General features: G+C 43.7%; 3 protein-coding genes and 3 long non-coding RNA genes across 8 annotated transcripts in view; 5 read left to right on the forward strand and 1 right to left on the reverse strand.

The window, feature by feature from the left end:
• The first annotated feature begins 124,295 nt into the window (after positions 1–124,295).
• CDYL2 (chromodomain Y like 2) lies at positions 124,296–274,400 on the forward strand. Its single transcript, XM_031458013.2, has 7 exons — positions 124,296–124,673; positions 224,687–225,275; positions 251,863–252,080; positions 256,847–257,019; positions 262,905–263,115; positions 264,917–265,060; positions 267,601–274,400. The coding sequence occupies exons 1-7, from the start codon at positions 124,650–124,652 to the stop codon at positions 267,757–267,759; spliced, it is 1,518 nt and encodes a 505-aa protein (XP_031313873.1). The 5' UTR covers positions 124,296–124,649; the 3' UTR covers positions 267,760–274,400.
• Positions 274,401–312,372: 37,972 nt separating this feature from the next.
• On the reverse strand, positions 312,373–321,463 carry DYNLRB2 (dynein light chain roadblock-type 2). Its single transcript, XM_010980476.3, has 4 exons — positions 321,355–321,463; positions 319,062–319,137; positions 313,475–313,642; positions 312,373–312,624 (listed from the first exon to the last, which is right to left on the reverse strand). The coding sequence occupies exons 1-4, from the start codon at positions 321,355–321,357 to the stop codon at positions 312,581–312,583; spliced, it is 291 nt and encodes a 96-aa protein (XP_010978778.3). The 5' UTR covers positions 321,358–321,463; the 3' UTR covers positions 312,373–312,580.
• Positions 321,464–321,558: 95 nt separating this feature from the next.
• Positions 321,559–906,105, forward strand: LOC116154815 (uncharacterized). Its single transcript, XR_010382264.1, has 9 exons — positions 321,559–321,679; positions 330,127–330,292; positions 446,997–447,039; positions 483,381–483,537; positions 579,488–579,566; positions 647,938–648,031; positions 714,538–714,594; positions 904,322–904,415; positions 904,757–906,105. It is a non-coding gene; the product is annotated as an uncharacterized LOC116154815 (long non-coding RNA).
• Positions 906,106–951,994: 45,889 nt separating this feature from the next.
• LOC135322165 (uncharacterized) lies at positions 951,995–1,059,299 on the forward strand. The gene is made up of 4 exons (XR_010382531.1): positions 951,995–952,133; positions 1,005,153–1,005,259; positions 1,054,611–1,054,754; positions 1,059,122–1,059,299. It is a non-coding gene; the product is annotated as an uncharacterized LOC135322165 (long non-coding RNA).
• Positions 1,059,300–1,062,180: 2,881 nt separating this feature from the next.
• Positions 1,062,181–1,068,621, forward strand: LOC116154820 (uncharacterized). Its single transcript, XR_004138842.2, has 3 exons — positions 1,062,181–1,062,466; positions 1,067,416–1,067,581; positions 1,068,329–1,068,621. It is a non-coding gene; the product is annotated as an uncharacterized LOC116154820 (long non-coding RNA).
• A 4,776-nt stretch (positions 1,068,622–1,073,397) lies between these two features.
• MAF (MAF bZIP transcription factor) overlaps positions 1,073,398–1,153,433 on the forward strand; it is a 344,322-nt gene continuing 264,286 nt past the window's right edge. Inside the window, exons 1-3 of one of the 3 annotated variants that reach the window (XM_064488939.1) lie at positions 1,073,398–1,074,950; positions 1,087,069–1,087,130; positions 1,089,401–1,090,841. In XM_064488939.1, coding sequence (XP_064345009.1) covers positions 1,073,830–1,074,950; positions 1,087,069–1,087,102 — 1,155 coding nt within the window. In that variant the 5' untranslated portion in view covers positions 1,073,398–1,073,829 and the 3' untranslated portion in view covers positions 1,087,103–1,087,130; positions 1,089,401–1,090,841. Of the gene's footprint in view, positions 1,074,951–1,087,068; positions 1,087,131–1,089,400; positions 1,090,842–1,153,433 lie in introns of those variants that run through there. The other 2 variants (XM_064488940.1, XM_064488941.1) reach the window with 2 other exon arrangements.

A 1,153,433-nucleotide genomic window follows, 5' to 3' on the forward strand; every position in this document is an offset into this window, starting at 1 on the left:
GCCTTCAGGAAGAAGGAGCCATTCCAGGAAAGCTGTGTAGCAAAGGTGACCTTTGACAAACAGAGTGAAAATGGAATACATTCCCAGGAACTTAAGGTTGTTTAGCATGACTGGAACGTGAGAACTCTTGGTGGAGGAAGACCACTAACGGCTTTGGATTTTGTTGGAATTTTATCATCAGTGCAGTGGTGACCAGTTGGGGATTTAAAAATGGTGATTATGGATTTGTGGAGGGGCCTTCATTGGAAGGACTATGTCTTTCAGTTTGTACTTCTATAATATTTTTCTGGCTATGATCTGGGGGATGGGAGATCCCACCCAGGGAAACCAGTTAGATTTTTGCCATAATGTAAGTGAGAAACAAGGGCCTGAATTGAAGAAGTGGCTTGGGGATCAAGAGGAGTAAGTAGTTTTAAGGGGACTTTGAACCTAGAGTCATCATGACTGACTAAGTGTAGGACTTAAGAGTCCAGGAGGTCTCAGGCATTTGACTTGTATTTTCATGCTGATGGTACCCTGCCCTGAGCAGGAGGGAGTACAGCAGAGGTGTGGTGGCAGGTGCTGAGTTTGTAGTACGTGTGAAGGCCTGAGTGGAGGTGGCTTTAGGCTTCTGCGTGTTCAGACCTGGAGCTCATCAGAGTTGCCTGGACCAGAACGGAATTGGGAGATGGCAGTGCAGATGGCAGCTCTTGCCCTGTGGGCCAGTGTGGAGAGTGGACTGTGAGTGCTGTTTTGTAGAGCAGAACGAAATTCTGGGGTCACTTAATTTTTTAAAAGTTGCATAAGTGGTATGTTTCATGGAACATTCAAATGATTTACAGGTTTTACAGAGTGATGTTTGGCATCCTCCTTTATACCCCCGCATTACTTGGCTCCCCAGAAGAATCTATAATTGACAGTTGGGTGGGTCTGCCCTGCATTTGCATAGACATTTCAGGACAGAAGGAGGAGCCTTGAGTACAGAGAAGGAGCAGGTGTTGAGGTGGAAGGTGCTGCACATTGCCAAGGGAGTTACAGAGGAAGGCGTTCCACTGAGTCAGAGTAAGGGCTGTGTGCCAGTTGATTTGGTTCGTCTGTCACCTGTGACCTTAGAGCAGTGTGTTGTGTGGGGAGAGGTGGGTGGAACCCCAGGTGGAGCTGGAGCATTCAAGCACATTTGAAAGGGCCTGGCTCTGAAGGGAAGGACAGCTTGCTCATCACTGTATCACCAGCACCCAGCACAGTGCCAGCTGCTTAAAAAGGCAAGAGGACATAGGACCTCTGCTCCTCCCCACCCCTATCTCCCCCCACCACCCCCAGCCTATTAGGCTTCTATCACCATTAAAAAATACATTTAAAAAAGCCACTGCCATCCTTCCCTTTAAATGATACTATATCTGGGGGTTCACATAGGCCAAATCCTGCCTTCATCTGTAGTCACGTGCCTCTCCCAGCGAGGTCACTGAAAGAGATGTGTCCATAGTGGAGAGTGCAGGGGAGAGCAGAAGGGTGCTTCATTGTTACTGGTCTCCTGCCTCCTCTGGTATTAGAGATGGAGCAGGTGGCCTAGGCTGGAGGCTGCTGGGATAGTTTCTGTACTCTAAGCTCAAGTCTGATCTCCTTGGCAGCTGGTCACATAGGCAGACAGGAGGCTGAAAACAAGACTGATGGTAGAGTTAGAGCCAGAGAGCGATTTGGCTGAGCTGCTGTCATTCACAGAAGAAACTAGTTCCTTGTGTACCCCTCTGACCCCAGAGCCAGAGGAGGCTGCCGCATCCCTGCTGGAATGGCCTTTGTTTTGCAAATGTTACTGTTCTTTTTGTAAACAAAACACTTCGGATTTACAGAAAAGTACAGAGACTGAACACCCATGTACCACTATCTAGCTTTATCAAATTTAATATTCTCTATATTTGTTTCAGGGTTGGGGTTTTTTCCAGTTTTTTTTTTTTTTAAGAGATAATACATTACAAATGTGGGTGAAGCTGCCTAGGTGAGCATCTCACCTTGATCGCATTCCTTTTCTTCCTTTGTCAGAGAGAACTACTATGACTTTGCTATGTTCATTCCCACGTATGACTTTATACTTCTCATTGATAGTTAAGTATCCACAAACTATAGTATTTTGCATGTCTAAACATTTTAATTTTAAGTTGTCATGATGTATGTGGCCTTCTGTAACTTGCTTTTTTCACAAAGCATGCTGATAGATGAAGTCTATTCATTTTAATGACTGTATAATACTCCGTTGTATGACTGTACCACAGTTATGCATTTTCCTGAATGATCATTTACATACCGACTTTTTGCTGCTGTAAACAGTGCTTTAATTGGTATTCTTGCATGTCTTCTTGTGCCATCTGTGAGAGTCTCTTGGGTATAAACCTGGGATTTTGATTGTTGAGCTGTAGGGTATGCATCCTCAACTTTACAAGAAGTTTCTAAGTTACACCTCAGATGGCTACAGACATATAATTAATACATCCTAATGACATTAAGTTTTTCTATCTATGAATATAGTATTTCAATTTACTCAAGTGTTTTCTGTTTTTAAATAAATTTTTTATTTTAAAATAACAGTCTTATGCATCTTTTGCTAGATTTGTTCCTAAGTGGTACTTCAAAAATGACACTTTATTTTACTATTAGTAGTAAATAGGAATGCACTTGACTTCTTTATGTTGATCTTATATCTAGAAAGCTTGCTGAATTTTCTCATTAATTCTGATAGTTTATAGATTATCTTAGATATTTCCATGTAAACCATCCTGTCACTTGTGAATGCTAACAGTATTGCTTCTTTCCAATGCTCATACTTGTTTTTATTTTTAATTGCACTCAGGGCATCTGGTACCCTGTTTATAGCAACATCAGACTTCTCTTGATACTGACACTAAATACTAACATTTCACTGGTAACATGTTTGCAGTAGGTTTTTGGGAGACACCTGTCCATTGTTAAGGTCTTTCTGTGGTAGATACTGTGGATGGATTTGTTCCACCTCAGTTCCACGTGCCTCCGCAAACTACCAAAATGGGAAAACTAAACATCGCATTTTCTCAGACTCCTTTAGAGTAAGGCATTCAGATAGGAATTAGTATCCATTCACCAGTAACACTTGAGTTTGAAGTTGTCTGAAGCCAGGGGAGAGGCAGGACGTGAGGGGTCCATTTTGCTGGTTGGATCCTAGCACACAGGGAGCAGTCATGGGGCCAGCAGCTGTTTTCTTGACCAGGCAGCTTCCTAACTGTGTCAGCAACATATATCCAGCTCTGCAGTGTGGCTTTGGGAATCGTTCCTGAGTTTCTTCATCGCCTCCCAGCCCCACCAATAGTTAAGTAGGTTATTTAATACCTTCTAGTAAATACTTTTCTGTCATTACATATGACATTCTTTCCCCTTTAATGTACTTTATCATATAAGTTACAAGTGTGTATTTAATGCTCACCACTCATATTAATCTCTCTGTGGTCATTTTGGTTGTCTGAAGCTTGCCCTCCCCAGCAGATCCCTCAGGAAGGTCTCATGGGGACTATATCCCCTGGGTTTTTGCATGACGATAACAATTTGTACCCTTACAGTTTCTGAACTTGTAGGAGTCTTGATTCAGATCATTTTTCTAACTTTGCAGTGTGAAGTTTTTTATTACTTTTACTGAGTATTTAAAAAAAATAGAGCAACTTGTTTTCTGAGATTCCTTGGCTTTGTTTTCGTCTTCTGTTTTCATCTGGGCCTCCACTTTCCCTTGCCTCTGTAGTCCTGCCTGGCTCACCCTTTATTCTGCCTTCTGCATTTCCTCCCCAGGGTGAGATCTTGTCCTGGGTGGGAACCCTGTAGGAGGGGTTTTTAGAGTTCACAGAGTCTGTTCTGCCCCAGCCCTTTTCATGCCTTCCATGGACCCCTCTTACTCACCCACTACTAAAGTGAGCAGAACCCCTCCCAGTGTTAGCTGCACCCCCTCAGATTGGCCTGCCAGGCTTTGCCATGACTATCTGCTGGCTCTTTTGGGTTCTCTAGCACTTAGGTGCTTAAGGTGCCCCATCACTTCTCTGTCCTTTTCATGTAGTAGATGCTTACAGCTCTTGTGGCTCTCAGTGATTTGTCCTCACTTGTACTTTGTGGCTTACCTTTTTATCTAGTTTCATCCTAAACGTTGTCCACGGGCTTTTTAGTTAGTTTGCTTGTTTCTTTTGGTTTTCTTATCTAGTTTCTCTGTTTTTATGTGGGGATTTGGAAAGATCCAAAAAATTGCTTCCACAGCCACAACCATCTTTCCAGAATTTCCCACCATTACCCACCATACATGTATGACTTAACAGAGGCTAGAATTAATCAGTGTCTTCACTCTCCTCCTGAGAAGAATGCACTTTAACTCCTTACACCTTATTGTTATTTTGTGTTCAGACAAGTCTCTGATTTTTATCCCTTAGAGTAGTGATCGTTTTGTTTTGTTTTAAGTTCAGTATGTTATGTTTGCCATAGGTTGTCATCATTCCATCTGATATCCCACTCCTAGGTTTAATTACTTTGTTTCTGAAAAACATAACTTAGAAGTTCTTTTAGTCAAGGTCTACTACTAGTAAACTCCTTTGGGGTTTGTCTAAGAATTTAATTTTGTCCTCACCTTGTATGATATTTTGGCTGGTTATAGAATTCTAGGTTATCTTTTTCTCTCATCATTTTAAAGAAATTTTCTTATTGCCTTTTGGCATATTGTTGAGTAGTCAGTCTTTAAGTTGCTTCTTCGAGGCAACTCTTTTATCTTTTCTTTGTTGCTTTTAAGATCTCTTTGTCTTCATTCAGTCCTCTTCAATTTCATTATAGTTTGTCTTGATGTGGATTTTTAAAATCTTGCTTGGGATTTTGTCTTTCTGAATATGCAGATTCATGCCTTTCTTCGAAAATTCTCAGCTACCATTTTTGTTTCCTCCATTCTCACTATTGTCTGCTTTTAGTAGAGCCCCTGTTGTACATATATTGGGCCTTCTTATTCTCTTTTCTGTATCTCTTAAGCTTTTTCAAATTTTCTATCACTTTGCCTCTCTGTGTTGCCTTCTTGGTAGTATTCTCAAATCTATTTTCCAGTTTATTAATTATCTCTTGTGCTTTGTCTCTTCTGCTATTTAAACAATCCATCAAGTTTTGTATTTCAGTGACTATAATTTTTCCTTTCCAGAAGTTATATTTGGTACCTTTTCAAAATTTACCCATTCTATTTTCATAAAGATGTTTCTTATATTTTCAGTTATTTTATGTTTTATTATTACATTGTTTCTTTTTAATAATTTTTGTCCAGTAGTTCTACTATTTGGAGTTTTTGGTATCAAATGCTTCTGTTTGTTTGTTTGCTGTCTCTTCCTCATGGTTGATTGTTTCCTTGTGTGTTTTTAATTTCTTTATTAGTGTGTCTTTAGCAGGGTTTATTTAATTGGACTTTGTTCAGTGTGACTTGAGGATATATCTCTACTGAGAGATCCTGTATTTGCCTCTACTAGGCACCCTAGGGGTATTACTGACTCAAAGCTACATTTTATGCTAATTTTGCTGGTTAGGAATTCCTGGACCACGTGAGTAATGAAAATTGCTTAAGTTAAAATGAGGGAAGACTCAAGGTTATGAATTCTAGGTGAAATTTTTTTTTAGCTCAGAGCCCAAGATGAGTCAGGCTTTATTCATTCCTGTCTCCCTGTGCTAGTGAGTGGATGTTTTCTAGTTACCTTTTCTTAGGGTAACTTTTGGTGGTCCTGGCACTAAGTAGTATTCTTAGTTCCTGTATTACTCCTCATAGAGATCCAATGTCTTCCATCTTTTTTCAGTATGTGAATAAAAACCTGAATTTCTAGGTTACTGGTTCTGGTCCAGGATACACAGCATCTGCTGATGCTCTTACCTTTCTGGTAAAAAAATTCTGAGGGTTTTTTTTTTCCTTGTGAGCTCAACTATACCTTAAGAAATTAATTTGAAATATATTCTCCAGTATTTTAAAATAGCTTTTTAGTAAGAAGGTTTTTAGATGATCTAATCAGCCATATTACCAGAAACATGCCCCATGCATAAAATTTTAACTTGCTCACTATGAATGGTTGTATTTTCAGCAGGTAGAGGACTAACTCCTCATTCCTAGAGGGTGAGTGGAAAGTGAAAAGGGTTGGAAGGGTTGGGGAGGTGGGAAGGGCATAGCAAAGAGGAGTTGTAAGGGACTGTTCTCTCCCTTGGTGCCTTCATCTACATTTGGACTCTCGCTACTTAACTGGTCTGTGGATCAGCAGTTTCAGCATCACCTGGGAGCTCTGTTAGAAATGCAGAGTCTCAGGCCCCATTCTAGACCTCCTGACTGAGAACCTGCATTTTAACAAAACCCCCCAAGTGATTTGTATGCACATAAAAACTTGACTTAGACTATTTCTGATGTAACTACCTTCCATAAAGTGACTACTACTTTAAGGTTAGAAACCTTCCTCCAGTCTTGTTGACTATTTCTCTGGCTTTGTCCGTTTTCTCCAGTTAATTTTTAAGCATTTTTTAAGCACTTCCCTGAAACGGCTTTTGTACTGAGGTTTTGAGAGCATTCCTATTGGTGATATATTTTATCGAGGATGTGTTAATATGACATATTGTCACCTTGACTATCACAGCAAAATCTTACTTAACTCCCGAGCAAAGCCATTATCAAATTGTCAGGGTATTTGCTTTCTGCTTAACTCTGCAGGGTAGAGAACTGAGAAAGTGGAGCATTCTGTGTAGAGAGCTTTAGACCTGGCTCTTTTCTCTCTAGAGTGTTTGCTCTGAGCATGGAGGACCCGTATTTCCCAATATCCAAACGGCGTACAAGGGTTCCCTTTTCTCCACAGTCTCCTCAACACTTATTATCTCCTATCTTTTTGATGATAGTCATTCTAACAGGCATGAAGTGATACCTTATTGTGGTTTTTTTTTTTTTTGATTTTGCATTTCTTTGATGATTACTGATGTTGAGCATCTTTTTATGTACCTGTTGGCCATCTGTATGTCTTCTTTGGAAAAATGTCTATTCAGTTCCCTCGCCCATTTTTAAATTGGTTGTTTTTTAGCTCTTGAGTTGTAGGAGTTTCTTGCATATTTTGAATATTAACCTCTCATTAGATATATGGTTTGCAAATATTTTTTCCCATTCTGATTGCCTTTTCATTTTGTTGATTGATTCTTTTGCTGCTCAGAGATTTTTAGTTCAATGTAGTCCCACTTGTTTATTTTTGCTTTTGTTGCTTGTTCTTTAGTGCCATATATAAAAAAAATTGTTGCTGAGACCAGTGTGAGGACCTTTTTCTTTATTATATTATTCTTTTTCATTTCTAGGAGGTTTACAGTTTCAGGTTTTATGTTTAAGGTTTTAATTCATTTGAGTTCATTTTTATGAGTGATGTAAGATTAAAAGAGTTAAGAAACATAAGAACCAAATGTGAAGTATGAATCTTGTTTGGAGTCTAATGGGACATTTTGGAGGGTAGTTGGAGAAATTTGGGTACGAATCGGTTTCAGATGATGTTCGGAGATCACTGTAATTTTGTCGAGTGTGACAGGGGCATGTGATTATGTTTAAAAAGGTGTCCTTGTCAGTTGAAGATGCATTATGGAAGTATTCAAAGGGGAGTGATAGATGTGTGGGATTTACTTTAAAATACTAGCAAACAAAGTGAGTGTAGGGGGATTATATGAAACAAGACTGTCTCATGGCATTGTAGTACTTTTTCTGTTCATCAGTCATGACGATGTCCTGAGCTCCAGAGTAAAGGAGGGAAAAGGAGACCATGCAGTTACAAATGGCTCTCATGTACTATGGGTTTGGACCTAAGGCAGCAGCCCTGGGAGCCCAGGGGGACTTACCCACTCTTTCCTTTCCAGAGGTCTCAGTTTAGCTACTAGTTGCCCCAGAGTGATGTAGACCTGGGACAACTATTCTAATTCAAAGGGATACCTGCCTTTGTTTTCAGCTTGGGATTTCTGAGACCTGGTGGTGGCTAGGAAGGAAGGAAGGAAGGAAGGAAGAAAGGAAGGAAGGAAGGAAGAAAGGAAGGAAGGAAGGAAGAAAGGAAGGAAGGAAGGAAGGAAGGAAGGAAGGAAGGAAGGAAGGAAGGAAGGAAGGAAGGAAGGAAGAAAATGGACCCTCCAATTACAGACCCTCAGGGAAGGGTCACCTTGAGAGCCATGACTCTGAACATATCTCACTGATTCATAAATTTTGGTCAGGGCCTGCTTTTGTGATACAATTCCAGAGAAAAACATTTCAAAATTAAAATTTTGTAGAGTTTCAAGTCCTGAAAAAAAAAAAAAAAAAGATTGGCCTTGAGTCTATAATTGTTGAAACTGAATGATAGATTCATAAGGGTTTATTATACTTTTCTCTCTTCTTTACAGAATGCTCGAAAATTTCCATAATAAAAAAAATTTTTTTTAAGAGTCAGAGTCAAGAAGCAATTTCATCTAGGAATATAACTTGTCATAAATATGTACTTTTCTGACAAAAAGACTCAATACTGTTGGTTCTTATTTTCCTAAATGCTCAAGATTTATTTTGAATTTCTTTTGCCTCTGAAGGTTTCCAGATTTTTCTGCTAAAGACAAAGAGCAGCCTTTCGAAAAAGACAAATGTTGATCATGGAAATGCTAGGAGTGGGATAGGAATATGTTCAAAATATGATGTATATGTGCTGCATAAAAACCTACTTATAACTATTTTGAAGGCTTTTTTTCTCCCCAGGGCCTTACTTTCCAGGACAAATTCCCATAAATCCAAAATGTCTATTTCAGACTTTGCTGAGAGTCAGAAGAGTGCCATGGTCAGAAGTTTGAAATCAGATAAATGTATATTTAAATCCCAGCTCTGTCACCTATGATCTGTGATGATGGAGGGCAAATTTACTTAAACTCTCTGAACCTCAGTTTCCTCAACTGTGAAATGGGACTATTTGTAGTACCTACTTCACAGAGCTGTGGTGAGGATTAAACGATCACATTCCACACATGGTGAGGTTTAAATGATCAGATTCTTGAAATACTGTGAGTGTCCATAGAATCCAAGCTTGTATGTGTGTGTTAGAAAGCTAGAAGCTTAAGAACATGGCCACATGGAGACAGATTCTTACCTGCCTTTAAACCCCATCTCAATTGCAATACGTAACTTCTTGTGTTAGCGTAAGGAATTCATTCCTCTGAAGTGAGTTTGTAGAAAATTCCTCTGTTTCTGGAGTTGACAACTCAGAAGTGCAGTCCCATGTATTTGTCTCATTTCCCTTTGGACTTGATTGTCTTCTTAACTTCCCCCTGGGAAAGAGAGTGAGATGTGAAAACCAGACTTAAGGGCCATTTGATTTCATTGATTGAGGAAGGCACTGCTAGATATCAGTACCTGAGCTACAGATGAGCAAGGAAGGACCAGTCTGTGTCCTCAGGGAAGCCTGGAGCATGTCTCTGTGTTTTCAGTGAAGAAGGAAGAAGAGGTGGTGGTGTCAAAGGCAAATTTCAGGGTCAGAATTTTTGATTGGAGTCTTGGCTTCCTTGCATGTGTTTGGCAAATCATCTTTCCTTATGTCTTTGAACCCCAATTTTCTGTTATAAAATGGAATTCTCTGCTTCACCAGTTGTGTGGATCAAAGGAGACTGTGGCTTTGCCTTTGAACTATACAGGGCCATGTATTCACTGATATTTCCTAAAGAGAGTGTGTTAGACAACCCTTGGCATCCCAGCAGGCATCAGAACAAGCAGGGAGCGGCCCCTGAATGCTCTGTAGACTGTCTTGGAGCTTGAGTTGGGTCTAGGGAGGGTCTGAAGGAAGTCTGGCCCCCATTGTCTTGTTCTTGGCCTCCCTGTGCTGCTCCTGGGCCCAGACAAGGAAGCTTTCCAGGATGTGGTCCTTGGCTTGTATGGCAGCCTCCCTCAGAACACACAGGAAATACCCACTCATCAAGGAGAAGGCATGGGAGTCACAGCCTCTGGTGTCACTCTGCACCTTCATACAGGTCTTTATGGGATCTCCAGGGCGTGCTGGCCAGTTTCCAAGGTGTTGGGAACATAGCATGAACAAACAGACTTGGAGTTTGTAAGTTCACTGAGAAGTCCACTGGGCCTGCCATGTGTCTGGTCCAGCACTGTCCAGCACTGTCCAGCAGAACATCCTGTAGTGATGGAAATGTCTATGTATCTGTGCTGTACGACTCAGTAGCCACTGGCCACCTATGAGCACAGGACTTTTGAAATGTGGCTTGTGTAACTGAGAGACTGAACTTAACATTTTATTTACTTTTAATTAATTTGAATTTAGACAGCCACATGTGGCTAGTGGCTAACGAATTGGACAGTATTGTGCAGCGCTGGAAACATTTTGAGAAAGTCAGAAGGACACCTGAGCAGGCCAAAGGCTAGACCTCCCTTCTTAAGAACGAGCTGTGAAACTCAGAAGACCTGGTTCAGCTCTGCCTTTCACTATGTGTGGATTTGTCAGGGCACTTGGCCTGTCTGTTTCGTTTCCTGATCTGTAGAACAGGATCAGAGAGAGGATTGGGTTACATTCTTCCCAGTGTTAAATTCTTGACTCTCTTATGGTTTGCCTTTTATTTGCATAGTATATGAGTGTAACAAAATGCCATGGACATAGTGGCTTACTTTTAGAGGCCAGAATTCCAAAATCGGTTGCACTGGGCCCAAATCATGGTGTCGGCAGGACTGTATTCCTGCTGGAAGCTCCCCTGGAGGTTTCTTGGCTGGTGGCTCCATCACTCCAGTCTCTGCCTCTGTGGCCACAGGTCCATCTCTTCTGTGTTTCATCTCCCTCTGCCTCCTTATTAGGACACTTCTGATGGCATTTAGGGCTCACCAGTTAATTCAGCATAATCTCCCTATCTCAAGATCTTTAATTTAATCACATCTGCAATAACCCCTTTTCCATATAAGGTAACATTTATGGGCTCCAGGGATTAGGACTCAATATCTTTGGGGACCATTACTCACCCCACTATGCATAGTAATATTTATTGATGATGGGTTTGCTTCACATCAAATACTGTGGCCGTGTAACTGGATGTGTGAATGTTGCTGCCTGCCCGTGTGCTCTCCTGGGGAGAATTTTCTTAGCTTTCTGAATGGGGACTTGACTTTGATACAAACAAAACAAAACAAAACAAAAAAACACTTCCCTGCTCCTACCTTGATTTATTTATACTAGAGCATCTTCACTAAAAGATTGATTAACCCATGAATGTGCCCCAATTCATATACTGCCAATACTGGATATTCCCTGTATCACCAGCCATCTCCAGAAGTGCTGTGTGTGTGGAAGGGGGCTTTGACTGGGATTGGAGTCCAGGAATCCCAAACTGTATTGCCTGGGAGTGAGAGGAGAGAGCATTTGTTGAGTCAGCTGGGTAAGTGATGTTTCTCTAGTGGCTGGCTCATAAATTTGAAAATATAAAGGTTTGGCCCTGACACAGCCCAAGAACAGCTTGTAACTGATTTGGAACGTCGTGTTTTACTGTTACTTAATCAAATCTGAGAGCAGTGGTTGGGGAAGTGGGTTTTGTAAATATTGCTCTGAAGCTTTCACATTTCAACAGAAAACAGATGCTAAGTATTTTCATTATTATCGATGTTCAAAGTTATTGGAATAAAACACAAATCTATTCCTTGGAAGAGAAAAATGCCAGCAATGGCCTAGGGTGGGGGAAAGGTGGAGGGTAGGGGCATAAAAATAAATTTGCAAACTTTGCATGAAGAATAAGTTGGCTGGAAGACCTTCATTTTTGCAAATGAGGCCTGAAAGGGAAATATCATCATAGAGATATAGAAACACAATTATCATTTAATGTGAGTCACAGCATTGTGTTGTTCAACAAGGAACAAAATGACTTAGAGGCAGAATAAAATTACTTCATTTGTGTCTCTTAAGAACACCACCTTCTGTGGGTCTGCTCAAGTACTAGGGTTAAAGAAATGGCCAAGTGTCTGTTCTGTCCCCCAAGGCGATGAGTGACTTTGTTACTGGCCCTTCATCTGCGGTTGCTTTTCAAATAATAACGGTAATGATGAGGATGATGTGTTACTTAAGTGCCAGGCCCTGCACTTTACTTGCATTATCTCATTTAATTCTCACATTGCCCTATAAGGTAAGTATCATTATCCCCCCATTTCATAGATGAGGAAAGTAAGGCTTGGAGAAGTTTGGCAGCTCACAGCTACAGGGTGTCACAGCTGAGGTTTGAGCCCAGTACCCTCTGATCTACAGCCCAGCTCTTAGTCACTTGCTCTCTCCTCTGATTAGATGCACTTGGGAATGCCCTTCACTTTCTCATGAAAGCCCATGTAACAAATCTGGCAACCCTGCCCTGCAATGTTCATTTGTGGTCACTGCCATGGTGAGGGGTTCAGGGGAAGGGTTACTGTGTGTGAGGTTTTGGCTGCTTTGTTAAGTCTGAGCATTTATGGTTTTTTTTTTTTTTCCCTCTGACTGTATCTCTTCACTCCCGCCCCCCTCACATTTCTAAATGGGAGAGGAGACACGATACAAGAGCTTCTCAGGGACAGAGAACAAAATCTTTTCCCCACATCTAAAGAAAATCCTATTTATTTCCCGACAGGGAGGATAGATTTCCTACAGATTCCTATCTGTTTCCGACTGATGAATTAATACCCTGGTTTTCAAAGGGTGCTCATAAGTGGGCACTTGAGTTCTGTGGGCAGGTGCCTTAGAATATACTGCATTCACACATGCCTTCTTTCACTTAACAGGCATTTACAGTGCTCCCACTATGTGCCAGTCCCAGGCCAGGTGTTGGCGACACACTTGTGAACATGACAGGCCTTGGTCTCAGCCTCCCAGAGTCCACAGAGCTTTCAGTGAGTGCACTGTGGGCATTTTAGGCCAGACAGTTCCTCACTCTGTGAGTCTGTCCAGCATCTCTGGCCCTGACCCACTAAATTCCCAAGCAGAGAGCCGGCTGAAAGTGCCACCACACATTTCCACGTGCCTCCAGAGGGCGCTGCTGCCCCTGGTTGAGAACCACTGCAGGGACGAAGGATTTGGAACAGACAGAAAAGGTTTGGATGCAGTCCCCACCGTCTTGGGTGTGGTGCACACTTGCTTTTTTTCTAGGAACTTGGCCCATGCTTAGGACAGTAGAAGGAGGAATTTAAAAAGCAGAGGGAAAACCAGACACCTTTATCAGCCTCCTGTGCTAAGCAGTTGGTCTGTTAGATGCTGCCTGCTGAGACGGGGCCAGGAAGTCTGCCTTCCTCCTCTTCCTCCATCCCCCTCTCTCTGTTCTCCCACCCACTTCCCTATGCCCCAGCTCCGTCAAAGGGTCAACCAGATGGACCAAACAACTGAGCCTGAGCCAGAGGCAGAGGGAGACCCTGGCCAGGGGCGTAGTGAGGGGCTTGAGGGGCTAGGTGACACAGGGCACCTTAGGGGAAGGAAAGGGGAGGAGGACTAATCTGCAACTTGAGGGCAAAGGTAAAGGCATCTTTTCCCCATCCTCTAGATCCCGTGTGCATGATGATTCCACTCGCAGCAAGATTTCCCCAGGAACCAGACTGTACCCTTGTTCCCTCCTTATTGTTAAAAACGTAGCAAATGGTTTACACAGAGAAGAATGAGGCTGGGACCTTGCCCTCAAAAAACTCAGCATCTGACCCATCTCTCCTTCATGAAACTTACCAAGTGCTGAGTGTTGTCTGGAGTCTGGGAGTGAAAGAAGTAAATACAATCTTTGCCTCCGTGGTGTTCGGAGACCAGCAATAGCGACAGACCATTCAAAGAAGATTTACAAGACCAACCAATTTCAAAGTTGGACTCGGCCTATGTTGGCAAGAGTGTGGAGGGGCAGAATCCCCATGCACAGCTGGTGGAGACTGAGGTTAGTCCAGCCTCTGCTGAGAACATGAGAGCTAAAGATGATGACTCAGAGATAACACTCCTATTCCTGTGTCCAAAAGAAACTCTCCTAGGAATACAGAGACTCAGGTGCTGAGAATGTTCACAGCAGCTTTCTCTGTAGTAGTTAAAGACAAAAAAAGCATCATCCTAAATGTTGAACAGAAGAATGAATGAATACATTCATATATGGGAAGGCGTCTATGAAAATGTGTGAACTGAAACTTCACCTACACCCGTGGCTCTCATGAATCTGTTCATGAACAATAAAAACAAATTGCAGAATAGTCTGCACTGTGTGATCCCATTTATATTAAGTTTAAGAATACACAATAGAATGCAGCATATTGCCTAGGCATACAAGCATATATAGTAAAACAGAATGAAATACATGGGAATGATAAGCCCTAAATTTAAACTGGCAGGTAACTTTAAGGAGGAAGAAAGGAGGTAATTATGCAGGGATTTTCAGCCATGGCTGTGTTTTATATTTTAAGGTGGGTTTTGTTGCACTATCATTTATATTCAGTGCCTACCCATCACCTGCTTCTCTCTGTCCTTCCTGACAGAATCTCTATTTTGTTTAGGTATCTGTGCCCCCTTTATGTATCCCATAGGCGCGTTGGCGAAGCTGACCCACCCTAAGTTTCGGGTGCATGCATTCATTCATTAAGGACCCATCATTCTAAGCAGCAGTTGGTTCAGAGAAGGGCATATGGTCTAATTTCAGCCAATTAAACCTGGCAAGTTTTATTGACCTCTTCTTGGAAGCATCTTCTCTAAGGAGAAAGCTATAGGAAGCTCCTCTGTGCTGTCTCCCACTCTCTGACTCTTTTCCTGGACCCAAAAGAGGAAGCTTATATCCCTGCTTGCCATGGCAGCCCTCCTCCAACAGTGAGGGGAACAGCCTGAAAAAGTAAGCAACACTGTAAATGGCAGAGAGGAGAAACGATTAAGTCTGTCGACTGTATCTCCCTGGCTCTCTTGCCCTTCCAGGATGTAAGCCAGTTAACTGTTGTTGAAGTTTAAGCTGCTTTGCTCTGGTCTCTCCATTCATTGTCTTGCAGCTGAAAGCACTCTACCTGTACCACGTACGTTGCTATGGAAGCACACAGCAATTGTTTCCTAATCAGAAAAGTTAAGTGTTTCTTAATTTACTCAATTTTAAGCTTTTCTCCTATATGTACTATAAACATTTGTAGTACTAGCAAGGGTTAGCCATTGAGGGAACCATGAACAAGAAGGAAACCAAATATGAATGGAAAAGATCTTGAAGAGTCCACTGTGGTTGTCTTTTTCTGAAAACACGTGTATTACTTTCCTACGTCTGCTGTAACAAATTACTGCAAGCTAGGTGTCTTAAAACAGCAAAATGTATTTTCTCACAGATCCAGGGGCCAGAAACCTGAAATAAAAATGTTGGCAGGGCTGCGCTCCCTCTAAAGGCACTGGGGAGGATTCTGTTCCTTGACCCTTCCAGCATCTGGTGGCTGTTGGCATCATTCCAGTCTCTACCTCCACTCTCACGTAGTCTCTTTCTTATCTCTGTGTCTCTCCTCTTCTCTTCCTTATAAGGACACTTGTCATTGGATTTAGAGTCACCTGGACATTCAGGATGGTCCCATCTCAAGATCTTTAACTTAATTACATCTGCAAAAGACCAATTTCCCAGTTAAGGTCACATTCACAGGTTTTGGGAGTTAGGACGTAACACTTTTTTTTTTTTCGGTGCCATTATTCAACCCACTACAACAGAGTTGCTCTTTGTTGTGATTTTACAGTGTAAACAGATAACACAGTTCTATTTTCAAACTAAAAAGTGGTTCCTAATGCATAAAAATAGGAATAAGTAAATAGGTCAGTATTTACTGGTGCTCCAGTGAAGGCATTAAGTCTTCTCTCATCCATGTTGGATAACTGCTCAAGTTCATGTCTGAGAGTTTCTTAAAAATTTTAACAGAGGAAATGAAGTTGTGTGATGTAAATGTTGGACAGCGTGTTCTTGACAGTGTAAGTGCCTGGCTCCTGGGGAGACAGATGGTGTTCAGCCTCAGACACATCCTAGGACAAATGTGGACAAAGAGGCCCAACACCAAATACAGGTTAGCCAGAAAGGAAGAGTATGAATAAAATTATCAGAGAGCAGATGGGTGTGAGAAAGGAAAAACTAGTCACGTTTTGAGACCATTTGATCTCCTCCGAGAGGTGGTAAGTAGATCCCAGAAAGACAGCTGTGGCTGTTGGAAAGGAAAGAAAGGACATTGGACTTGGAATCAGATAGACCTAATTCGTGTTTCTGACATATTTCCACATGATCTTGGGGAAGTACTGTGCTCTCCCTGGATCTGTTTTATCTCCCCTAAATCTTAGGAAAATTGCACTTCCTGACACAAGTTCATTTTATAAAAAATGAGGATGATAACGCATACTTCTCAGGGTTGTTATGAGGATAAACTGATGTGTCCTCTGTGAGAGAAACTTGCCCGTGGTGGGGGCTCAGGACGTGTCTGTTGAATGAGAATCTGAGTTAGAAATGTCTTTGATGAGTGACAGGCGGGGAACACCTACAGCGTAGGCTTGTTATCATAGTTCTTCAGATTCATCAATTTCTACCAGATGTCAACTAGAAATACAAAGGCCAAGATAAACACACGGGGTTTCGGTTTCTAGCTATGATGGAGTATGGATTTAACCCTCCTACCACGAACAACTATAAACCTGACAAAATACATGGGGCAAATTTTTTGGGGTATATATTTATTTTTACAGAAGCATAGTCAGTTTACAGTGTCAGTTTCTGGTGTACATCATAATGCTTCAGTCATATATGAACATATATATATTCATTTTTATATTCTTTTTCACCATAAGTTACTACAAGGTATTAAATATAGTTCCCTCTGCTATACAGCATGAACTTGTGTATCTGTTTTGTAAGTATTAGTTAGTATCTGCAGATCTTGAACTCCCAATTTATCCCTTTCCACTCCCTTCGCCCCTGGTAACCATAGTTTGTTTTCTGTCTGTTGAGTCTATTTCTATTTTGTAAATAAGTTTGTCTTTTTTTTTTTAGATTTCACATATAAGTGATATCATATAGTATATTTCCTTTTCTGGTTTATTTCCCTTAGAATGATAATCTCTAGGTCCACCCATGTTGCTACAAATGGCATTATTTTATTCTTTTTTATGGCTAAGTAGTATTCCATTGTATAAACATACCACAACTTCTTTATCCAGTCATCTGCTGATGGACATTTAGCTTGTTTCCATGTTTTGGCTATTGTAAATAGTGCTGCTATGAACATTGGGGTTATGTATCTTTTTGAATTAAGGTTCTCTCTGGATATATGACGTGGGGCAACTGTTGTCAGACAGTGGACAAGTATAGCAAGACTGTGATCCCTAGAATGGGAAACTCAAGTGTTGAGTCCCATAATTGTCCAGCACCCTGCCTTGGGACAGTATTCTAACTGTGGCATAAAGAACTGGAATTTGAGCAAAGCACGATGGTCCTACTGACTGAAGGAGGCAGAGATCAGAGTTCAGGGCAAATGAAGAAGCTGGAATTCCTGGGGCAGGATGTCAGAGAGGAGGGCACTGTACAGGGAGCTGTGTGTGGAGGTCCCCTCTGAGTCTGTGACTGAGAGACACGTGCAAAGAAGACCACCTGAGGCTCACCAGAGAGTGGCAGCCACAGGGTTGAAAGCAGAATATAGGTAGTAGAGGATGAGCAGTGCTGGGGCTCGTTGGAATTTTGCTCCTGTCAGAGTGGAGAGATGTCATTAATGGCTTGTTAATACCCTGGCATCCAGCTGAGATGCTAGAAAGGTCACAACTTAGGAGTACAACCTGTCTTAGAGCGGGGTTTTTCAACCTTGGTATTATTGACACTTTGTACAAGAGAGTAATTTGTTGTAGGGGACTGTCCTGTGCATTGTAGGAAACTTAGTGCATCTCTGGCCTCCACCCACTAGATGCCAGTAGTGCTCCACCACCTTGTGACAACCAAAAATGTCTCCAGACGTTGCCAAGTGTCCCTGAGGGACAGAATCACCCTAATTGAGAACACTGCCCTAGGGAAATACCTCACTTGTACCTTCCCTAACAAAACCCAAAATAATGTCATGACAAGATCTGCAGCTGAGGCAGAGTTTAGAAGTTGAGTCCTACCAAGTTGGAGGGACTGGGCTTTCCACAGATCCACAGTAACATCATAAAGCCAAATCTGTACTAGTTCAAGATGTTTTGCCAGTAACTGAACAGAGAAATCAATACCTTTCAGGAGATGATAACAAAATACACATATATACATATACATATACATATACATATACATATACATATACATATACATATACATGCACCCTACTATGTATTAATCACAATGTCCAATTTTTAATCAGGAAACACTAGACATACAAGAAAACAGAAAAAAAAATGTGATCTCTAGTCAAACAAACACACAAGCAAACAAACAAAAACAGGCCATAAAAATTAAACCCAAGATAGCCCAGATATTAGACTTAGAAAATGAAAGTTTTAAAGCAGCTATTATAAATATATTCAGAAAATTAGAGGGGTAAACAGATAATCTTGGCAAGGAAATATAGACCATAAAAAAGAACAAATGGAAATTCTAAAAGTGAAAGTAAAAACGGAAATAAAACATACCTGAATGTATTTAGCAGCAGATTTCAGATAGCAGAAGACAGGATCAGGAAACTCGAAGGTAGATGAGAAATAATGATTCAGGTCTGAAGATCAGAGAGTGAAGAGATTTTTAAAACTGAACTGAGCCTCAGAGACTTGTGGGAAAATATCAGATAATCTTATCTATGTGTAATTAGGGTCCCAGAAGGAGAAGGAGACTGAGAGAATTCACCTCCAGGGGACCTGTATTACAAGAAATGCTAAAGCTTATTATTCAGGCATAAAGGAAATGATACTGAAATATATAAACCAATCTAGGGACCATGTCATATTAAAGCAACGATAACAGCAAAAATTGTGCAGTCAAAGCAAAAAAAAAAAAAAAAAAAAAATACAGTCCCCCACTAATACTTAAGGGAATTCATATCACAATCCACAGCAACACTACCTTCAATCCTTTAGATGATTTTTAAAATATGTCCGCAAATTCTTTGATACTCACCCCCTTTAAAATTGGAAGCCAATTCCTTTCCCCTTGAGTGTGGGCTGGACTTAGTGATTTACTTCTAATGAATAGATTATGGTGGGAGTAATGGTGAGTGATTTCCAAGATTGGGTCATAAAAGGGCTTTGCAGCTTCCTCTTTATTCTCTCTCCTGGATTGCTCACTCTGGGGAAGCCAGCTGCCATGTTATGAAGACACTCAGGCAGTCCCCCAGGGAGCCCTTGTGAGTAACTGAGGCCTCCTGCCCACAGCCACATGAGTGAGCCATCTTGAAAGAGGGTCTTCCAGTCCATCCAGCTTTCAGATGACTTCAGCCTTGTTTGATATCTATTAAGATATCTATTAAGTATCAGTCTTAGATTTTTAATACTCATGAGAGGCCTTGAGCCAGAATAGACCAGCTAAGCCTCTCCCAAATTCCTGACCCATAGAAACAGTGAGATGATAAATCTTTATTGTCTTGAGCTGCCAAATTTTGGAATAATTAATTATGCAGCAATAGATAACAAATTCAGTCCCTTTCCTTGGTGGATCTCAGTTACCACCTCTCTCCCACTATACAACAGCACCAAAATCTCTCATCCTGTTTCTTATTTTCCACTCTTCTCAAAATTTTAACCAATACTCTTAACTGTTCAGGCCTAATTCTCCCATTCATCTCTCTCCTTTGTTTGCTTGATTTTGCTTTTGTTCTGTTTAGCCTTTTTCCATTACAAATTCTCACCCCCATTTCTCTGGTTCTTCTCCCACTGATGAGCCATATTTCCCCAATAAGACCCAAGAGTGGATGAGAGTGCAGAGAAGGGGCAGAAGGAGGAAATGCTGACAAAGTAAGACCAGCTTTCTCCTTCAGTAGGAGAAGAAGGGGAAAAGCTATGAACACACATGTATCAATCATTTTTGTCCCTATTGGTATTTATAACCAAAATTTGTTGCTTGCTATATGTCAGTTATAGTGCTAATAGGAGCTTTAGATATGTGTGTTTAATCCTACAAACACATCTCAATGAGGGAGATGCTATTATTATCCTGTTTTTCAAGACGAAAATCAAGGCACAGAGAAATCAAATTATTTGTCCACAGTCACAGATCTGTCAAGGGCCAGGGCCAAGGTTTAAAGGTCTCTATAACTCAGAAGCCTATGGCTGAAGTTCCTGTGCATATTGCATCAAATTGGGCTCACACTGGTTTAAACTCACATTTAACTCTTACACAGCCACAGGGCTGACTAGTGCTAGCTAATACATCTTTAAGCCCATGTTGCCTCATCTCCCTTCTTGGACCAGAAAGAAATCCAGGATCTCTAACTCCTATAGAATAGGTGGCCTTTCTCTTTCTTCAGCCTTAGATGGAATCTGAGGGGAAAATTCCTGGAACGTCTAGGTTTTGGTGGTGAAATCTAATTTGTACACACACGGAACCCAAGGAAAAATATGATGCTGATCACCACCTTTCCATCTGCCTGTCATCACGGTCGGCAGCAGGACCATTTGTCCCACAGGACTGAAATCATACACCCCCGGTGCATCATCTGATGTCCAAACCTTCCTCAACATGGAAGAGCAGTTGCTTCTTCTCCTGCCCATGCTGTTTTCGGTGTCAACAAGGGTATATGTCTTTTTTAAATGCTTATTTTTATAATTAAGAAAGCACAACATCGCAACAGAAAACAGAAGGGGAAATTACTCATAACCCAGTACCTTGAGACAATGATTATTCTTATGACACACTCATCAGGCATCCCTCGGGCCATTGTGTTCTGGCCTTCTGTGAGGTGCCTGTTTGGGCTCCAGATGTCGAAAGCTTAAATCTCAGGAATTTCTGTTTCTGCTACTGAAATCTGGCCTGTCTGTGACTAAAGCTCTGTCTTTGCTCAAGTCAAATGCCTGGGAGCTTTGCATCTCTTCCCATCAGCCTTGCTGGAGGGCTCCGTGTGATGAAAGGTAGTTTTGTCGTATATTCTATTGTTCCAGCACATGCTTGTTTCTTGGTGTAACTGATTGCATTATTGTTTGCAACCATCTTCTTCCTCCCTATGACGGTTAGGGTTATACATCCACACCCTTTGCCACATAACTTCCAGGAGTGAATCTAGAGAGTGGAAAATATTTCTTCCAGGAATAATTCCAGTAGGTAGGAGGTATTATCATCATGGCTAGTGGCATGTGAGTGGCCATGACCTATACTATGTCCAAGCAGAAGCTTTCAATGGTCTTGCATAGTTTGGGTTGGCCTCTCGCCTTCCCCCTGGTCTGCAATCAGATCATCACATCCCAAATGCTGGCTGCTCCTTCAGCCTGGGTCCTGGAGTGAGAAGACATGGAGCAGAGCTGAGCAGAGTTGCAGCTGAGCTACGAACCTGAGTGCAAGAAATATACCTTGCTGTTGTTAAGGCATTGAGATTTTTGGAGTAGTTTGTTACAGCAGAATACTGACTAATACATTGGTTCTCTAGGTAAGCGAGGAGGAGTCTATCTTCTGGGGCAAACCTTCCTCATTGGAGGTATCTAAACTGCTTCCAGCTCCCTCCCCAAATGGAGGCATAACATCACTCTGCTTCACTGGTAGGATTCAGATTTTGGCACGCACTTTGATCATGTTGAAGGAGAGCAATGTAACAAGGCAATTGAATCGGAGCCCTGACTCCTGAGTTCGGCTCTGCCACTCACCTCTGTGTGACCCTGGGCAATTTGCTTAACTACTTTGTTCCTTATTTTTCTCCTTTTGATAAAAAGTATAGCACTTACCTTAGAGTTTAAAGAAAAATTTTTTAAATTGAAGTATAGTTGATTTACAATGTTGTGTTAGTTTCAGGTATTTGGGATATTGATTCAGTTATACACACACACACACATATACATATACTTTTTTTTAAAGATTCTTTTCCATTATAGGTTATTACAAGATATTGAACATAGTTCCCTGTGCTAGACAGTAGGTCCTTGTTGGTTGTCTATTTTATATATAGTAGTGTGTATATGTAATCCCAAACTCCTAATTTATCCTCCCCTTTGGTAACCATAAGTTTGTTTTCCATGTCTGTGAGTCTACTTCTGTTTTGTAAATAAGTTCATTTGTGTCATTTTTTAAGATCCCACACATAAGTGATATTATATGATATTTATCTTCTTACCTTAGAGTTCTGATGTGAAGAGTAAGCGCAGAGAAAGATAGCAACGGAGTTTACAGTCATTGCGCTTCCGCCACTGGCTGACTCCATCTGTTCAGGCTATTAGGAGAGAAGTTCACAGAATGCAAGGGGCAACTTTCCAAACTGGGACTGGAGGACCAGAGCTGCTGGTCTGGTGGCCCATCTCTCATCTCTTCTGGTTTCTGATTGACTTTATTCTGTCCTCTTGAAGATTAGTTTTCTCCAAGACCTGAGAGGCAAAGGGCCTTTCCGCGCTGTCCCCGTTTACACAATCCAGGCAAGAACTGATGGTCCTGACATGGGTCATGTTTTCATCCCTCAGTCAAACTCTCTGTCCGGAGGGTAGCCAGACAGCCATGCCTGGGCTCACATACCTGTGGCCAGCGGTGGAGGCAGGGTCCATTGCTCCAGACCTGAGGAAGGGGGATCCAGACAGTAGCACCATCACCATAGTTACCTCAAAGACCAGCACGTGATTACCATCTCTTGGATGTGGTTTGTGGTTGTTGTCAGCAGACTGAAAACACATGGTCTTGGAAGTCAGGCAGCTGTGTGACCCTGAGGAAATTTTTAAACCTCTATAAACCTTGATTTCCTCATATAAAAATGACGATAATTATTTCTGTCTCCGTGGTTTGTTGTGATTAACTAAGATAATGTACGAAAGTGCCTGGAACACATGCTCAGCCAGCACTGGTTATTATTCCCTGGGTTCTGTTCTGCTTGCACCTGGGGCTGCCTGGGATAATGCTCTCCCTCCTTTCCTGATGTCCCCGTTTCTTACTTGGCAGTGAGTAACACAGCTCTCACGTGGAGGCAAGCGCCCCCATCAGCTGCTCACTGCCTTCTCTCCCTGGAGGCAAGCCACATGGGAAAGCTGATTCTCAGAGAGCAGTGTCCTGAGAAGGAGACCGGAATATACAAAAGAATTTGGGTGGTTTTCAGAAGAATTTCTCCACTAGGATGCCTGAAACACTTTCGCTTGCTCCATTAGCAGTTCAATTCTTTGCTTCCTTGACGTCATGAACCCTTTGAGACTGATTGAAGCTATGGATGCTCTTCTCTGAAAGATACACAATTGCACATATAATTTCAGGAGATTCACAAAACTCCAGGAAGCCCAGCCATGGGACCCCAGGTTCAGAGCCCCTGCACTAGACAGGGAATCTTGCTAAGGAAACTCTGATACCTGTTAACCTGGATGGTGCTTGGATGGGCACTGCCACCTCTTCCTCCATGTCCCTCTTTTGTCCAGGCACCCATGTCTGACCAACCCTCCTCCTCATGGACCCCTTCTAGGTCAGGTAACCTAGGAGTCTAGGCATTATGTATGCCTTCAATAATTCTTTGTTCAGTTAGGTTGCATTCAAGTATTGCAGCCTCAGGGCCATTCTATCTCTTCAAGTTGATTCCCTACTTCTACTTTGATGCATGACCTGTGGATTTCAAAGGTTTTCTCTCAAGGAGTATTCTTATTTCAATGTCTTTTAATGATATCAAGATTCTTTTACTTGAAAAAGAAGGAAAATTCACATTCAAAATGGCTCAGGCAACCAGAGGGAATGGCTTACCCAAGTGAAAAAATTGAGTCATGTCTGCTTCAGGCACAGCTGCATCTAAGGGCTCAGATGTCATCATGAGAACTTGTTCTCATTTCATGTACTAACTCTGTCTTTCTTTGTTTGGGCTCCATTCCCAGACAGTGTTTACCTTGTAGTGGCAGAATGGCTGCCAGCAGGTTCAAGCTTACATCTTATTCATTCTCAGAAATGTAAAGAAACCCATTTCAAACCAGCTTTTTATGATCTCCCTGGGAAAAAAAGCAAACCTAAGGCGGTCTGTCTCCTTTCCCCACCTCTAGCCATAATGTACTCATTCAGTCATCCTCCTGTCTGAGGTGGTGTGATGGTCAGAGGGGACAGATTGACATGTGACTTGTAGGGTAAATGCAAGATAGTAAAATCTGTGCGATAGTAAGATTGGGGAATAGGTATAATGGGAATTCAGAAGAAGGAATGATAAATTCTGCCTGTGAGACTCAGAGAAGGCTTCCCTGAATAGCGGGTGTTTGAGGCTCATTGTAAAGCACAAGGAAGAGTTTTCTAGGTAGAGAGGAGCATGAAAGGCATTCTAAGCAGAGGGAAATAGCACATGCAAAGGCTTGCAGGCTCAACAAAGCAAAGAATGTCCAGGAATCTGTGATGAATTTCATACAGCTAGAGAAGAGAGCTTGGGTAGGTGTGTTGAGAGGTGAGAAGACACAGGACAGAGAGACAAGAGATACGAGACCTTGTTTGTCATGGTAAGGAGTCTAGGCTTTACTGAGGAACAGGGGGCAGAGAACTGAAGAATTTTAAGCCCATCACGTAACCAGATGGAAGATTTCAGAAAGATCACCCTGACTATAACGTGGAAGTTGGGCTGGAGGAGAGAGGCCTGGAGGCAGGAGGCATCTTCCTGGAGAAGCTATTGCCATCAGCCAGCAGAACTGAGGTCCATGAAAGAGGTATGGGTTTACAAGCTCTTTAGGAGGCAGACTTGATGGACCTGATGGATGGGGTCTGAAAAAGGAAGGGCCTAGGATAATTCCCAGGTTTCCCCCACTGGGTGAACAGTGGGGACCTGCTCTGAGACAGGGAACATGGAGAGGGGCAGGTATAGGGGTGAGGGGAGGACGAGGAGTTCAGTCCTGAGCATATCAGCGCCTTTGGGACACCAGGTTGTCCAGGTGTCAGCTGGGTTCCTGAGTCTGGAGCTCTGGAAAGAGGTGGGCCTGGAGGGACAGATAGGAGGCTGGTGGGCTGGAGGTGGTCCTGACGATGGAAGCAGTGATGACCTAGATAGGGCGCCACCACTGGAAAGAAAAAAGCCCCACCACTGTTACTGTTATTGTTATTATTGGTGTGATTATTTCCTTCTGCCTTTGCACGTTCCCTTCATGATTCCAAGTCCTGAGGGAGGGAGAATCCAGCTGGCCAGTGGGGTCATGGGCCCACTCCTTGGCTTGAGGAGAGTAGGAGACTTCGGTCTTCAGTCACCCAAAATGGCACAGTGCAGACTAGGTCATTTCCTCAGAAGAAATCAAGATGATATTAAACCATAAAAAGGGGACATGGACCCTACATGTGACCCCAAAATGACAAATGTCCTCTCACTGCTCCACTGTTTATTTCAAGTTTCAGTTTTCCCCCTGGTGGTTGCTGGTGAGAGGATAAGAGGAATTTCACCTAAAGCTCTGGCACCCTCCACCTGCATCATACCGATTGCTTTTTTTTCTTTTTAATACCAATAATCCAAAACATAGTTCTGTAGGTTGTGGGCATGGGGGCCAAACTATTTCACACAAAGTATTTTAGGAAGGAGGCATTTTCCCACGCACTTGGTTACTTCATGTCTCAGGGCTTAGGTAACGCTGATGGCATAAATGATTCCTGACCAGGTGTGGAATAAAGCCCAGTCGCCCAGCGCTGGAGCCAGCAGCCCCTGCCCTCTCAGAGGCAGCCTCCTCTCAAATAAACGAACGTTTATATTAAGCACTTACCAAGTGCCAGGAGCACAGAGCATGTGCCGGCTGCCACTCCGGGCACTTCCACACATGTTTTTATTTAATCCTCACCCTGACACTGAGATGTAGATGGCATTTTCTCCATGTTAAAAACAAGAAAGATGGGACTCCAAAGTCAAGTGACTTGCCCAAGGATGCGGGGTGGAAAGTGGTAGAGCTGAGCTGACAGCCAGAGCCTGTCAGTCTGTAAGTCCCCGACTGGCTGGACCCGGAGGCTGTGTGTGTGTGTGTGTGTGTGTGTGTGTGTGTGTGTGTGTGTGTGTGTGTGTGTGTGTTGTGTATACACGCCATATCCCCACGTGGGCGTCCCTGCGTTCTGGAGGGTCTTGGAAGGGACATCAGCCCGAGAGGTGAGGGTCCCAGAGCACAAGGGTGTAGTCTTGTCCCGGGAGAAGGCAGCCTGCTCTCTGGCCGGAGATCTCACGAGGGGACTCCGGCTGGTTCCCCTGACCTCTCCAAGAAGGCCGGCCCTGGGGTCTGCGAAGGGATTCCCCCTTTTCTGGGGAAGCGGAGTGGAAGAAACTGACATCTCTGTGCTTCGAAGGAGGAGGCAGTGGCGGGTGGCAGGCATCCCGCTTGGCTTCCTCTGAGTCTGTGTGTCTCATCGAGGCACCGGGCTGTCTCAACAGTAGCTTTGGCTGCAAACACCTCGGCCCAAGAAAAGTAGGTCAGCGTGCGGCCAGGCGGCACTTCCTGCTTGTCCCCGGCGCCCTCGCACCGCGCTCTCCCTTCCTTTCCCGACTTCTCTGCACTCTCCGCTCTTCCTCCCTCTGCGTTGCTGCCTGGTCTCCTCTCCCTGCCGTTCCCCGTCTCTCAACCCTCCCTCCTGCCCTCTCCTCTTTCTGCCCCTTCCCCCTCCCTTCTCGCCCCTGTTCTCTCTCTCCCCACCGGACATCCTCTCCCTCCTCTCTCCTTTAACACTTCTGGTATCAGTACTTAATAATACCACCCACCTATTGTCTTTTCAAACAGATAAGGTGCTTGTTTTAAAGAGATCAAAGATGCAGAGAAGTTCACACATGAAAAAAGGCCAAATCTCACCACTCGGAAATAACCCTGGTGAACACTGCTCCAGATAGATTTTGATGTATATATGCACATTTTTATGTATTGCGTGTGTATAGAATAGAGGATAGATATAAATATTTTATTAAAATACAATACTAATTTTATTAAAAAGTATTCACTTTAATAATTAACTTTTGAGTTCAATACAGGAAAAGAAATTATAGTGAAATGGAAAGAATTGTTGAATTTTAAATAAATGTGTTTTAACCACAAGAGATATAATAAAATATTCCTTTAAGAAGGGAGGGAGGGGGAAAGAAAGAGAGAGAGGGAAAGAGAGAAAAAAGGAATGTAAATTAAGCAGTTGGAGATTTGTAAAAGCTAAATGTTTTAGTTTTTAGCTAGTATAATTAATCCTTGCCAAGAAAGATGAGAGCATTAACATTTATGCATTTCGTCCTATCCCTTCTTTTGTTTCCCGATTTTTAAAAGTTATACTATGATTATTTTTAATTTTCCAAGCTTATAACATTCACATTCAGTTGTATAAATATATATATTTATATATGCAATCATATAAATATATTTCCCTTAGTAACCATAGTAAAACATGTTTACTGTTGGTTCTCTTTTTAAATAGATTCAACGCTCATCACCAGCCCTTTTTCCATGTCTTTTGCATTCCTGAATTATTTATTTAAGGTCATTTCTCAGTTGTCTGGATTTCATTTTGAAGTCATGGTTTTAAGAATGGCTCATGGGTCCTGTATTGTCTGAACAACATCATGGGCTAGGTATAACCTTCTCAAGATAGGCTATCTTTCATTTAGCTCTTTGTAGACATTGTTCCATTGTCTTCTGGCCTTGAGTGCTGCTGTGGTATTTTTTGAGGATAGCTGGAATTTTCTTCCTTCCTTGTACATAATTTATTTTTGTTTTTGGGTGTTGGAACAATTCTTTCTGATTCTATGTAATCCCAGTTTAACTGGGATATATTAGCTGTTAAGCATTCCGGATAAAATTTCCCTGTGATGGATTGTGCTCTTAGAGCTGAAAAGTCATTCCTTTCTTTATCTCAGGAAAATTATTTGTACTGTGTGGTCTTTCTTAAATCTTTGTTGGATTATCAATTTAAGAATCAAATATCCATATGTTGGATAATTTTTGTCTTCTACCTCTATCAGTGTTTCTCTAACAGTTTTAAGATGTTTGTCATTTTCATTGTAATACAAGCCTTTTATTTTAGTAATTCAATTTTCAGCACAAGATCTATTCCTTCCCTGCTGTCCTGAATTATTTATTAGTTCCATAATATCGTTGTTTTGGTCCTCAATTTGTTTCCTTAGCTCTTTGGTCTCCATTTAGAACATGTCATTCTGCTGTGTTATTTTCTTGTTTGGAGCCCTTGTTTTACTGAGATTCATGTTCTTATTTGTTGCTGTATAGTATGAAGTAGTTGTACAGGATTTCCTTCCCTTTCTGGAGTCATACTTCCTCCTTGGTTGAGTTCTTTGTTTTATATTTGCATCTCCCTCTTTCATCCCTCTCCCTCCTTCTCTTCCTCCCTTCCTTCTTTTCTTCTTTCCTTCCTTCCCTTCATTTCTTTTTTGCAAGTAAGTCTGTATAGTTTCTATGACATTTTTTTTTTTGCATTTTGCTTATGTTTGGGCAGCTCTGACCTGACATTCTGTTTGTGATTATATAGCGTGGGTGACTTCTTGACTCTCTCCCTGCTGTATCTGAAACCAGATTGTTTCCTCTCCAAGCTGTATTTTGAGGGCTAGGTATTTTGTGTTGCATCCACTTATCTGTGGCCTGGGGGAATGATGGAGGGAGAGAGATCAGCAGGGCAAAAATTCTCTCTGTTAGAATTGCCTGGACTCTATTCTCTAGTCTAAATTATGCCAAACATCCTGGATCGAGGCTCACTCCACTCAGCTTGGGAGGTGCACAACCATTTCCCTGGGGGTTGGGGTTATCCTTGTGTTTTGTTTTCTAATTCAGCATATAGGTTTGGAGCCTTGCTTTCTCTCCCTTCACTTTTCTCTGTTGTTTCCTGCCCTCTCCGTATTTCTTCCCAGCAACTCTTTCCCCTATTTCTATATCAGAAGAGAAAAAGCTAACAATTGGGGGATTAAGTAAAACTTCCCTGGATTTTGTTGATTTATAGGTAGAATTTCTGGGCAATGAGGGTGGCTTGCGAGCCATGCACTTTTTGCTTTGCTCCAGAATTTTTTGTTTCTTTCCTTACTTGATCTTTCATTGGTTTACCCTTTTGGTTTTCTTTGAATAATTCTTCTTTTTGGTTTTTTGCTGGTTTAAATATTTTGCTCATTGTGTTAGATGTCAGGACTAGGAAATTTTGAGATGCAGTTTCGATCACGATCTTAACCTTTTAATCTGGAATTTCTGAAATTGTGCTCTGTTGATGACACCCAGTTATCCACAGGCCCACCACTGTGATTAGGAAAATCCTCCCTGGCCCTTGTCCATATTCATCAATTCAATTGTTTATTCACTCATTCATTCAACATTTGTGTTCAAGACACTGTAATTATACTAGTCCTTCACCGTTGCTTCCAGACTGCACATACTTCATGGCCCTGTATCAGATTTAACCAGACAGTGTTAACTGAATAGAGAGTATTGTCTCATCATGTAAGAACTACCCAAAACATGGAAAATCAAAGAAACTTTTTTTCATTTGTTAAAAGATAGCTTGAGGAATAAATTAAGTGCTAAAGACAGTCTCTTCTGGCAAAGTTCACTTTAGAACCAGCTTCTAGACACATACACACACGCAAGGACCCTGAAGTTGTTTAAAATCTTATGTCATCAGCCCTGCTATTTACTAGTTTTCCAACTTCCTATTGAACCATTCCCTTTAAATTTTTGCTGTTTCCTAATAATTGCAACATTTTGTTTATATGGTAAATTATACTTTAGAAAGTGTTTTCCCTTATTTTTTCTTTTCTTTCTCTCTATCTCTCTTTTTTTAATTTTACTCTCATTATTTATCTCAACTTACAAATGAAAGAACCAAGGCTTGGAAGGTGTGATTTTTCTACACAGCTGTTAAGGGAGAAGAAGCATAAGAGAAATGAAATTCAACACAGTCCTGATACTTGTTTTTCAAACATTATTGTCTCCTGCTGTTTGAAATATATGGGATGTTTTTGTTTACAGGGAATAAAATTTAGTTCTTGCTTATGGTGAGAAATCACTGTACATACAATTTTGTATCTTATTTTTTACAAGACTATACGTTATTAGCATTTTAAAATTCCCCTCAGCATCTCCAGATGTCATTTTTAGTGATATGTCATAATTTACAATGCAGTTCTCCAATGTGGGACATTTAGTTTCCAGTTGTTGTTATTTCCCTGTAAGAGCTGAGAAAGTAATAAACGTATTTGTGACATATAGCTTTTTGCTTTTGTTGAATTATTTCTTTAGGATAAGTTTCTAGGAATGAAATTACCGGGAATGTTTTATAATAGTGCTTTCCAAAGAGGTCATTTTAATTTATAATGGCACCCGTAAGGAATGAGGTTCTAGTTTTACTCTAACTTGGCCCGAATTACATATTGTTTATATTGTGAAATTTTGCCAAATTGGGCAGGTTTTAAATGATATGTCAAGGTTGCTTTAGCCTGCTTTAAAATTTAATAGCATGGATTTTTTCCCATATGCTTTTTTACCATTTGTATTGGCCCATGTAAATTAGCTATTTTTATCTGTTACCTGTCTGTCTATTAGGTCTTGGAGTGTCCATAAAAATCTGAATTACATCAGGGTTTGACATATTGAATCTAAATATTTTCCTCTGTCTGCTTTTTAAAAAATACTTAACATTTTAAAAAATTGATGTGCAATTTACATATTGTGAAAATCTACCCTTTTTAGGGGTTTGACAAATGCATGTAGTCTAGTCACCACCAGTACAATCAGTAATGGAATTTTGGACCCTCATGGACCTTTGTAGTGAACCCCTCCCCCCAGTCCCAGACCCTGGCGACCACTCATCTGTTTTCCTGCCTCATTTTGCCTTTTCTGGAATTCAGAAAATAAGTGGAAACATGCGTTGTGTAGCCTTTCGAGATGGGCTGCTTCCCCTTAGCATTCCACGCTGGCCCTCCGCCGTGTTCCGGGACTTCTTGTCGCTGAGTCGTGTTCCATCACATGCCTACAGCACAGTTAGTGTGTCTCCCTTTCTGCTTTAACCCTTCTGATTTTAGTTCTGTGACATAGCTCTTTCTACAATTTTTGACTTTTAAATATTTAAGTCTATCAGCTGGTCTTTTCCTCTGTAATCACTCCCGTTGAGAAGGTTTTACTTAAGCACTTCCCTTTTGTGAATAAGAGAACTCGAAGAAGCATAATCCATATGTCCATCCATCCTCCTTTCATAGAGTGGCTGACCTTTGTCAGCACCTCATCTTCCCCCACTACAGGCTGAATTCTGGGCATCTCGGATAAAGACGCACAATCCTGAGAGCTCTCTTGCTGGGAGCTCTCAATTTTAATGGAATTTTAATAGTGGCAGAAGTGAAAATGCTAAAAATTAAACATGTTTCCCTGGAGGCAAGGGTGACCGGCTGGCACAGCAGGGATGCAGCAACGCTGAGAAGGATGAAGGAGTGAGGGGGCATCTCACCTGGTTGGGGTGCCTTGGCATAGTGATATCAAACATTACTTTAAATTCAAGGAAGTGGCTTGTTTGTACATTAGTTGAATACTCAAGGAATCAAACATTCTCCTTGGCAACTTCTCAAAGCAACTGATAGATTATTTCCAATTCCTTGTCCAGGTCATTATTAGGATTGAGTTTGCAGAGAGAGATGTGGGAGAAGTAAAATGCTCATGGGACTTGATTTACATCGGGACTCTTGTACCCCATGGGAAAGGGGGTGTGTGACAAAGAATCTGTTGGTCATGGCCAGAGATGCATGAGACTGTCTTTGTTTCCTTCGGCAGATGCCTTGTTGAATAGGAGCAGCCTCCTTGAGTCCCAGGATTAATGCTGTTGCCACCACTAGACTGTAACCTCCGTAAGGGCCTGGGCTGTGTCTGTTCTTGTTACTCTCATATCCTCAGAAAATAGGGCTTAATAAATATTTTATTAAATGGATGGATGGATGAACACATGAAGTAATGAACTGAAAACTTTTTGGGCCATTTCCTAAAGCTACAAAGGCATGTGTCACATAGATCTATTCAGGAAGCTGACCATGTCCCCCTCGTGGTGCAGTGAGAAATGAGGTGGGAAAGCAGACCTTGATATGGGGGCAAAGGAGCCACCTGAAAAGCCTCTGGCTGTAGCAACCAAGATGCTGAAGGTCTGGGTGAAAAGTGAACCCAAATCCGTGCTGTGGGGGTTCAGAGATGCCCAGATTCTCCGTGAGGAGTTATGGAGGGTCTGCCTGTGGTTCACGTTGACAGTCAAGGCTAGAAAGGTAGGGCTCAGCCTGATGTGGGAACTCTCTCTCTCAGATGAGGGAGTCAGGGAGATTCAAAGGATCAGACATAGTACAGTTCCTTGGCACAGGAAGGTGCTACTACTGGGCTGTTATTTGAGAAAAACACTGTGAAATCATCTGAGCCTGTTTCCTGAGTCCTGACAGCCTCTTTTCATGTCCGCAGTCTTTCTTTCTTCCTTGTAGGATGCCTTGTAGCCATCACGGGGAGCTGAGTCGTCAGCCAGCTGGGGAATGGAAGGTGTCCTCTTTCTCCGTACTTTCTTTACTGCCCCTCCTCAAATCCAGGCATACCACGGGCCACAGGTGTTCCACATTCTCTTAGGATAAAGGTCCTGCGTGATCTCACCTTTGTGAGTCATTCCAGCTCTAAGGCCTGGCTTCCCCTTCCTTACAATCTAGGCTCCAGCCATATAATCCTCTTTCACTTCCTTTAATGTGTGGGCCACTCTGCACTTCCCCTCCAACTCACCCCCTCCACCTGCACCATTCCCCCTGCTGGCTAATTCCTACCCATCTCTGAAGTCTAGTTAGACATCTCTCCTTGACCCTTCAACCTAGCAGGGTCAGGGGCCTTCCCATGTGTCCCTATTGTGCCGTCTATTTTTGCCACCATGACAGGTACCAGGCTGTATCATAATTGCCTGTTCACTGTTGTAGCTTCATTGCTTAGTACAGAGCCTGGCAGATAGTAGGTGCTTAATAAATGTTTGTACAGCAATTGAATGAACAAAAATGAGATTGGCTTGGCACCAAATGAAAATATTAAGACCTGATAGGTTACCAGGATGTGTTAGTGAGAAATTATAACTTTCTAGGTAATGACAGTGGTTATTTTTAATCCACCCACCCCCCATTTTATGTCCCTTCTCCTCCTTTGTCTTTTGGCTTATGTATTTTCTAAAATCTCCACAATCACCACGTATTTATTTTGTGATCATATAAGAAAAAAATGACTCATTCATTTCATTGCCACAAAGAATGAATTTTGCATGTGAGTTTTGAATTTTACGTCCCCGGGAAGAGACGGTGAACTCTGCATGCTGCTCCTTGAAGGCCAGCAGCAGCCCTCTAGGCTGGTCGTATTTTTCTCAGTTAGCTACATTTCAGCATTTCAAGGATTTTCAGCCAATTAAGATGGATGTACTCGGATGACATGACAAAAAAAAAAGTCTTTAAAATGCTACAAGTAGGCAAAATAGCAAGCGACATTTAAAAGGAAGCAAAAACACTCTGAAGGGACAAAAAGCTACATATCATGGAAAAAGGAATTACTTGTGACAAATGCTGTGCTACAAATATGAAATTAAGGTGGATGTGTCCTTGGACAAATACGCTGACAAAACTCAAGAGTGAAACCAGGGAAACGACTCCCGCTGTGTGCGCGGTGCCTGGCCACCTAGGTGACCCTGTTGTTGTTTGTTCCACGTGGCCCTTAACCCTGAGGCCCCGCCCATCCCACTTGTGGGTAGGCGGCTCCTGCTGGCAGGAAAATATCCCTCCCCAAGTCAGTCACGGGGTGTGTGTGTGTGTGTGTGTGTGTGTGTGTGTGTGTGTGTGTGTGTAGGGGGGTCCTCAGGAAAGTTTTATGTCAGCACGGGGGAAAAATCATCCTGTTTTATTTCAGGGTCTTGTTCTTTGGGTTAGACTTCAAGGAACTTGAAATGTCTAGCAAAGTGCTTCTGCCTCCAGCCAGTCCGCACTCTCCACAGCCCTCCGTTCTGGTTAACTGATGCTGCATAGTACATTCTCCACAACTTAGTGGTGTCAAACACATTTTTTGACTTGATGGATTCTGTGTGGAAGGACTTCAAACAGGTCACAGTGGGGACAGCTCGTCTCTGTTCCCCAGGGTTGAGGGCCTCAGCCGGGGTGGCTTCCCAAGGCTGGAGGCTCGAGTCCTCTGACTGTATCTTGACTCATCTCTCTGGTGGCTGATGTTGGCTCTTGGCTGGGGACCTCAGTTCCCCTCCACGTGGTTCTGTCCACCTGAACTTTCTACCTGGGCTCTTCTGATCTGCTTTGCAGCCTGACACCTAGGTTCCGCAGAGCAGGCGTCCAAAAGAGTCAAGCCAGGCAGGAGCTGAATCCTTTGGACGAGCTGTCTTTGAGAGTCACATAGCACTCCCTGCGCTGGAGAGAGCAGTCCCAGCCCCTACACTGACTCAGGGGTGGAAACTTGGCCCTCACCTCTCATTGGGGGCGTGTCCAAGTCACACCGGAAGAGCATGTGGGATTGAGGTCTTGTTGCGGTCATTTAGGAATTCCTCTGCTTAAAGACCTTCAGGAGGATTCCAGTACGATTCCATACTCCGTGTCAGAGAGCCTGGCCCCCTCCCTTGCCCACTGAGGAGCACTTCTGGCCCTCTTTCTGGTTCTCTAACACATTCGGGTCTTCACACAGGCTCTCCCTTGCCTGGTTGCGTCATTGCGAGGCTGGCCACTCCTCCTCAAGTCTCCGATTAAGTGTTACCCCTTCAAAGAGGTCTTCCCTGAGCACCCTACATCAGCTCTGATGTTTCCAACACCACACTGGCTTCATTTCCTTCACTGGCCTATCCCACTTGGGAATTATGTACTGATTCTTTGTCAAGTATAAGATCTATGACTCTTTTATTCAAAATATATCCCATTGCCTAACACAGTGCCTGGCACAAGGTATTCACCCAACAGAGGTTTGTTAAATGAACACATAGCTGCTGCAAGCTGCCTACCTCTGGGAGGCTGGCTGAGAGCTGGATTCTAGGGCTGGCCTGGGCCCCAGGTATCACATTCCCAACAGGTCGCTGTGTCTCATTCCCCTTTGCTCTCCACTAGTATTTGCAAACCTCAGTTACAAGCTTCATCCTTGACTTCTCTGCAAAGGGGCATTAAAGGAGTGCTGTGGTCCCACACGAAGACCGGGAGAGCGTTACAGTGGGAAGCAACGCCCCCTAGCGGTCAGCATGGCAGTGGCAGATCCCAAAAGGGAGATCTGTTGAGCAAGTTTAGAAATCCAGCTGCCCCTTCCCACGTGGAGATACACTGAGCTTCGTTTCCAGTTTCACCCTTGGGGAATTAGGGTTTTATTGGTCTTGGTGGAAGTGGCTTTTGACTCCCGTTGGCAATAAAAGGGAAGACCCCGTCACACAAATGTGTCATGTGTGGTATGTTGCAATTATTAAAAAAGTGTCCTTTAGGTAGCTGCCACTAGGTGAGCTAACACAGCAGCTGTGAATTACCTTTGGTTTATAACTTCCATTAATAAAAACCCACATAATTATGCCCTGACCCGATGGCTAATCCTCTTCCCTTCAGGTCCTCAGCACTGGCCCAGTGGCCTCTTCACTAATCTTCAAACCCCGGCAGAATGCCCCCATCTCAGGGCCTTTGTGCTACTGTTCTCTCTGCCCCATATATTCTTGCTCCAGGGCTTTTCACAACTCACCTCCTCATCTCCTTCAAGTCTTTGCCCAAAGAGCATTTTCTCCAGGAGGTCTTCCCTGACCATCCTCTTGAAAATTACAACCTCCCCGCCAAAGCAGGCACCAGCCCCTGTCCAAAAACTTAGCTCCTTTTAATATAATTATATTATAATAATTATAATATAATTACTGTATTACTAATTTTATATTATATTATATATTATATCATATAGTATGTATTAGTATATATAATATCATATAATAGTTATTTTATTTTTCACTAATTGTCTGACTATTCCTACCAGACTTTAAGTTCTAGAAGGGCAGAAATTTTTGTTTACTTTCTTTGTTGCTGTATCCCAGCTCCTAGCACAGTGCCTAGAACATAGTATGTGCTCAAAAAACACTTGCTAAATGACTGGATAAACAACTCTGTTAATAACCAATCCTGTATTCTGGGCATTTATTAAATAGCTTTGATAATCAACACCAGCAGCCTAGGAGATATTTCTTTTTGTCTCTTTTTTACAGAAGAAGAAACTGAGGCTCAGGGAGGTCAAGTAATTTACCCGGGGGTCCACAGCTACTACCTGGCTGAATTTGGAATAGAACTCAAGTCGGACTCCAAGATCGATGTCCTGTTCAGCCCTGCATTCTCCCCTATTGATGCAGCCACCTCAAAAGGACCCTGCCCCACTCCTTGGCTCTGCGAGTTCAGGCAGGGTCAAAGAGGAGCAGACACACAATTCCAGGGTTGGAACTACATTCTGGGAAGAAAGCATCAGGGAGGTGGGCTTTCTAGCCCAAGGGAGCCTGTGCAAGATTTGCATGAGGCACCAATGTGTTGTTTTCCATGTCATCTCACAGAGGCTGCAAACCAGAAGACGTGGACATGAATTTCAGGGTGATTCTGTCTGTAGCCACCTGGCCTGCAGGAACTGGGAAGAAAAATCCCCCTAGATTACACATCGATCAAATTTGCTGAAGAAACTGTTTCTGAAATAGTGAAATTCAAGGAATTCCACATCTGATTGATAATCATGATTATAAATGATTATAGGGTATATGATGATAAATACGGGAGTCTTTTTTAATATAACTTTTTTTTTTTTTAAACACAAGACATTTTAAACTAGGTGCCTGCTGTATGACTGCCTAATCCCTCTCAGGAGGGATTCAGAAGAAGGGGCCAAAGGATTACAGCGTAATGCCATGAGGTTCACTCTAGTATCCTGGAAATACACTGGCCTGAGAGATCTGAGTTCTGAAATGGGGCTCTTCGGACACCCTGAGCCTGAGCAAGGGAGTGTGATGATATAGATTGGTGGTTCTCAAAGTGTGGTCCCTGGATCAGCTACATCAGTATCACCTGGAACTTGTTAGAAATGCAAATCCTAACCCCTCTCTTCCCAGTGCTGCTCTGGGGTTTGGCAACCTGTGTTTTAACAAGCCTTCTGGGTTGTTCTGAAGTTTGAGAACCACTAGTACATGTATTAGTGCAAAGGTAGGGCTTTGGTGACCCTCTGATTCCTTCAATAATATTTTCCCCCCATGGCTGTGCTGTAGGATCTGGAGTCAGATCTGGGTTTGAGTGCAAGTTGGAGTGCAAGGTAGGTAATTTCTCTAAGCCTCAGTTTCCTTATCTGTAAAATGGGGATAAAGAATACTTGCTCTATAGTTTATTATATAAAATTTAAATTAAATGAGACAATGTGAATGAAGTACCTTTGCATCCTGCTTCCCTCCTCCCTTAGTCTGGACTTTTTTTTTTTTTTTTTTTTTTGATTATGAGCAACAGTAGCTTAAAGAAAAAGAAAAACTTGATGAGTTCAAGGAATTCCTTGAAGACTTGTCCATACCTGCTGCCTCCAGTTTCTCTCATCCCACTCATTTTTGAACCCACCCTCATCAGGTTTACATATCTCTGCTCACTGAAACTGCCCTTCTCCATGTTTGCAGTGACCTCCTTGAGGCTAAATCCATGAGTTCTTTCTCCGCCCTTATCTGATGTGTCCAATCAGTAGTGTTGGATTCGGTTAATCCCCTTGTCCTTAACATGCCTCTGGGACAATGTCCTCCCTCCTCTCCCAATCCCCCGACCCCCACTTCTGGGCACCGGTCTTTTTGGCTGATTGTCAATCACTCACTAGCTCTCTAACGGTTGAAATTCCTCAGAGCTTAGGCCTTGGGCTTCTATTCTCTCCATCCTCTCCTCCTAGGTGATCTCATCCAGCTTCATAGTTCTCATCCATCCCATCCACCTGCTGCTGCTGGCTTCAAATTTATATCCCCAGCCTGGACCTCTCTCCTGAACTCCATTCTGGAGTATCCACCTGCCTTCTCAGTGTCTCCATTTAGATGTCTAATAGGTTTCTCGAACATGACAAGTCCAATCAGAGCCCTGATAACCCCCATGCACACCAACTCCTGCTCTGACACAGCTTCCGCATCTTGATTAACGTCAGTGCCATCATTCATGTAACTCAGGCCAAAACCCTTGACTTCATTCTTGATGCCTCCTCTTCTAGCCCACATCCAATTGGCAGCAAGTCTTGTTGGCTTCCTTTCCAGATCCAGAGCCCAATTCTTGTGCTCTGTGTAGGTCAGCATCATCTGTTGCTTGGATTTTTGCAGTAGCCCCCTGAATACTTATGCCCTTGTTTCTCCTATAGATTATTTCCTCAGAGTGATCAGAGAAACCTTGTTAACACGTAAATCAGGTGCTGTCCCATGTCCCCTATGTCCTCCAATACACATGTCTTCCATGGCCTCTCTGTGTATTTCCCAGAACTGCCATAACAAAGTGCCACAAACTGGGTAGCTGAAAACAACAGAATTTTATTCTCCCATTTGAAGCCAGAAGTCCAAAATCAAAGTTTCAGCAGGACTGGGCTCCCTCCGAAGGCTCTGAAGGAGAAGCCATCTCCTGCATCTCTCCTAGCTTCTGACTGTCCGGGCATCCCCAGTGTTCCTTGACTTGTGGTTACATTTTTCTAATCTCTGCCTCCATCCTCACATGCCTATCTCTTATCAGGACCCCAGTCATTGGCTTTAAGGCCCACCCTCATCCAGTATGGCCTATCTTAACAAATCGAATTTCCAGATATGGTCATTCTGAGGTCCTGGGTGGATGTGAACTTTTGAGGGGTCACTATTCACCCCAATCCTCTCTCTAACCTTGTATCCTGCTACTCTGCCTTCCTTTCAGTCTCATGCGTGTGGTCCTCCTCATGCTCCTTTATCACCCCAGGCTTAGTCTCACCTCAGGACCTTTGCATGTTCTCTTTTCTTCCCTTTGCCTGGACTGCTGACTCACTCAAGTCTTTTCTCAAATGTTACCTTCTCAGTGAGACCTTCCCTGGCCACCCTCTCTCAAAACCTGGCACCTCCCATCAAATTTCATATTCCTCTTTTCAACTTTGTATCTTCCTCTTTAGCATTGATCACTTTCTAACATACTATATATTTTACTTGTTTTCTTTGTTGTCTATCTCTGCCAGTAGAATGTAAGCTCCATGAAGGCAGGGCTTTTTGTTTGTTTGTTCTGGTTTTTTTTTTGGTTTTTTGTTTTTTTTCTGTCTGTTTTATTCACTGTTCTCCTCCCAGCACCCAAAACTGTGCCTGGTACATAATAGGAGCTCAATACAACTTTGTTGGGCATTTGTTGAATTAATGAACTGAATTGTTTGGGAGTGGGACTAATTTGGCTATTGCAATTGTTATTTAAATTTGAACATAAGCACTGTTCATGTCTATCTTTTGACTTTATCTCTCTTTCTGTTAGCTTCATATTCAGGTAGGTCCTTCTCTTATTTTGGGGCAATAACCACCACCAACTCCAGGTTTATATCTGACCAGCTTAACAAGAATCTCAGTCAGCTATTGCCACAATAATGCTACATAACAAAACAGCCACAAATTTAGCAGCTCACTACAACAAACTGGCTCACAGTTTTCCGCTGGTTGGCTGAGACACCTCTGCTCCTGGTTGGGGATTGCCTGGGCTGAGATCTACTCCATATGTTTCCATATTCTCCCTGGGTCAGCCTCCATCCATGAAATACTCTCCTCATAGCAAATGGTGGGAGCCCGAGTCCAAGGGGAAATATGTGATGTCTCTCAAGGCTTTGGCTGGGAACTAACACACTGTCACTTCTGACCACATCCCTGTGACCAGAGCAAGTCACCTGCTAGGGTGGGGACTCAAACTCCACCCGCTTTCATACACTACAAAGTCATATGACAGGAGGGAGTTGAGAACTGAAGACATTCATCTAATATCCCATAGCAGGCTCAGCAGGAGGAAAGACTCTTGGGCAGACTCTCATTTGATTGACTCACTTCATACCCACCCTTGACTTGGTCACTGAGGCTTGGGGCAGATATTACAGTGATCGGTCAGACCAATCATGTGCTCGTTCCTGGAAATGGGCAGTGGGATGGGGGTGGCAGAGTCTTACCCTCTCCCAAGCCACTGGGTTGAGAATCAGAATGGTGTGTCCTTCTGGAGGAAAATTAGAGTTGTTGTTACCATGAGAAGGGTGAGTGGCAGCTAGGAAAACAAATCCACAAGTGCCCTATCCCCTCTAACCCCAGAATGATTTGAGCTGGCTGGCAGGTGGCAGTCTCCAGAAGCAGGGAGCAGCATGTAGCATGACACACAGGCTGTGACACTTGGTTTGGGAGTCTGAATGCAGTTCCTAGCCTGGGAATATGATAAAAGGGAAATCTGTTGGAGGACCTCACACTGACGTTTGCTGCCTTTGCCTAGGGACACTGGCCATCCTAGCTTGAGACACTTTCTAGCCTCATCAGCTTATAATTCCCACTCAAGTTAGTCCAATCAGAGTGAAGCCCAGGAGCCACTCGAAAGAAAGTTTCTTTTCTGCTGGACTTGTCCCTGGGAGGATTTGTGGGCAAAGTCTGTCTGAGCTGTAGCCAACACAGCAGTAGTAAAAGATAGAGAGAAGCTGGTGATATTGTTCAAGTCCTGGAATCCAGCCACGCCTCAGTCTGCCAAGCCTGCCTTTTCTGTTTCATGTTGATGGATTTCTCTTTTTCCTTAACTGTTCGGAGTCATCACTAAGTAAGGTGCTTCCCTCCTGACCCCAGGCCTGTGCTCAGGACCAACCTTGCCCCTTGCTTGGCCTCTTTGATCCCATTTTGCATTGAACATTTGCTCCCCTGTGTCTTCAACACCTGTGTGATTTATCAAAGAGTAATGTAGACAAGGTGACAGGTCATCAGTGACAGGTTTTCTGAGTAGAGAAAACTGTCCTCAAAATAGGACACATTGTGCTCTTCCATTTGAAATGGCTTCACTGTCAAGTCACAGAGGGAGGTTTTGTCCCTGACATTTTAAGTATGTAACACTACAACAAAGACTCAAGAAGCAATTTCCCTTTTGGGGGGGATGAGTAAATATAGAACTAGCCATTGCCAGAAACCAGTGTGCTAGATAAATGTACTCTCATAAGGGAATGATTTTCCTTATCATTGTACCAAATTAACTAGCATTTTATGGTCTATATATAGTACTTTGTAAAGATTTTCATATACATCATCTGACTGAATCAACCTGGGTTAAAGCCACCCCAAGAGGTGGGTATTACAGTTCCCATTTTATGGATGTAGAAATTTATTCTCAACAAAGTTAAAATAGGTCACCTATGTTCTCTAGCTAACGAGGGTCAGAGGTGGAAGTGGAACCCAGGTCTCTGTGATTTCACAATCCTATGTAGTTCACACCACACTGTGCTAGAAGAATGAGAAAGTCTGTGGCAGCGTTAGATGGATTTTAGCTTGGAGTATGTTTTATATTCTTGTTACCAAACAATCTTCCATGACTTCCTTGGACTATTGAGTGAGGGTCAAAGAAAACACAAGTCAGATTATGTTATGTCTCTTCGTAGGACCTTTCAATGATTCCTATCAGCCAAACTCTACCTGCCTTGTAGACACATGAGCGATAATAAATTATTGTCATCTTAAGATAATAAAAAAGAATGGTTTGGGCATGTTGAGGTTATTTGTTATGCAGTGATAGCTAACTCATACAGTCTTCTATGAAAACACAGCCCCCCTGGATATAGCCATTTCCGCTGGTGCCTTGTGGTCAGTGGCCACCTGATTGTGTGACTATCCTTTTCCCCAACTCTCCACCACATTTAGTCATGTGGACCCCACAGTAGGGCTGCTTATGCTTAGCTTCTCAAATAGTTTCTCTAGAATAAAACTCCTTCAACTTTTGGCCATTTCCCCTTCTAGGCAGGCTCAAACCAGCTGCCAAGGCAGGTAAAGAGACAGTACTCATGCCATTCCCTCCATCAGCCTGCTCTCACCAGTCCTCCAACCCCAAATTCATTATCCTCTTTCCTAAAAATGAATAAAATAAATGAAAATATCCTTGCATCTACAGGCATGCAAATCTAAGCAAACACCAGCCTGTAAGTGTCGGTAGCCTATTCAGTTTAGCAAACTTCCAGGCTTTATGTGATGGATTGGGTATCCAAGAAGCAGACATTAAGATGGGCTTAGACACGAAGAAAATTCACTGGGGGACTTGCCTGTGAAAGGTGTGACAAGGGAAGGAAGCAGGACAAGGTAGGAGGAGCCTACCTTCAAGTCAGATCCAAGTCTGACACCTTTGACAGGAGAGTGGGAGGGAAGGGGGATGGGCAGGAAGAGCCTCAGACCACAGCACCAGGGTCTAAGGACATTCTGGCCAGGCTGATAAGGAGTCCTCCAGCTAACATCGCTCCCAAGAGTCCCATGTCCTGTGGGAAAGGGCTGGCCCCATATTGTGTTGTGCTTAGTCATTGGGTGGAGTAGGCTGGGAGAAGCGTGGCCTCATTGTGAACATGGTGCATCCCAATAGGTGGCAGCTGGGGCTGTTCATCAACTGTATTCCTACAGCAGGCAATCTGAGCAGTGCATTTCCATGGCTGCCACAGTCCTAACCCCAGGTTGGCCCTTACACCCTGAATAGAGAAGTATATTTAAATAAGGATGAGCCAATGGGTGGTTGGAGGAAGGAAGAAATCAGATCTCTCCAAGGAGAGTTTGGCCTTTTTAGAAGACATTCATGTGGAGCAGACATATGGACTACCTTGACTCAAAGACATGTACCCAAGAAAAGGTGTCTGTCTTTGTCTAAATCTGGAACATTCACCAGATGGCTTTGGAGCAGGTGGTAGTTCTTGTGGTTGTTCACCAAAATGGTGTTAATTATCAAAGGGCTTCCGGTAGCAAGGCTGGAGTGTGGGAATCACTTCTGTACTTCTGTCTTCAAAGCAAAGGAGGAAGGAACACAAAATCCTTAAGAACTGCCTTTACAGGCAGACTCCAGGCACAGGAGAGAAGGTTAGGGTCAGATGGTCATTCATTCAACAATACTGATTTCGGACGTATGCTCAGAACTGCATCAGGTGCTGGGGAAGGCTCCAGAGAGCCTCCATTTGCCCCTTCAGACTCGCTTTCCACCCGTCCCCACCTTGCTTTGGCACAGGAAGGCTGACTTGTTTGGGCAGCACTGGGTTCCAGTGCCCTCTTGCTTCTGGTCGGGATTGGCCAACAGAAGGTCCTGGCAGGAGACTGGGAGGTGGTGGGAGGGTGGGGTCAGGCACTTCTCCCTCTGGCTCCCTCCTTGGTCACCTCACATCTCCATGACCAGCAATCACTGTTGCTCTCAAGGAGGCTGACTCCACACAGCTCTCTCCTTTGTGGCTTCCCTAGTGACCCCTCCCGTCCTCCCTTTAAGCTGAGGGTGGTAAGTTCTGGGTTACAGCCCCTACACCCACCCCTTTGGGTAAATAAACCCTCTTCTGATTATCCAATTTGGGTATGCCATCCATCTCCGGGGAGGCCTGGAGGTGATAAGGAACAATAACAAGACAGACGCGGTCTGTCTGGGGTCAACAGACACGGTCTCAATCAGCTCTGGTTGCCATAGCAAAATACTATCAACTGGGTGACCTAAACAACAGGCATTCGTTTCTCACAATTCCAGAGGCTGGGAGTCCAAGACCAAGATTCAGTTCCTGTGGAGGGCTCTCTCCCTGGTTTGCATGGCAGAGTGAGCACACGAGAGAGCCAGCTGTCATCTCTCTCTCCCTCTTGCTGTAAGGACAGGGGACTCTACCCTCATGACCTCATCTAAACCTAGTTACCTCCCAAAGGCCCCATCTTCAAATACTATCACGATGGAGGCTAGGGCTTCCACATAAGAATTTGCAGGGTTGGAGGGGAGACAGTTCAGCTCATAGTAGACATCAAACATTTAATTCCACAAACATTTAAAATTATAATGAAATCTACAATGGAAGAGTACTTCGTACCCCTAGTCTGGGGTCAGCTAGGAGTCAGAAAGGTCTTCTCTGAGGAGGTGACAAATTTCATGTGCTCTCTGCTGGGCACAGAAGGTGAGTTTCAGGCAGAGCAATAACGTACATGCAAGCCTGAGGCCAGACGGAGCTGAGGGTGTTCCACCAACCAAGAGAAGAATCGGGGTGGGCGGCAGCCTGGCGATGGCCATGGGATCAGTTCATACAGATCCCTCTCCCTCTCCTCTTTCTTTTCTCTCCCCTCTCTCCTCTACTCCCTTTCGCTTTCTCTTTGAATAAAATAGGCTTCAAAGAGGTCTCCAGCTCAAGGTCACCTGCTGATCTTGAGAAGGGCATGTGGTCAGGGACCCCTGGCTGAGCCAAAGGCGAAATCCCCAGGTTCCAAATGCCGAGTACAGCCTGGGCTGCTGCCTTCTGCTCTTCTCTTCCTCTGACTGCAGGGTGGGTGGGAGGATTAACTCCTTGTGACCCAGGTGATGGGAGGGACGAAGTGACTCAGAAGCAGAACCGACCTCATGCGTAGAGAGCTGGTTGTGAAAGGTTCCCCGATGCCAGGACAGGCAAGACCGAGTGTACTTGGCAGGGGCACTGTGGGATCTCATTTATTGGATCCATTATCTGACTTAGGAACAATTTGAAATGACGACCACGAGATAAAAACACAAGATAAGAGTGTTTGCAATCATCCTTGCCCCTGCTTGTCTGCGTTGTGGGTATTGTGGAGGCCTCTCCTACCTTTCCTCATGTTTCACATCATTTAATTAAACTTAATTAGTTCTTCTGGACCCCAGAAAAGGAAGAAGAGAGCCAGCATTTACAGTGTGCTAAGCACTACATTAAGCATGTTGATCCTCGAAGCCACACACAGCAGTTCAGTTTCTCATTTAATCTTCCCAGCAGCTCTACATAGAAGGTTTTATTATCCTCATCCTATGGGTGGAGATAAGCTGAAGCCTAGAAAGATTGGACATCCTAATTGTAGTCCCTTAGTTAGAGTTATACATCTCCCTGTCTGTCTGTCCATCCATCCACCTATTCATCTAGTCATCCATTAATCCATCTAACCATCATCCATCCATCCGCCCGTTCTTCCATCCATCAACCGCTCCATGTTTCATGTGCTGCTGAGCACTGGGGTATCACTGGGGAAAGAGACGCTTGGTCTTCTGCCCACATGGAGCCCTCGTTCTAGAAGGCTGGGTGCTCAGACCTCCCTGGGCCCCTTGGGTGGGATGTCTCAAAGGCCTTCTTATTTGTAGCCCCATTCCAAGATCCTCTACACAGTCTAGGTCTGGACTGGGGTACCTGGAAAAATGTAGGGCTTTTCAGTGACACATGAGCTCTTTTTAGCACTCAAAGAGAATGTATTTTGGGTGAGCAACTGACTTGCGCGGTGTCCCAGGATATGGACTTCTTTTAGTGCTGAAACCAATCTTGGGCAAACTTGGAAGCAAACTTGGATGGGTAGCCACCATGGTTCAGTGGTTCACAACAGCCAGGTGATTTTCCTATACCCCGAACATTTGGCAATGTCTGGAGACATGTTTGGTCAACACAACTGGGGTCGGGGACTGGCTGTCATCTAGTGTGTGGAGGCCAAGAATGCTTCTAAATGTCTTACAGTGCCCAAGGGCAGCCTCCTTCACAAAGAATCATCTGGTCTAAAATATCAATGGTGCCCCATGCGCAAGAGAGGGGCTAGAAGTGCTGCAGAATTACTGGTGCCAGGAGCAGCTTTCAGCCAATGGTGGGTGGAGTTGGAGGGTAACCACCCCAGCTTTTTTGCCTCTTAGGTGGGAAACTCCAGTGCACATTCTGCATTGTCTCCCAGACTTTCTGAGTGGAACTGAGCCCCTGTGTTGCCCATGGTGGTTTTGTGCTCAGTAACACACCCCTTCCGTGGCTACCTTCCATCCCCTGTCTCGTTCCCTTACTTCCCTACTGATACTCCCCTCAGACTGCTTGCACTTAAGTTCTTAATTCAATGTCTGCTTCCAGGGGGACCCAATTATCTTTACAAATAGAAAATCAAACATGGCCAGTTTTATTTAAAGATAAGAGTGGGTTGGCAGTGTGGAAACTCCATTCCTCTTCCCCACATTTCTGGCCCCTAAACTCAGTTCCAGGGTCCTGCTGCAGAGCCAGGTGCAGATGTGTGAGGATGGGTGGCCCCATGACGCTGAGCGGAAGTTCAGAGAGAAGCTGCCTGTGTGTGGCTTTCTTTGGGGGGCCTCAGGTGCACACGGATTTGCCTAAAGGGATGTGAGACGCGAGGTGGTATTGAAGCAAGATGTGGAAAGGGAAGTAGAAACAATCAGGCAGGCTGGGCTTCCTTTGACCTGGCCTCTTGACATTAGCTGCTCATTTTTGTTGTCCTCGTGATTGTACGTTGAGGTTTTTTGTACCCTCAGTTGAGAGTGTGTCAGCTGGGTTAGTATAGCTGGGTGGGTAACGTCCCAGGCTTCAGAGTCAGACAGAGTTGGACTTGAAAACTCGAGTTGACATTTACTACTTCTTGGACCTTGGGTGACTTACTAAGTCCCTTGCCTCATGTGATTATCATGAAGATTAAATGATAAAATGCACATAGAATGGTATGTATTGTCGTACACTATCAATGTAGCAATTGTAATATTGGTGTGTGTCCACACATACAATATATATAATATATATATTCTCCAAAATTTAATTTTGCAGTCTGCAACTTCTTGTAGTACCTAGAAAATGTGATGTGGCCAGATCAGGGTCTGCATGATAAAGACCTATTTTCTTCAAATATTTTTTTCAGTATTGACATTTTCAAGTCTATACAAAAGGAGAAAAAATAATATGATGAACCCTCGAATATCCATCACCCAGCTTCAGCTGTGATCAGTATCTTGCTAATCTTGTTTTATCTACCCGTCCCCCAATGTCTTTTTCCCTGAAGTCTTTCAAAGCAGATTCCAGACAACAAGTCACTTCAGCTGTCATCTTCTGTTCGCATTGTAATGAGCTGAACTTTGCTCTTCACTCAGGGTTGAAGACCCTCTGGGGAAAGCCAAGAGGACCGGCATCTGTCCTGGGCTGTGGGGTCCCCACGGCCCCTTCCCACTGCCCTGGGGACCGACATCCTCACCCCCAACAAGTGTGCTCTTCCCTCCCAGGCCGTTGTTTGTAATGATGGTTTTGAGGTCATACCTCATTTATACGCTGGTACCTGCCGCCTGCTTCTCTGGACTTCGCCGCGTAATTCATGCTGAGCGTCTGTCTCGACTCAGAGAAGGCGCTGCTGCCTCCACATTTCACAATAAATATCTCTTTAAACGGCCTGGTGTTCAGGCTTGTTTCTCATTTCCAAGGAGGCTTTTGACTGATAACCTAAAGAATTGCTTCCCCATGACTGACACTGCATTATGCAGTGTCGCAACCTCCCCATTCTCTCCCCACAGGAGCCTGGGTGAGAGCTGTGACTTCAAGTGCCACAGGCTGCTTCTGACAGAGCCATTTACCCTGCCCGCTTTCCTCTGCCCCCGCGGGGCTGCTGGCTGCCAGTCAGGAAGTCAGGGCCATCTTGGGGGTGCTCCAGTGGGGCGCATTTTTGCAGGAAATCCTTGTAAAAGGCCTCCAAGGGCAAAGTGAATTCGGGCTCCCTGCTTTACTGGAGTCTGCAGGCAGCCCACAAAGGCACAGTTTTCTAGAGACCTTGAAATCCACTGAATGCAAAAGCTCTACCAGGGGGAGTTGTGGTTTGAATTCTCTTGACATAGAGGCCCCAGATGCAAAGGCTGGCCTGTTTAAGAGTTCCATGTGCACAAGAGGCCCTGGGCACTCTTTATGAAGCACCTTCTTACACCCCATCAATCATCATAAAATGTATGTGCATCCCAGGTGAAATGCAATTCACATACGAATGTCGGGTTGCAGATGCCTGGAAGGCATGGAACCGATTCTTTCCCTGAGCCTTCAGTGAGCCCATGGCACTGTTTGTGCTACCAATGGAAACAAAGAGGCCTAGAAAATGATGGTTCTTAACTTTTTATTCTTCTACCAGACTTGATTAAATATTACAGAATCATGCATGTCCTGAAACAGTCACCTACCTCCTTCAGTTATACTTTTCTGTGTCTTTGGGAGGAATATCTTGTCCAGGTTTGGAGTTTTGTGATATAAAAACCAAGCCTGCATTTCCAGGTAACTCACTACTGCAGTCAACGAAACCTGCCCTTCTGCTTTCTAGATGTCCTGGAAAGGTCTTCCAGTCTTTAGATGTGAATGGAATCCAGTTTGCAGTGACTAAGTTAATTCTGCTTTAATGACTGATCATGCCTCACATCCCTTAACCAACGCCATCTCAGAAGTTGGTCAATAAAAAATAAAAGAACCATAAATGAGCAGGGCCTGGGGAGCACAGCTGGCCAGAGGCCACAGGTGGCTCTGAGTGGCCCTGGCTTATTTACTCTTAAGATGTATCACCAAGTCATCCTGCTGCTGACAGTTTGGTTCTGACTGTGTCCCCTTGTCAAGGGCTGAATTGTGTCTCCCACCACTTCCCAAATTTATATGTTGAAGTCCTAACCCCCAGCACTTCAGAATCTGACTGTATTTGGAGACAGAGTCTTTAAAGAGGTAATTAAGTTAAAATGAGGCCATTAGGGTGGCCCTAATCCAACATGACTGTTGTCCTTATAAGAAGAGGAGATTAAGACTCAGTCAGGTACAGAGGGAAGACCATGTGAAGACAAGGGGAGAGGATGGCCAACTACATGCCAAGGAGAGAGGCCTCAGAAGAGACCAACCCCGCTGACACCTTGATTTTGGACTTCCAGCCTCCAGAGCTGTGAGAAAATAAATTTCTGTTGTTTAAGCCATCTAGTCTAGTACTTTGTTGTGGCTGCCTTAGTTCAGATAATAGACTCGTGCCTCAGTCTCTTTCTCTAGGCCATACCCGCCTTGCCTCTCTCGCCCACACCAGTCCAGTCTTTCCAATCCCCCTCCCAGGGGTGCTGTCTGAACTCCTTCTGTGATTGTAGCTTGGTTCTCTGTAGACACTTTTCTGAAGCCAGCTCTAAGATTTGTGAATATCACAGCTCCTGGATTTCTTGCTGAGATGCTGTTGTGGGTTTTGCTTGCCCATCATACTTGTTTTGGGAAAAACCTCCCTTTTCCCATTCTGTGTGTTTCTAGTAGGGCTGTTAGTCATAGCATCTGCCTTCCTTCCACTGAACCACCCATCTGGACCATTATTTTTGTCCAAGAAACATTTCAGAGGGAGAATTGAATGGTTTTGGTGGCCAAATGGAAATGGAGAGATAGTAGAAGGTATCGGTACTCTGGCTTGGGCATTTGGATGGAATGTTGTGAGATGGGGACATGGGGGGGAAAGAAAATTTGGGAGAAAAAGATGATAAACTTTGGTTTTCAGTAGCTAAGAAGTGAGCTGATAAAAGTGATGTGTAAGGAAGGCTGGCTTGGGATGGATGGGAGAGTCTAGAGGTCGGGAGATCAGGGAAGAGATACTAATTGATCCCAGTGTGAGACAAGAAATGATGTTATTAATTAACCACTTATGCCTAAGGATCGTAGCAAAGACCAAGTGCAGCTGCTCATGGTTTTCAAAAGTGGACCTGAAGATGTATTGGGGAGTAGAAACTGGGGAGAATCCAATTATTTTGCAAGATAGAAGGAAGGGAATTTGAAGTTCCCCAGGGTAATCAAGAAGTGAGGGGGTAAGAGAGAAAGATGGAAGGAGGACGGCGGAAGGAGAGCCAGAGATCTGGCTCCTCCTGGGGCTCCTCATGGAGCAAAGTGACTGGTGAAGGCAAAAGATTCTTAAGCACAAAAGAACCAACGTTTAATTTTGAGTCCTCTGCTTTGTTCCACCCCATAAACTTTTGTTTGTCACCTAAGCACACAAACTTTGGTTTTGCTTTTAAAAGGAAATCAAGCAAGGATCTGAGTGTGGATGTTTTCAGCAACGTGAGAGCATCCAGGATGTGATCAGATGCACGCACAAAGGCGGCCTCAGTGGACAGCTGAGTTTCACTTACATGGTTTGTCATCTGCCTCAAGTCTGAACTCACCAGCTGGTTCTAGATCGCTGAGTTCCACCACATGCTGGAGCTGCCCGGAAGCATCTGTTGACTGACTGCCTCAAAAAGGTTCTCCCATAAGAAGTCTCTGCATGACCCACCTCCCAGTTCTGTCCAGTGGCCTGGCCTGGAGAGAATGCCGCTCCAAAGATAGCACAGAGGTTGCCCACTGCCACTTTGAGATCACAGTAAGGGAACTGGCTGCACTCACAGAGGCAAGGTTCACTCAGCAGCTTCAAAAACATTTTTTTTTCAGCCAAGTTTCTGTTCTGCTAGCAGTTCTTGCTTGTGACCCAGAAGCAGCCGGTGCCCCAGGGAATGATGCTGTCTAAACTTCCTTCTATTTACTGGCCTCCCCTCCCCTTCCCAACACCACTGGTCACTTGTGCTTCCCAGCAGCCTTTGCAGGCCCTTCCTGCACCCCTCCTCCAGCCATGGCCCTGCTCAGAACCCTCATCCTATCAGATGCAGTCCCGCAGCTGGACTGAAGCCAGTGGCAGCCATGAATGTTGGCACCGGGCTTAAATCCACACTGGCCTCCCTCCTGCCTGCAGCGGGTCCAGTCTGGTCTTCCTGTGCTAACTTCTCTCTCTGCTCTGGCCAAGGCGCGTGTGCAGGGTTTCTCAGTCCAAATTATACACGAACAGCTGGGATTTGTGTTACAACATGCATTCTGAGCTTTGTGGATATACACTCTGGAAATGTTGTCTGTAACTTAAATTTTCTTTTGCACACTGGTTTGTTGGATCCATTAATGTAGGCACCCCTCCACTTTAAGACATTCCAGAGTCCTTTTTTCCTTGTCTTTGAACGGAAATGATTCCTTGTCTGGTTGCCTGGATCTGGCTGGGAGCTGGGCCAAGAATCCCCTCTTATACACACCACTCAGTGCCCACACCCATCCAAAGTCCTTTCAAAAACACTGACTCATCCTCTCACCATCATTCATTCACTTACAAAAATATTGGGACCTACTGTGTGCCAGGGGCTATGCTAAGTGCTAAGGGCACAGTGTCAAAACAAAACAAACCAAACAATGGCCCTTCCATCCTGGGGCTTGGAGTCTAGTGGAGGATATAAATCAGTAAACAATTTAACCCACTGATGCAATAGGAAAACATGGGAACACCTAATCCAGACTTGGAAATTCAGGGTAAGTTTTAGGAAGAAATGCCCTATACATGGGGCCTCCAAAGTGTTGACCTTAGGCAGGGAGGGCTGATTGATGTTGGCTTTAATGGTGGCCCTAAGCCATGCTGTGCATCTATCATACAGGCAAATTCCATCATGGCACCAGACCTCAGGAAACAGGGAAAGACATTGACTCAATGGTTTTTCCATCTCTTGGTTCAAAATGTCTTCACTGGCAGCCTCTAAAAGTGGAATTGTGGTGAATTGCTTGTCAGCTTTTCCCTTGAAGAATCTGTAGAGTCAAGACTTTTGACTTTGTAGCATCAAGACTTGTTCATCATCCTAAGATTAGATTATTACCCTAGGGTAAAGCTCCAGTTGGAACCCACCCCTCACCGTTGCCCTGCCGCCAAGGTCAGCCTCATCTCTAAGCCCCACTTTCTGGACTCTGATCATAAACTTCCCATAGGATGAGTGCCTTAAAAATACGTGCTGAGGGTGAGCAGACAAAGAGAGAGCACCTATTATGTTATATATGTAACCAAACCAGCCAGTAACTTTGGAAAAGTTGGGTAAATTGGGGGTTAATTCAGGTAACTCATGGTAGATGACATTTATCGAGTGCTTACTGTGTTCAGTGCTAAGTGCATGATGTGTGTGCCCCCACTGCATACTCACACCAGCCTAGGGAGTGGAGACTACCAGCTCCAGGGTGGAGCTGAGAAGCCCGAGGCCCAACCAGTCTGAGTAACTTGCCTTGTGTCTCATGGTTAGTGGCCGGGCAGTAGGGAGAACGCAGGGCTCCTGACCATGCTGACTCTCAGAAGTACTACTCCCTCTTTGGTTTTTCATGCACACAACAGAGCTCCCTTCAAGGTTTTGATTCTTCAGGTTGAGGGGATATTTGGTGCTGGGATTCTGAGCCTGAGAAAAGAGCGTGAAGAGAGTGTGTTTGTGAGTCACCTGGCACTCCACAGCTGCCTTGGCCTGTTGGCGGGGCTGTGGACCCCATTTTTACAGGTTCTATACTCCTTGAGGGCCACCAGGAGTGGGTGGGTGGGAGCTGAAATCCAGCACAGCTTTCTTCATCAAGCCCAAAGGGGGCACCCTTTTACAATTCTGCAAAGGTGCCACAGGGCTAGCCCTGGCCTGCTCCCTGTGCATCAGCACTGGGTGGCCGCCCCTCCCTCCCAGACACACTGCTCTGTCTTGTGGGACCTCAGGTGCAGACCCATTCAGAACTCCTTTTTGCCTCTGGGCATGCCCCGCATTGATTGGAGACTTTGTAGGGTCAACATGGCTCTCCTGGCTCTGCCCCAGATTCGGCCACCAGAATCTAACAACAGGAGGTGGATTCAGGTTTCTGACTTTCTTGGGAGGGAAATTCCAACAAGAGCAGAGCATTAGGGGAGAAGAACAGAAAGAGAAGAGAGAGAAAGAAATAGGTAATGGGTAATGGTTTGCTCACTTGAGGTCACTAATTGAAGCTGTAGGAGAAAGGGGCCATACATCTCTGGCCAGGTATAATCCCTACTCACTCAGCCCGCCCCGGCTAACCTGGGAGATAAGCTGGACTAGTGGGATTGTAGACACTTACAAATAGATACAGAGCATTGGGTTTTCAGTTTCCCCTCAGTTACCTGTAAGAAATACTACAGGACAGACATGAAATCAACTAAACATATCCTTGGAAAGCTAACTTCTCTGGCCAGAATATGAAATAAGATGACATCTGTTTCTTTTTATATGATTCATATGTTCCCTCAATACAGGTAATTTGTGTCTGGGTTTGTGCATATGTGTCTTCCCGTGTGCCTGTCTAGGCATGCCCATACTGGTGTGTAACTGTGTGTTTGCACGTGTGCATGTGGGGCTCTCCGCCTGCAGCATCCATAAAGCACGATGTTGCAGTTGCTTTGGAAACAGTATTCTCGCCCTGGCACAGCTGGGGACGAGGGGGCGTGGCAGGCTGTGACATGACCATGTGGCTGTGATTCTCTCAGGGATGTGGAGGCTCTCGGGCAGTTAGTTCTTTCTGTTTAGTTGGAGACATAAGGGCCATGCGGGATGACAGGGGGCAGGGAGGTCTCCCTTACAGAAGTGATGAAACCCTCATTTGGAGGCAAATCTGCAAAAGAAAGCCAACTGGCTGTGTAGATGTGCTCTTGGATCCTTGTTTTCTGCTCCCAAAGAGTGATACCAGTTCCTCCCTTTAGAGAGCTCTCTTCCAGAGGAAGCAGGGACTGGGGCAAGGGGGTGCCCCTCTTCCGCTGCTGGGGGACACGATTTAGGGCATTGGAGGGAGTATCCTGCATTTGTTTTACATAATGGATTGTTAACAGCCACACTGTATTTTGGGCTAAAGAGACTGATGAAACAGATCAATGAGAAAAAAGCCCAGTTAGAGTGATGCTCTTTGGGAAAGCTTATAAGTAAAAATGTAGATTTATTTAGAGTATGTGCTGGTGTACTTTTTAATGAGGTGCTCTCATACCTTAATAAATAATATCATTAAATCATTTAAGAAATCTAGGAGCTAGACACTGAAGACCCAGGGATGAAAGATCTAGCCCACGTTCTGCTGGAGTTCACAGACAGTGGAAAACGTGTTTAATTCACAAGATAATTGCAACAAAGTGTGATTTGCGTGAAAAAGGAAATACTAAGTGTGATGGAGCATGGACGAAGGAGGGCAACCAGAGGCGAAGGGGTGGCAAGCTCCCTATGCCTCTCCCCAAACCCGTTCCTTATTCATAGCAGCCTGAGAACTTGTTCCTGACCAATCAGTCAGGAGAGGAGAATGGAAATGAGTAAAGGAATGTCAATGTCAGTGTTACCTGGGTGGTGGTGGTGGTGGGGTAAATACCCCACAGCAACAGGCTCTGCTGGATGGTACTATGACAGATGCAAGCATTGACTGCAAAGTGGTGCAGCTGTTAGTGAATTTGCACGTGACTTCGCAGGTGACCACCGAGTGGGAGTGAGAACCTGGGTACTAATGATCATGACCAGCACAGCTGCTGCCTGGTCTGCAGGATGGCAGGCACTGTGCAAAGAACTCTGCGCCCCTCATCTGATTTAGTCCCCATTCGTCCTCCTCCCCAGTATTTAGATGAGAAAACTACACTTCAGTGGGTTTAAGAGATGGCAAAGCTTCAGCACTTTATGTCTGAGTCACTTCCATGGCCCCGCACCCATAGCAGACAGACAGACGGAGGGACAGACAGTCTATGCACATGCAGTTGTAACAGGCCTCTTAGAGTGGGATCAAAATCAGCTTTATCTCATCTCTCCCCTGCCCACTCCTATCTACATGATGGGACACGTTCTCTCTTGTCCCCTATGGAAGCTCAGATGTGTCCTCTAGCTTTTCCAGCCACCCTCAGATAACACAAAACACCCGGTTCACTTTATGTCCCAAGGGCTCTCATTTCAGTCGTGAGTGTGTTCCATCCCATGGAAGGGTCCAAACTCTAGACTCGCTACTGGTGAAACTTCTGCCCTGGGAGCCGGCGATGGGAGAGGCTGTGTGGTCAGCTTCACACCCTCGTTTCTCTACCTTTTGTCTCCCCCAGCTGAGTGAGCAGTTTCTGATCCCTCCAGGCTCCAAGTGGTGGAGGGAGGTAGGAGAAGGGACCACGGAAGGTCTTACTTGTCAGGTCCTGTCTTGAACTTGCCGCCATATCAAAAGGCCGCATGAAGGGAATATTTTAGTTCAAAAAAGGGTAGATTAGTTTTGGAGGAAAGGGATCACTGGGAAGTAATAATGATGGTTAAAACTATCTGACCCCCTTTTTGTGTTCTGTGTAAACACATATATAACCAGGGGTGGCTACAATTACTTTTTCCCATTTTATTGTTAGGGAAACTGAGGCTCTGAAAGATAAGTAATCTGTCAAGGTCGGAGAGTTTGTTAAGTGCATGACTGGGATTTGGGCCCAGAGAGTTTGAATTCAGAACCTGGTCTCTTAACGGCCCTGCTATCTGAATCTGGAAATCTGGAGAGGAAATTATGATTCCTTACCAGCTTGACAATTTGCCTTCTTTCTTATTCTAGGAAATATTACCAGACCGGATAGCATTTCCTTTTAATAGCTGGTATCAAAGCGAATCTAATGAATATGTGTAACCTGTAAAAAAAAAAACTCTCTGAAATTGTATTAATTTATGATCATAAAGGGATCTGTTGTGTTTGCAACTAACCAACAACTTGATTGGATGAAATGTAAAGAATTAGGAAAACAAAACAAATCTCAAGGGAACGAATTTGTGTGACTAAAAATTATCTTGAGAGAATTGTTTCTTGCATTGTATGATACTTGGGAGCATAATTCAGTCAAACTTGCACCCAGAAATAATTTGTTGTCAGAAATAAAACACTTTCCCCCACCTCATGACCTATAGGGAGGCAAGAATATATCACTGATGATGGTTTTCAAACATAAAGCTGCTTTCAGTTGTTGCAATTTGTCCCTCTCAATACTTTAGTTGAGCTGGTGCTCGCAGAAGTATTGAAACAGGTTTTACACATTATAATTCCCCTAAAACATTTTTAGTTCAAGTGATTGAAATATTTTGGGTGGAAGTGGGCGTTTTTGAGTGGGTGCCTTGTGTACACCAGCCCTCACCCTTTTGCCCACCCTGTGCTCCTCTGCACAGTCTATCTTCATTGTCTCTACTTGTTGAACTCCTACTCATTATGCAAAGCCCACACGGATAGTCTCCTCTTCACAGAAGCCTTCCTAATTGTCACACCCAGGTAGGCGGTTTGCCTCCTTTAGACCATAGGGAGTTTTGTAATTTGCGTTTGCAACATTTTACCTTGTATAAAAGTTGCTTAACTTTGCATCAGTGATCTAATTAGAGAATTCTAATTGGGTAGCCTAGCCCAGCTCTAGATCAGGGGTGGCAAGTCATGGCCCACAGGCCAATTCCAGCCCACTGCCTACTTTTGTACAGCCCTTGGTATAAGAATGTTTTTTATATTTTTAATTGGATGGAAAAAAGTCAAAAGAAGAATACAATTTCAGACAAATGAGAATGATATAAAGTTCTGATTTCATTGTCCGCTGTTAAGTTGTATTGGAATGCAGCCATGCTCATTGGCTTATGTATTGTCTATAGCTGCTTTTGAGCTGCAACAGCAGAGTTGAGTAGTTGTGTCACAGACCATCTGACCCCAAAAACCTGAAATATTTTCTACCTGGCCCTTTTCAAAAAATATTTATTGACTTTTGCTCTGGAATAGGTGTTCTCAAATTTTAGTGTGGATCAGAATAAACTGGAAGGCTCAGTAAAACACAGACTGTTGGGCCTCACCCCTATAATTTCTGATTCAGGAGGTCTGATGTGGATTCTGAGAATTTGCATTTCTCAGAGGAAATACAAATTAAAAGATAATAAAAAATAAAATAATAAATAATAAATAAATAAAAAAATTAAATTAAAAAATCTATTTCTAACAAGTTCCCAGGTGATGGTGTTGTGTTGGGATCCACACTTACAAACCCCTGTTGTAGATGTAAAGAATCATCTTTGCAGTGACAGATGCATCTTTAATTTGTTATTTATCAAGCCATTAACATCTCTCAGAATCTCAGATTCTTCATCTGTAAAATGGGGCACATGATAACCTAGTCAAGTTGTTGGAAATTCAGTAGATGGACTCTGTGAGGGTTCCTGGAACATGTAGTAGGGATTAAATAAATGGGCATTTCTTTCTTCTGCTCCTCCCTTCCCTCCTTCCTTCTATTTTCTCCCCCCTTCCCTTTTGTCTGAGAAGGAACTGTAGGTACTTATTTTCCTACTGACTCTGAATCGTCTTCCTTCATGAGGCTGCTTGGGAATTTTATAGCAGTGTTCTACTCATGATGTGTCTGCCTCCAATATGGTGCCTGTCCTTTAACCCGAGCAGGGCAGGCTGGGAAAACCATCCTCCCCTAATTTACTTGAGCGTATACTGTATACAAGTTTCCACACTAAGGAAGAAAATTAAGATCGGGGACTAAGAAAGACATTGTCTATCTCTCAGAAGTTTCCATGATAAAGTCAGAGGCCGGGTTTTAAAAAATTAATGGTTGCCCTTTAGTTAATTGTAATCAGGTGGTTTTGTCTTGTTTCCGGGAAGAATGATAAAGGGCAAGAGCTTTAGAAACAAAACCCAAATCTTTAAGGAACCAGGTACAAGTGCACTTAAAAGAAATACAGGTGATTTGAAAGAAGCATTTTTCTCGGGCCTGGTTTTAAAACCACGATTACATTAAGCACACAAAAATACTGTTTTCCCTAGGAATTTTTTTCTCCTCTGAAACTTAGCCATTACTGCTTCATAAAAATTGTTACGAGAATCAAATTAGATAATTAATATAATTGTATTTGAAAATTATAAAGTACTGTTTAAATGCAAGGGAAATCAGGTTTCCCACATTAAGTCACCATTTCATTAGCAGAGAAAGAGTGCAATTTATTGGATGAATAGCAGAGGGTGAAGAGAATTAGGTAGATGCTGGAGGACCCCACTTCTTTCCATCTTAGCCCCTGGGTATCCCTGCACCTTAATTTACCTGTTAAGGTAATTATAGAGAAGGCCTTTCAACCTTCTTGCTCTCAAATTTCTTATTTCCTTTCTCTACATGTAGCCGAACCTGAAAGATGAGGACTTAACTTCATGTAGATTCCCTCCACACATGGCACAAAATGTCAGTTGTTCACTCCCCCTTAGCCCTAGCTAAGAGGTACTTTTTACCTTGACATTTTTGCTTTGGTGTCCACCTCCCATTAGCTCTCTGGCTTCTTCTGCTATGAGTATATTAGCAAGTCATGTTTATGGTAGTAACTTCCCTCTACTGAGAAAAAAAAATGTTTTTAGGCAGTCATGTGCTGGTAAATGCTTAACAACCGGTTCTCTAGGAAGACAGATGCACATATGTTTGTATATTTATTACTACCATTACTGATATAAAGGATTTGTAGCACACAATTTACAAATATAGGTAAAACAAGCAATCCTCTTCCTTGTGAATTCCATAAAGCCAATTGTCAATGGATGTTTTTGCTGATTTGTGCCAAATTCTTGTATACATAGTCCATCTGCAGTTGCCACTGACCAGCAACTGTAGTTCTGACATAAGTTTTGGTTGATGTTTTCCTTCATGTTAAACTGGTAAGGTGAAAGTGAAATAACCCAAGACATAGGTAGGGATGCTTGTCCATGGTATGAGCGACTCCTTTGCTGAATTGGATAATAGCTTTTGAATCCTGCAAGAATATTTCCTTAGTTTTTTGTGCCATCATGACTACAGACACAGCACACATTTTAGTTTTAATGCATTATTAATATTTTTCTCCATCACTTTCTTAAGGGTAGATGATCAATAATCAATCAGTCAAGGCCTGATTTGTAGTGTTTGTCAATTTCTGTGATGTACATAGTCCTATTGCTGTGTACTAGGCCCCTCCACTGACTTGGGACATAGGCCGTCATCCATACTTGTGGGGAAGGGCTGAATGGATGTTCACTGCTCATCTCTATGCTCCCAGTCGGGAGCATCGGTTAAATTTTCAATGTTCACTACGTGTTCTTTGCTAATTTTACTTCTTTATGCTTATGCTTTTCAGCTTTAGGAGTTTTGGATATCTGCCTAGCAGCTATTACTCTTCGGAGTTTCTCAAGTTTTAAACATTGTAGAGAATTTTTAACATTGTATAGAGGAAGAAAATGAAAAGCAGTCATAATCCAACTTCTTAAGTTTTTTTTAACAAGTACAAATATTTGTATTTGTGATATTATTATGTTCAAATATTATGAATATTATACAAAATACAAATATCACAAAGTAGTATTATTTGTGATCACTAAGACATTGGAAGCTACCTCAATGCCCAAACACAGGAAAGTTTTTTGTTCCTCATTTTATTTTATTATTATTTTTAAAATTTAAATGTGACTGACCTACAACACTGTGTTATTCCAGGTGCACAACATAATGATTTGATATTTCTATGCATTGCAAAATGATCACCGTGGTAAGCCTAGTTACCATCTGTCACCGTACAAAGACATTACAGTATTATTTACTATATTTTCCCCATGCCACACATTTTTATTTATTTATCTTGTAACTGGAATTTTGTGCTTCTTAACTTCCCTCACCTATTTCACTCATCCCCAGACCCCTCCCCTCTGGCAACCTGTTTGTTCTCAGTGTCTTTGACTCTGTGTTTTCTTATGTTTGTTCATTTATTTTGTTTTGAGATTCCACATATAATTGAAATCATATGGTATTTGTCTTTCTTTGTCTAACTTATTTTACTTAGCATAATACCTCTGGGTCCATCCATGTTGTCACAAAGGGCAAGATTTTATTCTTTTTATTGCTAAATTATATTCCATCTTTATCTACTCATTTGCTGATGGGCACTTGGGTTGTTTTCAAACCTTAGCTACTGTAAATAATGCTGCAGTGAACATAGGGATGCATATATCTTTTTAAAATAGTGTTTTTGTTTCCTTTAGAAAAATACCCAGAAGTGGAATTGCTGGATTGTATGTTTTTAATTTTTTGAAGAACCTCTATGTTGTTTTCCATAGTGGTTGTTCCAACTTATGTTCCTATCAACAGTGCATGAGGGTTCCCGTTTGGCCACATCTTTACCAACACTTGTTATTTGTTGTCTTTTTGGTAACAGCCATTCTGAGAGGTGTAAGGTGATATCTCACTGTGGTTTTGATTTGCATTCCCCTGATGATTAATGATGCTGAGCATCTTTTCATGTGTCCGTTGGCCATCTGTATGTCTTCTTTGGACAAATGTCTATTCATATCCTATGCACATTTTTTAATTGAGTTGTTTGGTTTTTTTTTCCTATGTGGAGTTTGTGAGTTCTTTGTATATTTTCAATATTAACTCCTTACCAGATACATTGTTTGCAAGTATGTTCTCCCATTCAGTAGACTGTCTTTTCATTTTATTAAGTTTCCTTCACTGTGCAAAGCTTTCTAGTTTGAGGTAATCTCATTTGATTATTTTTGTTTTTGTTTCCCTTGCTTGAGGAGACATATCCAAAAAATTATTGCTAAGACCAATATCAAAGGGCATACTGCGTATGTTTTCTTCTAGGAGTTTTATGGTTTCAGGTCTTGCATTTAAATATTTAATATACTTTGAGTTTATTTTTATATATTGTGTGAGAAAGTAGTCCAGTTTGATTCTTATGCATGTAACTGTCAACTGTCCAGTTTTCCTATCACCATTTATTGAAGAGGTTGTCTTTTCTGCATTGTATATTCTTGCCTACTTTGTTGTATGTTAATTGATCATATAAGTGTAGGTTGATTTCTGGGTTTTCTACTCTGTCCCATTGATCTAGTGTCTGTTTTTGTGCCAGTACCATACTGTTTTGATTATTGTAGCTTTGGTAGTATAATTTGAAATGAAGGTGTGTAATACCTTCAGGTTTGTTCTTTCTCAAGGTTGTTTTAGTTATTTGAGGTATTTTGTGTTTCCATACAAATTTTAGTTCTAGTTCTGTGAAAAATGCCATTGGTATTTTGATAGACATTGTATTGAATCTGTACATTGCCTTGGGTAGTTTGGTCATTTTAACAATATTAATTCTTCCAATTCATGAGCATGGTCTATCTTTCCATTTGTTTGGTTCATCTTCAATTTTTTTCATAAATGTTTTTTAGTTTTCTGAGTAAAGGTTTTTTTTAACCTCCTTGGTTAGATTTATTTCTAGGTATATTATTCTTTTTGATGCAATTTCAGTTTCTCAAGATTTTGATATAATTCGATTGTTTGCTTTTTTGATGCACTCATACAATTTCAATCTTTCTTCAACCCAATTAGGACCATAGTATACATTAATTTTAAAGCATTTTTAAAACTCAAGATATGACACATACTTTGAAAAGAGCACATATCAATAAATTATTATGTAGTGAAAGTGGCCATGTAACCACCACCCAGGTAAAGAAAGGAAATGTTACTAGCCTGTCTGAAGGTTCTCCTCAAGCCCTCTACAAATGTGTATCCTTTCTCTTTTCCCCAAAGTTAAAGGTTATCCTATCATAAATTCATTTTGCCTATTATTAGACTTCTATTTATAATTAGAAACATATAGTGAATACACGTTTGTGTATGCTTTCTCTTCCTTAGCATTATGTTTGCAAGATTTATCCCTGTTGTGTGTAGAGTTTATGTATCTGTACTGAAGATTTTCCCCCGTTGTATGAATCTACCATAATCTATTTATTCACTCTACTTTTGATGGATGTTTGAGTTGTTTTTAGTTTGGGCCTATTTCAAATAATGCTGTTATGAACACTCTTTTAATATATCTTTTAGTGCACATGTGCCCTCGTTTCCATTGTGTTACTGCCAGGAGTGAAGTTTCTGTTCAGACATCAACTTGCAGACATCCGTTTTAGGTTGCATACTGATCAGTTCAGGAGACAATGCCAAACTGCTTTCCTAAGTGCTTATAATCATTTACACTCTCATCAATGGTGTAAGATACTTCCTGTTCCCTCACCTTCTTACCAACACTTGGTATTGTATTTTTGTTTTTGAACTTTTAATACTTAACATCACATTGTGAACATTTTCATGTACTATAGTTATTTTTTTCATTTTTAAAAATGGCTGCGTGCAGATTATTATATAGAGCAGTGGTCAGCAAACTTTCTGTAAAGGGCCAGGGAGTAAATATCTTCAGTGGTGCAGGCCATACAGTCTCTGCTACAACTCCTCAGCTCTGCCATTGCAGCACAAAGGCAGCCGTAGACAACATGTAAGTGAATGAGTGGGTGGCTGTGTCCTAATAAAACTTTATTTATAAAAACAGGTGGTGGCCCAGGCTTGGTTCACAGGCTACAGTTTGCCAACCTCTGGTATTTATTCAGTTTCCTAATGATACTACTTTTCTTTCTTTCTTTCCTTCTTTCCATCTTTCTTCCTTAATTTCTTTCTTTTTTCTTAATTTCTTAATTTATTTATTTATTTATTTCTTCCTTCCTTCCTTTTTTTCTTTCTTTCTTTCCTTCTTTTGGATACTCCTTTTCAAATTTGTTTTTAATCAGGAAAAAATATACATAAATCTACAACAAACATCATCTATTTGTTGAATACCTATTATGAGCCAAGCATTGTGCTTAGCTTTTGGACTTTGGTTGCATATCACTCACTAACAATTAAACACAAACCTTCCCCTTCCTCCCAAAAGTGAATCTTAACCGGAACTCAATATGTAAAATAGATAAAAGCAGAACTGTTTGACTTAGAAATACAAAACTCGGAGTCCTATCAACCTGACCACTTTCTGGCCCCACTGGTTCCCCTGTGTTTAATTCTAGGGCTCTCCTGAAAACAGCCTAAAAACATGACCAAAACTATCACTTGTAGGATGTTGACAGTTTTTATTGTTTGTTTGTTTGTTATTATGCCACTGCTTTTAATTTTTTTGTACATAAATCTTTGATTTTCTGCATTATTTTCTATACCAGATTTCTAGCAGAGAATTTATGAGGTCAAAGGTTATGACTATTTTGAAGGCTCTTGCTCTATTTTGCCAAAACATCTTGCAGTTTGCACTACCATGAGCACCATTATATGAGTTGTGTCTTACCTTTGCCAACATCCTGTATTGGCATTTAAATAGCATTTGCAAATTTGATAGGTAAAAAATATTACCTTGTTTTAATTTGCATTTCTTTGATTAGTTGAGTGCTGAACATTTTTTCATATTTATTACTCATTTGCATTTTTTTCCCTCTGAATTGATGAGAATAGGACATTCTGAGCATAATTTAAATAGAATTTTGAAAAGAGATTAACAAATCAGTTTTTTTTTTTCTCCCCAGATACCAGACTTTGAATTGGAATGAGGTCATGGTCAAGAAAAACAGATTTCTGTAGAACTCTCCTAGGTAGCCACGCCTGTATTTTATTCTGGAGACATTACTATTCTTAATTTGATAAAACCATGTTTTTTCAAGTATTTAAAAACACCATTTGAAATTTTACAGGCAAAGATTTAAGTGTGAGAAACAGTGCGGTGTCAACAGAAGGGCGAAAATGAAACTAGATGTAGTGAAAGTAACTAGATATGTGTCTTGGACTGAAAGTTTATGGCCACCCCCCTCCCCAATACCTATGTTGAAGCCCAAGTTGCTAATGTGATGGTATTGAGAGGTGGGACATTTGGGAGGTAATTAGGTCATGAGGATGGACCTTTATGAGTAAGATGAGTACCCTTCTAAGAACAGATATGCAAGAGATGATCTCTCTCTGCTCTCCACCATGTGAGGATTCAAGATGAAGGTGGCCGGTCTGCAAAGAAGGAAGAATGCCCTCATCAGACAATTGCTCTGTTCGCACCCTGATCTTGGATTTCTCAGCCTCCAGAACTGTATAAAATTAATTTCTGTTTTTTAAGCCACCCAGTTTATGGTATTTTGTTATAGAATCTCCAACTGACTGAGATAGAAATCTGTTCACCAGGGTTCTCTGGAGAAACAGAGCTAATTATATATATATATATAAAATTTTTATTTATATATTTTTTAATTTATATGTAAATAAAATCAGCTTGTAATTTAAAAAAAAGCTAAGAAAGAGATTTATTATAAGCTATCAGCTCACGCGATTATGGAAGCTGAGAAGTCCCATAATCTGCCCTTTGCAAGCTGCAGACTCAGGGAAGCTGGTGGTGTAAGTTTGAAGGCCTAAGAACTAGAGCGCCAGAGAGCCAGAGATGGTGTAGATTGCAGTCCAGTTCTGACAGCTTGAGAACCAGGAGGGCCAAGTCCAGGAGAATACTGATGTTCCAGTTTAAGTAGTCAGGCAGAGAGTGAATTCAACTTTCCTCCACTTTTTTGTTCTGTTCAGGTCCTTAATGGATTGGATGACACCCATCCCCATTGGGGAGGACCATTTGCTCTATTACAGCCTGTACATGTGCTCACCCTCCCCCTTAGTCACTCTGCCTGTTTAATTCCTTCTTCCCCTTCTGAGTTCTCAAATGTCCTCAGGGAAGCCTTACCTGACCCCTGAGGTTAGGTCTGAGCCTCTGCTCTGTGAATCCCTTGACCCTGGACTCTCTGGCATCATCACAAAGGTAATTAAATAACCAGTTGTGCAAGTCAACCTTTGATGTCTGCATTATGGTTGCCACGTCAATTAAGGTAGAAACAATTAGAAGGCAGAATCAGAGCAATTTTATTGGCCACATGCCACATCTCACATTGTACCTGTTGGATAACACCCAGTCCAGCATTGTGGGGGTGAGGCTTACGTATATTTTTATTAAGTTGAATTTCTCTTCTCTCTTATCTATTCTGACCCTGATGAAGAAAACATTATCAAGAGTGGTGGGATATACTATCTTGTTCTTGTTACCTTTGCCCTCTGTTCTGGGAGATCCTTTCCACCTTCTTGTGAGTTGATGGCCCTCTGTAGCATCTGCCCTCAAGTGCTGGATTTTAAACATCCTAGTGCTTGATTACCTCCCAACCCACTATTTCTAAAAGGTAAGCAGGAGACTACCTGAAGTTTACTATCACCAAGGGAAAGGCAAAAAGCCAAAGGGCTATCACCTGATAGATCTGTTCACCAGACAGAAGAAATGCAGGGTGGGAAAGAACACATCACTGACTCCTCCAGTCACCATGGCGAGACCTCTGATCCCTAACTGTAGAATGTTTCTCCAATTTCATTGAAGTTACCAGCACATTCATTACACCACAGCTAGGCTGTAAACCCCAAGAGTGTGGGCATCCCTGGGGGTCTTGTTCACTGCTCTGTCCTTCCTGCCTCACGATAATCTAGTTCTTGGTAAACATTTGTTAAACATGTGGAGGAATTAAACTCCTTAATCCATTTAGAATTCATTTTAGCATATGCTATGATTTAGAGAACTTGCTTTATTTTTCCCCACAAATGATCAGGCTGTAACTTCAATGGCAAATGTTGAAAAATTTATCCATTTCCTATTGATTTAAAACTCTGCACTTAAACATACAAGAATCATATATATACTTGCTGCTGTTTCTATATTTTTTATTCTGTTTATTAACCTGTTGGCCTGCTTTATCCCATTACCACCATTGTTGAAAAATTGTTCTTAATTGTGGTTTTTCAATGGCCAGTAGAAAATTTACTTATTTTTATAGAAAGATTTTGCTTCCATAAATTGTGCAAGAAGATAACACTCAGATGTCTTTAAAGCTCAGAGCCTAAATCACAAACTATCAAAGCATTCTGTTAATACACTTTGCTTAATTTATACAGTTCAACTAGTCATTTTATTTCCAATTGTGGTGTTTTATTTTAAAAATATAGATTATATTGAAAGCATAGTCTACTGAAGGTGCCTATTTACCAGGTTAAGGTAACTTTTATCAGCTTGCAGTAATGTCCTTCTTTTCTTTGGACAGTTGCGAGTGAGCTGGAAGAAACTGAGCTTCTAGTCTTCTGGGAAAAAAAAGTAAAAGAAATTACAGAACACATTATGCATTTCTGGAATGGCTTCTCCTTCCTCATGACTAATTTCCAAAATCTTGGCTATTCTCACTCATTTATTATTCCAGGTAAACCTTAGAATTATTGTGTCAAATTCTGAAAAGAAAATCCTGCTGATATTTTGACTAGAAGTGAATTACTTTGAAAGATTAATTTGGAGAAGTTTCAGATCTTTGCAATATTGGATGTTTTCATCCAGGAATATGATATGCCTTTAAAAAAAATCTCAGTTGCCTTTGATATCCCTTAATAAACATTTTTAGCTTCATATGAATCCTGTATCTTCCTTCCTCCCACCTTCTCTCTCTTGCTCCATTTCTTCTTCCCTCTCTTTCTTTCCCCTTTCTTCCCCCACCTCTCCCTTTCTCCCTCCCTTCCTCCCTCCTTTCCTTACTTCTCTCTTTCTCTCTCTCTCTCTCTCGTCTATTGTGAATGCTTGATTTTTACCCATTAACTTTTCAAAACTAGTTATTCATTAAAAAAATTATCAGGCACTTGTATAGTGCCAGTCTTATTCCAAGTGATCTAAGCCAGAGACACTTTTTATTGTGGTGAAATATAAATAACAAAATTTACCATTTTAAGCATTTTACAGTGTACAGTTTAGTGGAATTAAGTAATTCACACTGTTGTCCATCCACCACCACTAACCATATCTAGAACATTTTTTACTGCCTCAGAGTGAAACTCTCTATCAAGCTATGGTAACCAGTGTAAACAGACACTTTAGAAAGCTTTCCTATTAGTTTCAATAGTTTTATAATTGATTTTCTATTGTTGTTGTTTTCAAGATATATACTTGTGTGCAAATAAAGATTATTGCAATGGTTCACAGAACTTCCCCCATAATCTTAAGTAGCAGAAGTGATATGGGCATTTTAGTCTTGCTGTCTATTTTAATGAGAATGCCTTTGGTGTTTTCTTTTTTAAGATAAGTATACTGTTACTTACTGGCTTATCATTTCATATTGATATTCTTTACTAAATTATAGAAGTATATTTCAATCCCTCTTTGGTTGGGAGATTTTTAAAAAAAATAATTAGGGATGGATGCACTATTTTATAAAATGCTTTTCTACTTTTGTTGTATTGGACAGAGTTTTTCCTATTTAGTCCTGTTAATATGGAACCATCTTTGCACTCTTAAACTTCATTTTGTTGTAGCTATGGATTTTTTAGTATGCTGCTTGGTTAGGCTTGTTTAAATGATATTTGCATTTATATGGCTATACTTAGGAGTGAGATTTCTGAGACAGAAATTCTATTTCTTATTCTTAAAGTTGTCTATTTGTATTAACTGTCTCATTTCTTTTTTTTTTTTCTTATTAAACTTGTTAAAGTTTGCTTAGTTGGCCAATTCAAAGAACTAGTTCAGTTTTACTGTATTTTAAGTTGTACTAATTTCTCCTTTATTGTAATTATTTTCTTATTTTTCTATAGGCTTATAGTTTCCTATGTTGGATGTTTGCTTTTATTATTTCTTACTTAATAATAAAAGCATTTAAGACTATGAATATTCCTCTGATGACAACTTTGCCTGCATTCTGTAAAATGTCCTAAATTGTCTCAAATTTTCTTATGTTTCTAAATTGTCTCAAAATACAGATTTTATTTCCAACCTCACCAAAGAGCTACTTAATAAAGAGCTTAAAATTTTGCTGGTGATAGAATGATGGGAGCACATGGCCTGTACACATTCTAACTTTGAAAAAAATTTGAGATTTTCTTTGGAGAAAAATAGATAATGGATATATATTTTGGTATCTATATTTGCCTGCTTATTTCATTTTAAAAAATCAAGTGTTTTAGTCCATTTTTTGGTCAGTTCTTTTTTGGAATTTTAATAGCAATTTGCTTATGTATTTTGATACTAGTACATAAATGGTCTTGACTGGTATATGTTTATTGGTTCTGCCTTTACCAAGTGGTTATATTTTACATGAGGGGCATGTTCTTGAAGACTTTGAAAATCCAAGGTTGATTTTCCCACTGGAATGAACGTAAAGTTTGTGTGAGAGATATTCTTGGTGTGCATAAATCTTCAACTACTACAATATATTTTTGCTTTAAATGATTATTTTTCAGCATTCTTCTGATTTATAGCTTGTAAATAGCTCAGCTTGTAAATGGCAGAATTTAAACCCAAACAAGTTGGCTCCAGAGTCCAAACTACTGACGATCACACTATGCTCTCTCTCCATAGTTTACAATTCACTTGGTTGAAAAGCTCAGTAATTTTGCAATGTTTTTCAAGTTTTAAAAATGCTGGGCTTTGCATTATTTCAGATATTGCACACAAATTACAATTTTAAGGTGTTTATAACCCACTACTTAATTTACTTAATTCAAAATAGCACAAAATGTAACTATATTGTTTTGCTAAATTGCATTACAGAGACTTTACATGAATTTATATCTGTATTATAATCTTCCTACTGTCATTTAAAATAAATTTTTGTCAGTAAAGGGATATGTAAAATAACTTACTGTTTTATTTTGCATCTTTTATTGAATTAAACATGAATGTATTGACCTTTAGTGTCTCTTTTGTAGATTTACTGCTTATGCCAATTTTTCTTCTGGAATTTTAATATTTTGCTCTTTGATTTCTGAATTTCTGAAAATTTTTTTCTCTTTTAAGGACTTCTACCAGTCCTCCAAATGTAAAGCAACTTGACGAAAAGTGCAGTTGCACTTTGTATGGTTTTAAGTTATATTTGTTGTAATTTTTCTGTTTGCCTTTGCCTCTAAACTTTGAGTCTTTATTTCGTTAACAGAGAATTTATATTTTTATGTTATCAAGTCTTTTGCTGTTTCCTTTGTAATTTCTTATGTAGGCATTTCTCCTCTATTAGGAGGCTGATAAATATTTAATAATATGTATTCTATTTTTTATGATACGTTTTGTTTTTATTTAACTCTTTATTCCAGTTGGGACTTCTATTTGTGTATGGTGAAAGGAGAAATTATTAATTAAAAATGAACCTTTACTTTCCTCACAGTTGTTAACCTGTTGTGCTAGCACAATTTATTAAGAATCTCTGTCTCTGATTTTGGATACACCTTTAATTAAATTAGTGTACACAATAAATCCTATTTCTCAATGTTTGGTTTTGTTCCACCAAGTTGCTTGATTTGTTCTCATATATTGTCATACTGTTTATTGCACTCTGAGATAGCTGTTAGGTCTAGTCTGCCTCCATTGGTGTTATTCTTTGATAGCCTTATCTGTTTATTCCTTCAGTTTTATTTTAAAAGACAAGTTGCAGAGGCATTTAGAATATGGGACCTACAGGTGGACTTCTCCAGTTCAAATCCTGCTCTGACATCTACCAGCCTTAAAACTCCAGGTAGTTTCCATCAGCTTCCTCATTTGAGAATAATAGTAGTATCTTCTACGAGAACAATAGTAGCATCTTACCTGGTGCACAGTAAGATGCACTAATACTAGCTAATATATTTTTGTCAAGTTTAAAACTCATCCCATTGGGTTATTGATTGGAATCATATTAAACCAAATCTATGCATTGGTTTGGAAAGATAACTCCCTCTTCAGGAGCATAGCTTGCTTTAGTCAAGTCACAGTGTACATTTCATCAATGAGCGTTTGTAATTTTACCCACATACAGTGTTTCAGTTGGATTCTTAGTTAACTAGAGCATTTAAGATCTGGGTGGAGAGGGAGGATTCAGATCATCCCAAACTCACCCAGCTAGGAACACTGAACTGAATGAGTCATTTGAAAGGATAAGACCCATTTACTGGGTGTGGTTGATAAACAGGATAGAGTTAGCATCAGCCATTGCTCTCCTTGATAAGAGAAGTCTTAACCCTAAGGCAAGAACTTCTTTGGTTAGGATGTTCTTCCTGGGGCACGAGGTGGCTGGCAGCAGTGGCGATATAGACTAGGCTTGACCTGGGTAACACCAACAGGCTTGTTCTCTTGAAAGCCAAGGGTAGAGCCCCTCCACCTTACCTCCTGGATCAGGTTGTTAGAGCTGTGTACCTGCTCCGGTGAGATGTAGGAACCCTCAACTCACCAAGCTTGTTCCATCAGAAACGGATTAACTTGTACAGATGTTTTACTCCTGGCATCCACTTACTAGGAGCACTTATGGACTCATATCCTTTATTTTACTCAGCTGGTCAAAGTTTGACATGTTATAAACTGCAGCATTCTTACAGTCAGGGCGTGCATGCAGGCACAACGTGGTTACTTTTGCCTTTTTTTTTTTTTTAAACCAAGGACGTGCTGTTCACGAACAAATTCGAAATTTTCTCTCCTGTCCTTCTCTCTCAAGGCCAGATAGCTATGTATAAACACAACTTATTCCATAGACGTTTGTAGTTTGCTTCATATGCCATACACAGTTTGCATTTAGATGTTTTATAGATATTATAATTGTTTTGTTATTTTTGTGAATTGGATTACTGTTTTCTAATTCATTATTGCTAATGCTATAGCAAAGTTATGGTTTTTTGCATATACATACTAGTGAGCCACTTTGCCCTTTCCTTTCATAACTTCTATTGAACTAATCAGGTTTTCTTTATTATGTTTCCTCTCTCTCTTTCTCTGGTTTAGAAACTATACATTGTCTTTTCTGTTCTTGTATTGTCTTCCTTAAATTTTTAATGGTATATTTGACTTAAGATTTAATTAATATCTTTGTCTTCTTTTCAAGCATGTCAAGACCTTACCATGGCTTAGCTCTGATCTCCCCTGTTATCTTACATATTTTTATTTAGTGGTTTCATCTTTTTTTAAAAACAATTTCTTTTGAAATAATTATAGATTCATAGGAAGTTGTAAAGATAATACAGAGAGGTCTCTGTATGTTCCACTCAGTTCCATCTAAAAGTCCCATCTTTTAAAAAAAATTTAAATAAAATTTTTTTTTGTCAGTGGGGTAGGTAGTTTTTTTTTTTTTTAAACAGAGGTACTGGAGATTGAACCCATGAAAGTTCCATCTTATGTAAACATAGTGTAATATCAAAACTGGGAAGTTGATGTCTGTACAATATTTGTTTATAGTTCTGTGTCATTTTATTGGGTGTAGATTTGTGTGACCACTACCGCAATCAAGATACAGAACTCTTCCTCCACCATAAAGATCTCCCTTGTGAAATTCCTTTATAGTCTCACCTTTACTCCTGCTCTCTCATTGACTCCAACCCTGGTGACTACTCATCTCAATAACTGTATCATTTCAAGAGTGTCATATAAATGAGATCATACAGTATGTGACCTTATGACATTGGCTCTTTTCACACAGTATAATGTCCTTAAGATTTATCCACGTTGTTAAGTGTATCAGTAGTTTGTTTCTTTTTATTGCTAAGTGGGATACCACCATTTTGTTTTTATTCCCTTAACATTTGTTATTATTATTACTTAGATTTATTGATATGTTTACTATCTTCTCTACTTACTATTTTTTGCATCACTCTACTTCTGTGTTCAATTTCCTATTTCCTGAAAATACTATAACCTTTAGTAATTCTTTCAGTGAGGGTTTGTTAGTGCTAAATTCTTTCTATATCTTTTTTTATCCAAAATTATCCCTTTCTCCCTTTACTTTTTTAAAATTGAAGTATAGTTGATTTAAGATATTGTGTTAGTTTCAGGTATACAACACAGTGATTCAGATGCACGTATGTTTTTTCCCCCTTTATTATACAGTAAATCTTTGTTCTTAACCTATTTTATACATAGTAGTATATATCTGTTAATCTCATACTCCTAATTTATCCCTTCCCCCTCTTTCCCCTTTGGCAACCATAAATTTGTTTTCTATGCCTGTGAATCTGTTTCTGTTTTGTAAATAAATTCATTTCTATTATATTTTAGATTCCATAAATAAGTGGTATCATAGGATATTTGCCTTTCTCTATCTAATTTATTTCACTTAGTGTGATAATCTCTAGGTCCATCCATGTTGCTGCAAATGGCATTATTTCATTCTTTTTTGCAGCTGAGTAGTATTCCAGTGTGTGTGTGTGTGTGTGTGTGTGTGTGTCTGTGTGTGTGTGTGTCTGTGTGTGTGTGTGTCTGTGTGTGTGTACACCACAGCTTATTTATCCATTCATTTGTTGGTGGACATTTAGGTTGCTTCCATGTCTTGGTTATTGTAAATAGTGCTGCTATGAACATTGGGGTGCAAGTATCTTTTCAAATGAGAGTTTTCTCCAGACATATGCCCAGGAGTGGGATTGTTGGATCATATGATTAACTTCCCCTTTACTTTGAATGGTGGTTCAGGTGAATAGATATACAAGATTCAAAGTTTTTTTGTTTGTTTTTTTCCTTTTTGTATTCTTTTTCATAATAGGTTACTATAAGATATTGAATATAGTTCCCTGTGCTATACAGTAGGTCCTAGTTGTTTATCTGTTTTATAGACAGTAGTTAGTATCTGCAAATCTCAAACTCCCATTTTATCCCTTCTCATCCCCTTTCCCCCTGGTAACCATAAATTTGTTTTGTATGTCTGTGACTCTGTTTCTGTTTTGTAAATAAGTTCATTTGTGTCATTTTTTAGATTGTATATACAAGTGATATGGTAATATGGCATTTTTCTTTCTCCTCCTGGCTTACTTCACTTAGTATGATGATCTCCAGGTCGATCCATGTTGCTTCAAAGGGCATTATTTTATTCTTTTTTCACAAAACCTTGAAGCTTTCATACCATTATCTTCTGACTTCTGTTGTTGTTGTTGCGAAGTCTCCTGTCAATGTAACTACTCATCATCTGCAGGTCGTCTTAACCCTCCTCTGCTGCATACCTACTCCCTCAACCCTGCTCCCTCCATACCCTTTAAGGTTTTCTTGTTGCCTTTTGACGTCCACAGTTTCACCACCAGGTTTTTAAATTGTGGATTTATTTTTATTTATCTTATTCTGATCTCAGAACAACTTTCAAAAATAAAGACTCATGACTTTTTTTAAGACATGGAAAATTCTCACCAGCACACCTTCGATATTTTCCTCTTCCCTATGTTCTTTTCCCAAAGTTGGTATTATTGAAGAACAATTTACATGCAGTGAAACTTACCTTATTGAGGTACTGTTGGGTGAGTTTTGACACATGCAGTCATGTGACCACCACAGCAGTCGTAGAATAGTTCCACCCTACCCACCAAAATTCCAGTTCCCTTGTTTACTTTATGGTCGATCCCCTATTATCACCCCAGCCCCTGACAACCATTCATCTGATTTGTGTGTATAGTTTTGCATTTTCCAGATTGCCATTTGAATAGAATCATACAGTATATAACCTTTGTGTCTGGCTTTTTTCACTTAGCTTAAGGCACTTGAGTTTTGTTGATGTTGCTGGATCTACTCAGTAGTTCCTTCCCTCTAGTTCCCATGTAGTGTTTCCTTGTAGGGCTATATACCACAATTTGTTCATGCTTTCAGCGGTTAATGGATATCTATGTTGTCTCCTGCTTTGGGCAATTATGAATAATGCTGCTATAAACATGCATGGGTGGACCTTTGAGGGACATATGCTTCATTTCTCTTGGGTGAATATTTAGGATTGGAATTGCTGGGTCATCTGGCAATTGTATGTGCAACTTGATGAGAAACTGTCAAGCTGTTTTTCAAAGTGGCTTTTAGCACTTTATATTCCCACCACCACCTATGTATAGAGATCTATTTGCTTCATATTTCACCAGCACTTAGCAGTGATGGTTTTGTTTTGTTTAATGTCTCTCACATAGTGTAGTGGTATCTCATTGTGATTTTAATTTGTATTTTCCTAATAACCAATTACATTGAGCATCTTTTCTGTGCCCATTTTGTCATCTTATAGATCTTCTGTGGTGAAGTGTTTGTTCATATCTTTTGTTCAGTTTTTAAATTTGACTTTTGAAATTATTGTATTTTGAGAGTTCTTCAAATATTTTAAATATAAATCCTCTATCAGATAGGTGTTTTACAAGTGTTTTCTCCCAATCTGTGTCTTGTCTTTCCTTAACAATGTCTTTTGAGAAGCAGACATTTTAAAGTTTGATGCATTTTATCTTTTTTTCTTTCCTTTCAGGGTCTGTACTTTTCATGTCCTACATAAGAAATTTTATCCTTCCCATGATCACAAAGATTTTTTCTTATAGTTTCTTCTAGAAGTTTTACAGTTCAGATACTACATTTAGATCTATGACCTAATTCTCGCATATGTTGTAAGTGTTTATGTTCCTTTCCTCATTTCCCACAAATTTTGTTATGTTGTGCTTTCATTTCCATGTAGTTCAAAACGCTTTGTTATTTCCCCGATTTCTTCTTTGAGTCATGGATTATTTTAGAAGTCTCTTATTTAGCTTTCACATACTTGGTTTTTTTTTTTCCAGGGATCCTTCTCTTATGGGTTTCTAATTTTATTCCTTTATGGTCAGAGAACATATTTTGTATGGCATGAAAATTTTATGTGTATTGAATCTTATTTCATGGCTCAGAATATGATCAATTCTGGTGTTTCCTGTACACATAAAAAGAGTGTGTAATCTTGCTGGTTTTGGTGGAGCAAAATATAAATGTCAATTACATCAAGTTGATTTATATTGTTGTTCAAATCTTCTGGGTAATTACTGATTTTCTCTTTGTTCTATAATTTATTTAGATGAGTTTTGAAATAAATTCTAATTTTGGATTTGTTTATATCTCCTTATAGTTCAAATAGTTTTTGCTTCGTGAATTTCAAAGATCAGCTACTAGGTACATAGTATTTAGGATTGTTATGTACTCTTCATGAATTGACCCTTATTATTAGAAATGATATTATTTATCCTTGGTGATACTTTTTGCTCTGAAATCTACTTTGTCTGGTTTTAACATATAGACTCCAGATTTCTCTTCATTAGTATTAGCATCCTTTTGCTTTTACTTTTTGTGTCTTTATATTTGAAGTGCTTTTCTTGTAGGTAGCAAACAATTGAGTCTTGATTTTTTAAAATCCAGTCTGATAATCTATGCCTTTTAATTGGGGCATCTGGGAGATTTACATTTAATGTGGTTATTAATATGTTTAAGTTTAAATCTATAACCTTGCTATTTCTTTTCTCTTTGTCTCATCTATTGTTGGCTCCCTTTTTTCTTTTCTTCTGGTTTCTTTTGGATTAATTAATTTTTTTGATTCCATTTTGTCTCCTTTGTTGGTTTATCATACATAACCCTTTCTTTTGTATGTATGTTTGTATGTATGTATGTATGTATGTATGTATGTATTTGTTTTAATGAAGGTACTGGGGACTGAACCCAGGACCTTGTGCATACTAAGTATCCACTCTACCACTGAACTATTATCCTCTCCCCCTCTTTTTAAAAAACTTTCTTTTGTTATTAGAGTTTATAGTATATATCTTTAACTTGTCACAGTCTACTTTCAAGTGATATTATACCAATTTATATATAAAAACCAAACAGTACTATACAGTAGTCCTCCCTTTTCCATAGTTTTGTTCTCTGTGGTTTCAGTTACCTGTGGTCAACCACGGTCTGAAAATATTAAGTGGAAAATTCCAGGAATAAACAATTCATAAGTTTTAAATTGCGCACCGTTCTGAGTAGCCTGATGAAGCCTGTGCTGTCCTGCTCCGTCCTACCCAGGATATGAATCATCCCTTTGTCCAGCATAACCGTACTTTATACTCTACCTGCCCCTGAGTCACTTCGTAGCTGTGTTGGCTATCAGATCAACTGTTGTGGCATCACAGTGCTTGTGTTCAAGTAACCCTTTTTTAAGTTAATAATGGCTCCAAAGTGCAAGAGTAGTGATGTTGGCCTTTCAGACATTTTCTTACCGTTCCTAATTTATAAATTAAACTTTTTTTCATACATATGTATTTACAATAGGAAAAACATATGTAGGATTTGATACAACTTGCAGTTTCAGGTATCCATTGGAGGTCTTGGAACATATTCCTGCTGACAAGGGAGGCTGCTGTACTTCCATTTCTCTCCTCCCAACCCTTGTGCTATGGGGTCACGATATCATTTTTATGTATGTTATAAATCCCTTTCTACATTGTCATATTTTATATAGCCAATTATGTCTTTTAAAAAACAGCTTAATTTAGGTATAATTTGCCCATTGTAAATGTACAATTTAATGAGTCTTAGTACATTTATAGAAGTGTGCAATCATCACCATTATCCATTTCTACCACTCCACAAGGTTCTCTTATGCCCATCTGTGGTTAATCCCCATGTGCAACTTCAGCCCTAGGCAACAACTAATCTGCTTTCTGTCTCTACAAATTACATTTTCTGAAATTTTACAGCATATAGTCCTCTGTGTCTAGTTTCTTTCATTTAACACGATGCTCTTGAGATCCATTCATGCTGTTGCATGGATTGTTAAATTGTTTACTTTTATTGCTGAGTAATATTCCATTGTATGGATGTCCATAGTTTGTTTTTTCATTTGCCTGTTGAAGAACATTTAGGCTGTTTCAGTTTTAGGCTACCCCAAAAAAGGCTGCTATGAACATTCATGTTCAGATTTTTGTGTGAACAGAAGTTTTATTTCTCTAGGATAAACACCCAGGAGTGTGATTGCTCAATTGTATATCAGTGTATGTTTAACTTTATAAAAAACTGTCATATTTATTGCAGAGTGGCTCTTCCATTTTACATTTCAACAAGCCATATGTAAGAGGTCCAATTGTTCCACATCCTTTCTAACACTTGGTATCATCAGCATTGATTTTAGCTATTCTAATAGGTGTGCAGTTGTGTCTCACTCTGGCTTTAATTTGTATTTCCCTACTGTCTAGAGATGTTGAACATCTTTTCACATACTTATTTGCTATCTGTATATTGTTTTTAACCTTTGCATAACTCTGAGTTACAAAGACTTTCAAAAAAATATTTTCTTCTAAAATTTTTATAGTCTTATGTTTGTCATATAAATAACCCAAAGATATTGGCCCCTAGTTTGTTTATATCTTCACTACAGACTGAGACTTATTAACTGAAAAGCCCTCTGGTACAAAACTCAAATTTTTACACATTTAATTATTTTAAAAAATAGCCCAAGCAAGTGTATTTAGTGCCTGCCTGCTTTACATATGCTGTGAAGCTGTACAGAGTATCTGCTGACCATCAGTAAGATAGAGCTTTGTGTTTTTAAGATTCCAAGGAGGTCTGTGACTAAGAGATGTCCTACTGCACAGCTAAGTGACAGCAGCTAGACAAGTAAGCCGCCTCTCAGACCTGCCTCTTCTCGAGGAGTTCCCTTGCCCTCCTTTCTTTCTGGGTGATGGCCCTCACACTATAAACCTCTGGATGGTCTCATATTGTGAGAGAGTTTCTGTCTTATGGAATCCTGTAAAATCCCTGCTTAATAAAGTGTGTGTGTTACTGCTTTCATGGTCATGTCTTTTTTGTTGATTAGCCCTCAAATCCCTTCAATCCCCTATAACATTTTATATTTAGATCTCTGATCCATATTGAGTAATTATTTTTGTATAAGGTGTGCTTTTTTTGTTTTTTGCTATGAGTTCCAGTTGTTCCAATATCATTTGTTTAAAAGAGTATCCATCGAATTATTTTTGCATCTTTGTTGGCCCTCCTTGTTTGGGTCCATTTCTGGACTCCACATTCTGTTCCATTATTTTATTCTATTTTGGTACTATTGCGAATAGAGTTGTTTTCTTAATTTCATTTTTGGGTTCTCCATTACTAATACATAGAAATACAATTGACATTTGTATGCTGATCTTAGATCTTGTGACCTTGCTAATCTTGTTTATTAGTTATCATATTATATTACATTATATTATATTATAATACTAGGTTTTCTTTTTTTATTCCTTGGGATTTTTTACATACAGTGTCATATCACCTGCCAATAAAAGCAGTTGTATTTCTTTCCAATTTGGATGTCTTTAATTTCTTTTTTTTTATTCTTTTTTGGCTTCATCTTACTGTTTTAGACCATCCAGTATGATGTTGAATAAGTTTATTGAAAGCAAACATTTAGGCCTACTTCCTGATCTTTGGGGGAAATCATTCAGTCTTAAGTATGATGCAATCTGTGTATTTTTTGTATATGCTCTATCAAGATGAGGAAGTTCCTTTAGAATCCTAGTTTTTCTAGAGTTTTTTTTTTTTTTATCATGAATGGGTATTGGATTCTGTCAAATACATTTTCCACATTCATTGAGAATATCATGTGGTACCAACTTCGAATTACTGGGCAAATCAAACATGCTTGGTGTGTTACACACTTTGCTGATATGTTGGTGAATTCAGTTTGTTAATTTTATGTGTAAGATTTTCATATCTATACATATATGGTTTTCTTTTGTTGTAATGTCTTTGCCTTTGTTATCAGAATAATTCTGGCCACATAGAATTCATTGGAGAGTGCTGCCTTCTTTATGTTCTGAAAATTTTTGTGAAGATTCGTAATAGTTATTCTTTAAACATTTGATAATATTCACCAATGAAGCCAACTTGGCCTTGGCTTTTCTTTGTGAGAAGATTGTAATTATAAACTCAATTTTTTTTACTTAGTATAGGTTTATTCAGAATTTCTTTTTCTTTTTTAATGAGATTGGGATTTTGTTCTAGGGATTTGTTCATTTCATCTGGGTTATCTAATTTTTTTACCTCAAGTTGCTCATAATATTATGTTTTAATTCTTTTCCTTTCTGCAGTGTCAGTAATTATTTTCCCTTTTTCAGTCTTGATTTTGTTTGTTTTCTTTTTCTCTGTTCTTTTTTTTGGTTGGTTAACCTAAAGATTTGCCCCTTTTGATCTTTTCAGAGGAACGGCTTGGTTTCGTTGTTTTTCTGCCTTCTATGTCATTTACTTTAATCTTCCTTTTTTTAGTTTCTTAATGTAGATGTCACTTACTGATATGAGACTGTTCTTTGCTGAGGTAGGCATGTAACCGCTGGCTCTAACTGCATTTCACAAACTTTAATAGATTGTACTTTTATTTTCATTCAATTCAAAATATTTTCTGATTTCCTTTGTTACTATTTCTTTGAGCCATTAATTATACAGAAGTATGTAATTTAAATTCCAAATAATTGCATTTTCCTGGATTTCTTTCTGTTGTTGATTTCTAATTTAGCTCCATTATGCTTAGAGAACATAGTTTGTGTGATTTCAGTTTATTTAACTTTATTGAGACTTATTTTATGGCCTAATATATGACCTATACTGGAGAGTATTCCATGTCTGCTTGAAAATAATGCATAGTCTTCAGTAACTGGATGGTGTGTTCTAGATATGTTAAGTTGGTTGATAATGTTGTTTGAGCTTTTCATAGCTTTGCTGAATTTCTGTATAGTTGTTCTATCAATTACTGAGTGCGAGTTATTGAAATCTCCAACTTTTATTGTTGAATTCTCTCTTTTTCTTTCAATTTTGTCATTCTTTGACTCATATGTTTTGAGACTTTGTTATTAGTTGCATATACACTTGTGATTGTTATATCTTTATGATATATATTGACCCTTTTATCATTATGAGATATTCCTCTCTTTAGTACTATTTCTTGTTTTAAAGTTTATTTTGTCTTATATTAATACAGCTACTCTAGCTTGCTTATTGTTACTGTTAGTATTGTAAATCTTTTTCCATCCCTTTTCTTTCTACCTATTTGTGTCTGAATTTAAGATGTATTTTCCATAGACAGCATGTGATTGACTCTTGTTATTTTTACTTCCAATATGATAATCTCTGCCTTTTGGTTGGGGTATTTAAACTTATTCATGTTAATGTAATTGTTTATATGGTTGGATTTATACTAGTCATTTTCCTATTTGTTTTCAGTGTCTTTCTTCCTCCTATATATAAATATTTTATGTTTCTATTTTAATTCCTCTGTTATGTTTTTTCACTATTTTTGGTTATTTTCTTATGATTGCTGTAAAGATTATTATATGCATCTCAATTTATCAGTTGTCTTCAGATTAATATACTCTAAATTCTCCTAAAATATAGAAACTCTGCTGCAGTATGGCTCCATTCTGATCCCCTCTTTGTCCTACTGTTGGCATAAACATTACTTCAGTACATGTTAAATGCAACAATGCAATGTTATAATCATTGCTTTATGCAATGTAACATCTTTTAAAATAATTAATAAAAATTACAATATAGTTATAAGATCTTTTATATGGACCTATATATTTACCATTTCCAGTGATTTTTATTTCTTCTGTGTATTCAGGTAACTGTCTGTTATCATTTCCTTTCACTCTAAAAGAATTCCTTTATTATTACTTGTACTATGGGTTTGCTAGCAACAAATTCCCTCAGTCTTTGTTTATCTGGGAATATCATTATTTCATATTCATTTTTGAAGGATAATTTTGCTAGATATAAAATTATTGGCTGACAGCTTTTTCTTTCAGTACTTTAAATGTTGTCGCACTGCCTTCTGCTTCTTTTGCCTCTGATGAGAAGTCCACTGTTAATCTTGTGGTTGTTGTGAGGGCAGCTGCTTTTGCAATAGCTTGGGGCTGGGGCTAGGATGATTCTGCCATTGCTGTGAGTTTCCTAGAACTCTGCCTCAAGCACTGCCTCTGAATATGATCCCAGGCTAGTGGTGGATGGAGTCTGGAGAAAATGACATAAACATAGCCAAATAGTGCTTGCAACTGACATAACCGAGACTAGGACTAGGGTGGATCTGTGTCTCCAGGCCAGGGACAGCACATATCTGGCTGACTGGACACCTGGCCTTGTCCTGATTGCCTTTGGACTTCATATCATTTTTCTCTTGCTACTTTCAAGATTTTCTCTTTGTCTTTGCTTTTCTATAATTTGATTATGTTTCTAGTTGTGGATCTCTTTATTTTAACATACTTACAGTTTGTCCAGACTTCTTGGATGTATATGTTAGTGTTTTTATAATCTTTGAGACATGTTCAATCATTATTTTTTCAAAAAAATCTTCTGCTTCCTTCTGTCTCCCATTACATGTATGCTGACATGCTTGATGTTTCCCCATATATTTCTGAGGCTGTATTTAAAAAAATTTTTTCCTCTATTTTTCAGATTGGGTAATTTTTAATGATCTGTCTTCAAGTCCACAGATTCTTTCTTCTACATTTTATGGGTTTGCACAAACATATCATGATTTGTTTCTATCATTACAATATCATACAAAGTATTTTCTCTGCTCTAAATATCCTCTGCACTCCACCTATTCATTCCTCTCCCCTCTCAATTCCTCAAAACCACTGACCTTTTTCTTTTTTACTGTTTGTATAGTTTTTGCCTTTTCCAGAAACTCATATAGTTGGAATTATATAGTATGTAGCCTTTTCAGTGTGACTTCTTTCAGTATTATACACTTAAGTTTCCTCCTTTTCTTTACAAGGCTCAATAGTTCATTTGTTTTTAGTGCTAAAAAAAATTCCATTACCTGAATGCACCACAGTTTATTTATCCATTCACCCACTGAAGGCTATCTTGATTGATTCTAAGTTTTGGCAATTATAAATAAAGCTATAAACATCCATGTGTAGGTTTTTGTGAAGACATATTTTCAACTCCTTTGGGTAAATACCAAGGAGTGTAAGAAAAGGGAACCCTCCTACACTGTTGGTGGGAATGTAGTTTGCTGCAGCCATTATGGAAAACAGTATGGAGAGTCCTCAAAAAACTAAAAATAAACTTACCATATGATCTAGTAATCCCACTCCTGGGTGTATATCTGGAGGGAACTCTAATTTGAAAAGATACATGCACCCCAACGTTCATAGCAGCGCTGCTTACAATAGCCAAAACATGGAAATAACCTAAATGTCCATCAGCAGATGACTGGATAAAGAAGATGTGGTATATTTATACAATGGAATACTACTCAGCCTTAAAAAATAAGATAATGCCATTTGCAGCAACATAGATGGACCTTGAGAAAATAGTCAAAAGTAACCTTGAGACTTCTGGCTTGAGCATCAGACTAGGTGATGATGCCATTTAATGAGATAGGGAATAAAGACACAGGGACAAGTTTGGGAGAGGAAGGGAGAAAATGAGGTCAGATTTGGTCATATCCAAAAAATAAAATATGTGGATCTGGAGCTTGTGGAAGGGACTGAGTTGGAGATACGGATTTGGGAATTATTAACATATCCATGGTATTGGAAGCTTAGGAAGAAGATGAGGTTGCACACACAAGCTGTATGGATGGAGTTAAGAAGAAAGACAGAGCCTGGAAGATTGTCTAACATTAAGGATGGATAAAAGATAGATCGAGGAAAGAAGAATGAATACAAATACTTAGAAAAGATGGAAGGAAGACCAGAGAAATTTGACACCCCTGTAACCAAGGAAAAGGATATTTCTCAAAATTAGTAGTTTGTGGTACCAAATGTCACTGCCAGGTGAAGCAAGATGAGGGCCAAAGAGTGTCCTGTGGATTTAGTCACAAGGAGGCATCGATGTTTCTTAGTGAGAGAAGTTTCAGTGGAACAGGTTGAATAATGAATTGGTTGAAGACTAAGCTGGTGGTAAAGAAATGAAGGTCGTGAGCTTTGAGTCAAGAAATTTGACTCTTACCCTAACTTCTGGGTGGTCTAATACAAAGGCCACTTTCCAGTCTTCTTTTTTTTTTTTTTTTGACTATCCGACCATTATGTGTTTTGGTGAGGATGCTTATTTGTCAATTTTGCTTGAAATACAGTTGGTTATCTCATTCTCAAGAGTTAAAAAATGCTCAGTATGTGTAAAATTTCACTTATTATAGTTTTGAGTATTGCTTTGTTCTATTTGCTCTTTTTCTGCAAAAGATCCACTCATTAGTTAAATCTTTGTAATATATCCAATTTATCCGCCAAATCCTCTAATATTTCCATTTCCATTCAGTACTGCTTTAATAGCTGATTTTTTAAAAATTCTGTTAGTGCTTCTCAAATTTGTCCTATGCATCATTTAGTCAAGCTTGGGCAGCATTGTCCTTGCCATTCTCCATACAACTGTTTTCTTAATTACAATTTTTTATATCAGTCAGTGACTTATAACGATTTGTCCTTATTTAATAGAAAATATATCCCTTGTAGCCTCTTGAACATAAGAGGTGAATCTTTCATGAATCATTCTTTTGTTTCATGAAGCCTAGTAGAATATCATTTATACAAAAGTCTAAGCATAAGTGTATATGATGGAATTATTACATCCTTGTTATATCCTTTTTTTTAAATAAAAAAACATTGTTCACTTAAAAAATCATTTATTATGGTAATTGAAGAATGACTTCCTGAAGTGAATAATTCATGGTGATGGTGAGCCCCGTTGAGCTGGACCTGTGGTGGTGAGAGTCGAGATGGATGCCTTTAGCCGATGCTATTTTATACTGTGAAAAGCTCATACATTTCATGGGACAAATATCATTTGTTACTGAGCAGAAGGTGGCTCAAGTGTAGAGGCTGAAGGAGAAACCTGGACAAGAGCAGCAGAGGAAGGAAAGACAGATGACAGGTCTTTTCATCAATGCTGCGTTACCGTTCCATTCTTCAGTTTCTGCGCCACTGTTACATTAAATCCTGTTGATAAGGGACGCTAGCCACGTCCCTCTCTTTAGATCAAGAAGGATTTCCTGGAAAATAAAAACTTCATTTGAGAAAGTAATTTATCACTTTTATAAATGTGTCATTTTTAAAGGAAATGAGTGCAAAGCAAATTCTATGTGTATGAACTGATAGGTAAAATGTATTTGCTGTGTTCCCATGATTAAATATTGGTTATATTTTTCCATTTTCAAGTTAATCCAGATGTTTTTCATGGGTGAAAAATGTTGGCTTATGTTTAACATTCCTCGATTAGTCTGCATGATACATTTATATTAGATAAAACTCTCCTAGGATATATGGCTTTAAAACTTATTTATTTATTTATTTATTTATTTATTTTTACTGTGCCACAGGTCCCACACAATATTCTAAGGTGCCTTTTAAAAAATCATTGTGCTTGTTTGAAGCTAAGATATCTACACCTGGAAATATTACATTGTTCTGTAAGAAGTCAAGCCATGGACATTCTATAGTGAAATGATCTTCCATTTTAAAACTATTTTTACAGGAACATCTTTGAATCTGTCTTAGAACTTTATACCTTTCTCTTGAACTTCAGAACATTTTATGTTCTCTCTTGATTTCTTATCATAGCATCTCCAGGTGGACTTGCCATTTATGGTGTGGTCAGCAACAGGAAGAGTGATTGATTTCTGACACAACAACTGACCTCACTAGTCAACATTCAGAAATTGGCAGACAAGTAATTTCATCATCTTGTTATCCAATATGTTCTTTTTTTTTGTTTTCATATTCTTTTCCATTAAAGGTTATTACAAGATATTGAACATGGTTCCCTGTGCTATACAGCAGAAACTCTATAAAATCTATTTCTATATATAGTGGCTAACATTTGTAAGTCTCAGACTCCCAAATTTATCCCTTCCTACCCGTTTTCCCCAGTAACCATAGGATTGTTTACTATGTCTGCGAGTCTGTTTCTGTTTTGTAGAAGAGTTCATAGTGTCTTTTCTTCCCCCTTTTTTGTTATCCAATATGTTCTTCACACAGCACAGCTTTTAAGCAAGAGAGGTGAGTCAACATAGATGGTTTCATGCTCGCAGAATTGGAGGCATAAAGAGGGAGAGAGATGGCAAGATGTTACCATATTACGGTGCTCTCAAGAACACAGGCTCAGTATATCCCTTTTACCCAGAAAGAAGTTTATTCTCTGTCAGCTACAGAAACTCCTCTCAACCCACAGTATGTTGTCTCCCCTACCTCTTTCTTCTATTTGCATTTACATTCTCTATCTGGTCCATAGTCTCAAGTGTTTCTCTAACAGAGACGTGATTTTTTTTTTTAAACTGAGATGTTTGTCTAATTTTGATTCAGCAATTCTCTTCTTTTTTATTGAAGTATAGTCAGTTTACAACGATGTGTCAGTTTCTAGCGTACAACATAATAGTTTCATCATACATATACATACGTATATTCCTTTTCATATTCTTTTTTCAGTGTGGGTTACTACAAGATATTGCATATAGTTCCCTGTGCTATACACTATAAATTTGTTGTTTATATATTTTATATATGGTAGTTAGAATTTGCAAATCTTGAACTCCCATTTTATCCCTTCCTACCCTCATCCCTCCCTGGTAACCATAAGTTTGTTCTCTATATCTGTGAGTCTGTTTCTGTTTTGTAAATAAGTTCATTTGCCTTTTTTTTTTTTTGACTCCATGTGTAAGTGATATCATATGGTATTTTAATTTCTCTTTCTGGCTTACTTCACTTAGAATGACATTCTCCAGGTCCATCCATGTTGCCGCAAATGGCATTATGTTATTTTTTATGACTGAGTAATATTCCTTTGTATAAATATACCACAACTTCTTTATCCAGTCATCTGTCAATGGACATTTATGTTGTTTCCCTGTCTTGGCTATTGTAAATAGTGTTGCTATGAACATTGGGGTGCATGTGTCTTTTTGAATTAAGGTTCCCTCTGGATATATGCCAAGGATTGGGATTGCTGGATCATAGGGTAACTCAATTTTTAGTTTCTAAAGGAATCTCCGTCTGTTTTCCATGATGGCTGCACCAAACTACATTCCCACCAACAGTGTAGAGGGTTCCCTTTTCTCCACACCCTCTCCAGCAACTATTGTTTGTGGACTTTTGAATGATGGCCATTCTGACTGGTGTGAGGTGATACCTCTTTGTAGTTTTGATTTGCATTTCTCTGATAATTAGCGATATTGAGCATCTTTTCATGTGCCTATTGGCCATTTAGTAATTCTTTTTCAACCAGTGCACCATTCTACATTCTAAATAGTCCCATACTTTTATCACAATGCATGGAAGCTCGTACAAAGTCCACTTTCCATGTACAGTACTTAACCAAACCAAATGTCTTCCTATTTAAGGTACTACTTCTCAGCCTTTATACTTATGACTCATCAGACTCTACATTGAGTTTTATTTTCTGTCTACTCCTACTTGAACATGCAGTAGCATATGAATATTCAATGTTGCAGAGTAATTAGTTTTGTTCACAAACATCTCTAAGGGGTGTGGATGCAATTTGCTACGGAAAATAACTATCAGATTAGGTGTGGGTGAGAGAACAAAAAATTTAGGAAAAAATATTAAACCTCGAAAAGGATTCTGCTCTCAGAATGTGTCACAATTGTCTTTAAATTCTCACTCTGTTTTAAAGAAACCAAGACTGACAATCAGGGCGGAGGCATGTGGATGGTGTAGGTGAGAAAGGTAAGGCAGGAGTCATATCCTGTGCTGTGCAATACCACACACGTGTGCAGCAGTAGCCACCTGTGGCTGGTGACGACTGCATTAGGACAGGTAGAGAAAGTTTTCATCGTCACAGAGAGTTTCACTGGACAGCACTGCCATCAGTTGTCCCCACTCACAGAAAAGTCTTTACCTCTCTGTTAAAAACATCGGTTAACCAGTGTGCACATGTATACTTTATTTAACACCCATATGGTTTTACTGGCATACTGTTTTAACGGACTGAAAGTTTTAAGCAATCAGTGCATAGTCTCCCAACCTCATTGGAGAATAACATTCTACTGTGGTGTTCTGTGCAAAGTGAAATGATTAAACGATGATTCAGAAGCGGATGGTTGAGGGGGGAGGTAGGAGACTGAAGAGTAGGTGGAGCCTCTGTTTTCTCTATAGAAAAAAATAAGGAAGTGACTTTTTACTGAGTTAGAGAGCGTTTATTTTTTGAATGGATTTCACTGAGGATGAGTGATTCAGTACTTTCCACCATGATTCTGGAGGGGCAGATGCTTGTGGTTCTATCAGTCAGTTGAACATCAGGTGGAGGAGCCTGTCCTGGACGGCCACGGCTGCTTCGTGGTCTGGCTGGTCGCTCAGGGAAGCCCCTCAGGACTGCCCACCGTACTCTACTTTCAGTGTCAGACTTGTGTTTCTCTTTTACCTGTAATTTTCTCCCCTCACTCTAAGCTTCATGAGGGCAGGGACGGCGACTGGTTTTGTGTACCACAGTATCCTTGGTAACTAGCACATAAAAGGACATCAAAAAATAGTAGTTGAATGGAAGATTAAATCAACAAAAAAAGATTTAAGAGCCTAATGATCACAGGTGTGCATCAAATGGGGCTTATTCTTCAAGGAATGAGCGATTGCCCCCCCAGACCTCAGGAACAAGAGCATATTTCATTTACCTTTATGCATATGACACCCAAAATGTCACCAGAGTTTACAACTCATTTACAAGATGTCTGGGAAAGGCTACAGACGTAAATAACCAGGCAAGTTAAGACTAAAGGGAAGAAAAAACAGTGGAAAAATTAGTTGCTTGTTTTTAAAAACTCATTTCACAATGTGTTTTCTTTGTTCTTATCAAGAAGGCAGGAAACTCAATGTGTATAAATCTTTAACATTAGCACACCCCTTCAAAATGAGGACAGCTCTTAAACCTCTCTGTTAAGCAATCTCTTCATGAAAGTTTATGATATCTTGGGAGGAGAGGATGTGAATTTAGGTAGGATGCACAAAAAAGAAGAAAACGGCAAAAGAAAAAAAAACAAACCTTAATTTTACTTCATGTCAAATAATAACTGATAATTACACAAGAGATAACAAGGATCTTAAAAAATATAAGCAGTCTTTTCCATTTATATTGATAATTAATTGTGTTCCCTAGCAATCAGAAAGAAGTGTTAAAGTTCATTTTCAAGGACTTGAAATAGAAAGGCAAATAACAAAGCGTATGCCAAAACAAGTTGCTTGTGAGTAACTTCTTATCCTAGGGCTCAGTGCCTTTGTGAGAGAAATATCAATAAGGAACCTTCTTCTTACATAAATAAGCTGAAGGAAATATCTTGATTTTTAGAACTGATAGGATTTCAAAACAGGAAAGTCTTCAAAGCAGATGCATTTTTTTTTTAAAGAACGAAATATTTCTTCCCAAGGCAAAATTCATGCTCTAGAAATAGCTGAGCAATCTCCCTGATGACCTTTATCCTTGTTCTGAAAGCTTTAATGGTGACTTGAGTGCCATTTTCTCAGTCTGGTCTTGAGTAGATGTGGTGCTTTGAGTTTCAATCCCTACATAAAAGTCTATATTTATAAATTCTCTACCTTGAGAATAAAATATGCATCTAAATCACAGGAAGGAATGGGCATGGCAACTTTGCATTTCTCTAATTTGTGGAGATAAAGGAATCCTTAAAACACCAACTATAGGTTTGCTCTACAAAGCCTTTGTGGCTCCTCTGTAGATGAACTCATTTCCGGAATCTTGGGGCACCCGGAAGACTCAAAGCTACATAAATGCAATGCACTAGCTTCTTGTCTTCTTTTCCTTGTCTTCTCACTGTTGGGTTGTGAGCATTTGTAAATGTGGCCACCTTAAAGCATATGTGGAGTGGAAACAAGAATTATAGTATTGGTGTTAAGCTTTCTGGCTTCATGTAGGACTGAGCTCTTCTGTTCTCATGCCTTTTCTTTTAAAAAAAAATTTTTTTTAAATTGCAATGTAGTTGCTGTACAATATTTTATGTTACAGGTGTACAATATAGTGATTCACAATTTTTTAAAGGTTATACTCCATTTATATTTATTATAGAATATTGGCTACATTTCTTGTGTTGTACAATATATCCTTGTAGCTTATTTTATACCTAATAGTTTTAACCTGCTAATCTGCTACTGCTGTCTTGCCCCTCCTCCTACCCTCTACCTACTGGTAACCACTAGTTCCTTCTCTGTATCTGTGAGTCTGCTTTTTTGTTACATTCATTTGTTTGTTATATATTTTTAGATTCCACATATAAGTAGTATCATACAGTATTTTTCTTTCTCTGACTTATTTCACTTAGCATAATGCCCTCCAAGTCCATTCATGATGCTGCAAGTGACAAAACTTCATTCTTTTTTATGGCTGAGTAATATTTCATTGTGTATATATACCACATTTTCTTTATGCATGTATCTGTTGATGGATACTTAGATTGCTTCCATATCTTGCCACACCTTTTCCTGACCTACTCCTCTATCTCAGCATTGACTTGTTTCCTTTGACACTGCTGATGTGCTACTTCATTCTCCATCCTGTTGGAGAAAAGCCTGTGCAAGTGTGTTGGAGATTCTTCCAATGGCCATTCTTCTGTGTCCTCAAGTAGAATTACTTTGAGACCTTGGTTAAAGGGCAACATTCATGAGGAGAGCAGTGATTATATGGTAGCCTTGGTGTCATCTCACAAGGTGCCTTCTCCAGGACTTCTTCCTTCTTCCTTCTTCCTCCCTCCCTTGTAGTGTGGTTAACCATTCTCTCTTGTGTGCCCTCACTGTATTCTGTGAGACTTCTGTCTCAGCACATGGCACACTTGGCTACATTAACTGTCTACTTTCCTTATCTCCTACCCCGACACATACTTGATTTTGAGAATAGTGAGAATAGCATTAAGCAACACTGTTATCACCACCATCATCATCTCTAACATTTATAGATTATTGACTATGTGCCAAGTTCTGTGCTAAGTGCATTATATCATTGTCTCATTGAAATGTTACGATAGTTTTACAGAAGAGGAAACTGAGGCTCAGGAAGGGTGAGTGACTTGCACAAATGGGTGAGTGGCAGAACCACTTAGATTAGAACACAGATCTGTCTGATTTGGGGACCTGAGTTCTTCATCATGATGTTTTGCTTCCTCAAGACTTATTCATTCTTGGGTCTCCAGTCACTAATGAAAGTCATAGCCCACTGTAGTCCTTGGCTAACTTTTACTGAATAGATGAGTGAATAAGAGTCTGGAGAATTGAACGGAGCCACCCAGGAAACTGATCAAACAGAAGCAGTGCTGATCTTGGCCAAGTGTGGAAAGAGGCCAGTGTTTTCCTTGCCTCTCCTTAAAGGTAGTCCCTTTCTAATATCCTCCTATACTACCTTAGTCTTCCCATATTCTTTTCTAGCCAAGCTTATTTTTATGAAGGTTGGGATCAATAAATTGGTGTGGTCAAGATGCGACCCTTCTTCCAGGAGTAATGGCATTGTAATGCGATATCAAATTTTAAAGGTTAAAAAAAAAAACTTGGCCTTGGACGGCTGCCCTGTTAGAATCAAGTTTATAGGGAAGTTCATGAGGTTTTATGACCTGAAAAGATACTCAATTTAGATGTAAAAAAGCTTAGTTCCTCCTAATTGTGCTTTACTTCCACTGTGTCCTCTGGACACCGAGGGTCCCCAGTGATTGGGCTGCATACAACCTCCCATATCTGAGTGAAAGATGAAAACATTAATTCAATCACTGGGACTTTCTAGCATACTGAAAATTGTACAAATTCATGTTCAACCAGATGTTTTGGTTTTGGCCAGCCAGACAAAGCCAATTTCTGTATTTGAACCACTTAGGAATCTTCTTCAGGGGTTTCTTGGTGGAGTACTTCATGGACAGCCAGTCTTCACCCAAGTCCATCATAGGAGTCCTAAGATACAGCCAACACCTCACCAACACTGGTTTCTTTTGGATATCTGAAGCTGTTGTGAAGTGGTTTTTCATAGCACCCAGGAGCTAAAAGAACCAAATGACAAGTCAAAATTATATTCAGTAGACCAGTGGCTGTCCACCTGGGCCATTTTGCCCCAGGAGAATATTTGGCAGTGTGGGATATTTTTAGCTGTTACAGCTGGGGACAGGTGCTGCTGGTGCTCCTCAGTACTCCAACATGATGCTTTAAAGAAAAACAAAACCCACTGAGAAATTAAATCAGGATGGAAACTAAATATGAAGGGAAATAAATTCATTGACCGTGTTCGTTTTGATATATCTTGATAGGATCATGAGGCAGTAGGGCACAAAGAAAAAAATGCTATTTAGTGCAAAAAAATGAGTGTCAAGTTTCTGCCTTTTAGGGAAAGAGCAGTATGAATATTACTGATGGATGGCTCTTTGATGGAGTAGAATAATTTAATGGGACTATGTGGTTGAGAAAGACGAGCTTCTGTCTTGTTTTTTTTTTTTTTTTGTTTTTTTTGTTTTTTTTTTTTTTGCCAACTTCTAGGGAAAGTCTAGATTTGTGAGGGTTAGAGAGCCCAGCTGCTTCCACTGAGAAGATAAGGTTTTTGAGTGTTGGTGGGCAGCCCAGAAAAGAGGGCTTGAGGGACCCAGCATGTGAGAAGAGGGCCTCAGTAATATGGCGACAGGCACCACCTTCGGGAAAATCATGGCAGTGAGGAATTCCCTGTGGAGGAGGAAATAGGGGGAACTATGCAAAAATAATGCAGTTTTAAATTAGGTGTTTTTTTCCTGGTTGTGAAGAAGTGACATTGAAGAAACCACTTCTCTTGTCCTTAAAAGCCTCAGTAAAAGTTAATTACACACAGTAATCCTGGGGAGTGTTGTCTAGGGAGTGGAGGAAGGAAGATGAGTGGTGTTGAGAAGAAGCTGGAAAAAGAGGTGATGAGTAGAAATAGGCTTTACCCCATTACCTCCTCCTCCCCATTTCTACTGTCTCAGACACTAGAAAAGAAACAAGACTTCTCATGGTGCTAAGATGGGGCCTTGGACCATGTTATTTGGGTAATAAAAGACAGTGTGCCCTTAGCAAGCCAGAGAGTACTGGGGACATCTGGTTTATGGAACTGAGTTAATGAGAAGAATTGTCAAGCAATGGTGACATCTGCCCGTTTTGCAAAGGCCCTGCCTTTTCACGAGTTTCCTTGGGCCAGTGTTTCCTACCCAGATATCTGGGTATCTGTGGCTTTCTCAAGGTCTTTTGGTGACACTTGCAGCCTGAAAACTTCCTAGGGAGCTGGAGTCTAATCCTTTCTGCCCAGCCTGCCTACATAAAAAGGAGGAAGGGAGATGTGGTAGGAGATGGCTCTGAGATGGGATGGCCTGGGGTTGCATGGGCTGGAAGCCAGGCTTTCTGCCAGCATCTCTGGCTTCCGAAGATGGATGAATTCTACGTGGTCTTCTGGAGTGTGTCCCCTGAAGAGCTCTGGGTTCTGTTGCATCACAAAGATCATGTCTGCTGTGTCTCTCTGCAGTTCTGGGAGTTCCCAGCTGCCAGACACAGAGCAAGGGGCTGTTGAAGAGGCTGTTTGCCAAAGGTGAAAAGTTGGAGGTGCCAAGGCATTTGCTGCAGTCATCTTTCTTGCCCAAATTTGTCATCTTCATTAGGAGGATTAATGAACAGTCAGTGTCCAAATGACAGTATTTCACCTTTCCCCAATCCTACCAAGACTTTAAATGCAGCTGTAGAAATTGTAATATTTGTGTATTATTGTTGTGGTCTAGGTCCCAGAGATTTTCTTTCTCCTGGGGTTTTTCTCACTAGGTCAGCCCTAACACATCTCTCTTTCTGTCTCTGTCTCTCTCTCTCTCTTGGCTTTCCACTGAATCTTGCCCCTAGATCTTCACCTGATTGGTTCCTCATCATTACTCATATCTTAGTTCAAATATTACCTCCTTGGAGAGACCATCACTGGCTTCCCCAGTATAGAATGTTGCTCCCCAGCTTCTTTGCCATTCTGTAGTAGTTTCTTTGTTTGTTTGATTTTAAGTAGTACTTATCACTACCTGCATTGGCTTGTTCAGTTCCTCCTTGGTTACTGTCTTTCTCCTTCTACTAGAATACAAGCTCAATGAAGACCAATATCTCATCTAACACATTCACCATTGTATCCCTATTACCCACACTGTGCTCTGCATGTAATAGGTTCTCAGTAAATATTCATTTAGACAAATGAATGAATAAGTGCAACTACTCTTTATAATGAATAACTTTATGGTCTCTTCTCAGATCTCATTTTTCTCCTCAATGTCCCCATTGGTTTTCTAACCACACTCAGAATTTTTCTGTCTTTCCTTGCATACAAAGCCCCACCTAATTAAAGGCTGGTCTACTTACCTTTCTATCCCCTACCACTCTTGGCCTTACTCGAATCACACTGTCTTTTCTGTTATTGGAACAGACCAAGCTTACTCTTGACAGTCAAGAGCACAGGCTCTGGACTCTGCTGAATCTGGGCTGAATCTCTGCTTGTTGCCAGCTGTGTGATGTTGAGCACATTCTTCACCTTGTCTAACCCTCATTTCCCTCCTTTGTAAAGTGCACGTAATGATAGGGCCCACCTCATAGGTGGTAACTACATGGGCTCACATACTCAGAAAAGGAAAAAAGTCTCAGTGAATGTTAACTCTTACCAACACAGCGTGAATTGGGTCTGAGTTGCAGATTTGGTTTGCAAGACTTTTTCGGGAAAATAGGAAGCCTATTGTGGGTGTGGCTGTTTCCTAGAGGGAAGAGTGTGCAGCAAGAATGTGGAGGGTCAAAGATTGAGTCATGTGTTGCATCCACAGCAAGGTGGAAAAGCTTCAGAGAGAAGGCATCCAGAAAAGGTAGGATGCAGATCCAGCCAGCTGTTAGGGAAGCTGGGAGAAGTGTGATCACCAGAGTGTGGCTGCAAAAGATGAGATCAGAGATGTGGGATGATGGCAGAGTCTGAAGGCTGTGGAACAGCATCCAGGACATCCTGAGATACCATCCCTGGAGCTTGGGATGTCCTTTGTGCTTAACAGTTTAGGGTCATGGATCCCTAGTGGATTGATAGTGTCTTTCCCAAATCCATGTCTACCCCAAACCTCAGAATGTGACTTCGTATGGAAATAAGAGTCTTTGCAGATGTAATAAAGGTAAGGATCAAGATGAGGTCATGCTGGGTTAGGGTGAGCCCTAAATCCAAGGAGTGTCTTTACAAGAGACAGAAAAGGACACAGAGTTAGAGGGAAGGAGGCCACGTGAAGACAGATACAGAGATCCGAATGATGTGACCACAAGCAAAGGAACACCAGGAGCCACCAGAGGCTAGAAGAGATGAGGATGGAATCTCCCCTAGAGCCTCTAAGAGAATGCGGTCCTGTGAACACCTTGATTTTGGACTTCCAACCTCCAAAACTGTCAGAGAACAAGCTTCTGTTGTTTGAAGCCACCAAGCTTTTAGTAATTTGTTATTACTGCTTTAGGTAACTAACCCAATCTATTAAGAGAATTTTCTGACATCTGCAGATCCTTTCTTCAGAAAAATGCATGTGTGTACACACACAGGTACACTCTTCTTTTCAGTTTAATGGGTGTCCTGAAGCTCATCCATGGGTCCCGAGGTTAGGAATCCTTCCCCTAGCTGTGGAGAAAAGAGGGCCCTCTGACACTGTTGGTGGGAATGTAAATTGGTGCAGCCATTACAAAGGACAGTATGGAGATTCCTTAAAAAACTAAAAGTAGACTTACCACATGATCCAGCAATCCCACTCCTGGGCATATATGCAGAGAAGAACATAGTTCAAAAAGACACATATATCCAGAGGAAAACATAGTTCAAAAAGACAACATGTCCATCCATGTCGCTGCAAATAGCATTGTTTTATTCTTTTTTATGGGTGAGTAGTATTCCATTGTATAAATATACCACCTCTTCTTTATCCAGTCAGCTGTTGATGGACATTTAGGCTGTTTCCATGTTTTGGCTATTGTAAATAGTGCTGCTATGAACATTGGGGTGCAGGTGCCTTTTTGAAGTAGGGTTCCTTCTGGATATATGCCCAGGAGCAGGATTACTGGGTCATATGATAAGTCTATTCCTAGTCTTTTGAGGAATCTCCATATTGTTTTCCACAGTGGCTGCACCAAACTGCATTCCCACCAGCAGTGTAGGAGGGTTCCCTTTTCTCCACAGCATCTCCAGCATTTGTCATTTGTGGACTTTTGAATGATGGCCAATCTGACTGGGGTGAGGTGATACCTCTTTGTAGTTTTGATTTGCATTTCTCTGATAATTAGTGATATTGAGCATTTTATCATCTGCCTATTGATCATTTGTATGTCTTCTTTGGAGAATTGCTTGTTTAGGTCTTCTGCTCATTTTTGAATTGTGATGTTTGTTTTTTTCTTATTAAGTCGTATGAGCTGCTTATATATTCTAGAGATCAAGCCTTTGTCAGTTTCATCATTTGCAAAAATTTTCTCCCGTTCCGTAGGTTGTCGTTTTGTTTTACTTATGGTTTCCTTTGCTTTGCAGAAGCTTATAAGTTTAATTAGGCCCCTTTTGTTTATTCTTGCTTTTATTTCTATTGCTTGGGTAGACTGCCCTAGAAGAACATTTCTGAGATGTATGTGAGATAATGTTTTGCCTATGTTTTCTTCTAGGAGGTTTATTGTATCTTGTCTTATGTTTAAGTCTTTGATCCATTTTGAGTTTATTTTTGTGTATGGTGTAAGGGAGTGTTATAGCTTCATTGATTTACATGCTGCTGTCCAGTTTTCCCAACACATTTGCTGAAGAGGCTGTCCTTATTCCATTGTATATTCTTGCCTCCTTTGTCGAAGATTAGTTGACCAAAAGTTTGTGGGTTCATTTCTGGACTCTCTATTCTGTTCCATTGGTCCATATGTCTGTTTCTGTACCAACACCATGCCATCTTGATTACTGTAGCTCTACAGTATTGTCTAAAGTCTGGGAGAGTTATTCCTCTAGCCTCTTTCTTTTTCTTCAGTAATGCTTTGGCAATTCTAGGTCTTTTGTGGTTCCATATAAATTTTATCATGATTTGTTCTAGTTCTGTGAAATATGTCCTGGGTAATTTGATAGGGATTGCACTAAATCTGTAGATTGCCTTGGGCAGTATAACCATTTTAACAATATTCTTCCAATCCAGGAGCATGGGATATCTTTCCATTTTTTTAAGTCTTCTTTAATTTCCTTCATCAATGGTTTACAGTTTTCCGTATATAAGTCTTTCACCTCCTTGGTTAGATTTATTCCTAGGTATTTTATTACTTTGGGTGCTATTTTACAGGGGATTGTTTCTTTACTTTCTTTTTCTGTTGATTCATTGTTAGTGTAAAGAAATGCAACTGATTTTTGAACATTAATCTTGTAACCTGCTACCTTGATGAATTCTTTGATTAGTTCTAGTAGTTTTTGTGTGAACATTTTAGGGTTTTCTATATATAGTATCATGTCGTCAGCATATAGTGACACTTTTACCTCTTCTTTTCCAATTTGGTTCCCTTTTATTTCTCTCTCTTGCCTGATTTCTGTGGCTAGGACTTCCAAGATTATATTGAATAGGAGTGGTGATAGTGGGCATCCTTGTATTGTCCCAGATTTTAGTGGGAAGCTTTTGAGTTTTTCACCGTTGAGTACTATGCTGGCTGTAGGTTTGTCTTATATAGCTTTTATTATGTTGAGATATATTCTCTCTATACCCACTTCGGTGAGAGTTTTTATCATAAATGGGTGTTGAATTTTATCAAATGTTTTTTCTGCATCTATTGAGATGATCATGTGGTTTTTGTCCTTTCTCTTGTTGATGTGATGATTTGCATATGTTGAACCACCCTTGTGTCCCTGGGATGAACCCCACTTGATCATGATGTATAATCTTTTTTATGTGCTGTTGGATTCTATTTGCTAATTTTGGTAAGGATTTTTGCATCTATGTTCATTAGTGATATTGGTCTGTAATTCTCTTTTTTGGTGGTGTCTTTGCCTGGTTTTTGTATCAGGGTGATGGTGGCTTCATAGAATGAGTTTGGGAGTATTCCCTCCTTTTCAGTCTTCTGAAAGAGTTTGAGAAGGACTGTATGAGTTCTTCTTTGTATGTTTGGTAGAATTCCCTGGTGAAGCTGTCCGGTCCTGGACTTTTATTTGTAGGGAGGTTTTTATTATTGCTAATTCGATTTCATTTCTAGTGATCGGTTTGTTGAAGTGGTCAGTTTCTTCTTGATTCAGTCTTGGTGGACAGTATGTTTCCAGAAACTTGTCCATCTCCTCTAGGTTATCCAGTTTGGTTCCATATAGTTTTTCATAATATTCTCGTATGATATTTTGTATTTCTATGTTATTTGTTGTAATTTCTCCATTTTCCTTTCTTATTTTGCTTATTTGTGCTCTCTTTTATTTCTTCTTTGTGAGTTTGGCCAAAGGTTTGTTGATTTTATTTACTTTTTCAAAAAAGCCAGCTTCTTGGTTTGATTGATTTTTTTCTATCATTTTTTAAATCTCTATTTTGTTTATTTCCTCCCTGATCTTTATTATTTCCTTCTTTCTGCTGCCTTTTGAGGTTTTTTTGCTCTTCTTTTTCTAATTCTTTTAGCTGGTGGGTTAGATTGTTTATTTGAGGTTTTTTTTTTTTTTTTTTTTTTTTTTAGGAAGGCCTGTATTGCTATAAACTTCTCTCTTAGCACTGCCTTTGCTGTATCCCATAAATTTTGTGTGGTTGTGTTTTCATTTTCATTTGTCTCAAGGTATTTTTTAATTTCAATTTTGATTTCATCGTTGGCCCATTGGTTTTTTAATAGCATGTTGTTTAATCGCCATGCTTTCCTTTTTTTCTCCTTTGTTTCTCTGTAGTTGATTTCTACTTTCATGGCATTGTGATCAGTAAAGATGCTTGAGATAATTTCTATCTTCTTAAAATTATTGAGGTTCCTTTTGTGCCCAAGTACATGATAAATCCTAGAAAATGTTCCATGGGCACTTGAAAAAAATGTATGTCCTATTTTTGGAGGATGTAATGCTCTGAAAATATCTACCAAATCTAATTTTTCTATTGTATTATTTAATTTCTCTATTACTTTATTTTCTATCTGGAAGATCTGTCTAGTGATGTTAATGTGGTGTTAAAATCTCCAACAATGATTGTATTCCCATCAATATCCCCCTTTATCTCTGTTAGTAATTGTTTTATGTACTTAGGTGCTCCTATATTGGGTGCATATATATTAATGAGTGTAATATCCTCATCTTGTATTACTCCTTTAATCATTATAAAATGTCCTTCTTTATCTTTCTTTACGGCCTTTGTTTTAAAGTCTGTTTTGTCTGAAATCAGTACTGCTACACCTTCTTTTTTGGCTTTTCCATTTGCATGGAATATCCTTTTCCATCCTTTCACTCTCAATCTTTATGTGTACTTCTCCCTAAAATGAGTCTCTTATATGCAGCATATTGAAGGTTCTTGCTTTATTATCCAATCTGCCACTCTATGTCTTTTGATTGGAGCATTTAGTCCATTAATATTTACAGTGATTAATGATAGATGTGTGTTTATTGCCATTTTGAACTTATTTTTGCAGTTGATTTGGTATTTCCTCTTTGTTCCTTTCTTCTTCCTTTTGTGATTTGGTGATTTTCCTTTGTACTATCTTGGATTTTATTTAGTTTTTGTGACTCCCTTGTAAGTTTTTGGCTTGTGGTTACCTTTTTTTGTAAGTCTATTAACACATTACTATAACTGTTTGTATTAAACAGATAGTAATATAAGCTCACACCCATCCTACCGAGAACAAAAAATTTAAAAAAGAATGAAAAAAAATACTCAATATTTTCTTGCTTCCCTCTCCCACTCTTAATGATTTAAATGTCTTCTTTTGCAATTTTGTGTTTATTCTATTTGTAATTCATGATAGTTATCACCTTTCCAATTATGAGTTTCTAATTTCTGTAGCATCCTGCTTCTTTTCTATTTAGAGTAGACCTTTCAATATTTCTAGCAGGGGTTTAGTGTTGCTAAACTCTTTTAGTTTTTGCTTGTCTGTGAAATTCTTTATCTCTCCTTCTATTCTAAAGGATAGCCTTGCTGGATAAAGTATCCTAGACTGCATCTTTTTTTCATTCAGGACTTTGAATATATCTTGCCACTCCCTTCTGGCCTGTAGTGTTTGTATAGAGAAATCAGCTGAGAGCCTTATGGGTGTTCCCTTGTAACTCATTCTTTGTTTTTCTCTAGCTTCCTTTAGGATCATTTCTTTATCCTTGACTCTGGCCGTCTTGATTATGATATGTCTTGGTGTGGGTCTGTTTGGGTTCTTCCTGTTTGGGACCCTCTGAGCTTCCTGTACTTGGATATCTGATTCCTTCTTTAGGTTTGGGAAGTTTTCAGTCAAGATTTCTTCCAATACCTTTTCAATCTCCTTTGTTCTTTCTTCCCCTTCTGGAACCCGTATTATGCGTAGATTCACAAGGTTTATCTTATCCCATAGGTCCCTTATATTGATTCCATGGTGAAGAGGACCTCTTGTCATCCCAGCTCTGGGGCAATGGATGCTCTGCCTTTACAAATCAGGGCAAAGATAAAGATACTACTTCTTGAAAGATTCTTTATATTTTTGGGAAATAGCTTTACTCCTCATGCTGGAATATATTTTGTAAATATGACTGGTATGTTTTTACTGCCATTTTGTGATCATGGAGAGAGGAAGAGCCACAGGTTCAAATTCAAATTTAGCCTTGTGTATACTGGTACAAGTCACATATCGAAGCCTCAATTTCCATATTAGCACAAAAAAAGTTATTGTTAGGTTAAGTGAGGTAATATCTACCTGGTGTACATTGTCTGTGGACTACCTGTAGCCTTCCCCACCTATACTTTTAAAATATTTTTTGTCTTTTGCTAACAGCATCCCAATTTATTTCAGGATAATCAAATCTTATCTCAGTCTGGGGGCCTGTGACCTAGATCAGGATATGGAGAAGAAAGAGGAAGTTTGCCAAAGAGGGTCAATCTTCCAAATAAAAAGACAAAGTCTCACAGGGATAATTACTTTGTCCCTTCCTCTTTATTCTACTTTGAACATTGGATGTGATATCTGGGGCTGCAGCAGCCATCTTGTAACCAAAAGGATATAAGCAGTTTGTGAATGATGGAGGAGCAGAAAGGGAAAGAGCCCAGGTCTCTGATAGTATCACTGAGAAGTTGAACCAAAAGCAGCACCACTAACTTCTAGGCTTTTTGTTAGAAAAGTTAAATTCCTGTTTTCTATTGTAGACAAATGCAGTCCTGACTGTGAATCCTAAAAGTGAAACAATATGTACTCATCCCAGTACTTGGCAATAGTGAGTGTTAGTAAATGCCAAGAACTTTCCTTTCCTCCTTTCTTCTGGTTTGGTTTAAGTTTTGCTTCTCCTATATCATTTCCCAAAGACCCCATTTCTTTCTTTTGTGCATATCTTCATTACACGTTTAATTTTATTCAATAACATCTTATTTGACCAAATGTCACCTATCAACCAAACCTATCTTTTTCTTCACCATAGCTGAGAATCCAGGGGGGAAAGAAAAACAATTAGTGGCAATTATGTGGAAAATTAGATGTGAAAAACTTCATACTCTAAAGGTAGTATGAATCTAAATGTTGAGTCTAAGCAGAGAACCTCAGATCTTACTCATAGCTTATATACTTTTACTCTGGATACAATTTTTACTAAAACTTGAATAAATGATTGGAAGCCTGCTCAAAGCAAAACAGTGATGATAGCATAGGAGGAGGCCAAAAAAACTATAAAATGCAAAATTATGAAGTGATCATCATAGTAGCTCTAAGTCATTTCAAGTAGCTGCAGGCACCCTGTGTGCTTGAATATCCCCAAGGGGATCTCTATATTACAGCATAGTGTGAAAGCAACATTCCTAATCATCCAAAGATGAATAGAAAAAGTTAATCTATATTCCATGTTGTCTGCCTAAGGCAGGGAAATGTTTTAGCTTCTTTTGAAAGATTTCCATTAAAAAAAATTTCTTGAAAACAGTAAGCTCCCCAGATCTGGAACATTTCACTTTAAATATTTGGATGTCCATGTTATCTTGTTGCCTAGACATTTACCTGCTTAGAGATTATCATCCTAAATTCTTCATTTATATCTCTGCTCTGCTATCCCACAGAGATAAACTGTGACAGACACTCAATAAAGACATATGGATTTGACTTACCTTTACATGTTGAAGCTGTTGAGTTTGTGTCACACTTAGATTTCAAGTGACTGGTTGGATGGGTGATCTCAGGATCTCACAGGCCTTCAGAATGCCTTGTCCATGAGGGAAAAAGTACCCTTTTAGAGCCCCAAGTTACAAAGTGTGAACTGATTAGATAATGACCCCCTAGGGCTAGTGCTGCTGTAGTCTTGGCATGGGAGGAGCTGATGTGTTTTCATTTTGGATCTCAACCGTTGGTGCCCTTCGGTTAAGGGGAGGAACACAGACCCTCCTTCACTCCATCACTAGGGAGAATAAGATGGTGGGAGAATGGATAAGGCAAAGTGGACACAGATAGAGAACAAAATTCAGGTGAGAGAGCTGAAGCATCACTCAGCCAGGACAAAGATGTAGAGACCCCAGCATGGGAAACGTGGAGCCTCAAACTCGGGAAGAAGAGCACAACGTGTTTCTTCATTTCTCTTGGCTGTTCTGGTGAAGGAAGTTCACGCATTTATTCAGAAGGACAGGCAATCAAATCAGGAACCCTGTATATACTTCCTAGTACGTGGTTTCTAAGGATGGGACATCAATAATGTAGTTCTCATGACAGACCTTGCTTTTGTGCTTTCTCAAAACATAATAAACATGGTAAACACTGGGTCTTGTTCATTATAGATCCTTGGACTGAGTGGACCCAAGGTTATGACATCCAGAGTAGAGAGAAATCAGGTGTATGATACTTATATGTCAAAGGTGCTTCATGTAGATGTCCAAGGATTTATATTCAAGACTAATGAGAAGTCACTGGAAATCCATACAAAATTCTCTGTCTAGCTGTATATGTGCATTTTCAAGGTCACCCAATCAATAGTTTTCCATATATTCTCAGAGATCTCTGAACCTAATGGTGTTTTAAGCAATTTTTAGAATACTCTAAAAATTTTATTCTCTTCCTAATTCTTAAATAATACATTGTTGAAGTTTTAGAAAATGCATATGAATGAAAGAAAAAAATACTCACACCAAGGACTAATTATTTAGCTATTCCTCCAGTTTTAGATATTCAGAAATTATGTATGTATATAAATATGCACACAGAACTGAAATATACATATATATTACTTATGCTATATTTTCTTATAATAAAATAATTGGATATAACCAAATATTTTTAAGTTGTTCTTCCCCTTTTTATTTATCTATTTATTTATTTATTTATTTATTTATTTATTTTTTTATTTATTTTTTTATTTTATTTTATTTTATTTTTATTTTTATTTTACCCCAAAGTTTTTGGGTAAACAAAGTTTATTCTAGGGAGGGCAATTCATCGAAAGATAAAACCATTTAAAAATATACATATATGTACTGCTCATTGTTTCTAAGAACAGTTTAGAGCTTTAGCTTTTTAAACTTACATGATTATCAAAGGAATAAAGCCAACCACAAAATAAGAATCAACAGAATGCAGTAATCCAATCATGAAGGACAGTCAAATGTGTTTACACATATTCAAGAAATCAATCATCTAAGTTATAAATAATAAGTAGTTCATTTTTGTCCTCATTGTTAGATTCCAGATATAAATAATATCATATGGCATTTTTCTTTCTCTTTCTGGCTTACTTAGAGTGATGATCTCCAGGTCCATGTTCTTTCTCTCTTTAATTCATGTATGTCTTTTCTTATAAATATACATTGACATAACCATCCTCAGTGACTGTATGGTATTCCATTGTATAAATGTATCATAATTTAATTAACCATTCAAGATTTTTAAAGATGTTTCCCTATTATAAATGACAGTGAGATGCATATATGTATGCATTTATCTAATTATTTTTAAGGATAAATTTTAAGGGTAAATTCCAGCAAATGGACTTTCTGAGTCACTTAAGTCTAATATTTTACCCAATTGCTTTCCAGAAAGTGTACAATCTTTTTTTTTTTAATATATATTTTATTGAAGTACAGTCAGTTTACAATGTTGTTTCAATTTCTGGTGTACAGCATAATGCTTCAGTCATACACAAATATATATATATACTCGTTTTCATATTCTTTTTTACCATAAGTTACTACAAGATATTGAATGTAGTTCCCACAGCACGAACTTGTTGTTTATCTATTTGATACATATTAGTTAGTATCTGCAAATCTCAAACTCCAAATTTATCCCTTCCCACTCCTTTCTGTCCCTGGTAACCATAAGTTTGTTTTCTGTGTCTGTGAGTCATTTCTGTTTTGTAAGTAAGTTCCTTTGTCTCTTTTTTTTAGATTCCACATATAAGAGATATCATATGGTATTTTTCTTTCTCTTTCTGGCTTACTTCATGTAGAATGACAGTCTCCAGGTCCATCCATGTTGCTGCAAATGGCATTATTTTATTCTTTTTTATGGCTGAGTAGTATTCCATTATATAAATATACCACAGCTTCTTCTTCCAGTCCTTTTTTGTTGGACATTTAGGCTGTTTCCATGTCTTAGCTATTGTAAATACTGTTGCTATGAACATTGGGATGCATGTATCTTCTTGAATTGAGGTTCCCTTTGGATATATGCCCAGGAGTGGGATTGCTGGATCATATGTTAAGTCTATTTTTAGTCTTTTGAGGAATCTCCATACTGTTTTCCATAATGGCTGCACCAAACTACATTCCCACCAGCAGTGTAGGAGGGTTCCCTTTTCTCCATAGCCTCTCCAGCATTTATTGTTTGTGGACTTTTGAATGATGGCCATTCTGACTGGTGTGAGGTGATACCTCATTGTAGTTTTGAGACCTCATTGTAGTTTTGATTTGCATTTCTCTAATAATTGGCGATATTGAATATTTTTACATGTGCCTATTAACCATTTGTATGTCTTCACTGGAGAATTGCTTGTTTAGGTCTTCTGCCCATTTTTGGATTAAAAAAACTTACATTCCTAAGACAGTGCCTCTCTCCCTATTTCTTTGCCAACTTTGTGCATGATCATAATTTTTGTCTCTGTCAATAAGATTGTTTAAAAAAAGGAACCTCAATATTCATTAGAATTTATTTGGTGATAGTGAGGTTAAATATATTTTAACTTTTTTGTGGTGTTTTATATCCTTTCTTTTGTGAATTAACTTTTATTATTGCCCTTGATCCCTTAAAACATTAATTTTTTTCACTTGTAAGAACTTTTTACACAGGAATACTTTGACATGTACATTACACATAAATTTTCCCAGTGTGTTGTTGGCTGAATATTTCAGAAATTTTAATCTTTTATGCACTTAAGGCTTTACATTGTGTTTCATTTAAATATTGTTCCTCCATGTTATATTTAAATAGATATAGGATCATGTAAACATTCATCACTATTTTCCTCTAAAGACTTCATTGTTTCTTTTTTACATTTCATCTTTTTTTTTCTGTATCGTCGAAATTTTCTTTAGCTTATTCATGGTAACAGATGATCCCCCAATTTTAAGGGCTTATAATAACACATCTTTAGTTCTCACTTACTTACATATTGGCTGTGGGCTAGCTTTAGTGCTGTTCCAGGTGTGCCTCATTCTTGGACCCCACCTGAAGGGGTCCTGTCTCTGTCTCCTGCTAGAGGGTCAAAGAGCCATGGTAGAACCAAGCAATGGTATCTTGGGCTTCTACTTGGATGTGGCATATTCATAGGTGAAATCAAGACACAAAGCTAAGTCTACGTCATGAGGCATGGAAATATGTTCTCATAGAAAGGGCAGTCAACAATTCAGAACTAAGTACAATCTACCATATGTTTGGAGTAGATTCTAACTTTATTTTTAAAATACTTAACCAGTTGTTTCAATACCATTGATTAAGTCTTATTTTCCATGCTGCTCTGTGATGCTACTTTTATCACATGGCACTTAATCTTTGACTTCCTGGACATTCTGTTGTGTATCATCGATCTGTTTTTCTATTCCTGCACCTGGGCTGGTTGTACTTTAAAAGTCAGCTAAGGACAGGCCCACTTTATTCCCTTTATTTAAAAGATGTCTTGAGTACTCTCTGTGTTTATTATTCTAGTTGAGTTTTTTAAAACCTGTTCCATTTATTTACAGAAAGAAGTCCTATTGAGATAATGGTTGGATTGCATAATGTGTTTGGATAAATTTGGAGGACAACTGATTTGTTTGCAATATTAAGTCTTCTCATCCATGAACATAGTATGTTACTTTATTTGTTCAAACTATCTTTTACATTTTCTTAGCATTTTGTAGAGATAAAAAATCATGTCTTAAACTTAAATTATATTTAAAGGAATTTCATAGTTTGATACATTTATAAAATAATTTCCTCATGTGATATTTTATAAATGATGTATATGGGAAAGCTATTGTCTTGTTTCATATTTATTTTTTAATAAAATTAGAACTCTGAACTTCATTATTTATCTAATTAGTTCTCTTTCACTTTTGAAACCAAATTGTTATATATATTATTATAACTTATATATTATTTATTTTTCTAACTCAAAACTAATTTTTGGCACTGACCCAAAATTCCAAGACAATACTGAATAATAGTGGTTATTTCAGGAGTCATTTTCTTACTCCAGATTTTAGGAGAAGAAATCTTATTGGTGTTTATGAATTATTCTTGTAACTCTAGTGTTAGGATTATATAACCATGCATACAGCTGAATTTTATCAAAGTGTTTTCTTTTTATACTTCAAGTCCTCACAGGTATTTTCCCTTTGGATCTACCACCATAGTGAATCAGATTGATGATTTCATATATTGAGTAATCCAGTGAGTCTGGAAATAATGCTCACTGGACACAGTGTTCTATTCTTGACAATATAATTTTATTTATCTTGTTATAATTTTTAAAATGACTTTTGCTTCCAAATTTAATATTGTAATTTATCTACAAATTTACTATTTTGGGGGGGTATTTTTGTGAGTTTTTTTATGGTGTCAGAATTATACTGATAAAATTAATTAGAGAGTTTCCCTCTTTTGCTCCATTTTGGAATGGTTTCAAGAGTATAGGTACTTTCTTAAAAAAACATCACCTGTAATACTGTCTGGTCTTAAAACATGTTGAAGAAAGCTTTTAAAAACATTTCTTACATGGTCATTTGTGTTTTTGACTTTTCTACTTCTTCTCAAGTCAACTTTAGTAATTTATAATTTCCAACACATTTTTCCATTTAATTAAGATTTTAGGGTTAGTTGACATAGCATGCACAGTGAAGGAAACTATCAACAAAATGAAAAGGCCACCTACTGAATGGTAGAAGATCTTTACAAACTCTATATCTGATATAGGTTTAATATTCAAAATATGCAAAGAAGTCACAGAACTCAATATCAAAAAACAAATAACCCAATTATAAAGTGGGCAGAGGACCTGAATAGATGTTTTTCCAAAGAGGACATACAGATGGCCAACAGACACATGAAAAGATGCTCAACATCACTAATCATCAGGGAAATGCAAATCAACACCACGATGCATATCACCTCACACTTGTCAGAAAAGCTATTATCAAAAAGACAACAAATAAGAGTTGGCAAGGATGTGGAGAAAAGGTAGCCCTAGCAAACTGTTGATGGGAATGTAATTTGGTACAGCCACATTCGAAAATAGTATGAATATTTATCAAAAATTTAAAAATAAAGTTACTATATAATCCAGCAATTCCACTTCTGGATATTTTTCCAAAGAAAACAAAAACATGAATTTGAAAAGATATATGCACTCCATATGTTCATTGCAATATTTTTTATAATAGCCAAGATGTGGAAGCAACCGAAGTCCATGGATAGATGAATGGACAAAGAAGATGTGTTATATATACACAATGAAATAGTACTCATCCATAAAGAAGGATGAAATTCTGCCATTTGCAACAACATGGATGGATCTGGAGGGTATCATGCTCAGTGAAATAAGTCAGACAGAGGAAGAAAAATTCCATATGATGTCACTTATTTGTGGAAGCTAAAAAACAAAACAAATGAACAAAGATAACAGAATAGACTGATAGATACACAGAACAAACAGGTGATTACCAGAAGGCAGGAGAGTGGTGAGAGGAGGAGAGAAACAGGTGAAAGAGATTAAGAGGCACAAATTTTCAGTTACAAAAAAAAAAAAAATAAATGTCACTAGGATGAAATGTACAATATGGGGAATATAGTCAATGATATTGTTATATTTTTGTATGGTGACAGATGGGAACTAGATATATCATAGTGATCATTTTACAATGTACAGAAATGTAGAATCACTATATTGTGCATCTGAAACTAACATAGTGGTGTAGGTCAATTATACCTTCATTAAAAATATGTAGACACAGTGAGGAAATGAATCAATGAAAGTAAAGGTCATTTCTAGGGGGTGGGGAATATGAGTGATTGCTAATTTTTACTTCATTCTTTTTATGTATTTCTAATTGTCTTCAACGAACGTGTATTGCTTGTAAAATTAGGAAGAAGACAATAAATGTCATTAAAAATAAAAAATGTAATTGATTTAGCATCTAAGTAATCTTGCACCATTTGAAATATTGCAGAAGCTGTAAATTTAAAACAAATTACAAATTTCAATTTACAAGATTTCTTAGATATGAACAAAGCCAGAGCAAAGGTGTCACCTCTGTCTGCCACCGACAGGTGGCGATAGCAGTCACTTTATATTGTTCATTTCGATTTCAGAACAAATGGACTTTGAAAGTCTTCCAGAGCCTGGTCTCCTCTGAAACGAGACCTTTTCACCATTCCCAACGTTATATAATTGTGCCCTGTTTATTCCCTTTCTTCCCCTGTTCCTCTCATTTCTTTCTCATTTTATTCCTTTCTCTCTCCCTTCCTTTCTATTTCCCTTCTCCATCTTCCTTCCTTCTTTTCTTCCTTCCTACACTTGCTAAATCTTAGAATGTGTTGGTCTTTTCAAAAAAAAAAAATTCCTTATTTTTAGATTCTATATCTTTTCCTAGTTTTTTTCAAGGTTAAGTGTTTATTTATTTATTTTTGATATTGCCTAATAATGAAAGCATTTAACTCCATAAATTCTACCACTGATTAACACCTTGACTGTATTCCATTAGTTTTGATATTATTTCATTGTGATTAACTTCTAAATAATCTGTCATTGCAATTTTGACATCTTCTTACGCATAATTATGTGGGATAGTTTGTCTTACATTTCAAGAAGGGGAGACTTCAATATCTAACTCCCTACAGTGATGTAGTTGTATAGGGAAGCAAAATTGCCATGACATGAGACGTTCACTGATAACTTAACCACTTGTAAAATTGATCTCATATTAAAAATTCCGTCATTGGTAGGACCAGGGTCTTTAACCTGTCCCTCTGGTTGATTATTGTTCTCTAACTGATTATTGGATGTTTTCCTGACAAAACAAAGCAAACACATTAAATTTGACCAAGAAGAGAGACTGCAGAATTTAGAAGGTTGAAGGTGATGTTGGAGAACTGCTGAAATCAACCAGATTTCTTTGACAAATGAGGATTTGGCAGAATGCAAGTGAAAGAAGAGGAAAATCACAAGCTGATGACATATAGCAACAGAGGAGAAATAGCTGAATAGAAAAGCATTGAAAAGGCCTTTGGGAAAATGATAAAAAGCTTTGGGTTTTTTTTCCCAGAATAATTATTCTTCTTATTATTCAAACATGAAGGGTATTGTATCATGAGATCACAAATTTTGTCAGATTATGCCAAAGTTGATGTTTTTTGTTCTTTAATTTTATTAAATATGCAATAAAATATAAACTTACCTTGATAATTTTTTGTTTCATTTTTCAAGACAAAATTCCACTACAACTTTTCTTCAATGCTTGTTGTGAAATTTTGAACATTTTAAAAAGACGATTTACTTTTAAATTATTCTAAGGATCAATTATCCTCAAGTAATGTCTGTTATTAATATATAATTGTATTGAATTTTTGCATTTTGTTATATGTTTTATGTTTATAAATTTTCCATAATTTTCAGGAAAATGTACTATCTCCTCACCTCATTTAAAAATTAAGCTTACTAACTTTATGACTTAAATCCTTTATGTTTTGTCTAATATACCTTCCAAAAACAATAATGGTATGCTGACATTTCACAAAATTACAGTGTTTGTGTCAGTTTTTCCTTGTATTTCTAACAAGTTTTTTTCTTTATGTATTTAAATGAAATAGTGTAAGGAATGGAACAACTCAAGAAAGTTATACATTTATTTTAAAGTTTAGTAATAGCTAGCATTAAATGTTTCATGCATTTTTTTAATTCCTAAAAGACTGTGGGAATAGATAAGTTTTTGCTGAATATTGCACCATATCTTCATTTTGAATTATATCCCTTATTACTATAAAATATCCCCTTTTGTCACATGTAGTGTCATTGCCTACATTTCTTTTTCATCTAATATTCATTTTACACCTATACCATGTCTTCTTGTAGTCCTTTGTTTTTTAAACGTGTTATGTCGCTTTTATTTTATATTTATATTTGTGGAAAATGTACGGTTGACCCTTGAAAAACCCATGTTTGAACTGCGAGGATCCACTTAAAGGTGGATTTTTTCACTAGTAAATAGTATAGTACTACATGATCCCGGGTTGGTTGAGTCCACAGATAACGGTATCTCGGATGCAGGGGAATCATGGATTCAGAGAAACGAGGGATATGGAAAGCCAACTATAAGTTTTATGTAGATTTTCCACTGCATGTGGATGGTGGGCACCACTAACCCCCACGTTATTCAATGGTCTGCTGTAGTTTTGGCCTAACATGTTTCTGTGGCCTAATTTAAGAGTGGCCTCTCTTTTATGCATTTATCCCATTTACTTTTATCTTTATAATAAATATTACGCCTGTCATCTTCACTCATGTATTCTGTTTTTTACACTTTCTTGCTATCTCTATTTTCTATCTTACACTACATGGACTATATTGACTATGCTTTTAGATTTGTCTGTGTTTTAGGGGCGAATATATCCTGCAACTTCTTGTAGTGATAACCACTTCAATGTTTCAGGTTTGTTTTCTGATTTTTTTTTTTTTTCCTAATTGCAGAGTCAGGAGCAAAGGAGTATCTCTGGGCTCCCCAACCCTCCATCTCCCATTTGAGGCAAAATATTTAATACAATTTACTTCCTCCTTCACAGGTTTTAGTACCAGAAATTATTACATTGTTACTTTTACATTCACTTTCAGTTTTAAAGGTAGATTTAAAACAGTTATTTAGACTTCATGATTTTGACAGATTTTAGTGTTTATTGCTGCTCAATTTATGATTGCCCCATTCCTGAGGATTTTTTTGATTGAAATATGTAATTAGGTTTTTTTTTCTCAACAAAAGTATTTTTTCTGAGTTATGGTGTTATCTTTACATAGAAATGACTACTTTCTTGGTATAAAACAATTAACAATTAAAATTTCTATAAAGTGGTAAGTCTTCAGCTCATCACTGTTTTCTTCTGTTATATCTTCAGATCTTACTTCTGTTCTGTTTTTCCTCTTCTTTATTGTCACTTTAAAAAAATCGTATCTTTGTTCTCCGTTCTCCATCTTCCATGATTATCATATTTTCTCTCTTCATCTCAATCTCTTTGTCCTTTTTTTCTAAATTCTGGGAGATAGTCTTAAGTTTGCTGTCCACATCACACCATTTATAGTTTATAATGTTGATTTTAATTCTGCTAAAATGTTTTACATTTCCTTGCAATATTTTATGTCATTCATCTCCATTTTTGTTTTTTCTTTTGCCTGTTTATCTGTATCTTTTTTTCGGGCACTCTGATAATTATTTATAGAACCTATTATTTTTTATCTTTTGATATTCCCAACCAGATTTTGAAAGTTTTCTTCCGAATTTTGGAGAAGCTCATCTTCAGAGACAGGTTATTCCCTGGATTCTTCCTCTTTCCAGGTTTCTTGTTGTTTAGGTGTGCCTTTCCTCAGATCAGTTCATTATTTTCCCTCTTACTTTGTGATAAAGAAGAGTGAAGTTACAGCCTTATGGAGATCTATATGTTCAGAAAAATGTAATTTTTCACTCTTCTCTTAATGAAGAGAACAATATTCCTCCTCTTAGTGTGTATTTTCAGCTATACTGTTAATTGAAATCAATATAATAAAGTTTTTCTCTAGAAAAAACTTTGCCTGTAATGATCTCCTTCAGAGCCCTGCAGAGATAATTTATGAAAATGCTTTTATTGTATTTTGTTAACAGAATTTTACTTTAAAAAAACCCCAAACTTTCTTAGAATAGTTTTACATTTACAGAAAAATTGCAGAGATAGTACAGAGAGTTCTTAGATACTTATCACCTAGTTTCCCCTATTATGAACATTACTTACATTAGCATGGTACATTTATCACAATTAGCAACTAATACAAATACATTATTATTAACTAAAGGCCATACTTCATTCACATGACCTTCATTTTTATCTAATATAAATTTTTTTCTATTCCAAGATCCCATCCAAGTTATCACCTTACATTTAGTCATCATGTCTCCTTCGACTCTTCTTGATGGTGACAGTTTCTCAGACTTTCCTTGTTTTTGGTGAGGTTTTGAGCAGTACTGGTTGGATATTTTGTAGAATGTCCCCTGGTTGGGATTTGTCTGATAATTTTCTCTTGATTTGTCTTGATAATTTTCTCTTGATTAGATTTCTCTTCTCTTGTTCATCAGTTTTTGAGAAGAAGACCCAAGAGTTGAGTGCCATTTTCGTCACATCATATCTAGGGTGCATACTATGAGCATGACTTATCACCATTGACCTTGGTCTTGGTCACCAGGCTGAGGTTGTGTTTGTTAGGTTTCTCCACTCTAAAATTACTCTTTCCCCCTTCTTTCCATACTGTGCTCTTTGGAAAGAACTCACTATGTGCAGCCCACACCTAAGGAGTGGGGAGTTATGCTCTACCTCTTTGAATGTGGAGTACCTACATAAATTACTTGGAATTCTTCTGCACAGGAAACTTGCCTTTTTTCAGCCATTTATTTATTTATTTAATCATTCACTTATATTAGTATTGACTCATGAATTCTTATTTTATACTTTGGATATAATCCAATACTACTTCATTCATTTCATTTCTCAAATTGTTCCAGCTTTGGCCATCGGGAGCTTTTTCAGTTGGCTTCTTTGACATATTGCCATCATTGTGGATTTATTTATTCATTTTGAGCACTTCCTTATTTTCTGGTACTATAGGGTATTCCAGGTTCATTTTGTTTATTTTCTGCCTTAGTCCTAGAATCAGCCATTTCTCTAAAAAGCCCTGGTTCTTTTTACTAGAGAATGGTATTAGAAACCAAGTTCTCAGCATGAGGTGTGCTCAGTTCTACTGAGGCATCCTTACTTCTGTGCCCTCTCAGCTGACAGAGCAAAGAGATATATGTGTGTATACTAAAATGTATATATATTTATAAATATTTCTGTATGTACTACTTGGATTTATATTAGGCTAGACATGACTCTATACTGATATCTCCAATTCCAACTCATTACCACATGAATCGTTCTAGCCTCCTCCCATTTCTTCTGTGTAAACTCCAACTCCAGAAGCTTGCTTTACTTTTAAAATAACATTTCCTTAAACAAAATGTCCTGAGTCTATAAATGTATCTGTTTATGTGTATGCATATTATATGCTCATTGTAGAACATTTAAAAATTCAACAATAGCTATGGAAGAAAGCCCAAATCTCCCTCTATATTCAATCAGTGTTAACATTTTACCACACACACTGTCACACATTTACACACACACATGCAACTTTATGAATAAAAGTGTAATCATACTAAATATACTATTTTGTAATCTGCCTTTTCCACTTAACAATGTATAATGAACTTTTCCCCATGTTATTAACTATTCTTAAAGGTCATGATTTTAATTACCTGCAGAATATTAACATTTTAGACATTTACATTTTAATAATTTTTGGGCATTATAAATAACCCTAAACATAAGTCCTTATACAAAAATAGCTGATTTTTTAATTTAGAATAATTTATGGAAATTAAATTACTGGGCCTTAGAGTATGAACATTTTAAGAGGAATGATAAGCAATGTCAAATTTCCTTCCAGAAAACATAGCAACAATTTAGCTTTCTACCAACATTGTATATAAGCCATTTTTCTCTTCATTATTGGCAATACTAAGTATTGGAATAATTTTTTAAATCATCAGTTGATTAATTAAAATGGCATCTTGCTGTTCTTTTACACTGAGCTGCTTTTATAACAAGTGTGTTTTAATGGTCTTTTCCTAAGTTAATTGCCCATTCATATTTCTTTATTTCTGTATTGCCTATTAATGCCCTTGCCTTCCTCATTTTTTTGAGTTAGATATTTTTATTTTTTTATTATTCCAAAATAACACTTTAATTTTGAAATAAATTCACACTCAATATAGAAATCTTTTAAAAACAAAGAGAAATACAAAGAAAATAATTACCCAAGATCTCATCACTCATTCTGAGTTCCTTGCTATCATTTCCATTTTGATATGTCTATTTACACACCAGAAATCAGTATTTTACATTTTATAAGTGGTTAACTAGAAAAATGATAGACTGGACTTCTTGTTTTGTAGTCTGCTTATTAATCACTTAATGTTATATCATTAGTATTTCCTCAGTCAACACACAATGGTCCTTTTCTACTTAAAAGGAAAGACCTCTTTGGATTGAGTGTCTGTCCATCTATGTGCTTTTTCTGTGGCGCTCCTTCATCAGGAAGTCTGACTCTGCTCAACAGGCTGATAAGGACCCAAATCTGGACCATCTCTTAATTCTATGACACCAGTCTCTGTGCTATGAGGATTGCTATAGGATTAGTATTCACTCACTTCCTGGAATTTGGAGCCACTGTGTTCCCTTGAGCTGCTTCTGCTGCCATCCTCTTAGCCCTGGGGGCAGGGTATGAAGAGGGAAGGCTACTCTCTGCTTTATCAGTGCATTCCAATCATACATACAGGCTTGACTCTGAATTTCCCATAGCATAACTAAGATAGCACGGCAACATTTCACAAAACTAAAGACTTCGAGTTAAAAGAAGAGAAACTGAACATAGAGAGAGTTAAAACTAATTATGGGGATATTCTCAGAGAACACAGATCCAGGTTCCTCTAGCTGAGGCCCCAGCTGGCACTGCCAGGGCCTCTTCCTGGACTGGGTCATTCTGGGAGAGGCCCACCTCACTGACCTTTTCTGCAATGGCTTCCACCAATGGGTTTCTCTTTCATAGAGTCTCAGGTTCCCTCCCTACTGCAAGTACCTGTAGGTCTTCTCCAGATTAGTTCCTTGCCATAATGATTGACAGCTGCAGTGGCCACTCCTCTTAGAAATTAAAATAAACCTAGCACCCTGCCCACAGGAGTGAGGCTTGCTTTTGGGCATCCTCTCTTCCAACAGATTGTAATGATCTGTACATTTTCTGGAGTCAAGTTATTCAGTGAAAAATTGATATCCTGCTACAGGCTAGCAGGAACTCAAAAAGACAGAGGCATAAAGCTAATCTGTGCAATATTATTTGTAACTGCAGAAGGCTGTCCATCAACAGGTGACTGACTGAATAAACTTGATTCTGCCACATCATGGAGTATTAGGCAGCTGTAAGAATCATAATTCTAAATAATTCTAAAGAATGATCTACAGGATATGATGTTTAGAGAGACAATCAAGGTAGACAAAAATGTGCATAGTATACTAATATTTATCTAAGAAATGGTGTATATGAGTGTATGTGCCTATTTGTTTATGTTAAAAAATACAATAATAAACCATGAAATACATTGATTACCTACAAGAGGAGGGACAGAATAGAGTGGAGGGAAAATGATGGAAGGTTCATTTCTCTAAATGTACTTTGTTTATAGAATTAACTTTGGAACCATGTAAATATTTATACAATTAAAAAATTAAGTAAAAATAAAAATGAAATCTCTAAACATCAAAATCAAAATGAAAACAAACAACTCTGAATGTATAGTGAATTGGTGACTTAGCCAAGCAATGGAGAAGTTATTTCAAATGGCCTTAAAACAAAGAAATGTGCTTGGACATCCCTTGTGGGATATAACCTAAGAACTAAAAGAACTATAAAAAAATCCCTAGCTTTGTTCATTGAAAAAGTCTAGAAACAATGACCAAACCATAACTAAAAGCTGATGTTCACTTTATGTTATCTTGACGCCACTTCTCAGTGAAAGAACCAGGTGAAGTCCACATCTGTTGCAGGACGTGGTCAAGATGTCTGAGCATCATTTCAGAGTGGAAATCAAGGATGCATTCAAATAGTCAAGAACCAACTTCAAGAGGTTTCTGCTGGCCAAAATAGGAGAAATTTGAGCAATAAGAAGAGAAACAATGGCAATGGGGTGAAACATATTAAATATGTTAAAATTCCTGAGTCCATCATGATGCTAAAATACCTCATGATCCTTTGCAGGATGGTAGAAGACCAACTTCTGATTTGGAAAACATAAATAAAAGGAAAGGATGAAGCACTTAGCCAGCCTTTCCTGTAAAAATATACCTTAGGGCAACCAAGGAGTTGATCAGGAAATATTTAATAGAAGTATCCAGCTGATAAATAAGGAAGGAATGATAGATGTTAATTATTTTGCAACCCCTACTGAAACGGATCTAGGCAGAAATCATCAGCGGCTGCCAAAATCACAAAAAGAAAGACAAGGAGACACTATGTGCCTTCTGGTGGGAGTGCACAGCCGCAGCTATGAAGTATTCTTACTCCCCAAACAAACCCAAATCTGGATCTAGCTCCCAGCGTATAGAAGACACTGGGTGGAGAAGCACATGCTAAATGACACTGCTGACAAATGATCTGGATTCTCTAGCAAATAAATAACAAGAAAGAAGGGCAAGGATCATGATCTATACAAACCAACTGTGAAAAAGTATTTATGAAACAACTGGGGAAATTTGGACATCAACTGAGTATTTACCAATATCAAAGAGTTAGTGTTAATTTAGGTGTGATGGTAGTGTTGTGGTTGCATTTAAGATATCAGCCTTTCTATTTTAAAGATACATATTGACACGTTTTCAGATAAGGTGATGTAATTTGTTAGACTTGCTTAAAAATAATCTAGTGTGTGGGGTTTGGGAATGGGTCAGTAGAGATGAAATTAGAGTGGCCTTGGACTGGTGGTTTTTGTAGCTGGTAATGGCTACATGCAACTCACTGCTTATTCTCTTTAATTTTGCACAGGTTTAGAATTTTTCACTTAAAAAAAGGTTAAAAAATTAAAGAGGGAGAAGAGGAGGAGGAAGAGGTGAATAAGGAGGAAACAGGGGAGAAATCCCCTGTCAGGCTTCTCCAGTCCACTTAAGTTATGTTCTCTTAGGGTTCCTCCAGAAGCTTGTGTTGAATAAAGATGCTCTTAGGTCCTGTGTAGGGGCCTCTGGGCCTAGATTAGGCCTCTGTCCGGTCCTTTGTCGGGAACTTTGTGCATGAGAATATACACACTCATGTAAGATGTAGGAACCATGTAGTCTATTTAGAAAAGAAACATTTCCATATAATCTTCAAAGATGCAACTTTACCTACAACAGAGACAGCTTTTACAGGATTCTGTAGAAGTGCAGTTCTCACAAGAGTGGTCCAGGCCCCTCAGGGTCCCTGAAACCACTTCAAGGATCCATATGGTCAAAACTGTTTTCATAATAATCCCAAGATATTTTGGCATTTTTCACTCTCATTCTCTCACCGGTATATGAAGGACTTTTCTAGAAGTTTCATGAGTTTGGATAACTTTATTGTTCTGGCAGGTAACAGAGTGTGTGCTTGCATGTCATTTTTATGTGCATGAATTCCTGTTTTAAAATGTTTTTCAATGTAATTTCCAACAGTGAATAGTAGTAGTTATAACCCACATACACATAACCTCTTTGGCATTCCCAATCATGTTGAAGAGTGTCAATGGATCTTGAGACGAAAACTTGAGAGCCTCTGATAGAATTTAGTCACCTGAAGTCACACTGATGGACACATCTATTTCACAGTAATGTCACTGATTTACTATGTACAAACAAAAATTGCATTTTGATCTTCCTAGACAAAGGAGTATTGGGCCAAGAAACTTAAGTCCAAGTTTCTTATTCCAATGACACACACACAAGATGCACAACTAAAAAACAGTGCTTGCTTCCCATTATTCACCCATCTCCTACTCCAAGATTTCAAAGTCATAGGACCAATTCTTAGCCAAGACTTAAAACCCAACATTTGGATGGTCTCTGCAAGAAATAACTTTCTCCCATGTACATAGTCCACGGGAAGTCTGGGCCTACTTCAGGCAACAGAAGTTCTACCTGCCCTCCCCAAGGTCTTTACCTTAACTTCTTACAACTGTAAAATGCAGCCAATAGTTCTTACCTTGTTGAAATGACAAAATGATACAACATGCATATAATAATTGAGTTCTGCCCACAGTGTCTAGAAGGAAAGACAGGTTCACACCATTGAAAATCACTGGAGTCCATAAACAGCTCAATACATTTCTTTATTTTTCCTTTCAATTAAGGTTATTCAAAGACGACTAGGTTTCTGGGAGTTCCCTTCTCTTCCTTTTCCTGCCTTCATTTCTCCACGCTTCTCCTAGGCCTAATATCTGTGGTCTTTTCCACCCCTCAGTTCTTACCTCAGATTCACCCTCCGTTCTTAAGGTCTTCAATGTTCTCAACTTTGTTCCTGCCTCAGTCCTGCTGGGACAACAGCAGGTCCTTACAGGGTGAGCAGGGGAAGCAAGAAGGAGGTGAAGGAAACAGAAGATGGTTATACATGGAAAGCATGCAGTTCAAGGTAGTTGCTCATGTGCCATCACGAACTGTGCCATTTCAAAGGTCCTTGTCACTCGCTATGGTCCTTCTCACTCGAACAATCTCTGTTCCAGTTCATTGAGCAACAGTTTTGTTTGTATCATCTCTATGCAGTCCCTGTGTTATCACACCCCTTATCTAGCTTGGGTCCAGTAACCATCATCCTTTCATTATAATCACTTCCTCACATATACTCTTAACTCCCTTTCCCCTCTCTCCTTCCAGTGAACTCACATGGCAAATCCCACCCTTGGTTAAATCTGACGCCTAGCTTGTCCCTGAACAACTGAATGTGATTGGATAAATCACAGCCATGCTAACTGGTTGGACTGGTCTGATTAAGTTATGACCACAAATATCCAGTGGGCCTTCAGGACCTCCAGCAACACCACTATATTTTCTCCCCAAGTCAGCTTTTCATATTTAAAAATTTGTCTTCAAATATCTAACACCAGAGAAACTATGCATTTTGATCTAAATCTAGACAGACTTAGGAGTGAAAGGGGGTGTTATTTATAGTTTTAGGGGGACAATAGACTAAACAAGAATTGTTCCAGGCAGATCACTGTCCCCTATCTGATACCTCTCCTTTCCCCTCACTTTCATCCAATGATTTCATGAAGAATAATTGAGTTCCAAACTTGCTAATGACTTCATCTGCAGCCATGCACTTGGCCTGCTTTGTCCTTCCAAAGAATGGGGTATTAGTTTCCTGCGGTTGCCATAACAACTCACCACAAACTCGATGGCTTAATGTATCAAAAATGTTTTCTCTCTCAGTACTGGGGGCTAGAAGTCTGAAATCAAGGTGTCAGCAGGACCATACTCCCTCCAATGTCTCTAGGGGAGAGTTCTTCCTCCCTAGCCTCTGGTGATTGCTGGCAATCATTGACATTCCTTGGCTTTTAGACACGTTGCTCCAATCACTGTTTCCATTGTCACATGGCGTTCTCCCTATTTCTCTCTGTCTCTATTTTAAGGACACTAGTTACTGGATTAGGGCCAACTGTAATCCTGTATAACCTCATCTTAACTAATTGCATCTTCAAACAAGGTCATATTCTGGGGTTCCAGGTGGACATGAATTTTAGGGGACCCGGTACAGATGGGACCCAGTGCTCCTAAATCCTACCCTTCATGTTGGCCTCTTGGTATCCCCTCTCCATTGGCTTTTTCAGACTCCTTTCCTGCAGTGCTGTCTTCTCTCTAATGCACATCAATTTCCTCCTCTTAATTGTGTCATTCCTATCATTGTACAGACATGTTGTCATATCATCTATATTAAAAACCCTTCCCGTATCTGATGCCCCCCCTCCATCTACTCACCCACTTCCCTGCTCTTTACAGCAAAAGGCCTTGAATGAGTCACCTGTGCTCACCATCTGTACTTCCTCTCTGCCCAAACTCTCTTTAACTCACTCCAGTCTCACTTTCAACTTTATGGCTCCACCAAAACTGGTCTTGTCAGGGGTCGTCCAAGATCTCTAAGGTGCCAGATCCTATGGTCAGTTCTTTTCTTACCCAACCTCCCACTGACATTAAATGATCCATATTCTATCTCTGATTTGGCTTTGGGACTCAACACTCGCTTGATTCCCTCCTATTTCAATCACCCCTTCTCAGCCTCCTTTGCTGGCTCCTCTCCCTCCTCTTGACCTCTAACTGCTAAACTGTCCTAGGATTCCATCCTAGACCCTCTTTCCTTCCAGGTCTGTGCCTAGTCCTTACTGTTAGTGTGCTGATCACTGCCACTGTGTCCAGCCTGAGTTCCTGACTCACATATCGGATACCCCTTCATCTCCATTGGGATGTCTAAATGCATCTCAAAGTTAGCATGTCTTAAAACTGAATTACAGATTTCCCCTCACCCGAACCTAATACAGATACAAATACCTACCAAATACATTCCTCCCCAGTTTCCCAATCTCAGTAGATGGCTCTGCCATTCTCCAAGACACTCAGAACAAAAATTTAGGATTCTTCTACTTTCCTCATAGCCCACGTATCCCCATATACCTCCAATCCAACCACTTCTCTTTGTCTTGACACCTTCCCCCTTAGTCCACAGCACTAGGATCTTCCACCTGGGCTTTCATAATGGTTTCCAGCATCCCTCTAGTCCCTTTTCATTCCAGTCTCCATCCCAGAGCCAAGTGATCCTATCATATCCTCTTGCTCAAAGGTTCCCCCAGCGACCTCTCACATCACTGAAGAGTGGAATCTCAATTCTTTACCTGGCCTAGAAGGCCTTATATATACCTGGCCTCGATTAGCTCTTGAACTGACCTCCACCTGCGCTCTTTCTTGCTCACTCTGCTCCAGTCACCTTGCTTAACTTCTGGACCCTGAACATACCAAGCTTCCTCAGCCCCAGTGCTTTGCCTTTGCTGTTTTCTTTCTCCGATGTTCTCTGTCCTCTGATTTTATGTGTGTTCTCTCTCACTTTTTTGAGACTTTCAGCTCAGATGTCACCATCTTAGTGAGGTCTTACCGAACCACCTTATCTAAGCCAGTACTCTCCCCATGCCCTGGCACACACACCCACCTCAGTTCCTTTCTGTCTCTTTACCTGGCTTCATTTTCTTTGTAGTTCTTAACAATTCATGAAATGATGTTATATATGTATATTGTTCTCTTGTTTTATTCACTGTCTCCTCCCCTGTATAGTAAGCTGCTTGAGGGCAGGTATTATTTGTTTTGTTCAGTGAGAAGTTTATAATAATGAGCATGTTATAGAAAATGAATAAGTACGACTTTAATTACTATCATTATTATGAATATTATCATCATCATTATTTAAATAAAATATTTAAAAATTAATGCTAAAAATACAGCTTAGTAGCAAGAGTTTCTACATGGCTTGAGAACAGTATTTGTTTTGAAGGTTTTACTTGACTTAATGTCTTTCTACAGAAATCTTGAACATTCAAAGATATTAGTGACACATACAAATTTGAAACTAGTAATAGTAGTTGTAATGTTAATTATAACAGGTACATTATTCAGCCCTTATTAGTGGCAGGTGCCTTGCATGGATTTTCTCACCTAATTCTCAAAATAACTCTGTGGGTTATCTATCACCTCAATTTACAGATGTGGTCTCGTAGTTTTAAAATATATCCACAAATTCTTTGACAGCCCTCCCTTTAGAAGGTGGAGGCTAATTCATCTCTCCTTGAGTGTGGGCTCAGTTAAGCTGTTCCTGAAAACCGAACCTACAGAAAGCAAGATAAGAAATGCCTTTTGTTTTAAGCCACTAAGTTTTAGGGATACTTTTTTGTGTAGCAATAAATGACAAATACATTTGGAAATGGAAAAACAGAGAGGTTAAGTAAAGAGCCTCATAGCATATACCCAGCAGTAATGTTGAGGGAATTGGAACTCAGGCAGTCTGACTCTAGAGTCTATGTGTTCATCACCGCACTATACAGGGGGTAATGATCACGTCTCAAGTAACACCAGAAGGAGATGATTGGCACTTTCTAATGCCACTGTCAGGGCAGTGGATACAATCTGTCTTTGGATATTCAACTGGCTGCAAGGCCATGTTCTACACAACTACTGCCCTTGCTTCTAAGTTCCTTTTCTGCCACAGGCTTGTCCTAGCGTATAGTGAACATCTGTCTTCCCAGTATCCATTCCCCCATTCCTTTGGGCTTCTGCTCAGCCTCTGTTCCAATCAGGTAATTCTAGTAAAGCTACCAATCATTGAAGTCTTCCTGCCCCATAAGCGGGCATGTGACTTAAGCTGTCCAATCACAGAGTGCTATCAGGGAGTGACTACAGTGATTGGTCCAAAACAAGAGCACATGATCTACATTAGCCAAGCAGAGCCTTTCCCTGGGTTTTAGAAATACTGTTTTGAGGTCTCCACCCTGGGATGATATGAGCTGCCAGGTACCTATTCTCAGCTGCATGGAGGAAGTCCATCTTCAACAGGAAGATGCCAGCAGAGGGGAAGAGGCAGAGACCTTGAATTTAGCCTTTGAGACCTTGAATTTAGCCAATTCTGAGAGTAATCCCATCCTTTTCTGATTTAAGTGAGTCAATAAATTCTCTGTTTTAAATTAGTTTGAGTTTCTATCAGTTGCCCTTGATTACACCTAGTATAAAGAGTCTATCCCAGTTTGTAGAAGATGGTAGGTGTCTTCCACTCTCCATGAGCAACAATCTCAAGAACCTAGAGCAGCACTTTCTATTGGTTGGGTTGACCTTCCTACAGAGGGTGAAGAACCTTGCCTTCATCACTTAGGAAGCATCTGGCTTTTCTGGAAGCCAGCAATGGTCTGGGGGTAAGTTCAAAATAAAATGGTGTTATGACAGATGCGGAGCTCGGTCACTTAGTTTAAAACCTTAGTCATCTCCATATCCTCTCTCTCCTTAGTTGCTCACCCCTTCCCTCAATTCTGAACACACACACACACACGCACACATCCTGTTAGTCATCAAGTCCTGTTGATTTGGATCAAATGCTTTATGGAAGTAGGTGGAGTAACCATAATGAAAGTCTGTGGCCAGCAAATTCTTCCTTTTGAACGTCTTGCAAATCCAGTTTTTCTTCTTCATTTTTACCCTCACCACCGTGGACCACTGCAATTGGTCTCCCTACTTCTAAACTCCACCCCTGCAGTCCACTTCTCATATCTCTTCTAGAATTTGTTTCCTAATGCACTTTTCATGGCCTCATGCTTTTGATGGATTCAAAAGTCTTCGCTAGTTTTCCACTGCTGACTGGCTAACTTGCAAGCTTCTTAGCTTGGTGTTCAGGACTCTTCATGAACAGATCCTTGTTCATTATTCAATGTCAAGTGACTTCCATGACTCAACCTTCTAGTCTTCTCACACCCATCCCATCTTGGCACTGCCAACCACCTACCCTTACTTCTTTCCCCCAGGTAAAACACTCTCCCTCCTTTTCTATGAGTCTTCAAGATCCATTTCAGTACTGCCTCCTCAATAAAATATCCCCTGAGCGTGCCAATCCATAGTGAATATCACCTCCTGTGAACTCTGTAAACAATTGTTGTCTAGACTAAGGTTTTTCAAATTGTGCTTGAGTTCCCAGGGAGTATTTGGCTGGCGAGTCGAGCTTTTGGTGTTTTTGTAAAACTACTGATTATATATTCAAATTTGGCTGTGCATACTATTTCCAAACCCAGTTTCTTTCTTGTCTTCTACTTTGAAATTACATCCTCATGCTATGGTGGCGCATTTATTCCCAAGTACAAATTAAAGATCATTAAAATTTGTTTTGTGACCTACAGACAGAGAACTGCTTATTATTATTATTTAAAACCATGACCATTGGGAAAATATCAGTATGAAAGAGGAAGAGAACTGCTATAACAATTTCTACAGTTTCTAAACCAAATACAGTTATGTGTTTCTACACCCTCACTTTCTTTTCCCTCTCACCATTTTAATGTGGGATTTTAACTAGAAATTGGTATAAAATCTGTTGTTGGTATTGTCTGACAAACATTCATTGTGTACCCACTCTCTGCCAGGAATAGTGATGGATGCTTCTGATACAAAGATAAACAAGCCGCTGCAAGAAGAGGAAGAGTTTTCCAGATGGATTCAACGTGAAAGGACATTTTAGGCAGAGGGAACAGCATATGTGAACTCATGTGTTCTAGAATGAGCCAGACATGAAAACTATGTGGTCCAGATTCTGTGAAATTTATTTAAATTGGAAATTTTGGTGGCTTTTAAAAGTTTGACACCCTCTAGATTAAACCCTTCCCTTTTTTATAATTTCCCTTTGCCATCTTCCTCCCTACAATGCAGTGCAGGGTCCAAATTCAGACACAAATAAGCTTTATGGAGTTCTGCTGGGATAGGACACTGCACGTACACAGAGATCCTCTATTCAATTCTCACATCACCTTAGGTGTGTATCACCATCTCCAATTTAAAGATGAGGAAAGCAAGCCTCAGGTGGGTAAAGTGACTTGTCCAGAGTCTCACAATTAGGAAAAGACTGAGGGAGGATGCACCACACTGGAGAAAATGACCAGCTGGGTATTTTGGGGGCTGGGATGAGGGAGACCCTTCTTCTCATTTCAGAAAAGCCTGCCTTCCCAGGTCCTGAGTTAATTCTATCTTTAAGCAGAAGGGTGACCACTTATACGGAATGAAGGAGGAAGAGATGACTTAAGAACGAGTTCGGATTTCAGACAGCTTCCCCAGTCCCTCCAGCTCTGGAGCCCGGCACACAGTAGATGCTCCATTTTGCTGAGAGGGTGAATCCTCCTCACGTGCGCCTGGTTGATATCTCCTCTTGGATTCAAAGTTCCTTGTGGGCAGGGTCCCAGTCTTGCCTATCCAGGGACACAGTGTAGTTGGGTAGAGTTTGGAAAATATTTGTTGAATAATGGATGAGTGAGTGAAAGAGGGGTGGCGGTTGTTTGTGGAGGGAAGGCCACGCCCGGCTCTACTTTCCAGGGTTTACCGGCGTGCTGTCCTGCCGCCTCGGGATAGCCCATTTCGTCCCTCCTCCCTGTGGCCTCCACATCTCACTAACCAGACTGGAGGGAGGGGCTATGCAGCCGGGGAGAGGCCGCGCAGCCCCGAGGGGCTAGGTCTCCCAGGGCGGCGCCCACTCCCTCCCTCGGGTGTGGGAGAAGAAGTGAGGCCCCCGGGCCGGCTGGGCCCGCCTGGGGCCCCTTCCCCGCGCCGAGCTCCGCAACCCTCTACCTGCCTCCCGGCCGCCCCTTCGCAGTCGGGGCCGGGTGCGCCCGTTGGGCACCTGGCTCGCCATCCCCGGGGGCCCCGCCGGCCGCCTCAGAGGCTGGCCCGGGCGGCGGGGCGGGCCCAAGCGCTCCCCGGCTCCGGGACCGGTCCCCCGGGGCGCGGCCGGGCAGCCGCCCCCGCCCCCCCCCCCCCGCCCGGGGGGCCGGGCCGGGCTCCCGGGGGGCGGGGACTCGCCCAGTGGCAGCAGCGTCCGGGCCGGCGGCGGGCGCGGGGCGGCTTCCTGCAGGCGGCGCCGGGGCGAGCCGTTGCCCGCCGCAGCCACCGCCGCCGGGTCGCCAGGTCGCGGGGGCCGCGGCGCTCGGGCCGCGTCGGTGCCTCCCAGGCGTGCTGCGCGGCCGTCGCTGCTGCCCGCGCTCGTGCCGCCGCCGCCGCCGCCACCGCCGCCGCCGCTGCCGGTTACGCCAGCCCCGCCGCCGCCCGCTCTGATTCTGCGCATAGGCAGCCCCCAAGCCTGTCATTCTGCAAAAACACAGTTTACTCAACACACCACACACACTCACACACACACGCGCGCACACACACGCGCACACTGGCCCCCTCGCGCACACGCACGGAGGGCGCGAGCGAGCAGACGCGCACACCCGGCGAGCCAAGTTCCGCAGCCTGGCATGGCTTCTGGGGACCTTTACGAGGTACGGGGACGCGGGGGCGCGGGTCGGCCCCAGCCCGCGGGCGGCGGGTGGCGGGGACCGGGCCGGGGCTGGGGCCGGGCGCGAGCCGGAGTTGCCGAGCCCGCGGCGGCGGCGGCGGCCGGAGGGCGGCGGGGGCCGGGCGCGCCTCCCGCCCGCCGCCCGCCCGCCCTCCCGCGGCGCCCGCGCCCGCTCCCTCTTTCTCTTTCTCTCGCACACACACTCTCTTACTCCATCTACTTTGCGGCCTTGGAGGGGAAGGAGGAAGCCGGGCGGAGCCGGGGCGGGGGAGGTAGCGGTCCCGGGGAGGTGTTTCTCGCCCGACGAGCCGCCTCGAGTGCAGAAAGTACAGGTAAAAGTCAGCGCCGGACGTGCCGGGAATTCGGGGGGCCGCGCGGCGGCCGGCGGGGGTGCGGGGCCGGGGGTGCGCGGCCCGGGCTGGGCCGGGGGCACGGGAGGGGAGGGGGGAGGGCCAACGGAGCGGAGCCCAGCCGGGGCGAGGCGGGGTTCTGAGGGGGCGGCCGCGAAGCGGGTGGCCGGGTGGGGGTTCGGGAGACACCCGCCAAACCGCTTCCCGGGGACACCCGGCCACCTCCCCCCTCCCCCCACCTGCTGCCCCCGCCACCGGCTTAGGGCCGGGGCGTGGGGGCGGTCCTGGCGGGTGTCGTGCTCACTGGGGGCGAGAGGGGGCGCTGAAGAGGGCCCTCGGTGGAAAGGAGAGAACATGGAAGTCGGGAGTGGGTGGTAACACGTTGCTAGAGGACATGGGATGAGAGCCCTGCTTCCAGTGCTCTTCGTCACCCTCAGTGGATACCTGTCTCCAGGACCACACAGGTGGCCAGCATTGGATTCTTTGAAAGCGTATCAAAAGTGGTCAAGGAAGACATTCTTAGTGCGCCATCTTTGAAACAATGGAGAATAGTCATGGCCTCTGGGAGCTAGGTTTTACTAGCTCTGGACACAACTGTTCCTTGCTTTTGGATTCCTGACAAGTGGACAAAACAAGAAGCAACCCTCTTTCCCTGGAGAGAATGCCCCAAAGAGGTCTTGCCCCAGGAGAAGGTTCAGGATAAGGAAGCTAAGAGACCAGCCATCTTCAGCCGGAAGGCCTCCTGATCCTCCAAGAAACCAAAGTCAGAGATCAGCCTGGACCTGGACTCCCCTGCATGTAAATTGATTAACACTAGCCTGGTTCTCAAGGCTTTTGACTAAATTGAGATGAGCACCCCAAGGGGTGGAATTAGCCATCTGAGTAAGAGACTTCAGGGGTGATTCACCCACAATGAGCTTTTTCTTCTGGGGCTTCTGGACACCTGAAGCTTTTCCGATGGTGTATTTGCTGGCCAGTGTGAAAGAAGAGTGGAAAACAGGCAAGGTAGCTTCCTGTGCAAGCAGGGTCTTTGGATGATTCTGGACTTGGCCAGGCCCAGTTGTGGACCACTAGCCAGTGCGGTCAGGTGCCATGTCATGAGGACACTTCAGTCCTGTGGAGAAGTCCATGTGGTCAGGAGTTGAGACCTCCTACTCTAACTTAGCAAGCATGTGTGTGAGCCACCTTGGAAGCAGAACCTCCAGCCCCAGTCAGGCATTCAGATGAACACAGCCCTGGCCAACATCTTGACTAAAACCCCATGATATATTCTGGGGCAGAACCATCCAGCTAAGATGTTCCTGGGTTGCTTGAAAGAATGATGCAGGTTGACCTCTTCTCTACCTTACTACCTTCCTCATCTCTCTACTGATAGAGAAGATGAAGTTGGATAGAGAGCTGGTGAAGAACTTTGGCGGATTGTGGCCAATGGGTCACCCAAGCACTTTTGCCTATTTCAAGATGGCAGAGCAATTTCTGAAACCAAAAGTTGAAGCACGGTAAAATGGGATGTTTGATTGAGCTTCCCGAAGTATAACCAACACTCTTAGGATATTGGCCAAAAGTAGATACTGTTCAGGGGCACAGCTCATCTTGTTGGGAGTGTGGATTTTTCTACACATTGATACAGAGTCATGTTAGAGCTGCTGACCTTGCCTGGGTGGAAAGTCGCATCAAGAAGGCATATTAGGAGCTATCGGTATTTCTCCGTTTAAAGTTTGAAACTTATGAACCTTCTGGGGATAATTTCTTGCTTAATGTTCATCTGAAATGCCCTCCTTAACATTGGTAATTATGGTTGCCAGATGAGTCTGTTAGAGGGAAGTTTTCACACTGGCCTTGGAAGTATCTACATACCTCAGGAGTTCTTATTGAAGTTCAGTAAACAAGACAATAATAATAATTACTTCTGTGATAGTAGGTAGTTGTGCTAGATGTAAAATACTTTTCCTGTGGCTGATTATTTGCATAGTCATTACTAAAAGGGCTAAATTGCATTACAAGAATATAACCAATGTCAACAATTTTGTAGCCTATGTCTACATTACGTAACTTATACTGAGAAATTTAATTTGTTGTCCAAATTTAGCTTTAAAAGCAATTAAGAAGTTCTACCTATACATTAACATGTGTATCTGTAACTAAAATTGTTGCATGTGTAAAAAATAGGATGTTTATTTAAGGACAGACCTTGGAATATCCAGTATGCTGATTGACCTTGAAAGAAAAAAAAGAGAAGAAACCTGATACCATTCTCAATTATGGTATTACATTAATTAAATATGATACTCAAGTGTATCTAAAATGACATCTTGTAACTTCTAACCAAGAAACCACATTTTGAGTGGGCTAAGAACTATCATGTTTGTAATCGATATATCTCATGTGTGTGTCTGTTGACACTACCCTTGACCCTTTATGGTGAAGATGTGATTTGGATTATGGAGATTCTTCAACTTCTCTTTGGTGCTTCAGACGATTACATTGTAAAGAGTAAACTATACCTGAAGAGCATCTTTTAAGGAATAGGTACTGATTTTACAGAATGGCACAAATGGCGCAAATGAAAACTTTGTTTATGTAATGGCATTCTTCAGTCATAATGAAGAAATAAGCATTCAAGCTCAGTTTCCAAAATATTGATCTTGAAAGATTGTTCTGACTTGTTTCTTCTATAGCAGAGTTCTCATCATCTTCTGGTGTGTTATATAGCCATCACCTGTAGGAAGGTGATCTTAAATAGGGGTTGATCTTTTTAAAATCAGATATCTAGATACAAAATGAAATTTCTTGTCCACATGCTCTGGTCATAAAATGGCAGTCTGTGAGCCAGGTCTAGTCTATCATGTATTTTGTCTTGCCTTGATGGTAGATAAAAATGGACTAGCATACCTTTATATGGGGCATGTGATCTCTCACTTATTATTGTCCCAGTGCTCCCTGTTATCAGATACCCCTTCTGCTTCACTTTTACTTTACTTATCTGGCTCCAGAAGGCATTAGAGTTTGGAACCCCAGGGCACTAGTCAATCATTTGCAAGATATTTGGGTATCAGGAAGACATAATCAGTGAAATAAGGAGCCCAGTTGTCTTTTGTCCATCTCTGCATCCTTGCACATTCAAGTACTTGTTGACTGAATCAGTGAACGGAAGACTGACTTAAATATAAATGGAGTACCTTGACTGACCTTTGTTATCCTTGTGTTGAGTGCTACACTCTGTTCTTTTTTTTTTTCCTCCGGCTTGTGGTCTCTCAGCGTTGGTAACACCACGTTTAGGGGTGGCTCTCGGTTCTCTCTGGAAGGAAGTGTGCTGAGTCCGCTTCTAGAGAGTCAGACTTATTCATGAGAAGTATTGAACACATATAAGCTTCAACTGTGTGGCTTTCTATGTGGCTGTGGGGTGGTGTTTTATACCCTCCCCATTGTGATTGGCTGACATTATGGAGGAGGTCTCCACTTTGTTGGCAAAAATGTTCAAAGAGAATGTGGTATGTCTATAGAGAAAGTCGGTAGCAGCCAACTTGAAATTTATTGAGATGGACTTACTCGTGGCAGTTCCTGATGTTTGTCAATATTCAGTTTATTTATACTTCCCAATGTTCTATCTTAAAAGGGTGAAATGTGCCATTTGTTTTTTTTAGGGGGATTGGTATGCAAGAGTGCTTCCATATCTTATCTAATATATATGTGTGTAATTATGTGTATGTGTATTACATATTAAAAATACTGCTTCCATTTCACTCCAAATAAAATAAGTATCAATAATAATAGGATAATTTCAGTTTTGTTGAAAGAAATTTACTTCAGTTAAAAATCGACCCTGCTACAGTGATAAACACAGGCATTGCTGCTCTGGCGCTGTATACGCACATCACGTTCTGGAAATTACGCACTGAAAATAACAGGGCTTATAGGAAAAACAGGATTGAGGCAGATGGCTGAAAACCTTTGGAACTCTGTAACCAGAAACAAAAACAAGCCAAATATAATAAAAAATACAGCTCGGTTAAATCTCCACCTCGTTGGTGTTTGCCCTCAACGGGTCAGTCCATCTTTTATAGCCTTCAAATTGGGCCCCTCTGTAGATCGCAGACTTCACTAGCTTCTAAAAGGGACCATTTTCATTGAAATTAAATCTGGCCCAGGGCATAGCCCTCTGCATTCATCTGTGTAGGGAGAAGTCTTTTGTTGCTTCTTCATCTGTAATTTGCAGCTTTGCCAGTCAGGTTAACATAGTGGAAAGGTAGTAGTTCTTGAAGCCACAATTGGCCACTACTCATATTAAAAGTAGGCCCTTGAGTATGTTTCCAGCTTTGTTCTAAGGTCTTTGAACATCATTAAGTCTTTCTCTTTCCTTGTGAGAGCTTTTTCCTATGATTGCTTCAAAATAGTAACAAACTAAAAAAAAAATTATGTAAGAATCAACATAGCTTGTTATACTGATGTGTTCCCCTGTTTACCAGTCATGCCTGGGGTGAAACACAGGTAGTAGCAGAACAGACGGTCTGTGATAGAGCTTCTTGAGTCTCTGTACCAGTGTTTGAAGAGGCAAATATTGTCAGAGAGAATATATTGGATGAGTTGAACTGATTCCTTGGCACATAGTAGGCACCTGATGAATATCTAGTGGGTGTATGATTCTCCCAGCTTTTGAAAGTTATTTTAAGTTATCCTCTGTGAGTAGATAATCAGCTTATGTTCAGGTAGTGTAGACGTTCATGTGATGTCATTCTTCATTGCATAAGGTCATTTCTTCAGGGGCTTGAACTGTCCTTGAAAGGAACTTGTACAGCTTCTTGCATCCTGACCAATTGCTAAGGAATGGTGATTCTTGAAGGTCTTAAGTACTGGATGCACACATTTATATTCCAAAGATGTGGGTTCTTCTTCTGCATCTCTTGGATGATGGAGAGAGGCATAGATGTTCATTTGTTCATTTCACATTGATAGGACACCAAATATAAGCCAGGCACTAGGGAAATGACGAGATTGTGCTCCCTGTCTAGTGTGAGATATAGTCAAAAAAATAGGCAGTTTACAGTGCAGTGGGAAAAGTGTTAGTACAGGGTAAGATGGGCATCTCGAGGAGTGTGGGGAGATCCAGCCTTGGGGGAATGAGAGAGGGCTTTCCAGAGGAGATGATGACTGTTGAGGAATTTAAATTAGGGAATGAGCATGATCAGGTTTGCAGGACTTTTTGAGAATATTTATCTTTTCTGTTTTTAGAAGCAATTTATTGTTGCACCTTGAAAAAATATAAGCATAAAGAAAAAAATTATAATTCCTAAGATAACTATTATTATACATTTAGCCTAAACTTGGTGCTTGTTAAATACTAATGTGATATCTGAATTAATTAAAATGTTAGCTTTTTTTGTGTAGATACAAATGTAAGAGTGAAGTTATTTTCTGTAAATATTTATGTAATTAAAAAAATCAAATTGGAACATAGGGTACATACTGTTTAAAACCCATTTTATTTATATATATAATGAGCATTTCCTCGTATCTTAAAATATTATGTCATAGCATGATTTTTAATGACAGGTTAATTTTCTCTTGAATACATGCACTATTTTGTGTATAACTCACTCATCCCCTGTTTTGGCCATCTAGATTGTTTTCATTTATAAATCATTTAAATATTGCTATTATTAACTTCCATGAACATAATTATTTTATTCCTATCATATTATTTTCCTCAGGATAAATTCTGAGAAGTGAAATTATCACTTGAAGAACATTAACATTTTTACCACTATTGATACATAATCTCAGATTGCCCCTTAGAAATGGACAGTGGATTAGGTTGGAGGAAGACTCGAAGCATGGTGATCAGTTAATATGCTCTTTCAGTAATTGAAACAAGTGGTGTTGGTGGCTTGAACTAAAGGAGTGGTAGTAGAGACGGAGAGAAATGGATGGAACTGAAAGATTGTAAAAGAATGAACATAATTTGGTATACCAGTCAGGATTATGTTTGGCTGCTTATAATAGAAAATATACAAAAACAGTGGCTTAAACAAGGTTTATTTTCTTAAATGAAATAAATTTGGAGTTAGGCAGCCCAGGGTTGGTGTGATGCTCTGAAGTTCTCAGGGTGCCAGGGTCCTTCTGTCTCTTTCATCTGCAGCTGTGTCTTCTGTCTCACTGCTTGATCCAAGATGGCCACAGAGCTCTAGCCATCTTTTTTTGGAAGAAGATTGAGGAAACTGGAAGGAAGGAAGGGCAAAAGTGGAGTTATCCTCTACAAACAGCTACCTAAAAGTTCCATACAATCCTGTTTCCATCTCATTGGCATGAATAATTATATGGTCACACCTAGCTGCAAAGGAAGCTGGAAGATGTGATTTTCAGCTGTACTCTCCTGATCGCCCCCTCCAGAAAAACTTGACTGACAGTATGTAGGGAATGATGGAAAGGCAGAAGTTCAGGGATAACTTCTTGGTTTCTGGTTTGGTTCATTAGGTGGGTGGTGGAACCAGTCATGGAAATGGAGAACCAAGTAAGAAACATTGATTGAAGGAAGTTGAGGCAGTAGAAAGGATATTGAGTTCTGAGTGTTTCTGGGACATCTGGGTATAGGTGTTCATAACACTAGGTCACGTGAGCCTGAAGCTCATAAGTGATACCTGTCATGGAGATAGAAGAGTGGAAGTCATTAGTGTATAGATTACAATGAAAGCCAAAGGACAATGTATAAACGTGAGGAGGGTCCAATGATGGAGGACTGGAGAAAGTGGACATTTACAGAATAGAAGAAAAGAAAGAAGATTAAATTTAAAAGGGATAGCAAGAGAGGTATAAGGAAAAACAAGAGGCTTTGATGTTATGGAAGGTAATAGAGAATTGCATTTCAGGAAAGAGGGTATGGTCAACAGGGTCCCTTGGTTGAGTAAGTCATTGGTAACCTTAAGGGACATCTATTCCATTGACTGTGTTGGTGTGAGGGCTTGATTGCAGTGTGATGATAAATGGGGGCTGTAGGGAATTGGATGTAGAGACTTCTTATTTGGGTAACACTTTTAAGAATCTTGAGTGTGATAGTGAGGAGAGAGTGAATGTGATGTCTGTGGTAAAGTGGGAGAATGGGTTAACCATCTCCATTCTTCTGGTTCTACACATGCTCTGCTTCTTGGATGACTTGATTAACAAGATTGTGATACAGACTTTGGGTGACTGGACTTAAACATTCTTAGAAGAAATGATGTTCTGTGAACCCTACAAACCCCTCTCCTGCTGACCTAGGACAGTGGGGTCCAAGATGTTTGGTAATTTTAGCTGGAGAAAAAGAGTAGAACATGTTTAATGTAGTCACCCAGAACCTTCTAAATAAAATTTGGTCAAGGAAAAGGTCTTACTAAATTGAGGATAAGGAGATAAAGTTCTTCATTAAAGAGTTTGTTATACCAGCATTTCTCTGAGAGGAGAGATCACTGGGGTGCTATTAATAAATGAAGGTGGTGGTGTTTTATGTGTCAGTTATTCAATCAAACACTATAACAGGTTTTGCAGTGAGAGTATTTTGTAGATGTGATTAAGGTCCTTAATAAGTTGACTTTAAGTAAGGTAGTTTATTCTAAATAATCTGGGTGGACCTGGTTCAGTCAGTTGAAAGACCTTAAGAATAGAACTGAGGCTTACCCGGAGATGAAGGAGTTCCATCTGTGAATAGCAGCTTCAGCTTGGAAGAATTCCAGCTTACCCTTCCTAGTGATCTGCTTTATGGACTTTGGAATTACCTGGCCAGTCCCACAGCCACATAAGCCAGTTCCTTGCAATAAATCTCTTGGTATATATCCTAGTGGTTCTGCTTCTCTGGCTGAACCCTGATTGATACAGGCAGAGTTCTCGTCTACACACCACCATTTGATCACAGTGAGTAGCTGGACATGTCTTTTAGTCTTTTGAAACTTGACGGCCCCTGCGGTTTAAACGAGAGCTCTTCTATTTTGGAAATTCCTCTTTCTGATTGAGTCTGTTACTTCTTCACTTGTTAGTGGCTGTTGTCATCTTGTTTGTATGCATGTGTGAAGAGGGGCCAGCCTAGAACTCCAAGCATCCTGCCATTTCTTGGTTTTGTGTTACACTGGAGTTGTTCTGTGGAGCCGTGCTCAGGATGGCAGGCAGAGGTGGTGCTAGACTCCTGCAGAGGCCTCTTCTGGGTCTGAAATTCATCCTTCCCTTGAGGCAGCCTCCTGCTCTGGTAGTTGAATGAATGATGGGCATTATGGAATAGCTCTTCTCAGTCCCGATCCATCCCTTCCTGTCCCTTCTTTCAGCTAATCGTCTTCCTGTGACATCAGCCAGGCAGTCTTAGCCTCTGGATGGAAGCTGAGGCCTGCAAAGGTCCTGTAACTCCATTGAAAGGCCCATCAGTTGACCAGGCCTATAGAAATCTGTGATAGGGTTCTTGAGATGCCTTGGAGGGCCACGAGTTTGTCATTTTATGTCCTGCTTTCTCTTAGTATGAAGGGCACTGCTCCCACATTATTCCTGTACACTCCCATTCCCCCATCTCTCCCAGAATCCCCCAGCATTGATCCATCACCACACTGCTTTCTAAATGACTTACAGAAGTATCAGTGTGGGAACTGGAGGGACATGTATGTGACACTGGGGCTCTGGGCCATGCTCTGCCATGCCAGGAATTCCCCTGCTGAGGTTGCCACCATCCTGTTCTCAGATTCTGATCAGGGAATTTTCCTCTTTGATTTTCATTTCCTTGTCTTCGAGTCCATTGTTTTAAAAATTATATCTCAAGGGGTCTTACTAACAAACCATGGATCTTAAAAAATGATGGATTTAAATTTTGTTTATAAATAGTTACTTTTGTTCAATGATCCATCAATCAAATATTTTTTGTTTGTCAACCATGCACCTAGAACTGTGCCAGGCGCTGGGGCTGCAGCCATGAGTGTCTTTTAAACTGTTGTTCAGAGTGTGGTCATTATAAAACCTAACACCCATATATGGTTGTATACCACATTTTTAACATGTTGGAGTGTTCAGTACATTTAAAGGGGCAGCTAGGTTAACTCTTTTGTGTGTGTGTGAGCAGACCTCAGAATACAGCTTTTCCTGCCATCTGGAGACATATATTTGAACTTCTGGTAAATGCACTGTTTTAGCAATGTTGTTGGTCTGCAACATTCTTAAAAATTTTTAGACCTGTTCATGTCTCCTCCCTTGAAAGTGTGCAAGCAGACACACTTTCTAGCATAGTGCACCCCACTCAATTAAATACCACCCAAAGTTCAGGTGGTGCAGTGGTGAATGTTCTAGACATAGTGTAATAATCAGTGTGCAACAATAACTGAATTCTAACACTTTGTCTCCTTATGTTGTATATAAGGTAGTGTGGGGCCTTATTGAGAATTCTAGGTCCTTCTGCCATAACTTTTAAATTTGAGAGAAAAAATGTACCATCCATTTTAGGTTGGCTGCCCAGAGCTGGACTGTAGATGGAGAGTTGTATCCAGGTAGTTTACTGAAGGATGCTCTTGGAAGATACACCTATAAGGAAGTAGGGAAGGCAAGGCTGGACATATAGTGAGGCAGACCTGCAGTGAGCTTACACCTGAGGTCTCAGTGGATCCTTCTGAAGGCTCGGAAGCTGGATGGCCCATCAGAAATGTCCCAAATTGAGGCCAGGGAACTGGGGCTTAATATCCCTGCATCAACCAGCCACTGTTGGTCAGGCTGTCCCATATGGGAGGGGATGTTCTTGGGCAGGGCAGTTCCCTGTGGTGGGGGCAGTTCCCTTTCAGGGACACACCTGTGAGCCTTGAGCAGCACGGATATTCCTAGAAGCTAAGGGGACAGGCACACTAACCCTGAAAAGGAGACCTGGATGGGCTATCACATTATCTACTCCACCATCAATGCCAGCTGTTCACTGGTGGGTGCATCTGTCTGCCCGAATACACATCTGTCACCTCGGTTGTATTTTGGGTTATTGGTTCCTCCCTTGAAGACGTTTGCCATTTGACAGCCTCCTGGGGCAGCCCAGGTCTTGAGTACGGACACACTAGCCATGTATTAGGATCCTGCTCATGGTTCCCTTTTCCCTCCATACCACATGCAGCATAGGGCCACGTGTGGGGAAATATTTCAGAGGCTGTCATTTCTGTTGGGTCTCCACCCCTTACTCCTGAAACATTTTCCTCACCTCACTCTCCCACTTCTCAGTTGCCTTTGTGTCCTCATCTTCCACTGCCTATTCCTTAAACTGAAGCTTCCTATAGTTCTGACCCAGGCTTCTTCTGTCCTCTCATCGTGCTTTAGTGACTGTCTGGGTGATTCCCAAGTCCCTGACGCTTGCCTGGGTTTTGTTTTTTTTTTCTTTCTTTCTCTTTTTCCTGAGCTCCAGAGTATCATCTAACTCCCTTGGGATCTTTAAACTCAAAATATGCAAAGTTGAACTTATGTTCAACCTGTGTAAGACTTGCTTTTCCATTTGGGTTCATAGCCTCAGTAGTACCTCCATTCACCTGTTCCTTAGCTAGAAATACAGCCTTTGTTTTGCCCTGGCACCATCTATTTTCTGTTGTATCAGCATCTTGAATATTTTTTGAATCTGTCCTTTTCAGAGTCACTCTTACCACATTAATTCAGGAGACAACTCCCCTTGTTTGGGTTTCTCCAATACCTCTCAGTTGATATCTGTGCATCTAGTTCAATATTTCTCTTTACCGTACTCACTGGGTTCTTTCTAAAACCCCCATTTTAATATGTCTCTCCTGATGAAGTGTCTTTAAGTGATGTGTAGTCTGATTTGACCCTTTCTCACCTCCTACTAGTTCTCTCCTTACAGCAGATGATCCATCCAGAGAGATCTGCTCTCAGTTCTTGAACACTCCATACACTCTCCTTTAATCACACCCTTCCAGGTGACTGGGCACCCTCCGTTACCAACTCTGCCACAATTCTGCTTCCTTGACCTACTCACCCTTCAGGTCTCAGCTCAGATGTTGCTCTTCCCTGACTCATCAAGGGTTTTCTTTAGGCTCCTGTAGAACCTTGTTCTCTCATCATCACACTCATGTTAATGTGTTGTAATTTGTTATCCTATTTTAAAAATCTTCCACTGGATTGTAAATTTTGAGCAGGCAAGGGTTCCATCTTCAGCACCTAGCACAGTGCAAAGACTCAGAAAGAATTAATGTATTCAGGTCTTTCATTCACATGAAAGTTGAAATTGTCTCAGATATCTCTACAGTCTGTTTTATATGAAGCTCGAAGGCATTTTCAGTCTTTCAGTTTTCCTAAAGACATAAAAGTCTTGAGTCTGTTTTCTGTGTCTTTATTGATCAGTTGGTCAATGGACATTGGTTTCTCATAAGCAAAACTCACTGACTGCATTCAGCTTTGTGTTATCAGTAAAGCTAATACAGTCTTGTATTCAAAGGATTATTGAGTCTTGGAGTTGGATGGGAGTTTTGGAAGTCATCTTCGTAGTCTTTCACTAACATCTCCAACAAGTGATCAAAAGTGAAGGACTCTTACTCTATTGAAGGGGACAAATGCTTGAGATGCTAAAACTGGCTGTTTGCCTTCACTAAAATCTGAGTGTGTCATCCAGGAGGCAGAGAGGATATCTTCCTAGACTATTTTGGAGAGTCGCCTTGGAAGTCTTGACGTCATTGTTGCTTTTTTTATGCAAGACTTGGTAAAGGAGGTCAGTGAGGCTCAGCATAGCCTTGAGTCCTGTTTAACTCTCTTGTTGTTGAAGAATGGGGTTAGGACGTGCCTCACCCACTGACATCATAGGCCTTGAAGTTAGGGGAAGCACTTGATGTCTAAACTTTTCCTAGAAATCCAAACTCATTTATTGGTGGTTGGAGGTCAGATCAAGTAATGGAATCCAAGTCTCCTGTTGCATTAAAAAGTGAATGGCTAGTATTTTAGTGTACTGATAGTTACATTACTGTATTTGCTTGTCTGTGTTGCCTCCTAAAGCCATGTTTACTTTGAAGAATATGGTACATGTGAAACAGACTTGGTTAAGGTCTTGCAGTTAATAGAAGAGAAAGGGAACCACACAATGACTGCCTTTGGGTCCAACAAATGTATGGACTTTCTTCAAACTATAGACCTAATTTTCTCTCCAAATTCATGTATATTTTGGTACCACATTGAAAGTCATAGATTGTTTTCTTATCTTGGTTATCAAACATGGCAGCAGTTGTGAAGTCTTTGCTATCGTGAGGCATTTCTGTGTTTTATTACCCACCATTCTCCCACTCTTGTGTGGCTAAGTCTATGGTATTGACTTTTTGGGAAGCTGGTGCAAATCTCATTCACTTTTGACTTAGTGAGTTGCTATATCTTTTGAAGAAATCTGATCTGTGCTTCTTGTTGATGATAAAGAGGTTTTTGGAAGTGCAGCTTCCTACGATTCTTGTATAAAACAATCTTATCAATTATAGTAAAAATGGTCATAATAGCATTTATCATTTACTATGTGCAGACATTGTCCAAATCGTCCCAGGCATTATCTCATTTAGTCCTTCCTGTGGAATATGTACTAGTAGTATCCTCACTTTATGATTCAGAAACAGAGGCTCACAGCCACCAGAGGGTGAGACCAAGACTTCAGCGAGGTCACTGGAGGTTCTCATCTCTTGATAAATTATAAAATGCCCATGGTTTTCCTTCTAACATCCTTCCTTTTGTTACCCGGTGGTATTTCCGCTAGGACACTATTTTGCACCTGTGCTTTACACAGAATCTCAGGTATAGGTCGGTGAGTGTTGCACCAAAAACAAGAAGAGAAACAAGAGAATATTTCTGCTCCTTTGTGCTTATAGCATGAAAACATAACCATGTATGCTGTATTGTTCAAGATGGCAGATGACACAGGCCAGCTTGAGTGTTGGCATGTGCAGGAGTTCTGTGAAATGAGTTAATTGGGATGAGGAATCTTCCATTTGAGTCTGCTTTACTGTGTTGCTTCAGAAATAGTGATGGCTCTGCCCCCCTAGTAATTATGATAGAGGAACCAATTTCAGAGGTCCTCGTGCTGGGCAGCCTCTACTCAGGCTTTCGCATTGAGGAGAAGGCTGGTTTGGAGGACAGTTGGTAGCATTTCTTGGTCAGTGTCATTTCATCCTTCCAGCATATTTATGAGCCTCACTGCGTTTTTCCATGTGCTTTTTTGTTTTGTTTTGTTTTGGTTGGCGTGGTGTTCGCATCCCTTCACGGTTGGAATTGGCAGGATGGTGTTTCTGACATTCTTTCTCTATTACTATGTAGTCTACTGACAGTTTTGGTGCCTGGTGGACAGTGGTGCCTTGGTTGTATGGGTTTGTGCTCAAAACAGCTGGGCTTCCCATGAGTGAGGCAAACAATCCTAGATTCCAGCAAAGAGGTCTGCACGCTTGGGTTTTACAAAATATTAACAGCATTCATATATCTAATCTTAACTAAAATTAAGGTAATACATCCTTCATTAAGTAGAAGTTTTATACTGATACGTAAAGCAATACAAAGAACTGGAAAGATATATGGTACTGTTTTTTCAGCCTCTTCATGACAAGCTGTATAGTACTGACGGTCATTTATCTGTGTACTTCTCTGTAAGAAACTCAGCTTGAGTAGATAGGTGAACTGAGATATGAGGTAATACTGTTAAATACAGAAGCATGCATGATTTCTTTCTTTCCTGGTGTCTTACAGTGAGTTGTCCAGTTACCCTGGCATTTCTGTTGCTTTTAGCAAAGAGTCTTAGAGGTTGGAATGTCTTAGATGTCATCTAGTCTAATTCCTCAACCAGTATATACATCCTTCACATAGGATCATCGAGTTTCTCCTGGGAAACTTTTGAAGGAAATAGGGTGCTCTGTCTTGAAGGGAAGCCTCTTCCATTCTGGCATAGTGTGCTAGCTTTTGGAAAGTGCCTTGTTATAGTGAGCCAAAGTCCACCTTCTTGTGCAGTTCTACCTGTTGGTAAGAGCCATGGATTCAGTCACCAGGAACTATCAGTTTCACTTCCTTGGTACCTCCGTTTCCTCTACTGCTGTCCTAGTCCTAGTCCAAGCCATCCCTCTCTCTCTTCTAGAAGAAACATTGCCTCTTAAATGGACTCAGAGCATTTCCTCTTTGGTGCTTTCTAGTCTCATAGTATCCAAAGTGATTGTTTGAAAAGGTAATTCTGAACATGTCACTTTTTTCCCAGTGTCTTCAGTGGTCTCCTATTGCTCTAGGGCATAAATCTCAAATACTTAACATGATCTGAACTTGCCTACCTTTCCAGGCTCAGCTAAGACTACTCACCCTTTTCTTCTCTGGGCACCACACTCACTGCCTCTTTTCAGGCATCCAGACGTCTTTGGCCTCAGGACTTTTTACTCATGCTGTTTCTTGCACTCGGAAGGACCCAGCCCTTCTTGGTCTTCTTTCCCATCACTTTTCAGCTGTAAAGTTGATTCACCAAGAACGCCTGCCCTGACCTCCAGACCAGGGTAGACCTCCCTGTTATGTGTTCTCTGAGCATCCTGTGCTGCTTCTCCACAGCATTGGTCCTTGTAATTGTTTATTTTGGTACTTATTTAAGGACTGTCTTCTTGGAGGTATGGTCACATCTGATTCAGTGATGTATCTCCAGCACCTAGAGCATAAGAGGTGCTTCCAAATCTTCCAGAAAGGTCTGGGCTACTAGAAATTAGGACTGTTTTCTCCTCCAGAGTATGCATCCCTGTCTTCTTTTCCCCTGCTCTTATGGAATTTGTTTTCTGATCCTTTACCTCCCTGGTTGTTCTCTCCTGGATATCTCTAGTCTAACACCCCACTTTAAATGTATTACCTAGAATAATTTGGTCTCATCAGCAAAGGTCACTTCATCTAATTGGGACACTGGACTTTTTATTAGTTTAGCCTCAAAGAAAACCAGAACCTAAATTGCAGAATAAACGTTAAAAAAATAACATGAATGAGAACAATAGTCATAGGACTTCTGGACAGTGGATAAAGTGGTGCTTAGAGGAATACAACTTTAAACACATACATTAAAAACAAAAAGAATAAACTCAGCATTCATCTCAAAAAGTTAGAAAAATAACAAAATGAATTAAAGGAAACCATAAAGAAGGAATAAATGTAACTAAAACCAAAAATATTTAAAGTGGAAAAGAGAAAGACAGTAGAATAAAGGCATTAGAGATTACACTAGCTTTTTTTTGGATGTCAAAGTTTTACATATATATGTGTGTATATATAATATACATATATATTTTAAAAGTTTAAAAAAATTATGGTGAAATACACACAACTGACCTTGAACAATGCTAGAGTCAGGGGCACTGACCCTCCACACAGTTAAAAATCCGTGTGTAACTTAGAGTTGGCCCTCTTTTTCTGTGGTTCCTCCATGTCTGCAGTTCTACATCTGTGGATTCAACCAACTTCAAGTTGTGTAGAACTATATGTTTACTATGGAAGAAAATCCGTGTATAAGGAAATATGTGCACTTTAAACCCATGTCGTTCAAGGATCACCTGTATAACTTAAAATTTGCCATTTTAACAATGATTAAGTATACAGTTCAGTGACATATAGTATTTTCACAGTGTTGTGTGACTGTCATCACCATCTTGTTCCAGAACACTTTTTATCACCCCAAGAGGAAACTCTGTATGTTGTCATTTCCCATTTCCCCAGTCAATGACAATCACTAATCTACTGTCTTTATGGATTTGCTTATTTTGGATATTTCATATAAATGGAATCATACAGTACGTAGACTTTTTTATCTGGATTTTTTTTTCTTGCCATAGTGTTTTCCAGGTTCATTCATGCTGTGACATGTAGACAATTTCATTCCTTTCTATGGCTGAATAATATTACATAGTATTTTATGTATGCCACAGTTTGTTTATCCATTCATCTGTTGATGGGCACTTGGGTTGTTTCCACCTTTTGGCTTTTATGAATAATGCTATGAGCTTGGCTTACAAATATGAGTTTGAATTCTTTTTTCAGTCCTTTTGGGTATATACCCAAGAATGGAGTTGCTTCGTTGTATTGTAATTCTGTGTTTAACTTTTTGAGAAACTGCCAAACTGTTTTCCACTACATCTGCACCATCTTATATTCTCATTAGCAGTGTATTGAGGTTTCCAATTTCTCTGCATCTTTACTTATGCTTGTTACTTTACTTTTTTCTTAAATTGTAGTCATCTTGGTAGTTAAATGTTATCTCATTGCATTTCCTTAAATGACTACTGATGTTGGGCATGTTTTCATGTGTTTATTGGCAGTTGTTGGTCTTCTTTGGAAAAATGTGTATTCAAGTCCTTTGCCCATTTTTGAATTGAACTGTTTGTCTTTTTGTTGTTGAGTTGTAATAGTTCATTATATATTCTGGATTTTAAACCCTTATCAGATATGTAATATGAAAATACTTTATTACTTTTTATGGGTTGTCTTTTCAATCTCTTGTCAATGTCCTTTAATGCACCAAAGTTGTAATTTTAATGAAGTACCTATTTTTTTCTTTTGTTGCCTGTGGTTTTGGTATCATATTTATGGTAGAACTTCTGGTACAGTGTTGAAAAGAAATGGAGAATGTAGGCATTGTTGTCTTGTTCCTAATCTTAGACAAATAGCTTTCAGTATTTCACCATTGAATATGATATTATTGGCTTTGGATTTTTCATAAATGCTCTTTACCATCTTGAGTTTCCTTTTCCTGGTTTTTGACATTTTTATTATGAAAGGATGTTGGATTTTGTCACATGCCTTTTTCTGTGTCAATTGAAATGATCACGTGTTTTTTTCCTTCATTCTGTTAATATGTTACCTTTATTAATCTTTATATATTGAATTATCCTTGCATTCCTGGGATAAATCCCACTTGATCATGATGTATAATCCTTTTAATATGCTGGTGGATTTGGTTTGGTAGTATTTTGTTGAGGGTTTTTGAATCTATATTAATAAGAGACATTGGCCTGTAGTTTTCTTGTAGTGTATTTGTTTAACTTTGGTGTCATGGTAATGTTGACATCATGAAATGAATTAAGAGGTATTTATTCTCTCCTCTGCAATTTTTTTTTTTTTTTTTGAGGCGGGGGAAGAACTTGAGAAGTATTGGTGTTAATTCCTCTTTAAATGTTTGGTAGAATTCACTGGTGAAGCCATCTAGTCCTGGCCTTTTCTTTGTTGGGAAGTTTTTGATATTGATTCAATTTCCTTACTTGTTATAGGTCTATTCAGATTTTCTATTTATTCTTGGGTCAGTTTTGGATAGTTTGTATGTTTCTAGGAATTTTTCCATTTCATGCATGTCACTCAGTTTGTCATGTGGGTAACCATCAAACTGGATAACCTACATGAACAATGCTGTTTGTTCAGAGCCTTCTCTTGTAATTCTTTTTATTTCTCTGACTTCTGTAGTAATATCCTCTCTTTCATTTCTGATTTTAACAATTTGAGTCTTCTCTCTCTTTGTGAATCTCATTAAAGGTTTGTGAATTTTGTTGACCTTTTCAAAGAACCAACTTTTGGTTTCATTGATTTTCTCTATTGTTTTTATCTTCTTTGTTTTGTTTATCTCAACTCTGATCTTTATCATTTCCTTCCTTCTGCTACCATTGGGTTTAGTTTGCTTTTCTCTTTCCAGTTCTTTAAGTTATACAGTTAGTTTATTGATTTCTTTTTAAATGTGTTTACAGCCATAAATTTCCCTCTGAGTGCTGTTTTCACTGCATCCCATAAGTTTTGATGTGTTTTCCTTTTGTATTCATTTGTCTTAAAATATTTTCTAATTTCCCTTGTGATTTTTTCTGTGACTCATTGGTTATTTAAGAGAGTGCTGTTAAATTTTCACATAATTATGAGTTTTCCCATCTTTCTTCTGTTATTGATTTCTAACTTTATTCTGTTGTGGTCAGAAAAGATACTTTGTATGATTTCAGTCTTTTAAGATTTACTAAAACTTTTTTTGTGCCCTAGCATGTGGTCTGTCCTGGAGAACATGCCATGTGCGTTTAAGAAGAATGTATATTCTGCTGCTGTTGCACGTTCTGTATACATGTGTTAGGTGGAATTGGTTTATAATATTCTTTTTTTTTAAACATTTTTTATTGAGTTATAGTCATTTTACAATGCTGTGTCAAATTCCAGTGTAGAGCACAATTTTTCAGTTATACGTAAATGTACATATATTCATTGTCACATTTTTTTTTTCTTTGCTGTGGGTTACCACAAGATCTTGTGTATATTCTTTATATCATCTGTTCTCTTATTGATCTGTCTGGCTGTTCTGTTCAGATTGAACGTGGGGTATTCAAGTCTCCAATTATTGTAGAACTATATATTTCTCCCTTCCAAAAATTTTGTCAGTTTTTCCCATATATTTGGGGCTGTGTTGTTAAATGTGCATATGTTTATAATCATTATATCTTCTTGATAGAACAATATGGAAATTTTATAGAAGTCATTTTATTTGGTTGGGTCATATGAATCTTTAAGTCAATTAAAACCTCCTAGATTTCTTTTCACACAAACAGGTCGCAGCAGTGAACTTAGAGCCTGTTCTAGCACATTCTTTTCTTTTGGTTTTTTAACCTAAATGGGTATATTATAATTTCTGTTAAATTTACACCTTGCTACTTTAGCCTATTGAAATTATTTTGAAAATCTGATTGGGTGTTCTCTCCAGTTTGTGTGGGCTTTTTATTTCTGGGCTTTAACATAGGTAACACAGAAGTGTGTTGAACAAGCAAATACCAAGCACGTGAGCCTGTTTATTTGTTGTATTCACTAGTTTGCTTTATTTTTTAGATTCCACATGTAAGTGATATCATACAGTGTTTGTCTATGTCTGACTTATTTCACTAAGCATGATACCCTTCAGGTCCATCCATATTGTTGCAAATGGCAAAGTGAAATTTTCAATATTTTACTTCTGGTATAACTAAGATTTTTTTAGGAGTCTTTGTATATGTTGGTGATACTTCCTTAAGATAAATTTCTAGATACGGAAGTTCAATGAGTATGCCTTTTATAAAGACTTTTGCTTCTTTTGTTAATACTCTCAGATTGCTGTTCAGAAAAGATTTGTTTGCCATTCAGAAAAGATATTGCCAACAGTACTGACATATTTATTTCCCTAGGCTCTCAGCACTACTGGTATTATTGTTAAAAATTCAATTGGAGAGATGTTTTTTATTTCTTATTGATATATAAAGATTTTAAAAACTTTTAATGAGGTTAGTCCTTGTCTATAACATACATTAACACAAATAGTTATTTTTATTTCTGGCTAGTTATTAACTTTGCCTGTTGTAATTTTTTTTTTGATAAGGAGAGTAACTTAAACTTTTATTCTAGATTAAATATATACATATTTATGATTCCCTCTTGTCTCTCTATCTTTCCTACCTCCCTCCTTCCTTCTTTTCTTCCTACTTTCCTTCCTTGGAGTGGGTAGAAAGCTGTCCTTGTGCTGAAGTTTATAACCATTGATCTTTAGTCTCTTCTATTTTTTTAATGGAATAATTTATGCACATTTAATATAGCTGTAATTTGTTTTACTGTATGATCTGAAGTAGGGATATGGTTACTGCCATTGTTTATCTATTGTTTCAACAGTATTGATTGAATATTTTATTATTTCCTCTGATTTGAAATGTCATATTTATCATTGATGGAATTATTACATGGAGTGATATGAATTTGTTTATGAGTATTCTGTTCTATTCCATAGTTTTAGGTATTGTGGTTTTAGAAAATATTTTATTGTTTGGTAATTTGAGTTCACTTTCATAATTCTTTCTCAAAAGGTTTTTAATTATTTCTGCTGATGAAGTTTCAAAATAAAACCCAGGTGAGATTCTTCTTTTAATTGAACTAGATTTACAGATCACTTTAGGGAAAGTTAGCATTTTTGTGATTTTGAGTCTTCTCAGTCAAGAGTATATTTCTCTCCATTTGCTAAAACTTCCTTTTATGTGTATTAGTAAAGTTTTCTAGTTTTCTTGATACAGATCCAAAGTTTATTACCAGGTAGCTTAAATTTTTGTTGCTTTTGTAAATAAGAGTTTTATTGATAATTTACTACTGTTTACATATCAGAAGAGTAATTTTTTGATGTTTGTTTTTAATGTTTCACCTTCTGAATTCTAATCAGTCTAAAAATTTCATTCAGTTCTTTTTGGAATTTTAGATGGTCATATCATCCTCAAGTTATACTGTCTTACCTGTCCTTTCTATTAGTTACACACTTATGTATTTTTCTACTCTTACTTTATTGGCCAGAATTTTCAGAATGCATTTGGTAATAGTGTGATCACCAGGATCTTGTTTCTTGCTTCTGATTTCACCATTAATTAAAGCAGTGGTTGTTGGTAAAAGGTAAATATTATTTTCCTATTAATTAGAGTTCCTATATCTGTGCACTCTCTCTTTTTCCTTTTAACAAGGAGTGGTGTTTTATTAGGTGCTTTTTTTTTTTGATACTTACTGAGGTGATCATGTAATCTTCCTCTTTATCATAAACTTCATATAATTTAGTAACTGATTTTTTAAGGTTAACTTACCATATTTTGAAGTTAGCACACTTGGTAATGATGAATTTTTATTTTAATGTTTTGCTAAGTTCAGCCAGCTGCTATGTGTGTTTGAAATTTTAGTATTGATATTAATAAATATGGTTGGTCTTTGGTTTTCTTTTTGTGTGTGTACTAATTTAGTCAGATTTTTAATGTCAGGATAATGCTGGTTTCATGAAAGTAATTGATTAACCTTTTATTTTTTCCCCTGTTTTCAGGAATAGTTTATACAACATGTCAATTAAATTTTCTCTTGAATGTTTTTTGAAAGAAATAAGTTGGTTGTGATATTTTCTGTATCTAGAATATTTTTTGAGATACTTTGTTAACATTTCTACTGGCTGTTGACTTTTTTCATTTTTCTTCTTCTTGAGTAATTTTTTTTGTGATTTATTTTTGGCAAGAACACCATTCATATTATCCATGTTTTAACATTAATTTGAAGAGGTGCATATAGTTTTCTCCTGTATTTTCAAAATATCTCTTTCATATATTTGGTGATGCTCTTCTTCTCTTCCTACGATTGTAGCTTTGTCCTTTCCCACTTTTTCCTATTTTTCAGGTTGCCAGCAGTTTGTCTCTTAACTGATTTTTTTTTCCTATAAAATCAGCTCTAAGCTTTATTTTCCCATTTCAGTGTTTTCTGCTCTATACGAATCAGTTTCTGCTTTATCATTATTCATTTCTTCATCTACTTACTTTTTCTACTTTTAATTATGAAATATATATGCAAATAAAAGTGTACATAATGAATATATATAACTTAATAACAATAATGACACTTATCAGTGTATTGACCACTTAATTTAAACAATAAAACATCTTTTTAGCCCTCTGTGTTCTCCTAAGTGTGTGCTCATCTATCTTTCCGAGAGGTAATTATTCTTCTGAATTTCTGTTTAATCATTTCCTTCACTTTTTCTGTAGTTTCACTTATGAATCCCTAAAATCTTTGTTGCTTTATTTTTCCTGATTTTTAACTTTAAAGAGTTGGAATTGAGTTGTATGAATTCTTCTGCATTTTGCTTTTGCTCAATGTAATGCTTTTTTTTTAATTGAGGTATAGTTGATTTACAGTGTTGTGTCAATTTCTGATGTACAGCACAGTTCTTCAGTAATACATGAATATATATACATATTCATTTTCATCTTCTTTTTCACCATAAGCTACTACAAGACATTGAATGTATTTCCCTGTGCTACATAGTATAAGCTTGTTTATCTATTTTATATGTACCAGTCAGTATCTGTAATGCTTTTGAGATTTATCCATGTTAATGTATACTGGAATATACTATTTTTACTGGAGTATAGTATTTCTTTATAAGAGTGTGTGTATTTACGTATAAAAATATACAAAATGTTGGAAATACAATACACAGTATATATTACGCAAATGTATGTATTTATTGGATATACAGATGTATGAAATTTACTAATCTATTCTGTTGTAGGTGGATAGTTTCTTGTATTGTTGGAGTTATTTCAGTTTCTTGTATAGTTTTCATGCTTTGCTATTACAAACGGTGTTCCTATGAGTATCTTTTTGTAATTGTCTATTGGTACATCCATGCCAAAGACCATCCATGATAAATACTTACACGTGAAATTCCTGGGTCCTAGTATACTCATATGTTCAGTTTTACTAGATTATACCAAATTCATCAAATTATCTCCAAAATATTTATATTTTCTTTAGGCTTAATTTGTTCTTAATTTTCTACATACTTGAGTTGAATGCTTAACTTATTTATTTTCACGTTTGATATTTGAAAATAGAAAAGGAAAACATTTATAGTTTTTTTTTCAGACTATGGTTTTAACTAGAGTTTTATTATATAGCTTTCTAATTGATATTTTTTTCTAAATAGAATGTATTTTCAGTTGCTATTTGCTCTTTTATCTAAGAGTTATTTAGGAGAGTGTTTTAAATTAGAAATAAAAATTTTAATTTAAAAATAATTAAATTAATATTTTTGGTACTTTTTTTGTTGTCTATAACTTTATATTTTTATGCATTGTGGTCAGAGATCAAGATGTATATTTAATTCCTTTTTGCAGTGTTATTGAATTTTTTGTGACTTAATATGTAATCAATATTTTATTGATAGTTGAAAAATGCATAGTCTTCTATGGGAAATCTTCTGCAGAGAACACAAAATATGATATCTATATTATATGAATAAATGTATATTGACAATTAATAGATATATATATATATATCTATTAAATAAAGCTGATTAATTATATTAGGTAAACTCCTTAGATCCTTATTGGTTTTGTCATAAGATGAGAGCTAGTTTGAAGTCTCAAGGTCCCTTGTGAATGTCCTGGATAGGTTTCCATGTCAATCCACATAGATAGTATTTATTGTGAGTACTGGTATGTTTGAAATTATTTAGGAAATCGTATTTTATATTTTTTGTTCATCATGCTGTCTTGTTTTCCTTTTCTTATTTTTCTTAGGATTGATGATTGATTTAGGGACTTCTTTTCTTTTAGTGTTCTGGTAGTTACACATATCCTTCTTATTTTTATAATGGTTGTCCTTAATTTCTTACCAAACATATTTGAAACTATTTTTCCTACTCATGTCTAGAGGTAAACAATTGTTATAGCTTCCCACTTGAACAAGGTAAGCAACTTAGCCACTCTTTAATTTCCTCTCTAGTGGCCTCATCTTCTGTTTTTTAATTTAATAATTTGAATTTTATATACAGATTTTTGTATTATTGGTTTAAAAGTATATCTACTTTCTTAGGCCTTGAATTTTAACATTTCCTTAAGTATAATAGTAAAATTATCAACAGTTATTTAGATTTAAATATAAATTTACTTATGTCATCACTTACTACACTTTTATATATGCCACAACTTTTTTTTTCTTGGACTGTGTCTCATGACGCTGGAGTATATCCTCAAGTAGCGCTTTCAGATAGAGACTATGCATGGAAAATCTTCTGAATCCTTGAATGTGTTTTAATTCCCTAATTTATAAAAATATTTTCTATTGATATCTTTGTCTTTTCAGTTGATAAAATTTTATAATGGATTTCTTACCCTCTGTATTTTGGAATATGTCCTTCTTGGTGATGACTTTTTAATAATCCGATAAATTCAGCCAGCTGCCATACTTCTTATCCTTCCTATTGTGGCCCCGATCTATATCTTACTACTCTTACCATTATTTTATTTTATTTTATTTTTTTGTGCTTTGCCCATTCTGGCCTTCCTGCTGCCCTTGAATGTACCATATTTTATCTTATGAACTCTTCACAATACTCTTCAACCTCTTCTGGAATGCTGCCCTCCTGCTACACTTATTAATTCTTATTCATTTTTTGACCCTTATTTCAATGTCTCTTCCTATAGGAAGTCTTCCTTGACTTCTAAGACTAGATTAGTTTTCCATTTTGTGTTAGTGTCTTCTCTTTGTTTTTTGTTTTTTTCCCATAGGGCTTATTATGGTTTGGAATTTATTTGCATGAATAACTGGTTAATGTGTGACTCCTCTAAAGCTCATGAGAGAAAGAACTATATTTGTCTCACTGTTTTGTAGTCCTGGCCCCTAGTATAGTGAGTGATTCATAGTGAATATGAAATAAGTGTCAATTGAATTAATTCTGCTTTTTTGTGGCCACTTTTGATTTCTTTCTATTCTATTTTCCTTGTATGTTTAATCCATTCCTTTAAATATCTATTTATTGCCAAAATTATAAATACCTTTTGAATTACAGAGTGAATACCTGTCTGGTTATCACCAGGACTTCATTTTATAGAACACTGTCAGCACCCAGAGATCCCCTGGTACATGAAGTTTGTCCTTAATAATTTTACCTTTTTAAGCTGTATAGTGATGTTCACTTTTTCATTTGTGAAACTGCTTATATTTGTCTCCTTCCTCTTTTTTTCCTAATCATTCTTGTCAGTGGTTAAATTTTTTAAAAGTGTTTTGGCTAACTCTTAGCTTTGTGTATTTTTCTATTGTTTGTTTTCTGTTTCATTTATTTCTGTTCTTATCTTTATTATTTTCTTCCTTCTATATTTCTTGTGTTTGTTTTACTTTTTGTTAAAAAAATTCTTGACATGGTTGTTTAGTTCATTAATTTTCACCCTATCCTTTTCCCCAAGTATATCAATTAAAATTATATGTTTTTATTCAAGCACTGTTTTGCCATATCCCACAGGTTTTAACATATAATATTTTCATTGTTACTGAGTTTAAAACACTTTCTAATTTCCATTTTGATTTAGAAGTATAGTTCTTAATTTCCAAATGTGAAGATTTTCTATTTATCTTTATCAAATTTTGGATTAATTGTGTTATTAGAGCACATATCCTGATATTGACACTTTAAAATGTGCTGATATTTCCCTTATCACCTAGTATCACGTGCATAAAACCTCTGTGTTTTATGTATGTTCAAACAGTTGTATTCTGCAGTTGTTGCATAATGTGTTTAGGGTAAGTCCCTTATGTCAGTATTATTAATTATATATTAAATATGTGGCTTTGCTCAGCATTTAGTCTTGTTTTATCAGTTATTGAGAGGAGTGTATGAAAATCTCCATTTTAATTGTGAGTATATCTATTTTCTCCTTGTAATTTTGTCATTTTTATATTTTATATTTTGATACAGTTTTATAAATTTTTACATCACATATTTTCAGTTTATGAGATATATACAGATTTATAATTTTTATATATTCCTGGAAGATTGATCCTTTTTCCATTATAAAACAATCTTTTTTTCTGAACTCTAGTAAACGTTTTTGTTTTAGAGAATACTTTGATATTAGTAAAGACATGTTTTTTCAGTAATGTTTGCATGGCATGTCTTTTCCCCTCATTTTGCTTTCAACTTTTCTGCACCCGTATGTTTTATATGTGTCTTTGTATATGGCATACGGTTAAGTTTTTTTTTTTTTAAATCCAATCTGATAACCTTTATGTTTTAATCTGAATATTTAGACCATTTACATCTAACATAATTATGCATATATTTGGGCTTAAAACTACCATTTGCTCTGCTTTCTCTTTGTCCTACCTATTCTGTATTACTCTTTATTTTCTATCTTGTCTTATTATTTATTAAGAAAAATTTTATCTCATATTTCCTCTATTATTTCTCAATTTCTTTTAGTTACTTGAGAGATTACAACATCCATACTTTACCTAAATTCCAATGTTAATTGGCTTTTTATACTCTTCTGAAATGATACAGAGGCCTTAGAAGTCTTTTGTCTTAGGTACTATTGTTTTTTAGTGTTTTATTTATATGTATTTTTAACTCCACAGGACATTATTTCAACTTTCCCTTATTTCCAGTTTTTGGGGTGCTTTATTCCTTCATTCATTGCCAACCCTCATCTGAGATTATTTTCTGAAGATCACTTTATTATTTCCTTTAGTGAAAGGCTGGTAATAGCAAATTCTGTTCATTTTTCTTTGTCTAAAAAATCTTTATTTCACATTCATTCTTTTTTTTCTTCCAGTTTTATTGAGATACAATTGACATACAGCACTGTATAAGTTTAAGGTGTCCAGCATGATGATTTGACTCATACATTATGAAATGATCACTGAAATAAGTTTAGTGACCATTCATCTTCTCATATAGATACAAAATTAAAGAAATACAATCTTTTTTCCTTGTGATGAGAAGTCTTAGGATTTACTCTCTTAACAGCTTTCATATACAACGTACAGCAGTGTTAATTATATTTGTCATGTTGTACATCATATTCCTGGTACTTGTTTATCTTTTAACTCAAAGTTTGTTCCTTTTGACTGCCTCCATCTCACCCTTCCTCTCCCTGCACCTCTGGTAACCACACATCAGGTCTCTTTTGCTACAAGTTGCTTGGTTGGTTTGTTTTTGAAGTATAATTGACCTACAACACTATGTTAGTTCCTGTTACACAACATGGTGATTAGGTATTTCTGTACATTTCAAAATGGTCACCATGATAAGTCTGGTTATGGTCTGTCACCATACAAAGATATTATGTAATTATCGACTGTATTCCCCACACTGTACATTTCATACCTGTGACTCACTTATTTTGCAGCTGGAAGTTTGTACCTTTTAATTTCCCTCACCTGTTCTTCTCCTTTCACCCTCCTCCCCTCTGGCCTGTTTGTTCTCTGTATCTATGACTCTGTTTCTGTTTTGTTATGCTTGTTCATTTGTTGTGTTTTTCAGATTCCACATCTAAGTGAAATCATACAGTGTTTGTCTTTCTCTGTCTGATTACTTCACTTCACATAATACCCTCTAGATCATCCATGTTGTTGTGAATGACAAATTTTCATTCTTTTCTATGGCTGGGTAATACTCCATTATACGTATATATACCACATCTTCTTTTTCCATTCTTCTATTGATAGGTATTTGGGTTGTTACTAAATCTTGGCTACTGTAAATAATGTTGCAATGAACATAGGGGTGTATCTATCTTTTCTAATGAGTGTTTTTGCTTTCTTCAATTAAATACCCAGGAGTGGAATTTCTGGATTGTATGATAGTTTTATTTTTAATTTTTTTGAGGAATCACCATAATATTTTCCATAGTGGCTGTTTTTGTTGCATATATGTTTTAAAAAATCATGATGTGGAGGAGAAGTCTGATGTCAACATGATTAAAAACTTAATAACTTTTCTTTCTAGTTTTTGTAAGATTTATTCTTTATCTCTTAAATTAATACATTTCAGAAGTGTATATCTAGTGTGCAGTTTTTATTAATGTAAGTTGACACCTAGTCTTTTGATCTGTAGTGAAGTCTTTCAAATTATGTCATTGGTTATTAGTTTCTTCCTTAATTAAGTTACATTGGTGAATATATTGTAGATTTTTGGGATATACCCTCAGTATTTCTATCGTTTTGCTCAGGGAACAATTTTAGCTAGTCTTCTAATTCTCTCATTCAGTTTTCTGCGGTGACCATTGCTGACTCCATTTGTTTTGCAAAATAGTTTTTTTTTCCTTATAAAACCTGGTACTTTATAATACAAACAGCACAGAAACTTTAAAAAAATTTAATACTTTTGCAGTTATTTAATTCTTAAACCCTTCTTTCCTTATCATGGATACAATATTTTCAATATTGTTGAGAATGCATGTTGTATAATGTCATGAGTTTTTTCATTACTGTTGTACTGGGAAATGAGTAATCTGATTCCCCAGTTTAGTCTCCTGAATTTCATCTATGCAAATATGTCTGATTGTTTCCAATGTTTCTATCTTTGTTTTTTTGTCCAGTGTTAGGAATTGAGCTAAGATTCTGTCAGTAAAAGAACTGGTCCCTGTTCAGGTTTTTCAGGCTGAGATGAAGGGAGCTAGAGAAGCTGATAGCTCCCACAATTCTGCTTTGCCTTATTAGCAGAAAGAGCTGCAGCTAGAACGGTAGACATGAGCAGAGGCTTCCAGTCTCTTGAAAGATTCCTTCTTATGTTCGTGGTGACAGCCTGATATCAGTGTGTGCAGGGCCCCTTCTCTCACCAACTTTGCTGTCTATAGAGTGACTCTTGTTTTACTTTGCATGCCAAGATTGAGGGATAGTGATACATCTGTTTTAGAGTATGAAAATTATTTAAGAGACAATGCTTTTTAAGCTTTAGTATAGTTATTTGTGCATGGTAAGTGCTCAATAAATGTTGGCCTCTCCCATCACTTCCATCAGCTTATGCTTGGGCTAATGTTTTTCTAGTTTTACAACTTTTGGACTCATTTTCTTAATCACATAATGACCTAATAAATTATAGCTGGTTAGAATGTGACCATATCCCTGAAGACACATCTTCAAAACTGAAACACTTCCCTTTCTTCCATTTCCTCATGAAATGTGGAGCTGTTGGCTCTGGGCACATCTGAAGCACATGGGCTGGAGTTATGGAAGATGATTGTGTAATGGGTGTTTGGTGCCTGTCTGATGAAGTCCACCATATTATATGCTAAGAAGTTGGGACTAATAGGGAGCATCTGAAGGTTTTAAAGTAGGGGGCTGGTGGTCAGAACTATGCTTTTGATAGTACAGGCTTTGTAAGTAATAGAATCATATTCGTAATGACAGCTAACATTTATGAATACTTGTATTCCACTTGCTCCTCTAAGTGCTTTATCTACACTATTTTTTAATATTCTCAAGCACCTTTTTTTTTTTTTTTAAACAGACATTAAAACTAAGGCATCGAGAGGCTGAAAAACTAAGTTACAAAGCTAATAGATGGTGGAGGCGGGGTTTGAACCCAGGTGGTCAGGTTTCATGCTGTTACGCTGCCTCTCAAGCCAGAAGCCTGGAAGCATGGACATGAGTTAGTACAGGTGAGGGAAACTTGAGGCATTGACATTGGGGGTAGTGGTGAGTGGCCCAAGTTTCAAGAGATATTTGGGAGCTAGGTCTGATGGCCCATGACAGGGAGGGAGGGAGAAGAGACTGGAATGAAGTTTAGGGTGTTTCCAGGGTCTCTTGTATATTCCCTGCCTCCCTTCATGGGCTGCAGTGTGGCTGTTTGACTTAGTGAAACAGATACAAACTAAGAAACCATCCAGACTAGGGTTCCAACCCCAGCTCCTTCACTCATTACCAGTGTGACAGTGGGGGAATTGGCTCTGCCTCTCTGAATCCTGGTTTATCATGTATACAAGGGGTAAATATGATCTTACAAGATCCGTAGGAAGACTGAATGCGTGAATTCACAGGAAGTGCTCAGAGCTCACAAAGCCCTGGGTATAAGGGAGGTGTTCTAGAGAAGGGAGCCTTTCTCACGGTAAGTACCTTATGAGAAGGTGGAGTGGGAGGGGAGGGCTGACTGGTGACATTCCACAGTGAACACGGTGCCACTTGGTGACAGCTTCATCTGCAGCTCCTTTTTCTACATTTTAGTGGAAGCTGGAGATCCTGTAAACGCTTGGGAAGTATTGGTGGAGTGAATTCTTTGGCACCAGCCAGCAACTTGTTCTCTAGCGTACTGTGACTGTGTAGACATGAACTTTTACAAAGTGCCGGGTGAAGGGGGGAGCCCTGGCCACTTCCGTGGCTCATGCCTCGTCTACCGCGTTAATTGTTCATTGAAGAGTCTTTAGGGGTGCCTTGGGCAATAATTAGAAACCAAATTAGCTTCCATTAGGTATTCATTGTGTCTTATGCTCACCTGATGGTTCTTCCTTTAGGTGGCTGTTTTCTGTAAATGCAGTTGAATAGTGGAATCTGTGTGCCGGGAAAGCCCCACCCAGAATAAATGGCTGCAGTTATTTTCTCTACTGCATTAAAAGCCTGCTGGAAGCAGCATGTAAAGCTCTCCTTCCCTGAGAATTGCAGCTTCGTGCAGTCAGTCCCTCCAAAGTAAGATGTGCTCAGAGAGTTCTTTGAAAAGTGCTGGGCAGAATACTTGGGGGTATTCCTTGATGTGGTTTGATAATTGGGGAGTGAGAGAAAAAAATCCATTTATGCATTTGTTAGTTGAGTGAAAGTTCTGTTATGTTGAAGGCTGGTTGTCTTTTGTCTCTGAAGCTTCTGGGGCACAACCCAGCTCAGCCACTAAGTAGCTTTGTGACTAATGGCAAGTTTTCTAAATGGCATTGTGCCACAGTTCGCTCATCTGCAAAATGGGAGTGATAATACCTGCTTCTTAAGGTGTTTGAGAAGATTAAATGAGCTCATATATGTAGAAAACAGTGCCTGATGTATAGTAAGCCCTTAGTGAATGTTTTATTGTGATATACACATGCTTTTTAATAACTGTTTTACAATTTTTATGTAGTTAAGCTTATTATTCTTATCTTTTGTCATTTTTTTTCATCATTTCTACACTTAAAAACCTGCCACCAGGGATTAGATGAATGTCAGCTTGGATTGGACGAATGTGGACAATATGGACAAACTTATACAGACTTCACCTGGCCTACTTTGCAGTGAGCTTTTGCACTGAGGGCCCTTGATACTAGACCTGTGAAAAGGCAAATAGGCCTATTTATTGGGCTCTATAAGAAGATGCTTAGTCTTCTCTTGGTATCCGTGGGAGATTGGTTTCAGGACCCCCATGAATACCAAAGTCTGTGGATGCTCAAGGCTCTTATATAAAATGGCATATTATGGTCAGCCCTTCCCACCTGAGACTGGTTGAATCTATACATGCAGAACCCTGGATACAAAGGGCTGACTGTGCAAGGAAGAGGTGGTACCCACTGCCCCATCCCACACCCCTCCCCTTCCCCCAGCACAAGGCCAGCGCCTCCCAGGCTAGGTGCTCCCTCAGGATGGAAGTGGCTGGGGTGGGCCTTGCCTCTGGACCACCTTTCCACTTGCTTGTTTTGTTTTGTTTGGAGAAGTCATTACAGTTAAGATGGTCCCCAGAGAATCCCTGAAACAACAAGGTGGATGCTAAGACCAACCCTGTTCCTGGCAGGGCCTCTGCTTTCTTAACAGTGCCCTCCACTTCCCCTGCTGTCTGGACTCCCACATGTGCTTTCTACCTGAAGACGTCTGGATTCTACCCCAGCCTTTTGCATCTGAGTCTGAGACTGGCTTCTTATTGCCTCACTTCTTCCCAAAAGTTAGAGAATTGAGATGTATGTATGATGTCGATCCGTCTACTTATTTTACTCAAGGGATCAAGAAAGTTTTCTGACCATGACAAAATTATCTCTGCTTCACTGCACGTTTAAATGAAAATGTGCTATCAGACGATAAAGGTAGGCAGCATGCTTTGTTTTTTGTTTTTATTTTGATTCTTCTATTTCCCAAAGGAAAGAATAATAACATTTGTGGACAGTTCTCTGTTACCAGACTGACACTGCCCTTTTGCTCATCCTCTTCAGTGACATAAAAACCAGGAGAACTTTAAGAAATCATTTATGCAATATTAATTTAGCTTTCCTTGGTGTATAATCAGTATGGAATTAACTTGGGCACATTAGATAAAGATCTAAATTCATTCTACTCCGTGTTACTAACAAGTTGTCCCAGCCACGTTTGTTTACTAAACTTCTTCCCCACTGATGGAGGTGACTCCTACCATACAAAGACCATTTTTACGCTGCCACGTGCAAAAGAATGAAACTGGACCACATCTCACACCATACACAATGGTTAAAAAAAGGATTAAAGTCTTCAGTGTAAGACCAGAAACCATAAAACTCCTAGGCAGAAACATAGGTTTTAACTGCCTTGATACTGCTTTTGGTGATTTTATTTTTCTGGATCTGACTCCAAAGGCAATGGGAATGAAAGCAAAAATAAACAAATGGGACTACATCAAACCAAGAAGCTTCTGCACATTGAAGGAAAAGCCATCAGCAAATACAAAGGCAACCTACTGGATGGGAGAAGATCTTTGCAAATTGTATGTCTGAGAGAGGCCTAATATTCAAAATATATAAAGAACTCATACAACTTAAAAAAACAAACAGTTGGATTAAAAATGGGCAGAGGATCTGAATAGATGTTTTTCCAAAGAAGATATACAGATGGCCCACAGGCACATAAAAAAGATGCTCAGTATCACTAATGATCAGAGAACGCAAATCAAAACCACAATGAGATATCATCTCATACCTCTCAGAATGCCTCTTATCAAAAAGACAGGAAATAACAAGTGTTGGAGAGGTCATGGAGAAAAGGGAACCCTTGTACCCTGTGGTTCAAATATCAATTATTGCAGCCACTAAGGAAAGCAGTATGGAGCTTCCTCAAAACAATTAAAAATAGAACTACCATATGACCCAGCTCTTCTGCTTCTGGATATTTACCTGAAGAAAGCAAGAAACACTAGTTCAGACAGATACATGCACCTCTATGTTCACTGCAGCATGATTTGCAATGGCCAGGATATGGAAACAACCTAAGTGTCCATTGATGGATGATGGATAAAGAAGTGTAGTATACACATTTACACACACACAGGAATATTATTCAGCTACAAAAGAGAGTGAAATCTTGCCATTTGTGACAACGTGGATGGACCTACAGAGTATTACGCTAAGTGAAATAAGACAGAGAAAGACAAATACTGTATGATTTCACTTACATGTGGAATCTAAAAAAACAAACAAAACTCTTAGATACAGAGAACAGATTGGTGGTTATCAGAGGGGAAGGGTGTTGGGGGGTGGGCGAAAGGGTTGAAGGGGGTCAGTTATATGGCAACAGGGTAGTAACTAGACTGAGTATGGTGATCACTTTGTAGTCTATACAAATACTGAATTATAATGTACATCTGAAACTAATATAATGTTATATACAAGTTTTAACTAAAAAAAGAAGAACATTTATGCTACTACCTCACCACAGTACATAAATGTACACTAGCAAGTTTGTCGTCGTTATTTTAGGGGGAGGTCATTAGGTTTGTTTGTTTATTTATTTAATGGAGGTTCTGAGAATTGAACCCAGGACCTCAAGCATGCTAAGCTTGCTCTCTACCACTGAGCTATACCCTCCCCTGCAAGTTTTTAATCTCTACATTCTTTTCCATAGATTTGTCTGTTCTTGTCCCAGCAACATACCCTTTTATTCATTATAAATATTTTAGTATTGATCATGCTAGTCTCTTTTAATTACTCACAGTGAAAGGTTTTATTTCCTTTTCTCCCATGGGGATATGGACTGGAATTTCATCAGTCTTAAAATTTAATTTGGGAAGATTTTGATGCTTTCTTTTCTTTGGTCTTCTCTGAAATAAGACCCTTAGTCCCATTGTTTCAGATCTCTTATATCTCTCAGAACAGTTTTGCAGTTGTCTTTATATAGGTCATGGATATTTCTTAAGGCCTTAAGGTTCTTAAGTATTATGTAGCTTTTGAGGCCACCACTTAAAGAATGTTTAAAATCATGTTTTATAATAGCAGGTTGCGGGAATATAGGAAAGTGATTTTTATATATTTGTCTTCTACCTCACTACTTTATTGAATGCTTACTTTTATTAAATGCTTATCTTTCATACAACTCTTTTTTTAAAATACATTAAATCATACAGAGTAGTAACTAGATTGACCAGGATATTTTAAACTGTTTTTTTGTCTTGTCTTTTTCAGTATTTGTAGCTCTTATTTCGTTTACATCTCTTATTTCTCCACTACTTTTCCTGGGTACCCTATTTCATTTTTATTTCTCTTATTTTATACCCACTTCTCTATTTTGTCTTTTCCTTCAGTTCTTAACACTCTTTGCAATACTATATATTTCCTTTAAAAACATCAACAAGTTATTTATGATCCTCAGCAGAATGTAAGCTCCCTGAGGGTGAGAATTTTTGTTTGTCTTCACCCCTGTGTCCCTTGAAAGGGCACGCAGCATTATGCCTCAGCAAATATTTGTTGAATGAATGAACTTGCATTATTTTGAAACTCCAGATGGTATCTAATCTGAGCTCAGAGGTCTTTTACTTTTATAGTGGCTTGGTGTTCCATTCTGTCTTTCTCTTTGTTTTACCTTTTCTGTTTAGACTACTCTTTGTTGGAGATGATGGAAGCAAATTAGTTTTTAAGTAGCTACAGTTGATTCTCCTTATTTGCTGTGCTTGTTAGTCACGGTAGTTACGTTCTTTATAAAGTCACTGTGGACATGGAATTTGCCAATACAGTCGGTCCCTCCATATCCGTGGGTTCTGCATCCATGGCTTCAACCAACTGTGGATGGAAAATTAGGGGTTGGGGGGAATTCCAGCAAGTTCCAAAAAGCAAAACTTGAATGAACATGCCTGGTGCCCGCAACTATGTACATAGTATTTACATTGTATTTACAACTATTTGCATTGCGCTTACCTTGTATTAGGTATTAAAGTTAACCTAGAGATGACTTAAGGTACACAGGAGGATGTGCCTAGGTTATATGCAAATACTATGCTATTTTATGTGAAAGACCTGAGCATCAGCAGATTTTGCTTTGGGGGTTCCTGGAACCAACCCTCTGAGGATTACCAAGGGATAACTGTACTGAATCACCTCCCTCAGGGAAACACAGGGTTTAATTCTTTAGAGCCTCTTGTCACATTTTTGTCAACCAATCAGTACATAACCTCATGTCATGTGTGTTTCTGTTCACAGACACCTTGTTTAATACACATTTTTGATTCGTTAACGTTGAACCCCACAGGCGACAGCACTGTAAACTCACCCTGAAGGAAGCTCATGTAACACACGGGTTTCCCGCATGAGACCCATCACAGCCTCCTCAGGCTGGGCAGCCCTCCAGCACTGTGCTTGGGGCTGTTTTAAACAGCAAGATCACCAACAAAAAGCACGAAAAGGCAAACCTGTGGCACTAGATAGACCATGAAGGCTACCTTTGTTTGCTGAATGAGAACTGAAATGAGAAGGCATAGTCGGAAAGTCACGTCGGATGAGTCAAAATTGCCCCCGCCCTGTGCATGTCCTTGAATGACCATGAAATCCCCTAAGTATTGATTTTGGGAGTCAGAAATAGATTTTAGTGAGTAGGAGAATTTACAAATACAGGATCTGTGAACGATGGGGATCAAATGTAGTTTCACGTGGTATAACCGTCTTTCTAAATGGTGGAGCAGCCTCCCGGAGTCAGGTTTTAGTCTGAATGACTTGGCTAATGTCCAGCAACTCCACAGGTGTGAGTTCTGGGTTTTAGCGTCACCCACTGTTTTTTTTTTTTTTTTTAATTGAAGTATGGTCAGTTTACAGCATTGTGCCAATTTCTGGTATATAGTCCACCGTTTTTGACCATGGTCGTATTCTACTCCTTCTGCCTTTGCCTCACGTTCCCAGGGAGCCCAAGCTCATCTCCTTACAGTCACTTTCTTCCTTAGTTACTTTCTTCTTTCTCTTTCTTGGAATCATCTGTTCTTGCATAGTCAGAATTTCACTCTGGGGGCTCTTTAGAAATTCATTTGAACTGTCTTTCTTCTTGGCTTCTCTGGACAATGGACGCAACCTTTGAACCTCAAAAATTTTTTTAGCCTGCTTTCCTGTTTAAACAGGTTCTCAAATGGAGGCACACATCTCAATCATCTGTGGGGTTTTAGAAACTGCGGCGCCCCCTCCTCCAGCCTTACCCCAGACCCTCTGAGTCAGCAATCGCAGGGGGTGTGCTCCATGTATAGACATATTATGAAAGTTCCACAGGGGAGTCTGATCTGTTGGGGGAAGGGTTTGAGTGCTATGGTAAAGAGAATAATTAAAATCATTAAGATGGTAACCATCAAAACCACCACCATCAACATGAGGTTCCTTATTAAGCCCTTTGTGTGTTTTAACTTTACAGCCCTTTGACATAGATACATACTTTGATGAACCCCAGTTTTCACATGAGAAAACAAGCTCATAGTGGTCAGGTAACGTTTCCAAAGTCCCGGAGCTCCTAGGCATAGGGCTGGAAATCAGCTGGCTGCTTAACTACCAGTGATTCATCCTGGATCTTGCCTGGGAATCCCCTGGGGAGCTTGTTAAAGCAGATTACTGGCCCCACTCTGTGCATTTCTGATGCTGTAGATTTGGAGTGGGGCCCGAGAACTTGCATTTCTGATGCGCTCCTCTAAGACGCTGATGGCCTTGTGCTTTCTTTCCTTTTTTGGACTGAGCCATCTCAGTTTTACACTCCACATGGTGTGGTCCATTTGGCTCCCATTACTTTCACCTGCCCAGTTAATTTGCTTGTCACTCTTGTGCATACACATCCGCAGAAGCACCTGTTCTCAGTGAGTCTTTTAACCTTTTGAGAGAGAACTTGGGGTGAATCCAACCACAGGTTTCTATAATTTTGAGAATATGGGTCTAGGTAACTGGTCACCTCTAAGTCGTCTTGCTCTCTTGTCCTTCCTGCATCTAGATGAACTATCCAGTGTTGTAGTTAGTGATCTGTCTATAAGCGCCTAAGACTTTTATCCTCCCACCAGTAGTAGAAGCCTAGGTGAGAAGATACTTGCAAGGAGTACAACTATTTTAACACTGTTTTTAATGCACCAGAGGCCATGCATCCTGCATTCTTAGGGGCAAATGCTGTTAAGTTCTTGCCTAGCTTAGGTGTGCCTTGCCTGTGCAATAGATGAATGCATTCCCAAGTTGGGTAATAACATAATTGCACAAGGGCCTGCTGTTTTTAAAGGAATCCTGTAGCAAGCCATCTTTGTAGAGTGAACAGTGACACCCAATTTATAATTCTAAATTTTCACCTTTTTCTTAAAATGAAATATGCCTTCAGGTTTGAGCACTAATCTCTAAACAGAGTCTTTGTGCCATTACAGTTAATTTACCCGAAGACAGTAATTTCTAATAACTCTAGTAACTCTAGTAATTTCCAAATCATTTGAGTCATTTCTCTTAGAATGTAGGACAGGACCTCAAAGAAAAAAATATATAGTTCAAGAATTTTTCCACATGTTTCAGGGCATCTTAGAATTCCCCTGATAGTTTCCTGGTCTTAGGGAAACTTTTGCAAGTGTGGTTAGACTCAAAGTGGTTTGTGCAGTCCCTGAATTAGTTGTTATTCTAAGTTTGTGTGTTTATTTTTTCTCAGTGCAGTTCCTCCCATGCATCTGTGTCTTGATGTTTTTGCATTTGCCTCCGGTACCCTGTCACACTCAGAAGTGTGGTCTCTTTTGCTGCCTTGAAGAGGAGGGTAGGTTGTAACTCCCTCTTCTTATCCACATAAGCAGCAAACATGATCCAAAACCAAAAAGAGTAATGTGATTGCTGTGCTTGTAATCGTCATCACAGAAGTGCTCCACTCTTTATAATGATTATGGTTTATTATTTTTTCCTGGCCATCCTTTTAGCATGTTATTTTAAAATGAGGTAGTATTCGATTGGTATGTGGGTCACAACTCTAAACAGTTAAAATCATTCAGTTAACCTGGCAGTACACATTTGAGGCCAGTTCATGTTGAAGGGCTTGCCAAAAAATCAACATTATTTAGGACTAAACTTTCTTTGCTTACTCAACAATTTTTAATATGTATTATGCAATAATGTAATAATATTGTATTTAATTATATATAACATATTATTTATGTTATATTGATATATATAATTATATAAGCATTATATATTTATACATAACTATATAACACTTTTATTCTTATATTTCAAAATTTTATTAACTACCCTAACTCAGTTATCTTCCATATGAATTTATGGAATCAATTTTCAAGCAAATAAAATCTTAGCAGCTAGGATTAGAATGGCTGTTAATTTATTATTGAGCTTGGGAATAACTCACTTATAATAGGCCAATTGGCTTATCCCTCTAATCTTATCTTTCAGTAATTTTTTTCTTCATGTGGATTTTACATATTTCTTGGTACATTTTTTCCTAGGTATTCTGTTCAGTTTTTTGTTGTTATTGAGAATACATTTTTCTCTATGATATTTTTTGTCTAGTAATTTTATAGGGTAAATTATTGGTTTTTGAATACTTATCTTGTTACCTGCCATATTTTTGACTCTCTTGTTAGTTATTTTGTTCTCCTGCTTAATTCTCTTATGTTTTTTGAGTTCAGTTTTATCTTAACCAAAAGTGGTCAGTTTCTCTTCTTCCTGATAATAGGTGCTATTACTTCTTTTCCTTGCTTTGTTTACTAGTGTTAAATACAAGTTGTGATAGGAGCCTTACCCCTGATGTTAATGGGAACGCCTCTATTGCATCACCTTAAGTTTGATGTTGGCTGGTAGCTTAAGACTAGGAATGTTCTTTTGGTCCTAGTTTGCTATATCTTAAAAACAGAGAGTGATATATCAGATGCCTTTTAAAAATTATAATGGTTATATTAATGAGTTCATATTTTTGAGGGGGACAAATACGTGCTGAGAGAGGTATATTTTCTCTTATTACAGTAGTGGATTTATTGTATTATTTAGTTATTTTATTTAGGGGAAGGTGATAGGTTCATTTATTTTTTTTGGAGGGGGTAGTGGGGATTGAACCCAGGACCTCCTGCATGCTAAGCCTGTGCTCTACCACTTGAGCTACACCCTCCCCCTTTACACTAGAGGATTTAAAACTTTTGTTTAGAATTTTTTGATATATATTCGTAAGTGATACTGGGCTGTAGTTTTAGTTTGTGAGTGTATAAATGTGTGTATGTGTGTGTCAGATTTTTCTGTCAAGGTCACTAAATGTCATAAAATGAGTGAGGGAGGAAATGTTCCTTTTTTTACTGTGTCTGGAAAATTTTATAAAGCTTATCAGAAAGCATTCTTTAGCAATCTTTTCAAATTTGTTTATAGCTTTTTCTTAATTTGATGTTCTTGATTCTTTTTTTTTCTTTTTTTAAACTTTTTTTTATTGAGTTATAGTCACTTTACAATGTTATGTCATATTCCAGTGTAGAGCACAATTTTTCAGTTATACATGAACATATATATATTTATTGTCACATTTTGTTTTTGCTGTGAGCTACCACAAGATCTTGTATATATTTCTCTGTGCTATACAGTATAATCTTGTTTATCTATTCTGCATATGCCTGTCAGTATCTACAAATTTTGAAATCCCAGTCTGTCCCTTCCTACCCCCCACCCTTGGCAACCACAAGTTTGTATTCTATGTCTATGAATCTGTTTCTGTTTTGTATTTATGTTCTTTTTTTTTTTTTTTTAGATTCCACATATGAGCAATCTCATATTGTATTTTTCTTTCTCTTTCTGGCTTACTTCACTTAGAATGACATTCTCCAGGAGCATCCATGTTGCTGCAAATGGTGTTATGTTGTCAGTTTTTATGGCTGGGTAGTATTCCATCATATAAATATACCACGTCTTCTTTATCCAGTCATCTGTTGATGGACATTTAGGCTGTTTCCATGTCTTGGCTATTGTAAATAGTGCTGCTATGAACATTGGGATGCAGGTGTCATCCTGAAGTAGGGTTCCTTCTGGATATATGCCCAGGAGCAGAATTCCTGGGTCATGTGGTAAGTCTATTCCTAGTCTTTTGAGGAATCTCCATACTGTTTTCCACAGTGGCTGCACCAAACTGCATTCCCACCAGCAGTGTAGGAAGGTTCCCTTTTCTCCACAGCCTCTCCAGCATTTGTCATCTGTGGACTTTTGAATGATGGCCATTCTGAGTGGGGTGATAACCTCATTGTAGTTCTGATTTGCATTTCTCTGATAATTTGTGATATTGAGCATTTTTTCATCTGCCTATTAATAATTTGTATGTCTTCCTTGGAGAATTGCTTGTTTAGGTCTTCTGCCCATTTTTGGATTGTGTTGTTTGTTTTTTTCTTTTATCGTATGAGCTGCTTATATATTCTGGAGATCAAGCCTTTGTCAGTTTTATCGTTTGCAAAAATCTTCTCCCATTCCATAGGTAGTTGTTTTGTTTTACCTATGGTTTCCTTTGCTGTGCAGAAGCTTGTAAGTTTAATTAGGTCCCGTTTGTTTATTCTTGTGAGATAATGTTTTGCCTATATTTTCTTCTAGGTTTGTTGTATCTTGTCTTAGGTTTAAGTCTTTGATCCATTTTGAGTTTATTTTTGTGTATGGTGTAAGGGAGTGTTCAAGCTTCATTGATTTACATGCTGCTGTCCAGTTTTCCCAACACCATTTGCTGAAGAGACTGCCTTTATTCCATTGTATATTCTTGCCTCCTTTGTTGAAGATTAGTTGACCAAAAGTTTATGGCTTCATTTCTGGGCTCTCTATTCTATTCCATTGGTCCATATGTCTGTTTTTGTACCAATAGCATGCTGTCTTGATTACTGTAGCTCTATAGTATTGTCTGAAGTCTGGGAGAGTTATTCCTCCAGCCTCTTTCTTTTTCTTCAGTAATGCTTTGGCAGTTCTGGGTCTTTTGTGGTTGATGTTCTTGACTCTTATTAGGTCAGTTGTGTTCATTTTTACTTATCCAGAAAACCCTCTGTTTCATTGAGACTTTTCAAATTTAAGTCTTAATTTCCTGTCACTTTTGAATTGCTGCCATGTTTTTACCCTTTTTCATTCATTATTGTGTCTATTTTTGTTTTCTTATTATTTCTGTAATTAGACTAGATAAAAGTTTGTCTGTTGGTGGTAGTTTTGTTTATAGTAGTGTTTTTTAGAGAACCGGCTCTTGAATTCTGCTATTTAGTTTTTAATGAATTTATTTCTGCTTTTAACCGTACCAGTGCCTTGATTCTGTTTTTCTTATTTTTTATTTGTTTTTTTTCTAACTTCTTGAATTAAATTGTTGGTGCATTTAGTTTTATCCTTTCTTATTTAATAATAAAACCATTTGATAATTTTCTCAAGATTATAGTTTTAGCCATATCTCTTGTTTAGAACTCTCTTTTGAGTATTTTGCATTTCTCTATGTCTAAAATTATTCTTTTAGGATAGGTTTCCAGAAGCAGGATTAGCAGATGAAACGTAAGACTATTTTCTAGGCTTTTGATAGATATGGCCAGATTCGTTATTGGCCATTTTGTCCATCGAGGGCAGCCGTGCCTTTTCTTGGTGGTAGGTATTAAAAGTCATTCCGCACAGATGTAGGTCTCTGTAAGCAGACAGCGAAATCCTGAGTATGGGCTCTGGTGCCCCACTGATCCCTCTTCCTGTGTGAGGACCCTGGGTTGCTGGGGCCAGGAAGCCCTTTCTGTTCATCCTCACGTAGATCTGAGGTGCTCAGACTCCTTGGTACACTAAGTGGTAAGAATTCACAGTTCTCTCTACTCTCCAAATGCAAGCAGTCTCCAAGCATCCTTACTGACACATAGGTGTACTGACACTTGCTGAGCAACCAGAAAATGTCAGGCATTTTACATATTTTTCCATCTTAAAATGAGTTAAATAGCATGTGAGTGAGGGAACCAAAGCACTGAGAGGGGAAGCCTGAGTCCTTTACCAAGTCCTCTGCTCACCGGACGTGCAGGTGGTATTGCTGGGCTGTTGCCCAAAGTCAGGAGTGAAGTTCTGAGGCTACTTCTCCTGGAAAGTCACATGCGGTTCTTGCCCACCCAGCAGTGTCCACCTTCCCATATGAGACCTTCCTCATCCCTGCTGCAGGAGGGTCTTCTGGGGGCCTGTTGATTTCCCAGTTGATTAATATTTGGGAGGAAAGAGGGGCCAAACCCCATCACACTTCCAAATGAACTTTAAAACCCCACTTTAGTAATTTATTGCACTCATAGTCCGTGCCAGGTCCCCATGTGGATTCCCCTGCTGGGTCCTCCCTGGTGGAGGGCTGGCATCACTCTCCATTGTACAGATAAGGGAAGTAAGGCTTAGGAGAATGGCTAAGTGACTTGTCCTGGGTCACACCCCAGACAAGCTGTGGAGCCATGTGGGCTGACACTGGAGTGCCCTTTTCTACAGTGTCATTCCTGGCCACATGAGGCCACACTTTATGGTTCGTGATGGATGTGACAGCCCTCAAATTCTGGCATATTTTCCAAACTACATAAAGTTCCTCTGCAAAAAACTGTCTAGCTACAGCATCTCTTAACTTCTGATATTGGGGTGGCCTTTTGCTCCTGGGCTAATCTCCATTTGTCCTGAATCCCAGACTCTTTTCCCTGCCACCCTCAGAAAGCCACATGGTCTAATTATTTCACTTTGCGCTCTGCCCACATACTGGTTGGGCCCCTCTTGCTAGGGACACCTGATATGTTCACCTCCTTGCTGGTGCACCACAGATTGGCAAAGATTGATTTCAGTTTGTGTCTAACCAAGCATCTTGGTCCCCTTCCCCAGGCTGGTCATGCAAATGAGGAAGATGGTGTGTGGTAGAAGTTTCCCCAGTTTTCTTGAAACATGTGGACGTTTTGTCCACCGTATTTTTTAGTTTTATATTTTGATGCTTTTGAGTGCAGAGAGGTATTTCTGTGCCATGAGAAAATCGACAGTACACATGATGATAAGTAGCTTTGGGGACACAGTAGGTGGCAGTGGGGAGTGTGGCAAGCCCAGGAGGGCTGGCCATTGTTAAGAGTCCAGCCAGCTGTTGGAATGGAGACCCAGGGCTGCCAGTTCTTCCTTTCTCTTACTTTGTTTTTTGTTTTGTTTTGTTTTGTTTTGTTTTGTTTTGTTTTTTAAGGAAAGCTGGGAACCTGGATTTAAGTGAAGTCTACCAGTTTTTAAAAGTCAGCTCAGTTTTTAAATGACCCTGAGTCAACAGTAATAGGGTTGTGGGGAAAGCAGTCTCCCAGTGCATGGTCTCCATGCAGTGCCATCCTGCTGGAGACCCCCCACCCCCACCCCGAGGCTGCGCTGGTCTCCCTCACACCCTGGGGAGGGGCCCTGCTGACCTACGTGGTGTCGTTCTTTCCTGGCACATCTGGTGGCCAAGTGAAGATCCAGTGTGAGTTGTCTGAGCCAGAAATTGTCCTCAGTCTGTCTAGGATCTCTGACTTGCCGTGCCCTACATTCTTGGGGTTACTTCTCCTGCCTTCGACGCCGATTTGAAACAGTCAAAGATGCCAGAACACTTGAGAGGACGCAAGGAAAATTGCTTAGAATCCGCACTGAGAAAATTCTGGCTGTAAGAAGAAAACAAGAGGTCACTCCTGCAGTCAATGCCAGGTGGACCATTTTAAGCACGTTTAAAGAAGCCTTTCTCTTCCTGTAGCACAATTCACTACTGACTTCCTCATGCTCGGGATTGTAAGGTCAGCTCTCCACTGGTCAGTGGGGGAGGCTAATTCTGTGTCAGTATATTACACACTCAGTCCATACTCCCCCTCAGATAGACGGAGTGCAGTTCAGCCTCCCAGCACGTGCACATCTGCATGTGATGGAGGATAATTGTCCCTGTTTTCATCCAGGTGCAGCCCAGCACCTGATACGGTACCTGGTGGGAGGTGCCTTGTCCCTGGAGCCAAGGGTAGAAGATAGGTCTTGGGAACAGGTCTGGTCTTGTGAGTTTCGCTCCCTTTCCACTCCGCTCTTCAGATTCCAGGGAACTGGGTGTGGATGATGTAGACCCGGCAGGTCGGCGGCAGGTGTGCTGATCAGCTGTGGAAGGGTTGTCCTCACAACCACAGGGCTGTTGAATCAGGTGGTGGCGATGTGCTGCGTGTTCCGGGCAAACAGTGGTGTCCTTGGTCCTCCCTGCCTTACCCCATCCTCTGAGGCAGGAAGAGCAGCAAGAACCTTTCCAAGGGAATAACGACACACTAGTGCTTGGTGTGAAAACCCCAGTCCTGTGTAGGGTTGATTTCAAATTCCCATGGGCATCACAGTGATGTTACTATTGTATTGTTCTACTCCTGAAAGCCGAATCTAGGAGCAAAATCACCTCCTGTTACAAACTGAAAACCTGCACTGTCATCTTTTTGTAGCAATAGTGATAATAATGATAATTGTGAATGTGTAGATTTATCGAGTGCTTACAACAGCAGACATCATTTGAAATGTTTTATGGGTATTAGCTCATTTAATCTTCATGCCAGCTCTAATAGGTGGGTGCTGTTTTTATCCTCCTACAGATGAGAAACCTAAAGCACAGAGAGGTTATGTGGTTTTCCCAAGGTCACTCAGCTAGTAAGTGGTCAGGCTGGGATTATGTACCCCAGGGGCTCTTGATTCCATTCTGACTGCCTTTTGCCTTGGGATTTTTGAATATTTGTGACAGGGTTTCATTTGGGTTCCTGGTTTCAGGGTCAACAGTGTCCTAGGGAGTGGACATTTGGCTTTCCAGATGCTCTGCTCACACAAGGGAGGTTACCTGGTGTTGAGCACAGATCAGGGGATTTGGAATCTGAGAGTCTCAGTTAAAAATCCCAGACCCACACATTCTAGCCACGAGACCGTTGGGCATGTTGTTTGAACTTCTTACCTTGATCGTTTTCATGGCGGGATGCTCTTAGTACCTGGCTCTTGGGGATGCTTGTGCAGGTGAAGGGAAACAGGTGTTGTGAAAGCACTTCATCAGCTGGAGGGCCTCTAGCAATGGTGCTTTTATTATTCCATGTCTGTCAGTCACCCTGTAGTTCAGGGTTTTTGCACATTTATGGTACCAGAAGGGCCATTGGGTGCCTGTGAGCAGAGTTTTCCTGAGAGGAGAGGAGGCAGGTGGCTCAGTGCTGCTGTATAACTCAGTGCTGGGCTTGTGTGACTCATAGCAGGGGGTGGTGGTCCAAGACTCATCCTTCTGATCATGTGTGAGCATGCTGTCAGTTGTCACAGGGATGGAGCTGCTGCTTCACTACCCTGTCCACTGAGAAGAGAGCTGGCCAGAGCTCAGTTAACTAGAAAGTCCCTTGGCTGTGCTGACACGTGCTGTCAAACCTGAGTCTCATCGAGACCCCCACATGGACTTTGACTGTAGTCCTGTGTGACACCCATCATCCAGGCAAGCCGCTTAATCTCCCAGAGCCTGTTTCTTCATCCATAAATTGGGGACAATGACATTTTCTTGGAAAGCTATTGGGAGGATTAAATAAAACGATGGTTGTGAATAGTTTAGGGTGTCCACCTTGTTAGTTTATTTTTCCTTTTCAGTCATCACCTTGTTGCCTTGTGAGGTCAGGACTGCAGAGTAGGGCTTCTTTAAGGAGGAATGTCTTCACAGGATCTAACGTGAGGCGGCTGTTAGGGGATTCAGCACGTCACGGGGAAGGCGAATCCCAACAGCCTTCTGGAGCATTGCTGTGGTCTGCAGAGGGGCTCAGGGATGGGGTGGTAGGGAAATCAAGGTAGGAAAGGGAAGGCACAGAGAACAGGGTAACATCTGCACACGTGTGCTTGCCCCTTCCTGAGTGAGTTTCTCAGCATGCCTGCCTTTTCTGCATCTCTGGACTCAGAATCAGACTGATTGAGTTCGAATCCCTTGTTGCTTCTAAGTGTGTGGCTTTGATGAGTTGTTTTCATTTCTCTGTGCCTCTGTTTTGTTTTTTTTTTTTTTTAAGGGGAATAAGACACTTCCCATGTGAAGTGTCTATGACACATTCACAGAGGATGTTCCCTTTTCAGTTAGGGGTATCAGCAGAGCCAGTACCAGTAGGGTACTCCCACCACCACCCTGCCCACTGTGATGTCTTGAGCACTCAGTAGACGCTGCTTCTGTTGAACACATCAGGCACCTTCTGTTTCTTTTGGTTTCTTCTGGTCACCAGGATGTTGCCTTCTGTTGTCAGTTGTCTTCATCCTTAATCGTATTTAAAGGGGTTAAATGTTTAAAAGTTTTTTAAAGATTCCAATTAATATGTTTATTGTAGGAAATAATCTTACCTGGATTAAGATAACAACAAATAATGGAACATAAGGCTCAAATGTCATACGGTTTAGGGGCTTAATGCCAATCTTTCCTCACCTGATGTAGGTGATACCCATTCCTTAAAGAAGGAGGTAGAGGTACATCTCTCCTGATTTCTTCTGAATCCTCTTGTCTTGTCCTCAACTTTTACAGAGTCCTTGGTAACCCTCTCTATCCCACATTCCCTAGTCCACATTGGGTTGCTGCTTCCTTCTGTCGGAGTCCCTGTATCAGTGCAGAAAATTGTCAGGCCTGTTGTCTCTGGTTCTTTGAGACCCAGACTTTAAATAAACTTTCATACTTCGTGACTTCTTTTGACCTTTCTGTTTTATAACGAACAGATTTTTAAAAACTCTGGAAAGAGAATGCCTTCTGGTTTGGGTGGGAGCTACCTTACAATATCTTTGTTTACCATTTACTCTTGGGAGCAGAAGCCTTGGATTTTGCTGTTTAATTGTTTCATTCCTGTTTTGGTGAGGGCTAAAATGGTACCTGAAAATTTGCCTGCCATGAAGTTAATGTCAGTACCTATGATTGGAAACAAAAATGAGGACAGATTCCCAAACTAGTGCTTTGTGATTTGAGCCATTCATCTATCTATCTACCAACCCACCATCCATACATCCTTCCATCTATCCATCCATCCTTCCTTCCATCCATCCATCCATCCATCCATCCGTCCATCCATCCACCCACCCACCGACTCATCCACCACCCACCCACACATTCACCCACCCATCCACCCACCCATTCACCCACCCATCTACCCTCCCTCCATCCATCTACCCATCCGTCCACCCCCATCCATCCATCCATCCACCCACCCATCCATTCATCATCCATCATTCATTCATCTATCCATCATTCATTCATCTATCCATCATCCATCCACTCATCCACCTATCCATCCATCCATTAATTCTGTTAGATGCCTATGCCTGGCGAATGTAATTAAGTCAATCTCTTATTGTTGGACAGTAAGTAGTAAAGTTTCGCTGTTGGTATTGATGCTCCCTCAGTGGCATCTTAGTGTTTCACAGTCTGGACCTAGGCAGCCACACTGCCTGGGTTAGAATCCAGGCTCCACCACATAATAGTTGTGTGATGTTGGACAGTTTTCTTGGTCTGTCTGTGCATCAGTTTCCTTATCTGTAAAAATGGAGATCATCTAAGGATCTAGATACTACTTTTTTAAGGATTAAGGTACACACTCCACTTAAAGCCTAGAACTGTGTCTAGTAAGTACACGTGATGACCGTAACTTGTGATAGTGATGTTGAAACTTTGCACATAGTTCTGGTTATTCCCTTAAGTTTTCTAAAAGTAGAATTACTGATCAAAAGATGTGACTGTTTCACAAGGGTTTTTCATGGGCATTTCCAAATTGTCCTCCAAGAATGCTGTAAATTAGTGTAGCATTTACATCTCCCCAGCATGATATAAGAATGCCCATTTATCTGAAGTTCTGCCAATGCTGGTCAGTTATTTTAACTTTTGCCAATATTGTGAAAAATGCCAATTCATTGTTTTATTTGTCAAACTTTATTACTGGTGAGTTAAATATCTTTTATTTGTTTTCTGGTCATTTCACTTGTTTTTCTCTCCCATACTTCTTTTTCCTGACCTTATCCATTGATGTGCTCATCTGTTTCTTACTGAATCATAAGATTCATACCCATAATAGTAATAGTAAATGATTTTTTACCATTTATAAGTCTTAACCTCACAATATTTTTTCAAATTTACATTATGACACTCTTTGATATACAGAAATTTTAAGTATTGTGTATTAAAAGCTTTGAAAATTTTCTGTAAGCTTAGAAGGACCTTCTCTATCCCTAGATCACTTATATGTGTGTGAAGGTATTTATTTGTACATTTGATTCTTTTTTAAAAATTGAAGTGTAGTCATTTTACAGTATGTCAGTTTCTGGTGTGCAGAATAATATTTCAGTCATACATATACATACATATATTTGTTTTCATATTCTTTTTCATTATAGGTTGCTATAAGATATTGAATATAGTTCCATGTGCTATACAGAAGAAACTTGTTGTTTATCTATTTTATATATAGTAGTTAATATTTGCAAATCTTGAATTCTCAATTTATCCCTTCCCACCCACTTCCCTCCCTGATAACCATAAGTTTGTTTTCTATGTCTATGAGTCTGTTTCTGTTTTGTAGGTAAGTTTATTAGTGTCTTCTTTTTAATTTTTTTAGATTGCACGTATGAGTGATACCATATGGTATTTTTCTTTCTCTTTCTGGCTTACTTCACTTAGAATAATGATCTCCAGATCCAGCCATGTTGCTGCAAATGGCATTATTTTATTATTTTTTATGGTTGAGTAGTATTCCATTGTATAAATATACCACAGCTTCTTTATCCAGTCATCTGTTGATGGACATTTAGGTTGTTTCTATGTCTTGGCTATTATAAATAGTTCTGCTGTGAACATTGGGGTGCATGTATCTTTTCGAATTAGAGTTCCTTCTGGATATATGCCCATGAGTGGGATTGCTGGGTAATATGGTAAGTCTGTTTTTAGTTTTTTGAGGAATCTCCAAACTGTTTTCCATAATGGCTACACCAAACTACGTTCCCACCAACAGTGTAGGAAGGTTCCCTTTTCTCCATACCTTCTCCAGCATTTATTGTTTGTGGACTTTTTAATGATGACCATTCTGACTGGTGTGAGGTGATACCTCATTGTAGTTTTGATTTGCATTTCTCTCACGGTTATTGAAATTGAGCATTTTTTCATGTGCCTATTGTCCATTCACATGTCTTCATTGGAGAATTGCTTGTTTAGGTCTTCTACCCATTTTTGGATTGGGTTATTTGTTTTTTTTTTTTTTTGTTATTAAGTTGTATCAGCTGTTTATATATTCTGGAAATTATGCCTGTATCAGCCACATCATTTGCAAATTTTCAAATGATACAACTGACAAATGGGAGATGAATCTCCCATTCTGTATGTTGTTGTTTTGTTTTGCTTATGGTTTCCTTTTCTGTGCAAAAGCTTGTAAGTTTAATTAGGTCCCATTTGTTTATTTTTGTTTTTACTTCTATTGCCTGGGTAGACTGCCCTAGGAGAACATTGCTAATATTTATGTCAGAGGATATTTTGCCTATGTTTTCTTCTAGGAAGTTTATAATGTCTTGTCTTATATTTAAGTATTTAAGCCATTTTGAGTTGATTTTTATGTGTGGAGTGAGGGAGTGTTCTAACTTTATTGATTTACATATGGCTGTTCAGTTTTCCCAACACCACTTGCTGAAGAAGCTGTCTTTTTTCCATTGTATATTCTTGCCTCCTTTTGTACATTTGATTCTTAAATTAAACTGTGTTCATATTGGTTGATGATATGAGGTAGGCATCTCATAATTTTTCTTTAAATAGTCAACCAGTTATCCAAACCCACTTTCCTTATTGAATCTAGAATGTAAAATACCATTTTTCTTATATACAAAATTCTAATATATGAATATAAATACAGTGTATACATAGGTTTGTTTTGGGACTTCTTATGGAATTTTATTTTTTGTCTCTGCTACACCAGTTACTTCTCTGTTATAGATTTTATGTTTTAATAAATGGTAGTACAAGTCCTGAATTCATTTTTCTTTTTGTTTCAAAAACTTCTAGGCTATTTCTGCTTCGTATTTACTTAAAATAAATTTGTCAGGTTTAAAAAATCCAGATGGGATTTTGATTGAAATTGCTTTAAGTTTAAAGTTAATCTTGAGAAAATTAACATGTTTATAGTAATGAAACTTCCCATCTACAAATATAGAAGTGTCTCCATTTGGTAAAATCATTTTTTTAATGTATCACAGTTGTTTTGCGGATTTCTTCATTCAATCCTGCACATTTTTGTTAAGTTTGTTTCTAGGCATTTTATATTTTTGTTGCCTCCATAAATAGGTTTTTTTCCTAGTATAGTTCCTAGTCAGTTATTTGTGAATGCTGATTAGATCTTTATTTTGTAACCAGACATCTTTCCAAATTTTCTTAGTCTGAATTATTTCAGTTCATTTCTCTTGAGTTATTTAGATGTATGATGATTTATGCAAATAATATTTTAAAGATTATTTCCTATAGATTACCTCTATATGTTTGTTTCCTGCCTTACTGCATTGGCTCAAAATTCTAAAAAAATATTTAAAATAATTATTTTAGATATCAGGGCTGCATTTTTAAAATTGAAGTATAGTTAATATACAATGTATTAGTTTCTGTTGTATAAGAAAGTGATTCAGTCATATATAAATATAGATATATATTCTTTTTTGGATTCTTTTCCATTATAGGTTATTACAATCTATTGAATATAGTTCCCTATGCTGTGTAGTAAGGTCCTTGTTGTTTATTTATTTTATATACAGTAGTGTGTATATGTTAATCCCAAACTCCTAATTTATCCCTCCCCCCTGCTTTCTTTTAGCCATAAGTTTGTTTTCTATGTCTGTGAGTCTGATTCTCTTGTGTAAGTAAGGTCATTTGTATCATTTTTTTAGATTCCTCATATAAGTGATACCATACGATATTTGTCTTTCTCTGCCCGATTTACTTCACTTAATATGATGATCTCTAGGTCCATCTATGTTGTTGCAAATGACATTATTTCATTCTTTTTTATGGCTGAGTAGTATTCCAGTGTGTGTGTGTGTGTGTGTGTGTGTGTGTGTGTGTGTGTGTATGTATCTAATGTCTTCTTTATCCATTCATCTGTCAGTGGACATTTAGGTTGCGTCCATGTCTTGGCTACTGTAAACAGTGCTGCTATGAACATGGGGTGCATGTATCTTTTCAAATTAGAGGGTTTTTTTTCAGATATAAAGGTTACATTTTTAATGGTGTAAATTTATGTGTTACAGAACTCGAAAGGAACGGGGTGTCATAGTTGTACCTCTGGGTTAGGCCTTCTAGGTGCTTCCAGGTATGTTTGCCTGTGCTTACATCCAGTTATTTCTGTAGACCCTCCTTCCTTCCCCCAAATTCTACCACTTTAGAAGTGAAGGATAAAGAATGAGAATATATTTGTAGGATCTTGGGCCTTGAAAGGATGGGGGTTGCAGGAGGGAACACAAGTCCGAATTTCAGGCACCCTGTTTTCTGCTGCATCTTCCTAGACATGCTAATTTATTCCACAGGCTGCACCAGGGCTGACGAGGGACGCTAAAGGGACAGACATGTCCTGTGGCTGTCAACCGTGCCTAATTTAGTCAGTCTCTTTTTTTTTTACGGGTTACAGACCTATCACCAGCTCTCCTGTCTTCTGTAATTTCTTCTCTGCACCCCTCCCTGCCTCTTCCACCCACACCCCCTGCACAGCCACATGGGGGAAGACAACAAACAAAGGAAAACCGTGAGGTGGTTCCTGAGTCTTTTGTTCCTGTACATCAGTGTGACTCAGCGTCACTCTCAGCAGACTTGGGCTGTTCTGTTGAAATATTCCAGATAAGTGCTTCTGGGTAAGTGGACTGTAGGGCCTGTGTGTGGATGGAAGGTCTCAGGTATGGGGCTTCCGTTCCTGGGGAGTTTCTTGCACTGGCAGGGAGTGAGTTTGCCTGTCTGAAAGCAGGGTTCATGACTCACTCTTGCTCCCACGCCCCTGAGCTCTGAGCTGGCACTTGGTGCTCTGTGGGCCGGTGCCGGGTGGCGAAGCAGATGGCAGAGCAGGAGGGGGCCAGGGGGCCCCCAGAAGGCAGGGCCCCCGTCAGACTGTGGTGCTGGTTCCGACTTGGGACTGCCGGCATTCAGACACTCCGTCCGTCTGTCCTGATGAGGTGTTAGCTTCTGAGCCCCCCGTCCTGTGCAGCCTTCTCCAGATTTCTCCCTCCTCCCCACAGTGTTCCTTTCTCCAGTCCTTATATCCCCCTAATCTTTTATTCTTCTTTATTGTGTTGAAATACGCCTAACATAAAATGTATCATCCTGACCATTTTTAAGTATACAGTTCTGTGGCATTAAGTACATTCACGCTTGTATGACCATCACCACGTCCATGCCCAAAACTCTTCATCTTGCAAAACTGAACTGTGTGAATTGTCTCATTAAATACAGAACCCCGGTTCCTCTCCCTTCAGCCATTGGTAACCACCTTCTACTTTCTGTCTGTATGAATCTGACCACTCTAAGCATCTCATAGGAATGAAATCACAGTATTTGTCCTTTTATGCCAGGCTTATTTCACTTAGCATAATGTCCTCAGGGTTCGTCTAGGTTGTAGTTTATGACAGGATTTCCTCCCTCTTTAAGGCTGAGTAGTATTCTGTTGTGTGTGCTTATATACCTCATTTTACTTACCTGTTCATCAGTTGGTGGACACTTGGCTTGCTCCCACCTTTTGCCTGCTGTGAATGACCCTCTGATCTTCTCTAGCTGATAATTATATGGGTCAAAACAGTGAGTGCTTTTTACAGAGTTATCCCTCTGAATTTTCACAGTAATTTAAAATTTGCCACTGTTGTCATCTCTGTTTTATAGATGAAGAAATGGAGGCTTGGGGAAGTTAATAATTTTCCCAAAGTTACTTTATTTTAAAAACAGCTTTATTGAGATATAATTTGTCTACCCTGGAACTCCCCCATTTAAAGTATACAAGGTAATGGCTTTGAGTGCATTCATTACACTGTGTGCTACCACCACCACAGTCGAATTTAGAACATTTTTGTCACGTCAGAAAGCAACCCGTGACTGGGACATTGTGCTGTACACCAGGAATTGACACATTGTAATAAATAAATAAATAAATAACTTAATTCCCCCCCCACCAAGTAATACATAAATAAATAATTTTAAGAAGCAACCCATACCCATCAGCAATCTCTCCCCCTTCCGCTTCCCCCTCTGCCCCTGGCGAGTACTATCTACTTTTTGTCTATGGGTTTGCCTGTTCTGGACTTCTGTAGATGGAATCATACAACATGTGGCCTTTTGTGACTGGCTTCTTTCACTTGGCACTTCAGGCTTCATCTAGTTGTAGCCTGTGTCAGTCCTTCATTGCTTTTTAGGTTAAGTTATTTTTTGAACCCACGAAGTCAGAACGCAGAGTTGCGCTGTTCAGTCACACTGCTGTCCTGCCTCCCCATAACATGCAGACACATTCACATTGACTCGCCGAGGCTTCCCAGCCCCTCCTCACCTCACGAGACAGGGGTTCAGCTTTGTGCTCCTGTTGCTCACTGCTGCTGTGGCACATAGGGAGCGCTTGGGAGGTACAAAATTAGTCAGTTCCAATTGAGTGCTGAGTTTGCTGAGTACTGCGTGTTGGGCAGTTCTGCAGACTAAGCTCATGCAGAGGGTTCTTCGTATTAGTATTCTGTGTGTGACAGTTATGTGTCATGTTTTGCCCTCAGAAACGAGAACAGACAAATGAGACATTTTCATTAAAGGGCTCTGAAACAACATGAATTATAAACGTACTGATAGTGGGGGCTGTGTTACCATTTGCAGTTGGATTTAGGAGGTGACGAACAGCCCACATGACAGGGGTTTGCACACGCTGCCTCTGGGCCTGTGCAGCTGTGACAGCTGGGTGTTCCACCGTCTCAAGGTCACTGGCCACTGCCATGAAGGGCTGGTTACTGAGGGCAAGCTGGCCAGGTGACCCTTAGTCCTGAGGCCGGAGCTGACCGAGGCTGGGAGTGGTTATTGACCTGCTCCAGGCCCCTGAGCTAGCAAGTGCAGCCTCGGGGCTTGGGGGTTCCAAAGTCCGTCCTTTATCACTGCCATCTCCCTTTCGCCTCTGTCATGGGCAGGCAGTGTCCAAGGCTGGCAAAGAACAAGTGTCTTGTCTAAGAGTTGTAGCCGATCAAAGCTCCCCGACTGGCCTAAGGTTCTTTTGGAGACACTGTGCACGTGGAAGTGCGGTCTGAAGGCAGCACCGTGGCTGGCAGAGCGCTGTGTAGGGAGTCCAGGGATTCCTTCTGGGAGGTTCCTGAGAAGAATGTCTGTGAGCAGAATTTCCAGGGTTCTCTTCTAGACCAACCCTCCCAGTTCCGGTTGAAACCTGGAGCAGTCCTGTGCTACCTCTGGGAGTCCCCTCCCCACCCCCAGCAGGAGCCTGCCACTGGAGCCTGTGACATCAGTTATGGTGATAATGGAGATCACTGCTGTTCAGGGAGGGTCTGGGCTTTTGGCATGGAGCTAAGCACTGACGTGAACTTGGTTGTTTACTTCTCACAACCAGGGGGTTGTTATCAACCCCATTTTACAGAGAAGAAAACTGGTGCACAGACTGGGAGAGTCTGGCCAAATTCTGCAAGGATGTGATCGGACTCTGTTTCGTTGAGAACCTCTCTTTGCAGCACCGTTTCATCTCATGTGTTTTTGTGGTTGCTATACAGGCCCATTATAATACAGAAGAGTACAATTGATAGGAATTTTCTTCGTGGCTTATTGGCAAGTTCAGTAGCTTGGGCACCATTTTTCTTCTTGGCTGGCAGGTTCTAACATGTCCCTCCTGTTTGAGGTAGATCTCTGTTTGTTTATTACTTTTTGGGGCCTCATTTTCTGTGATCATTTCCTGCTCTTTTGAAGAGTTCTTGCCCTTGATGATGGAGAGCTGGCAAGCCAAAAGCATGACCAGAGGAACCAGCCAACTGCCAAGAGAGAGGATTGAGCTTGTGATGAGTGCAAGTTGTGTGGTGCCTTGAGGCCAGTGCATCTTCACCAAATGGGCAAAGGATACAGGATGAAACTCAGCACTCAGGGATCACTGGGAAGCCTTTGACTGGAGGGACATCAGCAGTCTCATTGTAGCCTGGGAGGTCCAGTGACTGTCAGTATTGGAACATATTGTGACGGGAGGTCCTTCATGACTTCTGGTGGCTTAAATTGAAAAAAACAGTAGTGCTAGGTTGCAAAATTGAGGGCCAGCTCTTCAGTGAATGTGCATGTGGCAGTGAGTCATTCAACACTTCCATTCAGCACTTCTCCTGGAATACATCCTTAAACTTAAGGGGGTAGTCTGCACCCCCAAGGTCCAACACATTTATGTCTTTGACATAAATGAGTGCTCATGCAGTAAACCTCGTTGAATGACTTGAGTCCAAATCCCATGCCTCTAGTTGCCAAACAGGATGACTTCCTATGAGAAGGAATTCCTCTTATCCCTTTCCCAAGCCTACTTCCCTTTCCTGAGTTACTGTCCAGTTGCTTTCTATCTAGATGTCCTGCCCCAGCTCCTCCAGATCCACAGTGTACCTCCTTTCCAACTGTGCCTTCACCCCCAGGGAACCGCTAGCATTCTTGTCTTCATGGCCACTTTCTAAGCATCTCAACCTCATGCCTAGGTAAAACGTCCCTCAAAAACTCCATGGTACAAATCATAGGTCGTCCCCAAAGTTCTCCTCTGTGTAGCCTCGCTACCATTGGTCTAACTTGAAAGCTTTTTTTCACCCCTAGTAGATTCAGTGAGATTTACACATTGACCAAAGAAAGTTTCAAAGTAACACTCTTGAAATACCGAGCTTTGAGTGGTGGCATTTCTTAATATAGTCTGTGAGAAGATAACTGTTGTCAAGTGTCCACCCAAGTATCTATATGAAGTATAGCAGCTTGGTATTAAGTTTGTTGAATGTAACTTTTTGTGTATCCTAGTTTATCTGTTACCTTTATTCCTGGCAATAACTAGTTAGGAAAGCCAGTCTCCCATTCAGAATAATTCTGGGAGACTCTGCATATCTTGCCTTCAGGATGGGACTTCATCCTGTTGGGAAGCCATTGCGTTGAGTTTTAAGAGGGAGATAAAGCAGTGAGATTTATATTTTAGAAAGCTCAGCCTGATGTCTAAGAGGAGCTTGGATAAAGGAGACTGAAGCAGAAATCACTTAGGAGCCATTGCAATGGTTCCAGTCCAAGGTAGTCATTGTGTCTATGATCTATTATGAGAATGTCTGAAATCCTTGATGGTCTCACTGCTACAGTACTTAATCCTGAAGGCAGTTTCCTTTGTGGTGACAACCACTTCACTTGGATTTATTGACAAAGCATTGGGGAAGAGGCACATCCAAGATACTCCGTTTCCTCTTGCTCATGCAGGCATTTCTCCATCTTGGCATAGCAGTGATGTCCCCAGAGGGATGGGAGTTTAGAAACTGCCATGTCCTACTGGATATGAAGAGAGGTCACCAGTGCCTTCCAGGAAGCTGCCATCAACCTGTCCAGGGAGCCTTGGAGAATGTCCAGTATTTTCAGCATTTTCAGAACTTTGGAATAGGGTGAGGCAAAGCCAAGATGGCATTATGAAACTATTCAGAGTGCTTCCAGCCAATAGAGAAATTGGCTTCATACCCGTTCCATCCCTGCCCACTCTCCAACCAGGTTGCACCTGTGGCTCCTTGGAGGTTCTCAGGATATGTTAAAATATATGCAGCAGAGATTCTACAATAGTATTGAGATTTTGTTTTTGAGAACTGATGTTATGAATCCTTCTTCCTCAGTTTCCTCCTAACTCCACATTCCTCCCAGTAAACTACCTCAACCCCTCCCACAAGAGGCACAAGTGTTACGCGGGTGGGATGGAAGTGTTGTGGGAAGAATATTGTCCACACACATGGGATATGTTTGTTGCCTCAACCTTCACCACTTTCTACAGATGTCTCTGAGTCTGTGTTGGTCACATCTCTTCACAGATTAAATAGATCACGATACCTTGAGTCAGGCAACAGAATTTAGAAGTGTGTGTGTGTGTGTGTGTGTGTGTGTAGTTTCCATTCCTCACTGTTCCCAACTTGACTGTTGTTTAGGGAGGGCTATCACTGATCCAAAAGAAGTGTGCAGACCTTAAGAGAGGTTAGTGTAGTTGTTAGAGAACAAATGTAACCAAAGGAAGTCCTTACACTAGTGTCTGGCAGTTCAAAGTCATCTTTATCACATTGAATTCCCAGGTTCCTGGACTTCCGTCTAAATATTTTATACACTCCTTTACTTAGTTATTTAAAAAAATTTTGATAGGTAAAATATGCTCATGGTACACAATTCAAAAGGAGCAAAAGGTAAAAGGGAAAGTAGTTTTCCTCAAACATGCTCCAGACATGACTCTGGCAGTTACCCATTTTGTGTGCATCCTTCCGAAGAAATTCTGTGCACGTTCAAGATTGGATGTTTATAGAGGAGACTTTTTTTTGGTCAGATTTGTGTTTTGCTCTGCATTGCAGCCTATGGAGAGCAGAAGGCTCTTGCTAAGATTTTGATTCAAAGGTGCCTCCAGACTTGAGTGCAGCCACTTACATAGGGAATGTACCGTATTTCACCAAATGTAAAAATGCTGTCAGTGATAAGATGTACCACTCAGACAGAAAACAATATGCAGCCAAGGAAACTATGCCACTCCCTCAGTTGAAAGATGTATTTTGATTTCAGAGATGCTAACACGTGAAAACAATGGTGTCAGCTTAGTGAACCATGGTACTTTGTCTTCTCCTCGTTCAGTCCATCCATACGCTTCATCAAGGAGCTCATCAGTGGACTTGATGGCTCTAGTGGCTTGTGTGGTCCCTGTTTATTCCTGAGTGAAAGTGCCCCTGAATACAGAGCCTCGCATTACTTTGGCCAAAAAAAGTCCCCCCTGCTCCAGTCTGGGCTGATTTCCCTCAAAGTCTAGTGCACAGCTATCCCTGGAGTCCCTTCACCTCCAGCTTGGGGAGTCCCTGCTTTATCACATTAGTTGTATCTCTTATGTATTCTCTGTCTTGATTTACACCCTTGGTATGATGGAGCACAATCTCAAGTAGATTCTTGAGAAACATGGTTGGGAAGTTAGTTTTTTGAGATTTTACATTTCTGAAAATGTCTTTGTTCTCCTCTCCCAGTTGATTACTAGTTTGGCTCAGTATAGAATTCTAGGTTGGAAATCATTTTTCTTTAAGATTTGGAAGGTATTGCTATATTGTTCCTAGTGTTCAGTGTTACTTTTGAGAAATCTGGAGCCATTCTGACTTGTGTTCCTTCAGTTGTAAAACATTATTTTCCTATTTAAAAGATTTCAGAATCTTGTCTATAAAGTGCAGTTCTGAATTTTCATAGGGATACGACTTGGCTTAGTCTGTTCTTGATAATTGTATAGCATGCCTAGTGGTCTCTGTGCAACTGGAAACTCATATGGTTTGTTGTGGGAGTTTTCCAGAATTACTTTACCAGTTTTCTCTCTTTTAACTTTTCTGTTTTCACTTCTCAAACTCCTCTTATTCAGATGTTGGATTTCCTGGTTCTCTAAGTTTCTTATATTTCCTCTCTTGTATTTTTTCTGTTTGTATTATTGCCTTATATTTCCTATTTCCTCAACTTTGTCTCCTAACCCTTCTATTTCTGTGCTTATGGTTTTAATTTTCAGGAACTTTATTTTTTGATTCTTTGAATATTCCCTTATTATAACATCCTGTTCATACTTTGCATGTGAATTATTTTATCTTCTCTTATTTCTTGGAGGGTGTTTAATAGCTTTGTTGAGATATAAGTGACATACAATAAATTATACATGTTTAAAGTATAAAATTTTATAAATTTGACATAACATATACTTGTGAAACCATCACCTCATTCAATCTAATGAACATATGCATTACTTCCAGGTGTTTCCTCTTGCCTCCTTGTAATTCCTCCTGCCTTTTTCACTGCCTAGCCACCCTAGTCAACCACTGATCTATTTTGTGTCACTACAGAGTCGTTTTATTTCTACAGTTTTATATAAATGAAATCATACAGTATGTACTCTCTTGGTGGCTTCTTCCATTCCATATAATTATTTTGAGATTTATCCAAGTTCTTGAGTGTATTGATAGTTCATTCTCTTTATTTTTAAGTAATATCCCATTGTATAGATACACTACAATTTATTCACCCATTCAATTTTTGCTAGACATGTGGATTACTTCCAGGTTTTGACTATTACAGATAAAGCTGTGAACATTCATGCACAAGACTTTGAAGGATGCATAGGAGTAGAATGGAGGAATCGTATATGTATGTTTGTTTTAAAGAAACTGCCAATTTTTTTTTTCCCAAAGTGGTTGTACCATTTTATATTCCTACCAGCAAATGCATGAGAGTTCTAGTTTCTCCACAGCTAACGTTTGGTATGTTCAATATTAATTTTAGCCGTTTTTATAGGTATATAGTGATATTTCATTATAGTTTTAATTTGTATTTCCTTAATGACTAATGATGTTGAGAATCTATTAATTGCTTATTTGCCATCTACATACCTTCTTTGATGAAGAGTCTGCTCAAATCTTTTGCCCATTAGAAAAACTGGATTGTTTCATTATTATTGAGTTTTATGAGTTCTTTACTCTGGACACAAATCCTTTATCAGATACATATTTGAAAATATCTTCTCTGAGTCTGTGACTTGTCTTTGAAATCTTTTACTGGCTTCTTTCAAAGAGCAGAAGTTTTAATTTTGATAAAGTCCGATTTTTCATTTTTTTCCATTTATGGACTGTGCTCTTGGTGTTCTATCTAAGAAATTTTTGTCTAATCTAAGATCACAAAGAAAGATTTGCTCCTATATTTTCTTCTAAAAGTTTTATAGTTTTAGGTTTTACATTTAGGCCTATAATCCATCTTGAGTTGATGTCTGTATATAGCATGAAGTATGGATTGAAGTTCTTTTTTACACATGGATATCCAATTCTTCCAGCACCAATTGTTGAAAAGACTGTATTTTCTCTGCTCATTTGCTTTTGCTCCTTTGTCAAAAATCAGTTGTTGATACATGATTGTGGGTCTGTTTTGGACTCTTACATTAAGAAGACTCAAAAGAAAATCTTCTTAAATTTTTCTAAACTGTTTGTAGTTTCCAGTGTATAAGTTTTACACTCTTATATTAGATTTATTAAGTATTTCATATATTTTGATGCTATTGTGAATGGTTTTTTTTAAAGAGTTTCAATTTCTGATAGTTCATTGCTAGCATACAGAAATACGATTGATTTTTGTATATTGATATTATATCACGCGGCTTTCATAAACTCACTTATTAGTCCTAGTCGCTTCTTTTGAGGATTCGATTGGATTATCTCCTAGGTAATCGTGTCTTCTGGGAATAAAACCAGTTTCGTTTCTTTGTTTTTAACCTGGATGCCATTTATTTCTTTTTCTTGCCTAATTTCTCTAGATAGAACCTTCAGTAAACGTTGAATAAAATTGGTGAGAGAAGACATCCTTGTCTTGTTTGTTCATGATGTAAGGGTGAAAGCATTCAGTCTTTCACCATTAGCTGTAATTCTAGCTAGATGTTGGTTTTTGTTTTCAGATGAACTTCATCAAGTTGGGGAAATCTTCTGTCCCTAATTTGCTGAAGTTTAAAATTCAAGAGTAGATACTGGATTCTGTCATATATTTTTTTTTCTGCGTCAGTTGAATTGTTTCTATGGTTTTTGTTGTTTTGTTTGTAATATGGTGAATTACATTGATTTATTTGAATATTAAACCAACTTGAATTCTGGGGATAAAATTTCATTTGATATATAAAATTCTTTTTATATATTGTTGGATTGTATTTGCTAACCTTGTTTTTCGAACTTTTGTATTCATTTGCATGAGTGATATTGGTTTATAGTTTGTTTTCTTTTCCTATAATACCTTGTGTAGTTTTGGTGCCAGGAGAAGGTTACTTTGATAGAATGAGTTGGAAAGTATTCCTTTTTTTTCAATTTCCAGGAAGAATTTGTGTTGACTTGGAATTATTATTATTATTATTATATTATTATTATTATTATTATTATTATTATTATTATTATTATTATTATTATTACTATTATCATACTACTAGCAGTAGTAGTAAATGTTTGGTAAAACTGGAGTTTATGTTGTGAAAAGATTTTAAACTACAAAATCAATATATTTAGGAGATATAGGACTACTCAGTTTATCCATTTCTTCTTGATTATAAGAGCCTTGTCTTTGTATATCTCCAGGAATTTGCTCATTGCATATGTTTTCCAGTTTTTTTTTGAAAAAACTTAAAATGACAGTATTTCCTCATTATTCTTTTAATATTTGTTGAATCTGTAGCGATGTCACCTCCCTTGTTAGTGATATTATTAGTTTGTATCTTTTTACTATTTTTTCCTGATCAGTCTGGTTAGAGGTTTATCAGTTTTATTGATTTTTTTCTCATTGAACTATCTTTTGGTTTCATTGACTTTTTTAGTGTTATTTTTCTGTTTTCCATTTGTTAATTTCTCCTCTTATCTTCATTATTTCTTTTATTTTGCTTTTTTTTGGTTTAATTTTTTTCATTTCTAGAAATAGAACCTGAGGTTGACTTGAGACCTTACTTCTTTACTAATATAGTTTTTAGTAGCATACCACAAATTTGATATGTTTTAATTTTCACTTAATTTAAAATATTTTCTAATTTTCTTTTGATTTCTTCTTTGACTTATGTATTATTTAGAAGTATGTTGCTTAATTTTCAAATATTTAGAGGTTTTCTTGAGAGCCTTCAGTTGTTAATTTATAATTTAATTCCACTTTGGTCAGAGAACATACTTTGTATGACTTCAGTCTTAACTTGAGACTTGTTTTATGGCCCTGTGTGGGCTATATTGGCAAGTGTTATGTGTGCATTTGGAAAGAATTTTATTCTCCTATTATAGGGCAAAGTGTGTTAGTCAACTAGGAATCACAAGTAGTGTTGGAGTGCCAACTAGGTCAGGTTGGTTGATATTAGTGTTCAGATTTTTCTTTATTCTTATTTTCTGTATGTGCTGAGTTTCTGTGTCTTGTTCCATTAAGTTTTGAGAGAGGTATATTTAGGCTTTTGACAATAATTGTGGATCTATGTACTTCCGCTTCTATCAGTTTTTGATTTTTATATTTTGAAGCTCTATTGTTAGGTGCATAAATGTTAAGTTTATGTGCTTTTCATGAAATGGAGCTACACCTTGCTGTGAAATCTACTTTGATATTAAAATGACCACTTTGACTTTCTTTTGAGTATTAGCATTACACATCTTTTCCCATCCTTTCACATTAAACGAATTTCTTTCTCAGTATTTAAAGTGTGCTCCATGTAGCCAGCATATGGTTGGTTCTTGGGTTTTTTTTTTAATCCAATTTGACAATCTTTTTTTACTTGGGATGTTTAGACCATATATTAAATGGTATTGAATTATTGACCATTAAATTAAATGTTATTATGACTAGGCTTACTTCTATCATTTTAATGTTTGTTTTCTATTTGTTCTATCTATACATTATTTTTTTCTTTTTTTTTCTACCCTCTTGTATTAATTGAATAAATTTTTAAAAAATCTCTTTTATTGGAGTACTAGCTGTATTTTTTTTTTATTATTTTAGTTATTTAGCTTTACAACAAATGCTTTCAGTTTTGTTTATGGTGGGATGTATTTACTCTGCCTTCATTTTTTAAAGGTATCTTTGCTATATATTGGATTCTTGGTTGACAGTTTTTCTTTTGGCACCTTGAACTCATTACCTTACTGCCCTCTGGTCTCCATTGTTTCTGATGAGAAGTTAGCTGTTGATTTTCTTGTAGTTCCTTTGTATGTCATTTGTCTCTTACTGCCTTAGAGACTTTCTCCTTATCTTTGGCTTTCAGCATTTGACTATAATGTACCTGAATGTGATATCTTCATGTTTATTTTACTTGGGGTTTGTTGAGCTTCTTGGATGTGTAGATTAGTCTTCCTCATCAAAATTGAGATATTTTCAATTATTATTTGTTTTAACATTTTCTCTCCCTCTCCTTCTCATATTTCCATTTTGCATATGTTGGTGTGTTTAATGGTGTCCTACATTTCTCTAAGGCTCTGTTCATTTTTCTTTAGTTGTTTTTTTTTTTTTCCTTTCTCTTCAGGTTGCATAATCTCTACTGATTTATCTTCAGGTTCACTGATTCGTTCTTCTGCCAACTCAAATCTGTTGTTGAGCCTTGCTAATGATATCTTCATTTGGTTATTGTACTTTTCAACTTTAGGATTTCTGTTTGATTCTTTTTTTTTTTTTTAAATAAATTCCACCTCAGTTGATATTTTCTCTTTGATGTGTTAGAGTTATAATACTTCATTTTTATTCTCTAAACATGGTTTCCTTTAGTTCTTTGAACATCTTTGTCTGTTGTGTCCAACATCTGGGCCCCTTCAAAGAGTTTCTTTTGTCTGCTTTTCCCCCTGTTATTCATCATACTGTTGACTGTTTCTTCACAAGTCTCATAATTTTTGGTTGAAAACTGGGCATTTTAGATAATATATTGTAGCAAATCTAGATACTAATTCTCCCCCTCTACTCCCTACCAAGGCCTGTCGTTGTTTATGTTTGGACATTTATGTGTTTAATGACTAGGCTGAACTAATTCTCTGTTCTCTGCAGAACTTGTGTCCCTGCTCAGCTTTTCCCTCTTGTTTTATCTTTTAACTTGGCTTCCTAGGGATTTCCCCATGGGTCAGCATTAGCCATTTACTGGTCAAAAGGTGTGCTTTTACCCTTCAAGTGGTTAGAATTTTACTCCTTACAATTGAATTTGTGTGTGGCTTGGAGTCTACTTTCAGAGTTCAAAGTGTTTATGATTTTACCCTGTGCTGAGGGCTGGTATCTAGGTTGGTCCCTCTCTGGTCACTCTTGAGAGAATGCAGCCTTGGGCATGTGCACCCTCTTCCAGACCCCCAGAGATGAGTGAGTATGGTTTTAAGTCTAGCTTCCAAAGGTCATCATAGTTTATTGTTCAGTGAGTGTTTAGTTAGAGGTTATGCTTAAGCCTCTTGAGCCAGTAAGGCCCTGCCCTTTGCTGGCGCATCTATATGGGGGGATGCTTTTAAGTTTGCTCTATTTCCATGTCAGATGGATTCTGAGTGGATGTTGCCTAACACATGTGCTCAGGTGTCTGGATTCCCAGGATGAGTACGATTCCAGGAAGGACCTTCTTGATCTTTTTTTCCCCCCTGATTCTTTGTATTAAACTTATGACTGGTCTGCCATTTTGTGTGTTGCTATTAGTTTCATGGAGCAGTTGCTTGCCACTAAGGTCTTCATTGTTTTCAACAATGTCCTTAGGCATGGTCTTTTCCATGCTCTGTTCTGGCTAACGTCATTTCCCTCAGGCATAGCCTTCAGCTTGCCAGTTCTTAAGTCCTCTCCCCGCTTGGGCAGAGCCAGTACACTGCTGCATCAAGGGTGAGGTTGGGGACAGAAACTCACATCTCCCAGAGTAATGGCTCCACTCTGCATGAGCACTGTGGAAAGGATCGTAGACTTTTTTCTTAGCTAGCCCCTCAATGCAGGCAGCCTCCACCTTATAAGCCATCTGTGTTGGGGAGGGGTGATTAAAGCCCCAGGATTCTTGGCCCCTGGTGAGCCTCATGTACAGCCCTTGTCCTATAAATGGGATTGGTATTAAGGAAGGAAGTCTTAGCCTGTCACCTGTACCTGAACTTCTGCAACGTGGAGCTGGTAGAGGAGTGGGTTGGGAGAGGGGATGAGAGACCCTGTGGGACTGACCCTCCCTCGAGTAGAATTGTAGCCCTAGTCTGGGATCTGGTGGGGAAAGGAGCCTCCTTTTTCTTGGTTGCACCACCTGGAGTAGAGCTTCTGTAACTTAGAGCTGGGCAGGGGATGGGAGCAGGTCATAGATCAGATGCTGCAAACTCTCACAATTATTATTGAGATTTAGTAGATATTGTTTTATAAATGTTTCTCTATTTGCTATATGCACTTAGGACAATTTCCAGAGACATTAAATGTTTATTTTTCCTTTTTAGTTTTACCAGTTAAGTGGTTGTTTTGGGAGGGAGAGCATCCTCTGAGCTCCTGACACAGCTCTTACAGAAGTCCTGCCTCTTCTTATTGTTAACCATTTTTAAAATTTAAGTAGACTTTTTTTTTAGAATAGTTTTAGATTTACATAAAGCCTGAAAAGATACCACAGAGAGTTTCTGTATACTCCTCACTCAGTTTTCTCTGTTGCTGATAACATCATAGGTTACCATGGTACATTTGTCACCACTAAGGATCCACTATTGGTAAATTAGTATTAATTCAACTCTACATTTCATTTGGACCTCTTGGATTTTCCTTGATGACTTCTTTGATTCCAAAATCGAGGAATGTGGGGTCGGTCAAGGAGAAAGAGATGATGGTGATTTGGCAGTAGCACACACAGACTTTGGGTGATGCTTTGACAGGTTTGCACATGGATGAGGCCCCTCACAGCATAAGACTGTCCAGGGGCTGTGGTACAGGGGTCCCAGAGGAGAGAGCAGTGAGTGAGGGGGCTTATGTGTCTTGGTGATGATGCTTCTAGCACATCAGAGAGAGCCCTGAAGGACAGCTGGGGCCTGGGGTCTTTATAGTTACAGAGTTTATCTTATGTATGACTAGCAAATGTTGGGTAAAATTTTGCAGGATAAGCAAGAAGTCTCTAAATGGCTAAAAATCTGCTCCTTTGGGCTATACTTAAAGTAATTGGATGTGTAAACTTGAATTTTGTACCTGTGAGCTTCGCAACCTGCTGTGAAAGGTCAACAGCTTAGGGGTCAGCCTACTGAGGGCATCTTTGGCTCATTTCTATAGTACAGGAGCCCATGCAGACTAACATATAACATGTAGCATGCCGCCATGCCGCCATGCCGCCATGCCTTCTTGGCCTTCTCTGATCTATGGCAATTTCTCAGGTTCTCCTCATTTCAAATGCCCTCGATAATTTTGAGGCATACTGATCAGGTATTTTGTGGAACATCCCTCAGTTTGGGTTTGTTTGATGTTTTTGTGATGATGAGTTTGGGTTCTGGGTTTAGAGGAAGACCCCAGAGGGAAAGTACCGTTCTCATCACGTCTTGTCAAGGGTGCTTGCTGTCAGCATGACTTGTCACTGTTGGTGTTGACCTTGATCACCCAGCCGAGGTCATGTCTGTCTGGTTTCTCCACTGTAAAGGTACCTGCCTTTCTCTTTTCTTCCTCTGTTCTTTGGAGACAAATCCCTAAGGTGAGCCCACACTCAAGGGTGGGAGTTAAGTACCACCTTCTTGAGGGGAGAATATCTGCATCAGTTAGTTGGAGTTCTTCTGTGTGGGAGATCTGTCTCTTCTCCCTAGTTCATCTGATTACTCAGTTACTGATTTATGTGGTTGGATGTGTGGATATTTATTTTATGACTTGGGTTATGATCCATTACTACATGGTTTATTTTGTGTGCTCCCACTGTTCCAGCTTTGGCCATTGGAAGCTCTTTCAAGTTGGCTCATGTGTTCCTTTGACATATCTCCATCTTTTTTTTTTTTTTTTTTTTTTTTGGAGGGGTCACTTCCTTACTTTCTGGCACTACAAGATGTTCCAGGCTTATTTTGCATATTCCCTTTCCCAACTCTAAAATCAGCCTTTTCTCCAAGGAGTCCTTGCTCTTTTTATTGGAGGATGATATCAGAACTAAGATATGAACCCTGGGTGTTATTAATCTTGTTCTTTGTGCTTAAGCTAAAAATAGTTGCACTTTGGGAAAGATGCCTTACCTGGTCTTTCATTCAATAAATACATACTGAATGTCGAGCTCTGTCTCGGGGTCGTGTTTTTAGTTACTTAAGACTTGCTCGGCATAAAGTTTCACTTTTTTACACATAATAATTAGAAACTCACTCATAATTTGATGTTATTTTAGTAAAAGTTTACAATTGGAGATAGGGTCATATAATTATTATTTGTTGTGCTGAAGTCAGTCTATTTTACAAATTCCTTCACTCCATTGCCAGTTTTAAAAACAAATGCTTATTATTGGGAGCAAACATGCAAATGAATATTTATTTGAGTCACTAACTGCTCACCAAGGAATGTTTCAGTGTTCATGTGGGAAATCTCAAACATACACAGAAATACAGAGAATAATATACTGAAATTTCAAGTACCCATCAGCCAACTTCAGCAGCTTGAATTAAGAGCCATTCTCAATTCATCTGAACCTGACATATTTTTTTTGAGGGGAAGAGGTTAGCAAATCATTTTTGAACCTGAAATGGATGTCACTGCTTTTTGTGACTCACACACATAATGAAAGAAGCTTAAATGTATGTTAAGGAGCATTTCACAGTTGGCCTTTTTCAGAGCCAGTGAGTAACTAATTGTCATACCACTTCAGGAAAAAGATTCGTGCCCCAGTGTATTAGAAGCTTGTGGGTCGAGTGACACCAAAAATGCTTGGGACAAATGAGAATTTGGGGAAAAAATGAAGGCTCGCTCATCTAGAAAGAACCCAGACTCACTCTTCTTGAAGATCAGGGCACGTGCTTGTCACAGAAGCCTGCCCCTCACACTGGGGCTGGCAGGCTTTCAGGAGCAAAATATGCCAAGCATTTTCCAGTTCAGCCTGGATTCAGGTTTCTCAGGTTGGTCAAACATACCCGCTGCCAGAATTTCTTGTGGACTCGCTGGAACTTCAGATCTAGCTTAGCCCACAGTGACTGAGTATAGTTCCTAGACGTGCGATTGAGAATTTGAAATTTGTGGGCTGAGATCTGCAGACTGTAGAATGAAATTTGTTGACTGAGTACCTACTGGGGGCCAAGGGTTATGCTGGGGACACAGTGGGGGGCAGGGCACACACAGACCTGACTACACGGGGATTGCCATCCAGGAGTCTAAGGGGATGGTCCCCATGAATCACACAGATCGCTTGTTACAGTTGTGATGTGTTGCAAGGGATAGAAAAGAATGCTAAAAATACAGGGTCCCTGATTTTGTCCAGGGCGTCAGGGAGAATATTTTGAGGAAGTGATGTTAAACTAGAATTTAAAAGATGCATAGGAGTTAGTGAGGCAAAGGGTGTGTGTGTTAAGAGTGGGTGTATGAGAATTGGGAATATTCAAGCCAGATGTATCTCCAATATATTGAGTTAAAATAACCTAACTTAAGCCCAGTTCAATCCTAATATCTAAGGGCATAATACCCACAAAGAGGCTCGACAATGGATAATGCTGAACACGTCCAAGGACCCACTGGAAGGGGGCACCACTGGAGTTAGGGGTTCAGGAGCGGGCAGGCAGGCTGCAGACCATGCTTGTCTGTGGGCTGTGGTGAGAAGCCTGGGTTCTATTTCTAAGGCAGTGGGGAACCGCCGTGGGGTTTCAGGATAGGCCCTTTCCAAGTTGGCCGCCATGTGCAGAGTGCACTGGTAGGGCTGGAACCTGCACCGGGTGGGAGACTGCAGCAGGTGTCCAGCTGAGACGTTTCATCACTTGGTGAGACAGAGAAGTGGGTAGATCTGAGATCGAATTCAGAGTTTTAGTGTAGTGGCTTTCAGACTTTTTTTTTTAAAGTGTAATCTACTACTGAGAACACTGTGGTTTGCATCATGGCCTCAGTGCATAACTGTGTGTGTATATATATGCATGTGAAACAAAAGCTTCATAGAACAATGCCTTTACCACAGGCAAGGCACACGGAAATACTTCGTGTTGTGTCATGTGTATGCATGCATGTGTGTGTGAGTGTGTGTGTGAGGTAGGCAGAGGGAGGGTGTTAGAGATTTTATGGGCCATACTGATAAATCTGGATCTTTGGTGTGAAATGGGTTATCTCCAAAGTTTTAAATCAGATTTGTTCTTTGAGAGAAATAACCCTAGGAATAATAGAAACAACTGAAAAAAGAGCTTTGTGACAGGAACACTAAGACATAAATAATTTCTCCAGGTATCCTCCTTCTCCTCCTTTTTTCCTTCTTCATTTTGGTGGGGATTGACAAACTTTTTCTGTAAAGGGCCAGAGAATAAAGATTTTCTGCTTTATAGGCCATTTGATCTCTGTCCACCTCTCAATTCTGCCATTGAAACTGGAAAGGAGCTACAGAAAGACAGTATGTAAAAAATGGGCGTGGCTATGTTATCACTAAAACTTTATTTATAGAAACTTAGATGGTGGGCTGGATTTGCAGGCTGCAGTTTGCTGACCCCTGTCCTGAGGAGTGGAGGGGAATGACCTGTGGGATTTATGGGACAGGAGGATTTGCAGAGATGAAGTCAGTGTGTTGCGGGATGATGCTTGTCCTGCCCGGTCCTTGAGTGGGATCAGAGCATCTGGAGTGAGGTGGCCCTTCCTGAGGAAGCCCCACTGGGGCCAGGGTGTATTTTGACAGACAGTGTGCATGTGGGGAGTCTGGGGTGCAGAAGCAGTTGAAGTTGAGGTCCCGTCTCCCATCCTCAGATTCAGCCATAGACAGATGCAAAGTGTAAATTGGATGTTCGGCTCAGTTCCTCGGGACTGTGAGGCCAAAGCTGGACTTGATACCAGGCCAGGGATTAATTAATGCAACCCTTCTGGGCAGAGTTCCCTGTGGTTGGGCCACGCGCAGGGAGTGCAGGCTTTGTGCGGGGAGAGACAGCTCTTAGAGGAGATGGCTTGAGATGGCTCTCTGGGCTGCTTTTCCTCTCTCCAGGAATCCCTGGACCTGTGCCAGACACCTAAGTGCACTTGGAGGCAGACAGTAAGCCTAAGCAGATGCTGGAAACCATAGGTGCCATGACACACAGGGGCAGGGAGGATAGAAAGGTAGCGCTCCTGCCCGCCTTGGCAGAGGCCTTTGCCCTGCAGCAGGATGGGGTCGCGGAACCTGGGCCCTCTGTGTCCCTGTTCCCTCTCTCTGCTCTGTTGTGGAAATCCTCCTGAGCCTCTAGGGAGTGAGTCAGTGTTCCTGCCTGTAGAAAGTGACCCCCCCAGTGGAGAATATTTTCCCCTCTTGTGGACTTCCTCAACCCTTTGTATGTTGGAGGGGTGCCTGGATGACCATGACCAGTGCATGTTAGCTAAATGATGTTAGGCAGACACCTTCGTTTTTCTGAGCCTCAGTTTGCTCACCTGTCAGATGGGAATGGTGAGGAGTCACGAACTTCCGGCAGATGAAGTGTTCGTCAGGGGCCGGGCACGTGGGAGCGGTCAGAGCACCGCAGTGATTGCTCTTCCTAGTGCTCTTGTTTCTCTTGTCCGGTGGGGGTTCTCGTGATGTATTGGCCGCCTTGTTTTGGCCCTGCGTGGGGGACACTGAGGAGGCAGCTGCTCACTGTCTGGGAGAGGGTGACATTTTCCTGGGGTCTTAGCGGAAATGTGTTCACTGTGTCCAGAATCCCTTCAGGATGGACATATCTCTCTGTAGCCACTTCCCTCTAATGTTGTGACGTGGGTTCTCTTTGACTATTTTAGTCTATTCTCTTATTTAAGATAAGCTACCCCACTGGTAACACTAAAGAAAGCCTTTAAGCAACCACGCATGCTCAGTTTCTGAAGTGGTTGAGTTCTCAGCATTTAATTTTAAACCAGAAACAGTATTACAATTTGGACTCCCAGGCCACCCCACTGAAGCTTTCCCTCACTCCAGCGGCAGAATTTCTGTACTCATTAGAGCAGCATGTCAGCCTCCTGTCATTTGTGCATTGGTACAAGTGGAAGCTGCATCCTGATCCCAGTTAGAGATGCCAGGGACATGCCTTCCCCGCAGCAACAACTCTTTCAGAAGCCACGGTGAAGGCATGGGTAGATAGTCCCCAGCAAAGTGCCCTCACTGTTTAAAGACTGTCTGCAGAGCACCGTGTTACTTGCTTTTATAGACGTCTGCACACTCGTTGCCAGAGGCTTTCTTGTTGGGACCAATGAAAGTGGCAGCAGGGCTCGTGCATGGTGTTAATGTGCGGGGGTGATTTTGCACTCCCCGGTCACTGGGCACTAAGTGGAGATTCTTCATAAATTTGGTAGGAATTAGCATCAGATCTGCAGGGGCAAGCCTAGTCTCTAGTTTTCGGTCTTCTTGCTTCATTGGTTTTCTGACATTTAGAGTTCAGGTAACTGTCAGTGGTTTCCAGGATCCAGCATGGAATCCAGCATGTCCTCAAGGAGAGGAGCAGTCAGGGCAAGCTGAGGGTTGGTGCTCCCTGAAGGAGCCGAGTGGGTTCGTCTCCCTAGTCAATGTGAATATTGTATAGTTTCAGAGCCCCGGAGAAACCTGGATTCCCTCTCTTTACACCCTCATTCACGACCTACCTGTTTCTGCCTAAATGTCGTTTTGCTCTGTAATTGCTTTATAATGCCAAGGAATGGGAGATGGGGACGCTGGTGGGAAATGACCCAGCACAGGGAATATCGACGATGCTCTTGAAACTCCTCCTAAATTAACTGGGCTTAGATGCAGAGATGCCAGGGGAGGGTTAGGGTGGGAAAGAGGTGGCCAAGGCAGACCTCGGTGATCTCTCGGTTTCCTCTTGGGCTGATTCTGTTGTCATCCTCTCTGCACAGACAGGCAGAAGCTGTGAGCAAGGTGCTTCCTGTTCCCCCTGACTGCACAGCGTGAGGCTCGTCGGGGACGGCCTCCTTGCTTCCTGCCGCTGTGTCTGGGCTCCTAGGAGAGATGAGGGTTCAGAACTGGGGTCCCAGGTGACCTTGTTTTCCTCTGGGAGGCCTGGAGTGCACATTCTTGTTTGTCTCAATTTCAAGTTGTTGACTGGTCCCCATGTTGGAAGAGCAGGAACTGCCCGCAGAGCTCAAAACAATGCAGCGATTCTCAAAGTTGAGTGCGTGTCAGTGACTAGTGGTCTTGTTCAGATGAAGTCTCATAGGCTGTAGTCCTAGACGATGATGAAGAAGACTTAAATGATGGTCATGATGATCCTGACCTGTGTTGAATTCCTACTGTGTGCCAAGTACAATCATTTAATGCAGTAACCCATGAGCCGGCCATATTCCCAGTCCCATTTACAGATGGGGAAACTGAGGCTCTTCAGTTAGATTATTTGCTCAAGGCCACAAGGCTCCCACTTCTAGCCTCCGCCCCCAGGAATCTGCATTTTAACAAACACTCCAGAGGGTCCTCAGACTCTGGTTTGAGAAACATTGCCTAGACTTCAAGCTCACAAGAGGCAAAAACCATGTCCGTCTTGTTCAAGGCTCCATCTTCAGGGCCAAGCCTGGGCTGGGGACATAAGTGCTCTCTGTACTTATTGACGGGATGGACGCGTGTTGTTCTCTTCAAAGGAGTCCCTTGGGGATCCCAGGGGCTCCTGCCCAGTTCCCTGGGAGCATTAAGTCATAAAGCCCAGAACTCATGCCCTAGTTCTGACAACTTTGGTCTTGTTGCCAAGAACAGTTTGCCTGGCTTCCTGGTTCAGTCTCGGGACTGCCTCATTGTTCCCCGGCCCAAGCCCTTGCTGCCTCTGTCCCTTCCTGTTTCTCTAGATCCCAGGCCCTCCCTTGCTCTGGTCGGTAGCTTTCTTAGGGACTGGGCTTCTGTCTCCAACCCAGGTCTGGCTGCTGGGACCCTCTTACCTGGGCAGGCTTTCCTGCGGCTGTGTGCCAGCCAGCTGTTCTGGATCTTCCATTCTGTGACCCACCAACCGCTGCTGGAGCCTTGGGGCATCTGGTCACACTTTCCAGACTGGACTTCAGCTCCTTCAGTGCATCCTTTCCTCAGAGTGGCCAGTCCTACTCCTGAGCCTGGCCACCCTCCCAACCTCCCGTCCTGGGAGCAGTGAGTCAGCTCTGGTCAAGATGGTCAGATGATACTGATCTTAGGTCTTGGAGTGGCTAGGCTCGAGTTCAACCCTTGGCCCTTAAGCAAGCACTTTAACTCTGAAAGCCTCAGTTTCCACGTCTGTAAATCAGTTATGATGGTCTCTCCCAGTGCGTTAATGTGAGGATTAGATGGAGTTGTGTGTGTTAGGGGCTTGGTGTCGTGGCAGCGGTAGGTTATCACTGTTGTACCTGTTATGTGATAGTTGGCCATCTATCTTTAAACAACTGTGAGTTTTCCTTACAGGTTATGATGACAATGAGTACTCTATGTTAACATTTTATTTTAAATGAGGTCCCTAATTTTGTGCAAAGACAAAACCAAAAACCACTTCTCACTCCCCATGTGGCCAGTATAGCAGTAAGAGCTTGGGCTTGGGATTCATTCTTGGCTGGGCTGTGTGACCAACTCATCTGCACCATCTGAGCCTCAGTTGCTACATCTATAAAGTGAGGATAATCACCTGTCCTGGGCTTGTTGGGATGATTTAGTGACAGTGGTTGGGAAAGCACCCACCACAAACTAGACACAGAGGCTCATTGCATTTGCAGAGAGCTGGGCACCTCGTGCATCTCTGTATGAGTGCCCTGCTGCATCACTTGGCCTTTTGAGTGAAAAACTTATTAGAAACAGACCTACTCAGGGCATCCCTCTTTTGCCTCCACAAATCATATGGGAAAAGTATTCCAAGAGCCGTGTCACACTTTGCATGCCAGGGAATTTCTAGTGTATGATAGAGATCCCCCACCTCTGGCAGTATTTACTGGCATGTCCTGTTCTTTACACACTTGAAATTAATCGTTTATTTTAATTACTTATTTCCTGTCTTTCTTGTACGACTTCTGGCTAACCCCCAAGATTGGGGGCCTTGTCTGTCTACTTCACTGTTCCACATCCCCAGCAGGTCTCATGAATACTTGTTGCCTCCCTGGCAGTGGCAGAGACCTGAGAACAAATCTAGCTCAATCTCCAGTTTGCCCCCGGGGCTTTCTCTTCATGGGCCCCACGGAGGTAAAGACATCCCTTTAGATCTTGGAGAGCGGACCGAGGGGGGGCTCTTGGTCACCCCAGCTTAGGTTACTTCTGTCTCCACCAGCCTTCCCTTGTGGCAGAGGCTATGTTCAGTGTGTTGTCATTGGGATGTCTTACTCTACTGCCATTAGGAAATCCAATCCCCTTTGGCCCCATTGCTATCTTTTTGTTAGATAGAGCCCACCAAAAATAGTGAGGTGGAGAGAGAACTGGTGATGCTCAATTTTATCATAGAAGGCACCCAAGGCTGTCCAGGACTCTGGGTAGCATCTGAAGGTAAAGCTGCTGGTTGTAAGGTTGGGTAGTGAGAGTGGCTAGTCTCATCTGATTTGTCTCCATCCATCCACTCATCCATCCATTAATTCATCTATCCGCTCTTCTATCCATCCATCCATTCATCTATCAATCCTTCCATCCATCCATACTTCCATCCATCCACCCATCCATCCCTCCACCCTTCCTTCCATCCATCCATCTATCTACCCTTCCTTCCATCCATCCAATCATCTATTCATCCACTCATCCACCCGTCGGTCTGTCCATCCATTCATTCATTCGTAGGATTTTAATTTGAATATCTACTCTATGTCAGGAGCTGTGCTGAGTATTGGCATATCCTGTGGGCAAAACCAGACACATACCCCACTCTTGTGACCTATGGGTGGGACATATACTAATCAAATAATCCTGCTAAAGGATGATGTGTAGTTACAAAACAGTGAGTGCTCTGAAGGGAAGAGCATTTAATGAAGGAATCTTAGTGTGGGGAGCCACAGAGGAGGCTTCTCTGTGTGGAAGTGATAATTGAGCTGAGCTAAGAATGAGGAGCCAACAGTTACTAAGTGCTTTTCATGTGCTAGGCGCTGTGACTTACCTAATTTTTGCATATCAACTCTTTTATCCTCATAATGACCCCAGGAAGCAGGAATGGTGTGGGATTTTCTGTTTGGAGGCTGCTGTGACAGGCTGGTGGTGCACTAGGGTGGTGCTGCTGGAGGCAAGTACAAGCCGCTCTGATTGTCAAAGTAACTTCTCCTCTTGGATAACTGGCTTTGTTGGGGTGTTGATGGTGACTGTGGTCTTCTGAAGCCATGGGTCACTGTTGGTTATGAAGAGGTCATGACTTGGGGTCCCACAAGGATTCCTGCATTCTCAGGCCAGTGCCAAGATGCAGGAGTACCGTGTGTGCTCTCGAGTCCTTCCTTCCTCAGGGTCTGAGCCAGACACAACACTTCTTTCTGTCTCTGCTGCTTGGCCCTTGCAGCCACCGTGGCTCCCGGCTTGGACCAAGGTCTTGGGTGTGTTTGTGCGTCATGCTTCAGCTATGCTCACTCCTCCAGGTGAGTCAGATGTAACCTCTCATTTGCATGAGCTTAACCACCCGCTCTGTGTCTGCTGATGTTTCTATCTCAGGATTAAGTCTCTGCCCCTGAGTGCCTCTGGAGGGCTCTGGGCATGCGCCGAGGCTCTGGCCACCTCTTTGAAATGGCATATTGACGCTGCTCGGTGGAATCTGCCTGTCCACTAAGGAGCTTTATAAATGCTCACCTTGCATCTCGTCTCAAAAAATGGAGCTTTTAACCAAAGGCAGTGGTAGCCTTTATTTGGGCTCACTTTCCTTTGAGCAGCCTCACCGTGAACCTCGGAGTTAATTGGATTGAATGTGGAATGCAGAGATGGTATTTCTTCTCACGGTTCCCAGGTGGCATCTATGTGCGGTATGCTGGGATTTATGAACCTGAACAGTTAGGGAAGCAGAGAGAGCTGGGGTCAGAGATGGGGTAGCTGACTTTATTGAAGCAGCCAGAACTGTGCAGACTCAAGGAAGTCTCTTCTAACGTGTGAGACTCAGAGCAGATGTATAAATGGTGGGTGACAAACCGGGTGGACATCAGCCTCTTGACTTACTTATTTCATTGATGTTATGTAGTGAGACTCTAAAAAGTATCTGAGGCTACCAGAGGAAAGGGCCACTCCTGCAGTTGAGGGGCTAACAGGATGGAGGCTCAGTATCAGGGCTCGACTAGGCAGTCTGGATTTTGGAATAATGTTTCAGTTCCAGTGTTCCAATTAACAAGGCTGTAAAACAAACCACCCCATAAGTTAATGGTGTAAAACATGCTTTAAATGCTTATGGATTCTGTGGTCAGGAATTGAGACAGGGAGCATAGGATTGGCCTTTCTCTGCTCCACAGTGTCTGGGGTCTCCACTAGGAAGACTTGAACGCTGGAGTGACTTGAGGGCTGGGAGCTAGAATAATCTGGAAGCATCTTTACTTGCGTGTCTGGTGGTTGATGCTAGATGTTGGCTGGGACCTGAGCTGTGTTGTCAGCTGGAACACATACATATGGTCTCTCCATGGGGGCTCTCTTGGGCTTCCTCACAGCATGGCTGCTGGGTTCCAAGAAGGAGCATCCCAAGAAAGCATGGTGGAAATGAATGGCACCTTTATGATCTTGCCACCGAAGTCACACAGGGTCACTTCCACAAACTCTGTTGACAGAGGCAGGGTGGTAGAGCCAGTGTCAAGGTTGTGGTCATCCCCATGTGACTGTTGACTCTCTGACTGAAGCTAATCAGAGGTTCAGAGGGATCTTTTGAGGTCTGGGTTAAGCTTCAATATGGTCCAAATGGAACATCTTGAATCATGACCCATGGCTGCTGCTACAGTGCATCTGAGTGGCCATCTGATGTAATTTTAAGAAGTTGCCAATTTTCTGGATGTTTACACTTAGCAGATGACATTCTTTTTTTTTTTATTATTCTTTATTAAAAAATTTATTCTGATTGAGTCATCTGAATATCTCTGAATTTTCCCCTGGTGTGGTGCACTCACAGCCCCTGCTAGCTTGTCTTAAAACTCTAGCCATCTCTCCATCCACCCATGTATTCATCCACATTTCTGCTCACACCTGCACCCAACACCCATCCGCGTGGCACTCACTAAGTGTCTGCTGTGTACCATGAACTGCCCAGGGCGTTACGAACTGCAGGAGAAGACAGTTCAGTAGGTCACAGGCCACACCCTCAAGGAACACATTGTCTTGAAGAGATAATCTTGTACATTAAGTAGGGCTTCTGAGGGTGGTGGGGGCTCTAGTCTATAGCTAAACCCTTTATTGACAAAGCCACACCCACTGGACCTGAGTGTCCTTGGCTTCCAGTGTCCGTGTGGCCTCTCCGGCTCATCCCTCTGTTGGGTATTGGCAGAAAGTCCACATTTTCTACCAAGGAGGCCAGTGCCCCTCTGGGCTGGACGTCACTGAGATTGTGACACCCAGTGGGTAGCAAATTGACAGAGCCAGCTGTACATTCTCCATAAATCAAATAAAGGGCAGCAGATGTGTCTGGTAGCAACTGCATTTTCTTTTAGCCACCCATTTCCCGTGCCCCCCAGAGCTGTGCGCTGCTGCTCAGGGCTGCCTTACCATCGGCACCTTTCAGGGAGGTGGGGGCGTCATGATTTTCTGTTCTAAGTGCCCTGCTCAGGCCAACAGAGTCCTCATTCCTCCTCCTTCTGGCCTCCCGCCTTTTCCCACGCGGTGAGGGGAGCTACGGCTGCCCCTGTGCTGTTCTTGGCGCAGGATTGTTTTTACCACATTCACGTCTGCAAGTATTCAATTTCTTGCTGCTGTGGCAAGGCACTGGGAGACGTGAGGGGCTAGCTGGCATGTAGAGGAGCCAGCAACCTGCATTGTGGTGATGCTGATGAATGAATCAGAGAGAATTTCAAGGGCAGACAAAGGATACCATGCAGCGAGCACTTACATTAGTGGTTTCTTGCACAGTCTCCAGGTGATCAGGTAGTTATTTTTGAGGAAATTTTTTGGACATGATTTTAATAAACAGACACAAACTTAATTGCATTCAGTTGAATCACAGTGAGCAGTGGTTTGGGTTTTTTCTTCTCTTTTTTCTTTCTTTTTTTTTTTTAAATTAAATATGAAGGACAATTCTTGGAACTCCCTCTCCCCCTTTACCTCCCAACCTCATCATCCCCTACATATATGACTCGGGTGATCAGGGTGAGTGAAGCAGGTGGGTCTAATCCAGAGTTGGTTGGGCAACTGATAATTCAGGCTCCAGCTGGGGTCTCCATCCTATGGTGCCGTATTGAATATGGTCAGCCAGGGGATTATGTTCTTCCTGGGGACATAAGGCATGGGGTCAAGTTTGGGAGGAGAGGCAATAGGAATGTCTCTTGAAATATGAAGCTTCAGATTTAATGAGTATTTATTAAGCCCCTCTTAGGGCATGTGTGTTGTTTTTTTTTAAAATACTGAATCCTTAGAACAACCATTTGAGAGATAGTGTTATCCTTGCAATTCTGAAAAGGGAAGAGAGGCTCAGAGAAGTAAAGCAGTTGGCTGAGGGTCACACAGCAAGTAGCTTGAATGAAATCCCAGAGCTGTTAGGATCCAGAACTTGAGCACTGTCTCCTACTCTGGATCCCAGCTGTTGAGAGGAGGGAGAGCTTTCGGTATGGAAAAGCCAAGTCACAAAATGTTAAAAACAGGACCTTATGCTAAACAGTCAAAGTAGTCCCATCTTTGCCCCCTCCCAGGTGTGTACGCAGCTGTGTCCACCCATTCCCCAACCCCCACGCAGGCTGTCCATGTGTGGTTCCCCAAATGAGAATTTGCACTGATTCAGAGATTCTGACACGAATGGGTCAAGATACGGGCTTTCTGTTTTTCAGGGAACCCACTGGGTGGTTCCTAATGTGCTAAACGTGAAAAAGCCTCACTGCCGTCTGGTTTGTCCTGGAAGTTGTCTTCTTGGCAATAGCCCTGCCTCCATCAAACCCCACCACCTCGTCTTCTCCCATTAACACAGTCAGCATGTAAGCATGGTACAGTTCGCCAGCCTTTCTACAAAACCTTTACTTTGTATTTGTATGTTTTTTCCTGTGTTGTTTGCATGTTGTAAAGGGACTATTGTTTCCATGTTTACAGCAAGCAGCAAGCTGCAGATTAGTTTTAGTGACAGACTGAAGATAACCAGCTGTAGTTCAGGATTCAGATTGGTATGTTACAAAAGAATCTGTATTCACAAAACTAAAATTTCAAATTACTTCCTTCACATCTCAAAATAGTGTGTTGGGTATGTGATAGGCAGTGAAGAACTATTTCTGATTTTTAGCAAAACTGAAAATTAGCCTACTGAAAACCTTCATGGTGACTTAGCTTTTTAAAAATTTAAAACATAATTCTGTGTGCATGTGTGTGTAAACAAATATCATTGTTTTCCCAGCCTTTGTTTTGAGACTGATAATCAGTTTACATACATTCTTTTCCATTTCCACTTAACAAACGATGTATTACAGTCATTTACTATTTGGTTACATAGTCTTTGTAATTATAATGTTTCATGGCTTTGCACACACATATATACACACACACATCATTTTCACAGTGAGCATCTTTAAGGCACACATCTTGTTTCCCTTTTCCTGTTAAATTATATCTCTAATCCCTGTTGAGTTATGTTTTATGTTTCCTAGAATGGGATTACTTGGTCAAAAGACATGGACATAACTTGGTGTTTATTGCCAGATGACCGCTGGAAGGGTTGTACCAATTTATAATGCTGCGTATTTACTTTAAAAATTAAATCAACCGTGGAAGAACATTTTTCCACGTTACAGTGAGTTTTGCTAGAATGTGACTTAGGTGTTCCTAAAAGCCAGTTTGCTCTCTATGCAAGAAAAAATCTACTTGGTTTATGGGAAAGTGAGGTTAGAGCACAAAACATAATCTTTGTCAAAAAATCTTTGTCAGTGACACGGAAAAAAAAAAAGGTAGCACATTTTTACACATGTTAAATGATTAAGAAACACACACATATGACAATGGATGTCTGGAGGTTGGCCTGTGGAAATGGGTTTGAGAAGGGTTGCGGCTTAAGAGTGGCTGTGACGTTGGAAGGAGGGTTACCTGACTGGAGGGAAGTCATGGATAGATGTGACTCACAACACACGGTGAAATGAGATGGCTGGAGATGTGAGGTGTGTGTGTGTGCGTGTGCTTGTGTGTGCACGTTTTGTGTGGGTTTCTGCATTCACCTCATGTTTCCAGTGGGTGAAGACTGTGCACAAGCAAATGCAAAATTTGCATTATGCTCAAATTGTACCTTCACATCAGCTGCATTGGAACAAATTTGTGTTTTCAAAACAAGTGGTAAGCAGAACTCATCGTGCTTTTTCTATTTGTATTTCCTGTTGTTGGGCGGGTATCTTATGCTTCTGTTCAATTTGCAGACAGGAGCTGTGTTGCCAGGAGAGAATTTTTATCTTTGTATTTAAATTAGGAATGTAGATAGGTAATGCCTCTTTTTGCTTTATAATAAATAAGGATCGCATCCATTTTACTTGATAATAAAGATTCCGTCATTACCAGATTCCTGTCTGCTCTGTCTTCGTGCTTTCGAACTGAGAACATTTTGAACAATAAAATGAGTGTCTAATAATTTCCATTTATAAGTTTAAAAAAACCCCATGCTTTCTATTTATTTGTTCATCTTTAAAAGGAGATCTGACTGCTAGCTGATATTTATTGATTGCCTCTTGGGTACACTGGTGCCCTTTGCATTCTTAAGGGGCAGGTTGAGTTTTCTCCCTAGTGGAAATCCTCTCTGAGCCTCATCCTCAGAATGGGATGGTGCTGGCGTCCTCACAAGGGAGTGATGAGGCTGTATCAAGAGAATGGAGGTGACTTCTCCATTTCCTGTTGGGTGAATGAGCATTTCCTCCTGTCCTTCTATGCCGTTCTGGTTTTTCTGTTGACCTAACATTCTATTCAATCTTCCCATGGAACACGAGGTGGGGGGGGTACCATCTTTGCCCTAGCAGTGAGGAGTTTGGTCCTCTGAGCCCTTCTTCTAGAAGAGGAAGCATCTTTCTTGCTTTCTGGATCATTGTAAGGTGATCGAGACTCCATCAGTACCTTGACACCATGGTGGAAGAGAAAACACTCATGTAAGAGACATCAGTGGTCTCTTACTGGAATCTTCTCTTACTGAGTGGCAAATGAAACAATGGTGCCTTGTGTTACAGCCTCCTTGAAGTGCCAACCCTTGACCTGTGCCAGGGTTCAGATAAGCTTCATTCCCCTAACTGTATGGGGCTGTTTCTCTGGAGGGCTAGATGTGGTCATTCTGTTACAAACAGGGATTTGGGGGGGGGGGTACAAACATAAAATCTGTTAAAAACTAGGAAAGGATTATGACTTCTGTGTGGGTTTAGACATCAGAATGACACCACTAAAGTGCCTGGAGTTTGCTGAAGCCAACCTGTGGAAGCTCTGTGTTCTGTCCTCTTTGAGGCTGCTTCCCTGCCAGGCATTTAAAATCATAGAACCAGAAGGAAATTTCCAGAAGTTTCCTTAAACGAGGATATAATTTTTAGAGCATGCATGTTTCATTTTAACCTGTTTGTTACAGATCTAGGTTTTCATCTACTTCTGTGCAACGCAGTAGACATGCACGATGCTTTGCTGAGTTTTTGGAGTCCGTGAAGAGGCCTTGCTAGGTCAAAGAGTATGGGCATTTTAAGGATTTTAATACATATTGTAAAATTCCCTTCTGGAAGTTGTGCTGTTGACAGTAGTGCATCAAGAGGGTCCATCTCAGCATCTTCTTGTCAGCATGAGGCATGAGTGATTTTCAAAAAAAAAAAATTTGTTAATTTGATGGATAAAACTCAGAACCTCTTTCTTGTTTTTATGTACTTTTTTGCTCATTCACTGAAATGTTTTTACCTATTTAATAGGCATTTGTATATACCATCTGAGTAGTTTCTTCATGCCCTTGGCTCATTTATGTACTTTTCTTTATGATGTTCCTGAGATTTTCACGTGGTAATTATTTAAGATTTTCTCTGACATGTGTCTTGATTTTTTCTCCATTTTACTGTGCACCATTTGGTTTTGTTTCTGTTTTTATATACAGTTTTCTTTTCTGAGTGAAAAATTATTCTTTTTAAGTGTAAGATATCTTCCAACTAAAAACCAGATGGCTGTCAGCCTCAGTTTCCTCCTAGTTTTCAGTTTTGTATGTGGTGGTGGTGATGGTGCGGTGTTTCAGCTTTCTGACTCTTGGAACCACCTGGAATTAGTTTTTTAAAAAAACACCAAATTCTGATTCCTCTATTGAATTCTGATTCCTCTATTGTGAAGTGAGGATCTGTTTCCCATCCCATTCCTATTTAATTGTCCCACTTACTCAAGAATGATTCCTTTTGGCACTGATTTTTGATGCAACTTTTTTTTTTCTTTTCAGATTCTTTTTCCTAATAGACTAAGAGTTGTTTCTGGGTTCCCTCTCATATTATATTGATTTTTTACCTGCCCTAGTCCTGCACACACAATGACTGTGGCTTTATATTGTGTCTTATTATATAATTGTGGAAGTGCCTCCTCATTATTCTTCTTTTTCATAATCTCTTGACTATTTTTGTTTAATTGTCCCAGAGGTACTTGAGAATCATTTTGTACGGTTCTGAAAATGGGCCCATTGGGATTTTGATTGTAACTGCATTATTTTTATCGATTAGTGTGTTGCAGTCTGACATCTTTAATATATTAAGACTTCCCATCCAGAAACATTGTATGCATAGCTCCATTCATTTGAACCCATTAAAATATCTCAGCAGAATTTTGTGGTTTTTCTTCTTATGGTTTCTCAATATTTCTTGTAAAAGCTAACCTCTGCTATTTAATCTTTTTGGTTGCTTTTTTGGAATGTGTTCAGTTTTCCCATTATATCTTCTAACTGGTCATTTAGATTCTATAGGAAATGCACTCACTTAAAAATATTTTTATTGATTTAACAATGGCACAGATACTATATAAATAGCTTGCATCAAAAAAAAAAAAGTTAAATAGTGCAGAAGATTATTGAATAAAAATGAAAGACCTCCTTAGTGCTTCTTCCCCAGTCCCACTCCCAGCCTGAGAGCCAATGTTGTTAAGAATTAGGCAATGGTTATAGCCAATTAACAGTGAATTATTCTAGCCCTTTATTCATTTGCATATGCATATTTTAACGTAAATGGAATCAAACTGTTATATCAAAGCATATAGCTCTATTTTAATTTCTTTAATCATTCTCCTTTGAAAGATGATGAGCTACAGTCTACCTTGATTTCTTTTCAGTATTAGAAACAGTTGTGCAGGCAGGATGGATACCCAGAAGCCAAATGGCTGGGTCAAGGGTTTGTGCAGTTTTTTGTTCTCAGTGGCTTAATACAACAAAGATTTATTTCTCACTCCTGCTACACGTGCAGGGTGATTGGTGGGGAGTTTGGCTCCACCCAGCCCCTTAGGGACCCAGGCTTGTGGTGGAGATTTAACTATTGCACCAAAAGCAACTTACAGCTTCCCTAGTTACTAGCATGGAAGAGACAGAGCAGGAAATGAAATGTTTTTGTTCAAAGGGGACACACATTTCTTCTGCTTATGGTCCATTGGCCTGAGCTAGTGTAGTCTGATCCTAAATATACTGTGTGTGTGTGTGTGTGTGTGTGTGTGTGTGTGTGTGTGTGTGTGTGTCAGCGGGCATTTAAAATTTTTATCTGTTATCTGTGCATTTAAAAATATTAAGGTATCAAATTACCTTAGGGTATACCAGTTTATACACTGACCAATGGCATATGTGGCTATTAATTTACTCACACCCTTGCCAATATATATTATCAACCCTATTTTTGCCAGTTTTCCTCATTGTTTCATTTTCACTTTTCATGATTAGTGATGAGATTGACGGTGCTTTTTCATATTGTGTCCATTTTTTTTCTTTGAATTTTTTATTCTGGTTCTTTGCCCAATTTTATTGTCTTAATTTTTTTTTTAGTTGATTTCAGAGTTTTAAAAAATGTAGTCTGTACATTAACCCTTTGTTAGAAATGTCAGTATTTTGTCAGTATGTCATTTTTTTTAATTGATGGACCTACACTGACACATCATTGTTGCTCCAAGTCCTTAGCTTACATTAGGGCTCATTTTTGGTGTTGTACATCCTGTGGGTTTGGAGATGTGTAACGCCATGTATCCATCATCATCATGTACACAGTAGTTTCACTGCCCTAAACATCCTCTGTGTGCATCTGTTCCTCCCTCCCTCCCCACCCCTGGCAACGGTGGATCATGGACCTAACTGTCTATCTGTGGATCTCTGTAGATGTCCTGTTATAGGTCATTTGGGTTTTCACTTTTTTGTTGTTATGTCTGGCTAGAGGTTTATCAATTCTTATTGCTCTTTAAATGACCCAGCTTTTGACTTCATTGATATTCTCTGTAATATTACTGCTTTTAATTTCATTTATTTCTGTCCCTACCTTTTTTATTATTTTCTTCTTTCTCTTAGCTTTGAGTTTAATTTGCTCTTCTTTCTAGTTTCTTAAGAAGGAATCTTAGATTCTTTATTTTAAACCTTTCTTTTTTTCTTATATAATGCTATGAATTTCCCTCTGAACACTGCCTCCCATACATTTTATCTGCCTCCCATACATTTTGATATGCTGTATTCATTTCATTTTCATTTAGATTAAAATATTTTATAATTTCCCTTGAGACTTCTTTGACTTACGGATTAGTTTAGAAATGGGTGGTTTAATTTCCAAATATTAGGGGTGAGATTTCCAGATACATTTTAAGTTAATTTGTTTAATTTTGTTATGGTCAGAGAACATAATTTGCATGATTTTCATTCTTTTGAACTTTTAAAGATTTGTCTTGCGGTCTAGAGTATGGTAAATGTTCCATGTGCTATTGAAAGGAATATGTATCCTGCGGTGTGAGGTTTCTCATAAATGTGTTAGGTCAAAATGATTCATAGTGTTTTTAAAGAATTTGGTATACATATTGATTTCATCTTTTCTTGTCCTGTTAATTACTGAGAATAGCATTGAAGTCTCTAACTATAATTGTGTATTTGTATAATATTTCTTCCAGTTTTCTGCTTTTGCTTTGCGTATTTGTAACTTTTGTTAAGTGCATAAATATTTTGTATTGTTATATATTCTTGGAGAATTGACTCTTTTACTGTTACGTGATGTTCCTGCTTGTCCTTAGTAACATTCTTTGTTTGGAACTCTACTTTTTCTTTTATTAATAATAACTACTCAAACCTTATTGTTTCACAGTATATTTTCCCATCATTTTACTTTTAATCTGTGTCTTTATATTGAAAGTAGATTGCTTAGAAACAACATATAGTGGAGTCTCACTTTTTTATCTAGTTTGATATTGTTTTTTAATTTGATATTTATGTCCTTTATATTAACATAGTTATTTATATAATTGTATTAAAATCTTCCATCTTGCTGTCTTCTTTTTGCTTCATCTGTTGTTTCATTTCTCTTCCTTCTTTTGAGTTAAAACTTTCAAAAAAGTTAGTATTTCTCATGATTCTTTTTACTCTCTGCAGGTATTTATATATCTTATTTATTTTTAAAACTAATTGCCATGAGGTTTGCATTGCATATCTTTACTCAGCTTACCTTTATATAAGTTACACTGTTTCACTGTAGTTCAGTGACCTTACAACATATATTCCCATTTCCCTTCTGCCTTTGCCGTGTTGTTGTCATACACATTGTGTGACATATGAACACACAATCCATTGCTGCTCTTTTTCCTTAAGATAGTCATTTAAGTTCAGAGCAATTAAAGGTAAGGGAAAAAAAGAGTTTTGTTTTTATCTTCATTTATCCCACTTCTAGGGCTGTTTATTTCTTTGTGTAGATCCAAGTTTCTGTCTAGCATCATATTCCTCTGTCTGAAGAACTTCCTTAAACATTTTCTGTGGAATGGATCTGCTGGAGATTTAATTCCCTTAGTTTTTATCTGAGAAATTCTTTCTTTTTTATTTTTGAAAGATGTTTTTGCTGGATATCAAGTTCTTGATTGACCATCTTTTCCTTTATCACATTTAAAATGTTTTATTGTGTGCTCTCTTGCCTTGTTTTTGAAAAGGAGTCTGATGTAATTCTTATTTTTGTTCCTTGGTATGAAATATGTCTATTTTTCTCTGACTGATGGCAAGATTTTCTGTTTTTATTTTGTTTTCTACAGTTTCAATATGATACAACTTGGTATTACATGGTTTTCTTTTGGGGGAGGAGTATTTATCCTGCCAGTGTTTTCTGAACTCTTGGGTTAGCTGTTTGGTACGATCATTAATTTTTGAGAATTTTTGGCTGTTTATTTTTCAAATTTTTTCCTGCTTATTCTCTTTCTTCTCCCTCTGGGATTCCAGTGACATGTATGTCAGACTATTTCATATTGTTCTACAAATCTTAGATGCTCTATTTTTTTCCCCCCAGTTTCTTTCTGTGTGTTTCAGTTTGGGTAATTTCCTTCAAGTGTTCTGCTTTTCTTCCTCAGCTCTGTTGAGTCTGTTAATCCAGTCTATCTGTTCAGATTCTTATATCTTTTATTATATTGTTGATTTCTAGCATTTTTACTTGACTATTTCTTACAGTTTTCTTCTCTCCAGTGAGTTTTTCTGCCTGACCTTGCACTGTTCATCTTCTCCATTAGAGCAGGTGTCCGGGGGCATCTGCCTGAGGTAAGTATCCAATTCAGTCTCTGTCTGAAGGCACCTGAGATTTGGGGCCAGTTGTCTTCCCTCAATATCTGTTCAGTGCCGAGTTCTAGACAAGTCATGAACGTGGGTATGTCTGGGGTTTTGTTGTTCTTGTTCTCATTGTTGTAAAGCAGTGAGCTGCTGTTTTCCAGCTCTGCATGCTCAGCGGAATCTGGAAAGCTAGTCCATAGAGTTTTCTTCTTTGTCATTTTCTTGTTAATTCAGAATTTTATCAGAATGAATTGAGAAATTACAGATTGTGTGATTTTTGTTATGTTTTCTAATGTATTGAGATTTTACTTGCAGTATAATATGTATTTGTTTTTGTGAATAATTGATACATATTTGAAGAGAATGTGTAGTTTCATTTTGGAGCAAGGTTGATAGTGAATTATTCACGTTTATTTTATTCTTAACCGTTTGCTAAGCTTTATCAGTTCTAGTTAGGTGAAAATTTTTTCCATTAATTACTTCACATTTTCTAGACATATAAGATGTATAATCGTATTACCTAATATAGTGATAATTTGACCCGTTTCTTATATTCATATCTCCTTTTCCTGTTTTGTATTTTCATGTGTTGCCTTATCACCCAAAATAGCTCAAAAATGCAGTACTTGTACGTGCTTAATTTTGACCTTGACTCAGTGTTAGTGCTCATTAAATTTTACTCTTAGGATGATGGCAACTTCCAGGTTGATATAGCTTTTGCTTTGTCATATATATATATATATTAGTCCCTTTTTGTGGGGAGAGGTGGTCTGGAATGAGTTTAAAATTTGAGTAATTGACTTTTCATCAGCTATTAAGATCATCTCATTTTTTTCTTCTTTTACCAATTAATATGTATTTTACTTTTAGTAGACTTTTAAATTTAACCATTCTGTGACTCTGAGATATTTTATTTTTAAATATATTATTTCCTTCTGTTTTTTAGTTTTGTATAAAATGTTTACACCCTATTAATCAGTGAAATTGTTATATGTATTTTATTGTTACACTGTCTTTTCCAAGATTTTTCACAAAGACAGTGCTAGATTTGTTCAGTGGATTTGAAAGCTTTCCATTTTTCTCTGTGCACTAAAATTCTTTGTACTGTGGTAACTACTTGTTTCTTAAACATCAGAAAGATTCTTGGGTAAACTATTTTAGGTTAGAACTTTTCCTTAGTTCTATTATTCAATAACTACCTGTTTTTTCCTGTAGTTATTATTCTGTTCAGATGTTTAACTTTAATAACTATATCTGTTTCTCTCCTAGTTATTTACCCTTTTATACATTCATCTTCTGAGTCATCTTTGCTAATACGTATATTATTTCATAATAAGCATTTTATCCCATTTTTCAAACTTTTCAACATGGTATTGTATGCATTTACATCTGTTGTGGTCTCATTTCATTTATGATTCATTTTATTTGTACTTTCTGTATTTCACTTCCAGTGGGATTTACCAGAAACTTATCTATTTTGTTGCCTTGCCTCAGAAATCAGTTCTTGTAGTATTCTGTTTTGATTCCCTTCTCATTTCCTTTACTGTATACTTTTTTAGGTATTTTCTTAGTGGTACTGTGGGATATACCATTAACCGCCTAACTGTATAACAATCTAGTGAATTGATAGCAATGTAGCTTCAATATCATACAGAACTCCTTCTATACAGCTCCCTTTCCTTTCCCTCATTTGTGTTGTTATTATAACAGATTACATCTTTATATATTCTGTACTCTCTTAACGTACATTTATAATTACTGCTTTATGCATATAAGAAACAAAAGTAGTTGCAACTCAAAGATGTAATAATGCTGACTTTTATATTTTCCTATGTAGTTATCTTTTCTAGAGCTCTTTATTTCTTCATGTGGCTTCAGGTTACTATCTTGTGTCCTTTCATTTCAGCCTCAAGGACTCTGTTTAGCGTTGCCTGTAAGGCAAGTCTACTAATGATAATAATACTTCAGTTTTTGTTTATCTGGGAATATCATGATTTCTCCTTCATTTTTACAGGATAGTTTAGCCAGATGTAAAATTCTGGGATGACAGTTTTTTTCCTTTTAGCACTTTAAATATGTGATTCAACTGCCTTCTGGCCTCCATGGTTTCTGATGGGAAATTGACTGTTAATCTTACTGAGGATCCCTTATATATGACAAATCATTTCTCTCTTGCTGCTTAAAAAATTCTCTTTGAGTTAGTCTTTCAGCCATTTGATTGTAATGTAGCTCAGCATTGATCTCTTTGAGCTTATCCTGCTTTAAGTTTGTTGAGCTTCTTGAATGTGTAGACTTACATGTTTTATCATATTTGGAAAATTATGGCCATTAGTTCTTCAAACTTTCTTTCTGCCCTTTTCTCTTTTTTCCTCTTTTTCTGGAACTCCCATTATATTATATATGTTGTTTCTCTTGACGGTGTCCCATAGGTCTCTTAGGCTATGTTTATTTTTCTTTATTTATTTTTCCTTTCTGCTTCTCAGACTGGATAATTTCTTCTTTGTTTGTTTGTTTGTTTCTTTCTTTCTTTCTTTTTTTGAATAAAGTTAGATTTATTTAGAGAGATACATACTGCATAGAGTGTAGGCTGTTTTGAAAGGCAAGAGGAAGGTAAGGAAAGAGGTGTGGGAGTTGGGTGCTCAGATTTAGAGTAAAAGTAGGTACACACTCCATAGACAGAGTGTGGGCTGTCTCCAAAGAGGAAGGAGTGAAAAAGGGCCAGATTGGGTAATTTCAACTGAACTATCTTCAGATTTGTTGATTCTTTCTTCTGTCTGTTCACGTCTTCTATTGAAACTCTAGTGAAATTTTCATTTAAGTTATTGTTCTTTTCCTCTCCCAGATTTCTTTGATTCCTTTTTATAATTTTTATGTGTTTATTGATGTTTTCTATTTGTGGAGACATTGCTACCCTGGCTTACTTTAACTCTTTGTCCATGGTTTTCTCTAGCACTTTGAGCATACTTAAGATAGTTGACTTAAAGCTTTTGTCTAGTAAGTTCAGTGTGTTTCCTTCCTTAGGGAAAATTTCTGTTAATTTCTTCTGTGAATGGGCCATATTTCTAATTTCTTTGAACATTTCATAATTTTTTGTTGAAGTCTAGACAGTCTGAATATTATAATGTTGTAACTCTGGAAATTAGACTTTCCCCCCTTGCCAGGGTTTGTTTTTGTTGCTTGTTGTGGACTGTTGCTGTTTGTTTAGAGACTTTTCTAAACTATTTTTGTAAAGTCTGTATTCTTTGTCATGTGTTATCTGTGAAATCTCTGTTCCTTTAGCTTGTGTTGACCTAGTTGTAATAGATTTCCTTGCACATCAGGAGAAATAAATAAAAAATAAAGAATGGAAATAAAGGAAGGAAAAGAGGGAGGGAGGAAATAAGCTTCTCTCCAGCTTTCCAGGTTGGCTCTGTATTGGGACATTAGTTCAGTGCTTAGGCAGGACATTTACAACTCTACCTTAGTTTTCACTTCCTGCATGCGCTAAGCCTAGAGATTAGCCAGAAGTGAATGCTTTAGGTGAAAATGTTCTTGATTCTTTTCTGAACATGCATCCTGCCTTAGGCATCTACATTTCCTGGTACACACAGACTTTTTTGAATGCCCTAATTTCCCAAGGAAACTCTCCATCTTTTCTTTCCAGGCTTTTGGAGCATCTGTTGTTTTTCTCAGCTGTACTCTTTTGCCCTAGTTGGCAGCACATTGTTCATTTGCTTACATTGTTTTGCAAGAATGACTCTGCATAGCCATTTTTCCAACCTGGGTAAGCTGTGAGCAAAACAAAAAGAAGCGCTTGTGTCTGTTCTTCCGATAACCCCGAAACAAGTTAGAACAAACACAATTCTTTGAGAATGAGGTTTGCCCTGCTCCCCCCAGAACCAAGGACTATATGGTTCCATCTTGGAATGTGGGCTGCTTTATTCAGCACTGCTGCTGAGCTGGGGAGTGGGAGGTGCAAGGGTAAGTAAAACTGACATAGAGCTTTCCTACTATTTTTGAGTTGCGTTTTTCTTGATTCAGCTTTCAGTTTGGTCACTATGAACTTTTTTCCCCCAGAATTCTAAAAATGTTGATTCTGATGTTCTTGCTTGATTTTTCAGTGTTTCTGTGGAGAAACGACCCCTTGGAGCTGTCTAGTCTGCCATTTTTGCTCTTTATTTCAAGAATCAGTTTTTGAATGTCAGCAGGTTCAGCTTTTTTATATTTTCTAGTTTATTAATTCCTACTTTGGTATTTATTCTCTCCTCTTTCTTCCCAAGAGTGTTTTACTGATTACTCAGGATGGATGTTTAACTCCTTCCTTCCTTCTTTCCTTCTGCATCCCAACTGTTTGATGTATGTGTGTACTCATTTTCTCTTTTAGTTTTTTTTTAATTGTTATTGTAATTTTTTCTTCATTCTTTATTTGATGGTTACTTGGGTCACTTTTTCATTTATAAGTGGCTGGGATTTTTTTTTTAAATTATATTATCTTGTCCTATAGCATTGTATGTATTTAGAGATCCCAGCCTGTACAATATCTTCTTCTTTGGCATTCATTAGAGTTTTTTTCCTCTGATATTTTAGTATTTAATCAGTTTTTAAAAGTGTTCCATGTATGATTTTCTTTACATTTTGTAGAGTTTATTTTTTTTCTTACAAATTATGCAGTTAAAAGTTTGTGTCTATACAAACATATGCAATATTTACTTGATCAACCATCATATTTATCAACAAGTAATATGTCTTTATATCCATATTATTCATCTGCTTGAGCTGTCTTGGTCTGAAAGTATTGAGTTTAAGTCTTCAGTTCAAATTGTTTCTACCAATTTTCTGTTGAATTTTTGTAAGTTTTTTTTTTTGACGCAGAAAAGTTCATACTACTGTGTATTTAGTATTTTTTAATTAAAAAATCCTCCTTTCTTATTTAACACGTTTTGCTCCTCAGTTTTACTTTGATATTCTTTATAAGGTTTGATCCTGCCTGATATATTTTTGTTATTTCTTTGAACTTTTATCACTGAGTAAATATACAGTGAGTACTTAGAATTGTCAGGTTTTATGATTGTTGTTAGTATTACTCAGATGCTTTTTTTTTTTAGTTTTAGTATAACCTGCCATTGTACTTTAAAAGAACCTTGAAATAATTATGGATTTTCAGAAGAGTTTCCATATACCCCTTAACCAGTTTTTATGATAATTTACATCTTACACCATGTGCATTTATAAAATGTGAAACTGTAAACTAACCTACAGACTTTGTTAGGATTTACCAGTGTTTCCATAAACATCCTTTTCTCTTTTAGGATCCAGTCCACGTTACCACATTGCATGTAGTTATTACCTTTTCCTCAGTCACCTCCAGTCTAAGGCAACATCTTAGTCTTCTTGTCTTTCGTGACCTTGACACTTTTCCAGAGCACCGGAAGTGTTTTGTAGACTGTGCCCCAATTTGAGTTTGATATTTAATCATTAGCTTATACGTTTGGGAGATTATACCACAGAGGGGAAGTGCCCTTCTCAGTGGCTCATATCAGAATGTATGTGACATCAGCACAATTTATCACAGATGATGTAACCTCGATCACAGGTGTTGGCTAGTTTTCTCCACTGTACAGTTGCTCTTTTTTTGCTTTGCATACTCTATTTGTTAGAAAGGGGTCATTCTAAGTCCAGTCACTGAAGGGGAGAGGAATTAGGCTCCACCTCCTAGGAGGGGTATCAGTTGGTAGGCATCTGTTAAAACTGCTGTCGCAGTTAGTAGATGTGTTGGGGGAGATATTTTGAGAGTATGCAAATATCCTATTTCCCTTTAAAGTTCTACCCATTAATTTTAGCATCCATCCGTGGGTCTTGTCTGTAGAAGTTATTCCTGTGGTGCTCTAATGGTGACTTCTCTATTTCCCTTATTCTTTTTTAGGTTTACTATTTGGAATTCTTCTATAAGGAATTTTTGTGCCTTCTCCCCCATTTGTTTATGTAGTCCAGAGTCAGCAAACTTTCCATAATGGACCAGAAAGCAAATATTTTCGTCTTTGTGGGCCACGTAGTCTCTGTTACATGACTAGCTCTACTCTTGTATCCTGCAGCATCATAGATAACACATAAATGAATGAGTGGGGGTATGTTCCAGTGAATCTTCATTTTTAAAATGGGCCAACTTCTGATAATTCATTTATTTGCAATCAGGTGAACTCACGGATATGTATTTTATTCTTTAGATTGTAAGTATAGTACTATCACTATTTATTTATTACTTTTTATAACTGTTTCTAAAGTGAAGTATAGTTAACATACAATGTTGTGTTAGTTTCAGGTGTACAGCAAAGTGATTCAGTTTTATATATATATTCTCTTTCAGATCCTTTCCATTATAGGTTATTACAAGATATTGAATATAGTTCCCTGTGCTATTCAGTAGATCTTTGCTGTTTATCTGTTTATATATAGGAGTACGTATATGTTAATCCCAAACTCCTAATTTATCCCTCCCCACACCCCCTGCTTTCCCCTTTGGTAACCATAAGTTTGTTTTCTATGTCTGTGAGTCTCTGTTTTGTAAATGAGTTCATTTGTATCATTTTTTTTTTAGATTCCACATATAAGTAATATTATATGGAATTTATCTTCCTCTGTCTGACTTACTTCACTTGATATCATTATTTCTAGGTCTACCCATGTTGCTGGAAATGTCATATTTAGTTATTTTTTATGGCTGAGTAATATTCCATTGTATATATTTACATATATATACAATGGAATATTACATACACACACACGCAATATATATACCACATCTTCCTTATCTATTCATATGTCGATGGACATTTAGGTACTTCCATGTTTTGGCTATTGTAAATAGTGCTGCTATGAAACATTAGGGTACATGTATCTTTCCAAATTGGAATTTTCTCTGGATATATGCCCAGGACTGGGATTGCTGGGTCAGATGTTGCATTAAATCTGTTTTTAGTTTTTGAAGGAATCTCCATAGTAGCTGCACCAATTTACACTCCCACCAACAGTGTAGGAGGGTTCCTTTTTCTCCACACTCACTATTTATTTTCTTATTCAAATTGTTCCAGCTTTGGCCACTGGGAGATCTTTGGTTGGCTCCTTTTGCATTCCCCCATCATTTGAGATTTATTGATCTGCTGACTGAGTGATTGAACCCTTTCTTATTTTCTGGCATTACAAGATCCTCCAGGCTTATTTTTAAAATGGGTTAATTTATATTTTGCTCCTTAACAAACGAAATGTCCTCCTCTTTCCTTCTTACCTGAAGGTCTACCTGACTGGTTTTAGAATTCTTAAGTTCACAGTATTTATTTTTTCAACTTGTGTACCATTTTGGATGGGGAGAGGTTGGGATTTAAGGTTGGGGAGTTTAATTTTTTTTAATTAAGAAGTTTTGTTAGAATAAAAATAGAGTTTGTTTGTTCTCAACCTCTGCTTCCCCCATCACTGAGATCTTTTTTTGGCCTGCAGACTCACACAGAGATCTCTTCTGGTATGCCTTGTTAGTGTTCTCATCTCATTTCTATTTTCTCCCCTTGCCAGACTTACATTGGTTGAGTCTCTGTTAAACTCTCCTGGATATCTGCTCTCATTTTCCTTAATGTTTTCTTTAAAAACCTCTGTGTCCTTTTCTTCTGTGTTCTTGGAGAGCCTTTCAAGTATGTTGTCTACATCACTGACTTGATTTTCTGCATGTTGGCTCTGTCCTTTCCTGGTTCCAGTGGGAATTTTCTTTCTTTGCCTGTGTTTCTTTCTTTGGTTTCCTTATACCTCCTTTTTTATGTAAATGAGTCTTCTTTCAATTCAGTTCCCTTCTCCACTTATTGATTTCATTTCACTGTTTATCTTTTTTCCTCCTTTCTTTTAGAAACAGAGGTCATATTTTCTGTAGTCTTTGAAAACATGACACAAATTTTTCTTAGTGTGATTTTGCTGAGAATTTTTAGTTATGATCATGTTCTGATATGTTTTAGAAGTTTTTATAAATACATCCTGTGATGATGCTGCTGTTACCAGCTGTTGTCTGTGTGTTCTTGATCAAAGAGAGGTCTCTCTGGCTTAGTGTTTCCTGGTAGAGTGGATATGGGAATTTTGGGGCCTCGTCACTTGGATGCTGCAGATCCTCCCCTAGAAGCTAGCTTGACCTTCCTGGCTCTGAGCTGAACTTCTTGGTCTGTTGGCTGTTTCCTTAATGTAGTTTTGATTGGACTGAGTGGGAAATGCCACCTGTTCCTACTGCCTTCTTCTCTGACCAGACGATCTGAAGCCCCTATAGCCTTCTGGATCTGAAACCGTCCATACCTTGTTGTTCCCAGAGCTTGTTCCTTCTTTATTCTTCCCGAGGACTTTGTGACCCAAGTCGTAATGATGGGAGCCTATCCCAGGATGTTGAAAGGATGCAGAAAGAGAGGTCCTCGTCGGGGTGGGTTCTAAGGCCCAGAATCAGAGGAATGTCCCGGGCTGGCTGCTCTGGTGCATGTGTGGGCAGATAGCAGGCGTGGACACCATCTTCCTTTATTCCTTTTTGGCCTTGTTCTTTGCAGTCAGACATTAAGACATGTACTGGTGACCCACAGTTTCTCAATCCAGCGCCATCTGGTGTGAGGGGCGTCCCTTCGAGAATTTGATCGGTAGTCCTAGGTTCCCGAGCTGTTGTTGTTTTATACCTGTTTGGTTTGGTGGGAAGCTGGGATGGGGAATATGACTGCTGATTAGTCTGTGTCCCTTTAAACCAGTGGAGAGTTGGAGCAGGACGGGAGGGAGGCCCACGTGGCATGCTCAGGGATCCCAGGAGAGTCAAGCTCAGGAGGCTGCTTTTAAACCATGTGAAGGTGCCGTAGTTTTCTGTGACCTGGCAGGAGTTGGGGGAGCATCTGAAGCTGCAGGTACACCATCAGCCTCAGTCGGGTTGGGCTCGCTGTGCAGGAGTGGGAGTGGGTATGGTGTCCCCATTGAAAGCTTGGGGTCTGGAGCCAGGATGCATTGGACCAAGTCTTTGGTCTCTTGTCAGATGTGGGGTCTTGGCCAAGGTCCTTAACCTCTAGGTGCCTCCTTTATGTCTTCTATAAAAAAGAGAATGAAATTACTCACCTCGTTGGGGTATTTTGGAGATTAAGTGAGTTAATACATATATAATGTTAACATATAGGGATCACGAGCAACAGTGGCTGGCACTTAGAAAATGCTGGATGAATGGTCAGCCTGCCAAGGGAAGCTGAGAAAGCTGTCCTTCGGACTGAAGAGGCCTCTCACTGGTCCATTCAGTCTCTGAAGGCCCCATTCAGTCTTAACTTAAATTGTTCCTTCTAGGAGGGACCTCCCTGTCCATCCAATTTGCAGGAGCCATTCTTCCTCACAGCACCTTTCTCTTCACCATCAGAGCCCTTTCCGTGATTCTTACTTTGTGCTCACTCATTGAAGTGCTGTGTGCCCATGAACCTGGATGGCGGTCCCTGGGTTCACCATGGTCTGCGGTGTCTCGCATGTCGACATGCATTGGAGTGTTGGTTGAATGACTTCATGAAACCATTTCTTTCTTCAGTGCTTGTTTCCGTGCTTGGCTCACCCACACGGTTGGCACCTTGCTTGCTGGGTCCTGGTGGCTTCCCGCTGGTGAGGTATAGCCAAGTGGCTAAGAACATGGTGGGGAGTCAGATAACTAGGGTTCCAATCTCGGCTAACCACCTACCGGACTGTGGGATGGAGGGGAAGTTACCTACCTTCTCTGAGCCTCAACTTCCTCACCTGTCCGTAGTGAGAATAATGCCCAGCAGAAAGCTTGGGTATAAAGGTGAAAGCTAACACTTTATAAGTTCTTAACACAGTTCCTGGAGCTTAGCATGTGCCACTAAAGGTGATTGTCATCATCCTTATTCCTAATGAGGTGGCCATCATTTGTCATCGTGGCACTGGCAATAATTACCTCAGAATGTCCCTGCCCACCAGCGGTAGACCAGCATTGGTATTAGCCGGGATCACAGAGAGAAGATGTTAATGATTTGGTTGAACTCTAAGGAATTGTTCAGGGCCTCAGATTGCTTGTCTTTTAAAAGAGAAGCTAGCAGTGCATGAGTTTTTAGTATCATTTGTGTGTTCATTAGTAACTGTGGGAGAAGGGAATTAATGAATGTGTCGATTTGGAGGGGCTGAGCTTTAGGTAGTGCCCGAGGCCTGTGCCTGGTGGGGCATCAGAAGCAGAGCTGCCAGCACCCGGGGGCCTAGCTCTCTGTTTTCAGCGCCTGTGACGAGTTAGGGGATAGTGGAGGAGGTTGGAGGAGCTTAAGGGAAAGAAAGGATTTCTAGACAGAGTGTTGCAGTCGCACGCAAGATCAGGTTCTAAATAACGTGGGCTTTTGTTATCAACAAAACAGATTAGAGCTCTGGTTCTGTTTGAGACTCTCCTGAGGAGAAGAGGAAAGGAGGGTCAGAAAACCCATCCAGGGATGCAGAGAAGGAGATTAGGCCCTAGGAGGTGGCGCATTCAGAGTCTTATGGGAGGTTCTGTTCTCCTGGAGCTCCTTGTGGGCATTGTGGTCTTTCAGAAAAGGCGGTTGTTTTTCTGAACCTGAAAAAAAAATTGTTTTCTTTAAAATGTTTTAACTGTGGAAGAAATAATGTTTATAAAAGCACTTTTGTCAACTGGCATTTCACGCATCTCAGAGCCATTTCACTCATCTTGTGGTGCTTTGTGGTGGTCAGGACACTTTACTTTCCCCCTGACACTTCAGTCCTTTCACCTCTCCCAACAGCCTTGCTGGAAGCTGCTATTATTACTGTTACTAGTTCTGCTTTACACCTGGGGACGCTGAGGCCCAGAGAGGTTGGGCGGCTTGCCCAGGGTCGTGTGGATGGAAAGTGGCGAGCTGATAGTTTCTGCCCTCGCCCTGGAAATCAGGCTACTAGGGATGGTCCTGTGAATACTGTTCATTGTTGTATTGCGTTAATTTAAGAAGGAGTGTTTAAGTAGATGGACTCTCCCTTCTTCCCAGGGAGGGGTTAAATATCCTAAAGTGGGGGGTCATATTCTGCAAGGGGTGGAAGCATTGTTTTTAGGTACCACGCAGGTTTGTATTTATTCACAGGAGGATATACAGGATTAAGTGGCCTTCCCTATAGAGTGCTAAACTCCTTTTTTTGGATATTCTCCACAACCACCCTATGAAGTAGGTGCTGTGTTCCCCTCTTGCTAGATGAGTCACCTGAGGCCTAAAGAGCTTTAGTAACTTGTTCAAGAACAAAGGACTCCATTGCAGGAGATTTAAACCAGTCTCTCTCCATAGCCTGTTCTTAAATACTATACTAAGGTCATTTTGATGTGTGTGCACCGTCCATCCATCCACCCATCTGTTCCTGAACTCACCTCTCTACTGGCCCTTTCATCCATCCCCCTACCCCCATCCATCCAGTCCTCTGCCTGTTTATAGATCTTTCCATTCACCGACCCATCCCACTCTTATCATCTGTTCATCCATCCAGCTACCCACCCACTTGCCTATCCCACTATTCACACATCTGTTCATCCATCTACCAACCATCCATTTTTCCATTCATCCATCCATCCTTCCACCCACCTACCCGCCCACCTACGTATCCATTGTGTTGGTTGGTTGTCTAATATGGTTTTCTGCTTGATCCTGGGGAAGTAGTTTCTCCATTCTGGGAGCCAAGCACATGCTTTTTGAAGCTAGAGACCTCCATGCCAACACAAATCCCTTAGCTCATATCCCTTAGACATATCTGGGCTTCCTCCTGACACTCGTAGGTTGGCCTTTTCTGGAATCTTGCTATTTCTGGCAGTGTCATGTTGCTTGTTCACTTTTCTTCTTCTCTAAACCTGCAGAGGGTTTCCCCCTTCAAAGTCCTGCATATGTGCAAAGAGCTTCAGGCTCCTCCAGAAGCACTCTTGACTTTCTGCAGCATTAATCACAAATGGATACCCAACCAGCCCCATTCCTTGATTCAAAGATTGGAAGTTGGATTAGTTTGGCATGATTTTACTTTTTCAAGCTATTATAGAGTTTGTGTGATACATCTAAAAATTATGTAATAAATCTAAAACAGATATTCCCAGAGCATTTTATAAGGAAAGAAATTTTAATAGAAATAGGCCAATTTGATTTGAGATAAATCAATTAAGGAAACAATTTAAACTGTCTGTGAAGAAGCCGTATTATAAAGAGGCAGCATGGCCTAGCTGCTTAGGTATTTATTAAGTGCAAAGCAATGGAAGTCATTTAATTATTTTGCATAGCCTCTGTTGTACATAGAACATTGGGAGGCAATCTCACTTTTCAGAGTTTTTCACTTTTTATTACAGAAAAATTTAAGCATGTAAAAATTCCAACATACAAACATAAACAGTCATATAACGAACTGCCATGTACACGTTACCCATCTTTAACAATTATCGACTATAACTGTAACCACTTCTCCCCTCTCGTATTGTTTTTCTTTTCATGAGTTTCGAGGGCATATTCCTCACTTATTACTTAATTTCATTGGGTCAAAATTCCATCCTAGAAAAATATGTAATGTTGACATTGAAATATAATAAACTGTTGACTACAGTTGTTTACTTTTTCATTGAAATTTAGCTTTTTTTTTTTTTTTTTTTGGTAGAGCATTGGGAATTTTCCGTCTTTTTTTTTTTTTTTTTTTTTGGTTAAAAAATTTCAAATCTGTAGCAAAGTCGAAAGAATAATAAATGAACTCTCACATACCTTTCACCCTGATTCACCAGTGATTAGACTTGGGGCTGGCATTTTCCATGATAGTGCTTGAAGACAGGGGAGATGTCCTTACTGTTGAAGGTACATAGACAGTAGCACGTGGCTTTGAATCCAGATATGAGTTCAGAGCTCACTTCCATCATCTCTTTGCCCTGCATTGTAGGCAGGTTGCCTCATACTTAATCCATACTTAATCCCTCATCTGTCACACAGAAGTGGTGATAATGTCCCCCTTGTAGGGTTGTGCAGGGTCCATAGTAGGCCCTCAACAGATGTTACCCATCACATTGTCTCACAGCTGCACTCGCTGTGTTGCAGCTGGGGATGCTGAATGGGGGAAATTGGGCTCTGTCGATTCAGGTCATTTTTGGTTAATACGGCAGATTTTGTAGTTCAGAGAGTTGGTACATCCTAGTAATTAAGACAGTAAATCTGGGCTGAGAGTGGTCAAATCCCAGCTCTGTCCTTACCAGCTTGGAACTCAGTTGTGTGACTTAATTTCTCTGAGCCCCATCTCCCTCACTGTAAAGTGGAGGGTAGAAAGAGTAGCTACCACATCAGGTTGAAAATGAAATAAGAGGAGAAAATGAAATGGGAGCGTCCATGCCCAGCATTTAGTACCGTGTCCGCCTCACACGTGCACAGGGGATGTTCCTCATCGTTGGTGTTGCTGTAAGGACACATTAGCACAGCGCCTGCCGTATAGATGCTCAGTGTTGCTTAGTATGAGTAAGGGTGAAAGCCCCACACCAAATGGGTCTTTGAAGCTCAATGAAAAGACTACGGGTCTTTGGTGAACGCTTGCAGTGTGATGTGACGTAAGAGTCAGCTTGGATAGGCATGTAGATGCAACCCCTGGGCACGCGTCCGGTGGTCATGGGAACCACCACGCACCTTTGGTTCCATTCAAGGATGTCCTCAGACAGACCAGCCTTCTTGAAGGCTCCTGGAAGTGTCAGGAACAGCTCGGCCCAGGGTCAGGGCAGATGCTTCTATCCTGAGGGCCTTGTGTTGCTCTAGCTGCCTGGGACTGATTTTTCCCCTCTCTCTTTCTTCCTCTCTCTCTTCTCTGATGCTCCTCTCATGTCCCAGGTGGAAAGGATCGTGGACAAGAGGAAGAACAAGAAAGGAAAATGGGAGTATCTGATCCGGTGGAAAGGCTACGGGAGCACGGAGGACACGTGGGAGCCGGAGCACCACCTCTTGCACTGTGAGGAATTCATCGACGAATTCAACGGGCTGCACCTGTCCAAGGACAAGCGGCTCAAGTCAGGGAAGCAGGCCAGTGCCTCCAAGCTCCTGCGTGACGGCCGAGGCTCGTCGGTCGAGAAACTCTCCCACAGACCCTCCGAATCGGGAAAGAGCAAAGGGACTTCCCATAAACGGAAGCGAATCAACCCATCCCTTTCCAAGCCGAAGAAAGGCTATTCAGCCAAGCTCCCTGCGGGAGGCGACAGGGCCACCAAGACGGTGTCTTACAGGACTACCCCCAGTGGTCTGCAGATAATGCCCCTGAAGAAGGCTCAGAATGGGATGGAAAATGGGGACGCTGTCTCGGAGAAGGAAGAGAGGCACTTTGGAAACGGGTCCCACCAGGCTGGCTTGGATCTGAATGAGGTCGGAGAGCAGGACCTGGGGGACTGCGACGTGACCCATGCGGCGCTGGCGGAGAACGGGCTCGGTACGTGGCTGGTCTTCCTCTCGCGTGGCAGTGGGGCTTTGTGGGCAGCCTAGGGAAAGACCTAAGACCCCCTCCCCCATCCCTGACTCTTGGCCAGGTGGTAATTCTCCCTTGGTCTCTCTCACTAGGGCCATGCGAGCCCATGCTGGTCACAGACATGTGTGCATGTGGGGGGCCCAGCCATTGATGCTTTAGCCAAGGCCTGCCACGGATCAGAAATCTCTGCACTCAAACACACCCAAGGCCATGGTAACCACTCTGCAGCCCCTGCCCTGAGGGCAGCTCAGGTCCTCACTCCCCCAGAACCAAAGACTCCTGTCCCTGGGGGACCAGTGCCATTCCAGGCAGCACACACCTCCCAGAGCCTTTGCTTTCTGTCTCAGTGTGCCCCCAGCACTGTCACCCACATCTCCTCCATCTCAGACCCACTTTGGACTTGAAATTCTCCAAACTGGTCCTTAAGCTGGAGGCTCCTGGCCCTCATCTCTGGCTGGCATGCATGACCTGGCCCCATGTCTATACGAGGTCCTACATGTTGCCCGGACCCCATCCTAGGCTCATTCTTTTGGTTTGCACCTTCTTGGTACAAACTGGAACCAAACAGTCAAGTTTATGGAGTTCCTCCCTCTTACCAAGTCCCCACAGGAAAACTTAGGAAAGAGGAGGCAAGACCCAGGTATTTAAAGCTCCTAAATCTGACATTTCCTCAGTAGTCAAAAGTGCTTCTTGACTGAGTCCTTAGTGGCCCAAGTCTTCCAGGTTATGGGTCTGTACCTGTTACCTGCCCTCCCTCGTTTCTCAGCTACCTGTGTGTCTCTGGGGTGTATTTTTCTCTTTAGCTGCCAAAGCCCTGAGCCTTGGGATGTCAGGAAATTCTGTGCAAGTGTGGACAACCTGTGCCCTACAAAGTAGGGGCATCTGATGTCTTGGAAGGAACCAGAGTGTGTATGGGGTTAGGGGTGCCGGGACACAGGTGGGACGGGCTGGAAGAGTTCCCAGAGGGATGGGGTGATGGATGCAAATGCACGTTAGAGGGATATTTATTTCAGTTCCGAGTACTCAGGGCATGCCTGGCTGGGGAGAGCCTGCCGTCTTTAGGGATCCTTGCTGGGTAATCCGAGGAATCCGCTTTGGGGTTGCTCTTTCTCCAGAGAGAGGAATTTCACCCAAACAGGATTTATTTAGCAGTCTCTGCCCCACATTGGCTCACGTTTCCATCTGGGGATCCCTGATGCTGACATGACTCTGCCTGCTAACATATGTAAAAGCTGTTTGTTTTAAAAACCCATCTCTCGGGGAGGAGTGGGCTTGTGCAAATGAGGCCTGGCACAAACATCGGTGTCTGACGTTCCTGTGACAGCTGCCGGCGGTGGAGGGATTCCCTGTCTCAGGAAGGGGAGCTTTTGAGGCTCCTTGGGTGCAGACTCAAGAAATCTGGGCATGATTGCCGGCACCCTGGCTGGTATCAGCCCCCTGCCCTGTGCAGGATGTGAGGTAGGATGGTGTGCTGATTGTAGCTGCCAGAGTGTACGGCGGAGAGAGAAGCAGATTTGGAGAAAGGTTGAGATGAGGTGCACTTCTCTTCCATGCACCTTTCTGGAGGGGGCAAGGCTGCTAGCCGTGTGCTCTCCATCCTTGGGCCTCATCAACATCCCTGGTCTGTGATCTGGTCCCCACGACTGCAGGAAGCAGGCGAAGATGAGCCTGAGGGCCTCAGTGGTGGCCCTGTTCACTTCCAGTGCTTTGCTAGACCTTTCTCATCTCTGATCTCTTGCTGGCTTCATTTTTCCCCAATTAAAAAAAATTTTTTTTTAATTGAGTTATAGTCAGTTTTAAGGTTATTCTTTCGTTTGTTTGTTTCAATGGAGGAACTGGGGATTGAACCCAGGGCCTCGTGCATGCTAAGCATGTGTTCTACCACTGAGCTACACCCTCCCCCTTCCCAACATTGAATGTTCTCTACTCCACTTGGGTCCGTGCCTGGACAGAGAGGAAGAAGCCACCTGCCTCTATTTTGTTGGGTGTTGGGTGTTCCCAAAGGGCCTTTTTGCCTAATCACATCCTTGAGGTTCTCCTGAGGCTAAGGCAGTGCTTCTCACGTTCACCTGTGTATGATTACCTGGCACTTTGTTAAAATGCAGATCTCCTAGAGTCTGAGTCACCAAGTCTGGGGTGGAGCCCAGAAGATGGGATTTTAACAGGCACCTCAGGTGGCTCTTATGCATTTTGAGACATGCTCTGTGGCAAAATGGGGTGGCAGTTATGTTTCATATCAGGTGTCAATTGAAATCAATTCAATACTTTTTTTTTGTGGCGGGGGGGAGTTCTTCCTAAGAGTTCATCACGATGCTAGGTGCTTAAAGTATTAAAAAGGTAGATAAGGACTGCTTCCTCTGAAACTGACAGTCTTCTGTCCAGTAGGTTGAGAGTGGATGTCTCTAGGTTATTGTTGAGAAGACGCCTGAGGCTGACTCACTGGAAGGAGTAACACGTATGTTACATAGATGGTACGTCTCCCCATACCTGCACTGACATCTTTTGTGGTCACTGGGGTGATAAATACCCCAACCACTGTCAGCCTTTAACACTCTAGTTAGAAATAGTGTTATATCAAGGTCTTGAGGCAATTGGGGAGAGGAAAAGACTAAGAATCCTTGCCAGAGAGATAGAGACTGAGAGGGAGACGGAGAGACCGATTTCTGGTTCTTGGAGAAGACCCAAGACAGAGGAGGTTTTGCAGTTCCAGAACTTTCTGGCAAGGGCTCAGCGGTGTAGTCAGGCAAAACAGGACTCCACTTATGTTTTCAGCCAGAGGGAAGCCTTGATGAAGTCAGTGTGCGTGCCCATGTTGAACCCTGAATGTTTTCCTCTGTCCCCTCCCCAGCCCCACCTTCTATGTCCACCTTGACCAGTGGTCCAGTTCCCAGTGGCACAAGGCTGAGGCAGCGAGGTCTTCAGCACAGGAGAGGGGCCGCATCTCTGCCTGGCAGAAGGGGCTGGGGAGATCCTGGCTATGCTGGCCCAGCATTTGCTTTGGGGGTGGGCTGTTGCTTTTTATATGATTGTAACTTCTCTTCGGTGAATTGAAGTTCTGCATACAGAAAAGCAACTTATGTAACACGTTACTCACTTGCTGCTGACTTCCCTGATCTGAGCTGTGGGAACAAGTGCTAAATTGGGGCTCCAGCGGGTGGTGCTTTGGTTTCAGGCAGCATTTTTCCCAGCAATGTGTGCGAAGTGTGTGCAGCGACTTGGTGCCGCTTTTGATTCTGATTCTTCTCCTGTAATGACAAATGGCTTCGTGGTCCGGGTACCATCTGCCTCAGTATCCCTTTGGGAGCTTGTTAAAAATGAGCTCTGCCCCAATAAAATGAATCTCAGGGGGCCAGGGTGTGGATTGTGTCTTTTAAATGCTGAGTTTTAACACCCATGGTGTCTACAGTAGCTCCTGGGGAAGCATTTGGTTGTAAGTGATGGATGGCTCATAGATCCAGAGTTACTTCTTGAATTTTAAGTTTGTAAGTGGGGATGTGATTTAGTCCTTTAAAGGTTTAAAACCTGGTGCAATTTCTTCTCCTTGCTTATGCACGCTGTGCCAGGCATCCCTCTTTCTCTCTCTCTCTGTCTCTCTCTCTGTCTCTCTCTGTCTCTCTTTTTTTTTCCCCCTGAAACAGGCCTGTTTCATCTATACAGAAAAACTGTTGGCTTAGTTAATGCCTCTTGTGGTCTGGTCTAGAACTGGTTAGCACTGTTTCATCAAAGTAGTCCAGGCTGCTAAAGTTTCATCAGCACTTTACAGATTCAGATGAACCTTTAACCTATGCAGACGTCCCTGACTAGGAGCCAGCATTTCACTCTGCACCCTGGCACAGTTCATAGATGCCCAGCGTTCTGTGAATTTCTGTGAAGCCACTGAGTTTCCACTGTGGATGCTGATCCCATGGCCCCATGTTCACATCTCTTTGAGTTTTGAGAATCGTCATCCTTGTGTCCTGATGACTGTTGTCATGGTCCGAGGACTGCATCTGAGACACTGCTCGGTTCACTGTGTTCAGAATTGTTCCTGTCATTGGATGAGTCATCCCATACACACGCACAGCATTTGCCGTCTTCTCTCCATCTTTTCAAATTATCTCAGCTTTCATCTCTCTAACGTTTGTTTATCTCTTCCTATTCACTCTTTCAGCACGATGGTCATTTTTCCTTTCGTTGATCGTAATGGAGTAACCATGTTTTAAAAGCACTTCAGAAAGAACCATGAATGTGGGAAGTGCCCTGTGACTTTCAAGAACCTTGGGCTCTCAGACATGGAGCCGACATCAGAATCCAGCAGAGGGTGTGTTAAAAAGCAGGTTACTGCACCAAGCCCCAGAGTTTCTGATTTAGGTGTGGAGGAGAACCCAAGAATCTGCATTTCTAGCGGGATCCCAGATGCTGCTGCTGGTCCAGGGACCCTGCTCTCAGAACCTCTGCTCTAGATGAATAGATACCCAGATGGTTGGGACGAGAATGACAGGTGGTGGCTGGGAGTGCCAGTGGTGGTACTGGGGAGAGTTGAAGCACTTTTGCTCTGGATGTTGAGTTTGCATTCGTGAGAATTCATAAGTTGAAAGTTTGTGAAATGAAGTTGTTAAGTTGAAACTTTTAGCACATGGGAATGTCCCTGTTAGGCCCTGGAGTTGGCAGAGTCCTTTCTGTGATCCTTGAAGCTGTCCTAAGCAGCAGCTGGTGTTATGCTACTCGTTTTTTCAGAGGAGGAGACGGAGGTTACGAGTCCCTGGGTTGGGACTAGGAGAGAAATCCAGGCTGTGGGACTCCAGACCCGGCGCCTAGATCACTGCCCTCTGGGCTCCCAGGCAGTGCAAGGCAGTTCCTCATTGCTGATAAAAATATACCCTGAGTGGGGGTGCTGCCGAGTGCTGGTGGGGCAGGAGCCGCTTCTTGGACTCCCCCTCATTGCTTATTGATGGACAGACATAGTCCCTCTAAGCCTGAGAAACTGAGTGATACTCGGGATAAAATGGTCAGTTTCCTAAAAAAAATACAACTTAACACAGTGGATTCACGGCCAACTAGAAAACTAGGCCAGAGCAATAACTCTTAAATTATTAAATCAGTCATTACAAAGCTCTCATAAAAAGTGGGAAGAAGGCACACAAGGCCCGGATGGCTTTACAGGCAAGCCTACTTAATATTCTAGAATAGAAAACCCTCTCTTACCCAAATGGTTGCAGAAAACAGAAAAAGAGAAAATGCTCCAACTCCTTTGATGAGGCCAGTATAACCTGGATTTCTAAACCAGACAAGGAGGGGAGGAGGAAGGAAAATTATAGGCCAGTTTCACTTAAGAATAGAGTGGCAGAAGTCCTGAATAACCCTCTTGGGCTCGTCACAGTTTCTTGATACCTCCTCAAAATTGTGATTGTGAGAAATTTCTCTCTCCATGCCCTGAACTTGACCCTAGTTCATGACCTTTAGACCCATCGCTGCTTCTGGAGGTGCCCAGCTTGTCCCCAGAAGAGGCCTTGTGGGAACTGGCTCAGGTCAGCCCGTGTGTCGTGGGCAGTGGCCTCCAGCCATCAAGTGAATCACAAAAAGTCCAAAGAGGGTGTCTGCTCGGGGCCTCTTGTTAACACAGGTATCAGCTTCCCTGGGCACAGCTGTTCTTTTAACACACTTCAGACACCCACTCCCAGGCCAAGAGACTTTGACCGGCCTTTTTGTCTTTTCAAAAGCAGGTCATTTTCCAGACCAATAACAATCACCAGAGCCTAAGGGGTTCTTATGTTTTGTCTTCCAAAGTGTGGCCAGTGATTGACTTGTGTGAATGAATGAACTTAAAGCCCTTTTATGTGGTCACGTGAAGACCCATCCAGCATGGCCACTGCCTCCAAGTGGAAAGTGCCAGACAGCGGTGGAAAATCTGACTGTCAGCTTGACCCACGGCAAATCCAAGGGGGAAATTGGCCCTCCTGGTTGGTTCCCCAGTCCTGGGTTTGACTTTGGCATCTAGAGCAGGCTGATGAAATCCTGATACTGACAAGACTCGGAAATCGACCAATTTCTTTCCCTGCCAGCTCAGATATTGTTTTCCTCTCTCAACTGCCTCAAAAGAAAAAAAAAAGAAAAGAGTCTTAGGAACTCTTTTCAAGTCCCATTCATCAGTGCTGGACCAAAGAGGGTGGGGAGTGGAAGTACCCCCTTCCCGGGTACAAGCTGTGAGAGATACTTTGTCTGCAGACGGTCTCAAAACAGTGGGAAAAATCAGTCTGCAGATGTTGGTGAGAAGCTACTCCTTTCCACTGGGGTGGACCCCCGGGCCCAGGGCTGCAGCTCTACCCCCAGTGTCCCTACGAAATGCCTGTCTCCATTAGTGGTTATAATAATGTGGTGTTGGCTCCTTCTGTAGGTGAAGCCTCACTGTGTTTTATGACTGGATACCGTTTAATCCCCCCATTGGCTCTCTGATGTGGAATCTTAACATCGGTGCAACATGACAAGGTTAGCTATAATTAACCTTGCTTATAGATAGGGAAACGGAGGCTTAGAGGAGTTTAGACACAGAGTGCCAAGGGGAAGAGTTGGGGCCAGGTCTGGTGATACTGAAGTTCTCAGAGGTCTGGACCCGTTTTATAAAAAGACACTTCAGGGATTTAGGTGCAAACAGCAAACCTGTCCCAGGGTCCTAGGGCAATGTTCTGGCCAGTGTCCTCGGGCCTTCCTATGAGACATCTTCAGTGGTTCCAAAGATGCTGACTTGGCATTCTAGGGAGATGGAATAGCCAGTCCTGAGGATTTTCCTCTGGGCCTTAGAGTAAAAGACACACACACACACACACACATATACACACACACAAATACAAATCTTAAAGGGAACTCCCTTAATTATCAAAGTTTATTTCAGTGCTAGAAAACAATGGCAAAAAAAAATAAAGTTAATAGCATCCATCAGCTGATGAAAGGGTAAACAAAATGTTATTCCATCATAAAAAAGAATGTTGTACTGACCCAGGCCACAATGTGGGTGACCCTTGGAAACATAATGCTGAGTGAAAGAAGCCAGTCAGAGAAGCCCCTTTACCGTATGACTGTTAATTTGAAAGGTCCAGAAGAGGAACATCTGCAGAGACAGAAAGTAGATTAGTGGTTGTCAGAGGCTGGGAGAATGAAAGGAATGCTAATGGGTACAGGGCTTCTTTTTGGGGTGATGAAAATGTTCTGGAATTAGATCGTGGTGATGCTGGTACACAACTCTGCAAACACACTTACAGATCGTTGAATTGTCTGCTTTCAACAAGTGGGTTTTATAGAATGTAAATTATGTCTCAATAAAGATGTTGAAAACCAAAAGGAAAAGAAACAGGAACATGACAAGTCGAATTCAAAAAAAAGCTAGTGCTGGCCACGTGCCAGGGAGCTTTCTGGGTGCTGTTGGCAGGGACGCTCCCCTGCTTTCTCACACCAGGAAACTGATGCTAAATCACACGTCCCAGGTTCATCCCAGTGTAGCAGGAGGTGGAGCTGGGAGGTAGCCACCTTTTGACTCCTGAACTCCAGCTCCCACCTGCGAAGTCCAGATGCTTTTGGTGGACCAACAACTCATGGCTGCCGTAACCGAGTGGCTTAAAACAACACATATTTATACTCTTATAGTTGGCAGGGCTGTGTTCCTTCTTGAGGCTCCGGGGGAGAGTTTGTTGCCTTGTCTCTTTCAGTTCCCAGAGGTCACCCGCATTCCTTGGCTCAGCGTCTCTCTGAGCTCTGTGTCCATCATCATGTCTCCTCCTCTGACTCCATCCTTCCTGCCTCCCTCGTGTAAGGACCCTTGTGATGCTGTTGGGCCCACAAGATCTTTAATCGCATTTGCAAAGTCCCTTTTGCCACAACAGGTCCCATATTCCTAGGTTCTGGGGATTAGGATGAGGACATCTTTGGGGTTGATTATTCAGCAGACCACCAGCACGTAGGAGAATTCGGAGGGAAGAAAGTTCAGGGATGTGGGTTTATGTTCTTGAATGAGCAAAAGCCAACTGGGAACAGGGAAACATGAACTTTGTCATCTGGGTTAGATAATACAGGTACATGGAATAATCTGCTCGGCATGGACTGGGAAATGACTGGTGGGCACAGAAATTGTCTCAAGTGTCCTTGCTGACTTCAGAGATGGGAGGTGAGCAGCAGCTCCCACAAGACAAGAAGCACTTTTCCAAATTCCACCATGCTCCCACGTGGCACGTCTCACATCAGTGTTTATTTTAGACAAGCTGACTCAAGCCCTCCGAATGCTTGAGCCTTAATAATGCCAATAACAGCACTGGCATCAATAACAGATACTTATTACGTCTTCGCTGTGGGTCATTTGCTGGACTGAGGATCATGCAATCCTGACAACTCCTTGAAGCAGGTCGTCTTTCTATCACTAGTGTGCAGGTGAGGAAACTGAGTCTTTAGGGAGTGAAGGGTAATGTGCTAGAGCCAAATTTCTGACCCAGCTTCTTCTTCTTTTGAAATCCAGGACCTTTTCAAATCACCTTCTTATACTGCCTTCTTCTATTATACCTGACTCTCTTACCAGACCTTCATCACACAGAGGGAAAAAGCCTGTTCTGCCTGTTTTGTGTGTGTGCGTGTGCATGCAGGTGTGTCTCTGTGTGTTTGTGTCTGTAAAATGTTTTGTGTGACAACATTTGTGTTCTAATTTGTCCACTCAGTGTGGCATATGCCTGTTTCCATACTGGGCAGGTCTTGTTTATAATTTTAGTCATGCCATTATATTTTTTCAATAGAACATACACTTTTATTTAGCCTCTTGTCATTGGGTGTTTAGACTGGGTCTAAACTTCTTTGGTTTTGTCTTGTTTTATTAATGATTTATTTTCTTAGAATAAAATCTCAGAGGCAGGATTGTACTGGTAATTTTGCCATATCCCCCTCCTCCCAGCCAAAAAAGAAGATTGTGCAAATATTTAACAATAACCAACGAGGCATAATTTTCTAGTTTTGCCACTGTCTTGCCAGCATCATTTGTGGGGAAAACAAAGAGGAACGTCAGTGTCTCTCACATTTGCATTTTTTGACTTATCACTGAGGCTGTCTTTTCTCCATGTGCTCGTTGACTCTTGGTGGCTTGTCTGCTCCTATCTTTGAACTTGGAGAGAATTTAGACTCAAAGAGGAGGTGCTGCTAATTGTGACACAGGAGGATGGAGGTGAGTGTGAGGTGTGTCTGCAGGCTGGTGAGGTGGGCTTGGCACAGGGGTTGGTGTGTTTAGGGAGAGACTCAGGGAGACTTCTCAAAAGCTGGCGGGGCTGGGGCGGGAGATGCCTGATGCTTGAGGACCTGACCCTAGTTGTACTTACGGGACCAGCTGCTCTGCAGGTCATCAACAGAAGGACTGATCCTGCTTTTTTGATTTAGGGTTTCCTGATGATTTTCTGATCCTAAATTATTGATGAGCTGTCAGAAAAGACAGAAATAGCAAAATCTCATCCTGGCCTGTACGTCAGCGGTGAAGGTAGGGAAGGAAATTGTGGCTGCCCTGCGCTGCCGTCACGTGTTCACGTCCAGCTGCCCAGCCTGGCACTGTTCATGGTTCACTCAGCCCAGATCCTTGTCCCCACTTTGCCCCTGCAGTTCTGACTTAGTCCTGGGGCTCCCAACCCCTGGAGTCCACAGCTGGGCAGGGCCATTGTCCATGGTCCTCGGATGCCTCGAAGTCCTAAGCTGTCCAGGCTCTGGGGGAGCAGTTACTTCTCATCCCTTCCCCTCCTGGGCACTTGGCAGAACCTTCATGTCAGTCACCTTGGCCCTGCCAGTTCCCGTACCCTGCTGATGGGGTGACATGAGTTTTCTACTGTTGTCCCTTCTTGTTCTTGTATTTATACCTTTTCAAAATATATTCATTCACTGCTGGTTCAGGGTGGTTTCGTGAGAGAGAAATGTGTTGGAATGGTGGCCTGTCTAACTGCACATCCCCAAAATGTCCCTTCTCTTTTCTCCGCCTGACTCCTCTCCTTCTTCCTTCCTTCCGTCTTTTAAAATTTTAAAAAATAACGTATTTCAGTTAAAAAACTCAAACAATATGGGAAATGTAAGCTTTTTAAAAATTCAAGTTTTCCCTCTTTCTTCCCCCCACATTCTATTTAGAGGTGACTGATGTTAATATTTCCATATGGATCTTTCTGGACTATTCTCCAAGCTTATACAAATTGTATATATATTAATATTTGTCATGCATTATATATTATAAGTGTAAAACTGTTCTATTTGTTCAAATATCTGTTGAAGGGATGATGAACAAGAGTATTATCACCTCTTTGGGTGTGGCAGGTGTATGGAGACACACTCACACGTGTAAGAGGCCAAGGTCTCACTAGAAGGTGGTATCTGAGTGAAGACCAGAGGTGGTGAGAACATCTTGTTTTAAATGTAAAAATCCATCTGTGTCGGGCAGGTGGGTCTCCTTCCCCCTTTCTGGCTGCCCAGGATTTGACAGTGTGCAGGGACCTCACTGTGCTCTCTCTGATGGGTGCTGAGGCTGCCTCCAGAACCACAGGCTCCTGCCAGCTCTGGCTGTTGCCAGTCTTTGTCATGCTTTTCCAAGCCCTGTTGTGTTGATTTTAGTTTACAAATGAGGGTGAGCATCTTCTTATGTTCCTGCTGCCTGTGTTTCCGTCCCTGGGAGCAGCACGAACACAGTCACGCCGAGTACAGCAGAGGGTGACACTCAGTGTGGTGAGTGGATAGGGACATTCGGCCACGTGGCTTCGGGCACATGGCTTAGCCTCTCTGGGCTGTGCTCTTCATTCATAAAGTACAGATGGAGAGATAACCGTACCTCCTGGAGTTAGGGTAAAGGATAAGTGAATTCATTTGTACACATTTGTCCTTAGACTATTACCTGGCACATGGTAGACATTTGATAAATATTAGCTAATGTTATTTCAGTCCTTTGCCAGTTTTTCTAATTGGATCTTTGTATTTTCATGTTTGCTTTTTGGAGCACTTTACATATTTTACTTATCAATCCCTGAACCAGTAGACTCCTCGAGTGACCGCTGGACATGAGGAGCTGCTGAGACAAACAGCTGCGGTACCATATAGGGTGATGGGGAGACACAGAAGATACTGAGGAGGCGCTAAGCAGGGGTGCCTAAGCCAGCTTGGGAAGGGAGTTAGGAGAGGGCTTCTTGGAGGGGGTGATGCACAAGCTGAGGCTGGTAGAATGAGTGAGAAAAAAGGCAGGGATGGTGGAAGATGATGACAGCAGAAGCAGAGAAATGAGGACTAGCATGTGAGTGTCTGATTCTGCATCACAAAGAACACGGCAGCCCAGCCATCCCAGACCACCCTGCTGGGGAGGCTGGAGCTCCAGGACATTCCCTGTGCGGCAGGGTTGGCTTAAGAACCAGATAGATGGAGCCTGCAATAGGAGGGCATGTGGACTCTTTCTGGAAGAGCCAGAGGAAGTCCTTTATGCAGCCCACACTCTCCAGGCCAGTGAAGCCTCCCCATCACGGCCTGCCTTGCGTCATTCCCCATGCACGTGTGTTCCCCTCCCTGCCAGCCCTCAGGTAGGCGGGTCACCCCTGCTCATCCTTCATGACTCACTCTGCAGCAGTTCCCCCATGGCAATATCCCTGACTCCCAGGGTAGGTCAGCTTCCCGTTTGTTTGCACATCTAGAACCGTGTTTCCTCATGGACAGCATGTGCCTGGGTTTGTAATGGTCACAACCTGGTTACTTTAATCTCTGCCTCCCTCGCTGGGGTGTCAGCTCCGCGAGGGCAGGGATGGTCTCTAGTTTTGCTCCCAGCTGGATCTCCACCACCTAACACTGCCGGGCACATAGGAGGTGCTTAAGAATACCTGCCCAGTGAGGGGGTGAATGAATGCATGGGCGAGTCGGGGGAAGCAGGAAGGAGGTTTGGGTCCTGAGCCCCGTGAGCCCCCCGCCGCCCATCCCCGCAGCACCGCGCACCCCGGCTGCCTCGCGATCTCACGTCGCGCTCCTGCTCCCAGGAAGCGTCACGGAGAGCTGATGTTTTGTCAGGGCTTTAACAGCAGCTGAAGGATTCCCTTTCCCGCGTCTTGTCTGACAGTTGTTTTCACCATCTGACAGCCCTGCTTGCTGCGCGCTTTTCTCCTCCCTTAATATTCACGCAGTCTCTCCGGCTGTTAATGAAGCACCTGCGCTCAGACCCCCGCCCTGCCCTCCGTCAAGGGCGCTGCACGTCCCTTCCAGCAGAGCGCATTTGATTTAGGTCACATTTTCTGTATGTTGTGTTGTCCTTCCCTGTGGAAGAGAAAACACAGTGGACTTCTTAATAGAGGTCCCAGGTACAGAAAGGACTTTAATATTTCTCCTTTAAACTCGCTGTGAATTTTGGAGGCAGCATGGGGAGGAAGAAACTGGAATGGGTGAGCATGGGGCTTTGGAGACAGAGGGTCTGTGAGTTCAAGTACAGACTGCCTCTTGCTGAGTCAGTGACTCTGGGCAAGTTCTTCCCAGCTTCGGAGCCTCGGTTTGCACCTCGGTGCCGTGGGAGTGAATATGACAGCAAAGGCTGAAGTGGTGAGTCACGGTCAGTGCCAGGGGATTTGCACTTCTCTTCCTCCAACAGAGCCTCTCCCTCCACTCAAAGGCATGCTTTCCTGCCTCCTGCTGTGTGCCCTGTTGCTTTCTCATTGACACTAAGGTGTTAATTTTCATTCCCTTTATGTAAACCAGCAAGATGAGTTCAAGAGGCCCCACTTCTGGGTAGTGGGATGACTGACCCTGTCCATTGTGTCCTCGATGGAAGTCAGAGTCCAGTGTTCCACCACCATCTTGGCAGCAGTGATACTGGGTGGGAGGTTCCTGTCTCCAAGTGTGTTCTTTCCTTTTCCTGTACTGTAGTGCCAAGGTTTTCCCACCATCAGCCTCTTTCTCCAGTCCTCTCCCACTTCTCCACACTGGAGGGAAATGGATCTCTTCTGAGTTCCCAGAGTTTAAATAAGATGTCGCACTGCTGGCCTGGCTTCCTACCAGCAACTCCTAGCATGACTTGGTGGTGAGAGAAACACTTGGCCTCTGTGTGTGCCAGGCATGGGGTCGGGCACTGAGGCGACAGCCATGAGGAGAGGTGGTTGCTGTCCTCACCCAGCTCACACTCTTGTGGGAAAACCCAAGGAAGTAGCTCAGCATTGCAGCACACCACGGTGTGGCTCACTCGGTGTGGGTGAGGAGCCCACTGGAATTAGGAGGTTAGAGACAGGACTTCCAGGCAGGAGGGCGTCAAATCTGAGACCTGAAGGCTGCGTAGAGTTTAGTCAAGCGGAAGGGAGGAGGAGGAACGTTCTGGACAGTAGGAACTGCATTTTGTGAAGCATATTTGTAGGAAACGTGTACCATTTAACTCAGACGTCATCAGTAGACTGTATTTGTGCTTCATTAAGCATCTCGTGACTGCTAAGAGCCAGCCCTGCGTACTAGAAGGGGGTCACTGTGTGCCTTGTTCTGGGTGTATATTGATGAATAAGACAAGTGCTCACAGTTTAGGGAAGAAACAAATCAATAGGGAAAAGACAAATAAGCTGGCGATTTCTGCATCAGAACAGCCAGCATTTGTCTGCTGAGCCTGTGCTATGAGCCACGCCCCGTTCTAAGCAGCATGCCCGTAGTAACTAATTTAATGCAGGAGGTGGGGTGTGTTTCTCTCCTTGTTTTACAGATGAGGGAGCTGAGGTATATGAAGGTGAAGTAACTTGCCTGTGGTCCTTCCCGCGGGTAGGTGGCAGCTCCAGGTTTCAGATCTACTGGGTCTGCTCCAGACCTGTGTTCTAAACTGCTGTCCTTCGGCTTCTTGAGGGGTGGGGTCTTCTGTAAGCAGAGAAGAGAGCTACCTCAAAGTTGAAAACCCACTTTCTCCCTTAGCTTTCTGAGATCATTATTTTTTTTCTATCATGCAGTTAAAGAGGCGTTCACTTTGCACCCACTGCGTGCTGGGAACTGGGGATTAGAAATGACAAGCCTCATCTTCCGTGGAACTCATTAAACTGATTAAGGGATCAAATGCTCCCACGTGGCCAGCTGCAAAGCTGAGTGCCGAGGACTCAGGAAGGGCCGGGCCGGGCCACCATGGGGTCTCCAGGGGGCAGCTACCCCGGGCACCTGGGGAAGAAGAGCTGGCTGCCTGGAAGACAAGCATTTCAGGTGGCCCCAAGGATTCGCAGCATGAAGGGGGACAGATGTGCTGTTTGGGGCCAAGGGGACAGCTGATGATAGCCCAAAAGCAGGAAGGCACAAAGAGTTTCAGAGAACTTCACCTTGTCCTAGAAATGAGGATGTTTATGGGACAGGAGTGGGAGCTGAGGGTGGAAAATAGGTGAGACCAGAAGGTAGAGTTTGTGGACAGAGCCATGACAAGAACAGGTGAGAGCATGACTCTGCAGTGGAGTCACGCTGGAGACCCTGGGGAATCTCTTGCAAGATTTCAGGATTCTGGTCTAACAGTGCTTTGAGCATCAGTGTGGCCTTGGGGCTTTTTAAACACAGGAGACATGATTTGACCTGTTGAAAAAGTTCTTTTTAATCATCTTATTTGGCATTTTGAATTCATGCTCTACTGTTTAAAACATCTGGATGACTGACAGTCGACATCGTGAGTGGTATGACATCACTCTCAGCAGTTCTAAGTGATCTGGGAGCCTAAGCTTTCTTGAAGTTCCTGGTGTATGGATTTTATCGGGTCTGATTATAACATGCCAGATGGTGGCTAACCTAGCTAAGGGAGGTTTTGTTTGTTTGTTTGTTTGTTTTAATGTACTTTTAAATTTGAACTTTGCTGTTGAATTCAGCCCTGAGATCAGGATTCTGTACATGGTGACAGTTAGGGGCTGGGACGTGGACCAGCCAAGACATAATGGTTCAAGTGCTGAGTCTAGGTGCACGTTGGACCCTGTGAACTCTCATGACATGAGTGAGTGGAGTGATAGGAGGGTCAGCCCCCTCTCCCCACCTCTGAAGAACCTGACCCCCAGCCCCACGTCTGTGGAAAGGAGCTGCGGTCCCCACCTGCTGAGTCTGCTGGGAGCATCTCATTGCTTCGGATGCGCTCAGACAGAAAGGGGTTGGCACGTGAACTTTGGCCCCTCTTACTTGGGCCCCTCTCAGTGCCCCATCTGAACGGTCCACAATGCTTTAGGGATCTTTGGTGAGTCTACCACAGACCAGGAAATGGTTCTCCTGCGCAAGAACTATCACTGTCTTTTCTCAGAACTGCAGCTGGAAAACCCTTACCCTGCAGTCAACCAAGCGATGGTTTCCCTCAACTACAGAACTGATGCGTCTTCTCTTCTGTTTATATTAAGCCTTCTGTCCGCCCAACCCTCGCCACAATCTGCATCCAAAGGTGCACCGGTGTGAATTGCCCTCCAGGTGCTCCCAGCCCTCTCTTCTCTCTGGGAATCGTGTCTGCTTCCCAAGATGATAGTTGTGACTGGGACACTGGGAGAAAGGACCCGAAGGGAAATGCCTGACTGAAGGGAAAATGTCGGCACCTTTTCACGGGGCCAGCAGCAGACCTATCGCAGGCTCCTTGCCCTGCTTTCCAGCCTCTCGCTCGCGCTCTCCCGTTTTCGGTCAGGAGATAGAAACTTCTGTAGGTCCTCTGCCGTGTGTCTAGCACTTACTCATTTATCTACCCCTTCATTTAGTCAGCAGGGACGGGGTCCTTCTGTGTGCGGGGCTGCACTGATTCTGAAAATACAGGAATGGCTAACACAGCCCTCGCCTTTACAGAATCTGTGTGCTGGTGAGGAGGGAGCCAGGCATTCCAGAGGCTATGGCAGAATTTGCACAGTACACAACAGAATTATCCTGCAGTGTGATTACCTGCTCTGTCCAGTATGGCAGCTACTAGCCACACATGGTGAAAGTCAGATTTCAGCTCATTAACATTAGACAGAATTGTTAAGTTTCAATAGCCATATGTGGCTGTTGGCTGCTCTGTTGGGCAGTGCAGATACCAAACATTTCCGTCATTGCAGGGGGATTCTCTTGGGTGGCGCTGAACCAGACTGTAAGCTTTTAAGCACAGGGTCCATCTCTGTTTCCACCCATCGGTATATCCCAGGAGCCAGGTCTGTCGTAGGTAACTCGTTAGTTGCATGCTGAATGGATGGAGGGAGGTGTGGTGAAGGCTGTAAAAAAAAAAAAAAAGAAGCATGTACCAACAGCCACAAGAAGAGGGATGAGCTGCTCTGGAAGAATTCCTAACCAGGTAACAGCAGAGCTGCTTTGAGAAGGATGAGGAGAGCTTTATCAGGTGGGCAAGGAAGGGAGGGCGTGCTCTCCTTCAGGAGCGAGAAGGACTCTGGCCTTGAGACGTCTTCCTCCGGTGTCCTGATGGCTCACACCCCAAAAAGGGTGTTACTATTTTCTTCGCAAGGGAAGGAAACTTCATAGCGCTCACACCGTGTTCTCTCCCTGGGCCTCTTTGAGAGGTGAGATCTCGCTCAGCTGTTGTGAAGCAGAAGGGCCAGGTGTGATGCAAGTACGAGTTAGTCACCTAGGTGTGAGAGCAACCTGATTTCAGAAAACAAATGTATCCGTGCACGCGACTGATACCAAGGTTTGAAAGTGTGACCGACAAGCAGAGAGATGAATAGGGAGCATGTCCCACTATCGGGAGCATGAGATACGAGGTTGGTGTGCGGTGTGACGAGGCTGCTCTGATCAGTTTCCTCCATTTGTTTCTCGCTCATACATTCGCTTGATGAACATTCTGTTCAGCAGGGCTGTCTTCTAGGCACTGTGCTCAGCCCTACAGATACAAAGGTGAGTGACTCTCAGGCTTGTCCCCAACGAGCCCGCAGTTAGGTAGAGGCATCAGGCAGGTGCATAGATGATGGTAAAGGAGTGAAATGAGTTCGTCTTGGAAACAGCTCCATGTGACACTGGAACCAGGTGTAGCACCCAGATTTTCTTTCCTGCTTTTGTTCATCAATCACTGGGCTCTCAGGAAGAAAAGCAGAACATCCTTCAGAGCTAGCACCAGCAAGTGGACCTGAGACCAGCGTTTGGTTTCAGAGTCTTGTTGCTTGAGTCAAGCTTCAAGTTTGAAGTCAAGATACTTGGAGTTTGAACTCTATTCTGGGACTTCCTAGTGGCATGACCTTGGGTTTTGCTTTTTCTCACCTGTAAAATGGGGACTAAACAATGTCTTATCAGGTTCTTCTTAGGATTGGATGAGGTAGGCCATGAATCACATAATAAGCACTCACCAAAATTGCAGTCAGTGAGCAATCAAGAGAAAAGACTTTGAGGATGCTGCTGCACTGATCCTGGAAGTTTCCATCTCAGATTGTTCCGGTCAGGTGTAGATCACTGCTGGCCCAGCCGCCTGTGGTAATCAAAGAGCTGCCCTGGATCCCAAGGAGGACTAAGCATGAAACAGCACAGAGAGCACCCCCTCATCTGGCAGTAGCATCCTTTGGTGATCCGTCTAAACTCCTTCCTCCTTGTCTGGAGCAAGCTTGGTACTCTTCAGTGCTGGGGCTAGACGTGTTCCTGGTGGAGATCGGGGGCACGGACCCTGAGCCCTGCCTGGAGTGGCTGATGCTGCGTGTAGCTGTGTCCTGCGGTCTGTCCAGTTCTCTGTGGCCTCCCCCAGACCTGTACCCTCTACCCTCCCAGAAAGCTCACCCCTCGTCCTGGGGCAGCTTCTCCCTTATCTGTCAGATAGCAGGTTACTCTTTTTCTTTGTGGATCTTACAAACTGCAGTGCACTTCTGACACACCTCTTCATGCTGCCTGGTGACAACCGTGCACCATTTATTGACACTCTTGGAGTCATCCCACCATTTCTCAGGTGATTGGGCAGGTTTCCTTCCCCCTTTAGCTGAGTTGAGATGCCTTTTTCAATCTTTAAGAGTCTCTCCTTAGGGAATTTTCCACACACCTGGGTTCTTTATTCTTTTCTCTAATCTGCTCATCTCTATCTTTTAATATATGAATCTCACATGCTCACAAATTAATGTGATTATTAATATATTTGGATTTTTCTCCTATTTTATTTCGCATTTTCATTTCATCGTTCTGTTTCTCTGCTCCCGCTCCCATCCCCATCCCCTGCCCTTTTCATACTTTTTAATTGAATTGATACATTTTGTGTATTCCCTTTCTCTGGGCTAACTTGGAAGCTAGCCACAGATTGTATTTGTATTCTTAAATTTTAGCATAGGTACTTAACTATAAATTTTCTAGCAGATAATGATGTCCTCCTATTGATACAGCAAGGAGGACCCCTCTTGATTTTAACTTCTCAATGAGCATCTTGTTTCTGTTTTGTCCACCCAGTGCTATTAAACACAAAACATGATTTTCATTATTCTTGCAGCCCATTATTACATTTACTAAATTTATAAAAATCAGCTGTGTTTCTTTTATGTCTTGTCCTCCTATGAGTTAACTTCTTGATTTGCTGAAGTTTCTCTTTATACTTCTTTTAGAGTTGGTGGTCGATAAACTCTCTTACTTTGGGGTATCTGAAAATGCTCATTTAGTTGGTCCTTTAAATACGGTTTTAGCTGGGTATGAAATTCTTGGTTGATAATTATTTTCTCCCAGAATTTTGATGATAGTTCATTTTTCTCAGGCCTCTGTTACTGCTTTTGCTATCAGCCTGTTAGTCCTTTTCTGAGAATGTGGTTTTTCTTTCCATGATGTATTTTAAGATCTTTTCTTTGCCTAGGACATTCTGAAGTTTCATTGTCATTTGTCTGTTTATTCTGCTTCATACAGAAAGTGCTCTTTGAGGCCAAGAACTTTTTTTTTTGTTTTATATTTGAAAATATTTAGCTGTTATCTCTTCAAGTATTCCTTTCCTAGAGGTATTCCTTGTATGGAATTTTAATTTGATTCTTATTTGCAGAATATGTATATTTTAAATGTATTTAACTTTTACTTTTGAAATAATTTCAAACTTACAGCAAACATTGTAAATAATCCCTTTTGCGATTTACCGGTTTTTAACATTTTACCATGTTTGCTCTCTCTTTCTCTGTATGTGTAGTGTGTGTATACACATGTTTATGTAAATACATACATATGTAAATACATATGTATACACATATGTATACACTTAGAACATGTATACAAATGATTGTACAGATTATGTACAAATTATTACTCTTTTCCTAAATCATTTGAGTGTAGACTGCAAACATCATGCCTCTTTGCCCAGTAATATTTAGTATTGGTATTTTCTCAGAAAAAGGATTTCCTCTTAAGTCAACATAGTGCAGTTATGAAATTCAAGAGATTTAGCATTGATACAGTACTTTTATCTAATCTTTGGTTTATATTCCATTTTTTCCTATTATCCCAATAATGTTCTTTAGATTTTTTTTTTTCCTCCGATATAGAAACCAGTCCAGAATCCATGCTGACTTTAATTGTCATGTTCTGTTTATTCAGGAGCAGTTCCTTGGTCTTCCATTGTCTTCACTGACACTGGCATTTTTTAAGACTAAAGTCCAGTTATTTTACAGAGTGTTCCTCACTTTGAGTTTGCCTTATGTTTCCTCAAGATTAGATTCAAGTTATTCATCTCCACTGAAATACTTGATATGATGTTATTTCTTCTGTCTTACCCACCCATACCCTCTTTTCCTCTCTCCCTCCTTCTCTCCCTCTCTTATCTATCTATCTATCTGTCTATCTCCCTACCTACCTACCTACCTACATATCATCAATACAGACTTGAAGATTATTTTATGCAATGGTTTATAATCCAGTACTGCCCCTTATTTATTTTTATGTTCCAATTGTCCTAAATTTGGCCAGAGGGAGCCCTTGACACTGCCTCATATGTCCTTTTGACATGACTGGTTATTCTTTTGATCACTTCCTTACTTCCAGGTACAATAAGATTTTCTAGCCCAATTTGTGTCTTGCCTGTCCCAGCCCTGGAAGGAGCCAATTCTCTGGGAAGCCCTGGCTCATTTTAGTGGGGATTGGAATTTAGGAGCTAATATCTGGGATCTAAGTGTGCTCATTGCTATTAGAGCTTTATTTCTTCCAAGCCCTTTCAGCTAACAGAGCTAGGAAATATATATAATTTTAAAAATCATCAGTTCATACTGATACCTCCAGTTTCATTCTAATCCCACTGAATTCTTCCTTGCCTTCCCATATTTCATATTTGTATGTCCCTTTTTCCGTAGGAAGAGCCCTGTCTCTTCATAACATGGCACAGTTACTCATTTGCTCACTGTGTACTGCTCATAAAATAATTTTAGATTGCTCCACCCTTACCATTATGAAAAGCAAACCCACTGAGAAGAATTCAGGATAAGTTTGAGGGTATATTATTCATTACACTGAGTTCAAAAGTGATTTGTATTCATTATCTCCACCTTCAGTAAATCTGTACATGATCCATGGTTGGTTGAATCTGTGGATACGAAGGACTAACTGTAAAGTTACATGCAGATTTTTGACTGCATGGGGTTGGAATCCCTAACGCCTGTGTTGTTCAAGGGTCAACTGTACTCAGAGAAGTATCACTCCTTCTGCATTTCTTCTGCTCTGTTCTCCCTGCCAACCACTGTAGGTAACCAGTCTTATTGTCTTCTGATTTATTTTGCCTCTTTTTTTTTTGTTGCAAAAATAAGCTTATTTATCTATCCCCTTCTTTCTTACACTAAAGGTAAAATACTTCTGCACCTTGCCTCTCTTCACTTGGTATGTTTTGGAAATCCCTCATTTGTTCATTGAAATAGTTCTCATTCTTTTTATGGCTGCATAGTATTCCATTGTGTGGATGCACCATAGTTTATTTCTTCAATCTAAGCTTGCATATTTAGGTAGTTACAATATTTTGCAATTGTGACTAATGTAAGGAATAATCTTATGTGTGTATGTAAATTTGTGTGTGTGTGTGTGTGTGTATAAATATATGTGTGTGTATTTTTTTTAGTATATTTTCATGTTCCTTTTCCAGAAGTGAGATTGCTGAGCTGAGAGTAAGCACATGAACAGTTTTGTACACATATTGCCAAATTCCCTTCCATGGAAGTTGTACCATTTTGCATTCCACCCACAGTTAAGAGAATGCCCAGCTCCCCACATCCTCTCTAGAAGGGTATCTTGTCAAGATTCTGAACTTTTGCCAAGTGAATGGATAAGAAATGGTATCTCAGTGTAGTTTTAATTTTTATTTCTTTACTATGAGTTTTAGTTTGCATTATTCTTTTGAGTGAAGTTGAAATATTTTCTTATACTTTAGGGCTATTTTTATATAATACTTGCACATTGTATGTCCATATCTTCTGTCCATTTTTTTCCTGGAGGAATTTTGTTCTTTTTGTCCTCACTCTTTAGAATTTCATTACAATTTGGGGATCTTTTATCTGTGGTATGCAAATTTTTTTCCTATTTGTCATTTGCTTTTTAATTCATTCTTTACCTGACCCCTGTGCTCTTCTCCTTTCTGCCTGCTTTTGTGTGAGAATTTGTTTATTTTAAGTGACTGTTTTTCTTACATCTATCACTTTGAACATTCTAAACATTCTTATTTTAAAGTCCTTGCAGATTGTCTCATGATATTCATTTTGTTTTATTTGGACTAATTTATGTCACCAGCGGTGATTTTATTGGCTAAATTTCCAAGCATAAGATGTTTTCCTGTTTTGGAGTTTTGATATGCAGACTCATTTCAAGAGGGACGCTTGTTTTGCTTTGCTTTCTCTTTCTCCCGCTCTCTCTAACAGTTGTGTTTGCCTCCACCTGGCCCAGAGCTCCCAATAAAGTCTTGGCCACAGGCAGCATGTGGTGTTGTCATTTTTGTTCTGCCTTCGTGGAGGGCCTCACGCCTTCCCTTGGCATCCAGCCCTGGGCCCAGGTCCCTTCTCCCGTCTCACATGGGAGACGTCCTTTCTACTGTCCTTGTGTCCACTTCCTGAGCACCCCTCCCGACTTCCACCCCCTGCCGTGCTTTGTGTAAATGTTGCACCTCTCGCACGCAGAGATGATGGTGTTATCTGCGAGCCCCGTGTTTTATCTGTCCCTTCTGCATGTCTGGAGCAGAGGTGCCTTCCTCAGGGGAAACAACCCTTTTGTACTCCAAAGGAAGGAATGTGAGAAGGCTAAAGGGAATGGAAGGAAGGAAACTACCTTGATAGGGGAGTCTCCTTTGTCCCAGAAATGCAGCACATGTGTCCTCCTTCACTTCTTGACTGTCCTGAGAGGCAGGGGTGGTGTCTCCTGTTCCCCACATGGGAAGCTTGAGCACAGAGTGGCTATTGGGACCCCCAGCCTTGCAGCCCTGGGAGGAAAGGGTGTGGGAGTTTGAATGCGAGTCCACCATCAGGTTTCACTCTGGCTTTCGGGCTCACCAGGGTGGTTGATCCCCTTTCTGCTTGCAATGCCCCGTCTCTCACCTGGGTCTGTTCCCCAGGCTTGGCCCTTGGAGGGGCAGGGCTACAAGGACTCCCCAACTAATTCTTCTTTTCTGGAATGATTTGTCATCTTTCAGCTGACATTTCTGAAATGCCTAGAATGAGCCTGACCCTTGCTAATCTTGTATCGGTTCTTCAATTAAATTAGCTCAGAACAGCCCTGAAAAGTAGGTACAATTAACCCCATCTTATAGGATACTACACTCAAGAGCCCACGTGGCTTCCTCGCTTCTCCCAGTCAGCAAGCACAGGGCTGGGGTTCTAAAACTTCCATTCGTCCAGCATGTTCTGTTTCCCGTGGCGCCTTCCTGGGTGTCTCTGGAGGCACGGTGCCCCAGAAGGGGCGGGGCCTTGAGAGCAGCTGGGTGCGAGGGCAGAGTTAGGACCAGAGAGGGCACCTAACGCAGCCTCACGGGAGGCAGATCCAGGCCCTCACAGACGCTTCCTCCCTCCCAAGTCACCAGTGGAGATGGGAGCCCATGTTCTGATACTGGAGAAACAGGTCTGTGCTGCTCAGGTAGTTTTATGGTTTGTTCAATCAGGGGGTCCCTCGGGGGCTGCTTCACCTCGTGCAGGTGGGCTTCTTCACAGACATGCCCCCTCCCCAATATTCTTTATTGCATCACCCTATCTTTTCCAGTCTGTAATTATTTTAACTATTGGTTTACTTCCATCTCCCACACCTGCAGGAAGCTCTGGGAACGCACGAACCTTCCTTCTCTGATTTTTAGTGGCTGTCATCGTCTGGTATGCTAGCCGGCACACAGGATGTGATAAATAAGGAGATTTTGAGTGAATGAATGAATGAAATGAGAAGTAGCTGGCTCTAATCCGGGCTCTGCGATTCAAAAGCTTTGTGGCTCCCAGCCGGTTTCTCTCTTTCCTGTATGGACTCAGAATGGACTCAGAATGGCTGTTTTGTAGGGCTGTTGAGAAGTTTAGTGGCCATGTCCAGTGCTGCTCGCAAAAGGTAACCCTCAGGTCCTCCTCCTTAATGTATGTAATTGTCAAACAGCACCTTGACTTGCTTAGGGAAGCAGCAGGAGGTTAGCCAGACCTTTCCCCGACCCGGAAAGAAGCACTGATGTTCTCAAGTCCTGGGCTTCTCGTTTCACCCGGGAAAGAGCTGGTACCCACTGAGAGCAGCTCCTGTAACCCGCTATCCTCTGCTGGCAGGTCCACGGCACGGCTCTGCCTGGGCTGCTGTGGAACCCGTGGCTGGCTCCAATTAGGGAGCCATCTGAGGAGCTGAGAGTTTTGAGGTTGACCCTGAAGAAACAGCTCCCTTTACACAAGCCTTTTAATTAAGTGCTTGCGTTTACTTTCCAGAGTTGGTTGAATCATATACCCGCATCGTGGTGTTTGACAAAGCCCAGTTGCTTTGGGTGATGGAAAAGTACATAAGGCGGAGGCTTCTCGGAGTCTGTTGGATGACACGGGCACTGGTGCTTTTGTGCCTTTTAGGGCTGGGCGCCCTTCTGGTTGGGGTCAGGGCATGCAGGGAGGGGTCCAGGAAAGCCTTACCTAGTCTCCGCCTTTGGCTTTGTTCTTGAGATTCCAAGACCCACCAGTGCTAATTAAGAATCTGAGTCCACCTGGAGGTTGTCCAGACCCTGGTTCTCAAAGCCTGGTCACTGGAGCAGGGGCAGCAGCGTGAGGTGGACACAGCTGGCTGGGTTTTACCAGTTCTCCAGGTGATCTGGAAATGCTGCAGATGATGCTCAGGTGTAAGAACCACTGGTCCAGGTTCTCAAACCTGCTGGCATGTCAGATGGCCTCAGAAGTGTTATTTTTTTAAGTTAACTTAATTGTAAAATGTATTCTTTAAAATAAACTTGACTTTCTAAACAGTGTTAGATTTCCAGGAAAGATAATATAGAGAGTGACTATATGCTCCATACTCAGCTTCTCCTGTTGTTACTAACATTTTACCTAGCACAGCACATTTGTTAGTTAGTCCCACTTAACTAAAGTCCGTTCTTTATTCAGGTTTTCTTAATTTCTGCCTCATGTCTGTCCCAGAGTCTGGTCCAGGATCCCAGGTCAGATTTGACTTCCTGTTTTCTCAGGCTCTTCGGGGCTGTGACAGTTTCTCAGACGTTTCAGGGTTTTGACGACCTTCACAGTTTGAAGGGCACTGATGAAGTATTTTGTAGAATGCCCTTCAATCTGGATTTGTCTGGTGTTTTCCTCATGATTAGATGGAAGTTGTGGGGTTTTGAGAGGGAAACTCCGGAGGTCCAGTGGTCGCCTCCTGACATCGTGTCAGGGTGCACACCCTCACTGCGCCTTGTCCCTGTCGATGCTGGGCTTCCTCACCTGGCTGAGAGGGCTTTGACTTCTTCATCTGCTCCAGTCAGGTTTCTCCACCGCCAGGTACCCTGCCCCCTCGCCCCCAACTTCCCACGCCGCTTGGAAGGAAGTTACCACGTGCATCCCACACATAAAGCTGTCAGGTTCTACACCTTGAGGGCAGAGCATCTATGTAAACTATCTGGAATTCTCCATGGGAGATCTGTCTCTTATCTCCCACTCATTCATTTATCCAGTCATTTAATTATCTCATTGTGGACTCGTGGATATTCACTTTACGCTTTCAGTTATAACGTAACACTTACTTCTTTATTCTGTTGTTCCAGTTGTTTCATCTTTGGCCATCAGGAGTTCTTCTAGCTGGCTCTTGTATCCTTTTGACACGCCCCCATCACTTTGAAGGTTATTTTTTATTATCTTTTTTTTTAGTACTTCCTTCCTTTCAGCCTCTACAAGCCTACCTTGCACGTTTCCTGCCCCAGTCCTGGGATCAGCCGTCTCTCTAGAGAGCCCTAGTTCCCTTAATGGAGAATGGTATCCAAAACCAAGATCTGGGCTCCATGTGTGCTCACTACCATTGGCATGTCAGATTCTGGGCCCTCTGGGCTGGCAGAGCATGGACATTGGTGTGTATATACTAACCTGTGTATACACGCTGGCCTGTGAGTGTTCCTGTGTGTGACCATCTGTATCTCTGTTAAGCTCATCCATGACCATGTGGGTCATTCTAGCCTCCTCCCCTTGCTAATCTGCAAACTCCGCTCCAAAAGTGAGAAACCTTCCTTCTCCCGTCTGCTGTCCATTTCTGTAATTGCTCGACTCCTGCATACATGTACAATGTCAGAATTGTTAACACACCTCCGTGGGAATCGACTTTATCAACCGGAGTCCACTGTTTCTGTGCAGGTTATTTTGCCTTTAGTTTTACAGCCCCACTCTTTCCTAAAGTTACTCGGATCAGCACCTTTTCTGCTGACCCCTTCAGGGAGCTGGTTTTATACACCTGTCATACAGTTAGATTCTTTTATCACATTCTGCATTTCCTCCTTGGATTCCTCCAAATGTCATAAAGTTTTTTAAATTTGCATACTTTAAGGTTCACTATCTGTGCTGTAAAGTTCTTCAGATTTCGACAGAAGCTTAATGTCTCATGCAGAGCAGTTTCACTTCCCTAAAAAAAAATCCCCTCTGCTTCACCAATTCCACCCTCCTGAGTCACTCCACCTGAACCCCTGGCAACCACTTGTCTTTTTACTGTTTCTCTACTTTTGTCTTTTCTAGAATGTCATATAATTGGAGCCATGTAATGTGTAGCCTTTGCAGACTGGCTTCTTTCACTAAGTAGTATGCATTTAAGATTGGTTCATGTATTTTCATGGCTTGATAATGAATTTCTTTTTATTGCCAAATAATACACCATTGTATGAATGAAGCCAGAGTTTATCCATTTACCTAGTAAAGGGCATATTGGTTGCTTCTGGTTTTTGGTGATTGTGACTAAAGCTGCAGTTATTTGGGTTTTGTTCATTTTGTGGCCGTAAGTGGGTTCCCCATTGCTGAAGGCATCTGAGCAGAAGCTGGGTGCTCCCAGGTGAATGGGTAGGAAAGGGAATCAGAATTGCACAGGGGGTCCTTCACAGGGAGCCCTCTTGTCCTTTGCCAGATTTAGAGATGTGCCGGTTAAGCCCCAGGCCCTTCACCACCCGGAACCGGGTGCCTGGGGGTCCTGGCCACGTCCAACCTTTTCCGTGAAAATCTGAGCACCCCTCAGATCCCTCACTTGCCTGCCTGTCCCCGGTCCATTCCTCACTTTGTTTATCTGATTTTGGAAGGCTCTGCTCTGACCAACGGGGGCTTAAACCTGCCCAGCCCAGTGAAGAGGAAGCTGGAAGCGGAGAAGGACTACGTGTTCGACAAGCGGCTCAGGTACAGCGTCCGCCAGAATGAAAGCAACTGCCGCTTCCGGGACATCGTGGTGCGGAAGGAGGAGGGCTTCACGCACATCCTGTTGTCCAGCCAGACCTCGGACAACAACGCGCTGACCCCCGAGGTGAGGGGGGTGGGGCGGGGCGGGGCACCTCTCCTGCAGTCACAGCGGGGCACTGGCTTTCCATGGGTTATCTTTTTACTTTCTAGATAGCGTTCTTTTATACACAGTTTAAACATTTTTGATAAAGTCCAGTTTATCTTTTTTTCTGTATTACTTTTAAAAATGCTAATCTTACTTAGGTCTTAGGTGAATAGAACAGGGAAACAGTGAACATTTAATGCAGTTAGGTATAGCACCATTCAGAGGATGGGGTACTTAGCGGAGAGCAAGGAAGAAACTGTTAATGGTGCGAATGTGGGAAGACAGTCCCCCACGCAGTCCCTCCACCTGGACGCACCTGGCAGGGCGCCGAGTGGTCAGTGCCAGAAACGACCACAGTGCGGCTGGCAGTGGCTTCTCACTGTCGGCAGTTGCTGTTTAGCCCATTTCATCCCCCAGGACCCTTCTGATGCAGGTTATCACATCCTCATCTTATAAATGAGAAGACATAGGCCCCAAGAACTGAACAGGCTAAGGTCACGCGGCTTCAGGAGGACAGGGCCCTCCCACTGCGGCCCCCCTTGCTTTCTCTCGGGCACTCAGCGCAGTGTCTGGCCCTCTGAGGACAGCTCACTGCACTGCTGTCCCTGCGACATCCTGCACTACCGTTTCCACGGTGGCAGTGCTGACCTGGAGGGCAGAACACGGGGCTGTGTTTTTTGGCGGGGACACGGTCAAGGAGTGGCCGTCCACCCAGGTTGGGATTGGGAGATGGCTTGGCTCTCAGGGAGGCCCGGGAAGTGGGGTGGAGTGGGAGGCACCGTGTCCTTGCACTTGCAGTCACGTGTCTTGTCATCGTGGTTTACACAGAGTATGGCTCTTTACAGGGGTTGTGGGGGGACGGTCGAGAATGGTTGTTAACCCTTGAGGGAAGAGAGTGGCCAAAGCCTGTGGAGCTTGTGGGGCTGGTGGTGGCTTGCTGCTCCTCTTCTAAGTTTTGGGGCCTCTCCCAACTCTGCCTTCAGAACCATCCTGAGAGTCTCTGCTGTGTAGACCTCTGCATAGGGTTCAGAGAAGTCCAGGGCCCGTGGTTCACCCGAAAGGCCCTTCCCACGTTTCTACACCTGGAAACGTTGTTTTAAGCTCATCATGGAACATTCACCCGAGACCAGTTCTTCTGAGATTTTTTTTTCTACTTCACTACTTTTAAAAAGCGTGCTTTAAAAAGGCACAGTATTTTCCTTTGAGAAACCGAATAAATGTAAAGTCTCCCGGTTCATTCTGTCTCTTTGGAGCAGCTTTGACTGTTAACTATTGTCTCCTCCTGATAGAAGCGTGTGGCATCTGACTGTTAAGGGGCCCGGGTTCTCACCTTCTGAGATGTGGGCTTGGTTAGTTAGGGGTTTTATACCTAATTGGTGTCTGTCGGTCACAAAACAGGAGGAAAATAGAGAAACGGTTATTGGCATGGTGTTTTCAGTTCTCTCAGCAATCAAAGTGGATTGATTCTGTGGATAATCTGGCTAACTGGGTGAAGCAGCCCTGAAGGAAAGATCCTACTGAAATGAAGAGGTGGTGTTAGGGGAGGAATACAGAGTTTGGAGCCTAGCAGACCTGGGTTCGAATCCTGCCTCTTCCAGTCTACCTCTTCTGTTACCTTGGGATTACTTTGCCTCTCTGAGCTTTCTCATTTATAGGAATTCTACAGCATCTTCCCTGTGGGATTAGAGATAATGTCTGCAAAGAGGCTCTCAGAGTCCCTGGCACATAAAGGATCCTGTCCTTGTTAAGATGAAACAGAGATAATGGCCACCAGCAGACCCAGCCTTGCTTGTTCACGGGGGGACTGGAATGAGGCCGCCTTCACGGTGGTAATTGCATTTCTTTTTCTAGTTGTGTATATGGCGTTGGCTGGATTGGCCTCATGGGCACAGATTCATACATTACTGTGTGTATTAACTAGATTCTGAGGCTAGCAGGTGTGTTGTGATATTTCTTCCGTCTGGAATATAGGAAAGAACCAGGAAAATAATGAAAGTACCCCTTAAGGACAGAGCCAGCATAACAGATTGTCCCGAGTCTTGGTGGTTGAAAGCACATCCACTTTTCCGTTAGGAGAGGCCCTCAGGCCCTCACCCAGTTCCTGGTTTCCTTTGTTGCTCTCAGCCTCAGCAAACAGCGCCACCACCAGCACCCACGGGGACCCCCCAGACGTGCAGGAGTCACAGCTCACACCCTCTTGGTCACACCTGCCATATCCACACTGTCCTCAAGCCAGTTAATTCTTAAATAGCTCTCTCATGTGTTTCTTTCTGTTTCCATCACAACCATGAGAGTCCACACTCCTAGGCTATTCTGTTGGACAATCACAATAACCTACTAACAAGTCTGCACACTTTCAGGAAAAGTTGAAGGAGGGGGAGGGATCCTGGTCTGCTCCCTTTTTAGACCCATGATTAATGGATGTGGTTGTTTGGTTCCATCCCACGGCAGATCAGAAGGTAGAAGTGGCCGGGGGAGAGTGTGCTTTCTCCCGCAGATACTGACACAGGAGCAAGTGGAGGCTGGCAGGTGCATGACAAGGGCAGTGAATCTCAAGAACAGATTCAGCACTTTAAGATGCACAGTGGTCTCGCTCCGTTTGTTACAGAGGCACGCCCTGCACTGGGGGGACTGCTCTGTTGCAGGCTAGCAAGTGACATGGAGAGGTAGCTACCTGTGTGCAGTGAGTTCTGTCTAAGAAGGCAAAGGCATGGGTTTAGAACCTTTTCCTTTAAACAAACCAGTTACATTAGAAAATTGGGGGGGGGTGACCTTCAAGAAGGTAGAACCTCAGCCATCAGTCCAAATTAGATTATCAAGACGAGAAAGGCAAAGGAAAGGTATACTAACTGTATTTTTTTTAAATTTAAAGTGTAATTTGCAGTTTTGTTGCATGAATAAAACACAAATTTACTTTCCGTTTAACTCATAAAATAGCGACGGTTTGTTTGACGTTGTCTTTGCTAATTGACAAGTGTGTGTGCCCTCAGACGGGGAGGCTACTCTCTGAGTCTCGTGCAAAACTGCAGCTCACGTCTTTATAGCGGGGCTTTCTTTTATTTGCCTCTCGGAGAAATAGAGTTCATACGTAGGTGAGAGTGTGTCTATTTCTGGAGGCAGATGGATTAAAGGACCCACATGATAGTGGCCTGTTAGCTTTTCTGATGTTCAAAATGAATGTCTGCGGCTTATCCCCTGTTAGGGTGGGAAGTGCTTTTCCCATCCTTGCAGAGCCCAGGCCTGGAGATTCGTGATGCAGTTTGACATCTAGTCCTATTTTTTTCCACTAAAATTCACCCATTTATTTGAGGCACCCTACAGGATGCAGTAGTGGAAAGAGAAGGTATGTCAGGATGAGGTTTGCATCGTGGTTCTGCCTCTTCCTGGTGACCTTGAACATCTTACTTTGTTTCTCTGAGTCCCTTGCTTCGTCTGCAGGATTGGTTACCATTCCTTACTTTGCAGGAGTTTTGCTTGGAATAAAATATTGTGTAGAAATGAGCGGATTCAATCCCTGGCACTTCCACTTGCTTAACAAAAGGGGGAGGGTCTTTTAAAGGATCATTTAAAAAACACTTCTCTCAGAAAATTTCTCCACTGTACCCTGTGATTCTGCCTGTTGAATAATTAATAATGATCCTTTAAAAGCCTGTTCACTTACTGTCTCCCCCACTGGACTGTCAGCTCCACTCAGGCAAGCACATGCCTTTGTATTATTTTTCTTCTTACTGTGTACTTTCTGCATTTCTTCATCCTCCTTCCCTAACTTCTGTTGGATCGAGTGATTGAACTTCCTTTATTTTATGCCCATCCATTCATTGTCATTCATGTAACTTTTAAGAAGTTTTCCTTAAGTTACTTACACATAGGGAAGCCTGCATGTGATCATGACCTCTGTGCCACCACTCCCAGACACATAACCTTGGCGCGTCCTAACTCAAATCATCTTCCCAGATGTTATCGCTCAAGGCTGTAGTCTCTGTCTTGAGACTCTGGTTCAGCCCCAACCCTCAGTTAGTCGCTATCAGTATGATGATTTTTATAGTTAATTCTTATATTGATTTATTAACACATTCACCCATTTCTTTGCTGGGTGCTGTTCTTTACACATCAGTTTTTCTTTCTGAATGTAGTTTTCTTCTTCTTGAAGTGCATCCTCTTTTAGTTCTTTCAGTGAGGGTCTAAGGGTGGTAAAAACATTCTTCTACAGAAAGTGCCTAATCTTTACCACTGCCTTTGAATGACGGTTTAGCTGGATACAGAATTTGTGCCTAATGGTTCTTTTCCTCGACACCTTGACAATTTTGTGGGTCTAATGCCAAAACCCACTTCCCATGTGCCTTCTCCAAGCCGTGTGAGCATCTTAGTCGAATTAAGGATAAGCGAGAGTATAATTAAACCAGGCCTCCCCTGGGCTGTGCACGGGAATATTTTCCTACACCTCGAAATGGGCTAAACAAACAAACACTGGAAGAAGATTTACAGAGATTGACCAAGGATTAGATGGCTCCAAGCCACGCTTCCGAGTCTGCAGCCAGCGGCCCCGCTGGCACCTCCTTAGTGTTCTGTGCTGATTCGGGGATGATGCGCTAAGTCTGGCTTGGTGTTTTCTTTGCTTGGTCTGGACGTGACTCATGTTCAGAGCAGATTTCCTCACCACCGCACCCAGGGGTGGGCGTAGGTCTGAAGGCCCCTAGTTTACAGATGAACACTCACCATCCCCCCGAATCCATCTCTACTTGCAGATCATGAAGGAGGTCCGGCGTGCGCTCTGCAACGCAGCCGCGGATGACAGCAAGCTGCTGCTTCTCAGCGCCGTGGGCAGCGTGTTCTGCAGCGGCCTGGACTACTCCTACCTGATCGGCCGGTTGTCCAGTGACCGGAGAAAGGAGAGCACCCGGATTGCAGAAGCCATCAGGTGAGCTCTGCTCGTGTTCGGACACACGGGGACCTGCCTGGCGCTGCCAGATTTAGCACATAGAAATACAGGCTGCTCAGTTAAAGTTGAATTTTGGACAACAAAGAACTTTTTAATTGTAAGTATATCCCATCCCATGTACTATTTGGGATATACTTAAGCTAAAAATATTATTTTTTGTTTATCTGACATTCAGAGTTTAATTGGGCATCCAGTATCTTCCTGCCAAAATGAGGGATGTCTTTGCTCTCTTAGTTACATCCCATTTTATTCTTTTGGTCAAAAAGAGATTTTATTTCCTTACATTAAGCCTGGGATCTGGTAACGTCCAAGTATTATACACACTACTCCCACCCTCTGCCTCATAGTGGAATCTTTGCTTTTCTAGGTGTCCCTGCCTCCTGGAGCTGACGTGGCTCAGCCCTGGGGAGGAGGAGGGACCTAGGCAGCTGTGTATCTGTAGACCCATTGGGCTGGGGAGCATTTCCCCCTTTCTCGTTGTGTTTGGGGCAAAAGCTGGGATCCTGGGGATGACATCCAATCCCAAAGATCAGTAACTCTTTTGGGACACTGGAGGGTAGTTATTTCCCTATTCTTTGCAAATTTGTCAAAAGTAAGTGTGTGTGACTTCCAGCAGGGCTGTCACGAGTCCTTGGCCCCGGGAAGGGCACACACGCCCACTGCCACACCCCACGTGGCACTTAGACATGTCATGGTTCAGTGATGCCACCTGATCCAATGAGAATGAACACTCACTCCGCATGGTGTCGTGGAGCCTTGGGCCATGTTTTAGGGGTTTTCTGGGGCCTGCAGTCTCACTGCACTGTGGCAGTGTTGCCTGGAGGCTGACTCCCGTGTGGCCGTGGGAGGTTTCCCAGGGATGTAGAGTGTCTGAGAGATGACTCCGTGACGCCTGCACGTGGGGTTCCGAGTCCCTCTTCAAAGGGAGGCGCCCGCTGGAATCTCTGCTTCAGAACACTTGTGTGCTTCCCGTGGCCAGCTTCTTGCTGGAAGAGACAAGGAAAGTCTGAACCCTGCTACTGGGAAAGGCGTCATGGTTTCATGCTGTTCGCAGGGGTTTGGTCTCTGCTCAGACTCAGCTGTGTCTCTTTGCAGCTGCCTTGTCCTGTTGTGAGGGGAGCAGCAGGGGCTCCAGCAAGCTTCCCTCCTCATTTACGGGACTGTCAGGGATGAGGCGCCCATCTCTGCAGCCTGAGGAAAGCCTGGGCCATCTCCTTCATCTGGTTTACAGATTTCAGTGGAGGCACTAGCTGGACTCCCAAATGGGAGGAGAGGCTGAGCGCATTAGCTCATCTCCAGAGAAATGCAGTTCGTGGAGCTCAGACATTTGCCGTGGAGCTCAGACGTTTGCCATCTCGTCAGGAAGGAGAGTTCCTCTTGGGCAGAGCAGAGGGAAAGCTGGAGCGGAGGTTCTTCCAGTGCTTCAGAGGGAGGGAAAGTTCCTAGTTTGTGAGCTGGTGAGGACCTGAGGAGAGGAAATGAGGGTGTTGCCTGGACCACTGGTTCTCTGCCTCGATGGTGCAGAATCCCCAGGGAGCTTTTCCAAAATCCAGCTGCTTGGCAGCCCCCTGGCAGTCCTGTCCCCCTGGGAGTTAATGAGTTGTGGTGGGGGGAACGCATCTTGGGTTGTAAGTTTCCTTCAGTGGTTCTAATATGAAGTCAGGGTGGAGAACCCCTGCCCCAGGCTAACCAAGAGGCTTCTGCACATTGCCTGAGAGCAGTGAAAGTTTTAGAAATAAAATGCAGAGAAGCATTTCCCAGAGAAGTTTCCGCAGCTTTCCCGAGAAGAGTGAGGGGCACTTGCCCCCCGAGTCCTGTCCCCACAGGAAGTCCCGCAGATTTTCCAGACATGTTAATGTATGTACAATCTGCAGTCTCCTGTGAAAGAACCTTGTTCAGCATCTAGCACGGCTGAGACGTCATTTAGCCACAGAGCCTTGGAACTAACTACTGACATCCCTTGCACTTCTCTCGGGACACGCACAGTCTCAGCTGGGCTAACCTCGAGGGTCTGGGCCTGCCGCGCGGCTGCGGCCCCCTCCAGCGGTGCTCCCTCCCCATCCTCATAGTTTCCTAAAGAAAACGCACACACACCTGGCCCGGGACGCGGCCTTCGCTCTGCAGGTGTCCACTGAAAGAACTAGCAGATGTGGGAAGAGCTCAGATGGTTCATTCCACAGAACCCTCTATCCAGGACCCAGACAAAGCCGTCTGCCCCCTCCCGGAAGAAAGGCTGCCCTCACCTGAGCTCACAGGGGATGCGGCGGCCTGCTGGCAGGTTGCTAAAACGAAGAGTAATCAGATAACCTAGGGGAAATACTTGGACCATCCCTGGTCATAGTGGGTACTTAGGATAAGTGTAAAGGATTATTTTCATTGTTACTGCTGTTCCTTCCAGCCCCAAGTTCTAGCTGAGCCTGCGTCTGACTATGAGGTGGGCCTCTAGAGCCGCCCTCGGAGGGGCCCAGGATGGCTGTCACTGTGTGTGTCTGGTGCTCACGGGCCCGGTCCCTGCTAACTTGGCTCTGAGCTTTGGCAGTGGGAGAGTTGCACCCCATGACTCTGGTCAAAGGGAATGGGTAGCCGGGTCACAGTTGCCAGCAGAAATCTAAATATCCCCTGTGCAGAATTTTGCTTTGAGTCTCCTTTAGGCCAGGAGAGCAGATCACAGACCACTGAGAACTGAATGAAAGCTGTGTCCGCCCTCCCTACATTTGCTGACGTAATCACAGCGGCGGATCAGGCTCCCTGCGTGTCTGGTATGGTGCTGGTGCCCGGGGTGGACAGTCGCGTTTAATCATTGTGGAGACCTAACAGGACACAGCACGGGCTCTCCCACTTCACAAGAAGCAAAATGAGGCCCCGGAGACTGAGTAACTTGTCCAGGGTCTCACCACTAGTTAGGGGAAGTGTTGAGACTTGACCCTGAGTCTTTCAGACCCCCCAGAGTTCCCGCTGTCTCTGCCACATCAGACCAGCCCAGCAGCTCCAGCCAGCAGAAGCCAAGGCTCCATAGAGTCAAGGGAGCAGCAAGGGCTGGTGTCAACCTGAAGGACTTTGATGCTGGGAAGACAGTGAGCCACCTCCCCAGCACAGCCCCGCCACCAAACCAGGATCGGATATCTGAGTGGCAGCGTCTGTAATGCAATATCCTGTTTGTTGTCTGGCTTCTACATCCAGTGGGCCCCGGTGATAGAGATCTACTGCTTGAGGTGATAGGAAAAGCATGGGCAGGGTCTGCGCATCACAGTTTTGCATCGAGGAAATGAACTGATGAATGAGGTTACTGGACTGGAACAGGGAGGGTGGGGGTGGAGGCTCAGGGCTGAGCCCTCCTTGGGGGTCGCTGGTGCCCCTGCACAGAAGTCAGGTTGGAAACAGTAGTGTGAAAGTCTCTGGGGTCTGGAAGGTGGGAGAGCTTCTGGACAGTCATGAGGGTCAGGGTGTGTTCCTGAAGGGCCATGGATGAAGAAGCAGAGCGAATAGGAGTATCACAGGGACCTCCGAGAGGCCTGCAGCAGGGGGATGTGTTGATTGGGGTGGACCTTTTGTATTGAGATTGGTCCCCAGAGGCCAGATGGTGCGTCCACAGGAGGCTATGGAGCAAAAGTGGAAGATCTGGCTCGGAAACTCTTAAAGTCCTTCCCAACTCTGAGATCCAAGTGTCAAATTGTACGAGGAGGGTTATGAATGGAATGTCCCTGTGGTTCCCAGGACCCTGCAAAGAAGCCCCACATTCCCTGCAGACTCCAAACTGCATTTGGTAAACATAAAAAGCACATGTTAAAACCAGTGACTGAGGCCGTGAAGTCAGGAAGTCAAGCCAGGAAATGGGCCACCAGAAAACCAGGACTCAGAAGGCCATGGTGCCAGGTCCCCCTCTGTGTAGCGGTGTCCTTCCGGGGTCAGCCACAAGCAGGGCTGAGATAACTCTGTCATCTACTCACAATGAGTCAGCAGAAGTCAGGAAATGCAGCGCTTCAAGCCTGGGCACGCAGTTTCATGATGACATGGGTCTGAAGACACCCCTGTCCCAGTAGAATGTTGAGCAGTCTTCTCACAGTCCATCTGACCCCCACCCCCGTATCACTGTGATACCTGCATCTTTAGATTAGAATTCTAGAGGCACAGTGTCAATCAAGAAGTGACAAATCAGCTTGATATTTGCATTAGTTAAGTATTAGCTGCTGGAACAAATAATCCCCAAATATATATAACGTTCTGATAGAAATTGGCTTCTCACATATGTGAACCTTGAACGGAGGTTACTGAACAGCCCATGGCTGTCCTCCAGGTGGTGACTCAGGAACCCAAACTCCTTCCATCTTGTAGCTCAACAGATGTCTTCCAGGACTGCCATGCTTGTCAAGATGAGGGGGCTTGAAAGACTGTGTGGTGGGAGGTTCCCTTGCCCAGGCCTAGTAGTGTGGATTTGGCTTCCACTCACATCCCATTAGCCAGCACTTGGTTGCTTAGCCACAGCCAACTGCAAGGGAGGCTGGGAAACATGTTCTAACTGTAGACTCAGGAAGGAGAGGGGAGGGAAACCAGGTCTGGTGAGTAGCGAGTGCGTCACTGCCACGCTTCTGCCGTCTTTGCTCTCGTTCTGGGAGGTTACTTACTGAGTGTTGATTCCAATGTGTAGGGAGTCCAGGTGGCGCCCAAGGCAGACCTGTGAGTTTCCTTAAGGAGCTGAAGGGGAAGGAGAATTCAAAGACAAGTAAGCAAGCAAATAATTAGGATAATTGCACATTGTGATGATGGTGTTTTCCAAGAACTCTCAGAAGGCCCCTGCAGCTCATGCACAGGGAGCAGGGGTGAGAGAGACATGAGATAAGTCTGCAGAGGTAAACAGAGGCAGGCCAGGGTCATGGTTGGGAGTTTGGATTTTATTCTTGTGCGTTCTTGTTAGTTTCCAATTTTCCACCTAAGAATAATGAGGGATGCAGGCTTTAGTAGACATCCGGATCTTCCCTCCACGTCCAAATGAATATTAAACTGTTATAGACCATATATAGCAACTAGGGGAAGGCAAAAAGCGTTCTAAGGGACAGGAAGTAGGGGGCATTGCAGGTGTCTTCTGCTCAACAGTAAAGATGCACGCTGTGATCTTGCTCAGTGCAGACGAGCAGGGAGATAAAATACTGCCTAATCCGTAGCCATGGTTCCAGGTGCCTCGTGCCTATAGGGAAGCCCAGCGTCCTTCCCTGATTTTTGTCAAAGCCACCCAAACACACAGACCCTCGTCAGCATTCCGGAACCACCCTCAGTGAGTCTGGCATCCCTTTAGGTAACTCAGAATCAGACAGGCCTAGGAGTGAAAGAGATCTTAAATGTCATCAGTCTCCTCCTGTGCCCACCATCTGAAGCTTGAATTCCGTCTGCAGCATCACCCAGCATGATCATTGAACCAAACTTGGAATATCTGCAATCATGAGGAGTTCTTACGTCCCGAAGCTGCCCACTCCACCCTCGGCCAGTGCCCTTAGAACATCCCGTCTCTCCTTGAGTTCAAATATGCCTCCTTGTAACACCCTCCTTTTGGTTCTGTTCAGAACCTTAACATTCAGGCTGTCTTCCTTAGTATATTCAGTTTGTCCATATCTGTCGGGGAGAAGGACGTGGTAATCGGATGCGAGCGTGACCTGGGACCCTCTGGGCCAGTTGGGACGTGTGTTCATCCCATGAGTTTCCCTCTGAAAACCTTGTACCAAGCACTGAGTGTGCCATGCTGTACCCACAGCTCCAGGGCTCAGTGTCTGGGAGCACTTAGGGAAGCTTATTTCTGCTTTGGCATAATCAAGGTGTCAGTGGGTCTCAGCAGGCCTGGTCACCTGCTAACAAGGGTCTCTTCTCTTCCCCAGGGACTTTGTGAAGGCCTTTATCCAGTTTAAGAAGCCCATCGTGGTGGCGATCAATGGGCCCGCCCTAGGCCTGGGCGCCTCCATCCTGCCCCTGTGCGACATCGTGTGGGCCAGTGAGAAGGCCTGGTTTCAGACCCCCTATGCCACCATCCGCCTCACGCCTGCCGGCTGTTCCTCGTACACTTTCCCCCAGATCCTGGGCGTCGCGCTGGTAAGCCTCTCTGTCTCTGTGGCGGGTCCCTCCCTGTGACGCTTGGATTCAGGTCCCCACAATTTTGACCCTCCTCTGTGCTGAGTAGGATATGGCCCCTCACAGAGGTAGAATCCCAGGGGCGCCCCGGCCTGTGGAGTCTCCTGGCTTTCTCCTCTTCCTCTGCCTCCCTAGAGTTGCTGCCAGCCGGTGTCCACGCAGCAGTGCCCACAGGTGGATTGCAAGGCCATTCTGATTCAGGAGCTCGGGCTGCTTTGGGCCGCTCACAGTCTCAGCAGTGGCAGGAAAATGAGGCAGGCAGGGGGCCCGGGAAGCAAGCCCTTTCCCTTTTGATCTTGGCGACCATGCTCTGCCCGGTTCTTGTCGTCCTTCGCAATCACAAAAATGTTAACATTGTACAGGCTTATCTCATTATTTTATTTCAGCCATTTCTGAGACTCCGAGCATGTTGCTGACTGAGACATGTTCTTGCTGGCTGTGTCCTCTTTGGCTCCTCCTGAGTTCCTTCCTTACCTTTCTTCTTCCTGAGACGGAGTTGTTTCTAAATACATACAGTGGCACGTATTTGTCTCAGACCTCCAGCCACAGGCATCCTGTAGGCCTATTACCAACCTGACAGATTTCTCTCCTCTGGTGTTAAAGATTGTCCTTTGGGTCATCATGACCCACCAGTGACAGCCAGAACAAAGGGAAACCTGTGTGTAGATCCAGAGGCTGAGAGACCTCAACATTTCAGCGTCCATCTAAGAGCCTCTGAGCATTCAGGGCCGGGAAGGCAAGGAAAGGGGAGGCAGATGGACAGCAGTTGGTGGTGGGGGGGACTGGATTGTCTGCTGTGTGAAGGAGGTGGGGGTTCGTCCTGAAGGGGAGGGGGGCTCCATCACATGGCCGTGACCATCTCACCCTAATTATCAGTGGGAGAGTTACTCGTTGGTAAGTTACAGCAAGTGACTGCACTGTGCTCTGTCTATGCCTGGGTCCTTATCCACATAGCTCCTCCCAGAACGTGTACGCCAGCTGCACACTCCAAAGTCAAGGGAAATTCTTTGGAGAGGGGGGTGCATAGGTCAACTCAGAAGGCAGAAGGCATTTCCACCCTTTGCAGCTGGGCAGTGCCTGTGCGCAGCCCCTGGCCACTGGGAGAGGCGTGTCTCTCTGCACTGGGATTAGGGTATTACTCTGCCAGTGATGAAAACACTGTAACTGGCTTAAAGGAGGGAAAAGGGGAATTTAATGGTGTCCATAACTGGCAGGTCCAGCAGGGGCCCCTCCTTTTGAGGTGTGGGTCCAGGAGTCCAAGTGCCATCAGTACTGTTCTTCCGCATCCCGCCTGTCTTTGTGGCCCTGCCTCTCCATGGGGACACAGCAGCTGGTGGCCCTGGGCTCAGTTGAGGGAGAAAGACTCTGCCCATCCTCTCCAGCTTGGAAACCTCATGGAGAGCTGTAATGTCTAGGGTAGATCATCTGCTCATTCCTGAATTGGTCGTCATGGATGGGGTACCTGGACTGAGGTATGTGTCCAATCCTGCGGGTCTGCCGCCAGACGTGGGTATGGGTATTGGGCAGACGAAGCCCTGTAGGTACCTGGCTTCTTTGGGGAAATTTAATGGAAGCTCTGCACCCTCTGCTCAGAAAGATGCACCTCAACACAAGTGTTTGCATGTGGTTCCCAAAGCTTCTCTGACCCCTGGTTAAGAATCCTGCCTCCAAGAACTGGGACAGGTGCACTTGGCTAGTCCACACTCACTAATGACAGCGAGTCGCTCTGCCTCTCAGCCTTCTTCTGCCTTTGCTTTCTCAGGCCAACGAGATGCTCTTCTGCGGGCGGAAGCTCACTGCCCAGGAGGCATGCAGCCGAGGGCTGGTGTCCCAGGTTTTCTGGCCAACCACGTTCAGCCAGGAGGTCATGTTGCGGGTCAAGGAGATGGCATCCTGCAGCGCGGTGGTGAGTTCCTGCGTCTTTGTGTGCAGTCCTTGCAGTAGATCCATTTTACAGATGAGGGCCTTGAGGCCAGACGGAGTGATTGACTTGCCAAAGGACACACAGAGAGTACGTGAAAGTCCCCGTGTCGCTTAGCAGATGTCCCTTCTCAGTGCTGAGACTTAAATCTCAAGGGAGATGGTCAGCATTGTCTGATATTCCCTGCCAGCTCCAGTTTGAAAACCTCACAGAAGAGATTTATTCTCTGGGGTAGAAATGTGTCCTTAAAAGAAAGTCCTAAACACACATGAAAACACAGACCAGCTCTGGTTTTCAGAGAAATGAGAAGTAAAGATGAGTAAGGACAGAGGGTGTTAAGCAGCCAGGAGACGATAAAGAGCAGATCTCGCCGTCCGTGAACCTCGTTCCTGCTGCCTGCCCAGCCCTCAGCCCGTTTAAACATCACCACTCGACACATTGAAACACAGATAAATAAATAATACCTCCAAAGAGGCGCCGGGTTTTAATTAAGTGTCGATTTTATCTCACACAAGTCACTCTGCACGCTGCATGGAAACAGCCATTGCAGGTGGATTAAGGGCCAGGGCAGGAAATGAGAAAGACGCTGGGAGCGGAAGGCCCGGGACTCTGGGCTTCAGTATCGTGATCACGGGGATGCGGGGCTGGATTGCGGGCAGACCCGTGACTGCCCCCTTCCTTCTCCCCATTTACACTGAACCTACACCCAGCTGTCACACCTCTCTTGATTTGCCTCAGCCTTTCATGGGTACCTACTGTATGTAAGCTTCACTCCTGGGAAGCCTAATGGTCCCAGTGAGAGTGAGAGGGTTGGGGAACACTTATTATGGGCCAGGCTCTTCACTAATCTTTCTGTGGATTCTTTTTTATTCTTCCTGATAACCGTGTTGACCAACTTGTCCCACTTTGTCTTGGACTCTCCTGGTTTTAGTACCGAAAACCCCATGTCCCAGGAGACCCCATGGGCTTGGGCAAAGTGGGGTGGTTGGTGATCTAGGGACAGCTGTGCAGAGGGGCAGGCAGACATTCTTAACAGAAGAAAAGGCATGAGCGAGGGCACGTGAGTCCAAAACCCCACGTGGAGTTTAGGCAGCAGCTCGTGGTGGGGTGAGCAGGTGCACAGGGTATCTGAGGGACAGCAGACAGAAAAGGCAGATGGGAGAAAGGCCCCGGAGCTCCACTGAGGGTTTGGTCTCCGGGCAGCGGAGGTGCTCAGGTGAAACCAGCAGCTGAAGAAATGCTGCTAGGAAGTCTCTCCTGTTCACAGTTAGCAATTATGAGCTTTGGGGTGATTCACTGAAGTAGAATCTTCCCCACGGCCCCTGGGAGATGGTGTTCTTTGGAGAAATTCTTGGGAGGGAAGAGGCAGTCTTGGCCTGCCAGCCCTTTCTCATCACCATTAGCCTCCAGCCCAAGACGAGGCGTAGGACCACCACCCCTTTCCCACCTGCTTGGGCGTGGGAGCTCTTGTCCTGTTTGTTTCTGCTTGAAAGCGCTCTGCAAGGCTGTGAGCTGAAGCCTTGGTGTCCACGGAGCATGGTGGAGGCCAGGGAAGGATGCTCGGATGCCTCGCTTCCCGCAGGCCCTCTGCCTGTCAGCAGTGCAGCCTGCAGAATCCGCCAGGGCCTGCCGGCCACATCCGCCAGGTCTTTCCCCCATAATGGGGAGATAAAAATACTACCTATGTGTGGAGTTAACATGAGGAAGAAATGAAAGAATGCGTGAAAAGTACCTCTCCTAGGGCCTCTGGTTAACGGTGGTTGCAGTGGCATTGTGCTTATTACTGTGGTTGCTACAACTGTTCTTACTCGTTTTGATGATGATTATTACTGTTATTACCATTATTACTGCCATAATGCTAATATTATAGCCGTTGTCACTACTATAATACTAGTTTATTACTGTTGTCACCGTTACTGCTATTGCTAACATTACCATTAGAACTTCTACAATACTGCAGTATTACTACTTTTGTTCCTATCAGGAGTGTTGCTCATTACTACAGTTGGTGCTTGCAGTTATTATTACTCACTGTTACGATGACGGATGCTATTTTTACTGCTGCTCTTACTGCTGAGCCTGGGCAGGGGCACTGTTGTTGGGGTGGCTCATTTGGATACTTAGACAACCATTAATTCATTTCATTGTCTTACTCTGTGGTCCCCACCCACTCTTGAGTTCAGTTGCCCGGGAGCTCCTGAGAGCAGTATTTCCCAAACTTTTTCATGACTTTTTCATCCATAGAAGGTGACACTGAGGTTGTCTCCCCCTTGGGTAAAAGGCCAAGCTCTTGGGGTGGGAGAACCACGGGGCCCACTCAGCTATCCCAGGGTCTGAGGGCTCCACATCTCAGCCCACCTGGATTCTGTTCCCGGCGTTGCGGGGAACACAGGGCCTGGGAAGCCCTGAACTATGGGAGGCAGCCTCCTCTGGCTTTGGACATGGGAAGGTTAGCTCGGCCACGCGTGCCCTTCTGGAGCAGAGTCCCGGGCGCTGGCTAACAAGGCTTGTGCATTTCCCTCCAGGTGCTGGAGGAGTCGAAATGTCTCGTCCGGAGCTTCCTGAAGTCAGTGCTCGAAGATGTGAACGAGAAAGAATGCCTCATGCTCAAGCAACTCTGGAGTTCCTCCAAAGGCCTGGATTCCCTGTTCAGCTACCTGCAGGACAAAATTTACGAAGTCTGAGGGCCCTGGCTCACTTGCCCCAGTGCTCATGGGCATGTGACTTCTAGCTCTGCCCTGTGTTTCAGAAATTGGAGCACAGCGGATGCCCGGCCAAGGAGTCTGTCAAGGTGTCCCTTTATACTAGGGTTGTATCCATGTCCTCGTGTCCTTTGGTTGCTCTTCATTGGTTTGGTTTCGTGTCACGATGGGAAACGCAGCATACTTGGCCTCCCCCACGTCCCCTCCCCACCTGGCTGGAGAGCTATCGAGGGCTATATCTTCCCAGGCTTCTGCCGGGTACCCCTGCCCTGTCCCCACTTGCTGAAATGCACCATCCTGGTCCAGGAAGGGGAAGACCAGTTTCCCCATCCTTCCGACTCAGGCTGCGTCTACACAGTGCCTCTGATTTGGAGACTTGGCTGCCATGGCTCTCCCTGGTTAAGTGCAGACTCAGTGACCAGGGCTGGCCAGTCTTAGGGAGTCTCCAGACCAATGAGCAGAACGATCGTGTAGAGCCCGCCTCAGTCTCCTCTCTGATGCAAATCTGTGTGGCTTCTAGGGCTTGGTCTTAAAACCCAATTGAGTGATTTACAAACCCAGATATTGTACATTTAGGAGTGTTTTGTTAAATATATATTTTTAAAACAATGTAAGTGGAAATTCTGATAATTTATGTGTATTATATGTAAAGCTAGTTTTGCAAAAACACAAACTACTAGGAAAAATGTTTTTTCTTTAATCAGACTTATTTAATTTATTTATTTTTGTTTATATACTATGATATCTGTCGTTCTCACAGATATTATTTTCATACTGCCCTGGACCAAATCCCCTACAAGGTTCATGCTGTTGGGTGCATTCTAGCAAAGAACCACGTTGAAATAAGTTTTCAGAGAGATGAGGATGGAAGGATTTCTGTGAATGAAAGAAACAGCCCTGCACCAGGTTTTCTACATGTGAAACAGTCCTGTGATAACTGAATACCTGTTCTTGGGAGAAATCATGGAAGCGTTTTCTCCCCACTCTGCTGCCTTTAAGGAGATAAAGGGCCCTCCAGCCTGAATGCTCCTGAGACACCCCCGGCCCCTAATGGTGTGACATCAGGAAGGGGTGGGGAGTGGGCCTGTCTGGGGATTGCTCATTATTGTGGGGGACTTTTTTCTTTGGGACAAATGACTCCACTTGGATTTCTGAGTCCCTTTCTTCCACGTGGGTATTGAGTCTGGTTTGGGCCGTCCAGGTTGGTGGGTAAAGTGTTCCCACTCTGTTGAGCTGTCAGTGGAAGGTCTGAATCTTTCTGCCTCCAGAAGCCCGGACTCTCCATCTTTTTTCAGGTTGTTGACACATATCAGGGAGCAGTAACCGGGATGAGGCTTCCTGCCCCAGGGCCCGGGGCTGCATGGGGACCCCAGCATTGTATTCATACCATCAGCCCAAAGCCTTGCTGCAGGGAAGCAGGGGGTTTTGGTTTTGGTTTTGGTTTTGGTTGGAGAGGAGAAGGTAAACGTCAAGATCAGAGCAGAGACACAACACGTCCTGCGTGAGGCTTAAACCTGTTAAGGGTCAAACCCAGAGAAAGTTAGATTCTCAGAGTGATGTGATTTCCCCACTGCCATCACAACCCCAGTGTCCTCAGATGACTTTTGGTCGCCCATCTCCTCTTCCCTGTGTTAGTCACCGGCTTCTCTCGACCCTTCCTTGGACAGCGTTGGGTGGAGCCATGAGAGTTGGGCACAGCTGGGGGAGGGGATGCGGGCTGGGGAGAGGGAGGGTTGCTGCTACAGTTCTCTCTTCTCTCTCTGTTTGTCTGTCTCTCTTTCCCTCTCTCTGGCCCGTTTCCCGACTTAAGGGTGGCTGGATGCAGTGGGCTGGGCAGGTGGAGAGGGTTCCTGGTCCTGCGCTTTGTGTTCCAGAGAGCAGGCGGGGTGTCTGCACTAGAGCTAGAGACATGGGCCTTTAAACAGTGAACCTGGAGGTTACCTGGACCCTCCATCCTTAAGGTGGCCTCAGTTTCCTCTGTAGAAAGCCTGTCTCCTGAGTTTCCCTAGAACTTCACAAGGGTCAGGGAAGAGGCAATGGCTCACTTGCTTTTCCCTTCTCCTGCCACCTGTGACATCTCGGCCCGGGGACCCAGCATGGGGGACAGCCACCTTGACTGTATCCAGCCAGAGGAAGTCCTGTGTACCCTCCCCGTGGTCCATGTGGGATCTGGTAGGAAGTGCAGACCCAGACTATAGGGAATTACTGTAGGGAATCACCTGCTTTTGCCCAAATACCTGTTGTCACATCTCACCTTGGATTTGTCTTCTTCCTTTCAGCAAGTCAGCGTGTGCTATGCCAAAGCCCCTAGACAGCCTCATCCTTGGCAGATAATTTCCAAACCACCTCTGAGTCATCTAAAGAAAGAGCACCTCACCTTCTGTTTACCTTCTAGGGCTAGCCACCTTCAACATCTATAGAAGCAGTGTTAGGATTCTCATTGGAGATGGAAAAAAGGATGTTTGGAAATTCCTTTTGTTCAGTGTCCACCTTTGTTCCCTGCCGGAAAAAACCTGAAGTGTTTTAGTTTTGGACTAAAACATAGCTTTGGATCATCAAATCCGAACTTCTAAATACTTGGAGGATCCCTGATGATAAGGTAGGAACGTGAGACCATCACTGAGGTGGAATGCCTGCTGTTAATGCCCAGGTTCTGCGTAGAACAGGAGGTATTTTACACGGCAGTCTGTATTTTCATTGTTTCCACACAGTTCAAGAAGGATGTTCCACACATTGGGCAAAAGTCGGTTAAATCTGTTTGCTACAGGGTAGACTGAACCACTGAATTTTTACCTTCTGAATAGTAGCTTTGATAACGTATAAATGAAATCCAGGTAACTTGCAGCCCATCAAGCTGGGCTGGAATTTGTCAGATCTGTGGATGTTTCAGGGTAGTAGCTTTCTCGAGACAGGGGTCAGACGTGCGCTTTTTATCTCCTATCTCAGCATCCTGTCTCCACCCGTGGAATCCTTGCTCTCCTCTCTCTCCTCTGCTTTGCCCCCACCCCACCCAGTCTGTCACTTCCTAGGGTCTGGGCAGGTCTTCGAGGAATTGTGCTTGGTCTTGGCAGCACCATCCCAGAATGCTTTTGGAGTTGGAAGAGTAGCCGTGGTGGGAAGTTGAGGGTACCTCTTTAGTCAAGGAGTCTTATGGGCAGTCCGCTCTTTGTTGTCCTGTTGGCCATGCATGAGAACTCTCCTGTCCTCTCTTCTCCAGTCCCTGGTGATTCACATCTAACATCTTGCAGTGGCACCATTTGAGTTAACAGCCCTGTTCTAGGTGGACTTTTTGGAGAACTTTGCTAAGGTGGTCAGAGCTCCTCACCATTTGGAAGCCTCAGCCTAATACTAATGCGCCCACATGTCCCTTCCTGCTTTGAAGTAATGTCTGTGGGTGAAAACCATCAAACATTGCTCTCCGGGAATGAAACTGGGTAACTCTGAGAAGGTAGCAGAGAATTGATTTAAACTGTTATTCTTGTTTGGTATAAATTAAACTAGGGAATGTTCTCTCTGAAGCATGAAAGTATGTTTTTCCCCTACGAAGTTTAGTATAAGGATGGAAAAGTGATAATCACAATAGACTTTGATCAGTGCAACTTTATCTCCAGATAGCCACATTTCAGAATAGCCTGGACTGGATACTGAATTGCATTTCCCATTATTAATTGTTGGTTTAAAAATATTTTGTAAACTTTTCTTAATTTGAAATTTAGTCACATTCGTGTAATTTTCCAATCTAGTTTCTGTGGAAATTTTTTAACACAGAGAAACAAATAGAAACATCTTTCAATCTTCCTAAGTGAGTATTTAAAATGCAGAATTGCTTCTCTTCTGTGTTTCTGTATTCAGATGCTTAGATCTGTTGTATATATTAGTTTAGACATCGTCACTAATATACACAGTATTTAAGACTCTAAATGAGATTTCTTAAGTATTTTATTTTATTCTCTGTAAATGGTTTTGTATAATCTTTAAAAATCTACACTTTGCCTTTGTAGATATTTAAGGGAAACCATTTGGGGGGGGGGTGTCTTGCATGTATATTTTTGTTGTAGATAAGTGTTGCTTAGTTATTTCTGCAAATTTTGGTTGAAATGCTTACAGACTTTAATACAGTATATATTTTCAGAATATAAACTTTTATATTTCTGTGGTAAGTTAGGATATGCGTTTTAGGCAATCTTTTCCATTACTATCACTTGTTCTTTCAAAAAATAGCATTCTGGTTTGGTGCCAATGGTTTGTTCCTTTTTTTCCATTAGAATCTAGTGCTCTTATATTGTTAGAGAGCAGGTTAATTTTCTTTTTCTCAAAGTAATTGAGTTTGAAGTATAATTTGAAAATGTACTGAATTTGTGAATAAGCCTTACCCAGTAGGATCGGTAAATTTTCCAACCTTTGCAACTACGTACGTAGTTTAAGATCTCCCCATAAATTCTCACTGTGTGGCAGTTGATGGAGTTTGTGAACAGAGCCTTAAGCTTGTTGAAAAAAAATAAAAGGTAATACGGGTTGTTTCTTCCAAGCAGTTTAAGCCATGCAGATGGACTCTGTGCATGGAGTCTGTACGCCATGGTGGATCTGGAGAGTTTGGTTGAGGTGATGGCGGCAGGGGCCAGAGAGGCACCTTGGTGATTGCCTTTGGCCATACGAATGGACCAAGGACAGGTTTCCCGGAGCCACCTTTGTACTATTCACATGGTTTAGACACGGTCACAGGGAGGGCTGCTGGTCTATCACTTGTTTTGAACAAATGGCATTTCCTGCTCCTGACCTTGGCGGTTGACCCCAGGTTCCTTGCAGGTGACCTGGAAATGTCCAGTCTGGCTGAGGTCAGCACTCCTTGAGAGACGTTAACAAAGTTTACATGTGAGTCTTACTGTGTAGACAATCTCAAGTCAATTTCAGTTACATAATCAGCATTCCCATGTGTCCTGAGCGTCTTATCCATGGACTACGTGTGTTAAGCCATACCGAACCTCAGTTTAGCAGGGGACAGGCAGACCAGATGCAGAACATACACATCAGCTGAGTCCGTCCACCTGGGGCTGTTTTAATGGAGCGTAAGTCATGGAGCTCATTGGCAGTGCATCCACTGTGTCTGGAATCTAATAAAGTCAACTAAAATTTGGGACTTAAATTTTTTTTAATTATGATTCTTTTCAGTTGGCCATGCTTCCATAATTACCTACTGATTCTCCTTACCAAGGCTTTACAGATAGATAATCTTGAGACCAGGACCAGGGCTATAGCACGGCTAATGTCAGATGATTTGGTTCATCTCGAGTAAGTGTTCATGAAGTCAACTTATCCACCATGAGGATGGAGATGGGCTGCAAGTACTTGCAGTGTGTGTGTCAGTCAGAAAAACTGACACCTAGTTTTAAACTTCAGCTCTGGTGTCTCTATGGGTTGACCATGCCTCTTGTGCCCAACACCTGGCCTCATGCTGAAGCCCATTAAGGCAACTCTGGGAAGTTTGGAGGGTGTAACATTTTCCATCTAGTATTTAATTTGTCCCTGTGCCATTAGTCCCAGCTTGAAGTCATTTGCTGATGTCCGTGTTGACAGGATTGTGAAAATATTGCCTTTCATAAAACCAAGGACCAAAGAATTCCATTATTCCAACAAAGCACGAGTTTCATGGATTGTGGGCACATCTAGACAGAGATGTGCACGCTTCATGGCACAGAGAAACTCACTTCCACCAGCCTCATGCTCCCCCTGGCTGGCCACACACAGGGATTTGTTTGTCACCTTGAGGAGGCTCTGAAAAGTGAGTTTCTCAAATTGAAACTCGCTATCTCAAGTGAGTGTTTCTACTGTGTAGTTCCAGCCTTTATCCGTACCATGAAGAGTGGAGGTCGGCATTCTTGCAGGAGATCTGACCAGTGTAGACTGCTCCATCTGAATAGGAACCTCCAGCGGAGTTTTTCAGATGTGTCCACACTGAGCAGTGAGATCCTGCAGCTGCTGAATTTCCGCGTCCTTTGTGTTTTCCATTGACCCATTCCAACTCCTGTTTAGCCTGAGAATTCTCTTCAATTCTCACACTAAGTCATGCTCCATTCTCATTCATGATGAAATCATCAATCCATTAACCAGTTGAGAAATGATTTAAGAAGTGGTTTTCCAGTGGTAAGGCTTATCACCAAACTTCTGATAATGAAGCAGGCTACCAAAAACGTACCCAGCCCACCCTGGGGGTGTTTGGATTTGATCATGGGTCTAGCACACACACCAAAATCCAAGGAGACCTTTGCAAATTAGGCTACTCGTTTTATTTTGCCAGGTTGTCACGGGAGAGTCTTTAACTAGTTCTGAGTATTTGTAAGTATGAGTACTTCATAGACTTATAAAAGCAGGTACAGAAGACCCTTTCTCACCGCGCTGTAAATATTACCCGAGACTGGGTGCAGTCCTGAGGGATAATAATCTTCTGATTTATCAAATGCTGACTGTCTAGAGCAAATTGTACACTCTCTTTGTGAATGGTCCTGTAACGTGTATGAACACATTTCTGGGTGCCTTAGAAGTTGTATTTTTCATGTGTGCTAATACGCAGTATTTATACATTGTGAGAAGCTGCTTTGAATAAAAAGGTTTAAACTGCCTCTGCATTTGCCTGTGTTCTCCCTTGGGCAGTCTGGGCAGAACGTTCACAAACAGGTTCTGTGGTTTCTGACAGAGAAGTTTCTGGGGCCTCCGGGGGGGTTGGGACCTCTGATGCCTCTTGGTTGTGTCTGGGTTCCTGGGGAGCACAGACCCCCCCCCATCTGCCTTGAGGCTTCGCTTGTTCAGGCTGGTGCTCAGGTGGGCAACACGTTTGTTCCAGAGGACCCTAGAATGGGACGGCACAGGTCTTACTTTTCATGGGGTTGATATGAGCATTCACCTCTTCCCTGGTACACCCGGAATGTTTCCTTGCACAGGGATCCCTCCTCAGTAGAGAGAAGCATCCCCAGAGCTTGATCTTGTACACTCCCAGCTGCCACACATGGCTAACGACCGTGTTTGTCACTATAAAATTATGCAAAGTCCTTTCTCATTGCCTCGATCATTACAACGTAACTCAGGAGAGACACACTGCTGAGGACACCTGGCTCCAGAGATATTGTGGGGCTGCAGGAAAGAGGAAGGAGGAGTCTTTCAGGGGCTGGTGGCAACAGGGAATTCTGGGAGGGGATTTGCACAAGGTCACGTCTACCTTCCGTCCATCCTGCAGCAGTGTTGAGCCCTGGCTCTGCCTCGGGCATGCCACAGGTGCCTAAAGGCACAGATTACTCAGACAGTCCCTGTGACAAAGGACCTCAGTGTCTAGGAATCTGAGAAAGGCGTGTAATCCTGCCATGATTCTCGAATAGTCCACAGTGCAGTACTGGGGAGCGTACTTTACACAATCGCGGACACCCCCAGCGTCTAGCAGACAGTGCAGCATTCGCTGTTAACTCTCCGTCCGTCCCCTTTCAGTCGACGTGGGCCAGCCAGCCTCAGGGAGCCCAGGCTCTTCCCTCTATTGGCCTCCCTTTCCTTTTCCTTCCTCTTGCTCCTGGAGTCATCACTGTCACCCTGCGTGCCTCTTTGCCCTGTCTCTGGGGTCCTGACGCCATCCTGAGGAGACAAGATCAAACCTGGAAAGTCCTTTGCTCAACACGTGCTCTGCCAAAGCCCCTAGACAGCCTGTGGGCAGACTGGACGAGGCCTTTCAGATGTTCCAGAGTGCAGGCTCTGTGAGACAAACCTTTGTTCCTCTGGCCGTCTCTCACAGGCTGACTTTGATGTGATGTGATGCTTAAAGAGGCCCTTCCCCAATAGTGAGAGGAAGTGGGCTGAGACTCCCATCTGGTCAGACACATAACAATTAAATGATTCACCAGTGTACTGAATAAGCAGTCATGGAGTGTAACCCTGAGAGCAACTTTCTGTTGTCACTCACTGTCCCTTTTAGTCGCCTTGATGGGATAGTCCTGACCTAACCCTCGATGAAAACAAAGGTAGGCTTTAGGACCTTTCTGGTAAATAATGTAAAGTCACAAACACAGTTCCAATCCAGTGGTCAAAAATGGCCATGTTCCATTAGGTGTCAGTGCTTCCAGCTTCGTTCAAGATGAGGACTTGACTCATTCTTGCTGACCCTCACTGCCAGGAAAGATTTTCCAGGAACCAAATGATGCAGGTGTCATATGGGGGTTTTCCTTCTCTGAGCCTCACAGATATTTATACCTGACTCTCTCTCTCTCCCAGGGAACCTGGATGGGTGTCCTGGTGACCTCTTCAGTTGATGGCGGCCAGTCTCTCACAGTTGTCAGATGGGCTCTGTATCATCAGCCATTTCTCCTCTTCAGCCCCTAGGAGGCTGGTGGTCCACTGCCAGCTCCTCCAGCTGAGCTCTGTTGGTCCCTTTAGGGTAAGACGATCCCCACGCCAGCCCTTCGCCACGCCTGGACCACACGTGGCTCAGGGGCCCACTCGTGCAACCCCTGGTCCTAACAGATCAGGGGGTGCAGGCGAACTTCCCAACAGCAGCGACCGCCTCACTGGTGAACTAGCCAGTCGGCTAGTCAGCGTCTTGTTTGCTGAATTTCTCAGGCAGGAGTCAGATGCCAACCTACTGCATGTACCCCTAAGTTTTAGGGGGTACGCATAGCTCACTAAAGCCTCACTCTCCTTTGACTTCAGGTGAGAGGGGAGACCTCCTCACTTACTTTGGGGTATGTGTGTAAGTCATGGCAGGTAGCACAGCTCTCTCCAAAGACATCCTCACAAACCCTTCTCAATGCTGGCTTTGTAAATTACATCTAGAAACTATTCAGGCTCTTACAAGTGGTGGTTTCAATGTGTTGGCAAGTTTTCATACAGGAGACTCGTGCTCTGGGGCCTAGTGGATCGTGATAAGGATTCAAGCTCTCACTCCAAGCGAGGTGGGAGCCCCTCGGGGGTGTGGAGGGGAGTGGCCTGGACTGACTTGTTCTTTAACAGATTTGCTCTGTGATGATGGGCAAAAGAGGGCTGAGGGCAAGGAGACCAACAGGAGACCCTTAAAGCTGCCCCTCTGCCCTCGATGAAGGCTTGAATCAGGGATGGGCGGTTGAGGTCATGAGGAGTGAAGACCCGGGTACATTTTGAAGGCAGAGAGAGAGCGGTCAGGGGTGAATCTGAGATTCGGGGCCTGAGCAGCTGGAAAGCTGGAATTGCCCCCTCACTGAGGGAGGGACAGCTCTGGGGTTTTGGGGTGCGGGTCTGAGTGGGGGCACTGGGAGCTTGGCTGAGGCCTGGTATCACGTGTACTGGGTGCCTGATCTCACTCAGCCTTTTGGGATTACAACTGTGCCTGCCTCCTGGGGAGTTTTTAAATGATTAAATGAGATTTACACACACACACACACATATGCAACTGTGTATGTATACATGAGATTTTATACATATAGATTCACAAAATAGATTTATTTAAATATATAAAATGTGTTAACATATAAAATTAGATTATATGTAATATTTAAAACAGCTGGCATACAGTCTTAAATGATTAAATGAAATTTGCGTAATGAAATTATATGTATCTAGTATTTAGATATATAATAGCATAATCTCATTTAGATTATGAGATTTTCATGTATATGCAAGATTTTACATATACAAGATTTTTACAAATGGGATGATGTATAACTATCATCATATATAATTTATACAACAGTTGGCAGGTAGTCACTATTTAATGGTTAATGTGATTTACATATATGTGTATACATGTGAGGTTTTATATAGATAAGGTTTATACAACTATAGGATATATGTAAATGATTATCTACATATATAAATGAGATTTTATCTATATATAAAATGTTTAGAACAGCTGTTGGCTCATAGTCACTCTTTAGTGATGCGATGAGCTTTACATAGATGCATGAGATTATATATGTATTCAATTTATTTAAAATATGAGATTAGGTAGGTGGATAGATACCTCCCTGTCTGCATACATACATATACAAAGACACACACACACGCACACTCACACGCACACACATCTTTAGGACCTTTGTGGGCACCACGTTCCTGCTGAATCTAGAGTAGCCGTATCAGTACTTCTGTGGGCAAGTGCCTGGGACTGAGAGGCTGGTGGGGCGCCAGCCAGGGAACTCAGCACGGGTGTGTTTTGGTGGGAGCACATGCAGGCCTGGGCCCAGGAGGAAGTTGGGTAGGACATGCTAACATCCCTCTGCTCTCCCAGATGAGAACCTATCTCTGCTGGTGGCCAGATGGAGCATTGTCCCCAGAGAAGCACCCTGGTTGTGACGCCCTGGCACATCCTTCTTGCTGGCCTCTGTGTCCTCCTGCATGTGGGGCTGGCACTGCCTCCCTCCAGGTGGTTGTGAGGGTTAAATGGGAGCATGTGTGATCTGGTGCCCTTTGCCTCAGGGATTCTCTAACACAGCCCCTGTAGAAGCTCCTGGATCATGTGATTTCCAGTGAGGTCTGTGCTTCTCCATCCTCCAAACCCCTTCCTGGAAATGAGGATGTGGTGACATTGGACCAGGGGGGAACTGGGAGCCTTCCTAAGCTGGGGTGAGCAGGAGAGCCCTCTGGGCACTAAGCCAAGGCGAAAAGTCAGCATCCTAGGGAGAGGGGCCACCGTGAATCGTTCAGGGTGGAGGCTGGGGGGACCGTGTGCACTTTTACAAGCAGCTGCCATCTTGTCCAAGGGTGGGGAGGAGACTGTCCTGGGCACCAGGCAGGCAGGAAGCACCAGTGCGTGCATAAATCAATGATAACTTCTCCTCCAGGACTGTCACTTTGTAAGAAATGTGGGGAATTTTTTGCTGAGAAGCAACTGGAGAGATCAAAGGCAAGAATGGCAGGGATTCTTAGTGGAAAGAGCATGATTTATATGATTTTTATAAGGTCAGACAATCTTGCATTTCAGTCTGCTTTGGGGTTAATGAATGACACAATCGTGATTTCCTCATCTGTACAATGGGCACAGCAACTCCTACTACAGCTTATTACGACACTTATGTGACCTCAATAGTGGAAAATGCCCAGAAGAGGGGCTGGCATGTGGTAGGTATCCTGTCAGTGTTGATTGCCTGACACTCACCTTGCCCCTTTCCCTTTAAGCAGTGGAAACCTAGCTGGAGCACAGGACAGGCAGGTGCGACATGAATGGGAGGCAGAGAGGGTCTCTGTATCTTGGTCATCAGGGACTGACATCCAAGCTGGTGTAATTCGAGACGTGCCAGGAGACCCCACCCATGTGGGAAATCCCCCAGCCAGATGGTGACTTGTAGGGTGTAATTTAATAGCCCCCTGGATTAAAGGCCTTAAAAATGATCGGTGGCTGTAGGACGGTTGGGGTCCACGGGTTTAGCCACCGTGTGCAGGAGAACACACTCAGGCACACACTAACAGAGCGCTCAGGGACGTGCCTGGTGGGCGAGGGTGGGGAAGGCTCGTCCTGGTGATTTTCCAGTTATTGTCAAACATAGAGCCCTGGGCTTTGCCAGGACAGATGGCAAATGAGCTGTCTCGAGGTGACAGGGGACCCGATGGGTTCTAGCTGCATGGCACACTCGGCGCCCAGGATGCCACCTGCACAGCCACACTTGTTTACACTTTCACTTCCAAAGAGAGGCGCACGGGCTGCTCACGTGGCTGTTTGGATGGTAACAAGCACTTACTGGCAAGGAGGAGAAAATTCAGACGTTGTGAGCCAGTTCCTGGCAGAGCAGATCTGTGGTTGACAATTTTTTTTTTTTTAGAAGTCTTGCGGTTGTGTCTTTAAGATTGTGTCTACTCTTGGCCATGCTTCCTGTTTGATTGCGGAGTGTTTTCCTCCCCCTTCTCCTCCTCCCAGTGTCTTGCGTTGGTTGTAGTATGATCATCAGAGCAACAGCTCTGGGGAAGCAGGAAGAGAACGTTTGGAATCATGTAGAGCTGGGTTCAAATTCTACCTCCATCATGGTGTGATGTAATGTCATGACACAGCTCCTCTTGGCTTCAGATACCTCTTCTTGGTTCTGCTTGTTTGTTTGAAGGTTTAAGAAATAACATATGCAGACATAGGATTGAATAATGTGCACTTATTTCAGATTAGTTCCTTATTTGTGACCTATTTTTATGCCCAATCTCTTTGCATGCCTCCATTTAATAGGAGAGAAAACAGGCTCAGAGGGGTGAAGTGATTTTCCCAAGGACACAGTGGTAAGCAGTGAGCCGGAATTCCAACTTACTTGTCTTTTTGTTTACCTTTTCATTCTGAGATAATTTCAGACTTAAAAAGAGTGGCAAAAATTATACGCCTCCCAAATTGCACATACCCTTCACCCGTATCTCCCAATGATAACATCTTGGCACAATTATAAAAATCAGGAAATTATCATTAATAACAATATTAGGATCTAAGTATTTGGATTTTACTGATTGTCTCATGAACGTCCTTTTTCTGGTCCAGAATCCAGTCTAAAATTATCCATCACCATTTAGTCCTCCTTATTTTCCTTTAATCTGGAACAGTTCACCTTTCTGAAATTGTCTTGACTTTGACAGTTGGAATAAAATGTAACAGGCTAGTTATATTTTGTAGAATGCCCCTCGATTTGGGTTTGTCTCATCTTTCCCCATTATTAAATTCAGGCTATGCATTTTTGGCAGGAGAATCCCAGAGCGATGTCATGACTTTCGGAGTGCCTCATATCCAGAGGCACCTAGTGCCCATTTCTTCCCTTACTGGTGATGTCAACTTGATCATTTAGGTTTAGAGTCCAAGACTTCTGTTTTTTCAATTACTCCATGCTACCCACAATCTGATTTCTGTAGACTGTACTCAGACTGCCAGAACTCGTACTGTCGTGGAAGCAGTTGAGAATAATCTTAAATGATACTGCAACTCAAGACGTTGCTTTTACACTGAGAGTCTGCTGGAGGGCAAAAACCAATTCTGAATCTCCAGCGCTTTTGTATCTTACACAGTGAGAAAGCCAAGATGATGTCTGATGAATGAAAATAAGTAAAATAATGAACACATGAGTGAATGGGATTCCCAGTTCCTGTTTGTTCCTTGAAGTCAGGAAAATATACCTTATGCAGCCCTTATTTTCTCTTGTGCCTGCACACAGTGGTTACTCAATGAAATCTGAGTGAATATAACTAACTCTTCTGGATAGATATTTTCTAACTTACAGGAGGAAGAGAAAAATGGTTGTTTCATATTAAAAGAAGAAAGGTTTTTTGCAGCAATTTCTCTTTCTAAACAAAGGTGTTTCTGCTTTGATCCTGGGTGTATAAAAATAAAACAATGATTTATCTCATCTTTGGTTGTTCTTGGTATTTCTGCAGATAGAGATCAAGACTATGTTGTTTAAGAAAGTTGCTTAATGACTTGGGGCTGTGGTAGGCAGAATGCTGAGATGCCCTCAAGGTTGCCACCCCCACACCCCTGTCTAATACCCCTGTCCTTGAGTGTGGGTGGGCCTGCCCTAATCAGGCGAACCTTTTATGGGACTAAAAGTCAGAAGTGGAAAAGTCAAAGACAAATGGAGAGAGTCACATGGCAAAGAATGGCAAGACGTCTCTAAGAGCTGAGATTACCCACTAGTCAATGGCTCACAGCAAGAAAACAAGGATCTTGGTCTACAAACACAAGGCACTGAATTCCGCCAACACCCTGAATGATTTTGGAAGGGGACCTGAGCCTCAGATGAGACCCAAGCTCCAATGGACACCTTGATTTCAGCTTTGTGAGACCTTAAGCCAAGAACTCAGCTACGCTATATCCCAATTCTCGACCCATGGATAAATTTGTGTTGTTTTAAGCCACCAAGTTTGTGGTACTTTATTACACAGCAATAGTTTTGCCTTTTCCTGAATGTCACATATTTGCCCTCATATACTAGGTACCCTTTTCAAATGGACTTATTCACTTAAGTTTCCTCTGTGTTTTCTTCATGGGTTTTTTTTGGGGGGGGGGATATATCCATGAGTAGAATTGGTGAGTCATGTGGTAGTTCTATTTTTAGTTTTTTGAGGAAACTCCATACTGTTTTCCACAGTGGCTGTACCAGTTTACATTCCCACCAACAGTGTACAAAGGTTCTCTTTTCTCCACGTCCTCACCAGCATTTGTTATTTGTGTTCTTTTTGATGACAGCCATTCTGACAGATATGTGATATCTCATTGTGGTTTGGATTTGCATTTCCCTGATGATTTGCGATGTTGGGCATCTTTTCATGTGCCTTTTGGCCACCTGCATTTCCTCTTTGGAAAAATGTCTATTCAGTTCTTCTGCCTGTTTTTAATTAGGTTGTCTGGTTTTTGATGTTGAGTTGTATGAGCTGTTTATATATGTTGGATGTTGACTCCTTATTGGTCATATCATTTGTAAGTATTTTCTCCCATTCAGTAGGTTGTCTTTTCATTTTGTTAATGGTTTCCTTTGCTGTGCAATAGCTTTTAAGTTAAATTAGGTCTCATTTGTTTAGTTTTGCTTTTATTTATTTTACTTTAGGAGATAGATCCAAAAAAGTATTGCTGCAATTTATGTCGAAGAGTGTTTTGCCTGTGTTTTCCTCTAGAAGTTTTATGGTATATGGCCTCACATTTAGGTCTTTAACCAACTTTGAGGGTTTTTTTTGTTTTGTTTTGTTTTATTTGTATATAGTGTTAGAGAATGTTCTAATTTCATTCCTTTACATGTAACTGTCCAGTTTTCCAAGCACCACTTATTGAAGAGATTGTCTTTTCTCCACTGTATATTCTTACCTCCTTTGTCATAGATTAATTGACTATAGTGTGTGGATTTACTTCTGGGCTGTCTGTCTTGTTTCATTGATCTATATATCTGTTTTTGTGCCAGTACCATACTGTTTTGGTTACTGTAGCTTTGTAATATAGTCTGAGGTCAGGGAGCATAATTTCTCCAGCTCTCATACACTGCCTTTTATATCTATTGTTTCGTTTAATCTTTGCAACAAAACAGCTGGTTGGGTGATATTATGAACTTCTTTTTACAGATGATGTAATTGAGTCTCAAAGAAGTTAAATAACATTTCTGAGTTCCTAACTAGTCCCAGCTAGTACATGGCAACTGCTGGGTTTGGAGTGTGAGGTGGTCTCATTTTAAACCCTGCGACCTTTACTCTGTCCTGATGGTCCTCATACTTTTTGGTCTCAGGCCCCTTTTATGCTCTTGAAAGTGATTGAGCTGCAACCTTTCATGAGTTATTAGATTTAGGTAATGATCACCATTCCTGTTAATTTCACCAAAATTGAAACAGCTGGACTCTATTTCCCTCCTCACGGCAGGACACAGCACCACTTGCCTCTAAACTGAACTTTCAATATCAAGGAAATATAGGTGAGAAATACATTAAACAAAACTCCACCAGTGCAATTAAATCCAGAATCTGGAAAACTACACAACAAAGTATTTCAGCATTTGGTGCCTTTACCAGACGAATTTCAAAGGAAAAAATATCAATAGGAGAGACATTTGTACCAAATGCTACGTGTAGACTGTCAGCTCCTGATTTGAACAACAACAACAACAAAAACTGTGTGTATGTGGTATGTGTGTATGTGGGTGTGTGAATAATATTAAGGAATTGTTAGTAATTTTTTAGTGGGATAACAACACTGTGGTTATGCTTTTTTTAACAATGTTCTTATATTTTAAAAATATGTAATTAAATTTCTAAGTGCTTTACTTCTCACATCATTTTCCCCATTTTTTTTAGAGAAAGTAATACAAACCCAGAGAAATGATTTGCCATCTTCACACCTGGTACATGCAGAGCTGGGCCTAAAAGGGTGGGTGAGTGGAGGGAAATCATCTGACTAATTACAACTTAGTGTCATATTTTTATGGTTTCAGATCAGTCTTTCTTTGGTGTCTATACACCAAACCATGCAACAAAGGTGCAAGTCAAGGAATTTCAAGCTGTGGCTTTCGCAGGATTCAGCGTAGGGGGTTTTCTATGGAATTCCCTAGACACAAGTTTGAAAAATATACCCAGAATCAGCTCCGTCCAGGAAAGGTAATGCCAAAAGCAGCCTGATTAAGACTGAGACTCCAGATGTCACCAACTTTCCAAACACGTGCAATTTCGTGGTGAGCAACAAGCAGCAGTCAGGGTTGCTGACTCACAGGCAGGGAGCCAAGTGGCCGTGGCTGTTTCTCGCGAGAACCTTTCACGGGGCAGCTGCCATCTTGGCACCCGTGTGGGCCGGGATGGGGTCAGAGTTAGGTGGTCCGGCCACGCTGGGGGAATGTGTCTTCATTCCAAATATGCACAGAGCTCAAGTGCATCTTGCTTTTGGAGTTTCCCGTTAACAACTCAGAACCTCGCCTTCTTTACTGTCAAGCCCGTGGGTTTGGGGACGCGTCAGTGAAGAGGTGAAGTCGCGAGGCTGACCTCACAGGAGTCCTTTGCCTTCCCGATGAGCGCACGAACACATGCAGGCCGTGTAGCCTAAATCACTGGGCCTTTATCGCGGACAGGGGCGCGCTCGCGCCGCTGTGCCAGTTGCCTCAGCAACGCGGAGGGTTTCTCACGACCGCGGAGGGAGACTGCGGCCGCGTCCCTGCAACACCACCCAGTACTGGGAGGGTGACTGAGGGCCGAGAGGTTCCGTCCGGCGGGCAGCGCCTCCGTCTTCTGAGCGGACGTCCCAGCTGAGCAGCGCCAGCGCCGTGTTTCCCCGGGAGGCCCAGGTGCCCGGGCAGGTCTGAAGGCTGATGGGCTGGACTCACGGGTTAATTTGCCCAGGGCCTCCGGAAGAGGCGTTCTGAAGAACGACCGAATCCAGACTAAGAACACAGGTGTGTGGGGAGGGCACCTGCCTGCTGAACTCCTGAGGGCGAGGCAGCTACGATGAAGCTGGAGCACAAAATCAGAGGGCTGCCACCCAGCAAAGCTTGGTGAGGCGTCGAGAGCCCGCGGCTGCGCTGTTTTGTTACCAAGGAAACAGGATGTAGCACAAATGGGGACAGGTACTTTCCCGGTTGGGGTGGCTGTTGGAGCACAGAGTGACATCACGCTGGAGGGCATAGTGCGGGGCAGTGGGGCTTTGGGGACAACAGTGACCCTCCCGTGGAGAGGTGGAGCTGGCCAGGGTGGACGGATTCCATGGAATATCCAACAGGGGCCGTGTTCTGGAGTTTAGGTACGATGCCCCTGTGGACTCAACCAGGGAGGTGAGGTAGCCTATCAAAGGGTCAGCGGAAGGATTCAGTGGGAGAGTAAGAGCATTGCTATTGGTATTGCTGTTTTATAATTTTGGTTGTATGAAATGAACCTTGCTGTTAATAACTGAATTAAATTATGTTAAATAATTCATGTAAAGCCCTCACCCAATGTCCGTACACGGTAAATGCTGTTAGTTGCAATTATTATTACAATTACCAGCGGAGGTAGTGGTCCTAGAAGAGCAGAAGGCATTTAAAGATGGGCTGGATGCTACTCAGTGGTAGATGAGGGTCAAAGATAGGGAATACATTTCTCTTACAGTGACTATGACCCCCTTTTTTTTTTTATCCCTGAACTAAAAACTGATCCTGGAACACACAGGTGATATTTAAATAAATGTGTTGAACTTAGGAAAACAGAAGAAAAGAGAGACTCAGAACAGGGACTTTCAGGTTCCACTTCCCATCTTGGTTCAGTCAGGGGTTGTGCCTGCCATATGCCACTGTGTTAGGCTCTGCTCATGCTATAGATGAAGTAACTGAGACGTAGGAAGCTTGAGTCACTTGTCTAAGATCTGCTGGTTGGAGTCAGCAGCCAGCGCCTCCATTTGAAGTCTCATCTCTGACTTCACATCCCTTCCTACTGCACAGTGCTGTCTCAGGTGAGAAAGGCCTCAGGGGTCCTGGCCACAAGTGTGATGGAAACAAAAATGGAGACAAAGTGAGTTGGTATCTGGGCTCCCATTGGCATAGCTTGCTCTCGGAAGAATGTCCTGGTCCAGCCAAAGGGAGAGATGCTGGGTGAGCCGGAGAACTGGTTTGGCTGAATGTTCTAAATTTAGAAGAGGACTTGGATGCGCCCTCTGTGGCTTTTGACTGGTGCCCAGTCTCGGAGTGTGTTGGTGTTTTTCCTCTTTGGTTTCCCTGCGGGGTGGGGAAGCTGCTCCCCTCTCAGGTTCCTGAGGGCTCAGTCACCGGCGCCAGGTTTATAAATACCCTCTCCCTCCTCTGGCAGATCTGATCCCAGCTAATGGTCAGTAATTTCAGGGTTTCTGGTGAAGCCTCTGCACTTCGATTCACCGGGTGATAATCAGGGTGGTGGATCACCCCCAGCCCCGGGGAGGGTCTGCGGCAGACCCTGTGTGATGTGACCCTGCAGAGCACAGGGTCCAGCATCCCTGCTTCCCTCCTTGCTGTGCCTTGCCAGGCATTCAAAAGCCATTTGTGGAAATAACACTTTTCCTTAGTCTCAATAAGATAAAACAGCTTGGAGGTTAGTGCTGTGTCATGAAAGAGGGGTGGGGGCGTGGGGATAGCATTCGTAGCCTGCGTGCCGGGCTTATGCTAAATGATTTAATGCTAGTTGATAACGTGAGCAGGTATTGAGTGTTCCAGCGTCAGCTCCATGCACCATTTTTCACACGGACTGTCTTACTTCCCATGTGATTCCGCAACATCTGTACAAGTGTTTCACAGCTGAGGCATCTGAGGATCTGAGATGTGAAGTAACTTATCCAAGTCACATCACTCTTTCTCTCTTTCCACAGATGCCATGTTGGGAGCCCCTATTATTTCTGATTCGTAGCGTTGCAGGCAATTTAGCAACTCAAAAAGTTTGGACGCCACGTAGACTGGGGCTCAAATCCCAGTACTGCCATATGCTCTAAGAGCCTGGGCAAATCCTTTAAACTTATCTGAGCCTCAGTTTTCTTGCCTGTTGGATGGAAATGAGAGTAGAGTTAGTGTGAAGACGAGTTGAGACTGTGTAAAACAACTTGGGAAATAGTGTGCCCTGAATAAATGGTAGTGGATAATAATAATAGTGGGTAATAATAAAGCTAACATTTAATTGATCCTCCCTATGTGTCAGGCTGTGCTATGCACATTACATATTTTATTTAATGCTCCCAACCACCTTAGGGAGACATGCTTTTATTAGCATTATTTTTCAGAAGAGAGATCTGAGGGTTAAAGAGACCAAATAATTTGCCCATGGTCTCATGGCTAGTAAATGGTGGGAGGATTTGAATCCAGAGAGTGACTCCAAGTCCATATTCTTACCTCATCTATATTGCCTTTGCCACCAACAGCAGTATCATCATTTAGCATCATCATCGCCGTAATCACCATTATCATCATCATCACCACCATCATCATCACCATCTTTATCCCCACCATCATCACCATTGTCATCATCACTACCCTCATCATCATCACTATCATTAGACCATGAGTACTGTTATTCTTTAACTACTATCATCCCTGGCGCTTCTCCAGAGTAGGGACAGTGCCCATACCCAGTTCAAGCCTCACAGCAGGATTTCAATACATGGACTGGAAATATCAATGAGATGATCCCTTTATGAGCTCAGTTCATCCAAGAGCTTTCTTAATCATGTGCCCAGAGAAGCTGAGGGTTAGTGTATGTTAAACCTGAAATTTCTGTGGAAGGGAGCTCTGAGGAGCACATGGTTGGCAAATAGCTTAGAGACTGAAAGTCCTACATTTTCTCTGCACTGTCCAATATGGAAGCCACTAGCCATTTGTGACTACTTACATTTAAAAATTCAGTTATTTAAAATAAAACAAAATGGAAAATTGAGTTCCCCAGTTATGCTAGCCACATTTCAAATGTACCATCACCTGTGGCTAGTGGCTACCACATTGGATGGCATAGAATAGAACATTGGAATCACTGCAGAAAGTTCTGTCTGTGCTATTCTAGAAGGTCCTGATTTTCAGTCCCCTTAAGTACACTAATCTCTTCAGACCAGGAGGCTGGTCTGGAGCTTGTGGAATATGCTCACTGTGGCCAACATACAGCAATGGGATGGAGAGAGGAACCAGCGAGAAGCTCCTGGTGGACTCATCAGCCTTACCAACACCTTGCATAAGTGCACTGGGCTTGAGGTGAAGTGGTTAAAGGCACTAGCACTGGAGTCAGGGCTTCAATCTCCATTTCCCAGCTGTACAACTGTGTTCAAATTAATAAACCTCCCTGGGCCTCAGTTTCCCCAACTGTGAAATGGATATGCCATGACTTCATAGGGGCTTCTGGAAAAATTGGATGAGCTGTGTCAAAAGCACTTGCACAGAACAGGTCATGAAGTGTTAGTTCTCCTGTCCATCAGATAGAAGGCCAGGGTGGGTGAAGTTCAAAGCCAGGTGGCCTTGCAAGCTGCAGAGAAGCTCCCCTGCCCTCACCTCAGCCTGCTTCTCTAGATCTGGTTAGTCCTGTTTGGACCTTTATAGCTTTGGATATTTGGTGAGATAGAGAATTGTACCTTCACCAGTGAACAAAATACAAGGCTTTCCCCAAAGAAAGGAGTGAAGAAGGGAGTTAGAATCCAGGGTTCTGGCAGTCATAGGAACAACTCACCTCACCCCCCCAAACCCCCTCCCCTTCTCACTCTCCATCTTCAGTTCCCCCTTCTCGCCCCACATGGCCCCACTTCCCTAATGAAAATTGGCACCTCTGTGACTCTGAATTTCAAACTTGTGAGTAGCAATTCACATTCATAGCTACCGTGTGTTAAGGTCCTTGATGCACTGGGCACTACTCAAAGTTGTTTACATACAATATCAAAGAAACCCCTCTAATGGGCCACGTTATCAGTCCATCTTACAGATGAGGAAACTGAGGCCCAGAGAGTCTCACTAGCATGCCCATGACCTGGTGCATGACAGGTGAAAATGGCAGAGCAGGGAATTGAATTCAGGTCTACAGGAAGCCAAAGGCCCTGGTTTTCCCGCCATTCCACACTTCCCATGGACTCCGGAGGATGCTGATGTCTGAGTGACTGGCACGGGGTGGGGTTTTATAGCTGAGTGATGGTCCAGCTTGGAGGGGAAAGTTCAGGCTTTGTGCTTTCAATTCAGCTGTGAAATCTGGCTCTCACTAGCAGGGGTGTCTTGGGCATGCTGCTTAAAAACGTTTAAAAACCACTTTAAGTTTCAGATTCCCTAGCTGTAAAATGAGGATAGTGATTAAATCTCACAGTGATGCTGTGAGGATTCAGTGACTGAGGTCTGGATGTGACAAAGTGTTTGGCCCGTAGTGGGTGTTTGGGGCCCCTGAGAAACGTCTGCCCTTACAGGCTTCATCCTGCCCTGGACCAGAGTTTCTCAGCCTCAGTGTGGTTGCCCTTCTGAGCTGACAGTTCTTTGGTGTGGGGACCGTTCAGTGTATTGCAGGATGTTTAGCAGCATCCTTGGTCTCTACCCACTAAGTGCGAATTGGAACAACCAAAAATGTCTCCAGACTTTGCTAACTGGAGCAGGGGGTAAAATCCCCCCTCCACACCCTCTGAGTAAAAACCCCTGCCGTAGCCACACTTGTCCCATAGTCACTGAAAATGGCACAGATGTGTTCACGCCTGAAGGCTATGGCCCTTCACCATGTAGGGGACCAAGGCAGGGACCCCCTGCGTGAGCGCCACCTCCCAGCACACAGCCGGGCAGGAGACTGCGACAGGCCTGGGGTGGCTGGTGCTGGCACCTTTTGAGAATTGGCACCCAGCTCTCTGTTGGAGCCAGCAATTATCTGAACAAAAGTGTTCTAATTGCTTGAGGGTCGGGTTTCCTCTGGGGGTCATTTCTTTCAAGGCTCCTGTTGCTGTTTATTTATCCTCATCCCAGTAAAAAGCATGTGCTCAGCTGCAGGGGGTAGTAATGATGGGCGGGTCGCTCCAGACAGTGCCTGGCACCCAGGGAGGCGCCTGCAAAGCCATCCTCCAGAGGTTCCTCATTTGCTGGATCTGCCCAACAGGGCCCTGGTGAGGCTTAAGTGGGTGTCTGTGTGTGTAGGTGTGTGGGTGTGTGCGTGTGCGTGTGCGTGTGCGTGTGTGTGTGTGTGCACATGGGTTGCGTTTCTGAGGTAGCACCTGTAATAACACAGTGTCTCCCCCAAGGAAGTTTCCGCCCTCACATCTGGCCACCAGACTGGGCCTCTGCCAGCCCAGACTTACTGCATCTATCACAGGCCCCTGTGGCTTCCAATTTGACCCTTGCGGGGATACTGAGCCCCCAAGCCATCCCAGCTGGTTATCCCCCTAGAGAGGAGCTAATGAAGTAATGAGGAACCACACGTGTGCAGGGCTCTGTTATTAACAACAAGCTTTCTCAGGTGATCGTCACCTGAAGGATGATATGAAATAAACAACCTTTACCAAGCGCTGGCTTTGTGCCCACCACTGCATTGTTCATTCATTCCCTCAATCATTCATTCACTCAGACACATTTTGAGTAGCGCTAACCCCAGGCGTCATTATATTGCCGGAGCAGTGAGAAACAATTAGACAAACAGTTAAGTCTGGAGCTGACAGTTCTGGGGAGGTAGAGGGGAGACTGGAGAAAAAAAAAAGCCCTCCTCATTCTCAACCACACCATTGGAAGCAAAAAAGTAAATAAATGAGCAAGATGGTTTCAGTTACAGATAAACACTAGGAAGGAAATAAAATGGGGAACAGGACAGAGATTTGCTTAGGCGAGAGAAGGGCTTCTGCAGTGCAAGGGTGTCCTCACAGGAGCCCTCAGGCCAAGCCTTTGATGACACATGACAGAAGTGTTCTTGGAAGAGAAACAGCAGAGCAAATGCCTTGAGGTGGCAACAAGCTAGAATTTCTCAAGTCACAGAAAGGTGTCCCGGGAGTCTAGAGCCTGGGGAAGAAGTGGGGGGCCAGGGGCTCCCTGGAGCAGGGAGGTGGTCAGAGAGACTGGCAGCGGCCAGGAGTTGAAGGACCTCTTCGGCCACGACAAACAGTTCTAAGTACAATAGAAGCCCTTGGAGGGGATTATGTACCAAATGCTGTGATCTGATACATGCTTTTTAAAAGCTCTTGTTTGCTGTGCTGAGAATGGGTGCGAGGGAACAGAAGGGACGTGGGAGACCAGTCAGGCAAGGGCAGGGAAGAGGTGATTAGGTTCTCTTTGCTGCTGTAACAAACTTAACACAAATTTAGTGGCTTAAAACAACAACAGTTTATTCTCCTGCTGTCTGTAGGTGGGAAGTCTGCAATGAGTTTCTCTGGATTCAGATCCAGATGTGGGCAGGGCAGGGCAGCCTTCCTCTGGAGGCTTTCCCAGAGAATATCTTCCTTGCTTTCTTTTCCAGCTTCTAGAGTTGCCCACATTTGTTGGCTTGTGGCTCCTTCTGCACCTTGAAAGCTGGCACTGTGACAGTTTCCAGTCTCTTTCTCTCTGACCTCTGTTTCTGTCATCACATCTCCTTCTCTGCCTCCAACTCTCCTGCCTTCCCTCTCATAAGGACCCTCCCAATTACATTGGACCCACCCGAATAACCCAGAATCATCTCCCCATCCCAAGATCCTAAATCACATCTGTGAAGTCCCTTTTGCTGTGTCAGGTCACACATCCGCAGGTCCTGGGGGCAAGGATGTGGGCATCTCTAGGGGCCATTATTCTGCTGACCACAGGACTGAGCCGCAATGGAGCCTTGGGTAATGCCAGTGGTGATGAAGAGAAGTGGGTGGACTGGGGATTTATTTTAGGGGCAGACCAACAGGTTCTTGCTGATGAGTGGGCTGTGGGCTTGAAGGCCCTTTCTGAGACAGGAAGAGAGCACATTTTGGGGTGGGGTTGCCGATCAAGAGGTTTCCTTGGCCATGTTTATTTTGAGATGCCCACTAGACAGTCAAGCGGCAATATCAAGTAGGCAGTTAGATGGATGAATCTAGAGTTGAGGGCAGAGGCCAGGGATGGTGATATAATAGTGGGAGTTGTCGCCTACGGGCAGAGCTTTCACCGCAGGACAGGAGAAGACCACCTAGGAAAAAAGTGTCGGGAAGAGCAAAAGGCGATGGACTTTGGAAGATGGTGTGGAGAGAAGCCGGTGAAAGCATCACGCTCCTAAAACACGAGCTGACCGTGTCATCCCAGTGCCCGGACTTCTCCTGGTTCCTGAGCCTTAATTTCCACCTGTGCCCTTGGGAAAAGAGATAATGCCCAGCTCCAATGGGATGGTCACTCCAGGACAGGCAGAGTGCTAAGTGCTTCGACAGATTATCCCATCTCTGCCCCACAGACAGCCGGATGAGGATGTCTTATTAGCTCCATGTTATAGTTTGGAAAACTGAGGCTGACAAGTGGGACCACCTGTCCAAGTTCCACAGCTGGAAAGTGTGTCCCAGACCCAGGTCTGAGTGGCTCCAAAGCTGTTTGCTCCTTATTCCTCCCCTCGTTGCATTTTGTACAGCTGTAATGCTTTAATTCATTGGTTATTGTAAGTCACATATTTGATATCTTTTCCCCTGCCATACTGCAAGCCACGGGAAGCCAAGGGCTGTTATTTTGTTGGATGCTCTGTCGCCAGGAACCCCTAGCTGAGGGACTGGCTCTGTCCCTAACAGGTGGTCCTCCTGCCCTGCCAGCCCCGCAGGCTTGGGGTGTGATCAACACAGGAAGGAACTTGGACGAGAGTCAGTGCTGCTGCACCCCACTAGGTGAGGTCGGCGGGGGATGGAGGCAAAATGCCCTCCTCTCCTACAGCCCTTCAGAACTATTCCCCAACCCTTGCACCCTCACCCCAGCTGTGGGGGCACCTGCTCTGCTTTGAGGGTGGCACAGGGCCAGCAGACACGCCCTAGTAAGCTGGGACCCCGAGAGCACAGGTCCTCACGCTGTCAGCCTACTTGGTTCCTCCAGGCCCTTAGAATCTTCCAGGGGCTGGAACTGAGGAAAGCTGAGCTGCTGGAATTTGTATCTTCCTTAAGGGGGTTGCATGTCCTCCCTTCCCTTACTTTCCTCCTTCACCTCCTCCCTCCCTCCCTCCCTTCCATAAGCAGGAGAGCAGAGCTGGGAACTGGGGCACACAGTGGGGCGGAAAACCCACCTCCTCCCTGCCATAGTGGGGCTGAGACTCCAGCCCAGTGGTTCTCCTTCCTGCCGGGAAGCTGCCCCTCCCCACCCCGCCAAGCAGCTGAATTGGAAAGGGTGGGAGTGGGGTGATGGTAGAGTTAGGGGAGTCAGTCTTCTGCACTTTTGGAAATGCCTCTAGTTTATTCTAATGCCCATTGGGACTGAGAAGTCCTGGTCTAGGAGTCTAATGGATTAACCCAATAACTCTCTAAATAGTCTCAAACTGCACCCCTGACAGGTGCTATGGGAGTGAGGAGTGGAGTCCAGAGGGATTACTGGAGAGTTTGACTTGGCTCAGGAGGCCAGGGAAGGCTTCTCAGAGGAAGCGACTTTGAGTTGAGATCTAAAGGACAGATGGTAGATTGAACCAGCTGAAGAGGTGCTGGAAAAGTATGTGCAAAGTCCCTGTGCCAAGGGGGAGCATGGTGAGGCACTGCCGGGCACTCAGAGCGGGTGTGTCTGGAGATGTGAAGCGAGGTTGGAGAGGGAGAAGGGGGGAGGGGCAGGGGCTTGAGGTAGGGAGCAGTGGGACAGGTGGGCAGGGGTCAGACCACTCAGGCTTCGTTGGCTTGTCAGCCAAGGTAGAAGCTTCACCTTCATTCAGAGATCAAAGGGAAAGCGTGAAGGCGTTGAGCAAGGGCTGGCATGCCCATGCTTACAAATACGCTGCAGGCTGTGCATGGAATGTGCAAAGAGAGGGTTCCAGGGTGCGTTTCAGGGAGACCGATCAGGAGGCCATGCCCTCGTCCAGAACAGAGGCCAGGAACTTGGATCACGGTGTTAGCGGTTAAGAAAAATGGCCAGATTCCAGACGCTAAGTCACTTGGCTGGATTCACAGACCAGCAAGTTCAAACCCAATTCAGTTGCCTTGCAGAGTCCATGTACTAAGACACTGAAATTATAATTGCAGGTGTCCCCCTCATGGGTTCATGACATCATTTTTTGTGGGTCACAACCAGCATTTGCAAAATAAATAAATAAATAGGAAAAAGGAAAACAGGATGGAATAAAACACAGCTAGACAGGGTACTGCAGGTGGGAAAGGTAAGGACTGCTTTGTGCAGATTTGTTCCATTCTGTGTGCAGATCTGTCAGGGTGTGGTGTGGCTGGTCGTGGCCAAGACAAGGTTGGAGAATCCTCTCTGAGAGGCTTTTGGGTTCACCCTCCGCCCCCTCTCTTCTGCTGACTCTGGATCCTGGTAAATGAGTCACAGGAGAGATGGTCTCCCACCCTCTGAGCACCTTCTGGTTTCTCATAATGCAGTATTGTGAAGTGAGGGGGTGGCTGGCAGAGGGGTCAGGTCTCTGACCCTAGCCGCCACAGCAGGGATGTCGGGGTGAGGGGAAGGCCATGTGAGTCTTCCACAACCCAGTGCCCAGCCCAGCCCAATCCAGACCCCTGTTCGCTCTGAGTGTGGTGTTGCCCCTACCCGCACCACTCCCGTCCCCACCCCCACCCCTCCTTTCCTGTCTAATCTGCTGCGATGTTTAGTGCTGCCAGCCCCCTGTGATGAGTCAGAGTCCCCGTGACCCCAGCGTCATCCCTCCATCCTTGGCTGCGAGGCAGGAGCTGGGCTGCAGAGCTGAGAGGCCTTTAATTTGTTTGATGTAAGACTGCCGCCAGACGGGGTGTGTTGCCAGCGAGGCCTGGCTTGGCCTGGCCTCAGAGAAAGCTCCCGCATGAATCTCACAGGACGGATCCTGGAGGACAAGAGGATGGGGGTGGTGCTCATGCCTCTCTTCCAGACCACCCTCTCCCTAGGCCCTGAGAATCTCACTGGCATGGCCCATGGAGGAAACAGAAAGACACTGAGCTTCTAAGGTGCCTCGGATTGGTTTTGAGCCCCAGTGGTGTAGCCTCAGACAACTTAATCTCCCCAAGCCTCGGTTTCCCCGTGGGCAGGCTGCCCTCTACCACGCTTTTCACAGCATCCCTCACTCTTGGAATGATTCAATGCTTGAATTCCAAATAGATCCCAGTTTGGTTGAAAAGAACGACATGGGAGCTTCCCTCCCTTAGACACCGTACCTGGCCGTACTCATCTATTTAACTCTCTTCTCCTCTACTTAGCACCTGTTGTAGCCAGTTCTGACAGAAGTTCCTGGGAAAGCCTTCGCTTCTCAACTAAAACCTGTCTCAGAGAAAACTATTAGTGTCTTCCCTCTCCTTCCGCTCGATGTGGGTGTGATGTCTGGAGGTACAGCAGCCATCTTGAGACCATAAGGATGTATGATAAAGATGATAAAGAAGAGAACAGTAGAAGCACATCTGTGACATTGTGATAGACAGACTTCAACTGCCTACCTTCAGACTTCTTATCTGTTTTAACCCTGACATTAAATACTCTACTTTTAGGTAAATACAGTTTCTGACTTTCATAGTGATCTATTGATGTGAGGCCTTATTCCTGAATTTTTTCATTCAACAAACATCTGTTGAGCCTCTGCCATGTGCTGGTCAGTGGTACTGCAAAAGTGAACCAGATCTTGATTCTGCCCAGAAAAGGCTCCAAATCGAACGTGGGAGGTAAGAAAGGTGGGGGGTCTTCATAACAAAGGGGGTCTCCCTGCCGCCTAAGATTGAGCTGTGATCAGTTGCAATGCCTGTGAATTCCAAGGCAGTTTTACAACCTCAAGCTCAAATTTAGATCAGACTTCTGGCCTCTCTTATGAAGTTCCCATCTCCAAGTCTTATCTCTGTTGCTTCATTTCTGCCAGCACAGATCCAAATGAGAAACATTTTCTTTTATCAACCAATCCACCAGCCCTTGCCAAGAAGAGTCCATTTACTCAAGACCTTTGCTTCTACCATGGACTTGGCTAGCTTTGGGGAGGCACACCCCAAAAAGTTAAAAAGTGAAACTTAAACACCCCTGTTCTTAAAAATCTCATTTGTTATCTCCTAGAGCTGCGACCCTCCAGCCTCAGTCACTCTCATGAACGTTGCGTCCTGTCTGAATACACTTGAGGGAGCTGTGGCGGTGAAGGCAGCAGGCTTTGAAGTCAGACAGCCTAGACCTAGATGCCAGTCATCCCGTTTTCCTGTGGCTCATTTTTCTCATCTGCAAAAGGGAGGGAATAACCTCCCCTCGCAGAACTTGGGGGAGAGGCAGTGGGCGGCGCCTGGCATGAGGTCTGGGGCCTGTGTGATACAATCCACATCCTAGTTCCCTAGCACCTTCCCTGCAGTGAGTTCATTAAAAAAAGGAGTTGCCATCTCAGGTAGAAGACCATCACCACTAGACTGTATTTCTGTGATTCTGAGCAAAAATAGCAGGGCTGTGTGTCTTCATTGTGACGCAGTTAGCAGAGACGTGGAATATTTTCCAAAAGGAAAATGGGATGTTTGGGACCACTGACGTATTTGGCTCACTCTGCTCCATTCCCGCAGACCAGCACGTGTCTATCAGGTGTGTTATCATCATGGGAAAATTGTGGTGGTGCCCCTCCACTCCTACACACACCCAATGCCCAGCCTGTTACTTCCCTGTGACCTGGAGTCTGCTGTCTCCTGCAAATATGAGGAGCCTGGCTCTTTCACTGAGACTTCTTTTTTTCATTAAGATAAAAGTCGCATAACATAAAAGTCACCCTACTATTTTTTAACATTTTAAATTGAAGTGTAGTTGATTTACAATATTGTGTTTGTTTCTGGTGTACAGTAAAGTGATTCAGTTATACAGACATATCCATATTCTCTTTCATATTCTTTTCCATTATGGTTTATTACAGGATATGGAATATAGTTCCCTGTGCTATACCATAGGACCTTGTTGTTTACATATTTTATATAGAGTAGTTTGTATCTGCTAATCCCAAACTCCTAATTTATCCCTCCCCCACCCCCTTTTTCCCTTCGGTAACCATTAAGTTTGATTTCTATCTCTGTGAGTAAAAGTCACCCTTTTAAAGTGTACAATTTGGTCGTGCAGCTATCCCAGATGAGTGAGTCTCAACTCATGATTTTAAATCTGGAGCTAGTGGCCCGATCAAGGAGAGTGGACAGTCTCTGCTGGCAGTTGTGGCGGCCTCAGCACAGTCCTCACGTTCAAGGCCTGTGGGCAGCTCTGGCCTCTGGTGGGTCCATGGCAGTGGGGCCATGTTCGGTGGCACGAAGCTCCTCACTGTGTCGGTTCTGATCCTGGCTGTGGTCTTGGCTATCTCTTAGAACCCCTTATTCCTGGCCCGCATTTCAGCCAGGTCCTGCAGCCTTCCCAGCTCTTGTGTGAGCTAGACCCTATCTTTAAAATCGATTCCTTTTCACCTAGAATCATATAAAGTTGGTCTACATGTGGGCGACAGAGAATCCTGTCTCGGTTTAATAAGAAGTGTTGGTTCATAGAGGTTTTGCCCCCAGAACACTGAAGTTTAGAGGGTGCCACGTTTTAAAAATTGAACCTCCCTCCCCACCATGTTCTTTCTTATTCCTACTGCAGTGCAGTGGTGAGGGGGCTTCTTCCTCTGAGCTCGTCCCCCTGGTAGCAGGTGGACAAAGATGGAGAAAGACTCAGGATTAAAGATGTTAAGCATCTACCTGGGGATCCCTCTGCTGGGGAGGAAGCCAGGTCCTTCTTCACGTTCTCTGAATCTCCTTGTTTAGAAACTGACTTTCTGGCTGCTTATCCTCTGTTATGGGCTGAATCGTGTCTTCCCAAAAGATAAGCTGAAATACTACCCCCCACCCCGGTCCCCAAGAACTTTCTTTGGTAACAGAGTCGTTGCAGATGTAATAAGGTAAGACGAGGTCAGACTGGAGTAGGGCAGACCCTTCATCTTATGTGACTGGTGCTCTTAAAAGAAGATGACAAGACAGAGAGGAATGGAGACACACCCCCAGGGAAGAAGGCCCCTTGAGGGCAGAGGCAGAGATTGGAGCAATGCAGCCGGAAATCAGGGAACACCAGTGATTGCCAGCCACCAGCAGAAGCTCCAGGTGGGGGAGGATTTTAGCCTCCAGAGCCGTGAGAGAAGAGTCTCTGCTGTCTTGGCCACCCCTTTTGTAGTCCTCTGTTATGACAGCTCTGGGAAACTAAACCATCATTTGAACCCACCTCCCTGCTATAGTTCTGCTGCAGAATCAAGCCTTAGAGGCAGATGAACTGGGTGTGAGTCTCGACTCATCACCACCAGCCACGAGGGTTGCCATCTGCTGTTCCCCTTCTTGGTGTCTCTGTTTCCTCACCTGAGATGAACGAACCTCCTTCAAAGACAGTTACACATTTAAAGGAGTGCCCGGCACGTAAGGGGCAACTATTAATATTAAACACGGTTTCCTTGTCAGTACATGGTCCCCGTGGTCCCTTCCTGTTGAGGGAAATACATCTAAAGCCTGCTCTTAGAATACAGATCAATGCGATGGATTATTCAAAAATAATGAATTTGCTTTTCAAAAGAGAGGATAATTCCATGCCTGCTATGTTGCCCCCCCCCCGTGCCCTTTCTCTTTTTAATATCTTTTTGTGCTTTTCAGCTGATGGTGCAGGAAGAGCCCCTTCTCAGGAAGAGTGGGTGCTAACTCGCAGGGGGCCCTCATTGCCCAAGGACAGAGCCCTCCTCCCTGCCAGCCGGGGCAGGGTCAGGGGTGCAAATGCAACTCGGAGCAGGTGGTGGGGAATCTGGCCTCCGATCTGGGGATGCTCAGCGCAGCCAGTGGCTTTAATATCCGCTCTCCACAGCTTCATCTCCGCTGGAGATGGCTGTGCTGATTGTTGTGCAATAAAGCTGGAGTTACGGTGTGGTGGCGGGGGTGGGGGGGCGGTGGCTCTGCTCTCCCTGGTTATTTCATTCAGAAGCCACCATAATACTCTTCAGGGAGAGATGGGAGTGATTCAGGGTAATTCAGGACTCCCGGAGTCTGGGACGTTTATGGTTCCTTCTAACCCTGGGGATTTTATGATGCCAGGCGTGTGGCCACACAGTGGGGCTGTCCTGCCTCCGAGATGGCGAAGAGGTTTAACAGGTGCAAGGACCTCCTGGGTGCTGGGTGGCTTATCCACACAATTATCCACAACACCTCACAACAACCCTTGGGGTGTTTTGGGCGGGTTCCCTAGTAGTGGGCCCTGCACAAAGATTTCTGTGCATGAGAATAGTTTAAGAAGGGTTCCCTGGGGGACCCAGCAAGGGAGATGGGGAGTGGAGTAAGGCGAGGAAGGAGATTTCAGGCCAAGGCCTGAGAAGGGGAGTTGTAGTTTGCCCCTGCTGGATGGTGAATTGCACCTCTTCTGGGTGCCTGGGAGCTGGATTCCACACCCCTGCACCCAGCACGCCCTGTTTGAGGGTGCTGAGCGTCAGCATGTGCAAATGCCCAGTTTCTGATCCAATAACCCAAGGGCAAGTGGAGGCAAAACTCCCTGAAGTCAGCAGAAGAGCACACAGTAATGATGAAACAGAGTTAGGGGTGGAAGCCTGCAAGTCTGCTCCAGGGCACAGTCAAGATTCCCAGTTTACTGAGGCTCAGAGTCAAACAACATGCCCTGGGGAGGTGAGTGGCCAAGCCAAGATTTTGAACCTAAGCTTTCAAAGTCTGTGTTCTTGCCGCTGCACAGGGATGGTGGGCCTTGGGCATTTGGGGACCAGAGGCTAAAAGCGTCAACCTTTCTCATTTCTTTTTGCCGTCTCTTTGAGATGCGCCAGCCCTGGTTTCATGGACCTGCTTCCTGTAAGGAAAGACCTGGCTCCACATTGCCTTCTCCGTTAACTCCTTCCTGCCACCAAAGAAAAAATATTTTAACGTGTTTGATGCTTTAAAAATAGTAAATGGCGAAGAGGATGACTGACACACCACTCACACACAAAACGGATGACTCTCCCTGGAGTACTGATGCCCGAAAGAAGCTGTACACAAAAAAATTCCACTTATCCAAAGTACACTGAGAGCAAAAACTAATCATCTCTGGTGACAAAAACCAGGCTCTTAGTGACCCTGGGGGTGGGCATTAGAGACCGGGGAAACTCACAGGGCACTTCTTGTGGGGAAGGGGCAGACGTGTTTAGTTTCTTGATTTGGGTATTGGTTACCCAGGTGTGTTTAGTTTGTGGAAATTCATTGAGCCATGTCCTGGTGTTCTGTGTGCTTTTTGTTTGCAGATTGTACTTCAATGAAAATTTAAATTGCAGGAAAACGTGGGAAAAAAGAAACCAGACAATAAAGAAGGGCAAAAAGGAGCAAACAAAATCAGGCATAATTCCACTCACTCAGAAATATCACCATTGTTAATGTCCTAGTGTGTGTTTTTCAAAATCTTTCCACATGTGTGTGTTTTCAGACACATGTGACAGTATTCCTGGCTGTGTTGGAGCCAATTATCCTAATTTGGAGAGTGGAGCAGCCTGTTTTCAGTGCTGGTGGCAGTCACAATAGTAATGGCAATCCCAAACCGGGGTTCAGTATTCTGGGGAGTGCTGGGAAGAAATAAGTCTGAGAGAGACCTCAGATGTGCTGTGGATCTGGGAGGTAGTGATAAAATTGCTCTTACTTATTTAAAGTGTGTGCCCCTCTTTGCCTCCCACCCCCAAACTGGTGATGTGGATTATACTGCACACAATTTTATTCTTCATCCAACCTTTCTATGCTGAACGTAGACCAAATGCAGACTCTGAATGATGCGTGGTGTGGTGGAGGGGCAGTGGTAAATAAGACTTGATTGCTGACTTCAGGGGGCTTCGGATCAAGCAGTGTGACTCTGGGCAAGACACCACCCTCAAGTGAACCTCATTTTCCTTATCAGGAAAATGGGATTAATAACGTCTACCAGGTGAGGTTATCTTGAGGTCAGTGGGGTGACATCATAAAGCACCTGGAACATGGCCCGGGATCCATGACTGTAGGTGACATTGGATAATAGTGCAGGAGCCCAGTGGAGCACACCCTGGGATCCAGGCGTGTCCAGCCGACTGTAGGCTGGCGCTGTGGGAAACTTGTTTGCCTGGGTGCTTTGAGGTCCTCACTTCTCTGTGGAAGGATCGGCTGATGATAGAATGGGGTTTATACCAAGGAAAGGTCCCTGTATGTAAACACTGAGAGGTGAGCTTCACAAGGAGCCCATGCAGAAAGGGGAGCGAGGCATCTCGTTCCTCACAGGTGGCAGTTGTGCCCAGCATGGGAGGCGATGGTGATGGCAGATGAGGGAGTGGTACCTGCCAGCATGGGGGTTCCCAGAGGTTATCTGTGGTGTTCGGAGCCCAGGGGTTCTGGTAGGAGCATCAAGGGAAGAGAGCTGGAGCAGGTGAAGGTGAAGGTCTTGGAGATGCCATGTGGAAACTGGCTGGCCTGACTCACTGACAGCTGAGGCACCCCAGGGACCCCCAGATAGTTGGGGTATGACACCTGCCCGGGGAATCAGCTTTGGCTGGATCTTCCGGGTGTCTCCTTTCTCTTTCTTTTAGTCAGGATTGAGGCATACGCTGATTTCCCTACAACATCCTTTTATATCTCTCTGCTGTTATTATTAACTGTGACTTTGGGTGGCCAGGGCTTGGCAATGAATGAAGATTTCAAGAAGAGAAAAAGGGTAGAGGGGCCGTGTTCCTAAACTCCTAGTCACAGTCCCTCTCCCGGGGCACTTTTTGGGGGAAACACAGATTTTTCTTGTCCCAAGGAGCTCTTCTCAGACTCGGGTGAGAACAAGAATCCCTGGGAATACTCCTACAGGCAGATGCTGATTCCCAGGTCTGGGGTGGGGCCCCTGAAGGGTAGATGTGTGTAAGCACAGGGGCAAACAGCAGGAGGGGACAGATGCTTCGTGGAGAGCAAGCAGCTTTGCTTACCCCTGTGTGTGAACGGAGGTTGCTCTTCCTAAAGCGAGGTTTGAAAAGCACTGGTCTAGAATATGTTTCGCTTTGCATGACCCGCTGCCCAGATCGCTCTTTCCCTCTTCCTAACTTTGAAAATTGCTGTTCTGCCGTTAACATCCAGGTCAGGTGTGTTTGCCTGAACGCTGCTTTCCTTAAGCACCCAGCCCCTCTTGGCCCTTTATCTGCAGTGTGTTTGCACTGGCTCTCGCACATGCTTCGTTGGTTGTTCTTGTCTCACTGAGTTGAAAAGGTATTCTTCGCACACCCATCTCCATTCTACACCAAGAGCTTTTAAGGGACAGGTGGGGATGTCACCCATGTCTGCTCCTGGGCAGAGTGTTGCTGGCATAATTAATGATTAAATGCTTGTAGAATGGGGCCCCCTGGTCAATGGTTCCCTGATAAAGAAGCATATCTTCTTTCCCTTTACATTCTCAGATGAAGGCAGTATTTTTATTAATTTGAAATTTAATAAATGGTTATTCCTCTCTTCTTGCCTCTCCCAAACTGTTGGGTTTGGCAAGAGCAGGTAAACATGTTCAGATAATATCATCTTTCCCATCCTTCTGACATTGACAGTGGTGTGTGTGTGTGTGTGTTCTCCTGGAGACACTAGACAGTCACTTTCCCCCTACTTCCCCGAGATATGATCAAATACCCAACCAAAAGGTTCAGAGTCTGTGAACAACTTAAAGTTCATGCTAGATAAAGGACCTGGCTGACAGCACCATTTGGGGCATTGTAATCTGATGATGCTGGCGCCAGCCCATTCCCCAGAGGTCTGGGACTTGCTGACACAGGCCTCCCGTCCACGCTCCACAAAGGGTGCAGCTGTGAGTGCTGGAACCTATTCTGAGAAGCTGGGCCTTCTGTACTCCTGGCATTGATGGGGAGGCCCCAGGTATTTCCTTGGGGCCATTCCAGAAGCAGAAAGTTGTGCAGGAGCAGATGCAGAAGGAGGCCCACGAGAGTCAAGGACCTGCCTAAATTCATTCTGCAATCTGCATTGAGAAGTTGTAAAGCTTCTAATTGGTCAGAATTCTGTCTTGAGTATTCTTGGAGGGTGTAGCTAATTACATCGACTTCAAAGGTGCTCATTAATTTGGTGGACACCTTTGTAACCAGTCGCATGATCCAGGGAACAATGTTTCTAAAATAGGTCCTGGGTAGGGACAGAGATGTTGACTATTTCCCCCGCCTCCAGACTTTGAGCACCCACCTTGTGCCAAATTTTCTGCCAGGCACGGGAGTGAGAATAAAGCAGAGTTTGTGTCCTCAAGCCTAACAGAATGCCAAATGCACAACTTTTCTTCATTAGTTTGTTAAGTCAATGCAGCCAGTTACTACAGACCAGAAAATCAGTCTGATGGATTGAATTAATCCATCAATCCAGACTAAATAGAAAAGCTGGTTATATGTGTAGGCAGGTGGGGAGGGGAAAGGAAGGAATGGTTGAAACAGGTTACAAGTGTGGATGGAATAGGAGGGAGAACAGCATGGTGCAAACTAGTTTTCTGTGTAGACACAAGGGGAGGAATCAAACATGACTCGATGAACACACAAAACAGTAGATGCTTTCTTTTTTTTTTTTACTTTTTTTTTATTGAGTCATAGTCAGTTTACAATGTGTCAATTTCTGGTGTACAGCACAATTTTTCAGTCATACATTAATATACATACATTTATTTTCACCATGAGCTACTACAAGATCTTGAAATATTTCCCTGTGCTATACAGTATAAACTTGTGTGTGTATGCTATATATACCTGTCAGTATCTGTAAATTTCGAACTCCCAGTCTATTCTTTCTCACCCACACCCCACTGGCAACCACAAGTTATATTCTATCTCTGTGTGTCTGTTTCTGTTTTATATTTAAGTTCATTTGCTGTCATTTTTTTTTTTTTTTTAGATTCCACATATGAGTGATCTCATATGGTATTTTTCTTTCTCTTTCTGGCTTACTTCACTTAGAATAATGTTCTCCAGGGACATCCATGTTGCTGCAAATGGCATTATGTTGTCATTTTTATGGCTGAGTAGTATTCCATTGTATAAATATACCACAGCTTCTTTATCCAGTCATCTGTTGATGGACATTTAGACTGTTTCCATGTCTTGGCGATTGTAAATAGTGCTGCTATGAACATTGGGGGGCAAGTGTCTTTTTGAATTAGGGTTCCTTCTGGATATATGCCCAGGAGCAGGATTCCTGGGTCATATGGTAAGTCTATTTTTAGTCTTTTGAGGAATCTCCATACTGTTTTCCACAATGGCTGCACCAAACTGCATTCCCACCAACAGTGTAGGAGGGTTCCCTTTTCTTCACACCCTCTCCAGCATTTATCATTTGTGGACTTTTGAATGATGGCCATTCTGACTGGTGTGAGGTGATACCTCATTATAGTTTTGATTTGCATTTCCCTGATAACGAGTAATATTGAGCATTTTTTCATGTGCCTATTGGTCATTTGTATGTCTTCCTTGGAGAATTGCTTGTTTAGGTCTTTTGCCCATTTTTGGATTGGGTTGTTTGTTTTTTTCTTATTAAGTAGTATGAGCTGTTTATATATTCTGGAGATCAAGCCCTTGTCAGTTTCATCTTTTGCAAATGTTTTCTCCCATTCCATAGGTTGTCGTTTTGTTTTGCTTATGGTTTCCTTTGCTGTGCAAAAGCTTGTAAGTTTAATTGGGTACCATTTGTTTATTTTTGCTTTTATTTCTATTGCTTGGATAGACTGCCCTAGGAGAACACTGCTGAGATGTATGTGAGATAATGTTTTGCCAATGTTTTCTTCTTGGAGCTTTATTGTGTCTTGTCTTAAGTCTTTAATCCATTTTAAGTTTATTTTTGTGTATGGTGTGAGGGAGTGTCCTAACTTCATTGATTTATATGCTGCTGTCCAGTTTTCCCAACACCATTTGCTGAAGAGACTGTCTTTATTTCATTGTATGTTCTTGCCTCCTTTGTCAAAGATTAATTGACCAAAAGTTTGTGGATTTATTTCTGGGCTCTCTGTTCTATTCCATTGATCCATATGTCTTTTTTTGTACCAATACCATGTTGTCTTGATTACTGTGGCTCTATAGTATTGTCTGAAGTCTGGGAGGGTTATTCCTCCAACCTCTATTTTTCTTCAGTAATGCTTTGGCAATTCTGGGTCTTTTGTCATTCCATATAAGTTTTATTATGATTTGTTCTAGTTCTGTGAAATATGTCCTGGGTAATTTGATAGGTATTGCATTACATCTGTAGATTGCCTTGGGCAGTGTGACCATTTTAACAATATTGATTCTTCCAATGCAAGAGCTTGGGATATCTTTCCATTTTTTAAAGTCTTCTTTAATTTCCTTCATCAATGGTTTGTAGTTCTTCATGTATAAGTCTTTCACCTCCTTGGTTAGATTTATTCCTAGGTATTTTATTACTTTGGGTGCTGTTTTAAAGGGGATTGTTTCTTTACTTTCTTTTCCTGTTGATTCATCATTAGTGTAAAGAAATGCAACTGATTTTTGTACATTAATCTTGTATCTTGCTACCTTGCTGAATTTTTTTTACTAGTTCTAGTAGTTTTTGTGTGGAACTTTTAGGGTTTTATATATATAGTATCATGTCATCTGCATATAGTGACAGTTTTACCTCTTCTTTTCCAATTTGGATCCCTTTTATTTCTTTTTCTTGCCTGATTGCTGTGACTAGGACTTCCAAAACTATGTTGAATAGGAGTGGTGAGAATGGGCAACCTTGTCTTGTCCTGGATTTTAGTGGTTTTCAGGTTTCCACCATCACCCTGATACCAAAACCAGACAAAGACATTAAAAAAAAGAAAATTACAGACCAATATCACTGATGAACATAGGTGCAAAAATCCTCAACAAAATATTAGCAAACAGAATCCAACAGCACATAAAATAGATCATACACCATGATTAAGTTGGGCTCATCCCATGAACAGAAGGATGGTTTAACATACACCAATCTATCAATGTAATACACCACATCAAGAAGAGAAAGGACAAAAACCACATGATCATTTTGATAGATGCAGAAAAAGCATTTGATAAAATTCAACACCCATTTATGATAAAAAACCCTCACCAAAGTGGGTATAGAGGGAACATATATCAACATAATAAAAGCTATTTATGACAAACCTACAGCCAGCATAATACTCAATGGTGAAAAACGGCAGATGCTTTCTTGATGGGGAGATCAGTCCTGCGAGCGGCTCCTGGTATGATGACATTCCGTGAATGGAATGGTGGTCCAATATCCTGGAGACCCAGATAGATGGCTGATTGCTGGGGATGTGAGGGGTTTGGTGAAAGGATTAGGAGTAACTGCTCTGCCTGAGGAACCCCTTGGAATGTTGTCAATCTCAACATTGTGACACTGGTCATGTTTACAATGATAACATAACCACTATGATGGTCATCTCCCAGCACTTACTGGTTCTCTAGGTGGTACTGATGATGGTGATCAGAATCGTACCTGCCCTTTGTTGAACATCTCCTAAGTGTCATAGGCTTAATATAATTTCTTCTTGTCTCCCAACAACCTACCACGTAGGAGTTACGGTCTGTATTTTACAGGTAAGGACCAGAGATGTTAGTTTCCTTATCACGTATCTGGTGAGTCATCAACGTAAGGGAGTGGTTAAGAGTGTGTGCCTGAGTCAAGTGTTGGGGTTTTGGTGCCTCCTCTGACACTTACAGGCTTGACTGACCTTGGGCGAGCTGTGAAACTCCTGTAAGACTTGGTACTCTTTCTGTAGATTGTGGCTGTCATGAAAATCCGATGAGCCCGTCACATGGAAAGTAATCAACAAAGTCACCTGCAGCTGCTGTTCTTTTCACCTCCTCTTCCTCTTTTTCTTTCTCTTCTTCTTCTAAAATAAATAACATAAATAATAATTTTATTATTATTATTGTTCCTATTGATGGTAGGGTTGAGAATCAAAGACAGACCTGATCAGCTATCAGCAGGCTGCTTCCTTTGGCCCACACTGCCTTCAGGGGACAAGGGGACAGTAGGCCATCAGGGAAGTCTGTGCTGCACTTCTTTCCTCTTTTTGTCTCTCATATGACTCTCTGCCACTTCAGACGCCCCAGGCCACCTGGAGTGATGCTGTGTTAACGCATCTGCCCCGGAGTCCAGGTGGCTGATTCTCTTTCCAGCCGATGACAGAGGCAGAGGCCACTCTCCGGGTGGAAATGAACTAGAGCCTCAGCTCCCCAGTGAGAGGGACGTCTCAGTCCCACTCTCCCCCTCTGGAGCTCTGCCTCCGAAAACATCCAGCAGTGACTGATGCCCCTGTCTAGCTAAAGCCATGGGGCATGTTTTGAAGCAACGGGGTGGGAGACCACAACCCATCTGTTCAGGGCCTCTGATTAATGCACACTTCCTGCAGGCCCTGTGTCTGATTTAAGCAGCCACCAGTGACCCAAATATAGTCCTAAAGTATTAATTAAGGACTTTTTGGTTTCAGGCAACAGATAAAACCCACTCTGGTAGTGTACACAAAAGAGGAACACTTACTAGGCTTTAGAGGGTGTCTCATATACCCAAGGGCAGAAATGTAGCTGAGGACCTCAAAGACTGCAGGGAACCCATGGCGTGAGCACTGTGTTCTTGCTCTGGTTACAATGCTCGTCTGCACGTCTGCTGCGTTCCTTCCTTCCGAGAACTGGTTCTCTGTGCTACCCCACTGTGGAAAATGTGGCAACCCCAACACCTGTGTTTCTGTACCACAGTCCACCCACTTGGGAATTTTCTGTCTGACTCTCTTCTAAATCTAAATACCAAGGAAGCATCTCTCATTGACCTCATCTGGGCAGGTGTCCACCAACAAGCTTGATGGAGTTGCATACAGATATTATGAAAAATCAGTATAAACCCTAGATAAGAACATGAAAATGCTTATTAAATGATAAATAAAGGAATTAGACAAAAGTGTGTACCTGGCAGGAATAAAACTCTTGAAATCCATTTACTTGTAGGGTTAAAGATTAGAAGAGGCCACAGTGAGACGTATTAAATGACTTGTATTCTGGTAAACTTGGTTTATTTTGCTGCTGTTGCTACTATTAATAATAATAATTGGCATTTGTGCTGTACTGTATAGTTCAGAAGGCGAGGCCACTTTGGGTGGGCATTATTCATATTTGTAAGCTGGGTCAACCGAGGCTCAGAGCAGCTGGGGACGCTGCTAATAAATGAGAGTCAGACTTTACATCTCATGATCTTTCAGCTGCACTGTATTTGCGTCTCATGTTGTAAAGTTGACCAAAGAAAGAGAATTTAAAAATCGTTTCTGCATGATTGAGCAAGAATGGTCAAGGTGGAGGACATCAAGCCAGGGAGTCCTGAGGTCACGTATGGTGACAGGAGAAAGGGTAAGGACCAGGAGGAAGTAAGAAGGTTCAGACTTCTTTCCTCTCTGTTGAAGAAATGGCTGAGCACATGGCCAACCCAACCCCCTGTGTCAAAACTTGCCTAAGAAATACACAGAAAAGTGTTACTAACCTTAGATATTCAGATCCTAAAAATATTCAAGACTTCCCCTGGGGATGCCTGAGTTTCCATTATTAGAGATGATTTCATATTAAGGGAGTGTACTCTAGCCCTGTGGTTCCCAGGATTTGAAGTACCAATTTATCTTTTGTAAGGCTCCTGATTGGAGATGTTACCCTGACTCTGAAAGCTCTGTTATGGCCGTAAAACATCATCTACTTTTATCTTTAAGTACAGGGGATATAAGACAAAATATTGCTTGATTGAATATCTATGGTAAATTCACCTAAACACATTATAGTTTCCTGTTCAAGGGCATATATTATGTATTTCCTAAATTCAGAGGAGTATGGATATTTACCTCAGGTCAAAGATATGTTGGGGATAATTGTAATTTATTAAAGACCCAAAAGGGGGATAAATCCAAGTCTTAGTCTACGGCGATGTTTGCTTTTGAAGAGGTGATCTAGCTCAAAAGACAGAATGTTGCTAGTAAAAGGGACTTTGAGAGGCAGGCACCTACTGGAGCTTTGGCCAGCCTGCCGCCCATCCTCCTCTGAGATGGTCCTGCTATTTCAGTGATGAAGATTTGGGAGCTCGTAATGCTAATGATGTGTAAATGCACCTTAGCTATTTTATTAAACTGGTCTTGCCAGGTTCGTTCTCATTAATATTTATGGTTGGGATACGTTCCTCCAGAGATTCTGCAAATAGCTGTCCTGTTGTTCAGGTAAAATTTATAGCAAGTTGGATTATGGGAAGGCACTAGTGAGTCCAGGCTTGTACTTCTCATAGGAATTGAAAACTTTATCAATGGTTTTGTACGGGTGTGAATCTTTAGTCTATAGATCCAGGCATCTTTTAATTTTTTTAAATAAGAGCTAATTTACTGTGCTGTTCTGAATCCGAGGGGAATGCCGTGAAAGGCAGAGAGGGGTGGTACAGATTCCCTAAGATCATATCCTCTTCCATTGTAATTGGCTTTGGCAAGTTCTGTACCACAGTCTGTCTCTAGCAAAGGGTTACGGTTTCCTCTGGATGCAAAAGCACTGGCAGGACCACGGCAGAGTTCCCTGCCCAGTGGGATGGAAGGGTCTTCTTTCACAGAAGAGCCCACACAGAGCCCTGGCACTTAAAACAGTGTCCTCTGCACCTGCCAGAGCTTTCCCACTGCTACATCTCAAATGGGGCTTGAAATTTCTGGCTGGGCCAGGAGGAAGGAAGTGGCTTTACCACTCAGCTGTGCATCTGCTGATGAGCTCTGGGTGGGCTGGGGAACTAGGGGGAGATGACAGATTTAGGTATTGGAATCAGATGTTACCTCTGGTACATTTTATAGCAATGAGCTAATCTCTACCTCCTGCAAACAATTTTTTGGAGGGTATGGATGGGGTCTCACAAGTGTGAGCCCTCTTATAAGATCACAAGCACCAATTCCAGTGGCATGACCAGTTCAGTACAGACTCACATACTTGATTCCTGAAAGACGACTGGATACCTGGTTCAGGTGAACTCCTCACCTGTAAAACCAAGGAGTCAGGTAGATGGTATCAGTGATTCTCTCCCTCAGTAGTGCATTTCCTTGCTCCTTGGATTCTAACAAGACATCGTGTATGCTGGAAACCATCAGCACGTGTAGAAGCCGTCCCTGGGTGAGGGGGTATTATGGTACCTAGACTTCACTGGGCTGAAGGGTGAGGTTGGGTCCGTGATGGTATATCTGGTCTCTGAGTCATGATGCAGAAGGAAGGGGAAGTGCTCACTTGTGACCAAGACCTTCTCTTGGGCTGAATTTCCTCTATACTTACAGGCTGCATCTGCGTCCAGTCAGGAGGGACTCAAGCAGGATGGGGCACAGATGGCACTGGGGACTCTAGGGAGAATCAATTCATACCCATTCAGCACCACCTCGAGGTGGAGAGTAGAGAAAGGAGTTCTCAAAACAGCTAACAAGCTAGAGACAGGACAGCCAAATGCAACGTGTGACCTTCGATAGAATCCTGAATTAAAAAAAATCCAGCTATAAAGGACATGATTGGCACCACTGGGAAAATTTGAATATGACTGTATGTTAGATGGTATTTTTGTATCAATAATAAATTTTTTAAGTATGAAATTGGGGTTATGGTTTTATATATAGAATATATATATATAGAGAGAGAGAGATGAAGCAAATGTAAAATATTAAAGAGTTGGTGAATGTGAGTGAAGCTTATGCTGGTGTTCATTCTCTACTCTTCTGCAGCTTTCAAGTTTTTTAAAATAAAAAGCGTGCTTGAAGTTGAATATATGTCGGAGTATAGGTTCTCTATTCCTGCAATCTATCTCTTCTGTCTTTATTCATCCTACTCATTGGAAGAACTCATTTCTGCTGTAATTTAAGCTTCTTTCCTCATTTGCTCTGTTCTCTCTGGAGACGGAGTCTGCATCCTCCCTGTAAATCTAGGGCTCAGCTGGCTTGATGACTTGGGGAAGCTCAGGGCTGCTCCCAGAACTTGTGTTTATGTTTGTCACCATCCCAGTAAGACCCACTGTTGAGTAACAGCCGTGAGTCTCAGCCTGGAGCAGCACTGCAAGGACCTGGAGAGGATTTCTGGAGTGTACGCCTGTGGGTCCCACCTTCCGGCAGCTCTGCGATCTGCAGCGGGGCTCAGATGTCTGTTGCATGGATAGGCTTGGCTGTTTGGCCTCAGCCTCTGTGGTCTTGCTCAGCCTTGACCTGTCTCCTTTCCCATCACCACTTGGAGAGTAAACCCCTTCACTCGAGGGATTTGCCCCAGGCCTTCCTTTCTGCCCAAACCATTGTCTGCCTGGGTTGGCCGTGGTGGCTTCACAGGAGGCAGGCTGGTGCCCTGGGTGTGGTGGGATTAAACCTGTCCTGCACCATTCCTCACTCTTGGCTTGTGGAGGAGTTGTGAGGACTCAAGTGGAAGTGCCTGTGGACCTCCGTGTGGGGTTGTTACTGAGTCCAAACTTGTTCTGCTCGCTGCACGACAGGTCAGTACATTGGGAAATCAGGTGATGGAGCAAGGATAACGACGTTATTCAGAAAGCCAGCAGTCGGAGAAAACGGGGGACTAAAGTCCTGGAGAACGCTTCCCCAAGTCAGAATTCAGGCTCCTTTTATACTAAAAAGGGGAGGGGATGTGTTTGGTTGTTGCAAACTTCTTGGTGTCGGAATTCTTTGTTCTTGCAGCTGTCCACGTAGGTCAGGTCATGATGTTCCTGTAAACCTCCCACAACACAAATGTTATTCTCTGCTCTGCAACTTTTTTTTTTAATCTCTGTATGATTGGTAAAGTGTTATATACCCTTAAAGGTCAGAGCCTTGAGAATGGGCTCTCCTGCATATTTCAGGCTGTAGGCAACATTCTTTTACAAAAGGTGCAGAGCCAGCATGACTAAGCCCAGGAAAAGGCACAGGGTTAGAGCCAAAGGAACAGAGCTCATATGAAGTCAGATTTGTTCTTCCCGATTACAGGGTGATCTGTGCATCCTGACAAGAACCCTCTGGGAAGGAGAGGCCCGAGGCACAAAGGAGGAGAGGGGCTGCAGCTGTATCGGTAACGTTTTCTTATTTTTTGGATGAATCTCAACAAAATTATGCTGAGGGAAAAAAGACAGTCCCAAAAGGCTGCATATTGTATGATTCCATTTATGTCACAAACTTCTCGACATGACAGAAATATAGAAATGGAGGACAGACTATTGGGTGCCAGAGTTGGGGGAGTTTGCTACAAAAGGGCACCACGGGGAACCCTGGTGGTGATGGAAATGCTCTGTATCTGGATTGAATCAGTGTCCCTTTCCTGGTTGTGATACTGTGCTGTAGTTTGGGAAGATGCTGCCTTGGGGGAAACTGGGCAGAGGGCACACAGGATCTTGATGTTATTTCTTACAATTTCATGTGATCCTCAGTTATCTCAAAATAAAAAGTTTAATTAAAAAAAGAGGATATAAGGCAAATATGGCAAAATATGAACATCTATTCTGTATGGGTCTTAGAAATCTGCTACATTTATTCTTTGATTTTCCTACTTCCCTTGGGGCTCCCACAGGGCTCCACTGAATCTCCTTGGCATGTTAACGAAATGGACAAAATTACACTTCTGTGCCGATTCTTGGTGGCAGTTACTTCTAGACTAAAAGAACTGTTGCAAGGAAGGCCATCTTCTCACTAGAATCCTTTGGTTTTGTGTATTATAAAAAAAAAAAGAGAGACATACACACCAGAATTTATTTATTATATAGTTAAATCACAAATTTACAATACATTCAAAAGGAACTAAATGAGACATGTAGAATGGTTTAAATGTAAAAATAGAAAGGAATGTCCAAAAGATCATTTAGGTTGGGGTATAATCTTAGTAATCACTAAGGAGTAAAGTGTTTTCATCCTAGCATCACAGGGCAGACTTGGCTGACGTAGGTCTATTCACATGGATTCTGAATGACAATCAGAAGATACTCCTTATCTGTGGAGAGATATGGACAAAATTAATCCACCCTAAAAAATTAAATGTAATAAGTGAATACTTCAGCTGACCTGCTTTTCTCTTCAAAACCTCACTTGGATCTTGTGTAGATCAGTGATTTCCCACTGTGGTTGCACACCAAAATCACCCATCAAGGTTTTAAAAAATACCATTTCCTGGGGCCTAGGCCCAGAGATTCTGTCTTCATGGGCCTGGGGTGCAGTCCCAGGTATCAGTAATTTTTTTGTGTGTGTGTAGAGTTCTACAGGTGATTCTGATGTGCCGCCTGAGTGACAGCACAGGTGTAGAAAAAGCTTTATTTAGTTGGTGGGTAATTCTGATTTTACAGATGTAGTATAGGGAATCTTGTTCTAGACTAGATTTAGGAACATGAGTCCTGTTTCACACTGACATCTGCTAACACTGTGACTGTACCTCTTTCAAGGAAAGAAGTATTTCGGTGGCTGTGGACTTTTAGTACCAGCTGAATGCGCTCTACCCTAGGAAGTTTAAGATTCTACAGACCTTTGATCCACCCTCTATTTATCCCCTGGGCAGGAGACATTTCTTCCACTCTCAGGAATGTGTGTGCTAAATTCACATAACATGAGACCCACACCTCCTAAATTTTTTGATTACAAATAACAAATCCAAGTGGGCAAAATTCAACTTCTTCACTAAGGCTTCACAAAATTTTCCAGTTGGAATTTTCAAACTCCTTCATTTTGTAGTTGAAGAACATTATGCGGCATATTGCATGTTAAAATCTACACTCCTCGTTCTTTGAGACAAAGCTTTTATCCAGCAAAGTACAAAGATGCTTTAAATGTGAAATGAAATGCCAGATTACCTGGAGCTACCATGATTTCATGTTTCTTTGACCGGATCCTAAGAAAAGTGAGGTCGTTCTGAGGATCAATGTCACGGACGGTGCTCCTGGCTTTCATTGTCAGCTGATGAAGAAGACCTGCATATTGAACGGTCGTCGAGTTGTCCAAGGTGGTTCGGATGGGAATGCCTGGGATGAGATTTAATGTGGGGTTAGGGTTTTTTTTTTTTTTCCCTGATTGTAAAAGTTACATGCACACTGTAGAAATATTGGAAGATACTGATGATTATGAAGAGGAAGAAACAGTGATGGCTCAGATTACTCACTGGTAACAATTTTATTTCCTTCCAATCTTTTTGTCTCTACATGGATTTTAAAATATAGTTGGATCAAACTATAATTACAGATTTGACTATGGCTGTTTTCTTCATTTAAATGACAGCATACAAGTTGTCCTTGTTGTTGACACTGCCAACAACATTATTTATAATAGTTGTAGACTGCACTATTTTATGGATATAATCAACCCCCTATTGTCGGATTGTTAGGGAGAGTGTTTTTGCTTTTGTTGCTAATGGTGTGATGGACATTTTTGTGCACAAATCTTTTGGAAGTTGTTAATTGACTATTTCAGCACTAAGCTAACATATTACTATACGAAGCGGATTCCCCTAAGCATTCTGTCTATGGTGAGTCTGCTGTGAAATGCCTGGTCTCGGACATGGTGCTGGCTTCTCCCTGAGGTCAGAAATAGAAAGGGGTATCGCTGCGCATGCTGGAGAGTATACCAGAAGGCGTGCTCGAAGTTTCTTCAGATCTTCCTCACACAGTATTCTCCAAATCTTAATTTTTATGTTAGAAAATACAGCAACAAAGACTCTGCAGTTTTGCAGGGCGTTCCCTGGTTTGCATTAGTTTTTGGTTTAAGCATGATTAAATTTTGGCTACTTGTGTGCTGTTGTTTCCTTATATGAGTTTAAAACAGAACCTATTAACTGGGAAAATCTAGCTGGACAAATATGCAAGTATAATTCAATTCAGTACAAATCTATCCAGCTCAATTCAGGTCACTCGGCGCCCATCATGGAGCAGGTGCTGTACTAGGCATTTTACGTATATTGTATCTAATCAGAGCAGGCCCTCGTATTGTTTTGAGAACTACCACGTAAGCCTGGGAATTCCAGGGATTTGATTTGCAAATGTGCCTTCAGGGGGACATATGAAGGTGAATTTGGGATCGCTGTTAAGTTCCCAGGTACCTGAATTCAGGCCAATCAATAAAAAAAGTCTAACTTGGTTTTCCCCTCGGGGAATGAGCTCCAGAAATCGTAAACAAAAGGAACACTTGCGACTTGAGATTTCACCCATTTTTCATGAAACTCTTTGAGAACCCACACTCTGACTTTGAAACACACGAAATTTCCTTTTCTTTTAAGAAAACCATTATCTCCAGAATAGGTCTTGCTAAACAAGACCAGGTCAATATTTACAGGAAAACCTGGTCAATAAATGTTTTATATAAAATGTGTTAATTTCTGTGTTGTTATTTTCTCCAGAAGTCAGTTCTGTCTCTCACACTTGAACCATCACAAGACATGTGTCTTGCACACAAGCAGGAAACTGAAGTGTAGCAAGCACTCAACCTTTTAAGAGTGCGTTTTGACCAAACAGTTTGATTTTGCATCCTAAAAACTGATGACCTACAAAGTCTGCGTTGCTCAGTGTCAAAAAAGAAATACAGCCCGAATAAATTATTTAAAATGTAGACGACAAGATTATGAATCAGATGCTCAGGTCTACTTAGTTAGTCTATTCGTGATCGGAGTCAATAAATAAAAGAGCTAGCCTTTCTGAATAATAAGTGCATGCAGTGGAAACTCTTGGAGTTTTTCATATCCACTGGAGACCCTTGAAAAATTCAATCAACAAATATTTATTGAGTTCTTGCTTGGTACCGTGTGAGGTAATTAAAAAATAACTTATTAGGAAGTAATTTGAGTGCGTGGTATAAAATTCTCCCACTTCCCCTTGGTGAGAGGTAACCATTGCTTCCAATTTCTTTGGTATCTTTCCAGAGATATTTTAAGTCTATTCAAAGATGTTTGTGTTTGCATTCTTTAACTGTATCATTCTCTATTTTGTACCTTAATTCTTTTCATTTAATACACTTGGGAAGTTGTTCCATTCAGCACACATAAGTCTAGGTCATCCATGTTAATGACTGCATAATGTGACTGTTGAATGGATGCTTTGTAATACACGTAACTAATATATCTTCCCGACAGGCATTTAGGCTGTTCCCAATCTTAGACTTTTGTAAACAAGGCTACAGAATACGTCTGCGTGTGTGCCATTTCACATTTGTATATATGTGTAGGATACATTCCTAAAATGTAACTTCTAGAACAAAGAGTATGAATTTGATATCGCTGCATCTATGGCACTACTTTAAAATAGGACTCTTTATTAAGATCCCAATAAGTTAGTACTCTTCAACTGTACATTTGTACTTTGCTCGATAGATTGTATTTCAGAAATAAAAGGAATTGGCTGGATGGCTGATAAAATCTAATGAAATTCAAATGATGGATTGTTAGAAACATCAGGAATATTTAAAATGAAGAGCCTACAGAAATCAGGCTTATATACATAAGAATATATGACAGATATGACTGTCTGGGAAATAAATATACACAGTCACAGTATCGAATCCAGTGATCAGTGCTGCAATATTATAAACAATGAATGGTTTTACAAATGGGAAACCAGGGTTAACAAAGAATCTACTCTAACAAAAACCTATACCACTCAGCATTGGGCTAAACGGATAAGTCCATGTTATTGTCATGATTAGGAAGTCTCTGTTTCAATAATCATGAAACCAAAGGATTCTATCTAACATGGCACAGGATGAGATCTAAATGTATAGATGTGGTAGAAGGCCTAGGTAACCACAAATAAAACCTAAAAATTTGTTAAAATATTTCACCTAGAATTAGTAGACTAAAAACACTAGTAGAGAACGAGAACGCATAAACATCAGCTCAGTTATATGTTTTCAGTATTAAATTTCACGGGACTTCTGAGAGCTGCCAAGCTGCACTGTAATAAATGGCACTTTCATCTCAAACTGAGTGGGCTGCTGAAATGGAGTATTTCATTTCATTCTGGTCACACAACTTGTACCATATGCTGTTAATAAACATCCTGGTCATACACTCTGGTTGTTAATAATCTGACCATAAAAATAAGCCCCTCATTTATATTTTTGGGAAAAAGGTTAATTTGGCTTTCAGAAAAGTAACCTGAATCCTAACACAACCGCATCCTAGTAGAGGTTAATTAGAAGTTAATGGGTATTAAACATAATATTTTGTTGCCTTTGGATGAGAAAAGTGTTAAATCAGAAACATCAGGAAAATAAAGTAAAAGTCATTTTTAATTCTACCACTCAGAGCTAATCACCATAACATACCCCTGCCTTTCCTTCCATATTTATTTTCAGGGTGTGTGTGTGCCTGGCTCTACTTAGGATTAGAAAATGCTGGCTACTGTTTCGTTTCCTGCTGTTTTTCCATCTAATATTGTGAGTATTTCCCATGACTCTAAATATTCTTCAACACTTTAAACAGAGTAATGGTTTATCAAGTAAATATTACATAATTAATTTAAAAATTTCTCTACTCTTGCAATAGATTTATTTGTTGCTATTACGTATGATGCCCTTTGCACCTCTTTTCTTAGTCAATCCTTAAATTCCTAGGAATGAAATTACAGATCAAAAGGTATGGGTATTTTTCAGACACTTGACGCATATTGCCAAGATTCTGTACTTCAGACTAAGTCTTCCAAAGTAACGTATTAGATACGATGTCCTGGGTGTCACAGGTGAATGTACCTGTACTGGGTTGAATAGTGTTCCCTCCAAAATTCAAGTACACCCTAAACCTCAGAAGGTGACCATATTTGGAAATGGGGACTCTGAAGACGTAATCAGTTAAAATGAGGACACAGTGGATCAGTATGGGCCCTAATCCAATGATTGGGGTCCTTCCTTATAAGAAGAGAAAACAGAGAGAACACTACAGGATGATGGGGGCAGAGATGGATGTGTCCACGAGCCAGTGCATGCTGAGGACTGCTGGAAATCACCAGAAGCTGGAAGACAGGCAAGGAGGGGTCCTCCTGTAGAGCTTTCGAAGAGAGCCTGGACCTGCAGACACCTTGATTTCAACTTCAAGTCTTCCAGAACCAAGAGTATAACTTTCTAATCTTCTTAAGCCACTAAGAGTGTGGTGCTTCGTTATGGCAGCTGAAGGAAACTGATACAGCACCTCTATAAAGTCATGCAAATAACCCATCTCAGGGAGCGCAGTAGAGTTTATGCAAATGCCTGAAACTAAAATCAGTTCAACCAGAACCATGCACTAGGGCTGGACTGCTTCCTGGAAATACTAGGCACATACTAGGCTCTTGACTTAACCTGTAGGCTGATGTTAAATCCTCTCCCTCCTGATCACTCAAGCCGGGTGAATTTATTATACTCAGTAGATGTTATGTTAAATTTCATTTTATCATTTTGCAAAACACATCAAATGTTTTATCTGTATAAATAAAAAATCCCTGCATTCTCAGAACTATTTAATTACAGTTAAGTGTTGGGTATTGTACCAGGCACCTGACAATTATTACTTCACTTAATTATCACAAAGCAAAGTAGGTTATTTTCCATTTTTAATGATAAGGGATTGAAGTTCAGAGTTTAAACAGACTTTCAGTTGGTAGCTGCTCAATAAATATTTATTGATGGATTTGCTCCATAATCCTGATTAGCTGTGAGAGTCTGTTGCCAAGCACTGAGTTGGCAATGTGCCAATTCCATGGTTGTACCACGAATTATATGAAGTAGCTACTCTTATTTCTACTAATGCTCTGGGATTTGTGGCAACTCTTGCCCTTCCAAATGCCTGAATTAGCAATGAAACCAGCAGAAGCCTTTATGAGGTTACCACCGTAGCTGAACATGGGGCAGTGTGCCAGAGCAAAAGCTCTGTGGGCTGTTCATAGATTTTGTGGATCCAGAGCAAGTTTCTGGTACCAGTCTATGGATTTCACAGGTGGAAATGTATTGGCCCTTCTTAAACTCTAACCACAAAGACTACACTATCAATTACATTAAAATTTACTTCTCAAAGATTTTATTAACTCTGGGAAAGGAACAATTTCACTTAAAATGAAGATGGAAACTATGCTTTATAATGTTAAATTGAAAGCAAACTGCCAACAATGGTATTCTTCCTATCTTCAAGGTAGTTTTATTGCTACTCCTGAAATGTTAGAGTTACCAAAGCTTTAAAAATTAGACAATGTGTAGCATTTCTTAGGAAGGTATAGACATTTTTGTACATGTCTTATTCATATTTATTTCCCTGCCTCTTAGCTGACAGCTTGAATGCGATAGATAATGTTTGGTAAGTAAACACCATAGCTAAAATATACATCTACTTTTGGTTTAAAATGCTAAAAATGTCTATCTCAAGGCTTGGCACCACAAAGAGGCTCTTGGTTGGCTTCTGTGTGTCAAGAAGGCAGCCTGTGATGTATTTACCTTCTGCGTTTACAACCATCGTTCCTATAACTCCTTTATGGCTCTGGATCCTCTTTAGGGTTTCCTCCACCTCTGCCTGGAAGAGATCAGAAAGGCAGTTAACCATCTTTGTCGTGACCCAACTTCTAAAGAGAGTGGTTTTAGAAAGATTCCTATTCCCCTACCTCCTTAAACTAAGGTATTGGATGCTGTAATCTCAGGTTTTTGGAAGAGAGCTTTGAAACTGTTAAGTCTCATGTACAAACCTATATTAAGACCCCCAACACCCAGCCTTGACAAATACCAGAAAGCTTACTGCCTTACAAGAGCTCACTTCATTTTCATCTGTCTCTGTTTACTGGAAAAGCATCCTCTACGTTGGACAGAAATCTGTTCCTGGTGATCTTTGAGCTTTCTGTATTCACATGAAAAATTCCTTTTCTACATTATAGATTTTAAAAAATATTTATAGAGTTATATAACTGCCACCCTCTGTCTAAAAGCATCACTTAATGAGAAATCATATTCCCAGTCCTAAATGTTACCTTATTGGGAGTTCAGGTGGTTAAATTCAGGATATTCTGTAAAAACCATGTATTCCAGGATTCCAGAGTCTCTTGGTAATTACAGCCTGGGTCTCAGTGCAAGCTGAACGTTCAACCAAGAATGACTGATTATGTTGGAATTCCAGTACCAGATTTTAAACTCAGCTTTCTGAATCTTATGCATAGACTATATTGTACCAGTTTATTTCCTTCTACAAAAGTTAAAGTCAAGAATAATTTTTTATCAGCCTGTGTATTTTTTCATTAACTGAGTGATCACTGGATGTTCGGAATTCAAATAGTATTCTGCAGTCTCTTGATGAGGGTTTAAGATATATTTTTTCTTCCCAACATTGTACAGGTGAACATTATGTTATTTTAGTCAAAAGACAGATTTCTTTTGCCCCTAATGTGAGTGGGAGTGCTTATTTCCTCTTTCCATCATTATGGCAGGTGTTTTCTACATTTCAAGCATTCATGTACTAGAATTACAATTTTTGCCATTATGAATACTATTTATATTATTTACCCAGCAAGTTCTTCAAATTATCTCACTGCTAAAAGCTTAAATAAATGTATTTTAAAAGGAAACATAACATCACTACCACAAATGCAAATCTGGTATCATTTATCATAAGCAGAAATAACCATAAAAACAAAACAAAATAGAGCGCATATTACTAAGTTCTACCCCAGTGGAAGCTCTGAGACTGAGGTCTGAAAGGTGAAAAATCAAAACTACCAAATGATAGTGGTATTAATGCCAGAAATTTTCTCTTGGTATAGTCTAAAGGCTGAAAAAAATGAAAGAGAATTAATTTTCTCTGATGTGATTTACTGTGTTTTTTTGGTACTTCTGAGCCATCTTAAGTAGCAACGGTTTGCATCTCATTAGGGGAAACACTGCTCTAATGCATAATAGCTGTACAGGGGATCAATAACTACGTTTTGCCTCTATAAGACAACGTCCACAGCTCCTTACAACCAGTGTCCTCCTTTATCTTTTTCTGTTTTACTTTTCTCCCAGCTTCTCTCTGCTTTTCCCAACTTTTCCCTCTCCCCAGTTTTCTCCTTTCCTGATTTCTGAGCCCTCCTAATGCAGTCTCATAATTCCCATCGCCAATCCTCTTTTAATCCCTTCCTTAAAAACAAACAAAAAACCCAAAAAACAAAACAAAAAATCCCCCAACTCTTGGCTTTCACTTTGTTCTTTTTCGTACTTCCCTCAGTCTCCATTTTCCTTTTCTTCTCCTTCCCCTATCCCCCCGCCCCCTCCTTCTTCCTCCTTTCTCTTTATTTTCCTTTCTTCTCTCTCAGTCTCTCCTCCTCTCCTCTCTCCACTGCCTTGCGCTCAATGTCCCACCATCTCTTCCCTCTCAAGGTGATTTTTCTCCTCTCCCTCCCGCCCCTCCCCTTCTCAAACTTGCCTTGTTGTCGAGGAGATCTCATTCCCCTCAGGATCTTTCATCCCCTCGGTATCCCTTCTTTTTCTCGAAATCCTCCCTCCCCAAGTACTACCCCCGGTAGTTACTCCCGCTAGATATCTATGCCCCGGATAGCTCCCCCGACCTAGACATCTTCTTCCCTCCCTCCACGGTCACCCTCTGTTCCCTCTAGGTCTCTGTGTCGCCCCTCCAATAAGTTTCTGGAGCCCCCTGCCTTCGCCGCGGCCCCGGGACTGGCGGGGCCACGGTCGGCCCCGGGAGCCGGTCAGCGAAGGTCCCCGCAGATCGGCGCCATTGGGTCGCGGACGGAGACCCAGGATTTACCATCGCGCGTGCGGCGAGACTCTGGGCTCAGACGGCGCTGCCGCTGCCCGGGATGTCAACAACGCTTTCAGCCGTTGCTAGGAGACAGGGGAGGAAGTGGCCTCCCGGAAGCGTGGGTGCCCGCGCCTGCGTGCGCGCGGCAGGCTCTTCCGCCCCGAACTGGCCTGACGCCTCCCGGCCGCCGTAGGCGGAGGCTGGGGCCCGTGGCCCCGAGCGCCCACCTGGGGCTCGCCCGGCCCGCGGGGCGCTGGGGCCGAGGAGTGCAGAGGGGCTTAGGCCGGGCTCCGGGTCATTCGTTCGTCCTTTCATTCATTCATTGCTTGAGGTACGCATTCGTGTAACAGTCACTTCCTCGTTTAAGAACCATTTATTGACCACCTGCCACATACCGGGCTCTCCTCCGGGCCTGAGGTACATTCTAGCGGGGGAGACAGACGAAATGCGACAAACGAAGCAATACTGTCCAAGTGTGATACGTGCTCTGGAGCAAAGAAACCGGGGTGGGTCCGTGTGACTCGGGGGTGATACTTGGTGGTGGATTCCAATGCCTTGTGACACTCGGCGTACTTCCTGAAGCGCTGCCTTATGCATCGCTGACAGGGTTGTTCCCCCGACCCCCAAGGACAGTTTTTTTTTTTTTTTTAATTAAGGAGGAAGTCTATCGCAGCATCGAATAGTGAGTGCAGTCATATATATACTCATTGATTTACACCGCCTCCACACAAATATGTTAAGCGCTGTCTTCCACGGTGTGTTCTGTAGTTGTAGCACCTCCAAGCTGCTCTTCGCTCAGAGAGTTGCTACTTAGCAGCAGTTTTGTTTAATCCATTAGGATCTTTATTTATTTATTAGAAAATCATTTGCCCACGTTTCTGAATTGCTGAAAAATTGCAGGTAGTAGTGCTGGAGGTTCTTCACGTTGAGGTAGAAGAGTCCACTGGGTACTTAAGGAACTGATGATGGAGGAAAACAGAAGTTGAAGATCAGTTAGGGATGGGCAGAGGTCACTTCATCTTTTGGAGAGCATTGATATATCTTTGTTGTCTGGGAGGAAGAGACCGACTATGTGTGAGGCACAGAGGGAAAATTTTGTGGCTGCGGTAATGAAGTCCTGAGGTTTGCAGAGGGCTTTGATCACTAAACTTCATGCACTAAATACAAGTGGGAATGCATCTCCACAGGGACCTTGCTATAATGACTCCCTGTAGTACTGATTCAGCGTGTGCGTCTATTTCCAATAAGCAGTCTCACACCAAACAAAGCGTGCTTATTGCCAGGAATGTCAGCCAGAATCTGGGTAGGTCCTTGTCAGTGTGCTCTGATGCTCTGCAACAATTTTGACCTTCATGGTTTTGGACTAGATGATCCATTTCAACTTGGATTCTATCATTTTATGATAATATGTACAGAAGCACTCTGAGGAACTCTAGTTCTGCTTCAAAAAAAATTTTTTTTTGTGGGGGAGGTGATCACTGTCATTTTGTTTTTTTCTCCGAGAAACTTATACTTTTCAAAAAGCCAAGTCACAGTAGCTAACTTATGTCTCTTGTTGCTCCACATTTGGAAGTCCCAAGGAAGATGATTTGGAATGGGAAGTCAGGATTGTGGGGGAGGAGCCTGGTGTGTGTTGGGGGCAGATCTAGCTCTGCTCTCATTGCCTATATCGCTTTCCAGTAATACAAGTATAGGCATTTACAGCAATCCTCACTGAATTGTACAAACGCTGATTCTTGGGCTCTCTGGGTGCTTCTGATCAAGGAGAGTCCTACTCGATGGTGCAGCCATTTGTTTTGCTCATAGAAATCAGTGGCAGTGCACCGTATTATCTCTGGTGTCAGTCAGTGTTAATGAAGGAGGAAGTCTTATCGCAGCATCGAATAGTGAGTGCATATGCATGGAGTGTGAATCTCCTGGTTTCTGGAATCAGGGTGTCAAGCTCATTCAATAGCTGACAGCTGTGATTAGAGCAGAGCAAGACTCCAGCATGAAAGGCACTGACAGGAGTACCCAACTGCTGAAAAAGTAATGAGAAGTAGCCAGACTGACTTCCAACCAACAGTCAAGTCTGACTCAGTGTACACAGGAAATCAATGAGGAGAATATGAGCCATTTTCTCCTTATCGATTTTCACTTCTAATTATTACGTGGAGGTACCTTGGTTTAATTTTTATGCCTTTTGGGGGCTAGAATGCATATCCAAAGCTGTGCTGTATGAAGTGTCTTGGCAGTGTCTGTCATGCTTCCTGCCCCATCCTCAGGACATGGGGACCCTGCTTTGCCTCCTTCTCCCATTCATCCCCTCACCCCTTCTTCTGACCCACAGTAAATGCTAAATAACTGAACTAAAGCAAAAGAATGAATGAATAACACTTTTTGTAAGTACTCTGAAGCGACTCTCAAAGTTGTGGTAGATACGAAGACAAAGTCTACTGTTCTTCACGTGTAATTGTGTCAGAGTGAGATGACTTCCTCCTGGGGTCTGTCTCCTTGGTAATTTGTTACTGCTCTCTGCTCTGAAGAAATCAGGTAACTTCATGAGCTCGAGTTTTCTCTTGGGATTTTCTGTACCACACAGATCTAAGTTTGGCTTTCCTGCTTGTTGGTGGATAGTGAAAACTGAGCCATGGAATGTATTTTTGTGCCCATTTTCTCATAAGATAAGGCAGTATTTGTCAACTTGAACAGAACTTCTAGTACCCTCCTGGTTTTGCTCAAAGAAGTGTACACTAGATTCTTCGAAAACGTCCCTTAATACTGAGGCAGAATTAGAAATGTCACTGATATCAGTAAGTATTAACAAACTAACCCAATACCATAGAATTACAGGATTACAGATTCAGGGTTTCAGAAGATCAACCATTTTATGCTTCTTATTAGGCAAAGACAGCCTCTATGGTACTTCTTCCCAGGACTCAAGTGTAGCATAAGCATTTACTTCCCATAAAAGAATCCTCTGTTGGAGTTAAATGGTTTCCTAGAGCACAGAATTTGGAGTTACATACAGCTGGGGTTGATGTTTCCAGGTGTGTTTCCACGAGAAAATGAATTCTCAGAGCTTCTGTTTCCCCATTTATAAAGTAGGAAAGATAATACCTAACAGAATTGATGTGAGGTGCAAATGCTATTATGTGGGCAAAATGTTTGGCTTGTATCAGGTGCCCATTATGGATCATTTCACATTTCTTTCTTGCGTCATTTCCTTTCTTTAGTAAATCCTTCCTTATTCCATCCATTCTTCTTCTTTCTCTCCTTCCTTCTTACCTTTCTCTTTCTGTAACCTTTTCCTCCCAACTTCCTTCTCATTTCTCTCCTCTCTCCCTTCTTGACTACCTTCTCTTCAACCTCCTTTTCCTTCATGCCCTCCCTACAAAAAAAATCCAGAATTCGTATTACTGACTTTCTCACTAAAGAACATCTTTCCCTTTCTTCTCTTATTTCTTTTCTCCATTTATTCTCTTAGAATGTTCATGTGATGTAACTCATTTACCTCTAATCTCATTTTTTTTCACAAATCCCATTTTTAAACTTCTAGCTCCAGCAAGCATTTCCCATCTCTGTGCACTGCACTTAGTAGATGGTCTCAGTATCTCAGGGCTGAGGAAAAACTGAATATTTCCTGGCTTGTTAATTTTGGTAAAAAAGAAAGGGCCGAAGGGAGCAATAAATCCCATACACTTTATGTACCCCTCATTTTTTTCTGATTATCCAGTCCCAAGGTCTCTAATATATATATTTTTTCAAGCTCTCTCATCTATTTAGTTTCAAAATTACTTTCATTGATAGGTATAACACACAATAAAGTTACATGCACACACAAAAAAGTTAGGTTGAGTTATTAACAAAGGTCAGATGCACAAAACAAAACGTACAATCAATGAGTTACCACAAAGTAAACTCCTGTGTGACCTCCCCCGCCAACCAGGCCAAGAAACAGAACACTGCACTTTCCAGAAGCTTCCACGTGGCCATTCCCAGTCACTGCTCCCACACTGTATAGCCTGAAAAGCCTAAAGTACTTACTCTACTGAAAAAACGTGCTGAACTCTGTAATAGACTTCCTCCTCTCTTGAGTCTTCAAAATACGTTTGATAGTTGAAAACAAAACGTTGTTCAAAGTATGTAAATGTAATATGTAAAACAACCGTAGCATAAAGTGGGGAGCCTGAAGGGACCTACCTGAGGGTAAGGATCTTACATTCTGCTTGAAGTGTTCAAGTACTGATTATGGGTAGACTGTGAAAAGTAAGGTATGTAATCCCTGGAGCAGTCAATGAAAAAGTACACAAACAGATACAGTGCAGCAGTACAATAGATAAAGTGGAATACTAAAAATTGTTCAAATAATCTAAAAGAGAAAAGGGGCAAACGGTTGGAAGGAAAACAAATGGAACAATCAGGTAACAAATGGCATAACTATAGAATTAAATTCTAACACATCAACGATTACATTAAGCGGATATAGTCTGAGCATACTGATGAAAAGAGAGATCGTTAGAATTCTTTTAAAATGTGACCAGTGATTTCTGCTTTTGGAAAGATGGATTAGATGTACTTTTCCCTGTTTGTCCCACTGAATATAACTAAAACCCTTGGAAATTATATATAAACACAAGAAGACTTTGACAGAGTAAATCAGGCAGATTGCCCAGGGACCTTGGGACTCAAGGAATGATGCGATTGTAAGTTACCTGGGTTTTCTTTTCGCCTCATATATTCTAGACCAGGAACTGAGGAAGCTGGTGATCCAGAAATGCCGACAGGCACAGAAATTTAAAAAAACCCAACAAATGCCTGCTCTCCAGCCAAAGGACCAGCAAAGGGCCAGCCAACACGATAGAAACTCTTAGAAAATATCCACTCTACTCCAGCTAAACACTAGCAAAGGCCAAGTGGAGAGTATAGACTTTCTCTCCCACCTTGCGCTAATCTGCCCAGTCACCACTAGGGTATTGTCAGAGAAAGCTGTGTAGGCAGTTGGTACTTTTCATCCCGCTGGACCTTAACTAGTTGCCCCCAGCAGTTTCAGTGAAGTCCACATGGAGACCCTGGACTGCCCATGCTAGCATATGAATAATTCCATTATATATAAACAGTCAAAATAAACCAATAAAAGGCAGAGATTCAGGGTGGATTAAAAAATATGACCTAACTATATGCTGTCTATATGTAATTGACTTCAAATATAATATAGGCATGTAGAAAATAAAAGGATGGAAAAAGCTATATCATGAAAACATCAAAGAAAGCAAGTAGTTATATTAATATCAGATAAGTAGACTTCAGGGTGAAGAAAATTACAGATCTAGAAAGCAACATTATATAATGATAAAATGGTCAATCCATGAAGAAGACATATCAAATCTAAAAAGGTAATCACCAAACAACAGAATTGTGAACTATGAAAAGCAAAAAATGACAGGATTAACAGGCATATCTGCAATGATAGTTGAAGACTTCAGCACCTCTTTCTCAACAACTGATAGGAGAATCACAGAAAAATCACTAGGGATAAAGAACTTGACATCATCAACCAATAGGATCCAGTTGACATTTATAGAGCACTTCAACCAATGGCAGCAGAATACATACTCTTTTCAAGTGCCCACAGTGCATGTACAAAGACAGACCACATCCTGGGCCAAACCTCAACAAATTTAAAAGAATTGAAATCAAACAGTATGCTCTCAAACTGCAGTGGAGTCAGGTGAGAAGTCGGTAACAGACAGATAATAGGAAAATCTCCAAACACTTGGAAAATAAACAATACATATCTAAATAATGCACAAGTCACAGAGGAGATCTCAAGGGAAATAAAAAAAAATACACAGAACTGAATGAAAATGAAAATACAATATATCGAAATTGTGGGACACAACTAAAGCAGTGACAAGAGGGGAGTTTATAGTGCTAAATTCTTACATTACAAAATACAAAACATCTTAAATTAATAACATGAGCTCTCACACCAAGAACCTAGAAAAAGAGGAACATAATTCCAAAAATAAGCAGAAGAGTGTAAATCATAAACATAATAGCAGAAATCAATAAAATTTAAAATAGGAAAACAATAGAGAAAAATCAAACAGAATTGGTTCTTTGAAAAGATTAATAAAATTGGCAGACTTGAAGCAAGATGGACAAAAACAAAAATGGGAGAAAACACATATTAGCAGTATCAGGACTGAAACATGGAATGCCACTACATACTTTGCAGAGATAAAAAAGGGCACACTATGAACAGTTCTGCATATATACAGTTACAACTTGGATGAAATGGACCAATTCTTTAAATCACCCACCATAAAAACTCATCCAGTATGAAATAGATAATTTGAATAGCCCCGTACCTTTTCAAGACATTGAATTTATACTTTGAAAATTCCCCCAAAGAAATGGAGATTCACTAGAGAATTTTATAAAATGTTTGAAGATTAGTTAACATGATTTATATACAATCTCTTTCAGAAAATAGAAGTGGGGGAACTTCCTGATTCATTTTATGAAGTTAGCATTACCCTGATAGCAAAACCAAACAGAGACATTACAGAAAAAAGGAAGAAAAGGAAACTATGGACCCATTTCTTTCATGAATGAGTGTGCAGAACCCTTAACAAAAATATTAGCAATAGAATTAGCAACTAAAAAGAGTTATATATCATTACCAAGTGGAGTTTGTCCTAGGGATGCAAGGTTGGTTCACCATTCAAAAATCAGTGTAATCCATTATGTTAACAAGTTAAAGAAGAAAAAAAATCACGATTGATTAATCAGTTGATGCAAAAAAGAATCTGACAGAATTCAATACCCATTCCACAAATGGGGGGAATGTCAGTTCTCTCCAAATTGATGTACAATGTTAACACAATTCCTGCCAAATCCCAGCAAATAAAGTATAATAGCTCTACCAATTTTGAAAAAAGGATAAAGTTCGAGGAATCACTATCCCAATTTCAAGATCCACTATGTAACTACAGTGATCAAGACTGTGGTACTGATGGAGTGATCAACACGCAGATCAAAGTAACAGAATAGAGAAACTTGAAATAATCTCATGGAAATACACCCAACTGATTTTTGGCCAAGGTGTAAGAGGATTCAATGGGAGGACAGTTTTTTCAGTAAGTGGTGCTGGAGAAATTGAACATATATAAACAAAACAACTAAGCCAACAACCAACCAAGCCAAACCAACTAAAACAAACAAACAAAATCTCTGACTTAAGGCTCACACCTTACACAGATTAACTCATAGTGGATCACAAACTTTAATGTAAAACTATCAAACTTTAAGAAAAAAAATAGGAGAAAATCTTTATATCCTTGAGAAATGCACAGAATTCTTAGACTTAGCACCAAGAACACAGTCCCTAAAAGGAGAAATTGACAAATTAGACTTCATCAAAGTTGAAAACTTTGCTCTATGAAGACACTGTTAAGAGAAAATGAAAACAGGCTATGGGCTAGGAGCAAATATTTGCACATCATATGTCTGCTGAAGGACTAGTATCTAAAATAATTAAAGAACTCGCAAAACTCAACAGTAAAAAACCAAGAGACCCAGTTAGAAAGTGGGCAAAAGACATTCCACTAAAAAAGATACATAGATAGCAGCTAAGCACATAAAAAGATCTTCAACATCACTAGCCATTAGGGAAGTGCAAATTAAAGCCACAGCGAGATAGCATTACACTATTACTATTACCGTTGGAAAGACCAAGATAAAAAATAATGACAACACCAAATGCCAGCAAAGATGTGGAGGCACTAGATCACTCGTCTGTTGCAGTTTGATTTTGTGTGTTTTTCCTTGTGTTTACCCTGCTAAGCATTCATTGTGCCTGGAAACTGGCTTGATATCTTTTGTCTGTTCTGGGAAATTCTCATCCTATGTTTTTCTAGTTTCCAGTAATTAAAAAAAAACATTTTTTTTACGAGTGAATAAAAAGACTGTGAGCTTTATCTAAGGTAATTGGCTGAAAAATGTTTACTCATCATACTCTGCATGTGTATTTCCATCCACAGGATTATAAATATGAATACAAAACAGCACAGCTATGTATATGCTGTTTCTCCTTTATTGCACCCTAAATGGTCTCTGCCGGGTTCTTACTCTCAGGATATACTGATTATCATTTAGTGTATGTTAGGCTAATTTTGCTCTAAGTTTTATTTCCTAATTAAACCTATGTGAGGATGTAAGCCGTGAAGTATTCTCTCCAGACCTTTAAAAACTAAGGATAATGGCTATTGGGTGAATCATAAGTCTGTGGCCCTTTTATTAACACTTAATAATCTCTCATCTCTTATTTTTTGTTAGCTGGTCATAGTTTTCCAAGCACTTTGATGTGTCCTTGCAATGACCCCTTGAGTTTGGCAGGCTTGCAGGTATAGTCTCTAGGACAAAGAAGCCAGTTAACAGAATAAGAACCCAGAGTGGTAAATCTTATTTCATACCAGTCTGGAACTTCCCAGGATGGCTCTGACTCTGTATTTGAGTGCTTGTTTTTTACTCTTCAAGTCACCTGGTTCCAAAATACTGTAGTCCTTCCAGGGACGCAGTCAGCAGTCCAGCCAGAAACAAAGTCATCTGCCTTGTCTCCCTTTTGTGCTGTTATGTTAACTGCATACAAACAAGAAGACTTTGTTAATCTGCTTGGAAAGAGAAGGGGAGGGTCTCATCTTCCTCCCATTCGACTGCTGCTTCAACCTAGTACACCAGACATCCCAGAAGGAGCCCTCCTGTAAATATTTTGGTTGACCACTTCTCTTGCAGCTGACTCGGGGATTGAGATGGGTAGTCTGTGGATCCTAGAATGAGTCTGGAGATGGTGAAGAGATTGCCAAGCGGAACTGCACTTAAGCCTCGATTAGCAAGAAACAGCTTACCTTGTGGAATCTCGGGCCTTTCTTCTGACCACTGTAGGGATTAAGAGGACAAGGTAAGAGGGAAGTGAAGTGGTGGGGACTGAGGCAGGTGTTTGGAAGGCAAACAGATGGAGACAGTGTATGGAACCTCGGAGTCCTTCCCAAAATAAATCATGTTCCACCGGGCAATCCTTCCTTCAAAAATACTGATGGAGTGGTTGAGCCAGAACCCTGGGCATGCAGGGAATACGCCTGTGAATAAGGTAGAAGGATCCCCTGCTGTCATAGCACCTATAGCCCAGCGGGGATGTGCTTGATAAACAAGTAATTACAAAACTGTACATCAAGTCTCTCCATGGGAGAAGCACAAGTTGCATATAAGAGGTCATCTTGACCTGGAGTTGAGGGGTCCTGGAAGGGCTCCTGGAATTAGGGATATCTAAGCTGAGTCAGAGGAGATTCAGACGCTCGTTTGGTGAATAGGCAAGATAGAGGGAAAAGTATGTGTGAGAAAATGAAGATGTTTCAGAGAACTAAGATTATTGCAGTTTGGTATGACCTAAAGCCTAGCTATGGCTTTAGCGTAGAGAATGGGGAAAAGAGTTCTCTTTTGAAAACTGGGTTGAAGTAATGACCTGAAATTAAGAGAATCATGATGAATGAGCCACTGGCCCCCCCACCTTTTATTAGTGGGTTTAGGTACGAACCCTGACTTAACATATGCAGTTGGGAAGGTGCCGATTAACTCAGATTTCTACTTTTGATGCCTTGCCCGGCAAGTTGTGAATCTGTCCCCTCACTGAGGCAGACAGCGCCCTCCAGTGGCAACAAAGACGAAGGCTCCATTGGCGCCTCACTGGCCCTAGCCAAAATTAATGTGCCTTTTTTGCCCTTCCCCTTTGAGGTTGCAGTCAGCTGAGAGTCGGAAAAGTATGCTGAAATTCTGAACCAAATAACACGAGGAGAGTGCTGGTTCTTAGAAGAGCTGACTTATCTAAATTTTAATCCTTTTAATATGTCTCCAAAGCCATTTCCTGGTGGAGAAAAATTACAAAAAATAATGAAAGAGAGAATGAGGACTATAAAAAATGGGAAGTGTTTTGTCATTTCCCTTCCAACCCCACTCCCAGAACAATGATTTAGCTTTGGCCAGTGGAAGGGAATGAGTAAGTGGATCTGCTGGTGTAAACAATTTTAACAATAGAAAGTTAATTTCTTCTCAACTCCTCTAAATAAACACTAGAAGAAGACTTTGACATGTTACCAAATATCCAGTCGGCTTCGGCGCTTACCTGTCTGGGATCAAGACAGAATAAGGAGGGGGTGTGTGTCTGGGGAAGGGACAGCTGCGGCTCATGTCATAATGTCCCAGGACACACACAATTCTGCCTCCCCCTCCAGAAAGAAAATTGGGGCCCTCTGCCCAAAGGTGTTGTGATTCTGAGGATATTCAATTTTATGTAGATATTCCATGGAAATTTCAAGATTTAAGAAGGTGCCAAATGGTGTGGATTCAATTGCTTTACGTGACCCAAGAGCTGGAAAGCAGCAGCTCCTTTTCTTTCTGCCTAAATAGGAAGAAGAGCTGAGTAGGGGGGAAATGGCCTGTGATACCTCTCAGAATCCTCTAGGTGGTGCTGCTGCAATAGCGATTGGCTGGAGATGTTTTTAAGCACTAAACCATCAAACTAAAACTTAACTTCTTAAATGTCCTGTACTCATGGTTAATTGCTAATATGATACTATTGATCATTTATACCAACCCATTCACATCATATTCTCCTAAGAATGAGCCTATACACATAAATTCCACAACAGAGTAATTTCAAGAATTGGAATACATGTACTTCTCTGGTTATTACTTAATGAAACTATAGACTTTCGTGTGTGTGGAATTCTTCCATACATGTTAAAACAGGCTACAGGATTAGCTCTTCCTCACCTCTGCTTGTGTTGGACAGTGCTTTGTACATAGCAGATGCTAAATTAACGTTTATCAAAGGACTTGATTCTGTTTTGTTTTCACCCTTTCACTACTGATTGGAAATGAGGTGACTAACTGGATTAAGCTTTTTAAAACCCTAGTCAGACATTGCTGCTTATCTCTTTGCTAATAAAAAGACAGAGAGGCCCTTTTTTCTTCTTTTCTGAAAATGGCCTGAGGTATATATATGTGTAAAAATCACTTCTTTATTTTAGAAGCAAATTAGTTTCCAGGTTGGTTCCATTGAAATGCAGGAGTGGTATGAAAAATTGTGTTTGATAATTGCTCAAATCTTAATCGAGATTTTATTAAAATCAATATTTGATATGCTGCTCAATTTAATTAGATTAAACCATAGAGAAATGAGTAATAAATGAGCTTGAAAATCAATCACAGGATAAGGTATGTTTCTTTTAATTAGTTTAACATATGAAATGTTGGGTTAAGCAGTTGCTGACCACGAAAGGAACAAAAAACCTACCACCTTTATTTATTCAGTATGGACAGCTAATATTAATGAGCACGTACTCTGTGCCAGGCCCTGTGCTAAGCCTTGTCTATGAACTTTCTTCATTTATTTTGAAACAAATCCTGTGAGTTCTGTGTCCTCAGTTGATGCTACAAACCCAGGTTTGAGCCAGCATGAGTGTCCCAGGTCATTCAGCCAGGAAATGGCAGGGGTAGATTTTAACACAATGATTAGGCTTTCCCCACTCTCTTAAATTGCTCACAAATAGGAAGAAAAAGCATGACTTGACAGTGGCTAAATTTAGAGAAGGTCATTCACTGGTGGTAATTTTCTTCCTAAAAGAAGCGTTGCTTTTAAGATGAATGAAAGATGGGAGAGGAGGAAAAACCCAAATCAAAAGGCCTGAGTGTTGACTTAGCAGCTCTGAGTCCCATGAGCTGGAAATCAAAAAAAGAAGGTTTTGATTTTCCTGGACAGACACAGAATACGGTTATTTACTATATGATTTATGCTTATTGAGAGTGGCAGAGATTTATGGCTTTATTAAAAAAAAAGTGTTCTAATTGGGATTAGCTAATGAAAAAGTGGTGGGAACCGGAGAGGGAGAAAGTAGGAAAATGTGATTTCAGTTGAGGTGTTTCTTCTCACGGGATGCTAACAAAAGGGCTAGTGTTACGCACTGGGGCAAGAACGGTCCTTTTAATTAGGCCTTCGGAGTTGGCGCCTGCACCTTCGGTGCTAAGTATTCTTAGTCATCCAAAGAATCGGCTCGAGCAAACTAATGATATTCTCGTAAAATACCGTCAGCAGTGAGAATGAAACTGCTGCTTCCTGAAAAAAACTCCCTCATTTTTATCCAGTGCTCGTTCAGTGGGATGAAAATAAAAAAATCAACAATAATCACAACCACACAACCGTGTGGCTTCTCTGGTCTAGGCTGAGGGTAATTTTTCTTTCAAGTCGCTGCTTCCTAAACTACAGTCGTTTGTGTATCACATGCACAGTTTTTGACATCTCCCTTGTACCTCTTGTGTTACTTAATATATTTTCACAGAAAATGGTTCATTTTTAAAGACTAAAGTTAAAGACATTTATTGTAGAAGAAAGCTTTGTTTCACGACTGTGAATGGTGAAGCCTGAGTTCCTTGCTCTAAGAAGGATATGAGGGAAAAGAAATATAACTAAGTCAAAACATTGTTATCAAATTTAAACTCCAGGAGAGTGTCCAGAGTTCAGAAAGACATACTTGTACCCAGCTGAGACTTCCTCTTTTATTATATCTGAGGAACAAAAAGAGACGTGAAAAGGGAGCCATTTTTTCATTAGGTGAATCAGTTTTATCCAACAGAATGTCTACATACCCCCTAACCTCTCTCTTCCCACCGGAAGTGCATCCTCTGGCCTTTGTGATCAGCACTTTGTCTGCTGCTCACATGAGCCTTTGCCCCGTCTTTACTTCCTTACTTCGTCCCAGTGGTATTTGGACCTTGCTCTCCACCCATCTCATTCCACTTACCTTGCTTCTAAGCATGTAGAGAATTGGCTTATGCAGACACACTTGGGGTGGAGGGCACATGACATGAGTGGTTTCTATCATTGGTTAACACTGCTTTTCCCCATAGATGATGGAGATATTTTTTCCCTCACCAGATGCGACGAGTTTCCAACGATAGTAATGGAGGTGTAATGACCCACGTCTCTTTACCACCCCTGACTTCACGCACCCAGTTCCCAGCTCTAGAGGCCACTGCTGCCGTCACGTTTTGCGTGTTCTTCCAGAGGGGGTCTGTGTTATGTGCGAGCTTCCTTGAACCTGTATTCCTCTCCGTAAATGCCACACAAATGGAAGCACACACTCTACACATGAAGGTAGAACACTCCATGTCACTTTTTGAACCCACCAATATGTTTTGGATGTACTTTTGTATTAGTACCTACAGCCTTAGCCTAGTCTTTTGAAGACTGCATAGAAGGACTCTATGCGTGTAACTAGTCCCCTTTCTTAATATATATATTTTTATTGAAGGATAGTCAGTTTACAATATTGTGTCAATTTCTGGGGTACAGAACAATGCTTCAGTCATACATGAACATGCATATGTTCGTTTTCATATTTTTTTCGCTGTAAGTTACAAGATATTGTATATAGTTCCCTGTGCTGTACAGTATACTAATCCCCTTGCAATGGGCCCTTGGATCATTACTTTTTCTTCTGCAGACGATATTGTAATATCCTTGCATAATTCTCTTTGGGACCCATGAAGACTGTTAAGAAATTCCTCTAATGCTGGACAGTACTCATTCAGAGGGGTGGAGTTCTAATTGTAATAGTGAAAGAAGACAAGTGTTGTCATGTTTCTTTCAGGAGGGCTGGCCTTCTCCCCTCTTTCCTGACCCTTACTGTCAGTCTGTGTTTGCCGTGGCGTTCCGCACAGCGCGAAGCGTCCTGCTGTGCACGTGCGCTTGTGGGTTCTAAGCTGCGTTTCCTGCCTTTGTCTAGTGCTGTTTAATTCTTCCTTGCTGTGTCCACATTTGAACTTAGTCCTGCAGTTCGGTGCTAGCCCTTCTTTCTTAGTGGCTGGCAAGCTCCATGAAGCCCAGGAGGGACTTGAGGAAACTGAAAAATCCTCAACGTCTCTGACCTTAGGGAAAATAACAGCCACGTTATTTTAATAGCAAATCGATACACATTCCTAGTGCAGCTTGAATAGGAAATATTATGGAAAAAAGAAAGGGAAAGCAATCCGAGAAAGTTGGGGTGGCTATTGCTGACCAGGCCGGAATCGGGAAATACCAGCAGTCTCCTAGGAAATCTCGTCTCACCGGAAGACAAGCCTGTCATCTTGACCAAATGACTGGTGTATCTTTCTGTGTATCTGAACTTGCAGACCCAGGCAGAGGCCAGTCTACCTTCTGGCTTAGTCTGCCATTTATTATCATTCACAAGGTGGTGTTAGATGCTCAGCTTTTAAAAGAACTGGCTTTTCAGCAGTATTTTTACCCTTGAGAGTGTGTAGAGAGAGCTCTGTGTTGTATATTAATCAGAGCTTTCACGACTCGCTTTGAATGGTATTCGAAATGTGTCTGGGAGTGTGGTGGATGAAATGTGCCCAAAGTGTGCTCTATTATTTATTACTCAGGAGTCTTTCCATCTGAGACATAGGCTGAAATTAAAGGAACCCAATACCTACCTTTAATAACTTGACATCTTCCCAGTTGCTGCTCCCGATGTGCCCCTCACCCCCAAAAGGGTTCCAGGATTTGATGCTTCATAAGAGTCAGTTTGTATCTAAAATTGGACTGAAATTTGTGTTTTAAAATTCCCCAGTCTTTCTGTGGACGTGTAGATCTCAGAGCACGCAGTGCTGTGCAAACATTTGGCAGACATGCCCAGAATCTGTCCTTTCTAGGACCACCTCTCTCCCTCTTCCCAGACGGCAAATCTTACTCATCCTACAAAACGTGGTTCAAATGTCACTTCCTCCTCTGCCCTCCGTGACTGTCCCAGGCAGTGAGTCACCCTCTTCTCTGCACTCCCACCATCCTTTTTATAAACCCTGATCACATGCAGTCTCAGTGGGGTCAATGTTGTCCCCAGGGGGGCAAAATTCACTTTTTGGGGGGAACAAAATATTATTCTTTCTACATATAAAACACAGATCTATATACAATACATAAACAGATATACAGTATATAAAATTTCATGGTGGAGGGAGATTGGGAAAAAGATATCTAAAAAGGCTTGATTTTAGGGTGATGAGAATGGAAAAAGGTTGAGAAACTGCTTTACCATAACACTTGCTCCTTCTGTGACAGTCATTACTTTGTATTATTTCATGTCTCTCTTACAAGTTTGAAAACTACGGCTCTGAAACCCAGCCTCTAGCGTGGTGCTTGCACGTATTGGCGTTTGAGATTTATTTACTCAAAGGGGTAGATGGTGATTGAGATGCTTACTTCTAAGCGTGACTGCTCCACACCCGAAACTCCTATAAAAACCATTCTTAGTACCGGCTTCCAGGACCCACCTCCAGATCTGGAGTAGGACCTGGTGGATCTGGAGTAGAACCTGGGAATATGTATTTTAAAATGATACTCGGGTGATTGGATTTGCAAACTGTTGCGCCAGCTCAAGAATCACTTTCCTTTCCTTTTGAAAAGTCTCCATTTATAAAAGCAAAAAACAAAGTAGATGTTATGATCATCTGGTGACATTTGGTATGCTGATCAGACCCCAAAGCACTGGTTTCCCTTCAGGGTACCGTTTTCTAAGAGGAACGTCGGCAGGCACCAGCATTTCCAGAAAAGTTCAGTGATGTGTGTTTCTCTCACTGGTGAGGAGTTTAGACTGCAGGATTCTGTGAGTGTGGCAGGCAGGGTGGGCTGACTAAACACCAGAAGGGCCCTGGGCAGGATTTCTTCTGCTAGCCCCTGAGCAAGATGGGCAGATATGAAAAGTTCGGTGGTTTTGGGACTGAATGAATGTCTTGGGTGCTGGTTGATGGAAGTGTGGCTGATTTTTAGTGGCATGTCCTGAACTCTTTCTTAGTCCTATCCTGGAAAAAAAAATGCTTCAGTAATTTGAATGGCACGATGGGAGACACACTTGTCAAATCTGTGGATGACACTCACTAAAGAGGAAGAAAGAACAAATGCATAGAACAGCAGTTCTTTAACAACCACCCAGTAGGTTGGAACCAAGTCTCTCAGTCCTCCCAGACCCAATGCCCTCTTTATAGAAAATGTTTTGTAATGCCACTTCCATTATTGTGAAATGAGTGTCATAGACAATATAAGCTACCCGTGTATGTAATCCCCAAACATCAGTGTAATGCCATGAATGTAACAGAGAAATAAAAGGAGAGTGATTTTAGACTAAGATGACACCAGGAGACATACTGTAGTACAGCCAGCTCTGCTGTCATACTGGTTTTAAAAACGTGAATTTGTTCCAACGTGACTGCTCTACTGGGGAGCGATTTGAGCATTTCTGTTAGCTTATGCGTGATCTCATCCACAGGAAACACCAGGGGAACACGGAGAATCACACCCAAGTGAGTGAATTCAGCCTGTAGAACACGCAACAAACGTAACAAAGTATGCACATGACTCAAACATCAACCAGCCCCCTCAGTTTACCTGGATCTGGGGTTCCGACTTGCCTTCCCATCCAGTCCACACCGCTTCCTCCACATCACAGAAGCACAAGCTGCAGCCCTTCCATTACCCAGACCTGTGCAAGCAAACCTCAGGTCTTTTTCAAGGTGGCAGGCCACTTTTATCATAGGGCTAACATTTCCCTTTATCATTTAGCAGGTGTAAAACTGCGCTGCCATTTTTATTAGGTTTTTTTCCTGATGTGTCACCGTTGAAGTTTTTGAGTGCTGTGGGCTTCCTTCCACTTGGCCTGTAGGCCCTGTGATTTTTATCATGCGATTTTGTGTGGTGAGGTGGCATATATTGTGTTGTGTCAGAACTGACTGTACTCAGATACTTGCCTCTGGTATCATGAATTCATGTGGATCGAACAGAAGTAAGACAATCTTCAACTGAATCGTGCTGATGCTTTTTCTTTCTCTTGGACATTTTGAAATAAGGCTGAGATAAGTGTATGAGCACATATGCATAGAATTGCCTTACTATACCAGCTCAGACGCACTTGAACTCTGCTGGTGACGCAAATCCCAGTAGTGGTGTTGTTATAAACGATGTGAGTTTCTAAAGTGGTGCGTAACTTTTATTCTGAATGAAACAAAGCATATCTCTCCCTTGGTTTGCACAGTAGTTGCTTTTCTGGAAAATTAACTGACATTAACTCTGAGTAAAAATATAACTATATTTATAACTGAAGTGGAATTCGATTCTGTCCAGATATATATAAGCATGTTTTTTCATCTGTAAGAATGTCCTGGGGGAAGCAAGACAGTTCTTTTATCTGCTATGAGGCATGTAAGCCCCTGCTCACTAAATAACAGTAGTGCCCTGCCTCATCACGTGACAACCCAAACTGCCCCCACAAATTTCCAGCATACCCTGTGGTGAGCCGCAGGGCTATTACAGCGGACTTAGGATAAGCTGTAATTAGGATCAATGTAAATTCTTCACTTAGGCTGAGAAAATAACTGTACAGGAAGCAGAATGGAGAAAAACGACTTAGCACAAGAAGGGATAAGGAAAGTGCAGAGATGTTTGTTGACAGTAAGTGAAATACGAGTAAATAGTTTCATGAGACTTAATATCCTTAGGCTGCTTGGAAAGAGTCCAATAACTAGATCGGTGCTGTTCAATACAAATACAACAGGAGTACATATGTAATTTCAGGCTTCCTAGTAGCCACGTTAAAAAAAGGTGAAAAGAAACAGGTGACGTTAACTTTATGAGTATATTTTATTTAACCCAACATACCATCAAAAATATTTTTTCAAGTTTCAATCAATATAAAAGGTATATTAATGAGATATTTTATATATTTGTAATACTAAGTCTTTCTAATTCTGTTAGTATTTTACACTTAGAGCACATCTCACTTGTTAAGAGTCCAAGGGTTCTGGAAAACTACAGGTCTTTTTTGGTTATTACAATACTTAAATGTTAAAGCTTGAATTCTGTTATTTTCTAGGACGCTGTTGCGGACAAGTTGAAAATCCCCAACACAAACTACCTTAAACAATGAGAACATTTATTCTCTTACTTAAGTCAAGAGTTAGGGTGCCCCCAGGACTTCAGTTCAGCAATTTGTGACATCATCCGGGGGGTGGGTTCTTTTCATCTACCAGTCCTGACTTTCTCCGAATGGGGCTTCTCTCACATCTCTAAGGTATCACCAAAGAGCAAGATGGCGAATCATCCTTCCTTGTTTGTGTCCAAAGGGAAGGATGGGACACTTCTCCCCCAAGCTTGAAATATTCATTCTTTCCTTCAGTCTTGTTGGGCTCAAATGCCGTGTCCCAGTCGGCTTACCCAAATCATCTGGGTCAGGCTGTTGGGTATTTTTGTAATGGATGCAAGGATGCCTTTGGGCATTTCTTCTTTATTTACTCACCATAAGAGACACCATTTCTTATTGTGTTATGCTTGATTTCTTCTCTCATTTACTAGACCTCACTGTCTCTGGAAGTGGTTGAGTTTGTGACCCCTTCATAAAGACTGAGCTCCAATAATTTTTGGCCAAGCCACACATGCAACACTGCATTTAATTTTGATTTAAGGGGATATTAAAAAATGGAGTAGGTTTAAAGGAGAGAGCTAAAGTGACAAAGGGAGTTGAAATCATATTATATGAGGAATGTTGAAGGGAATGGAGGTGTAAACTCTTGAGACATAGAGGGCTGGGTGGGTGGGAACAGAGCATTTTACATGTATTAGGGATGACGGCATGTCTGTTTGTACAGTTCTCTTCTCCCATCAATTTAGCTTCCTCTAATTTGTTCTGGAACTGGAAGCCAGATAATTAAGCCTGTTAGAATAACTTGTACTATGAGAACAAATAGGCGGTGATTGAGAGGCTGAGGCGCTTGCCTGAGAATAAAGTATTTAAGCATCAGTCCGTGAACTTGGTCACCCTCATCCACTTCTCTCATCTCATTCCTTTTTGATGTGTTTGGGGCCTTGAGCTTAGTTCTGGCTAGGTAATAAGACTTCATCCTTTTCTAGCATATGCTAATACATTCATGAATGATCACTAGTAAGCAATAATATTAATTAATCTTTATTGATGCTCTGAGCTAAGTACTACTTTATCTGCATTATCTTCTTAAATTCTCCCCAAGCCGTGTGCGTTAGATAGATACCATTTGTATCTCTATTTTATAGACAATGAAACTGAGGTTTAGGGAGATAAATAAACTTGCCTAAGTTCAGACAGTAAGTCCCAGAGCTGGGATCCACCCCAGAACTGTCCCAAGTCAGAGCCCATAATTTTAAGTATAACCCAAGGGATGTTTGGGGAATTTTGTATTCTTGACATACAAGATATTAGGAAGAGCAAGCAGTCTTCCAATTTCCTGTTTTTTTTTTTAACCCGCTCTCTCTCTCTCCATATATATATATATATATATATATATATATATATTTTTTTTTTTTTTAACATTTTAGTACTTCTAATGGTACTGTTTTCCTCATTACGTATATATATGTATCTGTTGGAGTGCAGTTGGTTTACAATGTTGTGTCAATTTCTGGTGTACAGCACAGTACTTCCATCATACATGAACATATATATATTAATTTTCATATTCTTTCCCACCATAAGTTACTACAAGATATTGAATATAGTTCCTTGCGCTATACAGCATGAACCTTTTTTTTTCTGGTTATTATTTTCTTTATTGACGTGTAGTTAATTTACAGTGTTAGTTTCCGGGGTACAGCAAAGTGATTCAGTTATACCTATACATACATATATATATATTTTCTTTTCAGATTCTTTTCTGTTACATGTTATTACAAGAAATTGAATATAGTTCCCTGTGCTAATACAGCTGGTCTTTGGTTTTTTTTTGTTGTTATTTTTGTATATATATTTTTTATTGAAGTACAGTCAGTTTATAATGTATCAATTTCTGGTGTACAGCATGAGTCTTCCATTATACATGAACATACATATATTCGTTTTCATATTCTTTTTCATTATAGGTTACTTTAAGATATTGAATATAGTTCCCTGTGCTATACAGTATAAACTTGTTGTTTATCTATTTTATATGTATTAGTATCTGCAAATCTCGAACTCCAAATTTATCCCTTCCCACTCCCTTCCTCCCCTGGTAACCATAAGTTTGTTTTCTCTGTCTGTGAGTCTGTTTCTGTTTTGTAAATAAGTTTGTCTTTTTTTTTTTTTTTTTAAGATTCCACATGTAAGTGATATCATATGGTATTTTTCTTTCTCTTTCTGGCTTACTTTACTTAGAATGATGATCTCCAGATCCATCTATGTTGCTGCAAATGGCATTCTTTTATTCTTTTTATGGCTGAATAGTATTCTATTATATAAATATACCACAGCTTCTTTATCCAGTCATCTATTGATGGACATTTAGGTGATTTCCATGTTTTGGCTATTGTAAACAGTGCTGCTATGAACATTGGGGTGCATGTATCTTTTTGAATTAAGGTTCCCTCTGGATATATGCCCAGGAGTGGGATTGCTAGATCATATGGTAAGTCTGTTTTTAGTCTTCTGAGGAATCTCTGTACTGTTTTCCATAACAGCTGCATGAAACTACATTCCTGCCAGCAGTGTAGGAGGGCTCACTTTTCTCCATACCCTCTCCATCACTTATCGTTTGTGGACTTTTGAATGATGGCCATTCTGGCTGGTGTGAGGTGATACCTCATTGTAGTTGTGACTTGCATTTCTCTGATAATTAGTAATATTGAGCATTTTTTCGTGTGCCTATTGGCCATTTCTATGTCTTCTTTGGAGAATTTTTTGTTTAGGTCTTCTGCCCATTTTTGGATTGGGTCATTTGTTTTTTTCTTATTAAGTTGTATGAACTGTTTGTGTATTCTGGAAATTAAGCCCTTGTCAGTCTCATCATTTGCAAATATTTTCTCCCCTTCTGTAGGTTGTCTTTTTGTTTTGCTTATGATTTCCTTTGCTGTGCAAAAGCTTATCAGTTTAATTAGGTCCCATTTGTTTATTTTTGCTTTTATTGCCTGGGTAGACTGCCCTATGAGAACATTACTGAGATTTATGTCAGATAATGTTTTGCCTCTGTTTTCTTCTAAGAGGTTTATAGTGTCTTGTCTTATGTTTAAGTCTTTAAACCATTTTGAGTTTATTTTTGTGTATGGTGTGAGATAGTATTCTAACTTCACTGATTTACATGCAGCTGTCCAGTTTTCCCAACACCATTTGGTGAAGAGACTGTCTTTACTCCAATGTATGTTCTTGCCTCCTTTGTCAAAGATTAATTGACCAAAAGTTTGTGGGTTTATTTCTGAGCTCTCTATTCTGTTCCATTGGTCCATATATCTGTTTTTGTACCAATACCATGCTGTTTTGATTACTGTCGCTTTGTAGTATTGTCTGAAGTCTGGGAGGGTTATTCTTCCAGCTTCATCCTTTTTCTTTGGTATTGCTTTGGCAATTCTGGATTTTTTTGTGATTCCATATAAATTTTAGGATAATTTGTTCTAATTCTGGGGAAAATGTTCTGGGTAATTTGATAGGGATCACATTAAATCTGTGGATTACTTTGGATCCAATTCCCTTTTGATGCCAGTGGGACACACCACTGAGACAGAAAGATCATGATTTTAATCTGATGTGGCTATTTATTTTTAACTTTCTGAGTGGCCTGCTCCTATCAGAATTGTGTGGAGTTGTTTTACCAGAGATGAGATTTCCAGTCATTTTATGGCTCACACCTGTCTCCGCTTCTGCCTGACTCCACCTCTTTGAGGACTGTTCTCCTCACAGCGTAGCACATGTCATGGAGGCTGGTCCATATTTAGGAAATGAGACTTTATTTCTCCATCATCTCCAAGTTTCAGCCCCATTCCACACAACACTGTAGTCACCTACATCCTGTGGCAGGGAGATGAGGGGAACGTGTTCAGAAAATAGGACATAAATCAGCTGGCCGGTGCAAACTCACTCTTGGACCTGGGACCTGTACATTCACTTCCCTTGGGCACTGCTGATCACTCGTGTCTTTATCCATAAGTGCTGAAGGACCCAGATTCTAACAGCTGTTTGGACCACCCACGACCCAGTGAATACCCAAAGTATGTAATAACTAGGGGGAAATTAGAAATCCTTCTAGGACAAGGGAGTGTAGGCCATTGCCATTTTCTAGAAGGAAATTCAGGATGGAGGGTGAACCATCTCTCTGTGCCAGAGCCATTCTAGCAGCTAACACTGACCATGTGCTTAGTATGGGCCATGCATTGTGCAGAGCACATGACAAATTATTTTACTTCACTCCCATCACAAACATCTGAGGAAATATTCTTATTCCCATTCTGCACATGAGAACATTGAGGCTTCAAGAGGTTGACTGACATTCTCAAGGTCATATGGTAGTAAATGGTGGCGTCTAATTCAAACCCAAGCTGTCTGACTCCAGAGCCAACACTTTCCACCCTAATGACTCTGGATTCCCTGATGCTGAATTCAAGAAAGCTGAGGTCATCCCTTTCCTCAAAACAATTGATTCCAGAAAATGAAACACACAGCAAGGCTGAGTCCTGCCTAACTGCTCTGTATCACCGGCCAAGTGTCACATGATCCTCATTACACGCAACACAGACATGTGTGTGAATGTGTACGCTCACTATTCCAAGGTGAAATGTGCCATCAGGTCGACTGTCAAGCAAATGGCCCTAGCAGTTGAGTCTTAAGCCATCTCTACAAGGCATAAATAAATAATAACATGGAAAGAGAGAAGTTGGCTGGATGCAAGAAGCCAGCTGTAATTTCAAGAAAATGTTGATTGCATGTTTCAGGAACTCTTTCACAAATCCTTGCTCCAGTACAGATTTTCCTTGTAAGGTAGCATGAACAAAAAAGAGAGATTTTTATTTTTACTTGGTGTTCATTGTTTCTCCGTCAGCAGCTGTGCCGACGTGGTGTTGATTATACAGGGAAGAATTATTTTGATTATTGACAGTTGGCATTCTTCTCCTAATTTGGAGTTCTTCATCTCAGAATTGTTTCCTTACCTCCTCTCCTGTCTGCACATGAATAAAAACCTAAAAGCACTTGCCAGGATCCTTACCCAAAGCAGCTGCTGGGAGGAACGTAGTTGAAAGTTCAGATGCAATTTGATGTTAAACTCTCCCTGTGGTTTATTCCTTGATCTGAGTGTCACTTCAGAGCCGTGGAGCTCGTGGGCTTCATCACAAGTGTCTGAAAGGCCTCTCGCTAGGAAGCCACTCTCTCTTTGGAGGACAGCGTTTCCCCAGGGTCATTGTCTGCTGGCTGGACACCCCGTCTCTCCTCGCTGTCTCCATTTGAAACTGACTGGGTACAGGTCAGGGTTGGCTAAAATGAATAGTCTGTGCTACTTTCCACATTTTTTCCTTAGGAAAAAAGCCTGTTTGAAAACAAATTATCTAGAGACCCCCCCTTTTGGGTAATTTTCACATGTGTGTAGTGGATTCCTTTTGTGTCCTGTGTGTCTTTCAGTCTTGGGTAAGACACACCTCAAATGGCTGAATCCCATCTCAAGCTCTCTCTCCGTGGGGGCAGTTAACACCCCCGAGGGTAACCCTCCAGTGAGGGGGTCAGAAGCCAGTGAAGTGATCCCACTTCTCCTCCAGGTGGGCAGTTCTGAGAGGCATTTTACCTGCTTCTCAGAGACCCTGGTGGAATCACACCTGTTGTCTGCAGCACTGACCCCAGTGTACTTCCTTATCTGGGCTTTTCTTATTTCCCTGGGTCACCTCCCGAGTGAGCACATGTACCCACGTCCTTATCTCAGGCTCTGCTTTTGGGGAAAACACGAAATAAAATAGTGGGAAAAAAAGTGCTTTTTTTCCCTCTGAATTTGTTTCTCTTTTCTCCTCTCCCTGATCTTATCTATTTCTATTTTGGGAGGTAAGCATTAAAGTTTATTCTTTAAAAAAAATGTAGGAATAATAGAGATGCATTGAAAACAGTTCTCTCTCTCCACACACACATATGTGTATTTTTATATTATGTATGTATGTATTTATATATGACTACATTTTAATCTTATACAGTTCTGTAGATACGTATATGTGCATATATATATTTTATGTGAAACCCATCTCTTCGTGAAGAAAGTCCATCATGCGCAGAACCCAATCTTGGGTCAGACAGGTCTGGGGTTGAATGGTGGCTCTGCAGCATTCAAGTCTTGTCAACTCGCGATAGATATCTGCCCTCCCTGGGCCTTAGTTCCAGCTCCTGTAAACTAGAGTGAGCATACTTGCTGGGTTGTTGTGCATATTAATTGACATTGTGTGTGTAGCACACTGGCATGATTCTGAGCATTTAGCAAAACTCTCAGCGAGATACACTACCTCAGTGACTATTATGAAAAACAAAACAAAACAAATGTCTCCACTAAACTGTACATACTGTACCCACTTCCTGGGGATGGTTGACAGAGGGGAGGAAACTATGGTGTCTGCTGTGTATCTTTCCAGAACTTTTTTTATGTGTATACAAACTTTCTAAAGAAATGCCTGTGTATATGCAGTTTTGTAGAGCTTACCTTCTCTCTCTTTTATGCATGTGGGATCATAGTACATGCTCATCTGCAGTTTGCTTTTTTAAAATTTAATACCATTTCATGGACATCCTCTTATGACAGAATATGTACATCTACTGCATTTAAAAAATGACTACATGGTATTCATCTGCATGATGAAACCATTTGTGACAGTTAATTTTATGTGTCAACTTGAGTGTGCCATGGGGTACTTAGATATTTGGTGAAGTATTATTTTAGATGTTTCTATGAGGGTGTTTTTGGATGAGTTTCATATTTAAATAGATATACTGCACTGGAATTTGACACGACATTGTAAAATGATTATAAATCAATAAAAAATGTTTAAAAAAATTAGATAGACTGAACAAAGCAGATTGTCTTCCCTCACGTGGGTGGGCCTCATCCAATCAGTTGAAGACATGAGTAGAAAAAAAGGTTGCATTTCTCCTGAGGAAGGGAGTATTTCCTCCTGCCTGACTGCCTTCAAAATGAGACATCAGTTTTTCCTGCCTCTGGCCTCAAACTGAAACACTCTTCCTGGGTCTTGAGCCTGCTAGACTTTGGACTGGAACTACATGGTCAGCTCTCTTGGGCCTCCAGCTGGCTGACTGCAGATTTTGGGACTTGTCAGCCTTCATAACTGTGTGAGCCAATTCCTTATTATAGCCACTTCCACTATCTATATAGCTGTATCTATACATATATATGAATTAATAGGGGAAACATTCATACATTATTAATGAGGCAAAGGGCAAAGCAATGGTGTATTAGTCAGGCTTCGCCAAAGAAACAGAACCAATATGTACATATCTGTACGAGGGAAACTGGTGAGATGTCTGTGATCCTGTCTTGGAGACTCTTTGACTTTCTTAACTCATCAGAGACTTCCCCATTCCCACCAGCAGTTTTAAATAGATCAGCTTTCTTGGGCTTAGTCATCCTTCTTGATTTCCAGGCTCACAGCCTACTCTTTAAGGATACAGCTCCTAAGGATGTTGTGATGATGCAGGGCAAAGTTGCTCTCAGGAGGATAACAGTCCTGGCTTCAAAGCTGCCCCAGGGGAGCTGTTAGAATAGGGCTCTTTGGAAGTGTTCATGCCTTTTCTGAAGATATTAGACAACTAAGAGTCAAATAAATTTACATAACGTCTTAGCAGTACCCAGGTTCTTCCACATAGTAGTCTGTAGGCAGGCAACCCAAAGCCAGAACTCTTTATCTGTGATTTTACTTCAGAATCACTTTGTCTTGGATATGGCTCACGCCCAGCATCAGTAACAGCCCTGAGCATGGAGCTCTCCAGTTCAAGGGAGGCAGAGCTTAAAAGGGGACCTTTTAATATTCAGTTTAGGATTTACCAGCTCCTCTCCTACCTGGAATTAAAAGAAGATTCCTGGTGTTGGATGTTCTGAAGTGAGGGCCTCCAGGGTGGAGTGGACTTTCTTCTGTTGAGAGGCCCTCTTTTGATCTACAAAGCCCAATGTGAGCTGCTATGGCTCTTAGGGACCGGTTCTTCACCCAAGACCTTCCTCTTGAATGCCACAAGGATAAAGAAATGATAACACAGTGAAACAAGTCAGATGTCAGGTACCCATTCTCTTCCACTCCATTCTGTGCTGTTATGTTTAATTACTAGACATTCTAGTCCATGCTCTCCCATTCCATTTGACCTTGGAACTTTTTATTCTTCATTAGTCTGGTCCATTCTATTCCATTCCACTCCATCCCATCCCATTTCATTCCATTCCATTCTACAGCCATATAGAATGAGTTCTTGTCTAATGCAAGGGATTTTGCTAGATGTTACAAAGAAAGCTCTGTGTGTGTGTGTGTGTGTGTGTGTGCACGCGTGTGTATGTGTTTGCACACATGTGTTTTGAGGAGTAGTTTTCAGGATATCAGACAAAAATTCCATATTTCTTGCACCCCTCTCTTGGAATACTCAGGAAGAAATCTTAAGTGAATTTGAAATATTACAAAATAAAGATTTATTTAGAGAGCATTAGTACTAGCAGTGAGTTAGGGGCAATTCAAGGTTTTAAGTCGTCTTTTCCCCTAGTGATCTGTTAGAGACCATGTTTACTAACAGTGCAAATCCTGTGGTAAGTTAAGATAAATTGCAGTCTATATTTGAAAGTTTGAAAGGTGGAAGACACCAAATGACCAAAAAAGACTGTAATGTGAGTAAAGAACGTACATGCTTTCAGATTTATTTCTCAACCATCCTTCTTCAGTGTTGGCTGTGATGTGCACTTTGACATCTCTTTTGTTGTTTTTCTTTTGAGAGTCAATTATTCTGGGAATAAAACATTTTCTCAGGAGGTAGTCTAGTGTCATAGTTGAGATCACAGGCTTTATAAAGAGCTTTATAAAGTCAATTCTGCCAATCCAGCCATATGAACTCAGGCATGTTCCTTAAGCATTTGGAAAATCATGGAGTCTCCATCATGATGTTCTTGAAAGAATTAAATGAGATAATACATATAAAGTGCTTAGGGTCATATTACCAATGTTAAGTGGTCAATATATGTTAGTTGTTAGTTGAGAAATAGTGATAATATAATGCTCGTAGGGATATTTTAAGGGTAAACTGAGATGCTTGTAAAGCATTTAGATCACTACCTGACACATAGTAAGCAATCAATAAATGATCATCATTGACACCACTGCTTTTGTTATTACATCTTACCTCTAAAATGTGGAGAATGTAATTAACTTAGTATAGTTGTAAAGACTCATTGAGATAACGTGTGAGAAGTACTTAGCACGGTGCCAGGCACAGAGTGAGAACCAAATAAATGTTAAACTGCTAAGGGACAGGAATTGTGTTATTTACACAAACTGGGCGCCCCAGCCTTATTCCTGACACAAAGAAGGTATCTGATAAGTATTTTGTAAATAAATGAATGAACAATCGTATTATTAATTAGGTTTTATTCCACCCCAGATGTAAACGGAGATCTTGGAAAAACGTTCTGGTGTCCTTTAGAATCTGATGACCCCTGAAAAATGAGGAATAAAATAAACCCGAGGAGACAGGATGTTCCCAAACTCTGAGATCATCATCATAATCCCCTATGTTAGAAAGGTCTTTATGGTTCACAAAGATATTTCACATCCATTATGTCATTCAATATAAAAAAAAAATTAAACAACAAAAAAAGGCAAAAAATGTCCTTAGGGTCAGCCTGGACAAGGAGTTCAATCTCTTACAAATGATTTAAAACCCACTCTGTCTTGCTACAGATATTACTTACAGAAAACTTCAGGCACAGAAATGTTATCCAGCATGATTTAGCTTAAAGAAACCTTTTGTGACCTTATAAACAAACACAGCCCAGTGGGAACCCAAGTGGAATTTCAGAATTTTGAAGATGAGCTGAGAGAATTTGCTCGGAAATAGGACATATTAAAACAATCTCTACCAAAGGAGAGAAACAATAAAGAGATTGACTCAGAAGAGAACAAGAAAGGCCAGTCCTGCTTATTGGTGAGCAGTGAGTTCCTGACTCATTATGACTGTTGACTGCATAGCAATAATGTTTGGGAACATTGCAATCTCAAGAGTGGGCTTATAATGATGTTCATCTGCTCATATGGATGGACGGCCTTAAACTCTGATTGCTCATGGAAAGAGCTTCTTATCCTTAAAGTACACTGTCAGAATGGGACTGGGCAAGGCTGATTAAAAGACATTTTTATGAATGTAAATGTCAGCTTCGAAATACCTGTCCTCTGACATAATGCTGTGTGTTCCCGCATGTGTTGGGTGAACATGTTTCGACCTTATGTCCTGAGTGGGTGGGTTAGAATTAGATCCGTTGGTGAACTAAACGAGTTATTGAAAGACAGACAAGGGTTGTATTTGTGAAGGTCCCAGCAAGAAACAGATGGTTTGAATGGAGTCTCAGATGGTTCAAATGGAGGGACTTTATTGACCAAAATATGAGTAGTGTTGCTCTCAGATAAGTCAAATGAAGAGACAAGAGGACTGAAATATGGTCAGGGTTATAAAAATGGACAAGGGATGGTGAATGAGGTCCCCAGAGACTAGCAGTAATAAGAAGCTGTGTCCTCCCCTAGGGAGTACATAGAATTTGGGGAACCCAGTGAGAACTTGCAGTGTGGAGGAGGCACTGTCTGCAAGGAGCTGGGATCACAGAAAGACAGACACTATCATCGATGTGGTGAAGTGGGCAAGAGGCTCCAGCCTCTCTCTCCTCTAATTCTCTGATTCCATGTAGGTACTTGCCATTGGTCAAACCCAACTGGTTGCTAACAGGTAAGGGTACCTGGGAGGCAGTCTTTTGGGGTGCCCAGGCACAGAATAGGGTAGAAAAGGATAGATCTGGGTGTAGGCCATACCATCTTTGTCACAGCTACTCAACTCTGCCATCGTAGGGTAAAAGTAGGCACAGATAATAAGGAAATGAATGGATGTGGCTGTGTGTAAATAAAACTTTATTTACAAAACAGGCAGTGGGCCAAGTCCCCAGTTACAGTTTGCTGACCCTTGTCTTTAGCCTCAAACTTACCAGAAAATGGTTTATTTATTGGGATGAACATAAGCACAGTCATTCAGTTTCTGGCTAGCAGTAGACAACAGCAGCAGTGTCCCCATTAAATCTTTTGATAAGGGCCTGGCTCCACTTGGTTTCTGCCTTGGGTGTCATATAGGTTGAAGCAATTGCCCCATACAGGCTTAACGCACATTAGAGTGGACTTTGGTGGAAGCCTTTTGCACACTCGAAATGAGGATGTAAATAATTCAGTTGAATATGTACGTGATTCAAGCCAGTTCCAGGAGTGTGTGCACGGGCACAGGTGTGTGTGTTGTGTTATATGCCGTGACCGAAAGAGAGAATTCCATGTCTCTGGGCACAGCTCAGAGGCATGTAGTCTATCTCCTAGTTAAGCCAGCAGACTGTGTGGTGGGTGCGTGCCCCAGTCAGAATTTTAGGCAATTTCAGATGGGAGTGGAAATAAACAACGACTACCCCAAGGAGAACAAATAGGAGCCTTTTCCTGAGAGCTTGTTATGGCAGGAGAATCAACCACCATCACTGGTGTTTGGCAGAGACTCAGAGGGAGGCAGCGGAGAGGAAAGGTTTTACAGTGAGAAAAGGGAAGGCTTCAGGTGTGTTCCTGTTGGAGGCTATTGTCCTGGGGAACCTGGAGGCGGGCCAGCTAGAAGCGGGGCAGCCTGCACACTTGGTTTGGAAGCACATTTGGCTTTCTCTAGTCGGTCCCGAGTTGGAAGAGAAGGCGAAAATGAGAGAAGCTGGCGTTATTGACCAAGTTCTGTCTGTTGTGGATTGACTGCTCTCGAGTGTGTGGTTTGGCTTCCCAGGCCGGCTGCGGCAGGGGTTGTGGGTCAGAGTTCTCTTGTCATATGTGGTCTGGCCACCGGCCGTTTGTATATCTAGTCTCTCATGTTACACAGGTTACTGCTGACGCTCTGCCCTGGCTCTGTCACCTCCTCAATGTTGCTAAGACGGGAAGAGTGTCTCGGCAGCCAGCTGCTCTGCTCTGTGCCAACTCACGCGGGCCACCATGGCTGTGAGCCTTTCCCTTCCTGCCCAAGCAGCTCTGCAGGTGGCTTGGAGTGGGTCCCTAGCTTCCTGATCATCACACACTGACTCAGTCAATGTTCCCAGGAGATGCTCAGGCCTAGCTCTCTGAAATTCCCTAAAAACTTAGTCTTAAGTCAACTCTTTTGTATAAATCTCAAATTCTTCCCTTAGTGACCTCATCCACGGCAGCATAATCCCCTCCAAACTCCTTCCCTGCTGCCCCCCGAGGTGGACCCAGCTAGATGCACGTGTTCTTCTCCAGTGATTCCTCACCTCATTTGCATATAGTTTTCTCATAATTTTACTTCACCAGAAGAGGCCTCCTGGAGCCAGGATGACCCGGAGTGGAATGTTGATAGTGAGGTCTCCGTTCAGGCCCATACAGCTGTGGTCAGGTTCCTTCGGTGTTCTAGGCTTCTCTCTCGTGTGTGGCTGAAGACTGGGCACCCTTTCACAGGTCTGTGTGTTTTCTCTTCTGGCCATACTTATTCCTTCCTACCAGGTTTATCTCTCTCTCTCTCCTCAACACTTGGCTGTATTGGACAGTTTGTCGTGAATTTGCTAAACTACTGGATGCCTTTCTCTCCTTCCAAAATAAAACAGATCATCCTCCGAATTTCCTTTCTGATCAGTGCTCCTCTCTCAACAGACACTAGCTCTCTGCTCTGAAGCCGACAAGCCCTGCAGCCAGTTTTCTTTTCGTGGGTGTGCATTTGCTCACCTGAGTCAAGTGACAAAATTCTTTTCCATAGACTTGCAGAAAGGGCTCTCCGAGGTCAGGGAGGCTGATATTCTCTGAATGGGACGCATAAGCCAGGGTGGCTATGCATGGTGATGTCAGCTAAACACTTAAGATAATTTTAGTTGTTATATATTTACTCGAATCCTATTAGAAAAAATATGTATACCTGGTACATTAAACAACACGAGTTCATAAATGTTGCTGTCTAGGATGAGGCTGTGGCAGATGGTTCCTTAGAAACCCATTGTACTTGGGATATAGGAATTGCAGCTGCTTGCCAGGTACTACCTAGATATGACTAAGATCACGAAGGTGGAATTTTTGGAAGCACTGATCTGTTCCAACCTCCTCAGGGCTGTGCAACAGGAAACTGAGGCTTTGAAAAGAGGCGAGGATGATCCAAGGCCACTCAGCTCCATAGAGGCAGAACGAGGGTTAGGTCATGCCCAGACTCCCAGTGTTCTTCCATTCAATTTCCAAAGACTCCTCCTTGGCAACTATGAGTTCAGCCGAGGAACGGAGACCACGACTGACAAAGGCTCCCAGGGGGTGGATTTTCAAAAGCACACGAAGCTGGACAAAAGCCTATTCTGACTACACGGCGAATTACCTGAACAAGTCCAAGAGCCTCATTTTCAAAGACAAAAACTGCTCGTTTATTGGCTCTAGAGCAACTGAAACCTTCTTGGATAACAAGGTAAATGAATGCACCGCACCATTCACCGCTGTGGAGGCCCACAAGCTGCTGGTTGCTCTGCGTAATGGGAGATTCGGAATGCAGTTAATGGGTTAGTGTAGCTTTTATTGTAAAAGCAAACTAAATTAAACTGATAGTTTTAATTAAATTTGAATTGGCTGTGATTTTACTCAGTTTTAAAGGCCACTTGAGACACTAGCGTTGCACTTAAAATCTAGTGTTGTAATTAGTGACATCTACATTTATTATAATGGTTACTGCACTTTATTGAATTTACTCAGGAGTAAACAAAAGCTCAGCATCCAAAGAGCATGGATTCTGAGCTGGGTTGGCTTTGGGAGCCTGTTTTGTTTCTGTGAGGATGTCAGGTGATGATGCTGATCTTGGAAAGCGGGGTTTGGGGCTCAGCCACCCATCCAACCACAAGCTCAGCCTTGGGGATACCTCAAGCCAGAACTGTCCCAGAGCACTGTAATGAGGTTTTTGCTGTATTCTTTATCTGGAAAATCCAAATTAAGTGCATGTTTGAGCATCCCTATATCCCCTCGGTTTTCTAGAATTCAAGGTCCACCAACCTACGTTTGGAGACAGCATGAAGCCACCATTCCTTTGACCTGGAAATCACAAGAGCTGTGTGGCAGCTCCAGAAAATGTTATTGAGGGAGGCTGCAGGCTTCCTGAGGAGGGCAGTGCCCTGGTGGTACAGTTTCATCAGATGTCCCAGACAAAACTGGACTGCACAATAGTAGTTCTCATGGCTTTGTTGTGTGCAGCATCATCTGCGAGGCCTGTTCTAATGAATTCTCCAGGGCCTCGTCTGTAGAAATTCTGGTTTAGTAAATGCATGGGAAAAACCTCATTTTGAGAAAGTCTGCTCAAAAGCATTAATTCAGTCTAATGCAATCCTCAGAAAGACAGCTGATCAACAGAAATAGCAGTATCTTCTCAGAAGGTCACCATTTTATATGTTTTGTGTGGCAATAGTCTCTTAAAAATTGTTGGATAAGAGTGAGATTAAAGCAAGTATAATTATTTTTAATTAAAAGAGTAATTAATGCTTCTAAGGTAATTCAGAAACGTGTAACATAAAAATGAATTACCCTTAGTCCGTTCAGTCCCCCTCCCCAGGGGCAGACAACTCACTGCCTGTTATGTTTCTTTTAGATATTAGCCTCTTTCTTTACAAGCATAGATGTGAGCGGGTGCATCTCTGTTTGACTTTCCCGACTTGGTACTTTGTTCTGTGTTCTGAGGGGTTTCCTCTGTTCTTCGTTTATGCCTTTTATGTACCATCCTATTCTTGTTTAATGGATGTGAATACTTTCCCAAGTTTTCTGAAGATAATGTTTCATTTTTGTGGTACCGTCTCTGTTTTTTCTGTTATCACATCGCTCATTATTTACCTTGATCTTTTTCTGGAGAGAGCAGGTCTGGTGGTTCTCGTGTAGTCATACATGAGAACAAGGCCCCAGGAAGGCTGAGTGGGAGGGGCTCTGGGTGTCGGGGGTGCTGGTTGACTGGCAGGTCCCTCCTTTGGTACAATAGGCAAGCGTGTGGACATGGGGCTTTGGAACTCCTCATGCCAACATGGAGTGCTGCCAACATCCGCACACACCCCAGCTGCCCTACTTTTCTCTGTTCATTCCATTTTTTTTAGAGGAAGACCTCTTTTTGTTGTCATTGCTGTGGGTTTTTTTTTTCCTATGGTTACTTTTATCACAAGTAAACACTTGCCTTTAGGATATTCTGAATCCTCCATGTGTAGAAGTTTAATAAATCTCACTTTCTTCCTTCCTCTCCTTATTTATGTCCTGATGCTTAGGAGTTCCAAACCTCACTGGAGTTCTCTCCTTTTAAGACAAAGTGGGAAAAACTCAGACTTTTTCAAGAGGGTGACCCATATGCTTACTGAGCAGTCTAAAATCTGAACAAGTTGGCTGTTAACAAACAAATACTAGTAAACAAACCTGGGTATTTTAGTAGGCACCTAGACTTGGGGCACTCCCACATTATTCGGATGAAGTTTAAGTGTAAATCTGTAGGAATTGTGACTGTGAAGAACAGTGAACTTCGATCAAAGATGAAACAAATCTGGGTCATTTGCATCTGATTCCTTCAACCTAAATTCATTGATTTGGAATCTGTAGAACCTGAGACTACTTAATGGCAATCAATCAAACAATCAAAAAGCAGCAAAGAAAAATCCCAAATTCAATGAACATGGATGCAACAGGAAAAAATTAGGTGTGATTTCTTTTCAATCAATATAAATTCAATTACTTGTTTTCCTATTGTCAATGTAAACTCTCTGGAGCATTGAACACCAGTTTCAGAATTCCAGATTTTGTTCACAAGAGCTATAATAGTCAACAAAATGTTTTAGACCTTGATAAGGCCTTAGAGATCAGTTGAAACAAAGTCCTAATTATATAGATAAAAAATGAAGGGAACCATATTGGGAAAAAATTAAAACTTGGCTCTTTGAATTTAGGTAGGGCTGGGTTCTCATCTGCCTTGGCTTAAAGGTGATACTGTTGCTTCTCCTCACATCCTGCTGATCAGAACTAATCACATGACCCTGTCCTAATTGCAGGAGAGCTTGGGAAATATGGTGCCACACAGACTGTTTAGTGAGCTCTCAGTCATCGCCATTATCATCAAATCCAAAGAGATGAAATACTTTTTATCTTGTTTACAGAACCAGTTATTGGTAGAATTAGGGCTTGAAGAAAGGTAAGGAGTTTTGAGCCACAGTTGAGGACTCTGTCCACGAAAGTCTTTTATTTTACAGTTGAACTTAGGTTCCCAGGGGTTGTGCAAACTTCTCAAGATGTGGGGTGAATTAGGAGTAGAATTGAATTTTATTCTTTCTACTTAACTGCTCTGCCTCTCTTCTCCTGGAGATTTCTGTGGTATCTTTTCATAATTATATTTGTGACATTTTCCCTCCAAATTACCGAATTGTTTATTATCACCTAGAAAGAATAAGTCTTTCAGTGAAATGTATGAGCATGTAAATTTTATGATAATGAGAAACATTTCCTACTAAAACTAGGACAGAGCATCTGGAAACATAAAATGTGTATTAAAATACTAAAGAGCCCCCCCCACCATCAAAGTAATTAAAGTTTGGTTGCAAAGATTTGTGTTAAGATTAGGAAATGCTTCTTCAGGTTCTGTAATGATGAATTCTTGTCACAACAACAAAACAGTCTTCTGACATGCAGGTGACATCAGGGCTTCATTGTTGAAGAGCATTCTCCTAGCACTGTGAACTATGAGGCGTCAATAAAATTGTGTGTAGTGGGTGGGCACACACTCTCCCAACTAGGCTGGACTTCCATTTCGGTGGATTAAAAATGGCCACAGATTCTTCAATGAACTTCTCAGTCAGAAGTGGGATTCCCTTGAGAGAATGGGCCCTGTGGCTGCTTAGACTGATAGACTGAAAGAGTATGGTGGAAGGGACGCTGTGTTGGTTTCCAGGCCCAGGCGAAGGCAGTTTCCATTTCATGTCTCTTAAAATACTCGTTCTGGAATCCTTAACCTTCATGTGGACAGGCAAACCCCGTGGAGAGAGTGGGCCCCATCTGTGCTCAGCTTTCTAGTCACTCCTGCAAAGGCACCACACATGGGGAAGAAGAAAGCCAACTTGGGTGTGGATTTTCCCCGTCTCTGCCCCAAATTGCCACACCTCTAATCCAGATAGATCAGAAACAAGCTACCTGGCTGAGCTTTTTCTGAATTCCTGGCCAACAAAACTGTGAGCCAGTAAAATGGCTCTTCAAGCCATCAACCTTGGGTTGCTTTGTTACACAGCAGTTGATAACTGTCAACTATATCTATCACCTATGGTTCATATCTAGTTTTGAGTTTAAGTTCTGGAACCAGCCTGTTTGGGTTTGAATCCTGCTGCCAAGACTTAGTAGCCATGTGATTGCAGGGAAATTATTTTAATTGTCTCTGCCTCAGTTTTTTCATCTATAAACTTAGAATACTGAAATTTGTCTCATAAGGTAGTTGTGGGGACTAAATACATTAATTCCATAAGGTACTTAAAACAGTGCTCAGTAAGTATTTAACAGTACTATATGTCAAGTACTGTTCTAGGCTCTGGGATATATCAGTGAAAAAATAGGCAAAAAGTCCTACCTTTTTATGACTTCTACCTTCTAGTTGAATATTATTATGCCATTTACATTTAAAATGAGCAAGTGAACAAAACCCAGAACTCATGGAATCAAGGTTTTTCTCAGACTCAGGATATATCAGTTAAATGTGTTCTGCACAGCTCCACTCTTTTATATGGATAATCTTTGATTATGGTGATGGTTAAGCCACTATTATAGTGATTGCAGTGACTTCTGGAGACAATCAAGAACAGCCTTTGAAAGGAAAGAAACTGCGTAACTATGGCCAAATTGAATTTTCTTAGTCAGTTTCATTATCTGTAAAACGAACCAGTTATACTGAAGGAAATTTAAGTTCTCACCTACTTCTGATAATCAGTGTGTCATAAAAGGAAGTGACAACAGGTCACCAAGAAAGGTGTATGGGGCGTGAGGTGCACGTTCTCTGTTGGTAAAGGCGAGGTGTTTAGAGAGCTAAACTTCAAATTTATATGTGTGCTCTGATACGTCTAAGTGCAGTTTCAGGGACAATAGGAAAGCATATTTAAAACATGATTTGCAAAAGGTAAGGCACGTGGCTGCTAGGTTTTTTGAATTGTGAATTTTGAATTGTTTATTTTAGAAGCACATAAAACTAAAATGAGTATTTTTCTCCCCAATGCCTCCAATAAAAAATAACTAAGTGAACCTGATTACCTCCCCCCAATAAACAAAGAAACAAACAAAAATAATAAAATGAGTATTTTATTCCAACAGCCTACAGGAAAGAAACAGGGAGCTACGTGTTTATAGGTGCATATCTGCATGAATATTCTTGCCGTGATTCTAAGACCCACAAAACCTAGGATAGAGGACATTACAGTTGGATTTGAAAAAAACATTTACATTAAAACATTTTACATGTACAATATAAATAAATAATATCACCTTTATAACAAAAAATAATAGATTAATGAAAGCAGGGTATACCAAACAAAACGTTTTTTTTTTCACTTTTGAGTCAAATTCTACACCCTGGATAAAGAAGCCTAGACTGTAGTCTTGCATGAGTTCTTTAAGTGCTTTCAAAATTTAGCAAGGCTGCAATTTCTGTCAATAAATAAAATGAATATTTGTTAATAAGCTATGAAGTCCATAATAAATGACAAAGCAAGCTGAGCAGGTTTAGAAAGTTGCCCCAGTTTGCATGTGGGGGGCCATGAAGGGAATATTTGCACCTGTGAGAGGCTCCTTCCTTCTCACACTCAGACACTCAGCACACAGCACCCGTTCTCTATTTCTTTCTCAAATTCACATGCCTTGTACAGCAGGGCCATACCCCTGGTTTACTGAAGTTATTGTTACCTCTGCTTGGAGCTGCACGAGGTGGTGTTTTCATTTATTCACGTGTTTGTTCTGTGAACGTGTGCTGTGCAGTCATTTCGTGCTGGATGTACATAGGCAACTGCAGCGTTTTGTGCTAACTGCACCAATGGAGGTTTGCCCAGGATTCTGTAAGAGCTGGGCAAAGAGGCTCTCTGCCCAGGCTGGGGGGCTCAGGCCAGAAGTCAAGGACAGCTGTTGTTTTTGTGTCTCCAGTACCCCTTCTCCCTCACTACAGGCCGTGGACCTCTTTCTAGTGAAGAATAATCCTGTGTGTTCTGAATGGGACTGACTCAGCAACACCTGGCATATGACCCAGACAAATAAATGTCTCCCTGTGAATTTTATCACACAGCCATTGGCAGAGACTCATTTCGTTAAGGTTGTTAATCTGAAGGGGTGTACACTTGGGGTGGCCACTGGTCGTCTTTCCAGTCATTTGGAGAAAGTCCGACTGTGAATGCAACGTACATGAAAACAGCTGCAGAGACATTGCCCTAACCAGTCTGAGGTAATTGAAATTTGGCTGCAAAGATTTGTATGAAAATCAGAAAATACACCTTTAAATTGTAGACGGCTGATATCCTGTTACAGTGATGTCACTGCCTTGAACTTCTGGGGCATCTGCCTAAGAATGAAATCAAAGAACAGAGGAAAGCAGACCCAACAGAAGGAGAGAAAGACAAAGCCCTGTAATAGCATTCAAGCTTCTGGATCCAACCACGCCTGAAGTTAGACGTTAGTCCTGTACCTCCTGTTATGTGACCCAATGAGTTGCTTCTCCTACGTTTTCTTCCCTAAGTTAGTTCAAGGTAGATTTCTATGGTCTGCAAGTACAAAGGTTTCCTGGAGTGCATAATGCCTTAGCTGAGTCTTAAAGAATGAATAGGAATTCGTCAGGTGAAGTGTGGATGGCGGCTGAGGTGGGTTAGATTTTCCAGGCAGATCATATAAACAAAGGCTTGGGGAGACAATTTCTAAGCAAAATATCTATTCAAAGTAATAAAGTAGGCACTGTCATTGGCCCAGGCTCCTCACTTGGAAAAAATACTGCTACAGAGTGGCCAAAATTAATTTGGAAACAGTACCCAGAAGAGCATGGCCTTCTGAGTAAAATCCACAGCCAATAATGAGTTGGGAAAATAGTAGCTTATAAGGCTCACTTAACTGGCTTCTGGGATGAAGTTATAGAAGGAGTGACAGAAATACTACCTTTACTTTATTTAATAAGATGTTCAATTTAATCCATTAGTGCATGCTCAGAAATGTTAGGGGAAATCAGTCATGTTCATTTGATGCTCTTGTTTATTCAGAATGGCTGAAAATTTTTGTTTAATTGCTTATGAGTAAAGGAATTGTTTTTACTTGAGCTCTGCCAATGTACAAAACCCAAATACTAAGTTTAATACAGCTGATGATGAAAATGAATCCTCTCCGTGGCTTGTGAGGTGATATTAAAAGCCCAAAGCATTCTGAGCACATCATTCTTACTGGAAATGAGTCCTCTCTCCTCGTCTACTCTGCCATCTAGATTTACCCATCCTTTAATGCCCATTTCAAATTTTATTCCTTCAAATGTTTGTTTCTGAATACTACAGCAGAATCAAGCCCATCCTCTTCTGAATATGTGCCTAAGCTTACCACTCGGCCTAGACACTACTTACTGCCTCTTTTTTGCAATTAACTTGAATTACAGCTTAACTTGGGGCTAGAGGCCTACCTGAATGTAGCACCCGGGGCTAAGGGGCTTTAATACCCATTTCTGGTCTTCTGGCTACAGAGTAGGTTCCGTGTATGACTCTCCAGGAGTCCCACCAATAGACCCCTGCCCTTTATGAATAATGTCTCCAGGAATCATAGCTTCATGGGATACTAATGAGTATGATGAGAAAACGGATCTTTGATGAAGCAGGTTTGGGTATTTCATGTATTAGATGAAATGCTCTGAACTCAATAGGTCTCTAAAGTGCAGGGCTTATCAGAGCCTTCAGTGTGCTTCTGTTACCCTTCACAAGGAGGATATGGTACAGTTGATCCTTGAACAACATGGGTTTGAACTGTGTGGGTGCACTTATACACGGAGTTTTTTCCAAAAATATGTACTACCACACCACATGCTCCTGGTTGGCTGAATCTGCAGACCCAGAACCACGGATACAGAAGAACTGCGTAACAGAGGATCACCTATACGTTATAAGCGTATTCTCAAATGCATGGAGGGTCAGCACCCCCGGCTCCCCCATTGTTCGGTGGTCAATGGTATATATCTTCATATATTATCTTGATTGACCTGTATTCCATAGAATTTATTCAGGAACAGTGGATTCCAGTTTTCTAGGGGAAGATGTGCTGCTCTGTTGTTGCTCAATAAATGGCTTCTAGAAATGTCTTTTCTCAGATACCTGTTTTACTTGGGAGGCAGAATATTGCAAGCTTCTCATTTTATAATAGGAAACAATCTTGGCCCAAGAGACTGTGCAGTGTTTGCTGTCTTTTAGTTCTTACTTATTGTTTAGGATAAGCCAGCAATGGACATTGAAGGAGTTTATTTAACTAAATGCTGAATTTTGTAACCTCTATCACCTAGCAGAAAGATTCTTTCCCCACCCCTGCAACCTCAGATCATGAGGAGGGCAACTTTTTTTTCCTGCTGAACTCTTTCAATCATATTTGAATGTAAGGACAGTTTTAAACATAGTAATTCACCACACCTACCTCTGCTTTTGTTTGTGATGTGTGGGAGTGGTACTTATTTCAAGTGGGCGTCATGAGCAGTGATTTCTGTGCCTGTATTTGGAAATGCCTGGAAAGACAGTTTAATTCTTCCTTTTATCTTTGGCATCGGTGGCTCTGGGAGTCAAGATGTAGAAAGAGTGTGGGCTATGCAGCAGACCCAACTAGAATTTGAATCCCTGCTCTGTTTCTTACTAACTTCATGGGTTTGGGAAAGGATTTCAGCTTTCTGAAACTCAGTTTCTCCATCTACAAAATCAGACCGTCAGTACCCACTTACCTCACCAGAAAGTTGTGATGGTCTCCCTCCCTCCCTTGTCTTTGCAAACTGAAATGCGAGATGACCCCAAGGCAGGTTCTTCCCCTGAATCCATCTATTGCTCACGTTGTCTGAGACTGTCCTTCCCTCTGTCGGGGAGACTTCTTTTCCCACAGCAGCCTGCACTCGCCCTTCACTTTGGCACTCTGACCTTTCCTGGCTGTCTTATTTATTGCCAGCTTTTCTGTACATGTGACAGCCATGAGCAATAGGTATCATGTGACTATTTCAGAATCTCTGTGGTCAGTCATGTATTGAGTGAGATAAAGTTTTGGATTATTTTGTTCAAGTAATGTTGCCCAATATTAGGTCTTATGTGCCTGATATTCTTTTCTGAGATACCTTGAAAGATGCCTTGGAACAAACTTAACTGTAAAATAAATCAACCTAAATTTATTCCCTTAATCTTTATCAAAAGCAACACAAGTCCTGATCCTCTTTTTTTTTTTATTTAGGAATATATTTTTACTTTCACTATGAAAAATTTCAAACATACAAAATAGAGATAATAAGGGCTAATAGTGTAATGAAGTCTTATGTCCCCAGCATGCAGCTTTAACAGTGACCAGTTTATGGAAAATATTGTTTCATCTATATCTTCCACTTCCTCTCACCACTGGATTATTTGGGGATAAATATAGGACATCTTGTCATTTCGTCTATAAATATATCCATATGTGCATTTTGAAATGATAAAGGCAGCTCGTGAAAATCTAACTGCAGTGCAATTGTCACACCAAAAAATTAAAAATCATTTTGAAGTGTTATGTCAATCACTGTGAATGGTGAAGGGGGGAGACGAGATGTGTAGTAGCTGGGGTTCACCACGGAGCCACGCAGACTGAGAAAATAATGTCTTGCAGAGTCTGAGCACTTGGCGACCTTGGCCCTCACCCCCATCTGCAGGTTAGAGGAATCTGGCAAATTCTAAAACATTGAAAAGGAAAGAAGGGAAGTTTATGGAGTGACCACCAGTACTCCTGAGCTCCCACCTAGCAGAGATTACAGGGACCGTAAGTTTCTGGACACTTGTAGATGCGTTTGCTGGGCTACAGTGTTTGATGATCTCACCCACATCAGTCATCGCCACGTCACTGACAGAAGGTGGTTTCTTCTTTTCTAGAATGGATAGCGTCTGCTGTGGTATTTATTTTGGGCCCAAATGGGAGAATCAGTAGAGTGATGATATTATCATTCCTCTCAGAAACTAAGAACAAGGAAAAAGGGGAAAAAAATCTCCAGAATAAGTCCTAAACGTGCTCCTGAGGACCACTGAGTATCCCCAGGCGGCAGCATTTCCTATCAAAATGTGGCAGAAGTTCTCTCCTTAGAAAGGTACCAAGTTAATTAGCACCTTATAGGACCTTGTTATAGCCCAGAACGACTTTCCATCTGCTGATAATTTAATCGTTATACGCATGACACAAGGAAATCGAGCTTCACATTCCGTTACATAATGTAATTCGACAGTCGGTGAACACTGCTCAATAGCTTGATGTCATTAATAAGGCTGTATCTTAAACTCATAACAAATATCAAGTTGTTTTCTCAGTAGGTTAAAAAAATAGAACCAATGCATGTGACAGCTTGGAGCTGTGAACCAGCCGGGCGCGTCTGCAGCGCCTGCGGACGTCGTGGGCTGCTGCTGGAGGTCGTGTGGACACTGATCTTCGTGTGAGAGCAGGAAGGTCCTAGAAGGACACCCTGCAGGTGACCACCACTCTGCCGGTTGTCTTTAGCTGCTGGCTGGGGGTGAGGGAAAGTTCATTCCTGATCTGGAGGCTTCTGCCTGGCTGGGTGGAGGCACATCCCATCTTGGGATGAGGGAAAGGAGCTCTGTGAGCAGATGTGCTCCGTGGACTCTCAGAACTGGGTCCAGGGATCCTCTGAGGTCTGGGCCCCCAGCAGAGCTGCCCATGGGAGCCCAATGGGAGTTACATCCCATTGGGGGAGAGTGGGAACCATGTCCCCACTCTGACCATCAGCCCAGGCAGTGGGAGCAGGCAGAGTCAGCTGCCTGATAGGCTCTGTGCTGCCTCGGGAGGCCCTCCTCACTGACTCGTCCCCCGAGTGCTGTCCTGATCCTTCGTGTTGCTGGAGTCCTTGGCCTTCCTCCATTCAGGATTAGCTACATTTTTCCTCTCAAACATCCCGTTGTAGGTAAACAAGGAGATCCTTTCCACCTCTTTCAGGTGGGGCAGGATTGTGTTCAGAGTTAAGGCATGAAACCAAAGCAAACAGATAAGTAAAAACAAACAAACAAGAACAAGTTAACAGTCAACAAAGAAGAGACAAGGGCTTTAGGTTAGCAGCAAGCATCACATCTGTAGCAAGTTTGGGCTGGGTGGAGCAGAAAGGCTGAAGATGTTCTCAGGCTGCTCAGAGAGTGGGGCTCAGAGATGTCAGGGTTCTTGACGATCTGAGGAAAAGGACCAGATGTGCAGGACAGGACTTGAGGAGAGGGTGTGTGAGCCCCAACTCCTACTGTCTCTGGTGAGTAGGGATTGGAGCAGCCTCCTCCCTCGTGAATGGGGAGGCCTTTGGGACAGAAAGCCCCAGAGGAGTGTGTCTGGGTAACTGTCGTCAGGGAGGTGGCTGGTGAAGCCATCACATAGACTAGCATGGGCTGACTCTGGCAGAACAAGGCAGGGGGCAGGAGCGGGCACAGCTGTCAGGCTGGCAGCCTGTGAGGGTCCTGGGCACCGGTCCCCAGTGAGGCAAGTGTGTCTTCAGCCTGCTTGTAAAGTGCACAGAGTCAGTCACACCGGAAGCAGTGACCAGGCTCCGTGAAATGAGCTCCAAAACTAGCTTGCTTTGTGTTCTTGGAGCAAGAGATTGTCTAGCTTGAAATCTCTGGTCTTTTTCTTTTTAGTGAATAAATTCATGGTAATTGCAGAAAATCAGAAAAAAAAATGGTAAGAATAAAGAAAGTTAGCAAAAAACCTCCCAAGTATTCTGTTAGAGATCAATCACTGTCATACACTTGATAGATTCTTCCTCTTCCTCCTCCTTTCTTCTCGCCTCTTTCTTCATCTCTTTCATGTGTGTGAAAATATAGATATAAACCACAGATACGTCCTTACATATATATGGATATATACGGCATTCTACCTTGTATCCTGTGTCTCCTCCTTGTTATTGATGACACCGTTTCAGGTATGTGAAACGTTGTTGTTGGTGGCCGAGTAGTGAGTGTTCCACAGGATGAGTGTATTCAATCTCATTGTTAAACAGTGGACGTGATGCTCTTTCTAGTATCTTCTTTTGGGGGATTATATTTCCTGAGCTCGCACCTCTAATAGTGAACACCTAAAGTTTGCTGGGAAGAAATGAGGAGTGCTGCTAGAATCATGGACTCTCAGGGTGGGAAGAGAACTTGGTTACAGTTTCAGAAAACTTCAGGCTCATTTTATTTGGTGCCACTTACAGCCACCTCACTCCTTGGGTGGTTCAGCCTCTATTTGGCAGTGACTGGGAATTGGCTATGTCAGAAAGCCACCGATGAGCTGATTCAATACCCATCGGAAAATATTTTTTCTGTGAAATGATCCAGAATCTGCTTTACAGCATGGGGATCTGGAGCCAGATAGACTGAATCTGGGGTCCTGGTTCTTCCATCCACTGGCTCTGTGATCTTGGGCAAAAGGCTTAACCTCTCTGACCCTCAGCTTCCTCACATGTAAAACAGTTGTAATACGGTAGAAGGTGCCTCAGGTGGTTGTTAGGAATAGTCAACAAGACAAGGCAGGTGGAGTGCACATTGGGAGCTCAAAGTCTGCTGTGGTACCATGATGTTTGCACATCATTGTAACACAGGACGTACTTGGTCCCTGAGGCATGACAGACCTGTGGCAGCTTAAAGGGTGCCGCATGGGTCATATCCACATCCCAGTCTTCCCTTCTTTTCCTTCACAGGGTAGCAACTCACATCCCTTCATCCTGTCCCCCTCTGCCCTGAACATGCTCTGTCCTACCCACTGTGATGGCTTTAGCGCTTCCCTTCCTTCTCTCCCCATCCCCGCTGCACTTCCCCAGACAAAACCAGCTTTGGGTCTTGACAACCAGTGGGTTCTCCACTGAGTGCACAGGGTCTGCTCTTCCCAGAGCCTCCACTCCAGTCCAGCTTCAGGAGATGGGGTGGAGGGGCACCACTGGCAGGGGAGTGCTGTTTTGAAAGGAGCAGATGTGAAACATGAACTGTTTGGAAAGTTTTTTCAAGGGGGAGGGGTAATTAGGTTTATTTATTTACTTATTTTTAATGGAGGTGCTGGAGATTGAACCCAGGACCGTGTGCATGCTAAGCCTGCACTCTACCACTGAGCTTTACCCTCCCTGTTTTGAGATTTAATATCTCTTACTTCCTGTGTCCTTTTGGACAGATTTTGATGGAATTATTGGTGTAAAACCACTCTGATTGTGGAGATAATGCGCTGAACTTCTTGAGGTCAGGGACCTTACGTTGTTCTTTTTTGTTTCCCTGTTTTAAGGAACATACTATTAGTAGTCATTGTGTATTGAGCGCTTACTAAGTAGATGACAGCTACTCTAGTAAGTCCTTAAATGCGTTGTAATGTTTTCCAGTGACCCTCTGAAGGAAGTTATTCTACTGTCCTCACTTTAACAGTTGGGGAACCTTGAATTCACAGAGATGGAGCAAAATATCCAAAGTCACTCAGCTGTTAAGTTGTGGGATTTTTAGCAGATTAGTAAATAACAATGTTTTCTTACTCAAAAATTCAGAACTAAATTGATAGACGCAGGAGTCAAACAGATGAAGACAAAAGCATCACCTTTAGTTCTGCAAAACTGGTTGGGAAATGTGGTTATGGATTTATGGTCAACAGGGCTTTTGACACCTTGTCCTCATGAGTGAAGGTTTTAGGAGACACCACTCAAGGGAAAGCTAGAGATTGAAGAGGAGTTTGCTGCCCCACATCATCTGGAGGGAAAGGGATGGGGATGGAGGGGGAGCAGGAAGGGAGAGCAAGAGAAAAGAAGATGTGAATTCCCAGAGCTTGCTTTCTTTGAATAGATTGGCTTCACCCAGTCATCAAGCAGGCACCAGGGAGACCCCGCCCACCTGAGTCACCCTGTTGGGAGTGCAGGAGGCTGGGGGGCTCCACCAGTGGGGAGCCTTCACCATGAAGTTACTCTTCTAGGGGAAGGGAGGGCCCTAACTAACCCTCCATCCTGCCCAAAACTGCCTGATTTCGGGGTGCTTGTACCTTTCAACAGGCTTCCCTGCCTCTCTGTGGTTTGTTTAGTAAACAACTTTGATTTCATCTTCAGAATATCTTAGAAGAAATTCTCCTCTGGAGACTTTTTCATGCATCATTATTTTTAAGAAAAATTAAATACACATTAGAGTTTTGGTTGGCAGAATTCCCGTTCTTGACACAATGGACAACTCTTCTGGTGCCAGTGACCCAAACGGTCTCGATGACTCACTCATGTGACTGAAGCTGTTTGCTAAAAACCATTGAGTGACCAAGAAGGTTGACAGGTTTTCCAGGCCTTCCCACCCTGACCGGGCGACTCTTGTCCGGCCTGATGTCTCTCTCCCACTAGAATAGATCAGAGAAGATGGTGTCTCGCCTCTAATTAAATTCTCATCTTTGCCCAACTGTTTGAAAGGGCAACTGTCTTAAACCTTTGAACTTTATTTGTAATACAAAACTTCAATTAGATAAAGGACAATAATTAGCAGATCTTTTATCTTTGGGCATAATTAAATCTTTAAGAAGGGACGTTCTGATCAATGAATTGTAATGACAAGTTCATAAATTAATTAATCCCGCCAATGGAGGCTTGGCAGTAATCAATGGATCTTTAAAGAGGTTCAGGGTGAGGGGACACGGCTGTGGGAACACAGATGCTCACTCAGTTCAGCTTGGTGCAAAGAGTCTAATTTATTAAGGACTAGCTGGCTCAAAAGATTACCTATTTATTTAAGGGGAAATAATTTAAAATGTTAACTTTTAAGGGGAGGGAAAACCTTCCTCTTGCAAGTTTTTACTCTCAAACTCTTCTTCGAGCTCTCAACTCAGACCACAGCTGCTGATGTGCGTTTGCACCCTAGCCCTGGAGCTGTCTGCCAATTCTCTGACTTGATGGGTAGCCTGAATTAGAGAAGCCGAAACCAAGGTTGACTACCATTAGATGTTTAAGGAGTCAGCAAATTCTGGCCCACTTGCCAAATCTGGCCCTCCGCCTGTTTTTGTAAATGAAGTTTTATTGGAACACAGCTGCACCCATTGAGTTCTGTTTTGTGCATGACCATTTCACACTACAAAGGTGGAGCTGAATAGTTACTCCAGGGACTATTTGACCTCAAAGCTGAAAATGTGTACTATCTGACCATTGTTTTTACAGAAAAAGTTTGTTAGCCTCTGTTTTAAAACCTTGTGTCCCTTTACCAAACCTTGAGAGTTTTGATAAAATTTAAACTCAATATAGCACTCCATAGATGGTGTTTATTATAAGAATGTAAATTGAATATTTCAAATATGAGATTCTTTGGCTTTAATAGCTTCCAAACCAGGTTCTTGGCATCAGTCTGGGAAAAAAGTGAGGGAGGAGTGATTTGGATGAAAGGAAGGAATTGGCACATGCAAAGGTCCTGTGGCAGAAGGAGTGTGACTCATCCAGGGGTTGGAAGGAACATGGCTTAGGGAGCAGTGTGAGGGGGAAAGGCCATGTGTAGAGACTAGAGGTTAGGCAGGTCATCCAGGGCCAGAAGCAGCTTCTGTAGAGATCTGAGACACCTAGTGGGGGATTATTTCAGGAAGATGTAGTGCCTGACCTCACTGAGCCATCACTGGGCCCCATCACTGCTAATATGAGTGTTGCTTCTTCTACCATCAGCTGCCCTTTGTAGCCTTTGCTTGAGGCTTAGAAGCAGCTTACGTTGGAAAACAAGTGGGGCTCTCGTCACACCACTTAGTCATCTGTCCCAGTCGTTTGTCCCAGGGGCTTTTGGTTATAGGCAGAGTGGATGGCAGTGCACCCTCCATTCCACACATCACCCTCAAAGAAACAGAAATAGGTGCTCCCTTGCCTTCATTCAGCCCAACAGTCCGTGTGAATGATCCCGTTAAATCTTGACAGGTTGGGGTGGGGGGCTGGTTCTCCAGAGAAGCAGGAAACAGAACCAACAGGATACATGTATGTCCTGGGATCAGGTGGGCAGAGAGGGCTCCGTGATGCAGGGGGAGGTGACGCAGTGAAGGGAAGGGTTGCTGCTGTTGGTGGCAGTGGGAGGACAGCAGTGAAAGCAGGAGTTGGGGGTGCTCCCCAAACAGGAAATCTCTGGAGTCATGCGTGGTGTAGCAGGGGATCAGGTGTGGCGAGGCACAAACAGAGGCTGGAGCTGTTATCAGGGGCCAAACCAGAAGGTTGCAATTTATTTGAAGTGTGAATGGAAGCCATTGAACGATGCTGAGTAGGGTGCACTTCTTTCCTAGGGCGTCCACACGAAATCACCACAAACCTCATGGCTTAAAACAACAGAAATTTATTTTTCAGAGTTTTTGAGGTGGAAGTCCTAAATTAAGGTGTCAGCAGGTCCCTGCTTTCTCTGAAGGCTGTAGGCAAGGAGCCTTTGCCTTTTCTGGCTTCTGGTGGCTCCAGGCATCCTTGGCTTGTGGCTGCATCCCTCGTCTCTGCCTCTGTCTCACGTGGCCTCTCCTCTGTGTCTGTGTATCCAATCTCCCCTCCTGTCTCCTCCGAGAGCACCAGTCATTGGATCGAGAGCCCGTCCCAAATCCAGGATAAACTCATTTCAAGAGCCTTAATTACATCTGCAAAGACCCTTATTTCCAAATAAGGTCCCATTCATAGGTACCGGGGGTTAGGACACTGACAGTTCTTTTCGGGAAGACACAGTTCGACCCACCATCCAGGCGGTAACATCATCTGCTTTTGAATTTAAGACCACACTGCCTGCTTTCTTGGGGCAGGAGATGGGATTGAAGTGCACAAGCATGGTACCAGGGGGGCAGCAGAGAGGCTGCTGTGAGCTTTCAGATGGGGGAGGACAGCAACTCTCAGATGTGATGGCCATGCGGGGGCAGGGAGGGGCCGGGAGGTGCCATAGTGTGGAGTAGCTTCTTTGGGAAACTGTCTGCCACTTGGGGAAGATAATTAGGTGGGTCTTTTGCAAAGTCAGGTGATTTCTTTTCTCCCCTCCTCTGGGAGGGCATGCAGGGAGAAGGGCTCGGAAGATCAGGGACGAGTGTGACCCAGTGCAGTGAAGATGCTCCAACGCTCAGCACGTGCTGGTGGAGTAAGTGCTAGCAGAGGATTGTTCCAGAAGCATTCTTCTCTGAGCGTGGGTTGGCTTTGGGCAGAGATGCAGGTCTCCCTTCTTCAAGATGTTTTAAAAAAATAAACTCATTTGAACAGGGCTTAGAATTCTTTGGCAAGGAGACATTGGGCACTTGGAAATATTACTATTATTTCTGGAGCCAAATTTAGCAAGGACGGCTCTGTCTTTAATTACTGGTTGATGCGGAGTTGTACAGGCAAATGATTACATGCACAATTAGTTGTTCCCACAAGTAGCCAATTATGGGAACGATTATTTAAGAAAATTGTGGCTCCTGCTAAAGGGACTTTCTATCGTAGCCTCAAAATACATTTCTGTGTAAAATTTCCTTTTATTGCATATGTTATTATTTTTTCCCTTCTCCTGGGCTGCTGGAGAAAGTGGCCCTGGTGGTCTCATTTGTGGGGAGAGAGAGTTGTGGACACGCAGATCTTTGGGGTCCAGGGAGACTCAGCAAAGAGTGGGGTTGACAGCTGGAAGCTCTTTCAGGACCCTTCTCACCCTGGGGATACGTCTTAACCCTGAAGAAGGAATTGGGAGGATGACCTAGGCCTCTGGATGGTTGATAAGGGGTCATCTGGAGGCACCTGGAGCCCTGCAGCATAGCCACGTGTCTCTGTCAACTCAGTCTTCACCTCTTCCCATCAGCACTTCCCCCCGCCTCCTGATGACTGTGCTTTGTACCCGAACCCCTTCTTCCCAGCTGAGCGTCACAGATCCTTCCATGCAGCCAGCTTGTCAGATCACAAGCTCTCGAATCAGAGGGACATAAGCATCATCTGGTTCATGTGTCTCATTTCACAGATGGGAAAACTGGGGCCAGAGAGGGGAAAGACTCACCCAGTGAAACGTGGCCCCAGCTTGCCTGATTCCAAGGCCTTGGCCCTTTCCATCACACCACGCTGGCTGCTGGGGGCAGTGCCACCATCAACATGTTGTGACTGTTACAGTCAAGGGGCAGCCTGATGTCTTCCCCCCGGGTCCAGCACACAGCACACTGGTAACCACGCCAAGGTAGAGCTGGAAAGGATGCCACAGAACCTTCTAGTTTTGACCTCTATTTTATATCCGAGTGGAATTTGGAAAATGTATGTACCTAAGGTCCCTCTCTTCCTCTGACCATTTCTCGTGATGTGGACCATGAAACCTCCGTGATCGACTGTAATAACCTCACTCGTGTAGGAGAAACCACAAATCCAAATGCCAGTGTTTGGGTTGGCCCATGTAAACCCTGTTCCTTCCCCCAGATGTTAAGTGTATTTTTTGTGTTGCTGTGTTAACTACCCTTGATCAACAGTTTTTTTTCCCTGTGTTTTCATAGTGACATCCGCTACTCTGCCCTAATGTGGGCGTGTATGTGACTGGTCCCAATCCTTCAGTACTCTGGTCTAGTACTTTATATTCACGTCCTTGCCACAGCCTCACGGTGGGTGAAATGTATGTACCCTCCTGTCCTTGAATTTGGGTTTGGCCATCCGATTTTTGGCCAAAGAGTTGCTGGTATATGTGACAGGAGCAGAGCTTTGTGGCATGCCCTTTGTGAAGGACTGTATCCTTAGTCACCCACTCCTTGGCTGCCCTTGGAAGATCTGGGATGATGGAATGAATGGGTGATTGGGGTGTGGCAGTAATTCACTCTCGTAGTCTGACTGCACACGTCTCTCTGTACGAGGGAAAAACTCCCTTATGTCGCATGGGGAGAGAACAGACATGCAACAGCTCATGTTTAAATGTAGCTTCCACCTCGACATGGAAGACACAGCTAACAACATTTTATAGGTCTCAGCTGACTGTCCGATAAAGTCTCCTGGCTGGATCTTACGGCATTTTGTGTATCTTTCAAAGGCTGGCTGGTGACCTTTGCTAAGTAAGCTGTAAGTAACAAACGGATCGGTTAACCACACGTTGCTCTCCTTGGCTGCCCGGGGCTCTTTGCCTTTTCTGGAATCAGGGGATCCTGCTCTGGAAGGATGCTCTTCTCACTTTATGAGAATGCAAATCCGATTTGTTTTCTGGGGGACCATGACCCAAGCCTCCCTTCTTCCAGGACCAAAACCAAAACCTTTCATGACCTTGGCACATTTCACGAGCACCGACCAGTTACTCTGTAGAGTGTCCTTCTCTGACGTTTGCTCACGATGACACTGAGCTTATGTGTCATTGGCAAGAAATCACAGAGGTGATGTTGGGTCCTTCTCAGCCCATCACACCAGCAGGCACCTGACACAGATCTGTCTCATTGCTGTGAGGTTGGTTTTGAGTACTTGGTTAAAGTGACGTCTGCCAGGTCTCTCCACTTTAAAATTACTCTTTTCCCCTTTGTAATTGGTAATTATCTTGAGGGAGATTCTTTGAGTTTATGCAAATCTCCTGTTTCTGCATTATAGTGTCAGCCCACTGCTCTCAGCATCCGTGACTGGTTCTCCATCCCTTTTGGTTTTCCGTTTTCGAATTCCTAAGGGCTTGGTCCTGGGCCCTCTCATCACTCTCCCGTTCTTGCTAGGACATCTCCTGAGCTACCAATCCCCACCTACCTCCTAAACGCTGCTGCCTCCTTCTGTGGCTGCATATCCAGCCCTGCTTTCTCTCTGGAGGACCCTGCGTGGGCGTATCACAAGCACCTCACCTAACCACCCCGCCCCCAACTCGTACCGCCCAGCTGGCTCCTTCTCTGGGCTTCCCTACCTCGTCCCTGTCATGACCTGCACCCCGTGGCTCGTGTCAGACTGCTAGGAGTTTCCCCCGATCTGCTTTCATCCTCATCTCCTGCATTTGATTAATCTCCAATACCCGCTGGTTCTGTCTCCTTAATCTTTCCAGCCCTTTCCACGTCCACAGCCAGTGCTGCAGACTGAAGCCACAACCATCTCGACCCAAGACTGTGCTTTGCCCTTGTAACTGGGCCCTGGGCTCTTAGCAGCTCCCTTCTGTTCTGCTTTCTACATAGCACCCAAGACACATCTGTTCACGCCTCTTTCCTGTTATGTAGGAAATGTTCTGTGAACCTCAGTGACCCGCACTTTGAGGTATTATGGAGCCATTGCTAACAGTGAGCTAGCCAGATACCAGGGGATTTAAGACTACCGAATGAATGAATGAATGAAGACATGAGTGACGGTGGAAAAATGGGAACAAAAAGGGAACAACTTTCTCCTCCCTTATGTTAATGGTGCCAATGGCACCTTCCCAGGGCTGGGGTGAGGGGAAGACAAAGGGACACACTCCTCAGGTGCAAAACATAAGGGGGTGTCAAAAACACTCATCAAAGAAGATACTTTAATTCACTATTAAAAATCAAAATTAATGCAAAAACTCCATAATGAGCAAAACATCAAAATTTAAGTAAAGACAGATCTTGATTGAGGAGCAGCACTCACCTCACCCCTACCCTGGTTCTCCTGTTGCTCAAGGGAGAATTTAGCCCAGCAAGTTGTAATCACTTAGAACAGGCATTCTCAAGGGGAGGGGGACGACTTTACCCTCCAGGCGATAGTTGGCACTGGGAGACATTTTTGGCTGTCACACTGGGGTGGTGGGGGTGTGCTGCTGGCCTCTAGCGGGTGGAGGTCAGGGTGCTACTAAACACCCTGCAGTGCACAGGGCGGCCCTGCAACACAGAATTATCTGGTCCCAAATGTCAGCAGTGCTCAGAGTGATAAACCCTGTCTTAGAGGTCCTTAAAAAATATTGTGTCCTTGTCTTTAAAAGCTCTGCATAACTAGAAAGAATATACCAGGGAGAGTTGGGTAAGGCAGTAAACAGCCTCAGTAATAGGGATATGCTTTTTTTTTTTCCCGCCTCTGTTGAAAAAGTCTCATTAGTCTGAAAAGAAATATTGTGTTGTCTCAACTTCCCAGCCACTGAATACTCTGCTTCACACAGAGTGGGCTGGGCCAAAGGAAGTCCAGGCAGCCCAGCCACCTAGCAGAGCAGTTCCTGCATCTGGCCGTGGTCCCTGGACACTGAGCTCCCGGGGTGCACTCCCGGGGTGACCAAGGTTGAGAAATAGGCCCCGTCAGGTGGTCCCTTCCAAGGCCACCGGATGGCTTGTTTCTCGAGTCAAGTGGAGAGAGGAGCGGTTGGGGCAGACGCGGTTCTCCAAAGACAGGCTCCACCTTCGCAGTCCTTGTTTGTTGCGAGTTTGTTTTCCTTTCTGCCCCTCTCCTCGGTCTGTAACCCTCTCTCCTCCTCCCCTTGCTGCATTCGTCTTAGGAGGGGTGATGGTTTTGCCCTATTGCCAATCCCAAGGGGAACCCCCTCTCTGTGCTAGTTTCCTCATTTCTGCCTTGTAAGTCCTCTTTTCACTCAGGCCTTTTCGTCATCATCTGGGTTGATGTCCTTGCAGCTAGTACCCTGACAGATAAACTCCTGTCAACTCCGCTGATTTCGTTCCTTGGTGACCTCAAGTTCTTCTGCTCGTTCATCTTACTTCCGTCTTCCAGCTGGACTGAGTTCTCCATGTAGTCAGGGAGGCGACCACAGGCAGGGCTCTCTGATTCCGATAGTCTCGGCTTTATCGTCTGTTAAACTGAGATCATAATTATCTGGCCTTGGACCTCACAGGGCAATTTCAACCATCTAAAGAAATAAGGTATGCCAGGGAGCCTTGTGAATTCTGAAGCACCACGAAGTGAAGCTGCTATTACTGCTGTCATTTCTCCACATTCACACCATGTTATCACATCTGCTTTCAAAAGTGTCCCCCATGAATCCTTAGTGGTGTAGGAAGGAGGCCCGTTCTTTTTCGATTTTGAACAAAGCAGAGTCCAGTAAGCATCACCTGGAGGCTGGCAAAAAGGTGAAACCATGGAGACTGTACAAGCAAGCCCTCAGTGCATCTCTTCTGAGGTACAGAGCAGTGGAGTATCCTGTCCTTCCTTAATCTAACAGGCATCTACTGAACTTCTTGCATGAGCTGGTACAGGGATGTATAACCTAGTGTGTTAGCTCAGGCTGCCGTAACAAAATACCATAGAGTGAGTGGCCTGAAATATGGAAATTTGCTTTCCCACAGTTCTGAGAGATGGAAGTCCAAAACCATGGTGCTAGCAGGGTGGGGTTCTTGGTTCATGGGGAGGGCTCTCTTCCTGGCCTGCAGACAGGTGTCTTCTTGCTGTGTCCTTTCATGGCAGAGAGAGGAAGTGCTAATGTTTCTTCCTCCTCTTATGAAGGCACTAATTCTATCACAGGGGCCCCATCCTCATGACCTCATCTAAACCTAACCATCTCCCCAAGGCCCCAGCTCTGACACCATCACTTTGAGGGTTAGGGCTACAAGATGAATTTTAAGGGAGATACAACTCAGTGCATGGCACTTAGTGTCTGGTTATCCCATCACCTGGGAAACATGTTAATATGCCAGTCCTCACTCCCTGTGTAGAATTCAGTATATCTGTGGGATGTGGTCAGAGATTCTATGTTTTAACGTGCACTCCAGGTATGTCCAAAGCAAGTGGTCTCTGTACCACCGTGGGACAAACATCAGGGGTCATTGTTAAGAGGGTGAGACGTTTAAAATTCTGGCTCTGTCCCTTGCTACTTGTGTGACCTAGCCTATTCTCCATCTCTGTCTCTGAGCGACTCAGTTTGTTCATCTGTGAAATGGAGCTAGTAACAGCACTTTGCTTCCTATGGGCTTTCTGTGGGGGTTAGTTTAAAACTATTGTCTAATTATTCATTGTTATTAAGTATTTATTTATTTATTATTAATTATTCATTAATGATTGAAGCGTGCCTGGCAGACCTTTAAATGCTTTAGATATGCTACCACTGTCACCAATATCACCAGGTTATTTTCTCTGCCCTGTGCATGATATTGTAACCTCTGTCGTGTCCCCCTTTGGTGTCAGAAGGGACCTTAGGGGCTTGCATCAGGAGCAGGCCCTCATGCGCTGAGTGAGGATTGTCCTTCTGCCCTCAGGAGCGCCCACATTTGGTGGGATGCCTTTCGCCCTCGACACCTTTTACCACACCACCATCTCTCTCCTCTTTGCCACGGATCAGGCAGCCTGGGGCTGGGCCACATTTTGCCTCCCATGCTGTCAGTAAAGACATGGTTGACCTTTTTTTCCCCAGATGCTCCTAAAGAGTTTCTTTGTGCCTAAGTTTGGCCTGCCTGAGACAATGGGCAAGGATGTAGCTCATTTCCCATGGAGCCACCAGATGGCGATGTTGCCCTTGTCATTGCCAGAGGCCCGCGTGTGTCCCCTGGTTTCGGGGCCCAATCATACTGCTCCAGGTGCCAGGTCTCCCTGATGACTGTCACGGGGACCCCATGGTCCATCTTTGGGATTTGGGTCAGACAGGTCCCACTTCTCTTGGTGGAAATCTCATGCCTCTGCAGGCGCAGAGCATATTCAGAGGTGGCCCAAGGGAAGTGACTTTCCGCATTGCTAGATGGCCAAGCCATCATTTGCTGACAGCTCTGGTCTGTTTTTGGAGAACTGTTCCCAGAGGCTCACAGGTGTCAATTGATTCTCGGGCTTCAGTTGACTTTCACTCCTCTCTTCCTTCTCTGAATGCCCCATTAGTGGCTTTTTGATAAATGAAACCCTGATAATTAGCCCTCTATAACATGAATGCAGAACCACTTCCCACACTATCTGACGAGCAAAGAGCCCCCAATAACCAGGAATTGCCTGAGACCAGAAACAGACTGCAGGTAAAGTCCTCTAGTTTGATCCCGAGGAAGGATGTTGGGTAAGCATTCAACCTCAGCCACCTCAGAGTAATTTTCCTACAGCTCACCTGATGCTGCCCTTGGGCTGCAGTGCCCCTCTGTAACACTCATGTCTCTGAGCTGTTCATGCCCACCTGGCTTGTAACGTATAGAACTGACTATGTGTTTAGACACCCCCAAACCCCAGACTGGGCCTTCCACCTCTTCTCTGTTGAATTGACCTCCTCATGTTTCCCTGCAGGAGTCCCCCGGTAATTCACACCAGCAGGCTGTGCAGTAATTAACACAGCATCAGCCATAAGCCTCGTGGGTTTGACGCCTGACATAGTTATTTATTTCCTTTGTGTTCTGAGTAAGTTAGTTAAGCTTTGATCTGAAGACGCCTTATCTGTAAAATGGGGATAATAACCATACCTATGGGTCAGGTTGCTGTGGAACGTAGATGAGGTAATATATGTGAGACACTGGGAACCATATCTGGCATTCTTACAGACCTTTATCACATGACTGAGCCCTGTCAGAAGATACACGGCAGGAAGGAACTCAAGGAGGGGGATGAAGGAGGAAGAGACAAGAGGTCTGAGTGGCACCCGGGATAATGGAAATAGACAGCATTTAGAGGAGTGGAGTAAAGCGGTGATGGTGAGCTTCATAAGGGCATCTGGACCAGAACCGTGAGGCTGGAGCTGCCAGTCCGTCGGTCTAATCTTAATACTGTTGATGAGCCATGGAAATTGACCCTATAATGGAAAGCCTTTACTAGCTGTAAGATGTACATGTGTGTGTATGTGGGGGTGTGTTGAGGGGGTGGTTTCCTTCACATTCTTTATTCTCTGTTTGGGACATTCCTAATTACTCATCATCCTCCACCATGCTTCCCTGCCACCCTCTCTTCTCTCAGGGAAAAGACCCACTCTTCAAGGTCCAGCTCAAATGCCACTCTGTCCTGAAGTCTTTCCGAAGCCCGCACGCCTCCCCTCCCTCTTCTCCAGTCCACCCGACACCTGTACCTCTTCAAGAGGGAACACCTCCTGAGTTTTGTGCCCTAGGTGCCTCATTCATTTCACTCTAGTCCTAGCCCTGCTGCCCTAGAGCACTTAAAAATTAAATTAAATTGTATGGTCACAGAAGTCATATCACTAAATACATTTCATTAAAAACTCAGATATTAAAGCTAAGGCTCAGATGGTCTTTGACAGCCTTCCTCACCTGGTCCCGAGCCCCACATCTGTTTTTGGAATGAGGTGGTGGGGGCACCCGCTGTTACGGACTTGAAATGTGTGCCTGCAGGCTTCTTGGTGTTACATTTGTTTGTGCATGTGTTTGCTTCTCTTGAATATTCCTCACGTTCCCTGATGACAACATTAATTGTATTATGTTGAATGTTTTGTTTCCATATTTGTCTCACCCAATAGGCCACAGGCTATTATGCAGACTAGGTCTTACTGACCTTTCTCCTTCCAGGACCTAGCACGGGGCCAGGCACACACAGGCTGTGTTTCTGTAGGGAGTGTGGGTTAGTGTGTGCTTGCCGGTGTGAGGTGGGGAGAAGGACCAGGCTGGGTGTGCAGGAGAAAAAGAATCACAAGAAGAAGAGAGGAAGGTGGAATTGGAGTATAACCTAAAATTCCCAGAAGACATCTCCAATCTCTACAGAAGCCGCGAGAAAGGGCAAGGTTGGAGCGAGCAGCTGAGCGGAACACTGAGTTAAGTGCAGGCGCTGATCCCTGAAAGGCCCGGCTCAGTCAGGGAGAGAGGGTGACCAGGGATGTGCGTCCCCCAGGCAGGACCTCCCGGCCCCGTGGCAGCGGTGAAGACTCGCCTGGTCACTAAGGTTCAGGGGGGAGAAGCAGAGTCTTGAAGAAGACTCATGAGAGTTGACTGCACAAGCTCGCGGCAGAAGGACTCATGAATCATGTCTCAAAACCTGTGGGAAAAAGTGATGTGAGACGGCTTTTGTTATTAGAAGTGTGTTTTATTACCGTAGTTGGGAAGGCTGTTTGCAGCCTGGAAAGGCTTCCTAGAGGATCCTCCCTGCAGGTGGAGAAGGTTTTCTGTGTCTGCAGCCTGTCGCCTTTCCTATTAATCATTCTGATTCTCTCCTCCTGTGCACATGTCACAGGCTTCTCTATTTCAAGACTTTATCACTGTTTATCTTGTAGCTTTTAATAAATCATCTGCTGATTGTGTGTGATCCGGGGTAAGTTACATGAGTGGAGCGCCACCCTCACCCCACTTAACTACGTTTCCTTGACACGTCTGAGCAACTTCTGTTCTGGCTCCATCTCTCTGAAAGGGGAGCTGGAAAACTGGGATGAATTTGGTCATCTCAGGACGCTTGTTTGGAGAGAAGGGGGAATTTCCCTTGATCTAATGATCTATAGTCCTTGTTTTAATCAGCGGGTGCACATTAAAGCAGAAACTTCCGTTCAAATAGAGCAGCACTCATCCCTGAAAATGAAGTTTGCCTTTCAGTAGGGGTACACTTGAGTCTCTCACCCTCCAGAGCCTTTTCAGGTTGTGGTAGGTTCTAAACCAAAGGCGGTTAAATTACAGCCCTCAGGCTGAATCCTGCCCACTTCCTGGTGTGTCAGTAAAGCTTTATTGGAATAAGACCACATCCATGTGTTTCGTACACAGTCAAGCAACAACAGCAGAGGTGAGTAGTTGCGAGAGATGCCTTCTGGCCCACAAAGCTTAAAACATTTCCTCTCTGACCTTTTACAGAAAAACTTCTGTTGGCCTCTGTTTTGGGCATTTCATGGATATCGGTGGGTGGCAGTCTCTGCCTCAGGGGTCCTCTAACCTTGCTACAATTCCGGAGTCAGATCTGCCAGGGACTGGGGTACATATGCCCGTGTGCGTGTGTGTGCACACACCACTGTACGTGCGTGCGATGCCTAGGTGTGTGTCTGTATAGAGGGAAAGTCCAGCAGGTTCACACCAGGCCTGGGAACAGTGGTCATCTGGGAGGCGGAATGTTATGTTCTTTTTCTCATTATGTTTGTATACTTTTGAGTCTTTCTGCATCTACTATCTGCTCGTTGCACAACAGCAATGACAGAATCCTTCCTTCTTGTGTTGCTTAATTTTCCCTGCATGGTTTGTGATAGTGAATTCATGTCCCTGTAAAGGAATGGAGTGGGTGAAGTGCCCCTCATCGTATATAATTATTTTTCTCCACCTAATCCCTTTTTCTGTGCACCCTTCCTCTATTTTCTCTTTATGTATTATTATTATTATTGTTTTTAGTTTGGTTAGAGTAATGGATTAGAAGGCTTTAAGCAAACCAAATGATGCCTTTTTAGTTCATTTTTTAATAGCATCAGTATTTTTGAGCACCTGTTCTAGGCCAGCTATCAAGGTAGGAGGGGCTTTTATCCCTGACCGTATCTGAACTCCTCTCCCTCCACACACACCTTTAGGGCCCCCACATTCATCCTGTTCTCTTATGTTTTGTCACATTGTCTCTTTTTTTCACCTTGGGGCCACCATCCCTTCTTCTCCAGATGTATTTCTAATTATCATTTAAAACCAAGTTCTGGGTTTTTGCCTCTTCCTGGAACTGCCCCAAAGCCACCAGAACCGGGGCAGAAGCTCTCCCCTCATGATGAGCTCTCTGTGCGCCTCCCTCTGGACCCTGACCTGATGAAACATGATTCCTTGGGGGAGGGACAGTGGCTAGTTCTGCACCTGGAGAGGGAGAAAAAGGAGATCAGGTCACGCTGGTTCTGTGTTAGCATCTTCACATGCTGTCAACAGGAGGAGCCTGTGAGGAAGTCCTCCTCACTCTGTCTGACCTATCAGGAAAGTCGCAGAGACTTAAACCTGTTTGGCCCAGAGTTATTGACTGTGCGTTGGGGCCAGAACCAGCTCTGCCTGACTTCAGAGCTCGTGGTTTTCCTATTGTGTCGTCTTTTGTCTGGTGTTCGACAGGGAGGGACAGAATAAGGAAGGCTGGGGGGCTGGTAAAAGAGGAAGAAGCAGACACATGAAGACACGGCCATGCAGTGTGGTGTGTGCAGGGCTGCAAGAACACACGTAGAAGTCACGTTCACAGGCCCGCAGGGCTCAGGGTGCAGGGCGCAGGTGGGGAGCTTGGAGGAGGGAGCGATGCAAACGTAGAGGAATTGCTTATGATTTACTTTTTTAAATTGAAAATGAAAAAGCATTTTTTTTTTAAATATGGAAATTCACTGATGGAATTAGCCTTGGTGTCCCCTGACTCTGAACTGTGGGTTTCTGAGGCTGGGCCACTGTTTCCCTGTGTTGGCAGCGGGGACACTGACAGACCCACATCCTGGTGTGAACTCCAGGCTCTAATAAAGTTCTGCTCCCCCTGTTTCTCTGCCATTTTCCAATTGAAAGCAAACTGAATACCGACATGTTTTTGGCAGGGCCCACGTCTTCACCAGGTTCAAGTCGTGACACTGGAAACGGAAGAGTCATTATTCTCGTTTAAAGAGCTGGATTCAACTTCTCTTGGAAAGAGCCCTCGCCTCGTCCCCCACCCACCTCTCCCCCAGGACTGGGTCCTCCCAACCGGAATAGTCCTCTCTTTATCAGCCCGGGCGCTGGCCAGGCCGCCCTGTGGGATTTCTGGAATGAAGTCCTTATTGGAAGCTATGGCTTCCTCCGCCTCCTCCCCTCCAGGAACTTGCGGAATGTGACTTTCCGTTTGCGAATGAATCTGCCTTTGGACTGAGTGGTTCTCTTTCTGGCGACTGCATTTGGCCGGGTCTCCATTCAGCTTTCTGAAGAAAGCCCGGTGCTGCTGTTGTTTTGGCCATGTGGACCAATGGCCATGTGACCCGAGTCCGTCATCGGGAAAAAAGCAGGTTCCAAAGATCTCAGCTCCATATGTCTAGAAAAGAGAGCCAGTGACAAAATATTCAAGGTGGGGGCTTGTGTGTTCCTTATTCAGCCACCCCCCCACCCCCATGTTGCAGAAGGGGACACTGTGCCCCAGAGAGGGGCCTGCGCTTGGTCTGATCTCACAGACATTGCTAGCGGATGCTGCCTCAGAATCCCTGCCTCCATCTCCAAGTTCACTCCCAGCTGTCCCTTCTCCGTGTCTCCGTATCACTCAGCAAATATTTTCCTTCGGGATCTAAACCTGGTGAGTGCGACTGCAGGATAAAATATCCTGGGGTTTTGTCCCTTTCTGGCTGATTCTGTGACAGGGAGCTGCACAGAATGCAAAAAACCAGGCCAAACTCCTGTACATTCACAAGATGCTGGGTGAAGGGCCTGGGGTTTGGTGCCAGGGCCGACCTGTGTGCGCACGTCCACCCAGTCATCAGGGACTGTGGGCCTGGGGTCAAGTCACTTCTCTTTTCTGGCATCTGGTTTCCTCGTCGGTGTGTTGAGTCTGATGGCATCTTCCCCATCTCCTGGTCATAAGGCATGAGTGAGAGAATGCGAGGAACGTTTGGCATCCCCGTGCTGGCTCACTGCACGGTGGCTGCCTCTCTTCCTCCTCTTCCTTGGGTGCATCCTGGCCCCTAATTACGCTCACTTTTGAGATCCCTGACACCTGGGAGGTGTGGTGAGGCAGGAGCAGAGGGGAAGGGAGTATTTGCGGAGGGTCTGATGTGCGCGAGGCCATAGGCTTCTAGAACCATCCGAAAGCTCTTATGTGTGGCCACTCGTGTTCACATGTGGAGTCTGTGAGAATGGTAGAGCCGGCTTGAGTTTAGTTCACACTGTATATTCCAACTCCGACCAGATCCAAGGTGGTGGAGACCCAAGAGTGGCTACTCAGGGGCGTCGTCCCATCCCTCTGCCTGAGTGGGAGTACACTTAGGATTCCTCACATACCTTACCTCCCGTGAGTGAGAGACGATTGTCCATTTTGCAGAGGGGGAAAGTGAGGCTCAGAGGGCTTGAACAACTTGCTCAAGGCCACACAGTGAGTGTAGCTGGGTTTTATTATTTCTAAGGTTGTATTTCTCTTTCAACCCAATCTTAGCTTTGGATTTCCACAGACCTGTGTTTGAATGTCATAATGTAACTCTGGAGAAGTTCATATTGAAAAATCAAGCCCAGAGAGAAGGCCTGTGTGCTTTAGAACTTTGTATTAATCAACTAGAGACTAGGGGACTTAAACCATAGAAATTTATTTTCTCACAGCTCTGCAGGCTGCAAAGTTCAAGATCAAGGTTCTGTGGGATCAGGGCTCCTCCCTTACGACCTCATTTAACTTCAACCACCCCCTTAAAGGCCCCATCTCCATTATAGTTACACGGGGTTAGAGCTTCACACCTGAATTTGGGAGACACAGATATTCAGCACATGACAGTCTTTATGTTGGGGATTCACAGAGTTAGACATGATTTAAAGTTATGGATTCTGATTGCAGTCTTCTTAAGAGTAATGAGGCCCAACTACAAAAAGCGAAGGTCTTAGGGAGAGAGAGATGGTGAAACATTTAGAAAAAGCGAGTCTTGTGTCTGAAGCACAGAATCCCAGGCCACATATCTTGCCCCATTCACTTCTGGTTCTGTTTCTATCCTCCTGACTTGGTTTCCCCTGGTTATAAGTAAAGCAGTTAGCACTGTGTGAGGGTTGCCAAATGTGCGTACGTGTTAACTATTGTAATTCTCCTGTCTTGCTACAGTAGTTACTAGTGCAGCTAACCAAATAGTTCCAGATCCCCATCCCCACCCAGGAATAAAGAGGCCAGCGTTTCTAGGTCCCCTGTAATTACTGATGGTTGCATAACATTCTTCTCCATAGAAATGCCATAATTTATATAATCACTATAATATATATATATTTTTTAAGTTTTCCATTATGCTGAATCTTCATACGTAAATCTCTGCCCACATTTCTGATTTTTTTCTTGGCACAGATTCCTGGCCTAAACATATGAATGCTTTAATGGTCTTGATTCATTTTGTACATTTCTTTTTGAAAGGATTTTCCAATTTATATTCTACCTTGAGCAAGAGGATGTTTGTCTTACTACAGCCCCCGAGCCATTGTATTTTTCAAGTATTTCCTTTGATTATGTATAAATGCAGTATTTTATTTTTGTTTTAATCAACATGTTTGGATCACCATTCAAGGTGAACTTTCCACATAATATGAGATGTTTATGTTTTATTTTCTGAATATACTCAATTCTCATTATATGACCTTTCACTGACAATTCAAAATATTTTTAGAACTTCCCTTGATGTATTTATTAGTCAGGTTTATTGATTAGTTGTACTATTTTCATTTGTTCATGTTTTTTAGTTGATTGAAATGGCCCTTTCTCTTTCTTTCTCTCTCTCTCTCTGTCTCTTTCTTTTAAACAGAGGTATGGGGGATTGAACCCAGAACCTTGTGCATGCTATGCATGCACTCTACCACTGAACTCTACCCTCCCCTGGAAATAGCCCTTTCTGACCATAACCCCCATCCCTACCCCACTCTGTTCCTCCACTCCTCTCTGCATGTGACATTTGTCATCCTAACAGTCTGCATTTCCTCATCTCAACCCTGTTCTCCTGGGCTACCGATTCCCTTTGCAAACTGCAAAGACTGTGTGACTGTTGATGTTGTAATTGCTCAGCCATGACCCTACGTGTAGTCACTTCAGCATCACTTTTGACAGCCTTATTGCCTTGGCCTTGCATTGCTTCCATCTGGCCAATCCCAAATTCTCAGTATATCTGTCTCACATTTAATCATGGGAGTACTTCTAGAGAGAGTCTCGAAGTGGAATTAATCAGTGCGCTTACTTGACACATTCCTTTGAGCATGTACTGTGTTTCAGGCACTGTTCTAAATGTCTGGGATATGTTCATAAACTAAGACCACTGTCCTTATGGAGAAGACACAAAGTAGTCAGTCCGCTAAATAAGTCAGCTAGTCCTCAGTGCTGTGGAAAAAGGAAAAGTAGAGCAGAGTAAAGGTGGTCAGAGGTGGGAGGGTGGTTGTCATTTTAAATGGCACAGTCAGGTTAGCCTTCAATAAAAAGGTGAGATTTGAGCAGAGACTTAAATTCGGTGAGGGGAATAGGTGTGCAATACAAGAGCGTTCAGGCAAGGCAGACAGCCCTCATGTGGCCCTAAGGTGAGAGTGTACCGGGTGTGTTAAAGAACAGCAAGGAGGGCAGTGCTGAAGTGGAGCCATGATGGGGAAGGACGGGAGGAGATAAGGCCAGAGCAGTTAAGAGCGTGCAGGCCATGGAAGGCCATTCCAAGGAGTGTGGATTTCACCCTAGCGCAGTGGGGCCTGGGGCACAGTCACAGCATCTTCACCAGAGGAGGGACTTGATCTACCTGAGATTTGGAAAGGCCTCTTCAGGTTGCTGTAGTGAGAAGCCTCTGCAGAGGGCCAAAGGTGGAAGTTATGCACTCTGCAGTCCTGGTGTAGAGAGGACTGTGGCTTGGTTCAGGGTCTCAGCAGTGGAGGTGGGGAGGGGTAGTCAAATTCTAGATACACTTTGAAGTTACAGCCAGCTGGATGGACTGCTGGACTGGATTTGAGGTCTTAGATAAAGAGAGAAAGAACAGATAACTCCAAGGTTTTGGTTGGGAGCGGTTGGTAGGGTGGGACACCATCAACTGAGATAGGGAGAGTTGTGGGAGGGACAGGCTTTGGGGTTGAAGATTGGGGCTTGCTTGTGGGCACGCTGTATGTGAGATGTCTAATTAGGATTCTAGGTGGAGAGGCTGAGTAGGTAGAGCAGAGCAGGTTACAGAGGAGAGGTTTGAGCTGAAAATAGAAAGCTGGGAGTTGCTAGACTATAGATGGTATTTAAAGCCATGAGCGTGTACGATATCCCAAGGGAGTTAGTGCAGCTAGAGAAGGACCAGCTCCCCTGCAGATTACCGTTCTCTGGTATCAGCTGGACCCTATGTGCAGACTGCTAATTCTTTTTCTTTTTCCTTAGCTTACTAGCTCTGTTCTCTGTCAATCTGAGTGATGACTTCTGCCAACAGTTACATGAAAGGTTACATGATATCATATGCTCTGTATGTTTCTTGACCTCAAGGATGATTTTAAAAACTCAGAAAAAGTTTATATTACAATTATGTCTTATGAAGTAGCACACAAGTAATTTTTTTAAAAAAAAAAGAAACCACACTCTTGTAAAGAAAATGCATGCTTTTCTGTGATTCATCTCATCTCTCTAATTTGGTCAAAGACTGGATGTATGTGTTCACCAGGTTAGGTATATTATGGTGGGAAATTATGAAAGTAACTCATTAATTCCCCATCACAGAAGAAGGTTGCAAGTTATCACCTTTATTCTTCATATTACTTGGCTTTAGAACTTTTGATTGCTTCTCAAGTCACATCTTTCTCTTTTTGTGAAGGCTTGTAAAGCACGCAACATAGAGTTGGAAAGAATATTTCAGGGAAAGAATAAGTGTGGTTTGGGCCATGGCTGCACCTTTATAGTAAATGTGTGGCCTCCTATGTTAACAGTTTTTATATTCAGCACTCTTTGAATATGTGAGTTTTGGATCCATTTGTTAAAAATACAGTTTTAGGACTTTATACTTGTATTTCATATAACTTGATTTATGTTCACAATTGTCACAGTTGCATATGTATTAAAATTTTAGTCTCTCACACAGAATATACAAGAGCAAAATAGGAAGGAATCTAAGGGACCCAGGAAACAATGGATCCAATTTAGAAGAGTAATGAAGTCCTGGCATGTATTAGGCTGTGTTCCTACTGCTCCATTTATTTAGGTTGAAATGGAAGGATGGACATCTCCAGAAAAGAGATATTTTGGAGAAAGTCTTTGATACTAGCTTGAGACACTAGAAATATTTAAGGATTTGATAAAGACAAATAGTTGGAGAATAGAAGGCAACTTAAAACTCCATGGAAAACAAAAAGTATACAAGCAGAGCAATGTTATCATTGCACTTTACTTAGCTTGACTAATCCCCTCACAGAGGAAACCTGGACTTGTTTTTAAACATAGGGTGAGACTCTTTCAGAGCAAAGTACACTCTTAGGGTAAACCAACATTTATTGAACATCCATTGTGTGTTTGTACCTTCTTGAAGGTATTTTTTAATACCTTTATTTTTATAAAATAATCACAACTTCCCTATGGAACAACTACTACAATCTCCATCTTACCTTGGCAAAAACTCAAATACAGAGAAGGTAAGACGCTAGCCACAAAACACGCAGCCACTTGCTAGCACAGTTGGTTCAAACCTGATCTGCTTGCTTTGAAAACCTAAGTTCTCTTCTACCCACGCTGCTTTCTTATAGAGAACCGTTACACAAATGACTGAGAGCTACCTACATGCTGTAGGTAAATCTGTGTTTTAATTATAAATACATTGGTCAACAGCAGTAGAAATCCAAAATAAAGCTGCCCCAAATTGAAGCACAACATTCATCCCCAACTGATGTATACTACTTAATAATTAGTCAACTACTCTACCATAATAATTTTAAATGTAGTATTTATGAGAGTCCTTAATTTGGTGGTTCTTAACCAGGGGCATTGTTGCCCCAAAGGGACATCTGGCTATAACTGGGGAGTGTTCCTGGCATCTAGTGGTAGAGACCAGGGATGCTGTTAAACATCCTGCAAAGCACAAAATGGTTCCCACCCCAATCTGAACAAAGAATTACCCAGCCCAGAATATCAGCAATGCTGAGGCTGAGAAACCCTGCCCTAAATAAAGAGTATATGCAGAGAAAGGCAACAAATAACAGTTTGATTAGTGTGTGAATTCTTTCTCCTTTTTACTCCAAGAGATAATTCAATTATTTGAGTGAATATTTTCTTTCAGACATTGTTTAGCAGTGTTTTGATAGGAAGGTAAAAGCTATCCATTTTTAATCATTCGGATAAAGCATATCTCCACTGATAGCCTGTCAAGGCTCAGGCATTTGTAAAGCGTTTTTGTCAGTGTAAGGTTTATGCTCTGTGTGAGGTAGACTGTGGATCCATATTGGTTGTTGATGTGTGTGTGTGTGTGTACGCACTTGCTGGTTTTGACGGGAAGTATAAATTGAGTTTTGGAAAAAGATGCCCCCCCCCCCACTACCTCCAACTGTAAGCCTTCACTTCTTCCTATTAAGATTTCCCTTGCAACTTGGCCTCTTTTAAACTCCTATCTCGTGCACTCTCTCTTCTAATCTAATACCTCTGCGTACATATCTAAACATGATCAGTGACAGTTTTCGCTGCGGGGTGAGGCTTTCTCTGACAAGGCCAGTGAGCGCTGATTTGAGACCAGCCATTGTGAGTGACTTCAGCTGTCTCTTCAAGTGACATCCAGCTACTTGAGAAAGGAATGATGACGAAAGTTCTTTGGACAGAAAACTTTTGCTGACAAGAAGGTGACAGGTCCTTGCACAGCTGGTCTCTGATATGCCTCGGAAGGGGCCCATGGAGTGACTAATTTGAGCTTTGCAGTAGCTGGGAGGAAGTGTGGGGCCCATGCACTCTCAGGGCTTGGAGAAGTCTGTAAGACAGAAAGGCAGTCGATGTGAGCTGGAGGAACCCATTGTTGGTGGTCAACAGGCCAGGGAACCCCATCTGTTCAGAACATGAGAACACTGAAAATATTCATGGCAAATGGACATGAGTTGTTTTTGCCTGCCCAGAACCCATTCTTCCTCTTCCTGGTAGCAGCACCTTATTTTTCCTTTAATAGCCCTCCCCTCATCTCTGCTTTCATTCGGTTGGTGCCAACCGGCCAGGGATTAGCCACTGATATCCCCAATCCTTCATCACAGTGATTGGTTCTGGGAAGGCTTGGTGACCCAGGGCAATGCAGTGAGACTCAGTTCGGTGACTTTTGCCAACGTTGTTGGGGGAGAGGTTCTTCCTCTCCACAGACACAAGCTGTGGAGATAAGCTTGGAATTTCTAGGAGTCATACTGTGGAACAAGTTAGAAAATGAACCAACTCAGAAAACAGAAGAACTGAGAAATGGAGAGAAAGAGACATTCCGGTGTCAGTGAAATTATTTGAGCCCCTAATTCAGCTGTGTCAGAAGGCCCCTCTACCTTAGACTTTTTCCATTATACCAGCCAATGAATCTGGTTTTCCCCTTAGCTGATAAAATTTGGTGTGTCAACAGAAAGATTCCTGATTGATACAAAGCATTAGCAGTTTTGAGTACCTGCTATATTCTAGACACTGAATGTCCAGGAGGCCATGTATCCTCACAGTGAGCTATAGGGTGGGCACTACTGATGTCCTCATTCTAGAGGTGAGATTACCACAAACTTGGTGGCTTAAAACAGCAGGAATTTATAATCTTGCTGTTCTGGAGGCCAGAAGTCCAAAATCAAGCTGTTGGCAGGGCCATGTTCTCTCTCACGGTCCTAGGGGAGGATTCTCTGCCTCTTCCAGCTCTGGTGACATCGAGTATTCCTTGACCCTGGGGCAGCATCACTCCAGTCTGTGCATCTGTCTTCACATGGGCTTCTCCCCGTGTGTCTGTGTCTCTCAAATCTCCCCCTGCCTTTTCTTGTAAGGACAACTGGCATTGGCTTTAGGGCCCATCCTAAATCTAAGATGGTCTCATCTTGAGATCCTTGATTTAATCACACCTGCAAAGATTCTTTTTCCTAGTAAGGTTACAGTCACAGGTTCCAGGGATTGGGGCTTGGACATACATTTGGGTGCCACTAGTCAATCTACCACAGCAGGTGACAAGAGTCTGAATTAAGATAGGGTAGTGGGATAGAGGGGAGCATATCTATTTGAACAATATTTAGGAGGTAGTTAAGATTAATGCATAGAGTGGTACAGTGCCCAAGATTTACTTCACAAAAATCCAAAGTGGGAAGAGAGTGGGGTATAAATTAAATAAAATTTCCCCGAGTCAATACACTATTGAAGCTGGTGGGTATATGGAGGTCATTGTACTGTCCTCTTTACTGCAGTATATATTTGAAATTTTCCAAAATAAAAATATTTCAAAAGAGGATAATCATGTATATTCCATTTCCTTTTGTTAATTACTTATTAATTAAATTTCAGTTTTGATTGAGCACTCACAGCATGCGTGGAGTCCCTTGCTGTTTGTGGAGCAGCTACAGATTTGTTTTTTTTTCCAGTGATATGACACTCTTGTATCACCTGACAAATAGGCATGAAGATTTATTTTGTGAGGAGGCATGCATGTTTGTAACAAGATTTTTATCTTAGGATAAATGCCCTTTCATCACAGGTGAGTGGGAAATTCATGTCACCTTGTCCAAACCCAGAGTCAGAACCTACGACTAGCCAGGGTCTTGTTGCAAGGAAGCAGTTTGTTTTTCTTAATCGTCCAATGTCACTTACAAGTAGGAATGAATGACAGCGATCCCTCCCCGAGTCCATAAACTAACTGTCACAAGGAAAGACGAGCCTATTTAACCTCAGGAAAACATGGAAATATTTTAATTGTCTTGTCTCCAAAGCAGACGGTTGTTATCAGAGTGGAGGCGGGGGAGGCAGAACGCAATGAAATATTAAATGCAGGCAAGACGAGGGCATGAGAGTGATTCTGTCATTTAGTCCACGTGCTTTTTTCAGATCCTTCCTCGTTTTGCTGCAAAGTGTGGTATAAAAATGATGTCAGAAGAAAGGTTTGCTGGGCTACTTAAGAGCCCACATACAGCATTTACAAGGTGTGTTGTTGACAGTTAAAAATGACATATCTATTATTCACGGGGCTCCCCCTTGACATTGAAGAGGTTGCTTGAACTCGGCAGCTGTAAATGAGCAAGGTGGAAAGTAGTGGAATTCTCGCTGTAACGTTGGCTCAGCCATGTCTGGGACTATTTCAGGAGCCCAATAATGCGGTTTCCTTATGAGGGACAGCCAGCTCAGGGACATCTGAGTCTGATATAAGCACCACTCAATGAAGTTTCCTCTTACCTCCAACTGTTTATCTCAGTTTCTTTGCTATAGTTGTCCCTGTTTGGTCTGCCTTCTGGCTGCAGGGTTGCTGGACTCAAGTCCCAACTATGGCCACTGCTCATCTCAAAGCGTGAGTCTAGCAGCTCAGGGCCCATCCGTTAGAGAACTGGACACTGCGGATGCTGACCCCACCCCAGCTTCCCAAGGGTCTACGGAAATGACTGTCCCATAGTCTGGGGGTCAGTGGGGGTTGTCAGTCAGGAGTTGCTGGCCGAGAGAACAGTGGATTTTTGAATGTTTCCTTTTGCTTCCCCCAAAGCCAAGTAAGGGAATACCTTTAGGTACATCACTCTTGAAGACGGAGATGCTTTAAAGAGGTGGACATAGGCGTGTCATACCCATTGGGTGGTGGCTGAGTTGGGAACATTTAGGCCATCTTGGTGGTGTCATTTTACTGGAGTGGGGCATTGTGAGGGCATTCCTGGGAGATAGTAGAGTGTGTCTGCTGGAATATAGGGGTGCGCTTGGACAGAGGAGTAGAGGCCGATGCTTCTCCTCTGGAGATTTCTGAGGTCAGGATGTGCCTGAGAAAAGAGCTGAGGAAACCACCCATCCCAGGCCCCTGTAGACCTTGTGGAGCACAGAAGGGGACCTCACTGGTTCCTTGGCCCTGGAAGGAAGAGCATGGAGTCAGAGGAGAAGCAGACTTCATCATGCTCTCCCTCTGGGATGGGATGAGGGGAGGCCTGGATCATTAGTTTGGCTCCACAGAAGCAGAACCTTCCTATGTATTGTAGGGGCCATGACAATGGATGGGTCTAGATGAAGTTTTCCACTGCCCCACAAAACTGTGGTTCCCCTGTGCAGAGGCTGCCACATTGGCAAAGGCAGTTGGCAGCTCACAAATCCTCAGATGGTGTCAGAGTGACTGTGTTGCTTCCCTGCCATCAGACAAGTGGCCATTCTCTTCCTAGTCCTCAGTTCTGGGAGGAGATACCCTGAAGGAGTTTCCCTCCCTACAAAGTGGTAGGAAGGGAGGCGTGAAAATAAAATCAGCTCCCTTCCACGTTCCCTGAGCTCCAAGCCCAGCTGGTGATGAGGAAGGAGAGGGCTTTCAAAGTGGGTATGAGTTTGGAGTTTCAAGGTGGGCTGGACTTTTAATTACCTTTCATAGCTGAAAATGACCATGATGTTTTGGAATCTACCCAAAATTTTACCAAGAGAATAGAGTTAGGAAATCAACAGACTACAGCCCAAGGCAGTGACTGGAGGAAAAATGTCTAACGTTTCTGATTTATGTCTCTCGGAGTTGTACCACTCTGAGCTCAAAACACCGGTTTCTTAGTCTTTCAGGTATTTAACATCCGCAGTTTTGGCCATCTAACAGCAGTCCATGGCTTTCATGATTTGCGGTAATTTTCAGTTTTGCTCAAGGATGGTTTTGAGGCCTTTGCTCGCCCCTGAGACCAGAGTCCACTCACCAGCCTGCCTCATCAGCCCTGCTTGGTTGGGCTCTGCTGGTTTTCACGTTTGCTCTTTGCTGCGCTGTTTACTTGTAAAGACTGACAATGAAAAGAAAACTGAGTGCTCATTCAGATGACAGCAGGGAATTGAAACTGGAAACGTCTAAGAAAGTGGGGATTCAGAACCAGAAAGCAGAAATTTGGGAGAACATGGAGAGAGGGATGTCTGTGTTGATGGTAGCTTAAATCTATGCTGTGGACATGATCTCTGGAAGCTGGAGGCTGAGATGAAGGTGTGTGTTTAACAGTTAGTGCCTCTTCTTCTCAAGAACGAGTGGACCTTCCATGAACTAGACTCAGCTTTCAGTGCTTCAGGAATCCAAAAGATTGTGGCATTGGCTTTACCCCAGGATATGGACTCAAAACCGAAGGAAGGAAACATTTGGGCTTTGGAAGTTCACGGGAACAATAGGAGCTGCCTCCCAAGGGAGTGGACATCCTGTCATGTGAATCTTGAAGTTGCAGTGGTTTTAGAGCTGTAGGACATCTGTTATGATCTGCATCTCCTTATCCAGCGTTCCTGATGCTACACCTGTGTGGTAGGTCCCAGATGCTGCCAATAGCACTGAGATGTAAGGGTAAGCCCTTTAAGGGGGTTAACTATAAAGTCAATGCTTAATTGACCAGAAGAGAAATCGGTAAAGTCACTGTTGCCCTAATCACAACGTGAATAACAGCTAAAATTATTGAGTGCTTGCTACGTAGCTAGGTACCAGGCACTTTGCTAAGGCATCCAGCCACCCACCTGTCCATCCGTCCACCCATGCACCCATCCCTGCATCTCTCCATCATCTGTCACCTGCTCCTCATCTTTCTAAATCCCCTGTGAGGTTGGTATTACTATGTCAGTTTTATAGGCAGGGAGTGGTTCCCAAGTCCACGGGTTTGATTTGTAACCTGACTGAGAACCTTCAATGTCCAAAAATAAAATGAGTTTCTTGTCAGCTCTGAGAGTTTGGAAGAGGAGGGACACAGAAGCCACACCTCAGAGGGCAGGGGCTGCCCCACCCAGGCACATTCAGAATGAGGAGAAGGACTCTTGCCTAAGAATCCTCAAGCTTTGTGATATCCTGGTCGTGCTAGTCCTTTTGTTGGGGAGCTGTCTACTTCAGGAACTCCTTTTTGGTATTGCTTCAGTGGGCATCAACTTGAGACTGTAAATCCGTCTTATTTGTATCTTAACTAAAATTACATGAAGGAAATATAGTCTATTATGTGTGCAAAAGTGAGACCATGAATGCATGTGTGCATATGTTTATATAAAATATATATCTGATTATATATGACATATATTTAGTAATGTATACTTTGTGTATGTTATTTTTATACCTATGTATTTTTACATTTTGCATATACACACAAACACACACAATTTTAGATCAGTTGAGGCCCTGCAGAGGACAGGAGGGGAAGCTTTTTCTCTGTGCTGGAAGCTAGCATTTGTCGAGTCCCTGCTTTGTGTCAGTTTCTTCCAGTATGTGGTAGCGCTGACATTTGCTCTCGAGTCTGGCCACTTTCAAAGTTGGGGCTCCTCCAGGTGAAAGTTGCTCTGTTTGCTTTCCTGACCTTAAAATGCCCGGCAGTTGAGACATCTGATCTCTAACTTAGCCTTGCATAGACGGATGCTCTCTTTGATTTAGCCACAACCAAGAAAAGCAGCTGGGACTAGAAGCGTTGGGGGCGGGAGCCCCTGCCTGAGTCTGGGGCCTTTCTCATGGTCCAGCCGGCCCGGTCCCCCTCCTGTGGCTCCGAGCTGGATATGGAGTGATGTGAGCCGAGGTGTCTGCAGTCCTGAGGTATAAATGCATCCTTGGAGATAAATCTCAGCGGCGGAGGTGCGATTCCTCTTCGCTCAGTGCTTCTCAGAGGGTTTGAACAGCAGCAGGCGGAGCATTTGCCTGGGAGGTCAGTTTGAGTCCACCTCACTGAGCTGGGCTTCTGGATCGGAGATGCAGCTGAGCCAGGGTGGATCTCAGGCTGGGAGCTTTGGGTTCATGTCTTGACTTTGAGCAAGAGCAGAATCCCAGAGGTAAGAAGAGATTCCTTTAGGAAATGCTGTGAAGTGTATCTTCCTGTTTTAGTTTTTGTTATTTTGAAGGGTAACTTCTTTTTCAGAACCTAGAACCACACCTTCAAAGTAGGTGGTTGGGACATTTACAGTAATTAATTTTGTTTCTCCAGCAGCAGATTCATGTGCCCGGGGAGTTTTTTGTTTACTTGCAGACCCCTCCTACCTTAGAGTGCACCATACTGTGGCAAGCAGTGGCTCCCAAGAGGAAGGGAAGCCACAGTTGAGCCCACCCCAAGGGTATGAAGTGGTGTTGCTGTCGCCTGAGTTCGTCCTGCATACATTTAAAGCTGAACTCTGAGAAAAGTGGAACATGTGTTTTTTTTCCAGCCCAAGATGCTTCTTGCTTTGGGTGGGATTCCCTTTTGCTTCGTGCACAGGGGCTTCATCCATCACTGCCCTTCCTTGTCCAGTTTCATTAACCTGAGCTTGTGTTCATCTTGTGGCAGCTTAATAACCTTTATTTGTGGAATCCCTCAAAGAAAGCCTTGGTTATAAATCCTGTGTCACAGAAATGAAGGCATAAATGCCAATCTGTGTCACTGCGTAATATTTATTATTTTAATTAAAGAAAATGGATAGTGACATTTATTAGGTCACAAGTTACTTGTTAATGGCAACGAATGACAAAAAAAATTACTGATTTTATGAGCAAATCTTGGAACGTTCCTCAGTGATTATTCTGTTGTGCTCTCCACGCAAGTGGCCCTAACAATGCATTGGGCGCCTTTTGGGAAGCTAATGCTTGTTTTTGGTGAGACACACTTCCTGTAGGGCAAAGTGTCAGCTTAACTGAGAGGGGAAGTCAGAACTGACTGGTGAATTCAGACTTGCTTTCTCCGCCCCAGTTCTTTTTAGTATATGACTGGGCTTTCTGAGATTGTGTGTGTGTGACTTTCAAAGCAGAATGAACATGATTTCTGGAAACAGGGATGCATATTACAATTTTGGTCCATACATGAGGCATCCCAACTGAAGCATCCATTCAAACGGGGAAATAAGTTAAAAAACAGTGATGTGTAATAAAATAGTCCAAAGGCTGGGACTTACAGAGTGTTTTAAACATAACGTTATTTCATTTAATGCTCCTACTTCTGTCACGAGGAACATACTTCAGTATCTCCATCTGTTCATTTATTCACAGTCAACATACATTATTGGGATTAGTTATTTTAGGGAAGAGTTTATGGATGAGAAAGGAAACACAGTTGTTTTGTAACTTGCACACGATGCCACCGCCTGTGAATGACAGCGCTGGCATGTGAACCCTTCAAAACCTGTGATCTTATCAACATCCTGCTCCATCTCTGAGACAGTGTCTTCTAATCCGGGGATTTTGACCACCGCAGAGCGGGAAGTTAAGGAGGTCTGTGGCTCTGTCTGCAGAGCTCACTACTGCTAAAGCTAATTTTAGTTTGTCAGGATCTCTGTAAAGTTATGCTTCTCAAGGGCTTTATTCCTTTTATTTTTTGTGTGGCTTGTTTCCTGAGTGAACATGCTAAAGCACAGTGCTGAAAATTTAAGGCCGACTGATTCCTTTAACAAAAAAATGTTAGCTTGTTTATGATCATATCTGGTGGTGGTCTTTATTTTGATACATATTTTATTTTCATCCTATTGATGGGTAAATATTAAACTGGAGGACTGGATTTGTCTTCACTGCAGCGTGCTGGTAAATTTTTATCCCTTTAGTCTGAAGACATCAAGAATAATTTTGTTCTGAGGACAGATACACTCCACATTTACAGAGTGGGCTTAAAGAGAAAGCCACACAAGAAAGAGAGAGAAATGAGTATTTTTTGAATACACACAGTGTGTGCGTCATTATCCTAGGCACTTTGCACATTATAGCATTTAATCTCTTAAAATGCTCTGTTATTGTCTTACGATATAAGTGAGGGAACTGAGGTTTAGACTCTTTCCGCTAGACAACCCAGAGCTGTTAGATCAAGTGCAACAGTTGGTGTGTATTCTCGTGAAGCCTCTGATCTTGGGGCTCTCCCTGCCTGAACTTTGTAAAATAATTTGAAGGATAACTTACATACATCAACATGTGTCTTAAGTGTGTGGTTCAACAAGTTGTGACAAATGCACACACCCGTGGAACTGATACCCCAGTGAAGATGTAAAACAATAACCTCACTGCAGAAAGTTCAATCTTTTCAATTTGGGGAGATTGTGAATAAAGTTGCTATGAACATACTTTTACAGTTCTTTGTGCAGATGTGTGTTTTCATTTCTCTTGGGTAAATAACTAGGGTTGGGATCACTTGATCGTAGAGCAAGGGTATGTTTAATGTTATAAGAAACTGCCGTCTGTTTACCACATGGCTGTTCGGTTTTGTGCTTTCACAGTATTGAGAGTTCTCCTCTATCTATATTTGCCAAAATTTGCAGTGTCAAGTTTTAAAATTTGAGTTATTCTAGTGGATATGTTTGGTACCTCGTTTTTGTTTCAATTTATACTAATGCTTAATGATGTTGAGCACTTTTTCTATGTGCGTATTGGGCATTTGAATATCTTCCTTTAAGAAATGTCTACTCGAGTCTTTTGCCAGTTTTTGATTTTTAAAAAATTGAATTGATCATATAAATATTATTGATTTGTAAGAGTTCTTTATATATTCTGGATAGAAGTCTGTTGTCAGATATATATCTTGTAAATGTTTTCTTCCTGTCTGTGCTTTGCCTGTACATTTTATTTTTTTAAATCGCTTTATGGAGATATGATTCGTATATGAAAAGCTGTAGATATTTTTAAATGACTTTTCATTTTGCCTAAGTCTAACTTACCCTTCTTTATTTTATAATTATTATTTTCATTGTCTGATCTGCCCCAAGGTTGCAAAGATATTCTCCTATGTCTTCTTCTAGTAGTTTTGTAGTTTGGTTTTTACATTAACCCTGCGATTCATCTTGAATTGATTTTCACATGTGGATTGCAGTAGAGGTTGGGGTTTGTTTTTTGCCATGTGGACATCAAGTTGTTCCGGCACTATTTGTTGAAAAGGTTCTTTTTTCCCCATTGAATTGCTTTGGTAACTATGTAAAAAATCAAATTACCATATATGTATAAGCCTATCCCTGGACTTTATTCTGTCCCATTGATCTATATGTCCATCCCATGCTGACACTGTACAGATCTATGTCCTTTGCATTTCCATATATATTTCAGAATTAGATTGTCACTTTCTAAATATAATATCTGCTGGGATTTTGACTGGTACTGTGTTAGATTTACAGGTCAGTTTGAAGGGGAATTGATATCTTAATAGTAATAATGAGTTTTCAAATCTGTGAATGTATCTCCCCACTTATTAGGAACTTCCTTAGGTTCTCTCGACTATGTTTTGTGGTTTTTCATTATCTTAATCTTGAATATATGTTAAATGTACCCTTAACAATTTTTGGTGCTATCATAAATGGTATAATTTTTAACTTTTATTTTCTAATTGCTCATTTCTGGTACACTGAAATGGATTTTTATATATTTCCTTTGTGTCATGTGCTCTTGCTAAGTCACTCATTCTAGAACTTGTTTTACAGATTTCTTAAGATTTTCTCTTATATACGATTATGTCATATGAAAATGAAGACACTCTTATTTCTTTCTTTTCTATCTGTATGCCTTTGATTTCTTATTTCTGCCTTACTGCTCTAGCTAGGACTTTCTGTTAAACATTAAATGAAAGGAATGAGAGCAGAAATCGTTGCTTTATTACTCATCTCAGGGGAAAATACCATTTTCCATTAAGTATGACATTAATTGTCATTTAAAAAACTAATGCTTTTTATCAGATGAACAGATTTCTCTTTATTCCTAGCTTACTGAAAGTTTTTAAAAAATTAAGGATGGGAGTGGAATTTTGAACTTTGTCACATGCTCTTTTAAATCCATTGAGATGACTCACTGTGGTATATTTTCCTATTTACTATTGATGTGGTCAATTACATTGATTGATTTTCTAATATTGAACCAATCTTGCATGTTAGTGATAAAGACTATTTGGCCATGATGCATTATCTTCTAATAAATTGCTGAATTTGATTGTAATATTTTGTTTAGAATTTTTATATCTACTTCAATGAGCTACATTGGTCTGAAATGTTCTTCCTTCCTTTTTAAAATTTTTCTTTCTTTCTTTTCTCTCTTTCTTGTATCAGGGTTATATTGGCTACATAAAATGAGTTGGTGATCCACTGGCAGATTATTGAGTTAGGGAGAGGGACATCCTGTGTAGGGGTTGGGTGACTCAGATGCCACCTGGTTGAGAAAGCCGTCTACTGCCCCAGCCCTGATCAACAGTGTAACTTAATTCCAAGCCCCATTGGAAGGCAGAGCTAAAGTAGCAGATACACTTTCTATCTCCTCTTCTTTAAAGATGACCCAAAAGGCTGGGAGTTTGCCTTGCACAGCAGAAGCCAAATAACTCTGATGCCTAAGCAGCCTGGAGCTGCCTATCTTGTGAGGAATACCTGCCAGGGAAACTTTTTCCTCTCCCGGGCTTATCACCAGAGAGCTAGCCTCACCTAGCTTGTCTCTCCATTGCTTTGATCAAAACCTTTCATTGTTCATTGATTTAGCATTTCGAGTCTTACCTTGGACAGTCAAATTCTCTTTTACTTAATTGCACCTATCTAAACAAGTAATGCCAGGGTTCCTTCTTGTGTATTTCAGCAGATAAGGAACCCTGGGAATCATCAACATGATCTTAACAACCATTATCATGATCATGATGGCTAATACCTATTGAGAATTTATGCCCAAGGACCTTCTCAGTGCTTAATATATATTACCTAATTTAATTCTCAAAAGATTCCTGAGGGTTTGCAGCTATCATTTTGGGTTAACTCACTTGCTCAGTGTCACCCTTTAGATGCAAATCTTTGGCTGGAATTTGGAGCTGAAGACTGCTTCTGCTTAACTCTTGTTTTCTACCTGAGAAGTTGCTAAACTTAGAAACTAAATGATTTCAGTGACCATGAGAAAGAGAAAAGTTAACAATTTCCTTATTTTTCTGTTGCTTTTTTGAATCTACAGGCACTAGCCTTGTTCTTTTGGCTTATATTTCATTTTTAATTCTTAAAAGAAAAATATCTCAAATTTTTCTTTATTCTTAAACTTTTTCAATATTTCTTTGATTTTACTCTTTCTTTTTAACAATATGGATGCTTCTATGCATGACTCTGTGTCTGTATGCTTCTAAGAGTGATACTGTAAATTATCCTTATTAAATTCTGGTTCATCTTCACACCTGGCTTGAGGATCCTCAGCAGGAATTTGGTTTTCGGGGGCTTTCAGAATAGCCTAGACTAGGTTAGAGACATGTTTCACAGATCTGTAACTCTCTTACATGATGAGGCTTTAGACCAAAAAGGGCAGGTCAGGAATGAAGAGAGAAAAGAGAATTAGGGCGGACAGCAGAGCTGCAGAAGAAAGCTTTGTGAAACAGCTTTGGGACAGAGAGAAGTAGAGGTCAAAGATAAGTATTCTTTGGGTTTTCAATGGCTCTTCCACATCTGAAAATGGGGAGAGGTTCAGACTTGAGTTGACAGGAGTGATGGAGCCTGGAATATTAGAAAGAGAGGAGGCTAAGTTTATATGGTTAATTTAGGTCTTGAGTAATATGTTCTGGGGAATATGAGGAGAGGCCAGGTAGGTTAATAATTTTCCCATTTACAGCATCCATAGTATCGCAATGGGACAGACTGAAACTGAAGATAAAATATTCCTTTGTCTTTCCCTCAGCTCAGGTCTCTTCTTCATACGAGAAAACCAGTTTCCAGTCCTTGGACACATCCTGCTTTGTGTTTTGGTTCCCACTGTTTACCATTCAAGCTCTTTGTAATTAAAGAAGCAGAAAGTGCAGGGCAAGCTAGTCTAGCAGGTTCAGGGAAAGGCTGTCTCAATGAGACACAGCGTTAAAGATTCCAAGTATTAACGTTTTCTCATTTTCATGCCTTTTTCTGGTAACTTTCTCCTTTTTAACGGCTTAGTTTTCAAATTGCCTTCTTATAAGGAATAGTTTGCGACTGAATGTCTGTGTTTTCTCAAAATTCACATGTTGGATCCTTAACCCCCAATGTGATGATATTTGGAGGTGGGGCCTTTGGAGGTAATGAGTTCACGAGGGTGCTGCTCTCATGACGGGATCAGTGCCCTCATAAGGAGAGACAAGAGAGAGCTTGCTTCCATGTACTTGCTCTCTCTCTGCCATGTGAGAACAGGACAAGAAGACAACCATCTGCGAACCAGAAGGAGGACTCTCACCAGGAAACAACGGGCTGGCACCTTGACCTTAGACTTCTGAGCTTCAGAACTGTGAGAAATAGCTATCTGTTATCAGAGCATCCAGTCGATGGTGGTTTGTTACAGCTGCCCAAACAGACTGATACACATGATTATAACTGAAAGTTCTGAAATCCTTGTGGGAGCAAAAAAAGCCTTTCAAATCAATTGAGAATAACATAACATCATGGAAATAGTACAAGCTTTGAAGTCATAAAGATTTGGGGTTGTATCCCAGTTCTCATACAGTATTTAGGTGACTTTGGACAAATGGCTTAATTCCCTTGAATATCAGCTTCCTAGTCAGAAAGATGGAGATAGTGTTTCTGAAATATTTGGACATATAAAATATGTAAAGTGCTTAACATGAGGTTTGGTTTATGATAAAACCTCAGTAAGACATAGCTATTATTCATACCTACAATAAAGATCAACGTTGTAGCTGACAACACCAACTGTTGGGGAGGAACTGGAATGCTCATACATGGCTGGTGAGAGTGCAAATCAGCGCAACCAGTTTGGAAAACTTTTTGGCAGCATCTGCTAAAGCTGCACAAAGCAGGACTTATAACCAGTAATTCTGTGCCAGGTATACACCCAACAGAAGTGCATATATGTATGACCCAAAAACCATGTACAAGGAATGATTATAGAAGCACAATTCACATTAGTCAAAACTGTAAAATAACTCAAAGGACTATTGATAGTAGATCTGGCAATGAGAAAAATGAACTATTGCTGCAAACAACAATTTGGATGAATAAGTGAAAGAAGCCAGAGGTAAAGGAATACATATGGTATAATTCCATTTGTGTGAAATTAAAGCAAACAAACCTGAAGTCAGGAGAGTGATTCCTCTTGAGGAGAAAACGGCTGGTGACTAGGGGTAACAAAAGGGTCTGGGGGCTGGTCACGGACTGCATATTCTTAATCATTTCTTGATCTGGTTACTAAAGTCTGGGCACTTTGTAAAAATTCCTTGAGAGACACTTATGATTTGTGCACTTTTCTGTGTATTTTTTATAGTTAATAAAAAATGTTTAAAAGTGAAGCTGTCATTTCTCTGGATTATTGTTAGCTGTCTCTAGAGGGGTTTGCTTCGACTCTTCTGCCTTTACCACCCCTGCTCCATCCAGCCAGAGCCTCTTGCTGTGAAGGCAAGTCCCAGCGCTCCAGACTCCTCCATTGTCAGCTTTCTGCCACCCTCCTGGGTAATCTCAGAGACAGCACTGTAAAATCAGACTTGACTCTCATGTACAACAAACTCTGCCCTGAGCAGGGAAGAGATGGCAGCCCTACCCCTCAGGCATGATGCCCTGCCAGCCCCTCAGAGCTCTTGGTTGATTGAACTCTACATCTTGCCGAGCTTGCAAAGTCCAGGCTACTGTTTAGATCTAAGCCCCTGGAGGGAGGGAGGCCCTGGTGGAAATGCTCACATTCTGAACCAGAGAATTAAAGGAGTTTTAACTGTGTACTTGGGCTCAAGTTTATTCACGGATCTTGGTGTAAACTACACTGGTGGCTAAGAGAGAGATCTTGTCTTAAAAAGGAGATTGGTTAGCTTGAAAGGAAAGAAAGTCATTTGAAGCATTTAGCAAAGTTGGTGGAAAGTTCTATCACCTCGATCTCCTCCACTCCCTTCCCATTGCAAGACCCACGTCTTCCAAACGAAAACATTTGGGTACCTGGTATGTACCAGACTTGGCATGATGCTTACTTAAATATTATCTCAAATTTGGTCTTCCAGACAGCTCAACGATGCAGATAACAGTTTATCTTCCATATGAGGAAACTGAATCTCAGAGAGCTTAAAAGAAAGTCTCCCATGGACATAGGACTGTTAAGTCAGTAAGGAACAGCTGATTTTCAGGTGTACCTATTTGATAGCCACAGCTGACAGTCACCAAGCTAAGTGCAAAGAATTTCATACCCAAAGATCTGATGAGACTGATTGTCTCAGTAGAAGGTCAGGGACAAATCTGTAGGTGAGGAGAACTCAGCAATCAGATGTTGAACAAGCCAAGAGAAGGCTGCCTCGACATCTACACCATCACACCTCTTCATTTTTACAAGTTTCTTTATTCTGTCGTGTTGTGATTTCATGGTTCAGGTGGTGGCCTTGGGTTCCCAGCCAGGTTGCAAGCTTCCAGGGTGAGCACACAGTCTCGCATGTCTCCCATTCTTACAGGGTGCCTAGGCTCGGGCTGTGCACATAGTGACCCCAGTGTGCACCTGACAGTCAGATTTGGTCATTACCATATCTCAATGGCCTTGGGAAAATGCCAAGCACTTCGCTTTTGGTCCTTCTCTGGAGCTTCTGATATGTCCAGTAAATGGAACCCTTCAGGACATGGTGGGCTGTCTTTTGTCAAACTGGGGAGCAGCTGTCCATTTGTAGCCTCAGTCCCCGCTCATCAGTTAACTCATTCCTTGAAAATCCGTTGATTAAAGATCAATTGCAGTAGTGGCCCAAGTGACCCGAGTTACAGTGCCACATCTCAGGGCTCTCTGCCAACTCCCTGGGCGGTTTCACCTGCCCAATTAAACACCTTGCTTCACCCTGACTGCGTCTGCAAATACTCCTCTCCCACTTCACCTGTTACTGAGCATTAAAGGCAAACTCAATTCTATGCAGATAAATAGAGTTTAGTGGTAATGTGCCGTATGACCTTTGAAGTGACAAGATGACATTAATTTTTAGGGATTCTCCCTTCTCAGGCTGTCACTGTTGAGCATGTAACTTGATGAGAAGTGGAGGTCTCTGCATTTTGAGGACGTACTTACAGTTTAACATGCTGTTTCAAATGTAAGGAGGCTCTCTCTTTAATTTTTTTTTCACCAGCTTGACAGTTTTTCAAACATATTCACTGTCAGCCCTAACAACCTGTCAACAAATGCCATTATGTGAAAATTGCCGAGACTCGCTTGAGGACTGTGAAAAGTGACAGACATGCCACACGGATAAGTTTCTCACAAACCCAGGGCTGAAACTTTTGAAAGACACTCTGGCCCTTCCAAGGAAAAAATGAACAGTCAGATCTCCAGGAAAAAAAAATACACTTGTCATATCAGATATCTGTTTCTTTCCCAGGCAAATTAAGGTGTATGTGAAAGAATAAAACATTCAGAGGACAATAGCTGCCGAGATCCCAGGCTGTGCGCATCTCCAGTGTTACCAGTGAATCCGACAAAGGAACAGAAAACTGTTTATTTTTTTTTTCCCTCCCCTTCCTCTAGAGAATTTAAGGGCAGGTCTCCCTCATTTTTAGGTTGAATGTTCCTGGGGGTAGACTCAGGGAAAAAAGAGTAACTGAGATAAAGTGATGTGGAGCCAATCATGAGCCTCAGACATAAGATGATGAGAACTTGTTCTACTATTGGGACAGGACAGAGCTGGGCAGTAAAATGTGGGGGAAATGTGGTGGGGGATGTAGTCCAAGGAGCCTTGGGTTTGAAATTAGGAGACCTGGGTTTGAATCCCAGTTCTGCTATTTAAACGATGTCTGAGCTTGAGCTCTTAAATTGAATATTGAACCCCCACTATGCCTCTCAGGTTCCTAATCTGTGCCCTGGAAATGATCGTGCCCTCCCCAAAAGTGCTGTAGCGAGGATTAAATGAGTGAATTAAATGAGTGAATGGGACTTTGCTCAAAACATGGAGTTGAAGTCTAAGACTCAAATTGACGTGGTAAGAATGTCTCTGACCCCAGAGTGTCACATATCTCATTCTAGATGTGATTTGGCTCTTCATTTGTAACTGAAGTTTCTATTTATTCAAATTCAACTCCAGCAAAATGTTGTGTACGTATCTTGGGTGACATTTCAAACCAGAGGCAACCCCTCCGTGAACAGTGGTGGTAGAAGAGGGAGGCCAGCAACAGAGGAGAGAAGGAAGCTGTCCCGGACTGCGGGTGTCCAGCCCCTTCTGCCCAAATGGCCTCTGTCCTTATGTGGCTTATCCATGGGCCCTGGGGCTGCTAGGTTTTGTTCATATTGTTGTTTGGCCATTTTTCTTCCTTTTTATTTTATACTCCAAGGCTTACTAGCTGCTTCTCTCTTACATCTAATGCCCCAGAGATAAGGCATTCTCTCCTAAAGGGGAATCCAATCTACGCACAAAGGGAACAGCATTCCACAGCACTCTACGGGGCAGGGAGTGCTTGCCCTCAAGTCTTGGGTGTTTTGTTCCAAGGAAGCATAGGAAGGGGACATTTTAACAGAATTAGAGTGAGGCTTCCCAGGGACCCTGTCTAACAAGCAGTCTGAGGTCAGGGGGCATTTCAATGCTGCATGTACCTGTGTCTTTCCCTAGGTTTCCCCGTACCTCATTTTCACAGCCACCTTCCCACTTCCGTGTATATCTGGGTGCCCTTGGTCATCTTAGAATATCTTATATTTTCCCAGTGTGATTGGGGTATCTTTTGAAAGAGACGGAACTTTTTTCCTACCCTATGATTTTTCTTTGGACCATTTAATGTTGATGCTGAATTTGTGGTTCACAGGACCGTCTCTGGGGCTTCTCAGGAGATGCTGATCCAGCCGGGGGTCTCGAATGCTGATTGGCTGGTAATATCAAGGGCCTTCAGAATCCCATATGAAAGCCCAAAGGACAAATGCCTTCTGAACTGACTGGGTGTAAAATCCACATTTGTAGGGTCGTGACCCGGGGCTTATGGTCTACACTATGATTGAATGTGTGGATTGTGGTGATGGGGCAGGGACAAATGGAAAAGTGCTGGGAAGACACGGTTATGTGATCATGGGTTTAGTCTGGGTAAAAGTTTGTAAAAATCCTGACGTTGACCCTTGTTTATCAGGTAAGACAAATGATGTCGTATTTAACACAGCTCAGCTTCTTTGAGCCTCTGTTTCTGCCAGCTGTGAAATGGGAATAATGTCTGTGTTTCAGAGCCCCTGGGAGGATGAACTGAGACTGTGTGTAAGAGGATAAAGCACTCCCTCTGTGACTGCTTCTGGGGTCTGATGTAGGTGGTAGCCATTGGAAACCCAGCGATTTGCTCCTGAAAACCATTTGCCTTGAGAAAAAAGTAACTGAGACAATCTCTGTTCTGTAAAAGTGATGAAGTTGCTATTAATTGTAATGATGATGATGATGATGATGAAAATAATAATAATGATTGCCCTAGGTCATGTATAGCATATTTACTTTGTACAATGCGTTCTCTATGCATAATATCACTTAGCCTCCCACATAATCCATCATAAACGGATTAGTTACAAACCTCTGTTATGCTTTTTCTAAAGATGAATAAACAGGTCCAACTGAGGTTAATAACTTTCTCAAGGTTACACAGCTAGCAAAAGCAAGAACTAGCTCCACTTTTGTCTGAGACCAGGACTAGGACCAGTTCTCAAAAATACGTGATTTTCACAAACACTAGCACTCGATTCCAAGAGTTCTTTATGCAGCTGTGGGATTTTTCCAATTTAAACTTCCCCTGCTCTTCTCTTTGCCATCATGCCCTTGGGAGCAGAGCCTTCACCTTGATTCTGGCTGTAACTCCCATTAACTCTAATGGGTGTCTAGCACATCTCCCCCAGCATGTTGAGATGAGATTGTTTCCCATCCAATTGTTTTAACGTCGTGGGTGTTGCGTGAGTCTACAAACATTTAACCTTTGGTTTCATTATAAGGCTCAGAGCAGACAGGGTGTGGGGAGAAGATAAACTGGGACACAGACATATTGAAGCTGGGTTTATGAGAGCACAGCATATGGAATAATAGAAAAATAATTACTAGTGTATTTGGGAAGTGAATGGGTCTTTCTGTCTCAACTTTGAACATTGGATAAATATTGCCTGAATGCAGAATGGACGATGATTAGAGAAGGAGGAAAGACAGCCCAGGTTGTATAAAACTGTGATAGAACAGCTCTGCTTATATTTCCTTTAATTAAAAAATGTAATGATATTCCTGAATTTGTTGAGTGCATCAGGGTTTTGTACACATAATTTTAAAAGTTTATGTATTTTCTGGTCCTCATGGTCACCTTGTGTGGTTTGGAGGCTTGGATGCCCTTATGTTGAGTCTTTGCTTACCGATGTGCAGCCCCGTGTGACCTCCCTCTCTCCCAGCCCGCGGTGGCAGCTGCTTTTCCCACCACTGTGTTTTGGTAGCTTCGTGCCTGTTTTCGCTCCCACAGGGAATTGGGCTCCTGAGGTGCCCTCAGTCACTAAGTCCCCAAGCAGGGCTGCTTGGCTTTCTGGGTTTTTACAGCAACCCTGTCTCCTTTGTTTAGCCAGATCCCTTCTTGCAAGCCTCATTGCTCTCCCAGCACCTCAGAATGGGACCCCAAGTCACTGCAAATTGCCGTAAGCAGCAGCTCTCTAGACTTCCTTTCCTCAAGTTTTTTCTCAGACTACATTTACCACTTCAGGGTGAATTCCACCCCATGTTTTCTAGGTGTTGTACAAGCTCTTGGACCTACGACCTCATAGGACTCATCAGTTTCGCTCCAAAGAGGCCCTCTAGGTTTTCAAAGAAATGGGCCCCTTTCCCAATGCCCTGATCATGCGCCCTTGCCAGATATATCTGATTTTCCGTGGAGCGGTTTATTCCTTGTTCCAAGAATCTTCCTCTAGTTGTGTTCATCAGACTGGCTTCTACATTAGAATGTGTGCTTTGAGAGCAGAAACCATTGTGTCTGTATGCTGTATATAACATAACACTTATTATATGGATATATACATATACTTCTAAAACACTTTCAGTGTTTCACTGCCACCATGAAGCTCTACTGAGCTTTTTGACATCTACACAGTGCTTAGTAAATGTCACTTCTCTTGAGTTTAAAAATTTCAAAACTGGGGGTAAAGTAGGAAGAATCTGGGGAAGCTATTAGGACAGTGAAGGGTCATGAGTTCAACTTTCCTTACATTTGGAGTCGAATATAGAAATTAGAACATAGCCACTCTCCCTCATTCACTATGACTTTGTCTGCTTTCAGAGGACATTTGGTTTCTCTTTCCAGTTTTGGGTAAGTGTAATGGGGTCAACCTAATTATGGGTTTGGGCTGGGTATTAAATGCTGTCTGGTGGCTGTTAATCAGGCTTAATTTGGAAACTGGAAGCCTATGGAAGGATCATGGTAATGCTTGTAAGACCTTTAGACCTGGTGTCTGAGCCCGTTATGAAAAGGTTTATCCATCATGTGTTCAGATGGACACATGAGTGTTCTTATTAACGATTTTGTTGAGGGAGGGCACGTATCTGAGTAGCAGTTTAACTTCATCAGACCGAGATTAAACCCTGCCCCATGTGCTTCTCATTGTCCCTCTTTTCTCAGCATAGGAAAGTCCATGGTAGAAACCGTTATGACCCCTGGTATTTGGAGCTTCTGTTCCTGAGACAGAAAACTGCGATGGATGTTTCCTGGTTCTCATGAGCTCAGAAAACACTCGCTAGAATGTCAGTTTGATCATGCTGCTTACTGCTTTAAAAGCTTTCAGTGCTGTCGCCTTGCCCTTGAGATAAAGATGCTCCTCATTAACAAGGACAGCCAACCTGGGTCAGACACCCACTGTCCCCAGAATCATCTTTGTGTTTTCCCTCTAGGTCTGCTCCACAGGTTTAGGTGTCTGTTTTAAGGGGATCTGGGGTTTGTTTTAATCAGCTATGCTGAGACATACAGATGTGGAAATGACTGTCGTGAGGGGAGAAGTTTAGCAATGCTGGAATGAGTGAAAAGAGATAGGAAGGTAAATTTGAAGGCAGTCTAGTCTTTCTCTTTTCTTTTCTGAGTAGATATCCAAGAACCAGGAACGTTCTTTATGCAACGTCCCCTGAAGCTACAGTGAGGTAACATCAGCAGTGTTGGGATTGGTCCGTGGACTCTCCAAATTTCATATAGTCACGTGGGCCTCATCACAAATTTAGTAATTCAGTCGAGTGTTTATTTACTGTTAAATCTGGATATCTTCAAGGACAACACCCTTTCCTCTTCTGAGATTGGTTTTCCTCCAATTCAGATTCAGAGAACATTTGTTGAACAATTACACTTTCCAATTATGCTTTCACACCTCCTTGGGGAATGTTGTGCTCATTCTTTAAATAAGGAAACAAAAATTCAGAGAGGGTAAATGACTTGCTTGCGGCCACACAGCCAGAATCAAATCCCGGCTTGCTCGTTCTAAACTCTGATCCACTTCACCATTTGGCCAAGTATGGCTACATCTTCTGTCTTATTATAGGACTTTTCTTTTGTCTTATTATGGGCTGCAGGGTGACTCTCCCAGTTATCAAAAAAAAAAAAATCTACGAAGTTATTTGGAACATATAATATTTCTGATGCAGACCAGGACTTGGAGGGAAAAGACACACAGCCATCCCTTTGAGGTTTCATTATCCATTCATGACCTGATATTGGCTAAGCACCTGCTCTGCCTCCCAAGATGTGCTGGGAGCTGAGGAAGCAGCACTAAATAAGGCTGTGTGACCTCATTTTGAGGGGCTAGTATTTTATGGGAGGAGGGGCAAGTGATAAATAACTAAACAAGCGAATAAGCAAAGTAGGTAATTGTGACCCTGTGCTAAAGGCTTTGAATGAACTAGGAAGCTGAGAAAGGGTTTCAGTTTGGCTGAGAACTCTGCTGAATGGGATGGACAGAGAGAAGTGACATTGAAGCCAAGACCTGGAGGATGAATGATTACTAGTTAGGGCCAGTGTGGGGAAAAGTATTCCAACTACAGGGAAGAGCACTAGAAAGGTGCACAGGTCAGGGCTTTTGTCTTGGGGCGTTTTGTTCTGTTAGCAAGACCTGCCAGAAGAGTCCAGGCAGACGGTATATATAATATATCACCTGAGAGATTCTGCTGGGCAGCTGGTCTCCTAGTGACCAGCAAAACTTCCAGAAGGGCAGCTCATTGCCTACCACAAGATTTATGCTCCTAGAGGGATGGGGAGGCTGGCAAGTGCCAAGAATGTTGCCTGTGTCTAAAAGCACTAAGAGCTGAGGTCAGCCCTGGAGCACAGAGGCCCATCTTCGTCTTCCTGGGGCGGTGGCAGACCGACCGCACGAGGCCATCACTTCTGCCGCTCTGCCATCAGCAAATCGCAGCTGGTTATTGCTAAATTCTGGGATTTGCTTCTTGGAGAAAAAATAATTAACACTGGCAGGAGTTTGATTGCATTAATTCACAGAAAGAAACACCCAAATGATAAATCCATAGTGGGAGAACTGCCCATATGTTACAGATTGGCTTAACATGGTTGAGGCATTAAATAAAAGAAGTCTGGGAAACAAAAACCTTTATCAGCTTTATTAGCATTGAACTCTGCGGCTTCCACTGGGGCTGACACACTTAATTAAAGATGCTCTGGTCTAATTAGGTTGCACATCAAATATACAAATACGAGCTTTTAAAAAGCCCAGAGATTGGAGTTTCGGTTCCCTCTGGTGTGCATATTTACTTCATCCTAACACCAGGACCTTCCCCAGTGAGATGTGGGCACCATGGGGCAGCTCCACCCCGTCTGGAAGGCGTAGGTGTGTGCTTCTTTGTGCTGAACTTCTTTGCATTCAGAGGAAGCTGGAGGGAGTCGACTTTGACTTTTTCCTTTTTCTGAAGAAGAAGGATGCATTTCAGTATATGTGCTGCTGAAGCGAGCACAGAAGGATGCATTTTAGAGAGTGCATCCAGAAACACATTTTGGCCATAGTTTTGATATAATATTTTTTGGCTTATTTATTGAGATCACCAGTTGTTGTCATTATTATCGTAATCACTCCATTTTAAAGGTTTGTGCCAAGAGAGTATATTTAATAAAAATTAAAACTAAAAAAAAAAAGTCCCAATCATTTGCTGAGAGCCTAACTTGTACTGGTTGCTATTTTATGTTAGGAGGTTTGCTTACACTATCATGGCTTTGGGAAAGTTACTTAATATGACTTGTCTTAGTTACCTATTGCTGCATAACAAATTGCCCCCCAAACTTAATGACTAAAAGAGCGAACATTACTTATCTCACAGTTTCTGTGGATCAGGAATCTGAGCACAGCTGAGCTGGGTCCCTGGTTTCAGCCATCAGCCAGGCCTGCAATCTTATCTGAAGGCTCAGCTGGGGGAAGATCGACTTCCAAGTTCACTCATGTGGTTGTTGGAAAGACTCATTTCCTCATGGGCTATTGGCTTGAGCATCCCAGTTCCGCACTGGCTGTTGGCTGCCACATGAGAGTCTATAGGGTGGCCCAGGGGGAGTGAGCGGGACACCGAAGATGGAAGCCATAGTGTTGTTAGAAACTCACCTTGGAAGTGGTAGTAAGTCCAGCCCACGGTCCAGGGGAGAGGATTACACAAGAGTGTGACTTCCAGGAGGCAGGGTCACGCTTGCCATCCTAGAGGCTGCCTACCACATCAGCCCTCTCAGTTCTTCGGCTGTCAGATGAGAAGCAATAGTAGCTACCTTGGGCATTGTTGTGAAAATCAAACATAGAGGTTTTGAACATAGTAAGTTTTCAGTAAACGATAGCTGTCACTGATGTCTTTCAATGCTTCCAATAACAGTGTGGATTAAATATAAATATTCACATTCTAGAGATGAGGCAGAAACTTAAAAAGGTAAGATGTCCTTGGTCATGAGTCCTCTCCTGTACTCTGGCTTGAGAATTGTCCACCTTCCTGAACTGTGATCTCTGTTTCCTCCACTCAGTGATACCACCACACTTTGTGAGAGTTTCCTCATCCTATTGCTGTAGTCCAGAAAGTGCCTCCAGGCAGAAAGCCTGGGGTAATTGTAGTGCTCACCTCACTTATTTCTTACCTCTCACAAGGTTTGAAGTCCTGTGATGATTGTTGTGTTGTGTCTGAAACCAGCCATTTCATATATTCTGTCTCATTTTCTAGTTGTGCTTGGCTATATAAAAAGGCCAGGACTACTTACTTCAACATGGACAAAAGTGCAAATTTCCCTCATTAATTCAATTAAAAATTACATGTAGTTATACATTTTTATATTAATTTATATTGTAAGAAAGTGAGGCTGTCCTAGCAAATCTGGAGCATATCCTTTGGGGAAACTGAAAAAGGCCGACATTTGGGGTCTCCTGAGCTCTTCCCTCCTCTTCCTTTTTTGACTCTTCACTGATTTGTCTGCCAAGTTTACACGGGCCTGTGACCACCTCTGTCCTCAAATACTTGCTTTCTAGTTGTGAAACACAAAATGCTGGAATCTAGTTATAAGGCCCAACCAATTCTGGAGAAGGAAAGCCTGCAGAGGGCTTCTATTGTAAGTATCTTGTCTTAGGGTAGAGAAATTGCTTCTAAATTTTTTTTTTCTAAGAGAGTATTTCTTAGGGCTTCAGAAATCCATGAACTTCAGTAAAAATACTACCATTTGGCTCCATTTTTGAATTCTATTAGTCTCTACCTGTTTTCGGTTTACCTGTGGACTCAGATAAATTCTCCTAGGAAAAAAAATAACTTTAGAAGTCATTTGTCAAAACACCATATAGCTCTCTCTATGGGCTGATGCATTTCAGATTATCCAGTCTATTAGTAACAGCCATTCAGTGAGCACCGACTGCAAACCAGAGCGCTCTGTTAATTCTCGGTGGACTCTATCCTAACTCGCCCCCGTGCAACTCCAGGAGGGAGGAGATAATATCGTCTGTCCAGTGTTCTGGGAAAATCTGGCAGTGAGTGTACTGTCTAATGCATAGGGGACAGAATAAAAGCCAAGACCTGGTTTTTTGACCTTAGAGATGGTGATGTTAAAATGGTTTAGAACGCAGGAATGCCACACAGATTTCTTACTGCCTCTGAATTCTTAGTGCATAGCAGGAGCTTCCTATAGATTTGTGTTGAGAGGGATTCTGAGGTTGCCTGCAGGCTCAGAGAAAAGAGTGCTATAGTGGATTCACAGTCACTGCCCTGGTAATAGTGGCAGTTCACATCTCGTACTCTGGTAATCTCTGGGTTTTCTTAGTGAAGCCGTTCTGGTGGTCCAGTGTGTGGTGAAGGAGGAGAGATCTGGGCATTGAATGGGGAAAGAATAAGAAGGGAGGTGTGGGCAGCCCTCCTCTGGGAGCTGCTGTGTCCTAGACCATCCTGTCTGCATCTCCCCACGATGGCTCACCAGGGTTGCCCAGTTTCTTCACAACAGAGGGAGGGTCACATCCAATCTGTGTGTTTAATGACCCCCCTCTTTGTTGCCCTACATTTGCCTCAACTGCAAACTCTGGATTTGTTTGCTCAAAGTTTCAAGGCTCATTAAGCAGGCCAAGTTGGACTTTCCCTAAAGAGCAACCACTTGCTTTTTGGATGATCGTTGGCAACCTTTTCCTTTGATTTCTTTGATACTCCTCACCCTGGCTCTGGGCATCACTCTTCACTGACTCTTAGCTAATTGGAAGATTTTTGTTTTCTCAGAGGTGGTTGACCTTTACGCCAGCCCTGCTGATGACCGGCAATTATTAACCAATGTAACAGAATGGGGTTGGGGATCGTGAACAAGTAACTGGACACATTTTGTGGAAAGGACCCCAAAGTGGAACACTTTCCAAAGGCTTCTCTCAGTGAGGTGAAGTAAAATAATGCATACAGAAAGGCTTGGGATATTAAGGGCTACAATAGAAATGCTCGCCATTTTGTTGTTTTTCACATAGGGCTGTGAACAATGATTTTTCCTCCTGGTGCTTTGCATGATGAGCTTCTTAACTTTCAGATCTTATCTTAGATGTCACCACTTCAGAGATGCCTTTCTTGACCATCCTGTTGAAAGTGGCCCTCCACCACTTGCTGCTGCTCTGAGACACTGTCAAGAGCTGAAATGATAGGTTACGAGTGTATTTAGTATTTCATTGCCTATTTGTTTTGTCTCCTTGGCTTTAAGATTCATGAAGGGGGTCAGGTATATCTAGTTCATGAGTCTATCTCCAGTGTGTAGAATATGCCTGGCATGTAATAAGTGCTCAATAAATATCTGTTGAGCGAATATTTGGGACAAAACATGTTATGACAGTAGGGTTCGTGTGGGACTGAAATAAATGCAACGTTGGGCTCATGTCCTGGTTTCATCTCTCATTAGCTGTGTGATATTAGAAAAGTTGCCTCATTTCTCACTTATAAAAAGGGAAAGAAATCAAAGGAAATGATGAATGTGAGCCCCTGTGTGCACTGACCACCACAGGGTGAGTCCTTGATACATATTAGCCATTATTACTATGAAAAGGATTGGATATTATTGATTCGTTTCCTCAGTCATTCAACAGTAACTTACTGAGTATTTATTTATTATGTGCTGGATGCTCTGCCAGGAATTTTCTTTTGGAGAGAACTGAGCAGCCGCCAGATGTGATAGCCTTCATTCCTTTTTTTGGTTCCTCTTCTTTTCCCCCACTCTGGGCCAAATCCACCTAGTTCAAGAGCAACCTTAAAATTTCCTCCAGATGCAGAATGGTCTTCTAATTCCTTCTTTTCCAAATAATAGCTACTAGATTAGAAGGAAAAATGGCTCCCAATATAGGACAGAAAGTCAGCCCTGAGAAAATATGACCTCGTTAGCACTGAGTGTGAGCTGAGAGTTCAGGTACATGGATAAGCAAATGAGGAAAGTGATCCTTGAGACCTGAAATGTGCTGAGATTTAGACCCATATCAGAGACTGATTTAATGAGTGCCTGCTGGATGCTGGATGCTGTGCACTTAGGCTTTCTCACTTTTATCTCAGATTTTTCACCCTCTGATAGCCTCTGCTGTCTTCTTCTAAAATCAGGTCGGTGCCACTTACCTTCATCTCCAAATCCGACTTCTGACCCCCAGGCCAGATCTCCTGTCCTCCCCATGTGGACAACTTCTCCTTTCTTTGAATTCCCTTAGCATCTTTTTTTCAGCTCTCTTATGGTAATTTTATGGGACTCAAACTCATCTCACTGTTGATGTTAAACAGAAAGATGGAGAAGAAGATGTGCTGGTAGCGCTGTCAGATCTAGAAAGGGGGTAGCACAAGGGTGAGGGTCCTGTAATTCCAACTGTTCCATCCCCCAACTTCAATTTTATGAATTTATCTGGAATTTGTGGGGATGTGTCTTGTGCTCACCAGGATGTAAGAGACTATTATATAAACAGGAGTCAATGTCGTCATTGCCAGCGGGGTAGGGATACTTGCGCTAGGTGTTCAGAACTATCTCTGGGACTTCTGACTCCCTGGAATTCGCCGCTATGTCCAGATGCCTTTCTTCAACAAGGGGCACCATTACTCATGTGACTGCTCCAGCCTGTGACATGGGACAAATTTCCTGACACACTCCTCTTCCTCTCTCCATACATCCAAATGACCACCAAGCTCTACAAAGTCAGCCTCCTACACGTCTCTTGAGTTGGTTCCCTTCACTTCCCTGCATCCCTACCGGCAATCCCCAAGTTCAGACCCCCATCACCTCCACGACCACAGCGCCATCTCAATCTCATCTTCCTTCACTTCCATTGGCCCCCACACCACCTTAGAGTGACTGCTCCAGAACTCAGCTTTGGGATTAAGCACAATCCTGAACTTCTGTTAAACCTTTGGAATGAGCTATTGCTCCTTCAGTCTGAAAGATGAATGGTGTTCTCATCTTGCCTTTCTCACTGTTAAAGGATCCTTCTAGGTTGGGGTCTGTTTCCCTCCCAGGGGTGCTCTTCTTTCTTTCCTCCTGGGCCACCATATGTATGAGAAATTCATAATGGACCCCAGCACTTAATATGCTCTTCCTGAATACTCTCTTAAGCAGCTTTATGTCTGGTCTGCCTCTCTGATGTAGCAGAAAGAAATCAGTGTTCAAGACAGCTCGCTATTAATGCCTTTGGGGTGACTCCTAGGTGAGAAAGGTAACAGTAGGAGCCTTTTCCTAGGGCCCCACTAGGAGAATGGTCTTTAGCAGAAATATGCCATTAAAAATGTTTACTTTCTAGCAAAAATGCTGGGTGAAGATACCATGTGAAGTTTCTTTCTCCAGGGGCAATGTTCCCTGCCAGAGCACACATCTGAGGGGGGTTAATCGCTCCCCCAGAGTAAAAAGAAACAAATAGCCTAGACCTAGAATTGCATCTCCAGTTACATGACAGATTTCTAGAAGACCATTGATGCTCTTCTGGACAACTGACGAGTTCTCATACAAACCTATGATTACCTTATCACCCGGACCAAACTCTTACCATTTCGATGCTCTTGCTTACAAATACTACCCCACCCCCAATCCTATGGGGTTTTGACTATTTACTCCATTTTAAAAGTGATGAACTTGAGATAAGGGAGATTAAGAAATGTTCAAATCTATTTCCCTATCAGTGTCAGAGCCAAAATTTGAATCTAGGTCTTTGTGTCTGCAACACCCTGTTTCTGTTCCAAAATAAAATTAAACACTTAATTAGCCATTTAAAACAACTTTGAATCATGACTTCTAAATGACTTTCCTAATTTCTTCACAATGGGAATGTTTACAAAGAGCATTTTTCAACTTTTCAGGAGGAATTCAGAGACTGTGTAGGAGACATTGACTCCATTCATCCACCAATACAATACACCCGAATCTGCTTCCAGGGGGCAGAAAAGAGAACAAGAGAAGAATTCAGAGGAGGGACAGCCGCTGAAAGAACTTAAGTTTTTAAAGTTATAACCACAATACAAGCTCTCACTGTACACATTTTAGATAAAACAGAAAAGACAACAAACGCCGTGTTGAATACCGCGCTGAAGTGCAGTGGGCATCTATTATTTGTCTGCTCAGCCTCTCACCCTTGCTTTCCCCACCGCCTTGGGAAACTTAGCTTTTATTTTTTCCTGGTAATTTCTTTTCCTGCTCCAACTTTACGGTTTCCTAGAAACTTCCATTTTGTTCCCGGATTCTAACACCCCTCCCGCTGCCCCTTTGAGGGTCTGGGTAGAGCCGCTCAGCCAAAATGGGGCAGTCACAGCTCTTCCCTTGGATTTTTCAGAAGTGGGGCCAGAAAGAGCATCTGTCTTTCTCCACTAGTGGGAGGTATGAGATGGCAAAAAAGAGTCTTTTAAATACTCAACACTCATATTTCTACAAGGTGGTAAAAATCAGTTTCTAATGATCAAGTATTAAATATGCCTGCCTGGGTTTAGTTCCTTAGTTTACTCTTTACCAGCTGTGTGATATGGGCAAGTCATTTCACCTTGCTGTGCCTCCGTTTCTTCATCTGTACAAAGCCACAGTAGTGGTGGCAGTTATAGTCATCATGGTAGTGTTACATGTGGAAAGATGCGGACACCAGAGTTGGGGAGAGAATCCTGGTGGCATTCCTGTTTCTAGGTTCAAGTTTGTGTCCAAGTCTGTGGCGAAAGTGCTTCCCAGAGCTCGGTCTTTGAAACTGTCTTTGGATTCTGAGTCCAATTATTCCATTTTTGTCTAATCTGGTTGACTAGGGTTTCTTACACTTGTCAATAGGAGTGTAATGCCTTAATTTATTTGCACTTAAGATGTTTAATATAAATGAGTTAATTATTAAAGTAAAATGACAGATACTACTATCCATTAATTAGAAACAAAGTTTAAGATTTTGACTTTGTGCTTCAGATTTTTATTTTTATGGTTACTATTATTACATAAAATGTGATAGATGTTGTTGAAGTCCCCTTTGTTCACCTCATCAGCCTCATTTCCCTTCCCTCCTCCCCAGAGAAAACTAGTATCTTGGTGAATATCCTTCACTTTCGTAGTTTTATACGTTTATTACATAAGCGTGTATCAGTAGATAATATATAGTATTAAAATGCATTAGTGGTACATTATGCAGTGCTTATACTTCTGCAACTCGCTTTTAAAATCAACATACTTATAAATCAAGTTCTTTCATTTTAAGTGTTGAATTTTTCATTCTTTGAATATAGCATAATTTATCTATTTCTTTCCTGATGAACACTTAGGTATTTTTTCTCTCATTTATTTATATATTTACTAATTTTGCTCTCGCAAACCATTAACATGCTAGCTAATTTCTTCTGGTATGTGTGTGTGAGCATTTCTCTGAAGTATGTACTTAAGAGAAGTGGGGTTACTGGTTGACAAGGTCGGGGTGTCTTTTACATTATTAGATGCTGTCAGATTGCCAAAATATACATTTATCAGTAGCATGCACATGGTCCCTCCAACATTTGATATTGTCTTTAAAAGTGTGCCAATTCTTTTTGTGAAAGATGGCATTTTATATTTGTTTAAGCTACTTGATAAATGAAAAAGTTTAAACTACTTGATAAACGAAGAAGTTGAGGAATGTTTCATGTACTTTTTGATCGTTCATAATTCCCTTTTAATGAATTGAATCCTTGTAGCTTTTGCTGGTTTTTCTGTTGAGTTGTTTGTCTTTTCCTTATTGAGTATTAAACATTCTTTATATATTCTGATTCTAACCAATTGTGAGTTAAAGACATCCTCCCAGCCTAGGGCCTGTCTTTTATATTTTTATGGTATCTTTAGTGATACAGAAATTGGAAATAATTTACTTTTAGTCAGAATTCTCAGTCTGTTTCTTTATGGTTGGTACTTTTTGATGTCTTATTTAAGAAGTAATTCCGTATCATTCATTGAGTTACAAATATATTATTTTATATTCCCTTCTTGTTAAAGTTTTTGATTTTTGTTTTTAGGTTTTATACATTCATTTCACCTACAATTTATTTTCTGTGTATAAACTAAGGCTTTAGTTAATTTTTCTTCCTATATGAATATCACTTGTAGCAGCATGTTTCAATAAATAGTACACCCTTTCCTCGCTAACTGGTGACTTCAACTTTTGTTCTATCAAGTATCCATGTATATGTGACTGTTCCTTGGTTCTCCATTCCATCCCACGCCGTTCCATCCCATCTCATTCTGCCCCATCCCGTGTTTTGTCTGTATCCCTGGGTCATTCTTAATTACTGTAGTTTATATATCATATCTTATGGGAATGTGCCCATGGTGCTTTGAAAACTTGCCTGCAAATTCTTTAACACTTCTCTCATTAAGAAGTCTAATACCCCAGCCCTTGATTCTGGAAAGGTTTTACTGACTGTTTCCAACTAATAGGATGTGGTGGAAGTGATTTTGTGTGACTTTTAAGGCTGGATCATAAAATGTGATACAGCATCTTCCTGGCTCTCATGGGACACTTTCTTTTGGAACCCAGCTGCCATGCTGTGAGGAAGCTAAGCCACCATGTGGAGGGGCCAAGTAGAGGTGTTGCAGTCAACAGCCCAGCCTAGGTCCCTGCCAGCAGTCCCACCATGCAGGTGAGTTGGAGAGCCTTCAGATGATTCCCACCTTGGGCAGTACTTCCACCTTCCCCTGCTGATGCCTCTTGGAGCAGAGATGAGAAGTTTTCACCAAGATCTGCTCAAGTTGTAGATTTGTGAACAAAATAAGTTGTTGTTTCAAACAACTTAGATTTCAGGTGGTTTATCACATGGCAATATATATTGGAACAGTTTCCTCTCTTTATTATTCTTCACAGTTGTCTTTGCAATTCTTGGCTTTCTCCTTCAGTATGAATTTTAGGTTCTGTTTGTCAACTCTATGAAAAACCCTGTTGGGATTTTAATTGTAACTGTATTGAATTTATAGATTAATTTGGAAAGAATTAAATTTTTAATGGTATTAATTTGCTCATTTATAAATGTAGTATATTTTTCTATTTATAATTTTTATATCGTCCAATGATTTTTCTTATATTTCCCCTGTAAGTCATGTACATTTTAATAGCTTCATTCCTTAATTAAGTGCCTTGAGTTTTTTCTATAATATTTTTTAATTGGTTAGTGCTGGTTTATAACAATATTATTTATTTATTTTTTATCCAGAAATCTTGCTAAATTATCCATTTAGTTCCAGTAATTTTGTTTTCCTACATAATTCTTAGGATGATATGTAATTTGTATATAAAAGCAATTACTTTCTTTTTATATCTAATCTTTAACTTTTATTTCCATTTCTTGGTCTACTTCATGAACTAAGACCTCCAGAACAATGGAATAAAAGTGATTATATGGGACATATTTGCCTTTTTCCTGACTTTAAAAACAATATTTCTAATATTTTACAATTAAGTATGAATTTTATGGTAGGTTTTTAGAAATCACTTTGTATCAGGTTAAAAATCTTTCCTCCTGTTTTTAGCTTCATAAGATTGTGTCGTGAATGAGTATTAAATTTTATAAAATGTTTTACTTATATCAGTTGAAATAATTGTTTTCTTTTATTGAACCATCCTTGCATTTCTAGGATAAAAATCTTGATCATGGTATCTTTTTTTGCTGTATAGGGTCATGAAAGCCATCAGAGGACTAGGAGTCTGTTTATAATGTCTGGGTTAGCTGGTATATAGATAACCTTTGATGTGCCATTCTGCAATGGCTTGCTGATTCTTTCTTATTTCTCTTTATATCTAAACCTCATAGGCAGTGTTGAATCCTGACAGGAGGTGTATAACATCTGCTTGTATCTCTCTCTCTCTTTTTTTTTTTTTTTAATTCTTATAACAGTTCTTTTTATTTTTTATTTTTTTAAACTTTTTTATTGAGTAATAGTCATTTTATAATGTTGTGCCAAATTCTATTGTACAGCACAATTTTTCAGTTATACATGAACATATATATATATTCATTGTCACATTTTTTTTCTCTCTGAGCTACCACAAGATCTTGTGTTTATTTCCCTGTGCTATACAGTATAATCTTGTTTATCTGTTATACATTTTAAAATCCAAGTCTGTCCCTTCCCACCCCCTGCCCCCTTGGCAACCACAAGTTTGTATTCTATGTCTATGAGTCTGTTTCTGTTTTGTATTTATGCTTTTTTTTTTTTTTTTAGATTCCACATATGAGTGATCTCATATGGTATTTTTCTTTCTCTTTCTGGTTTACTTCACTTAGGATGATATTCTCCAGGAACATCCATGTTGCTGCAAATGGCGTTATGTTGTCAGTTTTTGTAGGTGAATAGTATTCCATCATATAAATATACCACATCTTCTTTATTCAGTCGTCTGTTGATGGACATTTAGGCTGTTTTCATGTCTTGGCTATTGTAAATAGTGCTGCTATGAACATTGGGGTGCAGATGTCATTCTGAAGTAGGGTTCCTTCTGAATATATGCCCAGGAGCAGGATTCCTGTGTCATATGGTAAATCTATGCTTAGTCTTTTAAGGAATCTCCATACTGTTTTACACAGTGGCTTTCCTTGCTTCCCTCTCCCACTCTTAATGATTTAGATATCTTCTTTTACAATTTTGTGTTTATTCTTTTTGTAATTCATGGCAGTTATCTCCTTTCCAGTTATGAGTTTCTCATTTTTGTAGTATCCTGCTTCTTTTCTATTTAGAGTAGATGCTTGTATCTCTTTTTGTGATGTTAAAATTTATCGGTGGGTTCAGGTATGATAAAGTCCATTCTTTTATAAAATTTCCCACCAACCTACCACCCAATAGCTTAATTGACCATGGGTAATCATTGCCCAGAGTCATCATTTTATTGAAGTTTGCTGAGTAGTGGTATTCTAAATCTATATTTTCTTCTTCATTTTTTACTTGGAATTCTTCAGAAAAGAAGAACTTTCATTCTCCTCTCTATTCTTTTTATTCTTTTAAATCTCCTTGAGATAGAATTCATAAAGGAAAGGGAGGGCAAATATTTGATTTTTCTCCTCTTTGTATTCTAGTTTTCAATAGTGAGTTAAATTCCTAGCATCCTCCAGAGGTGACCGTCTTAGTCCTTGTGGGATGCTGTAAGAAAATACCACAGACTGGGAGGCTTAGAAACAACATAAATTTATTTCTCACAGTTCTGGAGTCTGGAAGTCTGAGACAAGGTGCCACTATGGTCAGTTGAAGGCCATCTTTTGGGTCTCAGACTGCTTGTTGAGTCCTTACATGGTGGAAGGGACTAGGGAGCTCTGTGGAGTCTCTTTCATGAGAACTCTAATCCCATTCATGAGAGCTCTTGTCCTCATCGCTTAAGTACCTCTGAAAGATTCTACCTTCTAATCTCACTATAGCATTGGGCATTGGGATTTTGATATATGAATTTTGGGAGGAATACAGACATCCAAATCACAGTGATGACAAATTTTTAAAAGAGGAATATCATTATAAACATACTCATTTTAAAAATGGTTGATATGTTTCAGTCAATGAAGATAGTATTCTTTTCATGCTCAAATTGCTCTGTCTTTGGGCAATGGAAGTTCATTAGAGTTGTCTTCTGGGTCCTCTTGATGTGATCCCAGAAGACTTGGTGACTCATGGTTTCCTTCTGGTGTCTGGCTCATCTCATAGATTTCCTGTGCTATGTCTGCAATCAGCCATTTCTCCAAGGAACAAATGCTTCCTATCAGTGAGAAGAGATATTTTGAGACCAGAGTCTGAATACTGGGGGTGCTCTCTGTATTGGCTTGGTTATTTTGCACAGGCTTCTTCTGCAGACAGCTCTAGGAAAAACATATTTTAATGAACAAATACTGCATGAGTCGATAATGACAATACAAATGCTCAAAAGAAATATTTCTTTGTGGTTGTTTTTGACCTTAGGATATGTGCATTTGAGACTCCTGGTCAAATTATTGCATTTCAAAGTTGCTTGATGATGTCCCTTGATGATGTTGTATTTTACAGTTAGGTTGTTTTATTTAGTTCTCAATTTTGAAATAGTTTTTCCTATTCCAATTAAAATTTTTAATATAACTTGGTAAAACATTTACATAGTTTCAGAGACATGTCTGAAAAGCAAGAGATATTCAGACAAGTCTAGATTTTACTCCACGCTGTTCTTTCCCTGTCTCTACATGGCACCTTTAATAATGAGCAAATTCACTTACATGCATATTTCGTTCTTAAATAAAAGGTAATATACTCTACATGCTTTTCTGCTCCTTGCAATTTTAAAATGCTGATGATGATTCCATAGCTATATATGATATATTTTATTCCTTTTTGTAATTGCATGGTGGTTTATCCAACTAGCCACACAGAGATGGACATTTTTCTTGTTTTTAGATTTTGCTATTACAAACAGAGCTTCAATGAATGTGTGTACATTTGTATGTGTGTGTGTATGTGTGAATGTGTGCATATATATACATATGTGTGTGTGTATATATAAGTAGTCAGACTTCATTGGCATGAAATTCTATTTAGCTGTGAACATACTAGGTGTTAAATTCTGTTTAGCTGTAGTTTTACTTTTCACTTTTCTTAGGAAGACTGGGCACTTTTTCATATGTTTAAGAGTCATTGTGTTTCTTTTTCTGTGAACGCCTGTATCTCTTGCTGGGTTTTCTTTTGCTATAGAAACTTTTAATATACTTGAGATGTTAACTTTGTTGTGATATAGGTCACAAATATTTTTCCCCATTTGTCATTTGCTTTTTACTTTGTGGGTTTTTTTTTTTTTTGGCCATGTATTAAAATCATTTTGCTTTCTGTTCTCCAAATTGTTTCCCTCATCATTCCCCCATTCCACCTGTCTGACCTCAACAATCATTGGCAAAGGGATGTACTTAAAATGCAGAATTCTAGAAAAGGCAGAGAAAAGCGCATTCTTCTAGGGAGCTATGATTGCCTTCAGGAGAGGGGCTCTTTGTGACCAAGAACCGCAGGTCCAGAAAGAAATCTGTTTGTGAATATTTTGGAGGGAGCTCTGGAGAATCCAAGTTGCTGTAATTATCCGAGTTGTGGAAAGAACAGTGGCCTGATGCCAGAAGTTGGGGTTGGACTCCAGTTTTGTGACTTACCGGCTGTGTGACTTGAGCAAAGCCAATTTTCCATAGAGACTACTTTCACCTCCCTTACAAGGTGATGTTGTCAATTAGTGCTCAAAGATGTCACGGCCCCTTGTATTTAGTTGGCCCTTGTCTGTTTGCTAGTTGAAGGTGAATTAAGCCCCTTTTCCACAATATGGCTGGAGGAATTTTAACTCTTTCCTGGTCATTATGTTTCCTACTCATCGAGGGCACCTGATTAATCTCTCCTTCCGCTATGCCTGTGGTTCTTTTCAGCAAGCCAGCAAGTTTCTGTTTTCCTTTTCTGAAGGTGTTTACTTCCCATCCATTTCCAGACCTCCCATGGACCACCTCCACCAGCTGCCAGGCCTCGATGCTTCATAAATGAGTTACAAGCACCTTAGGTGAGTCAGGGATGCCTGCATGTCTTCCCCGGAGGCCATTGCTGGGAGAGCTGATGGTTTCATCAGCTAATGTTTTCCTCCAAATCTTAGATCATGTACCTGAAATTGTCTGATTGCTCATTTTTTGCCTTCAGTTTTAATATAGGGGCATGAAAATAATACAAATGGTACAAGAGAAAGCAAATATCCACGGGGATATTTTGCAGTGTGTGCCTAAGTCCACCTGTCCTATGTATAACGTGGTTAGTCCTGTTAGTTCTACATGCCTGTATTACTGTGAAAGCTTCCTAGCTGCTCACCTCTTGCTCACCTGCAATCCAGTCCCCCCCCAGAAGCTAATGTGAATATATCACTACCTGATTGGAAACAACCCAGTGTCTCCTCTTGTCACTTAGAAAGAAACCCCGCTCCTCATCCATCCGCAGGGCCTTGTATGGTCTGACCTACTTCTAACCCCCTTTCCATTCTGTGCTTCTTCTCATCCCTCAAACCAGCCAAGTTCCTTCCTGCTTTAGGGCCTTTGCACTGGGGGTTAGCTCTGCCTGGGATGTTCTTCACGGAGTGTACTCTCGTTGCTGACTCTGTTCTATTCCCGATTTTGTTTAAATGTCATCTCCTGACCGTACTATCAAAAGCAACTAACTCCCTGACTCACTCTACTATATCACTCAGTTTTATTTTCTTCCTAGCACCTCTATCTGGCATCTTATTTAAAAGTGGCAGCTTATTCACGGCTGTATCCCTGGTACCTAGAACTCTGCAGAGTATATCAAAGATGCATAGTAAATGTTAGTGGAATGAATGAATGAGTGAAAAGTGTACTCATGTCCGTGGCATGGACGCCCCTGGACATTGTGCATCAGAGGAGGCCCACTACCACGTGACGCTTTCTCTGAGTGGAAATCCCACACACCGGCGTCGTGGTCCATTCTGTTCACCTTGCCTTTACCCTCCCTGCCTTGTCTGTCCTCACCTGTGAGCTGTCCAGAGCAGCTCGTGCGGTTCCATGTCACAGATGAGGACAGTTTGCTGGACCCTTTGTTGAATGTTACACTGTGACCGAGGCAGGCCGGGCTGCTCCCAACTTCCCATGCAGTGTTTTCCTGTGAGTTCCTCCCCTCCTGCTCTGACCTGCAGGCAGAGAAGGTGAATATGAAACAAAGTGGTTTCTGCAGAGCATGCTACCCGAGGAGTACGTTTTCCAGAGGCTTAAAGTAAAATTAAATGCAAAGACCAAGTCCAAATTGATATTGGAACAGAAAAGTAAGTGAAAGCTCATTTCTAAGAAAGTAGATATTTATTTTTTAAAATGCTGCAGTGAGAAGAAAGAGGGAGACAGGCTGCCAAGTTCCGGCATAACGCTATTTCAGAGGCTCCCTTCCAGGGCTGTTTCTCTGACTGCGTCTGGTCGTTTTTCACGGGGCAGCTGGGAGACGGGGTGGCAGTGGGGTCGGCTCTTGGTTTTCTTGGTGACTTCAAGTCAAGTTTAGGGAGAATCAGGGCTTCTCGAGGTCTGTTGATTGATTCTGCCCCTTCAGCTCAGGGTGGAATTAAGATCACAAAGTGGCTAAGTGGGGAACGTTTCTCAGCTTTTTAGGAAGATGAGCAGAGTGCTGGCGCCCTGGGTACGTGGACCCCTGTGCCCCTCCTGACAACCCTGTGCTGCAGCTCCTTCTCCTCCTGGCTCTTTCTGGCTGGCTTCATCATGCTGAATGGCAAAGAAGACAAAGCAGAACATAAATCCGCGTCCAGCATACTCATACACAGTACATACTTGGGGAACAAACGTGGTAGAATTGAGTCAGACTGACAGTGAAACATGGATCCTTGAGGTTGCCGGTGTAACCAGCTTCACTAAGAAATCTGCTCTCGCCTCCACAGTCGTGTTGGAGAAACCATTTTATGAGCACTTTATCATTTTTGGATGTTCTTTTTAAAATGTTTATCTCAATAGGCTTTGAAACTGGAAACAAAAATCACTGATTCCTTCTCTGCCCACCCCCACCCCCCCAGGAGATAGCTCCAGCTTCCTGATTTATTTTACTTTTAATAAAATATCAAATGCCATTTTGTCTAATTATTTCTTATTGAATGTACTCCTTAAGTCCCCCTTTTTCAAATAAAAAGAATAAAACCGACCATGTAATAGGACAATGGCTCTATCACTACTGATAATTATACATTTTGTTCTCATTGTAATTGCCCTGGTTTGAACTGTGCTTATTTTAGCAGAAAGTGTTCATTATTTTATCAACAACTGGCAGACCCCGCTGGTATTTACTGACTTTTCTTTAACCAAAACAAGGATTATAGCTCCTATCCAAGGCTCAGCTGCTAGATCTCTGCTAAGAAATTTGGGAACCCCTTTTGAATGAAACACTGTACAAAGCTTTAAGCACTCTTTGCAACTGAGTTGTATTAAATGATAGACAAAAAAAGCCCTCTGAAGAATTGGTGCTTAATTACAACTTAATTAGCATAATTATGCATGCTAATAGCATCTCAAATGAATAGCAGTTGTCAGGAGGTTGGGACCATCTGTAAGAATGTCGGATTAATACATCATTTTTTATTTCTAACAACGCTGTAACTCTTTCCCTGAAAGTGATTTTCATTAATCAAGTTCATTTTTATTATATAGAAAATTTGGCATTTTTCATTATGGGCCATTATCTGTTTCCCCATGCAGCCCTAATACAATACTAATGAGCCCCCGTGTGGCTGGCCCACACTGACAATGGTGGTACAGGTGTATTATTATAATTGTTACAAACAGCACATTGTACCTCTGGAGTAGTGGAGTTCTAATCTCCCAGCACCCGCGTTTCCGCTTGGTACTTCCCCAGGGCCTCGTACAATTTTCAGAGCTTTATGAAAAACATACATGTTTGTGGTTACAAAGAAGCTATTTAAAGAGAAAGAGGCCAGCGATTACCTGTGGCCAGGATGCTGTTTTGCTGAGAATCCCTTTTGTGGAAACAGAAAGCTTTGGGGGCAAAAAGGAGGTCTGTGCCTGGACCAGCCCCATACCAGGGAGGAGGGAGGCAGCGGCTGCGAGGCCTGGGCGTTCGCTGCAGAATGGCTCCGTGCCGTTCAGCATCACTCATCGCTAAACACGGCCATAAAACCGCAGGGGGGACATGTGTCTTCATGGTTCTTAGCCCCAAGAAGCACCCCAAATGGCAATTTTGAAGTTCACATCTGGATCCACGCACACATGCTACAGCAGGCTCTGTAAATATCTGGAGTCTGTCTCGTCTCCGAGCTGCCTTTTACTTTTTACTTTGGTTTTCGACTGTTTTGAGGGTTTATCTGTGCTCCACCCTAAAAAATACCTCCACTGGCCCTGTCCCTGGATGCACAGCTGCACAGACTCTTCCTACTCCATTCTTTTCGGAGGAGCCTCATCTTTTCTTGCACCCGCACTCCAGATTGAAGCCCAGGGCAGATGCTCAGGACTCCCTGCTGCGGGGCAGGAGGGTCCTTCAGCTTCAGCGCTCTTCGCCCATTTCCAAGCTCAAGGGGAGTGGCAGCCTCAGGCACTTTGTAGACATGCAAAACAAAAGGGCTACAGCTTTATTCCCAACCTCAGTTCTGGGGGAGTAGAAACAAGCCTCTGGCTGTACAGACAAGCCCCAGGGTCCAGAGGTGAATGAAGACTCTCTTTAGCATCACAAGCAACACAGGGGCTGGGAGGGGGCTCTATGTAGGACTAGTGATGTGTGTTTATACCTTGTACCTGCAGATGGGAAATGGGGTGATCAGAGAGGACGGGGCAGGCTGTAGGCTTCTCCCCACTGAGGGTCCACATGGAGGTGAGTCTGTGACTCTGCGCTGGCCACCCGTGCCAAGAAGCATGCTGTGTGTGGAACACGCACGCTATGGAGCAGGGATAGCACATGTGACATTCTTATGCTAAAACAGTTACTTGTCATTTATTTTTTTTTGTAATTTGCTAATTCTGGAAGCCGTATTCCAGAACCAGACTGCCTGGTCTTGAATCCTAGTCCTGCCGTTATAAGCTGTGTGACTCTTGGCCACTTACTGAACCTCTCTGTGCCTTGTCTCCCTTGTAAAATGAAGACAGTGCTACTGACTTTGTTGGGAGGATTAAAAGATTTTTAAAAGGTCAAGCACCTAGCACAATACCTGGCAATAAACACTCATAAAGTGATAGTTATTAATGTTATCTTGTGGGAACTGTTTGCTAAGTTCCCAAAGTCAGATGTAAGATGCCACTTGTGTTTTAAATGTAAAACAGGAGGACAGCTGTTGCAAGCAGGGCCTGTGGGGTCAGAGACAGTGCAGAACAATGGTTCTCAGCATGGGCTTTGGAGCTCAAGGGGTCCAGGTTCCGCAGCCCTCAGTTACTAATAGTGGGATCTTCCACAGTCTCTTTGAGGTGACCTCCTGTGTCCTTATTGGCAAATGGAGTTATTCATGGTCCCTGCCTCCCAGGGCTTCTGGGAGGAACACCCAAGATATGTGTGGATTTCTCAGAGCAGTGCCTGCAGTATAGACAGAATCCTCCCCTGGCACCCCCAGCCTAATGAGAAATCGTACGGGCTGAGATTCCTGTTCCACTCGTGCCACATGCTAGCTGTGTGGCTCTAAACACATTACTCAGCCTCCATGCCTCGGCTTCCTCCTCTGTAAATGTGGGTAATGGTAGTGCTGACCCCACTGGGCAGGGGTCAGATGTGCCTAGCACTTAACTAGTCATCAGTATAAGATGCTGTGGTTTTCAGCTCTCGTGATTCCTTGTCTCCTGCAAACTCTCCCCTTGTTGGAGGAATCAAGCCCCAGTTTCCTGCCAGAGCGAATTCCCAGGCAGGGCATCTGCACAGAGCTTGCCTGGCTTACAGCGAGCTGCCACTGGGAGATGCACTGTGTCCGTGACAGCTCCAGTTAGTGCAGAACAAAAGAGCGCCAAGCAGTCCTGCCGACAGCCTTTGCCGGGGGGGGGGGGGGGGGGGGGTAGGGTTCTTCCGAAGGTCATGGGTAGTCTGCTTTTGTTGTTTTTTGTTGCTTAAGGAACAACCTGCTTTGTGCTCAGTAACGTGCACGCACACAGACACACACAACACACAGGCACACACAGACACACCATGCCCACTGACCTGGGAGAGGCCAGGTCTGCTCTTTGTTCCTTCTGCACCCTCAGGGTCATCTGGAAAAACACAAGTGTGACCTAAAGGAAGACATCTTCCTCCACGTTCAAGAAGAGAGAGACCTTGTATCTTCCTGTTCAAAGGGTTGAGAGTGAAATCCACTGAAAAAACTATGAGACCCCTACTAAGTGCTTGCTGTTCACTCCATCATCCGTTCAGGCAGCCGTGGATTCTTTTAGCAGATGTTTCATGAATCGCTTTTCTCTGCAGAGGGAGGAAGGTTCATCCCACGGGACTCTAAGGGGAGTGGGGTTTGGTTCTCCTTAGGGCTTTTGACCCATGGAGGAGACACAGTACATGAATGCCATGGGGACAGGAGACAGAATCACGAGGGCTGGAGGGAGCTGGAAAAAGAAGCCAGGGTGAGGGGGAAACCAAGATGGGAAGTTTCTCCTGATATTGTACAGAGGCTCTGTGATTACTGATATGCCTGAAAACCCTGTCTCCGACTATAAAATATCCATCACATCCACTACTAGGGATTTATCCTCCAGACCTGTGTATGAGACTGTTTGTTCAGCATAGATTTGAGAAACAAAAGAATGGAAACAACCAGGATGTTCATTAATAACAGAATGGTAAATAAATGATTGTCTATTTAAACAATGGGATATTATGAACTTGTGAAAAAAGAATAAAGTGGGTCTCTATACGGTGACTAGTAGGATCTCAAAGCTCTTTTGTTGAGTGAAAAATACCGAAGGCAATATAATGACTTTGGAATGTTCCCCTTGGTGGAAAGAAAATGGAGATATACACACAGGCCAGGAATAAAATACGGTGAATAGTGCTTGGACCTGAAGACAGGGCCTAGGTCTGGGAGTTTGATGGAGACTTAATTTCTTTGTATGTGTTATTGTTAGGTTTTCATTTTCTTCCACATGTGTACATTAATTGTTCAATTGAAGAGGCAGAGCAGAAAAAGGAAACCTTCCCCTGCAACAAGGCAGAGAGAAGGCTGCCTGGGAGAGCAGGCTACAGGCCAGGGCTTGGGGATAGGGGATCCCATTACAGTCCCCCAGCCTGAAAGGGTCCCTCCAAATCTCTTCTCGGAGATTCTATAACTTGTCAAATTCTGTAGCTGGTAGAACCACTTCATTGCTAATTTCCTGATATCATTTTGCCCCACGGGGAGTGTTGACAGAGCTTCATTTGAATGAAATTTGTACCTGTTTGTCTTGTTCCTGGAACTGAAGTGGTTTGGGGTAGAAGACAGTGGATTTCCTAAAAAGACTGTATTCACTAGGACCAAGAAGCATCTCTTGGTAAGATTCCCTCATCGGAAGAAATTAGCAGTTCACAGTCTGGTTGCGTGAATACTAATCCTTTGTTGTGCTGCCACCCTTCTGATCTGAGATCCGGGGAACATGGGATTCACTCTTCTGAAGTGCTGGAAAGAGACCGAACTAGAACCAGGAGCCCCGGGCTTCTGGCCCAGCAGGGTCACCCTGCGAGCTGTGTGGGGTGAGTTGCCTGCCCTCTCCAGCCTCCTTTTCCTTAGTTGTGAAAGGGACCGTTAGTCCTCATCACTGCTGGGACCCTTCAGTTCTGAAAACCCATTGTTTTATGAAACAATGAAAGAACAGAGAAAAGATGTAGGAGAAAATCCTTCCACTCTGTAGATACCAAGATGGTGCCATTGACACTTGCTGGCCGTATCTGCCTAGACAATTTTTGGCTTAAATATTAGGGAAATTTAAAAAACAATAATAACACTGAGTTCAAACAGCCACTTTAGGTTTTCTGCCTCCTCACTGTTTGTTTTTAAAATTCCTCCCCCACCATCTCTGGTGTTTATGACCCATGTGGAGGTGCTTGCCCTAGGGGCCCTGCCTAGTTCCTCTGCCCCTGTAGGATCTGATTCTGGCCTCAAGTCCTGCAGACAAGCTCTCACCTCCTTTGGGATCCATGACCTCATTCTACTTTTCCCACAATGCTCTCTGGCCCCTTCACAGGGCCTCCCAAGGGTTAGGATCTTTCAATTCTAAAGCCAAAATGTTTCCTAAGACGTTCGTATTTCCTAACTGTATATAATGTTACTTAAAAAGAGAAAGAAGGCAAGAAAGAAAGGAAGAAAGGAAGGAGGAAGGAAGGAAGGAAAAAGGAAAGAAAGAAACAGAAGGAAAGAAAGGAGAAAGAAATTATTTAAAATGCTTGGAGAAGTTGGGGTGAGTGGGGTGGGGGAGTGGCAGGCGCCATTCACTAGAATTCCTATAGAGTAATCAAGTCTTTTCATTCCCAAGGGTGTTATTGCCTGGAAATTAATATTAGATCTGATTTTGAAATAAGCCTAATGATGATGACTTTTGGGGATATATATTTTTTTGCTGTATTTGCATAAAGCCTTTTCTTCCCCCCAGCTTTGCATATGGAAGTTAAAAATAGGCGTCTTGCCCATGAAATTTGTGTTGGCTTATTGTATGGCAGAAAAGGTGATTGTTTGCAGGGATCACAATGAGGGAGGTTAACCTAGTGTTGTTTGAAATGTTGCTTTTGAAATTCAATGGCTTTCCTGGGGCTCGTCAGTGCTGGGAGGGCTTCAAGAGCTGTGTCTAGAGCCTCTGGCTCGCTTGGGTGTGGTGGAGTGTTCAGCTCCACATGTGTGCATTTTTCACAGGCCTGTCTCTCTTGTCTTCTAAGCCACAGCAACACCTCTGTATTTTCTCCATCTCTATCATTATTTACAGGATGAAGTTAGCAACACACACACAAAGTGGTGTTTTACCCTTTGTTCATTACCTATCGCCTTATGACAAATGAGCCAGAATGTAGTGACTTGAAATAACATTGATTACCTCAGTTTCTATGGGTAAGGAATTTGGGAGTGACTTAACTAGGTGATTCTAGCTCAGGATCTCTCTTGACCCTTGTTTTTCTCCCTTCTTATGTGCACACAATTTTCTCTCTTCTTGCAGTACTGATACATGGTCTTCCTTTATCAAGAGGTGGACTCCTAGCCTTCCTACAAAACCCTGATTAAACAACCCATCCTCTTTTATTTTTCCCTTTGCTCTCCCCAGAAATTAGCTTCTACCTGTAGGCTCCCATGGCATTCAGAGACCCCTCTATTAAAATGAGAGCCTCTGACTTTTTAATGTGTGTGTGCATGATGTCCACACATGAGGTGTCCAAGATGGTAGCCACATGTGGCTATTTAAATATAAATTTGAATTAGTTAAAATTAAATAAAATAATAAATTCAGTTCCTCAATCCCATGAGCCACTTTCAAGTATTTGCTAGCCATACATGGCTGGTGGCTACTATATTGGACAGTGTGGGTAGAGAATTTTCCATCATCATAGAAAGTTCTACTGGACAGCATTACTCTAGAGTGCTAGCTCTTTCAAATCTGGGGTCCTGTCCTCTTCATCCAAAAAGCAAAATTTTCTGGTCTAAAGCAGCAAATATTTGACCTGTTCACCTCTGTATGCCTGGGTCTGACATAGTGTCTGGTTGAATTGGCAAAGTGGTTTCTGAAGGGTCTCAGAGACTTATTTGACATATATTGAATTCCTACTCTATGTCAAACACTGGTTCTTGGGACTGAATGGAAAAGGGATAGTGTGGCCATCAGAGTTAATTGATTGGCTCAATCTCTGTTTACAAAACCTCACAAGTGTCACCTTTCAGCCAGAGGTGACAACATGACACAATGGCCATCTGGAGATGTAGGTATAAGGCTGCTATGGAGTTTCTGCGGGCTCTTTTGCTTTCCCAGTACTGGTGTTGTCACAATGATCTTTTATGTGAGATGATAAGTTGTCACCCTTCTTCATTCCTACTGGAGTACAGGTATGATAGATGGGGTCACGGCAGCCATTCTGTGGCCAAGAGGTGATGAACGAACACACTGAAATGACAAAGCAGTTGATAGAGAAAGTAGGCCATACCATTGTGGAGTCTCTGCACCAGCCCTGGACCACAATTCTCCAGGTTTCTTATTGGTGAGGAAAAAGTAGATCCCTGTGCTTGAAGATAGGATGGTTAGGTTTTATATCACTTGCAACCAAATGCAGTTCTAAGTCACACAGATGGAATGAGTAGAATCGCCAGTTCCTCCTTATCAAGTTAAGGAGGATTCTTCTTCAAAGCTTAGCACTTAGGGCCTCTAGCCACTGGAAACACAGCAGCTGAAGGTAACATTTCTGACCAGACTGTCAAGTGAAGGATTGGAGACTGGGCTCACTGGAAGCACTAGTCCACAGCCCTCGCTGAGTCTGACCACCTGGTTGTTCCCCTCTCAGAGCCTTCCAGGAGCTTTCAGGGATGACATCCTTGGAGCTGTGATGCGCCATGGCACCTAGACCCATGCTGACCAATGGGACCTGCAAAACACACCATCAACTGAGGGCCAGGCCAACTCTGGCCACTGGATGGTCCTCTCTAGTCCTGACCTGCTGGAGACATAGAAATGATTAAAGAAACTCTGGAATGACTTTGGAGTCCTTCCTTTTCTTATATTACACTTTTGATTTAAAGGAGGCCAGAGGAAGTACTTTATTCTGGCTAAACTCAGTGAAGTTTGTCAGTGAGAATTTCAAATACAACGTTGTCTTGCACTTAACAGGATCTCCTATGCATCACGTTTTAATGTGACAATTAAGTCTTTAAGTCCGTTGATGGAATGCTGCGCTGTGTGCTTGTCATCCAGGGGAATAAAAACACTTGTTGATATTGAATGCAAAGGGCAAACTTAGCTCTAACTGCCAAATTCCATTCTGAGCAATACACTCTTGTTCGGCCACTGGTTTGCAAGACTTTGAACCTTTAATTGGCCCGTAACAGCAGACTGACAGCAAGCTAGATTTCAATCAACATACTCATGATTGGCCAGTATTTTGAGCAATAAATTGCTAGCTAATAAATTTCCCATAGCTTCCTTTGTAAATGCCAGCTAAAGGCCTAAACATTCCGTGTAGATTTAATTACACATTTAGTGTTCCTGTAATTTTGAATTAATTACATGCCAAACAGATTTATGTTCTATGTACTTAATAAACCTCAGTAAGTGCCCTTTTAGCAATCAAGTGGTATTTAGGACCTGGTTTGTTTTTAAAAAAATAATGGTTTACTTCGCTGGGTCTTGTTGTTCCTTCCATATGTTTGGGTGTTGATAGAATTAGAGGCACCAGATGTTGATACTAAAATGAAAACAGAGTCACTGGTGGATAGAGGGGTTTGAGGGTGTGGGGTGAAGAAAGGGGATGAGCTCACACTTGGACGTCACGGAGCAGAACCATCAACTCCATCAGCAGGTCTGGGTTTTGCTGTTTGTCTCAGGCCACGGTGGGGTGGGGAGCAGATGCTGCCCTTTGGGAGGAGAGGTGAATCGCAGGAGACGGGCAGTGACCTTGCTGTTCCCACGTGGTTGGTACCCTGATGTTTCAGGGGGCATTTTCTTGATTTATGTATTATTTTTCTTCAGGTGCTGCTTCTTATTGTATTTTCTCTCAGGACAGATGTATTTTCAAGCTCCTTGGGAATTTCGATTGTATTTATTGAGAATTTACTCAATGCTTAAGACTTTGCTGAATGTTTATGAATTATGTTCCAGTGATTTCTGATTTTCGATCACAACTGTCTGGAGTGGGGGTCCCATGCACATTTAACAGATGAGGAAACTGAGGTCTGGAGAAGTGGAGATGCTTGCCGAACTGACAGAGTGAGCAGAGGGTGGAGCAGGTGTTCGACTTGAGCAGAATGCACAGATGTCTGTCACTCCTAACTAAATTTTTATCTCTGGTTTTGTTGTTGTTGTTATTTTTCTGCCTTTTTTAACCCTTCTGTCTTAGTCTGCTCAGGCTGCTCTAACAAATTACTGTAGACTGGGCGGCTTAAACATCAGACATTAACTTCTCACAGTTCTGGAGGCTGGAAGTTGGAGGCCGGGTGCCAGCATGGCTGGGCTCTGGTGAGAGTTGGCTCACTTCCTGGCTGCTGGCAGCTGCCTTCCCCTTGAGTGCTCGCATGGTGGTGGTGGGGAGAGAGACCAAATTCTCTCGAGCCTTTACTTATGAGGGCACTAATCCTATTATGGGGACCCCATCCTCACAACCTCCTCTAAACCCAATCACCTACCTACTCACCTCCCAAAGACCTCTTTTCTAAATACCATCACATTGGGGCTTCAACAAACGAATTTTGGGGAGACACAGCTCAGTCCATAGCTCGTCCTGAAGTGGTTGATGACAACTCAAATTGGGAGGCAAAAACCAAGAAATCAGTGACCTCTGGAATCTCTCAGGTTTGCATGACATCCCGCGTTGGATGCAGGCGGGAGCATTTTAATATGTGCTGCAGAGCCACCTCTCAGTGAGGCAGCAGCCACCCCATTTCATAAGAGCCTTCAGGAGAAATCCTCCTCCAGAGCAGACCTGGAAGAGGCAGGCTCTGCCCTCTGTACGTGAAGATAAAAGCTGATCGGCTGGGGAATGCAGAGGCAGGTCGGGGTGATGAGAAAAGGGCAGCAGTGAAATGAAAAAGCAGATCCTGGGGGTGGGATTGGAATTCTACATAAAACAGAGTCGCGAGAGTTCTCCCTCCACAGCGCCGGCGTCTGATTTCCCTTGTTGTTGGAGGTCGGGAGGCCAGTTTACCGGCGCGGGATAAGGACTGCTGCACCATCGCTAAAGATGTTCTCTGCTCTGGGCGAGTGTAGTTCAGGGCTGACCGCGCCCACCTGCAGGGAGACGGCTCTTTCCTCTGATCACCTCCCACCGTCTCTGGTGGCAAGTTCGAAACTGAGCTTTGTTCAATAAAGGGAGAAACTTGCCATTTTTTACCCGCGTTCTCTCTTTATCTGGACACGTCCCCAGGCCTGTGAAATTAAGCAGTAACCGAGCACGCAACTGTCATTATCTCTAGATAATCGACTGCATATCCCGAGTGAAACAGAGGTGGTTACGGAATGGTGAAGTCAATTATCATTTATTAATGGCGGTTACAGGGCATAGCAGAGCAATTTCCAAATTGAATTTATAAAATTGAACAGCCTTCTTTTTTATATTTTTAAAGGCAGGAGGCAGATAGGTGGAACAAAGCATGTGACCTATAGCTGGTGACACTACGCACCTACTTTTGGAGACGCTTTTTACATGAATCCTTTATTAGGCCTCTTTTGTGAGGCACTTCGTTCCTTTGAACGAAAACTGCTAAATGAGCACGTTCTCTCCCATCTGATTTGGGTGAATGGATATAGCCGCTGTCAGTGTCTGTACGTGAGCCATGTGTCCACACACTTATGTGTGTCTTTACACATCAAGAGAGTCCCTGTAGAAATACACGAAAAGAGAGGAAAGAAAAAGCCAGAGGAAGGCCGGAGAAGGGTGCGCTAACCTCGTGAGGCTTTTTCATCACTAATTGTGCTGTTTTAACCAGTCCTGAAATGGAGAGAGAGAGATTGCTGAAAAATAAGGGAAAAGATCACTCACACCAGTGCCGTGTTTTATCAGAGGGTGGCGTAGGTTCTGCTGCCTTTTGAAGGCATTTCTATCTTTAATAAAAGAGTGTTTTAACTTGACACCCCTGATGAGCTACAGTCGCAGAATTTCCGGCAGGCTGAGTGAGTTTCTTCTTCTTCTTCTTTTTTTTTTTTAGGATTAAAAAGCTTCTCTCTAACACTTAGAATGAAGAAGCAGACCAGTAAGGTACCATCTGTGAGTTTAAAAACATTTTGTCTCTTCCCACTTGTGCTGTTGGCACGCATCTCAGCGGCCGCGGGAGATCCTGTTTCTTCTGTGATTTCATAACTCAGGCGGCACTCGTTCATTTATATTCCGAGTCACACTTTCACCTACATGGTACCTCACGACCTGAGCCAGGGGTAAAGGTGACCTCTTCCGGGCTTTTGTCCCATGTCCCTGTTTTGCCTGTGCAGTTTTGTTTTTAACCACCACGTGACGTAGCTAGCTCCCCTTAAACCTGCTACGCTTGACAGAACTGCTTGAAAGACACAAAGCTGGATGTCAGTGTCTCCTTTTACCCCATCTGAGGGGTTCTTCACCACGATTTGTAGGCGGCACAAACCATGTTGCTGTTTTACCCTTCCCCAAACACCCTTTCTTTCCCGTAAGGTTTGGGGCCCAGGAATGTTCACTGCTTCGTACAGATGTTGCCTCCTGCATGATAAAGACAACGGGCAATTGCACAGCTGGAATCCCCAGACCCTCTGCTCAGTGAAGATTCCCCCTCTCCGCTCTGAAATCAGCAGCAAGCCCTACCCTCTCTGTGTTTCCATTAATTTTTCCTCCAGCACATCTGATTTCGATTGCAGGGTCTCTGGGAAGAGCCCTGATTAGCTTTTCTTTCGGAGTTGGTCCTCATATTGCTTACAAAACGCGTGCAAATCATGAAAATGATTCTAAACAAAATCCACTAGCTGCAAATAGTGTGGGGAGAGAATATTGCGGTGGGATGATGCGTATTTGAAAACTCGCTGAGTTGGAAGCCGTTTGCCAGAGATTCTGCATAAACAGTGGTGATTGTTGGGACTTAGCTTCCTCGCAGTCTTTCTGCTGAGAACTACTGGGCAGGCCATATCTGGAAACTTCTGCCTATCCCCTTAAAAAAAAGAGGGCAGAAAACTCATCTTTTCTCCCAGGCATCCCACTTCTAACTTCCAGCCCACTCAGCACTGACTTGGAATTTCTGGCCCCAGTCAAAGCTTTTGTGCCTCTTTACATAACGGCTGGGCCCCTCTGCGGAGGGGTGGGTTGAGTGACAATTTTCTGCATTGTGTCTGTGTTCCATGACTGGGTCAATAGTACATCCCTTAGGATAGGAAAAATAGCTCATGGGTGAAAACAAAACCATCATTTAAAATCCCCACACAGTCGCCCCCGCCCGCCGCGGATGGGGCTGACGTTTGGGAGCGCTGGTCTTTGGAAGAAGAACAGTGCTGAAAACGCACTCTGCCAGCATCATCGAGTCAAAGGGAAACAGATCCTCCTCCCTCCCCTGCTCTTCTCCATTCCAGCCAAACTTCCTGCACTGGTTATAAATATTTAAAGCTACAGTCAACAAAGTTTAAAGACGGGGAAGTGAGGAAACCCAATCTTGTCTGCAGTGCCTCTGTGTCCCAGGGCCTGCCTCTTCTGTCCTTCAGAGTAAGGTCAAGGCACGTGACTCAGAAGGAGCAGGTTCTCATCGTCAGGAAAGCCATCAGCCCCTGTGAGTGGCACACAGGCCTTTCATTTTATGATTCTCACTCTGTTGAGTGTCGAATGTGGAACAGCTTGCTGGAAAGAAAGCTCCTGAAGCAGCTTGCTCTGGATACGTTCAGTGCAAAAAGCACGTTTAGGAGCCCTCAGCCAAGCACTGCCAGGCTCTGTGCTGGGTTTGGGGGATGCAGGACTTCAAAAGTGCAAACCCTTCCCTCCAAGAGTTCACATTTACAGTACACGGTGATACCATGTTCCAACACTGGGCATCAGGAGGCTTATCAAAAATTACACAAAGTGCTGTGGGGCTTAAAAGATTGATTCATTCATTCAGCCAACAGTTAAAAGCACCTACTATGTGCTGGGCAGTAGGCTAACCTTCAAAGAGTCAAGGATGAAGCAGGGATGAGAGTGGGGTGCAGAAAACTTACGAGATCATAAGGCTTCACCTAAGGAGCTAGCTTTGTTGGACCTTGAAGGATGAATAGGAGTTTTCCAGGTAAAATAGTGGATAAGGATTCGGGAGAAGACATTCCTGGCAGACAGAAGTCAAGGGCAAAGGTGTGCAAGTGGCAGACATAATTAAAGAATGGGCAGAAACCAGGTGGGAGTTTCCCAGGTACGTGGGTACCTCACGGGCAAGAATCTTGTAAACCAAGAAAACACTGGATCTTACCCAAGCTGGAGACTCTGGTCCAGAGCTGGGCCACTCAGAGAGAGAGGTTTCTAAAAATTGTTCCACCCAGAGAAAATCCCTTTTTCTTATTCTCACAAATACACTGTATATTATTCACTATCTCATGAAAATGTTAAGGTCTGCTCGAACCCTAACAAAGAAGGCAGAACTCCTTGCTGGGGGAGAGAGAAGGAATTGCCTCCTGTCTCCTTTGCTTAGGAGCGGACTGTCTAGACAGGCAGTGCAAGGATTCTTCTGGCAGAGAGGGTGATGTCTGCACCCTGCAGGAGTGAAGCCTAGGAATGAAGGTTGCATAGGTCCTGCTCTGGGTCAGCAAAAATGGATATAGTGGCAAGTTAGTTTATTGCAGATGTCTTGTTGTTGGATAATATTGGTTAGGGGCAAATGTTATAGTCAGAATGTAAACCCCGGCCCAGAGGTCAGTTTCTAGCTGCCGTGAGGGGCTCACGTTCATGAACAGAACTGTCCTCCTAATGGGGGGACAACCTCAAGCCATAATTTTAAAAAGCCTTTTAATCAACAGCAAAACTTTAGTTAAATAACATTAAACACGTTTTTACGAATGACATGTGAAGTTGCTTTTGAAAATAAATTTTGTTTTGCAGCTCTTCCCTTGGTGAAAAATCTATAATTCTTCACTCAGTCTAAGTACATTATAGTTTATAAGACATTCTTATATATCTCCTCTTCTCAAGAACTTCCTGACGATTGGGGCCGAGGTTCTTAAGCCCATGACGTGGGTGAGAAGACACAAAGTCGGAGAGGTCCCGGCACTCACGGTGGCTTGGGACTGATTCTGTCTGTTTCCCCGATCCCACATCCTAATGCAAAGGGTGATTAGGTGCTTTGCCTGAAGGTTTGGGGGCCGAAAGGGCCTCATTCTGCTGCTGAGGGGCTGTGGCTTCAAGGGACATGTTTGTGTGTTGAGGCAAGTGTGTAACTTGGGGCCCAGGAGCTCTGAGCCGGCTCTGTGATTGTCCTGCAATAAGACAGCCCACTGTCTTCTGTCCTGCAGTCAGCGACAGACAGCACGGCTTTGGGGGCGTCAGTGCCCGGCTCAACAATGGTCCCAGTGGCAGTGAGGGACCCACACACGCTCAAACTCTCAGAAGTAACCAACTGGGGACCTTGCCCTTCGGAAGTGATTGAATGGCAGAGTCAAGTTTGTTGTGATTTTGTCTTTGAAGTTACCTGTAGTGACTCAGTATGGCCTGAAAGAGGCTCCTTAAGACTTTGGAAGTTGGCTTTTTTGATTCCCGGGCGCTGTGGGATTCCTCTCCGACAGCAGTTCCTTCCTCTGCTCATGCAGGGAGAAGTGCTGTGAACCAGTTCTTTCTTTACTTAATCACATTTGCCCATGACTTGTTTTTGAGGCTTCCCTATATATTGCTTTATTTTTTTTTTGCACTGCCCCCTGTTGACCATTCTGAAACGCTGTGCCCTAGTGCACGTTCTGGGCTGGGAGTGGCTTAGCTGCACTTGGAAACCCAAGAAGACGAGTCAGTTGCAATCACTTCTGTGGGATTTGTGACACGTAGGGATGAGTCATATGTTTGTTCATTCCATTTTCCATAGGCTTGTCACTTCTGTGCCTTTTGTCCCTGTGTCTATAGAGGGGGAGGAGCAGGGGGACCTGGGCATGCCTCCTTTCTGAGATAGCATTGAGGTTTCCAGTCTTTGGGGCCTCTGTCAATCCTGAGTCTCTCTCTCTCTGCCTCCTCTCACCTCTATCCACACACATATAGTTGCATGTGTGATACAGACTTTTGGAAGCTATTGCAAAGTCGGGTCACCCACGGATTCCCTTTCCCAGTTTGGACTTAAGTGTTAATGGTTTTAGTAGAAAGTGAGGAGACCTTCATCCACTCGGTGGTACATTTCTGTAGGAAAGTAACTCCAAAGGAAAATGATATCTCTTTACACAGGAATCACGAATCCCCAGCCTCTCTTGGGTGGGTTCCACCAGAATGGAAATTGTCCCCTGACCCTCTGCTGGGTAAAAAGGCACCTGGGTGTAGGGTGGGAGGACACAGTGGGCTGAGTCGTCCATGCCTTTAGAATGCTTCTGTGAAAAACGAGATGTGCTTCTTGAGATGAAAGCCCCTCAAAAGTGACTGACCTATCACAGAGTAAAATGAGTGTTTCTGCTCCAGAGTGGGTGGGTGGAACTCATATTCCAGGAACGAGGCCCATTTTCTAGACACCATGCTTCACTGGGTCATGGTGCCTGCTAACCACACACTTAGTGCTGGGGGGAAATGAGCAGACTGCCTTTAGAGTTGTCTTTTTTTTTTTTTTTTTTGCTTGATTGTTTCTTTAAAAAAGATTTGCCCAAGTCTTGGGCAAGTTAGGAAGATAGTATAGCTCAGTGAGGTCTGGCCTGAGAGTGACTGGGTTTAAATCCCAGTTTCACCTGTACTGGTTGCATGACCTTGGGCATGTGATCTCATCTCTCATCCTCAGTTTCCTCTTTCTGCAAAGTGGGAGTAACAACTTTACCTACTTGTGATAGGCTGAAAGATGACCCCCAAAGACATCCACTTCCTACTCCCTGGAACCTGTAAATGTTAGCTTATTTGGAAAAAGAGACTTTGCAGATGTGATTAAGTGCAGGATCCTGAGATGGGGAAATTATCCTGGATAATCTGGGTGGGCCCTTAATGCCATTACAAGGGTCCTTATAAGAGCGAGGCAGAGGGAAATTTCACAGGCACACAGAGGAGAAGGGAATCTGAAGATAGAAATGGACTAGAGAGAGATTTGAATATATTGGTCTTGAAAACTGGAGTGATGCAGCCATAGCCAAGGAATGTCAGTAGCCACCAGAAGCTTAAAGAGACAAAGAACAGGTTCTTCCCTGGAGCCTCCAGAAGGAACCAGCCCTCCTGACACCTTGATTTTAGTCAATGAGACTAATTTTGGACTTGTGGTTTCCAGAGCTATCAGAGAATACATTCCTGTTGTTTGAAGAAATTTGTGGTGATTTGTTACAGCAGCTGCATGAAACTAATACACACCTTCGTGGTGTTATTGAGGGGATTAAATAAGATGATGCACATAAAACATTTGGCATAGTCCTGGTGTTACATAGTACACTCTCAAGAAGTATTAGCTGTGATTATTATTTTATTTTGAAGCTGGGAGGAAGATTTGCAGAGGGCAATGGAAACTGGCTGAGGGGGTCGAAAGGGGGGGGTGTCAGATCCTGGTGGGGTCACTGTCATTTGCAAGCCCAGCTCCTGTTTTTCTCCTTTGGCAAAAGGAGGCGGCCGAGGCCTGCCCTGATCTCTTCCCCTGAGTTGTGAGGATCAAATGAGTTAATGAACGTGAAAGTGCTCTGCACGTCACCCACGTAAATTGTTAAGCTGTGGTCACAAAGACCGGGACCAAACTGAAGCAGCGTGGCCGAGGGCTGCGGAGAGCTTTGTCCCTTTGGCTCTGTGAGGTGAGGTCATCTCTTTCAGCTTTTGTTCCTGCCTCTCTGAGCTCATTTGCTGGTTTTCCCCCTAATCCCGGCCCCTTCAGCCCCGAATGGGGCTTCAGATGACAAAGCCCCACCAGCCCCAGCCAGCCATGAGCCACCCCGGGGCATATTTCTTCTTGTTTCCATTTTTAAGAGGCACAAACAAAAATAAAAACAAACCCCCAAATACACTAATCTTAAAAATGATTTGCAGTGCCCACCGCAGAGATGATGAGGTCAATGGGTTCCAGTCCCACTTAGCTGAGGTTTGAGGTGTTTTCAGTCTGTTTTTCAGGCCAGAGACCCATGAGACCCAGCATCGGGTGTCAACTTAGATGGGAACAAGTCAACCTTTGTCAAATGCTTGAAAGCGGTGAATTCATCTGTAAAGATACCCAGCCTCCCAGGAAATGTGTGGTTTTAGCCTGAGTAGGCAAAGGACAACACACAGGATGAAAACAGGCCATTTCTGCCCATCATTTGCTTTGTCTTTGACTGGTACTCCCAGTAAAATCTTCACTCTCCTTAAGATGGTCAGAGGTGTGCATTGTGAAGACTGCCATTGCTGCGGGACTTGGCAGATTCCTCCAGCTCGTTGATTCAGATCTGCTCACCTACTGGAAAAGGAAGGACCCCGTTCATACGCATTTACCTTTAACAAATATAATAATGAAAACCATTGTGTTCCAGGTATGGTGCTAGGCACTGGGGAGACACTGCTGATCTCAATGCATGTGGTTTATCCGGAGTTTGCAGTTGAGTGGGGATGACATTAGCTAAACAGTGACATGACGTTACAAATTGCAGTTTTGTGGTGCAAAGGGGCACCTAGTCCTGGAAGGGTCTCCAATGGAGATTTCTCCCAGCAGAGAGATCCCGAGTTCAACTCAGATGTCCAGGGATCTGTTGAACCAAAAGAAAGAGGAGCACATTAGCTGCAGAGAGAATGGTGTGTGCAGGGGCCCCAAAGTGGGGAAAAAACATGACGTGGAGGAGGAACCAAGTGGAAGCCAGGGTGGTGGAAAGCAGAGGAAAGAGAAGAGTCTGGGGTGAGCCTGAAGGAGGAGGAGGGGCCAAAATGGAGGTCTTGTTGGCCATGCTAGGGTGTACACGATCTGGGGAAGAAAGATTCTCCTCTTTGGTCCCACTGTCCTAGAGATGCATTAGTGTGGCCTTCCCTGTGGGCTCCCCAGGTCTGCCCAGCCCTACACTGATCTTGACACAACCCTGGCCATTAGAAGGAACCTCAAAGGCAGGCGCCCTGTAACTCCTCGGCCACCCAGCCCAACAAGAGCCTGGGCCCTGAAGCCTGGAGAATGTACCTGCCATGCTTATCCTGGGTCTTCTTTTGGCTGACTTCATGCATAAAGGTTTTGCTTCCATTTCCCCGCAGATCTAGGTCTCTATTATGAACTCAGCAAGTCTTACTCTAGCCTTGAGCTACCCCCAACCCCCACAAGTTTGTTCATTCACTCAGCAAGTATTTAGTGAGCATGTGTTATGTGCCAGGCCCCGGGCTGCAGTGCTGAGTGAAAAAAGGCCTGCTCCCTGCTCCAGAGACACTTCAAGTCCAGTGTGAGGGTGGGGGAAGCTTGGACCCTCCACGATCAGACATCATTTTCCCCTTTGCCCATTGTCCAGACTTCCTGCTGCCACCCTCCATGGACTGCCCACCAGCACGTCCCCTTATCACAGGGGCTTGGAAGTAGCCAGACTCTAGACCATTCACAGTGGTCTGCAGTGGTTCTCACTGTGTGGATCGGGGTTAGTTCCCAGCTCAGCCCCAGCTCGGTTTTCTTGCATCTTTGGCTGCCTAGCCCCAGCTTCAGATAACAAAACCATCCTGCCAAGATCTACCTCCCTGCCCTGGGGTTCCAGGTGCCCAGAAAGGCCATCTTGTCATTTCCATGGGGGCAGCAGAAGTACCCTCCAACAGTGGCATATTCCCCCTTGCCAGCAGTTAATGAACTGTTGTTGGGGCTGGTTAATGCCCTGTGAAATCAGCCATTAATTGTAGACACAACTGATTTCAGAGAGATTGCCTCAATCATGATCCTTTTATGATGATAAAGGCATAACCAAACCCACTGCCATGTTGTGTATTGGTCATGAGGGAGAGAGTCTGCAACTTGACTTTGAGTTGTGTCCTGATGGGAGTGGTCACACGCTGCTAAGCTTCTGGCAACCACACTCTTTTTTTTTTTTTTTTGATTTTAAAAATGTTCTCTCTTTTTATTTTTTTTGTATATGTATATATATTTATTATTGAAGTATAGTCAGTTTACAATGCTGTGTCAATTTCTGGTGTACAGCATAACGATTCAGTCATACCTGAACATAATAAATATTTGTTTTCATATTCTTCTTCACCATAAGTTACTATAAGATATTGAATATAGTTTCCTGTGCTATACAGTATGAACTTATTGTTTATCTATTTTACATTGTTTTATATTGTTTATCTGCAAATCTCGAACTCCCAATTTATCCTTCCCACCTCCTTCCCCCTCTGGTAACCCTAAGTTTGTTTTCTATGTATGAGTCTGTTTCTGTTTTGTAAATAAGTTCATTTGTCCTTTTTTTTTTTTTTTAGATTCCACATATTAGTGATATCATATGGTACTTTTCTTTCTTTATCTGGCTTACTTGACTTAAAATGACAGTCTTCGGATCCATCCACGTTGCTGCAAATGGCATTATTTTATTATTTTTATGTCTGAGTAGTATTCCATTGTATAAATATACCACAATTTCTTTATCCAGTCATCTGTCTATAGACAATTTAGGTTGTTTCCATGTCTTGGCTATTGTATATATTGCTGCTATGAACATTGGGGTGCATGAATCTTTTTGATTAAGGTTCTCTCTGGATATATGCCCAGGAGTGGGATTGCTGGATCATAGGGTAAGTCTATTTTTAGTCTTTTGAGGAATCTCCGTACTGTTTTCCGTAACAGCTGCACCAAACTACATTCCCGCCAACAGTGCATGAGGGAGGGTTCCCTTTTCTCCACAGCCTCTCCAGCATTTATTGTTTATGGACATTTTAATGATGGCCATTCTGACTGAGTGATACCTCATTGTAGTTTTGATCTGCATTTTCTCTGATAATTAGTGATATTGTGTATTTTTTCATGTGCCTGTTGGCCATTTGCATGTCTTCCTTGGAGAATTGCTTGTTTAGGTCTTCTGCCCATTTTTGGATTGGATTGTTTGGTTTTTTTATTATTAAGTTGTATGAGCTGTTTATATATTCTGCAAATTAAGTCTTTGTCTGTCTCATCTTTTGCGAATATTTTCTCCCATTCCGGAGGTGGTCTTTTTGTTTTGCTTCTCTGGCAACCACACTCTCAAAGCCCTGGCTGCAAAGTTAGCCACTGTGTTCCTTGGGAAACAAAAAGGTACACCTGCAACGGGCCGGCTGAAGGAGGCAGCATCGGATAATGGATTAAGCTGCTGTCAGGCTGTGGCCTTTCCTGGCCCGGTGGCTTCTGAACAGAGGTCCCAGAACCGCGGCTGGGCAGTGAAGGTTCTCCCTTGTGGTCTCTGGGCTGGCTTCTGAGAGTGATGATTTGAGACTTATTTTTCATATGTTTTGTTTCCTGGGAGAATGTAAGAGAAGCTGGCCCCTTTGTTGGTAGTGCATCCAAAACATGATCATTCATTTGTTCTTTTTACAATGGGAGTTTCATTCCTGGCAGATAGAAACCAGTCACATCCGTAGGAACATTCATAGTGTCTCGGAGCTGTCCCTAACCACACTGCTAAGATTTTTCAGCTCTCTGCCTTCAAGTCTCGCAGCTATTTCCAGAGCCCCAGAGAGTGTCTGTGTAAACTGTTGAGGAGGTTCTTAGGGGCCCCTGTCCCCCGGCTCTTAGAGATGGTGCCTGGAAGTATCACCCCCTTAGTCACTGGCTCTGCATTCACCGGCACTCGGGCTGCATCAGATCATAACCCAAATAACGTCCAAGAGGAATGGTGACCATAAAAGGTTTCTGAAGCATAATAGCAGGACCATTAGTCTGTTTTACAGAGATCAGCTAGGTCAGGCTGGGTAAGGATGTCAGTGTGTGTTCATAGCCAGGAGGTTTACAATACTGAAATACTGAAGTTGCCCTGCGTGATAACAACATAGGATTAGCAAAATGCATGTGGGTATTTCAGTAAGGTAGAATCCTATGCAGCATTTAATATGATTATTAAAATCTATGCTTATTGACATGGGAAAAATGCCTATGGTATATTACTGAGTAGAAAAAAGCAGGTAGCCAAATATACTTGATCCTGTTTTATGGAAAACGTGCACAAGTGTGGGTATGTGAGTGTGATGGTCTTTATTGATACCCTCCTCCCCTCATGTTACAGTGCTTATTCTGGGAGATTGAAGATGACTTTGAAATTCCTCCTGATGCTTTTGAGTAGTGTCTGAATTTATTGAGACAAGCATGCTTTGATTTTATAATAAGAAAAATAGTCTCTTTTTAAACATTTATTGAAACCTGCTCTATTTTATTTACTGTAATAAAATGATATTAAAGGAAGTAAGTCAGAGAAATATCATATGATATCACTTATATGTGGAATCTAAAAAAAGATACAATATAAACTTCTTAACAAAAACAGAAACAGACTCACAAACATGGAAACAAACTTATAGTTGCCAAAGGGGAAAGGAGGGGGAGGGATGACTATGAATTTGGAATTTGGGATTAGCAGATACACACTACTATATATAAAATAGATAAACAACAAGGACCTACTGTCTAGCACAGGGAACTATTTTCAATTTCCTACAATAACCTATAATGAAAAAGAATCTGAAAAATAATACATATATATATATGTATAAGTGAAACACTGCTGTACACCTGAAACATTGTAAATCAACTATACTTCAATGAAAAATTAAAGCACTCACACACAAATTGTATCTTATCAGGATTTTCTAAAGCTTTTTACATTACTTGCCCTTATTGGCCAAATTAAGACATAATACTATTAGAAAAAAATTTTTTTTTAATTTAGAAAATAACATCTCCAAAGAATTTGAAAGATTAAGTTATAAAAGTTGAAAAATAAATGGCTTGCATATTTTATGGATTATATTATAAATGGAAACCAAATATCAACTGGGCAGCTTCAGAGAGAGTAGACTTGGCTGGAAGTGGGGTGTGGGGGAGGGGGTCCATGCTAATTTGAGACAGAGATACAGGTGAGGAGTTGGGTAGCAAATTATGTTTTTTTTTTTTTACAGTAACAGTGGGCGTAGATGTCATATAAGGATCTGCTGTGGCCATGTAAGTGATTCGGGGGCAAACAAGCCTGGACATTTGTGACATGACTGAAATTTTCATTCTGTCTTTAATTTAGACTTTTCTTGAATTTGTGCATAATTTCAGATTGCGCTATGCCTTTTCCTGGTAATCTTTTATTCTGTCTCCAAATATTGAGCTTTTGCTTGGCTCCCTAGCTGAGAAGTGGCTGTGCGCAGATACCCAGGGAAATGATTGTCATTCCTGTGTCTCCTTAAATGAGGTCTTTTTCTTGTTAAACGTCATTGCATGCAAACTTCATTTTAAAATTCGGCAGCACAGTGGGAACTTCAGCCGGTGGTGTTTTGAATTCCAATGCAAGAAGTTATTTCTTTAATGAAATTTGATGCAAAGTGCAAAACCTGAAATCTGAAATCAATATTGTGAATCTATGTTTTAGCTAAGTTATCAAGCGGCTGGAAGGAGGGAGCAGGAATTTTTTCAAACAAATTAACTAAAATTAAATATTTAAAAAGTTATCTTTGGGGCTGAATATAAACAATAACAACAAACATACATTTAAAAATGGCTTTAAAATCATGATCAGAGGAAAATTCCTAAATAATAAGGATCAATCTCATTTTATTAATGATTGAACAAAAATGGTATTTATTCCACAAATCCTATCTTTTCTACTAAAAAAAAAATTCTATATCTGTCTGAAGTTCTCTAGCTTTGGGAAGATATTTCACAAATAAAACATATTCTGATTGGAAGTGGACCTAATAAAAATGTTGCAAGACCTGGGTCAAAAATAAAAAACCAGGGAACCCTCCAAATTATCTCTTTACAGTGTATCCTCTTTCCATTGATGGAGACACTCTGTTCTTTATTATCTGCACTAACGCAGCTTTAAAATAACTTCTTTCATTGTTTCATGTATCTATATTTTGTCTCTCTAGCGAGATTTCAGGCTCTTGAGGGTAAGGACCATTTAGCTCTGTTTCTCTGATAATTCCCACTACTTGGGATGTCAGGAGAGCTAGGGACCTGTCAGGTGCTTCACAATTATTTATTCACTCGGCAAGAAAGAGGTGGAATTAGAAAGGAATAGGTTTCATTTTCCATATGACTTGTCAACTCCAGTTGATTGCTAATAGCTTCTTGGAGCCCCAAGTTAAGAAAGATTCTGAGGATGAGTTGGTACCACATGCAGAGTATTGTGGTTGATGGGGGTGAGGACTGTCCAGGGTGCAAGAGTGGTGGTACCTCTGCTGTGTTCAGTCCCTGTCCCTGAAAAAACCAACCCCAGACCCACACCGTTGGGCTCTCTGTTGGGTGAGATAAACATATCTCATCATTTAAGCCACTTTTAATCAATTTTTCTACCCATCGATAAAGGTGCCCCATATGCTACAATCTCCTTTTCACCAATCTGAAAACATCAATAGAAAATTTTTTGACTTATAAAAATTATATTTTCCCATTAAGAAATTAATATGTTTTAATGAAATGCCACATGAGATAAAAGGTATCCAAAATTCTCAAATATTGATTCTCTACTTCCTAGTTGAGTGACTTCTGCTTAAGTTTTCTTAAAGTGTGCCAAGTCTGTGTTTACTAATTTGTAAAAACAGGACAATGTATATATCTCATGGAATTATGAGAATTAAATAAGCTAATTCAAGCACTTGAACACATGTAATGTAGAGCAGGTGTCCCACTCAGCTGGGTTTCTCTCTTTTCTAACCTCCTTGAGGAAGTTTAACCTCAGCCACTTTGTAGAAACATCTGCTTTACTTGGTTGCTGGAGCTCGGTCCCAGTATCTCTTCACAGAGAGATCGGGAAGCTCTGGAGGGAGGGAGTGGACGGCTTTCCCTTTGGACTGATGGCTTTCTTCACAGAGCTGTGTGGTGGTCCTGCCCTCACACCCCCAGCTCCAGCGCAGCTGAAAGGCAATCTAATCAGAAGAAGAAATTCAATGCAAACTAATACGCAATTGGGAAATCTCCTGAGTCTGTGCGATTTACACTTTGGAAGATTTTCACTCTTTATTGCTGGCGCTTCTGATAAATTAAAGAGAGATGAGCTGTTCCTCAGCCAAAGAAACCCTTGCATTCAAATTCAAATTTAAACTTTTCCTGTGTTTGCTCTGTCAGACCCATTGGACTGTGTCAGAAGGGACTTGAGCCATGTGACACTGTCTTGTATTTTTATTTTTATCTTCTTGGTCAAAAAGGTCCCATTGACTTTTTCTGCAGTATTGCAGTTTGTCACTAGAATGATGTTCTCTAGTACAGGGGAAGTCACTGAAGCTGCGACTTCCCCTGTACTAGAGAAATGTTAAGAGAACATTTGAGAATTGATTCAGCAACTAACAGCGTTCCATAATAGTTAGGAGAATGGGTTTAAAGTCCAGACAGATTTGGTTGCTAATCCTACCGCTTAACAGCTCTATGACCTTGAACAAATGACCTCTTCAAGCCTTTGCTTCCACATCTGTGAAATGGAGATGATGCTTGCACTGTTTAACCACAGCTGTATACAAACCTACCAACAGCAACCTTTTTTTTTTTTTTCTCAAACATCTGTGTGTCAGACGAACTCGTCTGCACTTGGTTGGGTGACCCTGCTCCACATGTCCCTTGTCCTTCTTGGAACAGCTGGCTAGCTGAAGCATGCTCTTCCTAAGGTGATGGTGGGGGCTGGGAGCATGAGCCCAGTCACTCAAGCTCTGGTCAAGCCTTTTGTTATGCTGGCTACCATTTCATTGACCAAAGCAGGTTCCATGGCCAAGGGCAAAGTCAGGGGGTAGGGAATTATGTTCCTTCCTCCTCCCTCCAGACTCCCTCCTCCTCCCTCATCTCCCCCTCCTCCACCTTTCTCCTCTTTCCTCCTCCCTCCTTCCCCTCTTCCTCCTTCCATTCCTTCTCCTCTCCTCTCCCCTCTCTCCGGCCCCCCCATTCCTTCCCCCACTCCCCACTCCCTTCTCCTCCTGCTCTTCCTCTTCTGCTTCTTCTCTCTCTGAGCAATTTGAGGAGAAAAAAATCATATTTTATTAACCTCCCTCCACCTGGCACCTTGTAGGTTTCTGATACATGTTGACTTAAAAACCATAAGGCAGTTTGCACTGAGCTTGTGTAAATGTGTGTGCTCATGCACACCCACACACATACACACACGTGCACGTGGTTCGAAGACATTGGGCTGTCTTTACTTATGAAGAAAAAAAATGACCTCCGTCTTGTCAAATGCTTCAGGAGAGAAAAAACATTTTCTCTTTTATGCCATCATTTGCTCAGAGGCAGATCCCGAGTGTTCATTCAGATGTTTCTGCTGCCCCTATTATCTTGTACAAAAGCTCTCCATTTGGGAATAGTTGCAGGTTTCCTTGTCATTCTCCAGCTCTGGTTTATATAAAAATGGATCATTTGTTGAGGCAAACTTCAAAGTCAGAGAACGCCCTAAGTTATAAATGGTTCCGTCTTTTAATTCAGGCATAATCCTATTAGAGACACAGCTCTCAGGGCTGGGGAATCCTTTTAGGACTCTTTGATCAAGGGAGCATTTTTGAGTTCAGTGGCTTCAGCTGTCCAAGCCCTAAAAATAACAGGGAACCCATTTAATACCTGGAAATGTCAATTTCTCTCATTTCTGGTGAAAGAAGTCTATTCTCAAGTGGACCAGTACCCGTTTCTGAATTCAGAGGAAAAGTGGGAAGCAGGCACGGGACTGTGCTGTATTTCCAAAGTCAGGCCCACTGTGGGGGACTAACCCTTGCTGATCCGCCAAATAACTTTGAGTGGCATTGAATTATTTCCAAAGGCATTTGGTACCCTACTTGTTCATTGACCATCTTCAAACGTACATTCTGATTGATTATATGAGATAAAAGTTTCAGTTTGGTCTTTGTCTCTAGCTTATCAAAATCTTATAAACTTTTCTGTTTCCCAGAGATCATCAGCCAATCTTTCCCTAAGCCTCGAAGACTCCCTAAGTTCTGCCAGCCTCTGCCTCCTCACATCCCCCCATCACCCCTGGCTCATCACTGCCTCACTCACTCTGTACCACCATGAGGTGGGCCTCTTTGCTGTGTTAACACACCAAACACATTCCCTGTAAACTTAGCACACTGTGTTCCCTTTGTTCTGGGGTTTCTTCCCCCATTAATCCATGGGATTCAGTCCCTCACCTCCTCTGATCTTTAATCAAATGCCGCCTTTTCCTGAGGCTGCTCTGCCCACCCCGTTTCCAATGGCCTCCCATCTCTCGCATCTCTCTCTTCCTGCTCTGCTTCATTTTATTTGCATAGCCCTTTTCATCACCTGTTGTACTGTAGGGTTGCTTATTTGTTTACTGTTTGTCTCCCTCATGAGAAGGTAAGCTTCATATTTGCAGGAATTTTTGTCAGTTTGGTTCACTGCCATATGCCCAAGACTTAGAATGGTGCCTAGCACACAGAAGATGCTCATTAAAATTTTTGTTGAATGGACAAATGAAAGAACTGATTTTTGACATTGGCAAGTGATATTATTTAGTTAGAGTTTGATAAAACTGCTCTGTTTGCATTGTTATTATTTTTATCTGCACTTTCTATTTAAGGCAAGTGACACTAACATCTGGGCCCACAGTTCCTTGTTCAGAATTCTTTTAAAATTCCACACTCTGATTTCTCCATTATCTGTCAAGGCTCTGAGTTCATGGAATATTCAACACACTCTTGAGATCGTTTACAGTGGAGATGAAATATGGATCTCACTGGGTTTTGAAATGCATATTTTGAGGCCCTTTATCAATTTATATTTTTCACTTTTTTCTGAGTTTTTTTCATGTACAGTCCGCATTTTTCATGATCTGGAGAAGAGGGATGTGTGCTTTTCTTGGGGGCTTACCTCAAGAATTCACCAATCAGGTTTAGATTTGAACCATACCCCAAGTGCCATATTGGAAGGTGGGGTTCCACAGTGCGCTTGTCTCAGATCAAGCACGTGAGGCTTGTCCAGACACACAGAGAATTTATTCTGATGGAACACCAGCACCACAGAAATGACAAATGGTGGAGGAAATCTTTAGGGAGGCAAAAAATTCAAGGCCTGAGCTTGACAAAGATTTGAGGCTGAAGTCTGCAGCTCCAGTTAAACCAGTTCAGTATGCGAACCGTCCACACCCAACTATGTGCAGTGACCCAATTCATTCATTAGGAAACAAAATTCGTTGAGCTCCTACGACGTGCCACACACTGTGCCAAGTGCTGGTCACCAGGGATGAAGAGACAGATAAGACCCCTGTGTTCATGGAGTTTAACACCTAGCGGATGGGGTGGTGTATTAGCCCGGTAATGATCCAGTCACAACCTGGGGGAAGGTATGTGGAGGGAAAGCACAGAGAGAAGCAGCAGAGACTAACAGCAAGGACGAGGGGTCTGACTCAGACTCGGGGTGACGGCATCTAGGGTGCAAACTGGAGGTCTGACCAGGCCACGGTGTGAACCCCAGCCTCTGCCCTCTCCTTTCTGCCCCCCGGAAGAGAGTTACTTCCATAATTTACTCAGCTGTTCACTCCTAGGCCGGTGGTTGTCCAGCCTGGCTGAGGATTGCAATCTCTGAGGGAGGTCACAAGTGTACAGCCCCGGGACCCTTCACAAACGAAGGGACTCTGACTCTCCAGGGTTGGGCCCAGGGAATCTGCAGTTTGAAAATGTACCAGCAAAATTCTTTGGCTAGCGCAGTTTTGGGACCCAGGTTTAGCCATCCAGGAAAGCTTCTGGGAGTGATTCCCCCCACTTCACCCACCAGATAACTTTCCTGGAACAATCTGGCTTACATGCCAGCCTCTGCCTTCTCTCCCTCATTTTTTACCGTCATTGTTCTGGAGCCCAACCACCCTGGGCCCCAGTAATCCATTCACCTTTCTCTGTCTGGGAGCCCCTTGGGGGCAGGGCTGGGGTTTTCATGATTCTGTCCCCAGCGTGCAGCACAGGGCCATTCCTCACGAGAGACTAAATGAGTTATAATCGTAACCAGCACGTAGGTGGGTGCTCACTGTGGGCCCAGCATCTTCCTGATACTTACAGAGCTCACTACATCCTCCCAAATTCCCCAGGAGGTAGATGCTGCCATTATCCCTACTTTACGAAAGGGCAAACAGACACAAAGAGACTAAGCAATGCAAACATGTAGCTGTAAGTGGCAGAACCAGGCAGCCTGATCTTAGAATCCGGACCCTCGATCATCGATCATCATGCCCTCAATACATGAATGAATGAAGCAATGAATGAGTGAATGATTTCTGTGTCACCCCGTCCCATTTTATTCTTAAACAACTAGTACATAGTGTGTTGGGGAAACCCTTAAAGCGATAGGAAGCTTTACTCCCTGCTAACCTAAACCCTGTTTTGGCTTATCCCTGGCTTTTGAAGATTTTATTACAAATTCCTTGAGACAGGCACTGGATAGAAAGTTCCACAGGGAGAATTTCCTAGTAAGTAGCCTCTGTCTTTCTCCTCCCTCACCCCAACATCACTGGTCTCGTAAGGCACATTGTTAAACTGTTGGATAGCCACTGTTGATATTTACAGTTGTTCCAAGCAGCTGGGGCAAGATATGGGGAACTAACCTTAGTTTATCAAACCTGACACACAGAAGGAGTCTCTATGGGCCTTCCCTGAAGTCCGAAAGTGCCCAGAACCCTCTCCTCTTGCATCTTGTGCCACGTAGATAAGATGCAGTTGTCATTCACTCAGCACTCCCGTGCACCAGGCACCGCGCAGGTAAAATGCCTGCCACCACTTAGCTCACGGGGGCACCTTGGTTGGATGCCGACCCACCAGACGTTGCCGGTCTCCTGATTCATTGGTACTCAACCTTCGGTCATATCTAAATCACCTGGAGACCCTGGTGCTGTCCTACCTCAAGGACCTTGGCCGCTGTGCCTGAGTAGCTTTGCAGGTGATTCTGATACACACTTACATTTGAGTTCCTCTGGACCAAGACAGTGGTCCTCACACTTTAGGGCCCATCACCGTTGGTGGGGGAGCTTTTAAATGCCGAGCACGCTGGTGCCCAGGTAATCCTGACTCAGGTCACGTCTCGGGCTCGTTCCCACATGCAGCATGCCTGTGGCCTGGGAAGGCAATGGGGTCATGGCTGTCCTGAGCCTTGAATACTCCAGCCCCCCTTCCCTGCAATGCCCTTCAGTCCTCTGTGGGAAGATCTGGGAGTGCCTAACACCCTGGGAGGACGGCCCGGGAAGGGAGGCTTTGTTAAGATAAGGAGGGCTCTGCCTTTTGTTTTGAATACTGGCTTTTGGGTTGTGTCTGCTTTCTGAAACCCAGATGAATGTGGTTTACTAAACCCATGAAGGCCAAGGCTAGCTTTTTGTTCTGTGTGGGTTTAGGTTAAGGTTGGCCTTGTCTCTAGTGAACCATGTTCTGTGTTACATTGTCCTAAGCCCGTTCACACCCAGCCTCTCTTCCGATCCTCCCAAGTTCAGCAAGGTTGGAGGGATGGATTTTATAAAAGGGACTGAGGTAAAAGAGAGATAAGTGACCTGCTCAGCGGCTGCAGGGGAATGAATTAGGTAGCCGGGGCAGTAACCCGGGACTCGTGGCTCCCATGTGGTGCTGGAATAGACTGTGCTGGTCCCTCCACACCGGCTGCCGTGACAGCCAGTGGTCCTTGCTGTCTGGGGCTGAAGGTGCGGATGGGGGGAAATCTCCAAAAACTGCTCCTAACAAGGTGTTCCCAAACTTCAGCTTCTACCAGAAGCCGCGGCGACACTAGCTAGACTTAGGGCTCTGGTGACAAATTGGCAGTAATGAAATCTCAATATCTGCCCACGAAGAGAAAAGCAAAAAATCCATAAGGGGCCCTGATGGACCATTAGGTGTTAATAGGAATAATACAAATGCCCAACAGAGTACATTACTGAACTGAGTGAGCCTCGCCTCACCTGACACAATCAAAACGTCTCAGTATTTAACTATACACCACGTGTGTTGGCTTGAGAATGACAACGACTAAGATGAGGGAGGTGGTTATACATATATATGTTAGACTGGAAATAACAATACCTAAGATGAGGGAGGCAGGACTGTAAAAGTTAATGATCATTCGTCTTTAGTCTTTCACTGAAGGGATGAATTTGGACAAGTTATTGAAACTCTCCGAGCTTCTGTTACTATCTATAAAATGGGAGCAATCATGCTCCCTTGCGGGGTTTTTGGCAAGATGGAAAGAGGTCATGCGATCCCATTGTCTTGACTTGCATTTCCCTGACTTCTAGGTGAACTGAACACCTTTCCCTGTATGGCTGTCAGAGGTTCTTTTGTGAGCCGCCTGTCCCCTTGCTAGGTTCCATCTTCTTTCGAGTTGTTGACCTAGATGTTTAAATGTTAATCTTTTTGTCAGATATGTTTGCAAATATTGTCTCCCGATTTCTTTTTTTTTTTTAAACAGCTGTGTTGAGGTATAATTTATATACTAAAAGTCCAGTCATTGTAAGGGTACCATTCAAGGATTTTTTTTTTTCGGTAAATATATAGAGTTGTGCAGCCATTACCACAGTCTACTTTTAGACATTTTCCACCAAACCAGAAATTTCCCTGTGCTCATTTTCAGCTAATCCATGCTCCCATCCCCCAGCCTTAGGCAACCACTAATCTGCTTTCTGTCTCAAAAAGTTTGCCCTTTGTAGACGTTTCATAGCAATGAAACCATACAATATGTATCCGTTCCCATCTGGCTTACTTCACTTGGCATCACGATTGCTATGTTCATCTACGCTGTAGCTTGTGTCAGGACTCATTTCTTTTTTATTGTTGGGTAGTATTCCATTGGGAGGATGTTCTCTCCAGCCTTTGCTCTGTGTGTGTGTGTGTGTGTGTGTGTGTGGTGTGTAAAGCCTCAGCCAGCAATATGGTGCTTTCCGCCAAGACCAAAGCCTCAGGCAAGTAGAGCTGTTGGCCCTCTCTGCCTCTGAGATAATCATCTCCACCAATAACACCACTGGGCTTTCATGTTGCCCTGGTAGGTGTGTGAAGCTGCCACTCCTTACAGTTTTCCATCCTGGCACAGCCTCTGCCAACCTAGCTTGCAGAGGGGCAATAACCCCATGATGATAGTGGTGATGGTGGTGGAGGTGGTGGTTATGGTGGTGATGCTGGTGGTGATGGAGATGGTGGTGGTGGTGATGGTGGTGAGTGAGGTGAGTGATGATCCAATTCCAGGCCAGAATGTTGCAGAGTGGGTCCCACTGTTTTTATTTAAAGTCCAGCAGTTTTACAAGCATAAACACTTTTCAGATTGTTATTTGACTTTGGCAATTTCCAGTGTACTGAAATGGTAGTTTTGGCCTTTTTTTTTTTTTTTTTTTGCAGCTCTAGAGTTGCTTTTGCGGAACTGATTTGCCAGTCTCCTCCTTCAACCATAGCTGGAAGGCTCGCCCTGCTTCCCAGTATCTTAATTGTCTGTTAAGTGAGCTGTGGGGTTTATATAATGATTTCAGTTTTTGTGTAGACACACGTAGTCGTGTTTCTGTTTTGGCATCTGTGTTTTTTTTGCTTGTTAGGGAGACTTCCTCCATCCTGAGATCATTAACAAATTCCCTTATATTTTCCTCTAATATTTTTATAGCTCTGTGACTTACGTTTAAAGGCTCTTGATTCACGTGAAATTGCTTTCTGGAAGGGTTGTACACATTTATAATTCCACCAGCAAATTATCGGAGTTTTTTTTTAAACCACATCTTAGCTTGTGTTAAAATGTGTGTGTATTCTTTCACCATTAAAGTTGATTGTTTCTTAATTAGTTGTTTATCTTGTTTTATGAGTTCATGATATTTGCCAAACACCTCGTATGAAGTCTTTATACACAGAAGATATTGAGCGTTCACTTATCATATTTGCTGTAAATATTTCACCAATATGCTGTTTGGCTATTAATTAAATACCTTTTTATAATAGCAATACAAAAGCATTTTAGAAAAATGAGAAAATAAACGTGGTTTCATTTATACCTTATAGTATTTATACTTTTCCTGGTTGGTGTAATTGTACACACATATTTAGCCAAAAAGATTGTGTGGCGTATATATTTTCAATGCCTGTGTCATGAACTTCTCTCACAGTCACTTCATCCTCAACATAATTTTAATGATTGAAAAGTATCTTATATGGATATACTGAAATTTATTTAATTCACTTCCTTTGGTTGGTCTTTGCAATGTTTTACTCTTACGTATAACACTCTGAAGAACAAAACTAGCTAAATTGTCATGGATCTCTTATTTATTTCCTAGTTGGCTTTGTCAGAGAGCACATCAGTTTCTGAAGCTTCTGATACCTGTTGACAAATTGGCCTCTAGAAAATTTATTCCAATTTACATTCCCACTGGTGGTATGTAAGAGAAACTTTTCTCCTAGAACAGAAGCAGTTATCATTTTAATAAAATCTCTGCAAATTTGGGAGGCAAAATTGTATCCTTTCAATGTTTTTAGAATACATTCATAAATGTCTATATTTTTGTAGAAAGTAAAGTGTGTAAATACATGTATATGTGCACACACACACATATATATACTTATCTATGTTTTTATGTGCATATAACTTTTTTTAATTTGCAAGTATTTAGTTACTAATAGGGTTAGACATTTTTCAGTTTAAGCAATTACAGGTCTTTTATGAATAGCCTCATCATGTCACTTGCCCAGTTTTAAAATGAGTATTGATCTTTTTCTTATTTACTTATGGTCTTTATATGTTTTCACTTTACAATATGAGACTGCAGTATTTTGTAGTGTACCTTTCTTAATTTAGACTATGTAGTTACTATAATTCCTTATCAACAGTATAATTTTTATATTCATATCACGAAGATGGTACCTCTTTACCTCCTACCGTTATTCTCTTCCTGTTACACAAATCACTCAGAAAGTCTCCAGTTCTCCACCCTTTCTGGTGTCTGTGCCCTTCGCAGTGGGACTTTGCAACTCCCCCAGAGATGGAGTCTTCAGCCTGTGCTGCCTCTAAGACTTGTTTGGCCGACAGAATGGGGTAGAAGTGACAATGTGCCATGAGGTATTGCATGCCTCTGCTCTCTCCCCTGGCGTCCTGCCCGTGTCGTGTGAACACACCTGGGCTAGCCTGCTGGATGATGAGAGACATGTGGCCTTATCACCCTGTTGCCTTAGTAGACAACAAGCCAACTGCCAGACTGGTAAATGAGGTTGTCCTAGACCACCAGACCCAGCCAGCTAATCACAGATGCATGAGCAATTCAGGCCAAGATCAGAAGCATCCAGCCATCCCCTGGAGCTGTTAGTAATAGTTCGCAGTGGTTATTTTCAACCACTATATGTTAGGGTCGTTTGTTATACAGTAACAGATAATCTTTCTTTTTAAGAAAGTGGGGTGGTGCAGGATCTGGAATTTCTTTTATTCTGCAGATGATTGTTATTTTATATGTATTACGTTTTTCAGTGGTTATTTTAATTTTATTTGTACCTTAGAACAATATGGAGGTTTTTCAATATTCACCACCAGTCATTTCATACAAGATGCTAACGTTTTTCTTCAACTTGATTTATCTCTTGTTCTGTTATTCTGCATACTGATGAGTCAAGATGCAGTGCTGTCTTAAAATGTATCTGTTATAGTCACCATTTATTTTTATTTGTACCATAATTTGTACAAGGTAGGAAAAAGGTATTTTCTGTTGTTTTTTCCCCCCATAACTCCATGATGATATAGACTGTCTTTATATTGGTTAAGATAATTATAATGGCTTCAGTACAGTCATGATTGTTATGTTTGATAAGTAAACTAAAATTCAGTTCCCTACAACAAAACTAGCCAGAATTACATTTTTTTATGATGAAAACATACTTCTAATAAAAAAGGACTTTTACCCCACATTGGCTAAGATTTATATTCTCGGTGTATTTATGGCATCTGATTTTCTCCAACTTTTACCTCTACCTAAATTTTAGGGTATAATGTTTTGCACAGTGCATCATATTCTCACAGCTTTGTATCAATAATAAAATATTTCATAATCTCAAGGTTATCTGTCACTTGTTTCAAATCTGATTTTAATCAAGGCTGAATGAAAAATGTGGCATTTGTAGTTTTACATTTTCCTAATATTTTAGTAATTTTCTCTCCTAAAATCATCAATAAGTCTTAAAATTTCTGTGTCACTACATTTCTAAGAATATCATTTCGTTATCTGCAGATGCCCCTGGGTTTGGCTGGGTGTATAATTTTCAGGTTACCCCTTTTTTTCCTCCTTCAAAGATGCTCTTAGGATGGCCATTATTCAGGTTTCTTCTGGCATTTCCTGTTAGAAAGCCACATGACTTTTCTTCCTTTATAGGTAACCAGAGTTTTCTCCCTAAGTCCTCTTAATAGTCTTCTATCCTCAAATGTAAAAGAACAAAACAAACAACAGTGAAATGGGTTTTGTCTAGGTGTTGGTTCCTTTGTGTTGATTTTACCTGCCTTTTCACTTACAGAGTAAGTTACTCAGCGTCACTGTAGCTGCGCATTTTACTTTTGCTTCCTTTGCTTTGGTTTCCTGCAACGCCAATTATCCATCTGTTAGGAGTTGGAGCTTCGCCATTCGTTTCCCCTCCCCGCCCCTTACCTATTACCTTCCCGTTCAGCTTAACTTTTATTTGTTCTTTTACTTGCTCTTCTGTGAAAAGCACACCAAGCTCATTCTCCACATTTTTTTTTTTCCAATGTAAATTTTAGTCTTCATGGTTCTTAATGTTATTTTCTTTTTAATTCAGTTGTGGGCTTGTTTTATTTTTCCTTACCAATGTCAGGAACCATTAGTATCTCCCTGGATGTCTCATCCACATGCCTTATTTGACTTCCCCACCTGGGACGAAGATGATCCAATGACTGTGCAGTTCAGGGAAGACAGCTAGGGAGCAATGAGATGGTAAATAGCTGACACAGTGGGCAACTAAAACTAAATCCTAAATGGAAGCTCTGGGAAATGGCATGACACACATGCTCCAAAGTATCCCACCCAGAGTGTGAGGAATCTGGGATATTTATGCCCTACACCCGTCAGTCAGTGCTCAGGGGCTGTCTGCAGGGGCATGCCAATTTCCCAGGGACCTTGGCTCACCACGCCTGTGGGCAAATTGGGTTCCTGCAATCTGAGGTCATCACTCCAAAAAAAGGTGCAGGTGTTGGCACTTGTAAATGAGGCCAGCGTGCACTGAAATCATAAGACGGTTTGAGGGCCTGGGGGAAGAGCGTTACTTTTGGCTACGTCAGAGGAAAGGAAAATCAACAAACCTAGATGCTTCCCTGAACGAGCCACAACGACCGGAATGTGAGAGTAAGGACCGCAGCTTTGCACCCTGAAGCCTGGCTTTCAGCTCACTTCACTTCGGCTCCTTCTTGGCTGTGTCTGACGTCTCAGAGCCCTCCGTTTCTCCTTGTGTGAGTTAGGTATTATTACAGGGTAGCTTTGAGGGTCGAATATGATAGTGCCTGGTCTCTAGTGAGTGAAACATACACATTTTTATTTTTTAAAAAAATTCAGCTGGGACTTTACCTTTGAATGCAGCTTTGACCATATCTCTTAGTTTGGGGATGTGGTACTTTTTGTGATGTTCTAAATAATGCATGGTGTGTGTGTGTGTGTGTGTACACTCCTCATCTTACTTCAGGCCATTTTAAAGAACTGCCCAGTTGCCAGATCCCAAACCTACAAACAAACAAAAAACTGAAACATGCAGACTTTGCCCTTACTTTGTGTTTTGATGTTTAAAGGGCTTTCTTCTTAAATGTAAATCCTTGTCTGTCCCAGCGTAGTCCTGTGAGGTTCCGTGGATGGAGAATTACGCTCTTAGAGGTTATTCACAGTTTACCCAAGGTTACACAGGAGAAGTAATAGAACCGGAGCCCCGGGTGACTTGTGTTCCAAGGCTTTTCCATAGCCTCATGCTCCCTCTGTGTGGTGGACAGATAATGGTCCCCCAAGATGTCCACATCCTAATCCCCTAACGTGTGAATGTTACTTTATATGGCAAAAGGGACTTTGCAGATGTGAAAAAGGATCTTAAATGAGGGGATTATCTTGGATTATCTGCATGGGTCCAGTGGAATCCTGAGTTGTCCTAAGGGGGAGGGAGAGTCAGAGACGCGATGAGGGAGGCAGGTGTGGAGCATTGAGTCAGAGAGGGAGGGAAAGAATGAGAGAGAGAGAATGATCAAAAGATCAGGGCGGCCCTGGTTTGATTTTCTGTATTGAGGGGAAGACCACGTTCTTTCCCCTTTTCCACACATCTCATCCTGGAGACCCGTCTTCTCTCTGGAGTTCAGCCCTAAGCATCTACAGGTTTCCCAGGTGAGCTCTGCATGCCGTCGCTGGAGCCTCCCCAGTGGGTTTCAGGTTTGGTTAAGCTCATACACTATCCTGTGACGCCTTAACAATCAGAATTCAGGTTCCCTTCTACCCTGCCCATGGCCATAAAATTCAAGGTAGAAGACACTCGGGTATCCAGCTCATATAAAAAAACTGGAGTAGTTTGTTTTGAACTGTGTTATGGAATAGACTGCTTTCAACATTGTGAAAAGATAACAAAGATTAGATACTACCTAGGCATGCTTGGTGTTTCTTTTAGCATCCTTGGCCTGGTTTAAGTAACCCAGTTAACTGGTAGTGTCTTCCAGCTTTCCCCTCAACCTTGTGCTTTATGGCCAGAGCTTAACACCTAAGGCTGGATGAACTGGATGATCTGTGTTTTAATCCCCCTCCTCTACAGCGTTACCTCACTTCACTATTTATATTTTATTTATACAGCAGGTACTATGTGCCAGGCATTCTTTTAAGCACTTAAAGATATTAATTCAGTTGATCTTCATAATACTCCTACATGGCAGGGACTACTGTCATCTCAGTTTGAGTGATGAAGACACCGGGACCCAGAGAAGTTATGAGTTTCCCAAGGTCCTGTGGCTCTTAAGTGGCAGAGCTAGGATTCAAAACTGGACAATTGTGCTTAGTTCTAATGCTGTCTCCTTGGGAATGAGAGATTTTGTCATTCTCTGGTGTCTTCCTGCTTGCCCACCTGTGCTTGAGTCAGAAGCCACATTTCTCATACCCCAGTGTCTTCTGGCCTCTCCTATCCAGCCCCATGCTCTTTTACAGAGTTGAGTTCTGTCTGCTTGCCTGGCCTTGGCCACATCATGAGGCCAGGAGTCATAAGCGGGAAGTGCCCCCCCCCCTCACTTGCCAAAAGCCACCAGGCCCTAAGCCAGCCACCCCGAGGGAAGATCTCCAACACCCTGGGCCTGCCGCCACCCATAGATGTGTCTTTTCCCAGAATCACAGCCAGGCCCTTTCTTGGAAGCTGACAAGGGGATGCCAACAGAGAAAAAGCTTAAACTTTGTGCTGTATCCACCCTGATTGCCACCCATCCCCACTGCACTCCCAGAGTTTGGGGCAAAAATGCCCATGATCTTTCAACAGCTCCTTTGAAGTGCCATCATTTTTCTGCAGGGCTTAAGGACTGTCCTGATACCTTGGGGTCATTCTCTAGCAGTCCAGACAAGTAACTGGAATGAGGTCTGCAGGATCAGCCTTTCTTGGTAAAGACACAACTCTTGCATCAACTCTGTCTCCTGCACAGAGAGCAGTTAGATATTTCTGAGTTCAGGATGGCACTTGAGCAGTTCCCTTCTTCTGCTTGTTCGTTCATTCAAGCAATAGATATAGACAAGCACAGAAATCAGAAACAAACCAGGCACAATTCCTGCCTCATTAAGGTCACAATCACCTGGGGGAAAACTGATAAATGAGCAATTGCGTAGAGGATGGAGAAATGCTTTGATACTAACAAATGAAGTGGGAGAGACAGGTAGCCTGCTCCTGGGTGGCCTCCCAGGATCTGACTCCTGCACTGGGTCCTGGGATGGAGGAGGGTTACCTGCGCAGAGGAAGAAGGGAGAGACTGTTCAGGCAGGCATGGGGAACAGCATATGCAAACGTATGAACGGGGACAAAACATTTGAGAGCTGCCCAATGTGACAGTTGATCGTAGGATTAAGACATGTCAATCACGTAGATGCTCTTGCATGAGAAAGTGATGTTTGGCACTGCAGCAGCCACCTTGTGATCATGAGCCTATGAGCCTGAGGATTAAAGCCAACTCATTTGGGTTGTTCTGTAAAGTATTAAATACCCTTAGGATCTAAGCCACTCATTTTTTTGTTCCTTTCAGCTTAAAAGATAATAACTGATACAGCTATGATAAGGAATTTGGCCTTTACTTTATGACAGTGGGAGGACATAACATGTTTTAAGCAGTCTATTTTCTTTAGACATGTCATACCCATGTGGGTGTGTGTTTTCCCAATGGCTCACTCCAGTTGTGTCCCTGCTTTATGAGTCTTTATAAATGTCTAAATGGAGTGATAGATGCAGACACATCTCCATCCCACACCACTTCCCTGAACACAAAACCTTGTGAACAGTCCCCCCCACAAGACACACTCATGCAAACGTTCACAAGGAGGACACCCGTTCTCTTCACACCCGCCCCTCGGCTTTGGAACTTTTCAAGTTCATCATTATTTATAAAGTTAATACTCATAATGCCAAGGTTTCTCTTTGATGTGGGAATATTTTCGAAGCCTCGGTGACCTATATTGCCGACACACTCTGTACGAGGTGAGGCCGGGACCGGCTGGGGAATTACCCGTGTTTAATGAACACTAAAATTAGAATTTGACTGAAATCCACAGAAACGGCTCGACAGCAAGTTCGAGATCCCCCTGGGGAGCTGTGGGCAGCTCAAATTTACCCACAGGCGTTTTTGAAAAAATTTTTTTTTTTGAATCAGCATAGTTGGCTCTTTTGAGCCGAGAATGCTGCTTGCACTCAAAGCGTTTCCAACCCCTCCCCGCCCTGCCCCCTGACATTGATGCTTCAGGGACAGCTCAGCGCCTCCATGGTCCTCTGTCATATTGGTCATGCCTCAGTGTGCACAGAGTGTGGAGCCTGGCAGTGGTCACACTCCTTATGGAAAGTTGTAAGAAAAATCTCAGCCTCAACAATGGGTGCATGGTCAGTTGTAAAGGACCCCAGATATCCACTGGTTCTGTGGACCTGGGGCCTCAGGGTCGATTTTGATGTCCTAAGAGATCTAATGAAAGTTCTACTTTTAATGAGAACAGGGGTCCTACGTGAATAAATGAGTTTAGTTTGGTGACTGTCACTCCAAGCCCAGAAATAATAAAGGCAAAAAACAACTAAAGAATGAAGTGCTGGATGGTGATACGAGAGTTTGGAGGTGCAGGTTCAGTGCGGCTGCCTCGTCTCCCAGGAGGGGAGCAGCTGGTCGTCAGGGACAGAACTCAGGTTTCAAACACGGATCTCCTAGTTCCTGGGCCAGGGCGGTGTTTGTGGGGTTCCCCACCCTACTGTGCACACTGATGCTGTACAAGTTGCATTGGCATTCTGGGGGGGGGCATTTTTATACACTTATGTAATTGTAAACTTTATTTTCTAAGTTACAAAAGCATTTATAAAAATGCTTGTTTTAACAAGTTAAAAAAAAAAGGAAAGAAAATGTTGATAATGACTTCCAGCTCTTCTCCAGTCTCTCCTCCCTAGGAAACTGGTGTTCACATTCGATGTGTGGTGTTCAATAGCTTTTTATGTTCTTATGCAAACATACAAATACATAAACTATAGACATACATGTCTGTATATTTTTAGTGGGATATTATACTCTTTAGCTGGACTTTGGCTTTTTTAATTTACTCAAAAAAAGCATAAGAAAGATGACAATCAAAAGACACATCAAAAGTATCTTTCCTCGTGTGCACGGCATCTGATCACCGTTCTGTATTAGTCCATTCATACACTTTCTCAGAATATAAACTGATGCAGCCTCCTCACTCCTCTGTCACTAGTCCCCTGACCCAGTGCTTCTCAAACTTGACAGTGTTTAAGAGTCACCTAGAGATCTGATCAAAACGCAGCTCCCGGGCCCGCTTCCGTCAGTTCTGAGTCAGCGGTAGTAGGTGGGCCTGGGGATTTGCGTTTCTAAGGCTCCCAGGTGTGGTATGATGCTGTTGGCCAAAAGCTAGGCTTTGAGCAGCTCTGCCTTCTTCTAAATTCTCAGTCAGCTTGGGGGTGATGGGTGCATTTGTCTCTTAGCTCACCTGCTTTATTGTAACCACTCCTGAAATTTCATCTTCTTTCCTCTTCCGCAGCCTCACAAACACCTCCCTGTCTGCTGAGGCCTAGTGCTATTGTCCCCGGCTGTGTGGTAGCTTCCCCTGTGCCCACTTCCTGTCCCAAGGAGAGCTCCTAATGGCTGCAAGCCTCATACTGGATTTGAATGATCATATCCCATGTAACATCAGTAACCCATACCCAGACTTCGGACACTCTGCTCAAAAATGTTAATCGAGGGCCTGTATTCTATTATTTCAAAAAAGAAAGATTATATAGCATTGCACATCAACCCCAAACCTTTAAGTTTCTTCAGTCATAACTAAGACTTGATAAAACACCTAGATATGTAGCAAGCTATCAGTCAGAATGTGAAATGTTTAAAACTTTGGTTCTTAATGTCAACCACCAAGTAATGTGGATGTTATGTTACCAATCAGCTGCCTCGTCTGCATGGAGTCTGCAATCTATTTCCTAGCACTGGCTTCATCTGAGACACGTGCCCCTTTCGCTGACCCTCCACTAGCTCTTTAAAGTATCTCCCGTGTCATTCTGACATTCTACTGATTTTATTTGCAAGGTCACTCAATTTTTTATTTGCACATTGTTTTAATGTATAGTATTGGGGTTGTAAATACATGTTTTTCTTGATAAACATTGGCAGAGTGATGTGATATTGAGAAATAGTTGCCTTCTATGACGTTTGAGTATTAAAAAACAAAGGTGTTCTGCTGCTGGAAAAAATGTTAACCAGGGAGATGTTATCTCTGAGGAAAAAACACAAACACATTTTTCCCTAATCCCAGCTCATCAATAGCACCGCCTGGAGAACTTTCCCTTTCAGGTGATTCACAGGCCCCTCCCTGCAGAGATTCGGATTCACTAGGTCCAGGGATCTGGGGGTGGGGTTCTGGACCGGTCCAGGGCTATTTCATGTGAGCAAACAAGTTCAAGAATCACTGCTTTCGGTCATGGGCTTTGCCCACTACATTTTCAATGGCAGGAATTCTTGCGTGTCTTTCTACCCAGTGCCTGGAATGGAGTAGTGTTATAATTGAGTGGAATAGTACTCATGCTGGGTATACAGCAGGCCTGCCTTGATGCTCATCCAGAAGTGTTTGTGTGGAGCCAGGCTTGTCCTTGGGCTCCTGCAGCAGGACCACGAGTATAAGGAATCATTTGAGGGTCTTAGTTGGGGTGAGAGATCTGAACGAGCTTTTTGTGCAAACATTCCTTCTCCCTTGCCCTTTCCTGACTCAAGCAGGTTTGTTGTTTTGCAAGACCAGGAGTTTCTTGGAGCATCTGTGAGTGCTGAGTGAAGCCTGATCTTTGTTGTAATCATTACTGTCATCTGGTTCTCATATCCTCCTGTCCAGCCTGGGGCCGGGTCAAGCTGCCCCCTTCCTGAGTTTTCACCTCCAGTGAATCTTCCTGTCCTTGACCTTGGGGTCCGTGAGACTGCCCTTCACCTTGCCTTTCCAGCAAATTCAGGGCTGCCTCTGGGGCTCTCACCTTTCATTTTATTTTCACAAAACCCTTCTGGGGCTTCTATTTTTATCCTCCTGTTTGAGGTGTCGAGACTATTTAAGATGAGGTCTTTCTGGGAGCAGCTCTCCTCCGAGGGACGGAGGCTGCTGTTCCCATGCGGCCGCCTGGTAGCATTTACTTGGACACACTGGGTGACTTCCTTTCCGGTTCCTCCCCCCACCTCACTCCACACACCTAACAACACATCCACACGCTGCCATTTATTTGTCAAGCTGATAAGGGGGGAAAATGTCAATTTGTACATTTCCAAAGTCACCTGCTTTTTCTGCATGGGTCACTTCTTTTATCCATAGCTCCTTTTTAACTCTAATTATTTTCTGACTAGTATCGATACTGTGCTTTTTATCCTGTGATACTCTGTCCCTGCAGTAAGACTTCTGAACTCTTTGAGATCGGGTGTTGGTCTCATCCTTCTCTTTGTAGCACCCAGGGCTCCCAGGAGAACCAGGGATGACTTGTTGAATGAAATGTTTGGCCCAGATTTCTGAAGACACCGCCACTGATGCACAGCAGATGAAAACAACCAGAAACAAAATTCCAATGGTTTATTTTTGAAAATGGGCAAAATTCAAGTTCTAAGTTTAGAAAAACATTTGCAAAAATGCTTGTTTTAATAAGCAAAAAAATATTCAAATATCAGTAATTGCTCCCCACCTTTCTCCAGTCTCTACGCATTAGGGAACTGATTATTATTTTGATGTGTGGCATTCCATAGCTTTCTTTTTATTCTTATATAAACATGTATATAAATATATAGGCATAATGTGACTATATATATTTAATGGGACTTTTAATGTGTTGCCCATTTATGCTTAGATGTAAACACTCCAAGCAGCATGACTTGCTCTTGTGTCCAGAAAATAGGTTGCTGAACAGGTCAGGGCCCTGCCACCTGCATGACTCCATGGTGCTGCCATCTCACCTTGCCTTCCTCCAGAGAAATGAAGGAGCCCATCTGAGCAGAAACCTAATCACGGTGGAAGAGAGGTTCTGGAAATGGTCCCCAGAAGCATGCTGAATAATCACCTACATCTGTGTCAGCAGCACAGTGTTGTTTCTCTCTCTCTCTCTCTTTTTCTTTTCCTTGAACAACACTGTGCCCCCTAAGCTTCAGCAGTTCCTGCTGCCTGAAACACAGTTTCCCTATCCTCTTGGTCTGGGTAATGCTTCAGATAGTAGCTTCCACGTCACCTCCTCCAAGCAGCCGACCCTGACTTCCGTGCTCCCTCAGAATAGCATTAGGGGCCCTCCTCTGTGTTACTGTGGCATTCTTTCTTCCCCTCTTCAGTGTTCTGTTATCCTCTGTAGCAGTTTTCTAGGGTGGTGGACATGGAGGTGCACTGTCCATTCTCCTTCGAGGAACGACTCGATGCCCAGGGGCAGGAAGTGTAGGCGGCACGTGGCGAGCTTCTTCAGGTCTGCCCTCAGCTGCAGAGAGCCATGTCGGCAGGAGCCATCCCTTTCCAGTGCCTGAGCAGGTCGGGATGTAAAGACTCTGCCCCTTCTCCCTGGTGCAGGGCAACTCTGACAGGTGATTCCTGCCCCCGGGTGACACGCCAGGTGAGCAGAGGCCTTGTGGAGCTTGCATCACAGCTCAGTTTCTCCCTCTGCCCTATCCTGCACCTTTACTGATGTCAAACCCTAATACACATCTCATACACGGAACTCCATCTTCCTGTTTCTAGAAAACCCACCTTATGATGTGTAATTGACTATCTGCCTGCCTCAGTGAGGGCAGGGGTGAGTCTCAGTCACTGTTGGATCCCTAATACCTATCTCATGGCGAAGAGTGAATACTGGTTGACATTCCTTATTGAAAGCATGGATAGATGAATGAATGAATTTGGATGACTCCAGAGGAACCTCAGATGCTAGTTTCCCCCGACTCCTGCCAGACGCCCCTCTCTGCCCATCAGCCCTGGAACCTGACCCTGTCAGCCCCTCTCCCAGTGGAGGACCATGTGACCACTGTGTCTCTTCCCTTTTGTTTTCCATCCTTGCCTGTCCCTGGGAGGGCTGAGCAGGGATGCTGAGCAGCCCAACCAGACAACCCCTTTTATTCCTTTTGACGGCCTCAGGGAAGTTTGATGGGGATATTTCCATAATCGATGAGGGAGCCCTGTCACCCCAAACGTGGAGTCTTTAAAGAGAATAGGTTTATGCAAATGAGATATTGATGGAGTAATGATTAATTGGCCCTGAGCCTTTGTTAGTATGCAATTGTAGTAACAGAGATACATTTATAATTATTTCGGTTAATTGTTCAAACAAGCACTCAGGACTTAATTGCACAGAGTAATTGAAGAGCCTTGGTATCAGGAGTCTTTCTTTCCAGAGAAAAATTGGAGTTATTTAACTAGTTGGATTCCTGTGCTGAATGGGGTAGGTGAAATCTGGTCCTTTGAGGTCATGGTGTCACCCAAGGAGAAAGAACAGTCATGTATTCTTAGGTCTTCCTGTGTCTGCAGAGTGTTGGGGATGTGGGCTTTGAATTTGGACAAATAAAGGTTCGAAGTTTGAAGTTGGCCAACTTCAGCTCTATGATTTTGGGCAAGTTATTTAGCTTCTCTGAGCTACAGTCTCCTAACCTGTAAAATGAGAGGAATTACACTTAACTTACGGAGCGGAAGGAAGAATAAATGAGGTGGTCTGTGTAAAGCCATCCGCTCGGTGTCTGGTCCACAGTCCTAATGCGAACTGGTGCGGTGGTAACTTCCAGCACTGCCACCAACAGAGGCAAGAGAAATGGAAATGAGTCCAGGTCTCCAACACCTGTGAGCCTATGAGCAGGAAGCATTTGGGGGAGGGAAGGGCATAAAAGGCCTGACTTAGAGAGTTTATTTAAAAACACAGAGATGGGAACAGATTGGAGGAACATGTGCAGCTCTGTTACTGCTCTTGGAAGGGTGATGACAGTGCTTTGCAGAGTAGCTGGTCTGGCTGCCACCCTGAGGTGACCTGCTTCTGAAGGGTGTTTTTGTGAATTCCAACTTTCTCTTATTTCCCTTTGTTCAGACTCTAAAATCACACACACACACAAATTACAAACATTGTGATGGGGAGGAGGAACTTGATGCTGAGTGATAAAGGGGCAGTCCTTTCCAGTGGTCCCTGGGTTTCCCTCCGGCCCTTCCTGAAAGTGAAGACTCCCAGCCATGCAGGGTGAGAGGGTGCAGGATGAGCTGATCAAGGCTCTGAAACCCAGCGCCCACGGAAGGGGAGAGAATACGTAGTGATGTTCAGATCCTGGGCTCTAGAGCCCGACCAATGTTCTTGCCAATCCAGGCTTTGCCACTTGAAGTCTGTGACCTTGGACAGGCTATCCAAGCTCTCTGACTCCGTTTCCCCATTAGAAGTTTGGACCTTGTAGGGCTGAAGTGAGGCACAAATAGGATTGTACATGTAGGGTATTTATTTAGCATGGTGCCTGACCACTGTAAGCAGCTGACACTTGTGTGGCAGTGACAATGAAGATCAAGATCTTTGGGGGTGCTCAGGCAGCCCTCAGGAAGCTTTAGAGGTACCACTGCAGGGGCCACCCTTTCCCACATCACCCCATCAACTGCACTCATCAGCAGAGGCACCCGGTGAGAAAAGTGGCGGGGCCACGCTTCCTGACGTGTTTATTTCCCTGGTCTCCTGGCTGGCAGGCTACTGCTCCAGGAGGACAGCTAGTGATTTCTGTGGCTGGGACCCTCCCCTCACCATACCTGCTCTTGCTGCCTTTTCACCACTTCCAGCACAACCTCAGGACAGAAGGAGACGGGCTCAGGGGCACTCTCCATGGTAGGCAGACCACTGGGACACTACCTGTTCATCTGGTCACAACATATGCTGTGCAGTGAATAGTGCTGTGTAGCGAGTGATTCCTCTCACTCCTCTTGCTGTGGGTCTCAATAAAGAAAAATGCCAAGGGTGCCGCGTGTGAACAGTGGACTTTCACAGGGTCATCTCATTGAATCTCCTCACCAACCTATGAGGTGAGGATTTTGATTATCCCCACTCTACAGGTAAGCAAGGTGAGGAACGGAGAGGCAAAGTGTAATTTGTATTTATGAGGCAAAAATTTCTATTTCCTGGTATATCGGTGAGTCCCTTTTCTTGAAATAGTCTACACCGTACTCACTGAGGTTCAGAATTTTGCCGTCAATGATCCATGGCAGACTTTTGTCCCTCTTAAGCCAGAAATCTTGGTGATAAGGTAGGGATGTGTTCAGACCCTTCTGGAAGCTATTCCACGCCGTGGTTACTCCTGATTAATTGGTTTTGTCATATGCACAGAGTGGCGTATCTGTGCATTCGGAACTGAATTTATCCCCAGGTTTTACCACTCAGCCAGCTTTTACTCTCTCTGAGCAGTGGTTCCTTCATCTGTCAGGGCTGACCACCAGGTGCCCGTCTCATCTGGATGCAGTGAGAGTTAAATTCACGAGGGAACATGCAGGGTTTAGCATGTTGTATGATGCAACGTAACAGTATCATAGACCGTGATGTTGTCATTATTGTTCCTGTTGTCTTCTTTTTGAGAGTACAGAGGAGAAGCGCTGAGGAAGCTGGGTGACAGGACAGAGGAGAGGGGCTACAGTGCTGGGAAGGGGGTGGAGCGGGAAGGCGGGGGAGACCCCATGCTCTTTCTTGGGGAAGGGCTCCTTTTAGGACCTGCAGGCCTGTTGCTTCATGTAGCGTCTCCTCTGCTCTAAAATATCAGGGGGAGGTGCAGCCTGGATAATCCAACATCTTAGTCAATGGTTGCTTCATGTTCCATAAGGCAAGGGTTCAAGTTTCAAAGCATTCAATGGACATACCATGCCAGGGTGATCGTCGTGTTCCTCGTGCCGTGCTCGGCACAGAGAGCGCTCCCTGAGTGTGTGTTTACCGCCAGAGTGAATGCATGAGCTCACGGAGTCACGGCTCTGGGCTTCTATTCTTCCAGGCATTTCACTCTGTGATGCACTCGTCTCCCCTTTCTTCTCCCTTCCCCTTGAGCCCTCTCCTTCCCTCCCCCGTAGGAGTATGGGGGACCAGGCCCCCCGGTATCTCACTGTCTCATGGGGATGCTGTCTGAGACTGAATCAAGTGAGCGGTGAATTGAAGTCCGGGGCACAGGTGAGTGCTTGCTCATGGAGGGTGCTTGCTTATCCAAGAGCTTCCAACTTCTTCCGTTGCATCCTTTCACAGGGTCATCCACTGCATCCTCCACCACAAAGCATGAAGGCTGCTTCTGTGCCCTTCGGGTCCCTGGGAAAATGGATTGCCCGTTCCCTGAGTGTGACCCCCTTTCCCCTCCTGTATCCTGATTACTCCCTATCTCTGCCCTCACCCCCTTCCCACCCCCAGACCAGGTGATGGTTCTCCTGGACGCTGCCGCGTGGCAGGAAACAAGCAGATCCCCAAGTAAGCAGCAAAGTCTTCCGGACAATAAGTTTGCTTCCCCTTCTTTCCTGGCTGCTCTTCCGTCCCGTCCTGTGGCCTCGCTGGCTGTGATGCTGCCAGGCTATGTGGAGGAGGCCGAATGCGTGAGGACGTCGCTGAAAGCGCTGCCCTCACCGCTTTGCCGCAGCTGCAGCCTGGGATTCTGCTTGGGTGTCATCCCCATCTGCCTCGATCCGTTCTGTGACACCAGGTCTGGCCCCGCCCACTCACCCTTAGCAGCCTCTACCTAGACCCCAGGCCCTCACCTCACCGGCCGTCCCTCAGGCTGCCTAGAACCTGTGCCTTTAGGAGCCTTCACAAGTCCATGACTCCCAAGTCATCCTTAATTATTCCTCTCTCTTCCACCTGAAGAAGCTGACACTAGGAAGCAAAGAACTGCTTCTTGTGGCAAGTACATGCCAGGTGTTTCAATGCAGCAGTGAGTCTTCTCCCACCCGGGGGTGGAGGGGGGACCGGCTGTCTTCTCATCTATCTCTGAGATGCTCTTTGTCTCCAAGTCTGCTCTGAGTTACTGTAGCTGCAGGAGCTTCCTGATGGCCTGGGGCACTTTTTTTGCATCTATTTATTTTCAGCCTTTCTGTGTCTTCTTACTTAAGATGCATCTCTTGTAGACAACACGTAGTTGGGTCTTGATTTTTTTTTAACCTATTCTGACAATTTCTGCCTTTTTTTGTTTGTTTCTTTGTTTGTCTGTATAATTTAAAAATGTTATTTTATTGCTTTATAATCATTTTACAATGTTGTGTCAAATTCCAGTGTAGAGCACAATTTTTCAGTTATATACATGAACATATATATATTCATTGTCACATTTTTTTCTCTGTGAGCTACCATAAGATCCTGTGCTATACAGTATAATCTTATTAATCTATTCTACAATTTTGAAATGCCGTCTATCCCTTCCCACCCTCCGCCCCCTTGGCAACCACAAGTTCGTATTCTGTGTCTGTGAGCCTGTTTCTGTTTTGTATTTATGCTTTGTTTTTTTGTTTTTGTTTTTGTTTTTGTTTTTTTTGTTTTTTAGATTCCACATATAAGCAATCTCATATGGTATTTTCCTTTCTCTTTCTGGCTTACTTCACTTAGAATGACATTCTCCAGGAGCATCCATGTTGCTGCAAATGGTGTTATGTTGTCGTTTTTATGGCTGAATAGTATTCCACTGTATAAATATACCACATCTTCTATATCCAGTCAGCTGTTGATGGACATTTAGACTGTTTCCATGTCTTAGCTATTGTAAGTAGTGCTGCTATGAACATTGGGGTGCAGGTGTCATACTGAAGTAGTGTTCCTTCTGAATATATGCCCAGGAGCAGGATTCCTGGGTCATACGGTAAGTCTATTCCTAGTCTTTGGAGGAATCTCCATACTGTTTTCCACAATGGCTGCACCAAACTGCATTCTCACCAGCAGTGTAGGAGGGTTCCCCTTTCTCCACAGCCTCTCCAGCATTTGTCATTTGTGGATTTTTGAATGATGGCCATTCTGACTGGTGTGAGGTGATACCTCATTGTAGTTTTGATTCGCATTTCTCTGATAATTAGTGATATTGAGCATTTTTTCATGTGCCTATTGATCATTTGTATGTCTTCCTTGGAGAATTGCTTGTTTAGGTCTTTTGCCCATCTTTGGATTGGGCTGTTTGGTTGTTTCTTATTAAGTCGTATAAGCTGGTTATATATTCTGGAGATCAAGCCTTTGTCAGTTTCATTTGCAAAGATTTTCTCCCATTCTGTAGGTTGTCTTTTTGTTTTACTTCTGGTTTCCTTTGCTGTGCAGAAGCTTGTAAGTTTCATTGGGTCCCATTTGTTTAGTCTTGCTTTTATTTCTTCTAGGAGAAAATTTTTGAGATGTATGTCAGATAATGTTTTGCCTATATTTTCCTCTAGGAGGTTTATTGTATCTTGTCTTGTGTTTAAGTCTTTGATCCATTTTGAGTTGATTTTTGTATATGGTGTAAGGGAGTTTTCTAGCTTCATTGTTTTACATGCTGCTGTCCAGTTTTCCCAACACCATTTGATGAAGAGACTGTCTTTATTCCATTGTATATTCTTGCCTCCTTTGTCGAAGATTAGTTGACCAAAAGTTTGTGGGTTCATTTCTGGGCTCCCTGTTCTGTTCCATTGGTCTATATGTCTGTTTTTGCACCAATACCATGCTGTCTTGATGACTGTAGCTCTATAGTATTGTCTGAAGTCTGGGAGAGTTATACCTCCAGCCTCTTTCTTTCTGTTCAGTAATGCTTTGGCAATTCTAGGTCTTTGATGGTTCCATATAAATTTTATCATGATTTGTTCTAGTTCTGTGAAATATGTCCTGGGTAATTTGATAGGGATTGCATTAAATCTGTAGATTGCCTTGGGCAGTGTGACCATTTTAACAATGTTGATTCTTCCAATCCAGGAGCATGGGATATCTTTCCATTTTTTAAAGTCTTCTTTAATTTCCTTCATCAATGGTTTATAGTTTTCTGTGTATAATTCTTTCACCTCCTTGGTTAATTTATTCCTACGTATTTTATTACTTTGGGTGCTATTTTAAAGGGGATTGTTTCTTTACTTTCTTTTTCTGTTGATTCATAATTAGTGTAAAGAAATCAACTGATTTTTGAACGTTAATCTTGTAACCTGCTACCTTGCTGAATTCTTCGATCAGCTCTAGTAGTTTTTGTGTGGACTTTTTAGGGTTTTCTATATATAGTAACATGTCATCAGCATATAGTGACACTTCCGCCTCTTCTTTTCCAATTTGGATCCCTTTTATTTCTCTCTCTTGCCTGATTGCTGTGGCTAGGACTTCCAAGACTATGTTGAATAGGAGTGGTGATAGTGGGCATCCTTGTCTGGTCCCAGATTTTAGTGGGAAGCTTTTGAGTTTTTCACTGTTGAGTACTATGCTGGCTGTAGGTTTGTCATATATAGCTTTTATTATGTTGATATATGTCCCCTCTATACCCACTTTGGTGAGAGTTTTTAATCATAAATGGGTGTTGAATTTTATCAAATGCTTTTTCTGCATCGATTGAGATGATCATGTGGTTTTTGTCCTTTCTTTTGTTGATGTGATGTATTACATTGATTGATTTGCATATGTTGTTGAACCACCCTTGTGTCCCTGGGATGAACCCCACTTGGTCATGATGTATAATCTTTTTAATGTGTTGTTGGATTCTATTTGCTAATATTTTGGTGAGGATTTTGGCATCTATGTTCATCAGTGATATTGGCCTATAATTCTCTTTTTTGGTAGTGTCTTTGCCTGGTTTTGGTATCAGGGTGATGGTGACTTCATAGAATGAGTTTGGGAGTATTCCCTCCTTTTCAATCTTCTGGAAGAGTTTGAGAAGGACTGGAATGAGTTCTTCTTTGTATGTTTGGTAGAATTCCCCGGTGAAGCCGTCTGGTCCTGGACTTTTATTTGTAGGGAGGTTTTTTATTGCTATTTCGATTTCATTTCTAGTGATCGGTTTGTTCAAGTGGTCAGTTTCTTCTTGATTCAGTCTTGGTGGACAGTATGTTTCCAGAAACTTGTCCATCTCCTCTAGGTTATCCAGTTTGGTTCCATATAGTTTTTCATAATATTCTCGTATGATATTCTGTATTTCTATTTTATTTGTTATAATTTCTCCATTATCCTTTCTTATTTTGCTAATTTGTGCTCTCTCTTTTTTCTTCTTTGTGAGTTTGGCCAGAGGCTTATCGATTTTATTTACTTTTTCAAAAAACCAGCTTTTGGTTTGATTGATTTTTTTTCCTATGGTCTTTTTAATCTGTATTTTATTTATTTCCTCCCTAATCTTTATAATTTCCTTCCTTCTGCTGCCTTTTGGGTTTTTTTTGTTCTTCTTTTTCTAGTTCATTCATCTGGTGGGTTAAATTGTTTATTTGAGATTGTTCTTCTTTTTTGAGGAAGGCCTGTATTGCTATAAACTTCCCTCTTGGCACTGCCTTTGCTGTGTCCCATAAATTTTGTCTGGTTGTGCTTTCATTTTCATTTGTCTCAAGGTATTTTTTAATTTCAGCTTTGATTTCCTCATTGACCCATTGGTTTTTTTAATAACATATTGTTTAATCTCCATGCTTTCCTTTTTTTCTCCTTTGTTTCTCTGTTGTTGATTTCCAGTTTCATGGCATTGTGGTCAGTAAAGATGCTTGAGATAATTTCTATCTTCTTAAAATTGCTGAGGTTTCTTTTGTGCCCAAGTACATTATCGATCCTGGAAAATGTTCCATGTGAACTTGAAAAGAATGTATATCCTATTTTTTGGGGGTGTAATGCTCTGAAAATATCCACCAAATCTAATTTTTCTGTTGTATTATTTAATTTCTCTCTTGCCTTATTTATTTTCTGTCTGGAAGATCTATCTAGTGATGTTAATGCAGTGTTAAAATCTCCAACTATGATTTTATTCCCATCAATATCCCCCTTTATCTCTGTTAGTAATTGTTTTATGTACTTAGGTGCTCCTATATTGGGTGCATATACATTAACGAGTGTAATATCCTCATCTTGTATCACTCCTTTAATCATTATAAAATGTCCTTCTTTATCTTTCTTTATGGCCTTTGTTTTAAAGTCTATTTTGTCTGAAATCAGTACTGCAACACCTGCTTTTTTGGCTTTTCCATTTGCATGGAATATCCTTTTCTATCCTTTCGCTCTCAATCTATATGTGTCCTTCTCCCTAAAGTGGGTCTCTTGTATGCAGCATATTGAAGGTTCTTGCTTTATTATCCAGTCTGCCACTCTATGTCTTTTGACTGGAGGATTTAGTCCATTAACATTTACAGTAATTAATGATAGACGTGTGTTTATTGCCATTTTGAACTTATCTTTGCAGTTGATTTGGTATTTCCTCTTTGTTCCTTTCTTCTTCCTTTTGTGGTTTGGTAATCTTCCTTTGTATTATCATGGATTTTATTTAGTTTTTGTGGCTCCCTTGTAAGTTTTTGGCTTGTGGTTACCCTTTTCTGTAAGTCTATTAGCCCATTACTATATCTTGAACCCATCCTACTGAAAACAAAAAATTTAAAGAAAGAAAGAAAGAAAAAAAATACTCTATATTTTCTTGCTTCCCTCTCCCACTCTTAATGATTTAAATGTCTTCTTTTACAATTTCATGTTTATTTTATTTGTAATTCATGAGTTATCACCTTTCCAGTTATGATTTTCTCATTTCTGTAGCATCCAGCTTCTTTTCTATTTAGAGTAGACCTTTCAATATTTCTTTTAGCCTGGGTTTAGTGTTGCTAAACTCTTTTAGTTTTTGCTTGTCTGTGAAATTCTTTATCTCTCCTTCTATCCTAAAGGATAGCCTTACTGTATAAAGTATCCTAGGCTGCATCTTTTTTTCATTCAGGGCTTTGAATATATCTTGCCACTCCCTTCTGGCCTGTAGTGTTTGTGTAGAGAAATCAGCTGAGAGCCTTATGGGGGTTCCCTTGTAACTCACTCTTTGCTTTTCTCTTGCTGCCCTTAGGATCATTTCTTTATCCTTGACTCTGGCCGTCTTGATTATGATATGTCTTGGTGTGGGTCTGTTTGGGTTCTTCCTGTTTTGGACCCTTTAAGCTTCCTGTATTTGGATATCTGATTCCTTCTTTAAGTTTGGGAAGTTTTCAGTCATGATTTCTTCAAAAACCTTTTCAATCCCCTTTGATCTTTCTTCCCCTTCTGGGACCCCTATTATGCGAAGATTGGCATGCTTTATGTTATCCCATAGGTCCCTTATGTTGCTTTCATTTGTTTTATTTGTTTATCTTGTAGTTGTTCTGATTGGGTGCTTTCTGTTGTCCTGTTTTCTAGGTCACTAATTCGTTTCTCTGCATTATCTAGTCTGCTTTGCACAGCCTTTAGATCTGGTCTCATCTCGGCCAATGAGTTTACCAGTTCTACTCGGTTCTTCTTTATAGCTTTGATTTCATTTTTGACATGTTTTATATCTCTAAACGCTATTTCTTTTAGTTCCTTCAATACTTTGATCACTCTTTTTTTGAAATCTTGATCTAGTAGGCTATTGATGTCTATTTCATTGATCATTCTTTCAGGGGATTTCTCTTGTTCTTTTAATTGGGAATGGTTTCTCTGTTTCTTCATCTTGTTCATATGTCTCTGGTACTGTGGCTTATGGAATATCAGTTATCTATTGTGGTCCTTAAAGGAGCTTATTTATTTATCTATCTAATGCCAATGTAGGAATAAAACAGATTTTTGGCGTCTTTGTCTTTTGAAGAGGACAATGTTCTGTTGGAGTTCTGAAGGTGCTCTGGTTGGCTGAGTGGGTCCGTAGATGTGAGTCTTAGTGTATCTGTGGAGAGGGTGAGCTATGTGCATCCTACTACTCTGCCATCTTGGCCTCTCTGTCTCTGCCTTTTGAGTTGAGTGTTTATTCTGTTAGCATTGGATGTCATTATTGATGTGATTGGATTTAGGTCTGGTTCACTGTTTGTTTCCTTTTTGTCTCATTTATTTCATCTTTGTTTCTCTGTTCCTGCCTTTCCTACTTTCTTTTTGGTGTTTGAATATATATTAAATTTGAATGCATATTAGAATGCCATATTCATTTATCTTTCAGCTTTTTAGATGAACCTGTTAGTTTTTATAGGTACTTGAATATATATCCTGAACTTTGCACAGTCTACTTAGGATCAGTGGAATGTGGAAAACTTCCTACTGTTGTGGGTTGATTTACATTCACCCAATCCCCTATGTTACAATTGAACATAAGTATTATAACTACATATGTTATAAACCTCAAAATACAGTTTTATAATATTTGCTTTAAACCAGGGGTTAGCACACTCTGGCCAGCAGGTCAAAAATTGACCTATCACCTGCTTTTGTAAGTAGAGTTTTATTGAAACACAGCCATTTATATACTGTCTGTGGCTGCCAGTAGTTGCAACAGAGACCATATGCCTGCAAAGCCTGAAATATGTCCTATCTTCTGGCCCTTTACAGAAAAAGTCTGCTGACCCCTACTTTAACCACCCATGTGTATTATAGAGAAACGAAGGGGGAAATGCCTTTCACAGATTCCCAGATACTTACCACAGATGAAGCTCTTCTTTTTCTCAATTGAAACATAGTTCAATATGTGATATTTGTTTCAGATGTGCAATGTGGTGATCCACCATTCATATATGAGTTGATCACCATGGTAAGTCTAGTACCATCTGTCCACAGTATTATTAACTATATTCCCTGTGCTGTGCTTTAGATCCCTGTGACGAACTGGAAGTTTCCACTGCATAGTCCCCCTCACTCATTTAACCTACCCCTCCCCTACCTCTCCCCTTGTGACCACCAGTTTGTTCTTTGTATCTGTGGGTCTGTTTCTGTTTTGTTTGTTTGTTTGTTCATTTGTTTCATTTTTTTTCTGTAAGTGAAATCATATGGTATTTGTCTTTCTCTGTCTGACTTATTTCACTTAGTATAATACCCTCTAGGTTCATCCATATTGTTGCAAATGGCAAGATTTCATTGTTTTTTATGGCTAAGTAGTGTTCCATCATATACCTATGTACCATATCTTTATCCATTCATCTGTTGATGGTCACTTAGGTTGCTGCTGTATCTTGGCTATTGTAAATAATTCTGCAGTGACGGTAGAGGTGCTTACATCTTTTTGAATTAGTGTTTTTGTTTTCTTCAGATATATACCCAGAAGTGGAATTGCTATATTGTATGGTAGTTCTCTGTTTAATTTTTTGAGGAATCTATGTTGTTTTCCATAGTGGCTGTATCAATTTACACTCCCACCGGCAGTGCATGAGGGTCCCCTTTCCCCACACCTTCACCAACACTTGTTATTTCTTGCCTTTTTGATAGTAGCCATTCTGACAGATGTGAGATGATGTCTTATTGTGGTTTTGATTTGCATTTCCCTAATGATCAATGACATTGAGCATTTTTTTCATGTGCCTGTTGGCCATCTGTAAGTCTTCTTTGGAAAAATGTCTATTGAGTCCTTTGCCCATTTTTCAATAGTTTTTTTTTTTTTTTGGATATTGAGATGTACTAGTTCATTTTATATTTTGGATAGTAACCCCTTACCAGATTGTTGTTTGCAAATATCTTTTCCCATTGAGTGGGTTGCCTTTTTGTTTGATTGATGGTTTCCTTCACTGTGCAAAAGCCTTTTAGTTTGATTTAGTCCCATTTATTTTTGGATTTCTTGCCCTTGCCTGAGGAAACAGATAAAAAAAATATTGCTAGGACCAGTGTCAAAGAGCATACTGCCTGTGTTTTATTCTAGGCATTTTATGGTTTTAGGTCTTAACATTCAAGTCTTTAACCCATTTTGAGCTTATTTTTGCATATGGTGTAAGAAAGTAAGGGGCAGAAAACGTATTTAAAGAAATAGGAGCTGAAAACTTCCCTAACCTGGGGAAGAAAACAGATATCCAGATCCAGGAAGCATAGAGAGTCCCAAACAAGATGATCTCAGAGATAGCCACACCAAGACAAATCACGATTAAAATGGCAAGAGTTAAAGAGAGAATTTTAAAGGCGGCAAGAGAAAAGCAACTAGTCACTTATGAGAGAACCCCTATAAGTTTATCAGCTGATTTTTGAGCAAGAACTTTGCAGGCCGGAAGAGAGTGGCATGATAAATTTAAAGTGCTGAAAGGAAAAAACTTGGAATCAAGAATGCTGTACTGGGCAAGGTTATCATTCAGAATGAAGGAGAGAGAAAGTTTCCAAGATGAGCAAAAACTGAAAGAGTTGATCACCACTAAACTGGCTGTAAAAGAAATGTTAAACGGTTTTCTTTAAGCTCAGAAGAAAAGGCCATGAGGAGAAATAAAATATTTGAAAGAAAAACTTTCAATGGTAAAGGCAAGTATACCATACAGGCAGTGGGGTCAGATACTTGAAAAGCTAGTATGATTCTAAAAAAAAATAACAAAACAAACCACCAACAACAAAAAACTAGTCTGAGAGTTAAAAGACAAAAGTTGTAACATCAGCTACAACTAAAATGAGTAATTAAGGGATGCATAAAGTAAAAAGATGTAAACTATAACATCATAAACATAAAGCACGGTGAGGGTAGGAAAAACGTAGCGCTTTTAGAATGCATTTGAAGTTCAACTTGTAACAATCTGCTATATCTATAGGTGGATATATATATAAACCTCATGGTAATCGCAAACCAAAGCCCTACATTAGACACACAGAAAACAAAGAGAAAGGAACTCAGCACTAAAGAAAATCATCAAACCACAAGGGAAGAGACAAAAAAGAAAACGGAGAACTAGAAAAGCAACCAGAAAACAGTGAACAGAACGTGGAGGAAGTCCACGTGCATCACCATTTCTTCATGAACCTCTGGTGCCGTTTCCCTTCAGCCTGCGTCTTGTGGCGCAGACTCTGCACAGTGCCTCCTTCCAGGTGCAGATGCCCCCCAACAGTCTGTCTGCACGGGCCCCTCTCCAAAGTCTGCCTGAAGTTGCAAATATTTTGTCCAGAGTTTTCTCTTATCTACAGGAAGAGCCTCTTGTAGAGGAGTTCCTGCTGGAAGCAGACCCTCGAACAGACTTAGGTCGAATGAATTCTGTATTATTAGCATCTCCTGTCATGGGCTGGAAGAAGGTGTAATACCAAGGGATTTTGTACGTCAGATTGCAGAGCGGGTTGTAGAAGGGAGAATTGCACTAAATACGGTGGATTTTCTGATAGTGTGTGAATATTTGAAGGTGGTTTGGCCAAGGGCATTGCCAAAGTAACTAACACTATTCTTGTGGGACGACTAGATGACAGGCACCTTTAGATAGATTCTCTAGTTGCATCTTTATGAAAATCCTCTGACAGGCTTACGATCAATGTCCTGTTTCACAGTGAGGCACCTGAAGGTCTGAGGGAGGAGTGTGGTACTCAAGGTCCCACACACAGTGAACAATGAAACCCAAGCAAACTCACGCCCTTGACCATCGCTGTGCTTGGCCTTCACTTAACCCTTCCTGCCTTACGATATCATTTGTGGTGTTTCTGTCTGGAATGACTGTAAGCTCCCGGAGTGCATGGCTCAGACCTTTCCTGCCCAGAGCAGCCTCCACAGGCCCACAGCCCTGCACCGCCTGTAGTGTGCCTCATCCTGTGGGTGTCGAGAGGCAGGGCTGATGGGAACTGTCAGGGGTCGGGCACATAGTCAAAATGGGAAAGGAGTGGAGTGTTAGAGAATCAGAAGACTTTAGGGGGAAAAGGCCGAACTTTAAAGTGAATGAGGCAGTGCTGGGAAGAAGGAGTGGGCTGGAGACATGATAAAGAAGGACAAATTCATCTGAAAGAGGCACAGCTGATGGAAGACAGAAATTGGTGCCCAGAAGAGAAAAGGGATGCATTTCAGGACAGGACAGAGAGGCAGGCTATCAAGAGAAATGCCTGGAAGATACTGATTTGCTTTTGGAGGGTTCAGAATAGGCCACCCCTTCCCCTGCCAAATGCAGAATACACCTCTCAGTCTCTCTGTCTCTCTGTCTCTTACTCTCTCTGTCTCTCAGCCTCTCTCTCAAAGTTGCAGCTCCCAGAGCTTGGCTACTGATAGCAGGTGCTCAATAAATCCTTGATGAATTAAATTAAAATGTTTGAGAAGCCATTTTCTGAGCCAGGCCTTTCTCTGCTGTCAAGGAAGAATTTATTTAACAAGACCTACACTTTGGCAAACGGATTCCCCTTCTCTTGGCTGGTCTGTGGCCGTGATTTAAGATGCTGACATTGCTGCCCACTGTTGGGAAATAAGTTCTTGGTTGGGGAAGGGGTGTGACTTAAAAGGCTTGGGAAGAAGATAATTTAAAGACGCTCTGAACATGATCATTGCTTTAAATTCTCTGCTCCCCCCACCAAAAAAAAAAAAAAAAGACTCTGAATTCTTGAACTATATGCTTGGTCCTCAAAAGTCATAATTCTCTGAGGGCAGCTGGTCATTTTCGGTGTAGATGCAAAGGCTTTTGCATCCACACAAACAGCTCCAGATCATCTCTTTGCAGGAGGCAGGGAATATTAATGAAATTGGTGTAGTGTCTGGTGCAGCTTTTCTTTCTCTCCCTCTGTGGGTGTTGTTCGTTGTGAACACCATCTTAAATATAATGAATATTCGCTGTGCCTGGGAGCACTGAGCAGCAATCAGAAGATGTGTTCCCATTATAATAACTTCATGGTGTGTCTTTTCTTCTCCTGTTTCTTGACCAACAGCAAACCTCTCATTCCCTGAATTTCTCTGAAGTGGAAGAAGCGATATCCTTTTCGAGACACCCAGAGCTAAGATGATTGTCCACGCCAGGACTTAATGATCACCTGTTTCTCAAGAAGACAACTGCAGCAGCTCGAAGGAGCCCTGTGATTCAGTGAGGTAAGAACAGAAACAGACGTTTTAATTTTAGTGGACGAATGCCATGTGGCTTCTGGGAATCCAAGCACTCAGTCTCCACTCCAGCGAACGCCAGCGCTTGTCCCCAGTTCCAGTGGATCTGAGAACCAGCTCTTGCTTCTTCAGCAGGGACCAGGGAGGCAGAGGGCAAAGAAACCCCTTGGGTAACTGGTCTGGGCCCTCGTATCTCTTGGCCAAGTGCTCAGGATGCTGTTAAATTCTTCCAGATCTAGTGTTTGGTCTCAACACTCAAGTTGTAACCTTCCTTATTGGTCTCCTGAGCTGGACCTCCAGATCCTCCCAGGTATAATTACCTGAGAAGGAGGCTCTGTCTGCTTAATTATGGAGGATTCTCTAGTAAACCTGGATGGTTCCTTTTGCACTGGTGATGTGTGAAAGATAGAATGACGTTTCAAAGATGTTTCAAGCACTTAGGCAAATTGGAGAGTTCGTTCTACCTTCTGTTAGTGGGGAAGTTATTATTGATGTAAGATCTCCTTTGAATTCATCTTGAAAACTTCATTGTGGAACTGAGATAATCTTATTCTGCGCTCATGGTCTGTTTCTGGTTAGTTTGACATCAGAGCCCCTTTCAGAAGGTGTTTTTCTTCTTTTGGTGCTTCTTCCCAAACATTACTCCTGCGTATTTTACACGAGCAGGTAACACAAAAATATTAATGAGTTTAACAGTTGGAAAACTATGACCCCACCATCTAATTCATCATGATTTCATTTTTCTTTGTGTAATTTATACAGATAATACTAAACCTACTGTTTTATGTTTATTTGCACTTCAACATTTTTCTCTGTGATGCTGCAGTCATTTTAATGATTCTTTAGTTTCCATCCTTTTGCTTAACAAATATTTATTAAAATTATTCCCAAATATTGAACATTTATGCTGTGTTCCAGGATTAACTTTAAGAGAAAATCTGCATTAAATATCCACGTGCATATTATTTTATTTTCTTCTGTTTCTGTTGAATTGTATCCTTGGGTAAAATTCATACAGGCAGAAGTTACCTTAAGGACTGTTTTCATGAATCTTCCTACATGTTATAATGCTCTCTAACATGGCTGTGCCAGTCTAGAATGAATGAATGAATGAATATAGGGCTCACTGAAAACTCACTAGGATTTGATATTACCATGTGTAAACTTTAGGTCTGAGAAAGCATGTCAATTTTGTTTAATTTTCATATATTTGATTTCTCTCCAAGCTTTCGATCTTCTTTCTAGCAAGAGAGACCTGGCTGTTCTAAGCTAATCAAAGGCAGTGTTTCCTTGGCTTTAAAGCATACACATCATTTCTTTAAGTGCTAAGAATTCCTGTAGCTTCTCCTTCCAAGAGCCAAACACAAAAGAGGGGAAAGGAGTTACTTAGCAATGTGATAACCTGGAGTTATCTTTCCCCAAATGGGAAAAAACCCCAAAAAACTTCTGCTTAGTTATTTGTTTCTCACATTGGAGACCTCAGCTCTGTTATCTGTCATTAATCCAGTGGAAAATTTTCAGTCTTCATCCTACTGTACCCTCAGCAGCCCTTGACCCTGGACCAACCTCTCCATCAAATAATGTCTTCCTTTGGCGTCTGTGACCTTTTTCCCCTCTATTTCCTTCCACTTATCCAGCTTTTTCAGGTCCTTTTATTCCCTCTGTCTTGTCCCACCTGGCCTTTAACTGTAGGATGTTCCTGGGACTTAGTCTTAGGGCTTCTCCTCTTTTCTGTTCCTGGACAATCTCATCCCCACAGAGGCTTCTGTTACCACCTCTATACCATCTTCATCTCCAGCCAGAGTGCCAGACATGGAGATGGGAGCATCAACTAAGTACCCTGTTGACTGTGTTGAGTACAGTGAGTTCTGTTTTAATTCCTTTGGAGTCCTCCACCCCGATCCAGGCACCTCTATTCATTCATTCAGGCAAACCAGCTGCCCTCACCATCTATGCCAGTATCAGGTCTTGTCGACCCTACCTCCTTTCAGTTCTCACCATCCCCTGAGCCGCTATCTTTGTACACACAATCTGGCCTTCTCACATCGACTCAACCTTGCTTCTCCCAATTCTGCTCAATTCTGTTCTCTTCAGCGAAGCAGATTGCTTCCTTTATGAGGACCAAAACTCTTACCATGGCCCACAAGGCCCCATGTGATCTCATCCTGGCCTGCTTTTCAGCTTCATCTCGTTTCACACTCATACTTGCCATCCACGCCCCAGGCCTATGTGGGCCTTCTCTTCACACATTCCATGCCCTCTCCTACCACAGGGCCTTTGCACATGCTGTTCCCAGCATTTGGTATCATTCCCTTTCTCCTTCATCCCTAGCTCCTTTTAGGAATGCTGAGGTCAAGGGGCACTGCTCACAGTTTCCACTTAAGCATTTATTTCCTCAGCTTCCTGGATAGTCATCAGCTGACAGCTGAGTCTTTCCCCAGGTTTGTCCTCAACTGAAGGGAGAGGCCTTGCCCAGAGTTATGACTGGTTAATGTCGAGGTACAAAGTCCTAGCCTCTTACCACAACTGGGGACAGAGCTCTCTGTGGGCTTGGCTGAGCCCTTTGTTGCTACTTTCCCCTCTACCCCATGCTGCTTCCCTCACTCCCTTACTCACCTTACAGGTGTTTTCCTGAGCCCGACCCCCCAGAGATCCTAGCACTCAGATATACATGTCAGAATTTCTTTCCTGGGGACCTGAGCTGTCACCCTCCTGTTCACCTTTCAGGTCTTGGCCCACACTTCATGTCCTCACCATGTCTTCCCTGATTCGCCCCAAACTGTGTCTTCAAAGTGTCATTCATTAATGCATGACTGGACTTTGAGCTCCTTGGAAGCGGGAGCTCACCAAATCTCCAGTTGTAGGCACAGTGCTCGGCACAAAGCAGGTGCTCATTCGACACAGTTGATTCTCAGTACTCATGGTACTTCTGTTCTAGAAGATTATGGGGACACGGGATTAGCCAACACTGAGCCACTGCTCCTCGTGTAAATACATGGTTACCGTCCTACGAGCCTCTGGGCATAACATGTCCATCAACTGACTGTTATGTAGCCTTGTTTTATGTGTGCTTCTATTTAAAGAATTAAATGCAGTTAATTTTTATTGTTGATTCATTAACATTGAACTCATGGCCAACAGCACTATGACTTTTTTGTCTGAATGAAGCTTATTTACCACAAGTGTTTTCTCCATGAGGCACATGGCAGCCTTCTTGTGCTCAGGAAACTAGACAGTGCTACTCTTTGGGGCTATTTTAGACAGAGGAATCACCGACACACAAAAAATCACAAACATGCGAAAAAGTGGCACTAAGTTGACTGCAAGAGGAACACTCATTCTAAAACAAGAAGGCAGAATCTTGTTTCCCAAAGTCAGCCTCAGCAGGGAGCGTGTGGGTCAGGGGACTCAATTTTTTCATGTCTGTGAATGACCACAAAAATGCTGTGTTTTCGGTGTTATAAATAAATTTAGTGATTATGAAGTGAATTCACAAATATGGAATCCTATGAATAATGAGGATCCAATTGTATTTGTTTAATGAACAAATGTGATAAATTAAAAATGACCAGAAATGATTCCCCTCCTTCTAGCACATCCCCTTGGTAATGATCCCCTATATTGACTCGGTCATGACCCCCTGTATTGACTCTTGGCTGGCCTTGACATGGTCAGTGGGATAGTAGCAGGTATACAGCAAGCAGAGGCTCTAGGAAATGCTTGTGCATGGTGGCTGGCTCTCTTGGAAGCACCAGGCACTGCCACCACCAGGCGAGAGAGCCCAGGCTAGTCCACTGGGTGACAAGACACTTGGCCAAACTGTCCCCTTGCTGTCTCTGCATCTGACACTGAGCCAGCTGCCGGACAGGGGAGTGAGGCCATTCTGGGTCATCCAGCCCATGCAAGCTGGCCCAGATCAGAAGACCACCAGTCAACGTACAGAACAATGAGCAACAAAAATTGTGTGGTACAGGTTGCTTGAACCTACTGAGTTTGAGATTCTTGTTCCTTGCAGCTTCTTGCTGGTTAAAAAAGTGAACACTTGGAGCAACTGTGATGGGTAAAGGTTTCCTGAGTGTATAGATAGATTTATGTCATTAGTTAAATAACAAAGGTTCTAAGCTTATCCAAAAATGGCCTTTTAACTTGGTAAGTGGAGTCCTGACCAGCTCCTCTTCTGGCTAAAGAGGAGAGGGTGAAGTGAAGTGGATAGGGGAGGACATGATGCTAGCCTGGGGAGGATTCCAGCACCCAGCTGTAGGGTTTCTTTGGTGCACATTCTTAAACCACCTCAACAGTCCCTGTGGAGTACTGAGCCCAGCTTGGGAGTGAGTCATAGGACAATGCTGCTTCTCAGGTTTTACAACATCCAGCTCATACAAAGACTGACAAGTCTCTCTCCAAGGCAGGCTCCTGCTGACACGTTTGCCTTTGACGTGCATAGTCTTCATGTTTCGATTTCTTAATGCCACGTTTAAACGTACTTTCAAAACCCCCCCAAATCATTTATCTCAGGCAGTGGTACATCTTTGGGAGAAAAAACTCTTTGCATCAGAAATCAGAATAGCAGTATTTCTCCATAAAACTGATTTTAAAAAATCAGAGTAGCAATTAAAAGGCACAGAGGTCTGTGGGGGTAAGTGTAAATTGAATTGGGAATAGGATGCATGACAAACTTTTCAAAAAACCAAGAACTAATCATTCAGGAATTCAACAGAGTTATTTCTTAAAGCCGGTCCTTTCAACTGCTTCCACTTTTTTTTTTTAATGCTTCAGTGACTAAAAATGGCAGAAAACATTTTATTTATGTAAAAAGAAATCACTTGTATGCGAAGTTGCAGCTGCTTCTTATAGGTATACAAATGGATAAAAACCTGGGAACATGCGGTTTTTCTTTTTTAATGGAAATCTTGATTTGCTCTTTAGTGTGGAGTTTTGAGAATCCTTCATTCAGCGGTATTTTGGAATTTGAACTGGATTGACGGCAAAAAATGAAGTACTAGGAAGACATTCGTATCCTGGTTAGATCTCATTAGATGCAGTTGTGCTTTTGAGGATTGTGACTTTTTCATGATTAGGCCAGAAAAATAAAAATGGTGATGATGGTAATGACAATTATAATCAGTAAAATTTCTAATACATTAGTATTTAATATTGTTTGGCCTACTTTCCCCATCCTCCACACCCCTGACTTAAAAATAATCTTTTTTTTTTTTCACTAGGGAATGTTTGAAAGTAGAATAATGACTTAAATCCAGAGAAAATACTCCGAAATATTCTGTACTTTGACTTGTTTTTGTTGACTCAGAAGGAAAAAAGACGTTCTTTGTGCATACTGCAGACAGGAATGATGCTTTAGTAAAGAAAAGCAAATTATGAGTTATTTTTCAGAGCACCCTTCAGGCTTGTTTATTTTTTGTTTGAAGCCAGTCAGGTCAACTCTGGAAGGCAGTGATGGGGATGGGGAGGAGGGGGCAGGGTGGTTTAAAGGCCACATGAATGGGCTGGACTGGAGATGAGGGACCACTGGCATCCAGTGGGTGGAGGCCAGGGATGCTGCTGAACATTCTGCAACGCCTGGGACAGCCTCCACCAGGAAGAATTACAGTCCGAGTGTAACTGGCCTGAGGTGGGAAACCCCAGTGTAGCCTGACTATTGGGAATTGCTACAGAGGCTCTCGCTTGGCAACCCGCTTGGACAGTTTGGGGTGTTTGTGATTGGGTCCACTCCCAGGGCGTTTTTCAACAAGGAGGCAGAGTGAGAGAGAAAGGCAGCAGAGCCAAGCGAGAACTCAGGTCCCCCAGCAGGAGCGGGTCTAAACGTTCAGTTCCTGCGTGTGGGTGTGGCTCCCACTGTGACTCTGCCTCCACTTGCGGTCGTCCTCACCACTAGCTACCCCCCCCACCAAACCTTCAGCCATCAGTAGTGCCTGCTCTTTCCTGCATCCTGAACCCCGCTCACCGAATCTTCATCTCTGAACCTCGCTGTCTGTGAGTCAGTTCCATACCCCAAAGAAACAAATGAGAAACAAGCCAGAGACCTTTTCTTACTTTGCTTCCCGCCTCCTGCACTCGCTGCCTCTGGCTTCCTGATCTGGAGCTGAACTTCCCAGAGTGGCCTCCCTCCTTGTCCCCTTCCCTCCACACCCGCTGCGTGACGCCTTTCTCTCCTTTCCCCTTATTTGCTTACTTCTCGCTGGTCTCCTTTTACTAGAATGTGAGCGCTGGTGTTAAGGTGCTTTCCCCCACTGCTCTGTCCGCAGTGCCCAGAACAGCGCGTGCGCTGTAGGCTCTTAGTTGCTGTGTTTTGGAATGAACGCGTGATGGGTGATGTTTAATTAAATCTCCGAAGGCAGGAGGCCTCACCTCACATCTGGGTCTCACCTGGGATGAGGAAAGTGATGTTTCTAGGGCAACAGGAAGTTGTACTTGGATTTTTCAGCTCCTGGAATGCCCCCCACCCCCGCCTTTTCCTTCTTTAAATCACCTACACGTGCCCGTCACACTTACGTTGTCTGTGCTCTTCCGCCCAGTCGTGCTACGTCAAGACAGCCGAGCTGCCAGGAAACAGGGCCTGTTTTTTCTTTTGGCCTTAGCTTTGCTTCCACTTGGTTTCACTCTGGGGGAAACTGGTTGTGAGCCAGCTTTGGGAATTCAAGGTGCTGTGAGTTCGCTGCTGTCCCTCCCAAAGCTAAGTGCAAGTCCTCAGCCCACAATCTGTGAATGCTGCCTTATTTGGAAATAGGGTCTTCATAGATGTCAGCAAGTTGAGGCCATACTGGGTTCATTGGGCCCTAAATCCAGTGACTGGTGTCTTTATGAGAACAGGACTGTGGGACATAAAGATGTGAAGTCATCCAGAGGGAAGACCCTGTGAAGATGGAGGAGGAGGTTGGAGCAATGTGTCTACAGGCCAAGGAATGTCAAGGATGGCTTGCACCCCCCAGAAGCTGGGAGAGAGGCCTGGGGCAGATTCTCTCCTAGAGGCTCTGCCAGGAGTATGACACTGCTGACAGCTTGATGTCCGACTTCCAGTGTCCAGGCTCAGAGAATACAGTTCTGTTGTTTTAAGCCCCCGGAAACCCGCATGCAAGACCAACGGTCTCCGAGTGTGCCGGTCCCTTAGCCAGCCCTTGCCGCTCAGGAAATTTGTGATGGAAGTAAACCCTAGGCATGAACTGGCCAGCTCAGCATTGCCAGACAAAGGGTGTCAGCGTGGCGAGGCAGCGAATTCCTCTCTCCCACAGAGAGGGGGATGTGACAGGAGGTGGCTCTCGGAGCCCCGGGACTGAGTCCTGTCGGATCTGCATGGGGCCTCATGGTATGGGGAATCTGGGGATACCTGGGACCCAGGAAAGTGCAAGTGAGGACCTGAGCCAGCCTCCAGCTTAGACGAAGCCCTCTGAGATCAGACTCTGACCTGAGAGATGGCCCGGAAGTGAGCTAGACCATCCAGGCTCTTTGCTTCTGTGACGTCCAGGACGTCTGGGCCATCATTCTGCCCTCTTTGGGCAGATCCTTGCTGCTTCTGTATGTGCTCTTTGGAAGGGGCTCCTACTTGTAGTTACCGAATATTCATCTCTTCTGTTAAACTCTTAGTTTTATGAGGGAAATGACTGTTTCTCTTCTTCACTACTCTGTCCTCAGCGTGCACTCAGTACCTGATGCACTGTAGCGCCTTATAACATGCGTTGTTGGAGTGAATTGATTGGATATATCCTTAGATACTTAAAAAAGGAGTTTGGTCATTGTTTATTAAATGTGGTTGCTTTAAAATTTAAAAATTTTAAGGTGTCCTCAGTTGCTAAAGGCTGTAGGAAAAAAGCAATCTAAAACAAAACATCTCACAACCTATGGAATTTTACAACACAAAGCATGAACCCTCATATGAACTGAGGACATGAGTAAATAACAGTGCATTAATATTTGATCATCATTTGTAACAGACATACCACACTCGTGCAAGACATTAATAATAGGGCAAACTGGGCGGGGGTGAGAAGGAAGGGAGGAGAGAGAGTGTATGGGAGCTCAGTGGACTTTCTGTCCAATTTTTCGACAAACCTAAAAGTGCTCTAAAAAATAAAAGTCTATGAATTTAAAAATCTAAACACCCAAAAAATCTCATTTCATTATTTTTTGAAGACTCACACCTGCTTTGCAGGATTACTCTCAAGACCACACACACACACACACACACACACACACACACACACACACACACACAGAGTTAAGTAGTTTATTTAAAGTTGGCTGTAGAGAGGGGACCTAAGGAATGGCTTTGCCTTCTTCACTCCTTACACCATTTGGAGCCTCCTGGGCAAGAATTTTTACCTGTATTAACTCCATAGATTAAGTTTTATATACAGAAGCTCAGGTAGGAAAGGATCAAGATGAAACTGATAACAAATTACAGAATTAATGCCCTAAATCTTGTATCATCATTTCTGCCACATATACCCTTTAATGGTGGAAACTCCATCTCTTAAATAATTTCAAGATCTCATTGACACCCTGTCAGCCTTTCATATAATTTTTATCTAGCTACTCAAAACTTTACCTGGAAGGCAGTGTCTGGCTGGCACCACAACCTGTTATTTTGATTCTTAGTCCATCCTTCTGCCTTTTGGGGAAAATCCAGGGTCTTTGTCTAACAAGCATGATATGACAGATATGGCATTAGTGACATGTGTTCAGAGGCACCCCCCCCCTTTCAAAGTCCATCAAAGAGGAAGTAGTTGGAAGCAGTAGGAGGGGGTCTCTGCCAAGGCTGTTTCTAGAATTTTGAGATGCAGAATCAGGTAGTGAGAGAGAGGAGACAGGAGAGAGGAGACTGGGCTGTGATGAACACAGTGAGAAGGTCAAACCTCTACTAAGAGGCATAGTCAGTGGCTCAAAGCAGAGAAAGTAAGAAGTGGGGAGGCTGGGGAGGGAGCAGATTTACTACGTGACAAACCCTGGAGAATCTGGGAGGTGAGAACTAGGAGAAAAGCGGGTTCAAGATAAGTTTCTGGTCTGTGCAAGACGTTCTCCATGGGCAACCATAAAGGGGAGGATTCATTCAAGTCATTTATTGGCTTTTTAATTGTTGGCTTCTTGGGAGGAGAGAATAGCTCAGTGGTAAGGTGTGTGCTTAGCATGCATGAGGTCCTGGGTTCTATCCACGATCCCTCCATTAAGTGAAAAAACGAGAAATTAATTGTTGGCTTCTTTTTTTTTTTTTTTTTTTTTTTAACATGATACTTCTCTGATACAGAAATGCATGTATTGTGCCTTCAGGACCCCTTGGGGGATGTATGGGACTCTGGGAAATTTTTTTGTGGGGCCCTTGTCTATGTAAACAGTTTGATTATAAAATTTATTCACTGTATGAGGTATGGTGATTTACTGGTGAAGCTGTGGGGCAACGAGGAAAGGACGTGAACTTGTTTATTGTCCAGTCTGCTCATGTGAAGAGTCCAGGCCTCATTGCTTCGGGTCCAGGGCCACTTCTTTGTGCTTCTTATTGTCAGTAAGCCATTCCTGACTGATTTCACATCTTCTGTCATGAGCAGCAAGTAGCAACCCTGTTTTTACTCATAATGCTGTGACTTTTCATAACTGGTTTATATTGAACCAACACAGATATATTGTGGCCTCTGCAGCTCCCAGTACTGTTGATTTAGCTCTGGTTCCGTCATTCCTCATAACACGGCATCACCCTTCATGCTACCTGTGAATACTGGCTTCCACTGATTTGAAGGTTGTGTTTCACTGCAAGTGCAGTCTTACCAAGAGTGTGCAAGAAAATGGGAATGATGATTTATTTTCTGGGCATATTAAATCTACTGTTTGGAATTTTATTTTGTAACGACACAGAACGTAGAACAACACATCCTCCAATGGTGTCGTCTTTCGAACTCTTGAGGACGTAATCACTGCGTACCTAGCATGTGATCTCTTTCAATGTTGATGGCACCCTGCCGTCCAGAGAGCTGGATGCATAGGGAAAGCCAGGCAAGGGGCCCGGGGTGGAGAAATGAGAGCAGTCCATTTGTGCAAAGAGCATCTCTCATCGAGCGTGACCTGCCTGGCCATGGGGATGACCCCATAGGTATGAATCCTGGAACTTCTGGGGACATTGACTCCATATACAGGGTAAAGGGCTCAAGAGTGCTCCAAAAGGGAGAAATGAAGACTGAGGTCTGTTTCAAGGGAGGGACTTCAAAGCATGGGGTCACTGAAGGGTGGGGCTGGGATGGAGGCCCCACTAGCCTGGGCCTGGAGGACACACTGCCTGTCTACAGCAAGATTATAAAAAGTCTCCACCTGGTATCATGTCTCCCTAATTTCCCATTGTACTTCCCTGTACCCCTGTATTTGGGTTCCTGTGTTGCACCAACTCTTTGTTCCTTCAACCCAATTTCCTATCCCATGCTTCCGTACAGCAGATATGACAAGTGAATTCCCATCTCCAAGAAAATCTTTCTCCCTCTTCTTCTGATGAGTACTTTTTGTTCTTCAGAATCCAGCTTACTTATTACCTCCTTCGTCAAACCTTCTAGAAAATTCCCATCTGCCCAGTTCCCTCCCCATCAGAACATCCGTTGTCTCCTTCACCCAGCCAATGAGAACTTTCTAGTGAGCACCTGCTACTCTCTGCCAAGCCCTGTGCCAGACGTTGTAGCAACAGCAGTGAAGAAAACCGCCCCTTTAAGCCAACTGTCATATAGGCTCCCTCTGGACTCTGCATATCTCTATTTCCACTTATCTTGTGTTGAAATTATCTCTATTTGTCAACAAATGTTTTCTGTGAAGGATGGACAGTAAATACTTCAGAAACTTTGTGGGACCTATGGTCTCTGTTAAAACTACTCAGCTCTGCTGTTGTAGCACAAAAGCAGCTGGAGATAATATGCAAATAAGTGGGTGTGGCTTGTGCCAATAAAACTTTATTTACAAAAACAGGTGGAGGGCTGGATTTTGCCTACCAACCATGGTTTGCTGCAATAAAATGTAAGTTCCATGAGAACAGGTCTCTTTTTCTTCTTTTTCTTTATTTATTACTGCTATCTCCTTCATGTTTAGAACAGTGTCCTGCACATAGAGGTACTTGACCTTGATATGTTAAACAAGAGAAAAGAGCAAGTATCACCCATTAAACTGGAAGTTTCTGAAAGCCAGGGCCCCATGTCCACCTCAATCAACACAACTACGTGTTGAATTGATGGATGAGTGACAGGAACACCTTCCCCCTGAGACTTCTTCCCGGCTGGTGCCTCTGGTGGGTGGGCAGGAACCAGCCGTATCACCCCTTGTACTGCAGCTGCCTCCTCGGCCGGCCAGCCGAGTTGCACACGAGGACCCAATAACAGAATTACAGGCAGAATTACAGGCAGGCCTCCCCAGCCCGTGTGCCGGCTCCCTGACAGGCCGCTGCAGTCTTGCAGAGCTGCGGTCCTGTCCTGGGAACTCACAGTGGAAGTAGCCATTACGGTTCAACGTGACTGCCTGTCAGAGGGAAGTAGCAACAACAGTATCCCGATGGCCAGCATCAAACCGCCTGTCAGCGCCGGCCCGGTGGCTTTCCCCGACGGGGCCCACCTTCCTGAGTGAGGGTCAGCGGATCGGCTCTGGCAGGCGGGGCCCTGGTGTTTGGCTGTACCAGTCAGCTGAAATCTAGAGGTGAAGCTGGTGCCGCTTTGGAAATTGGGGGCATGACAAGTGCAGCCAGATAAAGACAAGAGGACGGAGAGAGGGTCAGGGTGCTGTGCTGGGGGAAGTGGCCAGCAGGGCCCTCTGCTGCCAGGGCCTCACCCAGAAAGGATGCAGCTTCTCTTCTGTTTTATGTCAACTTCGCTGTCATTGGATAGTCGGCGAGATTTCAAACAGATAAACGCCCCTTTGGGAAGCTGGAATGCCTTGGCAGACAATTTTAGGCCTTGATTTGATTGATAAATCCTTTGTGACAAGAGGGGATGAAAGAGGCCCCCAGTTTGGTACATATAAATAGGAAATTAGCTGGCAAAGTTGTCAAAGATAATTAACTTTCCGATTCTGCGGGTCTATTCAGGTTGACATCCTGAAATTATTTAGAAATGCACATGTCAACGCTCTGACAGAGTTTGGGGCTGATCAGATAAACAGATTTGGAGATGTTTGATTGTAAAATGATGTAAGCGCTTAGCTGGTGTTTTATCACCGCGTGCTTCCGCTAGCTGTAGCGGATGGGCAGGGAGAGGGTTTGGTTGTTCGGGGTGGGTGGGTGCTGGGGGTGTGGGGATGGGGAGATTGAATAGGATGCACAAAGTACAACAAACTTGCCTTCTATTACTCTCAGTGAGTTGAAAAATTCCTAACGTTCAATTCAGCCACAGTCAGCCCTGGACTCAACCCAAGGCTCTCCAAGCCTGGACCTCACGTAGGAAGGGACACATTCCGAAGGACTTGGCAGCAGGCACCCTGTCCCTCTGTCAGACTCGGTCTTGGCTAAGCGGGTGTGGCATGCAGAACCATCTAGAGTCACTGCTGTTTCTTATTCATCATGACTCTGGGTGAACCACTGGGTCTGACAGGCTATTAAGAGTAGAGAATACCTTCTTCAGTATTTCAGTCTTGTTATTGGAAGTTGCCTCTTTAAAAGACCAATTCAGAGCCAGATTCTTCCGGTGAAGAAATGTCCTTTCTCCAAGTGAGTGAAGATGGATGAGAGCTAACATTTACTGAGCACCTACTATAGGACAGAGGCCAAGCTGGACACTGTATTGTGTCATTGGCTTACTTTAACCTTTGTAATTTCCAGATGAGATATGTCTTTCTCATTTGGCTAGTGAGAAAACAGATACTCAGAGAGGTTAAGTCAGCTACTGTAGGTAACTCAGCTACCAAAGAAGTGAAATCGGGATTTGAATGTGGGTTTGACTGTCTCCCCTCTTCCCTGAACATGGCCTTCTGGCTGAGAGAATCCTAGACTTAGCTAGGAGGGAGTTTGAAGATCATCTGGTTCAGGGTTCAGCAATCCGTGAGCCAAATCCAGCCTGCCACCTGTTTTTGAGTAGCTCACAGGCCAAGAATTTATTTTTTATTTTTTATTTTTGCATTTTTCAGTGGTTGGGGAAAAAGAAAAATAATATTTCATGACATGAAAACTACATGAAATTAAAATCTGAATGTCCATAAATAAAGTTCTATTTAAACATAGCCTCACTCACTCATTTATGTATTGTCTACGGCTGCTTTTATGCTGTAACTGCTGAGTGTCAACAGAGACCACATGGCCTTCAAAGCTGAAAATATTTACTTCTGGGTCCTTTACAGAAAACATTTGCTGACCCTTGGTTTCACTGGCAAAACTCTCAACAGGCATTTTCTAATTTATCTTAACTACTTAAGGTGGATCCTATGAAGTGTTATGAAGGTGAAGAAACTGAGGTTCAGAAAGGTTCAAGAAGATAGGCTAACACAGCAGAGCCAGGATTCATGGCCTGATTTCACACTCAAAGCACGTGCTCTGAATTCCCTCATCTCATTGCCATTTCACTATAATTCCATGTTGTCTGGATACGGCTTTTCTAGGCTAGGTGCTTGAGATTCAGTAGTAATTACCACTGTGGTGGGCAGAGAGATCCCCGCCCAGGATGTCCTCATCCTAATTCCCAGAACTGTGGATGTTTCTTTCCATAGCAAAAGGGTCTCTGCAGATCTTATTAGGAATCTTGAAATGGGGATATGGTTCTGGATTATCCAGATGGTTTTAAGGACAAGGGTACTTATAAGAGGTAGGCAAGAAGGTCAAGGAAAAACAAAGAACCAGGAGGATGGAAACAAAGGTTAGAGTGACGTGGGGCCATGAGCTGAGGAATGCAGGAGACCCCTAGAAGCTGAAAAAGACAAGGAAATGTGTTCTTCTCTGACGTCCAGAACTGCAAGAGAATACGTTTGTTGCTTTAAGACACTAAGTTTGTGCTCATTCGTTAGAGCAGTCATAGGAAGCTAAGACACACCCGCCAAGTCCTTGCCTTCATGCAGCTCCAAGTGATAAGAGACCCAGCCATCAACAGAGGTAGATTTCAAAGGAAAATCTGTGCTGCAGTTTTTAAAAATAAACAACTCACTGGAGGTGGGATCAGCCTTGAAGCCTTCCTAAGAAGGGGGTTAGAGGACTTGCAGTACTGCAGAGCCTTGTCCTCAGTCAGGTCCTTTGTCCATTTCATTGTGTGGGGCTGGATGCTGGCACCCTCCAGGATCAGCCACAGAGCATAACAAAACCGAAGACAAGAATCAGAGGCAGCTTGCCTCCTAATTTGTTGTTCTTGGTCTCCACCACTTGCCCTGCACATCTGGGGCTAAACTCAGGCTTTCTGGCACATTATCTACACCTGATACGATACTACGCTCCTCGGTGAGTTTGCTGCTTCTGATTATTGAGGAGCTGGGTTTTTGCAAAAGGGAAATCAGAATCTCGCCTGCATTTTATTAGTATTGTGACTGTTTGCAAATTAATTTGGAAGGCAATATAATTTACCTCTTGTATAGAATTCAGTTTTGATTACTGCCATGTCACTGAAGTTCCAGCATTCACGAAAGCTCTTATTATGAGAAATTAAGATACCTTTCTCCCTCATCCAAGTAAAATAAACATATGGCTATGAGACGCGATTGAATTTAAAAATATCATTTAATCCAGGGGAGATAATTATTTGAATGAAAGTGGAGAGGAGAAACTCAATCTAGGGTTTGAATGTTGATGTGAATTTGTGAAGGCTATTTTCACTCATCACTGACTTTTAATAGCACTTTGTACAGAGTAATTTGCAGCATAAACCTTGTTAATGTGTTATTGGTTATTTCAGAATCGTGTTGGATCCCAGGCCAGAGCCATTCCCCAGGCCACGGTTGGGATGTCCCAATACATTGGCACAGATATTCGAGGAGTAATTCTCTGTGGTCGTTTTCTGTTCAAAATGTCATTTGGGAAGAGAGCAGAAGGTTAGCAGCTGTGGGTGTATGGTGTACATACCCCGTCCCGTATATCATATGAATGAGGTATGTGTGTTTCGGGCATGGTTCATAGATTTGAGGGGGTAGCCTTGATTTTTGATGCTGGCGCTTTTGCCCTAAGTTTCACTGCAGCCATTAAGGTCATTATCACATGTGTCCTTGAAACTTAGCATTTTGAGGCATATGCTGCCTGATTTCCAACTGCCAGCCCCTGTGAGTTTTTGAGTGCTTTCTCCGGCCCCTGGATCCCACTTTGTTTTGAAGCAAGCTAGAAATGTTTGGAATTATTAGTCCTCGATCAGAAACCCATGTGAATTGGTGGAAAGAGAACACCTCTCCCGGGATGGGCGTGGGAAGTGCAGACAGCCACGTGGCTATTCTGCTCGGCTCCCCGCGTTCCCCAGAGAAAGTCCCAGTCCCAGTTGCCCTCAGTGGTAATGAGCATGAAAATCCACTCTTTCCCAGTTTCTGTCCCTTCCCTGTCCCATTCTCCCACTTCTTTGCTGGTTTTTCCTGAAATTTCCTCCCAAGAAAACCACTTGCTCCCAAATCCTTGCCTTGCTGTCTTTTAGGGGGAAACCAGTTCACTTGCTTATTAAACGCTAGTTGGGAGCCTGTTCAGAGCAGGTGGCTGAGAACCAGGTAATAGCCCTGCCTGGAAGAGCATAGACCCTGGTGAGCAGACATATGTTAAACCAGCAGACAGACGTGGAAGGATGGTTTTTTTTTGGATTGTACCTAAGTGTCCTGCTGGAAATAAACAGGACCGTGGGAGAGAGTGATTGATGGGAGAAGATGTTTATAGAGTGGTCATGAAGTGTCCTTCTATGAGCTGGTGACCTGAGGCCTGGAGGATGAGAGGGAACCAGACCTGCAAAGACTAGGGCAACGTTGAAATGTTAAGCAACACAAAGGAGGATGCTGAGTTTGGAGTGTTGAGCATAGGGCAGTGTTGGGGATTTGATATGAGAATCACAGAAGGAAATGTGGGTATGATTAGACTCTCCAGGCTCTCATGGGCTGTGTTGAGATGTTATATTTTAAGGGAGAACAATAACTCAAGTTAAAATCCAAGTGAGGAAACTGGACCACATGCAAGTGAACATCACCAGCTGGAAAAGTGATTAGACTGGATGCTCATCGTTGTTGATAAAGGCTGGTTCAGGGCTTAGCAGTAATAAAGATGAAGATAAAAGGCAAGGAAGTAATATTTGCTGTGAACTTTCCTTTTTTCTTTTTTTAATATTGAGGTAGTGGGGATTGAACCCATGACCTTACACATGCTAAGCACGAGCTCTACCACTGAGCTATACTCAACCTATCCTGCTGTGAATTTTCTTAAGGTGACCCATTGGGCAAAGTGCTTTATGCTTGGTAACATCTCATTTTAATACTTTCAACTTTAGGTTGGGGTTGTTTCTCATCCCTCTTTACAAGAAGAAAAAATGGAAAATCACTAACCTACGTATACAGCTAGGTAGGTTACAAAGGATTAAGTTGAGATTTGAACCCAGATCTCTCTGGCCCCTGAACTAATAATGTTTCAGTTATTAAACTACCCTGCCATCTTTGCTTTATCAAAAACACTGTTCAAAATTATCAATAATTAGTAAATTACCAATAAGAAAATTAGTCTGAGACCTGACTGAGTGAAGAAAATAAGAATCAGTTTATTAACTTCATTGCTATTTAACTCACGTCTCCTGTTCAATAAAAGTATTAATACATCTTGATCATTCTACCTTGTCTAGCTTGGCATCAAGCTTTTTTTCTGCTCTATGTCTGTTTGCTAAGCTCCTAAGGCTTAATACTTGGGGTGTATGTGTGTGTGGCGGGGTACCCTGCAGATGGAGTGGTTGACTGCACTTGGCATGTTCAGTAGGCAGAGACCAAAAAAAGGTAGGAAAAGGCTTATCTTAGTTCTGGCTATCTATAGTTGGAAATGAAAGTATTCCCTCAGCTGAGTTGCATCTCTAGGATTTGCTTAATTAGAGAAAAGCTTTGCCCATCCACTGTGGATGGATAAAGTGAGTCAATAATCTCGTAACAACCCTTATCATATGTCAATAGAAAGAGAAGGAAGAGGCATGAATGTAAACAGAGGGATATGTTTATTACTCTCTGCACCCCCCCCCACCTACTATTAATGAGCAATTTAGTCCCTTCTTGGCTTGTTTAGCTAAAGAAATGGCTGCTGGCTCCCAGGGAAAGCCTTCGGTTGGGGTGATGGGGTGTAGTGTGGGGCGGGGCAGGGAGTCCATTAAAGTCTGGAACACTTGCTGGATTAATATTAGCAATTCTGTTTGGACTTACTTTGAATTTCATATTAACAATATTGAGTTCAGTAGCTGAGTCAAATCAGTCCAGCTGATTTTAATATTTTGACTGACATGACCTATTAACTCACTCATTTAAAAAATAATTATTAAGCACCTACTATGTGCTGAGCACAGATGATATAGCCATAAACACAACACCAAAGGTACCTACTCCTGTGGAGCTTTGGTCCAGTGGGAGTTTCAGACAAATCCCCAAACACAAGGTAGGTACATATATTATAATGCTAAAACAGTGACGTAAAGAGATGGGGATCGTTTTCAGAGAGGATGGTCAAGGAAGGCATCTGAGGAGGTGATAATTAGTTGAAATCCGAGCGTCCAGGATGCCACCATGCAACAATGTGGGAGAAGAGCTTTTCAGAGAAGGGAAAATGAAGATACAAAAGTCCCAGGGCAGGAGTGACTTTAGTGCATTTAAAGATCAGAAATAAAGCCACATGGCATCAGCTGAGGAACCAAGGGGGAGAGATGTGAAAGAGATGTTGGTCTGTAGGCAGGGTGAGGATTGTGTTGGGAAACCGTTAGACGGTTTTCATCAGACTCATAACATGACTCATTCTGGCTTAAGAGAACAAGACCAGAACAGTAGCCAAGGAGCAATGGCAACTGTTGGGGAAGAAACACTGGTGTCTGTCATCAGGCAGTGGAGGATATAGAGTGAGCAGTGAGTCGATTTGGGAAAGGCTTTGGAGGTAATTCAACAGGATTTGCTGATGAGTCAGATGACAGGAGGGAGAAAGAGGGACTACGGATAGCTCCTGGAAGGTGGGCCAGACTGACAGAGTGGTACCATTTCCAGGGATGAAGATCACCAAGAGAGAAACTGCCTTAAAAAATAAAGGAAGAGTTTTGTTTTAGCCCTGGTTTTTAGACATTTAAGTGTAGAAGTCATATGGGAAATTCTGTACAGTATTCCAGACTAGTTGCTATTCTGTCTAGTAAAAATCAAAATTTAAAACTCAGACTAGTTAAAGTGAATATTTAGCTTGACAAGGTCCAAATCCTTGCTTATGTAATAATAATAATCTTTGTTCTTTGAGTCTTTGTCCAGAGTAAGACACAGTTCCATATGTTACTCATATACTTCTGATGAACTTTTGATGAATACTTTCACCTTGAAGTACGGTATATGTGTGTGTTAAACACAACAGTGAGACAGAGGGATAATCTTTTATTCCTTCCAGGCACTTTGCACACACATTGGCTTTGTAAGTCTCACAGTAAACCTATGAAATTGGTACTTGTATCATTATGATTAAATTCATCTTTGGATAACATAATTTCCCACAGTGCTTTAAACACAAAAGACTTATTCCCACAAGTAAAAGAATATTCAGAGCTAGGCAATCCAAGGGTGGTATGGCAGCTTCATAAAGTGACCAAGGGACACAGAGCCTTGAGGCTCTGCTGTTTTTAGCATGCTGCCTCATGGTCCAAAATAGCTGCAGAAGCTCCAGCCATTATATATACATTCCAAGACACAAGAAAGTAGATATGGAAGACCATACCCCTTCTTCTTAAAGGTTATTTTTGAAAGTATGCTACCACACTTCTGCTTATAATTCATTGTCATATGTCTACACCTAGCCTCAAGGGAGTCTGGGAAAATAGTCTGTTAGTAGAGTGACATTTGCTGAGAGAGAAAGAGACAGTAGATATTAGCAAGCATCTAGGAGCTTTGTCTTTGTCCTAGCATCCCTACTTTCCTTGCCCAAAACCACAGAACTTAAAACAGAAAGGCAGGGCCGAGACCTAACTTTTACTATTACTTGTTCTCCTATTTTCTGCCTTTCCTATACTCAGCTCTTCTATTATCTTCACAGTTTAGAAAATGGCTTGTTTTTTCTCAAACACCCTCTCAGAGCTATTTATTTTCCCATTTTTAGCACCAGGGTCTTTCTCTGAGTTCTGCAAGGTGTTATGGGGAATAGAAGAAAGGGAGAGTACTGATTTCAACCTTGCAATGCAATCTCCCCCAGCTTCCATAAATCAGCAGGTTTTCGGGAGATGGCAAGGAGAGCACCATCTGATTTTTACACACCTGATTCACAATAAAATCTGCACAGGGGCTTCTGGGGTGCTCATTTTCCCAAAAGGCTGAAGCAGCAGAAATCTATCTATTGTATTAGGGGTAGATTCACCCTTTTAGAAGTAACTGGGAAGTGCTGGTACAGAACCTTTTAACTTTCAATATCCATTTTTAATACAGCTGGGTGGAACATATCTGCATGTGTCCTGAGACTCGCTGAGAGGATCCTTAGTGACTTTTCTGCTACAAACCAAAAATTCATTTAAAAAATAAGAATAACAGTGAATGCCTAGATCTCAGTTCTCTTTCACTGGCATGAATGTACGGCTCTGTGACATTCAATAGTGGTAATTCCTCTTGCTCTAGGAGACCCATCCCCTTCCCTCCTCTGATCTATCTATAGCCACTGGATTATATGACTGGAAACCAGAATCTTAAGGTTAGCATTAGTGTCTACAATTTGGGGACCGTGTGTCAACGTAAAGGCAAAGCATGTCTCACTGGCAAACAGAAATACCAGTTAGCTTGACACGGGGAAACCACTTCAAGTCTTGGGTCTCAGGTTTCCTTACCTGCTGAAGGAGGTTGGTTTAGACCATTTGAAATTTAACTTGTTCCTGAACAGGGCGAGTGGGTAATGAGAGCTGTGGTCGGTTATCTTAAGCATGAAGTCCCGTGAGCAGGAGTTCCCAGCAGGGGTCTGTTAAGTGAGCTCTCTTGATGAAACATCCCTTCTTGTACTGCACAGGAGGGCGTGCTTTGCCTGCATCTTCTCATGCAGTCCTCTTGGTACCTTGATAACATAGTTGCTGTCATCCACATCTTACTGTTGGGGAAACTGAGGCTGAGAGAAATGAGTAACTCACTCACACTTTCTGTCTCATAAGTAGTAGAACCCGGATTGGAACTCAGACATATGACACCAATATATGGGCTTTCTTTCAGGGAAGCCAATTCATTACATGTGTATTCAAGAGAAATTAAGTTTTAAAACTTAGCGGCCCTGGGCATAAGTAAGTTAAACCATATGAAATTGCCAATACTTGATGGTATTTGTGCTACAACAATGTCAATCCCATGTGGTTCAATCAGTAGATAAAATCATCCCTTTCCAAGTCATTTTACTCAACATGGGGCTTGGCAAATACAATTACTGAAGGGCTACTCTCATGTTAATATTCTAGAATGTGTAATTCTAGTCCCAGTAGGCATAGTATCCTCATCTAAACCCAGTAAGCAATGGCATCGTCAAAAGTCTTGGTCATTACTCCTTGCAAAATATCTGTCATCTGTTTTCTGCGTTCAGCCATGATCCACTGTCTCACCAGAGATAGGAACAATACTTTCTAAATGGTAGGTCTTTTTGTGTAATTAATGTAGTTGCATTTCAGAAAAAAAAAACAAAACAAAACTTTACTGCTACAAAGCTTCAATTACAAAAAATAAAAAGATTTATGCCCAGAGAAGTTTACTGCAACAAGATTCACAATGTGCATATGATCTCAACCAATACAGAAAAACATGACTGGGGAATATACTAGGGTTCTACTAGCAATTGCCTACGGAACAGAGCTGAATTTTATTTTATTTTCTCCCTGCTCCTTTACATTTTCACATTCCTTCTAACTTTCCTGTCTTCTGTTATGCCATATGAGAAGAAAATCAAAGAAAATCCTAAAAAGTAAAAGAAAACTCTTCAAAAATAGTATTTTAATATGGCAGGACAGAGATATTAATGTGAAAAGGAAGTCTTATTCTGTCTTTTGAAGAAGAGAGATGTTGATTTGCTCAGAGAGGAGCTCAGTGGATCTACAAAAGGAATGTGCAGACCCAGGGAAGAGAAGGAAAAGGAAAAGGATGGAGCAGAGTGATTGTCAGCTGGGAGGTGACAAGAAGAAAAGGAAGCTAGTGTTGCCAAGTGTTGATCTCTCCCTGTGATGCCACATCCTCTGGTAGCCCCAAATCTAATTTAGAGTCCCTTGGTCCAGCCTCGTATAAGATGACCACATAAACTTACCCTGTTTAACCAGGACCTCCTAGTATTAACACTGAAAGTTCCAGATCCTGGGAATGTGCTGGGGGAAGGTTGGTCACCTGCCTGTCACAGCTCTGCTCCTCTCCCACTGCTTCACATGGCTGTAGCACAATGTTATGGTTATTACCATTTAGCACAGTTGTTGTAAGATGTGTAGTTTCCTTATCTCTGCAGTTTCCTTATATCTGTCTTCTCCCATTAGTACATTTCACGAGGGCAAAAACTATCCTGGTGTCTTTAAGTTGTGGGTATTCACGGATTTACTGAATGAGGTAACACACAGCACAGGCAGTCCAGGCTGAGTGTGTGTGAGACAGGGGACAGGGGAGAGAGCCCGGTGTGTTCAGTAGCTGAGAGTCTTCCTGCATGGCCCGTGAAGGGTCAAGGCTGGAGTGAGACCATTTGAGAGCGTTAGCCTTCTGGGGACCATCAAACCCTATCACTGCTGCAAGCGATGGGCCCGCTCCCCACAGAAATGCACAACTGCACATCGTTTTGCGTAGAGATTCAGAGTTTAGAGCAAGCGTGGCAGAACTATAGCCCACAGGTCACATCCGGCCAGTGGCATGTTGTTTTGTAACAAAGTTGTGTTGAAACAGAGCCACAGCCGTTCGTTTACATACTGCCTGTGGCTGCTTTCTTGCTCAGGCGCAGAGCTGAGTGGTTGTAATACACAGTGTGATGAACTTGCAAAGTCTTGAATATACCTTTTGGCCCTTGACAGAAAAAGTTTGCTTAGAGAGCACTGAGAGTTCGGGGGGTGCCTAGACCCAGGTGAAACCCTTGCTATAGAAGTTAGAGAGCCACTGAAGACTGTTAGAGATGACAGCGGATGCGTCCGTCCCCCTCTCGGGGTGATGGCTCTGGCTGCCGGGTGGAGGTGTGCAAAGCATGAGGCCAGGAGTGCGGGAAGCTTTGTAGCGAAAGCCCGGAGGAGAGACGATAGACCCTGAAGGAGAGCAGGGTGGGGAGAGGGGAGCACAGGTACTTGGATGCCCACCTTTCCACCTCTGCTCTGCTCCTCCACACTCTCAGCTGTGCCCGATGGAAATGCCCCCAGCAGTTCTGGTCCGCACTTGACCACGGGCTGTGGGGTTCCATACAGATATTGTCAAATCAGCTCCTCTAAGGCTCACTGCTGGCAACGCTCACAGCTCTAGTCAGGGAATTCACTTGTCCGCTTCTGCTTTGTGCAGTGCTGGCTTTAAAAAGATCTAAACCCCAAAATTGAAAAAGAAAATCTAAAACCCTGTGGGGTTCACAGAGAGAGTCAAAGAGCAAGAGCTTATTGTTAGCATTCAAAACAACCTCTGCCTTTGAAATGTGAGGTCTTGACTGTTCTGCGTCAGGACAAAATTATATGTGATGAGATCTCACGCCTCAACCTTGTGCCAGTGCACCAGCCGTTGTCCGTGATGCCGGGAGGTAACAAGAAATAGAGGGAGAATAGAAGCATGTACCCTCAGGTCTGCTTTCCCCAGGGAAGCCCCTCTTCCCATTCACAGGGTCAGAGTTCAGGGGCCACATGTGGGATTAGATACTGGGTGAATGCTCATCTCTACATTAACCTCCAATTTTTTTCTCCGCTTGGAAGAGCCTTGTGCTATTATTGCCATAAACAGTGCTTTGAAGGAAGGGCTCAGCCAGTGCTGGGCAGTTGTGGGGTCTAGGAGCAATGACCAGAGGGGGAAAGAACCATGAGGAGAAATGGCCCTGATCTTGCTAGTGTGGACGGACCTCAAAACCATTATGCTAATTGAAAGGAGCCAGTCACAAAGGACTGCAGACTGTATGAGTCCATTTACGTGAAACGTCTAGAACAGGCAAATCCACAGAGACGGAAGGTGGATTAGTGGTTGCCAGCAGCTGGGGGGAGTGGTGAATGGGGAGTGAGGGCTTAGTTGGTACACGGGGGGTTACTTTGGAGCGATGGAAAGATTTTGGAACCAGATAGAGGTGGTTTGCACAACATCGTGAATATCCTAAATGCCACTGAACTGTTCACTTTAAAATGGTTAATTTTATGTTATGTGGATTTCATCTCAATAAATGACTCAAAAAAAGAAAAGGAGGGGGAGGAGGAAAGGATGGACATGGCCCTTGAAGGTCCGTCTTCCTCCTATGGGATTCCGAGCAGCCATCTGCATCCAAAGAGCATGTGGAGCTGCCTCCTGTATGTAGGTGGCCGTATTAATCCTTCCGTGTTTATTTTCTCCCTGTATCCTGCCACCACGTGCCATTGATTTACCCTTAAACCTCTCAAGTCCACCTGTTCCTTACCTGTCTCACTGTCACTACCTTTCTCTAGAACTTTCACCTCCCCAGACCAGGAAATGCCCTCTCTCCCTGCCTCCAGTTTCCTGGCCTCCTCTCCACCCTCCACCCTCTGACCAGAGAAATCTCCATAACACACCTCTTGCACAGTGTCACAGTGCCATGCTGCTGTGCCCTGTGGCTCTTCTGGCTCCATGACCTTTGTAGAGAGTCCTAGTTCACGAACTCGGTGTGATAACCTGAAGAGGACCTTGAACCTGGATTTGGATGCTCCTCCACATCCTGATTCCAACACCGACTAGTGTGGTACCTCGACCTGTTCGTGAGTGTGTTTATTAACACAGGCTCGGTTTTGTTTCTCCCTTTTGTTGTGTGGTAGTAGTGACAGTCCAGTGTGGGGTCTGGTGAGACCCTAGGGAGATCCTATATGGCTGAGAGTTACTGAGCACTTGCTCTGGCAGACTCTGGACCAAGGACGTTTGAATTTTCTCAAGTAATAGAAGACTGCATTCAGCCTGAGGCTCTGTGCACACTTGACACTGCATCACCATCATCACCATCACCACCATCACCATCACCACCATCACCATCACCATCATCATCATCACCACCATCACCATCACCATCACCATCATCACCATCATCATCATCACCATCACCATCACCATCATCACCATCACCACCACCACCATCACCATCACCATCATCACCATCATCATCATCATCATCATCACCATCATCACCATCACCATCATCCTCACCCTCACTTTTTAAGTCCCTTTCAATGTGGTCTCATGCTTTAACTCATTGCTCTTACTCTGTACGTGGTAGATCAGTTTTACCACCCATACCTGTCTTGTGCGTGATGGTCTCTGCCCCATAGTCTGGCCTGACCCCTCTGCCTGGAGCTCCCATCTTTTCCTCAGAGCTGGGCTGCTTGCAGTATCTCTAGGTAGCACAGTTTGCCTCCAGAAAAGGTCTGGGAGGACTGTGGCTATCTTCCCAAAGATTTCTCAGACTCAAGCTGCATCTCCAAAACTTGAGGTAGCCGTGGGGAGTCGAGAGAGGCAGAGACCCTTGGATTTGCTCCTAAGCCTCCAGCAGAAATTCACAGCCACCCGCACAGCTGTGTATCCCAGAGTTGTCCCACAGGAATGTACATCCTGGTTGGCTAAATTTTAATCATTCAAAAATTTGCATGCACATGTCTTACAAAGACCTTCATCTTTGGTTAAAGTACCAGTTTTGGGTGGGGCATTTCTTGTAGATGCCACGAATCTTCTGACGGAAGCCACATGCTCACCTTTAGTGTGGCTGATCCAGGGTCTTGACTTCCTGCCCTGGGATGGACCGACCTGCTTGTCACACATGGTCTAGCAGCTTGGTTGCTGCTGGGCAGCATCTGCTTTCCCTTTGACAATTCAGGTTGTAACCAAGAGGCCTGATGAGGTCAGAGGCCCATAAGGTGACAGGAGAGTGACAGTTGATTCTTTTGTGATCACTTGACAGATAATGTGGCTTTCCAGATACCCAGACAAAAACAAACTTCTTCCCTCCCTCTGTTCCCCTTTTATTCTAATTCTAGTCTTGGACCTGGCTGAAAGGGAGCACATAGGCTCCGAGTCTGGGCTGGGATGTCATGAACGGAGTTTGGTTTATTGATTCCTTGAATACATGTTTATTCAGCATGTACTCTGTGTCAGGAATTAAGCTAGGTGTTGGAATACGAGGTGAAGCACTTGAACATGGTCACAGCCCTCCCAAAGTTTATCACATAGTAGGGATAACAATTAAATAAGGAATTACCATCAGACGGTGTTGAGCACAATGGTAGAAATCAGAGTGAACTATAGGAAGGTAAAACAGAGGCATCTCCCAGGTAAGGAGTAGTCTGGGAATGCTTCCTGTAGGAGTTAACATGTGAGCTGAGACTTGAAGAATGAGCCGTAGGAGAGTGTTATAGGCAACTAGACCAGCAAAGGTCAGAAGTGAGCAGCAGGGTGGCACATTTGGGGAAATAAAAGGGGGTCAGTGTGGCTGTAGTGGGTGGAGAATTATGTTGGGTTGGAGGGGATGAGGAGGGTGGGGAAAAGTGAGAGATGGGGCTGGCAAAAGTAGCTGGACCTGACGTCCAAAGTGCCTCCCTGGTCCCAGGGCACCAGAGAGAGCCCCTTCTGCACTGGGTTATTGGTAGGGCTGGACTCATAGGCTCCTCTGAATTCTAGCTCCCCCAACACTTCAGAGCAAGTCACTCCTACTCTGAACCTTGGTGCCTTCATTTATAAAGGGACACAGTTGACCTGGCTACACACAGAGATGGGAGGATTGGAGGATGAGTGCCAGGTTCAACTACCATGTGGTCAAGGCTTCCCCGGAGATGCTGACGCTGCAGCTGCTGCTCAGACCTGGCCCTCCGCCGCCTCTGGCCTCAGCCGGCAGACATCGAGCCGGCAAGGCTGGCCAGTAAGCAAGCCGGCAGGAGGAGTGTCTAGCTCACTCAGCCATAGACAGCACACCTGCAATTTTTCCCTGGCTTGGAGGGGAGGGCTTGAGCACCAAATAGATGTAGACATGGCTCTTTATTCTGTTATCTGCTCATTTTGTTCACTCACTCACTCACTCATTTGCTCCAGCATAACTTGCCTGTTGTGTGTGAGGATGCTCTCGGCTTCAGGGAGACACCAGGCGTGGGGAGCCAGGCAGACATGATCCTTGTCACAGTCAGAGACCTTACCATCTAACATGGAAGAGAGTAATCAAACAGAGAAGTACAAAAATAATCACAGCCGTCAGAGGAGCTGGAAAGGACTGGTAAGCAGAGCGTTCGCAGGGCCACTTAACCATATGGAAGTTTTCAGTTTGAATCTTGGCTCTACTGATTGTCAGGTGGGAAGGTTCCTGGACCCATCTATGCCTCAGTTTCTTCATCCTGCAAAATGGACCAAACCATGTGAGAAAAGGTGGTTTTAAACTTTGCTGCATCGGAAACACCTGGAGAGATCTTAAAAATCCCAGTGCCCAGACTGTACCCACATCAACTCAGTCAAGATCTCTGGGAGTGGGACCCAGACACTAAAACATTCTTGGAGATTCCTGGGTGATGGCAGTGTGCAGCCAGGTCTGGGGACCAGCGTTCTAGCCCAGTTCTCCTCACTCTCGCATGTGCCCAAGTCACCTAGATTCTTGGAAAATGCAGATTCTGATTCATTGGCTCTGGGATGGGACTGAATGTTTACATTTCTAACAGGCTCTTGGGCAGTGGTTCTCAACTAGGGTGATTTTTTGCCTCCAGGGGACCTTCGGAAATGTCTGGAGACATTTTTGGTTGTCAGAACTGAGGATAGAGAGAGATGCTGTTAGCATCCAGCGGGTACAGGTCAAGGATGCTGCTAGATGTCCCATGATGCACAGGATGGCTCCCACAGCCAAGAATCTTCTGGCCCCAAATGACAACAGTGCCAAGGGTTGAGACACCCCTTCCTAGGGTGAAGCCGATTTTGCTGGCCCATGGGCCATGCTTAGAGGAGCAGTAGCATCCTTTTCTCCAGCTTAGCAACAAGGACTCTGGGTTAAGCCATCTAGGTGAGACACAGTGAGCAGACAATGAGCAAAGATCAAATTTTATCTTTTGTTGGGGTTTTGGTGGAAGGTAGAGAGGATGTCACCAGCCTCAGATCACTGGTGTGAAAGATGTGGCTGTTTGAATGTTTATAAGGATGGGGCATTCAGGGATCAATGGGAAACCTCCACGTTTCCACCGAGTTTAGCAGCAAAGACAAAAGGACTAAGGAAAGCGAGCCCATGAATTATTAATGGGCCCGGGTGGGAAAGTGTGGTGCAAGCCTTTTTAACACTGTTTGAGATCAGGATGAGGAAAAATGGGCAGAGACTTAATTGTTTCATTGACTTTTGCGGAGGAAACTCAGAGTCATCAAATACACACGCAGAGGGCAGAGGAAGAATTCACGTGCAACTCTTTCCTCCTTACTTTTCTGTTAAGATTAATTTGTAGTTTATGGCTCTAATGACCTTCCTGGTGTTGGAGCTGAGATTTGGATGCAGGATTCATAACACAGCCACCCTTACAGGATGTCCAAAGCCTTCCCTCTGCCCCACTCCCCCCTGCCCTCCTTGACACCTTCATCATTTCTCACCGGGATGAAGGGTGTGGGCTCCCAACTGGTTTTCCTGCTTTTACTCTGTCAGACTTCCCTTGAAAGCATCTTCACATTGTGGCTGATGGGAGATTTCTCCAAAGAGCATCTGACCACCCAGGGGAAATTGTTCAATGGTGCTTTGGGCTGTGATCAGTTTAGTTTCCTAGGGCTCCCCTATTCCCTAGACCCATGGTCCTCTAAGGGTGACCCATGGACCCTAGTGGGTCCCCAGCAGTCTTCCAGGGGGTCTGCAAGGTCAAAACTATCTTTGTAATATTAAGACATTATTTGCCTTTATCACTGTGTTGACGTTGTCCCGATGGCACAGAAGCCACGGTGGATGACAGTGCTGGTGCCCTAGCAGGAATGGAAGCGCAGTGTCCACCTGCACAAGTTGTTGCTGTGTTCTTCGCTGCCAAGCTCTTGCAATAACACAGGAAACAAGCAAATAAGTAAACAAAGCCATATTTTTCTTAAGCGTGTCTTTGATACATTTCATTAAATGTCAATCTTGGAATAGACATCTTTTAATATTTCATGTGATGCACCGGGAAGCACTTCTGCTCCCTGGCCAGCTGTACCAGTGGCCTCCGGGAAAAGCACTTGTGTGATTGCTTGAGTTGTGAACTCAACTAGCCACTTTTTTTTTCATGCCACATCATTTTTGCTTGGAAGGGCAACTGACAAATTATTATAATTATTCGGATTTGGGTATTTGGCAGACATTTTCTTGAAAATGAAAAAGGTGGGCCTGTCGCTTCAAGGGAAAACAACTAATAGTGTTTGTTGCCAATGGGAAATTTCAAGCTTTCAAGTGAAAATTAGGATTTTGGGCAACTTGTATTTGTAACTGTGAGCTAGACAGTGTCCCAATACTTGAATACTTTTGTGATGAGATTGGTGGTGTTAATAAATGTGTTTTTTTAATGTTTTTTTAATTTAATGTTAATAAATGTGTTTTTTTTAAAATGAAATGTGAAAATATTTGAAAAAATCTGCATAACTTAGAGAATCCATATTTTCAGAATGAATCATCATGAGTGGATTAAAGAACCATCCAAAGTGCAGAATGGACCAGTGGATTTTAATTGGGCAAAGTACAGAATAAATTATTGAAATGGTTTCGGATTCTATATTGCAACTAACCTTTACAAAATATCCCTTGTTGAGTTTTGGTGTAGTATCAAACAAGACTAGTCAAAATGACCTGAAAATATTAATAAGATATTCTTCTCTTTTCTAATTACATGTCTGTGTGAGTCTGGGTTTCATTATTTTCTGTCTTAAGAGCTATGGTTATTTTTAAACAAAACTGTATTATTTTTGTTGAAATATAATCGATTTACTGTTATTATTTTAAATGAATAAATGTTAAAATTTTCCCTTTCAAAATGTAACTATCAGTAGACATAATTTACATAATCAAAAGCTCTTTGGGGACCTCAGGAGATTGTAAGTATGTGAATGGGTCCTTAAGACCAGAAGTTTGAGAACTGCCATCCTAGACCTTCACCACTGTCACCTCTTTGATCTTCTCTGTGCTCAGAATGATGTGCTACTCTCATTTTTAACCTGTAATGTGCACCACCCTAGAGAGCCTTGCATTTCAGAGAGCGATCACATTACGTTCTCAGCTGAGGTTTCACAGGGCTAAGGAATTTGGGGTTTTTGGAGGCTTAATGACTTGCAGCATGGAAAGCCATGCTGTGAAAAATAATACCAAACAGCTGGTGGGAATCGAATGCCCACTGAGAGTTGCCCTTGGATGTGTCAGTCTTTCACCCTGAACTCATGGGACCTGTAACTATCAACCTTCCCGTTGAGCAGGAGCCAGGCTGGACCACGTGTAGATTATTCACACAGTTCTCCTACAAAGGGCATTCGTAAAGGCTGGATTGCATTCAAGGTATTGTCTCCTCAGACAAAAATGCGTCTTTCTTCTTTCTCAGAGATGACCTCATAAGTCGCCATCAAGACCCAAACAGACTGGTTTCCATTTAGAGCATCTACCCTTCCACAAACCTACCTCCTCAGAGCTGTAGGCATTTTCAGGCCTCATCTAGCCTCCTCATGGGGTAAGTTGTCTTGGCCTGGACCAGATGGACTCCCCAAGGAGATCTGGCTAAAGCATCTTCTCCTGAACATCTCAAATTCCCATGCTCAAAGGCACCCATCTGTTCTTCTTGAAAATGTATCTCAGCCATTGGGTTTGAGATGATCTGGAATTTTCACTGTAAATGAAATATCTCTGCCCTATTTCCTCTGACACCCAGTTCCCACTTCCACAGGTGGTTGGTTAGCTGGAAGATAGACTTAAATGTGACACTAGCATTTTGGAATTCTGTGTCAGATTGTAGCATCTAAATCCTGCCATTCACCCTCTTGTTTTTTGGTCTCCTGAGTCAAGGGAGCTGTGTGAACAAGGGCAAAGACCCAGTGGAAAATGAGGAAGGGCTTAGAGAAAAGACCATGCGCCATGATGCAGGGTTCCTACAATAAGCAGAGGTTAGGCTCCGGGCTCCAGGAAAGCTCCTTGCTTCTCCTTCCTGAATCTCTTGTTTTGCTTCCAAACTAGAGGAAAGGGTATTATAACTCTAGTTCAAGAAAAAGGCCATATGAAATAAAGAGGATAGCTAGATACAATGCTCTCAGACATGAGGAAGGAGCTGGCTTGGGCAACCCAATCCTTGATGGTCTGTTAGTTGGCTAATAATTGGAGAAGGGAGAGGGTGGAATGGAGATGAGGAGGCTTATTCTCCTCTCATGTGGGGAATTGTGCTTGGCCTAGACTGGGACTGGAGGAAGAGCTGAGAACAGGCCCTTCTTGGGCAGTGTTTCTCAGTCTTGGCATTGTTGACATTTGATGCTGGATAATTCTTTGTTGGGGTGGGGCTGTCCTGTGCATTGCAGGATGTTTAGAGCAACCCTGACCTCCATCCACTAGTCACTGATAGAACCTTCTCCACCCCCCTCCCAAACTCTAGCAGTCAAAAATGTCTCAGGGTATTGCTAATGCACTCCCCCCACCCAAGTTGAGGACCACTGCTCTGGGGTCACTAGAGTAGCCTGGTTTCTGCCTTTGAGGCACAGGCACTGGAGACACATAGCCCAGTGACTATCCTCCACTCTGGACAGCCAGCTTAGAACGTCATCTTCTGATGGGGAAGCACTTGGGGAAGGAGTGGGCAGAAGGTCTGAGGCCCTTGCTCCACATGGCCCCCCCCCAGAATTAAAGCAGGCACAGCCCCTCTCCCCGCTTTTCTATGTGAAGGAAAGCAGGCGTTCAACCTCTCTTCACCGTAGTTCCCACCGGGAAGAAGAAAATTCACCTAGTAGAGTCCAGCACTGTAATGTTGGTTTATCTTCTGGTAACCCATGTACTGTTCCAGGTACCATTTATTATTTAGGACTCAGATTAGGACCCCTTCTTTGAAGAATATTTTCTGGCTACCCTATGGCACATAGCTTCTGTCTGAAATCTTTCAACATTTGATTAAAGATCATCTTGTGTTTTCCAATCACTTTAACAGACATTTCTTTGGTCCTTTGTTTCCATTCACTAGAAGTAAGGTTGTTAGGTCCCTCAGTTAGAGAACACCTCCCACCATCAGACACAGAGGAGGTGTTTATTGATTTGGCTCCACCCCACCTTCGTGATGGTATCAGTGTGACGTCATGGATGAGAGCTCCACTGTGGGTTCTAATCTGGGCGATCTGGACAAGTGTACCCAGACTGTAGGACAAGGGATTCGAGCTCAGAGAAATTGGTAAAAAGGAAATACATTGTTACCTGAGACATATTAGGGAGCCATCAAACAGCCGTCCAGTGAAAGCCCCTCACTTCCACTTACTATAAACCGTATAAACTTCAGCAAATCACTATCCTACACTGAACCTTCATTTCTTAATCTGTAAAATGTAGGTGTAATAATATGTGCATTAGAAAGCTTTCATGAAGACTAAATTAAGAATGTGGATACCAATGACTGAGCTAGGAAGGGTCTCAGAAGGAGACAGTCAGATCTCTAGGGGCTGAGTTTGGGTTGAGTTGGGGCATGAGTGTGAACATGATGTGGAGAGAGGGGCCCAAGAACATTTTGGCTGCTGTAGAACTTTGGGGGAGGAGTAGAAACATCTAAAGGTAAATTTTTAAAAGGAAGTTGTGTTTGTTAAAGAAAAAAATTTTAAAAAAACCCCCAGGTAATAGCTAGTTTATTCATATAAGCTTTCAGACTCAGATTTATGTCTCTTTCCAATAGCAAATTCTGAGAAATAGCCATGAGAGAACCCACACATTTGTAGATCCCACTAAAGAGAGTCTATTAAAACTCACTTAAGTTCTCAGCAACGCTGGTTTCTTCTCAGTTCATCTCTGGTAGGATCCTGTACGGTGTCCTGTGTACAGTCCGCACATCTTCACTTATAACTGATAGATATTCTGTGTGTGCCGGGATGTTGGGAAATCTGGCTAGGAATAGAGTAAGGGGTGCTTGGATAAAGTCTTCAATGTGCTTTTATAGTGGGAAAACAAGCTTTGTGCTTTTGGGTCTTGACAAGAAGCAGCCAAGGCTGAGCTAGGACCGTGGTCGATCCTGTCACTTAAAGAAGCACGTACTGCAGTAGGCAGGAGCCGTGTAACTCTGTAAGCTGCGAAGCAGACTCGCTGAAAGTGCGCTGCCATTATTTCAGGGGACAGAGTGCATGCTGATGTGTTTCCGAGGCATTCAAAGCTGAACTTCCTAGGATGAGACCTTCCTAATCAATCTGGCAGGAATTGGGGGAGGGTATTTGGGCTCCCAGCAACTTTCCAGCTCCTATAAGAGGTGACTCTGTGAGCAGCCAAAGGCTGATGTGCCCCTAAGGAGGCCCTGTTGCCTAATAGAGGCAGCGTCCTGCAGGGAGAAAGACTGGTGTCGGAGTCAGAGCAGCTCCAGCCCATTATGCACTTCTTCTTCTAAATAACAGCTTTACTGAGATAGTATTCACATACCATAACATTCACCTTTTTTAAAGTAGATTTTATTTTTTTTAAGAGTAGTTTAGGTTCATAGTAAGACTGAGCAGAAGATACAGAGATTCCCCATTTACCTTCTGCTCCCACACATGCCCAGCTTCCCCCATTATCAGCCTCCCACACCAGAGTGGTACATTTCCTGCAATCCATGAACCTACACCAACACATCATTATCACCCAAAGTTCATTGTTTACAGTAGGGTTCACTCTTGAAGTACATTCTGTGGGTCTGGTCCAATCTATCATGGCATGTATCCACCATAATAGTGTCATGAAGAGTAGTGTCACTGCTCTAAAAATCCTGTGTTCAAGTCCACTATTTTAAAGTATACAGTTAATCTGGTTTTTTTTTTTTAGCATATGAACATGGTGTGCAACCATCATGACTATCTAATTCCAGAACATTTTCATCACCTCTAAAGAGTAAGTCCTTATCCCTTCACATTCACTCTCCATATGCTCTTCTACAAGCCTCTGGAAATTGCTGATCTTTCTGTCTCTGTGGATTTTTCTGTTCTGGACATTATGTATCAATGGATTAATAATATACAGCTTTTGTGACTGGCTTATTTCACTTAGTATATAGTTTTCAAGATTCATCATGTTGTAGCAGATATTAGTTCCTTACCTTTTTCACTGTCAAATAATATTCCATGGTGATATGACACGTTTTCTTTGTTCATTCATGAGTTGATAGACATTTCGGTTGTTTTCCAGTTTTGGGCTATAATGGTACTGTGTACATTCATGTAAAGGTTTTTGTGTGGACATATATTTTCAATTCTTTTGGATCTATGCCTAGGAGTGGAATTGGTGGGTCTTATATGTTTAAAAGAAGAATTGCCAGGCTTTTTTCCAGACTGTTTTTCAAAGTGGCTGCACCACTTTACAATTGCACCAACAATGTATAAGGGTTCTGATATTTTTCACCTGACCAAGACTTGTTATTGTTGGTCTTTCTGATTCATTCATTTATTCGTTCAACACTTATTTGCTGAGTATCTATGTGTGCTAGAGACCAGGGTATAAGAGTGAGAAAATCACATAAGAAGCTTATGATATTTTGGCAGGGACCAACAGTAATCAAATGATAATACAAGTAAAAGTTAACATGCAATGATGCAGGGAATTACAAAGGGGGAGGGGTACATGATGCTGTGAGACTGTAAACCAGGGAGATTTGACTTTGTCCAGGGGTTTGGGGAAGGTCATTCTTAGGAGGCAATGATTGAGCTGAGATGTACAGGCTGAATGAGAGTTAAGTAGCTACCTGATTATAAACAGCAGTGTTACTGTATCTCTGCCTCAGTTCTTCCTTTGCAATATGGAGTCAGCCAGATCCATGTAAGAGAGTGGTTGGGGGAACTCAGTGAAAGGTACTGTTAGGCAAAGATTAGATCCCTCAATTAATGATTTTCTGGTTTCCACTTGTAATCTTATACCCTCCCTCACTGTCCTAAAGAAAGTGTCTCTAGACAAATGATGCTATTGATGGTGGTGCTGATGGTGGTGATGGTGGTGGTGATGGTGGTGATGGTGGTGGTGGTGATGGTGGTGCTGATGGTGGTGGTACCGATGATGGTACTGATGATAATGATACTGAGGAAGGCTGTGATTTGATGGGTCCCTTCTGTGTGCCAGGTACTGTGCTAAGTAATTTAAAGCATCTTATCCATTTCTTATAATGACACTGCAATAGAAGGAGATCAGCATGAGATTAGGATGAAGGAAAAAATAAAAAAGGCAATGGGGAAAAAAGGCACTGAGTTTATGTATGAAGAAACTGGACTTACATTTGAAGAAATGACTCTAAGGCAAATATTTTTACATCTATATTCAGAAACCACCTGAATTAAGTACTTGATTTCAGAAAATGTATTTTTATGTAATTTAATTCTGTTTATACTTAGAAGGGTATTTTATTTCTCGAATATGAAATGCAATTTCTTTTGTTTCAAATTACTTCTCTGGTATTAAATGAAATGGTTTGGCTTAATCACATATAACAAACCTCCCAGTATAAGGGCCCGGATCCCAAGTCTTGCTGCAAATTAGTTTCTAGCCCAAGCAATAAATGCATACCTGGAGCAAATTCAAAAAGGGAAACCACTCTAATTAGGTTTGAAAGTGTCTCCAATCAGTTCCAGAATAGCTGTCACTGGATTTATGATGCACCTTCCAAACTGTAGCTCTTTTCATGTCTAGGTGAAGTGAGGAGGCCACAGAGAAATGGGGCTTGATTTCTTGAAACCTAAATATTTATCTCACCAAATAAATGCCTCTAGAAAATATGGGCAAGACTGATGGAAGGAAAGCAGGCTCACCTTCATTAAGCCTATCAGTCAGCCTCCATCTTTGTCTCCACCTAATTGCAAGAGTTCTAGAAGGATTAATCCAATCCAACTCTCGCTGGACCATTTCCATAAGTATAGTCTGACCCCACTAATCTGTCACACAGCAGTTGCATTCGTGTCTACACTTATGCCCAAATGCAGGGCTTACCTGGAGCAGAGGCTGGCACTGAGACTCAGAGAGGTTAAGTGGCCTGCAGAAAATCACTGAGTTCTAAATGTCAGAACCAGGATTCAAACCCAGGTTACTCCATTGGAAGTATGTCAAGCCTAAGGAAAATACTCAAAAGATAACGTCAGCAGTAAAAATAATGATCAGTCATTTCATCTGTGTGATTCCCAGCTGTTTTGAAGTTGAGTCACCTGTTAAATTTTGTCGAATTCTTTAACCTTTTCATCCCAGCCATAATGCGTGAGTGACAAAACACAAGGAAGTAGACAGCACTGCAGAGTGGAAAGGTGTGAGGTTTGGAGTTGGAAAAATGGGACTTAGAGCCTGGCTTTCCACTTCTCAGCTATGTGTATGACTTTGGGCTTAACCACTCTGACGCTTAGTCTCTTCCCCTGGATAGAGGGAATTAACACCTCTGGGTAGGGACTTGTGGTGAAGATGAAGGGAGAAGATGCCTTGTAGAGTGTAAATTGCCTTCCACATTACTTGCTCCTTTTAAAATCTAAAAGATTATGATGAAATCTGGCAAGAGAAGTCTGCAAGGTCTTCTCTGAAAGTTAATTGGAGATGTCGTCCTGTGTCAGAAAGTCACAGTGACACTTACCCTTGAGCACTCAAAAACCAGCTCTTTAATTCTTGCGAAAATGGAGTAGTAATTGTGAAGAAGGTAGGACACCAGGGTTAGAATTCCCAGTATCTCCACAGTGTGCTGGATGCTGTGCCAAATACTCTGGGAATATTATCTCATTTGAATAAATCTACGTGATTGGCAGTAGTGTTATAACCCTCACTTCACAGATGGAAACTGAGCAGAGATCGGTTCAATTTGCTTAAGTTATTCCAGCAAAATGATAATTTCCTTTGATCCCAGTTTCCTCTTTTCCTTTCCATTTCTTTGTATTACCAAGATAGTTTGCCAATGGAGGCTTAACTCTTTCTCCTAGATGACTCATACATGATTTTAATCTCACTGACTGTAAAATGATGTGTTAGGCAGAGTAATTCTCCCCCATGCCCCCCAAGAAAGATGTCCACATTCTAATTTCAGGACCTGTGAATGTGTTACCTTAGATGGCAAAAGGGACTTTGCAGATAGGGTTATGGTAAGGATCTAGAGATGGGGAGATTGTTTTAGATTATGTGGATAAGCCCAATGTAATTAAAAGGGTCCAGTGTAATACAAAAGCCAAAAAAGGAGATAGGAGGACAAAGCAAAGTTTGGAGTGATGAATGGAACAGGAAGTAAGAGCCAAAGAATGCAAGCAGCCTGTGGAAGTTAGAAAAGGCAAGGAAATGAATTCTCCCCTAGAGCTTCCAGGAGGAACCCAGTCTTGCCAACACTGCAGATTTAGTCCAATGAGACCCATTTTGGACTTCTGTCTTCAAGAGCTGAAGGACATTGGGTTTTAAGCCACTAAGCTTGATTTGTGTTAAGTTTGTGATGATTTGTTATAGCAACAATAGGAAACCAATATAGAGGATCAGACCAAATGATTGCTCGTGGCAAACCAACCAAGCAAGACACCATCATAAACATTCAAGTAAGTGTAGTTCTACCATGGGCTGTAACATTCAGAGTGGCCGTGGATCTTAAAGCCATCCAGTGAGGTTGAGGCCACACAGCTAGGGAGTGCAGCTCCTGGAATCCAAATCCAGGTCTTTCTAACCACGTCTCCCTCCTTCTGCGTAGTGACTTGTGCCAGGGTCCACAGCTAGTTACCAGCAGAGCTGGGCTGGAATGTGGTCCTCATTCTCTAGATACATTTTTTTCAAAAGCAGTGATGTGAGCCACAGGCTCAGCACAGGATGGGGATGCCTGAGCTGGTCCTCCTGTCTCCTCTGCTTCATTCATTTCCGAAAGCACCTGAGTGCAGTGCTCACCCACCACTTGTGACTAGCCTGTCTTCACTCGTGGTCTTGTGCAAGTGATCAGTTGGCATACAGCAGAGCTCAGTGTGAAATAATCACTGATGAAGTGGTTAATGTTTGCTGAATGTCCCAAGACTGCACTTTGATTCCTGTCACCACCACCTGTTATTGAGGGACAGTCCTGATAGAGGAACCTCTTTTGACGTAAATGAGGCCTGGGGTTACAGTTCAGGGCATATCCTACGGAAGATCACGTCCTCCCCAGTGCTGAGATTAGGATGCAGCCACCTGACAAGTTTGTATTTCTGGGGGAAGGAGGGAAACTGAATGTGGAAGGGCACCCGTTGTGTATACAGACCCATACCTAGTGATTTCAGATGATGTAATTCTCACTATGCATTATGAAGGATTATGATGCCTCTTTCCAAATGTGGAAACTTGGGCACAAATCCAACAGGTAACAAAACTAGAAGTAATGCTGGGAAGCTTAGAAATTTGGGGTTAATGGAGGAAAAAAACAAAGTTGTAATTCACACCTCTGGGTAATGAAAAGGTATTCAATGTTCCCTGTTTCCGTTTATGAACAGAAGTGTTCAAATTCCATTATTAGCCAACACATAACATGTAGTTTATTTTGACCCACTAATGTCCTGAATAGAGCTGATCTGAATCCATTTATGCGGTGCTGAGCGAGACATTGAGGGTTAATGAAAACTAGAATAGACTAGGATTTAAAGACTTGAATTATGATTGGATTGCTATTATTTTGTTCTTATTATTATCTTGGACAAATTAAAAAAAATTTTAAGGCTTCTCTCTGGACTTTCTTACCTGTTGAGGCAGCAAAATAGAAGAATAACATAGGTTTTGAAAACAGGAAAACTAGATTAAAATCTTGGTTCTTTTGTGAATGTACTGTGGCCTTAAACAAGCCACTTAACCTCACCCCTCTCAGGTCCTTCTTTAGGAAAATGAAGATAACGATTTGTAGCTCGTAGGACTCCTTAAGAACTGTGCATAGTAAATAACAGGCATCTAGAATCTAGGTTGGCTCTTCGTTCCCCATGAGTGGTAGCTCTGTGATGAAGGATGTTTGACTAAGTAATCTCTAGATCACCTGCATGTCTCTAATTCTAGTTTTTTAAAACCTTTGACTACTGTTGATGAGAAACTTATTACATAGTAGGCTCAGGGCCAAGGATTATGCTTGCATTATCTCATTAAATCTTCGTCACAATTTTAGGAGGTAGGTGCTATCAGAATCCTTGTAGATAAGGAGAAGATAAATGAGCTGTCCTTGTAATTAAAAATAGTGATGGAGTCAAGATTTGAATCTAAACGTTAGACTCCAGAACTCCCACTTGTTAATAATATATCTCCATGCATATTATCACTTTTGTAGAAAGGGCTGGGCATCGGTTCCCTCCTCTTCCTCTAGCACAGGTAGGCAACCCAGTGACTTGCTGTATCCTGGTGAGGCCCTCGATGGCCTCGGGACAGGAAAAACCCAGTACGAGCCATACCAGTGTTTTCAGTTGAAAGGTATGGCGAAGAAAACTGGTCAAAGCTGTGAAGAACGTGAGACTCAGATGTTTGATTGCCCATGTTCTCTGAGGGGAAGAGCTGCTGCTCAAAGCTGATGGGAACCTGCCTCTCTGAGGACCAATCAGACGTCTGGGCTCTCAGCCCAGTTTTTGCCCCATTCCTCCATGCTGATTCTCCACTGTTCTGTAGGTTAGATGATTGGTGGGGAAGTAGATGACTGAATTCTCTAACTCCTTCCAACTTGATTCCCAGAAAATTCACATTTACTGAGTGTCTATAATCTGCCAGGCAGACTGATAGCAACAAGAGTACAGAAAAGATGAGATCCCTATCCTTAAATTAAAAAAAAACGAAAAGCCCTGATTTGTAGCTTCTGCCAGTTTCTGTGGTGTAAATACTGCCACCAAGGCCAATTTCAAGCTACAAATGTGAAGTTACCGAATACGAGGTTGGGGAGAGTTGCGTACTGGCTCTGGTGAACCAGTACAGTCTGGCTCCAGCCCTCCGCCTGGGTTCTTAAATACCCTCTTTACTACAACACATGCTCCTCCTTTGCCTAGTTAATGCCCTCTCACCCCTCAGGTCTCCACTCAATTGCCACTTACTCAGAAGTTTCCTCTGGACCCTTGTGCCAGATGGAAAGACTTCTGACAATTTGAGAGGACTTTCTAGTTTTTTTCATTATTTCATGAGATAGAAGAAAGCGCCTTCAGAGGGAAATTTTGGCTATGACTACCCATGAGAACCCCCAGGCAGGATACAGAGACTGGTGTGATGTGAACACAACCTTGAAGCAATCCTTCGAAATGGAACCTTTCTGTCAAAATGGCTCTTGGAGTGAGTCCTGGGTCTCAAGGAAACTTCTGCAACAAATCAAGTCCAATTTTCCCATATAGCAATTGAAAAGGGGTAGACCAGCTGACACGTGCATCGCATAATACTGAAATCCCCCACCCTGCGTTTTTAATGCTGAACACTGGGTAATGCTCTCATTCCAAACTATGTGAGGTTCTAACTTCCAGTGGCATTTTAGGTGTCTCAGGGCAGAGTAAAGACATTTAGTTGAGGGCTTTGGAACTATTACAGCAGTGCCCTTGTCTAGAGCTGCTGAGCTGATTCGGATAAAATAAGAAATGGCTTGACCCCTTAGCTTCAAGCAAAATCAGGACAAAATTAAACGTTTAAACTTTAAAGGAGTTCACCCAACTTTTCCCCTATTCATCTTACTTGCCTCTACCTTCCTTCCTGATCACCACTCCCGGCCAGCTCTGGGGATGTCCTACTAGGAGTCAGCTCTGCCTGGGGGATTTCTGGCCTCACCCAAAATAGGAAGAACCCGAGGTCTCCTGAGAGCCTCCTCTCCAGAGATTACCCTTCCGAATCTGCAGTCCCAAGAGAGAGGAACGTTCGCAAGACTTGGTGTCAGTGGCTGAACTTTCGTTCACCTGCTGATCAAACTCAAGAGCCATCGCCCCTTCAGAGGGTCACCTGTTACCACTTGTCACCGTCGCCCAGGAAATCGATTTTTTTCTCCTAATCTGCTCTGACAACAAAGAGCTTTCTGGTGCCTCCTCTTGCGTCTAGGTGGCCTTTATCCAAAAGGCCTAACCAGGGATGCTTTTATTGAGTTCCTCTTGTACAAGCAGAGTAAGGAGTGGTCGTCATCGCCTTCACCTTCACTATCATTGCTGCTGTTCGCAGAGTGCCCACACTGAGCCCCAAGTCACGCCGAGCATTTTACATGCAGCTTCCCACCTAATCCTCACAAAGACCCTACTCAGTTATGGTCCCCGCTTTCCAGTTGAAGATTCTGGGACTCAGAGAGGAGGAAAATTGCCTAGGATCACAAAGCTAGTCAGTGGCGGAAGAGAGACTAAAATCCGGGTCTGATGACAAGCCCAGTGTCCCGTCTCACAGAAATGGATGGGATTTCATTTAGGAAAAAATAACTTTGTGAAAACAGATCACTTAGAGGCTGTATTTCCTTGCGGTCACAAAATCATCTCAAGGAACCTTGCTGACTATTCTCTTGCTCCAGCAGACGGACAGAAGCTGTGGGCACATCAGACTCTGAAGGCCTCCAGCCCAGGCCGCATCGGAGTCCACAGCAGATGTGGATTTAACCTGGGGCCACGTTCCTTGGCCCCTTCCCTCCCAAAGGACATAATTGGCTTCTCCTCCTGTTTCTCCAGAAAGAGCCAAGCCAGGTGATAGGGTACATATAAATAGTGAAAAAAATGTTTTTAATAATTTTATTCCCACTGCACATATACATGCCTCATTCAACAACAGAAGATAGTTGGATCTTTCATGACTAATTTCAGCAGTTTTTACTTTTCCACACGTAATAGCTTTGTCCCCACTGCCTTCTGGTTTCCATCACCCTGCCGGAGGGGGCAGGCACTCCCCATATAGCACAGAGGCCACGAAGGTGGACTTCCCTAAACACAGTTTGAATGACAGATGCTGCCTCAAGGCTGCCATTGCTGTTTGTCCTGGATAAACAGTGCTCAAGGTGTTGAGTGGATTTTGCATTTAGCATTCTATGGTACAAACAGTTCCATTGTAGGTGAGGGCAGTGGGCTTGCTGAAATCTCCTGGGGGCTCTGAGGAAGAGGGGAAGGCGGCTAGGACAGGGTCTGGCCCAGGAAGGGGCTGGATGTCCTTACACTTGGCCTGAGAAGTTTCAGCCAAGCAGATCAGAATGCTCGGTCCAAATAATGGGACAAATCTTGGGTGAGTCTGGCCCAGGAATTCGAATCTGGAGGGTGTTACGTGGATTCCCAAGTCAGATTGGATGCATGTTTACATCAGGTGATCGAACTATATCAAAAATATTACACTTCAATAAAAATAAATAATAAATAAGAGCATAGTAAAGAGACTGGAGGGAAATTACAACTAGAGAGCATCTCCTCTGTGCTTTGCTTTTTACGTTATCTTGCTTTAGTCTGCTGTGGGGCTGAGGCATCAGGTAGATCTGGGTTGTTTTTCTGCTCCACCCTGAGCCTGTCACTTCAGCTAGGAGAATGGAGTGAGACGATGGGCAGGCTGGCTTACTTGCTCACTTCTTCCTTTTATGGGAGTTATGGCTCAGTCCCATTCACTAAATCCCGGAGAATGTGTTCCCTGCAGGAGGGAAGTGTGCGCACACCAGAAGCAAAGAGAATGGATGTGGAGCAGCTGAAAGCAACAGGTGTCCAGTTCAATGATGGAGCCTCAAGCCATCTCTGCCGTTGTCCATGGGTAGTTATCTCTGCACCACAGGCAGGATGGGTCTCTTGGGGGAGAAGGCATCAGGAGCTCCAGCTTCAAAGAACTAGGGAAGACTGAGATGAACCACACAGCGGGACATTTTAATCTAATTAAAGACTAATCTCCTGGTTCTTAAGGGAGAACTGCAAGGTGATTCTTTTCCTCAAACTGAGTGGTTCACCTGCACAGAGAACACAGACTGCCAGGTATGAACAGGGCTGAAGCAAGGTGGAGCATGGAAAGAGCCTTTCTAGTCCCGAGAAGAATAGGATGGTCATTCTTACCGTCCCAGGTGTGTTGACAGAGAAGGAAGGTGCAGCCTGTCTCATCCCAACACCCCGAGAGCCCCCAGGGAGGGCTGGGTCACCTTGAGCAGCTGGGGGTGAGGGGACTCCATCAGGTGCACTGCCAGTGGCACAGACAATCACTGCGAGGGCCATGAGAGCCTGCCCAGCAGCCCCCGACCCCAGGGAGAGAGATGGACCAACATCCCGTGCTGTGCTCGGAATCTCTCCAGGTGTGTGTGCCAATGCCACTCTTCCCACGGGCGCCTCCCAGCCAGTGACTGAGCGTGGCCGGCACAGTCCCAAGGCACGAGATTCTTCAGACTGGTGACTCTGCCTTGACCCCGATGACTCTGCGGAACTTTTCTCAGACTGTGAAGTGGTCTAGGACCCTTGTTTTGCACATGTTGTTTCTCTAATGAATTCCCACTAAACTCCTATATATCTCTATATTCATTTCCTATTGTTGCAATGACAAATTGCCACAAATTTCGTGGCTTAAAACAAATTAACTTATTCTTTTCCACTTCCGAGGTTAGGAGCCCAAAATGGGTTTCACTGGGCTAAAACCAAGGTGCTTAGGGCTGCCTTCCTTCTGGAGGCTCTAGGGGAGAATCTGTTTCCTTTTCCTTTTCCGTTTTCTAGAAGCCGCTTGCATCCTTTGGCTCGTGGCCACTTCTTCCATCTTCAAAGCCAACCCTGTAGCATCTTCAGATCTCTCTTTCTGACTCTGACATTTCTGCCTTTTTCTTACAAGGACCCTTTTGATCCTACTGGACCCATCTGGACAATCCAGAATAATCTCCCCATCTCAGTATCCTTAATCACATCTGCAAAGTCCCTGGTGCCAGGGAGAGTAAACGTACTCACGGGTGTGAGGGATTAGGAGGCGGGTATCTTTGGGGGCAATTCTTCCACCTGCCATAACCTACTGATGCCTTATTCAGGAATCAGCTGTTCTGTGAAGACTTCTCCTGTTTCTGAGTCAAAAGCAACTAAAAGGAACTACTCATTCCTATGAAACACATAATTTTAATTTTATTGTATAATGTTGTACTATTTAATACATCACCGAGCACTGCCCTTATTTTCTTATTTCTGTCCCTCAAACTCGATGGTGAGATCCTGGTGGTATAGGGTCATATCTTGTTATCTCTGTAGCCCCCAAACTGAGCAGAGTCTGCCTCAGTTTAGGTTTCAGTAAATATTCACTTGAACTGAAGCTATGCGTTTTGATGGGGGCAACCCATTACAACATCATTTGTGGAGTGTCCAGCAGTCAAGACTAACTAGACTGAGGGTCCTTAAGCAGGTAGAAATTTGGGAAGATACCACAGTCCAGTCTAATTTCAAATGTTGGGTGGAAGCACCACGGCAAGAGAGTGGGATCCAATGTAGTGACTTGTTGAAACATAAAATTCAAGTAGGAGCAGAGCCTAAAGATGAGGCCGAAGGGAAGAAATGCAAACCCATGCCAGACTCTTCTACACCTGACTAAGGGGTCGGGGCTTTGTTCTGTAGGAGGTAGGGGGCCAGCATGGAGTTCTCAGTTGAATAATGCGATGGGACTGACGTCTCCTGGGGCTGGAGTGTGGAGGGTGAGGAAGAAGGCAGACCGAAGGCAGGGAGGCTAGAATGGTTCCAGGGAGGAACACTCACGTTCTGAGTCAGGGCAGTGAGAAACAAGACGGAGACTCAGATCTCCCTGTTAAACGCCACGTTTAATGAGGGAGTGACTATGGCAATTCTTGCTCATTGTTCGTCACAGGCCCTACAAAGTTCCATTGGACATTCAGTGAACAGGTATCCACTGAATAAGTGACAGAAGTGACTCTAGAGATGTTAAAAAAAATAGGATTGATGGAACTGGGTGATTGGGGCAGTGCAAATAAATATATTACACGTGGTTGGAGAGCATTGGGCCAGAGCATGCTGTGAGGTTAGTTTTAACTGGCTATCCTTTGGCTGTCAGATGACTGACTTGGAGGGTGTGTATATGTATGTGTGTTGGGGTGGGCCTGGGGGCAGGTTGCAGCCCCCTCCCTCGTGGTTTCCATACACTAGATTGTCTGTGCTCCCTGCCCTTTGACCTTAGAGGCACCTCTCTCCTGGCCGCTCCCTGCCCCTGCACATCTCTCTGGGATAATTCTCAGCTACTCAGGTTTCTAGTCCTAGTGTACCCCAAAGGGCATCCAGCATAGCATTCCTTCTCCAGCCCACTCAGGGATTCTTAAATGTTGCCTTATTTCCACGCTCCCAGCATTTGCCAGCAAATTCATTTGGACTCATTTTTAATAAGCTCCTGGGCGCTTGGCTCAGACCTTAAATATTTCACTTGATTTGTGTTTGGTGGGGTGGGGCGTGGAAACCACAAACAAACAAACAAAAATGATGGCCCTATATAAAATGACAAATGTTTACTGGACTTTTCAAAATGCACCCAATACTTTTAAAGGCCTCTGGGAAAATATTAAATTAAAAACTGTCTGTGCATTAAACAACCTGTGAAATCAACTGCTCTTGGTACATAAAGCTCGATTTCCCCCATTGGTGTGTATGGGTTTAGACCATTTGGCCACCACTGTCTTTATAAACAGAAAGTGGTGATGAAACTTTACCTACATTTCAGTGATTCTTCCTTGTGGACCAATTAAAAAAAATACACTCCCACCTACAACATTCTTTCTTCCCTCTTGCTTCAGCGTGTGATTTGTCTCACTGTAGTTCAACAGATTTACAGAAATTGATCTATGAGATTTTTAAATCTATAATTTTTCCCACAGTTGGGAGAATATGAATAACATAATTGACCAAATACAATTCTCATCTCTAAGGCTCACCCCTGATATGTCAATATTTCAGAAAGGAAAGAAAGTAACATTTATTGAGTACCTACTATGTGCCAGGTATTGAGCTAAGTGTCTTTTTGATCCATTTTCATTTTATCTGCCTCTTTCCTGTAGTAAAAAAAATGTACATATATCTCTATCTGATAGATCAGAGCAAGGCAGCTCGGGAAAGCTAAGTGCTCTGTGCAGGGTTACACAAGACGTGGGAAAAGCAGGATTCAAGAATTCAAGCAGATGTCTGTTACCTGCAGAAGGAATAATGGTCAGGAATAAACGCAGTGACAGTCATCAGACATCTCACCAGTAACTGTCCTTCTCTCTCCTGGTTTGCAGAGCATCAGCTCAGTCACTGCACATGCTGGTTAAATGGATTCAGAGGTGCATTTGAAGCACGTGCAGGAGAGGGGCTTTCTCTTCAGCAGGCCACACTTTCAGTTATTATTATCCTTCAGGAATTATTGTCTTGTTGCTGAATTTAATGGGGATGCTTTGGTGTAAGGGTGATGTTGGCTTATGACTTAAGATGGTGCGTCAGCGTCCTCGGGGCTGCCCCAACAAAGTAGCACAGGCTGGGTGGCTTACAGCAGCAGAAGTGTATTCTGTCACAGTTCTGGAGGCCGGAAGTTCCAAATCATGGGGTTGGCAGGGTTGATTCCTTCTGGGGACTCTGAGAGCGAACCTGTCCCATGTCTCTCTCCAACTTCTGCTGCTTGCAAGCACTCTTTGGGGTGGGGTTCTTTGTCCTGTGGACACATCACTCCAATCTCTGCCTCCATCTTCACATCACCTCTTCTCTGCGTCTCTGTGTGTCCATTCATGTCTCTTACTGGATTCAGGGCCCACCTTAATCCAGTACGATCGCATCTCTATCCTTACCTCAGTCACGTCTGCAAAGACCCTTTTTCCAAAAAAAGGTCGCATTCTGATGTTCTGGGTGGACGTGAACTTTTTGGAGGATGCTATTCAACCCATTACAGATGGATATTGTTCTGGTATTTAGAAAGATTTCAGATAACATGCTGTCAGTATTTGATGCTTAATTTTATTACATATCTTTTTGGCTTTCTTTGAAATAGAAAAATCATCTTTGATGGATCAAAGGGGATCAATCTATTAATAGACTTTGTAATATTAAATGATACTTTTATGATGGTATCAGGCTCTTCTTAGTGTGTGGTGTTATTGAAATACATTGTTGGATTCAATTTGATACTGTAGTATTTAGAATTTTTACATTTATATTCCAATAGGAGGGAGGATTGCAGTTTGTGGTTTGAAGTATTTCAACTCAGTTACAGAGTCATTCTAACTTAAAACAAACTGTGAATTGTCTGTCTTTTTAATATGGTCTGGATACAATTACATGTTGTGAAAATTAGTTAATTTTTGAAATTATTGCCTATTAGTTCTTCTGGACCCAGGGCCTTTTTACATAAGTGATGGTATGAAACTTTAAAAAAGAATTTCTATTCAAATAGTTATTGATCGAGGCAAATGGATCCATTTTGATAGCCTCCTAGAAACTGTTCTAACATTTCACTGTGATTTTTAAAATTAACTAGTTGAATGTCGTATAGAAACTCTGCCCTGCTTCTTGTACAGACATTGTTCTTTTGTGTTTCTTTCTTTCTTCCCCATTACTTGACTTCTCAGAGTCCATTTTATTTTCTGCCCTCCCGCACCAAAGTATCAAGTCTTAGACATTTCGATTAGTTGTGTGCTTTTTCTGTTTCTTAATTTACTAAGGAGATATCACTTACATTTTTCCCTTTATTTTTCAATTTAAGTAAAAAAGATAACATACGTATGTATATATGCACACACATTTATGACCTATAACATTCTATACATACATATAACATTTTAAGTTTAAAAAGATGTTTCATATACCTAGTATTTAAACATGTCTCACATATATATTTATAAATGTATAAAACATTTAATCTGTGAATCTGCTTCTGACTACACTAAACGTGTGACATTTAACACATCTCATGTGGATTTATTTGCCGTGTATTGGCATTTTATATATTATATAATCCTCATGTACTTATAAGTGGAGGTGCGAATTTTAATTTTGATCTTCTCTGACCTATGAGTTATTTAAAGGTGTGCTTACTCAAAATAATTGCAATTTTTGCTTTAATCTTTTATACTACATTTCTAATCATATTACTTTCTGATTGAATCATGGTGCTTGGCGGCCTTGTGCTTTGGGAACTTTATTTAGCTGATCAATTTGTGTAGATATGCTAAAGACATTTAAAACAGTCTTCTCTCTAAGGCACACAATTATTATACATCTTTTACATGACTCTTACATGTTAATTAAAATGTTCTATATCCTACTTAAATTTTCATCTCCCTAATCTTTCCAAGAGTGTTAATTTATGTTGTTGTAGTTAGTTAGCTCTTTGGTGAGGTATGAAATTGGTTAGTGTCTCCACTGGGCTGTTGGTCTGTTTCCAAGAAGGATTTATGGCTGTAGACAGTGCCATTGGTGGTGGCTTCCTATCCCCTACATTTTTGTCAATATCTACTTACATTTCTAATTATCTTGATTTTATTTTAAGTCTATTATTTTGCCCAGAAAGCTGCATACCTGTTATATTAAATTTAGATAATTCAGTTGTCTATGCAAAACGAGACTAAGGCTGGTACACTTCACTGAATTTTATTTTTAATTCTATCTTGTCTACCAGACATTAATTTCTACCCCCTATTCCCTCCTGATACTCACCTGCATCCCCTCTTGGAGGTGGATGAGAGACACCTTCCGCTAACATTTCCTCATGATTTTTCAGTCTTCGTGTGTGTGTGTGCGTGTGCGTGAGTGTTATATGCAGGGATATATCAGGCCTTACAAATAAGTGGAAGATGGGGGTAAAAATTAACGTCAGGTAGATAAAGTAGAATTTAAAATAAAATGCATTAGAGTGTGCCGGCAACAGACTCGTTTTGAATAGACAAACAATGGTCTGAATTCGATATAATAGGGTTGCAGCTCTACAGGCAAAATAATAGACTTAAAATGTATAGAATCAAAATAATTGGAAACAGAAGTAGAAATTGACAAAAATGTGGGAGATATGAACCCTCATGCCCAGTGTTTGAAAATTCTTAAGAGAGGAAAGAAATGGGGACAAGACAAAACTCAGCAGTCGTTTTCATGTTTTACAAGCTAGGCTGTTCATTTCCTGCAGCACTCTTTCTGGAGCAGCTGTCAGTGAGACGGGGGGCGAGGTCCTGATTTTGTGGCCCTGCACTCTGCTCCAGTGCTTTGGGGTGTGCACAGCCAAAATGAAAATAACTGTCAAGCATTTAATGCTTTGGTAACATCGGTGTGCAGGATGATTCTGGTGGCCAGAGATGCTTTCTTTGGAATCCACTGTGCTTTGGAAGACATTTTTGGAAGAAATAAATAATAGGTCATGGCCACGTCACCACTCATTATTCATCCATTAAAATTTTATTGAGCAGCTAATATGGCTGTATGAGGCATCCAGGCCTGAAAAGAGCAAGGTAAGTAAAACAAGGACCATACCCTCCCTCATGGGATGGAAAGGCTGTCCCTCTGGAAGATGAAACAAATAAAGCGATGGCTGTAGATCACCTGTTTCCAAGAGTCACAGTCTCAGTGGGGAGCGGGTTTAGCGATGGGTTCCTACGATTCCCTCTCATCTTGGAGAAGACAGTAGGGGGGAGATGATTTTTGCGATGAGGAACTGCTGGCGAGAAAAGTGATGTGACAGAAAGTGTCATAGCCTTGGGCTAAGTGAAAAATCAGCAATTAGCTAGAGAGAGATGTACCCCACCCCCCCCCAAAAAAACCTGAAGATGGAAAAAAATTCCTTTGTTTTTATATATATGCTAAGGAAAGGGGATATGTGGGGAGTGATCTCTTTTGTCCTGGGTGCAGATAAGTCTACAGTCCATCGACAGGTCCTGTCAGACGTACTGGAGAGCACTGGGAAAGTCCTGAGGTTACATTTTCCTTTTTGATGAATGCTGCAAATTGCTAATTTGGACTCACGTTCTTTTTCTGCAACATAGCTTTCTCTGACCTCGAAGTTGCTACGGTGTAGGCAGCTGAGTGTCTTAATGTTTGAGAATTGCCAAGTCTGCTTCTCCTTCTGTAACTCTCGGGTGGATTGGTCCGTAGGGTTAAATGGCTCATTGCAATTCAGCAAAGTGGCTTTTATGTGCAATTAATGTTTGTTAATTTGGTTAAATGTCAAAGCATACATTCTTTCGGGGTGGGAAAAAGTTCCTGCAATACAAACTCCAGCCCCAAAACCCTTTAAATATCGAGGAGTGAGATGTTACCCTCAAACAAACACAGTGGCAATCATATTCAGCATCTGCCTGAAACTGAATGGATGATAACTCAGCTAAATGTCCCTTTTGGGAGAAGAGACAGTGATATGTCAACACATCTGAGTTTAGAACCAAAATTACGGGGATAGTTGGGACAACCCACTGGAAAAATATTGCCTTTACTACCTGGCCTCCAAAGAAGAAAGAAGGGGTTTTAGCCCACTTGCTGGAATTCTCTATCTTTTTGTTCCCCTAATATTTTAACATTTTCCCCTTACATTTGTGTCTTGTGTGTTCTGGGCACTTTCTGTTCATCTATGTGTATCTGTTGGTCTGGGAGCTAAAAGGTTCGGATACAGTTGCTGGATCCCCTTAATAATAACCTTTTTTATTTAATAAAGTCTACCATGCATTTATGTAAAAGATACATAGTGAAAATACACACAGTAAACATAAAAATAGGTTAAAGCACTTGATTCTTCAGCCCTGACACATATCTGCTACTAAAGTAGAGAAATGATTGTCTTTTCCAAGTTCCCAGGGAAAAAATAGATTTAAGGGTCTCAGTCTTAGAATTTCTCTTATACTTTTCTTTTTCCTCCTAAGAATTGGATCCTTGCTATATAGCTCTGTGCTGATTAAATTGTGCTGCATACATGTGTGGGTGGAATAGAGGTGTGACTTGTGGATGTCCTAGATATTTTTAATTCCTTGTCTTGTCCTCTTTTTAAAAATCATTCTCTTTGCACTACGTGTCTCTCTGTATCTCCATGGTGTAGCGCAGGGATTAAATTCTGTCTGCCCCACCCACTGCCCTCTCACCCTGCTGGATGCGGGGGGTGAGGCCAATTCCTTCTAAGCCTCAGCAATATACTCTCTCTTCCTTTTGATATATGAATTGCCTTACACTCTTCACGCCTTTCTTCCCTATAACCTCAGAAAGGAAGACCCCCCAGGGCCAAGATGTGGGGTCTATGGAGACCTGCTTTAGTTTGCTCCTTAGGTCAGAGGGACAGAAGTCATCCTGGTGGCTCTTCTGTATCAGGCAGGGCCAACAAAAGCCACCTGATCATAAAGAACAAATATTTTCTTGGTATGTCTTTTCTTTAGATCATTTTCAGAAATTCATGACAGTGGCTCATCCATGACTCTTGGTAGGGCCAGCTACACAGGTGTGACCTGGGCAGTTGCACTGGTCCCCATACTCAGAAGGTCCCCGATCTTGGTTTAATGCTCTACTGGTTCCATCTTAGAAGTTCTTAATAATCTTTGAACTAGAGGTCTTCTGTTTTGATTTTGCAGTGTGACCCACAAATAACGATTCTCTGTACAGGGTTCTGACCGTTCCTCCTTGCATATCACCAACCCGGCAAACGTCGTTGGCCAATAAGTAGATCTCGGGAGGGTGAGGGACACCTATGTATGTGCCTCTCTGGGCCAGAAGAACACGTTAATTTTCCCCAGGGTTCAAAGGGGAGAGTTGAGTTCAACAGTGATTTAGCTCAATGTGCCGAAGAGTTCACAACTACAGTGGGTGGTGAGCGTGCTCACTGATAGCAATGTTTTTATGACTGAAAGGGAGCAAGGTCCAAGGTACTTTTAAGTTCTGTGGAAATCATCCATGGCTTATCTGGGAAGCTCTCTGAGTTTTGTGGCTCTGTAATCGTTGAAGGTTACATCACTTTAGGGTTGACATGGAGTCCTAGATCCTACTATATGTGCTATGTCCAGGAACTAGACTTTGTAAGCCAACAGAAAAATATTTTCTTTTCTCCCAAACCTTTGGCTGGATCTCCAGTGCAACAAACAACAAACCCCTCCTCAGCCAAGCATTCAAGACACATTTTAATATGTTTATAAACATGTTTTTCTAGGGAATTGTCTAACTTCAGGGGCCAGGAAGGACATTTTGCTGGAATTGAGGAAGATAGTGACACATTCTTTGAGAAGTGTGCCCAATTTAGTGATACGGCAAATGAGACTTAGCTTAAGAATGGGCAGGCAGGTCGGGGGAGAGAAGTGACCAGCTGGCTTTTCACCTGGAGACATAACCCACACTCTCTTATTCTGGCTCTGTCTTGGATTTCTTTTTGCGTGTGATGAGATTTTAATTGGGTTCATGAAGGAAAGAGAGGAAAAAAAATCCCCCTCCAGCAGGATGCTCCACTGTAGAATTCCTACATAGTGGGTAAAATTCTGGGCAGAATTGTGTTTATTTCTTTGTTTTTCACCCAGTTCTTGATTTGATGGAGGAATGAATCCCTGGTCTGGACTCACATTCTGTCCTCCCCAGGGCCTCTCTTTCCAGGAAATGGAACTGTGGTATAGGGGAAAGAGTCTTGGGAATAGCATTATGAAGTTGGGTTGCAAGTCCCAGTTGTGTGAGTAACTGTCAGACTTTGAGTCTTCCTCTTACTTGGGAAGGGGTGGGGTGAAGTTTAGGCATCACAGAAGGGATATGATGGTTACAGGATTCAGTCTGTGAAAACTCCCTACCCAGCATCTAGTGAATAAGAACTATTCAAGTTGTATTTAGTCGAACCAGAGCAGAGGAGTAACTCTGTGTTGGTGTTCTTATTGTTATTAAATGTCCTTTTGTCTGGGAGCTAGCGTTGACCAAATTCTGCTTTGTTTGTCTACCCAGACTCCTTGTGAATTGTCACGTATATATAATTATGACAAAGAAATCCCAATTCACAATAACTAGTATTTGTGCCCGAAATTCAATGCAGGAAAATGTGGTGAGGGGGAGTGTGCAGAAATCCATTTTACTATCATGGTTAGGCTCTAGGATGTTCCAGACTGATGTAACACGCCCACTAGTCCTAGGAGAACATAAACAGAGCAAGAGAAAAATCCACTTGCTCCAGCCTGCAGCTGAGCAGAAGTCCTGAGGCTGGGTGACGAGTGAGCAAGAAAGGGTATGCCGACCACCAGCCAGCTTCCAGGTGGGGGTTAGCCTGACCCTCCCAGGACAGAAGAAGAGAGAAAGAGAAGGAGAGACAGAGTGAAAATGAGAGGGGGCCGTGCATATAATGGGGCACTGAGTGCCCAGAGACCCTGACCACAAGCAAACAGATCTAAGTACTGGCTCAAGTTCTGGCAAATCCATAGCAAATCTTCCTCCTGGGGGAAAGGAACATTTCAAAGAGGAGGTTTAGAAGATCTTTACCTCCATCCTAATGGCCCTTCAGAGGCCACTCCTTGTAGATTTGATTTGATGTCTCTCAAGGGAAACGTAGCTTTTATCTTCATGAGAGAATTCTGTAACAGATGCCACTCACCGGGGTCAGAGTTTTCCCGCCAGGATAGAAGAGGGCCACGTTTTAGGCCTTCATGGAATTCCAAACTCAGATTCCAAGAAGAAAATTACATTTGTCCATGTTATAAATAATAATGCATTTGGACCTGGCAACCACTAAGCACGGCTGTGGAAGATACATAATACAATTAGCCCTTGCTGGGAGTTGCCAGCTGACAATGGGGCAAGATTTATGTGTTTGCTTTTTCCATAAGTACAATTTTATTTGATAAGTGCAGTCCAGAGATATAAAGAATTAATCCAGGGTCTGCATTGTGGGATATTTCCTCTGTAATATTAAAATAAATATTACCCCTCTATCCAATTACATAAAATTATGTTAGTATTATCTTCTTTGTTGTTGTTGTCTGCCTGTTTCATCTTTGTAGCCAAAGAGTTTATTAAAAGCAGTGACTGGCTTCCTTTCAGAAAGAAGTAGGTTTTTTTTTTTTTTTAATCATCTTCGAAGAGTATAATTATTTCTTTTTTGAAAGAAACTCTCCCGTCTTGGGTGGAGGGTCTGGTTTTTATGAGACAGTGTTGACTCTGAACTCCCCTGCCTTCTAGCTCCTCTCTATGGTCCACCTGAACTTCTAGGAATAGCAGTCACACTTCGGCAGTGGACGTGTGGAGGGGGTTGGTAGTACTGAGATGTGGGAGTGGGCATTTATTTGATTATTTTGAACAATTTGATACCTACAAACCAGAGGGGTAGTATGAGATATGAGAAAATAGAGGGGCAAGATTTGGGGATGAGTAATTTTTTTCAAATGCCCTTGTGACACCCAAGCATTCAGTGTGTTTACTGGTGGCTACTTAATAGATATTTGTCCTAGGCTGGGGATGGCATATGTAGTCTCTGCCAAGGATCTTAGAACTTGGGGGAGCAAGCAAGGAGTGATGTAAAAATCAACGTGTGCCCCAGGCTCAGGTAGAAATTCTGAGGTCCACTCTTCCGCACAGACACACAGAACCAACACACACTTGCTAACCACTGCCTTAGATCACACTTTATGAAAACCACGGTCCGTGGTCTGGTTCTAGTTACTGTCCGTGGTGAGAAAAGCACAGAAATGGAGAGTCTGCCTTTAGAAACGTTTACAGCAATTTAACGCTGTCATGTTATGCTTGTGGAATCAATGGTAATCATAATACAAAACACTGGGCCTCATAGCTTGCATTTCATTGTTTTAGTTCTATCATTTGCTGGTTATGAATTTTTATTAATTGGAAATACAGTGAATTGGCAAAAAAGAAAAAGAAGGTTGCATTTTTCACTGGATGATTTGAGAAAGTGCAGGTCTTAACAGATAGAACTTTTTTACATTCACAGAGACCATTACAAAAATTAAAACACAGCAGAGCCTTAATAAATGTTGGTTAACTTAACATGAGCTTTGAACATGACTTATACATCTATGCTGACCCCCAGCTCCTGCTGTGGGCAGCAGGGAATAAGAAAAAACTAGGATTTAATGCAGTGTCCTGCATCCCAAGCACACTAGGGTGAGGTCTCACAAAAATACCTTGAAGCAGCATAATTAGAGCCATTTTACAGAGAGGAAAACCAAGGACACACAAGTTGCACAGCTCAAAAGGGGTGGAGCCAGGCTTCGACCCAAAGAGCAGGTTCTTGCTTTTTCTTGACTTGCTTTGGCTTAGCGAGCCTTTCAGAGGCTGGATGTTGCATCCTCACCATGTCTGGGCGCAGTGGGAAGCGCCTGGCAGCCTCTCTCTCAGTCGTTCCCCTGGAAGCCCTCTGAACTTACTTAACTCCTTACAGATGAGGGATCTGAGTCACTGAGAGGTTAACTGATGGGAGGCAATATGGCCCAGCAGTGTAGAGTCAAACTGTGTTCATATCCAGCAAGTACAAGGGATGGCACGGCTGCTATGTACAGCTGGGCAGGCTGTGCACTGTACAACATCAAGGGCTGCCAATTACACCATCATCTATGTAATGGAGCCCCCTGGAGTTGTGCAGTGCATAACCCGCATGGCTGGATCAATGGGACTGGCTGAGAAAGGCAGCAGAGTCTGAAACCTGCTGTTCAAAATCGTCCCAGATGCACTTTTCAGAAAACACATCAAGCTCCGCCCTACTCTCTACAGAGAGAAAGCACACTCCCCTGGTGCCCCTATTGTCCTGCCCCTGGTGCAGGTCACTGCTCAGAAACAAAGCAAGATGAGCTTGTGATACACCCTTTGTTGGCCCTTTAATCTCTGGCTCGCTGTGCTTTTATGAAATGTGGAAGTAGATTATGGGCTGTGAAACACTATAGAACTCCGTTAGGTAATGCTTAAAACATAGCCAGTGCTGCCAGTGATAATAAAGGAAGAATGAGGTCATAGGAAAACCCACTCACGTTTCAGCTACCCGTTGTTTCGGAAGATCCAGATTCCCCGAGAAGGGCACAAAACAAGCATTTGTTCATGTTGATACCTCCCTTAGTAGACTTGGCATGGAGTCGGCATTCAATAAATGCTGACAAATGAAGGAGGGGACCAAGAAATGAAGGGAAGTTTAAGTGATTAAGTGTACAACGTTGCAGGAGTGGCAGAAATGGGGAACTTGCCACCCGGCTGTCATCTCTTGGGAAAGGTGCATTGGTGTAGATTATACAACGGTACCTCCTTGGGTGTAAGTTAGTAGTCATGGAAACCACGGTTTACTGAGCCCCACCTGTACAGCATCACTGTGTCAGGGCTTTGTCCACATGCTAGCTCGTTTAATCCCTCGTCAGCCTCACGGTGTTATCACTCTGATCTCCATCTTACAGGTTGACACTTGTAAGTGGCAACAGAGGATTTAAACACAGTCCCACATGACTCTGGAACCTACACTTTTCTGTCTTAGTTGTTAAGCCATGCAAAACTACCCCAAACTTACATGGAGATAAACTTCCTTTCTGAAATCATGGGCTTTTCAAGGTGTTGGGTTTTTTTCCCCACTGTGTCTGTTGTTAGGTCCTTGCCTTTCCTGGTAAACTCTTTCTTCTCCATGGATCTGGGAGAGTCTTGGCTCCAGGAGTGGGATGTGAGGCAGAACCATGGCTTCTGTTAAGCGGCCGGCTCAGCTCTAGGTTCTGTTCCAGCATGCAGGTACCGCTGCTGCCGGTAACAGCCTGATTCTCAGATACCGAGAGGAGTTGGTGCTGAGAAGGGCTCTTGATGTATCAACACGCCCAAGTCAGAAGATTCTAATGAGAACTTTTAAAAGAAGGAAGGAGAGGGAGGGGGAGAAAGGATAGTAAGAAAGGCGGTAAGAGGAATTCTTCCTGGGTTGATCATTGACTTATTGGACTCATCTTTTCCTCCAGTGAGTGCTGGTAGAGAACTCTGGGGGTGATTAGGATTCAAGGTAAGAAAAAAAGGAAAAAACATCACTTCCTTGTCCTGTCATTTGATGTGTTTGGATCCCGAGGTGGGGCTGCAGACTGCGGTCTGTGTCTTGTGGCTGTTCTTAGTTTTACTTCAAACCCCTGCAGGTCTGAGGAACGGGCCTGGAGAGGGATGTGGTTGTGGGAAGGAGGGGGGCAGGGCGTGTGGGTCAAGAAGGAAGAGGAGACTCGCCAAGTGTCAACATCGTTCAGTCGTTCAACCTGTCAGCTCTTCTGCCAAGACCTGGAGCTTTCCCTGTGGCCCACATGTCACCTCGGATCTGACTTTATGTTTCCAGGGCATGGCTTGGTAGCCCCTTCCCCCTGTCTCCTGCTTACATGCTGACCCAACGTCCCTTCCCGCCACTGCTCGGGTGGGGTGAGGGCTGACCCCCTGGGCTCTGAGGCCTCACATCATGTCGGGGGTGGCAGGACCTTCCCTGGGTGCTCCTCCCCACCCCCCGTGCTGCTGAAGTAGGCAAGGCCTGGGCCCAGTGTGTCTTCAGTGGTGTTTGTTTGCTCAGATGCTTTTGGGATTTGAGGAGAAGCGACAGAACATGGCCAAGCATGGCGAGCGGGCCTCTTGGCCGCCACCGCCACAGAGGGCCAGGCAGACCTCAGGGGTCCCCGCTTGCTGGGCTCCTTACTGGTCAGGGACTTGAACCTGCCTGTCCTTATATCCTCAGGCTGCATTTTGAAGATGTATCTGGGAGCTCTGTAATGCTTAGCCACGTGGCAATACCCTCTGGTGTTTTAGTCCTAAGTTATCCTTGAAGACTCAGAGCAGGATGTCCATGTGCTCTGTACTTCTGGCCCACGTCATGGTTGGAATCTGCTGGTTTCACAGCCAGCTAATGGCTCTTGCAAAGCCCATCACTGTCCCTTGTTTGGTGGGTGGATGATGAGCAGATTACCTTTAGAATCATCCATTTTTCCTTCAGTGATTTGGGGCAAAAAGAACAAAAATCCATGTTTGTTTGGGGTGAAATTCTGCCTACGAATAACCCATGATGTCTGGGGCCTCCTTCTGTCTTGGATTTAACCCTCGGGAAACTTTCTGAATAAACCTTCTGGTTATTTTTTGTACAGGGGCTAAGGCAGCTAAGTGTTTACATGCTGATTGGAAAGTTTAAAACTTACACAGGATCTGGTTCACAGGACTTTAGGGTCATGTTCTTTGCTCCTTTGATTTGGTGATCTTTTTCCTAAGCACGCCTGGGTGTGTGTGGTTGGGTAGATTAAAGGTGACTGTAGTTTTTGCTGTTCCTCTCATGAAGAGGCAGGATCTTATCCCCTCCTCTTGAATCTGAGTGGCCTTGGTGACCTACTTACCAAATAAAAGGTGACAGAAGTGATGTTCAGGGACATAAAGTCCCAAGGCCGGGTCATAAAGTCTTGCAGCTTTAGCCCAGACCTTTTAGAACACGTGCTCTAGGGAGGCTCCCTCTGGGAACCCAGATGCTCAGCCACATGCAGGTGGTCTGTTTAACAGCCCCAGATGAACTCCAGGTCAGCAGCCAGCATCCTTCCCAGTCCAGGCTCCAGGCTTGTGAGTGAAGGTACCACCTTGGAAGTGACCTCTAGCTCTGGTTGCCTGCTACTTATCACTCTAGATAGCAGATGAACCACCCAGCTAAACCCATCCCAAATTTCATACCTGAAAAACTGTAAACTAAAATGGACTTTTACTGTGGGGAGAGTGAGGTAACATGAGATTGCTATGCATACAAGAGGTGCTTTGTGTGTATCAGCTGTGAATGAATAGCTCCGATTCATTGCACCCTCTTGATGACAGCTCCCTCTTGGATAGGTGACATTCATAACCAACACTTATAGAACTCTTTGGAGATTATAAAGACATTTTTCAGACCACTTAATTTCAAACACTCTGTGACTTTTTTAAAATATCGTAACTGTTACTAGTGTTACATTATTATACTAATTTGACAAGTAGGAAAATGGGTTTTTCTGTCCCATCTTAGAGAGGCAAACAGACCCATCCAGGCTGAATGTCTCATCACTGGTAACAGTTGTCATGACTTTAGGGAGACAGAGGATGATCTCACCATGCAAACTCAGCCCTAGCTCTGGGAGGTCTGTGCAGGGTGTTATGATCAGGAACATGGGAGAGACAGGTTGTTAGGCAGGACTTGTAATTGAAGGCGGAGGGCCTGTGGGGTTTGGCACACTCTCTTCATCTTGCTTTCCCACTGTAAAATGAATTGTGCAGAAAACCGAAAGTGTCTTTAGGTGTGCTCTGTCTCCTCCTCTAATTTTGGAATTTGATGCCATTGACTTCTCATTAACACTCGTTGTAGAACTACCCCTGGCTGTCTGTGAAGAAAGGTCTATCAAAGTTCTAAACTGTTATCTTGAGGAGGTCAGGGAGAAGAAAAACAGCATCTTATCAGCTGGGAGCCAAGTTAATGTTTCTCCATTTATTTTAGCCCTTAGATGGGGTATCAGAGGGATTCAGGGGTATGTGAGTCATAAGACCTTAGGACACAGCACTGACATGTCACAGAGGAGCCCTGACTTTGTTTTGGGGCTAAAGAGACCTCTGCTTCGGGAATAATTTCAAAGGAAGAATCAGTTATGGGTCTTTGTACAGGGATTGTAAAGAGTTGGAACACGTCATAAGCTCATCATGAAATGAAATACAGATGCTAACATCCTGTGTGAGCCCACTGTGGTCTGGGCATGGGTCAGGAGATTTGCATACATAATATTACTTAATCCTTCCACAAAGCTGTGAGGAAAGGAGAGGAAACCAAATGCAAAACTTGATATGTGTGTGTGTGTGTGTGTGTATGTATCTGTGTGTGTGTATATATATATATGTATGTATATGCACATATATAATATATATGTATTCTTAACATGGACTCTGGAGTCACCTTGATTTTGGGTCAAATCATGGTTCTATGATCAATAGGTGACTGAAGTCAAGTAAACTAAGTTCTCGAAACCTCGGTTTCCCCACCTGTAATTAGAGGTGATGCAACTGGAATGGTTGGCCTAAAGTCTGCCATATGTTAAGAGGTCAGTAATGGACAGCTAGTCTTTATCATCATCACCACCATCACCATCACTACCATCATCAGCACCATCACCACCACCGTCACCACCACCACCGTCACCACCACCACCACCATCATCAACATCACCACCACCATCATCACTACCATCACTGCTATTGTCATGATCACCACAAGTCTCGATTATCCCCATTTTCTAGAAGATTAGTGAGCTGAGGCTCAGTGTACTTTGGTTTGGCAAATGTTTTTAAGTTGTGCTAGTACCCTGCTGTCTATCAGTGTTTCTCATAAAGAGCAAGTTAATCCCTTTAATTATCTGAAGGAGAATGTCACCATTTGGTGCTAATAGGACTTTAATGCCTCTCTAACACTTGTTCACAGAGAGAAAGCAGGCCTTAGGATCAGAACTCTAGATAGGAAATGTTATATAACTAGAATTTAACAGTATGAGTTTTATTATAATTTCTTCACATGTCCCTTTTATTCCTAGCAGAGTAATAGTTGTACACTTAAAGTGGTGATTAAAGTTTCTGATACAATACAATTAAGGGAAAGGATAAAATAGTGAGCATATTAAAGGTACGTAACAAATAGTACAGAGTGTAAAAGGATATGACAAAAATGGTGATGGTGGTACACGAGTATTTGTAGACTGGAGTGTTGCCTCCACAAAAAATGAATCTTGGCTCCAGGCTCAGAATGGTAGTGCTTTTCTATCTATTTATGCTCCTCCTGAAAAGCGTACTGTGGTGTCAGAACTGTCAAGGAGGACCCAATAAACATGCAGATTCCTGGCCCTGACCCAGTGGGTATCTTGGAACCAGCTCTTACCAGCTCACAAGAGCTGATTGGGTACATGTCTTCCCAACTCTGTGTTAAGTAATATTGCATTGGTAACTGAAATTGGCCATGGTGAGAATAATTACACCAGAAAATCAGCCAATACTACAAATCAGAACTTCTTTTTTTTTTCTTAAGAGAGAGAGCTGGTTGCAAACTTAACAGCACATCAACTGCCCCTACCCCAAACCTACTGAATCAGGAACTTGAGGAGAAGGGCCCCAAACACCCAGGCTTATTAAGTTGCCACCCAGGTGATTCCGTTGCTCTGTCTGCATTTTGTACCCACCGCCTGAGAGCGTCAGAAACTCCCCGGACCTGCAGCTTTTGCTTTCTCTAAGCTACTCTCCCTGCTCCACCCCTACGGCCCACATCCTCTGTGCCCAAGAAGGTTCAGCCCTCGGGAGGGAAAATGCTGCGGAGGCTTCCCTACCTGATGAAGCAGAAAGACACCGGGCAGGGATGGAGAAAGCGCTCATTTAAACACAAATAGCTGAAATAATTGCTGAGCAAATCTAGAAAATGACTGGCTAAGTAAATTGCTTTTCTGTGTAAAGTTTCTGTGAGTTTGCCCCTGGTGCTGGGGGTGAGGGGAGAAAGGGACTCCTTGAGAAGCTCAGGCTGACAGGTTGAATCCCGGGCTGTTCCTCCCCAGAGTTACACAGGCATTTCCTACTGCTTCGGGTCACGGCTGCCTCTGCCTGCAGGGCCTCTGAGCTTCCCTGGGAGGCCCCGAAAGGATGGGTGGGATTACCCCCAGGCGCAGCAGTGTGGTTTGGAGCAGGTGCTGTTGGCTTCCCCAAGTCACGGAATTCAGGTCAGCACACAGCCTGTGAATGGTGAGCTGACTTTCTTGCAGATAGAAGGCTTAGGGAGATCTCTGCCCACTATTGGGCATCCCACACGGGGTGTTGATTGTCCTACGGTGATTTTATTTAGAACAAAATCACAGTAATTTAGCACAGAAGGAGCACCAGAGGTACGGTTTCAAGCCTGTTTTTCTGCATTAACTTATTAAAAAATGTCGCCCACCTCCATGTGGTACATATTCTTATTCTCCACTGGGAGTAGAGTTAAGGCCTTGGCCAAAAGCCACAGAGCTGGGATTCCAGCGGGGCCCGTCAGTCCCTGGGCGCCCAACTCTTACCCACGCGAGGTGAAGCTGCCTCTCACATTGGGCATCCCCGTTCCCTCTTGAAAATCCTATGAAGTGGGTAATGATTGTGATTGAGCTGCCAAGGACAGTAAAACTCAAAGAAGTGAAGAAACTTGCCCAAGGTCGTATGGGAAGTGAAAGAAGGAGCTGGCAGGAAATGAAGTCCTGAAACAGAAGCAGGAATGTCAGGATGGGACAATTGTGCACGTGGAGCTGCTGCCCGGCACACCCACACGGGATGCCTCTGTCTTCGGGATCACAAAGCTTGGGACCAGGAGTGAGGGCTTGGGGTCCCAGCTCAAGTAGCTGCCCTTTCTGTCAAGTTCTAGATCGTTGACCCTGGCAAGTCACTCAGCCTAAGACTTTGTCTCCCCTCTTGTAAAGTGATCATGATGACAGTAGCCCAAGGCAGCATCGTGAGCATTTAATAAACTCGTACGGACTCCTAGCAAAATTCCTGACAAAGCAGGGAAAAAAAGTGTTGCTATTGTTATTATTTCAGCCTAAAGCTGGACGTTCCTGTGAGTTTGTTATCACGCTGATTTACAGGAAAATCCTGCAAAGACTGGGGCCTGTCTGTTCCTACGCTGAGTCCTCAAATCAAGCCTTAAATCCAGTCAGGGATTTCTTCCTGGCTGGCTTCCCACAAACATTAACCTGAGAGGGAGAGCGGGTGACTGACACGAGGTCGGGATGTCCTGGCCCTCCAGAGAGGCTGGACCCTGGTGAAGTTCTGGCCAGGCCCCCTGGGCTGGGGGAAGGGACATGTTGCCTTGGTTTCTTCTCCCCGAGGAACTCACTCATTTGTCACCACCTGGTCTGACCTTGGGGTTGACCCACTTGCCCTGCACACAGTGGCAGTCTCGATGTGGAGCCAGCTGGGGAGGAATTTGATCTCAGAGTGGTCCTCTCAGACCAAGAGTAAACTCCCCTTTCCTGTCTGTCGGTCAGAATGAAGGCAGCCTTGTCTCCCGCCGGACGACGTAGACATATTGGTTTCAATATTTGATCCCAGAATGTCAGCAGTGGCCCAGATGTACTGCAGGAAGCTGCCTGGGGCTTCTTTTCATTCTTATTTATGCTGTAAAATGCTTTCAAATACTGTAAGTACAGTACTTGGTGATTGAAGACAATTTAGAAAATATAATAAGCTAAAGTAAGAAAAAATGTTTAAACCACGAATCCTACCTTCCATAAATATAAGGTGAAGCTTGATATTCTTAATCCAATTCCAATTTTCTTATAAAGTAATGGAACATAACTGCTTATAAAGTAATAGAATAAATAAATATTAAGTGCTAAGTGGTTAAAGTCTGGATTTTGTTGCTTCAAAAATTTCATGTGGATAAAGTTTTGGACCTTTGCCTTGAATTTTGAAAGGGAAAGAGCTGTTCCTGACCTCTTCTGGGTGAAGGTTTCAGAAGACATGGAATATTCGTGGCCTTTACCCTCCTGTGGTACCCCCAGGGATGTCATATTCTAGAGTCTGAGAGGAAGGGATAAGGAGCGTTGATAAGGTAGACTGAGTGGCTTCCTGGGAATTAACGATGAGGACAAGGGTGGACTTGGGCAGAGGAGAAGGCTCTTGCCCATTCACAAGCCCATTCCTTGGGCTTCTTGGTCTGCACAGAGGGAGGAGGAAAGAGAACGGGAAAGCAAGAGCTGCCTCCTGGTCATCAAGCTGTCAAGGGAGGGGAGAACCTGGCCCACCAGCCACCCATTGGCAACACCTTGGTAGACTCATCATGATTCAAGGTCTAGTCCTTGTCTTTGAAAGCCCAGAATGATCACTGCCTTGCAGATGGAAAGGTCCTGTTGGCTCTGCCGGCCACTGAAGGGTTGCAGGAGAAGCCAAGTTATAATCAGGAGATTGCTTGTTGAGTATGCGGTGAGGACAGAGGGGCCCAGTGATGGAAGCAGCCAGGGCCTTCGAGCTCCACCTCCCGTCTCTGCCAGGAAGGGAGGGTGGCCGGAAAGTCTGGATATTGCAGACAACCTGGGGTTAGACATGTTCTTTCCTGTCTTCTTTGTTACAGTGGTACAGCATTTGGAGACAGGAGACCTGGTGAGTCTTCAGTTTTCCTGGCCTCAGTTTTATCGTCTGTAAATTGGGAATGTTGTAGTATCTATGTATGTGACTTCTATAAGCCACCTGGCAGATCACATTGCTGTTACTAAGGACCATTTTCTTTATTTCCTTCAATATATATATATTTTTTGGTTTGTATTTAGTAATGTAACTATTGGGTTATTCCAAATTCTTGCTTAGATTGGGGGCCATTCTCTCCCATTAAATGACCCTCGACCTTCAGCTAAAAGTAGTTGCTGATAATCTGTGTCCATGATAACTCACACTTTTGCTTTCTGATCCTAAGACCCACTCAGGTGTCCCAGATCTACAGGTGAGGTTGAATGGTGGGATAATCCAGGAGAGGAGATAAAGAGGTCCAAACTCTGATCATTGTCTCTAGGAACACTCAGTGGTCTGAGTACCTAATCCATCCTGTGATCCTCACTCCTGCCATCCAGTCTAGTAAGCACCATGCTTTCCTTCAGTCCCATTTTGTGGGGGAAAACACACACAAGTCTAAGAGGAATTCGTAGTATTTGATCGGAGAGGCACAGCCACTCAGCCCTAACGATGCATGATACAAAGCAGAACATAATCTTGTGGAATCTCTCAGATTGCATATCATTTGTGAGAAAGTATTTATTCACGGGCATGAAGATTATAAGGAATTAATTTTAACCCAGAAAGGAGTACATTTTGCAGGCAAGCAGAAACACTTTAGAATTTTTTATTAACCTCAATTGACATCTAGGGATTTGATAGTTTTCTTTAAGAAAGCTGGTTTGAAAGCCCAGCCATTTGTATGTAAACTTTCCCCATTAGTCGGGCTAATTGCTCGAGGACTTGCCTACTAATCTCCCATTTTCTTCTTGCCTGAAGCCCCCTTTATGGTCCCCACAGGGATTTAGAGTCTCCTCTGGTATGCAAAAGTTAGATCAATTGATATCTTCAAAAGCACAGATGCCAGTCTTGGCTCCAGAGAGCCCAAGATGGTCTGAAAATCTCATTCTGTTTCCCATCCATGTTTTGAGACAGAATTTTACAAAGTAAGGGACCCTTATCCCCAGGGGGACTCTTTCCATGTTGGTACCTTTGGTAACTTGTTACATTAAATAATATCAGGATACATCTTAAGACAATTATTTCCTTTTCACTTATTTATCAGTATTTCTGATGTTGTCCAAGAGAAAAGATCATTTTTAAAAAAGGTCATAAAAAAGTGCTGGTATAAATTGTGATTCCCTTTCTAGGGTTACCAAATTTAGCAAATAAAAATATAGGGCATCCGGTAACTTTGAATTTCAGATAAACAACAAATACATTTTTAGTTATGTGTCAAATAGTGCATGGAGCATACTTTATAGTAAAGAAGTTCCTGTTGTTTATCTGAAATTCAAAATTAACTGGGATTCCTGTATTTTATCAGGTAACTCCACCCCTTTCTGATTTCTACTAATGGCCCGTTTTAACAAAGATTCAGCAGACTTCAGGCTCAGAACCTATAGCTGGCAGTGATGTCTAATTAAAATTTAATAACAAGATCTTGTTTTCACAACTTATTTTTACGTGTAACTTTTGACTTAGGGCAAATAACACCAGTTACATATTTCCAGTAGTTCTTTTTAAAGTAAATTTTTCAAATGACTTTAAGTAAAAACTAAAAAATAAATGGATTTAAGAAATATTAATACAGAGTGAACTTGAATGTGGACCAGAATTACGGAGGATAGGGTGTACTGTCCGTGTGTCGTAGTCAGATAGATGCTGTATGTAAAGCCGGGATGAAATATGATATTTGGAGAGAAGTTTGAGGTAAGTTATAAGGATCCAGAGAGAGCGCTGTGGATTCTTACAACATAAGAAGGGGGAAAATCCCAAATTTCCTTTTTTGTTGGTGGGGTGGGGCGGACATTGTCTCAGGACCCAGTGAGACTGCAACTTCTGAGTGGTGAAGAGTAAAATTTTTGGTTTTCTCCTTTGGAATTTCTTTTTCTTTTTCACTCCTTATGCTTTCTTCCCAAATTTTCTTAGTTCACTGGTTCTCAGTGTGAACCAGAAGCCCAGAATCAGCTGGGAGCCTCTTAGAAATGCAAATTTTCAGGCCCCACCTCAGCCCAGCCTCCTCTGTTTTGACAAACCCTTCAAATGATTCTGATGAAGCTTCAGGTTTGAGAACCACCGTCATAATCCATACATCAAGGCATAGCTACAAACCACATCCCTTTTGCACTTTTCCCTGGTTCTCTTGGCTGGAAATGCCCTCTTCCTGGTCTGCATACCCATAGCCGTTCATTGGAATTCTGTTGCTACTCTTCGTGGGCACTAGTTATTTGTAAGCAGTATCTGCTGTCCTCTTTACCATGAGTTGCCTGACAAAAGGGACATTATTTACGTATAGAGAAAACTTACCAGAACTCCTTATCTGGCAAAGAATTTTTAAAAATTAATCTACAGGCGGTCGTGTCCATAGGAATCACTAAGAAAAAAACCCACTAAACTCTTAATAGCAGTATTTTGTGCCAAAGATACAAACCAGACAAGACACAGAAGAAGAAATGCAAATATCTAAATATGCAAAAATATTCAGTTTCACTGGAAAGTAAGTTAAAGCCAATTAGGATATGAATAAAGAGCCGTTTTAGCTATAAAATTAGCAGAGATTTTTTAAATGGTAATATTCCAGTTTGGCAAGAATGCAGAAAAATAACATTCATATAAAGTGCCGGAGGGAGTTGAAGTTCTACAATTGATATGGAAAGTAATTTGGCAGAATATATGGAGTGCCTGAGCAAAGTTCATGCCCTTTGACGTAGTCATTTTTCTTTTTGGGGGAAAGTCAGAAATGCGTATGAATATTTATGCACAAATATGTTCATTGCAACATTATTTATACATAGCAAAAATGTGGGAATGAAATGCATGCCAAAATGGTTAAATAAATTATGTTCAATAGAAATGATGGAACATATGCAGCCATAAAAAAATAATGTTTTCAAAAGATATTTAATGACATGGAAAATTTGCCTCTTACAATGTTAAGTTAAAAAAAGAGAGCAAGATAAACATTTATATATACAGTATCATAAGAATTATGTTAAAAATGTGTGCGTGTGTCTAAAAGAAAATAGACTAGAATGTTGCCAATAATAGCTCTGAATAGTGGAAAGTCCTATTCCTATGAGATGCTAGATTTCTTTACTTTCCTCTGGACTTTTTGGTGCAAGGACATACAACTGGATCATTGAAACACAGTAATGTGAGAAATAGATTCAAAGTGATTCAGGTAGTTGGTTTTTTGTGGAACACCTGGAGAAGCACAAAGAAAAAAAATCTTGACCCCTACCTCACTCCTTAGACAAAAATTAATTGAGATGGATCCGAGACTTAAACGTCAAATCTCAAGGTTTCTAGAATAAAATATAGGAGACTATCTTCCTGACTTTGAGGTAGGCAAAGACTCCTTGGTGGGGGCAGTGGTTACGAGACATATCTGTCCCAAGTTATTTCAGAGCTTTGCCGGGTTGTTTTTATAATTAACTAAAATGATGCACATAAAGTGTCTGACACACAGTCTAGTGTCTGGTACAAAATACATTCTCTAGTATTTGTTCCTTGTCCTCATCTCCTTTGTCCAGACACCAGCATTGCTGTCTCCAGGCTCTGGAGTGAGACCATTTGGATTGAAGCTGCATGCACACTCCCTGAGTGACTTGGAACGAGTTTTATTTAATGTCTCTTCATATGTAAAATACTGAGTTAACCTGTAAGGTTGTTGTGACTCACTAGAGAATCCATGCAAAGTGCTTAGCACAGTGGTGGAACCTATGGTAAGTGCTCGAGAGATGTTAGCTACAGCAACTGAGGGGTGAATGTCTTCAGATGTCAGATAGCACTCACTCTGGTTGTGGGGTAGAGGAGATAAGTGCTTAGCACCTCAGAGGGCTGAGTCATGGAGATGCCTCCACTTTTCAAGGCCATACTGCCTGTGTCCCCAGTGGCCATAAGATGCTGGAGTACGTGCTTCGTGGAACTCAGAACAACAGATGACCAAGAGCCTTAGACTTAGCTCAAGTGACAGTTGAATTATGCTCATTTCTCTTGTCCTCATCTCTGGGTCAGGAGAAGTTGCACTCTATTTTTCTTGATTATTTTCATGGGGTCTGTGACGTGGTCTCTTTGAAGTCATGTGGTGGTGAAACATTAAGACAAGTAACATCTGTGATGAAAGCCCAGAGTCAACCCGGAAGCTGGCTGTTCTCAGTCTGCTTCCTTGCCCATGCTGGTGGGGGCAGAACCGTGCAGAGTATATTCCTTGTTTACAACTGTGTATGATGACTTTGCTGGCTGACTCAATGGCTGTCTGAACACCAAAGCAAAATTTAGTTACACCTCCCACCTTTCAGTGGGATACAAGGAAGAGGGTTCCTAGTTCATCTATTGGTAAAAGTTACATTCTCAGTGTGCCTGGCAGGGGAATGAAGAAGTTGCCAGTGGTAAGGGGGTGGTAAGTTGCATCCTGGCAGCTTAGGGTCCCCCAAACCTGCTGGATTCTACTTATCTGGTCTGGGAGGGTCATCAGCCCAGCCAGCAATATCCAGGAGGCACAGCTACAATGGCATGGCCCAGAGAGAGAGGGAGGGGGGCATTTTCTTTGATGGTCTGGACTTACACAGTCATAGCTTTTAAGGAGAGGGACTGGGCATTCCTAGGTTAGTCCACAAAGCGCAAGTAACCCACTTATGCTTTCATATGGTCCCTCCTGAAGTTCATCAACGATATAATTGAGACCGAGTATTGGTATTTATTACCATACCTGAGCGTGGTAGTTTTTCAGTAATTGAACAGTGCCTTTAACTTTGTCTATAGAACATAATACTGCCCCAGAGGATATACTTTCCACTGTTTCTCCCGTCTCATTTCTAGGGAGATGATTAATTGGTGAGGCCCTGAGGAGGAAGCTGGGAAAAAGAAAATCATGAGGCTCTCAGTGGCCCTCTAGAGCGAGCTAGACACTGGGGTCATCTTAGTTAGGAGTCTTTTGGTTCCAAGCAACTCAAATCAGTTTTAACTAGAAAAACTGGGGAGAGGGAAGTTTGTATTGTAAGACTGTGGGTTATACCATGATTTTCAAGGACAGAGAAGGAGCCAACATTGGGATTGGATTTGAATCTAAACATGTCATCAGGACTCTCCCAATTCTTTGTTCCTCTTTATCTGTCTGGTCCATCTCTCTTTGAGGCTGAAATCTTTCTTTTCCAGTTCACATGACTAAGAATGCTCACCTATATGTCTACTCTGGAGACCAGGCAGACTGAAGCTGGTGTCTCTTATTATCTATCCTATATTCCTAGGGAAGAGACACTAGCCCTCTCTGGGTCAGAAAACACCCATGTTTTAATTCTGCTCAGCCAGGGACCCACCCTGTTGCCAGATGGACACAGGGTATGTACGGGGCAGGACAGCTCCCAGCACAGGTACTGAGCAGTAGCCCAGTTAGTGTCTATTCCATCAGTGACACTAATGTTTTGAGCTGGTCCTCCTTTTTCCTGGGTATGTCAGAAAGGATTGAGAAATATCCCAAGCATTCAAGACACACTCCCTTAATAGGCTAATAAAAGATGTTACTAAGATAGGGGACCTAGAGCTTGGCCTTGTGGCATGACAATTCATGCACCCCCATGGTGTTAGAACATCCCATTAATTAGGCCCTTGGGTTATGCCCTCCTGTCCATCTTCATGTCCATCACTTTCTTTAACTAATACCCACCTACACAATAGCCCAACTATTTGGTCTCCCTAACTCATAGACTCCTTATTCTCCCTCATGTCCACTTCCTGCAGTGCTGTCAGAGACGGGAATTCCTAAAATTCAAACCTGGGCATGTCCCCTTCACTCTTGAAAATGTGGCTGGTTCCAGTAGCCCTAAGAAGTCCATGTGCTTTGCTCTGCTCTCCAAGATGCCAACCAATGTTTTTGGCCTCCCTTTCTCATCATACACACCAACCAGAAGGTGTATCCTAGATTTGTCCAACTCAACTCACAGGAAAGGCAATGGAGTTGGACCCTAAACTCAAGTCTCCTCTCACTGCTCACTGGCTCTGTGACAGTAAGCAAGGTGCTCATCCTCTCAGGCTTTTAGTTTCCTTTCCTGTAAAATAAAAATTAAAAACAATACCTACACCTAAGTCCATGGAAAGAACGAAATAAACTGACCCAGGTAGAGTGTTTTAAATGATGCTTGGAACGTGGTCAGCAGCAGCATCACCAATAAAAGGAACACCGTGGTCAACAAATGAGCCACCATTTTGATTCCTAGACCTCCAACTCTCGTACGTGCCCAGCTTTGCTAACTAGCCATTTCTCTGAGGCCAAGTTGAACATGTTCCTTCAGTAAACGGCCAGAAGGAGGATAGGAACTCTGGAATTGATGAAGAAAATGCTGAGCCTCCCAAATGAGCCCTTAACCACACCTCCCTCACAAGCACCTGCATGATACCAATACATGGTTCTTAGAAGTAATGTCTTTTTCTCCCAAAGCGGAATTCCAGTCCTTGACCTTGGGAACCTAAGGACAGAGGGTGTGGGCCCCAGGTGGCTGCCACGGGGTCTCCGGAACACAGCCTGAGCTGTAGTAGCACCTCGCTGGGCTCCACTGTCACAGGGAGGTGGCAGCCCTGTAATTCATTACCAGTGGAAACAGAACATCACTGAAGAGATAAGGGCAACAATGGCCCTCTCTCCAGTGATAAATGACTAACAGTTGCATTATTTCCCCTTATTTATATATGGCTCTCTTTATTGAATTTAGGGGGAGATAAATAAACGATCTGCCAAGCGTCTGGTTAATATTACTTCTCAGGGACTTGTTTGAGGCCCAGCTAGACTCCTACTGATACTATCTGTAAGCTTTTCAGGAGGGAGAGACATAACATTTGTTTCTGACAAGAACCCTCTGTTTGCCTTATCTGTTTCATTTGAGAGGCCGTCGACCCCTAGCTTCTTTGGTTAAAATGAACTCTTTCCCACCACGGAGGAGTTCTTGAACTTGCCTTTTACCACCCAGCATGACTAGGTGTCCCGGCTGCAAATCTGGGGACCTCTGTCATATACAGTCAGACTTAGAACTTCCTGTTGGCCACCAGGAGACAGCAAGGGACATGGTGCTGAATTTCTCCCTGTAAGGCATTAAGATAAAAGTTCAGTTTTCAAATTTGAATATTCCTTTCTGATCTGAATAGAGATTCTTTTTCTTTTAATCACAACATTTAATTTTTTTCTTTTTAATTCAAGGAGCTATAGATACACACCGGTTTAGAAACACACAGCTGGTCTATGGTGATGGAAATTAACCCTAAAGAATAAAAAAATAAATAACCCTAAGCTTCCACCAATGTACTGCAGTAGAGCCGTAAATTCAGAGACTTTGTTTTCAGGATCCGTCATTCTAATGCTGTGACGTTATGGACCATATTGAAGGCCTGTGTCTATGTGCACCTGAGGAATTTGTACTCCTTCTTGTACATTTCTTGTGATTTCAGAGGTAGCAGCCTCTGCAAACCTTTTTCTTATCCTAGATCTGTGTCTCCAAGCAGCCAATTGCTCTGCCTGGGCCTAATGATGTTGGCACCTGCGGTAAACACTTGGCTGTGTTTACAAGGCTCCTTCTTGGTCTAGACAGCAAGTTCCTGGGGGACACACATTGCAATCTCTCTGTGTCTTCCGGGTTTAGCAGAGGCTTTGGCAAAGAGTGGGTGCTTTGTAAATATCTCTAGGTCATTATAAAGTCTAATGGGACAGTGTTTCTTTCCCTTGAGTGCTGGTCTCATCCTTTCTCTCTTTTTTTTTTTAACATTTTTTATTTATAATTATTTTACAATGTTGCGTCAAATTCCAGTGTATAGCACAATTTTTCAGTTATACATGAACATATATATAATTCATTGTCACATTTTTTTCTCTGTGAGCTACCATAAGATCTTGTATATATTTCCCTGTGCTATACAGCATAATCTTGTTTATCTATTCTACATGTTGAAATTCCAGTCTATCCCTTTCCACCCCCCGCCCCCTTTGCAACCACAAGTTTGTATTCTATGTCTATGAGTCTGTTTCTGTTTTGTATTTATTTATTTATTTATTTTTTTAGATTCCATGTATAAGCGATCTCATGGTATTTTTCTTTCTCTTTCTGGCTTACTTCATTTAGAATGACATTCTCCAGGAACATCCATGTTGCTGCAAATGGCATTATGTTGTCGGTTTTTATGGCTGAATAGTATTCCATTGTATAAATATACCACATCTTCTTTATCCAGTCAGCTGTTGATGGACATTTAGGCTGTTTCCATGTCTTGGCTATTGTAAATAGTGCTGTTATGAACACTGGGGTGCAGGTGTCATTTTGAAGTAGGGTTCCTTCTGGATATATGCCCAGGAGCAGGATTCCTGGGTCATATGGTGAGTCTATTCCTAGTCTTTGGAGGAATCTCCATACTGTTTTCCACAGTGGCTGCACCAAACTGCATTCCCACCAACAGTGTAGGAGGGTTCCCTTTTCTCCACAGCCTCTCCAGCATTTGTCATTTGTGGACTTTTGAATGATGGTCATTCTGACTGGTGTGAGGTGATACCTCATTGTAGTTTTGATTTGCATTTCTCTGATAATTAGTGATATCGAGCATTTTTTCATGTGCCTATTGATCATTTGTATGTCTTCCTTGGAGAATTGCTTGTTTAGGTCTTCTGCCCATTTTTGGATTGGGTTATTTGTATTTTTCTTATTAAGTAGTATGAGCTGCTTATATATTCTGGAGATCAAGCCTTTGTCAGTTTCGTTTGCAAAAATTTTCTCCCATTCCGTAGGTTGTCTTTTTGTTTTACTTATGGTTTCCTTTGCTGTGCAGAAGCTTGTAAGTTTCATTAGGTCCCATTTGTTTATTCTTGCTTTAATTTCTATTGCTTGAGTAGACTGTTCTAGGAGAACATTTTTGAGATGTATGTCAGATAATGTTTTGCCTATATTTTCTTCTAGGAGGTTTATTGTTATCTTGTCTTATGTTTAAGTCTTTGATCCATTTTGAGTTGATTTTTGTGTATGGTGTAAGGGAGTGTTCTAGCTTCATTGATTTACATGCTGCTGTCCAGTTTTCCCAACATATTTGCTGAAGAGATGGTCTCATCCTTTCTCTGGTATTGTTTTTTATCTGAGAAATCTCTCTCTCTCACCAGACAGTAATTTCTATGAGAGCAGAAATTGTGTCTATAGGTCTACACTGTCTCCCCTGGTGTCTAGCACGGTGCCTAGCATTCAATGTATGTTTACCAAATGGAAGAGTAAATGATTGACAGGCATGAGGGCTTGGGCTTCAAGGCCTCTGCGTGTGGGAGAATGTCAGTCACAGTACTGCACAGAAGACCATGCACCTGAGTCAGGCCTGGTTCAAATTCCAACTAGGTGCCTCAATTTCATCATCTGGAAAAGGCACAAAAATCACAGGGATGTTTATCAGGAAAAAGAACCAATGGATCTGAGAGCTCCTACTTCACTTTGAGGTGCCATTTTTATGTTAGCCAATGTCTTTGATTCATAGCCTAACCCAGAACACTTCCTTGAACAATAGTCAGTATGCAGTGAAATGGGCCCATGGGGTGAGGCTCAGGAGGAAGTTCTGGACCTGGGCAACCCTCAGATTACATGAGCCATGGTATCTAATGAGAGAGTCGGCTGGAAAGAAGAGGCTGTGTTGCTGTGGCAACAAGATCTGTCCCTGGTCCCTTCAAGTCTGTGTGTTCCTCAGTGGTGGTCTTGAATGGGTTGATCTTGTTCTGATCAACAGCAGTTCCTTCTCCCTGGAACCCTTCTCACCTCATCCCACATGGCCAATTCATTCTCTCTCTATTTTTCTATCTCTTTCTCTCTGACCTTTTCTGGCCCTTCTTTCACCCTCTGATTGAGCCAGGCACCAATTTCCATGTGGGATTGTGCAGAGCAAGAAAGGCCTTTTATATCAGAGGTAAAGGGGGAAGAATTTGGGAGTCTAGCAACTAGGGATGTGGCATCAGGCTCTACATCATCTCATCCAATTAGTGTGCTGAATTTTGTCTAAACCTTTCTCCGTGTCCTACATGCAGCACACCCTCTCTGAACTGCTGCCACCAAGCTTCACGCACGCTCCCTGCCTTGCTCTGAAACTGCTGGAGGCACTCTGGCTAATGAGCTAACTTCTGGCTAAAATTCAGTTTAAACTCTGAAATCCTTCACGTTGCTAACAACATTATTCTTTTAAAGCCAGATTGGGAGCATTATACTCCCTTTATCCCATCCCTTGACTGAGTTTCTAATTCTCCAAGTTAAATTTCACATACCTCATCCTGAGATTTAATGCCCTGGATATGATGTGCCTTTAAATCAGCTTTCTAGCCTCATTTCCCTCTGAATCCTACTAACAACTAGCCCTGAAATTGCCCCAGACCCCTCTTTGGGAGGCATGGAACATGGAACCCTCCCTTTCGCTCCATCCTTCTTAATCTATGTCTGTATGATTTTGTATGTTGCTTCCTTGGAAATTTGAATTCATGATCACTTTTTAATAGCCATTCAATTATCATCTTCTCTAGGAAATTTTCCCAGAATCCCACCATTGAAAGAAATGGCCCCTTCAACTTTGCTCCCAGAGCCCACTGCAGCTTGTGTGGTCTCCGGAACTACAGTTACAGTAGTGTCTTTCTTCAGGCTGCTGTCACAGAACACCATAGTCAGGGTGGCTTCAACAACAGACATTTGCTCCCCACAGTTCTGGAGGCTGGGAAGTCCAGGATCAAGGTGCTGGGAGGTCTGATGTCTGATGCGAGCTCTCTTCCTGGCTTGCAGACAGCTAATTTTTCACTGTCTCTTCACACAATGTGGGGAGAGCGAGAGAGAGATCATCTTTCCTGTGTCTTTTCTTGTCAAGACACTAATCCCATTCATGGAGGTTCCACCCTTATGACCTAATTACCTCTCAAAGGGTCCTTCCAAATACTGTCACACTGGGGGTTTAGGTTTCCACATATGAACTTTGTGTGTGTGTGGGGGTCACAAACATTCAGTCTGTAGACAAACATCACTTCAACCAGGGGATGAGTTTCTTGAGGACAGTTTCTTGTTTCCAGTCTGTACTCCTTAGCTCAGAGTCTGGGACATAGTGAAATTAATTTTAATAGTTTTCCCACAGATATCCTTTCCTCCATGTCACCAGTTCCCTTTAAAGAACTAGTTATTAAATGAAATTTCAAAGTACACAAAAGTTGAGAAAATAGTTTGGCAAACCGTGTATTCATCATTCAGCTTCAAACATCTTGCCCATCCTTTTAAAAGCAAAACTCCTCTGCAGACAAAGCCTTTGGTGGTGAGGGACATGAAGACATCGTCTGTAGTGTCCAATTAATACAAATCAAGTTTTAGCAGAGTTTCCTACCCCAGAATAACATCAATAGGACTCCCAGTGAAAGGATGTCTTCCTAAAGCAATTCTGAAGACAAAAACGCAATATAAGAACACATTTCCCAATAATGTGAAGATCTATGACTCTGCTAAATAAAAATGGTCCCTTAATGTACTGTAAAAAAAAAAAAGATGTTTGGCTAGATTTATCAACCTCCTCTAGGAACAGAATTAAGTTTCCACGCTACATTTTTCCTACTTATTTAAAAACACCTGAGTTGTTCTGTAGCTAGTCAGACAACTGCTTCATTATATAAATATAAAGCCTATCTGCCCTGAAGACGTGTGGTTTAAGGAAAGGCTCCTGTGTTCTCAGACCTGTTGGAGAACGTGTAAACGGTGATTCCTAGAGACACAGATGTGGGTGTGATTACCTACATGTTAAAACTGGTTCTGTATTACTGAAGACTTTACTAGATTACTAAGACTCTAAAGATACTTAATGTACTGGGGGTATGTTCCCCCAAAATGAAATGAAAGCCAACTCTTAAAATGTCGAAGTTATGTAGCCTGGAAGTTGAAGAGCCAGACAAGCTAGGGGCAGAAATCTTCATTCTCAATGGGGTAGGTTCCCCTGGGAGACTCATAGTCGGCGACAATGAGTGTACGTGCATAGTGACATGTCACTGTATCATATTCTCATTTTAGACTTGCACAAAGTTCACGGCCTAGCGTTCCAATGAGCAGCAGGCGTGGAAGGGTTTTTCTCATGGCTTTGCTCCTGGGGTAAGCTGTTTGCCAGTGTTGCCTGCAGTTTCTAACCCAGGCAATTCACAGGCCATGAGGTGACTGAAAACAACCCAACACCAAGTGTTAAAATAGTGACCCTGGGGCTGCTGCCCTCTGAGCTCCTCCAGGGAGCAGCTGAATGAGCAGGGGGAAGGCTGGAGGGGCCTGGGGAGAAGCTGCAGTCTCAGGAGGGTAAAAATCAGACTGGATGGGGTTTCATCACTTCTTAGAATCAACTGTAAATTCTACTTATGAGGGAACAGGATACTCTGGCTGCTTTTTCCAGAGGCTTCCCCGGACCCAGATCGGTGGAGTATCAATTCATTGGCTTTTTCGTTTCCTTTTTACTCTCTGTGTGAGCCCAAGAGAGATCTGGAATATCGCATTTCATTGGGAAAAACACTCCAAGCTCATCCTAGCATCTCCACCTGAACGAGTGATCCCGCTTATGGACAGAGCACAGTGTGGATTCCTCATGAGACCTCATCACCAACTAATTGATTTACTTAAGTCTAAGCAATGGATGATCAATGTCTGCTGTCCCTCTCCCCAGTTCTCAATCTCACCTGACCAAGATGGACACATCAGTGAAACGAACTGCCTCCGTCCTCTTGTCTCCCAGCCATGGAGAACACCACTGCTTCCAATTAAATTCCACGTGATTTATGGAAACCAACGAGCTCATCGGCCTTAATTCTTCCCTCTCCTGGCCACACAGTCCTATTAAATTTCTTCCTTAAAATCTAGGGCTCCATATTCTGAAATGCCATGGGTTGTTATGCGGCAAGGAAGTTAGAAAAGAGAGTAGGCTGAAAGAATCCTGAAAACTAGTGTGTTTAATAGCTATTTACCACGTTCTGCGCAGTATGTTCCCCCCAAAAATGTACCAGACACTTTAGTGAGGAGTTTCTTCATTATCTCAGTGCATCCTATAAATTGGTGTAATTCCTGCCTTGAAAGAGGAGAATACTGTCCCTGTCTTACAAGTGTGAGAAACTGAGACATGGAGACACGTGTCTTTCCTAAGGTCACATAGTAAGTGGCAGAGCTGAGACGCGAAAAGTGCCCAACACATAGTTGACAGGCATTCGAGTTACTCATGATTACTCAGACAGTCACTGTTAGTTAGGGCCGCTAATCTGTCTCCAGGCTGTGGTTGGGTATCCACTGTCTCCATACTGCTAGAGTCCTATAAAAGTATTATTGGGGTTTCTAAAATCTTTTTTTTTTTTTGATATTTCAACTACAGAAATAATTCATGCATTTACCAGCGAAATAATGTCACAGTCTGAAAAACATGATCATTTTCTTTGTTTGGGATGGGATTTTACTAACCCAGAGGAGCAATCCTAGTTATCCATGCTGATCAGATACTAGGAAGAAAAAGGAGGCCTTTACTTATCAAGAGAGGTTTGACATTCAAACAAGCAAAAAATAAAAACACACACGCAAACAAACTTAAATTTAGACCATGGCTCCCCAGGTAAAAGAGCAACAGCAACGCAATGCTATTAGATTGGACAGTGAGGGGGGCATCGTTCAGAAGGGGACCTCATTTTGAGTAGATACAGGTGCAACAGCGAAGGGCAGATTCCAGAGACACAAGCAAACACCGCAACCTAAATGGAATGATTTGGCCTGCCTGCTGCCTGTCTTTGCATCTCCCCAGGAACTCTGGGTAAATGCCACAATGGGTGAGTTAGGTCCTGCTAGTATCTGAATGATGAGTTTTAGGCTGGACTTGAATAAAGAGTGGAGATTGGGTTGGAAGAATTGATTGAATATGTGTTTCCATGCAGAGGCCCATAAACATGTCATAACAGCAACCTCACTATTCATCATACTCAGGTAACAAGTGTATGTTGGGTCAGGCACTGAACTGGATGCCTGGTGAGGAAGTGGAAAGGTCAAAGTCTAGGACTCCATGAGCTCAAGTCTAGTGGAAAAGGCAGAGGCTTCCATGAAACAATTTACTGTGGATTGATTAAGGCTACAAGAGAAAGACATACTCAACAAGATGGGGACATAAAGGAAGGAGTCAATTAGACTTTCCTCATTCACCCAACTCAAGTAAAACCTTTGAGCTCCTTCTTAAAGGGTAACTGACTGGGAGAACCCAGTCATCATCCTTAGATATCACAGTGGATAAGGGAGTTCACTGGATTCAACTCTGGCTTCGATTCATTTAATCATGAAACCTATTCTCCAGCTGAATTGATGGAGGACATAGAGGCTATATCTTGTGATTTAATAAACTGAGCTTCTTGAAGTCAGGAACCTTGCCCTTGTATCTTTGCTTCCCCAGGAGAGTAACTTGTGTTTAGTAGCTGCTCAATATATATATTTTAAAAAATCTTGGGTGGGTCATTATGTCCGGAATGTGTGGTACAGTGAATGGTGTTAGAAGTTTTTGAAATACATTGATAATTCAAGCCTTAGAGGACAATGACATCACAGAGCTGATTACATTGTGGGAACTAGGGGCGAGGCAGGGTAGGCAGGGGTGCTGTGTTGTTGTGGTCACCAGTTGACCCCAGCAAAAATGAATGTATGTTGGGGTTGCAGGTTGCTTGGTTGCAAAGGGGAGGGCATAGGAATGAGTTGGGGTAAGGTCCTGTTAAAAGAAGTTAATGAACAAGAGAAAAAGACCTCGATTTTGCTGGTGTGGGTCTATGCACAGAGCTGCAGTAGAATAACAGGTCACAGCTCTTGTTTTGACTTGGCAGCTGCTCTGCATAAACTGATTATGACTTAATGATATTTTAGTGCCTGAGTCCCATATACATTGGTCTCTTCATCTCAACTTACCAGAGCAGTTTCTCAGCAAGCATTGCATTCAGCAAAACCCAAGCCATAGAAGCACTTGATAGCGTCTCTCTTCCAGCATGCATTCTTCTTGAAGTCATGCAAAACCACGGAGGAAGATAAACTTATGATATGAGCAATTTTCACGTGTACTCTGTTGTGAAATCCCAGGCATCATTTTTCTAAATATGGACAGGTCTTTGGGGACATTAAGAAACATTGAAATGATTAGTAGCCTGGGGGCAACTTTCTTTTCCCCAGGGCAGGCTGAAGCATCACTTTGAAACGAAGACAGGGGAGCATCCTTGGGTTTTGCTTCATTAAAATGACTAAAGTTTCTGTGACGATGCCAAGGTTAATCGCACCATCACAAAGGGGCATGCACACACATGTACAGTCAAGAGAGTTTCAGCCACCAACAAAATACCACTTTGATATCTGAGGAATCACAAGTTTCTGTTTTCAAATCCTGTGCCTTCCTGGAATTTTCTGGAGCCCACTCTGTTACCAATTTGAGGACTGAAACTTGATAATTAACAGGTTTAATAGTTTCATTTTCTGAATCATCTGAAGACCATCTCAACTTGGGGTCTTTGCTCGTGGTCTTCTCCTTCCTTGTTCATCGTCCTGAGTCCCAGTGATCCTTTCAGTCTCCCCTCCTTCTGGAAGTCTTCCATCATGCATCCGGTGAATTCCTTTAGCACTCAGAAGCCAGCTTTGAATGAAAACTGTCCTCTCTGGTTCTGTCGTGTCTGTACAACGTGTGCCCTCAGACCCCAAACCTCCTATAGCCAAAGGTACATCTTTCCCAACCTGTGTGTCCACCATCATCCTCAACTCATGGGATAAGCCCTTAACAGGTACCAGTGGTGATCCTGTCCCATGCGCGACAGAAAAGTGTGAAGTTAGGAAACAAGCACACATCAAACACTTACTGTGCTAGGTCATGAGTCAAGTTCATGCATACATTGCTAACTGATTTATTCAGCAACCTTGAAAGATAGTACTCATATTTTAGAGATGGGAAAACAGAATCTCAGACTGATAATACGTGGAAAAACCAGTCAGGCTTTGCCTCCCTCCTCTGTCCTGTGCCATTTCTGTCCTGACTACAGGCTATTCGGGCTCCTGATGGTGGCTAATATACTGCAAAGAGAGTGAAATTAAGGGATGAAGTGTTAAATAAGCCTGTGCCCACTGCTTGAAACTTACTCCCCTATGACCATGGCACGTGAGTGGTATTGATATGAGGCCCAGGAAGCAAAGCTGGAGCGATAAATTATATGGCTTATTATAGAAGGTACAGTCAATAATTATTATGGGACCCATTTTAAGTGAGATCCATGCTCTCACGGTTGCTTTACCCGTGGCCACTTCTTCCAATTAAATACAATCGATGGGGAGAAAGAACCAGAGGAGAGGAGATGCGGCCTCAGAAGGATCTGGGTTTTGTGTGCTCAGTCACCGACCCCTGGGCTTTTAATTGGCTTTTTGTTGCCAGAACATTCGAAAGAAATAATTTTTTATGATTCTTGAGAGGTCTGGCAGCCACTGCTTTTTTAAACGTTGATTTGAATATTCAACATTCACTCAGACATGAACTGAGAGAGACTGGCCTTGGCCTGGAATGCTGAGCACAGACGCCGAGTCCTGCCTCCCTGCCTTCGCCCGTGCTGTGCCCCTGCCTCTGGTGTGCTCCCTTCTGTAGTTTTTGGCCAAGTGGAGATATTGTTTCTTCAAAACGTGGCTAAAATGTCACCTTCTGGGTGAAAACTTCCCTGAGCCCTCTCATGCTCCTGTCCAGCACAGATGGGTCTTTCCACCTCTGAGATCTCAACTTTGGGGTGCTTTCAGTGTCTGTGTCCTGCATTGTCATGTTTATGAAGTCGCGGAGCTCCACGCAGGACGTCTCATTACTAGGGGAGGCAGTACTGCGTGGTGGTGAAGGCTGTCTGACTCCTAACCCAGACTCCAACCCTTACCAGTACAAGTGGCATAATGTCCATCCCTCAGGTGCAGGGAGAGTTAAATGAGATAGATGATTCTTGTAAGTTGCTTAGCACCTGCCCTGAACTGCGCTAGCTCTTTGTGTTGCTGGCCTTTTCATCACCCCAGGTCCTCTTTTGACCACCTAGTCTGTGCAGAGGGTGGAGCACAGGCAGGTGAGACTTGGAGATTTCAGTCCACCATCCAAGGAGACTGGCCTCTGTCCACTTGCTTGTCCCTGCTCTGGGCTGGACAAACACCATTTGTTGTGCTCGGCGTGCCTTTCTCAGCCTCTCTGTGGTGTTCTGACCCTCACTGCCAAGGTCGACCCAAATTTCACGTCTTCCAAAGACTCCCCTGACCCACCCAGACGCACTGATTCCAGGGACTGAGTTCCCACTTCATTGATCTGGGATCACTAATTGTTAAATTCTATCCGTTCTCACCAGTTTGCTTGTCAAGTATCTATTTTTAACTTCAGACTCATGGTGAGAAGCGCGAAGGTAGAGGTTGTGCCAGACGCCCCTTCGTGTTCCCAGAGCTTGGATCAGGGTTGTTCCACACAGTCCTGGGAACTCTGTCAGCATAGAGCCCAGCTCCATCTTTCAGTTAACGCTTTCTGTTAGTGCCTTCCACTTCCCTTGGCGCTGAAGTGCGTCTGCCAACGGGACAGCTGAGACCCCACAACCCCCGTGGGTTTCATCCTAGCATAAGATACGGTTACATAAGCAATCAACACACAGATGAAGGCTATAGCTGGAGACAGTGTTAAAGCCTACAGAGGAAATACAACAGGGTGATGTCTTAGAGGACGACTGGGGGTGGCAGCTGACGTTCAGTCCTCTCTTCCTACTACTCAGCAATCGGACACGACATTGCCTGAGGAGCGCTCTGCTGAGCGGTCCCTGGGCCAGATGCTCAGCTCAGGTAAAACCAGGGAATCTATTGTCAAAAACAGTTGGAAGGTACACCCTACGTGTTTATCCCCTGTTGGAGCTACACAATTTATATTAGTACATTAAAGGCACTGATACTGCAGTAAAGGCATTTTTATTTTGCTTAAGCCAGCATTTCCCCGATTTTTTTTTTCTTCATAGAACTTTTTATCTACCTTTTCATATTTAGCATTCATTAACATTCCATGAAACCCAGGTCTGTGGAATAAGCTTTGAGATGCATTGATTGTATCAAATGGTGTTTATTCTCAGCAAAATTCTTATCTTATCTCACAGAGAAGCTGATCCACGTGGCGTTGCTAAGCCGTAAAATTTAAGCAGAGCAGAAATAATGTCATTGAGTGAGCCGGTAACAAGCTTACTTTCTTAACTTCTTAATTCAGCTCACTGCCCCCTCCCAGAAAAATTATTAAATATCTAATATGTTCTAGTAAATGTTCTAGGAGAGAACAAAGTTCAGTCCCTTCCACCATCTGCAAGTCCTGCGGGATCATCGCAATAGCTTCCTCCCCGGCTTCCCTACAATTTCTGGTCCACAGAGCAGGGGAGCCAGAGTGCGCCTTTACAAGCTCAGGCAAGTTGTACTCTGGCTTCGTCCATTTTCCCCAGTGGCTCTTCATCTCACACAAAGCAAGAGCCAAAATCATTTCCAGCGGTCTGTAACCCAGCTGTCACAAGCTCTAGCCACTAGCCGCATGTGGGCTTTTGACGTGAAAATTGTTTGCAACCGAATAGAATTCGAAATGGATAGCCCACCTCCCTCAGTTGTGCTCGCCACACTTTGAGTGCTCTACAGGCACGTGTGGCTGGTGGCTATCGCCGTGGGCAACTCTGATGTAGAGCATTTCAGTTCTGTGTGGTGTCGCGTGCTGCCCTGTGACGTCTGGTCTCTGTTGTTCTTCTCTCATCCTCTACTGACCTTGCCCTTCATCCTTCTGCTCCAACCACCAACGGCCACATGGCTCATCTCCTTGCCTCTTGTATTTCTTTTCCCATCTGTCACCTCCTCAGTGATGCTCTCGTGGCTACCCTATTTAAAACTGCAGTGCCTGTTTCTTATCTTACCATGTCCTCTCTGTCACCTTACTTTATTTTTCCCATCTGGGGTACCTACGCCTTACATACTTATTTACTGTTTGTTTATTCCCCAAGGGTAGAGATTTTTGTCTGTTCCGTTCACTGCTGCATCCCAGCGCATATCCCTGGGACATAGTAGGTGCTTGATAAACATCTTTGGGTGAATGAAGTAGCTTCATGGAGAAAGATACCACAGGGACAGCCCAATAACAAGAGCATAAGCAGATACAGATTCATGGCGATGTGTCACGGAGAAAAAAAATGAAGCCTTTGTATAGAAAGTGTTACCTCTCCATTTTTAACAGTCAGGGAGACTCAGGCTCAGGAAAGTTAAATAAATGGTCCATGATCGTAATCACAGCGGGCCAGCCAGGAGTTGAAGCCCCATCCATGGTGGTGCCGATGAATGCTTCACAACCGGCTCTCTGAAGAAAAGAGAAAGCCCCAGCTTGAAGTGTTTGCCTATTTCTGTGGTGTAAATGCTCTCACCACGGCTAATTTCAGGGTACCAACAGGATGCCATTGACCACGGAGCTGGGAAGAGATGCGTATAGTCCACTCTCCTGAGCTGTGTGCGTCCCAGTGCACCACTGCGTCTCACCTTGAAGTCCCGCCTCATCCCGTTGTATCATGTGGCCCGTGGAAAGAAGCAGGCCGGCCCTCTAAAGAACTCCCACTTTCCAGACACCAAGTGACATCCTTGGCTCTTTTCGATACCCCTATCCCGCAAAACCATTGGGCCTGCCTTCGCCCCGTTTGAATTATGGCATTTTTCTGCTAAGAGGATCATACTTATTTGACTTGACAGAGAAAGTTGCTCTCAGAGGAGTCTTCTCTCTGCGGTGGCCTCTGAGACGGCCGCCCGGACGGAGCAGGTAATCCTGTCGGACCTTTGGGACTTGGGTGGACTACTTTTTAATTGATAATTCCATGTTTCTATAATAAGGGGCCTCCTTAATAACAGCCTGCCACGTCACACAGGATGATCGCTAATTTAGGTTTCTCAGGCTTCCTGGCTGTAATGAGCTCTAATAAGCCCAAGACTTGTCAGAGACTCAGAAGAGCCCATTTCCCCTCCACCCCCCACCCCCGTAAGCAATGCTTTCCCTCCATCCCTGGACACAACTCGGCATACTCTTAAAAATATTAATAAGTGTGACTGGGATGTTCACCCCTTTCCAAATAAAACATAAAGTCCTGGTTTCATTAAGCCAAGCTATTAAATTAAGAAAGTGTTTTTAATTATCTGAGCATTTCAGGGAGCTCATAAAACATTTAAGGACCTCACAGGGGTGGTGCTGAAGCCCTTTCAGAGTGAATTAGAGCTTTGACTTCAGGAGCTGGACGGGAAGGGCTTGGGGCCCACAGCTGCGGATTCTGTTTGGCCCAGAGCATCGACCTGCTGAAACGGGAGAAGCTGCGGGTCTTCCGGTTTGGGGGTTGGGGTGGGGTGGGTTGCGTCTGTGTCCAAGCTACTGGAGAAACCAGCTCAACTTCTTGTAGCGGAAAAAAAGAAAAAAAAATCTAACGAACCAAAAACAACAAACATGTCCCTTGCGCCTGGCTCTCTGCAGGGAGCTGTGGGTTTAAAAGGCTGCTGCTGCTTATTAAAGAGTCTCTCGTGTGCTCAGCGCGCTAGTATTTACATTATCTGATGCCATCCTTATTCAGGTCATGTGAGGCACCTGTTGTCCCCACTTGATAGGTGAGGAAACTGAGAAAATTTCCCATGATAGGCAGCTGGACCCCAGGAAAATACCTGGTTCTGTCTGGCCCAAGCCCCAGGAACCTTACACTGCTGAGTGAGTTGTAGCTCACACTCTGATGCCACAAAATAGTTACTACCATCATTACTATTATTGAATAATAAATACCACTTAGGGTGCCAGGTAGAATGCTCTGCACTCTGCATAGCTTATTCAACTTAATCTTCTTCATGACCCCATGAAACCCCTGTACGACAAATGAAGATGCTGAATCACAGAGAGAGGTCACATAACTTGTACAGGGCTCCACCTCCCGTGCTCGAGGTGGGATGTGTGCCAGGACTCCTGAATCCCAAATCTTCAGTCTTATTCACTCTGACCCTCCAAACCCCAACTGAGTCTATCTCGTCTGCTACCCACTCGGTACTTTGTTAAGCGGCTGAGTATTAGGTTGTAACTCAGCACACACAGAACAGGAAAGGTGTTTTTCTTTACAATCCAGACCTAAGTGTCCTTTCCAGTCTCCTCTTTTTTTTTTCTCCTGTGTTCTCTTGTCACTCCAGCTAATTCACCTGCTCCGAATATGCCTTTATATTAGTTGGATGAATGACTCATTTTTAAATGATATAAGTGGGCTAGTAACATTCTTTTTTTGAAACCATAGTTTCCTAACCAGTACCATGTACAGGTTGCTGGGATATTGATGCCCAAGGCCACCGGATGGCTGGGTCTGAGTGTCTTGAGTCCACTAGTCTCTGGCCACAAGCAGCTTCATTTATATCCCTGGTGTGCTGCTCCGATATCATTAGTGCAGGCGTCACGCTGGGTAATTATTAAGTCTCTCATTTCAAAATATCTAGTAGAATCCATTTTTCACCTCCCAGAGTGACCAAAAAAAGCAATCTTTTGGCAAGGTTGTGGAGAACAGGCTCTTGTGAGTGAGAGTGTCATTTAAAACCCCCACGGATGGCAATTTAGCAACATTTGTCCAAATTGCAATCATTTAGGCCCAGCTATCCCTCTTGTAGGATTTTACCCTTTAGCTAGACTTGCTCCCAATGTTATATGTACATTACTATTTGCTGCAATATTGTTTAAAATAGTAAAGAAGGGAGGGAGGGAAGAAAGAAAGAAAAGAAAAGAAAAGAAAAGAAAAGGGAAACAACCAATGGCTTTGTGAATGGGGAAGAGTTTATATAAATTATGGAATAGTCATAGAATGGAATATGACGTAACTATAAAAATGAGGCATCAGTTTGTGGCCTGAAACGGAATGATCTTTAAAGTACATTGTTTAGTGAAAAGAGGAAGCAAGCCACAGATCTGTGTATATATTGTACTTCCCTTTGTGGAAAACTGAGAAGATGACGTATGTGTGGATGTGCTCAAATAGGCTTTAAAAATCTCTTATAGTGAATGGAGGTGAAGACTGAGTATGAGGAGGGAACTGGGTGGGCAGAGGACAGAGTTGGGTGGAGAATTTATTCCATATACATTTTTAGAATTTCGACTTATGACTCAAGTGCATTACCTATGCAAAACTCACAGGACACGGATTGTGGCAGGAGGATGGGGTAACAGAGAGTGGGGAGAAAATTTCTAGATGGAAGGGTTAACAGGTGCCAACAGGAACCTGGCATTTTCAGGGACCTGAGGGAGCGTCAGTGTCTGAAGCAGAGGGGAAAAGGGAGGCCAGAGCATGCCTTATCAGGACTTTTTGAAGATTTTTGGATCATTATGCTCAGAGTAATTGAAGGGTTCTGAGCAGGCAGGGGGTGCTTTGATCACATTTGCATCTCAGAAGGACCATTCTGACTATATGGAGAGCCGGTTGGGAGAGATGCTGTCTTTGTCCAGGTGACAGCCCAGCCAAGAGGCTGCTGCATCAGAGTAGGGGGGTGGCCATGACAAAGAAGTGACAATGTCCTGGTGATCTGGTTGGGAAATGAATCGATGGACCCTGGGGAGGGATTAGATACAGAGGCAAGGGAAACAGAGGTAGTGAGGGTTTTGTCTAAGGACTGGTTTGTGGGACCAATTCTTGAGAGAAGGCAGGGACCAGGTGTGTGTGGGTGGGAGGGGGGTACTTGAGTATAATCTTAGGCATGTTGGATCCAAGTCTCTGTGATACTTCACAGAGGAGACGGCAAAGACGTGGTTGGAGGCAGAATTCTGGAATGCACAGGAGTCTGACCGTGGTCGGAAGACGTGTACACTGGTAGAAATTGAGGGTGTGCACCCAGAATGAAATTTCCTAGGACAAAGCTAGTAATTATGCCTTCTTCCCAGAGATGTGAGCAGAGCCCAGTCATTTATATGCAAGTACCATCCACATAATAGGTGCTTCTTGGATGTCTAGCTGATCCGTTACAGAGGAGCAGTGAACAGCAGACAGCAATTATGGGGTTACCTGCTCTCTCTTCATCTCTGTTCTTCCCACTGCCTCCCCTCCAGGCTGGGTGGCCTGTCCCCTACCCCTTAAGTCTCTCTCAAGACCACCCACAGAGTCCCTCACCCTGGCGATGTCACTCCTGCAGCTTAGAGGTGAGCAGGTGATACCTCCCTCTTTCTGAGTACCTCCCAGCCCAGCAAGCAGCAGTCTCCAGGAATAATTGATATTACAGAAAACACAGGGCCGGGTGCCAGCTTCAGATTCTCTAAACATTGAATGATTCCACCTTTCAGTTTCATCAAAGCCAAGCTTGGAAACTCCCTGATGACCCACTGCTAACAAATCGCAGGGTGCCTGCTTTAGCTCGACTGCTCCTCAGCGTTCCGGGTGGTGGATGAGACCTTTGGCTGGACGACAGCAGCCAGGTGGCCTCTTTGGTGCCTTTGTGCCCACACAGAGGGCTCCAGTTTGGCACGCTGGGTGAACCCTCACTCTTGCAGGGGATCAGCCGGCAATGCTGGCTCGAGCATCCGGAGGTTGGCACGAGCTACCTTTTAAAATGTGTTTGTTTAAGCTGTCAAGACAGGACACAGCTGTTTGTGACAGCAAAAATGAAACGCAGGACAGTCCTGCTGGCATGGCAGCAGCAAGGAGGTTGAGGTTCTATCACGGGAATGTCAAGGCCACTGGGGGTTGTGGGTGAAAAAGGCGGGAGGGGGAGAGCTCGCAGGGGGCCTGGGAAGATGGGCAGAATGGGAGCCTAAGAGACAACAGATACAGGGCAGGCAATGTAATAGGGGCGCTGGGGAGAGGCAGTTAGGGACAAAGATAGGGACACAGAGAGGCAGAGATAAAGGAAGCCAGAGATCAGAGGTACGCACATGCACACAAAGACGAAAAATGAATTTGGGGGTGCACAGCCAGCTTCTCCGACTTCAGGCCCCTGAGCTGGGTTCAGAGGTGCTGAAAGAGACACTACTTGGCTTTCGCGGTTGGTTTGATTATTGACCAAAGTGAGCCTTGTTGAGTGGTGAGCCCCACACGATATGTTGTTATTAACTGCAGTAATAGTAGTAGCCGTCGTGGTGGAATTAGAACTTGCTTCTATGTAGAGCGTTACAGGTCCCTGGCAGCAGCGATCCAAGGTAGACTTGATCATCTCTGCTGGGAATTCAGTAGCTGAGACAGTCATGTCACATGTAGAAAGTCACCCAGCTGGTGGGGAACAGAGCTGCACTCTGTTTGGGAGACCACTCCTCTCCCATTCCTTGTTGTTCAGGAAGGGCTGACCTTGCTGGCTGGCGCACGACGAGGCCCGGCCAGTCAGAGTGCAGCATTTTCCCGTCCATCATGACTGGTTCCGCCACGGTGGGGCCAGAGGCCGCCCTCGGCATTGTGAGCCAGAACTGTCATGAAAAAGGACTCTTTCTCCAGGCTTCTCAGCTACGTGGACGAGATGAGGTACTGCAGCTTACAGCATCTTCCCCAGATGTTTGGAGGAGATGTGTGCTGATTTTAAAAATGAAAACAGACAACATTGAAGCCCCAGGACCCAGTGTCTCTCAGCAGCCTTCTGAGAATGACTTTTCAGTCAGGTGGGCCAACCCGGGCCTTAGTTTTGGCTTCTACTGAGTTTGGCTTCCATCCTTTACAACTGGAAGAGTCCTGATAAATGCGTCCTTAGTTAATTTCCCCATTTGAATTGTTTAAATCAGGATGCTTTGTTTTCTACTTCTCATATCCACACAGACTTTAATACACAGTTCTCTTCCATTGACATTAAGAAGGAAGACTGACTCTAAAAATATTCCTGCTATTTGGAGCCTCTGAGGGTCATTTCTTGACTCAGTGCAGCATTTAAGTGACTTTCCAGGTTCACCAAAATGTGATCATGCTTGAAGGCAGGGTCTGTTTCCATAGAGTTGTTTTTTTTTTAGTCTTTGCTTAGACCATATCTAAAGCCCACTCTGACTCACAGACATAGGAGACAAACTTATAGTTACCAGGAGGGGAAGGTGGGAGGAGGGGATAAATTGGGAGTTTGGGATTGCCAGATACAAACTACTATGTACAGAATGGATAAACAACAAGGTCCTACTGTAGAGCACAGGGAACTATATTCAGTGGCTTGTAGTAACCTGTAATGAAACAATATGAAGAAAGATATATATATATATATATCTGAATCACTATGCTGTACACCAGAAACTAATACATTGTAAATCAACTATACTTCAATTTAAAAAATGGGGAAAAAAAATGAAGCCCACACTGCATGAGCAGGGAATTCAAATGCAAAGAGGACTTATGTATGAAAGGAATGAAATGTTCTCTGAATGGAAGCTGCTTCTACTTGGTGTCTTAACAGCAGTTAGCTATTGCTGCATAACATACAACTGAAAACCCTGTGATTCAAAGCAACACAGATGTACTTAGCTCTGAATTTGCAGCTGGCTAGGTGGCTCTAGTGGGTTGAGCCGGGCTCGGTAGAACTCACCTGTTTCCCTGAGGTGAGGTGTGAGTTGGCTGGGTAGCTTTGCCGATCCTGACTGAGTTCTCTGTGTTCTGGACTCTGCCTCATACGTTTCTCATCTTCCAGAAGGCAAGTCCAGGCTTGTTCTCAAGCTGCAGACACAGCCATGAGACAGAGTACGTGGAAACGTCCCTTTTAACTCCTGCTTCTATTGAGTTTGCTTCTGTCCTGCCTGCTGAAGCCCAGAGCCTGTAGAAAGGCATTGCTAAAGGCCAAAGATAGACAAGTATCATCTGATGTCTTTAGTGAACATTCAGAAAGTCTCAGAAAAGAACAGATTTCACCACTGGGCTGTCAAATGCTAATTGCTGATGTGAGGCACTGAGAATCCAGAACTTTCCATGGGGGTGGGTGGGCAGCTCAGGCATGGGGAAGTAGACCTTTCAGCTCATACTTGGGAAGGAATTTAGAACTGTATGAGTTCCTCTTCTGTTGAAAGTATTTCACACAGAGAACTGTTTTGTCAGTCTTCTATAACTGCCTCTAATCCCCTTTTTTCATGCCAGGACCCTTTTCTCATCTTTTCAGGAAAGAGGGTCCTCAAAGAACTTATAGTCCAAAGTGGGAAGCAGACACAGAAACAGAAAATTTCCAGATCAAAAAAAAAAATAAGGGCCGAGGCAGGAATCAGCCCAGCATGCTAAGGGAGGCCAGAGGCAGGGCATTTAGCCCGAGCAGGCAAACCATTTAGAGAAATCTATTTTAAATTGATTGTTTTATTTGCTGGATTTTATATTGACATGTTTTGCTTTGTTCTCAATGTGTTCTGGGACTGCAGCCTATTCATTTATTATTAAGAGAATAGTAATTATTTCCAGGAGCTCTTGAGAATACACTTTGCTTCCCCTTTGCCTGATCTCTGCTGATTCTGGTGTAACCTTCACATCTCTGAGGACGTCTGTGGCAGGAAGGGACAATCCCTGCATGTCCAGTGAAATGCACCAAAGATCCCACTCTGGAAGGAAGGCTTGCAGACCACTGCTTCTCAAACTTTAATGAGCACTTGGGTCCCTTGGGATCTTGCCAAAATGCAGATTCTGCTTCAGGAGGTCTGGGGTGAGGCTCGAGGTTCTGTTTTTCTCATCAGCTCCCAGGCAATGCTGCTGTTGCTGGTCTGTGGACCACATTTTGAGTAGGAAGGTTGTAGATCAGCAGCACTTTCTCCACTGGGGGAAGATTGTAGCAGGGCTGAACAGAGACCTCGTACTAGTCCAGTGATTACTCTACTGGTCCTCATATCACGCCCATGGACCAGATTAGCTCGATGTTGATTCTAGCTTAATGTTACACGAGAGCTCCCTACCTCCTTTTGGATGAAATGATTGACACTATTAATTTCTTCCTATTACAGCTCTTCTGGCTTGGTTAATTTTCCCCAAATCTTTTAGCACCTTCCTGCTTCCTTACTTGAAAATCCTAGTAAAGCTGCAGGATTGGAGTTGGAGCGAGGCCAGTCATGGCATGAAGCACTAACATTGAAATTTAAGATCATCACTAGTCTCTTAGCTTGAGTTCCCACCCAGAAACTTGGCACCCTCTCTTTAGGATGCAGTTTGAAAAAGCCACAAGCAATTAGCCCTTATGCAAACTACCTCCTCCTCAGTTTCCTCAGCTGCAAAATGGGAATATCCACGCCCTCCTTGTGGGGTTTTAATTAAGATTAAGGTTGTGATATAATAGGTTTAAACTGCTTAGCTCAAGATCTGCCATGTGCAAAGTGCTCCATAAAGGATAGTTTTTTATTTTAACATCTAGAGGGTGAATCCTAAAGTCCAGGATCCACTAGGGGAATCTAGGCTCATATCTCTCACAGCTCATTATGGACGAGAGGAGGTTGAGTCCAGTAGGGGATAAAGTATAAATAGCTAACATAGAGAAAACACACAAGGCTGGCTCCCAAAAGAGCTCCTGTGATGCAAGTTAAGTGGACCGTGCAACTAAACAGCACAGTAGCTTTTGGGTGTCCCTACTCCTGGGACTCCCCTAGACTCCTTCCTCTGCTATACTGCCTTTCCAGCCTCCTCGCTGTGAGTGTGGCTTGTACCTGTGTATACCACCCAACACGTGTCCAGAATTAGTTTCATCCTAATGTTTACATTTTCTAAGCAGTCTGGATCACCTGGAATTTTATTCCTGTTTCCTAAGTTTTTCCATCATTGTAGAATATGAATATTCTATTAAGTACTATAGAATTTAATTTATTCAGTTAGTCAACAAATATTTAGTAAGCATCTCCTATATACCAGCCACAGTCCTTGGACAGAACACATCCAAGGATGCAGAGCTGAACAAGGCAGAGAAAGGTCCTGTCCTTATGAAACTTAAATGTATTTTGCCAAAGTGATGTACATTTTTCACTGAGTCAGGAATCAAAATGGTGACTAGAATGAATCCCAGCCCAGGAGAGATTCCAGTAGAGGTCTCAGGAGAACGCATATAGTAGATACTTGTTTGTGGACTTTATTGAATCTGTGAACATATAATTGTGAGGAATAAAAAGAGAAGATGGGAGAGAAGAGAGATGGGGTGGGTGGCTTCACCAGAAGCCATTCCATTCAGGAGCTAGTCACTCACTCATTTATGGAAATGACCAGGACATGTGCTCCATACTCAACAAAAGAATGAGCTTGGACCATGTGCTGGCTATTATAATTGGAAAGACAAACATTGCAGTAAATGGGGCAGATAATTCCACCTTCATCAAGCTTACTGTCCAGCTAAACATTCTTTCTTGGTTCTTCCTGTGTCTAAATGAGCTCAGAGCCTCTTACCATATCAGCTCAGATGCTGAAAAGTCTGTCCTGATCACAAATTTCACTGGACATATTTAGATACCTTTCCAAAACAACACGGTCCATAATGACAAGTTGACTCTTCAAAGTTTCTAAGTCTTAAATCTTAAAATTGAGTTTTCAACTAAGCTGATAAATGAGGAACCAATATTATCTTATTCCTCAATTTAACTTCAACTGACAATATGTCACCCATTCCATCTTGGGCTATATTTTTGTTAAATTAGGGTTTCTCAACCTTGGCACTATTGCCTTTTGGGGCCAGATGATTCTTTGTTGTGAGAGGCTGTCTTGTACATGGCAGGATGTTTAGCAGCCTCCCTGGCTTCTACCTACTGGATGCCAGTGGCTTTCCCTTCAACTGTGACAATAGAAAATGTCTCCAGGAATTACCAAATGTCCCCTAGGAGACCAGTGGTCCCCTTGTTGGGAAACACTGCTTTACATGTGTCTGTGCTTTCAAATAATGACAAGGGGTTTTGAGTTGTACCTGATCTGGTACTGAGTATTGGTTCTGCTGCACACAAGCTATGTGACATTGGACAGGCCTGGCCTGAGAGTCACCTTCTGCATCTGAACAAAGGGGTAAGGAGGTCCATCAGCTGATGCTGTGGTGAGGTTTAAGCGACGACATGTGTAAGGGACCTGGACAGTGTGGAAGCTCAACGGCTGTGATCTCTTCTATTCTTTGCTAATATAATTGACCATTGCCCAAAACTCTATGTGTTTGGAAAGTGTGCGTGCGCGCGTGCATGCGCGCATATGCACACGTGTGCTCCAGGTCAGGGATAGCTTGCTGAGAAAGCAATGACCTCACGAACTCCCTGGCAGGTCACGGAGTGCGGTGCCGAGCAGTACTTCAGAGCACCAGCTTTGGAGTGGGGCCGGCCTGGATTCCACTCCTGGGTCAACATCTACTGGTTCTGTGATACTTTCGGTCAAGTTGTGTAACCTCTGCCCTCAGTTTCCTTATCCGACAAACGAAGACAGTAACAGTACTCGTCTCACAGAGTCACCGTGCTGTGAGGATTCCGTGAGATCATGAACGGGAGACAGCCCCATGCTTTTGGGCCCCGTCAAGTTGGCTCAGTAACCGTTAACTGTTGTTGCTGTTATTATTGGTGTTATTTCGCCCTTGGGTGCATCCCTGGGGCAACTTCAAAGCAGATAGTGGCCTCTTTCGGGGGGGGGGGGGTGGTTTCCTATCTTGCCAGAGTCGCTCAGTCAACAGCTTCCCTAATGAGCTCAAGACTCCATCAGCGGGACCCTTTGTTTTCCTAGTAACTTGCTATCAACAGGGTTTCAGTTCCCGCATCTACATTACATACCAATTGCACATTCACTCGCCTGCAAGGGACTCAAACTATCAATTGCTACAATGGAGTAAATGCTATTCATTGTTAAAACAGGGTACATGCCTATTTCTTTTACACAATGGAAGAAACTGTTGTGGCCTATTAAGTAAATAACTATAAATAACACACCATAAAATGCTTTACATGTGCCTTGTCGTGCTGAAATGCAACGCTCTAAAGTAGCTGCTATGGCTGGGTAAATTATACGTGTTTTTAAACACTGTCCAAAATACATATTTACCCGTACTTAAAATCCTACACTAAACAGTCGCTATAGCAACTGGGAAAACACAAAAGCCTTATTAAGCATTCTTTGTAGTATTTTTAGTTTAATCATTAGGAGAAAGCTCATAGGCCACGTAGACACCAGGGAACGCGAAGAAAGCAAGTCTTTAGAGGAACAAAAGAATGAGGCTGGCTTTGAACCTGGTGGGAGAGGATTTTATTTTTTTAAACTAATAATCACCAAGGGCCTTCTCTTTGTAAAGGCAGTGCTGGGTTGGGGGACATCAGACACAATTTTGGAATTACAATCTGGTTTCTCAACAGAGAAGAGAGATTCTTCAATTAACATATTTGAGCAAAAGATCACTTTCAATTTTTCCTCTTTAGTCACAGCAAGAAGAGATTTCCTTGCCATTCAAGAGGGAAGTAATATGTACAGTCAGTGCTGAGCCTGAGTCATATAACTCTCTGAAGGGAAATTCTGATGGTTTCACTGGGGTGAAGCCACATTCCATCACTTGAGTACTGTATTTGTCTGATGGTCCATGGCGTGCAGCAGTAACAGTGTGCCTTGGAAGTATCAGTGACTTAACACTGCAGAAGTTTCTTTGTTGTTCATTCTTACATGTCCTTTGCCGGTTGGTGGAGTTTCTGCTTTGTGCTGTTACCTGGGGACTCAAGGGGACTCTATCCTTGTGTGATGCCACCACTCAAACACTTGCTTCTGCAGTAGGGGAAGAAAGAGCTAGAAGGTGACTTGAGGGCCCAGGAGCAGCAAACCTCATTTCCACACATTCCCCACTGGCCAGAACTCAAATCATTTAGTTCCAACCAGCCTGCTACCAAGACTGGAAAGATAGGGGAGCACATGAAATATTTACTGAACACTGAACATCTTTGGGGAAAAAAAAATTCCTTAAGTGTCAGAACTGTGCCAGATACTTTATATTGCTTGATCTTATTGTTAAAAACAACTCTGCAGTGTAAAACTTCCCCATTCACTGCTGGAGAAATAGGCTCAGATATCTTATATGGCTTGCTTAAGGTCACTCAACAAATAATTGGAATCTAAATCTAGGTCAATCTAAAGCTGAACACGAGTTAGTCTGTGGCCCAGCAGTTCCACTCTCAGGTACTCTTCCAGAAATGCATGCATATGTTCAACAAAAGACACGTTCTTAGATGTTTGTGGAGGCATGCTTCATAATAGTCCCAGACCAGGAACCATCCAACATCCAGCAACAATGGAATAGACAGATTGATTGTGGCATATCAATGCAATGGAACACTACACAGTACTGAAAATGAATGAATGGTAGCTACATGCAGACATGGATAAATCTCACAAATATTACCTTGAATCAAGGAAGTCAGATACAAAAGAGACTATACTGTATGGTTTCATACTGTATTATTTGATAGCATGCAGATTAATCTTTGGGGATAGAAGTCAGGATAATGATTACCTTGGAGTTCTGTTTTTCTTGTAACATTCATTTATTTGGATGCTAGTTATATTGTGTGTTCAGTTTGTGTAAATGTATCTAGCTGTGCAGTTCTGATTTTGAATATGGCTCTATATATGTTATAAATGTATGTCCAATATAAGTATAAATACGACAAAAGTCAACTTGAAAAAAACAACTTGTAAAGGTATAAATTACAGATTCAGATCAAATTGATTCCACAGCCCCGTTTTCATCACGTGGTATCCATCTCTCCCCAACCACATTAAAGCAAAGCTCATCCCCACCCTTAGACAGTCCAACTTGATTACCTACCCCTGTCACATAGCCCAAACATTAAGGTGCTTCCTTAGAATCGTGGTTTAAGTAGAAACTTTCAGCAAATTTGAAAGAATTGTCAAAGTCAATTGACAATTCGCTCTAATACTGACTTTGGTAATAAGAGTTTTCTTTCTTGACGTCAAATGTAAACCTGGGATCTCCGGATGCTAGAGGGAAAGACTGTGGAGTCTGCTTTCTCCTCAGGCTAGAGGAGTGGACGTGGTCGGGTGGAGAGAGAAGACAACCTATATTACAAAAAACCCCACACTACGACGGAACAATCAGATAGATTGGGGCTGGGGATGTTTCCATCCATTTTATTTGGAGCCATCATAAAGGTCAAACACCATTGTACCTACCCAGCTCAAGTGAACTCGCAGCTGAAAGTGTAATCCCATTGTTTCTCTCAGCCCCTGCCCCATCCCCTTAACACACCCAACACCAAAACAGCAATTTGGCAGAGCCCTGACTGCCAGCAGACAACGCTGTCTTAGGGAAGGTATTAGTGGTAAGTCCTCAAGCTGTTTTATAAGCACCTCCTAGGTTGGCAGCAGAAGGCTAAACACAAAATTGCAAGATGAGCTTGAATTTAATTTTGCTGTTTTCATCTGTCATCACATTACGACGGTGAGGTGGTGTGGGCTTTACAGAAGGTGCAGGGCAGGGCTATAACACTCCTACTGGGAAGGGCTTCTCTCCCATCTGTTCCTGTTTTGGAAGAAATGCTTGTGGGATCATGGTTTTCAGAGATCCAGTGGGAGTTGCCAGAGGCCACTCTTAAGACCTGTTTCTGTGCATTCTTTGTTCATTCATTTATTTATTCCACATGTTTTTACCAAGCACCCATTGTGTTTTAGGTGCTGTGTGTGGCCCATGAACAAAGAAGATATACTTTCTGCCCTTGAGAAACTTGTGATCCAGAGACAGGCTAGACTAGTAAGTGAGAAATTTTTAAGAAATATCGAGAAATACTGCAAGTGGGATTAAATAGTGCACTATACAAGCACATAGGAGAATTGGTCACCAAGCCTTACAGAATTAAATCATTTTTGGAGGTAATGACATCTGGGCTAAAACATGAATAGTCTAGTGAGGCTGTTCTGGACACCCTCCGTGTACCGATCACTATGCTGGGCTGTGGAAATATAAGGGTGGAGAGAGCCTGGTCTGAATAATGATGTAGAGTTTAGTTTGACAAGGGATAAAGAAAAGCAAATGGACTGTTTCGATAGATTCATGAAATTCATTAAGGTATTTTGGGGCCAGCTTGGTGGAGATGATGTCTGGGGAGTTAATTCTGGACAAATGAGTAGCAGTTAGGGGAAAAAGCGTGGAGGGAGAAAAATACAGGATGTTCTAAGAAAGAAAACAGCATAAGCGACGCAGAGGCACGAAACGGTGGACCTACAATGGGTACTTTGTATGTTTCAGTGTGGTGTAATTGATGTGTGTAGCTCGAAGCTGGGGCCGTGGAACCTGGGACGTGCTCCATGTGGAAATTACAGTGAGCCAGAGTAATGTTGGTGAATCACCAGCTGGTAGTAGAGGCGATTTGATCACATTGTGCTTGATAAGGATCCCCATAATACCACTATGGTGACAGGATGAAATCTGAAATCCAAATTAGTATGACCGCTACACCAGTGGTACCCACAAATCTACGCCTTCCCCTTTCCCGCAGCCTTCTGGGCTGTTAGAAACACAAAATCTAACCCCAGAAAATGACCAGTGGGGACAGAACAACCTGTTACCCTGTTCCCCCTGTAGACACACGGCCTTGGTGTGGATTTGTACAACTGTGTTTAGGACTGATGGTAGAATCATTGTGTTTTTTTTTTTTTTTTAATCCCTTCCATGCCACAAACCAAGAAAAAAAATCATAATAAAATTTTACAAGTTAGCTGCCACCAGGAATAAACAAGAGAGCACTATAAGAAATGAATCAGAGGCTCTAACTGAATCTCCTCTCAGGACAATAACTCTAATGCAAAGCCGGGGTCTGAGGAGGTCGCAGTGGAAAGGTCTCCTGGGGCATTTCCGAGGAGAAAGGAGATATTCTACCCCTGTCATCTCCACTTCATGTCCTAATATGTCTGTGGATGTGCAGAGAAAACATAATCTGCAGCCTCTGCTCTGAATCAGGGTTGGGATAACCAGGGCCATTAAGGCATCCCCAAGGATCACAGAATTAACCCTCTGTGAACCCGGGGAAGCCACGGCTGCTAACGCACCAGAAGAAAGTTGCTTGATTCTAATCACAGCTGAGCCAGAATGTCACTTGCCATTAAGTTCAATTGGCATTTTTTTTTCATTTTTAAATTACAAGATTACCTTTAAATTGTGTACAGGAGCTCATAACTGCTGTCCATTGGAGGTAATCGGGAGTGATTTCATTTTACCCATGGACAGGCTGCCTCTCATGGAGTCTTTGTTCATTAAGCCTTCGTCTGTCTCCGGTTCCATTTAGGTATCAATGAGGAATAAATTCTGTAGCACAGAAGATACTATATGTTTGCTTTTAGAGTCACCTCCATTGTTGGCTGGTGATTCTTTAGAGCAGGCTGGATTCCCCTGGAACCTGTCACGTATATGTGGCAAATATGCATTCTGTATGTTGCCTGGGCGGTCTTTTTGACAGAGATGGCTGTGTTGGGCTGACCCCATAAACTCTCCAAAAACAGCACTTGGAAAGACAGATCTAAACCTCTAGGCATTCTTTGTTGCCTCCAATTGAAGCAGCCGTAGTAGAACTGCATATAGACCACATCGTAGCATTACTCATCCATTCATACACTCGTTCATTCATTCATTCATTTGACATAATTATTGTGTGTCTGTTGTGTGTAAGACATTGAGCCTGGTACTGTGAGCTACAGTGGTGAGCTACGGTATAGCGGTAACTGGGAAAAATTAAACAGGCTCTTCCATTACAGAGTGGAGAAAATTGGAGGCCCAACCAAGGTGCATTTATTATAGGGTCTGGGGCACAGGCCAGGCTCCTAGGAGAGAGCTCCGTCTGAGCTGGGTGGTGAAGGTTGATAGAGTTTCACTGGCTGAAGGAGCTGCTCGTGCCAGGGTCTAGGGCTGAGAGGGAAGTTCAGAGAGCGTGAAAATGGATAAAAGGTGTGCGGCTATGAAGCAGGCAGAGCAGCAGGCCAGGTTGTTAAGGAAGGATGTAGGTGGAGGAAGTCAGGGATCATAGCACAAGGGGCTTTGTAAGCTCTGTTCTTAAGCATCTACGTTGTTGTCGGGGCAGAAGAGAAGAGAGGAGAGATGTGAGTAGCCAGGCACTGTGGAAACATCACTGTGGATGTTGCACTCACAGCCCACGACTGGCTCTATGGGGTCTGATGGGTTTGCAAGCCTGATGGGACCCCGTATGCAATATCCCTTCCCCTAGAAGCCACCTCTTGCCAGCTGCACTCTTTGATTTTGATCTTTCCCCACAAGAATACCCTCTGTACTCCATTTATCTCAATTCTGCATGTGATGGAATAGAGTTTCAGTAAGAACCCATCTAAAGAGGCTCACAGCCAACAGTTGAAGGCCTGACAAGAGCACTAACACCCATGGCCCAAGACCCTAGCCAGGGGCCCCTCGTAAGCAGAGCAAGGGTTTGGATTTGCCATGGCAAAGTGACTTCAGTGGCTGCATTGTCAAGTCCTTCTTTACTGATAGAAAAGGTTTAAAAACCTGGCTTATGAGTTGTCAGCCGGCATATGTTGGAGAGACACCTGGACTTGGAGTCTCAAGATTTAAGTCTGAATTCAGTTATGTCACCTAATAACTTAGACCCCTCTAAGACATAGAGGCCCCATTTTTTTCCATCTGAAAAAAACCTTACTGTAGGACATTTCTTGGATGAATGGAAGTGAGATAGTACTGGAGAAGCCCTGAGCTCTCTGGGCTTAGTCTCCTCATCTGTAAAATGAGAAGGTTGGGTTAGATCCTTTGAACTCTTTCTGGTTCAAGTGATCTATAACTCCTTGACGCTTACCTACTTGGGAGGCTCGTACTGACCAATGTGCTAAATATAGGAAAAATTGGTTCGGTATCTGATAAAGCCAAAGGGCAATGAATAAAAGATTTCTGAGAGAAGAAACCCTCGTGGCTACTCTGGCCCCATAAAAATTGCTCTCATCCAGAAGTCAGGTGATGGAAGAATGTTTATTTGCTGCTGTCACAGGCTTTACTTGACTTTTGTGGCAAAGACTTGGTCTCAGAGGATGCAGCTGACAGCAAATTTCCTGTAAGACCACTTTGCACTGTAGGAAAAAAAACTGTTTTATCCTTTTATGTTATCTCATGAAACACTGTTGATGCCCTGTTGATGCAAAGAACGCTTCATGTTTCTTCTCGAGTAAGGACTCAAAGAGAGGGGATTGTGAGCACTGAAAATCTGATACCTGATATTGAATAAATGTTCCTGCTGGCTTCTGAAAGGTGATTCGATTTGTAATTTAAACCCCTCTGGGAATGACCCCCTCTATAGAGTACCTTTGATGTATATACATTCTGTCCTTGCCGTATTTAAAGAATTTGTTCTTTCTTAGTAGGTAGATATTGGCATTGCTCAGTATTTAATGACTCAGCTGATTGGCCTTTACTGTGTTGATACAGCTAAAAATAGCCACATGGGGAACCGTTCCAAAGATAGGAGGACGGAAAGTTTTGGGGAGTAGGTGTCTCATCTATTTAGGAATGACTTAAATATGCCCAGTCACAGCTAAAGTGTCCCTTGGCCACAGTGGGGTATCTTCTGTGTTGTTAGGACCCGGAGCCTGATGTTTTCTGTATTACCCATATTTTCTCTTTTGGTGCTTGAGAGAAGACCGACTATGATGTTGATCACATAGGACCATCCAGATACCTATCCTGGAACACAGTCCTCAAACGTTAGGAAGTAAAGCTGCAAATCAGCTACTCAAGATGATGTGGGATGATTAGAGAGCCAGAATTTCAGCGTCATTTTCTCTGGGCATCTGGGGTCACCTCTCTGTAGGTGGCTTCCCCAGCATGCAGCCCCCTGATATGCATTTTGCTATATGTAGTCTTTCCTTTGAGGTCCATCTCTTAGCTTGGGCTTCACTTTCCCAGGGGATAGAAACCCAGTTGCTTGCTCACCTCTACTGTATATTGTCTGGCACATAGTAGGTATGCAAAATAATTTCCAGTAAAGGGTAGAGATCTGTTAGTGTTGCATTTTAACTGTCTGTGTGCTTCACTTGATTGTAAGGTCCTTCAATTAGAGACTTCATTTCTTTTTTAAGTGCTGCATTAGAACAGTGTTGGTTGTTAGTGCTCAATAGTTATTTACTTAATGCTCAATAATTATTTACTTAATGAATGAGTGAATGAATGAATGAATGCATACACATTAATCAAACAAAAATAAAAACAACAACTTGGAAGAAGGTGATCAGACTGGTTACCTAATACGTTTGCACTCAAACTACACTACCCAGAACAAAAAAATTATGCTAAAAATGGTTGTTAAATTAGTCCATCTACTTCTTTATTTTGAATCATGAATCCACTTGGTATGCATGAATATATTTTAAGAATTCTGGCACTAAAACCATTCCAGTATCTACTGCTTTAAAAAAAAAAAACAACTCTATTGAGATATAATTGACATACAATAAAATGCACATTTTAAAAATGTACAATTTAGTAAGTTTTGATATGTGTAGACTCTACTAGGGGAATCATTACACAAGATGACACACATACCCATCACCCCTCAAAGGCAACCGCTGATCTGCTTTCTGTCAGTATACATTAGTTTGTATTTTCTAGAATTTTATGTAAATGAAATTATTCAGTATGTTCTTGTTTCTGTTTAGCTTCCTTCACTCACCACAATTATTTTGAGACTAATCCATGTTGCAGTGTGTAACCAGAGTTCATTCTTGCTTTGCTGAGAAATACCCCATTGTTATGACTATACCTCTGTTTAACCTGTGGTGGGATATTTGGGGAGTTTCCAGTTTGGGGCTATTACAAACTAGGCTTCTGTGGACATTCGTGTAAAAGACTTTGTGTGCACAAATAATTTTCTTTCTCTTAGGCAAATACCTAAGAATGGAATGGTTGGATCATATGATAGATGGATGCTTAACTTTTTAAGAGATTGCCTAAGTTATTTTCCAAAGTAGTTGTACCATTTTGCATTCCCACCAGCAGCGTATGAGAATTCAAGTTCTTTCACATCCTTTCCAAGACTTGCTATGATGGGTGATTTTAATCTTAGCTGTTCTCGTGGGTATGTGGTGGTAGCTCCTTGGAGTTTTAGTCTTCATGTCCCTGATGACTAAGGGTATCGGGCAACTCTGCACGTGCTTACTCAATACTCATGTTTCTTTTTATTTGTTGGGTTGTTTTCTCTTTAGTGACTTTCAAGAGGTCTTCATATTTTTTGAATACAAATTCTTTACCAAGTATATGACTTGCAAATATCCTCTCTTGGTTTGTGGCTTGTCCTTTCATTCACTTAACAGTGTCTTTTGAAGAGCAGTCATTTAAATTTTTATGAAGTCCAGTTTATCAGTTTGTTCCTTACAGACTGTACTTCTCATGTCCCTTCTGAGAAATCCTTACCTAACCCAGGATCAGAAAGGCTTTCTTCTATGTTTTCTTCTTGAAGTTTTATAGTTTTAGATTTTATATTTAGGCCTATGATCCATTTTCAGTTAATATAATGTATTCTTAAAGGTATGGAACAAAGTTAATATTTTTATATGCATATTCAGTTGTTCTAGCACCATTTGTTATAAAGATTACCCTTCAAAGAGGGGAGGGTAGAGCTCGAGTGGTAGAGCGCATGCTTAGCAGGCAGGAGGTCCTGAGTTCAACCCCCAGCACCTCCTCTAAAAAGAAATAAATAAACTTAAGTACCTCCCAACCCTTAAAAAAAAAAAGAGTAGCCTTCATCCACTGAATTGCCTTTGTCTCATGCAGAAAACTAGTTGCCTGTACATTTAGTATTGGAGCTGTATTCTGAATCTTGAAATCTTAATCTCGAAATCTTGGGGTGTTAGCTGTACAACTTTATTCTTTTTAAAAGTTATTTTGGCTATATTAGTTCTTCTGCATTTCCATATGACTTTTAGAATATAATCAATTTCTACCATAATTAACCAGTGCTAGCCAAACAACCCATTTTGTAGGGTTGGGTATTTGTGGGAGATGAATTGAGCATGAAGATGGTCAATGCCTGATCATATCAGATGGACCACTGGCTGCTGGCATTCATGTGTGCTGATGTGGATAGCCTGGCCATTTCTTGCTCTTCCCTGAAGGACTGAGTGCAGGTGAAAGTCTTCAGTCAGCCTCAGTGTGCCCAGTCGCTTAAGCGGTAAGAAGGAAAGTCTTAGGGAAGGTCTTCTCCGGCAGCCTGGTTCAGTACGTGAGAAGCTGCCTGTTCCTGCCAAATACCAGCCGGGCTCATCCTTCTAAATAGATCTGTTCGGACATGGTGGCTTCTTTCCTTTTCTTTTTCCAGAAGCTGAAAATACCCCTTGATAGCTCAACGGAGAAGAATAAATTGTCCCCGTGTATTTACACAGAGGAGAAAGATTTTCTTCATTGTATTTGCAATTCCGTCTCATGAGATGACCTCCATTTTCATAATCCTTCATGGAGTGTCATGATTTAAAAAGCTTTCTCTCCCTGCTGTTTCTGTTAAAAGGTTTTCTGGTGCGATTCTTGGGAAGTCAAATTCTGCATTTAAATGTTGTATTTTTGCAGATGTAATATATAAGAGACTGTACTTCTGGCCTGTTTTTCTTCCTGGGAGAGTAGCACGCAGTTCCACCCTCCTGCATATATTGTTAACCAAGCCGCGAGAGTGTACAGCAGCTTTAATAGCAAAGCAGTTGTGATTACATCTTGCCCGTAATTGTGTTTATTTGCTCACATATGTCCAAGAAGGCAAGCATTAGCCAGACCGTATGGGTATGTACTTGTGCAAGGAAAATCATCTGGCAGATTGACGGTGAGGAAAATAGCTTTCAGCCACGTAGGTCTCTCCTGTCACGGACACTTGCAGAGACTGTCAGGGCTTACTTAGTTTTTTTTTTTTGCTTTCATGGTTCTGAAATCAATTGCATTTGTAAAGCAGGGGAATTTATTATGGGTGATGGATTTGCATCAAAATAATCAAAATATTGGGGGCTGCATATAAAAAGATGCATGTCTGTGATCCAAAATAGAAGAAAGTTGAGAAGTGCTATGGTTCAAAGCAGCTTTAGAAATGGCTACTGTCCCATCAAAGGAAAAGGATGTATGCAGCTTCTCAGGGAATTTAGAGGAAAATCAGAGGGTTACGCGTGTGAAAGAATTTTCGGTCTGCGTCATTGAGCTGTCCCTAAGGAGGATAAGAAAGTGGTGGAGTGGCGTTGGCTTTTGTGAGACAGATGAGTTTGGCTGGGCCACTTATAAGTCAAGACTTTGGAGAAGTTCATTTACTCCTCTGCCTTCACTTGCTTATGACTAGAATGGGGGTAGCAACACTGAGTTTACTGGGCTGTTTTCTCATTTGTTACTCACTGGGCTATAAATAAGTTTCTGACTCTGGGTCACTGCTGTACCCTCAGAAGCTGACACAATTCCTGGAGCATCATACTTTCTCAGTGAATTTTTTTTGAATAAATGAATGTCAATTACATGATAATATGCACAAGTCAACACATGGTATTGTGATTGCTGTTGTAATAAATTACAAATAAGTCACAAACTTCGTGACTCAAAACAAACACAAGTATTTTATCTCACAGCCCTGGAGGTCAGAAAGTCCTAAAATCAAGGTGTCAGAAGGTTGTGCTCCTTCCAGAAACTCTAGGGCCTTTTCCAGCTTCTGGAAGCTGCCAGCATTCCTTGGCCCATGGCCCCTTCCTCTGTCTTCAAAACCAGTACGGTATCATCAAACCTCTCTCTGTCTCTGATTTTCTGTCTCTCTCTTATAAGAATCCTTGTGATTACAGTGGGTGCACTGGATAATCCCGGATAATCTTGCCGTCTCAAGATCCTTAACTGAGTCACATTTGCAGAGTCCCCCTTTGCCACGTAAAATAGCATATTATGTGGGATTAGGGATTAGGACGTGGACATCTTTGGGAGGTGTGTCGTGATTCTGTCTACCACGAGTCTCTCTTATGGAATAAAACCCTCACTGTTTATTATTGCGACTTCTTCGTATTACCTGTTTGAAAGTTCCTGTTGAGGGCTTTCCCTACAAATAACAGTCAAACTCCCAGATTCTTTTGACTCCTTGGCAATGGCCCAGGGATGCCGGACACCACCCATGCTCCTTTAGGCCTCAGCTGATGGTGATTTATCTCACCCACATTGGGAGTTAGGAGGGCATTTTTTTGGGTTGAATAAGTTTCTCTCAGCACCTAACAGAGGGTTGGGCAGGCAATATGTGATTGTGGAATGAATGAGTAAATCACTGTTGAAAATGTAACAGGCTACCTTCTAAGATCCCTTCTAAAGACGAGGGATGCCTTATAGAAAATTCTTTGTAACCAGCAGAAGAACAGCACTTAGCAATGCGTATACATGTCCTAGGACTTTCTTGTCAAGAAAACGATGTGATGGTTCAGTGCCTCTCTTCCTTTGGGCTGAGAAATCTTCAAACACAGGGTTAGAGTCCTCAAGACCTGAAGTTTGCTGATGTGTTGCCTGAAAAATCTGTGAAATAGAATTAAATTGTGTGAGTAACCAAATAATTCATGGAGAAGCCAAGATCTTCCACATGTTTTGGGCTAGGAGAGGGTTAAAGTATCCTCACATTGAAACTTTTATCCATTATTTAGAGTTTTTGTGGCCATGTCTAAAAATAAGCCATTGAAATCCTTCCATGATAATGTCAGACTTAAATGAATTTTCTATCCTTGGCAAATTTGGTGGGAAGTTCTTTCTTACAATGAACCCAAATAATTTCCCCATGGTGCCTGTCCATCCTTGTGTTCTGTGTCCTACATCACCTCCCCTTTGGTGCCCTCCATAGACTTCTCACCCCAGGGTAATGTCTGCCTCCCTTTTCTCTCTCCTCCTACCCATTCCTTGTGGTTTCTGTAATGCCAGATTGCAAGGGGCTAGCCTAAATCTCTTCTACTAGACTATCATTTCTTAAAAGCAGGTTTGTTTTATCTTTGAGTCTCAGAGCTCAGCAGAGGGCAAGATTTATGGTATCAGGAGAGTCTAGTTCAGGTGAATTAACACTACACAAGTAATTGAGCATCATGGAATGAGCTCTGGAAACCCAGTAAAGAGTGTGGGAGTTGAGGTCTGCCTGTGCAGCTTTCGAACTGAGCGAATCGGGGAAGGTGGTTCTCGTCTCTGAGTCACAGATTCCTGTGTCTTTATGGCAACCCCTTGGGATTGTTTTCAGGATAAAATGTGTGAATTATGGGAGTGTATTATGCGAATATGAAGGGTTATCCCAGTGCCCTTGAAGCCACATAGAATAGATCTCATCCTCTTCTGTTTGGCAGCCCTTCAGGTATTCCAAGGAAGAGATCTCACACTCCATATCCCAAACTGACAACATACATAATAACTAACTGAGATGTCCAGAATGAAAGTTTGGGGTTTCAGATATCTGCTCTGCTGCTGTTAAGCTGTGTGATCTTGGGAAAGTTACTTCTCTATGCTTCAGTTTCCCCATCTGTGAAAATGGGATAAAGATAGAACCCATTTCATAAGGTTGGTGTGAGGTCTGGATTAGATATTGCATATCAAAGCTTATGATAGCAACTGGCATGGATCAATCAGTCAATTATAATCACATGATTATCATTGTTTCCTCCCAGCCTTAATGTCCCTAGTTCCTTCTACCTTATGAATCTTTTTTTCCCCGGGCATTATTCTCTGAGGATGGCAGACAAATTCTATCTAGTCTTCCAACTGCAGTTCGTTCATAATGGCTGTCTTGAACTTTGTGTTAAGATGGATTCTGAGGCTCTGTGTGGGTTCTGTAGGAAAGAATATGAAAATAAACTACTGGTATTTTCCAACAATGGAGAAATGGTAACAATCATGCCCCAAATATGCTGATATTGAATCTCTTTACAATCCTGGGTCAACTGAGTCTAAATTCTTATTTTATTGCATAAGTCAGACCATATGTCAAGTTGAGTTTTCTAAGGGTCAGTTTGAGAAACATGAAAGGCAAGAGGTACCTGCTGAACTCCTGTCAAGAGCCAGGCACTCTTTTAGGTAATGTTCATATAGAAGTGAATGAGTTTTGCTTGTTAATGGTGTTTATATTCTCATGAGGCAAGAGGAGAGAATCAACTAAAGAAGTATATTTGAAGGTGATTTCAAATACTAATAAGTACTAAGCGAAAATCAAAACTAGATATTTTGATAGTGACTTGGGGATGGGGGAAGGTTGTGTTATTTTTGCTGAACAGTCAGGAAGGACATTGGAATTGGGATTCGAGTAGAAAGGATCCAGTTCTCCATTGCTGCTAAAATGCATAACCACAAACTTGGTGGCTTGAAACAACACAAATCTATTTATCCTATAGTTCTGTAGGATACAGAGCTACACAGGTCTCACTGGGCCCAAACCAAGGTGTCATCAGGGCTCCATTCCTTTCTGGAAACTCTAGGGGAGAATCTGTTTCTTTGCCTTTTCTGACTTCTGGAGGCCGCCTGCATTTCTTGGCTTGTGGCCCCTTCTCCATCTTCAAAGCCAGCAGTGGTGAATCTAGTCCATCTCAGTCCTCTCTCTCTGACTCTTCTGCCTCTCTCTTCCACCTTTAAGGACTCTTGTGATTGCACCGAACCCACTTCACTAATCCAGGATAATCTCCCTCTTAAGGTCTTTAATTTGTTCATACCTTCAAAGTCCCTTTTGTCATGGAAGGTAACATATTCCCAGATTCCTGGGGTTAGGACACAGACATGTGCCACACAGTTGTATGAGTATATGGGGCTGAGCCTGCCAGGCTCCAGGAAGAAGGACTCCAGGGTGGGAAATGCTTGGCATGTGTCAGGGAAAGAAAGAAGACCAGTGTACCTTCTGAGCAAGGAGGGGAGTGGCGGAAGGTGAAAGTCACGCTTTTACTCTTAGTTACTGAGGAGTTGCTCTGTGTCTCTCACTTGGTGAACACTTTCTATGTATTATTTCATAGACTCTCAGGATAGCCCTATGCGAAAGGTGTTATTGTTCAGTTCCTTCTACCTGATGAGCAAACAATAGATCAGCAGTTAAGATACATGTCTAAGATGATAGAACCAATACAAGGTGAAGGCAAAATGTGAATCTGGGCCCTCTGTGTATGAGCCGCTGTTCTTGACCTTTGTGCTTCCTGCCTTCCGCACCACGACACCACTGCTTGGAATTAGATCTCGGTGTAAGCTTGGAGAGGGGGCCCACGAGCCACTGGTGAGCCTAGCTTCTGCCTTGACTTCTCTTCCTTAAGTTTGCTTTGAAACTGTCCTTATTGGTTTTGAGCTTTGGGGATATTTTCCTGAGAAACAACAGATCAGTTGAGAAAGAGAAAAACAGTTGCTAACAGCTGGGAGGTGACCTGACATTCAGAGCCAGGCCTTTGTCATTCTGAGCGCTGGCCTGGTGCTCACAGCCAGGCCCTGGTATTCTTCCGTTGCACATTAGCGATTTTCTGGAACACCAGCATCAGACAATGCCACTCTGTGACCATGATGCAGTAGGACACAAACAAGATCACCCTGGAAGTATGCCCAGTCGCAGACTAAACGTGGATGTTGACCATCCACAAAATCCCAGCCCTCTTGCTGTCCCGGCCAGGAAGCGGGACTGCGGCTCCCTCACCAATCACACCTGCAGCTCTGCTCTGGTCTGCCCTCCCTGTAGACGGGACTCACTAAGGCACATCATCAGTTACTGCTGCTTCCACACAGTCCCCAACCTAGAGCAAACCCCCGTTGTCTTGAATCTACTTCAAGATCACTGAACACGTGCCCAAATCTTTTAAGTCATTCTAGCTCTGTTTACTGAGATCATACGGAGCTCCTATGGTATAGGTTCTCCCTTGTTCCAACAAGCCAACAAAACAGCCTTTATGTTACAGCAGTGTCCTGGGTACCTTTGGCTGAGAGGCGTTGTCAATCAAGAAACACAGATGCACGTAGCAGCCCTACATCCCCAGTGTGCAGCTCTGTGCTCATGGGGATTGTTAAAGGTTAAGTGGAGTCTTATCATGAAAGAGACACATGAAACAAATTTGATGATAAACTGCAAAGAATAGGGTGCTCAAAGTCCTCAGGGACAGGACTGTATTGAGGGGAACATACTACTTAGGGTTCAGTTCCCGACCCTCCTGTGTGACCTTGGGCAGGTTGCTTAACCTCTTGACTCCTGTTTTATCACCTTCAAAATGAGCATAATGACATATCCACCTATGAAAATCTGTAAATTAAATGAGATAGTCCATGGAAAGAACCAAGACCAGCCCAAGACCTACCATCACACAGTAAGCAGATAATAAGGTTGACTCTTTATTGCAAATATTTTTTGAAGAAAGAAGAAATTTGCTGGAGACAATCTAACAAGGAGTGCCATTCTGGAGGAGGGGGGCTTAAAAGGAGCCCTGGTGATGGAAATGTCCTATATCTTGTCAGGGGTGGTGGCTACACAGGTGTGTACATTTATACAAACTCACTGAACTCTACATTTAAGATCTGGGACTTTCACTGTATGTAACTCAATAAAGGAGTTCATAATTAAAAAAAAAAATAAAAAAGAGCCTTGAAGGCAAGGTAAGACTAGGTAAGCCAATACAAATTGAGGTCACACTGCAGGCTTCCAGAACAGCATTAGAAGTTCTCAGTGATCAACGGAGACAGAGAGGCATTCCCTTAAACCCACCCCTAGAGTTCCTGAACCCCTTCACCCGTTCTGTGAGCATGGCTAATTCTCCTGACTGGAGCTCCAGTATCAGATGATTATAGTTAAGCAACTGAGTCTTTGGAAAAGAAAAAGTGCTAAATAGCTGAGAGGTTCTTGTGAGCTGAAATGATTTCATGAAAGCACATTAAAAATGCAGTCTAATTTTGGATTGAGAAATACCTGGATTCAGATCTTGGCTTCTCTGGTTTTATGATGTGGGGCAGTTTACTTCACATTCTGCAACTTCCTGTGTTCTCTGGCAAAAAAAAAAAAAAAAAAAATGACTATAGAGAGAATAGATGTAAGGTGTTTAGCAAATTGGGCATATAAGGGTAGTATTTTGTATCACTTGTGGTGGTGGAGGTGGTGGTGCTGGTGGCTGGTGGTGGAGGTGGTGGTTGGTGGTGGAGGTGGTGGTTGGTGATGGAGGTGGAGTTGGTGATGGTGGTGGTAGTGGCACTGATGGTGGGAAAGGTGGAGGAAATAAGAAACTGATACAGCAATATGTGTAATGACCCTGAATTCCAAAATATAAACTGAAGCACATTTTTCCTCAACTGAAAATTGAAAGGTTGATAGTTTTCTACTCTTCAAGCTTCATCTTCTGTTGACCTGGTGCTGCTCTGCGTTGCCCCGCTGTAGCATAGATTGAAGTGGCAAGAAAGATAAGAAGGAAGCTCACAGTGAAGAGAGGGATATCAAAGACTGGGGCCTCAGCTCTCTTTTAATAGAAGACCACTTATAGCATCCATCTCAGTACCTTCTGGTCCTGCAGGCGACCTAAGCTCAGGCCTGGCTTCTTGCCCTCTCAGAGGTGCACTTCTGAGTGCAAGTATTTGCTTAATATGAATCTTTTAAAAGGGCTGCCAGACCTCCCTTAGCCCTCCGTTTCCCTGCCTTCCCTCTACCCCTAGACCACATTTCACCTACTTCCCCATAGAGCCCCCTCTCCTACTGCAAGGAACCCTGGCCAAAACCCAGACTTGCACCACCAGAAATCACAACGTCAACTTCAGCACGAGCTGAACGAGGATTTGCAGCAGATCACAATGCTGACGCAGTAGACCCCAACTTTATTCCTGCGGTGCCGAAGCAAGCCACATCCTGTGATGATCTGTCCTCTCTTTTGTTTTTTTCCTCCTCCAGAATATAATAAATTAAACATAGTATGAAATGCAAAAAGGTTACATTGAGACATATACTATTTGAAGGTTTAATTCATTTTTCTAGTGTATAAGATACAAGGGTATTAAATTTTTAAAGCGGTGATCTCCTAAACTCTCTACTTTACGAGGGCTTTCTTCATAAAGATAAATGGTTTCCTTGCCAAATCAAATGCAGATTTGAAACAAATTAAGTTAATGTTCAATGGTACAAGGTAGAATGGATGGGGGAGCTGTTTTATTTTGCATTGTAATAACCATACACACCTAAATCAATAGCTGTGGAAAAAAGGCAATAATATCACGTAACTGCAGGAAATGAAATATAGTGGCTGAGTGGAGGGGGGGAACCGGCTGCGAAAAGAAAGGGTTTGTATTGGAATAATGACATTTCATTAAACAGGGAAGGAGTGCTATTGAAGAGAGGTCCATAGCAGTAAATTCTATTTCTTATAATAACACTTGAGACGAGTTAAAGTTGGCTGGGTATTGTGATAAAGGATAATGCCATCGTCCCTCCGTGTGTTGTGCTGTAATTTTATGTTTAAAGAAAACCCAAGATATTAAAGAGGCAGCGTGTGTTTTCAGAGGACGTCCTCATTCTTCTGATCTGTTGCTTAATTTGGTACAAGGTCCAATAATCTATCTGAAAGTCAGTAGTCAGATAAGGGACGTGGCATGTGGCTCAAGGTTTTTTTTTTTTTTTTTTAATTGCTCTTGAATGAAAGCCAACAGGTTTTCTTCTTTCTTTCTTTCTTTCTTTCTTTCTTTCTTTCTTTCTTTCTTTCTTTCTTTCTTTCTTTCTTTCTTTCTTTCTTTCTTTCTTTCTTTCTTTCTTTCTTTCTCTCCTTCCTTCCTCCCTTCCTCCCTTCCTCCCTTCCTTTCCTTCCTCCCTTCCTTTCCTTCCTTTCCTTTCTTTCCTTCCTTCCTTTCTCTCTCTCTCTTTCTCTCCCTCCCTCCCTTCATTTTGTAGGGGGCAGGTCAGGGACAAAGGAATTTGCTATTAATGAAAGCTGCTTTTCAGCAGTTATCAGAGAGACAGAAACATGTTCCTAGAGCTGGTATCTTTGAACTTATATTTGTCTCTCCATCATCTCTAGAGTAGCTACCAAGGAGGAATCCTAGAAGACCCAGATACCTTGGCTTTCACAGGTGCGGGGACTGACTCAGGGTTATCACTGTCTGAAACCATTGTGAGTGAACTGTTACCATCTCAAACTGGCTCTAAAAGAGATTGTACAAGGACCACCATCCTCCTCCTTCAGCTACAGCCTCACATGGTATGTTCTTGGGGCTCCCCAATGCTTTGAAATTAGCCTGCAGATCCTGAAAGCTGGGGAGAAGGTTTTTTGTTTCTCCCTGGATCTCTTTTTGCTCTCTTCACTGCCAGAGACAGATGCACCTTTTCTATCTGGCACCAACATGCCCACCTGGAGCTGGGTCTATAGAGATGCTGGCAGGAAAAACATGATATGAGAGGAGTCACCTCCTCCAGGAAGGCTTCCCTGCCCTCACAAATTGGATGAACTTTTAGTCTCCGCTTACAGTGCAGCTTTGGAGTGGGAAGATAGTATATTATGCATTTTCCTATATTATCCCAAGTAACCCTGCCTGCATCATGAGAAGCAGGTAACACAGTTAAGCACACGGGCTCTGGAAGACAAATCACGCAAGTACAATATAGGGTTTGTGACCCGAGTAGCTCTGTAATCTTGGGCGATTCCCTTAACCTCTCTCTTCCTCAGTCTTCTCATTTTTTAAATGGTACCCACCGCTCAGGAATGTTGTAAGGATTAGGTGAGAGGATGTCCATAAAGCAATTAGCAAGGTGTTTGGCATGCAGAATGTTCCGTAATTGTTCAGTGTTCGTTGCTGTTGGTACTAGTACCATTATCTTCATTATTAAAAACCCAATCAAGGATTATTCTCCCCTATTTCTCTTTGAGGAGCTTAAAGTTCAGCCGAGTGAGGGACATAGATGGCACTCGATGAAACTTCCTCACTTCATCCCTTCCTCCCTTCCTGGTGTTTCATGCCTGAAAGAGGTCCCTCGCCCAGGATGATGAATAAAAACTTTTCCCTGTGGGATAGGAAAGGAGTGTCAGGTTGGTTTGTTTAACACATAAATCTGTAACTAATGCCTCAGGTGTCTCCACCCCAGACAGGTGCCTCAATGCCTCTGGGCGTCTCAGCCTCCCACAGTAAAGCCATTTACCAAATGCTGCTTTACCGGCTGGGAAGCGTTACACAAACTTCAATAAAAGAGCTCCGGTTAGACAACCAAGAGCAGAGGGTAAACAGAGCACATTTAATCACCCATGGAGTGATGTGGCTCCTGGAGTGAAGTCGCACAGGTACTCTGATCCCATATACTAAGTTACTCCCCACCCTCCCAGTCCTGGACACCCACTTGAGGCCCCCAGCCCTGAAAGGACTGGCAGGGGCCAGTGGGGAACACGCAGTAGGTGTCTGACACCAACCGAAGTAGAAGAGGTTGTTCAGTCCGGTGCCTGGGGTTGAGCCAGGGCACAGGGACCCAGCTGCCGGAGCAGGCAGAGCACAGGAAAGCCTGAGGGGGCCATGTGGTTCTCAAACATCAGTCTATGGGGACACCAAAGTGTCACTGTAAATTCTGCAGTGGCGTGTAGTTGGGAAGGGGTTACACGTGATGCGTTGCCCCAGGCACCACTAACCCTCGCTTTCCTGCTGCCACGATGGGCTTTTTCATTCCGTCTGGGTGTGCCCAGCTTGAGTCTGTGTTGGGCAAGGGGAATTCTCTTCAACTTCCTCAGCCTTCACACCTGCCCCCCTCCCAGTCTCACCTCCTCAGCCCATTTGTGTCTGATGCCACATGTTCCGCAGATGACAGGAAGCCCCTACCTGTTTCCTATCAAAAATCGACCACCTCCTAGCTGTGTGGCCTCAGGAAAATAACTTGGCCTCTCTGAACCTTTGTTTTCTTATGAATGTAATGAGAATCACCATACTGATGATCTGAAGATGAAGTTTGGCAGTTCATGTAGAAGATGTACTACTGGGCCTGGCAACTAACATATTTGTAAAATAAATGCTAGCTGTTATTAATACCTAAAGATGGACTCACCAGGTATGCCTGAGGCCAGAATTCCACCTGCTCAGGAGAGAATTTCTCATCTTCTCTCTACTCTCCCACATCTCTTGTATTGAACAGAAGGTCCCCCGCTGCCTCACTTGATGGGCACACAGCTGAGGGTTTGGCTTTTGGAGCCTGGAGCCAGATATACTGAGTTTGAATCTCAGTGCTGTCCTCCATCTCTGGCATCCTTTGTGCCTCATTTTCATCACCTGTTAAACAATAATAGAACCGTCCTCCTAGGGTCAGTGTGAGGATGAAGTGAGCTGATGTCAGTGAAGGGCTGGCGTAGAGCTTGGCACCGTGAAAGTGTTCAAAACACAACAGTGAGAGCAAGTCCTGTTCCTCAACACCTACAGCCACTCAGTGGGAGTGGTGAGAACAAGGATCTTCATTTTAGAGAGAAAAAAACTGATGCTCAGAGATGAAACGAGGTGCTCCCCGCTCAGGTCACACACTGAGAAAGGAGCAGATTTGTGTAAAACAAATTAATGGCCCTGTTAGCCCTCCGTAGTCTCCTCTTAATGAGCCACCTCTGCTCCCCAACGCCGTCCCCCTGCTGTTTCCCTCCAGTTCTGGGGGCAGGCTCTTTCCGACGCCTGGGATACTCCACCGGCTCGCCCTCTTCAGATGCATCCTCTAATCTTCAGCCTGTCATTCCTTCAGAAGTCTGCCCATCCCTCTCCCCACCCCAGACTGGATGTGGGGCCCTTGCTAAGTGTATCCGTCTCTAACAGCTTGTACCACACAAACTGTCATTGACTCTTCCTGCAAGTATGTCCCCCCACGGCTCTCTAAGCCCCTTGACTTCAGAGACCAGCCTGTTAACCATTCAATCTTTGATGGCTTGACTGCTGAACCTGTAATAAATACTAATTGGAGGAAAGAAGCAAAGAAAGAATTGAAGAAACTGAGGGTGTTGTTTTCAGTTGGTAGTGGTTAGAGTAATGTGGCTTTTCTTTTTTTTTCTGAAAAATTGAATGGGACTGTCACAGTCATAGAAAAAGTCACTAATAACTGCATGCAAAACCAGGATTTATTCTCAAGTTCTCTAGGCAATGGAAGGATCAGGAGCTGGATTTGAATCTTGGTTCAGCAAATTACTAACTTCAGCGTCCTTGCAAGTCAAACAGGCCTTCACTTCACCTACCATGTGAGGCTGCTGTGAGAATTAGAAACAAATCATGGGAGTGGCGGGGCCAGTGGAAGTTGCCTGATATACTGCCGTGATGTCCTCATCCTCCTCGTCGCGGGAGGCATCGATGCTGCTGCTATTTCGGTTGTTTTTTATTAGGAGCAGAGCTCTTTCTGTCTCAACAGATTTTGTTCTTCAAGGAACATGCAGTTCCAGCAAATTAGCAGTTTAGTGCATCTCTCCAGTCGGCAGAATTTCTTCAACATGTGCTGGACCCTCCTCTGGCCAGAACTTGATACAAGTCTCTGTGCTTTCCGGGAGGAGTTTGTCATCCTAAACTAGGGAATTGGAAGTCATACTGAGCGTGATGGCTCAAGGACCAGGCTGAACTCATCAGACAGAGCCTTCGTTCCAAGGAAACAGAAGACAGACAGTCCCAGGGGATGTGCACGGTCTGGCTGGGCACTCTGTTCGTTTCTTCTTGCTGTTGTTACAAATTACCACCAACTTGATGGCTTAAAACTACACACATTTATTATGTGACAGTTCTTGAGGTCAGAAGTCTGATATGGGTCTTGCTGCACTAAAATCAAGATGTCAGCTGGGCTGTGTTCCTTCTGGAGGCTCTCAGGGAGAATCTCTTTCCTTGACTTTTCCAGCTTCCAGAGGCCGCCTGCCATCCTTGGTTCTTGGCCTCTCCTCCATCTTCAGAGCCAGCAAGGGCAGCTTTCTCGTGCTGTCACCCCAACTCTCCTCTTTCACCTCTGAGACCCTGGTGATGACATCGGGTTGACTCGGATCATCTTGGCCAAGCTCCTCATCTCAACATTCTCGGGACCATATCTGCAAAGTCCTTCCCACCACATAAAGTAACACATTCACAGGTTCCAGAAATTAGCACATGGACATCCGTAGGGGCCATTTTTCTGTCTGCCTCAGATTCCTCGGGACAGAGAAGATCTCCCACAAGGGACATTGAGGGGAGCTTTGCCAAAGCACAGCATGATCCACCAAAGGCTTTGCCTAGTGGGACTTTCTAGGCAAATTATAAGGAAACCTGGTGGAAATGTGTCCATCTGAGTTTATCATCACACTTTCCATAGAAGGACATTTTAATTTTAGGTGGGAGGTGAGAGTCGTGATGCTCACTGAGCCTTTTGCAAAGTGCCTGACCACGTCAACTTATGTCATCTTTATCACAGCCCAGCAAAGCGATATGTTCATTCATCCTGTTCAAGGAGGACCTGTAGCTGTGCCACTGGGATTTGAACCTGAATCTGTCTGGCTTGAAAGCCCAGCTGAAATTCCTGGAAAAGAATTCCTCGCTTCTTCCATGGACTGGGGCTACTGGTGAAAGGTCTCTTTTCCCCAGAGGAGGACAGAGGCAGAACAAGGGGGCAGTCAGGCCCTCCTTTCTCTTGAACCCCAGCTTGGTGGGGAGGTCTGCGCTGGCAAGAGCTCAGAGTCATCTGCTCTTTTCTCTCTGCCCTTCGAGAAGCCAGCTGATGAGGGGGAGAGGATTTCCCCTCCAGCCTGACATCAAAAGGTTCTGGTCAGGGGCTCCCCGGGCCAGGATGCTGTTAGCATGGGATATTAACCAAACACACTTCACCCCTGTGTTTGTCGGGGTGGTTGTGTCTTTGGCGCAGCCTCATTCCTTGGACTTAATTAAAACCCAGTTCCCTCTTTTATTCAATTTATGAGGCCTAGCCAGCGGGATTAAGCGATTACAGACAAAAAGCCCCATTTGTGAAACACTCCTAAACTCAAGCTGTTACGCTGCTTACTTGTACTCCATTAAATTAATAAGGAATGAATCGGCTGATCCATTATGAATAAAGCAGCGGGGAGTCGCTGCCCTGGTTCCTACTTCCTGCTCCCTCCTCGGAGAACATTTGTGCAAAATGATTATGTTCATATTCATTCAATTGGAATTCTCTAAAAGTGGAATGCATAAATTACTCTAAAGACACAGAGTTTATCTTAAGCATGAACTGCGAAGGGTGAATTAATATGACTATTACAAAACCATTAGCATTCAGTGTGTTTACCTACAACTGCAGTATACCTAAACCAAACTCAACCCCCAGTTGCCATTTGTGTTGGCTGATCAAGCAAGCTAGTTTATTTTAGCCCTCAGTTCATTTAAATTCATAACACACTCTTGAATATCCGATGTTTCCATTAGCTCTTTTTTTCAGAAGTTAACTCAGTTGGAAATAGACATTGGTTGTTTTCTGATTCTACCACAAACCTCTGTCCAGCCATTATTATACCCGAAAGTTTCCAAATACTGGTTGTTTAACTCTATGAGATAGGAGCTAAGAGGCTAACTTTTATCATATGAAGTGTAAGTTCACATTCTGAGGTCGAGACAGGTCAATGATCTGAGGAGTGCGGGGAGGGCTATCACTGGGGAGAGGGAGCATTCAAGGATCTTTAGTTGACCCCATGCCCAGTCTGTTTGGAAAGAATGATATGTGATATGGCTATGTAGAAGTTAAATCTTGCTTTGACCCAGGATTTTCCTACCTGGAAACTTGACAACTGGAGCTGGACGGTTCCTTGCTGTGGGGCTGTCCTATAGGACACTGAGCAGCATTCCTGGTCCTGCTCATCAGAGACCAGTTACCACGTCTGATCCCTCCCCAACAGTTGCGACAACTGAAAATGTTTCCAGATACTGCCAAGTGCTCTCTGGAGATGGGAGGGGGACAAAACAGCCCCTAGTTGAGAACCACCATCTTAGTCTATTACTAGAAGTGAGGAGTTGTTTCAGCTTTTTAAAAAATTCTTGTTTTTTTATTGACATGTAGTCAGTTTACAATGTTAGTTTCATGTGTACAGCAAAGCAATTCAGTTATACATATACATACATATATATAAATATTTTTTCAGATTCTTTTCCATTACAGCTGATTACAAGGATTTGAATATAGTTCCCTGTGCTGTACAGTAACTCCTAGTTGGTTATCTATTTTTATATATAAAATACTGTGTATCTCTTAATCTCAAACTCCTCCCCCATCCCCACACCTTTTCCCCCTTGGTAACCAGTTTATTTTCCTATGTCTGACACTTCACCTATTTTGAGCTGCTGCTTTTTTTTTTTTTTTTTTTTTTTTTTTTTACTATGAGATGAAAGAAGGTGGCCTCAGAAGGATTCTTGTAACCCCCCAAATACTGATTGTTGTGGAGTAGAGACCTCCTTGACGACTGCTACCTCTGTCCTTCCTCTGATAGGGACACCACAGCTTGGAAGGATGAACCACTCCATGCTCTAAAGCCACTCTCCTGTGTTCACCCCCGTCCTTTCCCTGGTCACAAAGTATTTTCCCACTCAGCCTTGAGTGGTAAAACAGGAGGAGATTTTCCACACACTGTTAATCTACCTTTCTACCTACATTTGTGCCCACACACTCTCTTCCTCTTGCTAAAGTAATTCGGAATCGTCTGCCTGATTCTAAATTCTTTACTGTCACTCAAATGGGCTTATATAGGAGATGCTTCCAATAAAAGGGCAGAGGTGTTTCCTCTTCCCTGCTTGAGATTCCAACATGCGCGCACACACACACACACATTCCCCCAAACATACACCTAAGAGACACCTGCTCCGGAGGTCCTACAGCTGTCCAGAGGGAACTCAAATCCCCTAAAATCCAGTCTATTTCTCATCAGCACAGGAATACCAAGTTCTCTTCCTTTTGCAACAATAAAATCCATATACTCTCAGCACAGTCGCATATCCCAACTCCATTCCTGAGCCCTGGGGATCTCCCAAGTCAGACATAGGTGGTTCCGAGCCACGCTAACAGGAGGGAGAGGGGGTACATGATGCAGGCACAGGTGGGAAGGTAGATTTAAAGCCTGTGGCAACTCTTCCGACAGCTTCCATTTTCCTGTTCAAGGCTGGACTGTGAATTCAGTTACCAGGGGATGCTATCCTTATTTTGGGTACACACGCCAAGATGGAAAGGTACATGTGGTAACTTGCTCAGTGACATGTAACTAGTGAGGGGAGAAGAGGTGTAGACCCAGCTGCCTGGAACCCAGTCTTTTGACTCTGACCTCACCTTTTACTACCTTCAAATTACTGCGGTCATTCTAACCCATCAAAAACCAACTCTTCTTTGCCAAGACGGAGCACTGAGTAATTAAATGCATTTAAAAATCTTCCTTATATCTAGAGTTTTGAACCCTTGCCTTGCCCTGTTTTCCTTTTAAATAGTATAAGCATTTTTACCATCGGCTGTTTTTTTCTCTTTCATCTGATTTTTTCCCTTCTCTTCTATCTGATTTTTTCCCTTCTCTTCTATCTGATTTTTTCCCTTCTCTTCTCTGAGCCAACTGCTATCACGTTCTGCATCTCATCAGAATTTTAGGAAGGAGAAAGTAAGCCAGGTAGATGAGTAACCAGAAGTGTAGATCATTGGCTACTAGCTAATTGGCAAAATGTGGTATTTGGCATCATTCAGTAGAGAATGAACTGGCCATGTCAGCTGCATGTCCACATAATGGGGCTTTGCAATCAGACAGGACAGGGCTGGACTCCCTCTGACAACTTATTAGCTGCCGTGCTTCAGCAAGTTACTTAAAATGTGAGTCTCGGTTTTCCCATCTGTCTAAATAATTTACCTTCTGTACCCCTTGGTGCTGCAGTGAGAACAGAGCGAGTCCACCTACTGGAGTTTCGGTTAAGTGGTCCTGGGCCCCTCTTTAAACACATAACTGGGGCCAGGGAGGCGCCCTCCCCAATGAGGCCCCAACCTCCTCATCCCCAGCCCAGTGGGAAGGATTAGTGCATTCTTTCTTGAAAGAACTTACATGTACACATGGAATTGGCAAAAGTTTGGCTCGTTGGCCCAATTCCAAGCAAAACTAATCATCAGAAACTTCATGCAGATTTACGATTACTCTTTGTATAACAGAGTGAGGCCCAAGCTGGGGAGACAGAATTAAAAAGGCGCTGCTGCAGGCGGAGAGGGCGCAGGTCCCCACAAAGCAGCATTTTCAGACGGGGCCCCTTGCGTGGAGCCCGGACTCCAGTTTGGCTGTAAATTAATATCAAATGTTAAAACAGCCTCGCTCCCCTTGCCTACGATTGTTGTGATGGGCCCTCACCACTGGGCTACCAGCTCCCATTTAATGCTAGTAGAGAGAGGCACACAGGACCTTCTCAATCTAGCATGCTTATTAGTCCAAGACGTAATTTAATTTTATGATAGCTGGTTTATCTCAATTGAGCCAGATGTGTGCGGAGATGTCTTTCTCATTGTGGGCGGAGTGGAAATGGTCCTGAACGCTGAGCCCCAACCAGGAGTCATCACCGTCCTCGGCAGCCCTGTTCCCCTTTTGTAAAAGGGCTGATTAGGGTCAGAGTGGAGTATGTCAGCTGCAGGCAGCACACAGAAGTAGTTTGCTACACACTGGCTTCACACTCTTAAGAAGCATTGAATCTATTACCAATACTAAATATTGGCCGAGTTCACATGCAAACAATGTGGATTTTTGGCCTCTGTTAGGAAACTGGGGGAATTGGTCAATGAGATGTGTGTTCCAAGACGGCAGCAGGTGGATGGTGCTGATCACTGGGGGCTGCATTTTGCTCAGTCAGAAGCTGGCTTTTCAGGTTGCCACTGTCCCCGCCACTTCCTATTGTGACACCTGGCCTCTGTGATTCATGCATCTATTTCCTGGTCCCTGTATCATAGTTTGAAGTCCCCATCTTGCAGAAACTCTTCTGGTTGACTGATTTAAGATTCTGAGGATCAGGGTGATCTGGAATTATCTGGCTGAAGATACTCTTCCTGGGTAAATATCTTGGTGAGAAAAAAATCTGTTCTTCTTCTAACACATCTGAGATACTTTTGATTCAGTTTATTCATTATCTCTATTTTGAAAGCCTGCTATGTGAGCAGTGCTTGCTGGCACATTCTGGAGATAGAAGGACGAGTATCAGTTTGGTAGAAGAGAAGATAGAAGGTAAACAAGGAAAGGACCAAATTCAAGTTAAGGGCATTAACATCTGAGAGAATCCCAGTGTCACAGAGGAACAGAGTTTTGTGAAAAAGAACCATTTAGATTTAAGCTGAGAATTGGAGATGGAGAAGAAGCCAGACAAAGGATGGTGGGGCTGGGTACCAGAGGGTGGGAGCAAGGAGTGTGACGAGGAAGCGGATGAGGTTGGCAGTGGTGAGACCCACAGGGCATTGGAAGGCCTGACTGAGAGTCCGGCTTGATTTCTCAGAGCTTTCAGGAAGGATAGATGGAGGTGGTAATGGGTGCTCAAGTTACATGGATCAGAGTCTCTGCTCCGGGAACCCACAAAGTCTTAAACTACCTCCTCCCCACCCCCATCCAACTTTCTGACCTTCTCTCTGTGCCCTTTTTCCAAATTATGGGCACCCCAGTGGGTTGATGTTGTCAAAGACATCATCTGTGGGTAGAGGTTTCTCTTCTTGCGGAGGTCACGGCTGAATCATTTGCGGAAAGAAAGCTCGGCCTTGAAAGCTCAGCCTTATTGAAAATGTTCTGTGTGCCAGATGCTATTCCATATTATTGAAAAATCACTTTGTATTGAAGTATAAACTCCTTTTGGAGTCTTCACTGAAGAGATGAGAGCAGGTTCAGATTAAACAAACGTGTTGATCAACTACTACTGGGAACTTTTAGAACCTCTGTTCCCATTAATTCCATCATTTTCATGAAGTAAATCTGAAGGATTTCATGCTCAATTTACAGTAGGGAAAGTGAGGCTCAGAGAGGTCAAGTGACTTACCCAAGGTCACCAGCTTATGAGCAGCAGAGACAAGACTTGATATTGACTCTCATTCCCAGAGCACAATGTTTCTCTTATTTCTTGCATCATAGTGTTTCCCTACAAAGTCTTTGGCCCTCTGGGGTTCTTCTAGGGTTCTCTGTGTTCCTGGCCAAGGAGGGTTTTGCAGAGGCCTGGTCTATACTTGCGAGAAGTGGTTTGGAGCCAGCCTGCTGGAGGGAAATAAGGAAATTCCGAGGGAACCCCGAGGAAGGCTGGGAGGCTTTGTGAGCAGAGGTAGCCTCACAGAGCCCTATGTCCCCCGTGTGAGTGGCTTTGCACTCAGAGAGACCCGGGTCAGCTCCTGTCGCCCTTACTTACAGTGCCGGGTTGAGCAGTGCCCCCCGAAATTTATGTCCTTCTGGAACCTCAGAATGTGACCTTATTTGGAAGAGCATCTTTGCAGATGTAAATAATTAAGGATCTTGAGATGAAGTCACCCAGAATTTAGGGTAGGCTGTCCATCCAAGGACAGGTGTCCTTATAAATAAGTACAAGAGAGGACCCAGAAACCAGAGAGAAGAGGCCTCGTGGAGATGAAGGCAGAGATCAGGCGATGTAGCTGCGGGCCGTGGAGCGCTGAGGGCTGCCAGTGGCTGCCAGCAGCGAGGAGGAAGCCATGTGGTGGTTTCTCCTTCAGAGTGTCCAGAAGTAACCGACCCAGCCAGCGCCTTGATTCAGGACTCCTGGCCTCCAAAGCCGTGAGAGCCTAAGTTTCTGTTGCTTTAAGCCATACAGTTTGTAGCAGTTTGTTACAAAGCCCTAGGAAACCCATACCCTTGCAGACTGTGCCCTCCCGGGGAAACCACTAACCTCTCTGAGCCTCAGGTCACATACGTGGAAAATGGGTCTGTTGAGTGGGAACTGTCTTGTGGGGTTCTGACGATTATAGATCAACCCTGCAAAGCACCTACACATATTGGGTGGGTGTTCCTTCTGTGATGTTACACCAGGGCAGCTGCCTGGACACCTACCAAGCCAAACTGTCCCTCCTGAGAGTGGGTCTGGCCACTCCTGGGCCCGTGGACAATGCCCATGCTCTCGGCCGAGCTCCCAAAGGCGATGCCTGCCAGCCCTAGCACAGTATTCTTCGGGACTTCGCAGTGGCTGCTCACATCAGCACACCCTGTTGCTTTCAGTCGCAAGCACGTACTGCCAAGGACGCGTATCCCCCTTAGAACCATAAACGCTCTAATAACAGTAACGGGGCAGCCTCCATCATGACCAAACGTGATTACATTCCACATAAAAACATAAAAGCTCATTGGAGTCAGGGCTCCCTCTGGGCCCATTGCCTGCACTTTTACTGAAAACCCCACATTCCTGACTCTGTGAGCACTGATGTCAGGGCCCAGGGAGGCTGGATCTCAAGGGCCCTTGTAAAGCCCCAACGCGGCTCAGTGGGCTGGATTCACCTGAAAACCCCCAATGTCTCTGGGTGTCCTGAGATGCAGAGCCTCCTCTCCCTTTATCATCTTGGAGAGCCTCGGACCCACAGTACCAGCCCATGACTTGTGCTTTGCCCTCCCCTGGAACGGGAGGCCGGTGAAGTGGGGAACTGCTCTGCTCTGTCCTGCTGTGGCCTGACGGCCCAGCCCCTGATGAGTCAGCCTCAGGGGACACCCCTTCCTACACCGCACCTGGTCCCCTCACGCTCCTGTCTCATTCAGCCCCGCTTCCCTCTCAAGCCTCACCTTACAGCCTGACCACACCCCACAACCTGACACCCAGCCACGCTAACCTCTGCCAGGGCCCTGTGTGCCGTGCTGCTCGCCTCCTGGCTTCTAGTCACGCCTGTCCCTGTGCTGGGGACTCTTTTCCGTTACTCATTACCAACTTCTCACCACTACTTAGGTGTCAGTGTGGACATGACTTTTTCAGTTTTTCCCCCTAAGCGTCTCTCTCTTTCTTTCTTTTCTTCCTTCCTTCCTTCCTTTCTCCCTCCCTCCCTCCCTTCCTTCCTTCCTATTGAACTATAGTTGATTTACATTGTTGTGTTGCTTTCAGGTGTACAGCGAAGTAATTCAGTTTTACATGTATTTATATATATAAAAACATACATATTATATATATCTTTTTCAGATTCTTTTTCATTATAGGTTATTACAAGATATTGAATATAGTTCCCTGTGCTGTACAATAGGTCCTTGTTTATCTATTTTATATACAGTAGTGTATATCTGTTACTCCCATACTCCTAATTTATCCCTTGCCTCCTCTCCCTTTTGGTAACCATAAGTTTGTTTTCTATATCTATGAATCTCAATCTATTTTATAAATAAGTTCATCTGTATTATTTTTAGATTCCACATGTAAGTGATATCATATAATTGTCTTTGTCTGACTTCCTTCACTTAGCATGATAATCTCTAGGTCCATCCATGTTGCTGCAAATGGCATTATTTTATTCATTTTTATGGCTGAGTAATATTCCATTGTATAAATACACCACATCTTTTTTATCCAGTCATCCGCTGATGGGCACTTAGGTTGTTTCCATGTCTTGGCTATTGTAAATAGTACTGCTATGAACATGGGGGTGCATGTATCTTTTTGAATTAGAGTTTTCATCTTTTCTGGATATATGCCCAGGAGTAGGATTGCTAGATCCTATGGTAACTCTGTTTCAGTTTTTTAAGGAACCTTCTTGTTGTTTTCCAAATTACATTCCCACTCATAGTTTAGGAGAGTTCCCTTTTCTTCGAACCTTCTTCAAAATGTCTTTCTTTTGTCAAAGTCCAGTGTGGCTCTCCTGTTTTTGGTCCCCTGTGCTTCCGAATCACCCTGATCCACCAGCCACCCCATCACCTCCATGGACGTTTCTCAGTACCCTAAGCCCAGAGGTCCTGGGTGTTGCTTCCTACACCCTTCTCTCCCAGGGCCTGGAGAGTCTGACTCACAGCCATGTTATTAAGCATGGGTTGAATGAATTGACAGATTGCTGAGAGAAGAACACATCTTCATAAAAGTAGACACAAAAGGGAGAGAAGCAGAGAGGAGGGACAGGGACTGCTCAGTCGGTGTGATGGCAAATGCCGTGGAAAGCGGTTTACGAGTACCCTCTCATCTGGTCCCTGCAGCACCGGTGTGAGAAAGCTGATACCCTCTCCCACCTTCCCTCTCTCATTTACACATGAAGAAAGAGGGGTCAGAGAAATTAACTTGGCCAGTGTCATGTACATAGTAAGCAGGCAGGGCCAGGATTTTAATCTCAATTTGTTTGACTCTAAATCCAAATTCCCAGTAAGGTCAGTATATAAGACGCCTAAGGGGAAATGTCCTAAGAAATATTTCTAGAGAACGTGATTGTTAAAAGCACTGAAGTTGGGGTCAAAGTCTCCGTTCTGCCACCTGCACATTGGCAGACCTGGGGCAGATCATTTTCTCACTCTGGGCCCCAGTTTCTTCTCCTGGAATGAAGGGCTGGAGACAGCTGGGCATTGGATTAGGCGATTTCAAACAATGCCCATCCAGCTCCAAAAATATTCTGAAAGTATGCACGATTTACAAAAAAAATATATATTTTGAAATTCAGTGATTGAGGCAACAGCTGTTGGCATGAGATTTTTGTTCTGTTTTAAAAATAGGTTATACAGAAGTGGGAGTGTGTGTGTGTGTGTGTGTGTGTGTGTGTTCACATACATATAGGCCCATGAATTGAACAATGGCAAGTGTGTCTCATGGTTACCTTTTAAAGAGTGCTGTTCCCACTCAAAATCCTCAGAAGAGAATAAATGAGTCGTTGATAGTATTGATCTGGAATCAGATCAAACTCTGTGCATGCTGTCAACATATTTGTCTTGATTTACCTGGATTTCTGTTCTAGTGGTATCTCTTCTCTAATTCAAGGAGACAGTCAGTTCAGTGTGAAAAGCTATCGGTCATGAGGGGCAGGAGGTGATGCCAAGCAAGCCTGGTGGAACGGGGAAAGGAGGCAGGCCAGATTCAAGACAGACATGTTGGCGATACCTAATAAGAGGGAAGGCTCCTTGGTGTCAGTGATCCCACATCTGTTGATACTTCATGTAACACAAAGGGCACTTGTAGTTTCCAAAAATATTGGAAATATTTTCTGCAAGGTGGTGTCTTCCTGATAGAGGAGTTCCATTGCTCATTCATTACACACACACACACACATGCGCATGCACACACACACCAGCAGTGTGCCAGACACTGTACTTGGCAGTGATGAGCATTCCTTGCTATTACAGAGCCTGTGAGCTAGTTGGGGAGTGTGATGGGCAGAGTAGTGCTCCCTCCCCAGGATGTCCACATCCTAGTCCCTGGAACCTGGGATCACATGGCCAAAGGGACTTGATAGAGATGAAGGATCTTGAGATGAGGAGAGTATCCTGATGCACCCTGGTGGGCCCAGTGCGGTCACAAGGGCCCCAAAGCTATTGGTTGGGGAAGGCCCCTCTGGGCTTCCTGAAGAAGGACACTGGTGCCTTTGGGAAGGAGCAGGTGGGGAGAAAATTCCATGTTGAGAGGGCTTGGTGCACTGAGTGTGGGGAGGAAATCATGCAAACTCAGCCTGGACTTCATCCGGGAGCTGGATCGTGCAGAGTCTTTGTGAACTGAGTTAGGGGTTTGGGTTCTCAGCCTAAGAGAAATGAGTGTCTTTTGAATGGTGCTGAGTCACAGTGAGATTGGGTCAGATTTATACTCTTTAGATCTGTGTTGTCCAGCTCGGTGACCACTAGCTCTGTGCAGCTACGTATTGAATATAAATTTAAGTAACTAAAAAAATTCAGGTTCTTAGTGACACTAGCCATGTTTTAAGTGCTCAGTAGCCCCATGTGGCTAGGAGCTATCATATCCAACTGAAAAGATAGTGAACATTTCCAGCATTGCAGAAAGTTCTCTTGGACTGTGCAGCTATAGAAGAAACACCCCAGCTGCAGAGTGGAGCGTGAACTAGGGAGGGAGATAAGGATGTGGCAGAGCAGGTAGAAGGAACTTCCCACTATTTCAGGTGGGATTTGACGGGAGTTCAACCTAAGGTGGTGGTAGAGGCAGACATAAGTGGGGAGACTTGAAATCTATATAGGAGATAAGCGTGGATTTTGGGGAGTTTCTGCCTCACTTTGACCCTTCATTAGAAGCACTGCTTAATATCATGGAGCCTCAATTTCCTCATCTGTGAGTGGGAGAAAAATCTACTTCAAAGGGGATATTGAGGGGGTAAAATCCCTGGCATGACAGATGTTTAATAAAGTGTACCTCTCATACCCTCTCTAAATCTCCAACTTAAAATGGCCTTTTGAATGTGAAGATCCGGGCAGAGTCACTTTGGAATCACAAACCCTTGCTGACCAGCACTCACTCTTGTGAGTGGAGCCTGATCAGAGCATCTCCCTCCCAGCTGGACAAGCCCTTGCTCTAGCAAGACTCTTGGGTGTGAAGGTCACGGGGAAAGGTACTGGGGAAAAGAGCCATATGCAGAAAATGAGCAATTCTGTTCCCACCATGACGGCGGGGCGCCCAAATGGAGCTATTTCGGAGTCGGAATACCACGTAGGACCCCACCAGGAGAGCGAGCTTGAGGGAGGCGAGGAGGAGAGCGTGCCATCCGTGTAGAGAAGATAATTGAATCCGTGGGAGGTCGACTGGGGCTCATTTCACACGGAACCGCGCACCAGCACGTGGCTCGCTCAGAGACAATACGGGCCTTCAGAGGGAACCGCTAAGGGGAGCACATTTCTCTATTAAGGGCACAACACAGTCTAAGTGAGATACCTCTTCTTCCCGGCCACAGCCTGGAAATAGCCATAAAAGAAATGAAGTATATTTGCCTTGTTAACACAGTTTGTATTACATATTCATAAACCATTTTGTGAAACTGCGAGGGAAAGATTCAATTGTCTTGGAAGCTGATAATGGCCAGGCTGCCACAGAGAAGGCAGGCAGCATGTTATGGAATTAGCTGCACAATGAATGAAATGCAACGCCTATAATAAACCCATTCAGATATAAATTATGGCTGAGTAGATGCAATGTTTGTTAAGCAATAAAGCTTGCCACCCTACATGGGAAATTGGATGAGATTTATCATAAAATATGGTGGAGAAGGTGCTAAGAATCCGACTCCCCAAACTGGACTTAATCAGAACCACCTAGAGAACAGGCTTCCAGGAACAGGAAACCAGAAGAAAACGATATGGGTGGGTCCAAAGGGCGTTTTGACAATTGTGACTTGAAATACCCTGGGTCTCAGCAATTCCACCAAGAATATTTCAATTTTGGGAAAAAAAACAAAACTGTGTTGATTTTTTTCCTTTGAGAATTATCAAAATGCCTTCAGCTCTGGGAAGACGAAATGTGACCAATAATTGACTTCCTGGTTGGCCAGGGCACTAATTGAATTCAGGGGCAGGGAACTTGTCCAAGTGACACTGGGCTCTTGGTTTCCCTTGGAAATGGTTGAGGTTGGTGATCCCCGGGGAGGCAGCTGGCTTTCAGACCACACGGTTGGATGTTTCACCCAGTCATTGGAGGACACGTGGCTTATTTTCTCAGAAGACCTCCCATGAGTCTTCCATGCACAGCGTTAAATGAATACAGGGGCACGCTATGTATCGTCTCCTGAAGCTGGAGCTTGGGTTTATCTCAGCCTCCACTTTCTGGGAAAAATAAAACGAAACCAAATAAAATAAAACCAGGATTAACCCAGCATGATGCAGTCTTTCTGGTATTGTTATTTGAAAATAACTGCAAATATTTTGTGGCTTTACAAGTTGGAGTCAATGATTTCAGTGTATTGAGAACAATGAAAAATACCTTAGGAATGTATTATAGTCCCAGAGTCAGATTAAGAGTGTTCGGAAGCCAAAAGGAATTTTCTGCCTGCTAATAACATTACCCTGAAATCTAATGAAATAATCTCCCTAAAGCCAAGTTTATTTTCCCATTTGCTGCTAAAAATAAAACAGACGTCTTTGGTCAGCTCATCACTCAGTCTGTATACCATCAAACTGCTTCAGATAGCAAAATTATATGACTTAAGTGAGTCAATTATGAGGTTTTAGAAATAAAATTTGTTACCAACCTTCACTGAAGTAACCAGAGAATTTGATTTTGACAATAGACTTCAACACACTCCCAAAGAAGCTTAAAAGCACACATTTTGGAGTTGTTACTGATGACTTCAGCTACACTGTACTCACTCTGTTCTCACACTCACTGTATGTGTAAATGTAATATATAAATACATACATGTGTATATAAACATGTATATGCATTATACACACATGTATTTATATATGCACAGATGGTGTGTATATATGTATGTATATATATATATCAATAGGAAAAGATAGGTTATTAACAAAAAGATTGGAAAAATTAGAAGTCACATTAGATTCTAATAAATTTCTAACAAATCTTTTCCTCCTTCTCCTCATCAAAACCCATTCTCCAAATGAAATAAGTGTCAAATATTTGGAAAGGTAATCAGAATAATAGGGTACTGGGATAAAACAGAAAGGTAATTGTTCTCAATATCTTGTCTAGGGTCGTCATGCCAACAGCATGCATTTGTATTGGCTGTTTCCTTTTTCCTTGCTATCATCTCATTCACTTCTCACAGAAGACTCTGCAGAGCTGGAGTCTCCACCACCATATTATAAGTTAAGGAATCAAAGAAGCAATGGATCATTAAAAAAAAATCCTTTTAGGTACAAGAAAAAGACACCTGGAGTTGAAGCGATGTAGGGTTTATTTGTCCTACGTAACAAGAAGTCTTGTGGTAAGCCTTTCCGAGTAGAAGGTGCCAACAGCTACTTAGACCTTTTCTCTCTCTCCCCTCACCATCATCCTGCAGACTTTCAAGAATGAAAAAAAGATGAAGGGCCACACCCCCAGAATGGGGTCCTTTTGTATCGCCAAATTCAAAGCTTCCCTGGAAGCCCCGTTCTGCGGAATTTTCCACTTTCATTTCACTGGTCAGAACTGCTACTTGGCCACCCCTAACTGGGCGGTGGCCAGAGGGGTGGGGCTGTAGATGTGATGTTATGCGAGAATTATCAAATGTAAATCCGGGTTTGCCCCATTGGCACTTCTGTACAATGGAGTTTACATTGCACTTGAGATGAATTGGACAGACCCACACAGTGAAAAATTTAAGTTCTGGGTTATGACTCTGAATTAGGTTAAGCAATAAGAGTAATTTAGTGAAATTTCTGAACCATTTGGCTTTTATGGGCAGACTAGGTGAGGCAGCCATTAGGGCTGATTTTCAAAGCTGTGTAATCACTAGCATCTCCACTTACAGCTGGAAACCCTAATGTACACAACAGTCCTCACTGAAGTGAGCATTATGCAGTCCTCACTCCGACGTGCAGTGTGGAAGCACAGTGTCGCAGTGGTTGTGTAACCAGGGCACAGACCTTTTTCCTCACCTGGAGAATGATCAGAATTTGAATTGAGTACTTCAATTCAAAGAAGGAAAGAAAGAATATGCTTTCCCTTTAAAAGCCTCTTCCTCATCTTGGTTGCTCCGGCCAACCATCATCTTGACTATGGGTACAACCAGTTTGGTGTGGATATCACTCAATTTCCATGATTTAGTGTGCCCAGATTCCACAGCACACCCTTCCATGCACCGTGCATGTGGGAGGGAAGGAGAGAAGGAGCTGAGAAAACAAAACACTCTACAGACTACATTCTCCTCTAAGACATTCCAGTGAAATGTGGGAACCAGAGGTTACATCCCATGCTTACGTCACCTGCACTTAGTTCAATGCATAGGGTCTCTGTTGAACGGGGTTTGGCTGAGGTAGAAACTTTCTCAAAGTTATCTATTACTGTGCAGTGAATCCTAAGATAAAGTGACTTCAAACAACACCCATGCAGTGGCTTACAGTACTGCAGTTTCAGCAGGGGTTTGGGGTGGTGATGGCTTGTCTCTGTACCACGTGATGTTGCTGTCATGTGACTCAGTTATCTGGGAGTCATTCAGGAGTCTAGGCTGAGCTTTATTTCATGGCAGCTGGATCCTGGGAAAATGAAGGTGGAAACTTCCAGGGCTCTTTAGTGCTAGATGCCAGAACTTGCACATCTCTCTACTACGTTGCATTGATCATAGCAAGACACCAGCCAGCCTAGATTCCAGGGAAGGGGAAACACAGTCCAACTCTTGATGCAAACAGTGGCATATGCTCAGAAGGACGGAAGGATCCTCGGTGGCCATCTTTGCATGCAAACTTCACACCCAGGATCAGCTCTCTCTGAAGTCTTTATTGGTTCCTTCAAGGAACTGTCCTTGCTCTCCCAGGAATCTATGCATCCCTCAGATGGAGCAGCAATGCAGTGTGGAGGGTCTCTGAGCAAGGGATTTCAAGTCGGATTTCTGATTCTTAGCACGGCTCTTCTGCTTGCTGAATGCCAAATCTTGATCAAGTTATTTAATGTGTTTGGGCCTTAGTGTTCTTAGTAAAATGAAGATAATAGCAGTGCTCTCCTCATAGGCTCTATGAAGTATTTTCCAGAGTTAATCCATGTAAACCATTTAGGATAGCACCTGGTACATGGTCAGGGTTCAATAATATTGATTCACAGCTGCCTCTTCCTTTTCTTTGAATTTCTGATGTCAAGGCTGGTGTTCTGAGACCCTGTAAAGATTTTAATGTGGTGGGTGCTCAGTGAATATGTGAAAAATGAATCATGATCCAGGGCTATCCTTTTCTTTAATTGTGTCCATCTGAAGGCAAAGATTTATTTTTAAAAAAGTATAGATCGGGGCAGCATATGTTGTGTACGCCAGAAAGATGAACACTTACTCATTCATTCAGCAAATATTATTGAGTGCTAGTTGTGAGCTAGAAAGTCCATTATGTTCTGGAGATAACATTGTGCATAAGTCATGTGTCGTTCTTGCCCTCGGGGTAGTTATATTCTAGTGAGAGGAGAAAATAAATAAACTCAAGATAATATTAGATAGTAATATGTGTTTTGAAGAACAAAGCTATGCAGTAGAATTTTTTAAACCAGGAATGGGATGAGATGCAGCTTTGTGATGGTGGTAAGAGCTGTGAGTTGGTGGAACTCCCAACTTTCCAGAGAGGTTAGAATTTCAGCAGAGATCACAAGGAGAAAACATTAATCATTTGGAGATGTGTGGGTAGAGTCTTCCAGGAAGCGAGAGGAACAAAAACAAAGACTTGTGGTGGAAATGAGCATGGGGATTAAAAAACATGAGAAGCCCCGTATGCTGGGGTCTTGGCAAGACAAGGGGAGGAAAGGCAGACACAGGCTATGTGGTGCGGCACTTCTGATTCACATTTTACTCTAAGTGCAGCGGATACCATCAGGGGGATTTAAACATGAAGGGAGAAATGGCTTCCCTTCCGTGTTTTCCATTCTTGGATTATTTTGTTGCCGACACCCACCCAATATAGCCATGATCCTATGTACACAGGAGATGGGAAATCCTGCTCTTTTGAGATATGTGTGAGAGTATCTAGTGATGGTAGCAGTTTAGGGGTGATGGAGACGGTCCTCTTCCAACAACACTGGAAATATACTGAGTTCCCTGAGCAAAATCCAGATAGTCCAGGTTCTTTTTGTACCAAGAATGAAATGACGATGGTAGATGACAGTGGCGGCCACTTATTGCACGTTTACTGTGTGCCAGGCACTGTCCAGTGCTTCACAAGCACCGGATTTGATTCCCATGCACACCCAGGAGACCATTGCCCTTGGTGTCTGGGTTTCACAGATGAACACACTGAGATCTGTGAGGTGACATGCCTGCCCCGCTGTTAACCTGCTGAGGATTTAAGTCCAAATCTCTGGACCTTCTCTTTCCAGCACATTTCCAAGTTCTGCTCGTCTGCACCTCCTCCCGTGAAGCCTCCCCAGACAGTGCAGATAGACGGGGAATGAAACTCAATGATCGGTTACAAGACGTTCTCTAGAACTTGCGGAAATCATAGGGTGGGAGAGCTGCACGGGTTTCGCAACAATGGTCCTAATGAGCAATTCAGTGATGAGCGGTGCACATGTGCGGGGGAGTCGGCAGCACAGCCCGCCTTGGGCACACATTTGTGTCATTGTTGGGTGTCTGTATACTACTCGAGATTTCCAAAATGTTCCCCGAGGAAGTGGATGAGTGGCATTCCTCCGATTTTAGAGCGATTTGGGGCTGAGGCAAGCTGAACATTGGCCTCAAGTCACACAGCGAGATGATGGAGGCTTCTGAGGCCCCAGATGGAGAAGTACTTCCACGTACTTCCATCCGAAGCTTATGCGATCTGACCTTCAGCTGAGGTCAGCATACCCAGGAAAGGTTTGCTGGGTCATAGCACATCAATTACTTCCTCAGTTTGTTCATCAAACGTTAAATGCCTCCGAGGTCTCAGGCACTCTGCTAGGGATGCGAGCACCCAGATGGATAAGACACAGCCCCACCCTTGAAAAGTTGTCAACTCTTTGAACAGCTGCCCTCCTTCTACCTCAGTGCATCCCAGCCCAATCCAGTGATGTTTAGGGATGCAGGCGCTGGTTCAAATCCTGGCTCTGTGTGACCTAGGGCTAGTGCCTTAACTTTTCTGCCCCTCAGTGTCCTCACCTCATATTCATAGTATATAAATAAAAGAACTGTGGTGTCAATAAAATAATACAGTGTAGCACCCCCTTCCACCTGGCCAAGTCCCTTAATGATAAGCTTCACTTGTGATGCTTGTTAAAAGTACAGCTTCCCAGGCCCCTCTCATGGAAATTCTGAGGCAGTGGCTTTGGGATTCAAGACCTTGTCTTTTTGTTTTGTTTTTCTTTAAACAAATATTCCAGGTGATACTTGTCGTCAGGATCATCTGGGAAACATTGATATAATGCATGAAAAGCAGTGGTTCTAACTTTAGTTGCACGTTGCAGTTACCTGGGGAGCTTTAAAAATACAGGTGTCTGGGTCCTACTCAAGAGATTTTGTTTTCATAGGTGGGGGTGCATATTGGGATGTTTAAAGGCTCCCCAAGAATTTCTGCTATGCAGCCAAAGTTGGGAATACCTGCTATAAAGCATTTAGCACAGTACCTGCCACAAAGTAACGAGCAGCAGACACACCATCATCTTTATCATCACCTCTGTCTTCCCCAGAGGAAATGAGAAACACACAATTAAGGAGAAAATTAAGAATGTCAACTTGTGGGTAAGAAGGGTGGAAAGAATCATTCTGAACTCGTGTGACACTATTTCGTTACGGCATCTGGATACTCTCTTGGGCTCTAAACCTTAAACATTTTTCTCTTTCACTTTCTTGACTGTAAGCTCTGTCAGGAGCAAGATAATGTGTTTTCATTTTTTAATATTACCCCAAAGATTTATCCAACACCTGGTCTATATAGTAGGTCCTGAACAAGTGTTTATCAAATTAATAAGATACATGTGTTCATGGAGGAATAGCAGAGACGATATATTACAGAAAGGGTGAGAAAGGAAAGGATTTCAGACTGTTGGAAAATGTGTGAGTTGTCACCTGAAGAATGATTTGAGTGTTTTGAAATGGAGTGGAGGAGGGCGTTTCTGGTGGGAGAAATGACTTGAGCAAATCTGGGGAGGAGGAAACAGCTTATGTGTATATGAGGGAAAAAGAATACTCAGGTAGGGGCGGAGGAAATATCACTGGCAGACCTGAGCTAACAGGACAGGTGGGAGAAGATGCTAGAATCACAGTGTGCTTCTGCTTACTTAGGACCAAGGACACAGAGAGCGTGGGTCACTTGCCCAAGGCGTGCCCCGGTGGGTCTGGAGTCAGAAGCTTTGGCTCAGGCAGCTCCACACTCCACGCTGCTGCGCCCTCCTGTCTCCCAGTGTCTTAAACAGCAGGGGGATAATGAAGACTTCCCAGGCAGAAGCATGACAGCCTCCGACAGATTTTGTAGAACAATCATCTTGGCAGCTGTGAGGAGGAATGGTGGCAGAGGGGTGAAACGAGAGATCAGAAGAGTGGTTCTTTCCGAAGTTTTTTCTTCTCAAATAGGGTGAGCAACATGTCTGCTTCCAACAAACAAACAAACAAACAAACAAACAAACAAACAAACAAACAAAAGCAGCACTGAGGTCAGCATACAAAGTGCATAAATACAGGTCGTGCATTCTAGTCTCCGGAAGAGGGGCGGGCCACAGATTTGGGTCGGAGCGTTCTGGCTGTCAGCATGGTTCGTGGAGGATGTAAAAGGTGAACAGAATGGTCACTCAGGAGGTGCCCAGTCCTTGCTCTTACTGAAACCAGAGAGCAAACCCCCACTCCCTGGATCTCAAAGTGCGGACCCCATGCAGAAGGCTGCACGTAGCTCTCAACAGTGAAAGCAGCAAGGCGTTTGTAGTGTTCTTTAACAGAGGCAGTCTTGCCAGTGGGTAACTCTCCATCTTAACCCTGTAGGAACTGTGTTTAGGATTTGGACACTCCAACTTAAGATTTCATAGCATTTGTGTTTATTAAAATATACCACCCTCTATGCCACCACCCCAGAGTAATGGTTTCCTTTTTTTAAAGTCAACTAAGTGATTGATCAGTTCCTACTATCTTCCACTTTATTTGCAGTGCTGAAAATATAAGGCTGGGCTTTTAAATATGTATATTGTAATATCTTGATGTCAGATCTTAGGCATTAATAATGAAATGTCAATAGCTCTGCTGGGATATGAATACAAACCTTCCCAATGACATCTTAAACACAACAGAAGCATCTCAGCCTTCCTCCCTTCATGCTTTAATGGTCTTTTCAAAACTCTTTGTATCCTGTTTGCACAGAACCATAAGCGGTCATGTTTGAAATTGCCTGAAACTTAATGCATCCACAAACTCTTTTCTATCCCCTTCCCACCACTCCCCGGTCACACAGATGCTGCAAAATCAGACTGAACATGGCTCCTTGCACTCCAAATGTCACCCCCCACCATCACTCCAGGAGAGCAGCTTCAGGGAGACAGAGGGGAAGGGGAGGTAATAAATGTATAGGAATTCAGCACCTGCTCCGTGTCAGCATTGCACATTACCTGCTGGAACTGGACAACACACTTAGTGACATGCATTCACCTCCCACTTAACAAGGAGGGGAAGGGAGGCTTTCAGAAGCCAACCAACATGTCTCGCTTTACACAGCTAGTTAAGAGTCGGAGAAAAATTCTGTCTCAAATCTGACGTCACTACCCAAGTTCTGTCTGTGGTAATATACATCTCCGAGGATAAACCTGAAAACATAGGTGCTGCAGGCTGCAGTTCCAGGTAAAATGATGAATCCACACTCCGTCCTGTCTCTTTCATTGAATGAAGCTACAAAAGCTCAGTAGAATGTAACGGAGAAGCTATCTGAAGACTTTGAAAGTAGCAGTAGCAGGCAGATAGGGGAAGAAGAGCAGAATTCAGTGTCACAAAACTTTGGTGAGTTTCCCAGCTTTTTATCTTCCTCTCCCTCGCAGCCTGGACTCAAGGCAGCTCAAAACACTAAGTGGTCATCCATGTATCCAGACAGAACCCCAAAAGAAGCCCTGGCATCAGGAGCAGGGAAGGGGACTCTCAAAGCTCAGAGAGGGCAGGAAAATCACCCATTTTGAAAAATGTCTTTACTCTCTTGAGCCCCAGTGGCCAGGTAATCACTGCACAGTGTTGACAGTGCAGTGTTAGTGATGGAACTGAGGCTCTTCAAACTACTAAAACTCTGACAGGGAGACGAACCTTCCTCTCTAATTGGTCCCAGGAGGGTGAGGAGGGTCCCTGTTGCTTTTTTCCTCTACTGACTTACCACCACCTGGCTGTGGATGCAGGTGTATTGTGGGAAAGAGCTGGGAAACAAAAACGCTAGCTTCCTTATGGGAGCATCAAACCAGGAAGCCTCAGGGATGTGGAATGTAGCAGGGAGATTATGGAGAGAGAGGAGCCTGGCAAAGTAAACCCATTAAGCGGTGTATCAACTCCTGGAGTCACTCGCACACTGGGCATTTGTGTTTCTGCTCCCAAAGGACACACCAAAGGCTTTGAGAACTGAACTAAGAGAGAGACCCGACTCAGGTCCCAGACAGCCCACTGGGTGGGACACATGCAGGATAAATTCAAATAGCACTGCAAAGGATTTGAAAAGGGGACAGAAACTGAGATCACAACCTACAGAAGTCTGTGGAGAATTTGCAGCTTGACCCAACAGGGTCGATTGCCTGGAGAAACAAAAGTGTCAGTGTTCTCCACAGGATTTAAACAAGATCCAGCATCTCCTAACCTCGTGTTCAAAATGTCCAGCATACAATTAAATATTACCTGGCATCTAAAGAAAGAGGAAAATATTAACTTGCGTGGGAAAATATATTCAACAGAATACCAATGCCAAAACGACACAGGTGTTAGAATTGTCTGATACAGGCTTTAAAACAGCTATTATAAAGATAATCCAAGAAGTGAAAGCCTACACTTTTAAAAGGACTGGAATGACAGAAGGCTTCACAAAATTAATAGAAGATACACAAAAAGCAGAAATTGTAGAAGCAGAAATAGAATAACCTAAATTAAAAAAACCCACCTCACTGAATGTACTTCATAACAAAATGGAGAAGAAAACAGGAGAGTCACTAGGTGAAACTGAAGACAGAGCGATAAAAATTATCCAACCTGAACAATAAATAGAAAAAGATTGAAAAATTGAAAAGAGCGTTAGGGACCTTGGGACAATACCCAATGTTCAACATTTGTTATAGAAGTCCTAGAAAAGAGGAGAAAAAATGTGGTGTGGAAAAAAATATTTGAAGAAATAATAGCTGAAAACTTTGTGAATTTGGGAGAAGACATGAATCTCAATGAAACCCAAGTAGGATAAACCAAATGAAATACCCTTTAGTATGTTATTATCAAAGTACTTAAACCTACAGGTAAAGAAAAAGACTTGAGAACAGCCAGAGGAAAACAGTTAATTACTTACAGGGAATAACAATTTGAATGACTGGTTTTCTTTTCAGAAGTCATGGAGGCCAGAGAAGGGGGTAACAACACTTTTAAAAGGTTGAAAGAAAAGAATTGTCATTCCAGAATTCTACAACCAGTGAAAATACAGGTAATAGTCAACCAGTGAATAGTGGTAAAATAAAGACGCTTAGGGGAACCAACTGTCCCAGTTTGTCCAGGACTAAGAGGTTTCTCTGAATGCAGGACTTTTAATGCTAAAACTAGGCAAAGAAGGACAGTTGCTCACCCTAACATCCTCAGGTGAAAGTAAAAGAAGAGAATTTGTTGCCTTTAGAGACATGCTCTGAAAGAATTGGTAATGGGAGTGCTTTAGACAGAGGGAGGTGATAACAGGTGATAACTTGAAACCTCAGAAACAAAGAAAGGAAAATGGAAATGATAAAAATCTGGGTAAATGGTGAATTCTTCTCCCTTGAGTTTTTAAAATGTGCTTGATGGTTGAAAGCAAAAATATAACATTGTCTGACGAAGTTTTCAATGTGTACATGCCAACTAGCATCATACTTAATTGTGAAGACCAAATGCTTTCCCCCCAAGACTAGTCTGAGGAAAGGAGATCTACTTTTAGCACTCCCATTCGACATTTTTGTGGCAGCTCTAGCAAGTATAATAAGAAAATCAGAGGAAAATCAGAGGAAATAAGATTTGTACAGATTAGAAAAGGAAGAAATAAAACTCTCTCGATTCACAGAGGGTATGATTGGATTTGTACGAAAACCCAACAGGTCTACAGACAACAGCAATGAGGATATAAACTCTTAGTATTAGTAAGTTAGTTTAGGAAAATTACAGAATCCGAAGTTAACACACTAAAATAAATTGTATTTCTACATACTAGTAATGAAGACCTGGAACCAAAATTTGAAAAATAAACACACCAACAAAAGTAATACCATTTGCAGTAACTCCAAAGGTGAAATACTTAGAAATAAGTCTAGAAGTCATATATATATATATATGTTTGTATGTGTATGTGTATGTGTATGTGTATATGTATATATAGGAGCTATATGCTGAAAACTACAAAGTACTGATATGAGAAATAAAAGAAGACCTAAATCAGTGGAGAGACGTGCTGTAATCATGGATTGGAAGCCTCAACGTAGTAAAATGTCAGTTTACTATGTCCTCCCCAAATTAGCTGTTAGATTTAATGCACTTCCAATCAACATCCCAGTGGCTTTTGTTTGTTTATTTGCTTTGCTCTGTTTTGTTTTGTTTATAGACAAACTTATTCTAAAATCCAGATGGAAAGGCAAAGGAACTGACATACCCCAAACAAATTTGTAAAAGAAAAATGAAGTTGATGAAATCACTGTGCCCAGTTTTAAGACTTACTATAAATCTATAGCAGTTGAAACATGTGGTTTTAGTTAAGGAAGAGCCATATAGACCAAATGGAGCAAAATGGAGAGTTCAGAAGTAGACCCACACAGATACGGTGAATTGATTTTTGAAAAAGTGGAAAAGGCAATTCCGTAGAGAAAGGATATTTTATAATAAATTGTGTTAAAATATTGTACATTTAAATATATTAAAAAAAAACCCTCAACCTAAACCTCATATCCTATACAAAACTTAACTCAAATTGTACAATAGATCTAAATGTAAAATGCAGTACATTAATACTTTTAGAAGAAAATATTTGTCACCTGGGATTCAGAAAAGAGTTCTTAGACTTACCAGAAGTCATAAATCATTAAAGGATAAAAGAATTGTAATTGGACTTAAAACTAAAGACATTTGCTCTGTGGAAGACACTGCTGAAAGATTGAAAAGATAAGCTACAGACTAGGAAAAATATTTGCAAATCACTTATCAACAAAGGATTTACATACAGAATATATGAAGAACTCACAAAACTCAATAGTAAGAAGGCAACCAATTTTTTTTTAAAAGGGCAAACAACTTGATACTTCACCAAAGAGAAGGCAAATTAGCCCATGAAAAGATGTTCAATCATGAGAAATTAATTGAACACAAGTTAAAAACTATGATGAGATACCACTACAGTTTATCAGAATGACAAAAAAAAATTACTGACAATATGAAGTGATGGCTATAGGAGATGGTTATCAAGAAGACATGGCCACTGGTGGATGACTCATGAACTGGACCCGGGAAATTGGAGGCACTTCACTCCCACTCCTGTCCTTGGAATGTAACTTCTGCCCACTGTTCCCATAGTGGGAACTGTTCCAAGGGCATAGTCTTGAGAGAGTAAGGTGTGGTTGAGACCATCTGGATGCTGTATTGACTAAACCCCATTAAGACCTCTATATAAACATTTGAGATTCTGGCCGATGGATATGGAGATCTACTCGTCTTGTGGCCCCCCAAGACAAGCCTTGTTAAGTGAGTTCCCTTGCTTTTTAAAACAGCCACCTACCAATCTGGAGTGGTGTGCCCCTTTCTTTGATCTCTCCTTGCTCCTCCGTGTGTGGGAGCCAGTTTCAGATTTCATCCTGGAAAGTCCCTCAGTTTTGAACCAATGATGGTAAGGCTGCCGGAGCAACTGAAACTCTCCTACATTGTTGGTGGGATTATAAAGTGGTAGTCTCTCCAGAAAACAAAAGTTAAATTCACACTTATTGTGTGATACAGCAATCCCACTTCTGGGTGTTTACCCTAAAGAAATGAAAACTTATGTTCATACAAAAATTTGCACATGAATAAGTGCTCTACTCATAAGTGTGGAAAATGGAAAACAACCCAAATGTCCTTCAGTGGATGAACGGATAAGCAGAATATGGTACATCCATCTGATAGAATACTCTCAGCAATAAAAAGGAACGAACTGTTGTTACACACGGTGACTTAGGTGAATCTCAGTGCATTACACTGAATAAAATAAGCCACTCCCAAAAGGTTATATCCCATTCACGTGATATTCTCAAAATGATGAAACTCTAGTGAGTGACAAAGAACAGATCAGTTGTTGCCAGGTGTTAGGGATGAAGCAGGGGTGACTACAAAGGCATGAGGGGATTTTGGAGGAGGTGATGGACCTGTTCTGTATTTTGATTGTGGTCATAGTTACATGAATCTATGCATGTGTTATATAGAATTTATAGAACTACAGGTGTAAAAAAGGCCAATTTTACTATGTGTTAATCTAAAAAATAATAAATACAGCAATTATTTTCGTTATCTTTAATTACAAATGTATTTCCTAAATAAATTCTCATTGCAAAATCAAAATAATAATAAAGAGGCAGGTGAAGTTCCTACATCATCACCTTGACTAAAACTGCCAATCTCACTCTCCTCCCCAGAGTAACTTCTCTTATCAGTTCATCTCCTTTTTCTCTAAAGGAGCAATCCTTTTTAATGTTTGGAATTTTATTTCAAAAGCATGACCTTCAATTATGAAATAAGTGAGGTTAAGCAAAGAAAGACATCCCCAGCATTTACATATGTGGAAAAAATGAGCACAAAGCAGCTGATGATGACACTGTTATGCCATTTCTTGGCCCACAAACATCTATCTGTGTTCACTGAGCTCATTTTAAGAACTATCTTCTATTACCATCTGCCACACTCACTCACCCTTCAACTCTGTTAGTCTTACTTACGTCATGCTATTCATTTTCTATGACTTTATTTCATTCCTTTTAAACCTTCCCATCTAAAATCTCCCCCATCAATCATGGACGATCACAACATCAATCTTTGGGCAGATGTTATGAGCAGACAGTCAACTGAGGCAAAATCACAGCGGAAACAAATCTCTCCTTTCTGATGTGCTGATTCCCGGCGCTTTCTCTGGGTCCTCGTGTCCCTTTCGGCTAGTATCTCCAACAAAATGCGCTGCGTCCCCATACTTCTGGTTTTAAATTGAGCTCCATTTTCCAAGCTCTGACTGTTTTTCTTGTTTTAGTGTGGGGTCATTCCAGGCTGAGCTGGCCATGGCAAATGTTGGGCACACCCTTGGGGACTCCCTTACTGGTCGGCGAATTGCCCCCGTGGACGGGTCCTCTGTTAACATGAAGCAAAGCTGGGGCCTAGACTCGAGCCTCAGGCATAGTCCATCTTTCTCCCTGTCCTGCATGTCCTCATTCGGAATTGTTTTTCCTCTCTGCTCAATCACAGATGGTATCTCTATGCTGCCACTAACTCAACCATATTTTAATCACATTACTTAGTCCAATTGTCAAGTGGCGAAAAAATAGATGAGTAGCTTGAATAGTTGAGCTGATAATGGTTATTTCATCATCAGTGGTTGTAATGGTTCAGCGACTGTAATGGGATCAGATTGAATATTTAGCATCCAATCCATTGAACAGAAATTGACCTAAAACAGCCAATTTGGTCTTTCAGTTAGAGCCAGAGTCTTTCTGTTCTTATTTTTAAGCATGATCTTTCTCAGCGAGATCACGGGGCCACTTTCCATGATCACATGTTATGATTTGTGTCCTGATTTACATGAATGTTCTTTGATAAGCACTGTCAGATAACAACCATATTCCCAGATATGATGCTGATGAGTTCTGCGATTAGAAGTGATTTTTTTTTTAGTTTCTCAAATTCCTGTGATAGTCGCTATATTGATTTACTAACAAAACATCAACCCAAAGAGAGACCACTTTTATGAATAGATCTGTAAGACACAAGCTTCCTACATATTTAAACCCACAAAAGGAGATGCCTTCCTTAATCTCCTACCCTTTTTCCTAGCCCCCAGGATAAGAACTGCATGCTAGCACTCACACTGGGGAAAGCAACAAACGTGGCCAAAAAAATATGTGTAGGATGTCATTTGATATTCTGCACCCTTTACTTGTGTGATATTTTAAAAATTCCCACAGTGCTTCTGTGAATTTCATGATTCTGTCTCTATTTTAGGGGTGAGGAAACTGAGACTCACAGTCGGGGCCACCACAGGTTTATATGGTGCCTGTGTGCAAAAGATACCCCTAGAAGACACAGTTTCATGACTTGGCTGGTGGGGCACAGGTAGGATTCCAGTCTTCACTTGCTCCCTAAATTGGAAAACTCTTTGCAGTTAGCAACTTGTACAACTGTATACAGTGGCCCTGCTCAGAAAAGTCAAGAAACTTACCCGGGGTCACAAATTAGAAACCAAAGTTTCACTGACTCTGAAGTTCAGATTCTTTCTATTTTAAGAAACTGTATCCTGGTAAATGATTAAGATTTGTGATGGCCTTACACTGAGAATATTCAGTGCTCCAGACTCTAAAACTGAAACTTTCAAAGATTGGATGTAACAAAATACACAGAGCTGGTTTCTCCAGATTCAGCTCAGATTGCCTCTGATTGAGAACCTCTTTATTTTTGCACGTTGTGGCTGACTTTAAATTCAGCTTAATCAAGCTCCAAAACCACCCCTGGCCACCACCTCCCCACCTCCTAACCTCAGGAGCCAAGTTCAACAATGCCCTTGTTTTATGTCATAGACACAGCCCTGAAATATTGGCGGTGACATCAGTCAAAACTACAACAGCATTAAGAGAACTCAAAGACACCGATTTTCTTTTAGTAGCTCAAATAGCCAAAAATACCTGCAGCTTTGTCTAGTGCAGATTTATAACTCGACTCCTAATAAAGCTTTATTTCCCCCAAGTTGTGGTATTTAAAATTCACATGATGTAATGCTGTTAACTAATGTTGCAATTTATTTCTATTTAAGGCATTATGCAGGGGAAACATAGAAGAATAGCTTAATGGGAGTGATTCAGAATGATATTAAGTGTTAATCAAAGCACAATTAAGTAATAATGAGCTGAATTTTCTGACCCAGGTTGGAGGTAAATTTTCCCTGACTCTTGCCCACCTTCTTATTAATTTATGATGCTGTGCCCCTCCAAACATCCCCGCTTCTTCTGCCTCATTGAGATTTGGGTCCATGAATCACTACTGTGCCCTCAAGAGTTCTGTTTAAGGGGTTGTGTAGCCAGATGAGACACAGTGCATCTATTTTATTAATAAATGGGCAAATGTCTGGCCTAGACATACAAACTTTCTGGTATAAAACAAATCAAAAGAACATGTACCCAACAGAAATTTGTACCTATTTTCACTGAAAGACATGCAGTACAGTGTTCATAGGGACAATTTTTGCAACAGCCTAAGTCTGAAAACTACACAAATCAACAGTAGAAGGTGCACTGGAGGGCCCAGGTGTGTGGCCGGGGCTCAGTGTGTCTCGATGCCCTTGTTCTTCCTCCTTGATATTTGCTAATGATGTGATGCGTTCAGCTTTGTTCTCTCTCAAAATTGGTCTGGCTATTCTGGGTCTTTGTTGTTCCACACAAATTTTAGGATTGTTCTTTCTATTTCTGTGAAAAATGCCATTGGAATTTTGATAAGGATTACCTTGAATCTATAGATGGCTTTGGTATCAGGGTAATGCTGGCCTCATAAAATGGGTTTGGGAGTGTTCCCTCTGGAAAAGTTTGAGAAGGATTGGCATTAATTCTTTAAATGTTTGGTAGAATTCGCCAGTGAAACCATCTGGTCCTAGCTTTTGTTGTTGCTGTTGTTTTTGGGAAGTTAAATTACTGCTTTAATTTCCTTAGTCATTGGTGGTCTGTTCAGATTTTCTGTTTCTTCATGATGAAGTCTTGGTAGGTTATGAATTTCTAGAAATTCAGATTACCCAATTTGTTGGCCTGTGATTGTTTTTGGTAGTCTCTTATGATCCTTTGTATTTCTGTGGTTTCAGTTATATTTCTTTCATTTATTTTTTTTTTTATTTGAGCCTTTTTTTTTTTCTTGGTTAGTTTAGCTAGAGGTTTATCAATTTTGTTTATCTTTTCAAAAAACCAACTCTTTCATTTTTTTTTTGTATTGTCTATTCTGTCTCTGTTTCATTTATTTCTGCTCTAATCTTTATAATTTTTGTTCTTCTGCTAAGTTTGGGCTTAGCTTGTTTGTATTTTTCTAATTCCTTAAGGTGTAACATTAGGTTGTTTATTTGAGATCTTTCTTTTCTCCCAATGTAAGCATTTATTGCTATAAATGTTTCTTTTAGAACTGCTCTTGCTTCATCTCTTGTTTTTGTATGCAGCGTTTTCATTTTTATTTGTCTCAATATACTTTTTGATTCCCCTTTTGATTTTTTCCTTGACCCAATGATTGTTCAGGGGTGAACTGTTTAATTTCCATGGATTTTCCCATTTTCCTTCTATTATTGATTTCTAGTTTCATACATTATGGTCAGAAAAGATGCTTGATATGATTTCAGTCTTCTTAAATTTGTTAAGTCTTTCTTTGCGGCCCAGCATAGGATCTACCCTGGGGAATGTACCATGCATACTTGAGAAGACTGGTGCTGCTGGATCTTGATTTTCCTTAATGTATTCTGCCACTTTTGTGTGGAGAATTTAGTCCATTTATATTTAAACTAATTATTGATAGGTAGGGCCATTTTGTTATTTGTTTTATGACTTTTCTTTTCTTCCAATGTGGTTTATTTTTTTGTAGTGGTGTATTTTAGTTTCTTTTTCTTTATGTTTTTGTATCTGCCTTAGGTTTTTGCTTTATGGTTACCATGAGGCTTACATAAAATATCTTATAGGTATAATAGTCTATTTTAAGCAGGTAACAACTTACCTTCAATTGCATACAAAACCTCTAAACTTTTACTTCTCTTTCCCCAACATTTATGCTATTGATGTCACACTTACTATATTTTTATATTGTCTATCCATTAACAAATTATAGTAGCTGTAGTTATTTTTAGTATCATCGCTTTTTAAACTTTTAGACCAGAAATAAAAGTGATTTACCCCCTTTACCATATTTGGGTATTCTGAATTTGATTATATATTTAACTTTACCAGTGAGTTTTATACTGTCATATGTTTTCATGTTATTACTTAGTGTTCTTGTCTTTCAACTTGAAGACCTCCCTTTAGCATTTCTTATAAGGTAGATCTAGTGGTGATGAACTCCCTTAGTTTTGTTCGTCTGGGAATGTCTTTTATCTCTCCATCATTTCTAAAAGACAGTTTTGCCAGGAATAGTATTATTTGGCCATGTTTTTTAGGTGAGTGCCCTCTTCAAAGGCAAGGACCCTGTGAGCCTTGCCCAGAATAGATCCACCACCTGTATCAGTACAAGAATGAATGCACATGAGACTCAACCAACTCATGAAGGACCAGCCCTAAAATTATGGCCTCTGATATCAAGAGACTTTCTGCTTTCAGAGATCATCTCCAGATTGATGGCTCCTTTACTGCAATGGCTTCTAGCTCACTCCCTCAGGCAAGAGGCAACAAGAGTGACTGGTTGGTAGACACTGGATTTTCATTGGGGGTTGTAAAAGCCACACTTCCTAATGAGAAACTAGATCCAGGAAACCAGCCCAGTTGGTAACACCCTTATAAAAGAGATTGATAAATAAATAAGTGAGCCATCCATCTTTTCTTCTCCTCAGTAAATGAGATGGAACAACTGGCCTTGGAAGGAGACGCTGTGCTTTGTTAACTGGAAACAGATTAGCAAACTCAGTCAGCCAACCAGTTTTTCAGTCCGTGGCTTTGCAACATTTGAAAAAGGGAGTTTTTGTTAAAAGTTTCTCTGGCAAGGGCCAGGCAACAAATAACACTAGCCTGGTCTGAATGATTCTCGTTGGTGGGTAAAAATACCTCCTTTTTTTTTTTTTGGATTCTCATCTTTAACTTTCCTATGGGTCTTTGACAAAAACCTCAGGGAATTCTATAGAGTGCATCTTGTCAGTATTTTAATCAGCTTCAGCTGTCAAAACTCTTGTAACCCGCCTCTTCTATTTAAAATGTGTCTTCTAGGCATAAAATAATTAAAGGTGCAGGGCCGTACAGCAGGCGCAGAGCCATTGCAATGTGACAAAACCCTATGGATGAAAGGTATTATTTCAGGAAGTTTTAAATATAAATTTTGTTTTGTCAGAAGGCTGCAGGGCACACATTTTTCTATACTGTCAGGCTTGATAGTAACAATATTTATATTTCAAATAAAAAGATTAAATTGCAGTCTTATGTGTTTCTGCTCTTCGTCAATTTTCCCCCCTAATTTATCATAGGGCTACGTTCTCAGTGTGTCATCAGCATACCTTTTTTTTTTTTTGCTGACAATACTTTTATTTTACTGAAATATTTTGTCTTTCACTGTCAATCTCAGGGTTGAAATAACTAAGGCAGACAGCCGCACCACTTGGGTTTTTACAAATGTCTTGTTTCACACCTTGTTGAGGGTTTTGTGAAGGACGTGTAGAACAACAAAAGCAAACCAAATAGCAGACGTGTTCTGACCCATGTGTTTAGCGCGTGTGACGGAGAAGGCTTTGAGTTCTTCACCTGGAGTCATGAGCGTGCTTTCGCATCTCCGGCGCTAGAAAACAAACAGCGAACAGGCAAGGCCAGTGAGCCCCAGGAAGGAGCGTTTGCTGTGAATGGCTGTGCTGGCTGCTTTGTGTCAGGGCTTGTTAGCTGCCGCAGCTCAGTGTCTCCAAAGGGGCCGAGGCAGCCGGGGGAGCTTTCCCAGCCACGGGAGCTGATGGGTTTCTGAGTTTCCTGGCTGGCTCAGTGTCGAGCCTTCAATATTGCACTTGACAGAGCTGTTTGGGGGAAATGTGCAGGGTGAAAGTCTCTCACACCTGTTGCACCGGAGTCTGACTGCAGCTGGGGGCTCTGGGCTTGCTTGTGCTGAAATGTAGGGAGAATCCTTGCTTTCAGTGGGCGGCTTCCTCTTTCAGAACTTTCGGAATGGATGTGCCCCCTTCTTCCTACTCAGCACTTTGCTCTGCTGAGGGAGAGTCAACTGGTTGATCTGAACTCTTCTCCCCACCTCCCCTTGTCTATGGAGTTTGCCCTTCTTCCAGTCAGCTAGGCCCAAGGGAAGTACCCTCCTCTCTGAATGACAGGTCACTTAAGAGCAGTAATTTCTCACTCTGTGCCTGTGGCAGACATCACTAATCAATCTCAGCACTGTTACACTCCCCCAGCTGCATCCTCAGACTCCCTGGCAGCATAGCGACCTGGACAGTCACAACCGATCGGTCAGGTGGCAGGCCGTGTTTGTTTCACCAGTTCCCTCTGCAGGGCACAAGGGCACCCATCCAGGCACACGTGTCCCTGGCCATCTCATGACTCAGGCAACACCGCCATTTTAATGTTGCAGTTCCCAGCCCCCAAGGAATCACATTTTTACCATATTTCAATTCACAAAGCTGTTTCATATCCAGATCATATGTGGCAGTTTAGAATCCTCAAAAGCCCCAAAGCGAGGGCTGCCAAAGCTAGTCACTTCTGCTACATTCTGTCTACAAAAGGGAGACACAGGAGCAGCCCAGATTCAGCATGGGAGGCGACTGCCACAGGGCCCACACACTGCGAGGTGTGGTTCCTTGGAGGCTGTCTCTTTGGAATCTGGCTATCACAAGACCACTTAGCAGTCTGCATTGTAACACTTTAAGAATTGCCTATTCCATCAGTTCAAAAGTGACCTTTTGCATTTGTGTTAAAACCCCAACTCTTCAGCGTAACCGTCAACACCTCTCAGTCTAGCTTTAGTTCACCTGACATCACGCCATGCTCTTTCTATATATGAAGTTATGTCTCTGAGGCACTTATTTTCTTCAGGCTCCTCATCTTCACCACTCCATGTGATCCCCTTGTTATCCTGGAAGATCCACTTCCAGTGACTTTTACTGTCTGCCCTTAGGAGAGCCGGAATGGCTGATTTCCTCCCGTGGACTCTTACAGAACCACGGAAGGGAAGAGGAGAGGGAGAAAAGGGGGTGGGGGAAGTTATTTGCATGAATCGTGGGCAAGAGGGAAGGCCCTATGATTTGAACCAAAAAGCAGATGAACATCTTCCGGCCTAAAGATTCTGAAAACATTTTTCCCAGTGTGTACACACGCACAAGCACGCACACAGACACTGAAGTTCAAATAATAGAAGCTGAATCAGACCGTATTCTGGAAGGAAACTTTTTTTCTCCTGTCCAGACTACACTGACCTGGAAACCTATGGATAACATCACCCTGTTTAAACTTGTGCCACTAAAGCATTTTCCAGAATACAAACCCTCTCTGTCAGATGCATGTCACCCGTCACCCTGTACATGGAAAGGGGAACTGAAGTATTGGTTAAATCAGAGTCATTCGCTGTACTTGGCAGGTTCAATGCCTGTCTCCTATTGTGTTTATGTCTTATAGCCTTCAGTGGCAAAGAACAGCTTAAGCAAAAGCAAAAGCAAAAGCAAAAAGGGATTAAGAAGAAAGACCCAGAGAGAGCTAATGGAAGCCAAGGAGAGGAAAGGTAGGCACAACTCACTGGACATGGGAACTGGGACCAGAATATTATCAGTAGAAACAAGAAGTACCCCCTCCCTCCCGGGGTTGTATTGACTTTTGTGTCTGATTCTGTGCAGACGTCTCTCCTCTTTCTCTCTCTCTCCCTCTCTTTCATTTGTTGCAAACCAGGTCTCTTCACCTCACTGCATGTGAGCCAAATATGGCCGTATCATGGAAAACTTTATATTGTCCATGGCCACAACTTAAGACTCTGTGTTTCTGCCTTGATTCCTCATTCCCAAGGGGAGAATCTGATTGGTCTAGCCGGCCACCCAGTTTTTCCCTGGGACAAGTGGCCACGTTTGGTCCAAATGGACATGACCACTGCGGTAGGGGAGGGGGACCTCACTTGTCTCCGTGCAGTTTTAGAGATTCCTTCATGTATGTTGTGGGAAAGACCTTCTTAGACAAAAGTTTACAGGATGGATGGCTGGGAAGAGATTTGAAAATGCTTACTGAGTGTTATTCTTACTTTGTAGATAAAAGAAGGGAATTTCAGAGACTTTGTTTTTGGAGAAATAGACTCTTTGTCAGACTTTACATGTAACAGGGAGGATCTCTTAATAGGCCACCACTCTGGAACTACTTCAACCCAACTTCTGCATGATCTGGTCCTTGTTTACAAATACCAGCCTTTTTTTTCTTTCTCCTTTTGTTCAGTCACAGAGGGGGCCATCATTATGACCCAGACCATTTAAGTTAGGGTTGACAGATCAATGGTGTGCCCAGGATATAACATAAAAGAAAAGACACTCCTTACAACTCTGGGAGGGGACATTGCTAACCTCTGGTTTCACAGCCAGAAATTCGTAAGAAGACACTAGGAAAAAAAGTGATTTTTTTCCAAATAGGTGATTAATAGTTTTCAAATAGGTGATTAATAGACCTGAAATTACTGGCAAGGGAGAGGGTTATCAAGAGCCAAAGGAGTCATTCTTAAGCTTAAGCAATAATGTGTCACAGGGCGGTTTTCAAAGCTTTACTCCCTTTAGAGAAGGACCACGGAGCCCGTGACAGTTCACTCCATCTATCAAATGACTCTAAAAGCTCCACTGAGAAACTTAGTTTCTGTTGCAAAAAACTAAAAGAAAACCAAAACCAAAACCAAACAAAGCAAAACCAGTATTCCAATTGTGTAAAATCACAGAGTAAGGATTTGTAGGGATTTATCATGTGGATCTAACCCATTTTCACACACACACACACACACACACACACACACACACACACACACACACAAAGATATAAGGGAACTTACCCAAACACAGAGAAGACAGGACTCTTTCAAAAACTCTAACCAAACTATGTAAAATGAACAGAAGAGTAGATGCCATAGACTCCTAGGAAGAAAGTTAATGTAGATCTCTAGCCAACTGCCTATAGGAGGTCTTGTCAGAATATTTATCTAATTCCACGTCATCCCTAAGTCAGTTTCTCAGAACCTGCCAAAAAGGGGAGACATTCTGAGTTAGACACTCCCTGAATAGAAAATAAAAACTGCCCAAGCTCAAGAAAAGAGGCAGAGCTCTGTCTAGAGTCGTGCTGAAAGGAGTTGTGCTTAGGACTAGGATGAAAAACACCTACGATGCGGGGAATTACCAGGGAAAGTGGAGACTCAGCCCTTTTAGAGGGGAAGAGAAGCAAGAAGGAAGAACGAAGAGGGAAGAAATAGGCTCGTATCCAACGCTGCTGTGAATCGTTATTGACAATACCAGCGAATGGATCAGGAAGCTCGCCGGTTTGATGATAAAGAAGCTGTCACTTTTCCGGCTGAGATTGACATGCCTCATGACATCAGTATAATTGATGTCTGTTCCACAATACCCAGATCTGTCCCAGAATCTGTGCAAGAACATCTGATAGTTATATCAAACTTAAAAGTGAGATGCCAGGGAGGAGAGTGTCCAGATGGACACAGATGTTCTCAGACAAAATAAGGTTTTTTAAAAAAATTATTCAAAGCTGTGTAGCAGCTGTCACATTCAACAAAGGAATGGTGCACAGTGCGTGTGTTGGTTCTGAAGGAAGAGCTGGGCTGAGCTGGGCTGGGCACCAGGGCCCTCAAGGCCCTGGGAGTCATTGCCTAGCCCTGGCTTCAGTTTGTGCATGGCCATAGCGAAGCTCAGAGAACCATCTTGTATTCCATGACCTGCTTCTGTGACTCCCCAGCTGTTTGTGTGTTTTAATGGGAAAATGGAATTTAGTGGCTTTTATTTACCTAATAAAGACATAGACCCATTTGTGTCCTTTTACTCATCACTTTCTTTGACTCATTACTTTCTTTAGAAAATGAAATGAGGTGACACATGCCATGCACTTAGTGTGTGTTTAATTACCAGTAACCGTCATTATTGTGACCTCACGCACGGACATTTGGCACTTTTTAGTCTCTTGCGTCCCCAAAAGAAAGCACTTGAGTTTCCTTCCTTGTTCCTTTGGGTACTAAGGGCACAGAAGTTGCTTAAACAGCGGGTAAGGTTTATTTGACAAAGCAGTTTTCTACCCAAAAAGGCCCAATCAGCCCCATGAGGCAGAGGCCTGTTAAATCAATCTCTGTGGCGTTAGATGGCAGGATCTGTTACATCGTCGTCAGCTCTCCTGCATCCACGGAGGGGAAATCCTCCCCCACCTCTCTGAGATCTCTCCTTTCAGAGGAAAGGCGTTTCAATCAAGGCTAGAACGGACCTCGAGCCAGGAGTCAATGCAGTTCCCCAACAGAGGGGCCGGCGTGTCCAATACATCTCCTCCCAACAGAAAGCTCGTTTCATTTGATTTTGTATTTATTTTCCATTGTCTTTATGTAGCCCATACACCTCAGGGGAAAATGTCTCCACCTGCAGCATCAAAGGTGAGCCAGGTTCGTCTATGGAAATTGCCTCTCCTGCCACTGATTATTCCGTGAAGAACAAAGGACCCTGCTGGGCCAGTGGGCTGCGTGAAGCTGCCTTGCTCTCATGGGGGAACTTTCTAGAACTGTGCTGTATAATAAGATGGCTCTAGCCACACGTGGCCACTGAGCACTTAACACAGGGAGAGTCCAAACAGACCTCAGATCTCAGAGACTAAGTATGGAGAAAGAATCCAAGATCTCTTATGAATATATATATATAAATTTGCTATTGATGTCATGCTGAAATGCCAGTGTTTTGCATAGGTTGGGTTAAATAGAATATATTTTAGAACATTTAATTTCACCTGTTTCTTTTCACTTTTTAAAATGTGAGTAGTAGGCAATTAAAGAATGAGTGCTTGCCTTCTGCTGGACAGGGCTGTCCTAGGGTGACCCCTTTCATTGGGACCTGGGTGTGTGCAGACAGAGGCCAGGAACTGCTGCGCCTGTGGGTGACACCCACCGGGGACAGGGCAAGAGCGAGGGGTCAGTTACGTGACCTGATGGGGATCCCTGTTGTTCAATCAAGTTTGAGATAAGTCTGACTCTTACTTGCTGTGGAAAGAGTTTGAACTGTACACGACCAACACCTGGGATCTCCCAGGTCCTGTGACCTTCTCGGAAGGGGCTGGGCGGGCAGGGGCAGTTTAGCCTCTCAAAGATGGGGTAACACGTTCCCAGAAAGTGGAAATCTCAGTGATGCTTTGAAGCTGGGGGCCCACCTGTGAGGATAAGCTCCCGAAAGGAGACTGTGGGACACATACAGAGCCTGAGCCATCTGCATTCCAACGGCAATGGTGGTGGGCACCCCCTACTTCCCTGCAACCCTGGAAGGATGAAGATAAGGCTCACTTAACCCGAGCAGGCAGAATGATTGTGCTGGGCGCTCTCCTTTGCCCCTCCAAGGCACTCTCCACCCTTCCACACCCCACTCCCTGCCCTGGAAAGCAAGATTTATCAGCAGAATCCTTGCTGTCTGTCTCTCAGTTGGGTTCAGCCAATGGGGAGCAACAGGGAGAGATGAGAATGAGAGAGGAGCGCGTGATTGGGGCATTTGTTCTTCTGACTCCCTCCCTGCAGGTTAGGATGAGCTGGTGGCATCCCTCATCTTCAGATCACAGCTCGTGTCAGGCGGTCCTCTTCTTCCAGGTGCCATGTCCCTCCTCTCTCCCTTGCCCCTTCAAGCTGAGCAGTAATCATGGTGCCCCCTTGCTACTAGCCCCAAGAGTCTAAACCTTGTGGTTTACCTATACCCTGCCCATACCTTTGTATTAAGCTCTCTTCCAGTGATCTGAGTTGATTGTCTTATCTTTTTCTTTAGGGACTCTGATGCAGTGGTGCTTCCAGCCCTTCTGTGGGTTTTTGGTTTTTTTGGGTTTTTTTTGGTTTTTTTTTTTGTTTTTTTTTGTTTGTGACCAGGTTATGGGGCAAGGTTACTGAAGTCACAGACGGGCAGATTACAATATGGGGGAGGTCCAGTGATCAGAGAGTGGGGATGTTACTGGTGGATTAGGATGGGAAGGTGGGGGAGTTGGCTCAAGGAATGGGCCACATGTGGGAGTGAGGGAGATGTACCCTCCCGGGTGATGGTGACTTGATTTTGGACTGTCAGTGTGGACTGCCAGGGAGTGCAGTTCAGGATGTCCTGTGACCTACAACGTCACACTCATATTTGGAATCTTTAGGGTGCTGCATAGAGTTTTTAGAACCCTGTTCCAAAGACCCCACAGGTATGGGGAGTTCATACGAATGACATCCCTAGCGATGCCACAAAGACTAAGCTTATGGAGTTAAGGGCATGTTGATTATTTAGGACGTGGGTGAGCAAGTAATACCGCCTGGTTCTGGCCAAAGCAAAATTGGAAGGTAGAGAAATTTGATTTGGACATTCCTACCTCTCTCCTTCTCAGCTCTGCTATTTTTTCTCCCTTCTTTCACCTCTTCTTGAGTTTCCTGGCCCTTGGGGTCCACTGGCTCAGTATTTTTCAAACATCATCATCATTCCTTTGTATACTATTTCAAGATTTTTGCCAGATTATTATAACCAGTATTGATTTATTTAAAATTTCCTAAACCAACTTATTTGCTTGTTTGTTTTTTTTTAAACTTTATCTTAACTACCTTGTCCTAAGCATTGATATGTACGAAACCACAGATTTGGTAACTCGGTTATAAAATTCCTTTTACATATACACACAGATATGTAATGAAGATAATACAAAAATTCTTGTGCCAGTTAAGCCAGCCCAGGTATCACCTGATCTGTGGGTACCCCAGCACAAGGAACATGAAATTGTCAGACGGATTCTGCAGTCCCCCTGTCCCTCAGGACTCCGTGTGATGATGGACATGCTTGTATCTGCTCCATCCAGGACACAGCCACTAGCCCCTGGAGCTACTGAGTACCTGAAATGTGGCAAATGCAACTGTGAAACTGTGTTTAGTTTATTTAATTTTAATTAATGTTAAGTTTAAATTTGAATAGCCACATGTGGTGAGTGGCTTCCATACTGGACAGCACAGCACTGGGGTAATCTGCTTTTAAAAATAAATCAGAGCAGAAGCGATGAACCTTGTGCCAGATATTGTATGAGAAATTTACATATTTTTTTCCTTATGTATTTATTCCTAAGGACCCCGTGAGGAATGGATTATTTCATTCTAGTGGTACATACAGTGAAAGATGGGAAGATTTTCTGTTGCATCCTTAAATACACAATGAAACCATCATCTGTTATTTACAGAGAAAGAGAGTGAGAGAGAACTGTAAGTGAGCAAATTGTCATCCAGTCCCAACCACATTCAAGATTTAGAAGTTTGACATTTCCTTTTTTCCTTCTCTCTCCCTTTTTTAAACATCCAGCCCTCCTCATTAACCAGATATCTTTATTCTCTAAATATTTACCGCCCAAATGAAATTTACAGTTTAATTTGCTGTATAAAATCATTTATTGACTGATAAACCTCATTACTAAGCTCGAGCACAGCCCTGGGTACTCCCGACAGTTTTAATTCTTGTAGCAGCAGGCTACTGCGAGAGAAAAACAATCCTGTCAAATTAACGGCGGGGGTCTAAATTATTCAAATACACTAAATCCATGCAGAACCGTTCCCCTGCTCATAATTTTTCTCTCAGAGCTAACAATTAACTGGCAATGTTCTAACTTAAACACTGACAGCCATTCTCAAAGAATTCTGGGAACAGGGAGCATTCCACCTTCCCACATGTCCTTCCGTTCCTGGGGGCACTGAAGGGATGACCTCTGTGGGAGCCCCCGTTGTAGGAGGAGGTTCTTCTCCCTCAGACAACTCACCTCTTCAGTGCATCATCCTCTGTGTGTCTTTCTCACACCCCCCAGGTCAGAGATGGAGTTTCAGATGTCAAGGTGTGTGTGTCTTTGTGTGTATCTAGCATTTATACCAGACGAGCATCAGCCTGCAATTAGTTAATTGCACATGTACCTTTCTGCCTGTGGGGGAAACAAGTGCCTCCAGTTTTCTACCTGCAAATGCAACCAAACTCATTATTGAGCTGCTGATTCAGAAGGCAGACCCATCTAATTGAGCCTATAAAACAGAAAAAAAAAACCCAAAAACTAAAAATGGTATTAGCTTCAGAACAGCAAATATCAAGAATCCTTCTCACATTGGAGAAGGAAAATTTTTCCCACCGCGCTGGACCTCAGTCAGGATGTGCCCAGTGAGTGGCCTTGGGTGTCAGTGGATGCTGTTTTTTAAATCTAATTTCCCATAGCTTGGGTCCCCTAATAGTGATGGATCCCTGGGCATGACACCCAATGTCAAAGTTCTTAAACAGAAAAAAAAATTAAATGTTGATCTTGACAGTTCATGCATGCATGCATTCATTCTTTTATCAAATATTTATCGAGTGTCAACTATGTGCCAAGCTCGTAGTACTTAGGAAGCATTGTGGCGCTAGATGTGGGATGAGAAGCCAAAGAATGACACTTAGTCAAAAATCATGCTTGGTCCCTGCCCCTTAGTTCAGGGTTGATCCGAATGTGTGACTCAGGAACACCTCACAGGTTTATTAAAAATGCAGATTAATTGGATTCACTTTAACACAGAGTAAGTCAGAATCTCTGGGATGAAGCCCAGGAATCTGCATTCTAACCCACTTCCCCAGGCGATTCTTAAGCACCTCAAAGTTTGAATGTGTTGGCTGTGAGCTTGCCAGATGACAGACTTACCGCTGAAAGCACCAGGCAACAGTGAATGACCATAGAAGGGATGTCAGCATCAGTTTACAGATAAATAACCCAGAAAATATCACTGGGATTGTACCCCGGGTCCAGCCGGGAACTAAAAAAGTGGGGAAGGTGCAGCACGGGGAGCCCTATTTGCACAACTCCAAGGGCACCTTAGTTACTGTAGACAATGCCAGTCCTCCCCATGGTGTTCATGGGGACATTTCGTTTTGTTTTGTTTCTATTGTTTTTATTTTCTTTGTAGCTTTGTTTACTTTATTAAACTTTTAAATTTAGAGTAGTTTTAACTTACAGAAAAGTTGCCAGGGTAGTCCAGAGAGTATCCATGTACCACACACCCAATTTCTCATATTATTAACACATTACTTTGGTGCGGTTCGCCCGTCTCAATTCATGAATGAGTATTGACGCATCATTATATACTAATCTCTGTACGTCAAACGAATCTCCATAGTTTTAAACTTAAAACCTTTCCCACCTAGGATCCCATTTTACATTTATTTAGTTGTCATGTCTCCTTAAGCTCCTCCTGCCTGTGACAGTTTCTCAAACTCTCCTTGTTTTTGATGACCTTGACGGTTTTGTGGTGCACAGTTCAGCCATGTTGTGGCATCACCCTCAGCTGGGACTTGGCCGTTGTTTTATCTCATGATTAGACTTGGATTATGGGTTTGGGGGAAGAAGAATCCAGAGGCAGTGTGCATTTCTCGTCACATCACATCAGAAGTGATCCACATGACTTATCACTGCTGCTGCTGACCTTGATCAGCTGGCAGGTTATGTTTGTCAGGCTTCCCACTGTGAAGTTGCTCTCTCTCCCCCTTCCCGTATGGTACTCTCCAGAAGGAAGTCACTATGCGCAGCTCAAACTTAAGGGGTGGAAAACATGCTCCTCCTCCTTGAACACAGAGTAAAGTATTTGGAACGCTTCTCTATGGGACAGCCTCATAGTCTCCTACATTTATCCAAGCATTTGTTGAGAGAGTACACCCTTGTGGATGTTTATGTTTTATTTGGGGCTTTGACACAATATTTTGTTACTAATTTTTCTTGCTCAGATTGTCCCTGCTGTGGTTATCCGGAGCTCTTTTGGTTGGGTCCTGTGCTCCTCTGATAACCTACATAGCTTTGTCTTTTGAGCCCGTCTTTAATTCCTGCCCCTAGAAGATGCTCCAGGTTCATCTTGTACATTCCCTGTCCCAGTTATAGAATCAGCCGTTTCCCCCAAGGAGCCTTGGTTCCCTTTATTGGAGAATGGTGTTTAGACACCAAAATCTGGATGTTGCATGCACTCGTTATTACTGGGGTGTCATTGCTTCTAGGCCTTCCCAGAACTAGAACAGAACTAGGAAATATATGTGTGTATGTTAAAATATCGGTGGATATACACATTGTGTCTCTGTCTCTACATCTAAATCTATACCTGAAGCTATCTAGCTTCTATCTCTACCTAGCATCTATGTATATAGCTATCTATGTCTATCTTATGCTAAATATGAGTTCATACTAATGTCTCTGACTCTAATCTATTACCACATGGATCATCCTAGCTTCCTCCTTTGTTGCTCTATAACTTCCCACACCAACAGCGAGGAACCTGGCTTTCCCCATCTTCCACCCATTTATTTGTTCAACCTCAAGATACATATATAGTGGCTTCACAGTTAACCTGTTGCCTCACTGGGTCTCCCTTTTAATGTAATGTCCATTTACAACCAAAGCAATGTCTGTTATCTGCAACAACTTTGGGGGTACTCTGGCTTGAAAGGACTCCTTTCTAGGGTTGCTACCCTAGGAACACAATGAGTGCCCTGGGCTACCTCTCCGTTTCTTGGTCTATCCTTCCAGATCATGGCTCAGCTCCCAATGGCAGCCACCCCAGACTTTGCCCAAAATCTGTAACAGCTTCCACTGCCTTTCTGGGCCATATCAGTATCCATTCAAGAAGCACTTGCTGAGAGCACATACTACATATCTAGGTCTGTAAAGATGCTAAAGATAAGGATGTGGCTATTAATATAACAATATTTGTCTCCGATAGCTCTGTTTCTAATTAGGGCTGGGGGCCGGGGGGGGGGGGGCTTGTCCCTTGTTGCCATTTTGCTGTTGTCAGTGTACTTCTTTAAGTGCCACCACACAAGGAAGCGTGGAATACCAGTGTCTTAGAGGAAAGCACCTTCACCTCTTTGGGACATGCAGGAGAGCTTCTCCAAGGAAGTGCCTCTGTAGCTGAGTCCTAAAGAATTGCTTAATGCTTTTAGTATGCACCTCTTGAGCAGCCTAATACAGGCTGGGTGTTGAGAACACAATGAAGGAGGGAAAACCCAGGTGAGGTCACTGGTCTCACAGAGACCCCAGTTAAGTGAGGGATTCAGGCACTTAGCACTGTAAGTGGCAGTTAATCAGGTGTTGTAGCCCTGAGGCTTCACCTGCAAAGCTTTCCTTCAGTTTTCATGTCTCTGTATCCATCAGGGCCCTCTGGGAGGATGCTCTGCAAAGATTCCAAAGCCCCAGGCTTACAGGGGAGCTGTGTACTAATTCCTGTGCACGAGGGAGAGGGGAGAGAAGGTGGGTGCCAAGTGGGACAACATCCATTTGATCCTTTTTATATGTAAATGTGACTTTAAATAATATTTTGTAATGACCTGCATTTCTGTTAGGAAGTCTCTCTTGATGATTTATTTTTCTCCCTGCAATTACGACAGCCTAGTGATCTTGTTAATTAATGCCAGAGAAGGTTTTTCAGCACCTCATTAAAGGTTTTCCCTTTCAGGACACCGATGCTCTTGTGCACAGCCAGGGCAGAGAAAGCTATTTTCTTGTGGGTGGAAACACATCTTTTGATCCCCCGCCTCTTCCTTTTCCTCTCCTTTGCCTTCTTATTACAATTCATTTTTCCCTATTCTGTGTCTCCTCTTCTTTTTCTTTTTCTTTTCCTTTCTTCCAAAATACAGTCACTTCTCCTTGTTCCAAAACATTATTTTACATAGTTCAACTGTCATCAGTGTGTTCCCTTAGAAGCCCTCTTTCTCCTGGAAGAACTGTTTTACTTTGCTATTTAATTCAGTATTTCCTATTCAGGGAGCTTTGGTTGAGAGTTTTCTGTGTTTCAAGTTCCCTTATAGACATCAGGGAAACCACAGTGAACCAGAGTGTGCTGTCTGTAAGACTCTTAGATTTGTCCCATAAAAATAACTAACACATGAATGAGTGAATGGTTCTATGGTCCATTAAATTTTGTTAATCTTTGCTGACCCCTGCTCTATCCCATCATTGGAGACCCTGAATCCTAATTATTTATTTAAAAGTCTTAAAAATTCTATAGTTAGAAAATGTATTTATTTTCTTCAGCCCACTTTTTCCCCAAACATATTTGATCACAGAACCTTCTTTCAACCCATCACCTATTTACGAACTGATTTATAGACATTCCTCCTGGATGAAATGCCCAGTTCTGAAGGTTGTCTTCCTCTGCCTGATTTCAGTTTGGTTACCACCCTGGTCTTCTGTCTTCCTGGCAGGACTGTCGCCCGGACGGTCCAAACCCAGCTCCTCTCTCAGCCTCTGTGAAAGTACCTTCCACTCAGGCATGACAGCGAGGATTCTCCTCGGCTCGAATGAGACACTGTTTCTCTTTCCAGGAGCAATGGTGTGTAAAACCCGAGTCACCACTAATGGCAAAACAGGTTAGACTGGTTTCCTATCCAGGGGGTTTCCACTCTTGCCTCATCTGACTCATCTCAGAGAAAACTCTTTCTGATTTCTGGCTCATTTTTCTGAGACTTTGTCAAAGCTCAGATTAAACTGGGATGCCTTGAAGATCAGCTAGACTTGAAAGAAAGGCCATGGTGGTGTTGAGAAGTCCCTGCAGGTCCAGAGAAAACCTGGAAACGCTATGGCAGGGGAGACATCCTCCCTTATCCTGGGAGACAGGGAGGTCATTTTTGGAAGAAAAGCCTCAGATGACACTTTGGTACTTGGACAGTGCCGTGAAAGTAGAAACAGGCTTGTGTATTACCTTTCCAGCTCTGCTAGTTCTTTCCTTCTCATAAATAACGCCAAAGAAGAGAACAGAATGTTCGGTACCACAGGTAGGGTGTTAGGGGCAGGTACCTCTTCAGCAGACTGGGGGGCAGGTAGTCAATAGGTAGATGCCAGACCTTCAAGCAAAGACCTGCAAGGGACTGAATTCTGCAAACAAGTTGAATGAATGTGAAAGCATGTTCTTCCCCAGAAGAGTTCAGCCTGGCTGGTACTTTGATTTCAGCCTCCAAGATCAGATCCTGGGTCAAGAACTAGTCATACTATGCTGGACCCCTGACCTTCAGAACTGTGGGCTGCTCACTGTATTTTGTTGAAGCTGAGAAGTTTGTGGTCACTTGTTACACAGTAGTAGGAAACTAATACAATAAGCAAAGTATCAGGATGACTGATGATTCAATGAGGAGTGTTATGGGTTGGTATGAAAGTGTTTCTGCAGCATCTTCCCTTTGGTAAAGTAATACTTCCCTCTCCATAATAATCCTGGCTAGTTTGTATGGTTCTTTTAAAATTTACTTCACACCCCTACTCAGCACTAGACTCAGGACTTTCTCACAACAGGATTCCATCCTCCTGGGCACACTGATAGGATCAGGGGTAAGTCTATAACACAAGTAGGGCAAATGTAAATTATTGGAAAGACAGCCTCTTTGAGCTCTTGAGCCATAAAGACTGTGTGAGTCTCATTCTTGGTAGCTCAGAAAATTCTGTCTGCTAATGAAACAAACACAGAGGAAAACAGAATTGACAGATGGAGAAAGGAACACAGAGCCTTGATCTAGCCATACCTGAAGCCAATGATATATTGGAATTTTCAGTTATATGAACCCCTTCCCTTTTATTTTGCTGTAGCTACTTTAAACTAGGCTTCTCATTAGGTACTAATGGGATGGAAAAGTGCTTAGGGCAGAAATTCTCTAAAGCCTTACAATTCAAAGTGTGGTCCGTGGACCAGAAAAATCCACAATTCCAGGGAGCCTGTTAGAAATGCAGAGCCTCAGGCCTTACCCTGAATCAGAACCTGCATCTGATCAAGGTCCCAGCTGATCTATGTGCTCGGGACAATTTGAGAAACACTGCCATGACATCCTTCCCACCCAGGGGACCAGAGAACCCAGCTATGCATACTTCAGGACACATCCATTCCAACCGTCAGGAAAGGGATGGAGAAGATACTGTTTATCAGAGAAGAGGATTAGGGGAGCATGCCTTTAGGTGTTGGGGTATCTCTGGTCCTCTCCTCTCAGGGAAAGTTGGTTGACTCTTGTTTGCCGAGTTTCAGCAGTCATACTCATTCATTCAGTTTTTGGTTTTTTAAGAACTTATCTGGGCTACACTTTGCAATAATTTTGGTGTATTCTGGTGAAACACAGTGTCACTGACTGCAGGGAATTTCTAGCTGGGAGAGACACATACTTACTTCTGTATATGCCTGCAACTGTGATCAGGAGGAAACACACAGGGGATTAAGAAGGGACTACTTAATTCCACTGGTAGAAATAAGATGACTTCATTTTAGAGGAGAAACCATGCAAATCATCTAGACCAGGGACCAGCAAACAGGAGCCCACGGGCCAGTTCCAGCTTGCCACCTGCTTTTGTAAATAATGTTTTATTGGAACACGAACACACCCATCCATGTATGTGTTTGTGGCACCTTTTGTGCTACCACAGTGAGGCTGAGTAGTTGTGACAGAGACCACATGGCTACACAAAGTCTGAAATATTTCCTATCTGGGTCTTTAAGAAAAAGTTTGGGTCTTTGATTTTGTTTTGTTTGTTTGTGGACGAGTGAAGTGAGACCCAGCCGGGGGGAGCTACTGACCCACTACCACATGGCGACTCAGTGCAGAGCAAGCACAGGGACAGAGATTTCCTGGGTCCCAGGGCTTAAAGGGGCCCTGGGGACACCCTGGACACCTGCAGTGGAGAGACACGTGGAGCCGGGGTGGGCAGCGGTGGGCAAGGGGTCCCCAAACAGCAGGCTGTGGACTTAGAAGCTGGCCTTGGGATAGATGAGGAGAGCGTATTTTGAGGCCCACCTGGAGAGGTGATGGTGAGTCAGTCACGCCTGGGCAGGAGGGGGACCTCAGCCGTGAGAGAGGCAGACAAGCCAACCACGGGGTAGGAGTGGCTGAGGATTCAGATTTTAACAGTGCGAAAGTCACGCGGACAGCATCTCCCTCCAGAAAACTCCATTTCACAAAGACAGAAACTCTGATCCCTAGGAGAGTGAGGATGAGTGGTGGGGAGGTGGGGGCTGCGCTAGGGAGCGTCACAGGCAAGAGGAAGAGTGCATACAAAGCCCCGAGGCAGGAGAGCACGCAGAGCAGTTAGGAAACTTTAAGGGGCTCTGTGTGGTTCATTCAATTTGAACATTTTCTGAAATGACCTCACTCTGGGGTGAGACCACCTCCCTGTTCCTCCCCAGGCTAAACTCTTAGCTGGGGCTTTTGAACCATAAGAATTTTTTTTTTTTTGAGCAAAAGCCTTCCACATGTAGGAACATGTAGGAAGAGGGTGGTAAGTCATTGTTCTGGATCATGCTTAAAACAAAACAAAATAAAACAAAACAATAAAACAGAAGTTCCCGGTGCTAACCATCTGATGCAATCAGGTTCTGCTTTGAGGGGGATTATTTTTCCCTACGCTTTTCAGTTAAGGGAATATGCTAGATACTACTCAGCCATACAAAGAGAGTAAAATAGTGACAGTTGCAGCAACATGGATGGACCTGGAGATGGTCATTCTAAGTGAAGTAAGCCAGAAAGAAGAAGAAAAACACCATATGGTATCACTTATATGTGGAATGAGAAAGGAAAGAAGGAAGGAAGGAAGGAAGGAAGGAAGGAAGGAAGGAAGGAAGGAAGGAAGGAAGGAAGGAAGGAAGGAAGACACAAATGAACTTATTTACAAAACAGAGACAGACTCACAGACATAGAGAACAAACTTACAGTTACCAGGGTGGAAAGGGGGTGAGGAGGGATAAATCGGGATTTCAGGCTTTGCAGATGTGAACTACTATATATATAAAATAGATAAACAACAAGGTCCTACTGTATAGCACAGGGAACTATGTTCAATACCTTTTCAGTACCTTGTGATGGCCTGTAACGAAAAAGAATATGAAAAGATATATGTATGTATAAATGAATCACTATGCTGTACACCAGAAATTAACAGAACATTGTAAATCAACTATACTTCAATTAAAAAAGAGAATATACTAGAAATAATATTGGAATCATTATAGTTAAACCACACTCATCAATGTTATATTGATTGATCTGAGTTGTATTTAAATAGAATAATGACAGTGAACAGGGGAAGGTGTTACTTGTTTTCTGTTGAGTCCAGTTAGGTGAGCTCAAAAGCAGAGGCAATAAAGGCACTCAGTTTACTCTTTAAGTTGTCAGTGAGCTCTAGCAATTAATTTAAACAACAAACTGAGTGATGGCTTCCTCCCTGGTGCTATTGGTTAATCTTTTACTCTCAGGTAATACCGCTGAATCTCATTGTTAGAGGTGAGCCACTCTGCTCCTGGATTGAGGCACTGCTCTGAAACTTGTAGTTGCTCATTATTTGGGAACTTCTCTGCATAATGTTCTCATTTGAACACAAACTTAAGACTAGAGTCTCATTTATTACCATGATTCCTTTATAGCAGGAATGAACATGGAATTTAAATAAAATTCTCTTCTTAAAAGCCACACTACTTGCTCCCACAGGGGAATGTTCACTGAATTTACTGAAACATCGAAAGCAAGACTCTTAGGAAATCTTGTAGCCATGTTTGATGAACCCAGGAAAATTCTCCAGTATAGCAGACGGAGGGCTCCAAGGCTGAAATTTAACCATTTCCCCCAAAGTTTAATTTCCATGGCTTGATTTCATAAGAAGCAGTTCTCATCATGGTTTTTAGGTGGTCATAATTAAAAGGAGAAATTCTCCCCCTGAGAGAGTCTCCCTAGATAGCTGTTTTTGACATTGATACGTCTCCCTCTTGGCCAGAAGCCCACAGAAGATGGGTCCCCCTCATGTGAGATCATTAATTTGTTCTTCGTGAGGTCTCCACACAGTAAGCTGAGAACCAAGGCAATTATGCAATTAAGTCAAGCAAAAAATGATGCTTGTGTTCCAATGGGCCACAATTTTAGATGACAGTGGCTTTGACTTGACTTGCCCAGATAACGGCTTGAAGTCCTCCACGATCCTCCTACAGAGCGTGTGAGCTCCTTTAGAGAGGGTGTGATTTAGGGGGAGACAGTGCCACCATCTTCTTACAAAAAGATGAGGAATGGATACTGATATCCTTTACTTAAGTCAAGTATAACCTGTGTGTGTTTGGGATCCTCCAGAAGCTGACCCTTAAACAAGAATTCAAATGAAATGGTTTATTCTGGAAGTAATTCCAGGAAACATTGGGAGAGGGATGGGAAAGTAAGACAGCAAAGTCAGAGTAAGCAAATAGCAAGCTCACTCCTACAAGAGAAATCTGGGAACCAAGGTAGGACTCTGCTTAGAGTTCCCACCTGAGGGGGATGCACAGACTCCCAACAGTCATTGTTGAGGGTCTTACCTAGGGGAGCATTAACTCTTTGGCACTTAGGACAGAATGGGTCCAACTTGAAGGGAAAGCCCTTGGACGGAAAAGGCAAACGCCAACCTGGGAGTTCTGGCTGGCAGGTGCTGCCAGGACGAGTCCCAGAGGAACGTGAATGGGGGCACCGACCCTACTTCCAGACTTCCTCAAGCCATAAGACCTCAATTTTTGTCATTCCAGATCTGGATCCACTTGTTTCCATTCTCTGCTTTGAGAACAAATCCAGATGTTGGGACATGAACTTGACAGTGTTCACCTTGTTCTCCTGGAGACAGTAAGTCATTGGCGGACATGTACATAACTTTTCAGTCTCTTTGAACTCTGAAATGTTACCTATGTTCACTCTTGGATACCCTTTTCTATTTTAAAAAGAAAAAAAAACACCTTAAATGTTGACATGGAAAGACCTCACTGTACCTGGTCTTTGAGGTGTATACCTTCCAACAGCCCTTGGCCCAAGGTAATACAATTCTGTCCAGATGATTTTCTTTGGTACCCTGCAGACGTAGCCTGGGTGAGCCAACTCAACAGTATTTGTTTAACACTTAACATGTGTTATGGCTACCTAAGGTAAATATTTCTAAACCACATGCTCTGTTGCTTGCTCTAAATCAACTTTTCTTCATTGCCTGCACTATTGTTTGCAAATACAGCCAGTAAAGAAATGGAAAGAGCGCTCACAATGGGTTTGTGGGATGGAAAGCAGAATGTCTTTCTCAGCATTTTGGCTCATGTAACTTTCTTTGAAAACCTAAGTCCGTAGAACTCAGGAATCGTCACTAAAATTATTTACCATGGGATGCTTTAGCGCTCACAATGGGTTTGTGGGATGGAAAGCAGAATGTCTTTCTCAGCATTTTGGCTCATGTAACTTTCTTTGAAAACCTAAGTCCGTAGAACTCAGGAATCGTCACTAAAATTATTTACCATGGGATGCTTTATTCTCTCAATTGCAACCTCTTTTAAGAATACTTGAGAATAGTAGATTTATCCAAATGTGATGTGCACAGAAATTCAGGATAATCCTTTGGCACTGTAAAACGAAGCCCACCTGTGTAGGTAAATGTCCTGGAGAGAATTTTGAAGGGAGTAGTCCTTGTATATCATTCTTATTAATAAGAACACCATTTATCTCATATGCTGAGCCTCTCCTTTAATACTTTGTGCTCTGAGAGGCTTCACTGACTCCCCTGGGCAGAGTGAGTTTTTCTACTTCCCCTCTGTCACTCTGTGTTATATTTATCTATTTCATACCTAACATGGTGAATTTCTCAGAACAGGAATAGTCTTTCATTTTTTTAATGGGGGTACTGGGGATTGAACCCAGGACCTCATGCATGCTAAACATGTGCTCTACCACTGAACTTTACCACCCCACTCTCATTTATTTGTAAATTCTCTGCTTATCTAGGTTAGTGACTAGGACATAAAGGGTGATTAGAAAATGCTTGTAGAGTTGATCTGAGAAAAGAGCCTTCCTTATTCTGATAAAGAATATCTACCAAAACCAAAACCAAAACAAAACAACAACAACAACAACAAAAACTGTACTGAATATTATAATTACTGGTGAAATATTTAAAGCTTTCCCATGAGATTGGGACCTAAACAAACCTGCCCACTTTCATCACTTCTTTTTAATGTCACATTGCATGTCCCAGCGAGTTCAATAAGGGAACTAAAAGAAATTTTGAAATATTAGGATAAGACAGGAAGAAATATAGCTATCATTAGGAAACAACATTATTGGAAAGTAGAAATCTAAGAGTCTATAAATAAACTATCAGAACAAGTAAGTGAATTGAATGAGGTTGCTTAATATAAAGTCAACATGCAAAAATAAGCTTTATTTCTACATACAAGCAACAAATAATTAGAAATTTAAATTAGGATAACTGGGAAGCATTAGCAGTAGCATCCCACACATTAAACACTTAGGGGAAAAAGTCTATCAAAAGATGTATAAGACTTCTACCCAGAAAACTCTAAAATATCACTGGAAGAAATTAAAGACTATAGTCATGTGCTTTCCATGTTTGCCAAAGTACAGAGTGTACAAGGACTACAGAGTGGCTGGAGAAGAGATCTCAGAGTTAACAGGAAGTGAGTTCATATACTACCTTGCTGGCTGTCCTAGTTATCTATTGCTGTGTAACAAATGTCCCCAACCTTTGTGGCTTAAAACAATATATAATTGCTTGCAAATCCATTGTTTGGCCAGGGATCAGCAACAGTGGTTCATTGCTGCTTCATGTTGCATTAGCTAAAGCAGCTGGACTGGGGGCTAGAAGATTTCAACATGATTCTTGTCCATGACTGATAAGTTGGTGCTAGTTGTTGGCTGGAAGCTCAGAGAAAGCAGTATGCCTCTTCTCGGGTACCTTGGACTTTCTCATAGAGTGGTGGCTGGGTTCCAAGATTGTGTGTCCCAGGAGAACATGATTGGAGTGCATGAAATTTTTATGACCTAGCCTCGGAAGTCACACAGTATCACTTCCACTGTGCTCTGTTCATCCAGGCAGTCATAAAGTGCTACTCAGTTTCAAGAGGAGGGCCATAGACTCCACTTCTTTATGAGGGAGTATCAAAGTTCTGGAAGAACACAGTGAGACAGGAGATGTTATTGTGACCACCTTAGAAAAATAAAATCTGTCACATAGGCCATGGTAAGGTCTTTGGTTTTTCTCTTCCATAAGAGGGTTTTGAGCAGAGGAGTGATGACCTGACCTAGGACACTTTTTGCCATATTATTTTACCTAATACTTTCCTATGAGATGTGATATGATTTTGTCCTAAGACTAAAACATATGAGTCATTGCATGCATGGCTGTGACTCTGTGGAAGTCTAGTGCCCAGCATAGTATAGAAGATCAACAGATGCTAGGTTCCTTTAGATTTTTGTGTGGTCACATCCAACTGCCAGACTTGGGCAAACTTAGAAGCTGTGGGCAAACGTGCCTCTGAGCCTCAGCGGTTTTGTACACATAGGCTTTTGCATGTGCCAGGGAAGGGAGTGGAAGAGACCAGGTTTCTCAGGCTGGGTTGCTGGCTTCCTAGGTGAAGGTCAGACTTCCCAGAGAGACAACACAGAGGCAGGAGTGTTGGAATGTGTCTTGACTCTATGGGAGAGGAAGTTCTTTCTCCTCTTAGTTTCCTGATTCTTACACAGAAGCAGCAAAGTCTTTGGATGTGGTGAGTAAAGGGAGGCAAGGCACCAGCTCTCTAGCCTCCTGGTGCTGGAAAGAAGGCAAGGGAGAGAAGTAGATCACAATATGGGAGAAGAGAGAAGCCCTCGAGATGGAATTTTAGGGGAAGACCCACCAACTCGGATGAAATATTCTTTAGACTACTTTTAAAGGACAGGAAGTCATCATGAAAAAATCGTCGTCTTAGCAGTCAAAAATACTGGATTTGATTCTTACTCCCATCACTCACTAGTTGTGTGGCTGTAGATCTGTAATGAAATTGCACCTCAATCTGTCCATTAAACAGAAAAAGATAATAATAGCCACCAAGAGCATTTTGAGGATTAAATGAAATAATATGTGCAGTACTCCTGGAACAGTCACAGTTGTCTGATAAACACTCTGAAATGGTAAATACCTCCTTCTCCCTAAGTTCATCCTTCCTTTCCCATTCCCTAGACTGGCGTAGCTGAAATCTTACCTCCTTGACCAGTACTTCTGGGGGTTTTGTTTAGAAAGGGGGTATAAAATCCACAAAAGAAGACTCATTGACATTCTAGAATTAAACAAACTTGGGAGGCATTTTGAGTTATTTAGTAATTATGAGTGGGGAGGGTAATAGAATGAAGGAAAATGAACTTAACATTTTCTTTGAATTGTAAGCACTCATTTGAATTTAAAAACAAAAGGAAAATATGAAGGGAATGTGAATGGACTGACTCCACATAAAGCCAAATAAATAATTATCTTAGTGGATCCCTGATGAACTGGAATGTACAGAATTTTTTTTTAACCAAAGACTGCTCAGAAGCTAAGTATATGGTCTAGGTCAACGTAGTGATCACACAGCCATGGTCAAGAGGCATTCTCATTGTAAAGGAAGCACAGTTGAGGATGAAGCATGCGTTGTTGCTCTCTCATTGATAATATTCTAGGTGGACAGTAATTGCAGATTCAGACTCATAAAGGAAGACTCAGTGATATGTCAGAGTCGGCTTGTACCAGCTCATGGGAGCAGATTGATCACATTTCTTTTTGACTCCATGTTCGTGTCATCAGTCACTTTAGTAGCTTGGCATCATGAGCCATGCTGGGAGTATTTACATCATGGAAATTGACAGAAGTCAGTACCTACCTACTCCCCATCCAAGGCTCGTCATTAAACATTTACTAACACCCTCACTGGACAGACAGATAATGACATGAAACATTCCAACAGCTTCATTAAAAGGCAAAGAAACTATATTACATGTTAAAAATTTGTTTTTGCTTTAAATAGGCAAGTACGTACTTGAAGCTAGTGGAAAAATCTCAATTTAGAACATATATGTTGAGTTCCAAAGGACTGAAATGACCACTAGCCAATTTAATTTAAAAAAAAAAAATTTCATTGTTTTTGGATTCAGTGAACGGGGGATTTTTTTAAAAATTGATTTTTGTTTTAAAGTTCAATAAAATTTTATTAATTTAATTAGTTCCTATCAATTTTTAAATAAGCAGTAGCTTAGATTAAATTTGCTCTCTCCCTTTCCTTATTTAACCCAAACTCCTCCAAGCATATTAATGGGTCTGATATGTCGTTTTGCAGTTGGAACACTGTTGGCGATTGTAAATCAAATGAAAGTTTTGGGCCAGGGTCTTGAGGTGTTGTTTCTATTAGGATTTCGAGGTGTTTCCATCAGGGTGTGTGTAATGGGAAAACAACATATGAACTGGGAACAAAAATGTTTGCTGGGAGCAGGAAGAGGGTTCTGTTTATGGTAGTCATTAATCTAAGCCAATCGCACCTGGCGTCATGTTCAGAAAGGTGATTTAAGACGGGGAGTGGTACCTGCAGGCATCTGTAGGATGGTCTGAGTTCACCTTCCAAGTATATGTGGGCTGGGGGGAGCTGGCGGAGGAAGAGGATCAGACAGTGTGATCAAAAGAGGACCAAGTTAGAAGATGAAGGACTGGTAGTTCACAGTTCTTTTAAGAGAGAATTAATGACTTCGGATCAGTATTGAAACCATGTCCAGAAAATGGAATAGAGTGGACTAGAAAATGGAATAAATAGGTTACAAGACTGGAGTTAACTTCTGAGGAATGAGAATCCAAGTGTGATAAAGCCTTTTCCCAAGTGTTTTCCTTCATTCTCTAGTTCCACGTGATAATTTCCGAAAACATGGATTTGTATTCAAATAATTGTGCAACTTGCTGGTTGCATACTCTACCCCTTCTTGGAAATGCACAGTGGGTGTTGGTCTGTTTAAAGCTCTGGCAAGTCTTGTCATTAATAAAGGCATTTAGGTTTGCTTAACCAACTCCTTTGAGCACAAACACATTGTTGGCATCACAGTGTGCACATTCTGCAGAATACAGTTCTGCACAAGACCAGTTTGAGATGTGGCGTGGCAGAAAGAGCATGGACTTTGGTCAGATACTCCCAGACCCAGACTCTGGAGACAAGGTCTTATTAAGAGACAGACATAGCACCTAACAGACCATCAATACACAGTGGCCTGAATTCTCCCAGGGTGGAGGCAGGTGTGATTCTGAAAGACTGACCTCACAGGGGGCCCAGGTGGGCTACTTGCTCTCTGCAGGATTACCTGTCTGGAGTGAGGACATGAGACAATCCAGGCAAGTTTACAGAGTATCTAATAACCTGCCATTCAGTTCTGATGCTCCTGCTTTCTTGGGTGAAAGGTTGAGTTGATCACTTCACCATTTCAAGCCTCATCTTCCTCAAGAAGAACTAAGCTCGTCAGTGACAGGAGTTCAGGGGCTCAGAAAATAAAACCTGGGGCCGGTAATGAAGGCTAAATATGCACACAGGGTCAGCCTCCTGTGTTTGTTAAAGAAATATCTGTTGTTGAGCATCTGTTTCCTTCCCTTTCAAGCAATCTGCAAGGCAAGACTTGCGTCTTCTGGAGGCTCCCAAGATCCAATATAAGAGGATTAATGAAACAATGTAAGAACCTGGGTGTAAACATTAGGGCTCTGGAGAGAAGGAGGGGCTGTTTGCATGGTGATGATCTTCAGGACTTCCTAGATGATTTTCCCTGTCTTTCTCCAGGGGTGCACATCCCTTCCCCGGGGCTGGGTGTGAGGTGGAGAATGCACCTTGGGATTTGCATCCAGCCAGTGTTTTCCCAGCTCTCCAGTCATTTTGAACACAGCCCTGCATTGACTGAGTCACAGCAGAGGGTGGGTTCAGATATTCCTTTCTGAAATACTTGCTGTGCCAGGCATTGTGCTAGCGGCTGGGCGTACTAAGGTGAAAACGGGGCAGCCCCCTTCCCTGAAATCACTCATGGTCTGGGGCGGGGGAACAGATGTACACACTAACTGATCATTAAGCCCCAGAGCAGTGAATGCTGGGGTAATTCAGGAAAAGTGTTTAGAATACTGTCTGAGCACATGATAAGGGCTCAATACATCTTGATTACTATTATGATCAATATAATTATTATTATTAAACAGGCAGGTTGCAATGGGAACCTCAAGGAGTGGGGGGCAGGGGATGAGGGAAGGGGATGGCTTGTTTGCCTGGAAGCTCACAGGCAAAGGCTTCACAGAGAGAAGGTGGTATTTGAATCTTGAAAGATGAGAATGCAGCCAAGCGCAGGAGAGGACAGCGTATCCCTCTGGTCAGAGACGGGTGCAAAAGTCTGGACCTGAATATGTGACTATCCAGGCAAGCTGAGATAACTGCAAATAGAGGTGTGTGTGTGTGTGTGTGTGTGTGTGTGTGTGTGTGTGTGTGTGTGTGTGTGTGTGTGTGTGTGTGTGTGGCCACAGATGAAAATGGGAAGGCGAGTGGATAAAAGTCAGTTTGAGAAGGTGCTCACTTTTCCTGTTGTGAAGTTTGGGATTAAGCCTGTTTGCCGTAAAAACATGGCTCCTTTTTTTTTTTTTAAGAAATATAAATTAAAATAATTTAAAAACTCTTTGACCAATTGATCCCCATTCAGGGAGTTGATCTTCATAAAGCAGGATCTACGTCAAAGCATTAGAGAAAAATCTGACTAAAGGGGAAGCATGGGGTACCCTCGAGCATGTCTCCAGGACTCCATTAGGTGACTGTTCAGGCTGTTGTTAAAGAACCATATGAAATAGCTTGGGAAACTGCAAACAGTGTAGCAGCAAGAGAAAAAAATCGAGAAATGAAACTGACTGCAACAAAGAATCCCAACTCTAGTACCAAATGTGCTTAGCTGGAAGATTAGAAGGCAATAATCTGCAACGTCAAAGTCATTATCTGCAGGGGGAGGGCTCAGGGAAGGTTTTCTTTTCTTTCTTTATTTTAAAATATTTATTCCAATCAGGGAGAAAGGGGGGGGTGTCTTGTGCCCCTGTGAAGAACCCTGGTAATCACCTGGTGGATTACAGCCTTGCCAAAGCCGCCTGGTTTGTACCATGCCCCCCTGAGCCCCAGGACGGTGAGCAGTTCCTCTGGGCTCACAGTGGAGCTGAAAGATAAGGCTGGGTGAGCACGTGAGTGGGACCATGCCCCACGACTGCCAATGGTAACAGTACAGCTGAACCATCCCCAGTGGGGAATACGGGAGTTCTCAGGGGGGAGACATCTGATGGCTTGCGGCCAGGGGAGGCTTCTTGCAGGCTGTGGGACTTAAGCTGGGTCTTAAAGCGTATGAAGGTTTAGATGGGTAGCAGGAAGGACGCAACCCGAAACCGCTTGTCTTTCCTCCTTAGTGAGGAGATAACCCCCACTCTTGAAGGTCTGTCGCCCACTGTATCTATGCGTCGATGGTTCTCAGTAGCAAGTGTGCTAAACTGAGTGGGTTGCTGGTTGGATGCCTGTATACGACCACAGAAGTGGTTATAATAGCTGCTGACTGCTGAGCGCTGGCTGCACACCGTACCTGCCTGGCCTCAGTGATACTCACAGGAGCCCTGGTGTAGATGGCTGTTTGTCCGGGCGGGAAAACCGAGGCTCTCAAAGACCCCCTGAGGCAGAGCTCTGTGCTAGAGGTATGTATGGAATCCGGGCCAGTCCGGCGCCGGGGTCCGGGACAGTAAGCGCTGGATGCTTCTGTCGCCACTATCACTGCACCTGTCCACTTACTGTCGCACCTGTCCGCATCACACCTGGTCAGAGGATCAGGACCCGCGGTACCCAGGGTCCATTTTCTGGATGCCAGCCGCCAGGTACTGAGATCCGTCCATTCACCCAACAGATATTTGGGTGCTGGCTGAATAAGTATATTGTATAAAATGCCGCGTGAGGTGAGGTGAGGCCAGCACACACGGGAGCTTTTAGAATGGACCTGATTAAAGGGCCCCGAGGCTCGGAGGCGTGTGAGGGGGGACCAGAGTCTTGGTCCTGGCCTGGGCGCCAGGTCCTGCTTTCCCTGTGGCTGTTAGTCCAGGATCCTTGCATCTGAGAGGAGAGACCTCAGAGCAAGTTGTGCGGCCTCGGGCAAACCCTGGCCCTCCTCTGTGCCACCTTCTTTTCCTGAAAAGTGACAAGGCAGAATTCACCGATTTCCAAAGTCTCTCCCGTTCTCAGATATGACCCTGTGTCCCACATTGGAAAAATACAGTTCGTCATCCCGCAGAGGCGGGACGAATCACGCACATCAAACACGGAAGGACAGAAGCAGTGCCACATGTATGGCTTATTTGTATACAGGTCGGAACAGGTGAAATTCGCCTGTGAATTCAGAAGTCAGGACACTGGTCAGCCCTGGAAGGGATGGTGCCTGGGAGAGAAGGGGGCCTCCAGGAGGGCTGGTTGTGCTCTGGGTGTGGATCCAAGCGCTGACTCCACAGGTGTGTTCACTTTGTGATGTTTTGTCGACCTGGACACATAGGAATTTGGGCTCTTTTCTTTATGGTTAAAAAAAAACCAATTAAAAAAATGCAAACAGCATCTAAAGGGTGGGAAGTGTCCCTGATGGGTGCCTGAGGGAGGGCAGGGACTCTGGACTCCGAGCAGAAGGGGGTTGCTCGGGACAACAGCATCACTTTACGCCTGGATTTTCCCAGTTCTGAGGTTGAGTGGGTACAGGACTGTGTCTGGAGTATACTGCCTGGAGCCTTGGAATTTGCACGCTCTCGCAAGCATTCAACAGGTGGCAGTCTTCCCTCAGCCTCAGCAAGTTCCGAGTGCCAGGCAGGGCTGCGTTTCCCCCACAGTTAGCCAGGATGCTAATCTCCAGGGAAGGTCCCTCTGTTCCCCGGAGTGGGGGTCTTATGCCGGGGCTCCCAGCTCAAGGATTCTGCTCATGGCCGCTCTCTGAGGGCTCCCACTGTCCCTAGGAGGAGCCTGAAACTGGCACCCTCAGTCCCCTCCTCTCTGGAGGAACGCCCCCATGGCCCCTCTGCCAGCCTCAGCTGGGGGGTCCCAGGTCTCACCCAGGGACAGTCCTGCTCCTGTGGGACAGGCTTCGAAAACGAGAGAGAGAGAAGTTCTGGGAAGTGGGGTGACTGCTCCAACAGAGAGAGGAGAATGAATATTTCATTAAGGTGGTTCAAGTTATCAAACATTACAGAACCCAGTGTGTTGGCAGGAATCTAAGAAGCACATTAACATGGGTGAAAATAGTGGAAAAGAGGCCCAGAGTCGGGGCAGCCTCTGAGGGAAAGCCCCCGAGGGGCTCTGAGCAGGGGGCCCAGCTCTTCCCGCCCCTCCAGGTCTGTCTGAAGTGGCCTCCGCAGCAACGAGGCCCCAGCTCCACACATGCGCCAAAGGGAAGGCTCCGGAGTGGCAGGATGGTGGGCTTTTGGCAGCCCAGGGGCATCGGCTCTGGAGTCTGGGTAGTTCTGGAGGACAGAGGCCTCTCAGGCACCGCTTCCCTGGTCTGAGGGTCCCAAGGCTGCCCTGGAGTCTGGGATGTCTGGGTCAGGGCAGGTCAAGGCCTGACAAATGGTGAGACCCGTGTGTCACAGTGAGGAGGGATCCAGCGTGGGGTCCTGTGATGCCTCTGGGCCACCACCGGGCCAGCTGTTCCCAGGTCTCCCCCCAGGCGTCAAGAACACACAAAGGCCCCTTGGTTCAGCCTTTCCTCTGCCTCTCGTGTGTCTCCCCTCGTGCAACTCAAGGCTACTTCCACAGAGACTCCTTCTGTGCTGTTTCTGTGTAAAATAATAATACAGCGACCTGCACTGAATTTAGCATTTGGCACATTTAATTCCGGCCCAGCTCTGAGGTAGGTACTGTTATTATCCAGATGTTACCGAAGAGGACATGGAGGCTCAGAGAGGTTTGGAAGTTGCCCAAAGTCACATTGCTAGTCAGCGTAGGAGAGGAACTTAAATCCACGTGTGTTTGAATCCTGAGCCCAACTCAGGCCATCTTGGTTGGAGAAGGTGTCAGAAGCCTCTGGATCTCCCATTCCCCGCGACTCCCAAAGAGAGACAGCGGGGAAGGGCCGTCACGGAGAGGCCGCAGAGTCAGGGAGGAACCAGGTTGTTCATGGAGTCTGCTCTCCCCCCTGGGCACTTGCGTGGACATCTCCACTGCGTAGAGCCTCCGTTTTCTCCTGTTACTGTGAAACCCAACTGAAGAAATAAAAACCTGTGATGCACCAAGTCTGGTATCTGACAAGCGTCTGGTGCTCAGTGAATGGCAGAGCCCCTGTCACTTCCTGCTGCCTCCTCTGCCTGCCCAGCCGCACATGGTTCTCTTATAGCGTTAATTCCTCCAGCCAGGAGGAGTTTCCTCAGAGAGGCTGGGAGCGGTGGCTCCAGACCCAGGGTGCGTGTCTGCTGCATGTTCTCTCCCTGCACCTTGAACTCCTCCTATCTCGATACTTATTATGTTGTTCTGTGGATTGTTTAATTATCCCTGTGTCTCTCCTGAACGGAGGACCTGATGTGGCAGGAAATGTGTCTCCCTGGTTCACTGTGGAAAATCAAGTCTCCATACAAGAGCCTAAAATGTTAGCGTGCTCAATATGTATCTGTTGATGTATGTATGGATGGATGGATAGATGGATGGATGGATGGATGGACGGACGGACTAATGAGTGGGTGGAGACATGGAAGGATGAATGGATGGAAGGGAGGTTGGATGTGAGGGTGGATGGACTGATGGGTGAATTGGATGGATCATTTGATATATGCGGATAGTCATCTTAAGTACCTTCAGTTATAACATCCTATCACATGTGTATGCACTGGTGTTTTCAGGAACACGGTCCTGTTTACTATTAACTTTTTGGCTTTTACCATCCTGAGATAGGCAGAAGCAGTAACTGAGGCTGGCCCTGCCCACGGAGATAAGGGCCGCCGTCCAGGCCAACACCAACAAACAAACAAAAGCATTCCTCAAGCCTGCTCCTTCTTTACAAGCTTCTGGAAAAAAAATTTTAAAAATTCTATTTGGCAAGAGTAGATGGCAGACTATCATTCATTACCACAACCTGTCCTCTACTCAGGAAAGGGGGCTGCTTATGATTTCTGGAATCTTAAACTCCCCTCTTTTTTTTTCAGTGTTGATGGAAAGGAGGGGGACTGATCACCGCTCATAACCAGGCTGCTAATCGCTCCACTTATCAGAAGACGGTCTTTCATTGCAGGGTGTACGTGGGGAGCTGGTGGTCCAAAGGGCAAAGCAGTGGTGGAGTCTGCGGCTTGGCAATGACGGGGTCCCAGTAGAGAGATCTGAGTTCAGAGAGAAGGCAGGGAGGGCAGGGCCAGTGGAATACTCTCCAGATAATCTCCTGTTCTTATCGACGGCACGTTTCTCCAACACACATACTCAGTGTACTTGAACTTATAACCCTGGGAAGCAAAATAGCGGCTTCAATCTTTTGGGCCCTGAGGGAAAGCATATTCTGGTTCTGGTTCTTGAGAAAGCTTGACTGGATGTCTATCCTGGGCGGGTCTCAGAGGCCAGGCGCTCTCCTTCCTGTGTCCCTTTACTCCTCCATCACGCTCTTCCTCCTTCCTCTGAGGTGCCACTCCGCTGTCTTCGTGCCCACCCTACTCCCCCTCCTAAACAAATTCTCAAAGTAGAATCAGATCAACACAGACCCACAGAAAACTCTCAGCTGCACCAATGATCAGAATTATGCCTGTGATCTGAAGTTCCTGTTTGCATTTGGCCCAAGAAATGAAGTTCATGTCTTAGAATAACAGATTCCCCAATAGGGGAGGGAATGGGAGTGACACTCCCAGAACTGCAATTACTCCCTCTAGGAGGGAGAAGCAGAATGAAAGGAAGGATGGGAGGAAGGGAAGGTGAGCAAGGGAGGAAGAAAATAAGGGATTTTGAAAGGATGGGTAGAAAGAAGACAGGAAATGGCGCGTAACGTTTATTGAGTCTCTGTTTAAGTCAGGGCTGAAGTCACATGTCCGTCTTCTCTAATGTCCACAGCAATCTGGCCGGGCTGATTTGTTGACTTCCATTTAATAAATGAGGAAAACGAGGCCCAACAAAGTTAATTAACGTGCATAAGGTCACACAGCAACTGGAATCAAAGTCTAGAAATCTGACTCTTGCTGGCTGCCTCCTGTCTCTCTCTCCTGCTGTGATGAGGTGAGTTGAGCATGGTCCAGTGAGGTTCGAATGGTCAGCGGGACAGCACCTCACTGTTAAGCAGTAACTAGGGCCTCCTTGCTGGGCCAGCTCTTCACTCAGACTCAGAAGCTGGGACTGTCAGATCTTAGAAACTTCTTAATGCCTGGAGGCTGAGGTCCAGTGAGAGGAAAGACCTGGTCTAGGGTCCCACAGTTGTTTGAGGCAAGAGCTGGGACTAGATCTATAGCCTCTTGAATCCCAGTATGGCTGTTTGTGGTATGCTTTGAGGCCCCTATGCAGTCAATTCCATCACTGTACATGAAGTCACAATATGGAGGGGAAATAACATAGGAGAATGAGAAGAAGGAGGGGATGAGGCTACAAATCTCTGGCCTCTACCTTCACATAGCTTATCTGTGAAATGGGATCACTATGGTATGGTGTGTCCAGAACAGCCCTCCTTACCTCATCCTTTTGATCTATTAATAGGATATTTTGTAGACGTTACTAGAAAGCATTCTATAGACATAAATTATATGCAGTGACCTTTGACTCCAGAAGGAAGTTCACGGGCATGGTGCTTTGCACTCTCATTACTGAGGCTGGTCAATAGGGCAGATAGGGATTCCAAGAAAGGAGGCTGGTAAGATGTGGAGAAAAGATACCCGCGATAAACTGTAGAGAACAGATACCCGAAGTCAGAGTGCTCAAGCTTTGACTACACTTCCTGGTATCAGTTTCCTCATTTTTTTTTTAAATGAAAATGATATAAACAAGCTTTCCTATAGCCTAATTTTTACCCAATGCTTATAACAGCAGCTCTGAGCAAGTCTCTTGTCTCCTTAGGACCTCTGGATGGTCCCCAACTCAAAGGGGCTTCTTCTCAGAAACCTCATCTCCTACCTCTTCCCCCCTCCCCTCCCATCCTCAGGTGCTCAGATTTGTCATGTTGCCTCCTCTGCAGGGCCGCTGCACCTGGGACACCATCCACATCACCTCCTCCTGCCCAGTTCTTCCTCCCACTCCGACCTTGTCCCTGTTGTAATTTCCTCAGGGGACCATTTACTGATCTTCATGTGCACCCGTGAGCTCCCCTTCTGCGGTGTGTGTTCTCTCCCACACAACTCTTATAGTTATACTCTTCTGTTTATTTGTGAATTACCTTAGAAACAAACCTTAATGATAAACTCCATGAGGTTTGGGACCCTGTTAGTTCATGCTGATCATTTTATCCCTACACTGAGAATATGTGATCACGTCAAACATTTGTTGAAGGAATGAAAGAAGTGATGGAGGGAGGGATTGAGGGAGAGATGGAGAGAGGGAGAGGTGATCCCTGATGAAGCTGACTTTCCTCTGAGAAGACATTTGTAGTCAATTACTAATCAGTGGACTAGTCAGATATGCTCCCAAATCAATATGGCTCCCCTGAATTCCTTCTAATTCCCCAAGGCTAGATCCTTATGGAAGCCCCCACTTTGGTGCTTGAAGCCCTGAAGGGAGAGTCCATCGTCTCTGCTCTCTCGCCACCAGCCTGTGCATGTTATTTATTGCTGAAGACTGGTGGCTTGTTCAATGCCCATCCCCCATTATTTTATTACATACTTTCTTGATCAAACTGTAAACCAGCAAGAGAATGCTTAGCAATCATTAACAGCTGTTCTTGGAAAAGGACTAGATCTTATAACTGTACCTTTTACAACATTCACCCTGACCGCCGTTCCAGCTCCGTGGCCCTGCACGTCCTCTGTAGCTGGAGGCATCACAAACAAGGATCCTGGCTAAGATCAGAGTGGGAAGGAGCAAGAAGTCGGGGAGAAAGTTCCAGAAAACAATGTACTCGTTACAAAGTTGCTGAGATGCTTGAGGCCGCTGCATTTCGGTTGGCTGCTAAGTGAATATGTAACTACTTTATATATTTCAACAAAATTAAACTTAAACCTACAGAATTAGGTTTATTAATTTCTGTCAGGGCTCAATGGGGGAATAAGAATGGCCATTCATTATGGACACACAATTACTGGAGACAAAAATGAAGCCCAGCGCTATTAAGTATAATAAAAATGTTGAACACTGAGGAAATTTTCATTAAATATAATCTATTCTTTATATTACTACACTTAATCCTTGCTGTCTGCTTCTCTGTTTTTCTCCAACCTATTTAATTTTATTACTTAACTTTTTATAAATGTTTCTTAATATAATTATGATTAAATATTTTGGAGAAGAGGGTTCGTCTCTTCAAAAAGAAAAAGAAAGACGTCTCCTTCCATGTCCTCTTCTCTTCCCTCCTCAGATGGTGAAAAATGGTGTTTTTGGGGAAAAAGCAAGTGCTAAGTGGGATTTTATTGTTGGGGCAAGGCCGGAGCACGAGAGAAGGGAAGGCAATAAATAAGAAAGAAGCACCGATCAGCAGTTATAGGAGAGCCCTTTATATTACACATTTAAATAAAAGTCCACTGCCTTACTAAAAATGTCTGCGAATATTTGCGTGGCCCAACCATGTAATTAAAAGATGGGCCCAGCTAATGTTATTGCTTGCACTACACGAAAACATTTGTGATCCAAGCACTTATTTATTTATTTTTTAAGCCACATCGTGTTCCTTCTGTGAATTGCTCTCTCTTTTACGGAGTTGGTGGGAGTGGAGAGTGGGAAGCGAAATGGGGAATTGTGTTTTCTTGGCCAAAAATGTGGCCCTATCACCATGTCTTCAAGCTTCTAATTGGACATACCATGGTCTTATTTTTTTTTTTTTTTTTAGTATAGTTCAGTCAAGAAGGAGCAATCAATACTAGCTGGGAAATAGGGGCGCTGAAATCAAACCATGATGCAACCTTCACCCACTAACGACTGCTTTAATGACTAGGCTCAGAACAGAGGGGTCTTGGCTCTATGGCCAAGTCATTTGGGGAGTTCAGTTCTGGGCACCACATGTTCGGTTTCAAGCGTTATCAGCTATTTTGTTTTCTTGTTTGTTACAGCTGCGTAAGGGGAGGCTGAGCTCTCAGTCACAGCGCCACACAATCCCGCCCAGCTTCCAGGACCCACTGCCCAGACCCCATCCTCCCCACGTGCTGATGTACAGTTTTACTAGGCGAGGTGTTGGATGTTCACAGTGTCGTGATGATGTAAACTCAACTCACAGCTGAGGCCTGAGATGACGCCTTTTTTCCATTCAGGGATTCATTTCTTTGGAAGCTGACAGTTTTGATGTCATTGCTGTGGCTGTTATTATGACTGTTCCCGTAGTTCCTGACAGAGTTATTCTCTCCCCGATCTTGCCCATCATTTATGTAAATCCTCTCGAACAAGGCTGTCCTATCAATGCCATCTTCTGGAAGAACGCTCTCTGAGCCTTCCGACCTGCCCCAGTCTGCATGGGTGGCTGGCGGCTGTGGTCCTGCATCTCCCTTCACACTGTTCCCTGTGTCCTTCCCCCGCCTCTCACACTGAGCCCCTGACTCCTGAGTCCCATGCCCACCTCTTGATTTCTCCCCATGTTTTGTAGGGCATGTCTTCTAGTAACTTCCAAAGAAGGAGTTAAACCTTGAGGGACTTACCCTGTGTGAGAGGTCTTCCCTCCCAGCACTGTCTAAGTAATCTGCCCCTGTTTCCCCCTAGAACATCACCTCATTTGCGTCGTCTGCCAAGTCTCTCTATGAACCGCCAGTCTTCATTCTTACTTACTAGCTTACGTTTGTTTTTGGCATCCTCATAGGAAAGTAAGGTCATGTGTGGTGGGACTGCTGAGTCCCGGTGCCAAGAGCAATAACACATCTATTAGACACTCAATAAATATCTGTTGAATAAAAGAATGGATGAATTTATTAGCTTGCTTAAATACGTGAATCTATGCAGAGCAGGAGGTGTTGGAGAAGTCTGGTCCTCACTCGACGTAGCCCATCCTTAGGCAGAGGGCGTGGGGTTCTCTGTATGAGCAAGAACCCACTTCAGCCTTTACCAGTAAAATCAGTAGCAGACCTGCGCTAGGCCGCCTACTCCTGGTGCCTCCAGCGTGGGACTCCCCTTTCGGCAGTGACACAGCACACTGGACTTCAGGCACTCGCTGGGGCCATCTTCTTGAGGGATTTGCTAGTGTTCTCCTGCCAGAAGTTCAGGAAGACAGAATCCAGAGAGGCACGCTAAGGGATGTATGTACTCCCTTATGGTCGTCTAGACTGGTCGTCTCCAACCTGTGTTGAATGTGTGTGATTGTGCGTGTAAGTAGATACGTAGACACTGTATACTACACACTCATTTTGTAAAAGTAAATGATACACTTATAGTAATGTACGAATGTATTATGGCCATTATGAAATGTGCAAAAATTGATTTTCAAAATAGGAGAAATAACAGTACCTCTGAAGACGGAAACTTTAATATTTTCTTTGTATTCTCTGTTGGGTCACTATATTTTTGGAGACCCTGATGTAGATTAGTATTTGCTGGAGTTCAGTGTGCTGAGGAACCACCCAGGTGGCTTCATGAGAAAGGAGATTTCCAGACTTCTTTCAGAGTGTGACTCATTAGGACGTGTGAGTCTGCGTTTTCCCCAAGCACACCAGTTGTTCTGATACGTGTGGTTCACAGACCCCCTTCTCTAACATCCACCTAAATACTCTGAGCGTCGCTTCCATATTTGGGCAGATTCAAGCAAAGAGACATACTGGGATCATGTTAGCTTAGCTTCTGTTGCAAATCACTTTTCTTCAGTACTCACAAGGAAGAGCACTGCCAGGTAGGTAATATTATCCCCGTTTTATAGATGTAGAAACGGAGGCCTGGAGAAGTGATTTCATCAGTCACTCCTGCCACCAAACAAAGCAAAACAAAACAAACGACAACATAGACAAAAACCTCTTGACCCCAGCCTTGCGGAGTGATGTATTAAAACTTCGGGAAGCGCAGGATCACAGAGCAGGTCCACGGTGGCTGGGATGTTGACCAGGGCCTCCCAACCCAAGTTCCATGCTCTCTACACGAGCTCGAAGCCTGCTTCACTTCCTGACACCCCTCAGCCGATGCTGGGCCACAGCTGGCAGGTACACAACGGAGCTCTTTAATCCCCTCCTCTGTTTTCCTTCCGTCGCATCCCCAGTCAGCTAGTTGCCTTTTAACCTTCCTGTATTAAGCAGCGGGCTACACAGCAGAGAACTTGACTGTCATCACAAGTTATAGTGTCCCATACACCACCAGTGAATGGGACCCCAAAGTTCTGCTCCAGTGATTCAGCAGTACCCCACGTTGCTAGGAAACTCTCCATGTCCTCAGCCTCGGAGATGTTTTGCGGCTCAGCCAGCACCCTCACACCCATCAGTGCAGCCATATGCTTGGCACCAGTTAAGCAAAGCAGGCGGATGCCAAGCCACTTTCTCTCTTTTCTTCCCGATGTTTTGGCATCATGTGCACATGGCCCCTGGGGGCATTTTGATGGCTGCTTCCCTCCCCCATCACAGTAATATTAACCTTGTTTAATAATCTATTAACAAAGAGGATAAAGGTCTTATTAACATTTACATGCTTTCCTTGCCACTGAAATAACACTGTCTTTTTGTGTATTCGGAAGGCTGATTTTTTTTTTTTTTTTAATGACAGAGGGATGATGGATGTGGTGAAAAGGCCACTGATAGAAGGACAGTAGGTCACCTGGTTCAGACCACAGCCTGCCACTCACTCTCGGTGTGACCTTGGTCAGGTCATTCAGCCTCTCTGAGCCTCTGTTTCCTCATTTGTAAAATGGGGACATTTGGCTCTACATCCATCTTTATTTTGCAGGTTCCAGAAAACTTACAACTTGGGATACAGAAGGCACTAAAATGTATTAGCTCTTTTCACAATTCTTACATCCCATGAAATGAGTTTTCATGGAATTGCAATTAAGGCCATCAATGAGTGACACATGACCGAGTTCCCCACTTGAAGATGCTTGCCTTTGGCTTCTGAGACAAAAACCAGCCTGTCTACCACGGTAGCCGTGTCTCTTGATGAGCTCAACTAATAATGATGGGGGAAAAAAAAAAAGAAGAAATCCAACGGACATAGCTCTGGTGGATTTTAGGAAACTGTCAAGAGAAAGAACAAAGATTCTTTTTTTCTTCTGAGATGGCTGTTTTCATAAATAACATATTTATGCCTCCAAATCATCCTGAACTGGAGCAAATCAAGCAGCTTCTCTGGCCCTTTTACAACAAGTCAGAAGCCGCCGAGTGACTTGCAGAGCTCAGTTGTGTGTCTGGGACCAGCTGGCAGGGAGAAGAAGAGAAAGGGAGGGGCGGGCGTTAACCAGGATCTATTGCAGGGCACGGTCTGCCCGCCTCTTGCAGAGCACTCCGGGGCGTTGCTCAGATTTTGCCATGTGTGCACATCTCTGGGGTTGAATTCGAATCCAGATTACAGATGGCAAATGCAGCTTCATTCCTTAGAGCTGGGCTGGGGCCCACGACTCTGCATTTCTGAGGCCCTCCTCCTTGCTGCTGCTGCTGCTGGTCCTCAGACCACACTCAGGGTGACAGGTGCTTGTGTTCTGTGCACACCGCTCAGAGGGCACAGTTGCTTAGAAGTATTTCTCCCGCTCTGTTGATGGACCCCTGCGTTCTGCCTCCATGTGATTTATATTCTTGCTCCTTCTCAGCCCTGTGATGCTGAAGCATCCCCTGTCCTTCTCTGGTATTTGTGTCATTCTCTGTCTTTCTTAGAGCCTGCGTCGCAGCAGACAGCCTCGAGTGTGATCTCTAAGGGTGGAGATGGCCACAAAACAAAACAAACAAACAGACAGGACTGCGAAGCTACAGAACCAAGTTTGTTAGAGGAGGGTAAGGAGCGAGGTTGTCCTTGCAGTAGACCTTGAATTCCTGAGGTCCTAATCGAAGGTTTCAGATGCCTGGCCCTGTTAGGAAATTTGGGGAGAGATGGTCAAGGTGCCGCACACACCTTTGGAGACTCTTCCCTTCACTGCTACCGAATGGAGTACGTGAGCTGGCAGGCTGGGAGTGAGATTCTGGTTTCTGGTGTGTTGGTATTAGAGCCACCAGGAGAAGTGTGACCAGATACATAGATTATCAGAAACCACTCCCACCTCCACTCCCCTCTCCCATTCAGAGAAACTGAGATGAGACTCAGGTATTGACATATATATATATTTTTAAGGCACTACAGTTGAGAATAGCCCCAAGACAACTTGGGGGCTGGGGGTGCAGGTTAATTGAGAAGGAAACGCTCTACCTCTCCCCGCCCCCTACCCACTCCCAGTTCGGGATGATTTGGCACAGAAATGTTTGAGTGCATTTCTATAGGGATTTAGAACTAATATCTTCATTTTTTTTTTTTTTAAAAAAAGCGCCTCCCACATGCTTTTTTTTATTATTATTATTATTCAAATACATTCTTCAGCAGAGAAATACCCATTTCCCTCCTGGATTAATTGCAGCCCTGTTGTTGATGGGTTTTGCCTGAAGTTCAGCTGCTGCTTGCAGTGGGTAAAGGTGCTCTGATGGGGAGTGAGCGCTGAAACGCAGAGGGGCAGCTGCAATTCGTGGGGAGATTATTGCCATTTCCAATGTCACTCAGCTTGATTTGTGATTAAGGGGAGCGGGAGGCTCCTCCCGTCTGGGCTGCTGCAAAAGCGGAGATCTCTTCTCTCGCCGCCCCCACCCCACACGCAGCCCTGTCACCACCGATGCCCATCACCTCCCCGCTGCCTCCTCTAGCACACCCGCCAGCCCGAGACATTTAGCTTCAATTACAAACATCTCTTGTCATTTCTGGGATTCCGACTACCTTAATAAGCTTTTTTTTGTTTTTTTGGAGAATTAGTTTCAAGTGTCTTGTGGATGAATAATATTTATCTGCTTCCCTTCCATTGCCGTGTGGTGTCAGTGGACAGGGGGAACGGGACAAATCCCTGAACTTTCAGGTCCGCACAGTGGACAGATTTCTCAGTCTGTACTCCAAGGCTCTTGTGCAAGCCTAGAGGGGTTTTTGTTTAACTTGATACACTGAACCTTTCAACCGGCAGCCTCCTCCTCGCGCACATGAGGACGCGGTGAATTCTTGGAAGAGGAAGGAGCAAACTCTGCAAAAATTACAGGGCCTCGTGGAGCCCAGGGGGCCAGGCCGGGATCAAAGGTGTGGGGAAGAGAGGACGTGGCCCGGTGGGGCCGGGGATGCGAAGGTGACATGTTTTGGCAGGTGTTTTCTTGCGGGACTGCAGTTTCCCTGGGGTGACCCTCACGACTGGTGACAACCCGTGAGACCAGTCACCACTGCTACCGCAGCTCTGCAGCCAGGTTCTGGACACCCCTGCTGGTCCGGCCTTCACCCTGCAGTTAGTTGCTGGATTGTAGAGACAGATAGGAAAGCTGTGTTGCAGGGTGGTGGGGAACACTTAACTTGGACAGATGTATTTCAGTATTTTAACAGCTGAATAGCTGCATTTTGTCCAAACAGGCTGACTATCAACCTTGGCACCACTGGTGTTAATGGAGTGGCCTGCTGGGCAGGATGACTCCATGGGGAGGGGTATAACCCCAGGGGCTCATGGTGCAGTCAGATCCACCCAGAGTTTCCCGGTGAGACTCTCCGGGTAATTCCCGTGTGCTGAGCACCTTCTGTTTACTGAGCACCTGGTTAAACACAAAGTGACAGAGGTGGGCAGGAAATGCCTCGGCCCTCAGCGAGCACGTGGTCAAATGAGGGAGACACTCATGTAAACAGAAAATTCCAAGACAGAACGTTCAAATAATTCGAAAGCGTACAGATGGCAGAGGAGTGGATTCTGCCAGGGAGACTTAGAGACAGCTTCAGAGACGTTTGACTTTTTCGAAAAGTTATTAAATTTTAGTTACTCAGATCATACAAGAATTAAATACCACCAGTAAAAAGTTAAAAGTTTAGAGATAAGTCTAAAGACTGCTAGGACCTCTCCCCACCTCACACCCCAGCCTGTTCGATAATCACGGTTATTAGTTAGATGTGAATCGTTGAGTCTGTTGCTCTGGAAAACAGTAACAGTGTGTCTGTATGTCTCTGCGTGTGTGTCAGTGGATGTTCACATGAATTGTATCAGGCTGTATACATTAACTTTCTCCAGCATTTCATTTCTCCCTCGTGTGCCTAGGGGGCTCTCCAGGTAAGTGCACAGAGGACCACCTGATCGTCTGACATTGACATTGGGTTCACAGTTGGCAGTGCTGTTCTCCTGTTGATGGGTATTTATGTAATTTTTGATTTTTCATATTATAACTAAACATCCTGCTGCAGTCTTTTTGTTAATAAGTATGAATGTTCGATGGGAGAGATATAGAAATATGCATTTATTGAGTCATTAACTCTGCCGAAATTGTCCCCCTCCACCCACATCCCAAGTAATTACATTCACACGTATCTCCCAACCAGTTGGGTATAGAAATACCAGTTTTCCAACCCCCTGCACACATGTGATATTATCAATCTTTTCCCCTCTCCTTAACTTATGGAGGAAAACATTTAATCATTTTCCAACAGGATGTAGTGGGTATCACGTTTTAATTCATCTTCCCCGAGCATTGTTTTAAAAGCACACCAGCCACTTATATTTCTTCGGGTTTGGATTTAGCAGATGATTAAGGCTCTAGCAGGCGAGTATATTCACCATGGAAGAGAAAGCAGTCAGGGCAAAGGAGCATGCGCTGTCAGAGATCTGCAGCTTGGGGAATGCATTGTGGACAAAATACTAGGTGCTGAGGGAGGGATGTGGATGAGGCTGGTTGGCATATTGGAAACAGCGCTGTAGGGCTCTGGACCACACTGAGGAATCTGCCTTTCATCATATTGTCAATGAAGACATATCTGGCAGGACCTAAGAAAGGTCCTAAATGTTCAAGGTGAAGTTTGCATTTCAACAAGATCTTCTTGGCCACCTGGCAGAAGAAGGACTGAACACAATCAGTGGAAGAATAAATGGAGAGACTCAGGACCTAATGCAAAGGTAAAATCAACAGGGCTTGATGACTCATTAAATGTGGAGGCTGAGGATGAGGCTGTACTGGACACACCTCATACAGCCCCAAAGAGCTTTCTTCCCTAGCCTCCTAGCTGGATGCAGCTGTTCAGGTAGAATGGTTTTGCTCACAGTGTGGTCCCCGGACCAGCAGCATCAGCATCACCTGAGACCTCGCTCAAAATGCAGGCTCACGGTGCCACCTCACACCTACTGAATCAGAACCCCTGGTGGTGGGTCACCCTCCGAGAGATTGTTTTGCACACCAAAATTTGACAAGCACTGATGTCCACGATTCCATCCAAGATTCCAGATGCGAGGAGTTTGGATCCCGGGTCACCATTTGGAGGAGAACCAAGCTGAGCCGAATCACCTGCATTGGATTATGTGCAAGGGAAAAAAAAATACTTCTCTGGTTAAGTGGCTGGGATAATCAGTTTGTTCCAGCAGTCAGGGTGGTCTACAGTTAATTTAACTGAGGGTCCAGATTTCTGCGCAGTGGCTCTCCTCCCAGACATTTTCAACCCCAACTTTGGGAGAAGAATGCTTTTATAATCATCGGCCGGGTGGCAGCTTCCAGGTGGCCACCAGAGAATAGGGCTGGGGTTATGTCCTGGCCTTTCTATGGGGCGGCAGGGAGCAGGGCAGAGGACTGGGACCAACACAGCTGGTCAGTTGCCATTTTGATCACAGATGAAATACTTTTAAAGACCGATTTCTTCCTTGTTTGGGTCAGACAGACTTCAGATTGAGAAGTGACCACAGAGGTTTTCATTGGGAGGAAGGCCTGGAGAATAAAATTAGGGGGGAAAAAATCTCTCTTCTCTCATTCTTTTTTCCCATTCACCACCCATGATCTCCTTAACACAGCTTGCCAGGGGCCTTCCACCAAGGATGTTGTGTTCCTCTATCTAGGGGGAAAAAAAAAAGGAAAGAGAAAGAAACGTATGTGATGGCAAACTGGCTCACTCTGTGTGCTTACATCACACTGTTGCTAGTGTCTGCCTGGATCACTGGGTTGTGAAGGACTCTGAGGCTTTGTTGTAACACATTGGGAGGCAGCCCTAGTTTATCAACCCATCTGTTCCTCACTTTGCACTACCTGTTTCCAGCCCTGTTGTGATTAATGCCTTGCCTGCTATTTCTACCAGTCGGCTCCTCGGACCCCCCCACACTTTCTACTCTGCCTGCAGAATGAAAATGCACTCAGGGGTCTTGGGATCCTATCTGGGGCCCCATCTCCTGTGGGAATTCCTCACTGGCCTCCCAGAGGGTTCGTGTCTCAGGAAGAAGACCCTTAGAGAGAAGGGACACCCACGGCCTACTCCACACCACAAACAGCAGTTCTGGGCCCAGGAGAGCATCCTTGGATTTGGGTGCTGAAGGCAGCATCCGAGGCCATTCAACCCAATGCCCTCTATACCAGGAGTCAGCAAACTGTGTAGCCTGTGGGCCAAATCTGGCCTGCCACCTGTTTCTGTGTGACTCACAAGCTAAAACTGGGTTTTATATTTTCAGATGATAGGAGAAAAATTAAAAGAAGAAAGTTGAGTGGCACATAAAAATATTTCATGACACATATAATGAAAAATTACTTGAAATTCTGATCTCGTTGTCCATAAATAAGTTTCGCTGGCACTCAGCCATGCTCATTTGCTTCCATATTGGCCATGGTTGCTTCTGCTCCACCAGGGCAGGGCTGACTGGTCTGAGATGGAGGCTGGGATGACCCGCAAAGTCTAAGACATTTGCAATGTGGGATTTTCCGGAGAAAAGTCCTCGGATCCCGGTCGATACAGCTGGGGAACCGGAGGCTTTTAATAGCACTTTCCCACACTGTCAAATGGGTTCCCTGGACAGACACAGCCTCACTGTGGCTCCGTTTACAATACCTAGGAGGGATGGGGTAGTTCTGAGGGTTTTCCAAGTTGAAAGTTGGGCATCCGGCAGGGTGTGGAGTCAGGGGGACGTTCCTCCTGAAGCTTCCGGGCATCACACAGGTGTGAAAGAACTTGCCTGGCTGGTGTGGTTTCACCTTGGGGAGGAGGCCAGATGGAAGCTTTCATGGTGAAGACTTTGCTTTCGCAGGTGCCGTTCGTTTTAATGAGGGTGTGGGCTGGTGAGGCCCAGCTCCACCCCAGGGGCAGCACGGGAAGGGGTGGAATCCATCAGACATCAAACAAATGACTTTGGGTGAGAGCACCTTCCCGCCAGCACCTACATAATCGTGGGGCTCACCTTTCCCAGCGGGAGCTCAGGAAATCAAGATGCGATTCGAGATGACATTTCCAACCTCCCCTGGAAATGGTGGGAAATCAGTTTTATTTATTAATTCCATCTTGCTGGCTCCCAATTTGGTGCGAACAGTTATGTTTTGCAGCATGTTTCCACCTTGCAACTCGCAGAGTTAATTTAATGAAATGAGTAGTCTTGTGATGACCTGAAGGGGAAAAACACATTAATCTGGAAACTATCAAAGCCGTCTGACATGTATTATTGTAGGACTCAGAAAAAATAAACAGTTTATGTAGAAGATTAAGTGGCAGTGTGGATTTGTTTTTGACATATCTTGTCTCCAAATCTAAGTTGGGGATTTATTATCTCGCCATCATGTCACAGCTATCTCATTTATATGATAACACATCTGTAATGTTTTACAAGTGCAGCACTACTTGTTCGAAATGGGGCTTTTTTAAGTCCTAAATTATAGTACCTGGAGAGGCATGCATAATTATAGTGCGTGTTAGCAAATGAGAGGGTGCATTTTCCACCCGCACTCAGCATTAATCGTCAGCATAGTGGGTGCAATAAAATCATAATTGCTTCTTCCCAACTTCTCATCTGAGCTGTACGGGTTGAAGTCAGTGGTTTGGGGGAGAGACGCCTGCTGTCACGGTGCGTCAAGGCCTCGTTCCCATCTTCGCCGGCAGTCCTTGGATTGAGCGGCCTGAGATGGCCGTGTGCTCAGGCAGGGAGCCAGACCCCACAGGGGCTACACACTGAGGTCCCCTGAGCTCAGCTATGCTCTCAGATCAGCATAGCAGAAGACACTCTAGGATGGTAATCATGGGTCCCGATCTGGGGAGCTGAGTGTGGATTCTAGCTCTGCTTGTCCATTTTGGACCAACTGTCTTCTCTAAACAATTGTTTTCTGGTCTGTAAGTGAAAGATGGGAGTCCCTAACTCAAAGTGTCCCCAAGGCAATTAACAATATTTACAAAGCGCAAAACACCCTGTGATCAAGTTAGACGTTACTATAACTCTCTCCTAAGGATCATTACCAAAGCCTTTGCTGTCCGGTATGTCAGTCACTGGCCACACACGGCTTTGGAGCACTTGAAACATGTCCGGCTCAATTGAGAAGGGCTGTAAACACAAAATACACACCAGTTTTTGAAGATTCATTATGAAAAAGAATGTAAAATACTTCAATAGTGTTTATATTGATGACATTTTGAAGAGATACTATTTGGGCTATCTTGGCTTCAATATATTAAAATAAATCCCACCTGTTTCTTTTGACTTTTTTATTGTGACTAGAACATTTAAAGTTACACAAAAGGCTCACATTATGGTTTTATTGGACAGCACTGGTCTAAACAGATGAATGCCGACCAAAATGTTATGTAAGTGTTTTGAGTTGCAACTCATGGTTCCTGCCATTAATATTACTGTCCTCACTGATTTATACTTAGCCTGCTTCCAAAAATAATTTCAGGTGGTTTGCTAGAGGAAAATGGAGAAGAGTTAGTGACTGTAGTGAGCCACCTAATTTAACTTCAAGCTCCCTGGTAGTTAAAGCCAAAAATAAAAGAGCACATACTTGGATCATATGGGTCTTTTTAAAAGGTAGAGGAGTCACATAAGTTCGTCTGGAAAGAAAGGCTTTCCCCTGGCCCTGAATTCTCAAAAGTTGCACCTTTCCTGGTGCAACCCTGAAATTGCAGCTACACCTGCACCTCTCCGTCCTCCCTAGACAAGGCTTTTGTGGACTTAGAGTGCTGTGAGTCATACAAACACAGTGATGGTAATTACACCTCCCTTGATTTATGTAAATGGTCGGATTTGATCCTGGCAGCAGCCCCGCAGGATGGGCTGTGCAGGGACTATTGTTCCTGTTTTATGGATTAGGAACCTGAGAATCAGGTAGGGCTTTGGAGACTTGCTCAAGCTGTCATAGCCAAGGCTCAAGTCCTCATGGCCCAAAGTGGAAACTCCCTTTGCTTTTGGCAGTCATGTACACCTTAGTGTGAAAGAAAGCTCAGAGGAATAACTGATGGGAGAAAGCAAGGAGTGTCAGGGACCCCACCAAGAAGGGGGACACACATACAGCTGGGAGGCTCATAGCTCCAAAGACAAGCTGTGCTTTAGCCAAAGAGAAGAAATAGCTGTTTACACACATGCATTCCATTATTTTACTAACTGCGGCACACCCAACTCAAGATATCCTATGCCTGGGCCTTGAGGGACGACTGATATGAGGGCACATTAGCTTGCTCACCTCTGAGGTCAGCTCTCCGGGAACCTTAACGCACACACCAGTCATCGCGGACCTTGTCACAGTGCAGATTTCATTCAGAGGCCTGGGGAGGGGACTGAGCTCTTGCATTTCCCCCAAGCTCCCAGGTAACCCCTATTCTATTGGTCTGCAGGTTGAGTAGCAAACTATACTATGTTTGTCTTCTGCTTTTCCCCAAAACTACCTCAACCATACGGTCTTATACAAGGAGTAGAGGACTGATTCTCAGCCTTCAAACTTGGCTATAAGTGAAAACCTTCCGAGAGGCTTTTAAGCAATATCCCTGCCTGGGACCCATTCTAGCTTCAATCAAGTTAAATAGTTCCTAGGAATGGGGCTCTAAGTATGCAGCAGGCCAGGTCCCAGCCTTCTCAGTGCTTGTATTCTAGTGAGTTAAATAGCCAGTGTGAGTATGACCAAGAAGAGCAACAGAGCCATTTCAGATCATGGTAAGTGTCATAAGAGAAACAAAACGGAGTTGGGTAGGGAGACACTGCTGGGGCTGGTGGCGGTGATTTCTTTGGGGTGAATCAATTCAATAAAATGTGGAATGCAAAAAAATGTATAAAGAAGAGGCTCTTTGGCTAGGAGAGGCTTTTCTTTTCCCCATCCTATGAGATGCTTTTCTTGATTCTAAGACCTAAATGCCACTGTCAGCAGGAGCTGACGTCCACAACCTCCTATGTGGCCAAGGAGGATGCTGAGGGGAGTTGGGGGAACAGGGACTGCCCCCCAAAAAAGCAGAGGAAGGGGATTCAAGGAGGAGGGGGGGACCCTGAGCTCATGGGTTGGGATCCCACGAATCCAACGGTGGGACATCAGCTGTTTTTCCCGGGGCAGCTTTTTGTTGGCAGATAACTGTAAAAATCTGGATTCCTGGGTTCATCGAAATCTGCAGGGTGGGGTAGAAGAGCATCTGCATGTAGTTGTTAAAAGCAGCTGGGATGGTTCTGATACACCCCCAGATTGGGAAGCCCCAATCTAGACTTTGAAAAGCACCAACTTTAGCCAAAGATAAAGGGTGTGTTGTCAGACCTCATCTGCTAAGCAGATAGCACGCATATCTCCTTTCAAACGGCCTCCAGATTTCCCAGCTCACTCCTTTTCTTTTCCTTTTGAATAAACAGCTGGCGAATATGACATCAATTTCACTGTAATGACTGCTTTTAATTTTCATTTTAAATCTATACCATTACTGTATATCGGGATCCTGGCTGGTGCCAACTGCTCTGGCCACACGTCTGGTTTTCATTTAGTCTCTGAGTTCCTTTCGGGTAGTCGTGTTCAGAGGCCTGGTTTAATGCATAACCCTAATTGCAGTGTGGAATTAAGTTGGTGCTGACTGTAGCATTTTCAGTCTTAGAATCAAGGGAAGTAGCTAACAGGAGGGGGAAAGAAAAGTCTCTCCAGGGTCCCACCCTTACCAATGCCTTATCTTTATAAATTTTTCACATTCAACTTTTTTTTTTAATTGAGTGCATAATATGGCCATAAAACCGCCGTTTAGATAATGTGGTCATCCTGCCAGTTTATATATATCTCTCTTCGCAGTTTCAAGATGTCCCTTTCTCCTCTTCCTAGTCTGACACTGGCCTCTTGCTCATTACAAATGCTGGCAGCTTAGAAGTGAGGAGAGAAATGCAGGCTGAGCTCCTTCTCCCAAGCTGTGTTCGGCACTGAGTCCCTCCTGGAACCCTCAAAGCCTTTGAGGGCAGGTAGATTGCCCACCAATAGTTATTTCTAACTGTTGTTGGCCAGAGAGCTTCTACGTAAAGGGTTAAATGTAATATTTCGACATCCAATGTGTAAGAAAAAAAAAAAGATTTTCTCTATGATGGCAGGTACGTCTTGATAAACTAGGATGGAGCCATGATGGGGAAAATTTGCCCCCGTTTCTAAGTTCATGGGAAAATGTAGATAAAAGGAGGTACTGGATAGAGATTCAGCAGCAGGTGGAAAAGAAGCTGTGTAGGCCAGGCCATGTTGGGGTGGGATGGGAGGGACAAATCAGAAGTAGTGATGGTGTCCAGCCTGCATTTGATGCACAGTCCTCACTGTACAAATATTTGCTGAATGAAAGTTAGTCATTAACATTGATATGCTGACTCTCCTCCAAACAGTTCCCTTGCGTTGGTTCCTCTCTCCTATTTGTTTCTGCATGCACTCATCATTCAAGATGCTATTTATTGAGTAGTTGCTATGCTAGGTGTTGGGGGCCACGAGAAACCCTGGAGATAGCACATGAGCAAGACGGTCATGTTCCTGCTCTCCTGGACCTGCTAGGCTAGCAATAAATAGGGAAGAAAATGTGCAGCGAGAAATCTGTGTCAAGGCGATTTTGTAAGGGGCCATGAGTGATGATTTGAGTACCAGCAAGTGCCTGGCCCAGGTGGAAGGGGCTCAGTCCCTCCCAAACCATCAGAAAATGACCCACTCTTCCCGCATTGTCCTAGGCCTGACTTGGAGGCTGATGTGAGGTTATCACATGGAAAATTTTGTATTGACCTGGGTAATATCGCTGAAGAAGATTTTGAGTCTATCACAGTTCCTTTTTAAGTAGACCCACAGCAGGGATTTCATTTCACTCTGGTTTCATCTCCATACCAGGAAATTGCTGTCCTTTCCCCAGTTTGTGTATCTCAGGAGCAGTGCAGACTCTTCCATTGAAGATGTGGGTTTCCCTTGAGAGCTAAATAACTCTGGTCACATTTGCACCTCATTTTTGGAAATCACACAGGATCAGAGAGTGTACTGTTGATAAGTTAATGTTACCCTGATCTTAGCATTTCTCTACCCTCATTTTCCTATTTTACCCAATTCTTTTATTTACTTTATTATTTTCTGTTTTCTTTATTTTTGAGAAACCATCTCAAATTCACTAGGAGCAAGGAAACAGGGGCCCTAGGGGTGGAAGTTTGGTTTCTGTAGAGAACTAACAGACTCGTCTAGGAGCAAATTTGATGTCAGTGATAGCATTTGAGAAAATAAGCAACTTCAAATGGGACAATGTAATCAGAGTTGAGAGAGAGGAGAAAAGGCGGGTGGTGAAGGTTTTAAAGTCAAGTTTGAATTGCGAGGTGATTCAAAATTGTGAAGTTAAAAAACAAAAAGGGAAGTAAGAGTAAATCCTTCCAGTTTCTCCAAATCCTGGACATCTGACACGCAGCCAGTGTCAACATTAGCTGAAGAGGTTTGGCCTCTCTTCAGTCTGATCAAAAATAAATTAGGAGGATGCTTATAAACAGGGCTTAGGGGAGGGACACACACACAGTCACACCCCACTAATAAGGGTACTAATTAGAGGGTTTTAATAAATGCTAATTTAGTGATAACAACTTTAAATGGGGTAGTTTATGCCAGGATCTGACATTAGCTGGTTTGGGATCTTAGCCATTGACCTCTAGAAGCCAAATTTTGTGTTCACTTGATATCTCATGCCTCCTCTTTCCTCGGCTACTCCCTCCCCGACTCTGACCCGCCACTTGCCTGCTTCACATTGGCTTGATCCAGGCGTGGCTCCGAGTGACCCCCCTGGTGGGCCCTAACGTACATCACTGCACCCTGACACTCAGTCTCTCTCTCACTTGTCTGTGCATGAGCCATTGAAGATCTAGCATGGAACTTCAGGTCATGAGGATCCAGATTTTCCTTCCTCCTTTGCTTTCCCTTTGGTAGATCTTGGCAATGGACAGTGCCAGATCACAAAAGAGAAAGAAATATTATTCCAGCTCTGCAGAGGATGCATTGGCAGGGGTGAGGGACACAGGAGAATGAAAATCTAGCCAACAGTTCTAGCAGAAGGTCGGAAGCCTGCGGAACAAAACTGCACCCTGGGTCACCTAAGCCAGAACAGTCCTTGGTGTATTTCTCTACCCTCATTTTCTCATTTTAGCCAATTCCTTTATTGACTTCATTATTTTGGGTTCTATCTATTGCTGTGTAGAAACAATGACATATTATTGAAAGCCTGTGTTTTAGTCTAATGGATCTGTGTCCAAACTCAGATCCCCTATTTGCTAATTGTGTTTTACATGAGACAAACCCACTCAACCTCCTAAGTTCAGTTTCCTTATTTGTAAAAAAGCAAGAATGTCTGCTGCTTTACAGTACTGTGGTGAAGCCCCACCATGATGGTGAGGAGAATTCACATTCCATGGCAGTGCCTGTTGGACAGTAGGTCAGTTCATCATAGCTAATGTTTCTTGAGCTATAATGTGCCAGGCATTGTGCTCAACAATATGTGTGTAGTTTTTATTAGTACTTTTATTATAATCTTTTCCTGAACAAGCATCAAGAGAAATCTCCTGAGAGCAGAGTAGATGCTCACTAAATTCTTGTTAAATGAATGACCAGTTCCATTTAATCCTCTAAAGAACCCCAATTAAGTGAGTCTCATAAGTATCCCCCATTTGTCAGATGGGAAAACTGAGGCCCAGGCAGATAAATAACTTGTGTGAGTCTGTGCTCAGCTTGCAAATGCCGGAGTGAGGATTTAAATGCAGGGACTCCTAGAGCCTCTAGCCTTACCCACTACACTCGACCAGCACTGTCAATATTTTTATGCTGGAATGAGTGACTCCCATGGCCTTCTCCAACCCTCCTCGCTGCTCTGCCAAATGCCAACGTGCACACGAGCACTGGGGGATTCCAGCTCGGGGCCTAGCTGTCAGTAAGGCAGCACCTGGATTTAGAGCCCGTGGATGTGGGCAGAGGACAGAAGATAGCACATGTACATGAAGTCCTGGGAATGATGCTTTTGACACTGAAGCCACACGGACAAGGAAGTTGTGCACCTCGTTGTAGGCCGCCGATTGCTGCAGCGAGCTGTTTGTGAGCGGTGACCTGGCCTCCATCCACAGCGTGTTCATGTCGTAAGCCAAGGCTCCAGAAGGAAGGGAAACCTCTGCCTAAGACTGTGGTCTAGGGCCCTCTGGGCTCCGTGAGAGGCTGGGTGGAAGGAAGGGTGAAGGACACAGGCTGGGAGGCAGTGAGCAAGGCAGAGACAGGAGGAACTTAGAGATGCTTGGGGTCTCCACTCCCCCCATGGGGCTTTCTCTGTGCTCGCAGGTCCTCAGCAACCTGCTCTTTTTCCCTTTCTTTCTCTTTCTTTCCTTCTCTTGCCATCTCTATTTCTTCCTTTCTTGCTTACTTCTTTTTTACTATCTCAATCACTATCTCTTTCTCCCCTTCATTCTCTTTGTCTCTTTAAAAATTATTTTCCTCTCCTCCATTTCTGCATCTCAGTCTGTGTCTCCTTTCTCCCACCCCTGTCTCTTTCCTCTCTCTCTTCCCATCCCTCCTTCTTTTTTCCTTGAAAATTTGAGGTCTTTTCTCAGAGTCCTTGCAGTCTAGAGGGAGAGTTATTTCTAGATAAACAAGGAGCTGACTGGCAGAGACTGAGACCTCTTTAATGGTTCAGAGTCCAGAAAGAAGCAGCTATTTGGTGACCCCATCCTGCAACTGGTTATATCAGGGGAGAAAGACTGAGAGCTTTCGGTTATAGAGAGACGTCTCCGGCAGCTGTGATGGAAAGACTGAGTGGAAGTGAGGCTGAAGGCTGGGAGAGGAGTGGATGGGAGCAAACTGTGGGCATCTGGGGGATCTTGTCTTGATTGAATGAAGACAGTTCTGGTATTTAAGGTCCCTTAGGAAGGCATTGTTTGGATGTCACTCCTGGAGAACAAATAGTGTTTAGGACAACGGTGGTCTGTCTTAGGATCTACAGCCAAGTCACACAGTTGTCTTTTCATCCCTTGTCTGTTGAACAGAAGGACACAGTGACAACAGTAACTGTAGCCACCTACACTGAGTGCACAGTCTGGTGCAGCACCCCAAGGGGCTTTCTCTAGTGCGGGGGCCATCAGAGCAAGTAACATTCAGAGGCAGTAGCTAAGCACTAAAGAGAACTGAACTATGGCTTGAACTGGGGCTACTGCAAAGACACTCTGGCTCAACACTGCATTATCCTGATGCTTGGGGTGAATGCTGCTCGAGGTCATAGCAACGGTGATGTCACATTGATCACATATACTTTTTCTTAAAATTGAAGTACAGTCAGTTACAATTTGTCAATTTCTGGTGTACAGCACAATGTCCCAGTCATGCATATATGTGTGTGTATTCATTTTCATATTCTTTTTCATTAAAGGTTATTACAAGATATTGAATGTAGTTCCCTGTGCTATATGGAAGAAATTTGTTTTTTTAAACTCTATTTATATACATAGTGGCTAACATTTGCAAATCTCAAACTCCCAAATTTATCCCTTCCCACCCTCTTTTCCCACCCCACCCCCCCAGTAACTATAAGATTGTTTACTATGTCTGTAAGTCTGTTTCTGTTTTGTAGATGTGTTCATTAGTGTCCTTTTTTTTTTTTTGGATTCTACATATGAGTGATAACATATGGTATTTTTCTTTCTCTTTCTGGCTTACTTCACCTAGAATGACAATCTCCATGTCCATCCATGTTGCTGCAAATGGCATTATTTTATTCTTTCTGTGGCTGAGTAGTTATATATAAATATATCACAACTTCTTTATCCAGTCATCTGTTGATGGACACTTAGGTTGTTTCCATGTCTTGGCTATTGTAAATAGTGCTGCTATGAACATTGGGGTGCAGGTATCTTCAAATTAGAGTTCCCTCTGGATATATGCCCAGGAGTGGGAGTGCTGGAGATCACATATATTTTTGATGTCAGATAATGAAAGTGGCACTTTTTCCCTGTAGCCATCCTCCCCCAAACCCATAATCCCAGTATAATCATGAAAAAAAAAATCAGACAAATCCTAACCGAAGGACATTCTACAAAGCACGTGACCAGAAGTCTTCAGTACTGTCAAGGTCATTAAAAAAAGAAAAATCTAAGAAACTGCCACAGTCGAGAAGAGCCAAAGGATACCTGATGATTAAATACAATGTGGTGTCCTGATGGGATCCTAGAACAGAAAAGGAATATTTGGGAAAAGCCAAGGAGATCTGAATAAAGCATGTACTTTATTTAACAGTACATGTCATTTGTATATATTTAAAGATTTTGTTTCTTTTGAAGACTTGGTCTTCTCTGCCTACAATATACTTCCATTCTCCTTGTATATTTGGCCAACTCTTATTCATCCTTCAAAACCTTTCTTGGACACCATCTCCTCAGGAATGTCTTCTTGGGATATCACCTCTTACCCAATAGTGAAATATCTGTATTTTATGTTTTATCTGTAGTTTGTATCTATGTCTACTACTGATTTTATTATTATTTGATAGTTTACTGTTTATCCTGCAGTCACTTTTAATCTACACACCAATGGTGGGAGGAAACTTTTATTCATTGTGCATATAGCCACAAAGTTTAGTTTGGAATTCATCAAGGATGCTTATTATTTTGTTGAATTGAAGCTTTTGCTGAACAGAGACCTCATGCATCTGTAAAGTACTATGTTGCCATAAAAATAGTTCTATCTGTTAAACCCCTGAACTTGAACTTGGAAGAGAGTCTCATTCGCTGATGATAAAATAGTTCTCTTTAAAGATACATAATGATTTTTCTAGATGTGCCCAAACACCTTATTAACTGTCTTCTGGTTCCTTCTTATTCTCTCTGTTTAAATGCATTGGGAGCCCAAATTTCTCACTCTGTTATTGCTAATGAATAAAACATCCAGCCAGGCTGTTCCACAACCCACTGGGATTGACTGATTGGAAGAGGGTGAGACCCTCCTCTCCTGATATAGATACGTTGATGCCATTGTTCCCCAGCCATGGTCCCATCAGAAAATGATGATTCCTTGAGGTTGAAGCCCTCAACTTAGTCTCCTGTTTCTGGCACCACAGCCAAACTCTCTTGGCTGGTACCAAGGTCCACTCTTAGCAGCCAGATGGGATCAAGCTTCATGCTACTTAAGATGACAGTAGCAGACACAGCTGAGGAGAGGACTGGGAGTTGGTACTAAAACAAATATCCATTGTGTCTCCCTGGGTTCACCAAAGGGTGATGTGGAAGCCAAGAGCCCAGGATTCCAGTAACAGGTCAGGAAATGGAGTGCATATTGGTTCAAGACCAAGTCTACAAACAAAAAAATAATAATTCCCCTTAGGTTCTTATGGGCTGCTGGGTCTTATTGTGGGAAAGTTCATATGGGGAGAAGGCAGAGGACTAGAGTGACACTGGCCCATGGAACAGGCACCGCAGATCGTCAGGGGTCACAGGAGGGGCAGAATTTCCACCGTCGCTCCCCGGTCCCTCTGAGCTACCCTGCAGTTTCTTTTCTGTGGTTCTTTCAGCACCAACCTGTCTGTTCCTTGAAAACACTGGCAGTCCTTAAGGGTTCTTTAGAAAGGGGATCAAACAGCATTTATGCTTTGTCCATTACCCTGTTCTAATGAAATGTGTTATTTGAAAGAATTACTGAAGTCTATGTAAATTGGTCAATGCGAGAAATGTGTTTGGGGCGGGGGCCAGCCCAGTCGAGTTGGGTGATAAAAATAGAGAGTTTTATCTCCCTTTGGACTGATTTTGAAAAGGTTTTTAACCATTGCAACTGAATCCTTTTCAGAACCCTCCTTTTTTTTTTTTTTTTTTTTTTTTACCCGAGTTGCTATGAGAACATGAACCATCTTTTTAGCACAATGACAGCAAGTGTAGCATTGAGGAGCGGACCCTGATTTTTCACTGTTTGTTCTTTGCTCTCAACAAGATAAGCTGTTGTTATTTCTTTCTTCTTGAACAAGCACACCATGATTGCTGAAGTGGTAAGAATAATTGGACCAAATAGTCAGGCGATTAATGCAAACAGAGAGAATTCATCTGTTTCGAGTACAGTAAATGCTCTTCTGAAGATGTGGAGAGCTTGCTTTCTCTGTTTATTCTTGGGCTGGGGAACAAATGTTGCTGAGTTCCCTGCCACAGATTCCTGTGTTTCTTCCACAGGGTGGAGACCTTAAATGAACTGAGTTAAGGGAGAAATCAGCCCTATCTGGGAAGTGGCTGGGCTTGGAGGGAGGGGCTGCGGGGTGAACAGTAGACCCAGGGGAGAGGGCTTCTCTGCCCCACCTGACAGCCTCCTCCCATCCTCTCCACTGGGGTGGGGGATAGTGTGGGGTGTAAGATGGCTTCTGCTTTCCTAATACATTTTAATTACAAGTTGATGTGACCAGTTGAAACAGAGGGGACTTAGCCCTGATGAGAGCTTTCAGAGAGCCTTAGCTCCAAGCTCAACATTTCTGTCACTTAGATGCCTCTGGCATGAGGCAGGTTCCATTATCCCCATTGGACAGATAAGGAAACTGAGATTCCGAGGTCAGTCTCCAAACTCATGAACCTGGTATGATGAAAGCTTTGGGGTTTGAATCCAGGTCTTCTGGCTAGTGTTGTGGTGAAGGCAAGGGCTTAGGCAGGGGACAGCCAGCCTGCCTGCTTTTGGATCCTGATCTGCCATGTAGTAACTGCGTGACCTTGAGCAAGGGGCTTCACCACTCAGGACCTGAGTTTTCCCATCAGTAGAAAAACTGGGAATGATAACAGTACTTATCTAATAGTTCTGTTTCAGGATTAAATGAGTTATTGTATGAAAAGAAGTTGGACTTGTGCCTGGCAGACAGCATGTCCCTAATTCGCACTAGCCATCTGATTACTCACTGCCCAGATGCATTCTACTACAGAGGGTGACTGTCGCAGCACACCTGTGGTTGGCTGCAGTGGTGCCCAAACTCATGTCTTCATGCAGTCACCCTGGCACACCCTGGCCAGGTGAAGAGTCTAAAAATCCCATTTTTCAGGTCACCTGATCACTTTGGCAGTCCCCCATGACCTGTAGGGGAAAAGCTTGAATGTTCATCCATTGACTGGCTGTGTCCCATTTTCCCCACTAACTTCCCACTGCACGCCCCCTCTGCTTTGGAACTGCTCCCTCCACATACCTCCCATCTCCCACCTCTGGCACTCAGCTTACCCGCCTGTCTGTCATCAGTCTGTCTAAATCCTGGGCACCTCTCAAGTCCTCCACCCAATTCCATCTTCTCCCAGAAGTGTCCCTTCCAATGTGAACTCATAGAGATCTCAGCCCCTGCCTAACTCCCAGAGTCTACACCATCAATCAGTGCTTCTTTTTTCTTTTTTAAATGGAGACACTGGGATTGAACCCAGGACCTCGTGCACGCTAAGCATGCACTCAACCATAAGCTATTCCCACCCCCTGGTCAGTGCTTTTAAATTATTTATTTATTTATTTATTTATTTTGAATTTCAAGCTACTTTTTTATTGAAGTATGGTTGATTGACAATGTTTCAGCTGTACAGTAAAGGGATTCAGCTTTACATATATATTTTTTTTTCAGATTCTTTTCCATTATAGATTATTACAAGATACTGAGTATAGTTTCTTGTGCTCTACAGTAGGTCTTTGTTGTCAGTCAGTGTTTCTTATTCACTGGCCAGTGCCACCCCACGGATCCTTGTTTCTCTTAATGGCAGATGTGACGGAGGGGACTGGGGTTATTGCACTATACTGTCCTCATTGGTTGACTTGTCTTTCACAACGACATGCAGAGAAAACTGTGGCTCCAGAAGCCTAGGGGACTTGGAAGGTCGCTGCCAGAGGAGAAGTCAGAGTCTTGAAGGATCTGGTGAAATTTGGCACCTAGGAAAGCAGACAAAGGAATCCGAGGCAGAGGGAAGAATTGTGTGAAGTTAGGGAGGCGTGAGAATCTATGCAGATGCAAAAGTCGGGGTTTAAACAGGTGATGGAGAGACTTTCCAGTGAGGCTGAAAGTTCTCAAAGACCAGGGACCACAAATGTGATTGTTCTTGACTTCCTCCCACCTTTGCCCTTCCCTGCTCCTCTGGAATCTGCGTCAGCCCTGGTTTGGTTCTTCTTTCATTGTGATAAATGTTTCCACCCTTTTGCTTAGTTGTTTCCTTTCAGTTTCACAAAACAAAACAAAGATTAAATCCAATTAAGTAAGTAAGGCACCTTGTGCCAGCTTTGGCCAAGAGAGCCTCATGCGGTTGTGTTTGTTTGAAGTGAGGAAACCACTGGATGCTCCTTTACTGTAAATGAGTGCTCTGTCTGGGGTTGGGGCATCTGTCCTGCCTTTCTGTCAGAAGTCCCGTAAATCCAGTTTCCCCTCCGGAGTTGCAAAGCACATACCAAAGGGAAAAGAACCAGCAGAGTCTAGGCGTCCCCCACATGCTAGAGCTCGTCAGCCACTATCTAGTTGAGCTGCAGAAGAACCCTGTGAGCAGGTGTTGGATTCCTGATCTGATAAACGGGAATAAGGACTTTCGGGAGAACAAGGTGCATTCTCTGTTTCATAAATCCAGTGAGTGACCGTGAATAACAGGTGCCCTCCGGGCTCTGCCCCTGTACATTGGAGTGTGCACTAGCCTGACCTTCAACTGTTGGCACCTGCTTTTCTCTGCTCAGTAGGTTTTCTGGCCAACAGGGCCTACTCTGCCCATTTCTGGGGGCTCCCCTCAACCTCCGCACCTACAGGGAAGCCCCGTTGCCTCCCACTCCCAGCGTGGGGGAACTCTGATGGTACCTTCTGTTCTACACAAGCTCCCAGAGTCCCGGGGAATGAGGTCTGACTACCTACAGCGGCCACTCGCTTGATACTGCTTTTTATTTACTGCCTTTCCGTCCCTGTCTCACCTCCCCACTTCCCTACCGGTGTTTCCAGGGATCACCTCCCATAGACTACTTGCACTGAAGTCCTTGTCTTAGGCTCTGGCTCTGATGGATGAAGATAGACTTGTTTGACTCTGAAATCTACAGCCTTCACAGTGTGCCAGGCTGTGGAGACGGCTCACGGAGGATTTCCCTGGCACGAAGTAAGAATGGGATGGTGGAAACCACTAGTTAGAAAGAGACAAATGAGTTTTGATTTGGGGGTCATCTATGACTGATTGGCAGGCGCCGCCCAGAGGCTTCTTAGGGGCTGAGTTTGAGGGCATAACCAGACCAATAGGGTAAATCTGGGTGGAGAGTGTGGCGGTGGGCACATGAGGGAGGAAGAGCGAGCCTGGCACTAGTTAACCCCTGGCCCTTGCTCCTTCTTCGCTGTCCGTTTATGTTCAGGCCCTTTCTGTGAGTAAACTTGCAAAAAGGAGCAGCATCTGTAGCCCCCCTCTGAGTAAGCAGCGTTACAGCGGAGGGAGCTGAGTTGAGCAATTACTCTATGAGCATCAACTCAGAAATTCTGGTAAAAAAATGCACTTTGGGCAAGTCGCTTTCCCAAGTCTTGCCTCCTTTTAGTGATGAAGGTATTAAGAGCAACAGCCACAATTTTTGCTGAAAATCTCTTCCCAGACAGCTCGCTATCATTCTGTGACCTCAAGATTTTAACCTCTTCTAGGGTCCAGTGTCTTTTTCTAATCAAAGGGTGAATTCTCACACCTTGGTAAACATTTATTTTGGGGGCAGGGGGTGCATCTCTCCTCCTTCCAAGCCCCTTCTCTTGGTTAGCACACCTCAGTGTCCCTCAGAGGATCTGATTTCCCCCCCGTCCTCTGTGCCCATCTTTAGTTCCAGGAATGGTTCTGGCCTGTGGTCCTGGCCAGTTCACTCCTGACCTTCTCCCATCACTGTGGCTGGTCTGGTGATGAGGATCCAGATTACTGACGGCAGGGCCATTGCTGGGTCTCCCAGGAAAGAGGTGTGAGTCTGTAGAGGAGCAAATCGGGACCTGTTGCCCCACCTTCTCTTCTGTGCGACCGACACAGAGAAAGGAAAGCAAGGAAACTGACAAAGAAGAACTGAACCCGGGAGCCCCTGTGTGGTCCCCTTGGTTAAGCCAGACCTGAAGCTAGGCATTATTCCCGGAATTTTCATTTATATGAACCCATATATTCCATTTTTATTTAAACAAGTCTGGGTTGGGGTTCCTCTCTTCTTGCAAACAAAAAACGTCTAACTAATTCATGGATATAAGAATTTCACTGAGAGTGGCTACCATATTATACACACACTGAGCCTTGTAATCCACTGGACTTCCCACGGGCTCGGCAAATAGGAAAAATGGGCTCCCAAAGTTAGTAGTTGGAGGTGGTAATTTTCTTAGCATCCTTCATTTCACCCCACCTACAGATCCTACCCATCCCTGCCCATAACTAGGCCCCTTTCCTGCCCCAAACAGAGAGAAACATGACTTCAGTGGCGTTTTATACCTCAAGCAGCAGACATTTATTATGGCCATAAAATGATTTCTTAGAGACTCCAGCCAGGCATGAGGCCTTTGTGTTCTGAATTTACCAATCAGCGGCAATTTGCTAAAATAATCATCTTCACATTTGCTGTTAATAATCTTGCTTCAGGCTGTTACAACCAAATGGTTGGTCACTTCCAGTAATGGCCAATTTTTCAGGGATTATTGCTGAAATGATTAGTTAGGCACAACGCGATTTCCCAGGGCACCCGCTTTGGAGTTGATCCATTAGCAAATAAAAAGGCTTCGGGGCTGATTTGGAAAGTGGAGAATGCTTATCTAAAAAGGTAAATATATGTCATCGTGCCTATTTTTTTTCCCCTTAGCTAACTCCTAGCTTTATTTTTTTTCCTGCCCATTACTGGTTCATTATTTAGTCTCTAGGCTCTGCTTCTTTGCTTGCTCTGAGCCCTTCACTGGACCTGGTGGGCCTGGGAAACATTTGACAGCGAAGCAAATAAATCAACGAATCCCCTTTTTAAGGAAACATCCCGCCTGGAGGTCCTTGGATGAGCCACACATTGGCCTAGATCTTTTGCGCAATATCTCATTTAATTTTCTCAGGCGAGTCCTAGTGTCGCCCTTGCACGTGTGGAGCTGAGGCCCAGAGAGCTCACTCACTCACTGCATGTCATTCAGCCTAGCCTGCTTTGGAGTCCAGAGTTCTCCCCCCAGCGCGGGGATGTCTGTCGTTCTTACTCCACTCCACTCGCCAGGACGAGCGTGGTGCCTGTGAGCCCAGCCCCAAGGTGGAGGCAGGTTAGGACAGCGTTAGGCGAGCATGGGAACCCACAGCAACAGCGGTCCTGCTTGGCGTGCGGCTGCCGGGTTCACGCCCGACGCCAGCACGTCTGTTGCGAGCCCTGGGCTTGCAGGCTCAGCTCCTGCAGCTGGGGAAACGAGGTGAAAGAGAGGAGGAAGAGAAGGGGTTGTAAGGGAGGGCATTCTAGGCAGAGCTTGACCTGAGAGACACTCTGATTTTCCAAAACAAAGAGAGTAAAGTATCTTCTCATTGCTGTTGTAGTAGGCATTTTATAGAAGCCATCCACAGACCCTCAGCTGAGAGTAGGAAAAATGTCAGACCTTGGTCCTTTCCTTTGGCACTGCATAGATGCATAGAGAAGCAAACTGGGACACAAATTCTAGGGCATTAGGGAAAAGAGTGAACAAAAGTAGAGGCAGACATTGTCAGGTCTTTACTGAGTAGACAGCCTTTGGGGCAAAGCTAGCCATGCCTGCAATTCAAATATTATCCCTTGACGCCAGGAAGTGGCCATTCTAAAGTGGACCGATTGGAACATTAGAAGGAGATCCTTATAAGACACAGAAACTCAGTGATGAAAGGGGGGAAGATCCCACCTCAATCAGAGCAGATGTATCTCCAGGCATCACTGGCAAGATATTTCACAAATTAGGGAGAGAACAAATTAGTGTGAAGGCTTTGGTAACAGATAGCTGAGCTACATCACACTTTTCTGGGGATTATATCACTGAAATGTTTTAATATCTTTAATTTTTAAGTTGTTTATACTTTTATTACAAAGCTGTGATGTATTTGCCTCAACATGGGAGTACAGGAACCTTTCTCAGTAGACACTGTTCACTGAAAGTCAACATCAAATATTTACCTTAATAGTAACGTGGTGAGGCATTTCAATTAAAGTCTTCAGGGTGTCCAAGCTGGACATACTAATTCTTGTGTTCAATCTTAGTAAACTGTACAAAATTCGTTTTGTGAGGCAGATAATTGATCAACTCTGGTGACTTGCAGAGATTACTGTTGCTCCCAACTCATTGGTCAGAACAGGTTACTTGGTGCTGACTTAACTGCAAGGGGCTGAAAGGTAATCTGCAGTGCCTGGAAGGAGAGATCTGGATACAGGTAAATTCAAAAGTGTCACTTCTGGGACAAGGCAGGTGAAAGCCAGTATGTACCTTTCCTTGCTCTCTTCCCCCACTAAGATGACCTTGGAAGCCATTTACTTCCGATGGCTCAGCTACAAGCTGGTGGAGTTTCCATTAGCCTGGATCCCTGAGTGACGATGTGGAGCAGCGGTGCCTATTGACCAGCATTGAGGAATCTTTGTGAAATTAATTCACTGAAATTCCAGGGTTAGTTTGTTTCCCGTAGCTCAACCTCATCTCTTCTAAGACAGATGAGTTAACAGAGACCCAAATTCAAAGGATCTCTGCCGGATCTTGCAAAGGAGGTGCACCTGAAACAGATGGACTTTCTGGTATACTCAGTCCCTGTCCCAGGGCCCAGACCAAGAAACAGGTTCCCTGATAAAACAGGATCCTGGCAGAGATGATTCATTTTTTGAGGGAGTCGCTTTTTGCGACTGCAGTAAGATTTAAAGCCTGAGAAGAAGAAGAAAAAGTTTGTGCCACAATATTTGCTTCTGTTCTGGAAGGATAAAGAAAATTATTCATAAGAACAGGGGAAAGACAGCATCAGAATTGAGGAAGCAGACGTGGAGAAAAGGGCATCCACCATATTTGTACCTTGCTCACCGGCTGGATGCTTGTGGTCTTGATTGGCCTCCTTGTCTTTTTCTTTGAATCCCTAAGTTAGAGTCTCTCAAAGTGGGTGGATGTGATGAATATGTCTATCCCAAGCCAGAAACAAATTTTGTAAGCCGGTGATGACTAGGAAATATTTTCAAGGAGTTTCTCCAGGTGGGATTTCACAACTGCCTAATGCAGAGCTGTTCAGTGAATCAGAAACTCAAAGGCCAGGCTGAGAAAGGTTCATATGGACAAGATCTGGAGCAATACTATATCCACTAATGTTTGAAAGTAACTGGTCTAAAGCCTCCCCTCTGGTGAATATGTCATTCTTTGACAAGTAGTTCTGCCCTGAGTTTCTTGCTTGGATTATTGGAAAGCAGTTTCCTCCTCTGTTTTTTTTCCTCAGTCATGATAACTACTAAACAAAGCTCAGAAAAATGATGATCAGCACGCAAAATGATGCTGTAGTGAACTGGTCACAAGTGAACGTGACTAGCCTCCAATGTGCTGGTTTGGGACTTCTCTCTGTTTCCCCTGTTTATGCAGCCAGACAACCCACATACCTTTCCTAGACCAGGTGCTCATGGAGGTTTAGGTGGCTGAGCAGGGATGAGTCACTGACTGCAGGTGGCCAAGTGGTATGGGGTTTGCATGCATCAAGACCCCCTACCTCCTCCTCACTGTGAACATGCCTCCAGGTCTTAGGCTGGAATTTGTCATGAGCTGCAACCACAGAGAAAAGCCCAGGTTTCATCACCTCTCCTGTCCTTTGTGGGAGGTAGTACTTTCAGTCATCACCTGAGACCTGCCAGAGACTCTGAGACTTGGTCTGGATTGATGTCTGAAGCTGGGATTTGCATCTGCATTAGAAGCTGCTCTGTACACCGCAGAGCTTGCCAAGTGACTCACTATCCTTTGTGTCACAAGAGACTTTCAAAATTTAGGTAAAACTAGAACTGCTCCCCAAGAGATGGAAAACCTCTACGGATTTTGCCCCCCTCACAACCCCGCACATTGAAAATTAAACTGACCTAAATGAGGTCACCAAAAACTACAAAGCCTGAACAAATTTTAAGGATTACCATTAAGTCCAGAAGCTTCCTCATGAATTCTCCTGTGTGTTCTGCAAGCTAATCCAATGAGATCGGCAGGGTGGGGATAAGCCTGATTTTACAGATGAGGAAACAGGCATGAAGGGAGCAAGCCGTTCGCTTGGGATCAGTTCCCCTGCAGTGAGAGGGGGTTCCTCTGATGCTCTGATTCCAAGAACAGTCATTTCACATGTTCAAAGGTGGAGAGACTCAATGACCTCAGAGCCTGGGTTTGAATCCAGAACATTTACCTCTCTGGGTCTCTTGTGTAATGACTATGTCTTCTTCACAGGGGTATTAGGAGGACAAACGAGATTATTTTGGAAAGCACCCAGTATAGTAGACCTTCACGCTGCTGAACATTCTACAATGCACAGGGCAGCAACCAAGAATCTCCTGGCCCCAGCAGTCAGCAGTGCCGAGGTTGAGAACCCTCGCTACAGAGTAGTACCTACTTCGTTCCTAGCGTTTGGACGTCCCCCTAGAAATCCTGCCATCACTGGCTCCCTCCATAAACACATCTACAAACTAAGTCCATGGGTTTTGTTTGTTTGTTTTTTGTTTTCCAGTTCTCTGACTCCATTAGCAAAGGGGTAATCCCATCATGGGAGGAGTCCCTCAAGTATGCCTCCATTTTTTTTTATCTATATAGATGTGATAACACCGCCCCAGAGTGGGTAATGTGAGAATTAGGTAAGAAATTGCCAATATTTAAATAGCAAGACATCTTTGCAGTCAGGGTATAATATATGGGGGCTGTTTCTGCTGTGTTGTCATTCACCATCCTCATCATCACTGTTGCTCTCTCCGCACGATGTATCTCTGGCCCGTTGTCTCTGTGCAAGGCTGTTGCTGCTTCCGTCTTCTTGTCTTCTTTCTGGGCATTGTCTTGGGAACCTCTGTTGCCCTTTTGATGCCTTTTTACCAACTCCAAAAGTGGCGGGGAGGAAAAGTGAATTTAATTTCCTGTAGCTGTTTGTTTACCCTGTGAATACCTTTGGCCCAGACTCAAGCTTGCATCTGAGAGTTTCCGTTTCCAACACATGAGTCACTTTGCAAAGGAGCAGGCTGACCCTGTGACACCCCAGGGCTCTAGACAATGGTGGACCACGTCTAGGCTCAGGGACATGTTGCTGCTGACCCACAGCAGAACCAACAGCTCCCAGCATGGGCAGCCTGTTGGCACCAGAGACATTGTTATCTCCTACCTGGGGTGGGTCGGGGGTGGTGGTGGTGGTAGCTGTGAGCACACTCATAGGAGGATCCATGTAAGCTCAGCAGATACATGTTGTGGGCACATCAGAGCCATCTTTGCAAGTTCACCAGACATATCACCAACACTTATAAAAAATATAAGACATTTTTTAATGGATTATAGCATGTATTTGGAAAAGTACACAAATCTTAAGGGCAAAGCTTAAAGACTTTTAACCAAAAAAAAAAATCACTATGTGACCCACAAGCCAGGTCAGAAAACAGTTATTAGCTCCCTGGAAGCCCCCTGTGTCCCTGTCCAGTGACCACCACCGCCTCCTCCCCAAAGTAGCCACAGTCCTGATTTCTATCATCATAAATTAGTATTGCCTGTTGTTGAAATGTACGTAACTGTTATTATACGGGATATACTTTTTCCTATTTAGTTTTTTGTTCTCAGATCTGAAATTAAACCCTGCTGATATCTATAGCAGTAATTAATTACTTTTCACCATTACACGTGATTCATTTTAAAGTATGTACCACAAGGTATTTATCTGTTCCATTTTGATGGACATTTGGGTTTTTTCCAGGTTTAACTACTATGTAACGATCTTATGGGCACTCTCACCACTGTCTCTTGGTAGACATACAGTTTCTTGGATCGACACACAGCAGCAGATGGCTCCATCATAGAAGCTGCTGGTGTTTGGCTTGAGGAGATACTGCCCGTTTTCCAAAGTGGTTGTACCATGTTTCTCTCCCCCAAAGGTGCAGGTGACTTCTAATTGCCTCACATCTTTGCAGCCGTTGGTGGTGTCCACTACATTTTGTTTTTCATTTTGGCTGTTCTGGTTGGCATCTTGTTGTGGTTTTAATTTGCATTTCTCTGATGACTAATGGTACTGAGCATCTTTTCATATGCATATTGTCCATATGGTTATCCTCTTTTGTGAAATGCCCATTCAAGTCTTTTGCCCACTTTTCCATTGATTGCCAGTCTTCCATTGATTTAAAGAATTTCAGCTTCTATTCTGGATAAGAGCTCTTTGATGGATTCCCTATATATCTATCTATCTATCTACCTATCCACCTGTCTATCCACCCATCTATTAATCTCCTGTTTCACCTATCTGTCCATATATGTGTCTTATCCTGTCACTAAGTTACTGGTGTCTTTGGATAAACAAACTATTCTTTATTTTAAAGAAAAACAATTTTTCAGTTATTTTCTTGAAAATTAGTATTTGTGTCAGTTTACTCTTTTCTTATCTTAAGGTCATGATATATGCTTTTTAGTTATAGTATAGAAATCTGACTGCTTTAATTTTCACATTTAGGTTGACAGTCTAACCTGGGAATATTTATGTGTGGTGGGAAGTAGGAGTCAAAATTCAGCTTCTTCAGTTAGTTGATCCAGCACCCTTTGTTGAACAAACCATAATTTCCCCTGCTACACTGCTGTTTATTTAACATGGTATTTATATACTATATCAAATGGATCTGTTTCTGGATTCTCTATTAAATGTCATTGATTCATTTGTTTATCCTCGTATCAGTAACTACACTGTTTTAATTATCATACATTTAAGATAAGTCTGTGCAGTGAGTCCTCTGACTTTGTTCTTCTTCAGGATTGTTCTGGCTATTTTTGGTCCTTTACATTTCCATATAAATTACAAAGTCAGCTTGTCATTCTCAACAAACAGCCTTTTGGGATTTTGACTGGGATTGTACTGAATCAATAGATCAACTTGGGGAGAATTAATATCATCCCAATATCATTTTCAATCCTTTACTTTCAATATTTAATGACTCCTCATTTTGTAGACACATCTCTTACAAGTAGCATATAGTATTTTTTCAGGTTGAAAATCTTTGTATTTTAAATTAGATGCTTGAATGTCCATTCCATTTATATTTAATGTAGTTACTGGAATGTAACTATATTGCATGTATGTTTGAGTTTTAATTTGCCATCCTGCTATTGGTTTTCTATTCTTCCCACCCGTTTATGCTTTCTGTTCCCCCCTTTTTCCCTTCTTTTGGATTAATCAAGCATTTCTTAAGTATTCATTCCCATAGGCTTATAGTAACATTATTTTTACTTCACTGGCTACACAAGAGATTAAGCCAAACATCATTGACTGATTAGTGTCTAATATAAATAAGCCCTTTTACCAGTTCTCAGAAAGTGTGAAGAATTTAGGACACTCTAACTCCATTTATCCTCTCACACATGGTGTGTCATTGTTTTCATGTATGTCAATTGACATAAAATATTACTGTGTTATGCTGTACACCAGAAATTAACACAACATTGTAAACTGACTATACTTCAGTTAAAAAAAAAATATATATATATATATATATATATACTAAAAGAAAAAGAAAAAGAAAGCCAGCCAGACCAGCTTAAAAAAAAAAATCAATCGGCCATAAAAAAAGATATTATTGTCATTTTATACAGTGGATACTATTTTAGAAGCATCTGCATACTTATCCTTTCTACTGTTTTTCATTTTCATGCATTTCTGATCTTACATCTGGGATCGTATTTCTTCCACCTGAAGCACTCCTATAATAGTTTCTTTAGTGTAGTTCTGCTGGGGGTGATTTTCTTAGTTTATGTTTTCTGGAAATGTCTATTTTTTTCCCCTTGCATTTTAAAGATATTCTTGCTTGGGATAGAATGAAAGTTTGGTTACTGTTTTCCTGCTGTTTTTTAGTGGTGTCTTCACAGGATGTTTGAGATTCCATCTTTTCAGTTGAGAAGTCAGTCATCGTACTTAGTGTTGATCTTTGAAGATAATATGCATTTTCCGCTCTGCAAGCTTTGAAGATTTTCTCTTTATCTTCGGTCATGTTGTAAACGGAACTGTTTCCTTAATTTCATTTTCAGATTGTTCATTGGTAACGTTCCAACTGACTTTTTTATGTTGATTTTGTATCCTACAACTCTGTTGAATTTATTAGCTCTGATAGCTTCGTGCACACATGTGCGTGTGTTCTTTAGGATTTTCTATATATAAGGTTATGTTATCTGCAAATAGAGACAGCTTTACTTCTTCCTTTCCAGTCTGGATGCCTTTATTTTTTTCTTGTCTATTTGCCCTGATTAGAACATCTAGTACAATGCTGAATAGAAGTGGTGAGAGCAGACATCCTTGTCAAGTTTCTGATCTTAGGGGAAAGTTTTCCGTCTTTTACTGTTAAGTATGATGTTAGCTGCGAATTTGTCACAGACGCACTTTATCAGGTTGAGGAAATTCACTTCTGTTCTTAGTTTTTTGAGTGTTTTTATAATGAATGGATATTGAATTTTGTCAAATGCTTTTTCTGTATTGACTGAGATGATCATGGGTTTCCTTTTTCTTCATTTTATTAATATAGTGTGTTACATGGATTGATTTTCATTGCCGAACCACCCTTGCATTCTCGGGATAAATCCTACTTAGTCATGGTATATTATCCTTTTAATATGCTGCTGGACTTAATTTGCTAGTATTTAGTTGAAGTCTTTTTAGTAGTTTTACTCTGATATATCTAATTGTGTTTTTCTTTGTACTTCTCTTCCTTGGCTTTGTGTTTTGTTTTTTTTTTTTTTTAATATTGTGACTTGAAGTCTTTCATTGGTTTTGGAAAACTCTTAGCTATCATCTTTTCATATATTTTTCCCTTTCCCTTCCCTTTTGGTCTCCAATTACACATATAGAGTAGACCTATGTCCCATACCTCGTAGATCTCTCACACCCTTCTATATATTATTATCCTTTATTTTCTCCATACTTCAGTCTAGACAGTTTCTGCTAACTTGTAGTTTCTTCCCATATCCACTTCCTCTGTGTCTAAGCTTCTGATACACTCATCTACTGATTTTATTTCAGCAATTGTGCTTTTTAGTTCTAGGACTTCCATTTCTATTCTTTTTTTAATAACTTTCAGTTCTTCTGTGAAAAGTTCTATCTGGTCATGATCATTTAAAAATCTGTGTCTGACAACTTCCATGTTCACTTCATCTTTATTCTGTTCCTTCTGTTAGTCTTTTTTGCTCAGTGTTTAGTCCTGTCTTTTGTTAGCCCTGATAATTTTTACTGAGCATTGAACATAGACATTATATATAAAAACATATAGAAAGTCTAGATGGGCAGATAGAGTGGGACTGAGCTCTTTCACGCCTAGGATTCAGCCTTGGAAGGATCTGGTTTGTTTCCTCTTTGCCTTGTTTAGAGGGTGTAGTTCTTTCAGAATCCTAGTGTAGAGCCTCGTGAGTGGACTTTGCTCAGCCTCTTTGATGGAACCTGAGCTCCAAACTTTTTCCACCAGGACCGTGAGACACCTGAAAGCTCTGTCTCTTTAGCCCACTGCCTGCTGTTTCTTCCTGGCTTTCCTTGGCCTCTGTAGCTCATGAATTGTCAAGGGCCTCCTGGGGATAAATAGCTCAGACCTTTTATACTTTCCCTCTCTACTTCCCTTTGCAAGATTCTGGTCCCTCACGTCTTGGCTACCTCAGAAGCCTAGACTTCACATACTCTCTCCCTCACCCCATTGGGCTGTCGAGAACTCTGTTCAGCTTCTTTGCTTCTTGCAATCTATTACTACTTGACTTCTTACTCTCTCTGCCCAGGATTCTTACAAATTTGTAATGGCCCCAAAAGGAAAACACTGTCTAAAGTTTTGTGCTAGCTTCCCTGAGCTTTTCTTCTCTTCAGATCTTGTCCCCTGTTGTTTTGGCTGTCATGGTAGCTCTTTAGTGGTATTTAGATTTCCTTGTCATTCCCAGTGAGAGGTTTTACTGCAGGTTAGTCTGCTATTACTGTAAGCAGGGGCTCCCCAGAGCTGCTCTGGACTGTGTATCCATAAACGTGAGGGGACTAATCAGGGTGAAATGAGAGATCCCTTCAACCGCAGAGAGTGCTCCAGGAACCTTCCTTTACTCCCTTCTCTGAGAAGACCCATCCCCAGGTCTCCTTCACATCTTCCTGTCAGTTTCTCTGCTGAAGTCTGTGTCCCAAAAAAATGCCCTCAACCTTTTGGATCAGAATTATCAGTGTTATACTGAAGGTATAAAGTAATAGTATGTGGTTATGTTTAAAAATATATAGTCCTTATCTATTACAGATTCAGTCTAAAACATTTAGAGATTAAATGATAAGTACCTAAAATTTTCTTTAAAATAACCCCACCAGGATGACCATTAGGAAGAAGAGAAAATTTGCTTTATGTCAATATTTGTTAAAGCTGAGTGATGGGTGGTCCATTATACTATTATGTGTCAGAATGTTTGGATATTACCATAATAAAAAAAAATTAGGCATATAAAGAAAGTCACAACCATAAAAATACCTACCCCTCTATAGAATAACAAGGAGAATTTCTAGGCTATTTTACACAGGTTCACTCACTCTTTGCACCCCCTAGTCATGCTGTGTTCTCAGTCCCTTACAAATGCTGGTACATTTGCTTGTTAAAATCCACATTGCTGAGCTCACCCCCCAAGTTTCTGGCTCAGCAGGCCTGGGGTGGGGCCCAAGGATTTGCATTTTAATAAATTCCAGGTGATGCTGATGCTGCATATTCAGGGACAACACTGAGAAATGTACTAGAGGATATTATTTTAGGGAAGCTGTAATGTGATTTGTTCCCTTCAGATAGGCAAGATGATCTTGGTGGTTCCTCTGGGTCTTGGAGAGACAGGGACTCTGTTGAGAGTGGAACAGGTGACCCATGGCTTTGAGTTCTTTCACTAGAGGAGTGGATGCCCTCTGGTAACTGTCATAGCCAGAGGGAATATTAAATGACTTGTTGCAGGCACAGGTCTTAACAAGTTGTCTGACCCAGAATAAGAGCTGAACAAGCCACCGTGGAGAAGAGTTCCTTCTCATATGCGTGAAGGTCAAGAGCATTAGGGGAAGCATGGAGGCATGACATTTGGACTGGAACTTGCAATGACTAGTTGTTAGGATGGGGATGAGAACAGTCTTGGTGGAAGGAATGGGATAAACAAAAGCGCAGAAGTGGGATACAGGCATGGGTCTCCGGCAAAGAGCAAATCCCTTGCCTGTTCCTTGAGCCTCTTCTCCGCTTCTGCACACCACTCCTGCTGGGCTAGAAATCCAGAGAATGGCTCATCTTCTTCGGAATCCTGGACCTCTACAGCCCAGAAAAGCATTGCACCTGGCTAGTCTTATGTGGGCTTCCTTACACCATGTTTTGGGGTGCTTGCTCTGACTCACTGGTGGAGTCACCCCTTCTTTGGGGAGCCATGCTGCAGAACAAGTCCTTCTGTTTTAAATCTTATCATGTTCTCTTACAAATACGATTGTGTTCGATGGGGGGTTTTGTCTCCTTGTTGAACTGCTTTTCTCTGTGTTTTCCATGAGGACAGTCCCACCTTGATTTTCTCAGTGCTTGACTCATGGTGAGGGTTCAATGGATATTGGCTGAATGTGTAAATGGACAACGAAAGAGTAAACAAATGAAGGATGTGTGAATAAAAGATTTTCCAACTGGAGTAGCCCAAGGCATGGTGAAAAAACTACAATACAGAGCCTGCTACTCAAAACGTGGTCCAGGGACCAGCAACATCTGCCTGACCTGGATGCTTATTAGAAATGCAGGGTCTCACGTGCTGCCTTAGACCCACTGAGTCTTCATTTTGACCAGACTCCTGGGTGATTCGTTACAGGTTAAGATGACTGGTCTTGCAGTTAAGAAAGAAAGGTCTGGAGACTGGGTTCAGATTTGAGATCTGCTTCTTATCCAGCTGCGTGGACTTGATCAAATCACTTACTCCCACGGGGCCTTAGTTTCCACATCTGTCAGGTGGACTTCATGATATAGTTAATTCGTGGTGTTGTTGTGAGGATTCAGTGTTTTAATGGATGTTAAGTCCCTTGTATGACACTTGGCAAACAGTAAGGGCTCAAAAAACATCAGCAGTTATTTTTACTACCCATGTTCCTCTGACTGCCCACAAGGCGATGAGGAAAAGACTGAAACTCACTAAAGACCTAAAAGAGCCGCTGTGCCCGCCTGTTTCCTCTGTGCACCTGGTCACTGGGTGGTGGTGGCCGGCCGGGCTCAGGGCTGTCCCTTCCTGTGCGGGACTCCCTCCGACGGGCCCTGCTGACGTGGGGAGCGTGGCCTTCCTCTCAACGGCCACGCCACCAGCCTGGCGCTTCCTGGATCTGAGGACACCAGCCAGACAGAGAGAACCACCCTTCCCTGGCGCCGAGTCACGCGATTTCTATGCAGACAGGGATCGGGCAGGTGGGAAGCTCTACAGGCCTGGCGGAGGTGCCCCTAGCATGGGACCGGGTGACTCACACTGTGACATGACTCATCCTTATTACATAAGGGCAGATCAAGAGCATTCACATGCCACACAAGCCCAAATCTGTCCCCACAGACTGAGGAGGGGGCTATCTGGGGAGTCTTGCCCATACACACATCTTGGAATCTCCAAGACAATTTGACAACTTGTCATAGATCTTCTTTCATACGTGCCCGAGGACAGTATCGTCATCGCCATCATCACCACTGATGTGGTTATAATTTGAAACCGACAGGAAAATTACCTCTCAGGACAAGAGAAAAGCTGTAGATAACTTACTTTAACTTCAAGACAGATTAATTAGCACCCAAACATGGGCGATCTGGAAAAGCATTAACTTTTTCTTAAAAGTTATGTAAAAAAAAAAAAAAAAGTAGAGTTAGATTGAAAAGCAACTCAATAGAGGAAATACATTTCTTTAGCCAACAAAGGAATAAGGCTTTTATAGTGTTTAAATTAACAAAGTTCTTCCTTTAGCATAAACATTTAGGGATTGTGAAGGTAGGGAGAGGTGAATGCCCACACTCCCCCATGGCGACAGAAAGTCAGGAGCTTTCTGGTAGCAAATTTGCCTTAGAAAGACCAGTGACATTTTACCCCCCTAGGGTTATGCTAAAGACACAATCTGAAACAAAAAGATGTCTGTATATTAAACCTGCTGGGCAGGCAGCTACCAGAAAGTCTTTTGGAAAGTCCTCCACTCCATCAGATATGCTATTGCTCAAATAGTAAGTAAAAGAGTAATGCAGAAAACAAGATTTTTTTTTTAAGCTTGAGGGTCAAAGATGCATTCATAACAACAACAAAAGGTTGTCCTGCTTTGAACAAAAATCAAAATGTGAACGATTGAAATTAAACAATAAAAAGTGACTCTCAGGATCCAGGGAATATTTTTTCCACCTTGGGTAAATTTTCAGAATTTTCTGTAATTAAGATGATTTTTATGATATAAGTATATATGCAAATTAATGAATATATGTTTGTACATAGCACATGAATATATAATACAAAAGCTGCATATAGCATATATAACAAATATTGTATCATATCATATGCAGTGGACCGTAAGATTAAATTTGAAGAAAAGGGTCTCTGTATCTAGTGCTTTATATTCTTTGATTCTTAAACTGTATCATATTCTCCTTTATATTTATTTGCAAATGGTGACCAGCGAACAAAGATGAGCCAGTGTGTAACTTGAGTCCAGCATGGACTGTGTGCTTTATTAATCCCCGTGGATTATTTCTGCGTAGAGAACTCCCGATTGGGTTCCCTGTTGCTATCGCCTGGTGACCAGATACCAGCTTTTGCTTGTAGTAGGTTACGTGTCTTTCAGCTTCACAGTAGGTAAATCAGGTGACACCTGAATGGGCTACTCACTCTCTTTCATCCTCTCCCTCACGCCTTCAGTAAATAAATGCTAATGAGCTTTTACTGGGTTTTCCTGGACCATAGAATATCAATGTCACAGCCAAGGGACAAGTTCGCTGGCATCCCCAATCCAGACTCAGTTGTGGACCTCCACATCCAGCTACCTGCTTGTAAGAGGGCTGTGGCCCTACACCTGAAATGTGAGAGAGGGTCTCCTACCCTAGCCCCACAATGCAATCTCTAGAAACCCATTTTATGGAAAGAACAGTAGGTGGACCAGATACCTCTACCTGCTGTACCAATCTCGCCAACCCTCTGATTAAGCTAAGCAGCAGGGACTTTGAAACACGCTCGCCCCTAGTCAGGAGACAGAAAGTTCTTTCCAAGCCCTGATGCGCCCTGCTGACGACTGCCATATCCGCTTTACAAAGGCCCGTCTCTTCCCCTGTTGTCCCCCAGCCGGCCCTCTACAGCCTGTGGCCCAAATGCAACCAGCTGCCTGGGTTTTGTTTTGTTTTCTTTTGTTTTATAGCCCTTGAGCTAAGAGTGACTTTAATTTCTTTATTTTTAACACAATGGTTTTCAATGCTTACAGGCATAGGTACCTCTTAGTCTCCAGTCTGCCTTTTGACCTTGATTTTGCCTAAAATATCTACTCTCTGGCTCTTTAAGGAAGCATTTCCTGAAGCTCCTCATTGTTACCACCCCGGCCCAAGCTGTTATCCCCTGCTGGGACTACTGCACTGGGCCTTATTGGTGTCTGGGTCCCACTCTGCCCCCTCCTCTCGCAGGGGCCAGAGTGCAAACCAGAGCGTGATTTCCCCTTGCCTAGAACCTTCCAACAGCTTGTCATTGCTCTTAAATAAAATCCAAGCTCCCCACCCCAGCCCTCAAGCCTGGAGACCCTGCCTGCCTCCTCTCTCGTCCCCAACCGTCTCATTTCCTCCCTGGGCTCCAGCCACATAGCTTTCCTGGTCTTTCTCACATCGAGCCTTTGAACCCAGCCCTAGAATATAAGCCTCATGGAGGTAAGGACTGGTCTTGGTGACAGCATACTCCTCAGAATGGTATAAAGCACTCCATAAATATTTACTAAGTAAGGACCTTAAATCTTCAAAGCAACCCTATGAAGCAGGATTTTTTTTTTAAATCACCATTTTGCAGATGAATAAAAAGAGGTTCAGGAAGGAGGGAAAATTCAGTAAGCAGTAGAACTGGGGTTAGAATTCAGGGCCTTCTGACATCCCACTACATTGTGTCCCGTCATGCAAACTTCACTACAGCTCTGCTGAGTGATGTAGAACAAGTCAGCGCGTCTGTGACTTTCTCCTGGAGGAAGTGTCTTCCCCCTCGTATCGGAATCGTCCGCTCCACGTGCCCTGATCCTGGCTGCATTGTCTGAACAATTTGAATGGGGGTTTGCCTGTGAGCCCCTCAGGCTAGAGTCTGGCTCTGGGCTGGAGAGCCTTGTCCTTATGCTGGAATATTCCCATGTAACTACTGCCTAGTAGAGGGCTTCAAACACTGCCTGGCCTTCTCCCCTCCGATCAGACATCGGGGCTCTTGCTGCTTTTTGCTAATTTTCAGGTGACTCCTGGAGCTGCGCTAGGTTCCTTGATTCTAGTTGGAGAGGGGGTTTAGGGATGGGGATCTGACACACGGATCCTTGCAGCCTTGCTGTCCGTGTGGACCAAGGGCCCTTGACCGGGTCTCTATCATCAGCCAGTCTTTCCCAAACTTTGCTTATGCCATGGCTGCTCTCCTGATTTGTGCCCTACTCACCTAATTAGCTCACTTTTTTTCCTATTCTCTTGTCCTTTATTCTATTTTTTATATATATATTCTTGTATATATGTATTTTATTGAAGTATAGTCAGTTTACAATGTTGTGTCAATTTCTGGTGTTCAGCATCATGTTTCAGTCATACATGAGCATACATATATTCATTTTCGTATTCCTTTTCACCGTAAGTTACTATAAGATATTGGATATAGTTCCCTGCGCTATACAGCATGAACTTGTTTATTCTATACATATCAGTTTGTGCAGATTTCTAACTTAGCTCACTTTTTAAAACCTTACTATTGGCTCGTATTAGACTTTCCCAGTCCCAGGTCTGGAGTCTCTGGAATCAGCCATTTCTTCAAGGAGGCCTGGATAATGATATCTTTCAGAGGATAATGACATTTGGAAACTAAGTAGCTTATGGTTATGGGGATATCATTGCTTCTAGGCCCTCTCAGTGAGCAGAACTTCAAAATATATGTATGACACATGGATGTATGTGTTTGTACATATACAAACCCAAACACATCTATGTCTAATTATCTTTGTCGATCGATTGATCTATCTTATAAATCATGAGCGCACATCAGTACATTGAATTCCAATCCAAAGAACAGGGTTCATGCTGATCTGCCTTCTTTCCACATTTATTTCTTCCTTCTTTGACCATGAGAAACCACGATTCCATCATCCGCAATGTATTTACTATTTCATTAACCTGAGAAAACACAGGCAGTGGTTTCAAAGTTGCTAATCCATATTACAGTGAAGGACAAACCTGCTACCTAGGTTTCAATATTTGCAGGCAATTGTTTTTGTCTATATTGTGAGGGATGCCATCCAAATACTGTGTTTGGGTTCTTCGGGCTCATTCTTCATTCTCTGTTCAGTATGGTCCTGTGATTAGCTCGTTTGTTACTGTTTGTATTGCATTTTAGGGTTTTCCCCTCATCCTTGTTGTGTGTGAGACATTAACATCTTTCCGATTGTCACTGCTCTACAAAAGGATGTTCTCAGAGAAGCATCCGTCCCCCACCCCTGCACCCACCCCTGCAACCTTATCTGTTCTTTCTGATCCTTTTCTTCCCACCCCTGAAGATAACCAGGCTCATTCGTTTCTGATTTATCCCTCCTGTGTTTCTTTTTGCCTAAGTTAGGAGATACAAGCACATCTTCTCATTACACAAGAGGTCGTGTGTTACAGATATTCTCTGTACTTTTTTTTTTCACTTAGCAATAATTCCTAGAAATCACTCCCTGTCAGTTAATAGGACCCTTCCTCATTATTTTTCACCGTGACATTGTGCTCTGTTATTCACAGATGTACCAGCGTTAATTCAGTTGTCTTCTACCTATGGGCATTTAAGTTGTTTCCAGTGTTTGCAACTGCAAACAATGGTGAGATGAATAAACTTGCGCACATCTTATGGTTGGAACTGTATCTCCGGGATACATTCTTAGAAGTGAAATGGCTGGGTCAAAAACTAAAGGCATATGTTATTTTGTTAAGTATTGTCAGGTTCCCCTCACAAGGCTTGTACCAACTCCCATTCGCACCAGCAATGCACAAGAGCACCTAAGGCAGTTTGCTTTTTAAAAACTTATAAAGACTTTTTAAAATAAATGTATTTCCCACTAACGTGATTGAACAAAATCACTGTCCAGGAAAAGAAGGTGATCTGGGAAATAAATGCTGTGTCCACAAAGGGTGAGATTATGTTGTAGCCGTGACAGTGTTAAAAAGGGAAATCAGCGGTGCTCAGGAAATGTCACCCAGTGTCAAGGTAAGACTTCTTAGTAACATCAGCAGGAGGTTTAAAAGGGGGGCTGAAAGAGTAGAAACGCTGTCTCTGTGACCCAAGGTTAGTAGTGTTTGCTCAGCGCACCTTGTAGAACCTGACACATGCTCCTCTGTCCACACTGGGGATATTCCAGTCTGTGGACACTGGACCACACTCCTCGAAGGTCCCTCACGATCTGCCTGGCCTGCATCTTACCCCCTTCTCTCTGCTCCCCACACCTCGCTAGATTCTCATGTAAATGGGATCTCATCGTAGCCGCCAACAGAAGCATTGTCCAAGAGCTTACCTTAGTGAATTCTCCCAACGAGCCAACCACTTGGAAAGATTTCATAAAGACGAATCTGGGCGGAGCGGGGGGTTGAAATCCTGGTGGTGTTCCTGTATTTTTTCTAGGTCCAAAGCCCCCTGCTCTGAAATGACTTCTCTCTCTCAGGCAGGATCCTTCAGGTATAAGCCCAAGAAGGAGCATGAATTTGACAGCTTCGCTCCTTTTTTAAAAACTGCCCAATGGCTGGTGACTGGAGGGGACCATCTCAAAGCTCGACACCTGCACCCTGAAGTCCAGGGTCTCAAGCCTTACTGTGCTGGCCAGAGGAGGAAAAAGAAATTTAAGCAGATGTTTTCACGAAGAGATGAAGAAGAGCAGGCGTACTCTGGTCTGCTTCCAAATCAGCGACAAATAAAGGGTCCTGTTTATTTACTTTTAACCTGGTGCAAACTCTTTTTTATCCAGAAAGCGCATTTGCTTTGCTTCTTTTATTCCCCTCTTGAGACTAGCTCCCAAGGCCAGGGAATGAAAGGGGCCTCGAAACATAAGCTATTGGTGAGCTGGCCTGGCATTCAGTATCTTTTCTTACACAGCGGTTATTTGTAAACTAATCAATGAACTTTTCTTACTTTGTCTGCTCCTTTGGAACTCAGCAGCCGCCTGCTGAACCACGAAGAAACTTAAAATAGCGATGACTTCCCTTCCACGCTGCCTCTTTCTCCCCACAGAACCCGCGAGCCAGTCTGCGGTGCTTATACTCAAGGCCCTGTGCAGCTAATCTGTATGGAAATAAAGGATGGAAACATTCGGATTGAATTTTACTAAGTGAACCCGAGGTTTTCCTGTTCAGCAAAATAGGCCAGGTAAATGCGTTTCTGATACAGAATAAATCACTTGTATGAAGACCTATATTCCCCTTTTGCCATTCTGCTTAGAAGCGAAGAATTCTCAGCCGCCTGCGTGGACCGTGACAAGCCCAGGTCCCTGCCCCCGCCGTGGTTCTCTGAGCCGGACTCATTTCCTCTTAGATCCCGGGGCTCAAGGTGCTGGGGCTCTTCACAAATTGTCACAGAAGAGAGAGGAAAGTTTAAGAGGCAGGGATGCATTTATGGAGCACCTTACAAGCCAGACCCCGGGTTGTCCCTCCAGGAATCTCAGACGTGAAAAGGACAATCTCTGGCTTTGACTAATAGAACGTTGTTGCACAATTATGGTAAATGTAGAGGTGCCACAGGAGGACATGGGAGGGGGTCCCCAGCGGCAAGGTGTGAGGCCAGGCCAGCTTTTCTGAAGACCTTGAATCTAGACGAAGTCTTTTCATGCATTCATTTATTTAGTCATTAATTCCACCGATGCCTACTGAATGCAGGTAACATTTTAGGAAGGTAGCAAAGGACAAGACAGGCAAGGTCCCTTCTCCCTTGAAGTCTTATTGTGTCATAGAGTGCGACTTGAGAAGTGGGAAAGAAGGAAGCAGAGGAAAAGAAAGGCATTTCAGACGGAGGGAACAGCAGGAGCAAAAGCCTTGAGGCAAGAAGTAGACCAGTGCTTTCTGCAACTACGCTGAGTCCTTTCTCACTTCACTGTCACCCATGGCTGGAAGTGGGAAGAAATAATAATGGTGAGGGCCGTGTCACTAGTTTGTCTAGGAAGCAGTACAGAAAAACTAGAATCTCCTCTCATTTATGGCTCTCCCAGATGCTTCCTCTATATCTGAGGCAGGGAAGAAAATAAATCTTATTTTATTTTAGAGCAAATCTTTTGGAGACAGCTCTTTGGTTCTGTATGGCCAACATATTTCAGTCTGTCTGAATGCTATAATGAATGCCACGGAGCAGAGGCTAGGGAAGCAAAGCCATGGGCACATGCTGGCTTGGTCTTGACAGAAGACCACTGGCCAAGGCCAGCCGCCTGCGGCCAAGTGGTTCACATACTCAGTGACCGCCCTTGCTTACACGTCGTCGAGTCGATTTAAAGACTCTGGTTGAAGGGGAAGCATCTGAACACTCTTTGGTTTATGAGTCCTGAGGAAGAATGCGTGACAGCCACAAATTGCACAAATTGTCACACATTTTCCAGGAGTGAAATCAGCTCCTATTAACCACCATTTATAAGTTAAACCAGAGGGTGTAGCTCAATGGTAGAGTGCTTGCTTAGCATGCACAAGGTCCTGGGTTCAATCTCCAGTACCTCCATTAAAAAATAAATCAAATTTAAAGGAAAAAAAACCAACCAATATAAGTGAAACCATATAAAACTGCCAAAAGAGCCAAAATGACAATTTTGTGCGGTTTTGATAATATGTTGTGGGGACAATATGGGGCTTTTGATAGTTATCATCTCACAAATCTCACCTCCCCTATTTGAGGTAAACGCTCTTACGATCATCATAGCTGAAGAAATTGTGGCTCAGAAGAGTGACGTGAATTTCCCAGAGCCACACAGCCAGAGGAACCAGGACACGAACTCCAGTCTGTTGGACTTCAAATCTGAATCTGTGGTTGAGATGCAGAGCTCCGTTCTCTCTGTACGGGAGCCTCTGGGGCCATTGAGAGCCCTGGGGCTTGGGTGGGCCCAGCTGGGCCTTTTCTAGTCTGCAAATCAGCCTCTGGGCTCCATGCTCTGAAGCCAGCCTGATTGTGGGTGTCCTGGTCCGTGGCTTGACTGGCACTACAAGGAGTTGGAGGACAAGACCCAGACATTCTGCAGAAGACTTGGCTTCTGATGAGGGTGGAGGCCAGGGAGAGTTCTGGAAGGGTTTCGGAGATGACTCCGTCTCTACAGGGGTTTCTTGTAATGACTGTCTCCACACCTGTTTCTCCCACCTCACCGCAGACCCTGTTTTGTCAAGAAGTCTCTGTGACTGAATGGTTAATGTCAAAGCTCGTGGAGCTGCCAGTCCTTCCACAGACGCTGAGTCCTCTGAGGGTGATAGCAGTCAGGGTGGGCAACGCCATGCTGGGAAAATAAGCGTCCCATGACGCTCAGTGCCTTAACATAGTCACAGCTGTGCTCTCGGTCTCTCTCTTTCTGTCTGTCTCTTTCATGCTGCCTCTCCAGCAGGGTCAGCAGGGAGGCTCTGCTCATCAGAGTCACACAAGGCCCCTGGAGAAGGAGGCTTCCTCTCAGCATGGGCTTCTACAGTCCCCTCGGCATAGGGAGGGACCATGTCAAATGGTGCCCTGGCTCTTATAGCTTCCACTGAGAAGTGACACACATCACCTATGCTCATAGTTCCTTGGCCAAACCAAGTCACATGGTCATAGGTCTCTTAGAAGAGGGTGGGGAAATATAATCTAACTATATGCCTGGAAGAGAGAGGACAAGAAATACTTGTTGAGAGCACAGTGACTTCCACAGCTGTTCACAGTCATGCAGAGGAAGAGGGGCTCACCTCTTGGCCACCAGACATGGCTCTGCCAAACACATAACCTCATGAAGGTTGGCTCAATGGAACAAAAGACAGTTCCAAGCACACTCTGGCCATTGTTTGGAGCACTGACTGTGGGGACAAGATTGGAAGAAGGGTGACCTGTTAGGATATTTCACAGGGTTAACTTAGAAATCATGGTGGCCATATAGGTAGTCAGAAGAGTCACATTTCGATATATCTTAAAGGTGAATCCAGCAGGATTTGTTGATGGGTTGCATGTAAGGATGATGGAAAGAAAGAAAGCAAGGACAACCTTTTAGTTTTTTTAATTGAGCAACTGAGTACAATTCAGCACCATTTACTGAAAGGGGAAGGAGCGAGTCTGAGGAAGGAGATCATGAATTCTTTTTTGCATCTCTAATATTTGAGATGTTTATTAAGCATCCAAGTGGAGATCTTAACTATGCAGACGAATGTATGAGTCTGGAGTTCCAGGAAGACATCAGAACTAGATGTGAATTTGGAAGTCATCAGCACAGAGATGGTATTTAAAGCCAAGAGACCATATGAGGTTATCTTGAGAATGAGTTGTAGATATGGAAAATAAGAGGACTAAGGTCAAAATCCTCGAGTGAATCAACATTAGAGACTGCGAAAAGACCAAAGAATTGGATTGGCCAGTGATGAGGGAGGAAAACCAGGGAAGTATGGTAACCAAAAAGCTAAGATAAGAAAAGGCTTTAAGAAGGAATGGCCTGACCAAGTGTTTGAAATAGCACTAAGAATTCAAGGGCAATGCAGTCTAAAGTGTGGGAATTGGATTGAAGGAGGTGAAATCCATAGCGGGGTTTAACCAGCGCTGTTTTAGTGAGACAGTAGAGAAGAAAGCTTTGACGTATGCTGAAAGGGTGATGAACAAATGGGTTGCATTACTGGGGAGAGTTGTGAGGTCAAAGGCAAGTTTGTCAGTGGGAGCTCTTTTGGCGTGTTCTAACACTGATGTGAATGATGTAGTTGATCGATGATGCAGGAGATGGAGGAGTAACTTTAGGAGCAAAGTCCTTGGCTGGATGGAGGAGGGCATGTTTAGAGAGCAGTAGGGATGTTTGAGTCATGACAACAGGAGAGAAGAGAAGGCTGAGCCTATATGTAAAGATGCAGGTAGAAAAAAGAAAATGCTCTTCCAATTGCTTCTATTTTCTCAGTAAAGTAAGAGTCAAGGTCATCTATTGGCAGTGAGTGTCGGCTGCCTTAGGAGTGAGAAGATGTGTCAATAGTCATCTGGATAAATGGGAGGAGGTTTTGACTGGGGAATTGTGGTTGGCTTTTCAGATGCTGCTTAAGACCCACTTGTGATATGTGGCCATCCATCTAAAGTGAGGCCAGTAAGCACGGTTGTGAATTTTTCTCTAGACACATTCTGCTTCTCAGGTCCAGGCATGGAGCAAGAGGAGAGATGGGCTTTAACAGGGCTGAGGTTCACCACAGCAACGGCAGCGGGGAAGCAGGAACTGAGAGGGAAAGGGAATCACTGTAGGGATGGACCATGGAATCCGGACTGGAGAAAGATGTGTGATAGTGTGGGGCTAGGATTGGAGTCTACGCGGGTGCCAAGTAATAACTAATTCGTGACTAGTCGGTTACAGAACCATTTGCCACAAACAATTACTTAGCACAAGCAATACCTCAAGCTATAATTCAACACCTTACGTCTGTTATATGATTGATAATTTTTACATCTTTGGAAGAGGATAGCTGATGTGTGCTGGAGGAAAATCTCTAGAAGGTCACTCTCCAGGGGGAAGAAAATATAACAAGAAAATATTGACATGTTATTTTTAGGCTGTAGCTACTGAAAAAAAAAAAGAGGGGGGGGTAAGAAATGAACTCTGAACTTGAATAAGTTATTTTGACTAGCGAATCCTACCCAAATTCCTTGACCCTTTTCTTAGCAGTTTTCAGGTCTGCTCCTGCAATTTGTTGCCAATAATGAAATGTTAACATTGAGATAAGTGACTTTTTCCTTAGGAAAACAAATAAAGCTAATCATTGTAATATTCTTACAGTGTATGACTCACATGGACCATTTTCTCTTGAATGTGAGAGGAGAGATGGATTTAGCGGGATGTGCTGTGGGTTCCACGGCCTCTGTTAGCAATGGTGCACACTGCAGTGAGTGACCTTGAACTGATGTGCCATTAAGTGTTGTGGTGATTGTGAATTTTTGTGGTATTTTGTAATCCTCGTGTAATCTGCAAGGTTTCATGCACATGTGGACACCCCCCATGGGTGCACATGAGTCATGGGAATGGCATGCAGTATATGAGTCTTTTTGGAGAAATAAAGGAGGAGGGTGTTGTGGGCTAAGCTCTAGGTACACAACGTGGTAGCTGGTAGAAATGGTCCCTGTGAGTTACACTCCCTGTGTGCATGCTCCTTTGCGATGTGACTTTGTTCCTCTTTCCACCTGGAAGTGGAGTTCATTTCCCCATGCTTTGATCTGAGCTGACCTCGCAGCTTGTTTTGACTAACAAAATGTGGTAGAAGCAACATGGCGTGGCTTCTGAGTTGGGGTCTCCCTGCTTTTCTGGAACAGGGCTGCCTCCACGCTAAGGTCCAGGCTGGCCTTCAGGAGGGTGAGAGCTAGAGGCAGTGAGAGTCCCTGCAGACAGCTGGCACTAATGGCCCAACTTGTGAATGAGGCCATCTTGGACCATCCAGCCCCTCTTAAGTCACTGGCTGACTGATGGCCACCATGTACGTGACTCTAATCAAGACCAGTAGAAGAACCACCCTGCTGAGCTCAGCCAAAATTGCCAACGCATGGAGTTGTGAGCTAACGAGTGACTATTGTTTTATGCCACTAAGTTTTGGGATTGCTACACAACAATAGACAGTTGATGCAACCACTAAGAGTTACTAACAACAAAAACAAAGGGAGGGGAGAAGTAACATTTATTGACTACCTACTTGGTGCTGAGCAACTCCTGGGAATATTATCTTGATTTTGCTAGACAACACCTCTCCAAGGAGGGGTCATTTTCCCCTCAGTGAGAAAGCTGGAGGTCACAGAAGCTTAATGACCTGTCCAAGGTCACATGTCTAATGAGGGATAGAGCTTAGATAGAACATGTCCAAAACCTACTCTTTAAATATATCAGTTTCACAATTTCAACTCACATAACATCATAAATTTTGGCATGTGTTTATACTAGCTGAACTATTGTTTATTTAAGAGTATATTTTTAATTGGCTCACCTGAATGAGTAACTAAACAAGTCTATTTAAAGTAGAAACACTTTGTTACTAGGACAAATGGCCATGGCTAATATTTATTGCATGGTTTCCCCAGGCGAGCTCTCTCTGATGGCTTTGTGTGAAGTAATTGATTTAATCCTCACAGCAATGCTATGAGGGTGGAGCTACTGTTTTTATCATCCCCATTTTACAGATAAGGAAAATGAGGCAGGGTCATAAAGAGTTGGTCAATGTCACTAAAGATTAAGTGGCAGAGGCATGATTTGTGCTACTGGCATTGGGTCGGTACAGAGCAAGGATGCAGCTAAACATCCTACAGTGCACAGACAGCTTCCCCACCCCCAACAGAAATTATCCAGCCCAAACATCAACAGTGTCCAGGTGAACAAACCCGGTTTCTGCCTTTCTAAATGGTAAGCAGAAACAAATATCGTTTGCAGCGAGTAGAAAGCCTACGGAAAACAAACCGTGCTGAAGAATCTCTCTGAAAACTGTTGCTTGCCAAGTCTGAGAGCCTTGGGAGTCTCTCTTTTTGTTGAAAAAGAGATTAGCAAAATGTTAGAGAGATGGTAAAGGCTAGCACCCCACAGAGACGCTCTCCTTGTTGTAATCAGAGGATTATGAGACTTAAATTGGAATTAAATCTCCTTGTGTGACTCTAAGTTATTTACCCCATGTCTGTGTACTGACCAAATCGTCCCACAGTCCACTGGCGCACAGCCCATCTTGGGAAACGTGATGCTATACCCCGGGTGGGCCAGCTGTGCCCTGGCCCATCACCTGGGTTGTATATAAAGTTTTATTAGAACATGGCCATGCTCATTCATTTATGTGTTGTGTCCGGCTGCCTTTGTGCTACAGAGTTGCTAAGTGGCCATGGATCCCATTTGTCCCACAAAGCCTAAAATATTTCCTATCGGTCCATTTACAGAAAAACTTTGCTACCCTGCCTAGAACTATGCTTGGTCCATAGTAGGCACTCAGTAAATATTTGCCAAATGAATTAAGCCCCCTTTTGGCCCAAACTCTCTTTCTACACTTCTCTCTCCTCCCTTTGTCCCGGCACTCCCTTCCTCCGGCTCCATCCCGCTCATCCCCATTTAATTAATTATTTGTTAGCTTGTTTATTATTCTTACATTTCCGTTTTGCTCCACACAAAGCGACAGCTCCATTCTCAGAACAAGCACTTGGAGGCTGTGTAGTCATCACTGTGAGCTGCTCCAATTTTTAGGGGAGCTCAGAGATATAAATGGGTCTCCGTGTGAGGGGATGGTGATGGATCACGGTAATCTCAGGAGTCTGGGCCCTTCCCTTTCTCCTTGTAGCTGTTGGCATTCATGGCACTCTCTCAGCTCCCGCACTAAGGGACAGAGAATAGACCCGGGAAGACCTATAAAAGGAGCATCTGAAACTGCCGCCGAGCAGAGTATTGATTTATTCATTACTATAAATTTTTTGTCATTACTATGCCATTGCTCTATCTCAGAAAGAATTGATAGATGTGGTTGGAAGCTGCAACCCACTGTGCAAAACTTTTCCCCTCCTTCTATAATTTCCTGTAACTCTTCTAAGGAATCATTATTCCTTATTACATGGCTCTGGCATGCCACCTATTTAGATAAATGCGTGAACAAGTGTGCAGTAAATATTCATAGTGGCCCATGTGTCAACGAGCTATGTCACTAATTAGATAATTTAGTGGTTCAAATAAATAAATAAGAAAATAAAAGCACACCCAGGAAAATAGTGAAATAGAACACCGACTCCTTGTGGGAATCCAGCCAAAAAGGACAACTTTTCAGGCTATAGTATCACCTTATATGCTGGCAGCCAATCAGGAGGTGACAGGAGGGCTGAATGGGGCTGCTTACACATGGGAGAAGGCCAGAGCCACGACGGCATAACATCTGTTTAGGGCTTGTCCAGGAGCCACATGCTTGTTACCTAAGCAAGTCCACTCTGGAGGGTCTCAGGGGCTTTGGTGACCCTTTGCCTCTTCCATCCTATTCGTCCTGTTAATACAAAGAGAACTGGGCTCAGAGCCTGAAGACGATGGGTTCAGGTCTGACTCTGATAGGAAGTGGGTAAGTGCCTTATTCAACTCGGGCCTCAGTGTTCTCGTGTGTAGAATGGGAATAGTTATAATTTTGACGATAATGACAATGATGGTGATGTATAAACGAGGCGACGGATGTTGAGGCCCTTTGCAGAGCTCAGAGTTCCAAACAGTCATTAAAACAAACACACACAAAAAAACCAAAAACCAAAGAAAGTGAACTAGGCAGATAGAGCAGCTATTCAGAGAATCAGGAAATTAGGAGCTACTGCTTACTGGGGGCTAACTTTGTATCTGGAATTGAGCTAGACTCTGCCTGTAGGTTATGGACTAGAATCCAGCTGTGTGAAGTAAAGGATGTTTTGCGCATTTTACAGGTGGGGAAACGGAGGATTCGAGACATTCCTTGTACCTTGCCCAGGACCACAGATCTGGTAAGTGATGCCTGATGAAAATCTGCATCTCTCTAGCTGTATCCCCATGTCCTCTAAGCTACTGGTGGTACTTACTTATTTTATTTTGTACAAATCAAAGACAAGGCTTCAATCTGTGTTGTCCAGGTGGCTTGACAATATAGTCAAACTCACAGAGTGATCTTCCTCATCTGAATAAGTCAGAGTTCTGTCTATACAAGTGGAGTTACCTCAAACGGAGTTAGTTTGGTTAAGGGTTTCTGTGGAAACCTCATGATGTGATGTTAAACAAAAGTAATTGGATCCACTGAATTCTGTTATTGGGCTGATTAGCAGCCAGTACATGGATCTGGCCTGAGCCCTTCCTGGTGGTGTGTTCGAATATGAGGGAGATGGATTCATTGTGTCAAACAGCGAAAGCCAAGGCTTGTAAACCTGCCTAAACTAGTCATGGCCTCGTCTGGGCATATTCATTTCTCACATGTAGATGGGCTGAATCCTGCACACTACCATTAAGCAATCGTAGGAAAAGCAAACTTATTCATAGCAGCTCCAGGGCCAGCCAAATTATCTGATCAAGGTGCCGCCTTTCTCATTTGGGTTTATCTAGTCATAACTGAGAGCACGCATTCATTTATTTAGCAGATATTTAATTTGCACTTGCTATGTGTCGGTAGCCATGGAAGACCCTAGGAATGCAAGGATGAATTGCATTTATATGATTGTATCTATTCATGAAATCCTGGTTAAGGACTCCTGATGTAATTGTTGAACAATAAGAATATAGATGGATGGATGGGTAAATACATGGATTTGTGGATAGGTGGACAGATGGATGAACTGACGGATGAGTAAACGAAAGTGTCTTAATTGTCTGAGCACTTTTTAAAGCTTCCTTCTGACCCACAAGAAGGCTCAGAACTATTTATCATTATCTGCATGACTAACTTTAGTACCAGAACGGATCTCTGGTTCTGGACTCTTGTCTCTTGCCTAGTTTCTGTCTCGTAGCCAACTCCTTCCCAACTATCATTTTGGTTGCACTCTGTGGGTGGAATTGAATCAGGGTTCATCTCTATTTCTCTTTTCAAACCTCCCTGGGATCCATCCAGTAACCAATTCATGGCCCAAGGGGTGGAATTCTACAGGTTGGATAAATGAATAAATGCCAATCAATGGAGGATTGGTGGGTGGATGGGGGAATGGGAACTGTATTGTTCTACCAACCGTATTGATGTTCTTCCAGCATCAGCAGTGCCTGGCTCATAACAGATGACCATATATTTAGTGAATAGGTGGTTAGGTGGTTGAATAAATAAGTGATTGGATGACTGAGTGAAGAAATGGTGGGTTTCTGAGTGAGTGCTGAAGGGATGGACACACCTGTGCTTGGATACATGGATCATTTACTGGATTGGTATCATTTCCTGGATCGGGGTCAGTGAGTAGATAAACTGAGGAACTGACAAGTAGATGAATGATTAAAAGGGAGTACATAGGTGGATGCCTGCATCAGTAAATGAATGAGTGAATGAAGGATTAATAGATGAACAGATGGGTGAATATATGGATGTATGGACCCATACCTACATCCATGCCTGGATACAACTTGGGAGGATCTAGGGCTAAGTGTATGAATATGTGAATAAAGGAATGGATGATGGGGTGAATGTTTGGGTTGTAGCCCTGAAGCCTGTGGGGCACTGAGAGAGGACAGGCAGTTACTTAACTCTACCCTTATGGTGGCCAAAGTAAACAATCCTCTTGGTTTAGGGGAATGATGCTGCTGGATTTGGGAAGATTAAGGGTATCACACACAAGGGCATGGAAAGTCTGACTGGCCAGCCAGAAGAGTGATAATGACTCGTGGTTTCCAAGCACTGTTTATAAAATAACCAAAGAGGCAATGAGTGTGTTTCTTGGGTTCCTTGAGGCCACAGTGAGAAAGGATGTAACCTCAGGAGGAACAGCCTCATGCAAAAGGCCAGCCAGCCCAGAGTGCACGACTGCCTGGAGGTTACAGGCTCGCTGTTGACCAGATGGCCTCCCTATGTTCTGCCTTTCTTCTTTCTTTCTCTCTTCCTTCCTCTCCCTCCCTCCTTCCTTCCTCCCCTCCCCTCCCACCCTCCCTCCCTTCCACCCTCCCTTCCTTCCTTGATTTCTCACTACCAGACAGGGATAACCCAGGACCAGGAAGCAGAACCTTCTGGGAACTGACCCATGCTTTGCCTTGAAGTGTGGAAGCTCACCTACGAGGCCAGTCTGGAGTTCTGATGGAGCTAGCTGGGTGATTTCCCTGCTTGGGATGATTTAGTTCGTGTGCATTCTGATTAAATGAGAGGAGCTGTGACGTAGTAGAATGAGCAAGGGGTCGAAGCCAAACAGGTATTATTGGCTGGTGACCTTGGAGAGTTTCCTAAACTCTCAAACTCTGCTTTACCTGCTAAAAATAATGAGGAAAGGATATAAAATTAAAAACACTTGCTTCGCATGGTTATTGTAAGAATTTAAAATAGAGATATGTGAAAAAAATCAGTAGCTGATTGGCACTTTCTAGATGTCTTATAAAAGTTATTAATTCTTTTGTTGTTGTTAATTGCTTAATGTGTCTTCTATAGTTAGAGTCCAGCAGCCCACAGAGACCTGGGTGTGGGTTCAGTGTCAGGTGGGCTCATTCCTCTGGTCTGTTGAAGGCTCGTGGGAAAGATTTCTCCAAAAGTTAAGCAGAGTTACCATATAACTCAGCAATTCCACTCCTCGGTGTAGACTCAAAAGAATTGAAAGAGAAAACTCAGAGAGTTGCTTTTACACCAGTAGCATCATTCACACTCACAAAAAGGTGGAAGCAACACAAATGTCCATCAAGAGAGAAACAAATAAGCAAAATTTGCTTTATCTGTACAATGGAATATTATTCAGCCTTAAAAAGTAATGACATTCTGATACATGCCGCCACATAGATGGACCTTGAAAGCACTCTCCTAAATGAAATAAGCCAGACACCAAAGGGCAATTATGGTCTGATGCACTTATATGAGGTAAATTCATAGGGACAGAAAGGGCTGGGGGTTGGGGGTGGATGGGGAGTTATTGTTTTGTGGATTCAGAGCTTCTGTTTGGGATGCTGACAAGTTCTGGGGATGGATAGTGCTGTCAGTTGCACAACATTGGGAATGCACGTGATGCCACTGAATTGTATACTTAGAAATCATTTAAATGGTCAGTTTTGTTGTATATATTTTAATCCAATAAATAATTGCCAAAAAAATAAAAACCTAAAAAAAAAAAAAAACCTAACTAAACACACTTGTGTTACAGAGGTGAAGACTCTTGTGTACCCCAGCTCATGGGTCAGACAGCCTGGCTCAGCTGGGTAATCTCAGAACAGAGTTCAGCTCTTCTACCGCCGCTTGGCTTTCCCAGACGGTAGGCAGGGGCGATCAGCTTCGGTTACCCCGTTCCTCATCTTCCTGTAGGCATTGCTAGCTTATCATTAATTTCACTGGCGTCAGTGAGACAGCTATTTACTAACTGTGTCCCTCAGACCATCCACGCCCATCGAGGGCAGGGTCTTTCCAGGTCTCAAGGTGAGTTGTTGGTCTTCTTTAGATGCGTTCTGGTTACACTCTGAGCTTTTCCTCTCATGACGCTTCCATGTTACATGGCAATTATTTGTGTGGTTATCTTTCCTATCAGGAGAGAGGTTGTATCAGCCTGTTCACTGGTGGATGCCAGTCACACACGCATAGCAGAGACTCCAAACAAAACGTTATCAAATGAATGCTGAACTTTTTGTGCCAAAAAATCCAAGAAGTTTTGTTCACCATTGCCTCTCAGCTACTAGCACGATGTCTGGAAGGAGAGGAGGATTTATCGGGGGGTTCTTTGATTGTCATCAACAGAAGCCAACTCCAATAATTTAAAGAATAAAACATGAGATGTGTTGAAAGACATTGGGTAGCTCACAGATTATAGGGAAGAGCTGGACCACTAAGACTTGGAAAGGGCAGTGGCCGCGGATTCACAACCAGTCTCTTTAGCCCAAAGATGTTGGAAATAGTTTAGCTGCCGTTGCTTTTTGACTGGGTAACCATACTCAAGGTTTAAATTTCTGAGAGTGTAAGTGTGACTGGCCTAAGGTCTTAGCAGAAGGAGGAGGGTGAACCCTGGACAGACCAGAACGACAGTGGTAATGGAGTGGGTAAGGTTAAGACTGTCCTCACTCCTCCTCCATCATCGCCCAGAAGCCTTAAAAACCATCTTATTCCATCACCCTTCCTGTTCCCAGATATTTAGGAGCTTTGAAAATGTGCCTGCGTCAGACCAGGGAGGCCACAGAACGAAGCAAGCCTTTTCTGGCCCAAACATAGAATGGCATACGTGGAAAACCCACGCCCTGCTGGAATCCTGTTACAATATACGAAGAGCCAGAGCCTCAATTATGGGTGCACTGAGGACAGAATTTCAGACTTTGCTCTGGCTTTTGTCAGCTTAAGATGCTTAAGGTCGTTTACACAAAGATTTGTGTGTCTGAATTTTTCCCTGGCAGGTTCTCTTTATAACCTAGATAACACAAACCCCAAATATTTGTGGTTGGCAACAATGAGGAATGTTCAAGTTGTCTGACATCTTCTTACCATGTAGATTACCACCTAGGATCAGTGTTCAGCCTTGAGACAAAAGGAGACAGAGGATGGTGGGAGATTTTTCCATGGTTTGGGCAATGTTTGAGTTTAAATTCTGACACCTTCAATCTCTCTCTCTCTTTCTGTCTCTCTTTCTCTCTCTGTCTCTCTCTCTTATTTATACACATACACACACACCCCAACCCTTTTTGCCCTCCAAAGAGTTTTCTCAGCGCTAAGGAAGGATAATGTTATGTCTAATCACCTAACAACGTTATCACCATCCAACCAATGCCTTCCCACACTGCAGAAGAGGGAAGGGACATTTAAAAGCAAGGTTTTTGCATTCTCTTCGCTTTGCAATCTCCTGGCCATGGGTCATACGTTTTGCTTCCATGACAAGCTGGTTTCAGATCTTCCAGAGCTGAACAGAACAACTGTACCACGTCGGTAAACAGAAGACTGTTTACACAAAAAATATAGATTTCCTTTAAGCACTTGGCTTGAGCCTTTAGTAAGTCCTATTTACGTTCTTATTGTTTATGTTCCCAGAAGCCAGCAGGAGGACGGCCCTGCTGCACTGGATGCGGTTTTGTGATTCACACTTGATCAGGCAGCTGTCACACAGGGCGGGGAGGCGCAGGGGGCCGCGTCGGGGAAGCGCAGAGAAGATTAGAGCAAGCTCGCTTGTGGGATCCCTGGCCTTCACGTAATGGTACCGCCAAGGGCTGGGGATTTCTGAGTCAGTCTTTCAAATTCCCAGACGTGTTTATCAGTGTTTGAGTTTCAAAACCGGCCCACCCAGAATAAAGCTCTGTTGCACCTGATGTTTCACTTTAGCGGTGTTTGGGGCGGTGGCGGGGTGGGGGGGGGGATTCTCCTGACCTCCAAGCTCCTTCCCCAGCTGTCCGCTTGCCCGTGATCTCAGCTCCTCTCCTGTCTCCTGGGTCCTGGGAGCTCCTTGCGGGGACCTGCTCGGCCAGCCTGCACTTGGCTGCTGGCTGAGCTCCTTCTCTGTGCACGAGATGCCCGTCCAGACGTATTTCCCGACTGGGGTGGGCACTGGAGGGGAGGGGGAGCCTGACCCCAGTGCCGGAGGATTCGTAGCGTTAAAACGCCACGGGTCCATCACCATGAGTTCTCCCTGATGGTGTGCCCAGCTCAGGGCTGTGTGAACTAGTTCAGGTCTTTTTTATTCTGTTTGCTTGACTCTTTGTTGTTTGTTTTGTTTATAAGCCCTGGCTCTGTTTCTGGTTAACCCTGTGGCTTTAGGTAAATTTCTTAATTTCTCTGTGCCTTAATTAGCCATCTGTAATTGAGAGACACTCTGTGCCTCCTTCTGAGGGGACTAGATGAGATATAGAGTGTAAAGCACTTGGCCTCACGCTGGGGAACGGTAAGCTCATGATGCCTGGTAGCAAGAAGTGAAAAGTATTTTTATTATTAAAGGCAGCAAGGAGAGAAGCAGAGAGGCTTCTAAACGGGGGGAGAATAAGCCAGGAGGAATTTCACAGGCCATATTTCCTACAGAGGCATTTATGTATGTGTGCTGTCGATAGCTTTGTTGTGAGATGCTGGGAATATTTCAAGGGGTCTCGAGTTGCCAACTGTTCTGGGAGTAGCTTAAGAACCAGAAGGACCCAAGGATCCGCTTCTATTCCACTAGGGTCTATGTCCAGTTAAGGGCTCCTCATACTCTGGGACATCACAGAACCACCCTTGAACCAGTTCCTCTGGGTCCCCCATGTCCTGGACCCTGGATATGTTAACTTGTAAGCTTTCTTTGACTAAAGCTCTGGTCATATATGGACATTAGATTTGAATTAGGGTGTGGGGACGATGTCTGTTATCCAAGTCTGCTAACTTTAACAACCAGATCTCTACACTGAAGCAAACCCAGCCATTGTATTATTCCTGTATTACTTTATTCAACCACTGTTTTTTGAGTACCTACTGTGTGCCAGGCTCTGTACTAAGTGCTGAGAATATTATGGTGAATGAAACCCACAGAATATTATCCTCATGAATCTAAATTCTAGTGAGGGAGACAATTATAAATAATCATAAAAGAAATGCAAATTCTAGCTTATTGTAAGTGCGATGATGGAAAACTGCAAGTTTCTATGAGAACATATTGGGAGTGTGGCTGAGCGTCTGGGGTGAGGGTTGTCAGGAAGGTCCCTCTGTGGATGTGATATTTGATTTGAAAAATAAGAAGGAATTAACAAGGGTGAATGGGGTAGAGATAAACAGAGAAGAGTCCTAGGGTGTGATCCCCTACTGCATAACAAATCACCCCAAAACTTAGTGGCCTTTAGCCTCTCTCAGTTCTGTGATTGGCTGGTCTCAGTCCACTGTGGACTGGGACTGGACTGGATGAGACATCCACAATGGCTCCCTCACACAAGTGTCAGTTGAGGCTGGCTCTGGGTTAGGATCTCGTCGAGGCTCACTGAATGGAGCATCCGCATGTGGCCTCTCCGTTAAGCTTGGGGCTTCTCACAGCATGGCCGATGAGACCTGAGGGGGAGCATCCTGTAAGAGTGATCCAAGGGGTCCAAGGAGAACCTGCAAGGCTTTCTGTGACCCAGCCTCAGCAATTCCAGAATGTCACTTCTGCCCCGTTCTAATGGCCAAGAGAGTTGCCAAAGCCAGCCCAAATTCAAGAACAAGGGAGAAGTAGATTACACTTCTCGGTGGCAGGAAGGTATCACTGTACAGGAAGGGAAGCATCGTTGGAAGCCATCTTGGGAGCAAGTTATCATGTGTGGCTTTTGCTCTTGCTGTTTATTCCATCTGAAATGATCCTCCCCAAAATATTCACATGACCTGCACCATTTAGATCTCAGTTCAGAATATCTCCTCATTTCCAAATATGTCCTCCTCAAAATACTCTCCACAAAGAGCGTTCCATTGACCTTGGTATCCAGTCCCTTTTTCCACCATGGCCATGTTTAATTATGTTCATAGTCCTTATTTGTGGCAAAATGATCCTTTTGTTCAATTATTTGCTTCAGTCTGCTCACAATGACCCCCACCCTCACACACCCATAAAACATAAGCCCCATGAGGTCACAGTCTTGGTCGCCAACGTGTCTGACACTTTTGAGTGACACTGTTGACTGAAGGAAGAGGATCCTAAGCAAAAAGAAATGCCATGTGCAAAGATCCTGAGGCAGGAAGCAAGCAAGGTGATCTAAAGCAATGGACAAAGCCACACATGTTGGAACACGGGGGTGAAGGGGCAGCCATGTGCCCAGGGGCTTAGAGCAGGGTTTTACTTGCCCATATCCACAATGATTCAGCCCTGACCATGGCCACCATTTCTTTTTTTTTTTTTAACAAAAGTACAGTCAATTTACAATGTTGTGTTAATTTCTGGTGTACAGCATAGTTGTTATAAAGTTAGTTTTTTAATATATATATATATATTCCTTTTCAGATTCTTATGCATCACATATATATGTTTCTTTTCATATTCTTTTTCATAATAGGCTATTACAAGGCATTAAAGATAGTTCCCTGTTCTATACAGTAGGGCCTTGTTATTTATCTATTTTATATATAGTAGTTAGTATCTGCAAACCCCAAACTCCCAATCCCTCCTCTTCCCCTTTCCCTCCTGGTACCCATAAATTTGTTTTCTATGTCTGTGAGTCTGTCTTTGTTTTGTAAGTAAGTTCATTTGTGCCCTTTTTTTAGATTCCACATATAAACAATATCATACAGTATTTTTCTTTCTTTTTGTGGCTTAACTTAGAATGACAATCTCTAGGTCCATCCATATTGCTGCAAATGACATTATCTTGTTATTTTTTATGGCTGAGTAGTATTCCACTGTGTGTATGTGTGTGTACATATACATACATATACATACACGTACCAAAACTTATATATATATATACCAAAAATTATTTATCCAGTCATCTGTTGATGGACATTTAGGTTGTTTCCATGTCTTGGCTATTGTAAATAGTGCTGCTGTGAACATTGGGGTGTATGTGTCTTTTCAAATTAAGAGTTCCCTCTGCATATATGCCCAGGAGTGGGATTGCTGGATCATAGGGTAAGTCTATTTTCAGTTTTTTAAGGAATCTCCAAACTGTTTTCCGTAATGGCTGCACCAAACTACATTCCCACCAACAGTGTAGGAGGGTTCCCTTTTCTCCACACCCTCTCCAGTATTTATTATTTGTGGACTTTTTTTTTTTTTTTTTTTTTTGAGAGTGAATCATTCTTTAACTGCTTAACTCTTCATTCTTCTTTTTTTTTTTTTAACATTTTTTATTGATTTATAATCATTTTACAATGTTGTGTCAAATTCCAGTGTTCAGCACAATTTTTCAGTTATTCATGGACATATACACACTCATTGTCACATTTTTTTCTCTGTGAGTTATCATAACATTTTGTGTATATTTCCCTGTGCTATACAGTGTAGTCTATTCTACAATTTTGAAATCCCAGTCTATCCCTTCCCACCCTCCACCCCCCTGGTAACCACAAGTCTGTATTCTCTGTCTGTGAGTCTATTTCTGTCCTTTATTTACGCTTTGTTTTTGTTTGTTTCTTTGTTTTTGTTTTTGTTTTTTAGATTCCACATATGAGCGATCTCATATGGTATTTTTCTTTCTCTTTCTGGCTTACTTCACTTAGAATGACATTCTCCAGGAGCATCCATGTTGCTGCAAATGGCATTATGTTGTCGATTTTTATGGCTGAGTAGTATTCCATTGTATAAATATACCACATCTTCTTTATCCAGTCACCTGTTGATGGACATTTAGGCTGTTTCCATGTTTTGGCTATTGTAAATAGTGCTGCTATGAACATTGGGGTGCAGGTGTCATCCTGAAGTAGATTTCCTTCTGGATACAAGCCCAGGAGTGGGATTCCTGGGTCATATGGTAAGTCTATTCCTAGTCTTTTGAGGAATCTCCACACTGTTTTCCATAGTGGCTGCACCAAACTGCATTCCCACCAGCAGTGTAGGAGGGTTCCCCTTTCTCCACAGCCTCTCCAGCATTTGTCATTTGTGGATTTTTGAATGACGGCCATTCTGACTGGTGTGAGGTGATACCTCATTGTAGTTTTGATTTGCATTTCTCTGATAATTAGTGATATTGAGCATTTTTTCATGTGCTTTTTGATCATTTGTATGTCTTCCTTGGAGAATTGCTTGTTTAGGTCTTCTGCCCATTTTTGGATTGGGTTGTTTATTTTTTTCTTATTGAGTCATATGAGCTGCATGGCCACCATTTCTGAAATGCAAAAAGCGAGCTTATTTTCTGATATCCAAGCGTTTCCATTTGAATGTGTCTATGTGGCCAAAATGGTTTGTTCCATGAATAAATGGAGCTCACCGAATTTGGTCTGTATCTTATTCTTGCCCAAAATAACTGAAACAAAAACAAAAACCAAACAAACAAGTGATGGCATGCTTGTATTCAGAGAAGAAGTTTTGCCCTTTTCTACGTAGATACAAGGACATAGTTTCATTTATTTCTTACAACAGCTCTATGACGTGGTTATTGCAAACCTCCCCTTCTTTGTCTTTTTTTTTTGACACAAATGATGACACCCAGAACACAGGAAACTTGCCCAAGTTTCTCCAGTCTGATACTGGTAGATGCTGGGTTCAAATAGAGGTCTGCTTTATGTCAGAGCCCTGCATAGTTTGAGGTAATGGCCTGAGATGGAAGGAGAAAGAAATCAGGGAAGGCAAATCTCTAAACCCAACCCCAGAATGATATATTTCCCCTGTGGCACTGAATCAATGTGCTGAGCCCCAGGATGAGTGGCCAGCTCTGATTATAAGGCAAGGATCTGATTCCTGCCTCAATTATGACTGAATAACCACTGGTTCAAAATCATGAAAAGGCCCAAATAAATGCAGTGGGGATGAGGAGAGGTCTGCTGGTTGCCAGAGATGGAGGCAAAGGCAGTCAGAGGTGGGGGCACTTCAGTCAAGCCCAAACCAAAGCCACCAGAACGTCATGTTCGGAGGGGAGGGGGCTGGTGTGGGGAAGATGGTTGGTGATGGTTTTTAATTGGGTGCTCACTCTTGTGAGTCACCTTGAGGGACTCCCAGCTGGTTCTCACTGACACTCCCCAGCGCTGGGGCTCTCTCCCCTAAACCCAGGTGAACCATGATCATTTCAATATTTTTCTATGCTTAACTGGCCTTTCACTTGATATCTCAATCTACATTTTGAGCTATTTTCCTCTTTTATTTTTGCTCCATATAGAGAAAACTTAAATACATTTTTTTTTTAAAGGAGACGGCTATAAAAACTTTCCTTAAGTCAGACCATCTGTGTTGGTGGAAACTTTAGACTTGTCTGCGAAAGGAAATTTCTTTCTTTCTTTTTTCTGTTTTCTCCTGTTCTTTGGGAAATCCAGGGAATAATAAAAAAAAAATCTCCAAAGAAAAAAGCTTTCAATGGAGTTCTGGAAATAAGAGAAATTAAGATACCTAATAAATATTTCAGTAGAGTTTAAAGGGATACATGAAAAAGGGGGATATATTGAAGATTTTACACTGGGCTTAGAGATCCAACAGTGTGTGTTACTCGGGTCTTTCCTAGCTTGTCTGTGCTCGAGCAAAGCTCAGCTTCTCAGAATGAATTCCAGGTAGGTTTTGAAGTTGAGAAGAAAAGCGGAGAAAAGTGGCAGGTAGAAGGGGAGACTCATTCAGTCAGTGGAGCCCATCATTGAAATTGGTATTCTTGGCCTCGGTTTTTTACCTTGATGCCCTCTGAGGTCACTGTGACCTTAGCTGAACCCCCATCTCCCAGATGATACCCAGAGCCTTCAACTCCAATTCTTGCCTGGATCCTTCCCTGGCTCATTCTTTCTGCCATCGCTGGCACCAGGTCTCACTTTGTGAATGGTGAATGGATCAACCCAAAATGGACTGATGAGGTAACAAGAACCTCTCCATTTGTTGGACCAACTTGCCAACAGTTGGTGACACTCCCGTGGCTGCTGTGTCTCAGTGGTGATACTGTTGAACTCAGGCACGCATGGAAATTGAAGGATCTCATTTTCTATCATTTGTTTAAAGCCAATTATGCGCAAAGTGCTGTGATATTTTGCCCATTGTGTAGAAGGGCTGTTAACTGATCTAAGGCCTCACAAGTTTTAAGTGGAAAGGTGATTTCAGTCAAGGCCTCTCTGACTTCAAAGACTGAGTCAGTCATTTAAAACTGACCGCAGTGAAGGTGCCACTGGAGGGAAGGTATAACTATTCATTCATTCATCCATTGGCTGTCTGCTTATTTGGGGAGTGCCTGCAAGGCTCACCAGCAGACTACCAGGCTCCGAGGCTGCAGAAATGACAGGCACAGTCTCTGACCTCATGGAACTCATGGTCCCCCTGAGTCTTGATGCTCTGAATGTGGTCCGTGGATCAGCATCCCTGGGAACTTGTTAGAAATATGGAGTCTCAGCCCCACGCCTCCCACAGAGTCCTAACTTAGAATGTTCTTTTTAAGCTGGTCTCCAGGCCATTTGTATGCACATTAAAATTTGAGAAGATGAATGCCACCTAAGAGCAAGGCAGATGGAAAAGAATATGGAAAAATATGGGGGCTGGCCATCCAGGCAGTGGGCGGGCTGTGTGCCAAAAATGAGCACTCTGAGCACGTTCAGGAAAAGTGGGTAATAAACCAGAGCAGGAGAGAAAAAATGGGGAGCGAACTATTTGAAGCCGGGCCAGGCAGCTTGGGTGCGTGGGCACGCCTGCTCTCCCCTGCTGTGAGATCTCATCCAGCCTCAGTTTCCTCATCTGTAAAAGGGGATCGTATTAGTAACTATTTCACAAAGTTGTAGTGAAGAACAAGTTAATGTATGTGCAGTGCGTAGCAGAGAACTTGGCACAGAGCAAGTCCTAAGTGCATCGGCTGTTGCTATTGTTAATTACAATTATTCCTATAAATTGGCTGCTCGGGGGACTTCCTGGGTGGGACACACTGCCCCCTTGAGGAATGTGTTGTCCGAGTAAAAGATGGAGCAAACGTGCAGCTGGGCTGTTGAGACTGAAAGCAAATGCCCAAGGTACTTTCTAAATTGCCCTCAGAAAGGCAATTTAAGTATCACCTCCTCTTAAAACCACCCATTTATTTAGTCTTACCTTTTTATTAGTATGAACAATGTTACCTCTAATTACATAATTAATCACAGATAATATCAGGACAGATCATAGCCAATGTTTATTGAACATTTATTACATGCAGGTACTTGTAAAACCTTTTACAAGCGTTACCTCCATTTAATTCTCTCAAATCCCTAGGAGGTTGTGAGTAATCTTACCCCCATTTTCACAAATGGGGAAATTGAGGCTTGGTAGTTGGAAGAGAGATGCACCTGTTGATATTGTCATATGATGGCAGTATAGGCAAACATTGGAGAGGGCTGTCTAATGCACAGCCCCTCCCCAACTTCTCTCAACCCACAGCTCAGATGCCCATCCTCCAGTGCCCGATTCTTACCTCTGCAGTGAGCAAAATTCTAAAGCTGTTCCCCAAGATTCCCATCCCCTGATTATTTAATCGAATGCTAATCTAATGCTAATGCTGTGAAGAGGTTTTCCTGATGTAACTTAGAGTCCCAGGTCACCTTAACATATGGAGATTATCTAGTTGAGTCTGACCCCATCAGGTGAGCCCTTCAAAAGCAGAGAGTTTTCTCTGGCTGGTGGCAGAAGGGAAGTCAGAAAGATTTAAAGATTTAAAGCACCAGGAGGTCTTGACATGCCATTGCTGGCTTTGAAGATGGAAGAGGCCGCGTGACGAGGACCCCAGAGGGGCCTCCGGAAGCTGAGAGTGGTCCCACTGACAGCCAGAAGGAGGATAAACCTCAGTCCCACAACAGAGAGGAACTGGATTCTGCCCACAACCTGAATGAATTTGGAAGCAGATTCTTCCCTAAAACCTCAGAACAGAGCCCCACCTGGCCGACACCTTGACTTGGGCCTTGTGAGACCCTAAATAGGGAACTCTGCTAAGCCCGCCTGGGCCTCCATCCAGTGGAAACCATCAGGTACTAAGTAGGTGTCATTTTAAGCTGCTAAGTTTGGGGAAGTTCATTCCAGCAATAGAATGTTAATACGGCCTCCATCCGTGAAGACATCACAGCATATCACACGGTTGGGTTTTCACTCTGCAGCTTTTTTGACTGTGAAATCAAAGAACATTGTTTTACTTTTCTCTCAGACAAGTAAACATAAAAGTGATCAAACTATGTTTCCTGAAGGAAAAGCTGGATAGGACCTAGGTCTTCTTCCTTTTGGCTGTGGGCCCTTGGCATCAGACTTCCCTGATTCCAAGTTCAACTTCTTCCCTTAGTAGCTGTCCGGCCTTGAGTTTTTCAGTCAATCTCTCCAGGCCTCACTGTTTCATCCCTAAAATTTGGATAATAATAGGGTTGTTGGGAGGATTCAATAATATGATGCTCATAAAGCGTTTGATTCCCTGCCGAGCACACAGTGATCACTTGATAAGCGTTATCTGTACACGAGATTGTTACCTGGGCGGGTTAATGAATGAATAAATCCAGCAAGAAGAAGATAAGACATCACCACCATTGTTAACACAGCTCTCAGGTTTTGCAACTGAGGCCACGTTTTGTACTAGGTCAGATCCACATGCATTCCCGGATCTGTGAACCTGATGGGTGATTCCCACAATGGATCCTGGAATGCAGAGTCAGATCCTAAAGGAACAGGTTGATAGACAACCCAGCTGGAGGCTCTACTTGCAAACAAGACCTCAGTTGGGATGCCTGTGCAGGTTTTGGAACCACCACCAACTCAGTTGTCCAAACTACTAATGCAGGGAGGGGGCTGCTCACGCAGGGTCCAATGAAAACAGGGCTGTCCATTCAGTCTAACCTGTTGAGCCAGTAGCCCTGGTTTGACAAAGCCAGACTTAACTCCAGCCCCGACCCCAGCATCTGTTCATTTCAAGCCTTGCCAAGGAGCCAAAGGTAGAAATCTACAAACATGCTTCTGTTTTCATTGTGTGTGTTATTAATCCATTTTTAAATTTTCTCTAAAGGACAAATAATCTGGGCCAATATGTATGGCCTGTTGTTATATTTTTAATTTGACTGTGCTTTTTCAAAGAAACATGGATCTTAAAACACTTTGTTAGTGAAAAAAAAAAAAAAGAAATATTTATGGTAAAACCCTAGCCCAGCACACAATGGCAACTGGATCTTTTCACTAGGGGGAAGTACAAGCTGACATCCCAAAATAAACCCTATAGGGAAGGAGGGAGGGTCTCATCTGCACCCAGACAATGACTAGAGTCTTAATACCATTCCCCCCGCCAACCATCTATTATTTGCAAGGCCCTCATGCAAGGACCCGTTTCTACCTTTCTTCCCCTACATGCTTCTCTATTCTCTGATTTTAGCGAGTTAGAAAACATCATGGCACGCGGTGGAGGAGGAAGCTGGAGTACTTGTAAATAACTGGCGGATGCAGAGATCTGTTCCAGCTGAGGGGAAACAGAAGCACGCGGGGTGCCTCGTGGTCCCTGCATGGGTGTGCATTCAGGGTCCGGCGCACAGAGGAGGGCACAAAAGCAGAGAGGGCTGGCCGGAACAATGGACCGTCACAAATGCCATGTTATGTAACTGGGTTATTTGAATTCACAATTGTGAAGGCCACAATTGTCGGGAAGGCCTGTCCCCCAGCTCCGTGGGGGGAGGGAGGCAGCTCCTATGCTCCCACCCAGGTGCCCTGGGAGCTGGCTCTGACCCTCCTGATGAGCCCACGGCTACCACTCAGAAGTCAAGGGCTGAGTTACTCCTGACACCGCGAAGTTGCTCGGTAACTGTTGAGCTGGACTTTTGAGTGTTTATAATAAAAAAGGCAATGAGCACATTAGATACCTTTCCCTATGCAGCAATAAAAATGACCGGATTCTTTCCATTCAGTGCATACTCCTTGAGCTCAAACGGGTATAGGTAGTGCATGGGGACTGTAATTCACATGTTGCCCAGCCGAGCCAAAGCACGTGGACATAAATTTGCAGAAATTCATAGCATCGCAGGGAGTGGGGGGAAAGCTTCTCAGGAAAGGTGAGCTTTGAAGATAGCCTGGCCATAGGCTGGTAAAGACATCCAGGATCACTTTGAAGGCTACTTTCTATTTTGGTGACTTGCACATAGCACCTGATGAAGCGGGCAGGTGCAGCGAAAGGACCGGCTTTGCCTGGCCTGCCTCCCAGTTTCCTGCCCAGTGCCCCCGTCTGTACGTGCCGAGCTGCGGCCACACCCAAGAGTGCCAGGGACACCTTTGCCGCCTCCCTCATCCCTGACCGTCCAGTTCCTCAAACCCAGTCAAAATCTCCCTGCTGCTGTAAGGCCCGTCCCCATCCTGGCCCCGGCCCTCTGGTTAACACGCCCTCTTCCCTGGGTTCTCATAACTCCCTGTGTTTAATTCCTGCAAGCACTTGCCCTGCCCCACTCTCCTGGTCTATTTGCAGACCCGCCTCCCTCGCTAGAGTGTGCCCTGCCTGAGGACAGAGCCACACCTTTTCATGTCTTTATCTTTCATGTTCAGCACTAAGGCAGCTCTATAACGTCTGAGTAATGAGTCTTTTTCCTAGGTTCTGGGTGGTAGTAAAAAAAAAAACAGCTTTAGAATCAGTAAGCTCACTTGCAAATCCAGGCCGAGTCCTTTCTTCCTTGCACTTGTGGTCATGTTGCTGTTGTGTATTTAAGCTGGATGTGCAGACAGAGTCTTGGCTCTGACTCTGCAGCCATTCCACCTGTCTGGGCAGTTTGTCAGTCTGTCAGAGGGGACCAGCTCTTCCTATTGGAGAGCTTTCCAGGCTGGAAGGGGTATGGGAACAAATACCTTGGAGATTTGCTCACTCCCTGGTGTCCTCACATGGAGATAGAGGATGGTGGTGCTGGTGATGATGATGACCTGAATGGGTGTTTCTGGTGTGCTGAAGCACTCTTCATTTCTTTCCTTGCTTACAACAGAGAAGATAAAGGGGGTAGGTATAATTATTCTCATTTTTCTTTCCTTAAAAAAAAAACAACCCAACTTTATTGAGGTATGATTGACCTGTAAAAAAACCTGTACATATTTAACATATACAAGGCAATGAGTTTGGGGAAGAGTGTATGCCTGCGAGCGCATTACCGCCGTCACTTCCCAAAGTTTCCTCCCACTCCCTTTATCAGTGTCATTGTTGTTATTATTATTATTATTGTTACTGTACAAACAATCAACATAAGATGCTTATCCTCTTAGAAAATGTTAAGTGTACAGTGCAGTATTGCTGTGTAGCGTATCTCCAGAAATCATTTATCTTGCGTGATGCTTACATAACGCCCCTCCCCCGAGCTCCCAGCAACCACCATTCTACTCTGCTTTTGTGGGTTTGACTCTCAGAGACATGCTTCTTAGGGAAGCAAGCACTGGTGCCCAGGCAGCCCTATTCCAGGTGTCCCCACATACTTCTCCGCGACTTCCAGCCACTACAAGTGTGTAAGTGCGTGCACCGTCACGTTCACACGCACATGTGCATATGAACTTGCAGAGTTGGGTGTGTTACGTGTTCTTGGGTGCATGTGGGTAGGTTTGTGCTGGGGGGTGTCTGTCTGTTCACATTAGAATGTCTGTATGTGTGTGAACTGTGTGCGTGTGTGTGTGTGTGTTTGTGTGTGTGTGTGTGTGTCTCAGCTTAGAAAAAACATCAGGGTCAGAATAGGGCCATTGTTAATATGGTGAGAAGTACCCCCAGGTGTCAGGCACCCCCACCCCTGGGTCTCTGCCTCCTCCTCCTCCACTTTGAAACAAGAGTACATTAAGGCATCCTGGCCTTCCCCCAAGCAATGCTGCAGAGAGAGCTGCAGATTATTGGGAGGTAAACTTCCACGGTGAAGACTTGCTTTTCAATGGGAAATTTACATTTAAATGCACCCTGTCATTTTTAATCTCAGGCACTTGGCACCACCACCTCCCAGGAGCAGGCTGTTTGTAAGGCCTACTTCCAGCAGGGCAACACCCAGGCTGCAGGAGCCCATTGTAGACTCCAGGGCCCAGAGGCATGTGTGGGTGTGGATGGAGCCGCCTGGTGATATATGCAAATTTTACTGTCAGGGTAACTGAAATGCAGTCCGAGGATAGCGCCAAGGGGCATTCTGTGTTACCAGGCCATGGGCGTGTCCGCTGAGACAGGAATCCTCCAGGTCGGAGGCGGGGCTGCTGAGTAGCTTGTTTGGTCCTATTAAAGGTGAGAATGCATTGAAGGCGGCTGACAAGGTAGAGAAGTTGCTGTTTGTCTTATAAAGACGAACACTTAGTTTAAAGAGAGAAGCAGCCTCCTGCTAAGTTTCCGTCACTGCTCCCAGTCCCTGATTCAGAAACTTGGATGGCATTTTTTTTTCTTTATTGTCAGAAAGTAAGCTACTTACTCCTAGGGGTTATTTTGTTTTGTTTTATTTGATTTCACCTTTTATTTTACGCAGATTTTCCAGCTAGAGATGCTTGGCCACGCCTGCATTGAGCCTAGTAAATAGGTATCTGTTAGACTTCTGTTTCTGCCCCTTGGGACCACTCATCTTGTTTGAGTCCATATCAAATCTTCCTACTTTTTCAAAAATCCCTATCTGAATCAACAGCCCACAACCTCTCTTATAGCACCAGGCAGTCCAAAAGGAGTTTTCTGATGTTTGCTGTGGGTCTGGAGTGTGAAAAGCCTTTTTGTTTTGTGCAGAAAGACACTGAACACAGGGTCTGGCAACTTGCCTGAGGCCACTCAGTAAGTAACTTTAGGAGAGCCAGGAGCTTAAATGTGACAGGCAAAAGTATCCAGTAAAAGTTTCAACTTGTAAACTTTGGCCAACCACCGAGAGAAACGAGTGAACAGCCCCGATGCGGGGTCAGTTACGAGAGTGTCAGAAGTGAGACTTGAGTCTGCATGTCAGAGATGAAAATAGTAGAGTAAAGGCAAATAATATTTACTGATTTTTCAAATTCTGAAACAGTGCTTTTTCACTATGTAAATCTGGAGGCAAAATGTCCAGGATGTATACAAAAGGGGTTTTTAAAATATTTATATTTGTGTCACATAGAAGTAACCCAGATTTCCTTCCAGTCTTTTTCCTACTCACCTAAGAGTACTGATAGTGCCACTGGGGGGAAGGCTGATATCTCAACTGACTGTGTGACAGTGGAAGACATTTGTTTCAAGCCACCCAGTTTGTGGTACTTGTTTATAGCCGCCCTGGGAAACTAATACAGCGGGAGTCTTGTTTCTGTCCTTGTGTGAGCACAGGACACCATTTTTGTTAGTTGGTTTTGTTTGATTTGGCTTTTCTTTTTCTTTTTTTTTTTTTTTTTACATTTTTTTATTGCATTATAGTCATTTTACAATTTTTGTGTCAAATCCCAGTGTAGAGCACAATTTTTCAGTTATACATGAACATATATATATTCATTGTCACATTTTTTTCGCTGTGAGCTACTACAAGATCTTGTATATATTTCCCTGTGCTATACAGTATAATCTTGTTTATCTATTCTGCGTATGCCTGTCAGTATCTACAAATTCTGAAATCCCAGTCTGTCCCTTCCCACTCCCCGCTCCCTTGGCAACCAAAAGTTTGTATTCTATGTCTATAAGTCTGTTTCTGTTTTGTGTTTATTTATTGATTGATTTATTTAGATTCCACTTATGAGCGATTTCATATGGTATTTTTCTTTCTCTTTCTAGCTTACTTCACTTAGAATGACATTCTCTGGGGACATCCATGTTACTGCAAGTGGCGTTATGTTGTTGTTGTTTATGGCTGTATACTATTCCATTGTATAAATATACCAAATCTTCTTTATCCAGTCATCTGTTGATGGACATTTAGGTTGTTTCCATGTCTTGGCTATTGTAAATAGTGCTGCTATGAACATTGGGGTGCAGGTATCTTTTTGAAGTAGGGTTCCTTCTGGATATATGCCCAGGAGCGGGACTACTGGGTCATACAGTAAGTCTATTCCTAGTCTTTTGAGGAATCTCCATACTATTTTCCACAGTGGCTGCACCAACTGCATTCCCACCAGCAGTGTGGGAGGGTTCCCTTTTCTCCACAGCCTCTCCAGCATTTGTCATTTGTGGACTTTTGAATGATGGCCATTCTGACTGGTGTGAGGTGCTACCTCATAGTTTTGATTTGCATTTCTCTGATAATTCGTGATATCGAGCATTTTTTCATGTGCCTATTGATCATTTGTATTTCTTCCTCGGAGAATTGCTTATTTAGGTCTTCTGCCCATTTTTGGATTGGGTTGTTTGTTTTTTTCATATTATGTCATATGAGCTGCTTATATATTCTGGAGATCAAGCCTTTGTCTGTTTCATCGTTTGCAAAAATTTTCTCCCATTCCGTAGGTTGTCGTTTTGTTTTACTTCTGGTTTCCTTTGCTGTGCAGAAGCTTGTAAGTTTCATTGGGTCCCATTTGTTTATTCTTGCTTTTATTTCTATTGCTTGAGTCGACTGTCCTAGGAGAACATTTTTGATATGTATGTGAGATAATGTTTTGCCTCTGTTTCCTTCTAGGAGGTTTATTGTACCTTGTCTTATGTTTAAGTCTTTGATCCATTTTGAGTTGATTTTCGTGTATGGTATAAGGGAGTGTTCTAGCTTCATTGATTTACATGCTGCTGTCCAGTTTTCCCACCACCATTTGCTGAAGAGACTGTCTTTATTCCATTGTATATTCTTGCCTCCTTTGTCGAAGATTAGTTGACCAAAAGTTTGTGGGTTCATTTCTGGGCTCTCTATTCTGTTCCATTGGTCCATATGTCTGTTTTTGTACCAACAGCATGCTGTTTTGATGACTGTAGCTCTATAGTATTGTCTGAAGTCTGGGAGAGTTATTCCTCCAGCCTCTTTCTTTTTCTTCAGTAATGCTTTGGCAATTCTAGGTCTTTTGTGGTTCCATATAAATTTTATTATGATTTGTTCTAATTCTGTGAAATATGTCCTGGGTAATTTGATAGGGATTGCATTAAATCTGTAGATTGCCTTGGGCAGTATGACCATTTTAACAATATTGATTCTTCCAATCCAGGAGCTTGGGATATCTTTCCACTTTTTAAAGTCTTCTTGAATTTCCTTCATTAGTAGTTTATAGTTTTCCATGTATAAGTCTTTCACCTCCTTGGTTAGATTTATTCCTAGGTATTTTATTACTTTGGGTGCTATTTTAAAGGGGATTGTTTCTTTGATTTGGCTTTTGATAGAAAGACCACAGGACATAAGACATAAACATTTGGGATTCATGAGATAAGAGGATGCCTAGGGCTCAATAATTTAAGTGTGCAAGTCCAGCTCCTGTAATAGAGACTAAATGCTACGTGTGTACTCTACCTCTTCCTCTTCCTGGGACCTTGATGGGGGTGCTTCCTGGGCTTCTCTGGAGTTAACTTGATGACAATGGCCTACTGCCAGGCCTTCAAAGTCTCCATCACAGTTTCTCTTTTTCTGCCACAGTGACCTTGGGGGCAACATATTCTACACCCACAGGTACAAGATGAAGGCGAGCCATCTCTCCCCATCAGACTTTGTTTGCCTAAGAAATAAACTTTATTTGTGTTACACTGGGATATCAGCCCTAACTTGTCATTTCCGAAAATCCTGTCTCCCTCACCATGGGGTTGTCCCCACACGGTTTAAAGAGGATGTTCAGGGAACTGAGAACACAGCATCATTGACCCTGGTGGCAGAATTTTAAAAGAAGTCTAATGTCTGAGACCCACCCCCTCCTCCCACCTATATCCTTGCAGTTTAGAGAATATATAAGTAAACAAAGTGCAGTAATTATGAGCTTGGGCTCAAGAATAAGAAATCCTGGATTTTCGTGTATACCAGCTACAGGACCCTGGGCAAATTCCCTGTATACTCAGAACCTCAGTTTGCTCACGTGTAAAGTAGGGTAGTAGCAGCTGTCTCGTAGACCTGTTGAGAGGTTGAAACTGAATGAGCTATGTGATGGCAATTGATAGCATCCATCCATCGATCAACCCTGAAGCTCAGCGCCTGGCACTGTGGCAGTTTGATTACTGCACTTCTCTTACTTTAACAAGAAGGCTGGTATCTTTGATGATCACGATGAGCTTCTCTCCCTGGTGATTCAGAATCTTTGTGTGTCTGCACACCGATGATGTACAAACCAATGAACCTCCTTTGCGGTTACCCATCTCTCTCTTAAAATGGATGGCATGGACATTGCCTGTGGGGTAGAGTTTCCACGTTTTGTCCTCCAGACAGTGAAGGCTGGCTTTGCCATATACTTAGGGACCTGGGAACATACCTCGGATTACATTTTAGGATAATGCCATTGCTTATTATATGAAAAAAAAAAGGAGGAAGATATTATAGCAATGTGTTTAAATGAAACCTGTCAATTAAAAAGTAGGAGTAGGTGGGGATTTCTTGAGGACGAAGAGAGTGGTATTTCAGTTTAAATAAGCAGCATCTGTGTTTAAAATGCTCTTCTTAAAGCTCTGGTTTTCACCCTTGCTTGAGTCCTGTTTCTTGTAACAGGAACTAATAAATTGCAATTCCTGGAGTGGGGCCCTGGGCACATGTGTTTTTTTGTTTTGTTTTGTTTTGTTTTGTTTTGTTTTTTCGATGACCCTGAAGTGATTCTGGTGGGCAGCCAAATTGAGAAACCCTCCTTTGGAGAAAATTTGATTGAAGACCCCTAATAACAATTTTTACCATCTTAGTGGTACAGTTGGCAGAAAGTCTTCTAGAATTTCCCAAGGCTTATCACATCTATACAAAAGGACGGTGAAATAATGAGCATTCCCTCTATCTTTCAACAGAAACAGACTCTCAGAGTTGAAAAATCTTGCCCGAGTTCACACAATTAGGAAGCAGTGAAGTTAAAACTTGAATCTCAGTTTGTCCTGCTGCAGAGACAACAGTCCCTTGTCAAGCATACTTCTGGTCATGAACATCTCAGTTGGCTTTGCTGCCTCTGATGGTAAACCAAGTCATGAATTTCTAGGCAGCAACATCGTGCTACAAAGGAGCCAGTGATATTGGTCATAGAGAGGACAGTTCCCTCACATTTTGTTCTGAAACTTCTGATGCAGAGGCCAACCTGTTAACCGTATGGAATCACAGAACAGAGGTGATTAGAGTCAGTAAGGATGAGAGAGAAGGTAAGTCTTCTTGGTGGAAGTTTTTAACGAACCAACCTCCTGAGTCACACTCTCTGCCCACAAACGAACCTCCCCATCCACCCAAATGGACCCTCTCACAATTCGAAATGTGCTTTGATACCCCGGCCTTTGAAAACACCATCTCCTCATTGATCCTTTCCCCATAAAGACTCCTACTTTCCTTGCAGGAGTTTAAGTTTTAACTTCTGCAGGCAGATGGCAGTTCCTCTCTCTCTCTCTTTTTTTTTTTTTTTGCCTTCATGGCCTACGATCCTCTCTAGAGTGGCTCTTTTCACTCTGTAACCCAGAGGTCGATAGACCTGGCATTACCCCCATGAGAGGGTCTCCTCCTATAGGGCAAGGGCAAAGTCACACTCATCTTGGTACCCAGGGGTCTGGAGTCAAGAACAGCATCTGGCACATAGAAGGCACATGATTTAAAATGATACATCGAAGGGGAGTTTGGTTCTTCTGAGCTAGGCCTAGGGGTTTCATCAACCAAGGAATCCCTGCTAGTCCTCCAGCTGTATTAAAAACAAAACACCAGGGCGATGTGTCGAGCCGTCTGCTGTTGCCCCCTGGTTCATTTTATCACGGGACAGCCACTTCAGCCTGGAGCCTGAGCCCCGGCTGATGGGAGCATATCATCCTCTGCCCTGTTAAGAGGATCCCCCCTTCCCCACCCCCACCCCCAGTAATTACAGGGTAAATGACTTGTTAAATCCAAAGCCCTCACTATATGTCTCTTGACATGGAGTTCATATTCCTTGGGCAGTTTATCGCACTTTCGAGTAGTACATATTTTATAGAGAAGGGAGAGCTCTCCAATTAATAGTAATTGTGATCGAAGCGGTAATGCTCGTCTCCAGCCTCATTCTGCAAAAGGAGACTGGAAGGCCCGTCTTAATTGCCACAAAGAGCTCTGTCTATCTGCCGCAGTATATAAATAATAAATTAGAGGGAGGTGGGGCACTGCAATTCTTACGGTCTTCGAGGAGGTACGGATATTTATGTAGTGCTGATTGCTAAAAATCCTCTCCAAGTAATTATTAGTAAAAGCGGAATGTCTACATGTGTAAGGGAATTTTAATTAAGGGGAAGGTGACTCTCATTATGGGGAAGAAGTAGCGTTTGGGGATTAAATTGCTGGTCCAGGACCGGAGCCTCAGGGTCTGATTGGCTCTCCCTGCTGCCGCCTGGTCAGAGGCAGGAAACTCAATTCCTCTGGGTTCAATTTCTCCTGGTTTAAAAACCAGTGCCTGAAGTTCCATTGGATAAACAAGGCCTCCAGTTCTATAGTTGGAGACTTCTGATCTGATTTGGTTCAGGATTGCCTGACAGGGATGGGACATCACCCCGTTTTTTGGAGCTTCAGTTTCTTCGTCTGTAACATTTGAGTGTCATCATTTGCACGGTGACCTGAGGTGGAGTAAATGAGACCAAGCATGCAGAAGGACATGGAACCATTTCTGGTATAGTGCCGACTTTCAGTAATATTATGAGAACAACTTGTGTCTGTTGGTTCAATGATGTCAGTTATTTGGCTCTCATGATTCTGGAATACAGAGGGCATTCCTGGTTCTTGACCCCCAAGCTACTCACCATCTCCGACAGAATGAGGTTCTCTCAATTCTTGATCCCTCTTCCTTTCCGCACTGAGTACAGTGATTCTTAAACTTTATTTATTTATTGGTAGGGGTAGGAGGCAGACATAGATTCCTTTAAGGAGCTGATATAGATCATGTAGTCTCTTCCAGAAAATGGCACATCATTTGCAGAATTCCAGATGTTTCAGGAAGCCCTCTGTTGACCGTCAATGTACCTTCACTTAAGGACCCATGGTCCAGAGGGCTGGGCTAAGGAGATTTCCAGAGCTGGGTGCAGGAAATGGAGAAGCTAAAGATCCCAGGTGACTTATGAGCCCTAGGAGTGATGAGAAGGATCCTGTTTCCCTTGTAGGAAGATGAGTAAATTTCAGACTCAGTCCCGCCCTTTCTCTACACACCAGAGAGGAAACTCGTACATTCTGGGCGTGCGTCCATCAGCAGATGGTCAGGGATTCTCATTCAGCCTGTGGGAAACACTGTTGAGTCTTGTCTCTCAACCATCCCAACTACACATGGACATGGACAATTGAGAAATAACAACATTTAAGGGGTCTGGCCCTGGAAAGGAGGAACAAAATTTGAACAGAAGAGGGAAGGTACAAGGAAGTAGGCTTAACAGAGGAAATAGATAAGTTTAAATTTATCTAATCGCCCTTGATTGATCCAGAGGGACATCATCACAGTAATACAAAGACAACTCTATTGTTAAAAATCTGAATCTCAGACATGCAATTTTCAGTTAGTTAGGGGGATGACTGGCAAAAATTATACAAGTGACAGTCAAATTAGCACTCTGGATCAGGGGTTGGCAAACTATTTCTTAAAGGACTGGAAAGTAAGTATTTTTCCATTCTTTGGGCCACAAAGTCTCTGTCACAAGTATCCAGCCCCGCCCTGGCATCGAGAGCAGCTGCAGACAGCAGGTGAATGAATGAGCGGGGCTGTGTTCCAGTGATACTTCGCTTGTGAGCGCTGAGATCCGAATGTCTTGTCATCTTCGCCTGTCACAAAATATTCTTCCTCTTTTGATTTTTTTTTCTAACCATTTAAAAATGATGAAGCCATTTTTAGCGATGAGTGGTACAAAAATGGGTGATGGGCTGATGTGGGACTGCAGGCCGTAGTGTGTTGGCCTTTGATATAGAAGATGGGGTTATTTTATTTTAGCCTATCTGAAACAACAATGTGGAAATGATGAGGGAGGTAAGAAAAACAGAAGGTAGATTTAGCTAAATTATTTTCTCACTGAAATTTAGTGTGCCATTCCATTTCTTAGTTCATTCACTCATTCATTCATTCACACTTCCCTGATTTACAGGCAAGTGAAGAGAGAGAACTAACATTTGATCAGTCGATGTTAACATGTTAGCAAACGTGTTATTCTTATGGCTAGCCTTCCTGAAAGGTAAGCGTTATTTTAGTTTCCACAATGAGGCCCCTGATACAGAACAGGTAAAGTCACTCAAGCGAGGACCCCAAGAACTGAAAGCAAGGTTACAAGCTGAGTCCAAGTTTGTCAGCTTCCGATGCCCGTTCTCATTCAATTTCACCTTGTGAGGGTTTTAACGATCCTTGACCCAGTCCTGGGCTCAGTACTTGGTATTTCGTTATCCTTGTGTCATTGAGAAAATCAGAAATGAAGAGGGAATTTCAATCCTGTACAGCTGGTACACTGCAAAGCCAGGAGTCAGCATTAAGAACCTAAACTTACCAAGGCACACACCAACCCACTCACCTAGAAAGTTAGTAACTTAATGACGCTACTGGTTTTTCATCCTGTAGAGTTGAACTGGCAAGGCTGTACAGAGGTAAGGATGCCTTATATAAAAGTGGTGGGAGGCTGTAGGCTTGGCTGTCTCTCTTTGCAAGGTATTATGACGGGAGCATCCTGTGTGTCGTTTGTATTGTGGCCAGTACCACTTAAGTCCTGGTTTTTGCAGGCAGGAAACCGAGGCCCAGAGACATTGGGGAGCTTAGGCTCTGGAATTTGCTTGTATTTATTTGTTTTCTCATTCACCATTGTCTCCCCCCTTTAGACGTTTGCTTTGTAGGGAAAGTGTTTTCCTCTGCCTTGTGGCTACATTCCCAGAATTTAGAACAGCGCCAATGCATATAGAGAGACTTTAAAAATATTTGTGAAATAATCAGACCGAGTAAAGAAATGAATACACGAAGGGATGAGTGAGTGAACTTACTTACTGTGATACAGCGGTTACTCATTAGCAGCTTCAGCTCCTGCGAAGACACTTTCACAAGAGTTTGAAGAATTACTGACCATCAGGAATGAATGAGAAGTGAAGATGAAGGTGGGTATCTGGCTTTACAGTGAGCTCTGTGAAAAGAGTACATGATTGATGGAAACCCAGTATCCTCTTTCATGGACGTGTCTGCTCTGCAAAGCCGAGTCCTGTGCCCACGATCAGACAGAGCTATGGTATTTTCAAAACCACATCATGTTTTCTTAATGTATTTTAAGCAAAGCAACTCATCGAGGAAGCACTTCATAAATATTTTCTGTCAGCGTTAGTGCAGGGGACAAGAGGTGGTCTGTCAGTGTGGCCAACTGGGGAGGAAGACTTGGTAAAACTGGGCAGACAGTTATGTCTGAGTTGAGCATTCAGAGAGGAGAGAAGGGAGAAAAAAGGGAAGCAGGAGAGAGAGCGGGAGGGAGGAGGGGAGGAGGAGGAAGAACTGTTGATGTGGGCTGGTGGATAGGTGCACTGATAAAAATAGGGAAGCAGCCAGAGAACTTTCTAGGTTCTGACACTTCGTCATTCTGCTCTTGTCGACAAGGGGCTGCACTGGTACAGTGTCTGCAGGACTCACACTGGGGCTGGAAGGGCCTGGAGAAGCTGCAGCGCAGGCCAGGGCAGTGCTCCCACGAGACGGGCTGGCAGTCATGTGGGAAAGGGCGCTGATTTGGTCACATCAGAGATCAGAGCCCCCAGCAGTCGCCAAAGCCGCCGCCGTTCGCAGACCCTTCCTGTGATCCCTCGTGGCCCTACCGGGTTCACACGGTCCCTCCGTCAGGTGGCAGGGTGACAGTCGAGCCATCATGGTTGGGAGGAGGCGCGGCAGGCTCGGGCGTCTTTGGGCTGGTGTCTCCTCTGGGTGGAGGGGTGTTAACCAGCTTGTCCTGACCTCCCAGTCAGTGTGTGTGCACAGACACTCACACACGCACACAGTCACTGTCGCACTCATACTCAGCAGCCTCACAGAATACTCTCACACACCTTCGTATACTCACTCACACACTCAAGTACACCTCCCTGCACACGCATGCCCCACACCCTCACATACACTCAGAGAGACACACAGATACTCATCACGTCCACTCTCGTACCCCGCACATCCTAATGCAGACACACACACTGTCACATATACACTGTCACGTGTGCACTCTCACATACAGCCGCACACATGTATGACACTCACAGCGACACATACACACAGGCACGCACACCTACTCTCACGCACACTCACGGCACACACACACATCCTCACACGTGTGCAGACACACGCAGTAGGAATACTCATGTCTGCACATGTGCACAGAGACACAGACACACACAGACATGCTCACATGTGTAGACTCTCACCCAGACACACGCACACACACTTGGACACATATTTTTCTGAACGTGTTATCTCTTCTCCAGTCTCCAAATTCACTTTGCGGTCCCGTACAGAACTTACAAAACGTGCCCGGTAAGCACGGGCCCCGCTTTGCGCACAGGAAGACCCCTGCTGGCGTGAGTCCGCCGGTCTCTGTTGGGCGACCTGCCTAGTTCAGGTTGCCCCCCGCCTGCTAGAAGCCTCTTGAAGAGCCAGGTTGGACAGATTCGTGGCAAAGCTGGAAAGAGGCGGGGAAGGGGCCCCCATCTGCTCGGTAACACAGCCGTTTGTGCGGCCACTGCTCTCCCGGCCTTTGTGTTACTCAGAAATCCATACATTGTGCTTGCCTTTTGTGTCCAGCATCCAACAAGCCTGCCTTTGTCCCCATCACAAAGGCCAATAAACTCTGTGTGGCAAATAAGTTTCAGGGGCTGGTGGACACGATGACTCACTGGAGTGCAGTCTATATCCTCCAGACTATAAACTGCTACGGGAAGACAGTGGCGGAGAGGGAGCCCATTGAGAGGAGCGAGGCCCCCGGTAGCCCCCCGGGGGCCGAGACGGGCCACAAGGGGCCTATTGATGACGCAGCCCTGGCCCAGACCCCGGCAGAGGGGGCGTGGGGTGGCATGACCACATCGCTGGGCTCCAATGCTGCTTTTGTTTGCCCGGCAGTGCAAACTGGCACGTTAGAATTAGTTCTGTTTAGATTGCTCAGAAACCCGGGGGAGAACATTTTAGCGAAGAGAGTGAGAGAAAGGCCTTCCCAGCCCCCTCCCCGGCCCTGTGCGTGAACCCAGGCCTGCTCGGCTGCCGCTCCCTGGAGGCAGTACCACGACGACGTTGAGCTCAACTCTGATGGATGTGAGAAAGATACGGAGGAGAAAACTGATCCATGCCCATCACACTTCTGTGCGCTGAAAACTGTCACTGCCTCCTGGCTTCCCTCTGCTGTGTCACTGGGGTACCTGTCCTCCTAGGGTGACAGCGGTCATTGGCTCTGCCCAACCCTCGAACGCTGAATTCCTGGAGGAGAGCTGACATTCTTTCAGAGGCAAATAGTACTCGTTTGTTCATTCGACAGATGTTTACCGCGTGCATTCTGAATGCCAGGGCGAGGGACCAGACGAACGCCGCAGAGGCTGGTGGAATCACTGCCCATTCTCCTGCTCTTTTAAATAATTGCCCTAATTTGATTTATTATTTTCTGATTTATTTCCATTTTGAAAAAAATCGAGTAGCCATTAAAATGGCTTTTTTTTTTTTTTCTGTCCCAAAATGTCACCAAACAGCTAACTTGGGCACGCAGCGTTCAATCGGGTGTTATTGGGAGCAACCCGGACAAGCTGGAATTCCAAATGCAAATCAAAATGTGGGACTGTGTTCATTTTGATGCTATTTATGATTAAAATGGGCGCCAGCGAAATGATCATTACGATGCTGCATACAATTTGCTATTTTATTTTTCTGTCCGTCATCACTGATGAGACTCGTATTTTTCCTCTTATTCCTATTCTTACCCAGGGTGTGGAGACTAGAATAGACCTCAGTTTCTTACACTACCCTGTTTTTGTTTTTTTTTTTTTTTTTAGCTGAAGGTCAAGAAATTGAAAAGGCAGTAGACTTCAGAAGGTGGGAAAATGTTAGAGGCTGCATTAAAGTCCTACTTACAGGAAGCAAGTTTGCAAAGGACAAAAGTTTCCCCAGCAAAACCCCAAAACATGACCAGAATTCTAAACAAACACCTTTCATAGCTTACTGGTTGTAAAACTTCAGTTTTTACATTTTGAAGGTCAGCTTACATTTCCCCCCCTAAAAGATGTAATTTCCCTGCCCTCTTGGAGTGGACATCCTCTTAGGAGAGAGAGAAGGCCACTGAGGACAGATGACTGCAGGTGTTCAGAGAGAAAGCTTGGGAACAGAACGGGGTGAGAGTGAGAGTGGGACCGGCCTGTTTTATGCGGAGCCCCGGGAGGCTTCCAGGCGGAGGTGGCTTTGAACTGAGATCCCAGGGCTGACAAGCATCCTGTGCAGGCAAGTCTCTGGGGGAAGCATTAGGAAGAGTGGAGGCTCAGAGCTTGGCCGTTCAAGGGTTAGGGAGAAGGCGGACGAGGCCGAAGCGTACAAGTGATGGGGAGAGTGGAAGGAGGTAGACTGGGGGGATGCGGGTGCAGCCAAGTCAGGTGAGGGGTGGACTCTCCCTCTGGACTCTGACTGACAGATGTGCCTAGGTCTGAATTCCAGGTCCATCAGCGACTGCTTATTATCTGTGTGCCCGTGGATGGCTTGCCTAAACCCCCTGAGCTTTATTTTCCTTGTCTCTAAAATGGGTAGACAGCCGTCCCCTCTGACAGGGCTGATGACACAGTGCCTAAAGGCTCTGGTACCGTCCCGGCACCTGTTCCACGTGAAGTACATATACTATCATCTGATGACTGAAGCTATTCTTATTCATAGTAAATACAGGAACTGCATTGTCTGGCTGATATTTTCCTGTCAAGCCAAGGAAAATGTTATCTAGAGCAGAAATCCACAGGGCTAGGGTGGCCTTTCTAAGTACCCAATGTTCGCCAAACCCAGTCTCTAGTGCTGGGTATAAAGAGATGTCCAAAGATGAAGGGAGGTCACAGAGTAACAAGAAAAGTGAGTGAAAATGTCAAAAAAATATTTAATAAAATGTGATGGGGCGTGCACCGGATGCTGGGGAACACCAAGGAAGGCACCCAGCCATCAGAGACAGGGCGGGCGTGCTCCTTGGAGCAGGTGATGGTGGCTCAGAGCCGGAAGTTCTAACGGGAACGAATCGGGCAGAGAAGAAGGGAGACACTGAAGATTCCAGGTCTTCCGTGTCCAGAGGCAGGGAGACATGGGTGCCCTCGGCACTGCCGGGAACTCCCTGGCAACCTGGTCAGCTGGAACATAAAGAGAGGGTAGAGGTGATGACAGGAAGCGAGGCAGGCGAGGTCGCAGCCGGAAGTCGGCCTGCAAAGCTGGAAGGTGGGGAGGGAGAGCTGTGAAGGTAGCGTCGGTCACCCTCCCCCGCCCCAGAGTTCTGTTACCTGAACTAACAAACTTCCCTCTTTGCTTCAGCTCCTTTGAACTTGGGTTTTCCTCATTTACCCGCTAGGCAATCCTCACACCGTGGCAGGGCAAGTAGAAGGCTTTTCAGAGCAGAACAAGAGGCATCCTGAACTCGGCGTGACCCAATCGGGGCCACCGAGCCCTTGGCTGGTGCTCTGAGGAATCATCACCCAGCTAATCCAGTTTTCAAAAATTTATTACGCAGAATAATCTGTCAAGTAGATGGGCATGGTGTTTAAGTCTCTCTCTCTGGCATTTAAAAATGAGACATGTAAGTCCCGCCCAGATTACTGCAATTTGTAACTGGTCTCCAGGGCCTCAGAACTTGCCCACCGAGCACCCCACACATCCCTGGCATCCACACCTTAGCCAGATGAATTTTTTCACGTGCAGATCAAACCAGGCATCTCTCCCTCCCTCCCAGATGATCTCAGGAGAAAGTGCAAAGTTCTTCTCGTGGATTATGAAGCACTTCATAACCTGTGCCCTTCTCTCCCACCTCATCTCTCAGGGACAGTCCCCAGACTCCACTCCCCAGGCCATGCGGTCACGTTAAAATTACTTCCACTTTCTGGAATGTGCTGTGCTGTCCTATCCAGATCCTTAAACACAGGCAGCCATGTTGGAGCTTCTACGTGGAAATCCTGTTCTTCCCTCATCCTCTTCTCTACTTCTTACTCTCTCCAAGGTCTCTCCTTAGATGTCACTTCCTCTGGGGACTCGGAATTAGGAAGCTTTTCCTTGGCTGCTTGGAAAACCATATTCTTGCCAGGCTGTGTGGCAAAGATGCTAGATGACCATTTGACTTGCGTCCTCTTCCTGGGATCACAGTTGGCCTAAATTTCCCAGCCTCCATAGCAAGGTAGGGGGTCATATGATGGGGTTGCTGGCCAGTGGACAAAGTGATTAGCACCAGGAATAAGCAGTAAACATCACATAGACCCCATCATCATCATCATCTGTTCTAGAGGGGGACATAGTTGATAAAGAAGGAATCCAGTAAGCGAATCTCAGGTAACAACATGTGCTATAAGGGAACACAGGGTAGTGGGTTGCAAGTCAGTGGGTGTCAGAGAACAGGGGGAGCCTTTAGCTGAAGTGGCCAGAGAAGCCATCTCTGGAGAGATGACAGTGCTTGGAGATGTACATGATGAGGGAGCATCCTTGTGTACACGGAGGGCAAAGTGTTCCCGCCTTTGCTGTGTACTAATTCTATTCTGTGAGGAGCTTTAAGACACATATTCTTAGAGATTCTGATTCAGTTAATCCAGGTAGAGTCCTGGGCATTTTATATTTAACTCTTCATTTAATTCTAATGTAGATAAAATGCATGATGCAGTAATTTAGAAGACCAACTTTCCTGAAAGAAACAAAGCCGTTAAAAGTTCTTTAGGAAGAAAAAAAACTTTGAAAAGTCAAGGGACAGAAGGGAGGGCTGAGAAGCTAGATATATTATAATGAGAGCAGGAAGCATGGAAGCATGATGGGAGATCAGTGCCAGAGGTCAGAGGTCAGAGGTGAGCAAAGGCAAGTTCACAGTAGGTCAAGTTAAGGAATCTGAGTTTTATTTTTATTGCAGTGGGAAGTCCTCGGAGTGGTGTCCTAGGCAATCAGATCTGATTTATACTTTTAGGATATTCTGTCTCTGGAAACAGTAGGGAGGGGTTAAGAAAAAAAGGTATTGTGGGAGGGAACCGAAGAGAGAGGATGGTAGCTTGAACCAGAGTGGGGAAGGGAAAACATTAAAAAAAAATTGGATTCCAGATACATTCTGGACATAGAATCATCAAGGCAGGGCAGAGAAAGGCAAAATAGGAATTAAGAGTGACTTTTACGATTTGGGGTCTGGCAACAGTGTGGACAGAAGTGCCACTGACATAGATTGAAAACATGGTCAGAGGAACGGTTTGGAGTTGGGGGGAATTAAGAGTTACGTTTTGGACACATCCCATTGGAAATTCCTAGAAGATTTCCAAGTGAAGATGTGAAGAGAGAAGCTGGTTGACATATCTAGAACCCAAAGAAGAAGACAGAGCTGGAGATATAAGTGAGAAGAGAGAGGCATCAGTGTATAGATGGCATTTGAAAGCTGGAGTGTCTTCAGAAGTGACCGGTCAAGTCAGTCAAATGAGACTGAGTCACTGACCAAAAGGAATTCAGATAACTGACCACAGGGCTTTTGCCAAGATGGTGACCTTAATAACAGCTGTGTAGGTGGAGTATGGAAAGAATGGAAGTCGAGGACGTGTAGAGCATCGATATGCATGGCTTTGGAGGAGTTTTAAGCTTAAAAGGGACGAATAAATTGGGCTTCAGCTGAAAGGCATTGTGGAAAGTCTTCTCTTGTGTTTAAGATGAGCCATAAACAGATGGATGAGTGATGAATGAATGAATGGATGAATGAATGAATGGGTCAACTGTTGATGCCTTAGGTGAAGCCCAAAGCTAATTGCTTGGTGCTGTGTACACCATGCAGACAGCCCTTTGGCCGTATGGGCTCTGTACAGGACACTGTTTGGCATTGGCTTATCAAAGACACAGTTCATTTCTCAAATGTCCTCATGGAAAAACAGCCATAAATTTTCCTTTCAGGACTGGGGCTCTTTCCAGGTGTTTCCTGGATGATGCAGGTGGATCTGTGAAAGTACTTCCCAGGGAGGCCTGGTACTTTCCTTGCCCAGCAGGCTAGGTTCTGAGAAATCCTGCTAGAGTTATCAGACATGAAGTTCATGGTGAGTCTCCAAATAGATACAGTGGCCCACAGAGAGAGTACTTGGGAGAAAAACCAGACTTGGTGGCAGTGTTCTTTCTAACACTTAATTTTTTTCTTAATTTTTTTCCCATAATTTTCTTTGTCTTTTTCGTTAAAAAGGAAAAGAAACCCAAGAAAGACATGCAAATGAAAAACAAACTAACTAAAACCTCTCTATTTTTCAAATTAGCCCAAAGCCAGCGACATCAAATCAGGCGCCCTATCCCGCATCTGTTATTTCGGTGTGATTGCTAGCGTTTCACATCCCTGTGCCTGAATAATGTTCTTTGAAGGCTGTCTCATCAATAAACCACTCTGGTGATGTTTCACAGGCCTAGAATAATGAATAACAATTAGAAGCATTTAAAAAGTAATATTTTTTCCTGCAGTTTGGAAATTGATTTATGAATTTGGGGATCCTCCAATTTCATCAAATAAATGGTTTCTTCAACTGAGTTCTTTTGCCAGCTGAGAAAAGCCCCCTAAAGGCTGGCAAGCTTGTGGAACCTTCTGGCCAGTTTATTGATTCTGATAGAAAAGAAACTTTTGACATTTAACAAAATGTGACTACGTGCAGGAAGATAATTACTACCTGGAAAGCATTACTCAAGTAGTTGAATTTCTCATCACCTGAACCTAGTTCTTTCAGGATTTTTCTAAGGAGTTTGGTTAGAATGTTTTATAAATATGTCTTGAAAATTTGTGAAAGAAAATGGAGTCTATTCTCGCATTATCAGAAAGCAGTAGATGACTGATGAAGAGATAATATATGACATACATATAGACAGGTAGGTGATAGAACATTGAGAGAAAACATCCCATTTTTAGATCGATGATCCTTGGCATAAGAAATCAAATTAACTTTGTCTCAAAGTTCTCTTCCTCCCTTTCCATACTTTCCCGACTATCAACAAGCTGCTTCTTTTTATGGTCTATCCTTCTTGAATGCTATGACATCTCATGGCTGCAAATGAATGAGGAAGCAACACGTGCCCTCTTACAAGGTGAAATACATTAAGAAGAATTAGCGACGTGGTCAGATTTGGCCCCTCATATCTTTTCCAGAACTGAGCCAAAACATCCCCTCTGTCTGGGTAGATTGCCTTGATTACTTTTGACCAATCTGAGTTATTTCATCAGCACATGTCCTATGATCCTTTAGCTTTAGAAGGATAATTCATTCAACAAACATTTATTGAGCATTGACAGTGCTCCAACAACTGCTGTGTGCCTTAAGGACACAGAAATGGACAAGATATTTTATGACCTAATAGGATTCTCAACTTAGACTCTGAAAGAATAGAAAATGAAATAATGTAAAAATAAATGTTTACTTCTTCTGCTTTTTGCTTGTTATTCTCATGACACAGAAATACATTTGTTTTCAGTAGGCTCACTTGTAATAAAAACAGAGGACTTGTTTTTTTCTTTTACTCTGGTCTGGAGGTTTCCTCCCTGGTATCATATCCACATCATGCTTCTTAATTGACTTGACTTTTTTGAATCAATGGTGCTAAACCACAAAGTCCACCCAACATCCCAGGCACGTTATGGGAGAATGAATGACAGCTGCCAAGCAGCGAGTCCCAAGTCTGGGCTGACCCCTTGTTCCTCTATGGGTTGAGCTTTATGCAGAGTCTCTGTCCCTGTTGGGCTGTGTGTACCAAGGAAGGCGCAGAATTGATCTTTGTGCCTTGGGCAAGAGTCTCACTAAAACAATATTCAAATGCTCTCTGAGGACTGATTTATGACTGAGAAGCAGAATATTTCAACATCCCAAAGTCAGCTGTGTTCTTTAGAATTCTCTATTTCTGTGCTCATTACCTGGGTTGATCTCGATTTACATGCTCATGTTGAAGATTTTAAGCCTTTATTTTTAGTCCCAACTTCAACCTGCTTTATAAATCTGTGTGTTAGGGTGTATACCCCCAACACAGCTCTTAGATATTCTTCAAGTGTTTAAAATGAGCAACTCAGAAGAAGTGCCTTGTCTGATATGTGGAAGCTGCAGACGTGGGTTCCACCTCTAGCCTGGGTGTTTGCAACTGTGTATGGATACGAGCAATGCCTGCACTGCTGACTTAATTAGTGTGGGTGAGGCTGGATATGAGTTTCTTTACATGTTTCCTAGGTGACTTGAATACAGTGGATCTCAGCCTTGCCTGTTTCAAATATCCCAGTGGGTGCAACCTGCACCCCACTTACATTAAATCAGAACCCCTGGTAGTGAGACCCAGGCACCAGTATTTTTTAAAGTTCCCAAATGATTCCAATGAACACTCAAAATGGAAACCAGTGCCCTAGCCCTGCTACTGATTAGCTGTGCAATCTTAGTCAGTGGTTTTACCTGACTAAGCCTCAGTCTCCTAATCTGTAAACTGAGGATAATTACCATGCCTGTTTCAGAGAGTGTTATAAGGATTACATGAGAAGATTTGTGTAAAGGGCTTCGCAGCGTTTAGCACATAATAAATACTCGCTAAATAAAGCCATCATCACCGTAGTCGGCTCAGGCCGTCATAACAAAATCCCGTAAACTAGATGGTTTAAACGACATAAATTTATTTTCTCACCGTTCTGGAGGCTGGAAGTGCAAGATCGAGGTTGGGTTCTGGTGAGAGCTCTCTTCCTGGCTGGTAGGTGGGCCCCTTCTTGCTGCATCCTCACAAGACAGAGCGCTCTGTCCCTTCCTCCTCTTAGAAGACCACACTCCTATCAAATTAACACCCAAACCTTAGGACCTTATTTCACTTTAACTATCTCTTAAAGATCTTGCCTCCAGATACAGTCACATTGGGGTTAGGGCTTCAACATATGAATTTCAGGGTTCAGTCCATACAATCATTGTCATCATAATCCATTTCTAAAACTCTCCTGCCAGGATGACTAAATCCCACATTTGCCCGGGATGTTCCTGGTTTCATTGCTTAAAATCCTGTATCTCATGCCAAATCCACCCAACCAAATATCCAAGTTAGAATCCACAGCCAGCCTAGAATCTCCCCTCACGTCTACTTCCTGCATCTGATCAATCATCCAATCTCAGCAATCCTAACTTTTCTAGGTATATTTTACTTTTGCCTCCACATCTCCATTCTTCCCACTGCCTCCATTGGTTATGGTCTCATCTCCCACCAGAGCATTGCAGGACCCTGCATTACCGTCTCCCTTCCCTGTAAACCAAACCCAAGCAGGCGTCAGAATCCTCTGAGGACTTGTTAAAACATGGATTACTGTCTTGCTTTTCTTTCCTGCCTTCTGATTGGGTAGGTCTGTCTGGAGTGCTGAGAATTTGCACTTCTAACAGGTGAGGCTGATGCTTTTAGGTCCGCAACTTTTGGGCCTTTAACTGAGTGGCTGGGTGGTTTTCACTCTGCACGCCCAGAGCCATGGGAGAGGTGGAGCCCGCTGGAGATTCCAGAAGCATGTGGGTCGCGTAGCAGCAGCATTCCCATCCGGGGGCCCTTTGTGGCCTGCAGAATTCCACATCAGCAGGAAAGCCCTGGCAGCGAGCTAGCCTATTAACAAGTGACCTGCTCCGCTGTGAACTCTTTTTATCCCATCCTCATTCCTGTTCACAACAGTTGCTCCTAATTTAAAATGCCGAGTCAGCCACTCTTAACAGATGATTTAGGCTGGGACATCCCTGACTTGTGAATTGGACCATGTCATCATTCATGGTCTTCAAGACCTCAGCCTGTTCCTCACCAGCCAAAGGTAGAGTGGATATCCCCAAACGACTAGGAGATCGCTTCTCCTGAAAAATCTTCACCAGGCTAAACATATTTATTAATATATTCATTCAATCTGGATAGATTCTGAGCTCTCTTTACCCATTCGTTCATCCTTTCTTTCATTCATTCGATCAATATTTATTGTGCCTACTGTGTGCCAATACCAGCTAGACAGTGATGAGATCACTCAGAGCTTGTTCCTAATCCCATGGTGTTTAGAGTCTGGGGAAGTTCCTTGATGTCTGAAACTTAAGCAGAAACTCAACTGCCCTGATTCTGGTATTCTCTCTTATATAGGAAGCAAAACACTTTTCCCCTCTGCTCTTGGGTCTGAGCAAAAGCAATCTGACCCTCTCCCTAAGCCTCTGCCTACTGCTGTGTTCTTAAGATAAGGACACACCCTCTCACAGGCATGCACCTTTCATGCCACACATCAATCATCACCTCACTGGTGAAGCTTCCATCCGTTTATTGTATTAGGTCTTGACAAATTGTCCCCAAACTTCTCAGCTTGAAAGAGCACACGTCTCTCAACATTTCTTTGGAATAGGAATCTGGGTGCAGCTTAGCTGGGTCCCCTGTTTCATGATGTCTCACACAGCTGCCAGCAAGGTGTCAGTCGAAGGTCTGCAGTCATCTGAAGGCTAGGCTAGGGAAGGAATTGTCCGAGTCTTCCTTGCCGGTCGTTGGCAGCATTCAGTTCCTCATGGGCTGTTGAACTGAAGAACCTCAGTTCTCCTGTGACTGATGACTGACAGTCGTGTCCTGTTCCTTGTTCTGTGGCCTCTCCCACATGACAGCTTGCTTCATCAAGAAGGCAGTAGGGAGAGTCTGCTAGCAAGATGGAAGTCACAAACTTCATAACCGAACCTCAGGGATGGCATCCCATCACCTTTCATATATTTTGCTGGTTTGAAGCAAGTCACTAAGTCCAGTCCGCACTCAAGGTGTGACCACCTAGAGGCAGGGGTCCTTCCATGTTAGAAGTCTGCCTCCTGCATCCACAGGTTAGGCCAGGTCTTCTCCTGTATGCTCTTGTGGCACCCCATCCTTAACTGTGATGCACCTGTGATGGTTAATTCCATGTCAGCCTGACTAGGCCATGAAATTTGGACAAACGTCAATTCAGATGTCATCACGTAGGTTCACTTTAGATGAGGTCAATATTTAAATCAGTGACAATTTAATACTACTACTAATACTAATAATTCACAATGCAGGTGAGCCTCATGCAATCAGTTGAAGACCTTAGGAGAGAAAAGACTGGGGTCCACCAAGAAAGAGGGAATTTTGCTTTTAGATGGACTTTGTACTCAAGCTGTAACAACACCTCTTCCCAGGGTCTCCAGACTGTCAGTCTGCCCTGCAAGACAATTCCTTAAAGTAAATCAATCCATCTCAATCTCTCTCTCAATCTGTCTCTGTCTCTGTCTCTCTCTCCACACACACATAACCTAATGAATTCTCTTTCTCTGGAGGACCATGGCTAATATAAGCCACTATCTTTATTGAATCAGTTAGTTATTTATTTGATATTTGTTGCCCCTACAGGCCTCAGTTTTCTGCGAGCCCAGCACTGTGTCTATCTTGCTTACTACTGTATTCCCTCTGGCCATAGTGGACTTGACTATGTCCCCAGTGAACGTCTGTAAAATTCACACATATGCATGTGTGTAATCTACAACAGCCACTAAATATTTGAAGTCCTACTAAGTGGCATTCACTTGGCACCAGTTCATTCTACCCTAAGTCACGCTTTATATTTTAGTCATCTGTGTAGGTATATAGTTAGCATCTTTTAAAGTTCTGGGAGGAATGAAGAGAGCCTGCCTGGCTCCAGGAAGTCACTGATCAGCCCGTGTCAAGGTGGCACATGGGTGAAAGGCAGGTGTGCTGTCTGTTACATTAGACAGTTTCATTACTGCTTTGAAAACCCAAGGTTTGAGAGCAGACTTTCCTTCTAGTAAATGGACTTCAAGTTCATTTTCCAAGATAGGAATGAAAGTCAGCTGTAATTAACTTGTGGGATGCAATTTGGCGAGCACTGGCTGATTGACGTGGTGGCTCCCGCGCTGTCCCGATGAATCAGCAAACTCCCGGGTGATTCAGTTCGTCCCTCAGGATGGGCCTAGAGTTTCCACTTTCCAAGTGGATGCCTTGTCTCAGCTGCTGCTCTGTCAGAACTTTCTCCATGACAAGGGTTCATAATGCCTAATGGGGCCAGCGAAGGAGAGCCCAAACACCAGACTTGTTTACTTCCCACTCTCTGGTAACATGGGCACCTATGAAATTTGCAGTGCTCAGGCCCGAAGCGGGTTTGAAGGTGTAGGGCTGAGCATCTGTGACACAGGATGACCCATCAGGAGGGTTGTTGGTGGCTTGCTGAGTGTGATGACATCAGCTGGAGAACACTTCCTAGGATCCATTCCCACTGATAAGAACTTCCCAGTGCACATATTGATTGGAGATTTATCTGCACCATCTGTGGCTCTGGAAACCAATGATTTGGGCCTGTGTTTCCTCCAAAGGTGAAATATTGAGAAGCACCATGTGGATGTGTAGGAAGCTCGGGCTGATAACTTCTTGTACCCAAGCCAGTATTGCACAATGTTTTGTAGGGTAATTTCGGGACTGCTGGCCCGGAAGGAGGATGTGTAGGGACGGCAGGTCCCAGAATCAGAAAAGGTGGTCTCTTAGCTCAGAGCTTCCCACGGTCCCAACAATGGGTACAATTACAAGGAAGGTGGGGCACACAGCTTGAGCACAGAAAGAGCATAAAATGTCAACTTTTAGCTATGTGTATCTGGCCAAAGATCTGTTCATGGCCTGAGGAAGTTTCTGGGACAGTCATGTAGGTACAGAGGCTCTGCCTAGAAGCTTCTGAAAGAACAGCTTCAGTGCCCCACGCGAACCTCCCGTGAGCTGAGCAGACAAGGACTCTGAACAGCTGAGTGGATGCCGCAAAGATGACGTGAATGGAGATCCACAAGTGATTATGATATTCGAGAAAGGTCCTAGCTTGTCACAAGACTATGAGAGGGCCAGATGGGGCAACGTGAGCCCAGCATCCACGGGACACATTTTAGACATTCTAGGCTACAAGCTGGAATTTCTGATACAGGGTCCATGTAGTGAGAGGTGGGACTAAGAAAACAGAAGTAGGGACACCGATGCTAAAAATGCATACAATTTGTTGAGAACTTAGAGTCAGAGTTTGTGCTAACCACTTCATGCACGTAGACTATAGCCAGACTGGCACCACGCCAACCAAGTGTTACTCAGTCTCCCATTTTATAGAGAAGCAAACCAAGTCTCAGAAAGCTTAAGAAAAGTTTTCAAGATTAAACATCTAATACATTGTCGACCTGGGATTAAACTCAGTATCTTTGATGCCGGAGTTCAAGCTCTTCCTGTCTCACCATTCAGCTGTAAAGTGCTCTGGAGATAGTGGTGTTATTCTGTTCATTGAGTTTCAACAGGAATTCTTAAACATCATGTCTGCCAGAGCCTTACTGATTTTCTTTTCAAATATTCTAGGAACAGGGAGTTCACCACTTCCTTCTAGGGAGCCCCATTTACTGGGGAATGGAAGGAGCTATTTTGAGATTCTTCTTCATTTTAATATATATTATATACAATATATAAAAATATATATCTACATAATCTCCTTTTTTCTTTCCAGCCTACATTGTCCATCAGAAATCTATGGAGCTTTTAAAAAATGTAGATATGTATACTTTTAGGAGTTCAGGTGTTTGTTTTACAAAAAAGTGTCCTAAAGGGACTTGGAAGCATATCCCTACTTAAAACTTCTTTATACCAGTGGGTTGGCAAACTATGGCCGACAGGCAAGATCTGCTTTCTTATTGTTGTTGTCATTGAATCTGTTTTTGTAAATAAAGTTTTATTGGCCCGCAGCTGTGCCTGCTCATTTGTGTATTGTCCGTGGCTGCTGTCAGGCTAAAATGGGCACAGTGGAGCAGAGCTGACAGGCACTGTCCGGCCCACTAAACCAAAAATATTTGGCCCTTTACAGGGCAAGCATTAGTGCTCATTAAAAACTCACCTGGAGAAATTGTTAAAAATGTCCATGAGCTGGGGGAAGAGCTTTCCAGGGATTTGGAACGGCACGTAAGAGGTTCTGAGGCAGGAAAGAGTTCGGCTTATTCATGGGACTGAAAGGCGTTCAGTGGCACAGGAGCAAAGAGGGCAAGTGGAGGATGGGAGGATGTGTCACACAGGACCAGGTAAGCTTTGGAAGATGTATTCCATTTACTAAAACAAATGATGGGTTTAAAGTAAGGGAAGTAAAATGAACACATTTATATTTTTAAAAGATTGCACCAGCTGCATGAGGTAGGGAGAAGAGATTGGGGAAGGTCAGGAAAGGACACAGGATGACCAATGGAGACCTCTGTAACCCAGCTGAATAACAATGGTGACTTGGACTAGGCTGTCCCTAGCCATAATCCTGGCAAGAAGTTGAAGTGGAATTGATGGAAAGAATGGCTAGACACAAACTCTGGGCAGCAAGGAAATTTCATGAAAGTCGGCAGAATTGAGGGGAGCTTAAAAGATGGCTGGAATGTGGGTATCCAAGAAAAATCAAGTGGTTTCTTTCTGTCTTACCACGTTCTAATTTAGGAAGTGATCTAAAAAAAACATAGTGAGTAGGCAATAATTCTTTATAAAAATTCTTGAATTGATATTTCCTTTTCTTGGCAAAATAGCCAACATAATTTCAGAGTTACACTTGCACATAGTTCAGCATTTTTTTCTCCAGCCCCTTGAGTAAGTAGGAGGCTGCCATTTTGAGTGTTTCATATTAATCCACCTCCAATAACAATTACAAATGGAATGTTTACTTTGCTTGGTAACATTTATAGTTCTTCTGGCTGGCTAATATTTGTTATTTTTTATTTAAGATCTATTGTTAGGAAATGCTTGCGACGTTGATCTTTTGAGCATTCTGTTTTATTCTAAAGCACGTTATGCTTCACACCATGGACCACGGGCGCTTGCATATGAGTGATGTGAATGCACACACATACCTGTGGTAGGAAAAGAGAACCTTTTCTGATAAAATTAATAGGAGGCGCCGTCTCTATTCAACACCATCAAATTAATCTTGTGAACGCAATGACTGAAACTCCTGGGGGTTAGCTCTTTGTGTTGCAACGTGGGGACATGCGCGGTGAGTCTATCCAGTGCCACTCATTTTACTCCTCTCTCTTCTTCCCCCTTGTCTGGAATAAGCAACCAACTCTGAGGATTTAATCACATATTTCTAACTAGCTTGCCAAGTCGGATACGTTAATGTCTTGTGGACAGGAAATGTAGTCTGTGACATCATATGAGCCCCATGAGTGATCTATTTCAAGGTGGATGAGAGATATCCTACAGGATGCTTGATTGAAGCTTCACATCAATAAGATTTAGGGGAAAAAAAGGTCTTTCTTCATGACACAGAACCCAGAGTCACCCATACGTGGAGAAAGAGAAGTGGCGGGGTGGGGGGAGGGCAGTTGGTGAGGCTGTTTCATCCATGCCGCTGACCTGGCCGGGATCCTAGGGGCTCCCTGTTGACCATATCTCAGCATCGGACTGGGTGGAGGCTGCTCAGAACCCCTCTTGGCAGGCATGGTGAGAAAGGAAAAGAAGGTTGAGGAAGGCCACGTTGGAAGGTGCTCATTCCGTGTGAGAAAATGGTGACTGGAAATAGCTTTCGTCCTGGCCAAAGGACGCACCAAAAGACATCGGGCGAGTGTCATAGTTATGGCCAGGAAACATCTGGCTTGGTCAGGAAATGGATGGAAATTGAACATAGGCACATCTGCGGTGATAGTAGGGTGGGATCCGAGAATATGAAGAAATTTCAACTTTTGGAAGAGGAGATATAATTGAAAAAATAAGAAGAGGAAAACAGCTAATAATCTGTGGTCTTCTTTTCCCCCCTAATTTTTAGCAAACGGTCATATTTTTTTAATTTTACATCAGGTATGTTACGAATGCTGAGATAGATGACTCAAGAGAACGCATTTCCAGACGGAAAGGCCAAAGAACGAAGCCAACCAAAGTCTTCTGGAAGTGATATCTCAAACTTAGTTTTTCTGCAAAACTGTTATCAGGGCCCACTTGGGAAATGGTAGATTAGATTCCTAATTAACACATGGCCCCATGGTTATACATGATGGCTACTCTCCAGTAGGAAAGAAAACATCTTCTCCAAAATATTTTAAAGATTGATGAGTCAGATAAGAGACTTGAAAAAAGGATTAAACAAGTCAAAGTCAGAAAAGCAAAATGGAGATTAGCGGCAAGGCGAATTGGATGCTTTCAAATACGGAGGAAGCAATGAGATAGAGAGGCATCAGGGGCGGTTTAATCAGTCAGGAGCCAGAAGCCCCCATTTGGGGAGGTTTGCATCTCCCACTAATTTGATTCACCCCTGACTGCACTTCCCTCTGCTTCACTCCCACCCCCCTAACCACTCACCCGAAAACCCCCACAACTGTATTAGTATTAGGCCTCCTGGCAAAAGAGTCGGGTAGGGAAGAAATCAAGTGAAGAAGGAATCCAAGAAATTAATAAACAGAAGGCTTTCCATGTGTATAAGGAGCAATGTCTTGGTAGCTTGCATCTTTTGTAAGTTTCACTTGTGAATTTTGCCCAGGCTTGGGGGCAGAAAGGTCCAAAATGTCAACCATTAGGTGGAGATGACCCTAGGCCACCAGTGCAGACGTGGGAGTGAACTTCAGGAGAATGAAACTGACCCAAATGAGACTTTGCAATTGGAGCAGAAAAGGAGATAGAGTCGAGACAGGGTCCTGTTCAAAGAGAGGATCAAGTGAGGACAGGGTTCGGTACATTCCTAGAAACTGGCATGTTTCTAGGTCAGCATCTCCTGGAGTTGGTCCTGGTTTGTTTTTTGGGGGGAAGTTGATGGAGGTTGTCACAGGTCTAAGGAAAATTCAGCCAGGACTGAGAGGTCCTTTCTAGATCGCGAACTCCTTGACAACAGGGCTTCTGTTTTTAATCTAAATCCTGATATCTCCAGGATTTAATTCCATACTTAGTCACTATTTGTTGACTGAGAATCCCTTGCACACAGCTCAGTACACACTTTGATGTGGACATCTATGGAATGGACCCAGAGGGGTGTAGCTGGTCCTTACCTTCTGCTGCTCTTAGCTGCTCTTCCATAAATGGGAGATAACACACCTCCGTGGTAAGACTCTTGTGAGAAACAAGACTTAACTTGGGTCAAACAGCAACAGTTCTCTTAGCCTCTTTTTCAATCTCCCTCAGTTCAGGGTTTGCTAAAAATGCTGAACTGTCTTCTGGTGCAGAATCAGCTTGATTTGTGTGGGAAAAGCCAAACGTGAGGCATTGGATGAGGTCCAGATTGTCCTCATTCAGATCCATCTGTCCCTCTTCACCGAGGCTGCATCCTGTGTGTACGGTGGCCTGGGGGCTGGGGAGGATGCTTGGGGGGTCAGGTGCCAAAGGGGCCAATAATTCTGTCAGGGGTTTGAGGAGATATGATGGGGCCCGAGGGCACGGAGCCAATGGCAGGCAGCCACGTCGTCTACACCCGCCCCGCTTGTTCTGCTGTTTCTCCTCACCAAGCCCTGGGGTTTTTCTGGTTTTTGTTGGTTGGTTGGTTGGTTGGTTGTTTTGTGAAGTGGACCAGGAAACCTGGTTAAGACAGTGAATGCCTTGTCTGGGCACTACCATCTTAGCCAGACTGACCACTTGGCACTTACCCAATGGGGGCTCTTTGGGAGACAAGGTAGCAAGTGGTAAGCCACTCAGGCTTTGAAATCGGGCTGACCGGGTCAGGATTTCCACTCCTCCATTCCTGGGTGGAGTGTCTAGGCATGTGCAGTCACAACCAGCTTCAGGGGACATGTGCTGTCCCAGTGCCGGGACATGCCTCTCTGATCAAGTCTAGTCCAGTGACCACCCCCACCCCCGGCTTTGTTCTCCTTCCTCTAAAGGAGGCTTTAAAGTTTCACACTGGGTTTGGATCCTGCCTCCTACGCTTGCTTGCTGAGTGACCTTAGGAAAAAATCCCTTAATCTCTATAGGTCTCAGTTTTCTCAAAGGAAAGGGAACTAATACTGCCCGTTGGAGGATTAAACTGGATAGAGTTTGTAAAACACTTAGCAGGGTTTCTGACACAGGGTGCGCTTTCAATACATGCTAGCTGTGGTCATTTTTCACTTAGCTGGGAACATCCTGCCCCATGTATACCTGTGGCTTGATCACTTCCTTCAGGGCTTTGATCAGAAACTGCTTTTTTTTTTTGAGTGAGGTCTTCTGTGATCACTTATAAAACACTGGATTTCCCCTCGGCCTCAGAATTACCCCATTCTTTCCTCTGCCTTATTTTTCTTGACTTTTTACAATCTCAGGCTAATTCATTTATCTATCTATCCATCTGCCTGTCTGTCTGTCTATCTATCCATTCATCCATCCATCCATCCATCCATCCATCCATCCATCCATCCTTCCTACCTGTCCATCCATCCATGCATCCATCCTGCTCTATCAATCTTATCTGTTTCTACCTTCTAGAATATGAGTTTAAACAGGGCAGGCATTTTCATCTGTTTTTTTAAACTGCTGTATCCACAGCACCTAGAATGGAGGTGGTGGTGGTGGTATTATTCTGTAGGCTGGCACTTTGTGATTGCCATATAAGACTTAGTTCACAGTCATTAAATTCATGCCCTCCTGTGACAGCTAGCTGCAGTAACAGTGGTGTACCATCAGACCCACCTTCAGGACTGAAGCTCGCAGGCCCACAGGCTCTGCCTCTTTCAGAATCGCCCTTGGCTGATGAGAGCTGCTTTGTCCCAAGTCATGACTTCTTCCTAAAGGCGCTTCACATCCAGCAACTTGTAGGTGCAGTTATATGAAGGGCTGACCCACTTATCTCAACTGGGACAACTGTCAAGCACAATCTCAGATCCTGGAGAGACTGGTTGAAACCTCCGTTACTGCTGCATCCCAGCCCAATGTCTCCCTCCGCCTGGTCCTACTTCCATCACTCCCATGCACATGTTGATCCTGGGAGCTGTTCCTAATAATCTTTCTGCATGTAAATCTCCATCTCAGAATCCACTTCCCACTGGCCTGTGCTCATGACCTTTTATCGTTGTGACCAGTGAAGTGGCAGTGAGTGTCTACTGTATGTCAGAACCATGCTAGACTCGCTAAGTGGAGAACTTGGATCTGTCTCTAGGTTCTCCACCATGATCTACATCTTTTCCGTGACTGGAAGAGTTATGTTCCATTCCCTTCATGGGATTGGGAAGTGTTGCTTGTTAGCGATGATCTAAGTTAAAAATGTATATTTCCATTAAGCATAATTGTCTAGTCCACACTGCTTCCTGGATGACCTTCAGGTAAGCTCAGGAGAGTGATTCTGTCTAAACATGTGCACATATACCATCAAATCTAAAAGTATGTCGGATTCTTGTAGGCATCATTTTCTTCTTTTTATTTGTCTAATGTATCCTGGAGATTTGTCCATGCTCATTTATTCAGGTCTCCCTCATTCTTTTGTGAGACAAATTAGTAAGGCTGTGTAGCTTTGATTCACCCATCAATTCATTTAATCATGCAACGAATATTTATCAAGTGCTTCTAAAGCCAATATACCCTTTGAGCTCTGAAAAAGACCCATGATGTCTAATAGCTTCAAGGAGATAAGATTCTAGTGGGCAAATCAGAAAAGAAACAAGAATGCAAGTAAAAGAATGAAATCTTTCCAGAGAGGAAGAAATGTGAAGAAATGGAATAGGATGATGGATAGTGAGGAAAAGAGGCTGAAAAGAACCCCCCCAAAACTGGCTGGTCAGAGAAGGTCTCTCTCAGGAGGCAATATTAAAGTTGAGTCTAAGGAGTTGGAACAAGCTGGAGACAGGAAAGTCATGAAGGTAGTCGCTCCAAGCAGAAAGCAAAGCCTGTGCCAATCATCTGAGACAGGAGTAGCTGTGACTTCCTCAAGGACCAAATAAAAGTCAGCATCCTTGACCTCAGGGAATGTAAATGTGTTTACTGAGGACACTGTGTTTGAAATACAGCTTAGCCTCTGACAAAAACATCTCATGGAATTTCCCACCTCTGAGAAATACACTTGAAATTCATTACTTAATCAAATATATGTATTAAGCATTTACTACGCATGAAGGCTAAAAGACTAAGCAAAGTTGACATACCGTCTGTCCTCACTGAGCTTATGGCCAATAGAGGAGACAGAAACTTGGAAAAAAAAAGTAATAACTTAACTAGTACAATAGATATTTGACAGCCTAATACTGTTTCCAGCATTATGTTTGCAGGTGATAAAGTTCACCCTCTTAACATAACTCTCACTAAGGCTGTGGAAATTGTCATACTCCATAAAAGTAAATAATGTCATCTGCAGGAGCTCGTTGGGCTTTGAATTCATTTTAACCACATGCCTAATTCCCATTCATCACTGTTACACATCATTTGTTAGATGTTGACTCTGGAAGTCTCCATTCATACCATGGTACAGTCCTAAATAAAATATTTTTCTTTCCCCCTGCCTTGAGTCCTAGAAAAATGGCTTCTGTGAAGATGTCAATGACCACTTGGTGTTCAGAAATTCTCTTTTTAACTCAGTAGGCTCCTCAGCTATCTGTCCAGTGGGTAAGGTCTTCTTTCTTCTTTTAACATTAGCTCTTGGTTATATTATAACCATTGAAAAGGGCTTAGCTGTCTAGGTCCTATTTCCCCATTTCCATCCTAACATTGTCCTCTAGGGACACCCCTGTTGGAAAACCATCATCTCGGCTGAGGCTCCCACCTACCCAAGTGATAACAGATAAGCTTATTTGGCAGAGACAGTGAAGTGAAAAGAGTGGGGCTTCAGAGTCAGGCCTTTCTGTGTTTGAAATCTCCTCTTGTGTTGACTAGATGTGTTGCCTTGGGCAAAGTACAAATGTTATCTGAGCTTTGTCTGGCTTTTTCTGATTTGCAAAATGGGACTCAGGGCCAGGATTAGGGTGAGGCAAGTGAGGCATTTGCTGCAGGTCCAAAATTTAAGAGGTGATCAAGGTGAATAATATTGTAATGTGATATTTAATAAAATTAAAACTTAATGCAAAAAATCCATGATGAAAAGAAATCAGAATTTTAAGTAAAGACGGGATCTGATGGGACCAGGTTTAGGGTGAGGAGAGAGCCTGAGTTATGCAAACACAAGGTACCTCCTTAAATTTTTCTTGAAGCTACTGCCTCACTCACTCACCCCAAGCCATGGCCCTAACTGGCCTAATATCATTACATGATCAGTCTGTTATGAAAGTCCATTTTGACAATCAAGGTAAAGAATCTCACACGATGACTTGTAACCACTTAAGATATTTCTCCCTCTCCTCCTTCCTGTCTTTGGCATCCTACTCTGCTTACCCCAGGTGATTCAAGATGGGGGACAGACAAAATGAGTCTTCCACTCATGGAGGACTTATCAGTGCTGCGTACAACTCATCAACCCCTCTAAGCCCTAGGACATTTGTCTCGCCAACTATTAGATGCTTCTAAGTGCTTTTCTTTCATATGGATCTCTCTCCTTCTCTTTTAATACAATGTTGGCAGTGCATTTATTTACTCTCTGCAACAAAATGGCTGCAGTCCTAGGCTGGGACACTCTCTGGCTCCATGAGACTTACCCAGACATTGTCTAGATCTATGACTTGAAACTCTTCCCATCAGACTCCCTCCCTTGCACAAACCAAGGCATCGTGCACACTCATCACCTCGAATCCTGTGCCAAGTTTTTGCTTTATGCCCGCAATTTCAGATCCATTGGCTATTTGGGCAAGAAGCCTAATATGAGCTCCTAAGTATCTTCTTGGCACCATTTCCCTACCTGGTGCTGTTTCCAACCTCCTCCTCCCCCACAGTGTTCTCTGTACACACTAACATGGAAGATGAGGGTTTTCTAAACTTTTGAGAGTCTGTTCGTAATCACACAGCATTCTCAAACCCACAGAATCCTTCCCACGGCCCCTGACCTACCGGACATACGATGACCTCAACTTGGGGGCACAAGGGGCTGACCAAACCTGTTGCCTGAGCAGGTGGGAATGCCAGGCTAACCTGATGGTATTTCATGAAGGAATGTCCCCAGAGGCCAATGTTACTAATGGAATTTGGGGAGGGGGAATAGAAGAGGCAGATATTGCTAAACTTTTTTCAGTGGAAAAGCTCAAAAATTAAAACCAAGAGAGTATGTTAAATGGGACATTAGTGTTGGTTGACTATGATAGGAAATCAAGGACTCAGGTTACGGTGAAATGCTAAGGCTTTGGTTCTCAAGTCAGACTGATTTTGAATTCTGGGCCACCATGATCTCTTGACCTTGTATAGCAATTAGAATGGTAATGTCAATCTCAAAGGGTCATGAGGATCCAATGAGAACATCCATCCATGTAAAGGACTAGGTCACCACAAGTGCCAATAATTGTTATGCTCATAGTTCTCCAGAATAATTCAGTTTTGAGTCAGCCACAACATCTTCCTCATAAGCCTATCTAATCTTATCAGTCCCATCTTATAATGCTCAAAAGTTTTCTTTTGTTAGACAGGAGAGGGTAGGCTGGAGTATTCCAAAATCATGGTGGCTTAACCCACTGGAAGTTTACTTAATGCTCATGCAAAGTCCACGGTGGGTCTAGGCAACTCTGGAGGACAGCTTTCCTGTGGCATTTGTGGCTATGCTTTCTCAACTGCAATTTCCTTGGGTTTTCAGGAGGCAGAGGAGGAGAAGGAGGGAGAGGATTCAGGTCCATCTGTTACTAATTTTAGCTTGGAGTGACAGCCATCACGCCTGCCGGTAGCCTATTGGCCAGAGCTGGTAGCAGGGCTGCCTCTAAATGTGAGTGCAAAAATGAGGGTGAGCAGATAGAATGAGAAGGGATCACCATTTTCTCTACCACGCTCTCCCTCACCATCAGGATCAAAACAAAAATCTCTCTGCAACACCTGGGCTTTTATCTTCTATCTCCCTACTGTCCCATCTCCCACCATTTCTCCCTTCTATTTTGACATACTGGAATTAACCATCACCATCATGCCTTTGCCGTGATCTTCCTTCTGAACGGATGCCATCTCTCTACTGGTCCACCTGACAACCTCCTGTGATTCTCTGAAGTCTCCATCCCTCAAAGGGCTCTCTTTCAGGGATAATGAACTTTTGTGGCAAAGGGTTAAAGGCTATCTCATTATTTCCATGCGAGGACTCCACTGCTGTTCCTCACTCCCACAGGTAGCGTTTGAGCCCAAAGTCTTCCCCATCATTAGTTTTAAACCATACTTCACAGTGACCTTAATAAAAATTTAAAGACCATATAACATACATTATCCTGTAGGTGTGTTAATTAGTCTTATATATGACATCATCTCTGCTCCTGGGATTTTTTATGGCTGTCATATATCTCAAAGGAAAGATTTAGCCATTCTCTACATATAACTACATAAAATTCTGTTTAGTCTGCCAGGCACGACAAAGGAACTCTATCCTCTGAAACATCACTATCTATTTATAGTAGCAAAATAATTAGAGGACAATATTTAGGGAATATTATCTCTCTCAAATAAATATATAAGCTTTAAATGATTAATTTTCATAATTAAAATTGACTTGTAGTCAATGTCAGTCATGTTTTATTGTGTCACTTTAGAAGATTTTAATACTTTGAAGACTTTCTAAGATTTGTGTATAAGCACAGCTTTAAGCATACACACAATATTGTCAATCTTTGCCTGTAACTCACCATGCCAGCCCTCTCTCAGTCTTCCTGATGTTTGTTTGGTATATAGATTTAAATAACAGAGCTATATTTTTCACTCGTCTCTTAGCATCTGGCACTTTAGGATCACAGTCTTCAAACCAAAACTGGATTGTCTTGAAAGCAAGGCAATACGATTGACCAGACATTTAGAATACTTTTTGAAAATCATTCAAGTGTTATTTCAGATGGTCTAAGCAGTGTCATTAGAAATGTGTGCCTTTAACAACTGTAGATTTGGTGTGTACTATGTCCAAAGAATGGGGTCATGTGAAATTTAAAATGTATCATATTTTTCATCTGGTTCATATCAGCTTGATTTGTTTTTCTGTTTTCACTCTAACTTCCTCAAGGCAAAGAAAGAACCGTCTCCACTCTATTGGTCTGAACCTTCTTGTAGCACCTTGAGTATATTAAACGTGGTGATTTCCCGAGGGCGTGCTGATAATTTAACCCACAAAATAAATGTAGTCCTCCTACTTTCCACTGAGAATTTTAACATATGGTCTTCATTATCCCAAGAGGTGATACAAACAGAATGCATAATTATATTCAAAAGGGCTTGGAAGAATGTGTGGATGCCAGGGAATGCCGTGTGTCATCCTTAGGGGGTCACGCAAGTGGCAGGGAGGATGGGCCAGTGGTATCTTTGTTTGAATCCCTACTAGGCTGCAGGTTCCCTGGTGGCAAAGAATCTGACTGCGGGCACTCATTTATTCATTTTACAAATATTTATGGAGTGCCCACCGTGTGTCTAGAGCTGACCTAAGTAAATAAATGCTTAATTAACATTTTCACTTCCTATAATGTATTTAAAGGGGTTAGAGTTGGTTTTTCTAGTAGTGGTGACTACCTTGGCATGCGTTCATCTGCTCCTACCTTTATAGGAGGCAGCACAAGATGGCAAGGAGCTCGCCACCTGGGATGGGGACTGGGGCCATGCTCATGAATCAGAAATCAGGCTAGTGGCTCCAATGGGAAATGACCGTCACAAGTAGCACCCTGTTTTAACCCATCAGACTCCTCATCCATAAATATTATCTAGATGACATCTCTACCACCCTGACATTGTTGACTGACCCAATGTGAAAGCATGAGCAGGTGTTAGGGTAACCTCATGTCTCCATGGCAACCCCATCTTGTACGTAAGATTCATTAATAATATAATGTCTTTGTGGTAAGATAACAAAGGATGCAAAGGTTTGTTAGAGTGTTGGGCAGCCACTAGGCACAGAGTAATAGAAAGTGGGTTTGTTAAAATCAGTGTTAAACTTACAAGAAAAATGCTTTTATATAGGCCATACAACTAACGCTGGGGATGAGATTTAGTGTACTTCCTGTTGACTGGAGGGAGGACGGCCAAGCAGTGGAAACAAGGTGCTAGAACTTGTTAATGAATTAAACCCTATCGATTGGTGGAAGAAAAAGTTTAGATTCGAAGACTAGTAAAGCCCCAATAGGTAAAAGCCCACAATAATTAGTCTGAACAGTTTTTGTTGTTTGCGTTTTAGATAGCAGATCGATAAAGCAGCATTAATAATTAAAGATCAGGATAAATATACCAATTCCAGATTAGAGCTTTGAGCTTTAAATTGCTTATGCCAAAGACTTTTTAAAAAAAAATAGACTCTAATTTTTCCAGGTGTACTGAAGGGCTATACTGTGACTTCTTAAGCTATGGATTTGGTGAGAAATACGAAGTTCTTCTAGATGAGGGCTGTTGAGAGGTCCCAGAGCAGGCATCCGGCAGGGCTGTTACAGGAAGGGCTAGGCATGTCCCATTTAGAAGAGTCGCATGTCTCTTTTGTCCTCCTTCAGATTCAACTTAGTGGGTCATAAAACAATGGGGAGAAGTAGAACTTTCTGTTCATCGGAGGCTGGCTGGGATTCTGCCAGGAGATGTCAAAGCTGAGAAAAGGAAGAAGGAGAGAGCTGGTTAAGACTTGACTGGGAAAGTGCTGCTGGGGCTCCAGTTCTGTGGGGCATTGGATGGACCTGGAGAAGCAATGAAAAGGCAGATCCTACCAAGGACAGTTTGTGACCAGCCAGGAGGGAATCAGGAAGTGGTACTTGACATTAGGAAAGGGTTATGCTTTCCCCAAGGCCCCCCCAAGTGGAGAACTGGAAACCAAACGTGCTCTTCATGAGTCTTTATTAGTCCCAGGAGATGCTCGCTGAGTTCAGTTCACCAAGCAGCCATGCCCCATCGGAGAAGAGGGCAGTACCTTCATCAGGTCGATGCACTCCGGGACAGTCTCTGTCATGAAGAGCCAGCCCTGTCTGAATCCACATTTCCTGTGAAGCCTTCTGGATGGATTTCCTGAGAAGCTCTTCCCATCGGGAAGGAAGTTGACTATGTCCACATTGGTCTGGCCCCAGGCCAGGAACATCTCATACTTAAAAATAAAAGACACACCCGTACCCACCACTATTTCATGTCCTTCCCCTTCTTTCTGGCTCTCATTTTGTTGTTTAATTCTCCCAATGTCCAGCTGGGTTTTTTTTTTTTCTTTTTTTTATTTAATAAACTAGTATTTTTAAATTTAAATTTTATTTTTTAAATGTATGTATTTTTTTTGAAGTGTAGTTGATTTACAATATTATATTAGTTTTAGGTGTACAACATGGTGATTCAATGTTTTTATAGATTGTACTCCATTTAAAGTTATTACAAAATAATGGCTGTATTTCCCTATGCTGTACAATGTGTCCCTGTTGCTTATTTATTTTATACATAGTAGTTTGTATCTCTTTATCCCATACCCCTATTTTGCCCCTCCCTTTTTCCCTCTCTCCTGTCAACCACTAGTTTGTTCTCTATAAGTCTATTTCTGTTTGGTTATGTATGTTCATTTGTTTTATTTTTTTAGGCTCCACATATAAGTGATAATGTAGAGTATCTGTCTTTGACTTATTTCACTAAGCATGATGTCCTCTAGGTCCATTCACGTTGTTGCAAATGGTGGGATTTCATTTTTTTAATCACTGAGTAGTGTTCTATTATATATATATATATCTCCCAGTTCTTTTTTATCCATTTTTCTGTTGATGGACACTTAGGTTGCTTCCATATCTTGTCTATTGTAAATAGTGCTGCTATGAACATTGGGTGCATGTATCTTTTTGAGTTAGTGTTTTTCTTCTCTTTTGGATACATACCCAGCTGTGGATTCCCACTAACAGTGTACAAAAGTTCCCTTTTCTCCACATTCTTGCCAACATTTGTTATTTGTACTTTTTGATGATAGTCATTCTGACAGATGTGAGATGGTACCTCATTTTGGTTTTGATCCGCATTTCCCTAATGATTAGCAATGTTGAGCATTTTTCTCATGTGCCTGCTGGCCATTCATATATCTTCTTTGGAAAAAATGTCTATTCAGGTCTTCTGCCCATGTTTTAATTGGGTTGTTTGGTTTTTGATATTGAGTTGTCTGAGCTGTTTATATATTTTGGGTATTAAGCCCTTATCTGTCATATCATTTGCGCTCTTTTCTCCCATTCAGTAGGTTGTCTTTTCATTTTGTTGGTGGTTTCCTTTGCTATGCAAAAGCTTTTAAGTTTAATTAGGTCCCCATTTGTTTATTTTTGCTTTTGTTTCTTTTGATTTAGGAGATGGATCCGAAAAGATATTGCTATGATTTATGTCAAAGAGTGCTCTGCCTATGTTATCTGTTGCCATATTTCTTATGCCTGCTGCTCTGTTCACTTCTCAGTCACTCAGAAACATCTCTACAAGGTCAACGCCTTTATCTCCCTCATTCTTCGCTTTCATCTCCTTTAAGTTAATGGTGCCTAATTTTGCTATGCTGTCTGTGCTCTTGGTTTTCCTAACTATATACTTCATTAAATTTGACCACAGCTAGGAACAATGATGTGGTTTTCTTATATAGATTCATGGAATCTTCAAGTTGAAAATAATTTGGAGTGCATGTACACCCAGTTTCCTAAGGATTATTTCATCACACATCTCTTACCCTGTCCCCAGCATCTTGCAAAAAGTTTCTGTTGTTCTACTGGAAATGATACATACTAATATCCCCTCTTGAAGAGTCATTGCTAAAGACTTTACGACATGTTTAGCTTAGTTTAGTGTAATGTTTCCCAAACTTGCTTGACCAACAAACTATCCTCTCTTTATTTTTTCTCTGGTAACTATGAATATCCTGTAACAAGTGGGGGTTGGTGATTTCACCCACCTCCCCTGTCCAGGGAAGTCATTCCCTCTTCAACATGCAGCATCCATTGCCATTTTTATGCCTCCAGTGATGCAGAGTTCACTCCCTCTCAAGGCAGGACAGTTCCATTGCTGAAAATAATCACTAGCGCGTTGTGCCTTGCATCTTTTCACCAATATTGCCTCCTTTGGTTTTGGTTATGCTGAGGTAGATATACCAAGTTTCAAGATAGTGCTTTTGTCTCCCTTCAGACATTAGTTCCTTCAAATGTCCTCTTTCATATCATGCACCAGCCTCCCTCTTCTGAATTTGATTCCCTATTTCTCCTGAAATCCACCTATGAACATTTTTCTACGCATTCTTCAGCATGTCCAAACACACCTGAAAAAATTTAGAAGGCAATCAGAGTTTATTTCTCGATCACGCCTATTTCTGCAATTTCCTGAGTTGTTCATTTTGGCCACATTTTCAGATCTTGGGAAATTAATTTGGACTATATTTTTTGACCAACAAAGGGAGCCTCTCTACCTCCATATGTCATGTCTAATTTTTCTTGCAGAGAAATCCAAGCTCATTTTTTTTAAAACAGATTTTTCAGAATGCTAGTAGGTCTATTCAATTATACCATCTTCATCTTCTACCCTAAATATCTGGTCTTACATTAACTGGTTTAATAATACATCATGTTTATTTTCCCCTTCCAATCTTTATGCAGTTTGATCTTAGGGAAAACATCTATTCCTACCCTTTTTTACTGTGTATGAGGAATCTACCTCCCCTTTAAAAAATCTCTCATCTAAGGGTTCATTCTAGGAGCTTCCACATTCATAAACTAATTCTCGCTCCACGGGTCTTTAACTCACCCATACAGTCCCCCCTCTTTGCTCAATCTTATTTCTTCATACTGAGCTGACCCTGAGATTTTCAGTTCTGAAAGTGTCATGGGTTGTACCCTGGCTATGATAATTGGACTAATATTGATTCAACATTATCATGGGCCAAGAAACATTTGGCTAAGTGTGTTGCTTTATTTTCTAAAGGAAAATATGATTTCCCCCATTTTAAAGATAAGGGCAGTGAGGATTATGGAGGCTAGGTAAACTCCTATGTGGTCACCCTCTACATACAGCTAGAGTTGAGTGGAACCAACCTAGTGAAAACTCTAACCTGCTAAATTGTGCTTTGTTTTGGAGATTTTGTTCCTATCTGCAGTGAAGACTTCCTTCTCTCCTTCCCACCCTCCCTCTCTCCCTTCCTCCCTCCCTCCTTCCTCCCTCCCTCCCTCCCTTCCTCTCCTCTGTCTCATCCTTCCTGTCTTCCTCCTGACCCCCTCCATCCCTTCCTCCCCCCCTTCTCTCTCTCATTAATCCCTCCTCCCTTTATCCCTCTTCCTTTTTTTCTCATCTTTTCTTCTGTAATAGTATTCACTTTACTCAATTCTCCCTTTCCCTTTCCTTTTCTCCTTTTTAAACTACACATGTACCCCTTCCGGCATGGAGAAACCATGCTCCAGAGTGAAAGGGATTCAGAAATAGGCCTCAGGAGACTTGGATTTTTGTCTCAACTATGCCAGTGATTCTGATGCTGTTCTTTTAACTCCCATATTATCTTCCTAGAAGGAATTTGACAGACCATGAACATTTGTCATGTGCCAGGCACGGAGGATACAAAAAAACTAAAACATGGCTGCTGTATATCGAGCTGGGCTATTTGCCTAGTTCTGTGCCTAACACTTTCCATGCCTTTCCTCATTTTACTTATTATTTACAGTAACAGTCCTAGTAGATTAAGTGGTTCGTTCCCACTTAACAAAAAAAAAAGCAATGTTCGCAGTTTCCATTTCCACGCTTAGTAAATGGTGGAACCAGGACACCAACCCCGGCTCCACGTTCCAAATTCCCATCCTCTGAACCACTGCACCAATGTGGACTCCACAGAGCTGTGGAATATCAAGAGGGCTTATGAAATTAAAAGGCCTCTGTGATCAAATAAGTTTGGGACATTCTGCGTTAAATAAAACTCATTCAGATCACACCGGTGGTAAGTGGCAGTTCATGACTCAAGACAGGGACCAGTGTCTTTGCTCTAGTTTTCTTCCTACATTACACTGCCCCTTCAGTGGTTTCCAGGAGAAAAGTTGAAAATGTGTTTGAGCTTAAAAATATACCATAGTTAAGACTGTGTAGGACCCAAAGGCATTAATAAGAATGCATACTTATGCTAAATGACATTGCAAATGTAAATGTCATGTGTCCATATTTCTTCTAAGGATAATTCATAACTGAAAGGCGGGCTCATGCTTCAGTGGTGACGACAGCAGAACAATTCTTTACAACCAATTGCCGCCTTTTTAGTAATTAACATGCTCCATATGGATTGAAAGGTCATTTCTTATCCTCTTTCTCTAATGGTCTTTAATATTTACCAAATAGCATCGCATTGTTGAAAATGTCACAGGCTCCGCAGCACAGGGGTGATTCCACCCAGTGATTCATGATGACTTAGTTCATTAAGAAAATTACAACTCATTTATTTGGATGCTATATCTCTTCTGCTCTCAAAGAATTCTCTTTGATTAAAAAGGTAAATTATGTTGACTTGTGTTGTAGGTGGCTTTAATTAAAATAAAAAGATAATGTGTCTCAGCCTTAAGTATGCATTTCCTTTTCAACGACCATTAGAAGTTTCAATAAAAAAGTTGTGATGGCAAACACAAAACAATTCAGAGCTGAATGCTCTTTCCTTTTTCCAGTCACTCCACCTCATTGTGTGGCATCTCCGTTAAACCTGTTTGTCTAACCAGAGACCTGGGAGACACCCAAGAAACCCGCCTCGCCTTCTTCCCCCCTGCCAACCCATCTCAGGTCCTGCCTGTTTTACCTTCAATACTTCATTTAAATCTGTCCCTTCTCTCCACCTCCACAACTACTACTCTAACCCAGGTCACTGTCAGCAACATAATAGTCTCCCAAATAACCTCCCTTCTTCCAGCCCCCACCCCCATCCTGCTCTGCACAGTAGCCAGGGAATTGCTTTACCAAATATCTATGGTAAAAGACTAGATATTTTTCCCCCAGCGCATCATGGTCCAACATTCTTGTAAAATTCCAAAAAGAGACAAAGATGTGCTTAAATGTTGCAGCAGTTAGGACGCTAGGAAAGTGTCTGAATGCTTATGCCCTATTTCTGTACAAATCTTATCAAGATCTTGTAACAAACTTTGCAGCCTGGCACTGGTCTGAGGCTCATATTTTGAATGTCATGAAACTAGAAAGACTTAAAAAAAAACCCACATATAAATCAGATCACAAAATCCCATGATTCTGATTTCTATTAAAATATAAACTAAAGGAGTTCACATCACCTACCTGGCCCAGGGAGATAAGCCCTTGTGCTTCCTCCCAGTGTGTCCTCAGGCTTGCTGCTGTCAGCCTCTCTGACTTTCTTTCACTCCCTCGAGATACTAAGTCTCTGCACTTAGCACACATACTCCCCTCTGCCTGAAATGCTCTCCCCTTCCCTCTCAGTCTGGCTTTCTCCTATGGTCTTCAGGTCTTGTCTTAAGTATCTCTGGTGCAGAGTATGCCACCATATCCTCCCACCACTACTGTTGCTAATAAAATCATTTGACACTCCTTCCACTGGAAGGTGGCGTCTATACCCACCCCCTTGAATCCAGGCAGGTTCTGTGGCCCCTTATCCAATAGAATGTGGTGGAAGGGATACCATGCCAGTGTCCAGGTCCTGCCTTTGATGTAAACCACTTGCATTAGCTGTTTCTTGGATTAGGTGGGAGGAGTAGGCATTCACCATGTAAAAAGTCTGACTGCCCAGAAACCTCCGTGCTGTGAGGAAGCCCACGCCAGCCACTTGGAGAGGCTCCATTTAGAGACAGATGCCCATTCACACGTCTGGGAGATGAGCGGAGAAGGCTTCAGGTGACTCTAACCTCAGCTCTCTTTTGACTGTATCAATAGAAGGGACCCCAGGTGAGAACCTGTCAGCTGAGTTCATCCACCCCAGACCCAGAAGAGATAATAATATACTATTGTGATTACTATACTAGAGTTCAGTATGATTAGCATAGTTCAGAGAGTATGATTAGACACCAAGTTTTGCTAGTTGTGTAGCAGTGGACATGGAAGTTTCCCTGCTGTGTTATTTGACGCATCCTGTTGTTTCTCCTCTCTGGAACGTGCATGGTAAACACTGTGATGGTGTGACTCGGTTTATATGTCCCTCAGCAGCAGAACCTGAGACAAGGATTTCATTGCAAGTGGCTTCTAGTTCAAATCAAAAGATAATATTTCCTAGATTAAGTATATATTTCCTTTTTCTCTGCCTAAGAAATGTATCGGCGCAAAACTGTCGTGGTACTCAAAGAGCAGAGCGGTTTGCAGTTGCATTTTCCTTGGTTTTGTCGTTATCCCTGGGGAAGTGATCCTGGGAGGCCGGATGAGGAAAACAGTTCTGGGTCCTCTGGGGGCCATTGAGTCTCCAACCCACTGGGGACCCACTCAAGGCGGTGTGGAACGTGGCTCACAGCTGTCCCACTGCCAGTCAGGGGGATGCAAGAAAGCTGGTATGTCCATCTACCAACGCTCACCATCCTTGGTTGAGGACCGCTTTGGGAACGTTCATGGTCTGGCACATTAGCCTGCACAGCGAGCGATTTAGCGAATCCCTGAAGCCAGAGAGATGTAGGATGTATATTCGGAAAGCTCTGGGGAGGCCTGTGCAGTGGAAGAAGGGGATGCGGTGACTGCAAGTTCCGTGGGCAGGAGGCAGATCTATTTCATTCCCTGCTTTAAATACAGGATCTGATGCCCACAGGGCATACAGTGAGTGTTTGTTGAATGAGTAAAGGAATGGTCAAGACACCTCATTTTATGAAGATTGTAGCAATAATCAGGACTCCAGAAGTTTCAGATTTGGCTGTTGACCTTGGAAAGCCCCTCTCCTCTCTTGGGGCCTTTGTCCTCTGGGTATGTGGTAAAGGGTTTGGGGCTCACGATTTCCATGAGCCCTTCCAGCTACAGTATCCATGGCTTATGAGTAGAAAATATATAGTCTCGTGAGGCTGAGAGATCATATTCCAAGTTGAAGAAGTTCTTTGGTTTTTACTGAGAAATGGAATCCGTGTTTTAATAAGAAAGTGTAATTAATAAAATAATGAGAATTACATTGTGATCGCCTGTCCTTCTAAAAAGGAAGGTTAATTATTTTATAAATTGGGCTACATATACACAATGGAATTATTTAACAACCATTAAAAGCCAAGTTTATGAGGGGAATTTTATAATATTGAAATGTAGGCATATATTGTATGTATAAAATGTCTGTGTGTCTGTGTGTGAAAATATATCTGGAAGAAAAAAGTAATATCTGAGTTATCATTTTAGGTTGGTGGGATAACGAGAGATTTTTATTTTCGGATTTAAAGTTATTTACACCTTCCAAATTGTGGAAGATAGGCATGCATTATTTTTATGATCAGAATTTGTATAACAAATGTGCATATAAATGTGTTAAATGGTACAAAGAAAAGGTAAGGAAATGCAATCAGAGAAGCCTCAACAGGCCCCTCTGATGTCACTCACTTGCCCAGGGGAAGGCTGTGGCACCGGCCTCACGCAGACCTTGAAATTTACACAAAATGAATGAAAAGTGCTGCGTATAATATAATTTTAGATGCATATTCATGCATTATCAGTAGACCTATATCTTTGCTAGACTCTTTCATCCTCAGTATCTAGATCTGTATAATGGGTATACCAATACCGAATTCTCACAATGGTTGTAAAGATTAAAGGATATGATAATAAAAATACTGATACATTTAAGGACAGTTAAGTTTTCATGAAAGATAATGAGATCCAACATCACATCAATGAGCTGATGGCAGAAAATATTTTCCAAAGATGACCATATAAATCTCATATGCTCTTCTCAAAGTGTAATACTGACACCTCCCATCTAGAGGTGGGGTCTCTGTTCCTTCTCCTTGATTCTGAGAGAGCCTAGATGTGGTGCTGCATGATTTCCGATGATAGAGAATAAAGAACAAAATAGCATTCACCTGAGGCTCTCTCTTGGGGAGTCACTGTGGGATCCCAAGCCAACACATATGCTGGCAGGCTATACTGAACTCGCTATGCTGGAGAGTCAGCAAAGAGAGATGGCACAGAGATGGAGACAGATGCCCAGGGGGCCCCAGTGGTTCCAGCTCCGCTCTGGTCAAGAATCCCGAGCCCAGCACCAGATATAAGAGCAGCCTTTGAGATGGTCCCAAACCAGCACCCCAACTAGAACTGCCCTACTTCTCCCAAATCCCTGACCCACAGAAACCATGAGAGACAATCCATGAGCACTGTGGTTTTAAACCGATAAGTTTTGAGGTGATTCACTCCACGGCGGTAGGTAACTAATCAGATGCAGATGATGGGGAAGATGTGAACTGGCATGTCACTGAGCCACTTCTAAGTCTGCGCTTGCGTCATCATCATTCATCACAACTAACATCACAGGACTGAAGGTTTCTCCACAGGCGAGCAGGGTTCAGGGAGGAAGCCAGGGTCTCAGATAATGCAGCTACTCTCTCACCTCTGCTGCTCTTTAATGATGACTTTTGTCTGTACACGGGGCCTTTCATTTCATTTTGCCCTGTGTAAACACAGTTCTCTAACCTCATTATCAACAATGGCCAAGTAGAAATTAATCAGAGAACGAAAGCCAGCACTTTAATTGATGACTGTGAATGTGGACCCAGGACCAGGTCCTTGTGAAACACACAGCTGCCCTGCTTTTCCATTTTCCCTCTGATACTTTTTCCTACCACTGACCCACACAAGCAGACAGAGGCGGTAAGGAAGACAACGCAAAAACCCCTCTAAAGGAGAACACAGACAATTGCTTGTTACTGAAAAATTACTGAAATCTAGAAAAGTTTTCCTCTTTATGACATTAGCTCATTTTTGGATTGACTTGCCAATTCAGTGAGCATTTTGACACAACGTGGAAATTAATATACTGTCTCACTAACTCTCCATTTTCACCCACAATAATAGATTCAGTAATTCAGAATATTGTACTGATTTTGCCTAAACAGAAAAATCTAAGACAAATATCCTACTCTGAGAAAGTGTCTAGAACCTACATATTTGTATATTTGCTGAGGCAGGTGGTGTGTTTGCATGTGTGTGCACACGTGCATGTGCCTCTTACCATGTGGCAAGCATCATACTAGCCACTAGAGATGCAGTGGTTTAAAAAAAAAAAGGCACATCTGGTTCTTAGCCTCATGAAATTTACAGTCTAGTTGAAAATCTAAACAGTAATTGGATAAACAAAAAAATCTTAGTTGTTGTACTGAGGATGCAGAACAGCTGATTGAAGAGTACATCAGAACAACCACAACTAGAAAACCAATTTGGTGTGATCTACTAAAACTCAACAGCCTTGGGTGTACAATCTGCTAACGTGTGTACACATATTCACCAAAAGATGTATATTGGAATGTTCATGGCAGCATTATTTGTCATAGCTCCAAAACTCAAGTGACATAAAGATGTCCATCAACAGTAGAATGTATTAAAAAAAATTACGGTATATACATGTAATTGAACACTATACAGCAATGGAAAAAAATGACCTGCAAACTATACAGAGCAATATGATGAATCTAACTGACATAACACTGAGTAAAAACACCTACTATACAAAACTGAAAAGCTAACCTGTGCATTAGAAATAAGGGTAGTGGTTATCCTTGGTGAGGAAGTAACTAGAAGTGGGCTTGGCGATGGCGGGGTGGGGGGTGGAGCTTCTCAGTGCTGGTCATAGCCTGCCTTTTGATCTAGGAGTTGTAACATGGACGTGCTCATTTTTCTGTGCATCTTTCTGTACGTAGGTTTTATAGCACTGTAGAAAGATACAGTGGTCAATGGCCTCCCTATTGTCTGCAGTTTAAACTCTTTATGATCAAGTCCTGGTTTATCCACATAGCCTTTCTTCCTTCCCCTCCATGCCAGCATTTTCCCAACTGAACTAGTTCCCTTTTCTCAAGTGCAGTGTAGAATTTTCTATCTTCTCCATCCTGTAAATGGGGTTTCCGTGCCTGGAAAACTCCATTTCTCTTCCCCACCTGAGTGTCTCTTTTCATCAGCTGCCTAGGCTCAGCTGTAGTATTAAATTGAACAGGAAATCACCCCCAATTTCTCTCTCCTCTCCCATACTCCACCTCCTGTGTTCCCTCAGTTTCTTTGCTATATTTAGTATTCTGTTGTATTTTAAATGATCTATTTATATGTCCGGTCACCCACCTCTCAACCCCTGCAAACTAGATTGTAACTTCGGTGCAGGGGTCTTGTCTGAGGTTTCATTGACCCCCAGTGCCTGGCGTCCTTCTTGGCCCACTGTATGTGCTCACACCTGCCTGAATAACAAATGCATGAGTGGATGCTGGAATAGGACTGACTTGGAATCCAGGTGTAACTCGATTTTCAAATAAAGAAAGGAATCTGGTGAACTGCAGTTTGTAGAAAGAGCAAAACTATCAATGGTTACATAATCCACCCAACTAGGAGATGGGATTTCTGGAGCATTCCAGAGAAATAATGTCACCAGGCAGAATACTTGATGTAGGTTGGGGTGTTGGATAAAGAAATCTTTGAGCACACAAAAAGGCCTTTTAAGCAAATGAATGTTAAGGGCAATTTCCATACAACAGAAGAATACAGTTGTCTCCCTCATAGCTAACCAACTTATCTAACTCATCCACTCACTCACTCACTCACTCACTCATTCATTCATAGGTTCTGTACCAAGTGCTGGAGATCACAGGTGACTCAGTCACTGCCTATAAAGGGAAGAAAAACCTGGAAACCTATTATTAGGTTGATCCAACTCGATTACTGAGAATCAGGAAACATCTGTACCATTTCATCTACTTTTGGTGTCTTTGGTATCACCATTTTGTTTATATGGACCATTTCTAAATAGTCCCCAAATCACTGCCAAATCTCTGCCTCTATGTATTCCATAGACAATACATCATATTTTTGTAAGCTAATAATTACAGTAACCAAAAAAGAAAAGAAAAGTGAGAAACTTTAGGTAAATAATTATTTTCCACCCAGAAGACAAAGAATCTATGTTCTGATTTTCTCCAGGAAAGGCTTCTGACTTGCACTGGGAAACGCTGAGGACACTGAGAACCTTGGTAGCCATTCTCCCTGCTTGGTTGATAAATAGATCATCAGGAGGGAAGTGCTATGGTGATAAAATGTGATCTGTTTTATAGCCTATTACTGTCAAAAGCTACTTTGCCACTTTGGGGACCTATTTTCTTTAAGTATTTAAATATCCTGGAAACCAGAATTCACTAAGCAAACCCCGTTGACTTGCTTTTTCACTTTCCTAAGTGTTAATCACAACCATTCTGGTTGATACATGGTCCCAGGGAGAACTGGCCACTTCCTCCTGTGTGCCTTTTTCTTGTTACATCATTGTACACCCACCTCGCTCTGCATACACCTGGGCACAGGCATCCATCTCGTTGCATTTAATAACTTGGTTGTACCTCCATCTCTCTTCCTTGACTAAGACCTTGTGGAGTGGAGAGAGGGTACCTGTCCATCTTTACGTCCCTGACCCCTCATTCACTGCATGGCACATTTTGAAGATTTTTATGTTTATGACATACACTAATGAATGAGTGTCTTATCTTTGGCCATTTTCCAAATTATTTCTCTAAATATATATGCTTTAACTAGTCTACATTGTGCTTTGCCCTGACTGCTCCTATTGAATTCTTTTTTTTTTTTTTTTTTTGCTTCTTTTTTATTGAAGTATAGTTGATTTACAATGTTGTGTTAGTTTCTGGTGTACAATTTAGTGATTCAGTCACATATATAGATACACATATTCTTTTTCATATGCTTTTTCAGTATTGGTTATTACAAGATATTGAATATAGTTCCCTGTGCTAGAGAGTAGGACCTTGTTGTTCATCTATTTTATATATAATAGTTTTTATCTGCTAATTCCAAACTCCTAATTTATCCCCACTCCCCACCTTTCCCCTTTGGTAACCATGCTTCTGTTAGATTTTTTGATTCCAAATTGACTTGGAGGCATTTTGAAGCACTGGGTTGATAAAATATCCACAGTGATTCTGGATGTTGATGCTTTAATTGTGTGAGGAAAGACACACTAAAAATGCAGACACAGCCCCAAAACTGAGAGTCGGAGGAAATGGGTGATGTCACCCCTCTGGGAATCCCACTGCCCACGAAAGGAGGAAGTCTGTCTTTGAAAATCGGTGTGACTGTTGGATGCTCAGCTGTCAATTTTTTTCTCACATTTATTCCGAATGAGCACAATCCATCCATCAGTGCTTAAAGAGTTTTCCAACAGTACATTGACCTTGAATGCGGCACATTGATTTTCAGTAACGCACCGCAAATAGGGTCGTTACCGAGTCACCCAACAGTGAATGTGATTGGGAACAGATTTCTGAAATTCCAATAGGGTGCCACCTGCCCCGGATGATGAATCAGCCTACTGTAAACCATCAATCCTTGCCAGGGTCTTGAAAAGGGTGATACCTGTATGAAATTCATCATTATGTACACCACCAGGCAAAGCGCAAGACCATCACCGGGCTGTTCCTCAACGGCGGAGCCTCTCGGGTAAATGGTCTGTTTTGTTTGCTGCAGCATTATTTACTGAAATGCTTTCCTGAGAAGGAACCACCGGTGATGGTGACAAAGATGTAAGGACTCCAGGGAATCACATCTGCCGCGAGGATTGAGCGATAGATAAAAAGCCGACGTCTTAAGCTGTTAGAGGTTAACGCCCGATCAATTAAGGTGATTGTTTCTTAGATTGCATTGGACAAATATACACACACAAAGAGGACATTAGCACAACCAGGGAGAGGAACAAAGAGAAATTAACTGGCTCTAAACTCCGGATCAAACTGGGAAATGATTTTATGTTCTTTTTGAAATGCTAAATTATCTGAATGAAGGGTTTTCTTCCAAAATAAAGCTTCTATGTCCTTTTTTTTAACTTTAACATAAGAAACTTTCAAATAAAATAAGTGGTTTTTATCAAGAACTGGATGATTGTGGAGGCCATGATAAGTTTGCAAAAATATGGATTTGGAAATCTATGTTTATGTTTTTGAAAAATGATAGGGTGTTTTATTACTCTAAGTAATACTAATTGTCATTTACTATCTGTAATATGTAGTCACCACCCCAGGTACATTACAGGCATTATGTTAACTTCCTAATAACCTCACCATGGGGATTTGATCTCCCCATTTTACAGATAAGGAAACTGAGAGTCAGAGATCTTGAGGAAGTTGTTCAGGCTTATACAGTTATCAATGGCAGAACTTGGACCGGAAATCTAGTATTTTCTCTCTGATTTCAACCTTCACATCCTTTCCATTATAGCCTGGTGTCACTCATATAGCATGAGAAATTAAGTCGTGGGCATTTAAATACATCACCTTGTTCTAATACTGCCTGCCTTAAGAGCAGCAAGTTAGAGCAGATTGCATCCTGATCTTTCGTCCAAAATGGTTAACAGATGTTGCTGGGCCTAGTTTGCAAAGGTGCTCCTTTAGAAGTTGCTAAGCTCATGATTATCTGTCCCTAATTATAAGCTGCTTGGGAGAGGGAAACTGTTTGGAGGGGTCTGAGTATTATAATTGCCACTTGTCAAATGCACACCCCAACCTACCAGTCATGTCTCCTTGTTTTAGACTCTGGATATACATGACCACCCCTAGACTCAGGGCTGCTATCCAGCCAGGCAGGCCCATAGGGATGATAGGTGAGGGCTGCCACAGGTCAGAACTCAGCCCAAGCTACTCACAGACAGGGTGAGAAAATGCTCACTCACTTCTTTTGATAATTAAGTCCTGCGTTGGTGGGGGATTCAGCGTCTGCAGCCTGAGTGAGCTTGAGGAAATTCTGCTTTTTCCCAGGTGTCTTCTCTGCCCGGCTAGGCGCAGATGTCGGGTTCCCAAATATAGCATCATTCATTCATTCATTCTTCTCCATCCCCACCTCCCTCCCACAATCAAGTTTGGGTTTCCAGAGAACCCTGCCTGCCTCTGAACTATGAGATTTTGCACAGGCGATGTCTTCTTTGGCTTCTATTTTGAGCACCTAGTATCAAGCTTTGTGTATATAAATGACTCTCATTGGAAGGCAGAGAAAGTAACAGAGACACCCACCATGGTCTAGAGCCTTTGCCCTCTCCCATTCTCCTACCTCACAGAGGCTACAAGACCATGTGGCAGAATTAATGATATGAGGACAAGGAGGACTTTCCTGGGTTTATAGGCTCATAGGGAGAACAGTGCAGCTGTCAAGGTGGCCCATCCCCGTGTCTTACATACAGTCAAAATCTAACAAACGTCCATTGAAAAACACAATCATTTATTAAGTAAATGGATGAATAAACATCTAATGAATGAATAAATATCTGCAGCATGAATGGATACTGTAAATAACTAAATATCTGCTGAATGAACAGACAGATGGCTGTTTGGTCAGTGACATGACTTGGCTGGGTGAAGTTTCCCACAGGGCTAAGGATTCAAACTGAAGCCAGCCAATGGACAACTTTGAATCTAAACCAGTCAACGTACTGTGTTCAAAGTGCCAGGATGTCTAAACTCCCTGACTACACAGTCACTTGAATTGCCTGCACAGAAATCTGTCCGCAAAATTCCTAAAACTTCCTGACAATTCTAGTTTCTGTGTCTGAAGATAAACCTCCTACGCATTTTTGGTATTCATTTTCTTCCTTTTGAATGATGAGAAAAATGGTGTCCTGGGTGGTGGGCATACTGTGTGTGTTCAAGGAATGAATGGGGGCTTCAGAAACTTCTATTCCAGAAGCCATCAGCATTCACCAAGGAAACCAAGCACATGACAAATGTGGTTAGAAACGACTGTCAAATAATGACAAATAAGTTCTAATAAAAACAGACACAATCTTAACAATTACTTGAAATGCAGGTATTTATCAAACAGAGCAAGATTAAAAATGACCATATTGAATTAAAGAAATCAAACTGATGGAATTTTAAATATGCAGCGTGGCTGCTGTCCTTGGCTCACGCCTTCCTCCTCCCCAGGCTCCTTTGCAGAGAAATGGAGTGGGAGTGAATTTAAACAAAGAGCGTTCTAATGCACGCTGAAGTATTCACATTTTTTTACCAGTGTTATCTCCAGAGTTCAACACTGCAGAAAAATGAGACCACAGTAGAGAGGCGAGTGGGACAGCTGACAGCCTCTCATCCTCCAGTTGTGCCACCGAGCCCCTTGGAAACTTGTTGAAAGGGTGTGTGTTATTAATGAAAAAGTCCAGATAGATTGATCGATGCAAGAAAAAAACCAAGCAGACACTGATGACTAACACCCCTTTCTCGTTTCTCCCCCTACCAATTCACGTCATAGTTATCTAGCTTAATTTGGGGGCCTTTAGGGAAATTCTGTGACTCCAGCCACAAGTCACCAGAATGAATATCCAATAAAAAGTTCACCAGTTATTTGGCTTCCTGTAGAAGTGGTGATCATATTATCCTATTTTAAAATGCTATCACTAACAATACTTAGGGTATATATTCTTTTATTTTCATTGCCACCATGAGTTTTAACTTATTCACATGAAAAATCCCCAAAAAGCTCTAAAATAATTAAATGAAATTGCTGTCACCTACCATTCAGTGAGTTATGTCCACATACCAGGTCCTGAGCTGAACACTCTAGAGCCTGGAGCTTGTGTAAGTTCGGGACTTTCTTTAAGAAAAAGTAAACAACATTATAAATAGAAATTAGATATGAAGGTGAGTATTTAGAATGGAGAGATTCCACATCACAAATCTGAAGAAGTTTTCAAATACTACATTCAGTGCTCCCAGGTTCTTGGAAGGAGCCTGTGCAAGAGAAAGTCATCAAGGCTGAAGGGTCATTCGCTTCAAGGTGAACCTGCTTTGGACACTATTAGGGATGATGTTATTTAATCCATTTCACCATTCTACAAAAGAGATGTGACAATTTTTGTCTTGCTAGAGTTTGGGAGACTACAGCTTAAAGAGATTAAACCGCTGAGTCAAGGACACGGAGTTAGGATTTGAACTCGACTCTAAGACCAAGGGTGGTGCTTCTGATTGTCATGCGGTCCTGCCTCAGAGCTCACAGTGAGTCCTCGTCTCCATGACCCCTCCAACTGAAAGACAATAAGTACACGCACGTGAATCTAGGGATTTCAGGGCGTTGGATACACATTGGCCAACATCCTAACAGTTCTCAGCCTCAGGTAAAAGAAACGAAGTGAGGAAGAAGGGAAAGGAGAGAAGGAATGAAGAAAGGGGGGAGACATGGAAGAAGGGAAGATGATCAGGCCGACTCCCACCTTTTGATTATTAGCCTGCGTCAGGTGACAATGTCACAAAGTGGACCACTGACAGGCATCGTTTTCAGCTTAAAGGGAGAATCACATGACAGGGTGTCTCAGTGGTTGAGAGCTGCCTATTGTCTATGGTGACAGTAAATCATGGTTTTTTTCTGGAATAATCCGTGGTCTGCCCTTGGCTACCTTCCCCACCCAGGGGGCCTCAGTTTGCACACTGCAGCCAGAACCCACTCCCATCTCTCTTAGATATTAACATTTAGACAGTCATAGTGATCTTCCTTCAGGATAAGAAACAAGATGGGGAGGAGTTTGTCAGACTTTGGACCAGTATCTTAGGAAATTATTTTTTCCTCCGTCTCTCTCCCAGGGCTCATTTAGTTCTGCTAACATAAACATCATTATCATTTTAAAGCCTAAAATAACTTAATTTACAATTTTCCTTATAATTAAAGATTCCAGATTTGTTGAACTTTTTTCCCCTGCTCCTCAACTAGGACATGTGGTATCTATAGAGAAAAAGACAAAAATCATCTTATCCTTAAGAGCTTTGAAGAAAAAAAGAAAGAAAGAAACAGGTGGGAAATGAGGACACTGTTAACAGAATGTGGGAGGGTGAGTTTTTCAGTGAAGTAGAGGGTTTCTGCCCTGGCATGTTCAATGGCCCATGGCAGTGACTCATGAAGAAAGTGAAGGGAGCCTTTATCGGGAGGAGACTCTTTGTCTTGCAAAAGTACATGTCTTGGTTTGGCCTAAGGCAACAAGTCTGATCCAAAGAGGGGTGTAGACGGCTCTTTTTCAACCTCAAGCCAATCTGACTCTTCTCACTTCAAGTCCTCATGTGCTTGCATCAGACAGGATGGACTAGAAAGTCTTAGATTATGAAACTGACAGTGACATCTTAGAGATCTCCCGATGCAACATTCCTAAGCTTCTGTATATGACTTGGTACCTCTTTGACCCTTCTTGATTTAGATGACCATGAAGATACGGTCTCAAATCCACCAGACCTACAGAGCCCATCCAGAACTTTTGTAGCTCAACCTCTTTCCAGCTGGAAGGGTGATACCCATCCCTAAGTCTCCCTGTATCGGATAGGACTATGTTCATTCATTCATTTATTTATTCAAAGATCACTTACACCTATTGCTTATGCATCTATTCTGTGCCCAGAGATCCAATGGATTTTTCTACCTCAAAGTCTGAGGTTGGTCATAGACCAAATGAAAAAGAAAAGTCTGAGAACCTTACCAGCATGTGCTTATCTGATGGCCAACATTAACACAAGATCTTTGGGAAGCTGCTCTGGAATCTTTGGCTTCCAAGTCAGAAAGTTCCTTGTGAAGCCTATACTCACTTCACCTGTCATCACTCAAAGGTGGTGGAGCATCAGAAGCAATTTCCCAAAGAGGAGACAAGAATCAGAGCTCAGAAAGTCACCAGGGCTCACCTTCCTCAATACATGCTCTTTCTTTCCTGCATCATCATGTGTTCTTTCTCTGCTGGACCATGCTCACCAGCATGCAAACATACATTACCTTCCAACTTCAAAAAGTGTTTCAACACTACATCTCTCTCTGTCGATGGACCCATGGCTGTGCTCTGCTTGTGGTCTCCCCTTCTCTTCTTCTCATTCTGTCTTGAACCTGTTACAACTGGACATCAGTGCCCACCATTTCTGTCTAGCTGTTATCATGACAACCCATGGCCTCCACATTGCCAAATACATGGAAAAATCTCCATTCCCCATCTCACTCCACCTACACCTATATTTTATCATTGATCATTTCCACTGTCTTCACTTGACTTCAGGAATCTTCTCTTAGGCCCTCAGTCTCAGTATCCCCTCCTGGTCTCTTCCAGTCTTGATCATCTCTAAGCATTGGAGTTATCCAGGGCTCGGTCATCAGAACTCATTTCTTCTCCGTCTACCCTTCCTCCCTAGGTGATGGCATCCAGTCCCATGACTGGGAGGCTCTCTAATCCGAACATCTGGCCCAAGTCTCAAATCCTCAATCTCAAATTCAACTACTTTTCCAGCATCCCAAGCTGTCTAATAAACATCACGTAATACCTTTAAAATCAAAGCTCAAGTCCCCCATCCAAACCGGCTCCTTCCTTATTCTCCTTCATTTCAGTAAATGATCATATTAGTTTCCCGTTGTTCAGGGCAGGAAGTTTAGAGTCCTCTAATGCCTTTCTTTCCCCAACACCCATATTCAGTCTATCAGCAAATGGTGTTAGTTCCTCATGCCCATCCCCAGTTGAATACAAGCTTCTCGGGGGCAGGGATTTTATGTTGTTCAACCTTCCCTCTAGTGCTCTGGACAGTGCATACCACAGAGGTGGTCAGTCACAGTGGCTGGGTAGACTGAAAGAAGATGTGTAACCCTGGATGGTGGCATTCCAACATCTGTGCTGATTATAGCTTCTTCTAGCACCATAGTGTTTGCTTTAATCATACTTAAAACAATTGGTGATTAGATATTTATTGTGCTTTTATTGCTTAATGATGTCTTTTCTATGTGACCTGAGACTCACAAGGATGGCATCTGCGCCTCTTTGTTCACAATTTTATCCCCAGATTCCAACAGAGAGCCTGACACAAATCCAATACAGTCGTTCATTCATTCAAAAAGAATTTATTGAGCATTTATTTTGCCTCTGGCTCTGAAAAGCACATAACTCAGAGATTCATAAAAATCCTTTCCCTAAAAAGACATTGTAGTCTATTGACAGAGAAAATGATTGAAGCAAAAAGTTGCATGTGCATCTATGAAAGTGTGTAAAACACTGTATGTACAACAACGTGCTACAGGAGGGGCACACGAACCCATCCCATCGGATCAATGAAATCAGAAGGTTTCACATAGGAAACGGCATAGGATGGAAGCCTTGAAACATAAGGACTGGATCACATGAGTTTGTCAGGGGGATGGTGAGCAGGGGAGAGGAGGTGCAGGCCATTCAGGGAAAGAGGGACATAATAAGCAAAGGCAAGGAGTCACGTCACGTTGGCCGAAACGGTAAAACATGTCGGCAGGGGGTTGGAGGTTAGTTTTCAAAATGGCCAATGAAGAAACGCACGGAAATTCCAGCATCTTCTCTGCAGTCCCTCTCCAAAGCAAGTCATTCATTAGTCAAGTCATTTTCCTGGGCTCCTACCCTCCCAAACTTCAGCAAGGCCCTGGGGACTAGGAATCCTCCAGTCCAGATGCACTGGTGTCAGCCTACGGCTGTACTTCTTAAGGCCTCTCAGTCTTTTCCAGCTATACAATTAGAATAAAGTTCTGATGTTTCCCAGGTCCAGCAAGGTAGGGTCTGGCCCAGATCTCATTTTCTACCACTTTCTACTTATTCCCCATGCTCCAGACCCCTGGCTTTTCTCATCTCCTGAAACACGTCAACCTCCTTCCCGATGTGAAGGCTTTGCCCATGCTTAAACCAAGAAAGTGTTTAGCTGCCTCCTTTGCATACTGCAAAGCTCATCTTAAATGGTGAATCTGGGAAGGTCTTGCCTCCCACCCGATCTACGGTTGGTCCCACTAATGGTTGTGATTACCTTGTTTTCCTGTTTTACTTTCACAGTCTCTGCACTAAAATGTAATCTTCATAAGAGCAGCTTCAGGAGTAAACTCTCTCCTATTTAACACTATTGCCTTGGCACCAATTGTCTTTACTGATTACTATTGAAGGAATGATGGTTTAACTGAATGTGTGAATGGGTACAACCATCCATGGTTTTGCCCCTCCTGTGATGAATAAAGTGCCACAGAATTAGGAATGGACAGTGGTGGCTCTTTTTTTTTTTTTTTTGTGGAGGAACAGGATATGCCTGTTCAACTGCAGGGGGCAGGGATCGGGGGGCATAGAAGACCCAGGCAGCAGAGATTTTAAGTGAGTAAAGATGTGCCACTACCCGCCATCTTGATCGGTGTGTCTGCAGGAGCCCAGGCTGTGGTTCCCTTGCGGGGTCGTCCGAGCACTAGCAAAAACCTACCTGGAAATGTCACTGCATAGATTAGCTAAGGTGTGGAACTGCTCATTCTGGGGATGTGAGGAGGACGACCAAGGCCAAGGTCAGTGGACCAGCTGCCCAGCTGGCTGGCTGGCTGGCTGCTGTGTGTGAGCTTCCTGTTTACCCTGAAGCTCTGTGTCCAGACACTGTCCTTCCCCACGGGGCGGACTTCCCATCTCCCTGCAGAAGAACAGGGAAAAAAGGGAAAAGTCAAAAACACATCGTCCAGGCTGACAAGGCTGTAAGCAGCATGGAGACTCAGAAAGAGCACAGGCCCGGGGACTCAGAGAGAAATGGTGTGAGTCCCAGCCCGACCGTTCACCCAGGCGGGGGCTTGGGATGGGATTGGCCTTGCATCCCTGAGCCTGCATTGTCCCATGCATCAGAGGAGACCAGTAGAAATCCCTACAGCAGAACTTCTATACGCTTACAGGAAAAACACATGTAAAGTATTTTGCGCAATGCTTGGTACCTAGTGAGCACTACCAAAAAAAAAAAAAAAAAGGACTAGCTTCTAGCAGTAGTGGTGTTGGCGGGTCGTGGTGGTCGTTGTAATAATAGCAGCAGGAGGAGGAGGAGTTATAACAGGATGGCGGTGGCCGCTGTAGAAGCACGAGCAGCGAGAGGAGAAGCTGTACTCGGGCGGTGTGGCTGGCAGCCACCACAGCAGGGAGGGCGTAACTGGGGCTCTGCTAGTAGCAGCGGTGGCAGTTGCGGTGGCGCCAAGTGCCGGCGGGGCTCCAGGTGTGATGGTGGGGAGGGCAGTAGTTGTGTTAGTCGTGGTAGAAAGAGAAATTGTAACAGTCTCAGAAATTCTCATAGTACTTAAACTAGTATTAACAATAACATAAAGCAACAATACTAGTAAGAATATAGAAAGAATTGTTTTGAGAAACGTCCCTTCCATCCTCTTGGGCCCATTCCCTCAACGATTCCCGGGACCAACTAGTCAGCAGTGTGTGTGCTGCCTTGTTGGGAAGAACCCCTGACCCGGCATGAAGTTCCAAAACACAGATGAGTGTGCCCTATAAAAAATGAAGTGGCTTTCAGAAGGCTCTAGCCGGCGAGCTGGGAGTCTGCCACATGGGGACTTGTGGAAGGCCACGCAAGGGAGTGCACATGAGCAATAATGAGTGCCCTATTTCGTTCATCACCCTCGGTGGCAGTGAAAGGCTTAATGAAAGGAAAAGAGCAGAAGGACTGGCAGTGATCTGTGCCTGCCCAACACCAGCCTTCGTACATGCCCCACTTACTCCTGTGCAGAAGGAAGAGGTTATTCTCAGACAATAATGAGGAAACAAAGGCTCAGGGAGGTGTAGAAACTTGGCCAAGGCCATGCAGCTGGTACCAGGAGAGCTGGGATCGCAGTCCCGGGGTGACCGCCGGACCCCTCCCGCCCTCACTTCTCCCTCTCCTGAAGGCCGTGTTGGGTTTCTGTGTTCACTTGTTCTCTTACTAACCCACAGGCAGTCATTTGTCCTCTGCTAGCCTGTAAACTCCTCAGAGAAACCAGAGGATTTTCTTTGTATCACACATGGTGCCCATTAAAGATAAAATCAAATAAATAAAAAATAAAGCACTTTGTTGCTCAGCTCTCATGTGCTGGGGATTGCCCTTAAGATGAAGTTCTTTATACAAATAACCAGAGGGAGTTGGAACTGGTGCGTGGACATGTGTTTTGCTAGGAAGAGAACAGACTGAGGAGAAAACAGAGGTGAGTTAAGATCCAGCCCTGTGCCTTATTATCTGAGAAATAAAAGACTAGCAAATGACATTGCGCCCCGAGCCTCAGTGTCCACATCTCGAAAATGACCACTTTCTCCCTTCAGACTTAGACAGCAGGAAATAATTTCAGTCTGCTACACAGCTTGGTGCCTGACAATTAACTGATCAGCAGCAGCTCCGGGCAGAGAAGTCGCTAGATCCTGGGCTCAGCTATTTGCTAGCTGTGTGAGCTGCCCTGGGGTTGACCACAATGCCTCAGTTTCCTCATCTGGAAGTCAGGCTGAAATAATAGGTCTTCACAGGGCAAGGACTCTCATTGAATGAACACACGTTTCATGTTGTGCGGAGTGTCAGACCCACAGTTAGTGCTTTTCAGAATTAGCTGTAGCAATTATCCATATTACGGATGATGGTATGAAAATAAATATGAGACAGGACAAGGTAATATACAGAAGAGAGGAGATGACATAGGTCTTGAAGCAGAGGCCGTATTTCTGGAAGGCCAGGAGGTCCCAAGATTCCAGGCCAAGGAAACAGCATAATAAGCATGGGTGGGAAAGAGCGTGGCTTTCCTAGGGAATTGGGAGCAAATGTATTGGTCCTGCAGCCTGTGCCCCTCGGGAAGCAGGGAGGAGAAGGATGAAGCAGAGGTTGGGGGTGGCCCTTCTGTTGCATCTGGAATGACCAACCTCAAACTCTGACCTTGGCAGATTCCAACATTTATATTCCACGTACTCTCCATGTATTTTACTCTGCACACTGTGTACTGATTTGTCACTTTTTTAGGGTAAGATTATGTCTCTGAGTAAGCTGATTAGTGTTAGACTGATTGTTTTAAAATAACTCGAGCGGCATCTGAATTTATTTACATACATGATACTGCCTTCTATAAACACAGCTGTAGGCAGAAACAAAATTCCACGGTATTTTAGGAAGTTAAGCCAACAGTTGAGCTGTAATAAAGGCAGACTTCTCATTCTGGTTTCTCTTTATTTGTGTCTTTCTGGATGAAGTTTTTCCAGGAGGGGTGGGCCTAAGCACTTCAGCCCAGAAGGCTCTCAGGTACTGATGGAGTTTTAGGTCTGGTGGCCACAGGGAACGAAGTCACCAGCAGGCAGTGAGTGTCTTTGAAAAGCCGTGGCTCTGCAGAGGAGAGTGAGCTGGTGTTTAGGCCTGCCTCAGATTCCCCAACTCCACGCAGACCCTGGAGTCAACATGGAAACCATCATGAGTGTTAGGGCTGTGGCCACCTTCTGCCTGGGTAGGGCAAAGGCTTTGTGGATCTTGTCAATTTTGTGTGAATTTATTGAACACCATCCTGTGCGGCCAGGCTCTGCGTCAGCTCTGGTGATGTCATAATCCACAAGATAGAGATCCTGCCCTCAGGAACCTTAAAGTCTACTGACAGAGTCAGGCAATCAGTAAGAAGGGATGGAAATGAGTTTATAATAGCAAATATAGTAGATACAGCCGAGTGTGGAACCTAGCCTGGGTTTGGGTGTGGGAAGGAGAGCTAATGGTGAGGGAAGACTGTTTTGAAGATGTGGCATTTCATCTGAGAACTAAAGGAGGAATATGAATTGGCTGTTTGAAGAGTGAAGGAAAGAGTGTCACCTGGAAGGGAAAGGAATTTGGTGTGTCCAAACGGGCCAAGAAGGGCCAGTGCGGCTGTCCAGGAGGGAGTGAAGTGAGGCTATAGAAGAAATCAAAAGCCAGATCCAATAGGCCCATGTGGGCCAGACTATGGATTTTCACTTTATCCTCCAAACAATGGGAATCCATCGATGGGTTTCAGCCACGGTGTGACATGGTCAGATTTGTGTTTCAAACAGATCACTTGGGCTGCCAGGGGAGAATGGATTTGTTGGATACCCAACAATGTACGTGGCCTATCAGTCAATTGGCTACTGCAGAGATACACGTGAGAGGGGAGGGTGATTAAGACTAAGGAAGATGGAAATAAGTAGTCAGAGTTTAATCAATGGGGTTCCTGTTTGATTGGATGCGAGGAAGGAGAAATGCCAGGTCCTTTTTTTTTTTTTTTTCCCTGCCTGGGCAACAGTATAGATAGTGGTGCCATTTAAGGAGCTAGAATAGATAGCAGAGAACCAGCTTGGGATGGAACAAGGAAATTAAAATTTGACCACAAAGTTTTAGATGACTGTAGACTTCTAATAGGAAATAGTGAGAAGACAGCAGAGTCATTGGTCTGACTGTCTCAGGAAGGACTTGGGCTAGAAATTTCGTTTGGAAATCAAGTATGCAAAACCACGGTAGTGGATGAGATTACCAAGGGAAAAAGTAGGGAGAAAACAGAGAGGTTTATGAAGGTACAGCTGCTAGAAAACATCTCTGTCCATTTCAAGGCACTGCCGACAGTTAAAAGTTTGGTCTGGGAAACAGGTCTATGAAACAAATTTTTCGTGTCATAGGGTGTGACTCAGAAAGTAAGCTGTGCACACAAAACAGTGCACCGATTCCAAAGAGGATTTACACCATTTGTCCCCCTGATGCATCACGATGCTGGAAAATGTCAGCATTAAAACCCACAAAAGATTTATGTCAGCACTCCAACGCTGCCCGTTTTTGAAATCCAGTACAGAGGGGATTTATTAGGCCCTGGTGCTTGATCACTTTTTCTTGGAATTTTGACTGTAACACTTTATCCTTTTGATTATTTAAGCTCTTGTTATATTTTAACCCATTGCCACGACGTCTTCTGGGTGGAGTGGAGACTTTCTTTTACTGTCCACAGAAAGGGGAAAAAACACAAGGAGGGAAAAGAAGGTGGGAGGATCGTTTCTCTCTAAAAATGCCTCCCTGTGGAAGTTATCTTAGTGGAACTGCTAACACATTTCAGGAGGCAGTTTGGCAGAGGCCAGAATGGACCCAAATCCCATCTCTGTCACTCAATAGCTCTGTCACCTACAGCAAGTCATTTAACCTCTCTGCATCTCCCACAAACTTGATGAAATATTTAATAATGAAAGTTATTTTATGTACATGTGAATTACTATATGTACACATGTAATGTATTCAAAAATATGCTATTTTTGCCAGAAAACTCACAGTTGGACATGGGAAGAAGATATTAATTGCCAATTTCTGTAATGATTAAATGTTATTGAATACTGGGATTTATTTTCTTCTTTATATATTTCTGTGTCAAAGATAAATACTGTTTTTATAATAAGCTATAGTGAAGTAAAATTTACATAAAATAAATTTCACCAGTTTTGAGAGTATTATTGATGAGTTTTGATAAATGTATCCAGGCGTGTAAAACCATTTCTACGATCAAGATATAGAACATTTCCATACCCAAAGTCACTTCCCTCCTCCCATCGCATACCCTAAAAACCATAGATTGACTTCTCATGTGTTTAATTTTTCTGTATCTAGAATCTTATATTAATGGAGTCCTATTGTACGTAGACTTTGAGCCTCTCTACCTTTACTTTGAATGCTTTGAAGATCCAACCATGCTACTGAATATATCAGTAATTTATTCTTCTTTTTTATTGCTGAATAATAGTCCATTGTTTGGATATATCACAATCTGTGTATTCACCAGTAGACAATCATTTGAGTTGTTTCTAGTTATGGATTATTAAGTAAAGCTGGAGCACTATAGTACTGTCTTTGTGTAAACACAAGATTTCATTTAACTTTGGTAAAAAACCTAACAGTGGGATTCCTGGATTGTAGCGTGTGCATTTAACTTTATTAAAAACTGCTATATGGTTTTCCAAAGTAGCTTTATAACTTCACACCCTCACCAGCAATGTATGAGAGTTCCAGTTGCTCCACATTCTCACCATTAATTGGTATTATCTGACTGTTAAATTTCAGCCATTCTAGTGGACGTATAGTTGTATCTCTTGTGGTTTTAATTTGCATCTCTCTAGTAACAAATGACATTGTGCATATTTGCCATCTGTGTCTCTCTTCTTTGGAGAAGTAGCTGTTAAAATATTTTGCCAATTTTTTTTTTTATAGAGTTGGTTGTCTTCTTTTTGTTATACTGCAAGACTTATTTTGAAATTCTGATGATAATTCTTTTTATCAGCTATTCATTTTACAACTGTTTTCTCCCAGCCATAGTAGTTTTTTTTTTTAAACAGAAAAAGTTTAACTTTGATAATGTTTAATTTATCACTATTTTTCTTTTATGCTTCATGATTTCAGTATTCTTACCTATAAATGAAATTTCTTTAATAATATAAGGCCATACTGGTTATTTGTTTCTTCCTGAAGGAAGTTTGGTTGTTTGTGTCTTTCAAGGGATTTGCTAATTCCATCTATTATCAACTGTATTGAAATGAAGTTATTCATAGGATTCCCTTATTGTCCTCTTAAGGTCTACAGAATCTATTGTGATTTCTTTTTTTGATACTTGATGTTTTTAATTTATGTCTTCTCCCTGTCTTTTTTTCTCCCTGTCTTCCCTTTCTCTCTTGCATGTGTGTTCAGTCTGCTAAAGGTTTACTAATTGTATAGATCTCTTGAAAGAAGCTGCCTTTTGTTTCATTGATTTTCTTGCTTGTTGTCCTGTTTCCATTGATGATTGCTCTTATCTTTATCTTTTCCTTGCTTCAGCTTCCTTTGTTTAATTTGCTTTTCTTCTAATTTATCAAGATGGAGACTAAGATCACTGTCTTGAAACTTTCTTTTTTTTCTAACATAAGTATTTAATGATATAATTTTCCCTCTAAGTACTGCTTAAGCTGCATCTTGCAGATTTTTTTACCTTGTATTTTCATTTTAATTCATTTCACAATTAATTTCTATTATGATTTCTTATTTGGCTAATTAATTAAGTAGTTTTTAGTTTAATTTTCAAATGTCTGGGAATATCCCATGTATTCTACTGTTCTTGATTACTATTTTAATTCCATATAGTCAAAGAACATATTTTACATGATTTCAATAGTGTTAAATTAACTGAATCCTGTTTTAGGACCCAGCATAATTTATCTTGGTGAATATTCAAGGTGCACTGAAAAAGAATGTGTATTATGCTGTTAATGGGTAGAGTATTCTATAAAAGTCAAGTAGGTCAGATTGGTTGATAGTTTTGCTCGAGTCTTTGTACATTTGTACTGATTTTCTGTCAACTTGTTCTATCATTTACTGAGAGAGGAGTCTGGAAGTCTCCAAATACAATTGTGGGTGTGTCAGTTCCTCATTTCAGGTCTGTCATCTTTTGCTTCATATCTGAAGCTCTTTATTAGGACTGTTATGTCCTCTTGATGAATTGACCTCCTTGACCATAAGAAATATCCTTCTTTATCCTTGTTAATATTTCTTTTTCTGAAATCTACTTTTTTTGATATTAATATAATTTCTCCAGCATTTTATTGACTAGTGTTTGCTTGGTATATCTTTTACTATCTTTGTACTTAAAACTATCTGTTTTTATGTTTAGAGTGGGCCTCTTACAGAAACATATAATTGACAGTGATGGTTAATTTTATGCATCAACTTGGCTAGACTATGGTACCAGTTGTTTGGTTAAATGCCAGTCCAGATGTTGTTGGAAGGTAATTTTTAGATGAGATTAACATTTAAATCAGTAGACTGATTGAAGCAAAATAATCTACCTAATGTAGGTGAGCCTCATCTAATCAGTTGAAGGCCTTCAGAGACTGAGGTCCCTTGAGGAGGAAGTTAATTCTGTCTCCACATTGCCTTTAGACTCAGGATTGCAAAATCATTTCTTCCTTGTGTCTCCAGCTGTTGGCCTGCCTTGGACATTTTGCCAGCCCCACAACTGCATAAACCAATTCCTTAGAGTAAATCTTTCTATATATACATCCTGTTAGTTCTGTTTCTGTAAAGAACCCTGACTAATACATTGGGTTTTGCTTTTTTTTAATACAATGTGACAATCTCTGACTTTAACTGAAGTGTTTAGACCATTTACATTTAATGTAATTATTGATATGGTTGAGTTTTCTGTCATCTTGTGATTTGTTTTTATTTAATCTTTCTGTCCATTCTTTTTTTTTCCATTTCATGCCTTCTTTTAAACCAATTGAGTATTTTAAAATTTTATTTTATCTCCATTATAGCTTATTGTTCTACCTCTTTGTCTCTCTTTAAAAAGTATTGTTCTATGACTATATGTATCTTTCTATATATTTATATATATTTATTCATATTCCTATGGTGTCTTTTGTGAAATATCTAAAAATGAGTGAATATATATATTCATATATATATATATATGTGTATATATATATATACACATACACACATACATACATATATATATATAAAATTTATTTCTAGTTTAAAATAAGAGGATAAATCTGTTCTTTGATATTTCACATTGGTCAGAATCTGGGGTTATTCTTTATTCCAGTGTTTTTCTGACAACTAATAATTTAACTGTAAATTATGAACATTTTACAATATAGGGATATGTTTTAATAGTGAAAATCAGGATGTATATATAAGTGCATGTTACTGCTATTATGCCAGCTATACAGAAACACAGTATGAAAAGATATCATGGGTCCTAATTGTGGTTGTCTTTAGATGCTAGGACTACACAGCATACTTTTCATTTTTGTATTTTCCTAATATTTTATAATGGAAATTTAGAGATTGCTTCTATGTTGGAAAAAATTAACTTTATTTTAAAAATAATTAAAGCTATTAAATGATTATACACTGTGCAAGTATTTCTAGAGTAGAAAGTTCATCACATCTACAAAAAAATTTTATGTGCATGAATTAATATGCATATGTAGATTATCTTTTTATGTGCCCTATCCTGGACTTGGCAGTTTCCCCTCATACTTCACTTATTTCCAAACTGTAATTGGGGCTTATAGTAAACAGAGATACAATAAAATAATAAAATTGTTAAGATGGAGGTAAAAGTTCAAAACACAGGAAATGAAATGAGTTGCAGGTATATGGCTGAGTGGAGAATGGAGGGAGGGGCATGCAAAGTAAGCAACGTAATTTTAGCGGAAAACCTAGACTAAGGGCTGCTTTGGAAATGGACACAAAACTTTTCTGCAAGCTTACTGGTGGCCAGAACAAAGAGGAAAGGGGTGGGATTTGGAGCTCTCAGAGGTAAAAGTTATTCCTTCTGCAGATGCCCTTTTAAATTTTCTATTTTCCAGTTCTGATTTCTAAAAGACTTTCACCTAAATTAGATCAAAGAAACACTCAACAGATAGAAGTGTTGTGCTCAGCTCTTTGAGAACAAAAAAATATGAGGCATAGACCCTCTCCTTAATGGAACTAGGTTCCCAGAGAGTAGGGGAGACACATGCATAAACCTGACTAGTTTGAGACAAAAACAAGACAGCGTATGATTGATTTTAACTTAAAGTCAAAAGCCTGCAAGATTCCAGTTAAAGGTCGACCTTTGGTTCTTAATGGATGGGTGAGGATGGCTGAGCACAGGGGATGGAAAAGGCATTCTAGGGGAAATGGACAACTCAGAGGAAGGCCAAGACGGGGCTAAGGGCATTGTAAACAGCTTGGGAAGGTTAGCTGCTGAGCATGAGTGTTGGGGAGCAGCAAGGATGTGGAAATAAACATACTGACTCTCAAATGAAAGTGCTTATTCTGTTCAAGTCACACCAGCCGTCCTGAGTGTCATTGTGGAGGGAGCATTGACAACAGACCCACCAGCTCTTGCTTCAAATCCTATCTTGGCTAAATTAGAGGAATTAAAGTAAAGAAGTGCAATGCTCACCACCTTGAGGTTTTAATAGGGCTAAGTGAAGTTTCACATTTTAATAGATGCTATGCATCAGGCTCTATCATATGTATTAAGGTGTTTTGTTCCATTTTAAAGACAATAAAACATCTCACACACAGGAGAGAATGCTTTTGAGTCCAAACATAGTCCTCCTAATTTTCTAAAAAATATATTGAATATAACAAGGCATTTTGGGCCAACAGAGTGACGATTCAGAATTTCTAATGGAAATTAGAAGTCCTTCTGGGCAAAGAGAGCCAGGGGATGCACAGTTGGACCAGAACTTTCCAGAATGTCTCCTCAGTCAGGTTTTCTTGTGGGACTCCGAACCCACAATCTAGCAAAGAAATTTTGTTCAGCAGTTACTCCAAAGAGGAGTTTGGTTTTGTTGAAACAGCTAGAAAGACAGCAGAACAGATGAAGTTTCTAGTCTAACTTTAATTTGAACCTGAGTTTGAGAGCCTATGGATAGAAGACTGAGGGCCTGAAACATTCATCTCACTGGTGTGTGTGTGTGTGTGTGTGTGTGTGTGTGTGTGTGTGTGTGTGTGTGTGTGTGTGTGTGTGTGTGTGTGTTGTGGTTGTTTTTGTGAGTCCTCTGGAAAGAGAAGCAAGCTGCTCTGCGATTGAATAAGAGGAACCATAAAGCTCCCCTGAATGGCTATAACCAGCCTGGGCCCCTGAACCAGCCAAAGTTCGGTCAGGAAAACACAAACCACACTGTTTTAGCTTAAAAAAAAAAAAATTCAATAAAATACCTCGATTACACAAGCATTGGAAGACTGAGAAGGCAAAAATGGAAACACTGAGGTCGCGCAGCAGTAATAACTGTAAGAGGCAGCTGCCCCACCTAGGGCCGGGGAACAAAGGGTCGGTTTTAGGATTTCAGGATCCTGGAGCTCGGAGAAGAGGCCTGCTGGACCGGAGACTCAGACTTCCGAAGCGCACTGATCCCCGAGTATGGCTACGGGAGGGACCCTCGGAGCTGAGGCTCAGGTCTCTAGGGAAGCGGCCTTGCCTACTGATGCTCCTATCTCTAAGAGCACGCGGTGTGGCTGCTTCGGAGTCAACAGCGGCTGTAGAGAGGGAAGTACCGAAAGGGTAGCAAACCCGTCTCCCTCCGGCGCCCCCTATCGGCAGATCCTTAGGTGGCACCATCTGCACCCCAATGTGTGCACGGTGTCCTCCCCAGTGGAACAGAGCAGGGGTGAGAGGGCGCCGGAGTGACTGAGACACGTGAGCTTCGGAACCAGGTTCCTTTCCGGGATCTCACACGGGCTAGCACAGAATGGGGATGCGCTCTGGCTACGTGAAAACGAGAAACAACAGGCCCTTTCTTGAGGAAGACTCTAGAGGCTATATGCTGAGATGGGCACGTGCACATTTCTTACTTTATTTCATCCTTACAGTAACTCGAGAGATGAGGATCACTAGTCCCACTTTACAAGCGGAGGATCGGAAACTCAGAGTTCCTGCAACTTTCAAGGGTCACAAAGCTAGTAGGTGGGAGAGATGGGAGATAAACAGGAGACTTACAGAGTCCAACACAGTTCCCTTTTCACTAACAGCTCTCTCCCCACCCTTTCTGGTCGCACTAAGCTGACTTAAGCACCCATCAAGCAATTACATCTTCCCCGCTAAAGGGTGAGTTCTGTGTGGTCAGGACTGCATCAGACTTGCTCATAGGCTATCGGCACCATACACACGGGCGTTCAGCAAATATCTGTTAAATAAACAAATAAATGTGTTTGAATCCCTTTAGCCTTCTTTCAGTGTAATGCGAAAATGTCCACACATATAATTTGACACCCAAACATAGAGGAACCATGCATAATCCCTGTGTATGTCCAAAATACATTTTAGCACAGCACAAAGGAAAGCAAATGCTTTTAAAGCCAGGAGGGGACCACGTGACACTAACATGCTCATCTGTCCTTCTTCCGAGGGCCGACCCGTAGTTTAAAAATGAGGCAAATGTGAATACATATCTGCTCTTTGAATTAACTATCCCATTAAATCATGGTCGCTTCTTCCCCTTCCCCCAGCCCATCCCCCAGCCCAAGCACAGCCTATCATCAGCCGCTATCTGGAATCGACAGCGGAGTAATTTGAACTCTGGTTCCCAAGGGCCTATTCTTTTACTTCCTGCTGTAGGAATACGGGGCGTATTGATTAGATATCAGACCGTAATGGGCTTCCAATCTCTCTGCCTTAAGATATATGATGGAGATGACAGGAAACAGATACCCTGTTACTACTTGTAAATAGTCTGGTTGAACAAAATGGTTGGTAACCACTTCGGTGCCGTGTACTCTCACCACCAGGGAAGACGTTACTTATCACTCTTTCCAATATCATGTCTTGGGAGGGGAAGGCATGGAATTTCCTTGTGGGCCAGAGCCACCGTTCCAAGATTGTCATCAACTCTGAGAACTCTGCAGGAAGGATGACCTCCCTTCAGAGTTCACCCTTGAGAGCTGTTCAGATTGTGCCGATGCAAAACTAACAGCACCTCCAGCCCACTTGCCCCCGAGGTGACTGCTGTGAGGGAGGAGGAGAGGTAACTGACCAGAAGGAGAGGAGGGAGACTGAGCGGAAGCTGAGCAGGGCTCCTACCCTTATGAGCAAGACCTGCAGTCAGTCAATTCTAGGGGCCTCAGTTTCCTCATCTGTAAAATGGGAGAAACAGTCCCGTTCACAGCACTACTGCAACAATTGAGTACAACAGTGCATTCAGAGGGGCTAAGGCAGTGCTTGGTGCCTGCTCACTGCTCCTTCCTTCCCCTACCCCTGTCTGACCCTGGAAATAGATTTCCTGCTGTTGGAATTATGATAGTTTTTCAGGTTGGGGGAGAGGCGGCCACACACAGCATGTGTCCTTATGTGGCACAGACCAGACCCCAGAGAGCACACAGCAATGGCACATGTAGGCCAATGGACTGAAAGTCCCAAGCTGAGATGAACTTCGTCTGTCACTGGAGGGAATACTGGTTCCATGTCGCTGATAACTGCCTGTTTGAAGTTGACCCGGCTTTGTTTTGTGGGTTTTGCCCACTTCCGGCACTAGGCCTGTGATGTTTGAGTCAGCAGGACCCAGACTCGCAGCTTGATCGCTACAAAGGTAGATACAGAGTTGACTGGTGACATCTTCCTCCTCCCGGTGGCCAAGCAGACGCCAAGGAGAAGCTCCAGTGCCGCCCTCCCTGATAGGTGTTTGGTTTGGCACCAAAGGGGATGTCTTCTATCGGCTTCTCAGTTTTCTTGCCTTTTCTTATCACAGTAAAGATGACTCATAAACAAATCGAACACTGGTTCAAGGATTCCAAAGGATGATTGTAAACTTTGAAGGGGGAATAAAATGTGAGTTTATACATTTTTAATTATGCCAGGCCTGGAGCTCATCCTCATTTATCACTAGTGGTATCAGCCACGTATCTGCTGCCTCTCTAATCTCTGCCCTGCAAACACACCGACCTCTAGTCAAGTAAGATAAATGGAGAATTAAAAAATGGCTACCTGCTGGGAACTGATTGAAAAAAGGGACAAAATGCCACGAGCTCAAGTTAAGGCTGGATTCCCTTCCCATCTTTCTAGGTTATTTCTTCTCTGGGTCAAGACAAACTCGAATGGGCCCAATACCCCTTTGCTAACATCTCCCCATTGCTCCCTCCTCCCCTGCCCCCATTTGAGTAAGGCGATCAATAAAAGCAGCTCTGAGAGAGGAAGGAACCGATCTCTGTGCTGGTATCAAATGCTGTATAACTGCCGCACGTGGAGAAGGGCCAGTGAGCAGTGAGTGACCCGACTGCACATTTCCCAAACACTGAATTCATATTATTGGCTTCATCAGCATTGTCCCTCCTAGAGGTTGCTCTCAATTAGCCCAGGAGATGATTAAAGAAAAGAACTGTGACTGTTACCTTCGAAGCAGAGGAATCTAGCCAAGAAAGAAGCAGAGACACAAAATGCCGGGTGGCATTGATCAGATGCTCTGTTCATGCCATGCCCCGTGCTCACTTCCTGAGGTGCAAGATCTCGTTTCATCCTTGCAGCCACACTGTGAAGACAATCTGACCACTTCTGTTCTACAGATGAGGAAAACTGAGGCTTGAAGTTAGGAAGCTCATCCTCATTTGCACAGCTGGTCGTTGCCAAGGCAGATTTCACACAAAGGTCCACCCAACCCTTCCCCAGTGCCCCAAATCCCCAAATTAAGGCAAACTCTGAGTCCGTCTCATGTCATGCTACCAGCTCTCCAGCAGTAGAATAAAGGAGGAGGTGCAAAGAGGTCATCTCATCCGGCTCCTCATTTTTCAGATGTGGAAACATAGTTCAGAGAGGGAAAGTGACTTGCCCAAGGTCACACAGCAGAGCTATGACTAGGTGTTCTGATGCTGAACTGTCAGCACTAGGCTCTTGGCACAGATAAAACCCACTTGTCTGATCTGCCTGCATCACTCCCTAGACAGTAGGCAGAAATACACAACTTCTCAGTGACACAGAACTAAAAGGGCCAGAAAAATAGGAAGATAAAAGTGTGACATAATACAAGTGAATTTCACAGGTTATTTATGTATTCAACAAACTTTTATTGCACGTAGGATATATAAAGCACAACTCAAGTGCTGAAGTTTTGGTGATGGAAAACAGGTGTATAGTAAAGGTTTGCTTGCACGTATATGTGTATGTGTGTGTTACTTTTCTTACTTTTAAGTAGTTATACTCGAGATGAACGTGAGCTTACAAGTAAAGTGAGGTAAACAAGATTTTTTTTTTAAATTAATAAAAACTGCAAGTACCTGTAGACATGCATCACAAATTAAGGCGTCAAAGCAAGCATTTGTTTCCAAATTTATTTTGATCACCCAACATGCTTTTTACAGTATTGAAATAATCATGTTTTTTTTTAATTTGCAAGTTGTAAAAGTAAGTAAAAACTAAAACTAAAGTAAAAGCATTTCTAAATTGAATGTTCTTATCTAGAAGTAAAATGCTGAGTATTTTAGAAAGAAGGAATAATGACATGATTATTTACTCTGGACCAGGGATTCCACAGACATTACCTCATTTAATCCTCTGGAAACTCTTGCAAGGTACAATTATCTCCATTCTACGGATGGAGAAAATAAAAGAGTAACAAAATCTCACTAAGACCAAACAGCAACAAAGATACCTCCCCACTTACCCACAAAGAGGACGGTTAGGGTCATGCAATAATAATAGAATCACAGTGATAAAATAATCACCATATATCAAGCATTTGCAGTCTATCAAGGACTATGCTGAGCACATTTCAGACATTATCGTATTTAATCCTTGCAACAAGCCCAGGAGGGAAGTACTATTATTAGCACCATTGTACAGATGAGAAAACAAAAGCACAGAGAGGGTAGGTAACCTGTGCAAGGTCACACAGCTGGTACATGACAGAGCCATATACAAGGGCACAAACCCAGTAAGCATAGCTCCAGCCCTCCACTCTTAACTATTATGCTGTGTTGACTTTCCAGTAAGAAAAAATCCAGTTCAGCATGGATAAGTGTAGTGGCCCTGTATGCTAGGTCTAAAAATTCCAGAAGGATGGAAGTGGGGAAAAAAAGCTAAACATCAGGGAACAATGAAATCAGGAATTCTAGAAATATCATAATATCACAGATATCACTTCAATCAATGCAAAGGTGGTTTAAGTGGGAAGCAGTTGCCCCAAACTGTATTTTCACTTAGGAAGTGGATGCATTTTTACACTTTGACATATATCGTATTACGTATTTCCTTCCCTAACTCAGAGCACAGAGAGAAGTTCACAAGGAAAGCTCTAATTTCTATACAGTTATGGTTAAGGGACTTTTGATTTTCCCTAATGCATTCCTTACCCAACAAGGCCATTCCTATGGGTGAGGGACCCATGTTCACTGTTCCCCGCAATAAACATGTCTGGATTTTCTGTGCAGTGAGACATTGGATTAGCAAAGTTTCTTCCCCCAGGTCTGGGGAGGTTTTCTTCACACTGTGAAATGCTGACTTTCTTCTGCCCTCCTGGTCTCCCAAGGGCTTCCAGAATGTTCTCTGAATTCCCGACTCCACTTCACTTTTTATGCTACAGGGTATAGGAGTACTTAGCTGTACGGATATTAGGCCTTTTCCTTTGCTGCTCTGTTTGTCTGACTGATAAATTAAATTCTCCAGATCACCCTTAGCCTGTATGAGCATTTTGTCCTCAGAAATGCCGACAACCAGTTCACAGAGATATCATTAATCCGCCATGGATGAGGGTCATCCAGTAAGATCAGAAGAGGAAAAGGGGCTGACATTTTTCAAGCTTCCTCCTGATGCACTTTACATATGTCGTCTCACTTAATTGTCATAAAACCCCAGAGAAATCAGCATTCTGTCCTCCATTTTATAGAAGAGGACACTGAGGCATCTGAAATGTCAAAGGTTGAAAAATGAGTTTAATAGTAATAATTACAGCCAGCATTCATTAAGTTCTTGCAATATATACCAGAAACCGCCTCCACTGTTCTCCAAATATTAGTTCATGTAATTCCACAGTAACCCTGAGAGGTAAGCCTAATTGTCATCATTGTGGTACAGTTGAGAAAACTGGAGCGCAGAGATGTTAAGCAACTTTTCCAAAGTCGAACAGCTCAGACACAGTTTGAAACCAGAAAGTATGACTCTTTGAGCTTGCACTCTTAAGACAAAATGAACAGCTACCAATTTTCCCAACAAATCAAAGAGTGAGGTTTTCAGACTGCCATTTTAGAGATATAAGTGGAAGGGAATAGCTCTCCTCAATTGCTGGTCTTGGGATTTAGGGTCAGACAGTAGTAACTGGAGGACTGGTTTTGCTGCTCCCAGCAATATGATCTTGGGCAAGACAATTCTGGGCCTAATCACACCTGCCTTCCAGGCAAAGCTGCAAAGAACACGAGAGAGAACTGAGGAAGTGAAAAATCCCAACAGTAACTGAGGTCCAAGTATTGGGAGAACCGTAGAAAACCAAATGAAAGCCTGGCTTCTGAAGAAGAATCAGCCCCCAGTTTGGGCCGCAGCTTAAGACAAAGAGTGTATATTTTAAATTTCTCACCAAAATAGCTACTTTGGGTTTGGAAAAACAAACAAACAAACAAACCCTTAACAACAATCCAGGAAATGACTTTAACTATATATTTGTCTTTCCTTGGAAAAATATTGCTTAATTGATTTTTTAAAAATGAAGGCACACAACATTGTAAACTGACATACTTTCATTAAAAAAAAATAGATAACTTTTCTGGAATCAAAAAAAAAATTGGAGATAGCTACCACAGAAATGTGTAAAATAAAAGAGGAAGTTTGTACCTGTTCTGCAGGAGAGGTTTTGGGGAGTATGTACTATTGATACTGTTCTTCACTTGTTTGTGTCCCTTGGTGACGTATCACAGACGTTCAGGCGTGTGGATCTACCTCCTTGAACAGGCACAGCAATCCTATTATGTGGAGGTTCCATCTCTTATTTTTTTATTCCCCTATTGATGGACATAGAGCGTGTTTCCTGCTCGATTTCGTTATTACAGCTGCAAAAAGCATTTCTGTTATATTTGCATGCATATCCTTGTACAGTTGCTTTTTGTGAACTGATTTCAATGAAATAAATGCCAAGTTTTTTTCAAAGCAGAGTTGATTTACAATGTTGTGTTAGTTTCAGGTGTACAGCAAAGTGATTCAGTTTTATGTGTGTGTGTCTATATATATTCTTTTCCAGATTTTTTTTCATTATAGGTTATTATAGGATATTGACTATAGTTCCCTATGATATACAGCATCCTCTTGTTTATCTGTTTTACATCTAGTAGTGTGTATCTGTTAAACTCCTAATTTATCCCTCCTCTCCCTTTCCCCTTTGGTAACTGTAAGTTTGTTTTCTATGTCTGTGAATCTCTTTCTGCTGTGTAAACAAGTTCAATTGCATCCTTTTTTTACATTTCACATAATTGGTATCTTATGATATTTATCTTTATCTGTCTGGCTAACTTCACTTAGTGTGATAATCTCCAGGTCCATCCATGTTGTTGCAGATGGCATTATTTCATGTGTTTTTTTGTGGCTGAGTAGTACTCCATTATATATACATATATATATTATACATATTATATATGTATTATATATATATTATACATATATAATATGTATATAACTCCCACAACTTCTGTATCCATTCATCTGTTGATGGACACTTAGGTTGCTTCCACATCTTGGCTATTGTAAATAGTGCTGCTACAAACATTGGGTGCATGTATCTTTTCAAATTAGAGTTTTCATCTTTACCAGATATATGCCCAGGTGTGGGATTGCTGGATCAATGCCAACTTTTAATTTAACTTATAAGAAAAACAATTGAGCAATTTTGATAGGTGTATAGTTTTCACACATGGGGAAAGGGGTGGAGAGTTTCACCAGATTCTAAAGATCTCCTCCAGGGAGGACCCCTCCCCACACCCCCACCACCTGATTGATTCCCTTCCCTGCCCCCTCTCCCCAACGAGCCCCCGTCAGAACCCTGCCTTTGATGTTACAGGATCACCAAGGCCATAGCCAGACCACTAGCTTTGTCTTTAGAACTGGCTCTTTTGACTTGGTCTAAAATCTTATTCACAGTAAAAACTGATTTATGACCAAAAAAACAATTTATGTGTAAGTCACAGACTCCTTCTTTTGCTAGAGGGTTCATGGCAAGGAGTCTATGGCAGTGCCTGTGTGATTTAGGTCAGATAGTAATCACATTTCTTAATTTTTTAAAAATTGTTTGTATTTTTATTTATTTTTTAAATTGAAGTTTAGTTGATTTACAATGTTGTGTTAGTTTCTAGTGTACTGCATAGTGATTCAGTTATACATATATATTCTTTCTCATTATAGGGTATCACAAGCTATTGAAAATAGTTCCCTGTGCTACACAGTAGGACCTTGTTTATATTCATATGATAACACTTAATGTAGAGTCTAAAAAACAAAAAGACACCAATGAACTTATTCACAAAACACAAATAGACTCATAGACATAGAAAACAAAATGACCAAAGGGAAAGGGGGAAGAGGGATACGTTAAGAGTTTGGGATTAGCAGAGACAAAATATTATATACAGAACAGATAATCACATTTTCTTCGTGAGTAAAATTTATAGGGCGGAGTTATCCCCTTAGCCACCTCCTGAAAAGCCAAAGGAGTGCAGGAAAATACTCTTTATCTCCTCACTGAACCCCAAAATGGAAACCAGTTGCCTCTAATAGTACAAAGATTTTAGTCTATTTTCTTTTCTTTTTTAAGAAGAATGACCAGAACATGTGTCTCAGTCCCCCAGTGTGGGTCACTAGACTCCAGAGCTCTTCTTAGGGTGAACTCAGTGTGAGAGTGAATGCCTTGAATCAATTCCTGCCATTTCTGGTTTTAAGCCTCAGCTTGTCCAATCGTTTGTGACTCTTGGGGGTATTTTGGCATCTGTATGAATCTGGCTCTGCGTTTTCAAATCCTCCCGGTATTAACATGAAGTCTACATTGAAATTAATATAATATCATATGTCAAAAGTGTACTTTAATTTTAAAAACATAATTGCTTACCCCCTAGAAATACATATATCCATTTTGGATTTGTATGCTTACTTATTTTTTAGTTCCTTCCCCACCTCAGCAGCCTGCCTCACACTAGCCAGGAACTGACAATTCTTTTTGGAAAACAAAACAAATCTTTCAAAACAGTTTTCAAGTCTTGTAACAGCACGTTTGTGCTGTTACAGCTACAGACCTGTCAGGCCTCCAGCGTGCACCTTGATTTCAGCTCAGCGAACGGAGCAAAATATCCATTTTGTGCATGAAATTGCCTGTGTTCTGCGTGGGAATCTCTTCTTCTCAGCACCCTCTGCACTTAGCAGGCTGTGCTTGGCTTTTCCTTGAGCTGAGAAATTGGGTCCTGAGGAATAGGCACCCTCTTGCCTGATACTAGAAAAGCCATCCCCCGGGAAACCAAATTCAAAGTGAGAACCATGCAGTCTCACTTAGAACGTTTTTCCTTGGAAAAAAAATATTGTTTTTGTTTTTTCCTGAGAGAGCCCACAAATGTTCATGCTCATCCAATACTCTTGAAAGTCTAAATTGCTCAGAACCCTGGCGGTATGAACTTATTTCATGTGAACAGATAAACCAGCAAAAAAGGTGACAGTCAAAGCAGCCCTTTCCGGGCAGATTGGAAGAGTATCAAGAGCTCAAAACACTTTAATTTCATTTATTGGGATCAATCATAAGGAAATGAGCCTTTATCCACATTTACAAGCACATTGAAGGATTGTCATCAAAGCATTATTGAAAAGGGTGAAAAAAAACCTGGCCGAAAAAAGTAATAATAGTTTTACTATTACTATAGAAAATAGGTCAGTGTGGCATGTCCATCAGATAGACGATTTGCAGCTATTGATATGAGTTCACAAAAGGAGTTGACAAACATGTCACGGCTGAGTTTTTAAAGTAGGTTTTATTGGGGTCTAACAGACACACAGACAACTGCGTAAATGTTAAAATGGGCAGAAGACCTAAACAAGCAATTCTCCAAGGAAGAAATACAAATGATCAATACGCACATGAAAAAATACTCAGAGAAATGCAAATCAAAACTACAGTGAGGTATCACCTCACACCAGTCAGAATGGCCATCATTCAAAAGTCCACAAATGACAAATGCTGGAGAAGCTGTGGAGAAAAGGGAACCCTCCTACACTGCTGGTGGGAATGCAGTTTGGTGCAGCCACTGTGGAAAACAGTATGGAGATTCCTCAAAAGACTAGGAATAGACTTACCATATGACCCAGGAATCCCACTCCTGGGCATATATCCAGAAGGAACCCTACTTCAAAAAGACACCTGCACCCCGATGTTCATAGCAGCACTATTTACAGTAGCCAAGACATGGAGACAGCCTAAATGTCCATCAACGGATGACTGGATAAAGAAGATGTGGTATATTTATACAACGGAATACTAGTCAGCCATAAAAATGACAACATAACACCATTTGCAGTTAACGTGGATGTTCCTGGAGAATGTCATTCTAAATGAAGTAAGCCAGAAAGAGAAAGAAAAATACCATATGAGATCACTCATATGTGGAATCTTAAAAAAAAAAAAAAAAAAGAACATAAATACAAAACAGAAACAGACTTATAGACATAGAATACAAACTTGTGGTTGCCAAGGTGGAGAGGGGTAGGAAGGGACAGACTGGGATTTCAAAATTTGTAGATACTGACAGGCATATGTAGAATAGATAAACAAGATTATACTGTATAGCACAGGGAAATATATACAAGATCTTGTGGTAGCTCACAGGGAAAAAAAATGTGACAATGAATATATATATGTTCATGTATAAATGAAAAATTGTGCTCTACACTGGAAATTGACACAACATTGTAAAATGACTATAACTCAATAAAAAAAAGTTTTAGAAAAATCTTAAGCATACAGTTTAATGAACACACACATACAACTGGTACCAGGATGCATAAAACATCCCTAGTATCTCAAAGTCCCCCTCATGCCCCATTCTGGTGATTTCTTCTTCCCAGGGTAACTGCTTCTAACACTTTAGATCAGTTTTGCCCGGTTTTGAACTTGATAGCTGAAACGATACCTTGTGTATCCTTCTGTCTCTGGCTTCTCCCACTGAATATTTTCTTTGTAAGTTTCATCCACATCATTGTGCCAGGTTATCATTTCCGCATCCCCACTCCACTGGGTTAATATCTTACAATTATTTATCCATCCCACTGTTGACGAGCGTTTGGGTGGTTTCCAGTTTTATCCATCACGTATAGTGTCGCTGTAATTCCCGTGTGGGCTCCTGTTGGTGATCACGTGTGCATGTGTCTGTTGGGTGTGGACCTAGAAGCAGAACTGCTGGATCATTGGTTCTCCCTATATTTAGTTTTAGCAGAGACCACCAAGCAGTTTTCCATATGATGACACTAATTTCAGTTCCTCCCAGCAGCATGTGAGAGCTCCAGCTCCTCCACATAGTCACCGACTTAAGTGTCGTGGGTCAGAATTTTTTTTTTTTTAATTTTGAAAGCATGCAGTCAAATTGCAAATAGGATATAATCACAGATTTGTTTTTTTAAAAAAAGGTATACACAGAAAAATAGCCTGGAAGGAAGTAATCCCACCTGCTAAGAGTCAATAACTTTGTGTGACTGATGGGGTTATGTTTTAAAATTTTTTCCATCATTTTCCTCTGACATTTTCTTATTCTTTGTAATGAAGACATGCTTATTACAGGCATACCTCAAAGCAACTGCAGGTCTGGTTCCAGGCCGCCACAGTACAGTGACTCTCATGAATGTTTTGGTTTCCTAGTGCATATAAAACTCAGGTTTAAATGTACAGCACAAAGAATAGAGCTGATATTTTATAATAACTTTATGTGGAGTATGGTCTATAAAAATATCAAATCACTATTGTACACCTAAAATTAATATGGTATTGTAAGTCAACTATACTTCAGTTAAAAAAAAAATTCAAGATTCAAAAAGCTGTTTCCACCATGCTATATTCTGTTGTGTGCAACAGCATGGTGTCTGATAAACAGAGTACCTACCTCAATTAAAAAATGCTTTATTGCTAAAAAAAATGCTAACCATCATCCGAGTGTTCAGTGAGTCATAATCTTTTTGCACTAACGGCATCAAAGATCACTGATCACAGATCATCGCAACAAATATAATAATAATGAAACAGTTAGAAATATTGTGAGAATTACCAAAACGTGACACGAGACACGAAGTAAGCAAATGCTGTTGGAAAAATGGTGCCGATAGACTTGCTTGATGCAAGGTTGCCACAAACCTTTAGTTTGTGGGGGGAAAAAAAATCATGTCTGCAAAGCGCAATAAAACAAGAGCTGCCTCTTGTAATTCCTGTCCTTTTCATCAGGCAATAGCTTAGGGGAGGGGCCATCATCTTGTATGACGGTTACTTCCTGATGTTTCTGGCCCTGGGAGAGAGTGCTGTTTTCAGGACAGCTCCATGGGCCAATCAGGCATTTATCTGTCTAACCATTCATCCCCCCACATACTCACCCCCTCATCAGTTTGCTCATATATTCATTAAATGCTCATTAAACAGCAACTTCGGGCCAGGCATTTTGTTGGGCGAAAAGGAGTCACGAAAAGATTTTTGAGGATTGCTCACACCACAGTTTTGTAGTTAGACATCAGTAACATTAGAGCACCGAGGAGGATGTACTGATAAATACAGAACAAATAACAAATACTTGTCTAGGGCTCACGACGCACGAGGCACTGGACTCAGGGTTACTTGTAGACAGTCATTTAAATCACAGTCACCTTAGGCCTCTTTTTTCATCTCCGTAAAGCAGATGTGGAAGCAAGAGTTTAGAGATTATAAAGCTTGCCTGAGTTCACAAAGCTAGCCTGGGATTCAGACCAGATCTGTAGATCTGCAGGGTCTGACTCCCCACTCCCTCACCACACTGTCGCCTCCTGGGCCCCTGAGACCTTCTACCCAGGGGCAGTGGGACAGAGGGACCAAATGGACGTGATAGTGACCTGGAATTGCAAGACAGCCTTTTGGATTTGATCTTAGAGGCTCAAAAAAGAATTGTTTTAGGCAGAAGAAAAAAAGGGGTCACTTTAGGAAGCTTGTGCATGGGAAAGCAAGGGTGATTCCAAGTCTGAAGGAAGGGAGGTAGCTCTGGAAGTGAAAGGCAAGCAGGGAAAGAGAATGCGACGGACTTGAAATCTACCACAGGGGATGGTCCTTGAGTCCCCTCTGTGTCGTCCACCAGGAGGCCTGGAGGCCTGGCGTTGGCCCAGGTTGGGTAATCTCCCTTCCTGCTGCTTCCATAGATTCTGTTCGTGTTCTCATTACCACGTTGTTATCTTCAATCTAATACGGTGGTTACCAGACAGGCGTGGCTGTTTAAATGTAAATTAATGAAAATGAAGTAAAACTAGAATGCAGTTCCTCCCTCTGTTGCACCAGCCACATTTCAGATGCTCAGTAGCCAGTTGTGGCTGTTGCAGAATGTTCTGCTCAAGAGTGCTGCTCTATCGTCTGTCTCCTATATTTTCTTCCTTTTGATGCAGTTTTAAATGGGATTGTTTTCTTGGTTTCTTTTCCTATCATTATTAGTGTATGGAAAAGCAACAGATCTCTGTATATTAAGTAGAATAAATGACTAGAAAAGCATCGGGGGACAAGGGACCATGCTTGAAGGGTGACCCCAGTGCCTCATGTGGAACCTGGCACAGAAAAAGTTATTAAGTCCCTGACTTCAGGGCTGGAAAGGAGCCTATATTCCCACACTCTCTATCACAAGGGAGGAAGTCTAAGGCTGATACTATGACTGGGAATATGTCTTTGAACAAAGGACCCTGTCCTTAGTGCTCTTCCAGTTTTAACATACACGCCAGCACCTGGGGCTCTCCGTCGTGGTGCAGATCCTGATTCAGCAGTTCTGGGGCGGAGCATAGATTCTGCACATCTGAGAAGCTCCAAGGTGATGATGATGATGTTGGTCTGATGACCATACTTCAAAGTAGGAAGGCTCAAGGACCAGGAGAAAAGACAAAAATGAAACACTACTGGACACATCTGGGCAGGCTAGCTGTTGGTAGGGGGGTCTTTCTGCAACATAGGTCCACGAATTCATTTTTGTGAACATAAGGACAAGCTTAAGACACTCGTTCATCTATGTCTTTTTTAACACTAAGCCATCCCTTTTACATCGCCTTTTAGAACATGAGAAAATCAGAGAGTATGTTCAGAAATCAGATGCTAAGAAAAGCACCCCCTCCTTTTCCCTGCTGATACATTCGTTGTAACCACAGTGAAACATTAACAAGAGTAACAAAAGCTTAAATTCAAGGAATAATCAATTAGGACTCTATTTAGCAACAGACATCGTAAAATGAATAGATCAACACACTTTTGAAACATGAGTCAGAGAGGAAGCCAAAAGGCCAACGTGCTTTTAAGGAACTTCAGAGGAGGCGGGGGGGGGGGTGTACACACGCAACATGCTCTTCCCAGGAAGAAAAATGTCTTTGCAAGGCTCTCCCCTCTGCAGGTAGCTCCTTCAAAACCACATCTGACATGTGGCTCGTTTCCTTGCTTGACAGCATCACCATTAAACAGCCACACATCACAAGTAACATGTTTATCATTTTAACATTCCTTCCAAGATGGGGTTTGAATTATGGATTGTGAACGCACAGATTCTGTGGCTTGGGAGGGGGAAAACGGCGATGTATCAGTGTTCTAGAAAATGAATACTTAATACCATTTGAAAGACAGACTACAGATACTGGGAGGTTTTTAACTCCCTAAGACCATTTTCATGCCTGAAACAAGTATGTTTAATTAGGCAGCTAACAGCTCTCCTTAATGCTAACGAGCTGAGAGAAGCAGGCGGAAATTCTTCAGGAAAGGAGCAGGCATTGGCTCAGAGCGCCGGTCCTCACTAGGTCTCTACTCAACATCAAGCATCATAGAATGCACGATATTTGTCAAATGGATGTGGGCTGAAGTCTGGCTGTTGCCTCTTCCTAGCCATTTAATAGCCACGCCACTTACTACTTTCTGAGCCTCGGCCATCTGGGCGATAGTAATACCATTTCTGGGTTATAGGAAATATTCAATAGAAATAATGTATATAAAGCGCCAGATACATGGTAACAATCGTTTTGAGGTAGTAATATTCATAACGGTGTTTGGCGTTCATCCCAGGATAAAGAATTTGTTAGTGATGGGACAGGGCGTGAGAGTTTTCAAGGACAGAGAGTCCCTCCTCCACTAACCTGCTGGATGGCCACTTTGCTGTCTCCAGAGGCCTCTGTGACGGTGCACACCCGATGTGGCTAGCAACGTGATGATATTCAGAGCAGCGGTGAGGGTGCGGAGAGCCAAGGAGGGTGGTGGGTACACCAGTGGGTTGGACGTGGTAGTCGACATTCTGTTTATGTTCCTTAGGGTAATTCACACGGCTGCGTCCCAGCACACATCAGGTTACCACAGTCCATCCTCATAGCAGCCCTGGGAGATCAGCACTACTATTACTTCTAAGTGTTCCAGCTTCAACACTATGGATATTTGGGGCCAGATAATTCTTTGTTGTGAGAGCTGTCTTGTGTAGGATGTTGATCAGCATCCCTGGCCTTGACTCGCCAGATGCCAGTAGTATACTCACCCCACCCCAGTTGGGATGACCAGTAATGTCCCCAGGCATTGAGTCAATGGGAACAATGAGGGAATGAAGTTCAGAGACTTCCCCAGATCAGCAGGCAGGCAAGTGTTGGAGCCAGGATCAGAAAACAGCCCTTGCCCTCATACACGGAAGCTATGCATCTTCTAGGCCCAGGGTATACGGCAGAGAAAGCTCTGTGTTTGGGGAGGTTTGAGGGGTAGGAGGGGCCTTCATAGCCAAAACTCTGCTGTAACAAACGAACATAACAAGCCATCTGACAACCTGGTCACATCTGACAGTTCCAGGTAAATATTTTCTTTCGAAAAGCTCTCCCTGATTCTGACACCACCACGTATGCACAAATGATCTGAAAACGATTTCTTGGGAGCATCTGCCTTGGCTGGTTCATGGCATTTAAGAAAAATCTGATATTTGGCCCCAAACCATTATCTCCTCCTTATTAGCAAGACTTGGCAGTGGATGTCTTTTGGCTTAAAAAAAACATCAAGTCTATTTTCAAAGACAGAGTCTTGCCTTCACCAAGGAATCCAATTTACTGTATCCTAGGTTCAAGAGGCAAATTAAATGAGAGCATTTTGACTATGTGAAATATGTTTCTGGTGTCCCAAGGGGATAAATTTCACTTAAAGAAGTGATCTTTGGAGAATTTGCTAAAAGGAGTTCCTCTTGTTCCTGAAGTCTCATCTCTGTAGTTTGACTGGATCTATCACAAGCATCTGGGAAAGCCCACTATGATACTGGCAGGCATTGCTTTAGGAATATAGCTTGCTCACCTTGCTATATATGCCTCACGGCCGCAGAGGTTTTTCATGTTCCTCTCAGCTGATCTTTGCAAGGTAGCTTCTTAGAAGTATTATTCCAATCCCCATCTTTACGTGTGTGGAAACTGAGGCTCAGGGAGATTGACATCCACCAGTCAATACCTGGTAGAGACTGGGCTCCAGTTCAGGTCCTTTAATTCCAATGGGTGGACAGGTGATGAGTGGAAGTGGGCTCTGGGGAAGGTGTGAGTCTGGCTTTGGAGACCAGCTCTGTCATTCTCCTCTGGCCTGTGACCAGCATCCCACCACTGTAATCATGGGCTAGTCTCCAGTGAAGACATATAGATGGCCAATAGACACATGAAAAAATGCTCAATATTGCTAATTACCAGAGATATGCAAGTCAAAACTACAATGAGGTGTCACCTTACACCAGTCAGAACAGTCATCATTAAAAAGTCCACAAATGATAAATGCTGGAGAGGGTGTGGAGAAAAGGGAGCCCTCCTACACTGCTGGTGAGAATGTAGTTTGGTGCAGCCATTATAGAAAACAGTATGGAGATTCCTCAAAAGACTAAAAATAGACTTAACATATGATCCAGCAATCCCACTCCTGGGTATATATCCAGAGGGAATCTTAATTCAAAAAGACACCTGCACCCCAGTGTTCATAGCAGCACTATGTACAGTAGCCAAGGCATGGAAACAACCTGAATGTCCATCAACAAATGACTGGATAAAGAAGTTGCAGTGAATGTGTATATATATATATATATACACACACAATGGAATACTGCTCAGCCATAAAAAAGAATAAAATAATGCCATTTGCAGCAGGGTGGACCTGGAGATTATCATACTAAGTGAAGTAAGCCGTAAAGAGAAAGACAGATACCGTATGATATCACTTACATGTGGAATCTTAAAAAATGATACAAATGAACTTATTTACAAACTAAGACTCACAGACATAGAAGACAAACTTGTGGTTACCACTGGGGACAGGGGCAATAATAGGGAGTTGAGGATTTTCAGATACTACTATGTATAAAATAGATAAACAATAAGGTCCTACTGTATAACACAGGGAACTATATACAATATCTTGTAATAGCCTATAATGGAAAAGAACATAAAAAATATATATATATATATGAATCACTATGCTGTACCCCAGAAATTAATGCATTGTAAACTAACTATACTTCAATTTAAAAAAATACATAAAAAAAGAAAAAAGAGGAAAAATACATAATCAAAGCAGAGACAAAGGGATTGGCCCCATGCGGAGTCCCCAATGGGCTCTAATTGTGTCTTTAATTATGGTCCCAATCTGCCTTCACTGCCCACCTCGTCACCACCTCACCTACATCCCCAAAGTTCCACTCAGTGTGCTCATCTTGGTGGGACTTCTTCCCGCACTGTCTCCAGCTTCAAGCTTATCTCTGTCCTTTAGTGCCTCGAACTCTTCTCATCCATAGTATCTGAGACCCTGCTGTAGGAACCCCAGTGGAATAGAAGAGCCATGAGGCCAGAGGCTGAGAGTATTTCATATGTGTCCTCAGCCCCCGGCTGGGTCCTTGGCACACAGAAGGGGACAGGATGTAAAGAGCAGAGACTGGTCTGGGTCACCAAGGCAGGAGCGCAAGGCTGGCCACTCACTGACCACGTGACCCTGGGTGAGCCACCTACACTCTCCGTGGTAGAAGGGTCCCACAGAGATGCCCTCATCCTAATCCCCTGACCCTACGAATATGTTCCCTTAGCTGGCAAGAGGGGAGTCAGGTTGCAGATGGAATTAAGCTGACCTTAAAATAGAGAGTTTATCCCATGATCCACGTGGGCTCCATGTAATCACAAGGGTCCTCAAGATTGGAAGCGAGAGGCATCAAAGGAGTCAGTGCCAAAGCGAGGGAGGCCCTGTGAAAAATACCGGACCCACCATTGCAGGGTTTGAAGATGGAAGGAGCCTCAAGTCAGGAAACGCAGGCAGCCTCTGGAAGCCACAGAATTCAAGAACATGAATTCTCACATAAAACTTTGAGAGAGGGGTCCACCCTGCCAGCACCTTGATTTTAGCCTGGTGAGACCCCCGTTGGACTTCTGAACTCCAGAACCATAAGCTAATAGATTTGTGTTGCCCCAAACTGCTCATTTCATGGTAATTTACTCTGGTGGTATTACATATGAATCCACCATCTCAAGCTCAACTTCACCATCCTTAAAATGGAGTCAGTAACCTCACATACCCTGCAGGATTGCGGGAAAGATTAAATGTGAGAGTATGAGTCAAGTTCATGGAGGACAGCCTGGCTAACACAGTCAGTTTTAGTGCATTTCAGATGTGCACAGATGGTTGTTGAATGAATGAACAAAGATGTTTGAGGCAAGAAGCAAGAGAAGGGATCTAGGATGTGTTCAAGGAATGATCAAAGTATGTGCAAATGTAAGGTTAAGTGGTAAACATTTAGCTCCTTGCCATTCTCTGCAGTAGCTTAAAGACTGTGGTATCCAGGCCCTTCCCTGATTCTGTCCCTGAATTTCCCTATTAACCTGTTTCTGGTGTGGTTGACCATCATTCTCTGAGCTACCGCTCTGATCCTCTCCAAAAACTGATGGATGCGAATCTCCTTGAATCTCTCAGCCAAGACATAAATAAAATAATAATAACACAACAATTAAATATAACGCTGTGAGGACAGTGGATGGTAGTATTCTGTGATATTGGATTGACCACAGTGTGATGTGACGGGGTTGCCTCCATGCTTGCCCCTAAAAGTTGTTTGCCTTCACACCCTTCATTTTTGCCTGTGGGAAACAATCCGTCCTGAAGAAACCTTCCACCAAGATTTTTTTTTCCCTTCTTCTTCTTTTTTTTTTCCCCCTTTTTTGCAGTTCCTCCGTCCCCGGCCATCAGACATCTACCCTACAACAGAACAGCCTGCTCTGTCTTCACTCCGCAGCATTTTCTAAATATTCGCATTCTTCAGATGCCAGCTCCTTCCTTATTTTCTCAATTCTGTATTTGTTTATCCTCAAAAGCTCCTTTGTAGCTGCCCACATGGATCTGGGAAAATGTGAAGGCCAGCCCTCTTCCCTTGGGCGGCCCAGGGCCCACCAAGAGCCCCGCCTGCCATCTCTCCACCTCTGGGGCCCTTCCCTGAGAACAGAACTGGCTGCCAGGTCCCCGTGGAGCAGGCAGTTGACCCAGCCCTTCAGATGCAAACCAGTCCTCTGAGGCTCTGGGTCCTGGTGGCTGCAGGTTCCCTGTGACCGTGGGGAGATTTTAAAACCCATGGTTTCCTGTTTTGCAAGTAGGAGCTCCACATTTCAGACTGATTCCCCCCAGGCAGACACCAGAACCCAGGGCATTTAAAACCAGGGATCATTTCATGTCCTGTGCACCCTGACTGAGCGCCCGTGAAGGCTGCAGATATTGCCCACAGGTTGTAAGGTAGTGAGAGAGCCAGCTGCCACCCCTGCAGCCCCACCTTGCCCCCCGCGCAGGGCTGGAAACCCCTGCGGAAGGACAGCAGAGAGAGGGCTGGAAGGCAGCTGGGCGGCGGGCCTGGTGTGCCGGCCAAGGCCAGCCCCAGAGGGGGATTAGGAGGAAATGATGTTCCTTTGGTCAGCCAGAAATTCTCTCCCGCATGGGCTACAGCAGGACTTAGGGTCCTGGAGTTGGAGTCTAGAATCATTTCTTTTTAGGGGAGAAAGAGTCATTTTCTTGCCATACACTATTGATTCTGTCTTCACTGCCTTTAGAAAAAGCTCCAACTCCTCTTCAGAGCCTTCTGGGATCTGCTCCTGCCTGCTGCTCTGCTTCCCCCACCCCCTCACATACAGTTGCCTTTCAGCTCCTCCCACCTGTTAGTGGATCCCTCTCCTGCCTCCCAGACGTCTGTAACTCTGTAAATCTCCCTTCAGATCTCAACACAGCAGTCACTTCTCCAGCTCTGTTAGAGGTCTGTCCTTCCTGCTTGAGAGGTAGGGCATAGAAGTTCCCAGGACCTGAATATGTTCACTGTCCCTATCATTTTGCATCCACCAATTCATTTACTCTTCACCACCACACCATGAAGTAAGTCAGTGAGACTACAAAACCCATTTTACAGACCAGGAACCTGAGTCCAGAGAGCTGAAGTCACTTGCCCAAGGTTGCAGAGCTGCCAAGAGGCAGAGCTGGGACAAGCAGCCCCACTCTGGGGTTAGCGTGGGCTCTGTACTCAGAGTCAGAACGGGATTCTCACCAGCTGTATGACCTTGGATGGGTTTCTTAACCACCTCTGAACATCAGTGGCCTCATCTTAAAATTGGGATTACAGAGAGAACCTACGTGAGGAGGTAATAACGACCAGGGTAGCTGAAAATATAAAGTGCCCTGAACGTCCACCGTGGAGTAAACAGTTACGACCTGGCAGCTCTAAGGTTATTGTTACTAATCATCCTTAGCACAGCCTTGATGACACTAGACCTGAGCCCCCACCAAGGGCAGGAACCACGTTGTTTTAGCTTCCTGAGGTGGTGCCTAACTCAGCGCTTAACAGATATTTGGAATTTAGTAACTGAGGAATGAATCATTGCACCTAATCTGACACACATCACATCAGGCACATCTTGAGCATTTAACTAATATCAGTAATTATTATCCTAGGAATTATTATTATCATCATTTTCTTGCATCGTGTAACATAGCTCCTTCTCCGACAGGGGGGCTTCCACTCTGTCCACATTTGATGAAGGACCGTCCCAGTCTCCTAGCTGACTCAGAAGAAATACTGCAAACTTTGCAGCCGTCTCCACCAAAGAGGAATAGCAGGACTCTTAATTGTACCCCACGATTAACTGAAATTCCTTTGGTTGTTGAAAATAGTGGTGGGGACGGTGGAAAAGTCAAACGAGGTAAAAGCCAAAACAACCCAATCATTTACCCGCGATGGGAATCACTGAGCACAGGGCCAGGGTCAGTATTAGGGCAAGTTACATATCAATGTGGGGTCATTCGTCTCTGCTCATCCCGGCTCTGGGAGAGCAGACTGGCCCCGGGCCAGCCCATGCGAGGGGGGAGCTGGCGGTGTGGACTCTAACCGTGAAAAACAAGATGCTGGGAGGTTTTATGTCCCTAGAGCTTAAAGGTCAAACCAAGCTGTGGTCACAGTGTCCATATGCTTTCCACATATGCCAGCCGCAAGGATGAACCACGTCTAGCTTGCGGGAGGGAATCGGAGGTCACGTGCTCTGACAACAACAGGACAGAGGTGCTCTTCCTGGTTGTCCAGGAGGGCTCTGGGAAAATGGCAAATACCATGTTTGGGGGCCAAGTGGGGGCCAGTGGAATTAAGGACGACTCTTGTCATTCTCATTACTAATTATTACTAATTATAATAGTTACACTTCATGGAGCACACACTGGGTGATTTCACATGTGGCATTGCTTAATCATCACAAATGCCTCGGGCGTGGTTTAGGGGGATTATTACCACAAATATACAAATGACAAAGCTGCAAAGGTCGAGGTTCCGAAGCTGAGCATCTAGTATGTGGCAGGGAAGGGATTTCCAGCCCAATGCCACATGCCTCCATCAAGCAGCAGATGGATGTGGGCAGTCTCCTTTCTCTTTGCTCAGGAGACCCTGATTTCATTGAGAACAGCAGTGCGCTCCCCACCAGGAGATGCTGGCTCTCCCAGAACCCCTTGCAGCTGGGGTAGCCACAGGACGGAGCCGGCAGGGAGGTGTGAGGGAAAGCCTGCTGGGGGAGGGTATGCCCTCTTAGAGGCATGTGCACCTTCCTGGAGAAAGAGGGGACAGGCTCACCTCTGCCTTCTCCTCCTGCCTCAAATGAGTTCGTAAGCCTGGAGAGAAAGAGGCCATCTTCTTTCTTTGAGTTTTCTTTATTCCTCCCAGTTTTATTGAGGTGTAATTGACAAAAATTGTGTATATTGTAAGATGTACAACTTGGGACTTTGACTGACATATACATTGTGAAATGACCCCCACAATCAAGCCAGTGAACACATCCGCCCCTCACTTAGTTACCTTTGTGTGTGTGTGTGTGTGTGTGCACATGCGTGTGCATGCCTGTGGGTGTGGTGAGCAGCTTAAGATCTACTCTTAACAGATTTCAAGCGTACAATACCATGTTATTAACTATAGTCACCAGGCTGTGGATTAGAGTCCCAGAGTTTATGCATCTTATAACTGAAAATTCATACAACAAATGTATGGATAAAGAAAATTATACACACACACACATATGTACACAATGGAATATTATTCAGCCATAAAAAGGAGGATGCCCTGCCATTGAAAACCATCGATGAACCTGGAGGGCATTATGCTAAGTGCAGTAAGCCGGGCACAGAAAGACAAATACCATGTGATCTCACATGTGGAATCTGAGTAGAAAAAGGCAAAAGCCTCCTGCGCAGAAGCCTTCTTGTACTCAGGAGGGAAAGACAGAGAACATCTCAGACACCTCAGAGCTGGGATCATTGATCAGCTGAAGTAACACCTGCAACCAGGCTCCTTGAGACCTCTCGTTAGTACAACGACAAACCCGACACAAGCAAAACCATCAGCTGCTGGTTTCACTAGCCAGGGCTTCCGTGTCGTACAGCCGGTGCGGAGGTGTCTCCATCCTTGCCTTCGGTGAAGGGAAGAAAAAAGACATAAAATAAATGGAAAATGGACAAATGGTACAAAATCAAAGCAACAGCCGGAGCTTTCGCCGTGGCAACACACGCTTTCCCAGACTCATTCTGCTGCACTATTCCTCCCTGGAGCTGGGGAACTGGCTGGGCTCACAGTGGCCAGCAGCGTGGCTGGGAGGGTCTGAGCAGCCAGCTCCCAGCCTCTAATTGCACTTATCGTGAGCTAATGAGCATTTAATAAGCAGCAGCCGAACATCCAAACTGAAACAATAAAGCGACCTCATCCTCACTTCAAAGATGAAGAAACTCAGATTAAGATGTTAATAGCCACAATAATGAAGGGCCACACATGCCTAATTGGAGTGAATGGCACCATTAGAACCCAGAGCCGCCCGATCTGGAATCTGGTTGCTGGCCGCCTGGCCAGGAGGCTTTATAATTAGACGCTGCGATGCCCCCAGTCCCTCACTGGTTGGAATAATTAATGCAGGCAAAGTCGTTTCAAGGGAAGCCAAGCTTCACGTATCTAGATGTACATTGCAAGGCCCCAACAATCTTCTCTGCCAGGTGTGAGTTCTCTGGGTTGGGAAACTCTGCAAAGTGTGGGTGGGGGCCCCTCACCCCCACTTTGGGCGCTGGGCTTTGGCAAGAGTTACACTGGGGAGCGGTGTGGCTCTCGGACTGTCCCCGAGGCCTGTACCAAGACCTGTGCCACCAGTGGGCCGCTTTTTTCATCCCAGTCTTGCTCCTTCTTGCTCAGCTAGTTCTTGCCGTTTGTCTGGGAACTAGCTAGGCCAGGGGTCCTGAAAGTGTGGGTCCCTGGAGTAGCAGCGTTGGCATCAGCGCATCACCTGGAAACTTGCTAGAAATGAAATTCTCAAGCCTCACCTCAGGTCCACTGCACTGGAAACTTTAGGGGTAGGGCCCATAAATCTGCATTTTGATAAAGCCCTCTGGAGGATTCTGAGAGACACTCAAATCTGAGAAGCACTCACTGGACGAGGCCTAAGAAAGGCACCCTCTTCATAGCCTGAGGCAAGAGTGTGGAGAAGCCTTCAAAGATCTGCGATTCTGGAGCACAGGCCTCCCTCCGTGGTCCTCATTCAGTCCATCACCAGCTCAGAGAACCGCTCGTGCGTGGGGACCTACCCGTTGAGAGCAGCTTTCCCATCTGCATTTTTCAGATCTCCCCACCTTTGTCCTCACTGTTACCTCTGCACAGAATGTCCTTCCTCTTCCGAGAAGCCTTCCCAGACTGCTTTCTCTGCTCCACCAGCTCAAAATAGCCTGCGATCTCTTCTGAAAATGACTTGCTGTATGTCAGTCTTTCCCTAAACTGTGCTATCCACAGGGACAGACACGCAGTGCCATACATAGCATGTCTTCCCTGGTATTCTCCTAATGTAAATCGAGTAAATACTTTTTGGCATTAATTTGAAGAACTTACCCATGCCACATTTTCTTATTTTTACCATTTATTTGTATTCCCCTCCCCATTTTGATTATATATAGACAGGGGTTAATTTTTCTTGTTTTCCCCCCAAATTAAAAAAGGCATAATTTAAGTGTCTCTTCCCTTAAAGTCTGGCTCCCTTTCCTATGTGAGAAGGTCAATGATTAATAACTGGGTTGCTGGACTGTTAGACACCATGTTGTCTCATCATTATTTTTCCCCAGGTCAGCATCTATTTACCAAGTGTCTGCTTTGTGCTGATAGAGAAATGCTGGAGAAAATTTAAAAACAAATTTCATAGGATGGTTCAGCTCTCCTGATGTTCCTAGCCTGGGCTGGGACACAGCCTTTAAAAAAACCAAAACAACCGTGCTCCAGGTCACGACCGCTCATCAGCATGATCCAGAGACGGCTTCCCGGGTCAGATCCCAAGTCCTACACGGAGTCAGGGAAGGGCTGAAGTGTGTGTGGTGAGACGTCTCGGGGAGGCTTGGTGGAGGAAGGCAGTCTTGAGGACAGGAAAAAAGATGCTTCTTGGGGTGGGATGCTAGAAACTTCTGCTTCATTTATTGTCCCCTTGCCCTTCACTGGGGACAACAATGACGAGAGCCCTGCCTGTAGGCATCTTACAGTTTGGTTAGGGAAACAGGTAATTTAAACCCACAATCCTTACACGATTTGGAATATATAGAAGAGAAATACAGAGAGCTTGGGGATGTTGAATCCAGCTGGGGCAGTCCAGGCAATGCTTCCTGGAGGAGGTGACTTCTGAGTAAAACTGTGAAAGCTGTGGTATCCAGGCAAGAGAAGGGAATGTAAAAGGACAGGGGATAAAGTCCCATGCAAGAGCAGAAGCAGACTCAAGGCACTGAGAAGAAGTTTCTGACCCCCAGGACTTGGTGCACAAGGTGCAGAGGGACCACAGTCTACAGAAGTGACTCTCACATTTGAGCTGTATCAGAATCCCCTGAAGGGTGTGTGGGAACCCAGGTGGCTGAATCCACTCCCAGAGTTTCTGATTCAGTGGACCTGGGGTGGGGCCTGAGAATCTGCATTCCCAGCAAGCTCCCAAGTGCTGCTAAAGCAGCTGGTCTGGGAAGCACGTTTTGAGAACCTAACTAAGGCAATGAGAAATGTTGATACACAGGAGTTCACACAACACTGAACAGACTTGAGCCCAGTGAAAAGGTCTATGATTATTCCCATTTTACAGATGAGGAAAACAGTCAGTGAGAGTGAATCATTTACCCCAGATCCCAAAAGTAGAAGAAGTCAAAGCTGGTATTACCCCTGTTCTTTGAACTGGGACCACCTCTGTTTCTCTGGCCAGCCATGAGCTATGGAAGAGGATGTGGCCATGTGTGAAGACACTTAGACTGTCTTGCTGCTATTTGATATGTGACATTTCAGAGGAACTTGAAAGGGGAGACTCAGAGAGGGACAAGGCAGTGAGCTGCAGTAACGCCACCTCTGCCCCATCCCCTTTGCCCCGGACGGGGCTGAAGCATGGGTAGAATATTCCCCTGACCAGGCAAAGAAATGGGTTCCCTAGTCTGTACACACCATTTCAGACACCGACAATCACTAAGACAAATGTCGCAGGGGTCAATAACGTGGTAAGAGCTGATCATCAAAAGCTCTTTAATCTCTATTAAAGGTTTCACAATCTAAATTTCCTGGAGGAAAAATGAAGGTTTGTTACATGCACTTGCTAATTGTGCGTTTGTATACACACACACACACTCACACACACACACACACACTGTGCTGGGTTAAATGTGTGCACCAGATGACAGTTTATTTCTAGATGCCACGTAAAAATAAGATTCAGCATGCATGAGACTGTGTGTATAGAAAGTTCTAGGATCCTTGCTGATCTTACAGGAACATATACACACATTTAGAAACATACCAGAGCGTTGGTAGGAAGTGCCTGGTTTTATTTAGCACTCATCATCGTCCTGGTTTTATTTAGCACTCATCATAGTCCCACAAGGGAGGTGCTACATTATCTCATGTGTTGTGAGGATTAGATTAGATCATATATGAGAAGCTTAGTGTCTGATACATAAATATGCTTTTTATAAGCGATAGTCAGTAACACAGTTATTACTTGCAGGCCTCTACCTCCCATTTCTCTCCCTGCTGCTTAGTGGCCTCCTCAACTTGGGAAGGTTTTTTGTTTGTTTGTTTCAATAAGTTTCAGGCTCTTCCTCTGTAATGTGGGAAGACGAGATGGCTAGATGAATTCAGAGGTTTCAAAGTATTTCCGATTTTGGCTGAAGAGCCTTGTGTTCAAACAAAGATATATATGGGGATGGTTAAAAGTGGAGTTTTTCTGGCTGTTTTGTAGAAACTCTTGGACTTCCTTTGATGCCGCAGACTGCTTTACTTAATGTCTCAGAGCCTTAGTTTTCTCTTCTGAAAAATGGGACTATATAACTGACCTCCTTGTGGGGTTGTGACAGTGAAGAAATTAAACGGTGCTTGTAAAGTGTTTTAGGTCATATGAAGTGTATATGTCCGTCTTGATTTTATCCCCTGCCGATCCAGTCTCTCCTGTTTGAGGAGGCCTAGCTCTTACCCTCTGCTCTGCTGTGGTCCCAGATTCTTCGCCAAGGGAACAGGTCCTTGGCGCCAACTCAGAACCACTGGATAGATGCTCTCTGATACCCGTTACTGCTTCCAGTGGTACCAGGGTCATGACTGATAATCGGGCCTCTGGCGGGCAGAGGGAAAACACGTGCTCAGAAGTACTCAAGCTCTGGTAGGGTAGAACGTTAGGCTCCGTGAAGGCTACAGATCAATGGACTTTCCAATATACCTAATACTTTCCCACCCAAGATCTGTCCCACTTGTGTGACTATTAGCAATCACAAGAGAGGGGTGCTTTCAGAGGAGTGGGCAGGGGCAGAGGATACCAAAGCTCCCAGGGTTCCTTGTACAAGCATTTTGAGAGCCCGGGGGTCTTTTTTCTGCTCCAGAAGCTCAATTTATCGAGCTGAGTCAAATTACTGTACATCCTGGCAGACCCGTCACTGCCATTGATCAGTCCTGAAACCCTCCTCCACAATGCATCACCATTTCAAGAAAGAGCAGGTTCTCAGAAACACCTGTGATCTGGGAATGACCCCCCGCAACCCCCAGGCTGCATCCTGCCCACTTGGAGAGAGAGGCATTCTGGGAGACTGGCAATCGATGGGCCAGAGACACACCTGAGCACCAGGGGTGGCTCCTACCTAGGCTGCTCTCAGTCGGTGCCCACCTGGCTAAGTGAGGCAGACCCGAGCATCGATGTGCCGGAAGAAGATTCTCGATACCATGTTCAAGGAAGAACGGGGCAAAGCAGAGCTCGGTCCTGCTCTTTTGCTTTTAAAATTGAGAATATTAACTTCTCAGCACCAGTTTGGATTTTGTAAACCTTGTGCAGGCTTAGGCCATTGTGTGATGTAGGTTGACTATTGCCATTTAATGACGTTTAATGATGGGTGTGCGGTATGTGCAGGGCACTTGTGTGTGTCTTTGTGTGTTGCATTTGTGTATGTCCAAATTCACAGGGGGTTTCTTTGAAAAAAAAAAAAAGACTATGTCTTTTCATTAGTCCCCAAAATGGGACCTTGTTTATATTAAAAGTTCAGCTAGGGGAGAGAGTATAGCTGAAATGGTAGAGAGCTTGCTTATCATACACAAGATCTGGGGTTCAATCCCCAGTACCTCCTCTCGAAATAAAATAAGTAAACCTAACTATTTCCCCCCACAAAAATATATAAAGTTATTTAAAAAAAAATTCAGCGAATGTTTCCTAAAATTGAGTTAGGCTTTTAAATTCCTTTTTATTATAAAAGAAGTACAAACTAATTGCAAGTTTTTTAATATCTACAGAAGTAGGAAATGAAAAGTTACCTCTCACCTCTTTCTCAGTGCCCGAATGTCCCCTAGAGGAAATCTCTGCTAGAAATCTCTTTCCTGTGTATCCATCCATGTATTTTCTCTGTATGTGCAAATCCAGGTATTTGCTGTTTATGTGTACAATTTGCTCATTTGCATATGTTAAAAGAAAGGGAATCATATATGCCGTTTCTCAATTTGTTTTATTCACTTAACAGTATTTGAATTGAACTTGGGTGGAACTCCTCTCAGATTTCAAGGGAAGGAAGGGGACTTAGTTATGAGGTTTCAGAGAAGTTGGAACCTGGGTGATGGTCAGTGTTGATGCTGTGAAGGAAAAGCAGGAAATTAAAACCAAACTGTGAAGCAAAATAGGGGGAGAGGTGACCTGGAGAAGAGGCAGGACCAGGTCTGAATGGGGCGAGGCCAAGATGAAGAAGCTGTGGTCCCGTGTGAGACCAGCAGCCTTCCGGGGAGAGGTCAACAGAAAGGGTGCAGCAGCTCCTCTCCTAAGGCAGCCCCCAGGGACCCTCCCCTCCCGGCTCTCACAAGCTCCAGTGGTCCCTTCCACATTGAGTCTGGGTGGGCCCACGCTCTGTTAAACTGCAGAACTCAGGGGAAGTAACGGTGTGTTGGCTCCAGGCCCAGCATCGAAGAAGACTGGCAGCTCCCGCTTCTTACTTCTGGGTATGTTCATTCTCAGGGGCCCTGAGCCGCTGTGGAAGATGTCCAGCGGCTCCGCTGGAGAGGCCACATAAAGGAGGGCCACGTGGGGGGGAGGCCACTGGAAAGGAATAGCCCTGAGGCATCCATGGGGGCCATAGCAGATCCCTGTCCTCAGATGAATTCCATCCCGGCCACCATTTGGCTACAACTGCTAAAGAAAGCCTTGGTGAGACCGGCCTAAGGACACCCAGCTGAGCATGGTCAACGCACAAACTAAGAAATAACACAGCGATGCGCTCTTAAGGCCCTGCACTGCAGGGCAGTTGGTAACCCACCAACTGAGAACAAGTGAGTGGGCAAGGGCTTGAGTACGTGCTCCTTCCAAACCCTGGTATATTCTCAGGAGATAAGGAAATTGGTGAGGGAGGGCCGCTCCTATCTAAGGCTCTTACGCATCTCCCAGGCCTCGAGAGAGCTCACCTCCACGATCAACGTCTCGTAGTTTCAACTTAATTTGGCTTTGGAATTCCTTTGAGACAACAGAAAAGGAAGACTCCATCTTTATTCCTGGTGCTACTGTCATAAAGCCCTGGCAGTGTCCACGCCAGAAAAGGACCACGGTGGGAGGGCATAGCTCAGTGGTAGAGCACATGCTTAGCATGCACGAGGTCCTGGGTTCAAGCCTCAGTATCTCCATTTAAAATAAATAAATAAACCTAATTACTCCCCCACCAAAAAACAAAAGAAAGGAAAAAAGTAAAAAAAAAAAAAAAAAAGTAAAATAAAAAGGGACCACAAGTTTCTCCAACAGTTAAGATAGAGTTTCCATTTGACCCAGCATTTCTACTCTCAGGTAGATGCCCAAGAGACCTGAAAACATTTGTCCACATAGAAACTTGTACATCAGGTTCATAGCAGAGCAAGATTCATCATAGCCAAAAGACAGAAGCAATCCAAATGCTCATCAATGAATGAATAAACACAAGTTTTAAAAATTAAAAAAATAAAAAAGGCCCACATCTTCTTAAATGGAGGTAAATGGGGACAAGTAAGCAGGCCTCAACCCAAGGGTGGTTAACAGCACATCAAAAAGCGAAAAAGAAAAAAGAAGACAAAAAGAGAAGTATCAGAACAATCTGGAACGTCTCCTTCTATTCAAAAGAACACAATCATTTGCACGCAGAGTGCTTGTTTAGCCTCCTGGGACACTGGTTGACATAATTAGTTAATTCCTGGGAAGGGTGCTGTGTGTGTTCTTTATTAATTGACATTTTCCTTTAACAAGGAACATAAGGACCAGGAAAAATTGTCGTTATCCGGGAGTAATGGGTTTTCTTTGGAGAAGCCCACGTGTGTAACGAGGAGAGCGTCTTTCGTCCCGCAGCATTCCAAAGGTATTTAGAAACTTTATGGGCCTTGAAATGGAGCCACCTCTGGCATGAAACCCGGGAACACCTCTCACCATTTGAGGACAGGATGTGCGGAATGCCAACCGAAACTACCCAGAGCACGTAATTACCAGCTGGAATTATCAATTACCAACTGGAATGGGTTCAGGCCCCAGGCTCGACTCTTGTGACAAACATCAAGGGCTATTGAAAGACCACACATGATTTGACATCTTTGCGTTGGCCTCTTCACCGTCTCGGATCCCAGAGCAGAACGGACTGTTAAATAGGTTAAGTCTCCCCGTTGGCCAATGTCGGGTCCTGACTGAGAGAGGCCTCGGAACCAGGCATATAAGCTGAGTGGTTCAGCCGGGCTGATCACCTGGTCTGGGGTGCAAGCAGTGAGCTCTGAAGAGCAGAGAGCTCTGAAACCCTGGGGTGCCATCTCTTTTATCTGCCCTGGACCGGGAAGCCACTGTATAAAGCCAGCCAGGTGCCTGGGATCATTTAGAAGCATCTTTATGCCGAGTGACAGAGGGATGCTGGAGGGTGGACGGAACAGCTTGAGATAAAAGGTGTGACTCACACGTGTGGCTTGTGTGCTTCTGAGTGTGATCAGGATGCCCCGAGTTGGGGGTGTATTTGTGACTTCATATTTGGTTGTGCCTATGTGGTTTTGATTTGGTTTGTTTGTTTATTTGTTTTATTTATTTATTCAACAACAAAAAAGCTGTTGCCAGGCAGCAAAACAAATCAGAGCAAGATAAGCAAGACTCAGTCCTCTGGGGCTTACAGTCAAGTAAAAGGGAGGAATCAGGCAGCTATGATGCCGTGTGATAGAAGTGTAAGTTTTACCAGTGTGAACACCACTGCCCCTCTGAGTGCATATAAGGATGTGTAACTACCCATTATGGTGTGTTTGGAAAATAACAGAAGTTTGCCAAATGGTTGCAAATTGGAGGCATTGGAATACTTCATGATGTAGTTAAGAGTCATCAGTGGACCCTTGGGGATGTGTGCCAGTGATGGAGAACCCTGAACTGCAAAGCCCACGGCCATGGTGACTCCAGTCTCTCCCTCCCTCCAGCTGACCCCGCGCGACTGTGGCTTTCATGTCAGAACAGAGGGAATAGCATGTTTGTTACTAGGGGAAGGGCTGTGGTACCCACAGGGATGGGGTGTCGTGTGTGTGTTTCCTTGTCTGGTTCTCAAGTGCCTTTTTGGATCTCAAAATTGTTCTAAGTCCACTGAAAAACTGAAGATAAGGTTTTTGTAGCCTGTCGTCGCTGGGTTGCTGTACCTCATTCTGGGTTGGGTTGAGTGGATCATATGGTAAAAGAAAAAAGAAGGGAAGAGAAACACACTTAATTAATGGCGCCTGCTCTCAGACGCTAAACTGAGCAGCTCCTTTTGACCTCCTGAAAACCCCCCTGGGGAGGAGTCAGGATGCCCATTTTCAGTGGAAGAAACTGAGCCTGGGTGGGTCACTCACGTTCAGTGCGTTTCTCTGTCCAGCTTCCTTTCTCACCGTCGCTAGGTCCTCATCACCTGGCTTTCCAGTCATAGAGTCTAAAATTCAGAGCCTTTCTCAACTGACGCTCTTACTCTGAACCACAGAACACAGAAAATGGTTAAAGTGACTATTTTTTCGAGTCTTCCAAAGATGGTACATAACCAGAACCATTCTAGATGCAGAGAAGTCCATTTATCAAATCAGTGAATGTCTTGGAACATAATTCTCTTGTAAAACCCCAGCTCTTACAAAGGCTTCTAGAATGAAGTTCTGCCTCTCTGTTTGAGACAAGTCCATCTCCTTCTGAAAAGCCTTCTGTGGCTCATCACTGACTCCGTGGCTATTTCCTTATTCTCTGGGTGTCCTCTTAATGCCGCATTTCTAGAGGTCCCTTCTTAAACCAGATGTCCCTGTTTGCATCAGTCTCTGCATCCTCATGATTTTCTTCCCAACAGTTGTTACAAACAGCATGTAAAGTGTCACTGTTTGCTTGTTTATTATCTCTCTCCCCTTAATGGTAGGTAAACTCCTTAAGGGGCAGGATTAATCTTGTTCACTTGTGAATCACAGCATTTAAATCACAAGTGCATGGTACATTCTCAATAAATATTGGTGGGACTGATGAGATGAATTATCAATTATTATTAGGATTTATCAAGTCCTAGCAAAAAACTTGGACACAAAATTAAGTAGGTTTTTATTACATGTGCGTGCATGCACACACTATCTCCAAAACATCTGTTGGTTGATTTCTCCCTCCTTTTCATCAACTTCCCAAACTTAGCACACCCAGTAACTGCTTTTTCCAAAAGGCAGGATCATAAGTATTGAGCCCAGTTTACCTCTGCTGCTAAGACCATGTTGGACCCGAGGCCCCCGCGTGGCCCTGTGGGAAGGAGGGCTGTATCCCGGGTGGACGGCAGGAAGCCCACCGCTGGGGAGCGGGAAGGGCTGGAGGAGGAGGCAGTCTGCGGAAAAGGAAACAGCCCCCACTGCCCGCTACCCCCATTCATGCCACTGAAAGAATGACGGATGCTTCTCCCAGAGATCGATCACATCTGCTCGGCTAATAAAGTCGACAGCGTATCCCAGTCGTTCTGTGGCTCCAGCAGGAGAAGGGAATCGGAGCATCTGGGAAGGGCGGGCGCAGGCGGCGCTGGATGGAGCGGGAGGTTGGGACAGCGTGGTTTTCTAAGGCAGCTGGGCCTGCCGGGACACGCAGCTCCCCACACCAGGCTCAGGCACGCACGTGGAGCAGCCTGCCTGTGATGAAATCGGACCTTGCCGAGCCCTGAGGGGCCAGAGAGTTGCTCCACAGGCCCGTCGTCATCATGGGGCGATTTGATTTCACTTCTCTGTCGGATTGTGGTGTTCTGATTTCAGTCCGTGTGAAAATGAATAATATTGCAGCATCCACTTGTGAATACCTCGAGTTAGAATGGCTCTAGGATGTGTGTATTTATCCACACACCACACAGACGTATCTAGGTATTTCCATGAACAATAGCTACTGTCTTTAAAAGCTGTGGCTGATACGGTGAAAAGTGGCGTAGTGAGTAAGGCTGTCAGATCTGGAAAACGTAGACAGAGGATACCAGCCAAGTATAAGGATATCTCAAGTGCTGCGTGGGACACACTTACGCTAGACAGTTTTTCTTTTTTTATCTGAAATGTAACAGGCTACCATGTATTTTCTCTGGCCAAACTTTTAATGGGTGTATTAGTTTCTTAAGGCTGCTGTCACCAATTACCACAAACTGGGTGGCTTAAAACAACAGAAATTTCCTCTCTTACTGTTCTGGAGGCTAGAAGTCTGAACGCAGGTCCGCGCGGAGCCTTCTCCACGCTGAGACTCCGTGTAGAATCCCTCCCCGTCTCCTCCAAGCTCTGGTGGTGGCCAGCAGCCCTCGGCTTGTGGGTGCGTCACCCTAACCTCTGCCTCTCCTCTGTGGTCCCAGGGAGGTCTCCCTGTGTGGCTGTGCCTCTGTCTCCTGTCCTCTTGAAAGGAGGATGGTCATACTGGGTGAAGGGCCACCCTACTCCACTGTGACCCCACCTGAACTAATTACGTCTGGAACAAGCCTATTTTCACATAAGGTCACACTCTGAGATATTAGTGGGTTGGGGTTGCAACAGATTTTTCTAGGGGACACAATTTGTCACATGACTTCAGTTTAACTCATTTCGTTATTATTCTTAGGATATCTTGATTCTGGCTCACTGCGAGGAGCCCTCTTTAACCTTTGAAAAACTGCGTTCCGAGAAAGTTAATTACATGCCCAAGGCTGCACAGCTACACGAGAGGTGTTTGTGAGACCCACACCCAGGCAGCCCAGGCAAAGGGCCTGTCTGATAATTCCTATTCTGGCTATGGGAAAAGTACCCAGTCTGGGAATGAGAGCTCAGAGCAGTGGCCCCTGAGAACAGTCTCTTTGGGGCATGCCCTTGCTCAGTCCTGGAGCCGACTTGGCTTAAAATCCTAATATGTAAAATGAAAACATGGGCCTCTAGGTGTGCTACCCAACACCAGAGCCACAGCCACATGTGGCATCTGAACATGTGCAGTGTGGCTCATGGACTGGAGGTGGCTTAAGTGTCCAACACACACTGGATTTCAAATACTGAATCCAAAAAAAAAAAAAAAAGATAAACAAAGAACTCAGTAATTCTTGAATACTGATTCCATGTTGAAATGGTCATCATTTAGATATGCTGAGTTAAATAAAATATATTAACCCCACCCCTTTCTTTTTACTTTTTCAAATTTCATACTTTTAAACCCTTTTTATGCCATTATTTTTATGAACATTTTTCTATCGTGAATTTTAAATATTTCATCTATGGCTTGTACTGGCTTAGATCATTCATTATCAGATGGTTTGCTTAAAAAAATGTTAGTCTTTTAGCTATGGAATCCTTCATTCAAGCACAAAATAGGACACACTTAAAAATTAGTTTCATTTATTTAATCATATGTTTCTTCAGCAAATGTCTATTGGGCACATCCATGACAGAATATGCTGCCCTGGGAACTCAAGGTTGGATGGTGGTATCTCTTCTCCCTGCCTGGGGCTTGCATTCTCACAGAGTGTGGGGACAGAGGGTAAAAAGAAAACAGATTAAATAGAAATTTAACATGAATACAGAAGTTAACATTTATTTGTGATAAGTGCCAGAAATGAGCAAACAGGATGATGAGTTAAGAGAAGACCTTGGAGGCCCTGACTTAAGGTAGGGCGTCCAAGGGAGACCTCGCTAGGGAGACAGCGTTGAGGCTGAGCTTTCAAATCTCTGGAGAAGTGTCTTGAGTCCCTACTCAGTGCCTCCTTCCCGGCTTTCTCCAGACCCCCTGCCCAGGCCAACTTGGGCAACATTCCTAAATCTGGGAAACTCAGTTCATTCACTTCTAAGGGAAGGATAAGAGTTCCTCCTTAAAAGTGAAGCCATTGGTGAAGAACCAATGAGAAGGCAAGGAGAAAATCCTGACAAGGCTTTGGGTCTGAGCTCAGTGTTTTGAAAGGACTGAATCTGTGTTCATTTGATGCTGTGCTCGTGTGTGTGTGTGTGTTGTGTGTGTGTGTGTGTGTGATGAGGCTGGACACCTAGCTGCACTGTGGAGACAGGATTTCTCAAACAGTAGACCTGTCACCAGCAGACTTTTTTTTTTTTAATTGAAGTATGGTTGAATTACAATGTTGTGTTAATTTCTGGTGTACAGCATAGTGATTGATTTCTACATACATGTATTCATTTTCATGTTCTTTTTTTCATTATAGGTTATTACAAGGTATTGAATATAGTTCCCTGTGCTATACAGTAGGACCTTGTTGTTCATCTGTTCTATACATAGTAGTTAGTATCTGCAAGTCCCGAACTCTCAATTTATCCCTTCCCATCCCCTTTCCCCTCTGGTAACCATAGTTTGTTTTCTGTCTGTGAATCTGTCTCTGTTTTGCAAATAAGTTCATTTATGCCCTTTTTAAGATTCCACGTATATGTGATATCATATGATATTTGTCTTTGTCCATCTGACTTATTTCACTTAGTATGACAATCTCCACGTCCATCCATGTTGCTGCAGACAGCGCTATTTCGTTCTTTTTTATGGCTGAGTAGTATTCCATTGTGTATATATACCACACTTCTTTATCCAGTCATCTGTTGAAGCAAGATTTAAGTTGCTTCCATGCCTTGGCTATTGTAAATTGTGTCACCAGCAGACATTTTAAGTGCCATGTTATCAGTTTTCCCCTTTAAAGAGTAAAAACTAAGATAGGGTTAATTATTGAGGTTGAAAGGAGGCAGCAGAATGGCTACAGAAAACCAACAGAGAAACAGCAAAAAAAATAGGTCCTTTCTTATCAGACAAAATCAAGAATAAGACAAAATTGTGAAAGATCATGATGGAAGAAGGGAGAAAAAGGAGGAGGTGGAAGAGGTAGAGGGAGAAGTGAGATGGAGAAGAGGGAGGTGGTAGATGGTCCGTCTTAGGTTTCCTAGAAGTTCGTGCTCTTTCCTTCATTTCCTTGAAAGTCAGATTTATTCTCGAATCATCTGAGCTGATCTCTGAATGCCCTAGAAGTTATAGCTGCCACTGTTTAGGGGAGGCATGGGCCCAGCACTGTGGATGGAGCTGCTGTCTCTGTTCTCAAGGACCTAGCCACGGGGGACTACCTTTGTGGAACCTCTGGAAGATACCCTTGTTTTCATTGTGAAGAGTGGTTTCTCTAGGCTGGACATGTATTAATTTACACAGCACACACTAGGGGTGCAGGGAAGGGGTGCCCACCCCAAGCCCTCCTTACCCCACACTCCTATATGGAAGCAGCATTGGGTATCTACTGGTGAATTTGAACTCTCATGCCAGACACTGGAGCAGTGACTCACCCCAGCAGGTCTGTACAACCTGTGTGAGTCCTTTGCCTTATCCGCTGCTTTCTTTCACCCAGGAAGGGATCCCAGCCCACTGAGTGCAAACTCTAGGCCAGGTGCTGACCATCTCAACCTATGACAATCCAACTAGGAGTTTGGTGTGTGTTTCTTCTTATTTTCCTTCTGATAAAATCAACCAATTCTTTTAATGGAGAGAAATTGCACAGAATCAGGCTTAATCTTATTATAGAATTGATATACTTTCAATCTTTAATTTTGATGTGAAAAGCAAATAAAATCATGAATAAAAGGGAAGATGGAAAGAAATACATACATGCACACACAATTATGAGGATTTGACTGAGAGTAGGGTAAGAAATAAGAATATTTTAACCCTGAACAGTTGCTCCAATAGTGAATATATATTCATTTGAGTGCCTAAAAAGCAGTATTTATATGGAAAAAAAATAATGCAATAAAGCATGGTGATACTAAAATATTATTTTGAATATAAATTTATAATTTTGAATATGTAAAAAATATAATTTGGTCAAGTAAAAAATAAGTAATGACTGCACTTAAAGTTTTTGACTGTAAAAATACTATAAGAACATTAAAAATCATTTTAAGAAAAAAAATTACCACCCACTATTCCATCATCCTAATACATCTATCTCCACTTTTTTTTGCAAATTCCTTACCATCTTTGTCTACATGTATATATTTACATCTTAGATTTATAGTACAAGTCTTACTTTGTATTCTGTTATTTCTGTATCTTTCATCCATCTGTCTTCAGAGTCATAATAAACACCACATCTCAGCTTATTCACGTGTTCCTTGGGGAAATATCTAAGCACCCTCACACCCTCACTTGGTCAGTGTTCCTGTTTTAATCATAAAAGGACCATTTTCCGTGACACTGATCGGAGGATTATTACTTTTTGTGTGTGTAATTCTTTGATGAATATCTGTTTCCTTCTGGGGAAACAGAAGTTCCTTAACATATCATTTTCCCACTCACTGTTACATTCCCTAACCCCTGGTAAATACTCATTAACCATTCCTTAAATACATGGTACACAGTATCTCACCATGTTGATGCTGCAAGGGTCCTGATATCACACCACTGATAGTGTACACTGATTTGCTTCAGATGTGTTTCTTGAATAAAACATACTGTGCATCTTTAGGCACCTAGTTTTAAGATGTTTAATTTATTTTTTAAAAATAGAAATGAGATAGATAATTATGAACATTTTATGGTGCTTGGTGCATCTGACCATAAGGTATTTGAAAAGCTTCAGACCCACTTACAAACAATGTGTGAAAATATAACAATAAAGTCATTTGGAGCCTTTAGGTTATTAGGATGGTGGAATAGTGGATAGGAATTTTTTTTCCTTAAAATGATTGTAAAAATAAAAATGTATCAAGTTAAGCCTGGTTAACTTAAAAATATTAAAAATTATACAGAAGACACTTCCTAACGTCTATAAGCACATCATACAAAGATGAGCACCATGAAGCTTCCCTTCCAAACTAGGTTTCACATGTATGCATTTAGAGATAGGTCCTAATTACGTAAATTCTGAACCGTAGGACTTACAGATTTTAATACTCTGGCCCCCTCCATTTGTGCTACATACTGGTAGTTTTTAATTCTTCTGATCACTTAGTTTTCATTGCTATATATAACTTGATTATATGGGTGAGTTGTAACTTGATATTGCCCTCCTACCTGAAGATTATTTCCAGTCCTTTCCTATTAGTAAATATATTGTAGCAATGCATGGCTTTTGTATAGACAGTCGATTACTCTCGGTAATAATGCTCTATTTTTTTCTATTTTCTATATATATATATAATAAATTATATATATATATATATATAATTTATTATTGAAATATAGTCAGTTTACAGTGTTGTGTCAATTTCTGGTAATGTTCTGTAAAGTCAGAACAAACACTGAATTAGCCGACACTGACCCACCGCTCCTAGGGGGACATGTCGTGTTAGGTTCCTATGAGCCTCTGGTCACAATATTTTCATCAACCGATCAATGCATGACTTTGTTTAATATGTTTCTGATTAAAGACGCCTTATTTGATATCTATTATGGATTCATTAACATTGAGCTCACGGCCAACAGCACTGTAACTCATGCCTGAATGAAGCTTGTCTAACACAGCTATTTTCTCCCTAAGACATGTCACCACCGGCTTGCTCTTATAAACACTAGACAGCACTTCAGCACTGTAACTGGGGGCCATTTAGCAAAATCAGCAACAAAAAGCACCCAAATGTAAGAGACATGGCACAAAACAGACCGTGAGAAGGACACTGTCTACAGTATGAGTGCTGAAACAAGAAGGCAGAACGTCATCTTGTGCGACCTCAGCTGGAATCAGGTGCCTCAGGGAAATTGAATTTTGTTGCTGCTCTGCCGTTTGTCCCGATGATTACACGAGCACTGCAGGTACTGATTTTGGAGTTACTAATAAATTTTTGGGAAGAGGCAAATTCACAAATACGGAATCTGAATAATGACTGTACGTCTTTGGGGATATCACTACATACGTCCTTGGGATGAACACGAAATGAAGCCCAGCACTTGCATTCATCGAGAGCCCTGGAAAGGGAGTGCTTAGCAGCCATCCCATCAGAATAAGGTGGAGAAAGTCTGGTCCAGAGCATCTTACCTAGAAAAGTAGATGTTAGAGAGGACCTTCCACCATGACTATTTTCCAAGACCTTCTTAGCCAGTCCTTTTAGCATAGTCTGACCCGGATTCCAGTCCCAGGCAGGCTGCTGCTTATTCGAACCACCCTGATTCCATTTCTTACCACGTTGAGCCTTGTTTTTCCCATCTGTAAATGGGTTAATCTTAGAACTCACCTCAAAGGGTTGTTGCAGGAAATGTTTGAGATAAAGCTTGTGACAGGGTCACCAGCAGGGTCCTGGTCAGATTCAGTAAAGCCATGGCAACAAGGGAAGAGAAAACCTTCAAGGTTAAATTTCTTCAGAGTAAAGCCGAGAGGTTGGGAATGCAGTTCTCCTGAAGACTGAGTTCGTGGCAGTTAGGAGAGTCCTCACTTTTTATCATTCAAGACAGCCCAAGGGGATTTATAATTAAGATTTTATTTCAAAATCTATGGAGCTTTCAACCACCCAAGAAAGGATGAGTGTCCATAGTTACTACATAAGGATCAAATGTTACCAGAAGGTCCCCTTTCTGTTTCAAACCCAGTCTCATTATCAGTTGGCTCCAACACAAACATGAAGGTCTTAGAATTTTTTTCTCTCAGATTGCCACGTGGTATGCTCTCTTTTGTCCTCAGCAATGCATTATCTAACAAGTCAGCTGAAAACCAGTGTGGTGATGCAGGAGAAACATCACTGGATTTTGAGTTGTACTGACCCAAGTTGGACTCCCTAGCCCTTTCTCTTACTCTTTATGTGACTTTTAGAACAATTGCATTATCCCTCTGAGACTCAGTTTCCCATCTGAAAGATAAGCTTGATAACGCGTGATTTATACTTTTGTTATGGTTGTCGGTCAAGTTACTTTTAAAGGCCCTCGCCTGGTGACAAATGCCTCCTAGGCACTAAGTAATCGTAGCCATCGACAGACTGTGTACATTGGCTGCGCATCATCAAAAGTCACTCCCACTAGGATTTTTATAGATTCCCCTGTAACATGCCGCGTATCCATTCACATTTCCAATTTGCTTCCTCTTTTTCGATCTTGCCCCCTCTGACAAAATGAGACTGACTGTATCGCAAGACAGAATCTTTACTTGGAATCTGAACCTTCAGCAAGAAGCAAAATGTATTGGTGTGTGAGTTAAGGCAATGCATTGACTTCCTTTCCCTTGAAATCTATTTCAAAAATCCTAAGGCAAGCAGGACTCTAACAGGATAATGGCGGAGGGATGACATGGAATTGTTACAAAATGATGACTGTTTCAGGGCCAAACTAGAACTGAACCAAAAGGAAAAAGATATTCCTCCTTGCTTTCTCCTCAAAATCAAGGAAGCTGTTCGACATAATTATTACAAAACCCCCATCCCAGATACTTATAACTTAATATCCTATTTCAAATAGTCTGTTTAAAGCTAGACTGAGGGTTTTTTTTCCCCTTGAAGAGCTAAGAGGTCCATCTTCTACTAGTTAATAATTGAACGATTCCAAATTTGAGTTAGATAATTAATGTTTTTAAAATAATATATTTATATACATGTGTGTCCATGCACTTATGTACTTGCATGTATATGTGTGTGTGTTCACATATACACTCATGCTCAGAGAGACATAAAGATTCATCTGAAGGGAGTTAACAAGTTGCCATTGGTGCCGGGGCTACTTGATGGTAAAGTGGTTGGTTTATTATTTATGTGTGCAGGTTTTTTTTTTTTTTCCTTTAAAAAGACTAGGAGAATTACACCAATGACCCTTTCCTCGCTGTGATGTTACACTAGAATGATGCGAGATGTTACAGTGGGGAAACCGGAAGAAATGTATGTGGGGTCTCTGTGTTTCATGGATTTACAGTTTTCTTAAGATGGAAAGTTTGGAAAAGAGAGAAGGAGAGGAAAAGGAGAGGGTGGGGAAGGGGGAAGAGAGGAGAGATACAGCACATCCTTGAACCTCCATCTTCTGCTTCCAGGTGGTCACGCACATTTGCCTATAACATGTGCGTTTCACCCTACACGTGGCCCACATCTTCTCAACCTCCAGATCTGAACTAAACCATTGCTTCCTCAGAGCTGTTTTCCTGGGTCCTTCAGTCCTTAACCTTCCCTGTTGAACAACCTCACAATCCTCTCTATTCAGCACACCCCTCATTAATTAAATGAGATAACTAAATGTCAATTGATGCGTCGATATCTACCTTCCTCAGGGAAGCCCGCTGAGATCCTCTAGGGTTGTCAGCCCTCCTGTTCTATGATTCCATAACACCCTGCATTTCTTGGGGATAGTCCTGATTGCACGTGCAATTTCACCTTCCACGTCTGTCGCCTGCAGCAGGGCAGGGGTCCTCCCGTCTCCCATGGCATCTGAATCTAGCACAGCGCTGGCCCAGAAAAAAACGTACAATAGAATGTGATGGTTAAAGCATTAGCAGCATTCCTTCTCTGTGGGTGGGACTTCTGGCTCTATTATTCCCGATCCCTCCTGCTGGTCCTTTGCACCCATAAGACGCTCCCTGACTTCTCCCAGCCCCCCTCGCCCACTGTCCTGTGATCCAGGACCCATGGTGACCAGCATCTTGCTGAATTCTAATGCTCTGTTCACACCATTGCTCATGTGCCCACCTCTCTGGGTAGCTTTTATCTATTCAAGGGCTGAGATGATATTTTATAAATCTCTGCAACTCCAACACCCAGAATGGTGTCTGGCATCCAGGAGACATTCAATAAAGATGCCAAGGGAACCAACCCCTGTTTTGTGCATTTCCTCTACTAGGCACGGCTATCCACGCTAACAAGATGCGGGTATTACTGGCTTGATTTCCCAGCTTGTGGTCTCAGGGATCCTGGTCTTGGGCGTGAGTCTCCCGGCTTGAGCAAAGCAATCTCCACAGTGGTGACCGTGTGGCAGACCCACCAAAGGGCCCAGACTGGAGCCTGAGGGAACTGGCGCCATGCACCCTGGGCAGCAGTGTCCTGCAAAAGACCCGGACTGAGCCGACAGACACATGCCCGGGGTGGGAACGCTGGCCCAGGAAGGAGCTGGAATTCAGCACTGAGTAAACAAGATGAGCTCAACGCTCCTTTGAAGGGCTCTGCAAAAAGTCGGACACCAGGACTAGTGGCACAGATACCAGGAGTGAGCAAGTGGGTTTGGAATGGAGGCGCAGATCTGGGGTCTGGGGAGATTCCCTAGGTTCCAGCGGTCCTGGCAGGGGCTGGGTGTGGACTCCGTGGTTGAGCCCTGGGTGGGGAGGGACGCGCACCAAGGTTTAGGGGGACTGGGCGGGAGGGTCTGCCCACCCCTCAGCCCTGCACGCAGGGAATCCTGCCTGGGCTGCACAGCCCTGCCCTTCAACTGCTGAGCAAAGTTCTGTCTCCGCCGGCTTGGGTCCTGGGCAGGCGCAGCAGCCAGGAGGGAAGAGGGGCTGCCTTGCTGCTGGCTAGGTCACCCCAGTGTAGGGCTGCTTCCAAGGGGCTGGGGAAAGGGGAAGGGGAGAGATTTTTAAGAGGAAAAGGGAGAAAAAGAGAAGAAGGAGGGAAAGAGTTTTGCAGGCTTAGAAAGTGAAGGGTCCGGAGTGGCTGTGGATGTGGGAGCTGGGGATGGAGGGAAACGGCATTTCAGAGGATTGCTTAGGAGCTACGTTCTCCTTGGTCTCCAGAAGACAGAAGAAATGATCTGTCTTTTCTTTCTCAGTTTTCTAGGAATTTTTTTTTTTTTTTGACTGCCGGACAAGGCTTCTTTGAAATGAGATTTCCTGCAGTACTGTGCCACATGGGACCCCAGTGTGTGTGTGTATGTGTGTGTCTAAGTATGTCTGTGCATGTGTGTATCTTTGTGTGTCCTGATGTCTATTTGTGTTTATGTCTGTGTGTATCTGTGTGTGTGTGTGCGCGCGCAAGCACACGTAAGTGTATTGATCTAGACAGTAAATTCAGACAGGGTTCATTCTGGACCCAGAGGGCTGAGATTCTCACCCCAGCACTGGCTCTCCCACCCCTGTGACCTCACAGAGCTGCTCACCCCTGCTATGACTCAGCTGACTCACTGGTAAAATGGGGATCATCACAGCACCCCTGCAGTCATAGGATTGCTGTGAGGATGCCTTAGGGAATCCACAGTTGTACCACGCACACAGCAGGCACCCACCCCGGTCAACGTCAGGCACCAGCACGTCTCCCCCAGTCAGTAATTCTGGGCACAGACACCTGTCTTCTCTAGCACTCTTCCCTTTAGGGACTGAGTCCCCAGTTTGCTGGGGACTGAGGGGTCTTCTAAGACCCAAGACTCTTTGGTTTAAAACTGAGACAAGAGGGGTAGGGTATGGCTGGGGGGATAGGTAGAGCTCAGAGGTAGAGTGTGTGCTTAGCATGCATGAGGTCCTGGGTTCAATCCCTAGTACCTCCATTTAAATAAATAAATAAATAAATAAATAAATAAATAAATAAATAAATAAATAAATAAATAAATAAATAAATAGCAAACCTAACTACCCCTTCCAAAAAAAAAAAAAAAAAGCTTAAATGTTTTAAAAAAATTTAAAAATGTTTTTTAAATAAAAATTAAGCTGAATAAAACTGAGATAGTCCCAGGCACACAGGAGCAAGCTGGCCACCCTGTCGATCTTCGTCCACCCCCGTTCCCGAGTCCATTCAAGGTCTGCAGGTAGCAAACACTTGAGCGTTACTGGTTCTCGGAGCTGAGAACTTGCCTGACTCCAGGAATGATTATTTAACTCTTGCTAGGCTCTCCGTGCATCAGTGTCTCTGGGCCAACCCATTGCCTAATGTCTTCCCAGAAATGGGCCTGGTGAGGGCCAGGGGCATCTGGGAAGGGAGAGAGGTGGGGTCGGGGGGATGGGGCCATGCCGAGGGTGACTCAGCGCTGAGTCTGGGGGCTTTGTCACAACAAGCTCACCTTTCCCTGGAACACCCAGGCCCCAGCACCGCGCCCCGCCCCGTACGGTGAGTCAGGCTCAAGGTGGGGAGGTGCTCCTACTGCCAATCAGAAAAGGGCTCCCTGACACCTTCCCTGTGGGAGGGGGCAGTGGCCAGGACCGCCGGCGAGGTCCTGGGTGAGGCTGCGCCCCACACCTGTTCCCGCCTGGTCCCCCTGCGCGAGGCGTCAGCTCGGTCACTAGGGCCGAGAGCCTTTGCTGCTGCGAATGAGTCGTGAGCAGAGGGAGCTGCCCTCCCCGTCCCGCTTTTGCGGGGAACCTCCCAGTTTGGGTGATTTCTCGGCCCACATCCTTCTAATCAAAAATGTGACTGGGAAGCTTCCAGGCTCATTTGAAAGTTGCTAAGAGAGTCAATCATAAAAGTTCTCATCACGAGAAAGAAAAATTGGGGGTAACTATATGTGCTGATGGATGTTAACTAGACTTACTGTGGTGAAAATTTCACAATGTATAAATACGTCAGTTAGGGGTGGGAAGAGATAGACTGGGATTTCAAAATTGTAGAATAGATAAACAAGATTATACTGTGTAGCACAGGGAAATACATACAAGATCTTATGGTAGCTCACAGAGAAAAAAATGTGACAATGAATATATATATGCTCATGTATAACTGAAAAATTGTGCTCTACACTGGAATTTGACACAACATTGTCAAATGATTATAAATCAATAAAAATGTTTAATAAATAAATAAATAAGTTAGTACACCTGAAACTAACATGTTATATGGCAGTTACACCTCCATAGGAAAATCTGGTTGTGTTATCTGCTTACAAAATATGCTCTATAGAGTCTGAATTCCTTATGCTGGCTCCCTGTCTCCCCTTCTTTGTCTGGTCTCCATTGCTGACTGCTTTCTGAACTGTCCAGAACTGTCTGCAGTCTGTGCCTTTCCCTCCAGCAGGGTGTTCCTAAGCCCTTCTTCCACCTACAGTCTTTTAGTCTTCCCTCAAACCTTAGTTCCAGCATCACCACCCTCAGGAGCCTTCCCTGAATCCCCTTGACCCCGGCTGCAACGGTCCCAGCACTTGGCAGTAACTTGAGCATGCCTCCCAACGTGCACATCTGCTGGGGTTTCCAAACAGGAAGGCACATTAGAGTTATCTGGGATTCTGATTGGAAAAAAAAAAAAAAAAAAAGGTGAGATTCCCAAGGCCCAGATCCCAGACATTTTGAGTCCATAAATCCAAGCTGGGGCCGAGGAGCTGTATTTTTTAACACATGCTCCGGGCGACTCCGATTCAGGTGTTTCTCGGGCCCTACTTTTAAGAAACTGCACATAACTGCACATGGAATTATTTATTTCTATCTGCCGACCTGCACCTACCCAGCCCTCAAAGGTCGAGAGCTCTCAGGAGCAAGAACAATGTATTCTAATTTCTGAGGCCCTAGTGTTTGGCCCACGTACAACAGATACTCAGAAAACGTGGTGACTGATTCCGTTTAGCCATTTTGTCTGTAATTACTTATTATGCAATGATTGTGCACAACTTTGTTCTAGGCATGGGGAGAAGCAAAAGAAAGAAAAAGAGATAAAAATTTCCCTGCCCTTGTGGATAAAGGAACAGATGCATGAATTACGAAGACTAGATTCCGAGTTTCCGAGTTTTAACAGTCATGCATCAGGGCTGCTGCTGGCTGGTCATTCGGTGTCTTCGTGGACACTATATTATCAGAGCTCAGGAAAAACAAGAGATAAGTAATACAAGAAAATGATTGCTCCTGCTTATTTTTTTTTAGCAATAAGGAAACTGAAGGTCAGAGAGGTTGAGACTGACTGCTTAGGACAAGGCTACTCACCTGCAGAATCTGGATTCAAAGGCTGGCCTGAATTTTAGGTTGTCTCCCCAGGATTCATCACCTTCATGGCCTCACTCCGCCAAGCCAGGAGACAGGAGCCAGAGCCTCTCCGGAGCTGAGCGAGTGGGTTACCTGGGGCTATGCTCTCGCTGAGAAACTCCTCTGTGGTGCTACCTGGGCACTGTGAGTCCACTGAGCCGGCTGGGGGAGGGTGTACCGGCACAACTCTGCTTCACGGGAGGAAGCGGTTGTCATTCTTCACGCTTTCATTATGACGATTTAGACCAGAGGAGGCTGGAATGGCTGCATGTTTGCACAAGAAATCAGAGATTAATAGTAAACCTTGAAAATAGAGAAGCATCTGATTTGGGCTTTTCCATCGACAAGCCCAGTAACCCAGAGGAAACTATTAACATACAAATAGACGGCCTTCCCATTAAAACAGTGGCCGAGGGTTCTGGAAAAGACCTCTTCACGCAGAAAGCAATTATGACTGGAAATCGAGTCTGATTTGCCGCAAGCTTGGAAAATCAAAATGTAACCACTCCTAACCGTGTAGACAACTCTGCTCTGCGGGGTTGGGGGCGGGGGGAGTGGCCAGTTCTTTATTGCTATTACGATTATTTCACTCTGAAATCATTCCACTTCGTAAGCGCCAGATCTTACTGACTGGCATCCTTGGCTCAGAGAGGTAACAGCACAGTGAAAAAACATGTAGTAGTCACATACAGAAAAAAAAATCAGCCTGTCTATCAATAAATAGGGTTTTTTTGGTCAGATTTCCAGAGGTTAATAGGGTTGCTTAGCTGAGATGCCGCTCAAACCAAGAACTTCTAACTGAGCAGTTATCGCATGAAGTGTCTACACCCTGTGAAAGTCAGATGCTTCAGCTCTGGGCCCGCCACTGTCTTAACATGACCAGAACCTCAAAGGCATAGTTGGGTCTGGAGATGACAGTTGAGACCCAAGGCAGTTGGAGGCTCCAGGTAAAAACTAAATCATTCTGGAAAACATGAAGGTTTTCTTCCAAGTGGCTGTGGGAAAGGTAGCAGACAGGGATGCTGACGTGAGGTGGTAGACCTGCCACTCTGACACCCTCATGAAAAGGGCAGGAGGTTGGTGACATGGCCTGGGATGACGTTGCATGGGTTAAGGAGTGAGGATTCCTGCTGCACCCTCACCAATCACCCGGCAGCTCTTCCGGGACGATATACTTTACTTTCGTCAACGGTGCAAGTTCCCATCCTCTGTGCTGGATGTCCCGCACTCTCCGATCTCTAATTACTTTTTAAGAGGAAGACCGACTCCTTGCATGTGACCTAAGCTGCCCTCTGCCTTCGTCTCCAGCAGAGCTGGATACCCGTTCCCCCACATCCCTGTGCCCTGGCAACCTTGGCCATCTCTACTTCCGCAGACTTGCTGTACTCCTCATGCTCTGGGCGTTTGCACGTGCCTTTCCCTCAGTCTGGAACCCCGTTCTGCTCCCATCTCCTGCCTCTCATATGACATACCTAGTTAACCACTGGGCTGTGTGCACTCATGACATCTGGTCCTTACCTTCAGCTCCTGTGTCTGTAATTATAAACTCACTTGGGTAACCAAGGCATGAAGGTCATGTTCTTCTCCCTCGAAAGGGTACCATCCAACAAGACTTGCAGTTCCTGGTGAATTCTCGGGATCCAAAATATTCCACAGCTCAGTCAGGATGTCCTCCCATGAGAATGTCCCTAGCTCACAAAGATACAGAGGATTTGTAATCAGTAATAGACACTGGAAAGAAGAGTAAGTAAGGTCATGTTTTTAATTCAGCTATCGAGATTTTTACATGGCAAATGAGCTGAACTCTTTTGTATTTGGAAGGGAGCATATTTTGGGTAAGATTGTTTGGAATCACCCTGCTCTTCAAGTTAGGAGAAATCTCATAGTCCCCAAACCCTGAACATTTAATCTGTCTCTTGTGTAAAATATTTAATACAGATTGTCTTAGATGATTTTTAACTGTGTGCTTGAATTAACCACCATCTCTCTCATTAATGATAAGTTCCTAGTGACAGAGGATGACTCTTTTGGTATCCTCCAAGAGTCTGGAATTTATTTCTTTTCTTTTTTTTTTTAAATTGAAGTATAGTCAGCTTACAATGTTGTGTCAATTTCTTGTGTGCAGCCTAATGTTTCAGTCATACATGTACATATGTATATTTCTTTTAGTGTTCTCTTTTATTATAGGCTACTACAAGATATTGGCTATAGTTCCCTGTGCTCTACAGTATAAACTTGTTTATCTGTTTCATGTATAGTAGTTAGTATTTGCAAATCTCAGACTCCCAATTTGTGCCTTCCCATCCGTGCCCCCCACTGGTAACCATCAGTTTGTTTTCTATGTCTGTGAGTCTGTTTCTGTTTTGTAAGTAAGTTCATTTGTGTCTTTTTTTTTTTCAGATTCCACATATAAGTGATATTATATGGTATTTATCTTTCTCTTTCTGGCTTACTTCACTTAGAATAAGATTCTCCAGTTCCTTCTATGTTGCAGCCAACAGCATTATTGGAATTTAGAAAGAGTTCTGTGTGTGTTTGGATGGATATCAATGGGTGGATGGATGGGGAGATGGGCAGACGGATGGGTGAATGGTTGGAAGCTAAGGGCGGAAAACAACTGACTTGGCACACCAAGACAGAATGAGATCATAAAGATATCGGTCAAGCCCACCTTTGGTGGTTTGGAAAATACACTCACAAATGATTCGATGCTCCTCCTTTCAAGCAGGAGAGCCTAGTTCTCCCTTGTGTGTAGACTGGAGTTAGTGGTCGCTTTCAATTACTAGAATGAAGTGGAAGTGATTGTGGATATCTTCTGAGACTGGGTCATAAAAAAGCCCTGTGGCTTTTTTCTTGATCCATATCTTGAGTACCTTGCTCTAGAGGAAGCCAGCTGCTACGTTGTGAGGACACTCAAGCAGCCCTTGTGGTGAGGAAGGAGCTCAGGGCTCCAGCCAACAGGCATGTGCACAAGCTGTCTGGAGGCAGATTTCCCAGCCTTCGCTGAGCCTTCAGATGACTGCAGCCCCAGCCCTCAGCTGCACTGCAACCTCCTGACAGATCTGAGCTAGAACCACCCGGCTAAGTTGCTTTCAAATCCCTGATCCTCAGAAACTACGTGAGATAATATGTCTGCAATTTCAAATGGCTACGCTGGGGGTAATTTGTTATCAGGCAGTAGATAACTAATACACCACCCCACTCCTGAGCTCTGATACCACCAAGCTAGGCCCCTGACAATGACTCGTTCAGTATTGGAATAAATCAGGTTACAGAATGCACCTCAAGTCAGCCCTAGGTCTTTTTCTATTTGTTCAAGTGTAGTGTGATTTTGTCAGAATTAGAGATTCAGTTCATACAGAATTCTTTCCCCTTCCTGACTTACTTGTTTGTTTTTTTAAATAGAATAATGTGGCTAATTGCGTGGATTTGAAGTTGAACAAATCTGGGTTTAATTCCTTTCTTTCCTATTTATTACACAGTGAACTGTCTGAAATTTATTTATCTCTTGGAGATCAGATGTTTCTCAGTGAAACAGGGAGGGTCATAGTACTTACTTCATAGAGTTGCACAATCCAGGGGCACCAGGGTTTCATCAGAATCCATTTAGATAAAGTACCTAAAACATTTAGCATAGTAGCTGGGACCTATTAAGGATTCAAGTCATAGTAACTATTATCTTTAATAATAATTATCTAAATTCCCTTGCATCAACAAATAGGACATTTCTTTAATTCCAAAGAATTGTCCTTTTTGAACTTAATTCTGGTAGACAACATGTTGTAACAGCTGAGTCTTTTCAAAATGTGGTCCATGGACTTCCTGCATCAGAACGATCTGAAGTGTTTGTTAGAAATGGAGATTCTTAAAACCAGTTATCAGGCCCATAGGTTAGTATCTTGAGGATGGGAGTAAAGTACAGGGGCAAAAATGGGAATTGGCATTTTTTTAACAAGCTCCCCCAGGAAAGTTCTAGAATCACTGTAGTGGAGGAAAGAAGATTCATCTCAGAGCTGGAGGACCTGGAGTGTGGGTCTGACCGCTGACATTAACTAGCCAAACTGAGTGAACCTTTGCAATTCCCAGTTTCTCATCTGTGAAAGGGAAACCCGAATCTGCCTTCTCTACCTTACAGAGCAATTGTAAAGATCGCCTGAGATAATGAAAACTTTTAACTGACTTCTGTCTAGTTGTGTACACAGTTTATAAAGTGATTATATCCACTTTGTCTCACTGAAGCTCAGGATCGTCCCATGAAGTCAGTTTTCCTCCCTGTTGATGGAGACAGAAGCTAAGTCTAAGTTACATGGCTTGACCGGGCTGCACCGCCACAGAGTTAGTGTGCAAACCCAGGTCTGGACCACAGATCCAGAACTGAACTAAAGTCAGGGTGCTATGTCACAGTACTATTTCTGAGTGTCACTTTAGCTAAGACTGCTGCCTTGGTTACACTACCACGAGCAGAGAAGAGGAACCTAGTAAGAAAAATCTCTACATCCCAATTGCCCAGATTATACTTATACATGCAAAGAGCAGTAATTATTTAAAAACAAAAACTGTGAGGTCACTGAAATGCATTTCCTTAGCAACACCATTACAGAATGTGTCGGTCTTGGTGTGTCAACTATTTCTAAATCATGCCCCACTAAATTCACTCATCTTAAATTATAAACCTGAGTAACTTCATTAATTGGCTTTTTCTGGGTCATGATTTTGTTTCTTCTGTCTAGATTTATGCAAGAGAAAAATATTTGGAAAATCATTTGTGTTCCTTATATGCTTTATGAGTAAAAGAAAAGGCTTCAACTGAACGGCCTATGATTCTATTAATAAGATTGAGTGTCTGCTACGTATACTATGTGAAATGGCTGGGCAGGTTTTCACTGAGTTTGGAGGGTGTGCCTGGGAGGGTCTGGCTTAGACTGTAGGATGCGTATAATAAATAGATCTTTGGGTGTCAAAGACAGGTGACCTTCCTAAAGGCAGTCACACATCCTCCAGAGTAGCTGAAGAAGCAGCAGCCTCTGCGGCCAGGAAAGACAAGCCATGAGTACTAGGTTCTTTGGGAAAGGGGAAAAAATGCTTTCAAATATGAGCTGAAATCTGAAGTCAAAAGGTGGGACACTCGCCACTGTCAAGGCTGATTTGGAATGTGGTCAGTTCTCAGATGGCAACCCAGGTCGAGAGCTTGAGGACGAGGTTAGTACTTAATAGAAGTGTTTTAGGTTGGGTTCCCCCAAGAGTAGAACTGGATACAGGGGTTTGAGTGCAGGTGGTTTATTTGGGACGCAGTTTCAGAGGCATCGGTATAGAAATAGGCAAGTTTAACAGGGGACACAAGAAAGCCAGAATGGGGTTCCTGAGTGTGGAGGTGACTGGCGTGGGCAGCTGGGGCTCCATCCAACTAGAGGCCTCTGAGGCTGTGCAGAACACACTCCAGAGTTATCCCACCCAGGGACAAGGAAGCTGGGGGGCTTTATCCTCTAACCCCCATCCATCAGGGCTGTTTCCAGGATGCTAAGACCCTGGCACCTCTGACCTGCCCTGAAGTGTCCAGAGAAGGTCCTTAGGTGGGGAATGAAAACAGGGATACTTAACAGCTAAAAGCCCTCAGCTAGACTGACTCCTTGCAGAGTTTCCTGTAACCCAGAGGGTGAGCTCGTAGGTGATGAAGATGACGGTACACTGGTACCAACAGCCATCCACCTAACACCTGCTGTATGGTGGTCCCCATGGAGATACATCTGTCATGTATATCTTTCAGCCCAGACAACAACCCCGTGTCGAAGGCATTAGGATTCGTATTTCCCACGAGGAAGGGAAGAGTCAGAAAGTGTAGGTTACCGGTTTAAGTTCACATGGTTGACAGAGGAAAGCCCAAATCTGACCCCAGGCCTTTGATTCTAGAACAGACCTTCCCCATTGAGCAGGTAGTAAATCCAGATGTGTATAATGCACAAACTAAATGCACATAAAGAGCTCTTTTTGGCTTTCAGCACTTCCAGGTGGTATTTTTCGTTGACTTGGATCTGCCTTGACTGTTTTCTGAAACCCACCCCTTACCTGTCCCTCTCACCTCTAGGCAAGGCTGAAGTGTGGTGTATAATACAACATGGATACGTTTTAGTCCCAGATAATATATGATGTAGATTTTGTGTATATAAAGCCTCGGGAAGTCCATACAGGAAATTAGGGGCAGGTCAGAGAGGCTCTGACAGCCTATCATTGACTCCTGGAGGGAACAAACAGTTTCCCTCACTCTCTGCCACACCTCCCTGCCTTGGATTTAACAGAAGCTGCTCGGTGTAGATTCACGCAACATCTACTTCTTTTCTGGGCTGGTTCACGACAAATAGTCTCAAAGTTTCAGAAAGCATGTTGGGCTTCCCACAAGGTTTGAATGATGCAGATGTTGGTGGGATAAAAAGGACACGATAAGCTGCTTCCTACCACAGGAAGCCTCTGTCACTCACCGTGGGCTCAGGGTTGATGGAAAGAAGAGTTAAAAAAAAATTAACTAACTACATAGATAGATGGGGTTTGAAATGCCATGCAACTGTGTTTTTCTAATGCAATCACTCTGAAACGCTCAGGTAACCTTGTCAAAGGAAAAAGGATTCTCTGGGGCATTCAGTTTTTCATCTCTAAGAGGTTCAGCCACTAGCATGCATGGTTTATCTCCTAGAAGGCCTAAAACATTAGAATTTGGAATAGTTAAGATTTGCCCTGCAGTAAGCTGTAATGGCAACTTCTTGGTTTCTCTTCTTCCCGACCCCTGCCCAAGCTCCAAGGGGGGAACAGAAGCCATTTTTTCAAATGGATCAATGTCTGAAATATTGGCTTCTGTTTCTGAAGAACTCGCTTGTGAGCTTGTTTGTCCAGCTCTGTAGTTCGAATTAATTTCACCCTTCAGGGATTCGTCGGCGTGTTGACAGATTCAATGACAAAAATGGAGTTTTACTGGAAAGGGTGTTAGTCAGGGAAGCCAAGGGCTCAGGGGATGGTTTGGTAATGGGCTATGGAGACTTTCTTCCTAGGTCACTGGCTCAGATCTAGAACCTGCTTGGCAGTGATTGAAAATCGTTACCTCTTGACAGCTGCCTGACAGGTGGCCCGTAACATGTTGGTACCCTATTCCTGCCACTCCTTCTAGGCAGAACAGTCACATGACAGGAGGGACACCATGGATTACATGACAACAGAGGTGCTGAAGTACCAGTTTGCTTTCTCAATAGCTTGTCACTTATCAGATTAAATAGTTTTTTTAAATCAATTTAACAGATTATGGCCCACCAAAAGATTCCAATGCTTGCCTCTCAACAGTAGTGAAACCTGATTAAAACCAGAGGAAAAACTGGGACATAATTAGAAATGATGGGTAGTAAAGTTACTGCATCTTGCTGGTCAGCTGCTAACAGCTGAGCTAGACCATCTACATGTTTCCATAAAAAAGACCAAAAAATCATAAAAGGCCAGAAGGAGCGTCAGGAAAACATGCAGGGAGAAGCCCCAAGTAGAGTGACTGCAGGAGGAAATTTGGCAGATTTCCATCTGAAGGGCCCTTAAGAGACATGCAAGGCAAAGAGCCACGTGAGGCCCATTCTGGGCGGGCTGGCGCCATGTTAATTCCAGCATGGCCATTCTCGGCTGGGGCCCAGTCGCTGCATCGCAGCTCCGCAGGAGTCCGTCCTTAATGCAGGCTGGGCCCAGATAATGAGGACTAGACTCTTAGTGGGGGGGTTTCCTTCTTTCAGTGGGGTTAAGCCAAAACCTTTAAAATTATTTTAATGTCATTTTTCTTTTTTAATGGGACATGTAAGCACTAGGAAAATTATAGCATTCAAAGGGTTTCTTTGGACTTTTTTTTTCTTTTTGTAATTGCCTTTTAGAGGGTAGAACTTTTAATTCATTCTGAATGTTTCCCTCTGATAAGAGGAACCCGATGCAAGCCTCAGATTCTGAGGTAAGTTCCTCATATTTTGCCCTAGAAAGACACTCAGGACACTCACTAGTTTGAGCTCAGCATGTGTTCATCCCCCGTAGGTGATAAGCTGCGGGATTTCCTGAGAGGTGAGAAGATTTATCCACTGCTGTTGGCCACAGGAAAGAGTGCTACAACCACATAAGAGATAAACATATTGTCACATGGCTGATTAATTTGCAGACAACACCACCAGCTGCCCATCTCCAAGAGCATGGCACCCTTCAAAGTACACACGTATGAGACTGATGATCTGAAATGTGGATTACTGCCTTATGTTTGCTGCAATAGAATCATGAACAACTCCCCAAATCTGAGTGGTTACAAGCTTTTTTTTTTTTAACATTCTTGCTGCCAGGCCTCCATGTTGGCTGTGGCTTAGCTGGCCTTGACCATTTTAGGACCCAGGCAGTAGGGGCAACACCTGGAGAATGTTCTTCCCATCACAGAGGGCAGGAGGTTAAGAAAGGTGAGTAGAAACACGCAGAACCTCCTACAGCCTTGACTTGACCCAGGACGTGATCATTTCTGATCATGTTACATTGGGTGAACGTGATCAGGGGATGGTGGGCCTGGGGGAGAGGGTTCATTTGTTGGTCATTAATACGGTCAACCAGAGTCACATAACGTAAAATCACATAACTTGACACTGGACAGGCGATATTCTTTTATTGACTTAGCGCACGTATATGACAACCTCGATGTCACAGGAACTTGTTACCATATCAAGGTGAGCACAGTACATTCATTTTATGGTGTCACCCTCTCAACAGAACTCTGAGGCAGGTACTTATTCCCATTTTACAGATGAGTTGATGGGAGCCTGGAGCAGCAAAGTACTGTGCCTTGGCTTCAACACTAGAAAGTTGGAGAGCTGGCATTTGGAGCTCAAGTCCTCTAGCCCTGAGCCTGTGCTCCTCTGCAGTCCTGGCTCTGTGCTCAAGACTGGGGGCGAGAGAGGAGGACAGTGGTCCCCATGTGCAGATTTTCAGTTGGCTGGGATTGTCCCAGGAGGAGAGAGGATTCTATTCTGGAAATGAGTTGAGGACCTTGGGCTGAGTCTGGAAATGGAAGAGGTTGATCAAATTTGATAAGAAGGGGCATCGGTATCTCCATCAGAAGAAACAGTAAGTGCAAAATACAACAATTCCACAATGTCCCAGGGTACAAAGAGAGCATTTAGCCTGCAGCACCAGCATCCCACCTGGAAGACGTTCTTTGATTCAGCATCCTCCCTGCTCCATCTGCAGCAGTATGGCTTCCCAGTTTTTCTCAGCTTTATTGAGACACACTTGACACACAACATTGCACAAGTGTACTATGTAAGATGTGATGATTTGATGCGTGTGTATATTTCAAAATGTTTATCAGATCAGGTTAGTTAACACATCCTTTCTTCACGTAATTATCATTTTGTTTGTCGTCATTGTCGTGGTGAGAGCATACAGTTGACTAGAGTCACCATCCTGTAATTAGATCCCCCAAAACTCAGTCACCTTATAACTGAAAGTGTGTATCCTCTGACCAACATCTCCTCATTTCTCTCTCCTCTCAGCCCTTAGCCCCCCAACAACCACACATTTACTCTGTTTCTATGAGTTTGATATTTTTAGATTCCACCTATAAGTGAAATCGTATATACAGTGTTTGTCTTTCTCTGACTTCTTTCACTTAGCCTGACACACCTCTGCTTCCTGCTTCTAAACTCATCTTATATGGCCTCACTGGATGGCCTTGAGGATTCCGGCCAAAACCCCTGTCTGGATATTGGTGTCTTGAGGTTAGAGCTGCGGGCGTGGTCGGTGTTGGTGTGACCGGCATGATCACTATTTTGTTCTGGGCTGCAGTGCTCCTGAGCTCTGGAGGACACAGCACAGAGCACATGGAACCAGGAGATGTGATGGGACATGGGCTAGGATTCCTTTCCCCAGCTCTAGTTAAAAGCCATCCGCTCCACGAAGGCTTCAGTCGTCCCAGGTCACGTTCTCCTCCTTTGATGTTCGTGGGAGGATTTTCTTCACTGTGTCTCTGCGTCACCTGCATAGAGAACCTTTTCTGCTACACTGAGAGATTGTAGAGGGCTCTGTCTAGGTGCTCTGGGGCACAGTACAAGGTAGTGCCTATAAGCAGTGTTTTGAAGCCCTGCCACATTTCTGCCACGTCTCTGCACGTAGGTGAAGGTACGTGCTGAGCCCATGGTCCTCCATTCTAAACATCGTTTAGTCTATTTCGGTAAGACAGGCCTTTGGGGTTTTGATAGGGATCACATTAACTCTGTAGATCACTTTAGGTGGTATGGACAATTTAACAATATTGTCTTTCAATCCATGAACAAGGTCTGTCTTTCCATTTGTTTCTGTCTTCTTTAATCTCTTTCCTCAATGTTTTGTATTTTTCAGTGTATGTAAGTCTTCACTTCCTTAGTTAAGTTTACCCCTAAGTATTTTATTCTTTTTGATGCTCTTGAAAATGGGATTGTTTGGGTAATTTCCTTATCAGGTAGTTTGTAATTAGTGTGTAGAAACACAGTTGGTTTTTGTATGTTGACTTCATAGTCTACAGCTTTACTAAATTTATTGGTTCTAATGGCTTTTTTTTGTGGAGTCTTCAGGATTTTGCAAAAATAAAACCCCCAAAAACAGGTATAAAATTCATAAGGAACCAGAGTAATTCCCCCAAATTATTCTACACATTTAATAAAATATGAATTATAAAATCTAAAGAGCTTATCACTGAAGTTGACAAAATTTTCTTCTCAAATTTATTGGAAAAACAGAAGTGCTGAGGAAGCATTTTAAATCAAGTGGAAAGGATGGATGACTCAATACAATGCACTGGAATATTGACGTCCAGGTCGGGAGGGAGGCTAATTTAAATCTCCGTTTCACACAGTATTCAATGATGAATTTCAGTTGGATTAAATATCTTAAGTTGAAATGCAAAATTTAACTTGCCTTTTTAAAAAATAGGAGGCTGACTTCATGACCTTGGAGTGGGAAAACATTTTTTTGTTTAATGCTAGAAGTTTATTTTATCTCTACAATTTTTTACCAAAACTTTTGGAAAAGACCGAAATTATTCCTACCCCTAAAACCAAACTCTTCTCAAATCTGAGGATAGTCATTTTCCAGTTGTTTGTTTCTGAGAAGTCAAAATCAGACTATGAATTGCTTGGAGTCCCCTTTTTATTTTATTTTATTTTATTTTTCTAAATTTTTTATTTCCACAACAAAAGGGGGCTGCAGCATTTACTGTGAGAAATACCTCACTGGGCTCAGGGCTCAGTAGATAGCTTAAGTTAACTAGGAAACAGCAGTAATGAGGAAGGGTTTTGCCACTCTCCATTCTCACCCATTCTGGTGGCTTTTAGAGACGTTTCAGGGAGCTGGCTGTGAAGCTGTGCCTTCCTCGGGTGGGAGGTTCGGTCAGTCTTACACTGATGTCTCAAGGCTCCTGAACTATGCATGTGAAAGCAGAACAAGTGATAAGTGAACAACTAATAAGAAGCATGCTAAAACAATGTTTTAAAAGAAAATACATAATTAGAACTATTGACAAAAACGGCAACTGGATACAGAAAATGTGCACATACAGGGAAAAGATTTCTCAAACAAGACGTACACAGCAAAATCCTTCAATGCAATTTTAAAAAGCTAAGACTTTTCAACAAAATGTTAATATAGAAATCTACCTACTAAGAAAAATATTATTCTTACATTACATCTAAATATACAAATCATTCTGGCATAGTAATAAATGAGAGCTATACAACCCATTGCAGGGTGGAGGGAACAGCCAAAGGATAAAATAAAGAAAATTTTAAGAAGAGGAAACCCAAACATTTGACCAAAATGTGGCCTTCATTTCCCCTGTTGACTTACAACACCTTCTTGGTCATTTACCAAACGTGGGTGTCTGTCTCTAAACTTTCTCTTCTGTTTCTTTGATCTATTGGCCCACCAAATAAAAGTGGTTTCTTCCATTTTATCACAATATTCTGGTGCCCTAAATCTGTGCTGTCCAATAGGGTAATCATGATCACACATGGCTGTTTAACTTTAAGGTGAAATTCGATTCCCTGGTCACACTCACCACATTTCAAGTGCTCAAAAGCCACATGTGGCTAGTGACTACCATATTGAATAGCGTAGTTACAGAATATTCCTGTGATTACAGAAAGTTCTATTGGACATTGCTGCTTCAACTTATAAATTTATTTTAGGGCAAGTCTCTTTTCATTCTTCCTCATCTTTAAAATTGCTTTGACTCTTAATTTTTCCAAATAAATTTTAGAATAATCAGGGAAATGTAAATTAAAACAACAAAGCTATACCACTCCACAGAAACTAAAATGAATGTGTTATGTGTACCAAAAGGGTAAGTCTGAACAGAATGGGAGTATGTGAGAAGCCCGAGTTGCAAAAGGAACGTGTGTGTGTGTGTGTGTGTGTGTGTGTGTGTAGGTGTAACGTTATGATGCAATTCAGGCAAATTTTTAAGACACCCCCCCAAAAAAACTATTCTGTTTATTGTTTATGGATCACAATAATAGCTAATCTTCATAAAGCATTTATTTTTTCCAGACTCTGTTCCAGGCACTTTCAGTGTGTTAATATTAGACTGTTGCACCCAAGATTAATTTACTGTCATCTTCCTTATTTAACTGAGGCATAGAAAAGTTAAGCAATTTGCCCCAGGTTACCCAGCTAGTTGGTACAGAGTTGGAGCTCATAGCCAGGCTGTCTGGCTTCCAAGTCTGCATTCACAACCACGGTGCTATCCTGGAATCAGACCAAAGGACACTCACTAGACATGCATGGGAATGTTTCCAGGGAGGGAGAAAGTAGAAATGGGCTGTAGGGCTTTACCTTCTGTACAATGTGTTATAGAGAGGGAGAGAGGGGGAGAGGGAGAGAGGTAGGAAGTGGGGGAAAGAGAGAGACAGAGAGAAATTGAGAGGGGGATGAGGATGGGAGATGTGAAGGAAAGATAGGACAGATACTAACATCAGTCAAACTAGTTTAGTGGGTATGTGGCTGTCTGTCATTTTCTGTTTGCATATAATATAAAAGACGTTTTTAATTAATAAAGTAAAAAATAATGCATATCTTGTGAGATGAAGTAAGGCTTCCAGGACTTGCTTAGAATCTGAGATCTGCTAACTAGGCTCCCATGTTGCTGAGAGTTACCCCTTCCGTTTTGTCGAGTGAGATTGGAAAGCTGGAGGGGTTTTGCGAGGGACACAAAGCCCGGTGACAGGAGACACAGCTGGGGGAGTCTTTGGGCGGGCCAAGGGAGGGGACAGCTGCTTCAGGGAAGCTGAAGCAATGACGTTAAAAGAGGATTCCCGAAAATCCTCTGGTGCTTGAAGGAACCCCCCACCTCTTCCATTTCCCCAGGAAAGTGTCAGTGAAATCTACATTTCCCATGTCTTTGGCCGTCAGATTTCTATTTGTTTTTGGCATGTGGGGAAGAGGTGAGACTGGCCTCAGAAAGACCATGGTGTCTGTGATGTACAGCCCTGGCTGGTGAAGTTGTGCTCAGGCTACAGGTACAGAGCATCTCTTCTTGGCACCCGGAAAGCCTTGACCACAGCAGTCAGTGTTATCAGCCAGCATCACTTCCCATGGAGGCCTCTTCTCATCTGGTGCTTTGTGTCCTCCGATCAGTCCAGGGCTCAAGTTTCATGCTGATGTCACCTTGCTCCAGTGGTAGAGCTACCTGTTTGCCTCCCTGTCCCAGCATCCCAGGTGGAGAGCGTCTTTGGCTGTCTCCCTGACGCCCACTCACGTGTGGGGTTTTTTTGTACGCGCTGTCCTGGGAGCAGACGGGTAGGAGTGGCAAGATGGGGCTGACACAGGCAGGTCCTGGGCAACTTAACCGTGTGAATGGCAGACACCTGCCAAGCACCAGGAGAAGAGGAGCTGGGTTCATCCAGGGGAGGGAGGAGAAGGAGGGTGAAGGAGACAGCTTGGGGGAGGTCCTCCCTCCATCCTTTCCCTGTAGCTGGTCTGTACAAGGGACCCGCTGCCCCTGCCCATTGAGCCCCCTCCACTGCTGATTTATGGCTTCTTTTCTGTGAGCTCATCAGTAATCACGGGCCAGCAGGTTCTTAATAAGCAAACACCCTGCAAGGCGCAGGCTAGCCTGGCTCTGCTGGGGCCCCTCCTGGAGCACAACAGTAGGTTTCCAGATTCTGGGACTGTGGCTGGCCTGCACCTGCCTTCAAGCCAGCAGCAACTCTTGTGCTGCTCTGTGCAGTCCAAGTATGGAGCTGCCGAGCTGTTTCCACACAGGCTTATTTCCGAGCCAAATAGCTCGAGAGGAGAATGAGAAGATGCTGGGTTTTAGTGTATTTTGCGACCGAATTAAGCCTTGTGAGCCCCGCTGATGAGGGCACCATGTGAAAGCTTCCCTTCTACCTAGGCAGGGCTCTGGGGCCAGCTGAAAGGTGAAGGCACCTGTCACAGCCCATCCCTTTGGCCACCAGCTCCCAGATCCCTCTGCACCCATGCTCTAAAGCCTGCCTGGTAGTTTGGATTCGTAGAAGAGGTAGGATAGACTGGTGGCAGAGAGCAGCCTCTGGGGGCAGACAGAACCAGGTTAGCATCCATCTTTGCTGCAGGTCCTCAGTGGTTAAGCTTTCTGAGCATCCTTCTGTTTATCAGAATGGAAACCTTCCCCACTTTGAAGAGTTTCTAAAATTGGAAAATACACTCACGTGGCTAATTTCCCTCCTTAAGCCTGTGGAGGACCATGACTTATGTTATTTTCCCGTTTCTCAGACTATTCTGCATATTATAAAGTCCACTGTGGATAGTTAACAGGGGTTTGTTTGAAATATATTTACTATTAATGAAATGGTCATGGATCTGTACATATGGGCGTTTTAAAATCTTCTCCATCTCAAAACTAAATACATAAACACATAAATGAAACATATATAGATCATTCATTTGTTTCATTTACTGGTGCTATAGAATATATATGTGTGCATATACACACATATAGTGCTACATTTACATGTATAGGATATATAATTTCTATATATATATATATATATAAAACTTAGCACTATGGCATAATGAATGGGGCTCTGAATAGACAGGCCTGGGTCTCCCTATTTGCTCTAACGTATCTTAGCTTTGTGACCTTGATTAAGCAAGTTAATTAACCCTTCTGAACTTGCTCTTGCTTATTTGGGGGAGACCTTATGCAGAACGGTTCTAAGGGCTGGAACCAGATTATCTGGGTCTGACTCCTATTCGTGACTCATCTCTTTGTGCCTCCGTTTTGCTGGCTGTAAAATGGAAATAAGACTCTTCCCTACACATAATGAGGCTGCAAGGAAGAAACGAGCTGTAACAGAAAGTCAGGGAATATCAAGAACTTAAATCACTGCCTGAAAGAGAGATATTAAAATGGCTATAACGTGGGAATGGTAATGAGATCCCCCGGAGACGGTCGTGGGGAGGAAGAGAGGAGGCCGGGCCTGAAGTCCCGGCGCGGCGCTGTGGCCGCTGAGACTCGGCTTCAGGGCGGGAGGCGGGAGGCGGGACGCCGGGCGGCACACGGGCCAGGCGCAGGCTCACAGCACTGGGGCGGGGGCCGAAGGACAGGCGTGGGGGAGGCGGCGGGCGGCGGGGAGCGGGTGCCGAGGTCGGCGCTCTCCGCACAGCCCACACCCCAGGAGGCGGGCTCCTGCTGCACACCGGCCCGGACCATTTTGCTGAGCCACCCCTGGCTGCCAAATGGTGTTCTAACCGGAGCTCTTTGATCCGCAGCCAGTCCTTGGGCAACAGAGGCGAGGTGCGTTGGGATCCGGGCGAGGCCCTCGGGTGAGGCCGGGCCCGTCCCGACAGCCGTGCCAGCGCCGGGCTGGGCGCCCCCCCGGGGGGGGGGCGGGCGAGGCCCCCAGCCAGGAAGGCACAGGCTCAGGCCTATCAGAGCCACCCAGGGCTCCCCCGCCGGGCGCCCGGCCCCTCCGTGGGAGCCCCGCACTGTCTTCCCTGACACAGAAGAAAGGAGGGGAGAGGACAGGAGTTGAGAAGAAGGAGGGAGACACCAAGAGGAGACGTGGCAAGAGAGGCAGGGAGAGGAGAGAGAGAAAAGGAAATGCCACCGCAACAAGCATGGTCTCCCAGCCAATGTCATGGCCCTTTTTTTTTTTTTTTAAATGGAAGTATAGTCAGTTTACAATGTTGTGTTAGTTACTGGTGTACAGCATGGTGATTCAGTTATACACATACATATATATTCCTTTTCATAAATTTTTTCATTATAGTCTGTTACAAGGTATTGAATCTAGTCCCCCAAGCTCTACAGTAGGACCTCGTTGTTTATCTGTTTTATATATAGTAGTTTATATCTGCTAATCCCAGACTTCTAATTGATCCCTCCCCCATCCCCTTTCACCTTTTGGTAACCATAAATTCATTTTCTATGTCTGTGAGTCTGTTTCTGTTTTGTAAATAAGTTCATTTGTGTCATATTTTATATTCCACATATAAGTGATAGCATATATTTGTCTTTGTCTGACTCACTTCACTTAGGATGATAATCTCCAGGTCCATCCATGTTGCTGCAAATGGCATGATTTCATTCTTTTTTATGGCTAAGTAGTATTCCATTGTATATACATATGTATACACATGTGTATATATACATATATAAACCACAACGTCTTTATCCAGTCATCTGTTGATGAACATTTAGTTTGCTTCCATATCTTGGCTATTGTGTGTAGTGCTGCTATGAACACTGGGATGCATGTATCTTTTCAAATTCAAGTTTTCTCCCAATATAGTGTCATGGCCTTTTCAAGCCAGGGACCTCTCTCTGGAGGCCCCACAGGGCAGACTGTGGGAAAGACCCACTTAGGAGCAGCCCCTTCCAGGAAGGCCCAGCAGGGCAGCCCTTTCCATCACATTAAGCCTTTTCCCAGGAATACCTGGTTAATCCTCTGTGTCAACGTTTCAGCCTCCAACTGCCCCATCTGTCCCTGCCAAGGGAAGGGGACCAACACTGTGTCTTCCCGGGGCTGCTTGCGTCTCCTTGGTCAGGTCCAAGTATGCAACGTGGATGGTGCCAGATATGTCCAGGGTTCGAGCCTCTTGTAGGGCTCCCCCTCTGCCGAGAACAGCTAACCACAGGGATGCGTGCCCAGAACACTGAGGAGAGGACAGGCATTGGGACATACTTAAGTCAAAAAAGTACGTGTTGTTTATATGAAATTCAAATTTAAGGGCTTTTTGTGTTTTTACTGGCTACATCTGGTCACACAGACAGGCAGCTCGGACCTGACTTCAGTGGCAGAAATAGGAAGAGAACTGCTATTTCAAACTCCTGCCCACATCACACCTCTCCCAGGAAGGTTGCCAGCTTGGGAAGGCTGATGTCTGACCGTCCTACCAAACAGCTGGCTGATTTGATCCTTGGCGAGCAAGGGATAGAGAAAATTGGTCTCCTGGTTCATTTGATGCTGGATCTGGCAGTCACTGAGGGCCAGGTGTCCGTGCTAACCATTTACCTGCATCATTTCGTGTAATGTTGATGCCCATCTGAGGAACAGGATTTCTATTTCTGTTTCTACCTGTTCAGGAGCTGACTCTGCCCGAGATCCAGCCTGGGGCCCCGGCCTCAGAGCTGGACTTGACCGTGGCTGACACCAGCTTCACCACTGGCTGGGGGATTTTAGTTCCTGCTCTTCTTTCTTGCAATTCCTTTACCGTGTCCCTGTTTCAAAAATGAGCACCCAATCCTGCCTGCTCTCCCAGGTGAGTCAGAATCTGAAAGCAAATATGGTCGGTGAGAAGGGAGGAAAACTGAGTCCCAGAGGCTTAGGTGGAAAATGTGTGGGGTGGTGACACCCAGCCCTGAGTCAGAGTCTCAGGTCTTTCATTGCCTGTGTGATCCTGACTCTGCAAGTGGCGTGCGATCCTTGGGGCTTCGGTTTCATTTGCTAAATAATTGGGATAATCATACACACAGCCTTGAGTAGTTAGGATTTAATAAGAGAAGGCAAGAGAAGGAGGTAGGCATCAACTGAGCTATTATCTCACTCAAAGGATGGTTGGAAAAGTAGAAAAAAGATCTAAAGTAAAGACGTGTAGTTGATGCCTCATAAATGGTCATTATGATTATTGTCACCAACACCCTTTGAAATGGGTTATTCATTTCCCAGAAACCACTCAAAACTTCTGTTCTGATCGCAGAGGAATTGGATAAATGACTCCTTTGATAAACTAGCTTTTCACCTGGGGGAACTGCGTGGCTGCTCCTACCCAGGTAAGAATGATTACAAATCAATTTGATTTGACAGCTGTGGAAAAAACACAAAATGCACGTCTATACTGACGAGCAGCAGAGCCCCGCGGTGCTGATACAAGCAAGGCCACAGAGCAGGCTGCCGTCTGTGACCCTGCTTCCCTTCCAGGGCCGCTGACCTGGCCACCCTTCAGCAGCAGGTAAGACTGCAGGTCTCCCTGCCTCCCCAGTGACGTCACCTCCTCCCGGGCCTGCAAGGTGCACGCCGGAGCCCAGGTGCCGGGGCCCTGGCCTGTTTCTCTGCTCCTGGGCCCTGGCCTTGGAGACCCACCCCAGACCTGCAAACTTACAAGTTCTCTGCTGCCTTGCAGCATGGTTAGTGGCCACTCAAACAGCAGAACCACCGGGATCTGAGAGCTGGGGCTGCTCGTAAGATGAAGGAAGGCAAAAAAGTAATTGCATCCATCCACCTCTTGCCAAAGAATAGATGACTTCATTCCTGCCTCCCTCCCTGCCCCGCTCACCCCCCAAAACCCCGACCTCCAGCTCCCTTTACTGTTCCAGTGACACATGTTCCATCAGGTCCGTCTGCCCAACTCTTGAAATGACACATCCTTTGGGGCCACTAGGCCCAGGGCAGGCTGCCTTGTGTGACCTCAGGGAAGGCCCTCAGGCCCCTTAAGCCTGAGTTTCCATGTCTGTTAAGTGATGAGAATAAATCAGCGTTAGCCCTGCCTGTTGAGAACCAAGGGATGTGTGAAAGCAAAATGCCTTTGTTGACGGGGAGCCTTCAGATGGGTGTTTTGGAGTATCCGTCGTGCTGTAGAAAATTGTGAATGTTCTCCGTGTAAGAGCAGGGCTGTTGCTCATTGACCCCCTTCTTCTTGCATTTTTCCATGTGTCCTGGGTCTCTTCCACTTGCTATGGGGGAGGGATGGGACTGTCACTGTGTTCACACCACTGGAGATGGTTCTTCCTGAGTTCTTAGCCTGAGAAACCCAGGAACCAAACTGAGGAATCTGGCTACTTAGAGTCCTCCCTCTGGGTTTATTTTAAACTAGCTGCTCAGAATAATCACTAATCATTATGAAATAAACCTTGTGGAGTTGCCTTAATAAGAAACAGCATCTTCTTAGACCGTCCCTTCCCTTGAAGACGTCTACCTTCACTTTTGAATTCCGTCTCTCTCCCTCCGTCTCCCCCACTCCCTGCCCTGCCCTGCCCCTCTGGTCTTCATATATCATGAACTCTTTCCTAATCAGTGAGCCACACGGACTATATGCCATTATCTCAGGTTCAGCCACCCTAGGTACAGCCCACATGGAATCCTACCTGCCGCTTAGCCTTTGTTTTAAGCCAGATCTAAAGACACCTTTCAAGTTGGGTGAACATCCATCCATCCAGTTTTACCTGCACAACAAGAGGCTTGTTTTATTTACAGAGATAAAAGTTGTGACTGTCTCCAGCCTAGAGGAGAGGCTGCCTTAGACACCCGTGGACAAGTTGCTCAACCGTGTTCCAGGAAAGTGCCAGTGACTTGCACTCTAGCCACAGTAGCTTTCACACAGTGAAAACTGGCCGCGTGCCGGGCATTGTGCTAATATCTTATTTAATCAAGGATACCTCATCCCCCGAGGGTTAGATATGGTTATTAGCCCATTTTATAGATGAGGAAAATGAGACAAGGAGCGATCAAGCCATTTGTTCAGAACTGAGAGTTACTAAGAGCCAGGATTCAAAGCAGGCCTTTAAAACACTTTCTACCAGACCTGCTAATGAACCCACACGCTTCTGTGTGGACAGAAGGCCCGTGAGCTGAGCCCTGGAGCTGCCCTCGTTTTACAGAGAAGGGGCCCGCTCGGGGAGCCTCGGGTGTGATGAGTTGAATGAAGAGAGATGAAAGATGTTCTAGAAGCTCAGCGCATGGGAGGGGCCCGGGAGCTGCTGTGACCCGGCTTCATGGCAACTGAAGAAGGCTCTGCGTGTGATGGTGCGCGAGATTGTTTAATTAATTGCACGGCTCACCTGTCACAACATCTGCCTTCGTGAAGTGTCTTTCATCTTGGATCTCCAAAGCAGGTGTAAACGCTGTAATTAGTCATAATGATTATTGTGTTTTTTTAAATAGCTACCTGCTGTCATGGCCCTTTGACTGCTGAATGTGCTGAGGCTTTGGGTCAGGGGCAGATCCTAAACACGGAGACTCAAGACGTCAGCTCACCAAGGTCTTCCCCTCTTGGGCAGCTTCACGGGAGGCTTAGTGTGTCATGAAACAGAGCTGCCACTGACATACGAGTCTGTCCCCTCTGGCCTTTGGGTGTGGCTCATATTCCTTTCTGGATGGAGGAGAGTGGTCACTTTCCATAGCATTTTACAAGAGCTCGGTATTAACAGTCCATTCCATCATTAAAGCCAAGGAGGGCTCAAGATTCAGGATGCTCTTGCAGCATGCACCAACCCCAGTCTGCTCCTTGATAACACAGGGTGGTGAGTCAGGTTTGAGCACAGGAGGAGGCACCGAGAGGCTGGGGAATGAAGGTCGTTACACCCAGAGGCGCTGGAGACAGGAGGCGGGGCACGCAGGGAAAGACACCAGGGTGGCCCGGAAGCAGAAGACAGGAGGGGGTGAACGCTTACACCGCCGCCTTGATTGGGTTTTCTGAGGGCAAGACAGGGCAGGGCGGACAGCATAGGACTGGCTGGTTTGAATCATTGAATCAGTGGGCTTTGTGCTATAGGGATGGTCCCTCTTGTTCATCAACAGAAAAACGCATAAACGGAGAAGAACTCTATCCAGTGGGGAACATAAATGAATGACGTACAGGGACAGGCAACACGGATGCATCTTAGAAATACAATGTTGAGAGGAAGACACAAGTCAGATGACGTACAGGGGTGTTTTTACAAAGCTGAGAAGCAGGCCCCCACACACACACCCACACACGCACACACAGCTGAGGGACACCTACCGGTGTCACTTTTGAAGAAAAGCAAGAGAATGGGCAGCAAAACGGGGGACATGGATACTTGATAAGGCAAAGAGAGGGGCTTTAGGAAGGAAGATTCATCAACATTGTCTTACGATTCTTAAGACATTGTTTTACAGGCATTTTCTATGGGGCATCATGACCAACATACAGATTTCACACGTGCATAATTGCTCAAAATGCTTCTTTCAAGAGAGACGCTTCGTAGTACAAATAGCCCAAAGGCAAACTGTTCTGTTCAGTGAAAGCAGATAAACATGAACTTCAAGAAAAATACAAGGAATGTGGTGTGTGGGTGGGGGGAATGGGGCCCCAGGAGGAACTCGGGACGGAGAGGAAAGTGGAGAAAAAGTCTGGAAGCAGAAAGCTGGGAGAATAAATGTCTGTGGCTCCTAGTTTTATTTCTCCTTTCTCCATAAGATATGTTCAGCTACTGAGTGTGCCCCGTTCTCACGGCCTCCAGGATGCTTTTTAAGGACTGTGGACAGGGGGTGCCCTCCGCAGGATGTGAGACCTGCCGCCTTTCACGCTGGTGAATACCCAGGGCTGGAGAGGGAGCCCATCTCAGAGCCAAAAGCCCAAGGGCTCTCTGGTTTCACTCTGCAAGTGTGACCGGGCAGAGGTCTCCATGTCTCCCGATAGCGGGGGACGCGGGACTGAGCCACAGCGGAGATCACACTGTCAGCTGTGCAGCGCTGCGCTCCTGTCAGGGCCTCTGACACACGCTACACCCAGGGCCGGGCCTCACTTCCTGGCTTCAATTTGCCACCCAACTCTCCGTTTCATACAGATGGCCCTTGCCATATTTAGGGATAGCTTCTCAGTTTGGGAGGTCAGAGTTCGAAAGAGGAAGAAGTAGATCTCCTCACCCCCAAACATTATGACTAAAACTATAACACAATATACCCCCACGAGAAGGGAGAAGGAAATTTCCTGGCTATCACAAAAACCCATCCTGCACGATCTCCAAACATTTATGTTTAGATTATGGACTTCATGTTATTTTGGGGGGGGGGCGGGGTGTAATTAGGTTTATTTATTTTTATTTATTTTTTAATGGAGGTATTGGGGATTGAACCCAGGACCTCATGCATGCTAAGCAGGCACTCTACCACTGAGCTATACCCTCCCCCCGACTTTCTGTTATTTTGAATTTGTGTAAGAATCAGACACCCAGGAAAGATCTTAAATAATAGTAACAGTAGTGAATTAATACTAGTAATAATGGCAGCCACTGATTGGTGATGTCAAGACTATGATGCACACACTCTGATGGCCTCACGTCCAGATGCTGTTTATTTCAGAGCAAGATTTTGAGGTCACTACCTTCATCCACAGACCAGTGAGGGCTGGGGGCAGGCACTGAAAGGTAAAGCGACTTTGCCCAAGAACATTCGACAATTAGGAAGACGCTGTGCTGGGATCTGAACCTCGGTTCTGGCAATTGTCTGGCAATGGAACCACTCATGTTATAGCCAGGTTCTGATACATAATTTTCCAAAGATGTAACAGCCAGGAGACTGTAACAGCCAAGCTGAGAATAACCCTATTTTATGAAGGGCTTCAATTTATTTAACACACTCACTTACCCAGAGCAATTAATTACGAAGTGTTTGCAAGCCTCCTGCCTCCAGCTCCAGCTCTGAAGGGGAAGGCCAGTGTCTGTATCTCAGCAGAGCCAGGAGTGGAAGGAAAAAGCCAGTCCACTCTGGTTCTGTTTGCCAAGCCACAGGATCCCTCCAAAAATCAAGAGTTGTCATTCTTGGCAAAGAGCATTAGAAACCCGACGGTACTTGATTGCAGTGGGTCTCCCATCTGCTGCCTGGACTCCCAGCTTCTCCGGGCTGCCGTCGGGGCAGCAAGGGTCAGGGCCCTGCATCAAATGTCCCTCTGTCCAGGCCCAGGGTCGGGCACTGACTACAGGGCACTGGGGCCACAGCACAGCTGTTAAAGTGAGGGCCTTTCGTGGGTGCCTTGCTCATGAGGAAACCAGGACCCAAGAGGGAAAGACATTTGGCCAAAATGGGACAGCTCTCAGGAGGCTGGAAGAGTTTGAGGAGCACTGCCTACTCCAGACCCCCACTGTTACAGCCTCGCGTGGATCTCTTCCCCAGCAGGGCTTCTCAACCAGGGCAGCGTGTACTCCCCACTCAGGGCACTGAGTAACGCCCGGAGACATGTCTGGTTGTCGCTACTGGGGACGGACGTTGCTACTGGCATCTGGTGGGTAGAGCCCCGGGCGTACTGCTGAACATCCCACAAAGCATCTGACAGCCCCCTCACCGCACAAAGAATTTTTCAACCCCAAATGTCAATGGGGCCAAGGTTGAGAAAACCTGGGCTAAGTTTGGCATTAAGGAAACAGAAGTGGGAGAGAGTTAAGTCCACTGTAGGAAAGGGACCCTATTTACAGCAACCTGCCTGCGTTCTACCAGCCCAGGCTCCGGCCAGCCTCCTCTTAGTAGCTCGTGTGCCATCCGCCGGGGCAGGATGGTCCGAGATACCCAGAGACAGCAGAGAACGCCATGCCTTGCTCCTTCTCAAAGCTCTCTCAAGGGGCAGACAGCTCTGAGGAACTCGCAAGGGTAGGGAAGTCAGGGCGAGTGGGCAGCGATGTGAGCAGCGGACAAGGGGTCCTGTTTCTCTAGATGCCATCAGTGATTACAGACGGGCGGCTGGCATCTCTAGGGAAACACCCTGCTTCTTAAAGCATCACTTCTCAGTGTCAAAAGGGAGTGGGAAATGGTCCGGGAAGGGTTAAGTGTGTGTCTTCTCTTGCTGGCCTGTCTCCCAGGTTAAGTGAACACTGCTCCATCTCACATGGATGTGAAAGACAAACTGTGCAGATTGAAAACAGCTGTACGCTGAGTGAATGGGCCACATGGCTACAGTGCCATGCTGAGGTTTAGCTCCGTCGGTGCCCTTTTGTTTGACTTCGGAGGAGCAGCACAAATAAATACAGTAGGTTCTGTTTAAACAAAGGGCTCTGATCAATAGAGGTTTGTATAGCTTACGACCTTCCACCATAAACAGAAATTTGAGGTAAAAATCCACAAATCCCAGATCAATTACCAGATTATTTACCCTTTTGCACTGCTAATGTTCCAATCTGCCTTGCATGTTAAATAGCCAGGGAAGAAAAGGATTTCTGTTGCAGAGGAGAGGGAGGGCTGTGTGGATTTATTAGTCGTGGCAATCAAAGCGTGTGCCATACGTTTTCTATATAAACCCGGCTGCGGTGATTGTGCAAATTGGCTAAGACAAATTTTAAATTCCAGGACTTTTCAGCTGATGTTACCAGTAGCCTTTTTTTTTTTTTTTTTCCAAGGGGCTTTAACCATCTGCCACAAACTGTTACTGCATTGTGGTTTGCTGTAAACGAAAGTACACATGTCAGGGGCTTCAGTCCTCACGCTGGTCCTTGGCAGCTGCGAGTCCTTGAGAATCGCCCCCGCCCTGGGCTTCCTGGACTCAGTGTCTCTGGGCGTCAGCTTGGGCTTGCGTGGAAGGGGCACCCACTGGCTCTGTACTGTGGGCAGGCTGTTTGATCTCTTGAAGCCTCTGTTTTCCTGTCTGTAAAAATGGAAAAAACCCAATACTGTTTACCTCCTGGAGTTGTGAGGAGAATGAAATCCTATGCAGCATCTTAAAGCACAAGCCCGGCACCCAGGAAGTGGCTCCAGACGGACAGGAGCTGCCGCGGGTGTCGTCACCGCCATGATTCTGCACTCCTTCCCCTCTGATGTCCCGAATTACAACATACCCACCATATTTGGGGGGTGAATTCTCTGAGTCAAGGGCTTGGGGAGAGGCCGGGAATGAAGAACTGGAGACTTAGGGAGCGGAATGTGTGCTACCTCTAGGAAGAGGGGAGAAACGTGTTCCTAGCAAGTCGCCCTGAGACCCCAGCAAGCAGCGGTGGTGGGTGCCTGACCACCCCACATCCCCACCCGTCTGCTCATGGAAATCTTCTGGCTTTGATGTTTCTTCATCAGAACCTGTACACCTATTCTCTGCGAAGAGCTGGCTTGGGTGCCTCGCCCCCCATCATCATCCCCTGTGGGATGCTGGCTTCAGCAAACACAATTCCCACCCTCTCTGGTACAGTGTGAGTCCCTTTGAAGAAGGCTGGGGACCTGCGTCCATCCTGGTCATGTCTGCTCTCCGGCCCCTCACCCTGCAAAGGGCTCGGCACTTACTCAGGACACGTTTGTTGGATGAGTGGGTCCTCAGAACAGCTCAGGTGTCTCCCCCTTCTCCTTTTGTTCTGTGGGACTCTAACCTTTCCCTGTCATCCCGAGCCATCCTCTTTACTCCCTTATTTGGGCTTCCAAGCCAATCACAGAGAAAATGTTAGGACTTACTCTGTTCTCCACGTTTCTCTTTGTCCTACCCAGTAACATAGGAATGACAGAGAAAGCAGTCTGTGCCCAGCGCTGTGTTGAGAGCTTGACACGTACAGACGCGCTAATTCACACAGCCACACCAGCGAACCCACACTTTACAAAGAGAAAGAGGGAGTGTTGGGGAGGTTATCCAAGTGGCAGCTGAGATTCTAAACAAGGTCTGCCCAACTCTTAACTGCTAGACCAGTGGTTCTCAAACTTAAGCAGCATCAGAAGGACCTGGCAGGCGTGTTGAAATACAGCTTATGGGCCCCCATTCCAGAATTCCTGATTCGGAGGAGGTCTGGGGAGGAGCTTGTAAATGTGCATTTCCAATAAGTCATCAGGTGATGCTGATGCTGCCATCCAGGGACAGCTTCTGAGAAACATTGCCCTAAGTAGGCTGCTTCTTCAGCCAAGTTCCCAGCACTCTTTCCACAAGAGAGCAGGGGCAGAAGTTCTCCTTTCCTAAATTTCCAGATTTCAAATAGAAGACATGTGCATCATCCCATGGAAAACAAGCTACATCAGCGACTGAATTTTATCATCGTCTTTGCTCTTGCCTTCTGCTGACAGAACCACCTTGCTTTGGAATCATCTGTGTCCTACAGTTCACCCTCAAGTGTCATATATAAGTTGAACTAAAAGTGAAATCCTCATTAACCAGGCTTTGTGAAACTTATTTTGGATTAAGGAGTCGGGGGTGAGAGAGCGGTCCAGGAGTGAAGAAAATTCTTCCACATTAACCTAGAGGTCTAATTAGAGCAGAGATTGGCTGTTTCTTTAAAAGAAAAGCAGTTTCTTGAGTTGTAATTATTCTACATATTATAAAATGTGGAAAGCCGTGGGGTGGGGAAGGAAGACTAGAAACTCGCATTCCTTAGTAATGAACTACATACGCAGTAAAAGCCCGAGTGAGAGTATTTTTTTCCAAACTTTTACTCAATAAATGTCTCCAAAGTATCACAAATTCCAAATTAGCAAGCATGTGGATTCCTGAAATCCATTCATTTCTCCATTCATGCATCCCACAAACATTTATTGAAACCTCTCCTCTGTGCCAGGCATCTGCTGGGTGCCCAAGGGACATGGCGGATGTGTGCAGTTCTGGGATGTTGATGTTGAGAGAAATAAGATACAGGCCATTTCCTTGGGGGACAGTGGGAGATAAAGAGTCAGGGAGGAGATGTGTGTGCCTTCACATGTGGGTGGAAAAGTTGAGGAAGGGCCTTGCAGAGAAAGAGACTAGCATATAGGGAGAAAAACTGTAGATTCTGATGGTGTTCCTTCCAGATCCCCCTCCCCAGCCCGTCGCATCTGTCCCCCAGCTGCCATGCTGACTGCTGAGGGCTGAAAGCTGTCCTCTTGTCAGCCAACTGGAGCTGCCTTGCCAAGAAGGTTACACCATCCTCCCGGCACCCCACCCCTCCCAGGGGACAGCCCACTGACCTACTGATGGACACAGGGGTACCTTGGGATGAGGGTCCACCCCCACCTGGACCAATTCTCTGCTGCAGTTCTTATTCCAGAGCTTCTGCTGGGATTAAGCTAGAATTAGACTCCACCTGAGGCCACATCTTTGCTTCGCTCTTTCTCCTACACTGTCTTGTTCCCTCATCCTTTTCCTCCGGCAAATCGCATGCTTCAACCCTGTCTCAGAGTCTGTTCTGGGGAATTTCATCTAAGGAGGAAGTCTAATGACTAATTATGGTCTCTGAAGACACATATCTGCATGTATAAATGGCTCTGACATTTACTAGCTGTGGGATCCTGGATAACTTACTCAACCTTGACTAGAACTGCTAATAGAAGCCCAGTTAATCCAAGAGGTGGACTCCCCAACTCCCAGATTTCTCTTTGCCCCATCCCTTTAATAAGGAGCACGATCGGGTGTATGCACACGTGCACATCTCAACACACCCACACATATGTATGTGTGTATATATATATACATGTGCACGCATGTGCACACATACACACACACAGATTAATACTGGGTAATAAAAAGCAGAAGGAGAGAAACCACGGGCTTGGAGACCTGCCCATGGATAACCTCTCCTAAAGGCTTGAGAGTTAGTCTCCAATACAGCAGCCTTAACCTAATCCAGTATTCTGTAAATCCCCAAAGTTTTCATCCTGACCTTAAGTCAAGACTCACTTGGATAGGTTTCTAAAATTCATCTCTATCATTTTGAATGTTTTTAGAACTAAGCAATAGGAGAATGTATTATTTTGTATAAGACATGTTGTCCAGAAGTAGGACACATTCCAGGACTGGTTGATTCAGTGGTCAGTGATGTCAACAAGGACTTGGATTATTTCCACTTTTCTGCTCTGCTATCACCAACATTGGTGTGGGTTACCCATAGGATGTAACAGTAGGGTGCACCCTACTTCCTTGTTCCCAGTTGTAGTCAACAGTCCTTCATGTCATCTGATTGGTCCATCTCAGGTCATGTGTCTCACCAGAATAACAATCAACATGAAAATACTGTGCTCTGATTGGCTTAAACTAATCCAGACCCACCCCTAGAGCTAGGACTGGGTTGAAGGCAGTAGATCATGCTGAGACTGCAGGGCTGGAATGCTGGGAGCATGCCTGCGGCACTTAACTAGCCCTATGACTTGGAGTGTATTATTGATTTCTCTGTGTCTCGGTTTCCTGATCTGTGTGATAGCGATAATAATATACCCACTTTGTTGAGGGGTTTTTGAGGATTGAATAAATCATCAAATTACAGGCTCTTTGACAGTCTTAGTGCATGGCAAGTACAAGTGTTCAGGGTTTTTAAATATATTATTTTTTATGGACGCATAGTTGATGTACAATATTATATGTCATAGGTATGCAATATAGTGACTCATAATTTTTAAATGTTAAACTCCATTTTAGTTATTATAAAATATTGACTATGTTCCCTGTGATGTACAGTATATCCTTGCAGGTTACATTGCATCTAATAGTTTGTGAGTTTGTATCTCTTAATCACCTACCCCTATGTTGCCCTTTCCTGCTTCCTTCTCCCCACTGGTAACCACTGGTTTGTATCTGTGGGTCTGCTGCTTTTTTGGTATATTCACTAGTCTGTTATATTTTTTTTAGATTTCACATACAAGTGGTATCACACTGTACTTGTCTTTCTCTGTATCACTTCTTTCACTTAACATAATACCCTCCAAGTCCATCCAGGTTGCTGCAAATGACAAAAACTCATTCCTTTCATGGCTGAGTTGTATTCCATACATCTTCTCTAACCATTCATCTATTGATGGGCACTTAGGTTGCTTTCATATATATCTTGGCTATTCTACATAATGCTGCAATGAGCATTGGGGTGCATACATCTTTTTGAATTAGTGTTGGGGATTTTTTTGGATATGTACCGAGGAGTGAAATTTCTGGGTCTTATGGTAGTTTTATTTTCAATTTTTTGAGAAACCTCCATACTGTTTTCCACAGTGGCTGCACCAGTTTATATTCCCACCAACAGTGCATGAGGACTCCCTTTTCTCTACAAGTGTTGGGTTTTATCACACTGTATTGTATCTGAGCAAAGCTGGGGTACAGTTAGGAAAGACAGATGGGGCAACAGATATTAGGTAGGCAACTATCAGTGTTCATTACACTTTCTCCTCACCTCAAGTTGGTGTTTTAACTCACTGATGGTGTTCAGCTCAGCATCCTGAATTGAAAATCCTGGCCAGGTGGGTCAGGCTTAAAAACCACCTTGTTTCTGAAATGGTTCTTGGCTTTCAAAGTACCTCCCAAGCATTTGGAAATTGCAGCTCTGCGCCCTTCTCTTAGTAACACCATCTCTTACCTAAACTCCACCTGAAGCCCATCATTAAACTACTTCTGAGTTTGGGCAGAGCTGCCAGCTCCGGGAGACGCTACCTCATAAGGGAAGGCCAGGACCCACCTGTCTGCCCGTCTCTCAGGGGTTGTACCACCGTGGAGACATCGTCCTGGGCAGGCCTGGTTTGCTTACAGAATCAATGAGAAAACAGACAGAGCTAATCACATCATGCCGCTTCCCGGCCGCGAGACCGAGGCGCTCACCCTGTGGAGCTGTGGGGACAGGACGAGGAGTCAGGCTGGCCAGAAGGTGTGAGAGTAAGAAAGTGTAGTGCAAATATCATGATAAAAGTGTCCAGGGGAGGCAGCAGTACCTCCTGGCTGGGCTGTTTAGCAATGTCCAGTTTAGTCAATAGTCTACACTAACCCTAAACTTAGGGTTTGTACTCTGGGACTTCTGGGTGGGTTCCAGATGACCACTGAACCCCTTTTTATTTATATACAGGTGTGTGGGCCTGGGTTGCTGGACTGTTCTAGTGGGAAGGGCTCCTGCTTCCAATGGATTCTCAGAAAGGTTGAGATCTATTGTCCTGGAATGAACTCCCCAAATCATGAAATTAACCACCTCATATTGTTCATTTTCTCATGGCTTCTCATCTCGAAACGGATATGTTAGCAAGTTGGACCTGTCACATCCAAGAATGGGTGAAACTGAGGCCAGGAGTTTGAGGATGCTGAGAACCCCAGTACATCCTGCTGAGGGAGTGGTCCAGGCCCTACACTATCAGAGCCCTCAACAGAGAGTCAGGGAGACTCATTGCTGGGCTTAACGTGATTTGATATTTTGCGCAAGGATAAAATTAACTCATGAGAAGTCTGAACTTTGTGGCCATATAGAGCCCCATTTCTCACTCACCAAGGCTCAAAGTTCCACTCCTGAGACTCCTGGGGCAGCTAGTTCAGTATGACCTGGGCATCAAATGGTTCCTCACCAGTTCACAACCAGATTAGCATAGAGATGGAGGATCTGCCTTTAGGAAATTTTATAGCAATTTGACAGTAATTTTGTCTGCTTAACCTGATAGTTTAAAAAAATGGGGCATATATTTTATTATGTCTTATTATTTTATTTCTTTTTTCAAATAGTTCATTTTTGTTGTAGTTTATATAGCTATTAGTCTAAAATAAATAAAATTTAAAAAAAAACAACTGCTCTTCACCTAGAGTTTGAGAAGCACTGACTCAGAAAATCTTTTCCTGGTTCCTCTCTCGGAACTTAGGAACCCCCTCCCAAGACAACTTCTGGGCTGAGGTGTGGGGATTGCAGATGAATGATCCCCAAACAGAAGTCCAAAGGTGACATTTCTTCAGGGGCCCCTGTGATCTGAAAATCCATGGCATTTTAAAACTTTATTCCACCATATAACCACTTTTGTCTTAATATCAAAATTGGTTTGCTGGTTTTCACTCGTTTTCCTTTAAGGTGTCAAGTAAAATTTTAGCTCCAAGATGCACAGTGAGTTTCTGTTTGTCTATGCCTCTGAAAAAGCATGCCTGTTATGCATGTGGTTTTGTGTGTCCTATGAAACACTCTCACAGACCCTTGGGAAAAAGCAGCTCTTGTCATTTTGGGAAGCAGCTTTGCAGCAGATATTCAAAAGCATTAAGGTCTCAATTTAAGATTTAAGAGCAATTGAGTGGAAGAGGTGTTTTGTTTTTTTTTTTTCCAAAAAGCAAATGTGAGTTCAGTAGTCTTATACAGATGTGGCTTTCAGTGTAGTCTGAATATATAAGAGCAAACTCACATGCAGTGTTCACTCTGTGTTAGGGAACGTTCTGGGTACTAGGTACTCTTTCCACATCAGCTCGTATAATCCTCAGAGCAAGCCTTTGAGATAGCTGCCATGAATCAAATCATCTCCATTTTAGAGACGCAGTACTGATGCACAGGGAGCCTAAGTCACGTGCCCAAGGTCACACGGCTGGGAGAGCTCAGATTTCTGCCCAGGCAGCCTGGGGCCAGAGTCTTGCTGTGAACTTATCCACTGGACTATGCATCCCCAAAGCCCTCCGAGTGGGACAATCTTAGAAGCCGTGTCGGCTCAGTAAACTACAACCGCACAGGGAATATTACTCCTGCATTTGACTCAGGACCAAAGAATTACAGGGAAGCCAAGGTTACACACAGGTCTACCTTCGACTGCCCTCAGAGTAAATTGACTGGAGTGTGAAACTGGCAAATAGACTAACTTCTAATGCACGTTCTGCTGTGCATTTCTGCCACCTAAGTGATAGTCTCAAGTTGGTTCCTCGTGGAAAAGAATTGTGTTTGGGGCTGTCCAGGTCAAGGCACCCTGGCCTGAGCAATTTTCTGGGAAATTCGGGATAATGTTATACCCACAAGGACGCCCCATCATTTCTGCTAACTCTTTGCCCATGCCTGATTTTGTCATGGCTGTGAAGATGCAGGCTTTGTGAATTAGCCACACGCCAGCCCACATCAGCGTTTGATTTGGTATTTCAAGCATCCCATTTGGTTTTGAAATGAGTTGAAGAGGATGCTATTTAGAGGCCATGTGAAAAAAAAAATATATATATATATATAAAATCTGTCTTATGCTTATGAAAAAAATTGCTGTGTTCTGATTAACTGCACGTGACACTGAGACATATCCCTGTGAAGATGACCTCCATTTGCAGTCTGATTTTGATTTGCAGGCAGTGGAATTAGATTCCACCTCATTGGTTTTATGTTTCTCCCATCGTTTGCCCATTCGTTCACCAAACATTTATCGAGCACCAACTGTAGCCAGGCCCGGGCTAGGTGCTTGGGGGAAGGAACCGAAGGAGACTGTCTGAGGACGGATAAGCCCCGGTCTCTGCCTCTGAGCTCGGTTTCATCAGGGAGACAGACATGTGGACAGTAGTAGTGCAGGAAACACACATAACCCAAGCCAACACCTATTACAGGTCCCCAGTTCATTCATTTTCTAACACCTTGGTTACTTTGGTTCTTAGAAATACCAGGTCTTATTGCCTGAGAGTCAGTAACTGAGTGATTGTTTACTGTTTATCTACAACTAGGGTGGGAACAATCAGCTGGATGCCAAAAGGCTAACTTCAGGCTGGCTAGATGTGGGAGCATTTGTCTGCCTGATCCGTTCATGTCAAGGCAAGGCCAACAAACAAAGGACAGAAAGCATTTTCCTAATGCATCTATTCCAGACACAGCCACCCCTGCACCCACCCCCGGCTTCACAAAGCACCTCTCCGTCCACCTTTGAACCACGGGGTGTCATGGCAACAATGTCTGAAGACAGGCGCCGGCATCTAGAAGGAAGTCAGGTGACTTGCCCAAGGCGACCCAGTCAGTTAATGGTAGAGCAGGGTCTCCAGCCCAGGTCTTCTCACTCCAGAAACTGCCCCGCCCGCTTCATCAGGCTGTTCTCTTTATTTACTGAACACCCGTTGCACATTTAGCTTTGGATGCACTGTGTGACTGGACGGCATGACTCTAATATCCAGCTTATGAGTCATTTGGTCACCTGGCCGGTCATTTTATGACTGTCGGTGACTATCCCCATAAGAAATGCCCAGCTATGGTAGCAATCATGATGAACCCGGGTAGGACAAGTAGAATCTTCCAGAGCCAGCTCTCTCTGGTCCACTCAATTTATGTTTTCCTTCATTGTTTGAAGGAAATAACTCTCTTGAAAAATCTTCAGGATGGTCCTAAAAGAACACAACTCTTATTTTTTTTTTAAGTTTTGACTCAAATGGGAAACTCAACTCAGCTTTTTGAAAGTCAGAGTGGCCTTTGTGTTTGGAAATTAACTTTTTACAGCAGCCGGGGGGGGGGGGTAGTTATTACTCATTGGATACTTTTAGGAATTTAAATGCGATTGATTAATTGATGGTAAAAATTATATTATGTAAATGCAAATTCAGAATTGAGCTTGGTGTTCACAGTGGCCTGAAAATATTTTAAAAGGCCAGGTGAGGCCTGAGGACATGGGAAGTTTTTTCAGTCCTTGCTATTAAAAAAGAAGAAGGAAAAAAAAAAAAGAATGAAAGAAAGAAAAAGTGAGTTTGCAACACACTCAGTAATGAAGGCCAGAATTTTTTTTTCTTTCCATTTTGACAATGTTATCGCCATCTGTTATCACCATCTAACTGTCCCACAGAAAATCTAATGTAAGGATTCAGACGAGCTTTTGTTCTACCCTTTTTGTTAGAAATTCTGCTCTACACGTCTTATCGAGCTGATAAAGCTCATAAACACTGGTACCCCAAACAACTTAGGAAGATAGAAGGGCCAAAACTGAAAGACAAGAAGGAAAAAAAAATGGTGATAAAATGAAATTGAAGAGAGTAACACAATAGAATCTGGAGCCATTAATTTTCATAGCTGATTCAGCTACTAATATTTTATGAGGTTTAGAAATAGGAGTATAAAAAACACCCTCATATCTGCCCTTGTTCTCTTTCTCTTGTTGTTTTAATTCAAAGATAAGCCCATCATATTGGTACCTTGAATATGGCCTTATTACAGCTAAACACCCGTATGGTAGAAAACATTCTGTTCTCTGGATTTTTTCCAAATCAGTATCCTTTTTTTTTTTTTTTTTTTTTTGAGTTTGGTTTTCCACCTTTTCCAGCAGAAAGTCATGGACCACATACCAGGCCGTTTCTTTTCCTTTTTCCTTCCTTCCTTCCTTCCTTCCTTTCTCTTTCTTTCGGTGAAACGTGTCAGCACTTACTTCCAGTTAAATCGCAGCAGGCTTTGTGTTTATTAGCTTTGCCTCGGACTGGACTGGACTGCCTGCAATGTCTCCATTTAAATGTAGATTTTGACTTTACACTGGGGAGGGAGGTGAGAGCCTTTCTGCAGCAGAATTAACACCCAGGTGAAAACTTGAGCTTGAGATAGATGCCCTGCTTCCCTAAGTAGGGCTGTGTGAGTCCCGTTCGAATATTCTGAGCCATTTACGTACAAGTTGCCTTGTACCCCACGGGGGGGGGGGGGGGGAACATTACCCAGATCAGATCTATATACTTACTGAGGCCACAACACCAAACTTTAGGTCAAGGAAATCAAATGCTCGAAGAAGCATAGAGACTAGTATACTGACTTGATGCAGCGGGGGCACCTCTACCCATGACCCTTTGGAATTAATGATAAATAAAGGGCATATTTAAGAACTGTTTACATCTCTTTTCATTGTTCAGGAACCATGTCCACTATGAAGAAATGGAATAACTTATGCATTGTATAAATGAAGCTTTATCACTTGTAAAACATACACTTTGAATTATACCCCTACCCCAAACATACTTTTTAAATTTTAGCTGAGCTATAATAGATACCTAAGAAGTTCATTTTTAAAAGTTTTTAAAAATCATGACTTTTGCCTTCTCCCTCCTGCCCCATTTTATTGATAGGCCACTAGAGAGGGGGCAAAATTGGATGCCTTACTCACAGCTAGATAACTTGGGCAGAGTTTTCTTCTTAGCTGTTTATGAACAGTCTCACCCCTAAGCAGCACTGACCTGAAACCTTTTGTACCATCCCAATGATTCAATGGGAAAAGAGAACAACTTGTCCAGAGTACTTCAAATATCCTGTCTTACTGAGCCCATAAGGATACCTGTACTTGTAAAATTATATATCTTGATTTGGTTTGCCAAACACATGGTAGTTTACCTCTCCTAGTGCCCTAAATAGAAGCCTGATCATGCTGTGGGGAAATGACTCCTAGCTTTAATTCTATATGATACTTAATCCACCATCATGTATAGGCTGTGTGATTTTGATCAAGTTACTTAACCTCTCTGTGCCCCAATTTGATCATCTGTAAACTGAGAATAATGGTAGTATTTGTACCATAAGTTATTTGAAGGATCAATTCACTGAATGCATGGAGAGGCCTTGGAATGGTAGCTCAATAAATGTTGAGAAGTCACACAGATACACGTGTGCGTGTGTACATGTGTGTAGATATGTGTGTTTAGATACAGAATTCTCTCCTGGAGACATCAGGGACCAGAGAGAAGGGAGAGAAAGGAGTAGCTGTAGACTAAAGTCCAGGATCATTTACTTTTCTGGAGACCTTAATAGAAGAAAAACAGGGGAAGAAGTACTTTTGTAAACTATAGGTCAGAAATAAGAAAATCGTTAAGGAGTCGCATAAAAGCCAGCAGGTCCTAGTAGAAATGAGAGGGGAAGAGGACAAAGGTAGGTATCTGAATGAAGACCCCCAGATGCCTGATTTTGCTCGGAGGCCCAAGATCTCTGGTGAAATTCAGGGCTGAAAAAATTAAGCTTCCCTTCCCACTTTGACAGTCAGACCAAGACAACCATCGTTTGCACCTCATCTGTTCTAAATATTCAGTTTACAAATGGATGTTGTTCGGCATCATGTGTTATAGATGCTTTATGTTTATTTAAGAACTCAGTTTCAAGGAATGTTTTCCAGACGTGTGGTTCACCGCAATAGACAGCTGTTGATATTCTGATCCCGTGAGCATTATAATATGTTTAAAAATTGCGACACTTTTAAAACCAGATGTTCTACATAAACTGCACACGGGGGGAAAAAAGAGAAAAAGAAAGGAAGAGAGGGGCAGAAAAGAGGGCAGCAGATCTGTCACCAGGCATGACTCTGGAGCTCTTCGTGCTCACAGAGAACTCACATCCCGTTGAAGTGACCGCCAGAAAGCTCGTTCGGGGTTTTCTTCTGCAGAAACGATTAAAAGACAATCATTTCAACAGAAAGGAAAGTTCCTCTCTCTGTCAAGACTAGCAAGAGAGCTGCAGCTAAAGCCTGAAGGTCAACCACTGGCCCTACTGTGGTTGCAGGTTCTTTGTCACTGTCACAGCTGTTTTTTTCTGGCATCCACTGAGCATGTGCTTACTTAACTGGGCTACACCGAGCATGCACATACTTAACTGGTTCCCGGTCCTTCTGAGGTTCTGCGTGTACTGATTGACTTTCCAAGCAACCTCCACTTTCCTTTTAAGAGTTCCTTTGGGTGGAAGCCACCCTTACAGGGCCTGTTGATGCAGAATGTGTGTGTGTGTGCAGTGGTGCAGTCACATGATTGAAAGTGGAGTTTCTGAGGTCAGAATCCCAGCCTCACCACACAAGGCAAGATACTTGATCTAGAGCTCCATTTCTCCCTCCATACCCTGGAGACCTGGATGGAACCCACCTAACAAGGAAACTAAAGTGTTTTTAGCCCATTCCTTGGTACCTAAAAAACACTCAGTATATTTTAGATACTTTCACGGAAGCCTTTTTTCCCCCCAGTTCAAACTATTTAAGACGAACTTGCTTTGAGGGGAAGTCTGGCAAATGTCCAACCTCCCCTGGGATAATTGGATAATGTAGGGTGTATTCAAGTCAGTCTTGGAAGTCACTGATCCAGGCAATTACAAATGATTGGCTTGGGGAGAAGTGGTTTAATGGAAGGGCGGTGTAGTCAGACAGCCTAGGTCTACAGCCGGACTCTGCACCTTACCAGCTGTGTGGTCTCGTCAACAGCCTCTCCTGCTTGGGCCCCGGTTTTCCAGTTGGATCCTTGGTAACACCTTTTCTTCTCAAAAGGGGCATGAAATTAAAAGGAGCCAATTTAGGTTAAGTGCCTTGCACACAGGAGGCACTCAATCAGTGTTTATTTATTTATTCCATCATCTATATGGCTCCTAAAAACATATTTTTATGTATTTATCAAATGGCCTCTGCCCAAGTGCAGAATTTATCAAACTATATTCCTCATACATCATCTCTGCTAAAAACCAACCAACCATCTGTCCCACTGACAACACAAATATGAACAAAAATAATAAACAAAAATATCAGAGCAAAATACTTCAAAATCTTTAATGTTACCTTTTGACCTTTGTAGAAAGTCCATGACTGAACCCCTACTTACCTCTCCCATGCCACCTCTCACCATTTCACCCCATTCCACCCTTTCATCCAGCCACCCTAAAGTGAGTCACTTCTTAAACATCCCCATCTCCTTTATCTTCTGACCTTTGCACTTCAGTCAAATTTTGGTCCCACACCCTCTTCAGTCTTCCTAGCTCAGCTTGGACCACTTCTTCTAGAAAGCCTTCTCCATGATGTGCCCCATTCCTTGTGCTCTTTTAATATTTAGCACTTACCTCTAGCCCAGCCCAGAGTTCCTTGTGTCATCCTTCCCTATGTAACTGTCTTTCTTATTGGACTGTAAGATTTTGCAGGATAAGGATGATGTCCTATCCACCATGTTATCTCAGTAACCAGCACAACACTGTTCCTGGAGAACTGAATAAATTATTTGGTGGATGAATGAATAAATGCATGGATGGATGGGTAAATGGGATGGATGGATGGATGGATGGGTAGATTTGATAGATGGATGAAGGAGTGGATGGATGGATGGATGGATGGATGTGATGGGTAGGTGGATGGATGAGTCATCTGGGACTAGAAAGGTGAATCTCTGACCTCAGCTACCTATCACATTTTTGGTAGGTGGGTTGGGCGATTGAGCAGCTGAGTGTGGCCCATAAAATCACCAGTAACCATGGGTTGATCATGCGTTCAGACCTTTTCTAGGTGCTCACTGGACTTTATCTTTGGTAAGTTCTGTATACTCCTCCATGTGTCCTGCTCGGCTGTGGTAGATCTGCTCTGCCTGCGTCTACAGATCGCCTCCCCCCACTGGCTGTCTCTTCCTCTGTGCTCTAGACTCACCAGCATCTTCAGGGTCTCTTTACCTACAGTCCTTTAGGGATGTTTTGCTCCCACGTTCACCTGCCTCACTTCTACTTGTGCTTTTAGGATGTGCTTCAGTGTAGCTCCTTTAAGTGAGTTTTTGGTAATGTGCTCCTCCTCAGCCTCCCCCTGAGTCTCCGAACTGGATAAGGCCCCTGTTATTTGTGCTTACAGCCCCTTCTCCTGCTCAACATAGCACTTACCGCAATTCTAATTATGTCGGAATTGATGTGATTATTGGTTTAACGTCTGTCTCCTCAGCCACAGTGTAAGCTTGCAGCGACCAAGTGGAGCATATTTACTGCTGTAACCCCAGGGCGTTGCTGGGGTCTGGCAGAGTGTATGTCCTTAAGAAATAACCTTGTGGTTGAAATTAACATGCAGGGGGCAGGGGTCCATGAATCCCATAAAATTGTTTTCGAAGTGCAGGGTTGGTATTCAGTTGGTTTGAACAAATACCACCATACCTGTTGTTCACAGCATGTGTCGCTTCTGATTAATCAGATCTAATTTGTTAGTTAGAAAGACAGTATCTCAAATTTTATGTCAGATTTTCAAAAAGGTTCATGATAGATCCCTACCCTCCCAAATGAAGTTCAGATCCACTGTTCTGGAGTCTGAAAAGAGCCCATATCATGGAAAGTTCTGGCAAGCCATCAGGGTCCCTTCCCACAGTCCCAGGCAAGGCACCAGTCTGTGTTGTGTTTTCCATCTGGACCTGCCTTGTGTGTTTCCCCCAGTGGGGTCCCTCACAGCTGTATGTGACACATGAAGGGTATTCTGGGGGACTTGAAGTCATCAATGAGTCATGTCTTTGGAATGAGTGGCTCACCACGAAGAGATACATGGAGCAGAACAGCATGCATAACTGCTTCTCTCCTTTGAGGAAGAAATGCTTCAAAAATGTCTGGAGAGAAACAGACCTCAGTGACCCATGTGGCAAATATGAGCATCTTCCTCCATCACCACCGGAGTGTCAGGAGGAAGAAGAGGAAGAGAATGAGCCGAGTAGCTATCTCTTCCTAGAATGAGGATGCGCAACCCCAGTGCTGCCCAGATACCCACCACGAATGCCAAAGCAAAGGGCCAACAGTAACAAGACGATGCGTGCTGTCAGCCCTGAGCCAGGCACTGTGCCAAGTGCTCGGTGGGCACTCTTGAATCCTCGCAGTCACCCCCAGAGCCCAGTACTGTTGTTGCCCTGTCTGTGTATGATCAGAGCCTTGGGGAAGTTAAGTAAATTTCCCAAGGTCATTCTCTCACAAGTAGTGAATGTGGGATTCAACTTGGGATCTGAGTCCAGATTTATCCTTAAACTACATATTTTGTGTCAAGGGATCACGGGCTCTCCTTTGGGACAAAGGGGCCATCTACACTGGCAGCCTTACGTAATACTAAACAAGTATTCATTGTGCACTCACCCTATGCCTGGTGCTGTTCACAGTGGCGGACATAGAGTGGGAAGCAAGTCACACTAGTTCCCCAACCTCTGGAATGTGGTCTGAGGGAGATTAAGCACTTAGGTACTTTGGGAGAGTGCTAAGACAGGAGAGGTCAAGTGGTGGGACCAGGATATTGGACGTTCAGTCACTAAGGAGGCACACCCTAGAAGGTGCTGTTGATCTGTTCAACAGAAAAAAGGAAGCCCATGAAATCACACTCAGTGAAGTTTGTGGAAAGGTCTTCCGCTATCCTATAAGCTCCATAAGACCAAAGATGCTCTTGGATTCATTTATTTCTGCAAAATCTTCGGCAAAGCGTGGGACCCGGTGTATAAAAAAACTCACTCAATACTTGTGAATGAATGGATGAAAGTACAAATGGAGGCCATAGATGTTCAACGGATGAGCCTTGAAAGCTCTTACCACAATGAGCAATGAACACGTTGGGAAACAAAGGAGGGAAACAAGGAGTAGTCTTGGTACCAGGACGATGTGGCATCGAATCGAAGGTCTTCTGAGATGTTGGTACCAATGCTCATCCAATCAAGAAGCCAGGTGAGAGGGAGAGAGTGAGTGAGAGGCCATTAGTTAACTCCATACCCAGGAGGGGAAGGTATGGAAACACATCATGGTTTAGCAACTTCCTCAAAATCAAGACACACGTAGGCAATTAGGTGAGAAGACCTGGTTTGACATTCTCGCCTTACTAATAATTATGTAAAAAGCTCTCCAGGGACTGATGAGTTGTTGACCCTACTGATCATTTGCTGTTTAACTCGGCTTATCGGTTAGAACGTTGTTATCACATTCATAATGCCCAACTAAACACAAGAGCTGCTGGAATTCTTTTATGTGTAATTAGCAATAAATGATAGTATGGAGCTGTTGTGACGGTGTGTAAATCGTGAGTAGTTTAAACAATAATACCTTTAGATGGAGGGAATTTCTTGTGAAATTTAATGACCCAAGAAGACTCAGCTGAGACAATAGGACTTGAAAAATACCAGTAGTAGCAGTTGTAGTAAGGGAAAGAAGTCGTAATAGTAACAGTTGAAACACCAACAGCAGTCATAGTAACACAAATAGAAATATGCCAGACGTGTGTGTGTGTGCGTGCGTGTGTGTGTGTGTGTGTGTGTCTAGAGATAGGAAGAGAGACCTTATTTAATTCTCATACAGTCTGTGATCTGTAGTTATAGCAACTACTGGTATTCCCCTCTTTTAATAATGGGGCAGTGGAAGCACAATGAGATTAAGGATCTTGCCAAAGGTTACACAGCCAGTAAGAAGTGAGACAGAATTTGGATCACTTTCTGTGCAAAACCGAAGCCCACTGGATCTCTCTACTGGATGCCATGGCCTTGACACATACCAGAGTTTTTGCAACTCAGAGAAAAGGGAAAGCTTTCTGGCAGTTCAGCAAAGGCAGTTATGATCAAACCTAGACAATGCTCGGTAAAGACATCTATTTGGCTGGAGTGGACGGTGAATGCTGGGGAGGAAAGTGAAGCAGGGTAGGAAAGGTTGATGGGGTCACGGGAGAGCTCAGAGACCAGACAATGGGGTCTACACTCTCTCCTCCTGGCAACACAGAGCCCCTGACCACACTCTGAGCAGCAGCATAATTTGTTGAGGATTATTTGTTGAACTGGATGAGAGGCTGAAGGCGGGGAGGCCAGCCAGCAGGCTGTTGCAATAACTTTCCTGAGGAGTCCCAGACCTGGCTTGTTATCCCAACATGAAGAAATGCCTTTGTTTGCCCAGGTCATGAGTGTCACTTCCTCACCAAGACACCAAAGGTCTGAGCTGCGTCTCCAGCATCCGCCAAGGCCTTCCACCCACCATTGCTCATGAGCCTTTAGACCTAGAGGATCTTTCAGTCCTTCAGGTTGGCTCCACTCCTGCCCAACTGAAAAGTGTCACACATGCCACCTTTATTCCTGGAAAAGACTGTGTCCTTCAGAGGGCCTACTCCGATCCATTTTACACCACCTTGCAGCCTCAGCATCAGCCCCACTTCCTCCTGGGAAATTCCCCGATCCTGCTGCATGCCTGGCTGGCCCCTTTCTGTGTATTCCCATAACACCATGACTTCTGCGTTCACCTCACTTATCATCACTACGTTAATTAATTCAGTAAGTATGCAGTTGCTTTAACAGCACTCACTCCCTCTCCAAACTGCAGCTTTCTGATGTCAAGGATGGGGCCTCTCTGTTTTACTGTCACTTCCTTATCTGTGCTAAGCACAATACCTGGCCCGTGATCAGCATAAATAAATATTTGTCGACCGAACGTGGGGGGAGATTCAGGATGTTCAGCCTCAAAGTGTGGGGTGGGATGAGGTGGGTTTTGATGAGGAGGAGTAAAAAGAAGAAGGATGTTGAGGGTTGGAACAGAGCCTTTTTTATTCCACAGCTAGCTGTGGCCAGCTGCCAATCTCAGCAGCAGGAGGTAGAGACTCAGTGATGAGCGATTGACTGACCCGCTAAACTAAACCAACTCCAAGCAGGGGAGGCAGTGACACCCATGTGCCACGTGACTCCACAGGGTGCGTGTGACCACGGCTGCAGCCATATTTATGTGCTTGGGTTCCTTGCCCACCTTGGCTGAGATGGCTGTGCATGTCAGAAGTTCCATCTTTGTGCGGTAGGAATCATCTGTATAAGTTAAAAATTCTATGAAACAGCCAGATTCTCTCTGCCCCAATGTCCAAGTGAAAAAACACTTTGAAATCCGATGGAAAAGGACTCTAATTCTTGAGTTCTTGCATGATAGGAACTATCTGTCCATTGTCTTTAGAGCTGAATGATAGTTTGCCTGGCTATCAGTCTTAAATGTCACATTTTCTTTCCCTGCAGGCGTTTTACACACTGTCCCACCGTCTTCTACTATGGAATTATCACTGACGTGAGGTCAGAAATCAGTCTGATTTTTTCCCCTCATACATAATTTAACTGGATTGCCATAAAATTCCCCTTCCTTTTTAAAAAAAAATTTTTTTTTTTAATTTTGAAGGGGTAAACGAAGTTTATTCCAGGAAGATCAACTCATTGAGAGACAAAGCCATTTTAAAATTTACGTATATTACTGTTCATTGTTTCTAAGAACAGTTCAGAGCTTTAGTTTTTTAAACTTACATAGTTATCAAAAGGATAAAGCCAACCACAAAATAAGAATCAACAGAATGCAGTAATCCAGTCATAAAGGACAGTCAAATGTGCTAGCACATATTCAAGAAATCAGTCATCTAAGTAATAATAAGTAGTCATTTGTGTCCTTTTTCTTTTTTCAAGATTCCACATATAAGCGATATCATATGGCATTTTTCTTTCTCTTTCTGGCTTACCTCACTTAGAATGACGATCTCCAGGTCCATCCATGTTGCTGCAAATGGCATTAGTTTATTCTTTTTTATGGCTGAGTAGTATTCCATCACACACACACACACACACACACAGAGCACATCTTGCAACTTGAGAACTGTGCAAGGATATATATCTCAGTGTATGTTAATTTCCATCAGTTTTCCCTCTGGGATGTCATGCTCTCTTAAATTATATCTTCAAATATTTTTTTCTGTTTTGGTTACATTATTGGGTCTTTGTTTTGGGCATAACAGTTGTGTCCTGTTTAATCTCTTTTGTTTTCCAGTGCTATCTGTGTTTATCTCTCATCCTTTCTAACTCTTCAAAGCTGTAAAGTCGCATGCTATTTTATTCTAGGAAAACATTCTTGATTTATATCATCAAATATGTCTTTTCTTCCTCTTTAGAAATGTTTTTCTCACTGGTGGAGTTGAGTGTATGCATTTGGTTTAGTCATGTATGCAGAGACCTCACATACATCAGCTACATCAGATCTCCTTTTTTTCTGTGTCCCATTGCTATTATTTTCTCTTGATTCCTTTTTAACATTTGCCCTTTGTTAAACTTAATTTTCATCATTTGTCTCAGATATGCCTTGTGGTCCCTAATTATTTGTCAGCAGTTCTCCCTTTAGTGGCTTTCAAAGTGACTTCCAAAGGTCTTAGTTTCTGTGATGGTTTTATATTTCTTTTTTGCAGCTTTCCCGAGTTTGGCCAGGTCATTTCTCATCTACTTCTGTTATTTTATCATTCATTCCTTGAGCTTTGGTCTCCCTTCATAGAGGTCATGCTTGGTTAATCTCTTGGGACAGTCAGCCAAGACTATGCTGTTACCACTGCCAGGTTCCCCTGAGATAACCTCCCCACTGCGCCACACTGTTTAAGAACATCCTAGCCCGAGATACAGTGTCCTGATTTGCCACTCGGGGAGTGGAGAGTTTGTAGGATCTGCCAGGAAGGAAGAAGCACATTGGCAGAGCTGGGCCTGTATCAGTCTCTTTACAACATCATTTGTGCTAGAACCTTACTCAAAAAAATCCACCAGCAGCATCAACAAAACCTAAGAGTTGCTGGAAATGCAGACTCTCAGGCCCCACCCCAGCCCTACTGAATCCAAATCTGTATTTTAACACGATCCCCAAGTGACTCATGTGCACGTTAAATTGGTGAAGCTTTGTGAAGACGACCTGAGCGAGGCCGACCAACTGGGAGATCACGCTCCCCATCTTAAAATGCAGGGCTTTACCTATACTCTGTGAAGAACATCTTAAGAAGACAGCTCCCTACTTCAGAGAAAAAGCCCATGACTATCTTTGAAGCTCAAGAGTTGGTTAATATTTTTCAAAATGTGAGTTGCATCAGTTAAGATTTAGTGCCTGTATGAGGGGGAGAATGGCCGTCTGAGCGAAGCTGCAGACCAATAATTCAGATTAAGAAGTCCCACCTCTAACGTTCACAACACCCGGAAATAGCAGCAGGGCCCAAGCTGTCATTATTACAGACTTCAGCTCTCAGACATTCCGCTCTGATTCCTGTAGCCAGCAAAAGAGAAAGATGAGAAAAGCCACTCTGCTCCCCTTGAGAGACTGTGCGTCTTTGAGACATGACCAATGGTTTACATTATCCCTGTAGGGATCTTGCACTGCGGACTGCATCACAGTTTGAACGAGTATGTACTGGGTCTCCATTAATGAAGATGGAGACCTTGGGTTGAGAGCAGACTATGAAGCCCACAAACACAACAAATTGTTTCCTGAAGACCCAAATACATCTAACGTCGTAAATGTGATTTTGAGGCACTCTACCCTCTTGGGGTGTGATTTGTTTTCAGAGAGGACAGTTCAGCAGAACACGGTCTTCCAGGGCGCCATGAGAAATGGGAGCTACAGAGAAGGGAGAGTTTCCTCACAGCACAGGGCAGAAATCAATGAGGGGATTGTCTACGAGTGTCTTAGCTTTGGAAACATCTTTATCGTGTAACGGATGGCCACATACCACAGAAGGATATTCTCTCTGGAGGCTGAAGGATGCAGTTGAAGACCTTCAGAGGCATTTACCAATTTTTCTGAGTTGTGGCTGTGTGACAGAGCCAGAATACTTCAGAAATAGAACAAAAAGTATATATCTGTGGTCTGATGTTTGCGGCACAAAATGTTGAATACCGATCCCACTGACTGCAGTACCCCCTTTTACTGGAAACAGAGAAACCTTCCATGAAAGGAGAGTGCTTGGGGATATCTGACAGTTCACTGCTTCCAAATCTTCAATCCAGTTTCTCTTTCTTGTTTTATGCTATGCATGGAATCCAACTATATTGTTTCCCCATCTTTGTGTCACCTTACTTCTAAAAATGATGCATGCACGACTTGATAGTTAGTCCTTTTAACGGCCTTGAAGGTGGACAACATAATTAGCCCTAACTTACAGATTAGAGAAATGAGGCTCAGAGAAGATACTTTTCTCAGCTTCTAAGAGTCAGAATTTGAACCCAGGCCATCTAACTCCAGATTCAGTACTCATAGCCACTAACTACTTGAAGCCTCTTCACTAACAGCATTAAGAATTGGGCACTGTACTAAGTTTTCACATAGACAGAAATAGAATACACAGAATACACAGGCTCTGAGGAGGTACTGAGCGGAGCTGGGGTCAACTTGGAGGTGGCCCAGATAGGCAGTGGGTGGAGGGCAGCATTATTCAATACCCTGTCTTGGTAATAGTGGAATAGTGCTCAATACTAGCCATATATATATATATATACGTGTGTGTGTGTATATGTGTGTGTGTCTATGTATGTATATGTGTGTGTGTGTGTGTGTGTGTGTGTATACGTATATAAAATGAGGAACGCTCTTGTCAGCAAGTAACGGAACACCTGACTCCAGAGGCTTAAACAAATAGGATTTAGTCCCCTCCTCTTGAGGGGGACTAAAATGAAATCTAGTGGTAGGAAATTTCAGGCATTCGTCTAACACAGTGGTTCTCTCCTGGGGATGATTTTTCCCCCCAGGGGGCATTTGCAATATCTGGATACATTTTGGGTTGTGGCAACTGGGAGACACATTTTTGATCGTCACTAAATGCTACTGGTATCTAGTGGATTAAAGTCAGGGCTGCTGCTTAATGCTCCACAGCGAACAGGACAGCCCCCAGTGACAAAGAATGATCTGGCTCCACATGTCCATAGTGCTGAGGATACAAAAGCTGGATCTAGTAGTAAATGATATCAAGGCCCATTTCTCTACATTTCACTTGGCCTTTTCCTCATGGCCTCAAAGTGGCTGCTGAATCACATCCTCATTTGAGACAGGAAGATGGGGCATAGGAAAAAAAAAAAAAAAACGGTGGTTGCCATAGCTGTTTCTTTTCCATTTATCAGGAAAATAAATGCCTTCTGAGAACCCTGAGAAGACTACCATTTCCATGTGACTGGCCAGAACTGTGACTCCAGAAAGGCTCTCGGATAGACAGTGTCTTATGTGGGACTGGGTGCATTGCTGCCCCAAACATCTCAGGGTCTGGTAACAAAGAAGGAGCGTACTGGGCAAACCACAGTTAGTAAGTGCCATAGCAGACCGATATTTTGAACTGATAGTCTCTACAAACACAAGTAGCTCTATTTGATCAGTCCTGTAGACGCCGTAAAAGTGCAACGGCTGCACTGTCTTTATCGGTGTTAAACTAAGCAGCCTCCTTGGTCTGCCAGCACCTCTATTTAAAGGGCTAGCCCCATCTCCCCAAAGCAAATGTTTTTAAAGCTTCTTTTTCCATTGATAAATCATCTGAACAGAGACAGACTGAATTATTTATCTGGGCTCTGAAAATCTTGATGGGCTCTTCTCAGTGCGGCTGTGGTCCAGTTATAGCAAATGTATTTGTGGAGTGATAAATAACTGTATTAATCCCAGACTCCTTTTATTGCTGTGTGATTCATTCATTCATTCATCAGATAGGTAGAGGGCTCTGATTAGGAGTGCTTGGCTGAGTATCACGTTATGGACACGGTAGACATTTCCAGAGTATAAGGTCCTTGAGGGAAAGGACCATTGACCGTCACAATATCCGCAGAGCCCAGCTCACTGAATTGCTCGTGAATGTCAGTACATTTATTAAATGAAGGAAGGCATGTAGTGTTATCTTCATGGGATTGTGTTCTGGTTGGCTGTGGTGGGGGTTATGGAAAGAAAGCAAACAGGCAATTATGATGTACCACACAGATGTGTCAGATCCTCAGGATGGTCCTTGATTCAGCTTTGGGGGGTCAGGGAAGATTTCCAGAAGGAAAGATGATCTAAGCTGAAAGATGAAGAGGAGGAAACGGGGGATCTTGTTGCACCCCTCTAATTCCATTTAAGGAGGTAAACAGCTTAATAGAAGATGTTTCAATTTCCTCTAAGTTCTAACAATGTATGAGTCTACAACTTAAGTTCAGTGTCTCTGGCTTGAGCACACAAGATGTCTTTTCTTCTTGGGACCTCCCCCCTCCCCACCAGAGACAGAGAGGAAGAGAAGAGAAATGTTGGATCCTCAGATGCCCTTGGAGTTTTCGCAGAGGCTGCCTCTGTGGGTAGATCACAGGCATTTCTGGCTGCCAGCAAATGTGTTTCCATTTCGTTCGCGCCCCCCTCCCCCATCTCAGCCTCCCAGCCCCCACGTCCTGGCTGACCAGCGTCCAGGAGGCTGCTTGCTCAACAGCCGGAGGTGGGAGGCAGCCCAGGCCTCTCGCCCAGAACCCCTCCTGGGGATGCTTCTGTGACGTCCCTGGCTGGGGCAGCTTCTCTGAGGCTTCCGTGTAGGAAGGAGTCCTAATTCTCTCCAGACGAAGAAAGAACATGCTCCGGGTGAGGAACACTCCGTGGCCAGGGATGGAGCCACCAAGGGAAGGACCCCTGACTCAAGTCCAGATCTGTCTCATTCACAGAATCTTTGTAGACTGTTAGGCCTAGAGCAGATTGCTTGCTCTCGCCCAGTCTGTCTATGCTTCCATCCACACGCTTAGGAGATGGTGCCACGCTTACTTTGAACCTGCCTGTCACTTCCTTTTATTTGGGGAGCTCTTTTGTTCACACATTCATTTAACAAACGCTTGTTGAGCGCCTACGGTGCAGCTGGTGAGCGCTGTGGCCTACACAGGCAGCTGTCCTTGTCTTAATGCAAGTGACACACAGGGGTCCGGGGAAGACCTTCAATTGCGTACTCGGTTGTACTAAAATGCAGCGTGAGACAGAGAACATGCTTGGGTGGCGACGTGTGATGGAGACACTTAGCCAGCACACGGAGCCAACCAGGGTAGTCCCCAAAAGAGGTAATGGGTAAACTGAGGACAGAAAAATAACGACACAGACTGTCTCATTTGTCTCGTGTCTCTAGAGCCCAGTGGGATGCCTGGAACAAAAAGATGTGTGTTAACTGGAATGAATCCATGTCTCTACTGCTGAGGTGCCTTCCAGGTCTTTCTGGTCCTCTCCACCCCATTGGCTCCCTGGCCGCACCTTCCCCATTCTCCTCTCCCCTCCCCCAGCAGCATCCCCTGGTCCCCTCACCGGCACTGCCCTACTGCACACAGTCCCCACTCTGTGCTGTGATGGTCGTCCTAAGCACAAAGAGGATTGCCTCGTTTCCCTGCGCAAATCCCCGTGGCTCACCCGGGAGACCCCACCTTCCTCCCCTAGTGCGTCCTCTATTTCCATAACATAGATCGTCACATGGAGGGCTGAACTGGCCACATGCTTTGTCTCCAGTTCCCTTTCCACTTTTCCTCACCTGGTGGACACTGCGGCGTGCCTGCCGAGCCCCTGCCCGGAACTCCTCCTTGGTTACGCGTTTCCCAGCTCACCCACAACTGTATCACGATCCTTGATGAGCCTTGATTCCCCATAGACCGCGGAGACGTCCTCAAGAGCAGAGACGACATTTTATTCACCTCTGTTTCCCCAACCCTGTGTCCGAACTACAATGGGCACTCAAAAAATGTTTCTAAAAGAAATAGGGCATTTGCATAGCCTTCCAGAAACATCACACTAAGACACAAAATTAATAGGCTTTTTGTTTCCTAAAAATGATAGTTACTCTTACAAGCAAATCTTACAGTTGTTTATTAAATATTTTTTATGAGCAGCAGCAGAGCGGCTGCATTTGGCTTTTGTTTATACTGTACATACTTTACTTCAAAATGAAGAATCAGCTTAGCAGCATGTATGCCAGGGTCTCTTGCCTAGACAAGATCTTGCAGGGGCCTTTGAAGAACTCCAAGACAAATGGGCAGCTTGCAGGCATTCTTTTCCAGAAAAGCCTCTGAAATAGACAGCTCTTGCCAAAGACTCTCTTCTCCAGCAGTCTGCTGGAAAACTGAAGGAGGAACAAACCGGATTTTCTTTTTGAGAAGAGGACTGTTCATCAGTGGAAATAAGCCCACCCCACCGTCAATGGGTACGTTTGACTCCACAGCCAGAGAGCAAAGGTGATCAGCAAACCCTCTGATTTATTGGGAGCATTTTCTTAGTTGGTCATCGAGAAGTGGAAAGTACATATAGTGCTCTTAGTATCCCTGTGATCGCTTTGCAAGGTCGATGTATCATTGCCTCGTGTACCTTCCATCGCCCAGCGCTTACTGCTGAGCTGAAAGCACTAATGAACTTAAACTTTACAATAGCTCCCGGGAAATTAAGCAGTATCATCTCAGAAGACACCACCCTCTACATCAAGTTAATACTAGGCTTCCATGAACACGATGTTCCGGGGTTAGTGACCCTTTCAAGCCTATGGTGACTCAACAAAAATATCTTCGATAATTTATATAGTTAACCCTGCCTGACACGTGTTTGCCCAAAGTTCCCAGCAAGGCAGCCCAGAAGTTGTTGCTTGCTTTCTGATTTCAAACCCACTCTGGACTCATCGCTGTGTTCTTTGTAAACAGGATTGCTGCTTATTTCAAACTGCAACTCGAAGCGTTTTCAAAATGCCTTTCAGTGAAATCGGAAAGAAAGAAAGCTTATTTGATGTTAAGGAGTGAAATTTCATCGTATCATCTTGTCTCCCCTTGCAGAGGCTCAGACACTCAAAGAGAATCTTGAACACTGGAGTGATCATTCCCTCAAACCCCAAGAATTCACCCAGCCCGACTCTGCTGGCATTACTGTTAGTAATATATCTTTTAAAAGTTGCAGGCATGAATTATTTGCAACACAAGTTTGATGGTGATAGCATGCATCGTACATTAGTTCTTGAAGCTGAATTATGCAGGGTTTGTTCAGTGTGGGTCGATAGACGTTGGATTTCTCCAAATCATTTTCCCTTTGCTCTCTCACCGAGAAGATGGTCCTTCTGTGAGGTGAGTTCCTCCATGACAGAAGGTGAGCTCAGTTACCTGGCGGGATGCAAAGGAAACAGCAATGCCCCCACGTTTCAGGAGCATGCCTTCTGCGTCCAAGACATTGCCTCGGAGCTCCAGACAACAGTTAGTAACTAATTGATGAGAATTCATCTTCCGGATGCATTGCTAGAACAGACGCTCCCATTGCTGCTGGGCGGGAAAAGGTCAAGCGGAGAAGAGGACGTGAAATAGCGTACCCTTTGCCCAAACCAAAGCAAATCAAAAGTGCACCAGCATAAATACTAACTACTATAGATAAAATAGATTTAAAAAAGCAATATCTTCTGTGTAGCACAGGGAGCTATATTCAATATCTTGTGGTACGCTCTAATGGAAAAGAATATGCAAACAAATATATGTATGTGCATATGGCTGAAGCATTGGGCTGTACACCAGAAATTTACACATTGTAACTGAATACACTTCAATTAAAAAAAAAAAAAGTACACCAGGATAATAAAATGGAGAGGATCCACCTTGTAAGGCACATGTGGATTCCCCCCAGGTGACCAGGGCTCTCCTGCCCATTGCCTTTCACCTCTTCTTTCCTTCCCTTTTCGGTTCATCTCTGCATCATCTTAAGCTTAATCTGCACTAACTCTTCTCCCAGGGTCTCATTAGATTTTTCCACCGCTAAATGTTCAGTGCCGAAAATATTGCCTGATAACGTAGTAAGCACTCAGAAGATACCTATTGCATGGCCTGAGTGTGAATGTGGAGTGATCACACATGTGTCCCCACTTCTGCATGTGTTGGTTCTGACCGCCATTCCCCAGAAAGGGTTGGATTGGGTCATTCAGGCACCATTGTCTTATCTGGGCAGATCTCTCACACCAGCATACCCCTGCAGGCCACCTTTGGATGTGGGACCCTTTCTTTGCATTGTCTGTGGCCTGATGGGTGAGATGACAACTTCTGCAGGAGGACTGACCTTGGGTGATTATGAACAGATATCCAAGCATCCAGGTGTTTTGGACACCTCATTGATGCTCCAGAAAATATGTCCTCATCCTCTGTTTTGTGCTCAGCATCGTGCTAGTTCTTACAGGTATCAGTGGATTAGAATGAGTGGTTGAAAGATCTCCCAGGTAAGGAGGGATTAGAAAGGGACACAGGGAAACTTTGGGGGAGGAGGTGGATATTGTCTTGATTGTGGTCAAGGTTTCATAGGTGTACACAGATATCAAGACATCCAGTTGTGCATTTTAAATATATTCAGTGTACTGTACATCAATGGTATCTTGATACAGCTTAAACATCAGATTAAAAGATGTCCTCCAAAATGATGAGGCCATCGTTTCCAAGGCTAGGATAGGTCATTTGTTGGAATCCCGAGCTGGGCCAGATACTTTGACATGTCTCCCATTCCACAGCATTTGTCTGAACGTTAGATGAGACAGATCTTGATCTGAAGTGATGATAACTGGGTTGGAAGAATGGGCCAGATCAAATAGATGCTGTTTAATGGGGGGAAATGTGAAACTTCTTTGTGACTCAAAGGCCAATGGGTCAAGTGTGGAATTAGGAAGAGACAGCTTCACAGGAAAATACATAAAAGAGATGGAAGGTGTTTAGCTGGCAGCAAATTTGACCATGCACTGTGATCGCCAAAAGTGGGGCGAAAGGAAAATTTTAGGATGCGTTATCTAGAAGAAGGAAGGAGATTGTTTTATTCTCCTTCTGAGTTTTATTCTTAGCTGGAATATTGTGTTTGTTTCTGGTGGGTCACAATTAATAGGGGACATTTGGGTAGGATTTTGAGAAGACACAAACCAGGATGGTGAAATGATTTAAGATAATTTAGCATGAAGAACAGTAGAAGGAGCTAAGAATGTCTTCAATGATTTGCCAACTACAGGGAAATAAAATTTGGCAGGTGCCCGGCATTCTGCAAAACATACATCACATGCCTTAAATCTGTAAGTCTGTAGAGCAATCCTATGAGGGGATGTGGCCTCACCATATTCACTGAATTTTTCAGCTCTCCATCTTCCGGGGACATGGTAGGCTTGCACTTTAAAATCAGGCGTAGCAGCCATGTAACATTCTTTGGCCAATGGACTATGAATGTAAATGATACATGTACTTTCTGGGTAGAAGCACATAACAAAACAGACCCATCAGCTGGGTCGCTGAGTGAAGACAACCTAGGTCAGACCCTGCCCTTAGCCAGAGCCACAGAAAACAGGAGCAAAAATGAAAGCTTAGTTATTTAAAGCTACTGAGATTTTTGGAGCTGTTTGTTACTACAGCAAAAGTGCACCCTGACTGATATAGATAGTAATTCATGAGGAAATAATACGCCTAATATCCTACATCCAGTCAGTGACAGAGTTGTGATCCGAATTCTGTTGAGACTGGCTCGACGTCACACCCACTTCATCACCCTAATACACAGAGGGGTTAAATCTAATGTGTAATATTTGAGCAGAAGACGGGGCAAAACTGGAAGGTGCAAGAGACCTCATTTTTGGCTCAACAGAAGAGACCACAACCGCAGTTATCTGACAATAAAAGGGGATGCTTGAGAGGTGTTTATCTCTCCATCTCTGAGTATGTTGAAGCAGAAGCTTATCAACTGCTTTTCTAGGATGTGGTGGTGAAAATTCAAGCACCGAGAAGATGTTTGAGCTAAAAGGCTTGTTAGTTTCCTTCCAGCCCTGATATCCTGGGAGACTGTACCTTTTAAGTGGTAGATGTGCCCAGAGGGCATTTCATAAACACGAGCTGAGTATAATAAAGCATTCTCAACCAGAGAGGCGGAAAGCCAGCTCCTTTTCAACGTCTAGATAACTGGTAAATTAGATCAATGCTGATATCTCATACACGCTACAGAAGTTCAGAGAACCTAGCTGAGTCTTCAGATATTAATTGCAGGAAATGATTTGTCTGCTTTAAGTGGTAATGCTGCCTAGAGCCTCAGGTCTGTCTTCATTCTCTGAGATCCCCCTAAAGCAAAATACATTTTTATCTTTCTGTTTTGTCCATGACCTACCCCCTCCCATCCCCACCCAACCCCACGTTAATAAACACCAATGTTTTCTTGTGACCAGCGATTCTCTCTGCATTTTAAATTCCACCTTCCTTGGGTGAGCTACTGAGACCCAAGTTTTCCCAGCCTGAGCATCTCAGCCACACAAATCATAGAGCAAGGAGATTTTTATGCAAAATAAAGCACTTTCCATGCTTTTCCCCTTGCAATGATTACGTGATTTTCCCCTGAAACTGAACAATATGTGTTTCATAAATAGATCCCTCTCTCTGTAAGCAAACCTTGGAAATGGATTATTTGTTTGGTTTGCATTTTGTCTTTCAGTGTTACAGCTACCAGAAGCCATTTCTCACAGGCACGCTGGGGAAAGGGGGGACTGAGAGGGCTGAGAGTCACAGAGACTGCCCCTTTCCCTGAGACTGCTCCCCTTCTAGTGCCACCTTGCCTGTTAGATCACGAGATACTCAGAAAGCCTTGAAAAGAGTTGATTTCTAATCCCAGAGGGGGTGGTTCTCAAATTATCAGTGAGGGGGAAAAATAAAGAACAATAGAAAAAAAAAAAGATGTGTTTTAACATCTGAAATTCATAGCCTTTCTAGGCAGGTGTTTATTTTTAGTAACCTCGTGTTACTTCTGGAAAAAGCAGGGAAAGTTCAATATTTGAGAGAAGTTACCATTCTCTGCTGAAATTACCAAACCGTGGGAAGTCAAAGGCATTCTTTACAGGGTGATGCAGTCAGGTGAAAAAAAAAAAAAAAAGACACTGGCCATCCGTTTGAAAGAAAGGGCACATTTAAGACCACGGTTGTGAGTCCTCGATATTGAAATCCTTCTAAAAGGTATTTCTTCCCCTTTTCACGGAGATTGCCTGCAGTTCCGAATGTCTCCGGCCAGAGAGACGGGAGTGGAGTTGGGGTCTCCTGGCTCTGACTTACCATGTCCACTGGCCACGTGAGAGCCAGGGCTGCCTGCCCGGCTCGTCTAAAGAGACCAAGTCATTTGATTCCCAGGACAAAGGGGCCTCATCAGAGTGGACACAGCCCAGCAGGGAAAGCCTGACATCACACAAAATAGAGACAACCTCATTATTCTGGAATGTGGGGGCTGTGGGGAGAGCAGAGTTGAAATGTGCCTTTATACCTTACCTAAATCCCAACAAAGCCCATGAGTGTCCAAGTATCACCGAGAATACGGTAAATAACTCCAGCACCCTGCAGTACGCAAAGCATTTGATGTGAATTATGGATTTTTCCATTTCAAATTAGCCTTCAGTCTCTCGGGGAGGTAATATAGCCTCGTCGCTTCAGAATAGGGGCTCTGGTGTCAGCCTGTCTGAGCTCAGATTTTATTTCTCCTACTTGTTACCTAGAACATGACTTTGCACAAGTCCTTCTCTGCACCTCCGTTAACTCATCTATAAAATGGGATAAGAATGGATTATTGTCAGCATGTGTACAATTCCTGGCACAAAGGAAGTGATATTATGCTCGTTACCATCACACTATCACTGTCATTATAAGGAAAGATTTCCTAAATATTTCAACAGGACGCCCTATTGCTACTATAGTGACCTTTTCATGAGAATCCACGCAAAGTGCAAAGATCTGGACATTGTAATAAAAGGTGCTCATTGTTGCACACTTGAGTTCTCTGGGTTCGAAGGCATCAGTGTGCATATGTGTCGAAACTGACTTGAGTCTAGGCTTTTACATTACCGCAATATGAATTATAATGCCTAGGGTCAGGTAGGGTGTAAAATAAACAGGGCCACCTGTGTAAACGGTGAGTCTCGTCCCTGACACTCAGCCTGGTGGTGCTGCCCCCCCCCCCATGAACTCAGACCCACGTCCTGTAGTTGGACAAGCCTTTGAGAGTGTGGGGAGGGATTCCAGGGGCAGCATGTGCCACCTGGTTGTTCCTGATGAGGGATCCCTTGGAATGAGAGCCTAACCTCGAGACCTGCGGTCTCCACCCTTGTAAACTCTTCATCTTGTATTGCAGCCATCTCTGACCATAGCATTTCAGTCTCTCTCCCCTCACCTCCTGGACCACAAGCTCACAGGAAAAGCTAAATGGTCTCTGCCTCTTTCTTACACTCAACCTACAAAACACAAGCAATGTGTCTGCACAGGAATCACTCATGAGGTGCTTATTGAATGAACAAATAATACAACACTGCCTTTTTCCATGATTTAACAGAGCAAGAGGTATTATATTTGCTGATTTAATATAAGACCTTTCCAGGCAGCACCTATACACTGATGTAACCTGATGTCATGTCCCCAGGCTGAACACAGTTGCTTGCACACTCTGGTTGCTTAATAAATGTTCGTTTTGTGAATGAGTGAAGGAAGGAATAAATGAGTAAACCATGGAGTGGCTCAATGAATATTTGATGTTTCAGGCTAAATAAAACATTTGCCATCTGATGACTTGGGTAAATCGGGGTATGCACATCAGCTCATTAAGTACATGGCAAAGAGTCAGTCGTTGAACTTGTCTCTTTATAAAATATGATTCGGGGCTGTAATAAACCCAGAATCACACATGCATGAAATGAAGCGTCAGTTGCAGGCTTTCTGTAAAGGTTCTGTTCATCCACGTGCCATCCTGATTTGACAATCCCTTTCTTTAAAGTCTGTTTTCTTCATCCCCTATCCCCACACCTCACCCCTCCTCAGGGACAGACCTTGTCAATGCCAACACCCCTTCACTGAATTTTTTTTTTCCAAAAACAAAAAGCACTAAGTGGCATGTGACTCGCTTCCTAGACACAATCCAGGCTTTATTTTCTAAAGTGGAGAAAGCACAGGGGACTCACAGAAATGTCAGGACATTACCAAACGTTGGCCGGCATCAGAAAGGAACTCTCATACCATGCTGGCGCGAATATAAAATGGTGAAGTTACTTTGAGAATCTATTTGCAGTTTCTACTCAAATGAAGCACGCACCAACCCTATAACCAGGGAATTCTATCCCTAGGAATATTAGCCACAAAAAAACAGGTGCATGTGCCCCCAAAAGGCATACGCAGGAATGCTTCAAGATGACTTATTCATCTTAGTCAAGCGATAAATAGATGTCGTTTCTCTGCATGTGGAATATGATAGAGCAGTGAACAAAGAACAAACTATTAATGAAGCGGGACTGCCCATTGCAACTTCGTCTGGAAGAATCTCACAGATACTCTGTTGAGTGAAAGAAACCAGATGCCAAAAAGTACATGCTGTATAAATCTGTTTGTAGAAAGTTAAAAAAAAACAAGCAAAACTAATCAGTGATGATGGAAGTATGAATAGAGGGTGAGAAGGAAGGAGACTGAACTGAGAAGAGCCCAGGAGAGCCTTCTGGAGAGCTGGAAATGCTTTATACTCTGATCTCAGTGGCGGGCACGTCGGTCACCCATGTCATCAGGCCGGGTGCTTAAGATCAGTGCACTTCTCGTACTCTGCTCTAGCCATCTTGTTCCTCATTTTGAAAAATGTAATTGCAACAAATGCCAGGATTCTCTCATGCTACCGAGATCGCTTGACGTCTTAATTCACTGGTAGAATCTCCTTCTTATTTCTTTCTGAATGTTAATAAATGGCTTTGAGTAGATTTCCTAAGTATTATTTTAGTAGCTGAACTGCTCTGATGTTTGTCACACAAACAGCAGTCATGGAGCAGTGACAGTTGGAACTCGGGGGCCATGTGAACCAGAGCACACCCGGCTGCTCTAGCCGTGTGGCCTTGGGCACCGTATCTTTACCTTCTTGAGTCTCAGTCTGCTTGTCTAGGAAGTGGAGACAATATCCGTATTCATTGGGATTAAATGAGAGAGTCTATGGGAAAGTGGCTAGCTGGGCACAGAGTAGAGGTGACTAGTTGTAGTATTAGACACAGGGGTTCAGTAGCAGCAAGAGCAGTTGCGGAATTGCTAATAGTGGCACTGGAGTCACCTCCGGGTCTGGCTTGGCTAAAGGAGAACATAGCCTGCAAGGCGTTTGCTCCCGGGTCTGGAACACCCCATATGTACGGCGTGACATTCATCCATGTTCCTGGTGTCACCAGAGCCCAAAGTAAAGCCAGATGTCCCCTGCCCCCGTCTGAACCCCAGGCTGCGGTTCAGTGGGCAGATGGTGCACATAATTCTCCGTAATGATCCCCCTCCGTGGGCTGCCCCGGGACAGTGTGTGATTACTGTGTAAAAAAGGAAACCAGAGGTTAAACCTTGGTGGAATCCGTGTCTGGTTAGATCATTTACGTTCGTAATTACTTTCCATCACCACACTGGAGCGTGTCTGGTTGTTCATAATGGGAACAGTGATTTGCTGTCGGCGTCCACATGGAGAAGGCCGTGTGACTCACACGTCCGGGCCCAGCTCAGGGAATGCGGCGAGGCTGAGTCCTTGCTCGGGCTGATTCAGTTGGCGATGGTGTCCCTCTTCCTGGTAAAGCCACTGACACTCAGAGACGAGAAGGACCATGAACTCCATTGGGAGGTGAAAGATAGATCGGTTCCTCTCCCAGCAAGTCTTAGCCCTGTCAGCAGCAGCGGAAGCTGTCATTTCTCTAGAACCCACGATATGCCGGAGCACTCTGTGTAGTGCGGCACTGTGACCCCGTTCTCACTCTGTCTGGGCGTAATCATCTCCACGTTAAAGATGATGAAATGGAGGGTTATAGGAATGAAGTCAAGCTTGTAAGTGACAGAGCCAGAAATCAAATGCCTTCATGCCTGACTCCCCAGCGCTAGGCTTCCCCAAATGGAACCTGCAGGCTGTTGGAAAGTCTGACTTTCCACGGGCTACTCACAGGCTCTGTACACAGAAGCTCCTCAAGAATGACCACAGTGCTCCCCTCAAAGGACTAGTGTCTGGGTCAGGCCAGTTAGCCCAATCCTATCTGCCAGCTCCCAGCCCCCAACCCAAATATCACATCCATTTGGGAAGGATTGTAAGTTTATGGTGGCCCCTTGCTTTCTGCAAGGAAGTTGACCCCATGAGGAGCAATCCTCAGGAAAACTTAGAGTCAGAATAACTCAGCTTTTTGGGGTTAAATCTCACACTTACTTTTATTTCTGGAAGATTCCAAGATAAAGATAAGAGATTGAAACCATGTATTGGCTCCACCAAAACACAGGCACACATCCCCACTCACTGGAGTGCCATATTGGTTGAAGATTGATGACAGAGGCCAATAAATAAAAGTAGCTACTATTGGCTATCGTGCTTAGCACATAGGACGTATTCAATGAACTATCATAATTATGTTTATTGTCATTCTATAAAAGATGGATGTTAGTTTTCATCTCCTATAGATAACTTCTCACAAGGATTCAGCTTCTAAGCAAGGCTGAACTCCCCAGAGAGTCCCACATGCTACTGTTTTGCACAGAGGGGACATTCCATCATGGCCCATGGGCAGCTCATTCTCGTGGACCAAGTTGATTCTCACTTCTCCCATGGAATCTTGGGAGTAGTGTGTCTTCCAATCCACGGACAAAATCAAGCTCTTGATAATAGGATAGAATACTGGATAAAAGAGATCAGTGTAAAAGCATTTGCATGAGGGGAATTCACAGCTCTCTTGCAATGAAATAAATTCATTTCTGCCTGCAGACTCTGGGGCCGCCGGGGACCATTGTGCCCGGCTGATGCAGGGGTGTTCTCCACCCAGCCATCTGCAGGTGAGTCAGAAGTGCGCTTCCACCGGCAAGTTGTGTGTGTAGGGTCCTGTGGTCCCCTGGAGTTGTGGCAACAGTGCATCAGGAGACACTTGAAGTGGAACAAATGGCTGGCTTGGGTGTGCTGCAGTTGTATCTCCCAGATTTACATCTGCTTTGAATATTTTTAGCTCAACACATATCTTGTCCCTGAAACTGAGCGGGAGCTGTCACAGACAGCTCAAGACAGGGCCCGGCTTGACTTTGTTTTCTATTTTCCAGCAGCCAGAGGCCCACACTTCCGGACTCATTTGAGTGATTACAGCAAAGACGAAGTCGTCGTGGATTTCATCACACGGGAGGCCTGCCACATCTGGTAAGTTGTTTGATATTTATATAGATCAGTCATCAAAAATAATGAACTTCCAGGAAATACATATTGGATCTGCCTCCCAAAGTCTCAGAGAACAAAATGCTTAATGTTAGGGAGGGAACTGAGGGAGTGTTTTGCAAAGTGTTCTCTGTAGAAGCTGAAATCTGGATTACCTTCCATGGAAAGAGGGGTCTGTTATCAAATAACGGATGTATACGAAGGCCCCAGCTTTGAGGTCCCCCAAGTACACCAGCACACAAAAAGTTCTAAAGTCCAGCAGTCATGGAACCTTTGTCTCAGGGTTTTCTGAAAGTTTTGCTCATGGACGCTTTATTTTTTTCAAGGAACACTGTTTCCTGGGATGACTTCTAGGAAACAGTTGGCCAAGGAAATTTGTTGATGCAGAGGCCCAGGAAAACGTTTCTTCTCAATCAAGAGTCCTACTGAATAGATTCTAGTTGGAAATAATTATTTCACACTGGTCAGATTTTCAGAGGAAGAGTTTAGGGGCTGGAGTAAAATCACCTTCAAAGATCCAAGAAAGTCTGGACATTTTGTCATTGCCATTCGTCTTAGACCCCTTAGGCTGCTGTAACAAAAATACCGCCACCTGGGTGACTTCAACAGCAAGGATTTACTTCTCATGGTTTTGGAGGCTGGAAAGTCCAAGATCAAGGGAGCAGCAGATTTGGTAGCTGGTGAGGACCTGCTTGCTATGTCATAGACGGCCGTCTCTTCACCCTGTTCTGACATGGGGGAAGGGGCTAGGGAGCCCTCTGGGGTCTGTTTTATAAGGGCAGTAATCGCATTCATGAAGTTGCCACCCAAATGATCTAACCACTTCCCAAAGGCTCCACCTCCTAACCATCAAAATGGGGAATAAGTTTCAACATAGGAATTTTAGGGGGACACTCATGTTCAGTCTATAACACCATCCAAGTTAATATCTTAGAAACTAAGTCAAAACTCTAGGTAGCAGGCCAACCACGACCTTAATAAAGCCCTAAGCAGGACCTTGATTACTGAGCTGGGCTTTGGCATCATTAGAATCAAGTCTGAGCCCCTCTTCCCTTATAATAGTGGTGTGATCTCAGGCTGCTTTCTACAGCTTCACAATCTTGATCTTTAAAACGAGGACAATATAATAATAATAGCATCTTCCTGCATAAATCTCATGAGGATCAAATGAGACTGCAGATGTACACCCTGGGCCTGAGGTAAGCGTTCGTTTAACGCTGGCTATTAAAACTATATGCTGTTTTTGTTAGTCTCCAGTCCTCCCAGAGTGATGAGCACTGAAACCCCTTAAGTAGTGAAACGATTATTTTATTCCTGGGCAGGGAGGGAGGAGGAGCCAGACTGAGGGGAAGAGGGACCCCAGGATGTAGAGTTGGTGGTCACAGCCCCAGAAAAGGAAGGAGAGCAGGCCAAGGGGCTGGGACTCTTGCTTGATGGAGAACAGAGAGCTGGAAGCAGCCCCGAGGCCTAACAGCCACAGAAGAGAGGAAAGGACTGAGTGCAGCCAAAACAAACTTGTCAGACATTGCCACGAAATGCCACCGAGGTCCCTGTAAAATGCCGGGCACACCTTCAGGGAAAGATAGAAACAACTATGCAATTTGGTTGCTTCATTTTTCTCTTGCATTTCTAGCTTAGATTTTTTTTTTCTCTCTTAATAAAATTTTGCTACCGTCTGGGCCTACAAGTTTGCAAGGATGGGTGGATCTCTCCATTAGTTACATGACATGGGAGCTTGGCACACAAACCTGAAAAAGGAAGTAGTTACCTCCTGCTCAGAATCCACGAAGGCACATGGGGATGGCCCACTGGGTGGGAGTCAGAGCTTGGCTTGTATGCTTCCTAGCATTGACGTGAGCCGCTATCACAGACTCGGTGCCTTCACACAAGAGCTGAAATCGAAGTGTTGGGCAGCCTGGCTCCCTCCACAGGCTCTTGGAAGGAATCCCTCCTTGCCTCTTCCAGCTTCTAGGGCCTGCGGCCACATCACTAGTCTCTGCCTCCATCTTCACGTGGGCTCCTTCTGTGTGTGTGTGTGTGTGTGCCTGTGTCTCTAATAAAGACGAACAGTGTATGTAGGGCCCATCCTTGTCAAGTGTGATCTCATCTCAAGACCCTCAACAAATTACATCTGCCAAGACCCTATTTCCAAATAAGGTCCCCTTCTGGGGTTCCAAGTGGGCATGAATTTGGGGGGGTATAGCCAGTAGTCAACCCACGACAGCTTGGGAGCCTGGGATAGGAGTTACCCAGGGATCTGTGATGGCCCAGAAGATAGGGTTAAATGGAGACTGGTCACCCAGCTAGGTAGAGAAATACTGAAATAATGGGAGGCAGCGAGCTGGTCTTTGTGCTAAGCATTCCCACAGAGGATCTCACAGAAGCCTGGTGAGGAACAGGTGGGGTGAGCACTATTTTCAGCCCTGCTTTGCTGAGGGGGAAGCCAAGGTCCAGCGATGCCGTGGATCTCGGCCACATTCATGGAACTAATTAGTGGTAGACTCAGCTTTGGAGCGCCAGTGCCTCTGACCCCCGTGCGCGGAAGCTCAGTGCAGGGTGACTGTACACCGCAGTTCTCTGGGCCCCATTGCAGCTCACGCAGAGACGAACATGAAGCCAACCCTTGGGTGACTGAGTAAGACAAGGAAGGCCATTCTTACCTGGAAAGCATTTTCTTTACCCTACTCAAAAGCCTTCCTGCCTTTTTTGGTTTTTCCCACCACCTCCAACAAATATTCCTCCTACCACCCCCAGAGGCCTGACACAAAATTTACGTTTTCCAGAACGTTCTTTAATTTGGGATGAGCCCTTGAAAGTCTGTGTGAGTAGCACCATGGCAAAAAAAAAAAAAAAAAAAAAAGCAGGCCAACAAATGAGCTCATATGCTGAGTTTGGGGGCACGCCCTCTGGGCTCCAGGCCTGGGGTGGTCGCTGAGGTGGGAGGCTCGTTCTTCAAGTCCTCTCGTCTCCATGACCTCAGGTGAAAACCAGAGGCTTGGAGAAGAGGATTCCAAAGGCCAGGCCCAGCCCCAGCTCGCTGTGGCGCCCTGCGTCCTCTCACGGCTGTGGGATCTCCAGCTGGAAGCAGCCTGACAGTCTCAACATGAAAACGGACCCTGCAGTCCATCCCGCCCCGCTCGCTGTATGTCTTTCTCCCTGGGGTTCCTTCCTTAGTCTTTGCTTTCCCCTTCCCTGCAGAAATCTCAGAATCCAAAGAAATGATCGCTCAGATAGTGTCTTTCTTTTTAGTAGGAGATGGACCTTCTCTCTGTTTAAGACGATTCCAGGTCACTATCATCATCCCCCAACCTCCACCCCATCCCCCTCTTCTCCTGTCTGGCCCTGACCCAGACCTTGCAAGAAGCAGGAACCAGGGGTGCGTTTGCTGTTTCTGGTCCCCGAGTCTGAGCTCGAGCCCAAGTCTCTGAGCTGCTGGAAGAGGCTGACACCCATCCATTTCTGGGCTGACCTAAATGGACCCCAGTGGCTGGAAAGTGATGCTTCGTGCACAGGCCACATACTGCCTTGTCTCTGGAAGGGACTTTCTATTTTATTTTTACTTGAAAAATGACTCGTAGCCACACCCTCTCACCATCTCCTGAACACCCCTGCTTCTCAGCCCTCAGCAGTTGGTAGATGTCTGCTCTGTGTACAAATTGTCCTCGGCACTCTGTACTAAGTAGAATGATCTAGGGGAGAGAGCATGGCCTGTAAAAAAAAAAAAAAAAAAAAAAAAAAAGAGGTCACAAAGCAGTCACTGGAGTGATAGCACATCTCACCACCTTCCCAGGCTGGGTGCGTCGGCAGGACTGGAGCTGGGTGGGTGGGTCAGTCTGGGAAAGATTTCGTGGATGCCTAAGAGCAGTTATCTCTTGAAATTTGCTTACAAAATGAAACGGGGAAAAGGAAGCAGGTAAAACAGCTTCTTCACAGCCCAGGGTCTGAGTTCTCTCTGCAGTCTTGTGGACTGAGGTGCAAGGGGCCACACGAAGGTGCAACTGGAACTCTCTTTGAGCTAGAGCAGGATGCATTTATTTATTTGTTGTTTTTTTTTAGAACATAATGATTCAGTATTTGTGTATATTGTGAAATATACACCACAACAAGTCTAGGTAACATTCATCACCATACATAGTTAACATTTTTTCCTTGTGAGGAGAACATTTAAGATCTACTTTTAGCAACTTTCAAATAGGCAATACAGTATTGTTAACCATATCCAGCATGCTGTACATTACATCCCCATGACTTATTTATTTTGTAACTGGAAGTTTGTACTTTTTGATGCCGTTCACCCATTTTGTTCACTCCCAACCCCTGCCTCTGATAACTAACCAATCTGTTCTCTGTACCTATGAGCTCAATTTTTTTCTCTTAATTTTAGATTCCACATATAAGTGAGATGATATTATATTTGTCTTTCTCAGTCTGACTTATTTCACTTAGCGTAATGCCTTCCAGGTCCATCCATGTTGTTGCAAGTGGCAAGATTTCATTCTTTTTTATGGCTGAATAATATTCCACTTTCTTTATCCATTGATGAACACTTAGGTTGCTTCCATGTCTTGGCTATTGTAAATAATGCTACAGTAAACATGGGGGTGCATATATCTAATATTTTTGTTTTCCTTGGATAAATACCAGAAGCAGGGTTGCTGGATAATATGGTAGTTTTATTTCAATTTTGTAGACACTTCCATACTGTTTTCCATAGTGGCTGTACCAATTTACATTCCCACCAACAGTTCGCAAGGATTCCCTTCTCTCTAAATCCTTGCCAGCACTTGTTATTTCTTATCTTTTTGATAATAGCCATTTTAACAGGGATGAGGTGAGATCTTATTGTGATTTTGATTTGCATTTCCCTGTTAATTAGTGATATTGAACACCTTTCATGTACCTATTGGCCTTCTGTATATCTTCTTTGAAAAAAATGTTTATTCAGGTCTTTGAGCAGAATGCATTTAGAGAACTCAAAGCACTGCCAGCAACAGAGCCATTGATTCCTACTCTGTCCACTGATGTCCTGATCTCTCTGTTCACAATGTTTATTGAGCATCTAGTATATACCGTTTACCGTGCGCGAGGCTCTGAGGCCATGACATGAGTCAGGGATCCACATGCATTTCTGTAAAGGTCTAGAGAATAAATGTTTTAGCCTTTGTGGGCCAGAGGGTCTCTGTTGCAGCTACTCAAGTCCGCCATTGTAGTGCAAACAAGCTGTAGATGATACGTGAACAAATGGGGGAGGCTGTATTCCAGTAAAGCTTTTCTTCTGAGTACACCTAACGACCTGGGATTTGGATGGGCCATAATTTGCGATCCCTGGAATACATGAGCAAGACAGAGGTCATATTAATTGGGGCCGACCTCCTATTTCCTCACATTATTTGTTGTGCGCCAACAGGGAAAGAGGGAATTAGAAGAGGGGAGGGGACTGATACAGGTTCCCCAGAGAGGAAGCACTTCAGTTTTGACGAATGATCATAGCTCATCAGATTAAGGAGAACACCATTTCAGACACAAAGAACAGCATATATAAGGGTCTAAATGTGTGAAAGAGCGTGACCTCTTCTGGGAGTGAGCAGAAGCTCTGGGGTCACTGGGGAAAATGGTAGAAAAGAAAGAGGTAAAGCAGGCACATTTCTATAACGAGGCTGAGGAAGCCTTGCTTTTGCCAGTTGCATCCAAAAGCACAGAAGAAGCTCACATCCAGGAGCAGAAACCTGTGACTTCTGCTCCCAGGGCAACCGTCTCAGTTTTGATCACGATAATTTAACTCTATTCCAGGCATTAAACTAAGACATTAATCTCTTCTTAAAATTTAATCCATTCAAGAACGCTATGAAGATGGTCTTACCTGACCCATTTCACACATAAGGAAACCAAAACCATACCGACTGCACGATTTGTGAAAATTCACAGAGGTCTTCAGAGGTAGAAGTGGAATTTGAACCCGGGGACTTCAAAGTTCATGCCCTTAAGCACTAGCTCAGCTGTTCTCAAGCCTAAATCAGTAAAATAAAAACTTGGTAGTGGGGGAGGAGGGTGTTCATTAAATGCAAATTGCTAGCCCTGCCCCCAGGGAGTTTTGAATTGCTGGTGGAGGGGGCGCTTGGGCACTTGCATTTTAGCAAACACACCCAGGTGACCTTGCTGTAGGTGGTTCTTGGGAACTACACTCTGCGCAGTAAGTTACACTGCATCCTGGGCGCACATCCCAAGGAAGGTGACCAGCTGTCTCAATCTGCACCCAGAAAGACTCTCATTCTGGGGAACCTAGGGGAGCTGGTTGCCCTACAAACCTCACCCAGATCCACACACATCATTCCCAGCACAGTGCCTAGCAGGTGACAGACTCTTAATAAAATCCTTGTGGAATGAATGAATAAATGAACACAGCCCCCCAGTGGAAGCCCCAGGTTGATTGGCAGGGCTTCCCTGCAGCAAGAGATTTGAGGGGCTCTTCAAGGCCTAACTCAGAGGGACAGCTCCTCCCGCCCCCCTGCGGAGTTAGTCACAGCCCTGGAAAAAGTGATGCCTCATCGTGTTCCCATTTGCGCTGACGTGTTCAGGCGCCGCTCGTCCTTAATGCAAGAAGAAAGGAGAAGGAGGCAGGGGTAAATCTTTTCTGTCATGATGTCTCTTTCTGCCTTTCCACTGCCCTTTCCCCAAACTCTCACCCCTCCCCTTCCCTCTCCACAGAGAGACCTGTCCCCTGAGTGGTGGGGGTGGCAGGAGGGACCCTGGCGTTGGGAGACTTTGCCTGTCCAGGCTCTGCCTCGGATCTGTTGGTGACTCCCTTTGGCAATTCAGTGACCCTCTTAGGACCTGAGAAACAGCACTGTAAAGCTGGGGTGGGGCTGAACCCCTTTCCTGTGTACCTAACAAGGCCGGCCGGAGGTGCTTGCATGTGGGCAGGGCTGGGTAAAAGCAGTGGGGCTCGGATAATAAAATACACAGATATCATTAACACCCGCCGATGTCATTCACCTCCTCAGCGGGGGTCTTGAGGTCCCTGCACGGAGCCAAGGATGGCCCCAGGCATTTGAAATCCCACTAGTTCAGAACTTTTGGTCTGTGAGGGAGACAGGCATGTAACAAATGATGGCATATACGAGGACATAATCATAATCATTACCATCATGACGTAGCCTCCAAAAATTAAGGACTCTGTCAGACCACATAATATGGGGACCTGGCCCAGTCTTGGGGTTGATGGAAGATTTCCCTGAGGAAATAACACTTAAGCTGAGGTCCAAGGGCTGAGCTGGAGTTAGCCAGATGAAGAAAGGGAGGAACGGCATTCTAAGACAAGGGAACAGCACGAGCGAGCACACTTTTACAAGGGGCAGCAAAACTTTCCGACGTGACTTTCTTCTTTTTCTCTTCTCTGTTCCTCCTTCCCCTTTTCTTTTTCTCCTTTCCTCCTTCATCTCCTAATATTCTTCTTGTTTTTCTTCCAATGTGGTGACAATATAGTGGTCTATTTGCTGCTGTTGTTAAAAAGATAGCATCCTGGGGCTAGAGGATGGGCTCCCAGGTCACACAAGGGATGTGTGCTTTCCTTCCAAATTTCCCCCGAGCTAGGCCTCAACATCAAAGTCAGCGTTCAGTGGTGGGAAACAGAATCCGAGACCCTGGGAGATACCTCGTTCTATCCAAGACCACGATTTCTGGTCCTGGCCCTGCACCAGCTCCCAAGCCCTCTGTGGGCTCCAGGTGGGCATTGCAGCCACAGTGCAATCGGCTGCGTTTGCAGATTGTGTAAAGAGTTTGGGAGACATTTCCCCAGGAGTAGAAACAAGCGGTAACTTCTAGGAGAAACAAAACTCTTTTTACATACTTTGCTCTGATTTGTGCTCCATTAAAACAAAGCTTCGGAGTCAGCGTCTGGTGCGAGGCCTCGGACTCGAAATGTATTGTTTCCACGAAGACGTTTCCATTGTTAATCTAGGGGCGCCATGGATCTGATGCCCAGGGTCTTGGAGTACAGGTTTTGCAACTATTTATTTACCAAGAGGGAAACAGAACACTGGTTCCATTTACTCCTCTTAAATTTATTGTCAGTCCTTCTGTGTGGTGTAAAATTTTTACTCATCTTCAACAGCTCTCAGAAATAAGCATTCCAAATATATTCGCCTGCTGTACAAAGATGTGCTGACGCCACTCCTCGCAATTTTGCAAGAGAGGATGGGAAAGCGTAGATCTAAGTGGTGGGAAACGAATCTTGGGAAGAAAACAAAAATCCGGGGCCTTTGTGAAGCTTAGAAAATCTCAGGAATTGCAGAGGTGCCCCCTGGCATGGACGGCTGAAAAGAGCCTAGGTTAATGACTGGGGCAGATGCCCAGGGAAGGGGAAGAAGGGTTTCCCAGGACTATGACCACAGTGAAAAGTTAAAGGACACCAGGGTGGTCAGAACCAGGGGTCAACCAATGGGCCCACCAGGTCTCCCATCCCCATCGCTACCTGGCAATTCACACCCTTCTCGCTCTTCTGCCAAAATAAAGGGAAATGGCTTGAAATCAGCTGGAGAGTTAGAGTCCTGTCAACTCATGCCATCTGGAAGTCCCCAGACCTTTCTGCCCAGGGGAAAGTCTTCCTGAAAACAAACAGGAAATGGAGCAGGGGTTCCCAACCATCTCACCCCCTCCCACAGCTGAAGGTGTGCTGGAGCTGGTGGCCCCTGCTTTTGGGAGCCGACTGAGCACATCTTCCCGCTTCAGCGTTCTGAAACCCCTTACTAGGGCGCAGCGTGAAATTGGCCGTGGTGGGAGAATTTGCACCAGGAAAATTGGCGATCGCTACAAATCAGGACATCAGTTTTTTTTCAGAGCATCAATTTACCAGCCCAGGGATGCCCAATAGCCACACTGTCATTCATTCTCTGTCTTCAGGTGGCAAATCTGTTCATTCATTCATTGAACCCATGTTTATTGAGCCCTGATTATGTGCCAGCTCTCTGGACTGGGAGTGGAGAAGTGGGAAATCCAGTCCTCCGTTCATTGGTATGAAAACTGCTGAGAGAAGTGAGTTGACTGGCCCAGGAACACTGAGTGCCAGCCCTGTGCCAGGCCCTGGGGATGCAAGGTGGAAAAGATAGATGAGGTCCCTGCCCTCAGGGAGTTGACATTCCCTCCATTCTAAAATCTGCACATGCTATGAAATTATGCACTCATTTTCCATTTTTATAAATGACTTAAAAGCATGTAAAACTGCCCATCAGAGAGCTTCAGTGAGTTGAAAGAAGCTAGGTGGTCACAAGAAACTAATGTCCTCAAAAGCGAAGATGTTTTATATGACATTGGCGGGTGGAGATGTCTCGTGGCAAGTTTGATTTCCATTCAGAGGATGGATTTTCAAAAAGCAGCAGAGACAAACCCCTGGAGTAGGAATTTCAGTTTCCATTTTATACATGAGACGTCTAAAGAGATGAACTGGCCCAGGCAAAGTTACTCCATTAGGAAACAGGGTAAGAATAGCACTGGATGTCAGAGACCCCCCAGATGGAACTGTGGGTGCTTTGTAAGGAGGAAGGTGCCTGACAAATGCCAGCACAAATTGCCCTCATTATTAGTTGTAGCGTTATTACGTTTAAACATAGGAGGGTCTGACCTTACAGCACCACACGCGATCCTGGCCTTTCCTTTCTAGGAGAAAGAGCCTGTGTTAACGTTTTAGGGGTCGTGCCCCCACATCAGCCCTCCGGGAGTAGTCTGCTGGGGTGGAGGGACCGGGAGAGGGGAGAAGGTGTTAGCAGAGCCAGGATTTTCGGTGAGCGCGCATGCTCCGTAGTGCCTGAGCTGATAAGCTGAAGATCTCATTGGCTCCCCTGACCCGGCCATCAGGCTTTAGCCACATCGGAGCCATCACGAGACCCCGAACCAGAGATGAGCAACAGCTGCTGGAAACCGAGGCTTTCTCCCCACCATCCACACAGTAAACCACTCTTCCCAGCAAAACAAAATGTTCCTGTTCATAATTATTTATTTTTTTTAAAAGAAAGTCATGCAAGGCATTAGAGTGGTGCTGAAGCTGGTTGTATTCAGCAACTCTAAAAATGATAACAAATGTTTTTATTTTATTTCATTCTCTTTTCCAAACCATATGGACTCGCCAGCTCAACGCATCACTGCTTGTTTATTCTAGAACAGCTGTCGGCACCCTGATAATGCTATGGGACCGCTCAAGTGCAGACGGCCAAACCACAGTATATGGAAATCATCTCACAAATGGAAAGAAAAAAAATAATAAAACCCTCCCTTCATGTCAGATTCCAACCGTGAACTTCTGCAAGGAAGGGGGTCGGGGAAGGGGTGTGGAATCCTATAAATAGTCTTAGAACCCAGTATTGTTTTAACCAGGCTAACGTGTGACTCGTCTGGTTAATCACAGCTCGTACTTGACCTTTACAAAGGTACAATTTATGTTTTGTTGCCAAGTGCAACTTGCTGTTTTCTCCTTTTAATTACTGAACGATGATTCAGAAGTCAGCCGCAAGCGCACAGTTTGGAAACTTGATTCCCTATAAGTTTTAGGCACTTTTTATGTATTTATTTGTTTTGACCATGAAAAAAATAGCTACTCATGACAGGGATAACCAGCCAAAGACACGCATCTCGGCCTGCTGTCCTAGAATCACCCGAAACTTTTATTAGAGTCAGTTGACCTCGTCCAGCCCCTTCATCCTACGTAGGTACAAGTAAGCAGAGGATCTACCACTAAGAAGAGTCCCCTGGTCGGGAGGAGGCAGGCTCTGGGAGAGTAGACTGTCACACTTGGAGTTGGCCTCTGTGGAGCAAAATTCTACCTGCTAGAACTTCCTTTATTGTCTGTGTATTATACCAGACAGCTGGGGAAAGGGCCAAGCAAGAAGAGGAAGACAAGTCCCAGGTGAAGCCTTGCTCAGCACGAGGCCGGAGCACCATCTCATTGAGTCCCCACCGGACCTCAGTGAAGTGGGTGACGTTATCCTCATTGTTTCAGATGCAGGAACAGAGGCTCAGTGTGGGGAAGCAACTTGGTCAAGGTTGCTGTGGGTTGGGTTGTGTTCCCCAAAGACATGTGGAAGCTCTAACCTCTGGGTACCTGGGAATGTGTCCGTATTTGGGGAAAGCTCTTTGCAGATGTCATTAAGATGCATATTCAGTTAAGGTTAGGTGGGGCAGAGCGGGCTCTGAATCTAATATGACTGGTGTCCTTGTAAGAAAATGGGAGGGGACACAGAGATAGACACACACAGAGACAGATGTCATGTGAAGATACAGATGCGGACAGAAAGGGGATGATGTAAAGAAGCACAGGGTCGCCATGTGACAGTGGAGGGAGAGACTGTCAGGAAAGCCCCGGGTGCCTTGCTGGCAGCAGTGGACGCTCAGAGGAAGGCATGGAACAAATTCTCCCCAGAGCCTTCGGAGAGAGCAGGGCCCGGCCCCCGGGCCACACCTTGGTTTCAGACTCCTGCCTCCAGAACTGTGAGAGAAGACATTTCTGCTGTTTTAAGTCACTTAGTTTGTGGTCATTGGTTTTTGCAGCCTTGGGGGACTCATCCAAGGGTTGATATGGTTTGGACACTTTACAATGGCTGGATATCCTTTACCTCAAGTGATAAAGAGAACCACTCTCTGTGCATTTCAAGAAGAATTCCGAAGAGAAATGGGAAACACATGACAGGAAATTGAAGGATTGGGGAACTCCCTCCGTGCCACAGATTGTACAAGGTGCCGAGGCTTCAGAGATGAGTCAGCCACGGTCTCTGTCTTGGAGAGCAGTGATCCAGTGATGCGGGCATCATTATCCCCGACGCATGGATGTGGTCCCTAAGAATGGAGACGGAGTCACACAGGAGATAGCGGGAGCTTGGATGCCACACCCCAGCGCAGGCTGGAGCTGGAAACATCTTCTTAGAATAGGGGTGTTCAAAGCAGTGCTTGGGGGCTATGTGGGATTAGATCAGGTACCGAGAAGGGGTGGCAATTGGAGGACAACTCCAAGGAGGGATCTCTGGCAGTGATGTCCACACTAGGGAGGTCGGTCGAGGGGCACTAAGGGGAAAGGCTCACCGGTGCTGAGCCATCTGTTGGCAAGAAGACCTGGGATGGCAGAATGATCAGTTTCATGGGGCTCAGTATTCTGCTGCAGGCTTTGCAGAGAGGACAGGCAGACAGACAGGATCCCCAGGCTGCTTCTGAATGATTAATCGAGAAGGAGAGGTGCTTGAGAGCCAGCTGCTGTGTCCAGACTCATCCCTGGGCCATGGCTTGGCTTTCTCAGATTAGTTTATTTCTCTGGAACCGGTCAAGCCAGTTCAGGGGCTGGGGATCTATCGTAATTTAGCCAAACCTGTGGGCTTCTGAGCCTGGATGTGTCTATTTGCCCTTCTCTCCAGGGACATGACATCATCTCAGCACAGACACTGAGATAATGTGCCCCATCACCTCATTTGGCAAGAAAAATCCTACCAGGGAGAACCCCCCACCTGACTCTGGGGGCCTCTGGGTAGTGGCTTTAGGAGTGAAAAGCCATTTTGCTCACATGGCAAGTTCTCTGAGGCTCTGCGAAGTCTTAACATTCCCTTAGCAAATTAGCAAATAAAGTTGATTCCTCACTCCAGTTCTGATTTCTTCCTGGGTGTCAGGCTTCACACCAGGCAGTGTGAACACTTACAACGCCATGTTCATCAAGATGTTGATTTAGCGTCTATTTTTGTCCTTTTATTGAGTGTCCATTTATGCCAGGCACTACGTTAGCCTTTTACAGCATTTTGAACATCGATACATTATCTCATGTCATCCTAACAGCATTGAGTGTAATGATCCCTATTTAATAGATGAGGAAACTGAGGCTCAGAAAAGTTAAGGAACAGGTACAGGTGAACCTACTGGCAAGTGACAGCACAGGCCTCCAGCCCTGTATTTTGACCCACTACGTTACTGTTCTAAAAGGTCCAAAGGTGAGTAATGTTCTTTATTTTCTGTCCATTAAAGAACAAGTTCATGGTCTGCCCATTTATTGCCTTAGAAGGGGAGAACCTCCTCTCAAAACCTCATGCTCCTCTGAACCCTAGTGGCTTACAGATTCTTCCAGGAATTTTCCTATTGCCAAACACACAACACACTTACACACACACACACACACACACACACACACACATAACTAAACCCATAGCAACATCCTCACCCTTGGGAAGGGTCCCAGAAACAGCATGAAATCAAGGTTGCCAATCTTTTAAACCCTCAGTTTAAGAAAAAAATCTACACAGTGTGTTTCAGGTCATGAGGTTTCAGGTCTCTCTCACTCTAGGTAGTCACTGCTTTGCTGAAAAGTTGCCCGTAATTAATTATTGGTAAATCCAATGTGATTTAAAGTTCACTAGCGGAACGTCTCTTGAAACTAGTTCTGCAGCATCTTGGATAATAAGATGAATAGTCCTCTTGTAATCTGTCCATTTACAAACTGTGACTTTTTAAAAACCATTAATTGTGGAAAAGTTGTGAACCTCATCTGCTAAAGGGTTGACAGTTTCTTCCTTCCTTCCCCTCCTCAGAAGCACTTCTGAGTTAAGGTTCATCAACCCCAACACATTAGGGGATAGAAAGCTTCTAAATTTCTCTTGGGCATTTAACATAAACTCTTTGAAAGAAGTCACTTCCCATTAAGTATATGCATTCCAAATCTTTGCGTTTCCATTTTATTATCTGAGAAATACTGGATTAAATATTCTTTTCATTAGCTTCTGTTTCTGACAGTCACAGGCTCTCATGTCTCCCAGGCTCTTTAAGACGGACTTTGTGGATATAGGAGTTGAGCACTAAGTTAGAAATGATGAAGGGTCCCTTTCCCCCCACACACCCAAATGATGAATTCTAACTGGGAAAGAGTAATAAAAATAAGCAGAGCACTAAAGCCAGCTGGTTTGGAAGCTGTCTATTACACAGATCAGTGCACCAAGCTGTGTGTAATTCACTTGTTAGAGTCCTCACTGAGACGAGCGAGGAACCCGTGGAAACAGCAGCCACGAAGAGCATCCTCTTCCTCCAGCTCCCATCACCCTGACTCCAGATGGAGGCTGCAAGCTGGGGGAGCTGTCCCTGGGAGCAGGAAGGAGTGAGCTTTCCAAAGGCAGACCAGACCATGCCCAGGGGGATGTTGGCTTACAAGCTGGCTACCCTGACAACTGACTCCCCAGCTGCTGTTAACTTGCCACCAGGAAGCCAGCACTAGACAAAGCACATGAAGAGTTCGATTTGGCTAGGATTGCTGAATGGGAACCCAAAGGCCGATCCAAAACAGCAAAACCTTGAGCTTTATTTAGTTCTTTACCTCCACCCCATCTTTCTGGTCTTTGTCTTCTCTGAAAGAGCTAAAAATTCATGGTTAAACGCATAACTCTATGCTTTACTGCGCTTCCTTTACAAAAGTTCTGGAACTCTCTAGGCCTCCCTTTTCTTATCTTTAAAGAGAGCATAAGATTGCTATGAGGGTTAAGTAAATACACATTTAGCACTATCCCTGGTCCACAGAAAGCACACAGTACTTTGAATACTCTTGTTTCTATTGTAGTAGTGGTGATGGTGGTAGTGATGGTGATGGTGCTGATGGTGGTGGTGCTGGTGGTGCTGATGGTGGTGGTGCTGGTGGTAATGATGGTGGTGGTGATGGTGGTGGTGATGGTGGTGGTGATGGTACTGATGGTGGTGGTGGTGACGGTAGTGCTGACGGTTGTGGTGGTGGTGATAATGATGGTGATTATGGTAGTGATCTTGATCTTGATGGTGATGGTGATGATGATGGTGATAGTGAAGATGGTGGTGGTGGTGGTGATGGTTGTAGAAGTTGTTACTGTGATATCCTTGGAACTAAGACATATTCTCATTCACTCTCCTTGATTCAGTATCTACTTTCCCATGAGCCTCTAGATCCACTCAACCTCTAACCATCATTCTTCTATTGATGTGCCCATATGTAAGTCTCTCTTGCCATTTCCTCTTCTCTCTATTCTTCTTTACAAACAGAATTATCCAACACCAGGGCCATTCCACCTGTCCCCACTGAATCCAAACACTCTATCAGTGGTCCTCTATCTCTGCCAGGTACCTCTATTTTCTCTTCTTCTCCTTTTCCTCTTTTAGAGTCATGATGGCTCTTTTCATTTATTATCAGTTCATGCCAAGGCCATTGACTCCTAGGAGACAGCTAGTGTGAGAGAGGTCACCCTAGCTACTCCCTCATGGTTTCGCAAGATCCATCATGACCCAGCTCTCACTAGTATGGGCCACCTGCACGATGACCCACAGTGTCATCAGCATTTTCCATTCCTGCAGGGTCTCTAGCCCAACTAGAATGGAAACAAGCACTCCTTGCTGGTGCCAGGTTGGATCTCTTTGGTTCCTATTGCATTGTTAAGCTCTCCATGAATATGGAACCCAGGCTGAGAACACTTCCCTTAATAGGCTGAGGGAGCAGCCAGTGGTATTTAGGACCACATAGTATTTGAAAGCACAAGCTTTGAGGTTGGAAAGGCCTGGAGTTACATCCCAATCCTGACACTATTGGATGAACTTGATCTTGATGGGTTATTAAACTCTGTATCAGTTGCCTCATCTGTGCAGTGGAGATACTAGAACCCACCTCTCAGGATCAGTAGAAGATTAGATGAGACAGTATTTTAAAATGCTGAGGTCAACACCTAGCATATAACAAATTTTCAGAAACTATTGCCTAAAGTTATTTCTCCTTGCCTTAAACATATCAAGTATAATCCAGCCATAACCTTATTAAGAGTCATTCCTCTTGTCCAACTTTACAAAGATTCTGAAGACCAAGGTGACTTCAGATGACAGTCCTAGGAGTGGAGGCCCCAGTGAAGAAGCTGAGAGCTCTCAAATAAGCAGAGGTACAGGGAAAGGTACAGTACAAGGAGAGGAGAGATAGAAAAATAAAAAAATTAGGCCCCACTTAAATTACCTTTACCCAGCATTAATCACCACAAATGCAGGAGGAGGTCTATTTTTATACCAACATTAGAGGTCAAAGCCAGTGGAGATTTGGAATTCTTTTTTCTCCTTCTCAAATTACTCAGAACTCAAAGTGGAAAAGATGACCTGTTGGTTTGCTGACTGGAGACTTTAGGCAAAGTCATAAGGCACTGACTTTCCTTTCCCTGGAATGGAGTAAGGTGATGCTTTGTGAGCCACCTGGCTAATTTCATTGGTGTTGACAGTTGATCCTAATAATGTGGTCAGCAGTGTAGAAAGGGGCTCCTCTACGATCTACTCTGGCTCCTAACTTTTCCATACATGCTGTCTCCGTTGATCAGATATAATCAAATAATGGCTGAAATTCTGCTTCTCCATGGGCCCTATAGGCCATTTCTTTATGACATGACCAAATTGGCCATAGCGCATTCAATTTGTTTTAATGGCCAACACAGAAGCAATTAAGCGGATTGACTGTGCAGCGATCCAAATTGTCCATTAAGAAGGTGGCCGGAACAACTGGACCAAAGGCATGTATCCCCCCTACTGCCATCCACTTATTTCGGGTTGTCTAGACTTGGCTGCGCCTTTAATTTTCTTAAAACCCCAGTTAACTAGTTCTGTTTAATGTTGACGCTACAGTTCTTTAGAATGAAGCAAAGCAGGTTTAGAAAATAAAGAGGGATTTTTAGGATGATCCTGAACTTTCTGATCCGAGTGAGGTAATAGGAAGTAAGCACCTTATTCGAGTTCTGAAGATTTACAAGGATATGAGAAATTAAATGCATCAGTGCAGATTGCTACTAATACCCATTTTATGAGGAGGAATTTATCTTCCCACATTAGCAGCCCCCAAGGTTATGATCTGTCTCTGTAATACGTCCCTGCATTTGAACAATTGACAATTGACTTCATCTGTTCCTACTTTGCTAATTCAATCTGCAAAGGAAAACCACTCTTTGCCAGAATTTTAAAGATGAAAAACGCACCCACTATGTTATTGAACACAGTTGATCTTGGAGCACGTGTGTGTTTAGATATATGCATCGGATTCCTTTGTACAAATACCAGAGACACTTATGAATAGGAAGGCTTATCTGGTAGGGAGGAATAGAACGTGTCTGCTAAGATGCGCTCACGGAGAAGTTCAGCAGTAGAGGACTAGTCATTGCCAGCAGAAAGAAGCAAAGATGATTAGAATCAACCTAATCTCTCTCAACTTTGATGTTGAGTGTGTTTAATTTTCCTGTTTCAACTGGCACTTTTCCTTTATATATTTGTCATCAACAGTCATTGGGTCCAATAGAGAGAGAGAGAGAGCATTTAAAGAGAGTAACCAACAATGAAGAAGTACATCTCAGTTTCTTTCCAAACAATACATTTCTCCCACCATTTGCTAAAATGAATAGTGTCTTAAATGGATATTGTGTTTGGGGGGGCTTTCAAAGCACATGTTCACTCTAGTCTCCTTTTGAATTAATGGGGGCTCCTTCTAAGTCAGGCTTGGTCATCTCCATTTAACTGATGAGGGATGCCCAGAAAAACGAGTGACTAACCAAAGTTATGGCTATTGGTGGCCAACAGAAGAACCAGAGCTGCTGCTGACTTGGAGCCTGGAGTTCACTCGCAAGATAGACCTGGGTTCCCTGGTTGGGAAATAGTATCTGATTGATAGTCAGAAGTGACCTGTAGTCACACTGACTGTCTGCACCCAAGAATCTCCATCTTGGAGGAGGACAGGTCATCTTGGCCACTGCATCCCCAATGTCTCAAGTCCCCAAGCAATTTTCTTAGAGGCAGCTGGTGTTGAGGTTAAAAGTGAAGTATCTGAATGTGAATCCAGTCTGCACCATTGACGAGCCAGATCCCAGCTCCTTGTTATCCCTTACCTATAAACTAAGGATAGTACCCACCTCACGGTGGTACCTACCTCAGTTCTCTCTCCTGACTGGGTTTGTGAGTTCTCTCCTGTTTACCACTACAGTACTGATTAGACCACGATGAATACCCAGCACTCAGTAAATATTTGTTGAATGAATACATGAGAAATAGGCAAGATCAAATATCAAGTGACTGGTACATAGTCATAAACACTCAACATATGTTCTTTGCCGATAATAATAGTGTTAGTAATGGATTATATCAGAAAGATAGAGACCTAGTTTCTGCATTTCTAAAATAGGCTAAAAGATGCTGCTGTCTTAGGGATAGTAGATATTTTAGAAAATTCTGTGCAGAATGCCTGGCATGGCATTTACTCTTAGCATTGCTGTATTATTGTTTTTATCATCATCATCATCATCATCATTATTTAGAAGCTCTGGGATCCCTCCATGACTTTGTACAGCAGCAGGAAATGGAAAAGGTTATTAGCATTCTCAGGTGCTCACCATATGCCAGAAGTTTTACCTCCAACACAAAAACTAGCCTAGGTAGAAAATATTTATGTTCCTGTTCTGTAGGTTATGGAGACTGAAGCTTAGACCTACACAAGGTCATGGCTGTTGGACTTGGGTACCATTCTTGCTCTTCCCTAAAGTCTTTGGTATTTTTAGGCTCCTGTGTCCCCTAATGAGTTGCTCTTGTCCCTCACCACATTGAGGCACAATGTTCTCAGGCACGGATGAGAGAGGGAACTCAGAGGGAAGGATCATGTAAGGATAATTCTGGTTGCTCCCCCATTGGTCTGAGGAAAGGGCAAGGACTCTTATCAACACCCAGCATATCGCAGGGACTCAGTATCTCTCGAATGGGCAGATGAGCCCCTCCTCAGACAGAGATAGGGTCAGAGGGACAGTGTTCTCAAGGCCACCTGCTTGGAGCCCAAGCAAAATCCAAGAGGCTCCATAAGAAACTTGACAACAGTGATCTTTGTCATGAAGTCATTACTCTCAACACTTTGAGGACATATCTCCTATTTTTTCTCAATTTAGAGAGAAACTTTAGTTTTATGGCCCTAGGTTAATACTTTCCCTTCTACCTTTCCACCCAGCTCCCCCACGGTCCATTCTCCAGACTCCCAGTGAACCCGTCTACTGTCCCTGGCACATTTCATAATACCTGTGAAACATGAACCACCTTATTACCAACCCTTCTCTTTCCTTCTGGTAGCACAATTAGCCAGAATGATGAAGCTCTTTAAAATGAAAGAAAACACTAAAAAAATATAGATTTTCTACAGAGCCATAATATTAAATGTATCGTTCCAAACTGAAAAGGGGGCTAATTTAGGAGGGACCCATAAATCTCAAACTAGCTGCGTGCAGTGACTTTTCTTTTTAAAAAAGCGTAACAAAAAATTATATATCTGGAAGCTTGTCTATCATTAAATTACTCAGTTTGGATTCCCACTAATAAAATATAAGGACTTGTTACTATATTAGGCAAGTCACTCCCATTATTAATTTGTTAGATAAATGGCTTCTGTATCACGGAACTTTAAATGAAATGGAATTCACTAATCCTAATTGCTTTGCCTTCTACCGGAATTTTTTCCCATTACTTCAGCATGTTTCTTTCCCCCTCTTTTCCACTTGAAGAGAGGAGCCTTCTTCAACTTAAAGCCTTAGGGTATACTTCGTGGGTTTATTAATTATCAGGTATTCATTCAGAAGGGTTAATTAAGCGATAACTTTCTGTTGACTGCGGTATACAGAGAATAAAAGGCTTGACTTCGCCTGCTGATTAAGCCCCTAGTCACCGGGCCTTCATTTTCCTCCCTGTGGTTGGGGGAAATAAAAATCTTTGACCAGTTCTGGTCTTGAATTACAAGGCCACTAAGGAGGCCAGTTAAAAACCAGTTTATATTTACAACTCAAGGCACCTTGAAATGATCCCAAAAGTGGAGAAGAGACTCCTACCTCTTGGGGGAAATTTTGTTCCCAGAGTCTTCTCTAATAATCACTAGTCTTTCTTTTCAACCCAAAGCTTAGCGTCTGCATCCTTCCTCCTGTCAGCCAGCTGCTCAAGATGCCTTTCTTTGACAATGGCTTCAAAAAGTCTGTGGCATGCTTTTGAGCAGCTGAAGGTCAAGGATGGTTTCCTCCTCCTTCTCTTGGGAGTTTGGTGGAATTAAAACAAGTCACTGTGATAACTCCACAAACCAGGCAGGAGTGGTGGTCATCTGGATTTTTTGGTGACCATTTTCATTTCAGGGTGTATCTATTAGGTTCACACTCAGAGGTCAGGGTCCCAAAAGCAAAGTGGGGCTAGAAGCATGCATGCCATACGTGCAGGGGCGGTGGGTTCCTTGAAGCTTGACCAAACAGCTCATCAATCTAGAAAAGAAAGAGATGAGTGAGTGTCTTCTAACAAGGCTCCATCCATCCAGATTTTGAGAGGGAAGAAAACAAGGCAATTTTCCTGCCAGGGTCTTATAATATTCTAGAACATTCCTGTGGCAAAAGATGAGAAGGAAAGCTCACAAAAAACCCACTCAATAGAATCTCCTAATGCTCTAGCTAACCCTACCTGAAAATTAGGTGGCAGCAGAAAAGATGGGAAACTGCACATCTGGGTTGGCCCCTCCACCCCTTCTCCTGCTCCTCTATCTTCCAGAATAATTCAAACCAGATGAGATGTTACCTGGGAAGACACATAGCATATAGTGTAGTGGTCACAAAATGGATTTAGCATGATTTGCATGTGGATTTGAGTCCTGGCTCTGCCATTTATTAGCTGAGTGACCAGGGGCAAGTTATTAAGCTCTCTGAGACCCATACACATAATGATCTCATTCTTTCCACATTCTATTTTATGACATGGGTATTTCTCCATATCATGGATAAGGAAAAGGAGAAATGCAGAGGTTAAATAAATTACCCAAGGCCACAGAGCTGCCTCAAATGTTGATATGAAATAGAATAAGATGTATATAAAATTTTTGGTATATCACTGGTCCTACTAAGTACCTGATGAATGTCGGTGATTACCATCATGACTACATCATCCATGCCAACTCAGCCAGCCTCTCCTTAGCTAAATACTCTCGACTTCTAAAAGACATAGACCTCAACATGATGATAATACCTTTGTTTTTTAGACGTTAGAAATCAATCTATTAAGTTTTTCTTGCATGGAATTCTGACCTCCCAACACACACACACACAAACACACACACACACACACTCACACATATGCATTCATACAAATAAGCTTGCTCATAAGTCTTTGCATTTTATAAAGCTTACAGAGTATCAAAGTCATATAGAGAATCCATCCTCTGTATGTTGAGATATACACACATAGGACCACATAAAAAACACTGCCATATACACCCTCGAGAAAAGACATCATCACACTCACACTGGACAACAAAAATGTGCCATAGTGACTCTCTTCCCAAGAGGACTGTATGGAAAGGAGGGGACAAGAGTAACTGTATGATGAACTGTACTGTGAAGAAACCTGACAAACATGACTTCAGCCAGGTCGTCAAGGTCAACATCAATAGTGATAAATCATGTGACGGTATGTACCTCTGGTGCAATATGATGTGACGAAAGTGGCACTTTTCCTCTATGGCCATCCTCAGCCAAATCCATAATGCCAGCAAAATCGTGAGAAAAACACCAGACAAATGCCAACTGAGGAACATTCTACAAAATACCTGACCAGCAGTGCTCAGAACTGTCAAAGGTCATCAAAACCAAGGAAAATCTAAGAAATTGTCACAGCCAAGAAGAGTCTAAAGAGACATGATGATTAAGTGTAATGTGGGAACCCAGATGGAATCCTGGGAAAGAATGAGAGAAAGAAAGAAACAAAGAAACAAACGGACGGAAGGAAGAGGAAGGAAGGAAAAACTATTAGGTAAAAACTAAGGAAATCCAAATAAATTATGGACTTGAGTTAATAATAATATATGATATTGGTTCATTGATTGTAACAAATGTGTTACCCTAGTGTATGACATTAATAATAAAGGAAACTGCACGCAGGGGGCCTGGGGAGGATAATTTGGGAAGTCTGTACTATCTGCTCAGTTTTTCTGTGAATCTAAAACTGTTCTTAAAGTCTTTTAATACAGATTATAGACATAAATTGAAAATAAATTTTTAAATGCACATAACAAACAAAGGCGTGCCTTACTGACTACATGGCAAGTTCCCACTCTGTACTGAGGTTCAGGGGGGACCACAGTCAGGCAGATACAGTAAGATGAGGGTCCAAGACATGGTCTTCTGCATGTTCTCTCTCTGGGACCATCCATATTCTGTCCCGGAACCCACCTGGCCAGTAGGAACATCCATAACCTTTAGGCGCCTTTGATTTTGAAGTCCCCAGGGCAAGCCTGGGCCCTTTGGGACTCAGTGCATCCATGGCTTCTAGAGTCAGAGACTCAGTGCATCCATGGCTTCTAGAGTCAACCCTCTCTCTCTAAGTCCGGGTCCTCTGGTCATGTCTCTCCACTCCAGAGCTGGCTTGGAGTGGCTGAGGAAAGAGGCCATGCTCACTTATGCCTTGAGTATCCTAAAAATATTTATTAGATGGTTATTCTTGCCAGGTTCTATGTTTGGAGCAAATGCCTGCCTTCAGGAATCTTACAGTCCCCTGGAGAAGTCAGGGAGGCTGCCCCACTACTAGGTAACATCCCCTGTTTTGATCTATAAAAGGGACCAAGAGGATAAGAGAATTAGCAGGAGAGAGATATAAATCCCCACAAGAACCAACGGGAAGAGTCTAGAAGGAAGGTGCTTATATATGGGGTCCCTGGTACACAGGCCTGGGGTCCTCCCATGAGCCCACAGACCTCTCTGTCGATGCCTCATCCTGAGTCTATGGGGAAAAAAAGCAATCCTCAGCTCAGCGTTTAGCAGAACAAAGCAGAAGCAGTTGTGACCCAGAGACTCCAAATGTTTTTCTTAAGCAACCACAAGGGACAACCTCTTTGGTGAGTGCATTCACCAGATGGCTGGGGCTTGTCAGCTGCTTCCAATCAAACCTTGCACCACTGAGTTGGTGTATCCCACACACTCAGCAAGATTCTGCTGAGTGGAGGAATTAAAAAAAAAAAAGTTATATTGTTCCATACCTAGAAAGTGTGCTCTTGGGGTTTTGGGGAGAACAGATTCCAAAACCAACAAGAAAGCATCAGAAGAAAGCAATGGAAAACCGAACACAGCACCCTGTCCTGTGGCATGAGTTTTGTTTTCAGTCGACGGAACGAGGGTGAAGGCCAGCAGAGGACCTGGTTCTTGGAGTCAGTGTGGGCAGAGAGGGGCAGGAAAGGGATGGGAGAGGACATGGGGAGGACTACTCTAGGGAGAGATGGAGGAGAAGGGAAGAGGAAGTGAGAAATGAGGGCCACTCAAGCCATCTGCAAGCTCACAAGATGCTAAAATTCAATTTATGATTATAAATGTTATTTTGCACATTGTAATTTACCTTGCTTAATCTCAGGTCTGAAGGGAAAAAAAGACTAAGACTAAATTCATTCATGCAATCATATATATATGAACATCTCATAAATGACTATGTATATATATGTAGTTGATTATTGCTGTCATATAAATCAGTGTTCATGATAGGAACTTCAGAAGACACACTGTAGTGGAAATTTTAAAGTATGTCATCCATACTCTCCCTCCCCATACATAAAACGATTCTGTTTTAAAGGAACTGCTGGAATGACTTTTTCTGGGCAGGGGAGGAAGATCAGGGAGGAATGAGACAGTTACATTCTAACGGTTACTATATTCTAACAATATAGTTGAATATGAGGCCGTCTGGTCCTCAGACCTCCCTGTCCACATGCACACATACAATAAAATATAGCTCCCAAGTTTGAAATGCCCCCTCCAACAAACAAAAATAGTAGTAATCGAGTCTCCCTCTGAATCAGAATGACTTTCTTCAGCTGCTTCCTAGACACAGCGCGTCCCTTTGGGAACTGGAACGACGCTTACTGAATTGAACACCCCCAAACAGCGCCCAGGCTCTCGTGATCAGGGCATTGCAAAAACACCCGAGTCTGCTGGGGACGTTCAGTGTCACTTGGATCTGAGCACTCGGTATGTCCGGTACCCACCAGGTTTGTTCACACCTGCTTAGTCATTCCATGACACAGAGCAGACAGATCTGTTCCTATGAGACACGGAGGGAAAAGGCGAGGGCACAGTGTTTCATGTGCCCCACTCCAAGCCATTCCAGACAGCAGAGGTGTCAGGGGATGGACAGAAGCTTTGGTGTGGTTTGTACTCAATAAGATACTTAGATTTTTCTTGCCCCCCCCTTCCCCCCATCTCCCACACCAAATCACACAAACAGAAAAGTGAGACCCAATAATATTTTTTAAATCCAAGTAAAAATGACTTAGATTAGCTACCTCTTGTCATCCACTGTTCTCCCAAGGCCCAAGATTGAAACCCTATAACATTCAATTTCTGCGTCTCTTAAGATGGGGCAAAACACCAGCTCTCAGAGCAGAGGGAGGTTTTAAAGAGATGAAGAGATGCAAGTTTGCAAGAACCCTGGCACTTGGGTTGCCCCAGAGTGTGAGCTTCCCTCCCCTGTCCTCCTTCTGGTCTGCACAACCCTGATTCGGCAGCTCTCTTCTGATAAAACACAGTTTGGCAGGCTGTGAAACTGTTAATGTTTGGATTTGGATGATGGTGAGGGAGAAAATTAAATTGCATGCATCTGAAGTAAAACCAGGAGCTCAGGAATTATCTGGCAAAGGGAAGCTTGATTTGGAAAAGTGCTCCTTGCTTTTTACAGTTTCCCAGCAGAAAAGGGCCACCAGGAAGGGTCAGAGCACAGGAGGCGCTGACGTTGAATATGACTTAGTGATGGGAGGCCTGGCGTATGAACACTGAACCTTCCAAGAAAAGGAGGGCGTGAGGTCTGAGGGAGAGGAAAGCACTGCTCATTCCTGGTACTGGTGTGGAACGCCACCTTCTACATTCAGTCAACTTCTCTTTGCCCAGAAGTGACCTTGGAATTTGTGTCTTCCTGCAGCCAGTGGCTAACGGTTAGAAATCCTTCCATAAAATTTGGTCAGAAAGCTCTAATTTTCCCTCTGGAAGACTGCCCCTTCGTGTTGAGATTTTTCTTGTTTGTTTGTTTGTTTGAGTTCTTGTAAGATCCTAAAAATAGCAGCGGACTCATTGTTGACAAGGGCAGCTAAGTGCTTCTAAGTCAGGATTTCAATGGCTTTTGCCGCCATTGTATGTAAGCCTTCTCTAAGGAGGAGATTGGTGGGAAGGGCCAAGATGCAAATATACTATCCTGTTTATTTTATTTTAAGTTGGTCGAGATTTTCCTTAGTCATTTAAGCCTGCCAAAGGCATTTTAAATATTATAGGATCCTAACGTATCCATGTTATTCCTCACCAGTGGCTCCTAAGACCCTTCACTGGTGTGGTTCCTATTCTGTCATAGATGACCAGTAAGCATGGAAGGGGAGGGTGAAGGCGTGATTGCATAAGGGAATGACAGGATTAACGGTATCTGGCTATTTCTCTCTTCAGCCCACCCCTCAGCATCCCACTTCCTGGAAAATGCTCAAATTATGCCTGGTGAGATTGGTTTTATGTGACCTCTAGGCTAACACTGGCTTCTCTTCCCACGTCCTCCTCTTAAGTAACCTGTCTGAGAGCTTGCTTCTTTATCCCTTGCTTGTAGGAGTGTTTTCAGACTCCTCTGAGTGTCAGAGTCACCTGAGATGCTTACCGAACACACAGCTTCCCAAGCCCTTCCTGTGCATCTCAACCTCGGTTGCCTATTAGATTCAGCTGGGGAGCTTTTAAAACTACTGATGACCAAGCTGTCTTCCAGGCCAATTCCATCCGAAACTCGGGGTGTAGGATGCAGGCATCAGTGGCTTTAAAGCTCCCTGAGTGCTTCCTGTGTGCAGCCAAGTCTAAGTACCACTGTCAAGATGGTGATTCAGCAGGTCTGTTTTGGGACCTTGAGGAGTGGGTGCAGGCACTGCAGGTGACTTTTATCATCATGGAGAGATTTGGGGAAAGGTCAGGCTGCCGTCTGGGGGCCAGATCAAGCACCGTTTCTGAAAGGTGAGTCAGTTTCTCCCAAGACATTTCAGTTGAAACGCGTCCCCTTCTGTATAGCTGAATGGCCCAGTGGCAAACAGCTAATCACGTTGGACCATTCACATTCGCTCACCTGGGATATTGGAAGGGGCATCACCTTGTTGCAGGTGGTGTCCTTTGTAAGAAAATGTAAAGTAGATTTGGGACACGATGGTCCTGTTTATCCCATAGCACGTGAAGCTGGGAGAAGGAAGGAGCAATAACCTGGAGCAGACCCACTGAGAGAAAGAAGTCATTTAAAAAAAGAGAGTGAGGGAAGGAGAGGGAGAGAGACATCCTTAGATCCTGAAAGCTTTCTTTCCACTCCTGACTCCTAATACTCATGAGGCCCAGGTACCTGTTCTGCCCATAGGTTTGTTAGTTACTCCTTAATTCTTTACACATTCGGTATTTTTCTAAGTATTTCTTTATTATTTTCTGGATTAAGTAGGTTTTACTTCCTGCAACCAAAAAGTCCCTAAGATACCAAATGGCAGGATAGGAGAAATCTACCAATAGCATCCTCCAGTTTGAAAATGCCAGGACCAGGAAGAGCTACATGTTGCAGGAATTCCCTGTGCTCACCTGAAACATCTCTGGCCCAGCTTTGGCTGAGTCCATCCTATCAGGACATACGCTAAGCCTCAAAGCTTAGATAATGGAGACAGACAAGCCCACAACGGGTGTGGACTTGGATACGTTACTCGGTGTCTCCAAGTCTCAGTTTCTTCTTCTAAAAGTAGGTGTATCCACCTCACCACTTTGCGGAGGTGATGACATGGGATGATAAATAGAAACTTGCTAAAACAGGACTGGGTTTACAGCAGATGCTCCAGAGATGATACCCTATTCCCTTTGCACAAAGTGAGCCGTGAACACCATTTCCCAGAGGTTAACCTGCGATTTAATAGATTTTATGTCACAGATGTAACAAATAGATTTTACGGAACAGGAGATTGAATGAAGCTGAAACAGTTTCTTTTCTGAAGCCCTTTTCAGTGAGCTTATATGCTACTGTACATTGGGAGTCCCCAGAACGGGGATATATGCTAGGTGGAGTCGCCACATGTCACTTAGGGTTACAGAACCTTCTTATCTACGGAGCATTTCCTGGGCCTGTTCCCCTACAGAACACACCCTGGGACATTCTCAGATAGGCCTGTCATTTTCAAACTGCGCTCCATGGAGTCTGGTGGTCCCAAGGGAAAACTTGCAGGGATTCTGCAAAGAGGATGTGGACAGTGAAGGCGTAATTAAATAAAACTCAAATGCCTTCACCTCCCCTGGGAAATCTTTTCCATCCCACATCAGGAACTAAGGATCTGAGTTTGTTGGGGGGAAAAAAAAGGAAAGAAAAGTTATGACTATATTTAAAAATCAGTGACTTTCATCAGAGCTTACCAATTCTGATATAATCATAACGGAACACCCTCACCATTCTTCCCAGAGCCAAAAGAGCAGTGGTGTCTGTCCCAGGATCCATGCTTCCTAATCACATAGATTTTTTTTTTCTTTGAATGTTAGGTTTGTGGCACTACAGTTTATCAATAATAAAATTAACCTTTTTTGTTCCATTATGTGAATTTTGACAAATGTGGACAGTTGTGTAGCCATCTTTATATTCACAATATAACATATTTCCAAACACCCCCAAAATCCCCTGTGCCCTCTCTGTACCCTCAGCCTCTGTTGTCCACTGATATGTCATCTATTCCTATAGTTTCGTGGGGAGTTTTTTCTCCTTTCCTTAATGATTGGAATCATACAGTAGGTTTACTTTTAAGCCTGGCTTCCTTCACTTAACAATGTATTTTGATTAATCCACATGGTTGCATGTATCCAAAGTGTTTCTTTTCTATTGTGGAGTTATATTTCATTGATGGGCATACCATTGTTTGTTTATCCACCCACCAGTTGAATGACATTAGAGTATTTTGTTTTTTTCTGGTTTTTCATTAATAAGTCCACTGTGAACATTTGTATTCAAGTGAAAGTATATTTTCATTCCCTTTGGGTAAATAGCCAGGGATGGGTAATATATAAGTTTAATACATATGTTTAAATTTATAAGAAAGTGTCAAACTACTTTCCAAAATTGCTATCCCATTTCACATTCCCACCAGCAACGTATGAGGGTTCCTGTTGTTGTCATTCTTGTCCACGATCGGTGTTGCCATTTTGATTTTTTAAAAGGGGGTCACACTTCCACCCTGGGTATAGAAAGCTGGACAGAGTATTACTCCCACCTTAACAACGTGAAAAATCCTGATGGATTAACTTTTCTTGAATCCATGGGACAGCTGAAGATACAGGGCAACCAAGTAGCCCATTTCTAGGTAAAGACAGGCTTCTCCAAGGGGAATTCAGATGAGAGCACAGTTTCCCACATGGCAAGAAGAAACAACAACAGAAATGATCTTAAAATTTTGAATAAATTGCTAAAGATTTACACAAGATTTTAAATATCTAGCAAGCACCCCCTTCTCTTCTTAGACACATACAGGACGTAGACCAGATCGACAAGTCACTTCAATGACCAGTTCATCAAACAGCTCATCCAATTTAGACAATCTTTCTGAATTATATACACATATTATCTTTCTGAATTATATATAAATTGTATATATACAATTATATGCATATAAATATGGATTGACTGAACCTCACAAACTATTTGTTGATGTATGGACACACAAATCTCATTTTTATCATTTCTCCCAATACATTTGTGGGCAGACGGTTTCAGCTTGGATTTCTGTTAATGGTCTTTTAATGCTTGTGTTTCTTTTCTTTTTAAAAATACGGTGAAATAATGTAGTCCTTGTATTCGTTTCTTAGTTAGGTCTTCCATAACACATGGCTGGAAATGAATTGGCCTAAAACAACAGAAATATATTCTTTCACAATTCTGGAGACTAGCAGTCTGAAATGGAGGTGTGGGCAGGGGTCGCTGCTTCTGGAGGATCCTGAGGGAGGATCTGTTCCTTCCTCCCTCCTACCCTCTGGTGCTGCCCGCACTCCTGGTGCCCCTTGGTTTACAGGTGCATCACCCTGATCTCTGCTTCCATCTTCACATCTCCCTCTTCACCCTGTGTGTCCTCGCCCCTTATAAGGACAGCTATCATTGAATTTAGGGTCTACCCTAAATCCAGGATCATCTCATCTGGAGATACGCAACTTATTTACATCTGCAAAGACTCTTTTTTCCAAATAAAGTCACCATCACAGGTCCTGGGAGTAGGAATCAGATATATCTTCTGGGGGGCCCTCTGGATCTATTGGTATATGTTTACCAAGTCGCATGTGTATTTTCTTAGTTGTAAGTTTATCCACTGAGTCATTGTCACTTGGTGATCAGAAACCTGAGGGAAGCCTTGATCATTACGATCAAACTGGCCAATATTAGCCAGTTTCACCTAGAACCAAATGGTTTAACCAGTGAAGCCATTTGCTAATATATATGTATATTTCTGAAATGCCAAGCACATCATAACTAGACTTACATTTTGGCTACACTGAGATTTTTAGTGGGTCTGTAGTTTCAAAGTGAAGGGGCACATCACCACCAGAAAGCCCACCAAAAACTGAGACAAAACTGAATTAAGAGTAATTAATAATCCAAAGTGAGTTTATGATGACCACAACAGACAACTTCTGTTTGGCAGGTATAGACTCATTTTTAATTTATATTGTCATTAAAATGAACCACTGTGGAGCCATGATGATCTGAATAATTTACTTCTGCTATTCAGGGATTAAGAACTGAGTTCATATCTCGGCTAATCCATTTACAAGGTGTGAAACCCTAGACATTTTTTACCACGACTCTGTGCCTCACTTTTCCCGTCTGTTAAATAAAAATAATATTGCCTATGTTCTCTCAATGTTGTCCTGAAGATTCAATTAAATGAGATCACGTAGGCAAAGCAGGGGCAAGTTCCAAGTACTAATAAATGTTAGTTACCCTGCCCTTTGACCCCGTGTTGCTATTCATTAAATTAACCTCTCCCCACATGAACTGATTATGTCATGCTTTATGGCATTGCGCTGCTCACACAGAGATGAAAGCAAGGACGGAGCCTGGAATGGAAGTCAGGAGATGTGGCCTCTAACCCGAAGACCTCTACCACCCAGCTGCTTTGCCTGCAGAGCTGGGCTTACTTCCCTGGGCCTCGATTTCTTCAATTACAAAATAAAGGGCTCCAAAGTTACCGGCCGCCTCAGAGTCCTTTACAAGCCCTACTGTGCACAGTTAACATCTTGGTTGGCAAAATAAGTGTCTGGGATACCTCCAGACTTTCTTCTTACTTATTGCAGACTTTCACACCATGGGTGTGACTCACCGATAATCTCCGAGCTCGGAGAGTAAAATCAGCACAATCCAGAGAATGAAAACCAGGCCTCTCTTTGCCAGGAAAGAAGACTTGGATTTGGGGGTAAAACAGATGCAAGACTGTGTGGTTTTTCTGCCAGGCCCAGGGGAGAGTGTATTCAAGGCCTGTCTCCTCCCAGAGGACCTGGCACCCCCCCAAGCTCAGTCTCACACAGACCAGCGTTTACAGCCTCGCCAAAGCCTCCCAAGTATGTATTTCATAAAAGCAGGGCCTGGTTCAAATCCCTTGTAATGTCTCCAAAGGGAGAGAATAGAGTCAATAATCAGGGCTGTGTCTGTGTGTCGTAAATTCCCCAGTCCCCCATTCCCTCTCCCGGCTAGCACACGCGGGCGCACGCACACACACATAAACACGGCCATAAATATATACACTCCCATTTAATAGACTGGGGATTCAAATTACAGTTACAGTGTAATAAAACTGACTAATCTGCAGGGTGTGTGCAGAAGTCTAAGTTGTGTGTGTGTGTGAGACAGAGAGAGAGACTTAGAAGCCCCCTCTTTCACTTGAGGTCTAAATTCCCAAAATGTGAGATCCCTCTGGGACCCTGAAATAAGCTGTCTTCACAGAACCGCCCTAGAAGTTTCTTATCCCTTGATGCAGGGCTGACTACCCTAATTCGCAGGACCAGTGCAGAATGGAAGCGCAAGGCCCATCATCCTTCAGAACATAAGAATTTCAAAACAGCAACAGCAGAGCACGAAACCAAGAGTGAGGTGAGACCTTCCCGTTGCTAAGACCCCTTGCGATCGTGCTGGTCACATACCGGAGAAGCCATCCCTGGCTTGATGACAAACTGTGAGTCTGGGTCAGATTCTTACACCTTGCCCCCATTTCTTTGGGATATCGTACGCCAAAATGTGAAATATGCTCCTAGAGAGGTGTGTGACATCACAGAAACAGAGTGGCCTTTGGAACCAGGCCTGCCCGGGTTTGAATCCTGCTAGACCACATACCAATGGAATCTTCTTAGTCACTTTCGTTCCTCATTTTGTACTTCAACTTCCCATCTATTAAATGGAGACAGGGCGACTCATTTTCCAGAATTACAAGGAGGATTAAATGCTGCAAGACATATGAAACCCCAAGGACAAAACCCGGCACACAATAGGTGTTCAGAGGGCCCTTCCTTTGGGCTTAGATCTTACAGATCTGTTCAAAGAAAAACCACACCGTTAAAAGCGGAGCTATTGTAATGGAGGTTTGCCAGGGGTCTTTGGTGGTGACGACCGAGTGGGACTGGAAAGCATGACATATCGTTTTCAGTCTGTCCTTTCTTTTACTTCTAATGAGGTTTCTCCCTTGGGGTGGGAAGGGATGACCTTCGAAAAGGTATCGGAGTTTGGGGTCTCAAACAAGCATCAAACTAAGAGTGAAGACAAGGGGGAAGGGAGGAGGGGAGATAGAAGGAAAAGTTAGCGCTGGACTCGGGAGAGTGCCTGGTTTGTTTTCTTGGCAGGGACAGGGAACTCTGGCAGCCAGGTTCCTTGAGCGTGGCCGGCGGCTCCGCGGCTCCCATTGGCCCGTGCGCGGCTGTTGCTACGCGGATGGACCAATGGCGCGCAAGGGGGGTTCTGGCTCCGCCTTTCCCGGGTCGGGCCACGGGAGCCCGGGGGAGGAGGCTGGAGCGCAGGCCTCTCCCCTCGGCCTTTTTTTTTTTTTTTTTTTTTTTTGTAAGAGGAGAGGCGGGGAGGGCGAGCCTGGGCGGGGCGGACACCTCCCTGCGCCGCGCCCCGGGAGGCTGGTTCACCTGTCCGACTCGTTCCTCCTCTCCCGGCTGCCTGGCCCTCCTGCCTTTGCACAGCCTGCGGGGAGAGGGCTGGACGCACCGGCTGTTTTATTGTATTTATTTATTTATTTTTCCTTCCTGGAGCCTGAGCGTGGTTTATGTTTTAATAACTTTATCAACTCGGTGAACTTTGGCGAGAGCACCGGCAGCTTTTCTCTCCTCCCTCCTAAACCCCTTGTCTCTAACTGGCCTCTGGGTCACTTACAAAGGTAAATCCCCTCCTCCCCACCCCCACACCGACACTGGTGGCGGAGCATTTGGCACTGCGGCAAAGCGGGGCAAGAGAGGGAGAGAGAACTGAGGCATGTGCAGCCTTGAGTGCTGTGGACTAAAATATCAATAATATAATAATAATAGTATAATTTGATGTGCCAAACACTGAACTGAGCAATTGAATCACTCTGTATCAGACACCGCTTTTGCTTTTAAGCAGTTGCCATGCTTCGTCCTATTTAAAGCTTTTAGAGGTGGGTAAATTGAGGCACAGAGTCGTGGAGAACTTTGCTTCAGGTTGCCAGGCAGAATCAGGGCTTGAACCTGAGTACGTGCGGCTCCAGAATGCTCGGTTCTACCCACTTCCCTGCCTTGTTGCACAACTCTCAGAATGCCGCAGAGGTCTGGGGGTTCCTCGGCCCCCCATCCACTGTGTGTCTCGGTCAGGCTCCGTCAAGTCCACCCCCGCCCCCAGTAGAGCAAGTCTGTGGAAGCACTGCTCTAGTCCCAGACTGCACGCTTACCTAGCTGCAGGCTGAGAGTCACTATTTCCTAATTTTGTAAAACTATCCAGTTCAGCCTATGTAACAAATAACAATGTGTCTCTTTTTTCCTACCAAGTTTCCCTTTTTCTTTTTTTTCAAGGTGCTTCCTTCCAACTCTCCTTGTTAAGGCTTGTACCATTGGCATGGTCAATACAGCAGGCAGAATGAACCCGGCTTACTGCAGGTGAGGACGCTGAACACAGAGGCAGTGCACCTGGCCAAGGTCACGCACAGTGGCGGACCCCAGGCTGGAGTGTAGATTTCCCCTCCTGTCCTTGCTCCCTGCCTAGCTTCTTTGCTCTCCAAGAGTGCTATAAATGATGGGTTTAAAACAACAGCAGAATGTTGGGACTGAGAATGCTGGTGGAAAAAAAAAAAAGGTCAGTGAGAAATGAAATCCATCCTACTTTTTGTTTAGAAACTGCCTGGGCAGTGGCCCCTGAGCCGAGAGCAGGACTGACGGGTGGAGGAGCGTCTGCTGGCAAGGCTGCTTTCTACCTGGCAGAGGGCTGCTTGCCACCCTAGCCCTTGCTCTGAGCCTGGCACCACAGGGAAGCGTGTCTGCATTCTGTCTTGTTGCTTAACAGGCTCAGCAGAAAGGCCCCAGCCAGCCTAGAGGACCTGGCCCTGCTTGCCTCCTTCCCTAACACAGCAGAAGCTGAGGGGTGTTTCTTTTCTGATGATTTAACGCGTTCATCGCCACGTCACCCAAATCTGGGTGGCGGTTGTGTTTCCTCAGGGGCACCCGGTCCACAGTGGGCGATCAGCGTGTTCAAAGGAGATGCGTTTGAACTTCCATACCCCGTGTTACCCAGCTGGTGGGAGCCTTTCCAGCTCCACCCATCCCCAGAGACTCCCTCGGTCCCAGAAAGATAGTACTGTCTCCTTCCTTAAATCCCCCTGGCTTAAGGAGCCTAGCCAAAACCCTGCTTGTAATCTTGCACCATAAAGTTTATCTTCTAAAACTTTCCTTTAAAACCTATGGAAAAGAAAAATCAGGAATGGAGCAAAGCAAATTACTGTGTTTGTCGAGGCTGATACCGTTGCTGACTGTTGTCCCTGGTATCCCACTGCCACTCTTCAGGCAGCCCTGAATTTGAAAGAGTGTTTGCAGAGCAGCTCTCTTCCTGAACACTAACCTAAATCCCTCCTGATGCAACCTCTGCTCCCTTCCAAGCCCTGCAGCGCAGTGAGACACCTCCCCGCACACAGCCGTGTCTCTGCCTCTCTCAGTGTTCTTTCTAGCCGAGAGCCACGCAGATGTCCCTTCTCCTTCCACACGCGTTTCTCTGGAGGGGTCTCTGCCTCTGTGGTGGGCCCTGGGGACTCCCACCTCCATGCCTGCAGTCAAGTGAGAGAAACATTATTACCCAAACCCCATCACATCCCCAAACGTCCACTGTTATCCACGTTACAAGGGAGACATATGTACATGACACCATCACAGATTATACAGGAACTTAAAGTCATTTAGAGCAATCAAGACAGGCTACACAGAAGAAGTGATGTTTGAGCCTAAGGTTCATGGACAGACATAGTGCAGAAGCGGAGGGTGAAGGTGAATACGAAGAACCAGCATGGGCAGATGCCCTCTATTGGGTCTCATATCCATGTGTCCACTGAGAACCTTTAGCAGAGCTTCCTGCAGTCCAGTCTGCTTCCCACAGATGAGGAATTGCATTGTATTGAGACTGGTAAAGGTTAGCTTCTCTAAGAGCATTGGTCTAAGACAAGAAACTGGAAGCACACGTTTAGGCCTGGTCTTGCTAGGTGGGTGTACAAGTCACCAAAGGGATAAAATCAACCCATCTTCCACTGCAGCCGTAATCAAAGAGTAGGAGCCCTGGAGTCCTACCGATTTCCGCCTTGGCCCAGTGTAGTAAATATTATTAAGAAGTGGCAAACTTCCAGCGCCCCTGAACTGAAAGAGTTCCGACTGAAATGCCTCCACAGTTTACGAAGTGCTGAGTAGGACCGGGGTATTTCCTAAATATGACCCCGCTCGGGACCCCTACGGCCACACTGGAGCTAGAACTTTTCAGCCCCTTTTTTGCAGATGAGAAGAACAAGGCCCAGGAAACCCTTGGAGCTGACTCCCAGTGTGTGGCATGGATGTAGAACAGAAGAAAGTCCTCTTTCACAGCCGTAGAATGAGTGTTTCATGTGGCTGGCTCACAGAAGGCCGGGTTTGGACAATATTTCAGAGCGGCATTTCTTTTTCCAATTCTTATCCAGTGTTTGGTCTACAGAGATCCCGTACCTTTGGAAAGTTCATTTTATGCCACTTCACTTCTACGATGACCTCCACCAGGACCAGTTTTCACTAACTGGAAGAAATCTGAAGAGGATTTTCGCTGTTAGGAAGAAAGGTAATTGCCTCTTCACTTTATGTCATTTTGGCTTACAACGTTTTTCACAGGAACGCTCTCCTTTCAGATGGTGGGGGAGCGTGGGTAGCACCCTGACATACCCAGCCTCAACCTGTCTTTCCTCTGGTAGGGAATTCACTGCCTTTTTGATGAAGCCAGGTGGACTTTCAGATCTTTGATAATTCAGAAAAAAACTTTCAGCCTCAAGACTTCCAGTTGGCCCAAACAAACAAACAAAATCACCTGTTCAGCAAAAATATTCATTAAATGTTTAAACCAAGTTGGTGGGCAGAAACAGAAGCAGATGTGCTAACAGCTTGCAGATGATACCAGCCCCACAAATAAAGGAAGAACCCAGAATACCTTCGTAGAGATCATACACTTAGTGTCTAAGAGCCCTTGAGGGGGTCCACGCCCATCACTCTGTGCAATCTCTCCTACCTTCTTAGGAGTTTAAATTATAATGTTAGGTAAGTGAGTCAAATACTTCTCAGTGGTCTTCCAGTGGAAACCCTTCTAGACTTAATACCACCAAAGTGAGACTCGGAGGCCACCTTTCCAGAATTTCTGCCTGGGTTGGTGGCAAAGGACCCACAGAGTTGCTAACTTCAGATACCTGGAGCCAGTTTCCCAAGTCCACGGGCACCGCATACTTTGCCTCTCCAGTCGGGTACCTCCCTGATGGATACCAAGTAGCTTGTACCTCTCCTAAGTGTCAATCACAGCAGCCTCCTCACACAGAGCCTTTCTTGATTCATCCATCCATCCATCCATGCACTCGTCAATCCATCCAACACATATTTACTGAGCTCCTACTATGTACCACACTGCGAGGGTGAAGCTAACAAAGCAGCCTGCCTTCAGGACATTTACAGTCTAGTAGAGGGAAAAAGACAACGTTTAAAGGACCAGGAATGAAATGTCAAATTCCCATGATTATACGGGATCAAATTTCCCCTTCAGAAAACTCCCTCTGGCTCCTGAGAATGGACTAGGAGATGAAGGGGTGGGCGCCCGTCTCCAACAGCAGCTGCTGACACCGCTAACCTTCAATCACCTGCTTTTTAAATTTCCCACCAGCGCCGCACATGCCCTGAGATGACTGTGTTTGTCACCTTCTCCTCCAGTTGCTGATCTGCCTTCACTCCACTGAAGTGAAAGTTCTGTGAAGGGAGGAACTTTCTCTAGCTTGCTCACTTCTGAACTGCTGTCCCAGCGGAATCCCAGGAACAAATGGGGAGCCCCAGTTGTATCTGTGGAGCCAGTAAATGACTTTTTCCTCAAACCTGAGTGAGGCAGGAATTCTAGAAGCACCTGAGGGAAGGCCCACAGGAGCAACAGGAGGCAGTGTGGCACACCTGTGCCTGCGGGGAACGTCCTTCTGCTGGCTGTGCCCTTGTCACTCGGAGAGGCTCTGGTCTGCTCCCTGGGAATCCTTTGGGGATTTGGGAAGAAGATGCTTCTCCGTTTTAGTAATTTAATTACTGGTTAAAAATTCAGTCCAAGTTCAGAGCTAACTCCTTGCATTTGCAACCGAAGAACTATTTTTTTCTTTTCTTTTTTTCTTTTACTCTCCCACCTCTCTCTTCCCAGACATGGGTGCCTGGCCTCAAACCCATGTAGTTGGCAGTTGGCTTTGGAAGCACATGAATAATCTCTCCCCTTGATCCAGGAAGGGAGAAATGGAAAATGTGATCCCCAGGTGGCTTCGTCGGAACTGGAAAAAAAAAAAGGAGATGCCGGCATTGTCCGGTGCTTTTAATATTTTCCTTTTAAAACAATCGTTACTTTTGTGCTTGCAGCATGCTTTGTAATCACTCCTGCTCATGATTCTCTACGTCAGCACAGCATTTTATCCATTTTGAGGAGGGTGCAGTTGAGGTCAGGACTGGGTAAGGGCCTCCTTCAGGCACAGCACAGACCGCTCAGACTCCAGGAAGGATCAGCATCTAGAGAGTCTTTATTGCCCTGGCTGACATCTCCCCCAAAGGGTACATCTCACCTGTGGTGAACTGCAGAGGGGAAAATGCCCACATTCTGAAGGGGTTTCACCCACAAAGACAGAAGCAGCATCTTCTTCCACTATCAGGGCTGGAAGGGAGGCTGTGCCCCAAGTACCCGCATCCACTCCGTCTCTATGGCGAGGCACCAGCATTTAGGGATGTCATCTCTCATCCTCACATTGCAGACAAGGAGGGGGCGGTTGGATGTCACCGGAGGAGACAGAAGATGGATAGCCTCGGAGGTTCCTCTGTCCTATTGACGCAGACACACCCGTCTCCCTGTCTCACTGTCTGCATCACCTTCAGTTTGGCCAGATGGACATCATGGGGGAAATTTTGTCTGGACCAGGAGTCTTAAAACACTAACAAAAAGAACTGGCTCTTGGGAGAAATGAGGACGGGGCCATTAGAAGTTGGGAGCCAGGGCCATTAGGAAGCAGTTGTCTATGCACAGGGGGATTTCTGCTCGATCAAGGGAAATGTGAACACAGGTTAGTGCTGTGATTACAGCATCCTGGAGGGGCCCTGAGAGGCCAGGAATGGATTGATTCACTCAGGCAAAGGTTAGGGGAAAGGGTGAAGGTCACCTCTTCAGATTCTGGGGAAGGTACCCATGCGGTCAGAAGCGTTCTCCTCCACTGTGCAGACGGGAAGGGTCCTTCTGGAGTGTGATACTGGGGAGTGGCACCTATGAATCGTATCCTCAGACCTCGGGCGAACTGAACCCTCAAGATTGGGACAAATTAAAAACAAGCCCCAAAGGGAAATCTTTAGCGGTATTAGGAAAGGCTTTGCTACACCCTGTGTGGCAAGATGGCCAGCCTTCACTCCTTCTGCTTCTGGGGGTCCATTTGGCAACATCCATCAAAAGCCTTAGAAACCAGACTCAAAACACACAAATTTATTCTAAAAAAAAATATTTGGATATCCACACAACGATTTATAGTTAAGAAAGTATCAGTGTGATGTCTGTCCTGGGGAAAAATGGGAAATAATCTAAAGGACCAACGACGGAGGAAATAGCTAAATCAATTGCAGTGCATTCGTACAGTGGCACTTAGCAAACCTTCAAATGTGAAGTCACATTAATGACATGGGAGAGTGATGGTGGCATGTTAAGTGGGAAAAAAAAAAAACAGGTTACACTAAGAAAGCAAATAGGTGATCACAATTCAGTAGAGAAAAAGGTCCAAAAGAAAACAGGCCGAACTGGTAACAGTGGTGATCTCTATGTAGAAGGATTATGGGTGATATTTTATATTCTTTTCCCAGTGTTCAAGGTTTTCCAAAGTATCTGAGCATTAATATGTATTACTGCGTATGAATTTGCGTCTCTAGTATGTAGATTACCCTCCCGTTCTTATCTTTCTTACCCTGTTTTTTTCTTCTCCACGCCAGGGTTCACTGTCTGACATCCTACATGTCTAGTTGCTTATTGTGCTGTGTGTCACTGTTGCTCTGTCCTCTAGAATATAAGCTTTCCAAGGGCAAGGACTTTGTCTTGTTCAGAAACCTAAATCCCTCCCCTGCCTGGCACATAGCCTTAGATAGGATTCAATCAATAGTCACAGAAGAAATTGAAATGCTCCTTTTATAATCATAAAAATTGAATATTATTAACATATAAAGAAAAGTTGTCATCGTAGAGAAGGTTTTGCTCCCCCCACCCCATTTTCACGACCACGACAAAATCAAGCCAGGGTACAGGATGTATTAAGTTTCTCCTCTGTCATGGCGGTGATCACGGGAAGTCACCGGTTGAGTCCCAAATGGGGAAGGGGAGTGAGAGGCAATAGAAAGTTTATTTTGATGACCCTAGAGTAGATACTTTGAACCATGGGACTCTGTTAAGAAAAGACTTAGGCCTCAGGGTTGAAATTCCCTGAGTCAGGCTGGTATGCACTAAAGGCAGGCATTGGCTATGTGAATTTGGTCATTCCATTCATAGTGTCCAACTTTCTCCCTGGATAACTGTTGCTTTGATCACAGTAAATAATGATACACTTCACCTGAAGAAAGAAATTTAGAAGGCAATTGGCCTCCTGGGAGGGTCTAAATAAATAAATGTTGATTTAGAATCCGGGTTCCGTCACTTCTTAGCTGTATGACCTCACTCAGGATACTGAAAGCTTCCTAATCTTTAGTTCCTGTACCTGCAAAACAATACTCACACGGTTATTTTATGTATGAAATGAGATTGTAGCTAAAAGGTCTCACATAGTGCTAAGCATACGGCTTTCCCCAAATTCACACCATCCACCATCACGAAAATCTGGCTTTCTAAGAATGAACTCGGTAATACCTACGTATAACAAATACCAGTTTCCACATTTGTGAAAATCAGGGCAGAGAATCCTCTCCCTTGAGCTGTGAATTCCTCTGTCCCACTGTGGTCCGGAGGCCACTGACATCCCAGCTCCCTGAAGAGTTTGTTAAAATAGGGCACAGGTTGACCATCCAGATTCCCTGGCCTCAGTGGACCTCTGAGTCATAACGTCCAAGAATGGATCTGAGCGTCTCCAGTCTTAAAGGTCACCCAGTGATTCTTGTGCACATTCAAATGTGAGATCATTGCAACCCATGTTCCTAAGTACGAGTTGAAAGACCTGTAGGCTTTTTTTAAGTCAAGGCACAAAATTTGCTTCCTTTTTCCTCTTCCAATCCAGAATTTTCCTTCTCATGAGGGCAAGGCCTCCGAGTGTGGCCTTGTGAAGAACACAGACATTTGCCATGTAGTGTCTAAGCTCCCTGCAGATCCTGCTCAGGAACAGAGCCTTGACATGCCAAGGCTGTGTCTCGCAGGGCTGTGGTTAACCACACAACAGTCCCGAATGCCCGCGTCTTGATGTGGATTTGTACGGTCTCTGTCTGCCTTTTTAATGTGCACAAATGATTGAATGGAAATCTAAATCAAAGAAAGAACAGATGTAGCCCTGTTTTCACACCTCCCCACAAATTAATCTTTCCTCCCTTTCTCCATATTTCTCCCTTCCGGTCCTTGAATATTTAAGTTCCACAAATTCATAATCATGACATTGATAGGTCTCCAAGATAACGGTTCTTTTAATTTCACAATCAATATCTTCCCCACTTTCCCTTTGCCGCCGTTCCTCCCGCACAATAGAATTTCTTTCTTTGTATTAATTAATTCTTAACCTCTGTGTGAGGCTTTGCCTCTCTCAAAGCATTTTCATGCCCATTTTCTGATGAACAGAAGCAGATCCATTTGTTTGGATGATAACTTTTTTCTGGCTTATGAAAAGTATCTCCGTGAAGATTGATCCAGCAAAATGCTTAGAAGCTTGGGCTCGATAACTGAAGAGACCCAAGTTAAGTTCACAGTGAATTGAGACAAGGAGCGTAGCCTCCCCCAGCTGGTTTCTCTCATCTTTACAGTGTAGATAATCAGCACCCAGTGTGTAGAGTCGCCATGAGGAAGAAACGGGAGAGTCACTTACAGAATGCTCAGCACGGTGCCGGTACACGGTATGAGTTCCATTCGCGTCTGTTATTCCTGTCACTGTCCTTGTTATTAAATGTATTAGATAAAGGCTTTTAATGACTGTAGGACGTGAGAGGAAGCCAAGTCGACTGGCCTGAACGGACCCCTGAATCTGATTCAGTCCAGCCCTCAGCTTTCAACCCAGAGTAGCAAAGAAAGAACCCCATCTTGTGTTATGCTCTGCCCTGGGTATTTGTCTTATGGAAAGATTGTGATCCCATGTTATGGGGAATCTTCATCTGAGACAGAAAGATAATTTTTGAGGTCTCCTCTACCTGCTACCCTCGCCAGAAGCAGACACCTGACATGTCTGGTTCAACTGAAATCCAAACTTTCAGAAATGTTTAGGAACCCAGTTATATTCATCCTCAGATGGGATCTTCGTAGACTGGGGTGGAGATGGGGGGTTCTCACTGCCAGATGTCTCGTGGGAAAGCATGTTCTTGCAGGTCTCAGCAGACTCCATTGGTTCCAGGAGTTCAGGCTCAGGTAAGCTTTGGACAAACACCTGAGGCTCCAAGAGGCTTAATTGAAATGAGCCTGAACTTAAATGTTTTACAAGATACGCCCAGTGCTAATTTTCTTGGCCAAGTTTTAGTCGGCCCTGTTGTGACTCTGCTCCTGTTAGCGCCTGAAAAACTCAGGGCTTCACCATCGGGTGTCTGTGTGGTTTGACTTGACCACACCTCCGAGAGCCACAGACCGTGCTTGTGAGTGCACACAGCCTGATCACACCGGGTTCCACAGTCGTGTCAGCCTGGGAGCTGTTTCTCCCTTGGTACAGCTTGTCTTGAAGGAAAGCCAGGCCTCACCTTCCCCTTAGCGAAGGCCTCCAGGCTGGGACCAGATTCTCTGTCAAACATGACAGGTCTAAGGAACAAGGGAACACCTAATCCAAGAATCTTGCCAAGGTCCCGTGTGAATCGGGAGTGAAACAGAGCCTGTCTTGTGAAAGGAGACACAAAATGCCCCAGCTGGACAGAGCGCATGGGACCATCTGAGAAATGAGCCACTTAATCTCCCACGATTTGCCATCTTCTTTGATTTTGACAGGCTTCTCCACACCCAAGTTCAGAAGCATCTTGGAACCTTTTCCTGAGCTAACCCCAACCTCCAGACTGTCAGTCCCTCTGGGTCTTGTTTATTTTTTGTTCGTATGGAGAATCATTACATGCATGCGCCACAAACACTGTGAGAAAACTGCATACCCTGAAAGTTTGAGCGGCATGATATCTGGGCGTCCATGTAATTTTCGGAACGTTCTTGGGGCCAGCAGGAAATGAATTGGCCCAAGTCAGACCACAGCACACTGAAATTCCAGTCCCACATTCATGTTACCCTTCAGAATGTTCTGGATCAGCCACCTTCCGGTCAAAGTCAGGGGCTCAAGGGCAAGAATTCAATATGGGACGTCGTATGACACGGCATAAGCCAAAGCTGTGTGACAGCAGCTGGGACGGCAGCGGCTTCCCCCATGGATCTGGAACCGGGGAAGAGAGGCAGGCGTTGCCGGAGACACGGAGCCCCGCACAGAGAGGGGAAGAAACACCCTGGCTACTCTTTCCCTCCCGCCTTCCAGACTCCACCCAGTGCCTCCCACGACCAAAACCAGCAGGAAGCCAGTGTCCCAAGGGAATCTGGGAAATAAGGTTTTCAGGGGCCAGTGTCCCCAGGGAGTGGATCTCATAGACAATTAGGATATAAGCAGTCCACACACATGGCTGGGCTCAGTCTATGTCATTTTTATCCTTGTCACAGAGGAGCAAGCAGAAAAACCTGAAAGCCACAGTGTCAACACGTACATTTTCAGACATTTCTGTGTGTCATCTCTGTGCTCCCAGTTCCGCACGTTATTCTGCGTCCTTCGCTTTCATCACTGCCAGTATCTGCATGTACTGCAGTCTCTGTGCAAATTTTTGATTCAAAAAAGAAGGCAGGCCAACCCTCTCAAGAGAACATTTTTCACTAAAAAGAAGAGTGGCAGGAACAGAGGCGGCGAGCAAGACTTCCTCACCGGACTGGTGTCAGGCTCCACGAGCGGCGAGATTGGAAGATGCCGTGTGAGTGTCAGGCCGAAACCAACACGTGTGCCGTCGGTTCTTCGTGCTGTGTGTGCCAGTAAAACCATCCAGCGTCTCTTTTCTTCAGGGTGATGTTGACACATGTCAAATACATTAACATTCCTACTGGGATGACTCATTTGGAGGGAACAGGCAGCTCAGAAAGATGACAGAGGGGAGGGAGAGAAGCCTTTTACAGCCGTTCAAGATATGAGGACCAGAGCGTCTTTGGGGGTTTTGTGTTTTGAAAGAGAGCAGTTGCGGTCTTACTGCCATTGTGTTGTTATTTGACTACATCACCATGGTTGTCATTTGTAAGCTGCGTTAGCTTCACCAGCTTCGAAGCCTGAAGGAGGCCCCCACACTGCTGAGTGGACACGGTTGAGCCTCTTCTGCTGCCGCACCAGCTCGGCCACCCTGGCCAGGTCTCTTCTGCAGTGTGTCAGGATGGGTGGTACCCAAGCCTTCAGCATCTGTCTTGGCCCCTGTCTCCACCTCCCTTCTCTCCTGTTCCCCAAGGCCTCTGTCCAGCCTCATCAGGCAGATGCTGATGGGACGCACAAGGCTGGCCTCTGAGGTCAGTCTCAGGGATGCTGCTCTCTCTTGTCTTCCAAGTCCCCTCCTCACACAGTGAGAACCTTGTCACCATCATTACTGTTGCTGCTGTTGCTTTGTTTTGCTCTGAGGAAGAGCTGGCTGCGGTTTTGTCTGTAAATGAAATGAAACAAGGATCGATCAATTGCAACTGAATGTGACTCTACTTGGAGCCCCAGGCACAGCCCTGCTTCATGAGGCCTCCACAGGAATGCCTTGCCTTGTGCATCCTAAACCCCTCTCTGCTGGGAGAGCCGCTTCTCCCCGCAGGGAAGGACCTCAGGCATGGCTCAGTCCCAGTGTCTATGCCTGATTGCCTCGGAACCCCCAGGAGAGAAACTGCCTTCCGTGGACTCGGGTTGAAGAACACCCTTCCATCTCTGTCCTGGTGTTGACCTCATCGCAGGATGGCGGCCAGTGGGGATCTCCATTCTCTTCAAAAGCACACATCTCCACCCCCATCCTTCTAACCCACCCCCGTCACATAACCCCAGACAGGTGCTCAGAATGCGGTTGTCCGACACCCAGACAATTCCCCAAGCCCAAGCCGCTGAGCAGTCATAACTGTTCTCATAAGCTATGGACAGAATGGTTTAGGGTGGGCTTTGCCCAGGTTCAGTTTTCACCGTGGCTCCCTCAAGATGAGACAAACATGCACTCAGCCATCTTCTGTTTCACACCCTTTAACAGAAACACACTTATCTTAACAAGAACAAGCCACCATTCAGTTTCAGCAACTGTCCCCTTCTTAGGAACCACTGTAGCCCCCACATTGAGATCTGTAAGTGCCTTATAACTTACCTTTGAAGTCAAGCCATCCCAAGGAAGTCTTGCAAATTTTGTTTTGATGTCGTCAATTGTCTTTACATGATGCAATTAACAGTTTAAATAGACACTTTTTTTCCCCAATTTTTTAATGGATGTGTGATAGAAAACTAAGGGAGAGAACAGTATTGGAAACTGTAACCCCTTAGAAACTCTCCCTCCACACAGCCAAGTCTGCTGTGCTCACATCTCGTCGCCGTGGGACTGCAGAGCAGGTTTGTCTGATTGCGGAGCCTCGTCTTTCCATGGACTCACATCGCCTGCCATTCAGTTGAGTGTTGTTTGTCAACCACCCCTGAGTTCTGTGATGCATACTTCAAGGCAGAGTTTTGAATTCTACCATCATTAGTCATTGAGGAAGGCAGCTAGGAACAGACAGCTTCAGACTCCCTCCCTCCCTCCTCCCTCCCTCCTTTCCTCCCTCCTTCCTTCCTCTCTCTCTCTCCCTCCTTCCTTCCTTCCTTCCTCCCTTCCCTCTATCCTTTTCCCTATCTCCCTTCTTTCCTTTATTCCTTTTTTCAATTTCTTTTACCAGTGTCGGTTCTATACCTGAGCATCTCAAACTCCTCTAAAAACGGCATCTACTCATCTGTTACCTGATCTGATCACCAAAACTGATCTCAGAAATGAAGATAAGAAATGAAGGCGTCTCTGATTCATTTCCTGAGCTGCTCCTCCAGCTGCTGTCAACTTTCTTTCACTTCTCCTCTGTCCTCTAGCAGCCCGAGCCCAGTTTGGGGGGAGCCTCCTGTGCATCCCCCACAACGCACCCTCTCTTTCCTGTAAACTCCGGACACCAGCAGCCACTCTGGGTAGGACGACCACTTCCCCGGCGGAGGCCTGTCGTCCCGCACATTTCAGATGTTTCCCTTTAACTCTCAAAGGTGTCCTGATCTTCTGATAAATGATACAGTGACTCTCTTCCCTAAGAGATCTTGAAACTTGGTTCCAGACCCAGCTGTATGGCTTGTGCCCAGCAGTCTCAGACCCGCCCCAGGATTTCCAGAAATCTCTGAGTTCCTGAGGTTTATTGCCTTACGCTTCTCTGGTTTCCTAGATTCTCTGGTTCTCTCTGGCATCAGCCTAGATACAGAATTCATCTTTCAGTATCAGCTCAAAAACTCCACTCCCGGGAATTATATGAGCCTTTGGGTCCACTTTATTTACATGTGGGGGATGTGCTGGGAGTGGCCACAGTGTGGTTTGAGAGCTCCCCTCCCCCCCCCGCCCCCTCCTTACCAGTTCTCTTCCTCCCTTATCTCCCCTCCTCTGCTGAGGAGCCATCCACACATTCCTCTCTCTGCCCCCTGCAGAGCCCTGCTGTTCAAATCAAGGTCCCTGAAGGCCTCAGCTTGTATCCCTCCTACTAGACAGGGATGTTTTCTAAAGAAATATCTTGTTCTTCCTGAAAAAAAAAAAAGTCTGGCGAATACATTTTTTTTCCCTTTGCGTAACTAAACCTAACTACCTAACTACATGTGATTGAATTCTCACTGGCACGTGGACAAGAGTAAGCTTTGGCATAAAATGTGAGAGAAAAGAGATAAAAAGCATGAAAGAAACGAAAATCAAGGGGCAGGGAGAGAAGAGGAAGGAGAGAGAAGGAGAAAGAGGGCAGGAGGGAGGGAGGGAGGGAGGGACCTCGGGACCAGACAGTTGAAGACCGGATCTTCCTGAACAGTGATTTTTAAACTGTCCTGCAAGGGGTTTTTCCTGGAGGGTGTTGTCTGTGGTTTGGATTTGTGAAGCCTACCACCCCCCTCCCCAAAGCCTTGACCTGGTAAGATCACCAAGGACCAGACTTTGAAAAGTCTTCTAGAACACGCCTAAGCTTAAGGGAAACAGTAAGATGATAGAAAACTAAACGCAGTTAAATCGGGGAGGATTCTGATTCTTTTTCTCTTCACCAATTTATTTGAACTGTATGGAGGTCATTCTCTCAGCCTTGATATCTCATTTTGCCTTGAGAATCTGAAATCATCTTAAGTGGCAAAGTACTGAACACTTTTTCCAGTCCAGCCCTAGCTCAAACAATATACACACTCGCCTTCGGTGGTACCTTTGCGGACAGATGTGAAGCCAGGTCATCCAGGAGAGTGCTGGCCAAATTCCTGGGACCTGGGGGGGCTTCTTTTAAAGAACATGTCAGAGAAGTGGTAATGAAATAGAGCCTGGCAAGTGCCTGGAACCGAGTGTTAGTATAATGAAAGGACAGTGATTTATCTGTCGGAGACTTCGAGTGGCGAGCTCCCTGGCACGTGATGTCCAGGGTACCGAGTCAGCTTCACCTGTGAGGAGGAGACCCACCCCAGGTGGTGAGGATGATACTGACAAACAGGATGATACAAACAAAGACCACTTTCCCTGTTTTAAAGCCACCATTGCTAATGGTTTATGGGATCCCTGCTCAACTGCCATTCCTTCTGCAGCCTTATTCAGGCCATCATTGTCCCTGCCCTCTCCATGCTTAATCTGTTTCTGGCCACCTCCCTCTTTTCCTTGACAAAGCTGTGCCTGACTGGAGTGGGCCCCCCGGGGAATTGGAGGGAGCTCTCCAGTCATGTTCAGGAACAGAAGATAAAGCCCTTGCTCTTAGTGCATGGGGGCTGCTACAACAGAAGTACCGATACAGGGCGGCTTAAACAGCAAATATTTATTTCTCATGGTTCTGGAGGTGGGAAGTCTGAAAATCAATGAGGCAGCAGACTTGGTGTCTGGTAAGAGCCTCTTCTTGGCTTTCATGAGGAAGGGGAAAGGGGGCTTTCTGGGGTCTCTTTTAAAAGGGCACAGACTCCTTTCATGAGGTCTCCACCCTCATGACCCAATCATCTCCTAAAGTCCCCACCTCCAAATGCCATCACATTGGGGACTGGGTTTCAAGATACTAATTTTGGGGGAGGGGAGGCACCAGCAGTCAGTCCATAGCACCTTTAAAATTCAAAGGGCTCACACATAGGCATCAGAATAGGACTGAGAAAAGAAATCCCACAGCAAAGAGCCTGTATGAAATTAGTCCAACACATACTGTACACATTTTGAAGAACCCTCTTAAGTAGACAGTTTCTCCTCTGTCATCGTGCTGTCTGATTCTGATCGTTGCCCCAATTCGATGTCTTTTTCATAAAGTCTGCTTTCTTGGTTTCCCCATCTTGGTTTTCTACTTAGAGCTGGTTGCTGCCTCATACTCTTCTACATAGGTACCCAGAAAAGGGGGAAATCTGCTCCCCGTCACCCAGAGAACTACATTCTCTTTTCAGGAAAACCCGAAGACCTCCACAGCGCTGGGAAAGTGTTCCCTTTGTGCTTTCTTCCCCAGACCTCCATCAGGGCTGCTGCAGGCCAGCCACCTTCACTTCCCAGGAAATGAAGAGCCTCACGTGACCCTCACGGGGGTCCTCAGGTGAGTCCTCAGTCTCAGTTCTCACAGGTGGGGAAGAGCTTGCTGGCTTTCACCTTTATAAGCTCATCAAGCTCGCTCTTGCTCTTTATGTTAAGAAGTGAGTGTTTTATTTGAAGCCAAGCGATGACTTGTGTGTGAGATCACCACTGGATGGACAGTTGTAGAAAGGACCCATACAAAGGTCAATTCTTTTCATATCTGCCCCTGACCTCCCGGTACCGAAAACAAGCTCAAGCAGAATCTCCTTCATGGGATCTTGCTAACTCAGAGGCCGCTGGGCCCATAATTTCATCAGCGTCCGTGCAGATATTAACTTTCAAAACCCGTAAGCAGTAGCTTATCTTGAGCCCCATAATTCATTGCGTGTACGTTAGTAATCACAGGGGAAAATGAAGATGCTTTTGGTGCGAACTGATGTGAACTTGTTATGTTCTGATTCCTGGGAGTTGTCTAAACGAAATGAGAGCAGAAAAAGGTGCATTTCAGAGACACTGTTACACGGGCTTGTCCTATAGTCGGTAGATAAATGTGACTTACCCTGCTCTCGCATTTTCAGGGTCAGATTGAGAGGACTTGAACTGTACATACATAACCTCATGGCGTGGCCCTTCCCCTTGGCAGGGAATGTGGAAAACACACAACAGCCCCCATCCTATTGTTTCACTCGTCCTCAATCTCAGCGCTTGTCTAACGTGATGTACCTGCAATTAAAGGGTGATGTCAGTTGACACGGTGCCACGGAGGCCAGTTCAACATTGTTCCTTAGAAAATGAGAGCAGGATTCAATCCGGAAAACGTTGGTAGTGGTCCAGGCACTGAGTCACTTGGCTGGGTCGGAGCGTCTAAGCTAGCTGGAACACGCAGGGAGCTCAGGTTCCCTGCAAACCAGGGAAGCAGGGAAGCAAGCAGAGGGAGAATGTACTTATAAAATAACACAATGCTCTGGGGACCTCCTGTTTCCCTCACAACTTGGGTCTCATCTCATTCGCGGGTACGAACCCCTGGTCCTGCGGCTCACCCGCCGAGCTGGCTGGGAAAAGCAGAAACTGCACATCTCACTGATTTCAACACTCAGCACACTTCTAGGCGCTCAGGTCTTTTTTTTTTTTTTTTTTTTCCTCTTTTGCTTCTTGCAAAAGAGCTGGAAATTGAAAGATTAAATCTAATTTAATTTACAGGCACCTCCCATTTTGATGGGAATACTTGGAATATATTATGGACTTGTTTAAAAAATAATGCCAGAAATACACCCAAGTGACTGTGGCTCGTGTTTGCACGATTGAAATTTCACACACGAATAAAAATCTCCAGCCTAGAAGAGAGACAGTGTGGCTGCCCCTCTAGAAGGGAGAACGTGGTCGTGTTTCTACATTGGTTTTCTGTGGCTGCAGTAACAACTATGATCACCAACACAGTGGCTTAGAGCAGCACAGATCTGTTGTGTTAAACAGTTCTGGACGTCAGAAGTTTGACGTGGGTCTCCCTGGGCTGAAAACAAAGCGTGAGCAGGGTTGTATTCCTTTGAAAGCTCTAGGGGAGAATCCAGTTCTTTGCCTTTTTTTTAGCTTCAAGAGGCCACTTGCGTTCTTTGGCTTGTAGCTCCTTCCTCTGTCTCCAAAGCCCGCAGTGGTGGAGGTAATCACATCACATCCCTCTGATGTTCCCACCCCTCCCGCTTTTAAAGACCTTTGTGATTGCATTGAGCCCACCCAGATAATCCAAGATAATCTCTCTATTTTAAGGTCAGCTGATTAGTAACCTTAATTCCACCTGCAAACTTAATTCGCATTTCCCGTCTAAGGTAACAGACTCACACACTCTAGGCATGAGGGCTCAATTTTGGGGCGGGGAGAGGCATTATTCTGCCTGTCACAATTTCTAATTTTTTTCTGTCAACTTTACCAAGTAAATTCCGAATGCAAATGAGTCCTTTCCCATATGTTTTTCTGCAAAAGAAAAACAACTGAAATTGATTTTATATAACAATTACATAAGTGAATGTGGAGTTATAAATTTATAGTAGAGGGAGAAAGGGTTCTTTTTTTAATGCATTTTGGTTAAGAGCCAAAGATTCTTAACTAAAAATTTGCAGAAAGTACTGCTATAAACAGATGACTATTAAACTTAAATAGTCATCAAGTTAAGTTAAATTGAATTTAACTTAAATATTTATTAGGAGTGAAAGCAAACATAAATGTTGAAAACTCAAATCCTTACTTCTCAACTGTCTTCTCATTTTCCCACAATGTATTTCTGGCTGTACGGAGGTAATTTCCTAGATTTTATTAACCGGTAACAGAAGGGGTTTATAGCTAAATCCATTCCAGAGAATAATTCATTTGTAACCCTGTGTTGTAGCTTCTAGCGCCAAAGGGGTCAAGGAAAATAAGCTTGAACTCAGGAACCCTTGTTGCCCGGGAGCTGAAATAAGTTAGATAAAGAAATGTAGGTGACCTGACCCATTCGCAATACATAGGCTTCCCTTGGTAAACTCAGTTCAAATAAATGGAATGTATACATTCAAAAAATATTTATAGGCACCCGTTTTAGGTGAGCATGGTTTTAGGCACTGAGGATGCATTCGTGACAAAGGCAAGTGGGACAACTTCCCCTGTGATGTTTACTTTCCTGCAGGGAGAGTTAAGAGAAAAATGAAGATATTTAAAATGATTTTAGGCGGTGAGTAATAGGACACACACACAAATACACAGCAATATACACGCATCACGAAACGGACGGCACAGACCGAAATATGAAGGAGAAACTCCTAAAGGACTGTTTCCATAGGTGGGGGCAGGTTCGAGGTGAACCGAGGACCTTGGCAGGGAGGGCAGAGGGGAAATCAGTACTCCACCTCACACTCCTCCTGCCCCTCCTGCTGTGAGGACATCTGGGGACTAACTCCAGCTTGTCGCCTGAGGCCCTGGGAGCCCGCTGTAGTCCACAAAGATCGGCCAGCCTCCGTGAGCACAGGAGAGGGTGGAGAAGGGCGGACTGGACCCGGAGGGGCAAGCTCAAACCTTCAGCACCTGCTCCTGTACAAATGCCCTGGAGTGAAAGATGGGGCTGTGACTGGCTGTGGGATGGGGCATCGGGATCTATTTTAGAACGCAGTCAAGGAAGACCTCTCTAGGGGGGACACCTGATCTGTGGCCACAAAAGTAGAAGCAGCCATCAATGCACAGAGGAGGAGCAGGCAGTTTTTGGCAGGAAAAACCGAGTGGAAGTGAAGAGGACCTGAGCGAGGAGTCAACTTGGTGTACTGGGAAAGGAAAGTCTAGTGTGGCTGTGATGGAGTCAGGGAGGAAGCAGGTGGCAGGAGATGAAGTCAGAGAGATGGATGGTGACTGCCTCATGAAAGCCTTGTCTTCAGTCAGGTTTCTCCAGAAGGAAACTCTGAGATGAGAGTTTGAGGGCAGCTATTTGGGAGGTGATTCCAGGAGGCATGGGAAGTGGGGTGAGGGAGTGAGAAGGGAAGGATTCCAGGGAAGGCGATGTCGCTGACCTGACTGCCAGTGGCAGGAGGGCTCAGTCCCCCACCTTCTCCGGGACACACAGCGTACCTCTCATGGTGCTTGCACTGGATGGGAGGAAGCGGGCTGCTTACTCGTCAGCTCCTATCCAAGGTTCCTTGTGGCGGATCCCAGGGGCGTCCGTATCTGGCTCTTCTGGAGAAGTCAGTGGTGGGAAGGCGAGAAGTTGCAGGTGAGTGCGGTGGGTGGCCCCGTGCGGATTTGCTTGGAAAGGGGCAGTGCCGGACAATAAGGCTGGGGCACTGTCAGCGTCTGCTCCCTGTCTGAAAGTCACTTAGGCTTTTCCTGAGTGTGATGGGAAGACATCACTGGTGATAAAGGATTCACGTTTTCCCTCTGACTGGGCTGAGCTGCTAGAAAATAAGGTCCTTTAAAAAAAAAAAAAGGTATAATTCACATACCATAATATGTACTGTTTAAAATGTGCAATTCAGTGGATTTTAGTGTATTTACAAAATTCTGCAACCATCACCACTGTCTAGTTCCAGGACATTCTCATCACCCTGAAAAGAACCCCCGTGTCAATTAGGAGCCATTCCACAAGGACTGGGTTCTTAGATGGCGTTAGAAGAGTGCTTCATGGTGGTCTCGACGTTCAAAACAGAAATGGTCAGTGCAGAGGAAAGAGCATCGGCTCACAAGTCAGCTGCCCCCACCTTTGATGACGGGGCCTCTTTCCAGCCCCAGACCCATGGGCAAGTGTCCTTGGCTGTACAACGGCGGCCACAGGATCCACCTTCTGTAGTTTTCCTGATGATCCAAGGAAGCACTCGTGAAGGGAAGAGCACCTGGCACGGAGTCGGCCAGCACGCACACACTTACGTACCGTACGCATCATGTGTTGTGTGTAAATGAGTGTCGGTGGAATGTTCTCTTTGGGCAGGACACACGTGAGTGCAAAGGCTGGTGTTGGGGTTGATGGGGGAGTTAGAAACAAGTGGAGCACGCGTTTGGACAGAAAGCTTTGGTGAACTGAGGCTGGACGTGGTAGTTTCTGAGAAGGGTTGGTTGGAGGTGTTGTTTACAGCGTCATCTTCCAGTCGAGCTGCCAAGAAACAGACAGAAGTACAGAGACAGCGAGTGGCAGAGCAGCAGCCCAAGGTGACATGGAACTGGTACCCTTGGGGGCCATCGTGGGCTGGTGAGCAGCCAAAGAGGACCCGGCCTCCTCGCAGGCCAGGCAAGCTCAGGCAGAGAGCACTGGCCTGGCTGCTGGGGGAAGGGACAGGTATTAGGAGGAGGAACGAGGTCATGCAGGGAGCCCACGTGAAGCAGGCTCTGACCCAGCGGGAGCTAGACTCTGCCCCTGGGCCGACACCTAGCTTGTATAAACCTGCCCGTCTCCCCCTCTGTGGGTCTCAATAACAGGCTTCGCCAAGAGTGATGTTACAGATCAGCTGCCAGTAAGGAAAAGGAATAACCCAGAACTAAGTGGCAGAGAGGGTTATGTCAACAGGTCACCTCCCCAAGTCAAAGTTTACTATTGTTTCACAAATCATTTTATATAATAAAGCATTTGAACCATTTTAAAGCACACAAGCCTATTTATAGTGTTGGGCAGCCATCACCACTAAGTTTAAAACATCTCCATCACCCCAAAAAAAAGCCCCTTACCTCCCAATTTTTCCCATCCCCCATCCACTGGCAACTACTGTACGCCTTCGTGTCTCCATGGGGTTGCCGATTCTGGGCATTTAATATAAGTAGATTCATACAATATCTGGCCTTTTGTGTTTGGCGTCTTTCACCTGGCATCATGCTTTAAGATGTTTCCGTGCTGTAGCCTGCACCGGTATTCCGTTCCTCTCTATGACTGAATGATATTCCGTTGTTTGTATAGGCCATGTTTTATTTATCAGTTCTTTAGTTGATGGACCTTTGGATTGTTTCTTCTTATTGGGTGTTACAAATAATGCTGCTTTGGACATTTTTCTCTAAGCATTTGTGTGGATATATGTTTTTATTTCTTTTGAGTACATACCTAGGAGTGGAACTGCTGAGTCACATGGTAAATCTACGTTTAAATGTTTAAGGAACTGCCAAAATGTTTTCCACAGTGTTTATTCCACGTTATATTCCCATCAGCAATGTTTGAGGCCTCCAATTCCTCCATACCCACACCAACTCTTGTATTTCTTATATTTTAATTATAGCCATCCTAGGAGATGTGAAGTGATACCAAATTATTGTTTTGACGTACGTCTTCCTAATGAGTAATGATGTTGAGCGTCTTTTCATGTATTTGTTGGTTATTGGTTTATCTTCTTTAGAGAAATGTCTACTCAGATCTTTTGCATATATTTCACTTGGATGATTCGTCATTTTATTGCCTTGTAAGAGTTCTTCACAGACTGTGAATTCTCGACATTTATCAGATATATGATTTTCAAATATTTTCTCTCATTCTCTGGGTGGTTGTCCTGGTCGGCTCAGGCTGCAGTAATAAAGTGCCATAGCTGGGTGGCTTATAAACAACAGAAATTTATATCTTGTAACTCCGGAGGCTGGAAGTTCTGAGATCAGGATGCCAGCATGTCTGGGCTCTGGTGAGAACCCTCTTCCAGATTGCAGGCTGCCATCTTCTAGATACAGCCTCTCGTGAGGGAGAACAGAACAGAGGAAGCAGGCTCTCTCAGGACTCTCAAAGGGCACAAATCCCATTCATGAGGCCTCACTCTTACAACCTCACCGAATCCTAATTACTTCCCAAAGTGCCCACCTCCCAATACCATCACATTAGTGAGTAGAGTTTCAACACATAAATTTTGGAAGGACACAAACCTTCGGTACATGATGCTTATCTTGTCTACTTTCTTAATGGTATCCTTTGATGCACAAATTTTTAAAGTTTGATGAAATACAGTTTATCTAGTTTTTCCTTTGTTGTTTGTTCTTTAGGTGCTGTATTTAAAAACCGTAGCCTATTCCAAGGTCATAAATAATTACACCTATGTTTTCTTCTAAGCGTTTTACAGTTTTAGCTCTTACATTTAGATCTTTGCTCCACTTTGAGTTAATTTTCTGTAGATGGTATAAAGTAGGGAGTCCACTTAATTCTTTTGCATTTGGATATCCTGTTGCCCTACCAGGAAAGGACTGTTCTTTCCCACTGAATAGTCTTGGTAACCTTGTTGAAAATCAATTGACCATAGATGTATAGGTTTGTTTTTAGACTCTGAATTCTATTCCATTTATTTACATGTCTGTCTTCTTGCTAGTACCACACAGTGTGATTTTGTAGTTTTTTTAATAATTTTTCAGATCAGAAGTATGAGTTCTCCAGCTTTAGTCTTCTTTTTCAAGATTTTGACTACTCATGGTCTCTTGCATTTCCAAATGGAATTTCAGGATCAGCTTGTCCATTTCTGCTGGGGAAAAAAAAAAGGCTGTTGTAATTTTGATACAGGTGTATTAAATCTGTAGATTAATTTGGTGATTATTGCCATCTTAACAGTACTAAGTCTTCCTATCCATGATCATGGCATGTCTTTTCATTTATTTAGGTTTTCTTTCATTTCTCTCAACAATGTTTTATAGTTTTCTCTGTACAAAGCTTGTAATTTCTTGGTTATATCTGTTCCTCTGTATTCTTTTTTATCCTATGGTAAATGGAATTATTTTCTTAATTTCAGTTTTGATTTTCCATTGCTAGTGTATAGGAAAGCAGCTGAGTTTTGTATATTGGTCTTACATCTGCAACTTTGCTGAACTTGTTAGCGTTAATAGTATTTTGGGATGTTCTTCAAGATTTTCTCTATATATGTCATCTGTAAATAGAGATAGTTTTACTCCTTTGTTTCAATCTGGATGCCCTTTATTTATGTATTTGTTTGTTTGTCTATTTCTTCTTTTCTCTTCTTTATTTTTCTTATCTAATTGCTCTGGCTAGAACTTCCAGTACAATACGGAATAGAAGTGGTGAGAATAGACATATTTTCCTTGCTCCTGATCTTAGAAAGAAAGTGTCCAGTCTTTCACCATGAAGTATGTTGTTAGCTGTGGGGTTTTTTGTACTCTTTATCAGGTTGAGGAAGTTCATTTCTATTCCTAGTTTGTTGGGTGTTTTTATCATGAAAGATATGGATTTTATCTTCCCTTTCCACATCTATTAATGTGATCATGTGGCTTTCATCCCTTTATTCTATCAAGATGGTATATTACACTGATTTACTTTGACCAGCCTTGCATTCCTAGGATAAATACCACTTGATCTTGATGTGTAATCCTTTAATTATGCTGCTGGATTCAGTTTGTTAGTGTTTTGTTGAGAATTTTCACATCTATATTCACAAGTGATACTGGTTGATAGGTTTTTTTTTTTTTTCCCTTGTGATTTTTTTTCCTGGCTTTAGTATCACAATAATATTTGTCACACAGAATGAGATAGAAAGTGTTCCCTCCTTTTGTACTTTGTGGAAGATTTTGAGAAGAGTTGGTGTTAATTCTTCTTTAAACATTTGGAAGAATTCACTAGGGAAGCCCCATGGCCCCATGTTTTCTTTGTTGGAAGTTTATTTTGTTTAATTACTGACTTAATATCTTTCTCTTTTTTTTCCTGAGTCTTGGTAGTTTGTGTGTTTCCAGAAATGTGTCCATTTCTTCTAGGATTTATTGACATACAACTGTTCATAGTGTTTTCATACTATCCTTTTTATTTCTATAAAGTTGGTAGTGCTTTTGTTTCTGATTTTAGTCATTTGAGTCTTCTCTCTTTTTTTCTTGGTTAGTCGAGCTAAAACTATGTAAATTTTGCTGATATTTTCACAGAAACAACTTTGGGTTTCACTGATCAGAGTTTATTTTTGAAGGGAGGCTTTTCCCTTCATGATAATTATTTCTGCTTTGGAGGAGTTGATACTGATTTCTGTGAGCATAGATGTACAATGTTTTAAAAGTGATGGCTCTGTTTGTATTTGATGAATGAAGTTTTGCATGTATGGACTTAAACAGAACATTCTTTCCCTTCTGTTAAATAGAGTTGGTTACATTCCAACAGATGCAGCAGCCTTGGGATGGGAATAAGGGAAAATCATTGCTAAGGACACTGAAATCTATACAATCATTTTCGTTCTTATCTTCTTGCCAAAAACAAGTGAAACCAAATATAAATCTCTGAATGTAAACATTTCCTTTTTGTTGTTCCCTTATTCCAAAATACTATCTCAACATTTATCCTCCACAGATAGAGCATATGTTTGCATATCCTTTTTCCTTATAAGGTCCACCTCTTCTCACCCCAAAACCCTGTGGAAGTCTCTCCATGAGGTGAAACCAGAAAAGAAATCCTGCCAGATCACTGTGCAGCCATTCTCTTTTCTATATCTGACTTAACATAGTCTGTTTCCTCCCCTTTCCTGCCATCCAGCCAAGTCCTGTCCATCTCCTGATGTCTCTCATAATAAAGAATCAAGACTGTTAGACTTGTTTTCATCAGGAGCATCATTTTGAGGGGCATGAAGTAGGTGGACCTTGATCTGCTAATTAGAGAAGAGAAAAGATGTGGTCTTGTGCACAAGGCAGGTCAGTCATGTATGAGGGATGGTCTGGGCAAAGGTTGAGTGGCAAGAAAAGCTGGACTGAGAGCAGGTCATCACAGGACAGTTCAAAATATCACTTTAAAGTCTAAAATAACCTTCAACCCCCTGCCAGCCACTTTCATGCATGCACATTCACATGCACACGTACACACAAAGACACAGAGAGGCCTTCCTTTGGGTCCCACAAAAGCGTGTCAATATATTTGACCTCCAGCCCTTTTCTCTCTCATTGTCCTCCAATGGAAATGAAAACAAAAGCAAAATAGAAGGACCTGAGGTCTTCATCCTTGGGGATCCAACGGAGACTCCATTGACTTCCCATGGCAGAAATCAGAGATGACTGACCCTCCTCTTGAGCCTCGGGTTAGCAGAGGTCAGTCCTACAATTCGTGAATTGGATCGTGTGTGTATGCGCACATGTGTGCATCAGATTGTCTGCCTCAGCCGGCCCCAACACTGCGTCCCCTTCCTGCGCACACATGCTGCCACTTCTAGGAAGAGGAGGGGACTCCTTCCCCAGAATCTCAGCCGTCCTTCTGAATCGTGTTGACAAACAGAATTCAACAGAAGTGAAACTGGGCCTGAAGAAGTCTGGAAGCTTCCACTTCCACTCTCCTGTGACCCAACCATGTGCAGAAGATTGGGCCAAATGGCTGAAAAATGACAAAACATGTGGAAAGGAGAGGGTTCATTTATTTGTTTGTCACTAAACGTTCTTGGGTGATTTGGCTTCTTGAAAAACATAGCTTTCATTTTGAAATGTAAATGGAGCAACTGTGTTTGCAAGTGTTGGATCAGGATATGACTGAATGTTGGCCTTTGAAGTCAGGTCTGCATAGCCTACACGTGGGTCCCAGAAACAGCCAAGACTTGGTCATGATGTCTGTGAAGTGTCTCTTTGTTTTCAGGATGACAAACCTGACGTTTCTTAGAGAAAAGGTGAGACAGGACCCGGATCAGGTGGTCTTGGCCTTTGGTACTGGACGCTTCTTCGTATGGGGCGTTCATCAACTGCCTGGGCAGAGTGCTGTTTAGGGACCTCTTGTGCCCTGCAAAGTGCTAGCAAGGTCCAAGCGCAGCCACAAACAAGTCCAGGTCCCACTCACGCTCCGTTCCCCTCTCACGGATAATCACTCAGAAGGAGGGAGTTAAGGGACTAGGCAGGGTTCATTAACTTTCCCAAGTCTCCTAGGTAATTGTCAGCTGGGTATGAAATGGGACCCTCGTGGTGGAGAGAATGGGACCCTCCAGAGCCTGACTCATCCCAGCAAAGAGGGATGGGACTTTCAGGGAGGATCTGGGCTCACTGACTCATTGATCCAGGTTTATTTCATTCGTACTCACCCTCCATTCATTGCACAAACGTGTATCTATTGCCAATCAGGGATAGGCACTGGGAAATGTCTTCGAATACACTAATAGTAGTCTTCAAAAGATACGCTGAGAGGTAAGTATTTGAGGCCCTCATTACAGTCAGGTTCAGAGAATAAGTTACCAGTGACTACACATTTAGTCACTGCCAGAGCTAGAAATCTAGCAAAGTCTTCATATTTCAAAGATCACATGGATTATGCAACCCTAGTGTTTCCCAAAAGTAAATGAGTTGCTGTATCCAATTGTACATATGTTATCATTCACTTAATATTTTAGAAATGTACTCACTCTTTAGATAAATCTGTTTTAATAAATTTTGCACACTTAGTGGAGGAAAATCAACATGACTGGTCACAAATAGAAAGGAGAAATGAAAAAAAAACAAAAAAACAAAAAACCCAGATGTTGGAGTCTGGCTGGATAAGAGGCCCTTCCCAAGGTCTCAAACCTGAAGCCTGATCTCTCTGTTAGAAAAGGAAGCTAGCCAGTGCTACCCAGAGGTGTTAGAAATATCCTGACACCCAGCAGAGACTGCTGGCTGCATGAACGAGGAAGAACAAAAGAGAACTGGTCAGGGCAATAAGTTATCAAGAGGAGTCTGTGTTTCTAAGTGTCCTTCTTTGATGCACCATCTAAAACCTTTGGTTAACACCACTCAGTACCATTTTCCTCCCCTCCTGAGTTCCTGTAAAGGAGGTCTTGGAAGAGACAGACACAAAGCAGCGAATACAATGTAGTGTAAGAGTCTCCATCCTTTTTTGACCATGTACCCTTATTACAAATTTCTTGACTGTACTCCCCTACATACATTATATTTCCTCTTTTTAGATTAACATATTTGCACTGGTATGCAAATATTTTATGCACATCATAAAGCATACAAAGATAAGAACTTTAAAAACTAACCTGCTAATCTGTTCCCCAAGTGCCCAAAAGAAGGCCCTGCATTGCCCTGCTCTGGAGGCTCTGGTTTTAGGGGAAAGTGTAGGAAGCACAGGAGAGGGCACACAGCACACCCAGAGAGATGAAATCAGGGTCCAGAAAAGGTTCTCTGAGGGGGCAGGGTCCCATGACATGACCCTGGGGTTGGCAAGGTGGGGAACATGGGAAATGGAATGCAGATCCAAAAGGGCCGAGCCTGGATGGTGTGGACGGAGAGAGGAGGATGGAGGGAGAAAACAGAGTCCATTCCTGGGGAGCCTGTAAATTCAGAGGAGTTAGGGCTCAGTCTGGGGGTGCTTGGGAGCCACTGAAGGGCTCTAGCAGGGAGCAGTTCAAGCTCCAGAGGCTTCTTCCCCAGTTCCCATGCACACCTACGTGGGTAGACACACTCACCCTGAGCCGCACGCGAACATAGCAGAGAACGCCCAGCCTCCCAAGTGATCGGCCATGCAGGGCTCACTCACTCCTCCTTCCAGCGCACGTTTATCCTGGGCCTGCTGGGGGCTAAGCGCCGTCTGGGGGACAAGTGGTGAACAAGATCCAAGTCACCAGGGAGCCTTCAGTCCCATGGAGGAGATATACTAAAGCCAGTCCATAAGCCAAGTCATTCATAACGTCAGATTATGGAAAGATGTAATGGGAAATGGTAGAGAAGGAAGGCAGGTGGAACAGCAGTGCCTTAGCTAAGCTCATCTGGGGGTGGTGGTGGGGCTCCAAGAGGGACACACGTGAGCCCAGATGTGAGCTGTAACATGTAAGCAGCCTGTGAGCGGACCGGGGAGAATGGTCCTGGCTGTGGGGACGTCACAGAGGGAGGCCGTGAGTCTTGGCAAAAAAATCTTGGCATGTTTTGGAAACATATGACCAAAGGGAAAAATGAAGGAGTTAGAATTAGGATTGGGGGTAGGATTCGGATTAGAATTAGAATTAGAGTGAACTAGAGGGGAGGAGGGAGGATGAGGACAAGTTGGGCCTCGTAAGATGCTCAGGGCCATCGTGACGCCAGGCCTGGCAGGGCAGGTCAGAGGGAACTGGGAAGCCAGGTCAGGAGCTGGTTGGGAAGGATACGTTTCACACCACACTGTGAACACCTCCTCGGCTGCCAGGAGGCCTGGTGATTGCTGTGGTTGGGCTTTCTCTCCAGAGAGCTGGTTTGGGCTGGACAGGCAGCAATGAATGAGACCAGTCGACATTCGACTGATCCTGTTGTCAGAATGTGACGATTGTGAGGTTTGAGAAGAGTAGAATTTGGCGAAAGATGCAGGGACCGAGTTCACGATGTCCCAGAGAAAGTCTGACCACAGAGAAGAATAGGGAAACACAGCCTCCAGGCAGTACGGGGTGGGGTCCGTCTCATGTCAGGGCAACTGCGTGTAGTTTCTGGAAGAAGTTGAACCCTCCCATGGATCTAGGGTGTCCTTAAGTCCAAACTCAAAGGGTGGCCTCCTCACATTTCTTTGTCTCCAGAAGCGCTGCCTTCCCAAGGCGCATTGGGCTATTAAAGACTCTCTTGAAAGCTGGCAATGTGGTATTGATCAGGGGTGTTTCCTTCCAGTCACCCCCGGGCTCTGCAGTGACTCAGAGAAAGCCCACCGCAGACACCAATCGCCTTTCACATCACAACCATCACCGTTAAAGAAGCCACGTCTGCAGGGCCACTCACCAAGTCTGGGGGACCACCTGGGAAAGGGGTGGGGCGGACTCCAGAGGGTTACCCGAGCCAGACCACCCCTGGTGGAAGGGAGAACGGGAGGTTCCTTGGCTGCCCCCACAAAGCTGATCCGTAGCCAGATGCAGCTCCAAAGTTTGTCTGTCTCCTCGTTTCCTTCTAGTTTCTGCCATTGATCCTCAGTACACAGGGCTTTGAGCTGTCTCGAACAGAAAGCAAGGGGACTGGCAGGTACTCAGCAGCTACGACCGAGGGCGGAGTCGGCAGCTCTACATGGCTCAGCTCATCAGAAGCTCAGAGCAAAGTTTCAACATGGGGAGTATTACCTCTGCTTTATTAACAAGAAAAATGATGTTTGGTGATGTCAAGTTATTTATCCAAGAGTCTCACAGATAACAAGTGGTCGGTCCAGGTGGATGTCAGATAATGAAACCGTCAGTGTACGTTCATGCACAACTACGCGTGCCAAGCCAGAGTCTGCATGGTTACGCATACTGACCCGCGTGCTCCTCACCCTGAGGAGAAAGTCGGGAGGCAAAGGACCCCTCGCAACCCCTGTGAGGAGGGCAGCTCCACTAGCCCCATCACCTGAGGTCACCTGGCTAGGAAGAGCTGAGGTGTTCCAGGTGTTCCAGGAGTTCCTGGAACTCAGGTGTTCCAGCTCTTCTGCCTGCCCTCGAGTTACTCAAATGTATGTCCTCTTCATTAGACAACTTTGAGCACAGAATCGCTTGGAAGACAGTCATCCTAAAGCCAGCACAAAGCCCCTCAGTGGGCCTCAGGAATGAGAGATAATCAAACAAACATTTTCGTAATGAATGTCACACGGACCCGACTGACTGGGGTTCGCGTGTGTTTCCATATGTCATCCATGTGTGGGTATTTCAAAGGACAGATAGCATGGAGCCTTGGGGGCCTGTCACGTAACTTTGTGTGATCGGCAGCACATGGCTGCAGCTTTCTGAGCCTCAGCTTCCTCGCTGTTAAAGAGCCGCTAATCCCTTCTACGTGAGACACGTCCATGCACGTGTTGTCTAACGTCAGCTCGTAGAGGCGTTCAGTAAATGTCTGTCCCTGTCCTCCGTCCAAGAAATCACGGTGTGTGAAAAAGAGGTAGAAGAGGAAGAAGTTGAGTGACATGCAGAGGTTTCCTTTATGTTCAAAAAAGAAGGTCTTAACTAAAGACGTAGTTGCCAAGACGGAATCCAAAATGACATGAAAGCACTCCGAGGAACCAGGCAGTGTGTGTGTTAAGAACAACGGGCTGGCAGAAGAAATACTAGAGGGGAAGAATCCCATGTTAGTCCAATAGGAGAAGGGAAAGGGTTGGCTTGCCAATTTTTCTATTTGGACAATCTGCACATGCCTCCTCCAGACACACTGTGGGCCACACACAACAAGGACAAAAGGCTGTCAGGCTCATAGGAATCCCTTCTGGGAGGGCAGAGAGTTGGGCACCCAGCCTCTTACATACTCACTTATCCAGAGTAGAGAGAACTAGAGACATAGAAAGACAATGTCCCCACCCTCCACTGCGGACAGTTGGCCAACAAGCGACAGAGACAGAATGAAGGGAAAGTATCCAAGTGGAGCAGGAGGTGGATATGGCAGAGCCAGAAGCCAGGAGGGAGGAGGGGGAAGGGAAAACACTCAACACGGCGATGGAAAAGGGGGAGGGTGTGAAGGATGCAGGGTGGCTTTGGGGGATGGTGTGTTAATCAAAAAGAGGCATTAAGGAGCTATTCAAAAAACACAGGATAGAATCATAAATTCTCAGAAGTTTCTCTTTAAGACAGAGCGGTGTTGGTGGGGAGCAGTGTGTGACATCTACGAATACTGACTAGTATAGGATGGCCTCAGTGTAAAGACGGTGTTTTGTGTATCTTGTGGTTCCTGCTGCCCCACACAGTGCCAGGTGTACAGCAGGGACCAGGTTGAGTGAATCAGGACTAATGGCAGAAGGGTGGCCATCGTGATCCCCTATGGACCCTGCTATCCTAGACCATGAATGGAACCCTGAACCCTCTCAGTGAAGTGGGGGTGGAGGGCACTGGCGGGGGAGGGAGACAGGAAGCTCCCAACTGCTAGGAGAAGATGCTCAGAGGTCCAAGAAGAGAAGCTCTTCATCCCTTTGCACTGCCCACAGGCGCCCAAGCAGCTTGGACTGAAGGTGTGGACTCCGTGGTAGGGCAGGAAAAAGACGAGCAAGGAGGAGGGTAAGAGTGGTGGGATGCTTCCTTTCCAGGGGTGTGGAGCCTGCCTGGACCTCTTTCAGTCCTGTGTTCAATCAGACCATGAAGCTTTCCACCCCTTCTCCCTCCCCCAAGTGGACCCTCTGTCTTCCTCTTGAGCTGGACTCTGAGTTGTCAGTCTGGACTCACTGAGATTTCAGCATAAACCTCTCTGCTGTGGAACCAGTCATGGACTGGAGTCATGATGGACAAGGAAGGACCCTTACTGACCACTCACTGTACGCCTAGCACGTGCTAAGCACTCTACCTGCCTCCTCCAGTCCTCATAATGACCAGAAAAGATGCTGTTGTCCTGGGTCCATGATGGATTACATGAAGATCAGAGAAGATTCACAGCTTGCTCAAGACCACCCACTCATCAGTCATGGTCTGTCTGACCCTCCAACCTCCTTCCACAAAGCCACATGGGCATTCAGCTACTTCAATATTGTCAAGTTGGTGATGGTGCTGGCACTCGTGGTGATGTGGAAGGTGACAAGGATCATTTATCCTGTTTTATCACAGTAACACTACCATATTTATCGATAAGGAAACTGAGACTAAGAGAGGTTAAAAACTTGCCCAAGATCGTATCATTGGTAGATAAATCCAGAAAGCCCTTTAAAATGTACCGCACTGCTGAAACCCTGAACACATGGGGGTTGGAGGGAGGGGTTGAAGGACTGAGTCTAAGAAAACACATTTTCCCCTTCAACCCAGTTCAGTGCGTTCAGGCAGATTGCCCATCACTGTGGTGACCAGTGACCAGAGCGGTGAGCCAGGCCCGGTCTGTCGCTGTTTGCCGCCATCTTCTGGGGGCTGTTGGCAAGCCCCCTTCTCTTATTCCAGGGCCTTAGGGTTTCATCACAGAGGGAGGGACAGGAGGGAACAGTCTGACCAGAGAACCAGCTTGGGAAGAACGCCTGGGAGCCGGGAGTAAATCTCAGCCATTTAATATCAGTTCTCGTCTCTTATTGATCCATTTTATTTTCCTTTTACAGAACAGGAGCGTCCCTGCAGTCTAGCTCATCAGTGGCCTTTAAAGGTTTCCTATTGATCTGTGAAACTATTGTCTTGGTTTGCATTATCCTTTTTGGAGACACCGTTTGCTTTTAGGTCTTGTTCTGTATTTAGTTTGCCTCCATAAACATGCTTCTTTTCCGGGAGCAAGGAGCAGACATCTGGGGCCCGAGGCAGCAGCTGGATTTCATTTCGTGATGCCCTGGGCACCTTTCTGGGGGCTCCAAGAAATCTCCAGCTCCCAAAAACTACAGAGAATATTGCAGAGTGAGGGGCTAGTGAGGACCTGAGGACCTCATTCTAGAGAAGGAAAGTCAGAGTGAAAACCAGAACTTCCATTTCTCAAGCCCTTTTTCCATGGTGCAGCCGCATCATAACCCTGAGAGGTGGTTTCACAGATGAAGAAATAGTTTGCTGTTTGTCCAGACACACTTGGTTTTTGGATCCTAGTTTCACTCGTAACTGCCTGCACATTGAAATAATCTGGCAAGGGTTTCAGAGAGCTTTGGTTTCCCCATCACCAAGATGAGGATCATGATAGAACATTCCAGAATTTGTGTAAGAGTCCCATTGGGTAATGTATCTGAGGCCCTGAGCAGAGTGTCTAGCAGAGGGGAAATACCCAGTGGATATCTGATGAATGAGGGAAGACCACTTTCAACCCATTTCCTTAAAAATTCATCTCTCTACCCCACTCCCCATCATCAGAAGAAAACCTGTTTCTTCTTTCTAAAGCCAACACTTTACGTGAAGTCTCAATTTCAGATGCAGAGAAAATGTATTTGAAAATGGCTCATACAGGGCCCACTATACAGTAGGTGCTCATTAAATGTTGATTGATTCATTTATCTATCACCCCTGGCTCCTGAGGAACTAAGTGTGTCTCCAGCATCTTCAGATTTCCTTCTTCTCTACCTTCAAACACAGCCTTTCCCTCAAATGCTCTTTATTGAAAACTTCTTGAATTTTTTTTTTGTTCTGCCAAGTGACTTGAACCTTCATCCACCGTCTTAATTCCTCATGAATCATTCTTTTCTTGTTAACTCCTAGGATTCAAAGCTCGGGTCTCTCCCAGCTTCTGTTACCCTGCTCATTGCTTTACATCCATCTATGCCCGCCTCAGCCTCTGTCTGGCTGTCAGCAGTGTGCACCATCCTCTCTTCCTCGCCAGGCGCTCCCCCCACCACCGGCTTCTGGGTCACTTCACCATTTCGGGCGTCCATGCACACACTCCGCAGTCTCCACCTGCCCTGGGGGCCACACGAGGCAGCGGAGTCCGGCACAGCTTCTGCTCAAGGAGTTTCAGATGCAGCAGCTGGTTCTGGTTCTTTCCTCTTCCCTCTGCCCTCATCTGCTGGCCCAGCCTGATCGACCCACTGAGATGCCATCTTCTCTGTGATGAAACCCTGACTGCCCTTCGACAGGGACAATTAATTTTCTCTCCTCTGCCCTGTTTCCATCCCTTCAGCCTACTTCCCTTATGGCCCATATCCCCTCAGTTTCAAATTCTCCCATTTTGAAGCTGACTAGCGCTCTGTCTTCGGGGGGCAGGAAAGAAGCAAGGGCTCCATCAGTGTCCGTTGGGATATTGTCAGCAACCCCATCACCTCGAGCTCACTGCTGCTCTCTCGTGTTGGCCCGTAAATGGAGCCACGCCTTCAGAAGCCCACTAACTGTCTGTTCATGCTTCTGACGTTGCCTGTGGGTCATCAGACAAGCGTGGGGAGACACATCCTGTTTGCTCTCCCAGGGTCTTCAGCCACCACCTTGCAGCCACACAAAATTAAACTTGGCTTCCTTTCTCGCCTGAGCCCTCAACCCCCTGAGACAGGACTGAGACATCCTTGAGTCTGGTAATCTCCTGGACTCCAGCCAGTCATCTTGTGTTTCCTGCGACTGCTGGAACAAATTACCACACCCTGGATGGCTTCAAACAGTAGAAATCTATTCTGTCTCAGTTCTGGAGGCTGGGAGTCTGAAGCCAAGGTGTCGGCAGGGTCATGCTCCTTCTGAAGGCCCTGGGGGAGACTGTTCCAGGCTCCTCTTCTAGCTCCTAGTGATGGCCGGTCACGCTCGGTGTTCCTTGAGTTGTACTTGCTTCACTCCAGCCTGTGCCTCCGTTTTCACATGCCTTCCTTCCTTCTGGGCGCCTGTGCCTCCCCCAGGCCCACTTGTAAGGACCCCCGTCCTTGGATTGAGGGCCTCCCCTGAAACAGTGTGACCTCATTTGAACTAATTACATCTGCAAAGACCCTATTTCCAAATGATGCCACATTCTGCGGTTCTGGGTAGACATGAGTTGTGGTAGGGTGTCATTCAGCCCGGCATGCCCTTCAGTCAATCTCGGCTGCCCCCGCCCCTGTCGGATTCCCGGGTGCCACTTGGTTAAGTCCTTCCAGGTCTCAAAACCTGAAACAACTTTACCTTTCCTCATTTCTTTGACTACCATAAGCTGCCTGAGCAGCCTGTTTTCCAATTACAATACAGATTACATTTATTTTAAGTACTTTAAAATAAAAAAAAAAAGTGACCCTGATAGACTGTAAACTCCAAGAGGTAAGGGTCTAGTCTGTCTCCTTCACCGCCACTTCCCAGAACACAGCTCAGTTCACACGTGGATATTCAGTCACTACCTGTGGGTGAATACCTGGTGAGCTGGGTATCAGTTTCAAGTCCTCTGTCTGACTTTGAAGAGTCCTCCATTATCTGTCACTGCGCCATCCGCTCCAGTCAGCATTTGCTGAGGAAAAATTAGGTGCTCTCAATAAATACCTGTTGGTTGATTGATTAACCCATCAACCAGGCTTCCTGCTCTGAAGCATTTTTAATGCGGGTCTCCAGGGGGCTGGGGTAGGGGGCCTAAAAGGGGTGAAGGGACGGGCCACGGAGACACTGGCTCAGCACTCCCACCTGAGAACTTCCGGGGCCTGCCCACAGTTTCCATTTGCCTGACAACCCACTTCTTGCAAGAGAAACAATACCAGCAACTTCGGAACCACAGATAGGTGGGGCCCAGGGCACAGAAAGTAAGATGCAGATTAAGTGCAGGTAACATGGCTCCTTTTCTGTGCAGAAAGAGTTCCGGAAAGGCAGGCGGCTGACCCTAAATCAGAGAGATGCCAGGTAGCCTGCACGCACTCCTGAATCACGGGTGGGTCTGTATCAGTGAAGGTTTGTGAGAGCAACACAGCATGGCCACACACCTTCTGACACACCCAGCTTGATGCATTTGCGTCCACATCTCGAGAAAGGAGGGTTTAAGAATCTCGATGAGGTTGGCCCGAGGATGAAGGTGAAACTTCTGGAAGCAGTCATTTCTGCATCTAACCCTTCTGTGGATTGGCTCCAGTAGCAGAATGTCACTGGCTATCTAGGAAACTAACCAAACAAACAAAAACAAAAAAAACAAAACAAAAACAGCAATAACTGAAGGGCGATCACGGATCCGTCATTTCACATAAAATCATAGATGATCACATTTGTTACCCACACCTGAGTCAACCCCCACCCCCACCCCCACATCCACCCAAACTGATGTGACCTGAAGCAGTGCATCCAGTATTTTATTTTTCTGTGTTCTTTTTTTTTTTTTCTTTCCCTAAGTGTCCTAAGTCACCATCCTCTTAGCACTTTCTCCTTCGGGGATTACAGAAGTAAAGCTGGCTTGATTCTGTTTCAGTTCCTTGTATCCATTTCAGTAGACTCACTAATACCACTCATTTTCAGATTTTGTGTGCTTAATAGATCGGGAATATGAGGTCATGTGTCCAAAAAGATAATTATCATTCTGGGCACTGATTGAATGGCTTCATTGTCCCTGAGATATATGGAAAGCAAAAAGGACTTTTGTTATGGCTTTACCTGGCGTGTGTGTGTGTGTATGTATGATTCCTGTAATTTCACATGACTCAGTTTGCTGTCCCCAGATACCAGAATGTTAACTTTGCCCCAGGAAGGGGAATTTTAGTAGCAGATAAATTTGTGTTTTCAGGAAATGCAAGCCACGCAAAAGTTGGGTTGAGCGATATTAGCCTGTTGGATCAAAAGGAGTGAGTTGATTACATCTGCCTGTTAGTTACATCAATTTGTTAGTTTCCAAAATTCCCAACACTTGAAGTTGGTGGGATGAGCAGCATGTTCCCGTGGCATCTACAATCAGAAGTTTAGTTGACACCACTTCCTCCATGGCCTCATTCCATTCCTGGAGGCAGAGAGAGCCCTGGCTTTGTGCTCTCCCAACCAAATGTGGATGTGAACTCGGGGTCACCATTCCCATAACTCTCTCAAGACAGAAGGTTCTGGGAAAGAACCTCCAGCTTCAGATTCAACTCAGGAAACAGCAGATGCCTGGAACTGGGAGCGTGGATCAGGTGATTAGGAGCAACCCAGAACTTTCTTTGCATGGCTTAATTCCTACTAAGCCAGATGCGGAGATGCCCAGAGTGGCCCCACCTGGAGGTGTGTCTGGACAGCACCTGGGAGGGTCATCATGTCTGTGGGGCTCCTGGCTTCCATACAGCTCTAGATGCCCCACTGCTTTTGATCACACCACCACTGCCCCCCGACCACAGTGGACTGGATCCACCTCGCCATCTCTGGCCAAGCATGCATGGTTCCTTTTTCACTTTCCGTCTCTTCCTCAACATCTGCCACTCCACCCCTCATCACTAGTATGTACCAGGTAGCATCAACCATTCAATGACGCTCAAAGATTAGTCCAGTCCAATCAAAAGACTGAATATAGAGGCACACAGTCTTGGGTCCAAGTCTCACTGTGCCACTTGCAAGGTGGGAGGGGTGAGCCCAGGAAAGTGGCTGAACCCCCCTGAGCCTCCATGTCCTCATAGAAGATGGAAGTAACAGCACCCACCTCCCCAAGCCGTGGAGAGGGAAGGTGCCTCTGCCGGGCGCCAGTGTTGGGGCAGGGAGACCACCTCCTCTACTAGAATTTTTGAATATCGCATTTGTGTTTCAAACATCAACTGAAGTAAAACTGATCAAATGTATTCTGGGTTATCAGGATGACCCTTTTGCATTAACACTTGCCACCACATTTTACTGTCAGTGATTGCAAACCCTCTGTAATACTAATTCGATGGGGTCTATAAATGAGAAAAGAACAAAAGGGGAAAGAAACTCAGAATCACGTATGACTGTCAAATCCATGCCAGGTAATTTCCCAACTCTCTGACACCTGGAGGGAGGTTGAGGGCCAGCACAGGGGACTTCACAGTGGTTGGTGGAGTGTTCTTCTAGGCATGTGCGGGGTACACTGAGGGGAAGAGGGCAATAACCAAAAATCATGACCATTATCAGTATTGGCGTTGGCAAGTCTGCTCTGTGCCCGAGCAGAGACTACGGTCCTTTAGCTCCTCGATTCCTGAGCCTGAAGGTACCATGGCCATGCTAGTCCCATTTTCCATGGGAGGACACAGAGCCTCTGTGAGAGTCTAAGGCAGTTTAGGTATCAAGTGACAAGGTCGGAACTCAACCCAGGTCTGTCCAGTTCTCCCTCTGCTTGTTCAGAAGTCTGCCAGCCTCTCAGTGGCAGGGACGAGGATGAGGATGGGATACTGGGCTCACGTACTCCATTCTCTCTTGAGGGGCCTCAGAAGGAAGAAGAGATCCTCTGCCCACCCACCCTTAGATCCCAGGGGTCTTTTCCTCAGCCCATCCCTTAGAGGAAGGGCCAGCGGGTGGACTTTCTTGAGCACTTTCCCTGTCCAGAGGGTACCCCACCACGTTTGGGGCAACGCCTTCTCCGCGTGCAGCCAGAATCCACCTTCAGAACCCTCTAGGCTCCACTAAGTTCATAGCTGTCCACCCCGCACCTGGCTGGTTTGTGTGCCTCCGAGCCCTGATCCCCAGCCAGCTGGCGGACTTGAGTGGGGCCCACCTGTTCCTGGGAGAGTCAGAGCCGGCAGAATGAGCGTGTGCTAATGGGATTTCCTGGTGGTTACGGTGCTGCAAAGGCTCAGTGTGGCCGCAGGAGAAGATCGGGGCATCAGGCATGCAGCCCTGGCAAGGTAGTGTGCTGGGAAGCCGGGCCCCGGGACAAGACTGAGAGAAGGGGAGAGCTTTCTATCATGATAAAATTTAGGGCATGCTTTAATATTTTCTTTCCATGCTCATTATCAAATCTTTGAGAAAAATAGAACACTTAAGGGAAAGAGGAAAAAAAAAAACAAACTCCCAGACCCTTGTTCAGAAGTGACGGTTTTTTGAGTATAGCCTAAGGATTTTTTCTTTGCCTGTAAAGAAATACACATACCATACTTTTTTTTTTATTATTATTACAAAAGCATATATCCTGGTTGCTCAAAGTGGGGTCTGTGAACCGCAGCCCTGGAATCACCTGAGAATTCATTAGAAATGCAGATTCTTGAGCCTCACCCCAGACTGAGCAAATCAGGATCTGAGTATTAACAAGACCTCCAGGTGATCTGAAGGCACAGGGACTATCAAGCTGGATGGGTCACCGCGCTACGAATGGACCGTGAGTGAATCACTTCATTACCCCCCTTTCCATTCAGAATCACGCTCTGTCTAAATTTTCATTGCATTATCCACTGCAACAGAGTAAAGTCTGCTGCCAGAACAGCCTTTTGCATCCATCTTTAGCAGACCATAATAACAGTTATCATCATTACTCTCATGCATTGAGCACTAACAATGTTCGAGGCTCCAGGTTGAACACTTTGTAAGAATCATCTCGCCTCATCCCTTTGATGGCCCGCAGGGGAGGGACTGCTCTTATCTTAGAAGGGATGTCACTGGGATCTTTTTCAAACAAAGCATTGCAAATAATGGTGATATTCCTGTGACAACGGATGGTAACGATGATTGCGTTTATTGGGCACTTTCTCTAAAGACTATATTAACTGTTTTACATTCTTTCGTAAAAAATTTAAACCTCAAACAATCCTAATAAACAAGTATTGTTATTAACCTTCTTAAAAACCAATGTCACCAAGCTCCAAGGTTAGATATCTTGTCCAAGGTCACATATCAAGACCACAGCAGAATCCCAGTCTGGACCCAGGTCTGTCCGATTTCACTGCTCGCGTCCTTAATGTTGTGCAGGAAGAGGATTGCGTTGAATTGCTTCTAGTTCTTCCACGTATCCTTGGGGCCTCACTTCCCTCCTAAGTAAGCCATTCTCCAAGCCTTTGTGTGTGTGAACGGACAGAGGGGGTTCACTGCACTGCCTCCTCGGCAGGGATGGGCTCAGAGGAACAGAGGATTTTTCCTTAATCACTGCTCTCCACAGCAGAGCTGCAGGCATCAGGAGCCTCAGACATTCAGACTCTCTGGCCGCGTGGCAAACATCCCAGGACTTTGCAGGGAACAATGGGCACTGAACTGCAAGTGACCCGACCTGCTAATCGCTGCCTGATTGCCAGCTAATCAGTGCCTTGTTTGGGACACTGAATCCCAAATCCCTTTGGACTGGGCTGGGCCCTGGCAAGCAGTCACCTGGTTAATGTGCCAGGAGCGAGGCAGGGGGTCATGTGTTCCAGTGCAGAGTGGCCAAAGGCCATCTTCAGGGAAATGGTCACAGGGTCGGTCTCTCCCCAGCTGGTCCTGGACAGCTGCAGCCTTGTCAACAGCATGTAAGTGAACAGAGGTGGAGGAATTCAAGGGAAACCCATGGAGAAAAGCTAATCAACACTTTCAGGCACAGAGGAAACAGAAGACTCTTTCTCTCAGAAGTCCCTCCAGAGGAGGTCTAGTAACAACCACCACCAACACCTTCATAGCTACCACCAGTTCCAGCCTCCACAGCCGCTAATACTATGACTATCACCACCACAACTGCTGCTGCCGCTGTGGCCACCATCCGGGATCACCACCTCCTTCACCATCTCAACCACCAGCAAGATGACCACCACCCCCACCATCAGTACTTTCATCACCATCATCACTCCCACTGTCACCTCTAGCACCATTACCCCCATCACCGCTACCCCTACCACCATCAGCACCACCGCCACCACTATCCCCTCCATCACCACCAACAGGATGACCGCTGCTTCCATCATCAGTACTGTCACAGTCATTGTTCCCACTACTGCCACCATCGTGACTCCCACCAACGCCTCCATCATCAGTCCTGTCACAACCATCATTAACTCCTGTCGTCACCACCACCACTCCTGCCACCACCACTACTATCTCCACTGTCACGCCCATGACTGTCACTGCTCTCGTAGTCACCACTGCCGCCACCTCTACAACCACCACCACCACCAGTATCACCACGATCAGCACCCTCACCTACACTACCACCACCATGAACATCATCACACCCCTGCCACGACTGCCACCACTTCCACCACCTCCATCACCACGACCAAGAAATCACCACCACCACTTCTACAGCCACCATAACTCCACCACTGCCACCAGTGCCACCGCCACCACCACCACCACCACCACCACTGCTGTTGCTCTCATCACTGTACACTGCCGTATCCTAGGAAAGCAACCTTGATTTCTGGTTTTTTAAAACACTGTTTTGAGAGCCAGTCATATTTAGGATCTACTCCATGAAGTCCTATGTATTTGAGTTTGGACAATTCATTAAACTTTGAAACTCAGTTTCCCCAAACAGAAACATTGAGAGAGTAAGATAACCAGCTCCTAGGTTTGTGGCTCATGCAGACCATTTTCACAGTGTTTGGTGCATAACAAGAACTCAGTAAAAGCTCACTGTTATTAGTATGGTCATTCCCCTGCCCCCATTTTAGTACACAGCTCCTCCTCCAGCATCCTTCCTTGAAGATGGCTGGGGAGAGGACAGTTCATCCCTTCATCTCTGATGCCATGGGATCCCCTAGGCTGCCTGCCATCCCTTAGAAGCACGGGTCTGGGTTAAAGAAAGTTTCCATTGGGAACCAGCTGTCTGGTTTGGAATCCACATCTTTTTAAAAGCCATCTGACCTCGAGAACTTCTTTAACCTCCCAGAAACTCCCTTTCTTCTTCTGAAGAAGAGAGCCTGATCATCTTTTCCTTGAAGGACTGTGAGAAGATAACAGGAGATAAGATAGGGGAAGCCCCAGCAGGTCAGCAGGCACAGATGAGGCGTTCGGTACCCTCAGCGGATTTCATCTGCCTGGTATTTTAATTTCGATTAAATAATTACCAGGAAGTGGAAAATTCGTGCTTGACAACTTGCGCTAGACAACTTCCTAACGGGGGCAATAAAACCAAGCCTTCCCCTCTGTCTTCCACGTCGAGCTGAGCCCTCCACGCTGCCCGGTTCTCCGCGTGCACTGCTAAGGTCTAATAAAAGGTTACCTTTGCCCCGCTGCTTCAGTTCTAGGAAGCTGTTCAATGTTTGACTATATTTCTCTAAACTCATTTAAAAACAGTTCATCAGGTTAGTCCAGTTGAATTATTGCTCCTTGGGAGTTTTCCAAGCCCTAAATTTCCTTCAGAGAGAGCTGGATTCTGTTCCATTCTTGGAATTCAGCTCCTTGCCCCTCTCTGTGACCCCTGATCACAAATACAGTGTAAATAACCTGCCGCCTCCTGCACTGAGAGAAAACTCCCCGGCCCCCTGCTTGCAGAATGGGTTCTATTCTTCCAGGCTTCCCAGAGCAGGCAGGCTAGGCCAGCTTGTCCGTTTCCCTCCTTCGTTTCTAGGGCTGTCAGTCCCTGGCATTTCGGTAGCGCACATTCATACAATGGCTGTGCTTAAAGAATATATGCCTGGTGAGAGGAAGAGAGAAGACAGCCTCATTTACCCAATCGCAGCTGGTTTGTCCGTGTCCCACGTGAAACCAACTCCATGTACTCTGGGAAGCACACCGCAGTGGAAGAACTCTTAGCAGACTCCATCCATGACCAGGGAACACAGGCTGCGTATGAAAAGTCAGAGAGGCAGTGATGAATTAGGAACCCACATTAAATAAATAGCTGAGAGCTCACTTTGGCCAACCTAGCACCTGGCTGGGGCAACGCAGGAACCTCCCCACTAGCATCGGAACAGGTAGACGGCCTGCTTCGTGTTCAGAGTTTTTCTCCCTATGGAATATCAAGTGAGAGAAAGAGACAGAAGGAAAAGTGGATGGCCGACAAGCCACAGATTGAACTGGGAATCGTTCCAGATCCCACCCGCTGCCCTTCCATCCTGAATCCTTTGTCAGGGTCCCATCTACCTGGTGAGAGCGTCAAATACTCTGTTGGGCCAGTCGCCACGCTGAGTGTTTATTGCCGCTTGGACCACCCAGCGATCCTGCTTGCGTTCCTTATGTTTCTCTCAGAGCTGCATTTTTAAGAACTGCTATTTGGCATTTCCGCCTAATTTCTTCTAGCTACCACATAAATAGTATTCCCTACTATGTGGGCCAGTGTATTTTTCTTCCCTGTTTCCTCAACTGTGGACCCCTTGGTTGCCTCCCTTACCCAGCAGCCTCAGGTACCCTTGACATCCTCTTAATGTCTCTTTCATGGACCCAGGTGAGGATTCCTTGGGCTATGCCAGAAATGGAGCTCATGATTCTGATGTCCATGGAGACTCAAGCCTATGGTAGTGTTCTCTAGGGTGGCTTTACTCAGTTCCCACATCTCTGAGGAATCATGACTGCCCACGTCCCATGGCATTATACTTGGCAACACTTGTCGTTATCCACCTTTCTCATTTTTGCCAATCCAATAGGCATAAAGTTGTATCTCACCAGATTTGATTTGCATTTCTCTGATGACTAATAAGTTTAACACCTCTTTGTATTGTGTTTCTACCCCTGTGAGTTGCCTGTCTTATCCTTTGCCTCTATTTCTGTTGAATATTTTTTTTTGAAGTATAATCAGTTTACAATGTTGTGTCAGTTTCTGGTGTACAGAATAATGTTTCTTCCATCATCCATATATTCATTTTCATACTCTTTTTCATTATAGATGACTGCAAGATATTGAATAGAGTTCCCTGTGCTCTACAGAAGAAACTTGCTGTTTATCTATTTTATATATCATAGTTAGTATCAGCTGAATTTTATGATCCTTTTCCTGTTAATTTACAAGTGTCCTTCACATATGCTAGATTGGTTCTTGGTCCCTTTGGGGCATTGCAAATATTGTGTTCCAATTTTTTTTTTTAACCTCATCTTGGCTATCCTTTCTTAAAAAGAAATCCTCAGTTTCGAAATAATCAAAATCATCCTTTTTTTCCGCTCATGCTTTGTAAGTTTAGGTCTTGTTTAGAAAGTTTTCTCCACCTCTAAGTCATAAAAATATTCAGCTCCATTTTCTTTTTAACCTTATAATTTCGCCTCTCATTTAATCCCTGAATTCATCTGGAGTCCACCTTTGTATAACGTAGGGCTACAGATTTTATTGTCCTCCATATGGGAAGTTTCTCAATACCATCTACTAAATAATCATTGCCAATGATTTATAAGCTGTGTTAATCATATTTCAAGTCCTCATTTATAAATAGTCCCGTTCGTTGGTCTCTGTTCTTGAGCCAGTACCATACTGATTTTATTATTATGGTTTTGTAGTATGTCAATATTTTGTGTGCTCAACCCCTCCCCCACATCTTCTCTTTCATGCTCGACCTAGCTCTCTGGGGAACTTTGCTCTTCTGCATCCATTTTAGCATAAGATTGCTGTGTTTCACAACAATAAATGTTGAAAAAGTAAATACATGCAGCTGGAGTTCTGATGGCAGATTGCATCGGATTGGCGCTTCGTTCTTTAAACTAAGCAAGACGTGGCTGTTTCTCAGGTGGAAAACCTGAGTCGTGGAGGAGCTCTCCTTGGGTCAAGTTGAAGAGGGTGACTGCGGTGAAGGAGGGTTGCCCTCTCTTGACCTGTGCGCCGTGGGAGCCCGGGGTGGCCGCAGATCTGGTCTGGGCCGCGCTGTTAGGGCCTGATCCCGTCTCCAGTAATGACTCTGCTCAGGAAACTGTGCCTCAGGGCTCAGATTTCCCCCATTTAAGCTTGTGGCTTCTTGGCCTGGAGCCTGTTCCCTTCCCAAAATATTTGTTAGTGTAGCGGCTTTTTATGGCACTTTATGGAAAAATTAAGCGGGGTAGGGGGGACGAGGTGGGGAGATGACTGTATTCTGCAAACCCGCCCGTCTTGAACTTTCGTTTACTGGAATTTCAGTCCTCTGCATACCTTGTTAGCAGGAAAAAAAAACTTCAAATATATTTTTTCCATCCAGACTCACTGTTGGAATGTTCTTTACCTCTCAACTCGGGCCAGGACAAATGTGGCCCAGGCTCTGAAAAACAGCCTGTTATTTAGCAGAGTTATATGGTCACCTTTGCACAACATCTACAACCACAGTCATCCCCGGGGGCTCAGGAGAGGGCCCGGCCTGGCGACAGGCAGAGGGTGGAGGACACCCATCCTTGCAGACTGGACCCTGCTGGCAATGTCGGTGGGCTCGCTGCTCGCTGCCCCCAGCCCCTTTGCCAGCTTTAAAAAAAAGTCACACCTAGGAACTTGAGTTCCTTGTTCTTGAGGTCACACATAGGACCTTGTGTTCCTAGTTCTTGAGTTCAAGCGAAACCTTTTGGGGGAAGGTAGTTTCTCTGCTTCAAGAAAAGGGAGCCCGCAGGCCCATGAGACAGCCTGTCTCTGCTAAAAAGGCGGGAAGTCAGTTGGAGGGAACGAAACCAGGTCTCTAGAAATGTCATGTTTTTCTTAGAACTAGGGCCTCGATTACACACAAATTTGAGATTATCGCAGACAATTATCTAAAATTAACTGTGGTTTTCAAATGAAAAACATTTAGGGGAGGATCAGATAAGGAGGAGGCCTATTTATAATACTTGCCACAGGGGGGAAGAATGAGAAAAAGCAAGAACAGGAGTGAGAGCACAGCATAAAACGACACCGCGTGTCCTCCGGGGACCCGAAGCCACCACCACGGTGACGCTCTGTCTCTAACCCTCAGCGATAACAGAAATGAGAATGATTATCCCGATTGTTCACCTGTCGCTTCTTAGAGAAAATTCCGTTCTGAAGAGAAATGCTGGCTTTCTGCCTCATTCTCGACCCAGCCAGAGTTGAGTGACTGTAGTTCTGAACCACTGAATGTCAGCATCAATCAAATGTTTGTTCAGAGGGTTTGAAATATTAACCAGTGATGTCTGGCTGTGAAGTGGTTATTTACAGGCTGGACCTACAGCGAACAGTGGCTAGAATTAGAAATGAGAAAACAGGGCAGAACCCACTTGAAGAACCTCTGTCTGGAAGATACCATCTGAAGTCCCTGGGTTCCCTAGACGACAAAGAAAGCCCTTGAGTGTCCCATCAGCATCTGGGCTCTGCACTTTAAAAAGAGCAACTTGGTGAAGAGTTTACTGCTGTTGTTCCCATTTTACAGATGAGGAAGCTGAGGCTCAGAGAGGTCCCTTGGCTAGAAAGACAACAGTCTAGAATTTGAAGCACGCCAGAGTTCAGAATGCACAGTCGACTGCCGTGCTGGGTGACCTCTACACAACTGTTTTCCGTCCTAGCCCACGTGACATAACCCCACTCCGCACATGGTGTATAGGAGAACCTTTTCCTAAGGGGAGAGGAAGGACGGATGTGGGTGTTGAGGGCAGGAATATATTCCAGGGGGAAGCTTTTTGAGGGCAGTAACAGTAGTTAAAGTAATGCTGGCCGGAAGCTGAGCAGGATTTGAGCTGCTGGAAACAGAGGACCCCTCCCTTTCCACTGCACTGTGATATGTCCTCATCCTGGAGGCACGTCCAGTATTAGGACTCTCCAGGGGCCTCAGGCTATCTCTGCGCTGGTTTTGCTGTACCCTACCCCCACCCCAACCGAGACACAGGTTGGCAAAGAATAAATGATCCCAAAGACCAAAAACAGCCCAGTGGGAAGTATTTACCTCACGGACTTCCAGACTTTTCTGGCAGAGACCAACTCCTTGCCCCACCTTTGTTCCTGGTCAGAAGGAAATGACATGAAATGAAGGACAGTTTTTATAACCTCTTTCAGCTCTAAACCGTGTTTCCTGTGCACTTAGCGGGTCTTAATGGAAACCAAACAGATCTCTCAGGCATCTATAGCCTGAATGCCCTAAGTCAAGTGCCCACGTGGTCAAGAAAACTGCACCAACAAAAACATTTTTTAAAAATACCATAGCACGACGTGAAGTGACCGTCGCTAATTCACAGAGGCAGACATATTTCTTAAAGGTTGAAAAGCGGTGAGTCTTTCGCAAGATTCTAGCTCAAGGCCACATTTGCAAAAGTATAATCATTCCCTCGCAAGGTTTTGTTTATCTGGCCTTTAAAAAAATTTTTTTAAAACAACTTTTACTTTCGGCTCTCTGGATAAGAACTGTTTTTCCAGCTGTGTAGTCTGAGGACGATACAGGAGGCCTGGTTTGGATATATGTGCGTACACACACACACACACACACACACTTTTTTTTTTTCAGAGTGGAAGGAAACTTTCTTACACAATTTTGCTGGGGCTAAACTACATACAGAGCAGTTTATTTATACTGTTTTATCGCACACCTGTTTGGATATGGGCTGTTTTCTGGTATTTAAACAGACCGTTTCTTGCCAGTGGCTTTATCTGCAGTCCCGTGTTTTTGCTGCAAATGTTTCTTATTAACTCAGAAAGAAACACCAATTGCTCCATGAGTATTATTAGGCAGACTAAAATAACCTAATTGTTACTTGCTTCTAACATGTTATCGTTGAGGAATTCTATCCCAGGAATCCGTTTAAAATATGGTAAAGGCCATTCCACTGCACTCAAGAGGTTGGAGGGGAGAGAAAGGATAACAAAGCTTTTTTGGATAAAATCCTTTAGGGAAAACATTTTTGAAGCCACCTGCTTATTTTGAGCTGGTATTTTAGGGAGAAAGGGAGGCAATGCCATTTGAGATTGTAGTGGGCTCTTTGCCCCACTGTGGGGGTTCTGGGGTACACAGATGGCAGCCTTAGAATTTGGGCAAAAGACCTACCTCCACTTATCTGATCCTTTCTGAATCATTTAAACTCTGGTCACCTCTCTTGGTAAAATGTGGGTCATAATAGCCAACCAGTGATGAGATTTAATTTAATTCAACGTGCAGTCATTGAATATCTGTTGTGGGGGAGCCTTGTGCTAGGTCCCGTGGTGCACAGGCGGGTGAGACAAGGTCTTCATTTCCAGGAATCCACAGTCCACAGTCTGGCACACAGCAGGTCTCCATTCGATGTTAGGCGAATTTGAGTATTTATAGGTAGATTCATAAATAGCTAAATATAAGCCCAGACTAAATCTGTAGAATAGAAATCCAAGTGTTTATGCAAAGGGGGTTGATTTTATCCTGCAGTTTTAAAAAAAAAACCAAGCAGGTTGGACTACTGGCTTAACAAACTGTACTAGTTATCTATTGCTGTGTAACAAATGGCCCACCAAACAGTAAATATCTATTATCTCACAATTTCTGCCAGTTAGAAGTCCAAGTGTGGCTTAGCTGGGTGCCTTTGCCTTAAGGTCCTTTGCCTTAAGGTCTCTCCTAAGGCAGCAGTGCAGGTGTTGGCCAGGGTTACAGTTTCATCTAAAGGCTCAGATGAAGGGAGATTTCCAAGTTCAGTTGCATGGCCCTGGGCACCACTCAGTCCTCTGCAGGAGGCTGCACTGAGGGCCTCAGTTCCTTGCTAGGGGCTGGGGGAGGGGGTGGCATTCCTCCAGTTTCCTGGGCCTGTCCCCAGAGCAGTACCTAAAGTGGCAGCTGAGTACCCTTGGAGAGTTAGAGAGCTAGCAAGAGTAAGCAAGGTGGAAACCACATTGTTTCTGTAACCTATTCCTGGAAATGGCATCCAGTCACAGCTCCCATAACCTGTTTATTAGAAGTGAGCCAGTAGGTCCGGCCCCCACACGGGGAGTGGATAACACCAGGACGGGAATGTCAAGAGGCAGGGATCACTGGGGACGACATTGGGGGCTGCCTACCACCCAGATGGAGACCGAAATGGGTCAGGACCAGATCAAGAACCTCAACTATGTCTCAGCATAACATGGCAGGTCCCGTCGTGTCTCAGCTCCCGACGTAGCTGGGCAGCCCAGGCACAACTGCGTTAGAAACTCGGCTTCACCCACAGGGGAAATCTGTTGGGACTTAGCCACAGCGGCCCTCTCCTCGACCGACTCATGCAATCACCTCCAAAGAGGAGACATCAAGACACCCAGCCACACCTAGAGTGTCCCAAGACCATAGAGTTTGCATGACACAGCCCCAAGCCTTAGAGCCTGGGGTTTTCTCCTTCTCCTGTCCTGTCAGCATGTGTTTCTTTTCTTTTTTGAAGCCTTGATGGTAAAATGGAGATAATCAGCAGCTTTTACGGAATTGTGAGGATTACATGGCATTTGTAGTTAACATGCATGTATTTTGGATCTCTTAGATGCCAGGCTCTCTGCACTCTAAAACTTGTCCCTGCTTTCTGGAGAGTCAAACATAGCAAAGAAGATAAATAATTCACTGTTAAACGTAGTATATACCTGTGAAACAAAAATATAATTATTAGACAAATAATCATAAGGGGGAGTGTGGGCATGGGCTTGATGGACCAGTCAGAATCAAAACTGGCTGTCAACCCATATCCCAGTTCCGGAAGTCCTCTGCAGTGCCTGGCCACAAATCTGTAGTTGCTCAACTATGTAGAAATGGGGAGTGGGCAGACGGCAGTGATCCAGGGAAGGCCCAGTTGGCCTGAGTTTGGCACTGGGGGCTCAGAGCCATAGTTAATCGTCAACAGTTACAAAAGCATTTCAGTACTTTAACTGGTTCGGATACAGCGGTGTGCACAAGCCCACTGTCTACTGTCAGCTCTGAGAATGTGCGCTATGGAGACAAATGCGGAAGGCCTTGACCTGGTTAGGTCGGGAAGGGCGTCTGTGAGGAAGACACTCTCCTAGAGGCCTGAAGGATAAGCAGAGATTAAACAGGTCAAGGGGAAAGAAGCAGCTTCGTGCACCGAGGGAACAGCGTGTGCACAGACTCGGAGACGGGGGACAGCGTGACGTAGTCAGGGATCCAAGGGGAGTATGTGACGCTAAAAGCAGAGGGAACAAGACAGAGATTGGGGTCCCTCTGGGTTGTGTGAAGGATTTCTGTTTTGACTTGAGAGGCTCAAAAGAAACCATGGAAGGGATTGCAGTAAAGGCATGACATTATCCTACCTGCATTCTTGAAAGCTCATTTGGGCTGAAGATCCTAGCACAGCTTAAACATACATACCATTATTATTTTTTCCCTGTTTTCCGGGGCTGTGGTAAACCCAAAGGAACAAATAGTTAAAGAATGCTCGGGTTCCAGCTGCCTGCCCTGTTGGGGAACACAAACAAAGTTCCTAGACCTTTGGATTCAACCCAGCCAAGTCTGGGTCCAAGTCCTCAGAACCAGACAGGCAGCACTGGTAACAGCAAACTCTCCCCACTACCACCCCCCAGGTCCAAGCAGTATTTTAAAGATACTAGCATGACCACAAATGACCTCTTTGGATGAGGTTCCTAAAAATTGTCAATTGAGGGGATTAAGGTGGAAATGGAGCTGGCTTTAACAATGACATGATTCTTCCTACATGCTGCTCAACTATCCAAGCCCCCTCTTGCCCTCACCAAATCCAAATATTTTCTTGTGCATCCAAACATAAATGTGTCCCTCAGACGAAGGATAGTCATTGAGAAGATAAGCCTCGATGTGAGTTTGTTTGACCAGAATCTACTCAAACAACTCAACTCACTTACAGTGAACCTTTACTTCTTTGTCTGTAATATTGGAATAAGGTCATTTCCCACCTCACAGCATTGTCACGAGGAGAGGAGTATATGAGTTTATAATGTGTGAACTCCTTAGCAAGTGTCCACCCCAAGCGTTGCTCAAAAATTGGTAGTTTAAAAACAGATGCCCCTGTGGGTTAGCTATCAGTGCATAGTAAATAACCGCAAAATCTCAATTTTTGTCACACAAATAAGCACACGGGTGGCTCACAGGCCATGTGGGTTGCCTAGAATGGTTTGCTCCAGGCCGAGTGCGGAGCGTGGCCCGGCTCACCTGGCCTGGCTCACTCACACCTCTGGTGATCAGCTGTGGTGCCAGCTTGATTCGGCTGAACGTGTCTCTCACCCTCTTCCCCAGGTCCGCGGGCTAGTCTGCTCACGAAGCAGGAATCTGCCAGATGAACAAGGCAGGCACGAGGTACCCCAGGCAGAGGGAAGGATGTGGGAAGAGCTGAGGCCCTGTGGTCACTTGGGCCTTTGCTGGGGGCTGCGGACGTTATGAACGAGGACAGGCAGATGAGGATGGAGAAGAGGCCCAGGACTGTGGGTGGAGCCCGGCCCACCCCGCCTATCGAGAGCCATCAAGGTGGCGCGAGGGTGGGGCCAGGAGGAGCGCTGCCCCTCCCTCCTGTGCTGCCAGGGCCTCCAGCCCCGCCCTTGGAGGGCAGCGCCTGGAGAGAGGGCGGGAGCAGAGCACGTCCCGGCACCCCGCCCTGTGACTCACTCTTGGCCCTTGGAGCGCTAGCCGGTGCCGAGAAGCCGGGCACTGCTTAGGGAAACTGCTGGGAAGCGGGGCCTGGGCCGGGCCAGAGCCCGCTCCACCCTCCCTTCCCTCCCCGGGGCTGGGACAGGCGGCTGGGGAGACGTCGGAGGGCAGAGAAAGTGAAGGGGCCACCGGTTGAGGCTGACCAAAGGCTGAGAGGTCAGCTGGTCCAAGATGGGGAAACTGAGTCCCAGTGGAGGAAGGGATTGGCAGCGCCAGGCGGTGCGGTGGGAACAGAGCTAGCTGTCAACCCCACAACCTGGTGTCTCCTGCAGAGTCTCCTCTCATCAAGTGAGAATGAAGGAGACTGACTCACTCAGGAATCCAGGCCCCAGGATCTGAGGGCGGGCTGAACAGTCTAATTGAGAGGCCGTCAAACTCCGGCTCACGGGTGATCCAGCCACCGCCCACTCATGCCGGGTCGTCCACAGCCCCGGGGAGCCACTGCAGCAGAGGCCGTGGCCTACGAAGCCTGGGACATTTACTCCCCGGCCCTTTAGAGAGAACAGATGTTGAGCCCTGCTCTACTCCAGTGTTACTCCCATTTCAGTCTGAGCGCCCGCCAAGTAACCAATGCAAGCAGTTTGTCCCTGGGGGTTGGAATCTAAAGGTTAATGGCTTCCCCGGGTTTCAGGATGCAGGTGGCCCAAAACCACACTTGGAGAACCTTGGTGGAGCTCCAGCTCAGGGGAGGCAGGACTGACTCTGGGTTTCAGGGACTGGGGCAGGGTCTGCGGGCTTCGGCACAGAGGGCCTGTGTGCAGCTCTGGGCTCATCGTGGCCCACAGCCCCGCCACCATCACAGCACAAGGCCCGTGAGGCCTCTGCAGGGCTCACAGAGGCCATGGCGCTTCCTTGTTAGCTGTGTGGCTAATAGGTCAGGAGATAGAAAAATGAGTGGAGCCCTCTGCCTTCGCATTCCCCATGTTTACACAGACACCTCTCTCTCTGCTCAGTGGAAGCAGGTGTAACATAACTATCATACACTAACGGCGCCATCGCCAACATCCCCATGACGTTGACCAAGTGACTCAGCACCTGTTTTCTGACTACCAGCCTTGGTACCTCACGAGGTTCACGCAGAGAGACTAAAGGAAAAGTCGGTGCTGCGTGTTGTGTAGAAAAACCTGCATGTACTTCCCCACCAACAAGCACTGACAAACTCTATTAACAGCTGTATATCAGTTGTTCCCACTGAACAGTGGTTACGATCCAGGCCGTCTGCGAGGCCCTGAGGGAACAAAGATCACTGCCCACCCCGGTTTTGAAGAGTTTGCACTACCGATGGGCCAGGATCCTTGGATACGTACAGTAGTCGTGGCTTTAATTTGGTTCAGTATTTATAGGAAATGAGAGCAAATTATTTATGTTTTGTGTTAATTCAAAACACATAAGCATGTTTCAGTATTGTTTGCATTAGGTTAAAAAAATCAAAATACATATCCATCAATGGAGGCTTGGTGTTTAAATGAGTAAAAGGTTTGTAGACAGTAGAAAAATATACAGCCGTCAAAAAACTGTGTCTACAGCTGAGTTTCTCAACGTCGACACCCTACTGACGTGCGGAATTGGGTAATTCTTTGTTGTGGACACGGCCCTGTGCGTTCTAGGATGTTTAAGAGCGGTCCCCCGGCTAATGAAGACAAGCAAAAATGTCTCTTGTTGCTAAATGGCACCCGGGGGACAAAAGTGGCTCCTCGGGCCTCATTGAAAACTATTGGTCGACAGTAACTTTTCAAAAATCTTAGAATTACCTATGCTCCTGCAGGCAAGAACAACAGAACAGTCATATTGAGACGGAGATTATGATCTTGTAGATGCAAAACAGCATTAGAAGGAGAAGCAGGAGATGAAAGAAAGGGGAGAGGAGCAGGAGGAAGGGAAGAAAACAAGAGAAATTAGAAGGATGGAAAAAGAAATAGCCCCCAAAATCAAAAAATGGTTGCTTCTGAGGGGTGAGATTATAATCACTGAGATTCTTCTGCACCGTTCTGCATTTTCCACAATAACTGCACATTACTTCGATATTCAGGGAAAGCCTGGAAACAACTTAAAAAATACTGAGAAAATGCTCACGAAGACATGGTTAGTTCTCGTTAGTTCTGACGTGCTATTTTGGACAGCACGTTCACCTGGATTTCACATTTCTGAAAATCGTCTTTCCTTTCAGATTCATCTTGGGCCCAAAGATGTGGGCCACATTTCTGAGCTGCCAAGTCTGTGGCTGACCAGCAGGATGTCTAAGCTGCGCAGCTCTGAGGGGACTGTCCCCAGTCAGCGATGAACAGCTGACTCAAACAGAGCCACATTCATATTGATACAAACTTTTGCTGACTCATCTCCATTGATATATCCTCCAGGCTCTGAGATCTTTCTAGAATTAGCCCCAATAGTTTCTGGCAGGCTTCAGGGAATGTCTTACAAGATCTTAAAACATCTTCCTTCAGACTCTGTGGGGCCATATGTTGATATCACTGTCCGTGGCACCTTCCCCACAGCACGGCTGCCTCTGTCCCCTCCCCACCATGTCTGTGCCAATGCTGCTTTCTCCAGGTGTTTCCCAGGTGTCCTCCAGGTGTTCCCCAGGTGTTCCCCAGGCAGGTAACCCTAAGACGTCAGACTCCTTAGTGCCCTGTAGTTCCTCTACTTGACTGCCAGGCAAGCATCCATCTGTTTCTGACTCTACATCTCCGTCCATAGTTCTCAAGCTCTAAATCAGAGGTGGACAAATTCTTGTGATAAAGGGCCAGATAGTAAATATTTTAGTTTCTTTGGTCCATATTGTCACTGTCACACCTTCTCAACTCTGCCATTGTAGCCAGAAATCCAGTATAGGCATCATGTAAACCAGTGCGCATGGCTCTGCTCCAGTAAGACTTGATGTGTAGACTCTAAACTTGGTATTCCATAGAGTCGTCCAGGGTCATGAAATACTAGTCTTTAAAAAAATTTTTTTTCCAACCATTTAAAAATGTGAAAACAACCATTAACTCATGGGCCACACAAAGTTTATACATGAGGTGTCAGGCTAGTTTTGGCCTGGGAGCCACAGTTGGGCAAGCTCTGCTCTTGTGCATGGGAAAACACTAGAAGGAAAACCCGGAGGAGAAAGTCGACGGGGCTCAGCGGAAAGGCTGAAATGGGAACACAGTCTGACTTGCTTGGCTTCTGCATTCCTTCATGCATTCAGTGACTTTTATTGACATCCTACTACGTACGTGTCAGGCATTCAGTGAGGTGCTGGTCAGAGAAGTAAGTAAGACAGACAGGGACCCTGCCCTCATCAAGCTTGCGACCTACCGGGGAGACGGAATTTGACACAATATTCAGAAATGTGCTTCGTGCTGCCAAGAATGTCAGGAGTCCAGGAAAGCATTGGTGAGGGGAGAATGTAGGAGATGTTTAATTTTCTTTGGCAGCATAATGAATTACCACAAACTTAGGGTCTTAAAGCAACATGCATTTATTATTTCATGGTGTCATATGCTGGGTCCTCTGCTCAGAATCTTACAAGCCAGTAATCAAGAGGTTGGCTGGGTCGTGTTCTCGTCCGGAGACTCAAAAGGGGAACAGTCCCCTTCCAAGCTCATTCACATTATTGACAGAATGAATTTCCCTGTGGTTGAATGACTGAGAGTTCTAGACTTCTGCTATATTGGCTGGAGGTTACCTTGGGTCCTAGAGTCAGCCAGGAGGGCCTGTCTGGCATGACTTTGGCTACTCGTTTCATCAAGGCTACAAGGAAAGTCTCCTTCAGGGAAAGCCTAGTCCCTCTCTTAAAGGCTTCCACCTGATTAAGCCAAGCCCCAGAGTGTAAGAAAATTTCCTCTGTTGATTAACTCAAAATCATCAGACTTGGGACCTTATTATATCTTCAGAATCCCTTCACCATTGCCATATATTCTATTGGCCAGGCAAGTCACAGGTCCTGTCTACACTCAAGAAAAGAGGATTGCACAGGGTGTGAACACAGGGGCAGGGATCATGGAGGCCACCCTAGGGTCTGCTCACCACAGTGGGGGAAGCTTCTTCATTGAGAGAAGTGTTTCACTGAGTGTTTCACTCACCCTGATGGATGAGTATGACCTAGTAAGGTAGGGCCTAGAAGGAACAGAATTCTAGGAAGCAGGAACTGCATGTGCAAAGGCCCTGAGAAGGAATGGCAGTTTTGCAAAGCTGAAAAAGTTTAGTTTGGTGGAATGGTGTTTCTTCATTACCTAGAGAACTCAAAAAATAATTGTTTCCAAAAACTATTTAAACCACTACAATTCTGAAGTTCTTGGCTTAGGGCTGGGCAACTATTTTTGTTTGTTTGTTTGTTTTTCCTAGAATCTCCTGAGTTATTTCTGGGTAGGACAGGGGTTAGAGGTTGCCCAGATGTTGGGAACAGAGAGCTAAGCCTGTGTTAGTGAAGATCAAAAGTTGTTCAGTTAAGGGAGGCAAGAAACAGTTCCTTGCTGTTTTTATAATGCAGACATCATTTAACTGTTCATATGAGGAAATCAGATCCATATTCTATAGAAAGCAGCATTTCTTCTGGACCAACAACCTTTTAATTGGAGACACAGAGCACAAGATTTGGCCAGGATTGGACAAAAGGCTCTCCATCATGGCCATCTCTCTTTAAAATATCCAATCAAAACATACTCAGGTTTTAAGCCCACATCTGTTCCAGGAAGCTGTTCCGGAGATAACCGATCTGAAAGCACCTTGGAAATGAGATTTTGATTTCAAAGCAATTAGCATGTATTGCTTTCCAGCCATGTGTCCAGTGATGCATTAGGCATCATTGTGTATAGTAGTGTATTTAACATACACAATAGCACAAGAGCCCAGAGAAGGGATCGTCAGGGCCTACTCCACGGGTGAAAAACGGGAGGCTCTGAAAGTACCTTGCAGCAGACAAGGTGGCAGATGGCAAAGTGCATAAGCTTTGGAAATGGACAAAGCTGGCTATTTTCAAATCCTGCCCCCTTCCTTATGACCTCTGTGAACTTGGGCAAGCTCAGTGGACTTCACTCTGAGTAGAGGAGAAACAGTGCTCTGAAAGGCAATTCCCACTTAGGGAAATAGAAGCTGGTTGCTCACGTGCCTTCAGGAAGTGGAAATGTGTTGAATTTTTTCATCTTTAAATGTTCCATCTAGAAATCAAGCAATCTCGCAGATTTAAGATTGAAAAATGGCTAGATCTCTCTCTCTCTCCCCGTCTCCATTCCTCTTCTGAGACTCAGTTTCTTCGCAGTGAACAGAAGACAGTGATACCTCCTTCTGAGCACTGTGCACACGTCTCTACAGTGCAGCATCTGCACAGCTCTGCCTTGTCACACTGGCCGGCTCTGTCATCATTCAATAAAGAGTCTCTATTATTACAAGGACCAAAGAAAGAGGAGTCAGTCAAGGAGAGTGGTGCAGATTCCCCCCACATAGTCCGCTGGGCAGTCCTAGCCAGGGGCCCCTAAACAGATGACTGGGTTTCCTTCTCTGGTTCCCTCCACATGATGAGAAATGATGGAGAGCTTACAGAGATGCTGTGTTCTGTAAATGACAGAAGCTTTGACATCTCCGACCACAGTTTATTTCTAGCTTCTGTTCTCTGGGTACCTGGTGTCCAGTGTCAGGTGGACTATGAACCAACTCCAGAAGCAACCCCACCCCGGGGGGCCATTGTCCCTTCATCATGAGACTGGAAGGGGGCGTCCTGGAGGCGGGGGGCACCTCTTGTAGACACAATATTAAATTGTCCTTTCATTCCAACTGGAGCACATTCTGAGGTTATAAATCACCAGCCCATGGCCAAGAACAGCCAAGCTCGACCCTCCTTGGCCCCCCTGCCAGCCTCTAAAAGATTCAGTCCTGCTTCAGAAGACCCAGGGCCTCCCACCACCACTTGGACCGAGCTCGTAACTGTGAATTCCTCTGCTGACTCCAGTACTACACTGGGAAGGTTACCTTTTAGAAAAGCAAATAAGAAGGCCCCTTTGAGTCCTAAGGGCCGTTTCAGGATGCGGGGACACTGGTCGAAGAGCGCTGGAAAACGGCTGAGAAACTAGCTGCTGCTCAGAGAAACAGGAGGGAGACCGCCGTGCCTGCTCGGCTCCCTTAAGTGCCTGGGGTCTCGGGGTAACTTCTGCTAGTGACAAGACAGGGCGTGCGATTCCCATCCCTGGTGTCCCCATGAGCCTCTGAGTATCTCAACTCAAGGAAGGCTGGTTGCACTGAGACGCTGAGCCAGTGTTGGGAATAACTGCTAAGGCGCTTACCAGATGGATCTGGACCAGAGAAACACAGAGAGAATGCAGACTACTTATGATGCGAGGGTGGGGTGGTCTGTCAGATTCTAGGGGAAAATTTAGATTCACTGTTAGACTTCAGGTTTGTTTTCTTTTTAAGGAAAATGAAGGAAATGTCTTACTTATTTCTTCACAGAACAGAAATGATTGTAAGAAAGACAGAGGAGAAACTGAAAACTTGTTTTTCTGAGTTAGTACGCCAAGGCTAGGCAGGAAAGGAGGAAAAATAGAAAGCGAGAAAGAGACAGGGACAGGGAAGTAGAGAGAGAAGGAGGGAGGGAGGGAGGGAGGGAGGCTCAAGGGCAACTCTTCCGTCAGGCACAGGACACCTGATGTCTAGGACTCACAATACTTCTAGTATTAATTTTTTAAATTTGTATTTTTAGTAAATGAATTGTCATTTCTTTTCATTTCAATTAATTTAAATTCTAGTTTCTCTTACAATCAGAAGAAAGAAATGAAGATAATGATAATGGACATGTAATTCTGGATCCTACCGCGATTATACTCATCTTCACCCCAATGCAGTCATAAACATAATTTTTTTTTTTTAAGGGAGAAAGGGTCCCACAAGGGCAAAAGTGCCTAGGGCCTGCCTACAAAAGTCACAACACAGTCCGGGGAGTTGGGTAGTAGGGAGCTGGGGGGCTGGGGATGGGGAGGGAGGGGCGGGACAAGGCAAACAGATGGGTGGAGGTGTATGTGATACAACTGTGAGATGTGGAGCGAAGCGATAGGGGTTGTGAAAGATTCTTCCAGAGGTATCTTCCACGTGCGTTATCTAGTTAAGAGAGCCTGCCTTGTGACTTGGATGCAATTACCAAAAGTTGTATTTTAACATGCCGACGATCATTAATCCACTAGAAAAAGATTTACAAAGGCAGTAAATTGCTTTAAATCATCCCCTGTCTCTTTTCCTCATCCCTCTTGTAACACATTGGTAGGTTTAGATTACTTAAAACCTTTCAAGTCATATTTGTGATGATTGAACTTTAAGGAGACCAAAGACCAAGGTCAAATCTTCACCCTCCAGGAATAAGCTTCCTTCTCCGAATAGTGTAATCGCTGGCTCCACTCTTGATTTTCTGAGTAAGAAGCCATTGCTCATTGAGGAAATTAGACAAGTCTGGCCTTCCCAGGCTTCATTCATCCTATAAACCTTTGATTTTCAAGATTGGAGTCTAGGTAGCTAGCTTTCAGGCCTGTCTTCCCACTACTGCAGACGCGGGAGCTAGACACCCCCCCAGCACCCCCCCCCAGCCCCCCACAGGGAGTCTTTCTAAAGCTTGTCTCTCCGGAGGCCCTGTGGCTCTGCCCAGAGATAAGGATGTACAGTCATGTCAATGACAAACTAGCCCATTTAACTCTCTGTAGACTGAGTTCACTGAAGCAAAATTTTCTACAAGCATCTGGCCTTCTGAGTTTGCCTAGAAGATACCAGTACCACAAAACCCAGCTCAACTATTCAGCAGGTGGGTGACTGTTTAGGAAGGGTGATCTGTGCCTCAGTTTCCCTGTTTAAACATGTGACAAGCAATATCTTCTATGCAATTCAGTTGTCAAAACTGAAATTACGTATTTGAAGCACTCAGCACATGCTTGACAAGTACATGTATAAATCAAAATGTGGCTAACATCAAGACTACTGTAATTTAACTTTCAGTTCAGTCATTAAGGAAATGATACTTCTTGTACAAAAACTGAAAGTATTGAAAGTATAAAGAAGCAAAAAGGAAATCACCCATAACCGTTCCACCTCGATGTAACAAATTTGGTATTTTGGCATTCCCCTACCAAACTCAGATGTTTAAAAGCATTTCAGATATAAAATATTGAAACTCATAAGAGAGTTCAGCAAAGCTGCTAGATTCAAGCCCAACAGACACAAATCAGTTGTGTTCTTATTGCAGTGTAATTGCAAAATGCATTATTAAATTAGTGTGATTTATGATGGCAACTAAATAATGAATACTTGGGGAGGGGGGCACGGGGAATCCAACAAAAATGTACCTAACTCTATGATTAAAAAACAGAAAATGTAATCTTAAGTCATAGAATAAAATTTTAGTATGTGAAGATGTCGACCATGGTCGTCGTAAACAAATCACAAGCTGGCAATCCTTCCCAGGGTATCTGTATTGACATTCAAAGTAATTTCAGTGAAAATCCCAGCAAGGAACTTGAGAGGAGACATTTCATATGGGAGGTGAAAGAGGAGAGAACAGACAAGATCGTTTTGAATAAATGGAACAAAGTAAGAGACTTCCCAGGTTTAGAGGTTTATTAAAAATCCATAGCAATTGTGGCAGTGTTACAGGGAGAGGAAAACAGACCAATGGAATTGCATAAAAATCTTCAACACAGAGCCACGCGTTTGTGGAAACTTGACCGTTGAAAACACTTTCTGGTGAAGGAGGAAACTGCCTTGCTGCATGCTCCCGGGACCAAGGTGCGTGGCCACCTCCTGACAGTGAGGAGCCCGTGGCCTTGGCAGGCAGACACCAGGCTCATCCCCAGCTCCCTCTCCGCCAGCTCTCCACGCGCAGGCTCGGGCCCACTTGGGGGTCCTGCGAGCTTTCTGGAGGCCTGCAGAAAGGCCCGGGCATGTCTATGACTCTGACTTTTCTGGGAATTCTAGCGGAGGATAATCTGGATAATTACAGTCTGTTCTTTCATGGTCCTAACTCTTGGGAGATCTTTAGCCCCAGAGAAGGCTACAGTCAGGAAGTCTTCCATCCTGGCCTCCCCTTACCGGGGAAGAGCTGGAGAGGCTTCCAGAATGGGGTCTCAGCATGGACTTCAAAGAAGAGGAGGAGGAAGGAGAGGAGGAGACTCATTGCTCTGTCAGAGAAGTGTAGAAAGTGCTACTTTTAAACAAAGTTGGACACATGTTTATAACTGCGGTATCTTTCAGAGCCTAGCTACTGTCGTTCAGACCCTGGCCACAAGTTAGGGTCACTTGGTAGGAATGGAGGAGGGGAGGAGGGGGAGGCAGGGCATTAAAAATAAAGATGTCATATATCCAGAGGAAAATATAATTCGAAAAGGTACATGCACTCCAATGTTCACAGCAGCACTATTTATAATAGCCAAGACGTGAAAATAACCTAAATGTCCCATCAACAAATGACTGGATAAAGAAGCTGTGGTGTATTTATACAATGGAATACTACTCAGCCATAAAAAAGAATAAAATAATGCCATTTGCAGCAACATGGGTGGACCTGGAGATTGTCATTCTAAGTGAAGTTAGACAGAAAGAAAGAAAAGTGCCGCATGATATCGCTTATATATAGAATCTTTAAAAAAAGGACACAAGTGAACTTATCTACAAAACAAAAACAGATGCACACAGAGTACAAACTTATGGTAAAGGGGGTGGGAAGGGATAAATTGGGAATTCAAACTTTGTACCTCTTGAGGAGTTACAGAAATGTTAGCTATCTTGACTGTGGTGGTGGTTTCATTGGTGTATACATCTATCAAAATTCATCAAATTGTACATTTGAAATTATGTGTAGTTTACTGTACAGGAATCATACCACAGTAAAGTTGTTAAAAAATAAAATTTAAAAATTAAAAAAAAATTTTTTTAAAGCTGCCAAAGCCCCATCTCAAGAAATTCTGACTTAATTGGTCTAAGGCTGGCTTTCAAAGTTATAGGTAGCTTTCAAAGTCCTTCAGGAATTCTAACATGCAGCTGTGATGAACTTCATTTCCTTTTGAACTAATGTGTTCTGAGATCTATAAACTTTTTCCACGTATATTTGGCCACATTTATCTGCCCGTATCTGCCTGTATTGTAGTAGGATGAGTATAGTTTTCCATAGAAGAAAACATTTGGAACCTGGGACTTTTCTGCCACAGGTATTTTTTTTCCTTTAGGTAAAAAGAGGACAATATTAGGAAATGAATGTCTTCATCAACTTATATGAATAATGCCAACAACTGGCATTCAGTGAATCTTAAGGATTTTGTATGTATTATCTCATTTAATCATTATAATATCTCTGAATGCTGGTACTGCTATTATTCCCATTCTACAGGTGAGAAAACGGAGGCGAGGAGAGATTTAAGGGACTTGCCCAATGTCATGCAGGGAGTAACCATCAGAATCAGGACGGGAATTGGATCTGAGCGACTTCCATGTCTGAGTCCTACCCTAAGTATGCGCTGCTGCCTCTATTTTTGAAATGTGGTCCAGACTCCCACCCAGTTTTTCATTCTAGAATCCTAGAAACATCCATTTCTCCTTGATGGGAAAAGGCCACTTTTCTGTCTCTAAAGTGAGTCCCATGAAATAGCTGTTCTGAACCAGACTCTGTCATTCCATGGGGTTTGTGATCAGCCAGGATCCCTCTTTAACCCAGCCCCGTCTCTCCCGCTCCACCCCAGGAAGAAAGGACGGCCATTGTACACCAAGCTCCCAGAGCCCCACTAGGAAGGCAGCGAGGGGCCCCAGGGCCCTGGGACCGTTTGGCAGTCCGGGCCACGTGGTGGTGGGCCACGGCTTGCACAGGCCGAGCAGAGTGATTTGCAATCAGTTGCCAGTGATTACACATTGTTTCTCATTGGTAGACAGAGGGAGCCCTGACAGGGTAATGAGATGCAGCTGATGGAAAATCACAGCTGCCTGTCAACAGCGAGCGGGGCTTTGCACAGCCCTCCAGTGTTGCAGCTGAGTCCTCTCCGCTGCGGAGGCCGGGAGCAATTCTGAAAAACCGTAATGCTAAGCCCCTTCACAGTGCCAAGGAAAACTGACCAGACAGTCTCCCAGTTAAGTATCAGATATTCGGCTAAGAATAGGACACAGGGACTCCCTCTGGACAAACCACAAAGCCTCCCAGCCTGGAGCTCAGGATCGCCTTCCGAAAAGGAGAGCGCAGGTCCCGGACAGGCAGCCCAATGACAGGCCTGAACACCGGGGCAGCAAAGGACGGGGTCCCTTGACTTTGAGGGCTCCCAGGGAAACAGGTCTCTGTGCATTTCCTGGGCGGGGCTGGGGAGTGAGACTGTCTTCCTCCCTGTGCTCAGTGAGAGAATCTGCTTAAAGGATCTTTCCATGGATCAGTTCGCTAAGGGCCAACTTGAGCCCTTTTCACCCTTCTGTTGTTAAGGAAAAACAGCTGTTTGCTAAAATTGAGGTCTCCTTCTTCCATGACGGTCAGTACTGCTTCCCCAGTAAGACATAATGGGCTTGAATTTCCCAACTAGATGGGAGTTGCTTAAGTCTTGACTCTCCTGGTGAAGGCCATCTGTGACCCAGAGTCATGGCCTTCCTGAAGAAGGTACTATTCAACTTAGCCTTCATGCTTAATTACCCTTCCCAGTGGGCGGGCAAAGAGGTCCCTAGTCAATGAACTTGTTAAGAGCGCAACTCTGGTTCCAGATCTCTCACCCAGTTTCCTCACTTACCATTTCCATCTACTGCTTTTATGCTGCATGGTCCCTGCACAACATATTGGAATCATTTGTAATCAAAGGTTGAATTTGGCCAATTCATGATTGACTAGTGAATGCATCAAAGAAAAAAAAGTGCAAATATTAAAATGCACTTAAACCCTTAAAATGATCAAACCCTTAGTTAAACCATTAGTTTTTATTTTGTTTTGCTAAGAGCTTATGATTTTAATTTTTTAAATTAAATGTTTTATTTTGAGAAAACTGTAGGTTCACAGGCAGTTGCAAGACATAATGCAGAGAGAGCCCCTGTAGACCTTACCCTGTTTTCCTTAATTGGAACATCCTGCAAAATTGTAATGTAATGTCACAGTGGGTTGCTACAACCCACTAATTCTCAAACATCCCCAGTTTTATTCATCGGTTCTATGCAATTTTATCACATGAAGGGGTTCCATCCAGCATCATAACCAAGATTCAGAACAGCTCTGTGACCACAAGGATCACTTGCGCTGTCGTTTTGTGCTCTCCCTTCTCTGCCTCATGCCTGGGCCCTGGCAGCAAAGAATCTGTCCTCCATTTCTATAATTTTCTCCCTTCAAGAATTCTATGTAAGTGGAGTTATGCAGTATGTGACTTTTGGGGGTTGGCATTTTTCACTTAGCATAATTATCTGGATTCATCCAAGTTGTTGGATGAATCAACTGTGCATTCCTTTTTTATTGCTGAGTGATATTCCATGGTTTGGATATTCCGGTTTGTTTAACCAGTCGCCTGCCGAAGGACATCTGGCTTACTTCCACGTTGGAGCTATTATGAATAAAGTTGCTCTGAATATTCATGTATAGGTTTTTGTGTGAACATACATTTTTATTTTTCTGGGAGAAATGTCCAAGAATGTAATGGCTGGGTCATTTGACAGTTGCATATTCTGTTGTTTAGAAGTTGTAAAACTGATCTCCAGAGTGGCTATACCATTTCATATTGCCGCCAGCAATGGATGAGTGGTCCATTTCTCTGCATCCTCACTAGCATTTGGTGATGTCACTATTTTTCATTTTAGCCGTTCTGATTGATGTGTGGTAATATCTCATTGTGGCTTTAAATTGCACTTACTCAATGACTAACGATGTTGACCATCTTTTCCTGTGTTTATTTGCCATCTGTGTCTCCTCTTCAGTGATGTATCTATTCATGTATTTTGTCTATTTTTAATTGAATTGTTTTTTTTTTTCAGTGTTGAGTGTTGAGAGTTCTCTATATATTTTCGATACTAATCCTTTGTTGGATATATCATAAAATCTTTTCTCTCAGTCTGTAGTTTTCCTTTTTATCCTCTTAATGAGGTCTTTCATGGAGCAAAAGGTCTTAATTTTGGTGGCATCCTGCTTATAAGTTTTTCTTTTTGTGGGTCATACTTTTGGCATCAAGTCTAAGATCTCTTTGACTAGACCTAGATTCTAACAATTCTCTCATATTGTTTAGAAGTTTTATAGTTTCATTTACAACCGTGATCTGTTTGAAGTTAATTTTTGTATAAGCTATGAAGTTGAGGTCGAGATTGATTTGTTTTTTGCCTCTGGATGTCCAATGACTCCAGCACCACTTATTGAAGACACTCTCCTTCCTCCACTGAATTGCTTCTGTACCTTTGTCAAAAATCAGTTGGGCATATTTGTATAGCAAATAATTTTTAATGTGTAAGTAAAACAGTAAGTTGCAGAACAATATGATATGACCCCATTTTTATTTGAAAACATAACTGTGTATATTCACATATACATATGCACATCTTCACAATGATGTCTATTGTGATTACCTCTGGAGCTTGAGGAGGGAAGATTTTCACCTTATATCCTTAGATAATAGTTTATTGAGCATTTATTATGTGACAAGTACTATTTAGAATTTTCTAATTCATTAAGGTGCCATTGTAAAAAACAACCATGATGAGAATGATCATGATTACTAAGTTATTACAAACTCTCATATAACCAGGTACTGTTCTTAAATGCTTTTTATGTGTATCCTCTCACTTAAGTATCACACCAACCCTATGAGTTAATTTCTATTATTATTCCTGTATTATCATAAGGAAACGGAGCTGGAAGGTGGTCTATGCCCAAGGCCACAGAATCAGAAATTGCAGAGAGGGAGGCCCAGGTAGCCTGACTTTACAAACAGCTCTCTGAGTCCCCTACATTATAATGTCTACCTGTGTGTTGTTCGAATCATTTGACAACATAAAGTCCTATTTTTTGTAATCACTGAAGATGAGTTAAAATAATGCAGTCTGATTTGCAGAAGAAAAGACACAGCTTTCTCTTTGACCAGTTTAGCTGCAATAACCATTCACCAATTATCTGAGTGTCTGATCTGTGTATGGTCCATGAGAATATTCTCTTCACGAATTTTCCCTCTAAACAAAGTTCTAGAACTTCTAAAGTATTCTAATATATTATAGTTTCCTAAAAGAAATCGTTTTTTAAAAGATCAATTTTTTCTTAAGAATTATGCTTGGCTGGTTTCAGAGGGCTCCTGAGAATTAAGTGGTCTCTACAATGTCTCCTCTATATTCAGAATAAACAAGACAAAGCCAGAAAGCTCAGGGACAGGACATGACCCACACACTCAAGTCTTTATGGCCTAAAGTCACCTCGCCAGAATGCACTCAAAGGCAAACAGAGTACATTCTTTAAATATTTCTAATAAAAAAACAAAAAAGCAAGCCTTTATTTTATTCCTTTTATTAGGCAGCAAGCCCCCAGAAAGGAAATAGTAAGTAAGTGTTAAAATGTACATTAATTAAAATGTATACGTATTCCCTGGAGAAACACTCTGTCACCCCAAATCCTGCAAATAAAGAAAAAAAGGGGTTTCAATGTAAAAATTCCAGAGTGCTTTCCTTCAACTTCCTTATTTTACACTTCTCTAACTCACTGACTCCTCCCCACATTCTCAAACCTCCACAAAAAATACTAATCATAAATTAAAATAAAATTTAAAAAGAAAAATTTAAAGTATAAGTGTTTTCCCAAGTGCTGTTACTTGAACGCTGGATATGTGTCTTCCACCATTACTCGTAGCCTTTCTGTTTCGATGGCCACCAGCTCAATTTAGGCTCATGTCACATGTTTCCATCCATATGCTTATCACCTTCTGAATTCTCCTAACCCCAGCCTTTCTTCTCCGGTCAGTCTTAGCCACGCTGCCAAGTTATCTGTCAGAAAATACAACTCTGGCCGGGGAGTCCCTCACTCAAAGCTCTTCAATGGCTCCCTACTGCCTTCTGATGCAAGTACAAACTCCACTCTGTGGAATTCAAGAATATTCACAAAATTACTCCAATCCAACGTTTCCTGCCTTGTTTCCCACCATTAGCCTTCACCCGCCATCATTCTGTCCAACCCTGAGGGAGGACCATTTCCAAGACAGCCTTCCCACCTGTGTGCTTTCCTCAGGCTAAATCTTCAGCTGGGCTGTCCTCATGGGACCTGTGGCCGTTTGCATCCTGCTTCAAGACCATCAGAGCCCCTCCCCCTGAAGGCCTTATCTTAATTTTCTCCAAATTCACCAAAATCTTGAGGATGATCTGGCGATAGCCGTCAATTTCGCACAGCTGGCAGTGCATCAGCCCTCCCTTGGGACACTTTCACTGACACCTGTAGCCCCTCCACAGCTGCGACAGGAAGGCGGGGTACTTCCCCCACGAACGTTTGTTCATACTTTTGTTTCCATTAAGGAAAAGATGACAGTGAAATGATGTTTGCTAGAACTTTACTGATTCACTAATGATGAGTGAGACTAACTTTCTGACTCGAATAATAGCTTTCAAATACTGGAAGAGCATTTTCTCAAATTTTTGTGCTAGTCATAATATCATAGTTGCAGACATGACCCGATTTTAAGGTTGATTACTAACATTGTTTCCAATACATTCTTAAGTCGGGAGAATCGAAGTAACAGTACATTGAGCCTTGAGTTGTAGTGTTTGCCTATTTCCGTGGTGTAAATGGCTGATTTCAAGCTACCAATCTGGCATCAGCGAACAAAGTTGGGAAGAGATGTGCAGTAGTACCCCATTATGTAATATTTTTACCATACACATACTGGATGTAAATAATCTAAAGAACATAGTTACATACAGAATAACCAGGAATGGTCAGTTAATTTTCAGCAAAAGGAAGGACCAGTGCAATTCAGTGGGGAAAGAAGTTTGTCTCTATGGGGAGAAAAAGAACTTTGACTTATATCTTACACCATATGCAAGAATCAATTGGAGACGGTTCATAGACCGAAACAGAAAAGCTGAAACTATAAAGCTTCTGTAAGGAAACTAGGGGAATATCTTCACAACATTTAAGTGAGAAAAGGTTTCTTAGAACACAAAAAGTACTCATTACAAGGGAAGCATGGGTCTAAATTAAGTAATTTGCACCTCAAAGGGAAGCTCGCTTTAAAAAGTGAATAGGCAAGACATGGACATGGAGAAAATAGTTGCAATACATATATCTGACTTAAGACTCATATTCAAAATATATATACACAGGCGGGAGGGCAGAGGTCAGTGGTAGAGCACATGCTTAGCACGCATAAGGTCCTGGGTTCAATCCCCGGTACCTCCATTAAGTAAACAAATAAACCTAATTACCTAACCTCTGCCCCCCAAAAAACAAAGCGAAACAAAAAATAAAATGAAATATATACACAAATGCTGAAACTCAATGTTTAAAAGCTAAACAACACTGTTTAAAATAAAATAGAAGACTCAGGAACCTAACAAAGAAAAATATCACATGATCAATAAGCCCATGAAAAAAATGTTCACTATTTGTCATCAGGAAAAGGCACATTAAAACCACAAGATAATTTTATATACCCACCAGCATGGCTGAAATGAAAGAGACTGACAACACCAGGTGTTGCTGTGGACTTAGTAGGAGTGCAAAATGGGCAAATCACTTGGAAAATCAGTCCAGCAATATCATAAAAGTAAACCTACAGCCACCCCATGACGCGGCAATGTCCCTCTTCGATGTTTACCCAAAAGAAATGAAAGCATATACATACAAGACTGGTACAAGAATATTTATAGACACCTCATTAATAAATAAATAGCTATGAGGAGAGCCCAGATGCTCATCACAATGAAATAGATCAACAACCTGTGATATAGACATACAATAGACTACTACACAGCAGCAAACAAAGCTAACAGGCTGCTACCACACATCACAACCTGGATGAGCCATAAAAATGTCATGCAGAGCGGAAGCCGGGTACAAGAGTACTGCTGCGTGATTCCAGAAATTCAGCTGAAGTGTTGAAACAGGAAAAACCAATCTCTTATTGGCAAAAAGAAAGTCTTAAGGCTTTTCTCTTTTACCACCAAAGAAGCCAGTTGATGTAAAACTCTTAAATGAGCATGCGCGCGCGCGCGCGCACACACACACACACACACACACACACACACCCCCACAACCTTCCGGCAGATGATACTGAATCTGACTTAGCCTTCTCCTTCACTGAGATGCAGAAATTGGATTTTTTTCCTGCTAGTACAGAATCCTATGTACTTAGGAATGCAAACTGTAAATCAATACCCACGTCTTAAAGGTGACATTTCAACAACTGTACATCCTGGAGCCTTTCAGGATCTCAGGATCATTTTGTTCCTGTCAAACGTCTAACTTTTTAAATAATTTATGAGCATCCAACTCCACATCTTGCACTACAGGATGAACCGTCTTCATTTTGTGCGTGCATGTCCTCATTCAAACAGCCAGTCATTCATTCCCTAGATATTATTGGATACCTACTATATGCTGGGCACTGAATTGTGCAGTGTGAATACACTAACGTAAAGGACAGTCCCAGACAGAGCCTGGAACTTACATGGGGAGGAGGAGGGGATAGACATCAAATTATGGATTACACCATAAATTTCAACTGTAATGATTGCTTTTTTAAAAAGGGGAGTTAAACAGTAGGCTTCCTATGAATGCATTTACTGAGAAGGCCTCATCGTGGTATATCAAGGAGTACTTCCTGGAGGAAAAAGCTTTTGAACTGGGCTACAAATGGAGAGCAAGCATATCCATGGAGGGGGCTAATAGTTCAGGTGGCTGAAGCCTTGTGTCAAGGTACCAGGATAAAGCTTATTGTTAGGGAAAGTAGCGACACAAAGTGAGGCTGGTGAAATCGGCAAGGTCTGAAATAAGCAGGGCTGTGTTAGGAATCTCTGCTTTATCAACAAATAGAATTGGTGGGAAGCTACACAAACTGCACTTTGGACAGATATGATCACATGGCTACAGTGTGGAGAATAGACTGGGGGAGGTGGTGTACAGCTGTGGGGGAGACCAGTTTGAGGCCAGCACATGTACATCATAAACAGATGCCCCTACTAATTTCCAGTGGAAAGACATGCTCCAAATTCTGTGGACTAAGTAAGAAAACTTAGATACCCCTACTTTGAACAATTAGCTAATATCCTGGCTTTGCTTTTCAGACAAAAGACAAAGACCTGAGCCGCTTAGCAGGAGTTAAGGAGCCAATCAAGAAGAGGATGGACAGACCAAAGAAAACAGCCCGAGGTCACAAACACCTGAGATACAGGTATGTGCCAGTTTTTGATTTTTTTTTAAATTTTTATTTGAAGTCAGCAGCTGAGAGAGCGTTCTGTCTCAGAACTGCGTCAGGTGTCTCATATTTATCAGAGTTAATGCTCACCTCCATCCTACGAGGCATGTTGTGTTATTCAATACTTTTTACAAAGAAAGAACTGGAAGTTTAGAGAGGTTGAATACCTTGATATTGTACAACCTGTGAGTAATAGAAGCAGAGCTGGAACCCAGGTCTGTCTGCTGGTCGACACTGACTTCACCACCACCACCACACTTTACCCTCTTGTGCTGGTTCTTCTTTGCATCACTTCCACTGTATTTGGGGACTATTTCGGGTTCTTCTGTACTGTGTACAAATACATAGAACCTTAGCTGTAAAGGGATCTTAGACACCAGGCCAGTCCTCTGATGTTCCAGGGGTACCACGTGAGACTTAGGGATATGCCAGGATCCACCCAAGGTCCCCCAGCAAATGATGGGCATGCGAGGTACAGTACCTGTGTTCTTCCAGCAAACCACACTGCTTGTTCAACCCATCCATCCTCCTTACAGATGCGGGGGTCTTGCAATGACAAGGTTTCACTGAGCCCGTGGCCTAGGGGCGGCCAGGGGGACGGTTCTTAAACACTGGTCTGTGACCATGAGTCATCATCAAAGGACTGATAGGAAAAATCAGATCAGTTTGAGAGAAGAGGCACTAGACCTGGACGGTTCTTTTGTCTTGTCTCCCCTTCTCCGACGGGTGGAAGAAATGTTACTTAACCTGCATTAAAATGTGGAACATTTTAGAACTTGCAGCTATAGTCATTGCTTAATTATTCACAGATTGCTTAGGGCCAAGTGCTGTCTGCTGGGGCAAGAATGAGTCTTAGGTTGCCTCCAACTGCAGCGCAGATAGGAAGCCTGCATTTCACAACAGCAAAAAGAATAGCCCCCACCCCCCACCCTCCCCCCTACCTGGTTCAGGAGAAGAGTGGACTCGTTAAGATTTTCAAAAGGGGAGAAGAGTGGACTCGTTAAGATTTCCAAAAGGGGAACTTACAGGACTGAGACTTCAAATTATACCTCGGTACCTAAAACAAAGCACGAACTACTTATTTTGTAGAAGGTACTTGACGATCCCTAGTCTTGCGTAATTCAATGCAACTAATATGTAGCTATTCCAGATTCTAGAGCTTACACATCTCTCAGCAATTCTTGTTGGCAGAAGAGCATCCACGCTACGCATCGCAACTGGGAACAGCCTCTTCTGGGTAGGAGGGACTCAGCTTTGGCAGCAGCAAACTTGAAGATTCAAGGGAGACTCTTCGTGCTTCCAGCAGAGGACTTGGGGATCCCCTGCGTTGTGAACGGGGGTGTTTTGGAAACCCAGGGTCTATCCGAATGCCCAGGCTTGATTATTTTAGCAGAACTTTTCACTTTCAGAGATGCAGTCAGTCGTCTCTGGGTGCACCTGGAAAGAAATGTTTACCTTCAATGCTATACTTGAATGGATTTTATATTTTTAAGAGAGAGAGAACATTAACTTTTCCCACTCAGAAGGCAATGTCTACAAGCACTTTGCCTGGATTTCTGGCACAACCCTTTCCTCTACTGAATAGATATTATTTAATTTCTGGCCCAACAATACATCTTCTCAACCTGTGGAGAGACACAAAGTTCTTTCTCCTTCCCTCGATGACCACTACGACTTTTCCCTGACTCTATTCTCCGCCATGGAAAACCTCGCTCAGAGATGCACATAGGGAACAAATTCCCAGAGGTATTTAAAAAAAAATTTATATATATAAATATATGGTAATGCAATGTGTGGAATTCGGATTAAGCTCTGAAAGGTTTTTAATGCCGTCTCCACTGTTTACTATTTGTGTGACCTTACGCAGGTTGAATACCTTCTCTGAACCTCAGTTTCCCTTGTGGATGTCACATTTTCTCAGGATATCATGATGATAAAATGAGATCCCTGCACTATAGCATCTTACACAGTCCCTGGAACAGGTTGAATCCCACAATTATTCTCTCTCTGTTAAAAAAAAAATTTGATACCAAGCCCATATATAATTTTATAAATCCAGAACAGCTCACCTTATTTCAAAAAAAAAAAAAGGTGTGAAAACTTAAAAGGAAAGAGCGGTGGGACAGAGCGCTAAGAAAGGTTCTGAACAGAAACAAGAGACCGCCAGCAATCCCAGGGGATTTGCCATAATCTTTTCTGAAGATCTATCCTGAGTAACAACGGGGCTCTTGCACAACAGCCGGCCGTGAATTTGACAAACAGAATGACTGTTTTGGTCTGTGGTAGGTCAGAGAACAACAGTAGACCAGAAGGTCACGGAAAGGCTTCGAGCTGGGTAAGGCTTTCAACGTCTTCTGACAAGTTACGTGCAGTCAGCCTTGATGCAAACTGCCAACGGTAACTTCTGGCTTTCCCAGGCCCTCCACACGAGTGGGCGCCTTGGATGTTAACAGGCGTCGCTGTGTTTGTTTTGGGCGTGAATCCTAAGTGTGAATAGAATGAGACCTTCCCTGGATTCTTAAGATGAGCGCTTCTCGGATTTCACTGAACTGAGGCATGGGGTTTCTCACTGAGACTGCTGGACTGGATGATGAGGTTGTGGCCCCATTTTGGTAGCTGCTTTAGGCCAGAGGCTTTCAGCTTACATCGGACACATCCAGAAGCAAAATCACGTGGTCATAATACACATTGTATGTTTTTCAGAGGGAGTGAGCCTTCTGCTCTGATTTCCCTCCTCTGATTCCCAAGCACACCATCAGAAATGCTTCGGTCAGCCACGCTCTGAGTGGTGGGATCTCAGGGAGGCTTGTGTTTTTTATTTGAGGAGCGGAAGAGACCGTTGCATAGGGATCGGCCTGCCTCCCACAACCCCATGATAGCAAGATGAAATGTCATCGAGAAAATGAAGGCCAAAGACAGGAGTGAACACTCCCAGCAGTACATCTGAAGAAAGAGTCCTGCTGTTAAAAGTAATGATGATGATAATATCAACAGTTGGACTGTTTGCAGTAGTCTGCCCCCTCCCCTCGATGGGGGTACATTCCCAGACCCCCAGTTATGCCTGGAACCACGAATGGTACTGAACCCTATATACACTGTGTTTTTTCCTACACTCACATACCTACAAGAAAGCTTCCTAGTTTGGTTTTGGTTTTGATTGAAGTATAGTCAGTTTACAATGTTGTATTAATTTCTAGTATACATCACAGTGAGTCATATACATGTATGTGTATGTATGTATGTATATATATATTTCCTTTTCATTTCTTTTTCATTATAGACTATTACAAGGTGTTGAATATAGTTGCCTGTACTGTACAGTAGGACCTTGATGTTTATCCATTTTATATATAGTAGCCAGTATCTGCAAATCTGTAATTCCCAATTTATCCCTTCCCACCTTCTTCCCCCGCCCTGGTAACTATAAGTGTGTTTTCTATGTGAGTCAGTCTTTGTTTTGTAAATAAGTTCATTTGGCCTTTTATTTTTTTTTTTCAGATTCCGCATATAAATGATATCATATGGTATTCTTCTTTATCTGTCTGACTTAACTTCGCTTAGTATGACAATCTCCAGGTCTATCCATGTTGCTACAAATGGCATTATTTTATTGTTTCTTATAGCTGAGTAGTTTTCCGTTATATAAATATACCACAGCTTCTTTATCCAGTCATCCGTCAATGGACATTTAGGTTGCTTCCGTGTCTTGGTGATTGTATATAATGCTGCTATGAACATTATGGTGCATAAATCTTTTCATATTACGGTTTCCTCTGGATATATGCCCAGGAGGGGAATTGCTGGATCATATGGTAAGCCTATTTTTAGTTTTTTAAGAATTCTTTATACTGTTTTCAATAATGGCTGTACCAAACTACGTTCCCAGCAGTGTAGGGGGTTCCCTTTTCTCCACACCCTCTTCAACATTAATTGTTTGTGAACTTTTGAATGCTGGCCATTCTGACTCATGCGAAGTGGTACTTCATTGTAGTTTTGATTTGCATTTCTCTGTTAATTAGCGATATTGAGCATTTTTTCATGTGCCTGTCGGCCATCTGTATGTCGTGACTGAAGAAACATTTGTTTAGGTCTTCTGCCCAGTTTTTGATTGGGCTGTTTGTTCTTCTGTTATTGAGTTGTATGGGCTGTTTGTATATTCTGGAAAGTAAGCCCTTGTCAGTCGCATCATTTACAAATATTTTCTCCCATTCCGTAGGTTGTCTTTTTGTTTTGTTTATAGTTTTTTTCCCCATGCAAAGGCTTGTAAGTATATTAGGTCCCATTTGTTTATTTTTGATTTCATTTCCATTGCCTGGGTAGACTGCCCTAGAGAACATTGCCAATATTTGTGTCAGAGAATGTTTTGCTTCTGTTTTCTTCTAGGAGGTTTACAATGTCTTGTCTTATGTTTAAGTCTCTAAGCCACGCTGAGTTTATTTTTGTGTATGGAGTGAGGGAGTGTCCTAGCTTCATTGACTTACATGCTGCTGTCCAGCTTTCCTAACACTACTTGCTGAAGAGACTGTCTTTTCTCCGTTGTATATCCTTGCCTCCTTTGCTGAATATTGATTGATCACATGTGTGTACATTTCCTTCTGGGCTCTCTATTCTGTTCCGTTGATCCATATGTCTGTTTTTGTACCAATACCACACTGCTTTGATGACTGTAGCTCTGTAGTACTGTCTGAAGTCTGGGAGGGTTATTCCTCCAGCTTCATTCTCTTTCTTCAGTATTGCTTTGGCAATTCTGGGTCTTTTGTGATTCCATATAAATTTTAGGATAATTTGTTCTAGATTTATGAAAAATGTCCTGGGTAGTTTGATAGGGATGGCATTAACTCTAGAAATTGGAGAAAGCTCCTTTGCAATCAGCTCCTTTTAATCTGCGTGTACTGCGATTCTGCCTTGTTGTTCATGACAACACGTAGAAATTTCACTTTGGGCTTCCGTACCCTCCCCTACCCGTAACACACTAGCTGTTAGAGTTGACTCCTGCTTAGCCTGGATAGAAGCCTTCTTTATAGCATGGGATTTTCTTGGGACTTTGGCGATCTTATGGTTCAAGTCCTTGTTCTTTGTAGTCTCTGAGGACCCTCAACTTTTCAGTCCATGGGGCTCTTTCCACTTACTCTCAGGAGTGAGAATTGGCTTGGGGATCATTTCCAAAAAGGTGGCCCAGACTTCTAATCAGAGCACCCTCACTGCCATTCTGTAACCCGCTAGCAGCTCAAATAGTTTCGCCAGACTCTGTGTGTGATCTCTCAGCATGAAACCAGGAGAGGAATATGACCTCCTGATGGGCCAGCCCTGTGGGATGTTTCTACTGGAGTGACTCCAGCCAGGACAGGGAACGACACTTAGCCAGCACTTCCACCAGGCGGGATGAGCTCTTGGCTGTGTTTCAAGAACTCCCACTCTTCCAGGGCATCGGCAAACCCTGACCTCATGAGGAGATGGAGCTTGAGCTTGGAGATTGGTCAGGTATTCCCCAGAGGAGGCCCAGGCATCCCCCGCGCAGATGGTAAGCATGCTTTCCAAGTCATGACTTGGAGAAAAATCCCAACCACCCCCTCCTCTTTCTTCATGCCCTGCACTCAGCTCCTATGACACCATTGCCCATCTTGGGCAGCTCTGGCACAGCTCACAGATATCCACCTGCTGGTGCCCTCTGTAACCTCACTGGGCTCCACCAATGACTCTAAGTGTGCCCGTGTCTCAAGGATGCCCACCACCTGCCAGTTTGGGAAATAGGCACAGTTAGGTTTTAATAACCCCCTGCCCCTACATTCCCGGTGCCTCTAACACTGCTTTACATACAGATGTTCAAAAACACATCTATCTCCTTCCTTGATGGATATGGTGGGGATGATTTTTTTTTATCCAGGACCCTCAAAACATTTGTCCTTTCTACAAGGGCACACCCTCCGGGTCACCTCGTAGCAGGAGTGTAACATTTTTAGACTTGGGTTCTCCCTCCCCCTGTCTGGCCCTCGAGGGCACAAACCAAGTCTTTTCATCACCATCCTGATAGGAATCTAGCACCAGAGGCTTACACATATTTGGCAATAGGTACATATTTATGAAAAGAAATGGGATGAACTGATCTGGAATGAATAGATTCATTAAATGAGGCGTGAGCTGGCATACCAGCCATCTGCAAAAGAATGTAGATATTTAACGAGCGTTTAAAGTATCTTTGATTCTTTAAAATGGTGTTGAAAATAATCTGCTTTGGGTTCAGTAGTAAAAGAAAGCATAAGAAATGAAAAATGTGTGTAAAAATCATTGTGAACCACGGAACACTCCTTGGAATGGCTAAGGAGAAAGAGAGTAACAACATAAAATGACAGAGAGGACGTGGAGCAGCCTGAACTCTCACACTCTGTTGGAGGGAGTTTAAAATGGTAAAAACCACTTGAGAAAACTGTTTAATAGCTTCTCAGAAAAGCTAAGCATGCATCTCCCTAATGACCCAGAAATCCCACGCCTAGATATTTATCCAAGAGAAATGAAGACATGAACCTACATAAAGCCTGCTCTAAGAATGTTCATAAGAGCCAACGACTGGAAAAAGACCAAACAGCCATCGTTAGGAAAGTGAATAAACTGTGATATATCCGTAATGAACTATATTCAGAAAATAAAAGGATAAAACTGCATGCTTGTAACAACATGAGTGAGTCTCAGAAACAATGTGCTGAGTGAAAGAAGTCAGACACAGAAGCACAGACTATACGGTTCCTTTTATTATGAAATTCTAGCATAGACACAACTAAGCTAACAGTGATAGAAATCAGAACAGCCGTTGCTTCTGGGGTGAAGAACTGACTAGAAAATGGCACAAGGGAACTTTTTTTGTGGTGATGGAAACATTCCATGTCCCGGCTGGAGGCCGTGAGGTTACACAAGTGTGCTTGTTCCTCAAAACAGAGTCAACAGTGCCGTGAAAAGCATTGCACTGTATATAAATCATACCTTAGTTTAAGAAAATCATTTTGGCTGCGTTGTTTCTCAAGTCCCAAACAAAGAAAAGCCTAGATGTGAGGGGCAGAAAGAGGCCTGGGTCCCACCCATTGGATAGATGGAGAGTCCCCAGAAGGAGAAGCGACGTGTTCACAGTCACGCAGACTTCACGGCCGGGGCAGGACTCGAGCGCAAGGCCCGTAGTGGACGGGAGGATTGGGAGCCTCGCTGAGCGGCCACTTCCAACGGGAGCGCCGACAGTTACGTTCACCCTGCACTCTCCTGGCATTAGTATTATCAGTTAATTGGCGACCGGGCTTGGGTCAGCCCAGGGTGCCCTTCTCCCCACCCCTGCTCTGGTCCATGCCCCTCCACCACCCCTCCTGATGGCGCTTCACCAAGGAGGCTGATTTCCTGAGCTTTGTCTCCATGAAGCTAGAAGCAATTACAATTGCATTGTCTCTGGATATAGGAGCTCTGGCTTTCAGGTCATCCTTAGGCTGTCATGGAGTCTCTTAAAGTGTTCAAGAGCCCTGAGGGCAGGTAGAGGGGGGGTTAGTAGCCAGAAATCAGGAGAAGTGTCCCAGGACTGGATTCAGGAGAAACCCGAGCTTCTGCAGAGATGGAGGAGAGGTCACTGAGTCAAGCAGAAAAGGGAGTGCGGAGCGAATCCACCCACTGCCTCGCCTCACCCAGGCACACCAGTCCGGGCTGCTTTCTGTGTTCTAAATAGTGTCTCATACTTACCAGACTCAGGTCCTCCAGGGCCCTCCACTCACTGCTGGCTCTTTCCTATAAGCAGACATCACTCAGATACCCATGAGGACACTAGAGAGGGTCCGCCAAGGTGGTATGCGGGCTCCAGCCCCATCACCTCCAAAGAAGGCAGGAGAAGGGGACATATTAAACCACAGCACTACTCTGAGGCAAAACCTAAAAATCTCAATCTTAAAGATAGTAGGGTGAGATGCTCCCTGTAGGATCTGGCTGTATTGCCCATCAACACAGATGGAAGGCATCTGTTGGCTGGCTGATTCTATTCCTCCGCTGCTCCTTGTTCAGCCAGTGAAGTCCTCAGCGGGGCCCCCACTCCCCCTCCTTCACTGGGAACCTCTGTGCTCTGCTATTCCCGGAAGTGGGGACTCACAGGAAGGCCGGCCACGAGCTTCCAGCAGAAGGCTCTCTCTTGGAGAGATGAATGCTAGCTAACAGCTATGCAGAACTCTTTTGCAAGCTCTATGGGGCCATCTCTTATTTTAATGCCAGGCACTCAGTAGATGCTTTAAAAAAAACACACACACACACACATTGACTGGGTAAAGAATGAGTGAACATTTGCTTTCTGGGATCTGTGGCTTTTCATCTCAGTCTGTGCTGAGGGAAGAAACCAACTTGAGCTTTGGAGCCCAACCGATCTATATGTAAGTGCAAAGTCACCTTGCCATGCTGCATGGGCTATAGCTCATAACTCTCTGAGCCTCAGTTTATTCATGTTCTTCATGGGGAAAATAATACTTAACTTAAAGCAGAGGCTTTTAGCCTGGAGTCCCAGGGTCCTTAAGGAGCCCCTAGAATTGAATATCATTTTTGGTACATACGTATTTTTATGAAAGAAAGAGTTTTAGATTTCATCAGGTTCTTTAAGTAGGTCAGTAACTTCTTTTTTTAAAAAAGGAAACCACTGTAGCCTTAGACTTTTTCGTGAAGACGGAGATAACACGTATAGAGTGCCTGGGAACGCAGGACCCCACTGCGGCTCCTGTACATCCCTGGCTGGGCGAAGCGACCCGTCTGAGCTTTGTACCAGGCTGTCCCAACCCTTATGTGTCTGCACCCCTTTTGAGCAACCAGCTAGGTCATTGAAAGCAAACCCTTTCCTCTCTCTGGCCTCAGTTTCTTCGTCTGTAACATGAAAACATCTTTGGCGTTCACCCAGGCCTAGCAGGTGTTAACGTCCTGCCTCAGTGCAGAACATCACTGTGATCAGCCCTGTGCTTCACCTTCTAGAGGGCTAAGGAGGGTGGCCCCTGCTTTTCAGCTCCAAGAATGTCTCAGTCAGTTTTGGTGCAAAGACAATTAGGAGTCTGGGACAGGGCGCTCTCCAGACCGCGTGAGGAGTAGAGTAGATGGAGAGCTCAGGCCTTCCTCATCGGTCAGGGGTGGTAGGGTCGTGGTACCTAGATTCCATGACCCCACAATACTTCTCCTGCTTCTGGTGGTTGCCTCATCCTGTCTGCTGGACTGTGGGGCTCCCCAGGACATGTCTAGGTTAAAACTCGCCTCCCTCTGGGAAGCCTCCCGAACCAGCCCCTCAGTCTTCACCACGGTAGTGAGCTCTTCGTCTCGCCACATAGCCCGAGTCTCAACTTCCCTTACAGTTAAACGTCCCTTCCCATGTTGAGTTATAGCTGCTTAAACGGACGCTTTCTCTCTTCCTCTCCTACTTGTTCATTCCAGGGTTCATTTCTTTCTCATTTTAATTCTTTCCCTCCATTGTGCCTGCTTGTTGTCAATTTTTAAATTCATTTGTTCAATCATCATCTGCTCATTCCTTCAAAAAAATGTCTTGAGCACCTCAAGCCAATGTCAAACTCAGTCTAGTTGGTGAGGCAGACAGTAATCATATTGTCCTCTAAAATAAATACGTAAATAAAAGAAAAGGAAAATTGAAAACTGTGGCAAGTGCCATGGAAGGGAGGTACACGGTATATTGAGATATGACTGAAGCAGGTGAGGGAAGACTCCCCTGAGGAAAGCAGAAGCATGAGCAAGAAGCAAGGAGGGGAGAAGAGAGTACTCCAGGAACCAGGAATGGCATATGCAAAGGCCCTGGGGTAGGAGAAACCGTGGTGTCTGCTAGGACTTGAAAGAGCACTAGTGTGGCAAGGACAGAAAGAGCAAGGGGCAGAACAGTGCAAGACAGAGCTGGAAAGGAATGGGAAAATGACTGATTGGGTGATTAATTGAATAGATGATTGGATGAATGAATGGGTAAGCGGGTGAGAATATTTCCTCCCTCACCACTGGGAATAATGAAAGGGTACTGGTTTGCAAGCCAAGATAGTTAAGCACCAGCTGCCTTCCTACCCCTAGTCCCTCTGTGATATGGGAGAAATCATTTTTGCTTTCTGGTCCTCAGTGTCTGCATCTGATATGATGGGGGAGGAGGGACAGAGACATCATTGCAGTGACATTTAAATTTTTTCCTATGGATGTGCTTGTAAAGTTGACTCTAGGATGTGCTGATGGGTACTCTAAGCTTGTACCAGTTATCACAAAAGCAGATGCCTCCCGAGGCATGATGGTCCCACGAATGCATCAAGTCAGCCTGGTGTCAGGCGGCGGGGTTGACGTGCTGCGTCACACCTGCCTTTCCCAACACCATGCCCGGTGACACCACACATTCCCAGCTCCCCCTGGTCTGTAAGGTGCCAGTCAAGGCACACGGGCACTCTGCACAGTGTCACCTCAACTAAGGAATTATTACAAAACAAATTCCTTTGGGCAGAGTGACTTGTGCAAAAGTCATAGTAACAATAAGGATTCAGTGTTAAAAGTCCTAAATCATGTGAGTGGGCGGTCTGCCTGCTTTGGCATCGTAGGGCAGAAAGACCTTGACTCCCCTCCCCCGCCACCTGTGCTGCAGGCCCCCGGGTGTCCCGTCTGCACACGTGGCTGACCCTCGCCAAGCTGTGCGCTCTACTCTCTGGTTTCAGCCCCCACTTTCCGCTCCTTTCAATCATCTGCCGAACAGCAGAGTCCGTCGTGTGCCAAGCCCTGTGCAGAGAGCCCTCGAAAGAGGACTCGGGCTTGGTCCCACCCTCCAGGAGTTTGTAGTCTAGTGAGGGAGACAGAGGGGTCTCTGTCTACGCTATGATATGGCACATAAATGCCCCAGTTGAGGTTTGTCCATTCCAACAGCCAACAAGGCAGATATTAAGTGCCAGCGGTGAGCCAAGCACTGTTTTAGGTGCTCGTGAACAGGACCCACAAAAACCCCTACCCCTACTGGAGTCCACGTTCTAATGGGTAAGAAGAGACAATAAACTAAATAAATGTGTACGTTATATAGAGCATTAGCCAGTAACACGGCGGGAAATCCGGCAGAGGAGAAAGGTGGGGAGAGCAGGGAGAGAGGGTGGGTTGCGGTTTTAAATAGGATAGTCAGGTCAGGAAAAGCCCCACTGAGACAGTAACATTTGAGCTGACAGATGAAGGAAGCCTGCAGAGAACTGTGTTCAGGTATAGGGAACAGAGAGTGCCAAAACCCTTGGTTAGAGGATGCCTGCGTGCGGAGCAGTGCCTCCTTGCGCCTACTGTGGATTTGGGGGTGCCAGAATGATTAAGGTTTAAGCCCCAGGGTGCTAGCCAGACCCTTGATCCCTTGTCATATTTGAATTAAATAGAAATCTCAGTGTCACACATATTTCTTAACCGCCTGACTCTGCATGGCACTCTAGCCAGCTGTTCCATAAATTAATATATTTCTGTGGTAAACAATAGAAACCTCCCAAGATGTCCTTGTTCTAAATGCAGAACCTGTGAGTATGGTACCTTACAGGGCAGAAGAGAATTTGCAGATGTCATGAAATTAAGGATCTTTATGGGAGAATATTCCGGATTACCCGGGTGGGCCCATTATAATCACAAGGGTCCTTATAGGAGGGGGTATGGAGGGTCAGAGCCAGAGGACATGTGACAAAGGAGGCAGAGATCACAGCGACACAGGGCAACAAGCCAAGAAATTCAGGCAGCTTCTAGAAACTAGAGAAAGGAAGAAGTGGCTTCTCCCCAGGAGCCTGCAGGACTAACGCAGCCCTGCCCACACCTTGATTTTAGCCCGAGACCCATTTTGAACTTCTGACCTCCAGATATGCAAGATAGTAAGTTTGTCATGTTTTAAGTTTGTGGTAAGTTGTTTTGAGTAGCAAAAGGAACTTAATACAATTCCAAGATTATTTTCTTCAATTAAAAAAATAGATGTGTTTACGTAGTGCGGGACCCCTTTCTAGCTCTTTACAAATAATAATTTATCATTTAATCCCCTTAAGGATTCCTCAAGGGAGGTGCTGTTAGTATATTGATTTTGCAGATGAGGTCACTCAAGCACAGAGAGTTTAAGTAATCTGCCTAAGGTCACACAGCTCTAAGTGGAATGGTCAGGATTTGAACCCAGATTGTTGGCTCCAGGTACCGTGCATTTCTGCTCCGATTGATTTTCTTACATTGGCATCAGTGACCTCAACAAGTCCCTTGCCTTTCTCGGGCCAGGACTATCATCTCTGCTCTTCTGTGCTCTCTCCTCAAGTGGATGTCACGATGGCAGACCCATGCACAAGGCTCAGAAAGGACCTCAGAAACCACTAAATCAATATTGAAACTAATATCTGGTCTCCATTTCTGAGGGGAAATACAAAGAAAATCAATCTTTTGTTTTAATTTGATGATGTAAGCCAATATTTTTATAGAGCTACAATTCATAAAATTCATTCTTTTGAAATGTACAATCCAGTGGTTTTTAGTATATTCACAAAGTTGTGCAACTCTCACCACTAATTTCAGAAAACTTCCATCATCCCCAGCAAGAAACTCCATACCTGAAAACAGTCACTCCCCATGCCCCCCACCCCCAACCCCGGAAACCATGAATCTATTGCCTCTCTTTATGCATTCACCTCTTCTGGACATTTTCTAGAAATGGAACCATACAAAATGTGACTTTTTGTGTCCAGCTTCCTTCATTCAGCACAATATTTTTAAGGTTCATCCATAATCATGTCTTGTATCAGTCCTTCATTCTTTTTTAGCGCTGAATAATATTCCATCGTGTGTGTGGCTCTAACACAAGGGTATTTATCCATCCATCAGCTGATGGACATTTGGGTTGTGTGTTCCACCTTTTGTGATTATGAATAAGATCACCATGGACATCCACGTAATCTGTTTTCTCATGCCCGATTAGAAGGGACTTCCAGACAGGACCCAGGAGCTTCCAGAACCCTGCTGGCCGAGCCATGCAGGGAAGTTGCTGTTCTCACGGTCCACACCCCTGCAGTGAGATGCCGACCCCTCCTCCCCAAGAAACATACCTTGAGATTCAAGGAGGGGCTATGATATTCTCTGCCGTGAAGGGGACTTGAGAAGACTCAGAAGCAGCAGTTCCCACCTTGCTTCTCTTTCAAGTGCCGTGCCAACCTGAGCACGCCTGCCTCCTCTCTGGGCCTCGGTGTCCCCATCTGCAAAAGGAATGGCTTCCTGAAATGGGGGCGCTTATACCTGAAGAGGGAACACCTCCAAGCTAACATGCTGTGCTGGGCATTTTTTTATGCTCGACCCACTGAAATACGTGATGTTATCCTGATTAATGTGTGCAGTTTCTGGGGATTGCATACACTGAGCAAAATCCTTTAAATCTTAATAGGATACGTAATTATTTTTGACTGAATGTTTTCAAAACTCACTTTGAATAGAATCACACAACACTTCTCAGGATCACTTGGAAGGAAGGAAAAACAGTCCTGTCCAAAAGCTCCAATAACCAAAGGCCATGGGTACATGCTTTTGTTGATAACAAAGAAAAGCTATTGAAAACCTAAATAATTAATAATAATAATAATAATTCATAAGGAAGAGACTGCATCACGTGGTCACCGCAAGCTCTTCCAAGTTCATGCGTCCACCAACCCTGACTCCAAGGAGGCAGGTACTCTGGGCCTTAATGTGAAGCCAAGAGTCCTAGAGCTGTGATCACAGCCCCCTGCTTGTCCAGGTGCACCCCAAAGGACATGTCAGCCAGCAGCATTCCCAGGGACAGTGACACAGTAACCACCATTTCTGTAACACATGGAATAAATGTCATTTCCAGTCCAAATACAGTGGCAGGAATCAGCGAGGCAGTGGCCTTCTCTTGCCCCGATGCAAGTTAAAAATACTGCCTTCTTCCTTGCAAACTCCCGTCTTAGCCCTGCACATTTAAAAATACACCCGTCAGTGGCTCTGCATTTGAAAATGTATTTTGCATCTGATAATTACGATGCATTTAAAGGGCAAAATTAGAAAGCGCAGAATTAGGCTGGCAGGCTTAATTAGCCCATTCTTTTTTTTAATGGGTGGAATTTGGGCTACTGTCTGCTCGAGGGGCACAAAGACCCCTAATGGGGTTGGTGGAAATTCACTGGCTCCTCTGTCAACCCCGTCACTCAGCAAGCTGGGTGGGGGATTCACTGAGCACCGAGAAATGTGAGACCCGCGAAGCAAGAAGATTACACCCTCTTGTCCTCAAGAAAATGACCATGAGTGCGATTACAAAGTAATCTATCAAGAGATAATAGTGGCCCAGGTACATGGCTTCCCAGAGGCCTGATGTAATCAAGGTGGCGACAGGGGTTTGTATGTAAAGAGGTGAACTCGCAGCTTGGTGTATTCACAGGGATAATTACCACCCACATCTGCACCTGAAGACCCACTGCCCCTCCAGCCCTGGTCTGGCTAAGCCGGTCCTGAATGCCTTCCTCTGCCCCCTAGTTCATCAGCTGTTCATGGAGGGCGCCGTGAGCTGGCCACCCTGGGTTTAGAAGCTTCCAAAGACCTTCCAAGTGCCCCATGCTGGATTCTGTGCAGTCTGATTCCGAGTTCCTGATAAAGTTGCCCTGATGGCTGCACTGAGCTTTCTCGGCACCCAGACGGGGCGGCTCCGTCCGTCCCCAGCTTTCAAGAGGGGAGTCTTCTCTTTTCGAGTCACCACGGCCCCACACAAGCCGGGACAGGCCCTGGGAAGCCAAGTGGAGGCGAAGGGATCCCATGTTTGAGTCATCCCCATGAATCAGACGGTCCCTGCTTTTTTAATTTTTTTTTTTCCTTCGAGCTGTGAGTTTCTTCATAACAGAGACCGAGCTGCTCTTTCTGCAGCCACAGCTCCGGGAGCCCTCGGCACGTAGACAGAGAGGCTTTGCACTGCTGGGGCCAGCAGACGGAGCCCCGGATGGGCTGCCCCTGCTTCAGGCCACCTGGAATTTTCTGAAATAATCCATGGGGCAGCTGCCCAGCTCAGGAGAGGGCCCGGGATCTGAGTTTGAACCCAGACTCTCAGGCCAGACATCAGCTGTGGTGAAACCTCACACTTGTAGAATGGCTGTAAAAATGCATTCATCGAAGAGAGTAGTTCTCAACCAGGGGCTGTTGGACCACCTAGGAGACACTGGGCAATGTTTTGGGACATGTTTGATTGTCACAAGTGCCATCTTTACCATCCTCTGTGTGGCACTTGGCACCACAGAAAAATCCTCTGAGTCGCTAACGATCCATTAAAATTCAGGAATTTGTTTTCAACATTTTAAAATCTTTGTAAAGAAAATGGGTATAACCCCAAATTCCATTAGAGAGATAGGGGAACCGAGCAGGGAAACCCTGTCCCTGCTGTAGTCACACTGTCAACATTCTGTTTTGTTTGGTTTTTTTAACCTGGTTAACATGACTTCATGACAGTTTTTGGCCACTTTCTTTCAAAGAGCCAAAACAGAAGGAAAAAAAAAAAAAAAAGATTGCTAGAAAAGAGAAGAGGTCGCTAGAAAAGGTATAAAATAGTTCAGCTTCTAAGTCCTAGTATGGAATTTCTCCAGCCCTGGGCAGAATTGCTTTACCGAGAGTCCGGTCGGATGACCAAATGGTAGCCTCAACCAGGATTCCCGAGGGAGAGAGAGAGAGAAACACTTAGGAGCTGGAGCCTGGCAGACCAGTGGAGGGGGGAGAAAAATCAGGAAGGTCTGAGTAGGGAATCTCTTGGGGCCTCTTAACTCCTTGCAGAAACACCTTCAGTCTAAAGCAAACAGGGCTCCCTCACCCCCTGTATTTGCAACACACAAAGTAGCAGAGGGGAGACGAGGACTTTTCTGATTGTCCGGCAGAGAGAAAGAAGACATCCAGCAAAACCCCACCATGGGATCAATGGAGCCCCGACGATGCTGAAAAGACTTCCCCCCACCAGGTTTTTAGGGGGCTTGATTTACCATTCAAGTGAACGCAGCTGTGAGCAGGGGACGAGGCTCGGAGCCAAGAAGGGGAGAGCATAAACAAGGAGGAAGAGGATTGTTTGCAGACTAGACTATTAAACTGACTGGGAGATAGTTCCGCTCGTCCCTCCATGCGTAAGAGTCGTCTGTTTCAGATGGAGCCCCGCACACTCCCAGGCAGAGCCCTGGGGTGCGGTGGACACGGCGTGCTAACTGCGGGAATGGAACCCAGCCCCGTCCTTGCTCAGCCTCTGTCCAGTTTTCCCTCATGAGCTTCCTGAGCCACAGCCCTCTTTGGCCCCAACAATGAGCATAGATGGGAAATATGTAATTATTCATTTTATCGTTATCGACGCAGCCGACGCTGAGAGGCCACGGCCGCCCTGGGCTTCTGGACGGTGCAGATGCTGTCCAAGGAGAGTGGGTCTGTCTGGAGTCAGAATGACCTTCTTCCGGGACAGGATCTGAGGCTCACTGTTGGCAGAGTTTTACCCCCAGAGCTTCTGGGAGCCTTGGTTTGAGGTGGAGTTCACGTTGTCATGGGGAACTGTGACATTACTCACTGGTGGGTCTCACTTTTATTCTAAAATTAGTAGTGGGAGGAATAGCCCACGCTGTTCCCTTAAGTCGCTGTTCATAGCTGGGTGAAACGCACCTACCCCTGCATCACGGTCAAGGTCAGCCGGACTCTCGGCGTGCGTGTGCTGTGACCATCAACCTCTTAAGGGTATGTAGTTGGAACTTGTTTATCCGTGCTTCTTTGTCATTCAACATCCTCCACCCTTTATCAAGCCTTCAATGCGTGATCCTATTTTAATGCTAGAACCAGCCTCTCCCAACCTGAGAACTTGGACCCTGTCTCCATTCCCTGTGATGGCCAAGACAATTTACTGCAAACTCAGTGGCTCAAAACAACACGCATTCATTCTCCTTAGAGTTCTGGAGGTCAGAATTCCAACAAGGGTCTCACTAGACTACACTCAAGGTGCTGACAGGGCTGCGTTCCTTCTGGAAGCTCCAGGGGATAATCTGAGTCTTGCCTTTGCCAGCTCCTGGAAAGCTGGCCTCTTTTTCTGTCTTTACAACCAGCAGTGGCAAATCAAGCCCTTCTTACATCACATCACCCTCTCCTCATTTGCCTTCCCTTGCACTTTTAGGAACACATGTGACTCCATTGGACCCACCCTTATAATCCAGAATACTCTCCCTATCTTAAAATCAGCTAATTAGCAACCTTAATCCCATCTGCAACTTTAATTACCCTTTGCTGTGTAATCTAACATATTCACAGGTTCTGGGGAGCAGGTTGAGAGACATCTTTGGGGGCCATTAACTACCTACCCCAGCTCCTCTTTGGGATGGCCTGCATTTAGTTCATTCCCCTCACTTGCCAGTTGTACCACTAACCTTTCTAGTTACATCCTCCTGGGAGAAGCTTGGTTCTGGGACTTTCCTGCTCAGAGATCAAATGCATTCATACACACATGCACATGCACACACATGTGCACACACGCGCACGCACACACACACGGCATCCCAGCCTCCTGTGATGGGCAGAACTAGAATTCAAGCTCCGGGAGGACACTCTGGGGCTGTATTCTGAGTGTTGCGTGCACTTGGTGTATTGGAAGCACTCAAATACTTCTTGAAAAGAATCAATCAATCGGGAGAGTAAGACCTGACCTAGGAGTCGTGTAGCAATCGTGCCTGGAGCCTGGAGTCAGATACAGGGTCACTTCTTGCCGAGCTACTGAAGAGTTCTGTGACTCTCGGGGAGCCTCAGTAAGCCCACCTCTAAAGTGAGGATCAAGTCACCTGTCTAACGGGGCCACTGTGAGGACGAGCGTGTGTGAGGGACGATCTGGGATGTAATAACACGCAAAGAGCGGAGGCCAGCGGTGCCTTCCTCCCCCAGCAGTCACTGTCTCGGACAGGAAAACAGTCACGGAGGCAAACAAGCATCTCCAACGTTGGAGGTGGTCTGCAGGGGATGTGTTTGCCTTCCTCTTTGGGAGACAGAGGAGGAAATGGTCAGTTCCATCAGCCAGGAGGCTTCATAGATACATTAACACTTGAGCTGAATCTGAACCAATAAGGACGTGTCAGAAAGATAGCAGAAGAGGAGAGGCATTCCAGGAGCAGGAGCAGCATGTGCAAAGGTCCGGAGGCACCGAGCAACCTGGCCTATTCAGGGAGCTGTGGGCAGTTTTATATTAGAGTTAAGGGAGCAACAGCAGGGGGCGGGGGTCACCAGCCGTGGCACACGATGGGCTGGAATGGAGGAGGCTAGGCTCCGTGTGCTGTGCTCAGGAGTTCTGGTGGCTTAAGTTGGCTGTGGACCAGCTGGAAATGTCACAGATGGCTCGCATGCACATAGTCGCTGTTTACAATCCTGTGCTTTTTCTCTCCCTCATTCACAGAAACTGACATGCATATTAGACACATATAAAGTGGTCGTGCAAAAAAGTCCATACATGTGGGCCATGTACACCCACTGGATGCATGTACAATATAGCCCCTGGGATGACAGATGTGTTTGGGGCCTGTACCTTGTGTCCCTACACACTCACAATCCACGAATGTCCACATAGAACACGAAGGCCTCAAAACGCATCACTGAGCTTGTGCCCCCCCCACACACACACACTGGGAGGACACACACAGGAGCGTGCATAGACGCACGGACACACAGGGCACTAAACACACAGACACATGCAGACAGCACATACTCGCTGACCGTGTGCACACGCAGAACGCTGGCCCGGCACGGCCTCCCACACGCTGAGGAACTATGTCTGCACTCCAAATAAACACCCACACACACTGAACGTACACTCACACCATTTAAACACACACACACACACACACACACACACACACACGCACTTTGACCAGGCACACACAGACCCCTCATTTCTTTCTGGAATGTGTCTGGGTTCCAAGGCAGGCACTTGTCTGGCCCGAGGGAGGCTGTGATTACTCTCGCAGCCACGGCAGGCAGGGCGGCTCAGAGACCTGGTTTGGATTACACAGTGTGTATCTACCTCTCCCCCCACGGGCAAGGGCGGGGCAGAAAGTGAGCGCTTTCACGGCCCCTGAGCACCCGGCTTCCATCTCTCCACCAACCCAACCAACCCCACCGAGGCGTCTGCAGCTGGTGACAAGGGGATGTCATCCAAAAGCCTTGCTGGGTCTTTTGCAAGAGTTCCCCCTGTGCACAGCCCACTGCCTAGCCCTCCCTTCCAAACTGAGCTGGCAGGGGGCCAGGCCCCCCGGCATTGGGGGGAGGGCAGAGCCAAGCGCTTGGCGGCTCCCAGCACCATGGGGCCCTCATCCACCACTCTCCCTGGGGCCCTGTTTGGGTGACGAGCCCAGCCGGCTATGGAGCTTTGCAGAGACGGGTCCCACACGACATCTGCTCGGTCTATCTGGGGCTAGCCGAATGCAGCATCCTTTCCTGCCTGTGTCCATCTGCGGACTGGGCTCCAATGAGCTGGAACCTTGTGCCTTTCGCCCAAAGTCGGGACAAGTCGTTGATTCCTGGCAGCCGCCGAGGTGGAGCAGTGACCTCCATCTGGGTTAACGAGAGGAAGGCTCGCCCCACGCCTACCGCACTGTCCCAGCTCACGTGCCCCGTTCCAAGGTCACGCCTCTCCCTGGATGCACTGCCTTCTCCTTGGAGACCATTCCATGCCCTCAGTCAGAACAAGCCTCAACCAGTGGGGCCCAAGCCCCTGCTCTGTTTAGACAAGGAAGGAGATCAGGGCAGGCAGAGGGGGATGTGACTGATGGAACTCAGACGTTGTCCACGGCGCCCACTCCTAGGAAGTTTAGTGTGAATTAGTCCGAACCCTGACTCCACAGATTTGGCAAGAGTCCCGAGTTGTCCTACGACTGCCGTGAATTCCCCCAACTGTCACGTCTTCATACTCCTCCCAGCTCCCAAGCTCGTGGTTTCTGATGCCTCCCTTATCAAGCTGAACAAGAAGCTCATTTTCCAAAGGAGTTTCCCAAATAAACCCGCTCATTGGAAGCCTTTTGAATGTCGTGGCTTTAGCGAAAGGGCAGTGATCACAGGGAGGGGTACCCACGGGGTCATATGGCTGCCCTCAGACATCACACCAGCTCTGGTCCTAGGCTCCCCTCCCCGCCTCCCTCTTTCATTCCTCTCTGGGGTAACGCACAAGTCTATCCCCGTCTCCATCCACCTGCTCAGGTTCAGGTCCGGGAAGATCAGTTCCCATCCCCACCTATCCCCAAGGAGACCTTTCCAAATTTCCTTCTCACCTAAGAGTGGGTGTCTGCCCATAAGAAATGTTCAGGACAGATGCCAAGAATATACACTGTTCCCCATAGCATTACATAATGCAGTTGTGTGTTCAGAAGAAAAATTCCTCCAACAAAGGTGAATTAAACATCACGGAAATGAACCCCCGAGTGAGAGTACTTCAGGACTAGGGGGAAGTCTGACTGCTCCCCAGCTGGGTAAAGTGAAGTTACTGGAATTGGGTGTCCAGCCTGACTCCTGTTTACCCAAGCGATGATGAGACAGCTAAAATTTGAGTCAGAAGCCGGCGCCCCTAATGGGGCCCCAGGAAATTTCTCTCCAGCCAGGGTCTGGGCCTTTGTTCCAGGCTGACAACAAAGGCCTGAATTCCAAACATCCACCCCTGCCCCCAAGTCCCTGTGGTTTCTCCAGGCCAAGAGTGGGGAGAGGGGGCCAAGGCAGGTTACGGGTCTCCTCCAGAGAGTTGACTAGGGGCCATTCACACACAGGAGAGTTGCCTTTCAACAAAGTCTGTTTGTTTCCCCCGAGAGCCCTGGGGACTCCGTGCCAAGACAGAATGACTCACTGGCTCCCAGGCCTTGCCTGGCTCTGGGAGACACTCAGCAGGGCCTCTCCTCCCCGCAGACCAGGCTCCAGCTCCACACGGGCCCTGCAGCACGAACTTGGGTGGAAACACAGCACGAGGAGAGTCCCATGTGTGGGCCTTCAGGCCTCAGCCCCAGTGTGGGATGCCCCGTCCATGTTTACTGGCTTCTTTCAGAAGTTCAAGTAGCATCACTTAAAACAGGAGACTGATTCCCCTCGGTGAGCCCACTCTACTGGAAACCTCTGAAAGCAGGGGCTCAGCCTGCATGCCAAAGTGTGGTTCTCATGCTGGAAGGTTTGAGAAACATTCTTTTCAACATTTTAGAAACTTCCAGAACAGCTTTGTCAATGAGCAAAATTGCTTTCTTTGGCTCAGTCACGGTCAATCATAGACACTAGTAAGGTCTCTTCATGGATGAAAAACTGGATACAGTTCCAACCACGTGGCCTCATTGAGCTTCAGAGTCATCGTCTATTAAGCGAAGACTTGCTACGGGCCCCCCACGATGGTTGTGAGGATTAAAAGAGGAAATAGTCATGACCCCGGCAGGATGATTACTGGAGGCCAAGCAATGCAATGAGTACCTTACAGACATCATCTGGCTTCAGCCTCAAATCCATCCCAGGGCCCCAGGAAGGGCCAGCGTCTTTATACCTGTATTGAGGAAACTGATGCCCAGTGAGATTAAGTAGCCCAAGTTCACACAGTTAATAAACATCATATTACTCATCAAATGAGTAAAGCAGTAAGATGCAAAAGGCGAGTGCTCAGCCAACTTAGAGACCCAAAAATGTTTAGTGGTTTGTAGGTACTTTAAAAGCTCACATATCACTCATGCTAATTATTATTAATAATGCTAATTATAAAGCTAGTTTCTTCATTAAACAGAGTTTTCATATATGGTCCTCAACCATATTACTCCCTAGGCAAGTTACTTCCTAAAATGGAAAGTTATAAACCTACAGGTGATCTTGATTGGTTTTTCTCATCTTTCCTCCCAGTCAGGGAGGTGCCACTTATTCATTCAACAAACATTTACTCAGCATCTCCTTTGGGCCATGAGTTCTGCTGGGGCTGGAAGTTTAACTGGTGACCCAAAGGGATGAGGATTTGCAGTCTAGGGCAGGTTTATCAACCCCAGCACTACTAACATTTGGAGCCAAATCATTTTTTGTTGGGGGAGCCTGCCCTGTGCCTTTGAAAGATGTTTAATAGCATGTTGGCCTTGACTGACTAGATGCCAGTGAGCGGAGAATATTGCCAGCCATGTTAGGAAACAAAGGATGCTGTGGACATCAAGTCATCAGCGGCTACCACCACCCCTCTGCCAGTGAGCGGAGGGAACTCAGAATGCAACCAAGCCGGCAGCCGGGCCTCTGCCGCCACCCCCAGCGGCACCCCCTGAGGGAACTCAGAATAGGAAAGAACAGGACACTAGTCCTAGACAGCAAAGGTGCACATCAAAGGGATGATTTTAATAAGCCCAGACCTTTGCACCTTCCCATATATAGAATAGCACTAAATTCCTTAACCTGGGATGTCTGGTTTTCTTTAATTAACAGTAAACTTTTGATGTTCCAGCTACCTGGTCTTTGTTGCGAAGACTTATATATCCTGGCTTTTCCCTGCCCCTTTGGAACGACTTCTTAGAGCAATCTCAGATGCTGTGTCCCGGGCTCGAGCCCTAAGAAAATCCACCAAATAAAACCCAACTCTCAGCTTTTAGCTTGTGCATTTTCTTTCAGTTGACATGCCAGTGCAATTCCCGGGCTGTGGCAACTAAAAATGTGTCTAGCCATTGCCAAATGTCCCCTGGGGGCAAAATCACCCCACTCGAGAACCAGTGTTTCACAGAGGAAGGGAGTCAGTAATCAAACGCTGGTAGCTGTCAGTACAGGGGGTTCTGGTGACCAGCCCCAAGCCTGGTTTTCTTGGTCAAGGTGACATGGAAGTGGAGGTGCAGGCCCTGGTGGAAAGGTGAGAGAGATGGGTTCCGGAAACATCTCAGAGGCAGAGGCAACAGCATGGCCCGAGGCGTGGAACGAAGTGTGATCTCGATTTGGGGTCTGTGTGGTTCACCATTCCTACCAGAGCTCTGGATAAAATGAAAGCAGCGTTATTCCATGTGCAGCTGAAATAATGCAGGGAGAAATGACACTGTATTCCAGAAGCCTTAGACCATGGGCCAAAATTATGATGCACTAACAGGAACAAAACTCCAGCATGATGGTGCAAAAAATCCAACCATTCAAACAGGAGAAGCCTGGCTGGAAGGCATAATAGCCTCTGGGCTGAGGACAAACCTCAGAGAATCACCAGTAGAAGCTCAGTTTCCAAAGATGTTCATGACATTAAGGTCAAACGAATAGAAACCTGGTGCCTCGTGCAAGGAGGTGAGCGTCTCGGTGCTGAGGCTTTGGCTGGGTGAGCCGGGAAGAACGCTGAGCCCCCTATTTTGAGGGAAACTGGAAAGTTCCAAAGAAAAGCGAGGAAACGAGATTATATGAAAAGCGGTTGAAGGACGTGGGATGTTTGGCCCAGAAAAGAGAAGTTATGGGAAGAATCTGGGAGTTGCTTCAAGTAACTGAGGGGCTGGGCTGTGAATAATGGATTTGATGCATTTTTGTATCCCCCAGGGTCAACCACATTAGTTCAAGATAAGGAAAGCCAGGGCGGGAGTGTCGGGGACAGGGGTTTCCAGTCCAGCGTAAAGAGGAACCTTGTAACAATTACAGCTCCAGTGCAACCCTGTCCCGTAGAAATAAAGTGTGAGCTGGGCATGGAATTTAGAATTGTCCAGCAGCCCTAGTGTAACAAGTAAAAAGTAAAGAAGAAGCAGGTAACATTAATTTCCATAATACCTCTTCTTTAACCTATACAGTTTCGCAAACATTTTCACTTGATGTGTCTTCAGCATACAAATTATGAATGCGGTACTTGACAATATTCTGTCTGTATTAAGAGTTCTGGATCCAGGCTGTGCTCGACACTCGCAGCACGTCTCCCCTGGACCAGGCAGGTAGCGAGTGCTCCGTTGCCACGTGTGGCTTAGGGCTCCCGCACTGGACAGTCAAGCTCCAGTGATGCATGAATCCATCACCAGGAAGTGAGAGGTTCCTAATTTTAATCCGTTGCTCTGCCCCGTTACTGTCTTTTGGCTTTAATGACATTCATATCCCCCTCACATATTCCTATTTTAAATTAAAATGAACTCATTATAAGTTTTTATATACATTTTGAGAATTCCATAACATGGTTTAAGTTATCTGGAAAGCAGCCTGGGGCACCCTACATAGAGATGGTGTCAGGACTCTTGCTTACAAGTGACAGGAGACTCAATTCAACCTAGTGTAAGAACATACCAGAATAATTTACGAGCTCACACTCAGAAGTCCAGTGGTGGCACTGGCTTCTGGCAGGGCGGGATCCAGATATATCAATAGTTGTCACCGGGAACTGGTTTTTATGGCCCCGAATTCACTTACTTCTGTGTTGCCTTCATTCTTTGTCTGGATCCCCCTGAGATAGAAATATGGCCTCAGAAATTCCAGTCTTAAATCATCCTTACAGTGAGCATTCTCTGTGGAATAAGCTTCTCTTTCCAAATAGTTCTAAAAAGCCCCGTATTTGAGGCTTACTGACTTGGGTCGATAGCCCATTGCCTAACCCAGCATCCAGCATTGCGGACTATGTATTTGGAAAGGGCTGTCGCCTCAGGAGCCAGGACCCGAGGGGCTCAGCCCCATGCAAATGGAAGAATGGGAGTGGGGCATGGGGTCCCCAGAGGAAGAGAAGGGGCTTGACGGCCACAAATATCAGATGTCCACCAGAGATGGGCATTAATGACAGAGCCCAATGGACCATTTTGTCCTGGATTGTGAAAACTGCCTTTTGAGAAGGTCCAGTTTCTCTTTATTCTGAAGGCAGGGCTTGGAATTTCGTAAATGAGGCGCTCATTAGAAGACAACTAATCTTGAGTGTCTGGGCCACAGTGTGAGTCTTGCTTGGCTTTTGACCAGTCTGCTTTAAGAAGTCTTGTCCCATGTGGCTGAATTTAGGTGACAGAGATCAGGATGAGGCATAGGAAGTTTAAAGAATAAATCTAAATTGATGCATTCCCAAGAAATTTAGAAGAGGGAAATTAGTAAACCAGGTTATCGTCTGTTCTCCTTCCCTCCCCCAGGGACTTTTCCACCAAGATGGCAAGTGATCTCTAGGGTCAGAGATGTGAAAATCTTACAAAACTCAAAGTCTATCTTTTTCAGATCCCTGAATATCCAAAACACAAACAGGATATGCATGTCATCTGAAACCCTGCAGCCCTTGTTCACAGGCATTCTTTATTTGCACCATTGGCTCATTTCACTTACCCATTCATTTCCTCCCATTGGAGTTCATTTTCCCCGAAGTTATGGACTTTCTCGGCTCACATATACCTAAGTGGTTCCCAAATCCAGCCAGCAATTTAGACAGGTCCGTTACTGACGTCTGAAATCTTTATATGTGTGAGTTTAGGAAAAACCAGAGAACTCCAAAAATGTGTCAAGCCTAGGGACTTTTAGGAACAGAATTATCTTTTGTTATAAAAAATAGAATTCTTTATCTCAAACTAAGGTGTATTTAAAAGTAGCAATGACCAGAAAATATTAGGAACAATGTGTCAAAGTTCCCCCCCAAAATACCAAAACTTCCCTCGCCTAATTTGTGGGTGCCTGTTCACCCTTTAAGGGCCCCCAAAACTTTGTAGACTCTTCTCTGAAGAGTTCTCCCTGCACTGCTGCGTTCCACCACTTTACCTGAGTCACAGCACTGACCAGAGGCTGTCAGGCTTGATGGCTTAAGAGGGTTAGACTGTCCTAGATTCAAATCTCAGCTCTGTCATTTCTTAACTGTGTATCTAGAAAGTTCTTAAAATTCTTCTGGGTCTCAGTTTCTTCACCTATAAAGAAACGGATTCTTGTCTTGCTGAGTTGCTCTTAAAAATACGTGAAATAACGTATGCAAATTGCTTGGTGCCTAAGCACTGAATGAATAGTAACATTATAATTATTATTCCGGCACTGCGATTACTTGTTTATAAGTCATTCTTTCCCATTAGACAGTGGCCTCCTCTAGGGCAGGGACTGTGTCTTATTAAACTTTATGTCTCAATCTGGAATATATAGATACACATTTTAGTTGAAATAATTACATGGGGAAATAAATGGATGCATACAGATGAAGGAAGAAAAGTCAATCCACAGTCCATCACTAGGGAACCATGGCCCTAGAACAATAATTTTATACCCTTTCATTTACAGATGAATGCTTACTTAGACCCTGTTAGACTGAATCACATGTTTCTGAAGAAACAGTGCCCATGGTCACGGGGGCAATCTCATATGCTTGAAACTGATTGAGTCTTAAGTTTCGTTGTCTTTGAAACATCACTATATGATTAATTGTATTAAATATCTTCCTCATCTACCTCTTTCCAACCACAGTGACCAAGCAGAGACTTAAAATCAAAATAACAGTGTTTGTATATTGAAAATGCCTGCTTGCAAATCAAGCTGTAAGTCTCCCAGGCCCAGAAACCTCAAAGTTTGATTTCTGAATTCAGCCACCTCCCCATGCCCTACTTTGGAACTGGAAAGGCTGCCTATGTTATTTTCAACTTGAAAACAGACACATGCTCATCCCATGATCAAGTCGGCCGTGTAACATCATTCCAGGTAACTTTCGACCTCAAAATTCAAGTCAGGCACCAGAATCATTTCTCAGCCCCATTGACTCAGAAGCAGTGTGGGCAAACTCCCTTATAAAAATTGTCCCTTATTTGGATTTGAAAAACCCCTTCAGTCCATGCTGTTAATCTCGTCCTAACCATATTTTGTAAATACAAAACCTGGTTCAGTGGTCCCGCTGAGACCACATTTCTCAATAATGAGGGAAATGGCATTTACAGGAAGGTCTGAAACCTCCCTTCAGTAGCCTGCATTTTTGTAAGTCCCGCATGAAACCTCCATGTGGGCATGACTAATGGATCCACCTAATTAAATTTTTACAGCATTCCAGGGCTGGAGTGTCAAATGTTTGCTTCCAGCTTGTCTCCTTGTAACACTGTCAAATAAGTCTCCCATCCCATCCCCCTCCCACACACACCTTTTTTAGGGTCTGTAGGCTGCATTCCAATGTCATATGAAATCAGAATTTGGTTGATGAGGATGAAGAAATGGATTGCCAAATAATTTTTGCAAGCCAGCCTACCTTCACCTATTTAGAGGGGTTAAAAGGATAAAAGAAAAAAAGCCTTCCAGCCAAGGTAGGATTCTACATGGGAAGTTGAAAAAGTCACTTCCAATAAGTAAGAAGATCGTCACTGTTTATAAATCCTTACTCCAAAGGACTACAGTGTGCATTTAGCAAGATGGGATTTTAACTTTGAAAACGTACTTAAATTCAGTAGATTCTGTGGACTTCAGGGCAGAGGGTTTACTGGGTCTAATCTGCAATCTGCAATACATCATTTCTCGTTCTTTGTTGTGTAATTGGTTTCAGAGAAGCAGCATCCAGTTAGATCATTTGCTTATCTCCGAGCTGGAAGGTGAGGGTTCATCACAAAATGGGTAGATAGTTTGAGGATGTGTCTGGGGGTGCTCAGCAAAAAAATCAGGAATAGAATCTGATTTGAATGAACGTTGGACTCAAGATCGGATGCCGTGGGTTCAAGGCAGTGCGCTCCCCCAGTGAACTCTCAGAGCATGTTGGAGGCACCTTCTTGGAGATAGGTGCTTCGGAGGAACACGTGTCGGTCAATCCCTGAATACTTTCCAAACCAGAGAGTCCCCAAGTGTGGTTCAGGTCATCTACATGGGAACCACCCTGGGAGCTTTTTAGAATGCAGATTCTCAGCCCCCAACACAAACCTCCTGAGTCAGAATCCAAGTGGAGACAGGGACTCTGCATGCTAGAGCTCCCAGATGAGCCCCACCAGCCTGGACTTGCAGATCTTTGCTCTGGGGCTGTTGGGAAGATGATAACGCCACAGAAAGATGGGGCTGGAGGCTGCAAGTGATGAGGCATGGAGTCACTGAGGCTAGACAGAGACCCTTCCCAGGGAACCAGGTCATGGGCACCAGGAAATGGTTGTTTTCGTCTGGCTTGAAGACCCCTGTAGACACACAAAAGTCACATCACAAAGCCTGAGATGATTCTTCTAGTCCAAGGTCCTCAGGAATCATCCATAGTGGGGAATCTCCATCCTAAGTCTTCCACTATGCCTTCCCCTAACTGCCCACCCCCTACACGTGTACTCAGAAACACACTTGCCTGAGTTCACCTTGACATGCATATACAGATCCACCCTTGCAAGCAAACATTCGTGTGCATGTGATTTGTGCACACACGTGCCTGAGCATACATATACATGTACATCTCTGTAGCTCCTTGTCCTGACACAGAGATGCTCTACCTCAGCTCTTGTTGAGGCAGACTAACCTCCCTTCTAAATATTTTCCTTTCCAGTTCATCTACGGAAAATCACTAACCACAAGCAGTTCTGAAAACCATGTCTCTCCGAGAGCTTCATCCTGATATAGGAATCAGCTCCTGACTCCACAGCAAATGGTTGACTGAAGTCAGAAAGATGAAATTGTCAGAAATTTATGATGCGATGAAGTAGGATTCCTTGGCAGCTGTTCCTCCTGGGCCCTGATCTTGGGATGAGCTCAGCACCATGTTGGACAAAGAAGCGGAACAGTAGGGTAGACTCAGTAGGGCTTTGGGACCGTGTTGAGTGGCCTTACACAAGTGTCTTTGGCTGGCATTGGCTGTATGAGCTTGGGCAAGCCTTGAGTTCCTTTTCTATAAGCTAGAAGTTTATGGGGATTAAATGAGACCATGTGTGAAAGCACCTAGCCCAGGGTTCTAGGAACCCCTCCCCAATAATGGGAGGTGATTGATCAGTGATTGGCCTGGCAAAGTACTTACATTCCATAGACTTTAGATTCTAAAAACTCTTGCTTTGAATCTTGGCTCCTCTACCTAGGTTGAAGATTTTGTGCAAGTGTCTTAACCTCTCTGAATGTCAGCTTCCTCATCAGAATGGAAACAATACCCCTACCAAACTCACGGAACTGTTGGAAGGATTGTGTTAATGGCTCATTAAGAACTTAGCACATGCCAGGAAAAGTGAATGCTTGGAAAGAGATGGCTGGTTCCTTTTGCTCTTTTTTAATTCTTCTTCTCTAAAGAGAATACCCCAGGAGAAGGAAGGATAAAGGTAGCTATTTCCCCCTTAGGGGAAATCTCTAGACAGGAAACTGGACTGAGGGCAAGGAATGTGTGGGTGTTAGAGAAAGATTCATTCCCCAGAACACGGGTCACCGAATGATCTTTTGAAAAAAGTCAATCCCTGCTTCCTGGGTCACCGAGGCTGAAGGAAATCTACTCCTTGCCTGTGTTCTGTCTCCACATCAAATTCCTCCACCAAATAAAAGGAGGAGGTTTTCCACTCAAGCTGAGGACAGTTCTTTTGAAGGGTTTTGCTTTTTTTAGGCAGGGAACCTACAGCCTTTGGAATCTGGTGAAATAATTTCAATAGGTCTTTAGACCTAATCAGGCTCATTATTTCTTGCTGTGTATCCTTGGGTAAATAGATTAATCTCTCTGAATCTCTATTTCTTCATTTTAAAAGATCAGTAAAATAATGGATTGAACACCAAGTGCCATACTGAGTCACAGCTAACTACTGTGGTGATGGAGCAAAGAGGGGCTCAAAGGGGGTCTCTGCCTCTCTTCAGTCTTCTCGTGCCTGGGAAGAGAGCCAGCAGCATCTCAGGAAGTGGCCCTAAGTTTAATTCTGGGCCTCATCTTGGGTGGAGGACATATTAGCTGGTTGGATACTATGGATGGTTGAGAAATGAGAGCCTTAAAAAGTGTCTGATTCCTCAAAAAGTTAAACACGGAATTACCACATGACCCAGCAATTCCATTTCTAGATATATACCCAGAAGAACTGAAAACAGGTCTTCAAACAAATACTTACACATAAATATTCATAGAGTTCTATTTACCATAGCTAGAAGGTGGAAAGAACCAAAGTCTGTCAGTGGATGATTAGCTAAACAAAATGTGGTAAATGTGGTATATCCATAAAGTGGAATATTACTTGGTCATGAAAAGGAATGAAAAGGGGGCAGGGAGAAATTAGGAGTATGGGATTAACAGACACACACCACTCCGTATAAAATAGATGAGCAACAAAATCTTACTGTATAGCATGGGGAACTTTAATATCTTGTAATAACCTATAATGGAAAAGACTCTGAAAAAAATATATATATAAAACTGAATCACTTTGCTGTACACCTGAAACTAACAAAATATTGTAAGTCAACTATACTTCAGTTAAAAGAAAGGAATGCAATACTGACACAGGTTACAGCTTGGATGCACCTTGAAAACTGTATGCTAAGTGAAAGAGGCCAGATGCAAAAGATCACATGTTGCATGGTTCCATTTATATGAAATATTTAGAATGAGTAAATCCGTACAGTCAGAGAGCAGTTCAGTGGTTTCCAGGGGCTTGGGAGAGAGTGAAATGAGGAGCGACTGTTAATGAGTACAGAGTTTCTTTGGGGGTGATGAAAATGTTTTGGACCCAGATAGAGACGATGGTTGCACACTATGAATGTTCAAAATGCCACCAAAATTGTACATTTAAAAGGGTTACTTTTAGAATATGAAAAGGAATATATATGTACAAATGAATCAGTACACTATACACCAGAAACTAATACAACATTGTATATTGACTATACTTCAATTTTTTTAAAAAAGGAAAAAATGGTTACTTTTAGGTTATATCAATTTTACCTCAATTTAAAAAAAAAATCTCCCAAGCCAGTGGGTGAGTATCTTGATGCCAGAATGAAGCAAACAGAAGGAGGAAAAAAAAAAAAGGAGGTGGTGATGGTCAAAGCACTGATTAAAAATGTGCACTTTGAGGGCAGGGCAGTCTCCTAAATCTCTTTAATTAAGACAAAGGAGGCAAGAGCTACGTGGGAAACAGCAGTTCAGCAGATAAACAGCAACAGAAGAGACGTCGGCCAGCGGCTTCTCAGGAAGGGTCAGCGGCTCGGCTTTTTTGTTAAGTCGAGTTAACACGTGAAGTGTGCAAACACCACCGTTGGTTCTTTTGTTCCCACTCCCCCCGACCCTCTCCACCAGCTCTCTCGCCTTGGCACGCATCCTGTTTTCTGAACAGCAGCTGTGCACAGTTGAATAGTAAATCAAACCCCCTAAAAAACTGTTGTTTTAAAACAATGTCTCCGATTTCCCAGATATTTCATTTCTGTGTTCCTTCCCCCCAACCCTTGCCTCTGACAGCAGCGGGAGGTAGCCTGTTCAGGTGTGAGCCTCTGTCCCAGCGGACGGGGGGTAGTTTCACAAGTAAATGAAATCCTGTTGCAGAGTGGGTTCGGGGCAGAATTTCCAGGCAGGGTAAACTTCAGGCTGATCCTGTGTGCTGTTAGGAAATTTGTTGTTAACAGATCTTAAGCAGGAAGAGAATGAGTGGCTAAGGTTTCCTGGGGACACATAGCCCCAGAATAAGCCCCAAGATTTTAAGGATGTCAGCACCATGCAGGTTCTCCAGTCCCTTGGCTCTGGAAGCCATTCTACAGAAAGTCTTTCCTGGCAGCCCCCTAGCAAAGACTTTGCTGGTTCCAAACTCACTGTCTGGGGCGGGGGCCATTTTCCTAAGGAAGGGGTCAAGCGGTTGTGGTGAGAGCTCTTCCCGAAGGGGCGGTGCCTGGCTTCCGGGCAATTCCCACACCTGTGCTCACCTGAGCACACACTCACAAGCCCAAGTGCTACTGTGGGTGTGCCCAGCTCAGCCTCTGACTTTTCTTGAAGTCAAGGTTTCTCATCCTCAACACTGTTGGCATTTGGGTCTGATCATTCTTTGTCAGGGGAGTTGTTGAAGCTCAGAAAGGTCCACAGAAGTCAGATGGCTATGAAGTCACAGTCGTTATCAGGGATTCACTCAACAAACATTTTATACCACCTACTGTGTACTGAGCTTTATCACAGACCCTGCAGGCCAGCAAATATTGATTAAACAGCTACAAGATGTCAGGGTTATGGATACAAGAAAGAACAAGACATACCTTCCCACTGCTGAGGAGACGGGAAATAGACACGTCAGCCAGGGTTTCTCAGCACTGCTGAGCTTCGGGACTCAGTCGTGCTTTGTCGTAGGGGCTACTCTGTTTTGTAGGATGTTTACCAGCGTCCTTGGCCTCTCCTAGATTCTAGTAGCATCCCCAGTTGGGATGACCATAAATGCTCCAGATGCTACCAAATGTCCCCTGGGGGGGTAGTGGGGGGCCAGTATCGTCTCTTGTTGAGAACCAGTGAAATAGAGGGAATTTAAGAAAATAACCTTAAAATGAGATGAAGTGGTCTGAGTTAAAGTGGAAATCCGTGTGTCTGACCAGAGAGAAGCAAATGTATGCCAGAGATGACCTCCCTCGGGAAGGAGTAGTCAGCGATAAGAGCTACCCGGGGATGTCACAGGATCAGCCCTGCCGGGAAAGATGGCAGTGTTTCAGTCAGAAGTTGGACCAGCCGGTTTATCTGAAATTACCTTATTCAATCACGCGTTTATTGTCAGCGTCCCCCATTAAACGGTCAAGTCTGTGAGACCGGGAACTTTGTCCCGCTAGGTGAATGTTGTATTCCCAGAACCTAGAAACATGCCAGACACAAATGCCAGACCGCAAATGACAGGATGAATAAATCTGGACAGCCTCCCTCTGGCAGGACCACTGTGACCTCTGCCACTCTTTTCCTGACCCTCTCTTATTCCTCCCTCTTTGACTTCTGGCCTTTTCTCTCTCCCCATCGGTACCCAGACACACACACACACAGAGTCAAGGTCAAAAGCAGACATAGTCATACTCCCACAAGCAGACACACACACAGAGCCCCCGCAACACAGCAGCAGGAAATTAGAAGGAAAGACCCAAACATGTCCTTGACTCAGTGTTCTGAGAAAATCAGCCATCCCAAACCCAACAGCAGATTGCTGGCATGCAGATTACACGGGAAATCAGCTGGCCTCTGAGCTTCTGGGCATTTGTTAATTTGTCCCAATTGAGGGTCTTGGTGCCTTCACCATGAGGTCACCAGAAGTTCCGTGTTCCGGCCCAGAACCTCTGTGATCCTCTGCATTCAGAGTAACACACTTTTGCCATCACATTTACAGCAAAAGCTAACATGAAAAGCCCCATCCCCGCCTCTTCCTCCAGCAAAAATATAAACACACACACACACACACACACACACACACATACACACACACACACACACAACTCTGTGGTTAGGAAGCCCATATAAAGCGATTCCAGTCTCTTGGCAAAGACTATTAAAGGCTAGCCGGGCAGGCAGAGATGCAGTTCAGAAAACATACTCTTTTATTTACCCAGATAAATATGATACTTGCTACATAAATTTGAGGGCACTTAGTTAAACACTTGATGTGCTGTAGCACACCCGAAAGGCCATGAGAGCCTGTAGACTGAGGACAGTGATTGGGAAAGAGCAAACGAGGCAAATAAATAAATGATACATATTTATTTATTGTTCACATGCTTTTCTGGACAAGCCGCAAGGCCTCTCTCAGGTGACATACACTTGGCAACCCACACTAAAATGGGACCGCTTTGCCCAGAAAGGAGTGAGCTCCCAGTTGCTTTCCTCCTGGGCTGTGGCCGGACATCAGTCCCCCTGCCACTCTTGGTGAAACCAATGAAGATCAGATCCAGGGGCCACATGTGAATACAAGGCATTCGCCTCTTTTTCCACAATCCGCGCAGAGGAACTGTTACAAACGAGGAGGTGGTCTTAAAAGTGCATAGATTCAAACCCCAAACTGTATGTGAGTCAAAGGAGGAACCAGGATCCCTGTGGAACACAGAGGCTGCGTCTGAGAATTGAGCGCAGTTTAGAATTCTACCCAAACGCCAGCTGATCTCCTGTGACAGACTGTTAAGATGTTCCCTGGGCTGGCACAGTCTCCCAGGAATCCCTCTTAATTTTCACAAGTTCCTTTGCTCTCTCCACTGACCATACATAACATTTATTGAGCGTTTTGTACATGTCAGCTTGTTCGAAACACTTTGCCTGACTGGAATGTTATCCAAAATGCAATGAGGTACTGTGTTATCTATCTTTTACACATAAATCCTCATGACCTGGGGAGTTTAGGTAAATCTCCAAAGTTACCACAGCCAGTAAGTAGTGACAAGGAGATCTGAATGCAGCTCATCTTCCATGAAAGCCAAAACTCTAGACAACCGCTGTGTGTTTTAGTAGACGTAGATCCTCTATGCATTTCACTCCTCGCTTTCAGCCCCTCCATGTGTTTGGTCATCATCTCTGTGATAGCCATCAAGAATATCTCAGTTTCCATACGAGCTGCTATCTGTGGGTAATTGCGGTGGTTAAACAGTCAGGCTCAGTGGGAAAAAAAATCCCATGATTGATTAGTGATGCCTGCTCTGGGTGCAGAAGTAGCGATGGGTGGCATGTATTTGCCACCCTCTGTCTATATGCTGTTCAGTTTCCATTGCCAGCCAGTGCTTTCTCTTCTGAACTCCAGAGCCAGATTTTCAACCAACGCTGAGATATCCCATCTCCGCTGGGAAATCCTATTGGCATCTCAGACTCCTCAAAGCTGGCCTCTTCTCCCACGGTCCCTAATGAGAGTGAAAAAAATAGCTATTCACACAGATGTCAAGCTGGAAACCTGAGAGTTGAGCTTAGCTCTTCTCTCTCCTTGATTCAGTACTCCAATTAATCATGCATCTTTTCCATCCTACTTTTCAAAAACTGTTGAGAATTGGCTGTGATCTGTCACTCTTCCATTCTTTGAGCCTAGGACAGGCCCTCATTTAAACTATTGCCAGAACTAATTGTCCTGGCTGCTCCTGCCTCCAGACTTGCCTGTTCACTGCCAAATGCTCTTTCTGAGCACAAATCTGGATCTATATTTCCCTTGTCCAGATACCTCTGTGGTTTCCCTAAGATCCAAACTCTTCCACTACCTTAGGAGAGCCGTCCCCATGAGGCCTTGTTCTAACTGTCCAGGTATCCCCATTGCCCCTCCATCTATCACCCTGTCACATGTTACCTGTGCTTCAACAGTGTAACCACCTCGCTTTGTTATTCCATCATCATCCATGCCCATGTGTCCTTGCACAAACTGGTCCTTGCACCAAGAATACCCTCCACAATTTAGGGCTTCTTTACAGAGACCGCCATGCCCTTGGTTGGCAGGCACCGACCGTCACAGATCACATCCTTGACTCTAGGAAAGGATTGTCCGAAGGACCCAGTGTAGCTATAACAAGCCCCATTTACAGAGGGGCTGGGCCTTACCCCAGCCTGCCCTTCAAGGCAGCTGCTCTTAGGATGAGATTTACAGCCTATGTGTCCATAAACAAAGGTACCCTTCAGACAGTGTCCCCATGGAAACAGGGTGGTGAGACCCACAACCCTCAGCCACCCCTGACAGGGTCCCCAGGCTCCTCAGCTGCCAGAGTTCAGCTTACAGCTTACCATCGCAGTCGGCACACACCTTCCCAGAGTACGCAGCTCATGCCAGCCTCGTGGCCCTGGCTCAGATTCAGGAATATGAGCCCCTTGGGGGCAGGGGCCAGTGAGAAACATCCTACTCTCGTGTTGTACCCGGGCTTGGTACTTGGTCCAAGGCAGGCATCCTAGAAGTAGCTGTCCATGGATTGAATGGAGGGAACCAGAGACTAGATCAGTTGGTCTCAGCACCGTCCCTCGTTAGCTGGGTGATCTTGGTCTAATTTGTTAACCTGTCAGCTCCTGTTGCTCCAACCACAGAACTAGGGTCATAGTAGCGCCGTATTCTGGGGGCTCTTCAGACCTTGTTATTGAGGAGTAGAGGACGGATGGATGGACTGGTGGGTGGATGGGCGGCTGGATGAATATTCCTGTTGATAAATAAGTGAACCCCCCCCACACACACACACGTAAGCTCAGAGAAACTTAAAGCCAAGCCCTCCTGTCACTTGACCCTAAGCCTCTGCCCTCACACCGAGCTCCTGGGAACAGTCTACAGATCTGAGGTTTTATCTTGCAAAAGTAGGTGGTGAAGACAAGGCTTTGCACTCTTCCCTCCTCGCTCTGCTTTTAAATTAATCTGTCATCTCAGTAGCAGTGCTTGTGTGTGAAGGCGGGCGGGAAGGAGCCATCCCTGCATTCTTCCTCTCTCACCTCTTAGAGGGCACCCCTCGCCTGCCTCGGACCTCTCACCTGTGGTTCAAAGGCCTAACCCACTCCGAAAACCCAGACTCTTCCTATTGGGGTGCCCTGCAGACCCCCAAGACTTCGTTGGCCCCTCCCCAGCTCCGCTGTATCAGCTGAGTAATCTCCCCGAGCGTCCTGACACACAGCTGCGAGAGATGAACACTGTACTGTTGATAGATGAAACTTTGGATAAGATTACATGGTTTTGAATATCTTGATGACATATTTGTCTGAAAAGTCTTTTAGAGGACGGCCTAATATAAATGCACGGAAATGTTTCTAATGACGAGCATTTGTCTACAGACATCGTGGGAGAAATTAGCATTCATGTGTCTCTGGATGTCATTTGCATTTGTATGTGGGGACCAACTTTTGAATAATCATTTCTTCCAGCCCAGAAGTGTTAACTGTTTACTCTGAACACAGGCTGGTTTCTTTCTCAGGCTATCTGGCTGGGTCCATGGTGTCCAGAAATAGGTAATGATGTAATGGACACATGTCCCACTGCTCCAAGACCACTGGGACCTTCTAAGGAGTCCTCAGCTACCATTTGCCTTCACGAGTATTTCCTTGGCTCTGCTCTGGCCTCACCCACCTAGCTGTTGTAATCACCCCACCTCATCCCAGCCAACCTCAGTTTTTTCTGTGAACTCCAGACCTACTAGGTTGAAGTTTGAGACTGATCTGGTCACATGTCTACTTGGGATTCTCCCCATAACGACACAGGTTCTATTGAAAACCCACAGAAAGGAGCCAGTGTGTAAAGGCAGCATGGTCTCATTTTCTTCTGTAGTTTCATAGAGGTCCTTTGGCTGAAGTCTGGGGTAATTTCCCTGGTCCAGTTTTGCACTAAGAAGAAGGAGAGGAAAAGAAAGATCTGGATAAAACCAAGCAAGCAGAGCTAAGTTCTACCGAGGCTCTGATCTGCTCTGTAATGTCCAGGAAGAAAATTGCCTCTTTAGGCATCGGTTTTCTTCATCCATAACTTGGGGAGGTAGTTGCATCAATTACCCTAGAGTTAAGAAGACAAGAGTTGATCACCCATCTGCCTGCCATATCAGTAAACAAAGGATGTTGCAGCCATCAAGCCACTACAAGCCTCCCCGACAGGGAGCCCTGAGGGAACTCAGGATGGAGACAGAGCCCTCAGCCTCCGCAGCCACCCCCAACGGTGCACCCAGAGGGGACTCAGGATGGGCAAGCCCAGCACGCTGACCCTAGAGAGCTAAGGTGCACATCAAAGGAGTGATTTCAAAGAGCCCAGACTCTCGCATCTTCCCATACGCAGAATAGCACTAAATCCCTTATCTTAAGGTGTCTGGCTTTCTTCATTTAACAGCCATCTTTTGATGTCCCGACTACCTGGTCTTTGTTGCAAAAGCTCCTATATACCCTGGCTCCTTCTTACCTCTCCAGAGCAGTCCCTCAGAACTATCTGAGAGGCTGCCTCCCGGGCCTGAAGTCCTCAGAAAGTCCACCAAATAAAACATAGTTCTCAACTTTGAGGTTGTGTGTGTTTGTTTGGTTTTTTTTTTCAGTAGACACATCTAAAATCTCAGGACTTGACATGCAGTGGACTCTCAATAAACCTTGCTTTCCTGGCCCCGACTCCCTGATGTTTCCTAGTTTGTCGCCAGCAACAGCGTTCACTAAGGCTCCTGGTAGTAACTGCTGCAAAGAATGAAAAATGATGTGCTGGCTTCACCATGAGATCCGTTTGGGAGAGTTTCGGGGTGGGCACTTTGGTTTGGGGGTAGCTGGGCAGCTGTGGGATTCATTCGCTGTGTGAGCTCTGGGTCTCCAGTAAAATCCTCCTGTGCCCGTTCATCCTCTGAGGTCTTACCTGCCCATGCCAGAGGTAACCCCAGACTCTTCTGCCTGAGTGGTTTACTCTGGAGGCAGGAGGTCCAAAGGCAGGTGAGGGCCACTGTGCGGCTCTGTTCTGGGACCGAGCTTCGTGCACCAAGGTGGTGTCGCATGAACGCCCAGCAAGTGAATCCGTGTGAGTTTGTACATTCCGGCAGCATCACGCTATCTCCTCTGAGAATGTACAGCAGCAGTATTGACAGTCCGCGTTCCAAGACATAAGGACCTCCAATCATAAATGAACAGCAGCAGCGGCGATGATGCTCGCACTTCAGGAGCCCTCCCTCCGGGGCAGACTTTGCACTCTGTGCTGTATGGGGCTGTCTGACATGGACACACAGCGCGCTACCATCCCAGCAGGAGCTGCCACCCCCCATCCCAGCAGGAACTTGGGTACGGGACGGGAGGAGGTAGCTCGGGGACCCTAGAACAGCTAATGAAGGATGCCAGCATCCCAGCAACATCCTTTGCTGTTTCTTCCCCTTGGCCTGCTCCTTCTCTGTTTTGTTCTAAAGCATAAGGAACTCATTTCAGGCATCACCCTGTCTGAGAAATATCCCACAGACCCCCAGATTTGCGGGATCTCAGCTCCCAAATATGGCTAAATTCAACCTTTTAGGGATTCCAAGAACTAGAAGGTGGACGATGACAGGAGCCCTACCTTTAATGACAAGTGGCAACAGTGTCAGACTGGAAGAGGATAAATGAAGACTACGCAGTGCAGCTTTTTCCGTGATCACGACTGAGTTGTGTTTTAAGTCACTGTCAGCAGGAACCATGTTGGGGTTGCAGGGAGCTGCTTTGCTGACACCCAGAGCCAGCGCCCCACCTGGAATTCCACCTGGTGCTGGTCTTCGGGCATCCCGAGCTTCCATATCACAGGACACGGCACTCCCATCCCGAGCTCAGGCTCGTCTGTCTGTCCACTGCCTGGACACCTCCCGGAGGGCAGGACTGGCTCCCAGGAAGTGTCCCTGCGGAATGTGTTCTCATGTCACTGGTGTATCCCAGCCTGAAAACGACTGTGCTCGTAACCTGGGCTCTCAGTCTCTATCTCTCTGACTCTCTGACTCTGCCTCTCCATGTCTCTGTCTTCTCTCTGTCTCTCTTTGTCTCTGTCGCTTTGTTTCTCTGTCTCTCTTGTCTATCTCTCTGTTTCTCTGTCTCTGTCTGTCTGTCTCTGTCTCTGTCTCTCTCTCAGGAAGGTGTTGACAAGGAGGGAGGGAGAAGGGGAGGGTTGAAACCTTATCTGACAAAATTACTTGATTTGTTTCCATCTTTCTGTGGGGCCCCACGTGAACACCCGACAACTCTCTGCCGCCATGTTAATGTCTCGGACGATGCTATCTGGTGGCCCACATCTCCTGCCAGAAACAACACCTGCTCCCTGAAGATCCCGGGCCACGTCCCACCCTGTCTGTGTCTGTGAAGGCATGCTGGGAGAGGCAACATTCATATTCCTTGGAGCCTGGGTTGCTGGGTTTTTTGTTGAGGGTTTGTTTTTTTTTTTTTAACACTACGCCTGGAGAACATTTTTATGTGCCTCTTGCCAAACCTGAAACTTGATGATGGGATTATTGGTGATTCTCTGGAAAGCAGAACCTCCAGTGGCACCAGAACACACCTGGCCACTCCCAAAAGCACATTTCCCAAGCGGCAGGAAACTACACCTTGTCCTCAGGGTAGGAGCAGCCCGGGAGGGAGGCCCAGAGTCTTCTAGCCTCGCTTTTCATTGTTATCTTGAAAGAAACAAATTTACCTGTGGATGTGGCTACTGTAGCTTCTGTTTTGACTGAGATGATTGCTCCATTAGTGCAAACACATCATTAAATGACTATACACCTGATATATTCATATGTAACTGATGCGTGCATAGACGTCCCCCCTTTTGTTTGTTGCTAGCCATTTTTTAAAATTATGTACTGACCCTCTTTGAATCACGTGCTTCCTCCTTGCACTACCATTTAAGACTCAGACTGATTTAAAGAAAGATGTGTAACTATCTCCCAGCCCTTCCCATTCTCTCCACCCAGATGCCTTGCGGAGATTTATATTCCTACCATTTAGATCATATAGTTTATTGATGCGAAGGATGCAGTGACAAAACCAGCACTGAGTGTTTACCACCAAAGTGTAATTCTGGAGGGTTTTTAAGAGGAAACCAAACTGAGGCCATTTCTAATCTTCTGTCACAAAATACAGAGTGTGGGCTGGATTGTGAAGATGTGTGGGGAGGAAGGCGCTGAGTAGAAAGGAGACTCATCAAGGCAGAAGGGCTTTCGTTTACATGAGAGCCCATCTTCAAGTGCTCCATGAAAGCTTCTGGAATGTTCACTGGGGGGATAATTGTAACAGCACTATGGACGTGGGGCAGGGTATTAAGAGCCTCTTTCCCTTCATTCAGTTTTGTGCTGGTGTCTTTGTTGAGCTCTGCCTGCACCCACCCCACGTCCATCCCCCACCTCTGTCCAATCATCCGTGGGCTCCGGGAGGCAGATCTAGGTAGACACATGGATGGGCTCCCCGAGCCCTCCAGCGTCCATCTGGGCAGGCTTCTGAGTGACACTGAAGAGGGGTGAGCCTATTCCTCCTTCCCAGTGGGGTCACTGCGGGCTGCTGGTATCCTTGACTGAAGGTTCCAGCTGATTCCGAGTCAGGCTGCACTGTCCAGTGAACCAGTGCGTGTGCCATTTGTCTGTCCCTCTCTCTCTCTCTCTCTCTCTCTCTCTTTCTCTCTTTCTCTCCCTCTTCCCCCCTTCTCTCTGAGTTTTGGAACCATGTACCCTTCCCTTACCCTTTCAAGCAGCAGGAGGTGGGACTGGCTCCCTGAAGTTGGAAGCCCCAGGAAACGTGACTTTCCCTTAAGGTTCTTCTGCACCCCATGTTCCTGGGCTTTGTACACACTCTCTTTATTAAAACACCCCTCGCATTACCCAGATCAACACCTTCTTGCTAGGACCCAAGAGACTCAGAGTTTGGGAATCAAAAAGAATCATAATGGCTGTGCTGCTCCCGGGGTGCTGAGGTCCACGTGGAGTGGAATCTTCTTTGTCATTCTCCAGCGTTCCCCTTGGACACAGTCAGGATTCCCTGCAGAAGAACCGAAATGACCTTCACACCCTTCCTGGGAGCTGGGGACATAAGCACAAACTCCGGGCCCCTGAATCAGAGCTGAGCTGTGCAGAAGGGCAGGGCACAGACCAGGGGCAGACCGCCTCGTGTCCAGGCCCAGCTCTGTGCTCCTGCCGCCCTGTGACCTTGAGTTGTACACGTGCTCCCCTTTGGAGTCATCATCAAGTCAACTGATGAGGTGAACACTCGAGCCTAGTTCTCACCAGGCTCTCGAAGGACAGCAGGGCTAGAGGAAGGCAATTTGAAAGTTTGCCACGCTGACATTTACACCCTGGCTGTCAACACCACAGTTTCCACACTGGGATTCGATTACGGGAGGGCATCTAAAGAAAATGGGCTTAGAAGGTTCAAAGGGGATATTACAGTACCTGTCATTTATCGAAAGGCTGATACGCACCAAGCATTTTCTAATCCCTGTTTCAGACACATCCTACATCATCTCTATTGAGTAAGTATTTTAGCCCCACTTTACAGATGAAAATTCTGAGGCTGAGAGTTTTCATAATTTGGCCAAGATTCTGAAGCTTATGAATGGCACAGAGAAGATGTGAACCCTAGTCTGCCGGCTCCACTGTAGACATCTTGCCTGCAAGACGAACAATTCAGAGTGCAGAAACCACCCTGGGACTTTGTTTTTCTTGTTTTAGCATCTGAAGATACCAACAGACCCAGCCAGGAGCCAACCTGCACTTAAGCAGACTCTGCATTAAACCTTCACAGGGTCTAGAATTCAATCCACGGAGGGTTCAGAGAATGATGGTTTGGGGCCATTGAGAAAGTGGCCCTTTCCCCTCTCTAATTTGCATGCTGGATGTCTATTGAAAGTTGCTATGGTGATCCGTTTGCCCAGAAGTTTCCGCTGAATCATCCCAACACATATATGAAAACATAAGTGCGGTTTGGGTACCCAGAACCTAGCAGCGGAGGGAGAGTCTCCGCCTTTCATTTGTGACTCACTCGTGGTCACGCGTGGGCTCAGCTGGGAGGAAGGCGAGACCTCTGGGGCAGGTGTCGCTCCCTGGAGAGGCTTTGTGTGGCTGGGCACCCTGAAGTCGCCTCTGTGGAACCAGAAGACAAAGAAAACGTGGAAGTCGGCACTTGAGTGATTCCCTGCTCCGCTGGGTCATTCCGGAGCTCAGGTTTTCTAAGCAGATGTCTCAGTTTGGAGATCCCCTAAAAGCAGAGGCTGCAGTAGGCACTCAGATTTGGAGAGTCTACCTGGGAGCTGATCTGAGGAAGCAGGAGGGAAAGCGTGGGGGTACTGAGCCAACCAGGAGGGAGAGCCTTTCCTCTGTGCGGCCCAGCTGGCTGCTGTGGGTGGTGACCTGCTTGGGACCTGCGTCTAGAGTACTTGGTGACAGGACCCAGTGAGCGCAGGACTGGGGGCAGACAGACCGGGGTTCAGATCTTCCCTCCGCTCAGCACGGTACCGGCTACAATCCTTGGCAGGTTCCTGAACATGGACATTAATTTCTCTATGCCCAGAAACGCAGGAAAGAATCCCGCATGCGGCTTCAAAAGAAATAATATAGACAGCAGACGCTGATGTGGAGTTTGGGGTGCGGTACGTCCTCAGTCAGTGCCGTTCTCTTTCCTTCCTCTCTTCACCAGAGACTCTGCTGAACGGTACCGCCGTCCTTGGCTACGAACCAGGCATAGGAGCTTATGGACTAATAGTTAATTTGAAAAATTTATAGAGATTTAAACATAGTTATCCAAAAATGCCCCTTTTTTTCAAAGTAAATACTATTTGGCATTTGGTTTTCATTTGAATTATGTTCTGTGTAACGAGATGGAATGGAGATCTTTATAGATAAACAATGTGGATCCATAAAGAAAGAGTTGCCTAATTAGTCCTTTTTTTTTTTTGCTGCTTGGGAACGTTGCCACTGGTCTCAGTACAGGAGGTGGTTTGGAACTAGTATGTGGAAGACTCGTCAAAGGAGAAAAATCTAGGGCAGACTGGTGGAGGGCTGTTCCAGGAGAGATATTGTAGTTCAAATTGATGTCAATTTTTTTTTAAAATTATGGAACACATTCCATTAGCAAGAGTGTGGAAAGACAGGTACATCTATTCTAGAAACTACTTCGTCATGTTAACATCCTAAAATATGTATACATTTTAACCTACATAGCAGTCAGTGTTCTCCAGAGAAACAGACCCACTAGGGTATGTATATATCCTACTGGATAACTGCGTACACATATGTCACATAGTGGTATAATCCAGTCTGAGTGTAAAGGCCTGAGAGCCGGGGGAGCCAGCTGTCTAGATCCCAGTCCAAGGGGAGAGATGAGGTGAGATGTTCCAGGTCAGGCCGTGAGACAGGAAAAAGAAAAAAAAAGGAGGCAGAGGATGAATTCCACCTTCGTCTGCCTTTTGTTCTGTTCAGGCCGTCAGTGGATTTGCGGATGCCCACTCACCTTGGGGAGGGCATCTCCTTTACTGAGTCCACAGATTCATATCCTAGGCTCACCCAGGAACACCCTCACAGACACACCCAGAAATACGGCACAATCTGGGCACCCCACGGTCAGCCACGCTGACACGTGAAATCAGCCATCACAGCCTAGCAACCCCAGTTTTTCGTCATTGTCCTGGGGAAATCAGCCAGGATTCAGAAATCATGCACGTGGATGGAGAGCAAAGCAGTATGTATATTACTGAAAAGTTGCAAAGTGTTTTCCAAACAAGCAAATAAGCAAAATAAGCAAAGAAATCCTTTTATAATCGCATGATTTTTATGTGGTCAACGAAGACATGTTTTCAAGGAGTACCAGGGCAAGTGTTGATGGCAGATTATGAAGTGAAAAGTGGGTGAATAAAGGTGAATTCAGCCTGATTCCAATTCTGTTAAAAATACCCTTTAGTTAGTTGCATATCTGGATATATATGTTGGTATATTCATTACCAAAAAACAGAAGAAGAACAAGAAGGAGAAGGAGAAAGCACTATTAACAACCCCTGTTTCTTCCCTTTATTCTGTCTCCAGATTTTCTGTAGTGAGCAGAAAATACTGTCATAATCAGAACAGGAAGCAATTGATATGATTTCTAAAGATGCTCTAGAAGTCAAACATTAGAATCTTGCTCATGGCTTCAGCATAATCTGTCTTCAGAATACAGGTGGGTCTGCCCCCAGAAGGTGAGGGTCAGGTGAGCCGCAAGGCCTCCAGGGTCAGGAACAAGTGTTTTGATGCGTAGCCTCTGACCCCTAGGACAGAACAGGAGGGAAGGCAGCCAGGTGGTGGTGGCAGGCTGGGATTTGTAACGTTGAATGAGACCTGTCAGAGGACAACATGGAGGGCTGGTTCCTCTCCCCAGGACTGGGGGGTGTGACCCAATACAGTGCCTGATGTCGCCTTGGTGTGTCTTAGACTGTGAGAAAAGCTTGACAGCTAGAAGCTCCCCACATCCGGACCTTGTTATCTTCTCTGTTTTCTCTCCTCTGATAGCACCTCCGTTCCACATCCCTCCCCTCTTCTCTGTGGCCCCCACGTCTGTGTGGTCCAGCAGGCTCTCGGGCCCATGGGGCTGCTTCTGCTCACACCAGGGTTCTGTATGGGCCAGTGGCTGTGTCCTCCTCCTTCCAACGCCTCGTGTCCCTCACTGATGGTGCCAGAGGGTCTCAGAGAGAGGGTCACCGCGGCAGTACCCACCCCGGAGGTTTCCAAGGTCCATCAGCCCGAGGCGTGCAGATAGGTCGAAAAGCATCAGCACTGTAGTCAGGAGACTGTGGTTTGAATCTCCCTCGCACCCTTATAAGCTGTGTGGGCTTGGGTAGGCATCTTAACTTCTCTGAATTACAGTTTCTTCACATGTAACTGAGAGAGAATGCTATCCAGCTTACCGGCTGATCGTGAGAAGGAAATGAGTCTATTCGCAGTGGTAAGGGATGCCGATAGCGTTTTCTTTTGCTGCATAACAAAAACCACCAACCTCGCGGCGTGGAACAACGCCCACCTCTGATCTCACAGTTCTGTCAGTCTGAAGCCTGAGGAGGCTTAGCGGGGTTCTCAGTGCAGGGGCTCATCCGAGGCCAACATCAAGGTGCCGGCGAGGCCGAGCTCCTCACTGGCGGCTCTGGGGGAGAATCAGTTTTCAAGCTCATTCAGGTTATTGGCAGAAGTAATGTCTCTGTAGTGCTGGGACTAAGGTCCCCATTTCTTTTCAACTGTCAGGTGGGAACCTTGCTTGGGTTCTGGGGAACACTGCCTCCTTGTCACGTGCCCCGCCCCCGACCCCTTCAACCAGCGACAGCAGGTCAGATCCTCCCTGGGCTTTGAACCTCTCTGACGTCCCCGTCTGCTTCCAGCTGGAGAAAACCCTCTGCTTTCAAAAGACTTGTGGAGATTAGAGAAGGGGCTGCATGTAACTGACTCAGAACGGCGCCTGGCACTTAGGACATCAAGGCTGATCTTTGGGATAAATACAGTGAGAGGTACATAGAAGGTTCTGGATCGGCTTTTATGGAATAAATGAGCATGTGAATGAATGAACAAACTGGAAAAAAAATCAGCAGTGAAGTTAAGAGTTTCTATTTTGGAGGGCAGAGGCAATCAGTGAGGGACATCGCCAACAGCGAAAGGGACATTCTGATATGAATTCCATCAGTCCGCATGAAGTGAGGATTCAGTTAATACAGCTACCAAATAAGGTTTCCCCCTGCAGGGTGAGAGTACCTGGGGTGCATCCTCTGAGCCTGGTTTCTCTGCTTGGAACACATCCAGCCCCGAGGCCCCGGGGAAGTCTTACTGGCAATTCCATCTAAAGGAACCAAATCCCGTCCCTAAGCACATCCCCCCTGCAGCTTCAAACTATTCTTGGGATATTTCTGTTTCTCCAACACAGGCTCTGCTCTAGGCACCCGGCACCCTTCCCACCATGGGATGGGCCAGGAGGTGGATTCTAGATTCTTGCTGGAGGGGGGTTCTCCAATATTTGTCATTTTAGTAGTCACCTGAACATTGTTGGATCATCACATCAAGCAGCTCTAATAACTGCAAAACAATCAGGTACCAAAGAGAAACAGAGCAGAGATGAAAGCTGGTGTCTGATGGGCAGAGGCATGCTTGGTAGACTTACAGACCCCGCCCCCCCTGGCTTCCAGACCTCCTCCAGAGGGTTTTTATAACTTCCTGAAAAGGCTTTAGTATTCAGTTTTAATTAAACATTTAATTTGCATCATGCAAATTTATTAATTCTGCCAGGGAGAAAAAGGCTGAATCTTGTATTTGGATATCTCCAGCTAGGAAGACTCACATTTTCCCAGGGGTTACTGATGGAGCCTCCCAGTTTGAACAGCACTGCAGGAGCTGGGGAGCTGCTTGGTTTGGAAGGTCACTGGCTCAGGGCAGTTGTGTTAATTTCAGCTTCTCAGACTCAGTCCTGAGACTGAGGTTGTAGGGAGGTACAAGCTGCTGAAATCAGCATGAACCACTTACAGACGGGCTCCATTTGTCACAGGGTCCTCTTCTGTAATCCTCTCTTCCCCCTTCCTGTTCCTCTGCTGCAAAGTTCTGATCTCTGAAAAGGGCGATCCGAACTACCTGGAAAATACCTTGAGGAAATGGCTCAACAGGCAAGATCTTACTACCTGCCTGACCCAGGGTGGTTAGGACCCCATTAAGTTGGTATTTGTTGACCAAAATTCTGGAAGAATGAGGAACCTGGCAAATCAAACATTCTCCTGCAGATCAATCACAAACTCTTTTGATTTCCAATCTTATTGTTCAGATTTCTTCTGAATTCGTATAGGTCTCATTTCCTGCCTTATTAAAGGGGAATTGGGTAAAACTCTTTGGTAAGTAGGGATTGGAAAATGCACTTGGCTAGTCTCAGCTCCAGTATTCATTGAATAGCTATAGAGCAGTGGCTCTCAACTGCGATGATACTGTCCCCCAAGGGACTTTGGCGATGTCTGGAGATATTTTTGGTTGTTACAACTAGGGAGGTCTGGGGAGCAGGGGTTCCAGTGTGTGGAAGCCAGGGGTGCAGAATGGTCCCATAACACACAGGATAACCTCCTCCACGAAGAATTGTCCAACCCCAAATATCAGTAGTGCTGAGGTCGAGAGGCCCTAATATAGAAGTTAAAGAAAAGGACTGCGGTACGGGTTGATCTGTTAGATGATCACCTACCAGGAGAGATTTAAAACAAACTAGTAAAAAGTCCTTGAAGTGAGAATCTGGTGGGGATTCTGCCATCGACCAGCTGTGTGGCCTCGAGTAAGTGAATGTATTGAGTACACTGAATTTGATTGATTTACTCATTCATTTGGCCAGCTTTGTGAAGAATGGCACGTACTCATCTAAGCAGGGGAAACCAAATACATGGTATGTGCAAAGGCTCAATGCAGAAGAGAGCCAGTGTCCCCAGAAGGCCAGCGGGACTGGAGGATAATCCACAGGAGGGAAAGAAAAGCAGGGGAGATGCTCCTGAACCTTCTGGACCAGAGTAAGGAGCTGCACTTTAATTCTGGGTGTGGTGAACTACCTCCCGCAGTGAGTGCTTTAATGCTGGCTGCCTAGACCGGCAAACTGCACTTCTGGTTCTCCATACAGACTCTAAAGGTGCCCGTTGGGTGAGAGACTTTGCTCCCTGCTGTGGTGGGGCGGAGACCTGGTCGGAGAGAGGCGACAACACAAGAGGCAAAGGGAACACTCAAGAGGCCCTTGTGTGGTCCCAGCAAAAGAAGATGGAAAAGACAGAAAACAGTGGAGCAGTTCCTCCAACAATTAAACGTGTTACCACATGACCCAGCAATTCCGCTCCTAGGTATCTACCCAAGAGAAATGAGAACGTGTGTCAGTCCGACAACTTGTACACAACTGCTCCTCACAGTATTATGCACAATGGCCAAAAGGTGGAAGCAACCCCGATGTCCATCAACTGATGGATGGATAACCAAAAAGTGGTGTATCCGTACAATGGAATACCACTCAGCCATGAAAAGGAATGAAGTTCTGACACATACTACGACGTGGATGAACTTTGAAAACATTAAGCTAAGTAAAAGAAGCCAGACACAAAGGACCACATTTTGTATGATTCCATTTATACGCAATGTCCAGAACTAGCAAATCTATAGAGACAGAAAGTCAAATGGTGGTTGCCGGGGAGAAGGGAGAATGGAGGATGACGGCAAATGGGTGTGAGTTTTGAGGGGCATTGATGAAAATGCTCTGGAATTAGACAGTGGTGATGGAAGCAAGACCTTGTGAATATATTTCAAAAAAAATACTAAATTGTACACTTTAAATGTATTGTACGGTGTCTGAATTATATCTCAAGCTGTTTTTTTTTTCTTTTTTTTAAAATGGAGGTGCTGGGGATTGAACCCAGATCTCATGCATGCTAAGTACACATTCTTCCACTGAGCTATAACCCCCCTTTTGTTTTATTTTTAATAAAGCTTTTTTTTTTTTTAAGGGAGGTGAATGTACAAAGAGGAGTGAGGATGGACTCGAGATGGGATCTCAGACTTTGCGTACCAATGGCATCTGAGGGGAGGGGTAGAGAGCAACAGAAAGCTGGCTCCCCAGTTTCTCAGCTGATGCAGCTGCCACTGCTCCAAACGACTTCTCACTGATGTCACATTCAGAAACTACATGATGGTTTCCCCAAATCACCCTCTTTCTTCTCATTAGAGTGTAAGGGCGGGAATAGCTTTGGGGAAGGGAATTTGCTCTTTTAGAGAAATCAGAAACCTTTCTTCTTGGTGACCTTTTCACTCTTCATTGCCAGAAGACTTTGACCTTTGACCCCAGGGACGCTGGGAGAACAGGCTCCGGACAACAAAGCATTACAAATACAGCGGGTTTTTCATGGAAAGGATGTGGTACATTTTCATGCAGACGGCTTTCCCCAGGTAGTAGTCAATGTACAGAGAGAGAATGATGGTGCTTCCTTTACTAGGAACTTAGCTTTTCATACACAAATAAAGTGTGACTTCTGGTAAAGTCAGAAACAGAAAGAACATTCTTTTGTGCTGATGAGAAAGATAGGAAAAAAAAAAAAAACCAACAAAAAAGACCCAGGAACATAGAAAGTATTAACATTAGACATCTAGGTTTTGTGTCATTTGGGGGGAAGTGTGCATTTTAATCTGATTTTAATTATGCTGACAGACAATGAACACACTTCTATCCCCGCAGGAGTGTTCAAGACTGGTGCAGAAGGTGAATCTCCTGGTTGGATCCTGAGACAAAGAAATGCCCTCTGGCCCTAGGGGCTAGCCAAGAAGGACACTCTCTTACATTCACAGCAACAGCTCATTTCCAAAGTTTGGAGTTATGAAGGTAAGAGTCCATCACTGCCCTCAAAGAGCTCACAGGCATGTGGAGAGAAAGACAAATAGTCAATGATAAACTGCAGAGGTATCCAAAGTGTGACCTGTGAAGCATCTGGCGATTAGGAAGTGGGTACAGTACGATGGTTACCAAGGGGAGCACATCTTTAAGATGCAATGGCCATTTATGGGGGCCCCTCTAAACCATGCCCCGGGGGTACTGGGAAGTGAAATAGTGACTTGGAGCATGATTTTCTTTTCTTACATTCAACCATCATCTAAAGTCTGCACTAGAATTGAAGGACCTGGGTCATTATCCTGGGATTTCTCAAGACTCAGGTTTGACCTCAAGTCCCATCTTTCAAAAGCCAAGTGGTTTGGGTGGTTCCGTGCCCTCAGCCAGGCCCCCCGCCCCCGGCCCCACAAGCCCTGGCTTCCCATCAGGGGAGATGGAGAGGGGGCAGGTTTGTTTCCCAAGCCGCCGCCTCCTCCCCATGCCCGGTGCGCCGCCCTCGCCCGCGCAGTCATCTTGGCGGCTCATGTGGGAGGATGCTGACCACAGGTTGATCTGAGCCCAGGCTGCTCACCCCACAAGGCTCCCTGCGGAGGTCCCCTCAGTGACTCGGCGCCTGGGGAGGCTCTGCTGCCTGGGCCCTGCTGCCCTCACCTCCTTGGCAGGTGGCCCATCGTGGTTGACCGACAGTGGGTCTGTGACTGTTTTCTTCCTCATCCAGCAAAGACAGGGTGGGCACCTCAAGGGAGCACCCAGGCTATGGTCTCTCTCCATCCCCAGAGCCCCTCCCAACTTCCTGGTTGTGGCTGGGAGGCCCAGAAGGAGCTGCCAGGCCATCTCATCTGCAAAACCAGCTTGTTGCCAGCAAACTGAACACATTTAATACAGAAGCCATTGGGACAATGACTAGGGAACCCCTCGGACCGGGTCATCGTCACGGAGTGACTTCCCGTGCCTCTCCATCTTCTACCCAGTTAGATCCTGGCTCATTAGTTTGGGGCACCGAACAGCAGTTGGGGGTAAAGGTCACTTTGGTAGACGATTTTCTTTCTCTCTAAGCCACAGAACTTCCTCCAAGGAACAAGCACTAACCTCCGATTCTCAGAAGCAAAACAAGCCAAGTCACACATTTCTATGAATTCTCCCCGAAAGCCGATGATCACTAACAACAGCAATCTCCGTGGCTATTGATTGAGCGCAGGCGCCAGACTCGTCACAGAGCTCGCCAGTCCCGGAGCCTCCCAGAGACGGGGGAGCTCATTTCACAGCCCAGTCAACCGCCTCTCAGCAAGGCTAAGACGGAGAGGCCAGGGGAGACTTTGCAGAGAGAGTGAAGTCAGGACAGCCAGGATCTGGTCCCAGCCCCGCCGACCCTGCTGTGGCTTGGGGAAGCCTTCTTTCCCAGTGGAAATTCCAAAGCACTAGACAGGAAGAGTTATCAGCTGTAACAGTAAAGCATGTTGGCGGGTCAGTTGCCTGACACTCAGTGTTTCTACAACGGGAATGATAGCCCAGCAGGTACATGGACCCCTCCCTGTGCCTCCCAAGTTGGAAATCTGAAGGAAACCAACTTTGGCTACCATGTGCCCAGGCGTTGTGGCATGGCAGGGGGTGGGGGGTTACCACCACATGCTTGGAAACAGAAACGCTTTGAAAAAGATACATACAGATACATATAGAACGGTGGACTTCTAAGACCCAGTTCTGTGGCCCTTTGACACAGCTCTGACATTCTGCAGAGAAGGAACTCCCCTGAACATCTTATCCACAAGGGTTAGTTAAGACAAGGTGAGAATACCGACTTGCTTAGAACAAGGAGACAAGCCCTGTCTTTGAGGACATCCTCACTAATCGTTCCCTAACCTGTGAGCTATGTAAGGGGGTTTGACCTTAACAACTTCTCACCGGTGACCTTCAAAACACAGCACAGCACCGTGACCGGCCCTGCCGCTCTTTCTGGCACCCACTGTAGTGTCTCCACTCGCTGAGCACAATGTGCGGCCCTGGCTTTATTTTTTTTTTTCCTGTATCTTTTCTCCTTTCATTGGTTTAGTGTGTCTTTTCTCTTCCCAATTCCTGTTGCTTAACATCAGAATTTGTACAAAATCTCTATAGACAAGGATTTGGCAGTAGGGGAACTGGCAGTGAGACTCTGTCACTGTATGTGAAGAAACTGGATGACCAGCCAGTTAGATTTTATTTCTAACAGCTGCGAAACATAAGCCCAGGACAGAATGAGGGAGCATTCACCAGGTGGCTGAAATGAACCCCAGACTGGGTCCAACACAGCACGTCTTTAAACCTTCAACTCTAGAGAACATTCAGTTTCATCTATGCACATTGGTTCTCAAGAACAGGCAACCAGTGAGATCGAGCCTGTCTGTGAGGTGTGTTCTGCCACCAAGCAGCTTCAAGAAGGCTGGGCGAAGCTGTTAAGGAGAAAGTTTATTCCTCCTTGGGCGAAACGGAATCATCACAGGGAATTCCACATGTGGTAGATTCCCTTAGAGATATGGACAGATAGACACCAGCGAGGGGAAAAAGATTACATTCCTTGAGATTTTCACTTCTGGAAAACAAAAACACAAAATAATCTGAGTGCTGGGGGCGGGCATATTCACAGCAACCGTTTACTTTTCTGTTCAGATTCTCAAGTTTGTTCTCTTACTTAAAGTAGGAGGAAGATAACATGGGTTCTTTTTGTCACCAGTAAGCTGTTCAGCTTATATTCTGAGCAGCTGGTGTTCTTGTCACGTCTAAGAGGCAAAGATGTGTTTGTGCCCAAAAGATGTTGCAGAAAAGTTCAAAAAGCTACTGTTGCCTCAATGGCATGTCACGTGTGCCCTGGGGCTACTAAAAATTTGCATTCTGTACATACAAATGGGTGGCTAGATGGATGGACAGACAGACGGATGGATGGATGAATGGGCAGACAGATGGAAGATACATGGATGAGTAGCGGGATTTTTTTAATCCCTTTAACTACCCAACTCACACACAGCCTGACGCAGAGCAGGCTTCCAATGAAGGAAGACTTGACCCTTAGTGGTTTCAGTAACAGTCAACTGGTCACTGCCTTTCAAGACTTGATCTTGGAAGAAACTCAAAGTCACCTTACATGCTTTGGTATCTGTTCTTTCTGCACAACTTTGGGATTCAGAAGTGTCCTTGGTGTCTCCATGCATCAGTGAAGCACATGACTTGGTACTTGGGGTAATTTGAGGATCCCTGCTACTCCAAGATGGTTTCTGAAAATTCTACCATTAGTAGGATGAACCACAAGAGTAAGGCTAGAGGCCAGTGAAAGAAAGCATTTCCTCTTCCAAGTCTGTCATGAGAAAGTCTATAGAAGATAAATCCCAAGACTCTTGCTGAGGACCTCCAGTTCCTTGCTCTAGGCACTGTCACCATGGCCTGAGTCACCATGAGTCCATAATTTTCGAGTGCATTAATCCCTGAGTGCCCCCATTTTCATGGAGAGATGATGCAAAGGAACACAATTGGGACCAAAAAATAAAAGTCCGGCATACATGCTTCATTTTACAGAGAACTCTATCCCTCCCTTCGTGTTAAGTTTCTGTTTGAATCACCTGAAAAGATGATATTTTAAGGCAATGTGACCCCATAGTCACCACTGAGATCTTCACAATCCTCTGCAGACGGCAAAATCCCATATGATGCATGTCCTTAGTGCTTTGTGCCTCGAGATGTTCTCTGTCGCTGTTGGCCAAAACCTTCTAGAGAGTATTCCGAGTTTCCTTCTCTGTTACTGTGATAGAATTTGGATCTGTTTCACAGGCATTCACAGAGGAGCACCTAGAAGTCACATGCTGGTTGGAGTTGGCTTGAACCAGGACGCGGAGATTAAACATAAGACCCCTGGATCAAGATGCTCACAGAATCCCAAGAGAAATACATAGAAAAAGGCAATGCCACAAGGCTTAGCAGGAGGGATCCTTGTGGTCTGCACCGAGGTGGTGGTCAGGCAAATCTACACAGGCAATACAGTTGCACTTTATTGGTTTCAGCTGCATGTGGATCTAGGGTTGGCTCAAATTTTTAAAAATTAAAACATAGACGTATAATTACGACATACACTCACAAATGCCATGTGGGCCTTGGAGCGCAGGGTGGAAATGCACCACCCCACTTGGGTTAGGGAGAAGCAGCCAAAGAAGTTCTCCCAGGGAAGGAGACCTCGTCGCAGAAAGATGCGAGGACATTCGACAGGCAATGCTGTGTAGACGTTTGTCTCTCCCACCGGCCTACTGCTCCCTCTCTGGGTTTGAGCCACTTCTTTTAGATCTAAAAAAATGCCTGTTTTAATCTGTAACAGTCCCCGTTTCTCCTCCGCTCTTTTGCAGTTCATTTAGTTGTCAAAGAACCTGGAACATTTATCTTATAGAAGTTCCCATTTTCTGGATTTGAGTTATTGCTTCTTCAGGGGATCTGGATCCTTTCTCTGCCCCCTGTATTTTGTGGAAAGTGGTAGTTTCATCATCATCATCATCATCACGTTACTACCAAGTCATCCCAATGTAGATGGAAAGGTAAGAATGTGGGCAATCGAGTGCTAACTTCTAGAAGTCTGATTCCTCTCTCCTGTAACTTTAAACTGAGTCTTTCCTCCCTGTGATATAGAACATGCATTGGAATCTCATGTTGTTGCTTGAGTTTGGGAAGTGATTCCATTACAAAGAAAATGCATGGACCTATGCAGTAGCCAAGAAGGGCCAGCCCTGCAGCTGCATTTAGATCAGGGAGTTTCTGGAAACAGACCTTTCTGACGGTAAACTCCAACAAAGCAGGTGGGTGTTATGTTAATGACTAGACTCTTAGTCACCTCAAGGGAACTGAAATCAGATGACACCAGGATGGTGGAGGGAGGTGAGATATTAGCAATTCTGACTGCAGATGTGAGCATAATCTCAGGGGCCTTTTTAAATAATCATTCTTCTGCTTTGATTAAATGCTTTATCTACTACTGGGCTACAGAGTGGGAGGCAGAGGTGAAGTGAGGAGATCCGAGATTATTAATTTGCCTTGAAACCTATGCTTTAAGAAGGCCAGGAGAAGAGAGCTGCCGCTAAACAAAACACAAAATCTTCCCCTCTCAGCTCACCCTGTGCACGCCAGCACTCAGAAACAACCCACACTGAACAGACCCGTGCATGTTTGTGTGTAGCAAACACCGGTTTAGGGAGAGTGACACAGATTTCCAAAATGCCAAAGGCATTTTTTAAAAAGGAGGGGAAAAGATGAAGTACAAAAGCTCTATCATTTGCATTTGACACTTAACTTCTTTTCTACCTGCCCATGAAACAGCCTTCCTGGGCTCTTTTCCACCTAAAGTGTCCACTAAGATCGTCTTAGGGACACAGACTCAGCCTGATCGCTGTAAACACTCAGCCCCGCTGGAAGCCAGAGAGCTACGGGTCTAGAAATTTCAGCTCACCTGATCTTGCCTCACACTTTCTTCTTCTGATTATTTGTTCTGCTTGTGCGACTGCAACAAACCTAGGAATGTCATAAAAGTGAGATTGCCAGGAGGAAACAGGGTTCTTGGATCAAAGGATTCACACTCTGCTCATGAAATGATTCATTCAGTCAGCTGCTCAACATTTATCCAGTACCTCTGATGTTCCATGCTGGTGACAGGTGTTCTTGGAATGGATACAAAAATGGGCCACTTACCCCTTCCGCAATGTGATTTATGATATGATATGTTATGATGTGATGTGAAATGATATACAATGCTATGCTATATTATATAATGTTATACTGTATTATATGATACTATGCTCTACCACCTTTCATTACAGGATAGTGTATATTATTTGTCCATTTGATATATGATATGATATGTTACAATATGATATGATATATACAATGCTATGCTATATTATATAATACCATAGTGTATTATGTAACACTATAATGTATTATATACTACTCTCTACCACCTTACGTTACAGTATAGTGTATATTATTTATCTGTTTAATATATGATATGATATATGTTATGATGTGATATGAAATGATATATAATGCTATGCTATATTATATAATGTTACACTGTATTATATGATACTACATTCTACCACCTAACATTACAGTATAGTGCATATTATTTGTCCATTTGATATATGTGATATGATGTACAATGCTATGCTATATTATATAATACTATACTATATTATGTAATACTAAACTATATTATATGATACTACACTCTACCACCTTACATTACAGTATAGTGCATATTATTTGTCTGTTTCTCGTCTGTCTCCCTCTTACAATAGAAAATACAAGAAAATGATTAAGAGCATGAACTTTGTAGCCATGCCTGGATTCATACCTTGGACCAGCCCAGCTGAGTGACCTTGGAAAATCTCCCGAACGTCTCTGAACTTTAATTTCCTTCTCAGTCAGAGGGCAATCACAGCAGCACGTATCTCCGAGGGCTGTTGGGAACAGCCAGTGATTAAGGCTGAGGACAAGGCCTGGGTGAGTAGCAGGTACGTTTTCGTCGTTAGAAATGTTCTCATTTGATGGGGGAGCCTCACGCTGGGATGGACAGCTCCTCTGTCACACGCAGAGGTTTCTCCAGGTCCCTGCCCACCTCATTTCTGAGTGTAAGCCTGAATCAGTCAGCGTATTCATCCCTTTGCCACTGGGATCGGAACAGGGGTGGGCGGATAACCAGGCAAATGACCCAGACGGATTTGACCCAGCCATGACTTTGATTTGCCCAACTGAGGACTCAGACCCACTCCCATGGGACCTACTCCATGGGGATTTACAGCTGGAGCTGCTCCAGCCCTCGTGTTCCCACCAGGAGCCTTGGCCCAGAGCCCATGCAGTAGACAGCAAACACAACAGGTGGACGGAAGCCAGCTCCGATGGAACTGTGTGGCTCCTGCCCCAGCCAGACCTGCAGCAGCTCTGTCCCTGTACCTTTCGGTCACATGGGCCCATCAGTCCTCTTTTTGCTTAAGTCAGTTTAGGTCAAAATTGTTCCATCCATAACTGGAAGAGGGCTAATTGGCACCCCCATGACATGCTGAGGACGGGGACGTGCAGAACATGTGAAGAACTCAGAGGTCACACTTTGACAGGCAGGTCACCTTTGCCTGGTCACACATTCCCAAAGTTCCAGAAGGCTCTGGAACAGAGGTCAAGATACACCGGTGGGGATCCATGAATAAAAGGCAGGAGTCAGGGAGGGCTTCTGGAAGCAGTGGCGACCGCGTTCACAACTGAGCCCTCTTAAATGCTTGTTAGATGCCAGTCCCCTTGCTCAGAGCTGCCCGGACCACCCTGCGCTGAAGCCGCACCTCGGGGAATGAGCGTGACTCGGGAGTGTGGAAATGGGGGCAGGCTGGCATTCCTTTTTGAAGATTACAAAAGAGTGCCTCGAAGCCCTGGGGCGGCAGCTGTGACTCAAGGCTGGAACCGGGCCCGCTTCAGTGGTAGCAGCCAGCGTGGCAGCCAGTCGGCACACCTTGGTCCACCCAGGGACCTGAACGCGGCCCTCTGCTCATCCCAAATTCCATCCCAGCAAGGTGGACTGATTTCCATCTTGGTCCCAGGGTCCGCACATCTCCACCACGGTTCCACCCCGTTCCAGCTCGGGAAGACGCAGGCTCGTTAGCGAACAAGATAAGCCTCCTGGTGACTGAGGGGCGGGCCAGCCGGACCAGTGAGAGGTGAGTGCAGAACTATCTTGTTGCAACACAGCGTCCAGACACCCTGCCCCTCTCGCAGGCCTGTTTTCTGGGACACTGGGTAGGACAGCCTGTGTGCCTAAGAATCTCAGAAAACAAGGCAAGGAAACAGAGCATTTGTGTAGTGATTTTCATTTGAATAAACATGTATTGAGCACCTACTGTGTGCCAGGCACTGCAATAGGCCAAAGAGATGGAGAGGTGAGAGGAGTGGTCCTGGCTTCTAGACGCTCCTAGGGCAGGTGGGGGCCAGTATGGAGCAGTGAGGACTCTAAGGCAGTGAACTCAGAGGCCCGGCAACCCCCACCTTGGGGGCTGGAGAACACGAGGACTGAGGTGAAGCTTTTAAGAGGAAACCCAAGACCTGAAGAGTCACAGTGAGCCAGCAGACAAGACAGAGGGGACACGGGGAGGGCTGGGGTTCCAGGGGGACAAAGTAATACAAAGACTGAAGAGAAAGGAAAAGAAGGAGGAACTATGCCAGGTTGCCAGGTTCAGGGGTCACGACGGCTTTAAGGCAGGAGGGAAAAGACAGAAGGGAAAATGTTTCCTGAGACCCTAGTCCATACCCGGCCCCGTAGAGGGAAACGGAACATCAGCACAGCCCTTCGCAAAGCTAATCAGTTCTCGCCAGGACTCACCAGGGGGTGGCTGACCTGTGCCAAGCACTGAGTGCACATGCTCACCACGATTCCAAGACCCTCTCCACCTTTGATCCCGGAGGAGGCTGGGGCCGAGAGACAGGGTCCTCTGGCTCGCCTGGGTGTCACTCCTGGGACGGAGCAGAAGTCACACCCCGTGCTGGCCTGGCAGCAGAGTGCAGCACCTCCTGGCTGGTATCTTCCCCCAGTGACCCCTCGCTGCTCTGCCACCAAAGGCTCTAAACATCGTTCCTCTAAAATCACAGCATCCTCTGGCCTGGCGATGCAGGAAGGTTTGCCCCCCAACCCCCGTTCTGCCCCCCACCACGCTGGCTCTGTTGTTTCGACTCCACAGATGGTCTGACTTTGTCATTACGACCCATCAGTGTTCACCAGCATCCCAGCATGCCAGCTCTGTGTGTGTGTGTGTGGGTGTCTGGTCCACGATTACCTACCCACCCTCTGTTCAACCTCAAAGGGCTGAGGGCTTTCCCTCCATACAATCTGGATTTCTTTTTTTTTTTAACCTCCCCTGCAATCCAGTCCATTTTCAGTTTGAATGCTGAGCTGGAGAAGCCAGGAAAGCTTTGCTGAGGTCGGAGGGGGAATCAGCGGGCTGTCTCCAGGCTGGTCTCCGTCCCCAGCCTGCCAGCACCCGCGTCTCTCAGCAGCTCTTCTCGGAGCCTGGAGTCCACAGTCAGTGACGCTCTTCTGAAGAATCCCCATCGTTCCTCCAAAGCTCCGATGCTCTGGGTCAATCTCCCAGACAGGACACAGACCAAGGACAGCAGATCCTAAACACTCACTGCTTTCGTTCCCAGCTCTCTCTGCTGCGAGGCAGGACAGGCACCCCAAAGGGCAGGTTCTGCAAAAGCCCGCACACTGAGATCCTTTGAAGGGAGACCGGGGGGAACCAGCTGCAGCTCAAGAGTGGGCGCTGGCAACTCTGAACTCTTCTGTTCCAGAAAATACCCAGTTGGAGCCTCCAGGCTTCAAAATTGGCATCAGGAAATGGCAGGGAAAGTGGGGATCTAAACAAGAGAAAACCCAGGGAGGAAGGAACGGATCACTAAGAAGCTTTTATACACACAGGGAGCCCTTCTGCTTTGTTTTTCTAGGTTACATCTATTTTTTATTAGTCTCTGAGGTCCCAGCTTTGGACAACTACTATGTATTTCAACAAGGCAAAGGTTTATAAAGAGCAGGGCAGGTGAGACTTCAGACCGTTATCTAAAGGATCTGCCATCTTCAACAGAGAGCTCTGTCTATACCATGAAAAAGTCAGGGTAGTTTAGAATTGACTAGAAGGGTGAGTGCAGGGCATCCAGATGGGGTAATTTTAAACTAAATTACCAAATGGGCCAGTTCTGGGTGGATTTTTTTTTTTTCAGCTTTATCGGGATGTAATTGACAAATATAAATTGTATATATTTCAGGGGCACAGCGTAACGGTTGGTATACATATACGTTGTGAGATGATGGCCACAGTCCAGCTAGTTAAAATACCTATTTCCTCACACAGTTACTATCGTGTGTGTGTGTGTGTGTGTGTGTTAAGAACACTTAACATGTGCCCTCTTAGCAAATTACACGATACAACATACGGCGCAGCACTGGTGACCGTAGTCTCCAGGACTTATTCATCTTGCATAACCAAAACTTTGTCCCTTTGACCATCTCTCCATTTTCCCCTGTCCTCTGATCCCCCCAAACCACCATCCTAATCTCTGATTCTGTGAGTGTGACATGTTAAGTTCCCACATACAGGCGAGATCATTCAGTATGTGTCTTTCTGTGTCGGGTTTATCTCCCTCAGCATAGTGCCCTCCAGATTCACCCATGTGGTCACAAGTGGCAGGGGGCCCTTCCTTTTCAGGGCTGAAGAATGTTTTATTGGATGTGGGTACCAATTTTCTTTATCCATTCACCTGTGGGTGGGGACTTGGGTTGTTCTAGTATCATGGCTATTAGAAATAAGGCTGCAATGAATATGGGAGTCCAGATATCTCTTCAAGAGACTGATTTCATTTCCTTTGGATGTAGACCCATAAGTGAAATTGCCAGATCATATGGTAGTTGTGTTTTTAACTTTTTGAGAAACCCCCCATACTGTTTTCCGTAGTGGCAGTACCAATTTATATTCTCACCAACAGTGTCCAAGGGTTCCCTTTTTTTGCCACATCTTTGCCAACCCTCATTTAGCTTTTGTCTTTTTGATGATAGCCATTCTAACAGGTGTGTGGTGACATCTCACCGTGGTTTTGATTTGCACCTCCCTGTGGCTTTGGTGATATTTTAGGCCCATTTAATTGAAAATGTCCACTAGGGGACTTGAATAATCCAGGGAGTCATTCCGTGTAATGATTGGGAGTTGGAGAGGCAGTCTCTACCGGGGTGCCCCGGGGCTTGGCCTCTCGCAATGTTGACATTGACAACTCAGGGTGACAACAGCAAGTGGAGGCGTGCACCAGCCATTCGTGGAGCTCCCCGGGGCCTCTCCTGGTGGAGGACCCTTCACAGGCACAATTTCTAACCCTGACAATCTCCCTTTTTGCAGGTTAGGGCCCTGCTTCAGAGAGGTTATGTCATAGAAAAAGCCCATCAATTTCATTTGCAGCTGGCACAAGCCTGGGAAGAAAATTTGAACTAGTCAATGGCACGTTCTAGGTCCAAAGAGATTTAGACAAGCAGGGAACAGGCTGAATCTACTGAAGTGAAGCCTATGGGGGATGGTTGTGTGTTTCTGTGCTTGGGTTCAAAAACATAAGGTCACACGCAGAGGATGGGGGAAACGTGAGAAGAAAAGGCCCAGGGCCACGCATGATGAGTCACTGGTGTTATGTGTCTGCCAGCGAGGCTCGTGAAATTACGGTCGGCATGAGGAGCAGACAGATGTGGTTCAGGGAGGCGGAGGGCGGTGCTCACTCTGTGATGAGAGGCTCACACCTGGGGAGCTGGGTGCAGCACCTGAACCCTCAGAGAGGGCAGCAACCAGGAGGCAGGGGCACTTGAAATTCCAGTATGTGTGGAAATGCTACAGGCACTGACTGTGTCTAGATGTGAAAAGGAAAAGCAGGGAGAAGGCGCCACGTTGGTTGTCTTCCATTCCCCAGAGACCCTGAGGGATGTAAGGACTCATTATACATGGCATTTTGAGTGTGTAAAGTCAGGACTCATGTATAGAAGAAAGGCATACGACTTGATCGTAGACAGACCAAGAAACAAAAAACTTTCCTGACAAATCTCAGGACTGTGGGAAGATAGACAGGGTGGAAGGTAAAATAGGGAGGTAGTGAGCACCCTGTCACTAGGGCTAATCAAGTACATGCTGTCAGGGACTTTTGTGGGTGCTAGGTACTTTGGTTTCCGTGGACCCCTTCTTCCATAAAAAAAACTTAATTATGTTTATGACTGTATAATGAAATATCTAACCCATGCTGAATGATAGTCATTTCTTTAACTCTGACTTTAGTCTGAGTTTAGTCTCATGGGCCCTACTGCCGTGCCTAGTAAAATCAGCCCTGCATGCTGTCTGTTCACGTGCCAGCATGTTGCAAAGAAGATTCTGACTGTATACTGGTTGGAAGGAGAGTGTTAAAGTCAGATTTCTAAACTTCCCCCAGTCTAAGATCCTCTGAAGTGAGTTCTGCTAAAGGATAGAGGAGTGCCCCAAACTGCCTTGGGAGATTGTTAGGGTGGATGTGTTGCTGGGAGCAAAAGTCAAAGAAGTGTGTTCCTGCCACAATTCCATTCCATAAAAAATGTACACACAGACCCCGATTATTATGCGTGGTAACACCTGAGATTACAATTAGGGGATGGAGGTGGAGAAGAGGAATCGTGGTTCTTTTGTTTGATAGCCTCCTATTTCTGTCTTGTTCAAATGTTTATATTCAACAAACAGCATGAATCCTTGTTATAAAATTACTAGCTCAAAATACTGGCAAAAGGTGTATAAATCTGACTTTAACTTTTACGGGGTGAGGAGGGTGGTTTAGCCCAGTTCTCTGTTCTTTGTCCAACCAGGAACGCTATCACGATAGATGATGCCGTGAGGGTATCACCCGGCATGTTTGGTGTTTTCAGTGAACAGAACAACACGTGAGAAAGCTCAGGAAAGCCCATTATGCAACCAAGAATGGAGATATAAAACAGGGCCACGAGGGATCCCTTCTCTCAGGCCCAGCCAAACAAATTCACAAACACACAGATTCAGAAATTGTCTGCATCGACCTAGTCCTCCGGTCATCACACAAGGATTTAAGTCTGATCTGTTTTTCCATCTCCCAGGTCGAACGGCTGCTCAGTGCCTCTGGAACAGGACCTCAGCATCACCCCACACCCAGGGGGAGGAAGGAGAGTGACCAAAACTACAGAGCCAGCACCACCACCAGCCTGTCCTTGGAGCCATCCTGCAGGGAAGACCCAGTATGAGCAAACACTGTCCCAATATCAGGTCCGTTTTTTTATTTCTGCTTTTACTTTTTTTTTATCGGTTCTGATTTCCTCACAGTAAATCTTTGAAGGGTTGAGTGGTTTCAAGACACATTCCCTTCTCCGTGTAGCTGTGAATACGATCAAAAAAGACAACAATGAAATAGTGAATTGCCAGCGGTTCCTAATTGAAGGAAAAGAAGAATCTAGGAAGAGGGCTATGTCCTGAAAAAAGGAAAGAAGGGGAAAAAAAAAAAAAGACTAGCATGGAAATCTGTTGATCTGGAATGGCCAGAGTAGGGAAAGAGACCTCAGCATTTTAGATTCCTATCTATTGCCTAAACCCCAGAGAAGGCCTTCCATTCAAATGTTTGTGTATGCACAAAGCGATTTATTAAACACCTCCTGTCTGCCAGGCCATACTGGATGTCTTTGTCGGGTGAGGAGAGGGAGGAGAGCTGGAGTAAACTTTGGGAGGCCGTCCCAGGAATTCTCACTTGAGAAAACATCTGGGTTTTTCACGTCTCTTGTGCAAAACAAACAAGTATTTTATTAAATGATGTGCATTGTGTTCGAAGGTAGAACTCTTTGGAAGCCTGATGTGCGTGCGTGCACACACACACACACACACACACACACACAAACGAAACAAACATGAAATCATCAAGACCCCACACTCTGGCAATGAGATGCACTTGCTATCATGGTCCTTCACAGAAGCACAGATGATAGCTTACAGGGTTTTTTTTTTTTGTTTGTTTGTTTTCAGAATCCACTTTCCACATCAAGATCACCCAGTAAGCAATCTAAATTGTGAGTGAAGAGCCCAGAGCTTTCTTCTGCCCCTTTCCCTCTCCTCCACCCCCAGGCATACCCACCCCCCATCAAAAGGATACCTTCCCCGAGAAAGGAACCTCCCAAACTCATTTGTCCGTATTTCACTTTCTCCGCCTGATTACTCCCCTCTCCTTATAGCCTGGCTTCCCTGAAACCAAATGTGAGTCGTTTTCCAACTGCACCGGAAAATCAGAATTTATTGTACATATGTTTGTGTTCCACTTAATAAAAAAAACCTATATTTTAAGATAAACTTTGTTAGTAATTCATGAGGTAAGTGACTATTTATGCTAATCAGGCAGAAATATATTCTCAAGCATAATGCATTACATAAATTTGAATGCAAAATGTTCAATTATGAAGTAAATACAGGTAATGCAAATAATAAATTACCTCTAATAAAAATTATAAAAGATGTGTCTTCAAAGAGAGAGCGGCTTTAACTTACAACTGTGAATTGCTTAAAGAGAAAAGAATTAATAAATGCTGATTTACTCTGATGATTATTTAGCACATAATTCACCTATTCACGACTCCTAGTAATCAGACTGTTGTCTCATTCTCCAATATGAGGCAAGACTGTTTCCTCAGCAATTTTACCCTTATCAGATTATCTCGTCTGATTCTATTAATTTTCTTCCATGAATCTGCTAACAGTGATTTGTGATTTACTTGCCCTGCTAACTAAAGACTGTTAAAAGGATTTCTCTGACACGATGGCTGGAAACATCGTTCAGTTACTCTGAACAACTCTTTTCTCAAATCGATTCGGTTGGGTTCATAGTGAAATTCAGTGGACCCTGGTTAGTTCTGCACCATAAAATCAGCTCCTGGATAAACAAAGAGTTCAGACACTCCACTTGATGCATCTTGTTCTTTCCAGATTATATATGTCTGATTCCAACATGATATACTTGAGTTGCTGAAACTCACAATCAGGAAAACAGTGTGATTTTTAGCTTTTAATCATTGTAATTTGGACATAAACAGAGTTTTTAGAAAATGTTTTTTGCATGAAGTTATGTATGTACTGACATGAGACTGTAATTGTGTTTTTGATATTACAGTTTCACAATCTTCTACGTGATCCGACCCATGCCCTCCCCTCTCCCGCCAAATTCTTCTCTAAATAGTCACTGCTTTCAGAAACTTTAATGCTACTGGTTTGAATTGGTCAGTAATGACAAACGCATGGTTTCTAAATTACTCTATATTGTTCTACAGAGATTACTGGAGTATATATAGCAAGAGGATATTAAGCAGTAAGAAAACACAGTTCGTATTGTATTTGGATTAGATTGGCTTGGATAGAAGTGAAACAAACAATGTTAGCAAAGAAATCTAAAGAAATGTGGCCTGATGTAATTGCAGAGGCTCAAAAACCTGAATAGTACTAATTAAAATGAGAGAGCTCAATTGTTATAAGAGAAATGCGCTAACAGAGAACTGTAAATGTTTAGACACCCCTGTGAATCACTAAATAATAAAGTAGAAAGGACAAAAATGAGAATTAAGTTATAAGCTTGAGAGCACCCCTGCCACACAAGAAAAAAATAATTCAGATCCTTTTTTTTTTCCAAGAGAAAATGGGAGACTATAAAAGACTCTGCAATAAGAGAAAGAAAAATACCCTGGCTTGACTGCAGTGTACAAAAATAAACCATAAAAAATGTGCAGATAATAATACATTTAGCTGCCCAAACATGGGCATTTAATTTCTAGAAATGATACATAATTGCAATAATTAGGTACACGACCGTGAAGCTATATCTCGTGGTCTTCATCCTTAGTGAACTTTGTTTATACATGTTGTTTATTTATAAATGTAGCAGTTTCAGTGTTCCTGACCAAAAATTCTTTCATGACAGGCAGGGATCATATCTCACAGCTTTTACCAAAAATGTGGTGCAAAAGGATTAAAGAAAAAACAATTCTCATAAACAAACAAAAATTAATTCTTCCTAGATGCACTGAAATTCATATTTTACATGAAAAATATAAACTGTGGGCATTTGTGGCTAATGATTAAAAGAGACTTAGAAAAGTGTTGCGATAGGCCAGGCTCAATGACATAATATGTTTATGTAATTTAAGCAGTAAATTTTCCTCTGGATGCATAAACTGTAATCCCTTAACTTCATTACTAGGTAAAATACCGTTTGAGTGGAGGAAAGCAAAGGAATTCTATGTTAGGTTGCATAAATATTGACATACTCTTCACTCTTTCTTCCCCAAACTGGTAATAGACATACCTCATTCCATCCCAACAAAATACTCCCATAAAACCAAAACTACCCTTATAAACACAGCTCCTCTGCAGTAATGATGAAAAGAAAAAGTGCTTTTCTGGAAAATACCAACACTGCTGGCCTTTTCGGGTAATGATGTGCCTACAAACCTTCTGGGGAGTCTCATTAGGGATTCCCGGGTTTGCTGAAGCCCAGGGTTGCCAGCAATGAGAGAAATTAACACAAGTCTAATCTGGTGTCTGAAGCCAATGAGTGACACCTAAGGTCTCGTTATAAATAGTAAACTATGCTGTCCGGTGGGTGAGAGCCTTCTGAAGTGCAATGTTCAAGAAGCTGGCTTAATATATGACTAAGTGTCAGAAGTCAGGTTTTCTGAGAATTACTTTTCAGATAAACAACTTTATAGCACTGCACTTAATATTACTTAATAGAGACATCTCATTTGTCACTGAATTACAAGTAACTTTAATTCTATTGATATTGCCGTAAAGCCCGTTGAAAATCCATCCTGGCACTTTTAAAGGGTTTGGGGCCCTATTTGTTGCATGGGATCCTCTTGCAGAAGTCTCTCAGCCAGAATTACACTCAGAAGGCTTCTGTGTCTCCTCGCCTCTTTATCCACAGTTAAGGGGCATAGCAGGGAAAAAAATGATTCCCGCACCTGCCAGCACTGTCTTCAGCCCCTTTCCTAACCAGGTCGGGTTCTCCCACTGCAGTCAAACTAACTTTCTGTGCCTCTTTCCTCCTCCCACCTTGGGAAAGCAGCTTCTTTTCATTTCATCAACAAAACTGGACACGGATCAATTTCAACTGACCTTTGCCGAAAGGTGGCGCTGTTGAGGTAAAAACCAACTCGGTCCAACAATAGTTTTCACTCTTCGATCGTTTTGCAGGCTTTTCTGAGTTTTTTTTTTTTTAATGCACCCTCCTAGCGTCTCCCCCTCCCATAAAATAAAATAAATATGATTAACACCAAATGCATTTCATTAATCCGAGGAATCAACCGTCCAACATCCAATCAGGCGGGCTGGTCTTCCAAACGCTGGGTCGGCTTCGCGCACTCTTGCTTTTTCCCAAATAAATCTCGGCTTCTCCGACTGGCCTATCGCTTTAAAATCTTAGAAACAGAGTTGTCGGTTTTCTTTTTTTCTTTTCTTTTTCTTTCTTTCCTTTTTTCTTTTTTGCATAAGCTTTAGAAGAATCGGTCAAGAAAACTGAATAGTTAGTAATCTCTGCAACCCAGAGGGGGAGAAGCAGCCCCCCACCCCACCCCCACTCTGAGTTTCCGGGCCCATCCGAGAAGCTGCGGTTTAAAATTTAACCCTTCGAGGGGAGCTGGTGAAGGCTGGGGTGTTGTTCCCCCCCCCACCCCCCCCCCCACCTTGTTCCTCGCCACGATCAAGTCTGAAATAATTAAGTGAAACGTAAAAGTGCAAAGGGCGCGCGGGACCCTGATAAGCAGGAGTCAGATTTCAGCAAAGGGTGGGTGAGTGTGTGTGTGAGAGGCAGAGAAAGAGACAGAGAGACAGAGAAAGCGAGATGGCTCTGAAAGGCCAAACTCGGGCCAGGGTCGGAAGCCAGCGGGTGAGCCGGGCTGACCTGACTCTGAGCTTTCCCGGAGTTTACTCGCGTAGGCGTTTGCTCCCCCCAAGGGCACGCGATGCCAGCGGGCAGCCAACCCCCGAGCGGAATGGCCCCTGAACAACTTATTTCACCTCCTTTAAAAGAGGATGATAAAACGGGCTCTCTCCGCCGACTCCGAACTGCCCCGGCAGGCGCGCGGCTGGGAGATGTCCTGCGCGCAAATGAGACACTGCACCCCTGCGCGCGGGCACTGGGGAGAGGGACAAAGAGTTTGGACCAAGTTTGAGCTCCGGGGCACTGCCAGGCTCGGGGAAGTAAGGTCCCCAGGGCGGAAAGCTTGGTGCTGAAGGTGGAGCAAGGAGGAAAAACTGCCCGTCGAATTCACGACCAGGGGTTGGGGGTCAGGCAGGGGAAGGGGAGCAGGCCAATTCCCGCCGAGTGGGGGGCGAGCTGGGGCTCCATAAGGCATGTTTCTCTCGCGCTCCGAAGTAAAGCAAACCGTCCTGCCGGTCCACACGGTTTCCTGCACCCCCTCTGGAAAACAACTTCCCGTCTTGCGCCAAACTTTGCGCCAGGCTTTGCAACCTCCGGAGGACGCTGCGGCGCTGGAAGGGTTAAGCCAGCCCGTCCCAGCTGACAGTCAGCTGATTGGGCCCTGATTGACAGCTCCGAAAAGTTTCCTTGTTTCCATACTATTATGCTAATCGCGGCCGCTCTTGCCTCCTCCCATTGGTCCGGAGTACCAGTCAATTTCCCATTTGGGCCTGACGTCACAAGTGCTATAAAACTCAGCAATTGCTTTAAACTCTTCTTGCTGGATCAGAGGCTTTAAAATCTTTTTTTCATCTTCGAGCTGTAGCTCGGGCTGCTCGTCGGCTCGACCTCCCCCCTTTTGCTCTCCGCCTCGCCTTTCCCCAGGACTTCGCTATTTTGCTTTAAAAAAAAAAAGGCAAGAAAGAACTCAACTCCCCCCTCCCTTTCCTCCAGCCGGGCTGCACCTCTGTCTTGCACTTTGCACGGAGGGAGGAAGAGCGCGAGGGAGAGAGAGAGGAAAGAAAAAAATAAAAAGAGCCAGGCAGAAGAGGAGGCGAGAAGCATGAAGTGTTAACTCCCCCGTGCCAAGGCCCGGACAGCCGCCCGCCGCGCCTCCAGCCCCGAGCGGCCGCCGCGCGCGCCCCGCCTGCAGCCCGGGCCGACGAGGCGAGCCCTCCTTATGCAAAGCGCTCAGCGGAGCGGCGAGCGGGGGACGCCGCGCACCGGGTCGGGCTCCTCCGGCTTCTCCGCCGCCGCCACCGCAGCCCGCGGAGGACCTTCCCGAGCCTGAAGCCGCCGGCTCGGCGCGCTAGGAGGCGAGCAGGCGAGGAGGGGCCGGGGCGAGCGAGCGAGCACATTGGCGTGAGCAGGGGGGAGGGAGGGCGGGCGCGGGGGGCGCGGGCAGGGCGGGGGTGTGTGTGCGCGCTCGGAGGTTTCGGGCCAGCCACCGCCGCGCGAGCTAGAAGCGCCCCAGCCCGGCAAGCTGGCTCACCCGCTGGCCACCCAGCACAGCCCGCTGGCCCCTCTCCTGCAGCCCATTTGGCGGAGCGGCGGCGGCGGCAGGAGAATGGCATCAGAACTGGCAATGAGCAACTCCGACCTGCCCACCAGTCCCCTGGCCATGGAATATGTTAATGACTTCGATCTGATGAAGTTTGAAGTGAAAAAGGAACCGGTGGAGACCGACCGCATCATCAGCCAGTGCGGCCGTCTCATCGCCGGGGGCTCGCTGTCCTCCACCCCCATGAGCACGCCGTGCAGCTCGGTGCCCCCTTCCCCCAGCTTCTCGGCGCCCAGCCCGGGCTCGGGCAGCGAGCAGAAGGCGCACCTGGAAGACTACTACTGGATGACCGGCTACCCGCAGCAGCTGAACCCCGAGGCGCTGGGCTTCAGCCCCGAGGACGCGGTCGAGGCGCTCATCAGCAACAGCCACCAGCTCCAGGGCGGCTTCGATGGCTACGCGCGCGGAGCGCAGCAGCTGGCCTCGGCGGCCGGGGCCGGCGGCGGAGCCTCCCTGGGCGGCAGCGGCGAGGAGATGGGCCCCGCCGCCGCCGTGGTGTCCGCCGTGATCGCCGCGGCCGCGGCGCAGAGCGGCGCGGGGCCGCACTACCACCACCACCACCACCACCACGCCGCCGGCCACCACCACCACCCGACGGCCGGCGCGCCTGGCGCCGCGGGCAGCGCGTCCGCCTCGGCCGGTGGCGCGGGCGGCGCGGGCGGCGGCGGCCCGGCCAGCGCCGGGGGCGGCGGCGGCGGCGGCGGAGGCGGAGGCGGCGGGGGCGCGGCGGGGGCGGGGGGCGCCCTGCACCCGCACCACGCCGCCGGCGGCCTGCACTTCGACGACCGCTTCTCCGATGAGCAGCTGGTGACCATGTCGGTGCGCGAGCTGAACCGGCAGCTGCGCGGGGTCAGCAAGGAGGAGGTGATCCGGCTGAAGCAGAAGAGGCGGACCCTGAAAAACCGCGGCTATGCCCAGTCCTGCCGCTTCAAGAGGGTGCAGCAGAGGCACGTCCTAGAGTCCGAGAAGAACCAGCTGCTGCAGCAGGTCGACCACCTCAAGCAGGAGATCTCCAGGCTGGTGCGCGAGAGGGACGCGTACAAGGAGAAATACGAGAAGTTGGTGAGCAGCGGCTTCCGAGAAAACGGTTCGAGCAGCGACAACCCGTCCTCTCCCGAGTTTTTCATGTGAGTCTGACACGCGATCCCAGCTAGCCACCTTGATAAGTGCTCCGTGGGGGTCCGACTCGGGTGTGGGCTTGCCAATTCCAGAGCCTTGCTCGCCACCACCTCGCCCCCTCCCATACCGAGCTTGCCCCCCCGTTGCCCCCCGCACGCGCGCACACACACACACACACACCCTGCTCCGAGTTGGTGGTGGTGGCGGCGGCTGTTTTTAAGTTGGGGAGGGGCTGGTTGTCTGGCTCATGGATTGCCAATCTGAAATTCTCCATAACTCGCTCGCTTTTTTTAACACACCCCCCCCACACACACACACTTGCACAATGTTCAAAGATCTCAGCAGAGTTCCTCACGCTCACCTTTGATGCCTGCATCATTCACATATTTTTTTCTTCTTCAGTTCATGAGCTGGTATTCATTTTCTGTGTGTGTGTTTTATTTTGTTTGGATTTTTTTTAATTTGACTTTTTTGGAGCTTGCTGTGTTGCCTTTTTTTCCCCCACCCTCCATCCTCACTCCCTCTCCACCCATCTTCTCTGAGATAAAAGAAAAAAAAAAGCTAAGTTTTTTTTCCTCCTCCTGAGTTCTTCATATGAGATTGAGCTTGCAAAGGAAAAAAAAAATGTGAAATGTTATAGACTTGCAGCGCGCTGAGTTCTATCGGGTTTTTTAGCATTGTTATGCTAAAATAGAGAAAAAAAAAAAAACCTCATGAACCTGCCACAATCAAGCCTGCATCAACCTTCTGGGTGTGACTTACGAGTTTGGCCTTATGATGCCAAATCTGAGAGTTTAGTCTGCCATTAAAAAACTCATTCTCATCTCATGCATTATTATGCTTGCTACTTTGTCTTAGCAACAATGAACTATAACTGTTTCAAAGACTTTATGGAAAAGAGACATTATATTAATAAAAAAAAAAAGCCTGCATGCTGGACATGTATGGTATAATTATTTTTCCTTTTTTTTTTTCCTTTTGGCTTGGAAATGGACATTCGAAGACTTATGGCATGGCTTTCATACTTTTGTTTTATTGCCTCATGACTTTCTTGAGTTGAGAACAAAAAAAGTGCAACCTTAGAGCCTTCTTCCCATGAAAGTTTGCATCTGCTCCAAAACTGCTTTGAGTTACTCAGAACTTCAGCCTCCCATTGTAAATGCACTGAGGGCATTCCTTGTCAAAGATGCCAGAATGGGTTAAAAATTTAACATGGCAAACATTAAAGAACTCTGAATGTTTTCTTTTTAATAAGAATGACACCCCATTTGGGGGACTAAAATTGTGCTGTTGCCGAAAGCAGTCTAAAATTTATTTTTGAAAAAAAATCTGCCCCGTTATTTTTGGTTTGTTTTATTTTTTTTTTAATTTTTTTAATTTTTTTTTTGGCGCTTTTGGTCATTGTCAAATGTGGAATGCTATGGGTTTCTAGTATATAATTTAATTCTAGTTTTTATAATCTGTTAGCCCAGTTAAAATGTATGCTACAGATAAAGGAATGTTATAGATAAATTTGAAAGAGTTAGGTCTGTTTAGCTGTAGATTTTTTAAAAGATTGATGCACTAAATTGTTTACTGTTGTGATGTTAAGGGGGGGTAGAGTTTGCAAGGGGACTGTTTAAAAAAAAGTAGCTTATACAGCATGTGCTTGCAACTTAAATATAAGTTGGGTATGTGTAGTCTTTGCTATACCACTGACTGTATTGAAAACCAAAGTATTAAGAGGGGAAACACCCCTGTTTATATCTGTAGGGGTATTTTACATTCAAAATGTATGTTTTTTTTTTCAAAATTAAAGTATTTGGGACTGAATTGCACTAAGATATAACCTGCAAGCATATAATACAAAAAAAATTTGCAAAACTGTTTAGAACGCTAATAAAATTTATGCAGTTATAAAAATGGCATTACTGCACAGTTTTAAGATAATGCAGATTTTTTTACAGTTGTATTGTGGTGCAGAACTGGATTTTCTGTAACTTAAAAAAAAAATCCACAGTTTTAAAGGCAATAATCAGTAAATGTTATTTTCAGGGACTGACATCCTGTCTTTAAAAACAAAATGAAAAGTAAATCTTACCACAATAAATATAAAAAAATCTTGTCAGTTACTTTTCTTTTACATATTTTGCTGTGCAAAATTGTTTTATATCTTGAGTTACTAACTAACCACGCGTGATGTTCCTATGTGCTTTTCTTTCATTTTCAATTCTGGTTATATCAAGAGGAAGAATAATCTACAATAATAAACTGCATTTTTTTTTGATTCTGTACTCAGTTTCTTAGTGTACAGTTTAACTGGGCCCAACACTGCATTAGACGTGTAAAAGGCATCCTTTTCTCCAGAGGAAGGATTAATGGAGGAGTAGGAAGGCCATCATTCAGAGTGAAACAGAGGCTGTTTTGTGAAGCAGGAGGCCAGTCCCTTCTAATAATTAGGAATATTTAAGAGAAATGTCAATTACAACCTCTCCAAATCCTCCGCACCCCTCCCAAAGTTTTCAGTTTTCAAATAAGTTGAGACATCATTGCCCTAGTGAAAACAAACAAAAATCCCAGCCAGGGAAGAGCAAGGCCTTCTCAGCACCGCCCTGCGTTTCTGACCCCTCTGCTCGCCCATCTAGAGAGAAATGAGCCGGGCACCTAAGGCTTTGGCGGAGGGGGCTTGGGCACATATGCATTGGGTGGTAAAGATAAACACTTCTTGCCTTTTGGCTAGAATTGATTATTTTTCCTTCTCCCTTACACGCCATGATTTTCCTGTTAGCAAGGCCTGACAAGATTTCACATCAACGCTTTGGACAAATCAAAGTTGTTTGTTTGTTTGTTTTTTTTAACTTTGAAGGTCATTTGTCTTAAGTAGGAAAAAGAAAAATCCACCTCTCACAGGAGTCCAAGTATGTATCTGGGTTTAAACTGTGTTCTTCAATGCTATTTCCCTCTGAATATTTAGCGGAGAGCTTGTCCTCGTAGACAAGTTGGTGATTTCTGATCACCTTAGCTCCTGAAATATATGCAAAAAATAATGCTTGGTTGGAATAACGGCTGTGCTTTGATTTATTGGCATTTACCCCAACACGGGCTGTGTGTGGGGGCTGACTTAAAAGATCACTTGGAAAGTCTTGAGCTACCTTCAGTAACAGCATTGACCTATTTTAAAATGACACAAATTCGTGCAACTAATGTTACAAATTCACGCAGTTTGCATTCTTAGTCAGCTTCCCTTAGGACGTGAATAGAATGTTAGACAAAGCCAACGCTGTTTTGAAAATACAGCCAAACACGATGACTTTTGTTTTATTTTCTATTCAAAAAAAAAAAAAGATAATATTGCAACTCTGAACGAAGGCCTGATTTTGAGGAAAACAGGTTGTGCTTGGCGCTGATGAGTTCTGGCCAGGGTATCAGCCTTCCTTCCGTTTTTCACAGACCACGAAGACAGTGGATACCCACTGCATTTTGACCTTGGTCTCTGTGCCAGCTTGGAGAGGGCCCCTGAATCCACACTTCATTTTGCTTTAACAAAAGTTTTCATAGTAAATCTATGTCCATGTGCCTGAAGTTAGCTGCTGTTCTCTGCTTGAGAGATCTTTTTTTTTTTCCCTTTGGTCTGATCCCAACTAAGAGATTTGCAGTCTACCCCTGAAGAAGCAGAAATGCTCAGCATCCGATGAAAGATTTTAAGCAAACACATTCTCAAAATAAAAGTGACATTCAGAATGGAGTTATTGCAGTTAGCTCATGAGGAATGCCACTTGGGAGAAAAAAACTGTGCTACAACAATGAAGCATTTTGATAGGATCTTACAAGGCAGCTCAATACAATAAGCAGGTTTTGTCCCCAAATATTAGAAAGCCAAGTAGAGAGGTGTTAGCAAAAATAGGGTTTTGGTGGCTGGCTTTAAGAGGTTAACTCCTAATGAAAGGTGTTTTTAGGAACAACCATTACTAAAAACTTTGACAGGTAATGAGAGTGGTGAATATAAATATATATATATATATATTATATATATATATATATATATATTTTTTTTTTTACAAAGAAATCCTAAATCCTGCCTAAGTGCCCTTATTGCAAATAAGTGTCTAAATTAAAAAAAAATCATGTAAGGAAATCTAATTTTCTTTTTACACTGCATTTGAGTCTTTGTCTAAATAGTGTTAAAATTCCTTTCATTCCAAATACGGAACTGAGCCCACTCACAAGTTGGAGCCATCAGTGGGATTCACCACATTTGGAAGCCCCAGCAGTGTGTGCTTAATCAGTGCATTCACAGAATGAAATTTATGTGAAATTTATGTAAGAACTGTACATTTAAATTATTATTATTATTATTATTATTATTATTATTATTAGTTATCTACAGTCACGTAAAACACCTTGCCCAGGACTACTGTTGAGTTTCCTTTTTAAAAAATAAATGATTGTGTTTGAGATGCAGGCTATTAAATATATAACTTCCATACAAATTAACTGTACCTCCTGTCTGAGGGTCCTAGGTGCAGACCCATAGTAAAGCAGACTAGTGTGCCAAACCAAAATAAATGTGATTCTTTTCAACCTGTAATATTGCTTTTAAAAATCCACTGAAATTTAAAAAATTTATAGGAAGGAAGGTGTCCCAGAAGGTAACAGCTAGCATTTTTAAAGCATACGTAGGCATGCACCCTCTAAATACTACTTCTTCATGCTTCATTGTTTCTCTGGCAGATAATTTTACTAAGAGGAAAAAAATATTTGACTCCCCCTCCCCAAGCAGATGCCATGGGCAGAAGCCTTAGCAGAGCCAAGCACCCTGGTTTTCTCTTGCGCCCTGGATAGTATTGTATTTATCAGTGATGTCAAACGTGGTCATTTATCAGACAAAGCCGTAAATGAAACCAGTGTTAGTTACGTACCCCTACTCCTCCGTGTGCTTTTTTTTTTCCTTCTCCTCTGCTCTCAGGCATCCACAAAATCACCTCCCATATTTCCTTTTTTTCAAAAACCATGTAATAATTTCTTACAATGTATCTGACACAGTAATAGATTGATATCAACCAGGCAGAGATTGCACTTCCTGATCGCAGTGAGGAAAGGATGTCTAGATGTCTATCTATCTGCCTCAGTGCCCCAACCGCCTGGGCTCCTTCAAGACAGGCCGTTTAATGAGAAATGCTCTGTTTATTACCGAATGCATGATTCTAACGCCCTGATATTTTCTGCCTTGTGCCTTTACCCCAGTAGTTTTTATTTAGTAACATCAATTCGAGCTACTTTGGTTCTGAAGTAGGAACTTCCCTGGCCAGACCACCAGGTTTAATGCGAAACTCAGCAAACACTGTGCAAATGGTAGCCACCCTTGCAAACACGGGCCACCGCTGTCTCAGTAGCCAAATTTCCGGCATGTCTGGGGCTAACGTGATTGAAGTGGCCTCGGACACATTCAAAGTTTCCTGAGTTGGGTAGTTGGAAGGTTTTTGTTGTTGTCTTTGTTTTTGGTTTAGGCCAACTTCCGTATTCACACACCCTGGGCTTTATAAAATGTCCTCCCCCGTATTCTAGGCCAATCAATATATTTAAAACCTGCTTGCCACACAGGTATCTGTATTTTTTGCCTGTCGGTAGTTAAAGACTAACTGAGACAGGTTGGGAGACTAAGATATGTGAGTGACAACCTTCAGCCAGCTGGTTTCTGTGCCAGTGAAACACACAGCCAAGCTCTGGGGCCTTCCTTCTTACATAAACATTTGCTAAGAGAGGCTAGGAAGCTGGATTCTCCTGCCTTAGACCGATGATCTGTAAGGCTCCCCACTGCGATTTTACTTCATTTGATTAAAAAAAAAAATTGTCCCTTTTCTTTGAAAAGATGTCTTAGTTTTTTTTTTAGGGAAGATCTATCTACCTTAGGGAGGCTCCACTTTTCACCAATTCTGATTATTCCTCAGCATATTGGGTGAATAATTCAGAGTCAGTGCCTTCCTCGTTGTTGAGAGGAAGATAAGAGAAACCTAAAGTTCGTTCTCACTCTTGGCCCAGCCTGAACATTTGAAAGATGTCCCAAGTCCAAGGCTGGGCAGACAGGAGCCATCAGGGAGGTGGTCCAGCACCCAGCCCTCCGAATCCGGATGTGTTTGTTTGTTTTTGCACTTGTTTAAAAACAGAGCAGGAGCTGTCACCCACCTTCTGATAACACAGCTTTTCTCACTTTTGAGATCAGTCTTCAAAAATTGAGACATCAAACAGCCCCAGAAAAGGGGAATTCTCTCCAAGCCTGGCTCCACCCTGACTGGTGAACAAACCCAACTCTGTGTAGCATTTTTTTTTCCTCTAGCGGGGGTAGGGGACAGGGTGAGAGAATTTCAGTCTCCCAGACTGTCTCATGATTGTCAGAGCATAAAGAAGTATGGTCCTGCAACAATGTGAGAACATCTTTACCCTTTAGAGAGGGACAAAACAACAAACAAAGCAAATCAAATTGCTCGGTGTGAAGGCGTAGGAAAACCCCGGGCTCTCTGTTCCCTGTGCCATCCATGGGAGGTGAGAAATGAGGGAAGCCAGAGAGAACAGTGAGGAAGACGTCGAAGGCGAGAGGCACCCAGGGTCCACGTTTGCCAGGTGCCAACCAGGTTCAGCTGTCTGCTTCTTTCCTATCTGTTCACATGTGTTTCGTTTCTGAAAACGATTTTAGAGATTGAACCCAAATTAAGAGAGCCGGGGATATTGTTCATGCCTTAACTTTGGGGCATTTATAAATATATTGATCTGTAATTTTACAGTGGTGACATTTGGGACCATTTGGCCATGATATGCCAATATTTCTACGGTCACCGCAAGAGGTTTTACGGCATCGTGGCAGTTTTTATTGTTTAAATTTGAAAGCCCTTTGTGTGTTTTCCGTAAGTTTGCCCCCGTATAACAAGACTGACAGAGAAAGAACACCTCAACAGCACACAGAAATCAGATCTTTATATGACTGTGCATCAGAGTTGGACAGTTTCAAGAAATTCACAAAATACATTTTCCACAGAGAGGCTATGATCGGAATGCATTTTTTTTCTACCCAGATCTTAATCATCTGCTAAGCACCTCTTCCCTGTTCAACAAAATACATTTTCTTTTCCTTTCTTTTTGTTAAATAAAAATTTTTTCCTATAATTAGGACTTTGGATTGCAAAATCACATTCCTCCCCTCTCCACAGATTCTTGGATCTTTAGTTACGATTAGAAAGGGGCATTAATTCAAGAAGGGAGGATGAGGGTGGGGGTGTCTGTGGAGGTTTGGGAGGGGAGGGGGGAGGGGAGGAAATAGTTCTGTGTTCACCCCCCACGCCCGCTTGGCCCCTGCCCAGGCCAGGCCTGGGTGTGAGCTGCACACTGGGGATTTGGATTCTGAATTTATTCTAAATATTCTGATCACCAATCTTGAGTGTTTCCAAGCTAAGATTCCAAAGAACGGCTTTTCCTTGTGGTTGGTTCTTTTCGGTTAGGGAATAGGAGAGGCCCTGTAACCTTATAGAACTGGGGAAGGAGGAGGAAAAATCGCTATCCTGAGAGAATCCCCTAAAAGGATGGCTGTGAAGGGAATCCTGGGCTGAAAATCTGGACAGCAGTGCAGCATTCCTTTTGGCAACCAAAATTTGCCCTGGTCCTATGTGCCCTCATCCATTCTGGAAACCTGTAGAAGTGGGTTTCTGGTCTCCTTTGGGGACACGAGGATGGGAGGGGGGTGGTTCCGCAGAAGGACAACAGGCCTGAGGATCCTGGAACAATAGGCAATCCCAAACTAGGCCTGGGAGGGAGGAGAGGAGAGCAGAGCAGGTAGTGGGAGGCATGCTGGGGCTGGGGGAGTATTACTAACAGAGGCCAACCTTGGCTTATGACACCCTGTCAACTCTGGGTCATTCCCAGGGCTCTGACTTCCCACCAGGAAGGCTCTGTTTACAGGTTGATTGACAAGCCGTTGACAGACCCAGAGATCCTCATGATTCTTAAAAACTACAGCAATGTACTTAGCCCCAGGGCTTCAGCCCTTTCCCACCTGGCCCCAGCCCATCCCAGTATGTTCGCCATAATTTTTGGCACCTCTATCCCCCACCCCATGCCTCATCACCCAGGGCCATCAGAGAGACTCAGAAGTCACTGCTCTTGGACCAGAAGGCAGTCACATAAGCTGAGACCTCGGACCCACTAAGTCGCTCCTGCTCCAGTTCCGGTGCGAAGGCAGGAATGCGGAGAAGTGCTGGAAAGTGGCTCTGGAATGTTCAGCGCTGGCTGGAGCTTCTGGTCCAAGGGCCTTGAAGCCAGGAACGGAGAAGATGAAGGCAGGGAGGATGCTGAGGTCGTCCGCTGTCCCGTCTCCTGGTTTTCCCGGGCCCACCCCTTCCGCCTACACTTTCTCTGCGGGGCCCATTCACTTTGGGCATCTCTGCGCCTGCCAGGTGCGCTCCTGGCTACTCGCAGCAAGTGCAGAACAGGAGGCCGGGACCTCGGGGGCGGGTCCAGGTGGTTGCCCGGGGCCACGGGAAGTCCCGGGTGCCCCGGGCCCACGGCTGCGCCTCCGGGAGGCCCGCAAGCTCCGGACGCCGGCCAGGCAGCTCCCCTCCCCTCCGAGATGCCCAAGCCGCTACCGGCAGCGGCTCCCAGCGCGCCCCCGGGCCCCGCGCGCCCCAGCAGGGAACTCGGATTTGTACTGGAATTTGGTTTAAGTTTTCCAAGAGGACTGCCCTGGCCGTCGTGGAGCTCTCGGAACTTGAAAACTACCTGCTTGGCTGCGCCCCGCCCCAAGTGGGCTCCTGGAGGGAGGGAGCGGGACTCTGCCCTAAAAGGCTGCGCCCCTCACCTTGGGATCCCCACCTCACCCTCAAGCTGCCCCAGGCACCTTCTGGAACTAAGATCGTCAGCTCCAGGTCATTCGATTTTTTTACTCTCTTAATTGTCCAGCCCATTTTCCTGATCTATACACTCCCCCCCCCCGCCCCCTGCACTCTGATTGGAGACTGGGTGAAAGAGGAAAAAAGAGGAAAAGAAGGAACTCCAGAGAGCATGTTTTAAAATCTTTCCAGAAATCTCGATAAGGTTGGGGTTTTTCCTTGATAGAGTTTGATGCTTATTGTAAAGGAAAGCCGCTCAGGCAAACTTTATTAGGATTTCGCCCACAGCTCCAGCGCGAGGGAGTTGCTTGCATTCGCAGATTTAACACAGCTGTAGCCAAATCTCAGGCAGGCAAGAACTGTCTAAAGAGGGCAAACTTTAAAACGACTCATTTCAGAAAGGAGCCCTTCCGTGTGGGGCTTTTTTCTTACAGGGACCCTCAGTTTTTTAGATCCTTGTAGGTGAAGTAGTTAGGCAAGAATCATTGCACCTTCTTAAATAATTCTCCTTTTCCCCTTTTTCTCTTAGGGAAGGATTCATTAATTGCAGATAAATGTGTTGAAAGTAAAACTGTGATCTCAGCATCTAAGGCACTTTTACACCACCAGATTCCACAAAAATCCTTGATTGCATGGGGGGGGGGCTTGGTAACCACCCTAAGATTAAATCTGTTAAAAGGTGATATTCAAGTCTTTCTGTTTTCAGGTAATGAATCCAACATATTGTTTCATCTGCCATTTATCTATCAGTTTGTTTACTTATTTATTTATTTATTTATGGAACTCTTTAAAGTAACACATTGTAGAGGGGGAAGCTATTAAAAGGTAAATCCGCAGTTTCCACAATATGACGTAAAAATGATCACGCGACAGAGTTCTTCAGCCTGCTCTCCATGTTGGTAGGCGTGAGCGGAACCTAACCAGAATCATCTTCCCATAAAAACGTGGCCAGACTTGGCATGACTCCGGGCAGCGCGGAGACGCACCCTGACCGTCTACCATGTCCTCGGGTGTACGGTCCATGTTAATTCCCTGCACTGTACCGGTGATGAGACCTTTTAAAATCTTCCTTGGAATGTCGCTGCACATGCCTATGCTATTTAAAAAAATACTATTTAACCGTTAGGTAAATAGATCCCAGTGTTAGAGACTCTGTGCTGGCAGACGCCTGGCTTGGACTACACCATCATGGTCCAGCTCAAAAATCTCCTCTCCCACTCCTACGTGAGACCCCCTGGCCCCCACCACTCTTCCCCAGTGACCAGTCTGGGTGAAGGTGATGAGAACAGAGAAACAGCAGTGACTTTTGGACTCTATTCAGGTGTGCAAACGGAGTCTCTCTCTCCCTCACTTGTGAAAGTAAATGCCTTGATAACAGGATGGGTTCCCCAGGTGGCCAGAGGATGGAGGTCATCTTGAGGAAAATGACACCAGTGATCTAAAAAGGACATCTACTTTATGAGAGTTCAGGCAGGATGCCAAATATCGCATTTAACGAGGCCCGATTCTTTTTCTCCAAAAATAAGAGACTATCAATGAGATGGTCAGGAAGGCAAAGGGGCGTTTTTGCAAAGTCTCCGTTCAATTATTGCTTTGCAATATTTTTCTAAAATTGAAAAATGCCTCACAAGTATATGATCTCATGTAAATACTCCTTACAGAAGCTCAACATATGTTTGCAGTACCCCAAAGAAATTACAAAAATATTTCCTCCATGATCTCTTAAGCTTTTAAACTCTATTCACTTGCATTTCTAAAAGAATCTGTTGTTTCTAAAGATTAAAAAATGTAAGCTTATACGGGAAGTTTTCTTGTTTTTTTGGAGGTTAGCCATTTGAACTTCAAATGGAGAACAATTGGTATCACGGATAACACTTCCAGGTTTTATAATTTCAGTGTGTTTTTTGTTCCTTCTTTCTTTTTTTGGCAGAGAAATAATGTATTTGGCAAAAGATTAGTGTATATTGTGGCATGAAGAAGAGTAGTTTGTGCCACAAGATTTTAAAAGCATTTCTAACATGAAATGTGGGTGAAAGCGCATAGTGTATTTGGGGCAGTTCTGACCAATATGAGTACAGATTTGTTTATCTGAGTGTTTTAATGCGTAGTCAGACCACTTAGATAAAGGGCATTGGAAAAAATTAGAGAGTTAAGCTAAGTGAAAATTTAAGAAAGATTCTATGTCAGTCACAGCAGCCGGCGGATCTCAGCAGGTGTATGCATAGAATATTTGTTCACACCAACTGTAAAGTAATTTAAATAAAAGTGTCGCGTATCAAAGAAAAATAACTGAATCTTCATGTTGGGAAAAAAATTAGATTGACTTGCTAGTTTATCACAATTATTGTACACAGATTTGCTGTAACCATGTTGAATTTTTTAAATTAGATTTTAAATATATTTTGACAGTCTGAACTTGTATCGTGTGGCTAACTATAGGGAGAGATGACAGGTTTGCTTTGTTATTAAACTGCTGTCTGGAAAATATTGGACTCGGTACAGTAAATGATAATTATTTTGCCACTTACATTAGTACAGCTAATAGCAATAAGGGTTTTTTGAACCATAGAAAGCTAACTACTTTGAATTACTGTGCTTTGTTATTCACTGTGAAGCAAAAAGACTTTTTTTTTTTTAAAGCAACCTCATTTTCATATTACCGTTCTAAGCATTCCCTGCTACTAATTTAAACAGAAAAGAAGTTAATAAATAAAAGGGCGGTACCCAAATGGTTCTATTTGTTAAGAGAACATTTGCAATTAAGGTCAGCAGCGGCAGCAGAAGAGCCCAGGGCAGTGGAGGAGGAGGGGGGAAGATGGAAGAGAAATGTGCCCTAGGAAAGAGCTGGGGAAATCTGGACCAGTTTGGTTCTCTGAGGGATGCGCAGTTTGTGAACCCTTGAGTCACCCATCAGAGGCCATTCATGTTCTCCTGCCCGTGACCCCGGGATCACTTGGTCTTCCGAACTGAGGGCAGCTTCAAAGCTGATCCAGGCTGCTGGGCCAGTGGGTATCTCTATCTCAGCTTCCTGGGGGCTGCAGCAATAGTGGAAAAAGGTGACCCAGCCTCCCATGCCGTTCTCTTCCATGTGAACCCTTCCTCGGGCAGGGCGGAGGCCAGGATGCCAAAGCAAGTAGAACTGAATCCCTATTCTTTTGGTCTCATTCTGCCCTTTTCATAGCTAGGTAGGCTGCCTTTAGCATACTGTCCTTAGAAAACCCCCTTCATGGTTATTAACAAGCCTTTGTTTATTTTAATATATTTACTAAATCAGGTACCCAAGGGAATCCTCTACATCAGTGATGTGAACAAATCCTGTTGCCTGAAGTCAAAGAGGTACATCTTGATTTCTGATTTGCATGTGCTTGTTTTAGTGCATTTTCCATGAGGGAGAAAGCAAGCAAGCAAGGAATGCTGCTCATTCTTGAGGTGTGAAAATCTCCTGCGTTAGTTTTTGTATGTGGGTTTCCCGTGTGCATAAATGGTGATTCTAGGGGCTGCAGAGAAGGGTGCAGTGTATGGGAGACCAGCATGCATGCAATTCTGTATTGATTTCATTCCATAGGTGTGGTGGATAGAGTACTAATCCTGTTTGAGTAGATCTCAGATCTTCAGCCTCAACCAGCGTGAGTCTGTTGCCACACAAAGAGCTAGCTAGTCTTTCTTCTTGAATGTCAGTTTGGGTGAATCTGTACAACCAGCATCCACGGTCCTTGGCCAGCTTTACTTGGACGTCAGAGACACATTCCAAATTCACAGAATCTTATAATTCACTCTGTATTCACATTTGGAGGATCTAATGCAATTTCAAAGCACATTATGTCCCCTCTTCTGTGTCCAAATGTGACTTCGAAGCCACTCCCCATTTCAAAAATAGGCAGAAGGTGGGTAGGAGGCAGAAATCTGATTTTTACCTACTTCAAAAAAAATGAAATTAAGCTATTTAAATGGGTTTTCAATTGCAAGCATCTCAGTGTGAATTTAATTATGATTCCTTTTTGTTTAGAGAGCTAGACCAACACTCTTACACCAACAATTATTTAGTGTCATCGTTTTATGTATTCGTGTTACCTCATATTGGCTAATGGAATGAAGCTTGATTTTTTTTTTTTGTATTAAATTTGCTTGCTGAGAAATTTGCATGAAATACAGCTTTTGGTTTCTAGACAAACTAAGGAGGGGGGCAAATTGCTACTTTTTGCAGAGGAGACTCTTTAAAATCCACTGAATTGAGGGTCTTGGAAAACAGAACCTTATTTTCCCGCACTGTTCAAAAATGGTATCTGATTACTTACTTTCACACGCTGTGATTAGGGGAGTCCTTGAATAACTGGACTGTGAATATTTAACATGATTTCTTTCCTAGCCTTTGACAAAATTAACATTTTCTGTAATAGTTCTCTTACATAGACTTTAACTTAGTGTGCGCCTTTGGGATTAATTTGTGTGTCCTCGTGTGTGCATGCAGGAGCAACACTTTATTCCTTACTTTTTTATTCCTTTCTTTTATCCCTGACTTTATAATTGCAGTTGGAAAGCCTTCTATTAAATATGATGATTTGGGCCCACTGGCAGATTTTGTTACACTGAAACCATCCATTTCGAGCAAAGAGTTAATGAACTTTTTAAGGCAAGGTTCACACGGGTCTTGACCCCCCTGGTAATATTTCATATGAGGTTACTGGTGGGAGAGAAATCAAATTTCAGCTGCAAACATGATTGACAGGTGAGAGCAAGGAAGAGAAAGGCATTTGGCCAGATGGGGAATTTGGGAAGGAGGACAATTCCTCAAAGTTACTCTGTGATATTAGATATTATAAGCTGAGATATGAAAAGTTCAATACTTGATCCCTTTGGGAGAGTTACTTAGTTTATTTTCAGAAAGTCACTTTGGTTAAGAGATTTCAATCCTGGAAGCCAAAGACGGGGACCCACTACCTTTCTGCTCTCTTGCTAATTTCAACTACATACAATTACAACTTCGTGGCTTATTTCTGGCAATTTTCTAGGCTAGGGTGTGAAAATGAAATCACAAGCCATTTGGGGAGGCATTTAATTACCTTTTATTTATTCTCAGAAACGCAGTCTGGATTACACTGCGGTTCTTGGGCACATCAGAACAGTCATCCTAAGTGTGATCACAAAAAGATTAAATTCTCTATTTCTGTTACATCCCCTGATCCCGACTAACACTTTCCAACAGCGCATGTTGCAGCTTACAATATGCAAGTCTTCCCAAGTGCGTGCTTTACTGAGGTTGTGCCTTCTAACCTGACAATCCACAGAGCCAACGACCCCACACTGCTATCTGATGCAGATTTCTCCGTGGTAGCATCCCTGGGGAAGGCGTGATATTAGCATCATCCCTGTGGAAACAAGTGATGATGTGGCTTGACCCTAAGGCGGAGGGGCGGTTTTGGAATTCACCTTAGAGGCTATCTCTTAGGGTGAATTGTCAAAAGGAGGCAACACAACAGCCCATGGTTTGCACCAAAGGTGAACGTAGGCCTTTGAGACGTGCTCTTTCATCCCATGTGCTGAAACGCTCATTTCAGAAGGTGGCGGTGGACCTTAGCCTGCTGATACGTGTGCTCTGCCCGTTACAGATGTTCCTGATATTGGCTAAGACCCATCCGGATGCAACCAAGCCTTACAGAGCTGCCTCGGGGCAGGGCAGGTGGGATCCGTACATAGGGGGAGGCCTGTTTGTAGCTCTCCTGTCACCTAGGGGAGCTTTCCTGATGGAACTTATATAAACAGCACTTCTCTGGTTCTAAGTCCCCGTCAGTGGTTTTTTTTTTTTTTTTTTTTTTTTTTCCTTTTACCCCTAGTCTTAAATTAGCTGAGTGGACATGTTTTATTCTGACTGTATCTATGCTGACGTGAATTCAAACAAATGAAAGAAAGGCTTTACTATGTTATGAACTGAAATAGAAACAGAAAACACGGTAAAAGGACTCAGAAATCTTGTTAATATTTTGTATAACTTGTCGTCCCACGTTGCCCGTAATCATCCAGAAATAAAATGCAAGCATGGTTTCCCGATGCCCAGTGTCAACGTGGGTGCCTTAGTACAGCTGTTTCATCCAAACACAGAATTAAAGATGTCGTGGCTGTGCTTCCCTTGCAGAGATCATCAAAATATTTGAACAGAAGTGGTGAATCAGGTGTTCTCATGCAAAGGACATGTGAAAACATAGACTGTAAGTTTGAATTTCTTGGTGCCTCCATTCGAGAACAGTGGCTGGTCTTGTCTCTGTCTTCACTGCAGACCCCTCAAGGCTTCTAAATACTCAGTTTTTAGAGTAACTGCCCCATCCTGGAAGACAGCAAGGAGTAGAATGCTGTCTGGCATGCAGATTTGGAGAGCGGACCAATCCATCACAAGTTCCATGAGTATGTCTTAACCAAATTACATCACTGTATGTGTTGGCGCTGAGAAAATAAGGGAAAATAATTCTGCTTAAAGTGTTTTATTACTGGGACTTACCTAATTGTTGTTGTTGTGTGTTTATTTAGAGTCTGCTCCCACCCAACCAAACCCCCTTTCCATACAAGGCTGCCTACTGTTTCCTTTCCTTGGGCACTGGTCCACTACTGAGCGGATTTCATCAATTAATTATAGCAGAGCAGGTACTGGGCAACTGGTTGAATGGTGCCATATGAAATCACATTATATTTTCAGTTAACTTTAGGACGCTCTTGAAGGGGCTGCCTTACAGAAAGAGACGTTATGCATTTGGGGGAAAAAAAGGAGGAAGGAATTTTTGTACAAGTACAGCACTCGTTACTTAAAACAAAATGATGCTTCTGTAAAGAGCTTTCGTTCTAAAAGCACACACTCAGGCACCTGCCAAAAACTCAGATTTACTGCTGCCGTTCACAGATGCCAATGTTGAAACTCCCTTCGTCTGCCGCATGCTGTCTTTGATTTCCTCGATCCAAATATTACTGTAAAGTTGTTGTTTCACGTCTGCATTTTTTCTTCTTTTTTTTGCTTTTCCTGGCACCTAATGAAATTATCAGCAATAAATGAGCTACGCAGAAGGGTTGGTTGGTTTTGCCTTTTTTTTTTTTTTTTTGTCTCCTTTTTTGCAGTATTTGGAAAATGCTGGGATGAGGGTAAGCCAGTGGGAAAATTCTGAGTGCCTCTCTTTCCAGAGTCTACAGGAAATATAATAAAGATATTAGCATTTATAAAATTTCAGATGGGAACTAATGCCAAACTGGAGGTGGGGGAGAGGAAGTTTCAGGCTTTGTGAGTGGGAAAATCTAACCAGCTGTGGGAATTACAGGTGTCACTGGAGACAACACCGCAGTGACCTCCAGTTGAAGCTGCTGGAAGATATTAACACCTAATTAGCAGGACAGGGGCGCATCCTACACCTTCATCACTGGTGAGGTGAGAATAAGAAAAACAAAGAGAGAGGAAGGGAGTTTGTTTTCCCCGGTCCCTCAGCAAGCATCTAATAACGTGTTATCCACATGCAGCAAGTGACAATTTCTTTTTAGTCATTTCAATCCATTGAAAAGCACAGTAAGTTCACTTGCTAGCAGGTAGGCAGTGGAGGTGAGACTTGAATTGATCTGAAATTGACCCTGAGGTCATGCCTCCTTTAAACTGGGTTCTACAGAAAAAGTTTCTTTTCTTCTTCCCTGGCTCCTGCCAGCAGCCAAGCTGAGTCTTGAGTCCGGGGGTTTGCAATTGTTTAAAGGGATTCTGACACCAAGGTTGAACCCCTCACCCCAGCTTTAATCAGAATGGAAACCTTTTATTACCAATGGTAGTTAATTAAAAGGCTTGAGTCTATACTGTGATGGTGTGCCTCTGGGTTGTTTATATTTTAAAATGAGATTCGTTCCTAGTGTACAGGCAAAGGAGGGTGGGGAGCTGACGTGGGGTCTCTTACTAGCTGAACATTTTGAATAGGAAAATAGAATTTTCTGTTTCATTTTAAAATTTCTCTTATTTCACTCCTCTCTCTCTTCCTAATGGAGCCATTAAAATCCTCTCAAATCCTTTCAAAAAATCTTAGGGTGTAGCACACGATACGTCTGACAGTGTTGGTTTTCCCGCACTGCTTTTCAGAAGGCCAGGTGAGGGTGACCAAGAGAGATCAGAAATTTCTTCCCTTTATTTGACCTTTTTGACCCGTGTTGGGTCTCATTCTTTGCTCCTTCTTGCAGTTCTATCCTGATGCTCAATGACTGTTTTGTTTGTGACTCAGTGGCCCCCGACTTTTTATTTTTTATTTTTTCTCCTTCTCTTCTTTTAAAGCCCGGAAGCAGCTTCTCACCATTGCAGAGTAGAAGCAATAGTGTCTGTGCTTTAATAGGTGTGCTTACAGAGCTGAGCCTGGGTTCCCCCTTTCAGAGAAGGAGCAGCAGTTTGGGACGAGATCAGGATTTCTGTAAACCTCGGGGCTGCTTTGCAGCCCAGGGTTGAGGGCTCCCAGCTGCCCTCCTCTCAGCAGCTGCTGGAAAGTCACCACACGTGCGAGGCCCCTTGGCGTCACGTAATTTCCCTGGACACACGGACTTCCCACCTGCTCTGTGTTCTGCTAATCCCCTGGAGCCTTGCAAACCAGAACTTGCATAACTGCTGCTCTCAAACTCTCCCTCGGCTTAGTTGTTGGTGGTAAAATTGTTAGTAAAGATGGGATGCTAAACACTCTAGCCTCCAAGAGGAACCTGGTTAATTTCAACGTTACCTCTGTTGGCTTTGATCTTCGCTTACTTTGTAGCATCCTGACAGTGCTTGGCTGAAACGCCAAAAGGTCAGTGTAACAAAATAGCACCTGACTGGAGCAGTAAACCCTCCCTATACATTTGTGAGCAGATAATATGCCCAGTTCCCAAACAGCTGGTAGGACTTCAAATGGAGAGTTTGAACCCTATAATCCGGATCCTGCCCGAAAGCGGAGGTTTCTTTCACTTGTCCAGCCAGAGCTTGGAGATTTCACAGCAGTGCGGTGGCAGTCGCTCGGCTCCAGAGAGGGAAAAAAAAAAACACAGTAAGAAAGAATTTGGTTTTATTTTTTTTCCCCTCCTATTTTATTTGAGCTGGCTGATGTTAGTAATGAAAATCTTTCTGTTCCTGTTGCTGGGAAATTTGTAACTTTTAAGGCATTGTTGGGACGTGGTGGCGGGAGTTGGTGGGGAGGGGGCAGGGGAATGCAGATCTAGCAAGATGTTTCTGTCTGACTTTCCTCAACGTTTTATAGCGTCCTTCAGATTCCTCATCCTCTCCAGTGTCATTTTCTTCTACAGTAAAAAAGCCTCCTTCCCACATTTGCCACAGTTAACCAGTCAGACTTTCACTTAAGGGAAGATGAGATCTGAGTGGGTGATTGCATTGTAAATTCATCAGGTGTTACTTGCCGAGCTATGGAGGATGTAGTTATTCCGAGAATGCATCTTTTACTATTTCTTTAACATTTAATTGGGATTAGACCACTGCCTAGTTTTGTCTCAAGGGTTTCCTTTTTCCATCCTTTTACTTTCTTTTTTTTTCTTGCTCTTGCATGTTGCAGTAAAGTGACCTGTAATTTATAATCAAAGTTTGGTTTCGTTGAACTAAACTGTAAAATCTGACTTTGGGGTTTTGCTCATAAAATAAATATTTGAAAAAATAGAGCATTGAGGCTTGTGCAGTAGAGGCAATGTCAGTACATATGTATCTCTATATATGAATGTCTACGTATACATATGTTTTCCAGAGACTTGTAAGCCAGCCCTGAAAAAGCATGTGGCAAAACGGTGACCATCTATAAACATCCAAGTATAAGGACACCCTGATAAGAATATAAGCACATTTTTAAAATGAATTTCTGATTTGTTTTTTAAACTCCATTCGTCTCTCATATTAACTTATTTTTTTCAGTTATATTATTTTTGCACGAAAGACTCAGCGTATACATGCTAGAATTCTGTCTGTAAGCTGTAGTGGTCCTTAGCTAGACTTTTGTTTTTTTTTTCCCTTTCCTTCTAACAAGGAAGCTCATTTAGAAAGAAATGTTTATGTGAAGTGCTTGTCAGTTGGCATTTTTACTGGGTTGCTAACCCAAAGGTAAAATATAAAGCCATGTCTTTTCCTCACTGGCTTGTTGTTACAAGAAGGGTCCCTCCCTTGTTAGCTTGATAAATAATTTTACTAGAGGGACTCTGCTGTATTTTTATGCTTGCTGTCTATTTTCTGCTTGCTGCAAATAAATTTCTGTACTCAGAGGGCACTAAAACTCCAAACACACGGTATTTCCCCATTTTGCTGCTGGTCGCCTGAAATATTTATTCCATCTCATGTTTCTAATTATTTTTTTAAAGGAAAAAAGTAATTTGTGATTAATATCAAACAAGAATTAGTCATTTATTTCTCAGGACCATTGTGTTTGAACCTGGAAATAGTGCTTTTTGAAAGGTTTTGCGCGTCCAACACTGTTTCATATTTGTCAAATAGAAGACAAGAGTTACTTTATTTGGGGGAGTCCTGAAGTCTCATTACATTTCCTGTCTGTCTTTCCAACTCTAAATATTAAGCTGTTAATATGAGAAATGAAGAGGGCTCTAGAATTCTATCTAGAAACAAAGCACTACACAGTAAAATCTTTACATGTGAAAAATGATACATCGTGTGAAGTAGAGATGAAATTGATCATAGGTGTCAGTATGACCATCCGCATCCACCTGAGTCCCAGGCCTTGAGACCTGGGATTCGTTACTCCTGGGGAGAGACTGGTATGGATCAGTCACTGGGGCAAAACGGGATGCTCCCTGCTACAAATCTAAACACACCCTAAAACATCCCAATAAAGGAAAACAATAAAATCAATAAATGCATTCTATAAATTACAAATGCAGTGAACACCACCCGTAATCGGGGACAATAACGTGTTTAACGAAGGAGTGACATTTAATGCCTGTTGGCAAAACAAGGGATCATTTTCAGCCAGTGCCAGATGATCACAGCCATTGAAGTATGATTTTTTTTTTCAAAGCAGATCTGCTTGTTATTTGCTCATTAGCGGTGGGGGGGGTCTCATTTTCTGAAATTGGAAAATTATTTTTACAAAGGTACCGGAGACATACATTTGAAACCAGAATGCCAGCCCATGTTACCAGGATATCGGGGAGAGGTTATCTGGAGGTCAGTGTCTGCAAAGATAGCAGAACAAAGAGGAACATGTGGAAGAAGGGGCCTGTATGTGAGTTCTCAGATACACATGGAGATCCAAAGGTCAAGATTTCACACATTAATTTTCTTGGGCTGGAACCATAATACTTAGTCAGGACATTTCCCCTGCATGCAGACATACTGTGTATCTTATCAAATGTGTGCAGAGTTGGTTTTCACCTCCCTTGTCTCGGGGGTTTCAGAGGTGAGGTGGACTTCAAGTTGAAGAGTTGTTCCCCTCCCCGCCCCGCAGCCACAGAGACTAGGAGAATCAGCCTACGTAAAGGGGAGTTGTTATTCACCACTTCTTTTGGTCACTTGGGGGTGGTGCCCATTTGTCAGGAGTGAGAGAAAGCTTCCACGGAGTTGAAGACCACGATGTTCCACCTAGCCCTAGCCCTTGGAGGCCATCCAGCGTCTCACAGGAGATGATGATAACAGCTGCCTTTGACCGAGCATCTCCTGGGAGCCAGGACCTGTGCCGTCTTTGATGCTCACACCAACTAGGGGGCAGATATTTTAATCCCCTTTACAGAGATGAGGAAACTCAGGTTCAAAGCAATAAAGTTGTGATTTGACCCTACACCACAGTCATGCAGATGTTTCTAGATGCACACCATGCCACCCTATCCCCCCACCCCCCCATCCCAGCTAAACAGCTCAGTGTTTAACCTCAGCACGTGTCGAGTGAGATCAGTTACCCTCTCCTTCCTCCTTGGTCCTCTTTTTCTGAGTGGGGCTGAGTGATGCCTAGAAGTAGGTACATTATCATCTGAGTAGGATCTAGAAGACCCAGGGCTACTACTTCCCATGATCTTGACCCCAAGGACCCCTCTGGCTCTAAACACAAATGATTCTGTGGTTTTCCTTTGTCAGGTAAAGGAGCAGCCCTTCCCTACTCCAAGATAAAGATTGTCATTTCAAGAGCATTTAAAAAATAATAGATGGTACATTTCCTTAATACCCTGTAATGTGTAAAGTGTCAGGTGCACAACTGACACTCAGGAAATTGCTGGATAGTGAAGATAAATCAGCGTTAAATCACTCCATTGAAAGCCCCATTTAATAAAAAGTTGTCAGCAAAATCTCTAGTAACATGAAAAAGAATACAGAGTTTCTGCATCTGTAAAATAGGGATAGTCCCTGAAAGGCTTTTGCAAAGGATTAAATACAATAATGCATGGAGAGCACCTGGTACAGAGTAATTACCCCGGCAAGCTTGGCCCTGACCAGTATTATATGGACTAAAGCTTTGACCTTGACACTGTGCAAGCCTTCATTTATTTTAAAATAACTTTGTGATTATGATATAGGACACCTTCCCTCTGCTTCTTTAAAAATTAAATTTATAGGGTTTTTTGGGGGGGGGTAATTAGGTTTATTTTTTGTTGTTTATTTTTAATGAAAGTACTGGGAATTGAACCCAGGATCTTGTGCCTGCTTAGCACACACTCTACCTCTGAGCTATACCCTCCTACCCTTTTCCCTCTGCTTTAAAATAAGGGCTGGAGAAGGGAGAAGAATTTAGAACAGTAGTTTATTATCCGTCCTCCCCTGAAAAAATACCACCACCCGGAAACATTTTTTTAAAAAGATGTGCTTAGGAAGTTCTGTGGTCAAATAATTTAGGGGAATTATGGATTAGACTAAGTGAAATGTTTAATTTCACTCTTGTCCACCTCAGAGCCTTTGTACGCTAATGTATATTGTGACCCTCCGTGGGGAAGGACCAACACGATGGTATCCAGTATCCTCACATTTATTTGAACGTGGAACCTGTTTTCTCATCAACCATCTTGTGGAAATAACAGTAGGGCAGCTTTGAAACATGGTTGGCTAACTAAAGAAGTCCTGACTTAGTTCTTTTATTTAGTACCAGAGGACCCCTTTACTTTCTTCCTCCTATGAAGCCCACATTCTGAAAGATTCATCTGTGATTCTGTGTGTTTGTTTTGTTAATCAGAGCCCTCTATAAAAGCTCTAAGGCTTTTGATCAGCAAGAGAAGTGGTGTAATTCCAATGATGTATATTCAATAAAAAGCAAAGAAAACCTCATCATGGGGATCATCCTATAGGTCTTTATAAGAGCAGGAATGGCTCATGGGTGCCATTACTGCCTTCATGGACTCCTATGGTCTTTTAGGATGCCAGTTCGGGGTCCTCTGCTCAGATAGAAAACCTAGGATCACCCTCAAATTCGACCTGGCTATTTGTGATTGGATGAGCCTCTTAAGGGAATCTGAGGTCCTGGAAGGAGCATGTTCATTGCTTAGAATCTCGGACGTAAAAACTCTGCCTTCAGGTTGCTGTTCCTTTATTGTAAGGATACAGGTGTATATTAAGGGCGTGAAATAAAGAGGAAGGTGGGCGGAGTTGGGGCCAGAAGTTCATTTTCTCTGTCAATCTTTCCTCCCTTTTCTCTTTTTGCACATTGGTTTCATTCTCCCTATAGAAAGCAGGCAAGACTTCTTACTTAGGAGGACCCCTGATTCCTGCTTTCACCCCTGTGTCCCACCCTAAACATCCCCAGCAGACGTTAGTTAGAAACTCTGCTGTCCTGTTCTCAGAAGAGATAGCTGATTGGTCCCCCTTGGTCAGGTATCTACCATTTGTCCAATCGGCACTGGCTAGGGGCGGGTCCTTAGGGCCGTCTACCTGCCTAATCAGATTTTCTGAGAATACAGTTCTGCAGGGATTGGGAGATGGGCACTTGCCAATGTAGGGGAGGGAAACCAGTACCCGAGAGCCACGTACACCTTTTTAGGAGATAGGAATGAGTAGAATTAGGGCATGAATGGGTCTCTGAACCTAGGGACTGGATTTTCAACTTTGGATACACCGATGGGGCTTTAAAAAATGTTGATGCTCTGCCCCAGACCAATTAAACCAGAACCTCCAGGGGCTGGTGGGGCTCAGGCATCCATATTTAAAAAAAAAAAAAAATTCCAGTTGTCCTAATGCACAACCAGGATTGAGAACTCCTGAGTTATCTGCAGAAATCCAGAAAGTGAAGAAGCCACTGATGAGTTTCCCATATTTTATTATGTCTTACAACTCAGCGGTTTTCAGGTCCCGTTTAAAATTAAAGGGGATGAACAATTGCTCTGTGTTTTTCCTGCTTCCCCTGGCCTTCCCAGTCCTCTGTGAACATCAACTGTGTTCTTTATAAGGAGGGCTAAGGCAGCCAGATGCGGCACACAGGGAAAGAGAATGGGAGATGATGTCCAGAAGCCTCGATTTTACAACTGCCTTGGCCACCAAAGCAGCCTTGTGACCTGGGCAGGCCACACTCCCCTGAGCACCCGGCTGGCTTTAATTCTTCTTTTTTGGGAAACGGGTCAATTGAGCTAGAATCAGAGACCTTCTGTGAGCCTACACAATCTGCTCAGTGACCAGCTCATCATAGTCCCGCACATGAACCAGGAGAGGTCCTGATGATTTCGAGCTGGCAGAATGGCTAATTTTAAACATGTGATGGTGTTTAAAATCCTGCCTAGAAAAGAGAAAAATGCATTTAGTTATCTAGTGTCAAAGAGAGATGTCGTCCAAATTATTTGCACATGCTTTTGCAGGGACCAATGTCTTATTTGTCATCATTCCCAGGAGGTGCTTAGTTAGGGTGTGACTAGGGTGGCAGGAGAAACAGGACTGAGGAATATGGTGCCGGCTGAAATTAACCAAGATGTTTGATCCCATGCTGTCAGACGCTTGACCCTCCACTAAACCCACAGCATTAAACCACACAAAAATGGGCCTCGCTCTGTAGGCCCTCTTCCCTCTACCTTTTACATTTCTCATCTCTTGGACTCAAAACTCATCTCTATGAGCCTGGAGTTCATGCCTCATTTATTCTTGTGTCCCACCCAGCCCTGTCCCAGAAAGCAGCACACATCTTTGCCTCAGATCCTCCTGGGAAAGTGGCAGGGCACGCACCTGAAGAAGCAATCAGGTGCTCAGACAAGCAAGCAAACAGGTAACAAGAGCCTCGGCAAAGTTCCTTCAGTGATGGAAGAAGACATCTTGGCAAGCTGTCGAAACGAGAGGTGCTTCTCTTAATCCTCTCCCAGCTTTTCCACAGCCCCGTATCCTGGCATTTGCTTGACACTCTTTGTGGGCTGAGTTTCCTTTCCTGGACAGCTTGTTCAATGCAGTCTGCACCAGACCTATGTCTCAAGGTCCTCTTTGGGAGAGCTTTTAGAAAACAGACCCTTTTGCTTCGACTGGCGGGGCGTCATAGTTGGCATGCTTTATTTTAAGATGCGATTTGATGAATGCTTGTTTTGCACCTGCTGTATTCTAGAATGTGGATTTGGCTCTGGAGGATCCAGAAACACGTAGGGCACAGTTCTTGCTCTCAAGATTTATTATTGATGCAGACAGTTAAAAAAAATAAATGCCAGTCCTGTTTGATAAATGCTTTCTCAAGCCCGTGGGGTTTGTGAAAAGGAGGAGGGTGGTCATTTTGTGGACAATGTGAAAGCAAAAGCTACAAAGCGTCAAGAGGCAACTATTTTTTTGTGGGTTTTTTTTTTTTTAAACTTAGGCTAGGAAAGATCTTCCTTAGCCTGACTCAAAACCTACACATAGGAAGAATGCCATGAACAAAATCAAAAGACCAACAACATAGTGGGAAAAACCACAACACACAAGATAGTCCAAGACCCAATTTCCTTAATATGAAGAGCTCTTCTAAATCTCTTAGAAAGAAGGTAAACAGAAATGGACACATTGTAACTGACTATATACTTCCATTAAAAAAATGAGAAGAAGAAAGTAAACAACCTGATAAGAAAATAGACAGCTTTTAGAAAAAATAAATGAAAATGACCAATAATCTTATGAAAGTATGTTCCTCTCACTCATAACCAAATAATAATAATAATAATCCTTTCAGGCTGGACTGTGGGGTGATGGATAGTCCCATGCTCTATCATGAGCCTGTAAGCTGGACAACATCTTAGGGGGCTAATTTGTATAATGTCTAATAGCACAGCATATTCACAGACCAAACACCCTTTTCTACACTTTTCATGCTTGGGGAATCTTAATTGAGCACAGCAGTGTGGGTGTAGCTGGAATAAACTATGTGGTTATGTGTGTGAGTTGGGGAGGAAGGATTGTCCTGGACATGGACCCAAAATGGGTAAACAGAGATCAGATGGAAAAGAAATGACAAAACCAGGCCAAAGAAGGAACGAGTGGAAACAGAAGACAAAAAAAAAAAAAAAAAAAAAAAGTAGAGAAATGAACTCAGGTGGCTGATGCCCTGACAGTTGGCGTGCTTCCCTTCTCTGAAGCCACTTCTGCCTAGCATCCGTTTTTACAAACGTGAAACCATCCAGGCGCAGACTCTCCTCTTCATCAATCAGTTTCACTCCATGCTCCCCATCCAATAAAAGACTCCTGTGTATCCACTGAATTCAGGCTGGTATTATTCGTGGGGCTGGCGGCAGTTCCTCCATCCTAGCCCTTTTCTGTATCATCTGCATTGTCACAGCCAAAAGTACTGGAAAGAGAAGGAGGAGCATTTTACAAAGAACTTCATGGAGATTTGGTCACGTGTCTGCCATTAACATCAGTCGCAGATGCAGGGCAGAAATGCCTGCTAAATTCCTACACATGCCTCTTTGAAAAAACGTCCCCTCGGGTGAGGCTACCAGGCTCCCCTCCACTGATACAGGATTCAGGGAGCTTTGAAGTCGGTTGTGGAAATTTCACTGCTTTCTTTGACTCCAGCAGATTGCTCCAAAATGCTCCGGATGTAAAAAAAAGACGATGGGAGTTTTAGCAGCAGCTTAGAAGTGGAATCCCCTTAAGCCATTGACAGAAAAATGTGTTTCTTCTTTCACTTTTTAATTTGTGAGTTACATGTTAAACTACAGCAATGCCCTTGCAGTCTTTTCTTTGGAAGAGAAAAATGAAGAGTGAGTCGAGGTGCCAGGCGGTGAGGAAGGAGGTAGATTTTGCAGCCCTAGTTCTTTGAACTTGTTGCAGGGGCCAAGCTGCCTGCAGAGAAATTGTGTAAAGCAGATTTTGTCCAATGTGGGTGGAAAGAATTTCCAACAAGGGGGCGAGCATTTCCAAGATGCATCTAGATTTGACTGGGTGTTGAGGGAAGTTTGCTAGGCTGAGCCGGGAAATCCTGCAGACTGGTCCTGCAGGAACCCGGGAGAGGACGGAACAGGGAGATTTGAACCCATCGCTTTGGTACGAGGGTGGGGGTTACTGGTGTGCTTAAAATTTTGCCTTGAGAGTTCTCCTTTTTTGGGAGGAGGTACTTGGTCTTGGGTGCATTTTCTGAAAATTTCTCCAAAGTTATTTTATTCCCATTATCTGCTAACTGTAACAAATTAGAAGGAAACATGGGGAGATGAAATGCCCACTAAAAGTGCCCCTGACTTCAGCTACGATGTCCATAAATTTCAGAATTTGGCACAAATCAGAGGTTTTCAAACTTGTTTTATTTTGTTTTGTTTCTGCAGTGGAAACATTTGTAAAATGAAAGGTTATGTGAGATCACTGACTAAAAGAGAAATGAGACGTTTCTGAGGGTGGAGCTGATCCTCCAACTTCTCAGCCCTTGTCTCTGTGCCACCTAGGACTCCAGAATCTCTCCAGTCCACTTTGAGTATCTTTGGGGAGTCATTCTCTAAGGGAATGTCAGCTCAGGAAGTCTGATCTAGCAAAGGACCACTTTCCCTCACTGGCCAGGCTTAGAGATTTCTCAGGGTGTTGGAGGCTGCACAGACATCAGTGTTAGACCCTTGCAGCTTTGTGACTTTGGGAAGGTCTCTTCCTTTCTAGATGGGCATGGTAGAACCAGCCTCCTGGAATTCTTACATGGGTTAAACGAACCTTGCACTCCTAAATGCGATGCCAATGGACTGTGGTCACCACTCCAGCAGCCGCAGAAGTGACCAGTGGTAATGTTGTCTCCTTTGGCTCAGAAACGTTGAGGATCCTTTTTCCCAGGATTCAAGGCGATCCTGTAGTTTCATTGGTAAAAGTTGATCACTCCCCTCCTTTGTATCTTCCTTTTTCCTCTGCCTGTGACATATCACTCTGAAAGGCAGCTTTTTTCCCTTTATACCACACTGGACTCTGATCCAGGACCCATGCTTTTTACTCTTTATGCTCAGCATTTAGCACAGGGGATCGCACAGAACATAGTCCCAGTAGATGTTTGTGGGACTGACTGTCCGTAACGTGCTAGAGCTCACCCCTGAGGGCTCACGAGAGCCGGTTGTGGGTACCTCTTTTTGTGTGCTTCTCTTTCAGTTCCACGTTCAGTGATTTCGCACTGGTAGTATGAAGTCAGCCGTGGTGGGAATATCTGCTGCACAGAATGCAAATGCTAAGAAAATCTAGCCCCTTTCTCTGGCCTCCATCCTCTGCCAAAGAACCAGTTGTTAAACGTTTAGCAGCACACTGTTGCTTGAGATGCCCAGATGAAAACAAATGGAAATTGAACAGAGCGGGATCAGATACATCAATCAAATGCATCGCTAACATTGCTGCTCTGATGGTGGCCCAAGAGCAGCAGAAAAGGCAGATCATTGTGGGTTGGAGGCATCGAAGAAAGATCTTAGGGGATGGAGAGGTTATGGGCATCCAGGAAGAAGGGACAGGATGTTCCAGGCTGTGGGGTACAGGATGGGAAAGGACTCAGCCAGGTTAACAAGGGAATGATTACGGACTTTGCAAAAGATGGTGAGGAGATCGGCTTGCCCAGGGCTGAGGAGGGATGGCTGGAGGGAGGGACAGGACCTTGGAGGATGCTTGGGTATTGTTAAAGGAAGAGTTGAATCCCCTTTCTACCTGCGGCAATGATTCTGTTACCTTGCAGATATGTCTGGCAATGTGAAGCATTAACCTGCCAGTTTTAGTGGCCTCCTTCACCTCTTGGGCTGATGAAGAGTCCAGCTAAATAGCGATTTAGGTAAATCGATGAAAGAGGAATCCAGAAAAAGGAACAGTGAGAGGAGCTGGGCCGCTGGGGGCCGCAGTTTGAGGCTGAGAGCGGGGAATTGCCACCCCACTCTTGCTGCTTCTGTCCAAGATTCTGGCTGATGGGTCAGGGGGCCAACCTCAACTGTTTTTAATTTTAACACTTGGACTTTGACCGATGACTCGCCAAGAACCGGGGTCAGCTCCCTCGAGGTCGATGGTTCTCAACCTTAGCTACCTGTGAGAATCATCTGGAAAGCTTTCAAAATCCCAGTGCCTAAGCCCCAACCCAGATCAATTAAGTCAGAAGCCCCGGGGGGGGGGTATCCCCACGTCAGTATTGTCTGCAAAGGGCCCCTCGGGGTTGTAGCATGAAGCCAAGGCTCAGACACATGCCTGCGAGGCACTGGGTCTGAGACTTCAGTGAGCACCTGATCGCCTGACGTGAAAACTCTGATTGCTAGCAGCCCCCATCCCTTGAATTTCTGATTCAGGTGTCTGGGGGTGGGGTCTGGGAATTTACATCTGTAACCAGTTCCCAGGTGACACTGCAAAGGGGCCCCATTGGAGAACCTCGGCCCTAAGGTAACTGAAGCAGCTTTTGGAAAACAACCTAATGGAGGAGTCAGGTAGCCTGGGGTCCCCTTCCCAGCTCTGCAGCCCCACCTGCGTGACCTCATTGTTTGGTTAAAGCAGGACGATTTTGCTCCCTAAGGGACATTTGGCAACATCTGGAGAACTTTTTGGTTGTCATGACTTAGGCAACCGGGTGCTATGGGCATCTAGTGGGTGGAGGGCAAGGATGCTACTAAACATCCCACAGGGCACAGGACGGCCCCTCCAAGACAAAGCAGTCTCCAAATGTCAGTCTGCTCCCCTAGCTTAAAGCCTCTGAGCTGCTTCTGACTTCATATATGAAATAGAGATAGTCACACTTGTTTTTCTAGGTTGTCGGTAAGAATAAATGAGATCCTACAGATAAAGCACAGCAGGCAGGAAGTGCTTAATACACGGTGGTGGTTCCTAACCTCCCAGCTGAGTCACATGGTGATGTCAACTTGTCTGCGGGACTTGACCTCCAGGGACCTGTTTTTGCATCTGTGAAATGGGCACAATAATAGGCTCAAACACCTGCAGGGCAGTTGGGAAGATTAGAGATCATCTATGTCAAGTCCCTAGAAGTAGCCAATAGACATTATTTATTATCACGGCTTTCCATTTTGTCTTGACACAGACCTTGATTCCCTCCCTTGAAGAATCTAAGATGCTGACTTACCACTTCTTGCTTTGTAGGTCTGCTATATAGGTGGGAAGTTGGCTCATTTCTAGTTTCCAGATTGTAAGGACTCCGGAGCAGCAGCAGGAAGAGGGCAGCCTCTTAGCATTCCAGGCCAGATCCAAGACCCTCAAGCCAGATGGCGCTTCCAAAGTGTCCAGCTGCAGGTGGTTGGTCAGAAAACCTGATGCTTAAGTTTTGCTTCCAGAAAATTTTTTTTCTAGCCTTAGTACAGGTCTCCTTTAATGAGGATTTGGTACTGTGAAATGTTTAGGAGACAAAACACCTTTAGGACCCAAATCCCATAGGTAGACCAGTCTAAGGCAATAAGTGACTTAGGGTGCCTGCCGCCAAGCCCTCCCCACTTTCCAGATGGAGCAGGAATTTGAACCCAGGTCTGTTTGAATCCAATGCCTAGTTTCTCGACCAGGCTGTGGTTCATGTTGTGAGTTACAACAGGAACCCACAGAAGACACCAGCATCCACCCACAAACACCCCGTCCTGCCAAACCTCCTTTGCAGAGAGCCTCCTGCTCCCATCTAAACAACAGCTTCAGAGGTAAAGTATCCTTTCTCTAATCTGCAGGCAAAATGGATTTTAGTCACTAGATTTTACTGAGAAACAGACTCCCTGGTCCCCCTCCCCTAGCATTGGAAAACATATTGTCTTCTCTACTGTAGTTCATTTTGCTTTCCGAGGTGATTAATGAATTAAAGATGCAGTGTATTTATTCTTTTACCTGATTACCATTCTGTAATAAATCTAAGCTCTGGAGTCTGTCGATACAGGAAGGCCAACCTGCCTCTTTGGAAAATAAAGGTTTGTACATTAAGCTTAACTTCCAGCTTTAGAGCCTCACAGAAATTACTGGGATGTTCAAAGAGACACTGGCTGGCAGCTAGAAGATTCCGTTTCTGTGGATGAGAAGGGACTTTGCTCACACCTCCCGGGATACCGGAAGTCTCATTGACCTGTAGGTGGGATTTAGTTACTGGGAATGCTGACTATCAAGCTGTTCATGGAGGGGACGGTGGGGAGGGAGGTGACATCCATGAAGACCTCATCCCAGACCTGTGAGATCTTACTGTCACTGTAAAATGGTGCTCTCTACACATTTCTCTAATCTCTGGCTGGATGGCCAAGGTCTTGGGCTAAGAGCACTGCTGACGGAGTCAGACAGGCCCCTGTCTAGCTCTGCCTTGTCACTTACTAGCTGAGGGACTCCGGGCAAATCTGGTTCTGTCATCCATCCGATGGGGGCTCTTCATTCTCCCCCACCTCCCCCGATGGCTGTTGGGGGGTTGACGTTCCCCCAGCACCTGCGGGGGCGGGGGGCAATGCTTTGCCTTCTGAAGATCTGACCTCATATAATTTGACCTATGGCAGGACAGGAAGCACAGTTAAAGAAACAGACAAATGAAACTGGTTTGGGAATATCACTGGCAATTTCCATGTATTTCTTACTTAAAAAAGAAATAACAAATAAAATGTTAGTTGTTTATAGAGGTCCCTCGTTCAGCTGCCACCGATTGGACAGAATATACATGTTATATATATAATTATCAATATAGATGTATTTTACATATGTGTTATTCATAATAAGCTAGTAATCAAACATTAGACCAAATGAGTGCCTCTTCCAGCTAATACTTGCATTTTAATGGTGGGTAGCCTTTCTTTATATGCAGTCTATCCATCCCCAGAACCCAAGGCTTACCTTCAAGGTCCCTATAAAATCTCCTAGAAAGTTATTCGCAATTCTCTCCAGGAATTGTGTCCATTTTCCTGGAGAGTCCCTAGGTTCATCAGAGCCTCAAAGGGTCTGACAGCCAAAGAGAGTTTGGAGATCAAACTACAGATTCCAAAGGCCTCCTCTCTCCTTGGGGGATTCCCAAGCCTGGGACTGGGGGGCCAAGTCAGCAACGGGAGGCTTTTCAGCACCCTTAACGGTACAGGGGGCACTGTGTGCATCACTCTGGGAACTTGGTCCCCACCTATGGAAAATGGGGATGTGGAGATGCACACTGTGGCAGGCAGGACTCAGCGCAGGCAGGGTACCAGGCCAGCGTTCACCCTCCACGTGTGTCTGGTTGGCGAGCGGTTTCCACAGTCTCTCCCGTGAAGCCATCAGCCCCTCCGCGGCTAAGCTCCCGCGTGCTGGGCTGGGCAGCAGTGCAGCACCTGACTTCTGACCTGCACACCTCTCCGCACCAGCCAGGGCCTCTCGACTCCCTCCCCATCCCCCCTGTCCCTTCAGACTGCTGACGAGTTGAAATGTCTCTCCAGCAGAGAAGGGATCAGACTCAGGGGTGCATTATTTTCGAATGTGCCCCATTACGGGTTCCTAGCTCCTCACCTGTCTCAGGACTCCACTCTGACACCACGGCCCTTAGTCAGCTGTGGGCTCACTCCTCACTCTCCTTCCCCAAATTCCTCATTGTGTCCCCCCTGCAACCAGAACACAAACTTTCTAGATGACACATACAAGAAAGATGTATTTCAGCCAGGCTGGCGTGCTTCCTAAGACAAGGAAATACTTCCACTTTCTCTCCAGCAGAACAGAACAATCGGCAAGGTGGAGAGGAAAGAGGCCTCCTGGCAGGACTGTACACTTAATTATACCCTGAAGCCTCTCAGTGAGAAGTCCCAGAGGCCTGAGAAGGTGGCACTGGCGCTGGGTGACGGAACCTGCGGAAAGCAGAACTTGCTACTCTTGAGATGTGTCCCCTTGGAAGGTTCGCCCTTTCTGCCTTGGAAATACACGCAATGGTGACCTAGCTTAAGAAGAAGCTTCAAGCCCAAGCGAATGGTTTGAGGCTGCCTCTCCCAGCATCCCCAAATGGTTGTAAGTGATTCTGCTCTGAGCCATCTGGATGATACTTTTTGAAAGTGAAAAACTGTAGGAGGAGCAAAAGGTTTCCTTCTTCCCAACCAGAAGGGCCAGGTATGATACCCCTGAATCAGGATAAGATATGAAATCAGAGAGGAACCCCCTTCCCCCCTGCTGGCGATCATCCAAGCAGGCAAACCCATTCTCTGCGTGTTTGTTTCACTCACTATTTATTCATTAAAACAGTCAAGAGCATTGCTGTCCCATAGAAATGAGCCACATTAAGTTTTCAGTGTTCTAGCTACAACATTAAAAAAAAAAATAGAAACAGGGAAATGAATTTTAGTATTATTTAAAACCCAACACATCCAAATAGTATTTCGGCAACATATGATCAGTATAAAAATGTATTAATGAGATATTTTACAAACATTTTGTGTGCGCACGCCAAGTCTCTGAAAGTTGACGCGTGTCTTCATTTGGTTGCCCAGTGTTCAGCGTTTAATGTAAAACAGAGTCTAACCCAATCAAGGTGTGCTTAACAGAAAAAAAACTTACACTGCTTTAGTCCATAAGTCTAAAAGTAAAGTAGTTAAAATCAGAGACAATGAAAAATTCAGTTCCTTAGCCACACCAGCCACTTTTCAAGGGCTCAGTAGCCACATGAAGCCAGTAGTGACATCACTGGATAGTCTACTGAGTTCTAGAGCTTGGGAGTTGTCTGAGTTACCTGGCTGAAAACCACTAACTACCAGCTTGAGATTTAGCCGTGTCTGGTATCTGGAAAGACCTGTGCCTTATAGACACGGCTTTCAGCCCGCATGTTAGATCCAGCAGAGTGTAAGCTCCAGGTGTCTGTGCGCCTAGCGCAGCGCCTGCACGCAGTATGTACTTAATACGCATTTGCTGAATGGCTGGATGGATGGGAGGAGGGACCAATGAAGAACTTCCTGTCGGGTAGATACTTGTGAATTTAAAGTAGGAGGCTGAAGGGTTTTTTTGGTTTTGGATTTTTGTGTGTTTGTTTTGTGGTGGGGTAGGGGGGATATGGAAGAAACAGGGAGGCTCCTATTCTGTTTCCTGGCCCAAGGGAGGAGCTGGATCTGGAAGGACCTGTGTGGGGAGGTCTCCTAGGCAGAGCCACTCCCAAGTTGGGCTGATGTTTCCCGTCCCTGTTCTACTTGCTCTTTTAAGGAATATGTCCTGAGTGAGAGAACCCTAGACAGAAGCTAGATCGTGAATGTGGGGCCTTCTCAAAAGCACAGAGGCTTAAGAAGGGGGAATTGGAGTGACCTTGAAACTCTGCAAGTGTTGGGAAATCTGCCTTCTCAGATCTGTGCTTAGGGACGAGGCTGAGAAACATTCTGTACTGTTAGTTGGGATCCAGGGTACAGATAACGTCAAAGAATGTTGTGGGCTTTGTGTAGACAATGGACCTTTGCACTTGGAAGATGGAGTTTTCTTGAGGGCTAAGAACTGGGTATCTGACTCCTAGGACCTGGAACATGCTGAGAATCCACTTACTGAGTCATTCCTTCCTTCCTTCCGTTCATTCATTGATTCACTCACTGGACACATCTTCTGTTAGGAAACTATTGTGTGCAGCCACGGGATGCTGGGAATATAGGTGGGAACAAAACAAAAACCTTGTCCCGTCCCATCTCCAGCTTCACAATCCACTGGCACAGCCGGGCTTTAAGCCAGTGATTCACCCTGACTGTGCTCAGTGTCGTAAAGGCTGAGACAAGAGTGCTGTGGCCAGACCTGGTCTGGATATCAGGAGATGTGAGACTGACTTTGAGGATTTGAGGATGAGAAGGATTATGTCTTGAGAAGACAGGGGGATGAGGACGGAAAGGGGACATGTTTTGCAGATGGAACAGGGAATGTGCTGGAAGGCTGAGGACAGGAATGAGCTGAAAGCTGGCCAGCGCATGGTTGTGAGCTTGGGGACAAATGGCAGACATCAAGGCTGGAGACACTGTGATGTCCATTCTTGGCTCCTATGTACCCTGCTTGGCGCCCAGCACAACACAGGCGCTCAACAAATATATTCTGAATTAACAAAGGCAAAGAGTTCTCCCCGGGACTTCTAGTTTTGGGGGCCACTCTTGTCAAACAGCAGACATACCTCTGCCTCTTTTCTCAGCCCATCACGTTCCATTTTGAATTGTGTGGATAATTGTTCTAACTTTCCTTGGCTTTGGAGAACATTTTCTGTCCCTTTGCCCAAGACATCTCCCACAATCACATGTATCTGGAGAAAAACAAGCAACACAGTTCAAACTGTTTTTTCATTCTTAGCTACACAGTCTATGTTTTTGATTCTCAACATGAAGTTGGTCCAACTCAATTTGAAATGCCCAGATGAAGGACTGCACAGGGCTCCCTCCTCTAGAGCCTTCATCTCAAATTCTTTTGATTTCTCTGAGTTAACCAACTTGGTTTCCCAAGCAATATGTGGCTTACGGAATATCTTTCAAGGCTAGTGTTAGTGACAGAGACAGACGGGGGGATCATAAAACAAAACAAAACAAAATAAACCGAACCAAAACAATCATATGTTAGGAGAACGTTCAAGGACCCATGGTCGGCTTTGCTTGTCACATCTGCCAATCAGGTACCAAATCATAAACTGATGTGATGGAGAGGAAGGGAAAAAGTGGAGTGAAATACAGCACTATCAGCATTTTTCATTTCCATTGGCTCCTCCAATTTAAAAATGGAATCATGTTTAACATCTTAATTAGGGATGGTAATGTACAAGTTTTTTTTTTTTTATGAACATCTAGTAATTTACCCTTGAAGTAAATTATAGTCAATTTATCTGCAGTGACAAGTCAATAAAACAGTAGAAGGCTCAAGCTTTTCAATCACCTGATGTTTGTTTCTCATTTTTACTGCTCAGTGGAAGGCAGGCAACAGGTAGGGGGGATGTCCAGCCCTGAATACAGGCTGTGGCTTTTGAATTTGCCACTTGCAGGCTTCCCCTTTGAAAGACCCTGTCTGATTTTTGCCAGCTGTCATGAGTTTAGAATTTGCATAGAGACATGCATTGTTGAAGAGAAAGAATGACTGGGCCTTTTGGTTCTTGCTATGTAGATCGTCAGGGCGATTCAAATGGTAAACCCAATGACCGTCTGCTCTCAACAGTGGTTCCTTCTAATGAGAGTGTTGTGTTCATGCACAAACCATCAGTAGCCAGAAGCAAGGGGCCTCTACAGGCTTTCTTTCTGGTGGTGCGAGCTCGGTTAATAGCTAAGCCCACTCAAACCACGGCCAGTGTCCTCAGGCGTGGTGTTCGTGTTTGAGGAGTTGTCCTGTGGTTTCAGAAATGGCAATTAGATCAAAGCAAACAGCCCCGAAACAATCACACAGTGACCAGGCAAGATCACAAAGGCACACCCTGGGTAGGGGTTTTTGTGGTGTTTCTGTTGGTTCAGAAGAGAAGTGCACGTGTCCAGCCAAGAATAAACAAATGCTGTGAATAATCTGCCTGGCTTCAGAGAAAGGAAGCACGAAAGTTACCCTGTGATCATCTCTTAAGAGTTTAAAAGCTTCCTAGGATTAGGACCCCCCATGACAAACATGAGAACCAGGTTAAAAGTCCTAGAACCAAAGGGAAGAGTGATGTTTTGTTTTGTTTTCCCCAGGAAAGCCACTAGACTTATGAATGGAACAGCAGCTAGATGGTACGATCTAGGAAGGCAGGGGCTATCAGTTTGGCTTGATGGTGTATCCTCAGGGCCTGGGACTGAATTCCAATTTGTGATGAAAATCCCCCGCTCTCTGCTTCAGGGAGCTCAGCTACATCCGTGCTTCACTTTTTTCATATAATGGAGCTAAACCCAGCAAGTTTGACCCCAGCTTTCTCTTTTGTCTTAAATGAGAAAATAAATAATATAAATCAGTTCCAATAATGCCTTTTAATTTTAACCCAAAGAAATAAAGCGCTGCCCTAAGGTCATTTGAAATGACAAAGCTGATCAACGTGGTTCACCAGAGAGAAGGGTACCTGACTTGAAAACATGATGTTTCCTTGAGATGGGATGCTTGATCCTCCTTCCCCCTCCTTCCCCCTCCCCTCCGTTTCCCCCTCCTTCCTCCCTCCCTCCCTCCTTCCCTCCCTTCCTTCGTCTTTCTCTTTTTAGTGTAAAGTTCCCCAGGTGCTCTCTCAGTATGGTCAAAATCGTAAATGGACCCCTTTCCCTTTAACACTTTGATTTCCGGCTTTTTACGACAACGTCGTGCTGCTAAAATGGCTCCCGCGGACCCAAGCAACCCAAGACCCAGTGGATCCGGTCGGTCGTCAGGTATGTTGGCTTGGATGGTCTCTGGCGGGCTGGTCCCTGCAGTGGTCAGGTTGTAGGGACGAGGTTCACATTCTCATCTGTGCTAGTGAGCGAGAGAGGCCACCGTGCTTCCCCGAGCTGCTTCCATCGCAACGTGGACTGTTTCCTGCCCCCTCCCCTGAAGAACCTGGCTTAAAGGCCCCTTCCCAGGAAGCCTTCCCTTACTGCCTAACTTAGGTTTCCAGTGTCTGATTTGTGGCCCCAGGCCACCTGCGCTCTCCTTCAGATGTGCAGCTCGGCTGGCTGGAATGAACCCATGTTTCTCCTGAATCCTCGCCCCTCATGGAACACTCAGCATAGGCTGAACACTTCATATGCATCAATTGAAAAAATGAGACTTTACACGTGACCCCTGATTTTATAAAAATAACTAGCATTACTGAAGGTTGACCATGTTCATGCGTAACAAGGATCATCATGCTTAATCTTTGCAACACTCTGAAAGTTGGGCACTGGTACTTTTTTTCCTTTCCATTATGGTTTATGACAGGATATTGAATATAGTTCCCTGTTGTTGTTTATCTATTTTATATATAGTAGTTTGTATCTGCTGATCCCAAACTCCTAATACATCCCTCCCCACCTCCCTTTCCCCTTTCAGAATCGTAAGTTTTTTCAATGTCTGTGAATCTGTTTGTTTTGTAAATAAGTTCATTTGTATCATATTTTAGATTCCACATATAAGTGATACAAGATATTTGTCTTTCTCTGACTTACTTACTATGACAATCTCTAGGTCCATCCATGTTGCTGCAAATGGCATTATTACATTCTTTTTTATGGCTGAGTAGTATTCCATTGTTTACATAAACCACATCTTCTGTATCTATTCAACTGTCAGTGGACATTTAGGTTGCTTCCATGTCTTGGCTATTGTAAATAAGGCTGCTGTGAACACTGGGGTGCGTGTATCCTTTCCATTTAGAGTTTTCCCCAGATATATGCCCAGGAGATTTTTAGTTTTTTAAAGAATCTCCATACTGTTTTTATAATGGCTGCACCAAACTACATTCCCACCAACAGTGTAGAAGGGTTCCCTTTTCTCCACACCCTCTCCAGCATTTATTATGTATAGATTTTTTTGATTATGGCCATTCCAACCAGTGTGAGGTGATACCTCAGTGTAATTTTGATTTCTCTTTCTCTGGTAGCAATATTGAGCATTTTTTCATGTACTTATTGGCCATTTGTATGTCTTCTTTGGAGAAATGTCCATTTAGGTCTTGTACCCACTTTTTGTTTGAGTAGTTTCATTTTTTTGTTGTGGAGTTTTATGAGTTGTTTGTATATTTTGGATATTAAGCCCTTCTCAGTTTCATGGTTTGCAAATATTTTCTCCCAGTCTGTAGGTTGTCTTTTTGTTTTGTTTACAGTTTTCTTTGCTGTGAAAAAGCCTGGAAGTTTGATTAGGTCCCATTTGTTTATTTTTGCTTTTATTTCTATTACCTTGGGAGACTGACCTAAGAAAACATTACTCTGATTTATATTATAGAATGTTTTGCCTATGTTCTCTTCTAGGAGTTTTTAGGTACCATGTCTCATATTTAAGTCTTTAAGTCATTTTGAGTTTATTTTTGTGTATGGTGTGAGAGTGTTCTAACTTCTTGATTTACATGAGACTGTCCAGCATCAGTTGCCAAGGAGACTGTCTTCTCCATTGTATATTCTTGCCTCCTTTGTTGAAGATTAATTGACCATAGGGGTTTGAGTTTATTTCCAGGCTCTCTGTTCTGTTCCATGGGCCACTGTTATGATCCCTATTTTGCAGATGATAAAACTGAGTCATGGAGACTCTGACATGCCCAAGGCCACATTACTGGTAAACAGAGCAACCAGGGTTCAAATTGTAGGTGCAGCCAACGCCTAGAAGCAGAACGGCCTTAGTTGGTCCGTCTGTGCTCTGCATTTGGGCTGACTCTACTGGTGGATCTATTTCTCCTTGCTCACAGCCAGGGATGTTTTTACTCCCCTCTGCACCCGGGGGCCCGGAAAATGCTGTGACAAGATCGTTGGCAAAGAGAAGCCCCAGCTTTCTCCTCCTCCACCCTCAAACTGCTGATCTTGGCCATTGTCTAATTTTCTCCTCCAAAAACGGAAACTTCGGGAAATTACCTTGGCAGAAAAGTCTTTCCTAGCTCTTCCCCAGCAGCCCAAGCATCGATAGAGCTGGCACTAGCAATGGAATTGAATTAAAAAAATCTCTCTAGCTGAGGTCTGTCTGATAGAGTGTTGGCCCAAAAGAGCTTGTATGCGTACAAAGAAGGCAGAGAACCCATAACGGAAAATCACCAACATAGCTGACTCTTGTCCAGCACTGCTCTAAGCTCTTTATGTGTATTAAGTCCTTATAGCAACCCTATAGTGTGGTTATGATGAATTATTCCCATTTTTTGGATGAGTAAATTGAGGCACAGAGAGATGATCCAGTGGCTTAGGTCACATAGCTAACATGTGAAGGTGACAGCTGTGCTTTGGATGAGGAATTCCAGAAGGACATTTTCACAGGCTGCTTAGATATCTGCTCTCCCAGCTCAACCCTCACCCATAATTTCTGTTATTTTACCATTGAGTTGGTTGCAGAATATCACCAACAAATTCCGAGGCTTCAACTTCTTTAAGGTTTTGTTTCCTTCATACGAGATCCCTCAGCTTAAAATCTCCTTCTGAAGGTCTGTTTTTGTGGGTTCAGGCAGTACTGGCCCAGGTGCCTGGAAGGCAAGAAACCAACTTAGCTCTCTTCTGTCTAAAATCAATCTACTGGTGGAGGGGGCTGGATATAGCTCAAGTGTTACAGCACATGTTAGCATGCACAAAGTCGTGGGTTCAATCCCCAGTACCTCCTATAAAAATAAATGAACCTAATTACCTCCCCCCCAAATAAATAAATAAAATAAAATAAAGTAAATCTGCTGGACCAAATTATGGCATAGCTGGTGAACACTCAGGGCATTCTTTGATCCGCAGCTTGAGCTAAGGAGTAAAGGCTGTTTAGGAATTTCCTGGCTACCCAAAGGGAGATGAGTTAATCCCCAGAAGATGGAATCGCATGATTAAGGTATTAAAGTGCATGAGATGGACCATATATGGTAAGCTGAGATACCACCGTGTGCTTAAGTAAGCTTGCTCTACCTTGCACGAGCTGGTTGTCAAATTTTCAAAAATTTTGGGAGCCAATTCATTGGGAGTCATTATTTAAAATTAAATTGTATATAATATTACAACTATATTATTATATATGGTAATTATATTACAATAAGGTAATAAGTAAACAAAAGCATCACTTCCTAATTACTTTACTACATTTTACTATTTACATAGGTCATTTCTGTCTATTGTATCTATTTGTTAGAAATATTGTATGTTGGTCTGGTAATGTACGTCTCTTCCCAGCTCTGCAGTTAGTGATGTCGCATTGGTGGCTTAAAATCAGCCAAAGTGAATGTATTTACACTGCAGGAATCAGCAAATGCTTGCCTCAGGCTCTGGTTTTTTGGGAATCTGAGCTAAGTCAAGAACCAATACTCTGTGGATTATAGTCTGAGGTCTCTGAAATGCATTCAGTGTCCTTTGGTACCTGGCCCCTTCTTACCTCTTTGGTACCCTGACTTCTGGTGGAAGGCAGGTCGATATTTAACAACCAGCTTTCCACAGTGGCCAGCATTAAGCTTTTTTTTTTTTTTTTTTTTTTTACTAGAAAGTGCAGTCCCAGGACAACAGGGGTAAGGTTAAAAGATTTGGGCTGAAAGCCCACACAAGGCAATGCACTGGTAGAGGGCGAGGCCTCAGAAACCCAGGGAGCACGCTGATGTATCTGTTATAGTTTGCAAGCTTTAGGGTGCAAGATCTCACTTGTGGGAGCTTGTCCCAAGGTCAGTTTCCTGGGACTTATGTTGAGAGTTATGAGTCTTTGAAACTGGGTTTGGGCTCAGGAATTGCCTTTCTAGTGAGCATCCCAGGAGCGCCTGAGGCAAGGGGTCTCTCAGAGGAGCACTGGGCGAGACAAAGGGGACCTCATCCTTCAGTAAGCATCTGCCCTGGACCTCCTGTCCTCTGTCTTGTCACATACGCTTACTGAAATGCTATTCAAACCTCTAGAACTCTGATCTGATCCCTGACTCTTTTCAGGCACTCCCAGCAGCTCTCACATTCCCCTGGGACGACCTTTCCCTCTGTCTCGGCATCTTTGGCAGGGCACACGCTTCCCTTGTCCTAGTGAGTGAGGACCAGTGTGGCTGAGAAATGGGCTCACAGATCTGGGATACTTTAGTTGGTCACTCTGCCTTTTTCAGGTCCCTCAGTCTCCTCATCTGTAAACTGAAGACCCTGGTCTCCAAGGTTGTTGACAGGGCCACCTTAGGGAGCCCCGCTGCTGCCATTTGCACGGTTTCAGCGCTTTCGCTGCCGCTGTCTTTCTGGTTGTTGTTATCAAGCAGTGGTGGGAGCTAAGAAATGAAGATCTGTTCCCCAAGTGAAATGGCCGTAGAATCATGGGGTTTTCCTGTGTGCCGGGTGGCCCTTCAGAAGGCAGGGAAAGGGACGCTGAGGACTCTTCCCTTCCCTTGGGCTTCCTTTGAGGCTCTGGTGTCACTGGGCACAGGCCTGGCACCCGGCTCACCTCGGCTGCGCCAGCCCCCAGGCTCCTGGAAAATGGCAGACTGGGTAGCAGACAGTGTGCTGAGGCATCTCTTGGACAAAGGTGCTTTCTGAGCACAAGCTGACTCCAGGCTGTCTGCCGGAGCTTCCCCCTGAAGGAGGCTTCTGTGACCAGGGCAGCATAAGGTTCCAGGAGCCCCAGGATGGGCTCGTGCTGGCCTCTCCTCTCGGCGGTCTCTGGCTCTGGGCGGCGGTCTCAGAGGGACTGGGGTCTTTGGGAGGCTCTTTGCCCACTCTGGACTAAGCAGGCTTCTCTTACATTACAGGGAGTTGGAGACACTGTGCCTTGAGAAATGGTGCCTCCCACAGAAGAGACCCAGGTCTGTTGCCAAGGCAGAGGTTCACGGTGGCAGCTGGCATTTTTGAGCACCTGCTTTGTGCCAGGCACTTGGTTTTCCTACTGCACTTAAGCCTCCCAAATCTGTAGGATGGGGATGTTAATAACCCATTTCACAAGTGGAGAAATTGAGGCTCACAGGTCACATAGAAAATTGGAAATTCAGACCCCTTCCCAAACCTCCCTGCTCCTTCAGCTTTGCCTTGTGGAAGTGTGGGGCCTCGTCACATTTTCTGGCTGTTGCCCACACGTCTAATTGGCATGGCTGAGTGGAATTGGCTGGATTAGGGCTGGAGGGCATTAGAGCCACAGTGCTGCCCTCTCATCGGTCAGCATTTACCCAGTGCCAAGTATGCACCAGCCCCGGCACTAAGTGTTGTGAACATAACCACAGGGAAAAAAAAAGCCCTCACGGAAATCACAGTCCAGTGACAGTAGCTCCAAGTGGGGAGAACGCGAGACCAGCTGCCTGGCAGTGCAGTCTGTGCTTTAAGAAGCCAAGTGATAAGAGCTGAGATCCTGTCCCAGCAGGCAAGCGGGAGGGGCCAGAGAGGAGGAGGGAGGGTCACATTACTGCGGAGGCTGAGAAAGTGTTACGAAAGAGGTAAGACTTGAAATAGTCTTGTGGGAGGACAAGAGTTCCCCAGGCGGTCAGAGAAGGGGTTTCAGATGAGAGAACAGCAGGTGCAAAGGCTCAGAGCACGAGGCAAGAGGGCAGCTTGTGTGACAGCCAGCATCTCCCTTTGTCCTGAAAGCAGGGTGCAGCAGCGTGGCCATCTGTACACGCCAGGTTAAGGTCTTATAAGAGCAGGTAGGTCTGAGGTCTCTGCACTAAGCTAAAGAGGGTGCGTTTTATCCTACAGACATTTTGAAGATATATCTTCCTGTGAATCCCAATGTATAGAAAAGAACAGGAGCAAAGCTGGGTTGAAGCAGGAGACAGAACTGGGCAGAGCAAGGCCCAACCCCGACCAGGAATCGGCAGAATTTTTCTGCAAATGACCAGATACCACATATTTTCAGCTGGCTCTGTGGGAGCTACACAGCTGTGCCTCTGGTGTGAGAGAGCATCCCTGGATGGTGTGTAATGATTGGGCGTGGTGTAAATGCATGTGATTTGTGGACACTGAAGTTTGACCTTCATGTAATTTTCACGTGTCGCAAAATATTCCTTGGATTTCTATTTTCAAAATTTTTTAATTAAAATTTTTTTTTAATTTTAAACATTTTTTAAATTGAAGTATAGTCAGTTTACAATGTTGTATCAATTTCTGGTATATAGCACAGTGCTTCAGTCACACATGAATATACATCTATTCATTTTCATATTCTTTTTCACCATAAGCTACTGCAAGATATCGACATAGTTCATGTGATATACAGTATAAAGCTGTTTATCTATTTTATATATACCAGTCAGTATCTGCAAATCTCAAGCTTCCAATTTATCCCTTCCCAGCCCCTTCCTCCCTGGTGACCGTAAGTTTAAGTTTGTTTTCTATGTCTGTGAGTCTATTTCTCTTTTATATATAAGTTCATTTGTCTTTTTTTTATATTCCACATATAAGTGATATCATATGGTATTTTTCTTTCTCTTTCTGGCTTACTTCACTTAGAATGACATTCTCCAGGGCCATCCATGTTGCTGCAAATGGCATTATTTTATTCTTTTTTATGGCTGAGTAGTATTCCATTGTATAAATATACCACAGCTTCTTTATCCAGTCATCTGTTGATGGACATTTAGGTTGTATCCATGTCTTGGCTATTGTAAATAGTGCTGCTATGAACATTGGGGTACATGTGTCTTTTTGAATTGTTTCCCTCTGGAAAAATGCCCAGGAATGGCATTGTTGGATCATATGGTAAGTCTATTTTTAGTTTTTTGGGGAATCTCCATACTGTTTTCCATAATGGCTGTTTCCTTGGATTTTAAAAAGCATTTAAAATGTGAAGGCCATCTTAGGCTGAGCAAAACTGGGCAGTGAGGATCTGGCCCATGGATCATGGTTTGCTAACTCCTGCTCTGGGCTGCCAGGTGGTCCAAAAAAAAAAAGGGTGACAACACGGGGACGGAGCTTCAAGCAGGGAAGTGAAGGGTGTGACCTCAGTTACAGAAGGTCCCCGAGACAGCAAGGTCCACGTCTTCCCCCTTGTAATTGCCAGGGCTAATTTGGGAATCTCATGAAAAGAGGGAGAGCTGGACCCAAGCTTGGCTGTGCCCTTCTGGCTTCTCTAAGTGACCACAGGGCGTGCACTTCTGTGATGAAAACAATGTAAGAAGGAGGGCGAGAAACCACGCATGAGAGAATAGCCATGTGTGAACCTGATTCAAAACTGGAAATGATGGCCTGGCTGTGTTGCTGCCTGGGCTGACAGAGAGGAAGACAAGCCCTTCAAGGACCACTGATGCTGCGCATAGTCACAGGGTGCTTGGGGGAGGGGGTACATCCCAGCTGGTGACCCAGCACTGGTAAGGTGGTCTCTTCCTTGAGTGACCCCTTTTCAAAAGTGGGTGTGTGATCCCTCAGGAGAGGTGACTGTAAGGTCCTTGGAAGTGCTCTGGCTCCCCGGTGTGTGGTTCTGGAGTGGACCTAAGTGTTCCTGCTCTCAGCTCTGCTGTTCGTGGGGCCGGGGAGGGTCTTCTTGATGTTCCCCCAGTGCCATGATTCCAAGAGTGACCATCAGTCTAGAGAGATTATTTCTTGAACCATCGCTGCCACTCCCCCAGGTCCTCTGGGTTATGCTTCCTTATAATCTGGCTGGGAACCTACATACAGAAAGAATCTTACATGTGCCTGCAGCTCCAGCACTCACCTCCAGCCACAGCTTAGAGGGTACAAAATCCTACCATCCCCAACCTGGGCGAATACACCCAGGGAGCACAGCCAGTGACCCTGGCAAGGGCAGTGAGGAGAAGGCAGCAGAGGGAGTTTGTTTCAGACTTGACCCCGTTACCGGGAGGGTAATCTCGCCTGCAGGTGTGGCCCCTGACTTACACTGTCGGCTTTGCCCTCATACTGCTCTGCTGGCTGCTGATGTAGCCCAGAGAGTTGTCCATACTGGAGGGCCGCATGGAGGCTGTCTCGGAGTGAGGTCTCGCAGGATTTTGTGCCTGAGGGAGTCAGAGCTGGAAGCAATGGTTCAGCAGAGGACTCGGTGTTGCCAGCAGAGCAGGAGCCAACTGGAAAGTGTGGTGAGCAGAGAGTTTGTTTCTCTTGCTCTCTCTCCTTTCCCCTAATTTTTGTGCAGGGAATAAATACATTGCCCCCTTCTGTCCTCTTACCTATGTCCCTGCAGACCTTCAGGACCACTTCTCTTCTCCTTCCTTTCTCCAGCCCACCGTTTCTTTGGTCAACGTGTAAATGTTCCTTGAGGTTAATGGTCCCCACCCATCCAGGCGGCATCCCCATCCAACACAAGGTGAGGGACAAGGCTCTGCAGACCCTGGTGGTGGCAGAGCTCCCAGTGCCAACCTCGTGGAGTTTCAGGGTTTAGGGGGGCAGCATGTGGGTGAGGAAGTCAGGGTGGCTGCAGTGGAGGCGGCGGGTGGAGCATCAGAGATGGAAGGAGCTTCCCCAGCCTCGGTTCACACCACCATGCATGGTGGCCAGACTGCCCGTGTCTAGGAACTCAGCAGCCTGCAGCTTATGCTCTAGAAGTGGAACCATTTCAGAGGTTGCTTTCCTTCCTGTTGTTTTTAGGGGGCCCTCCTTGATTTACGGAATAATCAGTCCATAATGTGCTGTCGTGGAAGTGGCATTTCATCGATAGATTCAGTGGAGGGTGGGCGATGGTCTTTGACCTTCTGGGTTAGTGGAATTCAGGGCTGCTGAGAGGAGGTGACCCTGTCTCGCCTTGCCTGCCAAGGTTTTGGCCGTGGCACTTTTTCAGATGCTGCAGGATGATCCACCTCGGTGTCAGGCTTCAGACAGACAAAGTGGAACTAGAGGGGATCATTTTCAGAGGGGTATCAACCTGAAAGGGAGGTTTCCACACTGGGGAGGTGACCAGTGTAATCAAAGCTGGGCTTTGCTGGCTATGCCAAGGGCCAGGCAGAGAACCGAGTAAGCTTGGTCTTTACTAATAGCACACCAGCTTCTCGCCTTAAATTTGACATTGATGACCTGAAGTAGTTCAGGAACTTAGAACTCCATCATGGTTTCGCAGACAATATCCTGTGGCTCTCTTGTGGTGTAGCAGGCTGTGGAGTGGAGTTTGGCTCTGCTCGAGCTGACGTACTGTGCCTCAGTTTACCCAGCTGTCAGTGGGGGGCTCACAGCGTTGTTCTGGTCGATGAACTGATCCATCATCACGCACTTGCACTGCACCAGGACCGCCCCAGTGGTCCTTGTTGTTAATCATCATCCCTTGAGCTAGATCACAGCAGCCACCATGGCTGGACACGGGGCGCAGCGCTTGGCACACCTCTGCTCCTTTGCTCCTCACAGCCGCCCTCCACAGTAGGTAAGGCGCTTCGTATTTTACAGATGAAGAAACTAGGCTAAGATGCTTTGCCTGTGAGCGGGGAGGATGGAGATCTTTCTTTTCTGAAGAGTAGCGTTTGCTGATGTAGCTCAATCAGATCAGCCCAAATCCCATCCCCCCAGAGGCACACACTGATTGGTATCTAGTCAGTGAGCATCCTGCTTGTCCAGAGAAGTTTAAGGAGCGTGGGCAGGAAGGAGGCCTGTGTCTCTGGGCTCTCAAACACAGCTCCTGACTTCCCCACTCTGCCAGGCTGCTGCCTCACGTCTGTGGTGCGGGCCACCCTCCTTGGGGCGCCCACATCCCGGGGCCTGCTGTGCTGGCTTGTCACAGGTCCACGAGTCGGGTGGGCAGGGTACCAGCATTGGCTTCTCTGGAAGTCTGTAGAGACGTGCCAAAGAGAGGAGACAGAACACCGTGAGTCCATTGAAATAAAGTGTTTTCCAGAATGAAATAAGACTCTCCATCTTCTAGGCCATCCATGTGGCCATAGACTAATTAATGGTCACTGGAGATGTCATCCTAGAAGCTTTCCTTGTGGAAATGTTTTATAATGAATCTGGAAATCCAGAGATTGAAGGCCAGCCAGACAACGTGCACCACCCCCGCACACGCAAACTGTTCTTACCTTGTTAAATCTTGAACTTTTTTTCTCAGTGAATCTGATAGATGAGTAATTCATGACACAATTGGACTTTATGGTTTGTTTATGCTGATTCCAATTACAGAATAAATGACTACCTGGAGTAAAAAAAAAAAAAAAACTAATGAAAAAGCAGGCATCAGTCAAGAACATTTATGAATAAAGACTTTAAGCATCTATACTTGGAAATATATATGATATTTAGAAATAGATCTGAAAAGACTTATGTAATGGATTTTAATCAAATCTTGAAGAGAAATTGGCCAATAAATCAAATCTTGAATAGAAATTGACCAATAAATCAAATTTGGAAGGAAAGTGACAGATAAATCAGGTCTAAAAAAGAAACAACCACTCTGTCAAATCTGTGATATGTTTATTAAGGCAACTGATCTTGGGGTTTTTTTTTTGTGAACCTGTGTCTTTCCTGAGCCCATGTTTTAGGGATATATTTAAGAAACAGGATACTTGTTCTATATCCTCTTGTGTGTATGTGTGTGTGTGTGTGTGTAACAGACACAAATATAATTTGTAAACCAAAATAAGGGATCTGGCCTGGGATCGTGGAAATCAAGGAGTGAAAGGGTCAATTATAGACAAACACCCAACACCAGCCTCACTTTTATGTGGTTTCTAGGATTTATTTATGTATAAAACATCCATATAACACTAGTGTTTAGGACATCACCAACTGAATTCCTTGGGGACCCAAGGCATACCTGATGAATCTGAAATACTCTTTCACAGTAAATTACGTTGTATCAGTTCCAGAAGGTGCAGGGTTTTTTTTTTTTTTTCCACATCTGTACAGCACTGTATAGAATAGGCTGTTTCATTGGTTTTAGAGTTAATTATTTTAAGAGTTTCCACAAAGGTATTTCTAAGTATACTTTTGAGATCAAGTTGTGTGTGTGTTTGAGTGTGTGAGTGTGTGTGTGTGTGTGTGTGTGTGTGTCATGCTTCCGAATGACCAGGTTTCTCTTCACTATCTCATTGCCCTCACCCATAATACTATACACCTTATTTCATGAAGGAATGTTTCAAAGAAAAAACACTTGAGACCTGTCCTCGTGTCCTGTTCAGCCATGTCCTGCATTTCCCAGCAATGACATGAGTTAAAAGATTTCTGCTTCCCTACCCCCATAGGGAACCTGCAGTTGTCACATCATGTGTCTGAATATCTGGGCTTAGAAAATTATGTTGTCTGTATTTAGATTCTTCCTTAGTTTTCAGCTCATAAATATGTCATACAAGTCCATCCTCCCCACTATAACTTCCAGTAATAATTTTAATAGTTGGTCCGTTGTCAGGTTTTTTTAATTGGATATATTTGACATGTGATCTTGTGTACATTTAAGGTGTACAGCTTGTTATTTCAATACATTTATATGTGTGCATGGTTGTCATTGTAATGATATTTGTCACATTACATAATTATAGTAACAGTAGGATTGTCTGTATTTAACATACTGTATTATGTGCCTTTTCCCTTTAATCCACACATGTACATGAGACTGGTACTCATTCTACCCATTTTACAGAGGAGGAAACAGAGGCAGAAAGAGACGGTAATTTGTCCAAGTTCCCAGAGCTTGGAAACAGTAGAGGCAGGATTTCAAGCAGCGTCTGTTCCTAGCCAAGATCTTATCTCCCTTCCTACATATTTACTCCATTTTGCAAACATGCAGTCATGTTGGTGTTCCCTTTAGGGTCAGCTCCCAAGTCCCCATCTTAGTCTTGGCCATGTAATGTTGCTGCCTGAGACCAGCAAAAAAATCTAATGGATAGAGTTGATGGACAGCTTCTTCCAGTGCTTGTAAAAATTAGGTAATGTGTCCTCATGTGAAGCAAGTTGCTTCTCTTAACACCATCATGGCCTGGCATGAAATGGAATAGTTTTCATTTTTAGAAGTTTCCATAAAGATAGACTCCCCTGCTGGGAACCTTAAAAATGATCTTACCACTTCCTGCATTTTTCAAATATGCTGAAATCTTCCACCCCAAGTCACCACAATCCATACAGAAAACTGGTGTAAATTATGGTATGTGATTGGAAAGCTTATTCTCCAAGTGTAGTTTCAAGACAAACTCTGTAGGATCCCACTCTGAGGAAAAAATAATTCTCTGGTTGATTTTGATTTTTATCTGTGTTACTGAGCAATAATATTTAAAATCAGATGTCTTGGACTATCTTATGATAAGGTGGTCATAATTCTGTGCTCACAAGTATAGGATTTTTTTGGTTTTTTACCTGATGAGATTAAATGTTAGGGTCTGTTTAGTCCCCTAAACCCTTTGATGATATTGGTAGATGTTTGTGTGTGTGTGTGTGTGTGTGTGTGTGTGTGTGTATTATATATATATATAATTGCCAGTAGATTTTGGAGTGTCCACTGTTTCCTACTGGAATCACTTTTTCGCCTGGTGGTTTGTGGAAATTTAAAATTTTGCACTAGGGTTGGCTTCATGGGCTTGTGATACATGCAGTCATCCAGGACTCCCTGCCCAGAAGGGCCCCACACTTGGTTTCATGCTCTGCTGTCCCCTTCTTGAAATTCTTGATAATTGTTGAGCAGGGGGTCCTGAATTGTCATTTTGCGGTAAGCCTCGAAAACTATGCAGCGGGTCCAGCACTGCACTCTCCACCTAAAAGTGAACATGTATCTTTTCCAAGTTTGATTTGCTGGCATTCAAGGTCCAGCACTGCTCTGGATTTTGTGGTGGACTTTGTAATGTCTGCTCTGCAGTCATTTCTTCTACCAGGCTTACTTTCTCCCCCACCCCACACTGTTTAAGGATGGAATTTAAAACCCTGGAGGGAAAGGCTCAAAGACCATCTATTTAATATTCTAGGAGTTAAGAAGGAAAACAAACAAACAACAGAAATGCATGCCAAATGGCTTCTTGGGATGTGGTGAAAGACATTGCCCTGCTCTGAGGGGGCCAGAGGTCCCTGGCCCAAAATTGTGTGAGCTCATGCAGGGCTTTATGGGACTCATCTCAGCTGTGGCCAGATGTGGAAAAACACTCGAGTGTCAGTCTCACCCTATTTGGTATTATCAGCTTAGCACCTCCTTCTGTCATGTCAGGTTTGCCATTTTTAGGTGCTGGTGATGAAATAATACCGATCAGTTTACGAATAGGAATATCATTCAGGTACCATATTGGTGAATACAAAAAATAAAACAATGTGTTAGTGTTTTCCTTTGCCTGTTGGTACTTAAGTGTTTTTATAGGGAAAATAACATTCTGAAATCACTCAGAATTTCTTACTCTCAAAATCTGCACTGGCCAAGAGAACTTTCTCTGGTGATGGAAGGGGTCCATCTGTGCTGTCCAGTGTTGCGGCCACCAGCCACGTGCGACTGTTAAGCCTTGGAATAACGCTAGTGTGACAGAGGAAGTGCATCTTTAATTTCAGCTGATTGTAACTTAAATTTAAATAGCCGTGTGGAGCTAGTGCTTACTGTACGATAGCACTGCACAGTTATTCCTCTTATTTTTGTATATGCTCTTGTATTCCACATCCAAGCTTGTATTTTCCTACAGTTGGCCATGTTTTACTGTCTGCTACGAGCCTTTAAAAAAACTTAATCTTCACAAATGTTTCCCCATCTTTCAGTCCAAGACTCGATGATGGAGGGTCTTGGCATGTGGCTTCTGTGCTGGTACAAGAGAGGGCCTGGAAATTGCTCGGCCATACTTAGCATTGAAACTCGACCAGACTCGTGGCGTTCCAGAACCTGACAGCCCAGAAGATGGGACACTAAGACAGAGGAGCACTGCTTAGTGGCTGAGCTTTTCTCTCCTGCCCACAGGGGGTTATGGAAGCGGGAGAGAAGGAAGTCATGGGAAAGTGGGAGGGGCTGCCCCCTTGAGAACACCCACTCCTTGGCTGAGCATCCGCCCTGGGTCAGACATAAACCCTTCGCATCCGCAGCCCTTGTCGTCTTGGCATCAGGCCTTTGGGGTAGGTACCATTCCATTTAACGATGAAAGCAAGAGTCAGGAAGGCGACTCCATCAGGGTGATGTTGCTGGCACCCTGCGGTGACAGAACTGGACCCCAGTTCTCTCTGGCTCCACAACCCATTCTGTCTCCACTCTCGCCTGTCTGTCGGGCACCGGGAAGTGATACTGACCGCCGCAGGTCGTATGGGTGGGACTCCTTTGTCTCCTGCCCTCCTTTAAAGGCCTGGGAAGAATCTGCTCTTAGGACTTGTCACTGTTGATTATATTGTCACCTGAATGACTCTGTCCAGTAGAATGCAGAATTCACAGTGACCTGCTTTTGCTTTTTTAAAAAATCTTAAAATATTACTTTTGTTGCTTACGTGGTTGTGAGAGACAGAGAAAAATGCAAGTGAGACACACACACACAGTGCAGAAATGTCACACAGTGGGGTAGTTTCTTCTCTTTTATAGGAAAGGTTCTGCCAACTTATGATGTAGAGCCCAGAGCCTAAATCACTTAGAAACCAAGCACCTCGAAGTCCTTCCCCTTGGAGGCCTTAGCTCTTCCCTCACTGTGGTCAGTGCAGAGGGCAGTGCTGTGGATTGCTGCGGGGTCAAGGTGTGAGTCCCTAAGGGGAAGGAAGCTGATCCCTCCCAACCAGGAAACTTGGTTGACCCATCCGAGTGCATGCCCCAGAAAGTCCAAGCTTGCAAGATCCGCCAGGCTCCAAGTGGCTTTGGCCACGGTCATGAGATCCGGCCCTGGGTGCGCAGCCTGGAGCGCTCGGCCTGGAGGGGGTGGAAGCGCAGTTCCCTCTTTCTCTTGCCGCTTCCCTTTGTTACCCACGGACCTCGGAGAGCTCTGGGGGGAGTGGGGGCGGGGGGACTTGGAACCTCGCCAGTGGCCTCAACCCTGGAGCCACTGACCCGAATTGCTTGGGCGACACCAGTCTGGAAGCTGGCCTTGCCTCTATCTAATCCAACAGGCACTTACTCATCACGTGGCCCCATCCAAAAATAACAGTCACGGGGGGCCTTGGGGACACCAGGCCCAGCTAGCGAGAGGCCCGGGAGCCCGCCTTCCTGTTTGCCTTCCTGGCCGCCAGCATCTCTGTGCCTCCCCAGCGCACGGAGGGCCCACTTGCTGTTCCTGCACAGGCATCCCCCCAGGAGCCCTGTGGCCACTTGCTGTGTGAAGGAGGAAGTTGTCACCCAAAGACAGCAGTGCTTGGTGTCAGGAGAACCGGGAGCGATCAGCTTAGTTTCTTATCCCCAAACCGACTCCCCGCCGCCAGGACGCTGGCTCGGCCGGCACCTGAAGCTCCTTGTTAGCCACGTATAACCCCAGCAGCCTAGTGAGGGCAGGAGCCCTGGGCCTGCTTTGTTTGAATCCAGACCCCGTCGCTCACCCGCTGTGCAGACTTCGGCCTGCCACCTCACCGATGGAAGCCCTGGTTTTCTCATCCTTAAAAGGAGAGTGCTTCCTGTGTGGCAGCCTTGGGGCTGGTGGTGAGTAACTGTGGACAGAGAATCCCTACCGGGACCTCATAAGGCTTTCCTCCAGCTTGCAGTCTTACTGCTTCGCGCAGCCAGTGTTTGGGCGGTGGGCACAGGTATTTTGTGCGCCACAAGGTGCGCCATCTGACAGTTGTGCGAGGTCTCTTGGAGATGAGAAAGAACAACTCAAATCAGGATCGTTTCCTTATGTTTGAGAACGTGTGGTTGCTGTAAGTGCCCATGAGCTTCTTATAGTAACAATAGTAGCAGTAGTAATAGTAGTAATAATCGTGATAGTAGTAACAGCAACCGCCGTGGTAATAGTAGCAACAGTATCAGTTACAGCAGCAGCAGCAGCAGCAGCAGTGACAGCGTTGGTGGTAAGAGTACTAACCCAGCAGGGGCAGTAACAGCAGCGGTTAGCAGGTGCAGCGCTGTCGGGACAGTGGTGGTAATAGTGCTGGCAGCAATGATGTAGTGATAGTAGTCATTGTCACTAACCTTGACTATGCCCCGTGGCAGACACTGCTAAATTCTTCTGTGGTCCAGCTCCTTCTCCTAGCAATCTGAAGACAGCTGCTCTTCCCTGCGCGCAACAGAAGACGGTCAGTCCCGATGCCCAGAGTTAGATGCAGAGTTGTTTCTTTCCAGCCTGGGCTGTGAAATGAGTACCTCTATGGCAGCTACCCGCCTGGAATTTGACCAGGCCGTGCTGCCATCTCTGTGGTCCAGGCTGGGAAGCAGACACCCAGCGAGGTGTGGCCTGGCTTCCCCCTGGTCTTCCCAGAGAGCTCACGGTGGGCCGCAGCCACCTGTTGAAGATGAGTGGGGTGGTGGCAGAAGGGACCTCACGAGGGGCAGACCCAGCACCCGCAGGCAGTTTTCCCTTTAGGGGGCTGGCAGGTCCTTTGGTGTGTGAACACACTTGGGCTCAGAGTGGCTGACTCACCATGAGGTTGGGTGGTTGCTGTCCAGACTGTTGTTTCTTATGACTGCTGGTAACCAGGGGCGCTGGTGCTCAGCATGTCTCCTGGGCACCGGTGCCTGAGCAGTAATCTAGCCCTTCTGGAGACAGCCTCCCTGAGGGCGACTAGGAGCTGTGTTCTATCCAGGTGGCCAGCTCTTCCTCAGCATCTCCCTCACCCCCTCCCATTTTCCTGAGCAATGTCTAGTGCTCCACCTGCCTAGTGGCCATAAGGGTCCTCCTGAGGTCCTTTTGGCAGTGGCTCTAGGGATTCAGTCTCAATTCTTAATTCTGAGTAATTAACTTTGTCCAAAAATTATTTTTGAAAATCCTCTGAACATTTTACTTTTTGAATAAGACAATTTATTCATCAAACTATTATTAGGTATTTAAGTTGTCTCCTTGTTTTCCCTATTATAGATAACACTGTACTGAACATCTTTATACACAAATCTTTTTGAAATCTGATTTTTTTTTGATATAAATGTTAACAAGTGGAATTATTTGTTAATCTGTGATTTTAAAATTCAATACACAAAATAAAATTACTTTCTGGAAAGACTGAACCAGTTTATACTGTCACAAAAACTATAGGAGACAGCTGGCTTCACTGTAACTACCTTATCAGATCATTTTATAGAACTTTATTTGATTGTGAAATATAATATCTTATTGTTTTAGTATCTTTACATTACATATGATATACAATGTAGTATTTGTATATGTAATATACAATCCTTTGTATTTATATCTTTATTTGCTTTTGAATAGTTTCCTATTTTTATTAATAGCCATTTTTATTCTTCTTCCTATGAATTCTGATTTTTTCTTTCCCTCCCCCACTTTTTTCCATTTGACATGATTACTGATGTTTTCATTGTTGATTTCTCATAGCTCTTTATAGATTGTGTATTAACCCTTTGTCATATTTGTGGCAAATTTTTTCCATGTAAGTATATTTATTGTAAGTATATTTACACATTTACAATATTCCTATTATATTCAAGCTTAAAAATTCTTTCATTACTTTTATGTTGAGAATGATTTCCCCATCCTCTCCAATTAACTCTTCACCCATACTTTCATTTTTATGATTTTTGAATCTGACTTTTAACTCTTCAGTCCATCTGCAATTTAATTTTGGCATTTGGTATGAGAAGCCGACTTGATTTTTTCATAAATAATTAATTTTAATAGCATTTAACAGCAAAAATTCTTTCTCCACTAGTTTTAATGCATCTTTTATCGTGCTTTTGTTTTTTGTTTTGTTGGGGAGGTAATTAGGTTTTTATTTATTTTTAGTGGAGGTACTTGGGATTGAACCCAGGACCTTGTGCATGCTAGGCACATAGCATCTTTTATTGTGCTTTAACTTCACGTGCATGCGCGCGCGCGCGCGCACACACACACACACACACACACACACACACACACACACACACACAGCTGTTTCAGGGGTGTTTTACTTCCTTGATCTATTTGTTGTCTTATAATGGGACATGATTCTTTCACTTTATTTATAAAAAATTTTAATATACTCTAGAGTGATCATCCTCAACACTATTTTTTTTTTCAAAATTATCATGGAAATTAAAAAGAAAACTAATGTCTTCTACTTTTTCTCTCTCAGTGTGGGATGTAGACTCAAATTCACACTGTGCAGCCAGATGGGGACTTGAATTCCAACTTCTCAGATCATTCACTGTCAGTGGAAGTTGTTTTACATCCCTGAGATTCAGTGCACTCACCTGTGAAGCGGCGTAGGGTGGAGTCCATGTCTTGTGGGTACCTTGAGCACCTCTGTCAAGCCTGGAGTTCAGAGCCTGAAATACACAAGGTGCTTAATCAATGGGGACTGTCATTCTTAGGTTCAGAGGTTTCACGTTCCATCTCTGACCTCATCTGTTAGGGTGAAAAAGATGCCAGCTGTCTCCCTGGCACCCAGGGCTCCTGGGTTTGAATTCTGCTGCTTTGACATTTCAAGGTGGCAGATCCCATGGCACCTGAAGAATTTCTAGGAGCCATCTGTTCTCAAGTCCATGTGCCACAAACAACAACCTGTTCCTAGTTAAAAAAGACCGATGGGATTCCAAGTGCTACAGAGCAGAATCCAGAGTGACATCCTTCTCTGGTCAGGCTTGTTCAGGAACATAGGGACATAGAGTCTGGTTTTGGAGTCAGATTGGCTGAGCTTGTCTACCGGCTCCGCTGACTTGCAGCTGTGTGACGGACATATGACATAACCTTTCTCAGTGCCAGTGTCTTTGGCTGTAAAATGGGCAGTGCAATGGCACCTTCCTTCTGGAATTCTTGTGAGAAGTAAACATGACTTTGAATATAAAACACTCATCAGAGCGCCTGGTGCAATAACTACTCAGTGCATACTGAAGGCTGCTGCTGGTGACATCATTATCAGGTATCAATGTGTATTTGGAGTTAGTGTTTTAGTGCAGCCTCACAGAGGAAAACCAGGCAACTCCCAAGTTGGAACAGCACATCTAAGTGTGACTCTGCTGGCTGAGACCAGATTGGAGCTGAGAATAGATTCACCAAATGACCCACTTTATCATTTAATGAAATGTGCTGATTTGGCAAGTTGCGATCACGATCTCTGGTTGTGCAGACATGGTGAGCCTCTGGGTGCATGCGTGCACACACACACACACACATGCACACACATGCATTCACCCTGCAGGTGCCTGCTGCTGCTTGAATCTGAGTTTGGAGTGCACGCAGAAAGCCTCCCTACCCACACCATTATGAAATATGTGCTTTTTGTTGCTGTCGTTGTCGACTGGCAGAGATTGGCAGTGAATTCCATGCTCTGAAATTTCATAGACTCTGTCTGGGCCAAAGTTTTATAAAAAGTATATTGCCTACTCAAGGCAGTGTTGGTAAAGGCTGCCCTACCTAGTTGAGGAAGGCACTAAGATTGCGATGTCTCATAGCTTAAAAGGGGCTTCTCTCTAGTTTCCTATTCTGTCTCTCTATCTGTTTGTCTATGTCTGTCTGTCTATCAATCATCTATCTATATATGATCTTTCTCTATGTATCTCTCTATCTGCCTGTCTGTGCCTTTATTGAACACCTATTGTGTGTGTAGCATGTAGAACCAATGGTGAATTGGACATGATCTTGATTCTGGAAATGCCATCAAGTGTGGGAAAGAGGCATCTAAGCAGATAACAAACACGTAACTTCTCCATGCCTTCACTTATGACCTTGATTTCCATTAAGATCTTGTAGGGCTGGAGCTGAGCTAAAGACGAAGCAGTGCTTGGTCCTGTCTCCAAGCCTTCGTGAATAGCGCATACTAAATATAAATGTGTGAGAAGTATTAATACTCAGTAATACTTCCAGCTCCTCTTCCCTCCCTGGACCCGACAGCATTTCCACACACTCTGGATGTTAGTCATGATCACTTAACTTGATGTGAACAATAAAATACTAGCAGAAGTAACTAGTAGCATTTCTGGGTAGAAACATTTAAGAGTCAGGATACGATTGTCTGAGCTCCTGTCTAATACGGTGGCATTAGGGTTAAGGAAAGCTTCACCTGAGAAGGTCAAAACCCTTGGGTAGGATTTTGAAGCAAGCGTGAAAGTTTCTTAAAAGTAATTCATCTAATCCTCCCAGCAAGCTTGTGAGACAGGCTGTGTTTTCATCGCTGTCATCATCGCCAGTGAATGAGAAGGTTAAACCTGATGCCTGGAGGGACTGAGAGCCCAGCTCACTGTCCATGGAAGAACCTGGGCTCAGATTGGATTTTTTTCCAAATTTCAAGCCATTGGATTTTTTTCCCCCTAAATCCCGTTTGCTTTCCTCCAAGTCCAGGCTTCTTACAGACAATGTCCTGAAAAGGAGGCGGTGACTGGTCACCAGTCTTTCAGGTGAATGCTGTTGGCAGTATTTTGTAAATCATAGGTCTTAGGGATACAAGATACTGCATGTAATATATCAAAACCCATGTGGTTTTGAGTGTTTAGTTAGGGTTGCAGCGTTGCACTCCAGGGGTCTTCCTGGCACCTTCTGAGAGTGGTACACAGTTTCTTCAATCCAGGTGCCCAGCTGACCTGACTCCTTTCTTTCCAAGAGCAAAACCCATCACACAGTGATGAGATAAAGGTGGTGAACCAGACGTATGCACAGCACCTCACCTTTTTTTTTTCTTTAACAAAAAGAATAACAGTAATAAATTACATTTGGATTCTGTTTTCATTGGAAGACAGAAAACAAACTGACACGCAACTTAAAGCTTAGGAATAACATCTTGTTGTCTGTCTGTCCTCAAGTTGTACTTCTGGGTAGCCAACTTTTAACCAGTCATCCACCCAAGGAGATTCTGTTGTCGTTCCTTGGGGGAGTGTAATTTAAAATAGAACTGAAGGCCAAGAGATCTGGTAAGGTTAGCCAGCGAGGATGCAGCCGGCGAGGGCTCCAGGTGAGCCTTGAGGGGGTGTGGAAAGCTGGGGGCATGAGTTTCCCACGGCCTGTCCTGTCCTTGCCCTCCCTGGCCTCCTCCCGCCCGCACTCCCTTCCTCCTGTGCTCTCATGCCAGGGGTGACGGGGGCGCCCGGCCCGGCCTGGCCTAGTGCACCCAGTTTCCCAGTTCTTGTTTTGATGGCAGGGGAGGAGGGCGAATGCTATTTCCGAAGGGATGACACCTCTGGATAAGAAAATTCATTTCTCCACGTCCTCAGGAGCGGAGTTAATCACCCGGGAGGTCGTGCAGAGGTCGCTGGAGCAGCAGGCCCGTGTTGAAATAGAGGTGGCAGGAAGTGAGGAATGGGTCACTGTTGGTTTCTCCCCCAGCAGATCTTCTGGAATTCTCACCTCCAGACCGAAGATTGGGTACGCGCTCCAAGGCCACTGAAAGCGATCTGAACCGATATCCGACTCTTTCCCCACGTCTCCTCCTTTTTCTCGGTTTAGAGAGGACAAGTGAGATTCAGACTAAGACGTCAGTGCTTGTGGGCGAGCATCCCCCTAGTTATCGGGGCTTAGAACAGCAGGCTTTAACATAAGGAACTTTTTAGAGTGCGTCAGCTTCCCTTTCATTTTTGATTCCACTGCATATAAAATAGCGAAGCAGCAGGATAGCTGGAAACCCCTTTTGACAGGACCCTTCAAATGGAAAAGTGATATTGAGAGACAGAGAGACAAAATGCCGGTCTAAGACCATCACTCTGCCCCCTTTTCAAAGTATAAGCTTTTCTTCCGTTGATAAAAATGATAGCCCTTTGAGGAATAGATAAATAATAACTTCTTGGCTAATGTTCTTGGTTCATGGCTACAGTCTAACTTTTACACAAAGAGACCAGTGAAGAGAAGATAAATATAGAGAGAAAAGAAAGAAACTAAGACACTAAGTTATCCCAAAGGGCATTCCTGTATTAGTCATCTTATAAAAATTATATGTACCCCAGAATAGCTATTTTTAGAGGCCAGGAGGTTATGTGAAGCAGTTCAGATGTGGGCAGAGACCCAGAGGCCAGCTCCCAGCGATGGTATTAGATTTTCGCTATTTGTTTTCTTTATTTTCACTGTGCCAAGCTGGTACTGACCACATGGGGATGTTGGCCACTTGGGGCAGTGAAACAAGAGCCGTGTGCTTCTTCAAAGACATTGGAAGTCCTAAGTGATTGTTTCGTGTTATTTTTGCCCATCTTCTAGGCCTGGGCATCTCTCACACACACACACGCGCGCGCGCACACACACACACACACACACACATACACACACACACAATGGACGTTCTATATTGTAACACCCGCCAGAGGCCTGTTTCAGGAGAGGAGAGGATGGCCCCAACTCTCACGGAAGAACGATTCAGCTTTTATGTAAAGCCTGAAAGAGCAGGAGACGGAACCGCCCCATTTCTCCTAATAACCTGATTAGGACACTTGATTTCAACTCTCACTAGTTAAACCTTGTCTGAGTTGATCCAGGCCAGACAGTTTGTGGCTTCTCTCCGCAGTAGAGGACACTCGACTGAGCTACTGAGTAGTTGAAAATCTATAGGATTTAGCGATTCCGGCTTCAGCAAACCCCTCCAGAAACGCAGAGGGCTCTGTCCCCTGCCCTTTTGTTTCATGTTTCTTTCCTTCCTTCAGTGAAACTGATCCAAGCTGCTTCTCAAGGCTCCACTCTCTTATTTACCCAAAAGACTTGTCTCACAGTGGCCACGGCTGGTGCTGCCACAGGTGACATCCTGGAACACGATGCTGACTCATCCACACGTCCACACACTCCTCCCCACCCCCAAACCAGAGTGGGCCCGTTTCTGCCCCACACTCCATCCAAGTTGTCAGAGACACTCAGCGCTGGAGCAGGAGCCCAGGCAGCCTAAGATGCGGCTCTCTGCGCTGGAGTAGAGTTGCGAAATTTAGCCAGTAAAATCGCACAATGCCCAGTTCAGTTAAATGACAAATATGTTTTAAGTGTCAGTAGATTCCACGTGATCTTGGGATCTGCTCATACTAGTAATTTTTCATCGTTCATCTGAAATTCAAATCAGACTGGGCGTCCTAATTGTTACCGGGTGGACCCTAGGCTGGGGCACCTTCTGTAGGGGCATTTGAATGGGCTCCAGCCCATCTGAGCCCCTCTTCAGGGCACACAGCACTTAGGAAATAGGGTGGGACGTCACATCTCCTAGATTCCACTGGTGCCCATTTTCTTATCCTTAAGAGGACCTAAAGTTTTCTTGGCTTGGGAGCCGACCCACAAGACCCTTTTAGGGGAAACAGAAGAAGCGGGTGGGGGCTGTTTGCCCCCAGCTCCGCTGCCTGCCTTTCATTTAATGTTTCTGAAGTTGGGGACGGCTGGGCATGAGCCCAGATGCCCCAGCAGAGCAGGGCGTGATTAGAACAGCTAGTCAGTCAGAGAACGAGAGTGTCTCGCATTGGTGCCTGGTCTTCACCTGCAGTGTTCAGAGTGATGCTTTCACTCCGTTGATCCTCCAAACACTGAGTGAGGCAGGAATTTGAGGGAAATAGATCTTGGGGAGTTGCGACTTGACCCAAAGTCTCGTGGCTGACTACCAGCAGAGCCAGTCTCTGGCAGACCTCCCGGTTTCTCTTTCATCGGGCCTTTCCACACCCAGTACCGTCTCCTTCAAAGACACAGCCCTTGGCTGGTTCTTGCATCTTTTCTGCCACAGGGAAATGGCTCGGGATAATCATGGCCACTTCCTCCTTGCCCAAGCCCACCGTCTTATCATCTCTGAGATAGTTGTCAGTGCAAGGAGGTAGCCAGAGCTAATTCTGAAAGGAGACAATAAACCACAGTTAATCATTCATTTCTTTTGCTATTCATTATGTTTATTATTTATTTTATCTGTAAAGGTAGTACATGAGAGGAACTTTGTGAAATTCAGACCAACATAAAGGTGAAAATAATAATCACTTGGTCATCTTCTCAGTAATTAGAAGACATTTTGGTCTTTTCTGTCTGTAGCTTCTTTTTGAGGCCTGTGTGAATACATGGGTCCATTCATATTTGTGTAAATGCCTAGAAACACACCATATAAAATTTAAAAGGTCCTGAAATATTTCACCCTGATTTTTTCATTCAGTGTATTATTCATATACATTTTCCAAGGACATTTAAATGTTCTTCAAGAAAATAGGGTTAAAATGTTTCCCAGTAGTCACGTCTGTTTCCTTTAATGCCCTCAGGAGCCTCTGGATTAAATCGGCCCTTTAGGACCCTGATGTGATGGGACAGAGAAGTGGAAAAGGCTCTGCATGGCTAGAGATGAGCATCCCCTCCCTGGCCTTTCTGAACCTCTCCTGAGCCCTCAGAGAGCCAGCCCTTGATTTGTGTCACAGTGTCTCCAAAGGAGACATGGGAATGTGCCCTTCTCAAGCTAGGTGACATGGAAGGATTGACAGGACATTAACAGAAAATGCTGAGACATCTTCGAGGTTGGGAGCCCCATAAACACTTAGTATTGATCTGCTTGTTTGGGACCCACTGGAGAGCCCAAATATTGTTCTAGCAGTTTGAGAGGAAAGTTCTCTCCAGATACTTGATGAGCATGATACGCATCATCTCTTCTTTAAAGGCATGTTAAAATAGCATTTACTGAGTGCTTAGTATCCACACGCCCATCCGTGCAATCAGCTGACACTGACTAAATGTCACTCCCTTGCCAGGCACTGTGCTGGGCACTTAGACATGCATGCTTCTGCTGCCTTTCTTTATGCCTTTCCTTCCTTCCCTCCCTCCCTCCTTCCTTGCTCTCTCTCTCTCTCCCCCACTACCCTCCCTCCATCCCTCCCTTTCCTACACAAAGAAAATGATGCTCAGGATAGCTAAGTAGCTTTCTTACATGAAAAATCAGGATAAAACATTCAAGGACATTATCAATTTTATAAACTGTGTTTCTACACATTGACACAAATATGAATGGACATGTGTGTGCATCTATGTATGCCTCGAAAAATAGATACAAACAAAAAGACCAAAATGTTAACTTTCTAGTTAAAAAGAGCACAGCTGGGTGATTGTTATTTTCATCTTTCTGTCTTTCTTTCTGTCTTTATGTTTTCATCCCTATGTTTCCACCCCACTAGAGGAGGGGGGAGACTAGGATCTGACTGAGGTCCCTTTGGGTCCTAATTCAAACCTCTTTCCCACCTTTGGCCCAGGGGAAGGTGTAACTGACTAACGAGAGCCCAGGTGGAGTTTGAAATCTCTTAATCTGGAACCAGGGGTTCCAACCACCTCAGGATGTCCCTGATGTAGCGCTTGAGTCCTAGGACGGTTTCATTCTCAGTGGGGAGAAGAACTGGGTTGGCTCACGGAGACTGCAGGTAGGAACGAAAATAGAAACTCTTGACAGCTTGATTTCCTTTTGCTGGCACCAAGCTCTGTTCAGGGGAGCTGGAGGAGACCCTATAAATATACAAGCACGGGGAAATCCTGCACCAGGTCATCCACCGCCTCGGTAGGGCTGGAGGGAAGGCACATTATTGCAGGCAACCAGCTCCGAGAAATCCTCTGCATTTCTGAGAATCCCTGAGTAGTTAGTGATTGTAAATAAAGAAGCCGAAGACAGCCAATTTCATTTGCAGAGTTTTGGATTATACTGTCAGAAATGCATAGAAGCATATGTATTCAATAATAGCACTGACGGAGCGGGAAGCTCTCCCCTGGCTCTCCTCTTGCCTCTTTTCTCCCTTCAAATTGATATCTCAAAGCCTTAAGTCAAACTGTGTTTTATTAAGAGAATGGGTTATTTGAGATACGGCTGTGACATTAACCAGGGCCGAGCCCAGCTGCAGCTCTGCCAAGACCCTGCATGCTGAATCTGGATTTCAGCACAGCGAGCAAGAGCCCTGCTTTCCTCTGTTTTGCTTGGCTTGGATGGTTTTGCTCGGTTCCTACCCAAGTGGCAGGGTTTTCTGCCAAGAGCAGGATGATTTCCCAGCCACTGGGACAGTGTCTGTTGATAGTGTGGGTGGTTCACAGAAGCTCAATGCATCCAACCACATGAGCTTGGCTTTCTTCTCCGTGAACAGGATTCCAGAAAATCATACCATCGCTACTGGGACTGCCATGAGAAGGAGCAGAGGGCTCCTGGCACCTTGGAATTGGACGTTGCCAAGGAACTGAAGGGGGCAGAGAAAAACTCTTGGAATAGGAGACCCCTGACAATTGGAACTGAATCCTGAAATTCACTTTTTGAAACTGTTGCTTTTTTCTTTTTTTCTGTTGGTCATGAACCAACTCGTTGCTGGCGCCATCTTACTAAACCTTTCTCAGGAGGCTCTCCCAAATCACCTGATGGTGTTCTATTTTTCAAGCTGCTATGAGAATCCTTACAGATGCCCCCACCCAGTCATCTCTGAGAAGTGGTCTTGATGATTGTGAGATGGAATACTGGGACCTCCGTTAGGGTGGGAACCCTCGAATCTTCTGGGACCCCATCAGGGTGGAAATACACGGGTCTCCTGGGACCTGACTGGGGGGTAGCACCCCAGATCTGTTTAATGAGGTCACTGAATATTGGCATCAGAAAGGGAATTTGGTGAACATTTAATCTCCTTTCTTTCCCTGGGTGCTCTGTCCTCTGGGTCTGTGGAAAGGGAAATATTTACAAGATCTTCCAACACGATATGCCATAAAGCTGAATGACTCCTTTTGTCTGAGGAGCTGATGCCTCCTTTCCTGAGGTTGTTTAGATCCCACTTAAGCAAGGTGAGGAAGCCAGCTTAGTGCTATATTTGGAGACAGTAAAGCAAATGAAACCTTTTATCAGAGAAACCAGGCAGCTCTGAGACTTTGTGGGCAATTGTATTTGGGGGTGGGGAGGCTTGGGGGACCAAAACCAAACTGAATCTCTCTCGTACAGATCCAAAAACATGGCCTATCCCTGGAAACAGGCAAGCTTACTAAACCACAAATGACACACAGCCATTTCCAGCTGAATGGAGCCAGGTTCGCCTAACAGCACTGATGTGTTGAACTTGGCTTGAACTGGCTCACAAGGGCCCATTGTTAAATGGTCAGAGATTTTGTGAGTCAGTTGTTACACACAGCCACGACGAACAATCAAATCGTGTAAACTTACAATCAAATACTATTTAAAAAAATGTACCAAGTACTCAAAACCCCTGCCTTCCTAATGATGGTACTGTGTTGTACTATGATCTGTGCTCTTGTTAGGATTTGCATCTATTGTGTGACACAGTGAGGTCCTAATGCACATCCCATCCCAACTCCACACTCGGTGACACGATGGTGGTCGCTTGAAATTGGCCAGGTTGGAAATACTTACATCATAGAAATGAGCAAATGTTACTAATCAGCTCCTCCTCCCTTTTATTTTAATCCAGGAAAAGTTGCAAAACATTTACCAGCATACCACTAACCTACAGGACCCATCTCCCAATATTTAAACCCAGGGGCTGGACCTCGAGAGTCTGGGAGATGTGTGTCTGAGCAAACTGTCCACGACCATTCGTCACAACCTGCAGCTAGTATGACTCTATTGACATCTGAGTCAAAAGGGACAAGAAGATTATTGTTCATGAGGTTGAATGGTGTTCACTCTCACATGATTTCATTTTATTTTTACTAATGAATGAAGAACCTTTCAGGCTGTTTAGCTCCTATTATGCAGACGCTTGTTATTTTAAGGCAAGGAAGTTGATTTCCTCCCGTGTCTCCAAGAATCTTCTTTCCAGGGTTCTAGGGACTTTGACTTAATGTTAGTACCCATATCCTCTCTCTAGCATTCTGACTTCTTTCTCAGTACATAGCATTCTCTGTGAAACCTACAGTTACTGCTAGAAAACACACTGACTCCTGCATATAGTGATTTTGTGACAAAAACATTAATCTTTTCTGGAATATCATTTGTAGATATAATCATAGTATGGGGGAAAAAAAAAGCTTAGCAGGTTTAAAACCAGGCATCTTTTTTGTTTTAATGAAGGGAACTCAAATACACATCATCAAAAACCATTAGCAATGGAAAGTAGCAGCCTACATGGCATAATTAATTTTTCAACTTTAAAGGGATTTGAAAGTTTATTCTGTGTTTTTTGCCTTTTTTCTCCATGCTGGAATAATTTAGTGGTGCTTTATCTTGCTTGCCTTTTCTAAATTGATCAAATGGCTATCACTATTTGGAAGAAGAATTTTTCCAAAAATGATCCAACCTACTATGTCTTTGTTTGATGCCCCAAGACCGGTCTGTCCCTGCCGAGTGCGTGGCCGTGGACAGAGCCACATTTTAATTTCTGTTGTCTTGTCAAGTCAGAATGGGATTCACTGTTCTCAAGGTCTCTGGACTATCACTTTCCCCAAAACATCCATCCCGGGTATTGCAGGAGGCAGAGAAGCTCTGCATAGCTATTTATTTTAAGTGCCTGATTAAAATTTCATGAAAACAGGAAGTCGGGGGGGAAAAGAATAGATTGCAAGAGCGACGAAATCCGGGGCTTTGTAATTTTTAGCTCAGAGGGAAAAAAAAAAAAAGCGTTAAATCGTAAGGAAGGTATATTTTCAGAATCGTGCTGTGGCCACTAATGGCATATTTTGTCACTGGCCGGGGAGCTGGTGAACTAAGAATGGGTCCAATTTTTTAAAATCTTATTACACAGTTTTGCTCTCATTTAGAAATTGTCACCTTAAAGTAACCTAATGCTTCTCTACTTAAAGCAGACCTCATGCAGTTCCCTCTGTGTGGATGTTGGTCACATTGTCTTCTATCTAAGTAGATAAAAATGTTTCCTGACACAGTTGAACAGCACAGAATCTGTCCGCTCCGTAAGTGGATGTCGCCTAAGAACTTAATCTTATCTAATTCCCATATCCAATGGGATAAAGAATTTGGGGGAAAGAAAGTAATGACATATTTTTTGCTGAGTGATAACTGAATGATTTCTATATTTGGTCAATGGAAAAATGGTTCTCCAAAGAAGGATCTGTCGACATTTAGCTGTCGAGGAAATCAGCGTTTGAGAAGAAAAACCCATAATCAAACTAAAAATGGCAGTATAACCAAGTGCAGTTCTAGGGAAGCGGTTGACAACGAGAACGGCCCTGTTCTGCTGCTGTTCCTGGAAATTCCAAAATCCTGGATGAATGTTGGAGAGCCCACTTTCCCCTTTGGGGTCTCAGGCTGAGCTCTCATTTGGCTGATCAGACAGGAATAATTGCACAGGTGAATGGCTAGATAAGTTTTATTTGCCAGTCTCAGATAAATCCCTGTCTGAAAAACTAGCCTCGAAGTCCAGTTGCAGAAGAAGGCGTAATCCTTAGGAGAGATGGGTCAGAGAGGAGGGGACATGGCGCCAGAAGGTATTGCATGGCCCCCAGCTAGTGCAGCAAATTAACTCCCCCCGAGGGAGGGTTAAATCCTTTAGATCTCTTTCCAAGCTTCCCGTTCGCCCACTGAAACTGACCTGAACAGGGATCAGAGGGTTTATCAAGGAGGAAAAGCAACTGGGGACGCTGATGGGCACAGCTGGATGCCAGGGCGTCCCTCCAAAAGCTCCCCAAATCCCCCAGGGCCTGAGTAGGCGAGAGTCTATCAGGGAGAACCCAGCTCTCTCTGGGATGGGGGTGTGTGTGTTTATATTAGATGGCAAGAGGTCATTTCATGCTGATGATCAGGGGATTTTCACAACCGTGTTATTCCAGGGTGGAGAGCAAAAGAAGAAATAAACTGCAGGAAACTGTTCAAGTCTCCTCAAAGTTGAAAAATCAGTCATTCACTTTTATGGGCCTCATGAATTCATTTCCATGGGACTGAATCAGTCATAGGGAACAAGGTCCCACGTTGTTCAAGGGCTTTTTGCTTAGACAGTGTGGGACATGGATGAGTTAGTCTCTCTGTGCCTCAGTTTTCCCTTCTGTGCAATAGGGCTTCTAATATTTGTCAAGCCTATTACTCTCCACCTCTATCACCACTGTCTCAAGGATGGGCTTTGCTGATCTTGAAATTCTCTTGCTTACTGCTCCATCAACCTCCCTAAACTCTCTGGCCAGCTGGTTTCTCTTGTTCACCAGTCTTACCCCTCAGCATCATGACTGGCCACGTGGGCGTTCGGTAGTAAGTATTTATAGAATGAATGAATGGGTGAGCGAATAAACAAATGCTTAAAAAGTGTTGTGAGAATTGAAATAAGCAACATACGGCAGAGTTCTTTTAAGATGTTTAGAGATTCAGCATAACCTCATTTTCTGTGCTGGAGCTTGGGCTGGGACAGAGAAGGGTCCCCCGTTGCCTCCTTGTCTCCTGTAGGGGAGTTCCCCCTCCCTGCCTTGGGGAGTGGCTTGCAGAAGGGGGTTCTCCCCTTAGCTATGGTGGAGAATTCCTCTTTGAACAACCATGGCTGGAAGATGAACAGTTAATCGAATCAAATAGATCTTGCTTCGGTTTTGCCACCATAGAAAGCCTTGTGCTCTAATATCGTGACGCTATCTACTGTCAAACAATATTGACCAATGGATCAGGAAAAGCACAAAAAGAAAAAAAAAAAAACAATTATATGCTAGGAGAGAAATCTCAAGAGTAACATTTTTACAATGACTCCAATGCTATAATCATTCAGAAAACCCTCAAAATTCCTTTTCCATCATTCTCTTTCTCACTGCACTGGGTTAAGATTTTGAGGCAGAAGGCATCGTGTCTCCCCTTTGGAATTTGGAAACCTAAACACGATGACCCCAGGGAGGCACGCTTCTCCGAGCTTTCCAGCTGCACGGGGTTGATGAAGCAGCTTTCTCCAAGGAGCTCCAAACCTTTTGGATCTTAACCAGATTCAGCCTTATAGCACTGGGTGATGTTAAATGCCTTTTGCCCCAAGCCCTAGCAAGAAAAGCCATCATTGGATTGTTCTCAATGCAAGAGGCCCCTCTGATTTAATCACAGGCTTCTCTAGACTCCCAGGGCACTTTGCTGAGACCTTGCCCACAGCATGGCTTTGCCTTCAGATTTCATGCGTTGTGCACGCGTGTGTCTCCCCGGCTGGACTGTGAACTCCCAAAGGGCAGGGGCAAATGGCCATGATTGATGTACCCACCCTGTATCAGACACAGGGATAGTCACAGATGTCTCTGAAATTGCATAGGTCTTTTATTTTTTTGGTAGTGAATCCTTCCTCTTGTGCATGCGACTGGAGGTGAAACTGCCAACTCAGCTCCTTTCGTGGTTCTGTGTAGGGCAGATGGGCTTCTGTTTGCAGTGTTATTTTTTCCACATAATGGAATCACTGAGGCACTGTCTTGCCTACACAGAAAGACTCACGCGAAAAAAGAACCGTGACTTCTACCCCAGAGAAGCTGAGAGTGGAATTGAGGCGGTCAAATGACCTTGGAGCAATGGAGGATCCATGATTTGGGAGCTGAAACCACCTGGATTTCAATTCAGCCTTTACTTCTAAGTAGCTGTGTGTCCTTGAGTAAGATACTTAACCTCTCTGAATCTCATATGCCAAAGACACCATCTTTGGCCACTTACACATCTCAGATTCTCTGCCCATGTACTTGCTATGCCCTGGGGTAACATACCTCTCTCTTGACAGGACTCAGTTTTCCTATTTCCCCACCTAGAAGCTGAATGCTTTGGAGGCAGCGACTACATTTTATTTATCCTGATTTTCCTGGTGAATGGAGATGATAATACTAATATTTGTCACGTAGGAGTTTAAGATAGAACTATATTTATTCACGTGCTTAATGTGAGGGTCTCTTCCACATAGAAAACACACGAGAATTATTGACTCTTGTAAATATTTGTTCCATAACTGTCTGAAATGTGTGGTCCTACTGAAATCGATGGTATTATCCCCATTTCACAGATGAAGTAACTGAGTCTCGGACGCACGAGCATGTCAGAAATTCTTATAGTAGAAAGGCGTGGTGGGCTGGTGCACAGCTTGTGCTGGTGATGGTGGGAGGGAGGGTTGCCTTCCCACCCCACCACCCCCCTCAAGAGACTTAGACTAAGAAGACCCAGGCGGCTCGTGTTCAGAGTGTTTGGGAAACGGTTCCATTTGGAAGCCTTGAGCCCTAGAATTCCGGAGTCCACAACAGGAAGAACCCAGAGATCCTGCAGGAAGCATGTCCTGAGGATTAATGGTGGCTTTAAATGCTGAGCGAGGACTTTTTCCTTTCCTCATCTGCATTTGGGAGATCTTTACTTTTCCTTTTGAAAGATCAATGTGCTGTATTTCTTTTTTCTGAAGGTACATCTATTAACCAACAGTGGTGGCGCTCACAAACAATTCCCCACCATGTAATTAACCCCTCGGGGTCCCATTTAGAGCCGATGATATTTTGTGACTGTATTAACTAAAGGTAAATAGGGGCACTCTCTAGTGTGGTGCTGGGGTTTGGGACTCTTGGTCTCTGGAGCACGAGGGGTTCACTGTAACCATCTGTGCCCCTGGCCCCCCTGAACCATGTCGAAGCATTTCCCTTTTTCTTTATTGTGTGTGTATCTGTTATAGATTTTGGGTTTGTGGTTACCATGAGGGTTTTGTACAGAAGTCTATGTATACACGTGATTGTTTTAAGTTGCTGGTCTCTTAATTTCAGGTGCATTTTAAATACCCTGCCCTGGTACTCTCCTCCCTTCACGATAACTGTTTCTGATGTCATATTTCTGTCTGATTGTTCTGTGCATCCCTTAACTGCTTATTGTGGAAATAGACGAGCTGTTAACTTCCCCGCCACCTCTGGGTGTGGGTGATTTCCTACCTTTGCCGTACGTTTGCCTCTACTGGTGAGCTTTCTCATTCCACAATTTTCTTATTTCTAGCTGTGGCCTTTCCTTTTTTCTCCTAGAGAAGTTCCTCTCACATTTGCTGTAAAGCTGGTTTGGTGGTGCTGAATTCTTTTAGCTTTCGTTTGCCTGTAAAGCTTTTGATTTCTCTATCAAATCTGAATAAGAGCCTTGCTAGGTAGAGTATTTTTGGTTTTAGGTTTTTCCCTTTCATCACTTTAAATAGATTGTGCCACTCCCTTCTGGCCTGCAAAGTTTCTGCTGAAAAAAAAAAAAAAACAGCTGATAGTCTCATGGGAGTTCCTTTATATGTTATTTGTTGTTTTTCCCTTGCTGCTTTTAGGATTCTCTCGTTATCTTTAATTTTTGTCACTTTTGATTACGAAGTGTCTTGGCGCGCTCCTCTTTGGGACTCTCTGCACTTCCTGCGCTTGGGTGACTGTTTCCTTTCCCAGGTTAGGGAGGTTGTCAGATAATCGCTATTATTTCTTCAAATATTTCCTCGGGCCCTTTCTTTCTCCTTCTGGGACCCCTGTAATCCATCTCTGGTTTGGTTGTGCATTACATTTTCTAACTCTTTGTTACATTTTTCAAATTTCTCACTCTGCATCCATTCCCTTCCTGAGTTCTGTGATCATCTTTATGATCATTACTCTGAACTCTTCTTCTGGTGGATTGCCTATCTCCAAGTCATTTAGTTCTTCTGGAGTTTTATCTGTATCCTTCATCTGGAGCACATTCCTTGGCTGCCTCATTTTGCCCAAGTTGCTATTTGTACTTTCATGTATGTGGTAGATTAGTTACGTTTCTCCACCCTGGAGAGGTGGCCCTCTAGAAGAGATGTCTTGCGTGCCCCAGCAGTGCACCTCCCTGTCATCAGCCAAGCTGATGTAGGGGTTCCCCTGTAAGGGCGGCATAGGCGCCTCTGCTGTGGTGGGCTGACTGTGTGGGCGGCCTCATCTGGTTGGTGGCCGGGGCCTGCCTTGTATAGATACTGCTGGTGCTGATGAGCTGGGCCTGGTCACAAGGTGGCTGATTGCAGAATCCTAGGGGGCTCCAGGGTTAGTGTTGGCTCACTGGTGGGCAGAGTCAGGGTCCCAAAGACCTTGGGGCTATTGTCCCCAAGGTGGCAGGTGAAGCCAGATCCCAGGGTTAGTGCCGGACTACTGGCAGGCAGAGCTGGCTCCTGGAGCCTGCTGCAGGGACCAGGGATCCCAGAGCTCAGTCCAGATTATTGGTGGGGGGAGTGGGTCCTGCAGGATGGCAGTCGTGTTGCCCCGGGTGGGTGAGGTTGGTCTAGAGGCTAATGCAGGCTTCACGGAAGGCAGGGCAGTGCCTGCTCACTGGTGGGTGGAGCAGGGTCTTGGCAGGGCAGTTTCTAGAGGCAGCTGTGGGCTGTTTAGTCTTCGGGCAGCCTGTCTGCTGATGGCTGGGGCTGTGTTCCCACCAGTCACTTGTTTGAGCTGAGGCGTCCCAGCTCCCACAGGCTGTTGGGTGGGGCCGGGTGTTGGTGCTAAAGAGCTAGAGTGTGGGTTTCAAGATGGCGGCCTCCGGCGTCCGCGTTCACGTGGCTGGATGTTCCCCCTCCGTCCGCCACCAGTGTCCGCGTCCCTAGGGGTGAGCCGCAGTCCACCCCCGCCACCGCCCCTCCAGGAGACTCTCCGAGACCAGCAGGTAGGCCTGGTCCAGGCTCCTATCAAATTACTTCTCTTGCCCTGGGTCTCGGTGCACGACGTTTGGTGTGGCTCCTTAAGAGGGAAATTTCTGTTTTCCGCAAGTCCTGCGGGGCTCCTGCAAGTAAGCCCTGCTGGCCTTCAGAGTCACGTGCTCTGGGGGCTTGTTCTCCTGGTGCTGGACCACGGGGGCGGGGGGGGGGGTGCAACATTCGGCTCAGACCTCTCCCTCCTGTGGGAGAAGCCCTGTCTCATGATGATTCTCCAGCGCCTGGGTCGCCCACCTGGAGGGTGTGGGACCTGATTACCTCGCAAGTCCACCCTTCCTACCCCTCTCATTGTGGTCCCTTCCTCACGTCTTTAGAAGATCTTTTGTGGTGGGTTCCAGTCTTCTTCGTCCATGGTGGTTCTGCAGGTGGTTGTGATTTTGGCTGCTCGTGAGAGGAGGTGAGCTCAGGCCTTTCTGCTCTGCCTTCTTTGCCCCTCTGAGCATTTCTCACGTGCTCTCCCTTTTAATTCACCATTTCATGGAATCCTATAGGAAAGTATAATATATTGGTTAGGAGAGAATTCTCTGGAGCCAGTTACTAACTGAACGACCTTGGATAAATTCGTTAAACTCACTGAGTCTCATTTTATTTATTTAAAATATGGCGGTAGTGGTAACACCTACTTCCTGGGAGTTTGTAAGGATGAAATAAAATAAGCAGGTGAAGTGTTCGTTGGGGCCCCAGGCACGTGGTTAACAGCCTTCAAAAGCTAAGTACTGTTAGTCGCAATATCAACCCTCAGGTGGTGGCCTTGGTGTCTGGCTCTTGCTTCAGGCACAGAAAGAGGCTCCAGCAGGCGAGGTGAACATGCCCAAGACTGCTCAGGCAACAAAGCTGGCGCTGAAACCAGATCGGCCTGGTGCCAAAGCCAGTGCTCTTTTCTACTCCAGGAACAATGTTTTTTTTTCTCAGATTGGCTGCTGTTTGGGTGGCACCCATTAGACAGTAAATAAAAGAAGGCATTTCCATGTACTTATCCAGATTTTAAAGCCTTACAGGTGAGAGGTTGCAAGAGGGAGGGAGAGCGAGAGGGCAGCGTGGGGGGAGGCGCTAGGGGCGGCCAGAGCCCTTCGCGTGCCCTGGGCCGGCTCCTGGAGGTGGCAAGGAGCCCGACGCGGCCTCGGTGGAGGCAGGAAATAAATGCATGTGGGCAGGAAGCAGGGGCTGGGCACTGAAGGGTCTCTTAGGGCATGGTGAGAACCCTACTTTCCCTTCTCAAAAGGATTGAAGACAATTGTAGGACTGGAAACGGGTACGACTTGGTCTAAATTCTAAGATGACTCCACTGCTAGATGGAGGCAGAATTGGGGGGGTGTGAGTGGTTGGCAAGGGGGAAGTCTGGAGAACAGTTAGCACACGATTGCCAGACGGGGTCCTAGTGCGTGTCCAGTCCTGGGAAGAGCCTAGCTCTTTGTATTATGTGTGTAATCCTTTGGGCGCCAAGAATGAACGCACACACCTGATGTCTTTGTTCCATGCAGTTTGGTCTCCCCACAGTCTCCCTTTCTCCCTAGTGTCACCTCCGACCCAGCTCAGCCTGTGCAGACAGGGAGCTCTTTCCACAGGAGAAGAGAGTGCGCTGGGAGGGCCACACTCTCAGGATGGGGACACACGCTGGGCCTGGAGGACCGAGTCCAGATGGGTGAACGGTTGCAAGGGTCCGGGGCTTCAGTTTCTTTTCCCACCTGGGGAACCAGTCAAAGGACGTGGGTGGCTACCTGCGCCGTGAACCCGAGCATGATGGAGGAATGCCACGTCACGCAAACCTGTGAGTTAGAACAGGAAATGCGAGCCAGCACGGTTCCAGTGATGCCAACCACAGCAGGAAACTTGGGTGTACGGAGCAGCGCATCGCCTAGCTTGGCCTGCCGCCAGGCCACCCGGTTACAGGCCTTCCTGGTCCCCCAGGGCCAGGCACAGTTAGCTATGACAAGTGATAAGGAACTGGGTTTTGTATTGTAGCCAATAAGGAGGGAGAGAGAGCAAGAGACGGAGGCCGGGGAGCCAAAGCTCATTGCTTCAGGGATGACAGTTCTCAAGGGGCGCCTGGCACCTGCAAGATTGTTGGTGGGAACTGAGGACCCTTGGGAACGGCTTTCCTTGGAAACTTGGAGGCAGAGACTCCCCGTAACACTGCTGTTTAGACAGAGCAGGTCACAGACCTCAGATGCTCTCTATCAGGGTCTGAGCCCACCCCTTCTGCAAGTTGCAATAGCACACCCAGCCTTTAGAGCCTGGAATGTTTAGTCCCCTGTTTCCTGGGGGTTCCTCTGTCATTGGATGTCCCTGAGGAGGTCACATTATTGTTTCTAGGTTCCATGAGTTCTGAGTGATAGCTTCAGATTTGATGGTGATCTGTGCTGTTGGGCCTTGGGCAGGTCACTGGACCTCTCTGATCTGTTCTGTAGGCCTTCTGCCTTTCTGATCCTCCATGGCCTCACGTGTCATCACAGTGGCCCTGCCACAGGGAGGTTATGAGGATCAACCAAGATAAAAAGCATGAGGAATGTTGGGAAGTAGGATATAGCTATATTATTAATATTAGATACAGTAGTGGTAACAAATTAGTATCAGCAGACTAATTAATGCTTACTGAACAGCTACTATATACTGGGTCCTCGGGAGCCCAGATGTGTGACACACGGGTCTTCCACCTCTAGTCCGTAGTCCTCGTGTATATAATAAACTTAATACTACTGGATGGGACTTAAAAAGCAGCTACTCTGTGCCGGACACTGTTCTCAGTATTTTGCGTGTATTAACTTATGTGATCCTCACAATACCCTTACTAGGTGGCACCTCTTATCACCATTTCACAGATGAGGAAGCTGAGGCTCAGACAAGTAACTTTCCCAAAGGTCCACAGCAGCTCAGAGTTGGTACCAGGATCAAATTCAGGCCAGCGGGCTGTTGAACCACTATTCCTAACCACTGCTCCACATGGTCTGTTGAGTAAGAAGACTCATTGGTGGTTTTCAGGATTCCCCATGAAAGTTATGTAAGCTGTATCTGTCCAAGTTCAAAGCTTGGGGTATTAACCACTTCCCCATGCAGCCCTGGGAGCTCACCAGTGAGGAGCCCGGAGAAGGATAACCAAACTCTCCGGTAAGCCACCACGCTGGTTTCCCAAGAAGCGGTCAGGACGTCCTTGGCCACATCACTCCAGGCCCAGGCTCTGGAGTCTGATCCTTCTGATGCCATCTCAGGTGCCTTGCTCCCTAGCAATGTGCCATTGGGCAAATGATGTTTCCTCTCGAAGCCTCTGTTTTCATTAGTGACATGGGAGGTGTTGTAAAGTGTTGTTAAGAGAATGTAACAGAATAACGTCCAGAAGGCATGAAAGTCAGAGCTCTCCATAGAGAGGAGACACGTACGTCATGTATATGACTGACCAGTAGCACAGCCAGGGGGCACCGGTGGGGGCTTTTGATGCTTTGAGGAGAGAAACCGCTATTGAGTTCCCAGCTGGTAGAAACTGCATCCGTTGTCCTGGCAAAGAAGGCTGTGAGACCCTGGATGGCTTCTGTGTTAAAGACCAAATCAACCCTCTACCCAAACCCCCACAGTGGAAAAAGGACCCTGAGTCTTGGGGACCAATTAGACCTAGAAGACGAGAATGGTCCCTTATTTGAACTTTATTTGCTTGTTTAAATTGTTTTAAAATATGCCTACTGCCTGGGGCCACTGGGTAAATGGCCCAGGTGATGAAAACATGTAATTAGGTGAAACCACACAGGGGCAGAGTGTGTGAGCAGTGAGCAGTCCTCCAGCACGTGTGGCTGCCATGTCATCAGGCACCTCTGTGTCTCCAGATGTTTCCCAGTCAGTGCTATTTGGTGACTCTGGACCAAAGCCCAATGGGTTTGGTTGGTCGGCCCTGGAGATTTTCATCTTGCCGGGGAAATCGGGCGCGGGTAAGCTCTGAGCCATGGAGCTAAGACCAGACTGAGACCGCATAGAAACTACAGTGTAGACCAAAGGGCAGATACCTGGGTGGTCCCCGCTGCTGCCAAGTGGCTGAAACAAACGCACAAGAAAGCCATGTTTCTTGGCCCTGGCGAAAGAAAACTGGAGATTCCATTCACAGAACCCTAGAAGATGTAATGTAGGTGGTGCCTCATGGAGCCTCTAGCTCAGAAGTCCTCAGACTTCCTCTAGCTATGGAAACCTTTGTTTAAAGGAAATCTTATGAAAAAAAAAAACCCCAAAATAAAGCAGATGAAGTCTTAGCTGCTCTGGTGTAAGATGGGGCAAGAACTTGGCCATGAGCCCTTAGATCTCTCCTCCCTTGCTCCCCCGAGTGGGTTCTGTGGAACCCCGAGAGCTCCATGGAACACAGTTTGGGAAACACTGCATGGTGGCAGAGACCTTAGACAGTGGGAGCAGGGCTGGAGTCAGTTTTCTCATCTGCCGAATGGTGATAATAAAAGTGCCATCTTCATAAGCACATTTCATAAGCACATCATAGATTAGCTAATCCACGGGAAGGGCTTAGCAGAGCCTGGTACAAAGTGAGCATTCAGTAAGTGTCAGCAAAATAATTTCGTATTATATTAATTGTCACGACTGTGTCTGTCATTACTAGCTTTGTGACCTTCGCAGATTTACTTCTCCTTTCCCAGCCTCTTGCTCTGTCTGCAGACAAGGATAATACCTACCTTGCCTTGTTGTCATGAGAAAATCTTAAACAAAGAAAGATTTGTAAATCACTCAGCATGGCATCCAGTACCTTCCCCCTTTGCCACGGGAACTCAGAAACTGGGCCAAAGTTGATGTTCCTTCTAAGCGTCCCTGAATGGACTCAGTGACAATTCCCAGAGTGCATTTGGAGATTTCAGTCTTAGGGAAATTTAATCATTCAGGAAAATTCCGAAGTCCTCTTCCAACTTGTCTGGAAAATGTCTGTGATCCCCATACTGGACTCTCTGTGGGTGTCTCCCCCTCGTCGATGTGGGGAGCACAACTTGTCCCCGGGCGGTGGCCGTCCTCCGGCGTGCCTCTAAGGGGGGTTCCAGGTACACTGCCTCCCCAGCTTCTGCTTGGAGTCAAGTCCAGTGATGGAGCACTTGTCTTAAGCTGGCCCCTTGTTCCACCCCCTAGCTGTGTGGCCTAGCTGAGCCAGGGCCTTTGCCTCTCTGCCTGTCACTTATCTCTGCTAAAGGGCAGCCACAATGGTTTAATTTTTGTCCAAGTAACACATCTGTGCAGGTGGCAGGAGACTCTACTCATTGTTATCACTTGGGGACCACAGCTGGTGGCAGTTCCCTCTCAACTCATGTCTCTGTGATCACTGTACTCGGGGAGGGGACAAGGGGGTGACCACCACACACTGGCCCTTAAAGCTTCTTCCCAGAAGTGACATCCGGAGCTGCTGCTCACATCTGATTGGCGAAGACAGGCCACATGTCCATGCTCAGGGTGGGCAGGGGCAGGAAGTGCAGTCCTACCTCGTGTCTGGGAGGAGGAGAGCTGGAATTATTTTGCTGAATGGCACTAGACAGTCATCAGGAACTACTGGGGAGAGGGGCCAGCAGTCTGGAAATCTCAGCAGATGATGACGAGAATGGTGACAAGTGACAGCTGCCCTCTGTTGAGCTGGGACTCCGTGCCCAGCCACAGCCTCATCTGCATCATTTCATTTAATCCTCTTGCCTTAATGGGGGGGCACTGGGAGCTGAGGCTTGGAGAGGGGAGGTCACAGACATGACGTCACCCAGCAGGTGTGAGACATCCTTCATGCTCCCTCCAGCAGTGTAATGGTGGCAAGTGAATGAGGGGACCAAAAAGTCAGAACCCAGAGACAGTCCTGAAGGAGAGGGCTGAGGTCAAGGAAGATAGCTCCGGCAAACATGTGGTCCATTGCGGAGGGAACCAAGAGAGTATGCACCCAAACACACTCTCATCCAGCTGCCGGCCACTGGCCAAAGCCCACCAGCATCTGGAAGGCAGTGGAGTCCCTGCAATGCTGCCACTAGTGCTTACAGACACCTTTATGCATATTGGGGAAAGGTGAAAAGGCAGCGCTCTGGGCAGTAGTTACCACCTTTGTACGGTCATCAGCCCCCGCTCCCACTGCCCAAAGTCTGCGGTCCCCTGCCCCCGTGGTTTGGTGTGTGTGCAGAAGTGGGCGGCGTGTGCTTGGAGAGCCCTGGGTACCGTGCAGCTGTGCGCTGGGCTCCATGTGACCCATCCCAGGAACGCACGGCCATTCATCCTCATCCGTTGGGAGAATGAAATCAATACTGGCAAACCCACGGTTTTTCCTGCCACAAAACCTGACTCGGGCACATCTGTGTCTTTATGATGTTTTTATGATTATTTTCCCCACTTCAAATATGGATGGTCTGGGACCTGTTAAACAGTTGTTTTCATCCACCGCACACCCTCGCCTTCCCCAGGTCCTGGAAGAGTTTCCCTACTGCCTGTAGAGAGAGGGTCCTTCTCAGGAGAGCCAGCTTGGGTGATGAATTGGAAATCTAGCGGGGGCCCTCACTGCTGCCCCACCTGGAGCCCTGGAGGTGACTCTGGATTCTGAAGCTAAGCAGTCTCCCACCTCAGGAGCCCTAGATCATGTCCCCTGTGTGAAACGCGGGGCCCACTGTCCCCCTGGCCCCGATTGTACCTCCAAACCCCAAGATCATGTGCAAATACACAGAGCTGAAAGCTTGCATTTTCTTCAGCCAGAGATGTGTACTATGAACTGGTTTGAAAACTGCCTGGACACTGACCTGTGGGAGGAAAGACTGAGAGAATGAAAGGGAGTCTACCTTGAACCAGGGGAGCCTTTCCTGAGCACGAGGGTTCCCTTCTTCCGTGTGCCTCCAGCTTGGATTTAAGAGTGAAGGAGGAAAAAAGTCTGTTTTTCAAGGTAAAGACAGACGTTCTCATTCAAAAAGTGATGGAGTCATGGAAGAGGCCACCTCAGTAAGTAGTGAGTTGTCTATCATGGGGAATAATTTTAAAAAAAAAATCTCTAGTAGGGATGTTGGAGAAGAAATCCATGCCTTGGGGGCCAGGTTAGAAAGACGGCTTCTCAAGTCTGTCTCCCCTGAGATGTTGCATTTACAGCCAATCAGCAGTCTAGTCGAGCACGGGTCTGTGACTTATTTTTGCCACAGCCAATCAAAGCGGCTCATGTTTTTAAACCCAAGCGAGGGAGAACATCGAGAACTCAGGCCTGTGTCTCAGAGGCTCCGTGGATCTGGGTTCCAGTGTTGGCTCTCACACAAGCTGTGTGACCTTGTGGACGTTTATTGAATTTCTCCAAAGCCTCAGCTTTATCCTCTATAAATTCAGACACACCTGTGTCATGGGGAGTTGTGCCGATTGGATGGCCTGGTGAATGCCAGATGCTTAGTGGCAAGTGACAGTGGCAGGCACAGGCACGGAGCCATGGATGCCGGAACCCAGGGATGTGCAGATTTTATGATGCTGTCCTGGGATGTCTCTCCTGGCTCTAACAGTATCCATGTCTCTGCGTACTTCTAAAACTAAAGTGTATTAAATGCAGCAATGTTTATTGTCAATAACGACAGTAAAACTTTCCTGGATAGTCTGGC

This window comes from Camelus dromedarius, chromosome 9 (assembly GCF_036321535.1).
Source record: "Camelus dromedarius isolate mCamDro1 chromosome 9, mCamDro1.pat, whole genome shotgun sequence".
In the NCBI taxonomy this organism is placed as follows: domain Eukaryota; kingdom Metazoa; phylum Chordata; class Mammalia; order Artiodactyla; family Camelidae; genus Camelus; species Camelus dromedarius.

Excerpts from the sequence above, each read along its gene's own strand:
- DYNLRB2 (XM_010980476.3), bottom strand. Across the intron at positions 313,643-319,061 it reads GATGGTTGTAAACGCAGAAG|GCATTCCCATCCGAACCACC; the intron begins GTAAATACATCA and ends ATCTCATCCCAG. Across the intron at positions 312,625-313,474 it reads TGAAATCATGGTAGCTCCAG|ATAAGGAGTATCTTCTGATT; the intron begins GTAATCTGGCAT and ends ATCTCTCCACAG.
- CDYL2 (XM_031458013.2), top strand. The coding sequence starts at position 124,650 with ATGGCTTCTGGGGACCTTTACGAG. Across the intron at positions 225,276-251,862 it reads GCTGGCGGAGAACGGGCTCG|GCTCTGCTCTGACCAACGGG; the intron begins GTACGTGGCTGG and ends TGATTTTGGAAG. Across the intron at positions 257,020-262,904 it reads CGGATTGCAGAAGCCATCAG|GGACTTTGTGAAGGCCTTTA; the intron begins GTGAGCTCTGCT and ends TCTCTTCCCCAG.